The sequence below is a fragment of the Malaclemys terrapin genome, chromosome 4 (assembly GCF_027887155.1).
Source record: "Malaclemys terrapin pileata isolate rMalTer1 chromosome 4, rMalTer1.hap1, whole genome shotgun sequence".
Classification (NCBI taxonomy): domain Eukaryota; kingdom Metazoa; phylum Chordata; order Testudines; family Emydidae; genus Malaclemys; species Malaclemys terrapin.
In genome coordinates, this window is record NC_071508.1 from 84,527,180 (window position 1) to 85,651,446 (window position 1,124,267).

The 1,124,267-nt window shown below is 43.8% G+C and overlaps 6 protein-coding genes and 2 long non-coding RNA genes across 21 annotated transcripts; 4 read left to right on the forward strand and 4 right to left on the reverse strand.

Annotated features, from left to right (window-relative positions):
* Positions 1 to 2,814: 2,814 nt before the first annotated feature.
* Positions 2,815 to 5,914, reverse strand: LOC128837224 (uncharacterized). The gene is made up of 2 exons (XM_054028214.1): positions 5,599 to 5,914; positions 2,815 to 4,667 (listed from the first exon to the last, which is right to left on the reverse strand). Exons 1-2 carry the CDS (start codon positions 5,846 to 5,848, stop codon positions 4,165 to 4,167), a joined length of 753 nt encoding a protein of 250 aa, XP_053884189.1. The 5' UTR covers positions 5,849 to 5,914; the 3' UTR covers positions 2,815 to 4,164.
* Positions 5,915 to 44,877: 38,963 nt separating this feature from the next.
* TMEM229B (transmembrane protein 229B) lies at positions 44,878 to 101,379 on the forward strand. 8 transcript variants are annotated; one of them, XM_054024744.1, is made up of 3 exons: positions 44,878 to 45,054; positions 86,699 to 86,827; positions 97,448 to 101,379. In XM_054024744.1, exons 2-3 carry the CDS (start codon positions 86,792 to 86,794, stop codon positions 97,976 to 97,978), a joined length of 567 nt encoding a protein of 188 aa, XP_053880719.1. In that variant the 5' UTR covers positions 44,878 to 45,054; positions 86,699 to 86,791; the 3' UTR covers positions 97,979 to 101,379. The 8 variants fall into 8 exon arrangements, 7 of the variants coding, with proteins under 7 accessions (XP_053880719.1, XP_053880723.1, XP_053880718.1 ...); XM_054024743.1 differs by lacking the exon at positions 44,878 to 45,054 and adding an exon at positions 45,436 to 45,765; XM_054024745.1 differs by lacking the exon at positions 44,878 to 45,054 and adding an exon at positions 68,873 to 68,945.
* A 33,951-nt stretch (positions 101,380 to 135,330) lies between these two features.
* RAD51B (RAD51 paralog B) lies at positions 135,331 to 741,449 on the forward strand. 4 transcript variants are annotated; one of them, XM_054028316.1, is made up of 11 exons: positions 135,331 to 135,371; positions 138,363 to 138,456; positions 139,279 to 139,392; positions 146,344 to 146,460; positions 160,404 to 160,540; positions 170,231 to 170,350; positions 171,548 to 171,731; positions 430,121 to 430,217; positions 518,299 to 518,423; positions 562,753 to 562,831; positions 735,723 to 741,449. In XM_054028316.1, exons 2-11 carry the CDS (start codon positions 138,373 to 138,375, stop codon positions 735,857 to 735,859), a joined length of 1,194 nt encoding a protein of 397 aa, XP_053884291.1. In that variant the 5' UTR covers positions 135,331 to 135,371; positions 138,363 to 138,372; the 3' UTR covers positions 735,860 to 741,449. The 4 variants fall into 4 exon arrangements, with proteins under 4 accessions (XP_053884291.1, XP_053884293.1, XP_053884294.1 ...); XM_054028317.1 differs by lacking the exon at positions 135,331 to 135,371 and adding an exon at positions 136,631 to 136,727; XM_054028318.1 differs by lacking the exon at positions 146,344 to 146,460.
* An 83,914-nt stretch (positions 741,450 to 825,363) lies between these two features.
* Positions 825,364 to 830,521, reverse strand: ZFP36L1 (ZFP36 ring finger protein like 1). Its single transcript, XM_054025905.1, has 2 exons — positions 830,293 to 830,521; positions 825,364 to 827,902 (listed from the first exon to the last, which is right to left on the reverse strand). The coding sequence occupies exons 1-2, from the start codon at positions 830,347 to 830,349 to the stop codon at positions 826,952 to 826,954; spliced, it is 1,008 nt and encodes a 335-aa protein (XP_053881880.1). The 5' UTR covers positions 830,350 to 830,521; the 3' UTR covers positions 825,364 to 826,951.
* A 249-nt stretch (positions 830,522 to 830,770) lies between these two features.
* Positions 830,771 to 835,114, forward strand: LOC128835956 (uncharacterized). The gene is made up of 3 exons (XR_008444716.1): positions 830,771 to 830,996; positions 831,742 to 831,884; positions 834,806 to 835,114. It is a non-coding gene; the product is annotated as an uncharacterized LOC128835956 (long non-coding RNA).
* A 48,612-nt stretch (positions 835,115 to 883,726) lies between these two features.
* On the reverse strand, positions 883,727 to 902,717 carry LOC128835575 (serine/arginine-rich splicing factor 5-like). Of its 2 annotated transcripts, none has more exons than XM_054025122.1 (8): positions 902,629 to 902,717; positions 898,626 to 898,769; positions 895,768 to 895,838; positions 894,942 to 895,037; positions 891,553 to 891,625; positions 887,073 to 887,146; positions 886,157 to 886,267; positions 883,727 to 885,214 (listed from the first exon to the last, which is right to left on the reverse strand). In XM_054025122.1, exons 2-8 carry the CDS (start codon positions 898,749 to 898,751, stop codon positions 884,998 to 885,000), a joined length of 768 nt encoding a protein of 255 aa, XP_053881097.1. In that variant the 5' UTR covers positions 898,752 to 898,769; positions 902,629 to 902,717; the 3' UTR covers positions 883,727 to 884,997. The 2 variants fall into 2 exon arrangements, with proteins under 2 accessions (XP_053881097.1, XP_053881096.1); XM_054025121.1 differs by having other exon boundaries at positions 883,727 to 885,217.
* A 19,445-nt stretch (positions 902,718 to 922,162) lies between these two features.
* Positions 922,163 to 1,056,021, reverse strand: ACTN1 (actinin alpha 1). 3 transcript variants are annotated; one of them, XM_054025119.1, is made up of 22 exons: positions 1,055,739 to 1,056,021; positions 991,572 to 991,686; positions 985,843 to 985,962; positions 970,012 to 970,098; positions 969,147 to 969,234; positions 966,715 to 966,793; positions 957,799 to 957,880; positions 955,585 to 955,670; positions 948,342 to 948,434; positions 946,580 to 946,810; positions 945,587 to 945,734; positions 943,811 to 943,961; positions 940,945 to 941,053; positions 939,563 to 939,703; positions 936,966 to 937,148; positions 935,843 to 935,977; positions 933,270 to 933,449; positions 930,812 to 930,958; positions 928,421 to 928,501; positions 927,810 to 927,875; positions 925,498 to 925,656; positions 922,163 to 922,728 (listed from the first exon to the last, which is right to left on the reverse strand). In XM_054025119.1, exons 1-22 carry the CDS (start codon positions 1,055,841 to 1,055,843, stop codon positions 922,570 to 922,572), a joined length of 2,745 nt encoding a protein of 914 aa, XP_053881094.1. In that variant the 5' UTR covers positions 1,055,844 to 1,056,021; the 3' UTR covers positions 922,163 to 922,569. The 3 variants fall into 3 exon arrangements, with proteins under 3 accessions (XP_053881094.1, XP_053881093.1, XP_053881092.1); XM_054025118.1 differs by lacking the exon at positions 928,421 to 928,501 and having other exon boundaries at positions 1,055,739 to 1,056,020; XM_054025117.1 differs by lacking the exon at positions 927,810 to 927,875 and having other exon boundaries at positions 1,055,739 to 1,056,020.
* A 16,447-nt stretch (positions 1,056,022 to 1,072,468) lies between these two features.
* LOC128836324 (uncharacterized) lies at positions 1,072,469 to 1,090,613 on the forward strand. The gene is made up of 3 exons (XR_008444761.1): positions 1,072,469 to 1,072,594; positions 1,073,993 to 1,074,109; positions 1,089,145 to 1,090,613. It is a non-coding gene; the product is annotated as an uncharacterized LOC128836324 (long non-coding RNA).
* Positions 1,090,614 to 1,124,267: the final 33,654 nt, after the last annotated feature.

Sequence of the window (1,124,267 nt, forward strand, 5' to 3'; positions counted from 1 at the left end):
TAGGGTATGTCTACACTACGAAATGAGGTCGAATTTATAGAAGCCGGTTTTATAGAAATTGGTTGTATACAGCCGATTGTGTGTGTCCCCACATAAAATGCTCTAAGTGCATTAAGTCGGCGGACCACGTCCACAGTACCGAGGCTAGCGTCGACTTCCGGAGCGTTGCACTATGGGTAGCTATCCCACAGTTCCCGCAGTCTCCGCCGCCCATTGGAATTCTGGGTTGAGATCCCAATGCCTGAATGATGCAAAACAGTGTCACGGGGGGTTCTGGGTACATGTCGTCAGGCCCCTCCCCCTCCATCAGAGCAATGGCAGACAATCGATTCACGCCTTTTTACCTGGGTTACCTGTGCAGACAACATACCACGCCAAGCATGGAGCGCTCAGCTCAGCTCACCGTCATCATATGTCATCTGGGTGCCGGCAGACGTGGTACTGCATTGCTACACAGCAGCAGCTAATTGCTTTTTGGCAGTAGACGGTGCAGTATGACTGGTAGCCTTCATCGGCGATCTGGGTGCTGGCAGACGTGGGGCTGGCAGACGTGGGGCTTCATTGCTACACAGCAGCAGCCCCTTGCTTTTTGGTAGAAGATGGTATATTACGACTGGTATCCGTCGTCGTCATACTGCCTTCCCAATGACGATGATGGCTATCAGTCGTAGTATGCTATTTTCTGCCAAGCGCCCAGTATTTTCTGCCAAGCACCCAGAAGATGACGAGGGCTATCAGTTATGCTGCACCGTCGTCTGCCAGCTTAAGATGTAAAAAATAGATTTGTTCTGTATTCATTTGCTTCCCCGCCCTCCGTGAAATCAACGGCCTGCTAAACCCAGGGTTTTGAGTTCAATCTTTGGGGGGCCATTCTGTGTGACAGTTGTTTGTGTTTCTCCCTGATGCACAGCCACCTTTGTTGATTTTAATTCACTGTACCTGTACGCCATGTCATCACTCACCCCTCCCTCCCTCCCTCCGTCCGTCAGATACTAGTTTCCCGCCTTTTTTCAGACCAGACGCCATAGCACTGGGATCATAGAGCCCGCTCAGATCACCGCGGCAATTATGAGCACTATGAACACCACGCGCATTGTCCTGGAGTATATGCAGAGCCAGGACATGCCAAAGCAAAACCAGGACCAGCTGAGGAGGCGATTGCAGCGCGGCGACGAGAGTGATGAGGAAATTGACAAGGACATAGACTTCTCATAAGGCACAGGCCCCAGCAATGTGCAAATCATGGTGTTACTGGGGCAGGTTCATGCCGTGGAACGCCGATTCTGGGCCCGGGAAACAAGCACAGACTGGTGGGACCGCATCGTGTTGCAGGTGTGGGACGATTCCCAGTGGCTGCGAAACTTTTGCATGTGTAAGGGCACTTTCATGGAACTTTGTGACTTGCTTTCCCCTGCCCTGAAGCACCAGAATACCAGGATGAGAGCAGCCCTCACAGTTGAGAAGCGAGTGGCGATAGCCCTGTGGAAGCTTGCAACGCCAGACAGCTACCAGTCAGTTGGGAATCAATTTGGAGTGGGCAAATCTACTGAGGGGGCTGCTGTGATCCAAGTTGCCAGGGCAATCAAAGACCTGGTGATATCAAGGGTAGTGACTCTGGGAAACGTGCAGGCAATAGTGGATGGCTTTGCTGCAATGGGATTCCCAAACTGTGGTGGGGCAATAGACGGAACCCATATCCCTATCTTGTCACCAGCGCACCAAGCCACCGAGTACATAAACCACAAGGGGTACTTTTCAATGTTGCTGCAAGCCCTGGTGGATCACAAGGGATGTTTCACCAACATCAACGTGGGATGTCTGGGAAAAGTACATGATGCTCGCGTCTTCAGGCACTCTGGTCTGTTTCGAAAGCTGGAGGAAGGGACTTTCTTCCCGGACCAGAAAATAACCATTGGGGATGTTGAAATGCCTATCGTGATCCTATGGGGACCCAGCCTACCCCTTAATGCCATGGCTCATGAAGCCGTACACAGGCAGCCTGGACAGTAGTCAGGACCTGTTCAACTACAGGCTGAGCAAGTGCCGAATGGTGGTGGAATGTGCATTTGGACGTTTAAAAGCGCGCTGGCGCAGCTTACTGACTCGCCCAGACCTCAGCAAAAAGAATATCCCCATTGTTATTGCTGCTTGCTGTGCGCTCCACAATATCTGTGAGAGTAAGGGGGAGACATTTATGGCAGAGTGGGAGGTTGAGGCAAATCGCCTGGCCGCTGATTACACGCAGCCAGACACCAGGGCGGTTAGAAGAGCACAGCAGGGCGCAGTGCGCATCAGAGAAGCTTTGAAAACGAGTTTTGTGACTGGCCAGGCTACGGTGTGAAACTTCTGTTTGTTTCTCCTTGATGAACCCTCCAACCCCCGCCCCCCCGGGTTCACTCTACTTCCCTGTAAACCAACCACCCCACTCTCCCCTCCCCCCTTCGAGCACCGCTTGCAGAGGCAATAAAGTCATTGTTACTTCACATTCATAGACTCATAGACTTTGTCAGAAGGGACCAGTATGATCATCTAGTCTGAACTCCCGCATGATGCAGGCCACAAAAGCTGACCCACCCCCTTTCCCTTCACTCAGCTGTTGAAGTCCCCAAATCCTGTGATTTAAAGACTTCAAGTCGCAGAGAATCCTCCAGCTAATGACCCCCGCCCCATGCTGCAGAGGAAGGCGAAAAACCTCCAGGGCCTACGCCAATCTACCCTAGAGGAAAATTCCTTCCTGACCCCAAATATGGTGATCAGTAGAACCCCGAGCATGCAGGCAAGATTCTCCAGCCAGACCCTGGCATTCTTTATTAATTCATCACACAACTAGGGGGATAATTGCCAAGGTAGCCCGGGATGGGTGGGGGAGGAGGGAAGGAAAAGGACACACTGCAGTTTAAAACTTTAACTCTTATTGAAGGCCAGCCTTCTGTGTGACATTGTGCAGTCTATATGGTTTTATAAAAACTTGATAATAAGTCAATATAATGTAACTGAGCTGGTTTTAGAGAAAATACGGTAATAAGTGAATGTAACGTAACTGGGATATGCTTCATGCAAAAGGTCTCTTGTAAGGTATCATTACAAAGCTTATAATCTACTGAGTATGATCATCTGATTTGTATAAATGTACCACTCTTATATCTAAAACTAGAAATATAAAATGTAACTCTGAGGGCCTATTGTAATTGTGTAAAGTGTGGACCATTAATGATGGTTTGGAATCTTGATGACTCCCATTGTCTGCAGATGGCTGTATTTACCTGTGAGTCTTCCTGTATATGTGTGTGCTGGCAAGTGAGTAATGAAGTCTTGCAGTGACATGTGATCATGTCACCTGAACTGGAATCCATCTTTAACCTGGTGCTTTTCCAGTGAGGGGGGGTGGAAACCCAGAGAGACAAAGAGTTCCCGCCTTATGCAAAAGATATATAAAGGGGGGAAGAGAAGAGAGATGGAGAGGAGCCATCATGAAGAATCCCCTAGCTACCACCTGAGCTGCAACAAGAGCTGTACCAGGGGAAAGGATTGTGCCCAGGCCTGGAAGATGTCCAGTCTGAGAAAAACTTACTGAAGCATCTCTGAGGGTGAGATTATCTGTATTTAGTTTGATTAGGCATAGATTTGCGCATTTTATTTTATTTTGCTTGGTGACTTACTTTGTTCTGTCTGTTACTACTTTGAACCACTTAAATCCTACTGTCTGTATTTAATAAAATCACTTTTTATTTAGTAATTTACTCAGAGTATGTATTAATACCTGGGGGAGCAAATAACTGTGCATATCTCTCTATCAGTGTTATAGAGGGCGAACAATTTATGAGTTTGCCCTGCATAAGCTTTATGAAGGGTAAAACGGATTTATCTGGGTTTAGACCCCATTGGGAGTTGGGCATCTGAGTGCTAACGACAAGCACGCTACTGCGAGCTGTTTTCAGGTAAACTTGCAGCTTTGGGACAAGTGATTCAGACCCTGGGTCTGTGTCTGGAGCCAGACGGGAGTGTCTGGCTCAGCAAGACAGGGTGCTGGAGTCCTGAGCTGGCAGGGAAAACAGAAGCAGGGGTAGTCTTTGCACATCGGGTGGCAGTTCCCAAGGGGGTTTCTGTGATCCAACCCGTCACAGGGGAGGAGGGAAGGAAAAGGACACACTGCAGTTTAAAACTTTAACTCTTATTGAAGGCCAGCCTTCTGATGCTCGGGCAATCATCTGGGGTGGAGTGACTGGGTGGCCGGAGGCCCCCACACCGTGTTCTTGGGCGTGTGGGTGAGGAGGCTATGGAACTTGGGGAGGAGGGCTGTTGGTTACACAGGAGCTGTAGTGGCGGTCTCTGCTCCTGCTGCCTTTCCTGCAGCTCAACCATACACTGGAGCATATCAGTTTGATGCTCCAGCAGCCGGAGCATTGACTCTTGCCTTCTGTCTGCAAGCTGACGCCACCTATCATCTTCAGCCCGCCTCTTGCTCTGTTCATCCTGCGATTCAGCCCGCCACCTCTCCTCTCGTTCATATTGTGCTTTTCTGTAGTCTGACATTGACTGCCTCCACGCATTCTGCTGTGCTCTGTCAGCGTGGGAGGACATCTGGAGCTCCGAGAACATATCATCCCAAGTCCGCCGTTTTCTCCTTCTAATCTTCACTAGCCTCTGCGAAGGAGAAACATTTGCAGCTGGTGGAGGAGAAGGGAGAGGTGGTTAAAAAAGACACATTTTAGAGAACAATGGGTACACTCTTTCACGTTAAATTTTGTTGTTCACATTACACAGCACATGTGCTTTCGTTACAAGGTCGCATTTTTCCTCTTATATTGAGGGCCTGCCGGTTTGGTGTGAGAGATCACTCACGCAGTGCCAGGCAACAGATTTCAGCTTGCAGGCAGCCATGGTAAGCCACAGTCTTTTGGCTTTTTTAACCTTCTTAACATGTGGGAATGGTTTCAAACAGTAGCGCCCTCATTTCCCATACCAAGCACCCGTTGGGTTGGCCATTTAAAATGGGTTTGCAATGTAAAAGGAGGGGCTGCGGTTTCTGGGTTAACATGCAGCACAAACCCAACTAACCCCCCTCTCCCCCCACACCCAATTCTCGGGGATGATCACTTCACCCCTCCCCCCACCGCGTGGCTAACAGTGGGGAACATTTCTGTTCAGCAGAGCAGGAATGGGCACCTCTGAATGTCCCCTTAATAAAATCGCCCCATTTCAACCAGGTGACCGTGAATGATATCACTCTCCTGAGGATACCAAAGAGCGATAAGGAATGGATGTTGTTTGCATGCCAGCAAACACCGGGACCATACACTGCCATGCTTTGTTATGCAATGATTCCAGATTACGTGCTACTGGCCTGGCGTGGTAAAGTGTCCTACCATGGTGGATGGGATAAGGCAGCCCTCCCCAGAAACCTTTTGCAAAGGCTTTGGGAGTACATGAAGAAGAGCTTTCTGGAGTTGTCCCTGGAGGATTTCCACTCCATCCCCATACACGTTAACAGACTTTTCCAGTAGCTGTACTGGCCGCGATTGCCAGGGCAAATTAATCATTAATCAGTAAACACGCTTGCTTTTAAACCATGTGTAATATTTACAAAGGTACACTCACCAGAGGTCCCATGTGTGCCCTCAGGGTCTGGGAGCACGCCTTGGGTGAGTTCGGGGGTTACTAGGTCCAGGGTGATAAACATATCCTGGCTGTTGGGGAAACCGGTTTGTCCGCTTCCTTGCTGCTGTGAGCCATCTACATTATCTTCATCCTCATCTTCCTCATACCCCGAACCCTCTTCCCTGTGTGTTTCTCCATTGAAGGAGTCAAAGCACACAGTTGGGGTAGTGGTGGCTGCACCCCCTAGCATGGCATGCAGCTCCGCATAGAAGCGGTATGTTTGCGGCTCTGCCCCGGACCTTCCGTTTGCCTCTCTGGCTTTGTGGTAGGCTTGCCTTAGCTCCTTAATTTTCACGCGGCACTGCTGTGCGTCCCTGTTATGGCCTCTGTCCTTCATGGCCTTTGAGACCTTTTCTAATATTTTGCCATTTCGTTTACTGCTACGGAGTTCAGCTAGCACTGATTCATCTCCCCATATGGCGAGCAGATCCCGTACCTGCCGTTCTGTCCATGCTGGAGCTCTTTTGCGATCCTGGGACACCATCATGGTTACCTGTGCTCATGAGCTCTGTGTGGTCACCTGTGCTCTCCACGCTGGGCAAACAGGAAATGAAATTCAAACATTCGCGGGGCTTTTCCTGTCTACCTGGTCAGTGCATCTGAGTTAAGAGTGCTGTCCAGAGCGGTCACAATGAAGCACTGTGGGATAGCTCCCGGAGGCCAATAACGTCGAATTCCGTTCACACTACCCCAATTCCGACCCTCTAAGGCTGATTTTATCACTAATCCTCCCGTCGGAGGTGGAGTAAAGAAACCGATTTAAAGGGCCCTTTAAGTTGAAAAAAGGGACTTAGCCGTGTGAACATGTCCCTGCTTAATTCGATTTAATGCTGCTAAATTCGATCTAAACTCGTAATGTAGACCAGGCCTTAGGTTGCCCATTTCTAGTTTGCAACAAAAAGATTGTGAATTCTGGTTCAGGTGTTGCACTTCTGTAGCAGTTACATTAGCAGGATCTGGATGACTTCCACCAATTAGGTAGTTTATAATAACAGCAGAAGTTCCCATCGGCATAGCCAGCTGCAAAATAATGTTCCCACATTAAATCACACCAGTTGACATACTTGTACTTTTGAGGTGCCTTGCTTTTGAAGCCAGGGAGTGCAACTTTGTCTTTTGTCTCCAAGGGGGTGAGGTTTGGCTTGCTGGGGAGTATGTACAAGCACTAAGTAAATTGTGTAATGTGACTGTAAGGACAATTCCTAAGTTTAGATTGCTGTTGAGATCATCCATCTACCACAGAGGCAGAGCTTTGAGACAGTATGAAATAAACAGGGGTTAGACAATAGAACTAATTTAGGGAAGAACAGGGATGAAGAAAGGAGCTAAATCAAATCTTATTACTCTAAGCAACACTGTACATTAAACATACTCAGGTAACATCCTGGTTACAGTTACAGTTATCCAACCCAGGGATGTCCCTTAATCTACCCAAGTTCAATTGTAGTCTCCCATCTCATGTTCGTAACACAGTTCCGCCTTCTGATGGAATCCAAGCAGAGAAGCAATGGGCAGCAAGTCAGGCACTCAGCACTAGTAAAAAGGCTGATCATGTGATGAAATCAGTAACATATTAAAAACAATATTAGGCCAAGATTTTCAAACTTGGGTGCCTAAAGTTAGGCTCCTAAATCCATACTTAGGCACCTAAATCAGTTTGATTTTAAAAGGGGCTGAGAACCTAGCAGCTTCCGTTGACTTCAGGGGGAGCAGACTCAGACTTACAAAATTTTCTGGATTTCAAGGGGCATTCTGCATGTTGGTTGAATCAGGCAGCCTGTCCTGCTGCACCAGAAAGGCAGACAATGATCCACAGATGCATGAGAAAGATGGGAAGGAAGCTGGGCTGAGATAGGCAGAGAGCTGGGTGGAGGTTGGCAAGGAACTGGCAAGAGACAGAAGGTGAGGGCAGGGACAGGCAGGAACCTGAGCAGAGATGGACCTGGTAATGGCAACATTACCACTTTCCACCCAAAGAGATTCCCCCAGGGATTCCCACTTCTGCTGCCAACAGTACCCGGAAGAAAGGGACTCTGGTTGCTAACAGTGTGTTTATGTTAATCATTATTCCTGTTGGTTAAAGTATTGTAATAAATAACCAGTGTCAAGGTACCTAAGATTTGTCCAAAGGGTTTCCTTTAGGGGAGAAAGGAACTTATTGTGACTGAGGTATTTATTTTTGTCCCCCTGGTCCAGGTTAATAGAGTTTAAGACCAGAAGGAGACCTTTAAGATCATCTGAACAACACAGGCCGTAGAACCTCACCCAGTAATTTCTGCATCAAGCCCATAACTTCTGGTTGAGCTATAGCAATTTGTTTAGCATGGGATTTGAGAGGAGTTAAGAACAGGTAATGGGCCACAAATGAGTGGCTTGGCTCTACAATTTGCTTTGATAAATTAATCCAAGAACACCTGAGGAGAGGCTGACCACAAATTAAGGGATGTCTAAGAGGAGGAATAGGAGCTATTTCCTTATGGCTCCCCTGCTATCCTCTTCTTCATGCTTCTCAACCAGGAAATGTCTCCACCAGACTGCACAGCCACCAGTTTGTGTCAGTCTCTTAGCCTGGATTTTATGAGAGATTTTTGTTCTCACGTCACTGGGACAAATTCTCCTCTCATTTACACCAGTGAAGCCAGTAGGGTTGCATCAGTGTAACTGAAATGAGAATTTGGCCCACTGTTTTTCCCAGGCAGTGAAGCATGACTCCTGAGTCCCAGGACATTCTTCAGCCACCGAACTTTATACAAAGCAACTCCCCAGCGAACTGCCTACACACACCTAGCCTTGGTGCTTTAACCCCTTGAGTGCTGAAACCCTACCATAACTCACCCCACAGACTCCTGAGCTGCCATTTCTCTAACACAAGAATCCTGTAAGGCTGCAGCCCATTGAGCCTTAAGATGTTACCTCTGTTAAACAGTATTCATAATAATTAATAGCAATAATAATAAATTGCAATTTATTAAGAATGGGATTTGGGAGGAGTTAAGAACATGTAATGACCACAACTGAGTGGCTTGGTTCAGAAATTCTCTTTGATATGTCAATCCAGGAACATTATAGCAATCCCTTTCAATCCATAGACAGATCAGTTGGCAGAAAATAAAATTCAGTATAAACAGCAAAGAACTTGATAAAAATAAAGACCCCCTGACAGCTCTAAGGGATCCATGTTTAGCATTGTTACAATACCAAAACACACCTCACAGTGCTTTGCTAGGAGCACCATTTTAGAAATACATGGGCAGAAGGACAAAATATTTTGGTGCCAACATCTAACAAGTTCTTGAGCCAAAGACTATTAACCCTGAAGTAGTCAAAAAAAGAGCTATATGCTAGGAAACTAGAACAGAGGAAATACTACAACCCATATGCCCCATTGCAAATGGGAGAGAATGTTAAATTCCTAACAAAATGTGACTAGCAACCTGTCAAACTAACAGCTATACCATCCTCACTGAGGGCACATATTAGAACCACCCCTACATGGGGAACAGAAAACATCTGCACAAAACCCAGAAGAACACGGTCTCTTTCTTTTTTGAGAATATCCAGTGTGCTCCTGACAGTGCTTTTATGCTAACAGAAGTAACATGGACCCACATCATTATTGACTGTGAAAAGCACAAGAAGCAGCAACCACAGATTCCTAGTAGGAGATCCACTTCATTGGATAAGCAGATTGCTGCAGGAGGAACTGATGTGAGAATAAGAAGTGGCCACAGTATCACACACCCAGTAGTTAGTATTAGTTTGTGATTATTAATTTTTGTTGCTCTTATATTTTATGTCCATTTGATTTTTTTAAGGGAAGATTTAACGGTAACAATTTGGAGTCGCTGGCTACTGACCCTGTCATGTGACCGAGGTATTTATTTTTGTCACCCTGGCCCAGGTTCATAGAGTTTAAGACCAGAAGGAGACCTTTCAGATCATCTAGTAGTCTGACTTTCTGAACAACACAGGGCACAGAACCTCACCCAGTAATTTCTGCATCAAGTCCATAACTTCTGGCTGAGCTATAGCTTATTTTCCAGAAAGATGTCCAATTTTGACTTAAACACTTCATGTAATGGAGAATCTACCACATCCCTAGGTAAGTTATTCCACTGATTAATTATCCTCACTGTTAAAACAGTGCACCTTAGTTCCAACCTGAATTTGTTTGGTTTCAACTTCCAAGCATTGGATTGTATTTTGTTTGCCTTTTTCTGATAGATTAAAAAGAAATCTACTGTCAGAAATCACATAAATACTCATAGGCTGTATTTAAGTAGATGTTTGACTTGGTCATAGAACTGGGACCAGGAAATAAAGTCCAGTTTCTTATCAGTACTCCTGTATGTATCAGACCTTTATTACCTTGTCTTCACTGTTAAATAAGATGTATTTTTTAACCTTGTGGGTAATTAACACATGTGAGCTATCCCAAGGTAAAAACACAGTGAAGACCAGGCACTTTAGTTTTCACAAGGTAAACTCCCTGAGATCAACCCCTGGTGGGAGTATAGGTCTGTTTACCTCTTGGTTTACCTCAGGATAACACTAAAATTTTCTAAAGTGTCTAGTCTTTACTGTGTTTTTATCTCAGAATAGGTCACACTCCTTAGTTACCCAAAGGAAAAAATGCACCTTTTTTAGCAGCGAAGACAGGGCTGCAGATGGTAAAGAGGAGTAGGCAATGTGGGAGTAGACAGGCAGAGGAGGAGGAGACTGGTACTTGGTAGCATATTTGTTTTGTATGATCATTGTGTGTCTGGTATTGGGTGGTATGCAGCACATTGTTTTCACATACCAGAGTGCTCCCTGCACCTTTCTCTGAGTCCACAGGCTACAGAGGTAAATGCTGTGTGAGTGATGTCATGCATTATATATCACATGGAAAAACTGTATCAAACTCTGTTGCTGTGGGTGTCGAGGTTGCATGTAACCACCCAAGGGGATGAGAAACTCAATCAGGGGATGAGACCAAACTCAGCTGCAGAGGAGTAACAAAAGGCTCTGGTTCTGGGGACTGGGAATAGGATATAGTACTTTTAATTTCTAGATTGTTGGTTCATTTTCAGACCATTCTGTAGAAAGCAAAAACTGTTGTGATCTGTTGGCTGTTAGGGGGCTGATGTGAAAAGCTGTGGTGGTCTCAGTCCAATTCTTCGTAGCCAGATGTCCACACCACAAAACCCACAAATACAATTTACACTTCTGACCTTCCCAGTACAGATGCCAAGGCCTGAGTGGATCCTAGAGACTGACAGGTGTTTCTTGGAGGTCAGGGGTTGGGCAAGGTGCAGGAGGCACTGTTGCAGTCCATGTACCTGTTTAGAGGATGCATAGAGGATTTCAATTTCCAGAGCTGTCAAGCCAATACTATAAACAAGTAAAGAGGAAAGTAGGTCTTGGGGTGCCCTTCTGATCTGTTTCAGAGTAGCAGCCGTGTTAGTCTGTATCCGCAAAAAGAAGAACAGGAGTACTTGTGGCACCTTAGAGACTAACAAATTAATTAGAGCATAAGCTTTCGTGGACTACAGCCCACTATGCATCCGAAGAAGTGGGCTGTAGTCCACGAAAGCTTATGCTCTAATTAATTTGTTAGTCTCTAAGGTGCCACAAGTACTCCTGTTCTTCTTTCTTCTGATCTGTGATTACCTCAGTTCTCAGTGCAAACAGCTTGCAGCAGCACAGTGCTCAGAGCAGAATAGGATTTGGAGATGAGCAGAATTCCCTGTTATAGAATCCCTATTTACTGAAGTCTATTTCACTGGAACCAGTAGGTTGGAGTGTTTTGGGTGGGTGGGTGGGGTGGGGGAGAGAAGAGAAAAGTTTCTAGTAACAGATATGGCTGGCTTTGTTGGAAGGGCTTTTGGCTCCCTTCCTGGTCTGACACAGGAATTAGACATGCAGCTGCCAGATGTTTGCATTCTCTGCTCTGGTATCTTTCAGGCCTGTCAAGGAAATGTGTGATGGGAAGGAATTATCTCATTGGGGGGGTGGAGAGTGTGTGTGCAGAGAGCCCCTGCTGTGCTCTCCTCTGCCTGAATCACCCAGGAGAGGTCATTCTCAGGTTTCTTGTAAATAACTATGGAGACTGTGCCAGCTAGAACATTGTCCCAGACAACTGTGCCAAAACAAAGTGGTGATAGAGCAGTTCTTCTTGGGGCTCCCCTGGCATGAGACTCCTCTCTCATTAGTTTCCATGGTGACTCACAAAGGGAGCAGGAAGACAAACACTGCTCTCCTAGCAAAGAAGAAAAACAAATAGGTTCGTGTCTGGCAGTGCTCTTGCTGTCATGTCCAGCAGAATACCTTAGTTTCAGTGCCAGTCCTAGTGCCTTGCTCCCTGACCTGGCATGGAGAGTTCTACAGTCCCATGCCTTGGTGGGGATATTGCTGAAAGCAGCAGTTGATGCTGGCAGGTAGCATTAGGTGGCACAACTACAATTATGCCAAGTGGTGTTACTAGGTAGCACTGGCAAAAGTAAGCAAGTGGCACAGGCAGGTGGCATTACATGGCAGAGGCAAGTGGTATCCCTGAAAGATGGCATTAGTTAGCATTGTCAGGGGATACAGTCAGTTGCCATTAGCATGTGGCATTGGCAGGTGGCACTATAGAGTGTGTATACATGCACATATACTGTATAGATTTAGCATGCACTTTCTAGGCTTTCTGATATCTCCAAAAAGGTTTTAATGTAAAAATATCTGAGGTTTAATCTTTGTAGTATATGAAAAATATGTGTGCAAAGAATGGTCCACTAGAACATCCAGTTCATCAGGTCCCAGCAGCCTTCACCCACAGACGCTGCCCTGAAGGTCTCACCATGACCTGCTCTCCATTACAAAAGCAGCAGACATTACTCTGCACTGTACCTTTCCGTCCAATTTGGCAGCTGCTGTCTGCCTCTTACTCTCCAGCCCCTCCATGGAGCAACTTGTGATGCAGCCATGATTAGACACAGAGCAGACCTCAAGGGTGAAATGAGACAGAGGTGGGTGGGTGGTGAATTTCTGATCTGCATCTGTTTTGTTTTGTAATGTAAGATTTCCAGGAGAATTCCAGGGAAAGGAGAGGAATAGAGGGGGCTAAAAGGTAAGATGGCTTTTAAACATGGCCAACATTTTAAAAGCAGCCACTAATCTGTGGTGCCTCCATTTCTGGCTGACCAATTTGAAACATGATGGGCCTTATTTTAGAGCTGCTGAGCATTCCCATAGGCTTGCTAGGTGTCTGGTTTTTGACTGGAACACGAGGTTGAAAAGGAACCCTGGCAGCTCCAGTCAGCATTGCTGACTGGGCCATTAACAGTCTGGTTGGCAGCACAGTGGGGCTGGCAGGCTCCCTGCCCAACTCTGCGTGGCTCCTGGGAAACGGTTGGCATGTTCCTCCAGCTCCTAAGGTGTGGGATGGCCACAGGGGCTCTGCACGCTGCCTCCGCTCCAAGCGCCAGCTCCACAGCTCCCATTGGCCAGGAACCGTGGCCAGTGGGAGCTGTGGGGGTGGTGCCTATATGGACAGGGGCAGCGCACAGAGCCCCCTGGCCGCCCCTCAGCCTATGAGCTGGAGGGACGTGTCGCCGCTTCCTGGGAGCCACCTGAGGTCAGCGCCCCAAAACCCTCCCACACCCCAACCCCTTGCCCGAGCCCCCTCCCACACCCAAGCTCCCTCTTGGATCCCGCACCCCCTCCTGCACGCCAACCCCTTGCCCCAGCCCGGAGCACCCTTCCGCACCCTGAATCCCTCATTTCTGGCCCCACCCCAGAGCCTGCACTCCCAGCCCAGAGCCTGTACCCCCCTCCCACACCCCAACCCTCTGCCTCAGCCTAGAGCCCCCTCCCTCACTCTGAACTCCTCGGCCCCAGCCCGGAGCCCCCTCCTGCACCCCAACCCCCTCATCCAGAGCCCCACCCCAAAGCCCTCAACCCCCTGCCCCAGCCCGGTGAAAATGAGCAAGTGAGCAAGGGTGGGGGAGAGCAAGCGACGGAGAGAGTGGGGATGGAGGTGAGCGGGGGCAGGGACCTCAGAGGAAGGGCAGGGCAGGGGCAGGGGCAGGGCAAGGGTGTTCAGTTTTCTGCAATTAGAAAGTTGGCAACCCTGCACTCACAGTTTCAGTGAAGTCAAGGGGAGCTGTGGGGACTGAGCACTTTTGGAAATGGGACTCAAAGTGTTTCCAACAGGTCATGCCAAAATAATGGCACCCCAAATAAATGGCCACTTATGAAGATGTTGACCTAAATATTTAATCATGCAACATTGTGAGCAGGGCAAGCCTCCTCCCCGCAGTGGTTAGAGTCTGTGACAATAGCACCACCTCCTAATAAGTGTCTGTGACAACAGCTCCACCTAATGGTAGAGGGATAGGCAAACCAAGGCCCTCCCATTCTACTGTGTTGCGAACCAAGAGCCCTCTTGACTTTAAGGCAAATGTCTGCTACCTACGACCCAGTTAACACTCTCCCCTGGGTCTCTTTCCAGCGCTTGGCCCCTACTTGGGGTGCTTTCTGGTTCGTGGCTATTCCTGGCAATCTGGTCCACAGGCCTCAGCAAACTAGGGAGTCCACTGTCGTGGTGCAGCAGCCCTCCCCTGGGGATGCCCTCCTGGCAAAGTTCCTCCCTAACAGTGAGCGCAGATCTGCCTCTCTCCTCCCACCACACTGCTGTGCTGAAGACACTCACTTTTAAATCCCTCCTCCAACTGGATCATGCCCACAGCCACAGGCTTAAAAGGTTGGGGCTTCCAGGGCCCAAAGTTATTTCTGCACCTGGCCTTATCTCTCCAGTGTGGGGGTTTATCCACCCCATTGTAAACCTCCTTTTGGCAAGTGCCCTACAGGAGGCATAGGTATGAATTCCAAACCTGTTCACTCACTCTGCTGGGAACCTGGGGTAAAATCGTTAACTCACTGAAATCAATGGGAGTGTTGTAATCGACACTCCTGATGATTAGTACCCTACAGGAGACTCACTCACAAGTTTCAGTCTTCTTTTCTCATTCCTCTGGCCAGGGCTGATTTGAGCACCACTGGAAACCTCTGAAAGCTAACTTGTTTGAAGCCCTCTTTCTGTGTCAGTAGTTGTGTCCTGTTCCCCATGCCCTACATATTATTATTAACTGTACAATAGTAATAATAAATAATAATTAACAATTAATTAATATACAACAACTGTTCACACTCTGAGCACCCACATATCTAGAGAGAATAATTCTAGACAGATGACCAACAGAAAAGACCCAGGCAGCTCCAAGCATAAAAACAAACTGGGATTCTTTACAAGGCTGTCATATCATAATGCCACACAGCAAGAAGGCAAAATGACAGATTCCAAACATAAAATGCATAGTTTTAGTCAGGTGGGAGATATGAGTTCCAGACCCAGTCCAGATCTCTCACACTTCTGGGAATCTAGTTCCAATGCCAAGTGAGAGACAAGCCTTTACTCACAGGTATGACTCCTTCAGTAATTGTAAGGAAATAAATCCCTTGGAATTCTCTGGAATAGAGAGAATGGGGCCAGAAGAAAAAGAGAGAGCTCAACGCAAGGAAAATCTCCGAAGGGTGTCCTTCTGAGTGATCCTTCCAGGTTTCAGGGCTCTGAACCACAGAGTTTTTCAATGGAGTTTTTCATGCAATGGCTGTAAAAATCACCTGCTGTATGTAGCTGCAAGTAGGGCTAGAAGAACATTTTCTGCTGAAACTTTTTTGACAGAACATTACGTTTGCAACTAAATGAAGATTTTTTCAGAAAGTGTCTGCTTTCCACACAGAAATTCAATTTTTAGTTGGAAAACCAAAATTTTTAATGTTTTATGATCAAAAAAATCGGTTTTGATTGCTAAAAAAAACAGTTCTTCAGTTTGCAGGGTTTTTTGACAAAAGTCAATTTTTCGGTGGGGGGGGGAGAAATATTTCCCAAGTAGCTCTAGTTACAAGCACTTTGTTATATCAATCTGAGTAAATCCCTATCTTTCTTTGTCTCATCAAACACAGATTCTTGTTTTTTATTTTTTTTAATATATTCTGGAGTACTTGGAGCTGTGTTTAAAGCTCTCTGCTGAGAGTTCAGAAGCAAGACCTCCCCCAAGAAATTTATTCATTCACCCTCCTGTGCATGATTACTGTGACGCTGTCTCTTAGCGCCATCTAGCTGCTGCAACTATTCATGGTTTCTCCATGGTGCTCCACTTTTCCACTGTAAGGAAGAATGAGCATCAGTGCATAACTTGATGCTGGGAAACTTTCTGCCTTATAATAACGGGGATAAGGAAATAAGGAAAAATCTAGGCAAGATTCTATATCAGGGGTGGCCAAACCTGCATGCAGATCTTTAACAGTTAAGGTGCAGCTCGCGCCTTGCGGAATCCCCCACACTCCCTCCCATTCTCTGCCTACAGACTGGGGGAGGGAGCTTGGGGCTTCTGCCCTGCGTCAGGGTGGTGGGGTAGGGGCTTCTGCCCTGCAGGGAGGGGAGTCTCGGGGCTTTCATCCCATGGGGGGGGAGGGCACTGGGGCTCAGGGTTTCAGCCAGGTGCATGCCCTGGCAGGCACCACCCCTTGGGGATGAAGCCCCGAGCCCCATCAGGCACCGCCCCTTGGGCCAGGTTGTGAGTGTCTTATAGCTCTCAAACTTTTGAAGATTATTGTATGCGTCTTGGAAAGTCAGTAAGTTTGGCCACCCCTGTTCTATATTTTGCTATTATAAAGATAGATAGCTAGATTCTATCATTGGAAGCAATATATCTAGGAATTAAAACAGAGGATTATCAATCAGGAGACCTGGGTCCTATCTGGTTCTCCCTCTGACTTCCTGCATGACCTTTGTCTTTAGTTAAGTCACAGCCAAATTTTGGCAAGTAGTCTTCACTTTTAGATGCTTCAGTTTTGGGGTGCCATATTTGAGATATCTTATATGTCTGCAGTTAGGCACCAAAAATTGAGGTTCCCAAAGTTAATGGCCACTCTTGTGGCCTTAACCTCTCTGTACGTAAATTTCTCCATTAGTAAAATGGGTACCTATTTATCAATATGTTATCTGGTGTAATTTCAGTGGAATTGCATGCCTTTACAGCATGGAATGCAGTGTTGTAGCCACGTTGCTCCCAGGATTTTAGAGAGACAAGGTGGGTGAGGTAATATCTTTTATTGAACCAACTTTTGTGGGTGAGAGAGACAAGCTTTTGTGCTAAGCCCTGTGTAGCTTGTCTCTCTCACCCACAGAAGTTGGTCCAATTAAAGATATTACCTCACCCACCTTGTCTCTCTACCGCTGGAAAGCCCTCTGAGATCCTTGAATGAAAGGCACTGCAGAAGTACAAAGTATGAAAGACTCATTAATTTGCACTTTGCTAAATGGGACATCAAACACTGCAAACCAAACAGAGCTCTCTCTTCACATCTCAGGGCTTGTCTACACCACGCAGCTTTTAGCAACAAGGCCTTGTCACTAAAAGTCATCATGTGTAAAAGCTCTTTGTCCAAAAATACTTCCAGCCCCACAAGCCGCGTTAGCTTTGTCAGCAGGAGAACGCTCCTGCGGACAAAGCCCATTCACACTGCCACTTGCTTCAGCAAAACTTTTGTCTTTCGGGGGTGTGCGGGGGGGGGGGGGGGCTTTTTTAAGTACCCATGAAAGACCAAAGTTTTGTCAACAACTTTGCAGTGTAGACATACCCATAGTGTGAAATATAAGTTCTGCAGAGGAGTGGTGCCCCTGGGGCAGGGAGTCAGTGTTTTGTTTACAAACAGAGACAGGGTGATTAAGATAAGAAAGGGCTGATGATAATATTAAGGATATGGAAGTTTAGGCTGTAAAAAAGCAAAAGGAGGAGTCCTTGTGGCACCTTAGGCTGTGGCTACACTCGAAACTTCAAAGTGCTACCGCGGGAGCGCTTTGAAGTGTGAGTGTGGTCGCGCTGCAAGTACTCCACCTCCACGAAGGGATTAGCTTACAGCACTGGGAGCACGGATCCCAGCGCTGGGGCACTGTTTACACTGGCATTTACAGCACTGTAACTTGCTGCGCTCAGGGGGGTGTTTTTTCACACTCCTGAGCAAGAAAGTTGCAGCGCTGTAAAGCGCAAGTGTAGCCATAGCCTTAGAGACTAACAAATGTATTTGGGCATAAGCTTTCATGGACTATAACCCACTTCATCAGATGCATGGAGTGCAAAATACAGTTGGCAGGTATAAATACACAGCACATGAAAAGATGGGAGTTGCCTTACTGAGTGGCGGGTCAGTGCTAATGAGGCCAATTCAGTTAGGGTGGATGTGGTGCATTCCCAAAAGTTGACAAGAAGGGGTGAATATCAACAGAGGGAAACAACGAGGAGTCCTTGTTGCACCTTAGAAACTAACAAATTTATTTGGGCATAGTTTCTAGTCTATTATTTGTAGTGAGGTAACACCTCTAGAGCCCCAGGCAGGTACAGTATAAACTCATGGGGTCTTGCCCTAGTAAGATTTTCAAAGTTAAATGATCTATTCCAACCTTGATGAACCTCAAAAAAGTGATAGAAAATAATCTAGATATTTTGACAATTGTTTCAATTGTTGTATTCAAGAGTTAGTAACAAAGAATATACATTAAATTTTTAAACCTAACCAGTGTCTCTTAAGTGACTTGACACAAGATGTGAGAACATGTTAGCATGTCAGTATTAGAGCTGAGTGAGTCTAATATTTATTAAACCCTTTTTTTTTATATAGGAATTACATACAGTGCTCCTATGAGCTAATTTCTAAATTATCTGCAAAAAAACTCCTAAAGTTTTCAGGTGCCTACGTAGCCCTTGGAATCACGGTTAAAGGTGCTCCTCCCTCCCAAAAAAATCTGAAATGGCGCCCCTGTGCACTGGACAGCCTCATGTATAAGACAGGACATTTCAGAGGGTATTGCAGCAGCTGTGCTCCTCTTGCTCTCCACAGTCATTCCCCTCTGTGGCACAACCTCCAGAATTGCCACTCTACATCACGACTACCACGGGCTGTTATTTACAACCATAATTTAGCCCTATGTGTCATCAAGTCACATCTGTTAACTCCACTGTCATAAAGGTGTTTCCTTCTATTAGCCCTGCAGAAGCCAGTGTCTATTCTATCTCCTACCGAAACAATAAGATTACCAGCCAAGTGGCAAATGCTGAATCTTCCATGAGTTTTTTTGCTGCGAACATTATCACCAGAATTGATCACATATGGGCTTTGTGGCACTCACAGTTAAAAAAATAATCTATGAACTCCTAAACTGAGCACATTTGATCTGGACTCACTGAAAGGAAATGTGGGAGCCTGTTGTGTCATTAATTATGCAGACATTTTCCTGAGTGTAACTGTAAGTTTGGGCCAGCATGAACATCCTTCTTTAAACAGCAAACATCAGAGTTAAATAGTTACTCTTTGCCTTTGCTGTTTGGCACTCTTGCATACCAAAGCCTTAGCTCTTAGCAACATGAAAACCCATCCTAATTAGCCTTTGTTTAACAATAACTCTCTGTACCATTCTCAGGATGCCAAGATCCTTTTATTCTGGGGCTACAAAAGTGGGAAACAGTTTATTTAAAGCTCTGCTGCAGAGTTTTATGACTCTTTATGTGAAGTGAATTGCACTATTGCCGTACTTTGGACCTAGCAGACTCAGCTTGAAAACTAAAAGCAGCACTTGAGATTTAAAAGACTCTGAACCAAATGCAGCCTGGTGCAAGCAGGCAAAGCTGCCATAGGAAATTTTGGGCCAATTTCAGCAGTGTTGTAAAAGCTGGTAAAGATGATGCAGTGAGTGTGTAGTAGTCACAAAACTGATGTAATATAGTATAAGTGGTAAGGCTGTGTAATTTTCTCTAATTTGACTCCAATTTGAATGCAAAATGATTGTAACATACATACTAATGGGACAGAAAAGGGGTGTAAAATAAAACAACCCCTCCGCACATACGTACAACCACCACCTCTATTTTAATTTACACCTGTACCATTCCCAACACTTCCCAGACCAAATTTAGCCCTTGTGCAAGTTGGTACTACTTCTATTCACTTCAGTAAGAGTTGAGCCTGCATATGCCAGAGCCCCATGTTATATACGGTCCCCAGGGGATACTGAATCAATGAAAGTTACACTGCTTTGCATCTTACACTGACTTTCACCTATTTTCTGACCATGATACACCTAATATGTAACTTCCACCAGCAGTTAGGTTTGCTACTGACTTTGACACAATGGTAAGAAATACACACACACACTCACACTCTGTGGATGAGTAGAAACTCAGAGACTTTTTACTGAATGGCCTATCTTGCTGTCCTGAAAGCACTGGCACAACTGCACCTGCATGTCTATACCCTGATTTTTCAAAAACGTAGGCCTTGTCTACACTACCACTTCACAGCGCTGCAACTTTCTCGCTCAGGATGTGAAAAATACCTCCCAGCGCTGCAAGTTTCAGCGCTGTAAAGTGTCAGTGTAGACAGTGCACCAGCGCTGGAAGCTGGGAGCTACTCCCCTCGTGGGAGTGGTATTTTTACAGTGCTGGAAGAGCTCTCTCCCAGCGCTGGTGCCGCGACTACACAGCCACATTAAAGCGCTGCCACAGCAGCGCTCTAACATTGCTAGTGAAGACATACGCTAAGGCACATAACTTCATATGCAAAGTTTCAGAGTAACAGCCGTGTTAGTCTGTATCCGCAAAAAGAAGAACAGGAGTACTTGTGGCACCTTAGAGACTAACAAATTTATTAGAGCATAAGCTTTCGTGGACTACAGCCCACTTCTTCGGATGCATATAGAATTCTATATGCATCCGAAGAAGTGGGCTGTAGTCCACGAAAGCTTATGCTCTAATAAATTTGTTAGTCTCTAAGGTGCCACAAGTACTCCTGTTCTTCTTCATATGCAAAATGCATGCACAATAATGCACCTAATTGGGATAGAAAATTACCATGATTACAAATGCAAATTGGCCACTGAAGATGCCAATGGCTACAGGTCATTTGCATGTGCAGTTGCCCAGCTGGTTCCTCGTTAAGCTATTGTAAACTGTTCCCCTCCCAGGAAGGTCTTTGATCTGCACTCATCTGTAAACATGCAGAGAGTTTCACAGCCAGAGGTACTTTCCATCCTGCTCCACCAGGGAAACCACTTGCAGTCTGTTTCACTCACTTTTCTCCGAAACTTCGACCTACTTTCCCTCCCACAAATCTCCTTCTCTAGTTCAGTTTGAATGTGCTGGTGAATAATGCATGGTGTCCTTCAAATCACGTCTATCAGCATTTGCATCAAGACTCTTCGTGGTTCACTCAGCCTCACCTCCCTCTGATATCTCTCCTCCATCAAGAAGCTATGCGAGCAGCATGTTCACTAAAGGAAGGTTCATGGCTGCCAAATTAAGCAGGAGAGTCCCTTCATGGAATGAGTGTGATACCTGTTCTTAAAGGAAAACAGTAGTGTCATAGCACAGTTCTTTTGATCATTGCCACTAATTATAAAGAAGTAGGGCTATCAAGCGATTAAAAAAATTAATCACAATTAATTGCACTGTTAATAAGAGAATACCATTTATTTAAATATTTTTGGATGTTTTCTACATTTTCAAATATATTGATTTCGATTATAATACAGAATACAAAGTGTACAGTACTCAACTTTATATTTATTTTTGATTACAAATATCTCCACTGTAAAAAACAAAAGAAATAGTATTTTTCAATTAACCTCATACAAGTACTGTAGTGCAGTCTCTTTATGATGAAAGTTGAACTTACAAATGTAGAAATATGTACAAAAAATAACTTCATTCAAAGATAAAACAATGGAAAAATTTACAACCTACGAGTCCATTCAGTCCTACTTCTTGTTCAGCCAATCGCTCAGACAAACAAGTTTGTTTACATTTTCAGTAGATAATGCTGTCTGCATTTTGTTTCCAATGTCACCTGAGAGTGAGAACAGGCGTTCGTATAGCACTGTTGTAGCAAGGGTCACAAGATATTTACATGCCAGATGTGCTAAAGATTCATATGTCCCTTCATGCTTCAACCACCATTCCAGAGGACATGCGTCCATGCTGATGACAGGTTCTGCTCAATAATGATCCAAAGCAGGGCAGACCGACGCATGTTCATTTTCATCATCTGAGTCAGATGCCACCAGCAGAAGGTTGATTTTCTTTTTTGGTGGTTTGGGTTCTGTAGTTTCCACATCGGAGTGTTTCTCTTTTAAGACTTCTGAAAGCATGTTCCACGCCTCGTCCCTCTCAAATTTTGGAAGGCACTTGAGATTCTTAAACCTTGGGTCAAGTGCTGTAGCTATTTTTAGAAATCTCACATTAGTACCTTCTTTGCGTTTTGTCAGATCTGCAGTGAAGGTATTCTTAAAACAAAAAATGTGCTGGGACATCATCCGAGACTGCTATAACATGAAATATATAGCCGAATGCACAGAGCAGGAGACATACAATTCTCTCCCAAGCAGTTCAGTCACAAATTTAATTAACGCATTATATTTTTAACCAGTGTCATCAGCATGGAAGCATGTCTTCTGGAATGGTGGCTGAAGCATGAAGGGGCATATGAATGTTTAGCATATCTGGCATGTAAATACCTTGCAATGCCAGCTACAAAATTGCCATGCAAATACCTGTTCTCACTTTTAGGTGACATTGTAAATAAGAAGCGGGCAGAATTATCTCCTGTAAATGTAAACAAACTTGTTTATCTTAGTGATTGGCCGAATAAGAAGTAGGACTGAGTGGACTTGTAGGCTCTAAAGTTTTACATTGTTTTGTTTTTGAGTGCAGTTATGTAGCAAAAAAATCTACATTTGTAAGTTGCACTTTCATGATAAAGAGATTACACTACAGTACTTGCATGAGGTGAACTGAAAAATACTATTTCTTTTGTCTATCATTTTTACAGTGCAAATATTTGTAATCAAAAATAATAATATAAAGTGAGCAGTGTACACTTTGTATTCTATGTTATAACTGAAATCAATATATTTGAAAATGTAGAAAAACATCCCAAAATATTTAATACATTTAAATTGGTATTCTATTGTTTAACAGTGCGATTAATCACAATTAATGTTTTAATCATGATTAATTTTTTTTAGTTAATCGCGTGCGTTAACTGCGATTAATCGACAGCCCTATAAAGAAATGTAAATTCCCTGCATGAAACACTTTGCTAAGGGGAAGTCATGGTTGCACACATGTAGAGTTGTTTGAGAGTATAATGGAGCAGCCATAAACCACGCTACATTTAGTGTTGCAGCCCAGTTCCTATTATAACCCCTGTTTTTTAATTTCCTCTAAAATTCGCAAATAAAGACCTTGGGGGCTGACAGTTAGTAAGTTGCCTCAATGGTCAAGAATTTTGCTAACACATTTCACACAAATTGAACAGGAATTCTGGAGCTACAGAGCCACCAGAATCTGGCTTAGGGTGACCAGACGTCCCGATTTTATCGGGACTGTCCCGATATTTGCTTCTTTGTCCGCGTCCCGACCAATGTTTGGTCGGGACACTGAACAAAGAAGAAATTTTCCCTTCCGCTCTGGCGCTCGCCCCCCCCCCCCGCTCCGGCTCCGCCCCCTCCTTCCCCCATTGGCTCCCTCCTCAAATCCCCGCCCTGGCCCCGCCTCTTCCCCAGCATTCCTCCTCCCTCCCAGGCTTGCAGAATGGCGGCGCAAGCCTGGAGGGAGGGGGTGGCAGCGGCGGTGCCTGGATCCTGGAGGTGGTGAGTCAGCTCCAGCACCCGGGCACTGGGCGGGCGAGCAGGCAAAGGGGGCCTGGCAAGGGAGGAAGACAGGGAGGCTCAGCTGTGAGCCCCCCCCCCCGCCACGCCAGAGGGCTTCTGCCCGGGCTGCCTCACCCGGGGCCGTAGTGCAGCCTGGAGGCTGCTCCAGCCCTGCAGCCCGTGGGGCAGCGCGGTGGGTCCGGGCGGGGGCAGCGCGGAGCGGGCGGGGGCTGGGTGGATGGCAGGGGCCGAATCCCCGCTGCTGCTGGGGAGCCCCGCGCCTCTCCGTCCCGCTCGCGGCTGCGGCTCCTTCCCAGCCGGACGCGCCCTGTGGCTTGCCCCGCGCACATGCGGCGCACGTACAGCTGCTCCTTCCCGGCGGGAGGGAGACTAGGCGCGGGGGACGCTCGCCGCATGTGCCCGGGGCAGCGGGGGGGGCGCGTCGCATTGGGAGGGAGAGGCACGGGGCTCCCTGGCAGCAGCGGGGATTCGGCCCCTGCCACCCACCCGGCTCCTGCCCGCTCCGCGCTGCCCCCGCCCGGACCCACCGCGCTGCCCCGCATATGCCCGTGGCGGGCCAGGGGGTGGGAGGCTCCGCGGGGAGGGCAGCACGCGGGGCCTGCTAATGCCCCAGGCCCCTTAAAATTTTTTTTGCTCCGCCCCCCCTTTTTTGGCTCCGCCCCGTCCCGATATTTTACACTTGTAATCTGGTCACCCTAATCTGGCTGGCACTTGCAGTTTAGAAATTCCTATAACTTTTTGGCACAATCATTATTCAAAAAGCATATGGAGTGCAGACATGAAACATACATGTGAGTGACACCCAGCTCTGTATATCTGTTGGATTAGTGTCAGATAGTATAGTTGAAGAACCATGTGCCTAGCCAGGATTTACAGAAGTAAACCTTGACCCACTGGGGAAGCAATCAGATGACATGGTGGAGATTGTATTAGATCCCCTGATTGAGGGAGCTTACATTTGTTACTCAGGTTTCTATGGGTCTTATTGGATCTTTTGTTGATTCTGAATTTCTACACACCAGCAGTGGCTAAGACCATATTTTTCATCTTTGTTTGGGGAGAGGTTGCAGACTTTCCTTTGGGATGCAGACCTTGTCACTGTGACCCATGCTTTTGTCACTTCAAGACTGCCTTTGGGCTCAGAGCTACACATGTGGCTGGTGAAAAAAGTGGCCACAATCCCACTTAGTGGTAGTTCTCACAGAGAGCACATTGCCCATGCGCTCCAGAGTATGCACTGTCTTCCAGGTGATTTCTGGGTGAAGCCTAAGGTGTTGATTTTGAGTTATGTAGCCCTCGAGTGGTTCTTTCTGCCTGAAAGACTGCTTCTCTCTTCATTTGATGCCACAACACTTGTGTTCGGTATGGTGCTGAAGCTCACAGTTCTGTGATTTAAATTGGAAGAGTATCCTTGCAGGGTGTTCTCAGAAAAATAATCTGGATTTTGAAGTTTACTCATCCCCACAGTCTCACACAACCTGGGTTTGATTATCATGACAGTCTGCTACAAAGCTTCGTCTATTTTGCAAGCCTTTCTCAGAGGGAATGTGCTGAGCGGGGCATGAGTGGGCAGAGAGCTGATAATTTTATCCTGGTTGGCTGACAGTAATATACTGATCTAGTAGTATATTTTTGTCTGTATGTGTTTTTATAGATGACCTATAAAAGCCCAGTATTTAGGTATATGTTTCTCTGCTCCTGATTATGATGGGCTGTCCCACGTCCTGCCAGCAGGGATCTCAGCACGAAAGCATCATTTTTACTTTCTTTGATTGCAGGGATCTCTCTGAATTGAGAAGTCATAGCACAGCATGGATTATGGCAAGAGAGATCCCACTTTTTGCACAAGAGCTGAAACTCTGGTCAGCAGTAAACCCCACTGGGAACTTTCTTGTGCTGTGACTCTTTGCATAATGGCAAGTTTCAGAGTAACAGCCGTGTTAGTCTGTATCCGCAAAAAGAAGAACAGGAGTACTTGTGGCACCTTAGAGACTAACAAATTTATTAGAGCATAAGCTTTCGTGGACTACAACCCACTTCCTGTAGTCCACGAAAGCTTATGCTCTAATAAATTTGTTAGTCTCTAAGGTGCCACAAGTACTCCTGTTCTTCTTTTTGCATAATGGGTGTCTGCGCTGCTATTGTCTCACTCAGAGGCTGAGAATGCCTTCTTGGGGGATCCAGGAGTTTTGTCAGGAGGGAGGTGACAACTCCACCCCTAGCAGCTTTTCTTCATCCATTTGGGGGTTGAAACAGTTCTTCACCCAAATTATTTTTCCTATCAGTTTTTGGCATCTCTAGAATTGTTTCTACAAACAGAAGCAGGCCCCCTTCCAAGAAAGATTATTCTGGCACTGTGAAAATGACTTAGAAGCAGATTTAATTAACACAAGCTGATGGAAGAGCTCTGCTGGAGGGTGTCAGCTCCACTGCTAGGCTGTCCATCTGGCAGCACAGCCTTGCTCATTTCTCCTTCCTCAAATCATGGGACAAAGACATTGGGAACAGAGGGGATTTTAAACATTGGGGAAAAGAAGATGACTAGCTGTCCTAGTGCAGAATATAAAGAGAAGAAAACACTAAAGTGTTAGACAGCTTTTTATTAACTTCAGCTAGAAGAGTGATCTAACAGTCTGAGCACAGGCCTAGGAGTCAGGCACCTCTGGGTTAATTTTGTAAATGTTTGTTTGTTTTATACTGATATTTGCAGGTAAGGACATGGCCAAGTATTCATTAAATACATAAGTGGATATGCAGGTTTGAGGTGTGTGCAGTGACTCAAAAGTTAAGCTAGCATGGCCTGATCTGTACTACAAAAACAGTCTAGCTAGAGCACTTGGTTAGAATAGTTGTCCCCGACCGTGTTACAGGCTTTGGTCCAATTTCAGAACGTGGTTAAGGCTGTATCTGCAAAGTAGACTCTCTCCAGTTTGTTCACCTCTTTTTTTAAAGGGTGGTGCTTGTAGTGGGGCAGCTGCCCCATTCCTGGAAAACAAGGGTTAAAAGCAGCCCCGGAGAGGGCTGCAGCTGTGAAAGGCTAAGCTGATTGGAATAGCATAGGGTTATCATATTTTGTGCCTCCCAAAGGAGGACACTCCACGGGGCCCCGGCCCTGCCCCCAGCCCCGCCCCCACCCCAACTCCGCCCCCTCCCCTGCTTCCCGCGAATATTTGAGTCGCGGGAAGCCTGAAGCAGGTAAGGGGGAGTGTGGGGGGAGGAGGCGCGGCCCAGGCTGGCCCTGGCCCTGGGGTGCCGGCCCCGGGCCCGGCCCCCGGCCGACCACCCCCGGCCCGCCCAGCACTGCGGTCCCCGGCCCGGCCCCCGGGCCCCCGGCCGAGCACCCCCGGCCCCGCGGGTCTCCAGCCCGGCCCCCGGCACCGCAGGCCCATCCCCCGAGCCCCCGGCCCGGCCTGGCACCGCCGGCCCGGCCCCCGAGCCGCCGGTGCCAGCCCGGCCCCCGAGTCCCTGGCCCGGCCCCCGAGTCCCCGGCCCGGCCCCGCCGGCGCCCCCGAGCCCCCGGCCCCGGCGGAGCCCCTGAGCCCCCGGCCGAGCCCCCGAACCCCCAGCCCGGCCCCGCCGGAGCCCCCGAGCCCCCGGCCCGGCCCCGCCGGCCCGGCCCTGGAGCCCCCGGCCAGGCACCGCACCGCAGGCCCGGCCCCGGAGCCCCCAGCCCGGCCCCCAAGCCCCCGGCCCGTCCCGGCCCCCAAGCCCCCGGCCCGACCCCGAGCCCCCGGCCCGGCCCCCGAGCACCCGCACGGCCGGCCCGGCATGTCCCGATTTTCCCGGACATGTCCGGCTTTTTGGGCTTTCCCCCCGGACGGGGATTTGGAGCCCAAAAAGCCGGACATGTCCGGGAAAATCCGGACGTATGGTAACCCTAGAATAGCAGCCACAGCTGTGGCCAGCTCAATTAGGGCCCAGATGGCCCTGATAAGAGGGCTGTGGGGCAGAAGCTGGAAGAGTCTCACTCTAGCCCTGGAGTGGGAAGGGCTAGTTGCCTGAGAGAAAGGTACCTGGGAGTAGGGCTGGGGAAAGGCAAGAGGAGCTGCCGAGCTCCAGCATGGCAAATGTCCAGGCTGCAGGCCTTGCTAAGGGCCAAAACAGGTACTTGGGTTGCAGAGGCAGCAGCCCCGAGATAGGCAGAGGCAGCTGGTCCATCCTCCTTGCTAATGATGAGTGGCCATGACAGCCTGCAGTCTGTCCCAGTGAGTGGGGGCTAGATGATGACTGGCAGTAGCCACTGAGGCAAAGTACGTTTAGAGGGTTGGGGGTTCCCCTGGAAGGGGGGGAGACAGAATGTGGGGGTACTGCTGGGACAGAACCCTGAGGAAAAGGGCACTGGGGTCTGGGAGGGACACAGGGCTTAAGGCAGGCAAGACACCGGCCTGCAGAGAACACTCCAAGCTGGACAAGAGCTAATTCCGAGGATGACCAGCAGGAGGTGCTGCGCCCGTGAGTCGTCGCTTTGCTATAGTGCTGAAAACTGGACACAGTACTCCAGTTGTGACCTCACAGTGCCGTGTTTAGTCACTTTTCAGAGTAGACACTCGTTAAGACTTATTTTTGAAATTCAATGTGCTGTACATGAGCAAGCAGGCATTTGCTAATGTTATATTTAAACTGTATTAGAAAGTGTCATGTATAGTTTCTTATTGAAAATGTTATGAACTGACATTCCCCAGTGCTGTAGTCAAGTGACTAATTGTTACAGCTATTTGCATTTGGATGGATTTCTTCACAAAAGTACTGTGGAAAACATCTTCCCTCCCCCACCCAAAAAAAACAAAAAACAGAAAAAACCCAACCATCTTTGCAATCCATGTTGGGGTTATGCCCACTGTACTTTCATTACACCCAGGGCCGGCTCTGGGCACCAGCTTACCAAGAGGTGCTTGGGGCAGCCACTCCAGAAAGGGGTGGCACGTCCAGCTATTCGGCGGCAATTCGGCGGACGGTCCCTCACTTCGGCTCGGAGCAAAGGACCTCCTGCCAAATTGCCACCGCAGATCGCAATTGCGATCGCGGCTTTTTTTTTTTTTTTTTTGCTGCTTGGGGCAGCCAAAACCCTGGAGCCGGTCCTGATTACACCGAGGATATATCAGAATTTGGTGGGAGGTTTATTTATTCAGCATATCAATAAGAAACTGATATCTTTCTGGACTGACTGATCCTCAAAGATGGGCTTCCTCAGTCAAGCAAAATTTTCTGAGAACAATCTGGAAAATCACCCCAAATTGTCACCTTGCCATCTCTTGAGATCAAGTATTTGGCACACAGACATTGTATGAAGATAATCAAAACACAAAAGGAAAATGCAAACTTATTTATATTATGTGGTTTAAAAGGGCCATGACCCTCCTGATTTAGCACTCTTTGACCCCTGTACATTTATTTGGGAGACTAGTGGTTAGGTTAGAGGACTATGAGTCCTGAGTTTCATTCCCAGTTCTGCCTCTGATTGGCTGTTTGACCTTGGACAAACTTCTCTATGCCTTGGTTTATCTGTCTGAATAATGGTTATATTAATATATACCTACTTCACAGGGGTGTTTTGAGAATCAGTTCTGATAAAACTTGGGGATGATAACAAAGATTGGTGGAATGGTAAGTAATGATGAGGACAGGGCAGTCAAGTGGAGTGATCTGGATTGCTTGCAAAGCTGGCCCCATTCAAACCAAATGCATTTTAATAGAGCCAAATGCAAGGTCATTCATCTAGGAACAAGGAGTACAGGCCATAGCTACAGAATGGGAAACAATATCCTGGAAAGCAGTGACTCTGAAAAGGATTTAGGGGTCATAGTGGACAAGCACCTGAACATGAACTCCCAGTGCGATTCTGTGGTATAAAGGACTAATGTAGAACTGGCTGAAACTCCAAATTTCCATTCTGTGGGAAATTCTGATATTTCAAAAAAGTTTTCGTTGTGAATCAGAACAAAACCTAGAAATTTTGAAATTTCCTGCAGAAAGGAAATTCTGGGAAAAAAAATTGTTGAGGAAAAATCCAACTGCTTCAATTTTCATTTTGTTTTTGATCCCCAACTTGAGCTGGAGTTTTCAGGGCGTCCAGGCTCCCAGATGTAAGTCCAGAGGTCTCATGCTCTGAGATAGTCAGCATGGCATGGCAGGGCTTCCCTGGAGCCTTGGACCCGTGAGCCCTTGGATTCCTGTCCCCAGGGCTGTCCACATGCCAGGGGCTGCCTTGGGGTCACAGACCCTAGAAGTTCATCAAAGTTCACCACTCCCCAGCAGCCAGTTCCTCAAAACCAAAATCCTTCCACAAAACATTTTGGATTAGATGAATCAGCGTTTTCTAATGAAAAAAACATTTATTAAAAAAATTTCTGACCAGCTCCATGTGCAAGCAATCCTTGGGTGTATAAACAAACAGGGCCGGCTCCAGGCACCAGCTTGACAAGCAGGTGCTTCAGGCGGCCGCTCGGGAGAGGGGCGACACGTCCAGCTATTTGGCGGCAATTCGGCGGATGGTCCCTCACTCCGCCTCGGAGCGAAGGACCTCCCGCCGAATTGCCGCCGCAGATCGCGATCGCAGCTTTTTTTTGTTTGTTTTTTGTTGTTTTTTTTTGGCTGCTTGGGGTGGCCAAAACCCTGGAGCCGGCCCTGTAAACAAAGGAGTACTGAGTAGGAGTAGGGAGCTGATTTTTACCTCTGTCCACTGCATTGGTGAGACCAATACTGGAATACTGAGCACAGCTCTGATGTCCACCTTTTAAAAAGGATTTTTTTAAAATTGGAGAGGGTGCAGAAAGGAGCCACAAAAATGATTCAAGAGCTGAAGAAAATACAGTGGGAGACTTAAAAGAGCTCAATCTGTTTAGCTTAGCAAAAAGATGATTGAAAGGTGACTTAACTAGGGTGACCAGACATCCTAATATTATCGGGATCATCCTGATATTAGGGGCTTTGTCTTATATAGGCAACTATACTCCCTACTCCCTGGGGGAAAAAAGGGTCCCAACTTTTCACACTTGCTATCTGGTCACTAGTATATAAGTAACTTCATGCGGGGAAAAGCCCAGGTACTAAAGGGCTCTTTAGTCTAGTGGAGAAAAGCCTAACAAGAACCAATGGCAGAAAGCTGAATCCAAACAAATTCAAATTAGAAATAAGGTACAACATTTTAACAGGGGGGTGACTTGGAACAAACCACCAAGGGAAATGGTGGATTCTTCATCTCTTACTGACTTCAAATAAGACTGGGTGCCCTTTGGGAAGATATGCTTTAGAGAAAAACAAGTTTTTGGGCTTAATCAGAGGTAAGTGGGTGAAATTTAATGGCCTGTGACTTAAAGGAGGTCACACTAGATGATCTAATGATCCCTTTTGGATTTAAACTCTATGAATCTCTGAGATTCTTGGATGTATGGTGATGCAGAAGAGAAAGGTATTGTTATTAGTATTTAATGAGCTGCAGCTAAACATACAACATTCCTTCTGTTCTGTGCTTGAAAGCCATTTAATGATAATGGAATGAATTAAACCTGCCAAGATAACTAATAGAAGGGACCAGAGGATTGAAAATCTCCACAGAGCGATTTTCTGTGTTTATTTAGACATCTCAGCAGATGGTCACCTTGCCTGGTAGATCATTATAATAGACTTTGCAATATCAGGGTCATCACACAAGCTGAGACCTGTTCTTCACTGAGTAACTATGCCTCTTCTCTCCCTTGTTCCTCCGTGCAGAGTTTTCTTTCCTTGGTTGTTGCACACACATGCACTGACTTGATCTTGTGTGGAGAAATGTAGATGTGCACATAATACCAAGAGAAAACTTTGCAGAGGTTAGTGTTAGAAAACATGAATGGAAGTTGGTATTCTCACTAGGAATGAAGAATATCTTATAGTCATCACGGGCCAGATTTTTAAAGGTAGTTGAGTACCTAAAGATGCAGATAGGTGCCTAATTGGATACTAGGCTCCTGACTCACATTGATTTCAATGGACATTAGGCACCGTGGGGCTTTTGAAAATCCCACAAGGCACCTATCTGCATCTTTAGGCATCTAAGTAACTTTAAAAATCTGGCCCATTATGACTTTCATCCTGAAGGATCGTTTCTGTGTACAGGAATCTCTTCATGCACCTGTAGAGTAGAATTGGCAGCTGCTAACAGCATGCAGCAACTGTACATAATGGTTTAAGTAAGAAAGTGAAGAATCTCATCAACAAGAGAAACTGCAGGAGAAATTTAGGGAGGCAAGATGGAGAAGAGAGAAATAAATTATTTGTTTCAAATTATTCACTTGATAAATTTAATTGCTTCAGGATTGTTTGTAAGCAGCTTCCATTTGTCTCAGATGTATTCACTATTCAACTCATTCTTGGTCTGTGGCTTATTCATGAGCAGTTCATTGTGAGTATTCGATATCCGAAATTCAAGAATCAAGCTGCAGTACTTAGCTTTGAACTGCCTTCCTATATCTCTTTGCATCATCAGCTCCCCTCTTCATTTCAAATTTCAGATGAAAATTTTTCGCCTATACTACTTAATTTCTCTCCTCTTCCTCCATTTTTTTCTTTTCCTGTTGTAATCCTTGTCCTCATTCCTCCATCCCTTACCACCATGCATTCAATCATGATATGTTGTCATCTCTTGTGTACTTTGTCTGAATTACATTGCAAACACCTTGGGGCAAGGACTTGTCATTTTACTTGTTGTGTAAAGCAGGTTGTAAACATTTGGTGTTGTATAAATAAAAAATACAGCTACAGAGATATTAACTCTCTAAACCATTTTGCAATATAGCATGTATAAAAGATACTATGCAGAATAATATTGTACAGTATTTACTTATTATTGTTATCTTAGCTCTGCCACCGACACCCTGGGAGACCTTGGGGAAACTCACTTTACCTGTCTGTGTCTCAGTTTCCTGACCTAGCTCAGAGTAGTAAACGAATCAGTAGAAGAGCCAGGTATCCTGATGCCCAGCTCTAACCACTAGACAGTACTGTAGTGATGGGTGCTATAGAAAACCCAGGAGCACCAACAGCTTTTCTGCCGCCTTAGGCGGCAGAAGGTCCCGCCGGCGAAATACCGCTGCGGTCGCTGCCCCCCAAATTGTAGCGGCTTGGGCGACCGCCTAGGTTGCCTAATGGGTTGCGCCGGCCCTGAGAAAACCCTCAAATAGATAATACCTTGGTCTTATATGGTGGCTTACATCCATAGATCTCAAAGCCCTTTACAAAGGAGAGAAGTATCATTATTTTCATTTTACGGATAGGGAAACAGAGGCACAAAAACCTGAAGCCAAGGTCACCAGGAGATAGAACCTAGGTCTGCTGAATTCTAGTCTGGTGCCCGATCCACTGGGCCACACCACCGCTCAGAATAGATAATTGCATTGAATTGAATTTTGGCTTTGCAGAATGACCCTTTCAGCACCCATATCAACTCACCTCAAAAGCAACGTTTGGATTTTGCTAAACTGGTGAAAAATAACAGCAAAGAGAGCTACCAATCCTTGCCATATCTGTCATTTCCACGTATGATATTTGCTTTTCTGCTGTTCAGCAATGAATCAGAACAGAAACCATGAGGGAGTCTTTTGTTTTCATTAAAAGTTCAAACAAATGCAGAGACTCTTTTATCCTTGAATAACAGGGAGGAATTGGTTGCAAATCTGAAGGTTAAAGGCAGTTTGGATTAAAGTGATCATGAAATGACAGATTTCATGAATCTAAGGAAAGGAAGGAGTGAGAGCAGCAGAATGAGGACGTCGGACTTCAAAAAAGCCGACTTTAACAAATTCAGAGAACTGGTAGGTAAAGTCCCATGGGAAGAAAAGCTAAGGGTATGTCTACACTATGAAAATAGGTTGATTTTATAGAAGTTGATCTTTAGGAAGCGATTTTATACAGTGGATTGTGTATGTCCCCACTAAGCGCATTAAGTCGGCGGAGTGCGTCCTCAATACCATGGGGTTAGCATCGACTCCCGGAGCGGTGCATTGCGGGTAGCTATCCCACAGTCCCCGCAGTCTCTGCTGCCCATTGGAATTGTGGATTAAGCTCCCAATGCCTGATGGGACAAAAACATTGGCGCAGGTGGATTTGGGTACATGTCATCAGTCTCCCCTCCCTCCATGAAAGCAATGGCAGACAATCATTTTGTGCCTTTTTTCCTGGGTTACCCATGCAGACGCCATAGCATGCCAAGCATGGAGCCCGCTCAGCTCACTGCTGCAGTTGTGAGCATTGTAAACACCTCACGCATTATCCTGCAGTATGTGCAGAACCTGGCTAGGAGCCGCCAGCATGAGGACGATTGTGAGGAGGACACGGACACAGACGTTCCTGAAAGCATGGGATGTGGCAATGGGGACATCATGGTAGCAGTAGGGCAAATTGATACAGTGGAACGCTGATTCTGGGCCCGTCAAACAAGCACTGGTGGGACTGCATAGTGTTGCAGGTATGGGATGATTCCCACTGGCTGCGAAACTTTCACATGCGTAAGGCCACTTCCCTGGAACTTTGTGATTTGCTTTTCCCCGCCCTGAAGCACAGGAATACCAAGATGAGAGCTGCCCTGACAGTTTAGAAGTGAGTGGCGATAGCCCTGTGGAAGCTTGCAACGCCTGACTGCTACTGGTCAGTCAGGAATCAATTTGAAGTGGGCAAATCTACTGTGGGGGCTGCTGTGATCCAAGTAGCCAAGGCAATCACTAACCTTCTACTAGCAAGAGTAGTAACTCTGGGAAATGTGCAGGTCATAGTGGATGGCTTTGCTGCGATAGGGTTCTCTAATTGTGGTGGGGTGATAGACGGAATGCATATCCCTATCTTGGCACCGGACCACTTTGCCAACCAGTACGTAAACCGCAAGGGGTACTTCTCAATGGTGCTGCAAGCACTGGTGGATCACAAGGGACGTTTCACTGACATCAATGTGGGATGGCCGGGAAAGGTGCATGACGCTCGCATCCTTAGGAACTCCGGGCTGTTTGAACAGCTGCGAGAAGGGAATTACTTCCCAGACCAGAAAATTACTGTTGTGGATGTTGAAGTGCCAATAGTTGTCCTTGGAGACCCAGCCTACCCCTTGCTCCCATGGCTCATGAAGCCATACACAGGCAGCCTGGACACTAGTAAGGAGAAGTTCAACTATAGGCTGAACAACTGCAGAATGGTGGTACAATGTGCCTTTGGACGTTTAAAAGCGCGCTGGTGCTGTTTGCTAAGTCAGACCTTAGCGCAACCAACATTCCCATTGTTATTGCTGCTTGCTGTGTGCTCCATAATATCTGTGAGAGTAAGGGGGAGATTGAGGCAAATCGCCTGGCGGCCGATTTTGAGCAGCCAGACACCAGGCCACTTAGAAGAGCACAGCTAGGCACACTGCGCATCAGAGAGGCTTTGAAAACCAATTTCATGACTGGCCAGGCTACGGTGTGACAGTTGTGTGTGTTTGTCCTTGATGCAAACCCGCCCCCTTTGTTAATTTTAATTCCCTTTAAGCCAACCACCCTCCCCTCTTCGATCACAGCTGGTAAAGGAAATAAAATCATTATTGTTTTGAAACCATGCATTCTTTCTTTATTAATAAAAAAAAGTGAGATAACAGACACAGTAGCCTGGGTGGGGTTGGGGAGGAGGGAAGGGCAAGGCCACATTGCTTATTGTAGCCACACTACAAATCAACACTGTTTGAATGACAGCCTTCTGTTGCTTGGGCTGTCCTCTGGAGTGGAGTGGCTGGGTGCCCGGAGCCTTCCCCCAACGTTCTTGGGCATCTGGGTGAGGAGGATATGGAATTTGGGGAGGAGGGCAAGTGGTTATATAGTGGATGCAGTGGCAGTCTGTGCTCTTGTTGCCTTTCCTGCAGCTCCACCAGACACCTGAGCATATCCGTTTGCCCCCCCACCATTAGCCTCAGCATTGCCTCCTGCCTCTTCTCATCGTGCTCACTGTATGCCTCCATGCATTCAGCTGTGCCCTATCAGTGCAGGAGGACTGCATGAGCTTGGAAAACATGTCATCACCAGTGTGGGTTTTTTTCACCTTCTAATCTGTGATAACCTCTGGGACGGAGATGATAGTGGAAGCGTAGAAACATTTTCAACATAAAAAGGGAGAGTAGAATTTAAGAAGATACATTTCTGAGAACAAAAGGGAGACTCTTTCACAGTGAATCAAGCAATTCACAGCAGACAGCACATGTGCTTTAGGTACAAGGTCGCATTTTGCCTTTTATATTGAGCGCCTGCCAGTATGGTGACACATCACACACAGCTGGGCAACAGAATTTGGTTTCCAGGCAGCCATGGTAAGCTAAAGTTAGGGTTACCATACGTCCTCTTTTTCCGGGACATGTCCGGCTTTTCGGCAGTCAAACCCCCGTCCGGGGGGAATTGCCAAAAAGCCGAACATGTCCGGGAAAATGGCGGCTCTGCTCCTCCCCGACTCTTCGGCTCTGTTTAAGAGCTGGGCTGCCCGAGTGCTACTGGCTTCGGGCAGCCCCCGTGCCTCCAGACCCTGCGCCCCCAGCCGGGCACTTCCCCTCCCGGGCTCCGGCGGCGCAGGGTCCGGAGGCACGGGGGCTGCCCGAAGCCGGTAGCGCTCGGGCAGCCCGGCTCTTAAACAGAGCCGAAGAGTCGGGGAGGAGCAGAGCCGCCGCGGCTGGAGGCTCTGCTTCTGTTTGGCTCTGTTTAAGAGCCGGGCTGCCCGAGCGCTACCGGCTTTGGGCAGCCCCCGTGCCTCCAGACCCTGCGCCGCCGGAGCCCGGGAGGGAAAGTGCCCGGCTGGGGGCGCAGGGTCCGGAGGCATAGGGGCTGCCCAAAGCCCGAGCGCTACCGGCTTCACGGTTTGCCGGGCAGCCTCCAGACCCTGCGCCCCCGGCTGGGCGCTTCCCCTCCCGGGCTCCAGCTGTGCTGGGGAAGCGCCGGCCGGGGGTGCAGGGCCTGGGGGCTGCCCGGCAAACCCTGAAGCCGGTAGCGCTGGGGCAGCCCTTTCCCAGTGGCTGGGAGTGGGAGGGAGGAGGGGGTGGAGTTAGGGCAGGGAAGGGGTGGAGTCGGGACGGGGCTAGGGGTGGGGAAAGGGACGGGGCCAGGGCCCATGGAGGGTCCTCTTTTTTTATTAGATATGGTAACCCTAGCCAAAGTGTACGTGGAGTTGGCTCCTTCCGCCTTCATAACATGTGGGAATGGTTTCAAACTGCAGCGCCCTCCTTTCCCATAGCAAGCAATGCCGGTTCGGTTTGCCATTTAAAAGGAGGGGCTGTGGTTTTCGGGTGGATGTGCAGCACACCCCTCCCCCCACACCACCATGTGGCTATTCTCTGGGATGAGCCCTTCACCCCTCCCCCCACTGCCTGGCTATTCTGAGGGATGATCCCTTTTAGCCAAGCGCAAACAGCCCAGCATGAATGGGATCCTTTTACTGTTCCCTTACAAAAATTCCCCTATTTCAACTATTTCAATGATATCACTCTCCTGAGGCTAACACAGAAAGATATACACCGAATGTTGCTTGAATGCGACCAAAACCTAGGACCATTCGCTGCCATGCTTTGTGCTGCAATGATTCCAGACTACTTGTTATTGGCTTGATGTGGTAAAGTGTCCTACCGTGGAGGACGAAATAAGGTAGCCCTCCCCAGAAACCTTCTGCAAAGGCTTTCAGAGTACCTCCAGGAGAGCTTCATGGACATGTCCCTGGAAGATTCCCGCTCCATCCCCAGACATGTTAACAGACTTTTCCAGTAGCTGTACTGGCCGCGAATGGATCCCAAGTCTTCAGGGCAAATCAAACATTAAATACAATTGCTTTAAAACCCTGTAGTGTAGTTACAAGTGTGCACTCACCTGAGCAGAGGTGCCTTCTCTGCCTTCAGGGTCCGGGAACCCGCCTTGGGAGGGTATTGGCTCCAGAGTGATGAAAAGGTCCTGGCTGCCAGGGAGAACGGATTCTCCGCTTGCCTGCTGCGCATTCTCCTCCTCCTTCTCTTCCTCATCCACAAAATCCTCCTTCCTGTTGCGTGAGACTCCCCCCTTGCAGGTGTCCACGGAAAGTGGTGAGGTAGTGGTAGGGTCTCCCGCTAGAATGCCATGCAGCTGATCATAGAAGCGGCATGTGTGGGGCTCTGACCCGGAGTGACCGTTTGCCTCCTTTGTCTTTTGGTAGGTTTGCCTGAGCTCCTTAACTTTCACGTGGCACTGCTGTGTGTCCCTGTTGTAGCCTCTCTCCACCATGCCCTGTGCGGTTTTGGCATATATATTAGCATTTCTTCTTTTTGATTGGAATTCAACCTGCACAGATTCTTCTCCCTATACAGCAATCAGATCCAGTGTCTCCTGTTTGATCCATGCTGGAGCTCGTTTGCGATTCTGGGACTGCATGATCACCTGTGCTGCTGAGCTCGCCACGCTGACCAAACAGGAAATGAAATTCAAAATTTCCTGGAGCTTTTCCTGTGTACCTGGCTGGTGCATCAGAGTTGAAAGTGCTGTCCAGAGGGGTCACATTGGAGCACTCTGGGATAGCTCCTGGAGGCCAATACCATCGAATTGCGTCTGCACTACCCCAAATTTGACCCAGCAAGGTCGATTTTAACGCTACTCCCCTTGTCAGGGAGGAGTACAGAAGTCAATTTTAAGAGCCCTTTAGGTCAACGGAACGGGGTTGGTTGTGTAGACGCGTTGCTTATAAAATTGACCTAACGCAGCTAAATTCGACCTAACCTTGTAGTGTAGACCAGGGCTAAGAGAAAAAGGAGTTCAGGAGAGACAATATTAAAGGCACAACAGCAAACTATCCCAATGTAAAGGAAAGATAGGAAGAATAGTAACAGGCCAATATGGCTGCATTAGGAGCTCTTTAATTACTTGAAAATCTAAAAGGAATCCTACAAAAGTGGAAACATGGACGAATTGCTAAGGAGGCGTACAGAAGAATAACACAAACACGTAAGGACAAATTCAGAAAGACTAAGTATTGTTACAGAAGGAACTGATTTTTTTTTTCTCAGAAATTCAGGACTTAGTTCCCTTAGAAGATTCTTCAGACAATTCAAGAACTAGTAGGATTGTGCAGGTAACTATGGCTTGATCCCTCCTGCAGCTGCCTAGATGCAGCCATGGAGAGGACCCAGAAGTAGTTAATTCAGCTGCAAACTGTCTTAACTCCCAACCACATTTTGGCATGGAAATCTGACAGCTCTGTTGGAGATAGTGCTGCTGTAAGGCACAGCCAGTCCCATGCTGCTCCACCACCCCAAGCTCTCAGACCTTCCAGAGCTCTGATCCCATGAAGCATGCACAATGGACCAATGAAAGGGTACAAGTGTGGGGGCAGTACCGGAAGTGTCATCCCTCCATTCCTTATGGTTCATCCTCCTGCTGTTTCCCCCTCATTATAGCCCTCACCCCATTTATCTTCTCCTCTCCCACTATTGCCTCTCACTCTCCTCAATCTAACCCTGACCCCTCCTACCTGGCTCTCCTCCCCTCACTGTGACATTCTCATCTCCACTAACCTTCCCCACCCTCACTCTGCCTCTGCCTTCCATTCTCCTCAGTGTAATAGCTCCTTCCTCTGCCTGATCACTGTGACTAGAGGGAAAAATATAGATTTGCATGTTCATCTCTCTTACTTTTTTTCTTTTTCTTTTACACTCTTCCATTTCTGTGCATTGATTTCCGCTTCCTGCCTGTGGGTGAGTCTTTCTTTCTAACTAGGGAGCTTTTTTTTTCTTACTTCCTCACTGATCTTTCCCTCATCTCTCACTTCCCGTACAGCATTCTCCTTTTCTTCTCATGCTGCGAAATGGTCTTGGATACTTTGCGAAAGATTTCAGAGTAGCAGCCATGTTAGTCTGTATCCGCAAAAAGAACAGGATTACTTGTGGCACCTTAGAGACTAACAAATTTATTGGAGCATAAGCTTTCGTGGGCATCCGAAGAAGTGGCTGTATCCCATGAAAGCTTATGCTCAAATAAATTTGTTAGTCTCTAAGGTGCCATAAGTAATCCTGTTCTTTTTCCGAAAGATGCGACCTAACAATAAAATGTATCGTACTGTATCAGGTTGTGGTCCTCTTTCTGACTAATTTATCATCTATTGTATTTGTAAGGGGCATCTCACTGTAATATCTAAGCAACCTCCTTTTCAGCTCCATTGAAATCTATTCAAAATAATTATGTTTTTTATCAACCACCATATCCTAAATGTAGCAATAATAGCCCAGCTTGCAAAGGTCAGCCGCTGAGTTATAATTCAGCCATATGCTACATTTTGTTTCCCCATCAAAATACTCCATGTTTCTGATACTCTTGTTCTTGCAGAGAAATTGGTGTCGTCAGGTGACTCTGTGACAGGCTGGTTTGCTGCATTGTGGCATATTAGGAGGAATCACATTCATTTGTGCATAGAACTACCTGAGTGAATATTCACTGAGGGTATGTCTACACTACCCACCGCGGGTAGCGATCGATCTATCGGGGATCGATTTATCATGTGTAGTGTAGATGTGATAAATTGATCCCCAATCGCTCTCCCGTCGACTGCTGAACTCCAGCTTGGTGAGAGGCGGAAGCAAAGTCGACGGGGGAGCCGCGGCGCGCTGCGAGGACGCGAAGTAAGTAATTTTAATTCGATCTAAGATACGTCAACTTCAGCTATGCTATTCTCGTAGCTGAAGTTGCGTATCTGAGGCCTTGGCTACACTTACCAGGTAGTTCGACGGCTGGAAATCGAAGTTCTGGGTTCGACTTATTGCGTCTAGTCTGGACGCGATAAGTCGAACCCGGAAGTGCTCGCCGTTGACTGCGGTACTCCAGCTCGGTGAGAGGAGTACCGCGGAGTCGACGGGGGAGCCTGCCTGCCGCGTGTGGACCAAGGTAAGTTCGAACTAAGGTACTTCGACTTCAGCTACGTTATTCACGTAGCTGAAGTTGCGTACCTTAGTTCGAATTGGGGGGGGTAGTGTAGACCAAGCCTTAGATCGATTCCCCCCCCAGTGTAGACTAGGCCTGAGAATGAGATACTAATAACACAGTATTCTTCTCCAATGCAATATTCTGGGCTCTGATATCTGCATGGTGCTGAGCACTTGCTGGCCCTGCAACTTCTCTTTGATTCCTGACACTTCTATGCTGAAGAAGTTGTCTTTGATAAATAGTCCACTGTGGCAGGATCTCTTGATGGTCCCTCATTATAAGGCATCCCTTAATTGCCTCTGTCCGGCACAAACCTAATGTTGCCTCGCTCCTGTAGCTATATATTATTGACATCAGAATGCAGAGACATAATATTAAAGTTATAAAAATGTTCTTCTTCTCTCAGCTACATTAACTTTGTGCTTCATAGGTCAGAGGGGACCCCAGTCATCTAGTCTGACCTCCTATGTGTAACAGGCTATAGGAGTTCCCCAAAATAAGTCCAGTTTGAATTAGACCATATCTTTTAGAAAAACATCCACTCTTAATTTATAATATCCTGTGATGGATAATCCACCATAGCCCATGGTAAACTGTTCCAATGATTAATGACTCACTGTAAAAAACATACGCCTTATTTCCAGTTTGAATTTGTCTAGTTTCCACTTTCAACCATTGGATCATGGCCTTGTCGGATTGAAGAACCCTTTATCCCATGAAAAACGACAAAGAGTCTTGTGGCAACTTATAGACTAACAGATGTATTGGAGCCTAAGTTTTCGTGGGTGAATATCCACTTCGTCAGACATGCGTCTGACAAAGTGGGTACTCACCCACTAAAGCTTATGCTCCAATACATCTGTTAGTCTATAAGGCGCCGCAGGACTCTGTCGCTTTTTACAGATCCAGACTAACATGGCTACCCTTCTGATACTTTATCCCATGAAGTTACTTAAAGACATGGTTAACCATAGAAGCCAGGAGAGACACCTGAGGACTATGAAAAAGCAAACATGGAATCTGTTGTTCAGCTAGTTCTTGAAGGAAAAAGGAAGAGCCACAAAGGAAGTGGCTGATTGGAGAACAAGTGGGTTCTTGCATCTGAAGAAGTGGGTTTTTACCCACAAAGGCTTATGCCCAAATAAATCTGTTAGTCTTTAAGGTGCCACTGGACTCCTCGTTGTTTTTGATTGGAGAAGAGAGATCATGGTTAAAACATGAGACTCAGAAGCAAGTGTTTTAGATTCTTTTCCCAGTTCTAGTACACACAACCTCAGGTGATGACACAGGAAAAGTCATTTTATCCATCTGTACCTCAGTCTCTCTCTCTGTAAAATAACCAAACCTTGTACGTCTCAGCCTTCTATCAGAGGACCTTAAAACACGTTACCACTGTTAACTAGCTAATCCTCCTCCTCAGAGACCTTCTTTAAGCTAGACAGATATTACTTCCATTTTACAGATGAGGAAATTGAGGTACAGAGAAGTTACATGTCACACAGGAATTCTGTGGCAGGAGCCAAATCTCCTGACTTCTAATACAGTGGTTTAACCGCAAGAGCATTCTTCCACCATACAAAGAGCAGGCAATTTTGCAGAAGAGTTAACCCAGAGGAAGAAGGGAATCTGATTCTGTAACTTTAATTTATTTTCATTCTTCTCCATCGGCAAGCTTAGTCAGGGAATAATCTAAAGAGGACTTTCTGGGTGGAAATGGAAAAACAGTAAAGAGATTGTTTCTGGATGTAGCAATGAAGCCTTCGAAAATATATTTCTTGCTATGTGTGTCTGATCTCATACACTACCGGGGTGTCCCGTCAGTGAAAACAAATGACATTGGGATCTAAGTTCCCTCCAAGCTGCATGGCTGCCTATTAAGCCTTATGCAGCGGCTCAGGGCTGCGGCACGGAGAGATGCTGCTCTCCGCCGGGCAAAGTACGGATCTGCAGCAGCGGGGAGAGGCGTCCCTCCCCGACGGCCCCAGTGTGGACCTGCCCTGGATTTGCCACGGCCGGGGGAGAGGAGCCCCTCCCTCAGCCTGGCCTGGCCCAGGCCCACCAGAGCTGCCGGGGGAGAGGAGCCCCTCCCTTGGCCTAGCCCAGCCCCACCAGAGCTGCCGCGGCCGGCTGGGAAAGGCACCTCTCCCCTGGCCCTGAGCTGCTGCGGCAAGAAAGGGCTGGGGAGAGTCATCTCTCCCCACCGCAGCCTCAGGGCAGCCTGCACCCCAAACTCCTCATCCCTGGCCCCACCCGAGAGCCTGCACCCCCAGCCAGAGCCCTCATCCTTGCACACCCCAACCCTCTGCCCCAGCCCTGAGCCCCCTCCTGCATCCTGAACCCTTCGGCCCCACCCCCACCACATGAATTTTATGTGCACCAATATGAAGGTGATGTGTGACACATCACCTCCATATTGGTGCACATAAAATTCATTCTGCACATGGACGTAAAAAATTAGAGAGAACACTGATTGGGATTATATTCTTTGACCTTTTTTTCCCCTTATGTTTCTTAGGTGTTTTATACATAAATTATTATTAATCAGAAATCATATATGGAATCTGTCTTGCATCTACATTAAACAAAAGTATTGAAACGACTGTGCAATGCCTAGTGTCCACTCACAACAGCTGACCCAGGCCTTTTACACCGGGCTGGCTCTAGGATTTTTGCCGCCCCAAGCAAAAAATTTACCATCCCAAGCTCAGGTGAGGCTGGGGCTCGCAGGCGGTGCTGGAAGCGGAGGGAGTGATGTCACCTTCTCCCAGTGCCTGCAGTGGCTTTACCCCCACCCCCGCCCGGCTGCGCAGAGAAGTCCCGATATAAGGGGTGACACAAGGCAGCGCAGCAGCCAGTCCGCAGATGAGGCGACACAGCCCCGGCTCCCCAGCAGGACTCACCCTCTCCTCCCCAGGTAGCGGCTGGGCCCTGGCAGTTCAGCATCCCAGGGCTGGGGCTTCCCCTTTCCACTGCGGCCGGAGGCACGGCGCCCTCACCCCATCTAAGTGGCGCAGCTCCAAGAGCGCAACTGCCCCGAAAAAAAAGGATGTCCGGAATGCCGCCCCTGGAAATGTGCCACCCCAAGCACGTGCTTGCTTTGCTGGTGCCTAGAGCCGGTCCTGCTTTTACAACCTGAGAGCAGGTTTTTAGTTAGAAAACTGAACAGAAAATATTTACCACTTTACAGAGGTGTGAATGAGTGTTTGCAAAGGACCTTGAGATTGTAACAGGTTGGTTTGCCCCTGGGCTGGAGAGCCCAGGGCTAAACTAGCTGTGATTCCAAGATGAGCCAAAGGAATCAGAGAGGAATCAGACAATTCAGTATAAATGGCAGCAGGAAGGTGAGGAGGGTAGAGTAGTTGGTTGAGAGAAGTAGCGGAGACTGAAGAAGCAGGAGGCCCTGAAGTAAGCTAGGGAAGCCCAGGAAACAGGATGCTGTGAGGAGCTGGAACTGATTAAACACTTTGTGTTTGTTTTGGGACTTTTGAGTTCTGTTTTTGACAAACTGGGTTGGCTGCCTCGTGAAGAGCGAATTAAAGGATTTTGGACTGAGAAGGTGACTGGAAACTGAGACTAGGGTGACCAGATGTCCCGATTTTATAGGGACAGTCCCGATTTTTGGATCTTTTTCTTATCTAGGCTCCTATTACCCCCCACACCCTGTCCCGATTTTTCACATTTGCTGTCTGGTCACCCTAACTGAGACTGGAGTTCTTAAAGGGGCTCTCATGAGGGGGAAATTGAGGTAGGTGGCAGACACTGCACTAGAGATCATCCAATAGAAGGTCAATAGTGTAGGATTTATTCCAGGTAAAGTACCTGACTAGGTAATAAATCAGACTGAGGAAGGAGTGATTGAGGCCTGCAAAGATTGGGTGACCCAAGTGCTCTCTTCTAGCTCCTATTTTTGCATCCTTTGTTTTGGACCTTTGTCCCACATTTTGGCCATGGCAAGCAAGGAGGTATATCATAGCTGGAATATTGATGGGAGGGGGGTGTCTATTTTTCCTGGAATATTGATGGGAGTGGGGTGTCTATTTTTCCTGCAACCCCTCATGGCAACTACAGCATGTAACACAAGGACTCTGAAGCATCACCAGGAAGCCAGTTACCTGCCTAGTGGACCAGGAGTCTGATGGGGCCTAGCAAATCCTAAATTCTCAGGAGCTGGTACCTGTGTTGCTTCTCTGTTTAGCAGCTACAGATGATGCAAAGCCGTTGCATGTAAATTTACCAGGTAAATTATTAAAAATTGGAAGAACTGCAGCAGGGAACGTGACCTGAATTAATCCTTAGCAAGCCAGAAGGAGTACGCTGAAAGCCGATCCTGCTCTATAGGAGGTGCTGTAGGTGCAATTGTAGGTGCTGTAGGCCAGGGGGTGGGAGCAGCTCTGAGGCCTGCAGCCAGATGATTTTGCCTGCTAAAGTCAGTGCGGGTATCTCCCCTCCATCATCACCTCCCTGTATCGCTGCTGGCTCAGGACAGCAGCGAAGGAGTTAAGGGCTGGTGCTGGAGAAGGCCGGCTGTCAGGAGGGAGCATGTGCAGTTTGCAACCGCATCCATGCTACGGGTTAGAATCACTGGAACATTTAATCTCCAGCAGCCGCCGCCGCCTCGAGCCATCCATGGAGGCGAGGAAGACAATGCGCGGCTGAGCTGAGGAGGAGGGAGAGGCAGGAGCGAGGCAGAGCGTGGCCGCAGCAGCTGCTCTGGAGCGCGCTCTCCCCATCTTCGCCAGGGTAGGTGCAGGGGGAGCCCGTCCAGTCCTCCCGCAACGGAGCTGGCGGATGCTGAGCTGGGCTGGGGGATGCCGGGGCCGGCGTGGGAGCCGGAGGGAGGGCTCTGGAGCCCGACCGCTGTTGCTTTCGTTTCTCGCTGCGCTGGCTCCGGCTCCGGCTCCGCTTCCTCCCGCAGGAGAGGAGTTGGAAGGGGGGGGGGGTGAGGGAGTAACTCACACCCGGAACAAAGCGGGCTCCAGGGGTGGGGGGGTTGCCCAGGGCAGCGGAAGGCAAACACAGCGGGAGCGGGCTGGCCCCGTGTTGTGCGCCGGAGCAGGGCGTGCTGGAGCCTGCTGTCGGAGCAGATGTTGGCAGCGCCGGGGGCTGGGCGCCAGCGCCGCTGGAGCGGAGTTGCGGGGGGTGGCTACAAGGAGCCGGGGCCGGCCATATGCTGGGCGCTGGAGCCACACGGACGATTCCGGGTCAGGATCTGTCGCCCTCTCCCGGGAATAGACAAGGCATCCGCGTGGGGCATCTGGCAGGAGCTGAGACCCGGCTCCCCAGCAAAGGGAAGGAACCTCGCCTCCTCCGGCAGGCTCTGGCGCTTGCCCGCCCTGGCTGATCGGACAGCGGGACACAGGCAGGAGAGATCCCGGGCACCTGCAGCGTCCGCCATAGGTGCTGGAACTAGGGGGGCTGGAGGGACTGCCGCACCGCACCCCCTGGCTTGAAGTGGGTATCATCATATACAGGGTTTACATTTGGTTCAATGGCTCTCCGCACAGCACCCCCAGTATACAAATTGTTCCAGTCCCCCTGGTTCTGCTCTTCCCCTGCGCCTTCCACGCTGTGCCCTTCTCCCCCCCCCTCCGCCCCAGCAGGGGCCCTTCCCCTCCTTCCTTTGTCCCCTGTGGCTGTGAAGAGTCGGGGCTGGCACGCACTGGGTCAGGTCGAGGGCAGGAAAGTTTCTTTGTGTGTGTTTCGCGTTCAGCCAGAGCTGATTGAGATGAGGGGCAGGGACCCCTGCGATGTACTGGGGGATCCCTGGTAGAGCTCGCTGCACAATGTACATTCACATGGTCTCTTCGGCAAGAAAACGGGCCAGCTTTGACACTCAGCATTTTCTGTAGATTTTGAGAAGTTTTTGTTTTGGGAAACAAATTAAATGGTGTCCATGTGCCCTGCTTTTTCTGAACAGCACGGCTCAATTTTTCTCTGCCCAATGCCATTCATTGTTTTGATGTGAAACTAATTTTTCAAAAGTTTTTCATAAGGCTGAATTGGGAATGAAATTTTTTGATTTTATTGAAATGAAACACTTCAGTTGACCCAAAATGGAAGAAATTTTCAGAATTTTGTTTTTGCAGAAAACTTCTTCACTTTTTAGTTTTTGTTCCTTTTTCAGAATGGGAAAAAAATGTTGAAATTCTTGAGGTTCCCACTAAACAAAAATCTGGCTTCTACCCATCCCTAGTCCTTGGTAGTGGTACTGGGATTTCCTTAGATACCTTTAGACATTTGTGATGGCTGGGATATTAGGAGATGGGTTCCCAGCCCCTGTCCGAGCTAGCTTGTCACACCCAGGCTTCCTTGTCTGGTTTTGGCATCCTCTTGCACTGGACCTGCACACTTGTGTCACATAGGAGCTAGGTTCAGAAGCTGGACCTGCTCTCCCTCCCACCAGAGGCAAGGAAGCTTTCCCAGCTTCAGTATTTCCTTTCAGTTTGTTGCATTGCTTAATAACAGGAGAATCCTCTTATTTCCCTCTTGCCTGCTGGAAAAGATGGTCCCTCCAGGAGCTGAAATTATTCATAGGCAGCATGGTGAATTTGATACCTGAACTGTATTTATCAAGTGTCTGTAAAAGAAATAAAGCACTCAGAGTGCAACATCCTTTCATTTTCATGTATACAAATACCTTAATACTTATACTGCATTGGTCAGGGACTTGATAGCGATAGATGATTCTAAGATAATAAATCCCAAAGGAGAATTTTTAAAAAAATTATGAGTGAGCGGAAAAACAGCACTTGTTACAATGAGACCTCTACTGGCGGCAGCCACTGCAGGCTACAAGTCAGGCAAGCCATTCACTATGTATCTAATGTTAAGTACATGCTTATGTCCTATTTACATCAATGGGATTTAAACCTGAGCTTAAGTACTTCCCTGAAGTGGGGTCATAATAAGCTGGTCCAAGATACTCCACACATAGATGACAGTAGTGAACATGTTCCTAACTACGATGACACAGTTCATTGCTGCTGGGAAAATGTATTACACTTCAAAGTGGAGGGGTACGGTGGGGAATCTCCTCCCTGAGCTGTGTTGTACATAAAGATGGCCTATTCTGCACTGCTTATGCAGAGGACCCTTCCATCTGAGAGACACTATTACCGTTTTGTAAAAGGGGAAACAGAGGCACTGTCCGTAGTAGATCTGGGACTACAACCCAGGAATTGACTCCCATCCCTTGGTTTAACCATTAGTTAACACTGCCTCTCAACAAAGGATAACAGGGGCAGTGAGACTCACTTATTATTTTTTGTTATTATTGTAGGGCCTACCTAGGAGCTCTAGTCATGTGCCAGGACCCTATTGTGCTACATGCTGTACAGACACAGAATGCTTTGAGATCCTCCTGATAAAATGCACAAAGTACAAAGTATTAGCTTATCTCCCCCCACCCAGGATAAGGCACTGGAAAGAATATTTACTTTCTCCTTATTGGTGTTGTCACAGCATGATCATAAGGGAAGTCAGTATTATTGTATCTATTCTACAGATGGGTGAAAACTCAGGCAGACAGAAAGTAAGTGACTTGCTCAAGGTCACACGGTGAATCAATGGCAGAGCAAAGAATAGACTAGGAATCCTGACTCTTATATCTATGCTGCAATCAGGCATTGTGATGGTAGCACCTGTATATGTGTCTGAGCTAGCTCAAGTGACAATGGCAATGAAGCCACCGAAACATGGGCAATTTCGTGGGCTAGCCCTGTCTGCCCAGGATCCTCCATTTCTACTTGAGTGGCTGCTGATTATGCTGCTGCCCTAGTTCCTTGTGCTAGCTTTGATCTAGCTTAGGTCTAGCTCAGGTATGTCTACACATGCTGCAGTCACATCTCCCAATTGCAGTGCAGACACCCCTCCAGTGGTTTGCCCTGGTCATAGTGCTATATATAATATAAACACCAGAACTGACACAACTAAGGCCCAGTTATGACAAACAAGCAAAACACCCTAATCAAACAAAAAAACAAATACATATAGAATAAATGGTTGACCTATTTGATTAATAATGACTTATCATAGCAGCAGTTCTGCCAGTAAGGGTCAAATATTGGCATTCTCACAGTACTGCAGATTATTGTAAAAAAAACTCATGGAGGGTCACACAAATGATCCAGGGGCTGAAAAACAAGCCTACAATGTGAGGCTTAAGGAGCTCAGCGTATTGAAGGGAAGGATGAGAGGTGACTTGATCACTGTGTATAGATGCTTACATGCAGAATGAGAGAGCTGATCATCAGGGATCCTAGTTTTCTGTGATAAAAAAAACCAAAATTATCTGCTTTAAAAAAATAAAAACTTGCATTTTTCCATGATTAAAATGAGACGCTGAGTTTTAGTTTCCCTAGCCACAATATATACAGGTATCAATAAAACATTGTGTTCAACTGGTATACAAAGAAACCCCATTTATCTGATGTAATTGGGATTGGGGCCAGACTAGATAATCAAAAATTCAGATAATCCAGAGAGCTTCAGCCCTGGGTGGCGAGGCTCGGGCTGTCAGCCCTGGTTCAGTTAGTAGGGAGAGCTAGATAATGGAGGTGCAGATAAACTGGGTTCTTATTCTTTTTATTTTTTCACAACATGTAAAAACTAAAGATTCTGTGTAAAAATGCAAATTCTGCGTTTTTCTGTGGCAAATAGATTTCTATGATCCCTGCCAATCACAGGGGGCTTTTCAACCTTGCTCACAAAAGGCATAACAAGATCCAATGGCTGGAAATTGAAGTTAGACAAATTGAACCTCGAAATAAGACACAATTTCCTACCAATGAGGGAAATTAACTATTAGAACAGCTTACCAGGGGAGGTGGTGGGCTCATCATTAAGAAGACATAGGATATCTTTTTTAAAAAGATATTCTTTAATCCAGTTTCTGGGAGAAATTCTACAGCCTGTGTATGCAAGGGGGCAGGCTGGATGGTTGTGGTGGTTCATTCTGGCCTTGGAATCTGTGACTCTATGAACCATTGTGTCCATTCCCTTCTTTTATGGGCCAAGGAGACAATGGGAAGTTCTCCATTGCCCTCAACATTCTCATAATATTTGCAACTCTGCAGTAAGACAATGACAATCTCATGCTTCAGGGGCTTCAACCATTTGCCTGCAGGGGTCAGGAAGAAATGTTTCTTTTCCCTAATGCACAATTGTTTAGATGTATTCTGAGGTTTTTTTCCCATCTTCTTCTGAAGCATCAGCAATTGGCCACAGCTGGATACAGGGTGGACCGATGCTCTGAAGTGGTACAGAGAATCCTCTGTCTTGATGCCTGGCTGGTGTTTTGCTCATGTGCTCAGGGTCAAACTGTTCACGAGATTTGAGGACAGGAAGGAATTCCCTCCCCCCACACACACACACCCTGGCCCAGATTGGCAGAGATTTTGGTAAGATGCGGGTTTGCCTTCTGCAGCATGAAGCATGGATTGCCTGCTGGATCACCTGGTCATATCTCACCTCATCAATTCCCTGCCATTGCAGGAGCTTCGGGCATCCATGGCATCTTGGTCTCCTCTTCCTGCCTGTGGTGCACATTATTAGTATTATTATATGTATTATCATGGTACCTAGGATCCCCAGTCAGAGACAGGACCCTGTTAGGCTAGGTGCTGTATAAACATAGAGCAGAAAGATAGCCCTTGCTCCAAAGACCTTACAATCTAAGTATAAGACAAGAGGCAACAGCGGGATATAGACAGATGGGGTAGTACAAAGAAACAGTGAGACAATATTGGTCAGCATGATCACCAGCAGCCGAACTGTTGTCAAATTATTTGTAGAAAAGGAGTGTTTTGAAGGAGGATCATAAGTTAGTTTTGCAGATGTTTACAGGTAGCTTCTCCCGAGCAGCAGCATGGGGGAAAGCAAAAAGGTGCTTGTTTGAAAATTTAACAAATGGGTGACGGAGGCCGGCTTCCTGGGCTAATCAGAGGCAAGAGTTGACCTTTCAGTATTGAATGAGAGATGATAGGTAGGGTAGGGATAGGTCGTGAAGGGCCTGAAAAATGAAGACAAGCAGCTTATGTTTGATGTGATAGAGAAGGGGAAGCCAGCAGAGGGATATAATGAGCGGGTGACATGGTCAAAGCAATGGGCTAGGACAGGAGTTCTCAAACTTCATTGCATTGCGACCCCCTCCTGACAAGAAAAATTACTACACGACCCCAGGAGCGGAGACTGAAGCCTGAGTCTGCCTGAGCCCCACCGCCCAAGGTGAAGGGCCAAAGCAGAAGCCCAAGGGCTTTAGCCCCAGGCGGGGTCCTGTAACCTGAGCCCCACCACCCCGGGCCGAAACCCTCAGTATTCGGTCCTGGGGCTTGGGCTTCAGCTAGGGTTGCCAACTTTCTAATTGCACAAAACCAAACACCCCAAGGCCCTGCCCTACCCCTCCACTTCCCTGAGGCCCCGACCCTGCTCGCGCCATTCCCCCTCCCTCCGTCGCTTGCTCTCCCCCATCCTCACTCACTTTCACCAGGCTGGGGCGGGGGGTAGAGGTGCGGGGGGGGAGGGGGGAGGGCTCCAGCTGGGGGTGTGGGCTCTAGGGTGGGGCTGGGAATGAGGGGTTTGGGGTGCAGGATGGGGCTCCAGGCTGGGCCAGGGGGTTGGAGGGTGCAGGGTGCGGGCTCCAGGAGGGAGTTTGGGTTCAGGAGGGGACTGTGGGCTGGGGCAGAGGGTTTGGGTATGGGAGAGGGTTTGGGGTGTGGGGTCCCGGCGGCGCTTACCGCAGCTCCTAGGAAGCAGCCACCAGGTCCCTGTGGCCCCTCTGGCATGGGCAGCCAGGGAGGCTCTGAGTGCCGCCCCCACGCCTGCAGCCGCCACTCCCGCAGCTCCCATTGGTCACAATTCCCGGCCAATGGGAGCTGCTTAGCCGGCACTCGGGGCATGGGCAGTGCGCGGAGCCTTCCTGCCCGCTCATGTGTCTGGGGGCAGCAAGGACTTGGCAGTCGCTTCCGGGAGTTTTTGTGGCACCTTAGAGACTAACAAATTTATTAGAGCATAAGCTTTCGTGGACTACAGCCCACTTCTTCGGATGCATATAGAATGGAACATATAATGAGGAGATATATATACACACATACAGAGAGCATAAACAGGTGGGAGTTGTCTTACTAACTCTGAGAGGCCAATTAATTAAGAGGAAAAAAAAAAAAAAAACTTTTGAAGTGATAATCAAGCTAGCCGAGTACAGACAGTGTGATAAGAAGTGTGAGAGTACTTACAAGGGGAGATAGTCAACGTTTGTAATGGCTCAGCCATTCCCAGTCCTTATTCAAACCGGAGTTGATTGTGTCTAGTTTGCATATCAATTCTAGCTCTGCAGTCTCTCTTTGGAGTCTGTTTTTGAAGTTTTTCTGTTGTAATATAGCCACCCGCAGGTCTGTCACTGAATGACCAGACAGGTTAAAGTGTTCTCCCACTGGTTTTTGAGTATTTTGATTCCTGATGTCAGATTTGTGTCCATTAATTCTTTTGCGTAGAGACTGTCCGGTTTGGCCAATGTACATGCTGAGCCATTACAAACGTTGACTATCTCCCCTTGTAAGTACTCTCACACTTCTTATCACACTGTCTGTACTCGGCTAGCTTGATTATCACTTCAAAAGTTTTTTTTTTTTTTTTTTTTTTCCTCTTAATTAATTGGCCTCTCAGAGTTAGTAAGACAACTCCCACCTGTTTATGCTCTCTGTATGTGTGTATATATATCTCCTCATTATATGTTCCATTCTATATGCATCCGAAGAAGTGGGCTGTAGTCCACGAAAGCTTATGCTCTAATAAATTTGTTAGTCTCTAAGGTGCCACAAGTACTCCTGTTCTTCTTTTTGCGGATACAGACTAACACGGCTGTTACTCTGAAACTTCCGGGAGTTTGTGGAGCTAGGGCAGGCAGGGAGCCTGTCTTAGCCCTGGGCCCCTGCTGCACCGCCGACCGAATTTTTAACGGCCCGGTTGGCGGTGCTGACCAGAGCCACCAGGGTCCCTTTTTGACCAGGCGTTCCAGTCAAAAAACGGATGCCTGGCAACCCTAGCTTCAGCCCCACGCCCCAGCAAGTCTAATGCCAGCCCTGTCACAACCCACTTTGGGGTCCCAACCCACAGTTTGAGAACGCTGGGCTAGGAAAATGATCTTTGCAGCAGCATGCTGAATGGATATAAGTGGAGCAAGATTGCATCTCAGGGCCAGAGAGAAGAATGTTGCAGTACTTCCAAGATAAGATAATGGGAGCCTGGAAGAACATTTTAGCTGTGTGGATGAATAGGAAAGGCCCTCTCTTAGATACGTTATGCAGAAGGAATCTGCAAGACTTAAACATAGCCTGGATGTGAGGACTTAGAGAGGGGTTCAGCTCAAAGATGATAACCAGGTTATGGGCCTAAGTGACAGGCAGGATGGTGGAGTTGTCTGCAGAGAACAAGGAAGTTTAGTCTCCTGATGACTGGAATGGTTTAGTCTAACCCAAATTATTGGGCTCAAAACAGGGTGAAATTTAATGGCCTGTGATATGCAGGAGGTCAGACTAGATAATCAAATGGTCCCTTCTGGCCTTAAACTCTCTGAAACTGTGAAGGCAGACAAGCAAATTTTTCGGAAAATGAAAGAAAAGTGTCCTGAAAAGACAGCTACAAAACAGTAAAGATTTGGTAAAGCCTAATGTTTGTGAGGAGGTGAAGGTTACAGTGGCATATAAAAAGAATCTGTTTGTCCTGGCACTAAAGTCATACAAGTAGTAGGGTAGTCGTTATTTCTATTGATGCTATGTCACCCTCAGGATTTTGTGAGTTTCTGGATTTCATTTAATAAAAGTCATATTTAAATAAATAAAGTGAAGGGACTTCCAGTCATGGCTTTTCAATGCCAAACTGCCTGCCACCCTCATCAAGATAGACTAGAAAATGGTAATGTTAATTAAAGGGCACCAATATTCCTTCCCCCTTGGGTTAATTATTCTGGGGAAACAGAGTCAACTGAGCTGAGTAAACTTGTTGTTTACCAGTAGGAGTCAGATTGAGATAATTTTTCCTTTCTCCACCTTCCCCTAGTGGAGAGTTTTGTATATTTAGATATGTTCTGGGAGTCTTGCATCTTTCTTTGCATAACGCATTGGCCACAGATGGAGACAGGATCCTGACTAGAAGAGTGATTGGTTTGTTCTGGTTTGTCAGCTCCTATGTGGACTGAGAGTGAAGCAAGACTCTACAAAGGTACTTTTGGTTTTGGTCTACACTGAAGAACACTGGGGATGAATTTTAAGAGTCCAGCAGTGGGAGTTCCGCCTTCCAGAGAAAAACCTATCTGTAACAAGAAGGTGAAAGTGGCTATTTTCTTGTTTATTTTCAAAGGAAGATTTAGCACCCAGGGAGCTAAATATACTGGCAATACCTGTGCTCGTCATAGCCAACAAGTAAATATATAAAAATGGCCTCATTTTGCTTCTCAGATCTGCTTCCCATAAATATATTTGAGTAAGGTCTGCTACTTGTATCATCACAACAAATGTTTCCTCCTGTTAGCCCTGCAAGCCCAATACAGATGTAGTGGAGTGAACTGGAGCCTGTTCTGCTTTCTAAGCCAGCAACAGAGTTGTCTGGTCAGTTTCTAGTCTCTCCATTATCCATGTTGATGTATGAAGCAAAAAGACCCAGATAGTTTCTCACTTCCTAGATGAAGATTGCTGTGCTGGCAGCCAGAAAAAGCACGTTCGTTTGAAAACGGAGCCAACTGGATTTGGAAGTCACACAAGAATGGGCATACTGTGTCAGACTAGTGGTCCATCTAGCCCAGTCTACTGTCTTCTGACAGTGGCTGGTGCCAGGTGCTTCAGAGGGAATGAACAGAACAGGGCAATTTATCAAGTGAGCCATCCCCTGTTGTCATGGAGAGGGGATAAATACAATGTCTTTTACAGCACCACTTTTCTGCCTATATCTGCACTTTAAGGTACAAATACCATCTGTGCTGGATGCTTGTGATATGAAGTTTAGGCGGTGATTCTATCTGATAGTGAATAGGAAAGAAAGCAAACTGAGTTGAAGCCCTGGCTCTGCAGCAACAGATACTAGCATCTGTGCCAGTTTGGACCAACGTGCCTGTTTCTGATTGGTTAGCATGCCACATTCCTGTTAGCTTCTTTGTAAGTGATACACCCATTGTTGTCTGTTACAAGTCAGAGGTTGTTCATAAACTCAAAGGCATCTAACATCTTCCAACCACCCCATCCCACAAAATGCAAAAGATATAGGTAATTTCCAGGGTTGCATATGGGCATGTTCGTAACTGTTTTTAATATAATATTAGCCTGAAGGGAAGCTGGGCAGCTTTAGAAGTTTCTCTTGTACACTGTAAATTCCACACTGAGTGGGGAATTGGAACTGGTTCCCGTTAGTGGGGGGCAGGGAAGGATTTATTTCATCCTCTGCTTGCGTATTGCCATTGAACCTGGCTAATCAAATCTAGTACAGTAGTTCAGAGCAACCCCACTCCCAAACTTTCCCCTCCTCCATAAACTTCTTTTCAAGCTCTTCATAAACGTTGGATTAGCATATAAAGAGGATCTTGTCCATTAAGTCTTCACTATCATGTGTTATCTTTCCTTCAGTTGCTAGAGAATTAGTGCTCATTAGATCAGCATTGATGGGGTAAGCTGGCAAGTCTTGAACAATCAGTGAACTCCTTTCTTGCTGGATCGTCCCTCTCAGGCTGATATGTTTGTCTAGAATTAAGGCAGCGTCAACCAGAAGTACATATTATAAAGAAGCTCTGAAAATCAAACTTCTGTCCTTGAGTTTTGCTGCTCCATCGCTGCTAGTGGAAGAAAAGGGATTCTAAATTGCTTTGTACTGTCGAATGGCTGCAGTGCTCCACCTCAGAGGTGACTGCACTTCAGTGGTGCTTGTAATAATCTCTGTATATGTGTCCTGGGTGTAAAATTCAAGGGGGCAAACTGTAAAACAGCATAAATGGGTATAGCTCCATAAATCTTGTCCAAGGTATTGATTTAGATCTATAAAAGCCTATATTAGCCTGGGAGCATAACGTAGTAAAATCTCATTCCATGGGCAAGTTAGTGATAGAACGGTAAGGGAGATGTCATTTGACTCATAAAATTCTACAGAATCATAATTTAAATGGTGTCATCCTCTGTGGTGTGGCAGGGGAGATTCTGACCCCCCCCCCCCCTGCACTTCCAGTTTCAAGTCCTCCAGTTGGTGGAATTGAAACTGGAACAATGTTGTCGGAAATGGGTCAAGTTAGGTATCATTCGAAAACCCTTTCTGCATGAACACAATGGTACCAAACCTGACAAACCTACTACAATTAAGTAGTTATGTATTTGAGAAAATGTTTAAAAATCAACTTTTTAAAATTATACTTTAACACCAGGGATGCATTGCTTATATAAAAGACGTTGATCTTTGGTAATCCAAGGGTAGTTAGCGTTGACATGTAGGAGTGAAACCATTTATTTATCAAAGTCATCATCGATGTCCTCTCTGTCTAGGGCACCACTGCTAGACATGTCACACTGATCCTCATCTGCGCCACACTTGCATATCTCCATACAAGGCAGGCTTCTGGCCAAACATTTGCAGGATAGTGAACATCTGGTCTTTGCTTTTGATTACCTGAAGGATTGATTCGGGAGCATGTGATATTTCACACATAACTGGTTTTGATCAGTTCATCTCCCAAGATTCATCCATGCCTGATAGTGAGAGTAGTTCTGGATGCGCTCAATCATCCCGAAGCCATTCCATTGCTTGATAATTTGGCCTCTTGATAGCAGGTATGAATGCGTCCCTTGTCAGTGGCAGTTTTTCTCCATTTGTCTATTTCTTGGAAAACATCCACCAACCTAGCTCTGCAAGTGTCATAATGTTGGTCTTCAAATGGTAAACTCAGCATATGAACGCCTCCAGTGCAGTTATGACCTCATCAGAGAGTCTCTCAGCTGTTCCGAGGACTCTCAGAGAGAGGAGAGAGTCTTTGGAAGCTGAATCAAATGCCTTCCAGTAAGATAATTTGTTCTTCCCAGCCAGCCTTCCAGTAGTGTCACATCCTGAAAGAAACCTGGCAGTGTGGTGGCTTTTAATGGTGTGAATGATAGGAACACACCTCCTGAGAGAGAGACAGCGCTTCTGTTTCCCAGCAGCAGGCACAAAACCAGAATCTTGCAGAAATCTTGGGTAGTGTCTCACAGAGAGCACTAGAATATCTGTGTCTTGTGCAAAGATCTGGAGTTTAGTAGCACCTTTTTCTGTGGCACTGATGACATGCAAGATAATTTTAGTGTCAGCTTCCTCATGGGAACTGTGAAGAAACTCCACTGAACAGAGCAAGGAAGCAGCTTCATTATGCCATCCAATGACAAAATTATTCGAGCAATTCTTCGCGTGCTGGAGTATTTTTCCTGTAAAGTATGTGGTTAACTCATCCTTTGTGTGAGTATGAGACAGTAACTTCTTCTCTGTGACGTTGGAGATGTTCATGAAGTCAGAGATTTTTGTATTGGACAGATGCAATATCATGGAGTCTCTTCTTTCTGGTAATATTTTAAATTCATACCTCTGCATATGTATCAAACACCAGGTGGACTTTGCCATAGGTCCAATATTTTCTCTGTAGCCTCATAATGAAGTGTTCAGCCAAATCTCAGCGGGTGTTAACAGTTTTTGGGTTGTCAAGAGCTTGTACCTCAGCCATACCATCTATGATTGTATGCCGAAAGGCCTCTAGTACATAAGATACTGGTCATTTTGTCAGTAGATGCTGGCTTAGGAAGCCATGCAGGATACATATTAGTTTGCTTTTTGCCCGGCACATATTAATTGTTCTGTCGCATTCGAACATCCATTGTGGTACCATGGAGAACTCATACTTCAAGTCTCACATAGATCAAGATCATGCTGAGATCTGGACACAACCAGGAAATGAGCAAACAATGACCTGTCTGTGGTAAGCCATGTAATAGTCCTGCCACACCTTCACTTTGATTTTCTTTTTTGCATTTGAGCACAGCTTTAGTCTGTTTTTGATCAGAGCCCATAGATTGATGGAGCCTTGGATAATTCTTTGAATTTTGAAGGTTTCTTACAAGTGATGACCTAAAATATCCATTTGACTGACATCTTTAGCTATCTTATCCCTGAAGACTGCTTTCATCATGACATTAATGAGCTCCTGTCTGTCATACTCAAATAGGTTGCCAGTATGAGTAAACTCATCCTGTAGCTTTAAAATTCCCCCTTCTTGGCATTTAACAATGCCTAATGAGTCTAGATGGTGCTTGCTTACTTCTGGGGACATCATCCCAGCTATACTCAATGTTTTGTTCTAAATTGGATGGACTTCTGGGGTTGTCAGGAAACACCAGGAAAGAGTATTTGGATGCTGTGTTATGCCTACCAACCCCATAATGACTTTCACTGCTCTGTTTTCATGTTCTAGATTTTCATCTGAATCAAGTACACAGAAGGGAACTGGCGATCTTTTCTAACAACTCAATTTCCTTTTTGAAATTCCTCCCATGTGTCAGGGTCAGACTTTTCTCCACCTGTTATTTCAGCGAGGTATAGGGGCAATCATTGCAGAATAGTTGGCTAAATCTAAAGCAAAAAACTATTTCACAAACCGTAATGTTCCCTCTAATTTTTTCCATCCATGTGCGGAATGAATTTTGTTATGTGCAGCACCAATACTGAGATAATGTGCAGATGTGCACCACCAGTAGAAACAAAAAACCTAGATATAATATATATTTTTTAAAAGCCCTCTCTCCCCGCTGCAGCCCCAGGACTGGGGGAGAGGCCTCTCTCCCTGCACAGCCATGCATGCCCCAAGCTCACTCATCACCGCCTCCCATCTCACCCCACTGCCCACCCCCACCCCTATTCCCCACCTCACCCTACACATCCTCCAGGCCCACCTGTGCCTACACCCCGTGTGCTGTGTGGGTGCCTGCACTAATCAGGTGTGTGCCCCTTGAAACCTCTTGTGCGTCTGCACAGGCGTGCACCTTAGAGGGAACCCAGTCACAAAGTCTTCCAGAGCTGTGAGGTGCAAATTCCAATTAGCCATCCTGACAGATCAAATAAAGAGCAGCAAACACCCATCAACAGCTGGCATTTGTCCCGGCATCTTCATGTTTCTCCTGATCCTTGATGAACTTCCTCAACCTGCCTTGCCAAAGCCAGTTTATGGGCATACTTCTTATAGCATGTAAGATGCCACTGAGTGCCGTGTTTAAGCAAGTCCCCCACTGTGGTATTCTCCAAAGATTCTGCTACTAGTTGGTACTCTTCATCTCCCCATTGATGCCTAAAATGATCAAGACAAAAGTAAAAACAAGGATTTTGTAATAAGTTACTTTGAGATTGTAATTAGTTACTTAACGTACATTACATAATTTTGTGCATGCCATTGGATTCCTGTAATTTTTGGCTGGATGCTGATGTCTTAACCAGTGTATCATTACAACTCGTTTGGCATAATAAACAAAGCTGATAATCAATACCGCTGGTCCTCTTCTTTTTTGCTGATGATGGCAAATGAATTTGAAGCCCTCCTTCCATTTATAGTAATCTGTCACATTAAAACAATTACTTGGATATCATGTTCTGAGCATTAATTGATAGTGCAATATTGTTAGTCAAGGACCAGAATTTAACTTTTTGTGAGGGCTGCATGTTTGACATATCTGTGCTAAGATATAATGAAACGTTCTTTCAAATATATATATATATCTACATAATTGTTCTAGGTTTGTCATGGTTGGTATCGCTGTGTTCCTGAGAGAAGGGACATTGTGCCAATGACATTGTGGTATCAACATTTCCACCTACCAGAAGACCTGGTGCTGGGAGCTGGGGAGAAAGGGAGGGAGTATCCCTGCCATGCCGCAGAGGGTGACACCATTGAAATTATGTAGATGTTTGCGAATCAAATGACCCCTCCCTTTACTTTTCTATCATTAACTAGCCCTCGGAATTAGACATGCTCCCAGCTTTTATGGTGTGTGGTTACTGGCTACCTCAGAAACTCCCATTCCCCTATTACTGTATATTTGCTCACAGTCCCTAGGTCTGAATGTCTGGTTGCTGGGCAGTCTCAGTGGAGGGTTTGCTATTCTGGAATTCACTTTCCTTGCTAATCTAACAAAGCCCAAGCCAGCTGACTTTCAGGGCACCCTCTTGGGACCATGTATCTTCTCAGGCTTGTGCATGAGCAGGCGATTGTGGGAAAGACATTCCAGGTAAATTCTTGAGAAGGGGGAAGTCTCTTTCTTTATTTTGTGATTTTCGTGTTATAATGTTGTGTACATTTTCTCGGAGTGGCTTGATGGGTGCAGTGTAAGCAGATCAAAATAAATATAGGGTCTGATCCTGCAGTCCTCTCAAAGGCACATTACCCAGTGAAGCCTTTAATTGGCAGTCCACTACAGGATCTGATGAATAGTTTGTGAAATACTTTGAACTCCACCAGGACCGAGATCAGCTAATATGAGATAGCAAGATAAGCAAGACAGTTCCATAGTGATGTAGGACTTCACTGTTGCCACTCTGATGCTCTCCATGGCCATTTAAAACTTCACAAAGACAATAGGGAGAGAATTCAGATCCCCCTCCCCCCATTCCAAAAGCACAAGCCCTTGCTGCTTGGGATAAAGGAGAATATCTGTTATTTGTGAACAGCATGGGAACTATCCTATGTAGCTGAGCAGTTCAGATGCCAACCAGTAAAGGGTAGTGGTAGATGTATAAAATAGCCAGTTTATTAAAATATTACAATAATATACAGTTTGGAGATTGACCTTTCATTTATCTATGTACTCAGTCCTCTTGTGAACTAATTACATGTTTTGGAAACAAGGTCTGAGTTTTGACTTTGACATTGTGAGGTATTAGTGATCACCATAAAGGTAATAAAAGGCATGATTCTTTTGTAGGTTTGTTAGAATTTGATCAGTTTTCAAAGATGAAGTCAATAAGTAGAAGACATCCATTTCTAAAAATGTTGCACAGCTACTGAATTATACCTGGTTCCTCAGAGGGGGAGCTCCATTAATTTTTGTGATTGCTGTTACTCCAAGTTTAAGTCTATGTGTGTTACTCCATTTTTTGGCTATATCCCAGGGATGGGAATGAGGGAGGGTATCACATTCTGACCAGAGAGACATACTTTTCATATTTTGCTACTTGAGATACGAGTGTAGAAAATTATATGAAAAACAAGTTCTGACAAGTGGAATGACAACAGTCAGAATTTGCTACTTGATGGACCAAGGATGAGAAAAGTGGAGAGTACAGAACTGTAGTAAGTACCAATACATGCACTTACACAATACCATTCATCAAAGAATCATAGAGTTCATTATCAGTCTTAACAAAGCTTCACACTTCTGTGAGGTGAAGTAGGTATTATCAGTCCCATTTTACAGATAAGTAAATAAAGCAGATAAATGATTTGCCCAAGAACTCACAACCAGTGGAAGAGGCAGGAATAGAATCCAGGAATCTCCTAAAGCCCAGATCTAATGCTGTAACCACTAAACTCTACTTTATTATCAGTAAAGAGATTAAATGGGTTACTTGTGGCAGCAATTTTTTTTGATTGGGTAAGGAAACATAAGAATGACAAATGAATATGTGACAATGATATCTAGAAGTGTATGTGACACCTGGGAAAAGGTTACTCAGACAAGTTTCTAGGCAACAGTGTCCTGCCTTTGATTACCAATCAGTCAACGAGAGTTTGTTCTGATGATGTAACGTTTGTATTTTAATCCTTGATAAAGCATGTGTGGGTCGAGTTTTGTGAAAACTGGTCACTTTTGATTAGGGAACACTCCAGCTCTCATTCTGCTAAATTAATTTTATTTTGAAGACACACTATTAAGTCAAATTTGACCCCAAATTTAAATTTGGTAACTTAAAAGTTTTTATAAAACCGAAGACCAATGGAAATGTTCCAGTTAAGTTATTTTAAAATAATTCAAAAGTCATTTTTTATAAATAAATAACCATTCCTTTGTGCAGTGTTTGCAATCCAAACATGGCAGCATTATGCTGGTGCATGAGAGCATAAATGTGAAACAAATATGAAACTGACCAGTCTATTTTTATTTTCATTGTTGAGCAGAAAAAAATTTAAAAAGTGAACAATATAAACAGCAAAAAAGTAATAAGAATTTAATAATCGAAGGCACTTAGTAATACAGGAAAATATGTGTTTGTTTTTAAATGTTGATTTTAACTGGGCTATGTCCTGTGTATGAAAACAGTTGTAGTCAAATTTTTTTTTTTTACACTTAACTATTACTTGAAACACAGGAAAAGTCAGATCTTGCTCAAGGTAAGCAAACTTCCAAGGAAATATTTGAAGACATTATAATTCTACTGTGATACAGGCATCTCCCCAACATTTGTGAGACGCGGGGTGGCAATGAGGCAATTAAAAAGAAATGTTATACTCTGAAACTCTACTATTGTGATTCCCAAACGCTTTGCCCGAAGTTTTCACTTGGGCTACGACTGTACCTAGTAGCATTTAGGAAAAAGGATATCTCGTGCATAGCACTGTGGATTGTTTGCTTTCATCATTTGCATCTAGAAGTTGTTGTCACTATACAGACTTGGCTTGAAATATACAGTAGAGCAATTGTTCCTTTTGGTAGGTGGGGAATGCGTGGTAGCAGTATACTGCAGATAACTTGCAGATACAAATTCAGGGCTTTCATAGGGAAAACTCAGCTGTGAATATGAGCTCATGTTTTGCCTACTAGTCTAGGTTCACAAAAGTTCAGATCCCCGCTGATTGGTGTACAAGTTTGAAAAGGCATATGAAGAACTGTGGGTGTCTAATACACTGTGACACAGTGCTCTCAACCGTATTTTCATAAGAGAGTGGGTTGAGTTTCTGAAAACAGGACTGGGAGCCAGGAATTCCTGGTTTCTGTTTCCAGCTTTGTCACTAACTCACAGAGAAACCTTGGGCAAGTCACATAACCTCTCTGTGCCCACATTTCCTATTTGTAAAATGGCACTTAATACTTTATCATGGAATTGTTGTATGGACTGATTAGTTCCTTGGTTTTGCAAAGCACTTTGAAGAAAAGTTCAAAGTAGTAAACTAACCAAAATACAGAAAAATACATGGAAGAAATACAGAAACTCCCACTTTCCAGTCAAGAATTGACTCCCCTTTTTTGTTTGGTTACTGCAGATACTCTTATTTGGTGAACAGTACAAGTGGTTAATTCTATGAACGTGCAATCTCCAGCCTTGTCTACATTGGGAACGTTAGTGCCCATATTACAACAACTGCCAGCAATGGTGCATCAGTGTGAGTGGTACAACAGTGTAAGTGCTAGTGGTTGACTGAGTTCCTAATAGGCATTCATGACACTTTGTTTAAAAGATGCCTGAGCCTGGCCTACACTAGTGGATTTTATTTATTTTCATCTAGGTATATTAATGGCCCCATCACCATTATCAAAAGATGCCTTCACAAGCATTTCACCTTTTAAGCATTGATATTGCAAACATGTCAGCTTCATTACATATTGAATGCAAAAACAAAATAATAATTTTGAAACTTTACAGTTGCATTACATGCTCCAAGTATGAGGCCGAGCATGCATCCTTATCTGTTCTGCTTTGCTCATATGCTTTACAGTATACTATTTCTCAAATAATATTTTTCATTGAAATGTAGATACACTCATGTGCTTAAGGTAATACAGACTGTATTGTAATGCAGCTGCATTATTTTAGTGAAAGGAGGTATCTCCAGCATCATTGTGCCCCCTCATCCCCTGGTAGGCCATTGGTTAGAATTGAGTCGTAAGTAAAAGTGCCCCCTACTGAATCAGGAACACCGCTTCCTAGAGCATTGAGTTTTTCCATGGCAGTGGAGGCTCTCATCTCAGCACATCAGTTCCAAGATGTCAAATTCCTCAAAGTTAATAAGGTCAAGATCACTGGTCTAGTAGAACTGAAGGATTTTTTATTCCAGCTCTCTCATCCTGAAATATCTAGACCTATCTTTTTTTTTTTTCTTAGTTCTTAAATGGGTATGGGTGGGATTACAGACACCAAAATATCTCTGTGGAGATCCAAATATATAGAAGACGGCTGCCTTCTGCTCCTCCTCCCTCCCACTAACCTAGTTTTCAGAAGATAGACTTCTGACCATGATTTTTGTCCTTGATTCTAGGTCAGCTCTTGATCCCATTTAAGTAAATGAGAAAACTCTTATTGGCTTGAATGGAAATAGTGACCACAGCAATGTGATGCAAAAATATAAAGAAGAAATCCATGGGAAATCCATGCTATGGCCAAAACTTTCAAAAGTAGCCGCTGAATTTGGGTGTCCAAATTGAAACACCTTGGACCTGATTTTCAGAAGTGTTGAACAATGCACAACTGCTGCTTATGTCAGCTGAAAATCAGGCCCAAGGCACCCAAAATAAGTGTCCACTTTTGAAAATGTTGGTCTAAATTTTTCGTAAGTTTTGCCCTTGTTTTGTGTATCAAAACTGGCAGTCAGGAGCTCTAGGCTATTTGTGTGTACAGGAACTGTTTCAACAAATAAAACCTACTTCCCCTTTAAACAAGAGGGCAAAACTAAGTGAATGAATTGTAGTCATAGCCATTAGTTTAAGTATAGTAATGCATTTTCCATATGAGAGTGAAAAGTACATTCCCAAACATAGAGGATGGATTTGCACATTGAAGGAGTTCTGAATAACTGCAAAGCTTTCTGTTCATATGTTCTTTCTCCTCATTTTTTACAAAATTAATTATGGACTGATAGATTTGGCTATCTAAAAATGTTCACAATATTCTCATTGTTTTGGGGAGTACAGTTTTATATGCTTTCTCTGCATCTCAACCTTACAAATTTAAATACAAACCCCTACAGCCAACTGAGACAAGATACGTAAAATGAAATTAACATACAAATTAAATTTTTTAAAAGCATTATAAAATATATAACAATATAAACCATAGCTAACCCAGTTACAATAGAAAGGCCTTTTCCATATCTGATCCACTAACACAATCTTATTATAATAGCAATGTTATTCTCAGAAAGAGAAGCCTAATTAGATTTAAATCTATCTACGTAAATATGAAATGGGTGCCAACTGTCTCTCTAATTCCCATGGCACATGGATTTAATTAAATGTTTATACTCTTATTAATTATTGCGTAAATCTTGGTGGGAGGTTTTTTTTGTGGGGGGGCTTAGTCATTTAATCTGCATTCATTTTATTGGAATACTTTTTTAGATCACTACTGTATAAATTAAAGCTGAACTTTTTGAAGGAACCTAAGGGGGTTAGGTACACAAATCCCATTGAATTTCAATCCTAACTCAATTAGGCTCTTTTGAAAATCCCAGCCTATATGTATTCGGATACTTAGGGCTTGTCTGTACATGTAATTGTTCCTGATTTAACTCCATGTGTGGACAATTTTTTCCACACTAAAGAGTGCCTTGTTCCTGTTTAGCTTAATGCACAAACAAGGCAGTCTTCTTTCAGAATAAGTGGGTCCATACATGGAGTTAATCAGGAATATCTCCATAGGTAAACAGGCCCTTAGATGGTCAGGGACCATCCTGTAATGATATGTTTATACTGTGTCTAGCACAATGGGGCTTGGACTACATCCATACAACTACTATTACTAGGTAACTTAGGACAATCCTTCACATACTGGCTGTTGTCTCTGTTAGTCACCTTTTGGTTGGGTTTATATTCTTCTAGACAATAAAATAGGGGGCAGCAGACAACTGTAGGGAAAACTTTGAGTTATTATGGGAGAGTTTTGTGCTGATTTTTAGCAAGGATTTATTGTTTATTACTTGGTGTAAGGAAGCAGAGTGGCCTCATCTAACCTCACTCTGTCCTCTCTGGAGGAAGTGCAGGGGCAGGGCAGGAAGTATAAGAACAGGGCCCTGCAGTAGGGTTGCCAGACATCTGGTTTTTGACTAGAACACCTGGTCAAAAAGGAACCCTGGCAGCTCTGGTCAGCACCGCTGACTGGGCTGTTAAAAGTCCGGTTGGCGGCACAGCAGGGCTGGCTCCATGCAGCTCCTGGACCAGGAGCTGCCTGAGGTAAGTGCCACCTGGCTGGAGCCTGCACCCCAAACTCCCTCCCAGACTCCGCACCCTGACCTGCACCCCAACCCCCTGCCCCAATCCTGAGTCCCCTCGGGCACCCTCTCAGAGCTCGCACCCTGAATCCCCTCCCGAATCCCCTGCCCCAGCCCTGAGCCTCCAGATCCCTTGGCCCCAGCCTGGAGCCCCCTCCTGCATCCCAAGCTCCTCATCCCCAGCCCCACCCCAGAGCCCCGCATGCCCAGCCGGAGCCCACACCCCAACCCCTTGCCCCAGTCCGGAGCCCACTCCCGCATCCTGAACGCCTCATTTCTTGCCCCACCCCGGAGCTTGCACCCTCAGCAGGAGCCCTCACTGCCTCCCACACTCCAACCCTGTCCTAGCCCAGTGAAAGTGAGTGAGGGTGTGGGAGAGCAAGCAACTGACGGAGGGGGGCTGGAGTGAGTGGGGGCTGCACCTCAGAGAAGGGGCAGGGCAGGAGTTGGGGCAAAGGTGTTTGCATTTGTGCAATTAGAAAGTTGGCAACCCTACCCTGCAGTACAGCTCAGTTAGGGCTGGACAAGGGAAGGAGGCGGATGTCCTTCTCAGGGAGCTGAGCCCTCAGCCGAGCCTGTGACCGGGAGCAGAAAAGAAAGGCAAACCACTGCCCCAGGAGACGGAAGGCCCCAGGGAGAGACTGGAGGACGGGCCGCCTGATCGCGACACTGAGAGCCAGGTCCCAGTAGCGACGGAGCAGTGCCAGCAGGAACCAGTAGGAATTAGCCCAGGGTAAAGAGACTTTTGGTGTGCTGCCAGGACGTGAGGCAGCTATCACATATTTCCCTGCTGACTCCGGCCGGGATCGCCTGCCACATCTAGGGCCCTGGGCTGGGACCTGGTGGAGTAGGGTGGGCTTGGATCCCTCTCCCCCCAGCATTGTACAGGGGCTGGTTGCCCTCTAATCTTTAGGCCAGAAGGCCAGCAATATAGATCGTTTAATTGCTCAGCCCGCAGTCAGAGGGCCTGAACCATAGACTATTGTTGTTCACCCCACACCAGGAGGCCTGAACTACCAGCCAGCTGGTGGTTTGCTTAATCCTCCTTCAGAGGTTTGAACTGATATTTGGGCGATTGTGCAGCTGCAGACCAGGCTGCCTGATAAAACCTCTGGTGGTCGTACTGACATCCCGCCACTGCCGGAGGGGGCACCCTGGCCCTGAAAGATAGGAAGGCTACACTTGGGCTACAAGAGTATCTAGAGGCTCCAACCAAGATTGGGACCCCATTGTGCTAGGTGCTGTACAAACAGTTAGTAAGCGTCCCTGGTCCAAGGAGCTTACTGTGAAGGACAGGGGGCTGCTCTGCAATAATAGATGAATTATTGACTTCCTTGGCTCCAGCCAAGTTACACAGATTGCTTACCAAGGCTGGGACCCAAAAGATCAAAGGACAATAAAAATTTAAGACTCTCTGCCCAGAGATGAGGTGAGAGAACAAGGCCTAAGACCTGTGGGGGGCCCTCAGAGAGATCAGAGAAGGGGTATGAGGTGCAGGTGGCCTGGCAACTATGGCACTTAGAATCTAAATAGATGATATGACAAAGGATGGGAGGGGAAACAGAGGCACAGAGTTGAAGTGACTTGCTTAAGGTCACAGTGCAGGTCAGTGGCAGAGCACGGAATAGGATTCAGGACTCCTGAGTTCCAGTCCCATGCCTTGCCCACTGGACCATGCTGCCTCTGATTTTCTTTCTTTACTTTTGCATCACATTGTTCTGGTCACTCATAATTAGTTGCTTAAACATATTGTGGTGTTACTGTCTCTTTAATACAGCATAAGCAGGTGCACTCAGGGCCAATAAAAATAAGCACAACAAACAGCAGCTAGGGACTAAAGGAAAACAGCAGGTAAAGAGTGGAAGCTTTAGTGGCTAAAGCACAGGGGTGTGTCAGAAGATCTGGATTCTATTTCTGGCTCAGCAAAAGAGTTGATGCTTGATTTCAGGGCCTGATTCACCATTGTGTTACTCCAGTTTGACACTAGTATAAATCCATTGGGCTCAATTCACCATTACTCTGCCTTATGTAGTCATTTACACTAGTTGCAGAGTGGGTGTAAAATGCTATTGAATCAGAATGGTTGACGGACACCATCGACTTTACATACTTGATCCAGGCACCTGTGCTTGGCATGCAAGGTAAGTGTAACATCCAGAGACCCTGCAGTGCTCGCAGGGAGTGCTTGATGGGGTTGCAGTGTGTTTTGTGCATCTAAAACAGGAGGCCTAGTATGGATGCTCTGATCGTTACAGCCTGCAGCAGTTCAAGCACACTATTATTAGCTGCCCCAGTGCAATTCTATAGTGTGGACCAATTTTCATTAATAGCTCCCAGTACTTGCAGTACTTCCTGGTCTTCTTTATCTTATCTTATAACTCTGTTTATAACAAGGCAATCCCCCTAATATCTCAGTGTGGGATATATGCAACTCACATGGACCCAACTCGCCATTCCTCCTTTGATTTATCCTCTGTCCCAATGGGGCTCATTCTTAGTAGCTCTCTCCAGGAGATCCTTGGCTGTGGCATTCTTCACTTCTACTACTGGGGGAAATCCTGCCCAAAGAGAGATTGTGACATCCTCTAACCACCCAACCAACCTCTCCCCTACCCCACAGATACTTCTCCTTTAGTTAACAATTGCTGTTTTACATAGCACATCTGGACTCCATTGTCCAGCTGAATTTGAAGTTGGGGACCAGGTGATTCTCATGGATCCCCGTCAGCTGGGGAGGGAAAGAGATGAGGTTGGTTGCAGAAATGCTGACGGGTAAGCAATATTAGCTGCTGCCTAGGGCACCAAATGTGATCTCGCTACCATTTACTCAGCTGAAAACAGTGCTTTAGTTGGTAGAAAACTGTCATCCACTGAACTGTAAAGTTCAGGCCAACACTGTAGCAAGGTTATGATAAACCAGGTGTCAGCAGGGTTCCTCAGAAAGCTGCTGGCGGACTGAGCTGTTGGAATGAATCCAAGTGTTGTGTTGATGATGAAGCTGTGAGCATGGTTATTAAAAAAGCTGGTATGAGTAGTGCAAGTGCTGCTTATTGCTTGCCCTCAAGAACCATCAAAGGAAGCACAGACATCTTCCATTGCTGTTAAAACAAAAATCAAGCACCCGTGTGGGCATCAAAAAAAACCCAGAGATATTGGCAGCTGAACAAGGCTATGAATAATTCATCCCTCAAATGCCTCCTGTGTGTTTCATCCATTTAGGCTGCTCAGAGTTCTAGCCACTGAATATGCAGACAGATCTACTTCCAAAACCACAGGGACGAAACCCTACAGACTGTGATTGCCACTTCTGTCAGCTTGTCCTCCAGGAAGCTGTGGCTGTTGCAGTGTTGTGTGACATTTCCCAGGCCAAGAAAGTGATTGTGCAACCTTTGCTCATCTTGCAAGCAGTGCTGGTAGGAAGCAGTGTCACTCAGCAAAATTGGGACTAGCTGTTATCTGGGTGAGTAAATGAGCTGGGGCTAAGCTGGGAAGTAGTGGTCTGATGTTTTCTACAAGAAGGGATATGATGGGCTAGTTGGGCAGTGGCTCTTTGGTTTGGGAGGGGAATTGGCACCTTGAACACTAGTTTATGTGCCAATCAGTCTCTTGTGAGTCCATGTTCAAAAACAGTCTAGGTGTTCCCTGTCGAAAGTTCCTGAGACACGAGTAAGGATTTTTCCCAGCCCAAACCGTCTCAGTGGAAGAGAAGATGTTAAATGGCCATGCCACAGCCTATGTGAAGTGAGATAGTTGTTTCAGCTCATTTGCTAGTGGGCAGTTGTCAGCATCATGGTTGGTGACCTTGTTGGCAGCCTAAGCAGGGAGGCTAAAGATTCACCGGACTAGAGTCTGATTTCCCCTCCCACCCCAACAGAAGATCCTCTTGGGTCAGGAGTGAGTGTTTTTGACAGAGCAGAATGAGGGAAGGCTGCACTGAGGAGAAAAAAGGGCTTTGCTTTCCAGGGCTGTCAACCTGGTACCTGTTCCTCAGCCAAGAATTCACATATTAGGCTGCAGAGACTTTCTTATAATATACTCCTTCCCTGCTGTTGCTTTATATTAAAAACCCCTCCAACCTCTCTATTCATCATCATCATCATGTTCCCATTACGGCTCTGGCATTTTGGGCAGCGACGAAAGCATTCTATTAGCTCTGGTCAAAGGATGCTGCCAGTTAGATTCATCAGCATTCCCCCATCTCTCCTCCACATCCCCCAGAATTCCTGTGGCCCAGAAGGCTTTTTCCCAGCTTGCAGACAGTCAGACTCTCAGCTGGCTCTCCCTCACTGTAATCACAGCAGCTATAGAGATGACTGACTGCTTAGGGTAAGAATTTAACTCCTTGCATGGTTAAAATACAAAAACCATGAGGAGTCCTGGTGGCACCTTAGAGACGAACAAATTTATTTGGGGATAAGCTTTCGTGAGCTATAACCCACTTCATCAGATGCATGGAGTGAAAAATACAGTAGGCAGGTATAAATATACAGCACATGAAAAGATGGGAGTTGCCTTACCAAGTGGGACTCAGTGCTAACGAGGCCAATTCAGTTAGGGTGGATGTGGCCCATTTCCAACAATTGACAAAAACGCCACTAGCCATCACCTATAGCCCCCAACTAAAACCTCTCCAGTGGATCATCAAGGATCTACAACCTATCCTGAAGGATGATCCCTCACTCTCACAGCCCTTGGGAGACAGGCCAGTCCTCTCTTACAGACAGCCCCCCAACCTGAAGCAAATACACTCCACACAACAGAAGCACTAACTTAGGAACCAATCACTGCAACAAACTCCGCTGCCAACTCCGTCCACATATCTATTCAAGGGACACCATCATAGGACCTAACCACATCAGCCACACCATCAGGGTCTCGTTCACCTGCACATCTACCAATGTGATATATGCCATCATGTGCCAGCAATGCCCCTCTGCCATGTACATTGGCCAAACTGGACAGTCTCTACTCAAAAGAATAAATGGACACAAATCAGATACACTCTATCCCGATATAACGCTGTCCTCGGGAGCCAAAAAATCTTACCGCGTTATAGGTGAAACTGCGATATATCGAGCTTGCTTTGATCCGCCAGAGTGCACAACCCCCTCCCCCCACCCCCGGAGCGCTGCTTTACCGCGTTATGTCCAAATTCGTGTTATATCGGGTCACATTATATCAGGTAGAGGTGTATCAAGAATTGTAACATTCAAAAACCAGTAGGAGAGCACTTCAATCTCCCTGGACACTCAATAACATACTTAAAAGTGGCCATTCTTCAACAAAAAAACTTCAAAACCAGACTTCAATGAGAAACTGCAGAATTGGAATTAATTTGCAAACTTGACACCATCAAATTAGGCCTAAATAAAGACTGGGAGTGGCTGGGTCACTACAAAAAATAATTTTCCCTCTGTTGATACTCACACCTTCTTGTCAACTGTTGGGAATGGGCCACATCCACCCTAATTGAATTGGTTTCGTTAGCACTGATCTCCCACTTGGTAAGGCAACTCCCATCTTTTCATGTGCTGTATATTTATACCTGCCTACTGTATTTTTGACTCCATCGATCTGATGAAGTGGTTATAGCCCACAAAAGCTTATGCCCAAATAAATTTGTTAGTCTCTAAGGTGCCACAAGGATTCCTCGTTGTTTTTGCTGATACAGACTAACACGGCTACCCCTCTGAAACATGGAAGAATACATTACTTATTAGGAGAAGAAATATACAGACAAAGCAAGCCGGGCTTTTGATTTGTGTCTGGGTGGTTTCCATAGCAATGTAACTGTGGAGCCCTTTGTGCTGCTGGTCTTGAGCCTCATGGCAGTTCCACTTAATGGTTTATAAGTGCTCAACTCTCATACTAAGGGAAATGTATCCAACTCAAAAGTGAGATGGAAATCCCAAGACAGGCAACTGTGAGTACTTATGTTTATTGTGTTTGCTGTGTCCCCTGAACAAACTATGAACACCAGCGTCTTGGAAACCATGGCTCCTTTGCAGCCAATTGAGGCAATGAAACTTCACATGGATTTTGGCATAATACAGTAGCTTCTGCAGCAGACATTGATATTATAAGCACAAGGTTATGACGACCCATATCCCTTGCTCTCACACATGCTACAAACCATTAGTACTCACACCTAACACATTCAGAACACATACACCAATCTCAAACATACACTAATCACAGGCACATTCAATACACATTAACTGATCACAGGCACAAACTTTGGACACACATGCTTCTGTCACACACAGACACCTATCACCTCACTTGCATACGTGAGTCATAAGAGCAAGATTATGATTATGGCTGCATGTAGGTCATGAAATGGTGGATTCTAGTATTTTCATGAGGTGGGTTGTTTTTTAATAGCCGTGTCTTCTGACATTTGGGGATTTTTGTACATGGAGGGGTGAATCTAACTGTTAATAATTGAAAGTGAGAGCATTTTAAACTTGGCTTTCAGGAAAGGCTGAGAGACCAGGATCTTTGTTACAGCTAGTGGTTTGTCAATTGATCACAGGGATGGAAAGGTACAGAATGTGTGGTGTCTCTGTTTTTCTTTGGGTGTGGGGAAAGTCCTTGAGCTAACATAGCTGGTTTAAGAGGTGACTATACAATGCTGCTTTTTTCAAAGGCTGAGATCAGGAAGGCGGTGTTAAAGAAGAGTGACATTCCTCTGCCTCTCTCACCAGTGCACACCCCACCACCAGTCACAAACATGCATACACCAGTGGCACCCAGTCATGCACTTCCCTATGACTGTCACGTGCACTGAAACATACAGCACACCCACTTATCACACTGACTTGCACACTATCAGAAGTATCAATCTCATGCACACAAATCACACACAGAGACACCAATCAGACATGTCCCGACTATACTCCTATGACTAATGCAGCCATGCCACATAGAGCCTTACGTATGCGCTATGTACCTGCCATCTATGTTTACAACACTTACACATACCCACACACCAACACCTGACATACATCATCAACCAATCACACACCCAGATGTTTACATCAACCAATCACACATGTACCACTCCTCCATTTCCACCTGCATGCACTGATCTCTCTGAGCCCCAACATCACTGCACAGGTTGAATTCTGTTTGGGTGGCAGCCTCCTGTCCTGAGGCCTCTCCATTGTTTTCTTAGGCATGAAACATCCGCATTGTTGTTGGAAGCTTGTTTTTCCATCTCCCTGAATGGAAGACCCTCTTCTAGGGCCTTTGTTTTGCTTGTTTAAAGCTGATGTAATGAATGTAATGGGTCCTCTGTTCTCTTTGTAGAAAGGAATGTTAATTATTTTCAGCAGACTAATTACACTGCTAATGAGAGGCTGTACTGCAGTGATATTCCCTTTAATTACTTGTTCTTAAGTGCTGTACCGAGCCGTTTTTGAACATGCTATTAAATGCAAATGCCTGCGTCTGGCTTGGAGATGTGCCTTTGGGCTCCCCGGAAGCAGGGGCGGCTCCAGGCACCAGCGCACCAAGCGCATACCTGGGGCGGCAAGCCACGGGGGGGCGGCCTGCCGGTCGCCGTGAGGTCGGCAGTCAGGCTGCCTTTAGTGGCATGCCTGCGGGAGGTCCGCTGGTCCCGTGGTTTCGGCAGCAATTCGGCGGTGGGTACGCTGAATGCGCGGGACCGGCGGACCTCCTGCAGGCATGCCACCGAAGGCCCCCTGACTGCTGTGCTTGGGGCAGCAAAATACATAGAGCCGCCCCTGCCCGGAAGAAATGCTTTGCTAAATGTAGGAGTCCATGTGATACAGCCAATTGAACAAATGAGCGTAGTGCGCAGATCCACCTAGTCAGGGACCCACCAGAACAACAGTTTGCTTTATCTTCTGTATGAATTCTGTGCTGGTGGAAGTGAAGGATTGTTGTTATTTCTATTCCAGTAGTGCCTGGAGGTCTCAACCAAGGTCAGGGCTCCGCTGTGCTAAGGGCTGTAGTACTAACATGGTCCCTGCACTAAAGATCTCACAGTCTAATGAAGCAAGACAGGCAAAGGGTGGGTTGGGAAGTTGAGGCACAGAGAGAGATATGAAATGACTTGCCCAAGGTGTCACAGCAGGTCAGTGACAGAGCTGGGAATAGAACCTAGTTCTCACAAGTCTTAGGGTGATGCTCTACCCACTGAACCACATTGCCTGTAACTTTATGCTTAGAGCCAGTATGACTAATGGTATGACTAGAGCCAGCAGACATATTGCACGCTCATAATGCAAGATACCTCCAGCCAACTCCACAAGTACACCTCAGCCCTGATCCCTACGTGTTCCTGTGCTTCTCTCCCTGAATTCTGTAGGTCTTCTCCTTATGTCCTCCAAAGTCTTTTCTACCTAAACTGCTGACAAAATGGTGTATTTTATGTCTGTCCTGAGAGAGCCACTGTACTGTAGCTGGTATTCAAGTCCTGCTACCCTCCCTCCAGTGCTGCTCAGTCTGGATCTGCAGCACCTCCTTTTATTCAAATGCTGCACCATCTCTGCAAAAGTACCTCATGTTTTTCTGCAGCACCTTCACCTATTCCAGTCCTGGCCCCTCTTGCCATTTTCCCAATGCACTTCAACCCTGACGTATCTGACGCCCATAACTTGAGTCCTGAGACTCCGAACACACAGTAAGCTCTGCCAATGCACCTTAGTGTGGTTATTCCAGTAACAGGGGAGATGTGAAGGGCATGATACTGTATTGCTGTCACTTGCCAGGGAGGAGGAAATGCTTGTACAATGACCATGCTAGGAGCCAGTGAAAGATGGAGTGTTGATAGGGTTCCAAAAGTCCAGAGCATCTCAGAGTTACAACAGGCAACTTCATGTGTAGTTAAAGCAACTAAAAGTCAGGTGATCTTGGGACCTTCATAAGGAGTGAATTGGACCCCAGGAGACAGAAAACCCTACCCAGGAGGGCAGTTTCAGCATGATGTGCTGAGAGTTGTCCCCAGAGCTCTAAATGGCCCAGTGTGTCTTCTGGAATAAATGCTGATATCTGGTATAAAGAACACCCTCAGAATGATTGCTCTCCTGAGTGGGGCATCCTAGCAAAGTGGGCTGATCTCCTTCATTGGGCAGTTCCCACTTTCGTTTGGCTTTTCTGAGAGGCGTGTGTTGAAAGCTCAGTTCTGTTCTGTCAGTTTGGTGGGAGAATGCCTTCTCTCTCCTTGCAGGTCATGTGCCTGCCCCTCTGGTTCTCTTTGGAGCAAAGAGTTGCTGAGCTCTGGGAGGCTGAGTAATGAGTTTGAGCCTGCATCGCTGCTATCATCAGACTTCTGAGGGGACAATAATCCCTGGGGGGGAAATTCTTGAGAATACAAGTAGGTCATTTGTTTCTGCTTCTCACACTTCCTTTTCCTTGTCTTCCCCTCCCCCACTGGCTGTTGCTTGGCTGCTCACAATGCTCTGAAGCAGCTTCACAGTGTTACTTTAAAGCTTGCTGTTGAGATAAAAAAATATGGTCCAGGCCCTCCAATGCAGCGCAGCCACTTTGTACCACACTGCTGGCATAAACTGCCCTGACAGCTGGTGGAACAGGCCCAGGCAGGATCACCCCAGCGCAAAGGTGATCCTCCAGTGGTGCAGAAATGACACAGGGGTTTATGCATCACTTCCTGCTGCTGGGGTAGGAGGGGAAAGAGGTGCGGCCAGAGGAAATAGGTATGGCCAGGACACTCCTGTTGCTAATCCAGTCCTTTATGTTTTTGCTCTCTTGAAGCTATTTACAAACAGCTGATTAAAGCTGATTGAAAATGGCTCCAATTTGTTGAAAACGGGGAGCTAGGTTGGTCAGAGGTAGTGCCAGGATGAGGAGAGTGCACAGATGGTCATTTACGCCACCTTTGGATACAAACCTCTGACCTGCACTCCACAGATCATCTGCTTCCCATATTGAGGTCCATATATATACCATATAAAGTTCCCTTACCTGCCTGACTAATAACACAATAATATTTTTGATCATTACAGTGGAAAGAATTTTGAAAATCTTTGCCCCACTGAAGCCGTTTGTCTGTTCTTTGGACTTTACTCATCTCAGACAGTGAAACTAGATTGCCCAGTTTCATCTTATAGGTTGCAAGGCAGTGCCAGGCTAAGTTTAAAGGGAGTATAAAATGGTAGCCTTTTACATTGACTCCGCACAGGTGTAAATGACTGCACAAGCTGCAATGCAGTGGAGAATCAGGCACTGTGAGGTGTCTGTATGATATGAGGAGTGATTGCATATATTTCAAAACTAGTGATTTTGGGGATCCATAGATAGCCTGGTACTTGTGGATTTTATCAGCATCACTTCCTTTTAGTGTGGATGGAGCCGAACAGTTGAATTCTTGCTTGCCATTGATAATGCACCTCTTAGACTAGATGACATAACACAATATGCCGACCTGAAGAGAAGAATGGGCAAAATGCCCAATGCCTGCTACTCCAGGGCTGTCAATGTGCAGTTTGAGAACCAGGATGCCCAGGACTCAAGGATACAGGCATTGAAGCTGCAGATCTTTTGTCCTTTGTAAAGACTGGGACAACATAGGCTCAGTGTCTGGTTCCATTTGTTCTAGGTCAACAGATGTCATGTTTGTTTAACAGGTTTTAAACATGGGTTAAAACTAATTGAGGCTAATTTAGTTTAAACACAGTTTGGTTGGCCAGGCTGGACAGGACCAAACTATGTTTCACTGAAGTTTAGAAACTGTATTCTGGTCTAGATAGCTATCAGGAGCCCATCATCATAGCAGTTAGGTGCCAGTGTTCCCATATTCATTCAGTCCCCTACCCAGAAAGACATTGTTCAAGTTGGTGTCCAGCAGGAAAAGAAGAAAAAGGAATAGTCTCATTGTACAATAAGTGAGTGTTGAAATAAAAGGTTTGCTTAGACTTCATAAGTCAGTTATGACCTGTCAGGTGAATAAGTGATAAATCAGAATGGTACCAAGGCATAATATTTATATGTTAGAGACTGAACCTCAGTAAATCTGTCCCTTGGAGGTGCAGTTATCAGCAGTCCTAAGAGCTATGTGCCTGCATTAAGGAAAGAGCAGGTCCATAGTGTTTAGCTACCAATTAAATGTATCTTTTTTTAAATAATGAATGAAGTGGTTATTTAGATGTTTTCTCTTTTTAGGAGGCATTAACTATGTCCATTGCTAAGTAAAACTCGGGCTGAAGTTTGAAACCAGCAGTTAAGGTGACCATAACTGCTGTAGGCATATGAATGGCAAGATCAAGGGCAGGAAATACACCGGTCTATTGAGACTCCTACTACAGAACAGTGCAGAGTGATTAACAATACAGGATACCTGTGCTATGACTGGCTGAGACCATTCTCTCTCCATCTAACAGCTGTTAGTTATATGCCACCTGGGTAAGATTTATGTTACAATTCAACAGGTCAGCTGATCTGGTGGTTCAGTTAAAAGGGCCAGGTGTCCTTATATAATTCAAGAGCTTCTCTGAGTGCTGCAGGCTCACTGCTGTGGTGTGTCTCTGCTGTCCAATACAGAGTGTGGCACAGCCACAGCTGCTGCTGCCGCCTTTGCAGGCAGTTAGGAATTGAGTGCCTTCTGCAAAGTGAGGAGACCTACAGTCTCTTTCAGAGGGAGTCCACTGAAACTAATAGAGTTATGGGTGCTCAATGCTTTTTTTTCTTCTCTTAACAAAAATAATTTTATTTTTTTTTTGGTGGGAGGGTAAATTTCCTGAGTGGCATTAACTAAAAATGACTTCAGCTGCCAGAGAACTCTGCAGACAGGAAGTGGCCTTCATACCACTTCCTCTTGGAAGTTACTGTGCAGAGTGAGCTGCTATGTAGTATGAGCACTGGCAAAACAGGATTCTCTCTACCTTCCAGCCAACTGGGAGCAGCCTTTGCATTGGGATTTAGCCTCCAAGATGTGGTGGGGTGCCTGGAAACTTAGCCTCTCAAGAGAAGTGAGCAAGGTACATTATGTCTCAATGTTCTGGTGGGGTTTTTTGAATGAGAAGACATTCAGTTTGTTATTGTCCCTGAGACATGACCACAGCCTGACACCAAGGTGGTCAGATTAAAGTAATTGAGCAAACAGTGTAGTTCTCTGGTAGACCTCTGACTTCTTCTCCTTTGCCCCCCTTATGTCCATATGTCCTAAGGGTCCCTGAGTGACTATCGTTAATGTTTTTGTAAAGTTAGTTCCGTGTTTGTGAATGGTGTTGGTTTGACAGCCTGGAAGATTCATATGCTCTGTTTATATAAAAGAAAGCAAAGCACCAGCAATGACCGTATCTGCTTTCCCTACAGCAGTCTGCCTCAATGCTGCTCTGGAGAGACCTGCCTTTAGGGGCAGGAGGGGGAATTCAGAACTCCAGTCAGCTATGGAGACTGGCTTCTCTGCTGAGGATAACAAGAGTGAGAGCCAAATAGTGTTAACTGAGGCGAAGGTTTGATTATAGAAATATGGAGGTGTCAGTCATTGGGACTGAAATGTATACAAGAAAACCAGAGAGAGGGAGCCAAATGTGCTTTGGGATAGGGAGAGGGCTGACGAGACAGGACACTCTCTCAACAGCATCACTCAGAAAGCAAACACAATTCTAATTTTCAAATTCCCCTTTTCTAAAAGGAATCCAACCCTGACTAAGAAACACTGTTGGTACAGAAAGCTCTCTGGGATAGGGACTCACTTTATGCCTGCACAGTGGGGCTCCCAAGCTGGTTGAGATGTCTAGATTTACTGCAGTATAAATGCTATCGTAATAAGAAGGAGGTTTATGCTTTGCTCTGAAGTATCTGGTACTAGATACAAGCGGAAAGGATAGAAGATACAAGGGAGTATTGTTCATTCCTGTGTACTTTAGATTTTAGCGCACTTTTATTTTGAAAAGGTTTTCTTTTTGGTTGATCTATGTTTGTTTCCTAAAATGGATGGATAGATAGAATACAATGACAATAGCTGTGTTTTTGTGAGAGTGAATATGGCCTCTGCTGGTTGATGGGGCTAAGACTTAAGATTCCAGTTACACTACAAAATACTGAGCTAGAAAATCACTTTTTAAAACTGGCTAGTCTTGAGAATGGTTTCCAAAAGCTGTTTGAATCAAATTATGCCCCATCTATTCAGGTAGCAATGCCAGATTACTGGAACCCATTTTAAAATTGACTTTTAAAAACAATTTGCTAGCATAGTCAATTTTGTAGGGTAGAAAGGACAGTGTGAATGATACAGTCTTACCTCACCCATTTTATCTCTTATCTGCACACAGCAGCTGTTGCACTGAGGACAGAAGGAAGGGTTGCAATAGTCCAGCACAGAAACACTTGCCTGAGAAGCTGCAACAAACTTCCTTTCAATAAAACTGAAACAGTGGCTTGTACCAAGCGAAATTACTGTCGCCTTAGCCTCCCTGAGCAGGTCTATTGTCTGTACTGTACTCTTCTCAACCTTGACTTGCCTGAACACCTTTTAAATTGGGTTTTTCTGGCTGTCCAGTAGTTTATCCAATCACGGTGAAATGTTCTCCAGTCATCTTCCCACCAGCCCCTGCCTCACTTCCTGTGTTTTCTTCCTGCATCCTACATAGCAGAATGGTGGTGGTCTGACAGGGGGGAGCCACAATGAGTAGCTGCCCAGTGGTCCAGTTTGTAATTGCACCTCCCATGTCAACACTGCAATTGAACAAAATACTCCGATTAAGGTAGTTCTAAACAGACTTCTAAACACAGCTGTATTCTAATTTAAGGGACTAAATTGCTGAAACGTATCACTTTAAAAGGCTTTCTTTACTCCCTGTGTTCACCTGTTTGGACATGCAGCAGCTTTGTATCTCTCCTGCTCTCTTCCTTTCAATAGATGCCTTGTTGATACTTGAGTATAGCTTGCTCTCAGTGATCCATCAGCAGCCCAGCAATGAGAGGAAAATGGCCTTTGCTTTCCAAACCAGTTAAGATTCTCAGGCAGGTTTGTTTGAAGGAGCCTGATACAGGGCCGGCTCTACTGTTTTTGCCGCCCCAAGCAGCGCGCCGAATTGCCGCCGTGGACGGTGGGGGCAGTCTGTGTGCCATTTGGGCGGCATGTGTGTTTCCGTGGCGGCAGCAGCTTCTGTCTTCCGGCTGAAGACAGAAGCCACCGAATTGCCCCCACAGGCAGCTGAACATAGAAGCTGCCGTTGAATTGCCACCGCCGCGGAAACGACTGTGCTGCCCTAACGGCACACGCACTGCCCCTGCCGTCCACGGTGGCAATTCGGCGTGCTGCTTGGAGCGGCAAAAACACACTGACTGCCGCCCCTTGCAGATTGCTGCCCTAAGCACCTGCTTGGAATGCTGGTGCCTGGAGCCAGCCCTGGCCTGATAAGAAGAGAGTGGAGGCATGAAGTGAGTTGAAGTATTCTGGTATTCTCATATTTACCTGGGCCCTGTAATAGCTACAGAGGAGCAGTGCATCTTCACTAGCTCCTTCTCACAGAAGGGATCCATCTCCAAAGGTGACTGACTACCTAGGTATAGCAAAGGTGGGGGAGGATTCACTAGCTTGTCTCCCGGATAGCCCACCCCAGCAAGGCCTCTACAATAGTAGAGGTTACATTTTTAACAGTGAGGGTAGTTGCCCGCTGGAACAGTTTACTACGGGTTGTAGTGGCACTGACAATTTTTAAATCAAGGCTAGTTGTTTTTCTAAAAGGCAAGCTGTAGTTCAAACAGGAACTAATTCCCTGGAAGTTCTATGGCCTGTGTTATGCAGGAGGTCAGACTAGATAATCACAATGGTCCTTTCTACTTTATAATCTATGAAACACACTTTCTGTCTCACTTCAGTGCGTTCCTTCTTGCTCCTCCATTACACAATCACTGCACTTCTCCAGCCCACCTTCATTAATCCCCTGCCTCAGATCACTCATCTGTTTTGTCCTGCAGCCTTCCCCAAATGGAGGGGGACTCCAGCTCCACACTCCCAGCCTCTCATTTCCTTCTGTGCCTTGATCTCTGTGGTCATTGAGAAGCTAATAGAATTCTGGGCCTGTAGTTAGCAGGTTGGAGGAATCTAAAGTAGTAGTCAGGAAAGTCTCCCCTCCTAGCAAGGATCAGTCCAATGTGACAGGGTTCAAACCCAGTCTTCCTTTCCCACTGCATCCCTGCCTTCATGAGGACCGTGCTAGCCTCCTCTATCAGAGCTTGGGTATTGACTCCTAACTGGAGTGCTAGCTAGTGGGAAGGGAGTGAGAGTTCAGTGTAACAGCATTCCCTGCCCCTCCGGAAAAGAAGACTTCCGTTCAGTGACACCCCTGCTAGCCCACCCTGTGGAAGACTGAGAGTGGGATTAGAAACTAGCAGCCTTGGAAATTTTTGGCCTCTGAGGCAGTTATCAGTCCTTCAAGGAGGATGTATTGCAGATATTTTGTCATGATGTGGTGAAGTTGCATCAGCCCTGAAGTTATTTCAGGACTTTCAATGCCCTAGGAAACTGCAGGATAGCATCACACAAGGCTGGACGGTCCCATCAAAGCTGAATTGCCAGCTAAGTTTCAATTTTAGAATAGTTATTTCTGGAAAGAATACAAAAGGCAGAAAGACATGCCTGGATTCTGCAATACTAGGAGGAGTTCATGGCACCAGCAGCTAGAAAAATGAACTTTAGATCCATAGGCAGAGCATGCTGGCTCTAGAAATCACAAAGAGAATCAACATGGGATTCAGTCTAGGGCTAGACTGTTGGCCCAAGCCAAAGTGCAAGTGTGGGTGCAAGTAGGGCTGGCAACGTGTTTATGCAAAGGTGGCTTAAATCTCACCTTTGTGCTCTTCTTCGTGCAGGGGCTGGTCCCTTTGCACTTGGAGTAGCATGAAAGGTGCTCTAATTTACACCAGGCTGCGATGGCCCCAGGGGATAAAAATGCGGCTAAAGATCAATAGAGTTCAAATGCAGGGGCATCTCGGGCGGGGCATCTTTCTCCTGCTACACTGGCAGCAGGGAGGAAGGGTGGTGCGAGAGCCCCTGCATTAGCTCTATGCCACTAGAGTATCCCCCTTGCACTGGGAGGATCTTATCTTGGCTAGTTAAGCCAGCTTTAGAGACACATTTCACTGACAATGTAGAGCCAAGCAGCTGTCCTTTACTGGGGAATCTGTCCCCTCATTTATACACTGCCTCTTCTGATTCTAGCTGCCCCTCCTGGCCCTGTTCTCCACCGTCCTGGTCCTTGTGTACTTGCTTGCATCACTGCACAGTGAATGTGATGTTGGGTAAAATGCAGCTATTCTGATCTGGTAGCATTTTATGCCATCTTTGCAAATGACAGCACAAGGCAGAGGGGAATCCAACTCACTGTGTGGGAACTACTCTCCTGGATCTCAAGTTCCCTGCAAGATAGGTCTAAAGTTCCTTGCCCTCCTTATCCTTTGGACAAATCCGCATTGATTATGTGGTGGGGCCAGCTGTACTAAGCCATAATAACTGGGGACTCATGGGTTGCTCATTGTTCTCTATTTTCAAGTGTCTGTGTTGAAGAGCACTTGGGTAATAGAGAATAAAACTCATCACTAATTCCTCTGACTGTACAATATGTTTCCACTGCTAATGATACGCTTTGAAAACCATGGAGGCAGTGAACTAATCCTTGTGGTAAGCTAATTACTGGAAGCCAGGAGGAGAGTGGTTTATTCCCACAGAAACTGCTTAGGGGACCTACCTTTCCCAGCTGTAAACACAGTGGCTCTTTTCAGAAATGGGTCTTAAGAGTCATGCCCACCAATGGCAAAACTTCAGAGTCAGTTTTTATGTTGCACATTTGTTTGTTTTAAAGTAGAGGTCCTGTGCTCAGTGGTTGTGATGTTTTGTTTTTTGTTTTTATTAGGCAGAAGGAACCTTTTCTAGAATTGGCCAAGTTGAGCCCAATCAGACAAGGAAGAAGGAATTTTAAGGTCTTTGGGCACAAATTGCAGTAGCAAGGGAAGGATGTATTTTAATGAATAGTCAATAGGTTTTTGAAGTGTATCCTCTCCTTCTGCTCCATCCCCATCCAGGAACTATATGATATTTGTATCACCTAGAACCTGTGAACTAAGACCTAAGAACATGGCAGAACCACACTACAGGAGACTCCCAAGGGACATGTTTGGTCAGAAAGAATCACACAATATTTTGAGGATTATTATGAGGAATTTCAGGAATGCCAGATTGGTAAATGGCAGCTAATACAAAGGTTCCTGTGCTGGTTTTCGGAGGAACTGATTCCATGGAATCTCAACTTTAGTGTGATAGAAAGAAGATGTGTTTTTGGGGTGGGAGGGTGGAGGAGCTACAGAATTGCTATCAAGAGAACAACAAAAGGGAGAGAGAGAGATTGTGGCTGGACCATTTTCAGGACCGGCTGGAACATAAGAGATGGTAAAAAGTTCAATAAAGTTGAAAGGCCCTTGAAGGGTAATTATACTGTATGAGAGAGCTCTGGGGTAAGATAAATATATTTCACAGTGGGAAGGTTTTTAAAAAAATGTTATACATTGTCTTTGCCTGGGGTGTTCAGAAAGGTTTAGAAGAGAGAAAGTGCTGTAGAGAAGGAAATTTGTTTCCCTGAGTTGTACCTTTACTTGGAAAGGGTTTTGGAAGCTGCCATTTTGTTCTCCACTAAATAACAGGTAGAATTTTAGAAGCCTAATTTGCCTGTTTGCCTGAGACAAGCTAATAGATACCGTCAAGTTCAACATTTCTAAAAGCAATCTTTTACTCTCTGCTTCTAGCTCCCCAGAAGCTTAACATCATACCTGTTTTACCCTTCTCTATAGCACTTTGTCTGAGGATCTCCGGGCATTGTACAAATGTCAATGAAGTAAGCCTCATAGGACTCCTGAGAGGGAGGGAAGTCTTGTTATCCCCATTTGTGAGGAAACAGGCGGAGACAATTTAAGTGACTTGCACGAGGTCACATTAGCAGAGGTAGAAATTTAGATGCTCCTAATTTTGTGCCTTAGCCATAAGACCCTCTTTCCTCCAGAGCACCCTTCCTAAAGCTGATATGTGATTTCACTGCCAAATGTGGCTTTCCTCCATTGCACACTGATGCTGGTTTTGATGATCACAGTTTGCTCAGAAGAGCTGGGCTGAACATTTTGGTTTATTATTGTAGGGTTGCTCCTGAGCACTGGCTTTCTCACATTGGTTAGTTATTGTAGGGTTGCTCATGAAGGATGAGCTGGTGGAACTGATTTTCTTTTTTGGAAAGAAGATTGGGAAATACGTTCAGAAAAGATACACACATTTAAAAAGAACTCTGTGGATTTCCATATGGCTTTAGGAAATCACATAAGATAGGTGATAGTGCCCTGATCTTGATGGTGTCCTCCCTTGAGGTCTGCTGGCTGCAGCGACAGTGCAGAAGGTGATGGGGACTGCAGTGCTTCCTTAGGTGGCTGGATGTTGTCAGCTCCAGGAGTCACTCATCACTTTGCAAAAACAAACCAAGGAGCCGTGATGCACATAGTGCTCTGCTGATTGCTACACTTGCTGCCATCCGCTAATACAATATTTAGGCACAAACTTTCAAAAGTGGCTACTGATTCTGATTGCAACAATATTTGGGTGCCCTTCTTAACAGACTAGGGGCCTGATTTTCAGAAGTACTGAGCACCCACTTCTCCAACTAGGAGGTCTGAGTGCTCAGCTCCAGTGACAAACAATAGCCCTAAAGCTGGCTTGGACGGCTGCTGGAGGATTCCCCTAGTGTCGGGGGACCCGTGGGTGCTGTTAAGCCACTATAGCAGCTCCTGGTCCCAACCACCCGCTCCTGACCCCTTGAGCAGGAAGAATAGCATCTGGTATTAATTAGAACAGCCCTGTCCCCAAGGGACCTTTCTGGCAGTCAGAGACTGGAGGAGTACGAGGAAAGCCTAGCAATGCTCCCTTCCGCTGCCAGTCATGCTGGTTTATTATACGATAGGGGTCAGTCCAGAGACCACTGAGCCCCAGCATCGGAGGGGGGCAAATGCCTTTGTACACCCCCCTTTCAGCTCTGCTGCGTGCTGCTCAGCTGCAGCTGAGGCTTTGGCCCAGGGAGAGCAGAAGTAGGTCCTTAGCTAACATTAGCCTTCTTAAGCTTCTTCTACATTTACAGCCGTGTGTAGCGTATCTATGCTGTATGCCCCCTGGCATGGCTATAAGTAGCAGTGTAGGTGGGGAGGCACTGCTTAGGCGAACACACCAGAACCTTAGAGTATGTGCCCTACACGGCTCTCTACGTGCCCAAGCAGTGCCTCCCCTGCTATTTTTAACAGGGCAGTGTCTCACTGCCAGAGCCTTTCACTGCCGCGTGTAGCAACACACCGCAGTGTGGACACAGCCTGCTTTTCACTGTGGCATGTAGCTACAGATATCCTCCAGGCTTCCACCCGGGTAGGCCCGGCCTTAGACTCTTTGTTCATTGCTGTGCTGTAATTCCCAGGAGAGAAAATTAACATTGGGCCTGCCCCCCGTGAGCACCTGGAGGTAGCCAAGTGGGCAAGCTTTGAATGGCCAACCAGTGATAACAGAATCTACTGGTTGAGAAACAGGCAAGTGCCACAGCATAAACTATTAAACACAATGAAAACAGTGACATACATGCCTTTTGAAATCCAGTTCACAGCAGAGACTACCACAGGCTTTGGGATGAATGCTTCTTGGTAAAGTCACATCTGTAGTTAGGGAGAGCCTGGGATTATATTTTATGGGTCTGTAATTCTGATCTTGTGTACATTAGGATCCCAAGGTGGATGGGATTTATCAGTTTTTTACGGGTCTTTCATGTGAGTCTGGCACTTGCAGGACTATAAGAAGGTCCTGAAATTAGGCATCCTCCTTGAGTAGAGATACAAGCTATGTTCTTTAGTGTCCCCGCTCTTCTTACAGAGACCATGCAATAGTAGGGTAGTACGCAGGAGTGCTGATAAGAGAGTGACTTTATTTCCTCCCCCCAGTCACCTGACCCGGGTGAGAGATACAAAGGTTAATACACTTGTCACATAACATGGATCAGTATCCACTGACTCCTGTGGCTGTTGTTACACTGGCTGTTCCCCACCCTACTGTCAGAAATATTCCCACTTGACCAGGCCATTCATTAGTGATTAAGAAGCCTTTGGGGACCAGAGTGGAGTGCTGGCAGGAGCCAACCCCTCACTCAGCAGCACTTTGCTTTGAGTAGCACAGGGTTGCTCCTGATAACCCCCCACATGTGGCCAAAGGACTTAAAACCTTGCTGCTAATACTATGCCTGCAATTCATCTCCAGAGTAGCCTGGCTGGCTGTGAATGAAATGCCAGTCTCAGCCATGGAGTCAGTCTGTCCCAACAATTCTTCATAAGCTGCTGGATTGCGTGGACAGGCACACATGCATTATTTAATATGATAGTAGCAATCAGAAGATTAGAATCAAACCCCCATTCTATTAAGCTATGTACAGATACGTTCTTAGACCAAGTTTTTGTATGTGGGCTGTGCATGTGTATGATGGATTACATGTGTGTGCACATAGACCCAGGGATATGCATTTGCATGTGTAGATGCACATGGGTGGGAGTACTCATAGGTGCAGACATAAATAATTACATATGTTTGTGGTTTTATTCATGCCTGTCAACACATGTTGGTGCACGTGTCAAATGTGGGTGCATGCCTGCTGGTGCATATATAAATGTAGGACGCAGGTATGAGAATGCATCTATGTACTTGGGTGCCTGCAGCCATGTGCATGGGATGTGAGTGTGTGCATGCATACAGTACATATGCCATACAGTACAGTTATCGGTACAGTAGCAAGCATCTCTCATCCTATTGTAAACATAGAGTCTCTGTCTTCATGGTTAGTGTTGCCCTCTGCCAGGCTTAGTTGCAGTTTTCATTCTCTGCCTTACATTTTGTGGCCCCTAGATGAGGGTAATGGGAAAGTGCAAGCTTTATACTCTTTTACTGCCATTCTCCATGGTTAAAGTCAGTAAAATGACTACATTAATGATGATGTCTTAATGTTCTCCCTTTACTCCGTGAGCAGTCACCTAGGGAGCTGGACTGGGGCTGCCTTACTGCTCCCTTGCAATGAACGGTGCCTTCTGGGCAGCATGAATGGAGGAGTATTACTGTTAAAACCCACAAGGACTCAACTCCTTTGGCTTAGCTGGTAATTGGATTCATGTAATCTTCTTTGGTCATCATTCTTTTTTATTGTATTCATATTCTCTCCGGGACAGATTTGAGAGATTGACAGGGATCAGCTGCTGCCACCAGCTACAGGATGTACTGGACAAGACACCAGAAGTGATTGGGAAGGTGTGGGCCCTGGAATGGGAAAGAGACAGACATTGAGGCAATTACACAATGTAGGTTTGGGGTCTTGCTTGTATCTTAAAGTGTATTCTTAAAAACATGAATATATATATTTATATTAAAATTTATTCTCACTTATTTTGGTGAATGTCCTTAAAAATTTAAACTTAGTGATGATTGATTTAAAAATAAATCTTTGAATAAGGAACTGGGAACTGTGAATAAGGAACCAACTTCAGCCTTGTTAAAATTCACCTGAGCTTACATACATACACCCCAGCTGGGGGAACTCTCAGCCTCCAGTCCCCCACTAATTTGAAGAAATGTCCCATGAAAAACTTTTTTTTTTTTTTTCAATACTAGCAATTCAGAATTAGGTAAGTTACCTTGGATCCTTTTCAAGGTAAGCTTGCCAGCCTCTATGGGGGTGCAGGGAGGATGTGTAAGATCTGGTAGAGCCTTTGGAAGACAGGGCACAGATCAGTTGATTTGGCCTTGATCCACCACAGCATGAGAGCTTCTAAGTAGGAGAGTTTTGACAAGCAAGCAGATTGTGTTCTACATTTTTGATCACATATGCACATGACACACATTAGCATGTTCCGCAAAGCGCTTATGTGGCAAATCTGCCCTGCTCTGTGGGTCCCACATCACCACTTCACTACTGCTAGCCTGGATTCAGCTTGGGCAATGGATAGTGTCTAGCATCAGAATAGAATGTCAGCATCATAGTTGTGCTCACTCTCAGATGCGCAGAGTGGGCTTCAAAAGGGAAAGTGACTAGGACTGCATGATCTCTGCATATAGCTTGCTCTATGTAAAGGACCACATCCCAGGGTTGTTAGACTGCATCAGGGTATTGGCATGTGTGGTGAAAATATTGGTTAGGAGCGGGCAAGATACACTGGGTAGAAGAAAAGGTTATTACTTACAATGGGAGGGGAAGGGAAGAATTAGCTTGCTCCCACTTCTAACTTCCGGAAGCATCTCTCTAGTCAGATGTGAGGCAGAAAGATGCTATCTTCCCCCTGGAATTTGGGCATATTCCTCTAGCAAAGTCAAACAAGCTTGAGTAGAGAGGTGGTTCCTGAGAAGAGGATTTGGAGAGTGGTTTGTTGATTCAGTGTGATTATTCTTCTCCCCCCCACCCCCCCCCCCCACCCCCCTCATTTTATCTGCCTGGCCCACAGCATCAGACTCTCTCTCCATATCTCCTCCCCAGATTACAGGAATGGCTAACAGCCAAATCCCAATTGGCAAACTGGCATTTGAAGCCTTCATCTCAGTGCCATAACAGTATCCCTCTTCTTGCAGTCCTGGGCCAGAAAATCTAGCTCTGATCCTAAAACCAGGCTTCTGTATGGTAACACAGCCCTTTAAACGTAGACTGCCAGGCATTTGCTTTGAAAGTGCCCTTGTCAACTGCAGATAGAAGTTCTTGGCTTCTGTCCTGTCAGCAAATTCTATGATTAACCACAGAGGCCTTGCCAGGCAAGGAAGGAGTTCGGTACGGTCTGTTCCCAGGTACACAGTGGGGGAGGATGATGTGTAATTTCAATACTTAGTCCTTTTCTCTCTCTAATTCCATCAGCAGATTGGGAAGGAAGCTCCTAATAGGAGAATGGTAGCACATGCTGCCCTAGTTTAGCCCTGTTCAGACAAAACATAGAATCATAGAAATGTAGGCCTGGAAGGGTCCTCGATGGGTCATCTAGTCCAGTCCCCGGCAACGAGGCAAGACTAAGTATTATCGAGACCATGAATGACCGGTGTTTGTCCAACCTGTTCTTATAAACCTCCAATAATGGAGATTGCACAATCTCCCTCGGTAATTTGTCCTATTGCTTAGCTACCCTGACAGTTAAGAAGATTTTCCTAATGTCTAATCTAAATCTCCCTTGCAGCAATGTAAGCCCATTGCTTCTTGTCCTATCCTCAGTGGTTAAGGAGAACAATTTATCACCCTCTTTATAACAACCTTTTTCATACTTGAAGACTATTATGTCCCCCCTCAGTCTTCTCTTCTCCAGACTACCCAATTTTCCAATCTTTTCTCATAGGTCATGTTTTCTAGACCTTTAATCATTTTTGTTGCTCTTCTCTGGACTTTCTCCAATTTGTCCACATCTTTGCCAAAGTGTGGTGCTCAGAACTGGACACAATACTCCTGCTGTGGCCTTATCAGTGCTGAGTAGAGTGGAAGAATTACTTCTCCTGTCTTGCTTACAACACTCCGACAACATCAATCCCAGAATGATAGTAACTGTTTTTGCAACAGTTTTAGTCTTATATTTAGTTTGTGATCCACTGTAATGCCCCAATCCTTTTCTGCAGTGCTCCTTCCTAGGCAGTCATTTCCCATTTTGTATTTGTGCAATTGATCGTTCCTTCCTAAGGCCAGGTCTACACTATAAACGTCCATCGGTATAACTATGTCACTTAAGGGGTGTGACACCCCCACCCCCTCCGAGTGACACAGTTATACCAACCTAACCCCTGGTGTAGACAGTGCTATGAGATTCTCCTGTCCACATAATCCACCTCCATGACAGGCAGTAGCTAACTGCGCTGACACAAGAAGCTCTCCCGTTGGCGTAGTAGTATCTTCACTGAAGCACTAATGTAGCGTTTTAAGTGTAGACCTGCCCTAAGTGTAGTACTTGGCATTTGGCCGTATTGAATTTCATCCTATTTATTTTAGACCATTTCTCCAGTTGATAAAGATAATTTTGAATTCTAATCCTGTCTTCCAAAGCCCTTGCAAATCCTCACAACTTGGTGTCATCTGCAGAATTTATAGGTGTACCTACTATGCCATAATGCAAATCATTTATGAAGATATTGAATAGAACCAGACCCAGGACAGATCCCTGTGAATCATTGCTAACTACTCCCTGAGTATGGTTTTTCAACCAGTTGTGCACCCACCTTATTGTAGGTTTGTCTAGGCTATATTTCCCTGGTTTGCTTCTGATGTCAAGTGAGACGGTATCAAAAACCTTACTAAAGTTTATCTATATCACAGCTACTGTTTCCACCCCACTCCTGGACTACAAGGCTTGTAAGGCTTATTATCCTGTCAAAGGCGGTTAGGTTGATTTTACAAGAACAAATCCATGTTGACTATTACTTATTACTTTATTATCTTCTAGCTGCTTACAAATTGATTGTTAGATTATTTGTCCCATTATCTTTCTGGGTACCAAAATTAAGCTGTCTGGTCTATAATTCCCTGGGTTGTCCTTATTCCCCTTTTTATAAATAGGTACTCTATCTGCACTTTTCCAGTCCTCTGGGATCTCTCCCATCCTCCATGAGTTCTCAAAGATAATCACTAATGGCTCGGAGAGCTCTTCAGCCAGTTCCTTAAGTATTCTAGGATGTGTTTTGTGAGGCCCTGCCAACTTGACATTCAACTTGTCCAGCCTGGTCTACCCTGAAGCGCTACAGCGGCCTAGTTGCAGGGGTGCAGCTGAGCTGCTGTAGCATTTTAAGGGTAGACATATCCTAAGTAATTGTTAACTTGTTCTTTCTCTATTTTAGCCTGAGATCCTACACCATTTACACTGATGTTTCCTGTGTTAGTTGTCCGATGACTGCTAACCTTTTTGGTGAAAACTGAAGCAAAAGAACTTAAGAGCTCTGTGTAGCTTGAAAGCCTGTCTCTTTCACCAACAGAAGTTTGTTCAATAAAAGATATTACTTCACCCACCTTGTCTCTCTCATATCCTGGGACCAACAGGGCTATAACACTGCATGAAACAAAAGAAGGCACTTAACACTTTGGCCATTGCTACATTTTCATGCTAAGTTTGAAGGCACCTCTTTCACTTTAAACATTTGAATTGTAAAGTGAATCTAGTGCTGGAGAAAGGTGCCAGTTTCACAGCCTTGAATAATTGAAGTCCTCTGTTTTTTCCAACTCAACTTTCTAGAAAACCATCTCATACTGAGAGCTAAATTTAATAGCAGTGATGGCCAATTAGGAAACAAAAAAATTCTTTGTTATAACAATCTATGGTCCGCTAACAACCCCCATCCCAAGCTGCCTTTTTTCCTTCTTCTCTCCTCCTACCCCACGAATGGGCCACTTTACCTTGAACAGTCCCTTAAAATATGTGTTAACTTCTTATACTAAACAGTCTGTTCTACCTTATTTAGCTGTGACAACCTGTGTATCTCTACACTGCAATTAAAAACCCAGGACTGGCCTGTGCTAGCTGACTGGATCACACTAAGGGGCTATTTCATTGCTATGTATATGCTCGGGCTGGAGCCCAGGCTCTAGGACCTTGTGAAATGGCTCAGGATACAGCCCAAGCCCAAACGTCTACACTGCAATTAAACAGCCCCTTAGCCCAAGCACTGTGAGCCTGAGTCTGCTGGCATGGGCCAGACACAGGTTTTTAATTGCACTGTAGACGTACATTCTGAGTACATTTCCCAGACCTGAGGAAGAGCTCTGTGTAGCTGGAAAGCTTGTCTCTCTCACCAACAGAAGTTGGTCCAATAAAATATATTACCTCCCGCACCTTGTCTCTAGAACTAATTTATATCAATCTTTGCAGGCAGCTTTCCTAACAAAAACGTGCCCATATGTGAACAGGATGTGGCTAGACAAATTACTGCAGAGGAATGGGGTTTTATCTGGAAAAGAGGACCAGCAATATCAGTAGGTAGCACAATAAAAGAAAATGTCTTTAAGATACTATTCCAATGGCACCTCACACTAGTCAGGTTAAAATAGAGAGAGAGAGATGAAATGGCGATAAATGGTGAAGAAATTGTGGTGAAAAAGATGATTTTAATGCATATATGGTGGATAAGACCAGTCATTAGAAAGTATTTGGATGCAGTCTGTAACAATACCACAAATTGTTAGATGTTTATTACCAAATGATCTGTTGGTAATCCACTTGGGCTTCTGATTGGAAATGGTCAGGCACAAAGAGAAAAAGAATTAATCTCTCATCTTCTAGCAAATGCTCAGCTATTGGTAACCTTTCATTGGAAAAAAAGAAATAGCCCAACTATGGAGGAATGGTTTAAATAAAAAAGTGGGGGAGGTTGTGGTTTTGGAAAAATTAACACACCAATTATATACCCAGCAAAATAGACAGAGGACAGATATTTGGTTATCTTTTATTCAATATTCAGACAAAGTGCATTCACTTGCAAAAACAAAACTACACCTGTCCAGTTTTTTTAAATATTAACATTTGATATTCAACAGACATAGTATGTCTATGTGTAATCAGAGATTTCACTCCATTTAATAAAATCACTAGGAACAATTTTGGGGTTTTAATGATGTTGACTCTGTAATTTGGCAACACCCTGTTAAATAGGAAGATCTGATGATGACTGTAATCCTGTAGAATATCTCTTTAAACAAAAGCTCACTGTTGTAATGATTATTTGTTTCTGAAATTTATATGGCAAAGATTTATAAACATGTAAAAACTTCCTAAATAAAGTTTTATTTTTTTATTTTTAAAGTGCAGCATGAGCAGTAGCAGAACAAGCTTTGCCTATGCTGCCCTCTGCCAGGGGGACCTGAAGGGACAACCGCCAGGGGTTGGAGAGGAGTGCATTCTCTATGCCCCATTCACTTTCTGCTGTGAACAATCAGCCATGTGCCATCTACAGCGCTGTCTTGCTGGGAATTGCACTGATATACTCCACCTCATTTCCCACCGGTGACAGAACAGCTATCAATTCTTAAGAGCTTTTTGATCACTATCACAGTCATTCCATTAGAAATCCTGCCTGCTCATTCGTTTTTGTTTCACATCTAGCCTCCATTTCATAGATTTTAGGGCCAGAAAGAATCACTGTGATCAGTTAGTCTGCTTCTTCAACAAATGGCTCCGTGCTTTCTTTCAGGATGCCCCTTGAACATAAAATGCTGTCGTTGAATGAATCTGTAAAGCCATTAATCTCGCCTCCTTCCTATCCCTTCTCTACAGCCACTTCTGCTGTGATATTTACAAGAAATCAGCTAAGCAATGAAGGCTAGGTGGTGTGGTGCTTGGGGATTAGATGGATTTTATAAACACTTAGATGATTTAGAACCACTGTGTTGTGCAATTGCTAATCTGTGTAACTATGTAATCTTCCATTCTATATGCATCCGAAGAAGTGGGCTGTAGTCCACGAAAGCTTATGCTCTAATAAATTTGTTAGTCTCTAAGGTGCCACAAGTACTCCTGTTCTTCTTTTTGCGGATACAGACTAACACGGCTGTTACTCTGAAATATGTAATCTTATTGTTTCTTGCATCTGCCCCTTACACTTCCTTTCTGTTTGTTACTCACATGTTGCATCTTGTATACAACAGAATGTAAGCACTTCAGGGTAAGCGGCTGCAGCTTCCTATACAGTTGCAGAGTGCCTAGCAGGATAGGGTCTGATTTCATTTGGGGCCATTGAGCATTACCAAAATCCAGCAAAAGAGAAATGCAGGCCTTGTTTTGGAATCTTTTAGTCAGTGAGGAAACTCAGGGGTTAGGGGTAGAGCTAATTGGAAATTTTTCAATGGGTCATTTTCCCATGGGAAAATGCTGATTCACTGCTGTTGAACTGTTCCCTGGGAACATGTGAATTGCCTCAGATCTTCCTCAGAACATAGGCAGGTTTCAAAACTAGCATGGATTCTTGCCATCCTTAGTAGCCTCCGTGGCAGACGTCCCTGGAGTTGGGACGCTTGGGCATCCAGGCCCTATGGCTGCACTGCAAGGCGTCTGGGAGCCAGGGCCGAGCTGAGAGCTTCTTGGAAGCCAAAGCTCTGAAGATATTTTGATTAGAAATTTTCTAAATGAAACATTCTGGTTATTTCAAAATGTTTTTTTCAGAATTGCCCTTCTGCAGGAAATTTTGAAGTTGCTACTTTTCATTTTGAAAGTGACTTTTTTTCTCCAAAAATGTTGGAATTTCTCACAGAAAGGGGCATTCTGACTTTCAAACAACTCTGGTTAGGAATTGATGGGGTTGTCACTTGAGGCATATGTATAGGGATAATGTCTCCACAGAATTTTCTGGGAGTTATGTACATTGGTGTGGCTGACACTGCTGTCAGTTGATAAGTGCACAGTTACCTGGTTCATTCCCAGCACAGCTGATAATTGTGGGCAGTTGAGTTTTCATTAGTGATTGTCACAAGGCTCAAAAAAACCCAGTTATGGTCTGTCTGGTGAACTAGTTGCTAGTGCAAAGTATGGCCTGCAGGAGGCCTGTGTTCAGTTTCTGGCCCCAGTCTCCCATTGTGTGGACTAGATGCCTATTTAGAAAAATACGAGAGAAGAGAGAACGTTGACTTGGTCTCAGGTTAGTCCCTGGGATGAATAATTATCTAATAAATATGGAGTGTATCTTATCAGTAAAGAATGGCTTTCCTCTGAGAGCACCACAACACAGCTCTGGGAATGCTGGCTGTGCACGGGAAGGGGTGCAGTTCTAATCTGGACTGAACACCAGATGCACCTGCACAGCAAAGCTGGCCACCAGAAGGGGGCGCTGCTAGATGGACACATCTACCTGAGTGTTTGGTCACTAGTGGGCAGGCATGCGGCAACAGGACTTGAACAGAAGCAGTTGTGACTTTGAGAGAGGATGCTTACTGCATCTTTCAATGCTTCTCTTGCTGAGTTTTATTTTGTAAGGCCTCAGAACATTTTGAAAAGACATTTCTGAATTTACTGGAAAGAAAGACCTGAGTATGCAGACATTGGGGCTGCGGGAGTTCTCAACCAACAGAATGCAAACACATCTCCTACAGGGGGATTGGGGGGGGGGGGGTTAGAAAGCCTTATAGAAATGACCTAGAAGAACCTCAGCCCTGGACTGTGTCCTCCTGGACTCCCCGACCCCTCTCCTCTCCAGACAGTGATAGCTCCCTGTGCCTTGTCTTCCCTGGATAGGAATAGTTCCTCTGATCCTTCTCATAACTCCTGTCCTCCCTCAGACACTGTTCTGGCCTCCCCCCACCCCATCTCCTACCTCTAACTAGCGGGTATATATATCAGTTTTCTCTTGAAATCATGTGAAAATGGAGGAATGATATGAAAACTCATTGGCCCAGGTCTCTCAGCTGTGCTGAGAAGAAACCAAGTAACAGCACATAGAATAACTGCTGGCAGTTCCCCTGATCACCCTCAGGAACATTAGTGACATGCACTGCACTGAAGCTCTCAGTGGCGATGTTACACCTACACACGTCTCAGGCAACAACCCTATTGCCCTCAAATCCTCAGAGTTTCTTGGTTGATTAAATCATTCTTAAGTTGGGGTCTGAATGGCTCAGAGAATTTTCTAATGACTTTATAGTCTTTCACTTGTAGGTCAACCAGTTTGATATTGACCCAAAGTCTGCAGCACCTGAAGGCTGGTCAGTGGCCTATGTAAAATGGTATGGCTTTGCAGGTATCCTGCCCTCAGCTGCCTCTGGCTTCTTGCAATAATTCGCTCCCATGCCAGAATACTTAAAGTAAGATCCTCCTAGTTGGTATCATTTATTAATTCTTATTGGCACTTTGTCCACCCAGTTCCAAACCTTGTTCCATGTAAATCAGGAGCCCTACAGCCATGCTTCTTTGGCTTGTGCTGTGATTAAAGCAGGGGTTTTTCTCCATGACTGAGGAGTCGCACGGCCCCCTGCTGGGGGGGCTATACTGTGATTAGAGCCAGTTTCCAGCTCTACTTCACAAAGCACCTCTTCTCTCCTTTGGTTCAGGGGGGCCCACAGCCCTCCTGGGGCTCTGCTTGGCAGACAGGCAGTCTCCTTTCTGAGCTGTCTGCCTTTCCTCCTCCTTTTAGCTTTCTGGGGGCTTCTCTCTAGGTCTGGACTGACTTTTAAGCACATGACCTACCTGTTATATGGCTACACTAATTTTTCCCACCTGAGGAGGAGGGTTGAATGAGTCATAGGTGAGGCTGGACTCATTACCTCATAAAGGGGCCAGTCGCCCTGTGACAGTGGGTCTCAGTTCATTGACTAGTGGGATAGGTGCGCACTTCATAAAAAACATCATGACAGTGGGCGCTGGTTGGTCATCTTAATGGCTCTCATATAAGAGTGAGTGGGCCATGGGCACTCATCTGTCTTCCTTATGTTCAGTACTACCTTGATCCTTCTCCTTTTTCAGAAACAAATAGCAGATTAACCTCCTCTCCCCACAATAATTTTCCTTCCCTTTATGCCATTTTTAGGTACATTTCCTCCCTCTGCCCATTATTTGGATGCCTTTTCTCCTTTGGAAGTCTTCCTTCTCTCCCAAACAAATCCTTCTCTCACTCACCTCCCACCAGTACCTCACCTCCAGTGCAATTTCATACTGTATAGAGAGAGGCATCATGTTACAGAGCAGGGAGGTTTTACGCTCGCTCTCTATGGCATTGTTAAGACCACACCTGACATTCTGCAGTCAGTTCCGGGTATCTTGTACCATAAAGCTGTCCAGGTCAGAGGGCGCCTGAGGGAGGAAGGAAGTTAGTTAGAAAGCAGCATCTGAACAAAGGACTGGAGAAACTGATTTGTAAGGATAGATTTTTAAAACAATAAATTGGTCGGATTCATTTCTGGTGTAACTCTACTCAAGTCAATGGAGTTACACCAGGATGAACGTGGGACAATGTGTATAGCTTGGCTAAGCAGTGATTAAGACATGATAAATCTCTACAGATATCTGAAGGATGTAATAGTAATTGTTTGGGAGGGGGAGGGTTGAACTTGATTAGGGTGATGAAGAAGTTATTCCCTTTTAAAATCTTTTTCTCCACCCTCATGTCTTTTTCTGTAACTTACACTCCAGTATACAGACAGGGTCCTTATTCCAAACCCCCTCTCAGCATGACTAACTAGATCTCTACCCTCAGCTTTCCTTTTTTATTCTCACGCTTTATGCTTCCAGAAGCCAAATTCAAATGTATTTCAATAGATCTTTTGTGCCTTTTGACTGTAAATCAGGCAATTCTGTATTATATCAAATGCTTCCCTGAATCCCAGATATCTCATGTCTGCCAGTTCCTTAATATACAGCAACGGTTCAGTTGAACAGGGGCAGGTGTAACAGCTGAGAACACTCCTCTTTTGTTTCTCTCACTAGCCAGTTAAAAGGGCACCCTCAAATCCCTGTTTGCTAAACTGAGATTTCTGGGGGCATGAACCATGGAGGGCACCAAAAGGGTCTAAGATTATTTCAATACCTTACTTGCCTCATCTGTCCTATATTGCCTGAGATTCAGCAAAATGGGGGTCAGTGCTACTTCTTTCAGAACTAAAGGACTTCTTCCTCCTGTATTTTTCATAGTATTACTTGTTTCCAGTAAGCTGATTTGTAGTCACACTACCCTTCATCTCCCTCATTACCACTGAGTACCAGCTCGATCCAAGTCCTCCTGGTAGTGCAGTGTGCAGGAAACCTGCACTGCTGCTGTCTGATTGCCAGCCTCTTAATCACCAATCTGTCAGCTTTCACCAGCACTAAGATTAATGCTACGAAGAATGAAACCACCTAAAGTTTTTTGCATCTCTGGTTAATCCCGTCATCAAAAGGGATACATCTCATTTCTCGACTTCTCTCTTGTCGATGTTGTTAATTTACTCGTATTCCTCCCAATGAGATGAGACCTGGTGATGTCCTTATTGATTTTCTGCCTGTCTTTGTTCCTTTCAGAGTTCCGGCTGGGGACTGTGTGGAAGGATGGCTGCTGCAGAACCCCTGACTGCTTTCTCACGGTGGTACCTCTATGCCATTCATGGCTATTTCTGTGAGGTGATGTTTACGGCTGCCTGGGAGTTTGTGGTCAACTTTAACTGGAAGTTCCCAGGTGTCACCAGTGTCTGGGCACTCTTCATCTATGGGACCTCCATCCTCATCGTGGAGAAGATGTACCTGTATCTGAAAGACAAGTGTAACATTTTAGTGCGATGCCTCATTTACACCCTCTGGACATACCTTTGGGAGTTTACCACTGGCTTCATCCTGCGCCAGTTTAACGCCTGCCCTTGGGACTATTCACAGTTTGATTTTGACTTCATGGGCCTCATCACCCTAGAGTATGCCATCCCATGGTTCTGTGCTGCGTTCATCATGGAGCAGCTGGTTATCAGGAACACCTTGCGCTTGCGATTTGATGAAAATGCTGAGCCAGGGGACCCTACCGCCACAATCGCCTTGGCCAACGGCCATGTCAAAACCAATTGAACAATAACCCAATGCCACACTTAGTGAGAGAGCCCAGCCACATCCCAGACTGGTCTCAAAGACTGATACATCCTGTACGATACACAATCCCCTTTATGATGGGGGCATGCATGGGATATAGCAGAATAAAAATGGAACCAATAGATTTTCTATGGATTTTATGTTTTTGGCCACAAGAAGCAGTGTCAGCTACTTGTTGGTTAGGTTGTTTATGACTTCTAAATTATTATGGGGAAAAAAAAGTCCTGTTAGCTGCATTTTACTGGATGTGGAGAAATGAGAGAAAATGCTACAGTTGAAATGTATACAAAAAACAAACTAGTGGATGGGCATAGACGCCCTGGCTAAATTAGTGATTTGGCTTATTCCATTAGGCAATATTCAGGTGCTTGCTTGCAACCAATACCTCCCATGGGACCTGAGATGCTGCAGGATCAAGGAAAATCCATCTGCTGTTGAGAACGACCCAACAGTGGTGCTCTACTGAGAAGGTAGACTGCGCCCCCTCTTGTGGTCTCCCTGACCTTCCCCTAAGGTTCTTTATTGCACCATAGTATGTTATGGTGCTGGACATCTTGCTGGATTTATATGAAACTTGTACTTTTTGAATTCTCAGTCCTGATGCTCACTCGAGAGTTTTCCCCCCACTCCTTTTTATAAATAAAAGGCCTTTTCTGCCGGGTGAATTCCACCATACTCTGTGCAATCTGAATCACGGCAAAGTGGCCAAAGAGAGAAATAGCTGAAGTCTTCCCCTCACAGTGGAACTCATCACAAGGGCTGCTCCAAGCTCCAGCTCCATTTCCAACCAGGCAAACCCATGGAGATGTAGACGCCACCTGGGGTTTTCTGCCTTCCTTCCCAGGGATTTCTCTGTCACTAAGGATGCTGATGACTTAATTCTGACTGCAGCCCCTTGCACTGCCTGATGTCAAAGTCCTCATTTGATTAAGGCAGCAACCAGGAATCAGTCGGAGTCCTCTGGGACAGACTATATCGCCTGTGTCTATTTCCTCCTGCACCAGTTGATCTTGTCTCAGCTTGGCCCAGTGTTCTTCTCCGAGTACTGACTTTATTTTCCCTTCCTAAATGCTGTTTTAAACTAAGTACAGCAAACCCTCTCCATAAAGCTGATTTGGGGTAGCACAGGATGTGCCTCACTGCCTGATATCAGGGAGTATGTTAAAAAAGAAAGTTTCTAAGGAGCACAATGGGGCTATTCCTCAATTTCTTCCAGATGAGAATGAGGTTGGGTTGTGAGAGGGGCAGCAGGGAGGTGGAAGGGCTGCAAGGTACTGTTGCTCTATTTTAGAGCTATCTCAGCTAGAGATAGTTTCAAGTTTAGCCACTTGGGAACAATCCTGAGGCTGTGGGGGAGGTGGTGGCATGCAAGATGCATTGCTCTGGCAGCCACACATTAATTGTTTGTCCTGAGGACTCTTCTTGGCTGCTGGCATAAGCAACAAGGATGCATTGTACCACGTGGCAGTCTTCTCTCACTCAGAGCTTTATGAGGAGGGTGTGCTGTAAATAGGTATATGGGGCCAGATTAATTCCAGGTGTCATTCCACCCAAGTCAGTGGCATTGCACCAGCAATGAATTTGGTTCAAGATGTGAATGCGTGTGTGATTGTGGAGTCTTGCTTTTCTGTTGTGTTGGGAATGGCTGGATTATTACCATGTTGGTCCATGACTGTTCTCTCTAGCCAGCCCTCAGCCCATAAATCTGCCCATTGGTCTGTGGAATTCCATTCCAGAGGGAAAAGAAACTCTGTTGCTATCAATGGAATTGTTTGTTGGTAACGCTGCTGCTTCTGAATAAGAATCAACACACAGTGTTAATTTTTTTCTGTACTGCACAAAATGCAATTGTTTTATTCCTCCCTGTGCCCCATTTCACATGACAACCTTTGCCGGCAACGGACATGTGAAAGCAGTGGCAGCAAGGAGTTAATGAGTTCTGTCCTGTGGTATGCCATGCCTCCTGAAATACCCAGAACATAGAGAGAGGTATTAATATTCCCTTTTTGTAGTTCATTAAATTAAACCAACAAACAAAAAACAGAGAACAGAAACGTGTTTTCCATGCTATGATGCCAGTACCATGAAATCAAAGAAATAATAGGTTCAGTTTATCAGCCAGGTAAATGATGGTTTCAAATATTTAGATCTTAGCAAAATAATCACTTTGGGTGTACAAATGCTATGGATGGGTAATTTGCACATGGGGGCAATTCATAGGCAGTAGAGTCAGATATTAGGGGGTGAGTGAGGGAGAGGAGGTGCAGACAGGAACTGGGACATGCCTATCCATTGTGGCAGTTGCATTCATGAAAAGAATGTGTGAGGGTGACTAACCTCAGTGTCTAAATCCTAGGACCTTCTAGCTGCCCAGTTTAACTCGGCTGTAGCACTGCCTTCTGTGCAGCATGCAACGTTTGCGTCAGGTCATGCCCTCACTTTGGAGCAGGTTGCACTGGAACCCTGCCATTACAGAAACATTAAGAAGGTTTAAGTGGCTTAGTGAATTGGCAGCACAACCAATGACCCCACAGTTATGACTCCGGGGTGGGGGCAGCTATCCACGGTGGTGACCAGCACCTCAATCATGTGTTCTTTGGCTTTAGAAACTCCCCAAGTGCGACTGTTCTTGCACAGCTGCATAACAATCAATGGCTCACTTAAGGAATGGTCCCTGAGTGGCCTTTGACATGTGGCTATATCATGCAAATCAGACTCAGTTGCCCCCGAGTTACCATTGTGGCACCTATTCAAGCTTCTTGTTCACCAATGACTGACAAATACCGCTCAGCTCTTGCACCCTCCCGGGGCTCTAATTTACCCACAAAAGTGCACTTTACTTGCAGTTTGCACACCAGGAACTGAATTGGACCCAGTACATTATTAAATCACTGTGTAGCATCCACTGGATCACTCTCCTACTATTACTGGGTACCCTGGCACCTTCCAACAAAGACACCATTGGCCAGATTTCCAAAAGTGCTGAGTGCTCTCCAGTTCCTGTTTTCAATGGCACCTGCTAGGTGCTGAGTACTTCTGAAAAACTGGCTCTGTATCTGCTGCTACACCATGCAGGACTCATTTCTCTTTCTGAAGAGCAAGGGTGGCTGCAGTCAGAGATTTAATCTCCCCTTCAATACAAGTGAATACTACTGATAACATTTTACAACAAGGGTGCCCAAACTACATGACAGCAAGGCCCACATTAGCAGCTCCTCAGGAGCCTGGGAGCTATACCTAATGTGCAGAGATATTTACATACAAAATTTATCACACACCCCCAACCCCACACAAAAAGGCCTAATATTTGCTTGTACATGTATCTTCAATAGATTAAAATTGCCTGTTTGAGTTCACCAGCAATAAAAACTTGTGATTTATCAGTTTTGTCCTCACTCTGCAGCTTTTGGGAGAGGGTGGCCCAGAGCTGCATATTTGGATATGATGGGCCACATTTAGCCCTTGGGCTTCACTCTGGATACCTCTATCTTATATTTCAAGAGAATCTTTCATCCCAAAGGTTCCCCAAGCATGTCACAAAATATATACACTGGTGCCTTGTGCATGAGAGCTGGCTCTAGCATCAGCGTGGTCATCATTCCTGCTTCGAAGAACTTGCCAGTGCAGAACGGTTGATATTAAAGCAAAGTTAGCTAAATTGTTTAATTTCAGCATTATGAACTAGATGCAGGGATACTAATGTACCAGGTTCTGGAAAGTCTTCCCACTGCTTCTGATCTAAGTCTGTTTTGCAATTGAAATCCTCCTTGCGTAGAGATAATCCTGTCAAGGCTTTGCTTGAACTACAAATAGTTGTTTAAAAATAAAAGTAAGTGAAGAAAGACAAAGCTTGAACAGGTTTGGAATTAGCAAGCAGGTAACCCGAGACCTCCTGGGTGCAGCAGCATTGATTGTCAGTAACCAATTTACCAAAACCTGCACGAAGGGAAAAGGGATCTCATATTTAATTTGAACTTCTACCCTTTCTGCATTATGAATATAGTACACAAGTCACTTGTAAGATGAGACTTTCAGATGAGTTTAAACAAAATGTCCTTTTGTTTTAGCCTGGCCTGACTTTTCTGAATTGATGCAACATACCATGCAAGAGGTAAGTTTACAGACCAGTGCTCTCTCTGCTTCCAGTTCCTCCTGGCTTCTAACCAGGATCCTCTACTAACGAACAAAATGCTTCTTTTCCCCTTTCCTGTACAATAGAAGGATCCCATTACAATCCCTGCTTTTGCTTCATATCTGATATATTAAAACAGAAAGTGTCACTGCTTTTATGGAGTTCCTTCCAAGTCAACTGCTGGTCCTACAATGCAACACCTCCATCCAATTGCTTCAGCATCCACCCATCACGGAGCTGTGGAGAACTAAGAGCCTAGTTCAAGTTTTAGCAAACAGTAATTACATTTCTGTCTCTTACTACCCCAAAATGTGCTTTTCATGATCTGGAGCCATTGAGAAGGGGCTTTCCACAATCTTTGTGTAACCCACACTTGCAGTGTGTGCCATTCTAACACTGTCTAGAGCAGGGGTGGGCAAACTACAGCCCAGAGGCCACATCCAGCCTGTCAGACATTTTAATCTGGCCCTCGAGTTCCCGCCGGGGAGCAGGGTCCGGGGCTTGCCCCGCTCTGGCACTCCAGTTGGGGAGCGGGGTTGGGGGCTTGCCCCACTTCGTGCATTCCGTGGCTCTGCATGGCTCCCGGAAGAAGCAGCATGTCCCCCCTTTGGCTCCTACACATAGGGGTAGCCAAGGGGCTCTGCATGCTGCCCCCGCCCCAAGCGCCACCCCCCGCAGCTCCCATTGGCCAGGAACCATGACCAACGGGAGCTGCAGGGGCAGCGCCTGCGGATGGGGTAGTGTGCAGAGCTGCCTGGCTGCGCCTCCGTATAGGAGCTGGAGGGGTGACATGCCACTGCTTCTGGGAGCTGATTGAGGTAAGCACCGCCCAGAGCCTGCACCCCTGACCCCCTTCCATGCCCCAACCCCAGCCACAGCCCTGACCTCCCTCCTGCCCTCCAAACCCCTGGATCCCACCCTGGAGCACCATCTTGCACCCCAAACCCTCATTCCCAGACCCACCCCAGAGCCCACACCCCCAGCCAGAGCCCTCCCCCCCCTGCACCCCAACCCCCTGCCCCAGCCCAGAACCCCCTCCTGCACACTGAACTCCTCATTTCTGGACCCAACACAGAGCCCACACACCCTAGCCGGAGCCCTTACCCTCTCCCACACCCCAATCCCCAATTTCATGAGCATTCATGGCCCACCATACAATTTCTATACCCAGATGTGGTCCTTGGGCCAAAATGTTTGCCCACCCCTGGTCTAGAGGGTGGGCCAGGCACAGAGGTTGATAGTTCCCTCTTAGCTCAGCCAGTAGAGATTCATGCTTTCTGATCCAGTACTCTCTGCTTCAACCCACACTGTCAATAACCCATGCAGGGGTATCATGTTATGTGCACATCAATGGGATTACCTTCCCTCATCTCTAAGATGCCTAGGGCTCAATTCACCCAGAGTCTGCCCTGCTGGCACTGAGTCCCTTAAGGCTATCCAGCTGGAGAGGGATTACAGTGGCACAAGATGCCCTCAGTCCCTGTTCTGCCAGGGGCCCACAGTCAGCTAGCACAGCCCCCAAAGTAGGCAATGCTGCCTTGGAAGGGCCAAAGCTAGGGCAGTTGGGGATGCATGGATTAGTTACTGACCTGTGGAGCTCCTCCCGCAAATGGAAAGCGGTCCTTCTCTGGTGGAATGCCCAATGAATATGGCAATGCAAATGCTACCTGTCCTTCCCCAGGGGCAAAGCCCTCCTAAAATGTCTCAAGGGAGGAGGGGATCCTCACATCTGTTAAGTCTCCCATTTCCCTGGGAGACTCCTAGTTCTATGAGTTCCCCAATGAGTGTCTGAATCACCCAGGGAAACAAGGAGGCTTAAACAGGAAGTGGGGGTGAAATGCTCCATTCTCAAACCTTCATCTTTATGGTTTCAGCTAGCTTGCTCTGGTTTATGGACGGAGCAACTTAGCTGAGACCTTAAGGACCAGAGGTGGGAGGTCAGAGTGACTCACCCTGACCTCGTGTCAGACCTCGGAGCTGTTCATTTCCTGTGTGAAGCAGGGAAGGGGCCTTCACAGGGTGAGCTGGGGCTGTAGTGAGATGAACAGCAGGAATAGAGCCAGCAGTGATTGCAGAGCAGGGGCTGGAGATGGTATCTATGATCCCAGCTGTCAGAGGAGCTGGACAAGTGAGTCTGAAACAGTCCCATAGTGAGGGAGTCTCCCATTGAAGGAACTTGGCTCCTCCTGCTTGGGGTTTGTTTGGAGTCTAACATTATTAAAAGCATTCATGTGGCATTTTTCTTGGTTTGACTGAAGGAGGACAGTTCTCATCCCCTCACCATGGTGACTGGGCTCCTCGCTGTCCCTCCATTAGTGGCTGTTGGCATTTCTGATAATGAGACACTCCATCAGACTGTCAGCCAATACTATTTTTAAACAATAAATCCAAATGTTTGACTTCAGTTTTTATTTATGCTTCAGTTTTGTTAGGACTTAAAGGCACCTAAATATCTAGTAAAGTTATTTATTTTTACAGATTCATAGATTCTAGGACTGGAAGGGACCTCGAGAGGTCATCGAGTCCAGTTCCCTGCCCACATGGCAGGACCAAATACTGTCTAGACCATCCCTGATAGACATTTATCTAACCTACTCTTAAATATCTCCAGAGACGGAGATTCCACAACCTCCCTAGGCAATTTATTCCAGTGTTTAACCACCCTGACAGTTAGGAACGTTTTCCTAATGCTTAAAGGCTTATAGCATGCCTATCATAGTTGGGGGGTGAGCAACTGTTACTGCATGAGGGAGCAGGAGTGGAAAATAAAAACTTGTTAATTAAAAATACTTATGCAAATGAGTCCCATGCATATTAAATATGCAAACTGCAACATTGCATTATTTGCATAAAACCTGCAGATTTCAGGGTCATCGGATTTACCAAACACAGGGGTATACTTTACACCCACTTCCCCAATGAGGGAAGTGGAACTAATCCCTGGAACAGAATGTTCCCCTCTTACCATTACCAACTGGGATGGACTCTCTTTTCCATAATGACTACCCCATTCCCAACATAGCCACCATAATTTGGAATAGACTTTCCCTGGTGTTTTGTTTAGAGTAATAATAATACTTAGCCTTTTTGTAGCATCTTCCATTCAAGGGATCTCAGAGTGCTTCACACACTTTAAACCTCATGTCAGCCCTGTGATATAGGTCAGTATTATCCCCATTTAACGGGGAATGAAACTCAGGCATAGAGAGAACGGCTCATGTGTGGGAGCAGGGACCCTCCAAGCCTCCTACAGATCTTTTCAGCATTGGAAAAGTGGGCTTATCTCTCTGCCCATCTCCAAGAGATTCTAGATTTGGAGAGCAGACAAATTCCATCCCATGAAAATCATGGGATGAGGGAGAAAGGCCACTGGCTTTGGACACCTGGAGTTGAGCTGGAAGCAATTTGCCTCTTATCACTCAGCTTTTACCCCTGAAGACTAAGGTAAGGCTGGGTGAGGGCTATTCAAGATATTGCCAATTTTTTTCATTTATCCAGTACTGCTTATTGGGTAAAATTCTGAAGTCCTCACTCAGGGTCAGATCCTCCATTGACTTCTGTAAAATTATGCTGATTTACACCAGCTGGTTATCTGGCCCTCAGAATTCAATGGGGGCTTTGCTTGAATAAGGGCAGGGTGAGAATTTCATGTGGTCATTATAATTAAATGTTTCTAAAGAGCCCACCACTATAATCATAGAATATTAGGGTTGGAAGAGACCTCAGGAGGTCATCTAGTCCAATCCCCTGCTCAAAGATGGATCAACCCCAACTAAATTACCCCAGCCAGGCCATAAAAACCTTTAAGGATGGAGATTCCACCACCTCCCTAGGTAACCCATCCAGTGCTTCTCCACCCTCCTAGTGAAATAGTATCCAACCTAGTCCTCCCCACTCTGCAACTTGAGACCATTGCTTCTTGTTCTGTCATCCGCCACCACTGAGAACAGCCTAGCTCCATCCTCTTTGGAAACCCCCCTTCAGGTAGTTGAAGGCTGCTATCAAATCCCCCCTCACTCTTCTCTTCTGCAGACTAAATAACCCCAGTTCCCTCAGCCTCTCCCCATAAGTCATGTGCCCCACCACCCTAATCATTCTTGTTGCCCTCGGCTGGATTCTCTCCAATTTGTCCACATCCCTTCTGTAGTGGGGGGACCAAAACTGGACACAATACTCCAGGTGTGGCCTCACCTGGACCTTCCCTGCATTTAAATGCCTTGGGCCCCTGCTGAACATTGATTAAACTCTTAACCAGTGTACATTTAAACTTCTTAATCCAGTCCAATCTTGCCCAAAGAAAGACATTTGTCTCTTGATACCAACAATGGTACAATTAGTAGCTGTTCTTGACAGTTCACTTTTACTGGCATTTCCCTGGTATTCCTATCCGCTGTGTGGTATAGTTTGTTTTCTGAACCACAATACTGCATTGTAGCTTACAAATTCTGAATTAGCTTTTGTTATATTTTCCTAATAATGTTTGATTGCAGTCCTATTAACTATTTCCATTTATCTTTATATTATGACCCCAGTCGTGATCAGGGACACGTTGTGCTAGGCGAATGAGCACTGAAAGCTCCCTAGAAGTGAGGGGGCCACCGGTGCCCGAAGCCCCACCCCACCTGTTCCCCAAAACCCTGCCCTTGCCGCACCTCTTCCCATGAGGCCCTGCCTCCCGCTTTCTCCTCTCTGACTCCTCCACCCCATCGCTTGCCTTTAAGGCAGGTAAAAAGTGGGAGGGTATAGCCTTCCCACTTTCAAAAGTTATGGGGCCATGGCCCTCTGCCTCCCAAGCCCCCATCCCATTCTGGCACCCTTGGCTAGGCACAGTACTGACACATAGAAAGACACAGTTGTTGCCCCAAAGATCGTACAGTCTAGTGTTTATGCCATTTCATTACCAGGTAGAGTTGTACATACTATGTGGCTAGCTTCAATCCAGGGTATGCCAATGTAATCCCAGGAAAAAAGTCTGCTGCAGGGAGATTGTGGCAGTGTGAAGACAGCTAGGGTACAAGAAGCACAAAACAGCTGGGATTTAGTGTACTATGTAGGGCAGATAGCACTTATAAAACCTGGGGCTCAGAACATTTTGATGTCTACATGTTGAGTTACTGCTTGACAAGCCAGGGTGTGAATCTACAACACACCAGCTTGCCACACACCAACTCACCATGTGAACATTGCTATTGTGCAATGAAAGTCCCAGAGTGCAGCTAGTTGCTGTGCTGTAAATTTGCCATGTAGAAAAGAGACAAGTTCTTGCTGCACGAGTGGAAGGAAGAGCTTTGTCTCCTATATTAAGCGTCTCTATGAGTTTTTTGTTGTTTTATGAAGGAGCTCTGGATGTCCACCTTCATAGTGACCTTCCCTGCATTTAAATGGGTGCTTTCCACTTTTGTCCATCGTAACGTTGCATATACCTTTCTTGTTTCTCTGCAAAGCCTCCTTACTCTAATTCCTGGGCCTGCTTTGGAGCTTGTACAGTACATTTCTGGTTCTGATACTGTGTTAGACATGCTAGGCTCCTGGAACAGCATCAGCCTGTGTAGTTATCAAAGTTTACAACTGAAAACAGACAAACTCTGCATCAGAAAAGGGCTACACTGGCAGCAAGCTGAACATAATTTGTTGGTAGGCAAAACTGGCAAGCAAAGGGGACAGCCAGTTTATAACAGAGCAGGGTCTGATTCAAAACAAGATAGCTGTGCCCATTGTGTCTGCCAGCCCACCCCATCTTCCTCAAAGGAGTACTCTCAGGTGAAGATTTTGAGTCAGGAGCAATCAGCCAGGTTGGCGGATATACTGTGGTGACCATCTGCTATATCAATTGGTGTTGTTGCTGTTACTGAGCCCACTATATGTCACTGCTTCTGTTGCAGGTTTCAAAGTAGCAGCCGTGTTAGTCTGTATTCACAAAAAGAACAGGAGTACTTGTGGCACCTTAGAGACTAACAAATTTATTTCAGCATAAGCTTTCGTGGGCTACAGCTCACTTCTTCCGATCACTCGCCATCTGCAAGCAGCAGCTGTTGGTCCTGTTTCTCTACCAGCCATGTTGGCAGCCTGTCCATTTCCATACCCTCATTTATTAAGGACCTGGTTTTCAATCATGGGTACTCTGATGGGACATGCCCCCATCCCAAGCAAACTTAACAGGTGTCCCTCCACTCAGGCACTGCCAATTAGGTGCACCTGCCGAGCATGCGCTGCCCAGAGAAGGGAGCTTACAAAGGTGAAGCTGGCCACAGAGCAAGAGGGGAGTTTACACAAGAGGAGGGGCTGCTAGAGCTCAGCTCAAGGCAGCAACTGGCCTTCCCTCCACCCCCCATTTAGGGGAGACAGACACTGTAGCCCTGAGAGGAACTCTCCATAAGTGCCCTACAGCTGGACTCGAGGAGCAGCACCAGGGACTGGAGGTAACTGGAGTCAGAAAGGACCCTAGGAGTGAGGTTCTGGAGAGGATGCAGGGGCAAGAGATGATAGCTGAGCCTTGGCTGACTACAGGCATCTAAAGCTGGATATCTAAATCCTCATTTAGGCAGCTAAATAAAAGGGGGCTACTTGCTGATCAGCTGCAGCTTCCATAGACTTCAGTGGGATTTGGAAGTGCTCATACTTCTGAAAATCAAAGCACCTGTATTTAAGGGCCTAATTTTAGGCACCTGAGTTTGAAATTGTCATCCTATGTTTGTGTTAGTGTCTGAAAAATGGAATGCAAGCAGTTTCCTCTATCCTCTGTGAATCTGTTTGTCCTCCATAATTAGTTTCAGCTGAGCCTGCCTACAGGGTTAGGGCATTCTGCAGTCTCTGCAATGAGGGAAGACACCTGCTGTATGGTAGTTCTTCCCTCCAAAAAGGAGTTTAACATTGGGCAGGGCTCATACATGCAGGCCCATTCTTGCATGTGTGAACTGGAGAAGACCTGAATCAAAGCCCAGCAGGTAGACCTAGATTAAGATGACACTTCATAGTTTGACTGTCTACAACTAGCTGAATCTGAACACATCAGCATTGGGGAAAGCTGCTATTCCTATCGGTGTTGGAAATCTCCACATTTGGGGTGTTTGGTTCTTAGCATGTGGTTAGGCCCTGGGAAAAGAGATGTGGTTTGGACACACAGATGGAGTCTGCATCAGGGGCTTTGGTTCAGGCTCCTCTCTAGGGTAAATGTATAATTCTTTTCTGCATCATCTCTAAAGGAGGAGGAATCTATGCCGCTGGCTTAGGGGCATCTTCCAGTGTCTTTGCTATCGGCTTCAGTCCCCTCTTCATGCGCTTAGCGGACGCACGCTATCGTTAATGAGAACTGTGTACACTCGCCTAAGGGAGAACAGACCAATCCGAATCCCCCTAGATTCACTCCTCATGTTGGATTGTTCCTGGGAGCTTGAATATCAATAGAGTATTTACACGGTTGTATCCTTAACAGGGTATTCAGTATATTTTCCACAAGTCCTATTTCTAATCAACTTCAGCTGGCATCTTAAATGTGATATATGGGGAGATCCTCCAAGGAATTACTATGAGCACAGGGAACTCAGTTTAACGGGTTAGATAAGACTATCAGGAATATGCTAGGGAGACTGCTGCAAAATGTAGGGGGTTATCAGATTGGATGATCCAAGTGGTCTTTTCTGACCCAATCTGTCTGTGACTTTAGGAATCACCATTAAAGAAACAGACATGCTAATAAATAAACCAGGGGTATTTCATACATGCTAGTAAAATGCAAAACAAGCTTCCTTGAGCTATAGGGAAACAGCCTTACTACAGAACATGGACCAATGACCTAGCTGCAAAACCAGTTTTTCCTCGGCCTCATTGGCTAGAATAAAGTTTGCCCAGTTATCCTGTCTGTCCTTAAATTCTATGACTAAAAGTCTCCCAGAGCCCTTGGTGACAGAACTAAAAATCCAAACTCTGTTCCATTAACAAAAGAATTTGCCCAGCATTTTCCTGCACGGTAATGAGGCATCTCTATCACTTTCCATCTAGCCTCTACTGCCAATGTCACAGAGTAAGGAGAATCCTCTGCTATCGTGAAAGTAAAATTGCCCCAGCACTGTGTTCTTGGCAAAGGCTGCATGTGAGCTTCTGGCTTCCCACCTCGACCATAAAGCAGTTTTAAACCTTAACTTTGGCTTATGCTGTGTACAACCAATTATCTCTCCCCACACCCCATTTCCCTGCTTCCTTTAACCTTCAGACTCACTGAACAAGCAGTTTACTTTCATAGCTTCAATTCCATTCTTTATCTTCTCTTCGCTCAACCAAAATTCCTCTCTGCAAGGCCTCTGACGAATTTGTGGCTTGCCTCTGCAACATCCTCATCCTCCTTGATCCAACTACTGCTTTTGACATGGTAGATCATTCTCCACTACTTGACAACTTACTCTCCCTTGGCTTTCATGTCACACTCCTACTATTCTGGTTCTCCTCCTGTCTCTCTAGCTGTTCCTTTAGTGAGATTTCCTCTCTTTCCTCCCCATGGGAGTCCTCAAGCTCTGTCCCAGGTGCTCCCCACCTCCCTCTCTGCACCTTCTATCTGGAGGAGATCCCATCTACTCACATCACTTCAACTGCCATATCTATGCTGATGCCTCAAAAATCTACCACTCTGCTCCTAACCTGTCTCCATCCATCCAACTTTGCACTTTTCTGTCTCTCTGGTATCTCCTCCTAGATGCTTTAACCTCAACGTAAAATTAACGCGGCCAAAATTAAGATCCTGATCTTCACCTACTTGCTCCATTCTCAGACATACTTTTTGTCAGTCAGCCACATAATGGGGATAATATCCAACTCATCTTTCTCCTTCATCCCATATTATCTAGGGATGAGTCTTTACTGCAACAACAAAAGTTCTTAATTCAAGCTAGCTAACGTGACTTAACTAACTTAAGGTAAAATCCTAGTGAGGATGAAGTAGTTTGTAGTGGTCACATGAGTTAGCAGGTTGAGTTAAAGACTATAGGGGAGCCTCATCTTCAACTAGACCTAGCAACTCATGTGAAAACCTGTGCCTTGTCTTCACTACGATTTTACCTGGAGCTAGTTAACTCAAGTTAAGAACACATTTTTGTTGCAGTGCAGACAAGGCCTAGGCTGTATCCAATTCTTGCTCTTTCTTCCTTCACAGCATTTCAGTGGGTTATGTCTTCGGTGCAGAGCTAACTCAAGTTACATACCCCCAAACTTTGTTTGTTGGCTAAGCTCAAGGGGGAATGCTCCCATTGTGACACTTGAGCTGCTGTGTTTACACTGGCACTACATTCATTCATAGAAGTGCTTCATAGAATATTAGAGTTAAGAGACCTCAGGAGGTCATCTAGTCCAATCCCCTGCTCAAAGCAGGGCTAATCCCCAGACAGATTTTTACCCCAGTTCCCTAAATGGCCTCCTCAAGGATCGAACTCAGAACCCTAGGTTTAGCAGGCCACTGCTCAAACCACTGAGCTATCCCTCCCTCCTCATGTATAGTACTAAGACTTCTGGAAGCATATCCCACATTTCTTAAGTGTTGCAATAAGTAGAGGCACTGAGTTCTTTCCCAGTGAACTGTGGTAGGACTTATCTGTCCTGTCTGGGCACATGGGGGAATTGTGGGAAGGCATTAGAGGACTAGTGCTACTTGAAAAGTGCTAGCCTGAGTCCACACTGTAGCATGGTTGTGTCAGCAGTTGACAAGTTGAGTTTTAGTCAATATCCCCTGGTGGGCGAGCCAGCTACAGTTAAAAGCATCCCCACACTTCAGTTTAGGATTTGTGTGTGGATGAGATTGGAGTCAGAGGCACCATTTGAGTCAATTATGCAGTGAAGACAAGCCCTAAGACCTGATCCTTGTTCTCTGTCTATACAGTGTGACAAAGTTCCTCCTCTATCTTGGTGGATCCTGCGCTTATTGGCAGATTTTCTTGCCTCAGAGATTCACCATTTGAGTTGAGGAACAGCCCAGAGACCTTCCCCTCTGGGAGAACCCACAGTCCAGGTCAATTAGGAGGCTTGGGGGGAACCCAGGCCCACCCTCTACTCCAGGTTCCAGCCCAGGGCCCTGTGGACTGCAGCTGTCTATAGTGCCACCTATAACAGCTGCATGACCGCTACAACCACACCTTCTCACCACAGGACCTTCCTCCTAGGGTCTGATAACACTTGTGCTCCTCAGTCCTCCAGCAGCACACCCTCTCATTCTCAGCTCCTTGCCCCTCTTGCTCCTAGCTCCTCACACTCCCACCACAAACTGAAGTGAGCTCCTTTTTAAAACCCAGGTGCCCTGATTAGCCTGTCTTAATTGATTCTAGTAGCGTCTTCTTAATTGGCTCCAGATATCCTAATTAGCCTGCCTGCCTTAACTGGTACTAGCAGGTTCCTGATTACTCTAGTGCAGCCCCTGCTCTGGTCACTCAGGGAATAGAAAACTACTCATCGAGTATATTTGCCCTCTACCAGACTCCTGTATCCCACTGATCTGGGTCTGTCACAACAGTTAAACCACGCGTAGGGACCTTCATAATTTCCTGTCTTGTTTACTTCAGTCTTGTCTTCTGTTTTCCCTGACACCCATATTGCCCCACTCCGGCCATACAAAACAGCCACCAAGTTTAATTTCCTTACCCATTTTTCTTACCATGTTTCTCACACCACCTTTGAAGTGCTCCACTAGCTCTCCGTCTCCCCCACGTCAAGTTCAAGTTTCATGTGATCACCTTCAAGGCCCTACACAACTCTGCCTTTTCCTATTTATTCACCCTTGTCTCTTATCACCTTGCCCCCATCCATTCAGCTTTCTCAAGAATTCCAGGCTCTGTTTGCTTGTTTTACTAATAGCTGCCCTTTACAAATAGAATGTCGTTCCTGAGGTGACCCACCAGGAGCTACCCACTCCATATTCAGGTCCCTCAACAAACCAGCTGATTAACTGATCTATTTCACTTATTTATCCTATGAGTGATCTGTTTATTGTGAAGGGGTCAATTGTTACAGGGGAGGGAAATAAGAATACTGGAACTGAAGTGGGGTATGGGTGTGAAGGTACATAAGAACAGTGTGTGTGTGTGTGAGAATTTCCTGTGTTTAAATTAAATGCAGATAACCAAAACAACACAGACAAACAAAGATGTAGCAGAAAAGTCATGTTCCTATCCTGCCCCTGCTCACTCTGCTTGTATGTTGTACTCTTTTCCTCCTTGGTACATTGTGTTCTTTTCCTCCTCAGTATGTCTATCCCCATCTTCAGGGCAGGGACTGTGTCTTCCTCTGTGTTTGGAAAGTGCATACCACATTTTTGGCATTGCTGCAATAGAAGTACATACATAACAGACACCCCCTTCTTCGGTGACCCCAAAGTTAACAGACCTTTTTTGTCAGACTGATTAATTTGCTATGCTCCATCTGACCTCTTTGTAGCTTTGTGACTAGTAAAGTGCTTTCCAACTTCCCCAGCATAGCACAGAAACTGTGCAGCTCCCAGAAAGCAGAAGGATTTGTGTGTAAGGTTGTTAAAGTGATCTCCCTAAACTCAGCTCTATTTTCCATCTGTTGTGTGCTATTACTTTCACAGGACACACAAGGAAGTGAGATGTCGGCCGGGCACTACAGAAATCTCTTGGGTCACCACGCTGAGCACTAGATAAAAGAACCCTACTTAGTCCAACAGAAAGATACCGTTTTGTGTGTGAGAACTCTTTTCAAATTGGGTTATTTTTGCCTTAAAGCCCCAATGATTCATTATAGGATTCTGCAGTGAGTGATTGGACTTTGATGGCTGAGCTCCATTCAGATTTAACACAGCACATGCAGCAGACAATGCCAAAAGATTATAGTTCTTCATGTACAGTAGGTCTCCTAGGAGATGATATGTACAGGGCCAGCATGGCAGAGGGGTAGCATTGGGCTGGCTCTATGGCTCAGTGAGGATGGTGATACACTGTTACAATGCAAACATCTGTACAGCATAGGGCATTCCTGAGGGGGGGTCAGCAGTAGACTCTGTGAAACTGAGAGGGAGGTGAACCCCTCTGATCCCTCAGTGGAATTGTATCTCAAGTGCTAGGTGACTTTTATAGTCGAATCATAAGCATTACTTAAATAGCTTGCATTTCTGTAGTGCAGGGGTAGGCAACCTTTCAGAAGTGGTGTGCCGAGTCTTCATTTATTCACTTTAATTTAAGGTTTCGTGTGCCAGTAATACAGTTTAATGTTTTTTAGAAGGTCTCTCTCTATAAGTCTATATTATATAACTAAACTATTGTTGTATGTAAAGTAAACAAGGTTTTCAAGATGTTTAAGAAGCTTCATTTAAAATTATATTAAAATGCTGATCTTACAACGCCAGCCTGCTCAGCCCGCTTCCAGCCTGGGGTTCTGTTCACCTAGGCCGGCAGTGGGCTGAGCAGGGCCTGCGGCCGGGACACCGGCTGGCAAGGGGCCGGCAGCCGGGACCCCAGACTTGGGGGCGCAGAGGGCTGGGGGTGTGTGGGGGGTGCAGGGCAGAAGACTATGTGTGGGGGTGTTCAGGGGTGAGGGCAGTGGGGATGTGGGGGTGTTCAGGGCAGAAGTCTGGGGGTGAGGGGGGGTCAGGGCAGAGGGCTGGGGTGTGTGTGGAGGTGCAGGGCAGAAGGCTGGATGTGGGGGGGGGGGTTCAGGGCAGAGGGCTGGGGTGCTCGGCTCGTGGGGGTGCTCCCAGCCCCCTGCCCTGAGCGGCTCATGGCAGGGGGCTGGAAGGTATATGCCCTGTTCCACCCCCTTCCCCAAGGCCCCATTCCTACCTCTTCTCTGCCTCCTCTACGGAGCAGGGAGCACGCTGCCACTCCTCTCCCTCCCACCTCGCAAGGGCCATCAGCTGATCGGCGCAGGGAAGGCAAGGAGGAGGGGCAGGAAAACACCACACTGGGGGAAGAAGCGGGGGAGGGGGAAGCTTGGCTGCTGCAGGACCAAGCTTCTGCCTCCTGCCCCCATAGGGGAGAGCGGTGGGCGGGGGGGCTGAGTGGGGCTGGGGGACAGGACCCCCCACAACCGCTCTCCCCTGCGGGGGCAGGAGGCAGAAGCTTGGTCCTGCGGCAGCCAAGCTTCTCCCCTCCCCCGCTTCTTCCCCCAGTGTGGTGCTTTCCTGTCCCTCCACCCCCCTCACCGGGCAGGCAGCAGCATGCCACTCAAAATTGGCTTGCGTGCCGTGTTTGGCATGAGTGCCGTAGGTTGCCGACCCCTGCTGTAGTGTCTTTCTTTTCCATCTCTGGCCACAGCCTCACTCAGATGAGCAGCTCTTACTCACACACACAGACCCCCTCACCACCGGATTCGAATGGGACTATACACATGAGTAAAGAGTACTTGCCCCAGCAGAGGTTTGCAGGAGCAGGTGCTTTTTGTACCATACAGTAGTTTGATGCTACTACTGAAATGCAGACATATCTGGTAAAGAGGTTATCACCACCTGGCCAGCACATAATACCCTCCGCAATACAGGCAGGAAAGGAAATCATGTCCAAGGATACTGCAGCAAACCTCTACTATTGCATGAAAAGCCATGGGATCATTAATGAACACACAGACAGGCCAGAAAGGAGCTCAGTTTTTAAGATGTTCTCAAAAAAACTCCAGCTCTGCCTGACATTCAATTTATCTGTTTCAGAATAAAGGATTAAAAACTGAATAAACCCCACTGGGATATGCACTTCTGGTTCCACAAAGTCTCAGTATTCCAATCCTGAATTCAGTCCCTTAAAACACTCTCAGGCTATCACACCTGTTAACCAACTAGCCATCAAGTCAAGGCTATGCTAGACCATGAACTTGCTTCTAATGCCTTGGTATTGAAAGACACTGGCAGGATAAATTTTGAAATCCGCCTTCAGAACCAGATTCTCCATTGCCCTCCACCTTATATCGTCCTCTACACCAATGGCAGTGGGCATAAAAGGCTACCAAATTGGAAAGATAATAATGATCCACATCTACTTTGCACTGATGTACATGACGACACCTGGGTCAGGGAAACAGAAAATCTAGCCCTCAGTGGTTATTCAGTCCCAACTCAGGCAAAGCTCTTTTTGACTTCAGCGAGAGTTATGCCTGAGTAAGCACAAAACAAAAACTAAGGAAGGATTTCAGAATTTAATTCAGAGTGCTGAAAACTGATCCAGAGAAAGAGCTGGTTTCAGCAGGTGCATCTCAAAGCCTGCAAAGCCTTATCCAGAGATCAGTTTTCAAGCATTTTAGAGCTATGTGCTGCAGCTGACTCTCACATACAAAATGCCCCGTCATCTTTTCCATGTGCACAACTTACTAATACCAATCAAAGGTAAATGGCAGGAAGCGTTAATGTGTAGGGATGTAATAAATATGGTTAGGTAACCTAGTGAGCATTATGGGGGGCTGTAAGGGCTTATATATAAAAAGCACTTAAAAAGACCACATAAATACCTAAAATAACCCCATTCCCCCTTCATTCTGCAACAGCAGCCATGTGCTATAGACATGCTATCCCCCATGTACTGTAAGAGGGTAAAGTTAGTAATGAATATAGGGTTGGACAGGATGTCTGTGGGTCAGAATGTGCTATCCTGCCACCTGCCCCCTTATTGGCTAGTAGCAGCATTGCAGTATTCCACATAGGTGTGGCAGAAGTCATGGGTGGGATGACATGAACCAAACATTTATTTATAAATTACTGGTGGGTAAGAAAGCAAAAGGTCCCAATGCTGTAGAAGTCAAGATGGGTCCAAACTGCAGAATTCGGATCCAGACCTTCAAACTTTGGGTAGCTGGGGCCAGGGGTTTAGTTTGAGCCCACCTCTGGGGAGATGTTTGTTCAGAATCAGTCTGATAATATCCTGGTCACTGGTGCCATTGGTTATCAGACACAAAGTATCACCACTGTTGCCCTTGTACCTTGGCTAAAATATTGGGGCTAGGAGTGGTGGCAACAACATATTTTTTTTCTCTCTTTTAAATAGGAAAAAGAAGAAAAGTGTTAGTTTGGGTGGAGTCTGGGGCTTGTGGTGGTAGGTTAGTAGTAGGAACCTCCTATATGGGAGGATGAAGAAACTGACCTCCACCACAAGTAGGTTTCCCATTTTCACTAAAACATGTTACATTTATGTTATTTATAGATTTAGATTTATGACAAAATATACTTAAAAGGTGCCTGTCCTAGTTACTCTAGGCACTTTTGGCAGATATTTAGGAGAACAATCCAACTAAGATCCACAGCTAACCCACATCACAACTAGGGTGACCAGACAGCAAGTGTGAAAAATCAGGACAGGGGTTGGGGGGGTAATAGGAGCCTATATAAGAAAAAGACCCCAAAATCAGGGTCCCTATAAAATCGGGACATCTGGTCACCCTAAACACAACTCAAACCCCAACCAAAAGCTTCATCCAAGCGAACCAAACATCAGCCCTCCTCCGGCACTCTGGGCTGGTGACCGAGCTCTCAGCCTCTTTAGTGGCTCTGGAATCGCTCTTCAGAGACAGCACGCCTGCTTGCTTACTGATTTTGAAGCAGCTCTGACATGCTTTGGAGAGGATTTCAAAGCTCTTCTTGATGAGAATGGCTCATGGGAGGATGGGGGAACTATGGAGCAAAAATGGAAGTGGGGGGGGGAATATGTTTGGGTTATGAAAGGGACATAGATAACAGCTTGGGGAAGGTTGCTATGTCATTTTGGATTTGAAAGGAATGAGTCTGTTTTTCCTAGCGATTCAGGAAAAGGAGGATGGAAAAAATTGTTTAGGTTTATAAAATGTTAATTGGATTGGTGGTATTTATACTGTACTGTTTAGCTAATGGCCACATAAAATACTGCAGAGTTTGAGGTTTTCATTCTTTGTAGGAAATCAATATTCTGGTTAATGGAGAGATTGGGGCACTTGCTATCTGGGATGTGCCAAGTATCTATAAATAAGGAAATAGAAACCAAAAATGATCAGTAGAACTGAGTACAAGAGGGAAAATCCATTCCTTGCCTTGTCCTGAAAACCGCCGCTCCCCACTATTTCAGTCTCTGTTCCTTCCACATCTCAGATGATACACATCAATCCTGAACTGCAAAGTACCACCCATTTTTCAGTCCTCGGAACATGACCACAGCTCTTTCAATGCAGCTCTGTCCTACAGCATATTCTACTAGCCAGTCCTTGTTTACGAACGGAAATTGAGAAGACCTACGATTTTCTTTTCAGTTGACATTCATTTACCCTCACAGTTTTTCTCTCTGACCATTTGGGAAAAAATGGCTGAAGTAAAAGATTGTGTTTATCGCCTATATTACTAATCCCCCAAATGCTTGAGTTTGTTCACACCGGATTTACATCTGTGTAACTCCATTTATTTCACTGGACTTTGTCCTGATCTACAGCAATGTAAGTAGAAAATCAGGCTGTTATATTTAAACATATCTCTTTAAAAAAAAAACAAAAAAAACCCAAAAAAACGTTTCAGGAGTTAAAAATAAACTAGTCTCACCCTCATCCTTCCATCTTCCATCCCTGGTGATTTGTATTATAACTTCAGGCCCAAATAATCAAAAATGGCCACTGATTTTGGGTGCCTCAATTTTTGGATCCCCAGGTGGGGACATTTTAAACCTGATTTTCTAAAGTTCTGAAGTCAGTGGCAGTTGGACATGCTCAGCACATCTGAAGAATTAAGCTTAAAATGCCTCAAATGGAGGCGCCTCAAATGAGTGGTCCCTTTTGATAACTGGGGCCCTAGTGTCTGGTACCAAGTTCCAGCTGAGAGGCGGTGAATATCCTCAACTACCAATGAAAGCAGCTGAGACCTTCTGCAGCTGCTTTTGTGTGGCTATGGGGACAAATGTAGCCAAGGGCAGGACTGCCCCTGAAGAAGCCATGCTTGCAGTGGGAAGGAGAAGCCAGAACAGCCACATACAGGAAACCATTTGTGCAGGATGACTAAATCCTCTGTTGACCTGAAAGTGCCTTTCCTTGTAGAAACCTTTAATCTGTTCCATTTCCCACTCTCTGGCTCCATGTCCCAGTCCCCCACCCCAGACCCTCCTCAGGCTCTTTTTCCCAATGCCCCACTCCTTTTCCTACTGGCTCCTCGTCCCCTCGCCACCGCCCAGGCCCAGCATCTCGCTCCTCTGCATGCCATCCAGCCTCCTTCCTCTTCCTGGCTGTCTGGGCCCGAGCTGGGGTAGCACTGAATCATAGAATCATAGACTATCAGGGTTGGAAGGGACCTCAGGAGGTCATCTAGTCCAACCCCCTGCTCAAAGCAGGACCAATTCCTAACTAAATCATCTCAGCCAGGGATTTGTCAAGCCTGACCTTAAAAACCTCTGAGGAAGAAGATTCCACCACCTCCCTAGGTAACCCATTCCAGTGCTTCTCCATCCTCCTAGAGAAAAAGATTTTCCTAATATCCAACCTAAACCTCCTCCACTGCAACTTGAGACCATTAGTCCTTGTTCTGTCATCTGGTACCACTGAGAACGGTCTAGATCCATCCTCTTTGGAACCCCCTTTCAGGTAGTTGAAAGCAGCTATCAAATCCCCCCCTCATTCTTCTCTTCTGCAGACTAAACAATCCCAGTTCCCTCAGCCTCACCTCATAAGTCATGTGCTCCAGCCCCCTAATCATTTTTGTTGCCCTCTGCTGGACTCTTTCCAATTTTTCCACATCCTTCTTGTAGTGTGGGGCCCAAAACTGGACACAGGCCTCCAGATGAGGCCTCACCGATGTCGAATAGAGGGGAATGATCATGTCCCTCGATCTACTGGCAATGCCCCTACTTATACAGCCCAAAATGCCGTTAGCCTTCTTGGCAACAAGGGCACACGGTCAACTCATATCCAGCTTCTTGTCCACTGTAACCCCTAGGTCCTTTTCTGCAGAACTGCTGCCTAGCCATTTGGTCCCTAGTTTGTAGCAGTGCATGGGATTCTTCCGTCCTAAGTGCAGGACTCTGCACTTGTCCTTGTTGAATCACATCAGGTTTCTTTTGGCCCAATCCTCTAATTTGTCTAAGTCCCTCTGTATCCTATCCCTACCCTCCAGCGTATCTACCACTCCTCCCAGTTTAGTGTTATCTGCAAACTTGCTGAGAGTGCAGTCCACGCCATCCTCCAGATCATTAATGAAGATATTGAACAAAACTGGCCCCAGGACCTTTGGGGCACTCCGCTTGATACCAGCTGCCAACTAGACATGGAGCCATTGATCACTACCCGTTGAGCCTGACTATCTAGCCAGCTTTCTATACACCTTATAGTCCATTCATCCAGCCCATACTTCTTTAACTTGACAGCAAGAATACTGTGGGAGACAGTATCAAAAGCTTTGCTAAAGTCAAGGAATAACACATCCACTGCTTTCCCCTCATCCACAGACCCAGTTATCTCCTCATAGAAGGCAATTAGGTTAGTCAGGCATGACTTGCCCTTGGTGAATCCATGCTGACTGTTCCTGATCACTGAGAGCATAAGTGAGACAGTCTCCCTACTATCAGTTCCTGTGGCCTGTGCCAAAGTGGCCCAGAGCAGCCAGGAAGTACCAGTATAAAAAAAAAATCCTGCTCAGCCCCTGCGACCCTGGGATGGAGCATGCTCAGTGCAGAAGGAAACATTGGAGAAAGTTAGCTGCTGCACCAGCAAGTTTCTACTGAGCATATATGAATTGAGATTTTTTGGAAGCTCATAACTTGGCTAAATTTGGGCAGATTTTCACAGAAAAAGCAAACGGCACAAATAGGACTACATTAATGCAAACTAGGTATCTTTTAGTTCACACTAGTAGTATCTACATGGGGCAGATAAAGCACAACATTTTAGTGCACGCTGCAACTCAAACCCCCATGGTCTGCATTATGGGGCTGTGTAGACAAACCCTTAGCTCTCTTTGGAAGAGAATTCTGGAGTTCACAATAAATGCGGAGTCAGTGCACTACAATGAATTGCGTTGTGTGTACGCCAATATTCTTAAAGCAGATTAATTCAATAGTCTGCGTATTAAATTCCACTGTAGATAAGACTGAAGCCATCTTTGTCTGTGCATAGCTTTCCTTCCAAGTTTTGTCATGGACTAGTTAGGCGAGGAGGAGAGAAGCACACAGAATATGTATTTAAGTTGCAATCCACCCGTATTTAAGGGCTGGACACTTTTCTCCCTCCCACCCCCCCCCACCCCCGACACACAAAAAAAATCAGGAGTACTGGATTCTATGTCCAGCACTGCTCCTGACTGACTGTGTGACGTTGGGCAAGGCACTTCACTTCTCTGTGTGTCTCACTCTTCCCATCTGATAAATGGGGGGCCATGATATCTGCCTAATTCACAGGGGATTTACTAGGCTTAATTAACTAATATTTGCAAAGCACTTTGAGCTCTTTGACAGAAGAAGCTATAGAAGGGCAAGAAATATCATTTGAAGTCCAAGTTCTGGTGGCCAGACTTTCCCCACTGTGCTATTCATCTCCAGGAGAAAAAAGGCCCCATGACATGGTGCACGGGCACTGCCTGCTTCCCAGTATACAAGAGGTTATCTCCAGCTTCCTCTGCCCCATTCCTTGTACAGGTATCAGGAGACGGGCTATAAGAAGAGATGCTGGGGAGGCAGAAGAGGGAAAATATCTGTGAGAGAATAGAGTTAGGCTGGTTCTGTTTCTGTTATATTTGTTTTTACATAAAGTAGGTTGTTCTTAATGCATGATGATAAAGATTTTCTCCCTCTCACAAGAAATCCTTGGTGATTATTGTGCTGTCACCCCACCAGTTTACAGCCTCCTCATCTAAGAGGACTTTAATACAGAGCTATAAAAAGCCCCCAGACATAAATAAGGACTGCTGCTGTCCCTTTAATCAAAAAAACCTAAAGGAAGTAGGAAGAAGCTCTTAGAGGGCAATCTGCTTAGAAGAGTAAAGGCTAAATGTGGAATAATCCTTGAGGCCTCTTATTTAGCCTGTTGTGCTTTGGCCAAAGAGTAAACACAACTCTCCCTCTAATCAGTAGTCCTTGTTCAAAGCTGTAATATGTGAGTTGGTCGGTCACCCTGTGGGTACAACATGCATTTTCTTGTCTAGCAGCAGCAGCTGTTCTGGTTTGCTTTAGCAAAGGGGCGGGAGATACAAAGGTTCTTTTTTAAGAAAGTAGATCACTAATGAGAAATGCAAAACTTATTTTTGGTGGGAGATGCAAGATGCAACTTAATAGTGATGCACTAAACAGTGGACAACCCATACTTCCAGTCCTCTGCATGTTGGGGTGGAAAGCAGGGAACTGCTCCATCTGGAAAAATCATCTGTTTCTGCAGGTCCCACTTTGAGAGGCGCCCCTATTACTTATTATTTGTACTACCACAGGGCCGAAGAGCCCTAGTCATGGACAAAGACCCCATTGTGCTAGGTACAGTACAAACTCAGAACCAAAAAGATGGTCTCCCAGGGACAACTGCAGTCAGGGGAAGCCCTGGTGACATGGCTCTGCTCGACCTCGCTCCCTGGCTGGAGTGTGGCAAACCCCCGACCCCGCTCCCTGGCAGGAGCTGAGGAGGCGGGATCCAGGGTCTTGTAGCTGGTGTGCCCGTATAGAGCCTCCTGCACATTACTGGCCTCCTGTGGAGATGTGCAGGACTGGGAATACATCTGCATCTCATTCGGGGAGGATGGCTGTCAGGAGAATACGGCTCTTCCCTCGTGGAACAAAGTGGATTCCTTTGTGGAATTTTTCATTCTCGTAGGTAACTTCTGGTGGGTTTTATCCCAGGAAAGCTTGATCTGGCCTGTAATGATTTCCCAGTCCAGGAGAATGTATTTTCTTCTCCATAAGAATATGCTAGGTATTGGTCAAATAGTCTCGTTCTTTGGAGATGTCTATGGCCTGGTCTACACTACGACTTTAATTCGGATTTATCAGCTTTAATTCGAATTAACCCTGTAACCGTCCACACAACGACGCCATTTAATTCGATGTAAAGGGCCCTTTAAATCGATTTCTGTACTCCACCCCAACGAGCGGAGTAGCGCCAAAATCGATTTTAGCAATTCGAATTAGGGTTAGTGTGGCCGCAATTCGATGGTATTGGCCTCCGGGAGCTATCCCACAGTGCATCATTGTGACCGCTCTGGACAGCAATCCGAACTCGGATGCACTGGCCAGGTAGACAGGAAAAGCCCCGCGAACATTTGAACTTCATTTCCTGTTTGCCCAGCGTGGAGAGCACAGGTGACCACAGATACCTCATCAGCACAGGTAACCATGCAGGCTGATAATCGAAAAAGAGCACCAGCATGGACCGTGAGGGAGGTACTGGATCTGATCGCTGTATGGGGAGAGGATTCAGTGCTTGCAGAACTTCGTTCTAAAAGACGAAATGCAAAAACTTTTGAAAAAATTTCCAAGGGCATGATGGAGAGAGGCCACAATAGGGACTCTGAGCAGGGCCGCGTGAAGGTCAAGGAGCTCAGACAAGCCTATCAAAAAACAAAGGAGGCAAACGGTCGCTCCGGGTCAGAGCCGCGGACATGCCGCTACTACGCCGAGCTGCATGCAATTCTAGGGGGGGCTGCCACCACTACCCCACCTTTGTTCGTGGATTCTGGGTCGGGGATAGTCTCGACGCCTGAGGATTCTGCCGATGGGGTAGAGGAGGAGGAGGAGGAGGAGGATGAGCTTGCAGAGAGCACACAGCACTCCATTCTCCCCAACAGCCAGGATCTTTTTATCACCCTGACTGAAGTACCCTCCCAAGCCTCCCAAGCCAGTACCCAAGACTCTGACCCCATGGAAGGGACCTCAGGTGAGTTTACCTTTTAAAATATAAAACTTGTTTTAAAAGCAAACGGTTTTTAATGATTACTTTGCCTGACTTTGCATTCGCGGTCAGTTCAGCTACTGGAAAAGTCTGTAGCTACTGGAAAAGTCCGTTAACGTGTATGGGGATGGAGCGGAAATCCTCCAGGGACATCTCCATGAAGCTCTCCTGGAGGTACTCCGAAAGCCTTGCCAGAAGGTTTCTGGGCAGTGCATCCTTATTCCCTCCTCCATGGTAGGACACTTGACCACGCCATGCTTGCAGCAAGTAATCTGGTATCATTGCCTGACAAAGCCTGGCAGCGTATGGTCCCGGTGTTTGCTGGCATTCAAGCAACATCCATTCTTTATCTTGTTGTGTAATCCTCAGGAGAGTGATATCACTCCTGGTAACCTGGTTGAAATACGGGAACTTAATTAAGGGGACAGAGGTGGCCGTTCCTACTGGGCTGTTTGCCTGTGGCGGAAAATAAAACCTTCCCTGCAGTTAGCCAAGCGCAGATGGGAAATTGGCCCTGAGTTTTTCGCGTTTGGCTAGCAGGGATCTTCCCTGTTACCAGCCACGTGGTGGGGGGAGAGTACCGTGATCATCCCAGAGAATTCATGGCGAGGGGGGGGGGTCGGCGGCGGAGGGGGGTGTAGTTTGGTGCCTGCAGGGATCTTCCCTGATACCAGCCACGCGGTGGGGGGAGGGGTACCGTGATCATCCCAGAGAATTCATGGCGGGGGGGGGGGGGGGTTAGTTTGTTTTCTGGTGCTGCTGAATGTTAACAGAAAAACCGCAGCACTCTACTTGCCTGAAGGGGCCCAGACAAGCCCCACCACACTGCCCCCCCCCCCCAACTGGCTGAGATTGGCCAGGCTTCTGCAGCACTCTACAAGCTATGCTTGGTATGTGGGAAAGCACGGCGCAGAAGCTTACCATGGCCGCATGCAAGCCGAATTCTGTTGCCCAGACCTGTGATCTCTAGCAGCAAAGCCACAGGCACTCAGCATTAAGAGGCAAAATGCGACCTTGCACAGAAATCACATGTGCTATGTAATGTGAACAGTGTTGGTCACCGTGAAAGAGTATAAGCATTGTTCTGCAAAATGTAGCTTTTAAAACAATTCTCTCTTTTTTCCCCTCCCTACAGCAGCTGCAAATTCCTCAAGCCTCCCTCCTCCATCCCGAAGGTTATCACAGATAAGGCGTCGTAAGAAGACGACGCGGGAGGACATGTTTTCTGAAATTATGCAATCCAGCAGGAGTGACAGAGCTCATCTGAATGAGTGGAAGGAAACAGTTTCAAAGTATAGGAAAGAAGTCAGTGAACGTGAGGAGAGGAGGGACCAACGTGAGGAGAGGAGGGACGATCGAGATGAGAGATGGCGGCAGGAAGACCAGAGGATGAAGGATGCAACGCTGGGGCTGCTCCGGCGTCTGGTGGAGGTTCAGGAACGGCTGCTGGAAAACAGACTGCCGCTTCAGCCCCTGTTCCACCCTCCCCCCTCCCCATGTTCCGTATCCTCCTCACCCAGACGTGTAAGAACGCGGGGGGGGAGGCTCCGTACACCTTCCCATTCCACCCCAGTAGACAGCCCAAGCAAAAGGCTGTCATTTTTTTAACCTTTTCTTTGTGGCTTTTTCCTTCCCAGCAATCCTCCTCCCAAATACCACCCGGGTTCCCTCCCTCTTTTTCTAATCTATTAATAAAGAATAAATGATTTTTAAATGATAGTGACTTTATTTGGTTTGAAAGAAAGATGGGGGAAGGGGCAGGGTGGGTTCCTTACAGAAAATCAGTCAGTAAAGGGGGAGGGTTTTCATGAAGGAGAAACAAACAGATATTTCACACGGTAGCCTGGCCAGCCATGAAACTGGTTTTCAAAGCTTCTCTGATGCACAGCGCTTCATGGTGTGATCTTCTAATCACCCTGGTGTCTGGCTGCGCGTAATCAGCAGCCAGGCGATTTGCCTCAGCCTCCCACCCCGCCATAAAGGTCTCCCCCTTACTTTCACAGAGATTGTGGAGCACACAGCAAGCAGAAATAACAATGGGGAGATTTCTTTGGCTGAGGTCAGAGCGAGTCAATAATGAACGCCAGCGACCTTTTAAACGGCCAAATGCACATTCTACCACCATTCTGCACTTGCTTAGCCTGTAGTTAAACAGCTCCTGACTCCTGTCCAGGCTGCCTGTGTATGGCTTCATAAGCCATGGCATTAAGGGGTAGGCTGGGTCCCCAAGAATAACTATGGGCATTTCAACATCCCCAACGGTTATTTTCTGGTCCGGAAAGTAAGTCCCTTGCTGCAGCCCTTTAAACAGAGTAGTGTTCCTGAAGTCGCGAGCGTCATGAACCCTTCCCGCCCAGCCCGCGTTGATGTTGGTGAAACGTCCCTTGTGATCCACAAGTGCTTGCAGCACCATTGAAAAGTACCCCTTGCGGTTTATGTACTCGGTGGCTTGGTGCTCCGGTGCCAAGATAGGGATATGGGTTCCGTCTATTGCCCCACCACAGTTAGGGAATCCCATTGCAGCAAAACCATCCACTATAGCCTGCACATTTCCCAGAGTCACTAACTTTCGTAGCAGCACCTGAGTGATTGCTTTGGCTACTTGCATCACAGCAGCCCCCACAGTAGATTTGCCCACTCCAAATTGATTCCCGACTGACCGGTAGCTGTCTGGCGTTGCAAGCTTCCACAGGGCTATCGCCACGCGCTTCTCAACTGTGAGGGCTGCTCTCATCTTGGTATTCTGGCGTTTCAGGGCAGGAGACAGCAAGTCACAAAGTTCCATGAAAGTGCCCTTACGCATGCGAAAGTTCCGCAGCCACTGGGAATCGTCCCAGACCTGCAACACTATGCGGTCCCACCAGTCTGTGCTTGTTTCCCTTGCCCAGAATCGGCGTTCCATGGATAGAATCTGCCCCATTAACAACATGATCTCCAAAGCACCGGGGCCTGTGGTTTCACTGAATTCTGTGTCCGTGTCCATGTCCTCATCATGCTTGTCGCTGCGCTGCCGCCGCCGCTGCCTCCTCGCCTCGTTTTTCTGGTCCTGGCTGAGCATAAACTCCACGAGAACGCGCGAGGTGTTTGCAATATTCATGAGTGCTGTCTTGACCTCAGCGGGCTCCATGCTTGCCGTGGTATGGAGTCTGCAGTGTTCACCCACCCAGGAAAAAAGGCACGAAAATGGTTGTCTGCCGTCCGTTGCTTTCATGCAGGGAGGGAGGGAGGGAGGAAGTGAGGCTGTACCCAGAACCACCTGCGACGATGTTTTTTGTCCCATCAGGCACTGGGATCTTAACCCACAATCCCAATGGGCGCGGGAGACTGTGGGAACTATGGGATAGCTATGGAATTGCTACCCACAGTGCAACGGTGCAGAAATCGACGCTAGCCCCGGTACTTGGACGCACACCACCGAATTACTGTGCTAGTGTGGCCGCACTCATTTCGACTTTATACAACCTGTTTCTCAAATCCGAATGATCTAAATTCGGATTAATCCCGTAGTGTATAGACGGCAAGAACAAACTGGAGAATGATCCACCCTGTGAATTTTGTAACTGAACTGGTTTTGGTCTGCCTACACCAGGTCTGTTTCTGCATTGACATGAATACATTGAATAGCACTGGCTCGTGCAAGGTCCATGGGAGTACTCTCATGAACAAGTGGTACTCAGCAGGAGTCAGAGCTGCAAAACTGGGTACTTAGATAATAAGCTCTGTGGTAGGGTCCATGCGTCTTCTGAGCATGTGCTGAAATGTTCTCCTCCCATACTGTATAACTCTAAAATAATAATGAATTAGAAGATAATCTTGAGAGACATAATGAATAGGGAGTCTGAGATTTACCCTTAAAAAAGCAACAGAGGGTCCTGTGGCATCTTTAAGACTAGCAGAAGTATTGGGAGCATAAGCTTTCGTGGGTAAGAACCTCACTTCTTCAGATGCAAGTGAATTTGACTTATGCTCCCAATACTTCTGTTAGTCTTAAAGGTGCCACAGGACCCTCTGTTCCTTTTTACAGATTCAGACTAACACGGCTACCCCTCTGATACTTGAGATTTACCCTTGTTTTTTAATTGGCTGAATAATCTGAAACTTTTTGCTACTGCATAAAATTGTTTGCTGAAGATACATGTGGCAGGCTGCCTTGGGTTACCGAGAGAAACTGATGTGCTGATTCCTTTTCAAGAATTTGCTGAATGGGTACTGTCCTTCACATAGCAGGAGCCCAGCAAAGTCCTCTAAAAGATGAGGGATTTACACTGACAAAAGCTTTTAAGTATTTATTCCACCCTCCACCATTCAAATCAGGCTAATTCCCCATTGGTTTGCCCTTGGGCATGCTACTTACTATTAAATTCTTGATGGTAATTGATCTGCTTGATATTAGAACACTTTGCTCCTGCAAAATCTCATTTGTTGTTGCTGTTATACTTTGTTTCTTTGTGACAATCTTCCTCTGGAGCCTTAGTTTAGTAGAAGCTCCTTGAATTAGTGCAGTGAGACTCAATGTTCATGCAAGTAACTCTCGGCTTTATTATCACCATTTTATTATTTGTATTCCAATAATAGCATCAGGAGGCTCCAGCCAAGATCAGGGCCCCCTTGTGCCGACCACTGTATATATACATAGTGAGAGAGAGTACCTGCCTTGAAGAGTTCAGTCTCTAATAGGACAAGACAGGAAAAAAGGTGGGAAGGGAAACATAGGCACAGAGAGATTAAGCTACTTGGTCAAGGTCATACAGAAGAGGCACTGCTGATATTAGAACAGGAATAGGCAAACTTTTTGGCCTGATGGCCCCATCGAGGTATGGAAATTGTATGGTGGGCCATGAATGCTCACGAAATTGGGGGTAGGGTTGCAGGAGGGGGTGAGGGCTCCAGACACGCCTCCGCGTACTACATAAAAGCTGGAGGGGGGCCATGCTGGCTGCTTCCTGGGAGCTGCTCGGTGCAGGGCAAGCCCCCGACCTCGTTCCCTGGCTGAAGTGTGGCAAACCCCCAACCCCGCTCCCCGGCAGGAGCTGAGGACCAGATTAAATGGTCTGACGGGCCGGATGTGGTCCACAGGGCGTAGTTTGCTCACTCCTGTATTAGAACCTAGGTCTCCTGACTCCGGCTGGGCCCCTATTCAAATGTGTGAAACCCCTGGAAAAGGTTAGTGAGTCACTTCTAGGCTTGGTTGAAAGGGCATTTGAAAGCTTTGTTGATCATTGCAAATATGCGGATGTTTAACACTTCTTATTCCCTTTTTTTGTTTAATAAATATCTTTTGGAGAGGTAAGATCAACTATGCAGTAGTGTGTAGGAAAGAAGGAAGACGCGCAGTTACATGCCAGTGTTTGAAAGCTGTAAATAGGCATATCTGGGAAGTAAATAGGGGCATGCCTTTTGATCCACTTGCTTGGATCTCCTTAACAAAATGGTTCATTCTTCTTTAATACAGAAAGAAAAGTGCAAAGAGCCACCCAGCTGTCAAAACAGCTAAGCTCACTCTAGTAACATTGCTTCAATAACACATCCTTACATTCTCCAAATAACATCCACATAGACTGGGGTGGCCAAACCATGGCCGAGCCGCATGTGGCTCTTTGACAGTTAAAGCGTGGCTCACGAAGCCCCCACGCCTCTCCCCTTTCTTCGCTTATCAGACTGGGGGAAGGGGGGAGATTGGGGCTTCTGCCCTGTAGCGCGGTGGTGGGGATACGGGCTTCTGCCAGAGACCACTGGTGCCTGCTGAGAGTGGGGAGGCACAATTTAAAGGTTTGGACACCCCTCCCCCCAACAGCTTAAGCCACGCCTCTCCCCTCCCCTTAGCAGCTGCTCCCAGGTGTTAGCTCCCAGTGAAAAGGCAGCAGCAAACAGCTGGGAGCTGCAGGGAGAAGCCACTGCTTTAGCTCCATGGAGAGAGGGAGCAGCAAAAGCAGTGGCTCTCCCTGCAGCTCCCAGCTTGCTGGCTCCAGCAGCTGCCCTGCAGGGAGGGGCCCCGGCAGCTGCACCATGTGACCTAGCGGGGCCAGCAAACCCTGGCAAAACTCTGGGGGACATGGCCGCTGGCTCTTCTGCCCAGTGGGAAGGCGGGGATCGGAGCTTCAGCCCTGTGGAAAGTGCCTGCCACAGCTTGGAGCTTCAGATCTATGGGAGATGCCTGCCGGGGCTTGGGACTTCAGCAGGAATGAGGCTGAAGCCCTGAGCCCCAACAGGCGCCTCCCATAGGGCTGAAGCTCCAATACCCCCCTTCCCACTGGGCAGAAGCCCTGAGCCGTGGCAAGAGCCTCCTGCAGGGCTGAAGCCTCAAGACCCCTGGCAGGCAGGTGCTTGCCCTGGGGCTGAAGCCTCAAGATCCCCCTCCCCTGGGGCTGAAGCCATGACCCTGGCAGGTGCCTCCCCTGGGGCTGAAGCCCGGAGCCCCACCAGTACCCTCAGGGCAGAAGCCTCTAGCCCCACCACCCTGTTGCGGAACTGAAGCCCTGAGCCTCCGACCAGCAGGTGCACCTCCTGTGGGGCTGAAGTCCTGAGCCCTCCCACCCCCAGCAGGGCTGAAGCCTTGAGCCCCAGCATGCGCATCCTGGCTCTTGAGCCTCTGAAGATTATATGTGGCTCAGAGGGTCAGTAAATTTGGCCACTCCTGAGGTAGACGAACACATGATCTGGTACACAAGGGGACACTGCTGGCCAAAACCAGGCTAGATTTGGCAAATGTAGAATGAATATAAAATAAAAATGGCAAACCTTTCACCTTTTGACAGCCAGGCACCTCTAGCCTATTGGAATATAGCAGCTCTCATTAACTCATGGGCATATCAGAATTTATTATTCCTTTTGGCTACTGGATTAAATTATTGTGCATGCCATATTATATGTGGAGTTGGCACTGCCTATTACAGTTGCCCAACACTTCCCATTATATATATGTTTTCAGTTGCTTATAATTTTGCTGAAATTTGGCCTAAAATATTCCATACCAGCTAAATTATAAGCCGATCTAGTGAGTGTGATCATGTCTCCCTTTAGTCACTGGTCCTAGCAACTACACAGCCTTCCTATTGCTACCTCTCTTTGAATAGTGGGGGTGCTGAAAGCCAGCTCCCTTACTCCTGTCTGCCCCCCACTCCCCGGAGCTGGCAGCCACGACCTGGGGGTGGGGACCCAGGGCACCAGGGGCCAGGAGTGGAGCCCCAGCTAAAAGCTGAGGGTTCTGCAGCACGCCCTGCACCCTAGTTCCCGTGCCTATGCTCGTAAAGTAAAGGAGTTCTTTTAGCTTGAGCATTAGGGATCTGTGCTTTTGTTGTTGAAGGCCTGAGGTCCCATGCCTACTGATGACCATGGTGTCTGTATGTGTATGTGAACTTAGTTTGTTTTGCACACCCATATTTTGAGGGCCAGAATAAGGGCCCTAACTGGTGGAGGCATATGATTGTCAGAATCTTAAGAAAAACTTGAAAATCTGACCCAAATGTAACCAACACAGTGATATCTGTCTGACGTTGCAGATGGCCTGGAATAATAGCTCTGAGAGGGATGAACTGCCCTATGCATCTTAATGGGGTGTTAATGGCAAACTCCACTGCTCTGGGAGAGCCCTGCTAACACCACCTTACACTGGTGACTATGTGACAGGAGAAGAATGCTGCAAATCTGGCCTATGCCCCATGCAGATACCCCCAGATACTGGGGTAAGTACTGGGGGATTCACTACTGCTGTGGCTGTCCTGCCTTTCTGGAGGAAGAGAGAGAACCCTGCTTCTCCTGAGGTGAGGGGGAAACCTGCATCTGGAGAAGATAGAGACCTGTGCTACTGCCACTGTGGGAGAAGTGGGGGGGGGGGGGGAGAGCTTGTTACTGCCACGCCTAGTGGGCAATGGGGCTGTGATATGGTGTCCCTGGGTATCTCTATACCCTGCCCACTCCAATATGCACACAGCTTTCCCTCCCTTGTCCAACCCTTTTCATTTCAAGTCGGTCTTAAAGTCCATTTTTGATTGCAGACTTTTTTACTACCCTAGGTGGCACTCTTTCTCCATTTCATCTCTGTATATTTGACATATTGCTTGCTCTTTTACCATTTCCTTAAATCTTCTGTGGTATTTCTCATTGAAGACAACTCCTTTATTTCTTAGTGTGAACGCCCTGTTTCATTAACTCTTTTTAATTGTATACTTGTTAGATTTCTCATGACTAAGGGTTACATTTTAGTCATGGGTATTTTTAGTCATGGACTTACTAAAAGGCAGTAAACAAAAATTCATGGCCTGTGACCTATCCATGACTTGTACTATACCCCTGACTAAATCTTGGGAGTGGGGCCGCAGATGCTGGGCGGAGACCTGGGGTGTGTGCCATGGGTGCTGGGGGAATGCGGGTGTTTGGGGGGGGCGGTCCAGAGGGCGCCGCAGGTGCTTGGGTGGGAGCAACCCGGAACCTCCGCTGGTGCTGGGAGGGGGGGAGTTGGAGCTCGCAGGCCCCCTACTTGGCTTCTCGGAAGCGGCGAAACGGTGACATGTCCCGCCCGAAGTTCCTAGCTACGCGCGCTGGCAGCTCCACAGCTCCCATTGGCTGGTATCCATGGCCAATGGGAGCTGTGGGGGCATGCCGGCAGATGGAGGCAGTGCACAGAGCTAGGGAGGGACACGTTGCCGCTTTCGGGGCGCCCCCCAAGGTAAGCGCTGCCCAGAGCCCTCACGCCCTCTTGTGCCCCAACCCCAGCCCTAAGCCCCCTCCCACACCGAAACTCCTCCTGCTAGTTTTGGGTGGGGGCGGTGCCTGAGACTGCCCCAGCAGTGGCCAGTGCAACTGGCCCAGGGGCTGCCTAAGCTGCTCGGGCAGCCCTGGAGCCTGCCGCACCGGCTGCTGCAGAAGTCACGGAGGTCAAACTCTCAGCCTTACTCATGGCCTCTTGCTATGTCATATCTTTCACCAAGTTTTTATGACTTGCTGCAGATGTGGATTAGGGGTTTGTGGGGGTCTGGGCCAGAGCAAGTGGGGGCCCTTCCCCACCCCTTCTGCCTGCAGTCCCCCACCCCATCCTCCCTCTCTCCCGGTGCTCCTGCCGGGAAAATGGGTTGAGGAGTGGGGGCTTGCCCCACGCCCCCGCCTGGCACTCCTGCCGGGGAGCGGAGTCAGTGTATGGGGGCTTCCCTCGTCTGCCTGGTGCTCCTGCTGGGAAGAAGGGTAGGGTCGCCGGGGCTTTCCCCGCTCCCCGGTAGGAGGGCTGGGTGAGTGGACAGGGGCCAAGCCCCTGTGCCCCAACCCCGCTCTCCGGCAGGAGCGCTGGGAGGGTGGGCGGAGCGGGTGCACTCATTTTCTGGGGGCCCCCAATTGGCTGGGGCCCCTGGGCACAAGCCCCATTGGCCAATCCACCACTGACTTGCTGGTTTTATAAAGTATTGAACTTGCTCTTGTATTTTTTTTTTTCAATTCCACTATATATATATTTTTATTGCACTACACACACATAAACATACAGTTCAGGGCGTATGTCTCCCTCAATATATATTCCAAATGAGTCAATGTATTTTTTCAATCAGCTAGGTTAATCTTTGGGACTAAATATTATGACAATGATTAATACTGTAGATAACACAAATAATACTTTCACTTTTTAGGTGCCTTCCATCTGAGGATTCCAAATCACATTGCAAACATTACTGAATTAAGTCTCACAAGCTTTCTGTAAGGTAGTTGTTATTCCTATTTTACAGGTGTCACCGAGCAGTTAATGGATTTTCCTTAGGCTGGAGAGGGAGTCTGTGATAGGGCTGGCAGGCCATAGAAATGAAATCTCTTGACCAAGTCCTGAGTTTGAGTCAAAAGATAATCCTTCTCTTATTATTCATTATTACTGAAACCTTATATTTTATACTGGTTTTCATCCTGAATGCTACCAAGTGATTTGTAGACTGCTACCTACTAATAGAATGCAGGAACTCTAGGGTAGGGCACGGCAGCCATTCTGCCTCAGCAACGATATGCATGTTTTTAAGGGGGGACGCAGTAAAGACTAACTTTGGCAACTGAACTGCAAGGAGAACTTAAGTCAATACAATGTGATTATCCAAATGGATTTGAACAGGATATTTTCTAGCACACTACTAGATCTTTTTTCATATTGCTTTTTCTGAACAGAAGATGCCAGTAATATGAAATTCTGCAGTGGCTTTGTGAAATGGACAAACGAGGACTAATTAGAGACCAACCAAATTATTTTTATTTGTGACCCATGTCTGGGCTCTGAATCCTGTTCCCAATCATTTAGGATTTTGACCAAATAATCTTGAACTTGATGGAGATTTCCATCAATTATGTTACCATACTGTTTTTTTATGAGAGTCAAATGATGACAAATCACTTAGCCGATTGTGGAGTGAATCTCATTTCTTTTTAAACTCCAGAGAGCTGGATCCTAGTACAGTTAGTGGTTAGCGTAATCTGAAGCATAATTCCTCTTTCTGTTTGCAGTTCTACTTTAATATTGTGTAATCAGTTAGAATCCAACCCTGCCTTGGTCCTTGAAGGCAACCTTTGGCTTTGCTTCCATTATTTGAATAATTTCTTTGTGGGTGTTTCCAGAATTCCCTGAAGGTTGATCTGACAATTTCCTCATAAGCAGATTAATGTAAAGCTTTCTCCCCGCATGTTGTAATGAATTTGAATACTTGTGAATGGGTTACTCTGCCATTAGGTTCCCTCCTTCTCAAGAAGGGAACACTCTTTAGAATTACAATGCAAGAATTTGCTACAGGTGGAGACAGCTACCTGCTAACTGGTTTGTACCATGATGATTATTTTATATGCATTTATAATTTGAAATTGCACCAGTGGCTTCACCTTCAGCAAACAATCTTTCAAACTCTGTACATCTCAGTCTCCCCCATCAGAAGATGGAAATAATGCTTACCCACCTTTATAAAGCAATTTGAGATTAAAGAAGTATATTAATGCTAAGTAATAGTAATCACCATTTTAAAAGTACCTCCATTTTTCCTGTATATGTAGTTTGAGCTCTGCCTTTGGACCAGTCTCTACAAGGAAAGTGACTTTAGCTGGTCCCTGGACTTCTAACATTCTGAGCCTCTGGGCAGCTTCAAACCATCACGTGCTTGTACATACACAACCACAGCCAAGAAATTATGGGGATGAGGAATTCTCTTCTCTTCCATCCCTTGAAAACAAGCCAAGGGGGACAGCTGCCAGCACTCTAGATGCACTGCAGGGAGCAAAACCCCTGCACACCTCATACACCCAGAGGAGAACGGGCTGGGGGGCGGGCCGCCGCTCACTGTGCGAGCCTCCCCAGAGAACTACAACTCCCAGCACGCCTCGCGCTTGGCTGAGCCATAGCGCTGCAGCTTATTGGTCGGTGGCTTAGGATAACGGGCCAATCGCTGCCCTCGATGTTGCTCTGTGGCTCCACCTCTTGCTCGGGGAAGTGGGAGACTTTGAAAAAGTTGCCAGGTCAGGGCGCGGGGCCGTTGTGGCGGTTGGATGGCGGAGCCCGGGGGAGGGGCTCGGCGGCCCCAGGGCAGGAGGAGGGGGCTGCAGCCAGCAGTCGCCGGGCGGGACATGGGCAACCTGGGATGGCGCGGGAAGGCAGCGGGGCGCCCTGCAGTGTGTGGGAGGGACATTCCCGCACTATCCCACGGGGGAAGTGGGGTCAGGGCAGAATGAGGGGCGCCCCCCCCCCACAGCCCATTCTCCTGGGGGCGCTGGTGTGTGTATGTGGAGCGACCAGGGCTGCCCAGGTGGCGGACGGGGGGGGGGGGGGAGGGACAAGTGGGACAATTTGCCCCAAGTCCCTCAGGAGCCCCCACCAGAATATAGTATTCTATAGTATTGCAACTTTTTTTTTTAATGGAAGGGGCGCCTGAAATTGCTTTGCCCCAGGCCCCCTGAATCCTTTGGGTGGTCCTGGGAGCGACTTGCTCATTACCGCCTTCTGGGCCATGCAAGAAGTGGGGGGTAGGTAGGGAGGCCTCTCCCCCCTGGGGTCATTCACAAAGGAGAGGTAACAGCTGGATGATGATCCCCATAGATGCACTTGCAGAATCCGCGCCATAAACCCTGTCTGCACTGGCAGCATTAGGACCTGTAATTCACTATCGGTGCAGCCCCGCTGGTGGAAACTGGGATTAAACTGAGGCCATGTACACATTACATCTTACCTCGGTATGAGTTACCCTCCCCCCTGAGTGATGTAAATTACATGACCTAAGTGCTGGTGTGGATAGCGCTATGTCTGCAGGAGCGCTTCTCCCATGGACATAGCTCCAGCTCCTCTCAGTGGCTGGAGTAAACAAGTCAGTGGGAGAACTCTCCTGTTGGCTTTATAGTATCTGCTGTAACAGTACTACAGTGGCACAGCTGTGTCGCTTTAAGCGCTGTAGTGTAGCCATAGCCTCAAGTGTTATTTTTGTACCATAGCATCATCTGAGTAGGGTTAAATAACAGGGTGGAAGTAACACTTGAGTCCTGTCTACAGGTTCTACTGTAGGAACTGCATCAGTGATGAATTATGGGTCCTGTAGATGAAGCCCTAATGTCACAAGGCAAACATGGCAATGAATTTTCAGGATCTCTTGGCTTTCTGGACCTCCCTATCAGTATTTTCCTTCCTCCTTGTTTCCCTGCTAATCTGTTTCATTCTTTTTTTCTTCCAGGCTGCTTTGGAAGTAGCTCTTGTCCCTTTGCCTGGTGCCATATCGTGTGCCAAGGGTTATGGGTAGCATTTCTGTGTCTAATTGTTTTCTTCTCTTCCTGAAACAAAGCAGAGTAACAGAAGATCTGATCAGACACATGGGTTTTGCAATAGCAGTATGTGAGATACATGAGAGCCAGTTGCTACTCTAGAGCTATGAGCTGAGTGTGTGGATGTTATATTAAAACGAAAAATTATTTACTAATTTGATCCTTTTCATGACTGTCCTTTTAACATCCTGCAAATCCTATTCTACAATCAACCTTCACTTCTCAATCTCTAGGACACTTACTGCTTTCTTGGCAGGACACTGAACATGTAAAGATGTATATATCTCCTCTGTGGCTGCAGGAGAAATTTAGCACTTCAACAATAACATTTTGATGCAGCCAAATGACAAAGATATATGTTGTGAGCTCTGAGACTCTATTGTAATATACATAACAATGAACTCCACTGATGATTTCTGCACTGCATGAGTATTCACACAACACTAACATAAACCTGTGGCTTGACCCACCAGGCACCAAGATCAGTGATACCTGAGAGACATTCAGAAGAGCCAGTCTCTTTGAAATCCTGGTTACGAACCCACAGGGAATATCCTCAGGATATTATGTGTGAAAGAACAAAATGATTGAATATGTGTAGATAGGAAGACAAATGTGTATAGATGCTTTATACGATCTGTTACATCTGCTTTTCAGTTGCCAAGCATACTGGTATCTTTTATGCCCTGGTTGAGAGATTAGAAGAACATGAAAAATGGTACAGTTGTAATATCCCAGCTAATTACTAGATTTAAAGGCTGGGCCATTGTTATCTTCAAGTCTGAGGTGCATAACACAGGCCATAGGACTTCCTTGAATTCCTTCTTCGAGTTCAATAGCTATGGCTGAACTAGACCATATCTTTTAGAAAAACAACTGATATGGATTTAAAAATTGCAAGCAATAAAGAATCCACCACAACCCCTGGAAAGATGTTCTAATGGTTAATTACCCTCACTGTTAAAAACATGCACCTTATTTCTAGCCTGAATTTGTCTAGTTTCAACTTTCAGCTATTGGATTGTGCTATACCTTTGCCTGCAAGATTGAAGAGCCTCTATTATCAAATTTCTGTTCCCCATTTAGGTACTTACAGACTTTGATCAAGTCACTCCTTAACTTTCTCTTAGATAAGCTAAATAGATCAAGTGCCTTAAATCTCTCACTGAGGTATGTTTTCTCATCCTTTAATCATTCTCGTGCCTCTTTTCTGACCTCTCTAATTTCTCAGCAACCTTGAATTGTGGACACACTATTCCAGTAGCGGTTGCACCATTGCCAGATATTCTCTACTTCTACTTGATATTACCCTACTTATACATCCAAGGATTGCATTAGTCCTTTTAGTCACAGTGTTGCAGTGGGAACTCATGTTCAGATGATTATCTGCTATGACCCCCAAAATCTCAGTCACTGCTTCCCAGAATGGAGTCACTAATCATGTATGCATGACCTGCTTTCTTTGTTCCTAGGTGCATGGCCTTGCATTGGCTATTTATGGGTAATTGTTATTTAACAGGAGTTGCTCTGTGACCATTTACACACTCCAATAGTACAAAGATTTGTAATGTGTGATATGTTCCCATTCTTTAGAGTAGAGTGTGTGTTTGTGTTTTTGTGCTGGTATTGTTTGTGTTGGTATTGCAAACAGCTTTTCTAGATTTGTTTTGCTGTACTGTGATTGTTTTTTCTGTTCACCAGATGTGGGAACATGGCCACTAAGAAATTAAGAAGAGCAGGGTTATCTCAGGAACTTTGTGACAGGCTGAGTCGGCATCAGATCACTACCTGTCGGGTGAGACTTTCGCTTAATAGATATAGAGATTTATTTTATGTTGGGTTATGAGTCTCTGACACATGAATGGCCTGCTGCCTTGTAAAGGTGTAGTCTTGAATGTGTGCAGAAATAAACTTCCCAACAGGTTCATACTTTACATTTATATAGAGCCTTTCATCCCAAAGATCCTAAAGTAATGTAGAGATCACTTCTGTCACCAATGAAATTCAGCTGCCACTTGGGTGGAGCAAGACAACTGTTTAACCAAATACAGCAGCACAATACAACAGGAAGTGAAGATGGTCATATTAAACTGAAACTAGCAGTGGTGTTTTCTCATTCTCTTCTCAAACCAGAATTGTTAATTTGGTGACTTTGTCCAATACAGGGTGATTCAGGGCTAGATCCTGCAAATGTTTGTATGAATGGATCCTTAAGCAGAGCCAGGGTCTCTGTGCAGAGGCTGCAGTCCTCTGACATGAATCCAATTGTAGGATCTGGCCCTAAGTCTGATAATTAGAAAATGAGACATTGTTTGATGTGGTCTGTGATCATTTTTCAGTTAAGGACAGAGGCTTGTGAGAGAGGCAATATTGTTTCATCCCACCCCAATATGACAATTGAATATTTAATTTTTTCCGCTCTCCCCACTCCCACCCAGCCCTTTAAAATGTGAGGCAAAATTAATGCCTTGTATAATTCTATTGTCTTGAGTGGAATTGCACCATGGAGGAATTTGGAATATGAACTGATTGTTTATAAATATATTAAATGAATGTAATCTCTTTTCCCCCCCTTCAATCCCCAGATTGAACTCTGTTCCTTTTAATCATCTTTCAGGACTTTCTGTGTCTTTCACTCTTGGAGTTAATGAAAGTGACCGGGCAAAGTTATTGGAATGTACAGAAACTTCTTTGCAAAGTCAGCTTGGCTTGTGCTCCCAAAATGCAGACTGTAAGTATCCTTGTGGTGATCCTGTTCTGAAATCTGACTACAGTCACTTTTCTTTTTACCTATCAAGGTATAGTGTAGTATAGGTTTGTTGCAAATAAAATGAGATGGCGTGCCATCCAAGATGTAAACAGTGGAATTCCATTATAAGGATCAAGTCAGGCTATGCCTGTGTTCATTGCTAAATTCAGATCCAAAAGACAATGAATATCTCAGTTCAGATGTGTATAAAAAGAAAATCTCTTTCTTGTCAGAATACAGTGAGTTCAGCTATGCATTTTAGTGTTAAGCAGGTTGCTCAGGTTATTACAATAGGATATAAGTAGCACTCCTACAAGTGACACATGTATGCTGAGAGTCACTCAAGAAGATAAGAAATTCTTTCCTACCTCTGAGAATATCAAAGAAATTGCTTCCAATCTGAGCCTTACAACTGAAAGTGCCATTGATTAGTGTAGGTGAAGGGTATAGAATCATAGAATCATAGAATATCAGAGTTGGAAGGGACCTCAAGAGGTCATCTAGTCCAACCCCCTGCTCAAAGCAGGACCAATTCCCAGCTAAATCATCCCAGCCAGGGCTTTGTCAAGCCGGGCCTTAAAAACCTCCAAGGAAGGAGACTCCACCACTTCCCTAGGTAACGCATTCCAGTGTTTCACCACCCTCCTAGTGAAATAGTTTTTCCTGATATCCAACCTAAACCTCCCCCACTGCAACTTGAGACCATTGCTCCTTGTTCTGTCGCACTAACCCTGTGCTTACACTGCAGCCTACCTTTAATCCTTAAGCAGGTAAGTTTTAAGGAGGCTTTTTCCAAGTCCTACCTACTTGCTTCTTCCATTCCACCAGAACAATACGTGTAATAAAAGGTGTAACTGAGCTCAACAATATCTAAACAGAATTGCCAAAACCCAAGCTAAAACTAGACAACTCACATACTAAATCTCTGATGTATACATTATTCTCCGACTCCATGCAAACTTCAGCCTGACGCCATCAGTTCGAATAGCTCCAGTCACCAACAGCAGGACAGGACAGGAGTTGGAAATTCCAACTCCAAGCACAGGAGGGAGTAAAATGCAACTTCTGCCAGCTTGCTGAAAATCTGGCTTCTGTATGAACTGCTAAAAAGAGGCAGGGTGGATTGATTTAAACCAAAACTATTTAAATCACGAAATTAAGTCAGAATTTAAATCAGGAAGCAGGAAACCTTAGATAATCTATTTTAATCTTGTTTTGCATTTGTACTTTTTGGTTATTTTCCTAATGAAAGTCTGATTCTTATTGGTAACCATTCATGTTGATTTGCAACTAAATGTAGTCTTTACGTTACATTTGGTACATGTTTTTGCTAATCAGGAGGATACCCTATATCTATACACATTTATCTAAACAATTATAACGCTTAACATACATTTGTTCAGATTCTTAATTTTATATTTTGTTAGAAAATGGTGAATGATGCATTTATTTACTAGATTAATTTTACTTGTGATTTGTGTCAAGCTGCACTTAGGTGTAAATGAGAACCCAATTAAAAAGGCACAAACCAGCATTTTAAAATTTTGATAAAATTATATTTTCTTAAATATCCAGCATATTTAAGGTGGTTTTATTTAATTTTTTAAACAGTTATATTTTAAAATCCCAGCTCAAGCTTTTCTTCTGTGAAGCTAGAACTAATGTTGCGGTCTACAAACAAAAGCCCAACTCATCACCCCCAACATCTTGCCTTATGCTGAGAGTTACAGGTCAGTTACCACTTGGCTCCAAGTAACTAAGGAATGGAAGCAAGCCAGACACATGGCATTCACCTCAACCCTAGCATGGCTTGTTATGGAGTATCTTTGCAGATTATGGCACTGAGTCTTGTGCTCTGAGGGGACACAGGTCTTATTAAATAGGCATTAGGCTAGGCTATTGCTGGGAACCCTGTGAATAAAAGCTGACAGGTTTTCTAAATTTACCCTTAGGTGAAGTTCATTTGATACGGACAGTTACAGAAGCCAACTGTTTAATAGGTCAAGGGTGGTCAAAGAAATGGGACCACAAAGCAATTTCACATTTGGCCCTCTGAACAGCAGCTGATCCACAATGCAAATCAAGTGTGTGAAGATTGCGTTAACCAAGCAAAAATCACCGCAAGAAACCATTGCTTGCAACTCCTTGACCTTGCAACGCTTACCCCGTGTACGCGGGCTCAAAAACAGGCATTCCAGGCTGCAGCATCTGGAAGCAAATGTGGCTGAACCAGTGCAGTCTACATTTTCTCAGTGTACCCTCCCCTTTACGGTCTCTGAGAGATACAGACATTACATACATGGAAAAGTAATGTTAGAAAACCATTATGTATGCTGCGCTGTGTGTTTTAACTTTACTCCTTTAAAGATGATCCTCTTTACACTTCATTTTGTCTCCCATTCCTATCTGACCTTGCTCCTTTGCAGCCTGGTCCCCTTCTCCCCTGGCAGGTTTCCTTCTCTTCTCCAACACATGCTGCCCTGTTCCTTGATCCACTGTATGAGCTGCTCAGCCTCCTGGTCCTCACTGGTGGCTGGTAGTGCTACCTCCAGTTCCAGTGGTAGCTCGGACCTGTGAGAGCAGTTAGCCCCAATAGATGTAGCTAAGCTGCCGGTTGCCACCTCCCCACCCCCTTACTTCCTGCTGCTTGTATGTGCCTGAAGGCTCCGCTTTACAAAGAAGCTGTAGAAACTAAGTATGGCAGTATCATGTGGCGACTAGTCAGCTCTTTGCTGACTATCAGCAAGTGCTCCACAGAACACTTTTTGGGAACCAGGCCAGGCACTGTCTTCACTAAGAAAAAAGGCATGTTCTTAAATTGAGCCAAGCTACACTTTTTAAAAAACAAAACAAAGCAAAAAGCCTTTCACTGTATATATGGTCAGTGACCATAAAACAGTAACAAAATCAGTCTTTAGTGGGGATTCAATAGCTCCTGAGACTGGTAATGATACAAAATCTCATCCCTATGCTAGACTACAGCTCAGGTAACTATTGACGGAAAGTCATTACCACCTCGGGGGTTGTTCAGCAACCTGTATGAAACAAGCTGGCAGTTCAGTCCAGTGGACAAGTTTACATCTCAAATGCCACTACAAGTGGCCCCTTCGCAGTCTCAACAACTGCAACAAGGACTGATGAGTCAGAGAGACAACCACTTTGCTCGGCTCCCCATTACTCCCCTTAGGCTTGGTCTACACTACCCCCCCTAATTCGAACTAAGGTACGCAACTTCAGCTACGTGAATAACGTAGCTGAAGTCGAAGTACCTTAGTTCGAACTTACCTTGGTCCACACGCGGCAGGCAGGCTCCCCCGTCGACTCCGCGGTACTCCTCTCGCCGAGCTGGAGTACCGCAGTCGACGGCAAGCACTTCCGGGTTCGACTTATCGCGTCCAGACTAGACGCGATAAGTCGAACCCAGAACTTCGATTTCCAGCCGTCGAACTAGCTGGTAAGTGTAGCCAAGGCCTTAGGAACATCAGTGCCCACAGAAACTGTTTTTTGGAAAGTAATGTTAGTGCCAAAGAGCAGTGTGATCATTAAAGCTATATTCTGCTCATTTTGGAGAATTTCGTATTCTCTCATTCTAGGCAAATGGGAATGTGGAGTGGCATGAAAGTGATGCATCTAGTGTTAGAGTTGGTGGGAGTGGAGGGAGGGAGACAGGAGGTGTGGGCTGCACTGCTGTTGACTGGATTCTTGTGGCTACTGTAAGAGAATAAGTCTGAATTAGACTATTGTTGTCCTCCCAGCCATAAAGAAAAGATGCTAATGATAGTAGCCTGCTTGTGGCAGGAGGGGGAGATGGGGCAGAGAAAACTGGGTGTCAAGACAGTGCAGGTCTAGGTAACGTTCACTGCAGTTTAAGAGTTGGCCAAGGAGCTCTCCAGATAATCAATGTGAATTTTTAATAAATCTTGGGTAATAAATCTTGGGCAACTGGGGAAGTTCCAGAGGACTGGAAGAAATCCAATGTTGTGCCAAGCAACAGAGGGTCCTGTGGCACCTTTAAGACTAACAGAAGTATTGGGAGCATAAGCTTTCGTGGGTAAGAACCTCACTTCTTCAGATGCAAGTAAAGAAGTGAGGTTCTTACCCATGAAAGCTTATGCTTCCAATACTTCTGCTAGTCTTAAAGGTGCCACAGGACCCTCTGTTGCTTTTTACAGATTCAGACTAACACGGCTACCCCTCTGAATGTTGTGCCAGTATTCAAAAGTTAAATGGGCTGACCTGGCTGGCCTGACCTTGATCCTAGGAAAAAATAATGCAGTGGCTGATATGGGACTCTATCAGCAAAGAAAGGAAATATAATTAATGCCAATCTGCATGTATTCTTGAAAAACAGGTCTTGTGAAAATGAAATAGTTGTTTATCAACCACACTTGCAACCTTGTGAAAGGTAACTACTAATATAATGAACTTGGTGTCACATAAAATTCAGATTAAAAAAATAACATTATGCAAAATCAACATAGCACATATTAAATGGATTAAAACTGGCTGATAAATCTCAATGGATAACTGTTAACTAGGAATCATCAAGTGGTGAGGGTCTTTCTAGTGGGGTCCCATAGGGACTGGTTCTCAGACCATCCTTATTGAGTATTTTTATCAACAAGTCTGGGGTGTATTTTGTCAAACAGTGGTTCTGCAAAGGATTTGGTGTCATGGTGGATAAGCAACTGAACAGGAACTCACAGTGTGATACTGTGGCTAGCGTGATCCTTAAATGAAAAAACAAATATTGAGTGTGGGTAAGAAGGTGATAGTGGTCTCAACATTGTTCCATACCAGGGGTGGGCAAACTTTTTGGCCCAAGGGCCACATCTGGGTATGGAAACTGTATGGCGGGCCATGAATGCTCATGAACTTGGGGGTTGGGGTGCAGGAGGGGGGGGGGCTCTGGCTGGGGGTGCAGGCTCTGGGGTGGGACTGAGGGTTTCGGAGGGTTGGAGGGGGATCAGGACTGGGGCAGCGGGTTGGAGCATGGGAGGGGATCAGGGGTGCAGGCTCCAGGGGGTGCTTACCTCAAGCAGCTCCCAGAAGCAGCAGCATGTCCTCCCTCTGCCTCCTATGCGGAGGCACGGCCAGGCAGCTCTATGCACTGCCCTGTCCGCAGGCGCCGCCCCTGTAGTTCCCATTGGCTGTGGTTCCCGGCCAATGGAAGCTGCGGGGGCGGCGCTTGGGGCAAGAGCAGCAGGCAGAGCCCCCCTGATTGCCCCTATACGTAGGAGAAGGAGGGGGGACATGCTGCTGCTTCCAGGAGCCGCGCGGAGTGGGGCAAGCCCCTGACCCCACTCCCTGCCTGGAGTGCGAGAGCGGGGCAAGTCCCGGACCCCGCTCCCCAGTGGGAGCTTGAGGCTGGATTAAAACGTCTGGAGGGCCGGATGCGGCCCCTGGGCTGTAGTTTGCCCACCCCTGTTCTATACAGATGTACTACTAGAGTTCTGTGTCCAAAGATATTGAAAAATTGGAGAGGATTTAGAAAAGAGTAACAAAAATGGTTTGAGGTCTGGAAAATTCCACTCAGAATGGGAAACTTAAGGAGCTGAATCTATTGAGTTCATCAAAGGGAAAGTTAAGAGGTGATTTGATTGTGGCCAAGAAGCACCTATAAAGAGAGAAGATATCTGATATTAGAAAACTCTAATTGAGCTTGCAAAAGCATAACAAGATCCAGTGGCTGGAGTTTAAGTCAGAAAAATTCAAAGGGGAAATAAGATGGAAAATTTTTAACATTGAACAGACTAAGGGATGTGGTAAATTCTTTTCACTTGGAGTTTTTAAATCAAGACCGAATGTCTTTCTAAAAGATATGTTAGCAAAACCACAATTTCTTAGATTCAGTACAGGAATTATTGGATGAAATTCTATGGCCTATGTTATGCAGGAAGTCAGATTAGATTATCATAATGATCCCTTTTTACATTAAAATCTATATGAGGCAGATCCACAGCTAGTGTAAAATGTCATAGTTTAAAAAAAAGACTAATTTTGTACTTATGATAAAATGTGTGCAAATCTCTTATCACTCCGTGCATTCCTTTTTCCAGTTAATCTGAACCCAAATCTATCAGGATATTGCTGGAGCCAGTTTTGCTTTGTGGTGTTTTGTGCCCTGAAAAGATCAAAACAGATGTTTTTCATATACTTTGTACAGTTCCACTCTCTAGCACCTTTTGGCTGAGCATCTCCAAATTCTTTTCAAATATTAACTGGTTAAGCCTGCTGCCCAGTATTTGGGGAAATCGAGGCATAAAAAAGGGTGAGTGACTGGCCTCATATCTTAAGTCAGCTGGAAGGAGAACCCAAATTTCCTGACTGCCAGTCTGGTGCTGTACTCACTAGATCAGGCTCACAAAACCCAAAAGCTATGCTAGGCTTTGGTATTGACCCAGACTTGTTCAAACAGTTTACAAATCTTAATGAACCTTTCAATGAACTTGAATGGTTTTGAGATGCCAAGTTCAAAATCAGCCAAATTCTTGGTTTTGGGTTTCACTGTGAATGTTTTGCACAGTTCTGCTGACCACAGAGTTAGTATTTCCTTGTTCATAAGTAGTAGTTAGGCAGATCAAAAGCAGCACGTATTGGCCAGGGGAAAAAAAACCTTCACTTTTGAAAAGTTATTGTAAAGTGATTTTTATAATTTGACATTGTGATGTGGGAGAAAAGGTCAAAGCTAGACTGCAAAAACCTCAGTGTATACAATAAACTTCTTTAAATCTACTTAGTGGTGTCTGCATTTAAGTGTGGTGGAGGCTCAGGTGGAGAAAGAACACAGGGAAGGATGAGAATATAGTTTAGGATTTGTACAGTAAACTTGTAGGCCAGGTATTAAATAATGCTAGATTGTTGGAGAGCAAATGTCAGAAATTTCTCTTGCCCTCTGAAAAAGTGTTTTTTGGTTAATTTTTGCTGTTATAGGCTTATGAGATGAAAATGAAAAGGGCTATCAATCCATCCTCAGCCTTCTTCTCCACTACCCTAGATGGTTTGGATAAAGCCCTGCATGGTGGAGTGGCCTGTGGATCCCTCACAGAGGTAAAATTAATATTTACAGTTTTTACTGCAGTAGCGCCTAAAGGCCACAACCTTTAGTGGGGGGTCCATTTGGGCACTATCTAAATGTATAATAAATGACAGTTCTTGACCCAAAGAGTTTTCAGTCTAAAACGTGTACGTGGGATTCTTCTCCACTCGTACAGTATGTTAAATATATTTTGCTTCCACTTTTAAAGGTAGGTAGGACAAAAAGATTTAAGAGATATTTGCGATTATCTTTTCTGATTAAATGGCTGTTCGAAAATTTCCTAATGATCATAAATGATCATCACTTCACATTTTTTAATATGAATGCACCACTGACTGACACTTTCCAGTGAGGAAAGTTAAATTTTGTAAGCAGTTAGTCAAATGTAATTTTGTAACATGATAGAATAGGGCCATAGCACTGTCTATTGGTTAGAGCACAAGACTGGAAATCATGATTTTATTCCTAATCTGACATTGACTTGCCATGTGACCTTGGCAAGTCACTCGTTCTCTGCCTACCTTAGTTTACCTATCTAAGTTACTAAAGATATAATGGACCACTACAACAAACAGAAGTGTAAGAATGCAGGGATGAAAAATATTTTTACAAGAAGGATCATGTGTATCTAAGGCTGTAAAAAAATTGTATAACTTTATTATTTGAAAAATATATGTGATAGTGTAATTAAAGACTGCATTGTAATGTGTATACACAACAGGACAGAATGAAAGTTGCATGTAAATCCTTAACTTTGTCACTTTCTGACTTTTAAGTTTAACTTTAAAGTTTTCTTAACATAGTTTTTTGCATGGCATTTCCTGTCTGTGTTTTAAAATAGAACGTCATTATCCAGTACTTAGAAACTATGCTGTCTTGCAAAAAGTTGCCAATAATTGATATAAATTCTATAATTTGAAATTTGCAATGTTGTTGTAGTAATGTATAATGACAGAATTTGGCAATATAAGGTGCACTCAAATTCCTCCCTTAAACTTTTTGTACCTTTTGAATCATTCAGGGGCTGAGGTAAGCACTTCTAGTGACTTTGTTCTCTGAAAACATCCACTCAATGTACAGCGGCAGTCAAAAAAGCGAACAGAATGCTGGGAATAATTAAGAAAGGGATAGATAATAGGACTGAAAATATCATGTCGCCTTTATATAAATCCATGGTACACCCACATCTTGAATACTGCATGCAGATGTGGTCGCCCCACAAAAAAGATGTATTGGAATTGGAAAAGGTTCAGAAATGGGCAACAAAAACGGCTTCTGTATGAGGAGAGATTAATAAGATTGGGACTTTTCAGCTTGGAAAAGAGACAGCTAAGGGGAGATATGATTGAGGTAAAATCATGACTGGAGTAGAGAAAGTAGATAAGGAAGTGTTGTTTACTACTTCTCATAACACAAGAACTAGGGGTCACCAAATGAAATTAATAGGCAGCAGATTTAAAACAAATAAAAGGAAGTATTTCTTCACACAACACACAGTCAACCTGTGGAACTCCTTGCCAAAGGATGTTGTGAAGGCCAAGACCATAATAGGGTTCAGAAAAGAACTAGCTAAATTCATGGAGGATAGGTCCATCAATGGCTGTTAGCCAGGACAGGTGGGAATGGTGTCCCTAGCCTCTGTTTGCCAGAAGCTGGGAATGAGTGACAGGGGATGGATCACTTGATGATCACCTGTTCTGTTCATTCCCTCTGGGGCACCTGGCACTGGCCACTGTCGTACTGGGCTAGATGGACCTTTGGTCTGACCCAGTAGGGCCATTCTTATGTTCTTGCCTCAACCCATAAATATCTTCAATAGACAGATTACAAATTGCTCAAGATCCATCTACCTTCTTATGCTGTGCTCATCACTGAAGTATCCAAATGCCTGCTCTCTTCAACCCCTGCACACCTCACAAAATGTGTAGGAGCCCTCCTTCAACCCTTGCATTTTTTTAAGCTGCAGAGATGCTAAGGGAGGCCTCCTAAGCACTTTAAATTGCATAGGAACCCACAATATATTTGACTAGATTTGATGCACTTGAAATAAGTTAAAAACCCTACTACTCGGTATGTAATTTTCAAATGCTCAGAGCTCAGTCAAGTCCAAACCAATTTTCTCTGGATCACTGACAGTCACCTCCACTCAGTAAGGACCATTTCCATGTCAAATTTCAACTTTAAACTCAGACATTGTGGTTGTAGAGCTGTACAAATAAGAAGACTGCAAAAATTCTTTTATCACAGGGAAAAGTATATTTTTCCACTCATCATAATTCAATATGACTGAACTGTTTTTGCTCAAACTTAAGAAGAAATCACCTTTGAAGTATGAAAGTAATAAGTAAAAACAGGCTGGAATGAAAACAGTATTGCAACTTAAACTATAGTGGTTTCTGCTTCAGTAAATGCTTATATAACAGGGTTGGGGCTATGACCCGAGAGACATGAAAGAGACCTGTTTTCTTTCTGCTCCAGGTGTAGAAGGATGTACAGTTTATCTCCAAAGAGCTGCTTAAGAGGGTATCTTGTGAATTTATTTTGTCCCTCAATGAATTAATGAAGGTTTTTTCCGATGTGGGTTTAGATACCTGTGTTGATAGCTGGCCATAAGGGGGTCATGTTGCACAATCCAGGCTGAAAGTGATCAGCACTGTGGCTTAGCCTGCATTAGGGGAAAAGGGCAATGTTTCATGGCTGGCTAAAGATGAAACAGTTGCTCTTTGGGCAGATAGGACCAGCACAGAGTCAGGTAGGATCTTGAGACTATGCAGATGCCCTCAATAGAGGATGAGCACGTAATTCCTGAAAATACTTCTCTCTGTCTAGCAGTAAACGTAGTTGCTCACCTGGGTTAAATTAATGCTTTTCATACAGATTTTAGTTTCTTCCAGACACTGGGACAGTTGGTGAATACAACACTATAAATGTTTGAGAAGGAGATTGCAGAGCTACCTTTTATCAGATTATTGATGACACTGGAGCCACTGGTATCTCCCAATCTCCATTGTGAATGAGAGGTGACAGGAGTGAGCTATGAAGGACTGTATAAGTGAGCACTCAGGGATAAGGAAAAAATACCTGTCGTGGTTCTGGGATCTGTCTAAGAGGAATGAGCAAAAACAGTTTAATGTGACTCTGTACACCACGTTGAGTTCCTGTAGGTGAGTTAGCAGTACCTCATGATCAGTATAAAAGGCTGCTGATAGATTTAATAGCATTATCTTGGATGCTTGTCTTTTGCCCTCAGCCATAAAGTGACTGTCATTCCAATACATTCTCCTTGCCAGACCTTCACCTGAATGAGGGCTTTTAGATATTGGCAGAGGTTAGGTTTTGCTGGAATTGGCTAGCTACTATCTTTGACCTTGCTCAAGAAAGAGATTAAAGACAAGTGGTGGCTACTGAGTCAATGGGAGTGTTGCCTGAGTTAAGAGACTAAGTTATGAATTTTACGTCACAGAGTTATAGAATTTAGGACCAGAAGTCATTGATATTCATTTTTGGCCTTTATCTAAATGTACAAAGTGCTGCTGCTATAGGAAATGATGGGTCCATTTTGTGCCAAAGGCATAAGTTTTCTAAGGTGGGCTCGGAGAATGCTCTTCTGGACATGAATACAGATGTACAGTTTTGGAAAATTATTTAAATGTTTTGTAGATCTTTAGGGCCACTTTCCAGTTGTGTTAATTATCACAATGCCTAATGCCCTAATACAGGTACTTACAGTACATTAAATCTATGCATTATATTACTGACTAAATGACGTACTGAAGTACATGTCTGCAAAAGAGACACCTATTGGCTGAGTCTGGATTTGCGCTTGGAATCTGCTTTACAGCAGTAAGCTGGCCTTGGCTGCATTGTTGCTCCAGGGTAATTATATTACGTTGTCAGTACTGCCACTCCTAAACTTTACAAAAAATCACAAGTCAGGCCCCAGAAAATCATGAAATTTATGAAAGAAAATATGGGGTCCTTTTTATTTGCCTTCTGGGTTTTGAATCTTTAGGGAGAACTTGGGTCCCTTTTTCAGGCTTTCCTTCACAAGCATAGTAAAACCTTACTTAAAAAAAAACCACTCCCCAAAACAGCAAAAGTTGAAATTTTCACTGAATCACTTGACTGCAAGACCTGGGACTTTAAGAAAAACACCAGATATCACGAAACTTTCAACAAAATCTCAAGAGTTGGCAAGACTGCAACTCTTCATTTAGTGCCAATATAGGTGTTCATCTAAGTCTATCCGCATTCTATTGCTGCTGCTTCATTCTGGAGGTATATCTTACAAAGAGTTCAGGTTCCGGTCTACAGTACTCTGTCTTAAGTCAAGTGATCCTGCAACCTGTAATCTCTCTGATCTGAGCCTCCTCTATCCCTGTGAGCCACATACTTGAACTTCTTGGGCCACGGCACAGTTGACCTGAATGTTGTACTTGAGATACTTTTGGTTTTAGACAGTTCATTCAAGCTTGGGAGAAGTCCTCACAAAGCATGTTTCTTGGAGCATGTGCTTCCCAGTTGGTGTGGCTAAAGATTTTGCTGTTTTCTCTTCCCATTCCTCTTATGCTATGCAACAGCAATGGTGGTTTGAAATTTGGAATTTGAATACGTGAATCATGAGAGGATTTCAGTGGTATCTTCTACAGCAAAATCTTGTCCTTGCTTTTTGAGTGCCAGAGGCAAATGACTTACACTGTTCTTGCTCTGACTCTTTTCTCCAAATCACTGGTGGGGTTTAGGTTAGAAATTAAATCATAACTGACATTTAGTGGTCAAATATCAGAACTTTTGACCAAATTGTTTGAGGAAAAATTTGTTCATGGCTATTTGAATGTTTAATCCCCTGGGTAACGCTGAAGGAGAATTAACTACTTAAGACCTCACCTCCCCCTTCCCCCCCCCCCAAAAAAAACCCCCCAACAACCCCTCCCCCCCCCAAACCCCTGTTCAGATGTGCCTGGGAAAATAACATATAATGTACTGAAAAAGAAAAGTGTATTTTTTTAAAAGTACAGACACATTAAACACTGTTGTAGTTCTGAAATCTCTATTATCAGGGCAGACTCTTGATTTCAAAACCAAACTTAAAAAAAGACAAAGGCCATCATGAGCATCTAGTTTGACCTCCTGCACATCGCAGGCCACAAAACCTCACCCACCCACTCCTGTAATAGACCCACAACCTCTGGCTGAGTTACTGAAGTCCTCAAATCATGATTTAAAGATTTCAAGTTGCAGAGAATCCACCATTTAAACTAGTTTAAACATGCAAGTGATCTGTGCCCCATGCTGCAGAGGAAGGTGAAAAACCCCCAAGATCTCTGCCAATATGACCCTGGAGGAAAAATTCCTTCCTGATGGCAAATATGGCAGTCATTGGATCCTGATCATGTGGGCAAGATCCACCAGCCAGAGACTCAGGAAATAATTCTCTGTTGTAGCTCAGAGCCCTCCCCGTGTAGTTTCTCAACATTAAGGCTGCAATTTGGTCATGGAGGTTGTGGAAGTCACAGAATCCATTACTTCCACAGACCTCCGTGACTTCAACCCGCCGCGGCTGGAAGCTGCAGGCTACCCCTGGGTGGCGTGGGATCCCCCGCAGCTCCCCAGCCACCACAGATGGGGGTCCCTCCCAGCCACTGCAGGGCATGGTGCTGGACCCTCCTCCCTCCCCCTTTTTGTCATGGACATTTTTAGTAAAAATCAGGGACACGTCACAGCTTCTGTGAATTTTTGTTAATTGCCCGTGACCTGTCCGTGACTTTTACTAAAAATGTCCATGATAAAATCGTAGCCTTACTCATCACCAGTCATTGGAGATACTTGCTGCTAGCAGTCACAGATTGGCTACATGCCATTGTAGGCAGTCTAATCATCCCACCCCTCCATAAACTTACCAAGCTCAGTCTTGAAGTCAATTAGGTTTTTTGCCCCCTCTGCTCCACCTTGGAAGGCTGTTCCATAACTTTACTCCTCTGATGGTTAGAAACCTTTGTCTAATTTCAAGCCTAAACTTGTTGATGGCCAGTTTATATCTATTTGTTCTTGTGTCCACATTGGTGCTTAATTTAGCTCCTCTCCATCCCTGGTATTTATCCCTCTGATATATTTATAGAGAGAATCATATCTCCCCTCAGTCTTCTTTTGGTTAGGCTAAACAAGCCAAACTCATTGAGTCTTCTCTCATAAGGTAGGTTTTTCCAGTCCTTGGATAATCTTAAAAGCCCTTCTCTGTACCTTTTCCAGTTTCAATTCATCTTTCTTAAATGTGGGAGACCAGAATTGCACACAGTATTCCAGATGAAGTCTCACCAGTGCCTTGTATAATGGTACTAACACTTCCCTATTTCTCCTAGAAATACCTCGCCTGATGCATCCTAGGACTTCATTAGCCTTTTTCATTTCTACATCACATCGGTCATGCTGTGATCAACCAATACACTCTGGTCTTTCTCCTCTTCTCTCTCTTCCAACTGATAAGTCCCCAATTTATAGCAAAAATTCTTGTTAGTCCCTAAGTGCATGACCTTGCACTTTGCACTATTAAATTTAGTCCCATTTCTATTACTCTAGTTTTTTAGCAAACTGTCAGTGTGGAATGGTTTTGAATTATTTTACATCCCACTTAAATACCTATTAAGTGAATGTGGTACTGGCAAAAAGTGAAAGATTGCCATCCTTGGGGAGAGAAGGCGGTTGTTTATCCACAGAACAGATACATCATAAGAAATAGCACTACAAGCTTCTTCACATTGCTCTAACAGACTTCAGCCTTGACCTGGAAGGACCAGCTTTAGGGATGAGGGGAAATCAGTCTTCACAGCCCATTCAGTCATTAGCATCTTTACTTCAGCTGCCGTTGTGGTGATGCTGTTTGTGATTCGGAAAATGGCATACTAGGAACTGGACTGAGATCTGCCAATTCATTTTACAGAGGCCTCCAAACATCTATAAAATGGCAATAATTTGTACTCAGTACTTATCTGGGCTGGATTCAACCAGGGAAGATAGTGTACCCTCATATCAAATCCCTCAAGCTGTCCAGTTGCAATTTTGAACCCCGTATAAATCCTTTAGATCGTTATAATTTCCCTGTTTATTTTCCTTTAGAATGTTGTTTTAGATCATTGTTTTTCAGACCTGTCTGTAGATATCCAGACTTTCTCTCCTGGATTGGCTACCTGAGTAACTAAAGAAATAAATTATGTCAATTCTCATGCATCTTCCGGGAAAGGCTCAAACTGCAAACACTTTCATGAGCTCCTTTCCTTGTCTCCTGTCCACAGAGTTATCTAAACACAGTAACTTAACAGGGGAATGAGGTTCCTCTTCCCATCCCCATTCAGTCAGAAACTTCTGGCAGGGTTATTTGACTTTCTCTGTCTGGAAGAGGTGCATTGGCCCTGCCATAATGTAAACAGTTTTTCACTTAAAAAAAAAAAGTGGCAGCCCTGGCCAATATGATAATTGGCAGTTTAGACACATACTGGCAAGGGGCTACTAATCCCATCGATATATGGATGACTCTTATCCCTCATTCACTGAACATAGAGCCTGCTCCTAAACTAGTAATGGTCAATGTGTGTCCCTCAAGTCAAGGCTTGAAGTGGGTAAGTTACCCTGGCTTGCAGACTCAGTTAAATCAGCATTTAAATCATCAAGCAGAAAGCCTTGATTTAAATCAATTTTAGTTAATTTTTCCTTTTGTACTTCAGTTATTTTCTAAAGAAAGATGCATTCTCATTGGTTAATATAACCATTATAACCTGTTGATTTACAACTACATAGAACTGCTAGACTATATTTGTTAAATCTTTTTGCTATGTAGGAGCGTACACTATAACTATATACATTTATTTAAGCAATTATATAGTTTAATATTTTCAGATTCTTATTAATTGTATATTTTAGTATGTTAGAAAATGGTGAATGATGGATGGAGTCATAAAATACGTAATTTGAGAAATGAGCCAATCAGAGCTCAAGTAGGGAGAAGCTATGAAATAGGAGTACGAGACTACTCAGGTGGGGATGATCCTGATGAGATAGATGATGGCATCTCCTGGATGATTTTGCCAATCTCTTGCACCCAGTAGCACAATCCTCAGGATCAAGCCCTTAAAGCACACAACATATTGTGCCATATTTACAAAGCTTGACCTCAAAAGTTTGATGTTTTTCCCTTGATTCTTTCTCTTGTATAGAAAAGCAGCCTTTACCTAAAGTTTTTGATAGAAGCTCATGGATCGAGCATATTTATTTTTTATTTAAATGTGTTAAGAGATTATACTAAGTTTAGGCCTTCACATATTTTGTATTAAATGGGAATTTCATTAAATTTTTTAAAAACATTAATTTTTTAAAAAGAAAAATGTATTACGATTTAAATAACAATAAAAAAATCCAATTAAAATAAAATAAATCTGATTTTTTAAAAAAACATCAATTTTTACCCACCCTGATCCCAAGGTATTTTTCTGCAAGTTTCTTGTTTTTTCTAAGTCATGACGCTGCTTAAAATGGGGCTGGTAGTGTATTTAGGGATCCCGTGGTTTTTGCATTGATAATAGTTTGTGTGCATTTCTGGATGATTATAAAAATACTTTTGGTGTATCTGGTTGGGTTTTTTCTGAATATTGAAGTCTTGGTTTTGGTAGTTGTGGTATTTGCCAAATGGGAAGTCATGTTAGGCATTTTATTTCAAACCAATTACAATTATCCAACAGTAAGACCCAGCATTTCTTTATGATCTCTTTAAGGTCTGCTGCAGGCATAGGACAGCCTACTGCCAAGTTATCTTCAATATGAAGATCATGCTCCCTGAGACTAGAGGTCCCAGCATATAATGCTGCCTCTTCATCCTGGTGGTCTTTCACTCAGATCAAATTGTAGCATTGTATCCTGGAACCTGCATGCTGGAATCATTTTATGCAAACTATATGCATTCGTCAGGCTCCTGACTGATTCATGGTAAATAGACCATAATTTGAACTTAGTTTCTAATGTATAACAGGCTGGTGAGGCTGTTTGAATGGTGTATGCATTGAAATGCTACTGATCTGGGAGCTTAGCACTAGTGACATAACAAATGCAGCACAAACTGAACAAATTAATTTATTAATATTAATATTTTTTTATAAAAAAATACTCTGGCACTTTCTAAGGTTCTCAAAGTGATTTACAGAAGTGGGTAATTATTATCCCAATTTAAAAGGGTGAAACTGAAGCACAGAAAGGTTAAGTGACTTGCCTAAAATCACAGAGCGAGTCAGGGGCAGATGAGGGAAGGGGAACCCTATTGTTCTTCCTGACTCTGAGTACCGGGTTCAGACCACCAGACCATGCTGTGTGTACAATTTTAACCAGGGTGGATAGTCAGGAAGACTCGATTTAATCATGGATTTCTACATAAAAGTGCATTCTTGTTGATTGTTATAACCTTAATACATATTCTTCACAACTCAGAGATAGATGTAGGTTTCATTTTTAGAAGGTACACACTCTACATTTTTAAAGTGATTTATTTTGAAAACATTTTAGATTAGTTTTACAACTGTATCAGAAAATTAATGATTGTTCGGTTATTTCACTTACCAAAGGTAATTGAAGCAGATAGTTCACCTCCCAATGACTTCATAAATATCTCCAATTCAAAAGGTTAATCATGAATATTTGGAGGATTTTCTTGCCATGCTGTATTAGGAGAATAACATCACCAGACAGACATTTAAATTGTTTTATTTAACTAAAACAACGTTATATATTCTGGATTTTTTTCTTTAACAGCAAGCATATAATATTTTAACAAAACAAACATATGAATTTTTTGAATTTAGTTAAACATTCAAGTTTTTTAAAATCAGGTTTGTTTTTGTTAAAATTGTTTTTAAATAATTAAAAAAAAATTTCATTTAACTAAATTGACAGTCAGCCAGGTCAACAGGAGAAACTTAAATTATTGCCTTCTGCAGCTAATCACCTTCACCTTCATTTTCCTGTTTGTTCATAAGCTGGAAAAGGAAAACAAGCTTTCCTGCTTTTTCAGGTCCCCAACGATTTCTCAGTTTGGAATGAATTATTCCGAAGGAAGAAAATATTCTTTCTACACCGGCAGAAGAAGCTACTGTTGTTAAAAGTCAGATTATCACTTCAACAGTCTCTGAATCCAAGTGCCTAAGTGACTTCCACCAGTCCACTGATGTGACTTACTTTAAAACATCATCAGCAAACATGTATTTCTTGAATGGTTCACCCTTAGCTCTGAAGTTTATTATAGTTGGCATTATGGAGGGATGATTGCTGGATCTCCATGTCATAGCCAACTCTTCTTCTTCAGCAGTTAAGGTTTGACCCTGGTACCGAGTATTGAGAATATTTGCAAGAAAATGAGTTGGAGATAGTGCTTGTCCCATCTGTTTTTTTTTTTTAATGCTTGTAATTTAACTCTGTCATTGCATATTTCTCTTTTTAAGATCTGACTCAGTTCCTTCCAAATTTCAACAGGGTCAACAATAAAACAGTTATTTCCCTGCATTTTGTTCAAGGCTACAGAAATAGGCTTCAGGGTACTCAGCATTTGTTCAACATTTCTCTTAAGCCCAATGTTAAGAACTTTGGCTGTGACAGGGCCATCTATTTTTTTCACGATTTTGTTCACAAACTGTCATTGGATTAGGCCAGTTCTTGATATAGTGCTCAAAACAGTCCACTACTGAGTTCCATCGCACATCTTGTGGGAGAGTTAGCTTGGTTCCTCCCACTTTTTTCAGAGCAGCTGCTGCAAAGTGGTTGTCACGGAAGTATTTTGCAATTTCAACAATGTTAGCCTTTTTTTCTGGAACACTGACGTCTTTGGCTAGGAAGTGCATCAAATGAGCACTGCTACCATATGTTATTAGGTTGGGACTCTCTTCACACTCTTCTAAACTTCTTCTCATCTTGGATACATTTGCAGCATTGTCTGTGATTAAGCTGGGTACTAGACATTTGAATTTTTTTTTTACAGTTTGTTATAGCTTTTTCTGCTGCTACTTGTGATTATTCTTCTGTGTGCGCATTTCCTGATGTATCAATTGTTTCTGTAAGGAAGACATTCCCTTCTTCTGTTGTCACACAAGCACATACAACAGGATCATTGTAGACATTGCTCCACCCATCAAGACTCAGGTTAACAATTTTACCCTTTAGACCTTTTGCACACTGCTCAATTTCTCTTTCATACACTTTATCCAGCAATTTGCCTGCGACATCTGCTCTGTTGGGTGGACTGTATCCTGGTCTTAATGACTGAACCATGTTAATGAAGTGTGGGTTCTCAATCATACGGAAAGGAGAGTTTGTTGCATAAACAAACCGGGCAATTTTTTCATTAATTACCTCTTTTTGTATCTGCTGGTTCTTATCACAAATTTATCTATGTGTAGCTTCTTCTGGATGATGGAGATTTTTTTTCTTTTTGCTACAGGTGATATACTGTGGCTGTGTGACATACATGATGTGACTGAAACACTATCATTGGCAGATAACTCTGAAACTATAGAAAATGATGGTGATCTTGAAGGTGAATAGTCTTCAGACTCCTGTATGTTGAGGAAGGATTCTCCTAAACAAAATAAGTCAATGCAGTTATTTCATTATTGTTACCATACTGCTCATTTAGTATTACTCATTGCATTCACTGACACTCAGTACTAATTTAATGGTGAAATTGTAAAAGGAAGATCTGCCTATTTCAGCTATTCATTTTTTATCACAACTGCATCTAAAATGCTAGTACCATAGAGTAACAACTATATATTTTTGCTCAAACATGAGAATTCAAGAGTAGTCCAGAAGGAAGACAGGCAGTCCTTAAGAAAGAAGTATGAAATAAAGAAATAAAGAAGTTTACCAACCTGAAGATCCTGCATGTTCACTTCTCATGATGTTTTTTCATTTGGGCAACCAGGCCTTACATTTCTTTGTTGCACTATTTGCATTTTGCACGCATGCCTGTCTTACCCGCAGGTAGAGGAACTTCATTAAAATATTCCCAAACCGGGTCTCTTTTACGGCCTGCTGCCATTATAGGTTTTCCCTTCTAGTGAGAGAATGGTATGGTAGATCTCAAATCAATGAAGGCTACACTCAGAAAGACCTCAAGACTTCTGGAATATGCTGCTCAAACAGTTCCACTTTTGTTTCTACTGCCTGTCTCTCGCTTCTCACATTTATCTCCAGACTTCTCCTTGTCCAGATCTATTCCAGCCTCAACAATCTTCTATTCATTGAACTTTTTGAAACTTTGCACTTTTAGAGAGAGGTAAGGGATTGACTCAGTGTACACAAATTTGCAGAGGGACAATAGGGTTGAGGTCTGTTATTTCTCACCTCTATATATTATTTTAAAACATTTTTGCTGTTAACAAGCATGTTATCTCTGGAGAGACAAATCCACAGTTTGAGAACTGCAAAACTAAGCGTCTGTGATGGTATCTTCTAGACTGAGCACTGAGTCCCATTGGCTAGATAGAAAGATTAACCTAAATAATCTATACAGAAATCCCTGGAACTCCATAAGATTTAGTCCCTAATCCATGAACTATTGGAACTCATTTACAAAACTTTTCTTAAACATTACATGAATATATTGTCTCATACTATAGAATTAGAATTTATAATCCCTATTCCATGATGAGATATCTTTGAGCTGTAAAGTATCTTAATTAAAACTATCTATAGATAGGTTTTTTCCTCAAAAAGCATTTTATCAAAAAAATTCAATTTAAATAAAAAAAGTCCTTTTTTTGATATTTTTTTAAATTGATTTTTATCCAAAAAATCAAATTTATTGATTTTAACCTATTATTCATCCCTATTTCTTTAGACCAGGAGCAGGGCCGGCTCCAGGCACTAGCCGAGCAAGCTCGTGCTTGGGGCGGCAGATTCTAAGGGGCGGCTTCCCTCCAATCCTTTTTTTTTTTTTTTTTTTTGGTTCGGTGCTCCGGCCGCCCTGTAGGGGCTGGCGGCGCGGAGGAGGAGAGCACCCTGCTGGGAGCGGGCTGCGCACTCCGTCTGCCCCAGCCGGTGCCAGGTCTGCAGCAAGCCCGGCAGGGCAGCCCGTGTCCTTCCCTCCCTGTCGACCGGAGCGGCGTGGAGCCCTCCAGGCAGGCGGCGCGGCGAGCGCCCTGCTGAAGGAAGCCCTGGCCGCTCCCCTTCTCTCTCTTCTCCTCCCCCCCCACTCCTCCCCCTGTTGGTTTTTTTTGCTTGGGGCAGCAAAAAAGCCAGAGCTGGCCCTGACCAGGAGTGTCAAACATATAGCCCTTTGACCAGATACAGGCTGCTTGATGTACATATGTAGTGGCTTCCAAATGTGACCTGAGTGTAACTGATCTAGTGATGTCTATCTGAAACAGTGACTCTGGTTGTGAACACCTTGACTCCCTTTATAATCTCACTGGAATGTCAGTTCTAAAGCTCAGTAACTTCAGTAACAGCAGTAATTATTTTGTTGCTGATTATTTTAACAGCTGGAAAGGGGATAAGAATGAAACCCATTGAGGAGAGAACTGGGAGTTGCTGCAGGGAAGGCAATGCAGAGGGAAGAACATAAGAGACTCACAGTGACACAGCAAAGGGAGAGAAATAGAAAAAGGAAGATGGGAAGGAAGTGAAACAAAAGGCAGGAATACCACTGGTCCGAAAGCTTAGTGTATTTTCTTACCGAGTGATACTGAATATGACAATAATGAACAAATGAAAACTGACAAATTTAGTTACCACATAAAGGCTATACCTAATCTTTGTGCAAACTCCTCATTGATATCAGTGGGAACTGTGTTGTAAATTGAAGAGGGGTGCATGGAGTCCTAACTGCTTATTCTGGCCCATGGACCATAATTCAAAATGGAATTAGGCCCTTTCTCCCAATGAGTGTAATACCCCTAGTTTATATGAATACTTTTCTTTTTAGGTAACTGGCCCATCGGGTTGTGGCAAAACTCAGTTTTGTCTTATGATGAGTGTACTGGCTACTCTGCCTATCAGCATGGGAGGACTAGATGGGGCTGTCATATACATTGACACAGAGTCTGCATTTGGTGCTGAAAGGTAAGAAGTATATGTTCTAAAATAATACTTTCAGTTTCTCTAGCGCATTTCATCACACAGCCTTAAAATGTTTTCCAAGTGTAAATTAATTAAGCATCAGAACAGCTCTGTGAGATAGGGAGCTATTTTGCAAATGGGGAAACTAAAGTGCATAGTCTGTGACATTCTGATCTATCCACTGGACATTGCCTCATAATATGTAATAAAGTTTGCAACTAAAAAACTATATGTCCAATTTTTTTTCCTTTTGCATATTAGTTTCTGGAGTTAGCAGGGAAACTTTTGGGACGCAGAGGTTCACTAAATGAATCTTTTGAATACAGGAGAGAAATAAAAATGACCTGCTTAGATCTTCTAGATAAGAGGTTTCAGGAATTCGGCCTGTGTGCTGGATGTGCCACCGTTGATGTATTTCAGGTGGCCTGACTCTTCAGCATCTGAAGTATGTGTATTTGCAACTCAGATCTCCAGCATCTCAAGCTTTCGTTTAAAAGAAAAAAGGAAAAGGAAAAAGTGTGATCCAGGTACTTCTTGGTACCACAGGGGGTGCATATGGGTTTACAGGGATCTATGGGTCAGATATGTGCATAATTGTTCACCAAAGAGTGGCATGTGCAGTCTCCACTGAGAGCCAATAGCCCACTGGTTGACACAATCATTGTGAAATGTATGTACAGATAATATTTAAGGTGTCTGTATCGATATTAAAATCTGTGTTCTTAGGATCTTGGCATTAAGGCAGGTCACATACCTCAGAAATTTCCTTTCAGTCAGGAGGCAGCAGCGGGGGAGGGTTAGCTCAGGGTTGTGAGCTCAATCCTTGAGGGAGCCATTTAGGGATTGGGGGCAAAAAACAACAACTAAAAAACCGTCAGGGACAGTACTTGGTCCTGCTAGTGAAGGCAGGGGATTGGACTCAATGACCTTTCAAGGTCCCTTCCAGTTCTAGGAGATAGGTATTTTTCCATATATTAATTAATTAACCTATCTCCTTGTCTGGTCATTTCTATGTATTGTATGCATCACAATATAGGCCTATTTGCGTATTGGCAAGAGAGGAGATTGTGAAATCTATAGGAGAGGAAATTGACAAAGGATTGTTAGGGTCTATATCTGGGTACAAGGAAACGCACAGGATCCTTCACCTAGGAGGCAAGCTGACAGCTTGTCTGTCTCATGAAAGGAGGGTCACAACTAATCTGACTATGAAATGTTGCAAAGATTTGGGGAGAGCAATATTCTGCAAGACAGGAGGGTATCTTGTTAATTAAGTCTAGGTCTAGAATGCATGCTATGACTTTGTTTTATATGTAACTGTTTCCAATGCTTCTACTTGCTATTACTTGAATCTCTATGCTTTATTAATAAACTTATACTTGATTTCACTAAAAAACAAATCTAAGTGCTGCGTGTTAAGTGGAGCAGTGATCTGAGGCAGAACTAGTAAGATGGGATGTACTTTTTTTTTTTTTTTTTTTTTTTTTTTTTTTTTTTTTTGGAAGCAGCAAATCTCTGAACACTGCAAGTGTCCAGTAGACCAGGGACTGAACACTCCAGGGAGACGCTTGGAAGGCTTGAGGATAGGCGCACACTAATCACTAACCTGTAGAGAGAGAGCAAGGCCTGCAAGGCCTAGAAGGGAGTGCTCATATTGCCAGTGGCCGGTGGAGTTAGGGAGCTGACCCATGGCAGGGACAGGTGGTAGCAAAATGCCTCACAACTCTGGGTACTTCCAGGAAGTGTCACAGTAAGGTTTTAGCCCCCATGGTTGTCAGGTTAACCTTGCAGATGTTTGAAATTAGTGCAAACTGATGCAGTGTTCTCTTTGAGTCTACAGATGGTCTGAAATAATTGCACTGAGAAGTATGAATTCCACTGCCTCTATTAATATTAATATCTAACTTGGACGATGATCAGTTGCATATAAGCACTAACTTTCATTGCAGATCATACTGTCAGGGGGTGGGGAATGGGGTGTGAGTGAAGCTCAGTGGGGGCTGCAGTTGCTGCAGTGACGTAAATGCAGAATGAAGAAAGGAAAAATGCGACACACATACACACACTGATATGGAAGTGGGAAAGAAAGAGAGAGGAGAATGGGGAAGGGTGAGAAACACTGCAGAAATAGCATTGTTTCTAAAGGTGAGAATATTTTTCCACTGACCAATGCTAAACGTGATTTAACAGAGACTAATGTATTTAAGTGTTTTTTTTGTTTTGTTTTTTTTTTTAAACTAGACAGGCCATAGTCTACATTTGATCTTTGATCAAACCTCACATTGACATGCATGGGAAATCCACAGAGAGCTGAAGATCGTATGTAATACTGAGTTTAAATATGTTCCATCATAAAAGTGGAATTCAGTCCTTTCCAAAATTCACTTTAACATACCTGTTCTAGAAATGTCAGATGAAAGAGGGCAAGTATCAAGAATATTTAATAATAATTTTAAAAAAATAGATAAGCAGGGAAAACCTTACCTGTCAATGTCTTTATCTAGACAAAAATTCACTGTATCAGAAAGTCAGGGATAATGTTCACAGCCCTGCTGTATTTTAGGAATAGGGGAAATGGAAGTATATACTGTATCTGCTGTGCCACAGGCTTTGGTCCATGCTTCATGAAAAAGACACTCTCAGGCAGTTGGCTAACTCCCCCGCCCTCCCCCCTTTGAGACATTCTTTTTGTCTTTCTGGTTAGGAATTGATCAGATGGTGTGAAAGACTTTAGTTCAGGCAGGTTTGTTTTCTGAAAAACTTTCATGGTCTATTCTTATGCCGGTTCTCTAGAATGACAGCTTAGTTCACTCTATGGACTTGTGCACATTGGGTGTGCACATGCTGCAACTCCACCTCACCTCCCCAGCAGTGAGTCTTAGAGCCTGGGTTTACAGACTGGGGCTCATGCTATGGCACTAAAAATAACGGTGTAACTGTTCCTGCTCAGGTTCTGAAACCCCTGCTCTCCTCCCTGAGCTTCAGAGCCCAAGCTCCAGCCTGAGTGGAAACATCTATATGGCTATTTTTAGTGCTGTAACATGAGGCCGAGTCTGTAGACCTGGGCTCTGCTGCAGGAGGGTTTTTTTTCCCCAGCATGGACATATCTAGTGAGACATAGGCCTTGTCTACACTGCCACTTCACAGCGCTGCAACTTTCTGACTCAGGGGTGTGAAAAAAACACCCCCCTGAGCACTGTAAAGTGACAGTGTAGAAAGTGCACCAGCGCTGGGAGCCACTTCCCTCCTGGAGCTCTCTCCCAGTGTCACGACTACACAGCCATGTTAAAGCATTTCTGTGGCAGCGCTTTAACGTTACTAGTGAAGACATATCCTTAGTGCATGGGAGGCTGGGGTGTAAATCTACAGTGCACTGGCTTGTTGCCCACAACTGACCATGATGTAGACGATGTTACTATGCATTAAAAGTTAGTGCACTTTAACCTACTGCTTTCCATAGTGGATTTTGACATACTACTGTTTAAACAAAGTGCACTAGGGAGCTTTTAGTGCATGGTAGAAAGGTCCACTGGCAGGTTTGTGGGCTGTAGATTTACACCCCAGCTTGTGGAGTACTAACTCTCTGGGTGCCCAACCCTTAACTTACTCCTGGGGGAATTCTGTGGGATTGTGTGCCTGCAGAAAAAGCCCCTCCCTCTGCACAATTGCTGTGCTTCCCTGCAGAAAATAGCAGGGAAGCAAAGGGAAGCTGCGCAGAAGGGATGACCATGTTTTTTCTGGGGATTGCCTCTCCCAAACAGAGGTGAGGCATGGGGGCATACACGGGGTTACGTGCCACTGTCCCTCCCTCATTTCTGCAAGTGCAGACCTGCCCAGCTGAAGGAGGCTGAGTCTCAGGGATGCTGACTCTGGAGCTGAATGCTGCCTCTTGGGTCCTAGTGCCAGTCATGTTACCCTTCTGTGTGCTGAGAGCCTTCCTGTTTTCTGTGCAATAGTGAGTGCCTGTGGTGGGGCTGAGTAAGGGAGAGTGGGGTGAGGGGCTGCAGGGAAGAGGCAGTAGGGAAGAAAGGGGGTGTGGAATAGGGAAGGGGAATGTGGGAGTGAGGGGAGGCAGATGAGGCAGTGGGTGAGGGGGATGAGATGGGGAAGAAAAGGGGATAGGGGAATTGCGGGGGGAAGCGGGAGCCTGGCATGCAGCATCCCCTTGGCAGCAGTTGGGGCTCCCCCGTTAAGCAGGCCCATAGAACCTTCACCCTGATAAACCCTACCACTGGGTACCTAAGCAATGCACTGTTGCAAGTTTCTGCAGCAGTTTGCATCATTTTAAATTATAATGCAATCGTAAATAATAAATCATAATAAAAAGCCATATCAATGCAGTGGATATTCTGCATCTTCATCAACAAGCTGGCACTAGAACAGGTAGATGAAAACATCTGTTAATACAGTAAACTAAAGTTGTTTTCAGTTATGCTCTTATTTTTTGTAGCAGTTCAGTACAAAAGTAACCAGCTAGTGAGTGAGGAATCTGTACTATACTTGTCTAGTGAGTGTATGAAAAGCATTTTCTCAGTTTATTCTTTCTTTAACTATGTTTATGGTTTGTGAAAAACACTGGAAACCAAAGCCAAAGGCAGTGTGAGGTTTTCCACCCTGTCTGGGTAAAACATCTCAACCCTGATCTTCAGGGAATACAGTTAAGCTCCTTTCAGTCCTTGGCCTCTCATAATGAATAATAATCCTTAGCTCTTACAGAACTTTGCACCTACACTGTGCTGTGCAAACGTTAACTACATCTCCCTGAAATTCCCAGTAAGGCTGTCATTTTAGATTAAGTGTACTGGTGTTTTTTGTGATGTGGACACCTTTCCTGTAGGAGGTGGATTGAAGCCAGCAAATGTTTCATCCAGACCACTCACTGAATGGCTGTCATATGATAACGGCACTCCTTATGAAGAGTGCCCTGTCCAGAGTAAGAAAATAGTGGTGTTTTAGAACTAATGTATATGTCAGCAAATATATTTTAACGTTTGTAGGCATCACTTAACACCTTCTGTTGAAGAGTTGAACACCTTTAAAATGTATTAGGTAACGTGAAGAAAACAATGCCTTTACCCTGCTCTAGACAGGACCTTGGGTTAATAATGAGTTGAACAAGACCCCGAAGCTCTGTTCCACTTTGACAAACAGAAGAGAGCAGGGAGGGATGCCCTCTCTTGTGGGGGAGGCCAGTGTCTCAGGTTGTTGAGTGAAATTTCCCCTTTTGACCAGTATTCCTTTGGTCTTCCCTGAGTTGAATTTGAGCTGCTTCTCATCCAGGTGTTGATCTCCTGATGGTCTTGTGATATCCTTGTTATGGCATGGTTGCATATGTGAAAAATGAGAGATTCATCCAGGTGTCATTGACATGTTTTTGCAATGAAGCCTGTGTCTTCTCATCAGCTTTCAAACTGTAAATGAGAGTAACTCATGTGCCGAAGGAGGTGAGGCAGGATGGATAAAAATAAAAAGTATTTGATTTAAATTGGTTATCTTTTATTTACATTGAATTAGATACATTTTAAAAATCTATTTAAAATTAAATTTGAAATTTATGATACTGTTTTAAGGTCTAAATTTACTATAAGCTATTAAAACCATATAATTGAAATTAAAAAAAATAGTGAAGCAGTACATGTTTGCTGTCCAAGTTGTAAAGAAAGTCAGACCCCTGGCTGGTGAAAATCACTGACTAAAAACCTGGAACCAGAGTTTGTTGAATGCCAAACCAGCTTTTGACAGCGGTAGCTTTTTTTGTAGGTGCAAAGAGAATAATTTCTTCGTGCCAGTTTATTCAGCTAGATCAGTTGAATGACTAGTTCATTCAAAGTTCAGAAACCGCTGAAAAAGCAGGAACGCTTGTTCTCCTCATCCAGTCTATGAATTAAAATGAGGTGTGAGAGAATGAGATTTATTGGTTCTAAAATCTTGAAGGACATTGTGACTACAATCAATTCAATTCACTAATTACAGATAACATTATCTTTGTTTAATAAATTAGTTCATTTTAAAAGCAAAACATGTTTTTATAAACTTACTTTTTTCCTTATGTATCCAGGACATTTAAGATAGTTTTAACTAATAAAAATAATTTTACAATCTGGTTTTGTGTATTTTTAAATAAATTCCGATTTTCAGCCAAATGCAGCTAATCACAAATCATGAGTTAAAAAAAATCATTCTGTAAATAAGAAATGAATCAGTCGTTTTCTAATATAAAAATTAAGAATCTGAATACATGTATGTTAACCTATAAAAATTTAATTAAATGTGTACAGATATAGTGTATCCTCCTGGTAAGCAAAAAGAAGTTCTAAATTATACCAACCATTGAGAAACAAACTTTCTTTAAGAAAATAAATAAGTACAAATGCAAAATAAGTTAAAATTGTTTACTTAAACCAAGATATCCTGGTTGCTGATTTAAATCATGATCAAAATTGGTGATTTCATTCACTTTGATTTAACTCAATCCTACCTGAAATGAAGTAGGAAAAGCTAACAGAAGGACTTTCCTTACTTTATCTTACCACTTCCTGTTGTTTTTTCATGGTACTTCCTCCTTAGCACCCAACTTGCATCAATTTTAAGTTTAGTTGTTGTGCAGAGTGATTAAGTTATTATTGAATATTGTTACAGTGCCCAAAATGTGCTGTGCAATATACTGGGCTAATTGAAAGTCAAGGTCTCTGCCCTGAAAAGTTGGCTCTGAACTTCTAGATGCAGCAAGTAGTCTTAGTAATAAATAGAGGAAGGAGATTAATTTAGAAGGTTATCTTAGTAAGATTTTACGCTGTTAGTCAAGATGTGAAAATGCCTAACCTAATGGTTCAATTAAGAGTTTATTTTTAAATAAAGTAAGCACAAATTATAATGAAAAGTAACATAACATTTCCAAAATAGCTTCAGTTTTAATAATATTGTGATCTCTTGTAAAACAAAGGAAAACATTTTATATGATTTTTATCTCAACAGTGAAGTGTTTGGGGGAAAAAATATCATCCACCAGATGTCCCTCTCTTCACACATACAGTGTGTGGAGTGTAAATACTACCTAGCAAAATTAAACAGTTTCTCTTCCTTGTTCATTTTGAAAATTGCAAAACAATTACAGTAGTCATAGGGATCAAAACTTTTAAACACCAGTGCCTAAAGTTAGGCTCCTAAAACCATATTTAGGTACCTAGACAAATGTGGCCTGATTTTCAAAGGTGATTGCACTGAAGTCAGTGCAAGTTGGAAGGACTCAATTTGTGGGAGCTCAGCATTTCTAAAAATCATGCCACTTCCACCTAAGTGCCTGAGTAACTTTAAGCACCTGAATTTGAAAATGTTTGCCTCTGATAACTGAGAATTATTTAGTTTCAGAGTTGTGATTGTGGGCTTTTTTTTCTTCTTCAGAGCCTGGCTTTTGAATATACACCTCTACCTTGATATAACACTCTCCTCAGGAGCCAAAAAATCTTACCGCGTTATAGGTGAAACCATGTTATATTGAACTTGCTTTGATCCACCGGAGTGCGCAGCCCCCCGACCCCCCGGGTCACTGCTTTACCGCGTTATATCCCAATTCATGTTATATCGGGTCGCGTTATATCGAGGTAGCGGTGTAATAACGTTCGGGACCAGATGAAAAACATTCATGGTGCTCTGGATTTTTTGGTTTGAACAATTAATGAGATGCACTTACTAGCATGGTAATAAGCAGCTGCAATCTTAACAATGACAACTAATGGACTGAATGGGCCAGGGACTTGCTAATGGGGTATAGAATATTTCATCTCTTAGGGCTGGTCCACACTAACCCCTCACTTCTAACTAAGATACGCAACTTCAGCTACGTGAGTATCGTAGCTGAAGTCGAAGTATCTTAGTTCGAACTTACCGCGGGTCCACACGCGGCAGGCAGGCTCCCCCTGTCGACTCCGCGTACTTCTCTTGCGGAGCAGGAGTACTGGCGTCGATGGCGAGCACTTCCGGGATCGATCCGGGATTGATTTATTGCGTCTAGACAAGACGCGATAAATCGATCCCAGAAGATCGATTGCTTACTGCCGGACCCAAAGGTAAGTATAGACGTACCCTAAGCCACTCATTTAAATCAGTCAATAGTGTCTGAAAGTTACTGTCATTTGAAAACTGTTCAGTGACCTATATCAGTGTTTCTTAATGACCGGTCCATGGACTGGTGCTGCTCCCTGAGGTCTCCCTGATGCAGGTTAGGAAGGCAGGAAGCCAGTCTTGGTATCAGAAAGATTGAGATACGCTGACCTATGTGAAGCAATACGATGGTGTAGGACCTGTCTTAATGCCCCATCACAACCTCCTGCCAGTCATCTCCGGTAACCTCTTGGTTGGTTGAATATATTGTGTCTGTTTTGTGGATAAACTGAGGATTTTATTTGCTGGAGCTGTCCATCTAATGATCTTTCACTGTGGCCTGAAAAATAAATTACCCAATTTTTAAAAGGACATGTTAATGCCTAGAGCAGAAAAGGGAAAGTGGCAAAATCAGAGAATTGTCATTTGAGAGATTTTCATGCTGAAGCAAACTTTTAAAACAGCCCATACATGAAAAAGCATTTGACTTGGTCAAGAACTCTCTCCATATCTGTGCTGCTGTTACCAATTTGCATTTGAATCATGACCTCTTCCCCCCAATTCCACCTTTTTGTCTACTGGATGTTGCAGTGATGTCATAATCTTGTGTTTATGACATCAGCTTGTTGCCAAAGAAATTTCTGTGATGACACAAACTCAGCTTTATGACCTCACTACAGGGTTGAGGCAGAAGAGAAGATGATCTGGGATCATCAATACCCTTACTTAAATGCAAATCATTGATAAGCAGAACTACAGCAATAATCCTTTGCACTTTAGTAGCGACTTTTGTACAAGAATCTTAAAGTGCATTTAATTCGGGCCTGGTTTGCACTACAGTTTTAGGTCAATGCAAGGGAATTAACATTGACCTAACTATGTAAGTGTTTACACTAAAATTTTGCTCCTGCTGACATAATTGCCCCGCTACACCAACTTAATAACTCCACCTCCATGAGAGGCGTAGAGTCAAAGTCAATGTAGTTAGGTCGCTGCAGTGTCAGTGTAGACACTAAATTGCTTACATTGACTGTTACTTTCAGAAGCCATCCCACAATGCCCCTCACTGACAGTACAATCAATTCAAGCGTTCCCGGTAAAGACACACCCCGCTTACACAAGGAGCAAAATACAGACACGCACCAGTGATGTAATTACTGTAGCGGCTATGTGCTGACCTAAGTTAGGTTGCCTTATTTTTGTAGTGTAGACATGCCGTTAGTAACTAAACCTCACAATTCCCCTTGGGAAATGTTATTACTGTACTTTTATTTTATTCATAGAGGAGCTAACACAGAGAAGTGGTGTCTTGCCTAACTTCACTAGCGATTCAGTGGCATAGCTGGGAATAGAACCATCATCCCCTGACTTCTAGCACGCCACTCTGGCCGCTAGAATGTGCTTCCTCCTTGGAAAAGGAAGTCAAATATTATTAGCTTTAAATCTACATCTGCTCATCCTTCATCTATTTAGTTCATCAAATATCTCTTCCTTTGTGTCCTTTGAATTTATGGGGGTGGTGGAAATGGTACAGGAAGGTTGCTGTCTTGTTAGCCCAGAATTTGCAGTGATGTGCCTTTTGAATTTTAACAGGTTGGTTGAGATAGCAGAACACCGTTTCCCTAATTATTTTGGCACAGAAGAAAAGTTGTTTTCAATGACCCGTAGCATTCATCTCTATCGGGAGCTCACCTGTGACAGTGTGCTGAAAAGGTATTGTTTGCTTTGGAGTGCAATGAGAAGCCCATCATTGCTGAATGGTCTGTAATGAGTATGTTCTACACCTCAAGTTTTATGTACAGTAGTTCACTTCTTTGGGCCTTTACATTTCAATAGCTAGGCAAGTCTGACTAGATAAAATTAGTGCAAAACCACCAAAAACCCTGCATCTTGATGCATGTATTTGATCCCACATTGTCTTTATTCTGAAGATTTTGAAAAAGCTTTCTGAGATGTCTCGTTTAGTGTATGACCAATGGATATCAATGTTGCTATTTTTATAATGCAGTAACCTCTAATACACAGCCAGCAAAACGTGGTTTGCAGGAATCCCTTCATAATCCTAGATGTAGCTCTTATGGAGTTTGTGCGTCTGATGGGCACCCGGCTCAGTTTAGGGTAGAGTGAGCAAAATCATGGAAGTGCCTCCCAACTATTCCTCCTGAGTATCTTCCTCCCATCCCCACATTATGAGGGAGGAAGAAAAGGAGATGCTGCAAATAGAGAGAGGAGCCCCACTCATGACTGTCAGCCAGGAAGGCTTTTACATGATGATCCTGTGTTGCCATGTTACTTTGTCAACTTGTGATGACACATTGTTATGAAGACAAGTTATGATGTGGCAAGGACATCTTGCCATTCTTCTTGTGTGTATCTGCAGATGTTAGTATTTGTGCTGTATACTACCTACAGTCCCATCAGAGCGGATGAACTATTAGCATATTATTAACCAAATATATTTTGACATGTATATTACATTACAAGTATGTAGAAAGGGACCTGGCCCTGTGGCTGTAGAGGGGGCCCACGGTGGTAGAAATGGGATGTTTCTACTATGTGAGAGAGGAGGCAGGGTACAGCCTCTGTGCATGCATATCACTCTGGTTACTCCCATGACTGCATGGGACAGAGCAGATCCATATTATATGGGTCCTCCAACCCTCCACTCTGAAGGGCGCACTTTGGGGTACAGGAGCTATGGCAGCCTGAGAGCTATGGTAGTGGTTATGGAGCAGGATTCCTTTCCCCTTCCACATCTCCATAACCCAGTAAGGGTGACTGTTGACAGAGGGGGTTTATGCTTATAAAATATTTCTTTTTTTTGTGTTAACTGTATACAACTAACATCCTGCTGTCTGATGTTGTGGCTTCACCTAAGTCAATACTTTTTTTTTTTTTTTTTTTTTTAAGGATTGAGACTTTGGAAGAAGAAATCATTTCTAAGAAGGTTAAGCTTGTAATAATTGACTCTGTTGCGTCAGTTGTCAGAAAGGAGTTTGATATGAAACTTCAAGGAAACTTGATGGAGAGAAGTAACTTTCTGGCTAGAGAAGCATCATTATTGAAGTACTTGGCTGAGGAATTTTCAATACCAGTAAGTTTTTCCTTTTTTTTTTTTTTTTTTTTTTTTTAAGTCTCTGGCCCACAGTATCAAGTCATAAAATCAGAGAAGCATGAAAATGACAGGAAGATGAAAAACAGATGACGTTTTAACAGGGATGGACAAGCCAGTTACCATAAGCACATCTGTGAAAACAAAATCATTCTATTTGGACAGTTCAGTTGGTGACTTTATTGTGTTTTCCTTAATATTTATTTCAGACTTTAGAGATGGCTTTACAAGATTCTCTCTACCATTTCTTTTCAATGTTTCATTTTCTTTAGCTTTTTTGTAAGGCTGTTATCTGTGTTGCTTCAATTAGACTTGGCTCATTTAGTTCCATAATTTTCTTTTGACGCTGTCGTCTAAAGCGGTACTTCCAGTGCTTTTTGGTGAATCTTACCTGCTGATGGTGAATTTCCTGCCTCTCCTGTTCAGTTTTGTGGAGTCTAAAATGGAGATTGGCTCTTCCAGGCCCAAGTGCTGTGATTTTGAGTTTGGGTTCTGGAGCAGTGTCCTTCCTTTATGAGTTAAAGTACCCACAGATTTGTGGGAGGAAGGTAGTGAAAGTGCACCAGGCCCCAGGCTTATCAGTTAGCCTACAGTACCACTCACAAGAGCTTCAGTACCATACCAGGACTGGGTGAGGTTGATCAAAGTGGTATTACAAGATGTAATGTCTTTGAATGAAAGAAGGCAAAGTTCAGACATAAAGAAAAGCTTCTAATAGTAAGATCAATTTGAGAACAGAAAAATTTGCCAAGTGATGTCAGAGAGGCTCCACCAACAGAAATAGATTAAGTATAAGAGAGTAAACTGCTGTCGGGACTTCAGAAATGTGAGGTCTTGTCCATCTGTAATTTCTATGGTTTGTATAGCTGCCTTCTCAGTCAGAGTTATGCGTATGTCAGGGGGAGAATTTATCCCTAGCTTAAGAGGAATTGGATTCTGTTTACTCTGTAAAATATCAAGACATTTGGCTATCTTGAGAAAATTAAAAAACCCTGCATCTGTGCCTTTAAAAATTGTGTGCAAATGTAGTATCCCAAATTACCGCACCCAATGATATTTATAGAGCTAAAAAGAAGCCAGGAAAAATATGAAGTTTGCAAGAAAGTGTGTATTTAATGACACTTTTATTCATATTTAGGGAAAATGTGATGCAGTTCCCTGGCAAAGAAGAAGGTTATAAAGTTTATACTGGAAGATGTTCATTTCTGTCTTTTATTTTTTTTTAATTTGATTTTAGTTGTTAAAATGGTAAATTTGAGCTGGCTGTGAGCCATCCAGAGACCATGCTTATGGCCCTGCTTAGAAACAGGGAGACAGAATATTAATATTCGTGGAGCTTCTAATAATTTACAGAGACACTGGATGAATTGAAAAGTTAAGGGTTGTGTGCTTGTGTTATTTATTTCATCCTTTTGATTTGTTTAACTCCATATAAACCATTTACAGTTGGTTAAAAGAAAACAAAACTTCACCATTTAAAGTTCTTCAGTGTATCAGAACTAATCTAGTGTTTTGAGGTATGTATTGTACTTGCTGTCTGGTCCTTTCTTGATTTCAGAGTTCTGTCCATGTTTCCATTAGAAACCTTCCGTACAGAGGTTTAGAATTCTGGCCATAAATTTCTGCCTCTGACTGAAACTTGGTATTTGCAGCTTTGGACCAGGAGAGAATTTAATTTCACAATGTTAAACAAAAATGTAAATGGAGGGTGTCAGAAGTCTTAGAACTATTAATAAAAAAGTATTAAAAGTTTGCCAAAATGTCATTTGTGCACCAGTAGTCCTAAATACCAGTATTGACTGATCAGTGGCTAATTTACTATTCTAATTGCTTTTGGTATCTTGTAAAGAGAGTTGATTTACGATTGTTGAAATATTTGTCCTTAGAAATGGACTAAGTAAGAAAAGAGTCTTCTTCATTGTTTTTACTCCTTATCATATCAATCTACAATCTTATTGGCTAGTTTTTATATCAATTCACATGGTAAATGCAGGTGTCCTTTTATTGTCTGAATATGTATAGCTTGTGCATGGAGTTGCTGGGTTACATCAAAAATGTTTAAATTTATATTGCACAATAGACAGGAGGGTCCCTTGTAAATTAGCATATTAAAAAGATATGGTTTTGGATGAGAGGATGTCGGAGGGGTCAGCAGCACTGTCTATTAAGGTTGTCTGACACTTAGCATTACAAGACTCTTTTTTCAGTTGCTTTTAACTTGGCCAAACTTTAACTGTTTAGACTGAAATTTTCTATTTTGAATGGTTGCCTCAAGCAGAATTTTTTTGGAAATTTTAGCTAAAAAGAGAAAATAAGCTTTTTGTCCATGTTTAAAAAAAATCTGGTGCCTTTTTTTTTTTTAGACAGCTCCAGCTCACCTATGCTTTGGAGTAGGGTTCTGGAATGGCTCAGTACTGTGAATGCCAGTCTCAGGTCAGACTGTCAGAAAACAGGGTGGACCCCCCAAACTGGTGGTATATTCTATAGTTTTTACCAAGCCAGTAACAAATGTAATCTCCTGGATCATTATATTAGCTTTACCATGGAGACACGGACAACTGCTTTAGACTCTCCAGCGTATCTTACCAGCCAGAAAACTGGACTTTGTGATACTAGGTTACTCCCAACTCCAAAGGATCAGTCACTTACTCCAGGTCAATGAATACTTTCGATCTTACACCAAGACAATGCTGGCAACCAATTTCTCTAGTAAACTAACTAAAGGTTTATTAGCTAAGAAAAAGAAATGAGAGTTATTGAGGAATTAAAGCAGATAAAATACATTAACAGATAAGTCTAAGTTTGTAAGTCCACAATGATAGTAGAGATGTAGTAATTTGCTAGTTTTCCATAAGTCTCTCAGTCAAAGTCAAATAGTTCAGAGATACTAGATCCTTTTTTGAATTCATATTTATAGCTTTTCCACACAGAAAGCAATCTGATGTGTCTTTACTCCTCCATCTCCCCTTGCTTTGAAATTAGCATTTCCTGTTACAGCCATTAAATCCTTCATTAGCATTTCCAAGGTTCCATTCCCATTTGATGAATTAGTCACAGGGGGATATACACAATATAAAAGGTAATGTAATAGGAAACAAAAATCCTTCATTAGTTTTCATGAAATTTACACATCAGGTACATTCTTATCTTAACACACATTTGATCTAGAAGAAACAACGAGGAGTTCTTGTGGCACCTTAGAGACTAACAAATTTATTTGGGCATAAGCTTTCCTGAGCTAGAACCCACTTCATCAGATGCATGGAGTGGAAAATACAGGAGCAGGTATAAATATATGAAAGGATGGGGGTTGCTTTACCAAGTGTGAGATCAGTCTAACAAGATAAGTCAATTAACAGCAGGATAACAAGGGAGGAAAAATAACTTTTGAAGTGTAAGAGAGTGGCCCATTACAGATAATTGACAAGAAGGTGTGAGTAACAGTAGGGAGAAATTAGTATTGGGGGAAATTAGGTTTAGGTTTCGTAATGACCCAACCACTCGCAGTCTTTATTCAGGCCTAATCTGATGGTATCCAGTTTGCAAATTAATTCCAGTTATGCAGCTTCACGTTGGAGTCTGTTTTTGAAGTTTTTTTGTTGAAGAATTGCCACTTTTAGGTCTGTTATTGAGGGACCAGACAGATTGAAGTGTTCTCCTACTTGTTTTGGAATGTTATGATTCCTGATTTCAATTTGTGTCCATTTATTCTTTTGTGTAGAGACTGTCCAGTTTGGCCAATGTACATGGCAGAAGGGCATTGCTGGCACATGATGGCATATATCACATTGGTAGATGTGTAGGTGAACAAGACCCTGATGGTGTGGCTGATGTGGTTAAGTCCTATGATCGTGTCCCTTGAATAGATATGTGGACAGAGTTGGCACTGTGGTTTGTTGCAGTGTTTGGTTCCTGGGTTGGTGTTTTTGTTGTGTGGTGTGTAGTTGTTGGTGATATTTGAAGCAATTGAAGTAATTGAAACTTGAAGTAAATACTCACCAGCAACTGGGTGGGTGCGGGAAGGGACTGAAGCAGGAACTGGTTGGACAAGAAAACTGGGAACCATGGGGAGGAGAAGGAAAGAGACTGGGCCCAGCTGGATAAGGAGATCGTGAGAAGGAACCTCAGTCCCTGGAAAAATCATGGAGCAGGTCCTCAAGGAATCAATTCTGAAGCACTTAGAGGAGAGGAAAGTGATCAGGAACAGTCAGCATGGATTCACCAAGGGCAAGTCATGCCTGACTAACCTAATTGCCTTCTATGAGGAGATAACTGGGTCTCTGGATGAGGGGAAAGCAGTGGATGTGTTATTCCTTGACTTTAACAAAGCTTTTGATACGGTCTCTCACAGTATTCTTGCCGGCAAGTTAAAGAAGTATGGGCTGGATGAACGGACTATAAGGTGGATAGAAAGCTGGCTAGATCGTTGGGCTCAATGGGTAGTGATCAATGGCTCCGTGTCTAGTTGGCAGCTGGTTTCAAGCGGAGTGCCCCAAGGCTCGGTCCTGGGGCAGGTTTTGTTCAGTATCTTCATTAATGATCTGGAGGATGGCGTGGACTGTACTCTCAGCAAGTTTGCAGATGACGCTAAACTTGGAGGAGTGGCAGATACGCTGGAGGGTAGGGATAGGATACAGAGGGACCTAGACAAATTAGAGGACTGGGCCAACAGAAACCTGATGAGGTTCAACAAGGACAAGTGCAGAGTCCTGCACTTAGGACGGAAGAATCCCATTCACTGTTACAAACTAGGGACTGAATGGCTAGGAAGCAGTTCTTCAGAAAAGGACTTAGGGGTTACAGTGGACAAGAAGCTGGATATGAGTCAACAGTGTGCCCTTGTTGCCAAGAAGGCTAACGGCATTTTGGGCTGTATAAGTAAGGGCATTGCCAGCAGATCGAGGGATGTGATCATTCCCTTCTATTCAACATTGGTGAGGCTTCATCTGGAGTAGTGTGTCCAGTTTTGGGCCCCACACTACAAGAAGGATGTGTAAAAATTGGAAAGAGTCCAGTGGAGGGCAACGAAAATGATTAGGGGGCTGGAGCACATGACTTATGAGGAGAGGCTGAGGGAACTGGGATTGTTTAGTCTGCAGAAGAGAAGAATGAGGAGGGATTTGATAGCTGCTTTCAACTACCTGAAAGGGGGTTCCAAAGAGGATGGATCTAGACTGTTCTCAGTGGTACCAGATGACAGAACAAGGAGTAATGGTCTCAAGTTGTAGTGGGGGAGGTTTAGGTTGGATATTAGGAAAAACTTTTTTCACTAGGAGGATGGTGAAGTACTGGAATGGGTTACCTAGGGAGGTGGTGGAATCTCCTTCCCTAGAGTTTTAAGGTCAGGCTTGACAAAGTCCTGGCTGGGATGATTTAGTTGGGGATTGGTCCTGCTTTGAGCAGGGGGTTGAACTAGATGACCTCCTGAGGTCCCTTCCAACCCTGATATTCTATGACTCTATGAACCAGTGTGTGGTGGGGAGAGGAGAGACAAATCTAGTAAGGAGTTATGTGCAGGGGGAGAGCTGGGAATGACTGGGCAAAGAGACTGGGGCAAAGAGTCAGGGAGGGAGGAATCAAAGAGTCATGGAGAAGAGACAAAGATTATATGAGGAGCCCAATGAGGGAGACTGGCACTGTGAACCAATGGTGGGGAAGGAAGAGGTGAGACAGATTGGATGAGGAGCAGGGAGTGGAGAATGGAGACTGGCTGGTCAAGGAGACTTGGAGTGGGATGAGAAGCCTGAGAAGTGGAAACTGGGACTGGTTAGTGAAGGAGAATGGGAGAAGGACAAGGAGCCAGGGGTGGGGAATAGACAGAACTGGGACAGGTTGGAGGGATGGGGTGGTCAAGCTTGGAGGAAAATAAGGATACTAGTCTGTGTGCTCACTAGAGCATGCTCCTTTCCAGAGCTGGGAGTGGAACCTACGATTCCTGAGTCTCACTATTCCTTTGCTGTTAGCAAATATCTGTGAAACCCACTGGCAATGTGTGTCTCTTTCCCCTCCAGTGTCATTACCAGTTATTCTTTTAGCTCACGTGGCAGAGGTCTGTGCAGTGGATCTAAAGATTGCAACCCTGCTCATGAGCCATGTGGATGTCAATATGATAGTCTTTAATTACATGACCACATATGATTTTTTTCCAAAGGATCCCTGCCTCATTTAGTGCACTGGATGTACCTGCTCTGGGGATGAATTGTGGTTGTGTAGTGAAGGAATCTCTTATCTGTAGGACCCTTGCCTCATTTGTTGCAGAAGTTGGAAGGTGTGTAGTGAATGAGGCAGAGGATTGCAGGTAGAGGAAGGATGGTCTCATAATTAAGGCAGTTGAATGCTACCCTGGAGATCTGGATTCTATCCCTACCTCTGTCAGAGTGCTTATGTGATGCTAGGCAAGACAATTAAACTAAATTTTTCACAGGTGGTCATTGAAAGGAATCCTAAGATGGTTATCGATCCATTATTAAATGGAAATGATAGAATTGTCAATAATAATGCAGAAAAGACAGAAGTGTTCAATAAATATTTCTGTTCTGTATTTGGTAAAATGCAGCATGATCTATTCACATATGATGATGATGATGAAACACTTTCCATTCCAACAGTAACTCAGGAGGTTGTTAAACAGCAACTACTAAAGTTAGACATTTTAAAATCAACAGGTCCAGATAATTTGCATCCTAGAATTTAAAGAGCTGGCTGGGGAGCTTGCTGGACCGTTAATGATACCATTCAATAAGTCTTGGAACACTGAGGAAGTTTCAGAAGACTGAAAGAAAGCTGTGTGCCAATTTTCAAAAAGGGCAAACGGGATGATTTGGGTAATTAGGCCTGTCAGCCTGACATGGATCTTGGGTAAAACAGTGGAAAGGCTGATATGGGACTTGACTGATAAAGAATTAATGTCAATCAACTGGGGTATAGAGACAATAGAGTTTGTCAAACTAACTAGATTTTTTTTGGATCAAGATTAGGAGTTTGGTTAATAAAGATAATAGTGTTGATGCAATAGACTTTTGTAAGATGATTGACTCAGTACTGCATGATGCTTAGATTAAGAAACTAGAACAGTGTAAAATCAACATGGCACACATTAAACGGATTAAATGGCAGACTGATAGGTTTCAAAATGTAATTGTAAACAGGGAAGCATAATGGCGTGGCTGTGTTTCTAGAGGGGCCCTGCATAGTGTTGTTATTGGCCCTATGCCATTTAACATTTGTATCAATGACCTGGAAGAAAACATAAAATCATTACTGATAAAGCTTGCAGATGACACAAAGATTGGTGGAGTGGTAAGTAATGAAGAGGACAGGTCACTGATATAGAGTAATCAGCTGGACGCAAGCAAGCAAAGTATGTGTTTCAGGATGGCCTAATGTAAAGTCATACATCTAAGAACAGAGAATGCATGTCATACTTACAGGATGGGGGACTGTATCCTGGGAAGCAGTGACTTTAAAAGTGTTGGTGCCCACAATAAAAAAAAATGTTGAAAAATGGGAGAGGGTTCAGAGAAGAATAACTAACAGATTGGAAGACATACTTTATAATAAAAGACTCAAGGAGCTCAATCTATGTAGTTTATCAAAGAGAAGATTAAGGGGTGATTTGATCAGTCTGTAAATACCTATATGGGGAACTGAAACTGGATTTAATAAAAGGGCTCCTCAATCTAACAGACAAAGGTATAATGAGATCCAATGGCTGGAAGCTGAAGCTAGACAAATTCAGTTTAGAAATAAGACTGAATTTTTTTAAGTGAGGGTAACTAACCTTTGGAATAGTTTACAAAGGTTTGTGGATGATTTTCTGTGACAAAATTTTAAAATCAAGAATTGAATTTTTTTTTGTTTTATTAACATGATCTAGTTTAAACAAGAATTAATTCAAGGAAGTCCTACGGCCTGTATTATGTGGGAGGTCAAATTAAATTATGACATTCTAATCTGGCTTTATAATTTATAAATCTATGAATTATTGTGTTCATTTTCTGGGTGCCCAAATTGAGTCTCTGGGGTCTGATTTGCAGAAGTGCTGAGCACTCTCAGCTGCAACTGAAGTAAATGGGAGCTGTGTTTTGAATATATAAAGTGCTATATAATTCTTTGAAAAATCAGTTCCTAGGTGTCCCTAATTGGGCACCTAATTTTGACCTTAATCTCTCTGTGTCTCAGTTCTCCTTTTGTCCTCAAGGGTACGTATGAATTGTGTGCAGTAAGGAATGGGGGCCATACATTAAACAATGAAGTAAAAGTAAAATATTGAATAGCTCAGGGGTTTTCAGTCTGTGGTCTGCGGAGCCCTGGGGATCCTCAGACTAAGGAGTCCGCAAAAGGTTGTTGTTACCATAGAACAGTGGTTTTCAACCTGTGGTCCTCAGACCCCTGGGGGTCTGCAGACTGCGTCTAAGATTTCCAAAAGGACCTGTGCCTCTAAATTTTTTAGGGGTATACAAATGAAAAAAGGTTGAAAATCACTGGAATAGCTTCTTTAGGTGACCAGACGTCCCGATAAATTCGGGACTGTCCCGATTTTGAGGAGTTTGTCCCGCGTCCCGACCGAAGTATGGTTGGGACACCATTTGTCCCAATATTTTGTTACGGGTGTTTTTTTTTTTTTTTTTTCTTTACACTCACCCGTCTGGGTCTTCGGCGGCAATTCGCTTCAGTCGCTGACGGTCTTCGGCGGCGAGTGCTTCTGTCTTTGCCAGGCAAGGTTTATTACCCGTTGCCGAAGACTGTCAGCGACTGACGGACCCTCCGCCGAATTGCCGCTGAAGACCCGGATGGGTGAGTGTAACAATTAAAAGGTGCCCCCCCGCAGCAGTCCCGATATTCTCCACTTAGCATCTGATCACCCTAAGCTTCTTAAGTGGGCACTGTATAGTCTGTGCACTGGATGAGGCAGGGGTCCTGTAGAAAAAATAGTATGTGATCATGTAATTTAAAAACTGTATCAAAATGTATGTTCACAAGAGGGCTGAATTAATTCTTAACTTTTGAGTGCTTGACTTCATAAACTTAATGTTCTTTCAATGGCTTTTTTTGTTTTTGATATTAATATATATGCACACAAAATCGGTAAAAAATCTATTGTTTGTAGAATACATTGAAGATATAAAACAATATAGAAAGCTTTTATTGTGTTTATAAAAGCTGTTTAAAAAAGGGAAATTAATAGTACGGTGCATTAAAGGGCCTTTGGATCCAAATGAATGTACCCAATTTTGACTCTTTAAATATTTTAGCATGAAAAATATTAATAATCCAGTGATCAATTAGTCTAAATCATTGTTGTATATTATTAAACAGTGACCACAGTCTCCAGATACAGAATAAATTTTTCCCTCATAAAAAAAATGGAAGGACCTAAACAACTTGAGAGAATCTCTGGATGTATTATTTTGGACTTTACATGGTGTGAGTCCTTCTGAGTATAATATGGCACAGCAAAATGTGGTGTTGTATATATTCTTTGGTTTTTCCATGTTGTTCACACTGCTTCAATGTGATTTTGTGTTTTGAAGCCATTTTATTAGCCACATCTTATTTTTTGCCACCTGATAAAGGTGGAAGCCAAAACACACTCTGGATTTACAGTTGGATGAATTTTGTTTGTTTCTGTTGTGCGTGTGCATCCCATACTTCATACGGGTATATTGTGCCAAGGTTTGGAGACGTTACTAAATCACATCAGAGGAAATGTTCATTCTTGCATTACGTGTTTTCTGAGTAATTTTCCCAGAGAGAGTTTGTGGCTGATGAGGTTTACAGCTTAGGTTAATTTTTTTATATGAAATGCACGTGGTGCTCGTACCAATCTGGAAACCAGCAATATCACTATTCTAATGAGAGAGAGCGAACTAGACTTGAACATATAGTAAGAATAGTACTGATCATACTGCTTTTCTTGTGACAGGTTTTTAAGTAGTTTTCTGATTACCTTGCTCAACTTCTGTAAATGTTAATTTCTGTGGGCTAGCCTGCTGATTAGTAGTAACAGTTAACAAAATGCATGTGGGTGGCTAGCCATTCCCTCTAGATAGCATTTTTAAAAATGGTACCTGTAAAAGCAAACTATAGGAATAATTTTGTGTAATAAATAAAAGTGGAAAGAAGACTGAGGGAGGCTTAGGATGAAATTCAATTTATTGTAACACCATTGATTTACAGCAGAGATAAATTTAGCTCCTAGTGCTTTGTCCTAAACACTGTGGATGATCTCTTTGTAAATCTGGGCAAATGTGTCCTACTGCATATGTTGAGTACGTTGGTCAACACTACTACAAGAAAATGCCCATCAGTTTGTTTTAAAAAGAAAAGTGGGGGGGAATCTCCCTCCCCCCTCAGAGACAAATAGGCTTTGGAAGTGAAATAATTTAAGGAGATGGAGACATTTCCCTTTGTCATCTATGAATATAGTGCAAATGAAAGTGGGACATTTTGGAGTCAGACTTACACTGTTTTATCTACTATAATTGTGAGAGTTAAAGGAATGCTCTGGTTAAAAACATGTTTTTTTCACAAATACATTTAATTTCATTTGAGGTTGACACCATAAAATGGAAAGTTTTTAAAAAAGCAAATTACTTGTCACTATTTGTTCCTGGTTTATATTTTTATTTCTCTCAGCATGAGTAATTAAAAAATTCTGGACAGTTTCCCTCTCAGGCTCTCATACACTTAGCATAGTGCTATATCTTTGGTTTATGAATCCCGTGGGGGAAAGTTTAAATCCAATAGGCTGCTTTCATGATAATTTAAAAAAAAAAGTTAGTGGAAAATTTTCTTCATTCTCAAGTTTTGTAAACTCTAGTTTTCAAAAATAATTCAACTTTACATATCATTTGATGCCTGCAGTGACTCTCCTCTGTCCCCTTCTCTGTTTGCTTTAACCAAGTAAATTTATGGTTTCATATCAGCTTCATCAAACTAAATGTCTCCAGAACAGAAGTGCTTCTATTGGGCAAGAAGAAGATCTTCAAACGGAACTCTGTATCTTCTCTTTCTTTTTATGTTAAGTCTTCCCTTTTATCTCTGTTGTCAGTAACTTTGGTATCATCCTTAATGCTGCACGTTCCTTCTCTTCTTGAGTGTGCAGTTCTGTTTGTTAACACCTCTGCAAACTCTATCTCTGAACAAATCAGTGTGTTGGGGAGGCCCAAATAAAACTGGAACGAGTTTGAGAAGAAGATATGAAAAAAGCAATTTACACTGTCACTGGATATGAATATGCAAAAAACTTCGGGGAAAATTAGGTAGTCTGTCTTTATTGCGACATTGATAACCCATATGTTCTGATATTTCCAATGGCATAGAGATATGTTAACAAATTTGAATTTCAAATGGCCTTTAATTGAGCAATGTCTAGGTTGTAAGCTATTTGGGGTGGGACCTTGTTTTCAGACTTGTCTGTATAGCAACTACCAGAGTACCTTATTGATGTTATGCAAATAATCACATTTGCCTGTTGTTGTCTAGTTCAGGGGTTTTCAAACTTCATTGCACCGTGCCCTTTCTAACAACAAAGAATTACCGGGAGGGTGACCGAAGCCTGAGCCTGCCCGAACCCCGCCGCCCCAGGTGTGGGGGACCAAAGTCAAAGTCCAAGGGTTTCAGAAGCTAAAGTCTGAGCCCTGCTGCCCGGGGCTGAAGCTTCAGCCCTGGGTGGTGGGGCTCAGGCTTCCGCCTCAGCAAGTCTAAGCCAGCCCTGGTGAGCCCACGTTGGGGTCCTGACCCACAGTTTGAGAACCACTGGTAGTTGTTTCCTCCACCTTTTTCTTGAACAAACCTATGTCCTTCTTCTAAATGCCTGCCTCACCATGCCCCTTTTGAGTCTGTCTAAAAAGTGAGAACTGTTTTTGTATGTTATGTCGTACAAATGTTTGTTTGGTGAATGAGGTGCAGACTAAGAGGGCGAAGCAGTTAGAGAAACTTTACTATCAGTTTGAAAAAATGTACCAGCCATGTTCTAGGCAGAGGACCAGGCCTATTACCCAGAAATTATTGTTTACAACTTGGCTTCAAACCGATAGTTTCATAGGCAAGATCTCAATGAGAAGTCCAGTTCCTCTTCCACCAGCTGCTGGGAAGAGGGATGATACTGGGATTTTTAGCAGAGTGCTCTCCTTGGACCCTCTTGAGGGTCTGAACTTTTATGTCAGTCTCTGGTATGTGTTGTATGAATTTGAAGTTTTCCCCCCACAATTGCTAGAAGGGAGAAGGAGCTTTCTGTCTCTTCTCCCCCATGCCCAGCCTCGTGGCTGCTGCATCAGTAGAGTGTTCTAATCTAGTCCTCACCCAGCCATCTGGCTGCTGCAAAGGAGATGTGGTCTCCTTGATTCTCTATCCCTTCTTCAACCTCTGTTTTTTCAGTCCTCTCCAGTGAATAACTCCAGTGCCTGACTGCACTGCTGCAGCATGTAGTTTTCTTAATTAAATTGACATGATTTGTGATAATTCTTTGTAGGGGTTCTCAATAGCAGTTGTGAAGCTGATCAGTTTTGTTAATTTTAATCTGCTCCTTCTTGGAAACACTAAGGAGCAGCAGCAGAAGTATCTCTTCAGAGTCAGGAAGATGAGAAGATACTGTTGCTTTACAGTCATTGTATTTGGAATGTAACTGTAAGGGCTTGAAATTTAATGTTTATAAATGATTCCTCGGAAGCTGATGAGTCTGAATATTATTAGTGTTAATGAACTAAAGGTATATAGATTTCCAATTACCCCGGTTTTATATGTACATTTTAATTTCTGCTTTGCATATCTATTGTATAGGGAAGAAGGATGGCCTTGTAGTTAAGGTACAGGATTGGGAAATAGAACATTGGGTTCTATTCCCAGCTCTTCCATTGCTTCCAGTGTGACCTTTGCAGAGTTACTTAAATTTGCCAATTTCTCTGCCTATAAAATAGGATAAGAATACTTGCTTGCTTCATAATTGTGTTGTGAGGCTAAATAAATGTCAAGGGCACAAAGATCTTCTGTTAGAATGTGATATATAAATGCAACGTGTTAAGGCATTTATGATGATGTTTTGTGTTAATTCTGTGAAAAGACTAATACAAATTAAATCATTAAGAAAGATCACTCACAAAACAAGACTAATGAAAAACTAACACCAACCATACTTAGACCAATGAAAAACAATATTCACTCAAGCATATGCTTGGAACCAGTGGTGAGCTGGAGCCGGTTCGCACAAACCGGTTGTTAAATTTAGAAACTGGTTTAGAACCGGTTGTTAAAGGGGTGGGCAAACTCCGGCCTATGGGACTGTCCTGTTCGGCCCACCTGAGCTCCCGGCTGGAGAGGCTCCCCCATCACCTCCGTCACCTTCCTCCCTCTCGCAGAGTCTCAGCATGCCGCGCCGCTGGCGCCAGCACTCTGGACCACTCCTGGGCAGCTCTGCAGCTCCTGCCGCTTTGAGCAGCATGCTAAGCGGGTGGCGCTGCGAGCTCCAGTGGGCCACGCAGCATCCATACACGCTGCCGTGAGCAGCATGGTAAGGGGGCCGGGCCGGGGTTGGAGGAGGGGTTGGATAAGGGGCAGGGAGCAGTTGGAGGGGGCGGAGGTTCTGGGGGTGCGATCAGGGGACGGGGAACGGGGGGGTTGGGTGGGGGAGTTCTGGGGGGAAGTTAGGGTGGGGAGTCTCAGGAGGGGGTGGTCAGAGGACAAGGAGCAGGGGGAGATTTGATGGGTTGCAGGTTCTGAGGGGGGCAGTTGGGGGCAGGACATGGGTGGGGGTCAGATGGAGGAGGACACAGGCTGTTTTGGGAGGCAGGGGGGCTTGTACTCACCGGGCGGTTCCTTACCTGGTCTTTGGTGGCACTTCGGCTTCGGGTCCTTCACTCACTCCGGGTCTTCGGCAGCACTGAAGGGCCCGCCACCGACGTGCCGCCAAAGACCCGGAGCGAGTCAAGGACTCACCGCCGAAGTGCTGCTGAAGAACCAGTAGGGAACCGGTTCTTAAGACTTTGGCAGCTCATCACTGCTTGGAACATGTTTTGGCACTGTCCCCACCAACCAGGGAACCAAACTGTGTTAGAAAACAGGACAACAGGAGCTGTATTTGACCCGTGTTTTAATATGGCTTTCAAATACATTTTCCCTTTGATGTAGATAGACCTCTTAAATGCACTTCAACAGTTCCTGTAACAAATTCTTTAAGAAAGCATGTAAAGCATTTTATAGTCAACTGCATGATTTTTTTCTTCCACATTATAAACTTGTAGCAGTGTTTTCATTCAGGTAGCTCAATCCATACGTTTGTTTTTGGTTAGCCATTTCTAGTGTATTCAAAACAGCCATTGTTTTCTCTTTTGTTTTTGTTTTTTTTACAAACTGTTGAAGTATAATTGCAATGAAAATACCCCACTTATATATAGGGTTCACCTTGGGAAAGTATTTTTTGGAATCTGTTTCCAATTGCATTATTATGTACAGTAATAAAAACTAAGAACTTGAGGGGAAATCTGTCAACTGAAGAGCAATGTCCTTTTTCTACATAAATTTTCACTAAATTACTTCTTATTGTTGGCACATTGGCCATGTTTAAATTGTGTTCCTCTGCTCCATAATACTGTGCAAAAACTTTTTAATAAAGGAGAATTATTCTGGGTTACTACTGAATGTGTCACTGCAAAGGTGAATTGAGATGCTTTTGTATTCCAATGTTGGTTGTTAAAAAATTATTCTCAGAAGGCACAACTTTGTGTTAGTTGAAAATGACTAAAATGTAATTATTACCATTTCAGTACCATTGCAATATGCATTCTTTGTTATAGACCTCTGGAGAATATGCATTTCTGCAGTTTATGGTCTGACACAGTGTTCCTTTTGGAATATCCATGCTCATAAAATGTTTAATACTATTGAGAAAAAGGAATGAAAACCGCTAGAGCAGTATTTCCTGTTTTCATGCCATGGTGAAATATATAGAAGGAGGTGGTTTAAAGTTCTAAAATACTGGAAAGTCATTTTTTCTTTGCTTTTAACTTTTGCCTCATTATTTTTTCCATTTTACAGTGCAAATGACCCTGCCAAAAACTAACATCCTGCATAGATGCAGGTACAGCGTCATGTGGAAGGAAAGAGGCAAATGGCTTTGTGGATAAGGTGCGGGCATAGGAGTTGGGAGACTAGGGTTTTATTCCCAGATCTGCCATTGGCTCACTGTGTGATTTTTGGGCAAATCTCTTACCCTGGAAGTATCTTCAGGGCCGGTGGAAGGATGTTTCGTGCCCTAGGCGAAACTTCCATCTTGCGCCCCCCCTGTCCCCGAGCGCCCGCCCTGAGGTGCCCCCCCCGTGGTACTCCCCCCCCCACGGCAGCTCCCCACCCCCACCCTAAAGCACCCGCCCCAGCTCACCCCTGCCCCGCCTCCTCCCCGAGCACGCCGTCGCTGCTTCCCTTCTCCCGCCTCTCAGGCTTGCGGCGCCTAAACTGATTGGCGTCGCAAGCCTGGGAGGTGGGAGAAGTGAAGCAGCCACGGCATGCTCAAGGAGGAGGCGGGACAGGGGTGAGCTGAGGCGGGGAGTTCCCCTGCTTGCTGCCCTCCCCGCCCCCCTTGCTGCAGGCAGCCCTCCCTGTGCTCCACTGCCCCAGCTCCCTCCGCCTAAATGCCGGCAGGGACCGATCGCCGTGGTTGCTGCCGAAGAAAATGGCGCCCCCCAAATCCTAGTGCCCTAGGCGACCGCGTAGGTCGCCTAAATGGTTGTACCGGCCCTGAGTGTCTTGATTTCTGTCTGTAAAATTAGAATATCTATTTACTTCATGTGGGGTCTATGAGGCTAAATTCATAGGCATAGTTGGTAGTCCATTCTTAAGGTGGTTGGGCATCAATATAAAACCCTGTTTTCAATTGCTTATAACTTTGTCAGACTTTACCTGCTCAGGCTGAAATTTTCCATGCTAGGTATCTGGCTCAGGCTGAATTTAAAAAAAAAATTCAGTAAAAATCATTCAGCAATTTCTGAGGACAAGATTAGAGAAAAATATGTTTTGTTCAGGATAATACAATTCTTAAATTGTTTTGTTGGGAAGCTGTAACGCCTTCCTGCTTTTGAGCAGGGACTTGAAATTTGGTGGGGTGGGGGAAGAGGGAGGGTGGGCTGGCTTTGTATCAGCTATGTGCCTTTTGCTGTTTCTAGGAAAAATTGTCCCAATTTCACCAAGTTATAAGCCTTAAAAAATCTCAGTTTGCACGTGCTCAGTAGAGATTTGTTAGAGTTTGACGTGAAAGTTGCCAAAGAGTCCATCTACACTGAGCAAGCTCCACCCCAGTTGCTGCTGCCCATTGCTGTGACACCAGGCAGCAGAACTGAACAGTATAGGTGACAAGAGATGAAGGTATCAGTGGAAATGAAAGTGAGGCAGCACATGTGATTGCTGTGGAGCTGTCGTTGATAAGCAGATTTTTCAAATAGGATCAGATCCTCCCAAGGAGGGATGAAAAAAGTAACCACTTTCTTTCATTGCCTGGAAATTGACAGAAGAAAAGAAAGGAAACCAATGTTGCAATATCTCCTCCTTCTGAATCTATAGAAACCCCTTTGTGAGAAGACTACACTAGTAGGAGCTTTGCTGTTCCATACAGCATACTCTCCTGACAGCCCCATGGGAGAATCTCCTTCAGAAGTTAATGCTAACCTGTCAACATTGTTTCTCAGAATTTCTACCATGTGGGTTCCCTCCCGTGTTTGGGGAGTAGGGTGGGAGTGGTAGTATCTCCAGGGACAGGCAGGGAGACAGTGGCAGTATGGTGCTTGAGGGAGCCATGCTGCCTTGAGGACGGGAAGGCCTGAATAACAGCACAGATGTCGTTAGCTTCTGTGAATTTACCTTCTGATCTCAAACATCTTGTGGATCTGAAGATCCATGAGCCCTGCCCCATTAGTGGTGCTCCAAACTCAGCCTTGTGATAGGATGATGAGTCAGGAACTGAGAGTTGGAACTTGAGAAGTTTCCTGAGTAGTAAAAAAAAAAAAAAAAAAGTCGGGGTGAAATGAGACTGTTTGATCTGATCCATACTTTGAGTGTCATTTTTTACTTTAATGATAGAGAAGCCTATATTTTCATTTTAAACAAAAATATACCTCTAGCTTTTTCTTTGCAGAAATAGGCCTTATAGTGTAACTCAATTGCTCAGGAGGCTTGTCAATAAAAAGACAGAATTTTTCCCACCAAAAGACTCACAAGAAATTTTCAGTAGAAAATTGGGGTGAAAATATTACATATTTGGGTAGCTGCAACTAAGCATTTCAATACGTTTGGCAAAATTAATGTAATCAAGCACTACAAAGAAACTTTCTAAATGCACAGTCTCCATCCGAGAGTCCATTTGATTTTAACTCCCTTATAAAACATTGGTTGCATTGCTTCTCATTTAGATATGTATAGCATTATCCCATGTGAGACTTTTTGTTTTTTGTGGTAGTATTTTGGGTCATAGGCGCTGACTACATGGGTGCTTCGGGGCTGGAGCACCCACGGAAAACCCCCCCACCAGCCACAGCTGTTTGGCGGCAGCTCCAATCAGCTGTTTGGTGACTGTGGGTGGGGCTTGGGGAACGTCTGTGTTTTGAGGCTTACAAGGGAAATCTTTGCACCACCTAAGGCTCATTAGGTGACCTGTGATATTAGGTGTTCTCTCTCCAGTAAACCTGAGAAGGTCCAAAGGAAGGTGGGAAATGCCCTCTAATCTCCTTTACTCAATCCTCCACCTACATGGGTCTCCTAAAGTCTGCAGGAACAGTGTGCTTCATTCTTGTGAACCTCAGGAGATCTACAGTAATTGGGTGGAAGTGTCCTTGGGAGGATATCAGAGGTACATTGTCTCCTTACCCAATCCCAATGGACTTTCTAACGGCTGCAGGAAGAGATAACACCCATAGAATCTTAAAAGGCTTATCAGCCTGCGTCATGAGCCTTTTGGTGGGAAAAATTCTATATATTTTTTTTCATCGATGAGCCTCCTTAGTGAGTGGGTTACATTTTGAGGCCTGTCTCTTCAAGGAAAACAGCCAGAAGTATATTTTTGTTTAAAATGGAAAAATATAGGTCTCCAGAAATCCTTTGATGTCCTATCAATTAGTTTGGTAATCTAACTTTAACTACATTTTGGTCCTGGTCACTAGATTTCTGCTGTAGGAGCCTAGTAAAGTAGGAAAGTAAGCAGGGAAGGGACATGTATAGGAATTCTAGGAGCCTTGTGGACAAATCTGAATTGCAGCTGCTATTTGCTTGGGAAAAAAAAAAAAAAAAAAGGTGGTGAGAGAGAGGCACAGTGCAATTGGCTTTGTCCAGGGGAGAAGTCAGTCCCAGGAAGGATATAATCAGGGAGCAATTTTTCAGATTTTTTGTTTATGGTACATAAACAAGATGGAATTATAATGCTAATTCAGCAGTGCTCATTATTTTTCTGTGATCTACAAAGTATTGTCTTTCTAATATACTGATATCCAATTAATTCTTTTGCACTCCATCTGCAACATTCACATATGAATCCCTTTAATTTTAAGCAGAGGCATGTCTGGAAGGTAATTTTTTAGGGTGTATAACCAGTGCTTATTTAGAACAAGAATTGACAATGTTGTGGTTTTTAGGGCTTGGTTGTGTCAACAATTGTGTTCCAAGAGGAAATTCTTAATTCAAAAAATCTTTAAATGTGTGTAATCACAGAATTTCTTATGATGTAATGCATGCAGTTCAGGTTGATGGCTGGTGTATCTCACAATAATGAAATGTTGTTCTTTTATAGATAGTCTCTATGGGTATGTCTACATTGCAATTAGACACCTGCGGCTGGTCCGTGCCAGTGGCTCAGGCTCGCAGGGCTCAGACTGCGGGGTTGTTTAATTGTGGTGTAGACATTCCGGCTCAGGCTGCAACCCACACTCTGGGACCCTCCCACCTTGCACGGTCCTAGAGCCTGTGCTCCAGCCTGAGCCTGGAAGTCTACATTGTAATTAATCAGCCCCTTAGCCCAAGCCCTGCGAGTTCCAGTCACCTGGCACAGGCCAGACACAGGTTTTTAATTGCCGTGTAGACATACCCTAAGTGCTTTACAGACATTAAGCCTCACAGTCCCAATGATGAGGGATAGATAAGTAGTGTCCTCATTTTAGAGACAGGGAAACATAGAGAGGTTAAGTGAGTTGCCTGAGGTCAGAGAATGAGTCAGCATCAGGGCTTCAACTGGGACAGAAAATTCTTGAATAAAAGGCTTAGTATAATTGAAAGAGACATCCAGGGTATTTTTCAGTGTAAATGGGCAAAAGAAGCTATGCTAAGCATTAGTATGCCTTTTAGAACCATAATCATTTTATGGAGAATTCAATTACAGGCATTTTTATGATGGTTTCTGCCTTTGACAAGAGGCAGTCAAATCTCTGGCTGTACTGTCAGTCCCTGCATCTCAAAAAGGTTTTCTTACCCCATAAGGACAGTTTATTAATAATTGTAACTCCGATGTAGTATGTATGTACTGGTTTAGAAATGCATCACAATTTGTTGTGTTTGTAGGTTGTAAGGGATCCATGCATAAAGCATTATCATTGAGGTTAGGGCCGGCCTTAGGGAAAATGGCACCCTAGGCAAACTTGTATTTTGGCGCCCCATTCCCCATCACTCCTGGCCCCCATGGGCTCCCGGGGTTCCCCCCATCACCTCTGGGCCCCACTACCTCCCCAGTGTTTAATTTGTATTGAAAGAGATGCCAGAGGCTAGAGCTCAGCCCTGGCACTAATTAAGCACTGGCAGGGCAGCCTGATGCTGGCGTGTGCTGGCCAGGCACCCAGCTCTGAAGGCAACGCTACCACCAGCAGCAGCGCAGAAGTAAGGGGGGCATGGTATATGGTGTATTGCCCCCTTTCTGTACTGCTGCTCTGGCTTGTGGCACCTGATGCTCGGCATGTGGCTCAAGGCCGGCTTCATGCTGTCACATGGGGGTTGCATCCTGCCAGAGCCCATGGCCCTCCTGGGTCACCCAGGGTGCCATCTCAGATTTTGGGGTGGGGAGGGGAGGAAACTTTAACCATGATTCCAGGGGCTACTTAGCTACCTGAAAACTCAGTTTTTGCAGATAATAACTTAGGAATTAGCTAATAGGAGCACTGAATCTAATTGTTATATAAAGAAAGAAAAAAAAATACAAACTTCAATTAAAGCCACATTTAAAGTTTATATGTAAATTTAGAACAATCAGGAGATAATACAGCAAAATATTCCCAATCCCAAGCCTTGAGGTATCAATTCTAGAGGTTTAACACAGATATTAGAAACACAACGTTTGATACTTTGTACACTATCTTTATTAGAGATACATAAAAATAAAAAAACTGCTTAAAATCTGTGTTAGTGCCATTATCAACAAGCTAAAGTTACATTCTAGAAGGATATTATTATTTCATTGTACCGCTTTAAATAATGAATGACAAAGCACAATGTGATAATAAAAGTAATAATGATAATTACTCCAGCCAGGACAGGTTAGGCATTTTAGAACTCACTACTCAAAGAATTAAATTTAAGCATGAGAGAGAAATAAAATTATGAAATGCACAGACCAGTCAAAAAACTAAAATAACAGCACTTTGAAAGAATAAAATTATAGAGAACATATATGCATTACAGGAAGTACCAACAAGTAACAACAACAATATAAGTATGGGTTGGGGGGGGTGAGTGTGAAAGAGACCGCGTGTGTGAGATGGGGGAGTGAGAGAACGTGGCACTCACCAGCCTGAAGGAAAGCTCCTTCAGACACAGGAGCAGCTGCCAGCAGCTCCGACCCTCTTTTGGTGAGCCCTGTTATCACCCCCTCCCCCCGCTCTGCGGAGATGGGGTACATGGACGGGGGACACCCTGACATCAGCACCTCAAACGGCAAATGGGAGGCTCCCAGGAGCAGTTGGCCGGGGCGACTCCAAGGCAGGGGGTAGAACCGCGGGGCTGCAGACGCCAGCAGAATAGCTGGCGAGGTTGTAACTTGCTTGCCTTCCTTCATTATTAATAGTTTTATATCCATCTGTCAGCACTCTATGGCTACAACATTAGCCAAGTTCTTGCAGTAGCTGTTGTAGAAGCCCGCAGTGCATGGTTATCTTCTGCTCCTGAGTTTTGTCTACTGGTAAGAATGAAGAGATTTTTCAAGAAACAAGTTAAATTGTCCAAGACTGCAAGTTCAGCTATAAGTGGACATTCTGTTATCTTTATAATGCAGCTCAAGCTGCTTTGTGGCATTAACATCTCTGTTTAGTGCAACAGAATATGGGTTTTTGTCCTTTGATTTCTTTTGTGGGGTGAGGGATAGCTCAGTGGTTTGAGCATTGGCCTGCTACACCCATGGTTGTGAGTTCAATCCTTGAGGGGGCCATTTAGGGATCTGGGGCAAAAAATTGGTCCTGCTAGTGAAGGCAGGGGACTGGACTCAATGACCTTTCAAGGTCCCTTCCAGTTCTATGAGATAGGTATATCTCCATATATTGTTTGAACTATACAGATTGCATCAGTTACTCAAACTGTCAGTATATTGTTTTGTTTATCAAAGCATTTCTTTAGAGATTCTGCTCATAGTTTTCATAGTTCTTTAAACATTTTTTTAAGTTAGAATTATGCTTGTGAAAGTTGCAAATTTGACTTTCTAAGGATCCTGACTTGGAAGGCCCACCTCTAGGAGATAGAGAGAGAGAGGCATTTATTCTTTATGGACCATTCATTTTTTGACCCCTCTCCACTCACGCCATTGACAAGGTTATAAGTTGTTTGTAATGAAGATATTTGTTCATTAGAAACTGGACTGAGACTCCCAAGTCATCTTGTCCAGGTTGCTGAACAGCCGTTGAACAGCAGCAATTTTATTTACTGCTGATGTGTTCTAGATTCAAACCTGTGATCTGAAGGTGACCTATCACATTCACCTGTGTAGTCCAGTGTAATTTACATACTTCCAATGCCATCTAATACACAAGGCACTAGTTGGTATCACTTGGGGACGGATGGATGCTTCCAGACTCTCCCTACCCATTCCCAATAGCGGCGCTAGATGAAACCTGTCCAGACATGAATGGAAAGTTTTCAAATGAAGTGGTGTTGCTGTATGGTTAAAAGGTGCTGTGTCCTACCACCGTGTCATTCATGTACCGATACCTCAGTAGTCATGTGATGAAGTCCTTACTGGGTTATAAAATGCAGAGCCATGTGGTAAATTACATTTATCATTCACAATTGACTGTCCCATCTGCATTCAGTCCACTCCAGCCTCTATAGCTGGACTACTAGTAAAATTCCAAAGCTCTGAGCAGTTTCTTCAAACAGTTGTTGTTTAAAATAAACAGAAACAAGCTCTGTCAAAGAAATGTTTCCATTTTTACTTCCAAAAATTCCGAGGTCCAGAACTCGCCCACGATGAGTAGGTTTTTTGAAGTAGATTTTTTGTGTGTGCAGGAATGTTCTGTAATATAAATATAATGATAGCTTGAAGGAAGTTCCTATCTCCCATTCAGGTATTTTAATATCCACTGTCCCCTAATTTAATTTCTCTCTTGTAAATAGCCCTTAAATGCTACTGTTGTTTACTATAAGATGAAGTTGGTTTCATAGTTACTTATGAGGAAATTACTCTCTAGTACTAATTAGGAAACGGACATCTGTTCTCTCAAAGGAGACAAAGATAAATGTGTCAGCTGACACAAGGGCCAAAGGTTTGTAAAATCTGTGATATTCCCTCCCAAACTGTATCCCAGAAAGTGTGGACACCATTTTGGATGCAGTGAGCAAACAACCTCTGGATATGGGGTACTGTCAAGCAGTCATGGAAAAGTACTAATTCCTATGTCAATATGCTGTCTGTGTTACCCTTGACCTTTACTGGGTGGAAAGTCAGACCTGTTCAAATATGTGTGATCATGTCACTCCCTGTTGGCTGGAGTACACAGAAGCTATAAGCCTTAATGCTACCACACAAGTGTAACTGAATCATGGGCTATCACTATTGTTATGAATCTCGTTTATTACGGTAGCACTTAAGGGCCAACCAAGATGGGCCCCCATTGTGCTAGGCACTGTACAGACAGAGAGTAATAGATGGTCCCTGCCCTGAAGAACTTACAATCTTACTACAGATAGTCAAGACAGACACAGGATGGAGGAAGGGGCAGGACACAAAGACAGAGCGAATAATGTGATGGTAGCAAATGGCATGTTAGTGCCAGGATTTATTTAATTCAGGGGTTCTCAAACTTCATTGCACTGTGACCCCATTCTGACAACAAAAATTACTTCACAGACCACAGGAGTGGGGACTGAAGCCTGAGCCCACTATTTTGGATGCAATGAGCAAACAGCCTCTGGATATGAGGTACTGTCATGCAGTTATGGAAAAGTACCACTCCGGGCAGGGGGGCCAAAGTTGAAGCTCAAGGGCTTCAACCCCAGGCAGCTGGCCTGCAACCTGAGTCCTGCCGCCCAAGGCTGAAGTCCTCGGTCTTTGGTGTCGGCCCTGGGTACTGGGGCTCAGGATTCAGGCCTGGTGACCCCATTCAAAGGGAGCCTGACCCACTTTGGGGTTCGGACCCACATTTTGAGAACTCCCGATTTAATGTATTGGGGGGTGCATTAGGAGGAGAATCAGCGAAATAGAAAAGAGAAGGGCAGGGCAGAAGGTGAGGTGGACGGGACAGGGAAGGAATTGGTGAGAGGTGTGGAGTGAAGCTGAGATGACGAAACTGGGGCGGGAAGGGGAGAAGGAGAGGGTTGGAGCAAACAGCCAATCAGCAGAAAAAGTCCAGTCAACACTGTAGAAAGTTCTTTGAATGTCTGGAGTCCCTGCTTTGGCCTCTTCTGCCCCTGTCAACTGGAGTCAGGCTGGATCCCCTTTGCAGTGGCTGATGCGGGGAGGAGTAGTCACCACCAGGTTCCAATTCCTCCATGTGTTTATGAGGGGTCTTTTCTGCACAGTTCTTGATACTCGGGGGTGTTGGGGAGAGGTGGGCCCAGCTGGGCTCCATTTAATCCCCTTTTCCCTCCCTCTCGTGCAGCAGTCCCTGTTTTCACTGCTTTTTCTCCTACTGGCTGGAGTCTCTAGTCATTACTCTTGAATTATGGGACATAATGAAAACTGTTGAATATCAGTAAAATGATGCACCTTCAGTAAGGGCCAATAGCATATTCAGTACCAATTTTTTTATTTTTTATTATGTGACGCTGGGCTGAGCATGCTGAAGATTAGAATGTCGTCCTTAGTATTATCTAAAGTGGTTGCATAGCAAATCAGCCTCTATTTCTGTATTATAAGCTGTTTTACAATAAAATAGTAATGCTTCCTTTGGAGCCAGAGGCCCTTTTCATCCTTGTTTCAGACACTGGAGTAGCTAGGAGTGTCCAGAAATTTTTTAGTGGCCCAGATACAGTAAATAAAATTGGGTTGACACAAATCTCTGGAAGGAAGGTTGGAAAATCTTGAGTTAAGTCTCATTACTTACACACAGAAGCTTATGTCATTGCTGTGGGGGCACAGGGAAGTATAATGCTTCAGACATTAGGATCTGAGGTGCTTGCACAATGCTTATAAATGTCTAGATGTGGAATTTTGCTTTCTTCCTCCTAGATAATTTCCATGTAATAGAATCATTTTGTTGGACTGAATGATTTACAACTTGTCTTGTGCTTGCCCCTTGCATATGCCATCCTGCTCCCTCTCTTGGATGCATGCACTCTCAGAGGAATTCTGAAGATCTGTTGTTCCTGTACAAAGACGTTGGGTCTACAGCTATTTAAATATAAAGGCAAATAAGTCTTCCTCAATCCCACCCCCGAATGAAATAAGGGTTGAATACAGGTGAGCTGGGGAAAGGAGACAGCGCAACAGAGGACTCAGCAGCAGCTTGTGGAATGCTGATATCACCTCTCCTCCAGCATAGTGCTTGTGCACTGGGGAGGTCGGCTGGCTAGTATTCCTGGCAAGGAAGCATTACCAGCCAGGAATGGCTGTGGCCACGCTCCAGGCCCCTGCCGACAACTGATAGTAGGCACAAGGTGTGACGCACACTCCACACCAAGTGTTATATGAACAGCTAATGTCTCAGATAACCTCTGCTTGGCCACTACATCTGCATGCCCTCAGAGCTCCTCAAAGAAGCAAAGCCACGATTGGACCCACTCTCTATTTTTAGGTTTGAAAAGTGCATATAAAAAAAAAAGACAGTATATGAATAGTGAAGGTGAATGCTAATAGTCCCTATCCAGGCTCTCATCTTTCTGGCCTCACTACTTTGACAATTTGTCCAACTGTCAGTGGAGTGTGTTGGCTGCAGATTTCAGTGATGCCATCTGAGTTAATAATGCAATCTGAATGTTAAGAACTAGTGGAAAGCGTCACCCATAGGTGAACCTGGAACTATAAAATCCAGAGAGCACCTTGCATACATTGTGGAATCTTGTTTACTCTTGAGTTTGAAGCGTATGCCATCTATGCAAACAGTCTTGTGTACTCTGCTAAATTAACTTTACATAGTTGCACAAGTAAACTGTACGGCACCAAACACTGATAATTTGTATACTGCGTTTAATTGTAAAAAATGCAAATAATTATATGACATCCCTCAAATGGTTCATATATTTCAGTTGTTTGCAAGATATACTAGATAACATCCAGCAATCAGTTGGCATCCTGTTAATCTGCCAAGGGCTGACCGCTTTTAACTGGATCAACATACTCAAATGGGCTCATGGTTTTGATAATTGGATATATGGTCTGTAATTATGATACTGTTGCATAAAATACACTGTACAACAGCTCTAAGCATTTCAGACTCAATAGAATTCTAATTCAGCTTCAGCTCCCATCCCTTATCTCCCACCCCTACTTATACAGACATTTTGTTTCAAACCAGTTAGTTTAGCTGCACATAAAAGAGAGAAAAGATAAAGAGAAAATAATTTAAAAATATATAATTCATTACATAGCAAAGATGCCTGGTTCATAATATTGTACTATAGATGGCATTGTATACGCAAGAGTCACTGCAATGCTACAATTCAATCTTCGAGTTCTAAATATATAAACTAGGTGATTTTTTGTCATGCTTTATTGCATGATCAGAAGCTGTAGATGAAATTGTAACTTCCTAATTTATCACTGGCCCATGCATTTTCCTATATTGCCTATAGGAATATTGCCTATATATATTCCCTATATTTATACACTGAAGTTTTTGTGGCAGAATAAATGTCAGACTTTACTGTAAAGTCTGACCAGTGCACAAACGCTATAGTCTGAAGTCCTAGATTGTAATTATCACATCTTTTTGCTGTACCTCAGTGAAGTCTATTGCCTATTTAAAGTCAGGGGAATTGCTAACAGGCTTTGAAATCTGTACTTGAGGGTCAAGGGACAGAGTACTGACACTAAAGCCTTCTGTGTTTCCTAACCAGAACCCCTGCTTCTCTGAAGGTTTCTTTTGCTCTCTAATTAAGATTATATTGTATATTACAAAATTGTGAACTCTTGTTGTAATTTACATGTATATTGCAATCTCTTTGTGCTGGTGTAAATGATGTCACAAAGTACAAGCCCTTAGTGCCCCCCAAAATACCTCTTCAGTCACTGAAAAAATTTCTCTTCCCACCTGTTAGGGAAAGGTTGGAATCCAGTGAAATGATATCTTAAGAGAAGCACAATTACTTAAATGGAAATTACACACCCACTTATTCCAGGGCTGAATTTTCTATGGAAAAAGTTTCAAGAACAATGAATGTTGGCTTAATTTATTCTCATACATTTTAACTGGTTGTTTTGATCTACACATCCTGTAAATGATGTCTGAATATTCTAAAAATGTCAGTTGATTATATAGCTAATATGAGTGTGGATTTTGATTTTCTGATGTCATGGCAATTGAATTTTGAAAAAGCTATAAACATGTATTGCCACCTTCCATATTGTGAGGAGTAGGTGTACTGATTTCATGAAGGCATATCATGATGTTTAGTTTGCTAGTGTTGAGAGCCCCATTCCATTGTATCTCAATATTTCCTTTTTTGAGATGTGTTTTCAGTCACATAACGAGAGGGTGTGTTGTTTACTAGTTAGGATTTCTGTCTTCCAGTCTTTCTCTGGATCTTGTTCCCAGCTCTGCTGTATAACCCTTCTGTGTTGTTTTACCCTTCTATAAAATATGGATATTTACTAACTCATGGGAAAGTTGAGGCTTAATTAAGGAATGTAAGGAAAATGGTCAGAGATGAAAGCTGCTACAGAACTGCAAAGTATTGTGGATTTGTTACTGATTTCAATTCGTATAGATGTAATTGGCATATAACCTATGTAACTGGGATCTTAGCAGTTAGCCTCATCCTTCCTACCCATTTTCTTCATGTTGTTATACAAACACTTGGGAGTATCTTGTTCTAAATTAGATTGTAAATGTTTTGGGGCCAGGATTGTCTATTACTGTGTTTGCACAACATCTAGCATAATGGGGCTGTGATTCTGTTTGTGGCTATTGACAAATAATAGTAGTCCTCAACACTGAAGCAGTAATTGTGAATTAACTTGCAGCATTCGCAACAGTTAATGCTGTTACAGAAGTGAAAAACATATAGATGAGATACTGGAGAAGCCTGCTGTCATGTTGTAGGTTAAACTAATTCACATTTTGGGGTATTAGCATAATTGGGGTATTGTGAGGGCTGTTTTTTACTAGCCACTTCTAAATCAAATACATTTAAGCCTTAATTATTCACACTTGTTATGCAAAACTTCCTGTTATCTGAAACATGCCAGGCCCTCATAATGATAATTTTAATTACTGATAATTTTCTCATTATCCAAAGATATTTGATGTCCCCAATGACATTTGGATAATTGGGGTTGTGCTGTACTAGAACTGTTCCTGCCCGTTGCTGATGCCTCTTTCACAGGGAAAGCAGCCACTAGGTGGTGCCTTTTCAACATGCAACTCTTTAAATTCAAGAGGAAAGTGAGCTAAAAGATGTACTGTATAAAGGGTTGCTGGCTTTTTGCCTGCTGTTTGGCAGAAAGGAAGAATTTAGATAGCAAAGTAATAGTTTTGACCCCCTTTTCTCTAAACAAAAGTTAACACCATCATTCTGTACTGTTTCAAACATTGCTTTATTGCAGAGGTGTCAGCATGTGAATGGTTTGAGTTCTGGTACTCAGAGGGCCAGAACTGGAGAATAGGATAGTGGCTACTGTAAATCAGGATTGAGCTGTATTGGTAGAACTATAAAAGAACCAGCCCTGGAATAAGAGAAATTCTGCAGGTCAGGTTTGAGGTAAATTGCCAGAGCTGTTGGTAAGACCAGGAGTAGAACAGCCAAAGTTGCTGCATGTCAGGATTAAGGTAGTGTATTAGTACAGAGCTGTAAAACCCAAGAGTGGAAGATCAAAAGGTGCTGTAGTCCACTGCTGGGGCAGAGGATTGAGAGGGTAGTTGACATAGTATATGTAGGCACATTAAGTTTGATTTAGCCAACTTGATCAGTCTTTCACTCCAGTGCAGAATAATCAACACTTCACTCCAAAGATTGCCACTTCAGTTACATTTAAGTTTATCTTTATAAGTTTAATATAATTGAAGGCAATGCAGTTAATAAATTGCTTGAGATGTTCTCATCTCTTGTTTAGTGAGAATTGAAACTAGGTATGTAAGGGGAGAGTGTTTTTTCACTTGCCCTATATATATTTCCCATCTATGAGCCCTCTGACAATATGCATAAAAACCAAAACAAAACTGATAGGTGAAAGTGGCACTGCCTGAGCTGACAGACCAAACACTTAAATACTCATCTGTTCAGTGCTTTAAAAAAACTGCAGGGCAAAGCAATTATATTTTGAAATCTTTGCAGGATCTTCCTACTAGTTGTGCACAATTTCAGACATCAGGGCTGTCAATGGGAGAAAAAATCTGTTTCTCTCAGGTATGTGCTGCATTATATCAATTTTCATTGAAACTAGCAAACCTCAGACTCCTTTCTTACCTCCCTGCCAAATTTCCTGCTATAAATTGGTCATGTGTTTGCTTGTGTGTACCTCATGACCATTGCAGAATATTTGTGGTATTTTAAACCCTGCATTGTGTGCATGACGGTGTTTAGTTTGGAAATGAAATTTAGTTTAATCACATATGTTGAGCCTGGTGTTTATTTTGGAATCCAGAAGTGGGAAGGGTCACTTTTAGTATTTTATAAGCCTGGACACAGTTTGTTATTTGATAACCATGTATGAGATTGAACTCAGAAATCAATATTCAGAACAATGTTGAAATGCTGATGACATTTGGGCATAGCCTCCCATTCACTGCAGGGTTTCAGTGTTTTCAAATCTCTCTCACAAGGAACAAGCCACAAAACCCCAGGAGTTAGTGACAAAATGCCTATTTGTTTAGTAGGTTTCAGAGTAGCAGCCGTGTTAGTCTGTATTTGTTTAGTAGAAGATTGTGAAGTATTGAGCTCTACATGCCATTGGAGGGGGATACTTTGGAAACAGTGACATTCATATTAGAGGATAGGCCTTATCTGTTTGCTCATTGCATGCATTGTGGAGGGAGGGAACTGTGTTTCCAGAGGGAGGTTATAGTTCTTTGGCCCTGGCCTTGGATTTTTTTTGGTATCCACATATCTACGTCTTTCCTACAGCCATGGATGGCAGAATGAGGAGTAGAATAAGGGAGAATCGGAAGCTGATTTACAAAAGATCTATCCTGTGATTTAAACGTTAATAATAAATGTAGAATAATAACTGTGTTCTCAAGCTTCCTTGTCCTGCTCAGAAGGCCATCCTGTACTGCAGTCAGACTGCCAAGGAATGAGGGGGCCAAGAGAGGCAGTGAGTTTCCATCAACAGTGATATCTAATAAAAATAAATTGAAGGCTATGAATTCTGAATGGAAAGCTAGCCAATAGCACATTTATGCCCATCATTGTGGGGTTTCTGTCTCCTACACTGAATGGCTGCCCAAGATAGCTTCAGTATGCAATCCTCACACTGTCATGAGACATCTATCAGGTAACTGACGTCAGCAAAAAACATTATTGTCCTTGCAATATTATATTAGGGTTCCTATCCAGTGGGAAACTTCCTCTCAGAAGTAGTGTTGGGGTTGTCTCCTAGTATAGCAGGAGTCAACCCCAACACAATTAAAATACAGGATTTGCTAACAATTACTATGTTTCATGAAATACCACAGAGAAGTTTAACTAAAAACATAAATACTCTTGCTGGAAGATTGCAATGTAAGATTACTTTATTTCTTGGAATTGAGAATGAGAAAATACAAGAACTCAAAAACAGAGAGAGCAAAACTAGGCTGCTCCCCTAGCACGGACAAAAACACATCCCACCTGACTTTAGGCTGTCTGTCTGTCTGCAAATTGACTCTGCTCTGGCGCACTTCCCTACAGAGCCCTCTGCCTGCAACAGGACTAGGAAAACTTCTGAGAATTTAAAGTGACAGATCACAATTGTAACACAGTTTAATACACCATTATCACAATATCAATGTTTGAGATACTATACTCACTTCCTATTCTAAACTTCTGCATAGTGGTATCTCCAACACCATTAGATGGTAACTGTTGGCAATTGCTGCCATTTCAATGGTACCACTGTGGGACTTTTCCATCTCTAATTTCTATGAACTCCGATTGGAAGATGCAAGAGCACTGTGAAAATGGTATCCCCTGGAGGGGGAAAAAGCTGAATAGTATTCCTCTGAGTGGCTGCAGTAGCATGTGATCAACCATACTAGAAGTAGATTGAGGAGGGAGTGAAGCAGAGGAAAATGTTGGGTCAGAAGCAAAGAGAGTGTGAGAGAATCTAAAGATCTGGCTTGGACCAAGATAACGAGTTCACTGCCTCAAAAGGATGACAGCCTGGGGCTGGTTGGCATATATGCCTTGTGTTGGGATGGTGGGTGAGACTGGGCATACTGTATCAAATTTGTTTGATATGAAAAGGGCAAATTTCTTCCTGGGCATAGCTGACATTTGTCAGCAGAAATACTGGATTCCTAAACAGATGCAGTAGATGGCGCTTTAGTTCTGATTTTAAAGATACAGAGAAGATTAAGGCTAACTCAGCTCTTGAAGACTTTTTTTAAACGGGCAATATTTCATCAGAAGAGCAGTTTCAAAGCTTTTCATTTGATAAGATAAGCACTCCCTAGAAGATAACAAAAAATCTTTTTCAGTACAAACGTTTTCTCTGAGTCCTTGATTTGCTTTCCATTTGCCTATTTGAAAATAAGACATTTTCAGTTTGAACCATAAATACATAGGGGGTAGTTGTATGCTCATTTCCCTTTTAAATGTTGCCAGCCTTTTTTTAAAATAATCTATTTCTTCCATCAGTTTCTCCAGTACTCTTTTCTTTTTTTGTTTCCTGATCTCTTTCTTGCTCTACCTCCCCCATTCCCTGCCCATTTGCAGTAGTAACAGAGTTTCAGAAATTTGCTAACAAAGTGGGCTTTTAGGAATAAAACTTTTTCATAAAACAGTCAGATTGTTGCACAACAGATTCCCTTATTCTAGCAGTGCCTGAATGCCAATGTTTTGGCTTAAGGGTCTGTCAGTGTTTCTGTTAATCAGAATGTAAAATACAGGGATGAGGATACTCTAAGTCAGTAGTTCTCAACTTGCGGCCCAATCAGTACAGAGCTGCGGTCCATGTGACATCCTCAGGGCCATAGAGATAGTATTGGATGCAGCCCACAACACATTGTGGGCCACATATGCAGCCCACAGTGGTAAATAGGTTGAGAACCACTGATCTAAGTGCTTACCTAGTGCTATCTTCAGCGCTGCCCTTGTGGCTAGTACTATCTAGTCTTTTCTTTATTTTCAAATATCCAGTTTTCAGTAGTGGTGAAAGGTACTGGACTAACAGCCCTGAAAGTAGAAGTTTCTCCCATAGTGCTCTGCCACCAAAACTCCACTCTGATCTGCAGGGATCCTTCAGGGGATAAGAGGATAGCTCAATCTTTGTTGCCCATTCATTCCTATGGCCTTTCTTTCTCCAACTAGTGTTGGTGGTTTCTTGTGATGGACACACCCATATGCTATGAACTGGGCTGAAACCACCAAACTCATTTCACATAGATTTCATCATTCTGCCAATGCTAGTCTTTTCTAAGGTGATAGATATCAACTTGTCAAAACTGAAAGAGTGGCTATACAGCAGTCTGTCTGCTAGAGGGCAGATCTTTTCAGCTGTGTATCTTTCACTTTATTGACCTGATTTGGATAAAAGGCTCATTAGGTGGAGATGCTTGTATTTGGTTAACAGCATTTATGTAACAGTTTGTAATTGCATCCTTTGGGGGAATGCTACATATATTAATAGTGTTAAAATAGTAAAGGTCAGTGGCAATTAATATTATTGGGAACATCTTGGGTTGGTTTTTGGGACTTGACTACTCCCAGGACAGAGAGGGAGAGCTTCATATCTGTGGGTATTAAAGTGTTCTGGAGGAGAGGGCACCCAGCACTGAAGAAGTAGTGAGAAATTCAGGACGCTCTGTGGTGCAGAGACCTAATAAAAACTTATTTTAGCAGCTTGTTAGTTGTGTACATACAGTCCTACTTTTTTCCTCTTTGAATGAGGCTTCCAAATGCATCAACAGAAGGTACCTCTTTGCCCAGCCAGTTGGCTGAAATGCACATCCATATGCAAAGACTGCCTTGGAACACACACACATGTCATTTTAATTCCAGGATGCTTTCCCGCCATGACTGCCTTCAGAAGTGAAAGAAGTGAACTAATCTGGAATCTTGAAAGTAAAGTACTTAGTGAAGCCCTGGGGTTTACTGTAATTCCAGTTGGCATAATTAAGGAGAGGAACTGTACACCCTGTACCTGATATTTTTAATTAGTCTTCCTTTGATCTGGTCTCTCAATTAAACTCAGATCCAAATCAATACCCTGCTGCTATATGTTGCTTAACTTCACTCATTTCTAAAGCCTGATAAGGAGAGGGGAGTTCTTGCCTTCACTTTCTGTTTTAGCTGGAGAAAATTATCTTGGCTGCCCTTCCTCCCAACCTGTGATTTTATATTGGAACTTTGACCCTGAATAGCCGCCTCCTCCTTCTAGTGCTTGCTCATGTCCATTCCACATTAGGTGTGCGTGTGCTGCGTGCATTGTTGCCGGAGATTTTTCCCTCAGTGGTATCCATCAGGCCGGCTATAGCACCCTCTGGTGTCACACACTTATGCGCCACTATAAGGGACGCTGCTGACCCCTCACCCTCTCAGTTCCTTCTTACCACCCATGACAGTTGCTGGAACAACTCCTTTTGCTTTGGCAAGGCATTTTTCAGTTGTTTCTTCTCTGTATCCTAGTTTATTAGTCTTAGTATAGTTGTAGTGTAAATGTTGTAAATATTTGTGTAGATAGAACCCCTCCTTTATCATTGAGGCGCTCCTTTTGCCCCTGGGATCGGGCATGCCCCGATCCTGGGCTTCCTTGTGCCTTCTGTGGCAAACCTATGCCCATGAGCGAGAGTACTGGTAATGGTCACTTCGGGAGAATTCTGCATCGGAGTCCAAGGTAGAGCCATACACCCATCCCAAGAACTGCCACCAGTACCCGTCTTATGTTACACTGGATCCCAGTGCAAGACCCCTGCCGGTACCTGGCCAGATGGACTGTGGTCTATGCAATGTGCTCTCTAGAATCCATGGGGGTTTCCCCTGGTACTGGGACTGTCTTCTCACTGATCATACTCAGTTGCTCCTGAGAGGAGGGCCTTGCACCGCTCCGGTCGGCATCGGACCCTGACTTTGGTACCAAACCCTGTACTGATACACAGGATGTGGGCTGCATGGAGGTAGTTGAGGTTGAAGAGGAAGAAACCCTCCCACCTCCCCTCCCACCCCCCATCCCCCGGTACAGGCCTCTTCCTCTTCTTTCCCAGACAAGGCCGTCTCAGGACTGAGCAGCTCGCTGCCGCAAGATGACTTTAGAGCCCATCAGGAGCTTCTAAAGAGGATAGCGGTTAATCTGGGACTAGAGGTTGAGGCGCTCAACCATAGCCTCATTGACATTCTGGCTACAGCAGCACCATCTAACATAGCCCTACCCATTAATGAGGCTGTAATGGGTCCTCATCTTCTCTCCTTCCCACTTCGAAGAGGTGTAGAAATACTACGTGTCAGCCAAAGGGTATGAGTACCTATACTCTCACTTCCCTCCTGGGTCACTAGTTGTATCGGCGGCCAATGAGAGGGATAGACAGGGCCAAGCAAGTGCTACCCCCAAATGGAAGGATGCAAAGAAACTCTGTTTGTTTGGGAGAAAAATTTATTCTAGACTAGGCAGCACTGGATGCGGCAGCCAGGACGACGGCTTCTGCAGTGGCCATGAGGCGATGCTCTTGGCTTCAGTCCTCGGGGCTACCTCAGGAGGTCCTGCAGTTGATTCAGGACCTCCCTTTTGAAGGCTCCTTGTTTTCGGAGCAAACAGACACAAAACTGCATTGCCTGAAGGACTCAAGGGCTACCCTCAGGTCCCAGCGCCTCTGTGCTCCATTTACTTTGAGGAAGCACTGCAGGCCTCAACTGTTGGCTCACTTTTCAGCTCCACCACCAATTCAGGACCTGTTCAAAAGGAGGGGCAGTGGTTACAAGCACCATCAACTGCTTCCATCCACCTCAACCTCAGTGCTGGGGTCGCATAGATACTCTGGGGGGCCCAAGCAGGCCTTTTGAAGGTGCACCGAGGGCACTAATTTATTGGTCAGTGGAGTTGCTAGCAGGTAATGTGAATTGATCGTGAGCTATGGGCTGCATTCACTGGATGTTTTAGAGGTACTCATGAACCCCAAGCTGCTGCTATTTATTTTGTATAGTGTGCTATTAAGTTAAAATTGATTTTGTGTTGCAAAAACAGATTCCCTTTACTATGAGGTAGATATCCTCTTATGTTGTTAAAACAAGAAGAATGTTAGGAATCAAATTTAATTTTCACCACTGATGCTGTTAGTTTGCTTTGTAGTTCTCTCAACTTGGATAATGAAAATAGAGTAATCAGTTTCAATGCTGGAGTTTCATGTAGTATCACAATGCTGCAATATTTGGGTTGTGAACACTGCTGGGGAACGTTTTTCTCTTTTAAAAAACCATGGAAACACTTTTTTTGTGTGTGACTTTTATAAGAAATCATCCAACTGATGATGGCTAGCTTGAGGGACAGATGGGGAGAACTGACTGTCTATATATTTTTTTTACATTTAGGTGCATTAAAATTATATAGTTATATTCATCGTTTCACCCTTTTTGTATGTTACTTGTTGTCTTAGATTGTAAATTGTGCAGTGATTTTTTTTTTTTTTTCCCCTGTATGTATTAGGATAGTGCCGACCACAATGGGGCCTTGATCTTCTTTGAGGCTTTGGAAAGCTGCTCCAATATAAATACTATATGATAATATATCGGTCTCACATTTTAGAAAAACAAGCTTTTACAAAACCTACATTTTAGGCCACATTTTAGTTTCCATTTAATTTTGAAAAGCATGGAATCACATATAAAGAATTACATGGTCTTTGCATACAGATATCAGAGAAAGGAAAGTAGGCCAATTTTTGGGTGTTGCAACCTTAGCTATATTACAAATTAACAATAGAATACCTACTAGTGATAAGCAAGCTTAGAATGAACCATAAGAGGAACTTCTTTAAAAAGTCTTTTATTTTACTGGAAAATTTTTGTGTAAACCATTGTGTAATGTTCCTATGTGCTGTTAAACAGCTAGCATACTCTCTCAGAGGTGTCTGCATTTCCTTTCTGACAAGAATGATTCTTCTTCGAGTGATTGTTCACGTCCATTACACATTAGGTGTGCGCGCGCCGCGTGCACGGACGTCGGAAACTTTTTCCCTTAGTGGCTCCCGTCGGGCCGGCGGGGCCCCCACCTTCCCGCCAGAGCGGCGCCCCGCTCCAGGGTATATATATCCCTGCCGACCCGACCCCTCCAGTTCCTTCTTACCGTCCGTGGCGGCGTTGGAACAACTCTGTCTCTCGTCTGAGAGTGTCCCTTAGCACATTAGAGTTATCTAGCAGTTATCAGTTAGTTGTGTAGTGTTTAACCAGTAGTTAACGGCTCATTAGAGTACTTAAAGTTCCTGCTGGGCTTGTTTGTTCAGCCCCGGCACCGGCCCCGGGCGGTGGGATATGCCACACGCCCAGGGTTTTAAGGCCTGTGCCACGTGCCGCAGGCCTATGCCATTGAGCGACCCCCACGCTTCGTGTCTTCGTTGCCTGGGGGAGACTCACCAGAAGGAGCGCTGCAAAATCTGCAAGGCCTTTAAGCCCAGAACTAAAAAAGAGAGGGACTTTCGCCTTAAGCAGCTGCTCATGGAGACGGCGTTACAGCCCTCCACTTCGACGGCACCGTCTGCCTCCGTGCGGAGCGCCCCGGCTTCGGTGCGGGAACCGGCGCCAGCGGGTCACTCGAAGACCGCGGCACCGACCCAACGGGGAAGTGCACGACGCCGATAGTCTTCGCCGGCAAAAGTGAAGGGCCAACCTAAGGCCCGAGGTCGCTCCCCGCACAAGAAGGCGGCACCGGTAAAGACCTCGAGTGCCCCTAAGGCCGACACGGCCTCATCACGGACCCCGGTAGTGGCTCCGGCGCCGAAGGGCCCGTCGAGCCCCGGGATGAGCGCGTCGAGCGAGGATGCAGGGCTGGAGGAACTGGTGGAACAGCCCTCCACTCCGGACACGTTTGAGGCAGCTAAGGACCTCATTGCCTTGTCCGTCGAGGCCCCGGCACGCGCTGAAGGCGCCCCGCCTATGCTGCCGCGCAGAGGCAAGCCGGCGATGGTGCGCCCACCACGGTCGCCGTCTCGGCACCGTTCCAGGGACCGGTCCCGGTCGAGCTCCGCCTCGGTGGACTCCCGGTTGCCCTCGGCGCAAGAAGCCCCGCAGCAGTCGGGCTTCAACAAACGGCCGGCACTGACTCGGCAACCGAGCACGAGTCGGCACCGCGAAGCATCGGCGGCTCGTTACCCGAGGCCGACCAGCCGTAGCCGTTCCCGGTCCCGCGATCACCGGTACCGTTCCAGGTCCAGGTCGACGAGGCGCCATTCCAGGTCCTGGTCGCGGAGGCGCTACTCCCCAAGACCGGACCGGCACCGTCCCACGGCCCCACTGTGGCCTTCCAGGTCACCGTCCGTGGTCTCGGGGACTGACTCAGACCGATACGGCGGGTATGCCCGTAGGTCACAAGCCAGCAGGGACTACGGTCAGTCACAATGGGCCCAGCCGAGCCAATGGCCATTCTGGACACCCTGGGCCTACCACCAACAAGAGCCCCCATCGGGAGCCTCGAGATCCGGGCCATCTCGGTACCGATCCCGCTCCCCGCGGCACCGTCCGCCATCGTATAGGGAGGCAACGGTCTCTAGACCACCGGAGCGGGAAGGAGTGGACTCGGCACCGAGTACGGTACCGTCCCAATCCCACGCGGCGGGTCAGGCCGCAGAGGAGCAATTGGCTGATGCCGGATTGCAGGACAATGAGGATGGGCAGAAGGCCCCGACCTCTTCCTCCTCGCCAGATCAGGCGGTCGCGGGCACACTGGTGTCCGGCCCTCCCCCGATTGACCATCGGGCACACCAAGACCTGCTTCGCCGGGTAGCCCTCAATCTGGGCTTGCAAGCGGAGGAGACCATAGAGCAGGACGACCCCATGGTCGATATCCTGAGCCCAGAGGGCCCCTCCAGAGTCGCTCTCCCGATTATACGGACAGTACAGTCCAACTATAAGACGGTGTGGCAAACACCGGCCTCCAGTGCGCCAACTGCAAAGGGAGAGGAGAGGAAATACTTCGCCCCATCTAGAGGGTTTGACTTCCTCTTTCTACATCCGTCCCCCTGTTCGCTGGTGGTCTCGGCGGTCAACGAAAGGGAGCGACATGGCCAGCAAGCTCCTGCCCCCAAGGGCAAGGAAGCTAAGAGATTGGACCTATTCGGGAGGAAAGTCTATTCATCGGGGGGCCTGCAACTGAGGATCGCCAATCAGCAGGCGATTCTAAACAGGCACAATTTTAACTCTTGGGCATCAGTCGCCAAGTTCAAGGACTCCCTCCCACCTGACGCGCATCCGGAGTTCACGGCCCTGGTGGATGAGGGAATGGCAGTGGCCAAGACCTCTTTACAGGCCGCACTGGACTCAGCCGACGCTGCGGCTAGAACAATCGCGTCGGGAGTCGTGATGAGGCGTTCGGCGTGGTTGCAGGCTTCAGGTCTCCCGCCGGAGGTGCAGACCACGCTGCAGGACCTCCCGTTTGAAGGTTCGGGCTTGTTTTCTGACCAGACGGACGCCAGGCTACATAGCCTTAAGGACTCACGAGCGACCCTTAAGTCGTTGGGTATGCACACGCTGGTAACGCAGCATAAGCCCTTCAAACCCCAGCCGCCGCAAAGGCATTACCACCCTCGGTCCCGACACGAGCCTTACCGCCGTCGAGGCAGGGATAACAGGCGGAGACGTAACAATACGCCTAATCAGGGCCAGAATCACGGCCAGGGCAAACCGCAGCCGGGAAATAAACCAGGCTTTTGAAGCTACGCCGGAGGACAGCGTACCACTTCATATACCGGATCCTCCTTTGGGTTTCAAGGACCGTCTGTCCCAATTCTACCGGGCCTGGTCACGCATAACATCGGACCGCTGGGTCCTGCGCACAGTGAAGGCGGGCTATACCCTCCAGTTTTCCTCGCCCCCTCCCTGCCATCCCCCTTCCCCGTCCCTCTTCAGGGACCCTTCTCACGAGCAACTCCTCATACAGGAGGTACAGACCCTTCTCGCTGCAGGAGCAGTAGAAGAGGTCCCTCTGGACCTAAGGGGAAAAGGATTCTATTCCAGATACTTCCTGATCCCCAAGGCGAAAGGTGGCCTCCGTCCTATCTTGGACCTGCACGATCTAAACAGGTTTCTGATCAAAGCGCGCTTCCGTATGGTCTCCCTTGGAACTATTATCCCATCCCTGGATCCGGGGGATTGGTATGCTGCCCTCGATATGAAAGATGCCTATTTTCACATCGCAATCAATCCGGCCCACAGGCGTTTTCTGCGCTTCGTCGTCGGCCAGCGCCATTTCCAATTTACTGTCCTGCCCTTCGGCCTGGCGTCAGCTCCACGGGTGTTTACGAAGTGCATGTCCGTGGTAGCAGCCTTCCTTCGAAAAAGAAGGGTGCGTGTGTTCCCGTACCTGGACGATTGGCTACTCGCGGGCAGGTCGGAGGCCGAGGTCCGATCTCACGTGACGCTGGCCTTGCAGACGTTCGACAAGCTCGGCCTCCGGGTCAACGTGCCGAAATCCACATTAGTCCCCACACAGAGGCTGGACTTCATAGGTGCTACCCTGGACTCGGTAACCGCGCGAGCGAGTTTACCAGAGGCACGGTTCATGTCAATTCACGGGGCCGTAAGCTCGGTCCAAAAATTTCCCACGACAACGGCAAGGTGTTGCATGCAGCTTCTGGGGCATATGGCAGACATGCCCGGCTGAGACTCCGGCCTTTACAGTTGTGGTTCGCCCACACGCATCGCCCCAACAGAGACCCATTGGATCAAGTAGTCACGATCCCGAACCAGGTGCTCAGCTCGCTACGCTGGTGGCTCGATCGCCAGCAGGTATGCGAAGGGATCCCCTTTGCTGCCCCACAACCCACTCTGACGTTAGTGACAGATGCATCAGACATGGGCTGGGGGGCGCACCTGGGGGAACTGCGGACCCAAGGGCTGTGGTCCGGAGAGGACAAGCTGCTTCACATCAATCTGAAGGAGCTAAGAGCGGTTCGCCTCGCCTGCCAGACCTTCCACGCCTTCCTAAAAGGTCACAGCGTGGCAGTCCTGACGGACAACACTACCGCCATGTTCTATATAAACAAGCAGGGCGGGTCCCGGTCTTCTCCCCTCTGTCACGAGGCACTCCAATTATGGAACTTCTGTATAGACCATGCGATACACCTCATCGTGACGTATCTTCCGGGAATTCAGAACGGCTTAGCAGACCGCCTCAGCCGATCCTATCGAATGCACGAATGGACACTGAGAGGAGACGTCCTGCATTCGATCTTCCGGAAGTGGGGGTTTCCCCGGGTGGATCTATTCGCCACCAGGGGCAACAGCCAATGCCCTCAGTTCTGCTCGTTCCAGAACCTCAGCCCGGGATCATTAGCGGATGCTTTCATGATCCCATGGGGAGGGAGCCTAAAATATGCCTTCCCTCCATTTCCACTTATACACAAGGTTCTTCTCAAGACCCGCAGGGACAGGGCAACAATCATACTTATTGCCCCGGCCTGGCCTCGCCAGCATTGGTTCATGTCCCTGCTGGAACTGTCCGTAGCCGATCCAATCACCCTTCCCCTCCATCGCGACCTAGTCACGCAAGACAAAGGTCGCCTACTCCACCTTCGCTTCATCTCACGGCATGGTATCTCTCTGGCTGAACGATGCAGAACACAGGTGCTCTCACCAGGTTCAGCAAATCCTCCTTAATAGTAGGAAGCCCTCTACAAGGGCAACATACCTGGCGAAGTGGAAAAGGTTCTCCCACTGGTGTGAGCCTCAACGCATACAGCCTTTACAGGCCTCGGTTCCGTCCATCTTGGACTATTTACTGCACCTCAAGAATCAAGGGCTTGCGCCCGCCTCAATTAGAGTTCACTTAGCCGCTATTTCGGCTTTCCATCCGGGAGAGTTGGGAGTGTCAGTATTCTCCAACCCCACAGTGGCCCGATTCCTCAAGGGGCTGGAAAGGGTGTTTCCCTACTCACGCCCGCCGGTTCCGACGTGGTCTCTGAACCTAGTCCTAAATAGACTCATGAGTCCTCCCTTTGAGCCCCTGGCCACTTGCTCCCTCACACACCTCTCGTGGAAGGTGGCGTTTCTCGTGGCCATCACGTCGGCCAGAAGGGTATCAGAATTGAGGGCCCTCTCGTCGGAACCACCCTATACGGTGTTCCATAAAGATAAGGTGCAACTTAGGCCGCACCCCAAATTCCTCCCCAAGGTGGTGTCACAGTTTCACATGGGGCAAGACATTTGCCTACCGGTGTTTTTTCCAAAACCCCATACGGATCCTCACCACCGCAGCCTACACACCCTGGATGTCCGAAGGGCGTTGGCATTTTACCTGGAGCGGACCAGGTCGTTCAGCAGAACACCCCAGCTGTTCATTGCGATTGCGGAACGTATGAAAGGCTTGCCTATCTCGACATAGCGCTTGTCGGCATGGATTGTGCATTGTATACGCACTTGTTATGAGCTCGCCAATGTTCCGGCCCCGGAGATCCGGGCCCATTCGACTAGAGCCCAAGCGTCCTCAATGGCCTACTTGGCGCAGGTCCCGATCCAGGAGATCTGTAAGGCAGCCACCTGGTCGTCCATACACACGTTCACAGCCCATTACGCGATCCATCATCAGACCAGAGAGGACGCGATGGTCGGCCGGGCTGTGTTACAGTCAGTTGTACCTTGACTCCTACCCACCTCCAATGGTAAGCTTGGGAATCACCTAATGTGTAATGGACGTGAACAATCACTCGAAGAAGAAAGAACGGTTACTTACCTTCTGTAACTGTTGTTCTTCGAGATGTGTTGTTCACGTCCATTACACTTCCCACCCTCCTTCCCCTCTGTCGGAGTCTCCGGCAAGAAGGAACTGGAGGGGTCGGGTCGGCAGGGATATATATACCCTGGAGCGGGGCGCCGCTCTGGCGGGAAGGTGGGGGCCCCGCCGGCCCGACGGGAACCGCTAAGGGAAAAAGTTTCCGACGTCCGTGCACGCGGCGCGCGCACACCTAATGTGTAATGGACGTGAACAACACATCTCGAAGAACAACAGTTACAGAAGGTAAGTAACCGTTCTTTCCTGTATGCATATGTGTGGAAAGTGCTTTGGATTCCTTAGAGGGGAAGGGCACTGCACTCTATAAATGTGTGCTCTAAAAATCATTGTTTCGATCATTGTACTTCTAGTTTTAATTATTTACATCTAATTGAAAAAAATATATATATTTTAAAGTTACAATTAAATACAACAAATTGGTTGTTAGGATTCAGTCACTTACACTGTTGCTGTTTAAATAAGGTAAGTTAACCAATTGTGAACTCTGAGTAAACTCTGCTAAATGCAGGTACAGATCACATGAAATTGTTAGACAAGCACTGTGGTAAGCATACAAAATGCACCATCATTGCTTTGCATAAGCAATCAGCATTTAAATTACAAGTCCATTTCAGTTTGTTGCTTCCTTAAATGAGCATGAGGCATCTCATCATGATTACTTGACAAACGTAAAGTCAAGTTTTTTGGCTTTTCCCTGAGTATTGAAAAAATGGATGCTTTCAAACTTGGTGGCGTTTAGAGAATTGGTGGGGAGATGGTCAGATATTCTGCTCATGATACAAGTACATATAATTGGCAGATAGAATTCCTGACACCCAGTGTGCAGTCTGAGTGGTTTGGTTGGACTGAGGATCTCTTAAGTGGAGGGGAATCCTCCCAACTCCTTAAGATTGGGTCACTCCCACCCTTGGTGTGTAAGTGCCTATTGGATCTACATAGCAGCAGATTTGCTGGCCCCATTCCCTGCTTCTCACCTATCCTGTTTCCCCCTCCTCCCCCCAGAACTTGAGTGTTGAGACACAAGGGACCCACACAGAGCCCCTTTGCAGCAGAACTGCACTGCTTCTGCTGGGCAAGAGCCCTCTGAGGATAGCAATGCAAATAGGGGAGAAATTTGGCCTAGACTGCCGTGAATACAATTTAAAACTTGAAATCAAAACAATTAAAGATGCTAAAGGCCCAAAGGAGATCTAATCCATCCCCTACCAAGGGCCAGTGCAGGATGGTTCCTGATTATATATTCTCTAGAGCTTTGTCCTGCCATTTTAATTGTATGTAGCAAAATGCAATTTAAAAACCTGGGTTTAAATTCTGCCCTGACTTTCACCCTGTGATGCCCTAGTTAAAAATCAGTAGGGTTGCACAGGATGTGAATCAGGGCAAAATGGTCTTGGGTTTCACTGAATCAAAATTGGCCTGAAAGTAGTCAGGAAGAGAGAGATTCAGTGGCAGTGAAGGCTAAATGGACTCTATATCTACTGTAGGTCAATATATACTACCAGTGTTTAATTTGTGCCGGGGCTGAGCATTTCATAGCCCCAGCACCTCTGGGCTTGCTGCATCAGTTATGAATATTAAAACATTTCTTGAGCCCAGCACCCTTTTCACTACAAATTAAGCACTATATATTGCCCCATATCCAACTGTTTCAATGCCTTGTCAAAACCAGCTCTTGGATGAAGAGCAGCTGGCTAAACCTGTACCTGGGCAAGACTAAGGTTGTGTTTGTCAGTGAGAGCCACTGTCAATAACTTGATTCTTTTGAACTCCGCTGCCCATCCTAGTATAGATGCCATTTGTTCTCACATTGGTCAGTTAGTTGTTTGGGGTTCTCTTGGGCTTTTCAGTGCTACTGGTTGTCCAGGTAATTATAGTGGTTTCACAAAGTGGCTGTCCCCAGTAAAAGAAGTAGGTCCCGCTCCCTGTGCCAGAACAGGTGCTTCCATTTGGCCAATTAAGAGGGCAGGGCCACACCTGGGGGCCATAAAGGACTGGGGAGAATCTGAGGGAGGAGACCCACTTAGAGAGTGACCTGGTGAATCAGAACTGCCTGAGTTGGGGTCAAGGACAGGTGTTTTCCCTGCCAATTCTTAAAAATGTCCAATGATGGGGTTCCATAATCTCCGTTGATAACTAGTTCCAGTGCTTCCCTATCCCTATAGTTAGAAAGTTTTCCATAATATAGTAGAACCTCAGAGTTCCAAACGGAAGTTGTTCGTAACTCTGAAATGTTCGTAACTGAACAAAATGTTATGGTTATTCTTTCAGAAGTTTACAACTGAACATTGTCTTAATACTGCTTTGAAACTTTACTATGCAGAAGAAAAATGCTGCTTTTAACCATCTTAATTTACATTAAACAAGCATAGAAACAGTTTCCTTGCCTGGTCCAATCTTTTTATTTTTAAACTTTCCTTTTATTCGTTAGTAGTTTATGTTCAACACAGTACTGTGCCGTACAGTATTTGCTTTTTTTTGGGTCTCTGCTGCCAGATTGTGTTCTTCCAATTCCAAATGAGGTGTGTGGTTGACCATCATTTTATAACTCTGGGGTTCTACTGTATCTAACCTAAATCTCCCTTGCTGCACATTAAGCCTGATCACTTCTTGTCCTAGCTTCAGTTGCTGTGGAGGACAATTGATCACTGTCCTCTTTATAACAGCTCTTAACATACTTGAAGACCGTTATCAGATCCCTCCCTAAATGTTCTTTCCTCATAGGTCAGGTTTTCTAAATCTTTTATCAGTTTTGTTGCTGTCCTCTAGACTCTGTCCAATTTGTCCACATCTTTCCTAAAGTGTGGTGCTAAAAACTGCACATAATACTCCAACTGAGAACTCATCAATACTAAGTAAAGTGGGATAATTATTTCATGTGATTTACTTACGAGACACCTGTTAATACACCCCAGAATATTAGTCTTTTTTGCAACTGCATCACGTTGGCTCATATTCAAGTTGTGATCCTTTTCAGCTGTACTACTGCCTAGCCTGTTATTCCCCATTTTGTAGTTGTGCCTTTGATTGTTTGCTTTCTAAATATAGTACATTGCACTTCTCTGGTTTGAATTTAATCTTATTTCAGACCAATTCTCCAATTTGTGAAGGTCGTTTTGAATTCTAATCCTGTCTTCCAAAATGTTTGCAATCCCTCCCAGCTTGATGTTATCTGCACATTTTATATGCATACTGTCCACTCCATTATCAACACCATTAACAAAAATATTGAATAGTATCAGCTCCAGGACATACTCCTGCAAAACCCCGCTAGATATGTCCTCCCACTTTGACAGCTAACCATGGATGACAACTCTCTGAATACAGTTTTTCAACCAGTTGTGCACCCATCTTGTAGTAACTTCATCTTGACCACATTTCCCTAGTTTGCTTATGAGAATGTCATATGGGACTGTGTCAAAAGCCTTACTAAAATCAAGACCAATGTCTACAGCTTTCCCCTTCTCCACTAGGCCAGTAATCCTGTTAAAGAAGAACATTCAGTTGGTTTAGGGGTGATTTGTTCTTGACAAATACATTTTGGCAATTACTTATTACCCTATTGTCCTCTAGATATTTACAAATTATTTATTTAATAATTTCTTCCAGTATCTTTCCAGGCATTGAAGTTAGGCTGACTATAATTTACTAGGTCCTCTCCCCTCCCCCCCTTTTAAAGATAGGTACTCTATTTGCGTTTTGTCAGTCCTCTAGGACCTTATGCATCCTCTGAGATTTCGAAGATAATTTCTGATGGTCCCAAGATTGCTTCAGCTAGTTCCTTAAGAACCCTAGAGTGAATTTCGTCAGGCCCTGCCAACTTGAATATTTGTGTTACCTTCCCCCTTGTTACTATTAATTGTGGTAAACATCTGATCACAGTTAGCCTTTTTAGTGAAGACTGAAGCAAAATAGGCATTAAACTCCTCAGCTTTCTTGATGCCATCCATTATTAGCTTTCCTTCACCACTAAGTAGTGGACCTACACTTTCCTTCCTTATATACTCGGTGTCTTGTTTTGAAATGCAAATATGGAAGGCAAGTATAATTAAATCTTATTTATGCTGTCTCTCTTCTTACTGAAAAGAAAATCCTTAGTACTATCAGATTTTGAGCTCTGGAGGGCTGATTTTTTTTTTTTTTTTTTTGGAGGGGGTTTGATGGATAAATGGGGAACAGAGGGTGTATGTATTTACTTGCAAATAATTGAAATTCACAGCAATTACAGAGATTAAAATAGAATTGGCTAAGGATTAAAAACTGAAGCAACACAAGTTTGTATGCTTCTTTGGGAAGACACCGTTTTCCCATAGGCGCCTGGGTGTGGGTGTCGGAGTTTGTTTCTTTGTGTTGTCTGAAATGATTTATTTAGTTATGATTTCAACATGCCCACAGGGCCAAACCCTGAAAATGTTTCATAACAAAGTTAACCAGAACAAATGGTATACGGCTTCTTTATCCATTTGCAGACTGTGAACCTGAAAGGAAGCAGCACTGTTTTTCCTGAATGTTTAAGTGATACCTAGTGTGTTTAACTTTTGGGTGTTGCAAGTTCCAGTAATTAAAGCAGTGGGACAGGTTTCAGAGAGAATAATAGTAAGCGAAAACACTAGTCTGTCCAGTTAGATTTTGGAACACACTCTGTGGACCTGATCCAAAGCCATTAAAGTCAATAGCTGGGTGCTCATCGCATTTGAAAATCAGGCCATTTATTTGGGTGGCTAAATACGGACTTAGGAATTGAAATTTAATAGCCATTTTTTAAAATCTTAGCCTCAAAGTTTTAAAACAAACCCAAACTGAAGAGGTTTCCTACATAACTTATCATTGTTTTTAGTACTACAAGGGGAATGAGGGTGCAGAGAATAAGGAGAATGGAAATTTACGCAACCAAAACAAACGTGTTTTAAAATCTAAAACAAAGAAGATATTCAGAATTAAAACTGAAATATTACATGGGATATTGAACAGAGAACTCTCAGTAACACATAGTATACACTGCAATATTGAGGCACAATGGGACAAGGAGAGGCTGCATGTTACTTCTCAGCATTTCTGGGTATAATTCTGATCTTGAATTTGCTTTGTAATTATTCTTTTGCTTAAAGAATTTTGTTGTATTTCAGTACTCTGTATTATGCTTGTAAATGTGCACCAGCTTCTTTAGTTTACTTGTAATTTGATCACTGAAAAGGACACTGTTCCTCCTTAGTTAAAACAACATCACCTGGTTATATGACACTGAACCTCAGGCTGTAGTAATTGCATTTTACATTGAAATACTTGTTTGATCATAATCATTCGAGACTTTTTATTTACTGTAATAAGCACATTTTCAATTGACATTGATATATTTTACAAAAGCTACAGAAAGGGAGGCTATTTTTTAACCTCATAAATCTAACTTGGGTCATCTGGTTACAAGCTCCGCATCAATGTTGAGATGACAAAGATAACAAATGTCTTGTTGACCTTTTCAGCACCTTGGATGCTTAACACACACTGTCAAGACTTGAAAGGCCCTAAATTTTACTTTTTTTTTTTTTTTTAAATCCGTTGGTAAAGCCTATGTAATTATGTACCTGTATCTTTCAAAACAAATGGTTCTTTACACTTTTTAAAAAAAAATAAATGAAAGGCCTGTAAACCAGAGCAGCAATATCATACAGCACAATTTGTTATAATAGGGCTTTGGACATTGGTTGTCCCAATCTATGTTCAGTTTGGACAGTTGGAATACCATACCCATGTCTTAATATCATATCTTAGAATCAGAAAAATGTAGGTCTGAAAAGGGACTTTGAGAAGTTATCAAGTCCAACCCCCTGTGCTGAGGCAGGACCACATAAACCTAGTCCACCCTTAAAAGATGTTTGTCCAACCTGTTCTTAAAAACTTCCAGTGGTGGGGATTCTGTACCCTCCTTGGGAAACCTATCCCAGAGCTTAACTACCTTTATAGGTAGAAAACATTTCCTCATAACTAACATAAATCTCCCTTGCTGCACATTAAGCCTATTACTTCTTGTCCTACCTTCAGTGAACATGGAGAACAATTGATCACAGTCCTCTTTAGAACAGCCCTTAACATATTTGAATCCTACGATCGGGTTCCCCCTCAGTCTTCTTTTCTCATGACTAAAAGAACAGATGTTTTTAACCTTTCCTCATAGGTCAGGTTTTCTAAACCTATTTTCATTTTTATTGTTGCTCTCTGGACTTTCTTCAATTTGTCCACAACTTTCCTAAAGTGTAGTGCTCAGAATTGGACACAGTGCTCCAGACGAGACCTCACCAGTGTTCAGAAGAGTGGGACAGTTGCCTCTCATATCTTACATACGACTCTCCTGTTGATACACCAAAGAATATTAGTCTTTTTTGCATCACATTGTTGACTCGTTGTGATACATGGTCAAAAAGGGTTAAACATCCTGTAGAATAAATGACTCAAATTTAATCTTAAAGACATATGGGGAGATAATATAGGTAGTGGTCAGCAATGTAAACAACAGTCCCCGTCTATGCTGTATTCTGTTAATTCAAAGATCAAAAGAACATCCTAGCATTTAAATGAATTTTAAACATGGAATATCTCAGTATTTCTCTCTCTTTGACATGTATAGCAAATCACCTGTGAATGGTGCAAAAACAGGCCATTGCCTTATGTTAATCTGTGAATAATAAAGATGCTTAGGAAATGAGGGCCTATTGTTCCCCAAGGGACTCCAACTTGTCAAAGAAGGCCTGAAATGGTATAAAAGATCCTTGGGACCTGATCCTTTTAATCTCAGATCTGCTTAAGCTTCATCAGGGGAAGTTTGAGTTGCTTGATTGAGGTCCCAGTTATGCTGGTACTCCCTGAAGGTGATATTGGACATTGGACTATAACTCTTAACTAAATTCTAAAAGAATTCTTTGCAACTACAAAGCTCACCATCTCTATGTATCCAAATCTCAAGAATTGAACTCATGTCTGTATGTATATTGATCTTTTAACCATACTCTCTCTCTTTCCTTTTTTAATACATTTAGTTAATAAGTCTTGGCCCAGATTACACAATAAATCAGTGGCAAAGAAGGTAATGGAATTCACTAACTACCCATAAACCCAGTCTGTTGCGCTGTGCCCTACCTTTAACTATTTACATGCACTACAGTAGTTACCAGAGGCCCCAATTCTGACTCTACCACACACAAGACCTGAGTATGTAAAAGGGGTCAGTTAGACCCTGTGATAAAGTCTAATTGATGATGAAGCCCAGTGGGGCAGGGGCAGGCTGAGCTAGTATAAAATTAGGAAGTTGGTGGCAGAAGATGGGCTGCAGGGAGGAACACTGAAGTTGCTCCATAGATAGGAGGGGAGTTGGCAAGAGACAAGGAGGAGTTCTAGGTGGCAGTAAACTCTGGCATTCTGCCTGGGAATACAGACACTGGCAAGAACCTGAGAGGGGTGGAATAACTACAGGGAGTAGAGGAAACTCCACAGGTAGTGGCAGTGGCGGGGGGGGAGAGGGGCAGAGCTAGAGAAGAAAGATAGGAAGGAGCCCAGGGTAACAGCAACAGGTTCTGGGATTGCTTAGTCTGTGGTTGCTAGTCATAGGGTCCTTGGGCTGGAATGTGGAATAATGGGTGGAAAGGGTTCCCATACCAGCCACGGGAAAAGTGGCACAGTCTGGGCAGTAGATCAGAAGACTGCTTGAGACAATTTGTCCAGAGGGACTTTGATATCCCTGAAGGGGAAAACTAATGATCTGGCTGAAGGGCCCAGGTCCAAAGAGGGAGCACCCTAAATCACGAAGATGGAGTAACCTGATTCCAGGGCAGGAGAGAGACCATAGGGCAAGCCACTGAAGGAGGAGGCATCAGACTGGTTGGGAGCTAATTCTCAGACAATGTCAGAAGGAGGTGCCATAGCGGTGAGGAGTGTACCCCATGACGGTGCTGTACAAACATAAACTAAGAGGTTAATCCTGTCCAAACAGCTTACCATCTAAAAAATAGTTAAACTGAAGCAGTCTTAGTATAATGAAAAAATCAATAGAAAATCACCATCTTGACAGCAGATTGTGGAGATAGACTTCGTTGTGCAAGGAGCCGCAACATATTTAATAAAAGAGCAGAAGCCTGGTGAATAGATGTCTGGTAAATGGATAGAAGGGAACTGGGCAGAACCTGGCTAATTGAGCGAGGGGCCTATGGGTTCCAAAACTTTTGGCTGGTCTGTTTCATGTTTGCCTTTTTAGGATCAATTTTGGAAGGGGGGAAATTACCAAAGACTTATGCCTGTACTTAGGATTTTGTTCCAATTTGCACTGAAAGCTTTTTTAAATTGCTTGCTCTTTTTCTTTCCCCCTTGCTCAACATCATGAAGTAAAGATTTATAGCCTTCATCTGCTGCAAGAACCTAGCACGAGGTCACCCTGACTGGCTAGTTTTCTCAATCGCTATTGTTAAATTTTGTTTTTCCAGGTACATTTTTGTTCAAAACCTTGTCTTTTGTCACGAGGTTTTCAGCATCAACTGACTGTCGTTTTTGTTTTCACAAAGAAAAATAGAGGTGAAATCTGCCACCAGTATTTTGTTGGGGCTGGTAGTGCATGAAAACTGTGTTCTTCCACTCTCCACTGACTGAAGTCTTTCTTGCCTAGGATCTTTTTTTTTTTTTTTAAATCTGCAGTCTTAACCATTCCTGTGATGTGTCACTTTTCTCATAAATTAATTAGTCTTTCATCAGGTTGGGGTGCTTGCTGCACCTAGAGTTGGGCCCACACTAACACCCTGGACATAAACACCTGCGGCTTCCAATTGTTCAAAATCCAGATCTGAAGTTTACATATCACAGCTGTACTTTTTCTTTAAAAATAAATAAATAAAAGCCCACACCACCAAACATAACATTTGCTGGGAAGAAAAGTGAGGTTCCGTCCAAGCTGGCTCAGAGTGCTACAATTTGTAACTGTCTCAATTTAGGGCTCGTCTATAGGAGAATATTTTTCCAGCTATACTAGTATAATCATATTAGACTAGTAATAGCACCGGAACTCCCCCATGTGGAAAATCTTATTCTGAATTAAGTAGCTTTTTTTTTTGGCATGGCTTAAACCAGTCTCAAAGTGACAAACTAAACTGGAAAAAGGCATCCTTATTCTGAAATAAGTGTCTGCTTGGGGAGGTATACTGGTATAACTATGACAGCTTAAATTCACACCCTACCTTATGCTGGCATAACTGTCTTGTGTGAACAAGGCCCAAAATGGATGTTTCTAGAAATGAGTAAGTTTATCTCTTTAAATCCGAGAACTAAAGGCAAACAATAGAGATGTATGCTTTACTCTCATTGTCACACCATCCGACCTAGATGATATGATGTTGGGATTCTAAAGAACTAATGAGTGTCAAATTCTTAGACTGGCTGTTTCAAGTCATCTAACTTTGATTTTGAATTCTGAGGGTGCCTTACATGTGGAACACTGGCTATTACAATGCACTCTTGCACTTTTAATTAGCTAAAGGGTGGGAAGATGTGTTCCTTCTTAAAACTGGGTGTTATATATTTATAATGTAATTTTTAAAATGTATATGTTAAAGCACTTCATAACCATCTCTGAAATTAATGTATGCTAAAATTAGGGGGTGTCCTATTTTACACCCAGTGGCTCATAAACTGTTATCTATCAGACTCATGAAGCTGTATCTACTAAATTCAGTATAGTCAATGTTTGGAGTGAGAAACATACAGCACTATCTGAATAAATTTCACTTGCTCTGTATCTAAAATCCCCATTTATGTAAAGAGAGAGTTTCACTGCAAGTTTAGGGTTGTATATATCTCTAAAGCAGTAAGGAATATTCAGCCAGTTCTTAATTAGCTATACATTCCGCACCTCATTAATCTACAAATGGAGAGGCTGCTGTTATAGTCCCTCTCCTAATAGCAAAACCTCATGTTGCTTGTGATGGGGTTGGTAAACCCCACAGTGGGCCAAGGGCAGGAATGGGTTAATGGAGTGCCATGGAGAAAGGCGTTTAAATCAGGTGATGAAACACCTGTGAAGCATGAAGTACAAACCCATCAGCTATGGTTGATAATCAGGTAGTGCATCAAACTTAAGAATGTATATCAAGACCTATAGGCAGAATACAAAGGTGAACAAATAGGAGAGATGATTTGTTTACATTACTACAATAAAAAAGCAATCGTAACATGACACAAAGGGGTTCAGCACAAGTTGTGTGGTGTCCTGTTTTCAGTAAAAGCAACCATTTGACAAGAGTGTCACAAATTGCCAAAAAATGCAAAATACATTCATGAACATACCACTGGAGGACAAAGCTCTGGTGATAATATAAAGTTTTGTTGCGTCTAAAAAGATAAGTCATACAAGGTTCAGTTTGTGACACTGGAGATAAATGAACAAACAGTTAATTTCAGAATAGATGCTCGAGATGAGTGGTGTCCTCACAGTTGGCAGGTTGGGCCTTTGTTGCTGTGATACCTGCATAGTGATAATATTGAAAAGCTTATGAGACAAATGCATGCTTTATCCAGTTAAAAGTTATCAGAAGTGGATTTGGAGCGTGAGAAGGTTGTTAAAAGAAGTTATTTAACCAAGTAAAATCTTCTGTATTTCAGAATATGTTTCTGAATGTTGTCTGTGTAAAGGCATACATGAGTTTCTGCTGACGGTTACTATGAAGGAATAGCAGACTTCACATATGTTCTGTTACGCAGGGAGCTGCTCATCTTTGTTATCCTCTAACTAATGTCCAGAATATTCAGAAAGCATCTTATAATTAAGCAGTAAGGAGCAAGAGACAGCATCTTCCTGGGCAATTTATAGCATGGCTCTGGTGTTGTCATAAAGCATGGTGTCGAAGGCTTAGTATCTATAACCATTCTGTGTAAAAAATAGTTTAAGAATGCAACACCTGATGTATCCAATTGCAATTCATACAAAAAGGCAGACGTGTACTTAATGGGGCATAACTAACAAAAGTATGATGCTATTGATGGTCAATCGTAATAATAATCTGCTCCAGTTGTCTGCAGTCCTGAATTTGATTCTAAGTCCTTTATGAAACCCAATAATAAAACAGAAGGAGGATTGGGTCCTGATGTGCTGTTCACCCACAATTCCCATTGCAGTCATGGGAGTTGAGTGGTCAGTTTATTTCATATCTGAGCCCAAGATTATCACCCATCCAAATAAGCATGATTTGGTTGCCAGGTTTGATACTGATGGGTTGAGTGTTCTTTCCTGAATTTTAGATTATGAAACCATGAAGGTCCAAGACATCTCTTTGGTTTAGTCAACCTTGATTATGGTGTGAACGTGTCTGCTTTTTTCCCTCAGTAATCCACTCTTTGCCTATTTAGGGACTGGGTGCTTGCTGAAATTCTCACTCTCTGGACTGGCACAGAGGGATAGTTGTAACTTCTTAATTGTTAATTGTTATCTGCATGTCTCTGTCTTGTAGCCCAGAAATGTCACTCAACTTTAGTTGTTTGGTGAAGTATGGATCTTCTTTTCTGAAAAAATCTTAAGTATTTCTTTAGAAATAACAGAAATGTTATCACTTTGGAAGTCTAAGTGAGCAGATGCAGTCAGCTCCCTTCCTATGGGGAGTGATAGCAAATGAGTTTCCCTTTTGCTATCTCCATCTGCTGGTAAGAGAACTTAAACCTACTCTCTTGACATAGAGGATCTTGGAAAAATCAAATTTACAGGTAAGAAATTACCATCATCCTTCTTCTTGCCATAAAAACTTTATATAAGGTAGAGATGCATCTTTCCATGGTTACTTAAAAAGAAATACAGACAGTCAGACTTTAGTGATCTGGTAAAGGAATGGGGAATGTCACAAGCGGTAGACAAAGCTTTTAAAATCACCTTTGTTAAAAGCCCTCTGGCGAATGCTGTGTAAGTAATATTAAACGTTTACAGATGTGTACTTTCTCCATAATAACAAATAAGGATGAACTTGGTCTCCAGGGAAAACCTGGGAGCAGTGTTTTATTGACTTGATGGGGAGTAATGCCATACGAAATGATTTATCCCAGAAATGTTCCCTCCGGCAAGCTTGCAGCACTGGCTTTAAGCCTTAAACTATCAAAGCAGAAAGTGTCAGAATCTCAGAGCATTACAGGTATTAAATAATGAACAATTCATGTGGTCTGATCCTTACTGTGCCTCAAAGCTATGCTTATGGCCAAACATTTTGACAGAGGTATAAAGCTAAGGAATACATGTCTATATCTTTTGTGGGTGAGGAGTTTAGCAGAACTGAGATGTGTAATTTTGCAGTAATGGCTTACCATTTGTAAATGGAAAATACTGGTCATGAAATGTTAGTTAAGTACTGAAATGCATACAAGACAGGAAATTCAAAGTTAAGGTTCTTATAGCAATCTAAAATTGTCCTTGTGTGTGTATATAGCATTTTCTATTGATGTATTGTACATGATATTGAATAAATGTTGCCTTACTACAGAAATAAAATGTAGTCAGATAACAATTTTGCCGCATCTATAACTTTGAATTACTTGACGTCTGTGTAGTCTTCAGTCACTTTCTCTAACTGTTGTGTAGTGTTGAAGTGTGCTGTTAAGCAGTATCTGCATTCTACCACAAAGGTGGTTGTGTTTCATTTATATGGATCCCTAAACTCTTTACAAACTTTAATAACTGTTTGTACTAGCTACACACGTACCAGAGGGAGCCTTTCACCCACCAATGAAAGAAGCTGTGTAAATGCAAAACTGCTGTTTTATCTGACCAAATTCTGTGGTATTTTATGATGTGTAAACCTACATTTTCTTGGATAAGTCATCTACCCACACTCTTCTAAGAAAAATAAGGAAGAGGATCAAGCTTCTGTACTTTAGAGCAAGGGCTCAGAGAATGGAAAATTAGAAGGCGCCTCGTATATTTACTTGGATTATTTGGGGGATTTAAAATTTGAACTGTTGAACTGATACTTGTCTGGTTTTGTAGCCTGTGCTGTTAACTTACTTCAGGTTTTTCTTGCGAATATCTGTTTCTATCTGGTTTTGAAGTCAGATTTGTGTATGTATTCCTTGTCCTATTCGAATCTAATTCTGTGAGCTAGACACATTTGTTCTCTTTTATGTAAAAGGAGCACTGTTAAAGTAAAACTTATGGTATTGATCCTCTGGTCTGGTTGAGCAGTGCATGGCATAGGACACACAAAATTGGGAGGTAAAGTTGGCTGTATGGGAATTTATATTCCCCTGATCTCAAGGGCTGCTGGAAGCTGATTTGGCCCATAGCATGTTAGAGCAACATCAGGGATTCTCTAATCTATGACCACCTGCACTTAACCCCTTGGGAAAAGGGTGTTGTAGAATTGGCTTTGTCAGCTCTTCACCACTCCAGTGATTCCCCTAAACTATGGGAATCCTCAGATTGCCACAAAGATTACCTTACGGGAGCTTTTACACAGCTGGTGTGATGCAAAGCAGCCTTATCAGGGCTGAGAATCTGGCCCCGTATCTAAAAATAATTCCTTATTTTACCAACTGATCTTATTAAATCTGAAATAATTTTAAAATACAACTTGCCTTTCACCATTTATCCAGTTCATTTTAACACTTCACTCACCTTGGATAGTGATAATAGATGTGACTGATTCCCTTCCAATTCATAGTCAGATGTTTAACTTCCTTATTGCGGGGAGCTAATATAATGCTGTTTTATTTTGGGTTTCCACCGTGTTTAAAAACTAAACAAAAACAGTTTTTATTTACTTTAAAATATAATCACTAAAACCTTGTACCTGTAGGTTTTTAAAACAAATCCTAAATATTTGGTTGAGACTTCTTGAAAAATGTCCTTCCTATTGAATATCCTATTTCATTAAGCACATTACTCGTGAACATAAATTCTTTTCAAATTCATATTTTTTTCCATTTGAAATTACGAGAGTACACACATACAGTTAGCGATGAAGGATGACATTCTATATAGATGAGTTTTTAACTTTCTATAATTTCCATAGAGTTCACACAAGAACATAGTGACTAAATGATGAGTCATTGCAAATGTGTCATACTCTACAAATCTAAAGAGACTTATTAATCAATCAAAATACACAGCAATATATATGAAAGAAAATAATCATTCATCTTCCACAGGCTGGAACATTAGATTTTTGTCTCAAACAGGCATAATAATGGAGGTAAATCTGAAATATACACACCAAACAGACTGAAAGTTGGGAATAACATAATTCTTCTTCATCGAAATGTGATGAAAGGCCTATAGTTGATATATGTTCCGTTCAATTCAGTGGGAATATTGCCTAAGTAGGGAATACAGAACTGGTCTTTCATTAGATTTAGATGAATTGATGAGAAATTCTATCTAGGACAAGAAAATCTCAAATATCCAAAACCTGGGTGTGGCGGTGTGCTGGGCAACAGCAGCTGAGCAAGTGCTCTGGTCACTGCAACTCTAATTAATTACTCCACTGCAGACCTCATTAGGAAGATCTGTGCCTAATTGATGGGCTGAGGAGAGAACTAAAGGGCTAATAGGCTGATGATACAAAAAGTACAAGAAGGAAGTGGGAAAGGGAGGAAGTAAGATGCTCTTTCCTGCTTGCCTCAAGAGATGAGGGCTCTAGGGCTAAGGCTTTATAGTATATAAAGGTGGTGGAAATTAATATTATAAATAAATTGCATCAGGTGTTTTACCAGCAAAAAAGGTCTCTGAGCTGTTTGTGGACTTGCCCAGAGGCAGGAACAAGTGGGCCCTGTCACACTAGGTTATCCTACATTTGTCCCTTGAATCTGAATCTTTTTGTTTGACACTTAATTATTCAAAGGTTCTAGATGTCTCCTTAGACATTCAGATGATTAGGGTTGAGCTGTATTCCAGGGTTTGAGTTAATTGATTCAGTACTGACTTAGAGAACAGTTGGGTTGTGAATCATTTCCCCTGCCTCTTCTCTTCACAGAATCATAAGTGTTAGGACAAGATGGGACCATTGTGATCGTCTAGTAGTTTAACCTGCATAAGTGTGACAGGTTGGACCCCCTGGGATGTCACGTGGTGTACTGGGACACCACTGAGTCAGACTATTCTGCCAGCCTGGGCCCCCTTTTACCTGGTCTTGCTGGGCTAGGCTCCCCAGCCTTTTCCAGCCAAGCACACAGGCAGGGCCACACCCAGGTGCACAGCGAGACAGAGATCTGCTCTGAGAAGCTCAGTTTAAGGGGCTTGCCACAGCACCCACACGTCCACCCCCTCTTGGGGTACAAACCCAAAATTATATGAAATTCGCCTCTTCCCTCAATGTGGAGGAGCGTATGCACAACTTCTCGCCCCCCCCCCCCCGTTAGAAATCACATAAACTGGGTTATAGTAGTGTATTTTAAGTAGTTAAGGATTTAGCAGACAGAACAAGGCAGATTACTAAGAAAATAAAACAGAGCACGCAAACTAAGCTTAATACACTAAAGAAACTGGTTACATGTACGTTCTCACCCTAAATGTGGTTCTAATAATCTTCTTCACAGGCCAGATGCCCTTCCAGCCTGGGTCCAGTTTTTTTCCCCAGTTCAGTCTTAGGGCCGCAGCAGAACTTTAACATGGCTTGTGTGGTCGCGGCAGAGCCACCTCAATGAGGGTCAGCCAGCGCTGGGAGCGTACACTGGCACTTTACAGTGCTGAAACTTGCTGTGCTCGTGGGTGTTTTTTCCTGAGCAAGAAAGTTGTAGTGCTGTAAATTGCCAGTGTAGACAAGCCCATAATTGTTTCCAGCAGTCATCTTGGGTGGGGCACCAGGGGAGAACTGACGACCTGGATTATCTCCCTCCCCACCCTTAAATAGGATTTACATAAGTCGGAAGTCCTTTGTTTCCTAGTTTGACCTCTCCCCTTCCCCCTCTCCTCCCGCCCAGCTTCTCATGGAAAAGTACAGAATTCAAGATGGGTTTCAGTATCAGGTGACATGGTCACATGCCTCTGTAGGGCTCCTGTACCCATTCTTCACAGGCCGACTCACACATTCACAGGAAGACTAAGTTCTTTTACAGTCCATTGTCTTGCTGATGGGCCATCAGCACTGCCGGGCTTTTTCAGTGTTGTATCTGAAGTGTTAGCAGGGGACGTCACCCAAAGTAACATAGTTGAAATATAGATACATAGTAAATATTCCTAATTTCAGATACAGAAATGATACATGCATACAAATAGGATAATCATATTCAGTAACTTATAACCTTTCCAATGATACCTTACAAGAGTTATCTTGCATAAAGCATACCTTAGTTATGTCATATTCCGACCACAAATATAGTTTCATAAAGAATATGGAGTATAATGTCACACACAGGCCATAGGACTTGCTTGAATTATTTTCTGTTTCAAGTCCAATAGCTGTGATTGCACTAGGACATATTATTTAGAAAAACATCTAATCTTGATTTTAAAAATTTCCATTTATGGGGAATCCACCACTACCGTTGGTAAGCTGTTTCAATGTTTAACCTAACTGTTAAAATTTTGCTCCTTTATTGCTAGTTTGAATTTGTCTAACTTCAACTGCTAGACATTAGTTCTTGTTATACTCTTGTCTGCTAGATTGAAGAGCCCTGAGATTTCTGTTCCCCGTGTAGGTACTTAGAGACTCAGATCAAATCACCCCATAACCTTCTCTTTGATAAAATAAATAGATTAACAGTGCCCCCTTAATAACGTTGGGTCACTTTTGTGTGTTTGTCCAACATCTTACATTAAAGTCAATATTGAATTTTTTAGTTCTTCCATCTAACAGTGGACCATTTTAATGAATAAATACATTTGGTTTTTATCTTTTACTGGGTTGTACAATTGCTTTGAACCACTGTGTCACTCTGAAGTATTTACCTGAACAGAACATATATTTACAAGTATTTTTTTTGTTTGTTTTTTGGCACTAGAAATGTTAGTCTGTAATTTCAATCTGAGCCTGACAGCTTTATTCTGAAAAGTTAAAAGGAATATAGTGAGACTATCAAAGCTCTTTTTATGCCATTTAGGCCTATTAGAAAGCAATAAGAAAGATATAAAAGTGTTAGGAACCTAGAGGGGCAGGGAAATGGGAAGACTCCTTGGTAATTGGAGAGTGTGCAGTGGTTCTCAACCTATTTACCATTGTGGGCCACATATACAGCTCTCTGTGTTATGTGGGCTGCATCCACACAATATATATACTACCTGTATGGCCCTGAGGATCTCTCGTGGGCTGCAGCTGTGTGCTGATTGGGCCACAAGTGGTCCGCAGGTTGAGAATCACTGATTTAGTGTGTTGAATTTATTGTTGTTGGATGCTGAAGGCGGGTGATATGGATTTGTGAACTGTTAGGGGGCTTGGCTTGCTAGAATCTAGCAACTTCTGGAAAGTAGCAGGACATTTGATCATGTGGATTTTTAAGATGCTGGCTAGTTCATTTTAGATTTCAGACATAGTGTTAGGTAGTAGCTGCTGATCTCCACTACTTCAAGTGCGTGATTGTTTTTTAGTTGTTACCATTCATAAGTGTATGAATTTATCTGCCTAAAGCTGAAGGGAAGCAATAGGAAACAAGTGATTGAATGGAGTTATATAATGTAAAACATTGTCAAGAATTAAGTAGCAAGATAGAAGAAATTCATTAATTTAATAAAGTGCAGAAAAATGCTTTATTTGGATTCTTCAAGATCAAATATTGATTCCATTGAGTGAAACTGTCTATGGAAGTGGAAGAGCTGAAAATTCAGTGTGTGACGGTGCTGCAAGTGAGACATTTTCAGCTCTATTGCCATCAGAGTATAGCCAGAATGAAAATTCAAGTCTCTGTTCCAGGCCTCCCAGCAGCTCTTCAACATTCACCACTAAATATGGCAAAGTTCAAGCCGTGATTGTCATAAAAATGACCTGGAAAGGTAAATAATTGAATCTGATAATAAAATTGCACCTTACTTTATGTTAACACTACCTTTTGATGCATCAAAAATGAGCAGTTTAAAGAACTGATTGAAATTCATCCCTTTGGACAAACTTCTCCAAACAGGTTTAAGCTTGCAGGTCCATTTGCTCAGTACTGCAAGTGGAGAAAATAAAGGAAGAACTGTGAAATTCCACAGTGACATTAATGCAAAATAGTTGGTCAAACATGGGAAATAATCTAGTGATGGTCACAAACAAGCCATATAAGCAAACATTTGTACATAAGACTATTCATTCTGTGTCTGAAAAGAAACCCACAGAATATTGTGTTCGTTGTTGTAAGTGCCATTCAAAGAATGCAGGCAAGAAAAATAAAATAGTTCTCAGATGCAATCAATCATCCTAAACTATTAACACATGGGTATTCAGCATGCTTTTTTAAGCTGCACTGAGGAAGATGTAATACCCAGGGCCGGCTCTGGCTTTTTGGCCGCCCCAAGCAAAAAAAACAAAAAAAACCCTGTGGCGGGCTGGAGCGTGGGTGCAGGTGGAGTGGCTTGGGGGGGGGGAAGGGAGTGGGCGGGAGAGAGAGAGAGAAGGGGGAAGCCAGGGCTACAGTTGGGGCGCTGCCACGCAGCCCCTCCCGCTGCCTGCCGCGAGGGCTCCGCTCCGTTCGGGGGGGAGGGAAGGAAGAGGACTGCCCTGCAGGGCGCTCTGGTTCTCCGTGCCGCCGCCCCCTACAGGGTGGCCGGAGAGGAACAAGAACAACAACAACAAAAAAGTGGCCTTCCGCCCTAGGATTGGGCAGAATGCTGCCTCCAACAATCTGCCGCCCCAAGTACCAGCTTGCTTAGCTGGTGCCTGGAGCCGGCCCTGGTAATACCTAATGCAGTTATAAAGCACACTGCGGAGATTCACAAAATTTTCTGCAGCCTCGTATCAGCGTCATAGTTGAAAAAGCAATTGTGATACTTCAGCTTCCAGTGACATTCAGTGGAACCCGTGGGAAGATTTTCTGTTTGCGTCTACCTGCCATAACTATGTTGATATTTGCACTGAGCATAAGGAAGATTGATAAAAACCTATCACACATTTCACACAACATGCACAGCAATTAAAGAAGGTTTCAAAGAGGCATTACAGTTTAGTTTGTTGACATTACTGAAGCAATCTCAGTGGAAATCTAGCTTCATCTAATTAACAATAAAGAATTGGAACCACGCGAGCACAACTCTGAAAAATTACTTGGAAAATTGATGGAACTTTTTCCTTACTTAGCCAACATGACTAATACAAGAGGAAAAGATTTTTCAAAAGTGACCGGTGATTTTGGGTAGCTCTATTTTTGGATGCCTAGCATGAGGCACTTTAAGGAGGTCTGATTTTCAGGTGATTGGTACTCAGCACTTTCTGAAAATGAGGCCCAAAATGTGTCAAGTTATAAACTGAGTTCAGAGCAGGAGGAACAGATGTAAATATGGGTAATGGATCATACTCCCGAGTTTATCCTTCATGCATATAAAATCAGAGATCCATATCTCTACCCCAAATCTGTAGGTAGTTATTACAGTTCACTGGATTAAAATGGTGGGAAATTATGGAAGTAAAAACATGAGACAGGAAATTTGTAAAAGACCTACACTCCTGTCCAGCATCAATCGATGTGTGTTTTTAGCATGTGTAGTTGATTTTGTTGTAACTTGTAATAGACAAAGTATTTGAAAAATAAATAAATTGGTAAACATGCATCTAAGTGCAGACACGAGTGGTAGAACTAGACTGGGAACTTGATTATAGCGTTCTTAGGTTTTCTGAGGCCTTCCTCTGATGACACCTTGCTCCTGGATGTAGAAATCGAGGTGCAATACAATGTTAATGAAAGCATACATGACTCTAAGCAGTTCTGTCAGAAAAAGCCTTAGTAAATAGAGAAGACTTCCAGGGAACACTGTCCCATCAGACTTGGGAATCAAGGTGTGAGTCTCTGAATTGAAGTCCTCTTTCCAGAACACCTTGTCTCCAGATGTATACATCTAAATGCTCAGCAAGATCAGAACCAAGGTAGACACTGTTATCTCAAGAGTTAATCTGATCTCAGCTGCAAGTTAAGATGTGAATGCTAGCTATTTCTAAGTAATGCAGAACCCAAACCATTATTAAAATATCTAGACAATCTAGTCAATGGGTACAGAAAATTAAACTTCTGTTTTTCTATAGATGGGATAGGAGGTATTTGAAGATGTGCTTTGTTGAAGTATTACTAGAAAATGTCATATGAGATAATGATTCATTTCATTTAGAGGATATTGATTCCAAATGGGGAGAAACATTGAATTACCTAAGGGTACGTCTATACTTACCTCCGGGTTCGGCGGTAAGCAATCGATCTTCTGGGATCGATTTATCGCGTCTTGTCTAGACGTGATAAATCGATCCCGGAAGTGCTCGCTGTCGACGCCGGTACTCCTGCTCCGCGAGAGGAGTACATGGAGTCGACGGGAGAGTCTGCCTGCAGCGTGTGGACACGCGGTAAGTACCTTGTAGTTCGAACTAAGGTACTTTGACTTCAGCTATGTTATTCACATAGCTGAAGTTGCATATCTTAGTTTGAACTGGGGGGTTAGTGTGGACCAGCCCTAAATAATTAACAGATTTCAAAGTAGTCTTGGAATTGTTTGTCCTCTTGATAGAATAAATACCACCAGGGGAATACAGTATAAGGGTTTTTCAGTAGGTCCCTTAACTAGCTACTATCTGGAACAATTTATCTTGTATGATTATTTACCTCGACACACCAAGTTAGAATCCACATCATGGTTCCTTTATTTAAACCTAAAACAAAACTTTTGCTTACTCAGCACATATTTTAGGGAAGACTTTGTTAGGAGTAATGGCTGACATTCTCCACAGTGTGGTATTGTGCGTGTGTGTGTTTGAATAACTTGGCAATTATATTCTGTATGAAATAATGTTCAGGGGTAGTTCAGCCAAAGTTTATTCAATGGAATGATTGAAATTGGAGCATTTTTATAACACTGGGTAGGTAACATCCATGGTACACTCAGCTTTCCATTAAATAGCCAAATTATGATTAAACACCATGATAGTTTGGATAAAAGGCAATAAAAATCAAGAAATGCAAAGGTAAGTCCAACAAAGGCTGCTGTTCGCATATGTTATTGTATTAATCTTAAAATTCCAACCTTACGTCAAATGTGTTTTATATTCTTAAATTCACAAGAACCTAATTTAAACCAGTACTCTTCTGAAGAGTTTCTCTGTGCAGACCTTTGAGGAAAATTGCAGTGACTAGATATAATTAAAGCTGTTCAAATAAACCATAGTAAAACAATTTGTTAAATGTAGCCCCTTCTCTGCTTGCAAATTTGCCACATAGAGATTACATTTTCCATACATTTGTTCAGTGTTTGCATTTACTTGATGACTCCTTGGTAGGGTATATTTCTATTTATGGATTCTGTTGCACACTGCTGCAAGTACTGTAATTGCTGTTAGCCCAAATATTGAATGTGAATATCAAGTACTGTGGTTTGCTACCTAAGTCATGTGCTACCATTTCAGTTCCCTGATTGAATTACTTTTATAAAAAGGAGAGGGCCTGAATAAGTTTTGATACTCACAGGGAGAAGAATTAGCCTTTCATTTTTCCTTCAGTATGTGGTTTATTTGGAAAAAGTACTGCTAAGGCTCCCAATGGAGCCATAAGAGTAAAATCTTATATTGATGCAATATTTTTTACTACTTCACCTAATCAGTTGCATAGTGCATTGAAAGTGTTGTGTTCTTTGAGTGCTTTCTCATGTCCATTCCAATGTATTCTTTCCCCAAGTAGCGTGGCTGGAAAGTTTCCCTCAGTGGTGTCTGTCGGGTCAGCTTTGGTGCCCCCTGGAGTTGCACCCTCATAGCGCTAGTATATAGGGCCCCACAGTGCCTTCAATTCCTTCTTAAAACCCATGACGGTCGCTGGAACTTCTGCTCGTTCTTGCATTTTTCCTGCAAGTACCTTCTCTCAGTGGACTTGTTTTGTAGATTGTAAATAGTTACCTTTTTAGAGTTAAGTTTTAGTTAATTAATTAGCTAGTTAGTAATATGGCCAGTAGCATAACCCGCTTAGCAGGGCTAGTCCTTCTCCAGCACTGAGGTATGCCTCAGTCCCCGGGGTTCAAACCATGTGCATCGTGCCATAAACCGATGCTGGTTAGTGACCCACACGCTAACTGCCTTAAGTATCTGGGGGAGGCTAATGCGTAGGAGTGTTGCAGGATTTGCAGGGGCTTCAGACCCAGAACAAAAAAGGACAGGGACACCAGACTGAAGTTCCTCCTCATGAAGGCAGCGCTCCATCCCCTTCAGAGCCGAGTCATGTGGACTCGGCACCAAGCACTTCGATTTCTGTGAGAAGTGCCTCGTCGTTTCTGAGGGAGGTGCAGTGGCCTTCTGCCTCCCTGGCACTGATGCGGGACTCCATGCCTACAGCCTGGGACTCCTGGCACTGACACGCATCCCTGGTGCCGAGGAATTCAATTCCAGCATGGGACTCTGGGCACCGCTCTCCATCACCGATGGTGAGAGAGACTGACCAGGGGCATTCTCCAATCTCAAGGTCTATGGGCCATAGAGATGCCAGTAGAGTGTGACTTGTGCCGGGCCACTCGGAGACGCCAGCGGGGCATGTGGTACTGTTGACTCTGGCCCTGGGAAGGGCACCATTGAGTCCAGTACCATTGGACTCTCTGCCAAGTGAAGCCATTGGGGTATGACAGTCTTGGCACTACCATCTATACTGGAGGCATTTGAGGCAGCGAGTAAGTTACTATCCCTCCAAGTACCACTATACCTGTCCATTCGGGAAATGACAGTGGCAGCACCAGGAACGAGGACCACTGTGGCACCGAGGCAGGTGCTGTTAAAGGGAAAGATGATCATGTTGGCGCAGTGCCAATCTTCTCCCCACAGCACTGTTCTCCAGCACCAGTCGGTATCGCTCCGCCCTGGTCGCCAAGAATGGACTCCTTGGACTCCAATACTGAAGTAGTCCTACACCTCGTGCAGGATCAGACACCGTTTGGATCAGCGATATCCTATGGCTGACATGAGCTAGGGCAGGGGTCGGCAACCTTTCAGAAGTGGTGTGCTGAGTCTTCATTTATTCATTCTAATTTAAGGTTTCGTTTTTAGAAGGTCTCTTTCTATAAGTCTATAATATATAACTAAACTATTGTTGTATGTAAAGTAAATAAGGTTTTTAAAATGTTTAAGAAGCTTCATTTAAAATTAAATTAAAAAGCAGAGGCCCCCGGACTGGTGGCCAGGACCCAGGTAGTGAGAGTGCCACTGAAAATCAGCTTGCGTGCTGCCTTCGGCATGCGTGCCATAGGTTGCCTACCCCTGAGCTAGGGCATGCTGCCAATGGCCTGGCCATTGAACAGTGCCATCCTGTAGCCTATAAAAGCTCTATGGCAGACTCCTGCATTGCTCCAACATCCTGCAAAGAGGACGGAGAAGAAGTACTTTGTCCCTCCCAAGGGATATGAATTTTTGTATTACCCCCCCCCCCCCCACACACACACACACTAGGTTCACTGGTTGTTTCAGTGGCAAACAAAAGGAGAGAGAGACAGGGTCAGCAGGGGCCAAGTCCCAAAGCTAAAGATGCAAAAAAACTCTACCTTTTTGGTAGAAAGGTCTACTCAACAGGTGGCCTCCAGCTCAGAATTGCCAACCATCAGGTGCTCCTGGACTGGTATGATTTCAACTCCTGGAGCTCAATGGTGAAATTCAGGGAACTTTTTCCCTAGCTGAGGAGGAAAAATTAGTGACTAAAGCGTCCCTCCAGGTAGCTCTGGATGTGGCAGGCTCTGCAGCCCATTCCCTGGCTTCAGCGGTGGTCATGAGGCGAAGCTTGTGGCTTCAATCTTCGGGGTTGCCCTATGAGGTCTAGCAGACACTTCAGGACCTTCCGTTTGAAGGCAAGACACTCTTCTTGGAGCAGACAGCCTTGAACCTGCATATCTTAAAGGACTCTAGAGCCAGCCTTAAATCCCTGGGGCTGCATACACCAGCCCCCGCCAGGAAGAATTACAAGCCCCAACCCAATGGCCTGTTTCTATTCATCACAGCAGAGACTGGAGTACAGCAGGAGAAGGAACAGAGGCTACAGGAGGAGGTCTCTATCCCAATCTTCATCTGCCCCAGTGCCTGTCTTCCTCCTGCCCCCCTCGAGACACTCGGTGGGGTCTAAGCAGGCCTGTTGATGGGACACTCGCGGATGACGTACCAGGACACTGTATGGATCTGATTTCCCCTACATTTGTTTTCCCACTTCTATCAGCATGGGTCCACATTACCTCAGATCACTGGGTGCTACTCACGATAGAAGTGGGATACGTCCTTCAATTCAGTTGTTCTTCTCCCTCCCTGTCCCTCTGCAGAGACCTTTTCATGAGAAACTTGTAGCCTAGGAGGTGCAGTCGCTCCTAAGGGTGGGAGCAGTGGAAGAGGTTCCACCAGAATGAAGGGGCTGGGAGTTCTATTCCTGTTACTTCCTAATCCCAAAGGCCAATGGTGACCTCAGACCGATCTTGGATCTTTGAAACCTCAACAGACTCATGAAAAAACTGAAGTTCCACATGGTCTCCTTGGTCTCCATTATCCCTTCTCTGGTTCCAGGGAATTGGTACACCACACTCAACTTGAAGGATGCATATTTCCATATTGCTATCTTTTGGGGACACAGAAGGTTCCTACGATTCATTGTAAACCACAGGCACTACCAATTTGCAGTATTCCTATTTGCGTGTCAGCGGCTTCTTGTGTGTTCACGAAGTGCATGGTAGTCATTGCAGCCTTTCTAAGGAGACAAGGAATTCAGGTCAGCCAGTCGTCTAGGTAGGGGTAGATCAGAGGTCAATCCAAGGCTCGGGTGAAGGCAAACGTAAAGCTAGTACAGTCAACTTTCCAGGACTTGGGGTTGTTGATAAACATGCAGAAATCCACCCTTTGCCTGGTTCAAAGGATAAAATGAATCGGGGTGGTCCTCTACTCAACCCATGCCAGAGCCTTTCTCCTAGAAAACTGGTTCAGAGTTCTAGGGGTGCTCAGAGAGAGCCTGAGGAGTAACCCCAGCACCACAGCAAGAAACTGCTTAAATCTCCTGGGGCATATAGCATCATACACCTATGTGGTGCAACACACAAGACTGCGACTCAGACCTCTCCAATCTTGGCTAGCGTCAGTATACATACCAGGTCGACACCACCTGAACAAAGTGGTCTTACTTCCCCTGTCAGTGATTTCCACTCTCCTTTGGTGGCTGGACCTGGGGACAGTATGCACAGGAGTCCCATTCTCAAGATCCCAACTATCAATGTCTCTTGACACAGATGTGTCGGCGATTGGATTGGGGGCTCACTTGGGACCCTCAGAACTCAAGGCTTCGGGTCCCCAGAGGAGCTCTCGTTACACATCAATGTGAGGGAACTGAGATCCCACTGCGGGACACTTTGAAGACCTGGGGTGCATCTGTTGTCAATCTTCAAGGCAGAGACAAGGCAGGGGTAACCCAGAGGAGAGAGTTTGAGTGGCTAAGATGCTGGTGGTGTTAGGGAGCTAACACCCATCTAGTGCAGGCAAGACTCCCTTGTGCTGGAGGCTGATGGCAACAAAGTGAATCTGAATCACAGCCCTGGGAGCCCCAAGAAGTGTCCCTCCTGCTTGATCAGAAACACTGGTGGGTGAGCTCTGATCCATACGCCTCTGAGATACAGTGTAGTTCACCCTTACATCCCATCCTTGCATATCAGCCACTTTAAAAAAAACAACCCAGCCAATTAAAAATAAAGCATAAAAAGCCACCAAGCTGAGAGCTAGGCTACGGAAGATGGCCTGGTTCAGTCCATGTTGGGGATGAAGAGGAATTTGCACGGATCCTGGAGGAACTCCATGTAGATAGGCAGTGCTGATGGCAGAAATAAAGGAATCTAGCAACAAGAAGCTGTTGGTCAGCTAGCAAGGATATGGGGGTGACAGCTGGTGCTTAGCAGAAGGCTTGAGGTGGATTAGGAAGAGGTAGGGGTCTTACCGAAAAGGGAGGGAGTAGAGTAGAGTGTGGAAGGAGGTAACGAGGAGGCAGAGAAGGAAAGGATCTGGAGTTTGTTTACTTTGCTCCTATACTTCTTCTTAGATGCACTAGAATGGATTTACTCATTCTTAGGGGTCTATGAGCTAAAGAAAAATATCACTGAAAAGTGAATTCTTGACCATTTGCAGTAGCTAATTGGCCAGGTTTTATATCTGAGGTTTTATTTAATTTTAACTTGTATTTTTATTTCAATAACTCATATTTCACAGTGTGTAGGCAGGAAGATATATCACACTGTATAACTGATACATTGTAGAACAGCTACTTAGCAGACAATATCCAGAGACAAAAGGGTTTTAGCATCATACATAAGAGTGTTGTAGTGATTTATCTTTTGGTTTAGGTGTAAAATCATAGTCCTGACCATTTGTGGCCATTAAGCTTTCCCTGTCAACTTCTGCAAGAGTTTAGAGATGTTAGCCCTAGTATCTAAACTGCAACTTTGGTAACCACAGTCTGCCTTCCTAAATCCCATCACAGTGGTTTGTTAGATACAGAACAGGAAGTGAAGAATACTTATCTGTTAAATATTGCTGCTGTGCTATTAAACAACTGTCAGTCTATCCCAGGTGTGATTGCATTTCAGTGGTGGTGATCAAATTCTCTCTACTCACACATTTAAAAATTCAGCTATTTTATTTCCATTAAAAGAAGAAATGCTTTCAGGCTGCAGATGTGTAACCCTGTCTGGTCTCTCCTGTATGGGGTTAGCATAGTTATGGAGATTTGGTTTTAAATTGCAAATTATAGGTAGAAAAATAAATGTAAAAATGAGATTGTGGGGTTCCCAGTTTTCATTATCAATGATTTTGAAACCCTCTCTCCCCTCCCAGATCACCTGGGAGCAGGCTCACCGCTTGTCTAGGACCTGATGTTCTTGAGGATAATGGAGATTCTGTGAAGGTCCCTGTGGTAGTGTTGGATAGGTGGAAATCTTCTATCCACCCATCTGCAGCAGCTCTCTACTCATAGGAAGAATGACAGTTGGTGGTGCCTGCACCTGTATATGTATTGCATACCTTTGTTAGATTACCTTGATAGCTTCCAGGAACTACTCTGGTCTAGAAGATAAGAGCAAATAATACTTACTGCTCTAAGGCAGGGGTTCTCAAACTTCATTGCACTGCGACCCCCTTCTGACAACAAAAACTACTACATGACTCTAGGATAGGGAACTGAAGTCTGAACCCACCCAAGTGCCATCGCTCGTTGGAGGCCCAAGCCCAAGAGCTTCAGCCCCGGGCAAGGAGCCTATAATCTTAGCCCTGCCACCTAGGGCTAAAGTCCTCAGGCTTCAGCACTGGGCAGTGGGGCTTGGGCCCCAGATGGTGGGGCTGAGTTTGGCCCTGCACTCCAGCAAGTCTAAGCCAGCCCTGGCGACCTCATTAAAATGGGGATGCAACCCACTTTGGGGTCCCGACCCACAGTTTGAGAACCGCTGCTCTAAGGAAATCATTAAACACATAAGTTGGAGCCAGGATCAGCTTTACTTCGAAGTAATATAGCAACGTACAATGACAATGCAATAGAAAAAAGAGTACCTACTGTAATGACTGTGACAAGTCAACAAGTGGCATTGTAACGGTTCAGCTAATGGTGACTGCTTATAAACATTAAAATAAACTTATGTACTACTCACTACAACTGAGGCTTATGTTAAAAAACCAACTTAAACTTGCATAAGAACATTCACCATTACATTGTACAAACCCTGAGCATGCACTCCCCTGTAGTTTTAAAATCACAGACACTTTCTTGTGATGGCATGTTATTAAACAAGAGCTACCAACACTAAGCAGGCAATCACTTTTCTTACAAGCTCCTTGGTCTTCGCCTCGGCTAACCTGTGATGAGACACTGTCCCTAACACACAGACTCTCACTCCAAACCACCACAGGGACTGACAGGGTCTCCCCAAACAAGGATAGTCTCTGGGGTACTCATACTTTCCACAATTGCCTGCAGCTTTCAGTGGTCGGTTGCTGAGAAGGAGGAAATGCGCTGAAGCTTTTTGCTAGTAGGCCTGTGGGTGCAACGTGGCCTTAATACCGCTCGTGTGGTCTCAGCAGGGACAACTTGACAGCAGAGTCTCCTAAATCTCTAGTTCTAAACATAGGCAACTGCTAATAGTTCCTATTCTGCCAGATGCCTAAACCTGGTAAATTAGCACAGCTAGCTCCAGGTCTAGACTCCCTTTCTCATGAAACTTCTGACATTCTTTTTCAGGTGCTTGATTTCCCACTCTCTCTCAGCCTTATCTGTCTTCCAGCTTCCCTTTTCTAACTAATGGTACCACAGACTCTACCCAGACTCTGAAAAAACAGCTGGCTTTCTTTTGCCTCACATCATCACCAGTAGTACAGTAACTCCTCACTTAACGTTGTAGTTATGTTCCTGAAAAATGCAACTTTAAGTGAAATGATGTTAAACAAATCCAATTTTCCCATAAGATTTAATGTAAATGTGGGGGGTTAGGTTCCAAGGAAATTTTTTTGGGGCAGACAAAAGGCATTATATACTGTACTGTACTGTGGTGGGGACGTGCCCCTGGCTTACCCCTGGGGCTCAGGGGTGCAGGGTCTGGGAGGGAGTTAGGGTGGGGAGGGCACTCAGGGCTAGGGCAGGCAGGAGGTGCAGAGCACTTACCTGGGGCAGCTCCTGTTTGGTGCAGGGAGTGTACAGGTGGCTCTGCGCAGCACAGCACCGCCCCCATGGCTATGATTCTGGGAGCCGCAATTTCTGGGAGCTGTCCCCCCTCCTCCCCTGCAGGCAGGGCCACCCGGAACACAGGGGCTTTAGGGGCTACAGGGCTCTGGGGCGGGACCCTGGCCTGCAGCTCTAAAGCCACTTTCAGAATGCGACCCTGCGAGCACAGGCCGGAGGACTCAGGAGGAGCAGGGGCAGCCACGCAGTGAGCGGCCGGAGAGAAGCGGCGCTTTCCCCTTCTGTACAAATTTAGCAATCAGAATGTAGACTACAAAAATTCTCTTGCTGATGTGCAAAGTGGAGTAGAATTCATGTTATTTCACCAAAGCAGTACTGATTGCAGCTGTTAATTGTACCAAACTCTCCCATGGTGAGCAGGTTTTGGCCCATGTGGAGCAGACATATGAAGTAAAAAGCTGCCATTTTAATAGCCATTTTATTGATTAAAACTGCGCTTTAATTGTAACTGCTAACAGTGACACTTTAACACTTTTTATTGTTAAGGGCTTGGGATTGGCACTGTTCTGCTCTGGTGTGTGTGTGTTTGAGGTGGGATAGGTATTATAAACACTTTATACAAAATAATCTAACCAGTTTAAGCTCTTCCTTTATACTAAAGTAATTACAGTAGGGGGAGGGGAGGGATAGTTCAGTGGTTTGAGCATTGGCCTGCTAAACCCAGGGTTGTGTTTCAATCCTTGAGGGGGCCATTTAGGGATTTGGGGCAAAAATCTGTCTGGGGATTGGTCCTGCTTTAAGCAGGGGGTTGGACTAGATGACTTCCTGAGGTCCCTTCCAACCCTGATATTCTATGATTCTATGTATGACTACTCCTTAAAATATTTCTTTGCTGAAATGAGTATATAAGGAGTATCAGAGAGGTTCCTGTCACTTCTAATGGGTCTTCCATTTTGCAGACATAGGACTTTTATTTCTCTGAAACCCAGATTGGTGGGTAATTCTTAACAATGAGACTGTCAAAAGCTGTCTTCACAAGACGACCCCCTCTTCCCCCATGGAGTAAAGCAGTTATCTCAACTTCTAATTTCTTTGTTTCCAACTGTGTGCTAATGACACAATCACTAACACAGATGTTTGCCTCCTACATATATATGTAAAAGACACCACAGATCTATGAAGCCACTTCAGTCTCAACTGCAACTTCCACTGCTATTCCAGTGCTAAAGTTCACCTCAGTAGTGACGAAAACAACGATGAGTCCTTGTGGCACCTTAGAGACTAATAAATTTATTTGGGCATAAGCTTGGCAATTATGCAAAAGTATACAAAACGGTGTGGCTCTATGGCAGGGATCAGGAACTGGGTTAGACTAGCTAAAACTCATTTCATTTATATTCATATATATTTCACAGGTCTCTGGAGCAAAAATAAAATTTTAATTCAATAAAAGCCCGCCAGAGTGAAATGCATTGACAAGTTTGTAAATGCTCACCATTTTATTAAAAATGTATTTCCTCTACCCTCCCAGTAATTCACAGCATGAAATAAATTCTGTACTTTAACATCTCTCCATTTTAGTTGGAGCTCTGTAAGTGGCACTGTGCTTTTCCTCACCATTGCTATGGCAGACTTTCAGGATTGCTGACTTTATAGGTTTGACTAAACTCTGCACATCTGTGACAGGGTACCCACTTGTATTGCTTAAGCCCACACTGTTGCATCTACATGGCTATTTTTAGCCATGCTAGTGTGGGTAAAGCTAGTACAGATGCGTCTAACTGAGCTGCAATCACATCTTGACTTGCAGTATAGCTGTACCCTGAGTGTTTGCCTACAGTATGCCTGTGTGGCTGCTGTTCAAACAATCATATGTCCACGAGCCCCAAAATAACTAAATGCAAAGATGTTACCCACTCTTAAGAGCTTATTGGTTATCATTGTTGAGCTACTGAAATACAAGAAGAGTCTGTGGCCTTGTCTACACGCTAACTTGCCTAGGTTTAGCTAAAGATATTTTTCCAAGCACGCTTAATTAAACCAGTGCAAGTTTGTGTGTAGATATTTTTTATTTCAGTTCAGCTTAATCCATCTTGTTTACAGAATCAAGATATATTGAAGTTAGCCACTCTTAAACTGAAATCAGTGCATTTACAGCCTGTACAATGTTTTAGGTGTCCTTCCACTTTAGACATCCAAGTGAAAATTCTGGCCTTTATAGCTTTTACAATAGCATTGGGGAAAATTGTTGAGTGTTGGCGTGTGCATGTCAGTGAAATAGGATAGGGAATAATCATTTCTGGAATTATTAACCAATATAAATTAGCTACTATCTTATAGCTTTGGAGAAGAGTCACCTACTATATCTTTTACTTCATGAGATGGAGTGAGATGAAAAGCAACATAAGAGAAAAGGATTGTTCCAATGGAAATTATTTGAACCTATTTTCTGTACAAGTCTAGTTGTCAAAGCATTCTGCCTGCTGTTTCCAAGCAGTTCTCTGTGAAATAGTTAAAACATAAACAAAGGAAGCCACTATTGCCATGTAAGCAGTTTTCATCATTTGTTTTCAATGCCGCCAGGTGAGAGAAACAGTGTTTCTCCTCATAACTGTCTCTGACAACTATATGAAAATGACTCACCTGGTGATAAAAATAACCCACAAACATTAGCTGTGTTTGTTTAGAGACAAATGCTTGGATGTTTTTGGTCAGATGGCTCTGTAATCACCATTTCCTTTGTTGACATATGCTAATACAATGTGTCACTCTGACTGCACCCAAATGCTATTTATATAACTGTATAGACTTTACATATGTCTGTTAGGGGCTTCTGGCCTTGTCTAGGCTTAAAATTTTGTGGCTTTATCTATGCTGCCAGCATAATTTAAAGTGTCAAAAAACCCCACCCTTGTAGATGTAGTTGTACTAGTATAAAAATGCTTATCAGTTATAGCTATTCCTGCTTGGTGAAGCGAATTAAGCCATATGGGTATTAAATGTACTATACTGGTACAACTGTGTCTACAGTAAGGCTTTAACTGACAACTTTGCTGATAAAAATTATAACCCTTACTGTCATAGTTATGTGGCAGAACTTAAGTGTAGACCAGGCCTCTGTCTCTGCATCAGTGTAGTGGCACTAATTTTGTGGAGGTTCTCTGTAGAAGATTGCTTCATTGGATTTTGGTTGTGGATGAAGCTCATGCTGAGTAAATTCACTTGAGAGCTGTTTTTTGCTAAGTGATTACATCCCTGTAATTGCCTTATTGGGCTCGATTCAGTGGTTATGAAAAGGTTGGTTCAGTGATTTAAGCAAAGGCAAAATAGTCACCTAGGGTATGTGAGATAGAAGTGTTATTTGCACATTGGGCAAATTCAGTGATAATAAACTGTGGTCTAAATTCCTTTATTCAGAGTTGGGGTGGTGAATGTAGTGTGAGAAAGGAAAAGGAAGGTTCATACTCTTGGGGTACGTCTTCACTTACTGGAGGGTCTGGCGGCAGACAATCGATGTTCTGGGATCGATTTATTGCGTCTGGTACTCCAGCTCGGCGAGAGGAGTACGTGGCATCGACGGGGGAGCCTCCCTGCCGCATCTGGACCCGCGGTAAGTTCGGATCAAGGTACTTCGAATTCAGCTACGTTATTAACGTGGGGGGAAAGGCATAGGATGTTATGTAAGAGGTAGGCAGTAGTCTCAAGAAAGGGGGTGATCCTCTGTTATTGGCCTGAGGAGAACAGAGTAGGGCAGAGAGTGAAGAATGCATGCAGCTGCTCAGCCCAGGGCTGCAGCTAGGCTGGAATCTCCAAGACGGAGAGAGCAGAGTAAGGATAGTGGGAGAGGGTAATAACTGGGCATATGTGATTGGGGATAGAGTGGGGTTACAACCAAGTGTTGGGCTATGTGTGGGAGAGTGATTATGCTCTTCCAGTGAAGCCAACCAATGGCTGTCCTCTGCAAGAATGCACTGCAGGGTTCCCTGCACCACCACGTCCCTCAAGCACACCTGTTCAGGGACATCTGTAATTACATTCTTTAAACATTAAACACAAAGTTCTTGAGCTTGTTTAACAGAAATATGTATTAAATATGTATTGATAATTAAGAGGCAGTGTGGTGTAGAACAGTATCGAACTGAGAGTCAGATGACCTAGTTTGCATTCCCAGCTCTGCCCTGACATGCAGTGATATCAGGCATATGACTTGCCATCTCTTTGTGCCACTGTTTCCTGTGCCACTCCTTCTCTGTTTAGGTTGTAAACTTGTTGGGTTATGTGCTGTTTCTGACTATGGACATGTACAGTGCCTGGCACAATGTGGCACTCATCTTGGTTGGGGTTTCTAAGCATTACTGCAATGCAAATAATAATAAAAAGGAAAAATATTTAATCCAGAAATTCCCATTGAAATGGAACATAATTACTTCCATGGGTATCCTGGGATTTAAAGCAGACGGAAACCAGTTTACAGTCTTACTTTAGGTGCTTCCCAGAGAATAGTGGTGTCACGGATGAGGTTGGTTTTTCAACAAGATGTACAGTGCCAGCAGACAACTTGGTGATGCCAGTGTTAACCAGAGACTCTAAATTCAAATATATTTTAAACCCTATACTCAGCGGAATGCTCCTTGCCATGTGAAATTTCAGAACTCCGCATGGGGTAAAATTGGATGCATCTTTCCATGTAGATTCCTTAAGCTTCTATTTCCCCTTCTAATGTCTTTTCATTTTATTTAACACTTTTTTAAGATGCCTGTCATTCAGCATCTAAATGCTATGCAATAAAATGAAACATAAAGATCCAACTAGCCTGTATGGACTAGCAGCCAGAAGTTGATGTTTGCGTGGGCAAACGCAGTAGGCCTCAGGCAAAAGCACCTTGCCAAAAAGGGGGGACATAAAAAGGGAGCATTAAAAAAAAATGAAGAAAGCAATTGGCATATAGAAAAAGGAAAAATGTGAACAAGAGAAGATGGGTCCCAAATAAACAGTCCAAAGCAAGCTTGATGAAAAAGCATTGTTTATAAGGACATGTGCATTTTATTCCATTAATGGCTATGGTAGTTTTTCCTGTGCTTTGACATAGTGCCTTAAATATGTATCCGTTTTTCAAATTTAGTTGGCGTTAGAATGGGGTGGGAGCATATTTTTCCTGAGATCAAGAAACCTATGCTGTAACTGTTGTCTCCATTGTAAGTGTGTATACAGAGCCTAGTATGACTAGCTTATGGCATTCTTGTGAACACAGTCTTAGAGCCTGGAGGAAGGTAGTTTTCCTGCAGCTGGCACAAGATTGTAATTTTCTTTTGATGGTTAATTTCATTACAGTTATGCATTTTCTGTACAAAGTCCAGTTAAAACAACTGGATTCTGAACCCACTTCTGTACTGATTAAGAAGTTTATTTATATGGTGTGGGATATGGAGGCACAACCTGTTAACAGCTGCAAATTTTGTTGATTAAACTAGGTGCAGACAAATTTACAAGGGAAACTGTTCCCTGAAACATTCCAGTTCACTGACATATGAAGGTATCCTGGCCATTTCTTACCAGTTTCCACAATCTCTCGCCAAGAATAATAATGGGTTTCTTGCGAAGTGTTGACACCAGAGGTTTTAAATGCTAAATGTTTTATCGATCATCGTGGGTTGTCTTGAATCTCGATAAACAAACAGCCGTATCTATGTAGACACCTGGAGATGCTCTTAGCCTGTGAAGATCATATTCTTTTTAGGCAGACTTTCAGATCCCTATGTGGCCATAGTGCTAAGTAAGTTTGTGTCGACTGTTGAGAGGCACCAAATAGTAATGGAAATTACAGAACACTGGCCTAAATTTTGTTTATTACACAGTGAAACTCTTGAATAGTAATATTCACAATGAATTTGGCCTGCCGGTAGTACAAATCCTATAATTTATCAAGCAGTGTTATATATTCTGAAATCTTGATATGTGATTATTTGTGGAGTGTCTTTCACCTATGGGTCTCGGAGCCCATTGCAAACAATAAGTCTGTCAAAACCCCTGTGAGATAGGGAAGAATTACTATCCCCATTTTACGGATGAGTCACTGAGGCACAAAGAGGTTAAATGACTAGCCCAAGAATAGAGTGAGTCTATGGCAGAACCAAGACTAAGACCCAACTCTTCTGATTCCTTGTCCTTTTATCTAACACTAAACTGTTTCCTCTTTGAATCCAAAGTTAAAGGGACAGAGTCAAGTTTGTCATGCCCAAAATGTGATCTGCTTTTTTTCTTGTGTATGTAATTTAAAAGCTCATGCTCATCTTTCAGTGTATTTTTTCTTACTCAAAACAGATGCTTAGAAACTTTTTAAAACAAGCAGTCCAGTGCTCATGATCTCCTTTAACAGACCAGTGTGTGCAGCCCAGTTTGCAGTAACAAACCAGTGTGTGAATACAGTGGAAATATATCTTCATAAGGAAATAGATTGTAGTTTGTAGCTTTCAGGATGTTGTCACAAATAAGGAATAAAGAACAAAACAAAAAAGACACCCTCCTTCCGCCCAACCTGATGAAATACTTTGTTCCATTTAAATTAAAATCTGTGTGTGTTTGTGTGTGTGTGTGTGAGAGAGAGAGAGAGAGATGATTGTATAGAGCCAAGGTGATGGACAATTCTGAGTAGGATGTCAAAATAGAACTGTAGCTCTTCCACACAAATTCTTTATTGTGAATTACAGATGGGACTTTTATTGTTTGGGTGTTTTGAGAAGAAACATAGTCTGCTATTGCATGTGAAACACATCTGCTTTATCAGGAACACATTATTTCCTTGTTCACCTATATTCTTGACTGAAATATTGCTCTAGATATATAGATTCTTTTTCTTTTGTTCTGAGACAGTAACTTTAGACCGCTAAAGATCAAGGAAAATGAGCTCATTTAGCAGAATAATCCAACAAGTGCCAAGCATATTTGCTGATTGCCAGATTTTAATGCCTTGTGGGAGGGCAAGCTAAATGATAGAAAACACTGAAGACTATTTTGTCAAAAGATGCAAGTCTGTTTAGGTCACCTAGCAAAGAAACATAGTAAAAAACAAACAGTGTACTGTTTTAAAATCTTCTTACTCTGAGGATTGGCCATCTCTGCAGATTGGTAATATGATATCAAGATTTTTACCTGGAAGTCAACAATTCACATCCAGACCAGTTGATCAGGTACCACAATGATGGGGTGCTATATAAAAAACAAAGCATAATATTATACACACACAAAAAAAACTACTTTGAAAGAACATTATTAAGGCTGCAAAATCAAGCACTGAAAAATTAGGAAATGCCAGAATTAAGGTTGCCTATGCCCCTGTGTGAATTTACATTATGGTACAGTCTAATTACAGGATCTCAAAGAGTTTTTTCTACAGGGCTCCTGCCTCACTTAGTGCACAGGATGGATGATGCTCCCTTACTGAACATCCATTCAATATTTTGTTTTCTTCTTCAGTGTGTGTCCCAGTGCTTTATTTACTGTTCACTATTCAAACCTTGCTCTGAGGACAGAATTATTAATTTCCTTGTAGGCTTTTGTATTCACTTCTCATTATAGTGTCTGAGTGCTTCACAAATATTAAATAATTTACCTTCCCAACACCTCTGTGTGATGAGGAGGTATCATTATCCTCATTTTACAAACAGGGAACTGAGGCACAGAGCAATTCAAGTCAAAAGTCTTCGCTAATCTTGGGTGCCCAATTTGAGACATCTAGGACTTGATTTTTCAGAGTACATAGCGTTAGATTCACTTAATCCATTTAAAGTGCAGCTGCCGTTGACTTCAGTTTCAGTTGTAAGGGTCCAGCACTTCTGCATATCTGAACCTAGGATGAAGTCAGGCACCCAGAAAATGAAAAATACACAACTAGTGAACACCAGGTTTGGTTCAACCTGGCATCACATAGGAACACTGTGGCAGAGGCAGAGATAGGATCCATTTCTCCACAGCAGGATTCAACTGTCTTAACTAGAGTCTGTCCTTTTTCTTGCTGCAGTCCCCTGCCTCATTCACTACACCCCCTTCAGATTTTTGCAACAAAAGATGGAGGACTCCTACAGTCAAGCCTGCTTCATTACACAGCCCTGATTCATCCCAGAGTACCATCCATCCTGTGCAGTGAAGGAGGTGGGGTGCCGGAGGGGTGGGGGAGAGAAATAGTATGTGATCGTTAATTAAAGATTATATCATAATGCATATGCATGGGGGGGGGGGTCAATTAAGGTTGCACAGACAACCTTAATTCTGGCATTTTCTAATTCCTGAGTGCTTGACTTTGCAACCATAATGTTAGGCTTTTTGAGTAATTTGCTAGATTTTAAAAAAGCAAAGTGAAAAGATAGAAATTCCATCATGCAGCATCATAATGACAGGTATGTTGGGTCATCAGTAAAGTTGGGACCTTTTAGATCAATGGCTCTCAACCTTTCCAGATCACTGTACCCCTTTCAGGAGTCTGATTTGTCTTGTGTACCCCCAAGTTTCACCTAACTTAAAACTTGCCTGCAAAATCAGACATAAAAATACAAAAGTGTCACAGCATACTATGACTGAAAAATTGCTTACTTTCTCATTTTTATCATATAGTTATAAAATCAATTGGAATATAAATATTGTACTAACATTTCAGTATATAGTATATAGAGCAGTCTAAACAAGTAATTGTTCAGCTGAAATTTTAGTTTGTACCGACTTCGCAAGTGCTATTTATGTAACCTGTTGTAAAACTAGGCAAATATCTAGATGAGTTGATGAACCCCCTGGAAGATCTCTGTGTACCTGCAGGGGTATGCATACCCTTGGTTGAGAACCACTGTTTTAGATTAACCTCAAAGATCTCTGAGACTGCTAATCAAGTAAATGATAGTAATAGAGTGTTATAATCCTCTATGTGAACCAGCCCTAAAGTGGATGAGACTCTTTACCAGAGAGCTTCACAGATACTTGCTGACAGCAGAGTAATAGTGAGACAGGAATCCTGGATTCCATTCCAGGTTCTGGAAGGGAGTGTGCTCTAGATGGCACAGACTCTTCTGTCCATTGCTCCAAAGTGGAAGCCTTTCTGACCCTTCCCCTCCAAGCTGTCCATGTCCCAGTTCTATTTCTACTGCACGCCTGGCTCCTCATCCTATTCCATTCTCATTTAGCCAGTGTCACTCTCCACTTCTCAGGCTTCTCATCCCAGTTCTAATCTCCTTCCCCAGCAAGTTCTAGCCTCCCCACTCCTTGTCCAATGTATCTTTCTCCCACCCCTGACCTCCAGTCACACTCTCATCCATGTTCCCTGTCCCCACTGGCTCCCAGTTATGGTCTCTGTCCCTGGGGTCCTCATCCAAGTTCAGTATCTCATTTATCCCACCCACATCCTGGCTCATTGTCCTTGACTCTTTGCCCAGCCAGTCCAAGTTCTCCCCCCCACACCCCGATTCCTCATCAGATCTGTTTCCCCTCAATTTATTTTTCCTAGCCATCTTCTCGGAAATAGTTGGGAAGAAAAAAATTCAGCTTGAAGTAGACACCCAACATGGAAGATTTCACCTGGAAGGTAAAATTTGGCAATATAATGAACAACTGAAAACAGTATCTTATAATGGGAAGTGTCAGGCAACATTATTAGGCGGTGCTACCAACCACACCTATAATTACAGAGCATGATGGGTAATAATGATAAAAGATATGGCTGCTCATAATTTCAGTTAAATTAATCTTAGACCTTGTCTACACTGCCACTTTACAGCAGGGAAACTTTCTTGCTTAGGGGTGTGATAAAACACCCCCTCTGAGTGATGCAAGTTTCAGCGCTGTAAAGTGGCAGTGTAGACACTGGTAACTACTCCCCTTGTGGGGGTGGTTGTTCTTTTACAGCGCTGGAAGACCTCTCTCCCAGCGCTGGTGCCGTGACTACACAGCCATGGCAGTACTTTAAGGGTATGTCTTCACTACCAACATTGGAGTCTCAGTCCAGTTTATAACAAACAGATGTGCCCTTTACAATCACTACTACCATATTTAGCACTCTTGACACTCTTGCTAAAAGGCAGGACTAAGTGTTCCACACAGACTGAATTGTCTCCTAAAATACATAGACTACCTGTTGGTGTCATGTGCTATAAAGTTTTTGTGATGCTTGTTCGGGATTACCTGCAGGTTGTTCTCACAGGCAAAGACTTTCAAAACTGGGTGCCTAAATTAGGCTCCTAATACATATTTAGACACTTACATTTGTGGCCTGATTTTCTAAAGTGCTGAATATGCAGCAGCCCCCATTTACTCCAGTCGAAGCCATGGCATGCTAACTACTTTGATAAATCAGGCTTGTTGGGTGCCTAAATAAGAACTCAGGAGCCTAACTTTAATTATTCAGTTTTGAAAACATTGCCCAGGATTGGGAATGAGTTGTACCAGTATAAGAATGTGTAGAGTGATCTATTCATCTGACAACTTTCCACTTGTGCCTAGAGGTCAGAGTCTAAACTAGGCATAGAATTCCGACATTGGTGAGAAACTTGAATTTAAGCCTACAATGTAAATGCTGGTGAAGAGTAATGTATGGGATTGATTGACTGCCGCAGAAAGCAGAGATGTAGAGTGGTTTTGTGTTTAATGTTGGAAAGAGGTTACAGGAGGATTCCTGAAAAGAGTATGATGTACTCAACCTCTTCTCTGAGGAGTCTTAGTTTTTTCCAGATTTTTTCCCCCAGTTCAAAGGGTTTACACCATGGATGGGCAAACTACGGCCCGGGGGCCGCATCCGGCCCTTCAGACGTTTTAATCCAGCCCTCAAGCTCCCGACGGGGAGCGGGGTCCGGGGCTTGCCCTGCTCCGCCTGTGCCATGGCTCTGCGCAACTCCTGGAAGCAGTGGCATGTCCCTGCTCTGGCTCCTACGTGGCAGTGTAGCCAGGCGGCTCTGCATGGTGCCCCTGCCCCAAGTGCCACCCGTGCAGCTCCCATTGGCTGGGAACTGCGGCCAATGGGAGCTGCAGGGGCGGCGCATGCAGACGGGGCAGTGCGCTGAGCCGCCTGGCCGCGCCTCCGTGTAGGAGCTGGAGTGGGGACATGCTGCTGCTTCCAGGAACTGTTTGAGATAAGCGCCGCCTGGAGTTTGCGCCCCTGACACCCTCCCGCACTCCAACCCCCTGCCCCAGCCCTGATTCCCCTCCTGCCCTCCAAACCCCTCGGTCCCAGCCCGGAGCACCCTCCTGCACCCCCAAGCCCTCATCCCCAGCCCCACCCCAAGCCCTTACCCCTGCCTTGAACCCCCTCCTGTACCCTGAACTCCTCATTTCTGGCCCCATCCCAGAGCCCACACCCCCATCCAGAGCCCTCACCCCCTCCTGCACCCCAGACCCCAATTTCGTGAGCATTCATGGCCCGCCATACAATTTCCATACCCAGATGTGGCCCTCGGACCAAAAAGTTTGCCCACCCCTGGTTTACACTGATGAAGCCTTGTGTTGCAATTGCTTTGATTTTCTTGTGATTGGATCTTTAAAATAGTTTAGAAAGAATCATAATCTCTCCTCCTCCTAAAGACAGAGAGGGGGATCTTTGGGGAGGACTACACAATGAGAGCAGACATGGAGACTGGAAACTGTGCAACTTGCAGTTTTGCCTTGGGAGTACAGGAGAGATGGAACAGAACTGTGTTTGCCTCTGGAAACACTTAACTTTGGCACCTAGTAGGAATCATTTTGCAAGTATGTTCCTTCTATAGGTTATGTCCCAGGTAATTCATTACATCACAGTGCAAGTTTCTTCAGAGGAAATCCCAAAGTAACTTTGAATTTCTGATTGCCTGATATTAACCTATCACTGTCTGGAGGAAAGTGGGGAGAGGTTATTGTTTAAGGCTTATTTTTGCTTTCTTCCTCCCCTCCCCCCCAGGTTATTTAAATCTGTTTTGGAAGAAAATTTTAAACTTTAAATGTTAATTGTCCAATAGAAAAGACATTAAGTATGTAAATGTATCACTTCCATCATCATCATGGGGGCCTCAGTCTTAGCTCTGTAGCTTAAGTTGATTTCATATTGCACTTAAAGCAAGGACTCAGCCTCTTTTTTATATGAACAGTATAATGCATCCTCCCCAAGCGAACAGCACTTACTTTTTGAGTATAGAATGATTTTTTTGAGAATTTAATTGTAGATCTGTAAATTAGTTTGTAAAAATTTATAAAAACTTTACAAGAGTAACACAAACTCTTCATACTTTCCATATAGTCAAAATGATTTGAAATTATATGCATAGGCTATAGTTGAAGAAATTAAGTTGTAATTAAATTATTAATGTTTGTATCTAAATATAGACAACAGACAGGGTCAGCACAACTCTGCATTTCTTGATATGCTTTGTTGTGGAATAACAATAAAATTCCTTTAATATTTTTTATCTTTTTAAAGGTATGTCTTCACCACAGAGTTTCCTCAGATATGGAAACCAGGGTTAGCCAACCCCAGGTGTGAGCATTCACACAGCTTTTTCATACTTGGGTTATATCCATGAAGCTGCGTCTACACTGGCACTGCACTAACCCAGATTAGGTGCTAAGATGCTAAGATTTCCGGGGAGATACCCTGTAGTTCTTATTGCTGCACTACTTTATGAATTGTTTTGTGGCATATTGTGGGAGAACTTGTCTGTCTTTCCCAAATCCCTGTGTGGAAATGTTATTAGCCCACCAATGAAAGTGCTTTCAACTGGGCACGCTCTTTACTTCTGTCCACAGCCCACATTGCAGACAGTAGCAAGATGTTTATCTAGCTCAGGAAAATGACCTGTTCCATCTGTTGTCACTGTTAATACAATGCTTACTTGGCAACAGAAGACAGATATAGGGCACAAGAAACTGTGAAGGCCATTTCTGTACTAGCTTGTTGCCATGGAAAGCCAGCATCATGCCTTGGTGAGGAGATCACACAGGCTGCATGCAGATATGGTGTAGTGCAGAAGTTGATGCAGGTTTGAACAGCTGTGAAATCCTCCTGTGCTGATTGGTGGTTCTGGCACAGCACCACAGGCACAGAGTGGCCGGACTACCTCCTTATGCAGATCTGGGATGACCATCAGTGGCTCAAGAACTTCCATATGAAGGAGGACATCTTCATGCAGCTGTGTGAGGAGCTTGCCTTGAACCTTCAGTTCCAGGACATGCTTCTACACTGTATAGCCTCCCTTATCTGCAAGTTGCTACCTTAGGCTATGTCTACACTATGCAGTAAGTCGACCTAAGTTACGCTACTCCAGCTACGTGAATAATGTAGCTGGAGTCGACATAGCTTAGGTTGACTTACTGTGGTGTCTACACCGCGCTGGGTCGACAGGAGAGACTCTCCCATCAACTTACCTTACTCTTCTCATTCGAGATGGAGTACTGGGGTCGACCAGAGAGCGATCTGCAGTCTTCACTAGACTTTGTCTTTATTTAGTATTAATCTGTTCTTTTGTTAACTATGTTGATCTCAGCCATGCACTTTGTGCATCACTCTAGGAATTTCATTTGCATTTCTTTATGTTCTGCTGCTTGGCATGTGAATGATGCCTTTTCAAGTATCAGGTGTGTGTTGCTGAGGATATGTCTACCCTGCAATTACACACCTGTGGCTGCCCCATGCTAGCTGACTTGAGCTTGTTTAGCTCCAGCCAAGGGTTCTGGGCTGCAGGCCAAGCTCTGGGGCTCTCCCACCTCTTAGGGTCCTAGAGCCCATGCTCCAGCCCGAGCCCAAACATCTATACCACAATTAAACCTCCCCTATTTAACTCAAGCCCCTCGAGCCCAGACAGCTGGCATGGGTCAGCCGCAGGTTTTTAATTGCAGTGTAAACGTACCCTGTGTAGCTTTTCATTTACTGATATTTAATGAAGGAAGTCTTATAATATTCCAGTTTCATAATACTCTGGAAAATATATTTTTCACAGGTAACACAGGAACTAGAGCGGGCTGAAACCTTTTCAACGAGTAATAACTTTGCAGAGAAATGCATTATCAGGGCACCAAAACTATTACTGAATTTGGGTTGAATTTGGTAAATAGTTTTGGCTGGGGGGGAAAAAGACATTTAGTTTTTACACTTCATTTCAAAACAACATTTTTGAAGTGGTTTGTTCAGTCTGAATGAATTTTTGTTGTTTGTTTCAGCCATCAAACCAAAAAATCTATTATATGCTCAGGTCTACTAGGGACACAGTAACAGTCACAGATTTTCAGTGCTCTCTTCTCTTTCATTTCAGCGTTCTCTTCTCCTTCCTCATCGCTAACTGCAATGTGGACTGACTGCTTTGTAAATATGTAGATCTTGTGCATCAGCTACTATCAACAGCAGTGCAATTTTTAGCCCAACTTCCATTTTACTAGCATCTACAGCTTAAATTGCAGTTTGAGCCTTTTCCAAGTTTCAGAATTCTCCATGAGATTTATGCTCTGTGGATTTACATGTTGCAGTTGTACAGGCTCAACAGTAGCTATTTTTTGTTTGCTTTTCAACCTGTTAGTAGGCAACATGATTTTCCTCAACCATTTGCAATCTGGCTGTTTTTCTTCTGGATTTGCTAAGAATCTGCGGCTATCTATTCCATGGAGTAGTTCAATAGTGATCTAGGCAGCATTTGGGTAACTTATTTAAGTAACAGCAAGAAATACAGCAAACAGTTATGCTGCTGCTGTAATCTCTCCCGACTATGTTTCTTTTGTGTCTGTGTGAGTGAGTCAGCAAGAAATGAGGCACTGGATAGTGTCCTGCAGGCTGTGTGTCAACTCTGAACTTCCTTTGGAAGCTTAACCATTTATAGCACATGGCCCTTTAACTTTGCATTATATGGTCTCTGTCAGATTCATACTGCATGTGCTTGCATCAAAAAAAACCTCCATTACAGTTGGCACTAATTGGCTCCCATGTTGGCAACTTTGCCAAAGGCTGACTTGGTCATGAACTCTGAACTCTCTTCTTACCTCTATAGTTGGTCCTTTTAGGGTAGAGTTGAGAGATGTAGCAGGGCAGTGCCACGTAGCTTTCAGTAGAACTGCCTCTACTGTACCAAATCTGTGGAAAAACATAAGACTTTAGTCTCCAGGGGTGTCAATCTGGCAACTAAATTCTCTTTTTAAGGATCCAGCTGCGAATTTTATTTCTTGATCTTGTTTATGTAATGTAGCACTGGATGTGACAACCCCTAAGGCTGGTCACTGTAAACAAGTACAGAAATACTTGAAAAATGCTTGTTGTTAACTGCAATGGTGTAAGCAAATCTCCTCTGGCTCATAAATATGACCGTATTATCTGAAGTGATTTATTAGATGTTCCAGAACCAAGCAACATGATAAAATCAAACAAAGGGCAATATAGGAAGAAATATACTGTTGCAACTATTCAAATACACTGTCCTCAACAGGATATGAAGTAAGCTTCAGCTTTACTGGGTCCATGTTACATTGTGATTACATTTACAAGTCATAACTTTGTAAAGGACTCCAACATCTTGTCCCAGAACAGGCTTCCAGTGTAAACACATGGTGTTCTGTGCTATTGCAGTAAAGCAATGCGCACATCCCCAAAACACATCAGAGAGGAGCAGTACAGTAAAAGCTGTGCTATCCAGCACTTTACCAACCGAAAAGCTCTATAAACCGGTATTCCTGATCTTCATTGAAAATCTGGTTTATAGTCCAGTTGGTGCGGGGCCGGCAGGCTCCCTACTTGGCTCTGCATGATTCCCCAGAAGTGACAACATGTCCCTGCTGCTCCTAGGCAGAGGAACGGCCATGAGGGGTTCAGAGTGCAGGAAGCGGGCTCTGGGAGGGAGTTTGGGTGCGGAAGGGGACTTGGACCAAGGGTGTGGGAGAGGGTGTGGGGTGTCGGATCAGCATTCACCTCTGACGACTCCCCGCAAGCAGCAACCTTCACGCTGCCCCGGCCCCGTCCTGAGCGCTGCATCCGCAGCTCCCATTGGCCGGGAACCAGAGGTCTTATGGTATGTCTACACTGCAATTAAAAACTCATGGCTGGCCCATGCCAGCTGACTCAGGCTCATGGAGCTCGGTCTAAGGGGCTGTTTAATTACAGTATAGATGTTTGGGCTTGCGCTGGAGGACCCAGTGAGGTGAGAGGTGCCAGAGATCAGAGTGTAGCCCGAGCCCATCATCTACACTGCAGTTAAACTGCCCCTGAGCCCAAGTCTGAGCCAGCTGGCACGGGCCCACCGCAGGTGTCTAATTGCGGTGTAGACATACCCTAAAAGACTTGTTGATGTCTCCTGGGGGGAACATACAGGTTATACATTATTTAGATACTTTTTTATATATGTTGTTATCTCTATTCCTTTTCCTATCTTCTTGTTGTTGGAACATTTACCTGAAAATAGGCCATTTATTTCTTCAGGTTCATAAACTCTTGTAACTTATTCATTACCAGAAAACTATAATCCACTCTGATGGTATAATTTGTTGTCATGGAAATAATTATAGGTTGAGTTCTTACTGACGATATTTATATTGCTCCAGGCAGGGGCGCTGGAACAATTTGTATAGTGGGGGTTCTGAGACCCATTGAAGCAAAATGTAAACCCTGTATATGATGGAAACCACTTCAAACCAGGGGTTGCGGCAGCACCCCTAGTTTCAGCACATATGGCTCCAGGATCAAGAAGCATCTTCATTTTTAAAAAGAAAGAATCACCTCTGATATTTCATAGGAAAGACTAGAACACCCATAATGGATCTAATGAAGCAAGACTGTAGTATACCATATCATGTAGGGAGATGACTTCCTGGCTGCAGCCAAAGATAAACTTAGGCCTAGAAGCATGAGAATTTAGAACCCTTATAAATTCCATGTCTTCAAGCAGCTCTTTGGGATTCAATTGTGATTCCTTGTTTACAGGATATGTCTGGGATGACTTGTGTAACTTCCAAATCCTGTTTGGTATTGCTTGGGTGTGTCTGCACCCTGAAACTGCCTTTCAGAAATAAAAACACAAATTAGAAGAGGCAATATGGATGAAATTCATGTAAGAACAAAAGGAGGAGAGTATTTTGAGGTTTGATCCAACTGCTCTACTATAAAATAATCTGAGACCTTGAATATTCAATCAATAATATAGATGGAGGTCAAGGGAATACAACAAATATTAGAGATGGGAAGAGATCTAACACACAGCCCCTTGACTTATCCAAAAGTTTGTGGGTCTAGGAGTAGCAGTATATCATTGACAATATTAATACTTTGCACTTATATAATGCCTTTCATCGAAGAGTCTCAAAGCATTTTACAAAGTTAGGTATGCAGTGTTGTCTCCATTTTACAAATGGGGGTACTGAGGCACTGAGTTGATAAGTGACTGGCACCAAGGTCAAACAGTGTTTCAGTGGTGGACGTAAGAACAGAATCTTGTGACTCAATAATTTTCTGTTCTAACTACTTGACACACTGTCTTCCACAGGATTTGGAGCCATTTGTTATGGAGAGTTCAATTTATCCTTCTACATATTTGCTCAGTACGGGCAAAATTTTGCTGCCCACATGGACAAGCAAGGTTATGAACACAGCAGAATCAATGTGAGATGGCAGGAAGGAATCAATACAATCATCTCTCTTCCCAATCATGCTGGAAGGAATGTGCCAAAGGAGGAGCAGGGATGGGGCAGATGGGTCTGCCATTTTACCCCACAGTGGGTGTATGTTTGTGCTTCATTTGTGGGAGTTACTGTATCCATAAGGCTTCAACAACAACCTGGAAGTGATTAGCGGCGTGAGGATTCCATCCCTGCTAGTTCCCTTGAGGGGCTTCTTTGGGCACAGCCCATGTACTTAACCTGTGTGTAGGCTCCCTGATATGCTCCAGTTGAAGAATCTGGAATTAGAGAGTTGCATTATCACGTGGTTAGCAGATAGTTGTATCTTATCTGTTTTTGTATTCGGCATCTGGGCCACCACAAGTAAGAAAAATAGTTTTAAAAGGCATCACATCACTCACTCATTCTCAGCAGAAATCCTTCTCTGCACTCCTGCAGAACTGGGCCCTGAAGTTTAACTTTATATACATGCGCACACATACACACACATTATGTACAGTGGTGGTTTTTAACTGTGTATGTGTAACATGGCATTAACTGCAATATTGGACCCAGTGATGATGATGATATGCCATTTGTTGATGCTTTATAGAAATGTACATATTTCACAGGTTTAAATTTTGAAATAGTTCTGTTGTGATGCCTGCACAAAATCAGCCATACAACAAAGTTGAAGGATGCAGTTAATATTATTTTATAATTATTAAAGAAACAATCAAACACAGTGTCACACACTTTCAAATGATTTGGACCCATTAAGTGGCATATATAGCTCACCTATATAACCACGTGATCTTGTTGCCCCCCCACTTTCATTTTCCTTTCTCTTTCCCTCCTATTGCGTGTTTTATTCATTTGTTGCATATTGGTTTAAATCAGATTAAAAACATTTTCAGGGCAGGGACCATGTCTTCCCATGTCTTTGTACAACATGTAGCACAATGGGATTCCAATGTTGTTAATAAACCCCTGTGAACATTAAAACAGAAATAACATTACAAATCAATTTTTCACCATATATGTTGTTTAACTACTATAATAAAACTTGTCAGTCTAATTTTTTCCGTAATCCATATCTTGCATTGATAATGTGATGTTCACTTTCCCAATCTGAAAACTTTTATTTAGAAACAAACATTTCCATGAGGTACTGTAGAAAACTTTGGAAAGGCAATCACTCAGTTTTGTTCTCCATGCTGGAAGGGTATCTAAAGATAACTTGCATGTCAGTTATGAATAACTAACTGTAGAGTATCTCTTTTTAAAATAGTGCATTCCGAAGCTGGTAAGCAATGTTTGAAAGTGACGGGGTTGTGTACAGTGGAGTAGAGAAAAGGGTTGAACCTTGGAATAAATCAAGTTCTGTAACTCTTTGAGGTACATCTTTGTGTGAAGAGGCTGGTAAAAACAGCATTTGGTTCTGTTTTTCATTTCTGTTATCCTGTACAACTCTCTAAAGACAAGATTCAGATTGTAGAACTTCTGTCCATGTTACTGTGGATCAGAGAAATATTGAAAAGGTCATGTAATTTTTTCTTTACATGAGCAAATAAATCTGAAAGGAAACACAATCTTTACAGTTTGTTCCTCTCTCATTGTTAGTTTTATAAACTGAACCTACACTGCATGTTTCATAGGTTGGGGAAAGGGACAACTTGTCTGTAAGCCTTCCAATAAAGTGATCTCTCTGATTGTCCATGGACAACTTTCCCCCTATTGAAGCGATCTGGATGTGCGATACATCAGTCAAAATGACATAATCCGTATATGTCAAACACGTCTTTTGTTTTTTGAATAGTGTGCACAACCAACGGTTCATACATATCTTACCAATTAAGACAGTTTACTTTGCACAACTTTCAGAGCACAAGTTCCTTCAGCAAAACCATAGGTGGCAGCAAGTGGTGTGTAAGCAGTGGAGTTTTCAGTTGGGTTCCTTATGTTACATCTTTGTTCTTTCTGAAACAATATAATTTTTTTGCAGTTTAATATGACCTGCGTTTAACCATAAATCTGATGGAAAGGTACATTAAAACACAAGTACTGTCAGTCTGAAAGCTGAAATATATTGTAGAAATATGACTTGACATGCTGACTATGTTGAACTATCATATGACTTGTTCGTTATAATGTCATACCATGGGTCTTCTGCTAGTGAAATTGTGTAATTGAGTGAAAATGCGTACATTCAATAAAGTGCTCTATAGTCATTCAGATTCTAGTTTACATTGTTCATCTGCTACAGTTCTATACATGTATGCACACATTTTCTCACAAAATTGGCTATGTCAACATCGAAAGGAAAGAGTCCCACTCTGTGAATCAGGGCAAACATTTCTTTAAGAGGCATAACTTCTGTTGTTTGGGAAAGCTCAGTCTTATCAATGTGTGTCTAATGAGAAAGGTGAGTAAAGGTTCCCAGGGTATGCCAAGTCAGCAGTTTGTGCATGTTGAGGCCAAGGAGTGAATTAAATAGACTGCAAGAGTTTTTAACAAGTCAGAACATTTTCACTATTTCCATATTTATCAAACGTGTCATGGAATGTGGTCACAAGGCTTCCAGGGATTAACTGCTCTAGTACTTTGATTGTTTTTGTTACCGTGAAGGAAGCCAAGTTCTCAATGTGCTACAGTACTTTCATATCCTCAAGTCTGAAAATGAAGATGATTGGGTGATGTCGGAGATCCTTTCTAAACAGCAGGCAGATTTCTCTTAATGCTAATTAATTTACGCCTTGGAATTCATGTTGACCTATGATATCGGAGATAACTAATATTTTGGCACATCTCCCAGGACCAAAAGGTTGGAATGAATTGTCCGAAGTGTCCGCAAATGATCTTCCTTTGATCAACCAGTGGAGGATACTTTAAAACACACACCACCTCCCCAATGGATGAGCAAGTTATGATCTATAGCCTGGGTAGTGAATGTAATCTCCCCAAGCTTGCAGGAGTTGCAAAACAATTCTGAATATCTGATCATCAGTTCACACAAGATTTTGAAAATCAGGAAGAACAGTTTCACTTCCTCCAAAAAGACAGAGAAGACTCACCAGAAGAGAACAATAAATGAACAAAGCAAACACATGATTGAGTCTAGAAAATATTGATTCAATGAAAGCAAAACATTTTACAAAAACGTGTCAATTTTGATGAAATTTCTTTTCAAAAGAAAAATTCAGAAAAAGTGTTTCCATAATGTCAAAACATTATGTTTTAACACTTTTGGAATGGAACATTTCAATTTTCCATTTTGAAATGAGTTTCCATTTCATTTTTCTTTTATATTATAATATTAAAAAAGTTGAAATCAGAATGAAACATTGTGACTTTATCAGAATGAAATGCTTTGTCCAAAACAATTTTTTTGGTGGGCATGGAAGGAAAGAGATTTCATTTTGTGGGAAATCTAGAAATTTTCTGTTTTTGAAATGGAAATTTCAAAATCATGGATTTCCCTGCAAAAAGAAAAGCCTGGGTCTTATCCAGTTCCAATATGGACAAAAAGAGATGTGTGGCATACAGTTGGCTTGTGGGCACTGTGGACAATTATGTGCTTGATATAGGAATTGTGTGGTGAAATTCTATAGCCTGTATTATGCATGTCAGACTAGATGATTAGAATGTTGTCATCTGGCCTTAAAAGATCAAGAATGAACCTCTAGTTTTAGAGTTTTGTATCATTCCCCAGAGCAACACTGAGTGATAATTGGTGCCATTATTATTATTATTATTATTATTATTATTATTATTGTGGAAACATCTCTGTCAGCAGAAGCAAGAAGAATAGAATAAATCTCACTTATTTCTTTACAGAATCTAAAGAAATGAGAAATCTAAGGATTCTAATAGTAACCCAAATTTTGCCCAGGTGTAACTTCAGAGTAACACTGGAATTACTTCAGGTCTATGTAGATGTAATTGAGCATAATTTGGCTCCAGTATTTTCTGAAGTATACCGGGTACAGCACCTTTCTTTTTGTCAGGTTTCAGAGTAGCAGCCGTGTTAGTCTGTATCCGCAAAAAGAAGAACAGGAGTACTTGTGGCACCTTAGAGACTAACAAATTTATTAGAGCATAAGCTTTCGTGGACTACAGCCCACTTCTTCGGAATCATATCTTTTTGTGTGTGTTGTCTTCAGATGACAGTGCTTATGCCCTTAAAATTTGGTTTTGATCTCAATGAAACTTTGTCTAGAAAATTGTAAAATACTGTGTATTGATAGTTTAAAATCTCATTTATGTGTTTCTTGGAGCAAACATGGATTTTGTCTTTTCTACTTGTATGCTTTGGCAGTGTGAATGGAAATATATATTGGCAAGCTGGATGAGGTTGGTCTTATTTAGTGATAGCTTCAATAGAAATAAGGGTTTCTATAGGATCTCTTCAGGTTTTCTTGGTATAAGTCCTGTCTGTACAACAGTTATTACAGTGTTAGGCAGTTTCATATTTAATGCAAGAAAGGTGCTAAAATGTTTTTTCTGGCCAGTATGGGAAGACATAAGCATGTTATAGATTTCTGGGAACGGGTAAATCTGTCTGTAGCATTGTTTTTTTTTTTTTTTTTTTTTAAACTTCTTATAACATAGTTAGGGCTTGTCTGTTCTCGATATGAGAAGCATTTTAGTACCTTGCTAGCAAGAGCTGTATTTTAACACAGTTCTGGCTAACAACGTTAGAACTGTAGTGTATACTGGGCATGAGGTTTAAAGAAATATTTACTAATAAAAGTTTGCTAGAGGAAGTAAATAGTAGTAGTAATACTTTTCTCTCTATAGTACCTTTCACCTGAAGATTTCAAAGTACTTTAAGCCTTACACTGTGATAGGTATGTTCCTGTTTTACAGATAGGGAAAATAACTATCAAATGCAATTCAAAATGTCACAAGAATCTTAAATCCCAGTTCTCTGCTCTAGGCTCTGATCCTGCAAACAAACAACTGCTTAACTCTGGCATTACTCAATGCTCAAAGTTAAGCACTTGCAGGTTCCTGGCCTTACTTATTCAGCAGTATTATGTTTGTTTATGCTGAGAAGGATAAGAATGCCAAACTTTTTTCAGGCTGCTCCTGGGCTTCTCTTTCTGAGAACATAAATATTTTAATTGTGTTGAATAATGCCTGGAAAATTGTACTGTACAACATTGCATTTATTTCCTCCAAAAAACCCTTCCCTACACAATGAAATAAATATGGAAACAGACACCCTAAATATGTTGCACAGAACACAATTGTTCTCAGGAGTGGTAACTTTGAATTGGGGGATGTTGAGAAATTGTTCAGATTGTTAGTGAAAATGGTTCAAAAATTCCTCTCCATTTTATATTTTTCTTTTTTGTTACACTTTGTTTATTAAAAATATTCCATGCATACTTCCAACTGAGAAACTATTGATAGTATACTACTGTAAGGAGGTCTGAGTTCCTATATTGCATTAGTCTTATGTGCTTTCAAAATAAGACAAGTTCATAACCTATTTCAGTTGTGTGCACGGCTGCCTGGAGGGGGGGGAGAGGCGGGCAAGTGAGGCAATTTACCCCGGGTCCCGCAGAGGCCCCCACGAGAATATAGTATTCTATAGTATTGCAACTTTTTTTTATGGAAGCGGCCCCCGAAATTGCTTTGCCTCAAGCCCCCTGAATTCTCTGGGTGGCCCTGGTTGTGTGTTCACTTAACTTTTCATAAAATCAGTGGGACAGATCCTCAGTTGGTGGAAATTCTCATAGCTCCATTAGTGGCCAATGTACATAAGCTGAAGACAGGCCCGGCTTCAGGCACCATCCCACCAAGCTTGTGCTTGGGGCGGCACCTGGAGGGGGGCGGCGCGGTGCTCCGGCCCCCGGGGAGAGCGGGGCCACGGCCGGGCTCACCGCCCTCCTCCCGGTGCTCTGGCCGCCCTCCCCCCCGGTGCCCTCCCCCCGGCGGCCGGGGGGGGAGGGAGCAGCGAGCCCTGGCTGGGGCTCGCCGCCCTGCCCCCTGCGCTCTGGCCGCCTGGGGGAGAGCGGAGCCCCGGCCGGGGCTCGCCGCCCTCCTCCCAGGGCTCCGGTCCCCCTCCCCCCGGCAGCCAGGGGGAGAGCGGAGCTCCTGCAGGGGCTCGCCACCCTCCCCCCCGGCGCCCTCCCTCCAGCCGCCGGGGGGAGAGCGGAGCCCCCGCCGGGGCTCGCCGCCCTCCCCCCGGGGCTCCGGCTGCCCTCCCCCCCCCCCCCCCGCAGGGGAGGGGGTGCGGCTGGCGGCTTTTTTGCCTGGGGCGGCAAAAAAGCCAGAGCTGGCCCTGGCTGAAGATCTGCCCCAGTAGCTTTAATTAGGGTTAACATACGTCCTCTTTTTCCCGGACATGTCCGGCTTTTCGGCAATCAAACCCCCGTCCGGGGGGAATTGCCAAAAAGCCGAACATGTCCGGGAAAATGGTGGCTCTGCTCCTCCCCTGACTCTTCGGCTCTGTTTAAGAGCCGGGCTGCCCGAGCGCTAACGGCTTTGGGCAGCCCCCATGCCTCCGGACCCTGAGCCGCCGGAGCCCGGGAGGGGAAGTGCCCGGCCGGGGGCGCAGGGTCCGGAGGCAAGGGGGCTGCCCGAAGCCCAAGCGCGACCGGCTTCACGGTTTGCCGGGCAGCCTCCAGACCCTGCGCCCCCGGCTGGGCGCTTCCCCTCCCGGGCTCCAGCTGCGCTGGGGAAGCGCCGGCTGGGGGCGCAGGGTCTGGGGGCTGCCCGGCAAACCGTGAAGCCGGTAGCGCTCGGGCAGCCCTTTCCGCGTGGCTGGGAGTGGGAGGGAGGAGGGGGCGGAGTTGGGGGTGGGACTGGCGGTGGGGAAATGGGCGGGGCCAGGGCCCGTGGAGGGTCCTCTTTTTTTATTTAATAGATATGGTAACCCTACTTTAATAATTCTAAAATCTTGGATCCATATCATGAGCCACGGCTGAGGAACACTGAGCACATTTCATGAGTCTGTGCAAAGGTAGCCTTCAGCCATATTTGTGCTAATCCTGTGGCTGTTCTGAGCAGACTAAAGGTTGTTCTAATATATGCAAGCTGCCAAGCGCCTCATGGGGCTACTTCGGCAGCTAGGGATTAGCCAAGTAAAAGGGATCTTTGCCTCCCCACACTACATTGGTGGCCAGGAGGAGTGGTGGTGAAGGAGACCTGCAGGGGTTCTGTGCTAACCAAGGATCCTCCTGTGCTGAGGGAATCTTCCAATGCCTTCATTAACTGGTTTTTGGACAACTTTGCAACAGTGGAGAAGTGATAAGCTGTTCCCATTAAAAAAAAAAAAATTAAAATCCCAGTATTTTCCCAGTGAGTTGGTCAACTGATTTGAACGCACTACAATGTTTATATTGTAACTACAGCTAATGTTAGATAATTGACAATTATAGCTAGTTACTGCTTAAATATTAGTAAAGCACTTTGCATATGAAAAGCGCTAAATTTTTTTAACACTATTGATGTGAGGATAGGGGTTGAATGATCAGTTGCTGTATGTACATGCATTAGTGTTACTGCTGAAAAGACATGGATTTTCCCTTTCAAAATGAATAAATAAGCCATAAATATGAGAAAGGAAGAGAGAAGTGGTTGGAAAAAAATCGTGTTATTGTTGGATCAACAAAAAGCAAAAATTTCTTAACCACAAGACCAGATATTGGTAGTAATCATATGAATTTTATTCCAGTTCCAAAGTCAATAATTATAGATGCAGGAATATCATTTACTGTACTAAAATTATGAAAATTTTGTTTTTACGGTTGAGGTAACAAGCAAAATGACAGAGAGATCACTTTTTCTGGTTCTGCCACCATGAAGAATGACTTTACCCAGTGTCTCTACGCAAAAAGAGTGCTGCATGTAGCCAGGAATAATGCAATGTCTTTGACAAATCATTCGGCTCTTTAAACGTCATTGTTCTGCTTTTGTCCATGGACATGTAACATTGGATTCACAGACACTGCAGTGAGTATACAGGACAAGTGCCTAAGTAGCTTATATCTGTTTATGACACAACTTGCAAGCTAAAAGCAGAGAGAACTTTTAATTTGTATTCATTTGTGGAATATGAGAATGGGTGGAAACAGCCACAATAAGCAACTTATTTGGTTTAGATTTACAGTGTTAAAGAGACTGGTTAAAATTAAAAATAATTATTATAAAACAAATTCTCATACCTGTGTTACCGATAATATGTTAGATTATTAAAACTGAGAGCATTTTTAAAATCTGATTTATTTTTTACTATTTTAACTACTCTTTTTTGCATTTTTCTCAGCTTGGTCAGTGAAAATAGATTGATTAAAAAACGACCAGTTTCATTTTCAGGCTCTCATTCAAAAAAAAGCATAATGATTCAATGTTTGGGTTGCAAATATGTCTGGGGCAGACCTGCCAAATGTCATGCACTTAGCATGGCAATTGCCCTTGCAACACCAACCATTTTTATTCCTGTAGCTCGGCTAGAACCTCATGCATCCTACAGAGCTGCAAGTTTTCATTGAAAGTACTCCTTCTAGCTACCCTGGAGGTTGTGGCATCAGATATGAAGGCAGCTGGGCTCTCTGGAGCCACTGTTGACTTGCAGCCTTCAAGGAACTTTCAGTTCTCCCTAGATAGCAGGGAGGAGGAAGAGGAGAACATGGCAAAAGCCCGCTGCTTCAGTGCACTACCCTCAGGGGAAATAAGAGGGGTAGACTGGAGACAAAGGCTAAAGGGTTCATAGTGATTTTGGGAAACAGAATAGAGTGGAGGCTAATGGAGTGGCTTGGCCATATGTCTTGACCTGCCAAGGCCCCACAATGAGGACACAAAAATTATTCATGCAGGAAACTTAAAATGCAGTGGGATTTATGCCTGTAGTGTAAATAATCCTTTCCATAACCAGTTACCTGATTCCTTATTTCTGATTTAAATAATTTTTAATGATAAAAGTGAGGGGGACACCAAATTTGTGTGGAATGTAGGGGCAACTTTGGGGCTAAAATGAGTGACATCCCTCAAATTAAGGAACTTTACAGGGCCAATGTTGAACTGTGTGGGATAGGAGCTGAAAGCATTAGGAACAGAATATAGCTAGCTTAATAGGGTGCAGGAGTATAATGTGGGGAGCCTCCCACAATTCTCCCACTCAGCCCCAGCATTCCAGGCTCCTTCTCTCACTCTGAACAATCCTTAATGTGCTCCCTTCTCTCTCTCTCTCTCTCATGCCCCCTTTCCCTCCCCCCCAAGATTCCTGACACCTCTTCTGCAGGGTATAGAGAATAAACTCCTGTTTCTCCATTCACTGCCTGTTATGGAAATAAGTGATTTGTCATCAGTGAGAAATGTCACACATGGAGCTGCACAAAACTTGGCAGTTCTCCAGGCAAAGCTGTTGTTTCTAAAAACTTTTCATTTGATTTTTTTTTTTTTTTTTTTTTTTTTTAAAGCATGGAAACATTTCTGATGGCCTTGTGAAACCAAGCTCATAATAAGACCGCCATTTTGGATGGCAACAGTGGAAGTTGTACATTCTCTCAGTAAGTGACTCAGTGTGAGAAATCACTGATTCAGTAGAAATAAGGAAATGAGTCCTGTTGGGGGTGATGTAGATTTTCCACATGGGGTGGGTCCAGCAAGACTGAGCTCAGTTTCCTCTCTTCTCCCAGGAGGAGCATAAAGGAAAACACATAAGCACAGGCAAGTCTTCAGACAGGAGGTTGCTGAGGTGGCAAACTCTTTTCATTATATGTATTAGTAATTTCAATTAAACCAGCCACAGATTCTCCTTGTCCCTGCCTTCCCGAGCTGATTGAGCATCCTGTGCTGCTATGAGCCTTCTGTTTCCAGCAGTAACCAACCACCTCACTCAGAAGAAATTCCCTCTTCAGCAGCAGGACTTGCCCCTAGTTGCCATAGTGGATCATTTTATAGGAAATTACAAGCAGATCTGCCTGTGATGCCAGCAAGAACTGAAGGGGGGGGGGGCAGTTCTTTTGGCTGAATAACTAAGAAAAAGGTATTAAGTGGGAGTCTAACATGGAGGAACTTCTAAAATGGTAATAAATTAGAGCCTTGATGGTGCTATGCTTAAGATTAAGCTGAGTTTTCTTGTTTGAAATGGGGTACTATTTGACCTTTTACTGAATATTCAAATAACATGGTCACATAAATATTTGCTTTCACAGTAGTAGGATGTTGTTGTTTTATTACTTTCTTTGTATTATAGTGTCTAGAGGGACCACTGAGATCAGGGCCCCATTGTCCTGGGTGCTGTCCATATACATATAGGAAGAGATAATTTCCTTGCTCTGAAAATCTACAGTTTAAATGAACCAGAGTGCCCCACTGAATTTCACTGGGAATTGGGTGTCTAACTACCATGGATTCCTTTTGAAATCCCAGTGCATATGGATAGGGTGAACATCTGCAGTTACAGCAGTAAGAATTAAAAGAAGTCCTTAGAATTAAACACTTGTACTTCAGGACATAAACCATCCCACTAACTGCTGGGGGTTAGGAAGGAACTTTTTTCTAAGAATTGGTTATTCCATAACTAACTATTGCAGGGTTTCTTATACCTTCTTCTGAAGCATCTGGTACCAGCCACTGTCATAAACCTGTTACTGGACTATGTTGACCATTGGTCTGATTTGGTATGACACATCCTATGTTCTTATGTTTGTGTTGTAGTAAAACCAATCACTGGTCTCTTCTGTTTATTATTTAATAAGAATGGCACATATAATTCACCTTTTGTTTCATATTACGTACAGTGGCTGGGTAGATTGCAGTTTACCTCAATCTATCCTTCCCAGGGAATATTGGCCCCATTCCCTTCCCAAAGGCCAAGATTTCCCTCCACTCCTAGTAATTCAGTAAATGTTTGCTTTTGCACAAAGGGTAAACAAATGCTTTCCTTCTAGTTTAGTTTTAGGAGACTCACTTGGGCATTTGATTCCCACAATGCACTGCCTTTACTTTATCTAAGTACCATGCAACTAGACATATTTCTCCAATTAGCTACGCTCTCCGGTTGTGGTTCCAAAGATGATTTTGCAGGCCTGTTGTTTATGGATCTGACATTTTTCTTTCTAATAATGGTTAGTAGGTTAGAGTTGATCCCATTGTTTGGATTATTTTGATTGTGTGGTCCCTATCTGTACCCTGTTTGTGCCACTACTTGTTTCCCAATTCCTGTGTTCAGTTCCTCATTTGGCAGCCTGCTGCATCCAGTATTTTACTGTCACATAGATGATGGTGGTTGCAGCAACTTTTTGGATGCTCCCTGAGTACAATAGTGGTAATGCCATCCATCCCATGTCTTTTGAATTTTCCCCATCAATTCCTTTGCAGCAAATATTTGACCTGGGCTCATCTTCACCAGTGAAGCCACCTGACTGGCTAGCTCTCAATGTAATTGTTGTTGTCCTCACGTTTCTGAAACAGTTTCCTTCCTTGTTGACTTTCAGATCTTCCAAAGATTGTTTTGAATATTGGCTAATTTCAGCCCAGATACGATCACTGCATGTCCTTGTCATTGTTTGTTAGCATTGGCTCTGGACCTGTTCTAGATGATAGTTCTCACCTGCTTGGCTTCATCAGGTGCAGACAGAATGCATGGCAGCAGATCCATCAGGTAAACTAAGAATTCAGTAAATAGCCTTGTGCACCAAATCTGCTGCAGGAGGATGAGGAAGTTTCCCCCTCTAAATAACTACCCAGTTTATAGACCTTATTAGATCTTATGCAATGTTAGTCTCTCCATAATACTTTTGTATCCTGGTCTCAATTTAGTGCTCCAGGTTACTTACTGTAGCTGATCCAATCCCTTTGACAAGTTTTTCCAATTTGTTCAACAATTATGTTCTGCTTAGGGAACATTTGGTACCCCAATTGTTGTATTTGTGGTTTTAAAATTCAGCTTCTGATACCTTAGTACATGCTACTTCATTTTCATTTACAGTTACCTCAGATCTATGATGAACACCAACATTATTATTACAAATAACATTTTATTTTAAAGGCATTTATGGCAGTTGAAAACATAATCTTAGATTTATGAAACTTTGGAGGAATAATCTTCACCTCTCAAAGTAATCACAACTATTTTTATAGGAATACCTTATTTCTATTAATAGTTCTAGAGGGTTCAAAAAAGGCTTTTAATGGACCTGCTGCTTTCAAATTTAAATATGGAGTTGTGTATATGGTTATATAATTCTTATAACATTTTATAAATTATAAATGTTATAAGATTAATTATTAATATTACAAGTACATAGAATCATAATTTTTCAAAAAGAATTGCTGAGACTGCTTTTATTTATTATTGAATACCTCCTATACTTTGGTTTGAAAAAGTATCAGAAATGTTTCTGGCTCCCATCAGAGTTCACATCTCATTTTCTTCTCTTTCCCCTTCCCTCTTCATTGTGTTGGAAATGTTTGACAGGAGATTATGAAGAGAAAGAAATAGGACTGACATGTAGGCGCAGAGTGCTTGGCTTAGATGTATTAATGGTTTCTTTCCCCACCTGTGGAGGAAGAAAAAGAGGGTCAGTGGGTCATTTGCAAGAGGAGTGCATGTTTAACCCTTGTCAAGTTAATTAGCTGACTTGGACTGAAAATTGCTTGCATGTTTTACAAAAGGATTTATCCGGGTTTGTTATTTGGGGGAGGGAAAAATATTCCAAAACAAAGGTGCCTATATTTTTGTTCTACAACATGCACATGTCTTAAGAGAAAGCATGTGCAAGATATTTGTTGTTAACATTCTTTTCTGTGGAAAAAGGTTATAATGAATTCCTTTAAATTATGTGAAATCTGTAGAAGGAATTAACATCCTTAACTGTTGTTTTCACTGAGGTGGTATCCCACTACCAGCTTGAATTCAGAGGGAGATTGTAAAGAAGTATTGACTGCAAAAGGTTGGTCTGGTTTGTTGTTGTTGTTCTGTCCCTTGCTTTCACTTCATGTAGACAAGGGAGATATTGCTCTCTGTGATAGGACTCTCCGAAATGCAGTCAGTAGAATATGTGTTTATGGCATCTCTCTGTTATAAAATTCCCTGGTTCATTACTTTATTTATTATTTAATAGGCACAGGTGAATTAAATATCAGCCATATTCATGAAGACAAATGTTAAAAAAAGAAAAATATTTGCCTGAAAGGCATTTGAGAGAGTATTCATAAGGAAAAAATGGGAGGTAAATTTCCCAGTTTCGGTATAACATTCCAAGCAGTTTGATGCCAGATTTAGATTATAGTGCTAACATTTTCAAACTTCAGGCCTACTTAAAGCTGCTCAACAAATACTTACATTTTTCTTTACTGTCTTCATTCTCTTTTTTAAAAAAATAAATAAAATTCTTCTTCAAGCAGAGACACCACCTGGAAAATTTGCTAAAGTTATACATGACTGAAAAAAGGCCTGAGGAATGGAAATGGTTAGGTCAGTGTCACAACACAGTGTTACTGAAAAATTGCTTACTTTCTCATTTTTACCATATAATTATAAATCAGTTGAAATATAAATATTGTACTAACATTTCAGTGGTATATAGAGCAGTATAAACAAATCACTGCATGAAATTTTAGTTTGTACTGACTTCGCTAGTGCTTTTTATGTAGCCTGTTGTAAAACTAGGCAAATATCTAGATGAGTTGATGTAACCCCTGGAAGACTTCTGAGTACCCCCAGGGGTATGCGTACCCCTGGTTGAGAACCACTGACGTAGGTAACCTTATTGGTAGATGTTGCTACTCGTTCCATCTGTGGTCACTTCATCATGGTCATCATAATGATCTTGTTGTTCTGTTCAATACTCCTCAACCAATTCTGATGAAAAGGAGGGAGTACTCAAAAACAAAATAATCAAATTCTTGCGAAATATGTATTCATTTTATTGGTACAAGTGACAGCACTTGGTAAATACGCAGCATCAGTGGATCTCAATCATTTTCCAAACACTTTAATTAGGCAATTATTTCACTTAATTTAAAGATAAATAATGGAAGACTGGCTAAGTGACTGGTACAATATAATACAGTAAATTAGTAACAGTCTGAAATGGAATCCAGGAGTTTTGGCTCCTAGTTCCCTGGTGTAACCAGATAATGTCAGTGCAGCTCCTCAGTTTGCATCTGTATAACATAACATTGCATAAAACAGTGAATAATTGCAGAGCTTAAGTTTTCAGAACTTTATTGAAGCTGATGGTTTCTTTTACTTTCTCTACACTGGTGCCACAGAGTTTGTTCGAAGTTCTGGAAGCAGAGCACATCTGCTTCTCCATCCTCCACAGAATGAAGTAATGCCACTGTCATATAGGCTTTGGCAAAAACTGGGAGGGCCAGTGTATTATTGTAACAAAGTGAAAGCTGCAACTCTTTTAAATTGAGTCCTGCCCCGGAACAGTCTCTATTAAATAAACATTGACTCTGATGGGTTCCTGGAACTCAGTGGATTTCTCATTATTTGGGGTTATATCCATTTTTGTCTGATATATATTATTTTAAAAGATCTTTTGAAAATTACATTGGCCCTGAATTCTTGGTGTTTATCCCTTCCAATGGTTTGTCGTACAACATTATAACAACCATTTTTCCTCTTTTTTTCAATAGAGGAATGGACTAGATGTTGGTGGTAAAGTATCTGGCAAGAGGAACACCACTGAGCATGATTTGTTACCCCTCTTTTGTACCGTTCCCTTTGGGGCTGAGCAGGAACGATAGTATAGATCATCTGTTGTACCTGGTGTATTTCACCTTTACCTTTTTGCTCTCCTTAGTAAAAAATAATCTCTTATTTACTGGAAGCATGCATGTATCTGTTGGCTACCTAACAAAGGCTAGAATCTGTAAAGGCTTGTCCTTAGAGTGCCTGCAACACCTGTTTCCAAGGTTGTGGCATATAGATCCTGCTACCAAATAGCTAAAAGGCATTAATGTGCCACAGTACATACATAAACCCTGCAGAGGGAAAGCTACTGTAAGACTCTTTGTTCACCTTTGGACACACCCTTGGGACTAACCTTTTTGAAGGTTCTGAAATATTTATTTCTTCCATCTTACTCTTGTTTATTTTCTTATGACTTCTGCACTCCGTTTGGAAGTGTCAAGATATGATGAGAGAGGTTGTTGCTAGCCCCTCTTGTGAGAGAGCTGCTTCTTCAGAAGTTGTGGTCAAATAGTGCAGATTCAGGAGGTTTAGAGACTTCAGACAAACTTTGGATAAACATTTAAAGCTTCTGGGCTCTTATCTGAACAGAGAAAACTTTGATATTTGATTGTCATGAAACATTATTTCCTTTAAAGACTGCACTTAGTACATAATAAATCTGGAAGCATTGGAACTTTGGCATTTATGTGCAAGAATATATTTAGGCATGTCCACCATTTGTTATGAAGGACTAATGCATCAGAATGAGGGCCTGGTCATATGGAGACTTTGAGATCAAAGCACACTACAGAAGTGCTAGCAAGGTCTACATGGCAATTTAGTGCGTATCAGACTAGAGTGCTGTAGATTTACACTGGTTTGCCATGCATCAAATCTCTGTAGAGAAGCCCTCAGAAGACAATTTTTTTGTATTATTTTCCTCTTACATGCAGTGTTAGTTTCATTTTCCTGAAGGTGACTAATAACATGAAAAAAGCTTTCTTGCAAATTTCACTGCAACAATTTTAATTGTTTTTTTAATTAATGGGAGTTACCTGTTTTGCATAAGAAAGTTAACAGAGTTACTTTGCAGGAATTACTTCTTTTCTTATTGCATTGTTGTTCATGTACTAATAGAAAGCCAACTGAATTTCTCATGGGAAAAGCCACATTGATGGAAATATGTAGCAAATCAGGACATTAACTTGAACAATGTTGAAATGAACTTACCTGGAGGACAAGACAACATGAATCATGATAAACTGTGATGAGTTAGTAAGGAAAGTTAAAGAAGATTGTGGCATGATCAGAAAAGTGACCCTAAAAATATCTACAAATTATTGAACACCGCTGCATTATATGGATTATTATTATACATTTTGGTGCTTAAATAATAAGCATCTTACACATGATCTAGGAATGCATATTTGTTCATTGAAGACAGATTTGCTGCTTTTACGCTAAATAGTACCATACTTTGCAATAAATCACGTTAGTTTCAGTGGTGCTGCTCACAGCGAAAGGTACTACTTAACATGAGTAAAGATGGCGCAATATAGCTCTCTGTCATTTCAGAGTGAGAGATGCTCAATGTATTGAAAAAATAAATCTATACTTCTGTTGGGCCTGCAGAGCCAGTATAGCTGCTGAAGATTGAGCTGAATTGTACTGTCTCTCACACATCAACAAAATAGTTAGCTGAGTTCTGATTTTGGAATCATTGTGTGTGGTGGGCTTAATTTTCAGAGAGACTGCTGAGCTTGTAATGCTCTCACAGCAAGAAAAATCTGTTTTTAACTTGTAAAATGAGCGAATTTGCTCAGGAGTGAGAGGGAAGAATAAATGTGAAACCAGAAGATGTAATTTTTACAAAGTCACTTTTTGAACCCACTTTAATTTAAACACATTGTGTTAAATTTGTGTTTACTTGAGTTAAGATTGGTCTTTGTTCTGATGTTTGTTAAAATTGTTCTTGATTTGGCTTGATTTGCAAAGGTCTGTTCCCTTGTAAATTGGTAACCTAGCTGATGAAGTCCCGGGAGTGCTGTTTGGAAGGAAGGAAGGAAGGAGACCTGTTTAGTCCATTGAGTACAGAAAATGGACAGGCTTTTATCTCGTCTTTTTAATGCCTCCCTAGTTCATTTCTATCTAGTGCAGATCACTCTCTTCTCAGGAAGAAGCATGTATTTTAATGATCGAAACCTTGAAAGTACAGTACAAGCTATGTTATCCAGTACTTTATCAACCGGAAATCTCTATTAACCAGTATTTCTGATATCTCCCAATATAAATCTTTAGTCTAGTAACCGGGACTAGTATACTGCGCATGAGGTTATGCAGTTGCACATTCTGCACTCTACTTTTATGCAAAAGAGGCAGAAGACAAGTAAGCAAGCTGATATCAGGGATTTATTCAAAAAAACAGCTTACAGGGTGTGTCATAGGGTCATTACAGATTCAACCCAATCTCCTACACCTTCTACATCTAAAATGATAATTGATGTTGATAATGATGACCCTGATTCACTGCAAGATCCTGAAGTGCCTTCTGAATTATCAAAGAAAGATTAAATTATGTTAAATATAGTTTTAGTGCTAGTGTATTTTTAGCGATCTGGGTGTACGCCATGTGCTGCCCGTAGTGATATCTAGTGTCATAAGATAACCTACTGTATAGAAAACTTTACCTGTATATACCTAAGAGCTTCAAGAAACTAACCACTCTGCAGTGCAGTACTACTACTGGATTGGTGAGTACCTGTATACTATTTTATACTTTATTCATGTTATTGTATTCTAATTCTTTGAAAATTGGTATTCCATTGATAAGTATAATTCTTAGTTCACTGGAATTTTTGATTAACCGGCACCCGTATTCCCCCAACATGCCAGATGATAAAGCTTTTACTGTAATAAGCTGAATCCCGCAGATAACATTAAGTTGTTCAGCAAATTCCATTACTCATCATGGGTCATTTCTGCACTATAGGCAGGATGAAGCTGTTATAGAGTAGGGTTAGGTTTGGGTCAAATCGTGAACTCCATGTTGCTTTATGAACTCCATTTTGTGATTGTAGCCATCACTGCGACATTCACTCTGTATTGTAACCTCCATGTTAGGTTAAGTCATCCAGGTCGTGCTGAAAACCCGTCTAATCTTGACAAGATCAGACTATTCTACATGCTGCGTGCTCATGCTTGAGTGTGGGATGTCTTGAGAGGCTCAGAGTGAAAGGGCCACCAGTGCTGAATGACTTTTTCCTTTCTGGAAAGATGGATTTTCTACCAGTAGGGCCTTTGACTTTGATTCTCAACAACCAATCCAATCTCTTAGGACAATGGACTCTTTACACAGGAGCTGATGGTGGGGGAGGGAGGCTGGAGCTGTGAATTCCCTTCCCCTTTTGCCCACCAAAGCATATTGGCAGGAATGGGACAGACAGTTTTAAGAGAAGGCTGCTATTCTAAGCAAGGGGTCATTCCGTCACCATTTGTAAACTGAACTTGTTGGAGACAGTTAATGCAGGAGACACTTTGCCGCACCTAAAGACACCAGCCAGAACCTGGACTCTCAGATGGTGTGAGCTCAGACTGGGGAAGGCAGGGAGTTTGCTGTTTTTAATAGATCTGAATCTCTCTTATGCTTTTTAAAGTGTAATGTGTTTGCGGTTAAGAATTCCTTTGCTAAGCCTGTGTTCCTTGCTTTACTGTCACATTGTTCACAAAGGATGTAACTAGGAAACCAGAGCTCCTACAGCCAGGTAGACTCTGGGGGGATGTGTCCAAGCAACTGGTGGTTCAGGAGAGCTGTGGGACTTGTTCTGGGGTCTAAGGCAGCTGGACTGGGGAGTCCCACTACCCAAAAAGGGTGTCAGATATGGGGTCTACATCAGGGAGTATGCCTGTGAGACTTAGAACTAGGGATAGTAATCAGTCACTAGCCAGGCCCACTGGGCTTAGAATCACATGGGATTTGGTGGTTGGGCCACTCACCACAGTTTGGTGTTTGTCCAGAGTGATGGACTGGGCCAAGCTGTGACAGAAGCACTAACAAGACATTCCTATTGATTGGGGAGATGTGTAAGGAAGCTAATTGGACATCTGGGCCAGTATACACAATGAAAATTTATCTTGTCTTGATATTTCAATAATTGAACTTCATGCTGCTGTTCTTTCTTGTTCCTAATCAGGATGTAAATATTACCCTTCAAATCTTATATTTACCAGTTGGTGAATCAATTCGGTGGTCTTAGCCGAGAGCCCAGTAGACAGGTTTCAACATCACTAAAACTACTACCACAGTTGGTGCTAACTGGGCCCCTTCTGGCAGGCTTAACAGTTGAATAAGCTATGGAGGTAATCCCTCCAGGACTGGGATGCGAGACCTTGATGGGAGGAGCTTATATTGCTACTACCTATTCTGTACCTGCTCAGAAGATAAACAGGTGACTTGACTCTCCATAGATGACAATCCAGCATCTTTCATGATTCACAACCATAAAATTCTCAATATTTTTTAGAAGTTAAGTGTATGCATTAAAATTGTTTTAAAATATAATAATAAATATAATAATTGAATTATGTGCCACACTGTGATCTCACCTTAACTGTTATGCTGGAGTTAAAAAGTGCACATCTCACCAATAAATACATCTACACTAATAAACAAATAGGCAGGGCATGTAGTCTGTTGGCCTGACTGAATTTGTTTTTCAGGTTTAATATTAACACATAATATGGGTATGAACACAGTTATACAAATTCAGCTCAATGTTTGCTCCCTGTTGGAAGGATCCATTTAAGCAAGTGAAATCAAGACTCTCTGTCCAGAAAGTGTCAAGATTGAGCATTGTATCTGACATCTCTTCAGTAGAACAGCCCATCTGCCTGGGGTGGCTGTTCTGTTGATCTCCATTTAAGAATGATTCTTCCTTAGTTTTTGTTATGGAAATTGAAGGAACCAGTCAGTAATCTGGTCATAGAATCATAGAATATCAGGGTTGGAAGGGACCTCAAGAGGTCATCTAGTCCAACCCCCTGCTCAAAGCAGGACCAATTCCCAACTAAATCATCCCAGCCAGGGCTTTATCAAGCCGGGCCTTAAAAACCTCCAAGGAAGGAGACTCCACCACCTTCCTAGGTAACGCATTCCAGTGCTTCACCACCCTCCTAATGAAATAGTGTTTCCTAATATCCAACCTGGACCTCCCCCACTGCAACTTGAGACCATTGCTCCTTGTTCTGTCATCTGCCACCACTGAGAACAGCCAAGCTCCATCCTCTTTGGAACCCCCCTTCAGGTAGTTGAAGGCTGCTATCAAATCCCCCCTCATTCTTCTCTTCTGGAGACTAAACCATCCCAGTTCCCTCAGCATCTCCTCATAAGTCATGTGCTCCAGACCCCTAATCATTTTTGTTGCCCTCCGCTGGACTCTTTCCAATTTTTCCACATCCTTCTTGTAGTGTGGGGCCCAAAACTGGACACAGTATTCCAGTTGAGGCCTCACCAATGTCGAATAAAGGGGAACGATCATGTTCCTTGATCTGCTGGCAATGCCCCTACTTATACAGCCCAAAATGCCGTTAGCCTCTTGGCAACAAAGGCACACTGTTGACTCATATCCAGCTTCTCGTCCACTGTGACCCCTAGGTCCTTTTCTGCAGAATTGCTACCTAGCCATTCGGTCCCTAGTCTGTAGCAGTTCATGCATGAGCTCCTCAGTGAGACCAGTGTGGTGTCTCCTTCCAGATCCTCACTAGAGAACTCAGACAAAACGGCTGCTTTATGTGAAGTCTTGTTCTGCATCTCCCCAAATCTTGGCTTAGAGACTGTATGTAAAGTTCAAACGGTACATTTAGGTATCATTTAAAAAGAATGAACCCTTGCAAGGACTTCATTTGAAGTAGTAATAATTATAGTGAATAAGGGTGCTCTTGTTAAAACCTAGGACTAGAAATTGAAAGAATTGAGTTCAGTTCCTACTCCTGTCACAGACTTACTACATAAATGTAGGGAAGTCATTTAACTTCTCTGTGCTTCAGTTTCTCTATCCATAAAATGCTTACCTAACAGCAGGTTTGTGAGCCTCAATTCATTAATGTTTGTAAAGAAGGAAGGTGCTGTAGAAGTGCAAAGTATTATCATTTTAGCTCTGTTTGCATTTCCTCTTAGTTCTGGATTTCCAGTGTGAATGAAAGCAAATATTTTCCTTATCATTCAGACCTGTTTGGATCACAAGTGCCAAAGCTGGAAAGTAGTTTCTTTCTTACCCAAAACTCTTAATTTTTTCCCCTTCCTCTTTACGTATTTTGGAAACATTCTCATGTTGCTGCATCTGCCTCTGTCAGTTATGCCAGGAGAACTATTTGCAGGCCAACACTTTTGTTTATATTTAATGTAATATTTTTTTCCACTTCAGACAGTCCTGAAGTGTGTTCAGGGCTCAGCTTTGGCTGCCCTGCTTATGTAACAGTAGAAGAAGGGGGCAATTAAAAACCTGAACAAATTGACTAACAGAAACAGGTTCTTTACTGTTCCTAATTAAGTTGTGAAGATGGGGAAAATATCTGTTAGTGTCATTTTCCTCCCTGTATTCATGCTCTTCAGGGAGCCCTGACCCAACAGATCCTTCTTTCAATAAATCTAGCCAAAACTAAGAATGGCTTTTCATTGTGCAACATTTTTGTGTGTTTGAAAGATCTCCTAAACCAAAGCCTGCCCTCTTTACTTATTTTCACTGAAATGTTGTTGGTTTTTCTCTTGCAACCTCTCCACCTGCCTCTTGCCTTATTCAGTACCTCAGTTCTGTCTTCCTTTTGTACACTTTGCTTTGTGTTAACCACTGGAAAGCAAGATGACCAAATGGTCCCCAAATTACAGACACGCTAGCTGTCGTTTTTATTCCTGTTTGATTATTTAACATACTGTGTTTGTTCCCATATCAGCTTTTATGACTCTTATTTATGGAAAGGATTGCTCCTGTTAAGTTAAAAAAGTGAGGCAGGGGTGAATCCTTTTAATGTGTTTCATTTTAGCACTCAGTCTTCATTAATAGCACATTTTGGGGGCTGGTACCATGTTGGGGGTGACTGTTAGCCCTCTTATGCTGCATTGAAGACGTAAACACTTGATACTCTGCTATAAAGATAGAACAATAACTCGGCTTCAAACAACCTCTTGATGGAACAAATCCATGCAGCCACCTCAATACAGTGCTATTCAATTACTGGCCTTGCTAATGGTGTCTTTTTTTTTTTTTTTTTTTTTCTGATTGTGGCTCTTTTAATAGCTTGGAAGAACCATTTGATTACAGATTAACATGCTCTGCAGAAGTGAAAAATACTACAATTCTGTTTTCTACTTGGGTATTCAGATTACAGCTGTAGATTACTTGGTAGGGGTTTCAAACAGCAAACATCTATCAATAATGTTATGTTGTTTGGTTCCAATGACAGCTTTATAGAACATCTGCTATCTGTGAGAGTATTGTCAACACACGCTATTAGAAGACAAACAGCTGAGGTTAGATCTGACCTGTCCACTGTGGCTTCCTTATTTGTAATGAATTACTCTGTTGCTAATCACCTTTTAAACTAGTATTTGGCTGGTATTCTTCTGTCTTCTTGGCAGAGAGTTTGGTTGTTGAGAAGGGTTATATGAGGATATGCTGCTCCCTGTTTGGAGGAAAAGGTTATTTGCTGTTGATCTGAAAAAGTTCTACCAGATTTTGGGTCTGGGTGCCTTAGGAATGTGTATAATAATAAATTTGGGGTTGAATTAAATGTAAATTTGCACTGTGTTTCTCCAAACTTTCCCCGTTTGTTGTTCATTAGTGGTATATGCTGAGGATCTGGACACAGCTGTAAATCAGCATAGCTCCATTGAAGTCAATGAAGCAACATAGATTTACGCTCTCTAAGGATGCAGCCCTGTATTTTTTGTAATGTTACTGTATACAAGAAGGGATCTCACTGGGAAGAGGAGGAGGATGCGGCAGACGTCCAATTTAATGGCAAGCTACTTTCACAGGAAAAGTACTGAAGATGACACCGTGCTAGAGTGCTGTGTTTGAATAAATCAGTATAGTGATAGTCTTTCAGTTGAGAGTAGTTGATGCATGCCAAGTGTTTAAAAACTTGACATAGCAAATGCTGTGTTGTGTTTGTGAAGAGAGGACCACAATTAGGAAATTCCAGCTTAGGTAACTGCACTGGTTGAACTCTCAGGTGGTGAAGAATCTCTTGCTAATAAATATACTCTTTAGTGATGGAAAGAAAAACAAAAATGTTTCGAACTGGTGTTGTGAAGAACTTTGTGTTTCTTGCTCACCAGTGAACTAAAATAGGACAATATAATTTTTCAGATGCCTTTATCAAGTGTATTAAGGGACCACCAAGATATTTTGGACCTCACAATTTGACTGATGGAATCTCCTTGTTTCCCACCAAGACCCAGATCCTCCAGTCAGCATGGACTGCACTTAGAGCAAGATCAGGGGGTTGAGGAAAAAGTGGCTTTAAAACTGCCTTTGTTTTCCCATTCCTGTGGACTGCTTGGGACTGGGCCAGTCCTTAACATTATAGCAGTATCAGGGCTGCTCTGACTTATGCCCAGATGTGGATATACTTGATGTTAACTGGGTCCCTGGGATGTTTTTGTGTGTTTGTATTGAGACTAGCTCACCAAGACTGACAGATGCAATAGATATGGTACAGTTCTTTTCCTTCCCAAGGAGTTACTGTCAGAGCTTTGAGGATCCTTTCCTTCCTCCATTAAAAGGCTACATTTTTTTAGCAACTGTGTCTCCGGCAGAGCTCATCTGAGCACATGGATTGCTCCATGAAAAAGACAGGAGCTGCTCTGTCGTCCCCCCCGCCCCACCAGGCACTGATTTTTGCTGTATTTACAGCTCTACCAGATTCTGCTTCTGGGTGTGAGAGACATTAAGTATATTCAGTACAGATCTAAAAGAATATTGCCTTGAGACTACAATGTGTTATGACTCTCTAACTTGATACCATGTACATGAGGCTGCATTATCCAGGTATGTGTATTTTTCAGAGAAAAATTGCTTGCAATTTACTTGCTATCAATTAGAACCTATCTATTAACAGAAAATAGGATTATTTTTGGTCAGTCTAAGATAAAGGAAGATTAATTTTGGTTAGTCTATGTTTGTTATGCTAAAGAAGGGCCTGCCCCTCTGGTATTTATTTTCTCAAATTAAGAGCTGGTGCTATGTCTTCCTGTAAAATAAATTCCTTTATATTCCCTTTTTAGGATAGACTGAACTGGTATTCATTGGGGTAATTTACTGAAAATTTGTTCTAGCCAGCTTCCTTGCCCTCCCCTGCTTCATTCTGTATGTGAGGTGAGTGTAGTTGCCAAGCTCTCAGAAGCACTATCAGAGCCACAGAAGTTTTATCAGTTTCTATGCCCAGTGCCACATGCAGAAAGATGGTGAGGAGGGATCATGTTATAGTACAATAGTGCGCTAACATTGTTGTAGTGTAGTTTGGCCATACCTATGTAGATAGAATCAATTCTTGTTTTCAGTGTCCATATTATGTAATCATCCTTTAAAGTCCTGGAAAGACCAGGGAAGTAGCACAGTTTGGTAATCTTGTGTTGCCTTCTCTGCAACGATGCCAGTCTTTGCCTGTTCGTCAGCTTTTTGCACATATATCTCTACCCCGATATAACGCTGTCCTCGGGAGCCACAAAATCTTACCGTGTTATATCGAACTTGCTTTGATCTGCCGGAGCGCGCAGCCCCTCCCCCCCCGGAGCACTGCTTTACCGCGTTATATCCGAATTCATGTTATATTGGGTCACGTTATATTTTGGGGCTAGAGGTGTATGTTGTCTTGCCTTCTGCCCCTTATATGTGGACATTCTCCCTGACATAGTCCATAAAGCCATTCTCCATTCCTTTTTCAAAACCCTCCTCAAGAACCACGTATATTGTGACACCTATAAAAATCAGCCAGTTAATGGTGGCTAAGTAGAGGGCAATGGCATTAATTCACACTTTATTAATAATTATTGGGGAACAGGAGAAGAAGGAAGGGGAAGCACTTGTAATGTGATTTAAAGGAGGTGAACTGCATTCCTGACATAATGTATGGAAAAGAGAAGGCCAAATAGCTTTGATCATAATGACAGGTTTCAGAGTAGCAGCCGTGTTAGTCTGTATCCGCAAAAAGAACAGGAGTACTTGTGGCACCTTAGAGACTAACAGATTTATTAGAGCATAAGCTTTCGTGGGCTACAGCCCACTTCTTCGGATGCATATAGAATGGAACATGCATCTGAAGAAGTGGGCTGTAGTCCACGAAAGCTTATGCTCTAATAAATCTGTTAGTCTCTAAGGTGCCACAAGTACTCCTGTTCTTTTTGATCATAATGGCATCTGTCTGACTTTTTTCATTACCACTGATTATTTTTCATTCTGATCATCTTTTGTGGAAAAATGGGCTTTCTTTTTAACGAAAAGTATAGAACAAACTTAAAAAGCACCAATAAAGCAAAATTACTAATTCCTTATCAACTGTGGCTTCTTTTAGACAATTTTTCAAGGTTCCTTATGAAATTAAACTCATAACACAGTAGTCTTGTTTCATATATGGTGTCTGGTTTGCCAGATATGATCTTCCAATTGAGTCCATATCTATACTGCAGAACCTATGTTGGCATTGCTATGCTGGCATGGCTGTCTTCTATTGCAGTAGCTGCATGTACACTGGGGGTTTTGTTGACGTAAATGTCGCAAGGCACAGTGTGTTTTTTCACACCCCTGACTGACATAGCTATTCCAGTATAAATTTTAAGTGTAGACCAGGCTTAACTTTTAGTTCATGAGGACACTGAAGAATCTAACGTTGGTTAGTATTTTGTCTGCTTTTTCTGTTTAGCATCAGGAAAGTAAGATATCTACTCTTCAGCAGACCAGCCATTACCCAGCAAGTATCATTAAAAGACAAGGATTTATGGATGGTTGAGGAATCAGGATCAAGGAAAATAGTTTGGATTTCTTGTTTTCAGCTACTGAAAATAGGAAGATCCACCTCACCTTCTCTTCCTTCTCCAAGTCAAGATTCAGGGACTGGAATTTTTTAAAAATCCTTCTGTTACTTTGGGGTTGTATATAGCAAGATTATGTTCCAACATGGGGGAAGATCTTTAGACTAGCCCAGTAAGCAGGTGTGTGGATGAACTAGTTCAACAAGTACATAAAAGATTGCTACAAGGAAGAGGAGAAAAATTGTTCTCCTTCACTTCTGAGGATAGGACAATCAGCAATGGGCTTAAATTGCAGCAAGGGCGGTGTAAGTTGGACATTAGGAAAAACTTCCTAACTGTCAGGGTAGTTAAACACTGGAATAAATTGTCTTTGGAGGTTGTGAATCTCCTTGATTGGAGATTTTTAAGAGCAGGTTAGACAAACACCTGTCAGGGATGGTATAGATAATACTTAGTCCTGCCATGAGTTTAGGGGACTGGACTAGATGACTTCTCGAGGTATCTTCCAGTCCTATGATTCTATGAACAATGATAGATCAGTCCTTCATTCAACAAGTTTTTCTCCTGAAGGTTTTATTCCCAGGCTGTAGAGTGCAGGGATTACAACAGGAGAAGCACACTTTTTTTAAAAAAACGTATTAAACAGAAAAAGAAACCTGGTCTTGACTACAACCTGGCTCTGAAACAAGGTGTGTGTTAGAGCTCCACCTTCTGAAAGTCTTTTCCCTTCTAATGTTCAAATGGCTTTTTTAGCTTCTCTGTACAGACACCCAGTTTAGGCCTTCAGTCTGCTTCTATACTCTGCCCATATGGCTGTGTCAAAGCAGGGAGTTAACACTGCCTTCTAGTTTGCTGAAAAACAAGCAAGTCATCTGGACCCTGTCACAAGCACGCACACTCAGTGTTGTTAGATCAAATGTGACCTAGTTTGACAATGGCAAGTATGTCCCCACTGATTAAAGTGATTGAAAAGCTGTTCTAGCTGATGTTTACTTTAATGATGATGATTAATTTTCACTTGCACCAGTTCTTTCATTCAGGGATCAGTTTTGTTACTGATTTTATTTTCAGTTGCTATGTATTCAGTTGATAACTCATTGATAAATCAATACTTAAAATCTAACCTGTTTCCTAATTAACCATGTGCAAAAAGGTATCCTTATGTACAAAGACACAAAGAGTTTTCATTCTTATGTTACTCAAAACTGGTTCTAATGATTTGGTGGAAGGTTTCTTTTAAATCACCTGTGTGTTGAAACGAAGCATAAGACATTTCATTGTAAAGTTAAAATGTTAGGAAATTTTATGAAGGAACAAAAACAGAGGTTTAGAAGGGAAGCAATGTCTCTTCCTAAGGCTGAGTGGTTGTGAGGTCATATCCTTCCCACAAGAAGACTGCAGCTGAGATTCCTGCACATGTGATGGAGGGAATGATTCTCACATACGATTAAAATACAGTGCTGCTAATTTCATTTTGTAGAGGTACCTGTAGACTCTTTTCCTTTTGGGAGTCTTACCCATGTAGTTGCTAATTTTTGTAAGAAACCCTTTGTAGTTCACCTTTTAATGCATTGGTCTGTAATTTCTTGTTTAAGATTTTTAACCTTTTTAAAATTAATGGAGTTATGTTTTCAGCTTTCCCAAGCCTTGAGAATTTTGCCTGAATCTCAGGAATTTCTAAAAAGGTTTGTTAATTTCCCTGCACACTTGGGGCTAAATCGTGTCAATTGTCAGATAGTGTGGGGCTGCACTGCCTGAGTGTAGCTCAGGGAGGAATTGTGGCTGAGGTTATGTGCAGAGAGGGTACATAGACTCTACTATCTTTTAGAATGGTGTAGGGTGACAAGATGTCCTGATTTTATAGGGACAGTCCTGATATTTGGGGCTTTTTAAAATATGGATTCCTATTACACCCCATCCCCTGTCCCGATTTTTCACACTTGCTATCTGGTCACCCTAGAATGGTGTAGTCTGGTGCTGAGTGGCAAAGTACAGAAGTATAGTCCTATCTCCTTTTATCCTGCACTGGGGTGATGTGTGTCCCTGGGGACAAATGGAGGGAGCAGTCCCTGCCCTGCCTTGAGTGGTACAGAGGGGAAAGCCCCTTGTGCCCTCTATCCCCTCTATGCATCTGCATTGAGAGTCAGTTGCAATCTTGTCTTTGGTATATGCACATGATGCTGTCAGTCAGTATTTGAGGGACTTCTTCATTTACAGAATTACCATGACACCTCCTCTGGTGTATCTTAGGAACATCAATATAATTGTACAGTTATGGTCTACGATTTCAGCCAGCAGAGCAAACAAGGAAAGCCAAGCCAGGATATAAACTAGTGGAGTTTACCTCTGTTTCAGTCTGATTAACCCCACCTTACAGCAATGGACTTTATTCCCAGTGTGAACCAGGCCTTTGTATTTAGAGGAGGGGGTCAAAGAGTCAGGGTTCCTGAATTCAGTTCTCAGCTTTTCTGCTTAGTCACTGTATGACCTTGAGCAGGACACTTGTCCTCTTTGAGCCTTAATATCCTCATCTGTACAATGGCAGTAATAATACTGACTTGCCTCACACATTGTGTAGGCTGGGGAGCTGGGCTGCTAAATTCATTAGTGATCGTAAAGCTCCCTCACATGCTTGGATGCTGATTGCTTTAAAAGGCCAGTGTCTTCTTATTTCTCTTGGATTTTGTCTGGAAGAAAACATTCCTAGGAACTCTGGGTAAATTTGCTGATTTGCCTTTCTCTTTAGGCATTTGACAGGTGGACTGACAGCACCACGTAACACTGGTGCTGTTGTCAGAAGTGAACCTGATATTGTTATTGTTCCACTTAAATGAAGTTGTGTGAAGAAATGCCAGCTCTTCTATTGAGAGAACCCAATCAAGTGGAAAAGTTTTCAGTTTCTTGCATTAGGAGCTGCCAAACAAATGGGGAGAACTGATTAAATCTGAATATGGCAGCTAACTTGACAAGCCTCTTAAAGAGTGGAACGTAAATAAATTCTGCTCTTTGCAGGGGAGGTTCCTGGCATGTAAACCACAGGTGGGAAACATTCCTATTCAGTTGGTTGATTTTCTTTGTGTGTGTGTTACAAAACCCACATATCTTTTAAAAATGATTAAATCATTGCAGAGTGTTGAGAATTAGACAACACAAAATTTCACTATAACTCTCAGGAGAAGACCAATTAAGGATCATACAATGCAAATTAAATTATGTCTTTTCATATACAGTGTAATCTTCTCTTACTGCTCCTGCAACTAACCATGCACACTCTACCTGCAAAACTTCAGGATTCAGGCTTGCTGTTTTCTTGTAGGGCTTGGGAGCTCCCCCAATGACTTTATTTGTGAAGACCAAAATTTTCCAAAGTGGGTGCTTAAAGTTAAACTCCCAAATCCGTATCTAGGCTCCTAAATTAATGGCCTTATTTCCAGCAATGGTGCGCATTCAGCAGCTTTCATTGACATCAGCGTTCAGCAGTTCTGGAAGTCAGGCCACTTATTTAAATATAAATGTAGATTAAGTCAAGGCACCCACTCCTGGAAATTTTGGATGAAATTTCTAGGGAGCTGGAAGCCTCTTGAAGTTGCAGACCAAGTTATATAGTACATCATACCATAGTCAGAAGAAAATAATGCGAACTACAGAAAAAGGAGGACATGAAGAGGAAACAAGTACAAGTTACTGTTTACAGTCAGGAAGAAAGAGGGTGTTTTGGGAGGTTGAGGAAAATGCTGGTTTCATGGGCTTCTGCCCTATGAAAGAATTATTGGGCTAGTGCTATATAAAATGCTGCTACTAATACTGCTTTGTACTATTATAGGGCCTGCCAATGATAATCTTAATTGGCTTACAGACATTAATGAGTTAAGCTTCATAATACCCCACAAGGAAGGTAACAATATTAGACCAGTTTACAATTGGTTAAACTGATACACGGAGAAGTGAAGTGTCTTGCTTGAGATTATACAGGAAGTCTTTAGTAGTGTGGGGCATAGAACTAATCTCTCCTGGCCCTGTCCTGTTTTTGTAACCACAAGACCATCCTTCCTCTTCTTTTAAACGTTTGCAACAAAATTCAAAACCTTGTAATTGTTCAGAATTTTTTACACATATTTGAAACTAGATCAGATTAGTGAAAAGGTCCACGTTCCCAAACGATTTGAAAGAACCTGGCACTATTTTGAGTAAATCTGGGTTGATATGAATCAGTTACTTTCAAAGAATTTTGCTTTGAGTTTTACGATTCCAAGTGAAACTCAGCAGTGGTAACTGAAACAAACAAATAGTTCACACACATCTCTGCAGTCTAAACTGCAGAATTTCACATAACTATACCTGAAGGGAAGTGTATCTTCCATTTGATCTGGTTCTCCTCCTGATTTGGAAACTGCCTCTGTGAACATTAGAAGTGTTGTAAAATTTTAGTTTGAGGTTTAGATCCAAATATAAACTTTCCCAAAGTGGGTTGATGTTTTGACTTAGCCCATTTTAGAGAAAGATCTGAGTCACAAAGTTTGGTTCCAGGTCTCAGCTTTTTGAAGTTTTAAGTTTATGTAGGGTTACTATATTTAACAAATAAAAAAAGAGGACCGTCCACGGGCCCTGACCCCGCCCATTTCCCCACCCCCAACTCCGCCCCTTCCCGCCCCAACCCCGCCCTAACTCTGCCCCCTCCTCCCTCCCACTCCCAGCCACGCGAAAAGGGCTGCCCGAGCGCTACCAGCTTCATGGTTTGCCGAGCAGCCCCCAGACCCTGCACCCCCGGCCGGCGCTTCCCCAGCGCAGCTGGAGCCCGGGAGGGGAAGCACCCAGCCGGGGGCGCAGGGTCTGGAGGCTGCCCGGCAAACCGTGAAGCCGGTAGCGCTTGGGCTTCGGGCAGCCCCTATGCCTCCGGACCCTGCGCCCCCGGCCGGGCACTTCCCCTCCCGGGCTCCGGTGGCGCAGGGTCCGGAGGCATGGGGGCTGCCCAAAGCCCGTAGTGCTCGGCTCTTAAACAGAGCCGAAGAGTCAGGGGAGGAGCAGAGCCGCCGCGGCTGGAGGCTCTGCTCCTCCCCTGACTCTTCGGCTCTGTTTAAGAGCTGAGCTGCCTGAGCGCTACCGGCTTCGGGCAGCCCCCATGCCTCCGGACCCTGCGCCGCCGGAGCCCGGGAGGGGAAGTGCCCGGCCGGCGGCTGGGGTCCGGAGGCAAGGGGGCTGCCTGAAGCCCATAGCGCTCGGGCAGCTCGGCTCTTAAACAGAGCCGAAGAGTCAGGGGAGGAGCAGAGCAGCCGCGGGAGGGGAAGTGCCCGGCCAGCATTTTCCCGGACAGGTTCGGCTTTTTGGCAATTCCCCCCGGACGGGGGTTTGATTGCCGAAAAGCCGGACATGTCCGGGAAAAAACGGACGTATGGTAAGCCTAGTTTATGCCCATCTTTAAAAATTGATGTGAACAACCTTCCTCTGAAACCAGATTTTATGGGTTGAAATGATAATGGTCAAGTCATCTTTTCCTACTTATTTGTATTTGCACATGATCAAAAACTTTTGAAAGACAGACATGAGTAAAGTAATGAAAGTCCTTCATTCATTTAAAAAAAAATCTATGGCCAATATTTTTAAAATATGTTTGTCTTAAAGTTAGGCACCTAAACAAAAAATGGTTTGATTTTTAGAGGTGTTGAGCACCCACGGCTTCTAGTGGCTTCCATGGCACTTGTAGATTATAAAGGTAGAATACTAACCATGTGTGGTCAATAGAGAATACCTGGAGTTTTTGTTTTTTGTTGTTTGTAAGATCAGCAGTTTTCTCTCTGGTGTTCTGGCCAGACTCCAACTCGGATAACTTTTTATGCCTCCTTAAATTTCCTCTTCAGTTTCATTTGATTATATTTATCTTCACTTATTTTCTTCATATCCTAAATTGCTGTGTAGTGTTGCTTTATGCTATTCTGTAATGGGTGATGTGATTTCTATTTGCATAGCACTTTGGGATCCATTAGCATGAAAGGTGCTATAGAAATTGATGGTAACATTCCATTTAGTTTAGAATATTAAGAAACTTGTGATTGGTTATATACTAGCAGCTAATTGTTTGAAGTGCACAGTACAGCTAAAGTAAATATGCTGCTGATATTACATATATTTTGACTGTGCTGAGTAGAAAAGAGAAATGCAACAAAACAAATGATATTTTAGAGCTCTAAATTTGAATATTTATTTTAAATAACAGCAATCCCCATGGTGTAGAGAATTTCCTGTGGGTCAAGGACCAGCTGGGATTAATTGGTCTTCCCAGTTGCTCATTATTCTCCAGGAAGTACTATGCATTTTGGGCACCAGGATTAGTTTACAGTTCTCGGCTTGTTTTCTCTAACATGGGATTGATTTTAAGGTTTTAGTTTGGTTTCAGTGCTTATACCTTTCAGTCTCATAGGATTCCATGGTCTCATATTATATGCCAGGTATCACAGTCCTACTCAGGAAAGTTTCCTTAACAGTCCATGAGACCAACAATGTTGATTATCTCCTGGTATCTCATCTACAGTTAGTTCTCAGCAACTCATCAAGCAACCTGTAGGCCGTTACCTCTTTTCCAGAAAAAATATTTATTTTCTGTGATTTTTAAGTTGTGGTGTGAAATGATTGTTGATGGGTAAGTTGGAAGTACAAGACATGGAGGTTCTTCAGTGATGGACAGAACAGAAACCATGTGGATCTGTGTGATTAGTATTTGTGCATATTACATTATCTCTTCTGTTCTTAAACCCATAGTCTGAAAAAATATTCAACTGATATTCTTCTGGATGGTACAGAGACTGAAAATGACACTAGTCCAAGTTTTGCTATATTCAGTCCTATGAAAGTATGTGTGTGTGGTGGGGAAAGCACTGCATAGATAGAGGGAGGAGAGGGGGCACTTAAAGCTTAGCATAGTTCTAATTAAATTGCCTGATAAGTAGCAAGAGCCTGGCCTTAAACTCATATTTCTGCTGTTATCTGAAAAGTGTGAGATTCCCCACTAGGTGATTTGTAGGATCCTGCATGCTTCTTCAAGATTTTTTCAGGATTTCTCATCTGATTACTTAGCAGAGCCCCTCAGGTTACAAATTCCAACAGTGTGTGCAAGTTGGATATGCTTATCAGCCTTGTATCACTGTATTTTGAACTTTGACAACTTTTGGTTTGTTGAACTATATCTATTTTTATATTAGCAAACATGCAACTAGAGGGAAAAAGATGCCCACATTTTTCCTAAGACTGTATTACAAGATCGTGTGATGTATTGCAATGTATTACAATGTCATATCTTGATGCACATCACCAAGATGACCGCTGTTATTTTAAGGACATAACAACTGTTCTATTGGTACAGAGCAGTCGTTCATCTGGTCCAATAGCCTGTTTCCAACTATAGGCAATGCTGGATTCTTCAGAGAAAGGAGTAAAATCTCAGTAATGCCACTAATTAGTTAATATGTGGGTTTTGTATAATTTCCTCCTGACCTCAGCTGGTGGTAGTTGATACCCTGCAGCATGAGGGTTAAAAGCTCCTGTAATTTTAATCCCCATGTAGTCCTACTACAGATGTTCTTTCTTGTGCCAGTATTGTATTCATTTTTTAAAATATTCTAAGATGTTTCAATAAGAGCTTGAGACAGTGGGTTTCCTGGGTTACCAGCACATTGCATAAAAACAAATTTAGCTTTATTTGTTTGTTTTTTAATTAAATCATAGTTTAAAAATAGACTCAAAACAATTTACACACACTCTTATTATTTCCTTCATCCTCCCTCACTTATCTCTTCCTAATGTTTGTTGTGTCTTCTCTTGAATCAGATGGCAAGCTCTTCAAGTCAGGTACTGACCACCTCTCTTGATGTGGACATAGCAGCAAAATGAGGACAGAAACATACATGGAAATAAGGCAGGCCACAACTTTTATTAAGCTTTAACACAGGGGAGGGTGCTACCTGCCCATCACGCATACACTCTTATACTAGGCATTTAATTGGTTCCAGGGGGGTTACAGGGCTTCTTACCATATAAACCGTAACTGGCAACAGGGTTACAGGGCTCTTTACTATGTAACCAATAACATGAGGTAGGATCTCCTCAGCCTACCCCACAGGACTCAGCTCTCTCTCTGAGAGGGGAGAGAGGGTGCAGCTGAGTGGCAACCTCAGCCTGCGAGGGCCACAAGGGCTGACCCTATCACATGAGCCCAAAGCCCAGCACCAAAATCCCAGGTATTTTACCTCTGAGAACTGTTCATTTTATTCTCTTATCCCACTGGAAACTGGCTGCAGGTTGTGATGAATAAACTACTATGCCCCAGTACCTCACTTAGGGACTAAGCCTGTTCCTACTCAACCCACTGTGGCTTGCAGGTGCTGCGAGGAAGGTAAAAAAGAGACTCCGCATGGCCCTGTACTGGGCTAAATCCTGGGAGCTGGGGAATGCTGGCCAATCAGCACTTCTCTTCCTCAGCTGGCTAATGGGTGCCAGAGACTTCCAGGGGGAGGAGCTACTTATTGGCCCTTGGTGAGTGTCTCCCTTCCTTGCTACTTGGACTGGCCCCCTTTCACTGCTGGCCCCATCCATTTCCCCCACCCGTTGATGCAGGTAGATGGCATGTATTTATACAGTGCCCAGCACATGGGGGCCTGATGTTGCCTGTTGATTTCATTGAGTTCCCCCTTGTTCTGTACAGGGAATGGATTCCTCCTGACTCTGTATTAAAGTAGAATGAGTCAGCCATGGCTTCCAAAACCACTGACACGCCATGGATCATTTAGATACTCACACTATTAAAACTGTAGACAAATCCCAGAAACACCAGCTAACAACATCTGCTTAATAGGTTCATGAGACTTTTTTATTTGGCATTTTTTACAGCCAAAAAAGCACTGAGGTTCCAGTGTTACATGCCAGGTCAATTTTAAAGGGCTGCTTCCTTTTCTGTATGCATGGCTTCCAATGCCTCCATTGTCCGTGGGCCAAATTCATTCCTGCTGTAACTCAGATGAAAGGAGGGAATTACACCAGTGATAATTTTGGTCCTCTGGCTTCTTCATAACCCTAAGTGTAAGTGTGTTCATTAAGATTATTATTTATTGTGGGAGGATGCGAAATATTCAAGTTGTTTGAAGAGGATACAGTCCAAAAGAACAGGGACAGAAGAAGGGTAGGGGAAAAGAGGTACAATATATAAGTCGAGTGATCAGTGTAATAATAGTCACATGACTTGCTTGTTACAAGCTTCAAGGGGAAACTGTTTCACAGAGCAGCACTAGTTTCTGGAGCTGGGACTTCTGGGTGGAGCTCTTCCTTTCTGTTGCTCAGAACTCCCATGCTGCATTCTGGCCTGCCTCCCCACACAGTCTCATCTCCCTTTATTGCCAGGTTCTGCTGCTTGCTTGGGCAGCTGCAGCAAGGGGCAGAGAAATCCTTATCTGGAGCCCAGATAAATTCTGTGCTAAGGAGACAGTGGTCAGGTGGGCTAGGTTTAAGAGGTTCTCTGCCTACTCAGGGGGCACCTTTCAAATACCTTGCTTGGGCAAAGAAATGTGAGGGGTATCACTGAGAAGCTGGAAGAGGGAGAGGGGCTGGGGAAGGAGAGAGGAAATTGAGTTTACCTCTGCTCCCCTTCATCATTATAATCAGATGTGTTCCAAAGTTGCTGTATTTTCTGGAGCAGCAGGACTGTTGCCCAACTAAACAGGAATAGTGTAATCTCTCACTGTTGCCATCATGGCCTAACTTCATCACTGATGTAAGCCAATGCAACGCCATTGACTTTAGAGAAGCTGCAGATGTTATCGCCAGCAATTAATTTGTCTCCAAGTTTCCACTCACACGCTAGTTGGGTAAATAATGTTACACAAAGTTCTTATAAGTGGATTGCAGCAAAGTTACAATGGGTTTAATACAGTCTTGACAGACCCAAATGGATTTGTTTTGGAGGCTGATAATGAGATTTACAACTACACTGAGGATTCAGGTCTGAACCTGTTACAACATTATGAGGTGGTATCACTCCACTTGTACACCTAGCTTAATCTATAAGATAAATATTTACAGTCTGTTTATTTGTGCGGTATTTAACCAGTGTAGATTAGATTTAGGACCAAATAATTAGGGTAAGGACAGGAGCTTCTGGTGTCCTAAACGGGCCTAAATTAAGTGCTGTCAAACCAGCATCTTTCACCAGTGCATAATGTTTATGGGGAAAAATAAAAGAACACATTCTCATCTCTGAGTGTGTCCCCTCTGCCTTGGCGCTTACTTATTTTGTGGGTGTGTAAGGCTAGCCCTGCATGCAGTTCCCATAGTCTGTATGTGTGTTTATATGAGGCTGAGCTTTACCCCTAGCCTGTCTTTCCCAGGCTCTGTATACACTTCATTTGGGTTACTTTATTTGTATTACAAGGTCAAATATGACCTTGGTGCACAGGAGTCTGTCTTAAGCAGAAATTCCCTTGATTGTTATTGAGATTGCTCCTCTCCTCCCCGCACCCCCCAAGTCATTTTTTGACAACTGATCTGATTGGAAATGGGCAGAATCTGGTATGAAATGCTATTATGTCATTTTTGTTTTTATTTCCTACCCACTCATTCCTTTTTATTTAATGTTACATTAATTTTTCAACAGAGAGTGACATATTGTTATAATTACATCATTTGGAAATGTGTTTATCCCTGAGAGCCCAGATTTGATTTAGGAACTGTTTTTCCTGCTTTCAGTCTGTTATTCATGGCATGGCATGACCAGCAGGCTTCTGCAGCAGGACTTGACACTTACACCACTTTAAATGGTTGCATGCCAAAACACAAGAGTCTATTGATGCATATTGGGGGTGGGGGTGATTTAAGGTTTGATAAAACCCCTGCAGGTTGAATAAACTTTAATAACATCTTGGTGGTTCAGTGTAGACTATTAATTCATTCGTATCTCTTTGCTTTTTGAACAGGAATGTGTTTTTATGAGTGTTTTTATGTGTTTATATAGGGTGCTTGTAATGGGTTGAATGTCCGGCCCTCAATCTTGTGCAGCAGGAAGCAATGGCTCTTGAGGTTATTTGTTAAAGGAAAACTGCAGTGAATTTTAGAACTGCTTTAGGTGGCTACAAAAACAAAACAAAACAAAACAAAAAAACAACCATTTGAGTATGTATGTTAAGGATATTTCAAAACAGTATTTAAAATACAACAAAATATGCCAAAATCTATGATTTTATGATTTAAGCAGCTGTGTAAACCCTGGAAGCTGCCTTTTTAGTGATAATTACAACAGGAAGCACAGCTGGATGATATCTATCAGGGCAGGAAGATAAGAACTGCAGCCAGAGGCACAAGAGACAGCAGGAATTTTCAGAGATATAGAGTTCAGAGGCAGTCAGCGTTTTCTGGTATCTCTGGACCCCTTGCCCTGATAATAGGTATAAGTATCATATGGATACTGAATACACATGAAACAGAAAATTCCAGAAAAAGATACAGAATGTACCCAAAGAGAGAGAAACTCCTACTTCTCTTCGAGAGTCTGCTTGCAGCACTGTCCACTTGGCCTGATAAATTGTCAAAATGACAATATGGCAGCTTAAGTAGTAGTTACATTTTATAGAGAGAGTATTTGAAACAAATTATTAATAATTTAGGGCCCAATCCTGCAGTCTCTTAGTCTGTAAATAGTTCCTGGGATTATTCATCTGTAAGGAGGTTTTCAGGCTTGTGTCCTCAACCATGTTGTATATTAGATCAGATTATTAGAAATTATTTTTTATGCCAGTAGCCTTTTCCTAGAAGAAAGAAACAAGTTTTTATTATGGGTAAGGTCAGGGCCTGGAGGTCATATAACAGAGAATTAAGGCTCTGCTCCGTTTTGGCCTGTGCATAGTGTGTCTAAGAATGGAACTTCAAAAAGTGATTGTTAGTATGTTGGCGGGAAGGGTTATTGCCTTGCTGTAATGCACAATTGGTTTTCACTTGCATCCTTCTGTATCTTTTATATCCCTCTTTTCAGATGAATTTGTATGCTTTTGCCAGATGGAATGCAAAATCTCTTACTATTTACATTGGATGAATAAAATAAATAGAATCATAGCTTCAGCTTTATCACAATTTAAGATGTTAATTTTAATCAGTCGGTTTACATTTCCAATGACTCCCAGTCTCCTGGACACGTTCATTTTCCCATGCACTGATTGCTCAACTTACAAAATTAATTAAAGTAAAAGCAGCAATGGGACACACAGTAGGACCAATCTTTATTTCTCAGCCTTACTCACATAATATGTGTGATGGTTACAAAAGATTATACCCTTCTCACTTGGCTGGAGTCAGTATCCACTTACTACAGTGGGACTGTGACATCTTTCCTTTTAAAAAAATCAAATGCAAATAAAACAGAATGTAAACTAAAACTATAAACCACAAAGGAATACAGACATTTAATAAAACATGCAGCTAGGATGGTGAACAGAGCAAATGTCCTGAATACCTATGCACTGATGAGATGATTATGCTTTGTGTTATTGGACACCTGTTAATAATTAACTGTTAACCTCAGTGATTTTCTGATCGCACATCCAATAGTTGTTCTCAGAGAAGTTCCTTCTGGAGTGGTCTGTTTGGCTGCTGCAGTGTGTGTTGTTTTTCATTGTCAGTGAATGGTCGGGCACGTATTATTCTGACAAGGATTGTCAACAACATTTTGGATGTTCTCAAATATCAGAAAGCCAGTCTGTTACAGTAGCAGATTACTTTCCTCACTTCTCATAATGTTATTGTTCATCTTTACTCTAGATCACCATAGCAGCAATAATTACTTCCACCCCATTCTGATCCTCAACGATGTGGGTCATGATGCTTTGGTACACCTCACATGATCAGGCAGACTCTGAGGGAAGTTGCTTGAAAAGTAGAAGTTGCATGGTTTGGCATTTCCTGTTCCCGATTCTGTCCTGCACCAGAATACATTGAGCATTGGACTGGGAGGGAGAATATCAGGGAGCCAGTTATGCCCTCCTGATACTTAAGGGGCCCTAACCCTGATGTAAATAAGAACAACCTGTGGGCTCTGTTATTAACACACCTCTAGTCTTCTAGAAGTGCTCAGCGTGCTCTTGACTGGAATGAAGGCTACTGTCATGGCTTGCCTTAGACATATTTCCATATTAGAAATCTGGTGAGCTACTGCTTGGAGCTTGATTAATATTTTGACAAAACATTACTCTTAGATCAGATGCATAATTCGTAAGCAGTATTAAAGTAACTTTTATTTAAATATTCTTTGTCCCAGCACCCAGAGGGAGGAGTACTGCTTGCCAAAGTCCCAAAGGTGGGAATGTACAGAGGCCACTCAAAGAAGAAATGAAGTAACTGAAGTTCCTCAAGATAACCTCTGCACATTCACATTCCCTCCATCCTTTCCCTCTTCCTCAGAGTCCTAATTTCAGTTTTGGACTGGAGGAAGCATTGGAAAGAACTGAGGCATTTGGCATGCCACACTGCCTTTGATAGCCCCACTCTCTGAGCATCTGGAGCTACAATGGAAGGGGCAGGAGGCACGAAAGCGCTCCATTGGGCAAAGCTACTAGAAGGTTCCGTTAGTCCAAGGTACGCTGCTGGTGTATCCCAAGAGTGTGAATGTATAGAGGTCATCTTGAAGAACTCCAATTATCGGTGAGTAACCTTCATTTCCTGATGCATCCCAATTCATTAAGCTCTCCAGCAAGTTCTTTAAGACTACGTTATGCATCCTGTTTGGTGGATAGTTTATAATTCTATTTGATCATCTATGTTTGCAGACTGCTCTTCAACCCAGGCACACATTGGATTTCCTGTTCCACTATATCAAAATCCACTTAGTATCAACCATAGCAGCTTTGCAACATTGACTCATTTTGTCCCTATTATATGAAATAAATTTAATTCTGTATTTTCCCATTGTATGATCGCTAACCTTTTTATATATTTGCTGTGATTGTATTGTACTCACTTTCAGTGATCTATCTTGAAATAATTTTTTTGGTCAAGTTTTTCATGTAACAAACCAATTTTTTTGAGAACTTGGTTTTATAAATGCATTAAAAGACCCAACAAATAACTTTGTTTCTGTATCATCAGGAGATGTTTGTCCAGCTCTCTGGTTATGAATGTGTTTTGCTTTTTTACTTCTTTGCAGTATGTGCAAAATGTTACCAAAAGGGTTATCAAGTTAGTTGATTTTACTTCACCCGTTGTATTGGGCATTTTTGGCGTGGATTCTGATACCCTCCACTTTTATTGTAAACAAATCATGACTGGTGTTTACCCATGTATTCAGTTTTGAGGCCTTGGTTTGTTAAGATTTAATTTGGTTAACACAGTGTTTACTAGACACTTCAAAGAACTGGACATTTGCAGAGGAGATCAGTTTCTTGCTATAATCTTCTTTTGACCTGGTTTACACTTATACCACAAATTGGGTCTCTAATTTGTCTATCTGTGAATTCTTTACATTCACCTGACTTAGCTTTATTATGTAGGTCTGTAAAACAATGGTCAGTGATCTCACTTGGCAGCTGCTCTCAAATGAAGAAAATGTGCCTTTTCCAAATCACATTCTTCCATGGATCAAAGTGTTCATGGATTTTTTTAATGAATGTGTTTAGCAATTTGTAGCTCCCAAGGAATGTACCGCTGCTCTGCAATTGCTTTGGCCTGCTGTATGTAGTAGCATGGAGAATTTCACCCGCTCCGATTTCTCTTCAATATCACTTTCTTCCAAGAAAACCTGAAAGTACTGCAACTACCTCCCAGATTCCCTTCCAGAATGAAGGATTAAGGTGGCTTCATTTGGTCCATTTTTGCCGCAGTTTTCTTGTGACACCAGGTAACAACAATGTGATATGGGAGTGCTAGTAAGAGAGACTGATCTTAATTTTTTGGCCCCAAGTTACCTGACATGAGTGAATGAGAGTCACAAAAGGTTTATACTTTTTTAAAACATGCAGGAGTCAGCATTCACTGATTTCAGTGGCTGCCATTAGAATAATACTTGCCTAGTGCCTGATCCAGTGAAGTTCTGGACATCCTCAACCACTATTGACGTAAATGGGAATTGAGGGCACTCTGCACATCACAAAATGGATCATAATATTCCCTACCAATTCTGTCACAAGCAGAATTTATTAACTCATGTCTTTTCCCTATCCCCCCATTTGTTCTTTCTGTTCTCCACTATAATTTTGAAACAATACTATAAGTTATATGTGTTTCCTAAGGTAAAACTGATTATTTTCTCTTTTCGGGGTGGGTACGGTGGAGGGGGAGACAGATTTCAGACTGACGCTTGACATATTTTTTGAACTTTTACTGTCTCTCTGAGAATAGAGAAAATGAATTATTCACAGTTGCTTAAATAGGAACTTGAAAAGATTTTATAAATTACATACAATAAAATGCAACACAGCTAATTGAGAAAGAGTTGGTCGGAAGCTGATTTTACTAATGCAGATGTGCTGCATAAAAACACATATTGTGCTTGATTAACAAACTTTAACTGATATTCTGTCAAATAATACCAGAAGATAAGAATGTTAAAGGGCCACTGTCAAAATTAAAGGTATATATTTTAAAACAAATCCTTGATAGTAATATATCACTAATCACAGAGTTAGATAATAAAACTGAAAGACTTTAAAGATCTAATTTATTCTTCATCACTTATGCAGGTTGTTTATTTTTTGTAGCTCATTGATCTTGGAGGGGGAAATTAGGATGGTGAATTTTACTTTTCTTTAAAGAAAGCTCCATTTATTGGTCTCCACACACAAGCACAATGATACTATGTGTGGGTTTCCAGTGCTAGTGAGGAACATTTTTGAATGGCAAAATCCTGCTTTCATATAAAAAAATATATATAAAAAAACCCTAAAAATGTTTTTATCCCTCTTAAAATGTATAGCCCCACCCTTTTAAAAAGAATGTAAGTTTCATGCCTAACCTAAGCTGTCTCCCTTTAAAGATCATATTTGCTTCCTGAGGTTTGTACAGTATGTCTCAGCATATCCATCATTTTGCCATTAACTTCTAAATTAGAGTCAATCACATATCTAATTGTTTGTAGCCTAGAGTTTAGACCCGAGGACTGGGAGAACTTCTAAATTCAATTTACAGTTTTGCCAGAAACCCTGAGCAAATCACCACCTCTTTGTGCCTGAATTTTCCCGATCAGTAAAATGGGATAATACCTACCTCTTCCAAAAGAAGGTATGCTTAATACTATTAAAGAGAAAGCACTATTAATATGGTGAGGAAACATTTTTTGTAAGTCTGCTTCTAAAACAGGGGTAGGCAAACTTTTTGGTCTGAGGGCCACATCTGGGTGGGGAAATTGCATGCAGGGCCATGAATGTAGGGCTGGGGCAGGGGGTTGGGGTACGGGAGGGAGTGTAGGGTGTGGGAAGGGGTGCGGTGTGCAGGAAGGGGCTCAGGGCAAGGGGTTGGGGAACAGGAGGGGTGCGGGATGTATGAGGGGGCTCAGGGCACGGGATTGGGGTGCAGCAGAGGGTTAGGGGACTCAGGGCAGGGGGTTGGGATGCGGCAGGAGGCTCAAGGCAGGGGTTTGGGGTGCAGGAGGGGTTTGGGGTGCTGCAGGGAGTTGGGGTGCAGGCAGAGGGCTCAGGGCAGGGGGTTGGGATGCAGGAGGGGTGCGGCAGGGGGTTGGGTTGCGGGGTGCAGGATCCATTCCATCTTGAAGTATCACCTCTCTGAAAGTCAGTTTAATATGCAATGCGGTGTTTTATATTAATATGTGTACTGTTTGTCAGTGTTACCTCATTTCTGCTCTGCCTGTCTGTGACAGAATATTCTGGAAAGTCATTATCTGGGGACAGCTTAAATGAGAGGAATGGTCAGAATATGTCAGAGTGTTTTTTGTATCAGAGCTTTAGTGTATAGAGCATTTTATAGCTCAAAAAGAGTGAAGACTAGTCCTAAGTGGGGTATGATTAAAAGGAAAGCAAATCTATGCATCAGAATTCCTATTTGAATGTGAAGAAATGTTCAGATCACATGATGAGTTAGTGAACTGATGTCTGGATCTTGAGTTACTGAGGTAGGAGCAAATACGTTTTTGCTGTAATCTGACGAAAAGGCTACCAAATATTCATTACTTTTAGTGAACTTCTGTGATAACAAGAACTTGCATATGTTGACCAAATTCATCCTTTGTGAACTCTGTTGAAGTAAACAGGGTTGCTCTAGATCTGAATTTGGCCTGCTGTGCCTAGTTGATAACTGCCTATCTCCTCAGAGTGAAAGAGTGGTTAAAACATGCAAAACTTCTATGTTTTTCCTGAATAATCCTTCATACTGTCACGGCTGCCTGTTTGCAATAAACTTTCTTCATAGTGTTTTCTTAATGCAAAACACAAGTTTATTGGGTGACAGAAGTGAAAGATGCAAACTGCTTTTAGTTCACTTGTTACTTCAGAAACCTACAGCTTTGAATTAAGGATAACACTTCCAGCTGTGTTTATAGTTTGCTAGAAATTGAATTTCAGCATCTTTCAAAATCAGGCCACCCTGAGCCTCTGTTCCCACTTCTGTAAAATAGATATAATCATACCTACTTCATGGGGATATTTTGAGTTTTATCCATTGTTTGCAAAGTGTTTTGAGGACCTTGGCTGGGAGGCACTAAGGATGTGCAAAATATTATTATTACTAAAATCTGTATAGCTGGTGCAGGAGAAGTGTACTGCATTAGTAGATGTATATAAGCAGAACATGACCAAAATCCGAAGCTCTTCAAGCTTGTGTTTATTGTCATCCTCAAGCTCTTGGCTAATTTTTAATTGTGTGTAATGTCTCAAACGTAGAACTCTGTAATTCAGAGGAAATTATCATGTGATTGAACTGTAGTTGTTGTTTTAGTGCAGACTTGGGAAATAAAAACAGACAGCTGTGTTCCAGCTGCATTCCAGCTGTACTCCATTAACAGCAAGCATGGAGAGGCTTGGTTATTTTGCCATCATTGCTGAACAAAATGAAGTTGCCTTATTTGGTTGTCCTGTGAAATATTTGCCAGGTGATTTAAAGCCAAAATAATAAGAATGGGAAAAGAAAATGCAGTAAATAGATGGAAATATAGTAGTAACAAACAACATGCAAATACACGTACATGTCTGTGGCTATTCTGAATATATGAATGATCAGCTTTAAACTCCTAAAACAGGAGTTCTCAAACTGGGGGTCGGGATTCCTTAGGGGGTCGTGAGGTTATTTCATGGGGGTTGCGAGCTGTCAGCCTCCTCCCCAAGCCCCACTTTGCCTCCAGCATTTATAATGGTGTTAAATATATAAAAAAGCATTTTTAATTTATAAGTGGGGTCACACTCAGAGGCTTGCTAAGTGAAAGGGGTCACCAGTACAAAAGTTTGAGAACTACTGCTTGGGGAAGATTGTGCCATAGATCATCCCCCCCCCCGCCCCTCAATTTGTAATAAAAGCTCAAATTTAGCATTTAGTGACCTCCATGTCACTACTTATTAATTATTGCCAGACATCTGATATATCGAAAACAAATATTTGACTGTTGGTGCCTATACTAGAGTTTAATTTACAAGGATAAAGTTGATTAGTAAATCTCCTTTATTTCTAAAATTGAATATCCCTATTCCTTAGGCAGGGAGGAGCTCCACTAAGAAATACATATAAATATTGGTACTTTTAACTGTAAAGTGATGTTTCCATGTTTGTTCCTATTTATAATGTCTTGAGATGTATGTAAAAGTAAAGCAACTCTGTAAATCTGAATGTCAAGGCTGCCTGTTCAAGAAAAATCGAGGACTAGAAATGGGAGGTCATGCAGATCAGAGCTGAGGTACACGACGAATGATTTAAGCTACTTATTTAAAGATATTCAGTTTTACTTCTACTCTTAGAAATATTGAACATATTGGGTCAGATTTTCAAAAATGTTGAAGAGGCTTAGGAGTCGAAATCCCACTGGTGTTAAGTCAATGCAATTTAGACTCTAAGTCACTTTAGTTTTGAAAAGTTTACTTGTTTGTTTTGGTTTTATGATTTTTATGGTAAGGCAACATGAAGTCTGTAAACATCTATATACTTTGTAACCTCGTAAGAAAAAGACATAGCCATCCTTATCTCATAAAGGGCATATCAGAAATAGAAAAGGTTCAGAGAGGATACAAAATATTACTTTGTCCTTTTTGGGTGGGTCTCGATAGGTTAGGATTACAAATGCTAATCAGGTAAACCTCATGACAATATGTAAGATAAGTAATTGTTAACCACATTTTAGAGATCAGGTAAGTGAATAAAACCCAGAACTCATGACTCTCAGTGTCCTGTGCTATAGCTAATGGACTATTCCTGCCTCACAAAGACCGCCTATGCCAAAATTGAGTAGAGAGACAAGGAGGATAAGGTAATATCTTTTATTGGATCAACTTCTGTTGGTGAAAGAGACAAGTTTTCGAGCTTACACAGAGACCTGAAGAAGAAAGAGCACTGGGTAAGCTCGAAAGCCACGTTCTGACCATTTAAATAGTTCCATTAATTGTTTGCACTGCTGATATGCATTCTATCAGAAACATCACATTAGTGTATTTCAACACACATCTGAAGGTCCTGACTCTGGAAAGCACTTAAATGCATGCTTAAATTCCTCCCCATTCAACACAATACGTAAGGGTATGCTTAACTCCAATTTATTTCTGTGAGACTTAAACACATGCTTAAAGTAATCATGTTTAAGTGCTGTCCTGAATTAGGGCCATTTCTTGTGTCTTCCCTTGTGCTAGAAACATCAACTGTCGCCTAGTCAGCTAGCCAAACCCCCAGGTTTCCCCCTGAGAATCTTCCAGTGCAAGACATTCTGCTTTCCTATAAACAGAAGTGCAGAATTCCTCTGGGCTTCATCCATGCTGACAGAGCATTTCAGAAGTGGCATGGGCACCAGGAGAAATTCTGGAATACGGTGGGAGAATTGATGGATGTTGTCCCCCAGCTTCCCTATTTCCTCTGAAACCCAGGAAGATATTTCATACTACACTGTGAAAATTGCCCAGAATGTGGCAAAGCTGGAATCCATGTAAGGGATCCCAAAGTACCTACCTGCACTGTATTTAATTAGATGCAGTGCAGTGTTGTGTGGACGCAAGGTTTGGAATGTGCACACTATCAGTTTTGCTGGATCATGGCTTTTGAACAAAGTATGTGTGTGTGGTCAACACAAAAATAAAATAAAATTAATTTGATATCAAAATAATTAATCTAATAAACTAAAGGGCTGCAGATTTTGGGTCCAGCTTGTTGCAGGGTACATGTTCTTCCAGGACTGTTCAATGTGTACTGAACCATGGTTTGCAATCCAAGTTAATGTGGACATTCCCTTCCATATTTCCCAAATGTAAATTCTCTCCATTAACAGATCTCAAAGCCTTGAAAACTCTTTGCAGACTGGTTTTCTATACGGTCAGGAATTCCATCAGCTGTGATATGTGTTTTAGATATGACAGCTTGTTGCTGTGGAGTTCTGAACAAGCTTTCTGATCTGAAATAAGAAAAACTAGCAATTTGAGCTTCTGAGTTCTTAGACTAGATTTCTGAGTGACCTATCAGTCTGTCTCTCTTGCTGATTATTCACTGCATAAAAGAAAAATTAACCTACTACAGGCAACATTGTGCTGAACTGTGATTTACTTACTACAATGAAAACTTCGTTCTGATGTTGTGTGAGCAAATATTTTACCAGTTTGCATATTTTTTACATCGGGACAGTGGAGCATTGCTTGAAAATGGCATTGGTTTGCATCTGGGATCAGTGCAATGCCTGGCACCCTATAGAAACTGCCTTTTGAATGCCAACCAAAGGGCAATGATTAGAAATTCCATGGGGGCAAATTTCATGTGCTCTCCAGGGTTAAGATTTAAAGAGTGGATGTGGTTTTCTGGACAGAGTATACTAGCATCATCAGCTACACAATGAAAACAGATCATAAAAGCAAATAGAGATGGAAAAGGCGTATTAGGTAATTTAGTCCATCCTCCTCCCCACTCACCTCCGGCCAGTGCAGGATTGCTCCCAACAGTGTGCTGCAAGCCAAACCAGTGGTCACCCATTTATTTGGCTTGTAATAAAATTTCATCCCATTTTTTTGACTGTAATGGAAACTTTCCAGTTGAGGGATTATAAAAGAGAGCCAACAAAATGGTTATAGCTGGAAGGTTAGAGATAGCCAGAGAGGAAAAAGTCAGCCCAGTTGGGTGGAGACAGTAATGTGTATTTGAGAGCCCAGTGTTCTTTTGAGTTTGAGACTTTGGAGAATGGCCCCTGTATGGTATATAAATGTCAAATAACTCAAAGCCTGGTAACTTTTATGCTAAGTCTGCCAAAATTGGAATCCAAGCCCACCCTGTGATGCTCCATTCTAGAAAGCACTTTAGTGACTAACTAGTAACACCAGACTATAATCCAGTATCCTTAAATCTCAATCCAAGGCTCAAATTCATAGGACACTGTGCTTCTTGGAACTTTTTCTCCAAGAAAAAAAGTATTAGTTTATTTGAGTAGAGGGAGTACTTTGTGTCACTGCAACACAATCCTTATTGTTACAGAAACATGACGTGTGAGTTCTAAAGGAATCCCACATAGACCTCTTCGGTGAGGGGGAAGTTCAGGAGAGCACAAGGCTTCACTGTGGGTAGTGTGGAGTTGTAAATCAGAGGAAATTGGCAGGTTCTTCAGGGCTGCAGGAGAGAAGTAGACACTTCCTAACACCCCAAAATGCTGTTGATGTACTATACAGATAAGTAGCTCTGTGAAAGTCCTTGTAATGTAACTTGGAGCTGTATGAATTATGTGGTTTCATATGCCTCTTTAACTCCAAAGCCATCATGATCTGAAGGGAGTCACCCCATGTCTCCAGTGAAAGTGTGTAATGACCAGTCATCAATACTACTTGAGTGATGTCAAGATTTTATCCACTCATCAGTCACAGCAGAAAATCTATAGACAAAAACCATGAAGTTCTCCACATTCCAAATCTATGAACTTGTAATGTTAGCATAAATTCATCCTCCTTTTCCCCTCTACCCTCCAGTTGTTTGTTGTGCTCTGTAGCGAGGCGGTGGGATACCCCACAGCCCTGCTGAGGGCCGAACCTCCCCTAATACCAACATGGGCGGAGCCACCGGGTCCAGCGCCCGCCCCTCAGAGGTCACGGCCCCGACCCGGAAGTATAAAAGCCCATCTGCAGAGCTCAGTGGGGCCCACGCCAGTGGAGAGAGCAGACGTCTCTGGCTGAGCTCCCGTTTGGGAGACAGCCGCAGGCCGCAACCGGCCTGCCGACTTACCAGGCCTGCCGAGCCTACGTCTCGCCCGCTACCCTGAGGAGGACTGGCCAAGCCTGCCCTGTGCCAGCTACCCTGAGGAGGACTGGCCAAGCCTGCCCTGTGCCAGCTACCTCGAGGAGGAGCCGAGCCTGCCCTTCGCCCGGTACCCTGAGGAGCCGATGCTGGTGGAGAGCACCGAGGACACTAGGACAGCCCAGGTACCATACGAGGCGGAGTGTGGAAGTAGCCAGGGGGAGGCCGACCCCAGTCTGGCTGCTGCACTGCCAGAGCCGATGTCAGTGTGTTGCGGCCAGGATCCCCACTGACAGCAGCGGGTTTCTGCCGCTGCTAGGGCCCCGGGCTGGGACGCAGTGGAGTGGGAGGGCCTGCGTCCCCCCTGCCACCCATTCCTTGGGTGGCAGACTCCCCCTTTTCCCCTGGCCTAGAGAGGCTGGGCTGCTACAAACTGACCCAGCCTCTGCTTAAAGGCCTGGGTTGTTGATTAACTATTTGCTTGTTGCCCCACCCTGATCTAGGGCCTGGGCTGCTACAAACTGACCCTGCCCCTGCTTAAAGGCCTAGGTTGCTGATTAACTATTTGCTTGCTGCCCCGCCCTGACCTAGGGCCTGGGCTGCTATAGACATTGTCTCAGCCCCTGCTTAAGGGCCTAGGTTTTCCGAGCTACTGACTCAGCCCCTGCTTGAGGGCCGGAGCTCCAGACTGTGTGATTACTGCCCTGCCCTGATTGAGGGCTCGGGGCTCTTTTCTGACCCATTGGCTCAGCCCCTGCTTACGGGCCTGAGCCCCCTAACCATGTGTCCGTTGTCCCAGACTGCCACCGGGCCAGGACTGCCGGCGTACCAGAGCGAGGCGGGTGGGATACCCCACAGCCCCGCTGAGGGCCGAACCTCGGCCAAGACTAGTATATGCTCCCTTGTGCATCTTGTCTTTAATTAAATTGTGAACTCATAGAGGCAGAAACCATGTCTACTCTTGTTTGTGTACAACTTGCAACATAGTTGGACTCTGACCCTGACTGATACCGTTTGGCCTATATATAGTATTTATATTAAACAATAATAATAATAATACCCTTTCAAATTGTATGACTTCCAATACAATTTCCTTCATTTAAACACTGTACCAGTCCCCAAAAGCCCTCTTTGAAAACCAAAACAAGCTAACTAAACAAACTCAGGCTGATTTTCAAAGGCACAAAAGCATTCAACTCGCATGTATGTCTTAGAAATTATCCCTCTCAGTGTATCACAAGCAATATCACACAGTTATTACTGTTTGTTTTATGACTGTGCCTGAAGGCCTCAGTCAGGATCAGGACCTATTTGTGCTGGATGCTGTTTAGACACCAAGTAGAAGACAGACACGGTCCCAGGAGAGCTTAAACTCCAGCTGCCTCAGTGTATCTGCTACATTGGACATTGTTAGTCACATCCTCCTCCTTTCTATTTGATGGTCTTTCATGACTAGGTGCTTGAATAATTCTCCTCTTACTTTCTTACCCACTCCGTCATTGTCACCCTTCTTGGTTCCACCTTCTCCCATGATGGCCATCAGGGCTCTTCCTTGGCCACCTCCCCTCCACCCTTTATACTATGTTCCTGGGTGATCTCCTTATCTAACATGAATTTAACTTCCATTTCCAGACTGACAACTTCCAAATCAACTGCCTTTGACCTCTTTTTTTCTGTTTAGTCTTGGATCTGAAACTGTCCATCTGACATCTGATCCTGGACATCATGCCACAAACTCAGTGTCATTATGGCAGAAACAGAAATCCTCATCTTCACTCTGTTCTCCTGATTCCTGAGTAGAGCAAGGTGGGGACTTGGCAGCAAAGTGAGAGTAGCTCTCACTGATTGGGGTGGGGGGGGGACTTATATCAAATAAATCCCATCATATAGGAGTCCCATCAAGAAAGCCTCCCTGCTGCAGCATCTCCCAGTGGCCTCACCACATCCACCGTGGATCTGCACAGTTTCCTAATGGTAAATATTGTAAGCTGGTAGTTTGAATCTGGAAGTGCAAACCTATAATAACTAATATGTTTGGAGAACAGACAGCTGTTGGATGTGCAGTAGCTCTTTAATTCCTTTAGACCCACCTTCCCACATCAAATTCAACATATGTTCCAAGAGTAGAGGGAACAGCTCATGCTCAAACATAAATTGAGAATTCCCAAAATTTACTAAAGCAAAATACAATTCAAAGTTCCACTTAGGCTTTATATATGACTTCTAAAAGAGCCCAGCCTGCCTCCCAGTTTTGTTGCTCCGATACAATAACCTTACATTATATAAAAGGAAAATAGTCTGTGTGTAATCAGTTTATAGTGGTGCCACCTGAAAGTGCCTCTTCAGACCCTGGGGACAGGCCCTGTACAGCTTCCCTGTACTGCCCTTCCCAGAAGTCTTCACTTTGATACATTATTATAGTTATTTATTATTAAAAAGCCAAGGCCATGGAGCAGTGTCATAGTCCCTCAATGTTAGGTGATGAAATTATTGGTTGCTTATACATGTACATGGTACTTTACAGTCAAAAATGGCAGATCCCTGTTCTAAGAAGCCTGCAATCTAAACTCTCAGTAATCTGTGTGGTAGTAGAAAAGTGTATTTCTAGGGTTAAGCATTTCAGGTGGTAGAAACTTTGCATGGGGCATTTGGTAACTGTCCCACATGTGCCCCTCTTCTACTTCCATTTACCAGTTAAAGCTGCAGTTCCCAACAGAAAATATATGTACATGAATTGGCATATCATGCTTTTGCCAGTGGTATTTTGCTGGACATCTGTTGCCCTCTGCAATACACTTTCCTACCTTAAATTTAACTACACATTGACTTGTGGTACAGCACTGCTTCCCATCTCCACTTCATTTTGATATTATTCTGATGCACAATGAAGTTTGGGCTGCTCCAACCCAAAATTTATGCTGTCTGGAAGCCTATAGGACTTGGGGCTCCCCAAGGTCCATGATGCATATGGGAGTGTACAAATGAATGGGCAGAGTGGCCCAGAAGCTGAATCTTGAAATATCACTAATGGGATGTAGGGGAAAGAGACTGTTGACAGCAATATTCTTTCTCGCTTCCTATCTAAATTGTTGTGTGTTGTTACTGTGAACTGCTGAACAGCTGTCATGTTCCACCCTAGAGATGGTTGTATTTCAGTGGGTGAAGTGTTTTTGGACCCATTGGGATGAAAGATACTATTGAAATAAGAGTTGCTATTGTTACTTTCACCTTCTGCATAATTAATTCCTCTTTAGGGAGGTAGAACAAGTTAAGAAAATAATTTAACCTCATCAGAACTGAGGCACAGGACCATATGTCCTAGTAGTCTGTGTTATCCCAGACACAAATATTCCAACAGAGAGGGGAAAAGTAAAGTAATAGCAAATGGACTGTGTGCCATTCGTCCCTCCTCTGCCTGAGAGCAGGCAATGTATTTATTTAAGGAAATGGTTCTGTTGAACTAGTCCTGATGCTGATCCAAGTCAATTGGTGACTGCCTTTTCCATGGGGAAGTGAAGTGAATGTGTTATGTTCTAAAGTAAGCTCTTTAGCTGCTGCTGTTAACAGGTTCAGTCTATTAGTTGTTTATTCAGCTGGGCATGACAACTTCTGTCTTAACTGCACAGAGAGAACTTAGCTCAGCTTCTTCCCCCACTTTTATTTTCTCTTCGTCCTCAGGCTGGTGTGATTAATTTTCAGGATTTCTTTCTAAATTATGTATCCACGTCTGAGATCCGTTCCTCAACGCTATACTATACACTGTATTTATAAATCTTACTTTCTCAGTTAAAAATGAAAGGTCATTCAAATACTATTTATTCTCAATGGCTCTGAATGGAACAGTACAGTGATTAGTTAGATTAAGGGAAATGTTATTTGCTAAAGCCAAATAGTGGGAAGGGAAGGGAGAGAGAAACAACAGATGTAACTACCATTTTTTCTGTTGTAATTGACCTACAGATGGGCCTGAATTGTCTAGCTCAGATATGGAATCTGTCCCAAATCTGAATTTCTCCAAAGTGTGGGGGATGTTTGGATCTAGGAATCTATTCTGAGAGAAGACTGGACTCTGGAAATAGAGGCCAGTGTCTCAAGGTTCAGAATTGGAATCAGAATCAGATCTAGAGTTGCTAAAAGTATGAGGTGAAATATTAGGGCATTTGATCTCATTTTCTGGTTCGTGCATCTCTCTTGGTCTGCTAATATAGCAGGTTGTTAGTAATAAAAAACAATAGTCAGTTAGATGATAGATGTTGAGTTAGAGGAGTTAAATGTTGTCTTTTCATATCCCATTTTGTTAATTACTTGTTATTGTCATCCTTTCATATTATGAAAAACCCACTGCAGATAAAATAGCTACTTTTGATCCAACAGACATTCAGTACCAAATCCCTAATCACAATGAAAGATGGTTATTTCTGTTAAGACATTTTGGCAATTAAATCTGTTTAGAAAAAAATATAATTTTCTATATAAAATTAATAGTTTTGTTTCTAAAAAATAATAAAGTGGGCTCAATGCACTTGGGCAAGATTAAAGATTGTACTCCAGATCCTCCTCTGCTTAGAATTGGATCTGGATATTTAGAATGAGGAGGAGTCTTGATGGTGAGATCGATATTTACCTTCTATCTACCAAAATTTGTTGGTAATGGCAAAAATGTAGTTTAAAATACATGTTCTAAGAGTGAGGCAAGGGCCGGGGACTTGCAAACGGCACAGAATGGTGAAGGGATGGAAGGTTACTTGTGTAACCACCCCTCCTCCCGCTGCACACCCCTGCAAGAGCCATGGGGCAGGATCAGTCAGAACAGTTATAGGAAGCTATATATACATAAACATGTGGAAATGAGCTGTCTTCTCCCTAACTGCCCTGGAACAGTTTTCCAGATTGGTTGGATTGCACTGTATTGTGCTGAGCTGGCCTGCATGAATGGCACATGCCATTTGAAAAACTATGGCTTGCAAATTGTTCTGAAGTCAGGTGGATACAGATACTGTTTTTTCAAAGAGCTTTGTTATAAAACTTTGCCATGGGGTGGTTGTGTAGCGCAATTGGTCTGACACACCTCTTGGTGGAAAATGTCTACTCACGATGGCCAAGAAAACGTGGCAACAACTGTGTTTCAGCCATGGTGTTGGACAGGTGGCTAGTATTTTGACTGGTTATGGGTAAGAAAAGATTCATTGCTATATGTAGGGGGACAGAACTTAGTGAAAATGTTGGTCAGATTATAGAAAAGTAAAGCCCCCTTCTTCTCCCTCCTGTCACTTTGATCAGTCCAATTCACTCCTCCTGTCACAGTGGATGAAGGGAAGAGTAGAGCAACGTGATAGCCAAACGCCATGGACACTCTGGAAGGTGAAAAAATGAAACTCCAATTTTCTACTCCCCTGAGTGGGTGTAACATGCACAGGGATGTGCAGAGCCTTGAACTAGTTAAATGCTTTCAAGATGAGTATTTTTGCTACAGTTTTGATTGTACTGATCCATCAAATGAGATTGTAAAACAACACTAAGAAGGACCTCAGCTATTCAGTAGTCAACATGCGTTCTTCTGAGTTACCTCTCAATCAATGTCTGCCACACAATGATGGATGCTTAATCACTGGGTGGTGTGTAACCACAGCTACTTATTAATGGAAGGCTGAAGGAACAGGTCTCAAGTATAGTCGGGGCCCACAAAACTAGCAGCTTTAAAAAAAAAAGTGCCAGTTTAAAATCAACTCACAACTTTCTTGGCAGACAGTGTAAACCAAGCAGAGTCTAAAATTATCTTCATAAATTACATGAGTGAATAGTCATTCCACTTGAACATACTGCATGCAACAGGGCAGCCATACTAAGGGCCCTGTATAAAGGGAATTTTACAATTGAGTCTCATCGTCACTAGGGCATTTGTACTTGGTGTCAAGATAGCAGTACCTGAGATCAATACCCAGTATCATTAGATTCCCAGTGGAAGATCATGAGCATCCTTTATTTTGTGGGATTGAGTATCTGCTTTTGGAAAAAAAAAATATTGCTTAACAAACTGGATTGACTGCCAATTTTAGGAAGTGAAAAAATTAGGAATTCTTATATTTTACAGTTTAGTAGGCAGGGTTCTGTTGGAGTCCTGGCTGTCTCCGTGTGACCAGTGGAAGTGCATTTTGGAGGAGGCAGGCACCCTTCCACTTGCTAGGTTTGGATGCGACTGGACAGAAGCAAGGGCTCCTAACTTACTTATACACTTTATGCAGATCAGTGTGTTCTAGTGCTGTATGGCAAATGATTGCATACCTGTTCTTTTAAAAAAAAAAAAAAAAAAAAAAACTAGCAAGCAGAATCTTAGGAAAATAAATACAAAAACATTAAAAGAATATTAAGGTGCACTCAAAAGCCATATTCTGTTTGTAATTATAATGTTAAGGTTGCCTGTGCAACCTTAACTCTGCCCCTTGTGTGTATAGTTATGATATAATGCTTAATTACATAATCACCTATGCTACTCTTTCTCCCAGAACCCTGTCTTGTTTAGTGTGCACAATGGGAGATGTTCATTGAATTGAGGCCACTGTTCAGTGGTTTTGTGCTCATCATTTAATGTGTAGCCCCATGGCTCACAATTGTACACCATTCAAACAATGCACTGACTCTAACCTCATTAAGTGGTCGTTCTCCAATTTGTAGAGCAAATCCTGCAGGAGAGTTGCAGATTTCAGTCTCATTCCTTATGTGTGTATCACCTTAATCCCTGAAGAAGATAGAGGTGTTTTGGACCTCACCTCATTTACTTATATAAACTAGGTCAACAACCCTTCTTTACTGTCCAGCCTGTGCATTGAATGAACAGAAAAGAGCTGGCAGCTGGACATTTTTAGTGAAGAGTCCTCAACCCTGGAACACACGCCCATTGTCTTCCAGAACCTGAATTTGTTGCCCTGCCCATGTGTTGCAAAGCTTATATATTTTTCACATGATTTCTCTGGAGGGGCAGGTGGGTGAGTTGGAGGGGGTGCGTTTACGTTCTGGTAGATGGGAAGGCTTTAGTATTGATATTCAACCTGAACATTTTTATGTGTTTTTTTTAAAAAAACAATTACATTGTGCCTTGGAAGTGCACATTTTATAAACTGAAATGAATAATTAAATACCATTAATAGATAAAGAAAACTGTCTGCTTCCTTATTTAGTCGTGTGCTGGGCATTTAAACATCTGCTCTGAAGAGATGGGGCTGGTATAAGTATAAAAACATGTAGGCAGGGGGTGGATTCTCCTTTCTTGTTGTATTTCTAATAAGATGGTTAATGTGCAGAGAAGATGGCAGTAAAATTTGAATTGCACATGAAATCTATCTTAATTCTTCTGTGAAATTGTGTTAGTAACCCAATAGAATTATAAACATATTTTCACAACTTTTTATTTCTGTTACATGCTATTAAATAGAACAATAAAGAAAGCATTAAAGGTGTCTATGCTAAATATTGACTTTTAGTATGGCATCCAATATATGAATAATATAATAGCAATATGCAATTGTATAGCATCTCTTATAAGCAATTAACTAGTGCTACTCATGCTTAAAGTTAAGCTGTGCATATGTGTTTACAAGAGTGGGGCTTTCATCTCACAAGGCAACATTACATAACCATTGAAGAGACTAAATCTTAAATATTCCATATAGAATTGAAACCTCAGAGGGAATTTTAGGTAGGCCATATGTAAATATCTGATTTGGAACTTGATGTGGGATACTGAGTTAATACTGCTACTCTTGCAAAAAGTTCATGGGCTCTTTAATGAAAACAGGTGGTCAGGGCATCAGTTTTATCACATCTGAAAGACCCAACACCCTAGAAACTGCCCTGGTACATTGGGTCACAGAAGAGTGCCACATATATAGTCCTGCAGCAGCTGGTTGCTCCTTGGGGGCCTTTTTACTGACCCAGTCCAACTGAGCTTAGTTTGGGAGCTGCACAAGTGCGGCTGTAGTTCTGGTGAAGGGGTAATGGATCATTAACCAAACTCTTTAAACCCTCTGTTTTCAGCAGGGGAAACAACTCCCATCATTTGAAGGTAAAATGTCCATCACTCTGACTTTCAAATGTTTTACAACAGTATCTTTTTAAAATCTGCTTGTGTACAGTTTGCCTTCCATTAACATACAAGCTTTGTGGATTTGAAGGGCTTAATTTAAAATGAAAGTTACTAACTGTAATTGTTCCTCTGTTTGTGTGCTAGGTTGCAAATCAGAACCATTTGCACTTTCCTATTGTTTTGGTTGGAGTGAGCAGGTTTCCTGAAGGAAACAAGTGCTGTTTCACAAAGGTGCTGGACACCTGTTTCTGACACATCCTCCAATACTGTAATTTTTGTGTCATCTTAATCTTGTAAAGTGAAGATGATGGCTATTTTTGCTAGTAAAGGCTGGTCTTTCTTTAAATCAATTTGAGGCATAAAAATTTTTTTCTTGTTGTCACAGAATAAGCTCTGTTAAGACCAGACGACAAATCATTAAAGGAATTTCCTCCTGTATAGTCTATTCTGAATGAGGTTTTGAGGATTTATTTTAAAAAACAAAGAATGTAATATGGCATATAAAACTATACACCATAATCTGTGTACATGGCCCAGATAGGAGGTGGTGGCAATGATATATTAGTACTTTGGATTTATTTATTGCAGCACCTTTCATCTGAGGATCTTTGAGCAATTTATGCCACAAACTTCAAGGGCCAAAATCTAATTTGAGGACTCAGACCAAATAACTCAGTACAGAGATATACAGATGAGGGTGTTTCATCAGGAGAGAAAGAATCTCTTGATTGTTGTGCAAACACTATTGCATTATAGACCATACATTTCTTGCATCTCAGTTCTGCAAGGGGATGGCCAGTCGATGACCATATTGATCCACAGTGTCTACTTTCCAAATCCCCTTGCATGTAGTGCTGCAGTGAGGCCCCATGGAATGTAATTCTGTAGCACAAAGAAGAGATGGATCCTCTGCATGAGCTAAGTCATGGCATCCTGCTTCCTCTTATCTGCACAGCTGAACTGCACTCTCTGTAGCTCTATGTTTGTACATCAGTATTACTGTAAATTTATTAAACTTTGCCAAATCTCTGTAAGATGGTGTTGAACCCTGGCTGGACTCCTCTTGTGCACAGTCACCAAGCTGCTGTATGAGATCCAAACCTTGGCTACCACATGCTTTTAAGCCTAAAGGGTTGGACAATGTCCAGACACTGGCTCTGTCTGGCTATTTAGGCACATTCCTTGGGAAAACACTCCAAAACTGGTTAACTCTTCTTGGGATGTGAGGCCCAGCTGCCCTTAAGCCTCAAGACCAGTGTGGACCTCCCAAGACTCCCAGTAGCTCTCATATGCCCTCTCCAGAGCACCAACCTTTCAGGTTCTCTAGATTGTAGGTTCTCCAGATAGATGTCCTTTGGGGACGTTATGACAGCTAAAGAAAGGACCACAAGGAATTTGTAAAGGTCTCTAAATTACACACACTTGACTGATTGTCACAACACAGAAATATACATATCTACTGAAAAATAACTAATATCTTGGCACTAGGGTGACTAGATGTCCCAATTTTATAGGGATAGTCTCACTTTTTGGGTCTTTTTCTTATATAGGCTCCTATTACCCCCCACCCCCGTCCTGATTTTTCACACTTGCTGTCTGGTCACCGTACTGCACCCATTGTCTGCCATCCTGCAAAGGAGGAACGCTCAAAGACTAAGCTTGCTCTTTGTACCCATGGAGCAGACACATGTTAGTAATCAAATAGACATAAATACATATAATATTAATTAAAAATACAGCTCTCCCATGTTCTTCACAGAAGACCAAGAATTATTTCACCCATTTTACAGATAGGTAAACTGAGGCAGGGAGAAGTTACATTTTGTCCAAAGTAGTACCTTGAGTCAGAGACAAACTCATGTGGAGATCCCAATTCCTTGTAGAACACAGTGCCACTAGGAGTACTTCATTTCAGGAAGAAAGAATATAATATAATTTATAACACTTGTTGGCTCAAATCTCTTAATACTGCTTATGTATTATTTCTGTTTCACAATAGATAATTTTGAAATTTAATGTTTCCTGTATGGAGAGTACAATACTGAACTTGATGACAGTGGTCATTAGAAATAGATCTTTGCCAAAATAATATTTTATTTGCATTTTCCATTGTGCAAATATAGTACACTAAAGAGTATTTGTTCTCTACATTATTTGTATCTTTTACGTGTTACTGGTTCTATAAAGCTTATGTAAGCAAAGCAAATAACTTAATGAAACAAGCCCATTTTAAATTACTTGGATTGTAGTTATTTTTGCATATGAATCACTCGTGGTATTATGCATGTCCCTGCATGTTTACAGTTAACTTGTCTGACTCCAGATTATTTACATGTTTATTCAATATTGTAAGATATTTGTTGGATGAAAAAGTTTCCTCTGTTGTGGCATTTTCTACGAAGACCTTGAAGCAACTTTGTGGCCAGATAAGGTATTTTGCATCAGAAGCTGAGGTTGTGTGTGCTGTAGTGTAGTGGTTCCCACACTTTTTCACACAAGGCAAAGCTCCTTTCATAAACCACCTGTTTTCCTAATCCCCACCCCACCCCTGCTTTGCAGTAACTCTAGTGTGGTATTCTTGAAAAAGTGTTACTGGGACATTATCCAGGAAACAAGAAGATACATGAAAATAAACTAGTTGTAATACAATTGGTGCCCCTCCTGATTTGTATCTTTGCTGTTTATTTCCTCTCCCTCTGTGTATGTGGGAATCAATATCCCCTTTCTGCCTGCAGTCCCTACTTCATGTCACTGTGACCATCTCTATTTTTGGCTCTGATCCTTGGCTGTGGCTGAGGTCTACAAAAATAGCCTTAAGCCACCTTTGTGTATCTCTGACCCTAGGCCAGTTGTTGCCAAGCCTCTCTCCCAGCATCAGTTAGAGCAGACTGAAGACTTCTTTGAGTTAATCCAGCTGTCCGTGCCCCTAAATGGTTGATGTGACAACAGGATCATCAAGTTGCCACATCGCCTTTCTCCAGTCACCACCTCTGCAGGTCACAGGGCCAGAAGGGACCTATGAGCTGTAGTGCTCTCTCTATACCGCCCGAGGCTCCTTGTGTGCTGAGGTGATCTTCTTGTGGCTGGTTCAGGGGGATTCTGGGCCGCTTTGCATTGGTATTGTGAGGCAAAGCAGCCATTAAACATGGGAAAAGCTGGGCCTTAGTCATGTCCTTAAATTGGTTTGTGCTTGAATTTACAGCAGAGAAAGACCCAACCAAGAAATACATTGTAGTTCCATTGCTCTGGTCTGGGATTGGGCCCCAGACCCAAGAGCTGGGAGCCAGTCTTTCCTGTGCTCAGTATCCCTGCTGGGCCCAGACGGTGTGAAGGAGGAAACTGCCTGAGTCACATCCAGAGAGGTCAACCACCAGATCTGGGGAGTAGAGTGGGAAAAGGAGCCGGGGGATGGGGAGAAGACTGGGATTGGAGGCTGGCATGTGGGAGGGAAAGGGAAATTAGAATTGGGAGTTGTGGGGAGACTGGGAGGAAAGAAACTGAGACTGGGACTGGGAGCCAGGGAGGTGAAACAGGGGGAAGGAACTAATATCTGATGAGAAAATAGGGTGCAAGTCGTTCTGGCTGGGAAGGGAGACTGCATTCGGGAACCGGGGAAGGGGAGAATAAGGGGCAGGGAGACACCTTTGATGAGGAGCCTGGAATGGGGTGAGAACTGGGCTTGGCTGGGCAAAGAACATGGGACTAAGAACTTGTAGAAAATTGTTGGACTCTGAGACTGTAAGGGGACTCTGGGGAGGGTGTTTGGGACTGGAAGTCCATGGGAGTAGGGGTGACTGAACGCTAGTGATGGGAGAAGAGACAGTTTGCCTGAGGAGATAGGAAGTGGGTACTGGGACTGGCTGGGCAAGAAGACTGGGGACAGGAATGGGGGGACTCAGAATGGGTGGGTGTTACCGTTACAGAGTAATCAGCAAATCTGATTAGTTTTTGGTCATTCCTGAGTGTAAGCTTAAGTGACAGGTGCTGTGCATTCACTCATCTCTGAGTGGAATCCTGTGATTCTCCTGCTCACAGACCCAGGTTCTTGGGCTGCAGCACTCTTGTTTACCAACAGTGTTTCCTCAACAGGTCTGGCTGGGTTTGACACTTTCCAAAGGCTTCCTTTTGGGAGCTGTGACCAGTAGGTTAATGCAGCGACTCAGAACAGCGTCTTCAAAACAAAGTATTGATTTAACCATAGGAACATACCATTCAGAGGGAAAAGAGTTAAAACAACAAAAGACTCATGGGACCTAACACGTCTTGGCAGACCACACCATAACAATCACACGTATATACACAAAATATTCATAAAAATAATACACATCTCCCACGGTCCTCACACAGACTGGGATAAAAAGAATAGAGAATGGCCTGAAGAGGAGAATGGAACTGGGACAAGGAGCCGTTGGTGGGGATAGTCAGGACTGGGACAGGGAACGATTAGAGGGGATGGGGCAGAGGGGTCAAGTTTTGGGGAAACAGGTAGAAGAGTCTGTGCCCATTCTCTTTGGGGCAAGGATTGTCTGCTATTCTCTGTACAGTGCCTAGCACAATGGGCCCCCATGCGTGGTTGGTCTTTAGGCACTACTATAATAAACGTGATTAATAATGAGGAAGAACCAGGATTTGTAGGGAAGGAGACTCACTCTGATTGCTTCATTTGCATAAGTTGGAAGGTGTGTGGTGAATAAGGCGAGAGTTTGAAGGAAGAGAAAGGATGGTCTTGAGGTTGATGCAGTTGCCCTGGAGAATTGAATTCTATCCCTACCTCTATCACAGAATTCCTCTGTGATGCTGGGCAAGTCAAATAAACCAGGATTTTCACAGGCGGTGACTAACTGTGCATTCCTCATTTTCTGGGTGCTTGATTTGAGATGCTGGGGCCTGATTTGCAGACGTGCTGAGCATTCACAGTTGCAAGTGCAGTCAGTGGGAGCTGTGCTTTGAACATACAAAGTGCTATGTAATGTGCTAAATTCTTCGAAAAATCAGGTCCTAGGCACCTCAGATTGGGCAACCAAAATTAGTGGATATTTCTGACTTATCTCTCTGCCTCAGTTCCTCATCTGTAAAATGATGATAATAATACCACCTGACCTCACATGGTTTTTGTGAATGTTAATGAAGCATTCAGGTACTATAGTGATGAGCATCATAGAAAAGCCCATGAGGAAATTAATATTTCTGTTTTCAGAGCAGGGTTTTGATAGGGCACAATAAATTCATACTGGGGGCACACACTGAACAATAAGAAGAGAGCAAAATACTGAATAGCTTCTCATTCAGCGAGAACCATGTATCTTGTGCAGTGAATGAGTCAAGGATCCTGTGGAAAAATAGTATGATTTTGTAATGAAGGACTGTTTTATAATGCATATGCACAAGGAGGCACAGGCAACCTTAATTCTAGCATTTCCTAACTTCTGAGTGCTGGACTTTGCAACCTTAATAATGTTCTTTTAACACTTTGTGTGTATGTGTGTGTGTTTGTAATATTACATATATTAATACTTACATATACAAAATATAAGAGCATTAAAACATGTATTTAAGGAAAAAGGATAATAATACTATATAATGGAGACATAGCTACTGTTGCCCAAGACACCAGAGCAAAATTTATTCCTGGTGTAACGCCACTGAAATTAGATGCATTTGTCTCAATAATTGTAATAGCAGTCATTAAGGCATCCTGCAGGATATAATAGGTCTTTACACAGATCTGTATCATAGACTATCAGGGTTGGAAGGGACCTCAGGAGGTCATCTAGTCCAACCCCGTGCTCAAAGCAGAGCCAATCCCCAACTAAATCATCGCAGCCAGGGCTTCATCAAGCCTGACCCTAAAAACCTCTAAGGAAGGAGATTCCACCACCTCCCTAGGTAACCCATTCCAGTGCCTCACCACCCTCCTAGTGAAAAAGTTTTTCCTAATATCCAACCTAAACCTCCCCCACTACAACTTGAGACCATTACTCCTTGTTCTGTCATCTGGTACCACTGAGAACAGTCTAGATCCATCCTCTTTGGAACCCCCTTTCAGGTAGTTGAAAGCAGCTATCAAATCCCCCCTCATTCTTCTCTTCTGCAGACTAAACAATCCCAGTTCCCTCAGCCTCTCCTTATAAGTCATATGCTCCAGCTCCCTAATCATTTTTGTTGCCCTCCGCTGGACTCTTTCCAATTTTTCCACATCCTTCTTGTAGTGTAGTATCACTTAGAAGTCTTCAGGATTTGTGTTTTGACCACTGCAAATTGAAACAAAAGAGCCAAGGAACAAAACAAAAAAAAAAGTTTTGCTTTTCATTTGTATTATTCATTAGGAATCGTCAGAAATCCCATGTAATCCATCTGTCTCCTTGATTTTTCTTCTGCTCAGCTGGGCTGCAGGTATCGTGAATTTTGGCTGAGTTTTCAGTACTTGGAGGTTACAGTCATTACTAAAATTCACTGGCACACATTCCCCTTGGAATGCTGCTGATGTCATGGAAAAACGGGACCTGAGTGGTAACCCCTAACAACCAGAGCTGCAGTAAACAGAAAATGTTACCTCCACCAAGATACTGGTTTTTAAAGAGATTTAACAGGATGATGTTTGCATGCCAAAAATCATAAAAAATGTACTTATAATTTTACCATAGTCTTCCTAAAAGCACCAGCACATTGCTGGAGTTTAGCCAAGATATTTGTATGCCTAGTAAAAGCAGAAATAATTCTGTTTGTCTTCAATATAAGTATTTGATTCTTTCCACCACCTAAAACTTTTTTGGCTTTTCAAATTGTAAAACAGTGTTAGTATGTTAGTTACAAGGTAATTAGTAAGGTAGTTTTCATAATTTTAAAAACATAATTTCTTGCCAAAATATATTTTTCCTGTATTTCCAGATGAGTGCATTAGTTTGTTACTGTAGGGTTAAGAAAAAGCACTGAACTGAACATTTTTTTGTTTGCGCTTTTGTAGGTTCCATTCTCAGCCTTGAGCTTTGTTTTGTATGGTCACTCCTGAACATTGGACTGTGCAGCATTTGTGAACACTGCACCACTCTGACCCCCCCCCCCCCCATGTAATATTTACTTGGACTTTGTAAGTAAATAATAGTGTGGGGTAAAAGAATGATTAGTCCAAAATATACCTGGAGAGGGCCCTTTTGATAACATATTCGTATTTCTTATGGTGCTTTCTAATGAGAGGACTTAATTGACTATGGTTCTGTTTGATGCCATGTTCACATGCTGTGTTCTTTGGCCTAGATTATGTGCTGTAGTTTCAGTTACTTTGTGCTTCTAATGGGGGCATATCCATCTGTGGGAGGATCACAGTTTAGAGGGATGCTAGTATAGTATTTCCTACCCTCCTTGCCAGTAGAGACCAATTATTGCTCTTATGCAGACCCATAATTAAGCAGTGCTGTCTCCCTGGGCATATCTGGGAATCTGAGCCCTTGATTTCATGTGTGCAAAAGCAGGTCTGAATTTGTGTAAGCTCAAAAGCTTGTCTCTCCCACTGACAGAAGTTGGTCCAATAAAAGATATTACCTCACCCACCTTGTATCTCTAATATTCTGGGACCAAGACGGCTACAACAACAGTGCATATAAGATAAATGTATAGCATAAGAGAAGAAACTGCAGTGACAAGATTTTGTTCCTTAGGTGCATACAGGTTTCTGCATTTCCATGTGCCCTCCCACTGCCATTTGTATTTCATCCACATTTGGAAAAGCTCTGAAGAAGAGTAACAGCTGGGGTACAATTTTAGCGGCCTTCCTGCATGTATACATGGCTTGGAAAACTTGGCTACTACACTTACAATCATTTATCTAACAAGATTAGGTCCCAGGAAGAGCAAACCCCATGACTAGCACAAAACAGCATAATTGTCATGATTTAAGGTCTGATATCTGCCATTTTAGCAACTAGTAATATATGTCCAGTTGAACATCTAGAACTATCCCCTTTCCAATAGTCTAAAATTCTATTTCTAGTTATTACGGCAGACACAAGATTGGACCATAAAAGTGTGTCTGGCCCTGGACTGACTGTTTCACCTCTTGGACCATGGAATAGAATAAAGTGAGAGTTTAGGAAAAAAGTAGACACTTGTGGGCAGAGCAGGGATGGAAAAGGAACCAGTTCTGTGGTTGAGGGGTTTTTTAAATGGTGGCTGTTCAAATTGTTCAGAATGTTGAAATATTAGAAATGCTCCTGGTATAGATACAATGGGCAAATTGCAGGGGAGCCTGTCAAATTGCATAATAAATGCAATGTCACTTGACTTTCTAACTGCTACCATTAAAATAAAAATTGATCTGCCAATTTAAAAAATCCCCCCGACTCCGTGAAATGCAGCACACACAATGTTCAGTTGTGGAAAAATGGTTCATTTAAAGTCCAATGTCTCATGACCTTCCAGAGAGGCAGACAGAAACTTGATTCCTTTTTTATCACTTTTTAAAGCATTTTCTGTTAAAATCATTGGGGACCTAGGAAACAGCAACGAGAGCCTATTGCCCCTCTCCAGAGAGTTGGCTGGTGTGTTTGTCCTTCCCTGAAACTCCGGCAAATAGAGCCTGCAGATTTTGTCATTCTTTTTACAAGTTTGTATCTGCATTCTTTTGCTTTTTGTTTACAAATGTCCTGTAGGAGACTTAGTTTCTTTCAGATTGTTTGCCAGACAGCTTTTTCCACATAAAACCTTTTTATACATTTAGACACAGCAAGATAGATGAATTTAGCTCACTCAGAATCATAGAATTTCTTTTGCTATTACCTTTCGTCTTCCCATTTTGATATATTCTCACCAGTTTTTCCCTGCCTCAGTACTAGTGAAGGTCTCTGGTCAAGTTCACTAACACAGCACCTAAACTGGCTATCAGTGATAACTGATGGGAGAGGGACCCGGGCCTTGTTGGTTTAAGAAGCCAAAGGTTGTGTATAAAAATCAAGAACAGTTCTCTTATTGTGGAATCCTAGAATAGCACTGCCAAGTCACCAGTCAGTGTCTTCATTTTTAATGGTACTGCTAGTATGACAGTTTCAGATTTCCTGATCACTCTTTGGAAGTCGCGATGTAAATAAATCAGTTGTTTCATAGTGTACTACCCAACTGTCCACTGTTCCTTTTATTACAGAATTCCTCAGCCTTCATTTTAAAGGGTTACTGTTGTGAATATCTTTTCAAGTTGAATGATGGCATGTCAAATTACTTTCTTGACAATCCCAGCATATCCACTTTTGAATGTTGTTCTTTGTTTCTGAATAGTTTTAGGGGAAAATGTGGGCAAGATAATAAAATAAGAGCCTAAAGGTAGGTCCCTGAATTGATATTTATGCACCTGATTTATGCGAGGGTAGGGGGACTCACAAAAAGAACAATATTAGTTTTAACAGCTTTTCAAATAGAACCTGTAAAACTACATATGTGGATACGATCAGGAGAACATTTACAAAAGATGAAAATGTCCCTGTGCAGAAGGCTGGCACATGGCTCTATGTACCATTTCAGCATCTTTTTAAGGACGTAAGTGGGACTTTAATAGTGCAGAGGGTCTTCAACATTGGCTTTGTGTTAGGATGAATTTGTCCCAAATGGAATAGATAACTCTATATTTTAAAGAAATGTGGGATTTGGGAGTTCAAACTGCTTAACAGCATCAATTGGGTGAGAGCAGGATCAGAAGGTTAAAAAATATTTATTGTATTGTATTTGCCTTCAGTGTGGTGGTGGTGGTGCAAAGAAGCAAGCTGAGTTTAGAAAGTGTTTCTGCCCCTCTTTTCTTGGTATTTGCATCTGAGCCTGGCTGAATTCTTTGCTTGTTTTTCTTTGTATATCAACCAGGAAGTTTTCAAAATGTGAGCCCACCATAGAAAGCCGCCTAAAGTACCCCTTTGATTTGAGCTCTGGTTTTCAGCTTGTTTAGCAGAATGTTTATAAAGCCAAAGCTTCATTTCAGGGAATTCTAAACACTATGATAATTAAAAAAACAAAATTACTGTCATGTTCTTTTAAAAATCATATTTCCTTTATCATTAGTTTTGATTACCAGGGAATTTTTATGTAAATAAAATCTTTGTCATCCTGGAAATGATTGTGTTGTTCACTAATTGAATTATATTTTGCTATTACTACTGCAATTTTTAACTGAGCTTTTTAAAACCTTAATGAATTAAATCTGGACTCCTGCCTTATCCCATGAGGCAGTTAATTAGTATTTCCATTTTACAGATAGATATTGCAGGTAGATGTGAAAAGACATGCCCACCATGAACCATGTCAGTAGCAGCGACAGGAATAGAACCTAAGACTTTTTAATCCCTGTGCCTTGCAACATGCTTGCCTAGTTTTTCGGAGATATTCAGCACCAGTGGTAAATGACATCACTTAATTATCAGGGCAATTTAGAAACTAATGCTCCTGTTTAAAAATTAACAAACAAAAACCCTTGGTCACTTACCAAATGAGTGTGTGTGTGTGAGGGGGAGAGAGAGTTAAATGGGAAGTCCGATAAAATATTAAATCCAGTGCTATTTGCCAGAGTCCAACAAAAGCTCTTTAGGGGCCTGATCTGCAAGCACTTATGCATGAGTGACATTACTCAGGTGAGTAGTCCTATTGAATTTATTAAGGTTATTCACCTGAGTAAAGTTGCTCACATGCATAAGTGTTGCAGGTTTGGGCTGTAACATAGAAGACATCACTATACCAGCTGTATAGAAAATTGTGATACACTATCAGAATATATTAAGGGGTGCCAACACTTTGATAGTTTCATCTTCTTTGTCAATAGATGCTGGATAAGAAAGAAACAGAAAATAGTTAAAAAAAATTTTTTAAAGCATTGAAGTGTTTGTATACATGGAACAGGAGGGAATAAGGATTTGGTATCTGAAATGAGTGATTAATATGCAATCAGTGTTGTTAATCCACCATTTGAGCAAAGCGTGACATGCCATGAATTGAATTTAAAAAAAAAAAAAAAAGGAAAAAAAAAAGATGGAGAAAAATAATTCTCCCTTGCCACAGAGGCAATGGGTTCAAACTACAGCACAGCAGATTTAGGCCATGTCTACACTACCACTTATGTCAGCAAAATTTATGTCGCTCAGGGGTGTGAAAAAACACACCCCTGTGCAACATAAGTTTTGCTGGCATAACATAGTGTGGACAGCGCTATGTTGGCAGGAGAGCTTTTCCTGCTGACATAGCTATCTCAGCTCGTTGGGGGTGGTTTAATTATGTCAACGGGAGAGCTCTCTCCCATCAGCATAGACCGGCTACATGAGAGATCTTACAGCATTGCAGTTGCATCAGTACAGCTATGCTGCTGTAAGCTGCTTAGTGTAGACATTGCCTAAGGTTATGTCTACACTGGCAATTGAACGACAAAACTGTTTTTCTTTAGAGGTGTTAAACCCCCTCACCCCAAAAGACAAAAGTCTTGCCAGCGACAAGCGCCAGTATGAACAGTGTGTTGTCGGCAGGAGAGCTGACAAACAGCGGCTACACTGCGTGACTTTTAGCGGCACGGCTATAGTGACAAAGCCATGTCACTAAAAGCTGTGTAGTGTAGACATAGCCTTAGATTAAATCTCAGGAAAAACTTCCTAACTGGAAGAACAGTAATACAGTGGAACAAACTGCCTAGGGAACTGGAAGGTCCTTCACTGGAGGTTTTCATAAAGAGACTGGATAGCCATCTGTCTTGGATGGTTTAGACATAACCAATCCTGCATCTTGGCAGAGGGTTAGATTAGATCAGTGGTTCTCAACCATGGGTACGCATATCCCCGGGATATGCAGAGGTCTTCCAGGAGGTACATCAATTCATCTAGATATTTGCCTAGTTTTACAACAGTCTACATAAAAAGCACTAGCGAAGTCAGTACAAAGTAAAATTTCATACAGACAATGGCTTGTTTATACTGCTCTATATACTGTACACTGAAATGTAAGTACAATATTTATATTGCAGTTGATTTATTTTATAATTATATGGTTAAAATGAGAAAGTAAGCAATTTTTCAGTAATAGTGTGCTGAAACACTTTTGTATTTTTATGTCTGATTTTGTAAGCAAGTGAGGTGAAACTTGGGGTAAGCAAGACAAATCAGAGTCCTGAAAGGGGTACAGTAGTCTGGAAAGGCTAAGAGCCACTTGACTAGATGACCCTTGCGGTCCCTTCTAACCCTATGATTCGGAGTCTATGAATTTTAATGCAGCGCGACCCTGTCTATGAGTAGGGAGAGGGTTTTTTTCCCTCCAATTTCCTGCATCATCAAATTTTTCTGAGCCAAGTGTTTTGAGGTTTCATGTTGTTGGCCCAGGAGACATTAAGGACTGGTAATAAATGTGTTTCATTTGTTGTTTCTTGTATTTTTGTGTTTATCATCATGGAATAATTTCCAGTCACATGGCAGGATATGTGCTGCTGCCTTGCACTAGAGTGACTAGTTACTGATCCTGCTGACCTTATCTCCTGAACTAGGGGGAGAGTTCTCACATTTTGGCACTGAGACAGCACTTCCAAGTGCAATATCTCAAGGGGCTTAACACAGCACAGGTCTGCATACCTAAGATACTTTATTGAAATCTAATGCCTACTTGGCAGTTTTCAAAGGCCTCTGTCAAGTCATATTTATTTTTACTCCGTTTGTTATACATTCACAGATAATCATTACAAGCCAAATATCACTTAGCAATCTATTCTGTAGATGAACAACAATCAAACACTGGACCTTTAAGTGACTCCCACCTCAGAAATGCTAGAAGTGAACAAAAGGAAAATTTCAATGTAGAGTTTCATTTGTAACATTTTAATACAAAGCCATTTATGAACTGGGCTCCAGATCAGCCTCTCCCAGTCAGAGAGCACCGTGGAAGGGAACCTATGCTAGGATCCCATTGTGGAGGTTCTCACATCTCTCTGTCACAGGTGTGGGGTGGAATTTAAGTCTCTGACCCTGTCATGGTACAAGTATGGAACCTCTGTCAAAGATCTTTGGTTTTGAAGGTTCCACTGAAGGCCAGGCTTCTAGATTGAGATTTTCAAGAAGATGATTAGAGAAACCCCCTATGGTAGTTGTGTGGCTAAGTTTTAGTCCTTTGAAAATCTCAACTCTGGTCCCCACTGGTTTCTGTAGCACCCTGGCTGTATGTTTCCCCATTGGAAATGTGCTACCAAGAACTCCCACTAGCTACCGCTGCCTTTCTGGGGTCTGCATGAAAAAGATAAAACACCTTCAGTTTGTACTTTCTTTTCCAGGGAGTCCCCATGGAGTCAGAGTGACTGTCGTTACTCCCCACGGCAGTCTGCCCACACCTGCACCTAGCCTATGCAGTCTCTGAATACTCCCCCAGTGTAGATCCTAGACCCATTTAGTGCCCTCTGTGCAATATGGAAGGAGATAAGAGGGAATGGTGCCATGGAGGAAGCTGAGCACCTTTTCTGTGAGGGGATAAGTCTGTCCTTCTTTAAAAAGAACTAGAAAACGTGAGCATCATGTGAGATGTGTGACACTAGCCAGTTCTGTATTAGTTTTTTAAAAAGTAGAACATTCCTTACTTGAGTTTCTAATAACCCAACAGTTTATCAAAATTGAAAGAGCTGAAAATTCTAATTGATTTTTCATTATCTGAAAGTCGGTTTGTTTTGTACTTCGTTCAACTGGGACAGTAAGAGCCAGTTGCTTTGTGTCACTCTACTGGTGCAGAAGTGCCGTAGCGCTGGGTTTCCTGGTCAATTTATGATTCCCCTGTGTGGATCCTCTCTATCATTTGCTCTGGATGGAATTTGGGATTTCAGAGAGTAGCAAGAAAGATAGAGTGATGGGACAGATCTTGGTGGAACATCAACTTAAGTTTCCCCTCTATGTTCAGGACAGTTCCATGGATATCTTCTAAAAAATCACACCTAATACGGTGGCTGTTGTCTCTGGACCCTTCTAACTTAGGCCTGGTCTACACTACGGGTTTAGGTCGACTTTAGCAGCGTTAAACCGAATTAAGCCTGGACACGTCCACACAACGAGGCCCTTTCTTTCGAATTAAAGGGCCCTTTAAACCGGTTTCTTTACACCACCTCCGACGAGGGGATTAGCGATAAAACTGGCCTTTGCGGGTCGGAATTGGGGTAGTGTGGACGGAATTCGATGTTATTGGCCTCCGGGAGCTATCCCACAGTGCTTCATTGTGACCGCTCTGGACAGCGCTCTCAACTCAGATGCACTGACCAGGTAGACAGGAAAAGACCCGCGAAGGTTTGAATTTCATTTCCTGTTTGCCCAGCGTGGAGAGCACAGGTGACCACGCAGAGCTCATCAGCACAGGTAACCGTCATGGAGTCCTCCCAGGATCGCAAAAGAGCTCCAGCATGGACCGAACGGGAGGTACGAGATCTGCTCGCCATATGGGGAGATGAAGCAGTGATAGCTGAACTCCGTAGCAGTAAAAGAAATGGAAAAGTATTAGAAAAGATCTCCAAGGCCATGAAGGACTGAGGCCATAACAGGGACACACAGCAGTGCCGCGTGAAAATTAAGGAGCTAAGGCAAGCCTACCACAAAGCCAGAGAAGCAAACGGAAGGTCCGGGGCAGAGCCGCAAACTTGCCGCTACTACGCGGAGCTGCATGCGATCCTAGGGGGTGCAGCCACCACTACCCCAACCGTGTGCTATGACTCTCTCACTGGAGAAACACACAGGGAAGACGGTTCGGGGAACGAGGAAGATGACGATGGAGGTACTGTAGGTAGCTCACAGCAGCAAGGAAGTGGAGAAACCGGTTTCCCCAACAGCCAGGATATGTTTGTGACCCTGGACCTGGAACCAGTAACCCCCGAACTCACCCAAGACCCTCAGGGCACACAGGAGACCTCTGGTGAGTGTAACTTTGTAAATATTTGTAAACATTACAAAAAAAAAGCAAGCAAGTCTGTTAACGTGTATGGGGATGGAGCGGAAATCCTCCAGGGACATCTCCAGAAAGCTCTCCTGGTTGAAATGGGGTGATTTTATTAAGGGGGACATTCAGAGGCGCCCGTTCCTGCTCTTCTGACCAGAAATGTTCCCCGCTGTTAACCACGCGGTGGGGGGGAGGGGTGAAGTGATCATCCCGGAGAATCGTGTGTGTGTGTGTGTGGGGGGGTGGTTTACTTGTGTTTGTGCCGCATGTTAACCGGGAAACCGCAGCCCCCTCCTTTTACATTGAAACCCCATTTTAAATGGACAACCCAATTCATCCTTGATATGGGAAATGCGCTGCTGTTTGCAACCTTTCCCGCATGTTAAGAAGGTTAAAAAAGCCAAAACACTGTGGCCTACGATGGCTGCCTGCAAGCCGAAATATGCGACCTTGTAATGAAAGAGTGTACCCATTGTTCCCTAAAATGTGTCTTTTTTAACCACCTCTCCCTTCTCCTCCACCAGCTGCAAATGTTTCTCCTTCGCAGAGGCTCGTGAACATTAGAAAGAGAAAACGTAAGACGAGGGACGAGATGTTCACAGAGCTGCAGATGTCCGCCCAGGCTGATAGAGCACAGCAGAATGCGTGGAGGCAGTCAATGACGGAGATGAGAAAAGCCCAATATGAACGAGAGGAGAGGTGGCGGGCTGAATCGCGGGAAGAACAGAGCAAGTGGCGGGCTGAAGACGATAGGTGGCGTCAGCTTGCAGACAGACGGCAAGAGGCAATGCTCCGTCTGCTGGAGCATCAAAGTGATATGCTCGAGCGTATGGTTGAGTTGCAGGAAAGGCAGCAGGAGCAGAGACCGCCGCTACAGCCCCTGTGTAACCAACAGCCCTCCTCCCCAAGTTCCATAGCCTCCTCACCCAGACGCCCAAGAACACGGTGGGGGGGCCTCCGTCCACCCAGTCACTCCACCCCAGATGATCGCCAAAGCATCAGAAGGCTGGCCTTCAATAAGAGTTAAAGTTTTAAAATGCAGTGTGTCCTTTTCCATCCCTCCTCCCCCACCCATCCCAGGCTACCTTGGCAATTATCCCCCTACCTCTGTAAGGAACTAATAAAGAATGCATGAATGTGAAAAAACAATGACTTTATTGCCTCTGCAAGGGGGAGGGGAGGGTGGGGTGGGGTGGTTGGTTTACAGGGAAGTAGAGTGAACCGGGTCGGGGGGGGGGGTTGGAGGGTTCATCAAGGAGAAACAAACAGAAGTTTCACACAGTAGCCTGGCCAGTCACAAAACTCGTTTTCAAAGCTTCTCTGATGCGCACCGCGCCCTGCTGTGCTCCTCTAACCGCCCTGGTGTCTGGCTGCGCGTAATCAGCGGCCAGGCGAGTTGCCTCAACCTCCCACCCCGCCATAAAGGTCTCCCCCTTACTCTCACAGATATTGTGGAGCGCACAGCAAGCAGCAATAACAATAGGGATATTCTTTTCGCTGAGGTCTGAGCGAGTCAGTAAGCTGCGCCAGCGCGCTTTTAAACGTCCAAATGCACATTCCACCACCATTCGGCACTTGCTCAGCCTGTAGTTGAACAGGTCCTGACTCCTGTCCAGGCTGCCTGTGTACGGCTTCATGAGCCATGGCATTAAGGGGTAGGCTGGGTCCCCAAGGATCACGATAGGCATTTCAACATCCCCAATGGTCACTTTCTGGTCCAGGAAGAAAGTCCCTTCCTCCAGCTTTCGAAACAGAGCAGAGTTCCTGAAGACGCGAGCATCATGTACCTTTCCCGGCCATCCCACGTTGATGTTGGTGAAACGTCCCTTGTGATCCACCAGGGCTTGCAGCAGCATTGAAAAGTACCCCTTGCGGTTTACGTAGTCGGTGGCTTGGTGCTCCGGTGACAAGATAGGGATATGGGTTCCGTCTATGGCCCCGCCACAGTTTGGGAATCCCATTTCAGCAAAACCATCCACTATTGACTGCACGTTGCCCAGAGTCACTACCCTTGATATCACCAGGTCTTTGATTGCCCTGGCAACTTGGATCACAGCAGCCCCCTCAGTAGATTTGCCCACTCCAAATTGATTCCCGACTGACCGGTAGCTGTCTGGCGTTGCAAGCTTCCACAGGGCTATCGCCACTCGCTTCTCAACTGTGAGGGCTGCTCTCATCTTGGTATTCTGGCGCTTCAGGGCAGGGGAAAGCAAGTCACAAAGTTCCATGAAAGTGGCCTTACGCATGCGAAAGTTTCGCAGCCACTGGGAATCGTCCCATACCTGCAGCACGATGCGATCCCACCAGTCTGTGCTTGTTTCCCGGGCCCAGAATCGGCGTTCCACGGTATCAACCTGCCCCAGTGACACCATGATTTCCACATTGCTGGGGCCTGTGCCTTGTGAGAGGTCTATGGCCATGTCAATTTCCTCATCACTCTCGTCGCCGTGCTGCAATCGCCTCCTCGCCTGGTCCGGGTTTCGCCTTGGCATGTTCTGGCTCTGCATATACTCCAGGACAATGCGCGTGGTGTTCATAGTGCTCATAATTGCCGCGGTGATCTGAGCGGGCTCCATGATCCCAGTGCTAGCTATGGCGCCTGGTCAGAAAAAAGGCGCGAAAGTAGTATCTGATGGACCAGGAGAAGGAGGGCGGGAGGGAGGGAGGGCCGAGTGACGACATGGTGTACAGGAACAGGGAGAAACACAAACAACTGTCACACAGAATGGTCCCCCCAAAGATTAAACTGGAAACCCTGGGCTTAGCAGGCCGTTGATTTCACGGAGGAAGGGGAAGCAAATGAACACAGAACAAATCTATTTTTTACATCTTAAGGTGGCAGCCGACGCTGCAGCATGAGTGACAGCCATACCAGTACGATGATGATGGGTACCAATCATAATATACCATCATCTGCCAAAAGGCAAGGGGCTGCTGCTGTGTAGCAATGCAGCCCCACGTCTGCCAGCCCCACGTCAGCCAGCACCCAGCATCGCCCTCGGCCTCTTCTGGGTGCTTAGCAGACAATATTGGGCAATTGGCAGAAAATAGTATATTATGACTGGTAACCGTCATCATCGAGACAGTAGCATGTCTGCCCAGGTGGCCATGATTGACAGCCACTCCAGTACGACGACGACGGGTACCAGTCATAATATACCATCGCCTGGAAGGGGCTGGTGCAATGCAGCCCTACGGCTGCCAGCCCCACGGCTATCACTCATGCTACACCGTCTACCGCCAAAAGGCAGTTAGCAGCTGCTGCTGTGTAGCAATGCAGTCCCACGTCTGCCGGCACCCAGAGGACATATGGTGACGGTGAGCTCAGCTGTGCTGAGCGGGCTCCATGTTGTCTGCACAGGTAACCCAGGTAACCCAGGTAAAAAGGCGCGAATCTATTGTCTGCCGTTGCTGTGACGGGGGAGGGAGGGGCCTGACGACATGTACCCAGAACCGCCCGCGACACTGTTTTGCATCATCCGGGCATTGGGATCTCAACCCAGAATTCAAAGAAAAGGCGCGAACCGCTTCTCGGCTCGAGCTGTGGCGCAAACGTAGTATCTGACGGCCTAGGGGAAGGAGGGAGGGGGGCCGAGTGACGACATGGCGTACAGGCACAGGGAATTAAAATAAAGAACGGTGGCTGTGCATCAGGGAGAGACACAAACAACTGTCACAGACTGGTCCCCCCCAAAGATTAAACTGAAAACCCTGGGTTTAGCAGGCCGTTGATTTGACGGAGGGAGGGGGAAGCAAATGAATACAGAGAAAATCTATTTTTTACATCTTAAGACGACGGTGCAGCGTGACTGATAGCCCTCGGCATCTTTCTGGGTGCTTGGCAGCAAATACGGGGCGGTGTATGACGATGGTCTTCAGGCCTATTGCACGAGCTGCTGCTCAGGGAAGACTCTGCTAATGTGCGATGACCCGACTTGTAATAGGCCGGCTAACAGTCATAATACACCATTTACTGCCAAAAGGCAAGCCCCACGGCTGCCAGCACCAGATCGCCGATGAAGGCTACCAGTCTACTGCACCGTCTACCGCCAAAAGGCAGTTAGCAGCTGCTGCTGTGTAGCAATGCAGTCCCACGTCTGCCGGCACCAAGAGGACATATGGTGACGGTGAGCTCAGCTGTGCTGAGCGGGCTCCATGTTGTCTGCACAGGTAACCCAGGTAACCCAGGTAAAAAGGCGCGAATCTATTGTCTGCCGTTGCTGTGACGGGGGAGGGAGGGGCCTGACGACATGTACCCAGAACCGCCCGCGACACTGTTTTGCATCATCCGGGCATTGGGATCTCAACCCAGAATTCCAAGGGGCGGCGGAGACTGCGGGAACTGTGGGATAGCTGTGGGATAGCTACCCATAGTGCAATGCTCCGGAAGTCGACGCTAGCCTCGTACTGTGGACGCGGTCTGCCGACTAGAGCACCTAGAGCATTTTATTGTGTGGACATACACAATCGGCTGTATACAACCAATTTCAATAAAACCGGCTTCTATAAATTCGAACTAATTTCGTAGTGTAGACATACCCTTAGTGTTCCCCTGCTGTTTGAATTAAGAATCCATTTGTGTGCTCTGTGGAGCCAAGGTGTGGCAGAGGCCTTGTCTTACTTACAGGCCTCTCATTTTTCTCCTCATTTCTATTAGCTCCTTAAAAAGGACAAAAACAAATTGAGAGCCCACAGAACACGGCAGATGAAGAGAGAGTTTTCAGACATACAATATCAAGTGACAAAATAAACTGAAGTGAGTCAGAAGTTTGAGCAATTTATGCTCTCCTTCTCTATTTCAATCTCACCTAATAAAGTATTCTTCTTAAGGATATTAAATACTTGTGGGTTTTTAAAACCTGATCTTCATTCTGCATCTCAATATTGAAAATAACAATCACTAAAATTAAAATTACAGTTGGTTGCTTCCTGTGGATCTAGTGGTCTTTCTTGAAATGATGGGTGCTCCTCTAGTGATGTATATACTAAGTACAGTGCCTCTCCGATTTCTTTCAACATTTTATGAGAAATCTAACTTTGGAATATCTCACGAATAATAAAATAGCTAGAGTGGCCTTACTAAGTGCTCCTGTTCCCAGTGATTTATTTGTGAAATTTATAGAGGGTATGGAAGGGGAATCACAGACATAAGAGAGTGAAAAGGTTTATTAGATCAATTATTCTATTGTGGAGCACAATGCAAGATTGTTTCCTACCATATAGTTTCCAGTGCTTTCTTCAGGACAGTATTAAATAACCCAAACAATGAAGCTTCCACAAGTTTTCCTGGTAAAGTATTCAATAGTTTAATAGGTCTCACTGCTGTGAAGTTTTTTTCTGATTATACATCTACATTTTACTTGGTTTTAATTCATCCTTTTACTCCTGGTAATGCCTCATGGTATCACAGCATTGCCAGCCCCAGGCATTCAAAAGTCATGAGACTGGCTTAAAAATAAGATTTTTTTTTTTAAGTAATAAAGTTTGGGGTTCTTTTTATTTGCCTTCTGGTTTTTGAGTCTTTAGGAGTTCCCATTTTCCAACTTTTCTCTGCAACCACAAGGGCTGGAGCCTTACTCTCCCCTCCCCAGCCTTTTTCTTCCTTTAATGAAAACTGGGGCTTAAAACGAAATACTAAATATTGGTGACTCCTAAAATCACAAGAGTTGGCAATATCGGTACCAATCCAAACAATTCTTTCCCCTCATTGACGTTTACAACCTCAAAATACTTATAGACTGTTATTGTGTCCTCTCCTAGTCATTGTTTAGCCAAGTTACTCATATTTAGCTTTTTTGGTTCACTCTTCCAGTCCCCAGAGCATTCTTTGCTCCTTTCAGAACTCCAATTTGTCTCAATTTTTTTGGTTTTGAAGTATCCAGACCAGAGTTAAATGCAGCCCACTAACACTATATAGACAAGTGTTGCTTCCTGCTCTGTGATTCCTCTGGATATACAGCTCCAAGTTGTATTGGCCTTTCTGCTACCCTGGTGCTTTGCTGAGAAACAGAGCTCATCATAATATATAATGCAAGCACATGTATATAATGCAAAACTATGTAGTGAACTACATTGTCTTGTTAGGAAGTTATTGAACATCATACTCCAGGGAACTGTTTATTTTCAGACCGAGGCTGGGCCTGAAAATAGCCTGGCTTTTCCCCTTCCTCCTCAGAAGTAAATTTCTGACTGTTCCCTAAACATGTTAAGATGAGAGTTAAAATTCCATATATCTCTTTAGCAAATTAGGATCCTGATCCTGCAACTACTTTACACTTGAGTAACTTTACACACATGGGTAGTCTTATTGTACTCATTGGGGTTGTACTTGTATGTAAAGTGATTTATGTGTTTGCAGAATTGGGACCTAGGCTTGTAATAGTGGTACTATCTAATGATATAACACACTAATGTTTTCCTTCCCCATAGTCAATCCTGTGCCTCAGATCATTCTTAAATATCTGCCCTTCTCTTTAAGCATCTTCAAAATGGCATTTTGATCCTTTGGTTTTATGAGCTACAATACAAAGACAGATTCCATATTTGACTGCCTCTGTAACTCACATTTTAACATTAATAAGTCATGTATTTGGGGTTCCTGGTCAAACAGAAGAACTTTGCCTTCCCAGATAAATTACTATAGAAGGCAAATTTCAAGAAAATCTAACATCCTAAACAGATAGTTTTTGAAATACATCCAGTTGGGAATTTTATTAATTAGATTTGAGCCAATTGTCTAATATCTTGTTTTCACATCAAATGTATGTCATAATAATTTTATACCATATCTCACAATAGCTATATTTTAAACAAAAATTGATTTAATCAAATTTAGATGTGTTAACAACACACAATGGGTCCAATAGAGAGCTTATATCATTTTACTTTCGTGTGTGCACTACAAATATTGAACATATCAAAATAAAGAGAGAACTGTTCAGAGGAGATTAAAGAACAAATGAAATTTTCTGCTTCATGTTTTTCTACAACATTAACCAAACATATTTTTGTCCCTTTGGCCCAAGTCGGTAGCCAGTATCCAGGGCCATGCAGTTATGATGAGAAATTTGTGGTACAAGTAAAGTGTATTTCTAGTGTAATCTTGTTTATTCACAAAAATATGCACATGTAATTCTACTGAATTACAGTAGAAACAACAGCAGGCAGTTTCTATGCTCCGAATTCCCCACATCTGCCACTATAGCAATCTTGGTGCCCAATAAGTCATTCCCTCTGGTTCCATTTTGTGTCACATTTGCAACTCTGTGTTTTGGCTTTATGCCTCCAGCACATACAACCTATGTCTTAGCTCTGCCTTTATAACCAAGGAAATGCCCCAGTCCACACAGTTAGCTCTAACCTGTCATGTGACCTGTTGCCTGGAGTTGTTGCCACCATGATCTGCAGCTGTCTTTACTACATAAAGAGGCTTTATTGCTCCTTCTGTTGAGCCTGAGAGAGTACTTGGCTCATTGGCTTTAATGAGTTCTGTGATTATCTTTAGAGCTAAGGCTTGGTCTACATTAGAAACTTTTGTTTATATATAAGCTGCATCTACACTAGGAGATTGTTTGCATAAAAATCAGCAAACCTTTTCTAGTGTAGACTAGGCCCAAGACTCACCAGCTATCAGCCAGTAGCATCTTTCTGCACAAGAATATAACTCATTGGGTAATATGCGCCTTTCCAAAGCTCATGCTGGAACATATTTAAATGTGAATGACCTGTACAAATTAATACTTTATCTGATCATTATTGCAGGTTTGACTATTAGGAGATCCTTATGTATTTATAGCAAATGCCCTGTTTTTCTGCATTGGATGCATGTTGCTAATTTATTATGTAATAAGGATGAGAAAATGCTTTTATATTCCTAGGTCTCAAATTCCTTTACCCCATAAACAGGTTTGTGATATACCATGTTCTACACCATCACTCCAGAAGATGGTGACTTCTTTTTCATACCTGTACTTCAGAAAGAACTGCAAATTTTACATGTTCTTATGCTTTTATGTGAACGTTAGAGACAAAGTATCCAAACATTTTGTATAACTCCCTCCCCCCAAAAAAGCACAGAAAGATACCACTTCAAAACAAAGAGGTGTCAGTAACTCAAGTTTCCTAAATTCATGGGGAATTTAGGAAACTTGAGTTACTAACACCTCTTTGTTTTGAAGTGGTATCTTTCTTTGGATGCTTTCTTTTGAGTGGGGGAGGAGAGGATACAATATGTATAACCAATATTGCATTAGAAAGCAGTTAAAGCCAGAAAAAAGGAGATTGTGGAGTCTCCTATTCATTCTCTTTTGGTGGATCTCAGATTAAACGTAGAGAGACAAGGTGCGTGAGGTAATATCTTTTATTGGACCAACTTCTGTTGGTGAGACAGACAAGATTTTGAGTCACACGGAGCTCTTCTTCAAATCCGAGAAAGGTACTCCCAGTGTCACAGCAAAATGCCAGGTGGAACAGATTGTTTAGCATATGTAGTTAGCACATACTGTGAGGGACCATTCAAGGTAGGGTGGCCCGTTAATACCTCTGCAGTCATAGGACAAAAAGAGGGGGTTAGTGGGTTACAGATTGCTGTAATAAGTCCTATGATTTAGGGCATGGCTACACTTGCAGATGTAAAGCGCTTTGAGTTAAACCAGCCTTCGGAGGTCTCAGTAGGGAAAGCGCTGCAGTCTGTCCACACTGACAGCTGCTTGCGCACTGGCATGGCCACATTTGCGGCACTTGCAGCGGCATTGGGAGTGGTGCATTATGGACAGCTATCCCACAGAGCACCTCTTCTCATTTTGGAGCTGTGGTTTATGGGAAGGGGGCGGGGGATGCGGGGCATTCTGGGTCCTGTCCCACTGCCCCGTGATGCATCAGTTTGCATCCCAGCAATCCCTATACTACCATCCACATTTGGTGCCATCTTTCAATGTTTTTTGTGCTGCGCGCTCTGACTTCCCTTTCAGTCTGCGGGAATGGAGCCTGAACTGCTGAGGAATATGCTGACGAGTCTCGCCAGCACGACACATTTGGCAGTCAACTTATTCCTTAAGATCCAAACTGACAGTGAGGACTCAGACGATGATATCGACTCGAGTAACTCATATGACACGAGATTGCTTGTGGCATTCACGGATATGCTCATCACTGTGGAACGCCGCTTTTGGGCAACAAGCGCTGAGTGGTTGGATCACATCGTCATACAAGTCTGGGATGACGAGCAGTGGCTGCAGAACTTTTGGATGAGAAAAGCCACTTTCATGGACTGTGTGATGAGCTCGCTCCCACCCTACGGCGCAAGGACACGAGATTGAGAGCTGCCCTGACAGTGGAGAAGCGGGTGGCTATTGCAATCTGGAAGCTGGCAACTCCAGACAGCTACCGATCGGTCGCTAACCAGTTTGGAGTGGGGAAGTCGACCATTGGAATTGTTGATGCAAGTTTGCAGGGCTCAGAAGAACTGTGACTCTGGGTAACGTGCATGACATTGTGGCTGGCTTTGCACAAATGGGTTTCCCTAACTGCGGAGGGGCGATAGATGGGACGCATATTCCAATTCTGGCATCAGCCCACATAGCCTCTGAGTACATTAATCGGAAGGGGCATTTCGCTATGGTTTTCCAGGCGCTTGTGGATCACTGTAGGCGTTTCATTGACATTAACCCAGGCTGGCCCGGAAAGGTGCATGACGCACGCATCTTTCGGAACACTGGCCTGTTCAGGAAGCTGAAAGCCGGGACTTTTTCCCCAGATCAGAAAATCACCATAGGGGAAGTCGAAATGCCCATTGTGATCCTTGGAGACCCTGCTTACCCCTTAATGCTATGGCTCATGAAACCCTACATAGGGAGCCTTGACAGCAGCCAGGAGTGGTTCGACAACAGGCTGAGCCGATGCAGAATGACTCCTCGCCCCAAGAGCCCGCACCGAATAACTTCCTTCCCAAAATAAAAGCTGCTTACCAGGAACCTCCTCTGGTGTTTGTTCTTCCCCAAGCACCGGCCGCTATGACTGGCTACCTGCCTTCTGGCTTGAGAACAGCTCCTGGCTGCATGCATCTGGGAATTCCGGGATGTCTTCCTCTGCCTCAGCACCCTCGCTCCTGCTTTGCTCCTTGTTGGACTGGACTCTGAAGTGTCCATGGTTGTACTCGAAGTGGAGGTGGGGCCGCCCCCAAGTATCGCGTCTAGGTCTTTGTAGAAACGTCAGGTCGCGGGGGCAGCACTGGAGCGGCGGTTTGCCTGGAGGGCTTTGCCTTCACTTTAAGCCTGCTATGCAGTGCATCCCGGTCATGGCTCCTTTCCATCTTGTCCCTTGATATCTTCCCGAAGGTATCGTAATTCCTACGGCTGGAGTGCGGCTGGGACTGAACAGCTTCCTCCCCCCAAACACTGATGAGGTCCAGCATCTCGTCATTGCTCCATACCGGGGATTGCCTGGCACGTGGAGGCATGGTCACCTGGAAAGATTCGCTGAGAGCACTCTATGCCTGGCTTAGCAAACAGGAAGGGGATTTTCAAAATTCCCAGAGAATTTAAAGAGCGGGTCTGATGGTTGGCCACCTGAGGGCAGGGCAGTAGAGTTTAAACTGAGGACCAGAGTGGCTAGAACAGGCATTGTGGGACACTTCTGGAGGCCGATCAGAACCCATTAACAGACCAGGGCATCCACACTGGTGCTGTTGCGCTCCAGTGGGGGCCCATCAAACGTTATTCCACTCATCAAAGTGGATTACCAGGAGTGCTCTAGTCGCGGAGTCAGAGCGCTCTACATGCCTTGCCAGTGTGGACTTATCGTGCGTTAGAGCGCACTGGGCTGCTTTAATGCTCTCTAACTCGCAAGTGTAGCCATGGCCTTAGGTTATGTCCACACTGGCAATTGAATGACAAAACTTTTGTCTTTCAGAGCTGTTAAACCCTGCCCCCCCAAAGACAAAAGTTTTGCTGCAACAACTGCCAGTGTGAACAGCTCCTGCCGACAAAGCTAACCCCACTCGTTGGGGGTGGAAGTTTTTTGTTGGCAGGAGAGCCAACAAACAGCGGCTACACTGAGTCAGCTGTGTCGTTAAAAGCTGTGTAGCGTAGACAAAGCCTAAGTAACTTTCAGCACCAGAACTATCCCCAATGCAGCTATGCTATTTCTGCTTCCCTTACCAGGAAGAAAGCTTCTGCAATCAGAACTTGGCTGACAACTCTTACGCCGATACATGACGCAAATAGAGTTCACTCCCCCACAGCTATATTGGCTAGTTCTGCAAGGCTAACAGGGGGAAACATCATTGTGTCAGCAGGAGCAGCCCTAACCATGTTGGTGGCCAGGGCAAAAAATGTTTTTGAGCTGTCCCCCTACCTCCAAAACCAAGAAAACCCACAGTCAGCCAATCAGAATGGAGTAAAAATGTCTGGACAGTCAAAGTAGAGCAAAACCCCCAAAAAACCTTCTCTAGTAGCATAGTGGTACGGTGCCCCCATGGAAGTTGGCGCTCAGAGCAACTGCCCTGCTCTCTCTCACCTGCACATGCTTGCTCGCTTGTGCTTGCTCTCTCCCACCTTCCAGCCCTGTGTGTCAGTAAAGTGAGCAGGTCTGATTTGAAGATTTGTGGGGAGCAGATAGGTAGAGTAAGAACTCTGTAATTTTACATTATCAGTTTTTGCACAATAACTGCTGGGTAAGAGATAATTGCACTGGATAGGTACTTGCTGTGAATCTCCCAATGGTGATGCAAGAGCATGAATGTCGACCTCAGGGCAAACTGTTAAAAACCAGGGCACAAACCCCAAAATGGTTGTGAGTTCTAAATTTGGATTTCACCTACAAGACTGAGAAAAGTTGTTCTCTTTTGCCATAGAGGGCAGGACAAAAGGTAATGGGTTCAAACGACAACCTGGCAGATTTAGATTAAATCTCAGGAAAAACTTTAACTGTAAGAATAGCAGGACAATGGAACAGACTGTCTAGGGAAGTTGTGGAAGTTCCTTCACTGGAAGTTTTCAAAAAAGGAGGCTGGATAGCCATCTGTCTTTGGATGGTTTAGAGACAACAAATCCTGCATTTTAGTGGGGATGGCGAGGGGACGGGGGGTTAGACTAGATGACCCTTGTGATCCATGATTCTAAGTGCAATCTCTTTGTGCATTCTAGCAGCTTTAATATGAAGCCACAGACAGTCCCCTGGGGGTATTCTGGTCTGTCTTGCCTCCCAGATGTGTGTATCTTTGTGATAGATGGCCCCTTACAGCAAGAATCACAGCAATATTCAGGTATCAGGAGGTAACCGTGTTAGTCTGTATCCATAAAAACAACAAGGAGTCTGGTGGCACCTTAAAGACTAACGGATTTATTTGGGCATAAGCTTTCATGGTACATCTGAAGAAGTGAGGTTTTTTTACCCACGAAAGCTTATGCCCAAATAAATCCGTTAGTCTTTAAGGTGCCACCGGACTCTTGGTTGTTTTAGCAATATTCAGGTTACTCCTAATCCCAAAGGACCAGTCACTTACCCCAAGTCAATTGCGCTTTAGATCTCACACCAATTGTTTTAACAATTTCGGAAGAAGCAGCCCTTCACACTAATTAATACAGATTCATACAGCCACAGAGGCTTACAATACAACTGCTCAAATATTACATTACAGAATAGAATACAGATATTACAAGTAACATAAATAAATGCACACAGCAATTCAAAAGCATTCAATACACACTAAACACTTTCTTATAATTATAATAACTGTTTTATCAATAGTAACACACATAGCTAGAATCTGTCTGATTCACTTGTATCTGGGAATGTACAGTTGAGACATGGGGCCCCTGGCATGAGCTTGCACGGCTGGGGCTAATGTTCTTTGACTTTCATGAACATTATGTTTGCTTAGGGCTTATTAACACCCTTCCCTCCCCATTCCTCCCCACCCCACCCCAGTCCTGCAAGTGCATTTCGGTTGGTGACTGGAGTGTAGCTGAACTAAACTGTAAAATGGTAGTTCTTGCAAGGTTTGGTATTCCAGTTTTTATGGAATGTCCCGCAGGAGAAAAGGAATAACATCCAGAGGATGTTATGAATATGCGTGGGATAGGCTGTCAGATTTCTCCTACAAAATGGGGGCTTTGTGATACAGGAAGAGTGCCTGCTTTTCTCTCCCTGTGGAATGCGTTTCATATCCTACAGCTGCTGGTTATTTGATCTAACACCTCAGAGAAATCAAACTTTAAAAAAAAAAAAATTATACGGTTGATCTGACAGGGTTTGATCCCATTCGTTACTCCAAGTACATGTGGTTTCTGAATGCACTGCAGCTGTTCTCCATTCAGAAAGCTGTTGTGCTACTGTGTTCAATCAAAAAAAAAAAAATAAAGTGGTAAAAATATTACTTTGAAGTTGTGGAATGACAGCAGTTTCTTTCTATAAGCGTTATGAAATTTTGGTTACATAAAGTGATGGTTTTGTTCTATTTTTTAGCCATAAAGCTGAGTATAACACATTGATGACTGAGATTTATTACCGGACAAAGCAAGTATTTTTGTTTGGTTGGTTTTTTAAACTTTTTAGGCAAATTGAATGCCCACGAAGTGAGGGACTATTAATACTGTACTGGCTAGTGGCAGATATAGTACATGTGTTTCCAGTGGATCTCTTTCATGAACAGCTTTGCTATCAAGCTTTGGTCCAAACCTGTAACACCTGCTGTTCCAGTTCTGAGCCCACTCCAGGTCTTTCAATATAATTAGTTACTGATCTAAATTATCCTTTGCTGTTCTTATCCTGAACCTGTTCTGACTGAGACTGATAGTGTTGTGTCAGAGATCCATTAAGGACAAGACCTGTTCCAAGATTTGAACTCAGATCTCCAAGGGTGAAAGGTTAATGATCTCATTTCCTCTTGGTTAAAGAAAAGTTTACCAGTAGGATCACTATGCATTCTGTGAGATGAAGAGATAACATGCTGGAAAATAGGTAGTAATGTATATAATCTGGATTGTCAAACTGTTCTTGATTCTAATGTAACCATGTATACTTAATTTAGTAAATGCAATTCTGGTATAGGTTTCTGGTCAACCTGGTATGGTACTTTGTCTCTGATTGGCAGCTGCTTTACAAGAGTTTTAAATCCCACACTGCACCTAATAGTGTAATATAATTCTTCATTTAGAAGGACTCAGGGTTGGTTAAATATAGGGTTACCATATCTCATAAATAAAAAAAGAGGACCCTCCACGGGCCATGGCCCCGCCCATTTCCCCACCCCTAGCTCCGCCCCAACTCCGCCCCTTCCCCCACCCTAACTCCGCCCCCTCCTCCCTTCCACTCCCAGCCAGGGGGAAAGGGCTGCCCCAATGCTACCAGCATCACGGTTTCCCGGGCAGCCCCCAGACCCTGCGCCCCCAGCCGGCGCTTCCCCAGCGCAGCTGGTGCCCGGGAGGGGAAGCGCCCAGCCGGGGGCGCAGGGTCTGGAGGCTGCCCAGCAAACCGTGAAGCCGGTAGCGCTCGGGCTTTGGGCAGCCCCCATGCCTCCGGACCCTGCGCCCCCAGCCGGGCACTTCCCCTCCGGGGCTCCGGCGGCTCTGCGTAACTTACACTGTATAAGTTACACAGAGCCGAAGAGGAGCAGAGCCTCCGCAGCTGGAGGCTCTGCTCCTCTTAGGCTCTGTTTAAGAGCCGGGCTGCCCCAGCGCTACCGGCTTTGGGCAGCCCCCGTGCCTCCGGACCCTGCGCCGCCGGAGCCCGGGAGGGGAAGTGCCCAGCTGGGGGCGCAGGGTCCGGAGGCAAGGGGGCTGCCCGAAGCCGGTAGCTCTCGGGCAGCCCGGTTCTTAAACAGAGCCTCCAGCGGCTGGGGCTCTGTGTAACTGACCCTGTGTCAGTTACACAGAGCCCCGGGGGCTGGAGGCTTTTCTCCTCTTTGGCGCTGTGTAACTGACACTGGGTCAGTTACACAGAGCCCCGGGGGCTGGAGGCTCCAGCCGCCCCCGCTCTGTTTAAGAGCCGGGCTGCCCAAGCGCTACCGGCTTCGGGCAGCCCCGTGCCTCCAGACCCTGCGCCCCCAGCCGGGCACTTCCCCTCCCGGGCTCCGGCGGCACAGGGTCTGGAGGCACGGGGCTGCCCGAAGCCGGTAGCGCTCGGGCAGCCCGGCTCTTAAATAGAGCCGCGGGGGCTGGAGCCTCCAGCCGCCGGGGCTGTGTGTAACTGACCCAGTGTCAGTTACACAGAGCCGGGCTGCCCGAGAGCTACCTGCTTCGGGCAGCCCCGTGCCTGGAGACCCTGCGCCGCCGGAGCCCGGGAGGGGAAGTGCCCGGCTGGGGGCGCAGGGTCCGGAGGCAAGGGGGCTGCCCGAAGCCGGTAGCTCTCGGGCAGCCCGGTTCTTAAACAGAGCCTCCAGCAGCTGGGGCTCTGTGTAACTGACACTGTGTCAGTTACACACAGCCCCGGCGGCTGGAGGCTCCAGTCCCCGCGGCTCTATTTAAGAGCCGGGCTGCCCGAGAGCTACCGGCTTCGGGCAGCCCCGTGCCTCCAGACCCTGCGCCCCCAGCCGGGCACTTCCCCTCCCGGGCTCCGGCGGCGCAGGGTCTCCAGGCACGGGGCTGCCCGAAGCCGGGAGCGTTCAGGCAGCCCGGCTCTTAAACAGAGCCGCCATTTTCCCGGACATGTTCCGCTTTTTGGCAATTCCCCCCGGACGGGGGTTTGACTGCCGAAAAGCCGGACATGTCCGGGAAAAAGAGGACGTATGGTAACCCTAGTTAAATATGACATACCTAAGTGTAAATTAAACAGCAAGAAAATCCGTATTATGGGGCACCTTTACCCTAATACCCACAAAACCTTTCAATTGACTATGACGGACTCCATATCTTCACAAGAAACTCTATTCAGCCACCAACAAAACACAGTAATCTCTCTCACAGTAAAAATGGAAAACCTTAATTATGTCCTCAGCAACATTGACAGGTGTTCATGTTTAACATACATGAACAGGTTAAGTGTACAATGTGTTATGTGTTTATGGTAGAAGTGTGAGGTTTTAAATAAGGTTTTGATAGATGAAAGGTGAAGGAGAAAAGCAATGTTGGGTACAGTAGGGATACTGTAGTCTGGAAAGGGGTACAGTAGTCTGGAAAGGTTGAGACCCATTGAACTAGTTGATGTCAAGCATTAATACTTTCCATCATAACAACACTCCCCAACTCAGCTCTACCCATCTTTCTAATTTAAGATCTTGACACCCTGAATAACTTATGTCCCAGATAGAAAAGAAATAATAATGGTGGGCGAAAGGGAAGAATGGGGAGCACACACAGTCAATAGAGAGGGAGAGGGGAGGGGACACAGAGGGCCCTTGGCATGTGGAGAAGGGAGGAATGGGGGCACACAGATCCCTTGGCATGAGGGGAGAATATGAGAGAATGGTAGGGGGTGGAGGAAGACATGGGGGACACATACAGCCCCTGACATGTGGCAGAGGAGGGAATGGGGACACACATAGAACTTCTAGCATGGGGGAGAAGACAGATGTGACATATATTGCAATTTCATACAATATCTTTGGGAATCATGTTGTATTATGTTTATGTATCACTGTGAGCCAGGGATTGTATGCAACTCCATGGTGGAGGGCTACAACAGTTCTTCCAGGAACCAAAAACAGTGGGGGGAGATTTAGATGAATCACTTAGTTTGTAAACATCCCCAGAGAAGTACCACACCTTGTGATGTTTGCATATAATGGTTCAAACTGAGTTATCCAGAGATCCAGACAAAGAAAGAGCTTTTGGTATGCAAAGGCTGTCTTTGAACTGGCTCAGAGCCTTCTTTCTGATCCAGCAAACAGACAAGACCTTCTGTCCAGAAGAGGCCCTAACCCTTGCAGAAGGATTGGAAAGACTTTGGCTTACTAGGGACCCATAAGACTAGTGGGTGATTCCTGGTATGTTTAGTATGTGTTTTAAATCTGTTTTTTTTTTCATCTGTTTTCTCTGTAATGCTTTTACCTTAAGAATAAATGAACTTGCTAAGAAAGAGCTGAGCAGTAAGTTTTAACTGCTGGCAAATTCACTGGTCAGAGCCCCCTGAGAGAAAGCAAAGCTGGCTTTTGGGCAGACTGGCTTGCTGGGTATATCACAGTGTAAGGCAGGGATAAGTGCAGCCTTAAAAGCCCTGGTCACAAGACTCCCTGTCCAGAGACAGGTGATGGCTAAGACCTGACTGGGTACTATTGAAGTGGACCATAGAGGGGAATACAGATGCAATTACCCTGAAACTGTGACAGTGGGCATGGAGGGAGATGGGAATGGGCGGGGGGGCGGAGGTGCACAGAGCCCCTATCTTGAGGAAGGAGGTTGGGGTGTTGCAGGGAGTCCCTGAAATAGAGGGGGATGGGACGGTGGCACACAGAGCTTGTCGGGGACAGTGGAGGAATGCAAGAAGCCCCTGGTGTGCAGAGAGCTCAGCTTACAGAAGCAGAAACAAAGTGTGTGACCCCTTAGGATTTCCCATTACAGGTATAAGGATTACCTGCTGAAAATGCTAAAACCTTACCTAATGGTAAACAGCTAAAAGAAAACTGTTCAATGTGACCTAATGTGTTTTTAATTACAGGAACTGACATTCATTTTCTAAAAAATGCTCAATTCGCTGACCAAGAACAATTTCATTTATCACACATGCTTGGATGCTGCATAATTACAAAACATACATTGGCACTTAGGAATGTACTTCCATCTCCTAAACAATTTACATAAAAATGTAAATTAGAGTTGAGATCATGCTACAAAATTCTGATTAGGAGCCACATTTCAAATATCCCAAAATTCAGGATCCTAAGTTTTGATTAGAGTCCATCTCCGATTTAAATATTAGTACAAAATTAAACAGTTAGAAAAAATACATTGACGTGGCTTAATATACTTGCAGTATGTGAGTATGATTCAGAATCTGGATTGCATTCTGATGGCAATCTGAAGGTGATGCTAATGGACTGAGAGACAGCCCTCTTTAACACTTGCCATAGCATTTTTACTAACATGTACCAGATGTGGGTAGTTAATTGTTCTCAGATGTGATAAGTACCTGCCAGTGCTAATTTTGTTTTTGGTAAACAGTGGCCAAAGGCTCTTGCTGTTCATTTGATAGGCTTGTGACTGTTTGCACATTATCTATTAATAAAAGTGCAACACTCCTTTAGTTTTCCTTTCCCAGGGCCAGATAAAACATTTCAGACACTCAATGTACCTGTCTTAAGTAAATCAGACAAAGTAAACAAATGAGGCAGGTTAACTTTGTAACCTGGTTCAGTATTACCTTTGGAGTTCAGCTCAATGCCATAAGAACTGTATTAACTACATGCCATTTTAAATAACCTTTATAGCATGAACCCTTCTTTCTTTTATGGATTTATTACATTTCACAAGTTCTTTCAGCTTTTGGGCAGTAGTAGTACCTTTCACTGTGTTCCTGGTGCAAGACAAATAAAGTTTAGGACAACTGATTTGATTCAGGTTTTGTTTGTTTTTGTGAATTTTGAGGGATTTTTTTTTAAGTGCTGGTGAAAGTGCTAAATTGACAGTGGTGGAGACTGAAGTTCTCTATTCACAGAACAGGTATACCATTGGCACTGGCAGTGACCCCATGCTGTTGCTTGACATTTTTGCCCCAGCCAAAACTTGGAGGGATCATCTATTGGTATGACTTGAGAGCAGAATTGTCTCAATTGTTCATTTAGTCTCTGTCCTTTGCTGAGACTGCTAGCAATTTGTACTTGTCCTGTCCCCTATGAACTAGACTGAGACATACACAGTGTATATACAGAGTATATGAGGCATCATGGTCTTGTAGTTTCAGAAGAGGACTGGGTTTCAGGTCATGGAGTTCTGTTTCTAGTTACATAGTAAGAGTATGGTGAGGATTAGAACCAAGAATTCCAGAGTATAGGATGGCCCAGTGACTGTAGCATGGCATAGTATGGCACAGTATTATAGAGAGGGAGAGGAAGAGGAATCAGTTGTGTTTGGGATTGGCTGCAGCAAAGAACTATTTCATAAACCTGCCCCAAAATGCAAAGACCTGCTTTACAAACATGAGTCAGAACAGTAGAAAAAAGAGACAGTGCTTGTTATCATTGCCACCCACAAATCTCAGAACAATTGTATGTTTCTGTTAAACAGTCCACAGAAATATACTTCAATGGAAATGTTATTAAGTAGTACCATTAGGATTCTGAGTTAACAACACCACTTCAGCATGAGGGCTGCTTGCAACTCTCGGAGCTCTTGTTCAGCCTATCAGGGTTGTTGAGGCAGACTTTCACATGGTCATATTTAGATGGTGTTCTTTGCAGCCATAAGACTGCTAGAAATTTAACTTAATTAAAAAAAAAAAAAAAAGCTTCAGTTCTTCAGATGAATCTGTCTGTAAAACGCTTGGACAGCATAGTACCAAGTAACAGGACAATCTTATCCTGAGGGCAAAAGGACAGAATCCCAGAAAGGGTCTCTGTGGTGCCATTTCTGATGGTAGGCCATACAGGATATTGCAAGTGCAAAGGCTGTATAATGTTCCAGCCAGTTGTACATGTCAGTCTCAAAAATAAAATGAAAAGCTCAGGGAAGCAGTGCCACAGTGATTGCTCCCAGTCCCTCCAAAGTATAAACCTGTTTCCTCAAGTATAATACTCAAAATACCACACGTATGCTCATTGTTAGACACATCTATCCTCTTTCAGGAGAGAATGTATTCTGGGAAATATAGGTCAGCTATAATGATAAAGCAGGTGAGGTGTCAGTTTCCTAAATGTCAGGATTACAGTTTCTGTGTCTGTGGAGCGGGGGCCGATGTTGTGATGGAAGAGAGATAACAACAGGTGAACAGCTGCTCAGGGCTCACCTGAAAGAGGTAGGAAAAAACAACTGTTGCAATGTAAACTGCAGATAAAGATAACACTCCACCCACTCTGAGTCTCAGGCCCCTACTGAGTCATGCAGGTGCTTTCTACGTGCTAGGTCTTTGATGCTTAGGACATTTCCTTTAGATTTATCTTAGGTCACACAGGGGTCAAAGTGCTTTACCTAAAATCATGGTTTGCTCCCACCTCCTCTTGCTGTTTGACCTGGTGGCCTTCCATTGTCACTTGACAGATTTGTACTGTGTAATGTGACCAGCCTGGTGTGATTGATACACATAGCCATCATGTCACTGAAATTAATACATCTGCACAAAGGTTTTAAATAAGTACATTGCTCTGTTCAGTGACTCTGAGGCTATTTATATGTCCCATTCACTGGCAGTGGCAGTATGATTATCTTCTGTAGGGAGCATAACTAGTGATGGAGATACTGCCTCAATTTCTCTCTTAAAGCTGAATACAGAATTGGTTTAAAATTTCAAATTATTCTTAATCTCCAAAAGGTCTCCATGATGATGTACCTCTGATTTAGAATGGTTGAACACTCTTCCTCCATCTTCCTTAAAATTCATGTGTTCATGAAATTTACAAACCTGATACCAGGAGATATCAATGGTACATCTCGTAACGCGTTCCTATGGGCGGACATTTAGAAGTACAGCATGGTGTTTATGGAAATTCACATTTCAATTACCTCTTAATAAAGGACAGGAGAGACAAATGTAAAAACCGCTCCCCCTTTCTGACATTAAGAACCCCAGTATTGTAGAGACACCACTGTTGTTTTTTGAAACATGTTGGCCAAAATTGTGTAAGATCTTGCAACAAAGGAATAAAATATATGCAGACTGTAGCAGAACTATGTGACTACCCCCAACTGCATGATTTAGATGAGAATTTTAGCTGTGGGTACATCTACACTACAGGGGGGAGTCGATTTAAGATACGCAAATTCAGCTACGTGAATAGAGTAGCTGAATTCGAATGTATCGCAGCCGACTTACCCCGCTGTGAGGACGGCGACAAAATCTACTTCTGTGGCTTTCTGTCGGCGGCGCTTACTCCCACCTCGGCTGGTGGAGTAAGAGCGCCGATTCGGGGATCGATTGTCGCATCCCAACGGGACGCAATAAATCGATCCCCGAGAGGTCGATTTCTACCCACCGATTCAGGCGGGTAGTGTAGACCTAGCCTATGTCATGTGAATATTGGGGGTGGGGGGAAGTAGGGCCTATATACTTCTCATTTCTATGAGATCTATATGTCTTCACTAACTGCTCCAGATTCTAAAAAGGGATTAAGGTACCCTGATACATTTGTGACATCTCCTAATTAGCTGGCCAGTTGTGAAGTGCTAAATATGGGTTAAGGAAGGAATTTGTTCCCCATGTAGGGCTCTGCACAACAAGCCCTAGATTAAGTGTTTTATCCTTCCTCTGAATCTTCAGATATTTGTCACTGTTAGAGGCAAGACAGCAGATTTCTTACAAATCTAGACTCCACCTAACTAAGGTTCTCCCTAGCCAGCATTCTACCTCTTAGTCATTTGTACTGTATACCATGGAGCAATAAATAACCTGGATGTGGGTACTGCTGCATGGCAGCAGTTTCTAATTTTAGATACTTTGCTTCATTTTAAAACCCAGAAAAAAATTTATTTGATATGCATCAAATACAGATTCCCTTTTCTAGACTGTTTGCTGCAGACTAAATGGAACATTATTACATATCAGCTGAGGAATTCACATTAAACAGCATTCATTCTCAAAATCTTACCACATCATCCAAACATTGTTATAAATAGGCTGATTGATGGGAGCTGAATCGCTTATGGCCTAGTGCTGCATGCCTTTTGCTTATCCTGTCTTTAAACCAGACTTTTCAACAGACACACAGTAAAGGGGCACAGTAAAGAGTCTGAGTCAGTTTTTTAGAAGTGGTTCATTTGGATGGGTCATATCTACTTAAGTGATCAATCCATATACTTTTCCAAAATAGGTCAATTAGCTTAATAGAAATAATGGGATGCTATCATATTGGCATGCAGTTAGCACAAAAGAAGCTTTTTAGTAAGTGAATTTGATGCTTATGACATTGAAGGATTAATAACATTGATTTCAGTCAAGCCTAGTGCAGGAAGGCACTGTTCAAGCTTTTGCCAGCAACATGTTATTCCTGTTTAACTATTCCACTTCCAAAGTGGATTAAGCTAATTTGGAATAAAATACTTTTATTCCAGAATAAGAGCATCCACACATGGAGTTAATCTGCTTTAAATTCACACCTACCTGAATCTGGATTAATTTTTTTTAGGACTCTCATGCGATTAATTGTGTGATTAATCGCACTGTTAATAATAGAATACCGTTTATTTAAATATTTTTTGATGTTTTCCACATTATCCAATATATTGATTTCAATAACAACACAGAATACAAATTGTACAGTGCTCCCTTTATATTTGATTACAAATATTTGCACTGTAAAAAAAATGTATTTCTCAATTCACCTGATACAAGTACTGTAGTTCAACCTCTCTTTATCATGAAAATTGAATTTACAAATATAGAATTATGTAAAAAAAAACTGCATTCAAAAATAAAACAATGTAAAACTTTAGAGCCTACAAGTCCATTCAGTCCTATTTCTTGTTCAGCCAATCCCTCAGAAAAGCAAGTTTGTTTACCTTTGCAGGAGATAATGCTGCCTGCTTCTTGTTCACAATGCCACCTGAAAGTGAGAACAGGCATTCTCATGGCACTGTTGCAGCTGGCATCGCAATATATTTACATGCCAGATGCGCTAAAGATTCACATGTCCCTTCATGCTTCATCCACCATTCCAGAGAACACGAGTCCATGTTGATGATAGGTTCTGCTCAATAACAACCCAAAGCAGTGCGGACCGACACATGTTTATTTTAATAATCTGAGTCAGATGCCACCAGCAGAAGGTTAATTTCCTTTTTTGGTGGTTTGGGTTCTGTAGTTTCTGCATTGTAGTGTTGCTCTTTTAAGACGTCTGAAAGCATGTGCCACACCTCATCCCTCTCAGATTTTGGAAGGCACTTCAGATTCTTAAACCTTGGGTCGAGTGCTGTAGCTATCTTTAGAAATCTCACATTAGTACCTTCTTTGTGTTTTGTCAAATCTGCAGTGAAAGTGTTCTTAAAATGAACAACATCCGAGACTACTATAACATGAAATATATGGCAGAATGTGGGTAAAACAGAGCCAGACACATACAATTCTCCCCCAAGGAGTTCAGTCACAAATTTAATTAATGCATTATTTTTTTAACGAGCATCATCAGCATGGAAGGATGTCCTCTGGAATGGTGGCCCAAGTATGAAGGGGCATATGAATGTTTAGCATATCTGGCACATAAATACCTTGCAATGCCAGCTACAAAAGTTCTATGTAAATGCCTATTCTCTCTTTCTAAATAATAAGTGGGCTGCATTATCACCCATAATGTAAACAAACTTGTTTGTCATAGCGATTGGCTGAACAAGAAGTAGGACTGAAGGACTTGTAGGCTCTAAAGTTTTGCATTGTTTTGGTTTTGGGTGCAGTTATGTAACAAAAAAAATCCACATTTGTAGGTTGCATTTTCACGATAAAGAGATTGCACTATAATACTTGTATGAGGTGAATTGAAAAATACTATTTCATTTATCATTTTGACAGTGCAAATATTTGTAATCAAAAATAATAATCTAAAGTGATCAGTGTACACTTTGTATTCTGTGTTGTAATTGAAATCAATATATTTGAAAATGTATAAAAACATCCAAAAATATTTAATAAATTTCAGTTGGTTTCTATTGTTTAACAGTGCAATTAAAACTGCGATTAATCAGGATTAATTTTTTTTAGTTAATCACGTGAGTTAACTGCGATTAATCAACAGTCCTAATTTTTATGTGTGAACAATCTCTCAGTTTTGAACTGTAGAACCCCCAGCTATTTAAGCTTTGGCTTCTTTTACACAGCTCTCCCAATGTGCCTTTTCCTGCTTTGCTTAACTCCTTGCTGTTTTAGTATGGGGCCCACATAGCTCAGCCAATGCATCTCTATCCTGACCTTCAGTGCCGCTGACTGTTCTAGCAGCAAACCCTATGTAGCTTTGCTAGTTTTTACGACAAGCATTCCTGAGTATCAGAACCCCTGGCTACTTCAGTAATGAGTTCTTATGCCACTCGGTCAATGCACCACAGGTTTTACCTGCAGCACTCTTCTTATAGCCATCCTGAGCCTCTCATGAGCAGACATTATCGATTATGCTAAATGCTGCAGTGGGTTTGGGACCCGTAATTTAAGGTTTAGGAAGGCTGCAGTCTAACGTAAAGAACTTGAGAGGTTTGAATTCTTGGGAATACATCCCTATTCCTTTCTTCTTTCTGCAGTGGCTGGCACTTTTTGTGCTTGCTGGGTGTGTTCACAAGTAATGAGACCTGCATTGTGAAAGAGAAATTAGACACTTATCCTGTTAATTATTAATCTAAGGCCTCATTCACTTCCTCTGTCATGCCTTTATTGTAGCTTATTTGCTAAGTTCTAAGAAAAATCTCAGTGGCATTTTATCATAGTTTTCAGACATCAGAGTACGTGGGGAATGAAACTATCAGCTTGAGCAGATGTGGGAGCTGGGTTTCTTTTTCTGACAAGTCACCTGTATAAACCTCTATCAAGAATATGTGGAATCCATTAGTGAGAGTGGTGGTGTAGTGGAATCGTAAATAGTTTTCCTATACATTGTTTGCTAAAAGAGCCTGTATATCCTCTAGTCTAGAGGTTCTCAACCTTTTTCTTTCTGAGCCCCCCCCAACATGCTATAAAAACTTCACGGCCCACCTGTGCCACAACAACTGTTTTTCTGTATATAAAAGCCAGGGCCAGCATTAGGGGGTAGCAGGCAGGGCAATTGCCCGGGGCCCTACACCACAGGGGGCCCCACAAAGCTAAGTTGCTCAGGCTTTGGAGTCAGCCCCGGGTGATGGTGCTTGGGGCCCCTGGCTGCAGTCCTGCATGGTGGGGCTTTGGCTTTCTGCCCTGGGCCCTAGCAAGTCTAATGCCAGCCATGCTTGGAGGACCCCTGAAACCTGCTCACAGCCCCCAAGGGTCCCAGAGCCCTGGTTGAAAACCACTGCTCTGACCTTTAATTGTATATCCCTGATAGGTGCCCTTCTTTGCCCCAGCCGGGCGAGGAATGGATGAAATGCCTATCACTACAGTTGTTTAATCAGTTCTGGGCCTGGAGCAATAGAAATGGGATGTCAGATCTCCCATTTGGACAATTAAGGACCATAAGAACAACCATAGTGGTTCAGACCAAAGGTCCATCTAGCCAAGCATCCTGTCTTCCAATGGTGGCCAATGCCAGGTGCCCCAGAGGGAATGAACAGAACAGGTAATCTTCAAGTGATCCATCTCCATCCATTCCCAGCTTCTGGCAAACAGAGGCTAGGGACACCATCCCTGCCCATCCTTGCTAATAGCCATTGATGGAACCAACCTCCATAAACTTATCTAGTTCTTTTTTGAACCCTGTTATAGTCTTAGCTTTCACAACATCCTCTGGCAAGGAGTTCCACAGATTGACTGTGTGTTATGTGAAGAAGTACTTCCTTTTGTTTGTTTTAATCCTGCTGCCTATTGATTTCATTTGGTGCCGCCCAGTTCTTGTGTTATGAGAAGGAGTCAGTAACACTTCCTTATTTACTTTCTCCACACCAGTCATGATTTTATAGTCCTCTATCATATCCCCTCTTAGTCGTCCCTTTTCCAAGCTGAAAAGTCCCAGTCTTATTAATCTCTCTCCTCATATGGAAACTGTTCCATACCCCTAATCATTTTTGTTGCCTTTTTTTTAACCTTTTCCAATTCCAATATATCTTTTTTGAGACGGGGCGACCACATTTGCATGCAGTATTCAAGATATGGATGTACCATGGGTTTATATAGCGGCACTATGATAATTTCTGTCTTATTATCTATCCCTTTCTTAATGATTCCCAACATTCGGATCGCTTTTTTGACTGCCGCTGCACATTGAGTGGATGCTTTCAGAGAACTATCCACAATGACTCCAAGATTTCTTTCTTGAGTGGTATCAGCTAATTTAGACCCCATCATTGTATATGTATAGTTGGGATTATGTTTTCCAATGTGCATTACTTTGCATTTATCAAAATTGAATTTCATCTGCTATTTTGTTGCCCAGTCACCCAGTTTTGTGAGATCCTTTTGTAGCTCTTCGGCATCTGCCTGGGACTTAACTATCTTGAGTAGTTTTATATCATCTGCAAATTTTGCCACCTGTTTACCCCCTTTTCCAGATCATTTGAATAGAACTGGTCCCAGTACAGACCCCTGGAAGACACCATTATTTACCTCTCATACTCAATAGGCCAAAGAAATGGCAATTAACTATCTATATTTCACTTTTGAAAATGGTGAAATTCCAAATTTTGAATGGATGAGAAGATAATCCCCAGTTATGTAAATATAACCGTTACCGGAGAGAGTGCCTTTGAAAAGGAGGAGATATAGTAGTGGCTGGCTTTCAGCCCTCTTGGTTTGACTGCTTCTTCTGCAAGTGCAATGCTTTCCAAAGAGTTGGTGAGCACTTTACAAAGCATCGCTTGCACCAAAATAAGAAAAAAGATTTTGCAGTTAGAAGAGAAATGTTGCCTTAGCCTTTGTTTCTGAGTGGAAGGTTTTAGTATCTGACTGCTTTTGTATGCAGAGAAACCGTATTGTATACTATGTCTTGGAGTTGTACCAGGGTCCAGACTTTTTTTTTCTAGTAGTTGAAAGGTGCCAAATTGACAGATACCGAACTCCTCTTTATCAACAGAAAGTGGGGTGCAGCATGGGCAGCATTAGTGTGAGTTTCCCCAGAATGTCCTATCAATACGTCTCAAGGCAATTCAGAACAATTTAGTCTTTGTGGCCCAATCAATCCTTGGCTTCTCTGCTGATGCTGCCACCAAAGGTGCTGACTGATTTTTGTGGTCTTAACACCTCTCCTAGGAAGTGGATTGCAACCACCAGCTCATCTTGAATAGGTCACCACATCATCTGCAAAGAATAAAGATAAATGATTAATACCAACCTCATCTTACTGGAAGCAGAAACCTGATAATCTATTTGTGTGTTTTGAATAAACTTATCACCATGGTACCATATGTGGTGATGTAAGGCTCCATGTCTCACCAACATTTTGGTCCATCGAGTCCCCCTTCTTTGTGTTAGGTTTATTGTCATGGTCCTTAAGCATTGGTTTAGATTGTTTTTTGTAATGAAGTTGTAGCAAAGACAACTACTGGGTTAAATTTTTTAAAAAAGGCATTCTTAGTACTACATTGAGACTGTGCAGATGAATCCACCCGTAATGGGAACATGATGATGATGATTGCACATCAGAGATGACAAGTTGGTATTGTCCCTTACGTGTAATAAGAAAATAATCTATTTCAATAGCTAGTTTAAAAAAAGGAGGTCTTTGATTTAATGGAGTATTTTGGGACTGTTGTTCCAGTGCTGAATTACTAATTTCATGAGTAATGTGATTAGATTTTTAGTAAAGTAGTATGTGTCCTCAGATAGCATGTTATCATTTGGCCAAATTCTGCTCTCATTAAAGAATCCATAGCACTTTCCACGAGACAAGGGTGTTTCCTGTAATGTCTGGCCAAATTTAAATTGGGTAGCTACATTCTGCCTCTTTAAATTCTCTAGGTGTTTTAAATGGCTGTGATATGGTTTGATTTTCTGCTCTAAACTCTTGTGCTGTGTTTTGTTGCACTAAATGTACAATGGGGCAAACTTGGTTTTGTAACGCTGTAGTAAATTCAATGTGATTCTGATTACTATAACTGGAATTACATTGGATTTATACTGGTTTAAGTGAATTCAGAATCTGAATCAATATTAATCTGAAAACTATTGATATTTTTCATTTATATAAATACTTATATCCTGAAGAATCCAAGTGCTCTAGATTTCATTTCTCTATGACTTTCTCTTACATGTGTACTTTAACTGCTGGCATACAAAATACAGCTGCTTAATAGTGCACATTTTGGGTCCTGTCAGTGTTAGTTAAAAACAAAACAAATACAATTTTATTTCTGCTATCCTGTACTAAAATTTTTTAAAACTACATCATTTCCCTTTTTAAAATACAAAAAGGTATACTGTATCACCAAATCTGGAATTAAAGATTTGATGATGATAAACCTCATAAGACAGTATCAGATGAGGTTAATACTAGGTAATATAATTTTGTGACTGGTGGGGAAAAAAATTCTATATTGTTGCTCTTGAATTTACTTCCATCATAATTGTTAATGCATTTTTGTCCCTATTCCCGTAAGTCAGTGTGTTAATCATCTGTGTTACATTAGAAGTACTGAACCTCGCCTGAAACCTACTCTAATCACTCTTTTTATTATATTTATCAGTTTGCAATGCTCAGGTTATCCACTGCAACACAACAGCTTTATGAGGAAAGGAATTTTTTATGTAGATAAAGCTTGTGAGGGAACTTAATAGATCATGCAAACTTAACTACTTTCTTCCCCCCACCTTGCACCCTTTCCCACACTAGTGGGTTATTTAGCAGGGGAAGTTTTCACAACAGTTGCTTGTTTACCTCTTCTGTGAATAATTAGTAGAATCTGGGGTCATGTCTACACAAAATAATTTTATGAGCCCTAGTGTAGGCAAGGCTCCAAATACAGAGGCACATCTTTAATTGGGATGGTGATAAAAAAGCCAGAAGCTACCAGAGCTTGTTTTGTCTTCGTTAGAGCTGCCGTTGATGCTTGCACTGGTTTAGCTGAATTCAGCTATGGTGTGAATTTGTTTTGTAAAATCCTCTAGTGTAGAGGAGGTCTACCAGGACTAGAAATCCAGCGCTCTTCACGTTTAAAAGAGAGAGCTGTGTTGTTTTATACCTACCATGAGCACCATTTCAGAAAAGTAACACAGAGTTAAAATATTTCTCCCAAGTCATTATGTCTGGCCAAGGAGTGACCTCAACCCTCTCCTACTCTCTTTGAGTCATTGCTAAATTACCTGGGTGCTCTAAACAGACTGAGTTAAATTGCAGTGCCAGAAATTGTTTGTTTTTTTCGAGTGCTTTGGATGGCTATATACACACAACCTTGACATTGTTAGTAGGGTCACTGTTACACCCACGAACTGTAGATGTAGTAGCAGATTAACCACTCCGTCTCCAACTACTTTCATGTTTGTAATCTTTCTAATCTTGAGCTAGTAGCCATGTTGTTTGTTTCCTTCTGCACGTAGGCAGAGCCTGGCCATGGGATTGTTCCTCAGGCTGTTTTTATAGTGGCAGGTACAGATTGAAATACACATTTATTCTAAAGAGTTCAGACGCTGCATGAAATCTTATGCTAATACTTACATAGGAGCTGAATCTGAAAATCCCTGCTATACGGCATATTCAAGTAACCAAAATACGTTATTAAAATGGCCCTTTAGGAAACATAGAGGATAAGTGCTTTTCATATAATTGAAAGTAGAGCTTTAAACTTCTGTTCTCCACTGTCCTAAAATAATGTATGGACATTGGGTCATCAGGCTATTGATGTGTCAGACCCAACACACTGCCTCCAGCAGTGATCAAACTGGTGTTTCAGAAGAAGGAGAGAAAAAAACAAACCCAACAATTGTGTAGTGTTGGCTGCATTCGAGGCAAAATAAGATTATTTCCTGATCATTGCAGCATTCAGTTTATCCCCTGAAGCATAAGATTTGATTACACTTATTTTAGCTTGCCTAACTACAAATGTTACTAGTCATAAAACTAGACCTGAAGTAGAGTTCTGTGTAAGCTTGAAAGCTTGTCTCTCTCACCAACAGAAGTTGGTCTAATAAAAGATATTACCTCACCCACCTTGTCTTTCAATTAAAAACTACCCAGACCTTTTTAAAATCTAGCCTCAGTATTAGACTTTGAAGTGTGAACAAGAATTTTTTTTCTTTCAGGAGCCAAAAAGGGAGCTGTTTTTAGACCTTGTATCAGTGTGAATTACAGTATTTCTAGCTAGGTTTGGTTTGCCAAGGTTTCTGTTGCAGCATGGAGAGAGAAACACTTTTTTCCCTTGAAGCTTTTAAATGGTGATGGACAGTGACACACTTTTAGTGGCATTAGGCGTATGTTCCTTTACACAGTTTTAGCAATGGTTTCTTTGAATGACAACAGCAGAATTCCTTAAACTGCCTTGCTTTCCCTAGGTGGCAGCCCCGGAACTTTGGGGGATTTTTTTTGTGATGAGATTTTGCCCACTCTCGTTCTTCTCTGACATATTTTTCCCTACCTGGAGGGCACTGACTTGATAGAAAAATTGGTTTGATAAATGCAGACACATTCCATGACACCCAACCAAAATATAGTCATGCCCTCTGACGTTCAGGTCAGTTAACAAGGGTCTGCAGAAAGAATAACATTATGGTGCAATATGGTTACACAGCCTTGTACTGTGTTAACATCATGGTAGTATAAATAGTGTGGTGGTTGTACCTTACTTGTATTCCAAGACACACAAACTTGAGGTGGAGAGTACCTATCATTAGGGTTTAAATTAGGAAAAATACAGTGATGATTGTCACGGAAGCTCTGCCCACAGTCTATGTGCCACTTAAAATTCTTCCTGCCACATGGCATATCTACCCTGTTCTAGTCTATATAGGTTCTAACACTCCACTCATCACTATAATATCTGAGTACCTTCTAGTAGTGCATTGAGTGACATGACTAGCATCTGTCATGTCATTTACTCTCTCATCCTCTTCCCAGGAGGAAAACTGCATGTGCAGTAGTGTTTTGTTTTGTTTCGATGTGTGTGTTGGGTTTTGTATGTACATGCCGCTCTGTGTTTATATTCGAGAAGGCAAGTCATCAAATGTGCCCTGCACTTGAAGTGTAAGGGGGTGAAGTTTGTGATGGTCCTTAATTCCTGTGGGAGTTTATGCCACAGTCTGACTGTGGCCATGCTCTTTTGACCATATCCCTGTCTGCATTGCCCTGTTCTCCAGCTTATTTTCCAGTGGCCATCTCCATCATTTCTGTGATGAAGTGAAAGAGTGAAAAAGAGAAACTGTGAGCGTTTGGAGGATTGAGGAGGGAGAGGAAAATCATAAGGGAGGGATGCCCTTTCCTTTTGTTAGCCATGCAGATTTTAGAGCATTTCAAGTCCAGCTTTAAACACAAAGCTCATTTAACCATTAACTATAGTAGTCCTGCCAGTCCTCTATAATATAGCTGCTGGGGAACACCTAGTGCCAGTCAGAAGTACAGTATTAGAAAGAGAACATGCCCCAAGCTTCAGCCTGGTGTGTTTGTGCTGGTGCATGCAAGCCTGTGGCACCAGTTAGTCATACCAAGAGGAGATGCTCTTTGAGAGAGCGTTAATATGGAAGTGAATAAGGTGGATTCTGAAAAGATTTTGCCACCTGTTCCAAAACCAAATCAGACACTGCATTTTGTGCCAGGGGTAGTAAAGATTAAAGTTGTGTGTTTACAGAGATGATCCGGGTTTATCCAGGGACTCTTGAAGGTAATTGGTGTGATCAGCATTTTGGGAACACTGCACCATGTATCTAAACTGCTAAGTAACTGAGAGTTTTTGTAGGGAGACATTGGGAGAGGCTTGTAGGTAAAATTCTTTACTTCTTGCTTCTCAAATAGCAGCTCTCTTTAATGCATTCCAGGGGTTTAGTCTGCTTGGCTTAAAGTAGAACTTTCATACTCGGAAAAGTAATTATTCCCAAATAATAATACTTTGCACTTCAATACCAAGATTTGTGTATACAGTCAGCTGGTCAGAACTTTGCATAAACAGGGGCTATAATATTTCACAAACTTATTTTTATGTTAATGTTTGGTTTGTTTCCAATATTCTTATTCACTCAGTGACCCAAACACTTTCTTTGTGTATACAGTGCATGAATGGAAACCTGAACAGGACCAAAAGCAGGTGTTCATGGCACAGAGGGGAGCTTTAGAACAATATTTATAGGCTATTCAATTTATTTTCTTTATTTAATTTATATGAAGTTCTTGCATAAGGTTGAAATTGAAACAGAAAACATAGCAAAAGTTCAGCTATATCCAGAGAGCCAAATTTAACCCTGGTGTAACTCTGCTGAAGCCAGGGGACTTTCACAAGGAATTAATCTGAATTGGCCTTTTCCACTGGCTGACTGATACGTTTGCTTAGGGCCTGATTCTGCCACGTGTACTCACATTACATAGTATCTTACTCTAGGATTAGACATCATTGTCACTACTCTCCATGAGCAGTCCTGTTGAAGCTAGTGGGACTACTTATGAAATAAAGCATGTCTTTATGTGCGGAAGGGTGGCAGAATCAGGCCCTTTGAAAATAGAGTAGGAAGCATACAAATCCCAAGCTTCTATGTTTAAATCTCTTTCCATCCCCTATCTGATTCCATCTGTATGTCAGTCCTTTAATTGTGATTGTACATTAAAACTCAGGGCCATGAGAAAATGGAAGAGTTTGGCTGGTGTTGAACATCCTAAAGGAAAGCATGCCTTGTGGCTGGTGTTCAGTGCAGCTGTGTGCACAAATCCAGTTTTGAGGGCTTGTTCTGATCTCTCTTTCCCTTTGTGAACAGGAGCTGGAAGTACTGTGGATACTGCCCATTTGTCCCTTTGGAAGATAATATTTTAAGTTGCTCAACAGCAGTCCTTTGAGATGACTTTGGAGTAGTGAAAGTGCATGCCAAGGGGATAGAAAGATGGTGGCTGAGAGGAGGGACACTGCTGATTGGAGGTTTAATTGGTATATTTGGGGAAGGACAGGGTAAGAACTCTATTAGGCATACATAATTCTGTTTCAAGTAATAGTCAAATATCCTTATTTTTTTGTAGTTCGAGTTGTGAATTTAAATTGTTGGTTTGATCAGAAAAGTGACATATCTTGTAAGTCAGGGCTGGTCTACACTAGGGGGGGATCAATCCAAGATACACAACTTCAGCTATGCGAATAGCTATTCGCGTAGCTGAAGTCGAAGTATCTTGGATTGAATTACCTGGGGTCCAGACAGCGCGGGATCGATGGCTACAGCTCCCCCATCGACTGCGCTACTGCCGCTCGCTCTGGTGGAATTCCGGAGTCGACAGTGAGCGCGTTCAGGGATCGATATATCGCGTCTTAACGAGACGCAATATATCGATCCTGGATAAATCGATTGCTACCCGCCGATACGGCGGGTAGTGAAGACGTACTCTCAGATATGCTAGTTTTCCTCCCAATTAGCCCTGCAGATTCCATACAACTACAAAAGAGCAACCAAGCTGGAATCTATTCTGCCTCATTCATCATCTATTAAATTCCAAGTGGCGAATCTCTGTTACTGGAGATGATGTCAGAGACAGAGAGAGCCCAGGTAGAGTTTTCAGCAGCACTAGTATTTAGAAAAATCATATGTTAATTTGTAAACTGAGTATGTTCTGTCCAGAGTCATCGAGAGAAAGTGGAGTCTTTCCCTGTCATTTATCCAGAATCAGTTTTCAGATGGAAACCACAACTTTCAGATGCACTCAGGTTCATGAGAGGAAGTATTAGCAGTCTTCTCTTAAAGATGATATTGAAACCCATTTAGTTTAAATGAAAGATATGATGAAGGTATATATAATCCCATTTCATCCATTTAATATCCGGTCAGCATGGATTTCCTTTTAAAGAGCTGCCCTTCAAAAGCAACAAAAGTAACACTTTTTGTGACATGTAATTTATTGAAATCCATTCCTAAATGTTCTGGCTTCCATGATGCCATGCTTTAGGGGCAGCAGACCTCTTATGGGAGACTTAATTGCTTTCCCTTCCAAAGATTTGAGTCTCTGAAACTTCCATTGGCTGGTATCCAGAAAGAAAAAAAGATTTGTTGGTACAGCCTAGTGTCTGCAAATGTGTGGTGTTATAAATATCCACTCAGCTGTTTTCATTGTGGTGAGAGCTGATAAAACACTTGTGGCTAGAGGTGAATAGAGTCAAATTCTGCCCTTAGAAACATGTGCATTTATTCCACTGAATTTTGATGGTTAGGATTCTCTGTGGGAGGTCATTTCACTTGTACACTAACTCCCCTAGTGGGAAAAATGAATAGTTTTTTTAAGGAAGGAAGAAAACAACTTAAATTTTTTTTTTGAAGTCTTATTGTTATAGTTGATATGGAGTTGGGTGCAGAGCAAGTGAGGGTTTATGCTGAGGCAAGAAAAGGATTATTACTCTTGGAGCTCTTTAATGAAAATCCATTTCACTCTACAAGGTTGTACAAGGTCACACCCCCACCCCCTCCCCCATATCCAGAACAGTTTGTAGACAACTCTACCATCTCAGTCCTATATATTTTTAAACTTTTTATGACTGCAGAGAGGAGAGCAAACACATTTCACTTGCATGCAAAACCCAGCCAATCTGGGGCAAAAACCTGGTCAGTGAAGATTTACCTGCTGACTCTGAAAAGCATAAAACTGACAAATACCCGCTTAATTTATTTTGATATAGTCCAGTTTTTGCTTAAATAGATATTATTTCACCCTATCATCTCACCTGAAAGTATATTTCACCTCTTCACCACTCCATATATGGTCTAGTGTAGTGGCTCTCAACCTTTTCCATAGTGTGACCCCCATCTTAAAATGACAAAAAAAAAATTGGCTCCCGGCCCCATCTAGCAATAAAGAAAGGAAGTGTAAGGTTGTGCAGGTCTAGAACCCAGGGCTGCAGAGCGGTCAGGCAGCTGACATCTCCAGGCTGTCCATGACCCACTGTGAACACAGACTATGGGAAGACCTGCCTCACAGAGTTTGACAGACAGCAGTCTCATAGCTCTTGATTGGACTTAGTAAATTTTCCTTAGGAACTGTTAAAAGCCTTATAATTTAAGACTTTAAGAACTAGACTAGACAAAGTACTAGAAAAATGTACTACAGAGAACAGTTCTGCATTAGTAGGGAGATGGACTGGATGATCATATAGGTCTTTCCCATTTATTTTTAATGCAATTCTAAGTGTTCAAGATTTTAGTTCAGCTCCTTTGTGCAGTATTGTCATGTTGTACTGGACCTGGCCCACAAAAGCTAACTTTGCTAAGTTGGAGAGTGAAACTTCAAAAGTGTAGTTTAAGAAAATATTGATTCATTTTTTTGTCCAGATGACAACAAGCAGGCATTTGCCCAGTGGGGCTGGGTAGTAAAGTTATCTTGACTCTGTGGTAATAACTTTAGTGTTTGGCTCTGAAACCTTGAGAACACTTGGACAACTTTGGCGGCTGTTTGCCGTCGGCTAGATAAGAGTTGTTGATTCTAGACTTGTACCGTAGACTGACTTTTGCACAAACCAATAGCAGGGGGATTTTCTACATCGCTGATTTTCCAGACGTCTAACATACCTCATGTGCAATTTCAACCCAGGTGCCTCTTACTAACCCTGGTTACTCATCAGTTGGACAAAGCCATGTTCATTACTCAAGCCAGCAGAATATCTTTGTCAGTGCAAGTAAGCACTATACAGCTATCCCATTTGGAAATACTACACCACATATAAGTTACAGCTGTTACATTCTTTCAACTAAGTGTTCTTAACTATCTGGATTCTAGTTCAGTGTTTTAAACGTTTTCCTAGTGTGGATGTGGCAGAGTAATTACCTGGGAGCTAAAGGAACAGAGGCCCTGGTCTGAAGTCAATGGAAACACACCCATAGACTTGATCGGGCCCTGAGAGAGCTCCTGGGTACATACGTATATAAGGAATCTTGTTGGTATTGAATAGAGTGCAGCATTTGGAGGCCTAGTTCACCTGTGGCTCTTTTGGCTCTGCCTGCACTTCTAAAATCCTCAGTTTGGGAGCTTTCTGAGGGGCATACCCTGGAGATGTTTCCCCATGAGGGGTTTTCTTTCTAACAGAGGCTTTTCTACCAATGGTTTTGTCTCAGAGCTTGAAGCTAGAGGAGGGTTTTTCTTGGTAGTGGCCAGGAAAGGATTGTTGTCTTTGAGTTGAGGATTTGGGAATTGACTTAACCCAGTTAAATCTCCTAGGGAATTTGCTGTGTTTGGAAGTGTCCCTTTTACTTGAGGATATGGATTAAATGGCCTGGAAGTAAGGAAATTTTAGGACCTGACCACTTCCCATTGAAGTCAATTTCAGTGGGCATCATCCAAGGCCAGTTTTTCCAGTGCAATATCTGAGTTTTAAAGTCTTATCCTATTTTGGTATTATGGATTAAAAGCTTATTCTGGTGTGTAAAGGATCACTTCTTCATGGAATTTACGTTGGGGGCAGTCTAATTTACCTCCAGGCAATAGTGCATAATAAAGAAACTGTTCACATGTTATCAATGAGGAAGCTGAGGCATAGAATGATTTAAAACAAAATTTTCGTTGCCCAACAGTAGACTCCTTTAGCTTGATGTAACCTAGTAGGTTTCAGAGTTGCTGAGTACCCATTGCTTCCCCTGAAATTTGTCTATTTGGATTGCACCAGAGTTGAGCAGTAATTTAGCTTTTTTTTTTTTTAGTTTGAAGTAACACAAACTTATTGCATTCAACACAGATTTGGTTTGTAATGTGCACATCCTTGGATGATTACAAACTGTTAACCATTGAGTGAATGAGAGTGGTTTCTTTTGAGGGATATGGATGAGAGAACTGTGCGCTGTGAAGAGCCATTGAGCAATTTGTATTTTTAAGAGGTAGATATCTTCTCTTACCTTCTCTGTTGTAACTCCCTTCTTGCTGACCTCTTCAAGTGCCAGCTCTCCAGACTCCATTGTATGCAGAATGCAGCTGTGTGGGATAGCGATCATTTATGGCTAGGTTTTTCATGCCCTTCCCACCAAAGGATCAGAAAATTCTTTGGTAATTTTGTACCTATAGCTTTGGAAAATATCTCGGTGCCACAGAAGGGAGTAATCTCTGCTCTTTGATGTTTATACTAGCTCTTTTTCCTTTTTAATAATCAGAACAGGAGGAAATGTGGTGAATTAGCTGCATGACAGAAGCAGAGGAATTCATTAAAGAAACTAAAATGAATTCTACTCAAGTTTCAGGCTTTAGGGTTGGAGTCACAAAGCAGTAATCGTCTTTCAGTTGTTTTTAATGATTTCTTTTGTGGCACCTTCCTTGTCCATGAAACTGATATTTACCTTGGTGTGGGTGAGCCTGAGAAAATGAGCAGTATAGTGGAAGCTTTGAACAGGGATTTTTAACAGCATTAATATTAACCAGTTCCTTTCAACTGTGTTCTCTGATGTGGGTCAAGACTATTGACAGTGTAAAGGGAAAGAGAAATTGGATGGTTGAGGGGATTATATGGGATTAAGTAGCCCTTCTTTTGTAGCCCAGGTTGGTAGTTACTGGAACTTTTTACCATCTGATGGCAGTTTTGTGGCCTATGTGAAATGAGTTAGTGATTTTTATAATGCACATCATGGCTGGCACTAAGCAGGCCTCTTGTTGGGCTGTCTCAGCAGAATACTGTAGTTAAGGATTGAATGGGCTCTGGAGACTGAACTGCTCTCTCATCCCTAGAAGTTGTCCCTCTAGGTCAGGGTTGCATCACATTGGTGGGGGTGTGTGGAAAAGCTTGCAAGAGGGCTTTGCTCTTCAGGACTTAGAGACATTTCAACATCACTAAATATTTGTTTGGGTTAGAGCCAGCTAAGCAGCAAACTTCTGTGAACAAAACTTGAGCTCCAGACTTTAAGGCTTGCTTATCTTGAGCTATCAATGAGAGACGCAATGTTTTCTTATTACCTACTAGTTAATTAGAGGCTACCCTTTTTCAGCAGCAGAGTTGCCACATTCAAATTGCCTGCACAAGCTGGTCATCCATTTCTACAAAAGGTAAAGATATATGGGAAAAGAACATTATAGAAATATAAGGCCAAATTTCTAATGTTACATGCATGTTGTGGACACGTATTTTCACATGCTTAACTTGTGAGTCAGAGAATTACGTACATGCACAGTCAGCTAATTTACACACACACACACACACACACACACACACACACTAATCAAGCAGTCAGTTTCAGTACATAAATTGTGATAGCAGTACTGTCCAGTGGTAAGGACACTAGCTTAGGACTTGAGAGACCTGGGTTCAAGATCCTACTCTGCCACAGGCTCTCCTATGTGACATGGGTAAGTCATTTAGCCTCTCTATGCCTCAGCATCCCATCTATAAAATGGGAATTATAGTACTTCTCTATCTCAGGGGTGCTGTGAGGATGAAAATTTTAATTAAAGATTGTGAAATGCTACAGTAATAGGAGGGGCCCTGTAAGTATCCAAGATAAATAAATTGTGGATTGGATTTTATGAGACAGTTGTGTACCGTGATGTAAATACATTTGTGTGCACCAAAACTGGTATGTGCAAAACCCCAATATACATGTGTACATGGGCATTATATTTATTTTCCTGGAAATAATGACACATTGTATGTAGCTCCACCCCTGTTTTTATTGAACGAAGCAAGCATCATACTGCAATACAATGTGATGAATCAGCTGAGCTGCAGGGCTGACTCGTCCTGTTCCAGCTTTATTGGCTCTGTTTTCTTCACTCTGGCACCCATCGCTATATGAACTTCATTCAGAGAAGAGTCTTTAACGTAGATGTTCCCCAGTTCCCAACTGATTTTATTATGTGCAAGCTTTCTCCACGGCTTTTTCTATAGAGCTGAATATTTGGACAGGTGAAGTCTCGTTCAGGAGAAACTGATAGTCTGGTAGGAAAAGGGGAAGGAAAGACTTGTGCCACTGATTACTGTTGTTGCTCTTCTCTTAACTACCTGAGTATTATCAGGAAAGTCTTTAATACCAGATTTTCTGTCCATTACTGAGAATGAAAAAAGCCTCAGATTAATATATTTGGCAATAGAGGTGCTATTACTGCAATCCTACACACAAACACCCTGCTACATGTGCAGAGATCCACAGCAGAATCAATACAGTTCTGCTGCATGGAGAGAGGGGACCAATTCTGGGGAACTTGTGCAGAGCTTCTGCATCCATTGAGTGCCATGGATCTATAAGACTGCAGACTCCAGTTTGCTGGAAAATTTTGGAGTAGGTTCTCAAGGGGTGCGGATGGTTCATCACATGATCAGTAGATTCATTATTATACAGATCCACCTCTCACTCACCCACGAAGAGCAGGTGTGGCAGAAGTTTGGCTGAGTGTAACCATGAGGTAAGGGTGCAGATCAACTCCACTGCCACTCCATTGCCAAGGATATTCCTTCTTTCCATAGGTTCTGAGGGTTTCATCAACACACAGCTCAGCTTCTCAATTTGTACGTGGAGACCATGATTTGTCCCTTATAACTTACCACTTTTTCAGCTCTTTCGGTCTTCAAAGTGCTTCAAAGTAACTAATACTCACAACACCCCTGTAAGATGGGCAAATAAATATGGTACAAATAATTAAGTACATTAACTTCCAGGCTTTATTTGGAAGTTATCGTGGCTTTTCCCCAGAGATGGTATATATCTAGTTGTATGTTCTGAATTAAGTTCTGTTTTCCTACTGGCAGGGCCATCCTTAGGCATAGGCGGCTGCGTACGGTATCTGAAAATTTGGGACACCATTCCCCTTGCTGGCGGCGGCTGGTATCCTCTCTTCTCCGGCCCCTCCCCCGCGCCTGGCCAGCAGGCTTCTCCCCGCCCCCAACTCTGCCCCCTCCCTCACTCGCTCCTCAGCATACTTCTGTGTCCCCATTATAGTAGTATATTTGAGCACCCCCCAATCTTTTAATGTATTTATTGTCAGAGGGCGCAATTGCTGCAGGGAAGAACTCTAATCCCCATTGTACAGATGAGGACCTGGGGCCTAGATTCACAAAACTGCTGAACTGTGTAGGTACCTAAACTGACTCAGCACTTTTTGCAGTTACAAAGTTCCCTTGGTACTTGTTTCTCTGCATCTGGGCATATGCACTGCTGCCTCACTCTAGGCATAAGTGATGTATTCAAAGTCTATGGTGGAGCAGGCAAGAGAACCTAGATTTTTCAAGTCTCTGGGTAATGCCCTGACTATTAGACCATCCTACACACTGATAATATTGATTAAAATATTGTTGATACATTTGTGTATTGTGCAACCAGTTTAAAAAAATAAGCTTGAACCAAAAAACCTTTTATAGCAACACTGTAAATACAAGTCAAATTATTTTTAAATATATAAAAATTTGCAAAGTTTTCCTTGAGGTGCCAGCAGCTCGTTAATTAGAAATTTGGTAGTTTTGATGGAAGATGATTGTAATAGCCTGCCAAAGCTGTACCAAAAAAATGCTTTGTACTTGATACCAGTTAGTAAGTTAAAGAGGCTTCCTTTATGGATGGTACTGAACTACAGCAATATCTTGAGCACACAGGGTGTTAGAGGTTAAAGGAAACTCGCAAAGCACATTTTATAGAATTATATAAAAAGAATGTTAAAGAAAGTGTTCTTTATTCAAAATGGAAAGATACATGAACTACCATCAATATTTTTCCATCAGTACCTTCACAGAAGTTCTGGGACTAGAAGTAACAAGAAAAACATCTCAACAGCTAGTAAATATTTCTTTTCCACATTAGCTTCCAGAATTCAAATAAAGTTATTTTAACCTGATATAATTTACAGTTAGAAAGCATTATAGAACATCCACATGCCCAATATAGAATGGTAGTGGTAAGATGGCTTTATAGTCTGTGCATCAGGTTTGAAATACTCAGACTTCCTGGAACTACTGGCTGAAATCCTGGCATCGTCAACTCAATCGTACATCCTTCCATGATAGCTTGAGTTTTGTACAGTCAACTGGGTGTCAGTCATTTCAATGAGCCCTTAAAAACTGAGGTCAGGTATGCCCTGAGTGGATTTTAATGATCCCTTGACACTCTTATAAATGTATGGTGAGGAGAGTTTCCAGGAATCCTTGGCCAAATTGCCCCCCTTCCTATGTCCCCTGTTGTGCAACATTGTGTGATCCAGTTGTTTGTTACCCTCCACCCTGTTTCAGTGATCCAGACGGTATGTATAGCTATCTGGTATTCTTTGGAATGAAAGGCACTTAATATTCAATCCCGAAAAACCATTGCTTTTAATATTGTTAATATACAGTGATTTCAATTACAACACAGAATACAATATATATGAAAATGTAGGAAAATATCCAAAATATTTAATAAATTTCAATTGGTATTCTATTGTTTAACGGTGCGATTAAAACTGCAATTAATCATGATTCATTTTTGTAATCACGATTAATTTTTTGAGTTAATCGCGTGAGTTAACTGCGATTAATCGACAGCCCTAAAATAAACCCCTTCAGCCATCTAATTGGGTTTTTTTGGCTCTAGTTTGAACTCTTTCCCCCATCACTACCTTGTATTTGCCCAGAATCAAATGCAATATTCCATGTGTGTTCTCTTTTTAAAAACAAACATTTCCCGCCTCCACTCCCTCCCAGATAGTCAAAGCTGCCTGCAAGTACACAACCTCAGGCTTTGATCTTGCCAAATCTCACAAGCTGAAGAGGGTGGGTCAGGTTAGTACTTGGAAGGGACTAAAAGAGATCTCCAAAGAAACACTTGGGTGCTGAAGGAAATGGTATTAGTGAGTCAATAGACTGGGAATCAGTAGTATAGCTTGGTAATAGAGAACCCTGAATAGTTTACATGCTGTCATTGTGGAGTGTGTTATGAAATTAAGGACCAGAGCAGTTACTGTAATTAAAATACTCACTGAATTTCTCCCATAACTGGAGGTGTTAGCTAAATTGTTTTCTTGGCTAAATATCTGGTGGAAACTGTGCTGCATTTTGCCTATTTATATTCTCCTTGCAGTTTCAGTTGGATACAGTATTCTTTTTTTTTACTTTATCCCCTAAATTATTGTGTATTGTTGTGTGCTGTTGAAGACCTACTTTCTTCAAACCCAGAGTTGTTAGTATTTCAGTGGAGGCTGGAAACTGTGCATGCTGGATTCATATAGATTCTCAGAGTATTACAAAAATCCATTGTTAGCTCAAATGCGGGTCTCTTGCCCTGGGACAAAACTCAGTTCTCCATTCTCTACTCAGGCAAATTTCCATTGACGTTGTTGGGTATTTTCTCTGGGTGAGGACTGCGGATCTGGGCCCACAGTATGTAAAGCACTTTGTGATCCTTCAGGATGAAAGGCCTTGTACATTTCTATGAACACTGTCAACTTGTCATATTATAAAATCCAAAGTACTTTCCTTTTCAGCAATATATGTAACACCTGTGAGGATCAAAACTGAAAGAATTTTTAAAATCTAATTTACTTTTCACCATCTTATAAACCATATGGTCTCCAAAGGCTCAACCCAACTCCCACTGAAGTAGATAGAAAATTCCATGAACTTGAATGGGAGCTGGATGAGATCCTGACACCATGTTTTGTTTACATTAGTCTAGCGCTAGTCTTGCTTAATTTTAGCACATGTGCCTTAAAGGGAGAACATATCCCTTTGTAGGAAGTTAGATGATGTAGAGTAGTTTCAGTGACGAACTTTACCCTCCCTCTACTGAGCCCTACTGAATGGATTTGCCAGCAAGCTGTTTGACAGACTGGATGCAATGTTTTTTATCATTAGTAGAGCTGTCGATTAATCACAGTTAACTCACGCAATGAACTCAAAAAATTTTTTGCGATTAAAAAATTTATCACGATTAATCGCTGTTTTAATCGCACTGTTAAACAATACAATGGGTGAACTAGAGTATTAAATGAGGATATTGATATAATAGTCATTACAGAAACCTGGTGGAATGACAATAATCAATGGGACATAGTAATACCAGGGTACAAAATATATTGGAAGGACAAAACAGGTCGTGCTGGTGGAGGAGTGGCACTATATGTGAAAGAAAGCGTAGAATCAAATGAAGTAAAAATGAAGTAAAAATCTTAAATTAACTAAATTGTACTATAGAATCTCTATGGATAGTAATTCCATGCTTGAAAAATAAGAATATAACAGTAGTGCTATATTACAGACCACCTGACCAGGATGGTGTTAGTGACTCTGAAATGCTCAAGGAGTTTAGAGAGTCTATTAATATAAAAAACTCAATAATAATAATAATGGGCGATTTCAACTATCTTCATATTGACTGGGTACATATCACCTCAGGAAGGGATGCTGAGATAAAGTTTCTTGACACCTTAAATGACTGCTTCTTGGAGCAGCTAGTCCTGGAACCCACAAGAGGAGAGGTAATTCTTGATTTAGTCCTAAGTGGAGCACAGGATCTTGTCCAAGAGGTGAATATAGCTGGACTGCTTGGTAATAGTGACCATAGTATAATTAAATTTAACATTCCTGTGGTGGGGAAAACACCACAGCAGCCCAACACTGTAGCATTTAATTTCAGAAAGGGGACCTACACAAAAATGAGGAGGTTAGTGAAACAGAAATTAAAAGGTACAGTACCAAAAGTAAAATCCCTGCAAGCTGTGTGGAAACTTTTTAAAGACACCATAATAGAGGCTCAACTTAAATGTATACTCCAATTTAAAAAACATAGTAAGAGAAGCAAAAAAGAACCGCTATGGTTAAATAACAAAGTAAAAGAAGCAGTGAGAGGCAAAAAGGCATCCTTTAAAAAGTAGAAGATAAATCCTAATGAGGAAAATAGAAAAGAGAATAAACTCTGGCAAATGAAGTGTAAAAATTTAATTAGACCAAAAAAGAATTTGAAGAACAGCTAGCCAAAAACTCCAAAAGTGATAGCAATTTTTTTTTTAAAATACATCAGAAGCAGGAAGCGTGCTAAACAACCAGTGGGGCCACTGGACGATCGAGATGCTAAAGGAGCACTCAAAGACTATAAGGCCATTGTGGAGAAACTAAATGAATTCTTTGCATCGGTCTTCACTGTTGAGAATGTGAGGGAGATTTCCAAACCTGAGCCATTCTTTTTGGGTGACAGATCTGAGGAACTGTCCCAAATTGAGGTGACATTAGAGGAGATTTTGGAACAAATTGATAAACAAAACAGTAATAAGTCTCCAGGACCTGATAGTATTCGCCCAAGAGTTCTGAAGGAACTCAAATGTGAAATTGCAGGACTACTAACTATCATCTGTAACCTATTATTTAAATCAGCTTCTGTACCAAATGACTGGAGGATAGCTAATGTGACACCAATTTTTAAAAAGGTTACCAGAGGTGACCCTGGCAACTACAGGCCAGTAAGCCTCACTTCAGTACTGGGCAAATTGGTTGAAACGATCGTAAAAAACAAAATTGTCAGACACATAGATGAACATAATTGTTGGGAAATAGTCAACATGGTTTTTGTAAAGGGAAATTCTGCCTCACCAATCTACTAGAATTCTTTGAGGGGGTCAACAAGCATGCGGACAAAGGAGATCCAGTGGATATAGTGTATTTAGATTTTTAGAAAGCCTTTGACAAGATCCCTCACCAAAGGCTCTTAAGTAAAATAAGCTGTCATGGGATAAGAGGGAAGGTTCTCTCATGGATTGGTAACTGGTTAAAAGATAGGAAACAAAGAGTAGGAATAAATGGTCAGTTTTCAGAATGGAGAGAGGTAAATAATGGTGTCCCCCAGAAGTCTGTACTGGGCCCAGTCCTATTTAACATATTCATAAATGATCTAGAAAAAGGGGTAAACAGTGAGGTGGCAAAAGGTGGAGATGATACAAAACTACTCAAGATAATTAAGTTCCAGGCAGACTGCAAAGAGCTACAAAAGGATTTCACAAAACTGGGTGACTGGGCAATAAAATGGCAGATGAAATTTAATGTCGATAAATGCAAAGTAATGCACATTGGAAAACGTAATCCCAACTATACATATACAATGATGGGGTCTAAATTAGCTGTTACCACTCAAGAAAGAGATCTTGGAGTCATTGTGGATAGTTCTCTGAAATCATCCACTCAATGTGCAGCGGCAGTCAAAAAAGCAAACAGAATGTTGGGAATCATTAAGAAAGGGATAGATAATAAGACAGAAAATATATTGCCTCTAGATAAATCCATCGTAGGCCCACACCTTGAATACTGAGTGCAGATGTCATCTCCCCATCTCATAAAAGATATATTGGAATTAGAAAAGGTTCAGAAAAGGGCAACAAAAATGATTAGGGGTATAGAATGGCTTCCATATGAGGAGAGATTAATAAGAATGGGACTTTTCAGCTTGGAAAAGAGGTGACTAAGGGGGGAATATGATAGAGGTCTATAAAATCATGATTAGTATAGTGAAAGTAAATAAGGAAGTGTTATTTACTCCTCCTCATAATACAAGAACAAGGGGCCACCAAATGAAATTAATAGGTAGCAAGTTTAAAACAAACACAAGAAAGTATTTTTTCATGCAACGCACTGTCAACCTCTGGAAGTTCTTGCCAGAGGTTGTTGTGAAGGCCAATACTATAATGGGTCCAAAAGGGAGCTAGATAGATTCACGGAAGATAGGTCCATCAATGGCTATTAGCCAGGATGGGCAGGAACGGTGTCCCTAGCCTCTATTTGCCAGAAGCTGGGATTGGGTGACAGGGCATGGATTACCTGATGATATCCTGTCTGTTCATTCCCTTTGGAGCACCTGTCATTGGCCACTGTCAGAGGACAGAATTCTGGGCTTGATGGACCTTTGGTCTGACCCAGTATGACCGTTCTTATGTACAATACCAATTGAAATTTATTAAATATTTTAGATGTTTTTCTACATTTTCAAATATATTGATTTAAATTAAAACACAGAATACAAAGTGTATAGTGCTCACTTTATATTATTTTTATTACAAATATTTGCACTGTAAAAATGATAAGCAAAAGAAATAGTATTTTTCAATTCACCTCATACAAGTACTGTAATGCAATCTCTTTATCATGAAATCACAACTTACAAATTAGAATTTTTTTTGTTACATAACTGCACTCAAAAACAAAATAATGTAAAACTTTAAGGCATACTAGTCCACTCAGTCCTACTTCTTGTTCAGCCAATCGCTAAGACAAACAAGTTTGTTTACATTTATGGGAGCTAATGCTGCCAGCTTCTTATTTACAATGTCACCTGAAAGTGAGAACAGATGTTTGCATGGCACTTTTGTAGCTGGCACTGTAAGATATTTATGTGCCAGATATGCTAAATATTTGTATGCCCCTTCATGCTTTGGCACCATTCCAGAGGACATGCTTCCATGCTGATGACGCTCGTTAAAAAAAGAATGCATTAATTACATTTGTGACTGAACTCCTTGGGGGAGAATTGTATTTCTCCTGCTCTGTGTTTTACCTGCATTCTGCCATATATTTCATGTAATAAGAGTCTTGGATGATGACCCATCATGTTGTTCATTTTACGAACACTTTTTCTTTGCGTTTTTGAAGATACCAATGTGAGATTTCTAAACATAGCTAGAGCACTCGACCCAAGATTTAAGAATCTGAAGTGCCTTCCAAAATCTGAGTGGGATGGGGTGTACAGCATGCTTTCAAAAGTCTTAAAAGAGCAACACTCTGTTGTGAAAACTACAGAACCTGAACCACCAAAAAAGAAAATCAACCTTCTGCTGGTGACATCTTACTCAGATGATGAAAATGAATATGTGCTGGTCTGCACTGCTTTGGATCGTTATCGAGCAGAACCCATCATTAGCATGAATGCATGTCCCCTGGAATGGTGGTTGAAGCATGAAGGGACATATGAATCTTTAGCTCATTTGGCACATAAATATCTTGCAACGCCGGCTACAACAGCGCCATGTGAACGCCTGTTCTTACTTTCAGGTGAAATTGCAAACAAGAAGCGGGCAGTATTATCTCCTGCAAATGTAAACAAACTTGTTTGAGCGATTCACTGAACAAGACGTAGGGCTGAATGGACTTGTAGACTCTAAAGTTTTACATTGTTTTATTTTTGAATGCAGTTATTTTTTGTACATAACTCTACATTTGTAAGTTCAATTTTCATGATAAAGAGATTGCACTACAATCCTTATACACCTCCACCTCGATATAACGCTACCCGACATAACATAAATACGGATATAACGTGGTAAAGCAGCGCTCCGGGGCAGCGGGGCTGCGCACACTGGTGGATCAAAGCAAGTTTGATATAACGCGGTTTAACCTATAATGCAGTAAGATTTTTTGGCTCCCAAGGACAGCGTTATATCGAGGTAGAGGTGTAGTAAGTGAATTGAAAAATATTTTCTTTTTTATTTTTACAGTCCAAATATTAAAAAAATATAAAGTGAGCACTGTACACTTTGTATTCTGTGTTGTAATTGAAATCAATATAATATTTGATAATGTGGAAAACATCCAAAAATATTTATATATTATTGTTTAACAGCGCAATTAATTTTTTAATCGCTTGACAGCCCTAATCATTTGCTACCAAAATGTGATCAGATTTTGTAATAACTATGCTGTTTTGCTCTTCTCTACCTGCTGTGCCCACCTAGTTTAAAAATGCTACAGCATCTTTCATCTGAGGATTTCTTAAGTGCTTGACATGCCATAACAAATTAAGCACCCCTATAAGTATTTTTGTTATTCACTTGAGAAAAGTAACAGCTCATCACTGACCAAACACAGTCATGTGGCTAGTGAATAAGCTTCTATCTTTTACCTCCTAGGAGGTTTGGAAATAGTTTAATCAGAAAAAATATGCAAATTAGTGAATGCTGACTTCTATATTGAAATCAGATAAATCTGTCATCTCCCAGGAGGCAAGTTGTTGTGAGATGCTACCGGTGTGGTGCTCTGCTTTCTCCTATGTTGATATCACTCGGCTGCGTGCGTGTGTTCCCTCTGTGTGCTGCCCCAGCTCTGCGCAGATAGCTGACCCAGCAGACCTGAAGAGAACCCCCAATAACTACAGAGTCTAGTAAGATGCAAAATCACGTTGAGTAGGTTTATTGCGACCTCGGACACAATTGCAGTTCCCTGTAGGTTTCTGAGCCTAACTCGGGGCATACTACGAGAAAGTGCCTCTTGGCAAGGACCTGGCTCAGTTGCGAGACTTTCCACTGCCCCCGTGGCCGGACAAAGACACCACCCCAGGGATACATTCTTATACACAGGTACAAACAAGTTACACATCACTCTTGACGTATTGAGGTGCAACCCCTTTACGCAGCAAGGTACAACCCTTTTACATAGTAAGGTGCCGCCTCTCACCTTGTACATGTTGGTTCGATCAAAACAACTCTATCCATCATTTTACCCTTTTGCCCTGTCATTGGGATGGGTCGGCCTGTTCCATGTTATCTGTGGAATGTTCCCGTATGGTATGTCTTGGTATCATGTTTATACTTTAACTTTGCTAGGTGAATATATATTTATACAATATCAGCCTTTTCCTTGCCAGCTTCTGTGAGCAGGGCCTGCCTCTGGCTCACAGCTTAGCTTTGCTTTATGTTAGCTAAGTCTTGACCATTATTCTAGTTTGGTTCAGGCCTCATGCCTCATACCGGGCCTCTGATACCAAGGTTTATATCTCAGGGCCTCCTCTTACTACATTCCCCCACTTTTTGTCTTTTTACGGGGAGGATGTTTACCCATCGTCCCAGAAAAGCATAATGCATGGACTAAAGATAACTCAGTGGGCTAAACACTGTTATGTGGTTACCTCATTTTACTATCCATACACCCATGCCCCATCTGTCTTTTTATTCTGCACATTCCCACGTATGACTGATAGGCAGATTTTATTATCCAATTATTTTTTAGTCCCTTATGGTGGGCCTGGGAATGTTAGGCCTGGAACCATGACTGAGGAATGTAGTATTATGATTGAGCCTTCGAGGCACTCCCAAATAATTAATATATATCAATTATATGGATATGGCATATGTATTTGGAGTGTGTATGGGCATATATGTATAGTATGTATGTGTACATATGATACCACCTTATATCCAAGCATAACCATGTTTTTCCAGTCCGGTGTTGTACTCTGGCCCTTTTACTTTGGTGACACAGATAGAAACACACTCCTATTAGGGCAATTCCAGTTATCACCTGTCTCATCATTAGTAGTAGGCTGAGTATTTTGAAATATTGGGATAGGGATTGTGATAGTGTGTCCCACAGTGCTATGTATATGAGAAGTAAAACAGAAATTTGGAGTAGTGACACTACTACTGGGGCCTTTATATATAAATAAATGTTTTTTATCAAACCCTTTAATTTCATCTGTACTTCAGAATATTAGTTTAAACGAAGAAAACTATACTTTTTAAATACACAGCCACAACAGAGTAATTATCAGATATTTCTGATGAAGACATTTAAAATGTATTAAACAATACATGCTAATATTGATATCTGGTTTTGGTGAACAGAAGTTTTATTGTCCATCAAGAAAACACTCCCTCTACTTTTACATAAATCAATATTTTCCCCTTGCTCAGTATCTCTTGATAGTCATCTTTACGGGGGAAAAAAGGGCGTTATATACTTGTTCATGTTTATACATGTGAAATTAAAGCACAGAGAGACTCAAGGTATGTCTATGGTGGAGCTGGATGTGTTATTTCCAGCTCTGGTAGACATTCTTGTGCTAGCTTTGATTGAGCTAGCCCTCCAAAAACACCAGAGTAACCTCCACAGCATGGACAACAGGGAGAGCAAGCTGCCCAACTTACACTGCAAGTATTTTTAGCACACTAGCTCTATCAAAGCTAGCAGGCATACATCTGTCTGAGATGGAAATTACAACTTCAGCTGCAGTGAAGACATACTTGAAGGGTATGTCTACACTGCAATTAAAAACCTGTGGCTAGCCCATGCCAGCAGATTCGGGCTGGCAGGGCTCAGGCTAAAGGGCTGTTTAATTGCAGCGTAGATGTTCGGGCTCAGGCTGGAGTCTGTGCTCTAGGACCCTGTGAAGTGGGAAGGTCCAAGACCTCAGGCCACAGCCTGAACGTGAACATCTACACTGCAGTTAAACAGCACCTTAGCTCGAGCCCTGAGAGCCCAAATCAGCTGGCTCAGGCCAGCCACAGGTGTCTAACTGCAGCATAGACACACCCTAAGAGAATTGCAGTGAGTCAGTGATGGAGCCAAGAACTGAACGAAGATCTCCTCTCTACACTATAGACAAGACTAATCTGGGTCAAGTGTATGAATAGTTACAATAAGTAGCCTTTCTATTTTGTGCACTTGCATTATCACATGCCTTCTATAAAGCCTCATTTTTCTTTGAGTGCTTGTTCACGTCCATTCCACATTAGGTGTGTGCACGCCGCGTGCACGAGCGTCGGAATCTTTTCCCTTAGGGGCACCTGGTGGACCGGCGGGGCCCCGGCCTGAGTGGTGTCACTGCGCCGTGCATATATATCCCCACTGGTCTGACCCCCTCCACTTCCTTCTTACCGTCAGTGGCGGCGTTGGAACAACCTCTTGCTCTCGTACGAGAAGCAATCCCTTAGCTTTAGAGTACTTATTTATAATTAGAGTAAATTGTTTATAATTTATAATTTACTTAGCTGCTATCAGTTTGTTCGCATTCCGTGTTGTGGACACTTAGTAGATTAGGTGCTTGGAGACTTCCAGCACCCGCCCCGGGCCGCGGGGCATGCCGCAGGCCCACCTTTAAGGCTTGTGCCACGTGCCGCAAGCCTATGCCGGTTAGTGACCCCCCCCGACTCCTGCCTACTTTGCCAGGGAAAGCACACCAAATAGAGAGGTGTAAGAATTGCAAGGCGTTTAAGCTTAGAACAGGGGTAGGCAACCTATGGCACACGTGCCAAAGGCAGCACGCGAGCTGATTTTCAGTGGCACTCACACTACCCAGGTCCTGGCCATCAATCCAGGTGGCTCTCCATTTTAATTTAATTTTAAATGAAGCTTCTTAAACATTTTAAAAACCTTATTTACTTTACATACAAAAATAGTTTAGTTATATAATATAGACTTATAGAAAGAGACCTTCTAAAAACATTAAAATGTATTACTGGCACGCAAAACCTTAAATTAGAGTGAATAAATGAAGACTCGGCACACCACTTCTGAAAGGTTGCCGACCCCTGGCCTAGAACAAAGAAAGAGAGAGACTTTTGTTTGAAGCAGAAATGCGGTGGACCTAATATACCTGGATTTCAGTAAAGCGTTTGATACAGTACCCCATGAGGAACTATTGGTTAAAATGAAAAACATGGGGATCGATATGAAAATCCAGAGGTGGATAGGGAATTGGTTAATGGGGAGAATGCAGCGGGTCGTATTAAAGGGTGAATTGTCGGGTTGGAGGGAGGTTACTAGTGGAGTGCCTCAAGGTTCGGTTTTGGGACCCATCTTATTTAATCTATTTATAACTGACCTCGGGACCGATTGCAAGAGTGGGCTGATAAAGTTTGCGGATGATACGAAGGTGGGAGGAGTTGCAAACTCGGAGGAGGATAGGGATACTCTGCAGGGAAACTTGAATGAGCTTGTGAATTGGAGTATCAGAAATAGGATGAAATTTAATAGTAAAAAGTGTAAGGTGATGCATTTGGGGACGAATAATAACAATTTTAGTTACAAGATGGGGACGCATTGGTTAGAAGTAACGGAAGAGGAGAAGGACCTAGGGGTCCTTGTGGACCGCAGGATGACTATGAGTCGGCAATGTGACGTGGCGGTGAAAAAAGCCAATGCGGTCTTGGGATGTATTAGGCGAGGTATATCTAGTAGAGATAGGGAGGTCCTGCTTCCGTTGTATAAGGCGCTGGTGAAACCTCATTTGGAGTACTGTGTGCAGTTCTGGTCTCCAATGTTTAAAAAAGATGAACTCAAACTGGAACGGGTGCAGAGAAGGGCGACTAAGATGATCAGAGGAATGGAAAACCTGTCGTATGAAAAGAGATTAGAGGAGCTTGGGTTGTTTAGTCTGACAAAGCGAAGGCTGAGGGGGGATATGATTGCTATCTTTAAATATATCAGAGGGGTTAATACAAGGGAGGGAGAGGAATTATTCCAGTTTAGTACTAATGTGGACACGAGAACGAATGGATACAAACTGGCCGGGGGGAAGTTTAGGCTTGAAATTAGACGAAGGTTTCTGACCATCAGAGGGGTGAAATATTGGAACGGCCTTCCGAGGGAAACGGTGGGGGCGACGGACCTGTCTGGTTTTAAGATTAAGTTGGATAAGTTTATGGAGGGAATGGTTTAATGATAAAACATAGTAGCCAAGGAATACCAAGCAATGGTACATGAACAGCATAATGGCCAACAAGGGTCAGGCTAGAGACTCTTGCCTATATGCTCGGGGTATTACTGATCGCCATATTTGGGGTCGGGAAGGAATTTTCCTCCAGGGTAGATTGGCTGAGCCTCTGGAGGTTTTTCGCCTTCCTCCGCAGCATGGGGCAGGGATCACTAGCAGGAGGGTCTCAGCCGATTGAAGTCACTAAAACACAGGATTGGGGACTTCAACGGTAGAGTCCAGGGAAGGGTCTTGCGGCCTGCAGCATGCAGGGGGTCAGACCAGATGATCATAATGGTCCCTTCTGACCTTAATGTCTATGAGTCTATGAGTTGTTGATGGAGGCCGCGCTGCAGCCATTGGGGCCGGAGCGCCCAACGCCGGCTCCAGTCTCCTTGGTGAGGAATGCCCCGGAGTCGGCAAGACACCCGGTGCCGGATAAGCACCGCAAGCTGTCAGCCTCGGAGCGAAGTAGGCCCCGGCACCACTCATCCTCCCCGGTGTGGCCCAAAGCTAAACCAAAGGAAGGGTGTGGACGTTCCCCACAAAGGAAACTGGCGCCATCTAAGGGCCTGGGCACCGGGAAGAGTGTGATGAACGCTGTACCGGTGCCGGCACCGGTGCCACAAGTCCCACTGAGTCCAGCCCCAAGTGAACTCAGTGAGGACGACGGGCTTGAGGGAGTAATAGATCAGCCCTCCACGCCTGACACATTTGAGGCGGTGAAGGACCTCATTGGGTTGTCGGCGGTGAGCCCCCTCCCAACCAGGGAGAAGCCTCCGGCACCCGGGCCTGGGGTGCTGTCTAGGGGAAAGCCGGCAATGGTGCACCGTTCGAGGACACCGTTCCGGCATCGTTCCCGCCGTTGGTCCCGGTCGAGCTTTGAGTCTGTGGATACAGTTACCCGCACAGGGCACCGGACAACAGAGAACACCAGGCTGGGTGGCAACCCCAGTGGGGACCACCAGGACACTGACCCTTCTGGACCCCTTGGGCTTACCAAAAGCAGCAAGGGGCTCCCTCCAGGGCCAGCTACTTGGTGCACCGGTCCCCGCACCGACACTTCTCCATGCTGGAAGTTACGGTGTCCAGACCACCTTCACCGAGTGAGAGACTGGAGAAACCGGAACCGAGTCCAGTGCCTCCCCAAGGTCAGCTGTCCTGGCCTGAGCTGGAAGCCCCTCCCTCGGGGGAGGGGGACCAAGGGGACCTGCAGGAGGAAGCTGAGCAGCTGCTGACCTCCTCCTCATCCCTGGATGAAGCGGTGGCAAGCACAGCTGTATCAGGGCTTCCGCCAATAGACCACAGAGCCCACCAAGAGCTACTGCGTAAGGTTGCTCATAACTTGGGGTTGCAGGCCGAGGAAACAGTTGAGCAGGAGTACCCTTTGGTGGAAATTCTGAGCCCAGAAGGTCCATCCAGAATAGCGCTTCTGCTCATTAAGACCATACAGTCAAACTATAAGACTATATGGCAGACCCCAGCCTCCAGCACTCCAACAGGCAAGGGTGTGGAGCGCAAGTACTTCACCTGGCAGTAAACGAGAAAGAGCACCATGGGCAGCAGGCCCCGGCCCCCAAGGCCAAGGAAGGCGAAGTGCCTGGACCTGTTTGGCAGGAAGGTGTATTCCTCAGGGGGCCTCCAGTTGAGTATTCCTAACCAGCAGGCCATCTTCAACAGGCATAACTTCAACTCCTGGGCAGCAGTGGGGAAGTTTAAGGACAACCTCCCGCAGGGTTCCCAGCAGGAGTTCATGGCGCTGGTAGATGAAGGCAAGGCCGTAGCGAAGACCTTTTTCCAGGCATCATTGGATTCGGCAGATGCGACGGCCAGGACAATCACGTCTGGAGTGGTCATGCGACACTCGACGTGGCTTCAGGAGTCAGGTCTGCATCCTGAGTTCCAGAACTCACTCCAGGACCTCCACTTCGAAGGGTCCGGGCTCTTTTCGGACCAGATGAACACAAAGCTACATAGCCTCAAGGACTCGAGGGCTACACTCAAGTCGCTGGGTATGCACACCTTGGCGACTCAAAGGAAGCCCTTCAACCTGCAGCCTCCTCCTCAGCGTCACTACCAGCCCTACCGCAGGCGAAGCGGGGATAACAGGAGGCAACATAATAATAATAATAACAATAACAATGGCTCCAATAGGCCGGGCCAGAGCCAAGGCCAGCGTAAGTTACAGACGGGCCCTAAACCAGGCTTTTGAAGGTGCGCTCAAGGACAGCGTACCAGACCAACCTCTGGATCCGTCCCCTTGTTTCCTGAACTGCCTGTCCCGTTTCTCCCATGCGTAGTCCAGCATTACGTTGGACAGTTGAGTGTCGTGCAAGATGCGAAGCGGATACATGCTGCAGTTCTCCTCCCTGCCTACCCCCCACCCTCCTTCCCCATCCCTCTTCAGGGACCCCTCTCACGAGCACCTCCTGGAAAAGGAGGTTCACACGCTCCTAGAGGCGGAGGCGGTAGAGATGGTACTGAAAGACCTAAGGGGGAAAGAGTTCTACTCCCGATACTTCCTCATTCCCAAGGCCAAAGGAGGCCTTCGACCCATTCTAGACCTACGCGGGCTCAACAAGTTCCTGGCCAAGGCCTGGTTCCTCATGGTCGCTCCGGGCACCATCATCCCTTCCCTGGATCCGGGGGACTGGTACGCTGCCCTTGACATGAAGGATGCGTACTTTCATATCGCCATCCACCCAGTGCATCGCCGATTCCTGCATTTCTGATTCTCCCGTTTGGCCTAGCTGCGGCCTCATGGGTGTTCTCAAAATGCATGGCGGTAGTGGCGGCCTTTTTACGGAGGCAGAGAATTCAAGTTTACCCGTACCTCGAAGACTGGCTTCTGGCAGGCCAGTCCGAAGAGGAAGTTCGGTCCCACGTGCAGGTGGCCCAGAGACTATTCCGCACGCTGGGGCTCCTGGTCAACGTCCCCAAATTCACCCTCATTCCAACACAGAGTGGAATTCATAATGGCGGTCCTAGATGCGGTACAGGCAAAGGCGAGCCTTCCAATATCACGATTCCTGGCCATCCAGCAAGCAGTGAACTCCCTGTGCCAGTTTCCCACTACAACTGCCAGATGCTCCCTGAGGCTGCTGGGCCATATGGCAACATGCATGCATGTGGTCAAGCATGCCAGACTAAAACTCAGGATGCTGCAGGCTTGGCTCGCCCGTGTATACCGCCCAGGCAGGGACCCCCTGGACTCGGTAGTGACAGCCCCGGGGAACGTGCTAGACTCCTTGCAGTGGTGGCGGTCCCAGACCGTGGTTTGCGAAGGCATCCCCTTTGCCGCACAATAGCCAGACCTGACGCTTCTGACAGATGCGTCAGACCTCGGATGGGGTGCTCACCTAGGGGACCTCAGGACTCAGGGCTTGTGGTCGGGAGCAGAGCAGTCGCCCCATATCAATGTGAAGGAGCTCAGGGCTGTTCGTTTAGCCTGCCAGACCTTTCACGCCACTTTGAGTGGTCACAGCGTGACAGTTCTGACAGACAACACGACCGCCGTGTTTTATATAAACAAGCAGGATGGAGCCACGAGGCTCTCCTCCTCTGGAACTTTTGCATAGCCCATGCCATTCACCTCGAGGCATCATATCTCCTGGGGGTGCAGAACGAACTGGCGGACCACCTCAGCAGGTCGTACCGCATGCACGAGTGGACGCTCAGAGTGGACGTCGTGTTTTCGCTCTTCCACAAGCGGGGGTTTTCCCGGATAGACCTGTTTGCCACCAAGGGCAACGCCCAATGCCCACAGTTCTGCTCATTCCAGGGCCGCAGCCCGGGCTCAGTAGCAGATGCGTTCGTGATCCCGTGGGGAGGGGAATTGAAATGCACCTTTTCCCTGCTTCCTCTGGTGCACAAAGTCCTGCTCAAGGTGCCCAGGGACAGGGCGGTAGTCATCCTTATCGCCCTGGCCTGGCCCCGCCAGCACTGGTTCACCACGTTCCTGGAGCTGTTAGTGGAAGCCCTGGTAACCCTGCCCCTACACTGGGACCTCATCACGCAGGACAGAGGGCGGCTCTTCCACCCCAACCTGCAATCACTGCATCTGATGGCAAGGAAGCTCTGTGGCTGAATGCTTTGGAGAGCCAGTGCTCCCTTCCTGTGCAGCAGGTTCTACTTGGCAGTAGGAAGCCCTCTACAGGGCGACTTACCTGGCCAAGTGGAAGAGGTTCTCGTGCTGGTGTGGCCCCAGGTTCAGCCATGCCAGGCTCCGGTGCCAATCATGCTAGAGTATCTACTGCTCCTCAAGCAGCAGGGGCTGGCCCTGTCCTCAATCAGGGTGCATCTGGCGGCCATTTCCACTTTCCACCCAGGGTTTTCAGGGGGCTCGGTGTTCTCCCACCCAATGGTGGGGCGGTTCCTTAAAGGACGAGAGAGGATGTTCCCTTACTCACGCCCCCTAGTCCCTCCATGGAATCTCAACTTAGTCCTTTCTAAGCTCATGGGGCCCCCATTCGAGCCCCTCGCTACCTGCTCCCTCCTCCACCTTTCCTGGAAGGTGGCATTCCTGGTGGCCATCACCTCGGCCTGAAGGATATCTGAGCTGATGGCACTCACCTCAGAGCCACCATATACAATGTTTCATAAAGACAAGGTGCAGCTCCGTCCGCACCCCAAGTTCCTCCCAAAGGTGGTCTCACAATTCCATCTAGGCCAGGACATTTCTCTGACAGTATTTTTCCCCAAACACAATGCGGACCTGAGTCACTGCAGCCTGCACACTCTGGATGTCCGTCGAGTGTTAGCGTTCTACTTGGAGCACAACAAGCCCTTTCGTAAATCCACACAGCTGTTCGTGGCCGGGGCTGAGAGGATGAGAGGCCTCCCGGTGTCGGCTCAGCAAATCTCCTCCTGCATTACAGACTGCATTAGGGCATGTTATGACCTCGCAGGTGTTCCGGTCCCGGCAGTCGCGGCCCACTCGACCAGAGCGCAACAGCTTCAGCGGCTTTCCTGGCACAGGTCCCAATCCAGGAGATCTGCAGAGCAGCCACCTGGTCATCGGTGCATATTTTCACGACCCACTACACAGTCAACCAGCAGGCCTGAGAGGATGCAGTGGTTGGTGGGGGTGGTCCTCCGATCAATTGTTCCATGACTCCTACTCTCCTCCAAAGGTAAGCTTGTAATTCACCTAATGTGGAATGGACGTGAACAGGCACTCAAAGAAAAAAAAACGGTTACTTACCTTTTCGTAACTGTTGTTCTTCGAGATGTGTTGTTCACGTCCATTCCACCACCTGCCCTTCTACCACTCTGTCGGAGTCGCCAGCAAGAAGGAACTGGAGGGGATTGGGCCAGTGCAGCGCAATGCACAGCGCAGTGGTGCCACTCAGGTGGGGGCCCCGCCGGCCCAACGGGTACCGCTAAGGGAAAAGTTTCTGATGCTCATGCACGCGGCGCGCACACACCTAATGTGAAATGGACATGAACAACACATCTCGAAGAACAACAGTTACGAAAAGGTAAGTAACCATTTTTTCTTGATTTATAGCCATCACTGGTGCAAAATAATTCCTTGGATATAGCGCTGCATGTAGTGCAATGCCTAAGCACAGCAAGGCCGATTTAAGAATACTGTAGGAGTGATAGCTGAAGCTGTCCTTGTCTTTGTGAATTTTACTTTAAAAGGTCACTGTCAAGATAAATACCATTTTCTTTACAATTCTATTCGGATTTAACTGTTCTGCCATGCCATTAACTTTTCTTCCAGACAGTGCATAGAATTCTTCAATACATTTTTAGTAAGTTGATTTTAAAATTGACGGGTTATACTCTGAAAAGCGACTTCAAAAATCACATGATAAGGTCCCATATGCATTTACTTTGCAACCTTCTGCAACAAATGTGCTCAGTCAAGTCAGAAAATGTTTTTTTTCTGCCAGCACCACAAGCTCCCCTGGGACCCTGAGAATCCAGCTGCATCTTTCTGTCTCATAAAGAGATCTTCATAAACTTAAAAAAAAATCATATTTCCGTCTCAAAATGTTTTCCCAATTATAGTTACAAATTGTACCTAAGATTAGTGTAATAGAAGGAGATTAGAGGAAAATGTTTTTTTCATTTCACTTTGTGCATTTGATAGCACTTTGTGTATAGTTAGTTTCAGTGTTTCATCTGAATAGTCAGACATTCTCCCCAGTTATGTATAGTGTCTTTCACAGGGAATCAGGGGAGAGACATTTAAAAACCAGGAAAATCTGATTGAAACCCACAAAAGTTCTCTTTAAACCCGTTGGTAGAAAATGATGAGATTTCAGGTGAGTCTCTTTCAAAGTCAACAATTGGTACTTACCTGAGAATGCTTTCCCTAATATTGGAGACAGAACAGAATCCAACTTGCTTTTCTGTAGCTGTATGGGACACAGCTGAGTTAACAGGACCAAACACTTTCTTTCATTCATATACTGCTATTGAGCAATGACTTGAAGACACACTCTAAGCAGATACTGTATATTGAGTAAAAAGGTGTCATAGTTAAAGGGTGACATTTCAGACCATACCCACATTTAAGTGAATATGCTTTTTTAACATAAAAGGAAGATGTTTGCATAATCTACAAATCCAATTTTGAACCCTCTGTAAATTTAGATTCAGACTGAAAGCATTCCATGCTGTTAAGGAAAGGGTAAGACTCTGCCTTCACCATATGGTTTCCTTTAAAGGTATTTGTGTTTTAAAAGTCTGCATTGTATTAAGTTTGAAACCAAATTTTAAAATGTTGTAGTATTTGGCTTTCATTCAGAAGAATAACCTTTGAAACGCAATTCCATAATGTAGAAAACCTGTTTTTAAGCATTGTTTTCATCTATAAATAAAGTTTTATGAAAATATTTCATTCTCTAAAGCTTTTTATTAAAACAAATTTTAACCTAGCAATAATACCATAGTTTGTGTCGTATGCTGAAATGCTTATTCCCTCCTCTAGTGAATGTGTTGCACTAATAATCTAGTACAGAGGCTGAACTTTTTCCAAACCATGATCCACGTAACAGCAGAATAAGGTTTCAGGCTCTCTCTCCCATCTAACTATAAAGAAAGGGAGGATTGTTGTGACCCCTTGGACCTTTTCTTGTTCACCTAATGTCTATGGCCCCCAGGTTGAAAACTCATGTTGTATTGAATCTAGTTCAGATGACAGATATTGGATTGGTAGCCCAGAGATGGAAGTCCTCTATTTTTATCCACAGATCAGGTACAGCACAAACAGTGGCTTCCTCTCTTCACACATGATCTTGCCAGTACACTTCACCCTAAAATAGTGACCAGTTCTGTAGGGATGGCAGGGTGTTCGGTCTTCAAATGTATTCAGTCCTTCATCTCTTGGACACTACTAAGAAGGGCAGCAGTTAGTTGCCAATTGCAATGAGTTTTGGATTTTTTGTGATGCAGAAATATGTCTGCTAGGAACTAGACCATGACCACCCACTCATTTCACATAAGCCACGGATCACTTGTCAGTTGGCAAAGACTAAGGAAGTAAGATTTAACATACCAGATCAGACTCCTTATTTTATATCTTCCTTGTCTCAGAGTAAGGCAACATTCCCTCACCTGCCTTTCTTGCTATGTCCATATGCATCAGAACAATGCGCAATGCTATGCACGGATGAATGAATGGGTGGGTAGAAATGTACCCCTCATGGCTTTGATGATCATTTACGCTATGAGACATGAGATTTGATTACCCTTTTCTCAGTTTGCCTAACTACAATGTTGGTTTTGGTCATAAAGTTGTTCAGCCCTTTCTTAATTTGGCCTTAGCTTCAAGTTTTTTAAAAATATTCATTTGCAAAATCTGAAACCAATATAAATATTTCCATCTTGTTTAAAAAAATTAGCTGTTTGAAATGTTTTGCTCTAAACATATAGGCATTCTTCTTAAGTGTTTGCCACCCCGATGTTGTTATGTTGTGATAGTATGTGAAAGTGAATTGGCTAGAAATTGCTGGAAAATTAATCAGAGTAGAGCTGATCAGTTTGTCATTATCAAAACTAAGTGAAATGCAAAAAATAAAAAATAAATTGATCATTTTCTGGGTTTGAATATCCTAATATACTTAAATAAGCAGATCTGTGATTTTTTTTTTTATTTTAATACACAATGGTGCTAATACAGGAAAGCACTTATGCATGTGCTTTGCTTTAAACAAGTGAGTAGTTCCAGTGAAGTCAATGGGACATAAGCACATGCTCTAACCATATGTTATATTCCTTTAAATCTAGCTCTTTTGTGCTACTTCATTACTTATGATTCTGGTCTGTACAAGTTGGAAAAGCAGAGGCAGCACGTATAGTGAAAAATAAAGTTTAAAATAATGTACATCTTTTAAACCCCAAAAGTTTCAGTTCAAGTTTGTGTCAAAGATTCAATATATGGCTCTCTAATATGTCCATCACTGTGATGTCTTCATGCCAAATACAAAAATTAAAGGAAGCATTAAGTTTATTCAAAAAGGACCCTGTTCTGCAACACTCTTTCACTCAGAAACTGCTACTGAAAGCTTTTTTGTTGAAGAAAGATGCAGATTCATTCTTGAGCTCTCTTGATTAAGAGGAGGCTCTTGTGAAAAAGATGGACTTTGCCATGTATTCTGAAAGCGGTCAAACTTGCAGCAGAAGGTCTATGTCTGTGGCCCACTGCATAAAATTTTTGTATCTTATTATTTTATCTTGGGGTTTATCAACTGCAGCATACTCATTGAGAGTCTATATCTCAGTAGTAGAGAGGTGTTTTTTTAAAATAGCTGGGGTTTAGCTCATTAAGAGCCTTAGAGACCAGGACTACGGTTTTGAATTTTTGGAAATGAATAGGGAGCCAAGTGATGTGTATGGTGTACCTGGGTGATGTGTTCTTGCCAGTCTTTCCTGCTTTATAAGTAGGGTGATTGTAGAAACTAAACTTGCTATGTAGCTTTCACCTTTATGTCTATGTGGAGTGTGTTTCAGTGGTTTATCCTAGAGATGATGAATCACAGATGGATCACAGTTGGAACTTCTTTTTTTGATAGGAATGAGCATAATCCCTTGACTAAACAAAGTGGAAGAAGGCATTTATTGTTACTTTTGCAGTCTGTGTGTTCAGAAGCTGTACTGAGTCCAACATGACTCTGAAACAATTCATTACTTTTGATGAAATGAGGTCAGGTGCTGTCAGTAAAAGCCAAAAATCAGTCTTCTGGCTAGCTCCTTTGTGTTTTCCCTCTTTTACCAGCATTGCCTTTGTTTTACCTAGGTTGCCATGAGCCAGCTGATCTTCATCTATGTGGTTATTTCTCTGAGGTACTGAGAAATTTGTGTGATAGCACTGGCCCTATTTGTTGAATAAGAGAAACAGGGATCGGTGTTTTCAGCAAAGAAGAGTCCAGGGAATCTCACAACTTACTTTCTAACTCACAACTTCTCCCAGGGGTCTCTGATACATATATGTGTGTGTATATGTACATGTTTGGATATAAATACTGATAAAGAGAGGAGATAGGGTTGAGCTTTGCTGGATTCCATATGTGATCCTGGGGAAGAGGAGAAATTGCCCAGTGTGACTTTCTGGGATCTGTTTGAGAGGAATAAGTGAAACCATCTTATTGCTACATAGTTCACTGATTTTAGTTCCTCTATACTTGTCTGCAGTACTTTACAATTGGAGAAGATGAAAGTTGTAGAGAGGTTCACTATGGAAGTTTGTCCTTTGTCAAAGGCCTTAAGGAGACCATCTGTCATTGTCACCAAAGCTTTGTGTATCATGCCCTAGTCTGATTGCTGATTGTTAAGAGGGAAGGATGTAGGCCGAGGTCACTAAAGCTTTGTGTATCATCCCCTAATCTGATTGCTGATTGTTAAGAGAGAAGGATGTAGGCAGAGGTTCTGGTGTTCAGCTTTCAACAATTTTCCCCATAAAGAGATGGCTTGGTCATTGGTGAAGTCATTGGGATTGAGTGTTGGGTATTTTAGGGCTGACCAGAGCAGTATATGCTTCAGCGTCTCTCAATCCATATTAGGCACAATGAGCGCTTCGCTTGGCTATCACCAATCACAAGGGGCAGAGACCATGAAGTCTGTGTGATGTGACCTCTGAGGTCATCTGGGATGATGATCCCTAGCAATTTTGTAGATGGTAAACTAGAGGGACTTGTTTAACTTGTCACTTCTGCAACAGATTGCATTGCCAAGTGGGTCAAGGCTCTAGTCAAGAAACCTTTGCCTTCCAGTAGGGCAGGGAATTATCAGAGAAGTAGTACAGCCTAGTGGATAGGACACTACACTGGGGCCCAGGAGACCTGCGTTCAATTCTTGGCTTTACAACTGGCCAGTTGGTGAAATGGGGCAAGTCACTTCCCTCCCTGTATCTCAGTTGCTTATCTGCAAAATGGAGATAATGATACTGACCTCCTTTGTAAAGTTCTTTGTGATCTAAAGGTGAAAAGGGTTATATATAAATGATGTATTATTATTATGAGTATTACTATAGATTAATAAATTTAGTGCTGAAGAGGCCTTTGGCCTGCACCAGGGCTGGGTGTGGCTGACTATGCTGAACAGAGCTTGAATGAGTAAATACAATACCTTCTTGAGAACACTAGAGGAAGTTTAAAAAAGGAGTCAAGGAGGAGAAAACAAAATGGCGAGAGAGCTGTTGCATTTATGTGAGTTAGTTTAAATAATCCAGTTTAATTCAATGACTGTTTGCTTACCAAAGTCAAAATACAACAGATTGGGACTGGGCCATTGAACCTTACCCCTCTAAATCATTGGTTTATAGCCAGCCTATTCCAACAGGTCCCAGAAGCCAGTGCCACCTGGTGGCTATTTAGTGACTTAAGTGAAATGTTGGTGATCTCAGACCAATATCAACATTGCAAGAACTATCATTACCACAATTCATCCCTTCCGCAGAAGGCCGAATTACTATGGAAAATGAACTCCTCCCTCAACCCTAGAAGTGGCTTCTCCAGAATAGGGTTTGGCAAACAGTGCTAAAGTAATGTGGGGGAAGCTTGCACAGCCACTGCCCGTGCTATAATTATTCTCTATATTGCAGACTTTATTTTCTAAGGTTGTCACAGGGTGGCTTTGTGACATTCCCCTGATATTATCTGGATTGGTGATCTGCTAGGTCACTCCAATCCTTGACTCTGGGAGCCAGCCTTACCCTGCTCTGCTGTGAGAACCCCCACTCCTGAGCTGTTCATGCACAGCCTCTAGCATGGGAGCTGCTCCCAGCTACGTGAGTGAGCACTTTTGGCCAGCTGCTGCTTGGATTGTGCAACCGAATGACACTAGCTAATATCTCCGGTCCAAGACACAACCCTAAGGAACCTCCGTCTTGCAGTGTCCAGTTATGCCCGCTGGACACTGCAAGCTTATATTAGTTCGTCAGTTTAACAAAGAAATGGATATGTACCAGGCTTGTTATCCCAAAGGGAGTCTCTGGCACGCTTCAAACCAAATGCACTGCTTTAGGTAGAATAAACAAACAAATTTATTAACTACAAAAGATAGATGTTAAGTGATTATAAGTCAAAGCAGAACAAGTCAGATTTGGTCAAATGAAATAAAAGCAAAACACATTCTAAGCTGATCTTAACACTTTCAGTGCCCTTACAAACTTAGATGCTTCTCACCACAGACTGGCTGGTTGCCCTTCAGTCGCTTGGTGATGGCGTCTGGAGATGGAGGTGGGAGAGAGAGAGCATGGCAAATGTCTCTCCCTTTTATCATGTTCTTTCTTCCCTCTTGGCTTTGCCCCCAACCTCTTCAGAGTCAGGTGAGCATTACCTCATCGTAGTCCTAAACTGACCAAGGGAAGGGGGTGACTCCCTGGAGAGTCCAACAGATCCTTTGTTGCTGCCTAGGCCAGTGTCCTTTGTTCCTTTGAGGCTGGGCTGGGTTTGTCCATACATGGCCTGATGAGGTGTGAAGTGCCCCTCTGCTCCTGGAGAGTTTTGCCTGGGCTTGTTTTAAGCCATGAGGACACATTTTTAGCCTCATAACTATATACACAAAATTACAACTTATAACATTACTATAACAACAATGCTCAGTGCATCATGAGCCTTCTGAAGACACCCAACATGACAAACTTTGCATTGGATACCACACAATCATATTATAAGGATGAACATGGGGGTGTAGGGTGTTCCCCTGGGGTACAGAGCGTCACAGGCTTTCACAAACACTAACCTCACTTTAAAAAAAGATTAGGAAAAATGTGATACATAGAGATATATAGATAGGTCTCCCTGTACATATATATCCTTTCTATTGTCTATATAAACTTATACAACGAGAGAGATTGACAGCAAGTACTATCATCTCAGAGAATGCAGTAGCCCAATAAAAGGAAACGCTTTTTAATGACAGTGGAGCACATTTCTTCAGCTGCATTTACCTATTCCTAAATATTTTGCTTTTTGTTTCATCTGTGTTTTCCCTATGGAGTGAATAGCTAAATGGCCACTAGTGTGCTCTCTTTGATTTTCAGAGTTTGTGTCACATTAGATAGTCTATAGACAGACAAGGTATTTAACAAATGTACTGTTTAAAAAAACCTGCTTAAGCAAGACACTCCACTGCACACGCTTCTTCCTCTGGGGAGAGGATAAGAGAACAAACAACACGTAACAAATGTGTAAACAGTTTGCTTAGAGCAATACTAGATGGTGCTTAGATATTACGGGGATGAGCATGCTATAAAATTTTTTATACTGTAAAAGATATTTGCCTCTTACTCAAGCCTACCTACATCACCTCCCATGGACGGCAGGTGGAGCCCACCTCTGGGGAGGCTAGCCCCTGGCTCTGCCCCTTCCACCCTAACCCTCCCCACTGCTGGAGCCTCAAGACCCCTCCCCCTCCCCCCCACGCAGTCGAAGCCACAATTCCCCCCTGGCTGTAAAGGTGTGGTCCCTCCCCCCCCTCACCCCAGCCACAGGAGTCTTAGGCCGACTGAAGCCCCGAGCCTCCCCCTTTGCCCGGAGGAGCCCCAGGCTAGCGGAAGTCCCAAGCTTCCCCCCCTCCCCTGCCCGGAGGAGCCTGAGGCTGGCCACAGCCTTGCTGTGCTTCCCCTCCCCAGACCCAACCCGCCCAGAGGAAAAGCATCTCTAAGAAGATGCTTTTGATATGCTCCATGCCGGTTCTGGGGCGGCTGAGGAGGCAGTATGTTCCTCCTCAGCCGCCCCGGAACATGTGTGGGGCATAATAAAGCAAAAACTTCACCACCAAACCCCGCAACCAGGGGTCTGGCAGCCACGGGGAAGGCAGATCCTCCCCTGGCCTATTATACCCACTGCCCATAGCACCCTCTACTCTTCCAGCCCCAGGCTTCCCACACAGCTTTTTCAGTCATAACACGTAACAAGCTTCTCTGAGAAAACTGTAATGTGGTACAAAGGCTTTGAGACTGGGATTCTTGGTATAGTCAGTGGAGCTCATTTCAGTGAAACCTTGTTAAAGAAATAGTTCTGTAACATAGAATATGTTTTCATTCTGTCACTCTGCTATAATACGACATAGAGAAGCCTTAAGAAATGGATCCCTGACAAAGGGATAGAGATGTGACCAGACGAAAACTCTAGGGTCCCAAATGATAAAATGTAGAAGAACATAAGAATAGCCATACTGGGTCAGACCAAAGATCTATGTAGCCCAGTATCCTGTCTTCCGACAGTGGCCGATGCCCAGTGCCCCAGAGGGAATGAACAGAACAGGTAATCATCAAGTGATCCATCCCATCGCCCATTCCCAGCTTCTGGCAAACAGAGACTAGGAAAACCATTCCTGCCTATCCTGGCTAATAGCCATTGATGAACCTATCCTCCATGAACTTATCTAGTTCTTTTTTGAACCCTGTTATAGTCTTGGCCTTTACAACGTCCTCCTGCAAAGATTTCCATACGTTGACTGTGTGTTGTGAAGAAATACATCCTTTTGTTTGTTTAAAACCTGCTGCCTGTTCATTTCATTTGGTGACCCCTAGTTCTTGTGTTATGAGGAATAAATAACACTTACTTACTTACTTTACTTTCTCCACACCAGTCATCATATCCACCCCCACTTAGTTGTCTCTTTTCCAAGCTGAAAAGTCCCAATCTTATTAATCTCTCCTCATACTGAAGCTGTTCCGTACCCCTAATCAACTGTAATACCCCATACTATTCCAGCCCTGGGTCTCTCCTGAAATAACATGGTTAATAATACAATGGAACAACTTTTGAAAAAGAAAGTAGTTAAGGACATAGATATAAATGGTAATTGGGATAAAATACAACATGGTTTTACAAATGGTAGATTGTGCCAGACCAACCTGATCTCTTTCTTTGAGAATATAACTTTTTTTTTTAAGACCAAGGAAATGCAGTGGATCTAGTCTACCTGGATTTCAGGAAGGCATTTGATATAGTTCCACATGGGAAATTATTAATTAAATTGGAGAAGATGGGGATTAATATGAGAATTGAAAGGTGGATAAGGAACTCGTTAAAGGGGAGATGACAATGTGTCATATTGAAAGGTGAACTCTCATGCTTGGGACCAATCTTATTTAACATTTTTATTAATGAACTAACCTAAAAGTGGGGTGTGCTAATAAAATTTGCAAATGACACAAAGTTGGGAGATCTTGCCAATACAGAGGACTGGAATACCATACAAGAATATCTGGACAATCTTGAAAACTGGAGTAACAGAAATGGGACAAAATTTAATAGTGCAAAGAGCAAGGTCATGCACTTAAGAGCTAACGAGAATTTTTGCTATAAACTGGGGATTTATCAGTTGGAAGAAACAGAGGAGGAGAAAGACCTGGGTGTATTGGTTGATCTCTGGCAGTTCATAGTCATGCTATGTGATGCAGCCATGAAAAAGGCTAATGCAGACTTAGGATGCATCAGGCGAGGTATTTTCAGTATAGATAGGGAAGTGTTAGTGCCATTATGCAAGGCACTGGTGAAACTTCATCTGGAGTATTGTCTGCAGTTCTGGTCTCCCATATATAAGAAAGATGAATTCAAACTGGAACAGGTATAGAGAAAGGGGTACTAGGATGATCAGAAGAATGGAAAACCTACTTTGAAAGAAGACTCAGAGTTTGTCTTGTCTAGCCTAACCAAAAGAAGGGTGAGGGGAGATATGATTGCTCTCTATAAACATAGAGGGATAAATGCCAGGGAGGGAAAGGAGTTATATAAGTTAAGCACCAATGTTGGCACGAAAACAAATGCATATAAACTGGCCATCAATAAGTTTAGGCTTGAAATTAGATGAAAATTTCTAACCATTAGAGGAGTGAAGTTCTGGAACAGCCTTCCAAGGGGAGCGGTGGGGGAAAAAAGCCTAACTGGCTTCAAGACTGAGCTTGATAAGTTTATGGAGGGGATGGTATGATGGGACTGCCTACAATGTCATGGAGCTGATCTGCAGCTACTAGCCACAAATGATCTCCAATGGCTGACCATGGCACACTAGATGGGGAGGGCTCTGAGTTACCACAGAGCATTCTTTCCCAGGTGTCTGGCTGGTGGAACTGGTGAAATGCTCAGGGTCCATCTGATCTCCATATTGGGTTCGGGAAGGAATTCTTCCGCAGGCCATATTGGCAGAGACCCTGTTTTGGTTTGGTTTTTTTGCCTACCTCTGCAGCATGGGGCACAGGTGACTTGCAGGTTTAAACTAGTGTAAATGGTGGATTCTCTGTAACTTTAAGTCTTTAAATCATGGTTTGAAGACTTCAGTAACTCAGCCAGAGGTTATGGGTCTATTACAGGAATGGGTGGGTGAGATTCCGTCACCTGCAATGTGCAGGAAGTAAGACCAGATGATAATGATGGTCCCTTCTGGCCTTAAAGTCTATGAGTCTGTGTTTGGTGGTTTGCACAAATGAGCACTAGAATGAGATCACTATTCTTGTTTTCATTTGGAGTCTAAGTCTGTACATAATTTGGACCTCCAGAAATAATGGCAGAAAGGTGGCAGTACACTACTGCTCTTGCTCATGAGGAGTATCTCCAGAGCTCAGCAGGTGAGGCTGGTGCAGGGAGACAGCAAGAGTTAATCTGGCTCAGTAGCTTGATTACTGCTCTCTTTGGCTTCTCACTATAGCCTCTCAAAGCAAACGTGTTGTCAAAGTTAAATAATCAGTGTTGGTCTTTTCTGCTTTGTCACAGGTCAAGGGTTAAATAAGAAGGGGTCCAAGTGCTTTCAGCCAGTGGAAAACCCCTGACTTTCCAAATGTTGCAATCCTCATTTCACATGGGCCTTAGTCAGAGTTCAGCACTCTTGTAACTCTTAAAACTCTGGGTTGATTAATTGTTTGCATACCCTGACTCATTCAAGTCTTGAGGAAATAGTTTCAGATTCTGGCTGCATCGCACTATAGATCAGGCTGGTTAGATAATAAATAGGCTTATTGTTGGTGTATAGAAAAATGGAATGTATTGCCAAAAGTGTCTAGGCATGCTGTGCAGAGATGCTAGTGGGCTCTTGCCAGAGGCTGCTGCGGATCAGTCGTATTCAAAACAGGATGTTAATTGAAAAGCCTTTTCATATGTATTATGAAATGTTAGTTTATTTTGAAAGTACTCAGGTCCTTTAAGATGTATTCATTAAAGAGTTACTCCATTTACTTTATTTTTATTACTTTGTTACAAGTAAGGTGTATAATGTACTAAATATGCAACCATGCCACCTCAGGCTATGATTTTTCTCACAATTCTCACAGGCTAAACAAGGTTGGGCCTGGTCAATAAATGGATAGGAGACCATCAAGGAAACAGGAACTGGTGTTGGCAGGTAGGTAGGTGACTCAGGACTGACTCAGAGAGAGGGTTTCCAATATCCCTGCGTAAAGGGGCCCTGTAGTGCCGGAAGTGCCATCTGTCTGATGAGATGCAAAACAATGGTCGTCTTGTATGCTCATTGAAAAGTCTCTTGGATTTTGCACAAGATTTCAGTGTCTTGGGCAAATTCCAATTTAGTACCTGCATTCCACCTTCCTAAAATACCCCCTGCAGTTTAATTTTGCGAGGGTATTCTTCACTTCCTCTTCAAAACTGTAGTGACAGGTTGCTGTTTACTGTTAAATAGCTGTCATATTCAACTACAGAGGTGGCTGCAATTTACAGGTGGACAAAGTACTTCCTTTACTATGTATAGTTTGTAAAGCATACTGCAGTCTGTCTGTATGAAAGAAGCTATATAATAAATGTAAGATACTACTATTACTATATAATTTTAAAATCTGGGTCAAATTACCTCTTCTGCTTTTCCATTAAGCTCTTTTGCTTTATGTGCAAATGCTATTGCATTCCTACGGTGAATAAGGCATTGTATCAGAGTTCCTGTGAAAAGAAGCCTGTCCTGGACATATGAGCTAATAGCTATGTTCTATCACAGCCACACCACCAAAAATATAAAACCCTGGAAAGACAGTCTAGGCCTTTTCTCTGGTGTGGATGTGTTACAGAATATCTCACAGGGTTTTGAAATTGTAGAGCAGCAGTTGTCAAACTTTTGTACCGGTGACCCCTTTCACATAGCAAGCCTCAGAGTGCGACCCCCCTAATAAATTAAAAACACTTTTTTATATATTTAACACCATTATAAATGCTGGAGGCAAAGCAGGGTTTGGGGTGGAGGCTGTCAGCTCACGACCCCCCATTTAATAACCTCATGACCCCTGAGGGGCCCCGACCCCCAGTTTGAGAACCCCTGTTATAGAGGGTTCTTAATTAAGTGATCTCTTGAAGTATTGGATTTCTGTTTTTCCTTCAGTCTCACTTCTAGTAGCAGATTAAGCTGAAAGTGAGTGTTCTCCAGAGGTGCCTTTATGCCTGTCCCATAGAGATCTAGCATATGGGGCTCATGTCACTAGCACATTCAAGACAATGAATATTTGAAATCGCTAGGCTAATTCAGTCATGGCATAAATCTGCTAATTTCAGTGGATTGGCCTCTACTTACATGAGGTCTGAATTTGGTCTTGTCTTCTTTTCAAAGGTAAAGTGAACTTCCCCGTGTGGTTTAAAAACATCAGTTTGATTGGTCCAGGGTCAGAGAACAAATTAATCAAATCACAGGGTGAGACCTGCCCAGAGATTCATTGGTAATCCACTGTTAATTCTACCAATAAATAAAGCAGCATTTCAGAGTAATAGAGTCCAATTATCTCTCTTGTTGACAGCAGCAAGGATTATATAGCTGGGTAGTGGAAGAAAATAGCACTCCTTTGCCTTGTCACATGATATAACAAAATATGGGATATAGCTGTGCTGAAAAACGACACCATCAAGTTCGAATCCAAGGTAGATAAAAATGAATGACATTTGGTTTCCATTTATTGAATTTTCAGTCAAGAAACATTCATGTACTGTAAAAACTAAAACATCTGCAGGATTACTTTGAGTAATAACTACAAATATTTATGCAGTGAAGGAAAAGAAAATTCAGGAGTGAAAAAAGATACTGGGCTTGTACATGAGGACATTCCATTAAAACTTCTGAAGAGTAGACAGGCTTTCATTAAATTCAAGACTATTACAATGCATTCTTCTATGAAATTAAGCTTTTTATAAATGCATGAAAATAATGTTTTACTAGTTGTTAATAATAATGAAGGAAGGATTGTCTTGCTAAGGTATTGGACTGGAACTGAGGAGATCTGGGTTAGAGCCCATTCTGCTACAGGCATTCTTGGTGACCTTGGGCAAGATGCCGCAATTCCCTATCTGTAAAAACAAGAACAGTAATGCTTTCCCAACTCACTGAAGTGCAGAATTAATTATTTTGAGGCTCTTTGATACTGTGGTTATGGGGGCTCATATAAATACCTAGATACTTAGCTACAATATTATTGTCCATAATATAGAAACTGTTGGTATCATTTCAAAATCTGAAATTAAAAGCTCTAATCAAAAATACAAATTTGGGCATCAGACTCAGTAATGAGCCCAATCTGCTGGAAGAAAAGGAAACAAAAGACAATAAAAATTGAAAATCCAACCAGTAAATCCATCACTGCATTCCCACTGTACAAGAGATATTGCTGAAAACACTGCCAGTCACATTACATATTGAAGAGTTGGCTGGGTTCTCCTCTGGCATTCTCTTCCATAGATTTCCTAGAATACATCCTGGAGAAATTCTGTAGGTGGGATGCAAAGGTGCTGTCTTGATAATTAATCTATGCCTGACTAAAACTAAAACAAAAATACCCTCCTCCAAGCCCTCAATCGTAGGAATGTGAAGCTGCTGAAAATGTGTCACTTGGAGAAGGCAATGTTAGTTTGTCTAATGTATACTAGGCAGTTGGAAATCAAAGGCCTAAAGGACCCGAATGAGGGAGTGTATGTTTATTGTAGATGGCAATGGATAGTCGCCAAAACTAACAAGGTATAACACGTCTTCAGTGGAGCTGTAAATGAGGGATAGACAGAATATGTCAGTTTAATACAAAGAGCAGTTAACCATACTACCTTGTGCTGTGATCCCCATAAGTCTCACAAGCTAAGCAACATTAGTTCAGGGTAGAATTTGAACAGGAGGCCACCCATGACTGTAATGGCCCAATAATGTAGGGAAACCTCTGATAGGACATTATGGGGAGAGGAGTTCCTAGTTCACTGAAGGCATTCTTCTCTCTGAGGAAATACTCTCCCACTGCCTATATGTGGAGATAAGGCCTTTTTTCCTCCTAGAAGTACTGAGTTTTGGATGAGATGTAAAATGGGAATCCTGACCACTTGTGATAATTAAGAATCCCATGAAACTTTTCCGCATGAGTTTTGGATCTCTAATGCATCTAACTATGGCCTGGCTCTCTAATTTCCCTCTGCAGTTTCAGTTGGATGGCATATTCTTTTTCACTGCTTTCCCTACACAGTTGCGATGTCACTGTTAGCTGTCCTCTTCCATTCCAAAGACAGACATTCAGCAGTGGTGAAGTGATATTTGTGCATAGTTTACATTTGTAAAGCGCCATGAGGTCCTTTGGTGTGAATGGTGCCATAGAGCACAAATGAAAGATCTAATTTTGTTATTATTAGATCTCAAAATAGGCATAGTGAGAACATGATTTATTTAATTCATTTTTGGGGAGTAAGGAGAGGGATTCTTCTAATTTCCTCTTCATTTCTTCCTTTATTTGTCAGAGTGGTCTCTAAAGGCATTTCTCAGCCTCTCTTCTCTCCTACCCTGTGAATTCCAGCTCCTGCTGGACTCCTCACATATCTAAGTGCTGTACTGCTACCACTAGCCAGCTGGGCTGGCCCATGAACTAATTGAATTAATATATTGTGTATAGGACATAAATAAGAGAGAAGAGGATTTCTCCTTTAAAGGGACAAATCCTGTCCTAGCGAGTGCTATAAGGGAGAGTGGAGATGCTGTTAGATACGTGCTCTGCAGTAGGAATCCTTACACTTTCCAGGCCACCAGATTACATGATGGAGTCACCTTTATGTTGCTCTGCTGAAAATGAGCAGTGTGTTCTCTTGGCTAATGTGGACTGATGATGGCGATTTACACCAGAGGTTGCTGTGGACTGAATAATCTCCTGCCCAACTGGTAGACTGTACCCTTTTGTTATTTGCCAGTTATAAAGGGACTTGTCAGTCATGATAAATCCTTAATTATGTTGCTAGTAACACCTGAGATTCTTCTAATTGAAAGGATTTTAAAAATGTAGTTTAACTTTCCCTATTAATGCAGTTTCTCTACATTTACTTTTCATCAGCTGGGACAGTTTCACTTTTTAAAAAATCAGGCTACTGTCTTTCACAGCATCATCTGGCAGTGTTTGGATTCACAACCTCACAGGGGAATAATTTTCCCTAAAGAACTGTTTTCTGTGAGATAATTTGAGCATAATCCTGAAAATATTTGTCATTATTATTATGTTTGTATTTTTCTAAATGTTGATCTTTATTGTTGCTGACCTTGGCAGTGGCTCTCTTTAAAATTATAGGTGGAAAGGGAAGTAGGAAGGGAAAAGGAGTGTATCATAGATTACTGTGGTGTTTATGGCTTTGTCTCTGATAATAGTGAGTGATTGTTATTTTTTACAGACTATGTGAAATAGCTATTTTATATTGGCATCTATAGAAAAATTGAATTTGTTTTTTATTAGGATTATTGTTTTAAAGTTGCAAAGACTTGCATTAAAATTTCTAATGTATCCATAAGAATAAACAGTAGGTGGCAGAATAACTGCATCCAAAGATCAGTTCCTTAGCTTAGCCCACCTTTTCCTATGTGAATTTACACATTAGAGAAAAACAGATGTACCCATGTGAGATTTGACCAATTGGTACCCCCAGATAATTCTTTTAACAGAGAATGCACCGAGGGAATTCCAAAACAGATTCTGCAAGATTTTCTTTACTTATCTTTTTTAAGATTCTCTGTTCCTTGATTCTGTGCAACAGCTAGGTACTTTATTTTCTAGAATGTTTTCAAGGAGAGCTCATACCTGTGGTTTACTGCTGCAGAACACACATTTGTTAGCAACATGCTTAACTTAGAATAAATGCTATTTTAGAAGGTTTGTATGTCTATGTAAATACACACACAATCCTTTTCTTAAAAAAAAAAAAAAAAAAAGTATGTAATTGTTACCAACAAATGCATATTCTGCACCAGTAAGCCACAGACTAATACTGCTGTCAGTTTTATAAAGATATGAACGATCATTGAAAACATTCTAGTAAATAAAGACTACAATTTTTTGACAATCGAAGAGTAAAGAATCTAAATAAGCTATTTTGGGGGAGGGGTGGTGGAGTGTGACAGCCATGAGACAAATAAGATTTATCATGTACTTCATACCAACCCTTCTACACTGTGCCCACTAATCCATCTCCCCGGGACAACTTCTCACGTTCCAAAACTCTGAGCAGCATCAAAGAGTGCCATTTAAAATAAATAAAAGTCTACTAGCTGATTGTTTCCTTCCCCTCTCCAGCCAAAAATTACATTGCTTTAAGTTTAAGGTGTACAATAGGCCTTGTTCAATCCTGCAGCAGTGACTAGTCTCTGAAATCTTCAGATCCATCAGGGCTAGAAACAGAGGGCCTGATTCTCATCTATACTAAGGCCCCTTTACACCATGCTAGCATGAGGGTAACTTTAAGGCCATTTTACACTGCTAGAGACATGAGAGTTAGGCCTAAGACCATTGTACCATTGGGAAGGGGAGATTCTCAGCACTTGCTTCTAGCCCTGCTTGATTTCTTCATATCGGACCCTAATCTCTTGGATTTTGTGCTATTTAGAAAAACTAACTGAGGTAACTTTTAGAGCTTTCTAACATTTTTAGGCATATTTTTCTTCCTTGGATGCCTACACAGTTGGATTCATGAGAGCTTAGCTTTAGAAGTGGAGGGATATGAAAAATAGTACTAACGATGTTTTCAGATTATCTAAAATATTTCTAAACTAATTTTTCTGTAAAAAAAAAAAAAAAAAAAAAAAAACCTATATACAAACTACATGAGGGTGTGATGGGGTCGAAAGGTTTCATCAGCACTGGTTTGGGATGCTAGCATCACATGTGAGTAACTGCACCACTCATGAGTAATACAGCCATTCCAAACTCAAATTGATAAAACCTTTATAACATCAAGTACTCATATATTTATATGCACACATGGAATAAAACTTTACATAATGCAACAAATAGTATGAAAAGTAATGATATATTGGTATCGGGTTGTGACATATCTGGATCTGAAGAGGAAGTAGGTAGTAGTTTTGCCTTCATTGCTCTACTGAATTCCAACACGGTGGTTGTTGTGACATCCTCTGACTGACTCCTTTGTGTTTAATGCTATATGACAAGATGGCCATCTGCTGTTCTGTTCTAAACTAAGCCTAAGAGTAGTAGTACTGTAGATGACCCTGCTATGCACACAAATATGAGAAACCAAAAATATTGTATGCTGTAAAACCAGGCCACAGATGAATGCAGAGGAAGGGAAAAAAGCAGCGCTATAAACAGCAACACTATGTGAACAAAAACTACACTAATTGAATGAAACAATGGGGGGGAATTTGGGGTATCATCAGACACATGAAAATGATGTGGTGGGACAGGCAATTTAAAGTGGGTCTTTTAATGCTCCTCAAAATGAAATACACTAAAAAAAATCCAGAGGTGAAATATCCTAGAGAGAGCTCTTTTATTAGTATTATGCTGCTACTAGGAATTGCCATATAAGATTAGACTCTAGAGGGTTATCTAGTCCAGTTTGGATTTTTACCTGCTGCTCCACATTGAGCAGGGGTCTTCATTGAACTGTTCACGGTTAGGCCCAGGTCTTGAATTGACCTCTCACAGTTAATTTACAACCTAGCAGTTTGTATGAATAGTTCAAATTATTCTTTCCATCTGTCTACACTGAATTTCATCTGCCGCTGTTGCCCATTCATCTAGCTATGCTAGGACCCACTGACTTTCATCACAATTCACTCTGGCCTTGACTACGATAAATAATTTTGTGTCATCTGCAAATTTTGCCACCACGATGTTCAACCTGTTTCTCAGATTGTCAATAAATAGGCAATTTGGGTGAAAGTGATCATGATAGGGTAGCGTTCATGATTCTAAGGAAAGTAAGGAGTGAGAGCAGCAGAATAAGGACATTGGACTTCAAAAAAGGCTCAGTTTGCCTTTGCAGAAAAGGAACACTCATTGGTTAGTGTTTCAACCAATTCCATTCGTACTGAGTAAGACTGGCTAGTCTGCATTATCATTATGATCTCTACTGCTTTTTCTTTCTTTTTTTAGGTGCAGCATTGCTACCCTCCAGTTCTCCAGCACAGTAGTTGATTTTTATGAACAAGTGCATAATTTTTTTAGCTGTTTAACCATTTGACATAAGTTTTGTAAGTGTTCTTGGGTGTATGCCATCCAGTCCTGGTAGCTTGTTGCTCCTTCACATATCCATTTGATCTAGCATCTTTCCCTTCAATGCACTAGTTGTTGGTATTGTGTCATCTTTGTTACCCAAAAAGCGTAGGTCCAGGTCAGGTATTTCCCCAGCATTCTCCATGGTGAAGACTGATGCAAAGGAATCACTTAGTTTCTCCTTATGGTCCTTATCCTCCTTAATTGCTACTTTTTCTCCCTTGTGATCCAGCAGACTCACTGAGGATTCTCACTCAGGCTTCTTCCGTTTGATGCATTTTAATAATTTCTTGTTTGTTTTTATGCCTTTGGCTATTTGCTCTTCAAGTTCCATCATAGCCTTCCAAATTTCCTTCTTACATATTGACTGTTGAAGTTTATTCTCCTTTCCATTGACTACACTAGGTTTGGATTTCAATTTTCTGAAAATTATTTGTCTAGCTCAATAACCTCTTGAAGTTTGCCATTTAGCTCTATTGGCTTACCTCTTGCCTTGCTGTTTCTTTTTATGTTCAGGGGCATGCATGCCATCTGAGACTGTTACAGTATGCTTTTAGGTAGCCTCTATGTCAAAACTATAGGTTTGGGGTTTGTTAGTTTTTTTACTTTTGATTTTAGAGCCTTTCACTAGCTCGCTCGCTCTCTCTCTCTCGCGCTCTCTCTCTCTCTCTCTCTCTTTTGAAATTCCTCTTTCTAAAGTTTAATGCAACTAAGCTAGTTTTTGATGTTTTCCCTCCCCTGATGATGTGGAATTGTGGTCACTTATCTAGTGGCACAATTATAGTGACTCAACTTCTCTGAGTTTCTTAGGAAGAACCTCTTGACCTCTAGCTATTCCAGAAAGGCAATCAATTTTAAGATCTTGAGAAATTGCATCTCGAAACCTTGTCCTGTTTGACATTTAACCAGCTTATGTATGGGAAGATGAGAAGTCACTCATAATTACTATAGTGTTAGACTTACTTGCCTCTTTGATCTTCCTCAACATTGTGCACTCAACATCCTTTTCCTGAGCTGCAGACCAGTAGTATATTTGTATTCTAATTACTTGGATTTATGTTAATGAAGATTCCACTGTGATATCTTCCACTTACACTCTGTATATCAATAGATTATATGGAATCATTTAGATATAATGCTACTCTACTACCTCTGAGACCTTCACTGTCCTTCCTTTATAGTTTATAGTCAGGCATTGTCATATGATATTGACTTTTATTTTATTATTTCTCAGTAATGTCTATTATGTAAACATCTATTCTGTTGCCAAGTGTTCTAGTTTGATAATTTGTTGCTTTTGAGCTTTTCACATTGGTTTACAGACATGTATAATGTTTATTTTTGACAATATGCCTATTTTAATTTAACTGCTTATCTCATACCCTCTTAATTATCAGAAATAATTTCTGTGGTCTCCACATGTTCCCATTACATTTCAGCTGTTATTTTATTTTATACATTATTTGCTATCCAGGAGGGCTCTACGTATGTTAGGTGTAATCTACACATACAGGAAGATTCAATCTCTGCCCACAGTATTTTGTTTTCTAATAGTCCCTTCACTATTGCAGGCATTAAGTAAAACTGTGAATACTGCCCAAAATTTACTATTAACATCCATTTGAATTTCTAAGCAAACTCATGCTGGCCCTGATTCAGGAAAGCACTTAAGCCCATTGAAGTCAATTGATCTTAAGCAAATGCTTAAAATTAAGCATGTGCATACTGTTCAGAATAGAGGTACTTTCCTGAATCAGAGTCTTTGGCTATGTTTGCATCCCTTTTGATGTTTGCTTTTTAGAGATATTTATAAACCTTACAGGTCAAACGTGCTTGACAATGTCCATTGTACCAGGTCAAAGTCTTAGAACAGTCTGTTAGATACTTTCTTTGATCTATCCTGGTGCTTGTGGAAAAGAATGTGGCTTCCTTTTCATTTCTGAAGTCTGAGGTGAAAAATTTTATATGAGGTGATGTTTCTGGAGGAGGGAGGCCCTGGTTTGGTCTTTGCTTTGAATGTTATATAAATAATTTATTAACTTGTCAATCCAAATCGATTTTAAAGATTCGTTTCCCAGTCTTGGTTGCATGCCCTGAAAGTAGATGCAGTCAGACGAATTACTGAAAAGAAGAAAATATACACATTTATGGAGTAAAGTGATATATAGAAGAAAGAAATGCCTTGTTTCATTTACCCCATTGGTTACCTTGCAGTTGTATCATTCTTTAGGTCTGCACAAAATCTTGGGGGGTGTCTAGAGAGCGACAGATCTGAATTTCATGGCTCGGGCCTATCTCTACTCAGCAATATCTAGAGTTATCACAGTGGCCCAAATTCTCAAAGTACAATGGATTCCTGAGCCCCTCTGAGCATGTTATTTACCTGGATTTGGTTTCAGGAACATTCGTGCCAGGAATGAAAATGGCAGGTAGAAAAGTAACCTTAATAGAGCTAGTTAGTTTTACTGTAAACTTGCACAATAACATCTTCTGGAGACCCAGAGAAGCAAAGGAGGTTCTGTGTGTGAGTAAACAAGTCAAAGGCTTTTTTCGTCACACTCCCTCCCATTCTGCTTACACATCACAACTCTTTGAAGACATTAAAGACAGAGTTGAAAGACATTGATTGGGACTATCTCCTTCTTTTCCATGTGAGACATAACAAAGAATTGCTAAATCCAAGTATTCAAAAATCATGATGCAGGCCCCCAAAAGTCACAAGACTCGCTTAAAGATGAGATTTTATTTAAATAAATACATTTGGAGGTATTTTATTTGCCTTCCAGTTAGAGTCTCGAGAGTTCACATTTTCCAGCTCTTCTCTGCCACCAGGAGAACTAGAGACTTTTTTTTTTAAAGGAAAGCTGAGATTCTCACATAATCAAATGAGTTTAGGAGCTGGGCTTCAAGAAAACCACCAGATATCATGAGATTCACTATAAAATCATTCAACTTGACAGCACTGCACCATACCACTTAATGTAGATAAAGTTAGCCTGCTGCAATTAGGCCTGTTTGCACTACAAATTCAGCAGTATTGGGGGCTTAGTTCCAACACACTTCCATTTTGGAGCCCTTTCCCTTATGTAATTGATTCCTCAATTAGAATTAGACTGCAACCCTGTTATGTCAGATGAAAAAAGCACATACTCTCCTCCCCCCCAAAGCACCATGGATCCTAAATTGAAACAGCTGACACCACCTATTAGCTAAGATTTAGAGACAGCATACAAACAGCCATGGCTGAGCCTAAACCTTTTTCCTAGTTGTCTTACAAGAGTGACAAGAAATACAAAGAGTATAATAATATACGTCAACACTGTAACCACACAAAGACTGCATAGCCATTCAAAAATGATAAAAAGGTTTGTATCCTTGCGTAGTAGAGGAAGGACAGTTGCAATTAAAAATGCTCTGTCTGAAGGACTCCTTGTAAACATGGTTCTGGACATGTTTTGATATGATTATCAAAACACACACAAAATAAATGTGGTGAACCTGATGAAAACATGATGATAATACTAGCCCATCTTTCATCAGAAGTTCTCAAGGTAGGAATTATTATATCTGCCTTACAGACTGGGAAACTGAGGCACAGGGATGTTAGATTACCTCCCTCACATTACAAGACACCACTTTCTAGGGCACCCCCAGCAGTGGCAATGGAGAAGCAGTAAACCCAGGGAATAGAAGACTGTATCCCAGTTACACTGAAGAATAAGGTTGGGGATGAACTGCCTGCTTCACAGATTGTTTATGAGGAATTTGTGGGGAGTTGAAGGACCTATCAGCTGAACCCCCAAGATGCCAGATGTAGTGGGAGGAAAGAGATACTGGTTGTTCCCCAAAGACATCAAAGGTGGGGGAAGGTTGCAAGTTACCCCAAAAGACACAAAAAGGTACGGCATGTCAAAGATTGTTTGGAGGAAGAAGGGTTATGTCTGTTTTGTTCCAAAACTATTTGAGATATAGTCTCAACCCAAAACCAGGCAAAACCTTGCTTTTGGCTGAGTTTTCCAGCTTCATGTAATGAACTCTTAGAGAAATCCAGAGGGCGCAAAGCAACACAGACTAAAACTAAGGAAAAGTTCACCAGGTGTCCTCTGAACTGAAACATCTGAGCTTTGCACTATACCAGCCCCAATTCCCTGTCCCCAGCTCTCTCCTTACATGGGAAAGGGACAGTTAAACAACACCCCTTCCCCATGTGGGGAAGAAGTTGTCTCCTAGCTGACAGCTCTGGATTCAAATGAAGAGAGCTGATAGAGGAAAATGTTACAATTCAGGCTGACCTAAGTTGTTCTGGCTGCCTGAATAGCACAGTCAGACTTGAGACTTTATGTGGCTGTGCTGGAAGAAAAGGGCTACTAGAAAAGAATGCATTCCTTTCCCAAAATGATCTGGGGAACAGGAAATAGGACTAATACAGTATCAACGTATTTGAGCTTTTCAAAAATTGACCTGTCAAATAATGTTTTGCACAAAGAAATACAAATAAAAAGATGCCTTAGGTAGACGGTTGGCTTGTGTTCTGTTCCTACTCAGTTTATACGTCATTCAGAACTGATGGTATCTTATGGGGGATTTTTTAGTCCAGTAAATTTTCTGGAACAATCCTCTGTCACAAACCATGTGACAATGCTCCATGTTAAACTTATCATGTCAGCCGTCGCAAACTGGCAAGAACTAATGGAGCTGTATACATTTCTTTGGTACTCCTCATTAAAATGTTTTGGTTATGGATTAATTTTTCTTTGTCCATTGTTTATAATTACAGGCTAACGGGAATGTTGAGAGACAATTAACATAATCTGGCTAATGTACAAGGCATTAATGTTCTAGAAATACCTTGTACATACCAGCTGAAAATACAGCACCATTAATACAATCCATGTAATTTTCAGCTTATAACAGCAATAAAATCACATTTTAGGGATTGTGTACAGCATGCAATTCTTTGACTTAGGAGAGGTTTGTAACAGCAGTGTTTGTTTTATTCTGTCTGATAGGGAATTACAAGACAGTCCTCTCTAGTGTACTGTGACAATGGGGGTATAGGGACATGCTATTACTCAGCACTTGTTTACCACATAGGAGTGTTGTGAAGTAAGCATTAGTCCTATTTTACAGATACACAGACTGAGGCACTGAGAGACTAAGTACCAAGATCTCAGAGGGAGTCAATGGCATAATTTGAACTCCCGAGTTTTTGGCTTCCATTTCTGTGCTCAGACCTGTAAGAGTTTGATTAGTGGGGGAGCATGTACTGTAAATTATACAACAGTGTTTAAGCAGAGGCACTTGCAAAAGAGACAGTGAAACTGAACAGATTCGTTCAGGTAGTCAAAGTGCCCTCAGTTTCTTTTTCAGACAAAGGAAACAATTAAGACACATTCAATTACATGCATGATATTTCTTGGGAATATATGACTAGTTGGGAGGAGGAGGATGCCCTGAGGGGCAGCCAAGGGACCCACAGATTGTCATTAATTATCCAGAAATTATGTACACTTCAGATATCATCACTAATTGTTTCATCTGCCTCAGATTGGAAACTGCAGCTGTTATAAGATGATAGAAGTTATCTAGTTTCACTTAGCCTACCTAGCCTTCAATAAAACACAGTTTAACTTAAAAATTCCTCAGTCAAATATAATGGATTTATACATTTAGAAGACAATGCCAGCAGGACTGTTTTCATCTTTCTTATGCAGTGGAAGAACTCTACAGTTTCAAATCTTTACTAAATGAGAGCCAAACTTCCTGCAAGTTCAAGGACATTTAGATCATTGGTTTGGGCCCAGATCTATTCTTGGTGCTTTTTTTATCAGTAGCTTTCAGCTTACCATACTTTGAAATCCTTCATGATCCTGTTGGTGACTGTTACACAGTCATTCATAGACCTCTGTGGTGTCCTCATGCCATGCTATTTTACTGCCCATAACAGGCACACTTTCATCAAGTTTAACAGATTGGTACTTTTGGGAGAAATGGCTTCTTGCAGAGAACAAATCTTTTATTTATTGCCACGTTACTCACAGTGTAAGGAGGACAGTAAGTCTCTGGAACTCCATTCACTTTCTGTGGCTCCAGCAATAGGGCCTGATGACCCATCTTGTCCTAGAAGTGCTGTATTTATTGAACAGAGGTCTGCTCATTCTGCTGTTCCCATTTATGTTTGGCACCAGTCATCCTGAACAGCAGAACATATTTTCTGAAACAACCAGATTGTAGTAGGGATTTGTAAATGGGTACTAACATACTTCCCTGCATCTCCTATCTTTGGCTGCCATGGTCTCTCAGAATTGTAAGTTCAGTCTTTACAAGATAAAACAGCTGGTCTCTTTACAGGTATGACATGTTCATGTTTCCAGGTGATCAGGCTCCAGTGGCTTCCTGTCCATTTAACAGTCCAGTGCAAAATCTCCCTCCTAGCTTTCAGGATCCTCCTTAAACTAGGCCCCCCAGTTTCCTCAATTTCTACATCAATATTCCCTATGCTTCTCAAAATACTTATAAAGAGGCCCCAAGCCACAGAGTTTAGATCTCAATTCAAACTTCCAAACTTTGGGAAAGTTCTCTTTTGACATTTTGGTTCAACCTATTAAAGAGATCAGCCAAAGTTCACATCTGAATCTGAGCTTCCCTCAGCCTTCCAGGGTGTTTTGGTCTGGTGTTGTGATTTGGGCTCATCTCTCTGAAATACCAGATTTTTTCCCCTCTCTCTCTGCAATGGGATGTAATCTTCTCCCACACTGCCCCACCATCTGCAACTGATTCCTTAACTAGCCTGATAGCTATAAAACTGGTGTGAGGTCAAAATCAGGCCCATTTTAGTCTTCAGGACTCTGGAAGATAGGTAACTATTGTCTGCATTTTACAAGTAATAGATACGACTTTCACAGGGTCACACAATAAATCAGTGACAGAGCTGACACTAGAAACCAGGAATCGTGCCTCTCTGCCCTGCTCTTAGTTATAGGCCACACTCACTTCTTCTAGCTTTTATGCCTCACACTGGTTCTTGTTATTTCATAACTTTCACCACCCTGGAACTCCCAAAGTCCTCCTCGCCTTGCAAAACAGTTGATGCTTCTCTGAAACACCCTCCACAAGAGAACCACAAAAGGAATTCACCACGCCAGAATCACAAGCTAAAACTTACATTAAAAAAAACCCTAATATTATTTTAATAAGGAACTAACATTTCACAGCCATATGCACATCCTAGAGCAGAGAGGTACAAAGCCAAAGGCAAATTTTCTCCATTTTCCCTTCCCAACCCCAGTACATGCAGTAGTGGTACTGAGTCTGTTGCACATCTCAAGGAGTGGGGAAAGATGTTAAGAACTTCCATCTACAGTACTTAAAGGCATGCAGCTACACCCACAGAACATACAATACTGGGATACTTTTGCTTAAATTACAAAAAACACCTCCACATCAACCATGTTGAGGGGATTACAACAGTAATTTTTCCTTGTACAGGACTTTTCACCCAAAGATTTCAAAGTACTTTGAAAACATCAACTAAGTCAAGTCGCACAGTACTCTTATGGTAGGTATTATCCCTGCTTGGGAGACTGAGGCACAAAATTTAAGTGACTAGTTTATGGTGCTACAGCTGCTCAAGGTCAGAACTAGAATTAGAACTAGGAGTTCTGACTCCAAGACTGCTCCTATCACTACTAGATTATGGCTTCAGGTGAAGACTCAGGAGTAGGAGAAGATGAACTCTTAGGCAAAGATTATCTTTCCTTGCAAATGTCTTTAGGAATAAAGAATGAAAGCAGAGAGAGACAAGAATGGATCAAACATTTCCTTGGTTAACTCTCTTTAAATCCATGGAGTAAGAGCTAGGATTAACCTGGCTCATTATGAAATATAAAATTAGTAATTTTAAAAAAAAATATCAAAATGTTTTCCTCAGCACATCAGCTATTCTGTTTATCCTGGCCTAAATTCTGTAGTAAGATGCATATCAAATGTTCTGCTAGATAGGTGTGTTAAAGATAAAATAGCAAACTTCCCTCTCTGTTTCCTTGTGCTTATAAATTCACATACACAGTTACTATGCAGGTCAGGTTTGTTCAAAATGTGGCAATGTTTGCAGGCAAAAAGTAAAACAAACTACAGTCAGTTGGTTGTCCTTAATAATCCTGGGGAGTAGCCAATGGCTAAGGGGATTTTTCAGTGTTATTAATTCCAACAAACAGTTTTCTAGTTGATTCTTGTTTTGATGATCTCAGGAAAACAGACGGCATAGCTTGAAGCATATATTGCAATTGCCATTATGCCTGCAGAAATTGCAATGCTTATATCACACAAGGCATTTTGCAAAATTAGCACATAGCTAAACATTTGATATGAATGTAGTTTTCATGATAAACGTTAGCTAGACTCAGTGTAGGCAGGCAGCTGCTGTTCAAGCTGTTACACACACTGCTCTGCTAATGCACCCCACTAAACTCTCAGCACTCCCTTTATTCCAGTGTTGATGACTTGTATCTGTCTGCCCGTACATCTCAGTCCTGACCTGCATCTCCCCCTTACTGTTCCAGTGCTGGGTTCCTACACATCTCTGCCAATATGCCTCAATCCTGACCTGTGGCAGCCTATTCTGTCCCACTGCTGAGTTCCCACACATCTTTGTCAATACACTACATTCCTCCTGGCTGGTAGCACAACTTGCTGTTCCAGTCATGGGCGCTATATGAAGGTCCACCAGTGCACTTCAATACTCCTGGTTTACAACATAATTTACTTTTCTACTCCTGCACTCCCACAAAACTTAACCAATGGACCTCAGTGGTAACGTACAGCATCTCTTGCTAGTCCAGTGCTGGGCCTCTCCTGAGCGGAGACTGCAAATTGAATTTGTGAAGACTTTGGAGTAAGCAAATGAAGTGGAGGCCAATGAAAAAGCACTATCCTGTCAAATTTGCAGCAAACCAAAGAAATTGTATAATACACTGCTAGCAGCCTTGAGCATTCAATCCTGCAACTCTGCAAAAGCCTAGCTTATTAACAAGGAAATGCCAGACGTTTTTTACTGCTGCCATTATACATAGTTAGTAAGATATGCAGCCAGAGTGTCAATAGGTGATGTTCTGCTCCGATGTTTACCCTGTGCAACCCCATTAGAGTCAGAGCAGAACTTGGCCATATAAATTTAATTCCCAATGAGCATTCCCTTTGGAATTCTGAAATATCCTACATCTAGGACCATCACAAAATGTTACCCTAAAGGATAGCGTCCCTAACACTGCAGCAACATAGTTACTTTACCAGAGCTCATGACCCCAAACTTGCTGTAGTTTCAGTGACTTAAAAAAAAAAAAAAAAAGACAGAAAAATAAATGCAAGTATGTATTCAGAGAGGTATGTGTTGTACTGAATAAAGGTGATGAGGTTTATGTTCTTTTCAGTCATTATACATTAGTTCTTAATATGTCAGTTGAACAGACTAATCATTCCTGTAGACCCCTCTCCTGGAAGCCAGTGGAGTGACTCCCATTAACTTCAGAGGAATTTGAATCAAGTTCTTTGTACATATTTCACTGTTAGCAACCTTTCATTGAATTTAACATAGTCCAGTGAAATGTTGGCTCAAACAGCCCTGCAGCATGCAGTCCTCTGGGTATCCTCCAGATGCAGTACAGGCAGTGGCCATGCAAGCTTCACCCACACTGCCCTTCATTCATATATTACTGCAGTGACTGTAAGGGTCACCTCTAGGGGTGAGAAGGTAGCTAGTGCACATCTTTTTTTATGGTCCTGAACTGTTTCTCAGACAATCTCAAATGCTATTTTTATTTTATTATGAAAGAGGAAAACCAAAAGTGTCATGCTGCATTCTCAGCACAAAAATGACACACTGCATTTTTCTAAGTTCACTTTCCATCCTTAGCTCTAAGTTTCAGAGGTCTGGGGTAATTTACATTTCCAGAGTAAGGACTAGCTGTCTGCTAGGCGAGTTAATAAATAGAAGGTTGTCATTTTTAAAAGAAACATAAGCCCCAGTGTTATTGGGAAAGCAGTAACTGACTGTGATTCTTAATAATGCAGTTAGAAATAAGGCACAGAACCCCAAGAAAATGCCTCTGATAAAACCCCAGAATAGCTTAATCAGCAAGACCATTTTTTTGTTTCTGTCAGGAAAGGAAACTTGGCCACTTTTGTTTTCCCTCTGGGTAATATCATATAAGACATGCTTGTCAAGCAATCATGTATACTCAGGTCTGTCTTCTGCTTTTTTATGAGCTGTCCAGCTATATACCTCTGTGTGTGTTATATGCAGAATATAGTGCATTTGGTGGTGCAATTACAATAGGTTGGGGTTTTTTTTTAGGGGGGTTGGGATGGACACATGCATAAATGGTGGAGCTAATCATCTCACACAAGTGAAAATAAAATCTTCACACCACATCAGCACACATTCTGTATATGACACACATTTTGCAGGACAAGAGCTTTTAGGAATGCTTTACAGGGTTTTAAAAATTGCATTGAAACTTGACATTTTAATATCCTTCTGCTTACAAAGCCAACTGTCTTAGTTATCACCATCCAACTGTACAAGCTTTGGAAGCAGTGAAAAAAATACCTAAACAACTTTTCTTTGCTCAAAAATATTGCAACTTTATATTATAGGGACTTTGCTATCTAGGCTGGAAGTAATGCTAGTTATCCCAGTGGAGAGTTTAAGAAATTCTCTGGTCCAGTGGTATAAAGTTTCTATTCCCAGCCCTAATAGATCACACAGTATTGGGCATGTCAGTGGTGCTGGACTGAATATTGCCTGGCCTTTGCACCACTGATATTTGGAGTGGGGTGGGGAATTTCATATTTTGAGGAAGTGATGGAAACATCTTGTAAGTTGATTTTTGTTAAATGGTGAATGAAGCTCCTGAGAGGTCTGGAATATTGTAAGTAGTTCTAGCAGAGATGGAATAGTGGTCAGAGTGACAAAGGTGCATGATAAATGCAATGCAGTGCATTGATATCAGCACATTAAGATCATAGAAATATAGGGCTGGAAGGGAACCTCAAGGTCATCAAATCCAGCTCCCTGTGCTGAGGCAGGGCCAAGTAAACCTAGACCATCCCTGACAGGGATTTGTCCAACCTGTTCTTAAAAACCTTCAGTGATGGGGATTCCACAACCTCCACTGGAAACCCATTCCAGAGTTTAACTACCTTTATAGTTAGAACACTTTTCCTAATATCTAACTTAATCTCCCTTGCTGCAGATTATAAACCCATTACTTCTTGTCCATGCTTTAACTGAGCATGGACATGGAGAACAATTGATTCCCCCATCCTCTTTATAACAGTCCTTAACATATTTGAAGACTGTTATCAGGCCTTCCCTCAGTCTTCTTTCCTCAGGACTATGCATGCCCAGTTTTTTTAACCTTTCCTTCTATGGCAAGTTTTTAAAAACTTTTGTCATTTTTGTTGCTCTCCTCTGGACTCTCTCCAGTGTATCCGCATCTTTCCTCAAGTGTGGCATTCAGAAATTAACACAGTACAAGAGCTGAGGCCTCACCCGTGATGAACAGAGCAGGACAATTATCTCCCATGTCTTACCTAAGACATTCCTGTTAATACACCTGAGAATGATATTTGCCTTTTTTGCAACTGCATCACATTATGGATTCAATTTGTGATCCACTGTAACCCCCAGATCCTTTTCAACAGTATTGCCAGTATTCCCCATTTTGTAGTTGTCCATTTTATTTTTCCTTCTTAAATGTAGTGCTTTATAGTTGTCTTTATTGAATTTCAGCTTGTTGATTTCAAACCAATTGTCCAATTTGTCAAGGTTGTTTTGCATTCTAATCCTGTCCTCCAAAGTGCTTGCAGCCCCCTTTCCCGCTAGCTTGGTGTCATCCGGAAATTTTATAAACATACTCGCCACTACATTATCCAAATCATTAATAAAAATATTGATTAGAGTCTCACCCAGGACTGATTCTTGCAGGGCCCCACTAGGTGCTTATGAGAATGGCATGTGAAAGTATGTCAAAAGACTTACCATGTCTATTGCTTTCCCCCATTCACTAGGCTAGTTACCAGGATGGGGTGGTACACACATATGGCATATACACAATACAAATGATTGACAGCTATTTCTTCTCATTTCCTTCCATGTATATTTCTGAGCGTGAGAATAGAGAGAGGCAAAACTGACAGTGGTTTTGGATAGAATATGTTTATTCAACAACTAATTATTACTGGATGAGTTAAATCCTCCATCCTTTCCAGCTGATGGTGGCTGAAGTGTTTGCAACACTTTGGGGTTACTGGAGAGAGACACGGTTTCTCCAGATGGGCCTGATTGCACTGACTGATGCTGTATTCACTTGTGCAGCTCTTGCTTTGTTCATAAGTTTCTCTGAATTTTATGGAAATCATTGGTGTTTTGATGGGATAATCATACTTTTATACAGTGTCTTTCACCCCCCAATGGATCTCCAAAAGGCTATACAGATGTGGTAATCTTACCTTAAATAAATAGAGAGGAGGTTTGCAGAATTTCCTGTTCTTCCCTATATTTAATGTAGGAAATACTACAAATGCTGAAGTCATGTTACTTAGCTGATTAGGGCAACTGGCAAGTTTTTATGGGTAAGCACTGTATATACATACAGAACTAAATTCTCTCGCCCTGAAATGCATTCACTTTTCAATGGAGGGCAGCAGGTACTGTAGCATTGTGTGAGAGGAAGAAGAAACCTCCGTCAAGGACATTGTGGAAAGCCCCTATTATGAAAAGCACCCTGGAATGCGTAACATCATTTGTAGACTAAATAGGACTTAACTACTGTACTTTAGGGAGGCTGTGAGGACATATTAATAGTAAAACAATGTGAACATGTGAAGAACAATGAAGTATTTATTAATATTACAGTAGGTGTCCACTTAAGCTTGGAGGAGCACAGAGCAGTACTGGGTAGGGAAGAACAAACATCCCTACAGTTATCTGAGTTCTGCTGCCTATCACAGAAACTTGGAGAACCTCAACTCAGCAGACTCAGGACACAAAAAGAGGGGTTGAATGGTAGTAGAAGCTTTATTGGGCGTACGGCGTGGTGCATACTTTGTCGTTAGATTCATTTAATTGTCTAAGTCTGTGAATCCAAATGGGAAGGGTTGCTAGTCAGCTGTTCATCTATCACTTCCCTTAGATTGTACAACAGATTGTATGTAGTTTGTGAATTTTGGAAACTGCACATGCACAGTGTGACATCCTGCCACAAGATGAGACTGTGCTAGTCATGCCCACTCCTCTTCCAAGTTTCCTACCCCAAAGCTGACCTGATGAGTGTGCTCAAATGTACCATACAAGGTTATTCATCTCAAAACTAGTCCCTGGGCCAGATTTGGGTACCTTCTTTACACTGCTCCAGTAGCAAACACTGACTGTAAACGGGTGTGGGCTGTCCATGAAGAGGATGCCCACAGCACAGGGGCAGCTAAGTCCAGTGTATATAACTCTACACTGTTCCCCTTGCATTCCCTGGCATAGGAGAATGCTGAGGGACAATGGGGCATAAGGAGAAGTTGTCAATCGGCAGTTGAGTAAAGCTGCCATAAATTAGAGTAGCCCTGAAGGCTGCTCTGACTTATACCAGAGGCCTTATTGTTCCCCAGAGTAGCCCAGAATCAGGGAGTTACAGAGGTGAATTAAGCCATTCTAATTCAGGGCTGTACCATCTGTGCTCCACCTCTCTGGTCCTATGTGCGTATTATGATAGGAAGTGTCTTTCTCACACACTTCTCAGAGTCAAATAAGAATACAGTACATTGTGTATCAGCTTTGCCAGAGGCCCATGATGGAAGCTAATTAAGTATTTTAGGAAAAAGTATGAAAGCGGCCACCAACAAGAGTTGGTGGCTGCACTCTGAGGCCATGAAAAAATTTGTCCTGAGAACCTCTGAACTATAGGATGAAGTCTCTAATCAGCAAACCAACCCACTGGTGAAAATTAGCAGAGTGAATATTTAAGCAAAAGTGACTTTTCAAGTTCTTTTTTAATGTTTCAGTGTGAACATTTCTAGTCTTCTGAAATTGCACAAAAAAGTGAAATTTTGGGGGGTGCAGAATCAGATGAAATAAATTGGGAAAAAAAAAAAAGTCACACTATTTTTTGCCAAACATGAGCCATGGAAGCAGCCATGTCTAGATCTCCCCTCATCAAAGATAACATCGTCTAGTCACTACTAACCTGAGCTGTATTGGAACTGATGACCTAGAGTTGAGGGGTTACAACTTTGCTACCAATCTCCTCTTCAGTCTTCCAAAACAAAGCTACTTGTTTGGAATGAGGGATGGTTTAAGGTTGATTTGTAAGCATAGGCTTTTGCTAAGGAAATTGTACATTCACCACAAACTCCACAATCAACCTGCCATATGATTTTTACTTATTTGAAAATAAAGCAGATTTTGGTCAAACAATTGGCTTTAGAGTAGGACTGCCTACTGCTGGCCTCCTCCGCTCCAGCCTGGCCAATATCAGTTGCCTTATTGTAGTCACAAAACTGCAAAGAAAAGAGCTCCATACAGAAAGCTGTGTCCTTTTGCAAAGATTTCTGGCGGGGGGGCGGGAAGTTCTGGTCAAACTAACCTAGAGCTCTGGGAGACTGGCAGGGTATAAAAGCAGGTTGGCAACCTGAGCAACCTGGCCCTTGGGGGAATGTCTTGCGCATGTCTCTGCAAACAGGTCTGTACAGGCTGCAGAAGCACGGAGTGTTGGATGTGAAGCCTGTCCAGGCACATAAGTCTTTTTGCGAAGCACAGTGAAGGGGTGCCAGAGCCTAGATTTGGAAGGTTACATTTGTGTTGTCTGCGTTCCTTGCTCAGAGAAGAGGAAAGGCAAAAGACCTTGGGCTATCTCTGGGTGGTAGTTGTTTCAACTTCAAGACATGTAGCTGCCTGACAACCGCACATTTTTGTGTTTTGTTTTGTTTTTTCTTCCTGTGGAACTTTTATTAATTTTTTGTGATTATTTTTAAGCACTTGGCACAGACTTGCAGCTAGTCTCTGCCTCTCCAGCAGGCTTTTGGAATGGAATTGCTTAACTCTGTACTTTTCCTGTATAAAACAGAATAAATTGGAGCTAATATACAGTGGCCATTTGGGTGTTTTGTTTCTGAAAAGTTCCTTGGTTTCTTCCCTATCCTATTTATACCCAATGAAATCCAGTGGCTCTAAGTACAATTCCTTTAGAAGTTACTCATTATGCATTGTTTCTCAACTATTGGACTGTCTAATCAACATTTTTTATCTTGATGAGACACAGCTGAAAACACACAGAGATAAAACTCAGCTCAGACAAGATGGGTGGTGCTTGCATGGGGAGGGAAGGAAGCATTTGAGTTGGTTTTTGTTGGTTTGTGGGTGCCTAAAATTCAGGGAATTATACTCATTTCTGGGGAGACATGTTTGGAATTTGAGGGTAACTCTCTTGTCAGCTCTCAGCATGGAGGTCCCAGATTTTTCAGTGTTTTCAATTGTCACATCTAAAAACATCCACCCACTTCCCTCAAATGTGGGCCTCACCAGAGTTACTCATGGCTTTTTCACAAATTTGGTAAAACGGCTTTAATGCATTGTTTATCAGGCTTTCCTTTAAACTCATCTGGTGACTGCAACAGTTGCAGACCATGGCAGCTTGTCTGCTCCTTAGGATAGGAGCAAAGGACCCCTGTCACTTTCCTCGGTGATCTACACTGACTGTCAATACAGCACATAAAAGCATTGCTGTATAAAGCCCTTTCTAACTTGGGCCTTGATTAAGCAAAGCACTAAAGCACATGCTTAATTTTGAGTATGTGATTAGTCCCATTGACTTTAAGGGCTTGCCCTTCAGTCTAGTTCTGTAGTTTTGGCTGATGATCTGCCTGGGCTGGTTGTTCTTATTTTTTTATTTTTTGTGTAATGTTTAGATGGTGGCTCCTATAATTGCACCAGGACACTATGCCATCACAGTAATATAGTGTCAAGATGCAGAGATACAAAGTTATCTCGTGAAAATTCAGTACCATGTCATAAAAACTGGGATTGTCCTTTGAATTTCAAGATTGGTGGTGACACTGTTTGGGTATGGTAGCCAGCTCCCTCTCAATAAGCTAGTGGGGCTGTCCAGAGGTTAGATATAGGACTAGATGGACACCTGGGAGAAGGGAACTGAGTTGTTGTGGTGAAACAGTGTCTTTTTTTGCTTTGGGTTTGAGCAGGATGAAAATCTGCTTTTTCATTGTGTATTTGATTCATATGAGCCCAGAGAGATTTTAAATTTCCTGAGAATATGAAGGACATAAAACCCTATTTTTGTAAGTGCACATGCATTTGGACCTGATTCCCTAGAACAGTTCTGCCCCAAACACACTTCCTCTGAAATACCTAAACTCTATCATAAGGGTTGAGGCTGAAGAACAAGTGAAGACAAACGTGGTGCAAGCTCAAAACCGTGTCTCTTTCACCAACAAAAGTTGGTCCAATAAAATATATTACCTCACCCACCTAGTCTTTCTAATGGTAGAAGCTGTTGGTCACATAAACCTGGTTTCCCCTGTGGCATCATGACTTGCCATCATCACAACTCTGAGCCCTTGAGTTCTTTCAGTAAAACTCTGGTATTGCTTGGTTGTTCTGATACTTCAACTCCAGCTTCTCTCTTTCTATTTCCCTTATTCCTTCATTCCACGGAAGGTGCTGATTTTTTTTATTGTTTTATTTTTGAAAGGCTGCTAATATGGTGATTTACAGTAAGTCTCTCTGAGGTCATGGGCAACTTTTCAACAGTCTTTGTGGCAAGTGGCTACTAATCCTGACTACCCGAAGAGAGGCTGGAGCTGAAGGAAATGCTAATCCAGTGTCTAGTCTGAATTCTGTGTCGTCAGTAAGTATCCCCTTTCTCCAACTGCCTGTGCTAGCTGGGATACAACTGCTCCCCTTGTACAGTTGCTGATGCTAGTCATCATCACAATAAAAAAAAGCTGTAACAGGTTCCTACAAGAGGGCTGAAGTTCTCATCAGTCTATGAACTGTGCCCCACCTCAGTTTTGTCACCACTCCATCTTTCCATTTGTAACCCCAGTGCCGCTCCCATCTGGCTTTGTGCTGTTTCCTTTCTTGCTTTGTGCACATTCCTTCCACCAGAACCTAGACAATGGTCATCATTGTTTAAGTCCATTATAAACAGTACTGACTATACTTGAATGCGGCATATTAAAAGATCTCTGCTCTAGGGCAAGGGAGAGGTGCCTCTTTAGTGACAGGAATGTAGAATGTTAAACTCTGATCTCTTTGATAGGGACACCATTGAAATGTTGGGGATTAAAAAAGTTTGTGTCCCCCTTCCCCAGCATGCTGAGTCAGCATCCTACCCTTGCAGACTGACTGTCACTTATACCGCTTGATCTGACTGCACTGCTGGAGTGTAGTAAAAAAACACAAAGAACATGCGTTAGTGAAGGACAGAATCGTTCTGGATTTTTGTTTGTGTTTTTGTGCTTGCTCTTCCAGCTCGACAGGAAGCCTTTAATAAGAGTTTTCCTAAATGATGCTGCATGTCAAATGGGGAAATTTTACTCTGTTCTCTTAACAAACAGCCATTTCATGAGAGGGTTTTTCCGCCCCTCTCAGTACATTCCAAAAGGCTTTATACCTCCACTGGTTACTGATTGATGGCTCTGTGCTGAACTCCCTTTAATTTTGCAATAAACCAACAAGGAGGCTGAGACCACAAGTTTACAGAGAATGACTTATTTACTTAACTGCATTTACAAGGATGACAAAGTCAGATTTAGTAGTTTCAGTGTGGTCCTTGGGAGGGCAGGAGGAGTACTTGAGAAATTATACTGTATAAATAACCAAACAAAAAATAGCTTGCTTATTCTTCCATGTAAAAGCAGTCATATTTCAGTTCCTAGGCCAACTCACTCCCAGGCTCTGCAGGGGCTTTACGCTTACAAAGGCTGTTCACTAAGGCCAGCATTTTCAAACTTGGGTGCTTGAGCTTAGGCACCTAAAAATGTCTTCTGATTTTTCTGACATGCTCCCAGAACACCAGCCAAGACAGTTAAATTGTGGGAGATTCTGTTGGCATGATGAGCTGTACAAGTGTTGCCAAAGCATAAAGAAGAGTTGTGCACTTCAGGTATCTCTTACAGGTAGGTAAGATCCATCCAGGATATGGCTACACTTTTGGGGGCTTGATCCCCTATGTTCCTGTGTACAGTGGCAGCACCTCTGAAAAGCAGGCAAATGATTTAGAAGCCTAAATATTTCTTAAATACCTTACTTTAGGCACCCACATTTGAAAATTTTGCCCTTGCTGTCCCTCAGTTTCCCTATCTGTAATAGAGGATTGTTAATTATTTCTGTAACACCTGAGTTGTTCATAGTGCTTTACAGCTACAGCAGGAAGGAAGATGTGGAACATGCCCCAAGGAGCTTAGACTCTAATGCTAATATGCTGCTACTAATACTTAGCTTTCTTATGGGAGAAACTAATTGCAAAGTATTTTAAGATATTAAGAAGTTCAAACTTTTCCAATAAATGGTTCTGACATTTGAATAGATCTAAATAAACTTTTCAACAGTATTTGCAATCTTATCATGTTTTGCAGCCTCTGGACTGCAAATCTTCACTTGTTAAACTGTTAGCCATACTGGTCAAAATTGGCCATGCTCAAAGGTTAAGGGGTAGTGGTTCACTGAACTCAGCAGGAAAGTGAGACAAATTTCCAGCAGCATTGACCTATCCAACTGACCTTTTTAGTTTAGTTTTAGTTGCAGAGGGTGTTTTCTATTCATGTACAGTCATTGGCTGGGGAAGCCCCTCATATTGATTTTACCATGAACAGGGAACAGAAAACTATAACACAACCCATCACCTATTGCAGATGTTTGGGGTTAGCTGGGGGTGAAGGAGGGAAGGTGGTGTTTCCTGTTCCCTTGCTCTGTAATGATTACTCTAATAAGAATGAGAGAGAGCTTTGTTGGGTTAATTGATACCAGACAATAGGATCTCTCATGCGTTAAAATGTTGCATAACAGAATTCTCACTGTTGAAAGCTCTGTTGGAAGATAATGGACTAGTAATTTGAGTTGTGCCTCTTAAATTGAAGCCAGGGCTGCATGGTCTGAAGTCCATTATGTGTTAGGAGAGCCCACCACAGAAGGGACTGATTCTTTCTTTACCCGCTTGGGCTGTGATCCTGGCAAGTCTCATGAACTAAACAGAGTAAAATATGGTCAATATTTCTATAGGAGATCTCCAAGGAAAATTTCAGAACGTTGCATGGTGACTCGATTGAAAGCACCTCCCCCCACTAAATAAGTTCTGGATCAATGCTCCAGCATGTTGTTAGGAAGCACTGCATAATTAGAGATGACATCTTTCAGGCAAGAGATATAACAGATGAAAAATGGATATCCTGACCTTTCCAGTTTTCTGTGTGTATTTGTGAGATATTGGACCTTAAAGTCAGGCCAGCACTAGGTTTTGTGGGACCTGTCTGAAGAACTATGTGTGTCCCTCCCTACCTGTAAGTGCGACACCCCAGCGGGAAATCGCATGGCCATGTCTCACCACCCTTCCTTAGTCTATCTCAATCTCTTCTTGCTCTCAGGCTGTGGTGACTCCCTCACGCACCTGTTTGTGAGGCTCAGCAGCTGCTGGTGAGCCATTTATATGGATCAGGAGGTAAAGATGAAGTGCACTTTTAAAGCTGGTGACGAGGACATTGAAGGAATTTAATACTTGTGGCCTGCTGACACAGGGGAGATGTGGGGCCTCGTGTGCTGCTGCTGTTTACAAATGGTATGTTCTGTTGTACCAAAATCCTATTTTAGAAATGTAAAAAATTCTAACTATATCCAGTAAATAGTTATGTATGGGTACATTATTTAGAATTTTGTATTAAACTCGTGAGTCTATATTTGAAGCCCTGCATTTTCAGAAATGGCCTCATTTTTTTTGCTGCCCAGCCTGAGACACTTTGGGCCTGGTTGCCACCCTTTGCTGAGCACCCACAATTCCAATTTAAGCCAAGGAGAGCTGAGGGTACTCAACAGCCTTGAAAATCAGGCTCAACTGGGAAAGCTGGGGACCCAGAATTGTACTACTGGTTGATAACATTGGAGATACACAGCTATAACTGAGGGTAGACGTTTCAGGCAATGGGGTTGCACAAGTGTAACTGAAGCATAATTTGGCGCTACATTTGGTTCCTAATTACCAATTCTGTTAATTTATGCTTGAACTAGAGTAGAATCCAGCTGTCTCTCCCAGCTCTGTTGGGCCAAGAGGGGTAAAGAATAGTGTCATTTTATTTTTTTCACAGAAATAAGCTTTCTGAATACACACGGGGCTCCAGTTTCAAAAAGTATCCTTACTCAGGGCACTATTTAAGCACTTGCTCAATTACCACTGAAGTCAGTGGAACTTGAGCACATGCTTAATTGTCATCCTGAATCAGGGCCAGAGTAGCTGAGTAAAAATGTGCCATTTTTACAATCACTTTACATACGCTTAAATAGGGAATGATCCCTGATGATCTATTCAGAGAGAAAGTGCACTCTAGTCCCATAGAAGATAAGAATCAGAGGTATGACTGGTTTTTTAAAGCGAAGGGTGAAGAGGATTACAATCCTCCATCCAAACCAGTGCCACAAGATTCCCTGACATGGGGAGAGCTGACCAACCTGAAAGGTACAGAGTCCAGTTATGCAATTTCTAGTTTTCTCTCAGTTGAAGCCCGTAAAGTCCGTTGGAAGGGGGGGGGGGGGATATGAAATATGGTACCTCTAGGTTTTTAAAAAAAAAATCTTAAATACAGTAGCTTTTCTCTCAGTTCTATGACATAAACTTTATACTGTGCCATCATATTTTGTTTATCTTGGCCCAGGTTTGGGTTGACTGCATCACTCATGGGTGCCTTTGAAACTTATGAGTAATGTGGTCAGTGCAAACTTATGCCAATAAAAACATCGTACCACACCAGAATACATATATACATGTAGCAAATATTTATTTAATTTAAGGTATTACAACTAATCATTGCAGTTTCCCTTTCAAACTGTATAATGTTGATGTGAAATCTATTCTATCCCTCCCTCTACATCTGCCTCTGTTTACTCAGAGTTTTCTATAAGCTTCTATCAGGCTTGTGCCTTGGTTCTACCTTATCATTTGAATCAAAGTTTGTCCTATTATAACCACAAAACTGGTTTCTAGGCGCCTGACTCTTCCACCCCCTTGAATAGCTTATTTTCTCTTGGTATCTGAGGTACACGCTCTGTGCTGAGGTTCTTGTGATGATAGTGACATTAGTGCTGTGTACCAGATTGTTACTTGAATCTGGGGTTTCTCTTTTGTAATAAACTTTCACGATGAGCCTGTCACAGAGGTACCAGGCCGATGCTCTGGAGCTGCTCTGTATGAAGCCAGTCAGGACTCTGGTGTAGCATGCCTCACACTGTCACCAGGGCAAGAAGCTTACATAGTTTCGGCGTTCCTGGGTCTGACCTCAGAGCATTCAGTATCCCTTTTCACACCGTGCGCTTCCCGCAGCAAGTCCAGGTTACAAAGGGCACTATCCATAGCTTATGTGCAGGCAGCTGGAGCAGCCTCACCAGCCCCTGAGGGTCTCAGCAAAAGTCACACACTCTTATTCCCACCACCTAGGCATTGGTTCAATACACAGGGAAACTGAGGCATGCACAGTATTCATGCAAAACAATAAGACTCACATATGCTCACATACAACATAACAAGGGGAAAACCTCACTTTGTCACAGCCTTAACACCCAGTCCTGCAAACACACAGGCATAACTTTCATGATTATTCCTATTAGAGAAGATCCACAATCCCCTCTGTGCATTTTGCTGGATGCCATTCAGGTGATACAAAGCAGTCAGAATGCTGACGTAACTGGCTATCGGGGAATTCTCCTAGTGTAAGGAGCCATCTCTTTGCTAATCCACCTCTTAGTACTCGGCCCAGGGAGCACGTTGTTATTGTGGTGGTGTCATTGCCCTATGGTGATGCCCATCTACCAGAAGAGGCTCATGGGGGCCATTGCACCTAGGTGCAACTTAGAGCAGCCTTTAGGCCATCTTTGTGCCTTCCTTCACTGTGTCAGGTAGAGCTGAAGCTCTGGTCCAATAACTTCAATGGGAGTATGCATGGAGTCGGGTTACTTACGTGTGCAACTATTAGCAGATTAGACCCATGCCTATAGCTTTTCTTAGTCTCCAAGAGTGGGGATCAATTATTGGTAATTCTGGGGAAATGGTAATCACATACATTACCACCAAATGATTATACTGCAATAGATCCACGCTTACCCAGTCAGTCTCCCTGTATAGTTGGCATTATATGTTTGTACTAGTTTGTTTCTATCTCTCATTGGAAAAAAATAACTGAGCTTTGAATTTATACTGCTAATGGTTCATCCCCTCAGCCAGGAATTAATATTTGTATAGTACTAGATAAGTGCTAAGTTTTATTATTATTAATTATTATTATTGAAACCTCTTGAATCAGTAAAATATTCCAGGAAACCTTATGAAAACAGGCTACCTTGTGAGATCTGGAGTGCTGCCTACCTCTGGTCAATGTGGAAATATGACGACAATAGCTTTTCTCATGGTGCTGTATTTCAGCACTTATTCTCCTGGTCTCAGTCAGAAATAGAGAGTGCAGAGGCCACATGCAAATATATAGGGTGGCAGTGGGATGCCTACTAGGAGGAAAAGAGCCTCCATGGGGAGAGTCTTAGGTGGCAATGCTCAGCTGCAGGAGAAAAGAAGAACTCTGCAGGGTTCAGGAGTAAGGGTGAAGAGCAGGGAACTTCAGCATAGCCCAAGAGGGGGGGAGGATCATTTGTTTGGATTTTCAGTTGGACTTTTGTTACCCTGAAGGGTGACTGAACTTGAAAGATGACCTGGCTGGATCACAGAATGACAGGCAATAGAATCCCTGCAATGCCACTTCTATGCACAGGGGGCTCTCTCTGGGGGCAGGACCCCATTACAGTCACTCTTGAAAAAAGGCAGTATAGGTATACAGGGTGGGTAATATTTTGTCTTTGACTAACTTTAAAAGTCTCCTCAGTTTGTTGTGCTTTTTACAATATCCCTTTGAGTTATTGCAAGTAGCTTCAAATGCACTTGATAAAGGTCAAAGTGTGGAGTTGTCTGTCTGTCTTTGTATGTTCTAGTTCTCATGTGGGCTGCTACCTGTCCTGCAGTAGCTATAATTATTCATTTTTCCTCCTGTTTGCAGGTTATCTTGACAAATCAGATTACCACACGGCTGAGCAGTGGCCTTGATATCCAGGCAGACCTGGTGTCTCCAGCTGATGACCTGTCCCTGTCTGAAGGTAGGAGCTCCATTTTATCACAGCTGAAGCTTGATACTGACGCAAATCCCCACTATCACTTGCAGTCTCTTGTTGATATTCGGGAGCACATGGGACTGGGTTTATCAAGTTTAGCATAAAATATAGTCGGAGTTCAAAAACATTCTTAAATTTCTTTGTAACTTTCATCATTTAAGGGGGAATGTCACCATGTTAACCAAACGACTACCTTTACTAGGGGCCACAAAGAAATTTTCAGTGTCCAGTTCTATAGTATTTTCCTCTGTAGTATCGCTGATGCATAATTAGCCATGTGCACTAGTATTTCTGATGCCATTGTGAGAGGCAAGAAACTGAATAGACACTGGCTTGATCTGATATGGTAAATCCTATGCTCCTGTTCATTAATTGTAATTATCAGCAATTCAAAAGAGAAACATCTTGCCACAAATCAAAAAAGGATAAACTTTAATTTGTGTCCCCTGGACTATACACTAATCATACTTCAAGTACAGTGACTCAAACTGCAGATCTCCATATTACATTGATGCTATACAAGTGTGGTGTGCCTTGTAACACCTTTCTTATAATACTGCATTTTGTTTCTGTGCTAATTTCAGGGTATTGTATTTTCCAAAGAAATTGAAGCAATAATTACACATTTTCATGCAATAATAAGAGAGTTAACTTCTCAGTGTATCTATCAGTGAGAAGAAAAGGTAACTCCAAGTAAGAATTCAAACCCAGTCACCATCTTGTATGGTAACTGCAGCGTCTAGCTATTGCAAAAATAGTTGGGCCCATACCACATGCTGCAGAAAACTGTAGAGCAGTTCGCTATTTAGAGTTCAGTTGTGTCAGAGGCCCCCTCTGCTGTGGTAAGCAAGATTTTCCCTCTAGTGGGTTCCTCAAACAGTATTGCTGACCTTATATCAAATTTGCAACTTGGCAGGATATGGTAAAGTGGTTTTCACTCTTCTTCTTTGTTGCACCTTTCTGGTGAGTCTGGATCAGCTACTCTCTTACACCAGTTCTCACACAGGAAAATTCCCCATCCTGTATGACACATGCAAAGGGGTATTACTAAAGAGAAAACAGAACCAGGCTAGAGTTCATACTTATAGCCCAGCGGGGCCCATCAGCGCTGGTTCTCAACTCTCCTGATGTTGTCAGTGAAACCTCCAATTTCATATACACTAGATTGAGAGCTAATCTCCCAGGATCACGGTTGCCTACCCCAACTAAGCCTACAATCCCTTCAGTTAACTGCATGAATGCTCCATGGCTAGACAGTCAAGAGCAGGCTTGTTTAAAAGATCCTACTAAATATTAGAACGTCTTCTACAAGAACTTACCTTGCTAAATGGAGGCATTTTTCCACCTGGTCTTGGCAGTAAGGGGTATCACCAACCAGTTCTTCAGTTCAACATATTCTGGACTACTTACTATACCTGAAATACGAAGATTTGGTGGTTAGTTCCATCAAAATACATCTGGCTGCTATTTCAGCGTTCCATTCTAAAGTGGACAATCACTCTGTTTTCTCCAATGATATGTCCATACGATTTTTAAAGGGCTTAATCAAATTATACCCTCAAATGCAAGACCCTGTTCCTCTGTGGGATCTAAACTTACTATTGTCAAGACTTATGGGTCCCCTGTTTGAACCATTGGCTACCTACTTGCTGTTGCATCTATCAATGAAGATGGTATTTCTGGTGGACATTACCTTGGTCTGAAGAGTAGGGGAGCTGTGGGCATTAATGTCAGGGTCTCCATGTACAATTTTTTTTTAAGGACAAGTTTTACCTGCATCCTCATCAAAAGTTCATCCCAAAGGTGGTTTCCTCTTTCCATATCAATCAGCCAATTTATTTGCCTGAATTCTACTCAAACCACACATGACCAGGGAGGAAGAGCGTTTGCGTACATTCGATGTCAGAAGAGCATTGGCATTTGTGACACTCTGCACCTTGGGGGAGCACCTGCACCCCCAGGTTCATCCTTATAATATGATTGTGTGGTATCCATTGCAAAATTTGTTATGTCAGGTGTCTTTGGAAGGCTCATGATGCACTGAGCATTGTTATAGTGATGTTATAGGTTGTAATTTCATGTATATAGTTATGAGGCAGAAACTGTGTCCTCATGGCTTAAAACAAGCCCAGGCAAAAACTCTCCAGGAGCAGAGGGGCAGTTCACACCTCATCAGGGCATGTATGGGACAAGCCCAGCCCAGCCTCACAGAAACTAAGGCCACTGGCCTAGGCAGCAACAAAGGATCTGTTGGACTCTCGAGTGAGTCACCTCCCTTCCCATGGTCAGTTTGGGACTACGATGAGGTAATGCTCATCTAACTCTGAAGGGGTGGGGGCAAAGCCAAGAGGGAAGAAAGGACATGATAAAAAGGAGAAATGTTTGCTATGCTCTCTCTTTCTTCCACCTCCATCTACAGCAGGGGTGGGCAAACTTTTTGGCCTCAGGGCCGCATTGGGTTTCAGAAATTGCATGGAGGGCCAGTTAGGGGAGGCTGTTCCTCCCCAAAAAGCCAGGTGTGGTCTGGCCCCCACCCCCTATCCGTCACCCCCTGACGGTCCCCCCGGGACCCCTGCCACATCCACCCCCCCTCCTCTCTGTCCCCTGACTTTCCCTGGACCGCCTGCCCCTAACTGCTCCCCGCCACCCCATCCAAGCCCCCCCCTCCTTCCTGAAGGCCCCCCCGGGACCCATCCAACCACTTCTTCTCCCTGACCGCCCCCGGAACCCCCACCCTTGACTGCCCCCCGCCGCCCCATCCAACCCCTCCTCTCCTTCCTGACTGCCACCCCTGCCCCCATTCAACCTCCCTGTTCCCCGCCCTCTGACTGCCCTGACCCCTATCCACACCCTCGGCTCCTGACCACCCCCCGAATTCCCCTGCCCTCTATCCAATCCCCCTTCCCTGCCCCCTTACCACGCTGCATGGAGCACCGGTGGCTGGTGGTGCGACTGCACCAGGTTAGGCAGCTACGCCACCCAGCTGGAGCCAGCCACGTACCGCACATCTCAGAGCACCGGTTCAGGCCGGGCTCTGCAGCTGCGCTACACCAGGAGCTTGCAGCCCCGCCGCCCAGAGTGCTACCCATGTGGCAGCGTAGCAGCAGGGGAGGGGCCAGGGGCGAGCCTTCCGGGCCAGGAGCTCAGGGACCGGGCAGAACGGTCCCGCAGGCTGGATGTGGCCTGCGGGCCATAGTTTGCCCACCTCTGATCTACAGACCACCACCACCAAGTGACTGAAGCATGATCAAAGGGGAGAGCCTGGCTGAAGGGCAGCCAGCCAGCCTGTGGTAAGGAGCATCTAACTTTGTAAAGGTACTGAAAGTGTTAAGATCAGCTTAGAATACATTTTGCTTTTATTTCATTTGAGCATAACTGACTTGTTGTGCTTTGACTTATAATCATTTAAAATCTGTCTTTTGTAGTTAACAAATTTGTTTGTTTATTCTACCTGAAGCAGTGCATTTGGTTTGAAGCATGCCAGAGACTCCCCTTGGTATAACAAGCCTGGGACCGGAGATATTGGCTAGTGTCATTCGGTTGTACAGTCCAAGCTGTGGCTGGCCAAAAGTGCTCACTCATGTAGCTGGAAGCAGCTCACTTGCTAGAGGCTGTGCGTGAACAGCCCGGGAGTGGGGGTTCTCACAGCAGAGCAGGGTAAGGGTGGCTCCCAGAGTTGAGGATTAGAGTGACCTAGCAGATCACCGGTTCAGATAACACAAGGGGAACGTCACAGCATTTTACCTGGACAGAATCAGACACTTTCGTAAATCCTCCCAGCTGTTTGTATCAGTTGCAGACAGAGTAAGAGGTTAATCAGTCTCCACCTAGAGAATTTTTTCCTGGATCACATCTGGAATATGCATGACCTATGACTTGGCTAATGTCGCTCCATCCAACAGAGTCATCACTCATTCAATGAGGTCTCAATCTGCCTCAGTGCCCTTTCTGGCACAAGTTCCAATTGTGGGCACTTGTATAGCGGCAACCTGGTCCTCACTTTTGCCTCCCACTATGCTGTGGCTCAAGACTCCAGAGACAATGCTAGAGTGGGAAGAAGAAAAGAGTGGTCACTAATCTGTTCCGTAACAGTTGTTCTTCGAGATGTGTTGGACATATCCATTCCACGACCCATCCTCCTAACCCAGAGATGGGCAAACTATGCTTGCGGGCCACATCCGGCCCACTGGACCGTCGTGCCCGGCCCCCGAGCTCCTGCCCCAGGAGGCTAGCCCTGGCCCCTCCCCACTGTTCCCCCTCCACTGCAGCCTCAGCTCGCTCGCTCTGCTGCCAGTGCAATGTTCTGGGCGGCGGAGCTGTGAGCTCTTGGGGCAGCGCAGCTGCAGAGCCCAGCCTGACCCGGTCTCTGTGCTGCATGGTGGCGGCAGCATGGCTGGCTCCAGCCGGGCGGCATGGCTGTAGTGCCACCAGCCACTGGTACTCCTGGCAGCACGATAAAGGGGATGGAGCAGGGGGGGTTGGATAGAGGGCAGGGGAGTTCATGGAGTGGTCAGGGGGCGGGGGTGTGGATAGGGGTCGGGGCGGTTGGGGGGGGGAAGAGGGGGTTGAATGGGGGCAGGGTCCTGGGGGGGCAGTCAGGAATGAGAGGGGGGGTTGGATGGGGTGGCGGGGGCAGTCAGGGGCAGGGGTTCCCGGAGCAGTCAGGGGATAGGGAGAAGGGGTGGTTGGATGGGGCAGGGGTCCCAGGGGGGCCGTCAGGAATGAGAGGAGGGGTCAGATGGGGTGGTGGGGGTCTGGGGGTGGTCAGGGGACAGGAAGCGGGGGTGTGTGGATGGGGCAGGGGTCCTGGGGGGGCCGCCAGGGAACAGGGGAGGTTGGATGGGGCAGGAGTCCCCGGGGGGTGGGGAAGGGCCGGGCCACGACCCCCTCACCTAACCGGCCCTCCATACAATTTACAAAACCCGATGCAGCCCTCAAAAAGTTTGCCCACCCCTGTCCTAACCTCTTCATTGGATTTGCAACAAGAAGGAGCTGAGAGGGTTAGAGGTAGCTCTGCCCTTTATATCTGCACACAGTGGTGTGCAGCAGCAGGGGAAACTTGGGTACTGTTGAGGGGAAAAGTTTCCAACAGCCGCTGGAATGCATTGACACCGAGAGGAATGGACATGTGCAATGCATCTGAAGAGCAACAGTTACGGAACAGGTTCATAACTGTTCTCAGTTAAATATAATTTGTGGCTTTGGTTAAGTGTCAAAAAATCCTGAAAAAAATGCTGAAATATACATCTATTGTTAGATAGTATTGGATTCCCTGTACGTGAAAGATTGTGTTAGTGGCTCATGCAAGCAAAGATGATGTTATTCTAAAATCAGGACTTTGGAAGATGGCCTGGGTGTAATTTTTTGTGGTGATTATGCTAAATGTGTTCATGCAGCTATTGTGGGTAGTAATGGGAGTTAGTTGTGCATCTAATTTTCTGGTGTCATTGTTTTGAACTTTTGCCATGAATGAGGTGGGATTTGTTGACTTTTGTATGTGATTTTTTTTTTTCATTAAGTGAATTCATGCTGGTGAAAGGTGCTGGAGTGATAGTCATGGGATTTGAAGATCTCTATTTATCCCCAGAACAAGAACAAAACAGTCAGCAGAAGTGCATGTTTTTCCTACAAATTCTCCCATTAAATGCCTCAGTCCTCACTTATATTGACCACCTCTGGGAGTGAAAGTGGAATTCACACCCATTCTGTACTTTTCCCTGTCTGCCAGCAAGGGGCTCAGCTGTCATGACGGTTTTTGCACTGTGGACACTGGTTCACTAGGAATTGGATTGAGACACCCTCCAAACACATTTGATGTTACCATCAAACAACCTGCAAATAATAATAATAATAATACTTTGCAATTTTATTGCTCTTATCAGCTGAGGAGCTCAAATGACTTTATAAACATTCGTGAATTAGCCTACCAACTCCCCTGTGATGCAAGTAATTATCATTCCCATTTTACAGTGGTCAAAGCATAGCCCCTTAAACATGCAAAGGGGGCTTTTGGTAGGGGAGCCTGGTCCTTCCCACTCCACTGGGATCTGGCCCAGGGCCCTGTGAGGGTGACACAAGGTCTGACACTCAGGAGCACCTTAAAGCTGTCCTCCCATGGCCACTTTCTACCAGCCTGCTATTGTCCAAAGTTTGCAGTCTATCACAGGAGGCTGTTAAGGGCGGCTCACTGCTTGGTGTCTCTTTGCAGCTGGACATGATGTGGTAGCTGTCTTCCTCCTGGGGTGGTGGCTGCCTCCTGTCATGCCTTGGCCCTCCGTGCAGGTCAGTTTCAAGTCTTTCCCTTTCAGGGGTAGTCCATAAACAAAACATAGGGAATCAACACAAATGAACCGGGTTAGTAAATGGTGGGGGGGGGGGAATGCCTCCCTCTCTGGGTATAACAGAAACAGGTCTTCCTTTGTCTTAGGGAATGACCTTCAGGCAGTTGTTGAGGGAGAGATCTTGCCTTCCCTTAGCCCTTTTCTCAGGAGCTTCAAGGCAGAAGTTCTTTTCTCTTCCTTGGTCTGCCCACAAGTGAGCTGTTTTGCTCCCTTTTAACTCCTCTTCCAGTCTGTGCATCTCTTGCAGGTGTGGTGGGCCAGGGCTGATTGAGCCCAGAGCAGCTCCTTAACCCCTTGTTGTCCAGTGTGAGGTTTGTATACCCCGTCACATATGATCAGGAATATAATCTAGAACTCATGACTGTGTTCTTATCATAAGATCATCATTCCTTTCATTCATCACCGACTTGAGCTGGATTTGAGCTTGTAACTTAGTTGTAAAGGATCCATAATACAATATTAGTCCCAAAAGGAATTAATTCTGTTGGATTATATATATCTAAAACATTATGTTAGCCATGTCAAAGTCATGTTTCTGTAAACTGCTTGGTGTGTAGATAATTTTTTAGAAAATCATCCAGAAATGAACCTTTCGCTGTTCTAAATATCCTATTGGGAAGAAACAAAATGCTACAGTGTCTTTTATTCTTTGCTTCTGTGTCTGACTGTGCATTAGAAGGAAATTTGTTGGGCCATTATTATGTGTTGGATCAGGCCCAGTCCTCACCTCATTTCTACCCTGGAGCAGTTGCAGGGTTGGGTCCTAAAGGTTGCATAAGAAAAGGTAATATTTTCCTACAACAGTAGAGAGCTTTAGGGCTGAATTCATAGTGGTGTAACTGGTGTAAATCAGTGGCATTACAGAAGGGCTGGATTTGGCTCTAAGTGAGGAGGTGATACAGGCAGAAATAACGTGAGCAAGATCCTGGGCTCTGTTAAGTCTGCTTTGCACCACACCTCAGACTCAATGCAAATGTAGTTAGTTTAATTGGCCAGCTGAAGTTTCCTCTTGCATACGGGAATCCTCTAATGGTGTACAGCCAGCATAGCTGGCCCTACACCAAACCTCTTGCAACTCCCAACATAGGGGTTGTGTTGGGGCATGTCTAGAGTGTTGCTGCACTTCAGTGAATCTTGGTTTATAGAATAATCCCCTTGTGGGCTGTTGCAGCCAGATGTAATTTAGAGCAGCTTCATGGCTGCTTTGAGTTGCAGTGAGGGACAAACCAGCTCTCAGCTGTCACCAGGCTCAAAAGCATTACCTGAGGAGCTATCCCTCAGTATACAAATTTGTTACAAAGAGGACAAACTCAAAATATCCTTGTTAGTAGTGGAAAGACCCAGAAGAAATAGATTTAAGCTTTGTCACGTTAAACAAATATTAGAAGTAGAGCTTAACAACTATTGCAAAACATTTTCTGTGACTATTCATTCAGATTCTTAAACAAATTCGTTGTGGCCATGGTTGTGCCCTTTTCATTTTGCTTTTGCAATCATTCACATGATTGGGTTATGCCAGCATGTGCACTCATGGAAAAAGTGAATTGTAGGCTTGCATGTTTGAATCCTAGTGGAAAGCAAATTTTAAATTAATTTTCCTTAAGCGTTTGTCTCAGAAATCTGTTTTTTAAGGGAAATGCACATCCATTCAAGGAACACAAACAATATCAATATACTAATCACTTTCCATCTATCTAGGTACCCCACAACACATTATCTCATAGTTGCAGCAAAGCTTGAATAACAAAATGTAGAGTAAGCAACATTTTTAAAAAACGTACTTTTAATAGTTTTGCATAAAGAATAAATTAGAAAAAATGCTGTCTGTTTGCACAGATATTCTTTGAACAGAAGAGGAAGTAAAACACATCAGATATTTATTTGTTACTAATTATTTACTCTGTGAGGTGCAAAGGAAGGCTGTGTATTGCCATCAGTGGGGATGCTCAGGATTAAGAATAAACATCCCAGGTTTAGGAAAAATTAAGCCACTCATAATTTGGTGCTGGGGGATGTGATGGTGTAACCCACTCAAGGACCCTTCTAAACCAAAAGACTCTATGATATTATATGTTCCAGCCGCAGGACCAAAAGCTGCCTCTTACAGAGATCAAACAAATGCCCTATCTCACTTGGGCAAAGGTCGTGACCATGTTGCTGTGGCCAAGAGCAGGACCCTGCCCGCTCTGGCAGGCACAGAGGTATAAGAAAAGGGAGGGAGGGAGGGAACTCTCAAGTAGGGTGACCAGACAGCATGTGTGAAAAATCGGGACGGGGGTGGGGGGTAATAGGAGCCTATATAAGAAAAAGACCCAAAAATCGGGACTGTCCCTATAAAATCGGGACATCTGGTCACCCTACTCTCAGGTTTCTTTAATCTCAGCTGACTAGCTGCTGTCTTGAAATGTTTGTTTGGAAAAGTTAGAGTTATTCTTTGACTTGACTTGGTCTGTAGGTTTCTGCTAGGTCGGAGAGGCTGGTGTTCCCTTTCATTCTCTTTAAAACAAGCACAGCTTGCTGGACAGTACTTTTTAATTCATAAGTGTAACAGTGGGTTTAGCGTGTCCTTTCAATCTTGCTCATCGTTGCCATCTTAAATTGTATTAGACTATGGAGCAAGGGTGGCCTTCCAATTTGTGAGGATGAAAGGTTGGAAGCTGCCACACAGCCGTCCCTCCATAGGACCCTTCCTCCCTTGGTCTAAGAAGTTTAGTCTAGTGGACAAGGCAAGGGACTTAGTGTTGGGAGACCTGGATTCTATTCCTTACTTTACCTTTGATTCATTGAGACCTTCGGAGAGTCACTTCACTGCTCCGTGCCCTAGTTTCCCTATTTTTAAAATGGGGATAATGTCTCCTACTTTGTGACTGATTTGTTTTAAAGCACTTTGAGATCCTCCTGTGAAAAAAGCCTGAGTCCCACTACCGGAGAGGGTAGCTATTCAGGCAAGTACTATAATTTACTCCCCTCCAGGACTGCTGCTGAATGGAGAGGGGAAATCAGGCAAATGACCAAGGGCCCCCAAACTTCACAGTTCCTACTGGTCATTTATTTTACCTGTTTTTAAGGCTAGCCTTAGGGGTAATCTTATCTCAATCACAAAGATCGTTAATCCCTATGAAAACACAAACACCTCTGTTTCACAGAGGCTTAGAGCTGATGAGACAGCCATTAAACATGCTTTTGAATCAGTGCTGTTCCTCTTTGTAGTTTTATAAGCCACGTGAAACTGCTTGTTCCTGTGAAGTGCTCCAGCACTTCATATTGAAAAACATTAGAAAGAATCATAACATTTTGACATACATTAGATTACTCTCTTCAGTGTTATGGCCGCAAGCTCCTTAAAACCTTTACAGGCTGGTTTACACAAGTTCTGTCTGATAGAAGAGAGGTTTTGACTTGACATCTTGTGAATTACTGAGGATTTGTCAGATATTATCCAATTTAACTAGGGTACTTTTTTTTAAAGGACAATTCATAAACAAATAGTCTATCTTTTTGGAATATGGAATTAGCTTTCTGGGGTCTGTATGTATTTGGATGGTAATGAAAGAAAGACCTGTTTTTTGCTTATCATTGACAGGCTTTTCTAATGATTGAGATATTTCATTTCCGTCTTATACAGTGCTATGCAATCATCAAAGATGTCTTGATATTATTCCTCCTTGAACAGGCCCCTGTAATGTTAGTGGAATTTATGTACATGCATTTGTCGGGAAGAAGAAGAGAGTATGTCCCATTAATTTAATGGAACTTGCATACGCAACTCTTAGGCTTTGTCTACACTGCCTGTCAACAATACGAACCCCACTCGTAGGGGGTGGAAGTATTTTGTCGGCAAAAGTGCAGACAAATAGCATTTACACTGCCCGACTTTTAGTGACAAAGCCTCGGAGAGGTGGGGTTGGAAAGAGCCCAAAACAATTCAGATATGCACAAGGAGAAGGAAAGACCCCACCTAATATTGAGTTGCATATGAGCACCAGAGAGGGAATAGTCCCCAGTTATGTTAATGGATATTAGTGCCTTTATTGAGTAGTATAAGTAGGCTTGGAAGAATTAGATTTTTATCTGTAGATAACATAAACATTGATTTCACGGTACACACACAAACTGATGATAAGATATTTCCATTTATGATCACTGAAATTTACGGATGACAAAGAAAAGTGGTGCTTGAGAACTTAGAGTTTGAATTAAGGATATTTGCTTTGTATATTTTGACGTGATTTTGACAATTTGTTTTAACGGTTATAAAGCTTTAACTTTTTGAATTTCAATATTTACTATCATTAAATGATTGTCTGATTCCCATGGTCTGACTTCCCCCCCCATAATTTCCCACAACATGCAAATTTTTTTGATAAAAAATAGAAAAAAAGCTTATAAATAAACCTTATTATCCATTGAAATTATAAAAAAAAATCAAATTCTGCCACTCTTAAATACAGGCTTCCTTGATCTTCCTGTCAGATATGGAGCTTGCCAGGCCAATTTGCAGCAGTCTTATCAGTGAAGTTCAGAGCCCTCAGACCACCATCAAATCTGGTCAAAGGGCAGTTGTCAGTGATGTGTGACATTGTCTGTCTTTGACCACATCGGCATGTAGTATCCTCTTGTTGCCCCATGTGTGAAAGCTGGTTGCATTTTAATCCTGAACCATTCAAAATCAGTTCAGAAGGACTCATGAGTGGCATGGCAAATTGAAGCTGGATACATGCATGGTTGGGCCAGTTATAATAGACTGGTTGCTGATGTCAGCTGCAGATCATTCTTCACACCATGTTGATGTTGCAGAGAAATCTGAGCAGGGCAAGCAGATCCACAATGGTTGCTTCAATGACAAGCATGCTCTTGGATGGTCAAAGAGGTCTGTGTATAGTGGTAGGCATAGGTTTGCCCTGATCTTCCCAACCATTCTGGCTTTAGTGTCCTCATGATGGATGTGTGGAGGAGTGATGTTGCTTAACTCGAGGAGCCAGAGTATTGGTGTGGGTAGAAGCATCCCAATTACGATGTGCACAGTTGAGTACAGTTGTGTGTCAACCGATTTGACATGGGATGAATGGAGCCAGACTGGAGCATAGTATTCTGCTGCAGAGTAACAGAGGGCTAAACTGAATGATCAAAGAGTTTGAGTGTTTGCTCCCCACAAACTGCCAGCCCATTTGCTTAGAAGGTTATGTGACCTCACCTTAGTCACAGTTTTACTCAGGTGGTTAAGAAGATATGCGAGAGTTCTATCTAGGGTTACTCCAAAGTAGACAGGGTGGGAATCCTGTTTCAAGAAATGTCCATTGAGAAAGATAGTCAGTTCTTGGCCTGTTCTGGCATAGTAAAGACAGAACATACTTGAAACTGTTTTGGTCACACTTGGTTGTAAATACCACTGACTATGATATTTGACCATCTTAATCAAGTGAGCTTTTAGGGAGTCTTCAAGTTCTGCGAATGACCGTGCTTGGATGTCTAAACAAATGTCATTTGTGTACGTGAACTTGCGGAATTGGGTAAGTGAAAGGTCATTTGTGTACATGTTGAATAACATGGGTGCCAGCACAGAGCCTTGCGATAGACTGTTGGTTTGTCTTTTCCACACACTTAGCTCTGTCTCCCATGTGCATTTGGAAACACTTGTTGCAGAGGAGGTCAATGGTATTGACTACTCATGCTGGGAGTGCTCTTGACAATTTGACTAGAGCCCCATGGCCAGACCATGCCATGTCAGTGGGTGATAGTAATGGGCATCCAGAGGGAACTGACCCATTTTTTTATGTTAGTGGGGCTTATAATTATACACTGAGGGTATGTCTACACTACGAAATTAGGTTGAATTTATAGAAGTCAGTTTTTTAGAAATCATTTTTATACAGTCGATTGTGTGTGTCCACACACAAAATGCTCTATGTGCATTAAGTCGGCAGACTACGTCCACAATACCGAGGCTAGCGTCGACTTCTGGAGCATTGCACTGTGGGTAGCTATCCCACAGTTCCCGCAGTCTCTGCCGCCCATTGGAATTCTGGTTTGAGATCCCAATGCCTGATGGGGCAAAAACAGTGTTGCGGGTGATTCTGGGTACAAGTCGTCTGACCCCCACTCCCTCCCTCCCTTCATGAAAGCAACGGCAGACAATCGTTTCGCGCATTTTTTCAGCCCAGACACCATAGCACTGGGATCATGGAGCCCACTCAGATCACCGCGGCAATTATGAGCACTATAAGCACCACGCACATTATCCTGGAGTATATGCAGAACCAGAACCTGCCAAAGCAAAACCAGGCGAGGAGGCGATGGCAGCACGGTGACGAGAGTGATGAGGACATAGATATGGACATAGACTTCTCACAAAGTATGGGCCCGGCAATGTGCACATCATGGTGTTAATGGGGCAGGTTCATGCCGTGGAACGCTGATTCTGGGCCCGGGAAACAAGCACAGACTGGTGGGACTGCATAGTGTCGCAGGTCTGGGACGATTCCCAGTGGCTGCAAAACTTTCGCATGCGTAAGGGCACTTTCATGGAACTTTGCGACTTGCTTTCCCCTGCCCTGAAGCGCCAGAATACCAAGATGAGAGCAGCCCTCACAGTTGAGAAGCGAGTGGCGATAGCCCCATGGAAGCTTGCAACGCCAGACAGCTACCGGTCAGTCGGGAATCAATTTGGAGTGGGCAAATCTACTGTGGGGACTGCTGTGATCCAAGTAGCCAATGCAATCAAAGAGATGCTGATATCAAGGGTAGTGACTCTGGGAAATGTGCAGGTCATAGTGGATGGCTGTGTTGCAATGGGATTCCCTAACTGTGGTGGGGCGATAGACGGAACTCATATCCCTATTTTGGCACTGGAGCACCAAGCCAGCGAGTACATAAACTGAAAGGGGTACTTTTCAATGGGGCTGCAAGCACTGGTGGATCACAAGGGATGTTTCACCAACATCAACGTGGGATGGCCGGGAAAGGTACATGACGCTCACGTCTTCAGGAACTCTGGTCTGTTTCAAAAGCTGCAGGAAGGGACTTTCTTCCCAGACCAGAAAATAACCACTGGGGATGTTGAAATGCCTACAGTTATCCTTGGGGACCCAGCCTACCCCTTAATGCCATGGCTCATGAAGCCATACACAGGCAGCCTGGACAGTAGTCAGGAGCTGTTCAACTATAGCCTGAGCAAGTGCAGAATGGTGGTAGAATGTGACTCAGATAGACCTCAGCGAAACCAGTATTCCCATTGTTATTACTGCTTGCTGTGCGCTCCACAATATCTGTGAGAGTAAGGGGGAGACATTTATGGCAGGGTGGGAGGTTGAGGCAAATCGCCTGGCCACTGATTACGCGCAGCCAGACACCAGGGCGGTTAGAAGAGCACAGCAGGGTGCGGTGCACATCAGAGAACTTTGAAAACCAGTTTCATGACTGGCCAGGCTATGGTGTGAAAGTTCTGTTTGTTTCTCCTTGATGAACCCCCCCCCCCGCCCCTTGGTTCACTCTACTTCCCTGTAAGCTAGCCCCCCTCTCCTCCCCCCTTCGATCACCGCTTGCAGAGACAATAAAGTCATTCTTACTTCACATTCATGCATTCTTTATTAATTCATCACACAAATAGGGGGTTAACTGCCAAGGTAGCCCGGGAGGGGTGGGAGAGGAGGGAAGGACAAAGACACATTGCACTTTAAAACTTTAAAACTTATTGAAGGCCAGCCTTCTGTTGCTTGGGCAATCCTCTGGGGTGGAGTGGCTGGGTGGCTGGAGGCCCCCCCACTGCGTTCTTGGGCGTCTGGGTGAGGAGGCTATGGAACTTGGGGAGGAGGACTGTTGGTTACACAGGGGCTATAAGGGTGGTCTGCGCTCCTGCTGCCTTTCCTGCAGCTCAACCATACGCTGGAGCATATCAGTTTGATGCTCCAGCAGCCGGAGCATCGACTCTTGCCATCTGTCAGCAAGCTGACGCCACCTATCCTCTTCAGCCCGCCACTTACTCTCTTCAGTCCGCCACCTCTCCTCGCGTTCATATTGTGCTTTCCTGCACTCTGACATTGTCTGCCTCCACGAATTCTGCTGTGCTCTGTCAGTGTGGGAGGACAGCAGGAGCTCTGAGAACATGTCATCCCGAGTGCGTTTTTTTCGCCTTCTAATCTTTGCTAGCCTCTGCGAAGGAGAAACATTTGCATCTGGTGGGGAAAAAGGGAGATTGGTAGTTAAAGACACATTTTAGAGAAAATAGGATCACTCTTTCCCGTTAAACCTTGCTGTTCACATTACACAGCACATGTGCTTTCGTTACAAGGTCGCATTTTGCCTCTTATATTGAGGGCCTGCTGGTTTGATGTGAGAGATCACTCACGCAATGCCAGGCAACAGAATTCGGCTTGCAGGCAACCATGGTAAGCCACAGTCTTTTGGCTTCTTTAACCTTCATAACATGTGGGAATGGTTTCAAACAGCAGCGCCCTCATTTCCTATACCAAGCAGCCGTTGGGTTGGCCATTTAAAATGGGTTGGCAATTTAAAAGGAGGGGCTGCAGTTTGCGGGTTAGCGTGCAGCACAAACCCAAATAACCCCCCCCCCACACGCAATTCTCACTTCACCCCTCCCACCACCGCGTGGCTAACAGCGGGGAACATTTCTGTTCAGCCACAGCCAAACAGCTGAGCAGGAACGGGCACCTCTGAATGTCCCCTTAATAAAAGCACCCTATTTCAACCAGGTGACCATGAATGATATCACCCTCCTGAGGATAACACAGAGAGATAAGGAACGGATGTTGTTTGAATGCCAGCAAACACCAGGACCGTACGCTGCCATGCTTTGTTATGCAATGATTCCAGACTACATGCTACTGGCCTGGCGTGGTAAAGTGTCCTACCATGGCGGACGGAATGAGGCAGCCCTCCCCAGAAACCTTTTGCAAAGGCTTTGGGAGTACATCCAGGAGAGCTTTATGGAGATGTCTTTGGAGGATTTCCGCTTCATCCCCATACACGTGAACAGACTTTTCCAGTAGCTGTAATGGCCATGAATGCCAGGACAAATTAATCATTAAACACTCTTGCTTTTAATCCATGTGTAATATTTACAAAGGTACACTCACCAGAGGTCTCTTGTCCGCCCTCAGGGTCCGGGAGCGCACCTTGGGTGGGTTCGGGGGTTACTAGCTCCAGGTCCAGGGTGAAAAACATATCTTGGCTGTTAGGGAAACCAGTTTCTCTGCTTCCATGCTGTGAGCGATCTTCAAGCTCTTCATCATCATCTTCCTCGTCCCCAAAACCCGCTTCCATGTTGCGTGATTCTCCATTGACGGAGTCAAAGCACAGGGTTGGGGTAGTGGTGTCTGCACCCCCTAGCATGGCATGCAGCTCAGCGTAGAAGCGGCATATCTGCGGCTCTGCCCCGGACCTTCCATTTGCCTCTCTGGTTTTGTGGTAGGCTTGCCTTAGGTCCTTAATTTTCAGGCAGCACTGCTGTGCGTCCCTGTTATAGCCTCTGTCCTTCATGCCCTTTGAGACTTTTTCTAATGTTTTGGCATTTTGTTTACTGGAACAGAGTTCAGCTAGCACGGATTCGTCTCCCCATAGGGTGAGCAGATCCCGTACCTCCTGTTCGGTCCATGCTGGAGCTCTTTTGCGATCCTGGGGCTCCATCATGGTCACCTCTGCTGATGAGATTTGCACTCACCTGCACCTTGCCACACTGGCCAAACAGGAAATGAGGTTCAAAAGTTCGTGGGCCTTTTCCTGTCTGCCTGGCCAGTGCATCTGAGTTGAGAGCTCTGTCCAGAGCGGTCACATTGAGCACTCTGGGATAGCTCCCGGAGGCCAATACCATCGAATTCCATCCACACTACCCCAAATTTGACCCGGCAAGGCTGATTTCAGCGCTAATCCCCTCATCAGAGGTGGAGTAAAGAAATCGATTTAAAGAGCCCTTTAAGTCGGAAAAAAAGGGCTTCATTGAGTGGAGGGTCCAGGCTTAAATCGAGGTATCACTGCTAAATTCGACCTAAAATCGTAGTGTAGACCTGAGAGGGAAAGTGACAGGAGTTTACAGGGTTATGGCATGGATTTTGAACATAATTAAATTATGGTTCGCTCCTTTTATACAATGCTTTAACCATGTCAGGGCATTGCTAATCTCTCAACATAATTCATAAATGAAGATGGGACTGAAGGTGAGGATACATTTTCTAAACTCAGTTTGGCTCACACTGTGACCACCTCTGTATATACATTGGTTAAGGGAAACAGAAGTAAAATTGAGACTTTGTGTTTCACTAGCATCCAGCCCTGTGTTCTGTGGAGTTCTATAGCACTAACAACTGATCTCTTTTCATTAGGAAAGTAGAGTTTGGGGGATTTATATGTATGGGAAAACATCCCTGTGAAGGGACAGCTGTTGACCTGAGGAAATATGTACAGCATATGGCTCACTCTGCAAAATGAGACCATGCAAGAATGGCCCAGGGTTGACGGGTATGTGTGTGTGTGCCCGAGAGGGAACACACTTCAAAGTCTCATGCCTATATTCTAGTTCCACTTACATGTCTGCTTTCCAGCTGGATTTGCTCTGGATTTACTGCAGGATGTTTGAAAATTTGACTCCTTGTTAATTCTAGGCAGACCATATGATTAATGGCTCCCCTTATTTGTAATAAAAATGAGTGTATTGGTGTTTCTGCTTAAATTGTGTGTATTTCCTGCTTTAGTATTGTAATTGTGATTTATTGTCCTAAATCATGCAAGTTTAGAATCCATTAACTTTCTTCGGAGGTTGGAGCTGGGGGTGTGCTGGCATGTGAGTGAACTTCTTTCCATGATGGGCTGCTCCTAAAAGGATAAATTCAACCCCCCCCACCCCATAAATCAACAATAAAAATCAACAAAAATGGCTTCTCTCTTAATATAATCAAAATAGGCAGATTTTCTGTGCTCCCCTTTTGGTTGTGAAGCAGCAGATCTTACACACTGAAAAGGGCGTGTATCACATTTGGCCACTGCTTGTCTTTCTGTAATAGAAATATGTCAAACAATTGAAGAGCATTCAGAGAAGAGCAACCGAAGCGATCAGAGCCCTGGACAGATTGATATTTGAAGAAGATTAAAATTTTCATTGTGGCTATGATGCTGGAAGGCAAGATGCCAGCTCTTGCCCAGGCTGCAGGCATTAGCTAAGAACTGAGAAACTCATAGCTGGAGACCAGACCAGTTTACCTGTATGTTAAGATTTGCTCAAAATAGTCTTATAAGGATTATTTCGTGTTTAGATACTATGAAATGCTTGTAAGTCCCTGCGTGCGTTAATCTCACTTGTAATGTCGGTATTCCATCCTATGAGAAAATATGAAAGTTTTGCTTAATAATTTTGAGAATGTTTGCTCTGAATTTGTGAACCCAACCATGCAAATTATTCTCCCACCAGCAACGCTAAATACCAATGAGATATTTGGATGTAAAACAGAAACTTGCCCATTTAATAAACATCTTCTACCAGCCTGCCCTTATTGTTTACCAATTTCATAATCCAGTTTCCGTGACATCATCATTCACAGTCATGGTAGTGAAAACAAAGGATTGAAACAGCAAAATCAGGAAGGAGGAGGAGCCTGACTGGAAAGGAGAATTTATTCTGTTGTATATATACATACAAAGATCCCGGTAATTGCCAATGATGGGTGGGGGGGACATGCGGGGGAGGGAGGGAGAGCCAAGAGAATATGACAATTACTCATAGTTTAGATAAAATGCTGTAATTTATATAAAATTTGCCTGAGTTTGGCACTCTGTGCAAGTCTGGGTTTTCAAAGCTCTATACAGGGCTCTTTGTTTAGGGATGTTGCTGGACTGGTTTTCTGTCAGGCAGGTGTAGAGAGCATTCAGGCTGAAACACAAACACCAAAGTCAACTCCTTATGGTGGCAATCTCCAGAGTGACTCAAGGAAATAAAGTCAGCAATGTCTCTTGCTACGAGCTGGTACTGTACATGCTCCTCCTGAATTATTTTTTTTTAACTTTGTATTCGTAACTTGATCGTCTCTTAAAAACTAATTGTATGTCAGAAAATGGAGCACAAAGGCTCCTCCATATGTCCAGGTTGGATATGGTGCACAATGGAGCATATCCGATTTGCGGTACCTCTTAGGTAATCAGATTAATATCTCCCAAATTTAATTTACCCTTTTGATACAGAGCCTTTCATGTGCCTCCCTTCACGTCTCACATTTTGATGAAGCTCCATGAACTTTTAGTAATTTCCCTGAAATCTATATGCAGGACGTCTGCACTCGTTTGAGGAGTTCTTGGGACTTGTATAATTAAATATGTTTCTGGCACTCTCTTAATGGCATACTCTCCCCTGAGTGAAAAACTGCTCCAAAATCTGAGGTCATTTGTTTAATTTAAAAGCAAAGGTTATGGAACAACAATTTCAGGCTTCACCAGCCAAGCCCCTGTGGCTTTGAAGGGAAAAAAATCTAATAAATTTGATGTCCTACGCACAAAATAAATTAACTATTGTGTCACTTTTAAAATGATATCAGATTTCAGGCAGGTTCCCCCTCCCACTCTGTTCCCTGCTCTTCTTTTCATTTTAATTCTTTCTCCACTTATTATGTTTTCGACTTCTTGCCTGGCTTTGTTGCTCACTGTTGTTCTTGCATAGCAAACATCTGGATGAGATTTTGTCAGCTGGATTTGAGGAAGAACTGTAAATGATGCAGGTTTTTAAAAAAAAATTATTCATAGAAAGTTTGAAGTCAGAATCATGTTTTAAATGGTTTTAGCTTCTGGCTGTTGGTTCCCGAGGAATGCACAGCGTAAGACAGTTTGCTGCTGTTTTCTCAAGGATACTTAGGGTGGAATTATGTAATTCCCCATTCTTCTTCATGTGCTGTCCTTATGTGTATTCCACACACGCATGTGTGCCATGCACCTGAGGTCGGAAAATCCTGCAGTTAATGTCCATTGGCCTGTGCTCTGGAGCTCCTTTTGCTCAGTACCGAATGTATAAGGGGAGGTGCAGAATAACAACCTTTCCAGTTCCTTCTTACCACCACATGGCCTGAGTCAGCATCATCTATGTTTTAAGCTTCTTTGCACTTTCTTATTTGTAAATATAATTTTATATAGTTCTTAGTGTTTTAGTGTGTTTTGTTTTGTAGTCTATTATAGTTAGTGTAGATTAATTTTTCCCCATCTTGGGAACACTCTCCATTTCCCCCACCCCTGGGGTAAGGACTGTGCTGAGAGTTCCAAGATTTTAGAACTGTCTCTCCTGTCCTCGCTCTTTCTTAATCAGCGATGAACACCAGCACTGTCTCTACTGGCTTGGGGAGGCACGTATCTCCACTAACTCTAGTATCTGCCTCTCCTTCCCTCCCTGGATCCAAGAGGGACAAGCCTTGATTGAGGAAGTACCTCGTAGAGAAAGCCATGAGACCCCAGTCGGACCTATATCCTCTTGTACATCGGCCTCAGTCCTCGAGCAGCGCCCCTCTGAGCATGAGCTCCAGGGCAGAGGTCAGATCTGATAAACCCAAAGACCTATGGACTCAGTCTTCTCTTGAGAGTAAGGGACAGTCTCACAGGTACAAGAACAGATTGCACTCCAGATCTCCTCCCAAGAGAAGAGATCCCTCCCCAACACCCTCCAAATCAGGTGAGTTCTCGTACTTGGGTCTTAAAGATTTATGTCTGCTTAAGCCTCCTGACTATAAGGGTAAAGTAGCAGGAGCAAGCATGCAAGGGTACTGACTCTGGTACCAGCTAGTAAGCCAACGGATCAACCTCTGCCGGCACTGACCAAAAGCTTCAGGTGGGACTCTTCTCCTCTGATTGTTCTGTCGTGATTATGTAAGGACCTGCGGACCACTAAAACCATGGATGTGCCGGATTCAATGATACTAGCTAACTACTGGGACCAAGTGACCTCTAGAACTGAGATTTATGCCTCCCTGGCGGATATTTTTGCCCTCCCATACCCACATAATCCCAACTATACATATAAAATGATGAGGTCTAAATTAGCTGTTACCACTCAAGAAAGAGATCTTGGAGTCATTGTGGATTGTTCTCTGAAAACATCCACTCAGTGTGCAGCAGGCAGTCAAAAAGGTGAATAGAATGTTGGGAATCATTAAGAAAGGGATCGATAATAAGACAGAAAATATCATATTGCCTCTATATAAATCCATGGTACGCCCCCCATCTTGAATACTGTGTGCAGATGTGTTCGCCCCATCTCAAGAAAGATATATTGGAATTGGAAAAGGTTCAGAAAAGGGCAACAAAAATGATTAGGGGTATGGAACAGCTTCCGTATGAGGAGAGATTAATAAGACTGGGACTTTTCAGCTTGGAAAAGAGACGACTAAGGTGGTATATGATAGAGGTCTATAAAGTCATGACTGGTGTGGAGAAAGTAAATAAGGAAGTGTTACTACTTCTCATAAAACAAGAACTAGGGGCTCACCAAATGAAATTAGTAGTCAGCAGGTTTAAAACAAACAAAAGGAAGTATTTCTTCACACAACGCACAGTCAACATGTGGGACTCTTTGCTAGAGGATACTGTGAAGGCCAAGACTATAACAGGGTTCAAAAAAGAGCTAGATAAGTTTATGGAGGATAGGTCCATCAATGGCTATTATCCCAGATGGGCAGGGATGGTGTCCCTAGCCTCTGTTTGCCAGAAGTTGGGAATGGGTGTCAGGGGATGGATCACTTGATGATTACCTGTTCTGTTCATTCCCTCTGGGGCACCAGGCACTGGCCACCATAGGAAGATTGGATGCTTGGCTAGATGCACCTTTGGGCTGAACCACTATGGCTGTTCTTATGTTCTTAATCTCCTTTGCTTTCTGGTCCAGCATTCTGAGGGACATTTTGACTCCAGAAGAGGAAACCACCTTGAGGAGAGAAAGCTACTCCCCCCTCTCTGTCCATGAGCTGGAGACTCCATCCACCATTACTGACAGTACCACCAGTGGATCTGGTTCCAACCTTCTTGTCAGCTGAATGTGACATCCAGAATGAACCGTCAACTCAACAAAGAGAGATTAGCGTGGACAGGGCTTCTTGACTGTCTTGGACCTATCCTCCACCCAGACAAGATTACCTTCCAAGATAGCTCTGGTAGGCAATGCCCTTGGGGTCCTCCCCAACCAGCCTTTGAACGATCATACTGACCCTGTTGGCGTCCATGGGATCCCTGTACACAGCACCCTGGATCTGTGCAAGAGTCTCACTGGCCCTCTTCCCCTAGGCAACAGCAACCAGCTCTGCCAGAGTATGTGGAGGGGGAAGACATGAAGCCAGATCCAGTGATACGGATGGTACTGACAGACACATCATCCTCATCTGATGATGCAATTGCCCCAACTTTGTCATCTGTTAATCTCTAAGGTACCACAAGTATTCCTGTTCTTTTTGCATAATCACAGACATATTCCTCCTTGGCTAGGAAGCCCACATGGGCAACCAAACAACACAAGGTACATGGACACCTTTGGAGGCCAGGATGCATATCGATTTCCTGGAACCAAGAGAAGTCATATGGGCCTACAATGTATTCCTTCCACTTATACAGTCCCAACATGTCTGGATAATGTTGAGCAACATGATGCTTATCTTTTACATAAACAAACTAACAGGTGTGAAATCCCTTAATCTCTGCATATTGGTGTTCCACTTATAGAACTGGTGTATCTGAAACCACATCACACTCTTGGTGATGTACCTCTGAGGTGAACAAAATTTGCTGGTGGACAATTTCAGCAGACACTTCTCCACTGACCACAAGTGGGAGATTACACAATTCAATGCTAAACATAATCTTCACTCTGTGAGGAGTGTCATCTTGGGACCCGTTCACCTCTCAGATTAACAGGGAGTTCAACATATACAGCTCCAGATCAGTACTAGGTTGGGAATCCAAGGGTGATATACCTCTACTATCCTGGACAGATCACTGAGGTATGCCTTTCCTCTAAGACCTCTTCTACTCCATGTTCTGTGGAAGATTTGTCATGACAATGTGTGAGTCATTCTCATTGCACCCAACTGGCACGGGCAGTTCTGGTTTCCAGACGTTCTGCAAATATTAACCTATCCTCCCATTCCTATCTAACCTTTCCCAGATATGCTAACTCAGGAGAATGGTGGAATCAGACATCTGAACCTGGACTCTCTTCACTTCATAGCTTGGTGTTTGGATAGGCAGCAGACCTAGAGCATTCATATTCGGAGGCTATTCAAACTGTTCTCCATCACAGCAGAAAGGACTCCATCAGAAAAAGCTGTCTAGCTAAATAGAGGCGTCTCTTTCCACCTGGGTAACAACAGAAACAATTATCCTCAGCGACCACAAGTATTCCTGCTATTCTAGGTTACCCCCTTACTCTCAAGAAATCAGTCCTTACTGTTAGCTCACTGGGGTACACCTAGCAGCAATGAGTGCCTTCCACCTTTGGATAGAGGGCTATTTTATTTTATTCACCCAATTACAACCAGATTGCTGAAGGACCTCACCAGGACCTTTGCACCAGTAGTGAGGCTAACACCACAAAGGGACCTCAGTCTTGTACTCTCAATACTTACCAGGCCACCTTTTGAACCAGTGGCCATGTGCTTGATGTCCCACCTGTCTATGAAGGTCATCTTCCTTGTCATCATCATGTTGGCTAGTAGAGTGAGTGTGTGAGGGGGTACTCACGACCAACTCCTCATATGCTAAAGAGAAGGTATCCCTTTGAGTCCACCTGAAATGTATTCCAAAAACAATTTCAGAATTCCAAAAATCAATCAGTTCACCACTGATATTCTTCCTGAAGTCTCATAATTCCAGTGAGGAGCAGAGGCTTCGTTCTTTCAACATCAAATGAGCTTTGGCAGTCTACCTGCAAAGAGAAAAATCTATTAGAAAAACAGCTAGATTTTTTTTTTTTTTGCTATAGCAGAATGAACACTGGGTCAAGTGATATCTGCTCAGAGATTCTCTCAGTGGATTTCTGGCTGTAGCCTCCTTTGCTAACAGTTGCTGCATTTCCTTCCTGCAGGTGGGGTGAGGGCCCATTCCACTAGAGCACAGGCAACCTCAGTAATATCTCTTCAACAAGTGGTTATGCCGGACATTTGTAAGTTGGCAACCTGATGTCCATATACACCTTCACAAAGCATTACACTTTAGTCCAAGTCTCTTCTGAAGACACAGCTTTTGGGATGGCAGTGTTACAAGCATCTATACCACCTGCATCCTCACACCTTCCTCCTATTTGACTACTGCTTACCTGTCACCCACATGTGGAATACACACAGGGACCAGCACTCGGGGAAGGAATGGAAGTTACTTATACCTGTAAGTGGAGGTTCTTTGAGACGTGTGGTCCCTATCTGTATTCCACTATCTGCCCTCCTTTCACTCTGCTTCAAATCATGACTGGGTTTGCAGTAGAGAAGGAACTGGAGAGGCAGTTGGTCTGCACTACCCTCAGTGCTGAGCATGAGGAGATCCAGCGTGCAGGCATGGACCAACAGACACTACATGCAGGATTTTCTGGTCTCAGGTGCATGCTGCTCATGGGTAGCCAAGTGTGGAATACAGATAAGGGACCACACATCTTGAAAATCCTCAGTTACAGGTAAGTAACCTCCATTTTTCCACAGGACCCCTTAATTATGCACTCAAACATCTTTGTGCAATTGTGCTTCAGTCAATTTATAATGTCACTATGTTACACAGAAAAACATCAGAAAACATCTAAGACAAGTGTGACAGACCCAGACCAGTGGGGTACAGGAGTCTGGTAGAGGGCAAATATACTGGTCACTGGATGAGTAGTTTTCTGTTCCCTGACCAGAGCAGGGGCTGCACTAGAGTAATCAGGAACCTGCTAGAACCAGTTAAGGCAGGCAGGCTAATTAGGACACCTGGAGCCAATTAAGAAGAAGCTGCTAAAATCAATTAAGGCAGGCTAATCAGGGCACCTGGGCTTTAAAAAGGGACTCACTTCAGTTTGTGGTGTGAGTGTGAGGAGCTGGGAGCAAGAGGTGCAAGGAGCTGAGAGTGTGAGGGTGTGTTGCTGGAGGACTGAGGAGCACAAGCGTTATCAGACACCAAGAGGAAGGTCCTGTGGTGAGAATAAGGAAGGTGTTTGGAGGAGGCCATGGGGAAGTAGCCCAGGGAGTTGTAGCTGTCATGCAGCTGTTACAGGAGGCACTCTAGACAGCTGCAGTCCACAGGGCCCTGGGCTGGAACCCGGAGTAGAGGGCAGGCCTGGGTTCCCCCGAAACCTCCCAATTGACCTGGACTGTGGGTTCTTCCAGAGGGGAAGGTCTCTGGGCTGCTCCCCAACCCACATGGTGAATTTCTGAGGCAAGAAAATCCGCCAATAAGCACAGGACCCACCAAGATAGCGGAGGAACTTTGTCGCACAAGTTAGGCACTACATTTCTGGGTGATTAATAGTGTGGCAGTATGTCTAATGATTAATGGAAAGGACTGAGTGTCAGTCAGTATTCCTGGGTTCTGTTCATTCCCAGCTCATACCACCAAATTACAAAGTTGGGGATGCTAATATTTCCTTACCTCTCAGCCGGTGGGATGGGAGTTGCCATGTTGTGTATTGAGGCTTAATTAACATTTCTGAAGCTCTTTGATAAGCTCAGCTGAAACGTGCTATAGAAACCTAGTTTGCTACTTGAGGCAGGCACCAGGCTGGAAGAGGAGTGACTCTCTACAGAAATATTTCTTGGTGTCCAGCACTTACAGAGAACTATGCAGTGAGCATGTTCCTGCTAGACCTCAGTGTGAGTGGAGGCCATAAGTGAAGCTGGAATTTAGGATAAGCCTCAATGCATTCAAGCTATGTAGTATCAGGCAGTGAGGGGCAGGGCGAGAGCACAAGCCGCTGGAGAGAGAGTTCACAGTATGCCCAGGTTATGTGCAGAACACCCACCAACCATTGTTTGGGGTTTCCAGTTTATTTTACAGTGTCTGTTGCTTAACCAGAATAACACAAACCTGCAAAGTCTCTGGCCATATTCTCTCCACAGTTTAACATTCTGTAAACTTCTAACAAAACAAGATCAACGGGGTATGCTTTGGCTTCTGGTCAACAAATCCCCATCTCACCTCTTCCTGAGAACAGCTTGGCCACTTGTGGAACTGGAATAATGGACTCGATGAAACAACAGTCTAATCTGAACTAGCAAATCCTGTGGCTCATGTCCTGGCTCTGTCCCCTTTGTGCCACTGTGGCATTGCAAAGGAGATGGGAAATTCATTTAAAAAGTTAGCTGGGGATGCCTCTTATGCAGGAGCGCCACCAGCTTTTTTGCTGCCCTAGGCGGCGGGAGCTCCCGCCCCCGAAATACTGCCCCCGACAGAGGCGGCGGAAGGTCCCGCCCCCGAAATATCGCCGACGACCGGGGTGGTCGAAGATCCGGCCGCCGTGGTCGCCACCCCCCAAATGTTAGCATCCTAGGCAACTGCCTAGGTCGCCTAATGGGTTGTGCCGGCCCTGCTTTTATGTAACATGTAGGGGAACCCTTGGATGGTGTAAAGTCATAAGTGGCTCTACGTGCTCCACTCCTGCCCCTCCCTTCCATAAGGGGCATACTAGGGGCAGCAGAGGGAATCGCAGGACCTCTAACAATCCTGAACCAGCAGAATGGCCCTTAGCAGGCCAATCTCAGCCAAATTAGCTGCTGCTGCTGTAGTTTGTGGCTGGGGCTTAACTGTCCTCCCACCCCCATTCAGGATTTGAGGGGAAGACAGGTGGCAGAAATCCACCTACAGTATGTCACATTAATGTGAAAAGAGAAGGAAACAGTAAATAAGATTTGCTGCAGTTCTTATAAAGCGATGGAGCTTCAGCTGAATGCAACATTATAAAATCTTTCTTAGTTCCCTCTGAAATTGTGACACCTGATTTGCTTTTTATGCAGATATATCTGGTAGTGGTGAACAATATTGTAGTTTCTCTGTTTAATTAGGGCCTGCTCCCCCCACCTCACATGAGCACTTACTCTTGTGAGTAGTCCAATTGAAAACCTCTGAGAACTTGTTGTTTAATGTCAGTTTAATCTCTAGAGCAATGTTGTTGCTTTAAAATTTAGTAGCAGTGATAGGCGTGAAAACCTGCAACCTCTTTAAACTGAGTTCACTGTTTCCTCTCTGCAGTGTGGTTTCCTCCTTTGGCACCTTCAGAGTGGAGTGGTACTGGGTGTTAGTGAGATCACATGCCCTATTTACACTTAGATGGAAAAGACTGCGTCACAAGCGTTTGAAGCAATGTGGGGTTTTCTTACCTCTGCCACTGAAATCAGACTTCCTGTGAGCACCTGATTACCTATTTTGAACACTAAAATTATCTTTCTAGCTTTGATGCTGCCCTTTGTTTTAAACTTCCTATTCTGCACTTGCAGCATTTTAATACAGCCCCTGTTCATTGTCTATAATAGAGAATTTCTGGTAACACTGATGCACAAAGGATCAAAGAATAAATATTAGAAGTTCATAATGATGGTCCATTCATTCCTTCTTACCATAATTAGCTTCTGAAGAAAACAACTCCCTGACTGTGTTTGTTTCTTCTTTTTATCTCTGTCTTCTCTCCATATCTCCAGGATCATCACATTTCATGCAGCTTCTCCACATTCAGATCCTCACAGAGAGACCCACAGATGCTAACCCATGACAGTAAGAGCTATCACAACACCATAAAGGAAAATCCTCTAACCTGTCCTCTTTTTCTGGGTCTTCTAATGAAGTGTTTCTCAACGACTGGTCCATCTCCCTGACACAATTGAGGAAGGCAGCAAGCCAGTCCCTGATATCAAAAAGGTTGTCAAACACTGTTCTAGTGTATTCTTGTTTTGGCTGCAAGTGTAAATTGTAAGTTCCTCAAGGCAGGGACTATGCCTTCTTTTGTGGCTTTTGTAGCCCTGAGCCCACTGTTGGCATTTAATTAGTAAACTGAATATTAATGTAGTACATCACGGTTTTGTTTGTTAGTATGGCGCCTAGCATTCCCTTGGCATGCCCTTTTACATGTCACTCAGACATATATTGGAAACAGAGCTGTTGTGTAGTTTATCAGTAGCCACTTCTTTTTTCCCATCTTACTATATTGTTGTAATTTCTTTTGTGCTGGAAGTTTCTGAAGTCTCGATGGAGAACAGAGTTAGTTAGGGACCCGTATTCCTTTCATACCACAGGCTGTCTGTGACTGAGCAACTGCACCAGCAAGTAAAGCTTGAAAGATTTATCTGCAAGTCCAAGGACTAAGCCTACTAGCTGTGACAATCAGGGTCCAGACACGTAAATGGGAGAACAGGGGTTTGAACCCCAAAGAGTAAGCAGTTGTATCAACTGGTTGTATGCAATGTTATTGTGCTATAAAATATGTCAAGTAAGGTCTTCTATGAAAGTTTGTAATATTCTAAACTTAACAATCATCATGATTTGTATAGCAGGAGAGACTATGGTTATGAATGTGTGTATCTGATGTATGGATTGATGTGTGTATATATAGAATGGGGCTCATAAGCTTTGACCCCATCTCACAGCAAGACACTGAGTGATCAGAGAGGGAGGGGCACCTCCCAAGCCAGGTGTTTACATCTAACTGGCTCCCAGTAAATGATCCGTTGTCCACCCCAGGAATAGACAAGGATCGACCATTAGAGTTAGTGGAAAGATATTAAGATATCCTGCCCCTCAATTCAAGAGGGGTTTTCCACACTCTGAATAAACACGAGTCACCATGGATTGAGGGGATGGGGAGCAGTGGGGAAAAAAACTTTTAAAAGCAGCCTTGGGTCTGAGGTTTTTCAACCAGAAACTGAGGGACAGTCTCTAAGTTGGAAGCTGTCTGTGAAATGCTGGATCCTCCCTATAGCTAGGAGGGTACACTGGGAATAGGGTGACCAGACGTCCTGATTTTATCGGGACTGTCCCAATATTTGCTTATTTGTCCCGTGTCCCGACCAATATTAGGTCGTGACACTGGACAAACAAGCAAAGGCTTCGGAGCCTGGAAGGGCTCGCACCCCCTCTTTCCCCCATTGGCTCCCTCCCCAAATCCCCGCCTCTTCCCCAAGAACACCATTCCTCCTCCCTCCACAAGTGCTGGAGGGAGGCCCCGGAGACGCAGGGGGAGCGCGGGGTCGGGGTGAGTGAGAGTCCGGCCTGGCCCCGAGCGCAGGCAAGACTCAGTCGGCTGGTACCTGGAGGGAGAGTAGGGGGCAGCCTATGGGGCCAGGCGGTGGCTGTTCTCCCCGCCTGGGCAGCGGGTCTCGGGAGCAGCCACTGCTGCAGCTCGCACTGCTGTGGGGGGAGGAAGCAGCCATAGCGCTCTGCGGCTCTGGCGCCCAGGCCCGAACCTCCCAAGCCCGGGCCTGTTGCAGGAAGCCAACAGCGCGCACTCTGTGCCCAGCCCCTGGCCAGTCGCGTCTGGGCTGGCTGCCTCAATCCCGTGGCAACCCTGGGGCAGAGGCATCGCAACCCAGCCCAGTTTGTTCCCATGCGGGACCCGAGCGGGAAGGGGGAGCTGGGGCCTGCTGCCCCCACTCCGGGGCCGCCCTGCGGGACCTGAGTGCCATGACCGCTTCCTCCGGCCGCGGCAGTAGGAGCTGCAGCAGCGGCTGCTCCCAAGTCCCGCTGCCCAGGTGGGGAGAACAGCCGCCTCCTGGCCCCGTGGGCCGCCCCCTACTCTCCCTCCAGGTACCGCCCGACTGAGTCCTGCCTGCATTCGGGGCCAGGCTGGACTCTCACTCACCCCAGCCCCGCGCTCCCCCTGCGTCTCCGGGGCCTCCCTCCAGCGCTTGCGGAGGGAGGAGGAAGGGGGGGGGTTGTTTTTTTGCTCTGCCGCTGGGTTTTTTTTTTTTTTTTTGCTTCGCCCGCCGCCCCTCCCAAACCCACCCACCCCCTGTGTCCAGATATTTGACTTGGGTCATCAGGTCACTGTAACTGGGAAATTGCAAAAAGGCAATAGGTAGCTTGTATTGGAAAAGAGATTTTATCCAAAATAGAAGTGTAAAGCCTGAGTTGCATCTTTGTTTATTTACTGAGTAACTTGTATGTGTTTGCTCTCCTTACTATTTCATCTTTGAATCTTTTGGTTTTTCTATTAAATAAACCTTCTGATGTTTCCCCCACCATGCAGGTCTCTGGTGTGCAGACTGTGTAAAGTGTATTTGCCAAAGTAAACTGGAATTTGGGGGGCTGGTTTCACTCCTTTTGGGGGATGAACCAGAGGGGATAAGTCTGAGTGTCTGTTAGTTAAGGACTCGGGAAGAATGGATTTGGGGAAACTCAGGACTGGGAAGGTCGTTGTGGGTCACCCTCCAAGAAGTCACTAGGCTGGTGGAAGCCAGGGTGAGATTTTGTGCTTGTCGGCAGGCTACTGGTGCCTGGGATCTGAAGGCACTCCAAGGTTACAGGACAGGTGGTAACAGAACCCCTTGCTGGTTCATGTCATACTAGCCACTGGAAATACCTTTGCTAACAGTCCCCAGAGTCCCTGCAAGTTAAAGGAATAAAATAGTTGTATGTGTTCATTGTGTATCATGTTTAATTGTGGCCGTGTAGATCCACTTTCTATATAACATGTTTTAAAAATATAATTTATTACTACAGCTGGTTGAATAGCTGGGGAAAATGAGCTAAATATTATTCAGTGAATTTCACAGGGATTTATCAAGTATATATTAGTATACATTCATAGGCCAATATTTGATGAGAATAGAGCTAATTGAAACCTGCAAAAATAGTTTTATGGGTTGGGCCAAACACTGTTGTGGGTCAGACATGACTACTGCCTTCCATTCAGAATAAGTGTAAAGAAACCATTGTAATCAGTTGGTTGAAACAATGGCAGTAGCACCCATAAACACAGGTGCATGAAAAGTTGAGCAGAAGCTGAATCACATAACCCAAGAGTTTTAAAATGCAGAGGCTATGGCTTTGATTGATGGAACTGTGGGGTGTATGTGTGTGTGTGTGTGTGTGTGTGAGAGAGAGAGAGAGAGAGAGAGACAGGACAAGTGGGAGCAAGACAGACTGAGACAGACAGACAGAGGGACAGTCTGAATAAACATGGTGTATGATCCTGGGAGAAGATAGAAAAGAGAATTCTAGGCCTGGTGCTGCCTAAAGAGGCTTGGGGCTATAAAGAAGCTATTCCCTGGGTTTGGTTTGTTTTGTTCCTCCTGCATTTGGAAAAGCAGGACTTCCTACATTCCTTGTAAGTAAACAAGACTGCATCAAAGAAAATACCTGATTTCATCATCAATTTCTACTCCCCACTGGAACACCCTCGGGGCCCCTAACTTTGATTAGTTGCTCAGATCAAAAAGGCACAACAACAGTATCATTCAAATAAATGATTCAACAGTTACCAGAGAAATTCATTAATTTCTGACACACAAACTATTCAACTCAGAGCCTAAGTTTTCAAAACTGGCAAGTGATTATGGGTGCCTCAGTTTTTGGATAACTAACTTGAGAGGTCTTAAAGGGGGCTGGCTTTCAAAAAGTGCTGAGCCCTTTAGTAATCAAGCCCCTCACGTAGGGCAACGAAGATGACTAGTGAATTTTAAAAATATAATCTGACATGTTTAAAAAAAGATGTACTTTGTTTTTCTGCCTTCACGCCACTTTAAAATTTTATTTCCTGTAATGGATCACGGGACCGCTTTCTCAGAGTTGTTTTCAGTGTCTGCTTCCCCTTTTTCTTCCCTCCATTCACCTGTTTCTCTCTCTTCCATTTCCTTTCCCTACACTGTGAGCTCTACCTCCTCCTATATATTTTATTTCTCCTTTCTTCCACGTCACTTTCCATATGTAAAATACTTCTCTCTTCTATCAATCACGGTCTCTGTGTTGCCCACCCATCCATGCACCTACATATAGGGCTTGGAATTTTTATAAAATTCCTAATACCTTTAGAACTAACCCTACTAGTCACAGACCATTATGAAAGACAGAAGTCCCTCTGTCCTAGGGGAATACCAGGACACTGACCCTTATCCATCTCAGGCTGCTAAGGATGCTGCCTCCTGGATGGTGGGAGATTTTGCTACTTTACCCCTCCTTCTGACTCTGTGGGTCTCATCTTTGTTTTATTTTCTTCCTGGTGTTTTCCTCCGGTTGAAGTCACTGTACATAAATTAACACATCTCATTTTGGTAGCTCAAGTGGGCAGCCTTGGAAGAGCACTACTGACTTCCCAAACCCTGGACATAGCAGACAGGAAAATTCAGTCCCTCTTTAAATGAGCAGTTGCTTGTATAGTGGAAAAACTAGCTTTTTTTGGTATGAAATCTGGCAACAGCTAATGATTAAATGAAAATATACCGACCTAGGACATCCCAAAAGCTTGGCTTAGCAAGTATCCTGCAGTGCCTCTAAAGAGTGTATCCAGTTCTATTGCAGTACTGATTCCCTCTTAACTCTCAGTCCACTTTTCTCCTCTGATATTAATCCCAGGATAACATTAAAACTACCAATAAATCGTTGCCCTCAAATGTTGACATTCCTTATAAAGGTAACTGTAACTAGATAAAATATCAGTGCTGACTGTACTGTAACTAAATGGATCCAACCACAGTGTAAAACAAATTAAAAAACCACTGATAGTCAACATTATCATTCTTCTAACACCTAATATGTGATAGATAAATATTATTTTGGCTATGTTAGAATATTGGTGTGAATGTCTACTTACATCTGCAGTGAAGAAAATATTTATTATAAAAGGAATGTACTTTTAAAAACGGATTTATGGTACAGCACAGGCAGCAGCCATACAGACTCCCCTCCTCCCCCCCCCCTTGCCTCACTAGTGCGCTTCTGCTTTGATCTGGAGATCAAACTTTCAACAGTAAGAGGCCCGTTCTATCTTCTGCCTTTCTTCCAAGATTGTCATCAAGGAGGCTCGTTGTAATGTAGCAATATTAGCAACTGCAGTCAGGCCACAAATTAATTTTGCATTGGCCACTCAACAGCTGTCATATGGTAACAATGACATTTGGTTACTACTGATCTGTACTGGATTCAGACCAGTGACCTAAAGGTGAAATATACTGTCTCTCAGAACCATCTAGTCTCTTGACTTGAATCAGATTTGAACTAGTGACCTAGAGGTGAAAGGCTCTGTATCCCATTACCAATCCTTTGAGCCAAAAGACTGTATTACTTCAGAGACTGTGAGTAACTGAAGTCTGGTCTTAGGTTTGTCTTGTTCTTTACTACATTCATAGACCAGATGCTTGAAAAAACACAGCTAAACACTGGCAAATGTTTTCAAACCTAGGGTTTGATTTTCAAAAGTGCCAGTCACTTCAAATGAAGTAGTGGGTGCCCTGCAGTTCTGAAAATTAGGCCCCGAATATTTGCCTCTATTAAACTGTCCTGTAATTTTAATGTTTTCTTTTTCCTAATTGCTGGTTAACAAGGAATGTGTGTGTAAACAATGGCTTCCTTTTACCCACCCAGACTATTCTCGTGCCTGTCTATTTCAATGATACAGCAATTTAGTGTCTGAAATTACAGTCACTTCTGATGATGTCACAAGAACTGGACAGTGATGTGTCTGAATTAATAATGCAGGAAACAGGAAAATGACAATAAGGGAGAACAATGTTATGATCACATATGCACACTTTCTCTCCTTGGCAATCAACAGCTGTGAAAGGAAATAATGAAAAAGAAAGGTTAATGTAGTTTTAGGAAAAATATTGTTGTCCTTTGCTCTTTACACGACAAACGTAATATGAAGGCACGGTAGGGTCAAAATAATCATGTTTACTTATATACACAACATTCAAGACCTAGCTAGAGACATGCTGCTGCTCTGGTTCGGTTCTGGTGGCTGCTAAGGTATAACAAACATGGTGCCAGTGAAGGGATCACAAGTTACCTTGTTTCTCTACCCTACAAAATTTAAAGGTATTAGGGGGGTACGTGATTAGTGTTACAGCCCTGGCTGAGTTCCACTGAGTTCTGTTGTATTGGACCCAACCTTTGGATCTCACCTGCTGTCAAGCCTGCTGTGTTTGGGCAGAATCCAAACAGAGTCTTTAGTTCTGGCCTCTCAGGGTGCAGACTCCCTGATTGCCCCCTACCCCTTGGCACGTGCAAGTCTGCAATCCAGTTGCTCTGGGCCTGGAATTGGCTCCCACAATCCAGACTGAAAGTTACCATCCTAAATGCTATTAATAAAAGAAAAGGGAATTCAGAAATTGGCATAGACTTATTCCCCAAACTGTCACAATCAGTTCTTTAAAAGAAATAATCCTTGTTGGGGTCTGTCAGTGGAATAAGTATATTCTCGATAATTATAGTTTTCATTAATAATACTCTAGTAAGGGTGAGGTGGCCTTTCCATTTTAAACTACTACAGTGCTTAGTCACTTGTTCAAATCTATATTTTCTCTATATGAATTTAGTGCTGATGAGAGGTGCAAGCTTAATCCCCCAAGATAGTGAAGTCCTGTTTTTCCACAGGAGAATTCCAGAATGGGCAATGAGATTGCAAACTTCCCCTTCCATTGACCCAGCAATCTGCATCAACACTAGTCTCGTGGGCCACCCTTAGGGGTTAGTCACTATCTGTAACTACACAGTTTAGCTCCCTGTTGAGATGGCCAGTGCTTTCCATGTCCAAAGCACCGTACAGACACAAATCCAGATGACACTTCTGAGGGGCAGCTGAATAAGATACGATTTCAGTTTTACAGATCGGGAAATTGAGGCAGCTTGCCCAGTAAATACAAACCACTTGGTATAATTTATATGGGAAGGGACAAAGCTTGCTACAGCAGGAGCATGAGGTTGCTGAAACTCCTTGCCAGAGCCATGGCAAAGAGGCAGGTAAGTGAGGGAAACTTCGTACGGTCACACGTACACTCACTGTATGTGCAAAAAAGAACAGGAGTACTTCTGGCACCTTAGAGACTAAGGTTAGTCTCTTACTCCTGTTCTTTTTGCGGATACAGACTAACACCGCTGCTACTCTGAAACCTGTCACTGTATGTGAATGTGATAGAAAAATTAAATTCTGTATTGGGCCACTAAAACTGACACTAGACTAACTTTTCTAGGCAGTATGCCTCAGGAATGGCCTGTGAATATACATTCCCTAGTTTTGATGTAAACATACATTTCTGGTAAAGATATACAATAAAAAATTTTTTACATCTCACTAGAAATCTCTGTCTAGGAGCTGGTTCTAGTGGTTTGAAAGTGCAACTGTAGTTTGGCCTGAGATATTTCTAGTCTATTCTTTTACCACACTAATAGCTATGTATTGACCTATAGTACAGTGACCTAGCATAATAGAAGTACAGTACCATCTGAGAGCCATACAACAGCCATTGAAGCCAATGGAAATCAGTTTTAAACCCTTTGCCACTCTGAAAATGTACCCGTGATGTTGGGTGGCGTTCCATTGCTGATATAAAGATTCTTGGAATGATTATCCTCAGGAAATGGAAACTTTCAAATGAAGCCCTGAATATAGCAAGCATACAACAAAGAAGAAAAAATAAGAGACCCTCCGGATGTATCTTTTTGGAGTGACTGAATTTCATGTATTTTGGATTAGGGAGATGAGGCCCAAGGGAGAGAGAGAGAGAAGAAATTCTGACGCTGCTTCTCCTTGTTTGCTCTGTTATGTGATGTCACAACACAGTCTTTGATTCCTGCAGCAGAGCTATTTATACCTGATGACTTGCCTAAGGACAGCTTCCGCTGTTAGTGTTTTTCCACTTTGAGTCAAAATTAAAACAGTAGCTTTTCCACTAAGATACTGTTAATAAATTTCAAACATTATTTTAATGATGAAGTAGAAAACAGAACAAAAATCTCCCGTTCATCTGTTGTTCTGAGTTTTCTTCTGCTCAAAGCATGGCTCGTAGTGAAGGAAAAATCTGTCTTATGCGACAGGAGGAAGTAAGGCTCATGAATGAGGAGAGAGACAGAGGGATTATTCTATCTATAGAGTGAGGAACCTGGGTACTAGTGGTTTCCTTCCCAATGTGCCCAAACCTGCTATCTTTGAAAATAGGATTCAGATTAGCAGTGCCCTTCACTTATGACTCTGCTCCCTTCAGAAGGAAGATATATCTGTCCCACAAATGGCATGCTTCGTGATCTTGTTGCATCTGGAGGGAGGGTTGGAGAGTCAGTGAATAGTGGCTCTCGTGTGTATCTCATTGTAATTGGCATCTCATTTTTGGATTTGGTTTCCTGTCATCTGTCAAAACTCTCTTGGATACTTTCAGTTCCTGTAAAAATAACTGCCTCTCCAAAGAACCTCTCACAGTGAAGTGGTGATTTCAACTTCCTTTTGACTGAATTCCAATTCATGGGATAATGGATCTTTTTTTCTCTTGGGTTGCTGCTTTCCCTGCTCATCTTTATAATCTTTTCTTAATGAGGTTGGCAAAAGTGGATGCATGTCCCATTGCAGATAGTGGGGTTTCTGTGATTATTCATGTCAGGGAGAATGGTTTCAAGTATTTCAGCTACCAGTGTGACAATGATGCTATTTTAATTCAGTGTCTGTGGAAATCCAAGTCTCATGATTATCATCATTATTTGATTCTGCTAGTGTCCAAGATGTGCTAGGCATTTTCCAAATAGAAAGAAGTCACAATCCCTGCCTGCAAGGAGTTTACAATCCAAAATCAGACAAACAGATGTTAGGGTAGTGGCATGCCATCTGTGTATGCAAGGCATACATTGATTGCATGCCCCTGAAATAAAAAAATGTCTAACTGGTGGCCCACAGGTCAGATATGGCCTTCAGGATGACTCTGTCCAGCTCCCAAACATGTATTGTAGAACAAAATGGTGTGCTCGGCACAGCATAATATCACACATACAGTGCATATGAGGTCACGTTGTGTGGAGGACACCATTTCGGACCACCTAAGGCATTCAAGTGTATACCTGCATGCCTTACTAAAAATGTCACTGTACGCCACTAGGTTGGAGCAAAGAATATGGAGTATAAGTAGAGAGATCAAGATGGTGCTTGGTGGTCTCTTAGGTTAGATCATGGTTTCCCAAACCTCTGAAAGCTGAAGCCCCATTCAGGAAAATGAAAGCAGTCATATCCTTCCCTCCTTGGCTAGCCCTGGGAAGGCACATTACTGTCTTTGAGAGAGATTGAGCTACTCAATATAAGTCAGCTAAATTCCTCCTCACAACTGCAAAAGTGAGTCTTCAAGAAAGACTCAAATGCTGGGAGTTCAGGAAGGATGTACTTTACCTAGGGGATGGCATGAAAGAAGGCACAGGAGATATTTATTTGAGAAGTTACTAAATGGCAGGTGAAGCTGACATTTGTGCAGCAGAGGTGGATGGAGTCAGGTGAAATGATAAAAGATTAGCTGGGAGAGGTGGAATTATGTTGGGTTTAAAGATGCTGCTAAGAAGCTTGAATTTGATGCAGTAATGGAGCAGAAACTGGTGGAGGGTTTCAGCAGAGGAAGGGGTGATAGTTGATTTTAGCAGTGAAATTTTGTATGGCCTGGAAAAGTACAACATGGGAGTTTGGAAAATGTGATCTTTTTCGTGTTGATCTTTTTCATCTCCCTCTCTGTCCTCTCAAAATACTCTTTATATTTGCACTGTATGTTCAAAACTAGAGCCAGCCTTCAACCAAAATGTGGATCTAAACACCTACAGTGCAATAGAAATATTTAACTCTTTTAGCCTTTCTTAGGCCATTTCTGCCTAGCATGCAAACATCTTTGTTAACCCTCCTCGAATGGATGCTTTTCAGTTTGATGACTTTCTTCTATATACATGAAAGCAGGCAGGCATATATGATGTGCAGATAAAATATGCAGTAATCAGGGGACATACATGGGGAAGCTCATATCTGTATCCACACTTCCCCAAAGTTCAAGGGAGTTTAGATCATAGATTTAAGTTCAGCCTATTAAAGAGTTAAGAACTAGTCCCGAAGTTCTGATTTTCATTGATTCATACATTCCAAAACCAGAAGAGACCACTGTGCTCATCAAGTCTGACCTCCTAGAACAGGCTGTAGAATTTCACCCAATATTTCCTGCACAAAGCCCAATAACTTGTGGTTGAAGAGGAATAGCCAGTCTTCCTCCTCCCTGATTGTGACGAAGTGGGAATGTTCTTAACGTTTTCTCTGAATACTGTGTGGGTGCCTCAGTTTCCCCTATCCATTTCTTAAGTATCTAGGTGGTGGGATAAGGGGGGTTGATTGTTGCAGAGCCCTAGGCAGGTGTGATGCTGTCTGCACAGAGAATGGCTGACACCCTGTCTCCTGGCAACTGATGGCCTGGGCCCCTCCCCTGCAAGGTGCCAACTGAAGGTGTTGGAAAACAAAGAGATCAGGTGGCCTCCTGGCCTGGGAAAGAGACAAAGGCTAGAGGAGGGGCTGGAGGGCGTTTCAGTTTGGAGCTGGCTGGGGAGATGGGGGAAGGCCCAGAACCTGGGTCTGGGCTTCCCAGCCCCTAAGATGGACCTGACTGAGGGGTCATATTTTCTGTACCTACAAGTTCTGTTTTAGACCATGTTCCTGTCGTCTAATAAACCTTCTGTTTTACTGGCTGGCTGAGAGTCATGATAAATTGCAGGAAGTGGGGGGTGCAGGGCCCTGACTCCCCCACACTCTGTGACACTGATACAGTGCCTTATCAAACCCACAGGAAACTCAACTGTCCTCCTCACCTCTTGAGGTGCTCTCTCCACAACAAGTGTGAGGGGAAAGCTTTCACTGCTGCTACCCATGCTGTACCTGTTCTGTGGGTTAAAGGACTTTTGTCTCCAGTGTTGTTTATATAGGACCTTTCCCCTACTGTGAAATCACATGAAAACTTTTAAAAGGGAATCATTTTATAATATTCAAACGACCTCCCAGCTAGCATTTGCAAAAGTCTTTGCTTAGCTTCTTGTGTTGATCTAGAAACTTACTGCTCAGTTTTAACTTTGTTTCCATACTTGCCCTACTAAGTTAGTTTCTTCAAAAGACAAGAGTATCAAATTCTATGCCACAGTTTCCTCTCAAAAGAACTTTTCCCCCCTCAGAGATGAATGTCTGTAACAGCTGTGACTTTCATTCTCCATAAATGCATTCTGCATAGGCACCTCATATACAACAGATTATGTACCTATGTGGGTGGATTTAGTGTTAAAGCTTTTTAATTAAGGATGTTAATAAAAGACTACTTTTTTTTTTAATAGTAAAAGTCTGGATTCAACAGAGGTGTCATTTCAGGATAACTCAGGGAAGTGAGGGATCAAGCCCTAGTCTCTCTCTCTCTTTTTTTTAAGCCCTGTTTTGATATCTAAGTGCCCTTTCATCCACAAGGGAGAATATTTACCTTTTGGATACTGCAGATTAGAGTCAGGTCAAATGTTCATAATAAGTTTTGGGTCAAAAATTGCTACTTTTGAGGTCAGAAAACTTACAATTTCTGAAGAGGCTATAACAGGAATCCTACATATATGCAGAGTGGGATTTCTGGGATAACATGGGGATGGAGACATTCTAGCTGCAGATAAGGGAGAATGTGGGTTAAAGTGCCTGAAAATTAGGAGCATGGAAACTTGAGCATTAGTTGAATTGTCATTATGCATTGGTACAGTTTGCTGAGCCTTTAACTAGACTCCAACCATCTCATCTGCAGTTCATGGAACACTGGCATTAAAATATCAAGTTACCCAGCAGCATATTAATGTTAACATTTCAGAAATCTTGTTAACTTCACATCTCCCTTACCTCCCCTCATTCCTATCCCACTGATCTCATAATATCTTGCTCATACTGATACAGAACAAAAGCCAGTAGCAAACTGTAACGTATTGTCACTATAGAAATACTTCTGAGCATACCCATCTTTGCATTGAAGCCCAAATTTGTCCCATCAAAGCAATGTGAGCAATTATAATTGTCCCTTTACAGGAACAAACATTCATGCAATTTTAAAGGTAAAAATTGGTTCCCTTGGTTTGGTCCCGTTAAACTGGCTATCAGATTATCTGTATCATGGTTTATTATTTAGAAATCTAATACTAATCCCTTATTTCTTTTGAAGATTAGACATCTCCTAAAACTGAACGTCCACAAATTACAATATCCTTTCCCTTCCATGTACATAGTAAAGGAGTCACTGAATATCCCTGCAGTATATTCCCCCAGAATGTATTGTAGTGTCTCAAAAGACTGACATGAGTAAAGATCACATATCCTAAAAGTTTTCATCTTTTTTTGAGAGAGAGAGAGAGAGCTTTCATGAACTCCTGCATGGAGCTCATCCGATTTCCTGCACCTGTGGCATAATCTGTGAAAGATTGTGACAGGATCATAGAAGAGAGAGAGGTGGAAAAGATCATTTGGTGCATTCCTTTGCCCAATGTAAAATTGATCCCCTCATACCTATTGTCCAGTGCTTTGTCTAGTCAGGTATTAAATATCTCTAGTAATAGGTTTTCCACCACATCCATATTCTAATCCAGTGGTTCTCAGACTTTTGTATTGGTGACCCCTTTCACACAGCAAACCTATTAGTGCGACCCCTCTGCAAATTAAAACCACATTTTTTATATTTAACACTATTATAAATGTTGGTGGCGAAGCGGGTTTTGGGTTGGAGACTGACAGTTCGTGACCCCCACGTAATAACCTTGTGACCCGCTGAGGGGTCATGATCCCCAGTTTGAGAATCCCTGTTCTAATCCAACAGTTCTCGATTATAGATAATATTGATTACAATTAATCCTATATATTTATCCTTTTTTCCTTTTATCCTGTGATCCTGTACCCCACATTTTACAATGTTTCTCCCCAATATTTTATTGCAATTCTTAGAGCCCTGGCTTGTACCTAGTTTCATAAACTTTTTTTCCCATTCTGTCTATGGGAGCTGGTGGTGTCTAGCACTTTTGAAGATCCGCTTATTTCAGTTTAAACAGCCAGTTTTGAAAATGTACTCCTGAGGTAATGCAAAATGCTTTAGTTCAATATCAATTTGTTTCACAGATTCAACACTTCTTATCACAATAAGCCCCACATCATGTTCAAATGGCTAACTTTAAATCTACTTGTTTAGGCCCTGATTCAGCAAGTCACTTACGCACGTGCTTACAGGTAAATGGCTTGGGGTTGAAAGGTGAAACCCAGAAAAGTGACTGATGCATAGTGCTGTAAACATTAGGTTTGGAATAACCTAGCATTAATGCCATGTGCGGCAACACACTGGATTCTTCTTAAAAATATCCATCTAAGTACTAACCCTGGCCTGGTATTGCTTAAATTTGTGAAAGCTGATAAGATTACACCCTAAGATAGTAATGGCAGCAAGATAGTTTCATTATGGATGCACAAGACAATGTAGCACTCTAGGATAATAATGTTTGGGTTTATGAAATAAATATGCAGTAACTGTAAAGCTTGGCTCATGCTGGCAGCGGTTTGCTCTCAGCAGAATCGGTGTCTTGAACATGTCTGGTGGTACACATTAAATAAAATTAGTTGTGGGTTTGTTTATTTGTTCTGAATGTTAATCCTGAAAAACAAAATGCTAAAACTCCTTTCAGATTGTCGTGCTGGGGCATGTATATTTTTTTCTTCTTACCAGAATCAGAAATCGACAGATTTAGTATCTAAAATAACAAAGCAAAACCCACCATCTCTGCTGAAAACCTGGAGAATAACTTACTTTGTTGACAGTCAGATGTTACAAATGAGTGTGCTACGGCTTGTGATTAACATACAGTCTTTGTAGATTTTGTATCCCAGCTATGCTTGTGTAAAGGAAAATGAAAGAGAGACCATTAATGTCCTAGTTAATGTCCTAGTTAAAAAGTAACTATAAAAAGATGTATATATTCCTCAGAGTTCAAAGTGTAGTCAGCAAAAAAGAATATATGCTGTGAATTGGAAAGAAACCGGTGACTTTGAAATTGTATCTCCTCTCTGCCATTAGCATATCCATGCTCTCAACCTGACTGCAGCTTTTAGCTTCCACCACATGTTTACGTTGGAAATCTGTCTGTGCACATATAGAGTTTGTTCTCTTATGAAATCATGTCTCGGGGGAAGGATCATTTAAAGCCATTTCCGTTTGTTATGTCTGAGCTGAACTAGACTATTAGGGCTTGTTAACGCAGGATAAACTCAAGACCTATAACTGCCTTCATCTGTGGATTATAGAATCTGTCCAACAAATTGCATTCTGATATTACCAGAATAAGGAACAGGGGGGCATTTTGTGTCCAACACCATGGCCATCCAATAATCACAGGCATGGAGACCACCTCATTTTGGGGCAGTAGAGACTATCTGAGATTTTAAAGGTCAAGTCAGGCTATAGCTAATATACATTCAGATTTATAGCCTATGTCCAGCCTGCTGCATAATGCTATGACAAAACCTGCAGTGGTTAATACCAGAATTGGTTTAAGAGTCTCAGTCAAAGCTATTTTAGACTACAAGGGCTAGATTCAGACTTTAGGCACAGCCCTGAGCAAGCAGTGAGACGTAAGCTGCATAAGTAGCCCTAGGAGGTATTGTGACTTGGAGGTACATCTCTAAGGCTATATTTGTCCTCTGCTTCCTCCTTGCTTTGGCAGGATAGGAGGAGGATGGTATAGCATTTTAATATTGGCCTGTACCAGCAGTAAATGCCATCCCTTGCACTGGCACAGACACTGTTCAGCAAGTAGGGTAGATGGGACCAAGTCTCCACCCTTTTTCTTTTCACTTCCTTCCCACCTGCCCCAGGGTGGAAGTAAGATCTACTCCTGTGTGATGTAGCTCAAGGTCCAGATAGCCCATGTAGGGATTCAAGGCAGACCATGACTTCTTTGCAACTCAGAACTTAGCCTAAAATCTAGCCACGAATCCCAAGTTTAGATATTAGTTATTGGTTATTTATAGAGATGGGACAAACTTAAAAGTAGGGCTGTCGAGCGATTTAAAAAATTAATTGTGATTAATCATGCGATTAAAAAATTAAAAAATTAATCACAATTAATCACACAGTTAATAATATTTACGTGCCAGATGCACTAAAGATTCATATGTCCCTTCATGCTTCAACCACCATTCCAGGAGACATGCATCCATGTTGATGAAGGGTTCTGCTCGATAACGATCCAAAGCAGTGCATACCGACACATGTTCATTTTCATTATCTGAGTCAGATGCCACCAGGTTGATTTTCTTTTTTGGTGGTTCAGGTTCTGTAGTTTCCACATCAGAATGTTGCTCTTTTATGACTTCTGAAAGCATTCTCTACACCTCATCCCTCTCAGATTTTGGAAGTTACTTCTGATTCTTAAACCTTAGGTCGAGTGCTATAGCTATTTTTAGAAATCTCACATAGGTACCTTCTTTGCTTTTTGTGAAATCTGTAGTGATAGTGTTCTTAAAATGAACATGTGCTGGGTCATCATCCAAGACTGCTATAACATGAAATATATGGCAGAATGCAGGTAAAACAGAGGGTGGGACATACAATTCTCTCCCAAGGAGTTCAGTCACAAATTTAATTAATGCATTTTTTTTTTAACAAGCATCATTAGCAGGGAAGCATGTCCTCTAGAATGGTGGCCAAAGCATGAAGGGACATACGAAAGTTTAGCGTATCTGGCACGTAAATACCTTGCAATGCCGGCTACAAAAGTGCCATGCAAATGCCTGCTCTCACTTTCTGGTGACCTTGTAAATAAGAAGAGGGCAGCAGCATTTCCTGTAAATGTAAACAAATTTGTTTGTCTTAGCAATTGGCTGAACAAGTAGGACTGAGTGGACTTGTAGGCTCTGAAGTTTTCCATTGTTTTGTTTTTGAGTGCAGTTATGTAACAACAAAAATCTACATTTGTAAGTTGCACTTTCACGAGAAAGAGATTGCACTACAGTACTTGTATGAGGTGACCTGAAAAATACTATTTCTTTTGTTTATCATTTTTACAGAGAAATATTTGTAATAAAAATAACATACACTGTGATTTCAATTACAACACAGAATACAATATATATGAAAATGTAGAAAAATATCCAAAATATTTAATAAATTGCAATTGGTATTGTATTGTTTAACAGTGTGATTAAAACGGCAATGAATCGTGATTAATTTTTTAAAACACGATTAATTTTTTAATTGTGTGAGTTTACTGAAATTAATTGACAGCCCTATTTAAAAGGTTTAGAGGCTTGTTTCAGATATATAGTCCTAAGTGTGGATGCTTATCTGAACCTCTCGTCTACAAAATTGGGCTGTAAATCTCACAAAAATGTATTTTCTGGTGAGATTTTTAGTATTTCTTGCTTCTGTTTGAGCTGGAAAAACAAAGCACTCTTTCTCTGTGGTTGCTCCCAGATAGAACTAGGAAGTGTGGTGATGCACAGAAATGAAAAATAAAAACAACAAGTTAAAGCAAACCCCCAGTACATTATAACATGTATTCTAACCACAAATTTGCTAAAAAAAATTCACTGTGTTTTAACATTGCCTGAAGCCACTGTGTCCCTTCCACACTCTGGCCCTAATTTTTAGAATAGACTAGTGATTTTGGATACCTAATTTGAGAAACCTTAAACGGGCCTGAGTTTGGGTGTGGGTGTTTGGCATTTTCTGAAAACCAGCCTCCTTTTAAGGTATCAAGTTGAGCATCCAAAATCACTTGTCACTTTTTAATATCTTGGCCTGTGTGTTTTCATTAGTAAGCCATAAAAAAACAGATTGAGAATATTCCAGTACTAACTTGGAAGGATTCAACTAGTAAAACCTGTTTTATACTACTTCTCATTCTCCGCTGGCATAATCCTTGAGAGAGGGAGCTTCTAGAACCATTCAGTGGTCTTTTTGACAGACATTAGGGATAATTCAAACAGAAGCCATACCCTTGTATTCCTTGCCTTCATTTGGGAGTGTTGAGGAGGCAAGGTATGCAAGATTAAGCCTGAAGTGTCTCGTTTCAAAATGGACTCTTGTTGACTTTACTCCACTGCAGGATTCATATTGTTTACCTAATTCTCATGAGAACTTTATAATAAAAAGAGTCAAATTAATCTTTGGTGTAATTTTTACTTCAAATCGCCTTACACCGGGGCTGAATTTAGTCCAGGATTTGCTGAATAATGTGGCTCTTCTTTTTGTGATCTCACCTTTGTTCTCTCTTCTTTCCAAAGCTACTTACAATTCATATATAATGTGTCCTATACGTAACTTTATAATGAGAAATGTAAAATATTTTGTGGTGTTTTTAATGCAGAAAGCACAAATCAATGTAACTTAAACTTTAGATCGCAGAGTGCAGAGTCAGCTGAGTAATCAGTGAACAGGAACTTCACATCAGTGAAGAAAAGAAATGGAGTTACATATTACGATCTCCTCGTGTGCCTGGAGAGAGGCTAAATTAAAACCCAGGCACTACAGAATTCCTCAGAGTATATATTGGTTGCCAGCTAGACTAAAACTATCTGGTGTAAGATGTCACAGTTTTGGAGGCATAAAGGAATTACTTGTGGTGTTGGATATAGACTTTGGCCTCATCTTCACTTGAGAACTTTGAGCCTGATAACAGGAGCCGAATACTTTTTGTGAACAGTTGAGTGCCCTTGTCTCTCATTGACTGTATGGGAGTTGTGGATGTTCATTGCCTTGCAGGATCTAGCCAATTATTAATTAGTAGCATTAGAACAAAATAAAATACATCCGTTACCATTATTTATTGGCTAACAGTGCCCCACATTAAGGAGTTGTAATCCTTGGTGCATCCAAATGGACAGCCCATAACCCACCCAAGTAGTCCTATTGTAATCACTGTGGTTACCTGTGTGTGTAAAGTAGGCAGGATTTGGTCCTTCTCTTGTGCATGATTCCAGAAATATACTACATGTGGCATGCCTTAGAGAAGATGAAATGAGACATCATTCTTATGTGCAAAATATATTTTGCAGCATAGATGGGGAAAAATCCTTTGCCACTTACCTTGGATGACTGATTTTTTAATATTGGGCACAGCTATTTATTCTTTACTCAACTTGCATTGTGTATATATTTGTTGGGTGAGCCTCTCTTGTTTGCTTTCTGTCCTTCTTCTTTTGCTTAGGACTAGATTGTCTCGCCACTTATTTGACTGCACATGAGAGTAAGAGATAATGTGACCTCACTTGCTTCCCTTTCCTGTTCAGATTGCAACTCTGGCTGCGGTGGGGCTGAGTTGGAGCTGCTTGGCCAATACCCTCCGCTGTGCGCAAGAGTGGGGACAGGGAGAGTGTGACATCCCCTAGGGTACAATCTGGACTGTTGAACCGCTGTGTCCCTTTAACTCTCCAGCCCAGGGTGCCTTTTACACTGCTTTGCTAGTAACAAGTAGCCTCTCCAGGCTCTGCTCACACATGGCCATTAGCATGGAAAGTCACTCCTAGCAAAGTTACACGAATGCTCTCCCAGCTACTCATGAACTACATACAGGGCAACACCTGCAAATTCCCCAGCCCTAGCCTTGTATAAGATACACACTCCTGGGAGTGTGTATCTTATACAGCTCAGTAGACCCCTGTGCAATATAAGTTCATATTAGTCCGACATTGCAACAAAGGGTAATGTTTATATGCCCCAGCTTTATTGTCTCAAGTGGAGTCCCCAAGCACTTCAATCCAAACACACACTGGATTAGGTAAAACTGTGAAACAAGTTTCCTAACTAGAGAAAGATCGATTTTAAATGATTTACAAGTGGAAGGTATAAAGGTCAGAATTGGTTACAAAAGAAATAAAGATAAAGAGATAAAATCACAATCTAATTCCTAACCTTTATCAAGCTAAATGAGATTTGAAAGCAAAATGGTTTCTCTCACCCCACTCTGTATGCATCCGAAGAAGTGGGCTGTAGTCCACGAAAGCTTATGCTCTAATAAATTTGTTAGTCTCTAAGGTGCCACAAGTACTCCTGTTCTTCTCACCCCAAACTTTCAGCAGTCCATTCTAATTGGAAAGCCTTTGAGTTAGGGCCACTCCCCCAGTTCAATGATGCGCCTATTGTCTTTCCAGTGATCTTGGTGCAATGAGTAGAGATGAGGGAGGAGAGGTGGCCAGAGGCCTTTTTTTCTCCTTCTTGTATCCTGACTCTTTTCACTGGAAAAGTCCTTGCTGGGTCATGCAGTTCCATTGCGTACGTGCTCTGCCAGCTGTCCTTCAGGTGAATTACAAATATCCTGTTTACAACTCCCCTGCTGGTGGATCTCTGATTAAACAAGTAATGTAAGTGAAGGGGGGAGAAAGAGCTCAGTGATTTGAACGTTGGCCTGCTAAACCCAGGGTTGTGAGTTCAATCCTTGAGGGGGCCATTTAGGGATTTGGGGCAAAAATCTGTTTGGGGATTGGTCCTGCTTTGAGCAGCAGGTTGGACTAGATGACCTTCTGAGGTCCCTTCCAACCCTGATATTCTATGATTCTAATGGCCCACCCTTGTTGATGTGTCTTGGTAACTTTTCAACACAAGTACGTAACTAATTCAGAGTTACCAATTTGCTTGACATGTTAACTTTCTTTTAAGATCTATATTTCCATATACATTGCTAGCTTTTAATGTTGGAAGGTCTTTTGAATATCTTGTAAGAATGACTGAATTGTCTGTTGATCTCAATTATTCTGTGTTTGTGGTTACTTTTGATGTTTGTCTATACATGTAGCTTTATGTTACTAGCATTTGGAAAAATATTATTTAAACCATTTTTTAAGTTTCTTAAATATAATTTGAAAAGAATAACTTACAATTAAAAAAAACCACCCACCACTTTGAAAATGTAAGGACTGGAAGAATGTAATACAATCTAGGACTGGAAGTACCAGTGTCAACATTAAAAAACTGGAAATTTTCCCAGTTCTTGTAATATATGTTCTTTAATATTTATATTACATTTTTGGTTAACTTATTCAAATATTGTAACCAAAACATGATCCTAAGGTAAATTCAAACTGTCTGAATTCCTTCCAATGGCAAAGCCAGTTGATTCAATCCAACTTTGCATCAAACAGGGCCCCAGTCAAGTAGAAGAAATTGCGGTAGCATTCCTTGGTAAAACACACATCAGCAACATTCACTTTAAACTGAGACAGTGATTTGTAAAAACTGTTTTTAAAATGTTTTCTTCAGTCATTTGTTTCAATGGGTTTGTCTGGAGTGTATAAATCAGCACAGAATTTGGTCTATTTAACAGGACTTTCTGAAACTCTGGAAAGGTTGGGAATTTAAGCTTGGTGCAACTGTTGCCCAAGGCTCAGATGGAGAGGATTGATTGAATCAAATTGTTTTGCCCATCTATGGTCACTTATGGTTTTGAAACGAGAACAGAGAGTATGTTTTGTTTATGTTTGTTTGCCTTACTCCTGGAAGTGTGTTATTCCAGTGTTAAAACATGCAAGTCCCGTTCTCTCCAGAATCAGTTTTGTTTACTATTTTCATTCATCCATCCATCTCCAGAAGTGCTGTAGATCTCTGTAACCCCACACAATCATCAGCTGTCACTCCCTCTGTATTAAACCCATTACAAACCAGGAGAAGCCATCCAGGTCATGAAAGCTCAGACTTGCTTTTTCCTTTTATATCAAGCTGCAGAGTGAAATCTTCAACTTTTTATTTTCAAAGTGAAAAACATAGGAAATAATATATTGATGAGGAGACAGAAATCACCAATATGTGTATGTTCTTGTCATGGGTTGGCGCTCCTGACTCCCAAGACTTGAGAGGACTGGAAGAAGGATCCGCACCGTTGAGGAGTCTGAGGCTGAAATGCTCTCATCCTCCATAGAGGTAGAAGCTTATCTATAGCAGGGGTTCTCAAACTGTGGGTCAGGACCCCAAAGTGGGTCGCAACCCCATTTAATGCGGTCGCCAGGGCTGCCTTAAGACTTGCTGGGGCCCAGGGCTAAAGCTGAGGTGTGAGAACTTCAGCCATGGGTGGCGGAGTTCAGGTTACAGGTCCCCTGTCTGGGGCTGAAGCCCTTGGGCTTCAGTTTTGGCCCCCCTGCCAGGGGCGGTGGGGCTCAGGCTTTGGTTCCAGCCTCCTCCCCCCCACACCCCCGAGGACGGTGGGGCTTGGCAGGCTCAGGCTTCAGGCCCCCTTGCTAGGGTTTTGTCATAATTTTTGTTGTCAGAAGGGGGTCACAGTGCAATGAAGTTTGAGAACCCCTGATCTATAGCATCCTTCTGATTTAAACTCAAGACATTTTAGTTTTCTGTTTAGTTTGTGGCTGAGTGGTTCCTTTTTTCACTTGTGGATAGTTTGTTTATTCTGTGTTAAGGGTTATTTTTTTCCCCTTGCTGTCTTGGGAATTGCTTGAGCAATGCCATTTTATTAAAATTTATGTCCTACTGTAGAGGCCAGCAGGTACCATATAAAATAAAAACATGTTGTTATTCTCAGTTTGCCACAGACTCTGAATGACCAGTGATGGTCTGTGTAAACTAGGAGCCTTTCTTGGGATACCAGATCTGTGAAGGTCTTTAGTGTGTACAGGACCATCCTTCTCAGGAGAACTTTTAAAAGACTGAGGACTTGTCTACATGAACATTTAGTTTGTGGCAAGCTGGGGTGTGATTCTACTCTGCACTCGCCTGCCAGACATTTACTGTCCCTGTGGACCCTACTGCTGTGTATTAACAGTTTGTTCATGTGCTTTGATCTAATCCCATTTCAAAGCAGGCTAGATCAAAGTGCACTAACAAACTGCTAATGCATGGCAACAGGATCCACACGGACAGTTAGTATGTGGCATGGTAGTGGGGGTTGATTCACAACCCAACTGGCCATGAACTAAGTGTTTATGTAAAACAAGCCCTGAATACCATCGGTGTGGAGTCCCTCTATATGGAACCATTTGTGGTCACCACAGATTGGATGGGGGATGTTTGGAAGTCCATTCCTGGTTGCCTCTGAACTGCCATTAGGTGAGCAAGGCTTGGAAGTCATCCATTACCTAGAGGCAATGTGAGAGTGCCTGTGATACTCACTTCCACTGCAATCTTAAGGTCCAGTGAATTACAGTGGAGACATGTCATGGAGTACTATTAATACATCTATGGTGTTACCCAAGCTGTTACTTGCTGTCTTATACATGTCCTTTTTGCCAAACTAGTGAGGCCCTGGAATCTCTCCTAGGGCAGAACATCTTTTATTTGAGCTATGCATGTACTCCAGTGGGGACAAGCTGGGACTTTCAGCAATTTATCATGAACCTTAGTGGAAGGTTCCTTAGTGGTGACATTGATTTATTTTTTGACATGCTTCCAGTTCCCTAGTGGTGACATTGATTTATTTTTTGACATGCTTTAGAGTGTTTTTAGAGTGAATTCCTCAATCAGGCAGTCATCCAAATAGGGGAGTGCATATGCTTCCAGTGTGTTTTTTGCCTTCTATATCAAGACCTCCACCTGCTTTCCAAACAACGTCTCTATGGTGTAAGATAGGTCCTTGAGCTGGATTTTTGGTCACTGACCCCTGAGGAAAGGGCCTTGCCACCATCTCACTCACCGTAAAGGACACCCGTACCCAATGCTGGGCCACCTTTAAGTCTTTGTGGACTAGCTCTTTTAGCTTCTGGTATTTCTGTTGTAGAAGAGACTCAGTCCTGGTGGGGGCCTCCCTCCATAGCTTTACCTGACTTTTGGCCATGAAGGCCTTGTAGTTTTGGATGCCAAAGGTTGCAGCACAGTCTTGTAAACCCTTCATCCAAAAGAATCCCAGAGTAACAGCTCAGGGTTTTGAAGCACAGTACTGGAAATACAGCCAACCTCCCTCTAGCTATGGACATCACCAGCACTAAGCTCTTGTGGGGAGGGTGGGAGACATAACCAGCAGCATCCTCAGGGAGGATATGCTTTTTCTAGACAGCTTTTGAGACAGGACAGCCATGTGAAATTTATGCTACATTCTTCATCATTAGGTCCAAAATAGGATACACAGCCTTATTGAATGAGGGTTCCTGGCCTAGGTAACTCCCAGCTGTGTCTCTCGTAGATTCTTGGGCTGCTTTCAGCTCAAAATAAACTGTCTTATACTTCTCCTATAAGAACTAGGCAAAGGTGGGATCCTCTCCTGCAGAGTCACTGTCTTGGTGTTTGTCTTAAATATATCCACCACAGAACCAGCAGCTAAACTGGTCTATCATGAGAGGTGTGTGACAGCAGGCCTCATCTTAGCCACTAATGGACATTTGCCTATATAATAAAAGTCTTATGCGCCTTGTTGTAATTGTTAGTGCCCAGCTCTGAATATGGTAGCAGTGGGATAACACTAGAGCCTTTGCAAGGTTTAATCGAAGTGTACGGGAAGCATTTCATTGGAGAAGCTTTAGCAGCCTGTTTGGCCTGTAAGCAGTCTTGTCACACTGGAAAATATCCCTACATTCACAGATGAGATGCTCATGCTCTCCTGAATTGCTAGTCTATAAATTTTATAGTGGGAATGAATTGATGTTTTACTCTGTTCCTGCTCATGCCCTGCAGTAACAAAGATAGAGGAAAGAAAATTGACCCATACCTTTTTGAGGGTTGTAAGCTTGCTGCTGAGTGCGGTGTATTGGCATGTGATAGAGACAGGTACAGAGACTGTAAATCTGGCTTCTCAGAAAACACACCTCTCTAATCCCTTCTGTCCACCAGGAGCCCCTTAATCCTGCTGTAAAAAGTCTGTTTTTTAGAGTGATTTGATTCCCACAGCCATGGGCAAAGGCACCCAAGCAGCTCTTGTGCGATTAAAAAGCAGAAATTTTGCTAGAGGCTGTAAACACAAAGAGCTGCTTTCTGAAACCACACAAAGATGGGAGCCAGATTGGGGCTTCTGCTCTTGTGCGGAGTTATGGGATTTTTAAAGAAATCAGTAACTGACTGGAAAGTGTTTCCCTTTGGGGAGTCATTGGGCTAGATTCTAGGGTTCAGCTCAAATGCAAAGTGCAGGTCTTGTGTGTGTGTGAGTGAGTATGACAGTGGCTTAAAGATCACTTTCACCTTCCCCTGATCATTGGGTTGCTCTGTGCACTTCAGGGACTGTTCCAACTTATTTCAGAGAGACAAGGTAGGTGGTAATATCTTTTATTGGACCAGATTCTATTGGTGAGAGAGACAAGCTGTTGAGCTTCACAGAGCTCTTCAGGTCTAGGGAGGGTAAACAGCATGTCTAAGGTAAAGTTGGAACTGATTATTAAGCATAAGGGGTTCACACATGCTTTAGGAGACCTTTTAAAGTGAAGTGGGCAATTAAGGGTTAGCAGACAATGGAGTATGTTACTAATTGTTGTAATGAGTCATAAAGCCAGTGTCACTGTTAAGTCCACGGTTTTTAGTGTCTAGTAGAGTTATGAACGTAAGTTTCCAATCTTGTCTTTTGAAGGTGGTGTGCAGGTTTCCTTTGAGGATGAGGACTGAAAGGTCCTAACTTATTTCAGGCAGTAACTGCTAAAGAGATCTGAAAATGTGACCAAGAATAAGCATATCACTGGGGCTGCTCAGCCATGCCCACTTTCCACAACAACATCCCCTTTCACTGCTATGCCAGCAACAGAGAGGGAGATTGTATTGGAGCCTCTGCATTGGCTCTATGCCACCCAAGTATCATCCTTGTCCTGAGGTAATCCTTCCAGGGCCAGTTGTGCCAGTTTTCAGTTCAGATTAGCTTAGTTATAGGACCAGCAGTTCTCAAAGTGGCTGCACCACATCGGGGGATCTGAACCATTGTCTTTTGAAGACTGTTTAGTTAGTGGATTATTTAATATAAAATGCTATTTGTAGCTAGCTATTTTAAAGGTTCTGAGTTTCCTCTTCTGCACCAGGTATTCCTATTTTTCATCAACAAACATTGTTTTATAGATTGCACAATCATTTTGATTCTCTTTCGTTTCCAGTCATATTTTCTTATTTAAATGACCACTGGCAAGATAAAAATAAAACATTAGAACAATTTCTTTAACCTATTCCTGATGATATCTGAGGTTAATAAGACTGAAAGATTTTGAAACATCTTGTTTACTTCTGCCTTTGTGTTGTCTATTTTTTCATTTTACTCTGACTGGAGAGTGAAACTGAATTGTTTAATTATTGTTTGCAAACAGCAAAGATGATGAAGAGCACTGTATAAATGCCAAATATTATGATCGGTTTCACTTCCCCAGGCTCAGACGCTAACTCAGTGCTGTTTGCAGTGTTTGGGTTTCCAATACTGCATGTACACTGGATATACATAAATACACATACACACACACACACACACGTTCATGTTCATGCACACACACTTTCAGTAGCATTCTGAAATTACAGCACTGGGCATCTGAAGATCTGGCTTTGCCATAAACTTCCTGAGGGACCTTGTGTAAATTTGAACCTGTTTGGGAAACTGGCACAATACTGCATTGGGGACAGTGCAAGCTGCGCTGTCCCAGAAGAATACTGGAGCCCTTCTAGAGCTCTGTGGTGCACTGTAGGGACCACAAATTGCTACAGCCTTTCAAGGAATGCTGCATATTTTCTCCTGCTGGATTGTGGAGGATAAAGGGAGCTATGGCTCTGCCTACTCCCCAATTCTGCTTGCCCCTTTTGGGGTACTGTGCACCCCCTAGGGAGCATCTTGGTAGTAGCCCTACAATCCCTGAAATGCAGGGGCTTAAATTCTGTACAGCCCTTACATAGTCATACAGTGGGGGAGGCTTCTTACTCCACATTGCATGACCACATAAGTGCAGGGCAGGGTCTAGCCCAAACTTGTCTGTTCTCCATTTCCTAAGCCTATGCAATGGAGATGATCGTGCATATCTCAGAGAGAGACTGCAAGCTACCAACTCATCAAGTCAGGATTCTACAGGGAAGAAGGAAAAAAGATTACTTAGAAGTCTGGCGGAATTTTTTAGAGTTTGTTGGAAGAAGGCATCATTGCCTGCTATCAAATCTGATAGTTTGAGAACTTTTTTTTGAATACTAAGGAAGGGAGAAATTTCTTCAACAATAGTCAAAAATAAACGCAAAATTAAGATATTAAAATAAGGAAAATAGACGAGGGGAAATGAGAAAATCTTAATATTATGTAGAGTTTTGATAGGACAACTATTAAATAGGTGATGCCTCTAAATGTAAGAAAAACAGAACTCATGGACCTAAATATGAGATAGTGAAAGACTTTAACAGACGCTATCAACTGATGAGACAGAAGAGGAAGATAAAGAATAGAAAAGCATCAACCACAATATGTGATCAGTACCACAAAGTTTAAGAAAGTGACTGGTAGCAGTTCTTGTCAATATAACTGTATGTCAATAGGCCAATTGATAATTGTGTGTATATACACATTTATCTCTATTCAAGTTGCAAAACAAATTTTCTAAGATTTCTGTTCTAAAAGAATGGATCTGTTAATAAATAAAATAAAAATTGTACCTCTAATGGTAGGTGCTATAGAAATGGAATATTTTTAATTCATTGACATTTGAAAGGGAGGTGCTGTAATTTGCACTCCAAATGCAGGTTTTGCGTGTATTAAATAAAAAAAAGATAAAATAACCTACTCATCCAAGTAATGTTTTCATGAACTTAAAAATGAAATAATTGAAGACAATTTTTGTTTAGATTTTAAGCATTTCCCGAATGTGTTTGTAGATACTATAGTGCTGTGCCTGAAAGTGAAACTGATTCCAAATTAAGTCAAATGTAAAAAACAATCAAAGAGCATCCATCATTAAAAGTACATTAGATTTTGAAAATGCAGTTTGAATAATTTGATGTTATTTCTAACACAGCTAAATATTATTTTAAAATATATGATTTTTCACTTTACAGTTTTCTTTTAAAAAAATTCTCTCTGTCCTAAGATACATATGCCCCCAGCACCAGAGTATCCGAGTGCCTCCTAAATACTGAAAATTAGAAATAGCAATCTCTCTCTCCCTTTCCAGCCATAGGAGATGTAGCTTGAGTAGTTCATAGGTTTTTTGCTTGTCTCGGTTTGTGGGTATTGTGTTGGTGGTTGTGATGAAATGAGTTTTGCCTTTGGCTCTGAAAACAGCTAGTTTGTGCCATTCTTTATCTGTTCCTGGAGTGAGTTCCAGAGTTTGTGAACTGTCTGCCTCCTGCTGAACTCCGGAGCCTCTCCCATTAGTCAACAGTTTAATGGTTCTAATGGAATGCAGCAGCTGTTGGGGTGCAGAGGGCATGGAGGGAGAGGCTGTCACTTGGGTAGCGATGTCCAGTCCATAGAGGGCTTTGGATATCAGGGCAGAGACCTTGAATTGAACTCTGTATTCTGTGGGGAGCCAGTGCAGAGCACTGAGATGAACATTTATTAGGGTTTGTCTATACGGAGACTAGTGCACAGCAGGCTGGGGTGTGAATCTATAGCACACCAGCCTGCCACGCACTCAGTAGCCATATGGACCATGCTACCACCCACTAAAAGTTCCGTAGTGTGCTTGACACTACGGGAGGGTGTGAGAAGCGAGCAATCAAAGAAATGAGGAATGAGAAGACCGGAGAAGAGTGAGCAAGGAGTGTGTGTGCAGAGTGATCCAGCAAGATGCAAGGAGGGAACTCTGGGACCTCTTATTACTTCCCCTTCACTCACTCTTCCCAGATCCCAAGCCCTTTGACTCTGCTGGGCTCTGGATGAGTTTCACATAGTTTTCCTTTGTTCATTCACATCTAACACAGCTCATTTGCTTACGCACTCCTCCCTGCTCTTCTTTCGCTCCTTCCCCTCCTCTCCTCACTCTCCTTGCTAGTGAAACAGGAGATACATTTTCTTATCAATAACATGTTTAAATAAAAATTAAAAATGGCAGTGACTGGAGCACTTCTTCAGTTGGTTAAGTTTGAGCAGTCACTAAGTCTGGCCAGGTAGAAGAGCTATTAGTTAGAGAAAGAGTCTCGGGAAGAGCAGAGAAGTATGCTTTGCTTTCGCAGGAGCTGTGACTCTGATCCTACCTCTGACTATCCTGCAATTGAAGATTCTGGAGCATGTGAGACAAATGCCTGCTGTAATGGGGATGGCCCAGTAGGGATAGCATTGGGAGACAGGACAGCAAGGACTTAGCCCTCCTGCAGAACTGCCTCCCCTCCCCCTTTTTTTTCTTTTGCAGTTACACACAGTGCTGTGGCTCAGGGGTCATTTGTTTCCCACAGCTTCACAGAACACTGTAGCAGAAAGGGGGACAATGATCTCTCACAAGGGGCAATGTGAGTCCTCCTTTCATCTAAAATAAACCCCTTCACTAGTGCTGGGAGGCCTGTTGTGTGTGGGTTTTGTTCTGTTTTTTTTAATCCTTTTGCACATAGTTCCAGCGTGAAACACTCTGCGGCTTCAATTGATATAAAGCATCTAGGGTTTTTTTTTAATGGCCGACTTTTGGCGTGTTTCAGCCTGAGGTGGGTTTTCTATTCAGCCTGAGCACATCAGGAAACGTCCCTTCTCCTTTTCACACAGCTATTAGAATCCAGAGTCCATCTGGTCGACGTTGTCAGAAAGGCTGCATTGAGAAAGCAAGGAGGGGAGGGGGCAACTATCTTTAGCTCCCCTCTGCCAAGCACAGACTTCTCGCTGTACACTGCTTAGCAAAGTCTGCTAACTGAGCATGTCAGGAGGATGCCGATTCAGTGAATTCACTATCCTAACAGTTGCCTGAAAACCCAGGGGGCAGCTATTTATGGACTCAATAGTTAAAGAATAAGTAAAAAAGGTGGTGTCTCCCCAATCTGAGGATGTAGTGGAATTAAAATTCTATACCTGCCCTCTAGAGCCTGAGAGCCAAATTGTTGGGGCCCTTGACTGTGACAGAAGAGATTGTTCTAAAAGAAGTTGGGGTTCCACACTCAGTGCACATCTGTCTTTCTGTGCTTGCTGACTTGGGCACTAGAGGGACACTGATTCACTCTTAGGATCACTTGAAAACAAGGTATAACTCTCGCTTCCTTCAGACAGCTCTTTGCACTATATCTATATATTACTTCTACTCGCTTGCCCACTCACCCCTTCTTCACACAGCCATCCTCTACCCTGTCATCCCACTGGCCAGGTATCCGATTGTTGCCCTGTCCTGCCATAATCTGCCCTGCCACCTTCTGTCCAGCCACCCTGCTGCTCTGCCAGCCTCCACTCACTAACCTGCTACTCTCCCCAGATGGTTCTGGAGAAGTTGGATTTCAGAGCCCTGCAGAAACATCTTTCTGAAAACGAGAGTGCTGTAAATTAGCTGAAAGGGCAAACTTGTGACTTAAGGGCACCAGATGTGACATTAAACTCTCAAGGCAGACCTGTGTGCTCATTAGTTACTAACTTGGCAGAGCATCAGGCTTTCAGGTAACATAATTTGCCAGCAGAGGCACTTTTTGCTCTCTTTTTTTGCTCTTGTTGTGTTTTTAGCAAAATTCTTTACCCAGCCCTTTCTTATGATGAAAAATCATTGACCAGTGACCCTCTAGGAAGGGTTGCTTATTACAGATTAAATCGATGCTCCGAATATGAGAGGAATAAAAACAACGATCAGAAAACTCACCTAACTTGGTGAGGAAACTGAGCTGTCACCCTGACAATACCAAGCACTGCAACTCTTTAGTTTGGATTCATTTGTGGCAGTTATGTCCTGGCCTGCATTAGAGTCAATGAAAGGCTCGACTTCCTCCTGGAGTGATCCAGGTGGGATTGTATCTCCCTCCTGGAGCTTTTGGGGCGCGCAAGACAGGTCAAGGGGGTGTAAAATTATCTTCCTGGGAATGTTTAGCTCACTTAGCTTGCATGTGCATTGCACTTGCATCTGTCTGATAGGTGCACCAGGATTATACAGCATTTTGGTCCACAGAGGACAGGGAGTGCTGGAAGGAAGACAATTTTATACTTCAGTGAAAAGGAGAGAAAGAGAGACAGTTCTTGGGAAAGGCCATCTTCCTGCCACCTAGTACAAAATTATGTGAAGTAGTAGAGGCAGAGGCGGTGCCAATAGGTGGATGGATAGCAGGAGATGGGGCCACAGTGGGCAGAGACGTGTGGTGGGGGTGGCAGGGTAGTCAGCAATAGTGAATTGGGGCTGTATTGATGTTCTTCGGTAATTTTTAAAAATGAAATTGCTCTGTATGCCAATTCACTTTCTCTACTCAACACTACCTTGGATGGTGAACTCTGAATGCTTTGGTAACTGGATTGTGAGGTTGTTAGTTTCATTGTAATGTGTGTAAATTACTCTCTCAAATGTGCTCAAATGCTATTGTGTTACTGCATGCAGCAAACACTTTCCAGACATACCAGACATCCCTTTGCTTTCTAGACAGGGGTAATGTAGCCTCCTGATTCAACAGGTTCACTACACTTCACTCTTCTTGGATGTGATTTTGAGTTGCAGTCAAGAGGGGAACTGTCGACCTGCAGAAGCACCCTCTGCCCCAGCAACCCTAATCCTGCCCCAGTGCAAAGTGGGAGGGCCTGGAAAGCGGGCCCACCCTGCAGTCATGCCACAGCGGTGGCTCCTGTCTTGTGGGTCTGGGCACAGCTCCCTACTCTGGGCATTGTGACCTGCAACCTGGGGTAACAGAGCCACTCAGATTTGGCACTCATACTTTCATGATTTCTGTGGGTGCAACTGAACCAGGGATCTGTTTTTCTCCTTTTTGCCCAGTGCTAGGAAACCCCCCTCCCTCCCTGGCCCAGTGTTACTAAATGCTAATGTTAGTAACATTAGCTAGAGATAGGCCTCTAATTGTCTCCACAGTTAGAGTGCTGCTGCACTTCAAGCTCAGACCTGTGCACTGGCAAGGAGAAAAAGGACAATGATAAAATATAACAAATCCCTTTAGTCCATCAATAACTTGGCTTGTAGAGCTCAATATAAACGAGGTATAAAATTGTTACTGTTACACCATTAGCCTACTTCAAATGCAAAGACCCAAAGAATCTTCCATCAGGTAAACCTTGAACATCTCCCCTGAGGCCATGGGCATGTAAATAAATCCCACCCATGTCTTCGAGACACACAGTGGAGCACTTGACTAAATTCAACGTGGTGACCAAAAATGTGGAATAGCAAAAAATCTGGCAATGGTGGGCTGTGGAGCTGGTAAATAACGAGCTTGTTGTCTCACACCCCAGTTAGAGCTCTCAAGAGGTTCTTATGTTGCTTGCATTTAGCAAAAGCGTAAATGAAACCCCTGTTGGCCTTGGCAGATATTGGCCTCTTCCATGACCTTGTTTGAATGAAACAAAAAGTCATTGGTGGAACAAAATTTCATTGCTATGAACTTGTTCGAAAGAAAAGGGCAATTCTCTCAATTGGGTAATTGGATCACCATCCCAAGTGCCCTTGGGCTTATATCAAATATAGAAGAAGGGGATTAATAACTTCAGTGTGTAAACGGACTGCAGGCAGGTTCCAACTGTAACATTTCACTCTCAGGAGCTCTGGGGCATAAAAACAGGTCTCTTCTGAGTGCTTGAAGTGTTCTTTATGAAATGCAGGAAGGGCTGGAAACTAGAATCCTTGTCATTGTGCAGTGTCAGTTTGAATTCTGTAGTTAATGGAATATGTGAGCTCTTCCTTGATGGGGGGCGGAGTTTGTGAACTGTGCATTAGCAGGGCCAACTGGAATTGACTAAAATGAGATAAATTGTACTTTCCTTTCAAATCCTGGTTATTGCTTCCTTGTGCAGCAAATTGACAAGGTTTGTGGAAGGGTCTTCTCGGTGGAAGGCTAAGCTTTGCTTCATGCACAAAACGGGGAAGTGAATCTCTGAGTCAAAGGCTCTGCCCTGCCCCTGTACAGAGAAATCTGGGGACCCTTAGATAAGGCTCCCAGCTCATGTCAGCGCAGATTGAAGCACAAGGGAAACAACTATCTGTGTGATCAAAGCCCAAACTATAAAACCATAAAGGGCTTTGCTGATCAAATCCAACACTGAATTGCACCCACCCAGGAGTGAATTAAAAACTAGTGCAGTCTGAATGAATTGAAACCCAAACCCCCCTAATAGCCACACACAGTCTTCTGACTTGCTCCAGAGACCTCTCAGGACTCGGGTCTGTGGACTTGCCCAGGGTATGGGTCCAAGCCTGCATCCTATTGTGGCATGGGTCCAAGCTAACTCGTTTTCCAGTGTGGATGTTGTTGAAGACTGGATCACCAGGCTTGTGTCTGGAAAGTCCTCCATCACTACCCCACATCTCCAAAAACCAACCAGTCAGATTTGGGGTCAAAGCTTACATTTTGCATGAATCCATTATTAGCAGTTTTACTTAAAACTTGATCCAAGCACTAACCATAATCAGGTCTTGGCCTGGACTACTGAAGTATGTGCTGCAGTCTCTGAGGAGCCCTTGATGGAAAGCTGCTATCCATTAGTGGAGACCCCAGGGGAGAACAACAGTGGAGACCTCTCCATCCTTCTGTTGGGGCACTGCCATTTTTGCTGGATCAGGGAGGTGCAATTTTGCCCGTGCATTTACTGGTCAAGGTCTATCTGGCACAATGAGTTTGTCCTATGGAATATGTGGCTAAATGATTGTAAATCCCAGTGCTTAGACAGAACGCAAAAATAGAGAATTAAAGTCGAAGCCACCACACTTCTCCCACCTTCAGTATCTAACTATCGAGAGATGGGCTAACGCTGACATAGCAGAAACAGGACAGCAATTGTCATCTACACAAAAGAATAAGAGGGGCTAACAGTCAGTCTGACAAATATACAGTATTGATGACTTTCATCTTTTCTAGAGTTAGGCCTGAACATAAATCCCAGGTTCAAGCACCCCTGAACGATGAGCCAATTCAGAGCCACACACCACATGAACTGGCGGCTTTCCTTTGACTGTTTGGAAGTGAAGTCTTCATTACCCCATTTTCTCTTGTACTTATTAAAACTGTGATGCATAGAGAAGTTCCAGGCAGTTGAGAAATAATGGAGCCTGTCATTGGATCTGCCTGGTGTCTGCAACTTACCAGTGAGATAACCCAGCTCATCTGGTAGCCCAATACACAGAAGGCTCCTTGGAATTCTAAAAACATACTCACCACCTCTTTCCATGAAGCTAAGGATTTTTCTTTTAAAAGTGATTTACTAGTGTAGTTTATAAACATCTCCTTAGAATAAAGCTGGCAGTCTGAAAGTTCAAAATAATACCACTTTGCCCCTCTTAAGCCATAGTTCATCCAAGGATCTCAAGGCACTTTAAATACATTAATGAATGAAGCCTCACAACATCCCTGTGCGATACTTCAAGGAAGTAGTAGTATCCCCATTTTACAGAGGGACAAACTGAGACACACAATGGTTAATGCCTTGCAAAGGGCCACATGTAAATCAGTGGTAGAAATTACAATAGAACTCAGGAGTCCTTGGTCCTAGTTACTCTTCCTTAACCACTAAACTATCATCTTTTGATCCCAGGAATAAATTGTGAAAGCTATTTAAGATGGTCCATAAATTACATAGGCTCTTCTCTGAGATATCTGGTACTTTCTTGTACAGGTGGGTCAGAAATGAGAGATGCAATGAAGTATTGATTGATGTTCAGTCCATGCACACATTCTAGTATTTTGACAGTATTGATAATTGATCAGCTAAAAAAAATACACAAATTTCAAGTACTTAAAATGGCCTCTGCCCCAGGGTGGTAGACACATAAGCTGTACTGCAAAGGTTACCCTGTGTCTTTCCTTCACGGCCCAGAGTACTGCATGCTCATTACCTTTCGTTGTCCTGTCTGTTTCCTACCACCTTTTATTAGTTCCAGCCAGTCTTCTGCCACTATTCCACAGTCTAGCTTGACCTTCAAACTTCATCTGTAGTGCAGAGATGCCCTACGCCCTTTCACTTCCTCCCACTGACCTGCCTTACCCCTGCCACCCCTCCCTCAACTGCAATATTCTCCCTCTGTCCTACCCCATACACGCCCTTTTGCAGGCTTGGCTCCTTCCCTTAACCCAGGGGTGAGCAAACTTTTGGGCCTGATTGCCACATCTGGGTATGGAAATGGTATGGCGGGCCATGAATGCTCCCAAAATTGGGGGTTGGTGTGTGAGAGGGGGTGAGGGCTCTGGCTGGGGGTGTGGGTTCTGGGATGAGGCCAGAAATGAGGAGTTCCAGTGCATGGGAGGGGGCTCCAGGCTGGGATAGGGGGTTGGGGTGCGGATGGAGGGGGTGAGGGCTCTGGCTTACCTCAAGCAGCTCCTGTAAGCAGCGGCATGTCCCCGCTCTGGCTTCTACGCGGCGGCACGGCCAGGTGGCTCAGTGTGCTGCCCCCTCCGCAGGCGCCAGCCACCCCTGCAGCTCCCATCGGCTGCGGTTCCCAGCCAATGGGAGCTGCGGGGGCGGCGCTTGTGTTGGGGGAAGTGTGCGGAGCCCCTTGGCTGCCCCTACGCATAGGAAGAGTGGAGACGTGCTGCTGCTTCCGGGAGCTGCGCGGAGCCACAGCACACACAGAGTGGGGCAAGCCCTGAACCCCACTCCCCGGCAGAAGCTCAAGGGCCAGATTAAAACATCTGAAGGGCTGGATGCGGCCCCCGGGCCGTAGTTTGCCTACCCCTGCCTTAACCCTTCCAGAAGTCAAAACGCCTGATGTTTGTGCAAACTTTAGAGTATTGACTGGACTTTAAATGCAACAGAAAGGAATCAGATGTTTATGATGCTAAAATCCGTGGTAATCTACATGCTTCAAAAACTGAATTGCCGGGGAGAAGGGCTGGAAAGAGCTGAATTTATTGCTGGTGGGTGTGTCAGGTTGGGACATACGTAGGTCAGCAGCTTAATCTCAGTGCAGCCACTTAAAATCCCTTTTTTCCCCTCCCTATCCCGCCCCACACGCATTGGGTTGGCAACTACAGACAAACAATATTGTCTTGTTAGAGGATTTTCCATAGAGTCTGCCAGTCCCCCTCTTTCCCAACCTCCTTTTACCCAGGAGATGTTTGGTCTGAACAGGGTACATGATTCACCGCCCCTCGGGGATGAGGCATGGTTTGCTGCTGATCTCATGCAGTTTATCTTTCACTGGGCATATCTTGTTTTACTGAATTGTTTGAAGCAGTTCTGTACTCAGAAATTACATCACTGATAAAATCACTTAAGGAGAATGTCTGCTGTACTGCAGGACACAAAATAATATGGAACTTTTGCTGAGCTAAGTGAGTCGTTTAATCAGCTACAAAAGCCATTTAGTACAAAAGGGTGTCTGGCTCTATGGACGTTATGCAGTATCACCTTGGGTTGTGACTCCTTTGGTTCTAACAAAATTAGTAGGTTCGGGCTCAGCCATTGCTTTGAATGGGAAACCTCCAAGGAAAGGCAGGATATTGCAGAAAATGATGTATGTGAATGCAGATCCAGCCTTTGGGCCCTGTGAAGCCTGCAACTGCAGGCCCCATTTATTTGTGGGAACTAGAAATGTAAAGAAGAATCTCAGCTTTCGTTTTTTGAAAAAATATGTGGCCCTTTACCTTACTAAGAGAGCTTTGAAAACGTAGCTAATAAAAACTGATTGCTATGGTATAAAGATGCAAACAGCTGGTCTCCACTACTACAGAAGGCGGCTAGTGGACCTAAAGATACCTCACATGCATATTTTATGAAAAATAAATCAGTTAAATTTGGGGTGTATCTGAAAAAAAAATCATCTCATTAACTACTTCTAAAATCTATAAGCCAGCTCTGTGCCCAGCAGTGTGATAATTGTACACAGGAACTGGTTATGTTTGGGTTGGGGAACGGCAAAACACTGTTCCATGGGCCTGGCCAAATGTGCCAAGGCTGTCTTTATGTGCATCCATGAGTAGCACTCTTCTCTCTGAGTCAGTACTGAGCTAGCGTTTGTCCTCCAGTATGGAGTCAGGGGCAGCATTGCTGCTGGGGAGGCCATCTTTTGGAAGAGAAGCAAAGCTGAGCTCCTAAACCTTTCTGGTCATTAAAGAATCTGTGGTACTTGCTACAAGAATAGAGTAGAGAGGTATTAGCCCCAGAGCCCTGGCCCCTGGTTGGGTAATTGAGCTGTGTGAAATGTTTGCCAGAAAACCCAAAGGCACACAAAACTTGCCCCCGCATTTGGAGTTCATTACAAATACATCCCAAGTTCATCAAAGGGCTCATGTAAAGGTCACAGACATTTCAAGAATACTTGGGCCAGTTGGTGGTTTTTCAGTTTTATATGATTTTGATTCAGTCTAGGTGAAACTCATTTTTTTCCAGAGCATTCAAACCTGAAACTCAGGGGGTGTAAACCCTGCAGGATCAAAAGAACAACAGAAAATGTGCACAAACCCTGCAAAATAGGATTGCCGAGTTTTGCCTAGCAATGAGCCAGCAAAGGGACTTCTACCGCTAGGAATTACTCATAATCGTAGTGTTGGTATGGTGGAAATCTTGCTTTAACCAAAATTTTATTTGCTAACCGGGTGTTCACAGTTAGGGAGTGACCATTAGCATAGATTTCACTGTCCATTTTGCTGACATAAAGTCTTCCTGTTATTTCAACTGGATACAATATGATATGTCACTTCCCATCCCAAACTGCTAAGTGGTGTTGCTCTAAATTAAACTGCTGCATTCCAGCCTAGAATACAGTATCTACATTTCAAGGAAGGACAATTGATTGCAATACATAGTTTATAAAATGCTTAAGAATCTTTAACAATTAAAGATGTTACAGTATATGGCTGTTTGATTTTGTATTATTTTTATTCTCACTATTCCTGTTTGACAAGGAAACTTCAAGTCAGCCTATCACACAAACCCCAAAAATATCCTTCTGCTTGGGGGCAGGGCAAGGATGGAGTTAAGAGAGCTAGTGATCCAACGAAATAATTGCAATTCCATTAAATTAGTGATTTTAGTAAAAGCATTTGCTCAGTTCACAAGCAAAAAACGGACTTGATAGTTATTAAATATTAATTATTGGTATTCAAGAAAATTACTTGCATACCAGCGCTATGTCAGGGGGAAAATGAGATTAGTTCCATAACAATTATGATCCTTGCTCATATGCACAGAGTTGAATCATACACCAAATTTAGGATGGGAAGGAACTTGCCCCACAGCACATTGGTAATGTCCCCATTTTTTCCACAATCCTTCAGTGAATATCTCTGGGTTCTCTCATCCTGAAAGCATTAGGTATGTTAATATAAATATTAACATTATGCATTTGGTATGTTACTATATTTTAACCATCCTTGATATGCTGCTAGGTTTGGTTGGCCTGTTACGGGCTCGTTTTTTACAAGAGTCCCTTAAATTGTTCATTGTATCTGACTGCACAGTTACATGTTGTAAATTAGCTCATATTTTTCCTTTATTGTTCCTGAAGGTGATGAGCTCTAGCTGACCTGAATTAGAGACAATGAAACAGTCACTCCTTAGCTCACTGAGGTTCTGTTAAAATAACTATGACTTTCCAGAGATTTCTTCTTCTATTTGGAAAAAAATGACAAAGTGAAATGCAACTAGAATATTGAAGATCAGCAGCCAATATATAGCTTAATCTCACACGAGAAATTTCAGGATGACCACTAAACTATGGTTTTCTTATTGAGCCTTGGGCAAGATAAAGCATCACTGGTCTAATTAAAGTCCCTAGTCCCACTCTATCTGAAGTGAGAAAATACCATACAAGCATTTTACCCAAACCCAGTAGTACCCAGCATGTATATACCCTCTGAAGTTCTCATGTATGGTTATAGGTCACTTGTAAGTACTCTGGATCTCTTGGACAAGTTGCAGTACTTGGCAAAGCAGCTGAAGTTTTTTTTTTCTCTTGGGCTATGATTCATTGTGACTGAATCTGTTGCACTACAGCATATAAACAGAGAGCACCTAATGCCATAAATTTGTACAGAGCAGCAAATGGGAATTCTAGGAGACAGAGCTTGGCCAGTGATAGTTATGCCAGTTTAGGACTCCAGCTTCTGCACAGTGTGGTTGGCAGGTGTTGAGGTCTGGCAACTCTGATCTTGGGGCTGTGTACCTGTGTGCTGGAGTTGGTTCCCAAGAACTTCCTTTTGGACCCCAGTTTATATAGTGAAACTTGAGTCATGCTGAGCCATACCTTAACCAATCATTTTACTAAATTTTTACTAACCAATCCTAACATATTGTAACAAAAATCTATAACCAATCCTACCCCACCACTTTAATTGATTTACACCTAGCAAAAGTAATTATGTAACAGACAGAAACAATGAAAGAACCAGACAGAGACCATTCAGACAAACAATAGAGAAGTGGGGACCATAAAGACAAAACAATAAAGAAATGGGGATTTTTAACCATAACTATTGAGTGATTCCTGGGTTAGTGTTTCTGTGGCGTGGTGTGTAGTTGCTGGTGAGTATTTGCTTCAGGTTGGGGGACTGTCTGTAAGCGAGGACTGGCCTGCCTCCCACAGTCTGTGAAAGTAAGGGATTGTTTTCCAGGGTAGGTTGTAGATCGTTGATAATGTGCTGGAGAGATTTTATCTGGGGGCTGTATGTGATGGTCAGTGGTTTTCTGTTATTTTCCTTGTTGGGCCTGTCCTGTAATAGGTGATTTTGAGGTACCCATCTCACTCTGTCAATCTGTTTCCTCTCTTCCCCAGGTGGGTATAGTAGTTTTAAGAATGCTTGTTAAAGATCTTTTAGGTGTTTGTCTCTGTCTGAGGGATTGGAGCAAATTCAGTTGTATCTTAGGGTTTGGCTGTAGACAATGAATCATGTGATGTGTCCTGGATGAAAGCTGGAGGCATGTAGGTAAGTATAGCGGTCAGTAGGTTTCCGGTATAGGGTGGTGTTTATGTGACCATCACTTATTTGCACTGTAGTGTCCAGGAAGTGGATCTCTTGTGTGGACTGGTCCAGGCTGATGTTGATGGTGGGGTGGAAACCACACCACAGAAACAGTAGCGCAGGAACCAATTCCTGTAGCAAACCTCGTTGCCTACTCTGTCCCCATATCTACTCTGGCGACACCATCAGAGGACCCAACCACATCAGCCACACCATCAAGGGCTCATTCACCTGCACGTCTACTAATGTTATATATGCCATCATGTGCCAGCAATGTCCCTCTGCCATGTACATTGGCCAAACCGGACAGTCCCTACGTAAAAGAATAAATGGACACAAATTGGACATCAGGAATGGTAACATACAAAAGCCAGTAGGAGAACACTTCAATCTCCCTGGACATTGTATAACAGATTTAAAAGTAGCTATACTTGAACAAAAAAACTTCAGAAACAGACTTGAAAGAGAAACAGCAGAACTAAAATTCATTTGCAAATTTAACACCATTAATTTGGGTTTGAATAGGGACTGGGAGTGGCTGGCTCATTACAAAAGCAGCTTTGCCTCTCCTGGAATTGACACCTCCTCATCCATTATTGGGAGTGGACTACATCCACCCTGATTGAATTAGCCCTGTCAGCCTGGTTCTCCAGTTGTGAGGTAACTCCCTTTTTTTCATGTGTCATTATATAATGCCTGCATCTGTAATTTTCACTCCATGCCTCTGAAAAAGTGAGGTTTTTTACCCACGAAAGCTTATGCCTAAATAAATCTGTTAGTCTTTAAGGTGCCACTGGACTCCTTGTTGTTTTTGTGGATACAGACCAACACGGCTACCCCTTGATACTTGAACTATTGATAAGTGATGCTTGACAGACAGAATGCTATCAAACTAAGTTTTCTTTAACCACCTTAAGATCTGTTTCTCTATCTGGTGATAGTGGGTACTATTAGGACAGGATCACCTTCGTAACTGCCTGATATTACAATGTTTTAATGTAATTTAGATGGAATGTGAGGATGTGACTTTTTGCTTCTTAGCTCATGGCTGCTGCTCTCCCAATATGGCTGCAGACAAAGGCCTAAGGCCTTACAATATGGCTGCAGGAAAAGGCCTTATCCTTACAAGCCCTGGTGACTCCATCAAAATCGGGTCGCAACCCACTTTGGGGTCCCGACCCACAGTTTGAGAACCGCTGCACTAGTATATCCCTACAACTCCTATTGCACTCTGATAACTGTGCATGCATGTCTGTCTGAGGGCAGAAATGGGACCACTGTATTCTAAGGATACATTTAACATCCTAATTTGAAATCCAAAACATCCCACCTGTGCCGAGTAAGCAAGGTAAGAATTGTCTTTTCTGACTTTTGATTGTTTGAAATTGTAACTTTAGTTGTAAGTTGTGCTTGATTTCCTTTGGGGTTTTGTTGTTTTAAAAGACAAGTTAAAAGTGATTAGCATTTTAATCTCTTCAGTGATTCTGCTGTTTATTTCCATAGTTGCGTCATTTCTTGAATATGCAACTGTGAAAGTTAATAGTGAACTAGATATCTAGCTATAGCTTTATGCTAACTTCAGTATTATAGGCTAAATTTTACCATTGTTAGGGATGTGAGTGAGGGCAGAATTTAGCATTGTGTATTTGTTTTTCCAAGGTCCCAGAATGTGGCCTTGGGGATATTTCATACTGATCATGTGCAAAACCAATTTTTTAATCCCATATGTGACTCTATTAATATTTTTACAAATTGGTCCAGAGACTAGTCTTCAGTCAGAACTAGATTACCAGATTTTAAGGCCAGAATGGACCATTGTGATCATCTAGTCTGACCTGTCTAACACAGGCCATAGAACCTCACCCAGTAATTTCTGTATTGGGCTTGTAACTTCTGGCTGAGCTATAGCATCTTTTTAGAAAAAAAATCCAGTCTTGATTTAAAGACTTCAAGCAATAGAGAATCCACCACATCCCTAGGTAAGTTGTTCCAATAGAACCAGACACCTGGAAAGTCCCTGCTTCCAGCATAAGGGACTAATCCCGGAAATAATTACTACCACACATAATGCTTTCTCTCATGAATAGTCCCTCTGTAGTTAATGGGGTTATTCACAGCAGTAGGCACTATGCCAGGTAGCAATTTTCTCAGTCTGGCCTAAGATGTCAAGATGGCAGCTTCCAATTTAATGGCTAATTTTTACAATTGTATTTAAGGTACCTTAGGAATTAATGAATTTACTTTAATTTAGAGTTACAGTAGTTGCAGTGATTAGAGTATAATTTATATTACACTTCTGTATCACTATGTGGTGTGGAACTGACGACACTGTAGGAGAAATCTTCCCTGGGGAAGCTATAGTCAGAGGGTGTGCAGTGGAGAAGTATGTGATGGCTGCATTGCAATAAATAAATTGCAGAGATACTGCATTGCCATCTGTCTTTGTTTTGTTAACTTGTTTGATCAGACACCACATTTTGCTAATCCCTAATAATGAATGTGAGCCAAACCTAGGGAGAAAAGCATCTGCATCTCTAGGCTAACAGACCGTTCGGTCTGCATGCCAGTTAGACTGTAGCTTTTTCCAGAGCAGAAGCTGCCAGCTGTGCCATGTTGGACTGTTTGCCATTCTTGTGGAGCCAGGTTCTGTTCTGCCTGCTGAAGACAGAGGTGGCGCTGCTCAAATGATCTCTGTGAATGAGGAAATGCCAAAGAGAGTGAACAGTTTGGATGTTCAAAAATTCCCTTTGCAAGGCTCTCCTTGGTACGTTGCTGTGCTGTAGCTACAATTTTGCCACGAGGCCACTCTCACATTCTTCCCTTCTACAGGTAGTGTCATTTTATAGTTGACAGCTGTTTCTTTGGGTCTGGTTAGGAGCAGTTGGCTCCTGCATAGGACCCCAGTCATTTTAAAGATGGCGTTTCTCTGCCTTGCTCTGTTACCAAGAGAGGTGCTGTAGAGAGGCACATTCCCTTTCATGTCTGGGAGGGGCTTGAACACAAACTGGCCTACTCTGGACCATCAAAAATCTGAGCTCCAAAATACAATCAAATTTTCATGGTCAAAGTCTATAGGAAATGGTATGTTTTCTTCCATGTGCTGTCTAAAGCATCACCAAATCCAGTTTCTTTATTAATTTCCAGGTCTTCTAGGGCCAGATGGTAAATACCTGTCCCCTTTACTCAGCATCTTAAGAAAGCAGTTCCACCACAATACCACCGCTCATACTTTCCCAGCGGGGCCAACGGGCATCTCTCTCCCTTTCCCTTCCCTTGACACATCTCTTCTGGTAGTTGGTTGACAACCTCAGGGACATCCTAATCCTGCCACTGGGTGCTGTGGACTAGCTGATTCCTCTCTCCTTCCCTAGCAGACTCTTCTTCTGTGCTGCCATCAGACAGTGATGAATAGAGCTGGAGGCAGCAGGGAAAGAGAGCTTTTCTCCCTCTTCATCAGACCTGCTATCTGCCACCTGCCTGATACACTGTGATGATGCTGGTGAGAAACCCAAAGACACCTGCAGGAATCAGGAAGACAGGTTGAGGAGGGGAGGCAGGTGGGTCTAGTTAAATGCTTCAGATGAGCAGTGCAGAGACAAATGAGAGAAGCCCAGTTGAGGCTTGTTGGGGTCCCTGGACACCTCTTCCATGTGGTTCTGCAGTAACTCAATTTGACTCCAGTTTCATCAGGTTCCTTATGCCTAGGCCTATATGGCTGAGGAGAGGTGAGAGAGGAGGGGGTTGGTTGAGAAGGAGGCTAGGAGACACTTGGGGAGGGGGAGTTTGGGGCCAACATGTGGCCCTTGATAAAAGGGAGTGATAGGTTTATACCATCTTTTGATACTTTGACACATTACAATCAGGGAGGAGAAAGGACTTTTTAAAGCACTCTTTAGTGTATGTCTCTAAGCTATGTAGCCATAGAAAATGCAGAATAATTTATAGCTGCATGACTGAAACTCCCAATGATCAAATGAAGAACACTTCACCAGCGGTTGTGGGTTACAGCCATTGTTCCAGCGAGTGTAGTCGCATGCTACACGCTCTCCTCAATTCACAAGGCAAATGAATGACAGATCCGAAATACGTATGCCCTAGCAGACTGAAAAAATCAATCCTTCCAATGGGATGTCTGTCTTTCCTTCCAGGTTGCTGCCATCATTCTGGTGTTACTGGTATTCCCACAACTATCTTAATGCTCTGACCTAACTTTATATTATTCTTATTTGACAGTACTGTCTAACAGTTCCAACTGATACTAGGGCACCATTGTGCCAGGCACTGTGCAAACACATCATAAGAGACAATCCCTGCCCCCAAAGAATTTACAATCTAAATAGACAAGACGAACAAAAGATAGGAGGGCAAACAGAGGCAGAGAAGTGTAAGACTGGGAGAATTCAAACCTTGGCCTCTTTGTTGAGACTGCCAACATGAAGCTATGCGTGGTGGTAGTTTTTGCAATGTGGACATATGCCCCCAGGAAGCAGACTGAAACCCCAGACTCATCTCACCTAAGCCACCTCACAGCTGTTAAATGGTAACTGTCTATCAATATTAATATCTTTTTTGAGAGCTTTGATCAGAGCAAGATTTGAAATAGGGTCCCTCAAAGGGAAAACTAAGATATATCCCTCGTCCATAGTAATACTTTGCTCTTACATCTGAAGTTGGTATTATCTTCATCCCTCAGTTGGCTTTATGCCAATGGAGTAAATATTGGAGTTCTACTTTTTATCTGTGATTTTTCTCAAATACTTTCTCATGTCGTTGGCTCAGTACCATGCCATGAGTTCCACTTGGAAAGCATACTTGGGATTCCGCCACTCAGTCCCATACTGGGACTGTGCCACTCCCTTTTTGCTCAAGTTATTTCATTATACAGTTCTGGCCAGTGTGAAGAATTTTGAGTGTTTTAACAGAACGTACTGCATAAGGCAGGTCAGATAGCTGCAGAGGTAGTATAACAGTAACGGTGCACTGCAGTTACCCATTCTGACCATGTCAAATATGGGCCACATCTTGCCATTGTGTTACTCTTTAGGCACAGCATGCAACATGAACTTGGCCATAGTGCTCCTTTGTAGAAACAAGAAGTCAGATGGTGTTATTCATGCCAAGAAAGAACGATGAGGTCACTGTGCTTCTGCTAAGCATTTGGGGGTGGGTGAGATGCTGCTTTCTGCAATGAGTGTATTATGTAGAATGCCCCAGATTACACCAGCAATCCGTGATTACACTTCTGGCCATCATCTCATTCTGGAGATCTCCCCACTTTAGTTGCCTCAGGCCATCACATATACAGCTCAGTTTGTCAACTCTGTTTTTTGCTCTTGAAATTTTACCAGGAGTATGTAGAACATCAGTATTGTGAAGATAGAGGCATGCTATACTACTAGGAAATGGTCCTGGACAATAGCAACTTCAGCCACAGCCTTTTCAGGGTACTACTGAAATCAGGGGTGGCCAAGTAGCCGTTCTAATTCTTGGAGTAGTACAATAAAACAGTGTATTACATTGTCAAGGGCCTCACGCTGCAGTTGCTCTAGGTTAGAATGGCATAATGCAGTGTTTCCTGGCAGCCTTGGTTGTCACCCTTCATTTACCTAAACACAAACACTTTTCAACACACTCCACAGCTTCCAGATAGGTTAGTTTGATTTGATTTGATTCTATTTGATAGGCTTCCCATCCCATCCCATCCTCATTGCATAGTATCTGAATGCAATTAAGCAAAGTGACTAACATCTGTCATGTGTGGTTCATTCTCCCTCTCACCCTTTCCCCTGGAGGAGAATTGTGGGTGGAGCGTGGTGTTTTATTTTGTGTTTTAAATGTACACTTTTCTCTGTTCTTGTTAGAGAAATGCTTCTTCCACTTGGTGTAGAAGGTGATGAGGTTTGTGAAGGTCCTTAGTTCCTGTATGAGTTGTTCCACAGTCTTGGACTGGCCCCCCGGAAAGCTCTGTCTCCTGCACAGATGAGCTTTACCGTTATGGTAGAAAGTTCTGCTATGCCCGAGAAGCAGAGGAACATTCACATTCTTACAGCCTGTCTACAGAGGGCTATTTTTTTTTTTTTAATACAGGATTGGGGACTTTAAAATAATAGTACTAGCCTAGTACCTCTGGGACTCTCCTCCTCAGACCCTCTGTTAAAATGTAGTCCCTAATAAAATGAGAACGGGTCTTAGAATTTCAGACAGTCTCACCCTTCCCAAGCTTTAAGACTGAATCCTCACAAAAGCATCACATACAGCGTGTCACATTTGCCAGCTCCAGGAACTGAGCTAAGCCTAGAAACTGTATCACATCTCGCCTCCCAGAGAGACTGTCCCCCAGGTCAGGGGTGAAATCTTCGGCAGAGCAAGCAGAAGGAAACTCGCTTCAGAGCTGCATGCGCCACATCTGGCCTTGTGGATAAATAGGATGTGGCTTCTCAATAGTGCCAATTGTCTGACATACAGGAGCACAAATATTCACTCACCTGACCTTCTACCTACACCCCACTGTCCCGCTCATCGTTTTTTAAAATGTGTACTGATCACTGGAAGAGGAGTAAGTGAGCATATCCACTTGGTTACTATAGCAAATCCAGGAGAAAATAGACCAAAGGGACTGCCAAAATATTACAAATGTGTGATGTTCTCTGATAGCTGCACAGACAGTCCTTTTTATCCACTAACCTTTGTTTGCCCAGTCATCTAAAACAGACTGAGAGTATAATAAGCCCAGCTCTGAGCAAACTCTCTCTAACCAAATGTTGATTTTTCCTTAAAAAAAAAAAAGTGTCTGTTTTGGTTGCATGGTTGTGAGGGTTTTCTGTTTTTAAAGAAAAATCAACATTTGATCAGAGCTGGGACTATTTCAAAAGCACCAGTTTTGGGGGTACAGATGAGAATGACAAAATACAATATTTCAAAAGCATTTTTCAAGCCAGAACTTTTCATACAACCTGTGTGTTCTTTCCTCAGTATTGTGACAAACCCCACAAAAACACACCTTTCTTGTGAAATGGGTACTTATCTCACCTTTAACCAACAGCCCCCTCTCTCCTCCCCACCCCATGTCACCCTCTGCCTCTGAACAAAGTATAGCAGAACTCTGTGGATCTAAGCTGAGGTAATACACACTGACCCTCCTCTTCTGCTTGAATCCTCAGAAGTCCCTTTTGGACATTCTGTTATTGTTCCCACACCCAGCCCACAGGGCACCCAGTCTGAGTCACTGCAGCCCCACAGGCTGAATCTGCAGCTACTCATGTAGGTAACTGCTGCTCATCTGCTGTAAAGGTTGGAGAATTGAGCCTTTATCTAGGTTCTCCCTTTATACTGCGAATGCTCCCACCTGCAAGGGTAGTGAGTGGCAGTGAAGTATTTGGTAAGGTGGCTTCCTCTGAGCTGTGCTGCCTTGGGTGCTGGAAGAGCAGTGTGGAAGTTCAGGGCCTCCTGCCTCTGGCAGCAGCCCTGAGAGCCTCAGGATTAAGGGCTTAAACCCTCAGCTATTTCAGCAGTAGTGGAAACTTCAGGAGAAGGGTGTGTCAGAAATTCTGCAGGTTCCCAGCCCTTACAAGGGAATCGCCCATGGAAAGGCATGTCAGGTCCAGGGTTACCTTTTGCTACATCTGACATGGGTGCAATTTACAGAAATATGTCAACAGAAATTGATTTAGCATACTGTTGCTTGCAAGCACTCTCTGCCGTGATCCCTGCACTCCGCCAATCTAAAAAAATCTCTCTCTTCAGTACATAGACACGCCCAATATATAATACAGGGCTTTGGAGCTGTGCTCCGGCTCTGCTCCAGCTCCAGGCAAAAACTTGCAGCTCCACTGCTCCGGAGCTGCTCCGCGCTCCAGCTCTGGGCTCCGCTCCAAAGCCCTGATAGAAAATATTTATATTCTGGTAGCACCAAAAGGGCCCAAAATCAGGATTTGGGCCCTGTTGTGCTGGGTGCTGTACAAACGCAGATCTAAAGAAATAACAAGTATGTGTATAAAATGTTGCAGAATGGGCTGTAGTGAAAGTAGGTGGGTTTGAAGGCCTAGCATCCTCTCCAGTGTCTCTTTAAATGCTGCATTAGTTCATTAATATTGTATATACACAAATCATGCACATACAGATTCTGAAATACACTCCATGACTTTCCTCACATTTATTGTACATACAACAGAGGAGTCAGAAGGATGTTTTCACCCATGAAAAGATACTACGTTTTATCTAAGTGTATATTTAAAAAATTAAAATACAGTTCAAAGGTCTGGAAAATATACTCTCATGTCAAAGATTTTAGTAGCAGGAGCTTGACTGGACCCCTCAGTTTGAGTTCCTTTGAACGTACTGTATTTTCCCCCCCAAAATTATTTAAGGTTGGTAAACCACTGTGCAGAACAAAATGTGAACAAATAGCAGTTGAATATATTTGAAAGTAATTTTGAGTGTGACTTTTCAGTGGCCCTTGAGTCTTTAATAGCTTGGAAGCTCTGCACTAGCTTTCCGTGTAGCAGCATCCTGTGTGGACCCTGCTGCAGTGCAGTGAAATTCCCAGAGTGCAGCTTAACACTGCTTCAGCACAATGAAACTCCTGAGTGCAGCTTAACACTGCTATAGCTCGGTGAAAGTCCCAGGACTTTGTGTGCTGTAGCAGTGTCCACCTGGTGAGTTTCTGCACAGCAAGCTAGTGCACTGTAGAGTCGCACCCTAGTTTGCTGTGCAGTAACTTGCTGTGTAGACAAACTCTGCGAGTCAAGCTTGGGTCACTCACCCAGAACCCCAAGATAACGTTTCCGTGTAGCACATAGTTTCATGCTTCTGTGTTATAAAAATAGTTAGAATGTTAGTTTGAAATGTCTGTCTATATTGCATAGCCACAGACATAATCTTAGTGTTGCTAGTCCATCACACTAAGAACTGGATGTCAGATCTCACAAGCTAAGTAGGTTGTCAGACTGGTTGAGTACTTGTTTGGGAGCCCTTCATGGAAAATCCAGTATATTGCAGGAAAAGGTGTTGGTTATTCAGTAAATGGTGGCACTCTTCCCTCTGAATCTGTACTGAACCCATAACCCAGTGATATTAAGGGGCACTGTGATGCTGGAGAAGAAGTTTTCTCTAGTGAGCCATAAAACCAAGGTCATGATCACTTCTGACACTGTTTACAAGGGTAGAAGTGTTAGCCCTCACACTCAAGCCCAGTTCCAGCTTGGGCAGTTGTGTTCCATCTCCTATTAGGCTAGCAGTTCAAATAGACCTGGTACTCTTACTTTCTTGTCCTCAAATATTGAGTAGTGGCTCTATTTCATTGGGGGGGGGGGCGTGTTACCATTGACTTTAATGGGGAGAGAGTTAGACCAACACTGAGTATCTTTGAAAAATCCCACACAGAACATCTATATACTTACACATACAGTAGTTTGTTCAGTCAGCAAAGTTTGTAAAGCACTTTGTACGGCATATATAAATGTCTAAAAATTTCAATAGAGAAACAGACAACATAAAAAGTCATTTTATGACAGTGATCATGGATATATATGTGATCATTGTCATAAGGTGACTTATGCTGTCTGCTGCTCTGTAGGAATTTTCAGAAACTATACAGCATAATAAATGATGGGTGAGCTCTTTTATGATATCTATCTTCTTGTGGAAATGACAGAGAACTCATGTCTGGCATAAGAGGTCATTTAACATGTTATATATATCTTACATGTTTATCTCCCACGGTTCTTGCAGAGAACTTAAATTGTTTTAGACAACAGATGTGGAACATTTAAAAATACTTGGAATGTGTGGGAATATACCGGGGAGCCACCTGTCCTGAAATTTGAAAGACAGATCCAATTTGCGAATGTTGGTCCCCAAATCAGCATGAGTAAAACAAAGACACACACAGACACAACCAAAATAAAACAATGAGAGCTATTGAATACAACCATTACCCAGAGAAGCTTAGGGAAGGCTGGCAAATTGACTGATCAACTATTCATATTTAGCTAATCAGCATTTGAAATTATCATTTAATAATCGTGCTCTTGGGCTTTGCATTCTAAAGAAATTAATGATTAAAAAATGGATTGGATTTTGTTTGGTTTAATCTAAATAACATATATTTTTACTTTTAATCATCAGAAGGGTAGCCGTGTTAGTCTGAATCTGTAAAAAGCAACAGAGGGTCCTGTGGCACCTTTAAGACTAACAGAAGTATTGGAGTATAAGCTTTCGTGGGTGAGTGCCCACTTCATCAGACGCAAGACCTTGCATCTGATGAAGTGGGCACTCACCCACGAAAGCTTATGCTCCAATACTTCTGTTAGTCTTAAAGGTGCCACAGGACCCTCTGTTGCTTTTTACTTTTAATGTTTCACTGTTTTTACCAAATAACATCTATTCAGAGTCGCACATTAATAACTGATTAGTCTGTCACTTCTAGCAAAGTGAATGTAGCACTGTGCAGCTATCCTGTAGAAGAACATAATTTAAACAATAATTTGGATTTCTATGGTGCTGTACAACCCAGGATCTCAAAGTGCTTTATATACTTTATTGAAGTATCCCTTTCCACACCCCTTTAATGTATAGTAAATATAACTCCCATTTCACAGATGGAGAGACAGGATAAGTGATTTGTGCAGCAATTGCAATCCTTTGCTGTGACATTTGGTATGTGATCGCCCACAATTTCTCTATTATCTTTTCCCTTTATTTATTATTGCAAAGAAAGAAATTTAAATTGGGATGATGCTTGCTTACTTCCCTGCCTCAAGAGTGAATCATGAGGATTTATTGGTTAATATTTATACACTGCTCTGAAAAATATCAGGTGTTATATAAATTAGAGAGAAGTTCATATTAGAAATGCAGATTCACCCTACATCCCCCTCAAACTTCAGGTAAGTTCAAGTCTGCATATGGATTTAAACTTTATGGCTTAGGCCTGTCTCTGAATTTTTGGTGTGGATGGGAGCTGAATTTCCTAGCTCAGGTCACTCTCTAATATTAAATGCACAGTGTCATTAAATGAAAGCAACTGCTAGTGCAATATTGTAATTAAGAATTGCCACATACAAAGGACAGGACATTATTAGCTATGTTTCCCACAGTGAGTGTAACTCTCTCTGCTTTTATGTATGATGGTGCAATTGCTGAGTGCTATGAAAGCAAATTCCACTCGCTGGGCAAGAGATGCATTACATTTAGTGTGGGAGCCACCACTTGAAATTTCCCAGCATTTTTGCATGCAAGACTTAAGCATTAACATTATTGCTTTGCACTTAAATATTTATAAAGTTGCTGTGAATTAGCTGGAGGGAAGGGCCTTGTGATTAAAGGAAGCAGGTTTCATTGAGCAAGACAAGTTCTGATCTGTCCTTTTTTTCACCTCGAATCAGGGCAAAGACCAGCAGCTTGAGGCTGACCTCTCCAAAAAACCTTGCTCTGAAAAGGAAGATGAGAAAAGCTGGAAATGTTCCTTCTAATGCTCTGCACTGGAGCCAGGAAAAGGCAGCTGTTTCTAGCCCTTCTGGGGTTTTTTGTTTGTTTTTTGTTTCTTGGGTTTTTTTTTTTTCCTTGTGGCTGAAACCTGGGCTTGTTGCCATATCTGTTTGTCTGTCTCCCTCTCTCTCGTGTTGTTTTTCTCAGAGCACTTCAGAGGCCAGTTGCCCATAGCAAGTTGCTGGGAACAGAGGTCGTTCCTTGTATCGTCTTAACTCTCCATGCCAGAGTGTTCATGCTTGAATGGGAAACAGCAAGATCTGTCAGTATAGCCCTTTTCTTCAGAGCTTTGAGGCTGCATTCTCTATGGCCATCTGTTCCCTTTCACCCCTTTGGACAATGTTGCTATTTGAAACCAGCAATTCTTCACTCCCTGGCTCTCTCTTGCTCTCTCTGCCCCCTCCCCTCTTCTGTTTGGGGGAAAAAAGTGTTTCTGGCTCAGACTGAAGCCTCTTGGGGCTTCAGCCCTCCTATGATTCAAGTTTTAAAAGTGACATTTTGTAACTTTTTATTTCACTGACTTTTAAAAAATGTAATACACCTCAGGAGAGTGTTCAGTGCAGTCAAATGAGCAGTTTGGGTTCATATTGAGATGAACTGCTCTCTTCCGGGCAGCCATGGATCTTTCTTTAGTGTATGCTGCAGAGTGCAGTTAAATACTTGCCATGCCCTGGGATATTTTGCATTATAACAGGAATGGAAATTAAGGCCGTATCAATGCTTCCATTCTAGCTCTCCGTGCTCAGTCAGTGAAACACTCACCTTTTCAGGTTGAAAATTTCCAGGCTTAGGCTCTGTCCAAAGATGAATTGATTTGGTAGGTTTGAGATAAAAGTGATTCATCTCTTTTTGAGAATGACTGTTGTTATAATGCCTAGTGCCCCCTACCAAGAGCAAGACTCCATTGTGCTAGGCGCTGTACAAAGAGGTAGTCAGAGACCACCCCTGCACCGACCAGCTTACAGTCTATACAAACAAGACAGAATGGGAAAAGGCAGTACTATCATCCCCATTTTATAGATGGAGACCTAAGTCACAGAGAGATGAAGTGACTTGCTCAAGTTCTCCTGGCAAGTCTGTGATAGGAATTGAGTCCAGAACCCCTTAGTCCCAGTCTATCTTAACTACAAGGCCATCCTTCTTCATCTTTCTTTTGAAAAAATACACATTCTGCTTTGTAAATGAGTGAATTAAGACCCATGAGTCATTACAGTCTGTTCATATGTAATATATTTTGCAGTGTTTTCTTACTAATCTTGTAAAGTGTGCAGCTAAAGGAGGCCATATATGTGGGACTACATAACTGTGCAATAAAAAATTGAGTTAGGGTGCTCAGTGAATGAGACAAAGTTCTGCAGGGACCCATTGCATCCCTTTAATGTGTATCCCATAAGATACAAACTGCCCAGCTGACCAGATTTGCAGGTTCCTTCCTTCAGACCTCATACAATGCATGGGATAGAGCATTAATGTAATGCCTAAACAAATAGTTCTGCATTTTGAATTTTTTCTATCATTTTTTTAAACCTAGGACATTCTGTCAAAAATTGTGTTGAGAATATTTATGTTCAGGGTTAAATAGTCAAAAGATAGTAAATTCTACAGTTAAGGCTGATGTTACTTTTTTTTAGAAATAAAGACTATCATTCTGCATACACACAAGGGACATATTTAAGATTACACATGTAACCTTACCTTTAATGATTCCTAATTTTTAAGTTCTTAATTGTGCAACCATAACATTCTCTTAATATAGTTTTTGTGATGGATATTATTGAAAGATTCCAAATTCCAAGGTGAAGACCTCCTAATTTACAAGCATACTACTCTGGACCCAAAATGTCTGCCTTACTCCTGCCTTCGGGTTGCGGACTGGAGAGAAACTCCAGGTCCAATCAACCCTTATTTTGGGAAGAGTTTGGATCTTGTTCCAAACTTTACAGCTCATTCCCATCTGTGATTATTCTTATTATTTAAGCCCAGCAGTACTTTTTCTAATTCTGAATTCTGTGAGTAGTTCTGAAAACATTTAGAGCTGCACTTTCAGAGGTGTGTGAGAGGTCATAATGCAAAAAGAGGCACTTTGCCTGCTTTGCATAAAGAACTGCACATCTTTCCTGTGCAATTTATGGTTGTCTTTTAAAATAATTGAGCCTTTGTTGTCAAGAGTAGTGTTGTGTTTTATTAGAGAATGTTTCAACTTAGGCTATCAGAAATTGTTGCTCATTGAGATTTGAAAATAATTACAAAGGTAGAATGGTGCTGAAATATTCCCAAATTTGGGGTGAATGGCTGATTTAAATTGCAAGGTTCAACTCCAGCTCAGTTAACAATAATCAGAAATTGTACTAGCTGATGCCTTTTTGTTAGCCTATATTAAATGAGTTGAGGAAGTCTCAATCTGCTCCCAAGGAGACAGATGGCCTTGTCAGAAACACCCTTATCACAGTTGGCACTAATTGGTCCTCTTGTAGGGCATCTTGACAGAGAAGCCAAGGATTCAACGTACAATGGAGACTTGACTCCACTCACAGCCTTTCATATGAAACTTGAGTTTCAATGGCAGATTGGTGCATGGGAAGTTTGCACCGCCACTGCCTGCGCTGTATTAGTTCTGTGGATAAACGGAGGACTTTCGATTCTAGGGCTCCCAATCAACCGCCTTTTCACCAGAATATAATTCATGAAAAAATATAAATCTAGGAGTTATCGTAAGTCCTACACTGTGGCTTCATGAGATGCCCATGGAGTAGTGAGCAGCATCCTGTAGGACTCCTTAAGGTTATGCCATTTCAAAATTTCTCTCTCCCTCTTCTCTGCATTCCCCCCAGGCGAGTTTTTTGTTTTGACCATCCCTCCTCCTTTCCCACTTTACTGGGACAATAGACACATAGGCTTCCAAACTTCAAGCTGCTTTTTTTCCTTGTCAGGGAGGAGAGTTGCAGCAGGCTCTTTTGGTTTTAGCTTGGGAAGTTTAGAAGAGGGGCACCCAGATGACAGGTAAGCACTAGGAGAGGTTGACACAGTTGAGCAGCTGAGATTAACCAGCATGGAAAAATCAAATGCTGTACACTGTGGTTCTTCAGGACAGTGTGCCAGGGAGCTTGCAGTTGTCTTGACAGAGCAGTACTAAATCTCCCTTCTTTATTCTAGCTTTAAGGGACATGAACACATTAATTCTAGCTTTCTATGCCCTCACCCCTATATGCACTGTGATTATTATCATGATCTGTCCACTTCTGTCGGGGGAGGGGGAGGTTTAAAAAAAACAGCATTAATTTGTAGTATGATTGATTAGATGATAATTAAAAGCATTCTCCAGTTCACAGGGCCTTAGTATTGTCAAATGCCCTGCTTGGACAAGGATCATTTTGGACCTGTGTGCCCAAGGTATGTGTAGCCAAGACAAAATTCTGACTCTTTTTCTGAAGAGTGTGCACAATTGGGAAATGCTTTTGCTGTTGGAATGATTTGCTATTGGAAAAACAGGGTTAAATGATGGGACAGGAGAGGGGGTTTGTTTTTTAGGGGTCAGGATGATGTCAGGAAGATCTGGGCAGCAACAAAGGAAAGGAAGGAGAAAGTTACAGTGTAGGAGGGTCAGCAGTGGTCATTGAGGAGATAATGTTGTAAATCAGTGGAATATTAGAAAAAAAGAGCGAGAATTTCTCAAGCCTATTCATAGAAAGGCCAGGAGGGAGGGTGAGTTAGCGTGTAAACAGTTTATCCTTGGTTATAGGGAGGAACCCATCGATGACCACTCTACTGTGTCCTCTTGTATTCACCCTCACCACATCACCTACCCAAGTACTTCTGATTGCAAGTGATGGGAGTATTGGAGTGCTGGAAGCTGATCAGTTTGTGATTTATTGCCAAACTACAGAAGCAAAAGGTTTGAAGTGATTAAAAGAAACCATCGGCTCCCTAGTATCATGACTCTGCACTCCCCTGATCTGGGCCTGTTTCAGGTGCTGTAAACCACCAGCTGTCTTTCCTCCTCCACTGAGCTCCTCAGAGCTGACCGTTTTGTTCGGGGCTGGTGGATTGTCTGGCAAGAAGTCAGACCAGCTGGATTCTCTTGTTTCTTAACTTCAATTCCATTTTTAAGTCAGCAGACAGGAGCCTCAGTACTGGCTTGATCATTCGCTCTTTCACTGACTTTCAAAACAAAATGGAATCAACATGAACCCATTGATGCCAGGAGCTGAGATTCCCTAATTCAAAACATATTGATGATAATGGACATGCTGGCCAGCATTGAGAAGCATGAAATTAACAACAAAACGGCATTTATCTTATTCTCTGGAAGACCCATCCCATATCCTGATACTGAATGGAGGTCCCAACTTATTTCTAAAGATCCTCGGATGTCTTACAGAAAATATTGAAATATATGCTACTCATAAACAATTCTGCAGGCCTATCAATTATTTTTGTTTCTCTTCCCTTGTTCTTTACAGAGGATTATGACTTTAGGTGGGCAAGAGCAGACAGAGTCTTAAACCTCAGTTGAGGGCAATGTCTACACTATGAGCTAGGGGTGTGAAAAGAGTAGTTTTTTTTATAGCTGTGTCTGTGATTTATGCTTACAGGGCTGGCATGTGAGTTTGTCGGTCTTTGCCTCCCACCCACTGCCTATTAGTTCTGTGTGGACTGGCAGAGGAGAGTATGTCACATAAAGGGTACGGAATGCACCTTAGCAAGCCAACTCACAGAATGAGATCATCACTACTGGACGGCAAGGCAGTCAAGCTCCTGTCCTGACTAATGAACATACTGCAAAGGAAAGAGCTTAAAATGGCAGAGGACGGGGAGTGGGCGGTAGAAGGGCACTGTGGTTAGTGACTTCATATAGAAGCTTGTCCTGTGGCTTTTTATTGGGTAATGGGTTTTTCCACCGTTAGATATTTTTATACCTATACTTTTTGAATAGGGTCAAGCTGGGGGGAGGCGGGGGAAATAGCTTCTTCTGGTGTCATTAGAGACCTACACAAAAAAGCCAGGCTAAGTAAAGTACAGGTGAAGAGCAGTGGTCTTTTTATGCTCTGCCAGTGAACCACAGCTCTTGCCTGAGAAACCCACACTGTCTGAGCACAGGGGGAAAATACTTTCATTCTTATTTAAGAACGTGCCCTTTTTGTTGACCTCAGAATATTAATTCATTTATAAATATTTTCTCTGTGCTTTTCAAAGTTGTTATTGTTGGTGAACATGCTGTTGCTGAAAGATGACAGAGTTGACTTCTTTGGAGACCATTTTCCTCTGTTTACTTCAGTGTGATGTGTATAGACCCCTTGCCATGTGTGGTGGGGAAATATTTTAAACCCAGTTGCTGAGGGTTTGGCTTCATGCAGAGAATGCAGAGGACCCTGGCAATGGAGTTGGTCACAGCTGATGGGGATTCTCCCTTCAGGAAGCATAAGAACTTGCATAAAAATTGGGGAAGGGTAGAATACAGTTGCTCTGAGAAGTTGAACTGGCAAGGGACAGATTATCTTTAATTCAAGAGTACACTTAGACTCTGGCTGCAGGGAACCTTAAAGATTCATCATTTAAAGATTCTGGCTGCAAGAAGCCTTATTTCTTTGTTTAGAAAACATTAGCTCTAGTACTTCTAAAACATTTCCATAACATGGGCCAGTGCTTGAGACTGATGGCCTTTCATGGCTACCTTCCCCTCCAACCTTCCCTGCAACAATCATATTTCTTGGTCACATAAAAAAAAGTTCCAACATTATGGCTCCCTCCCCATTAAGGGTGAAGGGGGACCCTGTGAGTCTATCTATGCTAGCCTTTCACTGGGGCCAGGCATGAGGGAGCAACCTCTGATTAGGTGCATGGCTGTATTCCTACCACCAGCAGCACAGAAAAATGAGAGGGTGATTTCACAAACCACGCCAAGTTACACCAGTCTGCAGCATATATCTGTTGTATAGGGAAGTGAGAGATGCTTGTGGGTTTTTTTTGTTTTGTTTTGTTTAGTTGATAGAAAAAGCAAAACTCCTAAATACATCTTGGGCTTGGGTTATAACTAGCACCAGATGTCATTGCATGAAGACTGATACATGCACAACTGACACTTTGTAGGACAACAAAGCCTCATCTTATTTCAGCTGTGCATGCCTCGTCTTCTTGCTGGAAGCAGCATTTTGGATTGCACTTTGAATTTATTCCTTTGTTTAATTTTTCCTCTGGCTGTGGAAAGCCATTAACTTTGTGTTTGATTTTAGCCACAAAAGGCTTTGTTTTCACTTGTGGCCGCAGGTAAGTGTGACCCCAGACAGTTTTTTTATGGACAGAAATTGGCCTACCATGCACTTGCACTCCAGAACAGTTACAGTCCCTTGTCAATGTGCCTTACTCCTAACCCAGAGGGACCATTTTTTGTGGAGGAGAAAATAGAACATTCTTTATTCTCGTTCAGTCCTTGGCCTTCTTGTTGATGTTGCCAACAAGGTAGTCAGTTAGTACCAGTTGCCATTGGAATTTTGTGATGTGGACTGACACTTCCAACTCATTTCATATACGTTACTGAACAACCAATAGACAGGAACTCGATCTGGATTGGAATCAGTAACCTAGAGTCAAAACGGCAACCTATGTTCTATTACCTGACTCTCGTCTGTGAGCTTGATGGTGTCTTTGAGCCCAGCTGCAGGGTGATCTGGTACAAAAAATCTCCAGATATGAAACTACTGGAGATGGGAGGGAGAGGTAGAGAATGCAGGGAAGGGATGTTTCTATGAACATAGTAACATTTGTTCACCTCCTTTCATGAGCTCATTAATAATCAAATAGCTTTTGAGATAATAGAAAAGATAAGAATTTTTTAACAGTGCATTTCAATTTTAATCCATTTTTCTTCCATTTCCTCTTTCCTGCCTCTGAAACATCTGCTGTCTTCTGGTATTTGGTTCAGGGAGGAGGGAAAGAATATCTATTCTCACCATCCTTGAACTTTCCTGCAAAGCTGGCTCTGTTTCCTGCCTCAACTCAGCTCCTCACTTGCTAGTTTTTCTTCCTGTTTGTTGCCTAATATATAAGTCTGCGGCAGACCTACAGTATCTCTTTAAAATGGAAACCTTTTCTGCAAAGCATTCCTTTTCACCCTGTAAAAGTTCTGCACTGTAAATTTCCTCCAGCTTTAATAACCACTTTGCACCAGAGTCATAAATTTGAATAACTTCATGGAAGATGATTTGTCGGAAAGTGGGTCACACAAACAGTCTTCTTCCTGACAGGTGCTGACACAGCCTGGTACAACGGGCTTTTTCCTTTAAAAAATGAAGAGGCTACAGCAATTAACTTGCCTGCCTTCTTTTAAACTGCCGTGAACCTTGTCCTGCCCTCCTTGCACCTTCAGAACTCCTGTTGGCATCAGTGGGAGTTTTGAGTCTGCAAGGAATGCAGGATCCGGGAGAGTAATGGTGTGTTTTCTCCTCTACTCAGACACTAGACATTTAACTATTTCATTGCCCAGCCCAGCCTTCCTGTCTACATTGAAATGTCAAGATGTTCTATCACATAAGAGCTAATATCAGAGGCACAGAACTTTGGAGAGTTCATCTCTGAACTTCATGGGTAGCCCCTTTCACTCTAACAGGCCAATCCAAAACCCACGTGTGACTGCTGCCTTAACTTTGTGATCCTTGCCCATTTCAGCTGTGATTTTTAAAAAAAGAGGACAATACAGTTTGGATGCAGGCCTCCACCTTATGCCACATGGCTATGAGTGGTCTGGAAAATCTTAAGGCTCTCTCTTTGTTCTCTCATTCTCATCAGGTCTGTTCTAATAATAATGTAATACATTTTGGCCTAATATAGAGTGTTCTGTCCAATGATGTCGAGTCTAAGCACTTTGCAAACCTTAATGAATTGCAGTAAATAACTTGCTCAGTGTCACCAAAAGGGTCAATGAGTGGCATAGCTGGGTATCGAACTCAGACCTCCTTGGCCGTGGCTCCAAACATTAGACCATATTCCATCATGCAGCTGGTAGACTGTACTGGAGAGGTAGAAAGAGACGGTATTATTGTCAGCACATTCGCCTTTTCACTACAGATTGGTTAGACTAACCAAACAGCATTCCTGACACTGCAACTTCCCATTTGCTGTTACTGCTGCTGCTTCTGGAGGTATTTATCTATGTGAAAGCTTGACATGTATCAGGCTAAAGAAGAGTGATCCTCAGAGCAGGATAGTGCTACTGTGGACTGTCTGTTCTGGGAAAGTGCTTGGGAATGGGAATAAGATGTAGTGTTTGGATACAATGAGAGAAGTAATTCAGAGTAGCACAGAGTACAAGCTCATACTTAACCACTGCCTTTGATAAGAAATCTTATAAATGTCATGTGTGGTTTCAAATGTTTTAGAGCCTGATTCAAAACCCCTGATGTCTATAGAATATTAACTTATGCCATTGATTTACATGGGCCATGGATTAGCTAGGATGGACTCCATATCCTTTTGGCTCAAAATGTGGTTAGTGCACAACAAACTTTATATATTTACCATCATTTGCAAGTTACCAAACTTACAGGCAACCTTACAAGTTACTGGCAATTACTCTTAATTAATACTTTTCTAGTGGCCTCACCACTTTTTCCAAAGCACAAGTTCTAAGTTAAAAAAACAACAACCCAACAACAACATTTCTGTCCCATATAGTTGTGAAGAAAGCCTTTCACATGTGAAAGTGCTGATGGCTCTGGTCCTGAGTCTGCAGACAGCCTGAAACAGTAGTTCTAGTTGAGGTATAAACTTCCCTTTTCACCTCAGTGAGGTATTAATTCAAAACCCTACTGGTTACAAATTCAATGTCCACATTAACTATTTCACTGTTGATTGTTTTAACAGAAACATCCAGCTATTCCGGAGCACGGCATGGGAGGGCGCCGAGCCCGGCCGCGGGCCGCTCTCCCCAACCGGCCAGAGCGCTGGGGGGGAGGGCGGCGAGCCCGCCGCGGCTCCGCTGGCGGCTGGAGCCCCAGGAGGAGGGCGGTGAGCCTGGCCGGGGCTCCGCTCTCCCTGGCGGCCAGAGCGCAGGGGGAAGGGCAGCGAGCCCGGGGCTCCGCTCTTCCCAGTGGCCAGAGCACCGGGAGGAGGGCGGCGAGCCCGGCCGGGGCTCTGCTCTCCCCACGGCAGCCAGAGCGCCGGGGAGGGTGGCGAGCCCACTGTGGCTCCGCTCTCCCCGGAGCCGGAGCGCCGCACCGCGCCACCCCCATCCAGTTGCCTCTCCAAGCACAAGCTTGGTGGGCTGGTGCCTGGAGCCGGCCATGGTTATACTCTCTTGGACTATCTCAAAAATTCACCTCTCTACTCATACATCAGTCTCTTCCTACCCACTTTAATCATTTTTGTTGCATTTCTCTGAATTCTCTCCAGTTTGTCCCTTTTTGATTTGTTGAGGTACCACTTGGAGTAAAAACAGATCAACCATCTATCTCTCCATCTTGTATAGAGCATGTGGTATTCAAAAGAAAAAGAGCTGGGGCTTCTGCCAGCATTATAGATGGATCAGTCTCCTATTTCAGAATTAGAAAAATCAAGTGAAATAGTAGGTTAGCAAACCAGGTCACACTGCATTATTAGAAATGCCTTCCCCTGTGTCATCATAGCTGACCAGCACAGATTTTGCTGAACACATTTTCCCAAAGGCATGTACAGAGTTCACACAAATGAGAAGATTCCCCAAAATCTAACTTCCAGTAAAGGGTGGGGGGGGGCAGTTTCATCTCTGGTGTAACTCCATTGACTTCATTAGTATTACTGGTATCTCAGGCAGGAGTTGGCTCAGTTTTTGGAGACATCTGACATTAACTCGAGTTTTACAGAATCTGTGAGATTTCTAGTAGTGTGGGGTAGAGTTTAATTTTGAGATCAGAGGCATGACTGCTATCTTTTCTGGCTCCACAGTTATGCCCCATAAACCTCCTCCTTCATGATTCCTTTTAATAACTTCTTTTCCTGGCCCGCTCCCTTGTCTCCAGACCTGCAGAAGTCGGGACTGCATGGAAGCAATAGGCTTAAAGAGAAAAGTGGGTGGAGGGGATGACCAAGAGAATGAGCATGGTTCTGTTCTGACGAACACATAATAAACAGAATTTTGGGTCTCGATATTAGTCTAAAATTTCTTTCCCAATACCTGAAAGTTTGTCAGTGCTTCTCCTGAATGGTGCAACATCAGGTACTTAGAAAAGCATAGTAATATGCATTGGAAATTAGACTCTGCTTTGCAATGTAATGATAGCCCATATTAGTACTTTGCGAGAGGAGGACTTACACCAGGCCTATGCCTACAAGGCAGGGAATGCTTAAGAAATAGTGGAGAGTTCCTGCAATTGAAAATGTAAGCCAAATATTCATATGAATGCTTAGTTTGTGGAATGAGCTGAGACGCATGACAAAGATTCTTCAGTGAAACACATCCTTGGTGCAGGCATGACACGTTGGACTCAGACGTTGTATTGTTTTTAGTTTCAGGAGCCTCTGGGAGCAAGGACAGGGAACCTGGCTATGTGACAGCAGCACTGGGGAACACATGGAGTCACAGCGTCAACACCAGGCTCATACTACAGTATCATGACTTGCACACAAGACAGGTGAGGAACTTATCAGGAAAAAACAGTAAAAATTGAGAGCCCAGAGCCTCATAACCTGTGCTTTAGGGGATGGGCTCGCTGTGAGTTCTGGCCCCGTTGGCTCAGAGAGGACTCTGTGAGAACGCTGGCCCCTTGTGCTTGGGGTTATGGTTTATGGAGTGCATTGGTACCCTGTTCTTTTGGATGAGGGCCATTCCTTGAGTGCTCTGATACCCTGTGTTCTAGAGCAGTGATGGCGTTTTCTGAGTGACTTGGTACCTGATGTTCTGGAGATGGAGGTTGTCCTTTGTCAGTGATCTTTGGGGCAGTCCTCCATGTGCCCTGCACTCTGTATACTATCTGATTTTCTACAAGTCTTGAGCAAAATATCTGTTGTGAGTATTCATATAGAAACTCTTAAAATTTTTGCAGCTATTTGCAAGTGAAATTTTTCTGTCTCCACCTGCAGTAATAGCTTTTAACTGCAAACATGGTGAAAATTTTCCAGGAGCATTTTAGCAATAGCGAGAGAACTCACCATTTTCGCTGAGAAATGTTATGATGTGCAGTGAAGTGTGGTAGAATTTTACTTGCAGTGAAAAATTGGGATTCAAGACTTAATATGTTTGCTTTTTGAGAGGCCAGCACAACTCATGATGTAATTTATTCCCTTGGGGTGTCTATGTGGTTGGACTTTCTTGGTTTAGCATGTTTCATTATTTTGCCACTGTAACTCTTTCCAAAGATCCTGCCACTCTTTCTAATGTTACTGATTTCCTGTTCCTTAAAGTCAGGGTGTTGTCGGAAAAATGACTATGTAAAACTTGCACCTTCTTATTTCTCATATTTGCTCCCTATGTGTCTGCCATTCAGAGCTTCTGATTTTACTGCCACAAACCAATCGTTCCTTCTGCTAGCCTCCCAGGGTCCATACAGCTACAGGAGAGTGATTCTACCATGAACATAATCAGTGGAGTTCTCATTTCAGCATCTTTATTACTGGGGATGATGTACAGTGTGAGGCAGAAAGTTCAGCTGGATCCTCGTATCCCAGGTTGAATTTGTATCAAAGACAGGTAGAAAAAGAATCTTTTGACTCATAGAGTGGGCACATTTACTTTGGAGTCATTGAAAAATAAATATGGAACCCACAATGTCATTTGTACAGAAACACATTTATGAATACAGCTGCTCTTTAAGTTCTTCCTAGTTCTGCTTTACATTCTGTGCTACAGGGAGTTCTGGTCCCTCTAGACATGTTGTAAAAGGTAGAAAGAAGCCAATTGTGTCCTGAATCATTTTAAATGTGATTTGCTGGTGTGGTGGGGGGACTGGGTTTAGTGCTGCTTTATGATGTACTAAGCAGGCTAAACATTCTGCTGTTTTCACCTGAGAGAAATTCAGGATATCAAGTCAGGTCTTCCCTGACTTTTCTGGAAGACTCATGGAAATGTGTAGAAGGTGTTTCCTTAGCCCTTAATTGAATCTTTAACAAAGATCTTTTCTCCTGCATGCTTTAGTTGAATAGATGTTTAACAAAAACAAAACGTTTGAACCAGTTTGAATTGTTAAGTATAATTATTAATAATTATTATCATCAGCGTGCCAATCTTGTTTCTTGTGAACTGAGCAGATTTGTTATCAATATTAGTGAGACAAAACAGGGCCGGCTCCAGGGTTTTGGCCGCCCCAAGCATCCAAAAAAAAAAAAAAAAAAAAGCAAGCCGTGATCGCGATCTGCGGCGGCAATTCGGCGGGAGGTCCTTCGCTCCTAGGTGGAGTGAGGGACCGTCCACCGAATACCTGGACGTGCCGCCCCTCTCCGGGGCGGCCGCCCCAAGCACCTGCTTGACAAGCTGGTACCTGGAGCCGACCCTGAGACAAAAATGCAATTTGTAGAGACGCTTTTCAGATTAGGACAACACTTTAAGTATTGGTTTCCACTACCATCCTGGAACCATACAAATCTCGTGCTAAATGTGAGGCCACAGTATTCCTACAAGGGTTCCAGATTAAATCTTGGATTTCTGCTGCTGTAGCTGGAACAAGCTATTGGTTAGTGATATTGACAAGCATTGCTGTTTTGTTAAATCAGTTTACCTTAGCTTTAACCATGAAAGTAAGTAGTGTTATGGCGAAGGATTGAAAGTAACAGATATGATAGGGTTAGTTTGAAGAAATAACTGTTAATCCTCTTCATCACAAGTATCACTTTTTTCTTTTGCAGTTTGGAATTAGAAAGTTTTGTGAAAAAACAACAAGGAGTCCGGTGGCACTCCTTGTTTTTGTTGAGTTTTTTTGTTGTTTTTGTGGATACAGACTAACACAGCTACCCCCTGATACTTGAGAACATGTAAAGTTTTGTGAAATACCCTCAGTGCATACCGAAAGCTGTAGTCCAGTAAAAAGCAGCCCCACCACTGGGCAGACCTCCAGATAGATTACCATGGCATACCACATAATCTCCCTAAAAAGATGGAGGGCATGTGGGATTGCCAAAGTGGGACCTGGGCATCAAATAGAGGGTTTGCTACCCTGGGAAAGTGGCACGATGACCTGTGGCTGGACCCAGTTCAAAATCCCTCCTGCAAACAACAGGAGATCCTTTTTGGCATAGGAGAAAAACCCTCTTTTGGGGAAAAAGGCCTGGTTATTTATTTTAGAGCACCAACCCAGAGTAAAAATGGCTTCATAAAGGCGCTCAGATCCTCTGTTTACCTATTGAAAACAAGAGGTTTACAATACAAAGTAAGCAAACTAAAGTGCATACGGTTATAGCCCACAAAGTTGGGGGATGCTCAAGAAGTGAAAAGTAATTTTCTTTTGGCAGCCAATTTCCTAGGATACTGTCCTCTGTATAAGCGCTCTTTGAAAATTAGAGGCATCTGTCCTGCATTAGTCCCTTGAGTTCACTCAGACAAGGTTAAAACCAGCACCTGAAAGGCAGAGGACTGTATGGCCAGATTCTATCAAATCAGCAAAGGAGTGGTGTCCTTCCTAGTATGAAGCTAGCATAAGTGAGAGAGGATCCATAACTAGGACAAAGAGATTTCCTAAAGCATAATATGTGAGGGGATACCACAGAATATCAGATTGCTAGATGCTCATTCTCAGTTGGGGGATGCTCATTTCTTGGAGAAGACTCAGATATTATGTGAGTATTCATAATCCTGAATGTTCTGGGACAGGGTGACTCCAAGGCATCAGATTGGATAATGAATATTTGAGTGAAGTCAGGGAAATGAAGTACAGAATTCTGGCACAGGATCTCTTTTATTGTGGAAAAGACAGTGTCAGGTTGCATGGTTCACTGGGCAGTTTGGAGCCCCCTGTGACTGGTGAGTTCTACTCAAAGAGAAGCGAGGGTGGCAAAGTAATGAAACACACGTAACAGTTTTCCTGTCTTAAAATGGACCATTCTTGCTTTTTGTGTTGAATACAGCAGCTTTCTTTAGTGCCTCATTTATCCAGGAGGAGTTGGGGTTGTGTGAAGAAATACTTCCTTTTGTCCGTTTTAAACCTGCTGCCTATTAATTTCGTTTGGTGACCCCTAGTTCCTGTGTTATGAGAAGGAGTAAATAACATTTCCTTATTTACTTTCTCCACATGTCATGATTTTATAGACCTCTGTTCTATCCCCCCCTTAGTCATCTTTTTTCCAAGCTGAAAAATCCCAGTCTTATTAATCTCTCTTCATATGGAAGCTGTTCCATACCCCTGATCATTTTTGTTGCCCTTTTCTGTACCTTTTCCAATTCCAATATATCATTTTTGAGATGGGGCAACCACATCTGCATGCAGTATTAAAGATGTGGATGTACTATGGGTTTATATAGCGGCAATATGATAATTTCTGTTTTATTATCTATACCTTTCTTAATGATTCCCAACATTGTTAGCTTTTCTGACTGCCGCTGCAGACTGAGTGGATGTTTTCAGAGAACTATCCACAGTGACTGTAAGATCTCTTTCTTGAGTGGTAACAACTAATTTAGATCCCACCGTTTTGTATGTATAGTTGGGATTATGTTTTCCAATCTGCATTACTTTGCATTTATCAACATTGAATTTCATCTGCTATTTTGTTGCCCAGTCACCCAGTTTTGTGAGGTCCCTTTGTAACTCTTTCCAGTCTACTTTGGACTTAACTATCTTGAGTAGTTTTGTATCATCAGCAAATTTTGCCTCTTTACTGTTTACCCCTTTTTCCAGATCATTTATGAATATGTTGAACAGTACTGGTCCCAGTACAGACCTTTGAGTGACACCAGTATTTATGTCTCTCAATTCTGAAAACTGACCATTTATTCCTACCCTTTGGTTCCTATCTTAACCAGTTACTGATCCATGAGAGGACCTTCCCTCGTATCCCATGCCAGCTTATTTTGCTTAAGAGCCTTTTGTGAGGGATCTTGTCAAAGGCTTTCTGAAAATCTAAGCACACTATATCCACTGGATTTCCTTTGTCCGCATGCTTGTTGATCCTCAAAGAATTCTAGTAGATTGGTGAGGTGTGATTTCCCCAACAAATCGTGTTCATCTATGTGTCTGATAATTCTGTCTTCTACTATAGTTTCAACCAATTTGCCTGGTACTGAAGTTAGGCTAACTGGCCTGTAATTGCTGTGATCACCTCTGGAGCTTTTTTTTAAAAAATTGGCATCACATTAGCTATCCTTCAGTCATCTGGTAGAGAAGATGATTTAAATTATAAGTTACATACTACAGTTAGTAGTTCCGCAATTTCACATTTGGATTCCTTCAGGACAGAAGCAATATTCCTGAGGTGGAATCTCCACTCTGTACCAAAATTAATCATGCCATCCAAGAACACAGCCACGTACTGCTAATACTAATTGAGGACTTGGTCCCTAAACTTCTGTGAAGTGTGGTGATGAAATTAAAGAGCTCTGAGGAGGGTGGCAAAGGAAGTTCTCTTTGGACTCCTTTGTGAGGGGAATTTGCCAACATCCTTTTGCTAAGTATAAAATAGCAATTTATTTGTTTTTCTCTAACCAGTCAAATAGGTCATTGACCTGGGACTAGGGTAGGCATCAAACAGTGAAATTCTATTCATTCTCCTGAAGTCTACACAGAATCATATGGACCCATTGGGTTTGGGCCAAAAACAATGGGGTTCACTAGGGACTACCCACACACTCATAGCTTTTTTTATTGCCTTTACTTCCTGCATTGAGTCAATAGGCTCAGAGACTTATGGTCCCAAGTCCACTGGACTCTCTTCAGGAGCTAGCACCCCCATGGTTTTAAAAGGTTGACATGCTATTTTAATCACTATTAAATAAGGTCCTGGACTAGATGATGCACTGGTCTAATCTGTGTGGCAATTATTATGGTCTTGTGTTACTTTATACCACACAAGAGGGTTATGAGGCTCATCATATTTCATTAATGCCGTAAAACTCTTTGAGCTCCTCAGATGGAAGGTGCTTAGAGAAGTTCAAAGTGTTATTTTATGATGATAGTAAACCTTTTCCTGTGGTGCTCCTTGCAAAGAGGCTGTGTTTTGGATTGAGGTAGGGGTTAGGACTTTCACAGCCTAGACCAGGTGACATATTAGATGGCAGTTTTCCTGATTCAGGTAAAGTGTTCCAATTCCACAAATCCATTGTGACTCATAAAAACAAGCACAAGACTTCCCTTAATCAAAGTGATACCAGACATAACTTTCAGGGTGTCCTTGGTTACAGACCAGCTGTTCTTGTGCTGTTTGCTTAGTACTGTATGAATAGCATTCCAATCTTGTGACTATCAGAGAACCATGACCTTTGGAGATATATAATGAAAAAATGACTTTCAAAAAGTTTTGGGAGCAAGTCTTCCAAACTGTATATATGTTTTTCTACATGCAGTGTGGTTGTCGCCATGTCAGTCCCAGGATATTAGAGAGACAAGGTGAGTGAGAAGAACAGGAGTACTTGTTGCACCTTAGAGACTAACCAATTTATTTGAGCATAAGCTTTCATGGGCTACAGCCCACTTCTTCGGATGCATAGAATGGAACATATATTGAGGAGATATATATACACATACAGAGAGCATGAAAAGGTGGGAGTTGTCTTACCAACTCTGAGAGACCAATTAAGTAAGAGAAAAAAACTTTTGAAGTGATAATCAAGATAGCCCACGAAAGCTTATGCTCAAATAAATTTGTTAGTCTCTAAGGTGCCACAAGTACTCCTGTTCTTTTTGCGGATACAGACTAACACGGCTGCTACTCTGAAAGGTGGGTGAGGTAATATCTTTTATTGGACCAACTTCTGGTCAGATATTAATTGCTGCACGTTGTCTCTTTATAGGTTTGTCATTCCACCTATGACTAAGGAATGATGATTAAACATACTGCAGAACCTACAGTATTGTTATTTACAGCCACTGAAGCAAAAGTTAATTAACCCAATTCTAAGGAATTTGCTGATATGGTTCTGATAGCAAGTGAGGGGATTGAGATAAGTTAGTGTCAGGCTAGCTTTTTCTCAATAAGAAGAAGAGAAAGCAAATACATCACATTGCATTTGCACAGAGGAGAGGAAATAAGTGCTAATCACAGGGGTGCAATGTGTGATTAATACTTTTTAAAAATCTGCTTTAGTAAACTGGAGTATAATGAATATAGTGATCATATTTTCAAATGGTGTCAAATTTAGGCAGGTGTGCAAACAGTGGAGGATTATTGCCCCAAATTACAGAAGATTCTGGATATTTTAGAGAGATGGACATATTTATTGCAAGTTATGGAGTGTTGAGTTTTAATCTAAAGAAATTGGGTATATTTACTGTGAGTGGGGATCATGACCGGCACAAGTACAGTATAAACAATATAGTTGTGTATTCTAGTGTCTTCCCTATAAACTGGATCCCCACATGCTTTATGCCGTTGCTATAACTAACAGTTACGAAGTTAAATGAAAAAAGCAAATGAAAACATAGACAGGGAGAAAAGATATTCATGGATGAGTCTTGAAATTAGTTGTAGGGTATGTCTGTACAGCAAAGAAAAACCTGCGGCTGGCCTATGCCAGCAGCTACAGGTTCGCAGGGCGCGGGCTGCGGGGCTGGTTCGTTGCTGTGTAGACTTCTAGGGTTGGGCCGGAATTCGGGCTGTAGGACCCTGTGGGGTGGTAAGGTCCTAGAGCTCAGGCTCCAGCCCGAGCACGGAAGTCTGCACAGCAGTGAAACAGCCCCACGCAACCTGAGCCCTGGGAGCCCAAGTCAGCTGGCCTAGGTGGGCTTTTCTTTGCTGTGTAGACATACCTTTAGGACAAAGCAGAAACACATAAAGCTATTCTTGATGGCAGGATCTGCAGTGGTAAGGCAGAGAAGAAGCCAGTTGTGTTTGAGTGAGGGAAGTAGAGAGAGAGCCAAGATCTTTGAGGTGGGCATGGGCAAGCCCTTGGAGAGTTTCAAACACAACAGCAGATTTGAACTGGATTCTGGACTGGATCTTGAGCCAACAAAGGTATTTGAGTACGTGGGGAACGTGATTGTGTCTCTTTGCATGTGTGAGGCAGGAAGTATCATTCTGCTCATGCTGCAGTCTGGTGAACTGGGATTTGGGGAAGCCACAGAGAAGGAAATTTCAATAGTCAAGGCAAGAGTGGATGAAGCCCAGGATGAGGATTGCAGCAGAAATGTAATTTAAAGCATTGACATGCCCAAGTGTACATGTACAGACAAAGTGTCTCCTAGGGGCCTGGATCTATGTGGGAAACCCCAGCTGACATCCACCTGAGTACCATACGTTGAGCAAGGACAGCAGCATATGGCCCAGTACAGTGCTGCTTTTTGGGCAGTAATGCAGGAAAAAAATCAGAAGGTGGTATTGAATAATGTGTTGACCATTAGCTCAATGCAAAGTAGTGGCAAAAAAGGATATTACTATTCCAGATAATTGAATGGTAAATAATACCTCTCTAGGGCAGAGGGCTGGGTGTTGAAGTAGAAGTGGAATTCACTTAGAAAGTTGCCTGTTATAGACATCCATCTATATTGTGCCACACCACTATATGCCATACCTACAATATAGAAAATGAGCCTTCTGAAGATAACGCCAGGTAAAAAATAGATTTCCTGCCAAGACAAAGAGAAATGACTGTTTGAATGAGTCACTTGAAGGGATGAATGTATTGCCAGAGAGTACATTTTCCAGGTGGGGATTATACTTTAATGGTTCAGTGTTATGAAGAACATAGTTTCAAAGTACGTCAGTGCACTTTAACACAGGCTTGTTCCCAGACCACAATGCAGGTTTAGGTAACCAGATTTACAATTTCATTAACCCAGACTCTATATCACACAGTTTATGGGAGGAGGGGTTCTCCGAGAAGATTATTTTACCCAAGCTTGTAGAATTTGCACAATTACATAACTGGAAAAGAAATCTCCTTAATATAGCAAAGCAAGATAAATCATTCTTGTTTGCCAAACCCTCATAAAAGGCTGGAAATATTTTTTCTCATCATTTTTAGTCTATATCTATTTGAGAATCATACTATTTCCCTTGCTGTCCCCATTTTCCCTGTGTTTCCAATGGAGTTAAAATTGTAGCGTGACTGATTCTATTTAACCTTACTTCACTGTTTATTCTCAAATGCGCTTTCCTGGTGTGTAATGTCTTTCTGCACCAGCATCATCAACAGTATCTTTCTAGGAACTGCAGATGTGGGCACCACACACAATGTCTCTTGCAGGTTAGGTAGTAGCCTATCTCTCATTACTCATTGGATTTGTTTGCTCTCTTTTAATTTATCCTAAGTTTCCTTTTTCTCAGATACTCATCAAAATCATTGCTCCCAGGGAGAAAAGAACAGTGAAGTGACTTTCCAATGCCCCTGAAGAAGAGCTCTGTGTAAGCTCAAAAACGTGTCTGTCACCCACAGAAGTTGATCCAATAAAAGATATCACCTCACCTACCTTCTCTTTCTCTCATGTCTCCAGCTGGCATATTTTATTTTTCTCATTTTGCTTTATGTGTGGCAAGATCCTTCTGTTGGTCTTGGAGTTTGAAAGAATGGCAAGTGTGGAGACATTGAGAGAGCTTTGATCAGAATTCTATGAACCCTACTACCTTCTGTCTTTTGTGGATCCTTTCTCTAGGATAGCTGGGCTACTGCTGGGTCCTGTCTCCCCTTGACTTTTTCTATTTAGACTCAAGGCTAATGATAAAGTTTTGGTAATAAAATTGCACAGTATGTGACAGGTTCAAATTTTAGTGCATTTTAAACAATTAGCATGTCTTTTAAAAAAAAGGTCAGATGAGCATGGGTGGAAGGTTCTCGACTGATAGCCCTGTAGACTGAAGTCTTCCACTTATCCACAGGGCAGATACAGTCACGGGCAGTGGCAATGCAAGTTTAGTGAGCTGTATGAGAGCAGGATGAGGCTGCACATATTAACATACCATGTAACAATTACATAAATATGGTTAATATAATAATCTGGTGCAGTATTAAACTAGCTAATGTTCTAAATTCAAATGATGCAATAAAGTAGAGGGAAAGGCACAGTAACAAGTTTCTAGAGGTGACACATCATCAGGCCACTTGGCTGACTTATGTGTTTGTTCATGCTTCTGCTGTTTGCAGTGAACTATCCCTGCTAATGGACTTGTGTGGGGTGTATGCACAACATAAACACTGCCTGAGTACTGTCTACACTAAATGGGGCTGGATTTATGGACCACTCCCATTATCGAGGTGCTTTTACACAGGAAAAATGTTTACATTATATCAGTCTTAACCATGTACCATTTAGTCAGGGGCTCAGAGACTGCATTGATGGATACTGTATAAGAACCTAAAGAGCAAGGAAAGGACTCTTAATAGAATGGAGTAGAACAGAATGGAATCATATGTTTCACTCAATCTTTCATTTAATCAGCTTTTAAAAAATGTTAAGTGATTTTTATGCTGGTGAAGGGTGCCAGATTGAGAGCCCTGGAAACTGTTTATTCCCAGAAGAGGTAAAGCATAAGCAGCAGCTGTGCAAACTTCTCAACTCCCACTTCTACTGATGTGGGGCATTCCAGACAAGGATTGGGAACAGCTCTAGGGATTTGAGGCAAATTCAGTCCTGAGCCTTTCTGCTGAAACCTGCAACAAAGGGGGGCAGCTGTGTTTTGGACACTTGTCTACTAGTAACTGAACTGCAACATCCAAGTTATTTCTCACAGACCAATCAGGCAGCTTTCAGCTGGTAATTCCCTTTGGTCACTACCAACTTGGCTGGATGTGAACTAGTGACCTAATAATCATACTAGTACTTATACAGGGCATCACATTTTAAAATTACTGTACAGTCATGAATACTTAATCCCCACAACACCCCTGTGACACAGGTCAATATTATTCCTAGGAAACTGGGTCACAGAGAACTGAAACACAACTACTAAAACCATTTTCTAACCCCTCTCTTTAAATTTCTTCACTGCTTTCCTCTACTTCATTACTTGAAATTTTAGCTTCCTGTCTTGTCTTTCCAAAGTTCTGCATAAGTCTGCCCCTCCATTTTTATCCAACCGTATTTCTTATCACACTCTCAGAATGGAGAGGGTAGACGGCAGTGATGCTCTCTTCAATCCTCATTGTCCAGCTCCAGGCTTTTTTTCATGTTGTCTCTTTATATATGGAATCCTTTTTTAAAGATGGTCTGTAAGGTCCCTGTCGTCTCACTAATATCCCTTCAAAAGACTTACTTCTGCCACCAAGACTATAAAAATGAGCCAACAGTGGCATTCGTACATTGTTGTTGAAATTTTTATATCAACAAAAAAGAAAATCTTTACTTTTCCATGCTGTGTACTAGCCTTTGCTAAGTAACCATGATCTTATTGTCTTGCCCTTCCTCCCTTCCCTACTGTTTTGTTACCTTATCCCCTTCATTGCATGATCTGTGAAATTAATTTGTAAGCTCTTAGAAGCAGGGACTGTCTTCTGATCTGTATTATGAGGCATCTACCATGGTCCCAGCAGGACAGGATTGGAACACATTTCCAGGGTAGGGTGGGGAATACAGCAATTCTGATGATAAACAGAGGACTTTGGTCTCCAGGGCTGTCAATCCAGCACCTTTTACAAAAACTAAATTCACAATTCATTAAAATAACATTTTAGAAAAGGAGGGGAGAGGGGGAAAGGCAGAGGGGAACCCAATTTGATTTTAAAACATTGGGCTGAGTTTTCAGTTAGAGAAATCATTTCTTGGCTTGTACGCTGAGCTTGTTTGCACTGAGAGAATAAATATGGAGCACTCTCATGTTTTTTATAGAGAAGCACTTTTCTGACTTGAACTGTACTTCAGTGTCATGCTCCCCCTGAAAACAGACTGGAATTAGTCTAGGGAAAAATTTCCTGTCGATAACTGGAACAACATCACTCCTGACACCAGAAGTATAATATCAGGAATTGTTTATCCTTGGAATACCTTGACAGATTTCACTGCCTCCTGTCCCTTACCAGAACCTTTGTACCTCTCACTTGATTAAAAAAAAACTGAACCTGAATAAGAGTGAATTATTTTTGAAAAGTTCAGCAAAATCAATCTGTTCTCTGACATAGGCTGATGTTGAAGTACAGTTAAAATAAAAAAAGTGATTCTGTGTAAACAACATGATGGGACTTCACATCTATTCTTGCTCCTCATACGAGCTTAGTTTATAAGCCAGAAGACATTTTTTCGAACTGCAGACTCAACCCAGGTCTAAAAACTTAACTGTGTGGATTTTCTGCTTGATCACTAGATTATTTGACATTTCTTCTTAGGCCAGGTCTACGTTAGAAAATGTTTGCCATTTTGTTGGTATCTGTATAGAGTTCTTTTGCCGGTGTAGCTCATACTGATTCACCAAGCAAAATAAGCTGTACTGGCAAATGTGCTTTATGCTGATATAACTTTGATACATTAGGGCTTTGCTAGCATAGAAAAGTTGTAAAAAATATCATACTCCCTAACTGACATTACTATACCAGCAAAAGTTTCTGGGGTAGACCTGGCCTGGCAAGAATCTGAAATATGAAATAGATAAAAGTACATATGGGAAATGAAAGTTGCTAATTTCAGCAGGGAGTACAAAAGTAATAACCTGTAGACTCCCTGTGTAGGTGCATACACACAAACACATGCTATCATCCTGGCATCAGTTCGTTTGGATAGAGAAAAGAAAATATTAGTGTTCTTGTACTGACACCAGCCCTTTTGATCTTTTGAGAGGTTACTATCCGTGCTGGTTCTTGATGACAGTCTCCTGCTCTGTAAGGAGACCGAGGACATGTGAAGGATTCTAGAGGTGAACTGTAAGGTTATTGGTTGTGCTACTTCAGCTACATTACAGAAACTGCTCAGACTTTATGCAGATCCCCTGACCTCTGTCAAGCTTTCTATATTAACTGCACTGGCACCTAGGGTCTAGTTTCTTCCCCAGCTCTTACCACAAACATGTTTGACATCAAGAAGATCTGAGGCAATGTCTACATTAGCGAGCTTACAGCGGCACAGCTGTACCAAGGCAGCTGTGCAGCTGTAAGATCGATCGTGTAGCCGCTCTGTGCTGACGGAAGAGAGCTCTCCCGTCAACATAATAAAACCACCATCTCCTACCAACATAGCACTGTCCATACCGGTGCTTCTGTTGGTATAACTTGATGTTGCGGGGGGGAGGAGGGGTATTTATTCACACGCCTGAGTGACATAAGTTATACCGACAAAAGTGATTCTATTGGGATCCAGGAAGTGGGCTGGCGAAGGCGCCCACTTCTAAAGGATCCCCCCCCCCCCAGCCTAAGGGGGGGGGGGGGGGGGTCCACAGGACCTGGAGACCAAAAAATTACGGGGGACAACTAATAAAAGAAACAGGGACAGGAGTGCAGTGATAGTGAGGACATGGCCTTCCCATTGTCACATGGTTAATCTAGCTACCCCTCAAAAGCAAACATCTCATGTAGCATTTTCCCAATGGTTTGTGAGAAAAGGAGCTCAGTTGGCACTATCTACATCCTGTGGTATTTGCGAAAACCTTTCAGATGTGTCAAAGCTAAGAGAACATTTTAACACCAGACAAGTTTTGAAATACTGTCTTCAGTGGACAAAATATACTGTACCTTCCATAAAAGGGGCTGGAGTCAGGCATGCCAGATTCAGGCAATGCAAACTTTCACCATGCTCTGAGCACATTAGGAGCACATCTTCTAATCCACTCAGTCATCTAGAGATTTCACTTGAATTAATGTTTTTTAAAGTGACACTAATACGAGTGAAAGATGCTGGAGTGATAGCCCTAGTGACTGAGGGCCAATGTGTGTCCTTAGATTGGGTACAGAACAGGCAGTACCTAGTTCTCTTCATAAGAACCCTACCAATATACCCAACCCTTGACCTCATGGGGCCATCTCTAGGGGTGCGAGGAGTTCGTTCTTTGTATCCTGTTCCATCCTTGGCGTCTGTTAGAATTCCCATCAGTGATGTCAGTTTGTGCCTTTAGTGGTGATTTTAAAAAAATCTATTTCCTTGAAACTGAATTGAGACCACTAGCTCATTTCACACAGGCCTGCCACAGGGTGACTGGCCCTTTAAGGGGTAATGGGTCCAGCCTCACCTGACTTACTCAGATCTCCTCCCAAAGTGGGGGCAATTATCATAGCTACATGACAGGTAGGTCATGTGGTTAAATCAGTCCAAGCTTGCAGATAAAAAAGAAGCCTCCAGAGTGGTAAAGGAAGGAGAGAAGGAGGCTGGCCTGCCCCCCACCCCAAGCCTAGGGCGGGAACCTACTTGAGTTCTCAGAACTGGCCCAGAAGGAGGGCAGTGGGATCCTAGTAACAAGGGTTGGACTTGAGCAAAGAAATAGGTTGATATGCTGTAGGACAGTGATGCCCAACCTTAATACACAGGAGGGCCTCATAAACCTAAGCACAACCTTGTGTGTCTTATTAAAATATGTAGATTCATTACATTAGATACATAGATTCTACATATTTTAATAAGATTTAAAGTTATCTGTATTGATTTATATTTTAAGTTCAGCTTGTTTCATAAGTCTTTAGATAGGTTGTTTCTATGTATAGTACTGTCTATGTACACACTTGTGTAAACTAAAATGATATAAACGTGATGATAAAATGCTAATGAATTGGCCATTAGTATATTGTGTTGAAGCAGGCCGCAGGCCTTATGAAATGCTCTGGTGGGCTGTGTATGGCCTGCGGGCTGTAGATTGGGCACTCTTGCTGTAGGAGATTTAATAAATGAGACTCCACAAAGGGGAGATATTAGTTTAAGTATTCTGTCCTGGGAGGTAAGTTCTTACAAGAGCCAAGAGGGAGCTAAGGGTAACGAATCAGTAGGGCTATGTCATGCCACATAGAGACTCGCTGAGATGGCTCCCTGTTACAAGGCCACTAAACAGTCTTATACGATAGTAACAGCCTTTGATATCCAGTCCCTCCCAACCCGGGGGTGAGGGGGAAGCGAGAGAGAAAAAGCAGCAAGCTACTGGGGAAAGGGGGGAAGAGGAGTGAATGGGAGGCAGGGCCTTGGGGGAGGAAGAGGTGGGACAGAGGTGAGGACTTGGGGGGGAAGAGGCAGGGTGGGGAAGGTTCTGGCACTCCTGTTGGAGTGTCCGTTTTTTAAATATTACGAAGTTGGCAACTCTCTAATCACCACAGGCCTGGGTTAGACTTAAAACAGTGACCTAGAGCAGTGCTTTCCAAACCGTAATCTGCAGCAGGGGTTCTCAACCTTTTTCTTCTGAGGCCCCACCAACATGCCATAAAAATTCCACGGCTCACCTGTGCCACAACAACTGTTTTTCTGCATATCCAGTAGATTAAAAGCCAGGGCCAGCATTAGGGGGTAGCAAGCAGGGGAATGGCCTGGAATCTGACACAACAGGTAGCCCTGCAAAGCTAAGTTGCTCAGGCTTCGGTTTGAGCCCTGGGCAGCGGGGTTTGGACTTGGGTTTCAGCCCAGGGCAGCAGGGCTCAGGCTTCAGCTTTATGCCCTGTGCCCCAACAAGTCTAACGCTGGCCCTGCTCTCTGGTTTATTTTGGCAGACCCCTGAAACCTGTTCAGGGCTCCCCAGAGGCCCCCATACCGCTTGTTGAGAACCACTGGTCTACAGGCTCTTGCTGGTGGCCTGTGGAGAGCTTGGTTGGTTTATATGGTGCTGGGTCGTCGTCATAATTTCCACCAACTACACTGCATTAAAAAAAAAGCTAAAAATATATTATTTTCCTGGGATTACGTTTCCATGTACTAATTGCTGTAGTTGTCATTCTGGTGTTATGTGATTGTAAATGGGAAGACAATTGCCTGCGCACTCATGAACAGGCGGGAAATCCCGGGAGGTCCATGAGACAGTCTCTCTATCAAGATGTGGTCCACACTGTCAAAATATTTGAGATTACTTGACCTAAATTTAAAAGGCCCTGTCCTATAATCAGTCATCTGAGCCTTCCAGTCCACCAGCTTGCACCCATGTTATTTCTGCCTGCACTTTTGGCTCTAGTAGATTTGGCTCCTGCATACATATTCAGAATATCATATGCTTCAGTCAATGTGGACTTCATTGTTTCCAGATGGATATGCTTTTGATGTAACACACTGGATTACTGCAGCCATTCAGCCTCTCCTTGTTTGGGTGGCGGGAGAAAGGAGGGGGAAATGTGGCTTTCCTTGTATTTTGGCATATGATGATGATTACTAACCAGATTCTTCTCCAGTATGTCCTCAGGAGAAACATCCTATTCATTGTCCAAGAACAGGCTGCCATTGGACTTGATGCAGCTTGATCTGTATTTAACTCAGTCCAGAGTGAGACAAAACTTCAGGTGGACTTAGAAAATCAGCTAAATTCCCTTTCAGCTGCCATTTGTTTCTCATATTAGATGTGATCCAACTCCCATTAAAAGTCAATGGATGCTGGATTGTGCTTGTTTTTCCTTATATTATTCTTACCTTGCGCTGAGACAGTGGTGTTCTAAACAGTGTTTAGATCTATTTGAAGTCACTGGAAAGACTAAAGCTAGGGGACAGAGGTAAAAATTAAGAGGGAAGAAAAATGTAAGGAAGTGTTATTTTATGAAGAGAAGTGAATAGATAGGATGGGCTTCCAATTCAACTGCATTGCAAGCATTTGATAGCTATATGGAACTTAATACATAAATATTTTGTGTTGGAACTAATTATCTGCCTTTTGGGTACAGGGTGGGAGAGGGAAGGTTAGAAGAGAATTTTTCACTGGTTGTTTCCCACCCCAGGTTGCATAACTGTGGAGGGCTTTTTGGCATGGCAGTATTTTTTCCCTCTGAGCATAACAAGTTAAAATTTAAAAAATATACAGGATATCTAATATATCTGATATACCTATCTGAATTTCTAAAGCACAGTCACCATAGTACAGTATCTGGGAATTGTAGACATAAATACAGCTCCCAATAATTCTGTGACAGGAAGGATCCAAATGCTTCACCTCTCCCTTGATTTACACAATGACAAGAGAGGGTTCATTTTTTATTAATGTCCTCCAGGGCACATTTGTCATCAAAACATTCCAGACACAATGAATTTAAGGTGCTGCTTCTTGTCCTACAAGACTATATAACTGTCTATATCATGCATAAAAGAATTACACTGAAACAAAACATGTTTTCCTTTATCTCAAATAACTAAATTATAAAGTAATTCAACAAAAATGTATTCATCAGAAGCCTCCAAAATTTAGACCAACTCTCCCTAAGCTCTCCTTGTTTATTAAAGAAATGGTTTGCCAATGTTATTCAACCAGTGTAGAACATTCAGCAATACAGATGTTTTCCATTTTTGTAAGGCCACTAAACTTGCCCTTAACACAATATTTTCTTCTGCCTTGGTAACATCCCTGTTGTTAATATTTCTCATGACAGAAAAGCTGGGTACCATAAAAAGATTTAAATTTAATATTAAATTAAAGACTGCCTATCACCTTTTCCCAAAATGCATAAACATGAGGGCACTCCCAAAGTGTGTGTATTACATTTGCTTTTATCAGACCCACAAATCCAACATCTATTATCATTTTTATTCATGTCCTCATTATGCAATGTCCAGTGGGACCTGAAGTATATTCTACTGAAGCCTAAGATATGATAAAATTACTGTCTCATTCCTAATGTGAGTTCGAAAATGTTATTGTTAGATCTTCTCCAAGAACTTTACTTTTAGGAAAAGGATGGAGTGAGCTCAAAAACAGTTGGAAAACTTTTTTTATTTCATGCTTAAAGCTTTTTGCAGCCAATACTGTGGGTGAAAATATTTATGTTGTGGTCTAGGGTTTGGTTGAATCCCATTTCTTCCTGGCCAGTGTCTGGGAACTTTAGTTTGTGGCTTCACATCAAGAAACCATGAGGGACATTGTTGTTTTTAGTACTGTCTAGAGATGATGAGAGTGTGTGAGGGGGGGAGAGAGAGAGTCACTTACTTGCCAAAAGAAAGCAAAATGCTGACAATACACGAGAAAGGGCAATGTGTTGGCTGCATGAAGATTTGTGAGGGATTAAAAATCAGGGAATCAGAGATTGCATTCTATCTATCTATCTATCTATCTAAACATTTTCTTCCAGTAGAAACAGCATGGGAGATATGTTACAAAAGGACTTATTAATGAGGTTCACCAAGATGAGGAAAGAAAGAAGCCCAGACACAGCAGTGGTGCATGTTAACTTTACCAACTGATGCATACCTATGCCCATATATAAAATGTATGTGTTTATGTACTTGTTATGATACAGTCATTAATTACACAGTTTCATTAATATTTCCACAGTAGTCCTGCCTTATTCAGTGCACAAGTTCATTGTGATAAGGTAGTGTTTGTGAAATCAGAACATAAGCCGGATTGATCAGTTTGGTAAACATACAACTCTTTTCTTGTTTCTAGAACCAAACTCAAACCAAATATTTCTGAAGGTCTGAAAAACTACATTAACTTTGTGATTTTCATTTTTCTCCGTGGGGTACTTTCAAGCCCTTTCACCCCACCCCTCATGGAAGAGCTGAGTAGTTTCTAGGTATGATCTGATGATTTTTCATACCTGGCCCAAGCTTTTTACAGCATAGTTCCACCTGTTCCCTCTCTCCCCAAGAACAACACAGACAGACAAAGGGGAAATTTTTTCCCAATATTTAAAAGTTCTAGTCTTCCCATTGGCTCTTTTGGTCAGGTGTCCACTCCCTTCCTTTTACTTATGCATCCCTTTACAGGTAAAGCAAGTAGAGAACAACTACTAAGAGGGATCCCATAGCTAACTGGGTGGCTCGGTGTCCATAAAAGGGAGCTACCTCCCCCTTCATTTATTACACCATGTTTGTTATTCATTTGAGCTTTTGCTGGTTTCTTTCCAGTGAAGTTGGGTTTGCGGAATCCAGGGTTATCTAGAGGTCATTTTATAGTGACTGAAGCCAAAACCATGTCAAAATGGCAGGACATTTTCTCATGTTAAAGCTCCCTCACTAGATGTCTACAGTCAAATCAATGCATACACACCACAAGAGCTGGAACAACTTCGAGACATTTGCTCATCCAATGCCATCAGTTATGTGGACAAAATAGATTCAAGATGTGGTAGGTTTGGAAAATTAGATTCCTTTACATTGTTCCTTTACAGTGTCCAATGATAGCATCCTGATGATGGGAAATATCTGCATGGAGCCATTTGGAGATGGTGGAGAATCCAGGTGTCAAAACCTGTGCCCTCGTTTCTTCTATGAGGGAAAAAGGTGATTGACCCAACTGGATCTGGGGAAAAATGAAAACTAGTTGGGTTGTTGCCCTTTAACCTTTTCATTGCAGCCTCTATGTGGGAGAGAATGTGGTGTGCTGGGATATACAGCCCCGAGCATATTAGTTGGCTGATAAAGGATTAAACCCTGTCACTAAGCAATGAAGTTACTGCAGGTTTCTGTCCCCATTCCAGAGTTTTCTATGTACCCTAGACAGTGGCACAGCAGTTAAGTGATTTACCAAGTGTCACACAGTGAATTGGTGGCAGAGCTAGGAACAGAACTCAGTAATCCTGACTCCCAGCTCCCTGTGCTCAGCAAGATTTTTTTTGCATGTTCCTCTCTAGGAGCAGGAGACTAGGCAGCCATGTATGGCAAGACTTGAGATTTACGATGTATCTTCTCTCCAGGAGTTGGCCCCCTTGTTCATGAGGATTCTTGTTTTTCATTTCTATCTCCTTCTTTTGTTTGTTTTTTCTATCCTTTGTGAGTATTGACTGGCTCTCTGGGTGTAAGCTTAACCACATGTGTGTGCAGGAATCATTTATTTTAGTAGAGTCATTGCCTATGATGTTATTCATTATTATAGGAAGAGCTGGACTAGCAAAGTGCTTTTGATAACTTTTTTTTGTGCTTTTGCTTTTTCCTTTGTAATATTAAGTTTTGTTTCATAGATGACCAATTAGAGACTAACTGCGGTTGCGGTCTAATGGTTTGAGAACTGGACTTGATTTAATTCTTGTGGGGTGGGGTTTAGTTCAGTTCTTTATCCTCTGATGATTCCATCCCATGTTTTCCCTTTGCCCTCATGAGTTCACTCACTTATTCAAACCTTTGTCCACCCACTGTTGCTCGTTCTATAATATTTTCTTAAATCTGTCCTGACTTCTCCATCCGTAACACCTTTCCACATCTCTCATCTTGATTGTAATAAAGTCTTCTCTTGACTCCCATATTTTATGTGGACACCCTATCCCAGTCTATACAAAATGCTGCTGCTAAAATCATCTTTCTTTTCCACCTTTCTGACCAAATCGCTCCTCTCTTTGAATCCCTTCATTGGCTCTCTCTCACCTACCACCTCACGTCACCTTGTTGTGTGTGAATGTATTTGAATAATACTATCAGTGTCCATTTAAGATGGGAAGTTCATTGGGACACAGACTATGTCTTCTTCCATGTTTGGTGAGTTTTGAACATCTGATGTACGCTTGATACATAATAATAATAATAATAAAAATAATAATAAAGGAAGGAGTTCTAGTCTTGGCTTTCTCATTGGCTTACTGTGTGAACAGGGACATGTTGCTTAAAGACTTTGTGCTCCAGTTTTTCCACCTGCAAGAAGGCAATAATGTTATTTATTAATTGTAATGTAGTAGTGCCTGGGAACCAAAGATCCAGGGCCCCATTGCGTTAGGGACTGAGGGTAAAATTTTCTAAATCCTCTAAGTACTATTTTCAAAAGTGACTTCAGCATGTAGGAGGCTAGGCCCCATTGACTTTCAATAAGACTTGGACTCTTAGGTGTCTAAGTCACTCTGAAAAGTAGGCTTTAGGTGCTTTTGAAATGTTTATCCTCTACATAAAGCAACAATGAATACAATCTAGGTGTCAGACAGGGCACAACATCTGGACAAAACAGAGTGGGGATAAATAGAAGGATATTGGGACTGGCTGGGCAAAGAAACTAGGACTGGAAGGTGGGGAAGGAAATGAGGAGGGGCTGGAGAGCCAGTGAATGATTGTGGGGAGACTAATATCAGAGGAGGAGCTGGAGGGAAAAAACTGGCTGGATTAGGAGAGTAGGCCTGGGAATCAGTGGAACAGGGGGAAGGAAGTGGTGGAAGAGGGGAGACAGATCTGTTGAGGAGCCAGAATGCAAAGGAAGAACTGGAATTGTTGGTTAAAACTGACTGGGACAAGGTGCCAAATCAAGGGGAAACTGAAGTGAGGGAGACTGGGACTGGAAGCCATTGGGTATGGGGAATGTAGATACGGGGGTGGCTGGGGGACTTGGGGAGAGACAGCTCCGATGAGGAGACAGAGAAGGGAAACTGAAAATGGCTGGGCAAAGACACTGGGTCAAGAGTTGGGAGGAGGAGGGACATTATACAGGAAACCTTAATTCTGACATTTCCTAACTTCTCAGGTTTCAGAGTAACAGCCGTGTTAGTCTGTATCCGCAAAAAGAAGAACAGGAGTACTTGTGGCACCTTAGAGACTAACAAATTTATTAGAGCATAAGCTTTCGTGGACTACAGCCCACTTCTTCGGATGCATATAGAATGGAACATATATTGAGGAGATATATATACACACATACAGAGAGCATAAACAGGTGGGAGTTGTCTTACCAACTCTGAGAGGCCAATTAATTAAGAGAAAAAAAACTTTTGAAGTGATAATCAAGCTAGCCCAGTACAGACAGTTTGATAATAAGTGTGAGAATACTTACAAGGGGAGATAGAGTCAATGTTTGTAATGGCTCAGCCATTCCCAGTCCTTATTCAAACCGGAGTTGATTGTGTCTAGTTTGCATATCAATTCTAGCTCAGCAGTCTCTCTTTGGAGTCTGTTTTTGAAGTTTTTCTGTTGTAATATAGCCACCCGCAGGTCTGTCACTGAATGACCAGACAGGTTAAAGTGTTCTCCCACTGGTTTTTGAGTATTTTGATTCCTGATGTCAGATTTGTGTCCATTAATTCTTTTGCGTAGAGACTGTCCGGTTTGGCCAATGTACATGGCAGAGGGGCATTGCTGGCACATGATGGCATATATCACATTGGTAGATGTGCAGGTGAACGAGCCCCTGATGGCATCTGCACATCTGTGAGTTCACCTGCACATCTACCAATGTGATATATGCCATCATGTGCCAGCAATGCCCCTCTGCCATGTACATTGGCCAAACCGGACAGTCTCTACGCAAAAGAATTAATGGACACAAATCTGACATCAGGAATCAAAATACTCAAAAACCAGTGGGAGAACACTTTAACCTGTCTGGTCATTCAGTGACAGACCTGCGGGTGGCTATATTACAACAGAAAAACTTCAAAAACAGACTCCAAAGAGAGACTGCTGAGCTAGAATTGATATGCAAACTAGACACAATCAACTCCGGTTTGAATAAGGACTGGGAATGGCTGAGCCATTACAAACATTGACTCTATCTCCCCTTGTAAGTATTCTCACACTTATTATCAAACTGTCTGTACTGGGCTAGCTTGATTATCACTTCAAAAGTTTTTTTTTTTTTTTTTTTTTTCTCTTAATTAATTGGCCTCTCAGAGTTGGTAAGACAACTCCCACCTGTTTATGCTCTCTGTATGTGTGTATATATATCTCCTCAATATATGTTCCATTCTATATGCATCCGAAGAAGTGGGCTGTAGTCCACGAAAGCTTATGCTCTAATAAATTTGTTAGTCTCTAAGGTGCCACAAGTACTCCTGTTCTTCTTTTTGCCTAACTTCTCAGTGCATGACTTTGCTGCCTTAATAATATTCTTTCAACTTAAGCTGAGTGCATACTACAAGAACGATTGTGGCATAGCTATGCTGGTATAACCCTGTAGTGAAGATGCATCCTACAGAGATGGAAGGGGTTTTTCTGTCACTGTAGGAACTTCACCTCCTTGAGCAACAGTAGGTAGGTCAGTGAAAGCATTCTTCCATCAACCTAGTTCCGTCTACACCAGAGGTTAGGGCAGCATAGTCACAGCATTTAGGGATGGGAATTGTTCACACCGTTGAGCACTATAGCTATGTCAACCTAAGTTTTAAGTGTAGACCAGGCTATAGGGTTTTTTGTGTGTAATAGAGTATATACATTATTCTTCGAATAGTGACCCTGTGGGTGTTCCACTTCCAAATGCGCATGTGCCTCTCAATCCCTTGATTGGAGAATTTCCATTAGCAGTGTCTGTTCAGCCCATGCATGTTCCCTATCCCTCCTCATCCTGGACACCAAGGCTACATAGGATTGCATAGGTGAACCGCTTCAGTTCTTTCTCAACCGCCTGGACCTGAGATGAAGCCTTAGCATGCCTGCCTTGAGCACGTTGGCTTTCTTGTATACAGTTTTCCTATAGTTGTTTGTTTAGGATTAATTAGTTGTTAGTGATAGTTATAGTTGCTTGGTTGGTTAGGTAGTTAGGTAGCTAGCTAGGTATAAGTAGAGAGAGGATTGTTTTGCTCCTCTCCCTTCCCTTTGGGAGCTTTATTCTCCTGGCAAGGCATGCCTGGCTCACCAGTCTTAAATAGTGCCAATCCTGCTGAGAAGCTACACCTGTTAGCACTGTTCCCTCTAAGCTGTGCGCATGTGCATGCGCACACAGATCCTAAATCCCGCGCACACGGCGAAACACTGCGCTCACAAAAAATGAAATACTACATCGGAGCTAGGCCGAAATATCATTTACGGGCGACTTTTGACATTGTTTGCCCGCCATCTATCAAAACAGCCAGATTCTACTAGCTGGCAAGGGGGGGAAGGGAAAGGAGGACAATGAATTTTTTGTATCCCTCCCTGCCAGCATTTCAAACGTGGAACGTTGATCACGTCAGGATGGTTGGGACCCACGCATCTCCTTGTAGTCTGTTCATTTGGCTGTGTACAAACTCAAGTACTTGTGAATAAGTCAAAATGCCTGGCCGTAGTTGCTAAGGAACTGCAAAGATTTCCCAGAAATGAACAAAGGTAAGTGTTTTCATAATTGAAGTCTTTCAAAGGCATTGGACTTCATACATTTACTTGTGATGTTTTGCCATTTTCCCGTGGTTTTTTGCCGCATTTTTTTGCAATGCACAAACTTCCGGTATCCTGATCTGAATAATCTCCCATTTGCCCTTTTGTCGAGTCACGCTGTTAAGAGCATTGAAATAGTAGCCATATAATAAAAGTATTAATTTTAAATAAACCAATCTGGTAAAAAAATCAATCCCAAAATGTCACTGTCTAGAGGTCTAAAGCGTAAAAGAACAGCGACTTCATTTAAATCTGGATGGCTGGATGAGACTATAGAGACAGTTACACCGAAGTCACATAGTGTAATGCTTGTTAAACTTGGTGAAATATTCACATATGATGAGGACAACGGAGTGGTTTGTGAATATTGTCGAGATGCCAGAGCTTCAGGAGAATTTTTAACAGGAAGAATGTGGAACGATATATGGAAGTTGGATTTCTTAAAGCGTCATCTGTCAGATAAGTCTCATATAGATGGTGTAACAAGACTTAGAAACAAAAACCCTTCCTTATGGAGTGGATTGCTTAGCATGATTCTTGAAAGTCCAGTTGAAAAGCAGAGGAGGCAAATTAATCTTGAACGCAAGCGCTCAAACCCAGAAGAAATTAAGCTACTTATTGACAGTGTGTTGTTGGCTATTAAAATGAACAGCTCAGTGCTTTCTGTTCAGGATATTAATGACCATATGGAAAAGTATGCGCGCATACCAGCGAGCTGGAGAAGTAAAAATTATGCTTTTGAATTTCTTGAAATTATCAACTGCATTGTCCAAAATGACCTAATGCATGAAATAGCATTGGCAATGTTTCATACTCTAGCTGTTGATGAAAGCACTGATATATCCATTAACAGATACCTGATACTCTACTTTAAATATAGATCCATAAATTCTGCAGATTATAAAACTTCGTTTGGTGGATTATTACGATTGCAAGAATGTGATGCTGTTTCAATAGTGTCTGCAATCAAAGAATTTTATAAAAAATACCAACTTGATCTAATGAAAATGGTAATGTTCACATCTGATGATGCCTCTGTGATGTTGGGCAAACTCAATGGCATGGTGGCTTAGCTGAAACGTGATATTCCACACTTAGTCCAGCATCGTTGCGTTGCACACCGGGAAGACTTGGGGATTTCCAATACATGGAAATAGGTCAAACTGATAAGAGACATCGAAACCTTAGTGAGAACTGTCTACACGGAGTTCTGTCGGTCATCCAGGAGAAAATGCAAATTTCAGGACATAGTGGATGCTTCTGAATGCGAGTCAGTGGCTTTCAGGCCACTCAATTAAGTGTGCTGGTTATCTAGGCACTTTGCACTTTGAGCAATTATTCGCAACTATAATCCTCTTCTGGAATATTTTGAGCAAGACAAAGATACTGATCCAGTTTCTAAATGCTGCCACAAAAAGCTGAATACCATGGAATACCGAATAACATTAGAAGTTTTGAATGATGTTTTGTCGGAGCTGGCTTCACTATCCACGCTGCTCCAGAAACGAGGCCTTACACCTCTTGAAGCATTTCACCTTGCCCGAGGTAAACTGAACAATATCAGAAGACAGTACCTTGGAGATTCAGTCTTATGGAGTGACAAAGTTAAGGCTCTCTTGGATATGAGCTCTCAAGAAAATAATGAAATTGATACCAGTTCCATAATAACTTTCATAAACATCTTGTGTGCACATTTGGCAGACAGGTTTACAGAGGATGAAGTCCAGGAGTGGTCCGCTTTTGATTGTGCAGCAATAGTTAAGTGTGACTTCAATTTTGGAATTCATCAGGTCAAATCCCTATGTTCAAAATACAAAGACTTTCTTGCTGAAGAGATTGTTATAGTCAGTCAGTACAATGACTTCAAGTTTGTAGTAGCTGAAAGAATCAAAAGCCAATTGGTTTTAAGTTTCCCAGATATGGTGACATTTGCTCACCAGAACGAACAGTTTCAGGATCTTGCAAAGTTGATGGATATTGGAGGAACATTCCTAGCATCAAGTGCAGACTGTGAGCGTGGCTTTAGCTTAATGAACACTCTAAAAAACAAACTACGGAATCGTTTACAAGTAAATCATTTGGACATGCTGATGTGTATTAAGAGTTACCAGCTGGATGGGGGACTGATAGATCAGGACAGAATTTATATTGAATGGGCAAATGAAAAAGATCGCAGGGAAAAACAATAAGGTTAGTTTAGCAGTCTTTGACATTTCGACCAATACGGAAATTAAAATGCATTTGTAATTACATATCTTATTCTTGGCTGATAATCATTTATTGATTTTTTTTTTTTAGGAAAATTTTAAATTTAAATCACAAACTCTTGTTTTTCTTTTTTTACTTATGATGTCTCTATCTGAAAACCCATACAAATTGACATAAAGGCATACTTATTAAATTGTCTTTATCATATGTTTATCAAAATCTTTTCGGACATGTGTATAGAATGAAAGGTGAAAGTGGACACCAACGGGCAGAAGCCTCTGGACTGATAATGATCATGATTAATATGTGCTTGATATATACTTGTGATTGTCTATAAAAAAGATCATAAATCGTAATGCTTAAAACTAGCTTCTGCTTCATGAAGAATGGTTAAATTTCCTTTTTCTAAGTATTTAAAAATGACATTTATAAAATAACATGGTGTAAAACTATTATTATCACAAATTGCAAATTACAACTTTTTAAATGTATAAGCATTTTACTCGCTTGGGCGCATTTGCCTCATGGCGCACAAATTTGAACTCTGCTTCAAAAATTTGCACAGAAGAAATTTTTTGTGCACACGGCCTGTCAAAAATTAGAGGGAACATGGCCTGTTAGCAATGACTACTCTAAGAGTGTCCATTGCTTGGGGGAGTCCCATGTCTCCCAGAAGTGCAACTTCTGCCTGGCTCTCAAATCCAGGGCAAGGAAGAACAGGGAGATTAAACTCAGACTGTTAATGATGGAATGCTCCCTTTAACCATCTTCTGAGTCAGGTCAGGAGCCCTCCGCCCAAACATCTGTCTCCGGATAGATCCAACACCCCTTCAACCTCGGCGCAGGCTTCCCATAAGAAAGTACAGACTTTGGAGGCTTCTGGAAAGATTTCTAAAAAGAGGAGCATGGACTCTCTTTTTAAGGAGTCAGCTCCGAAAAAGCCCAGGTCCCCTGTGAGATCTATGGTCTCCAAAGCCTCAACCTCTCAGCTCAGTGCTGTTGAGTCAAAGGATCTCCTCTGGTACCAGTGAGACTGTAAAGTTCCAGAGCTCAGAGGAGAGATACAGCTGCAACAGGGCCTCAGTACCCTCTATGAGGGACAAAGAGGGAAAGCATAAGCATTTCAGACTGACACTGTTGGGCTCAGCTCCGCCATCTGTACCTACCCATTCAGGACCCTCGGTACAAAACAAGCAATGGTGCCAGACACCATTAGCGCCTGCATCAGTACGCCATCATCGATTACTGCTGGCTTTAGCTACCACATCTATACTGATCCCCTAGTCAGTACCACAAGAGTTCAGATACACGAAGGACCTGTGTGTAACAGATGAACTGGAGACCCCGCTTCTCACTGGTACTGAGCATTTCTTGGTACCAAGATCACAATCTCCAGACCACCACTGTCATCCAGTACCACAGGACTCTCCACCCTTTTCTTGGGTGCTCTTCCATTGGATGATACTGAGGAGGATGAAGGAGATTTCCAGGCAGTCTCTTCTAGTTCTGTATAGGGATCTCCAACATATCATTTCAGGAGCCCATTCATTGACAGTCACAGGGAAGATCACCACCCCCACTCCTTGATAGGCCTCTCCAATGGCCCTACTGGGAACTTTGGGCTGTTTGTTAGCAGCAATTTGCCAGATCACCAGTACCATCTCATAGAGAGACTAAAGTCATACAGTCCTCTCCTTAGCAACCAGCACTTCACCCTGCCCGCAGGAGGGACATTTGAGGAGCAGGAGGCCAGGGCAGATCAAGAGGCTACTCATCAAACACCTATTTCATCCTCATCTCCAGACAAGGCGGTTATGCATCTGCCACCTTCCATGACTGATGGTTTTTGGCAATTTCAAGGCCTCATAAAGAGGATAGCTGACGCTCTTCAGATTCCACTCGAAGAGGTCAAGGAGTCACAGCAGAAACTGTTGGATATCCTGCATTCAGCAACACTCTGTAGGGTAGATTAACGATGCTTTCCTGTGTCAAGCCAAGACTGTGTGGCAAACATCTGCTATTGGTCCACCAATGTGTAAATGGGTGGATAAGTACTACATTCCCCCTAAGTACTCTGATTTTTTTGTTCTCCCATCCTCCACCCAACACCCTGGTGGTGGACACAGTAAATGGGTGGGGTAAGCAACACCTCTCCAAGTCTACACCGCACAACAAAGTCCAAAAGAGACTGGACCTTTTTGGATGGATGTCCTACTCATCAGCAACCCTATAATTCAGGATCATAACTATCAGGTGATCATGGCCAAATATAATTTTACAGACTATAATAGATTTACGGCCTTTGTTGAACGTCTACCTCAGGAACTTTGGGAGCAATTCCAGTCCCTCATCTCAGATGGCCAAATATTGGCCAGAACAGTTCTTCAAGCATCCTTGAATACTGCAGACACTGCTGCCAGGTCCATCTCCGCAGGAATAATTATGTGCAGGGCATCCTGGCTCCAACTCTTGGAGTTTCTGAGAGAAGTCCAAAACACTGCTGAGGACCTACCTTTTGACAGTTATAAGCTTTTCTTCGAGACCATGGATGAGTCCTTGCACAGACCGAAGGACTCTAGGGCTACTTTATGATCCCTGGTCACATATATATACATACAAATAAAATAAGATATAGTAGGTCACAGACTGCCCAGAGACTTCATCCTGTTCAGTTCTCTGGATTCTACAGATCCACCGAACCCCCAGGAAAAGACATAAATTCTAGAGAAAGAGGGCTCACCTACCCTCCATGACCACCCAGTCATCTTCAAAACAACAGCTTTGACAGGTCACTCAAGGGTTCAAATCCTTCCACACCTTTGGTTTTGCAGCAGTGTCCATTTGCCCACCTCCCCGTCTTTGCAGACTGCCTTTCCTATTTCCAAAGTACTTGGAGGCACGGATCACTACAGACAAGTAGGTCATAAGATCAGGCTATGCCATTCATTTTATGTCCTTCCTTCCCTTCCACCCCACCTTTCCTGTCCCTCTTCTGGGACCCCTCTCATAAGCTTTTATTGAGACAAAATGGGAACATTCTCCTTCAGTTAGGCGCAATAGATCTGTTGCCATCTCCTCACAAGAGACAAAAGGTTTTACCCAAAATATTTCCTTGTGCCAAAGAAGGATAGAGACTGATCTTGGCACTATGACTTCTAGACAAGTTTGTAAAGTTTCAAAAGTTCAGGATGGTGACTCTGGCAACCATAATTCCTTCACTGGAGAACGGGGATTGGTTTTCAGACCTCGATCTACAAGATGCCTATTTCCATATAAGGATACATCCATCACAGAGGAAATACCTATGTTTTACTATAGGTCAGGATCATTTCCAATACTGAGTGTTCCCTTTTGGCCTTTCTTCAGCCCCTACAAGTTTATCAAAGGTCCTGGCAGTAGGGGCTGCTTACCTCTGATGAGAAGCAATCCTAGTCTTCCTGTACCTTGATGATTGGCTACTCAAGGGTCATTCCTATAAAGCAGTGCTATCTTCCATCCAGATGGCCCTTGCTTTTTTCCAATAGTTGAGTCTCCAACTGAATGAAAAAAGTCCATGTTAATCCCTGTACCAAAGATAAAGTTTCTAGGGAGTTCCTCTACAAGTGAGGAACTCCCTAGATTGGTGGAAAGATCAATTCTACATCTGTGTGGGTGTGGGGTTTTTTTTTTTCTGTCGGCCAGCTCTATCAGATGCATCATGTTGGGTTGGGGATCTCACCTCAATGCCCTCACAACTCAGCAAACTAACAAATAATGGAGTAAACCAGTCTCCGCATCAGTCTTGGAATTCAGGGCAGGCAGGAACGCCTGTCTTCATTTCCTACCCCTCATAAGGGGAAAATCAATCAAGGTCATGACAAACAACATGTCCTGCTTGTTCCCTTTATAGTATTCTTCAAGGACAAAATCTCTTTACACCTGCACCCTAAATTCTTACTTATGTAGAGCTTCAGTACCTTCATTTTCTAAACATTACACATTGATCCAGGCCACCAGATCTGATGCGGTGCTTGGTACTGCCATATGATCTTCTATTCTGGACTCCATTCCGAAGCTCCCTCCTCCCTCTTGGGGACACTGTTCAGAAATCACCTGAAGTGGAGCACCCAAAGGGATATTACTTGAAGAAGATGAGGTTACTCACCTTGTACAGTAACTCTGGTTCTTTGAGATACGTGTCCCTATGGGTGCTCCACTACCCACCCTCTGCTTCAGACTATTCTCCATGGGATGTTCATGTGGAGAAGGAACTGAAGGCAGGTTCACCTGCATATCCCTAAATAGCCTTGGTGTCCAGCATAAGGAAGCATAGGGAGCATGTGCAGGCCAAATGGACACACAAATCTCCAATCAAAGGCTAGAGAGGCACATGCTTAAGTGGAGCACCCATAGCGACACACATTGTGAAGAACCACAGTTACTGCACAAGATGAGCAACCTGTTCTTATATGCCCTAAACTGAAGGTAAATAAACAGACTTGGGTGGTAGATTTCTGGAGGTGAGACAACAGCAGGGCATTTTGCTAACTTATAAATTTGTTCATGTTGCGGTTGTTTGCCATGAGCCTTGCTTCCTGACTTGTGCTAATGGACTTATGTAGGATATATACACAGCACAAATACTGGCCATGTACTGTCTACCCTAATTAGATTGAATTTATGGCCCACTTCTCATAAAATGCTCCAAGCAGCCATTTCACTGTTCTATAAAAAAGGTAGAAAGGAAACCCATTTCTTAACAGTTTCCACTGGAAGGCTTTTCTTGTGTGGGAAGGGGCAATATGATGCGTTTAAACTGCCCTATAAAGAATTTTATTGAGTTGTGACCCGTTAACCTGGTCTTAATGAAACCCAATTTCTCCACTGAAGTGCAGGGACATATTAGACATGATATTTTTCTAGAAAATCATTTTAAGCTAGATTGTGCCTTGATGCTTCATGGGTGCACAAGGTGGGGGAAGATATTCCAGAAGCCCATGCCCCTTCAGAGCAGCAGGGCACAACTGAAGTCCTGTCATCCCCCCTTTGTGTGGTCCATGGTGCTCAAGACATCCAAGATGATGTGGGGTCATGTCCCGCTACCTTGCCCCAGGGGGTCATGTCAGATACGTTCACATCGTGACCCCTGTTAATCTCTCATGGCAACTAACCAAATCTGACAATAGACCCTGAGACTGCAATAGAAGACATAGCTGTCAATATAAACAGACCCTTTCAGAGTCTCCACCAAAATCGGCACATAAAATCATCAGTTTTTATGTGGAGAGATTCTCTGCAGAGAAGGCTGACATGAAAACAGACATTGTGTGCTTGCAAGAGACACATAGAGAGACAACTGAACCAAACATCCCTGGTATGCATATTGCTGTGAATTTTGAAAGCAACATCTATGGCAGCAAAATACTTTTATGTGACAAAAGACTAGTGAAAACCACTGCTCCAAAACACCATGGTACAATAGAACTTATCATGGTTGAACTTAATCAAATGGTAGTATTTGCTGTTTACAAACTGCCAGGTGAACGGTTTGGATGACCAACCAAATATCCACTGCCAGAAAAACTGTCAGTCACAACACCATCTGGGGAGACCCCAACATTGTGGAAGAAGTTGAGAAGTGGGCAAGAACAAGCAACTTGACCTTGATCTACAACTTCAAGGGCACATGCACCTTCCAAAGCACACAATGGAACAAGGTGTACAGTTCTGACCTAGCCTTTATCACCTCTGAAAATGTAGGCAATTTCAGAGGAGGTGGTTTGTGATAGAAATCCCAAGATTGCAGCATTGACCAGTGCAAATGACAATAGAAGCTGCACTACAACCCAGGGAAACAAAGTACCTGCTGAGATTCAACTTCAGAAAGGCTGACTGAGAAAAGTTTACCTTTCAGTTGGATGAATCCATTTATAGCATTACTCTGACACATAAGCACAATGGGGAATTTGTCTCCTGGGTGTGGAAAACTGCCCCAAAGCTCATCCCTAGGGGATGCTGGACACTCTGTGTAGCTGGGCTTTCAGAACAGACAAGCCAACAACATGAGAGATATTCAGAACTGTTTGACCTGGATCCCTTTGGTGAAGAAACCCCTGGGCTCAGGGAAATGCTTATTAAAGAGATTGGGAAGGAGTGATGCCATCACTGGAGGGAGCTGATTGAAACAACAAATCTGTGCCATAATAGCAAAAAAAAGTGTGGATCACCATTTGCAAACTGAACCCTGATCAACAAAAATCATAGCTCATCACTGCAGTCTCTCCCAACCATGCTGTGTACCAATTATCCTAAGTGGTAAACCAACCCATGAAACAAGTCAAGCAGCAACTTTTCTCACTCTAGAGAGAGCAGAATCTACAGTGAACAGCTCAACATTGAGGAGCTGACAAGAGCCATGAAAATGCTGAAATGTGGAAAGGCAGGTGGACTCCATGGTATCAACTATTACTACACTTTGGGATGAGAGTACAGAAATGGCCGCTTGACTTCTTTAACTCTTGCATGGAGACAATACAGATACCCAAGCTAAGGAGACAGGCCGAAGTGTTTCCACTACTCAAAAAGCTCCTACCTCTGCAAAGAGTTGCCACCCTGTATACTCAGTCTGCTTAACCTACAAGCTATATAAGTGGATGAGAATGGGTAGAATAGTGCCAGTAATGGAAGGGCAGCTGACTGATATCCAAGCCAGTTTCCACCCGGGACATTCATGCTGTGGCCAAGATATAAACCTAACTCCATACACTGAAGATGGCTTCGAAACCTGTAAAATTACAGAGCCTGTGTTTGTTGATCTGTTAGCTGCTTACAATACTGTGAACCATTGTGCACTTCTTCTGAAATTGGCAAGAATTTTGAGAAATTGCATGCTGGTCTCTTCCCTGCTGAAGTATTGAAGTTTCCTTGTAGATATGGATGGTCAGAAAAGTCGACGGCATACTCAGCAGAATGGATTGTCCCAAGGTTCAGTGCTATCTGACTGGCAGTTTAATGTCTACTAATCAAGTGACAGCTGGGATGGCAAAGACTGATGACAATAAGACCAAGTGGAAGCTGAGGAATGACCCCAAACGTGCCTAGGCAAACACTGGAACACTACCTGACATAGATGGTGCCCCTGTCAACATGCTATTCTCCCAAGGAAATGTTTGAGATAAATGACAGTAACAGGTCTTGGCTGAGGTTTTGGAGTGACAAGCTATGATGATGATGAGCTCCCTCCCAAACCAGCAGAGTTGTCAGACTATGGAAGATGGAAGGATCTTGCACTTCCTTCAGGGGCATATCAGCAATAACACTCCCCATGCACACTGAGGGACCCAGGGAGGCAGAATTACTGTCAGAGCTCCTTGTAGGGTGATTTGCCTCCATACCTCACAGTGCAGGGCTGTGTCTTAAAGTCACATTTGAGATCTTTGTAATTTATAAGGACTAAGGACTTATCCACCCTATAGTTCTATGATTAGTTCAGTATACCATGCTGTTTCATTCTTTATTCATAGGCCCAGATCATACTTTCAGGCAAAAAAAAAATGCAGGAAGAGATTCTGGGGCAAAAAAGCTCTGTGGGCATCCCCTCTTGTGATCCTCCCAGAAAAGGCTGGAGGGCCTTCTCCCCAAACGTTTACATTCTAGGTGATCTGCTGGAGACTAGGACCACCTAGGCAAGGGCCCTGTGCCTCTACACTTGGTTCTGGTCACCAGCTACCTGACAGAGTGGTATCAGTACAGTAATTTTACCAAGGACTCCCCTTAGCTGTGGAAGCTCCCAGGGCCCCCAGGGAGGCTATATGGAAAAGATAACACAGCAGAGATGTCACAGATCCTACCAAGTGCCCCCTCCTGTCCACCCAGTAGGTCTGCTGAGTGGGGAATCCAAGTATTTGTGCTCTAAGGCCCACAGGGACTTTGGTGCTGGGTAAAGATCTGGCAACACACAGTGCACTCTGCCTTCTCCTATCTTGGAAACAGTCCCACTCCCTCCTTAAACACGCTGTCTGTGCTGCCTCTATGCCATTCTAGGATTCCCCTCTCTCAGGGGGAATCCTTGATTGCTCCTGTAAGACACCTTTCCGATTGCGCTGGGGCAACCCAAAGCAGTTAGGGTTAAGAATTGAAGCTGTCATGATCCTGAGAAAAATATAGATCACCCCCAAAATAACAACTGCTGCTTTAATTGTTTCATTCCAGCCTCAGGATTTGCATTTCTAGAATGTATCAAGTCCTTACACATTGGCATTAAAGCAGCAGGTGAACCCCAACAAGGGACAGAAGATTCAAGCAGCAAGAAAGAAAGGGAAAAAAAGGTGTCTGTTGAGTTATTTGATGCAAAATCAAGTTGGATGTAGCAGCTGAAAAAACAACTCTTCTAAATCTACTCTAAGCAAAATTCTGGCATGAGGATTGTCTGTCCCAGACATTTGGCACAATCAGAGGAAAGATTTGATTTGCTTAGCACTGGTTTTATTAGTACATGCATCTAATTGAACCTTCAAAGATAATCACTTCCCTGTTGAATGACATTGCCAGTTCAATGGGCTTCCTTCTCAGTTCTCAGCTACGGTCTTCCAGGCAAATGTAGTTGTCAGTAATGCAGTTAGAGAGTTCTGTTGGGAATTCAACAGAACAGACTGATTTTTCTGAGGTCATTTCAGAAGAAATAACTGCAGTGGTGGGAGATACTCATTTTGGAAATCTATTACATTTGGTGGTTTAGCCATGCATTTTAGACACACAACCTCCAAACCACATGCTGGAGTGGTCATAGCCATAGTTTTGTTATTAAATAAAAATGCTTTGTTTATGTATCTGTGTGTGTCACTTGGGTATTCCCCTTTCCTTCCTGTCACCCCTCAGTCACTGGCTACAAAAGAGGAGATGGGGTAAATCCACCAGAAAAGAAAAAAAGAAAAAAGAGAATCTGTTCCTGATCAAAAGGACAAAGCATTTCTTTTCAAGGAAATAAAAACATCTAAGAAAACTTAGCATAAAGGGGGAGAAGGGTGGGTAGGTTAAAGCAACCCGTGGGGAAGCCTAACATGAAGCTTTCTGTCCTTCCGCTGGAATGTGCTACAATAATATTTACCCCAGCTCTTTAGAAAAAAAAGTAAGTGTTGTCAAAACCCTGTTATTCTATGACATCTACTGGGCCAGTGCATTAATACTGATGTGTTATTCAAGAAGACATGCAAAGGAATAAAATGCTATTGACAAAGTCAGTTTTTGGTTTCCAAGCTGTAATATTGTACAGCAAGTATTGATGGGTTTAGTTGTCTGGAGGCAAAAGGGACAAAGGACTAGGAGGCTCTGTTTTGTGAGGCATCAGCTGTTAATGTAACTGATTTGTCTGGCCAAAATAATGCAAAACAGGAACTTGCATTAAAAGTTCCTTTAGCTTTTGCAGTGTTTGAGGGTGTCTCACTTTCTGTAGCTATACAGGCCCAAATTTCTTAAGGAATTTAAGCATTGCTTGACTGAGTGTTGCAACACCCAACTGACACGAACTTAAATCTCATTTTCAGAAATGATTCAGGCACTTAGGAGTCTAAGCCCCATTGACTTTTAAGGAGATTTAGGGCTTGTCTAAGTTGAGTAACAAGGTGCCCTATGAGTGTGTGATTTCTAAAGCACACTAACATGTTGATCCACATATGCACCAGCAGGGTCTACACGGACCAATTAATGCTCAACGCATTAGTCTGCTTTAGAAATCACACCTCTATAATAGGGTTACCATATTTAGTGCCTCCGAAAGGAGGACACTTTAAAGGGGCCCCAGCCCCGCCCCCAGCCCCGCCCCCGCGCCCGCCCCAACCCCGCCCCTCCCCAAAGTCTCCGCCCCCTCCCCTGCTTCCCGCGAACATTTGAGTCGCGGGAAGCCTGAAGCAGGTAAGGGGGGTGGGTGGGGGGGGGGAGGAGGCACGGCCCACCCCCGGCACCGCAGGTCCCCAGCCCGTCCCCCGAGCCCCCGGCCCGGCCCGGCACCGCCGGCCGAGCCCCCGACCCGGCACCCGAGTCCCCGGCCGGGCCCGGCACCCGGCCACCCCGAGCACCGCCGGCACCCGACCCGGCACCCGAGCCGCCGGCCGAGCCCCCCGGCCCCGGGCCCCCCCGAGCACCGCCGGCCGAGCCCCCGGCCCGGCCCGGCACTGCCGGCCAGGCCCCCCGAGCCCCCGGCCCGGCCCCGGGCCCCCCCGAGCACCGCCGGCCGAGCCCCCGGCCTGGCCCGGCATCCGAGCCCCCGGCCCGGCACCCGGCCCCCCCGAGCACCGCCGGCCGAGCCCCCGGCCCGGCACCCGAGCCCCCGGCCCGGCACCCGGCCCCCCCCGAGCACCGCCGGCCGAGCCCCCGGCCCGGCCCGGCACCCGAGCCCCCGGCCCGGCACCCGGCCCCCCCGAGCACCCCCGGCCGAGCCCCCGGCCCGGCATCCGAGCCGCCGGCCGAGCCGCCCGGCCCGGCCCCGGGCCCCCCCGAGCACCGCCAGCCGAGCCCCCGGCCCGGCACTGCCGGCCAGGCCCCCCGAGCCCCCGGCCCGGCACCCGAGCCGCCGACCGCATGTCCGATTTTCCCGGACATGTCCGGCTTTTTGGGATTTCCCCCCGGACGGGGATTTGGAGCCCAAAAAGCCGGACATGTCCGGGAAAATCCGGACGTATGGTAACCCTACTCTATAATGCACATTGCCGCACCATTTAGACAAGCCCTTAGACTCCTAAATCAGTTAGGCATTGCAGCGGGGAGCAGAGCAAGGCCTAAATTCCTTTTAAAAAATTGGGCCTACAACTTTTTGGAACTCTTTTGGTGGAGTAGTTTCTATGGTCATTTGTGGCAGGAATTTGGAAAAGCACATGACCATTCTTAGGAATCTCTGTCATTCTTGTTAATTTTGAGGTCCTAGTATTTTCAGAGGAGTCTCTAGCATTATCTGGTTTGGGTTAATAAATTATTCAAATATTTTAGCTGCAGTGTTGCTATATGGCATTTGCTTTTATTACATTTTAAACTTTTTTTCGTGCCACTGTCAGAACTTTCTTTGGACAAATTTCACATTCTTCTCTGGTTTGGCCCCAAACCAGGATGTGAGTACCAGTGGGATCTCCATACTACCATCTTGCTGAATACTTTTCATACATACTGAGATGCTAAAAGGTGGCTCTTGAAAACAATATGTGCCATATGGTATGGTGCATGTGGTATACCTAGAACTATCATCATCCACAGGTGTTTCCCAAAATCCACCGGACACATCCAAAATACTGAAGGGTTTAGTTCCACTCAGTCTGCTACTTACTTCTTTCACATTTGGGAGCTGAAAATGCTCTCCCTTTGTAGCTTTGTTCAGTTCCTTGGGATCTAAGCATATTTTTGGGGACTTGTTTTGTTTTTCTAATAGTGCAATTGAATTTATTGAGTCAGTTGCTTCACTGTTCCTTTTTTTGTTAAGCTGCCCTGAGCCATCTTAGCCAGCCACTGGAGGATAGTCTCAGTGTAGAATGATCCTACAGTGGAATAGAGTAACAAGAGCATGTCCTATACCACCCCTCCCTTCCAGGCTATGGTTAGACAAAAGGGGGCAGGAGTAGATATCTCTGGACATCGTCAATCCCAATTGCTGTAATGGCTTCTTGGAGACTTTCGTAGCTGACATAAATTAGAGGAGCCTTCAGACTGCTCTAATTTATGCCATAGACTGGCCTGGTGCCCGGACAACTCCAGGATTGATGAATGCAAAAGTAGGCTTAAAATCACTTTTGCATCCATTCCATCTGCAGCTGCAGCTGCAGCCGCAACCAGTGTTCCTCAACCACTGCTGAGAATCTAGGCCCCAAGTGTTTTACCTTCTTTAGAATTCAATTTCTCAATGTGCCAGGGGGCGGGGGGAGGAGAATAGTTGGGTTTCATCATGATTTGAACAGAAATGAAGTATTATCCTTAAGGCAACTCATTTAATCAAATACTTCATCAAATTCTCCTAATTCATAATTTCATTAATATGTTTAGATTTCCATTGTGAAAACTTATTTCTTCACAAACTTTAGTCTCTTTTACAGGCTGAGATTCCACAGCTACAATCAAAATAATCTCACAGACTCCAGACTTGTTTTCCCAACTGCTGGTGATTTAAATCCACTGCTGATAATTTTATCTTTGTTAGTAGATTTATTCCTGATTTTCTTTGTTTTCTGGCAGCACTTGGGCTCTGGTATCAAGTTTGATTGTATTGAAGTGTCCATTCAGTTCACTGTCCATTCACCATTTTCCTTGATATCGTCATGGGTTTATATAGCTCTGCAGTTATACCACTGATTTTTGCGATTCACTTCTTCCGCAAAGCTCACAAACAGTAACGTGTGTTAAAAAGAATGCTTTCACGAATTAAACAAAACTCCGTTAAGACACCTTTTTTCTCTTGTTGTCATTAGGTCTCCCAGCATCTTGTATGTTGGGCTTGAGCTGTCTGTCTTCTCTTATTTTATCTAATCTAATTGTATCTATCTAGTTACTAGCTGTAGTCATCAATGCAATATCTGAGCTCCTACATGGTATCTCTGTATCTTTGTAACCTCCTCATGGCAGGAACCATGTTTTCTTCTGCGGCTTGTATAGCATCTATCACACCTTGTTAGGAAATAATAATCATTAGATTATTTAGAGTAAATCTGTGACACTCAAAAGAAACGGAAAAAAGATTTGACGGTTCTTGCCAAGTCAGGGCTTTGGCATGACTTTGTTTCCAACTTATTCTATCATCCAACTCTACCATTTGCTTTCAAGAGTGACTATTGTGTAATGAATAACCAGCTTATGCTTTTATGGACCACTCCAGAAAATTACGAATAACAAACTAGAAAGAGCCAATGCAGCTTCATTGATTTTATTTATTTAATTTGTTTATTAAAATACTCTAGCTACAAATTAGCTATCTTTGATCTCCATTTATCATTGTTTTGCCCACCTTGAAATGTATACTCTTGAGGTGAAACCTTGGCTTCCGTGAAGTCAATGGGAGTTTTGCCATTGACTTCTATGGGGACACATTTTCATCTGTGGTGCATTGATTAAATAGACTGAGAAGTTTATGTAGCTTAACTCATGTCATGGCCTTTGTATCATTTTCAGAAATACTGTTGTGTAACTTCCTACACCAAACTCTTCTCAGTGAATCACCTCAATTAATATTATAAGTCACCAACCAACAGGACACTACTGCAACTATTTCTTTCACCATGCCCAGCAGGACACCAGCTTAAACAGTGCTGCAGGATGTTAGGATTGTAGACATGTACACCTACAGAGGATTAGAGGATTTGTATAGTAGTTTTCCTCCACAAAACCAAACAAATGTCTGGGGAAAGTCCTCCTTTATATTAGAGAGGGGTGCAAATGTCAGAGATAGATTTTGAACGCTCAGAGTTTGGGGCTGTGCAGATTCTTGATTTTGTTTTAACCTGTTATAAAGTTAGGCATCATTTGCAGAATTTGGATTTCAGTTCAGGTTCAGATTACAAAACCCCTCAAATTTGGGGTAGTAATGACTAAAGCTGGAGCAACAGCTGTAGTTAACGTTACCTGGGCATTTCTAAGGCACATTTTCTTCATTAGATCTGTTTGCTCAAATGTTCCTGAACCTTTGTTGTACTGGAAACCTTATCTATTTGGCCACAGCCCTTCAGCTGGCCACCTGAACATTCTATCTCCAGTGAGAGAAACCGGTGCTAGCTAAAAGTATTCCTAAGCAAGTAGTAAGGAGAGCCATTTACCCATAAATTCTAACTTCTGGCGAATAGAAAGCTTCCCTCTTCCTCCTCATCCTGCAAATTCTTAATCACATGAGGGATATCAAGGAGGTTGCTGGTTTGGATGGTCCCAGTCCATTTGGGCCCTGTGTGTATGAGATGGGCTGGGAGGGTTGTACTCCCCACCTCCCTTCAGGGACATGGAATGCTGTGTACTGCCTCAAACTCAGGGATAGTCATGGGTGCTATTCTGTATTCCTGTCCTCTGTTCTCTTTATGTGGTGTTTGAATAGGTACATATATGCATATCAATCATGAACACTTTTCAAAATTATGTTCATGTAAAATTTAAGATTTAATTTAAAAAAAACGGAATATCTAGCCTTTCTGGTTGGGAAGATAACCTTTCAAATAAGACTGTGCAAGGCTGTCTTTCTGAATCTGCAGAGATGTAAAATGGAACAAAAGCTTTGCCTGGCATGAATTGCCCCCATTCTTCTGAATGGAATGTTAACTCTGAACCCAAATAATAACAATTTATGGCAAATTTTTCAAAGGAGACTTGTGATGTACCTGTGAAAGTGTGCACGCATATGCAGATTTACACTTATTTATGCACATACCAACACTGTGCATAAAACTCTGGTAACTGAACGCACAGATGGTCATTTGGATGTCTATCCATTTGTGCATGCGATTGTGGTTAATGTGCATGCAAATATAGATTAGCAATTGTGCCCCCTATTTTGCAGAGAGTATTGATAATTTGACCTTAAATGTCAAATTTCTAAACTATTTCTCGGTAGATCTGTTTAATAGAAACATCCTGCAGTTCTGGGGGAGACTGTAGTAGAGCATCACTACCATTTTTTGTCTCAGTTTGACCCCAGTTAAATAAGAATGAACACTGTTAAGCACATAAGAATGGCCATACTGGGTCAGACCAAAGGTCCATCCAGCTCAGTATCCTGTCTGCCGTCAGTGGCCAATGCCAGGTGCCCCAGAGGGAGTGAACCTAACAGGTAATGATCAAGTGATCTGTCTCCTGCCATCCATCTCCACCCTCTGACAAACAGAAGCTAGGGACACCATTCCTTACCCATCCTGGCTAATAGCCATTAATGGACTTAACCTCCATGAATTTATCTAGTTCTCTTTTAAACCCTGTTATAGTCCTAGCCTTCACAACATCCTCTGGCAAGGAGTTCCACAGGTTGACTGTGCGCTGTGTGAAGAACTTCCTTTTATTTGTTTTAAACCTGCTGCCCATTAATTTCATTTGTTAGCCCCTAGTTCTTATATTATGTGAACAAGTAAACAACTTTTCCTTATTCACTTTCTTCACACCACTCATGATTTTATATACCTCTATCGTATCCCCCCTTAGTCTCCTCTTTTCCAAGCTGAAAAGTTCTAGCCTCTTTAATCTCTCCTCATATGGGACCCGTTCCAAACTCCTAATCATTTTAGTTGCCCTTCTCTGAACCTTTTCTAATGCCAGTATATCTTTTTTGAGATGAGGAGACCACATCTGTAAGCAGTATTCAAGATGTGGGCATACCATGGATTTATATAAGGACAATAAGATATTCTCCGTTTTATTCTCTATCCCTTTTTGAATGATTCCTAACATCCTGTTTGCTTTCTTGACTGCCGCTGCACACTGCGTGGACATTTTCAGAGAACTATCCACGATGACTCAAAGATCTCTTTCCTGATTAGTTGTAGCTAAATTAGCCCCCATCATATTGTTTGTATAGTTGGGGTTATTTTTTCCAATGTGCAGTACTTTACATTTATCCACATTAAATTTCATTTGCCATTTTGTTGCCCAATCACTTAGTTTTGTGAGATCTTTTTGACAGTCTGCTTTGGTCTTAACTATCTTGAGCAGTTCTCAGACTATAGTAGTACACAAGAACAAAAAGCATGGTAAGGACAAATATGGTGGCAACTTTTTTTTTTTATTTCTATGGCTTCTCTCCCTCCCCACATTCAAATGTGGAAGTGCTGGAACATCCAAGTGAAGGATTGGGGGCGGACGGAGAAGTACAGGAAAGGGAATTCTGATATTGTCAGGATGAATCACAGGCATGATCTCTGACACACTTCTTTCTCCAGCAGCTTGTTACAGTAAGAACAATAATTAACGTGCAGGAGGGGAAAGTGCTTGCATTGCGGTTTTCCTGCATGGAGCAGGTCACAAAGGTTACATTGCATCCTGAGATGGCTTTGCTGGCTTCACACGGCTCAAGCAAAACACTGACGCTGGTGACTGACCCGACGTTCTTTGGCTGTACATGCTGTATTTGTGTGTCCACCTTTATTTCGTACCTTACTAGTGAGAGTAAATTGCAGGGCCAACAAACATTACATATCAGAGGGGTAGCCGTGTTAGTCTGGATCTGTAAAAAGCGACAAAGAGTCCTGTGGCACCTTATAGACTAACAGACGTATTGGAGCATAAGCTTTCGTGGGTGAATACATATAAATTCTGAAAACCATAAGATTGAATCTAGTTTTGGAGTGGAGAAAATGTGAATCATAATGGTTAGGTTTAAAGACCAGATATCAGGAGGATGTTTTTTTGTTGCCTTTATCAGAATAATATGAGACTGGGTCACAAGAAATCTGAATATGATCTGTGTCCTGACCTATAAGACAAACAGAGCATAGCTACTGTATAGATCTCCTTGGCTTCTACTGTGCCATGCAACACTGTGACCCTAAGAGCACTCCAGTGTCAGATGGCAAGGGACTCCCTGGTACAGAGCAGTGAGTTTCAGATGGTCTGACCAGCCCAGTGTACCCCAACTCACTTTGTCATAATCTGTATCTAAAATGGATCATGTAAGGTATCATACGCAAACTGGTGACACATGGGTGATTTAATTTCATTGTGAAATGTATGTATTAACACTATAAGAAGAATTATGGATACTCACTAATATTATACTTTAAAGTCTGTGACCAAACAAAGATGGAAACACGTTTCCCGCCAGAGAGGAGGGAAGGCAGCTATCTATCTATCTCAAGTAAAATTAAGGAAGGTGCGACCAGAAAAAATAGAAGCCCCATTTATGTATACAAATCAGCAGGGGGGTGGGAAGTCCACAGGAAGGTAAGAATAGTATGAGGTCATCCTGAGTCTGGGGACAATACAGTGAGTTTGGGAAAATTTAAGGAGAAAAGAAGAAACCATCTTGATATCCATCACAAAAGATCTTTCACCTAGGAAGACCAGGGAAACCAGCACCTTGTACTTATGAAGGTCCTGACTCAGAGAAAGTCAGCCACGACTGGAGGTAAAAAGATTAGTAAGAAATCTATCTTGAACCAAGGCTATAGTTTGTTGAGTTTTAGCCACTAGAAAACATATTTTATTTTTTATTTGTTGTAACCATTTTGTCTTCATTCTTTGCACTTGAGCAGAGAGAGATGTGGTGTTTTATAAGACACATGGCTTCAGGACTTCAATCCCTAAGAAGAATGACCCTAAAACATTCTGCTAGGAGGGCCTTACAGTTGTTGCTAAAAGGAATTTATACATTTAAAAAAAATCCAAAGTAGTCAGACCCGGTATAATAGACACATGGGTATGACATCGCTGCATTTAAAGCACATGCTTTGGATCAGCAGCCTAGTTAAATGGAGCCCTTTAAGTTGTGAGGTTGGGAACACTGATCTGAAAACCAAAGGCTGGTAACCTGATTTCCAGTTTCTTTCCTATCTTGGGATGAAAAAAAGCAGTGAGCATTCACATGTTTACCAACAACTGTCAATGTCAACTTCTTCTGCAGTGTTCATGCAGTAATCATTGGTTCAGGGTTTGGGCTGATTACCCTCCAGGCAGTGCTTGGCACATTTCAGAGAGGTGATAGAGATCTCTTTTGTCAGTGTATGTTGTAAGTCAGTGATCCTCAACCTGCAGTACAAAAAGCCAATGATACATCAGGCTACAACTCTCTACCTTAATGATAAGCCTGTCTCTTGGGTATCAGAACTGGGACAGCCCATCTCCTCTTCAGTGGTGTGTGGTCAAACCTGTAGTGGAGCTAAGGCAGCTCTAAGACTGGGCTTTGGAGCATCCTAGACTTGATTGCAGATTAGAGCGCACACAGTCGAATACTAGGCTAAATTCAAGAGCTCTGAGACTTCCAGTGGCACAAAGCATCTGCAGGTATCAGAGTAGCAGCCGTGTTAGTCTGTATCCGCAAAAAGAACAGGAGTACTTGTGGCACCTTAGAGACTAACAAATTTATTAGAGCATAAGCTTTCATGGACTACAGCCCACTTCTTCGGATGCATATAGAATGGAACATCTGCAGTCTCCCTGCTCTCAGGGGACATACAGCACAGCAGCACAGCCTTAAAGGTGAGTGGCATTGGGATGGAATAGAGAGTGGCCAGGATGTGCATCTGTGGAGCGGAGATTAAAGCAGTTCTTACTCAGAAAACCCTCTGGGAAGGCCAGGCACTGGTAGTGCCATCAACCTTCACTCAGCTGAATCCCTCTGGGTACAACTGGCTGCACCAGCAAGAGAGGTTGTGATATTTGACCAGGGTTAATAAACACTTGTGAGAAGTAGAGAAATGGGGGGAGAGTGTGCAGTTTCCATGAACTGCACACTTCCATGAAGTTCTTGCAAGACCCATGAATCCTTTTAAAATGCCAGCACGATCTGTACTTGTTTTTCATAAGAATCTTGGTTACCCTAGAACTGAAGAGAGGTAATCAATAGCCATTTTATAGTCCCTCTGCAGTATATTGTACCTTTTACTTTAACTCATGGTAGTAGCTTCAGAAAAGTAAATCCACAAAGATTAATTCACAAACTTGAGTTGTAATCAATACATTTTAGGGATTTCTTGTTGTTCTGCAGGTCCTGGTTGCTAAATCTCCCGTTGCTCCATTCTCAGCTTTTTTCTACACCATTGAAAATTCTGGTCTGGTTCTTCAAGGTAAGATCACAAAGGAGATTTTGTTTTACCAATGAGTGTTTTAAGTAGGCTGAAGGCAGAAAATACTGTGATTGTTTAAAATGGTGCCTTGATAACTAATTAAAAGAATGTATTGGAGCAAGCTGGCTGACAAACACAATCACGCTGCTCCTTTCATTATACTGTTTTGAATTATACTGTATTGTGTTGCTGCGTATTTCGATATATCTGAGAGCAAATGAGCCATGAAGTAATTAATCAAGTCTCCCAGTTTTCATTCAAGGTAAAACCAAATTATTCTGGTAGCATCTCTCCAGTAGGTAGGCTTCTCGTGGAGAAACATACATGTCTTGAAATATGATAAAAATATGCAATATTATATTGTCCCCCTCTTAGCCGTTAGACTGAGACCAATAAAACACAGGAAATCATTATCACTCCCCTTTCTTATACATGTCTTGTTGTGATCACCTTAAGGTGAAGGCCATCTGGCCATAAATACACCTATGATATGTATTGGTCTATTCATTTGTTGATATGTAAACCCCAGCTCACCATACTGAGTCCACCTTTTGCTGAACTGATCTTGGTTGGTTTCCATCCATTTTCCTAATTGATCCAATTTACCAGACTAAGTTCTTAAGGTAGACCTATCAGTGCCTGCCCCTCCCATTCAGATGTATGCGATCTGACCTGCTATGGAGTTAATATTGTTTAAAATCCTCAGTCTCACAATTCCTCGGTCTTCAGTGGCGCAGAAATCACTGGCTTATCCAGGATCGGTGCAAGGATATTTTGCGCCCTAGGTGAAACTTCCACCTTGCGCCCCCCCCCCCAATGTCAAGCCCCCACCTTCCTACGGCCAAGTTCCCCCCAGGGGCCCAGATGTGCACAAAGTGCAGGGGGCATGGGGGGGGGCTGCAAAGAGGGAGGTCATATGGAGGCTCTTCCAGGGGGTGAAGGTGGCAGAAAGGGGGGTGCATGGGATTGTTGCAGGAGGTGGAGGTGGCCAAGAGGTGGAGTGGATGGGGGTGTAGTGGCAGGGAAGAGATTGCACAAAAGGGGGGTTCATTGCAGGGGGTGCAGTGGCAGGGAGGGAGTGGCACAAGGGAGAAGTGGGCAGGAGGGGGTTGTTGCAAGGGGCTGGCAGGTGGGGGGGTGTCTGTACCTGGGGTTGTTGCAGGGGGTAAAGGTAGCAGAGAGGGGAGTGCACGGGATTGTTGCAGGCAGTGGTGAGCTGGAGCCAGTTTGCACCAGTTCGCAAGAACCAGTTGTTAAATTTAGAAGCCGGTGTAGAACCAGTTCCTAAAAGGGCAGGCGGGTGAGCAAACTCCAGTCTGCGGGCCACATCCGGCCTGCGGGATCGTCCTGCCCAGCCTGCCTGAGCTCCCAGCTGGTGAGGCTTCCCCGGCCCCTCCCCCAATCCCCTCCCCTTGCAGAGCCCCAGCGCTCTGGGCAGCTCTGCAGCTCCTGCTGCTTTGAGTGGCATGGTAAGGGGGTGAGGCTGCGAGCTTCAGCAGCCGCGCGGCATCCTTACACAGCAGAATGGTAAGGGGGCTGGGCTGGGGCTGGGAGGAAGGGTTGGATAAGGGGCAGGGAGCGATTGGAGGGGGCAGAGGCTCGGGGGGTAGTGGTCAGGGGACAGGGAATGGGGGTGGTGGTTGGGTAGGTGTGGGAGTTCCGGGGGGTCTGTCAGGGTGGTGGTTGATGAGGTCGGGGCAGTCAGGGGACCGGGAGCGGGGCGAGTTGAGAAGGGGGTGGGTTCTGGGGGGCAGTTAGGGTGGGGGGGTCTCGGGAGGGGGTGGTCAGGGGACAAGGAGCAGGGGGGGGTTGATGGGTTGCGGGTTCTGAGGGGGGGCAGTCGGGGGCAGGACGTGGGTTGGGGTCGGATGGAGGGGGAGACAGGCACGTGGGGCTTGTACTCACCGCGCGGTTCCCTACTGGGTCTTTGGCGGCACTTCGGTGGTGGGGGTTGGGGTCTTCACTCACTCCGGGTGAAGTACCTGGCACCGAAATGCCGCCGAAAACCCAGAGGTAGCACGGAGGGGTTTGCACAAGGGAGGAGTGGGCAGAAGGAAGATGGCAGGTGGAGGGAGGGTCCCGAGGTTGATGCAGGGGTGAAAGTGACCGTGGTGGCTGGGGGGGGGGGAGATTGCTGGGTGAAGGTTGTCCAGAGGCAAAAGTGGCAGGACAGGGTGGGTTCTTGGGGCAGGGGGTAAACGGGGGAGAAGGTAGCTGGTCGGTGGGTGTTGGAGGGAGTGGGTCTGGCTGGGGGAGGGGTGCCTGGGTTGCTCCCACATACACCATTCCCCAGGCCAGGGACTGGACCTGCCCACCCCCCCGGCACTCTGCGGGCCCGTGCGGCTCCCCGCGGCCTGGCTAGGTACCTTGCAGGCGGAGTAGGCACCTAGCTTCCCTGCCCAAAGAGCAGAGCGCAGCTGCGCCTTCTTCCCCGCACTGCGGGCCAAGCCGGGCTCCCCGCCGCCCCCGGGGTTCTCAGGCAGCTAGCCTCCCCGCACCCGAGCCTCCTGCCGCTGCTGCCACTGAGAGCCCCAGGGGCGGCGGGGAGCCCGACTCGGCGCGGGGAAGAAGGCGCAGCTGCTAGTGCTAGACCCTCCCCTTCCCCGTTCTGCCGCCAGCTGCTCCCCCTGGGGGAGGGACTAGCCGCGCCGCTGGCGGCCCCTCAGGAGGCAGGGAGCAGCAGCAGCCTTGTGCTCCGCTGTTTAAAATTTTGGGGGCCCCTAGGCGGCCGCTTAGTCTTCCTAGTGGTTGCAGCGGCCCTGGGCCTATCTGATCCTATGAAACACTGTAAGCCTTGAATTTAACTACATACCAAAAAGCCATACTGCCAGACTAAATGGCTGGATTCTGCTAGGATAGGCTTGGATCTGTGGCAACTTAGATTGTAAGCTCTTTGGAGCATGGGCTGTCTTTTTGTTCGTGTTTTTACAGATCCTAGCACTGTGTTGTCCTGGTCCATGACTGGGCCTTGTAGGTTCTGCTTACGGTAATACCACTAATAATAACATTATACAATGGTCAGAGAAAAAGGATACTCCGACGATTTTCAGTGCAACGGATCCATTTTTGTTTGTTTGACTCAGTTGTGTGCTTGTTCGCGGGAAGCAGGGGAGGGGGAGGAGCAGGGGGCGGAGCGTTCAGGGGAGGGGGCAGAGTTGGGGCGGGGAAGGGGCGGAGTTGGGGCGGTGGCGGGGTCCCGTGGAATGTCCTCCTTTTTTAAAACTAAAATATGGTAACCCTACTACAGAAGTCAGGGACAATTTTCTTTACTTTAAGTGGAGTAGACTGGTAGGAGTGGGTATGGATATTTTTAGACTCAGCTCAGAGCAAAAGAAAGGGCTGTTTTATGTCTGTCCCAAACATCTTCATAGTTCTGGAGGATAATTCTAACCATAATTAGCAAAGTGGACCCATCTCCTGATGTATCTATCCCCAGACACTAACACTGAAAATCCTTCTTTCCCAGAGGTCTCTTCTGTCAGAACATGGAAGTGTTTGTCTGGTGCATATTTTTGTTTGTTTGAGTCCACTTTCTTCAACCAGGAGTACAGATTCCCCATTGATTGGATCCTGCCTTTTCAGAGATACAGATTGGCCTGGTCATTTACCATGATCATAGAGTAGGAGCCTCTTATAGCTGGCTTTTAGACTGCACGATTGCAGGGATATGGTAGTTGCTTTTTGCACTTTATCCTCTGTCTTCAGGTGTAAAATGTTGTCACTTTTTTTTTTTTTTTTTTTTTGAAAGGAGGATAAAAGATATACCCAGATTAATCTAAATAAATCCTTTGTCATACATTCTTTACACATCTAGAAAGCAGTTTGAAACTCTTATTTGTTTTAGCCACGTATTAGATTTTGACCAGGCAGTTATAATTTCAAATCCTTTTTCGTTTGTTTGTTAGCTATTTTCCCTTTCTTATTGCTGTGGAAAGTTGACTTTAATTAAAGATAGGGAGGAAACCAAGGTCCTGTTTTCTCTAGTAATTTTCCACAGGCTATTCCATTTAGTAGTTAACCTCCTAACCAGAGACCAGACTCCAGTGTCTGAACCTTAAATGTCACAGGACTCAATCTGAGTCTGTGCTTTTACATAACCCACCTCTGTTCTTCTTGGTTCTGTTTAATGAGTTCAGTGTTTTTGAGAAATGGTGTCTAAGCACTAAGGCCCTGTTTATGGATTCCTTACTTACACTTGTGAGCACTTTCTCAGATGAGTAGAGTCTCATTTACTTGAATGGGGTTACTCCTGTGAGTGAGTGTTCTACATTCAGCCCCAAAATGACTGTTGTTATTGTTGTTTCATTTATTCTGTTCTGAGCACCAAAAATGGGCTTGGTACTGCTCAAAACACAGAGGAAGGAGTGTAACAAAACATTTGGAAATGACTGAGTGTCAGATAGGAGGATACCTAACCTGCCAGCCAAGAGGTAACTGGGTATCTAGTACAAGGGGAGACCAGGCTTCTGCCTGAAAAGTGCCTGGGAACTATGGGAGAGGTAGAACCTGTGCTTCTTTCTGAAGAGAGGCTAGATGCTGAGTAATGGGTGACAATTAGGCAGCTAGCTGAGGCATGTCTGGCGAGAGTTGGTACCTGTGATGCTGGCTGAAAGGCAACTTACTACTAACAAATGGAATCTATCCCATAGGCTGATAGCAGAGGCAGCTCTTCCATTCAGTCTTTGTTGTGCATAGCAGTCGGTGTCAGGAGGGGGAGCACATTCAGGGCGTCTGACAAGAGAACAAGGGGATGAGTGTGGGAACTGGTGAGAAACAGCAGCTGTCTGAAATGAAATGCCCAGGATTCTTTCCTCTAACTGTGGGGGTCCCATCATTAGTCTATTACCCATGAGGCCATAAACAAATTGACATTGAAAATGTACCTGGAAATTCCTTGATTATAAAGGAGGAGAGGGGAATAAAAGACAAAGTGAAAGTTTGATTTAACAGCTCCACAAGCAATTCCCATTGCCACCTCTGAGGGATTAGGATATGTGAAATGGGCTAAAATCAGGAGGAGCTCCCCCCCCCCTTTTGTTCCATGGACCAGAGTATAATAAATAGCAGGAGAGGCAGTGCGGCTAGTTAGGGATTTCACAGGCTGCTATTTGATGCAGTTTAAGGATCTCTTCTGCTATTGTTGCAATTAAAATGGAAAGCGGAACTGTTCTCCGTTTGCAAAAGTCTCCAGCGTCCTTAGGAAAAGAGGGCTGAGAGCAAATGGCTATTAACATGGTAATGCTGCCCATTCGGAGGAGTGCATCAAAATCCTCTTTGTTGATGTAAATTGCTGCTCTGTTTGCCTGGTGTCTTTGGATCTCATGGCCTCAGTATAAGCACAGAAAATTGTTCAGAGAGACTCTAATGAAGGAAAAACCACACCTCTTATATCATTTGAGAAGAGCTCCAAGCTGCCCAAGGTCACTGCAGAGAGAAACTTCTCTGCCTTTGTAAACTTGAAGCATTCAGGGTTGAAAAGAATCCAATTATTCACTCCTTTTATTCCTGTTTTCAATCTAAAGAAATGCAACTTGACAATTGGAAAACAAGGATGACTAGTCAGAGGTTTAACCAAGGAAGCCAGCCTTCAGCCATCCTCATCCCCAACTTAAATATGGTGTGTAGGTGTGGATGTGTGTGTGCATTGGGGATGGGTGGGGGGACTCAGAAAACCCCATTTGTTTTACGATATAATATAATGTAGATTCCTCATGAGTCTGAACTGTGACTTCAAAATCCAGTCCTGGCTGCAGATCAAACAGCCTCTACGTAAATAATCAGACAAACCAAAAGCCTGGATCTGAACATCCCAAAAAAGTTGAGGTTTTTGAAATCTGGATCCAAATTCTATTGCTTGAGTCTCTCCACCCCCCACCCAAATACAACATAAAATTGCAGTTAAAGTGAGGAAAGTGACTCTGTTAAAAAGAAAAATAATAATAATAACAACACATGGTTCCTTATTTATATGTATTCCCTTCCAGTGATTCCAGATCTACTTGACTAAATATGTAGGTCAAAAGATTATTTTTCTAACCGTTAGTGGCATAAACTCCTCCTAGCATCAGAAAACCTAGTTGAGTTTTTTCAGAGTCACATGCCAGTTCTGGTAACTATTGCAGTCAGTGATTACCTGACAATTCTGTTTCTGATGCATGAGTCAGAATAGATTCCAGCTTGCTCTCCCATAGTTGTGGAATTTCAATGGCACTAAATGGAACAAACATTTGTTTATGTATGTAAAGTTGGTAGATGCAGCTCAGCCACACGCCCACAAGCAGCAAGAAAATAAGCTGAATCAGAAGATGTCAGTTTTAGGCTGTATACGTCTCTGACTATAACTATTTGAGAAGCAACATTCTGAGCGAGATGTTGGACTCTCTATTGTGGTAGCTTTAGTACAGATTCTGCTGCCTGTGAAATTGTCTCTCTCTCCTCCCACCCCAACCAAGTATCCTCTCTGTTAGTGAGAGGACAGTACTTAAAAAAAATGACTGGGCAGAACAATGGCCATTTGCACACACATCTTCCTTTCCCATCACCAAAGGATAAACCTACTGTGATTTTTCACTGAGTCCTAGTACCAGGTGATTTACCCAGTGCTCAGTGAAATAATTCACTCTTTATAAGAGGTACCGAAACACAAAGCAATAATATTTATGAGTGAGATGGGAGTTGGGATGAGAAATTACTTCTTTGGGGTTTTATAGATTCAGAGAGTTTAAGGCCAGAAGGGACTATTAGATCATCTAGTCTGACTCCTGTATAAAACAAGTCATAGAATTTCACTCAGTAACCCCCGTATTGAGCCCACTAACTTATGCTTGAAGTTAAAGCATCTCTTCCAGAAAAGCATCTAGTCTTGATTTGAAGAAATTGAGAATCCACCAGTTCCCTTGGCTACGTATTCCAATGGTGAATCACACTCACTGTTAAACACTTGTGTTTTATTTCTCATTCAAATTTGTCTGGCTTCAGCTTCCAGCCATTGGCTATGCCTTTGTCCATTAGATTATAAAGCCATTTAGATTTACTGCAGAGTTGCTCAGGTGTACATGAGATCACTGAGTCTAGGTTTTATTCTTTAATCTAAAAAAGCTGTAATTTTTCTGCATTTGGGGGTCAACACTCTACCCCTCGTGCAGACTGATTCCCCTCACTCCCTGAAGAAGATACTGAATACACTGATAAGGTTCCCTGTACTGCCATGTGGCAGGTTTTGACTTCTGGGACCACAGGAGTGCGGAGCATTGCAGACGTGATGATTGATTCTTGAAGGGATTGTAACATCCTGACTTCCCCCTTCCTCCTCCCCCCATTCTTTTAGCAGGTGTTGTGGAAGGTTAAGTGGTGTCATGTGTCGCGAGCTCATTGAGACAGTTGACTTATGGCTTGTAGAGGTAAGGGATGTGTGATTCTCTTGGGAGGGAGAATTTAGGGTACAGGTTGAACAGATCTGAGAGAGTGCAAGGTGGCAGTTTTGCACAGGTGGAACAATGATACCAATAAATAAAATAAAGGGGATATGCAAAGTATGGAAATATTGGGCATCAGAAAGAAATGTGGAGGAGCCTACGAGCAAGGAATTAGATTCTGATTGCATTTCAGAGCTATTATTTTTTCCTGCAGCAGTGTCTCCAGCTTTTGCATCTGGGGAGTCAAGAGTTAGCACTGAAAACAGTCCTCATTTTCCTCCACTACTCTGTTCCCTAAAGAACTCATCAGAAGGCCTCCCACTCAGCCATGGCATTCTGTGGCACTTAAGGTACAACAGGATGCCTGTGCATCTCAGAATGCTGTGAGAGATTGATTGAAATAGCAAGGAAAGTTATAAGGGAGAAGGTGCATTAACAGAGCTGTTGTGGGGAGTTCAGAACTGGCCTAGCTGGGCTGTTGCAAGTGAGGACTGAGATGTTTGGCAGTACCAGAAGCTTGTACAGCCCCTGTCCACACACTAACCAGTGCTCACTTGCATTACTGCCAAATACTCATACTTTATTCTTAAGTATGTAGAGATACTTCATGGTGAAGAACAGGGCCGCACAGAGGTTTCAGGGGGCCTGGGGTCTTCGGTGGCGGGGGGCCCCTGCCGCTGAATTGCCGCCGAAGACCCAGCACTTCGGCGGCAGGTCCCGGGGTGGAAGAACCCCTGCAGCAGGTCTTCAGGGCACTTTGGCGGCGGGTCTCAGAACGGAAGGACCCCCCGCCGCCGAATTGCCGCTGAAGACCTGGAGCGGAAGAAGCTCTGGGGGCCCGGGCCCCGCGAGAGTTTTCCGAGGCCCCCGGAGTGAGTGAAGGACTCCGCTCCAGGGGCCCCAAAAAACTCTCATGGGGGACCCTGCGGGGCCCATGGCAAATTGCCCCACTTGCCCACCCCCCCACCCCCCGGGTGGCCCTGGTGATGAATCCCAGAAGGTTCTGGAGAAAAGGGAATAAGGAAACTGAAAATTATGGCTTGGATTTAAAATTTAATGCTTCACTGGCTGGGGAATTGTTAATGAACGTTTACCAAAAGCACATTTTAAACTGACATGGAAAGATGTCCTCAGTGACAGAGAATATGTCTGTGTCTATTTACCAATGATCTTAAATGTAGAGGCTTTTTAGTTCATACATGTAAAGCCATATCTAGGAAAGGTGCTTTTGTATTGGTCTAATAGAGTAGACTCTAGTAGAGTGTATGAGTTCCTCTCTTTGTCGTTCAGTGCATGGTGCAAAATAAGATGCCTTTTAAAAAGGAAACTTTTCATTAATGTTACCAGACTTTCATTGTGCTTCTCCTGTCCTTTCTCAGTGATGACCACCTTACTGTCTTCTCAGATATAAAGGCTTATGAGCACCTCTAGACTTCTTCCTTCGAATTCTAACGTTTCTCCTTGGAACCATGTTATAGGGGCCATCCATTATTTCCTATAACATTTTCTACATATAGATCTAATAACTTGCAAGACCCCTTTGAATCTGTCAGCAAAGACCATAAAAACTTGGATTAGGTATGAGTAGTTGAGCAGAATTCCTGGAGAATAGCTTTAAGAGGACAGTATGCATATAAAACGGAGGGATATATCAGGCCTGTGTCTCCATTCTGTTTTTTGTTCTGATTTGTATTTTTAATGTGTAGGTGGATGAAGTGCTCATAAAGTGAGGGACTGACTACTGTCAACTCCAAACCTGTCCTGGGGTACTCCCTCTTAATCCAATCATTCAGCCCCACATTGTTCTGACAATGTACTTCATTCCTGATCTTCAGCATCCCAGGTTTATCCCAGTCGTGACCCTCCCATTTATCTTTGCTAATATACCTACATCCTATGCTTCAGTGCACCGCTTGCTATGCCAGGCCTCCGAGGGCTCTGTGCAATCCTACCAGTGTATCTCAGTCCTGACCTTCAGCAGCCCATATTTATTCCAGTCCTGCCCTCTTGCTCCCACAGCTCTGCCACTACACATCAGTCCCAGCCTACGCCACCTTCTGCTTACTCGCGTCCTAGGTCCTCAGACAGTACCACTGAACTTCAGTCTGACTCTGCAGCAAACTAAAAAAAATGTCAAATGATTTGGAACTGTCAACTTTTGCAGCAACCTGTGTATCATGTGTTCTTCATCAGGTATGTGTCATGCTGTAGGTGCACATGTGCCTCATGTATGCAAGACGAGAATTTTTTTGAATATCAGTATCCATCCCACCCTCCTTCCCTGTCCCTCTTCCAGCACCCTTCGCACAAGAGCCTACTGCAAACAGAAGTGGCCTTGTAGCTTTGTCTAGGAGCTATAGGAGAGGTTCCACCAGAGTTCAGGGGAAGAGGTGTCTATTCCCAGCATTTCCTCATTCCAAATTAAAAAGAGGGTCTTTGTCCTATCCTACACCTGAGGAGACTCAACAAATGCATATACCATCTCTGGTTCAGAATGGTAACAGTTCCCTCCATCCTTCCATGTCTCCAAACTCAAGACTGGTTCACAGCTCTTGACTTATGCATACTTCCATATAGCCATCCATGTGACCTACAAGAAATCCCTATGATTTATAGTGGGGCCAAAATATTATCACTATAGGATTCTGCTCTTCGGATGCTCCACAGCACGGAGAGTATTCTGAAAATGCCAAGCAGTAGTGGCATTGCAGTTAAGGAGGCAGGGAATCTCATATCTAGTAGTACCTGGACGACTGACTGGTCAGGGGCAGGTCCCAAAAGGAGACTGCAACAGCCTTGGAATAGGTCCTTTCCCTGTTCCCTCAACATGAATTCCTTCTGAACTACATATAACCATCCCTTACACCCTCTCATATGATAGAGTTCATAGGAGCTATGATTGACTCCCAATCAGCCAGAGTCTGTCTGCCACAGGACAGATTCTGATCTCTCCCGTCAATGGCAAACAGACTAAAATTAAATGTAGTGAATACATGCATACATATCTGGGACTTTAGGCCACATGTCAGCATGTATGTATATGGCACTGCTTGCCAGACATCACCGTCAGGCCTCACAGTTATATATATGCTCTGTCCAGACACCACATGAACAGGAGGATCACTGTCCCACCTCAAATCCTACAAAAACGTGCTTGTCAGCTACATACAGTAAATGGAAAAGGGTTCTGAATCCTTGCCTTCTTCCTAACTATGACACTTATCACAGATGCTTCAGGGACAGGCTGGGGTGCCCATCTCAGCCATCTGCAGATGTAAGGGACATGTCGCAGACCTACTTAAGCTACATATGAACATCCTGGAGCTGAGATCCATCACAGTGTTTCTGCCTGTTCTGTGGAACTCCTTGCTGCAGATCTTGAGGGAGAACATGTCTGCAGTGTACTATATAAACAAGCAAGGAGATATTTGATCATCCCATCTGCCCCAAGAAGCCATCAGGCCCTGGATGTGAGCTGATATTCCCTCAGTGGATGACTATCATAATAGACTGATTTGCAATAGAGACACCAAATGCCTGGACTTCTGTCCCAGGGGAGGCATGAGCCCGGGCTCATTATCAGATGCCTTTCTCTGCCTGTGGTCTCGAGGACTCCTATATGCCTTCCCGCCAATTCCCCTGATCCCCAGGATAGTATCCAAGATCAGACAGTAAAAGGCTATGGTCATCTTGATAGCCTCTTACTAGGCAAGACAGTTTTGGTTGACAGACCTGCTGAAGGTGTCCCAGCAACCTCCCATACATCTCCCAACTTGTCCAGATGTAATGTCTCAGAACCAAGTTCAAGAGGGCAGTACTGCAATTATTGCTTGACTGATACAGCTGAAGCTCCTCATTCCTGCCATCCAGTGAGGATACTGCTTGCCTATCACCTACAGTGGGATCCACACTGACCACATAGTAAAAGAAGAGAGAGAGAGAGAGAGTGGTTACTTACCCTACAGTGACTATAGTTCAAGATGATGTTGTCAGTGTTGATCCCATGACCCACCCTCCATCTCTGCGTTGTATGTCCTTGCACGGGAGTATGAGGAGACACCAGGCACATTTGTGGCTCAACAGACACTGCTGTTCAAAGCAACCTTTGGTCTCATGCACATGAGGCATATTGTGCACCTACAGTGGGATCTACATTGACTAAAACATATTAAAGAACTAGTTACTGCAGAGCAAATAACCATTCTCTCTGGTTACCGTTGCTCTTGACTTTCTCTTCTGTTATTTGTTCCACTCACTACTGCATCTTGCTTCAACTTAGATTATAAAAGGGACATTGTCTTTCTGGTGGTATTATTTGTCTGATCCTATCAGCTTTAGTTTTTCATATACTGGCCTTAGAGTGGCAGACAAAATATTATTAAATTTTTAACAGCAAAAAGTGAATCAATTTTCTATAATCAATATATTCTAGTTTTAACATCTAGTATTGGGACCTCCCTTTTCCTCTCTTGGTCCTCTGGATCCTAGATTGGAAGATCTTCAGGACATGCTGTAAAGTCTGTCTGTATTCCCAGGCTTTGGGGCGGTGAGAGTGTTGAGTGTGGGCTTGAAATAGATGGTTGGAGTGAGCTTTCAGTTGGCATTATTGTCATTTGTAATTTTTTGTTTAGTTATTATTCTAAATTACTCTCTATGTGCTAAAAGATAATTGATTAGTGGGGGAGAAAGCGCATCCTGAAAGAAAGGGAAGCATTATCTACACAGTATTGTGTGAGTTTGAACAAGACACAATAGTTTACTGCATCAAAAGATTTTATTCAATTGAAGAACTGTTACTATATAGTGACCTTTGTCCAGAGCAGAGTGGACATGATCTACAAAATGAAGCAGAATTGTACTTGTTGACTGGAGGGGATGGAAGACAGATTAATGGGAATTAAGGTGTTTGTTGCTATTGAGATGGTAACAGATTTGTGCATGGTTCAATCAGTGATTTCAGATCCAAGTGGGTGGATAAATTTGGATCTAACACTATTAGGGTCTCTGAGGAGTGGAATGATTTTTGCTACATTCCCCATTGGACATTGAGAACTTGATGATGTTTGTGAAAGATTTGCAGTATCGGGAACAGAAAGCATTAACAGTTGATCATCTATAAAATCAAAGGCTCTTGAGGAGCAGAGGGACCTAACTGTTTTTATTACAGAGGTGTAACTGACTAAAATGGCAATGAGAGGATGAGGAGGAGCCACCTTTTTTAATTTTGAAGAAAGACTGGTGACATTTTGGACTTGATGGGTTTAGATCAAACAGAAATAAGAAAAATCATCAATACAAGGGTACATCTATACTTACCTGCTGGTTCGGCGGCAAGCAATCGATCCCGGAAGTGCTCGCCGTCGACGCCTGTAATCCTGCTCCGCAAGAGGAGTAGGCGGAGTCGACGGGGGAGCCTGCCTGCCACGTGTGTACCCGCGGTAAGTACCTTTAAGTTTGAACTATGATACTTCGACTTCACGTTATTCACGTAGCTGAAGTTGCGTATCTTAGTTCAAACTGGGGGCTTAGTGTGGACCAGCCCCAAGATAGTAAAATATTTCCCTTTAAAAAGAGAAAACCTTTATAGTGGATAGACTTGTTTAGACTCTGACTGCGCATTTGGCTAGTAATATAACTTTTGTCAACTTGAGGGAACATATCAAGTAGTTTTAGCCCCAATCCAGCAAAATACTTAAGTTCATGCTTAACTTTAAGCATGTAAGCAATCCCACTGAAGCCCCTGGAACAACCTGTGTACTGAAAGTTAAACATATCCTTAAGAGCTTTGCTCAGTCATGGCCAATGTCCTAACATTTAGATTTTTTAAAGTCTTATAAAATCTAATATGAAAGATCCTAATATGTTTTCATGGTTCTTATTACTTTCAGTGAAAAAACATTCATGTGTATGTTTGTTTATTTAATATAAACTTTCAGCTGCAGTTTTGGAAACCACTCAGGCTTGAATACTGAAAATGAACCAAAGTAGGAAGTCCTGCTGTTCACCATGGGTAGAGCCTCCTGCACCAACACTGTCCCTGGTGACTCTTCTTTAAGAGGGATGCTGCAATATAGAGACTGACCAGGCTCTGGGGCCAGGGGAAAAGAATGTATTCTCCCCCCTCCCCCCCCCACTTCTCCTTCTCTTCATGCACAGATCCTCCATTTCAAATCTATTGAGCTACCTCACAAGATCCAGGCTAGGAGGACAGCTAACCTGGATGTAGCTAACCTTTCCTAATGTATGACAAGGGCAGATCTTTGTAGAGGAAGCATGATCTACAGTTTCTATGTTATTTTGATTCTGTTTCTCTGCTGGCCCCACTCAGCTCTCTAGACTCTTCAGTACTTGCATGTCATAAAACTGAAGACCAAATCCGTTCTCATTTACAACATTGTAAAACTGAACTAAATGTGATTACTCCTGGTTTACAATGATGAAAATGACAGCAGAGTTTGGTCTTAATTTTGCAAATTCCTTCACTCCCCTGCCTCCCACCCAAATATAAGACATGATTCACATGCCCTGCAAACGTTCCAGAACTAAAGTATTCTCTCAACCTCAGATTAAAGAGAAACTTTCCCTTATTATTCTATTGGTAATGAATTCCTGATCCAAATAAGCTGTTCCCATGTGTTTTCAGTAAAAAGCTGAAGCAAATGCTGCCATAGTATACTTCCAAGAGGCTTTGGACATAACGGATGAAGTCTCTAATTGATGACAGCTAATATCTGTGATTTGTGTCAGTGCATCCTCCTGGGAACTGAAATATGAGATGCAGAATGATTTCAAGATCTAGTGGTCCCATATGGCTACATCAGCAGTTTTCTGGTTTTAACATAGAAAATGTTACATTATTACAGCTTTTGTGCTACAGATTTGTACAATATCATCAAACACACTTAATGGCTGTAATATTCTCAAGGTAGCACGGTCCTGAATATGAAGCCAGGAAACTGCAAGTCTGAAAACATCCTTTTCAGCTGGACTAGACTCGTGTTTTTGTATAATAAGATCATGAAAGTAAGAGGTAGAAAAGACCTACTGTCATCTAGTCCAGGGGTTCTCAACCTTTTTCTTTCTGAGGCCCCCGCAACATGTCATGGCCTAGCTGTGCGACAACAGCTATTTTTCTGCATATAAAAGCCAGGACAGGCATTAAGGGGTAACAAGCATGGCAATTCCCCGGGCCACACACCACAGGGGGCACTGCAAAGCTAAGTTGCTCAGGCTTCTGCTTCATCCCTGGGCTTGGGGCTCCGGCTACAATCCTGTGCAATGGGGCTTTGGCTTTCGGACCCACTGAAACTTGCTCACAACCCCCCAGGAGGCCCCGGACCGCTGGTTGAGAACCACTGATCTGGTCTTTTCCCTCATGGATACAGTAGAATTGCTACCAATATGTTCCAATGTTTGTTCAGTCCACCATTTTTGTACTGCTGCTTAAACACTAAGTTAGCCCATGTTGTCATTTCATCTTGACTGCTAACCATAAACTCTCCTGTCCTGAAGAATGATTTACATTTCAATTGCATGCACAACATCTCTTTAGCTTTAAGGATACTGCTGAAAGTTCATTGGATGACCCTGTTTTGAGTTGTGGTTTTTCCCTGATATTGTTCGGGACTGTAACACCCTGGAAAGAGTAAGACTGAAGAGTGCATTGTTCAGAGGACTAAAGGACCCCTAAATTGTGAGAGACAGCAGCAAACCAACAAGAACCCCATGGCCAGGTGAGTCATATCATGGTGGCCATGAGGGGGAATCACAGAGGCCATCCCGCTTACAAAAACACTTTGTTACTAAAATACCGACATCATACCAGAGCTTTGGTAATGTTAGTACTTAAAATTTCCCTGCCTTTAAAGTATGATTCTGTGGCCCCTCTCATGGTTCTGAGCTGCTCACAAACATTAATGAATGTATCCGCACAGGTAAGAAAATGTTATCCTCATTTACAGATGGGGAGCTAAGGCACAGAGAAATGAATATGGACCAAAGTCAGAGAAATGTCTCTGAAAAGTGACATTGTGGGATTCAGTATTTCTCTTTTTGGCTTCCAGATCAAATGGGCTCAATTGTAGAATCAAAAGGTGATTTCTAATTATCACTACTATAAACTCCACCTGGGATCACAGACTCCAGCTGGGCTCTTTCTAGCACTGACAACATCCCCAGTCTAAAAATACTGCAATTAGAACCTACCTAACAATTTGGTTAATGATGCATGATGCAAATAGACTTCAGCTCACAATCCTATAGCTGCAAAGGCTCAGTAGAATGAATAGGAACATAGAGGTGTTGTTAATTATTTACTACATTTTATACATTTATTTACTTGTGTCAGTGAAATCTGACTTTAAGGCACATAAGAAGAGAATATATTGAGTAAGAAGGTGCCATTTGACATAATCCTGTTTCTGACCATAACCACCCTTTAAGGGTTACAGTGGACTCCGTTTAAACTGGATTCAGGTTCTATAGGCAAGCCAGACTGACTCTCACTGTGGGCTCTGGTGTAGGGAACACAGAAACATAGCTTTTCTGGATATTTTCTAACTCCTAGCTTTAATAATATAATATAATATAATTAATATAATGGAGATATCCCATCTCCTAGAACTGGAAGGGACCTTGAAAGGTCATCGAGTCCAGCCCCCTGCCTTCCTTAGCAGGACCAAGTACTGATTTTGCCCCAGATCCCCAAGTGGCCCCCTCAAGGATTGAACTCACAACCCTGGGTTTAGCAGGCCAATGCTCAAACCACTGAGCTATCCCTCCCCCCTTTGTTCTGCTGTTTCGTTGCTTCATCTGCACCCTCTGTTCCTATCCAATTTAAGCCTCAGTATCTCTTCGCATTTAAGGCCTGATCCAAAGTCCAATGAAAGCAATGGGCTTTAGATCAAGCCCTTAGAGGAAGTCTTTCCTCCAATCTGCATTGCAGATCTTTAGTGCATATATTGCACTCATTCTTCTGGTGGAATGCCCATCAGTGATTGGTTCTCTCCACCATTGCCTCAACATGGTCATTACAGATCCCCTAGCACTTTTCATAATGATATGGGTTGTTAGTTCCTGTGTCCTAGCTAAATTCTTACTCACAGAACTATATTCTACCTTCCTAAATTCTCCCCAGTTTCACCTGGATATGTTTTTTTCATTTTCTGACTTAACTGTTGTTTAGTTTTGTGGTGCTCTGCTAAACAGCTGCCACATTCCACCTATGGACATGGCCACATTTTAGTGGTTGGGTGAAGTTATCTTTGTATATAGTTTTTATATCAATTAGTAAAACATTTGGGGAGTCAGAAGGATGAAGTTGTTACCAAAATGTAAGACAGTAAGAGGGCCAGGTCCTCAAATGGTATTAATTGGCATAACTCCATTGAAATCAATGACACTACATCAGTTTTCACCGCCTAAGGATCTTATGTCAGTGGGAGTTCTTTCCGTGAACTGACTGGAGAATATGCAGTTGAGATCCCCAGTCTGGATCAGAGAGGAGAATTTTGCCATTAGTGTGGACATTAGGTAAGATGGAAAAATCCATTTTAAAATGGTTCGGTTGACATTTTCAAAGCACAGTATTAGTCAAAAAGGTGCTTCCTCCCTTTTCGTATTGAACATCACTGTAGCTACCTTATCCAACACATAGGATGAAATCCTGGCACCACTGAAGTCAATGGGAATTTTGCCATTGATTTCCATGGGAACAGAATGTCACCACAATGTCTTGTTCCTTTTTTGTCTATTGGTTAAAGCAGATGAAGGGATCAGAGAATCCTCTCAATGAAGTAATGAAGCAAACTTCAAATTCTTAATCAGGTATTTGTCCTGGAAACCTGATTCTAAGAGTTATATTTATCCAGTCAAAAAAATGTACTAAGAGACCTATGTATCATATTAAAATAGTTTGAAATTTAAATAACAAATACTTGCAACTGCTCACCAATAAACTACAAAATTATACAAAAAAATTATTCAGCAGTTAACTCCTCTTCCTTGTGGGCCTGATTCTGATCTTGATTACATAGCTCCATTGACTTCTGTGGAGTTATTCAACATTTTCACTGATGTAACTCAGATCAGATACTGGACCTCTATGATACAACGCCATTGGGACCTTGAAAAATTCTTGAGATTAACTGCAGGTCTGGATAAGGATAGTGAATAATGATGTGAATGCCGGCGTTAATAGGCTAAGTCAAGATATCAGGGTTAGAGCACACTGAGCTGGCTAGCTCTTGGGGTTGCCATTTGTTTGAATCCCTTCCAGGGGGATCTGCTCCTAGGCTCTCTGCAGGTGGTAGGGAGGTGAAATTGCCCTTTGCTGCAAAGATGAAGAGGGAATTCAAATGGACGATGCTCACAGGGATCAAAAGAATCAAGTCTTTGCCAAGATATTTTATCTTTGGAAGTATTTTGTTCTTATATCCATTTTCCACTGAATCTACGTTTTCATTTAAACAAGGAAATAAGTTTCTATCCTTTCTATTGAAGAAATAACTCTCCCACATAATCCAATGCTCGGTAAATTTGGCCTCATAGAAAACTCTTCCCTAGCAAGCAGAAGGAAAGATGTGAAGAAGTGACCTTCAAAACCTAGTTGGATTATTTAAATTGTAACATTATTACGCAATCTACAATATAAGAAACAATGGCTTAGAGCTTTAGGTAGGACACACAAAATCTCAGCCAAGATTTTTACAGTGGGGTCACTCAAGTCAAAATATGTAGCCTGATTTTCCACCTGCTGAGCATCCAGCATTTCACTCCTAGAAATGTTCCCTGCGTGTTAGGGGTGAGACTCATTGGCTGGGCAATGCAGGGGAAGCTCACATTTCTTCTGCCCAGGCTCTACGTATTCTATGGATAAACAGAGGACTTCTGTCACCAGAGATGTCGGGCTGGAACTTTTACTAAATTAACTTTCAAAGGGAAAGATCTTAAAATAGCAAGTTGTCTTCCCTGTTGCTTTCTCCATTCAGTATTTGTGCTGTGAACAGAACAGTTTCAGCTAGCAGACAGTAAGACATGCATACATATTGTAGCCATTTATTTGTGACCCATATCCTGTCTGCCTTGGTCACTTGGTGAAATTCACATCCTGTTTGTTTAGTTTCCTTTTGTCTACCCTGTAGCAGTGCAGGGAGAATATTCCTACATATATCTTTTCTCTTCTACTCTGAAATTGGATCACAGTGCAAATGATTGTGCTCAATAGCTGGAAATGCTGAGGATGTCCGATTGCTGAGGTCTCTTATTTTAAACTCCACATGTCAGGAAGGGTGAATTGGATCCCACCAGCTTAGCACTGTAGGGTGCAGGATGCATCAACAGGAAAACCAAACAAAACATGAAGTGAAATTCATTTGAAAAGGGAAGGGACTGGTGTACCACCCATTAGCAGTGTTTAAACTGTTCATACTCTCACACAATAGGCTTTTTATTTTCCTTCAGCTCTTCCCAATATGCAAAGCTGTCTTGACCTGACTTTCAGAGATGCAGTCTCATTGAAGTCAGTAGGAGCTATAGCCACTCAACACCTTTGAAAATCACGCCAATATAATCGTAGACAGTAACAAAATCCAGAGACGCTAGATTAGGATGATTAAAGTGTGGATCATATACTTCTATAACATGGCCAATGGCCAGTATAAAGATGTGCCTGAGGAGATCACAGGCTCCAGCATACAGGGCATAATTTTAGCTGACGGCTGCAGCACATCTTTCCGGTCTCTGAGGTCCACTTCCCCACTTCTTTGTGGCCTTGTTTCAGGGCTACAATCCTTACAATTGAGTGACAAGATAGGACTCCTATGAAAGAGGCTTTTTAATCACCCAGAAGGATTGTTTCTTGAGAAACAAGTTTCTTGCTCTCCCTCTCCCTTGGGTAGCATTCAGAGACTGATGGCCTGGGCAGTGAGGAACCAGTAATTGAAACTGAGCTTCCTACACACCATAGCAGTATAGAGCACTAACTTTGGAGCCACCACACAGGCTGTTTCACTTTCATTATATCCTGGTGGGAAACAGTCACAAGCAGTGGCCAGGAGTAGGAACAACTCCTCACTCCTCCCTGAACTCTGTGTGCAGAATCAATTAATTAAATTCCACCACCAAGTCTGAACATGAGTGGGGGAGACAGCCTGCTGGCTGGTCACAGCTCTCTGGGTCCTGCACAGGCATCACCACTTGCTGTATCTCCCAAACACACCAGAAACTCCAGCACACAAACTAAATTTGCAAATCCTTCCATGGCAGAAGGCTTAAATGGCTTTATCTAGATCTGGATTGCACTAACGGATTTCAACTTCCTTTACATTCTTTTTTCAGTTTCTGCCGTGCGCCGGCAGATCTTGCAGAGGGGAGACCTGACTGAGTGATTTAGGAGAAAGCTGTTCGCCTCTCATTAGAACCCTGCCTCTCCCACATTTCAGTGTCCATTGCTTTCTAATCTGTCTGCTAAACAGAGGACTTCAGACTATAGTACTGTCAGTTTGGCACCCTCTCTTTAATATGTAGGGGGGCAAGGGGATGGTGGGGGATCCTATTTATCACCAGCTCTGCAGAATGTACATAGCCCTTGGTAGTTCTTTAAGTGCTGAGGAAGCTACCTTAACTGGTGAACTGATCCTCACAGTAACCCTGTGTCGTGTGAATTGGAGGTAGTAGTGGAGGTAACTTGATGATATCTTGTGGCACCTTAGAGACTAACAGATTTATTTGGGCATAAGCTTTCGTGGGCTAAAACCCACTTCATCAGATGCATGGAGTGGAAAATACAGTAGGCAGGTATAAATACACAGCACATGAAAAGATGGGAGTTGCCTTACCAAGTGGTGGGTCAGTGCTAACGAGTCAATTCAGTTAAGATGGAAGTGGGCTATTCTCAACAGTTGGGATGAATACCAAGAAAGGGTGAATACCAAGGGAGGAAAAATCACTTTTGTAGTTCTAATGAGGCCAATTTAATCAAGGTGGCCCATTGACAAGAAGGTGCAAGTATCAGCAGGGGGAAATTAGTTTTTGTAGTGACCCATCCACTCCCAGTCTTTATTCAGGCCTAATTTGATGGTGTCCAAAAACATTTTTTCACCCTTTCCTGTTAACTGTTGAGAATAGCCCACTTCCACTTTAATTGAACTGGCTCGTTAGCACTGACCCCCCACTTCGTAAGGCAACTCCCATCTTTTAGTGTGCTGTGTATTTATACCTGCCTACTGTATTTTCCACTCCATGCAACTGATGAAGTGGGTTTTAGCCCACGAAAGCTTATGCCCAAATAAATTTGTTAGTCTCTAAGGTGCTACAAGTACTCCTCTTTGTTTTTGCTGATACAGACTAACACAGCTACCCCTCTGAAACTTGATGATGCCTGTGAGCAATAAAGCTTCTACTTGCTGAGCAGGGCTGTCCAGAGGGGGGAGCAAGTGGGGCCCCCACAAGAATATAGTATTCTATAGTATTGCAACTTTTTTTTTATGGAAGGGGCCCCCGAAATTGCTTTGCCCCAGGCCCCCTGAATCCTCTGGGTGGCCCTGTTGCTGAGGAGAGATAGGCAGAGGTTGCCTCTGAAGATGATTTTTTCAAAAAAGGGAGCAGGGATAAAATGTAAGGAGAGTATAGATCCCTGTCTCCTGACTGCCTGAGGCCCTGTTTACACTGTTATAGCTGTACCAGCAAACCAGCTGAGTGGAGATGCAACTTAGACTGGCAAAAGGGTTCTTTTGCCAGTTTATCTATACCAATTCCTCAAATGAAATTCACTCTACCGCCAAAAGAATCCCCCCCCCTCCCCCAACTGCATCTATACTAGGGCTTTTGCTGACATAGTTGTGTCAGCTAGGTGGTTTTCTGTTTTGTCTTAACACTCCTACCTGGCATAGCTATGCTGGCAAATCTTTTAAACACGGCTTTGGAGCTGTGCTCCGGCTCCGCTCCAGCTCCAGGCAAAAACCTGCAGCTCCACTGCTCCGCGCTCCAGCTCTGCTCCAAAGCCCTGCTTTTAAATGTAGGCCCAGGTCTGAATTAGAGCAGAAAATGTCAGTTTAACGGTTAGTGTTCACTCCATTCTGGACAGTTTTATGTAGCAACTGCAACAGAAGGTGCTTGGGGTTGGGAGTCGTGCCTGAGGCAACTGTGGCCTAGTGGATTGAGCAGAAAACAAAGAATTAGGAGACCTGGTTTCTGTACCCACTTCTGGCAGCAATTTGCTATGTGACCATAGGCACTTAAGTAAATTGTTTAATCACTGTGTGTCTCAGTTTACCTGTCTGTTACATAAGAGTTATATTGTTTAATCACATTTCTAAAGTGCTTTGAGATGAAAAGTATCATATCCATTCTATGTATTATTATTTATCTTGATCCATAAAATCAAATGAAACACTTCGCAGTACCTCACTGAAGTACATTTTGCATCATGTCACTAGGCACTCTATTTAAAGTGATCTGCAATAAACCTCTGAAATAGTAAATTCTTGTGTGTAACAATTCAGCTGCAGCTTGGCAAGTGTCCGGTACAAGAATGGAATAGAATGTTGTTGCTGAATACATAGACTATGACAGATATTTAGGGTGAGAGAGGAGTATTCCAGATGTTCATAAGGAATGGCACGTATAGCATCAGATGGGAGGGTGCAGGGTTGGGAGTCAGCTGATGGACCATTGATTAGGAGCGGGCTAGCTCTGCTTGGATCAGACAGAACTAGTGGAGAGCCAGTCAGCGCACTCCAGGCTCTGCAGTTTTGAAGCCTCCTCTTGACCATGCATACATGGGTTGGTGGGAAGGGAGAAATTATAACTCACTAGCTCAGTCATGCAAAACTGTCATGGAAATTTACTGGCTCAGGCACAAGATATACTCACCTGTCCTTACTATGATGACCAGTGATAATGAAAAATTGAATACCTTACTCGGCAAAATAACTGATTGTCCAAGGCAAGTAGAATTTTTCAAGAGTGTACAAACAGGAAGGCAATGAGATAAAGGTTGCCATGGGCCATGCATAGACCAGAGGATGAAGATTTTGCTTCCAATCGTTATGGAGGGAGAAAGAGAATGACCTGAAGGTCCTTTCATCCACCAAGGAGTAGATGTGATGGGAAAGGACCTAGTGCTAGTACTGACTTGAGAGAGTGAAACCTGACAGCAAAATACCTATGTGTTATCTGTACCAAATCTGTACTTAATTGTTTGGTAGGAAACAGAAAGCTGTTTCTTTTAAATGCCTGGTGTCTAGATGCAGCAGCTGAGCCAGTTTAGAGAGAACTAGGATATAAACTGTCTTTTATTCTGATTTGCACCTTAAACTGGCAGTTTGCCTTTATGCCTGCTCCTGGAACCCTCAGGCACAAGACCTTGGCTGACTGGCCCTGTGTAACTCAACCTTTCCGTAGTAGCATGTACTTTTGGTAAAAGGATTATTTTTTTAAATAAAGGAAGTAGAGGTAATGTTGACCTTGAAACACCAACAACTCAAAGGGCCATTCACGGTTTCCTTCAAAACAAAACCAAGTGCAAGATAATACTAACCACGGCTCTGTTCCTAAGAGAGCATCATAATAAAGCACCCACTATTATTGTTTGAACAGTGTTTGTTCTTAATGTGAACAAAAGGAAGGAAGAGAACTCTGCTATCAGGCTGGAGAGGAAGGATGCTGTCTTTGTGGCCCTTGGCTACCCTAACTTTAAATGCAAGGAAGTACAGGGCACTGCAGCATAACCTTTCTGCAGTAATAGATGGCAAAAATTGATAGTTCAGGGCATAAACTGTGCACGCTATTAATCTGGAGAGCAGGCCTCACATCAAAGCTCTAATTCAGGTACCTGAGTGCTAGTGGTTTATCCAAGGCTGGATTGAGGCGATATGGGGGTTTAGGCCCGCACATTGCTCTGCCCTGTGGCCCCATCCCACCTCCATAGCCTGTCCACTACTTGCAATGGCAGAAGACGTATCTTCCTACCCAGAGTGCCAGGAGCTGTAGGAGTCTCCTAGTACTTATCCCAGCATCAGGAGTTTATCTGATGCTGGGATAAGTACTAGATAAGTGAGTGTCCCAGGATGAGTGATGAGTGACCCAGGCCCACTGCACTCTTCTCTTCCTGGCACACACATAGAGTCCTCTGCTGGAGTGCTGTGGCAGGCCCCCCAGAGCAGTGAGTCTTGGAGTTAACACACCATCAGGATGACTGAGGCAGTTCACTGGTCTCATAGCTGTTGTTTCAGGCTCTCTGCAGACTCAAAAAGTAGTTGCACCATCAATTACACTAAGTCATGTGTAACGGGGTGGTTACTCCACTCCTGCCCTGCAGGGCTTGAAAGCAGCTCTGAAGAGGGCTGCAGCTCTGAGACCTGGGCTGATTGGGGAAGTAGCCATAGCTGGGCCATGCCCCAATCAGGCCCCAGCTGGCCTGTATAAAAAGGCTGTGAGCCAGAGACCCAGGGCAGTCTCTCTCTGCCTTCAGAGAGAGAAGGGCCTGGCTGCTGGGAACCTTAGGGTGCCTAGAGTGAGGCAGGGCTGTGGAGCTCCAGGCTGGCAACTCCCCAGGCTGCAGGGCCTTGTCCAAGGCTCCAGAGAGGCACTGGGTTCCAGAGAGGGGCAGTAGGTCCAGAGCCAGCCTTGCCTATGATGAGTGGCTTATACTGCAGTCCACCCCAGGGAGAGGGGGCTAGATGGTGACTGGCAGTAGCCTTACACTTAGGCGTGGTGGAGTTAGTAGGTGGGTGTTCCCCTGGGTTGGGAGACCCAGAGTGTGGGAGTACTGAGGGGGCAGTACCCAGTTAAAGGGGCTCCGGGGGGGACACAAGGCCAGCGGCAAGGCAGATCACCAGCCTGCAGAAGGCACTCCAAGGCTGGCAGAGCTAATTCCTAACAGAGACCAGCAGGAGGCACTGCAGGGGTGAGTCTGCCCATCTACATCATGATTTCAAGGTTTTCTTTGCAGCCATGAAGGGAAGATAATTACTTTTTTATTAAATGAAAGAGATTCTGATGTTATCACATGACTCAAGGAACTGGGGCATTGCCCTATGGTGCATATGCCCTAATCTGGCCTTGGGTTTATCTAGTCTAGTTACTCTCTTTGATAGTGGCCAGAGGTTTAGAGAATGGTGTAGAAGCCTTGTTATTCCCCAAAGTATGCAATCCTATGTCACAGGGTGTTTGAACAGGCTGTATCCTCATGCTGCTTTCAGTACAACACACAGTAGCTTAATGCGTGAGCATAATATGCTTTGAGACCCTTGGATGTAAAATGCTGGCGACACTGGAAGTGTAATTCTTTATTTTATTTGTCTTGATAACCAGGTGCACTGGCCCATGGATTAACTTCCTTGCATTTTTCACCTGCCAGGTATATGGGCTATAAAATTGCATTGTTTTATGTCTGTGATACATCAGTACTGACAGTCAGAAGCTCATTGTGCTCACAGCTCAATCCCACTGGGTAGCTGGGCTCAGGGATGCACATGCTCGAGCCTCTGAATCACATACATGGGTTTGGGGAGTTTGCTTGCTAAATCTTATAAGTCAATGGTTTAGCGAGTTGCTTGTTACATCAGGATTCTGCTATTCACCTGACTACTGAAACATCTGCAAACACATGTCAAAAACGCGCAAACTGAATAGCATATCAGCATCCCTTACCTAAAGTGGGTGTTTAAGTGCAAACAAACAGAGCTAATCAATTAAAAAAAAAAAAAAAAAAAGGTAGTATGCTACCATCGAAGTGGAAAGCATTAGCAAGAGAGGATGGGGAGAATCCTATGAAACAACTAAGAGTCAATCTTATGATTTCCACTTGATGAATATTTTAAAAATGGGTCAGGATATCCTCATAGTATACAAAACTGATCAAACCATAAGGATTGCAGCAGAGCTCAAATTATATGTCTAAGTTATACTGCTAGTGTGTTTATAGCACCTTATGTACTATAATGTGTGTGTATATATGACTGATCTGCCTGAAGACCATGTTTAAGACTATTGGAAAACTTAAACAAATGTACCATGTTATAGTCTGGGCATTGTGGTTCTAAAATAAAGCCACAAAGTTCAACACAGAACATGGAAAGAAAACTCTTACTGCCCTGGAAAATAAAATTAAAGAATAAATTAAACTGAGACCACCCACCTAAGGAGTTAGCCTTCTGGAAACAAATGTTTCTTTGCTTCAAATGTTAGATTTGAAAGTGCAAGTAGGACATGGAAAACTCAGATCTTTTTCACATTACTGGAACTTAAAATGTGATTGTTTTCTGAAAAGTGACTGAAAAATGACAGTGCTCAATTTACAATTTTTTTTTTTTAAATTGGCAACCCTGCACACACTCTTGGTCTCTGAGAGTGAAGGTGGGTTCTTTCCTTCTTCTATACCATCACCAATAATGAAGTTTCTGTAGGCCAAATTATGTCAACGGTATCAGCTATACAATCCCATTGTCTTTAACTTATGCCCTCAGTTTGCCTTTGCTTTAAATGCACACTTTCCTGGTTTGTTTTATGACTGGGACTTAGTAAACAGTTCTGTTGAAGATGCACAATAGAGATCAAATCCAGTTTTGATCTCTCTTAGCTGTGTTGACTCTGTAGAGCAAATGAGTAATTAGTAGCACAAACTGATCATCACTGAAGTCAGCAGATAAAATTCAGACTACATTCAGGGAGCAGATTTGTTGAGGAAAGAGGTGCCATTTTGGCATTGTTACTTCTCAGAGTAGCACTGCTTTTCAGTGTTATATACTTACTACTATTTTTAGCCACCGTTGAAATGCTTTCCTCCCACTCCCTGTCCCTGTCAGCAGAGAGGGCAGGAGAAGCCTCCTTTGGGACAAGGCCTCAATGCATTTCTCTGAAGGAGATTCAGGAGGAAACAACAATGCAGTGACTTTCTTTCTAGAGACCAAGTTTATCACTTTTCTACTGAATTAGACTTATCACAGACAGACATTCCTGTGCAGCTATATAACATACCAGATGACCAGAGATTGGAAGGTCCAATTTTAAAGCAGTGTTAAGTAGGAGATTATTTGGTTCCTTTCATTTCTTTGGTGGAATACCATTGAAAGGCTTCTGGGGAGAGTCTTGCAGAGGGATTTAAATGAAGAGAGAGGGTAGTTGTATGGAACAGAAGAAGAGGAAGACTGATCCAAGCACCATTTTAAATACAAATTAATAGGCATTTCTGGTCAAAAGTGCTCACAGTGCTCTCAGATACAGACTTTACTCAGTCTGCAGAATGGTGCTGTGATCTACCCTTTACATGTAGATGCAGACACAATGGAGGAATTCTCAAGGGCCTCTCCTGTATGTGCTGAAACCAGCACAAATTTGGTTTTTATCCTCACATAAAACCTGAATACAGCACAAAGCTACTTTAATTGGGGTTCTTATAAAGGAACCAGGCCTGTTCACAGAATATCATGCTCTGGGGCACCCTGCTGAAACCTGCCTGAAGATACAGAGAAGCATTTTTTTTAAATGAATCCCAGAACAAAGAATAAACTGGTTGCCAGGAGGAAACCTTTCAAGGTGTACTGTAAAGTGATGATGACAGCAAACTGATCTAATGAAAAAGCCAATCTAAGAAATGACATTTTCCTTCAAACTATATAACGATTCCTGAAGGAACAGTGTTTTTCGTATCCACAGGCTAGTTATATGGACATTGCTACAGGAGAAATTTGGTTACAACACATTCACAGGTTTCTGCTATGGAATGTTGGGGATATACTAATGGAATCAGTAGAATATTCCATAAAGACAGGGCAGGAGAGATTCACTAAATTTAATTTACGTACTCCCTCCAACAAAAATCACATTCAGGAAGGCCACAGAAAATCCTTATCTCAGTTTATTATTGGATGTTGAGATATATATTTATTATAAGAAAGTAGAAACAGACCACTCTAGCAAACATAATTGAACTTAGATTTGCCCTCATGTTATCCAAAAAAGCACACAAAAATATAGCTTGGTTTTATAGCCAGGCACTTAGAATCCAACACAGCTGCAGAGGAGGCAGCAGAATAAACTCTCAGACAGGCTGACAACAGTTCCACTGCTGAGGTGCCCCTTGTTACAGACAAGACAACAGATGAAGAAATCTTGAGAATGACCCAGAACAACACTCATTAGTGAATGAAACACAGGCAGGAAATGGGACAAGATTCCTTTTGTCATAGACTTTCACCCAGCTGTCCACCCTTCCCACAGCCACCCACACACAAAAATATTCCCTAGCAGTCAAACTCAGGAAAAGCTACACAAATAAAATGTACAGTGATCTCCTACAATGTCTTTCTAGTTACATATACCTTGCTAGAACAGAGTGAAAATTTAATGCTACGTATCCATGCCGGTTAGCATTCTGACAGACATTCATTGAAAGTTTGTGTGTAACAGAGTTGAAGTAACTGATTGTAGTCCAGGCAAACTTGCCAGGATCACATAACTCCAACATGTAAATCTACTAATGTATTTATTATTCATTACCAGTACCTTAATTATATTATGCAGATATCTGTTGCAGCTCCATTGTTAAGGTAGAGATGAGGTTTGCACTTAAAGTAGATATCCAACGTCTTTGTTGTATGGGAATCTACAGCATATTCTCTCCAAAATTACAGCATTTACTCTAAGTACAGAATGATTTTCCTAGAATTCACTAGTGATTCTGTTAATTAGTTTGTGTTATAATTAATTTTTAAATGTACGCTTTAAAAAAAATTAGCACCCAATGTCAGATTTTTTAAATAATGTTAATAACAGACTCTTGGTAACTCCTATATATAATTAAAATTCACTGAAATCTTTATGCATAGGCTACATTTGACATTTTTAATGGATGAAAAGTCATTTTTGCCAGTTTTCTTGGTGAAAGTTTCTCCTACAGCAGAGACTGTTACAAAGAATTCCATAAAGAACTGTCCTTTTTCAGAATGGTTGCCATCCTTTTGTTCTCATTGGGACTGAGATCACAGGTTGCTCTTAGCAAACATGACCACCACCACTATTCACTTGCTCTTCACAATGTTATTCTCAAGTCTGGTTGTGGAGGTAGTGGCTATTTGGAAAGAGGGCAATTCTTCATAAGTTTCTCTGAAGGAGAACCTTTAATGCAACAGCCACTACTGACAGATAAACTTTACATTATGAAAAATAATGGCAAAAATTACCATCAATCCTAAATATTATTTTTAAATGCATTGCACTTACTCTATTCAACAAGGAGGGCAGGTGAATGAGGGAAACCAGCAGTTCATATGCACATAGAGGAATGAGGGGGGAAACGGGGATGTGTATGTTCAAGGGAATGGAGGTGGAATTTGGTGTGTGTGCGCGTGCAGGGGAATACAGGGGGTAAAGAAGGAATAAGGCATTTAGGGGTGGGTCTGAGCAAGGGAATGTGAAATACATGAGGGAAGGGTAAACTGACATTGACACTGGCTGTTTTGTGCTGCTCTATGATGCAATGCAGCAGTATACCTAGCTTAACCGCCCAGTATGCTATGGTTGCTTAGTGTTTCTTCAGAATGGCATAAAGCAGCAGAGCATACTGGTGAATATGATCTTAAAAATTATAAATTTTAAAAAGATAATTTAAGGTTTATACTACCAACCTTCAGATCATTAGTGGTTAGGTGTGATATTGTTAAATAAAAAAAATACAAGGACATTTCTAGACAAAAACTGTGTTAAGTTTCATAGTATGTACGAGTCATTTAGGGTAAAATACATTATAGGGATGTTGTAATTATCCTCGAAACAAGCAAGATTAAACCCAGACAATTCAGAGTTATGGCTAAACTTAAAAGAAATCCAGACATGTTAAGATATAGAAATGTAGTTAGAGCACCCAAGTAACCTTAACTCTGCCTTGTAGTGACACCATGAGAAAAAGAAAAAATTGAATGTCTTTAAAAAATCAATTGAATCTAATTTGGGGCCATAAATTCTGAAATACTTTGATCATAATTATATAATGAGTATGTGGTGGTGGTGTGTATCAGGATCTACATATAACATTAGCATATGGCTGTATTAATGAGGAACAATGGTAGAAGTGACTGTCATTCTTTTCCATTATCACCTGACAGTTGTCCCAAAGCCTCTGTGCACCTTATATCAGCTGGCACATTACCAAACAAAGAGAATCTCTTGTATACCTCTTTCAGTGTGCTAGTTTGCTTTCTCTATTCGATATTCATTAGAGCTGCTCCGTATTAGCTTCCTTGGACAGAAGGAGAGGAAAGGTTATATATAATGGCTAGCAGCGTTTCATTAGATGCATTATGGGGTTTTTGGTTTTGGTTGTGTTTTGCTTCTTCTGTACTATCTGGCACTGACCCTTGTGGTTTACAGTCTAACTCTCTCCAGGGTATGCAGTAGTTGTGAAGCAGTCAACACACACTCTCTCTCTCTCTCTCTCTCTCACACACACACACACACACACACACACACTCCCACTTTGTTTAGGGTTACCATACGTCCGGATTTTCCCGGACATGTCCGGCTTTTGGGGGCTCAAATCCCCGTCCGGGGGGAAATCCCCAAAAGCCGGGCATGTCCGGGAAAATCGGGAGGGAGGGAGGGAGGGCTCGGCGGGGCCTCTTTGGCCGGGGCCGGTGCGGGGCCGGGGGCATGGTGCCGGGCCGGGCTGGGTGCGGGGCCGGGCGGGGAGCCGGGGGCCGGGCCCGCGGGGCTGGGAGCCGGGCCGCCGGGGGGTGCGCTGGGAGCCGGGCCGCTGGGGGGTGCGCTGGGAGCCGGGCCGCCGGGGGGTGCGCTGGGCCGCGGGGCCAGGAGCCGGGCCGGGCCCGCGGGGCTGGGAGCTGGGCCGCCGGGGGGTGCGCTGGGCCGCGGGGCTGGGAGCCGGGCCGCGCCCGCGGGGCTGGGAGCCGGGCCGCCGGGGGGTGCGCTGGGAGCCGGGCCGCCGGGGGGTGCGCTGGGAGCCGGTCCAGGGTCGCGGGGCTGGGAGCCGGGCCGCCGGGGGGTGCGCTGGGAGCCGGGCCGCCGGGGGCCAGGAGCCGGTCCGGGGTCGCGGGGTGCGCTGGGCCGGGGGGTGCGCTGGGCCGCGGGGCCGGGATCCGGGGGGTGCGCGGGGCCGGGAGGCCGAGCCGGGCCGCCGGGGGGTGCGCCGGGCCGCCGGGGGCCGGCAGTGCTGGGCGGGCCGGGGGTGGTCGGCCGGGGCCGGCACCCCAGGGCCCGAGCCGACCCAGCCTGGGTCGCGCCTCCTCCCCCCACACCCCCCCTTACCTGCTTCAGGCTTCCCGCGAATTAAATGTTCGCGGGAAGCAGGGGAGGGGGCGGAGACTTTGGGGAGGGGGCGGAGTTGGGGCGGGGGCGGGGGCGTGGCTGTGGGCGGGGCCGGGGTCCTGTGGAGTGTCCTCCATTCGGAGGCACAAAATATGGTAACCCTAACTTTGTTCAATCTATTAACTTTATGCTTTTTACTTAACAGGTAAAGCACAGGAGAATACAGATCATATAAAACAATAAAGCATCATAAACACTACGTTCCTCACGAGGTCAGGCCTGGTCCTCTGCCCACTTGCCTACCCTTCCTCTTTTGCCTGCCTCATCTTAATCTGGTGCCGAATGGCTCTCTCCCCCATTCCCTCCAAGAATCCCTTTATAGACTCCTGTCCTGTTGGGTCACCTGTTTCTTCTATTCTGTCTCTTGGTAATTTTCCATTACTTCCAAACCCCCCTCCCTTCAGGCAAGAGGAGGAAATGTCTTCTTCCAAGTAGAACAACCCCATTGTTCCAACATGTTTTACTTTGAATACAGGATAGTTAAATGCTGATTATGCACCATTGTCTCAGACCTGCCAGATACATGACTCAACCCTACGGGATCCATATCTGTATTGGCTTTTCATGACACAGTAATTCCATGATAAAATTTCATAAAAACATCCAGGATTCAGAAGTGGTACAGACAGAACCCCCAATTTGTCAGAGAGTGGATTACATCTAGGTAGCTTAGTCTCCCTCTTCAAAGGGCCTGTTCAGCCCTGGGCCTGTCTCCTGACGTTGCCTACAAGGAAGACAGCTCCAGTAATAATGGCAGCTTTTTTTATATTGACAGCTATCCACTAGGAGGTAGTCTAATACCACAAACTCACTTCACGTTGGTCACAAAATAGACATCAGAGGATAAAAGCTTTCAGTCCCTACCAACCTAGTCTGAATTTAACCAGCAACCAGAAGATGAAAAACTCTCAGACCAGTCTTTGGGTCATCCAGTTCCCCATCTTTGGAATCTTTTTAACATCTTTCATTTTGGTTGTTATTGTCAGTCATTACTACAGCTCCCGTCACCAGAGCATTTGGGCAGAGTATCACTAGAGTATTTGGTTGTTTGTATGTTTTCTTCTCCCCACCCCCAACTCCCATTCCTCAGCTGCACTTGGATAATGGGCTTGTTCAGCAAGTTGGCTAATGAAGAGCAGATTTCTTACTCATTCGGGTATCTTTTTCATTTTCCTCTATTTATATAATACACAATTTTTAATCTTTTTAAACCAAAGGGGAGAGAGAAATCTTGAGTTCATCTAGATTAAAATCAGCTGCAGCCTATTAATGGACTGAGCCCAAGATTGAGACTTTAGGAAACAAAAACACTGGACTAAATTAGACTGAGCTGGCCTCTGTCTCCTGGTGGGGGTTGCGGGGGGAGGGGGAGAGAGAGAGGGAGAGGATCTCCATGTGGTTTTAATTAATTTTGATTCTCTTCCTGAAACTAATTTACCCAACATAAAGCATGTGTAGTGCTGTGCAAGCCAGCTTTTAGAGGCTTGGCTCTCACCGATAAACAACTGGATTCCTATTCTGGAGGTCTGAGTGAGTTTGGTGTGTATAATTAACAGGTTTAAAGTGATTGTTTTGGAATAGAGAATTTCAATTGCATGGTAATGTCTTTTCATCATCTGCCAGACAGCATCCCAAGGACTTTTGCATACATTTGTCAAACTCCTCTGCTCTCTCACTCTGGAAGGGTTCAGGCAGGAGAAAACCAGGGAGTGACCGGAGTTTGCAGTGTGATTGTTGATATTTACATATACTGAGAGTCAGGTAATGGCCCAGTGATAACATGCCAAACTGCATCATCTTCCCTAATATTTTGAGAAACATCTTGCAGGGTGAGAGGGAGGAATTGGGACTGTGTGGAGAAGGAGAATTCTGGTAAGCCTGAAAGGAATTGTGGTGGAGCCCAGGCCCTGGAAGGCAGGGTCAGTTTGAGGCAGTCCCTAGGCCTGAGCAGGCTTGAGAAGGATCAGGACAATATCTGGGAGGGCAGGTTGGGATGGCGCCAGATTCCAGTGGGTCCAATGGGAGGAGCTGGTTCTCAGTGCCATAGGCTAATAGTTTGTTAACTGCAAATGCTAAGACGTATACCTATCACTAGCTCTGGTTTAATTTTGTTTTTAAAAGCCTCCAAATTCAGCATTAACCATGAAAAACTCCTTCTTGAATGTGCCCCAGCTATGATCAGTAGTGGAGGAAGGATGGTCTTGTGGTTAAATCCTAAAAACATCTGGCTTCAGTTCCCATCTCTGCCACAGATTTTGTGTGTGACCCTAGACAAGTCACTTCACTTTTCTATGCCCCATTTTTCATATCTATGAAATGTGGATAATACCTCCCTGGCTCACAGAGGTGTTGTGAGGATATTCAGTTGTATATGTGAGTACATACATAGATAAGCCAGGTGTTGCCGAATCTTCAAGAGAACCTGGAGGGTGATCTGGCCATAGCATGCAGGATTGGATTTGCAACTGTTTTTTGTGGTTTAAGCCCCAATTCAGCAAAGCATTAAAACGTGCATAAATCCCATTTGCTTCAATGGACTTGAATGACTTCCCACACAGGCTAAAAGAGGAGAGGAAGTTACCAATCCTTTCAGAGGTTGGATGGAACAGGATTGGCTCCTTCAAGGAATCTTAAATTAGTCCCTTTTCTCCATGGCCCCAGGTCATATCTTTTTTCCAGCACACAACACACAAGCAGCATTCCACAAGCCCCTTGAAAGCTTACCATACCTGATGGTGCAGAACATTTGAGGATTAGGCAGTCTCTTATGAGTAAACATAATTTATTGTGACTGTACAATAGTGAAAGTGAAAGATAGGTGTGTTGGGAACAGGGGTGAAGGACCTGAAGTGCTTTCAGCAACTTCCACCTTTTCCACCTGGTTTTTGCCAAAATTTAAAGCAGTAATTTTGTTAATCTGCCTGATTTCAGGTATGACTGAAATAAAATATGCCCAGGAGTGTTGAAGTGAACATTCCACATGTTTCTCTAGGCTTTCCCCTGAAACAGATAGAAACAACTTCCCTCCCCTTCTCCTAGCCTTGTTTTGTTTTTGTTTTTTACTAATGCACAATAAAGCTATCACTTGTCCAAAACGCAGATGCATCCTATTATTTTCCTTTTAAGGTATATTAAATACAGGTGGGTCTGATGAAGGAAGTTGGGGCTTAGTTGATGACCAGTAGGAAGTCATTAGCCAGGGCCAAGATAAGCTGTGGGTAAAAGATGAAGCTGAAATCCTACTCACCTGCTTAATATGTTTCAGAGATTTATTTTAAGCCTCCAAATTGACTATCAGGATTTCAAGATAGTAAATCCATTTTGAATGGCTTCCTTTCAAGAATCACCAAGTAAGAAACAGGCTCTGAGAACCCTGTTCTTGGGATTCTTTTAACAAACCAGGACTGTAATTTTCTTTAGTGTCTTTTGTTGCCTCCAGTATCCCAGCATGATTTACGTGGCAGTCATTCTGTCTTTAGCAATGACTTATAGAAAGACTTGCCTATCTAAATTAGTTTTGAATGTTGGCTAGAATACTATTCATCCTCAACTCTTCGTAAATTGCCCTGGGATCTTTAAGTTCCACCGGACCACCAATTTGAGAAAAGCAGAAAGGAATGTCTGTATAGTATCAGCTGTGATGGATGGCACCCCTGGCAGTACAGCACTGCATAATACAATAGTGCTTTGCATTGTCAGCATTAAGCACCCATAAGCAAAGGGGATCTCTGTTTTCTCTTTGACAGAATAATACAGCAACAATGCTGCAATCTCCATAGTATTGCAATGCAAGATCAGAAATGAGTGAGGTCCTAACCTTGGTGTGGTCTGGAACCCAACTGACCCTTATTAGCACCAAAATAACCAAACTGAATGAGAACTGGAGATGTGGTGTGAACATTAGTATCATGAAGGCAGCTCCAGAAAACCTGCTCATCATTGCCCCACTGGTACGCATGACACAATCAGCAGCTTATTCGAAAGAATCATAGATGACTTCAGAGATTGGGACCAAGAATGAGATAAAAGCACAGGTGTGACCTTTGAGAAATTGCCAGATCCAATGGCAAAGAAATGAAGCAAGAAGCAGGATTATGGAAGAAGATATTTGGCTGAAGGTAGAGAGACTTGAGTTTTCAGAGCAGTTCTGTTGTATCTATGGAGAGAGGAGCTGTAGGTATTGGATGGCCTGCACTTTGAACAGCACAAGAACCAATCTACATAGTAGTAGGGGCTTGGTCCAAAGTCCATGAAAAGACTCCCATTGATTCAGTGGGCTTTAGAGCAAACCTTAGGAGAGCAGAACAACTTTAAAAAAGGTTTAAGTTTGGAAGAAAGGAAGAGTGGCATGGAAGGAAAATAAAAGCCAAACAAATAGGGAAAATATTATGGAAAGCTGCCACAAGGGGATCAAATTGGGATGTAGAAGCCAGTTTGGGGGGACTTGTTTCAGGCCATCTACAGACTCTGGCAGACATCACTGGATTGGTTGCACTTAGTTCACAGTGTCATTGCAACCATAGGGTTAGAAACTTAATTTTTTTTAAATGAAAGATGAAATTTGAGAGCACAAGATGCAACCACCATGACAAAGTACCATCTCACCATGCTGCCATGAGCCAGCCCACCTTGACCCCTGGCTGTAGTATAAAGGAGGGGATGCTGTCACATCTTGATGCCGGAGATTCCTGGGGCTGTGATGGAACAGATGGGATGTGATTATGTGTCAGTGCTGGTGTCTCCTGTGGGCTTCCATGGAGACTGAACTCCTGTTACCCCAGAGGTCAGTGCTGAGGCTGGACCTGATGTATCTATTCTGAGGGTAAATAATGGATTTCAATATCCAAAATTCACAATCTGCCATTTTTCACTAACACAAAATTATCTTTAAAAAGAAAAATTAGAGCAAAAGGGAGAGAGAAATTATACTCTCATGTACTCAATCTCTTAGACAGGCATACATGAGCATGTGCACATACCACCCCTCCAGTTAAATGCTCTCATGCAAGTGAGTGCCACTCTTCTGGTATGGTGACTGTTAACAGAACAGGAAGCGGGGACATTTTGGAGGATTTATTTTAAGAATCTGAAGCGTAATATTTTTTCTTAGGTAGAAATATCCATTGTGAACAGGTGGACATTCTCCTGGGGATGCACTGAATGAGCTGCACATCAGGTCACCAGTGGTTCTTGTTTGCCTTGTTGCAGCCTACACTTAAGTGTAATTCAGAACAAATTGGTGGGCTATCAATGTGAGCTCTTTGCACATTGCTTCACTGACTGTAACAGACAGTTCAGGCTGGCTGCTTCCAAATATATTCCTGTTTGTGCGTTTAAAATTATTTCTGATGGTTTCAGTAGTATATTAATATTGTAACCTTAGATACAAACTCTTCCAGGGGCTTCTGCCATGTAGTATACTTGTGTGCTCTGGGGAGAGGAATACCTTTAGTTTGTCATGGGGAGAAGCTGATGTGTGATGCATATGTAAATACCCACAGTATTATACTAACTTTATTAACGGCAAACAGGAAGAACAGTACACAAGAGCATTCCATAATTTGCTGTATCTACAGAATTCCATTGGGGAAAAAGCTCCATCGCCCACTCCAGTATCTTGTACATTACATTTTTGTAAGTCTCTCTTAAAAGAAACCTGCTCGAGATGGCTTTACAATTTCCAGGGCTCTAAGCAGTGAAGCTACTGCAAGGGCCCCAGAGTCTGAAGGCTTCCCCTTGGGTGCTGGTGCTGGATGTGGGGAACAGATGGTGAATTGTCCCGCTCCTTTAGTACCCTACTGTTTGATGGGCATGAGGATTACACGATGAGATTTTTCCCCCCCTCTCTGATCCTGCTGCTGGGCAAGGGGTTAGTTGGAGCCTGAGGAAGAAGAATTCAGCAACATGGTGGCTCATGTGAACAAATGATCCCTTTCTTCTGTTGTTCAATTGAATTTGCAAGGAAACTGAGTTGGCAGACCAGGCTTCATTTTCACCTGGTTGATTGTATCTGTCAGTCATTGCTTCCAAGATTTATGTGTAGGCCAGTGCTTATTTCGTGGGTTTTTTGTTCTCCTAGTTGCCAGACAATAGAGATTTCCTAGCCTGGGTTGAAGTCAATTAGTCCTTCTGTCTTGTATCTTATAACGCTTTCCAAGAGGAGACTGCTGTAAACACTCAGCTCTTTGGGGGGTTGGTTGATTGGTTTACTTAGCTACTGTGAGTTTTAATATCAGTCTTAGTGTGCTGTACAGACAAATATGGACTAATCCAGGGGTTCTCAAACTGGGGGTCAGGACCCCTCAGGGGGTCGTGAGGTTATTGCATGGGGGGTCGCAAGCTTTCAGCCTCCAGCCCAAACCCGTCTTTGCCTCCAGCATTTATAATGGTGTTAAATAGTAAAAATGTGTTTTTAATGTGTAAGGGGGGGTCACACTCAGAGGCTTGATATGTGAAAGGGGTCACCAATACAAAAGTCTGAGAACCCCTGGACTAGTCAGTAAAAGCAGAAGTTGCTGAACCATCTGCCCTTTCAATAGTAATCTGAGTCATCGCATGAGTTTAAGGCCAGAAGGGATTATCAGATCATCTAGTCTGACCTACAGAGGCCACCAACACCACCCAGCACCCACACACTAAACCCAACAACCAAAATTAGACCAAAGTTATACTGCCCTCAGAAGACTAAACTATTATGTGCTACAGTCAGTCATCAGTTTTCTGAACACATTTAGCACTACAGTCTGCTTCTGTGGGTCCCGTATAGAGATGGGTTAACATTGTACGGTCTGAAGGTTCGGTTTGGTTAATCACCCAAAAGCCTGGATGCCTGTCGCATCTTATCTGAACCTCTCAAATCTGCAAAGTTGTTATTACCATAGCAAATATGACCCTACCCCAAAGGGTTGAGATCACTCAAACGAGATTTCTGCTTCCAGTTGGGCTAGAATTACTCCGAGACCAACTTGTGTCATGTTATTTGCCAATGTTTCCCAATCCGCATCCCTGCAGGAAACAGACTTTCTGAAGTCCAGAGGCAGCACAAATATGAAAAATAGTAAGAAAAACAATAATTTGAAAATTTTCACACATGCACAAAGGTTCAGAGTTCAGGTTTTTGGACAAGTTTAAACAGAAGTTTGGGGTGACTGTTATCCAAACCCACTTATCTGTTCCTAATTACCTACCAGGGAGCTATTCACACAGCCATATTCCAGACATACAAAGTACCAGACACATACCGTACACAGCAGCCACACACATGGCTACATGTGCCAACCATCAGGTACACCAAAATATTCAGACATGTGCTTTCCCAGGCTTCCGAATAATGCACCACTAACGCTGCCCCCCTACCCCTCCCCCCCCCCCCCCCCCAGTTTAGAGAAAAGGTCAGGCCAAGCAGCAGGCTAGTTTCAGCCAGGACAGTAACATGCTTGACACGAGAGGCGACGTTGGGGGGAGTATGTGGGGTCACGTGCTCCACCAGATTTCTGCCAAGCTTTGCCAGTTCTGCTCAGTCACATGGTGTGGCCAGGCCCCCTCTCTGCGCAGCAGTTGCCAGAGCTCACAAGCTGCACCCCACCTGGAGAGGTAGGAGCAACAGCTGGGAGCTGTAGGGAGGGGCCACTGCTTTCTGGGAAGGGAGACTGAGGGTAAGGTGGGGAGCCCTGTCTGGGGGAAGGCCATGACTTGAGTTGTTCTGTGGGGCTGCCGAATTAAATTGTGCCCATCCCCCACTATCAGCAGGTACGGGTCATCTGCTTGACACAAAGCAAATCACTAGGAGTAATTTCCCCCCCCTCTTTCTTCCCCCTCTTTCCCCTAGTTCCTCTGTCTTTTCCCAAGTGTGAGTGTGTGAGAGAGAGAGAGCGCAACCCCTTTATTTCATTTCCTCTTTCTTAACTGTACAAGAAAACAAGACCCTTTGGGAAATAAGAATCAAATGTAGATTTTCACTCCCACTCCCTGCAACCTTTATAATCTGTTGCTTTTAGTGATTCCCAACCCCTGCTCCCCCCTTGCTGTTAACTAATGGACTTTGTTAGTAAGCTGGACTTTCAGTACATGCCACCATGCCAACAAGTGTGTGTGTGTAGCCATTCTGTCTGCTTTGGAAGGCCCCATATGCAGCCAGAGCTAGAACAATTCCTGTATTGATCCTGTGCTTGTCAGTTAATCTGTCATAAGGCATGGGAATCCTAGTCCCTTCCACATCTGCTTGCATAACTGCAGGGGCAAAAGCAACTCCCTGAAGCTTTTGCGGGGAAACAAGAAAGCGAAGAAATGGAAGTTTCCAAGGAAAAAGGGCCTTACACTGCTGGGCCAGTGGGTCATGTGATCATCTGACTGCTCCACCCCTCTTCCCCCCATTCTTTTCATCCTCCTTCAGGTCAGCAGGATCAGGTTTATGTTAGTGAACTATGAGGCTTATCAAATAAATGCTGCAGCAGCAGATGTTTGAATCTGGCTGTCTCCACAGACGAAGCCTAACAAGGTTGACATTGTGGCTGAGGCCAAGGTAATGCAGTAATTACTTTTTCTGAGTTTGGAGCCCCCAAGAGGTTTCTGGGAACCAGTTAGAAAAACAAATGTTGCTAAGAGCAGAGGATTTTAAAAAAAGAACAGTAGTCCCCTCTGTGCCAGACTGGGAGGACAAGCTTTTCAAGTGCAGCATCCAGCACAGTGCCCAGTTTCCCTTTAACACGCCTCACATTACTGGGGGTGGGGGGAGGCACTGTGTTTGTGTCTGGGTGTTCACATCTGGAGGGGCAGCTGATTTTGGCCCTAGCCAGCATGTGGAAAGGCAGCTGTTTTCTTTAAAGACATTAATATGCTACCAGGAGAAGAAAGAAGCAGGGTTGGGGGGCCCTCAAGTGTTTGCAATTCCACCTACATAATTAAATTTGGTTTACAAGTCAGGAGTTAGATTACATGGCATCCCCACCGCTGGGTGTTTCTCTTGAACTGCTCTCATGTAAAGTGCCCGTGGAGAAGCTGAATTTTTGAATTGTGATAAACACTAAGGGCCCAATTTAAGCAAAAGTGAATGTGATTGCAGAAATGGGCTCCCATCTACCATACATAGTCCTGTATCTTGGGTAATTTGCTCTGGAGGGAAAGGAAATGATACTTCACTGGGAATTTGTTAAAACTGGTCTGTGTAGTGTTGCTGGCTCTTTAATCAGGCTGCTGACACTATGCAGCAAGAAACTTGCACACTTAGGCATGCTTTAAAATGATGGTGAGCCATGAACACTGTCCCCCTTTTGGAAAAATTTAAGAGATTATAAATTTATTTTAGGCCAAAGAGGTTTTTTAAAAAGCTATTAATATAAATGTGTATGGTCTTTTTAAAATGACAATTAAAACAGATTTTAGGGATTTAAAACTGTTCCTGAAGTATTAGAAACTCAACCACAGTACCTTTGTGCTGTTTCACGAGACCAGAATGTGAAAGTGACAAGAAAAGCAAAAGCAAAACTGACTAGACTATCATAGGATTATACATCAGATTCAGTTTTGGGCTGCCAGCCTGTCTTTGTAAAAATAGCATGTCTCAAAAGGTATGTTTATTCAGAAAGAGCCAATAGAATTCTTATCAGCTATGGGTTCTTTAAAAATACATCTTTGCTTTTGGAGCAAGCCACACAGCAATGGCTGGCCCATCCTGTCCTTATGTGGTAAGGGAATCTATGAGGGGAGTAAATGTTGCTATTTCTTTAAATTAACCTAATAATGCTTTTTTTAATCCCTACTGTGTATTTGTCAGACTCTGGGAAATGAAACGTTGCCTCCCTGTGTCACATTGCAAAGATCTAGCGCTGGGGTGAGACTCAGTTCAGACATGCCCTTCCATTCTCTCTACTGCTGTCCTGGCAATTAGTGCAGCCATGGATTTTACCACCTGTGCATGTCGAAATTCCTGTAGTTTCTTTTGCAGTGCACGTTGCCCTACAAACAAGCCTGTGCTTTGTGTGACTGTACAGAATATATTGTCAATGACTTCACTTTCAGGAGTTGCTGTGAGTGCTATGGCGTGCCAACCCCCAGATGTTTAATAGCATGGTATGCCTTCACTGCCAGAATGATAAATTCAGGTGTTGCTCCTCTTCTGTCCACACAGAAGAACCTCTAACCTAGGCATAATTGATTTAAGGTGTAGTCTACACTAGAAAAGGTTTTCTGGTATAGCTATATTGGGAAACTCTCCTAGCGTAGACACAGCTTATACTGGCAAAAGTGATTTGCTGGTATAGCTTATTACTAAGGCTACGATTTAGTCACTAGTATTTTTAGTATAAGTCATGGACAGGTCACGGGCAATAAACAAAAATTCACGGCCCGTGACCAGTCCATGACTTATACTAAAAATACCTGTGACTAAATCTTGAGGGGGGGGAGGTGTATGAGGGGGTTGCTGCTGGGGGGAGCATCCAGGGGGGTCGCTGCAGGGGTGGCGCAAGGGGCCAGGGGCAACAGCTGCCAGGGGCTGTGGACCGCGGCTGCTCCAGCCGGCGGGAGACGTTGCCTGGGGCCACCTGAGCAGTGGCTGGTGTGGCTGTCCCTGGGGCCACCTGAGCAGCTGGCCCCAGAGTTAGCTGCTTCGGCAGCCCTGGGGTTATCCACACTGGCCACTGCAGAAGTCACGGAGGTCGTGGAAAGTCCGTGACTTCCGCAACCTCTGTGACAAACATGGAACCCTACTTATTACACCAGTTTTCCAAGCAAAATAAGCTATGATGGCAAAAGCACTTTTCTGCCAGTATCACTGCATTTACATTAAGCATAGAAATGTCATGAAATGTCACACCCCTAACTGACGTCACTATCTCCACAAAAGTTTCTAGTGAAGACCTGGCCATAGTTACAAACAAAAAAGGCAAACATAACACACAAGTCCTGACCCAGCCCATAAGGGGCAGTCCAGTACTGGAGTGTGAAGGTGGGGCTCCCCCAGCTAGTGCCAGGGATACTCACTCCTGGCAACCCCTCTCCTGGAGGGTATTACACACTGGCCTGCAGATCCCCCTCTTAGGGTATGTCTACACTGCAATTAAAAACCTGTGGCTGGCCCATGCCAGCTGACTCAGGGTCTGGCTAAGGGGCGATTTAATTGCAGTGTAGACATTGGGGCTCAGGCTGGAGCCTGCGCTCTCAGATCCTACAAGGTGGGAGGGTCCCAAAGTGTGGGCTGCAGCCTGAGCCCGAACATCTGCACCACAATTAAACAGCCCCTTAGCCTGAGCCCCACAAGCCCGAGTCAGCTGGCATGAGCCAGCAGCAAATTTTTAGTTGCAGTCTAGATACACTCCCAAAGTCCAATCCTTTTGTTCAGCAACTCATTTTGTGCAGCCTCATCTCCCTGCTCCCCCCTCTATTTGCTGGCCACTCCTGGCTATATACCCATCATAGCTACCACTGGCCCTTTTATCAAGAACAGACTGTTGATATCCTGGCTTTCAGTCCTCCAATCCCAGCTCCTAAGCTGCCTGACCTTCTCTTCACAGCCAGCTTCAGGCTTCTGCCTCCAGCCTACTATCCTGCTGACTCCTTCCCAAGCCAAGTCCCCTCTAACCTCAGGCACTACACTCCTTTCCTGTGCTGGAGGGAGTATGGAGCCCTTTACTGGATGGATATTGCACTGGGGATTAACACAGTGTTCATGAAGGAGCCAGCAGGTTCATTATAGTATTTTGCACCATGTTCTCTTTAGGGATCCAGTGTTGACCCTTGAGATTCTGCCTGACCCCTCGGAGTACCAAATGGATTTCAGTCTTGCTGTCACCCTTAGTGTTAATAGCGATATAAATGGGCTAATTTAGCTACAACAAGTCAGGTAAAAGATCTTGGAGTCATCGTGGATAGTTCTCTGAAAATGTCCACGCAGTGTGCAGCGGCAGTCAAAAAAGCAAACAGGATGTTAGGAATCATTAAAAAGGGGATAGAGAATAAGACTGAGAATATATTATTGCCCTTATATAAATCAATGGTACGCCCTCATCTCGAATACTGCATATAGGTGTGGTCTCCTCATCTCAAAGAAGATATACTGGCACTAGAAAAGGTTCAGAAAAGGGCAACTAAAATGATTAAGGGTTTGGAACGGGTCCCATATGAGGAGAGATTAAAGAGGCTAGGACTCTTCAGCTTGGAAAAGAGGAGACTAAGGGGGGTATATAAAATCATGAGTGATGTGGAGAAAGTGGATAAGGAAAAGTTACTTACTTATTCCCATAATACAAGAACTAGGGGTCATCAAATGAAATTAATAGGCAGCAGGTTTAAAACAAATAAAAGGAAGTTCTTCTTCACGCAGCGCACAGTCAACTTGTGGAACTCCTTGCCTGAGAAGGTTGTGAAGGCTAGGACTATGACAGAGTTTAAGAGAGAACTGGATAAATTCATGGTGGTTAAGTCCATTAGTGGCTATTAGCCAGGACGGGTAAGGAATGGTGTCCCTAGCCTCTGTCTGTCAGAGGATGGAGATGGATGGCAGGGGAGAGATCACTTGATCATTGCCTGTTAGGTTCACTTCCTCTGGGGCACCTGGCATTGGCCACTGTTGGTAGACAGGATCCTGGGCTAGATGGACCTTTGGTCTGACCTGGTACGGCCTTTTTTATGTTCTTATGTAAATTCTGATAGACTGTTGCCTGGTGCTGTGAGGTGTGCTCCCACTCCACTTGTGCCTTGATATGATGTTAGATTAATGTTGGTGAGTCCTGTCCTTGACACTAAGATATTTTATGAGGCTAGGTGTAAAACTGATGTTTGTGCTGCTGTCTGCTTCAATAAAGGGCAGTGTTTTGAATTAGTGGCATTCACATGTCAGTTGTGATGGGTCAGAGGTAAGTTTGCATTTCCTAGTATGGCCAGGGTTATGCTCGATGAAATGATTAATTGCAAATTTATGCAGCTTGTTGCTGCTGACAAGAAAAATATGAAAGCCCATACTAACACAGACATTTGTTATTCTATAGCCATGGATCTGTTTACCATGACCCTTTCATTTGATTTTTGCAATTTGTACTCGCGAACCATTGCTTAATGCAATTATTATCTTTCACTCCACTGTTTTACTATTCAGCACGCCACTGTTTGCTTTTTCACGCTTGGAATCCAAGTGTGATACCTGGAGCTTGGAAAAGCGAAGAGCTGTCTCTGCACTCTTTGTGAGGATATATAGAAAGTCCTCATCCCAACACTACCTGCCTTGACTAATCATCCAGCCCTACTATGTCCCTTTCTTTATTGTGGAGTTTTGGGGGCTCTCCTAGGACTCAGGTGAAATGGGGACAGCAGTTCAAGCAATTCTGGGAAGGAGTTGATGGTAGTGGATTAAAGACTCCGATATTCAAGGTCTACCTTGGGATGCATTTTGTGATGACAGAAACTGAGCACACATAGGAAAAGCTGAGTGTCACTTCAGGATACATACAAAGCCCTCATGATCATTTGAGAGAAAATATCCATAGGCCTCCTTAGCAACAGCAAAGCTTCCAAAGACTGAGTTTAGGGACTGGGGAAAGGAAAACTGTTCTGGACTGGTGCTAAGTGTAAAACAGAAAGAAGAGTGGACACGTTGATTTGCACAAGGGGAGTTTGCTCATTGTGCAGTTTGCAAACTTCAGCAGCTACAACTGAAATTATAATTTGGAGGCAGAAGGGAGGATTGAGCTGATTTGGGTTTGCAATCCTCATCACAAATGAAAATGAGTTTGGGAATCTTTTCCTAATTCCAATTTGTGTATAGCACAAAACTACTGCAAAATTGGGCACAATTGGTTGTCTCTGCTTAGGAAAGACCCTGAGCCTCTGCAGGTCAGAACTGAGGTGTCTGTTTAGATTGGAAGATCTTTTAGGCAAGGACCTGTTTTTATTTGTCTGTAAAAGGCATGCCCATCTGTGGCTGATTAGAATAATAGTAAGTCATATATATTGATAGAACTGGGAGGTGAGGGGTGCAGGACTGGAATAGTGGGATGTTGCAGGTCAGGATTGACTAGAACTTTATGGGAGTCCAGTATCAAAATATCAAAGGGAACCTGATGTACATCAGAACTGATGCGCTGATGCAGAGCTGGGTGCACGACCCTCATGGAGCACTTAGCACTATACCTGACTTGAGCCAGTGCTATTTATTTTCTATTATTAATGTAGTTACAATTTTAAGAAACTGTGTGATTGGAGGAAAGTGCTAGCTTTTCAGTACGACGAGTGACAGTGGTCTGGAACTGGGAAGCGGTAATTGTTTATGTTGTCATATGAAAGCAGGAGCATTTCTTTTTTAGGCACAAAACAATTACTGAAGCACCTCCTGAAGCTCAAGAAATAATGGTGGAGAGGAAAACAAATGGCAGCAGACTAGAGCAAGATATTTTATATACTGTAACATTTTGTGTAGTGGTCTGAAAAAAGAAACAAAAGGGAACTTTTGGGGGTCATTGTTTGGAAACAATCTTTGCTGCTGATCAAGTTCATCTTTGGCAAGAGAACTATTATTTAGCATTAACAAGTGTCTTCTGAAGTGGTTCAAAGAACTGCCCTGATACATCAGCTGTTAAAAGGCTCATTTGATTAGATAAGAGAGTTGGAATCTATTTGAAGTTAGCATAGAGTCCATTGACATCCTTTTCTACATACCATATTAAATCTCTCCATCTGTAGTCTAGCCAAACACGCCTCCAATATAGGATTTTTGATGTCATCTGTATGTTAGTTAAAATTTTTGTGTGTGTGTGATTTTTTTACTATTTCCTTTTTTCAATAGAGGGGGTCAGTTCTGGCTATAAAATAATGAAAATGTTTGAGGCTTTCAGGGATTGGCTGGTTTGGGGACTTGGTAATGGGTTACAGAGCCATCACCTAAAGTCTGAATCTAGGCCACGTCAGTATGGATCAAAAATCACTGTTCAGTGGCCAATGTTAAGTGAGTTGGTCTCATCCCAGTCTCTAGTAGAACAGTCTTCTTTCTGATCCCACAACACAAAAACCACCATCGCAAGAGCAATAGTTGGATCCCTACCTACCAGAAAAACCAAGGACCAAATAGACCACACAAATTGAGTTTCCCCTCTCACCTCAAAGAATAATCTTTCTTTTGTTCAAGTTTGAGGTATATAGGTAGAGACATATAGCATTGGGGGTAGGTTTAGCAGATAAAATAAAAAAAGAACAAGTTAAAAATCACTGAGAAAAATTAGATGCCTGCAAGTCACCAGGGCCTGATGAAATGCATCCTAGAATACTCAAGGAGCTAATAGAGGAGGTATCTGAGTCTCTAGCTATTATCTTTGGAAAATCATGGGAGATGGGAGAGATTCCAGAAGACTGGAAAAGGGCAAATATAGTGCCCATCTATAAAAAGGGAAATAAAAACAACCCAGGAAACTACAGACCAGTTAGTTTAACTTCTGTGCCAGGGAAGATAATGGAGCAAGTAATTAAGGAAATCATCTGCAAACACTTGGAAGGTGGTAAGGTGATAGGGAACAGCCAGCATGGATTTGTAAAGAACAAATCTTGTCAAACCAATCTGATAGCTTTCTTTGATAGGATAACGAGTCTTGTGGATAAGGGAGAAGCTGTGGATGTGGTATACCTAGACTTTAGTAAGGCATTTGATACGGTCTCGCATGATATTCTTATCGATAAACTAGGCAAATTTAGATGGGGCTACTATAAGGTGGGTGCATAACTGGCTGGATAACCGTACTCAGAGAGTTGTTATTAATGGTTCCCAATCCTGCTGGAAAGGCATAACGAGTGGGGTTCCGCAGGGGTCTGTTTTGGGACCGTCTCTGTTCAATATCTTCATTAGCGACTTAGATATTGGCATAGAAAGTATGCTTATTAAGTTTGCGGATGATACCAAACTGGGATGGATTGCAACTGCTTTGGAGGACAGGGTCATAATTCAAAATGATCTGGACAAATTGGAGAAATGGTCTGAGTTAAACAGGATGAAGTTTAACAAAGACAAATGCAAAGTGCTCCTCTTAGGAAGAAAAAATCAGTTTCACACATACAAAATGGGAAGAGACTGTCTAGGAAGGAGTACGGCAGAAAGGGATCTAGGGGTTATAGTGGACCACAAGCTAAATATGAGTCAACAGTGTGATGCTGTTGCAAAAAAAGCAAACATGATTCTGGGATGTATTAACAGGTGTGTTGTGAGCAAGACACGATAAGTCATTCTTCCGCTCTACTCTGCTCTGGTTAGGCCTCAACTGGAGTATTGTGTCCAGTTCTGGGCACCGCATTTCAAGAAAGATGTGGAGAAATTGGAAAGGGTCCAGAGAAGAGCAACAAGAATGATTAAAGGTCTTGAGAACATGACCTATGAAGGAAGGCTGAAGGAATTGGGTTTGTTTAGTTTGGAAAAGAAAAGACTGAGAGGGGACATGATAGCAGTTTTCAGGTATCTAAAAGGGTGTCATAAGGAGGAGGGAGAAAACTTGTTCACCTTAGCCTCTAAGGATAGAACAAGAAGCAATGGGCTTAAACTGCAGCAAGGGAGGTCTAGGTTGGACATTAGGAAAAAGTTCCTAACTGTCAGAGTGGTTAAACACTGGAATAAATTGCCTAGGGAGGTTGTGGAATCTCCATCTCTGGAGATATTTAAGAGTAGGTTAGATAAATGTCTATCAGGGATGGTCTAGACAGTATTTGGTCCTGCCATGCGGGCAGGGGACTGGACTCGATGACCTCTCGAGGTCCCTTCCAGTCCTAGAATCTATGAATCTATCCTGATATTTCCAGAACAATTTTGATGGTGTGATCCAGCTGTCTGGATGTTAAAGCTAGGCATGGATATTTCCCTGGGTCTATAAAATTAAATAATTCATTGCCCTAAACAAAGTGTACCTATTCTTCCTTTGTCTTTGGACCTGAATCCTGCACTTACTTCTCTACCAGCCCATTGCCACTATAACTGACCTATGACTGAGACAAATATCTCATAAAGGGGCAGTGCTGAAATTGCTTTCTTGATCCGTATGCTGTTTACATAGAATCACCTCTAAGGAGCTTCTCAGTCCTGAGCTCTACTCCATCTATGTGTAGAATAATTCAATAATATTGATACATAACAAGATCAGATTATTATTCGGAATTACACTTCAACAGAAAATAAATAGAATACAGTTTTACGTAATTTCTATCCTGGGTAGCCTGAGTATATACACAAAATTGTACAATGTGTTTACTATGTATAATACAACTCCTCATCAGACCTTGACTTCAGTATTCCTGTATCTTTACATTCAGACTAAATACCTGAAAGTTTCTTCCTAGATAGAGTCAATTGCCATTGATCTTCTTGTACAATCCACAACATTGAACTCATTTAATCCACCAGTTCACCTGGAATGATGAAGGGATTTTCCACAAGTCAAGTTTCAGAGCATCAGCAGTTTTACAAAAGAGCGACTAATGCCAGCAGTCTAGCTGGGAATACTAGGCAGAAGAAAGCTTTCTCTTCAGATGCACTATGGAGAGTTGAGTATGTAAGAAATGTTTAGATACAGGAAAAAGTCCAACGGGTCAGCCTATTTAAATTGCAGTTTAAACCTATCTTCCTTTTGTTTATTTTTCTTTTTTTGAGACACAATACTGCTCAAATTCCCTGTTTAGTCCTTGCTTCCACACTGTTAGATTATATCCTCTAGTTTTTGAGGCCATCACCAGTATTCAGAAAAAATATTATCAAAACTTTATTGTATTAATTATTTTGAACAATGCTATTAGCTCACTTTGGTAACTCCTGTTTTCCAATCATTGTAATACATTAAATTTATATAGGACCAGCTCTTCAGTTTATATAAATTGATTTAGCTTCATTGAAATTAATGAAGTTGTATCAGTTTACAGCAGCTGAGGATCTGGCCCATATGGATTTTCAGGAGGATCCCAAAGCAACTTAGTAACTAAATAAATGGGGTCACTCACCCACCCTTGAAATGCAGTAGCCCTTCCACCCATTGTTGGCAGCAACAATAGACAATGATTTTGTAGGTTGGGGATAATGTTTCCATTTGAAACTGCAGGGGGAATGTTAGGCATGCTGAATGTAATTACTCATGTTGGATAAATCAGAGGGAGGGCATTGGGGGCAAGAAGGGAGTGGAAAAGAAGAGCGGGGTATGAAGGAGAAGAGAGGGAGGTTGAAGGAACAGGGAAATTGAAAGTAGGAATGACCGAGTTAGGGGCCATTAATATGTTCCAGTGGGCTGGAATAGATGGAAAGCAAGGGCAAGAAAGGTCAGAGGGAAAAGAATGTGGAAAAGAAGGGAAATAAATATATAGGGAAACACACAATGAAAATAGCTCAAAAGAAAATACCCTGTGAAGAGACAGTGGAGAAGAGAGAAAATAATTGAGAAACTCAAGGAAGAAAAACAGGAATTATGGAGGAATCTTTACTAGGAAGAGATGTAAATGGAGGCAGTTTAAGACTTTATCCACACTGCTAAAACAACTAGCTAAACTTGCTTTTGACCAAAATGGTTATAACATTTTTTTCTGGACAGTGGCCAAATTTATTTGTTATAAGGATGTTTTTTTAAAAAAATTCTCAAAACTTGTTAGCCCAATCTACTAAACTGTACTAAAGTATAATTTTAATTTTTTAGAAGTTTGGCCCTGTCCATGCAGGCTGGCCAAATCATCTTATAATCGGATCAGCCACAATCAGATTTAACTGTTGTTAAATTTTGTCATTTGGCTATGTAGATAGGGCTTATTCAACAGCCAGTATTGAATATTGGCTTATTCAACAGCCAATGACTTCATTGGCATCACAGAGACTTGATGGGATAAATCTCATGACTGGAACATTGGTATAGAGGGGTATAGCTTGTTCAGGAAGGACATGCAGGGTAAAATGGAGGAGGTGGTGTGTTATACATCAGTAATGTATACGCTTGTTCTGAGGTCCAGAAGGAGGTGAGAGGCAGACCAGTTGAAGTCTCTGGGTAAAGATAAAAAGGGAAAAATAGGAATGACGTCATAGTAGGTATCTACTATAGACCACCAAATTAGGAAGAGGAGGTGGGTGAGGCATTTCTAGAACAAGTAACAGAAATATCCAGAACATAAGACCTGGTAGTACTGGGGGACTTTAATTACCCAAACATCTGTTGGAAAAGTAACATAGCAAAACAAATTTCAATAAGTTCTTGAAGTGCATTAGCGACAATTTTTTGTTTCAGAAAGCGGAGAAAGGGACAGCCATTTTAGACTTGATTCTGACCAACAGGGAGGAATTGGTTCCGAATCTGCAGGTGGAAGGCAATTTGAGTGAAAGTGATCATGAAATGATAGATTTCATTCTAAGGAAAAAAGGATTGAGAGCAGCAGAATAAGGACAATGGACTTTCAGACAGCTGACTCTAACAAACTCGGAGAACTTGTAAGTAAGATCCCATGGGAAGAAAATCTAAGGAAAAAGGAGTTCAGGAGAGCTGGCAGTTACTAAAGGAGCTAATATTAAATGCACAACTGCCACTTTTCTCCATGTGAAGGAAATCAAGAATAGTAAGATGCCAGTATGGCCCCATCAGAGCTCTTGAATGACCTGAAAACCAAAAAGGAACCCTACAAAAAGTGGAAACATGGACAGAATGCTAAGGAGGAGTACAAAAGAATAGCACAAGCATGTAGGGACAAAATCAAAAGGGCAAAGGCACAAAATGAGTTACACCTAGCAAGAGACATAAAAGGTGCACAACTAGTTGAAAGACCATACTCAGAGTAGTTATCAATGGTTCACTGTACAACTGGGATGATGTATCTCTGGTCCCACAAGGGTCAGTCCTGAGTCCAGCACTATTCAGTATTTTCATTAATTACTTGGATAATGGAATGGAGAGTATGATTATAAAATTTGAAGATGACACCGAGCTGGGAGGGGTTGCTAGCACTTTGGAGGACAGGATTAGATTTAAAATGACGTTGACAAATTAGAGAATTGAACTGAAACCAACAAGGTGAAATTCAGTCAAGATAAGTACAAAATACTATATTTAGGCAGGAAAAATCAAATGCACAACTACAAAATGGGGAATAACTGGCTAGGTAGTAGAACAGCTGAATAAGATCTGGGGGCTATAGTGGATCACAAACTTAATGAATCAACAATGTGATGCAGTTGCAAAAATTGCTAATATTCTGGGGTGTATTAACAGAAGTGTCATATGTAAGACACAGGAAGTAATTGTCCTGCAATACTCAGCACTGCCACTAGTGAAGCCTCAGCTGGAGTACTGTGTCCAATTCTGTGAGCCATGCTTTAGGAAAGATGTGAATACATTGGAGAGAGTCCAGAGGAGAGCAACAAAAATGATTAAAGGTTTTAGAAAACCTTATCTATGAGGAAAGTTTTACAAAACTGGGGAGGTTTAGTCTTGAGAAAAGAAATCTGGGAGGGACACTTGATAACAGTTTTCAACTATGTTAAAGGATGTTATAAAGGGAATGGTGATCAGTTGTTCTCCATGTCCACAGACGGTAGGACAAGGAGTATTGGGCTTAATTTGCAGAAGGGAGAGGTAGGTTAGATATTAGGAAAATCTTTCTAACTATAAAAGTAGTGAAGTTCTGGAACAGGCTTCCAGGAAGGTTGTGGAATCCCCATCGTTGGAAGTTTGTAGGAACAGGTTGGACAAACACCTATCACAGATGGTCTCCATTTACTAGGTCCTGCTTTAGTGCAGGGGGCTGGACTGGATGACCTCTGGAGGTCTCTTCAAGCCCTACATTTCTGTGTTTCTATGATCTCTTCCCTGCTTAGTGTAGGGGGTAGGGAGAGCTGCAGCTCAGGTTTCAGCGTCCTGTGATAGCACTCTGTCTTCCAAGCATTGGTCAAGGCCTCTAGCAATGAGAGAGAACACTCAGGGCCACATAATCATAGAAGTGTAGGACTGGAAGGGACCTCGAGAGGTCTTCTAGTCCAGTTCCCTATACTCAAGGCAGGACTAAGTATTATCTAGTCCAGTAGTCTTCAACCTTTTTAGGCCCAAGATCACTTTCTGAATCTAAGGGCAACCCAGGATCTACCCCGCCCCTTCCCCAAGGCCCTACCCCTTCCCCAAAGCCCCACCCCACTCATTCCATCCCCCCCTCTCCGTTGCTCGCTTGGGGTTGGCATTCAGGAGGGGGTGTGGGCTCTGGGATGGGGCCAAGGGGTTGGCAGTGTGGGACAAGACTCTGGGATGATCCTGGGGCAAGGGGTTGGGGTGCAGGGTGCTGGCTCTAGGAGGGGGCTCAGGGATGAGGCTTGGTGTGCAGCCTCCTGCTGGGCAGCACTTACCTCAGCGGCTCCCGGTCAGCGGTGGGCACAGCAAGGCTAAGGCAGGCTCCATGCCTACCCCAGCCCCACACTGCTCCCGGAAGGGGCCAACGTGCCCCTGCGGCCCCTGGGGGGGGTACGTGGCTCCACACACTGCCTCTCTCTGCAAGCACTGCCCCCGCAGCTCTCCCAGCCAATGGGGGCTGCAGGGGTGGTAGCAGGCGGGCAGGAGTAGCGCGTGGAGACCCCTGCCCTCCCCCGGCCGCAGGGCTGCACTGGCCGCTTCCGGGAGCAGCATGGAGCCGGGGTAAGCAGGGAGTGTGCCTTAGCTGCAGCCACACTACGCCACTGGAGATTGCAATCAACTGGGAGATCCTCTAGGATCAACGGGTTGGTGACCACTGATCTAGACCATCCTTGACAGGTGTTTGTTCTAATCTGCTCTTAAAAATCTCCAATGATGGAGATTCCATGACCTCCCTAGGCAATTTATTCCAGTGCTTAACTACTCTGACAGTTAGGAAGTTTTCATTAATGTCCAACCTAAACTGCCCTTGCTGCAATTTAATCCCATTGCTTCTTGACCTATCCTCGGAGGTTAAAAAAAAAACAAATTTTCTCCCTGCTCCTGGTAACAACCTTTTATGTACTTGAAAACTGTTTTCATGTCCCCTCTCAGTCTTCTTTTCTCCAGACTAAACAAACACAATTTTTTTCAATCTTCCCTCAGAGGTCATGTTTTCTAGACCTTTAATCATTTTTGTTGCTCTTCTGTGGACTTTCTCCAATTTGTCCACATCTTTCCTGAAATGTGGTGCCCAGAACTGGACACAATACTCCAGTTGAGGCCTAATCAGCGCAGAGTGGAGCAGAAGAATTACTTCTCGTGTCTTTATTACAACACTCCTGCTAATACATCCCAGAAGGATGTTTGCTTTTTTTGCAACGGTGTTACACTGTTGACTCAAATTTAGCTTGTGATCCACTATGACCCCCAGATCCCTTTCCGCTGTACTCCTTCGTAGGCAGTCATTTCCCATTTTGTGTATGTGCAACTGATTTTGACAGTCAGTGTAAAAGTCAAGGAGACAAAAATGCCTGGAGTCATCTATACATCACCAGGTGTCAGGAATGAGGTCATGCAACAGAGCCAGTCTGGAAACAGGGCCCTGCAGCAGAGCCAGTCTTCAGGGAACCTAACAAGCACTGCTGTCTGTAGTAGACTACCTGATTGGTAGGAAGAGTCAGCAGACCCGCTCTTAAGCCCAAGAACAGCAGTAGTTCAGTGGCTGCTCAAAGCATTTGCCCATCGCTCCACTGGCTGCTGTGCTTGCTTGTTCCCAGTTGTGCTTCTGTCTTGTTCCAGCCCTGCTCCTGCTTTACCTCACTCCAGGTAACCTGATCATAACCTTTGAGTTCAATTCATGACTTTTGACTTTGGCTCTGACCTTTGGCTCCGGTGCCCTGGCATATGATTTCAGCTCTGACCCTGAACACCTGTTTCTAGCTACTGACTGCTGCTCTAACCACTAGGAATGACTCCTGCTCTAACCTCTGGATATGATGGCCCACATCCCTGTCTCTGACACCAGGGAACAGGAAAGAGCATGAACACTCTTTGTGTGTGTGATTACTTTACAGCTATGTAATGTGCATTTGGCTCCATTTTAGAAAAATTGGGGAGGAAACGTCAATGGTCTGGGTCCTCAGCTGCATCAGAGCTAAGGAGAGGGGCGGGGCAAAAGCTGCTTTACACCACCTTTGTCTTCTCCTGATCCCCACGGGCTAAACTGGCCTTGGGACTGCTCTACATTGTGCTGCCTTGTAACAGCCCTCAAGGGGGATCAGCAGAGTGCTGTAAGCTCTGGTGGCCATGCCCCCAGCAGATCCCCTACACCATGAGGAGTAGCACAGAGCTGGCAACGCCAAAGGAAAATCCCCCTTAGCCACCTGTATAGGGCAGTTTTATGGCCCCTTTGGACTGTCAGGGTGATGGAAAGAAGCAATAGCACACAGAAAATGGCCCAGTGTTTATCCCCTTTACGAAGAGGGGGACAAGATAATTTTTAGAAGCTTTTACCAATAGGAGACTTTAAAAAAATCCCATAAACAATATTAAACAAAAGATGACAGGAGAATATTGTGTGAATTCTAGCGCTTGCAAACATGCTTTTAAAATTAGGTCCCCCAAATGATGTCTAAAGCTCCCACTGCTTCCACTTGACAGAATGTTGCCGCTTGAACCTGTTTGTTTTAGTTAAGCTGACAAAGAACCAGACTCATAAATGCTGATCTAACTCCTTTGAAGTCAGTTCCAGTATATGCAGAGAGGCTAATAATAAGAGACCTGGTTTAGGGACTTAAGCCACATTTCTAATGTCCAGTGTCTCCTTTCACAAGACTGCCTTTGAGGCCTGTCAGTGCCACATGGGGTGGGGGATGGGGGAAGTTAAGAGAGAAATTTTCAAGAGTGGCCTCTGTTTTCGAATGCATTGATTTTTGGTTAGACCTTATCACTGTATTACTCCAGTTTTATGCTGCTATGACTCCACTGATTTCAGTGGAGTTACATGAGTACAAAACTGGAGTAACCGTGTTGAGTCAGACCCTCTGAGACTGATTTTCAGAGGGGCTGAGCACTTGCCCATTTTGTTATTTATTATTTGTGGTCGCATGTAGGAGCCACTGATGGACCAGGACCCCATTGTGGTAGGCATTGTACAACCACAAAATGAAAAGATGGTCCCTACCCTGTTGACTTCAAATAGAATTTACAGGTATTCCACACTTCCAGTAGTCTCAAGTTAGGCATGTGAAAATTAGGGCAAATAAAATCAGTGGCCACTTTGCATAGGCTAAAAATTTTTAGACCATGTTAATCAGCATCTAGCCATGTGCCATCACACACTGGAAGCAGTTTTCTGCCCTCTGATTGGCATGTCAACCATTCTCACAAGCAACATCATGTGGTGAAGGGCTATCACAGCATCCATGTCTCCTAAGGTCCAGGAGTGGGATTACGCTTCTTTGAAGGAACTAAGAAAGGCAAGGCATATTTTTAAATGACTGCCTTGGCAAAAGGCCAGGGCAGCTGGGAAAAAAGAGAGACAACATGTTCTGATGTGGCAAGTGCTCATGACCAGGCCATCAATACCAAGGCCTCATGAAAGAGCCCTGTCACCTGTTTGACTAATTTTGTTTAAAGATCTTCTAGATAGAAAAGACCCTCATCAGGGCAGTAGTGACCAATGACCTCTGTAAAGCAAAGGCAAGGCCATTAGGCCTTCATTGCTGTGTTCTATTCTGTGTTTGCAGTAGTTTTGCACTGCAGTGTTTGTAGGCATTCATTCCATTTTCAGCAGTGGCCCTAGTCTAACCGCCTGCCAGCAACAGGACCTTTAAACACCAGTGAGGAAAGAAAAACCTGCTTGTTTTGTTGCAGCTAGCAAGCAAAGGACATGCTGAGCCAAAATAGCAATAGCAGCAGGGTCAGGGCAGGGCAAGGCCCTCCATTTCATTAGCCGGGCTTGGCTATGGGTGATTAAATACGTACAAGAGACTTTGAATAGGGCCACGGAGGGAGAAAGACATTGTGGAATACAGAAAAGTCATTCTTTGCCACCCTCAGCTGGTTGAATATGGGATGGGACTTAATTACAAAGATAAAAGGAATTTACTTGAATTTTGGAGAGGAGTGAGCTCTTTTCCATTTAGCATTTTTTATCTATGGGCCGGGGGAAGCCTCCAACTAAAGGAGCTAAAACGAATCCAGAGAGCTTCGCGGTGCATGTTGGCCTCGCCTGTAATTTTTGTTAGAGTAATTAGATCAAGGCACAATAAAAAGGACAAAATTATACAGAGCCCTGTTAAACTTTGGGGGGCAGTTCAGATTTGAAATTGACCTTCTGGGCCTGTTTCACACCAGGCATTTGAGAGGGAAGGGCATGTAAAGAATGGGGCTTTGACACAGAACAGAGTATTGTTTGTACTGGGGCTCTGGCCACCTAGCATGACTTTGCTATGGGGCTTTGCTGGCTCATCTGGCTTTTAAAATGCTGCATGGTGATTTTTATATTATGTTTATTGTAGTGTAGGCAGTCAGGGCTATTGAATGGGCACTTTTTGTAATATCTGTAGCCCCTGATCCTGGCCTGGGGTATTTTTGCCCAGCCAGTTAGAAACTGGAATAAATTTAAATTTGGCCAGAACACCAAAGTTAACTTAACCTTTGCAAACCTTTCATGAGGTCTTTTGTGATCCCAAGTGTCTAGCTCTCAGTGTTATGTCTCCGCTAAAAGGTGGCACCTCCAGCAGTGCAGCACTCCATAGTGTCATGGTGGGGCATAGATCGGAATCATCTCAGGGCCGTTCTGTCTATGCTTAACTTTTGCACTGATTTAACTAAATTGGTAGAATAAACAATCCTACCCCTCTGATACTTGGTACCATGCAAAGAATAAACAATGTAGTTAAACTAGCGTAATCCCCCTTTGTGGACACCAATATTCTAGTATAAAGGTGTTTCTGTCAATATCGCCTAACTGGTGTGTGTTCTTCTCTACTCAACACATCTTGAATACACAATAATTCTCTCCTTGGACAGTTTCGCACACCATGTCTGCTCTGATACAATAAATATAGTCTGTTCACACAGAGAAATCTTTTGCTCTTTTGAAACTCATTTAGCAGTGGAGATAACATTAAAGTCTAATTCATTGGCTGAGGATCATGGTTTGATTTGTATGTTTTTCTGCTGGTGAAAAGTGTGGGATAGACAGTCACGGAGACTGAAATCACCTGAACAGCAGCATATCTCAAGCTTCTCCCACATTTCTCTATGCTTCTACTCTGATCCCTAGGGAGGTGAGCATATTAAGCTTCCACAGGCCACCCGGTCCTTAGCCTGTGTGTTGAAATTGCAAGCAAGGGGCCACAATCAGTGCTACCTGTGTGATGTGATCATCAATTTATTGAGATGGTCAGTAACCATCAATATTTCATATTAGTTATTGCACAGTCAATCCAGTGGAATGAGGAGACTAGCCAATTCTGTGTGCCTCAGATCCAATCAGGAGTCCTGGGGCTGGCTTAGTCTCTGCTGGAGAGCAAGGGCACCTAACAGCCCCCAAGGACCTGTCTCCAACCAGGGTTCCTAAGGCTGCCAGGCTTTCTGCTGGCGGGCTGCCTGTGTTTCAGCAAAAGATTGGTCAAATCTGCAGTAGATTTGACCAAACATTTTGGCCCAACAAACTGACATTTTCTGATGAAATTTAGTTTTGTTAGAAAATTTCCAGCCAGCTCTACTACCAATAGTTCAGTCCAGTCCTCTTCCCCGCCATTAGTCCACCACCAAGTATTGCCTAACAATGGGCTTGGAGGTTGTGTGTGGTTTTTAAAGACTTTCTAACTACTAGCATTAACATAAATTTTAAGCCTTTACGTTTTGGTTGACCCCAGTGTTTCTCGGTATATGGTTGCTGAATCAACAACACTGCTGTCTCAGTTTACCAGTCACTACAGATTTTAACTGCAAATTGATTGTGATACTCTATCCTAATTCTTTCATTCACCTTCTTCCTCCCTACATCTCTTCTTTTCTTTTTCCCACTGTTTTTCCTTTCTCATCTCCCTCACCCATCCACTTCCACCTTTTCCCAATTCACCTTGCATTTCCCCCTTGCCTTCTCTCCATCTCTTCCCTTCTCCCACTTTATTTTCTCCCCTACTTCTGTTGATCCCCTGTGTCATCAACCTTTTCTTCTCTCTCCCTCATCACCTTTTCCCTTCTTCCAGCCAAGCAGCTGCTCTCTCCATTTTGATTCCCATCCTCCTCTTCCCAGCCTAACCTATCACCTCCTCCGATTATTTCTTGAGGAGAGGAGAGTGCATCAGAACTGTGGAGCATTAGCAGCGTCATATAAACATACCCAAAAGACTCCATCCCTGTTTCCTTCCCTCCCTTCCAACTTCTTCAATAAATAAATACTAGCAACTGCAGGTCCCGATCGTGAGTTGATTGATTTCACAGATTTTATTCCTTTACTTCCTTTTCACTGTGAAAATTTTTCTTTAGAAATCTAGGATTGAGAGAAAGAGGGAGATGCACTATTCTATTTTTTTGTCCCCACATGGATCCAAGAGGATTTCACTGTGGCCTTTTCCTTTATACATGGTACCCTAACAGGGGGCCCTGCCTTGGAGAACTTTGTTTTTTCTTCCCTTGAGGTTTTCTTATAGACCTTTTCTTAAGTGAATGGAGAGGAGTGAGTTTCTTGTATCACAGCATTCTTTTCTTTCCCTCCTCCCTTCAGTGCAGTCACATCCCTAATTAATTGAATTCCCTACTAGCCCTTTTGTGAGTCATTTCAATTGCCCATTAGCAGAGCAGCCTGGGATTTGTGCTATGTTTTCAGTCATCTTACTGGAATTTTTCCTCTCCTTCCTCTCCTCCCCCCTCTCTTTTTTTTTGTTATTGCTCTGGTCTGTGAAAGGCATTAGATGAGCTTTAGTACAGAGTGCCTATATTGTTCACAGACCCAGCTGCATACTTTTACACACTGCCTTGTGCGTCACAGCTATTCATCTTGTTTTGTACTTGGCTTGGCTGTAGACGCTGTAAATATGGTAATTTTAGATTCCCTGATTGGAAAAAGTTGCAGGGTGGGTCCGGTGGTAAGAACAATGTTTGATTTACTCTAGTTTGTACTAGTTTCACAGAGTTCTGGGGGTTTAAGGTTACAGCTGAAGTTAGACATGTTTTTTAATGCAATCTCTTTTTTTAGGGCTGTGAGACTGATGCAAGTGATGTCAGCTCTCTGTATGTGCACAATTGCTGTCCTCTAAATACTCACAGTAGACTGTAGAGAAACTAAACTCAAGCAGGAGATACTGCCTTAATCCCAGGTACTGGAAGGATGAAATGGCAGTATTGTAGAATTTAAATGCACTTGCATAGGATGCTTTTATAAATGCAGTTAGCAGCAAACCACATGGATGGAAAAACTCTTGGGCATGGAGTGGCCACTGACAAACTGAATTTCTTAGATAACCCTCAGGTACAGAGACAGTTTAAACTCAGGACAATCCCTGAATAAAGCACAATGATTAATGCATTTCTAGTGGTTTTTTGGACTCTTTGGGTAGGATTGTAAAGACTGATGTACAGGGTTTCTGAAGGATGTTAGCACATCTTGGGCAGAGATAAAAGACATATCTTTTGATGGTGCAGTAATGGCCTTGAAACCTGCTGCCTGGAGAGCCTTATTTGTATTCTGAAGTCATATTTTTACAGCATGTAAAATAAGGGAAGCATTTATATCCAGGATATTCCTCCCAGGGAATGTAGACAGGGCTATGGCATCACTGGACACCAATCAGAAATGTTTCCCTTGTATCCCAAGTTCCGAAACAGATTCACAACACTCACATTACTCTGCCACCTTCAGTATTGCTTGGTCCTGTGAGGTTGGAGTAAGCTACAGTTTATGACAGGAGTGATCTGGCATGTGGTGATATTTGCTGTGAGACCTAAAGAGATGATTTTTTCTTATAGCTTTTCAAAGTGATCTTGTCAATCTCTGAACTGACAAGGGAGACATTTATTGAGGGTCCCTTTGCATTTGTGCTTACATATGCAGGAATTTTTCCTTCTTGGTCTCTACTCCTTTAAGGAAAGGAGGAAAGTAATGGTAGGAAAACAGCGCTGGAAAAAAATAAAGGCTTGCATGGACTGTAGACATGGGCATGTCAAGAGCATTCTATGAGACCTATTTGGGAATTATTTTGTTATGCCCTGACATTTTGAATCCCTTCCAGTAACTTTATTAAATTTCAGGTCAGACCGTGATAAGACCAGCTTTTCCATACAGATCAGAGACATGGGCAACCAAAGAGAGGCATCTGAGAAGATTTCAAGACATTGAATTGAGATGTTTGAGGACAGTGATGGGATTACATTGCTGGACTATATGTGGAATGATGTCATCAGGAGCGTGTGATCAATGCCTGTAGTGTCAGAGAGAAGCTGCAAGAGAGGAGCCTAGAGGTGGTATGGGCATGTACGAAGGATGGATGAAGGAAATTCCATTAGGGAAGCACTTGAGCCAACAGTATGTGGGCCAAGAACAAGAGGACAGCTTAGAAAATGGCAGACAAACTGTGTCTGGGAAGATGGAGTAGGTATGCAGCTAGCATTGGACCAGTAAGCCTGGAAAAGAGTGATCTGTGACCCAACCCCAGCTGGCTGGGAAAAGGACAAATTTCAGGGGGCTCATTAGGCTACTCTAGTGCTTTGTGTATCCTGGGGCTGCATTGCTCAAGCCTAAATACATTAATTTTAAGAGAAAAACTGGCTGATGAAAGGTGTCATATATGAGCCCCAGCAAGTAGCCATCCCCTATATAGTCACAGGACATGCAGCAGCAGTGCAAACTGGGCCCGTATAATCTCATTGCAGCATCTCAGAGACATCGGCTCTTGGCAGCACATTATCTAGTTAGTTCTTGTCTTCTGGGTTTTCTTGCAGGCATGCCTGGTAGCATGTTACAAGCTGCTTTTTTTTTTTTTTTTTTAATCTCAGCCAGGCTTTGTGCTTTTTTTGGATCATGCATACAATCAAAGGGTATGTCTTCTCTGAAGAGTTAACCTGGGCTCTTACCCAGGTGTTACCCCATAACCCTCTCCCATCCACACACAAAACTCTCCAATAGCCAGGTTTGCTGGTGTTTTCAAACTGGGCTAGCTAACAAAGCCTTGGGGTATGGGTTGGAGCCTGGGTTCTGGTAACTCACCCTCTTTGTTTTGAGGACACAAGATAAATTACTCGAGTGCTGCTAGTGCTCCAATGCCTTCCCACAGTTCCCCCTGCGTGTCCAGAAATAAGTTCTCCCACAGTTCTCTTAGAAAGAATCATAGAGCGGCTAAGCTTACTGCAGCACAAAGAACCCTGGCATATGCCCTGAAGTTCTAGGGTGTGTCTACACTAGTGCTGGAAGGTGCCAGCTCCAACTGTACTAGAGCACTAAAAATAGAAGTATAGCCCTGGTGGTGGGACAGGCTGCTGTCCCAAGTACACGCCTAGGGTCTCGGATGGGATCATACTTGGGTGGCTAGCCTGCCCCACTGCAGCTATGCTTCTATTTTGCTAGCTCAATCAGGGCTAGCATGGGTATGTCTACTTGCACTGAAAATTACACCTTCTGGCTCCAGTGTAGACACAACCCAAGCGGCAAACACAGGGATGGATGGTACTAGACGTGGCTACAGCACCAGTGAAGACAGAGTAACTCAAGTATGATTTGCAGTATGGCTGTTCGCACACAGGCCAGGTTAACCCAGGTGCCGATCACCCAGGCTAACTGCAATACAGACATACCTACAGATATTATAGATAGAAAAACCTGTTAGATCGGCTAAGTCATACCCTCCAGCCAACTCAGAATGGTTCCCTGAAGTATGTTTTCCAGTGCTTTGTCCATTCTATTGATTGATACCAATAAGAAGTTTTTATTGATATTAACCTACAGTTTTCCCTTAGCCATTTTATCCTGTTATCCTGATTACATTCATCCCATGGAGTTAACTTAATCTACTTTTTGGGGTTTAAATGTTTCAGATACGGATACTTAAAAATGGATATACTCCAGCCCCTTCCCCCCTGTCTTCCTTCTTAGTAATTGTGTAGCTAAGCTACCTGTATTTTGCTCTTTTAATTTTCATAAAATTCCATTTGGTGCCTAGAGTCTGTTGCCCCATGTCCCTACAAGTCCTAAATCCACCTGGTAATTTTAATTGGATCCTGTGTTTTCTTTCTTATAAAAGCTGCTATGTTTCACTCCAGAGGTGGCTGCATTTTACTAGTGGATAAATAACTTCCTACCTAAGTGATCTACTTTGTTCAATCTGTTAGTAAAATTTAGACAGCATTTTGAGAACTATATGGATATGAAAGGTGCTATAGAAATGTAAGATGCTTGTATTCCAAACTCTGCGTGGAGATTTTGCATACCACATTTTTTTAAAACATGGGCTTTGATCTGTAGAGCCGTTTTAAGACTTTGTGGGTTCTACACTATAAAACTTTTTAGAGCTTCATTGATCCCAAACATGGAACATTTTGATTTCCGCATTCTATTCTGGGGTAGGAATGAGAGAGGAGTCATTTTTGATTAGGGACAATTGTGTCTTTCAAAAGTTAAGAACTAGTAAAGATTTTTTGAAAAACCAAACCATGCAGGATTTTTCCATCTCTAGTATAGTACTACTGTTAGATACCAAAACTTCTAGGTCTAGATAGTTGGTATGAGCCAAGCTCCACTCAGTGCAAGACTCAGAGAGGAGATGGCAAAGTTGTCTTTAATCTCTCCAATCCTATGACTAGCTGGGTAATCAGTTTGGCTGCTGGCACAAGTTAGAGCACCCTCAAGACCTGAGCTATCATGCACCTGGTTACAACAGTTTCCAGACAGTGATCTAGCCACCACCTGTTTACCCAGGTATTCACTTACACACTTTCTATGCTTTATACTAAGGGTGGTGGCCACTAGTGAGGGAGAACGGAGTGGCAAAGAGCCAGCTACACCAGCCCTGTGCCACCTGGGGATTCTAATGCACCAGGTGAATCCTTGGGTAACCAACTGAGCTGGCTTTACAGCCTGCACACAGCAGAGGCCAGAATCTATCCCTTAGTATCTAGAAGTGCTAGCTTTGTTTTCTTCTAAGCAAATGTGATAGGAGGGAAAATTACTACATTTAATGTTCATAGTATGGAATAACTCAAGAGGCGTCGCTCAGGAAGGGACTCCATTGTTTTTACAATTTAAGAAGACAAGCAGCATATGAAAGGCTGGGAAGAGGGAAACAATCAGATTTATATGTTTCTTACAAATGTATTTATATTTACTGTTTTCTATCATCTGAATGTGTAAATATCAGTTTTCCCCAACTGCTCCTCAGCTCTGCTGTCACGTTAGCCAATTTCTTGTAGGAGTCATAGTACAAGTGTTTTATTTGAAAGAGAGGGTAGCAGCTTTACAGATCAGTTCAAGGAGAGTACCCCAACCATACAGAGCAACCTGCAAGACAACATGGAGCTTATGGGAGGAATGGTCAGATGGATGGTTGAGGCTGGCTCTCTTGGTGGAAGAGTGGGACAGGAAAGTGATGTTTTACGAGACAAGAGTGAATAAATAGAGAGAGGCAGAATTGTGAAGGGCCCTGAAGGTCAAGAATAGAAGCTTGAATGAGAGGAGGGATTCAAAAGTGGGGTGATGTGATGGGAAGGGGCAGGGCAGCCAGACGGCAGCCTGGGGCTTGGGCCAGCTGGGGCAGGGCAGCTCTGGGCATCCGGGGCGGCCTGTGGGCTGGGGCACCCGGGGCGGGTTGGCTGGCAGCTCGGGGCTCCGTCAGGGAATGGGGGCAAAAGGGCCGAGGCCTCAGGCAAAAGGGGCGGGGCCAGGGGCTAGCCTCCCTGAACGGGGGGGTTCACGTGCCGCCCATGCAGTTCATAATAATAGTTAGCATGTATGTAGCACTTTTTCATGTTCAAAAGCACTTTACAAATGTTGGACCTAATCTTGTACTGATTGCTCTCAACTCTCCTTGCAGTTAGCAGGAGCTTAGGGCACTTAAGTGTCTGTCAGGAACTACGCCATACCTTTATAGAATCGGGCCCATTATCTGGTTAGTCCTGAAGTAAAGTATTGTTATCCCCATTTTACAGAGGGGGATTAAGGCTGAGAGGTGAAGTGTCTTGCCCCAGTCACAAAGTGAGTCCGTATCCGAGCCAGGATTAGATCCAGAACTTCCTGATTCCCAATCCTGCACCTAATCCTCCTATAGATCACATGTCTAATCTAACCTTTCTTTCTGTAGGACTACACTTACTATAGATGGAGAGATGAGATTGTCTTTATGATATATAGATAATCATGATGTAGTGTCTATTGTATTAGAAGATGGGGAAAGATTCCTTTTGTATTTATTCTCCCCTGTGACGAACTTGTAAATCAGGATTTTATATATATATATATATATATATATATATATATATATATATATATATAATCCACCTTTAGTTTTGTTTGTCAGAGGCATCTGTAGGCTCTTTGCCATGGATTGGGGCTGAGCAATGTGTAATCAATTCAGAACTCTCTCTCTCTGTATGTCCTTCTTCAGCTAGCTTGATGGCAAAGCCACAGCTCAAACCCATCTATTTTCTCTCTGATCAAGGGAGGATTTGCATTTGATTTTACAAAGAGAGGGTGCTTTCTGTACCAAGGAGGATTTCCTCCCTGCTCAGTACTTGGAGTGGGTTGGTGTGCTCTTCTACATCCTTGATCTCTTGCACTGGAAAAGGGTTGAGTGCTCTGGATTCTCAGAGTGGGCTGTCATGCTTGCCCTCCATGAACCCCCTAGATCTGGCAAAGGATTACCCTGTCCACAAGCCCTCCAGCAGCTGGAGAGGTTAAGCTAAAAGCAACATCCATAATAGCTAAACTCCCAATTTGAAATGTGTCCATTGTATCTGATGTGTGTGTGCTCAATTCAAAAACAACATATCCAGGCGAGTGCAGCCCTTACAAGTAGTACCCCTGGGCTTCTTTTATGCCAAAGCGGAGATATTTACCCAAGGAAAACAGGGAAGTGACGGGGTAACAGAGTACACATGTTGTGAAAATATGCAGGCAGGGACTGAAGAAAAAATAACATTCTGCCATAAGTAGCTGCCTTGTTCCCTCACTTTTTTTTTTTTCCTCGAGATTAGAACCAGCCATTTCTTGTGCTCTTTCGAGCCCTTCTGTGGTTTCCTGACAGCTGGCTGGAAAGGATTGAAATTTGGCTTTAAAAATGGGCCAGGGGTCATGTAATTTTCAGGAGAGGAGAAACTGAAATTCTCAGATTGGTCAAAATTCAGTTTCTCTTTCTTATTGGGAGCCACAACACTAAGGCATAACCTTATTTCTAGTCTCAAATGATGGATTAATAAAAAATAGCTACAGAATCAACTCTCCACCCCCATCCTCTCCCAACCAGAAATCAATTTATAATGGCAGACAAATGTCTGCTGTTCAGTGTTGAGTACCAGCCCATTCTGTTACTCTCAGGAGTCAGATTTTCAGAAGAAAAATGTTCAATCTACTACAAGAATGTGTTGGGGGTTTTTAATGATGTGCCAACACTTATTTTCCAAAACCTGTTTCATTAACAAATGGATGACTCCGAGCCACAGTCTCCAGTTTTTTGTATGTTAGCTACTGATTGTGCAATGTCAGAATTAGCAACATTAGTATACCCAGATTTATGGTCAGGCAAACATTTTCTGTCTGGGGGTTTGAATTTTCTTTTAAGCTTCTCCATCCTTTCATGTTATGGAGAACATGTTGTTTCCAAACTTTTTAAAGTGAATATGTAGCTCATGAATGAAAGTGCTGGCCTAACTGGCCTCCATTTTAGGGAGGGAAGCTCCTCTCTCAGAAACAGCATTGCTCCTGCCCCCCAGTCTGAGAGGAGGTGCCACAAAGATACTGCTGTCAATCGAGTTTAACAAAAGGAAACAGGTGTAGAGTCAGAGGTGCAAGGGGAGGATGTCAGTAGGAGACAACAAGCAGACAGCAGCCATTGCTCCATGAAGAAATGAAGGGATCCCAATGGAATTCCAGCTGTATGTGGGAATGGTCATGGGTAAGGAAAAATGAAAGTACTGGTTTAACAGCCCTGGAAGTCCTCTCTTAACCCCAGAACAGTTACAGCATAGGCAGTGGTAGAGAAACTTTTTCAACCCTGCCTGTGGAAGGACCAGCTGGAAGGAATAGCGAGTCGTTTATGGATGAACCTGTTAAAAGGTGAATGCATCATACAACACAGCTGGTTTTAAATGAGTACAGCATGGTATATTGGCTAGAATAGATGACATGACTAAAGACCTGGAGCTCCTGAATTTTTATCTTAACTCTGCTACCAATTCATTGAGTGGTCTTGGACAAATCATTTAACCTCTCTGACTCATTTTGGAAATAATAATATCTACTTCAGAGGGATTGGGGAGGTAAATTAGTTTATAAAATTGGTAATTTTTATTCATAGGCAAAAAGCAACCTACAAAATGTGGGGAAACGGGCCAAATGAATGAATCTGTTCAGCCTATTTATGTCTATGCTCCAAATGATAAAATCTGACTCAAATACTTGATAAAAGATTAAATTCACTGGACCACATTTACCTCTTGCATAAGTGAGTTACATGGACTTCTTTGGAGCTGTGCCCACTAGCACCAATGGTGAATTTAGTTTGCTGTCTTCCATGTGTAACTAAACAGAATTCTCTAAAACAGAAGACAAGTTTCAGAGTAACAGCCGTGTTAGTCTGTATCCGCAAAAAGAAGAACAGGAGTACTTGTGGCACCGTAGAGACTAACAAATTTATTAGAGCATAAGCTTTCGTGGACTACAGCCCACTTCTTCGGATGCATATAGAAGAAGTGGGCTGTAGTCCACGAAAGCTTATGCTCTAATAAATTTGTTAGTCTCTACGGTGCCACAAGTACTCCTGTTCTTCTTAAAACAGAAGAGTCAACCTCATTCTGAGGTGATGCCTGAATTACACTTTTAGTTGTGGCCTGTGGGTCAGAGAAACAAAAATAATTGGTAAGAGGAATATTTCACAATCTTCAACTGCAGAATGTGCCTTTTTAGTGGTAGTAACTCTTTCTCCCCCACACCCTTAGCAGAAAATCAGCAGGAAAGTAGATTGGCTGGTGGCGGCCAGAGCACGTCATTCACATAAGCCTTTGTTACCAGGCTCCATCTACTTTTTGGATATAGTGCAGGCATTCAAGTTTAATTAAGGAATATTTAATAATGGAAGGCAACACAATTTAATGGTTAGAGAAGGGCAATGGGAGGCAGGATTTCTGAGTTCTAATCTCAGCTATGCCTTGGAGATGTTGGCTGGCCGCTTCAACCCTTTGTGATTCACTTTCTCCTTCAGCAAAATGGGTATAATAATATTTATGAACTTCACAGGCTTAGTTAATTAATGTTTGTAAAGCTGTTAGAGTTTCTGACAACATTTGCTTTTAGAACTGCAAAGTATTCTTCTTATATCATAACTTTCAAGAAAACTGCTATCTACTTTTTGGTGGTGCTTATATGAGCTGGTCATTGTAGCAGTGGCAGTTCCATTCTTCAAACTCTTATTTTCCATACAGTATATTTCATTCTCTATTGTTCGAAATCCCCTTTAGAACACTTAACAATAAGGGTTTCTCTCCTAACTAGTTTGGTCCTTTTTCATTTGGCAAACAGTGATTTGATTTTTTTTTTTCTTTCCTGTTTATCTAAAGTAACTGAAGGAAAGGGACACATTGCGTCAAGGCAGATAGGGCAAGAATTAGACCTACTGTATGTACCAGTTATATTCTAGATCACAGGCACTTCCTTTCTCCTTCCCCACACCCGCAGCCAGCTCCGCTCCATTCTTTCCAGCAGGCAGGATATTGAAATGTACAAGACTCCTGCTCTTTGAAGTGCTGGGAGACCAAGGTTCTTGTAAATTTCCTTAAACGGCCAGTTCACAAGCATGAAGAGAACAGGTACAGTGGAGAGGGAGGAGGGAATGCTTCCTGTGCACTGCTGCCAATGGATTTGCCTTTGGAATGGTTGCCTAGTACTACAAGAGTTTTTATAGATGTTTGGTACTTTAAGGTCTGCTACGCCAATTTAGACTCACCCTATGCTCCCTTGTATAGGGGCTTGTATCTATTTTACCTATGTGTAAGGGATTATAAATTAGTGTTGGGGGTCCAACTTAAGCCACTTTACACATTTCCTCTGCATTTTGCCCTTTGTATTTTACACTTGATGCACAGATGTAACTCCTCACTAGGAGTCACATTGTACATCAGAGACACTTTTTAAAGGGATCTTAAATATGTAGGCTGCTTAACAGGGAAGAGATTTTAGTGGAATAGCAGATGAGAAGAGAGATTGTGCACCCACTTTAGCTCTCTACTCTCCAGACTGTTTCATGCCCAAGCCTGCTCTAAAACTTGTAGATATTAGCAACCTCTCTCATCGTGTTAAAATTAAGGTGCTAAAAAAGGACTGATCCTTTAAAGGAGCTAGGTCCTGTAACTCTGTCCCTTTTAGGAGGAAGGAAGACCCAGCTAGAGAAAAAAACAGACGTCCAACTGGGGCGCACTCTTTCCCATCTTAGTAAGTGGATCAAGGTGAACAATCGGTACTCCAAAGTGGGGTTGCTTATCTAGCTCACTTCATTGTACAGAAACTAACCCAGCACTGCCATATATGACTAGACAGCTGTGAAATGGCTACTAAAGACTGTCAAGAATAGAACCTAGAACTCTGTTTCTGTCTCTCATTAGAACTGAAAGTAAAAGACTGGAGGATTCCTAATTAATGACTCCACACTTATATGAAGAATGAGTACAATAAAATACAGTTACAATTCTGCACAAGACTCACAACTGTCTGGTGGCTGTCCAGTAGCTAAGGTGAAATTAATTAGGGGATCTCACTCCAGCTCTTAGTGGGCAAGAGGCCACGGCACAAATATACACCACCACAGTTAGTAGCGATGTCCTTTTTGTCAGTCTCAGTAGTGAGGTCAGGGACTGAATGAGTCATGGAGATTGCCTTCCCCTCTCACCTGTAGTCCTGGTCCCTCTGGGGTGACACACATTGGCAGACCAACGTTTTGGGGAAGCCAGTGCTGCTGGTCTATCCATGTTGTTCCTGTTCTGTGGATAAAGAGAGGAACTCTGTCTCCAGGGCTGTCAGAGCTGCACCTTTCACCATCTCTAAATTAACTTTAAAACCGATTTAAAACATTTATTAAAGTTAGTGTTTAAAATCAAATTTACACAAGTTAAGAAGGAAGGTACTGTACATCTGGGGTCAGGCTTTAGTAAAACAAAGATTTGCCCAAGTAATCCTGCTTTTGTTGTGCTTTGTTTTCCCTATGCTAAGTGATCCTTTGCAAAAGGAGGGACCTCAGAGGATGGGTGTGTGGGGAGGGAGACAGGAATCCTTATCTTTACACCTGCAAAGGCTATTGTTAGTCTGTAAAAGCCCAGGCAATGACCTGCAAAGGAAGCCTGAAGATTGAGCCAAGCAGAGAAATATGTGCAGAACTGCCCTCACTATCCAGGCTGCAGGGGACATTTAGCACATAAATAAGTCTGAAGTCATTTTTTAAGAAGTTCTCTACAGCTCCCACAGACTCTTCTGGGCAGTTCTGTGTTTGCTGCTGCTGTCACTGATACAAGAAATGGAACGGTAGTTTATTATAGGCAAAGCTGGTAGCTATAGTCACTTATAGTCAAGTTTTCCTCTCTCTTTCCATTATATGACCCAGTTTTCAGCTGCTTATAATTTGCCAAGCTTCAACTATTTGAGCTGCAGATTTCCATGACATGTGTCTGTTCCAGATTGTGTGTGTGTGTGTGTGTGTTGGGGTGGAGGGTTGTTTTGTTTTGTTTTTTAGTTTCTGCAAAAACAATTCAGCAGTTTCTGAGAATGAGTTTAGGGAAAATATGTTGTTTTGCCAGTGATAAATTCTTAGTGACATTTTCTTTACAATTTCTAGTCCCTCCAGGCTTGAAGCAGGGATTTGGAATTTGGCTTGGGGAGAGGATCTCCTTCCTCCCAGAGAGGAGTTTTTTCTTGTCCTCATGAAAACCCACCCAACTTTGGCCAAATTATAAGACTCAGAAGATTTTCCTGCAATTGTTCCTCCCAGCTGCTAGGGACAGCTGTGGCACTGGGTGCCAGAACTGATAACAGAAAGTGTCTCTCTCCTGTATTCTCAGTATTCTCCCTGCTGGCACCCTGCCAGCTGGAGAAGGAGGGAGCTGCCTGAATTGAATGCAAGGGGACAGGCTTTCCAACCTATGTGGGTTTTGTTTTTGTTTTTTTTTCTGATTGGGCTATTTTTGAAAGGCCTTGATGACAAAAAGTCTTGAATCAGTAACAGGCGACTTTTGGGGCTACAGATCACCCAAATCTTGTCACAAGAAAGTGACATTACTGTCCCTCCACCCCTGTTGCTCCCCAGTCCTTGTCTCTTTGCTGCTACCTGGTAGCCTTTTGAATGAGCTGCTGTCATTGAGGTGCATGCGCAGCTGGACCAAATCTTCCTCCCTTGGCCATCAGAAGCCACATGGTAGGGAACAGAGCCCCACTGGTCCCTACATAGCTGGGCTTCCTATTGGCAGCAGGATGTATCCAGGCGGTCAGAGAGGCAGCCAGTGGGGAGACAGGGTTGGGATATCAAACCAGAAGTAGCCCATTTGTGAGTGAGATGTGGCTATTACAATGTGGCCAACCTCGGTGACTTTCTTTTGAAATGGTAAAAATTAGGGGGGGGCTTGAAGCAAATTGTCGCTTGGTGATTTTTAGGTTACACTTTTCATGCAATCAGCAAAAACTCAAGCTTTGAGGTTGGCAACACTGCATGAGGAGTAGACCTGGTACAGGCTGGGAGCAGTGGGAGTAGAGGGGGACAGCCAGTAGCTGAGGGAGACGAGAACAGGCTGGGGGGACAGGGCAGACGGCTCTGTATAACCAGTAGAGTGCACACTGGCCTCCAGAAACTCAAACTGATGCCAGGATTTTTGGTGCTCAGCATTCCTCTGCCATCTGGCAATAGTATGTTTCATTCCCCTCTAGTGACTGGTCCAGAGAGAGGATAACGTCCTTCTACTTCTATCATTTACTCCATTAGTGCAGGCAGTAGTGGTCTGTGCTGTGACTCTCTAAAGGTCTCAACCCTTCTGATGATCCAGGTGAGTGTCAGTATAGTTCCACAGGATGGAATTTCTGAGGGTTTGGTTTCTTTGTTTGGGGGATTTATTTTCAATTTGTTTTTTTTAAACTTGGGCAGTTCTGTACAAAACCCTGTGCTGTATGTACATATAATAAAATAATTTAATAAAGGGGAATTTTGAAAACCATGCAATATACAGGAACTAAACAATCCAAACTCCTGTGACTAATCTGATCCCCTATGGACCTTTTCCATGCAATCACTGAGGCCTTGTCTACACTGCCACTTCATAGCGCTGTAACTTTCTCGCTCAGGGGTGTGAAAAAACACACCCCTGAGCGCAGCAAGTTTCAGTGCTGTAAAGTGGCAGTGTAGACAGTGTACCAGCACTGGGAACTACTCCTCGTGGGGGTGGTTTTTTACAGCGCTGTCGACTACACAGCCACGTTGCTAGTGAAGACATACAAGAAAACTCAGGGCATCTTTGACCTCCCAGAACAGTGCATTTTGAGACATCAGGCACATAAAAAGTAGGAAGACTTTGTGTGAGCCAGAATAATTTTAAAGGTTAATTTAGCCTTATTTCTGTGCCAAATCAACTTTTAGTTTTTGTGTTTCCTCTGTAAGATCATATCTGTCTCTCTGAGTATGTCTACACTGCAGCTGGGCCCAAACCTCCCAGTGGTGGTAGACAAAGTCATTCTGATGAGGCTTGAGCTAGTGCACTAAAAATAGCAGTGTGGACTTAGTGGTTTGGGTGGAAGCTTGGGCTCTGAAGCCCACCTGAGCCCCCTTGGCTTGAGCTTGGTTGGCTAACCCGAGTCTCCGCTGGAGCCACAATACCCACACTGCTATTTTTAGCGCACTAGCTCCAACCCCATTAGTGTGAGTCTGTCTGTCTGGGCTGGGAGGCTTGCTCCTAGCTGCAGTTTAGATATACCCACAAAGGATAGCTCATCTGTTTAAGAAACGTGATAGCAGTAGTAAACATACAGTTTTGGGCTGGGGGCAAGTTTTTCTAAAGTTTGGGGATGCTCAGATATAGGGTTTGGTTTGGGCCCATTTCTAGTGATAACAGTAGTCAAGCTTGCTCCAAACTCCTGTTATTTTAAGGTTTTGTGTTATAATGGCAGCTTTTAAACTCTTCTCATCTTCCTACTTTTTCACCAAAAACTGAAACTGTCTTGATTGGTGGGAGTGGGAACAGTTTTAAATGACAACTGTGAAATCTTAGGAGACTGTAAAACCTATCCCAAAGCTCAGACCCATTAGCATGTTAGATTTACCTTGGCACGATTGTCTAAAAGTTTACCAGAATGTACACAAATAGTTACTGGTTCTAAGAACTGTGCAGACCTCAGTTTTGCATATGGCAGTGTCTCTAAACCACAACTCACAAAAGAATGTCGGTGTGATGTTTGGCTAGTTAAAGGAGGGCAGCACTGCTGAAGCAAGCTTGTGGTTTGACATGCATGCAGTAAGAGTCCCAAATATTAGATTATTTTTCTCAAACATCTGATCATTTATTTTTTCTTCAGTTTGAAGCAGCAGCACCTGTGTAACCTTGTTTAACTGGCTTCAAGCGCCTTCCTGCTCTCAGCTAATATTCTGCCAACTTAACAAACATTTTCCTCTCTAACTACAAAATACTCTGAAAGCTGTATTATCAGTGGTTTAATAGAAGAAAAATTGCAATGGTTAGTTGCAAGTGTGTGTGTGCGGGGGGATTTTTTCAAAACTGTTTTAGAAACACTTTGTCTCATAATGGAATGTCACCTAGATTTCTCTTAATGAGAGCTGCCATTTTACTGATACGGTGGATGCACTTAAAATGTTTCTCTTAGTCTGAGAGAAATTACCAATTCAACTGATATTCCCCATTTTCAGGATAGGGCATATCTCTCAGGCTAGCAGAACCTTTCAAAACAGAAGCAACTTTTAAAGGGCAATCACGGTACTTCACTCCAAAAAAAAAAAAAAAAAAGGGAGGTAGGGGGAACAGTGGCATGTCCACATTGGTTTCTGAATGGCATTGTACTTCCCACTTGTCCTCTTTTGGCATCTAGACCTGCCTTGCTGCACAGAGTTGCTTTGGCTTTCATGCTACTTCTTACTCACCGCAAGCTGAACTGATTTTACATTCCTCAGTTCATAATCGTGGGGAGGGAACAAGAACTGATAGCAGAGGAAGTCACCCAGGGAGAAGCACAAGTTCCTGGCAAGAGGAGGTGAGACAAGGCTGTATTTGCTCCTCCCAAGAGTCCCAAATGTTCTGCCCCTCCAGTGACCACAAAACCTTGCTTCAGTTGTGAAAAGTCAGTTAGCTTTTTAATCATCTACGGGGTCACTAGTAACACGAGTGAAGGAAATTGTTTGAATGTTCATCTCAACACTGTCCCTTTAAACGTGAGTCATCGATGTGCAGTATAGAACGCCATGTCAACAAGTGAACCACTGAGGATCAAGAAATACTTAAAAAAAAAAAAAAAAAAAAATTAAACAACCAAGGCAGAGTTTGTATTTCCTTTCCTGTAGAACATATTTGGAGCTTCCCTGTCTCCAATTGGTTGTGGGAGTAGAGCCAGGCCATAATGGTTGCAGAGCACAGTATGTGCACAGGGGAAAGGGCTTTCACCTGATTGATGACTCTGGAAAAGTTTGCAGCATGAGGAGTGCTGAAGCTGGTAGCGCTGAAGTTTGTTTGGAGGGAGGAGGTGGATGTGTTTTTCAAAACCTGGCAGTTTTTCCTTGTGAGGCGCAATAAATGGTGCATGAAGGGTCTTGTTTCATTTCCTTGTGAGCGCTCCGCTCCATGAAACCTTTTGAAGTGGTTGCCAGAGGATATAGCTGAGATTGGTTGAGCTTCCTCAGGGTTCCCTCCCCTGGTTGTGCAGCCATCCTTTTGATTTGGCTCTAGAATGTTCTATTGTCAGGGCTGCCTGTCAGGACTTTGCTGTCATGGAGAGCCTGCAATAGGTGATAACTATAAGCCCCCTACCTTGATATACATGGTGACCTGAGGGGTCTCTTCCTTGCAGGGTTTGAAGAATCTACTGTAGTGTAAAGTGTGCAATCTTATTTGAAATCCATGAAGCATCTTCCATAATTTCAGAATCCTCCCCCCCACTCCCCACATACCTGTTTGGTCCTTCATTGGCACTACAGTGCCCCAATTTTAGCCCAGATTCCTCAGAGTCCAGGTCTCTCTTTGTTTCTACCTGACCTGATATAAACTGATCCTGCCCTCATTTTCATCTGATATTGCAAATATCTTATTGTTCCAAGTGACTTAAGCCCTGCATAAGGATTTTGAAGTCCCTTATAGCATCTTTCTCAAGAAATGCTGCCAGCCTTGAGCTTGGGGAAATTTCAGATAGCTCCAAGGGGAAGAGGAGACAACTGAAATTGCTGAATCGTTCCAAACATGGCGATTATTATTCAGGAAGATTCCGCATGCAGCTGGGCAAGTGGCAGGATATCAGGGAATATGGAGTAATCTCAGAATAGCACTTTTAAGCTTCATTGTTTTGGGAGAGAGGGGCATTTAAAAATATCCAGGAGGTGGTAGGAGAGAGGAGATGAGGGGAAGGTGTCATGGACCCTTGTGTATCTGACTCTTTCATCTGCAAAGGCAAGGCCAGAAATCTCACGAGACCTGGGTTTCCTGTAAGATTTCAGGTCCTTCTTGCCTCTGACCAGCTCAGAAATACTGTGAATGTGGCCTGTTTTGTGGTATATTTGTGCTTCCCTTTGGAATCTGAAAGTGCAGAGATGCTTGAAAATGAGGCAGGGGGGATTTATCTTAAATGTCAAATGCAAAAAAAAAAAAAAAATTGGAAATTTTGGAGCTGGGTTTGATTTCTGGGCAGATACTCAGGACAACTCTTATTTTGTTTGACCACTTCCCCCTCCTAAGGGGTGACATTTTCAGCAGTGATATGATGGGCAAAGCCCAGGGAGATTCCATAGCATTGCCTTGTTTTGCAGCTGGCTGTGAATAGAACGCATCAGCTACAGTGCAAGGCTCACTCCAGTTCAAAAGGGGATACGGTGCTCCTTTGTGCGCACATACACACATGCCAGATGAAACCAGTTCTCTCCTGCTTGCTGGGGAGTCTCAGTTACAGTATCTGAAGCCAGAGTTTGGTTTAAGCTATTCTAACTCCTGATTGCTGTCTCTCTGCCTCCCTCTCTCAGCACAGAGCCTGCAAAATACTCCCCCCTTCCAACGTGCATGGCACAAAAAGTAAAGTGGACTCAAGCTTCCCTTTGCAGATGGTACTTATCAGTCAGAACACACACACACACACACACACACACACACACACACACACACAGAGGTCGTATGTGGGAACTCAGCAAAGCATTAGATCAGTGAGAGTTGGTCAGGGGAGGGTAGCAGGAGGAATAGGGCTGGATTCTTTTTTTATCATCATTATTATTGTTGTTGTTGTTGTCTGCTGTTTAAGAAGAGAAAAGGAAGAAAGATTACAGCAGCTTTGCTATTAAATGAAAAGATTAGCGTGCCTTGGATGCTTTGCTGGGGCGTGATGAGATTTGCAGCAGATGAGTTGGTTGCTTGGCGATACTAATGAAAAGCAGGCCTTGAAAACTGCTGTGCTGTGAGGGCCCAAAAGTTATCTTGCCTCCTCCCCCATCCCCCACGCAACCTTCCAAATATTTATAAAATCCTCACCAGAAACAAAAAAGCCAGACACTGGGCTGGGCTTTTGACAGCTCTTTTCCTGAGCCGCTTGTGTGACACACACACTCAGCTTTTTTCTTACAAAGTTTTTTTTTTTTTTTTAAAGCACCGGCTCCTCAACCCAGCCCAGTCTTGGATTTCGAAGTTCACTCGGAGTTTAAGGGCTGTGTGTGTGTGTGTGTCTGTGTCTGTGTCTGTTGGAGGGGGATGATGTGTGTTTGTTTTCTGTTTAATTCCATCCTTCAAGCTGAGATCTAACTTCTCTCTCCCCCGCTTCCTCCTCACAAGCCTCCTTTCCCTTTCAAGGCCCTCAGACACAATGGGCTTATTTTCCCATGCTCCATAGGAAAGCTTGGGATAGGCAAGTGGAAGCTGCTGCCTCTGAGGACCCTTTTAAACTGAAAAATTGAGTATTGCTCAAGCTACAGACATAATTCTGGCTATTTTTACAAATGACCCAAGTCTCACTTCCCTTCTCAGGAGTATCAGCATTCTAAGATTTCCTACCATCTGCCCCTTTTAATTTTTTTAAGTAACTTTAGTGCTGGTATGACTGCCTTGGAAGCTGATGTATTCTTCTGTTTATCAACAGAACAGCAGAGCAGGCTTCTCCTCATTGCCCTGTTAACTTGTCTCAATCCTAAAGTGTGAAGGGACCACATCTAGGAGTGAGAGGTGATGTCTCCGTGGCCCAGTCAGTCCAGAAACTGCTATTAAGGGGGAGAATTAGTGCCAGTTGTGGTGGTGATCTGATGTACACATCTGTCCAAGTTAAAAAACACCCAGATCATTTCATATAGGCTGCCTAACAGTCATCAGGTAGTAACACCTTTTGGTTACTATGTTGGCCTGGTCTAGTTTTTAAACCAATGACCCACTGTAGTGATTAAAGACTCCATATCTGACTACCAGTCTCATCCAATGTTCCATATGTTATCATGTCTTATTCTAAGGGGTCCATTCTCTCCTCAGTGTATATGTGTATTTCCCATTAATGCTACTAGGGAGTTGTGAGCATGAATCAGTGAGAGAAGAGAACTAAAAATTACTACAAAGACTTAGCTGAGGGTCTCAGTCAAAACAATACAAGCCTCTGTTTGCCAGAAGCTGGGGATGGGTGACGGGGGATGGATCACTTGATTACCTGCTCTGTTCATTCTCTCTGGGGCACCTGGCAACAGCCACTGCTAGAAGACAAGATACTGGGCTAGATGGACTTTTGGTCTGACCCCGTATGGCCGTTCTTATGTAGATCACCAACAATACATGAAGAGTCTAGAGAAGCCACTGGCACTTTGGGAAATAGAATCAAGGGTCTGTGGGTTTTTACTGCTTTTATTATTTTTGTTTTTTAACTACCCTGGTTTTCCATATGCCTTTCTCCGTGATTCCAATATAAATTGCTCAGGTGGTCAGAGTTTGTGGGTGCCAGCCACAACCTTGCCAAGACCATACTTTGGATGGCACAAGTCCATCTATTCTCTCCCTCCTTTGTCTTCTCTCTTCTAAGTGTCTCTACATTGTGTTGGGGCCACTGGGTGGATGGAGGTGTCATGTTTCAGAAAAGCTGTTAAGCAGGGTCTTGACCACACGTGGTGATTAAAGATCCCATAGCACTTTCCCTCAACTGTTAACCGTTCAGATGTAAGTTTGGAGAATTACGTTCTACATCATAAATCCCCCATGCAATTTTCAGTTGGATACACTATTCTTTTCACTTCCTATCCTAAACTGTTGTGTAGTGTTGCTGTGCACTATTAAACAGCCGTTGCATTCCACCACAGAAATGGTTGCATTTCAGTGAAGGATGTAGTGATTCCTTTAGGTAGTTTGTAAACTGCTTTGGAATGCTCCAGGACAAAGTGTTATACAGTATAAATATAAAATAGTATCATCTCTCTAGATAATCACTTGATGTTCTATGTTGTTCCCACATTAGCAACCATCACCCCGCTTTGTCCTGTATATAGGAGGGCTTTGATTACCAACAGAGCAGGGTTGCCCAAAAAATCCATCTGTGTGACCGTATGTTGAAACACCAAGTATACTTAAGCTGTGACATTGTTTGCAGAAAAGACCTTTCCTCCACAGCTCCCATCAGTCAGTGTGTTCAGGAAGCATTGCTTTGGGGTGCTACTTTGGGAACTACATGAAAAACATGTGCAGATACTGCACAACATTTTCTATTAATATTTAATTAGCTTAATAAAAACAGCTGAGCAATCAAGTTTTATTGGCATGACGTCCCATAGAAAACAAATTTCACAATCACATGCATGATCATATGTGAAAACTGTATTTTATAGTCCCATGTGTGAGAATTCACATTGGAATTCTTATATGGTCATCCAGTCAGGAAAGAGAAGCAATACTATGTGATTTACCTGACCAGTCACAACAATACACCCAGCTCAAAAACCAACTGTCATTAAATAATCATATGTGTGATCAGTCCATGCTTATTAAGTCACACACAAATTAATTGAATAAGTTTGAATAATTAATATTTTGAGGGCATTTTAATTTTTGGCTGACCTTCATTTAATACCTCCTTTGGCAAAGATAAAAGAATGAAATACCCCCTACCTTCAAGGAGGTCCTGCCAGTTGTACCACAATGTTTGGACTTATTTAGGGTTAACACATGCAGCTGTTTGTTCTTTAGGATAAATCCATTATGTTGTCTGATCTCACCGTGGTGTCATTGCAAAATTGTTGTCATACAGTTGTGCAATATCACAGTGACATTATATCACAATACAGAGTGACCGCATCAAGACATAAAGTTATCATGTCACTATATGATGTCACAATGTGCCAATATTATGCTGGCATGAAATAGTTTTGGGAATTGTTGCAACTTGCAGGATATGAAATTAGGACAAATCTGTTGCAATCAGGATGATCCTATAAAGTTCAGAATGGTTGGCATCTGTAAGTAGCTAAAGTATTTCAAACCCGTTAAGGTAAATTGCTCGTCTCATTAGCAAGTCTTTGGACCAATTGCTTCAAAGTGAAAAGTTCCAGACAGTAATCCTCCCCTTCTCTCATCTAGGGCTTGATCCTGTGCCCATTGAAGGGAATGGTTAAGCTCCTATTAACTTCAGTGGGGAAGGATCAGGCACATAATGATCTTTTGGGGTGAATGCTATTGGATCTGTGCAAGCAAAACAGCATTTGGTAGGCCTAGTTTATCGAGTTGTTTCACTTGTACCTTGAAGTAACATTTCCTGTTCCACAACTGCCATTGCTAGTACCACACATTGTTTAGAGAAGGTCCTCCCTAGATTCACACACACTCAATTGATCATGAATGAACCTCAGAGCAGTTATTAATCTTATTGCCCTGCTGCACTCTAAACCCCCTTCTAATCCAGCTTCTGTTCTCATGGACAATGAATGCAGTGAGATGAAGGCAGGATCAGCGCCAACATGGAGCTGCCCTTTTTACTAGTCATTACAGCAGGGGTTTGTACATCAACTGCAGTGCTTCTTCCTTTAGAGTATTAAAGGAGAGGGGAGTGAAGGGGAATTAAAAGGGTCAGAAGTTATGCGCTAGGAGGATGACAGAGTCTCACCCTGGCATTTGGTGCCTGGTGAATTTCTGGACTGGGCTCCTTGTATTTAATGACTGACCTAACAAGACGTTGCAGACCTCCTGCCATTTGGAGAGCAATGAAGAGCTCAACAAGAATTAAGAAAGAGTGCATTGTGCCTTTGATCCAATGGGCAGTATTAAATCTGCCAGGCTGTGAAATAAAATCTCAGTAGAGCCTCAGTTCACTTTCTAAGAGGATTAACACTGAGTTATAAGTTCCCTTTCCTCTGCCATTGGTTGTAGACTATTCTTCCTTATGTACTGCCAGTGGTGCTGTGGAGAAATAGGGCCTTCATGAGCTCAAACTGGTTATAAGCAGCTGGTTGAGACCAGTTCGAGGCCTGCAGTGAGAATAGCGGGAAGCTAGATGCTGCTTGAGTCTTTTTGTTCTTTCTTGTGCTTTGAAGTGACCCTCACCTCTCACACAATGCTAAAGCCATGCTGCACACTCACAGAGGAAAGCCAAACCTGGTGGTGATGCTTTTTTGTCATTGTTTTGAGCAGTATTTGCATGACAGGGCTGGGTCCAGTGCCATTACCTTATGCCTGGCTTCTGGAACCATAGGTGTTGGAACAATTTTTATAGTGGAGGTGCTGATAATGGAAACCATGGAGACCATGTATTTGTTGTTTATTATTACTACTTGAAGCCAGGAGGTGTGATAGCACCTCCGATGCTCCATAGTTCCAGAACCACTGTCTGAAACCTTATCCAAATCCCAGTCAGCACTGCATGCAAGTAGTCTACTCCAAAGCTGGTAGAGTGAAGAAGTCCACTGCCAAGCAATCATCCCTTGAGATAGTTTTACTTGGATCAGGATATGGTCAGAGAGCAAAGTTAAGTCAGGTGAAGGTTTTACAGCAACTAATTAAGGGAGCTTCAAGCAGTGACCATTCCTTCTTCTTCAAAGCAGCCTCTCTAACAGAAAAGTGAAGCGTTGGAAGGAGTGTATAGCTGGACAAGCTGTCAAATAGCCACCTTGGGAGTGACCACTTCCTTGAATACTCAATACTTAGGCAACTTAGCACTCAGGTCTGAAAATGAAGTACTAAGCTCCAATTGGGATTTTGGGATGCAAAATCTAAAGAAGTCCAAATATGAAAATCCATGGATTTGTGACTGGAGAATTGTTTGTTTGAACGTCTGATCACTTTAGCCACACTCCTCCAGCTTTGTCTGCTCCCTCTCTGCTGCTGTTATGGAGGAGCTGGTTGTGTCTCCATGGTTAATGTTTCAGTGAGAATTCCAATCTAAGCCATATGTTGACACACACACCCTCTAACTTTCTGTAGAAAGGCAATATGAAAGGTATGAAAATGGCTGTGCTTAGTTTAAGGGAGGGGAAGGATTTTACTGAGATTTTTTCAAACTTGCAAGATAAATACTTCTGAAATGCTAAGGACTCAAACCTTAGCCCTTTTTGAAATGTAAAATAAAGATCTTCTGATTTATTTCAGCCACCACTCACTGAAACAGAATACTCTGCAAGCTCAAACACTCATTCCTAGATTGTTGCCCACTCCCATACAGAGTATGGGCTGTTGGAATGTTGGTTTTGAAACAAAAATCGTGTTTTATGGATTAGATCTCTACCTACCACTTAGTGGTTAAAATTTTAATTACCATTGATTAAAGTTTTAATTGCTTGGTGAATAAAGTTTTCTTTACTAAGCATGTAGCAACTGAAGTTTTAGCATATCACAGTAAGTGACTAGCTGTCAGCTATTGGGGTTCAGGGAGCACTGTGTGGGTTTGGAGGGATCAAGATAGGCTCCAACTCTGATGTGCAGGGACTTTAGCACCCAGCACTCCTGCTGAGGTGCAGTGGTTAGAACCTCCATTCCAGTGGATCTTATATGACCCAGCAGAGCTCGGGTCCCCTCCTTCAGTCTGCAGTAGAGGGACACAGATACTGTAATTTACACAGTACTTCTAATATAGGAGTGGGAGGAGAAGAGCTGCATTCTGGAAGGCCAAACTATTGTTTGGAACTGAGGGGTACAGGGGTAGTGGTGAGTATCAAAAGGGAATAAAGCAAACAAAGTGAAATATCATGACGGGAGAAGGGAAGCAGTCATGCAGAAGGCAATGGAGATCTGTGAGATTTTTGGAATAGTCTGCCAAGGGGGACCAGAGAAAGCACTATTATTTGAGATTTAAAATTAGACCAGACAAAACAATGGAAAATCCACTGCACTAACTCCTTCAGGAGAGACTAGATAAACCACCAGGTCTTCTTTTGCCCTCTGCAAGTTTACTTACTCTTTTGCCACTATCCCTGAACATTTCCATTCCAAATAATCATTTGCCCTCCCTGAATATGAGAACTCACCCCCTCCTCGGCTCCTTCCCTTTTAAGAAAGGAGCTGTATTTGATGCATTGTGTAAGTTGTCTCTGAAGCTCTATATTGATCCCAGGGGTGAGAGCTCACAGTACTGATGAGGGTAGGAGCGATCAGCTACAGGCGTTCCTGTTGCTGGGTTTGCTGAGGGCCTGACCATTTTTAAGACTTCAACAGATGTTTCTGTTTAGAAACTATTGGCATCTTTATGGACTGTTTTTTCCATTCTTCCCTCTCCCCCTGTGTCCCAGCAGCAATGAATTATGTAAGACTACATTCCAACCTTTTCCTTATTAATATGTCGGGAGACACATCCCTAAGAAGTGGATCCATGTTTTCCTCTCATACTTCTGAGGGCATGGACATTTTCTTGCGTGTGTGTGCATGCCCATGCACCCAGAGACCATTAAAACACATACACATGTGCTCTCTCACATCCTCACAAGTATATTCGCATCTTTAATTCATTCACAATTCCAAAAAGCAGACACTGAACATGGCCCATGGGTAGTCTCAAGTTTTCCCTTGGTCTTCATATTGCAGTCCTACTTGCTATGCTCTGTGTATAGTCCCTACAACACCAAGGAGCTAAGTTCTATCTGCATTTGTATCTTCGCACAACTGACTACACTGCAGGTGCTTAACAAATAGCAATAAATAATAATAAGCAATGGAAATAGATGTAGCAGTTGCTGTTTCTGTTTGCAGCCAGTCGTGCAACTGCTCTAACAAACGTGATCCCAGGTTTAGTGATTTAGCTGACCGTTATTAAAAAATAAATCATTCAGACAATTGTGGGTGGGCTACATGCACTAAACCAGTTTATTTGTATTCTTGAGAAGGTAATCCCAAAAAGTACACTGTGTAATGTATACAGACCAAACTGGTGCTGTCTGGTTATACTTAACCAGTTTACATTTTGCTGAAAAACTTAAAATCTGGCAACTGGTTGGATTAAATTTTGAAAAAGATTATGTAAGTAATGTGTGCAGGGCCATATGCAAAACTTTTTACCTGCTGATTCATAAATTGGACTTTTTTTTGCATTTTCTTCTTCAGGAAACTTGGTGCAGCACAACCATTTTTCATACTCACTATTTGTCTATCATTTGCTCCTTTCCCTTTTTTATAAATCTGATTTAAGCCTTCAATTGTTGAAATTTACTTAAGGTAACTAACTAAGATTGCTGGAGGTGTGCCTTCTCTGCTATGTTTAGATTTCCCTCTGGATTTGAACATACCAGGATTTTTGGATCTGGGATTTTGGACTGGCCCAGTTTAAAGATGTTGCAGATACAGAGAGAAGATCTAGATCCAAGCGTTACGATAGTCTAAGGGAGTTTTTGAACTGAGATCATCTGTGAGGATTGAATCTGTGACCTTTGGTACAAAAAGTGGCCTCTGCTAATTAAGCTAAAGGAGTGACTTCATTACTTGGTAGCTACAATACGCTCTTACTTTCTTTGTGGACTAGCTAGTAGAAAAGGACATTATGCTCTTAGCCAGTTTGTTAACTGGGGGTGGCAGGTTGGTTCAGGCCCTTCTGTAGTTATTGCAGCAAACCTGCTCTGTAAATCCTGCCTGTATCCTTCTGCTACAGAAATACATTTTAAGAAAAGTAATTTGTTCTTTGCTAGTATAATTTTCTTATTGTCCTTCACTGTGAATATGAATATCTTGTCCTAATTGAATAGGGTTCAATTATTTCCAGCTATGTTTGAAATGAGCTTTTTGGCTTTTTAATTTTTGTGTGAATCTACTGTAATTGAAAGGTGCTGAATGGACAGCCCTGGATGCTAACATCTTCCATTTATCTATATTGTAGGTACAGCTCAGACAACAATTGAGCAAACCCCCAGACTCCCTCACATTACCTTACCAATGTGCCTCAGCCCTGACCTGAAGGGATCACTGCTAGAGTACAAAACGGAGTCCACAGTCCATTTATTTCTTGGCCTCTCAACTGAGACTGCCCAACAAAGGAACCAGTAGCAATGATGGTTTTAGTGATGTGGCCTTGTACAGCTGATAAAAAGATTCTAGCAGTTGGAGTCTTCTGCCTGTGAACAGTTAGAGCATGGCATTGGCAGTGCAAGCATTCCTTATGCTATCCTGCTTTTAGACCTTTTTAAAGTCCATTCCTACCCATAAAGAAGATAGAGATACGGTGGGGAATATCTTTTATTAGACCAGCTTCTGTTGGTGAGAGAGACAAGCTTTCGAGCTACACAGAAAGCTTGTCTCTCTCACCAACAGAAGTTGGTCCAATAAAATATACTACCTCACACACTTTGTCTCTCTAATATCCTGTGACCAACACGGCTACAACACTGAAAACATAAAGAAGATAGTCTATGATATATTCTACTTTTAGCTGGACCAAATTCATATGCTAGCATGAGATGGGTACAACCGCCATTGAAGTCAGTGAAGTAACCCACTTACACCTACCTTCTCCTAGGAGCGGGTCTTTTTCTGGACAGAACTGAGACATTTCTCAGTAGGCTAGGATGGGTGAAGCTTTCTTTGTCACTGCCTGTGCTGTACCTGTTCTGTGGATACAGGACTCTAGTTTCATAGTTCTCAGTCAAGCACCTTTCACCAGTAATGTATTCACTTAAAAACTTTGTACAGTAGACGGTTTGGTTTGGCTTTGTATTTTTTAACTCTTATCCAGTAGATAAGATATTACTGTTTGAGCGGTTATTCTCTATACTTTTAATGGGGAATACCACTGGAACTGGTAATATTTTTCTTGCAACATTTTTTTCCTTTGTATCAGTAACTATGCCCCCATGTTACACAAAGCTTGATGTTTTATAAACACCTTAGAAATATTAGTGGTACGAATCCTAACCATGGCCTGTTTTTGTTATTACCATTATTTTTAGGAAATAGTATTTTACAGATAGTCACATGGCAAGCTAGTGGAGAGCCAGGATTAGCACTCAGGAATTCCTGGCTCCCAGTCCTGGTTTTACTCCACTACACCACACTGCTTTGTGCTTTTCCTGTGGAGAGTTAACTTCACTTCAGGTTCCAGCAGGAGATGCCAAGCTATGAGCCCTTATCCAAGAACAAAGATTTGCAAAAACACCAAATGAAGCACATAAACAGACTAGCCAAGGAACTTGATGCTCTCTTTTCACAGAGGTCTCGGTGCTGAAGGTCTGCTCAGACCTCTCCCCATTAAATATCAACTCTCCCAGCTACCTGGACTTGTGGCTCACTGGCTGAAGGCTTTTGGCAAGCCCTGTTTTGTATGGTTGTATGGCTGATGCTGCATTTTTACAGGTTTGTTATATTTTCCCATATTCTGAGAAGTGATCATTCCACTGTCAACAAATAAATCTCTTTGCCCAGTGAACAATTTTCCATTAGCAACTTTGTGCTCCCATACTATAGGGTGCTGTAAACAACAGTGTTTACACTTTCTGTGATTATAAGAACATTAAATCTCCCCTCTGTTTATATGTTAAACAGGCTAAAACAACCCCAGCCTGGCCTGTTGGGAAGGGGTGACAAGCTGCTTTTTCAGTGTGCTCGCCAAGGATGTCAACTTTTCTGTAGGTTTATTGCATGAATGAAAGGCTTAAGGGGATGGAAAGCTTTTGTCTGACAAAAGGAAGATCCATCAGGCTTAGAAATGGACTGAATGATGTCTTGCCTATTGCAATTTCCCTATGAGCACATTTTGGGGGGGCAAAGGCAGGGAGTACTCCATTAGAAATCATAGGTGAGACCTTGGAAAGAATTCTCATACAATACTGGTTCTGCCCAAGTGCTAAGAATGTGATTATTGCACATGGAACAAGCATATGGCCTTAGGAAAAGAAATACAAAATAACCTTGGTTTTGTGTAGCATCATTAATACACACTGCATCTTGAATGCTTTACAGTTAAATAATAAAGAAAAACATTTACCTCTCCTATCTTATCTATATATGCTATCCATCCACCCATCATATTTCAAAGGTGCCCATCACTAGTGAGCAATAAGTACTAATATTGGGGTTACTATCAAATAACTCATCTTTCTTCTTATCATTAATACAGTTTCAACACTGAATGTGTTTTATTATAAATAAAATATTGAAAATAGAATAAACAATAGCAGAAAAGAGAGAAATTAAGAGAACGAGGCAAGGGAGGAAAAGGGGGTTCTCACCACCAGGGATGAGACTGTGTGAAGTAACAGGCCGGAGATCAGTACCAGATGAAAAGCGGGAGAGGAGTAATGAGAGATGAGTCTAGGCTGGTGCAAATCTCTGTAGCATTTTAAAAACAAAGAGGGTAGTTCTGAAGTGGGTTATTGTGAAGAGAACAAGAGAAACTAATAGATGCAAAGTACTGTATATTATACACTTTTTTTTTTTTTTTTTTTTTTTTTTTTACTACCTTCCCTTATTTTGCTGAAGGATGAAATCCATCTTGTCCTGGTGCAATGCCGTCATGTCATAGATCAATAGATAGCACAGCCTGAGCATGCCACTTGGTATTCCAATCTGACCCTGATATTTCACTGGACACCTCCCAATTTTAACTGGTTTAAATATCTGCAAGTGCAGATGCCTTAAACCTCCCTTGGAGTTCCAAAGCAATTTCTCACCCACTGCACAAATGCAGGGCTCTCATAAATGTCCTACCAATGGGACAAAGAATTAGGACTCCTCAAATTTCAAGACTTCATTTAAAAATGATACTACATTGAACAGGATGGCTCAGTACTAGCCAATGGAACACGGAGACTTTCATTTCTAGGTATCAGTTTGAATCTGATCTAAGTTGACAGTCCCTCTTAAATTATCGTCTGATGTTTGTTCCAGTGACCATATGAAATGAGGTTTTTTTGTAAGGGATGCGGGGAGGGTCTTATGAAGTCCCAAGGGACAGGTGTCAGCATTACCAAACCCCCCACCGTAGCTGACACAAATCACTACCTTAGTTGGCAGGCTGATCAGAGTGAGCCATGGACTGAATAGGCCATGGAGAGTTAACTCCCCACTCACTCTTAGAGGTGTGAGGCACAGAAATAGAGAATGTGAGGAGAAACATGGCCTGCTGCTGTTTTTGCTGTACCCGTTCTGTGGATAGAAGGTTTCAGGCTCCAGGGCTGTTGATCCATCATCTTGCATGAGCAAAAGCAGCCCATTTATTACAAGTAGGTTGGTAAATTATGGTGGAAGCCAGTACAGGGATAGGACGGAGGCAAGCTAAAGTGCTGAACTGGCCTTGGGACTGGATTTGGGTCCACCCGCTGTGCCTTCCCTCCATTGGGGGTTGATAAATATCCTCCTTCCCCCAGCCCCATTTTCCACCGCAAAGAGCAGAGACAAGGGGACCCTTTCATCTTGGCATAGCCCTCTGCTGATTAATGTGATGCAATGTTCCCATGTAGGCAGAGGCAGCAGTATGTCCGCCGTGTAATTAGGAGCGAGATAATGAATGCTTTAGAGGCTATTCAAGTACTGCTGCCCGCCTCCCTGCAGAACGAGGCTCTTTCTCAGCAGTTAAGCCAAGTGGAAGGAGGGCCGGCAGAAATCTCATTGGCTCTCTGCTTAATTGTACTGGAAACTGGGGCCTCACAGGGCAGAAAAGAAGAGTAAGGGTTGGTAGGGGAGAGATGGGCAAGTGGGTCTCCTCTAACATTACAGGACCAAAGTTTTGTTGTTGTTTTTAATGTGTTTGACCTTGTGGCAGTAGAAGCTTTAAACATGCACATCTTGGCTTTGTATGTGCACGCCTTTTTTGTTTCAAATCATATGGGAAAGTCATCATTTAATAAGCATAAGACTCTGCCTTCTCAGTAACCCAGGGGCAAAGATGCTGCTGCTGCTGCTGCTGCTTCATGGCCTTTGAAATGTGGGAAACAAGCCAGAGACACAATAGGTTTATTCTTTATTGTGGGGCTTTACAGTTACAGCACCATTGTCTAGTTAATAGTTGCAAAAAGGACACTCCCCTTCTCCTGACCCCTATGCGCACACAGGGAAAACAACCCATTGGTTCTAAACACTGCTACCCAAACTTCCCCAGATTCATATGAGACTCAAACGAGAAAGAAGCTAAAAGTTTGCCTGATCAGCTTGAAGCCAGTGAATCCATGCTTTTTATTACAAATTAAGCTTATTCCCCATATGGTTTCCTAGATTATTTCTGATGTTTGCTAATGGAAAAATTATTTTAAACTTCATAACTGAACACACAGTAGGCTAAATTCAGCTAAATGCAGTCAGATGTTAGCAGGTGTAACTCCCAGAAGAACCAAATCCACCAGTGATATAAATGTGGTGTAAGTTGCATAGTGGGTGTAAATTAGTCAGAATACAGCTTTTAACTAGATGGTAAAGTGAAGAAATTTGCAGTGATTTGGTATTGTCGGTTTGCAAACTGAGTGCAACTTTCGCAGCAAGTGGCCAATGGAGGATCGGGTGTAAAATAAAGCAATGCTCGCACATGTTCAGATTTATGCCTGATCCATCCCAACAACCCCTAGAGTAAAATTCACACTAGTATAAATAGGTACATCCCATTAGCTTCAGTGATAAAATTGATCCCCACAGAATACCAAAATGGAGTAAGTCCCACTTTATTTTGCACCCACACTGAGTGCCAAATGGATGCAAGTTACATTACTACATCACTTGCTCCCATTTTTAATCAACCCAAAATGTAACTAAAACCACCATTTACTGCTGGTTTTCACCCAATTATCAGATAGTGGAAGCTCCCTGTGTAATTTTCAGGACTTTCTTGCATATATAGAGCCAAAGGAAGAGATGGAATTGGATGTTTAACATGCTGATGCAGTTATGACAAGATCAGATTTTTTTCCCCCACCAGAAATGTATATTCATCACCACATACCACGTGCAACTGGAGTTAGTGGCAGAGAAGGCAGTTCTACAAAACAATCAAAGCCACCATTCCATTGCTATCTCCCAGAAATCCCACAGAGCTATCCAATCGTACACAGACACACATTAACTGATATTCTTGCACATGCTCTCTCACACACACACACACACACACACTCATTACACCTCATTTTGGTCATGCTGTACCAATGAACAAAATACCACTCTCACATGCTTGCTATGGCACCGCATTTCCTGGGTCTCTTACGTGCGCTTTATTTTTATTCTTTCTCTCTCTCTCTCTCTCTCATGCCTGAGACCCGGACAGTAAAAGTTGAGGAGTGGATAGTGGAAATAAAGTCAAGATAGCCCTGTCCAAGCTGAGGGAAGCACAGAAAGTAAACAACATAAAGGAGAAACCAGAACCCCATTCCTAAAGCAGATTAAAATGTTTTTCCAGAGTCTCCTACTGATGAAGCTGGCTGGCAGGAAGTGATGCAACATGATGTAAGTGTTTCTTCCACTAGCAGAAATACAGAACATCCTCCAGAGGGGGCAAAGTCACTGATGGTGTTGACCGTAGGTCTATAAACCATAGTATCTCTAAATATATCATAGGCAAACCTGCTGATAAAAAAACATTTGGTGATCTAACTGATGACTTCAAGTTTCATTCCTGTGCCAGTGAGCAGAGTCTATCTGTGACTGGTACTAAAAGAAATATGCACAAGAACCCATGACTAATTTGGTGTGTTGTAGAAGGATGCAATGTATCCCTACCCTACAACTTACCTGATGATGAAAACAAACCTCACCAGATTCTTATTTGAAGAGTTATTTGTTCAGCATCTACCATGCATCATCTGGAGGATTTCCAAGTGAGTAAGGCATTCATTTACCACAAAGTTCCACTGATGTGACCTCTCACAGGGAAACCCACGAAGACACTGACACTTCTATAGTCACATGACATTAATGGCATTTGCAATTTAGTTGTGTCTGCAAGAACACAGATGTTCTGCCCCGTTAGTCACTGGCTCCCCCCACACACCCATGTTTATTGTTCAAAATGCTGAGTACAGTTGGTTATAGTTAGGAAACGAAAATATATTCCCATGGAAACTGTTTTGCAGAAGCTGCCATGTGAATCTCAGACATCTCTGTAGCCTTCCATGTCGTGACAGGATGATATACTAGGTGCAAACTCTGTGAGGGAGTTTGGGTGCAGGAGGTGGCTCCGGTCTGGGGCAGAGTGTTGGGCTGCAGGAGGGGGTACAGGGTGCTGGCTCCGGGAGGGGGCTCAGGGCTGGGACAGGGGGTTGGGGTGCAGGAGGGGATTCAGGGTGCAGGAGTGGTTATGGGGTGCTGGCTCTGGGAGGGGGCTCAGTGCTAGGGCTGGGGCAAGGAGTTGGAGTGTGGGAGCGGTGCGGGCTCCCACTGGGCAGCGCTGACCTGAGGTGGCTCCCAGTCAGTGGCGCAGTGGGGCTAAGGCAGGCTCCCTGCCTACCCCAGCCCCGTGCCACTCCAAGAAGTGGCCAGCATGTCCCTGCAACTCCAGGGGGGGCACATGGCTCCACGCACTGCCCCTCCCTTCAGGCACTGCCCCTGCAGCTCCCATTGGTCCATTAGCCACAGTTCCCCATTCCCAGCCAATGGGAGCTGCGGGGGCAGTGCCTGCAGGGAGAGGCAGCACATGGAGCCACGCCCCTCCCCCCCGCCGCCCCCCAGGTGTCACAGGGACATGCTGGCCGCTTCCAGAAGCGACGTGGGGCCGGGACAGGCAGGGAGCCGCAGGACTTTTAGCATCTGGAGATCGACTGTCAGAGGCTCCACGATCGACCAGTCGATCGTGATCTACTGGTTGGTGACCACTGCTCTAGATGAGCAACCTCCCAACACTTGGGGGTCAGTTACAAGATAATGGCCTATTTCCAGGCTCCATCTCAAAGTTACACAGTAGTTTTGCCAAGTTGAGAGCGTAGAGATCAAAGGGACACTAAACATTTCAAAAGACCCTCTGGAAAGAGTGAGGGAATCATGAATTTGCTATTCCTGGGCATGGAACACAGACACTTCCCTGCAGGATGTCTGAAAGCAGCTGGGGCCTTCCCCAACTTTCAGGGACCAGTAAACCTTAGGGAAAGCAGGCATGCGTAGAGACTGGTTATTATTTTAAGGTTTGTTTTCTCTGGCATGTTTGAGTTTTAAATAAACAAATCTTTGCTTTAAGAAGGCTGTCTGGTGACTGGACACCACTTGTCATAGCTCCTGGAAGGGAAAGGACTGCAGGTACTGAACCTAGCTAGGACCTGCTGAGGTAATCACAGCTAGCTGCTGGGGACTGCAGCCAAGACCTGGTCTAAAAGTGAGAGAATCACATAATTCCATCCCAAGAGAGGAAATAGTTCAAGGCCTGAGACCTCAGAGGGGGTGCGTTCGAATAGACCAGGAGGGGTCAGAGGTTCAGTAAGCCCAGTAACTGACACACAGATCCACTGTTCCCTAATAGCATACGTTTCCTTTCCTAAGTTTCATCCCTTACCTGAAGAGATACCACTTGTGTATTTATTTTGATAACGAGATGCCAGGACTCTTGGGATATCAGCTTGTTGGAATTACGAGGGTATATCAAAAAAAGAACAGCAAAAAGCATGTTCTTTATTATTGCAGTATAATGCCAGGCCCAGTGATGCTTCCAGAAGGCGAGAGAGAGAGAGCAGAGCATAATGTGTCCCCGACCTGTCCAGAGGGACATAACAGAAGAAGTTTTATTTTATTTGTTTATACAGTGACTCAGTCTGTAGTAACTGGGTTAAAGTCCACTTAGAAATAAAGAGAACAAAAGGCCCCCTGTTAGTACTGGACATTTTCCTCTTAAGATATCACAGAAAAGATTTAAGAAAAAAAGAAGGGAAAGAAAAACTCCAGCAGGATGCAGGAAGCCACAGGCTTATAGGAATGTGGCAGTGCTTTGGAAAGGAAAACACAGCCTCAGACTTTCATCTGCAGATTTTTTTCTTCATTTTTCCTTAGCTTCTCTACAGCCCATTGCAGCTGAAAGCATTATCAAGGCCAGATCTCCAAAGACCACAGGGCTCCTGTACAGAGGGCAAGCACGTGGGTGGGGGCAGATCAGTGGATCCAGTGTTCCCCAGACAGAGGAAATATGCTGGATTGTGCCGATCTCTGGAGTTTTGCCTGCCAGAGGCTTCTGCAGAGAGAGAAATTGCACTGGTGTGGCTGTATCCCACAGCCACTTGATCCCATAGTCCCTTGCCAGATTGACAATCCTTCAATGGCCAGATTCCTTGATCCTATAGAACCTGCTGGAGACAATATGTAGGGCATTGATTATTATTGTTTGTTTTTCACATCAAATCACCTCCTTTATCCAAGTATCTGAAAGCACTATCTAAACATTAATTAAGTGACACTGTCCCCTATGTGGTATCAAGAAGTGTCTGAAATGTTTGCAGTGAAAGTATTTTAACTGGGAGGGAGCATAGGGCTGCATTTTATTACAGATGCAAACACTGTCTTAATATCGGTAAACTAAAATTTCATGAATTTTTTCTTCAGATTTTTTTGAATGGAAATTGAGTCATTTTCAAGTGAAGGTGACTAGTCAGGGAAAGCATGCCCAAGTGAAGTTCTGAATATAAAAATAACCATTTCACTGAATTTTGCAAAAATACAAAATTGAAGAAGTTAGCAGGTGCCTCAGATGAAATGATGGCAAATTTCATGACTAATAATAGAGTGGAGAATATGCTCATAAAATTTGCAGATGACCTCAAATTGGGAGTCACTGCAAGGACCTTGGAGGACATTCAAAATGACCTTGATAAATTATAGAATTGGTCTGAAATCAACAAGATTTCAATAAGAAAAGTGCAAAGTACTACATTTAGAAAGGAAAAGTCAGAGGCACAACTACAAAATGGGGATAACTGGGTAGGCAGCAGTACTCCTGAAAAGTATCTGGGGGGTTTAATGGATCACAAATTGAATATGAGTCAACAATGTGATGCAGCTGGAAAAAAGGCTAACATCATTCTTGGGTGTATTAATAGGAATGTCATATGTAAGACACAGGAGGTAATGGGCAGGTTGAGCTGGGGTAGGGTGCCACACTTCAAGGAAAAGATGTGCATAGACTTGGAAGAGTCCAGAGGAAGGCAACAAAAATGATAAAAAGGTTTAGAAACCCTGACTGATGAGAAAAGGTTAAGAAAGGCTCATTTAGTCTTGAGAGAAGAAGACGAGGGGAGACCTGATGAGTATTCAAATATATTAAGGGCTGTTATAAAGAGGACAGTAATCATTTGTTTTCCATGTCTGCTGAAGGTAGGACAAGAAGAAATGGGTTTAATCTGCAGCGAGGGAGATTTAGATTAGATATTAGAAAAAACTTTCTAGCTATAAGTTAAGTTCTGGAATAGGTTAGCAAGGGAGGTTATGGAAATCGCTGTCATTGGATGTTTTAAAGAACAGGTCAGAAAAACACCTGTCAGAGATTGTCTAGGTATACTTGGTCCTGCCTCAGCATGGGGGTCTGAACTTGATGACCTCTCAAGGTTCATTCCAGCCCTACATTTCTCTGATTCTACAATTGTCTTTTTTATTGGCATTTCCAGCAAAAAGTCCCAGGACTAAAATCCCTACTCTTCTGTGACCTCATATGAGGCATTGTCTATACTGGGAGAAATCATGTTAGAAAATGTATTAACTAAGGGTATGTCTACGCTGCAGCTGCCTGCCAGACTGGGTAAATAGACTTGTGGTAGCAGAGCACATGCTAGCTTGCTAAAAATAGCTGTGTGGACATTGTGACACTGATGGAGGCTTACGCTAGGCACCCAAGTTCATCTCAGAAAAGTTCTCCCAAAATTTCCTACCTTATTGCAGTGCAAATAACCCTGGGATATGCTCCCAAAAGTCTCTGTGCCATAAACAGATGAATGCAGCTCAAGTGAAGACACAGCAACTCTAGTGTTATTTTGCAGTGTGGCCTCTTGCACTTGAGCTAGGCTAACTTTGAGAGAAGTAACGTGAGTGTAGATATCTTGCATGAGCTCTGCAGTGAAGACATATGCAATACCTATGAACTAACACAGTGTTAAATACTACTTTGTCTTTACTGTGGCCAGTGATAATCGTGTTTAAAAACATATTAGCCTGGTCATGATTATCTCTAGAGAGGATAGTGTTAACCAGTCAGTACATGTTTAAACTTGTCTGGAGTTATCCAACCTGACATACTACATTATGTTAGAACATGTGTTAACTAACAGTATGCTAAGCACTCAGTGTAGAGAAGTATAGTCTCACTTAAAATGGTGTCAGCTAGTCTCCTTAACATTTGGGATAACCACAGCGATCTGACATGGTTTTAAACATGACAGTCCTTGTAGTTAACCATGACCAGGTGCTGTGGTTTTAAACACAGTACTGTAGTCCCTGTCTATACTGTGTGCTGAGTTATATTTAAGATCACTGTGAAGGAGTAAGGGATCATATTCCTCCGCAGTCAGAGGCCTGGAGCTGGCCTGGCTGCCTGATTAGCCCACCTCCCCCTGCACCTGAGGAGAGAGGTGGACCTTAATTAGCTGACCCATAGAAAAGAGGCCAGCAGGAATGACGGGGAGGGGACTACACCAGGTGGAGGGGATTCCGGGAAGTGCAAGTGCTTCAAATGGATTGTCACTGGAGTTACAGCTGAGAAGAACTGCTCCAGAAAACCAAATGGACAAGAGGAAAATTGTTTGGGGGAGCCCTGAGGTTATGAGGTAAGGGCTAGAAAATCTTGCTATGGGAATTACTGGTGCAAAAGACTGATTTGGGGAAGGGACTGTTATGCTTGCATAGACTTTGAAGTAAGAATCTGTAAAAGGCGGGTTTGTGTTTAGGAAGGCTCAGTTATAGAAATTACTCAGCTGATGATTGCTTCTTAAGGAATTGAAGGGAGTGAGTAGCTGGCCCAGCAGAATAAAGCTTGGTCTGACAAGAGGAGGGTGCTCTAAGTTAGTCCCAATCTATTAGTCACATTAGTTAATGTGTATTCTAACATAATAAAATCTTCTAGCTCAGACAAGTCCACTGAGGGCAAAATCATGTTTAACACCATGTTAATTACTGTGTGTTGGAGAAGGAGAATGTTCCCTGAACTTTGCTTCAGACTCCACCTTTCTAGGCCTCTAGAGATGTATTCTCCTGTAACCCATCTGGTAAGGCACTCTGGAAAACCTCAGCTTGGCCCACACCCACCTCAGACCCTGAACTGTAGTTCATATGTTGCTAGAATCACTAACTGCCCAGTTTCACACATCTCCATATATCTGCAGTGGAACTACAGAGCATATGTATGGAGGACATTTTGTGGCTTTTAATTGTACCCAGAAATTTACCTTTTACTCTTCTTCTCTCTCTTCCCCTCTACCCCTCCCCCCCTGCTTCTGGCAGGACTGTGTGAGGCGGGAGAGAGAGAGGGGAAGAAGAGGAGAAATAGAATTTGGGGGGATGCATGGAGACTTCTCAAAAAGGGCCGGAAATTCTGTCTGCCGTGAGGGTAGGGTTGAGTTTGCTTTTGAAATCCCCTTCTTTTTGGAAGGGATCCTACACAAATTTTTGGTTTTAGGATGTGATATTTGATAAGTGCAAATGCACCAAAAATATTTTGAGTTTTTTCAATTCTGCACGTCTGCTGCCTGCTCTAGGGGGCCGAGCCTGACTTGTAACAGCAATTGCCAATGTCTGTACAGCCAAATGGGGCCAGCAGTTTTCCCTGACCCCAGCTTACAGCTTCCCAAATGAACATGCTGTGCCTGAGCTGCTGATGCCAAGGAAAGCAAATGGACAGGCAGCTTCTGCAGCACTTCGGCAATGGGAATGGAGTCTGCAAATGGTGAACACAGAAAAAGAGTTCAAGGGCAGGAGGGCTGGTGTTTCCAAAACCCACCTATGCCAAACTATCGTATCTGTTTGCAAAGTCCAAGTAATACTTTGTATTTGCAAATGAAATACAATGGTCTTTGGGAGAGGAATCAGGATCAGCACTATAATAAATTAGGATATGCAGCCCATCTAGTCAGGGACAAATCTACAATAAAATAGTGGCCACAGACCTGCCAATGAGACACACACCAATGCAGGGAGGGGGAGAGAGGCAGAAATGGAAAGAGATGCACACTAACAGAGCAGAAGTGAGGGACTATAGAAGGAAACCTATGAAAACAAAATAAACCAGGAGTAGCAGACTGTTGTGCACCCTGGCAGTCCAAAGCAAACCTTTTCTTGTACTTCCTGTGACACCCAGAATTACATGCCCAAGAAATTAATTTAAAAAACTGGTTCCAGGCCATTCATCTGCTAACTGATGAGGCAGGAGCAGAAGCTAGTGTCAGCTTTAAACAAGGTTAAAACTGCAGGAATGCAAAGAGACTACTTCACACAGCATACAAGCTCTGGCTACATTACCTTTTTTTCTGAAAAACAGTTCTTTGATACTAATATAGTGGCAATGCCACTGGTGACACAAATGGTGGCAGCTCTAATGCAGGCAAGGCTCTAGGCAGCTGCTGGTTTTAGCTGCTGTGTCATCTAGACATGTGCAAAGCAAGTCTGAATTGCATGCTGATTTTTAAAAAAACAAAAAACTGATGGCTGCTGGCACTTCACTTCACTACCAGCAGTGGAGTTGCTTCAGTGCCAGCAACAGAGAGTTCTTTCTGCCACCTCTGCGGGACCCTGCAGTGCACAGTTTGACCCCTGTAGGATGAACTTGCTCTGAGTGCATTTAGTATTTAAAGCCATTACCCCTCTACCTCGTTATAACGTGACCCGATATGAGCTGCGCGCTCCAGTGGATCAAAGCAAGTTCTATATAACGCGGTAAGATTTTTTTTTTTTTTTTTTGGCTCACGAGGACAGCGTTATATCGAGGTAGAGGTGTACTAATTAGCTCAGTGGTTTGAGCATTGGCCTGTTAAACCCAGGATTGTGAGTTCAATCCTTGAGGGGGCCATTTAGGGATCTGGGGTAAAAATCTGTCTGGGGATTGGTCCTGCTTTGAGCAGGGGATTGGACTAGACGACCTCCTGAGGTCCCTTCCAACCCGGATATTCTATGATTCTAATTTAGGATGATCTGCAGCAACTTCATTCAGTGGGCCTGGAACTGCTGACCCCTCTGCATTATATAATCCCAAGAGGGAGGGGTTATGGGACTGTACACAGAACACCCGGGACTGTGGAATTCTTTGTATTTCAACAGGCAGAGAGTATAGCCTAGTGGATAGGGCACTGGACAGGGTTTCAGGAGATCTGGGTTCTGTTCCCGGTTCTGTTATTACCCAATGTCACCCAGAAGGGCAAGTCACTTTGCCCTGTTGTGCCTCAGTTTACACATCTGTAAAACAGGGATAATGATACAGCCCTCCTTTGTAAAGCACTTATATCTAAAGATGAAGAGCTGGGTGTTAGTATTATTAATATACACCAATGTACTTCCATGGCTCATTATCGGTTGCAGGGAGGTTTGGAAGGAGTTATTTTTACCCCGGTTCTTAAATCTTGTTTGGTTATCAGGCTGTATTCCCATATAGAAATTTCTGGAGCCATAAGGTTTTTGGGTTTGAACCAATTAAATGTGGTGTTATTGAAATAAAATGTGATGGCAGTCCTAGTTGGCCCCTATCTCTTCCCCTGGACTGTGAAGAGCTTTGATCAGCTGTTGAGTTTCCAGTTGTAACCTGAGCCCTTCACTCAGTTCTGTTAGGAGCATATTGTAACCAGTCCGAGGGTAAGAGGGCAGGAGTCCAGACACAGAATGTTCTAAGGGGGGTGACGAGACTGGAGTTTATACCCAAGGTCAGGGACAAGAGAGCAGCCCCTCTTCAGCTCGGGCAATTAAATGGCTGATGAGTTCAAACTCTGTAGAAAGGGACAGCATAGTGGAAACGGAAATTACTCCTTTGTTTTTCTTTTTCTTTCAGCGTTGGTTTAAGAGGCTGAGTAACTTCAATCTAAGTGCACACCGAACCATGTCCAGTCAGGGTAATAAATAGGGGCTGGACAGAAAGGCTGCTCATGTGGAAATGGGTGGGGACCTTGTATTGACATGTTAAAAAAAATCTTTTCTCTGAGATCAGAGTCAGGCTGTGTACCGGAACAGAACTACTTCTCAGGAATCCCAACGGGCTGAGGACTCCAGAGCTTAGCAAATTCTTTATGGCCTTCCTGTGTGTCAGTATCTTTCTCTTTGTCTTGCTAAATTCTTCCTTTTTTAGTTATAGCAAAAGAGCAGAGGTATTTGTGAGGGAGCTGGTGGGGAAAAGTGAAGGGGAGGGGAAGCCATTACATTTGCTGTTGCGAATCCAGAACTATTCCAAAGGCAGGAAAGCTGTAAGGATTCTGTGCATGGTAGCAAGGGACAGGGCAGATTTGCGTCCCTGTGGCTGCTCAAGAGAGAGGAGCTCAGTGTCCTTGCTGTGTCGAATGGGGCAGCTCTGATTTCTGAAAGGGATGTCCCTGTGGTGGTGAGGGACAGAGCAGCTCTGTTATCCTGTCAGTTGTGAGGACTGGAGCAGCTCTGTGGCAGCTCAGCATCCCTACCACCACACAAAATGCTTCAGCTCTTCAAGTGAAGAAACTGCCAAAAGAGATTTGAGCCAAAGCTAGTAACATTTTACAACTCTAGTCCCTGTGTGTGTGTGTGTATGTGTGCGCGCAATACAAACCAACACAGCAAATAATCCCAGCAAGGAGGAAAAGGTAACGTTGTGACCCAGTTTCAACAAAAAGCCCATGAATTATGCAGAGAAGTAATTAAAAAACACACTGGCTTCAAATCCAAGCCATTCATGCATGAAAATGGAGCTGTGCCTGTGCAGTAGAATTTAGCACCAGGTGTTTTCCTCTTCTAACTTTGGTCCAGAGATGACAATCAGCTCTCTTCCCTTTCAAAAGGGTTAGTCTCAGGTCTGATGATTTGTGGGGAGGAGGAAGAGGAAAGTCTCTGTTCGGAAGCCAAATATGATAAGGAGAGACTCAGTACATGATCTGTAACAGGAATAAAGTCTTTCTTTCTCTCTCTCCCCATCCCCCTGCCTTTCATACGTGGGATTAGTTCCTTCATAACCAGACTCTATGTAGTCACAAGTAGGGGAAGTATTTTGAAACTGGAGATGGGACCATCTCTTGAGAGTTAGAGCTTTGTTGCAGGGTGTCTCTTCCTTTTCTTCCCTGTTTTGTGTGTGTGATTCCCACCTCCCCACACACTCTACCAGAGATGAACCTGAACCAAAGATCTAAATCTTTGAATTCTGGGAAGTGTAGATCTGGATCCAGACTTTGCATCTGACTACTTATCTCACTAATGAGTTAAACCAAAACGCCTGATTCAAACAATCCTAAACTTTTTTAAGAAAGTTTGGTTCCAGAGCCAAACATCAGTTTTTGCCTACTGCTAGATTCAACTTTGTTTCCCAGTTACTGGCCAGAAACCATGGCAAGATAAGTGAGATCAGATGGGAGAAAAGGAGGCCTACATTTGTGGGAGAAAGGTTCCGGGTATAAGAGTTGGCTGTGTTGGTGTCAAAGGCGGAAGGAATCTCTCCTTCTATCCCCATTGTGCTGCCTTTTTTGTTTTGTTTTTTAAACAAAATCTCTTTCTGAACTGCTAGAGACAGAATATTAGACCTGATCTGGTATGGCAAATCCTCTGTTCTGTTCTCTCCTCTGGCAGGCTCAGAAGTGTGTGCTTTTAAGATAAGACACCTGGAGTTTTCTCTGTGTGTGTGTGTGTGTGTGTGTGTGTGTGTGTGCATACCTCTTAATTGTTTTGTTTTGTGGGAATGTAGGTGTAGAAGGACTGAAGCCCTATAATGGGTTGGGCAAGCTCACTTTGCTCAACTTCAAACCAGTTGAATGTTGTAACCTTGAAAATTCAACTCCTGTGATACACCTCTACCCTGATATAACGCTGTCCTCCAGAGCCAAAAAATCTTACCGCGTTATAGGTGAAACCGCGTTATATCGAACTTGCTTTGATCCGCTGGAGTGCGCAGCCCCGCTCTCCCGGGAGCACTGCTTTACCGCGTTGTATCCAAATTCGTGTTGTATCGGGTCACGTTTATATCGGGGTAGAGGTGAAGGTCAGGAGAGAGAGAATTTAATGACAGGTAAGGAAGTGTAATGTCTTTCGTGGTGGAGAAGAAACTGGACTGTTGTAAAGATTTAAAAGGGATTATTTTTTGAAGTTTCTAGATGCAGGCAGGACTCTGTAGTTCTTTCTGGCCCTCTTGTTCCCAGACTAATCTAAACCAAACTCCTCTCCACACAGGTTCACCAACTCCTGCCTTGACTCAGCAGTCATGGGGAGGTACTTTCAACTCTATTACTGGAAGTATTATCTCCATTTTACAGATGGGGAAATTGGGCCTAATTCTCCTCTTTTTGTGGCAGTTTTACAGTGGTGTGACTCAGTTGACTTCAGTAGAGTTAATCATGAATGACATTTGTGTAAGAACAAAGAATCAAGCTGAGTAAATCTGTGGCAGAGCTGGGAATAGAACTGAAGAGACCTGACTGACTGCCAGTCCCTTTCTCTAATTGCTGTGCATTGTTCTTTCTCCTGGATTGGAAAAACATGTTTGTGGGTTAAATTCTAGAAATGAGATTTCCCTTTAGTTTGCCCATTTTCCCTTCATTGTGTCATTCATTCCGGGTCTCCCCTCTGCTTATCTAAACACAATTCTTACATATACAGCCCTCGCTACAGAAGAAGCCAGCACGTTTCCATTTCTTCCCAATGCATTTGGACTTGTCCATCACACACAGAACAAAACACAAGCAAACCAGTCAACATAATGCATTTTGTCCTCCTATTCTCCCCCGCTCCCCCCACTCCTACACTTGGGAACCATGGGACAGAAGCGTCTCCTGCCTGCTACTCCAGGTTACTGTGATCCAACTTGCTCCCAAAGTGCATCTTAAGTTTCTAACGGGGGTTTGTTGGAGACTGAAACAGACCTTTCACCCGCACCCACCTGCTCAGAGTGCCTAGTGTTGACCTGTCCTGCCTGCTGACCCCTGACCCTTCCTCTGACCTTGCTGGATTATTCCTGCTGTGCTTTCTGAAAGAGAAGGCCCTCAGCTCTGCAGACGAAAGAAAAAAATACCCTCCTCCTCCTCCCACTCCCCAATAATGACTTGCTATTGTTGAAGGGAGTAATCTATATTCTGGGCGCCAAGCTGAAGTGGCAGAGGGAAGGCTCTTTAACCCTCTCTGTGCTGAACTCTCCCTGGGCTCTTTGCCCTCCCCACAGACCAACTCAGCTGCTGCACAATGCTGATTAAGAAAACTGTATCTGACATAACTGTAGTCTGCGTTGGGGGGCGGGGGGATTGGACAGAGCAGAAAGGGTGCCTTTCAGAAACAGATGAGCAGGAATTTATCTTGGACACTTGTCTCATCTCATTACTCCCCGAGGGGCCCTCTCTCAATCCTTGGGGGTATCCCCTCATCTCTTCCCTGATTTTAATAACCTCTAATCTGTCACATTTACCATCCTTCCCAAAAGGAGGACTGGAAGCAGGATTCCCATTAGAGTTTAGTATCGGGGGTAGCCGTGTTAGTCTGTATCCACAAAACCAAGGAGTCCGGTGGCACCTTAAAGACTAACAGATTTATTTGGGCATAAGCTTTCGTGGGTAAAAAACCTCACTTCTTCAGATGCATGGAATGCATGCATGCATGTATCTGAAAAAATGAGTCCTCCCCCCCCCCCCCCCCCCCCAAGAAAGCTTATGCCCAAATAAATCTGTTAGTCTTTAAGGTGCCACCGGACTCCTTGTTGTTTCCATTAGAGTTTGTCACCACCTCTTCCTCATCAGCCAGAAGAGTTTGCTGTAAATAACATAAGGTGTTGCTTCCTTGGTTACTGCACAGTAGGCTGGGAGCATTATGGTGGGGCTTCTGTTTTTTTGTTTTGTTTGCCTTCCTCTAAAGCACAAAGCATTGGCTTCTGCTTAAGACAGACTTGATGGGCCTGTTTTGGTTTTGCAAATTCTTTTCCCCTGAGCATGTGACCACTGCAGCACTAGGACCCTGCCAGCTGGGGAGTGAGAAACTAGGCCCAGGAATTGAATCTGGAAGTGCAGAGCACTCCCCACTGGCCAGCCCTATTTCAGCCAGGTATAGTTAACAAATACTCTAAACTCGAGAAACTCTCTTTCCCCTGTCATTTCTGCTGGGCCAGACCAGCCAAGCTAGCATTTAGATATTGAACGAGAATCTGCTAGGATTCTCCAGGAGTCCCCAGTCCTGCTTTCACTACTACCTTTGACATTTGGTGGGAGCTTGGCCAATTTAACTTACTGTGTCTCTCACCAGGTGTAAAATGAGGACTGTTTTATACTTTGAAGTGGTGGTGTGAGGCTCAATTAATTAATGGAAATAAAGAGATCCTCTGAGGAGAAACACTACAGATATGCAAAACTGCAGGATTCTCTCACTGGACTTTGTGGGCTCCACGTCACATCAGAGTGGAATCTGTTACATCAAATGCTTGCTTGCTCTGTTGAATTTCTGTTCTTCATCCTTTGCAACAGGATCAGGGTATGGCATGTGTTCTGTACAGTAGGTTGGATACAGACCTGAGCAGGATTTCAGATCCAAGGCGTGCCTTGTTTCATCACTGGGATTAGTAGTGAGGTGTGACTGGAGATAGCAGCCAACCACGCAAGTCTCACCTCTTTATCATCGCACTTTGGAGCGAGGATAAAGGAGGCTTAGATCACTTGTTCGCAGCCCTGGCATTTCTTAGATGTCTGAAAAGCAATATCAAGCTCTGCTTTATGTGAAAGCGGAAGGAGTCTTTGCTGGAGGGACTGTCGCTTTTTGGCAGGCTTAAAACAAGTATACAGCAGCACAACTGGCAAATCTTTAATTGTGTTCGGACTGCTGGACTCTATTAACATTTTGCAAACTGCTTGCAGCCAGGTTCCTGTGTAAAGGATCCTGAGCAAAGTTCCAGTTACAGGCAGAGTGAGCAGAACACCTATCTCAGGAGCTTTTTCTGCTTTGTCTGTTTGATCACAGGAAAGTTAGCCCAAAACAAGAAAAAAAGAGAGACTTGTCCTTCTTCCCATCTACAAAAACAAGGGGGTGTGGCTCCCCCTAGCCCTTTTCTTCTCCCATACAGAAAGACACTTAACAGGAGGAACCACGTCCCCTCCCAGCAGCCAGAAGGGAAGGGGCAAACACCAACCGCCCCACATGTTTTTGTAAGACCTTAAAAGTATCTTGAGAATTGAGAAAAGCATTTTTGACTGGTTTAACCATAAAACTGGAAGTCAGGATGCCTGGGTTCTGTTCTGGGCCTGTCGTTGACTCATTTCCTGACCCTGGGCAAATCACTTTGTTCATTAATGTTTGTAAAGCACTTCAAGATCCTTCGATAGAAGGGCAACGTATCATTATTATACTAGTGGGTGATGGGTAATAGTGTGCCTCTAATGTACGATGTGCCCAAAATCTGTGGCAAAGTAAATAGCATCATCTGTTGCCTATGTTGTGTTGAAGATATTTTAGAATAAGAATAAGTTAATTGCCCATCCTCTCCTCCCTCCTGCATGATCTTGCAGTCAGATGAAATTCTTCTGTGTTTGTGACCTGCAATATGTTGCCATGGAAGTCACAATGTGGATTAGAGATGCAGCATTCCAATTTCATAGTGAGATCAAGCAGGGGTAGGAAACTCTTGTTTGAAAACAAGGAAAATGTCAGAAAATGCTTGATTGGATGAATGGATTTTTAATTTTTTTTAAACTTGTCTTTAGATCATAAACCTGGGTCCTTTACTTCAGTGGTTCTCAACCAGGGGTCCAGGGTCCCCTGGAAGGCTGTGAGCAAGTTTCAGGGGGGCCACCAAGCATGGTTGGTGTTAGACTCGTTGGGGCCCAGGGCAAAAAGCCCACCATGCGGGACTGCAGCCTGGGGCCTGAGCAGAAGCCTGAGGAACTTAGCTTCACAAGGCCCCCTGTAGTGGGAAGCCCCAGTCAATTGCCCTGTTGCTACCCCTTAACCAGCCCTTACTTTTACATGTAGAAAAACAGTTGTGGTGCAGGTGGGCCATAGAGGTTTTTATAGCATGTCAGGGAGGCCCCAGAAAGAAAAAGGTTGAGAACCCCTCCTTTACTTCATGTAAAGGAGCATGATCTGCATTCTGTTTTGTGGCCCTGAGCAAGTCAATAACTCCTCTGAGCTTTGGTTTCTCTAGCTGCAAAATGAGACTATCCTACAGGGTGTGTGTGAAGTGTAGTTAATTAATATCTATAAAACATGTTACAATTCTCATCTGAAAAGTGCAATATACATTCAGTGATAGCATGGGAGTGACAATCAGATGGAGGAACCCTGTGGGAATCCCAGCATCTTCAAACTGGGCAGAAATCTTTTGGATTGTCTCAGGGTTGACTTTTCATTTTACTTTTCTCTCAGCCTATTTTCCAGCTTTACTGTGACTTGGGATCATTGCTTTATCTCTCATAGGATGTGTGAGGTGGTTTTTCCTTTTTTTACCTGGGAAATTGATACCAACACATTTACAAAGGTGCTTTTGTCAAGATGAAATTGACAAGATAACATAAGATTTCACCCTCCTTATGCAAACTCTTAACAAAAATACTCATTAGTAGAAGAATGAGGAAGAGAAAAAGGAATCTTGTGCACCTGTGCCATCCAGTTAATCTTAAATTAATCCTCTGAATGTTCCAACATGCCTTTTCATTTTCACCAAGGCTTCATATTAACAACACTTTCCCTTCTAAAGTGCCTTCCACTTAAAGTTCTTGGAGCACTTTAGAAACATCAATTAAAACCTCACAATTTCCCCATAAGGTAGGTAAATATCATTAAACACATTTTACAGATGAGGAAAACTGAAGCACTGTAAGTTTGTGGCAGAACCAGATGCTGTATGAATCAGTAAATTCAGTGAGCTTAAAACCTTTAAAAGACTTTTTTTAATCTTTGTATGGTAACGTTTATTTGATACTTCAAAATCAGAGAGATTTCCTCCAAGATTCCTTTGAAATCAGAGGCTAAATCTGTGTGATTGGGGTCAAAGGGATAATATAAATTGGCTGTGTCCAATGTCTAAGTCAGTGAGAGTAGCACATGGGCATCTTTCTGCATTAAGCCCAGTATTGGCTAGGAAAGTAGCCTGAAAGTCTTGTTTACTATTTCACTGTTCCTCATGCTTTTTAATGACTGATTTGGAAAGTTCCTCAAATTTTGTCTAAAAGCATACTGTCACGTTTTAAAGTCGAGACTACCTACTTTAAAGTTATCTGATGGAAAAATTCCTCTCTCACTGGGTACTTATATGGCCCCCATCACCATGGTATCTGAGCATCTCCAAAGTATTTAAAAATAGAAATAACAATAACAATCTCTCTCTTTCTTCTCAACCTGGAGGAGCAATAGCTTGATTAGTTCAAAAGGTTTTTCCCCCCACCTATGGGTTCTAAATAAGTGTTTTGTACAGAATTTACCTGCTGTTCCATTACTCCATTGGCAAGGGGTGGAGGAGCTGTTAGCCATCACTTGTATAAAGCCCTCAAAGCTGTAATGTTTTATGCTCCCTCTGCTGAGTCTGCTCCAGCCATTAACTAACAAACCCTATTTCAGGGTTTGTTAATGCTCAAACCCGAGATGTCTTGGCAGGATCCAGTGTTACATAAGTTGTTGATGTTTAGGGAAAACTGCTATGTATGTTAATTTCAGCTCCAGTTGAAACGTGGGGGTGGAGGAATCAATGCTTGCCAAATGGAAAGTGATTGAGAAAATATTCTGTTGCCACGTGAAGGCAGTTCAATGTGTCAAAATTCAACAAGTGTCATTTTTCCTCTTTTTTTTTCTTTTGTCTGTCTATTCTACCCTCATTATGGTGGTATAGAGCACATTATAGTAATCAACATTGATGATCTCTCCTCTGACCTCTCCCCTTTTCTACTGGGCAATAGACTGAGCAGTCGTGTTTTTATGTTAATTATTGTGGAGAACCATTGCAAAAGGGTGGGTGGAAGTGTTCTGAAGACAGTAAATTTGTCTAGGGGAGTGCTGAAGCTCTGTCCCCTGGCCCAGTCCATGAGATACTTCAGATCCATCCCACTGAAAGCTTTGAAAATCAGAATTAGGTTTTTATGTGATTGGGTGTTTTATGGGGAGTTAGTAGTGCCGGGGTAAAGTGGTCACAATGACTCGTTATTTAATAGGTGAGCTGCTGCATGTAGGACCAACTGGAGACTCTTCAGGTCTTCCCATGTACAGTGCATTACAGTAATCCAGTCTGGAGGTCATGAAAGCTCAGGACTCGGATCACTATGGCCAGATCCTCATCTGTCAGGAAGGGACCAAAGCCTCCTGGAAAGCCCAAGTTGGAAACTGAGCCCTTTGGAGCTCTACAAATGAGAGTTTCCATGGCAGAGAGCAACTTCCCACCATCGTCCTCTGGGATTGGCTCAAGAGATGGGATATGATGCAACTCAGGGGCCTTTCCGTTTACCCTGACAGATCTTTAAGCCAAAACAGCGCTGTTTCATTATTATTGCTACTGAGTAGTATGAGTGCTAGATCATGCCTCTCTTAAAAAGTATAGGTATTGAACAGACTTACAAAAAATGGATAATACTTCAGTTTGGGAATTTATAAAGTTATGTACAGGAGATAATCCAGTTACACAGCAGCAGAAAGAGGAAAATTAAGAGGAATAAGCAATGGTGGGGGCTTGTCTGTACAATACATTTTTATGCAGCATGACTTTTCCATATGGATTCTTATGTTTCATCCAAAGAAAAGACCCCTTGTATCATTTTTTAAAAAGCATTCCCTTGTGATGTCTCTGTAAGGATCTCACAGCTAATAAACTTTTAGAGCACTATCAGTGGTTTGTGGGAAAACTCAGAAAACCACTCTTTTTAGAGACAATTTTGTAAATGTATCACACTTTCTGCTGTACTCACTCTTTATTGCTGGCAGCATTAGCTTGGAAACAAGATCTGTCTATCTCTCTGAGTGTTCATGCAAAGTTCTTGCTTGCTCTTCACCTGACATCATCATTGTCTGCTTCTGATATTTGGTATCTGGCTTTGGAGATGAGTGTGATGGCACAAGCTCAGGATGATGAATAAGCAGCAGGTCTAACTTCAGAACTCCTCACAAGGCAGAGAGTTGGTGTTCAACAAGCTAGCTTTAGAGGGGACTTCGTAAATGAAGAGGGCCTGATACCATGGTGCCTTGCAGTCTGTGTAGTGATTTACACCTCTAAAGTTGAGGGCAAAGACCATATTGGTTAAAAGCCAACCTTGTTTACAGGGGAAGTGAAAGTAGCTGTAAAACAAAATACATAAAAAATTTTGAAAAAGGGAAGTTGCTAGTGATGGATATAAATTAGAAACTAGGAATTATAGAAAATTGATAAGGGAAGTCAAGGGGCCACAAGGAGAAATCTGTGGCCAGCAAAGTTAAAGACAATAAGGAGTTTAAGTATGTATATTAGGACCAAAAGAATCCTCACAATGGTATTGATCCATTACCCTACGGAACTAGTAGAATTATCCATAATAATGCAAAAAAAAGGCAGATGTGTTCAGTAAATATTTTCTGGTCTGTATTTGTGGAAAAAACAGATCTAATCCATCATATGATTATAACACTCTTTCCATTCTACTAGTATTTCAGGAGGATATTAAACGGTAGCTACAAAAGTCAGACATTTTTAAATCAGCAGGTCCAGATAACTTCTATCCAAGAGTTGTAAAAGAGCTGGTTGAGGAGCTTGCTGGATCATTGATGTCCCTTTTCAATAAGTCTTGGAACACTGAAGTTCCAGAAGACTGGAAAAAAGCTATGTGCCAATATTTTAAAAGGGTAAATAGGATGACCCAGATCTGTCAATCTGACATCAATCCTGGGCAAGATAGTGGAACAACTGATATGGGACTCCATATTAATAAATAAAGGTGGGTAATATAATGAATGCCAATCAAGATGGGTTCAAGGAAAACAGAACCTGTCTAACTGATCTATTATTTTTTAAATAGATTACAAGTTTGGTTGATAAAGGTAATATACTTGGCCTTCTGTAAGTCCTTTGACTTGGTACCATATTTTGATTTAAAAATAAACAACTATAATTAGCTATAAAATTAATATGGCACATATTAAATGGATTTTAAAAAATGGCTAACTGATAAGTCTCAAAATGCAAAGGGAATCATTGAGTGGGTGTGTTTCTAGGGGAATCCAGCAAGGATCTGTTCTTGGCCCTATACTCAGCGCCGTATTATTGCCTAGGCCGACAAATTTGCAGGGGCGGAAGCTCCCCTCCGTGCCCCGCCCCCCTGCTCCAGCTCACCTCCACCTCCTCTGCAAGCGCACCACTGAATCCTGTTTCTCCCCCCTCCCCGCGCTTGTGCTGCGAAACAGCTGTTTCGCGGGGCGGGGGGAGGAGGGGGAATGCCGCGTGCTGGGGGAAGAGGCGGGGCCAGGGACGGGGATTTGGGGAAGGGAGCCAATAGGGGAAGGGAGGGGGCGGAGTTGGGGAGGGGGTTGGAATGGGGGCGGGGAAGGGGCGGAGTTGGGGCGGGGCCAGGGCAGCAATTATTTCCCAGCCTAGGGGCGGCAAAATTATTAATCTGCCACTGCCTATACTACTAACACTTTTTTTTTTTTTTAAATCAGTGACCTGAAAGCAAACATAAAATCATCACTGATTATACAAAAATTAGGGGAGTGGTAAATAATGAGGACCAGTCACTAATACAGAGCTCTCTGGATCACCTGGTAAACTGGGTGCAATCAAACAATGCATTTTAAATCTGCTAAATGTAAACATGTACATCTAGGAACAAAGAATGTAGGCCATACTTACACCATGGGGGACTCTATCCTGGAAAGATGCAACTCTGGGGGGGAAAAATTGGAGTGGATAATCCGCTGAATAGAAGCTCCCAGTGCATCACTAGCTAAAAGGGCTAATGCAGTCCATGCACGCATAACTCTTCTACTCCTACTCAAGATTTATTTTACCTCTGTATTGGTCACTGGTATGACCACTGCTGGAATCCTGTGCCCAATTCTGATGTCAACAATTCAAGAAGGATGTTAAAAAAAAATTGTGTAGGGCTCAGAAGAGCCACGATAATGATTAAAGGATTAGAAAACATGCCTTATAGTAGACTCAAGGAGCTCAATCTATTTAGGTTAACAAAGCAAAGGGTGACTTGGTTATAGTCTATAAGTAACTACAGGGGAACAAATATTTGATAATGGGCTCCTCAGTCTAGCAGAGAAAAGTGTAACATGATCCAAGGGCTGGAAGTTGAAACTAGACAAATTCAGACTGGAAATAAGGCGTACATTTTTAACAGTGAGAGTGTTCCAATTGTTAGCCCATCAACCAAGATTCTCCACCACTGACAACTTTTAAATTGATTGGAAAAATTTTTCTTCAAGCTGTAGGAATTATTTTGAGGAAGTTCTGTCTTCTACAGGAGGTCAGACTAGATGATCACAATTGTCCCTTCTGGCCCTGGAATCTATGAAAGTGGGTATAAATCATATAGCCTTATCTGGTAGCTTTTACATCCAATTTTACTAGGCTAAATGATTGCACAAGATGCAGGGAAATGATGAATTGGACCCAAAACCCCTGCAAGAAAAGATTGGCTAATAAACATTTGGCCCTTTTTAGAGAGAAAAGCCTGCACTATTTAGTATTAGTACTAGTTAGCATTACCAGCAAAATTATTCATAAAGGGGTAAATCCTGAGTCTACTGAGCTCTGAGGCCAGAAACCTGTGGTCAAAAAGCTTGTTTGCCACTGGTTCCAGCTCCATTTTCCTCTGGAATCTTCAGACAACCAGACTCTCACTCCATACAGTGTCTAACGTGTGGAATATTCCAGCAAGTGCCTGACAGTTCATGTGTACAAAGAAGCTGGACTACTTCCATGCCTATTCTCAAGCACCTCCACCTGCTCCCCATTCATTTCAGGATCCAGTTCAAAATTGCCCTCCAATGGCTTGCAAAAGCCTACCACAATGGCTCTTTACTACCACCACAGTACACTCTGTCTAACACCAGCCTTCTCTCTCCCTCTACAAGCACTCACCAACAGCCTTCCAGTTTCTCTCTCCATCTGACTTCAAATATTGGCCCTAGTCATATATTTTCTGTCAAGGAGATAAGCTTTGTTTAGGTTGTTTCAGCATGGGAATAGGAATCAAGAATTCCTGATTTCTAATCCTGTCTCTGACACAGAGGCCTTCACCTCTCTGCCTATGATACATTTCTCCATATGTTAAATATGGAAATACTTCCTACTTATCTACCTCACAGCGCTCTTAGGAGGCTAATTAGATATTGTTCCATCCAGTGCTTGGAACATAGAAACGCTACATACAGGTGCTAAGAATTTCTGCTTTGTAAAATGTTTATGAAAGACACTATAATGAACTGTAGTAATTAAAATTTTACTATTTTTATCAACATAATGGGTTAGAAATTTACCATTGTTTATGGGTTAATGCATCAGGAAGAACAATAATACTTTACTTAAACTGCCATTCAATGATCCAAAGTATTTTACAGCATTAGGGCTCAGTCCTGCAAAGAAACTGCATGTACTTCACTTCAGATACCTGAGAAATCCCATTGATTTCAATATATAATAATATCACCTACCTCTTATTACTCACTCTTCATCCATAGATCTCAAAGTACCTTACAAAGGATGGTGGTATTATCCCCATTTTACAGATAAGGAAACCGAGGCACAGAGAAATGTAGTGACTTGCCCAAAGTCCTATAACTAACCCACTGGTGGGCACAGAACCCAGGTCTCCTGGACTCCACTCCTGTGCTTTAACAGGGGATCAAATGCTGGATATACTTGTAAACCTCCCCCTCCCCCAAGGAACTTACCTAGATTCCTGGGGCTCTGTGCATTGGTAGCTCAGGGAGAGGCACACTGTCTCTGGTATGGCGGGGAAGCCAAGGGTTGACTCAGTGCCTGCTTGGCAACCAATAGAGAGAGATGCCCTTCCCTAGGAGCTCAGGAGGGGGGAGAAGCCATTTTGGAGCAGTCTGGAGCCAGCCAGGGAAAGGGCAGGACTGGCTGTGTTGGGGACTGGTGACTCCTAGGCTTGCATGCAGGGTTCCTCCCCTGAGAACTGGCCTCTGGGGACCTAGAACATAAAAACGGCCATACTGGATCAGACCAAAGTCCATCTAGCCCAGTAGCCTGTCTTCTGACAGTGACCAATGCCAGGTGCCCCAGAGGGAATGAACAGAACAGGCAATCAAGTGATTCATCCCCTGTTGCCCATTCCCAGCTTTTGGCAAACAGAGGCTAGGGACACCATTCCCGCCCACCATGGCTAATAGCCATTGATGGACTTATTCTCCATGAACTTACCTAGTTCTTTTTTTTTTTTTTTTTTTTTTTTTTTTTTAACCTAAAAGCAAGATCCCTCAGCTTGGCCCTCTCCCTCTCCAGGGTAACTCCCAGTTTGTAAAGTTTTGTTGGGAAAACTTCCCCAAGCCAGGCTGAGTTTAGCCCTACAGCTCTCTAAGTGAGATCGGGCACCACTGTTCTGGCTGCTAGTCCAGGGCTGGCTGCCTGCCTGCTCTGAGCACTGGGGTGAGAGACTAAAGTTTGGATTTTAGTATAGTGTTTTGTAATCTTCACTCTGAGCCCTGCACCCCTTTGTGGTGAGGGGAAATCCTGGTACAGCCTGATGCCTGCATGAAGAGGATGTCTGACACCAGCCCCTCTGTGGTGTCTGAAGCATCCAGAGCCATCTCTGAACTTGAGGATCGGTCACAGAGTTGTGAGTGCACCATCTTTTAGCTAGCTACTCATCAAAAAAATTATTAATGGAGATATCCTATCTCCTAGAACTGGAAGGGACCTTGAAAGGTCATCTGGTCCAGCCCCCTGCCTTCACTAGCAGGACCAAGTACTGATTTTTGCCCCAGATCCCTAAGTGGCCCCCTCAAGGATTGAACGCACAACCCTGGGTTTAGCAGGCCAATGCTCAAACCACTGAGCTATCCCTCCCCCAATAGTGTGGGAGACCCCTTACTCCCTGAACTGTGTCCTCAAGCCAAGGAGTAAGTGTTTGGGCATTTTGTTATCTGCTGCCTATTAAATCTGCCTAGGGATTTAGCACCTTATCCTGCTTGTGAGTCTTTTGGGCTGTACTGAACAGCCCCATTGCTAACTGCTTCACAGAAGATGTTGTAGTCACAGGTCATCAAGGGCCCCTACAAGATATGTGTACCAACAGTACACTAATTTTACATTTGCTATAGCAGGTCACGTGAGTGGGGAAATTCATGGGTATTATCCTCTTGGTGACCCTGAGAATAGTATTTTACCCTGTTATGTTATGTTTATCTCCTGTTCAATGTAATGACTGTGTTTATTATTTCTTGGAAGTCTCCAACTATCTGGCAAGTAAGGGGGGCTATCCTGTGTTTAGAATTTTCCTCCCAAGCTGCCCTGGTGACCCTGCCAGGAAGGAGCAAGGGGTGGAGGCACCGCCAAATAAATTGATATGGGAAGAAAAGTTACACTTACTGAGTGGGTGGCATTCAGAAGAACCCAGGCCTGTACATCAAAATCTGTAAGGAGATTGGTGCTAAAGGAGGTAACTGGGGGGGGGGGGGGCGCTACATACTGAATTTGTAGGTTCTGCATTTTAGGTTATGGAGGAGGAAATTAAATGATCCTTTCTCCCCCCCCTGCCCTCCCCAAAAACAAAACACAGCTCATCTAGTGTCGCTGCCTAAGACCAGTAAAATGCAGCAAATAAACATCAGTTGTGAAAAGTACATTAGATTTTAAAAATCTATTAATGTTTAATTATCTCAGTTGTTAGCATCATAGACCACTTTTTCTTAAATGTGGCCAAATTCTGGTGTCCACTAAACATGCACGGTCCCTTTGATTGCAACTGAGTAGTGTGGGTGTAATAGAGGGCAGAAATGAGCCCCCACTTCTTGTGTCTCTGATGTTCCTTCAGGACTTATCCTACAGCAGTGAAGGGGTTAATAAAAATTCCCCGTGTACCTGGTATATAAAACTGTCATGTAATTGAATGAGAGGAATGTACTCTAGCGAACACTCCATGCAAGGGGGCTGGCTGGGGCACACGGTTTTCAGTGTTGCCTTGCACTACAAAGCTCTTCTTTGTTCTCTTGGCTCTGTTTTAAATATCTGCTGACTATTCCACACCATGTCAGTGCCAAATCCTCCAGCTTTGCTGCAAAGTCTGTGCAACAGCACGTTGTGGGCAGATTGGGTGGGGACGGACTGGTGGCATGTTGGTATCTCCCATTTCTTTGCCTCTCAGGCAGGTCCTCTCATTGACTCTTCCATCTCCCTGTTTCTATAACCCCTGGCATCCACCTTGATACACTTCAAAGCCAAAGAAAATAACGTTGGAGCGAGGAGCCAAGTTTGGTTCCTAACATGGCAGCTCCATTCTTGAGTATGCGCCAAGATGGGTGTAGTCATTGTTGAGCCAAGGCAAGGCAAATAATTTAAAGTGCATTCTTCTTGCAAGGAATACCTTTGTTGAAACTTGTTGCACTCGTACCATCTCTGACTGTGATCTTGTCCAATATTGATAGCTATGCAACCCTGAGCCTTGAAAATAAATAGTTTTCCTGGGAACAGCTACGTGCTACAGGAAGAGGAGTTGGTGGTGATCTTCCCTTTGGTTCAGGATTGAGCCAATACCCAGGAAGGCGTTGGAACCTCCAGCAGCACAGCACTCCTGTCTTTCAGATGAGATGTTTAAACCAGGGTCTTGACCATGTGCATTCATTAAAAATGCCAGTGCACTATTTGCTTTTTAGAGTGTATACTGACCACATTCTGATTTGGGTGACTGTCCTGTCCAGATTTCTCCTGTAGTTTGAAATATTTCACTTGCTTTTGGGTGTAGCATTACTGTACCCATTCAATTGCTGCTGCGTTCCACTCAAACGATGGCTGCACTTCAGTATGGGCGAGTGATCCTATATGGCTTTGGGATCATTCACTATGAAAATTGCTAATGTCATTAAGATCATGAAATAGTCTCCTTGTTGGACCTAAATCTGGTACCTCTGATCAGGAGGTGCACTTCTAATTACTACAGCTGAGACTTTCTGGATAAACCTGAAGTTAATGGTGTTTCCTGAAAAGTTCTAAAAAGCCTATGAAAAGAGGCTCTGCCTCTTCTGGGTGAATGAAATAAGCAATACTGTGAGCAAAGAGGAAAGAAGAAAATCTGAGATGCTTAGCCCATGGGTGACAACTCACTTTTTGTGACTAACTCATATAGAACATAGACTGCTTAGTTTTAGAGCTGGAAGAAAAAATGCAGATTTGGGTTGATCAAAATACTTAGTGAATTTGTTGATTTTGGGCAAATTGTTTGTTTTTGTCGGGAAGAAAAGTTTTTGGAAATGTCAGAACAAACTGTTTCCACACTTATGAAACAAAACTTTTTTACTTTTTTTTCAGGCTAGATTCACAAGGGAATTTAGGTGTCATTCAGAAAAAGGAGAAGTTGAGCTATTAGGTTTAAGGGGATGTAAGTGCACTTATGTGGGAGAGGGGAAGACCTGGGCTCAAGTCCCTGTTCCAGAGGAGGGAGGGATTTGAACTTCATTTGCCCACAGCCCAGTTGCATGCTCTAACCACAGGGTGGCAAAGGGACAGCACCATGACCATTTATGTCAGGTCAAACTAAAAAATATTTCACTTGATCCCAAAAAATTTTTTTTTCTCTAGAGTTTTCAATTTAGCTTTTGGGTGACCTGGAACACTTATCTCTTGCCCTCCCCCGAACTGCCACTGAACACAAAAATCAGTTATTCATGCAGCTCTACTCTGTTTCCTTTTCTGTTTCTAGTCTGCTTCACTTTCTGCTTCTTCCTGAGCCTCGCCCAGGGTTTTTATGTCGGAAACTCAACACTGCAGCAGAAGGTTTAAATGAATTGTAAAACAAGCCTGTTTTCATGCAACTTTTTTCATTTTACATGCAAACATTTCTAGTCCTGTTAGACTTCGAACTCCCTCTTTTAAGCAAAAGCTAAATATTGGGCCAAAATGATTTAATATGGACCACTTCAAGGTGAACCACTATGCTTTTGTTTAATGATTAAAATAAAAATCCATGATTTCCAAACCACTGAATGAAGTTTACAGTAGCATAGAGATGAGGCCCTATTCACTGCTAAAGCTCATTGGCCCAAATAATCCTATCTAGCACACAACTTAAATATATGATTGTGGGGCGGGGGGAGCCTGAGAAGGAAGAATCTACTTTCCCAGGACAAAGAGTGGCTGGGGAGACACTGATACTGCGGCTTCCCCTATCTTCTGTGGCTCCCCTCACCGTAGTATCTGAGCACCTTCCAACATTAATGAACGTATCTTCACGATACCCCTGTGTGGTAGGGAAGTGCTGTTATCCCCATTTTACAGATGGGGAATGGAGGCAGAGAGAGGCTTGCCCTAGGTCACACAGGATGTCTGTAGCAGAGTCAGGAATTGAACCTGCATGTCTTGAGTCTCAGTCCTGTGCCTTAACCACAAAACCATTGTTTTTTCCTCAGGACCTTGCCTTTCTATTGTACATTTCATCTCGGTGAATCCCAGAAAGTGTCCCAAACAAGATCCAGTGAGTTGGAGGGCAGCAACCAGCAGGCAAACATCTCACTGCATAGCATTGGGACAAGGTCATGTGTCCACTAAAGGAAATTGAACAGATCTCTACTCCAAAAAAAAAAAAATGTCCACACCCAGCAGACATGATCTTGGTTTTTAAGGTCTCCATAAAACTTTGTTTATCGTTCTGAGGAAGAGTAGAGACTGAGGTTACCACCTGGGATTTGTATTTGTGATTCCAGGCAGTCTAGGTATTTGCCACTAAGCCATCCTGTGATGGAGTGCATGTACTCTTACATACAGTCTGGCAGGGAAAAAGTTTAAAATAGGCCTGAAGGGAAATGTTCCACCTGGCCCCATTTACAGCTGTAGGTACACATAGATTTGGCTCTCATAAGGGAAGGTCTCATCTCAGGGCAGGACTCAACCTGGCACAAACCAAAGGAGCCCACAGAGGTTTTAACCAAAAGAGGCTATTAAACCAAGCAGAACATGGGTATATGTTGAAGACCAACTGTATATAGGGATGAGGGGCTAGACTAAGGCATTTTCATGGTATTCATTGGGCTGGACAGGGCTGGTGGTATTCAGATGGGATGTTTGGGAGAAATTAAACAAATGTGTTTAGTTTCCCAAAATATAGTTGGAGCAGAACTCGAGACCAGAGAGTTAGCCACTGATTTCAGAGTGATAGGTAGAGCCTGTTTGGATTCTTAACTGGAAGCAGCTCCAACCAAGTGAGGGGGGTGATCAACAGCTTTGAAGGGGAAAGCGCCGCTTCTCTCCGGCCGCTGGCTGCGCAGCTCCTCCTGAGTCCTCCAGCCCGTGCTCGCAGGGCCGCATTCCGAAAGGAGCTTTAGAGCTGCAGGCCGGGGCCCCCTTAGCCCAGGGCCCTGCAGCCCCTAAAGCCCCTGCATTCCAGGTGGCCCTGCCTGTCTGGGGGGGGGCAGCTTCCCCGCTTGCTCCCTCCTCCCAGAAAGTCCTGCCAAACAGCTGTTTGGCGGCAGGGGAAGCACTGGGAGGAAGGGAGGAGGTGGAAAAGAGGAACTTGTACAATGTTCCATTGTAAAGTCAGCCAAATGACGTTCTAAGGGAGCATTGCACAACTTTAAACGAGTATGTTCCCTAATGGAGCAGTGATGTAACTTCGAAACAACATTAAGCAGGAGAATGGTAAGTGAGGAGTTACTGTACATGGAATTGCAGTTGTTGCTGTGCCCTAGCTGGCACTGCTAGGTGGAGAAGGTGGCTTACGTGCCAACACAAGAGGCAGCCACAACCTGGCTCTTTTTGTTGTTGTTTAGACATAAAATAAAGTGTTTCACATTTTAAAAAAAACAACAACCTGCAACGGATACCCTTATAGCCAAAGTATAGGAAACCCCTTATTAAGCTTCTCACATTAACGTTAAAGAAGCAAAATATGCAGTGAATTAAGTCTGATTAGCATGGGATTTGTCAGGCATGGAGCGAGCCTGGCATGAACAAAGAGATCCACTTCGTTTGAATATACAGGGCCAAATTAATCTTTAAGGTAACTCCACTGAAGTCAGTGGAGTTGCCCCAAGGATGAACTTGGCCCTTTGCCTTTGAGTCAATTATTTATAGCCACACTATCTTTCTGTTACATTAATGGAAAAGATCTAGTCTGCCAGTAATCCCTTCAGAGCTGGATAGGGGCATTCTGGGAGCGGGGGTGTATATGCTGCCTGTGCTGTACCTGCTCTTGGAATAAACAGAGGACTTTGGTCTGCAGAGCTGTCAAGCCAAGCGCCTCCCACCAACATGACACTAATTTTAAAACATTAAAAAAAACCATAAATGGAATCACACCATTACAGATCCCAGCTCTGTAGAAGGGAAAGGATAACAGTATCCTTACAATATAACAACCCCCTGGCATTTACAATACAGCATATAAAAGGATACAGTAGATGGCCCCAAAATGAATAGAAGGCTGTAATTCACTTGAGGAGCTCTGCTGACATCCCAAACCGTGAGAGCGCAGCTGGAGCAGTTTATGAACAGCAGTCAAGTTCCAAGAGGGAAGTCAGGCCTTTATTATTCACACTACAGTCACCTATTGTTTTGCTTCTTGTTTTTCTCAACATGTTTAGATGTCTGGCATGCAGGAAAGCAAAAGATTGAGAGTGTTGGCTGTAGCCAGCCACAACCTTTGCAGATACTGTGCAAACTTCCTCCTCTCACAGCTCTGCTACTGCTGCTTTAATACCAAGCTGCAGCTCCCTCCTGTTCTTTCAGTTCTGGGTCCCCACACCATTTAGCCAGTGCACCTCAGTCCTGACCTGCATCCCCTCTGCTATTTCTGTCTGGAATCCCACATACCCAACTCTGAGGTGCAGTGGTTGAGCTAGTAGCAGCCCCTGCTACCCAATCCTGGGTCTCTCTTGAGGGGAAACTGCAAATGGTGCTAAATTATGTCACGTTCTGTAGTGATTTTGTGATTAGAGCTAAGGACCAGCGTGAACCCTGTTAATCTCATTTCAGTTGTGACCTCCGACAGGTATGAATCCTGCTTTCCAGTGGCAAAAGGCCTTAATCATTGTTTGTGGGTCAATTCAAGTATAATATGATAAAATATTTCAATTTCTTGACATAAAAATCTAACATTTGTTAGCTGAATAAAAACATTGGGATGGGATTCTCCAGTCCACTAAGGCCATTATAAAAGCATAAAATGGTCTTAAAGCAGCCAGAGATAGCTAGTGAGGAATTCCTCCTGCATAGGTGAACATGAACCACCAGCTGCCCACTCCTCCCCCAGCAGAAGGGAGGGAGCAGAGCTCAGTGTGCTCTAACCTCCACTGACATAAGGTCCCTGCTTCTCTGTTATCCTAATTTGGACCAGTGCTGGGCCACTAAGGGTCCAAGAGCTACAACTAGCTCCCTGCCATCCTCCAACTCCATCATAGTGGAGCTCAGGCAGAGTGGAGAATTTGAGCCCACTTAAATTACTATAAATAATCTTAGCTATTTCATTATCACCGTATTCTTGACAGTCCCATCACTGTCCAGAAGTTGATGATGTGCTACTAACAAAAAAAATGGGGCCAATCTTCTTCACTGGTGTAACTCCCAGGGATGAACGTGGCCCATAGTTTGGTCCTCTGTGTTTTAGGGAATCTGACTGCAGTTTTAGGATGATGCAACAAGGCTAGGGGAGTTTCCCCTGTAAAATACACAGAAGGACGCCCTGTTCAGTGTCCCAGCCTGCCTAGGACAGATTGTTTGCAGGCATTCAGACTCGTGTACTCAGAGCATGGCATGCCAAATAGCTGGAAAAAACAAACCCTTCTGAGGACAGGGGTGAGGGATACATGCTATTTACGTGGGACACACAATAAAGGAAGAACATTTTTTTTAAACATGCTAGATTAATGTCTCCGACACTCTAAATATAACCCAGCTGCAGCAAGCTGCTTTTTAGCCTTACTAATACCAGGGCCCCACATTCACCTCACTCTTTTAGTCTCTAAAAAAATCACTCGCAAAAGTTTAGAATTTGGTCCTTCAGAAGAGGCATGAGTTGTTCAGACACACTGTCTGGTGTCAGTGGGGTGGGTGCATGTAGATGGGTTTCTGTTTTTCTTCCCATTTATCCCTACTAGAATAGAAATGCCTGGGGCTGTCAGTAAGGACAAATGAGCCATATTTAGGATGTAAAGTTGTCCTGTCTCTGAGGTAAAGTAATTCTCTTTAAATTCACCAAAGTCTTCTCTACATTAGGAAAATTACCTATTACAGACGATGGATATCAGCAACTGGCACAGATATAAGGCAGTGGTGAGGGGTGGTTAGGATCAGGGTTGGGGTTTAACAGAACAAACTCTGTTCAGCACCATTTGAGAAACCATGGTTAACATGACAGTTAAATCATGGCCAGCACCTGTGTGTGTTGTTGACACCCTTGGTTGGCAAGAGGTAAGTGTGCTACTATACAGAAGGTTCTAGCTGTTCCAAAGCAGGGGTTCTCCAGCTCTGCTTTTCTGGCCAGCACTAACTAAACATAGTTGCTTTCTGAGGGTTGTTGTGTTTTTTTTTTTTGTTTGTTTGTTTTTTAGGGAACATGTGGCATATGAAAGAGGCAGTTTAATTGATCTGAAGACTAATGTCCACTAGCTATAGAACAGGAAGAGACTTAGCAGTGCAGGCTTCCCCACAAGGCCCCAACCACCAGCCTGATTTTCCATTCTCTTCCATCTTGTATTTGTTTATACCTGTGTAAAGGGCTCCCAGACCAGCATGGTGGGACTTTGCAAAGGTGTCAATGATGACCTGAAGGTGCCAAGTAGCCAGAGGATAATCCATAAAGTGCCTCATCCCTGGCCCAAAGAAAACACATACAGACATGTGAGCTGCTCGGTTCTTGGCCCATGTGTACAGTTAGTGCCAGTTGCAATGGTAACAAGGAGTCTGGTGGCACCTTAAAGACTAACAGATTTATTAGGGCATAAGCTTTCGTGAGTAAAAACCTCACTTCTTCGGATGCATAGAGTTGCAATGGTGGTTTTCTTATTTGAAAGTCCAGCAGCATGCCAACCATAGTACTACTGTCACCACTCATTTGCGGAGCGTGTGTGGAATTCATAGTGCTGTTGCCATTGAACTTTGATGGTAATAGATGCAGTTTTACTATTGTCTATTTCTTGTAATTACACCTCTACCCTGATATAACATGACCCAATATACAGTGTGTTAAGTGTGTCGGGCCAGGGCCAAGGGGTCAGGTGCTTCCCCCCCCTCCCCCCAGAATCTAGGAGGCAGGAGCTGTAGGGTGGGGCAATTTTGGGGGCCCTGCAGTCCCAGAGTGGCCCGGGGGATTAGTGGGGGGCTGGGAGCAGCCTGCTCCACTTCCCTCACCCCGGCCCCAGCCATGTCGCTCGGGGGAGGGGGCTTGGGGGAAGGGAACACACACACACCCGCACTCATGAGCTGCCCAGCCCCAACCCGCTCCACTCCGCCAGCTCCCAGCCACGGCTCTCCACTTCCCGCTGCAGGTGAGTGTGGGACCTTTCCCCAACACGCGCCCCTCCCACCCCCAGCGACACGGCTGGGGCCGGGGCAAGGAAAGTAGAGCAGGCTGGGGCTGCGTCGCTCCGCTTCCCGCCGCAGGTGAGTGCGGGAGGCATCCTTTCCCCAACCTCCCCGCACTCACCGGCGGTGGGAAGCGGAGCGCTGTGGCTGGGAGCTGGTGGAGTGGGGCAAATTACTCCACTTCCCGCAGCTGCCGGTGAGTGCCTGACAGAGCTGAGGCTGGGAAGGAGGGGGGGTCTCTCCCTGGCAGCTGCAGCCCTGGAGCTGGGGAAAGTCGCCTCTTTCTCTGGCCACCACAGCCCTGCACGTCCCAAATTCCCCCTTCCCCCTCTTGTCACCCTACTGCCCCCTCCCACTTAATCCCTATTCCACCCAAGGCCACAGCCTCACCTTACATGTGTGTCTTCTCCAGGATCCACGCACCAAATTAATGGAGCCACGCCTGTGCAGCTCCACTAATTAGGTGGGTGGCTCTTCATTCTTAGAAGGAGCTATCCACAGACCACCTGAATGGAGCTCGCGGACCACTGTTTGAGAACTTCTGATCTAAACATTTGAGTGTGGGGACAACCAAAGGTTATTTATCCAGAAAAGTTATGTTAAAATGAGATGGTTCACTTTACAAAGGTGACTTAGACTCCTCTTCTCTTATTTCTGTCCTTCATGTTGTTCGTACTTTACTGAGATGCTATGCTAATTGGGGATTGTGCTTCTTCCACATACCTTCCTTCCATTCCATCAGGCCATTGACGTGATGGCTGAACAAATTATTTTGCTACAAGTTTGGATTTTAAGTGAAGTAGAGAAGTGGAGGTCAGACCCATAATAAAGAGGCTGCCTAATTCATAAGAGTTAGAGTTGGAGCAACCCTGCTAGAGCCTACTGCAAGATGCTTCCTGGTGCTCAATATAGGATTATTCCATACAGTGCATTCTCTAGTGTTTTTTTGGCCAGCACTGTCTTGAGTATCCCAAGCAATGGGGCTTTTACCTCCTCCCCAGCAAAGGGGGTTTTGTCCTTGTCACCATGCTCTGGCTGCTGTCTGCGGGTACTATTTGCTCACTCACACCTGGATGAAGTATACAAAGCAAAATGCTCTTAATTGCTTCTGGAACAGTACAGAGAATTGTTTAGACTAAATTTGCTGCTCTGATTTGTGGCTTTCAACTAAGTGTGCTAAGAGACAGAGCTGACCTCTGCCAGAACTACAAAGAGCACCCAGCTGAGGCTGGATACATCTCTTAGGAAACAGTTTGGGAGCGAGCCTGACTCACTGACGAATGTTGCGGCACTGATTACAGTAAATCCTCATCTTCTGCTGACTTCAGCAGACTATTTTCAGACAGGAGTCCTGGTTCTAACAGTACCTCAGAGGTTAAAACAAGAAGGATGTGATGCCAGAAATCAACTCAGTCGTAATTGTTCCTCTCTTTAGCAGCTTTAATTTACAATACTTGAAGTTTGGGTCTGATTTACTTTGGAGTTTTGGATTAGAGCCCCCTCATCTCCCCACCCCAGTCAGCTTGTCTCTGCCAGCCCACTGAGAGAAGCAGTGGGGAGGGGAGTGGGCTATGTTGTCTTTAAAGAGCTTCAAGACAGAGACACTAATATGGAAAGAAAACAGAAGCTTTTGGGACTTCAGTCTCTGGAGCGGTAAAGAGTTTCCCTAGTAGAGCAAGACATTAACCCATTCACTCTTTAGCTTCTGTGGGCTGGGCACCATGCCAGTCACTTCCATGACTCCAGTTCCTCACTCTTCCCACAGGGGTTACAGACTTACACACTGCCCCAATTCGTCTACCTTCCTACTGGGCCTTAGTCCCTGACCTAATCCCCGTATCTACTGTGCAGCGTGGTGACTGTTCCTAACATCCCCCTCGCCTGCTTCAGTATAGGCATTGTCCCAAGCTCTCCATCTGCTTGTAAGGCCCAGCAACTGTCCTAGTCCCGTCCTTTTCTTATCGGGCATGGTTCTCCCCTTGGCTGGGGAGTCCCATGTGCTGCCCTGGTCCCTTACAAACACTGAGGTAGAGGCACTACCCTAATTCCTGCACCCCATCCCCATTGCTTCAGGATATTTATAGCTCTAAAGATAGACCTCTTGTTATCTTTTGCCTATTTTTCTCCATCTGTTCACCATCCCTGTGTGTGTTAGATGTGTGTGTTGGGGGCATTTCAGATCATTGGCAGCATAACACAAGACATGTACCTTAGCTACTGTTTTGTGGCTTCTGTGAAGTGGGTTGGTTTGGTCTCACTTCACTTCCTAGCAAATATACATGCACATCACATATGCTGGTAGTCTGGTTGGCAGACTCAGCAGAGAAGCCAAGAATTAAATGGGCCATGGAAATAGACCTCCCCTTTCAGTCCTAGAGGCAGGCCTCCAGGTCAGGGCTGAGGGCATTGGCAGGGCAGCATGTGTAATGCTGCTGCCTAAGCAGTATTTGTTCTATGCATAAACAGAAGGCGTCCATGTTCAGAGGTGTCAGTCGGGCACCTTTCCCCAGCTTGAAATTCATATAAAAACATTTAAAGAAAATAGAATGCAAATATCAAATTCGGGTAAATAGGTGAATATTCAAGTTCCTCCAAATTTTAAACTGGTATGGAAGCCAGATGGACAGTGCCAGTCTCTGCTCCATTTCCACACTTACCATCTCATAAGAATACACAACAGAAAAAGCTGACAAACCGAATGGACATTTGGGAAAAAATATTTTGATAATTTTATTAAAGCTAATGTTTAAGAAGGAAGGTACTGTACATCTGAGGTCAGGGTTGAGTTATGGGAGATTACAAGTATTGGTTTATAGGTTCCCAAGATACATACATATTACATAACCAGCATGGACCCAAATTGGGGTGTGGGAGTTTTAAAGCATCACTGAATAAATGATCTTGGGTATGCCACCCATAGAATTACTACAGGCTAAAGCTGCTACGTTCTTCTTGCCCTACTACTAACTGGCCGCTGTACTCACCTGCACTTCAGAGGCAACACTTTTCATTTTCACTGGTGTTCAAGAAGGTATCACACTACTCTACATTTACCACGCCTGATTCTCTGCTGCCTTGTACCTTGAGCAGTCACTTATACCTGTGCAATGCAGTTATAGGGTGGAAGCATTTATACTGGTGTAAATTACATAAATGACAGGGTCACTTAGCTTAATTTGAACCCTAGATTGGTCATTAGATTTTGTGGGTCTGATTCTTATTTATACTGTTGTGGCTATAATGTAATTTAATGTAATGTAATTTACTTCCAATTTACTATTCTTTTACACTGCCTTAGTGTAAATGAGAATTGTTGTTGTAGACAATGAGTTTCACAGAAAACCCAAAGGAATAAGTATTATTTAATGACTTTTTTCTGTCCAGTGAAAAAAGTTTTCATTTTTTATTTAAACTTTTCCATTCAGTGTTGGAGACAGGGACCAGAGAACTGGAAAGTGAAACTGACTAGAAATGGGATGATGAAACTGACTTATGTAGGTATCCTGTCCAAGTTCAGTGAAGCATGAAAAGTAAACAAACTGCATAAGTGGTGGAAATGAGAACTTGATTTTAAAATTCTCTGTTTTAATTATTTAGGATTTTACAAGTACCATTGGTAAGGACTTTAGAAAATATTTATGCCATTTTCATCTTGAATATGTCTCTATAAAAGGCAGTCTGTAACTTCATTAGTAATCTATTTATAAGTATGCCCAGGAGAGTGCACGGTAATATATACATAACAAAGTATTTCCAAAGCATTCTCAGCTCTGTATAATATTCCCATGCAGAATCCCTGCAGATGCGGATACTTTATGGAAAAAGTTTCTCATGTCTGAGTGAAGGAACATATTTAGGCAATTTCTGCCAGATAAAGGAGAAATACATGTGCATCACAGATCAATGCGCTAACTGTTCTGTGCTTGGAATGCTTTGTACATTCTTTTTAGGGTGGTATTTATACTGAACTATGCATTATCTGTAGAGTGTTTATAAATATGTCTGCTAAGTCTATACCGTGACTCTCTCTCCAGCAGCCCTTATAACAACATGTCACCCTTGGTTTTATTTATTCCTTTGCCAGGCTGGTAGTTCTTTTTTTTTCCATTATAATTTCTTTACATGCCTAACACTGCCAGCTTCAAATTTGCTTTTTTGCACAAATTATTGCAAGTCACTGTGCACTAAATATAGTCCTCATGTCTGTTTTCCAGATGCTGAGACCTTGGCATACATCCTTGAAACATTCCAAGCTAATTCTCTCGCGCACGCGCGTGCACGCACATGCACTTACACACATGCACAAAATTATTCAAAAGAAAGTTAGTGGGCTGGATTCAGTGCAATGAGAAAAGAACAGTAGTTCTCTTTGCGGAATGGAGGCTACTTAAGTATGTATTCTTCTCATTCATGTAGCATCTTGTAGGGGTATTTTGCTCCTTGGTTACCGACACAAGTTCGTTGTCATAATGGTACAGTATATCTTTACTGATGTAGATATTTTAGCTAAGTTTTTGTCTCCTTACAGTGTGTGGTTTAATAATTTAAGTCCAAATCTTGCAATCTGATCCATGTAGGCAGATCTTACTCCTACTGCCTCTCGTACAGACTGGAGGATCTGGGCCTAAGTCTCAAATATTTCAGCACACAATATGAAAGTTTCAGACTGAAAATGGGAATTAGAATAGAAACACTTATACAGGCTTGAACTATAGCAGTAGGTTCATTTTGGATCAGTCTCCCACAGTTTGAAGGCTTATTTGAAGCTTATCCCAACAACCAGATCAGCAGTATTGGGCTGGAAATCTCATGAACAGAAATATCCTTCTTCACTTCCTGCCCCATAGCTGTTGTGTGATGGGGTCCGTACCATTAGAATGTCTCCCACCAGTCAAGTGACTACTTTGATACTGAGTGAAGTGAACCTTGTACAGAGTATTTAATACTTCTACCCTGTAAAGTAGCTTGAGCTTGCCAAAGGCACAGTATAAATCTATTATTTTTGTTATCATTCATTAATGAATTCCATGCATCTATAGTATTTTTTCATCACAAAGGATCCCAAAGTGATTTACAGATTTACACTAATACTCAGAACAAAAAATATATTGGGATTATTTTATCCATCACTGAAGAGCAGTCACCTCTGCACTGCAGTGTGGTAGCTGTTTAGGACAGGAAGTAAAGAATCTTGTATCTAATCAAAATTGCAGGGGGGAATTTAGGTTGGCAGAATGTACTAGGGACTGACTTTTCATTGTGTGTGTGGGCGCACGCACAGTGCTTAACTCATTGGGGCCCCAAGGATGGGGGCCCTCTGTATGCTACCACAATACAAATAATAAATACTAATAATACTGGTACTTGGTCAGGACCACAGGGTTAAATTCTGTCATAATATTTTGTAAATTGCATATGGGTTTATATTGACTATAAGTGGTGAGGGCCTCAATCTCACCCAGAGGACAGTATCTCCTGCCTCCTAAAACCAATGATTCATTATTGTCTCAGAAGCATGACTCCTGTTGAACCACTAACCCCAGTTCTTGCAGCATCTGGTCCCAAGAATTGGCCCAGCCCTGCTTGGCTTGTGAGGCCTGATGGGAATAACAGAGGGGTGTGGCTGGATGCATTCAGTTATTTCAATAATAATTATTTAGTGACACAATGCAGAATATCTAAAAACAACAGCAGAATTCTGCGGCCAGATAGCGTCTGATTTCCAGGAGTTGTGCACCTTCTCGATGTGCTGAGTACTCTGCTGAGCTGATGGAAACCAGCTTCCCGGGAGGCTTCCAAGTCCTTGGGACTCCAGAAGTAACAGTGGTTCCAGGTGCTGCTGCCAGGCCTCTCCTATAGCAGCTTGTAAATATCAGCATCAATGACTGGTTTGCTGTTCTTCTACCTCCAAAGAAGTTATAACAACCCCTACACCATGTATTTCACAACACAGCGTGTCGTTCAAAACAGAAGATAGCTGCAGTTCAGAGCAGGGTTGGAGGGAAAGGATCACTCAGGGCATATTATGTAATCCCTCCCCAGCATTGTGCAAGCTGGTTTGATGGGGAAAGAAGGGGGGCTGAGAATGATGATCGCTGAGGCTGTAACAAGGCAAACATTGTTTGCCTGCCTATCAGTTGGTTTCTGATTCATCGACAGCCAGTGTTTCATGATCAGATCACAGCTGGCCCAAGGATATGCTTTCCAGTGCATTTAGTATTTGGAACAGCCCCAGATTTCAAGAACACATGGTGGGGAGGAGGGGACAGCTGTGATATTGGGAAGGGAGCTGATTTTTTGTCTTTTGAGACGAGTGCTCTTTTTATAATTTGGTAGCATTAGCAGCATTTGAGGATGTTGTTTGAATTCCAAACCTCTCCAGGTGAGGGAGAAGGGCAGACAGAGAAGGGAGGAGGATCATATGGGCAGCTGGATATATGTACTGCCACATGTCCTGCTCCCATTACATTGAAGCTCTGCCTGTCAGTGATCTGTTATGCCAGTTCTGGTGACAGCTCTCAAATAGATCCCAGGTGTTTAATCTCTTTCTCCGTTCAACTAGGAGATTTTGTAACACACTAGTTTGGCTCTAATTTGGGGGATACGTGCCTGATTAGTCCAGCAGAATATCATCTATGGCAAAAGCTGAGCTTTGTTGTATTTGAAAGTTGTCCATTCTGAGGTCAATTGGACAGTGGAGAGGAATGTAATGGCTGTGGGAGGGGAGTGAAGTCTAGATTTGAACTTGAGTTCTGCTTTGGCCTTTTAATTTATTTTTTTAAAATCTAGTGTTTAGGGACGCTGAGCTTTCTTGCTCAGGTTTCCTGTAAATCATTAAACCTGCTATTCTTCCTCACTCCCTAGCCTAAACTACCATGTAGCATTTCTGTGTGCTGTAAACAGCTACCACATTCCACCTGAGAGGTGGCTGCAATTCAGTGATGAATGAAGGAGTCCCTATCCACGGGGCCAGTTCCAGGCTATGGAAGTAAGCTTGGAATCTGGGACCATCCACAGAATCCCCCATCAACAGCAGTGGATCCAGAAATGGTTCCATCTCTTCTTCCCTCTTTCTGCAGCTGATCGCAGAAAGTTAGAGCAACTGATGGTGTCTGGGTTACTGAGTGCTGCAGATTCCACTGAACCCTAGCACAGAAATTAATGACTGCTTGCCAGGGAAAACTACAGATCCTGCTTATGCATTATGACCTATAGATCTGTAAAGTACTTTAATGCTTGAGGCAATATATAAACCAGTAATCATAATAAACCAGCTCTTCTCTCTCTAAGGAACCCCAATCCTGTGTAGCATCATAGAAGCTAAACATAGAAAAGACCTACCTTATCATCAAATCCATCTCCTGCTAGTGCAGGGTTGTCCTGTTGTACCATTTTTTTTTAGTGTTGTCCCCAGTGTAGTTTTAAATGTCCCAAGTGATGGGGCTTTTGCCATTTCCCATGGAAGATTATGCCCAGCCTAACACAGCTCGCTGTCCAGAGGATGTTTCTGATAGTCATCTAAATTGCCCTTTATGTTAATTAATTCCGTTACTCCTAGCCACACCCCTGCAGTCCCTGCAAGATAGTGCACTCCACTCGGAAAACAATCCCATTTTCCCATAATGAGGCAGGTGAGGCAACAGTCTATTTGGCCTGGCCTCTCTGCATTCAGATCTAATTTCCCTTACCCTTCAGTGGGGTGGGAGGAGCCCTCTTCGTATTTTCCCTTGAAGCCGAGCAATGAAAAATAGTTGTTTGCCAAAATCTTTCACCTTGAGCAGATACACTAACAGATGTTTTCTACAATATAAACAAAGAAGCAAAGAATGTTCATGACTGGGGGAGGGGAGGAAGGGAGGGATCATGCGGGAGAAATACAGCTTGAAATACTTGACTGCGGTTTGATCCCTTTCTGAAATTTAAAAGAGCTGCTTCCACTACTATGAGGAGCAGTGCCAGCTGCAAAATCATGAACAGCTTAATATAACGTATACATTCAAGCCATCTGTCTTTGTCTAGGCATTTTTATGCACCCATCGTCACAGTATCTAGATGCCATATGTACAAATTAAGAATAGTAACAAAACTGGCTGATAAGACCAAGTCCTCAACCCTCCATCATTGACATATTTTTCTAAATAGAACTGCTCTTGTTTGTCTCCAGGAGAGGCTGTGCCATCCATTGTTACTGAGAGAGGTCCTTCAGGAAGAGATGTGTCTAAGGATAGCAAGACTTGGGTGTATCCTGATCTCTAGAGATAGGGCACTCCATAGCTGAGAGCCTGCCACTGAGAATGTCCAGCACCTGAGAATTTCACCATGGACTCTGGCAGCCACATCATCTCTATTGAATGCAGTTGTCTCAATGGATCAGAGTGGTCATCTCTGAGACAGCCTGGTTTATCTCATTGCAGCCTTTAAAAATTAGCTGTAGGACCTTGGAGAACATATGGAATTGCTTGGGGACCAATGTGGGGTCCTGAGCACTGGTGTGGTGTGATGTCACATGGTTCAGGCTGCCACAATTTGGATCAACTGAAGCTTCGACATGGCTTTCACAGTCAATTCCATCTAGAGTATATTGCAGTGGTATAATTTGGAGGTGAAGAAAGCATGAATCACTGTGTCTATATGTCTATCTGCAAGGAAACAGCAGTCTTCCAACCAGCTAACAGTTGGAAAAGGTATTTTTGGCTATTGCTGCTGTTTGAGTGTCAAGTAATGCCATGAGTCCAGAAGGAACCTGATGAGACTTTGACAACTGGAGGCGCTTATGATCTGGAGGGTGTTTACACAAGCTCCTTTGGTCCAATGAAAGAGAAGTTCAACTTTCATATTAAACAAGAGTGAGTTTCTAGCCCATTTCCTTGTGAAAAGAGCCTTGAAAACAACAGATTAAAAAAAAAAAACTGGTACAAACCAATTGCTGTGGATGATGAAAGAGTCAAGCATGTGGGCTCCACTTCAGCAACAGGAGGCTTGGGTGGGAACCTAAAGATGTCTCATGCACTCACACATACATTATATAGAATGAGTCCGTTAGATTTGGGATGTAGCAACTCATTAACCCTTCCTCAAATCCTGGGGGGCCGAGAGGTAGTGAGCCAGAGGTGGTGAGAGTGGAAGGATTAAGAATTTGAAATATCATGTATTATGGATAGAACTGATGGTTTGTGAGGGAGTAAGAATACAGAATGGAGGGAGTTTTGATGCATAGGCATTTGTATGTAATTGATGCTTTTTACGGGAACAGGGATAAGAGAGTGTGGGGCTGCAGTTGAGGTTATTCCCTTTCAAGAGAGGTGTAAAGGGGGAAGGTTTCTTGCACACTCATTTGAGGACTGGCCACAATTTGACCTCAAATCCTTGCTAGGAAGTGGGGAAAGAGTTTTAATTTTGTGTTTGTATGGAGTGGGGGTGGGGGTAACAAAATTTTACTCTTAAGTCTAGCATGCAAAAATATGAAGAAATATATTTTGAGCTCTTGTTTTGTGAGGTTGTTGACTTAAGGACAATCATAGTTACAGGGTATCTTTCTTAACCCTAAACACACTGTTCCATTGAAAATATCTGGGCTTCCCACCTATGCAGTGATTTCCCACTTTTAAAAGGAAAATGCATTACTAAGACACCTTTGTTGCTACCAAAAACATAACATATATCATGAATAAAAACTCAGGTTGATTGTAGTAGTGCCCGGTCTTCTATAGTTAAGATTGAGTGTTGCTTTCTGTTTAAAGGTGAACTATTCTAAGTGCTCTAAAATCTACATGCTAACTTGGATTTTCTTGAAATTTGCTGTGCCTTCTGGGCGTGGAGTGTCAGTGGTCCAAATTTGGGCTCATCTGAGCTAGGGGTTCATGAAATACAGCTCCCTCCCATAAAGCATTTTACAAATCTCATTCATCTGACATTTTGTGCATACCTGGGGCTCAAACTATAGCACTGATCCTCCCCAAACTGATCGCAGCCAGTCAGGGTTTATCTCAGCTATTGCACAGCACTCACTCTCACTTGGGAGAATAAATATTGAAAAAAATAAGGGTAAAGTTTGTGACTCAAGGTCAGCACATGCCAGACTGATGTGCCTAAAGGACAGAAATGTACATGGCAGCAAAACTAGGACTCTGTTGAAGCAAGAGGGTTTCCAGGCAGTAGGGTGGCTCAAGGCGACATACTGTGGCCATTCAGAGAATGCGTGTTGTGCATGTTCCTTGCTCTCTGCCTGCACTCTGCAGAGGCTCCTTTTGGAAGTTTTGTCATGAGGCCAAAATTTCTGTTTTAAGAATGACATTTTAAAGTGCTCTAAAATCCACATGCAGATTCTGATTTAACTTTAATCGATACTAATTTCCTTGAAAACACATCTAAATAGAGGGAAGATGAGTCTAGTAGGCAGTGAGGATAATGTAATGAGGCTTCCTGAACAATGGAAATGAATGTGATCAAAGGAAAGCAAGTTGCTGGGTCATTTGCTCGAACTGATACACATCCCCACCCCCCAACATGACCCGCTCATATCCTTTCAGATTATTTTAATTTTTTGGTGGAGGGTGGGGGCAGAACAGAGAGGGGGGAATGTGTGGGGACTTTGGAGGCGGAGCTGTGCTGGGTGTATGTTGGGGCGGTTGGGAGAGTGCAGGAAGGTGAGAGGGCATTGGTGCAGAAGAGTGGGGGGAAGAGGATTTGGGGCTGTGGCAGGAAAAGTGGAGAATTAGGACAAGGGGAATAAATAGGGATGAGTGGTAGCAGAGGGGATTAAGGAAGGTGGGTCTTGGACCAGAGAGAAGAAGTGAGGAGGGGTGGGAAGCTGGGAGACTGGAGGCTAGGGGGGGAAGGATCAGGGTTGCCCATTCCCTCATTTGCTGTGTCCTGTCTGGGCCAAGTCGGGAGCCAGATAGGGGAGATACCTCCCATCACAGCCCCATCTCTCAGGGCAATGGTCAGGAGCCAGAGGGAGATGTACCTCACACAAAGGTGCGAGTGGAGTGGAAAGGGGCAGCAGCAATCCCCTTTTACCTTCCTCTGACGATTTCCACAAAAGTCCGACTGAAATCATTGGAGTCCTGTAAAGCTGAGACACCCACACACATTCAAGCAGTGCTCCCTGCAAGAAGCTCTGTTGAAATCAAAAGAGCCTCAAAGGATGCAAACTTTTCCTTTGCAGTTTTATGCTTCTTCTAGTTAGTTTGTCTTGAGGACTGATAATGGCATATGGAATTTTTCACCACTTGATCACCTGTCCAGCTCCAGTTGATAGTGAATGAAAGTTGTTACCAGCTGATGGTTGTTTTGTGGACACTGTGAAATGAGTTGGTGGTCTCTCTAATTCTTAAGTCAGGTGTTCTGACCATCATCTACCCCACCCAATTTGTCCCCGTTAGTATTTTCAGCAGAGATCCAGAGTTAGAAATGTACTATCCTTTGTCTACTAGAGAATGTTTCTCAAATCTCTTCTGGCGAAACAAGCTCAAGATAGTCCCCGGCTGAGTCATCAGTACCACTTCCTGCTGCACCTTCATTTTCTGTGGAATTCTCCCAGCCAAGTACCTGGCCTGACCCTGTTTAGTTGTGAGAACTGGAAAGTTCACAGCCCAAGATAGTCTGGCTTCAGGCCAAAGTGGTAGGCCAGGTAGGTAGGGTTCTCCCTGCCTGGTACTGTAATTGTTGTGAAATCATGTTCGAAGCACGGGCAGGCTTTTTTTTTTTTTTTTTTTTTTTTTAAACAAATCTCTTGGAAATGTGCTGCCTTTGAAGACTAGAGCTCAGAGACCTGACTCTCTCCATATGACAGATTTATGGATTCATGTCATTCTGTAAGGGCGAGGGGAGGGACCCCAGCCTCTTCAAGTTGCTCTTTGCATGGCTGAGAGCCAAAGGGGGTCAAGAGCATCATCTGTTTCCAAGAACATATTTTTAAAAATCACTTCTTGACCTGTTTTTCCAAGAGCCCTCATTATTTTCTGAGATCTATATATGGCTCTTTTCTATGCAGCACAACAGAGCCTTTGTTAGGCCCTCGGCAGAGTAGCTAAGGGGGTAAGGACTGCTTCCTGGGTTGGGCGTTATTCCACCCAAATGAGGAGCCAGTCCTGCAATCCTGACTTCCCACGACTAGTCCTTATTTGAATAGTCTCATTGACTTCCATGGAACTACTCTTTTCAGCAAGGATTGCAGGATTGAGCCCTGCTCTTCATGCAGCCAAGAGAAGCCATGCTGTCATGGAGTAATCTTCCTATCTTCATGGGAGGTATGGAGTGGACAACAAGCAGCCTTTCCCCCACACCCACTCCACTCTTACTCCCATGTACCACAATCCTGCTTTCTACAAAGGGCAGAACAGCAGAGCTTGGTGGCATATGCCACTTCATTTTTATCTTGTTTATATATAAACTGTATTTTTTACTCCATCTTCCCTTCCCTCTTTAACAGCCCTGTAACTGTCCCAAGGAATGCATTATTCAATGGTAAAGGTGTCCATTTGTCTGCAAGGATAGCGGATGCACCCTAATCTTCTCTCCCTGCATCACCGGTTTGAATATTTTTCCAAATTTGGGGTGGGAAGGAGAATTCATTGCTCACACAGTGAGTGACTAATGCACCAGCCAGAGCCAGGCAGACTGTGGCTAGGCTTTGTACAAGCTTCTCCTGTGTAGCTCTACCAGTTCAACCTGCAATCCTCTTCTAAGCCTGGGCTCCCACACACACAGCTCTACTAATGCATCTTAATCCTGACCTGCAGAATCCCTGCTATTCCAGCCCTGGCTCCTGTCAAGCAAGTGCCCAGTCCACAAACACACCTGCTTAAATCTCCTGCACCCTGGTATGCAATCTTCCCTTCCAACTTCAAAATCTGCCGGAATCACTGTCTCCCAGCTGTCAAACCTTCCATTGAACAATCCCTTACCTGGGAAACCAGAGATGTCCCATGAATTTTACAATGGCTTATTTTAATTTTGCCTGGAAGCTGTGCTTTGAAAAATGTACTGCTCCTGAAAGTGTTTGTACTGGCTTACAAACTATACGCACATTTTTCCACATGATTTTTAGCAAGTGATCTCCTGCAAAAGCCTGTAGTTAGAGATTAAGAGCCAGATCCTCAGGTAATTTCATTGACTTCTGTAGAACTACAGTAATTTAAAGAAGCTGAGGATCTGGCCTACAGCCCTGATTCTTCTCTTGTTTACTCTCGCTTTATTCTACAGACTTCAGCTAAATTACTCCAGATTTACAATTTAGTCCTAAAGATTCAATGATCTTTAGCAAAGTGCCTACTATCCTCAAACTAACAAGCCGTGTTGGTTAAACTCCATATCACAGCTGTGTAATCAACATGAGAGTATGGGAATTATTGTAGAGTTATAGTCTGGATAATCCCTGCAAACGAGGAAGGGCTTGAGCAGTTCAGGGAGTGATAATGGGAGGCAGAAACTATCACGTGTAGCTCACCAATTTGCATCTTACCCAGGGAGGTAGTGACTTAAAGTTGTTGGCAGAGCTGATGGCGATTTAGACCCCACTGTAAAATGAATTGATTCAGTCAAGTTCCTAAAGAATAGGCATCCACATCATGAAAACCAGACTCGCATTTTACATGCAGTGGACACCCGTGCTGGCCCTCAACAGAAAGACCTAGGACTGAACTATAATGGAAACTGAATTTACCCACTCACCTTTAGAGTTGATTCCTTGTTGGTGTGAGTTGAGGGGGGAAGGTTTGCACTGTTACTACCCTTCCCATACCACTTCTCTATGAACAGAGGATGTCCGTCTCTAGGACTTACCATCTGGCACTTTTCATCAGCACTAAATTCACTTGAAATTTAAACGAAAAGATAATCTCTTTGAAAACTCTTCAGTTCTAAAAATGGAGACCCAGCTGTTTCTTATCTCTTTGTAACTTAACATTTGTTCAACATGAAAAGTTCGCAAGGCAAATTCAGCCTTCCAAAATCCATAAACGTGATCAGTATTTTTATACCCCAGGAAACAGTGGCCTTGTTTATCTCAAAATGTCCAAGATTAAGCTGATTTTGTTGTTGTTAATCTATCCGGAAATAAGCAGAGAGGCTTAATTGCAAACAGACTGAACTTTATGTAGGAAATATGTATGCCCTTTGGGGGCACCTAGAAAGTGAAGGTCTGAAATTAAAACCCTATCCCCTTCTCCCTTGCTCCCTGAAGCATGTAGGCCTGAAATGAGAGAGCCTGCTGTGTGCTAGCATAATATCTCAGTAGTTCCTATCCAGTGTAATACTCCAGCCCATCTCAGTACTGGATAAACAGATGTTTCCTGCCATGTAAGAACTTCAGGTAACTAGTGATGCGTGTGTTTGTAGTGAAAGTATTTAGAGAGTCTGGAGATAAATTAGAAAAATAACAGCTGCTATATTAGCAACCTAATTCAACTACATGAGCACAAAGAACAGGAGTACTTGTGGCACCGTAGAGACTAACAAATTTATTTGAGCATAAGCTTCCGTGGGCTACAGCCCACTTCTTCGGATGCATTGAATGGAACCTATATTGAGGATATATATATATATATATATATATATATATATACACATACAGAGAGCATGAAAAGGTGGGAGTTGTCTTACCAAATCTGAGAGGCCAATTAAGTAAGAGAAAAAAACCTTTTCCTTACTTAATTGGCCTCTCAGATTTGGTAAGACAACTCCCACCTTTTCATGCTCTCTGTATGTGTGTATATATATATATATATATATATATATCCTCAATATAGGTTCCATTCAATGCATCCGAAGAAGTGGGCTGTAGCCCACGGAAGCTTATGCTCAAATAAATTTGTTAGCCTCTAAGGTGCCACAAGTACTCCTGTTCTTTTTGGGGATACAGACTAACACGGCTGCTACTCCGATACATGAGCACAGTGAAGCAGGAATGTTCTGCCTGATTCAAGAGCTTCACCCACACGTTTCCCAGCAAAATGCCAGCACACCCAACCAATGAAACAGAAGATAAAAAGCCTTACATTGTCAGAACAACTCCTGATCAATGATCCTGAGGACAGGTCATGCCTGTCTATAAACCTTCGAGAGCTGCACTGTGTAGTGGATAACACATACACTGTAGGACAGAGCAAATGGATTCAGCTTAAATAAAAAGCCCCACACAAACTTGCAGGAAAAATTTGAACTGAACCCAAAAAAAAGGGGGTGGTGAAGTGTTCCAGTGTCAGTCAGCCTCTAGTCTCAACTCTAACACTGACTCCTTATGGGACCTTGAGCAAATCACATCTTAAGCTCTGTGTCTCAGTTACAGAGAGGGAAAATGGGGCTAATGTGCTGCTTCCCTTCTTTGGAAAAGCATTTCCTACTCCACACATGTAAAGCCTAACGTGAATGCTACGTGTTATCACGATGAATTTGGTCTGAAAAAATAATTTACTTTTAGTTCATGTTAGCAACTGCTTCTGAACTCCAGGTTCAACCAGGGCCCAGGCGCACCAAAATGCTGCATGAAAAATTGCTCTCATGAGATTTCCTGCCCCCCATGTTTGCAGAACCAAGAAGTTTGTGTGAGTTTCAGCACAAGCCAACCTTTTGTTTTCTTCCCTACAAAGCCTCTCAGGCTTTCAAAACCCCCTTTTTATTTAGTTTGATTTATTGACACACAAGTAGCAAAGCATCCTATTTTTATCTTGAAATATCTGTAAAAGAAAAGTTTTGGGGGTTGCAGGGAACGGGGCCCATCCCTCCTCCTACCTCACGCTGTTCATCCTACTGAAGGATTCTTCAAAGAAGCATAAAGAATCCATATCAGTGTCCAGTTCAGCAAGAGTGCTGCACACCACGCACCTTCCCTTTGTTCAGTCCTCTTTTCTTAGCACACCTAAAACAGAAGCTAAAATAGGAGTTGAGTGAAGCAAGCCCTAGTAAGTCACCACTCACAAACTGACTGGAGATGGGATAGGACTGCCATACCTAAAGCACGGGGCTATCCAAAGATACATGCTAAATCCCAGCAGATGCCTGGAGAATCTGATCCATATCCTACAGTAAATGTTTATATCCAGCTGCTCCCTGCAAACCTCCTAGCATTTTGGTTCTCACTTCTGAGCTAAAATGCTATCCAGGCTGGACATACGAGAAATGAAGAGCCTATGCCCCAGGACATGTATCGGGAGTAAGGGAGTTGGAGGAAAGTGTTAGTCTCCTTTAGACTGTGTTGTGTTCTGAAGGTTGCAGCCACTCCTGTAGACTGAAAATCAATGCCATATTCCTGCAAGGCTACACCATGCGCTGTCAGACTATCACATTCCTGCAGCCTGTGCTATGCACCTCCAGGCAATGCTGTGCTCCTGGAGTTCTTGAAACACTTTTGCACTTAGTGCCAAGTTCCTGCAGCCTGTGCCATAGTCCTGAAAACTGCAATTACTGTCATGCTCCTTGCAGTCAGCAAACCAACCACCTTGGTGCCACGCTGTTCCTTCAGTCTGAATCCCAAGCCCAGTGGTCTGTATCCTAATTCCTGTCTGGTAGGCTCTAATTTCTGAATAGCCTGCTGGCAAGAGCATGCACAGGAGACCAGAGATCCTTAGATTTATTGCTTGTCAACCAAAAAGTATATTAAAAACAAGGAGAGATAAAAATAGATGGGGAGCCTAGGGACCGGAAAGGCAGCCAGTGGAGATTAGAAGCACTGCTGGTTGACTCACCCAACTTGTTTTATTGTAGCATAGTTCTAATAACGGCTGTATTCCAGTTTACATACAGTGAGGAGACATTTGTTAGCACTTTTGCACATGAACATTGTACATACTTCATTTCTGCCAGCTTCTCAACATTTGGGCTTGTGATTGCAAACAGGAGAGGGGGTGGCTCCAGAAGACAACCAGCCAAATCCTTAGCTGGTGCAAATCTGCAAAGCTCCATTGGCTTCAGTGGAGCTATGCTGACTTGCACCAGCTGAGGATCTGTCCCAATGTCTATCGTAAGATAGTTTCCACACTAAGACAAGGTTTAAGAAAGCCTCAAAAACGATTTTCTTCAGTAGCGAATTTAGTGCTGGTGAAAGTACTGAATTGGCTGTCAGCTCTGGGAAACAGTCTTTTGCTTCGCCACAGAACAGGTACAAGATACACTGTAATTGTCTAAGCTTCCCACCATGTTTGGCTCAGCCTGTTCAATCCATGGCTTTTTTGCAGAAACTGCCAAGGGGAGCAGTTAGTGCCAGTTGTGGTATGGACACCTGTCTGTTGGGAACTGGACTGAGACCACCCACTCATTTCACAGAGGCTGCCAACTAGCTACTGCATGCTGATTTTTAGTCATTATCAACTCGGGCTGCATTCAGACTTGGCCTAGAAGCAGGAGTTCATATCTCATTACGAATCCTTGAACCATCCTGTTTCTATCGTGTTAGCAAGTTAATACTATATGGCTATTTGATTTTGCTATGATTTTAATTGAAAAGTTTATTTATATTTTGGCTTCATCTGTTGTTCCTTAGCAATTATGAAAGGAATAAATGCTCTGAATTGTGGAGCTGTTTTAACTCTGAGAAGTGCTATAATCTTCCCTCTTTTGCTTTGGATAAGGGAAAAAAAAAAAAAAAAAAAAAAACCACCCCAAGACAGTGACTTTATTTGACTCTGCCCCCGTATTGTGGGAGTTGGTTTGCTTTAACATAGGGCCAGACTGTGGATGGCATATATAACTCTCAATCCTTCCGCACCACAAATGTCCCACAGACCCTTTCTTGAAATGTGACAAAAACACCCAGTCCGGGCTGCAACCAAACAAATAACACAAGAGAGGGCTCAAAATGACAGATACTTTTATAGAAATGAACTATAAGGTGAAATTCATCCCTGGGGGTAACTCTCCTAATGGCAGTGAGTTTCCACCAGAGATGAATTTGGCCCTTACTTTTTTCCATAACCTTGTTTTCAGGCTTTTGCATTTCTGATGGTAGTAATTTACAGGAATAAACAGTGAGGTAACAGCAATTTTGTGTGGGAGAGGTACATTTTGGTTTGAAATGAGTGATGCACTCCATAAAGAGGAAGAGTCAAGAGGTAAGCATGTGGGAAAATGGAACATTTCTGCAGCTGAGTGAGAATGCAGTAGGGAAAAGGAAGCCACAGTACAAATTAAAGATTGCAAATAACAGGGCCAGATGCCAAGAGCCTTAGAAAAAAAACACTTGATTAGACCAACTGTTTGCTTTACTATATAAAAACTGACCTCTTTGAGGAACTCGTAGCCTTGGCCTCTTGGGCGTTTGAGTACGTGCGGGTGAACCTCACAGTTCTTAGCCTTAAAATGGCAAGACCACGTCCATCGTGATAGAACAAAAATATAGAAGAAGAATCTTCTGCCCAGTAGATTTCCAGTTGGGCCAGGTGCAAATGCCTTTCCTGGAAAGAACTCTTGCCACATCAAGATGATAGCACCTTGTGCTTTATCCAACTTGGCAACACATGCTGATGTTTTTGTTGCTGAATTACTGTAATAATCTAACTTTGATTGTGTGGGTGGACGGGGTCGCTACTGCCAACTCTGACCATCCATAACTAGCAGACCTGGTTTGCCTCATGGGAAGTAGTTCCTGGATTGATGAATCCTAGAGGCAATGTGCCAAACTTATCCCTGCACTTAAAATGAGCTTGGCACAAGAACTGAGGAAAGGACAGAAGTGGCTTTACACCTCTCCTGTGCTGAAGCTTCTAGAAGTCAGTTCAACCCTCAGCACCTATTACAGCAACTATGGGGTTGCCCAGCCTTACTCAGCTGCCAACTGCCCTTATGGCCCATCTTGGTATCTGGGATTACATGGGGGTGTAAGAATATCCAAGTAGTGCCTCCTTTCTTCCCAGGAATGCCCCCAGTCTTCTGCCCCAGGAACGTCTATGGAGGGTGACATAGAGTCAGCTATGCCAACTGTATATCTGCCGGGGACTTGGTACACCAGGGAAATTCCCCAGCACAAAGCCACCATTAGGACTACTGTGAATGAGGCCCAATATACTTTGTCCTAGTGAAAATGATCATTCACTGCAATATTTTCCAGCATCTGCCACTCTTCACAACCTGGTTCTTCATCTGATCATTTCATGAGGCCTTTACTGGGTGGTGGCTTTCTGTCACCACGTTTCACTGAAAGGGAGAGGGAAATTCAAGAGCTACAGTGCATGCGTGGCCACCATGTCTTGCATGTGCTTTAAGGTCTTCTCCATTTGTGAAGCTGAGGAGTTGTACCGTGGACACTACATTGTGAATGAGGAGCACTGTCACAGAGACGCAAAGCTGCTCTGAGTAAGCAGGCAGACAGCGCTTGTATAGAACACGTATATTCCAAAGCTTCCAACTGCAGTTTCCTCACTTTTATTTGCATAGCTGTTACCTGCTTTCCAACCCCCCCATCCTCCATTCTATAACTGTAAGGTAGCAGCCGGGGAGGTCTGTGCATGAATTCTGCTTATGCAATATAATTAACTAGCACAAAGGTTACCAGAAAGGAGTATTAGCTCTTGCTAACTGCACAGAATAGCACATCAGGAACTCCAGAGCACCCTATCTCTTCCCATTTGCAATGAAATAGCAAAACGCATAACAATTAATACTTAGCTCGGGCAAAACCTTTTAGAAACATTGAGGAACTAATTATAACAAAACCTCTGTGAAACAGGAGAGTATCGGTATTTCCATTTTACAGATAAGGAAAATGAGAGGGCTTGTTTTCCCAAGGCCACTGAGGTATCTGGGTTTAGAACTCAGGAATTTTCTGCTCCCAGAGAATTCTCTTGTGCTCCGAGCTCTGGACCATGCCTTTTTGTAATGAACTCAAAAATTCTCTTTTGTACCCCTCCACTGTAAACCTACAATAGCACAATCCAAGTGCAATTATTTCCATAGTCTAGGACACCTAATCTGCAAAATTATTCTATATGCTGAAATATGTTTAGCGATCAATATAGCTAGAAGGCTTTTTATAGATATATATTAAAAAATTCCAAAACATCCATGTATAAAACACTTCTAACCTTCCTCCCTATATGTACTAGAGGTCTGGGGAGGAGGGTCAGGTGAAGGTAATTGCAACTGCCTCGGGCCCCAGCTATCTGAATATTTGAGATTTGCTATATTTAAAGGTGCATTCCAGCATCTTTTCTAAGGAAGCAAACAATGATTTTAAACTAAAGTGGAATAAAATCCCTCGAGCAAGCTTAATTCAGGAATGTGAGGGTACAGTACCAGCGGCAAGGGGGAGTCACTAAAAAAGGAAGGAATAGCCTAGACTACTTTGCACTAATATTGCACCTTTCATCCAAGGATCTCAAAGGTCTTCAAAAACATTAATGAACACTGACAACTCCCCGTGAAGTGGCTATTACTATTCCCATGCTACAGATGGGGAAACTGAGGTACAGAAGACCACTCATCCCCTATGTAACTGAGTGGAGTCACAGCAAGGATGCATTTGTCTCAGAGAAGGTAAATAACTCTCACAAGTTCAAACAGCACGTCAGTGACATGGCAAGGTATGATACCTAATTTAGGCCTGGTGCAACTGTTGATTTCAATGCAGTTGCAGTCAAACTAAAATCAGAGCATTGGTGGCTCAGTGGTAAAATTCTTGCTTCCCACTGTGACGGGTTGGATCACAGAAACCCCCTTGGGAGTTGCCACCCGATGTGCAAAGACTACCCCTGCTTCTGTTTTCCCTGCCAGCTCAGGACTCCAGCACCCTGTCTTGCTGAGCCAGACACTCCCATCTGGCTCCAGACACAGACCCAGGGTCTGAATCACTTGCCCCAAAGCTGCAAGTTTACCTGAAAACAGCTCACAGAAGTGTGCTTGTCTTTAGCACTCAGATGCCCAACTCCCAATGGAGTCTAAACCCAAATAAATCCATTTTACCCTGTATAAAGCTTATGCAGGGCAAACTCATAAATTGTCCACCCTCTATAACACTGATAGAGAGATATGCACAGCTGTTTGCTCCCCCAAGTATTAATACATACTCTAATTACAAAGTAGAAAGTGATTTTATTAAATACAGAAAGTGGGGTTTAAGTGGTTCCAAGTAGTAACAGACAGAACAAAGTAAGTCACCAAGTAAAATAAAATACACAAATCTATGTCTAATCAAACTGTATACAGATAATCTCACCCTCAGAGATACTTCAGTAAGTTTTTTCTCAGACTGGACATCTTCTAGGACTGGGCACAATTCTTTCCCCTGGTACAGCTCTTGTTGCAGCTCAGGTGATAGCTAGGGGATTCTTCATGATGGCTCCTCTCCCCCTCTGTTCTCTTCCACCCTTTTATATATCTTTTGCATAAGGTGGGAACCCTTTGTCCCTCTGGGTTTTCACTCCCCCCTCACTTGAAAAGCACCCAGGTTAAAGATGGATTCCAGGTCAGGTGACATGATCACATGTCACTGCAAGACTTCATTACCCACTTGCCAGCACACACATATACAGGAAGACTAACAGGTAAACACAGCCATCTGCAGACAATGGTCCTGGTTAATGGGAGTCATCAAGATTCCATCCTATTTGTATAAATAGGATGATCACACTCAGTAGATTATAAACTTTGTAATGATACCTTACAAGAGACCTTTTGCATGAAGCATATTCCAGTTACATTATATTCATTTATCATATTTTTATAAAACTATTCCAGTTACATTATATTCACTTCTTATTATGTTTTTATAAAACCATATAGACTGCGCAACGTCACACCCACACAGGAGACATGGGTTCAATTCCTGGCCAAAGCAACATATGCACGAGAGCTAAAATTGTCTCCAACAGTCCTGATTCCCCACTTTAACCACAGGGCAACACAGAGAGTCATTTTACTTCTGCATAATTGAGTAATTGGGGTTTTAAAGAGGGCAAATCAACAAATAGTCTCGAAGTCCTTCTCAGATATCATAGGGGAGAAATTTGGAGGTGTTAACATGCAGGTTACTTCTGCTTGCACTTCTTTAGTTAAAGTTAAAGATGTGGAGAGACGTTTTAGGGAAGAGCATGTGTGGTAGTAGAAAATGAAAGCCGAGTGCGTCTGAAGTCCTAGAAACACTCTCTCTACTGTCCAATAGACAGCAGCACATGGAAACTGCTACTTAACTAACATGCACTAGAAACTCATGCACCCAAGTTCAAAACCATGTTAATGTAGCCAAAATGCTGGCAGCCACATATTAACCAGTCAGAGAGAAGTGGAACATGAGTACTTTGTGAAAATGGGCATACTTAGTGTGCATTGTAATGGTTTTCATCCTAGGTTTTTTATTCTGCTGGCCTTTCTGAAAACAGTCTGCCATGTTCCAACACAATCTGAAAGGAGACACCTAAGGTTGCCAACTTTCCATTTACAGAAAACCAAACACCCTTGCCCCGCCCCTGAGGCCACACCCCCACTTGCTCTCCCCCACACTGGCTCACTCATTTATTTTCATCGGGCTGGGGTAGGGAGTTGGGGTGTGAGAGGGGGTGAGGGCTCCAGTTGGGGGTGTGGGCTCCGGGCTGGGGCCGGAGATGAGGGGTTTGGAGTGTAGGAGGGGCAGAGGTGAAAGTAAGCCGGAACCGTATGGTACGGCGTACCGGCAAGAGCTAGTATTCCCTGCCGGACCGCACTGACTTCCGCGGCCGGGATTTAAAGGGCTCTGGGCTCCTGCCCGCAGCTCCGGCGGCTGGGCTGGGGCCGGGATTTAAAGGGCTCAGAGCTGCTGCGGGGAGCCCAGAGCCTTTTAAATCCTGCCTGCAGCTCGGTGCCCGGGCTCAGGCCGGGATTTAAAGGGCTTGGAGCTCCCGCCGCTGTGGGGAGCCCAGAGCCCTTTAAATCCCGCCCACAGCTCTGGCAGCCAGGCTGGGGCCCATGCGCCCAGGAGAGGGTGAGAACATGGCAGGGGCTTGGGACAGCGCTCTGTGGGGAGCCGAGGCTTGGGCAGGCGGGACTGGGCTGGGCAGCATGTCTGGGGAAGGGCTGCTTGGTCCCGGTCTGTCAGCGCCCCAGGGAGCAGCGGCTAGCAGGGGGCGCAGGGAGCTCAGGGCAGACGCAGTCAGAGAGCGGCTTTGCCCCCGGGCCGGCTCCCCCAGCCAGAGGCTTGTACCCCGAGGGGCTCGCCGAGCGCTAGCAGCCCTTGTGAGCTGGACATGGGGCTCCCAGGGGCTCTGCCCTGGACTAGGTGGGGGTCCGGCTCAGTGACTGAACGGTCCCTTTGGGGTGTAACCGGCTCTTGGAACACCCTACCCCCACTCTGTCCAGGGGCAGCCAGAGCCCCCCAATCAGGGCTGAGCAGCCCCTCTTTTAGGGTTACCATATTTTGTGCCTCCCAAAGGAGGACACTCCACGGGCCCGCCCCCGCCCCCAGCCCCGCTCCCGCCCCAACTCCCCCAACTCCGCCCCCTCCCCAAAGTCTCCGCCCCCTCCCCTGCTTCCCGCGAACATTTGAGTCGCGGGAAGCCTGAAGCAGGTAAGGGGGAGTGTGGGGGGAGGAGGCGCGGCCCAGGCTGGCCCCGGCCCTGGGGTGCCGGCCCCGGGCCCAACCCCCGGCCGACCACTCCCGGCCCGCCCGCACTGCCGGTCCCCAGCCCGGCCCCCGGCCCCGCCAGCCTGGCCCCCAAGCCCCCGGCCCGGCCTGGTACTGCCGGAGCCCCGGAGCCCCCGGCCCGGCCCCGCCGGAGCCCCCGAGCCCCCGCCGGAGCCCCCGAGCCCCCGGCCCGGCCCCGCCGGAGCCCCCGAGCCCCCGCCGGAGCCCCCGAGCCCCGGGCCCGGCCCCGCCGGAGCCCCCGCCGGAGTTCCCGAGCCCCCGGCCCGGCCCCGCCGGAGCCCCCGAGCCAGGCACCGCACCGCCGGCCGGCCCCGGAGCCCCCGGCCTGGTCCGGCCCCGCTCCGCCAGCCCGTCCCGGCCCCCAAGCCCTCGGCCCGGCCCCCGGCCCGGCCCCCCCGATTTTCCCGGACATGTCCAGCTTTTTGGGCTTTCCCCCCGGACGGGGATTTGGAGCCCAAAAAGCCGGACATGTCCGGGAAAATCCGGACGTATGGTAACCCTACCTCTTTGCCCCAGCACGTTTCCTTCCCAGGCCGCTCCGAGCCCCTCCAGTGTGGGGGAGTCCGATTCACCCAAGGGAGGCAGCTGCCGTGGGGCAGCCTGGCTGGTGGCAGGGCCAGAGGCTGGCCCAGGACTTGAGCAGTCACTGCTTGGGGAGCGCCGGGGCAGGACCCCAGAGCCCACACAGGAGCAGGGAGCAGAGTCCAAAGCCCAGGAGCTTGTCCATTCCTGAGGGGGAACCAGGGGAGCTCTGGGCTGGGCTTTTCTGCTTCCAGCGCGAGGGCTTGGCCCTGCTTGTGCCGGCATGAGCGGGGCCTGGCATGGGGGTCAGGCTGCCTTGCCCAAGGACTGAGCTGCCCAAGCTGTGCCCACCAAGTGCAGCCTGCAGAGTCCCCACTTCCCTGCAGGCAGCGTGAGCTGCTGGCCTTGGCCAGAGGCTGCATCGCTGCGGGGTGCCACCATGCTCACCCTTTCCAGGGAGGGGTCCCAGGCCGGCCAAGGCCCCGAATCGGTGCTGAGCAGGGCCTGTGCACAGAGCAGCTCCAAGCAGGAATATTTATTGCCCAAGCAGCTCGGCGCCTGGGCTGGGGCCGCGATTTCAAGGGTTCGGAGCTCCTGCAGCTGTGGGAGCCCAGAGCCCTTTAAATCCTGCCCACAGCTCCGGCGGCTGGGCTGGGGCCAGGATTTAAAGGGCCCTTTAATTTGCCCCTGAGCCCTGGGGGCTCCCACCCACCTCTGCAGCTGGGAGCCCCGGGTTGATTTAAAGGCCCTGGGGCTCCCAGCCATAGCCGGTGCCCCAGGGCCTTTAAATCTTGAGAGGCCCTGCCTCTTCCTGTTGAGGCCATGCTCCCCTCAGGACTCCGGCAGTACCCATAAGTCCTGTAAGTTACTTTCACCCCTGAGGAGGGGGCTCCGGGCTGAAGGTTTTGGAGTGTGGGAGGGGGCTCCAGGCTGGGACAGGGGGTTGGGGTGAGTTTGGGCCCCGGTGAAAAAAAATTTTCAGGCTCCCTAGCAAGGGTGGACCAGCTAAACAGGGCTGATGGGGGGGGAGGGGGGGAGAAGCCAGGCCCCCTTCTGGACTGCTGGGCCCCGGTAATTTGTACCGGCTTCCTCGCCCCCCCGCCCCCCCCCCCCCCCCCGTCAGCCCGGGTGAGGAGAGCTTGGCTGGCGGGGGGTGCTGAGCAGTCACTTACTTTTCCCTATGGTCGGCGCCTATGGCGAACCCTGTCTCCTGAGAGCACAAGGGCAGAAACAATATGAATGTTCTGGCTTCCTTGGAATGACTGCTCTCTCAAGAGCAGGTCCTCTTGTGCTTTCGTTTGTTTTCCCCTGCAGTGAGCAGAAGGCTCTGCAGGCCCTCCCTGGTAAGAGGGCGGAGTTGCCAGGAAGCCAGTAGAGGGACAGGCAGGCTTGTTCATCTTCCTGAGCCAGAGAAGGCAGAAGAGGGAGATGCCTGCTGGCTCTTTGAGCTGGAGGGCCAGAGAGAACTGAAGGCTGGGGTGAGGGACGCTGGAATAGTACATGGGAGGTGAGTGTGGTGAGGGATGTTGGAGCTGTACGTTGATGGCATAGGCAGTCGGTGATCCGGCCGCTGGGGGAGGCAAGCCCCCAGCCCCTCCCCTTCTGCCTGAGGCCCTGCCCCTCCTCCTCCCTGTTAGCCCCCCCCCCCCCAGGATCTGAGGGCACCCCCACAGTGGGCCCTAGCGCTGCAGTGCGACAGCAGCGCCCCCAGCACCAGGTAGCAGGGCAGCGCGGTCCCAGGGCCAGCCGCCTCAAGTCCCCGCGACAAGCCGTCCGGCCCCTGGGAATAACAAGAGGGGGACTGAGGGCAGAGCATGGGCATGGCCACTCCAGGCTGTTTGGGTTGGCACAGCCTCTCCCAGCCTATGATACCCGCCGCCCATAGTTGATGGACTCTCTGGGGGGTTGATTTGTTATGGTTTATATGCACAGCACTTTCTGCTGTAATAAATGAACCCTGCAAGATCTATTTATACTCAGAAAGACCATTTGGACTATTTTTAGGGAGCCACTGAAGGGGAAACTGAGGCAGGCACATTGTTAGTGCTGCAGCTTGATGCAGGAGGGTGCCCTGGTCAAGGGCTGCCATAGGACACCCAGTAAAGTCAATGGGAGCAATTCTCATGAGAAAGGCAAGCAGAAAGAGCCCTTGGGTAAAATCCTGGCCCCACTGAAGTCAGTGGCAAAACTCCCATTGATTTCAGTGGGGTTAGGATTACACCAGTTCTTCTCTTATCTGCATGTAAAGTGCCATGCACAACAGTGCTGCCTTTCAGCAATGTCCCATACAAGTGAGGAAAGTGTCCAGAAATAGTTCACTGGAGTTCGAAAGGGGCATGTCAAGCAGGCAGACTGAGTTACTTCACACACGCTCTCCATTACATGGCTCCACCCTTTACAGGGCCTAATGCTGCAGTCCTTTAACACGTGCAGCTCTCCTTTCTGTCTCTGTGAAACAGCAAGATCCCACTTGTTTACCCTTGAGCATCAAAGCATGCTCATAATTTACTGTTAGAGAGTGGCCGGGATGTTAGTTCAGCATGTTACAAAGATAAGGGCCTGTTGGGAAGTTGTGATCTATATCTAACCTCCCCCTAAGGTTCAAGAGGGTTCTGATCTACAGTTCAGTTTCTGACCCATCTCTAGTTACCTAGGAAGCCCAATAATGCAGATTTCCAACCCAGACCAAATTTAAACAACATTTAAAGCTACATGTTCCCTTTTTCATGGGTGCAGAGTCTCATGTCTCACAAGAGCTTGTGCTTACAGCAAAGTCATCATGGATTATGAGTGCACAATGGCCATTTTTTTTAGAAAAAGCAAGAATCTGAGGAGGCCCCTGGATTCTTTACTGGAATTAGCCCTTCCTTTATGAATTCCAGAGTTAAATGTTGTAAATGTGCTTCGCATACTCCTTTCCCGCACCCAAGAAGAGAGATCTGCTGGACACGTGCTGAGCAGAGCAAGGGAAGATGTGGTGTGAGTCAGGAGCCTGGAAGGTTGAAAAGAATAGATGGGAGAGAGCTATGCAGCCTTCAATCTTTGTAAGATTTACTGCCTTTGCCTCTTGCAAAGACCTTGTGTGCGTGTGCATGTGTCCGTGTCCAGGGCAGGCAGTAAACAAGAACTTGGAAGGGGGAAGGAAGCCAAGAGAAAGTCAGGCATATTAGTCACACAGCTGCATTTCCTGTCAAAGGACCCCAGTTGAGTAATCACTCAAGATATGCTGGTTGGTTTTTCCCCTATTTTAGTTGATTTGAGCCTGCCAATATCTTTTGTAATTTTTTTAAGTCAGCCTCAAAGGGGAAAATGAAGACGAAACAGACACAACTTTTCAGATTTTCTTTCTCTTTTAATTAACTGAATGCTCTTTAGTCACTTTTCAAGAATGTGAGCAGTGCAAAGCAGATCTGGGCCAAAGCATGTTCCACATGAGACAGGTCTGATGTTTCCAGGATATATATTTACAGCAGGGACTGGGCATCAGGACTCCTGCATTCTGTTTCCAGCTGCTGCCACTGACTCACTCTGTTTGAGCCATATATCGGGTTCTCCATAACTCAGTTTAGCCATATGAAAAATGCACCTTTAATACCTAACTTATAATGGTGGTGTGAGTCTTAATTAATTAATGCTTCTAAAGAACATTGGGGTCTTTTCATGAAAGGTAGAAGTGCAAGTATTTTTCTAAGGGAAAATTGAAAGAAGAGTCCAGCTGGTGGTTAGTAGAGATTGCAATGAGACCACAGTTTCACTTCATGGATTTTAATTAAACAGTAGAGCATTCCTGTGAACATATTTTAAGAGAAGCGGTTAAGTGGCATAAGAGTAATGGCATCAGATTAAGGAAAGGAAAACTTGCTGACATTTAGTGCCATTAAAGTGTGGAATAATGTTCCAAAGGAAGTGATGGAAGCATGATCTCTTGAGACATTCAAAATTAGACAAAACACTAGCAGACTTACAATAGGGAACACTCGTGTAATATTGAGAAAGAGACTAGATCTAATACTGTAAGGCTTTTTCATTGCTAGATTCTGTGATTTAAAAGGTACTGGCTCTAGCTATGTGATACCCGTGTCAGGAAGATGTATTCACAAAGCCCATGAAGAAACGAATGCCTAAAATGTTGCATTCTTCCCGGTGTTTGCAAAGAGAGTTCCTCATTTCTCAACAAATATAACGTCAGAATGATAAAGCCCACATTATACAGGCCACCTACGAAAAATACCATGAGCCTACTTAAAGACCTATGCCAGCCAGTGGCTTATATCCCTGGCTGTAGGTCTGACTAGGTGATCCTTTGAAAATGACTGTGAAGGGGGAAAAAATCTGTTTCGGTGGCTGTATAAACATGGAGTTGATCATTGTAACTTAAAATGTGTAATAACACAACTTCATACACTGCATGAGGAATGAAATTTACATTAGTGTGTAAATTAGTGGTAATGTTATATAATCCTCCAATTTGGTATCTCAGATGTGTAATGTTTCCAAACCACAGTTTACAAGTAAATGTGATGTAAACAGCTTTCTCAGCCAGTAAAATTGTATAAACTCAACTGAATGTCAGATTTATACAGATTTACTTTTAAAGGAACATTGAAAGGTTGTTTACATACCTTTTGTAAAGTGATTTAAAATTTTCATTTGTACATATTTATAGTGCACTGAAAATGAGCCACTTACGAATCATGGCCCAAATATAGAAAATTCCCCATTTAAATTGTCCCTGCAAAATCTGCACTCTCAACTTTTCTGTGAGCAAACTCTAAAAGAGGCCGTATGCTCATTCTAACAGGTATTTACATCTGTAATGACTTGTTTTGTGAGGGCAAATGGCCTTTTCACCCTCACAGTGGATATGTATGTGTATTTTGTTGGCACAGTTTAGGTGCACATTTTTTAATATTTGGCTCCATGTGTGAATTAACATAAATCACCAGTTTGCTAGTGCAGTGTAAACTTTGTAAATTTTCCGTTTTTTATGCAGTGTGATGTGTGAATCTCTTTTTTCCTTATGTTTTTTATATGTACTTATAAGGTTCAAATAACTCTAATAACCTAATATACCAGAATCAAGTATAGTAAGAGTATGAAATTAATACTTAGCATTTTCAAATCAGCAGATAAACAATAACTAATTCTGCCTATCTTCTGACCTACCTATTTATCTTAGGTACTTATGTGGCTCCCCTCACTATAGTATCTGAGTATCTCACCTTAATGTATTTATCTTCACAATACCCCTATGAGGTAGGGAAGCGCTATTATCCCCCATTTTACAAATGGGGAACTGAGGCACTGAGCAGCTAAGTGACTTGCCCAAAGTCACACAGGAAATATGTGGTCTCCTAACTCAACCGTGAGGCTGGCAAGAATTACCTTCCCAATTTTACAAATGGGGAAACTGACACATGGAGAAATTAAGTGATGTCCTCAAGGTCAAATAGTGGCAGAAGCAGAATTAGGACTCAAGACTCCTAACCCCTCACTCAAAGTACCAGACCGCTCTCTCGCTCTCTCTCTCCATCAGTGAAATAATCACCGCTGGTATAGTGAGCAGCAGTCAATGCTGTGTTAATGTAGTGGTTATGTGATGTACATAGAGGTGAATTAGACAAATAAGTGCTTTATTGAGAAGCTAAATCAACTGAGGAAGCAGCATGGTGGGCAGTGGATTTGGACTCTTGGGACCTTCCCAGCCCTGCAATTGGTCTACTATGTGAAATTTGACAAGTTACTTCACATCTATATGCCTCAGTTTTCCCATCTGTAAAATAAGGATGATCCTAATACTGACATGCTTTGAGATCTGTGGATAAAACTTGCTATATTGTTCTGTTCCAACTCCCATTAAAGACAATGGAATGATTCTCAACAAATTTACTGAATCAGGCCCTACAAAATTAAGTATTATGATTATTATTATTATTATTATTAGCTCCATGAGCAAGAGCGCTAGTGTTGTCATTAAAATGGTTTCCGAAACTCTAGACATGCAATTCTCCAGCCACCATATCAAGTGAAAACACACAATCAGTGAAACACAAGTTTGAAACAGTGCTTCATCAGACCAATCTATGAGTGGCTAATCAGCGACCCTAAAGGAAGGAAACTATTGCCTAGAAATGTCTAATAGCTGGACATTTCTTTCATGGATATCAAACACATCACAATCCACACCTGCCAATGCACAACCAAACATAGTGGCATTTCAAAGATATGAAGACATAATTTTTATAGTGGGTGGGGAGGAAAAGGGCACAACCAAATTACTTAAGGACACTAGAGTCTGATAGCTCTTATACAACTCAGAATAGAACTAGATGAAATAAAAACTTCAAGAGGGTCTTAAATCTTAAGTTTTCAATCATCACATCCTTTAAACTGCGAGACAGGAAATGGGGAGAGCCATTAGAGTTTTCCCATTTTATTGTTTCACTTTCTGTGATAACATTGGGAACTCTCCCTCTTGAACTAGGAGTGGTTGGAAAGAAAATTCCATACTGCTGAGAGCCATATGCTGGCAGAGGACTTTTTGATAGAACCACTACCATAGGCACTAGAAGTAGGAGTGTGGGGGGTGCTGCAGCACTCCCTGGTTTTATGCAGGGTGCCGGCTATGCACGCAGGGTCCCAGCTGCCGGCCCCACGCCCGGGATTCAGTTCCTGGCTGTGCACACGGGGTCCCAGACCCCTTACCCCTCCTGGAGACACCACCCTGCTCCCGGCCTCAGCTCGGGAAAAGGGGGGGTGGAGGTAAAAAGTTTGGGGATAGTTTTGCTGGCTTTCAGCACCCCCACTATAAAAAGCGTTCCAGCACCACTGACGCACAGGAGCACTGTAGTGAAGAGGGCACTAAGGTTGCAGCTAGGCACTGGATGTTCTGCACCCCTTCCACCTTAAAGACAGGCCCCACACCATTCGATATGCCCATATGGAGAGGAGGATAGGAAACTGAATGGGGGATTTGGGGGGTGATCCTACAAGCTACTTGATGTAGATTGGCAGCTGCAGAGAGGCCTCAGAACTGGAGTTCCTTTCCTCCAGAATCAGTGTAGGATTGCCACATAAAGTCAGATTATGTGCAGGCTTCAAGAATTTCACTTCCAGAGCAAATATGACTGGCAAAGGGTTAACTTGACTAACGGCAACACATCTGTGAAAATGGAGAGGGTTAAATGCAGCTCCTGAGCCTTAATAAAATGCAGGTGTTTTTATAGTTACTTTAAAAAAACCCAGCCTCGTACTGCTGCAAGCATGTAAAAACAAGCACCTAATGCTGTGGAAAAAATGTACTATTGGATAATGAGAGAGCAGTTTGGAAAGGCAGCAGTGGATTGTGCGAGGGGGTTGTGAGGAATGCAGCAGTCACTGGTTGTTGTCTACCTTAAAGTTCAGAGAAAAAAAACACATAAATCTTCTAAGAACAGCTCCTCTGACCACATGAATTTGGCCTCCAGTGTATTATACCAGGGATTAACTTTTGACATTTTCCTCACAGTCACTGTGGCCCCTGTCTCTCAATCTCTCCCTCCAGATTATTTGAGACCTAGTTTATTTTATTTTTTCCTTCCTCTGTTTTCTACTCTATGTAAATGGAGCTCATAAGGAACATACATAGCATGTACACGCATCCTATATGCACAAATACTGTATACACACATTCTCTTGTCTCTTTGGTGTAAACGCTTCCTCCCGCAAGGCAGCCTATTAAAATTATAGGACAAACTAGGTAAAAGAACTTTTTAAATACATAATTTTTTTCTCTTTGTGCACACCTCAACTCTTCCACTCCCTGGAAAACACTGTGGAGACCATTTCTGAAACACATTGGTTTGAGTGCCTACAATTTTATTGGAGGAGACAGGTCTGGTCTCAGGGACTGAACCTTGTGTTTCACCTGATGATCAGTCAAATCAAAAAGAGGAAATTATTATTATTATTTATTTGTCTTACCGTAGCATCTAGGAGCCCTAGTTATGGAGCAGCACCCTTGTGCGAGATGCTGTACAAACACAGAACAAAAAGAGTTTACAATCTAAGTATAAGATAAGATGAATACAGACAGGGTAGTAGAAATAAACAATGAGACAGTATTAGTCAGCATGATAGGCAATAGTCTCTGCACACCAGCAGCCTCATCATTGTCAGTTTTTTTGCAATCAGTCATCATGGCAAAGGAGAGTTTTGAGAAGGGATTTGAAGGCAGATAATAAGGTGACTTTCCGGGAAATAGAACACACAGACTTGGGGAAGCAAGGAACCATTCATAGTGCCTGCCCCCATGATATTGAGGGTTGGTGGGAGTAGGGCTTTTACAATGCTGTCATCCTCACGGAGTAGTTCCATGAGTAGTACCATTGAGACGGCTAATGATTTTTTGGTACCCGTACAATGAAAGTCACTGCACAATGTAACAGCCTCCATGAAAACTCAGCCTCCTGGAGAGAAAAAGTACAATGATCAGATTGCGCACAACTTTTATGATACTGGTGTACTTCCACTTGTGGAACAGAAGGAAATAACTATTCTCCCTCTTCTGTTACTACAGCAGGAAGAGGAATACGTTTTGGGATTTGCTGTGGGGTATTTAGTTTAAGAAGTTACACAACAGCATTTTAGCAGAGGATACAAAAGCACCAGCGAAACTAGACAACCTGCCAATCCATTCATCAGAGGGCCTGCAGCTACCATTTCAAGGAAGATGAAGCAGTAATAAATACTGAACAAAGCAAGTTAATCTGTGCCCAGAAACATTTAAAAAGTGAAGTAAAACAAAATCAGAGCGGCTGCATTAGCTCATGCCAGCTCTTGTTAAAATGGGAGCAGAATTCTCCCTTATGACAGTATGAGCAAAAAAAACAAAAACAAAAAATCACACCCAAACTAGCCCATTCTTGACATGTTATCACTGCGTAGTGTGCATCTTTGCATCCATAACCTCATTCCAACAGGTCAAGGGTAGTCCCAACCTGAGTTATTAGCAATGATGGATAGGAATATAAAGCTATGGATAAAGAAGGGAGATGCATTCTTTCCTCGCTTTAACCTATCTATCATCTTCTCCACACTCATTGAAACATCTCCCTCTCTGACTTCCCACCACCATCAAAAACTAAATGAACTTTAAGAAGCCTTTTCTCCCGCTGCAGATTTAAAAATAAAGGTCTATACTGCAATAGGGGGCCCAGTGGTAGAGCCCTTCATTAAGAGTACCTTAAAGATTCCCATCAAGACCCTGATCCAAAGCCCAATAATGTCACTGCGAGTCTTTCCACTGACTTCAGTGAGCGTTGGATCAGACCCCCTTTGAAGGGCCTAACACAGAGACGGCTCAGTAAGCATCAGCCCCTGCCCTTCTCCTCTTCTCCGGCACTCCCTACGATCCTGCCTTTTCTCTGGATTCTACTCTCAGGTATGACTAATTTGTGCAGCTCTGTTCCCATTTTGTCTAAGTAAGGACATTGGGATTTGGCTTACGGTCATAAAGGAAATATTCTCCAAGACTGCAAGTGGGACAAAATGCTTGAATGTTTAACAGGTATCCAAGTGCACAATAGTATCAATATGCTATGAGTGTGGAACAGTTATCACGCTCCTCCCAGTCCTACTGTGTTCACCTTGCAATGGTTTGAGAATAGCTGAGATGGGTGAACAGAAGCACTGCTGCAGAGGCCTTCACCCCACAGCAGGGCTGAGAAAGGATGGCGGGAAAGGAACGAACATGATTCTGTTTGCTTTCCCTATCCCATACATTACTGTGGGCTATTTCCAAACATTTAATTAAAGCTTTTGTCTGAATGCTCAACACAGAGAGAGCTGTGTTTTCTTGAAATCACAACACAGGAGCACCAAAGAAAATACAAGTGTGTCACAGAAGGAGCCAGGAAAAGACAAATGAATAAAAAAGCATATCAATTGAAGAATACATTTCCCAGAATACAGCACTCAAAGGTCATGAGGTCACAGATGCTCAGCTGCTCATGCATATCCTCTATTCTCTCCGCTTGCATGCTTGCCCCAGCAAGGACAAAGATTTAATGAGAATAGGGTTAGCTTTTGCAGTTCTCACCCTTCCTTAGCCCCTACATCCGAAAACCCCTTTGAAGATGGAATAGACACACATTGAACTAACCCAGTGCACAAGCACAATCTGGGGTTGTCTGAGCAGGTACAAAAGTACAAGGTGGCTGTTGTCCTCAAACTGCCCTTGATATAAACAAAACCATGGAATCAAAGACTCATCACATTTAGGAATGAAAAGGACTTTACTGCATGGGTTGTCTGCCACTTCCCCCATCCACTGCCTCCTGGCCAATGCACTTGCTGGCAAACTTAAGTTCTCAAATTTTGATACAGGTTTTGATAGAAAGTACATCTTCAGTAAAGTCTGCATTAATGCCATAATTTTAATGGATCTATGCATCCTGAATGGGAGAAAGAAGGAATAACATTAACCAGTCTCACTCTAAAGTTAATTAAAGGTGTCTGTGCACAGAAGATGTTTCAGGTTTTTTTGGATCATTGGGGACAATTTTTAGGTCTTAATTTGGAAATAGAAATATCAACTGCCTTTAAGGTCAAAAAAATTCCATGGGGAGGGAAGGGCCTTCATGCCAAGCCTAGTTTTACCTAATGTTCAAAGGCACCCTGGTAGTTGGAGCCAACCATAAAACTTTGTTATACCGTCTTATGTAGAGTGAGAAGTATTACACTTCCCACTCCCAGGAGTCATTCCATCACATCTGCATCTGTCCCCACACTATCCAGAATCTGATCAGTAGCTACCCACGTGAGAGTTTATAACAACTTCTGTTAGCTAGTACATTGTTCCTAAGATATCACAAAGAAATCCCAATCAGTCACAACAGCAGACTATTTAGAGATGTGTTAGAATCAAAAAGTGACTGTAAAACCAGTCCCATGGTAGTGCACATACAGTATCTGTTCTGTGTGGGTGTGGTTTAGGATTCAACAGCCTGTGATTGCCATCTGCTTGTGTCTTCACAGTCAGATTTGTTTAGTTTAGAGACAAAAAACAAACTCTGTCAGCCCTTCAGAGCCAATATAGTTTCTTCAAGACCGACCCAATCTACCTTGAATTCCCCCCCCCCCAGCTACTTAGTCACTTCCTGTCTTTGAATTTCACCATAAAGCCTCCTTTCTATGTTAGCCCCTGATTGACATTAAATTCTAGTCAAAGTTTCCTTACCCCAACTTTCATTACTGACACCTCCCACTCTTCCCTCACCATAAGGTTCACCCCTGCTCACCTTTGCCTCACCCTAGCCCTCATGGGTGCATAAACTGTTGGCTGTAAATCCATGTTAATCTTTCTTTTATTCTAGTGCAGGGATCGGCAACCTTTGGCACGTGGCCCGCCAAGGTAAGCACCCTGGCGGGGCAGGCCGGTTTGTTTATCTGCTGCGTCCGCAGGTTCGGCCGATTGCAGCTCCCACAGCTCGCAGTTCGCCGCTCTAGGCCAATGGGGGCTGCGGGAAGCCGTGGCCAGCACGTCCCTCGGCCTGCGCTGTTTCCCGCAGGTAAACAAACCGGCCCGGCCCGCCAGGGTGTTTACCCTGGCGGGCCGCGTGCCAAAGGTTGCCAATCCCTGTTCTAGTGTATCTCCATACCTTATTGTGTCCTGCCTATGAGAGTCACTCTCCCCAAGATACCACCTTATGCTCTCTGTTCCCCCTCTCATTGAGAGAAGCATGGCATAATACAGAGGCACAAAAGTTACCATATAGAAACTTACTGTACAGATGAGATGAATATCAGATTTGAATTCAGTCTGTACATATATACCATGTACAACCCTCCAAAATAGAACTGACACAAACACCAAGTACTTGCAATGGCCACCGCTGCATGGTGGCAGCCATTTTAAATGAGTTGTCTCCTGATACCAGATCTGATGACATAAAACTCTCTCCTTGTTTCTTCCCACTACCTTTCCCAGCACAACACAACCCTTATAGTCAATCTCTCCTAGTGCAGCATATGTACTTTGTAGTACAAGTAGGCTACAGAGATGCTATGGTGATGGGCACCAATATGAAAAGTAGATAAATCTTCTCACTCATGCCCTTACTGCACAATGACATGGCTTGGAAATAGTCATACCCACTTCCCTCTTGTGACCCATGAGGATTCCGACTCAAAGGCCTTGACTCTGGGCCACTTGGTGATTCCCACCTATTTCAGTGTGAGTTCCAGAAGACCAGATCCACAGCTTTATAGTCCATTTGCACCACCATACCAAACCCAAGAAGCAGACCCTACATTCGTTGAATACCATTCAGAAGAGTATTTTATATTTAGCAAATCTGAAATGAGTGGATTTGTCCCATCCTTGCTGAACTGTATAGTCTCTACCAGCAACTTTTTCTTTATGTAGCCAGTTGCCACCATCTCTTTCTCCTTCTACCTGGCTTCCCACTTTCCTGCTTTGTGCCCACCTGCCTCTCTGTCACTCTGTTTAGACATTTGGATTTCTGCATTCTCTTGTTGTTTTCAGTTATAGAAACAGGTTATAATGCAAATAAAACACGAAGACTTCCTATCAAGCACAGGGGGCTGGGAACCAACTGTATTGGGAGGTTGGAGGTACAAGACATTCTCATTAAGAATCTCCTTTAACTTATCTCAGCCCAAATTATAGTTCTGCAATGCAATCACTACCACTCTATACCAGTCCCACCTCTGCATGTAAGATGAAAACAGCCACTTGAGCTCCTTCTAGCATGCTTTTGAGTGGGCCTGATGCTAGGCACAGAGTAGAGATAAGCAATGCATTGAAGTTATATCACTGAGACGGAGGGGTCAAGAAATGGATAGAAACAAACCATCCCTCTGACACTGCCTTTTTCCTGAATAGGGGGGTAGATCAAGGAGCTCAGATTCAAGTGTGTGGCTGGAGTCAGTAGCCTCTCAGCTGATGACAGATTAGACTCAGGGCCTAGTGAAAATATAGTGATTAGCTCTGAGCGGCATCATGTGTTTGTCTCCAGTGCTAGAGGAATTACTGCTGCAGGCTGTGATTTTCCCCAGCAAACTGTAATTATGTCAGGGACCCTCATTCCTGTAATTTTTCTTGACAACCAAAGTGTAAAAGAATAAGAGAGAAAGGAGGTAGGTAAGGGTGGTGGGAAGCAAGAAATGGACAGGAAGCAGCGGAGACACATTTTGTCTTATTTCAGTTCAATTAGCAAAAACTCAATTAACCTCTCTTTGTTCCCCAGAATCAGACTGTTCCTATACAATTTTTTACAATGGTCATTGTCAAGTTTTGAGTCCCCAAAAGTGCCATACAGTCAAGCTAAATCTGATGGGCTGAGTCTGGGTCTTCCCATGTTCTAGCATTGGTTAAATGAATGTAGTGCCTATGAAAGGTGCCAGTCAGACCCCCCTGAAGGAGGGGCTGCATTGAAAGGCGCCAGATTGACATTGCTGGAGACCAAACTTCTCTGTTTATCCACAACGCAGGAACGGGTACAGCATGGGTATAAGTGCCGAGTGGTGCTTTGTGCTATGGACTGCTGCCCACTGGAGACTGAGCAGGCTGAGCTAGATTTGAACCTGGTCCCAGAAGCCTTTTCTAGACTATGATTTAAGGGGTTGATGTTAGAAGGGATTAGGTTGCACATACTAACTAACATGTTTGAAAAGACTAGTGTAGACAAAGCATTGTCACCTTTAACACACAGTAAGGACTGATCTACACTTAAAAGTTTTCCCAGTGTAACAATTAGAGCAGTGGTTCTCAACCAGGGGTATGTGTACCCCTAGGGGTACTGAGAGGTCTTCCAAGGGGTACACCAGCTCATCTAGATATGTAGCCTATTGTAAAACTAGGCAAATAAAAAGCACTAGTGAAGTCAGTACAAACTAAAATTCCATAGACAATTATTTGTTTATACTGCTCTGTATACTATACGCTGAAATGTAAGTACAATATTTATATTCTAATTGATTTATTTTATAATTATATGGTAAAAATTAGAAAGTAAGCTATTTTTCAGTAATGGTGCGCTGTGACACTAGTTACACTGTTACACTAGTCTACATCTCTGCTGCAGGGTTACAGTGGCATAGTTACAGCACCACAGCTATACCACTATAGCACCCTTAGTGTAGACATGGCTTTACAGACACACAGCTCCTTTCACCTGACAACGGATGCCAGCAACTTGGCTGGAATTAGCACAAAAGACGCTGTGAGTAAGAGGAGGGAATGGAAGGGGTTGAAAGAATTCTTATATACTTCTTCACTTCCTTTCCCAACTGTTGTGTGATGTTGCTGTGAGTTATTGAACAGCTGCTGTGTTCTACCCCAGAGGAAACTGCATTTCAGTAGTGAGTGAGCCTGACTGCTAAAGTAAGTGCTGTGGAATGAAAGGGGCTACAGAAATGGTTCTCTCTAATTCATTGTTATGTTAAATACATTTGGGACCACAGCACCTGAGGCCCTATCCAGAGATGCCATTCTAGCTCCTCACATCTGCAGTCTCTGACACTCACTGGGCGTTTCTGACTTATCACTTGTGCAGTAGGTGGATCTCTCTTTTCTTTCCCCTTCCAGGTAGCTCCTTGCAATACTCCCAGTGGCTGGTTCTGAAATTCTGAGGAGGCCAGATTACTCAGGCAAAAGGTGTTTGCAGCCTTCAAAACTTTATGACTTCGGGGCTCCTGGAGATAAGGGTCCTGGATGGAAGAGGAGTGGGTGGATTGCAACTGCCCCAGGGCTGAGAGGGAGAGCATTCTTTTGCATCCATTCAGACACTCAGCCATTTCCTGCTTTGCTCTTGCAGTCAGCATGCTCCACCTGCTCTTACTTAACCATTTCCTGTTTACTGTTTTCAGAAACCCTGTGGTGCAGTTGCTAGGCTAATGTGTCACTGGATCAGTCTATATATACAACCCTTTTCAGACAGGCCTTCACTCAGAATTTTTTCACTCTAGTATTATCTGTATGTGAGTCTTCCAGGGAGATCCAGCAAGTGTGTGTGTATACTCACACACATCTGCATGTAATTGCTACTCAGGGTGAAATTCATCCTTAATGTAATTCCACTGAAGTTGATAGAGTTACATTAGGGAAGAATTTGCCCCTTAGCTTCTGTCACTTTCTGTCTCTGTCTTTCTTGTGGTGCTTTCTGTTTGTTTCTATGGACTTGACCCAAGAGATGAGCAGTACACTGGAGGCAAATTCCCCTTTCTTTAGAAAAGAAGCTATTGAGATGTTTTGAACAGAGTCACCCTGTTGCTGTCTAAATAGCTTTAAAACTGTCCTGTCCCAAGAATGAGGGATTTGTCTGCATGATTTTCCCCAATTCCAAAATATTTTCTAACTTTGAAAGCAGTGAGGAGGATTTCTTCCAATTTCCCACCCCCTCCTGCTTCTCTTGCATGTAAGGTAAGAGGCAAGGAGCATGGAAGAAAATTATCCATGCAATAGGTCTGTTTACAGTGTTGAAGTGTAGATGGTTCCTAAGACAATATTTCTCATGAAAATTAATTTTAAAGGAATACAGGCTCAAAATCAGTTTTTCTTGTCCATGTTACCAGTAACTCCGTTATGATTACACTGTACTGAGCTTTTCAAAATCCCTTTTTCTCTTCACCCTTTGTGCTGTTTCTCTCCCCCCCCCCCCCCACATTTTTGCATTTCGGTCTGCTTGGTCAGTGAAACTGCGAAACCACCTGATCAGCATCCTATACAGCAAACAGGGAAAGATTAAGAATGAGCTCTCAGAACTGGATACTCTCATAAGAAACCAACCTTCCACACAAACTTCCTCATGGATAGACTTTACAAAAACTAGACAAGCCATTTACAAGACAAACTTTGCCTCTCTACAAAGGAAAAAGGACACTAAACTATCTAAACTGCTACATGCCACAAGCAGCCACAACAGTAGCTCCCTTAACCCACCCAGCAATATTGTTAATCTTTCCAGCTATACTCTTAGCCCAGCAGAAGAGTCTGTCCTATCTCGGGGCCTCTCCTTTTGTCCCTCCAGACCCATGAATATGATACAGTTCTGCGGTGACCTAGAATCCTACTTTCGACGTCTCCGACTCAAAGAATATTTCCAACATACCTCTGAACAGCATACTAACCCACAGAATCCTCCCTACCAGCACTACAAAAAAAAGGATTCTGCATGGACTCCTCCGGACGGTCGAAACAACAGACTGGATTTCTACATAGATTGCTTCCGTCGACGTGCAAAGGCTGAAATTGTGGAAAAGCAACATCACTTGCCACATAACCTCAGCCATGCTGAACACAACGCCATCTACAGCCTCAGAAACAACCCTGACATCATAATCAAAAAGGCTGACAAAGGAGGTGCTGTCGTCATCATGAATAAATTGGAATATGACCAGGAGGCTGCTAGACAGCTCTCTAACACCACATTCTACAGGCCATTATCCTCTGATCCCACTGAAGATTACCTAAAGAAACTACACCATCTGCTAAAAAAACTCCCTGACAAAGCACAGGAACAAATCCGTACAGACACATGCCTAGAACCCCGACCAGGGGTATTCTATTTGCTACCCAAGATCCATAAACCTGGATATCCTGGACGCCCCATCATCTCAGGCATTGGCACCCTAACATCAGGCTTGTCTGGTTATGTAGACTCTGTCCTAAGACCCTACGCTACCAGCACTCCCAGCTATCTTCGAGACACCACTGACTTCCTGAGGAAACTACAATCCATCGGTGATCTTCCAGAAAACACCATCCTGGCCACTATGGACGTAGAAGCCCTCTACACCAATATTCCACACAAAGATGGACTACAAGCTATCAGGAACAGTATCCCTGATAATGTCACAGCTAACCTGGTGGCTGAACTTTGTGATTTTGTCCTCACCCACAACTATTTCACATTTGGGGACAATATATACCTTCAAGTCAGCGGCACTGCTATGGGTACCCGCATGGCCCCACAATATGCCAACATTTTTATGGCTGACTTAGAACAACGCTTCCTTAGCTCTCGTCCCCTAACGCCCCTACTCTACTTGCGCTACATTGATGACATCTTCATCATCTGGACCCATGGAAAAGAAGCCCTTGAGGAATTTCACCATGATTTCAATAATTTCCATCCCACCATCAACCTCAGCCTAGATCAATCCACACAAGCGGTCCATTTCCTGGACACTACTGTGCTAATAAGCGATGGTCACATCAATACCACCCTATACCGGAAACCTACTGACCGCTACACTTACCTACATGCCTCCAGCTTCCATCCAGGACACACCACACGATCCATTGTCTACAGCCAAGCTCTAAGATATAACCGCATTTGCTCCAATCCCTCGGATAGAGACAAGCACCTACAAGATCTCTATCAAGCATTCTTAAAACTACAATACCCACCTGCTGAAGTGAAAAAACAGATTGACAGAGCCAGACGAGTACCCAGAAGTCACCTCCTACAAGACAGGCCCAACAAAGAAAATAACAGAACACCACTAGCTGTCACCTTCAGCCCCCAACTAAAACCTCTCCAGCGCATCATCAGAGATCTACAACCTATCCTGAAAGATGATCCTTTACTCTCACAGATCTTGGGAGACAGACCTGTCCTCGCTTACAGACAACCCCCCAACCTAAAGCAAATACTCACCAGCAACCACACATCACTGAACAAAACCACTAACCCAGGAACCTATCCTTGTAACAAACCCCGATGCCAACTCTGTCCACATATCTATTCAAGTGACATCATCATAGGACCTAATCACATCAGCCATACCATCAGGGGCTCGTTCACCTGCACATCTACCAATGTGATCTATGCCATCATGTGCCAGCAATGCCCCTCTGCCATGTACATTGGCCAAACCGGACAGTCTCTACGCAAAAGAATTAATGGACACAAATCTGACATCAGGAATCAAAATACTCAAAAACCAGTGGGAGAACACTTTAACCTGTCTGGTCATTCAGTGACAGACCTGCGGGTGGCTATATTACAACAGAAAAACTTCAAAAACAGACTCCAAAGAGAGACTGCAGAGCTAGAATTGATATGCAAACTAGACACAATTAACTCCGGTTTGAATAAGGACTGGGAATGGCTGAGCCATTACAAACGTTGACTATCTCCCCTTGTAAGTACTCTCACACTTCTTATCACACTGTCTGTACTCGGCTAGCTTGATTATCACTTCAAAAGTTTTTTTTTTTTTTTTTTCTCTTAATTAATTGGCCTCTCAGAGTTAGTAAGACAACTCCCACCTGTTTATGCTCTCTGTATGTGTGTATATATATCTCCTCATTATATGTTCCATTCTATATGCATCCGAAGAAGTGGGCTGTAGTCCACGAAAGCTTATGCTCTAATAAATTTGTTAGTCTCTAAGGTGCCACAAGTACTCCTGTTCTTCTTTTTGCGGATACAGACTAACACGGCTGTTACTCTGAAACTTGAAAATAGATTATTCATTTTTACTCTCTGACTCTCAAGCTCTAGCACAGAGCAGGAAGGTTTGGGTTGTGGTGAACCCTTTAGGGGAATGTTTATTTGTGAAAAAGCAAACAAAACCAACCTGTTCCCACTGCCAGTCTGTTTTAAAAAAAAAAAAGTAATGGAAACATTTCAGTTGGAATTAGGGTTGTTTTAAAAAGAATCTGGGACCAGCTTTGACCTGACAGTATTCCAAAGGTATGTGCTGTATGCCAGTGTTATACTGATGTGTATATATAGAGAGAATTGCAATCACCTTCTAAGAATGCTGCATCTACAAATCCCTAATGTAGACACACTGTGCCAGTGTAAAGCATGGCACTTACCATTGTGGTTTGCTCTGCTAACTTAGCCGAGCAAGTCATACCTGCCTAAACCTGGTTTTGTATGAGGGCAGCACATCTACATTAGGGATTCACACTCATGTAAGGTTTCAGAGTAGCAGCCGTGTTAGTCTGCCGCAAAAAGAACAGGAGTACTTGTGGCACCTTAGAGACTAACAAATTTATTAGAGCATTTATTTAACTGCATCAATGTAGTTATACCAGTGTGTATTTTTAAAAATTTTCCTAGTATAGATGGAGCCTTGTTGTGATTGTAACATGGATTTTCACTATTAGATGTTATAGATGCAAACAGGACATCCCAAACAGCTATTAGCTGCAGGAATAACATAACTACAGTTACGTCAGGGTTTTCTGAAGTGCCCATCAACTCATCTCTGAAGAGCTTCTGATGCATCTCTTTAATCAGGAAGGCAAACGGTTGATTTCTACACATCAGTGCTTTTGGACTGGATCACATATATGAAATACTTTGGTTACTCTTACTGTTAGGGTACCTGTCATCAACAGCACTAGCCCAGAATGAGTCACACCCACTCATGCCATGATTTGCTTAAGCCAGCAAATCTCTACTTTCCCCCATTTTTTACAGGGTACAGTCCTGTTAAATTCATAATCTTATTGCACCATACAGTTCTTCCTACAGCAGGCCCTTGCCCTCTAAGCAGTCTGTGAATCCAAGAGCTCAGCTGCTTCAAGACATTTTGGTTCATTGCCTGTCTTCATTTACCAGGTGTGTTCTTTTGCCACTTTAGTTTCCTGTTGCATATCAAATTTGGGTCCCTAGAAATTTCTTCTTACTAGAAATAATTAGGTCTAATTAAGAGAAAATGTAGGCAGAATAATGAGAAAATGTAATGGATGATGAGGTCAATTGTACTGTAGAATTCTCTTTTCTTTAAATCTAAGATGAGCAAAGCCTGGGAAAATATACTGTAAGGAATGATACTGCACGGGCCCCTGGTGCGGGGAAAGAGACTAGTTGCGATCTTATAGGTATTTTCTGTCGTAACTTACATGATTCTTGGTAACATGTTCATTTCTCTATTGGCGATTCATTCGTAAGGGCATTTCTGTGTAGGGTGGAGGGGAGGTTCAGTGTCCAGAGAACATTAATCCTTATTTTAGCAGGTACAGGGTAAAGTGTGTTCCCTTGTACTCCACTGTAACTGTAAGCCTTGCCAAGCCCTTACATTCTTTTCTGAGTATGTAAAAGATAAGATAAAACATGAACACTAAGAGCTCATCCTGCCCCAAGGGTCTCTATCTCTCTCTCTTCCCTTTACCCTCCCCACCCCACAACTTGGAATTGGTGGCACAGACCCAATACTTGACATGTTTGGGCCTTTTCTTCCTTATTGCTGCTAACCATGCAAATTAAAGTAATGAGGGCTGGGAGCCTTTCAAAGGTGGTTTGAAGTCCTGTATAGATGCAGAAAGAGAAGCGAATAAGGGTATGTCTACACAGCTGATGTTAAAGCACTGCCCCTGCAGCACTTTAACGTGGCTGTGTGGTCACGGCTCCAGCACTGAGAGAGAGCTCTTCCAGCACTGTAATAAAACCACCCCCACGAGGGGAATCGCTGCCAGCACTGGGAGCGCAGCTCCTAGCACTGGAGCACTACATATCTACACTGCCACTTTACAGCACTGAAACTTGCATCACTTGGGGGGGGGGGGTTTCACACCTCTGAGCGAAGAAAGTTTCAGCACTATAAGTGGTAATGTAGACAAGGCCTAAGACAGAGCTGTAGCACACAAGCACCATCCTAATCAGCTCATAATCATTTTTAGACATCAACAAACACTAGAGGCAAAGAAGAGATGAAGAAAAAAGGTCTAATCCTAAAGTGCTTTTTTACGTTGCTATTCCCTTCCTTCTGCCCCCACACAGTGACCCAAAACACTGGCAATAAATAATGGCAAGACCCAAAGTTTGGATTTCAGTGCAGGTTTAAAGGATAAGGTGGGCTCAGGAGCATTGTCTACACTAGGACTCCCACCACTGCTATCATCAGTGGAGCTGAACTAGTGTTAGCAACAGTGCAAAATGTTTGCAGATTAGTCTAGTATAGACAAGGCCTAAGATTCCCCCAAACTACTCCCAGTTCCCATCTTGGCAAATCTGACCTAAAGCATATAAAGTTTCATTATCCGCTCTCTGTCTTATGACGCTGTTTACATCATGATCTTTCATTAGGGTCCCAATAAAATCATGGTATGTTTCTAGGCAAACCACGAGTTTTAGATTATAGAAATTAGGGATGGAAAAGACTTAGAAATCATTCAGAGCTTGTCTTCACGTACCCCGAGAGGTGGTAGCTAGGTTGACAGGAGAAGTTCTCCCATCAGCTTAGTTCCATCTACATGGGCGGGCGGGGGGAGGGAAGAGGGGAGTAGGTATGACTATGTCACTCAGGGGTGTGGATTTTTCACACCCCTGAGTGACATAGTTATACCAATATAGGTCTATAGTGTAGACCTGGCCTAGGTCCATCCACCTGCAAGATCACAATATCGCCTACCTGGTAGAGGCATTACAGGTATCCAGTTGATTAGAACAGAGAGTAGAGCTACTCTTAGCCAAAAGACCAAGAGCTCTCTTAGAATCATAGAAATTAAAGATGAATAAAATCTACTAGGCCATCCAGTGCCCTCCTCCTTCCCAGGCTAGCTCAAGATTGTTCCTTACACTGTAATTGCTAGTGCTTTGAACAGTTTAGTTTTAAATGTTTCAAACAACAGGCGTCTCAACTGGGAGACTATTCAACAGTCTAACAACTCATTTCACCATCAGGAGGTTTTCCTGAGAGCCAGCCTTTTCTTAATTTAACCCCCCTGCTACTCCTACTTGAAGGTGACCCACCAAGGATTTAATTTTATTTTTGTAATTATCTGTGTGCCCTTTCTTTTGAACAATTTTTTTTTAACAATTGAAGAAGGCCTGGGAGGTTGCTTTTGGTCTTTCTTTGTTTTTTACCTTAGAAATACTAGGAATAATAATGCATAGTGCTTCTCATCAGTAGAGCTCAAAGCACTTATCAAAGGAGGGCAGTATCATTATCCCCATTTTATAGATGGGGAAACTGAGGCACAGAGCGGTGACATGACTGGCCTAATGTCACCCAGCAGGCCAGTAGGACAGCCAGAAATTGAACACAGAGCTTCTCAGTCCCAGGCCAATGCCCTATCCACTGGGCTATACTGCCTTCCTTGTCAGGGTTAATTTCCCTTGGCTTTTTTTGGAGAACCTGTAGGGAGCCCTCACTGAAGTTTATACAGACCTTTCATATCTTCACTGAAAGTGCAGTGTGTTGGCTATTTAATAAAGATATCCTGTCTGCCACGTGCTTGTTATGCATTGGCATTAAACAGGCATGAATAAAGGCAAAAAAAAGAAGAGTTTTAAACAGACTGAGTCAGTTCTTCCAGCCTCCTGATCATTTTCTGAATTTCCTCCAGTTTGCCTGCATCTTCTTGGTAGTGAGTTGTCCAGAACTGAACACAGTATGTCAGCTGTAGTCTTACCCATGCAGTGCAGAGACTTCCCTCCCAATCAGTGGCATGATGCTTCCCTTGCTTGCTTCATTTACATTTAAATGCAATTTTCAGTAATGGTGCCTTGTTTCTAACAATCTGTGTGGCTGTTGGAATTACTTATGTTCCATTGGGGACTTTAACACTAAAGTTTAATGTTGTCCAGTCTACCAGTTTAATAGACACTGATTGCAGGATTTCATCTAGTTTGGATTACAAATGAAAGTGGCTTTGTTTTCATCCAAGCCTGGATTTGTGAATGTCCATTGTCACTTCAGCTCATGAGACAGCTCATGGTGTCCGACACCATCAGGTGGCCCAGAGACATTTATACGGAACACATCACAGGACACCGTCAATACCACATTGAGTAACCGAGACCACCGACCAGGGAAATAACCCACTTCCTTCCCTGACGGACCAAAGGACGCACCCCACCCATATACTTATCTGCTACACCGATACTGACTTGGACTCCTTATTCATTCCATGGGTGGCGTACCTGAGCCCACCTATCCACTGAAACTTTAAAAACCCTTGCACCCCAATCTGGATCTATGCAGGTTATGCGATATGTATGTATCTTCTCATCCTTGCAAACGATACCTTTAACCCCCCATAACCCAAGCCTGACCCCAGATGTATAGTACCTTGCCTCTTAACTCGTGTATATTTCATTTTAAACATTAACTTTAATACAAATTTTAAATTTGTTCAGAAGAAGTCCAGGGCTGGAACCAGAAAGACACTGCAGGTCATGCTTGAGGTGTAGTGACAGAACTGTGTGGGGATCTGGAATGCTAAGAACAGGTGGTGTGCAGGTCAGGGTTGAAATGCTTTGGCAAAGTTGTATTTGGGGGCTGGCATGTACATATTTTCCTGGCTGCCAAGCTCTTCTGCAGTATCCCAGCACATCCCATCCTCGGTCCCACTCCCTCCAGCTGCCAAACCCTCCTCATTTCCAGGTGTTATCCAACTGGAATGGGATGATGTTCTGAAAGCTGCAAGATTGTTGTAGGTCGCTGAGCAATCATCATCATTGCTTTCTGAGAATTTGAGAAATACCAGCAGGGCTGTGCTTGCTCTTTTGCCTCCTAGCCATGCTAATAGAGGAAGCTGAGAAGCAGCAATAGATTACATAAAGTAGGGAAATTCCCGAAGACCTCACCCAGACAATCTTAAACTAAAGTTGCTTTGCATACACAACAGATAACCCTGCAATTGCCTGTAGCTCCAAGGGGGGGTTATGTAGTCATACCCTTGTCCTGTAATCATTCAGTCCGGTTAAACCAGCTGAACCATGGAGACAAAGTAAAAATCCCTGAAACAGATTCTACCTTTTCCAGGTCACAGCTATATGGAACTCCGAATGATTACACATAGCATCAGTCTCTCCCACACCAGGATATACACTTTGATAATTATATTCCCATAGAAATAACAGCTCCCTATCTCTACTATCGATTGCTGTGAAAGCCAGCGTTGCTTCTAAAAGTATGCCACACTTTGAAAACGTGTGATTATGGAATAGTAGTACTCACTCCACAGTTAAAGTTGCAACTGAGTTTCCATTAGAAAACCAGTTTGGCAGAGAGTGGATGCTTATGGAAGTCACAAAGAAGTCATAGCAGTTTCAAAATGGTAGGTTAAGTCTGGGGCTGAGGCAGAATTTTTCTGCAACATTTGAAATGAATTATACATGACATTCCGAAGTATGTCACTCTAAAAGTTCTGAGTGTTGTTAAACCTAGTTCCAAAACTCTTCTAATTTTTTTGGCCCTTCGGAGCAAATCACCAGAAAGATGGAGACAGAAAAACCATCCTTTACTGGACTATCCTAGTTGAGATATAATACCCAGGACCAAGAGGAAGTTGATTTGTGTAAAATTACAAGTTATTAATGTTTTCTTTAATGGCATTGCTGAGATGTTGATACAAGTTCATTAAGAAAAATAGTACTTCTCCAGCCCCTTTCTTGCAGAGACAGACATCAGTGTGTTACCAGTTACTAGGGAAGTTTATCAATGGAAAAATTAACTTTTTCCTGCAAAATTCTTGTTATTTTATTGGGTTTCAATGCTGTAACTTGTAAATGGGCCAAGAACATGAAGTAGAATGGCTTAGAGTAGCAGTTGTTAAGGAGTTGTTAGCAGCTGTCTTTGGGGAAAGGGAGAGGGAGGCCACAATCCTGTAAGACTTCTGTTCCCTTCCACAGCCTGCTGTTGCAGTAAATTTCAGTGTTGTTGGAGCCATGTTGGTCCCAGGGTTTTAGAGAGAAAAGGTGGGTGAGGTAATATCTTTCATTGGACCAACGTCTGTTTGTGAGAGAGACAAGCTTTTGCACTTGCACAGAGCTCTTCTTCAGGTCTGGAAAATGTACTCAGTACGTCACAGCTAAATTTCTGGCCTTCAAACAACCCAACTTTGCCAAGCTCATCAGCAGAAGCAAGCTCCCCACAGACCAGGACACGCCAACTCAAAGCGGCACTGGACCCTGCCAGAACAACAGATGCAAAACACATTTCAAGATCCATGGGTCGTACACATGCCTATCACATGTGGTGAGCCTCATCCAGTGCATCAGATGCCCTCAATAACAACTAGGTGGGTGAAACCAGGAAATCACTACACTCTCATATGAACTCACACAGAAAAATGATAAAAGTCAGTAACATCATATTATCCATGGGCAAATACTTTTCAAAAAGTGGTCACTCCATGTCTGATCTCTAGGTCCTCATCCTCAAAGGAACCCTGCACAACACCTTCAAAAGACTGAGCCTGGGAGCTTAAATTCATAACTTTACTGGACTCTAAAAATCATGGATTTAATACAGATACTGGATTTATGACTTATTACAACTATCTTTAACCCACTATCCCCCCTCCCCTTTTGGTACTATGTCTGCATATGGGTGAACTGGCCACTTTACCTTGTATGGTCTCTTACAATATGTGTTAACCACTTATGCTAAATAATCCGTTCCATATTGTATTTAGCTGTGACACTGAGGGTCTGTCTACACTACAAAATTATGTCGGCCTAAATTATGACAATGTACAGCCGCCACAGTAATTAAATCGCTTTTACATGTCCACATTACGCTCCTTGTGTCCTCATTAGGAGCACGTGCACCGATTTAATTGTCAGCATGGGGCATTGTGGGATGGCTTCTGAAAGCCAGTAACAGTCAATGTAAGCAATGCAGTGTCTACACTGACACTGCATCGACTTAACTACATTGACCTACCTAAGTGCTACACCTCTCGCAGAGGTGGAGTTAAGTCAGTTACATCAGGCGAGTTACATCAGCAGGAGCAACATTTGAGTGTAGATGCTTACAGAATTAGATTGATGTAAGCTGCCTTGCCTCAACATAACTCTGTAGTGTAGACCAGGGCTGAGTACTTTTACCAGACCTGAAGAAGAGCTCGGTGCAAGCTCAAAAGCTTGTCTCTTTCACCAGCAGAAGTTGATCCAATACAATATATTACATCACCCATCTTCTCTCTCTAAATTTGCTGAGTCATTTGCAACCAGTCCTTTCTAAAGCTAGAAATGGTCCATAAACCACTGCACTGATTCCTGAGGCACATCCCATGAAGCCGTGCAAAGGACTCTGTGCATTTGCAGAGGACTCATTACAAGTGTCTTAGGCTGGGTTGCCACTAAAATATTTTGCCGGTATAGTGACGTTGGTCAGAAGTGTAATTTTTTAATGACATTTCTATACTGGCAACAGCTCTAGTGTAGACTACTCAGTTATACTGACAAAAAAGTGCTTTTGTGGTAGAGCTTATACGGATCTACTGGCAAAACCACTTATTTGCTGGTGTAAACTGCATCTACACTAGAAGGGTTTGCTGTGGATAGTTATACCAGCAAACCTTTTCTAGTGTAGACTGAGTCTTAATATGGGTATCACACAACATCAGGCAGACTGAGAGAGGAGAAAGACAGCATTAGACGGGAGAGAGAGGTGGAGAGTCTCTTCACTTCAAAACTCCATATAAACCATAAGAAAGGACTTCTTTCCTACCTGGCACATTGTCCCTTCTGAACACCTCTGCTAATGCTGGTATTATCATGGCCCCTTTCAGTCCATCAACTTGCCTTTTACCTACCTCCTTTCACTCAGCTTTATTGACTTTCTTCAAAGCTTTGATAGCGAACAATAGTGATTGGCCCATGCAGGTGTTGACTGTTCTGCAGGGTCCTTGAGGGAGCTGTACTTTTCTATCCTACAATGGAGTTTGTCTAAATGATCAGAAGTACATATTTGCCTAGGACTATGGCAACTTGCAGTGCAATTACTGGCAGCAAACAGGTCTTTTCAGTCTAATTCCTCTGTCAAACAGGAGGACGTGCTCTGACTGGTGATTCATTATTACCTGGGATATTTTGGTTCTGATAATTGCTGGGTGCTCTTTCAGTTCATTATCTCACCTCTACATCTGCCTACAGCATAGATCAAGATGATCTTAAAGAGTACTCTCATTATGGTTATCTCTTCCCAACAGACAACAGTGCATCTGCTACATGCTGTAGTTAATTATAATAATATAACATCTCTACATTTATATAGCATGTTTACTCTTCAAGCACTTCACACACTATATACGTCTAGCACCGCTGAAATGGAATTGAGTCCGAGGTGTGGGGCAGCAGCCAGGCAGAACACTGAGGGGAGTGGAAGTTTTAGCCAAGTACATGAGGCAAAGTCCTAATTGGCCACAAAGATTCCTGTGTGGAAATCTAGTTTTCCAAGACCCCAATTAAGAGCAGAAGCAGCAAACTGTAGCTCCCTAGGGGAGAAAGGAGGTGAACTCTGCAGAGATTCAACCACCCTGTGAATAAGGGCAGAGTGTTCTCCAGAGAGGAAAGAGTACCCCATACTGTTTGACAGAGACCGTTCAGATAGGCTATGAATCAGCACTGTCTTGCTGGGAAGGCAGTCGCAGATAGCTCTCAGCCCCATGGATTTTGAAGGGGGCATAGGATGGAAAGCAGACAGCCTTCATTGCCTATATAAATTCATCTCCACTGTTTAAAATCTAATCATTAGTCTTCAAAGTAAAGTCTAATGTAAAACTTTGGATCTGGATACCAGTGCAGAGGGATATCCTAGGATGACAAAAGCAGAGTCCATTTTGCTTACTGATGTATTTAGTGCCTAGATGCTATGGTGACCAGCACGTATATAGATTGATCTGATAGACAAGCCATGAGATGTTCTGGCTATTGGCATGATCTGGACAAAGGATTCTGGGACACTGATGTACTTTATCACTGGAGAGAGAGAGGGAGTGGGAGGAATCCCCCTAGCTGACTCCAGGTGGGTGAGGAGGCATTAGGGATAATGATTCTGTGGGGAGTATGTTCTGCGAGAAGTTAGATATTTCATTGCATTTCAGTAGACGATATAGAGATACTTATGGAAATTACATTTAGACAAGTCCATCAATCCATTTATTAACGTGCCCATTGTTCCTGTTTCAAGGGGGATGAAACACTGAAAGTACTGGTGAGCAACAATACTTGGTCTGTATTCACAGCAGTTTGATTAAAAGTTGGAAAATAATTTGCAAGCCCTGGAGGTCCCATCTAACCCTTGTACATTTTTTTAAAAGCACTTTTACCTTTAGACTATAACCTGTAATATGGAAATTGGGTAGATGAGTGGATTGGGTTACATCCTTATCAGCAGAAGGTCTCTGCAAGGACAGCCTAAATGTGGATCTTGACTGATACACATAGGGCCAGTTCCTCAGCACGTGCAAATTGGCATAGCTTCATTGACTTCAATGAAGATATGCCAGTTTACACCAGCTTAGGAGCTGGTCTTTAGTGTGAGCTAATGAAGAATGATTGAAGGGATTGGATCAGGCTAAGATTTGGTTTATAGGGGCAGTTTGACCCCGTCACCTTGATGCCCAGTGTGGGAGTTTGCCTCTGTGAGGAGCATCATAAACTCTGAAAAAGCCAATCAGACAAACTAGAAAAAGCAGCTAGACCTACAGTACTTTTGCATATGCTGTTCCAAGCCAAACAATCTGGTGACTGCAAGGCCCCAGGACAGCCAATCAGGCTGCTGGAGACATTATCATTATTCACTGATTAAAAGTTAAAAATCAATTAAGTAAATTAAGCTTCAGCCAGTCAGAAACTGGCTTATACTGAAAAGTCTAATGTGCTTTGCTTTCATGGGTAAACCAGATTTCTGATTGGCTGAAGCACACAATATGTCTTGTCTCAGCACTAGGTGAAATGCTACCATTCGGTCATGATCCAAGTGCATACAGTGATTCATTGGCCTTCTTCATTGTGTGTTTCAGATGGAAAGGACTATCCAGATGCCAGCTGGGAAGACTCCAGTCCTGTACTGCAGGCCATAAGAGTGAGGACCAATATCTTGAAAGATGGCTTCCCCAGTTCCACTGCTGAGACCCTCAAGCTAGCACAACCCATATGAAGAAGAACGTGTCTCAGCTGGAGAGAAGCATGACACAGATATTTTGCCAAATGTGATTTCTTTAAATTTCTATGAAACAGTTTGTGGAATTGCTTCTTCTTTTACCTCTGAACAGGGTGACTTTGAGTGTGGTTCTTGTTCTTTGTACATGAGTAGCCATATTATATTTAGTGATATAAAAATTCTGTGTTAGTTCTGGTTAATTTAGGTGACATGCTGAAGAAAGATGCCAGATTGGTGCTCTAAAATAGGTACAGCTCAGGCTGTGGCAGCACTTACATCCCCATCTTACTACGGCCTTGCCAATGGGCTTCCTGACCTGGAAGACCCACTTCCAAGAGTGAGAGGAGAATTCAGTTAGTCCTAAAATGTCAGTTCAAAATCTCCAGGGAAATGTTGAACCCACCAGTTGGCTTGACTAAAGTACAGCAGTTCAGTGGTTCTTGTGTCTATGATGTACTTTAGAATAATCTTAGCCTGTTGTGTATCACAGTGAAATCTAATCGTAAGCTTATAGCAATTCAAGGTTGAGGGAGAAAATGTAGCAATGATTGCAGTCTCATCCTTCTCGTGGCTGAATTCTAGAAGATTAGTGTGTATGTCCACTGTTCAGCTTTTTCCATCTTCAAAACATTCACTAATCCTCACAACACCACTGCAAGGAAGGAAAGTAATTGTTACCCATTTTACAAGTGGAAAAACAGAATCAGAAAACTTGACCTGTTCAAGATCACACCTGGTCTACACCTAAAATTTAGGTTGACCTAGCTACAGCACTCAGGGAAGTAAAAGCTTTTGGAGTCTGTGCGACATGGTTAGAGCAATCTAACCCGCACTGTAGATAGAGCAGTTGGTTGATGGAAGAATTCTTCCATTGACCTAGCTACCTCCTCTTGGAGAGATGGATTTATTACAGCAATGGTGAAAGCCCTTCTGTCAATGTAGGAAGTGTTTTCACTACAGCGGCACAGCTGCGGCATTGTAGCTGTGGTGCTGCACCGTAGACATGGTCTGAGCTGGGATTACAAGTTCCTGGCTCCTAATTCTCTGCAAGCACAAACCAGACCTATCTCTCCACAACTAGGGAGGTCACTCATCTGATTTTCACCCAGACAGCCCACTTTTGGGGTGGTTTGTCCCCTACTGGGACAAAAAACAGACGTGATATTGTCTGGTATTGGATGGGGGCCACTATTTTTCAGAGTGCTCTGCTTTGCTCCCTCTGGCATGACATTGAACACACCATGCATTGATCAAAAAGAGGAAACCATATGATGAAATGCAAAATGAGGAATCCAGAAAAATGCTACATGGATGAAGAGAGGTTTTCCCTTTATGGCCATTCCACTTCAGCCAACGTTGATAGTGAGTGAAAGTCATTACCATTTGATGGCTGTTGGGTGCTCTTTGTGAAATGAGCCAATAGCAGAGGCGGATTAAGGTCTCCTGGGGCCCTGGGCCAGAGCAAGTGACGGGGGGTGGGGTCTGATGCCGGAACTGTGGCCTTCCCCTACCCCTTCCACCTGCTGCTCCATCCCTTCTGCCTGCACCCCCGCCCATGGCCCTACCCCATTCTTCCCCTTCCCCGTGGCCCTGCCCCATTCTACTCACAGCCCTGCCCCACTCCACCCCATGAACCCTACTCCCATTCCACCTCTTCCTCCGCAGCCCTGTCCCCCACTTGCTTCTTTCCGCCACCCCCTGCTGCAGCCACAAGGCCAGAGAAGCTCTGGCTGCGGCGGACAGCGAGAGCTCCTCCATCCCCAGGGCCGCAGCGGGGACCCCTAGGCCCGGCCCCATAAGCCTGTGCGGTAATCCTCCACTGCCAATAGCCTCAACCCAGTTCCTAGTGGACAATTGCTTGCATCTCAAAAACGCCATGACATGTGTCACTTATTGACACTCATGTTGGCAGTCTCAGCAGAGGCTAAGCATGGGATGGGGCACAGAAAATAATCTTCCTTCTTACTGAGTAAGTTGGGAGAGCAACCTGGAAATGAGTGCTCTGCATACACACACACTCCTCTCTCTGGAAGTAGCCGTTGCTACAGTTGCCAAGCGTGTTATTCCATTTCAATAGGCCACTTCATAAAATTTCCAAAATGCTTCTTGGGGAAGAGAAACTCCCTGGCTGTTGTGTTACTGTTTGGTACTTTGAGGAGGCTTTTTTATTTTTAAACCAAAGGAGAGATTTTCAGCTTGACGATGTTATCTGCCACGGCCGCTTTTTAATAAGGTCCCGCTGGGCTAGTATGTACCCATTTCACCTGAGTAGCTTATAAATGTTTGGTAGCGCATTCAGACGCAGAAGTGTTTTCTGCTCTTACCGGAGGCGGTGTTAGCCCATGGGGGGCCCTAAGCAGGAATATTCCCCCCCCCCCCACACACACACACACAAAACACATAATAAAAAGTGAATAGGGGGCCCCCCCTTGAGCTGCTCAGGGTCCTAAGCAATTGCTTAGTCTGCTTATGTCTAGCGCTGGCTCTGGCTCTTACAGTCACATGCCTGAGTCCAGGACCTTTCAGAACTACAAAAGGCTGAAGGGCAGGGAAAATTCCATCAAGAAGCATTCAGGTCGCCAAGAAACAGCCAGGGTCTGTTTAGGCTTAAAATGCTTTGTTGTTTTGGGGGGGAGGTAGAAGAGGGGAGTACATATTTTTTAAATGTTGAAATGCAAGAATTGTTTAGCTGATTTGTCCTGTATTATAGGAACATTATGATTTGGGGGGGGGGGAGGCACTAAGCTTTTTAATATATCTAAGGAGCTAGAGTGTTTTATGAACATTATTGTATGCAGTGATGTTGTAGTTGTGTTGTTCACAGGCTCTTAGCGAGACAAGGGGTGTGAATAAAAGATATTACTTCACCCCCCCTTGTCTCTCTAACATCGCTTCCCCTTCTGTGATGTGATGGCCTCAGCACACCCTGAATAACAGCCCCTGCACTCCTTGTTCATCCCCTGGGAAGCACAGAGACCTGCTGACTACTGCTCCCCCTTGGGATTAAGATGACAAAAATGAATGGTGGGGAGCCATGGTCAGAGCTCTATCCCTATCTGCACTGGCTCCTAGGGTGCACCAGTGAGAGCAATCTGAGGCACAATCTCACCAGTGTTTCTGCTGGGCCTGGTCAGTTCTGCACCACCACCGCACAGACAGAGCTGTGGCATAAATGTCACAACCAAGCCCATATTGCCAGAGAAGCCTGCTTTTGCAAGGAAATTAACCAGATGAACCAATAAGTCTCTTCTGTTCCTACTCCTGTGATTCCATGGCCCTGCAAACACATGCACTCAATTCCTGCTGCATCCCATGCTATGAATCTTGCAACTAGACTGGTGCAGCCATTCTCTTTCTCCTCTCTAAGGACAATAGTAAAATCCACCAGCCACTTCCTTCACTAATTGGGTCAGGTTCTCTCTAAGAAATTAATTGACAGTTGAACAGATTTATTTCCACTATAGGTGAGCAAAAAAAGAGCATCAACATGATTAATTGCGTGAAAGGGACGACAGGTTTGTAGTTCAAAAGGCCTGAACTGATTTCTTTTCTCTTTTCCTCCCCTATCCAAACTGCTCTGTAATCAGATATGCAAAAGGGCACATACTGAGTTAAAGTGACTTTTTGAAGGCTTCTCACACTGTACAAACAACTTCTGAGGCCAGTCCGGAGCCAAACCAGCACGTATCAGTTCATTCCAGTACTTGTCGAGGAAAGAGAGTGAGAGAAAATTAGATCACTCAAGGACAGCTTCCTCCTGTTTCTTCTATGTCCCACTACGCCCCCCAGGCCTCTGACCTGCTAATGTCCTTTTCCTCTTTGTGACGTCATGCCCCAGTTAAGATAATGGCCTGTTTGTACATTTCCATAGCACCTTCCACTGTAAAGGATCCAAAGTGCTTTGAAAATTCTTTTCACAGCGATCACTTCGTCCATCACTGAAATGTAGCCAGGTCTGAGGTGGAACATGGCAGCCACTTAACAGTGCCTAGCAACGCTACACAGCTGTTGAAGACAAGAAGGGAAGATGTCTATATACAAATGCAGCTACAGGGACAATTTTACATAGGAAGGATATAAATAGCAGAGCTGAAATTTGGCCAGGATGCTGGGATTAACAAACCAACTCTTGCTGGTAATGCACTGGGCTCTGTAATAACCACAACTAGTGAGTGCCTCTGATTTTCATCTCATCTGAATGACATCAGAATAGTGCCCCCTATTAATGTGCTTGGGCATTGCTTCAACACAGATTCAAAAGGAAGCATGCCTGACTCTGCTGTACCACCTAGCTACTGCCCAACGCCAACAGCAGCAGACAGGCTCATAGCCCAAAAGGGATATGGCATGGATTGCATCGCACCTTTTACAGTAAAATAATCCACCTCACACATGCATTCCAGGAACCTGGCTGCTCAGCTGGCCCGTAACTAGGGGGCTGCACACTTTGTGACTTTGATAGGCCAAGCGCATTGCACACAACGAGGACTCCTTACACCGCTCCATTACCTCCCACAAGCTCGCTGTGTGCCACCCTCCCCCTATATTTCAGGAATTCCCTCCCTGCAACCCCCACCCCCCCTCCTCACCAGTGGCAGATTTACCGTGAAACAAACCATGCTGTGGCACAGGGCCCCCAACAACAGGGCGCCCCAAAGTGCAGGACAAATCTGACAAATGACTGAATTTAATAAGCACTGCAAGTCGTGAAGCAGTCCAGGCTTTCTGCATTCTGCGAACTGTGCTCCAAACTTGTTTTTTTTAAATAGTCTAGCAAAGAATTTTGCTTTGCCATTTTTTCGCTGTCTCGGCAATAACATAGCAGCAACTAAGGGAAATGGTCATTTGCCAATCAAAGTCTGTCTGCTTGACCAGTTAGCCAATTGAACAAAAGCACCCTCCCCCGCACATTGCAACAATGCCTGTGATTTGTCACTAGTATGGAATTGGTAAAAATCCCGTTTTTAGAGAGCCTGATAAAAATGCAGGATTAACTGCATTAAACCTAATTGGGTGATCCATGGCTCACCCAGGCCCACTCGTGGCTACACCCCTGCTCTTTCAGACATTTTTTAATCTGCCTAAACTCAAGGTCAGTTTTTTAGCAATAATGAAGCAACACTATGAGCCTGGCAGTCAAAAACGCAAAAAAATGAAGGCGAGGCAAGAAGCCGAAGCTAAGCAAAAGACAGTTTGTCATCTTATATTAAAAAGCTTGAAGTATTGAATAGTGGACATGCATCAAAAAGTATGGGCAAGGAAACATTTGAATTAGCTGATCACTTGCTGAGTTGTGGGGATACCACAATGACTGCAAAAGTTGAACAAGCCAACGCTGAGGTGACAATGGAACTAACAAATATTGGTAATGTTGTTGAAGTAAGGGAAGAAACCTATCCTGAAGACATTGCATTATGGCCAAAATCTGTTTCATTGGCTATGGTAGAATATTTCTTAGTAAATAAACCGAAAAATGTAGGTAATATGGAAAATTTGAGAAAAGAGTATGAGGTTGCAGGATGAAAGCAATGTATAGGTCTTCATGAGTTCCATTTTCTGAGGATAAATAAAAATGGGACGACAGACATGAGAATTTGGTTGATTTTTTTCGGAAACAACTAAGGCAGTCTACTGTTATGTTTGCAAATTATTCCCTGATCATAGTAAAGGAAAACAAACATTCGTCGACGGGTACTCTAATTGGAGAAATGTTGCAAGCCATATTGCTGATCACGAAACTTCCAAAGCTCGTATTAATGCTATGTGTAAGTTCATTCAAAGGTGTAAATTATCTGGAATAATTAATTCTGTGTTATCAGCTTAGTTTGAAAAGGAGTGTTCTTATTGGAAGAAAGTGCTGAGATGTGTTGTTGCAATGGTCATGATCATTGAGTCATCATTGTCAAATCAGCTCAGTTTGAAAAGGAGTGTTCTTAATGGAGGAAAGTGCTGAGACGTGTTGTTGCCACGGTCAAACTGCTGTCTTCTTTGGGACTACCTCTAAGAGGACATGATGAGTCATCATTGTCAAATCAAAAAGGTAATTTTTTAACTTGCCTTGAATATCTTAGTGAATTTGACGATTTTCTCAAAGAACATTTGAAAAATTATCAGTATTGTGACTCAGGAAAGACCAACTTTTTAATGCACCAAACCGACGATGAATTCATCACTATAATGGCAGAGTGGCTCAGAAACCAATTCACTGATGAAGTAAAGGATGCCAAGTACTATTCCATAATAGTCGATTTAACACCAGATGTGAGTCATGTAGACCAATTAACATTAATTTTAAGATAGGTGACCGGCAATGGTGACGTTATAGAGCTATTTATTTGTTTTGTCCCGCTAAAATCCCATACTTCTGAATGTCTAGAGACAACTGTTTTGGAAATCATTGCAAATTTAGATTTGGACATCAAAAATGGTCGTGCGCAGAGCTTTGATAATGCAGCAAATATGGCAGGAAAATATTCAGGTCTACAGGCAAGATTGAACAATGCAAGCCCCTCTGTTTTATTCATACCATGTTCAAGCCATTCCTTAAATTTAATCTGCAATGCTGCAGCCGAATCTTGTGAGGGAGCTACACATTTTTTTGACTTCATTCAAAATGTGTATGCCTTTTTTTCAGATTCCATGCAGTGGTGGAATATGCTACAATCACATCTGGAGCAGGCAATTAAAAAACATTTGACAGTCAAAAGAATTGTGACATCAGATGGTCTACTTGTGTAGGTGCTGTTTTGGTTTTGAAAATGAGCTATGATGATATAAAGGAAACCTTATTAGACATAGTCACATCAAATTATGAAAAACCGTGTGCGAAAACTGAAGCAAAATCCTTAGCAGAAAAATTTGAAAAGTACGGTATTGCTGTTTTTACTCTTTTGTGGAACCATTTACGTCAAAGAATTAATGCCATCAGCAAATCGCTACAAAAGATTGATACAAATTTATTGACTGCTGCACAATTGTTAGCCTCAGTTAAAAGTTTTGTCATGGAAGTTTGAAATGACTATAGCTCAGGAAAAGCAGAGGCACTAACATTAACAGAAATATAGGTTCCTCTGATATATCTGATGAGAAGTGTAAAAAAAGCAGGAAGTTATTTTTCGATGAAACTAGATACAATGAAATCAATTTAAAAGGGAAAAAAATCATCGTTGAGACCGTCAATGTTATTTGTGACACAATAATAGTGCAATTGCAGAGTTGAGGTGAATCTCTAAAGAAAAATGTTTTATTTTTAGTGTTTTTTGACAGAAGTATGGACAAAAATGCTAAAAGCTACTACAGTAAGAAATTAAGTGAAGTCTATCGAGAGGACATAGACACAAATCTTTTTGAAGATGAAGTGAAACATTTCATTCATTTTATCGAAAATGATGAGTTCTGTACTTTGAGATCACCAGTTGATTTGTATAGACTTGTACGTGATGGTTTGCGGGCAACCTTTCCAAATGTAGAAACCATTCTGAAAATATTTTTAACAATACCTGTCACAAATCCTTCTGGTGAAAGTTCTTTTTTTTTTTTATTGAAACGAGTTAAAAATTAGTTGCAAAATACGATGAGTCAGGAACATTTGACAAGTTTGGCAATATTGACAATTGAAAGTGCCTCTTTACAAAATATTACTTACGATGACTTAATTGACGATTTTGTAAAGAAAAAGTGTAGAAAAAAAGCTATCTGAATAAACTTTTTTTTTTTTTCAAATTGAATAAGTTTCTTCAGAGGAAGTTAATTTTTATTATTCCATTCATGTGTCATCTATACTTTTTATTTTTACACATTTTTCACGTTAGCGTAATGCAAATACAAGCTTTTATCTAGACCAGAAGTTCTCAAACTGTGGTCCGAGAACTCCATTCAGGTGGACCGAGGAAAGCTTTTTTTTCTTTTTTATAAAGTGCTCTTATCAAAAGCACTTTACAATAGTTAGCTAACGGTACAAACAACATTTGGAAAGATCATTAAGTGGTCTGCCGAGACCCTCAGCAATTTTCAAGTGGCCTGTGAAAAAAAAGTTAGACTACAAAAACAATCAACGTACCTCACTTTATTTTCATTTACTTCCTATTACTTATAATGTAGGAGGAGGAGGAAGAAAAATGGGATGGGGGGAGATAAGAGAAAATGTCCTGAAAATGAAGCTGCGCACAGGGCTCCACTAACACTAAATCCACCACTGCTCCTCACTCATACCTGGGCTCTGTGTGCCCCCCCACCTCCTCTGCTAGGGATTCTGTGTGCCCCTCAGTCCCCCTCCCCCCATACTGGGTCCCTCGTCCTCTCTTACTATGCCAGTGGCTCTGTGTGTCCCTCCATTCCCACCATCCTCCTCATATCAGGGGCTCTGTGTGCCCTCATACCAGGACCCCCCTATAATCCCCCCATGGGTTCTGTGTGCCCCCTATTCTCCCTCCCCACCACCCCACCCATTCCACGGTCTCCCATTCTCTGCCTCATGACAGGGGAGCTCTGTGACCCACCTCCCCCATTGCCCCTTCATGCCAGGGGCTGTATGTATGCCCCCCATTCCCCTGTCCTGCCCACTCTCTAGGAGATAAGGCAATAAAGGTGTCAACATGTTAAACTGTGTTGGGAGGATAGGCAGAGATTAAATGGTGTATTATGGAGCTGGAAGGCATTAATGGGTGTCATCAACTAGTTTGATGCATTGGCAGAGGTGCTTGAAGCTGTGACAGTGCTAAAGAGCTGGGCATCATGAGTCCCCTATTACCACCCTCCCTCTTTTGGTTTTCTAGTTGCCCCTCCTCCTCCGCCCCCAAAAAACAGTATAGTTTTGACCACATATGCTTAGAACATTCCCTGAAATTTTGGCATTGAGCGGCTGTGGCATTCAAAAATTATTGCACTACACAAAGACAGCGCAATGCCAGCAAATTGGGTGAAAGGCCTGTGCAAGCTTAGCCACTAACATTCATTAGTTAGCACCCAGGCCCCAAAACTTTAACCGACTCTAAAGAAAGCTATGGAAAAATAGGGTAGCCCACACTAATCTATTATTACTCCAGTGGAAGCAGAACCAGCAGCCCCACACCAGGCCTCATTCTCTGCTACCTGGCACCATGGCTGTGTAAAATTCTACCAAATCAGAATGGCAGTGCTTGACTGCATTTGTGCTGGCATAAATGACCATGTAAGCTGCAGGATCATGGCCAATTAGGCCCTTCATCTCTGCCCAAACACACACAAGAATGTTTCCCAAACTGGTCTGTGAGCTGCTTACTGGCAGTGTGCAGTGATCTGGCTAATTGCATAGTGCTGGCTCCTCCGCCTTTCTTCCAGCTACTAAATCACATTCAAAGAAGCTAAGCGACATAAATGTTTGCCCAATATTACTTTCCATATAAGCAATTGCTGCATTTACCACAGGGATGTTATATGACCACAAACAGGCAAGGAAGTGGTTGAGACAATCACAAATGGGAAGGGAGGTCCAAAAGGCAATTGCTCTACCAATACATGCCCCACACTACGACGAAAAGTAAGAATCCCTGGTTTACCGGAAAGCAGTGGTTCACAAACAGTGGGCTACAGAGCACATCTATATAGTGCACAGAGCCTCCCAATGGTGAAGAATGTGCAATGGAAACAAGAGGGTTTCCTGCCATCCTAGAAAGTGTAATTTGTGTATAAGCAATTCCTTATGCAGAGCTTCCTTCTATGCCAACTGGGGCTCTCTGTATGCTTCTGACTGGCTGAGCTGCAGCACAAGCATTGAAATCCATCAATGAGTCTCTTTTTTGTTAGGTGTTCCTAGTGTAACCTCACCAGTGACCAAATTTGCTAACAGCACCTAAGTAAGAGGGATAACAAATGTACAGGACAGACTCAACGTGATTTGGAGAATAAACCAGGGGCTGCTGCAGGCACCAGGAAATCCAGTCCTAATAAATAAAAAGTCTGACAGCCAAGGAGAAGAAATAAATGGCACCAATGCAAAATGAGGCTAGGAATCCTGCGTAGTTGTCAGCCAGTCATTGCCTTACACTGAGCTGATTTCATTTACTAGTGTGCTAATGTCTTATGTGAATATGCACTCTCACTGTTGCAAGGAAAGTGTGGGAGCAGGAGGCTAGCTGGTCAAAGCGCTGGTGTCTATCCGACATTGTCAACAACCACTTCAGTTAAGGAAGCCAGCAGAACACACACATCCAGACCTGCCCCTAACGCCTTAGCCCTGGAGGATGATAAAAGATGATTCTATAGGGTAGTGTGAAGAATTGTAGAGTCATGCTTCTCAATGGCAAATGCCCTGCTCCCATCACTGATAATGGTTACAGATGACACAAAAATCAGGGGGCTTAAGAGGACATAGCACTGATTTAGAGCAATCTGGATCGCTTGGTAAACTGGGTGTAAGCAAACAATACCTGTTTTAATATGGTTAAATGTAAAGGTATACATCAAAAACAAAGAATGTTTGGGGTGCAGGAGGGTGCTCTGGTCTCAGATTGAGGGGTTTGGAGGGCGGGAGGGGGATAACAACAAATAGAGATATCCTATCTCCTAGAACTGGAAGGGACCCCAAAAGGTCATTGAGTCCAGCCTCCTGCCTTCACTAATTGGACCAAGTACTGATTTTGCCCCAGATCCCTAAGTGGCCCCCTCAAGGATTGAACTCACAACCCTGGGTTTAGCAGGCCAATGCTCAAACCACTGAGCTATCCCTCTCCCCTGTGATCAGGGCTGTGGCAGGAGTTTGGGGTGTGGGGTGAGGCTCAGGGGTGCAGGCTCCCAGTGACGCTTACCTCAAGCAGCTCCCGGAAGCAGCAGCATGTCCCATCTCCAGCTCCTATGCGGAGGTGCGGAGCGGGGCCATGCCATGGCTTCTGGGAGCCACGTGGTGCGCCTCCACCCCGACCCTGCGCCCTGGCTGGAGTGCTGGAGTGGGGAAAGCCCCAGACCGCGCTCCCCAGCGGGAGCTCGCAGGCCAGCTTAAAATAGCTCTGGCCCGCGGGGTGTAGTTTGCCCACCCATGCTCCAGGCATTATTTTGCGGGAAATTCTGAGGCCTGTTTTATGAAGGCCAAACTAGATGACCACCATGGTCCCGTCTGGCCTTGGAATCTATGAATCAATGAATGAATCCCCCCAAGATTTGACATTTGGAATGGTCAACATTTACTTCCACTACATGCCCTCAAGACCTATATTATTTCAGTATGTGACTTTTGCCTTCTGACACTGCACCAACCTCTAGATAATTGTGTGATGGGTTGGATTTCAGAACCCCCCTTGGGAACTGCCACCTGATGTGCCAAGACTACTTCTGCCCCTGCTTTCCTGCCCTGTCAGCTTAGGACTTCAGTGCCCTGCCTGGTTTGAGCCAGACTCGCTAGCCTATCCCCTAACAGCTGTAGGCTTACCTGAAAGCAGCTTACAGAAGTGTTCTTGTCTTTAACACTCAGATGCCCAACTCCCAATGTGGTCTAAACCCAAATAAATCCGTTTTACCCTGTATAAAGCTTATACAGGGCAAACTCATGAATTGTTCGCCCTCTATAACACTGATAGAGAGAGGCACAGCTATTTGTCTCCCCCCCCGCCCAAGTATTAATACATACTCTTGGTTAATTAATAAGTAGTAAGTGATTTTTATTAAATACAGAAAATAGGATTTAAGTGGTTCCAAGTAGTAACAGACAGAACAAAGTAAGTCACCAAGCAAAATAAAACAAAACATGCAAATCTATGTCTAATCAAACTAAATACGGATAATCTCACCCTTAGAGATGCTTTGGTAAGTTTTTTCCTCAGACTGGACACCTTCCAGGCCTGGGCACAATTCATTCTCCGGTACAGTTCTTGTTCCAGCTCAGGTGGTAGCTAGGGGATTCTTCATGATGGCGCCTCTCTCCTCTTTGTTCTGTTCCTCCCCTTTATATATCATTTGCATAAGGTGGGAATCCTTTGTCCCGCTGGTTTTCCCCTCCCCCCACTTTTCTCAATGGAAAAGCACTAGGTTAAAGATGGATTTCAGTTCAGGTGACATGATCACATGTCACTGTATGACCCCAAGCCTTCATTCCTCCCAGCCTGACTCACAGGAAGGCCTGCCTGCAAACAGAGCCATCCACAATCAAGTGTCCTGGTTGATGGCAGCCATCAAGAGTCCAACCCACCATTAATGACCCACACTTTGCATAATTACAATAGGCCCTCAGAGTTATATTTCATATTTCTAGTTTTAGATACAAGAGTGATACATGTATACACATAGGATGACCATACTCAGTAGATTATAAGCTTTGTAATGATACCTTACAAGAGACCTTTTGCATGAAGCATATTCCAGTTACATTATATTCACTCATTAGCATATATTTATAAAATCATATAGAGTGCAACATCACAAATTGATCCTAGGTTCCTTAATTGATGACCATTAGTTTTCCCCATCACATATGCAGGTAGGCCAAGAGTGAAATGTCTCATTTAAAAAGCTGTCCCCACACTACTGTATTCAAGACCTAATCATGTTGGATCCTTTTATTACACAAGACATAGAATTATAGAATCATAGAAGATTAGGGTTGGAAGATACCTCAGGTGGTCATCTAGTCCAACCTCCCTGCTCAAAGCAGGACCAACCCCAACTAAATCATCCCAGCCAAGGCTTTGTCAAGCTGGGCCTTAAAAATCTCTAAGGATAGAGATTTCACCACCTCACCCATTCCAGTGCTTCACCACCCTCCTAGTGAAATAGCTTTTCCTAATATCCAACCTAGACCTCCCCCACTGCAACTTGAGACCATTGTTCCTTGTTCTGTCATCTGACATCTCTGAACAGCCTAGCTCCAGCTTCTTTGGAACCCGCCTTCAGGTAGTTGAAGGCTGCTATCAAATCCCCCCTCACTCTTCTCTTCTGCAGACTACATAAGCCCAGTTTCCTCAGCCTCTCCTCATAAATCATGTGCCTCAGCCCCCTAATCATTTTCATTGCCCTCCGCTGTACTTGCTCCAATTTGTCCACATCCTTTCTGTAGTGGGGGGCCCAAAACTGGACGCAATACTATAGATGTGGCCTCACCAGTGCTGAATAGAGGGGAATAATCACTTTCCCTGATCTGCTGGCAACGCTCCTACTAATGCAGCCCAATATGCCATTAGCCTTCTTGGCAACAAGGGCACACTGTTGACTCATATCTAGCTTCTCGTCCACTTCAATCCCCAGGTCCTTTTCTGCAGAACTGCCACTTAGCCAGTTGGTCCCCAGCTTGTAGCAGTGCATGAGATTCTTCCGTCCTAAGTGCAGGACTCTGCACTTGTATTTGTTGAACCTCATCAGATTTCTTTTGGCCCAATCCTCCAATTTGTCTAGGTCACTCTGGACCCTATCCCTACAGCATATCTACCTCTTCCCCCCCCCCCCCCCCATCTTAGTGTCATCTGTGAACTTTCTGAGTGTGCAATCCATCCCATTATCCGGATCATTAATTAAGATGCTGAACAAAATCGGCTCCAGGACCAACCCCTGGGGCACTCCGCTTGATACCGGCTGTCAACTAGATATTGAGCCATTGATCACTACCCACTGATCCCGATAATCTAGCCAGTTTTCTATCCACCTTATAGGCCATTCATCCAATCCATACTTCTTTAACTTGCTGCAAGAATACTGTGGGAGACTGTATCAAAAGCTTTGCTAAAGTCAAGGTATATCACGTCCACCGCTTTCCCCATATTCCAAAGCCAGTTATCTCATCATAGAAGGCAATCAGGTTGGTCAGGCATAACTTGCCCTTGGTGAATCCATGTTGACTGTTCCTGATCACCTTCCTCTCCTCCAAGTGCTTCAAAATGGATTCAAAATGGAACATAAGTTTCCCAACAAGTACAATAACTTGTCACACCAAAGGTGGTGGCGTACTGCCAAACAGAACATTGCCTTATTCTGCTTATTACAATCAGACTGCTGTTTTATGTTCTTGTTGTGGTAGTTTTTAAGAGGCTTGATGTCACATTACCAGTCCTGAGGATGTTGAAGCGCTACTGTCTTTTCATTGTTATGAAACACCTAATGCCCTATCCTTTCTTCTGTATTGCAGAACCATCTGCAGAAACCAAGCAATGTGCAGTGAGTTACTCCAGGGTGGCAAATGTCACCATGGACAATTGGCAAGCAGAGTTGGAAGCTGAATGGCATCAGCCTTCTTAATCATAGGATACTGTTGTAGAGCGTGAGTTGGCAGGTTAAGCAAAGGGGAAAAGTCATTCACAAATTGCATGCATACGTCTTACTTCATTCATCATGTCGTTTTTTCCCTTTCATCCGCATCCCTAAGCCCCATGCACATTGCTGGCATTCTCGCTCCATTCCATAGAAGTCCAAGGTCGCCAGAGCCGCTGCTTCCCAAAGACATCTGCAGTCATTGAACAGCCAGCTCAGTCACGGGCCATGTTATGTGCTAGAGTTTAAGCTTTTTCTATTGACCTTTTTTTCTTTCTTCATCTCTTGAATCCACTGCAATGTTTTCCTGATCCAGTCCCAGGAAAACTTTGGAGGGAGCAAGGTGTTACGAAAGTAATCACTCAGCCCCTCAATGCCAACTCACTTGAGCTACGTTCCAAGGTCTAAATGCCAGCCATAGAGCAGGCTTTGAAAGCAGCGCATCTCTAACAATTCTGTATAAGGTCCTGAAAGACCAAATTGGTGTTTCCAAAACTGCATTGTTTCCCTTCAACTCTTCACCTGCACAATAAGGCCAATTCTAATTCATAGCCACATAAAGGTCTTTAAATAACTAATTAACACCTTATCTGAAAAGGAAAACTCCCCATAGCCACTAAAATTAATCTTCATTATAATTCACCACCGTAAGTTACATAATCAACAAAGAAGATACAGTCCTTGCCCCAGACGTTTTAAGTAACAAATTACACCTCAGAGTTCAGATGTAATACACATTGTGACCAGAAGATAATCTAATATCTCTCCCCCGACACACACTTCAATATTTTGGAGGATTAACAGGGCGAGGCTACACAGAAGAGGTGTGGGTTTGGAAAGGCTTGGATGAGGGGCTGGCAATGACTGGATTCCTTAAAGGGAATGGTTACTAAATAATGTACATGGAAAACAGAAGTTTCCCAGCAGAAACACCATTCCAGTAAGACTCTGTGGCACAGGAAGTGCAGAACTGCAGCAGAATCAGGGGTGAAAGTAGGCTGTTATGGTGTACCGGTAAGAAGTGGCCACCGGTATCAGTCCGTATGCAGCAGACATTAAAGCGCTGCTGCAGCCAGAGCCCTGGACCCTTTTAAATTGCCGCTGGAGCCCCGGGCAGCGCAGGTCAGGCAGCATGGATGGGATGGCTGGGGGATGCTGACCCCCAACCCCACCCCTTCTGCCTGAGGCACCGCTCCTTTTGGAGGCCCGGAGCCGGGTCCAGTACCAGTATGTCTTCTATGCTACTTTCACTCCTAAGCAGAATGAATGGGACTGGCGGTGATGTTCATGACCAGATGTTCAGCTGGCCTCTGTATATGGCACATGAACCCAGTGCTAGGTGCAAAACCCACATTTGCACCTGCAGTTTGACTAATTGGATGTTCGAACTGTGAACCCAGTTTTATGAGTACACAAGTGTACATTCATGTTTGTGGTTACAAGTTTAAAGGCCATGCCAGACAATTGACTCTCAAAGTTGCAAGGTAAATTATGTTTTCTTTTGTGTTTAGTCTGTTCAGTCACTCTCCCCAACCTCACTAAAATAAAAATTTCAAGTAAATAACAGAACTTACATTACTTTTGGAGGGCTCTGCTTTTCAAATGTGTTTTCTTTGTCACAGACTGTCAAGATGGTGACTTCTTGTTTGAGTATGAATTCCTTTTTCTCTATTTAAATACAATTTTTATAAAAAAAATCTCACAATTCTACCCTTCATCCATGCCTAAAAATAGCTCTAACAAAGACTGCTTAAAGCCAAATGTAGACAGTTAAAACCAACTTGTCCAACTTTAATTATGGTAGCTGTACTTGTGATTTTTTTTTAATATTTGAAATGTGAGTGACTCTAGCTTGCTTCAACTGAAATTTTCAAACTCAGCACATGTCTGAGACTTGGAAAATCCTGTCCCTCCCAGCAAAACCCTCATGTAAATAACACAGGAGTGACTTCTCCCAGTGAGCAAAGGGAATATTAAAAGAATCGATGTTTATGCACTGAGTTGTAATCACCCAACACTGCTAGTCTGTCTGAGGGGGAAACAGCCACCAATTAGTCAGAGTGAATTCTAATGACCAATCACTAGGAATGACCCAACATAGCAATGGCAGACTGTCTGTGACAGTTGGCAGTAGACAAATGGCTGCCTGGCTGTTCAAAGGGAACAAATCATTCATAAATGCAATGCACACTTTGTACTTAATCCATTGGCATCAGAAAGAGTCACACACACACACACACGAATCACTGAGAACATCAGAGTGGAGGCACTTTCCCTCGATAAGGGGTGCAGGGAAATGGATGGTTCCCATCATCCTGACCAGAAAAATCAAGAGGTTAAAAAAATAGTTTCAAGAAAAAATTGTCTTAAGGAAATTGCTTGACATTTAGTCAGGCATTTATTTTAACAAAGTGAATAAACAAGCAGACAAAGTCCATGTTTTTCAACTCCAGTGGGGGCTCTTGGCCAAGAAGAATAAGTAAACTATATGTGCTCTATCGTTTTAAACTTTTTTACTGAGAACACATGCAATATTTCTCTGTCAGTTCAAGAGCTGTCATTTCCGGTATGGTAAGACACCCCCCCTCCCCAACCCAACCCAACACACACACACACACACTCTGGTGTGTCTGGGGGAAAACAGTCATTGTAAGATACCGTACTGCTATCTGCTCACAGAGTGGCAGCCACTTTTGATTTTGTGTACAGTTATGAATAACAATCTATTTGTAAGCAATGTCAAATAATACTGAGCACATGCATTTGCACATATATACACTGGCAATGATCCAACTATTCTGCCTTGCTCCCTGCAGACTTACCACTATCCTGTCCCAAGCAGGATTGGATTAGGCCACTACGTGGCATGTTGGAGAGAGGTAAGTATCTCTTTGGGTATGTCTTCATTGCAGAGCTAACTAGGGTGACTGGCATCTGGGTCTGAGTACCCAAGTTGGCCTCTCTTGGCAGTCAGTGGCCACACTGAAAAGCCATATTTGAGTGTGTCCACCCGACTGCACCCACATTAGTGCTGCATTCACTCGTGTGAGGCACTGGCACTTCTGGGTGTCAGATCCCAGGGTTTCTAGTGCTGCAGTAAGCTGAGCCATTCTATGGCTTTCCTATTGAATTGTGGGAGAACTTGTCTGTCCTTCTAGGCACATGGGGTGGGGGGAATTGTGGGAAGGCAACGGAGGGCTAGCTGCACTTTAGTGGTGTAGCATTTGTATCCTCACTGCAAAGTGGGCTGGATATCAGGTCGAGTGCAAGCAGTACTCTGGGTTTAGCCTATAACCCAGCACCGGCCAGCTTGCTCAGGTGTAAAGCATCACCACTTCAGAGCAGGGCCACCCAGAGGGTGTGGCTAAAGAGGCAGTTTGCACTAGGCCAGCAGTTCTCAAACTGTGGGTTGGGACCACAAAGTGGGTCTCAACCCCATTTTAATGGGGTGACCAGAGCTGGCTTAGACTTGCTGGGGCCCAGAGCCAAAGTTGAAGCCGAGAGCTTCATCCCTGGGTGGTGGGGCTCAGGTTACAGGCCCCCTGCCTAGGGCTGAAGTGCTTCGGCTTTGGCCTCCCCACCCAGGGTAGTGGGGCTCAGACTTTGTCTTCTCCCCTCACCTCCCTCCCACCCGGGGCAGTGGGACTCTTATGGGCTCAGGCTCTGGTCCCCCCTCCTGGGGCTGTGTAGTAATTTTTGTTGTTAAAAGGGGGTAGCGGTGCAATGAAGTTTGAGAACCCCTGCCCTAGGCCATTTGAGAGGGATTCCCAAACTGAGTGAAGCTGTGCCTCCACACACTGGGTCGCAGTGCCATTCACTGAAATTTTGCCAGGAGCCCTCCATCATGATGGGCCAAACCTGAGTGGCATTGTGCCCCTACACGCCACTTCGCAATGCCTGGAGCAGGAGCTGGGCCCAGACCTACAGGACAGGAGCAGCCGCTGCAGGGTGATTGCAGTCTGGGCTCACACACCAACACACACACACACAGAGCCATCTCCCCTCAGCGATAATTTTATTTGGAAGAGTGCGGGTAGGGAGTGGGGTCCTCAGTTTCAGATTTTGCACTGGGCCCCCCAAAACCTCAGTGAGGCCTTGCACTCATGTAAGGGGGGGGGAGGGTGAGAGAGAAAGCCAGGTTAGGGGCAATGCCAAGTTAACTCTGCAGTGAAGAGAGAAGGTAGTGTTGATGATTTAGTAGTTGGCATGCTTACCTTGCAAGTAATTACTCCACCAGTGCCCCCAGCATATTGGGGGAGGCGGGGCGCTGTGTTGATGGGGGTATCACTTTCCAATGAAATCAAAACTAAGGTGCTGATCATTTGTGGTCATTAAAAATTTCATTTGCCCACTGGTAAACTGGACAAATTCAAGTTCAGTTAATTGCATTTTATCTACCTAAAACTGACTTGCAGTTTCAATCATATATAGTATTCTTGTTCTAAATTGTTAGGCACTGTTGCTGTGCACCATTAAAGAGGTACTGTGTTTTGCTCCAGAGCTGGCTGCATTTCAGCAGTGGCTCTTGTTGCAGACCAATAGTTTGTATGTTTAACGTCTAAAGTTCACTGGGATCCTTCAGGCTGAAAAGCACTGAAGAACTGTACTATTGTTATTTGATGGAAGACTGAAGTAAGTGTTTCACTAGTTTTGTGATCTACATTTGCCTCTGCAAAAACACATATCAGATACCTGCATCATTTGTGTAAATGCCTAGCAGTTCTGATCACACTAAAAATGATTGATGACTATGGTTAAATGTCTAATGTAAAATTTGCAGCTGAAAATCTGCTCACGCCATTCTAATTACTCCAGATAAGTTCAGGACTGTTAAGATTTTTGCAGCTTTGCATGAAAGTCCAGGCCAGAAATCATCCCCTTGAGGTTAGAAAAGGTTTCATCTGTCAGTGGTTAGAAAAGGCTCAAGCACGTAGATATCCAGAAATGCATAACGGATGATGTGTGTACTGCTATAGCCAGAAACACATTTTGGGAGCCACAACAGGCTGTGAGGCAGTCACCGAAATCAATCCCCTTTAGAACTGGTTCAGACAGCTTAATGATATTTTGATCTTTCAGTTGCTGAGGTTCAGTGTAATGGAAGTAGATTCAGATTTCAGGCCTGAATGTGACCTCAAGCAGTCATTGAAGACATAGCATGGACTCTCCACTTTTTGTTGACAGCATATTTTCTGTCCATTTCAGATTGTGTCTACCTAGGGACTCCCAGTTCATCTAGGCAAAAAAGGGGGAGACTCAACTGCCAGTGGATTGTGATACACACCAGGGTAGCCATCTTCATCTCTAGGTGTGTCTTGGACAACCCAAACAAAAGACTCGCTTTGTTCTTGTGAGCCTGTATGCTGCCATGTAGAACTGGTGAGGCAATTCTGCAGAAGATATTATCATATCATTGGCAGCATATTTAATCATAGCAAGGTTGTTAAAATAAAGTTCTGCTATTGAATAGACTCAGGGCAGGAGAAGAGAAGAAATGTTTAACCATGTAATTGCTGACTAATGTACCTGTTATATCTCCAGTATATGCACAGTCTGCATGCTTCCAAATGGAACTGATATTGTGTCTCCAATATACACACACTTTCCATGCCACCAACTGGATCTGGTATATGCCTATATCCTGCCCTAGTAAATGGATAGTGCACATCCTATGCTGTGAACGAAGTGTGTCAATGTAGCCACACTGCTTCACTACAAACCTGGTACAGCCATGCCTCGCTCTCAAGGGATTTCACTGAGCTTGGATTGTGAGCTCCTTGATCCATGACCTGTCTTCCTACTTGTTCAAACAGCACCTAGCACAATGGATTGGATGCAGTGTGAGTGGAACCTCTGGGCATTGCCATAATATAAATAAAATAATTCATATAAATTGACAACACTTGAGTGGTGGGCAAATCCCCATCAGCAAAGGCATTATAATATTTGTTGGTAAGCAGAATTTTATGGTATGGTTGCTCTGACAATTGACTAACAATGGCATTGTGGTTATCCATGTTTCTAAACTTTACTTGGGTTGCAATGTAGTATGCCTTTATAATTGGGAAGGTTTGTTCGCCATTTTTCATCAGGCACTTCAATTATTTCTTTTACCTTTGGTTTACTCTTTCTCTATGAATCCTGAGACGTATTTAGCAATGACTTCTACCAGGAAATAGGTAGACTAGTGGTAGAAGGTACTGGTACAAAACCACTATATGTGGGAAAATGTTAAACAAAATCGCTATTGGAAAGACTCAATGCTGTATTAAAAGGCAGAGTAATTGGACTGAAAATGTGGTGAGAACTGAAACAAAGAAGCTCATAAAAATTTTATAAATTAATTTGAAAAACATCACTAGGCAGCAGGAGATAAAGGAATATCTGAATCTCTTTTTAATATTGAGATCACTGTCTCCTATACCGGAGACCACTATGCTAAACATTAAAATTGAACACATCAGATATGCTAAACAAATGTAGTCTGCATATGTCACCAAAGCAAGCCAATCAATGAAGGGCCACATCCAACTCCCATTGAAGTCAACAGGAAACTTTCCATTAAGGTTAATAGGAGTTGGATTGGGTTGTGAGGAATAAACAGGCACCCAGAGTGGTAAGACATTCTAAAATGTTCCAAAGGGAATTATTGCTGCAGCACCGACCAAAGATAAATGCAGGCGGCTGGGTTGGCTCGGATCAGAGTCACAGCATTTCAAAATTCGGAATAAGCTTCAACTGAGCATAGGCACATTTGGAGTCATAATCATGGTCTATAGTGATGTGATCTGAGTGGAAAGGCCAGTTTTTAAAAAGGAAAAAAAATTGATAATCTCCTAATAGTAGATGCTGAAAGAGCCTCTCCCACCATCTGCTGGGGAATGTTCCTGTCCCATCATCACAGGGCCTCCCCAGTCCTAATTTTAGAAAACACTTGTTGGGCAAAACAGGTTATTTTAAGATGTCTCCTTTTTGTAATTGGAATCTTTCTATTGATCCCAGAAGATCTAGTTGTGCACATCTTATTGAGAGGGTGGCTATCAACCACAGCCCCTCTCAGGTACCCCATAGGCCACCCCTCCACACTACCATCCCACTATAAATAACTCACTGCACATTTTAGCATGGGATTACTCATCACACTGAAATGTGAAATAATCCCCATTTCAAAGAGGGCGGCTCTCCCTCCTCCAGTCTCCTGCTCGGGGAGGTCTGATGCCTAGATGGGGATCTACATAGATCAGTTCATCCCAGTTGTTCAAATACTTGTAGCATTCCTTACTAGGAAGGGGCAGAAGAAACCTGTGCATCAGAGTAACCATGGGAAACCAGCCTGCAGGTTTCAAGGTTCAGCTGTTTAAGGAAATACATTATAGACTGGTGCAGCAAAATGGCTTTATGTTTGCATATGTCTGAGCATGTGTGAACATGTTGGGTATATAGAAGCTTATGCATTGGTGTAGATAGGTGTGAGCATGTGTATTAGGTGGGTCTGCATCGGAGCATACATATCTAATTATATGGATTCTAGCTATGGATGGAGAGGAGTACATGTCTGCATGTGTGTACTAGGTATGTATGGGAGTAGAAATACTGTATGTGTATATCCGGTGTTTAAGCAAGGGAGTAGATGTCTGCAGGTGTGTACTCTAGTAGTATGTGTGCATTAAGTAGGCATGCATGGGAGCATATGTGGCTGAGTGTATGTAGCTGTACAAATTACACATCTATCTCGATATAACTTTGGGAGCCAAAGTTATATCGAGCCTCGGGAGCCAAAAAATCTTACCACATTATAGGTGAAACTGCGTTATATCGAACTTGTTTTGATCCACCAGAGTGTGCAGGCCCCCCACCCCCACCCCGGAGCATTGCTTTACCACGTTATATCCGAATTTGTGTTATATCGGGTCGCGTTATATTGGGGTAGAAATGTATATGTATATATGGGTGAGGTGAATGCATCTATACAGGGAAGGATAAAGATACATCCTCCTCCATGAGATTACCTCTGCAGAGCCATTCTGTAGGATGTTGCATTGGCTCAGAATTGTAGTTACTTTTACCTAACCTCCTGTCTTCGGGATGTAGCAATGGGGGGACATCTCTGGATAAGTCATCCTCCTTTCCCACCCTGAATTAGTGAGAAACAGGCAGTACAATTGCAATGTTGTTGGCTTGTCACCTGCTGTGGGTATAGGCTGAAGGGAGGAGGAGAAGCACTCTAGTCCATAATCCTCCTCTCAGTCCTTCAAGTCATGCTATGAGGTTACCTGAGGAGAGGGGGGCCTGCACATCTGGGAGTTCTATAACTCCCATTTGGCCAGCATGCAGCACACATTGGGTGTGCATGTTGATATGGACCAGAGACCAAAGTTTTAGATATCCCAAGCCTGCACGCATTGTTGTGTGTGTGTTTCTGAGCCTGTCCCCTGCCCTCTATCAATTGGAGAGGATGTGAAAGTAGCCCCACTCTGGCTGCACCTTCACCTCCAGCACACAGAAAAACAAACACAGCCATTCTTCTATTTGTTGTTTTAGTGCAGGGCGCTCCTTCCATAACAAATCCATTTCCCTGCAGGCAGCAGGCTAAGACCTGTTTGCTTATTATTCTGCAAAGGAAAATCAGGGTTTCGGGAGGGGCACAGTCTTTAAGTATCTATATCCTGTTGATAAACAGATAGAATGGAAGGAGGGAGCCCTTCCAGCTGCCCTCCTGCAAATATCCTTCTGAGTCTGTGGTATGTTTCCTCCTCATTCATTATTTCATGTGTTCTGTCTCACAGGCTAGGCCCATTCAGTGTGTGAACATTTCCCCTTGTCCCCTGCATCAGATGTGAACCTGGAAAGGGAAAACCTTGGTGCAAAGAAAGTTAATCCTCCACTGTACCAGATTTCAGAGTAACAGCCGTGTTAGTCTGTATCCGCAAAAAGAAGAACAGGAGTACTTGTGGCACCTTAGAGACTAACAAATTTATTAGAGCATAAGCTTTCGTGGACTACAGCCCACTTCTCTATATGCATCCGAAGAAGTGGGCTGTAGTCCACGAAAGCTTATGCTCTAATAAATTTGTTAGTCTCTAAGGTGCCACAAGTACTCCTGTTCTTCTTTTCACTGTACCAGAGACATTTATAACAGAGATGGATGTGAACTCGGGAATGTGAGGTCCAGAACTGCATTTCACAGCTGACCCTTGCCTCTACAATGTTCAGAACCAACCCGCCTCTCCTTTCCCCCCCCCCCCCCCAATCCAAACACCTTTGAATATTGGGAAAGTTTAGTTCTGGATCTCAACTTGGTGGCTCAATCTCATCACTAATTTGCAATCATATAAACATCCTCCTAGCTTTTAACTGGTCGGGGCATATTTGGACTCCAGAAGTGCAAGAGAACCAAATGAACACAGACTCCGGACAATCTTTGCTAGTCTATTTTTAATGTACAAAATGCACATGCCAACCGTTCCTGTCATTGATTTGATCAAGGTTAGATAAAAATAGTAAGAACAGCAGCAAAGTTTACTCAGAAGTAGCACTACTTTTTCAGTACTGCAGTGAAATAGCTCTATCCTTGCATCCCCCAGCAGACTGCAGTTTCTCTTTGTGAGACAAGGTTGGTGAGGTAATATCTTTTAGTGGAACAACTTCTGTTGGTAAGAGAGCCACGCTTTTGAGCCACACAGAGCTCAAAAGCTTGTCTCTCTCACCAACAAAGTTGGTCCACTAAAAGATATTACCTCACCCACCTTGTCTCTCTAAGATCCTGAGACACAGCAACTACACTGTTTGTGTTATAATTCCTCCCCAAATAATTAAAATCCTTTTGTTCCTTCATTGTCTGACAAAATCACAACTCCTTTGGCTAGTAGGATGTGTCACTTAGGTACCCTGGGCCTTATTCTCCTCTCACAGTAATGTAAACCAGGAGTAACTGCATTAAAGTCAATGGAGTTACATCAGAGTAAAACCAGCGTATGTAAAATCAGGCCCCATATACCTGCAGCTGTTGAGAAAGTGGGTTATTGTCCAACTGCTCTGCAACACAAAAGAAGCCCAACAGAATTAAATTAACCTCCTTAAATACAGGGTTGGAGTGGGACACTAACTTCCCATCAGCTGTTGTTCTCACTGAGGTAATGAACTAATAACTAACTAACTGTATCTGTGGTGGCTGTCAGTCCTTTCCACAGGGGTCCAACATCAGAAGTTGATTTCAGTAGCTATAATGCCTTCATGGCTTTATAATTTTGTTACAGTCCATGGCATAATTAACCTAGTGCTTTTTCTCACTGAGCTGTTTGCAGATAAGAATCACTTCACTGACCACTGAAGTGCAGCCACCTCTGGGATGGAATGTGGCACAGGAACACAGGAATTGCCTTACCAGGTCTGTCTAGTTCAGTCTCCTGTCTCTGACAGTGGTCAGCACTAGATGCTTCAGAGGAAGGTGTAAGAACTCTGCAGTAGACAGATGTGGGATAATCTGCCCTACATATTAGATCTCATCCTGGTCTCTAATAGTTAGAGACTGGCTTAATCCCAGAAGAATGAGGTTTAATATCCTTTCCAAAATTCTATCAGTACTTATGATAAGTCTGGATATTCTTAATATCCAATATATGTCCAGTCCTTTTCTGAATCCTACTAAATTTTTGGCTTCAACAACTTCATGTGGCAATGAGTTCTGCAGTCTAAATATTCATCATGTGAAAAAGTATTTCCTTTTATCCATTTTGAATTTGAATATATATTTTAAAGCTAACAATTGAAATCAATGCTATGTAACAGTTTAGGAGAGGTGCTTAGCTGCTACAGCTATAGACCCCTTAGAAATACCTGATGTAGAGAGGAAAGATAAAAGAGAAGAAGACTATTACATACAATCAACATTTCAAGGAAAATTTAAGTTGTCAAACTGTAATTACACACGTTTGAATTTGACCAAGACATTCGTGATAATGGGACTAATGCACCTAGTCTTGTAAAAAGTGCCAAGTGATCTTTAAAGATCATTAGTATTCAGGACCAGAGATGCACAGAACATGGCACCTGCAGCAGCCCCTAGAATCATGCTGGGCTACTGGTTTAGTACTAACCCAGAGGGAAGAATGGCAGCAGCTGAATCACTTACTGCCACGACAACAAGCTGGATTTTCTTTTGTAGTTTCCCACCTGAGTGTTGCGTAGGCCTAACTTGGTTTAATATATAAGAGCTAAGACGAGAGCACAGCTCAATAGTATGGCCACAATTTCTTGGTTTGGTTTGGTAGACATGTGAGTTGATCCTAACAGCTTACTAGTTCTTACCTTATCAGGTAGAATCATAGACGCACAGGATTAGAAGGGACCACAAGGGTCTAGTCTAACCTCCTGTCAAGATGCAAATTTGTATTAAATGTGTATTAAGTATTGCTCAGTGCATGCCCATCTCTCTATATTCCATTGGCCAAATCCTGGCCCCATAAAACAGCCCAAGTAAACCACCTATGTAGGAGAGTTCTATGGGACCTGGGTTGTGGATGACAGACCAAATCCTCCGCACACAGGGCATTTACTTTTTTAACATGTCTTCACTGATGAAAATGTCCATTTCTCAGAGCGGTTGTTTTATTGCCTCACTTTCCTGTTGCATTTCATCTGGCAGTGCTCTGGAGGTTGGGAATGGGTTAATTCCTTTGACAAATTCATTTCTAAGGACTGCCATAAGGATTCAGTATGATACAGTCAGTGGCTGCCTACAAAACTGTTTAGACTGTCACTGCTCGTAATAGAAAATGAAGTGCTGATTCTAGGCAGCAAGACCAAGAATGTCAGGGATTGTTTAACTTTCATTGCATATACTCCTAAAAAGTCAATGCACGTCTCCACAGTTTCACAGCATGTCCGTGCATCACTGCACATTTTGTTAAGCCCTGGCTTTAGTGCATGAAGTCTGTTGTCCTGTAAACAGGTCTGTTTCTTTTTAGGCCTTGACAGGGGGCTGAACCACTGACGTTCAATTTGAAATTATCCACTGTTGTGTCTTTAATTCAGAATAGGGATAGGTAGACCTAACACACACACAAACTTTCTCTATGAACAGTCTTGTTGTCTGGGAAGTACTGAAATACCCTAAGAAGAGATGATGAAGGTGAGATCTAGACCAGGTTTACAAATTCTATTGGTTTGGCACAAATTATGAACTTCTGGGTACCAATCACAAACAATCTTCTGCCAATTGCTCATTTATAGATACTGTAATATTTGTTAGACTCTGGTGCCCTGAGGTCCCAAGATGGGCTGTGGGGTTTTGCCACCTCATTACATGACTAGGGGCTTTCTACACTTACAGCACTGCAGCGGCGCAGCTGCACTGGTGCAACTGTGCTGCTGTAGCTACACCGGCAGGAGAGCTTCTCCTTTTGACACAGGTATTCCACCTCTCCAAGAGACGGTAGTTATGTTGATGGAAGAAGCCCTCGCATCAACATAGTGCTGTTCACACCGGGGGTTAGGTCAGTATAACTAAACCAGTATAATTTATACTGACCAAAGTTTGTAGTTTAGACCAAGCCTAAGAGAAGCTGAATAAGCAGACACAACTCTCTGGTAATCATGCATTACAAGCAAGATCCATCACTCATCAGGGTTACATGCAGATAGGGAAGATTTATTTAACTGTACCCAATGCACTTTGAAATACTATCATCGTATTAATATGTGTCTTATTCCAAGTGCTGCACAAACATTAACTTTCTACTCCATACTGTATCCTTGTAAGGGCTATACTATTATTATACATACCTAATAGATCAGGACACTAAGGAAGAGAACTACAGGCCCTATCAACACCAAACTATCACCGAGTCACTGGCCCCTGTTACAATATAGTTGTTCCCTGACCATGTTAAAAGCAGTATTGTAAACATGTGTAATGGTGTCCCTGTCACCTGGTTAAAGCCTTGGTCTAGCCGGGATTTTAAACTGAATAGGTACCAGCTACATTATAACTTTAACTCTGGTATTCCCAGGTTGGGGGCAGCTCTCTTGCACATGGGTCCTCCTAAATAGTTATAGCTGTAGGGTGGGGATCTTAAAAGCACCTAACTGACTTTCAGTGGGACTTGTGCTCCTAAATCACTTAGGTATTTTTGAAAATCCCACCCATAGTGCATATACAGTGACTTGCCCAAGGCCACACAACAAGTCAGGGGCAGACCCAAGATTTGAAGAGGTTAGGCCTTATGGGCTCCTAATCCCATCTCATTCCCGTATACTACACTGTCTTCTAGTGCTAGTTCCTCATTCTCCACAGTAATCGATACCTTAGCCATGGAAATCTGGTGTATCTCTGTATGCACCAGTTTCCTCTAAGAAGCATAGAATACTGACTGGTACACAAATGCAAAGTGGCCTCCTGTCTTCTGTATCTGAGAGGAAGGGACACTGTTGGGCTAACCTTGAACTGCAACCATGCGATCACTGAAAGGCAAATCCTTCTGACTCTAAAAACAGCCCTTCTATGGGGCGAAAGGGGGGATGGGAATTCTAAAGCATTCGGCAGTAAAATACCTTGAGACCACCACTGCGTGTGCTTCCCAGAGGCTTGGCTCCCAAGTCTGCAGTCTCTGGATAACTTCCATCCCAAATGTATGTCACATTTCCTTCCAATAAAAGCAAAATATTTACACTAATCCGGGGTCACCCAGAGGCCATCCTGCTATCGCAAGTTGGAAGCAGCTGCGATTCTGTAAATCAAGGGGAGAGAGGGTGGATAGGATTAACAGAGGCCTCCAAAATAAATGATGGGATTCGCTCTCAGCTTCTGCTGGGAGGTGTCAGAAATGCGGAGAGTCACTGCCTGGCCCTGAGGGGTAATCTTGAGCTGGGACAATGAGGTGCTGGCAGCAGAACCAGGCTTGAGCCTTCAACATGGCATGATGAGCACAAAGAAACTGAGTTGGGAGGATTGTGGGACAGCCATATACTGTAGCTGGTAGAATGCACAGGGAAAGGGAACCCATAGTGAAGCCATGCCCTGTCCACTGGTGATCAATACATAATGGCATTGACAGCCAGGTAGGAAGTCCTAGAGGATGTAGGGAGAACGAACAATGACAAAATGAAGGGGAGGAAGGGGTAAAGGAAATCACCCTTTTGCATTTTTAGAGAAGGGCTGAGCAATTCATTAGCTAATCTGCCTGGAGAGAATTTTCTGAGCCAACCCTGAAGAAAAGATACATGAAAGTTCATATCATCTGGATGATCCCAAACCAGATGTTAATGACTTTTAGGGGGTGGGGATTTTCCATCATCTGGTTCTCCTGGTCCCATTGACCAACCTCTCTAGCAGAACTCTATAATGCTATTCACTTCTGTAGTTTGGTAGAACACCAAGGGCTCTCTCCTGCCACATTTCTATTCAAAGAAATGGTTTTGGCCAGCATGTATGGCTATGGCCATCACATAACTTCTCTGCCCACCTTCCAGAACCTGTTTGGAAAGATGTCTTTAGTCCTGGACAGATGCTGTGAATACAAGGCACGTCCATGATGGAGGGGAACTTTCTGTTTGGGCAGGAACAGTGTGACCGAGTTCTTCAGTCACCTTTGGAGACAAATCTCCTCCACTACAGATAATGCCCTGGATATACAGCCAATCATTTCTGCGTCTTTCCTGTGTATGGATTATAAGGCAAATTCTGCATATATCCAGTGCAACCCCATTGAAGTCAATGACTCAGATTCTCTTCTGCATTTGGACTGTTTTGTGCCATACCTTCAATGCAATGTGACCCTAAAGGCAGCATAGCCAGCCACAGGAAGATCACCCCAGTGTAGGGGATCCTCCGGTGGCACAGAGCTGGCATAGAGATGGCCAATATCACCTTCCTCCCTGTGATTGAGGTTCGTGATGTGGGGGAGGGGGTAGGTGCCTGATCCGCAGCTACTGTAATAGCTCTTTGAGGCCATTGGCAGTGGACTATCTTACAGTGTCATGAAGGCAGTTCTAATTTATACCTAGAAACCTGCCCAGTTCACAGCTGACCCAGGATCAGGAGCATACAAAAATTCCTTAAAGTCACTTTTACACCATTCCCTCCTGAGCTGCATTGGGCTTTTCTCAAAAGCAAACAAGGTTCAGGCCCAACACAGTTGCATGAGCAGAATTTAGCCCTACTGTTGGATGATTTTTGTAATAACTTACCCTTCTGGAAAGTTTTGTGTGCATTGAACGGTCTGATCCTCATTCCCTGCGAATCTCTGGATAGGAAGCAGGGCTGGTATTGGAGTTGCAATGCTTGATGCCAATGATGTAGTCGAAGTAGATTTCAAGACGCAAAAAATCTTCGTGAATGTGAAGGTTTGCCTGAGAATAGAGTAGATATTTACAGGTAAAAATAATTACTAGAACATTGCAGTTAGCAAAAAACAATCAGAACTCCACGCCACGCTACTGCTGCCCCCAAGGAGTCAAGAGTTCAATGAAATTTAAACCCAATCATTTAGAATTATGATTATTCACAGTTTAGGTACTCACTCTGCCTTAACTCTGCCCTTCACTGTGATCCCCTGACAAACTTGCTTGTACTTCATTATCCCTCCACAACAGTTCCCTCTTATCAGTGACCACAAAAACAAGAATGCTTTAATCTTGCTCATGCAATGATTATGCCAACTACATACTTCGTTAAGGTCATATTAAGTCCACAGGGAAAAAAAATGTATTTAACAAATTCCTGACTAGACAAATGGCACCGGACGGCAATCATTCCCCGTTCCTCCTTCTTAACGGCCTGCTCAGCAGCTCACGGGAGCGGGTGCTATGATTTTATATTATCAAAGTGTCATTAAACAAAAAGCTAGTATGAGTCCACAACCTCCCAGGTCATGAAACTAACACTTACATGAAATAGGTCACACTTAGTACTGGCAACATGTGCACATGAATCCAGTGATAAAGCCCGTGTTTTCAGAAACACATTTTCAGTACTCCACCACAAAAAACGGCAAATGGGAGGCTGCTTGCTTCTTAACGTTCAAAGGCATTTCTCAGATCACGGATACGTACTTTCAGTCTTAATTAACTCCAGATTGATAACGTTTTTTGTCTGGGGGCATTTTGAACTTTAGTTGGACACACCAATAACTTTTGTAGTGTTGCGAGGGCTGAAGGTATCTATTCTAACAGAATGTGTTGCAATGACAGCAATGGGAGCAAGAGGCAACAGGGTAGCAAAAAACCCAAACCACTAAAGCCATCTTTCTCATCGCTAATGTCAACCGTGCACTTCGCCTCACACATAGTCCTGGAGGCATCTCCTGACTGACAGTTACTGCCTGCCTCCAACTGCCACAGAATCTTGACCCTATTCAAATAAGCATGAGTGCTCTGCTGAGCATGCTCATGCTAATGCGAACTGACCAAGTGTTTGCCGGGTCTCTTCCCATACAGTTCAGCAGAGGGAAGTGATACACATATAATTTTAAAAGCTCTATCTAGCAGTGTGTTAGCAAAAGGGCTGGATGCCTGCTAGATGCCATGAAAACTGTAGCTCCCCCCTCCAAAGGAAATTAAAAATTATGTAGTACAGCTTAGATATGATAAGCCCAATATTGATGTCAATTGAGTTTTGCCACTGATTTTAAATGGTAAGAGGAGCAGGCCTGACATATTTCCACGTCTGCCTGTGTTCTGGCAGCTCAGCATGGACCCTTTCAGTAAATGCAGAAGTTGAATACACCAGTGTAAAGGCTTCTTTAAAGCCCAAATCAGAGTTCTTTTTCACAAACTGCAGCACTTCTTCTTTCCAATCTGTAGGCAGAATGTGTTCTTCCTGTAGCAATGGCTCATACTTTCTTGCCTTCCTCTTTCAGTGGAAACTCACATAAGGCGAGACAGTGTATGTGTGTTTTAAAATGCGTGCTTCTGAGTGGGCCCGTGTGCAAGGAATGTATGGTGTGTGTGTGTGTGTGAATAGGAAGTTGTGGGGGGGGAGGTGTTGTGGGAGGCACTACAGCAAAGTCGCATACAGCTTTTCCAGTGATTCAATATTTGTGCACAGTAAGAAAATATAAGGTGAAGAGCCCTTTTAAGAAGCAGTTGGAATGTTGGAGGCTGAAATTTCTATGGCAAGCAGCTGGAAGGTGATACTTAGAGACCAAAGAAGGGACAGCCTGTGGCGCTGAAAGGAGAGATAAACCCCAGGCTACCCTACATTATGTCCCATGTTAGGAAATAATTTTTAAACAGTGGATTTTTAAAAGGTTTTCTGTAAACATGGATATGCCACCTAGTATGGACAAGACCATAGGAACAAGCCATTTTTAGTTAGTTCTCCAAACAAGGTAGTGCCTATTTTGAAAGTGTGGTAGAAGTGTCAGCATTTTGCAAGAGCGGAATTTTAGCTCTTAGCTTGAATCCATCTTGCCTGATCAAAAATCCCTGCTGCAGTGTCAAGTGACATGAAGGCAGCTTCAGCCCTGGTGTAAGGAGCTGCAACACCATTAAAGTCAGTAGAATTGCAGTTCCGTACACCAGGGCCAAGGTTGGCCAGTGGTTGGAAAATGTTTTTTAATAATAGCTTTGGCAAAGTTCTGCTCTGTTAACATGGGCTGGTATAACCATGTTTGCAGAAACCACTTTCAAGGCCCCTGTCTTAAAAATGGTTTCCCAATGCAGGGGAAAGTGTAAAGCCAAGCTAGATGAGAAGCATGTGAAAAGCAAACAAAAAACATACAGAGCAAAAAGGGAATGTGATTTGTAAAGTGATTTCCGCTTTAATACTCTGAGGTGTAGTTAGTTGCAGAGGTAAAGAAACAGGGTAAATGATATAAGTGAAATCCTGTCCTCGTTGAAGTCAATGGGAGTTTTGCCATTGACTTCAATGGAGCCAGAATTTCACCCTCTATATTTTATAAACAGATGTCCCTATGATGACATGAAATTACTGTAATTCATCTGAACTCTGCAGAATCACATAATATTTTGCTTCATAAACAGTGCTTGCTCATGTTTCTATATATTTCCCATACGTGTGCAATAGATTTATGACAGATATGTAAGCAAGTTTCCGTTTTTTCCTCTTTCCTTTCCTAATGGCCCCCGTAGACATCTGCCATTTCTAGATATCCATCAAGGTCAAAGATGACTAAAGTGGAACAGATCAAGTAAAGAAAACAAACTTCCCCCTTCTCCTCCGCCTCCCCTAGAGCTGTAAGCGTTTCACTCACAAACAGTTCTTAACTCCTTGGTCTCCTCTGCCTTCCAAGATTACTGGTGTGGTGAAAGTAGAAAGCATTTTAAAGGAAAGGTCTTCTCTGATGCTGTCACTTGTCAAATAACCAGGCCTCTGTGTGACATAAAAATGCAAATTTGGGTTCTCACAACACTTCATAGCAGTAGGGTGACCAGATGTCCCGATTTTATAGGGACAGTCCCGATTTTTGGGTCTTTTTCTTATATAGGCTCCTATTACCCCCAACCCCCGTCCCAATTTTTCACATTTGCTGTCTGGTCACTCTACATAGCAGTGATTAATGAAACCTCATCAAACCCAGTGAAGTACCATTCACATTTTACAGAGCACTAAACTGAGGCTGAGTGGCTAAGCAACTCAACCAAGATCACATGAGTCAGTGACAGAGCTGAACAAAACACAGGAGCCCTGATGCCCAGTCTCTTGCTCTGGCCACTCGAACACGCTGCCTCCAAAAAGGCATTTGGCTATTTTTCCTGTCCATTCCGTACAAGGATTTTTTTTTATTTTTTTTTTGGTCACTGCTGAATAGTTTTTGGATCTTCCCAGTGATTTCATTCCCCTCTGCTCCTATGAGGTATTGGTTGTAGCCAGAGAAGGGAAAAACAGTTCAGACAAAATAAGACCTGCCCTGAACTTTCCATCAGAACGCTAACTGAATCCAAGCCCTGAAATGTTCCCTTCATTTTTTCATTCTTTGTGCAGCAGCCTTTGCCTTCTGGTTGTGACAGGGGAGTGGAAGTTCTGAATTCTGTGGTAGGCTGTTCTCGTGGCACTTCCGTCCTGAGCGGAATCAGGAAGTATGGTGAATCTACCAAGAGAGCTGATCCTCGCAAACTGTCAGCCCAGTTTTCCAGAACTGGGTGGTTCATATGTGCAGCCAAACTTTGGCTGTTTAGCCAAATGCCCGGCTTTCTGAGGTTCACTCATCACTACCCTGTTTCCCCGAAAATAAGACATCCTCCGAAAATAAGGCCTACTTACAGTTTTGCCTCTCGTTGTAATATAAGGCATCCCCCCGATAATAAGACCTCCCCGATAATAAGGCATCCACCGATAATAAGGCATTTTTCATTTCTGAAAAATAAGACATCCCCTGAAAATAAGACCTAGCGCATCTTTGGGAGCAAAAATTAATATAAGACACTGTCTTATTTTCGGGGAAACAGGGTAGCTGTAGCTGACATTTACTTTTTATCTCCCCTCTTTGCCTCCTGAGTGAAGAAAAACAAATGTAAACTGAAGCTATGGCACCTCTCCCCTTGTGATTGACACCTTCCCTCTGCTGCTGGGTTAAGACCTTTGCAAGTGGGAATTCCTTCTACTGAATTAATTAACTATGGTATTGTTATTACCCTTGATCTACTGCCATAGGAACGGGAGTGGGTGCTATAAAAACTCCACTTGTGTACATTTGTTACACACACAGCTCTGAACAGAATATTGAAGGACTCATTTATAAAACAGTGGGCCAGAAATATCCCCCTCCTCCTCCTATGCACTTGGGACTCACGCTTCACTGCAGACACTGCGCAGAATTGATTACAGACCTCTAGTGGCCTTATTTATATGACTTGTTTAGCCTCATAATTGCTCACCAGTACAGTATCTTGGAAAACTGTCTGCAGTTTTCCCAATGGGATTACAACATGGTGTCATTTCATCTCCTCTACATTTCCCATCGTGTTGTCTGTTTGTTTTATTTTCCTTGCCATAACATCTGTCCCACATTGCTGAGAGGTTTCACAATTTGGAACCTGCAATAAATTATGACGCAGAATCAACAGGCTTCAGCGTTTCACTGTTTGCGTTCTGCTTCTTTTTCAAGGGAGGCTCGGTCAGCCACCGCTTTTAAATGGGCTTCATTTTTTTCTATTTTTATTCTGTTGTTTGTAAAAACTGTCTTTAGAAGCTGAAAAATAACATTTCTGTCCCTCTTGCTTGTGCCCTTTTCCATGTGGGGCACTGGTTTTCCCTCAGATTGTGCGTGGAACTCAAATTAAACTGCTTTAAAAGACTTGCAAAAAGAGCAATAACAAGATCTGCACCAAACGACCTGGCAGAAAATTCAGATATAGAACAGCACAGCTACTCATTTTTCTATTTGCCAGTGGCTAGGAAAGAGCCTGCGGTAGTCTTAGCACCGTCAGCAACTGCCTGTCTCCATACCCCACAGCCACAAATTGATCTGGGGTCCCTACCAAAATAGAAGGAAGCACCTCCCTGGATTACATGGGCCACAGAGACCAGCCCTAGATGGCTGTGTGGGAGACTGTAGGTAACATCTGAATTTTGGAACTAATCACAGTGGCAAACTTTCAACACTAGGGACTGGTTCACATTGATTTACTTTTTCAAGATTACAATAGCGTATCTCCACAACAGAAAGGGCCAGACACTTTTTAAAAAAAATGAAATCTAAGATTAGCCTTACTTTCCTTTGGCAGTATAGTTCTACACCACCAAAAAGCAGGGATGTGCTTACAACTGACCCCTTGGTACCTTCCCCTGCCATTCAAACCTCTCTTCCCCAGAACAAACAGCAGCTTGCAATTCCTTATGGAAGGAGTAGCCTTCATTCATTTGTCTTCATTCAAACAGGGAAACTGCAAATGCTCCACAACCACCAGCCTTGGTTCCTTCAGTAGCCATTCCATGATAGAAGCTGTTGCTTCTTTCTTCAGTATTGCTGTTGTTTTGTTGGAACCTATGGTATTAGATTTGAACCTTCTGCTTCTCCCAAAAGAAAGGGGACCTGATCCTGAGTTTGCACCATTTTTACACCAGTATAACTCCTCTGAGTTCAGTGTTAATTGGGGGTAATTCCACCAGCATAAGGAAGATCAGAATCAGACCCTTTGTTTCTACCCTCTCACTCACTGTTTGGCTACATATGTGACTAGTCTATTAACATCCACCTCTGCTGGTCAGTATCTGTTTAACACATAGTCCTTCACAGCATTCTAACCCAGATACGGATTTCAGACATCCTGAAGTTCAGGAGTGTTCAGATAATTTTTCTTCTGGCTTTTTCCTTGGATTCACTGTTGCTGACTCCCTTCTCAGCTGGCCAACAGTGCAAAATGGATGTTGGTGGAATTGGGAGCATTGTTTGGTTTTATGTGTTTGGGGAGCTCAGCTTAAATCATTTATGGCTCCACTTTTCATGAGTGGCATAGTCATCCTAAACTCACGCCAATAGAAATCCTAGCACTTCTTACTCTATCACATTTTCTCTAGCTGCACAGAGCTACCAGTAGCCTACTGCTTACTAATGAAGATGCTGTTGTCAGGGGCGGCTCTAGGCACCAGCAAAGCAAGCACGTGCTTGGGGCAGCCCATTTGCAGGGGCGGCAGGGATCCAGCATGGGAGCTGAGAATCAACAGGGGGCCCTGGGAGCTGTAGTTCCTTGGTTAGCTCCCTGCCTATAGAGCCAGCCCTGGAGCAGGGAAAGAACTACATTTCCCAGCATTCCCTTGGCCACTACCAACAGGAAAGAGGGGGAGGGAGTGAGGAAGCTGAGACCTCATGCTGCAGCCTGCTATGAATGGAGAGCTGCACTGTGAGTAGGGATTCCATATTTTAAGATTCAAACAATAGGACACTCCATGGGGAGGGAGGGTAGCCCCACTCCTGCTCCCCACAGAAACCCCAAGCCATCCAACCCCCCTGCTCCCTGTCCCCTGATCACCCCCTCCTGGGCCCCCTATCCCAACTGCCCCCCAGGACCCCACCCCCTATCTAAGTCCCACTGGTCCTTGTCCCCAACTGCCCCCTCCGGAGACCCCCCTAACTTTCCCCCTAGGACCCCACCCCCTACCTGTCCCCTGACAAACCCCTGGGACTCCCATGCCTACCCAACTGCTTCCTGTCCCCTGACTGCCCCCCCGAAACCCCTGACCAATCTAACCCCCCCTTCTCCCTGCCCCTGACTGCCCCCCCGAACCTCCGCCCCATCCAACCCCCCCGCTCCATGTCCCTTGATTGCCCCCCCGGAACCTTCTACCCCTTCTCCAACCCCCCAGACCCCTTACCGTGCCACTCAGACCAGCGTGTCTGGCTTCGCGCAGCGCCAGACACGCTGCATACATGCTGCCGTGCTCCCCTGCGGAGCCACAGTCCCCCCCCCGCCCCGCCCCGCCCCGCCCCGCCCCAGCACCAGCACCAGCACCTGCCTTCCAGATTTGAACACCTCAAAATTCAGGAGTGCTCAAGCTCAGTTTGGGCGGCTGTTACTTCATTTCTCCCAAATCAAATATACTGATCCACTGTAAATTGCTGTAGAAAAGGTAGGTTAAAATTGAGCAAGAAATGCTTCCCAGTGGTTATTAGGACTGGAATTGCTATTTTCAACAGCCATTGCCTTTTTTTTGTTTGTTTGTTTAAAAGGAAGACAGTGATATTGCATTGGCAAATTCCCCATAGAAAGAAATAGTGGAACAAAAGAATAATAAAGGGACCTCAACTTTTCCTCATTTATGTAGGACAGTCTTATAATATGCATCCAGATATCCTCCAATCACACAAGCTGAAAATTGTTCCACTTTACTGCAGTTCTGTAACCATATGGGAACCAATCCTGTCTGTGTTCTGTGCATATCTAAAATTCTTGCTGAATGACCTGCCCTGGGAGCGAGTTACCAGTGACCCAGGGCTGCGGCGGAAGGAGGGTGCAGATGGGGGGGTGGGTGAGCCCAGGGCTGGGGCAGCAGGAGGTGTGTGTGTGGGGTAATGGTGGGGGGGTAGGGGGAACCCAGAGCTGGGGCGGCAGGGTGTGTGTGTGTGGGGGGGGAGCCCAGGGCTGGGGAGGCAGGGGGGTGCGGTTGGGGGGGTGAGAGCCCAGGGCTGGGGCGGCAGGGGGGGGCGGCAAGGAGCCCAGGGCTGGGGCGGGGGGCAGCCAAAATTTGTTTGCTTGGGGCAGCAAAAAACCTAGAGCCGGGCCTGGCTGTTGTAATTCACAGCTACAACAGCAAATCTGTATTTCATTGCTGTGATGATATCACAATGGTGTTCTTTTTAAAGAATCTGATGAGCCTGTGAGATATGTAGACATTAAGTTTCTGTTGCCAAGGAGGAAGTGAATTTGAGAGGGTACTGCAGTTCCTTACAATCAGGCATGATTCACTTCGGGTTAACTGCTGTAACATCAGCATGCCGCCAGGAGTGGATTCTCAGAGGAAAAGCAGAAGTACCTAGCTCTTTGCCTAGCTATGAGTCTTCTTCCTTCCCATTCAATTTCTTTTCTTCTTAGAATTCCTGTGTCTTTTGCAGTGTCAGTCATTTCAATTACAGATGCTATGATGACAGAGACACAGGAATGTTCTTAAATTTTCATTCATCTGGGTCAAAGAGTGACCATGCCCAGTGAACCCAAAGATTGCAACATGTGGCCGCAGTTATTGACACCTCTTGAAAACAAGCTAGTGAGCTAAATAGTATGGTATTTGGGGAGAGGCAGTGGGATAGCAAGGGAGGTACTGACACTTGGCCGGGGAGGAGCTGTCTCTGGGTTTGGAAGGAGGGTCTTGGGGGTTCCTACCTGCTCCCAGGCCTGTTCCAGCACCTCTGAGTCTCCCTGGCCCACTCCTGGGCCTGTTCCAGCACCTCTGGATCCTGGTCCCTGCTCCCTGGCACAATCCCAGGCCCCACGGCAGCTGCTCCAGCTAGTCTTACCTCCTGCTGAACACAGACCATAGAATTTCACACAGCAATTACTGCATCAAAGTCAGAACTTCTGGTTGAGCCATAGCTTATCTTTTAGAAAGATATTCAGTCTTGATTCAAAGACTTCAAGTGATGGAGAATCCACCGCACCCATAAGTACATTGTTCCAATGGCTAATTACTTTAAAAAAATGTGTGCCTTATTTTTAGACTGCTTTTGTCTAGCTTCAGCTTCCAACACTAGGTTTTATTATGCTTTTCCTAGATTAAAGAGCCATCTACTACAAAAAATCTCTTCCTCAGATAGGTACTGACAGACCAGGATCAAGTCACCTCCGAACCCTCTCTTGGATAAACTAACTAGGCTGAGCTTCTTTAGTGTCTCACTATAACACAGGTTTTCCAGACCTCAAGTTATTCTCATAGCTTTTTTCTGAGCCCGTGTCAATTGTTCAACATTCTTTTTAAAGTGCAGATACCAGAAATGGGCAGAGTATTTCAGTAATAGTCTCACTAATGTCATCTACAGAAGCAATACCTCTGTACTCCTACTCCTACTTGATATTCCCCAGCTTACACAGCCCAGGATTCACTAAAGATCCAATTGTGTATCATTGACATTTGTGGGAATGTTGCTATTGACTGCCATGAGAGCAAGATTGGGCCATTAACTTCCAAAATCCTGTTCCAGTACATACTGGGTTCAGAATAAAACTGGGAGGGATTCCCTGGGGACAGCTTCTTCTCTGGTTGTTCTAAAGTGCTGAGCACACAACAACTCTCATGGACATCAACTAAGATACTGAAGTCAGTAGGAGCTATTGGGTACTCAGTACTTTTGAATATCAGAACATTTATTTAGGTGCCTGCCTGCTACTCCGCTAGGTATCACAAATCCTGAAATCCTCATTCTGGCTATATTTTTCTTGACCTTAATGAGAAGGCTACCAGATTAAGGATGGAGTACAGAACACAGCTGCAGATCAGCTGGAGAGAGCACTCCTTCAGGAAGCCAGAGGCTCAGGGTTCTGAGTGGCCTGATATCATGCTTCAGCATAATGAGGTTGCAGTATGATTATTGTGTCCTTCATGACATTCAAATAAGTGGGTATCCTATGGATAATGAGAGCGAGCTTTTTCATCCAAAAGGTCAGCAGTGTGTGGGACACATGGCCATGTATCATGGTAGGAGCTGGAAGTGAAAATGAATATAGAACCAGACCATCGCCTCTGCTTGTGTGTGAACAAAGCACAAAAGCCTCAAGGCTGCAGAGTAGGATGTAAGAAAGGGAAGATTAGTGCCGCCCCTTCCCTGAAACTCCATGGAAGCGCTTCTACTGGGATCGATGCTCCATGGTACAATAAGTACTCTGAGGCCTGCTGACTCCCCAGATTGCCACTTGGAAATCCAAGGAGAAGTATCATAGAATCATAGAATATCAGGGTTGGAAGGGACCTCAGGAGGTCATCTAGTCCAACCCCCTGCTCAAAGCAGGACCAATTCCCAACTAAATCATCCCAGCCAGGGCTTTGTCAAGCCTGATCTTAAAAACCTCTAAGGAAGGAGATTCCACCACCTCCCTAGATAACCCATTCCAGTGCTTCACCACCCTCCTAGTGAAAAAGTTTTTCCTAAGATCCAACCTAAACCTCCCCAACTGCAACTTGAGATCATTACTCCTTGTTCTGTCATCAGGTACCACTGAGAACAGTCTAGATCCATCCTCTTTGGAACCCCCTTTCAGGTAGTTGAAAGCAGCTATCAAATCCCCCCTCATTCTTCTCTTCTGCTAACTAAACAATCCCAGTTCCCTCAGCCTCTCCTCATAAGTCATGTGCTCCAGCCCCCTAATCATTTTGTTGCCCTCCGCTGGACTCGCTCCAATTTTTCCACATCCTTCTTGTAGTGTGGGGCCCAAAACTGGACACAGTACTCCAGATGAGGCCTCACCAATGTCGAATAGAGGGGAACGATCATGTCCCTTGATCTGCTGGCAATGCCTCTACTTATACAGCCCAAAATGCCGTTAGCCTTCTTGGCAACAAGGGCACACTGTCGACTCATATCCAGCTTCTCGTCCACTGTAACCCCTAGGTCCTTTTCTGCAGAACTGCTGTCTAGCCATTCGGTCCCTAGTCTGTAACAGTGGATGGGATTCTTCCATCCTAAGTGCAGGACTCTGCACTTATCCTTGTTGAACCTCATCAGGTTTCTTTTGGCCCAATCCTCTAATTTGTCTAAGTCTCTCTGTATCCTGTCCCTACCCTCCAGCGTATCTACCACTCCTCCCAGTTTAGTGTCATCTGCAAACTTGCTGAGAATGCAGTCCACGCCATCCTCCAGATCATTAATGAAAATATTGAACAAAACCGGCCCCAGGACCGATCCCTGGGGCACTCCACTTGAAACCAGCTGCCAACTAGACGTGGAGCCGTTGATCACTACCCATTGAGCCCAACGATCTAGCCAGCTTTCTATCCACCTTATAGTCCATTCATCCAGCCCATACTTCTTTAACTTGCTGGCAAGAATACTGTGGGAGACTGTATCAAAAGCTTTGCTAAAGTCAAGGAATAACATATCCACTGCTTTCCCCTCATCCACAGACCCAGTTATCTCTTCATAGAAGGCAATTAGGTTAGTCAGGCATGACTTGCCCTTGGTGAATCCATGCTGACTGTTCCTGATCACTTTCCTCTCCTCTAAGTGCTTCAGAATTGATTCCTTGAGGACCTGCTCCATGATTTTTCCAATGAATGAGGTGAGGCTGACTGGCCTGTAGTTCCTCAGATCCTTCTTCTTCCCTTTTTTAAAGATGGGCACTACATTAGCCTTTTTCCAGTCATCCGGGACCTCCCCCGATCGCCATGAGTTTTCAAAGATAATGGCCAATGGCTCTGCAGTCACATCCGCCAACTCCTTTAGCACCCTCGGATGCAGCGCATCCGGCCCCATGGACTTGTGCTCGTCCAGTTTTTCTAAATAGTCCCGAACCACTTCTTTCTCCACAGAGGGCTGGTCACCTTCTCCCCATACTGTGCTGCCCAGTGCAGCAGTCTGAGAGCTGACCTTGTTCGTGAAGACAGAGGCAAAAAAATCATTCAGTACATTAGCTTTTTCCACATCCTCGGTCACTAGGTTGCCTCCCTCATTCAGTAAGGGGCCCACACTTTCCTTGACTTTCTTCTTGTTGCTAACATACCTGAAGAAACCCTTCTTGTTACTCTTAACATCTCTCGCTAGCTGTAACTCCAAGTGTGATTTGGCCTTCCTGATTTCACTCCTGCATGCCTGAGCAATATTTTTATACTCCTCCCTGGTCATTTGTCCAATCTTCCACTTCTTGTAAGCTTCTTTTTTGCGTTTAAGGTCAGCAAGGATTTCACTGTTAAGCCAAACTGGTGGCAATGTTGCTTGAAGTGGCATTAGCTGTTTCTGATTCCAGATGCCCCTACATGGGCTGCCTGCTGGACACTAGCTGCCAACAAAGACAAAAAGCTGGTACTTTTGTTTGCTCTACAATAAAAATATATTTTAGGCAAAGAGCTCTCACCTCCACTTATGTTTGCTAGTGAACACTGGGTGTGCATGTGCCTTCTGTCATAACGCAATACAACCCCCCACCCCCAATAAAACTCCTGCTAAAGCTATTGGAAAATACAATCAAACACTATTCTACTAAAGTGAAGCCTGAGGCCCAACTTTAACAGATGATTACTCTGATTGGAATAAAACCCCAGCAGAACTCTACTATGGCTTGGCCTACAGTTAAAAGTTTTGCTGTCACAGCTGTGTCAGTTAGGAGTGCGAAAAAAATCAACCCCTAATCAACAAAGCTGTGCTGAAAAAAGCCCTAGTGTAGCCACAATTATACCAGCAAAAAGTCCCAGAGTTTATTTCATTTGGGGAACTGATATCAGCTAGATCAGCAAAAGCACTCTTTTGCTGGTATAAGCTGTGTCTCTGCTGGGAGGATTTGCCAGCAAACTCTTTCTAGTGTAGACAAGGCTGTTCTGCCCAGGAATTCTAGCAACAACAATGGCTGCAGAGCAGGTACCCCCCTGGTGCCATTCCAACCAAAGCCACAAATGTTCCCTCTGCCACTAAGCACTAGTAGAGCAAAAACTAAATCTGAACAAAAACGTGTTCCACTTCTAGGCATCATTGTTCCTCTTCAGGCCCAACAACTGTAAACTGCCAATAAGTGAGGCAAACAGCCCTGCCTACAGCTGAAAAGTGCTTGAAATGCTAGACCAGCACCAAAAATACCAAGTCACTGAGAAAAAGAAATAAAAAACAGCAACAAACTAGATTGCTACTAATCCCTACAGAATTATCACACTAGTAGCCTCCATACCACAATGAAATGCGTCATCCTATGGCAGACTCTCCCCAAATACAGAAGCAGTGATTACAAACTATAAGTGGAAACTGGGAGGCACAATGCACATATGAAACCTAGAGAGGAGTGATTGTGCAACCAATTTACCAAGAGAGATTGTGGTATAAAGTGCCTCTCAGCCTCGTCTGAAATGCGAGGGAGTGCATGAAAGATATTTTCTCAGGATCGCAGGAATCACAAAAGACTTGTCATCAAAAAGTGATGAAGAAAGACTATGCTTGGAAGAAAGCAGAGATGGCTTTGCACTGTATAGCAACCTGCCACTGCATCAGGAATAGACACTGCTTACAAATGGACACAAGGGATCAAACCTCACATACAGTGGGTCTGCTTCTATGTTAGTCACAAATCACACCCCTGACTGACATAGCTATGCTGACAAAAGTTTGTAGTGTAGACTTGGCCCAAGTCAGAAAGAATTAAGAGCCGATGGCTTGCTTTTTAGAACACCTGATCCGTCTTCAGAGGAAAAGCCCTCAGCGAGAAAGGATTGTCTTACACCAGCCTGCAGAAGGATCTTCTGATACCTGAAAGAGCTCAAACAGTAAGGCTCTGTTCTCAGGCTGGGCTGCCATGTGGAAAATGCTCTCCTCTTAATGCAACTAGGGACCCTGCTTGTTCCTATGGTGGAGGAGGAACTACACAAAGTGGGAGGGGCAAGGATTTAACCAAAAAGGATTTGTACATTAAAAAACTAAAAAAAAACCCAGGTTTCAGAGTAGCAGCCGTGTTAGTCTGTATCCGCAAAAAGAAGAACAGGAGTACCTGTGGCACCTTAGAGACTAACAATTTGTTAGTCTCTAAGGTGCCACAAGTACTCCTGTTCTTCTTTTTTTTTAAAAAACATCTGTGTGAGATAAATAACTGTATATACATCCTAGGAGAAGCCAGATGTCTGTAAAAAGAACAGGAGTACTTGTGGCACCAGATGTCTGTGTGTCTCACCTGCCCAAATGGTTGGGTGGCTGCACAGTTTGACTTGAGAATGGAATTCTTGGCAGGGGTGGAAGTATTAAGGGAGGAGGGCACTGCGCAGGGAATGTTAATGTAACTACTTACATTAATGGATTTCTTTTTAATAAGGGCGATATGGTGGCTTTTAAACCACCACAGGCTCCATTGGGGGCAGGAAGGGAGAGGATGCTGCACAGCGGCAGGAGTCCTTGGAGACATTCTAGCAAAGGTTTCAGAGTAGCAGCCGTGTTAGTCTGTATCCGCAAAAAGAACAGGAGTACTTGTGGCACCTTGGAGACTAACAAATTTATTAGAGCATAAGCTTTCGTGGACTACAGCCACTCTTTTTTCTCTTACTTAATTGGCCTCTCAGAGTTGGTAAGACAACTCCCACCTGTTCATGCTCTCTGCATGTGTGTATATATATCTCCTCAATATATGTTCCATTCTATATGCATCCGAAGAAGTGGGCTGTAGTCCACGAAAGCTTATGCTCTAATAAATTTGTTAGTCTCTAAGGTGCCACAAGTACTCCTATTCTAGCAAAGGGCAACAGAATTCTTCTGGTTTCAGAATTCTTCTGGGGAGTACATGCCAGAGTGGGAGGTGCTCTCTGACTGTCTTCTTGCCTTAGGGCCCTCTTTTAATGGCCCCTTGCCCTAGGCAGCACCCTCTTTTAATGCACAGATCGTTTCACCGCCTTAAACCTGAGTGAAATTATAGATGGATGAACTAGGTCAAAATAATAAGAAACACTCGCCCCAAAACCTGAAACTTTTGCTTTTGAATTCAGACTTGACCCTAAACTTCACTGCAGTTCAAATAGTTTAGTTAATTTTTTTATATTGCTGTTATTTTTCCTGGGAAACTGGCTGGCTCGGTTGGCAAGTACTGGTGAAGGGTTATGGTAACTCTGACTGTTAATTCCTTTCCGGGAGGTAAACCCAAGGCCTGCAGTCTCCAGTGCTGTCAATCTGGTATCTTTCACCAGGATTTCGACTCACTTTTTCAAAAATGTTTAAACGGACGATTTACAGAAAACCCTCAGGAAAATAATTACTTTTTTGTACAAAGCGTTTAATCAAGGAGTGATCCTGCTCCCCCACTTTGATAAAAGAGCCTTCCGTGCTGGGGGGGAGGATAAGATAAGTCAGCTCAGCTTGCCTCAATTTAACAAGCTCCTTTAGGCCTTATCATTCACCAGGGGCTTTTCCCCATTGTGAACTTTACAGCCTCACCAAAAAGGGCTGGCTTTTTTTTTTTTTAATCAGACTCTGTTTGATCAGCGCTTTCTTTCCACAATCCCCCACATCACGCTGGACCTAGTACCACTGGTGCATGTCGGCGTGCCCTAGCAACAGAGAGATTAAGGGAGCTACCAACTCCGGACAGCGTGCTGGCTGGGACCTACTAATTAGCTGCAGAGAAAGAAATGGGTGAGAACAACACTTTAGCTGGGGCAGAGAAAGCACCAGGGATAGGTAATGTAGTTTTGCTGAAAGAAAATTCCCCTCCCCCAAAACCTGGGTTTACAACTCAGGCCAAGCCAGTTTTTTAAAGTCTTTGTGTACAAGTGAAGTTACTGCTGGTGAGAAAGGCTGGAGACTGATATACAGGAAGAATGTAGACTGGGGCAGTGAAAGCTTCCGCCTCCCCCATTCTGCCATGTGCCTCAACTCTACCCTACAGGCAGCAGCTCTAGGATGGAAAGAGGAGTTCAGGCTCCATGGCCCATTCAATCTTAGGCCTCTCTGCAGAGACGGGCAGTCTCCACCTTGAAATCTCTCTGGGATCAATTACTGCCCAGTGTAGTGATCACTAGTGGAATGAAATCTCCGTTCACACCAGATAGGTGTCAGAGCCTGCCCACTTTAAGTCAACCTTGACCTCAACATCTACATCTTTTGTGACATTTTGAAGACATTCTGCTATGTCCCGCCCCCCCGACCCTTGGTTCATTTTCTTGCTGCCGCTGCACTTATTGGTTCTGTCTGTAAGTGGAAGTGAGAGTGCTTAAAGAGAAGTTTTTCTTGTGATATTTCTGGCCTGACCAGGAAGTACCAGAAATGTTGAGAAACAGCATGTTCCTGAGATTTCCAGCCCAGTTTTGCAAACTCAAGAGGGTTAGATAATGTGGGTACGTTTTTAGAAGCATCACAATTTCTAGTGCTTATCCAAACTGAACAGCAACCCTAGGGATGAGCCCCAGCGGAAGTTAGTGTCCAAACTTCCCTAAGCGCTAGAGCATGGTGTTACCACAAGCCCTGAGAAAGGGCCACACATGGGTGTGCTGCCCCAGGAGCGAATCTGGGACAGTATTATATGAGAGTCCCAGTTTGGTCCCTGATGCCCTCTTTCTTCAGAAGTAATCTGCACGAGCCCTTTACTGTGCAGGCTGGAATACTGGGAGGAGGGGGACAGAGTCAACTCGAGGCATAGGAGAGGAATAGTGTCCTATGGAGACTGCTCTCTCTCACACATACATATTCTCTCTCTCTCTCTCACACACACACACACACACACACACACACACACACACACACACACACACACACACACACACACTGTGACCAGGGCTGGCACTTCCATTTAGGTGACCTAGGCAGTCGCCTAGGGTGCCAGGATTTGGGGGGGTGGCATTTTGCCGCCCTTGGCGACAATTTGGCGGCGGGGGGTTCTTCCGCGCTCCGGGACCTGCCGCCGAAGTGCCCCAAATATCGGGAGCGCAAAAGGACCCCCCTGCCGCCGAATTGCCGACGACAATCGGGAGCATGGAAGGACCCCCGCCTAGGGCGCAAAAACCCTGGCACCGCTCCTGACTGTGACACTGCAGGAGAATAAGGGAGTGCCTTATAAACCCATACTCCCCTGTGTGGGTGCATCCTGCAAGTCACAATTTGGCCCTAAATGTTGAGTGTGTCCAGACTGGGTGCAGAGGGATGGTTATAGAGGGACCAATTTGCAGGTGGAGTGGGGAGTTCAGATTGGAGATTTGATCTATGTCCATTTCTAATCCAGTCCTTTTGCACTTCACTATAAAGCACCAGGGGCAGATCAAGGCTGGAACCAATGGATTGAAGGGGTACAACACAGCAGTGAAACCAAGTTTCTACATACTAACACAACTGGATGTGGTGGGAGAAGGGGAGAAAAAAGTCTGGTGGAACAGTAGTTTGAAAGGAAGAAATTTTTGGGACCCAGGTGCAGAAAAATCAAAGGCTGGGAAGAAACATCTCTTTGTGCTGGAGGGAAATAATTTTTGGGTGGTGTCACATTTATGCCCCCAGAAAGCACATGGGTTTCAAGTGCATACCTAAACTTAACTATTTCCCTACCAGCTCGAGTTCTGGTGTTACCCCACAAGTCAGGTGTGTAAAACTGTGATTTCCAGCCTGGTCCAGCTAAACCTTTTTCATGCTTGTTTCTTGGGCCTCCTCTATTTGGTATCACTGCATTCCACAGTCATGGCTGTCAGTGACCGAAGAGAGATGATGGTGTTCCCAAATTGGTGGAGGAGTGGGCAGAGGGCAGGTTTTGTGCCCATCTGGGTACCTCATGTAGTTACCAGGAGTGGATGCACTACTGAGGCCAGTCTTGCCTCATAACATCAGTGTTGTCAGCTAGCAAAAGAATGGCAATAGAAAGGACACTTCTCTCTTTCTTTTTTGGAGCCCACTTGGCCCGGGAGCCCAGCACAGTAGGTCTGGCTCTCCACGTGTTTCACCTTATATAGTCATTTACGTCTGTGCAAAGAGATTGCAAAATGCTGCCCAATCAGAACAGTAGCATTTTACATGCATTTCAGGGGAATTTGGAACCAGGGATTTGGCTCAGGCCCATAGTTGTTTAGGGCATTAAATGTTGAAAGCATTAAATAAAAAAGTGAGTTGAATGCAACTAGCATATCTGGGACAGGTTTCTCATTGAGCTAAATTGCTCCTGAATTGGCAATAGCTTTCTGTACGTGCATGTGATCACAATCTAATGCTGGCCCAGGAGCAAAACACAAGAGCAGACATTTAAAAGTCAGCTAGATTAAGGTGAAGGCTAAGCACTTCAATGTACTTTACAAATACTATCTAAGGGCTTGTCTACATGAACATTTAGTTTGCAGCAAGAGGGTGGGGGTGCAAATGTACCCCAGACTAATCTACCACACAACTACATGTTTGTGTGGACTCTGCTGCCGCACGCTAAAAGTTCCCTAGTGCACTTTGATCTACTCCCACTTTAAAGCAGGTAGCTCAAAGTGAACTATGGAACTTTTAGATGTTATACATGTTAAACTTGCAAATATTTGTAGACAATCCCCAATTATTCCTCTCAACAAGCCTGGGTAGGTAGGTAAGTTTTATGATCTCCCTTACACAGATGGAATACTGGAGCAGACAGATCAAGTGTCTTGCTTAAAGACCAGAGGACATCAGTGTCAGAGAACAGGGCCAGAACCCAGTACAGCCTGATTTCTAGTCTCTGTCTAAATGGGACTGCACCTCTTCTAGGAACTACAATGTAGGGAACAATATGTCACCGACGTGGGAGGAAGCGTTAGATTCATAGAATTTAAGGCCAGAAGAGACCATCAAGATCATCTAGTCCGACCTGCATGTTGCAGACCACAGAACCTCACTCACGTAATAGGCCCAGAACCACTGGCTGGGTTACTCAAGTCCTCGTGTTACAGAGAATCCACCATTTACTCTAGTTCAGAAGAGCAAGTGACCCATGTCCCACATTGCTGAGAAACACACACCCACCCACCCACCCACCACCAGGGTCTCTGACAATCTGTCTTGGGGGGAAATTCCTTCCTGATCCCAAATATGGTGATTAGTTAGATTATGAACATGTGGGCAAAACCCACCATCCAGACACCTGGGAAAGAATTTTCTGTAGTAACGCAGAGTCATCCCCACCTAGTGTCCCATCTCAGGCCACTGGAGATATTTACTAGTAGCTGTTGTGGATGGGCCATATGCAACTGTAGACAATCTCATCATACCATTCCCTCCATAAACTCATCAAGCTCAGTCTTGAAACAAGTTAGTTTTTTTGCCCCCACTGCTCCCCCTGGAAGGCTGTTCCAGAACTTCACTTCTCCGACGGTTAGAAACCTTTGTCTAATTTCAAGCCTAAACTTATTGATGGCCAGTTTATATCCATTTGTTCTTGTATCAACACTGGCCATTAAATAATTCCTCTCCCTCCCTGGTGTTTATCGCTCTGATGTATTTAAACAGAGCAAATGTAACTCCTCTCAGCCTTTGTTCGGTTAGGTTAAACAGTCCAGGCTCCTTAAGCCGCTTCTCCTAAGATAGGGTCTCCATTCCTCTGATCACCTTAGTAGCCGTTCTCTGCACCTGTTCCCATTTGAATTCATCTGTCTTAAACATGGGAGATTAGAATTGCACATAATAATCCAGATGAGGTCTCACCAGTTCCTTGTATAATGGTAATAACACTTCCCTATCTCTTCTGGAAATACCTCGCCTGATGCATCCTAGGATTGCATTAGCCTTTTTCATGGCCACATCACATTGATGGCTCATACTCATCCTGTGATTGATCAATACCCCAGGTCTGTCTCTTCCTCTCTCGCTTCCAACTGATACATCCCCAATTTACAGCAAAAATTTTTGCTGTTAATCCCTAGGGCAACGTGCAAGGTCATGGACTTATTAAATTTCATCCAATTTCTATTACTCCAGTTTTCAAGGTTGTCCAAATTTTCTTTTATGATATTTGGGTCCTCCTCCGTATTGGCAATACCGCCCATCTTTGTGTCATCTGCAAATTTTAGAGTACCCTTTTTGTACCAAGGTCATTAATGAAAATCTTAAATAACTAGGCCCAAGACTGATCCTTGAGGAACTCCACTAGTAACCTCTCTCCAGCCTGACAGTTCACCTTTCAGGGTTAGATGACGAATTAGTTCTTTTCCATCAGTAATGTCTATGACACTATGATAACCATCCATTCCCCCAAACATGCTGTAATTATCAACATTTAAAATTACTTCTCAAACAAAATGCCACTAAAAAGGAAACAAGAATGTCTTGACCCTCACCCTGAAAGTGCGGTTTTACTTTTAATATATAGTATTGAAAAATGGCACCATCTCACTCAAAACATCTGCTCCTGGTGCATATTTACACTCAGACCTGTTGACATTAGTGACAAAAGGCAGTTTTTACTGTTTTTTACTCCCATTAGCCTTGCAGAGCCAAATCAGCAGAGAGAGTGAGCTGCAGTCTATTCTTTCTTGAACATCATCATTGAAGTCATTTACTAAATTCCTATCAGCTACACTTGTGCAACCTCACTGTAGACAGTATACAGAATTTTGTGGGAGATTTCATAAAACCTCTAGAATTGGTATGATTCTCTATTCCAGGGGTTCTCAAACTGGGGGTCGGGACCCCTCAGGGGGTCACGAGGTTATTACATGGAGGATTGCGAGCTGTCAGCCTCCACCACAAACCCTGCTTTGCCTCCAACATTTATAGTGGTGTTAAATATATAAAAAAGTGTTTTTAATTTATAAAGTGGGTCGCACTCAGAGTCTTTCTATGTGAAAGGGGCCACCAGTAAAAAAGTTTGAGAATCACTGAGAATCTATTCAATCCTATCACTTTCAAGAGTAATTTCTATAGAATCCTATTAAGTGTCTGTAGCATTCCATTGATTTCATATCTCCGACTTTTTATGGGACTTTGCCATAAGTGTTTTAACAGAACCACTTTTCCAAGCAGAACTGCACTTGCTAATATGCCCTGTCTGTGGAGGGAGAGAACATTCCAGAGTTACAGGCTCCCAATGGAAAAGGCTTTGCTTTCGGTCCCCAAATGCTGGGCAGGGACAGGAAGCAATAGTCCCCTAGAAAATTAGTCAAGGCTAAAATATTTAAATAACTTTAAAATATTTTGTGGTAACTGTTACAGCATGGCCTTTCTTACTGTAGCTTGGAGAAATAGCAATTCTGGCAGCTTCCTAGCCCTGGGGATCATTACACCACAAATATGCCATTATGTTTATATGTGAATTGGGCAACCTAAGACAATGCTATGGGTTAAAAATCGTTTCCATTGATCCCAGACCAAGATAAACCTGCACCCCTGTCAGAGGTGATTGTGATGTTTACACAAGAGCTTATGTAAATAAGGCAGCCAGTCCCTCCAGCACTTCAGAAAATGGGAGAGCTTCTCTGTTGGCTGTCTCCTGTATTCAGCTTTTATATGGAAATGCATCTGCAGCAGTGTTCATTAGTCAATGCTTTCTCTTTTCCCATCCTTCCCTTTTCTGCTATTTACTCCCCGCCCTGCATGTAAATATCTTCTCATCTTGCAGCCTCCAGCCTTGAAGTTGGAGATGACATCAAACCCAGAAGCTCCCTGGACTAGGTGAGGCTGAGCACAGCTGTGAGTGAAGCACCCATCCCACCCTGGAGGCTCCTGAAATTCTTCTTGAGGGAGCCCTCTAGTTTGGTTCCCCCCAAGCTAGGAAGGCTCCCATGATCCCAGGCAAATCTACAGCATATTTAACTTGGTTAAACACCATTTAGCTCCTACGTGGCATTAGCCAAATTCATCCCCAGTCACTGGATATATGTGAATGTATGTGAATTAAGCAGGAGTCACTACCATCCATTCATATGGAACATATGTATATATTTTACTCTCAAACATGGCTGATAAGAAAGTTAACTGAATAAGGGGCATTATGTTGGACATTGCACTCCAGTTATAGTGGTTGCTACTGCTACAATATACAGACAGGTTTCAGAGTAGCAGCCGTGTTAGTCTGTATCCGCAAAAAGAAGAACAGGAGTACTTGTGGCACCTTAGAGACTAACAAATTTATTAGAGCATAAGCTTTCGTGGACTACAGCCCACTTCTTCGGATGCACATATGCAACTGCAAAACAGCAACACTATCAAACAGGTGAGGACAGGAAGTGAATAATTTTCTATCAGACTGAAATTTTAGAGGGAATTTAGAGGGGTATAATATAATTACATGTGTTGGAATTTGGACAAAACAACAGGGGGAACTCCACTACTCTTGTGAAAATTTTAAATGATCACAAGGGCTCAGGGTCTAGGTTTTATATTCCATTCAGAAGATGTAATATGTAATATTACTGTTACAAAATTTAAGCCACTTCCTCCATGAAGAACAAGCTGACTCCTGCTTCCATCTTCTCCTATTTCCTCACAGCCCACAGGCAAAATGGAATTATTTGATTTCAAAAAGTAAAACGTTCCTTTGCGGCACTGAACAGACAGATACAGTTTGTGGTTACTGCCATGTATATACACAGAGGTCCATTTCTAGCTAGAGGCCTTGGAACTGACTGGGTGTATACTTGCCCCTGCCTGCTCTGCTCATCAGCACACAGAGGCAGAGGTGTGCGCTGCCTTTAAATTAACATTACATCATCTGGAATACTGGAAGTCTGCTGCCTGGTTCTTCACATGGGGGATGTGAGTCTTCAGCCAAGCTCCATGGGTATTACTTTTCTTTCTTCCTCATCTCATGTTACTTTTCTCTTTCATTATTTGCTTCCAAGATGTGACTAACTGAGATGGATGAGGCATGGATCACGCTGGAGCTGCTCTGTGAAGGCCACGTGTCCACAGGGAAATGTGGATTATTTATAAGCAGTTCTCATAATTTCAGAGATCCAAAAGCAATGAGTTAGAAACCAGAAGTGCAGTGACTATACAGAACTATTGTGCACTCAACAACGGAATACACCCAGCTTTCTATATCTGTGGAGTAGCCACTGGTTTGACATCACACAGTGTTAAGTACACTCACGGTACTACACTGCTGTGTCAGCACTGGGTGTGAGATCAAGTCCCTGCATGAAACTTAGACCCATTAACTTCCAGCCCAAAGTGCTACTGACTTCCTTCTGGTTGAACCACCACAGTGCACCATGGGAGATGGAGTCCACTCAGGAGGCTGGCCCACAGAATAGAATGGGGATAATAATGCATCTGAACTTCAACTCCCATGAGGCAGCAGCTCAAGCAGACACAGATTAATGTTGAATCGACCTAACATGAAACATTTAGATTCTGTTCAGCAAACTGAAATATTTCAGTCTGAGTCTGTGCAACCAGAAATAAAATATTCCATGTTGATTTTCCCCACAAAAATAATAAAAAAAAAATCAGCAAGATCAAAATTGTCCTGTGGAACATTCCTAGTCTGCAAAAACTGGGAATCTTTCTTTGAAACTTTTTTTGATGGAAAATGCAATCAGCTCTAGTCTCTCGCTATGTACTGGGAAAAACGGGTCCAGCTCACAGCCCAGGGCTGTGTTGGCTCAGCAGGGCTTATAGGAGTAAACAGTTGTAAGACCTTGTTTTTGTCAGTAAGCTCAGCAGCTGTGCCTGAATACACACCTGCTTCGCCTTTCACTGACACTAGTTTTATGCCAGTGTAACTCCACTGACTTCATTGGGGCTACTCCTGATTTACACCATTGTGAGAGGCAAATCAGGCCTAAGGAGCAGATACGCTGAGCAGAATGATTGCTTTTTTTTCACATTTTAGAGTAAAACTGCACATTGAAGACTGAGCTGCTTTTGATGGGCTAGCTTGATTATCACTTCAAAAGTTTTTTTCTCTTAATTAATTGGCCTCTCAGAGTTGGTAAGACAACTCCCACCTGTTTATGCTCTCTGTATGTGTGTATATATATCTCCTCAATATATGTTCCATTCTATATGCATCCGAAGAAGTGGGCTGTAGTCCACGAAAGCTTATGCTCTAATAAATTTGTTAGTCTCTAAGGTGCCACAAGTACTCCTGTTCTTCCTTTTTGATGAAATGTTTGCTCCTTTTCTATCACAAAGTATTTGTTTTTTGGAAGTTCTTAATATCTCTGTGTGCCAAGCCAAAATATTGCGTCATGCTGTTTGTTGGTGTTGCTTGCCTAGCATATTAAGATATCACACCACTAAATAATTGAGCTGTAATGACTGATGCAGTTAGGTGGCAAGAATGACAGTTTTCTGACCTGGAAGCAGAGGGGCTGGGTCCTGTGTGCTCTGAGCAGAGGGGGATGGAACCTTCTGTTTTAACTAATACTGCAGCCAGGCCAAGAGATTTTAACACCTCCTGTAGTGTGGTGCCCAAAGAGACTGTCTAGTCAGACTGTGCCTAAAGCAGTGACGGCTTTAGGCACAGACTGACTAGACATACATACAGCTACATTAAAAGAACATGAAAGTTAAAAAGTCAAGCTCTTGTATTCAGAATATACTATAACTCATGTTGCTGGTGAAATTCAGCCCCCTTGCATGCACGTGTTATGATACAGTCTTGCCCAGCAACAGCAGGAAGTTTGCAGTTTGCAGAGCCCAGAATGGAACCCTGCTCTCCTGGGTCTCAGTCCAGTACATTAAAGACAAGAGAATATCCTTTCTGATCTTGCAACCCTCTGCTTCATTTACTGTGCATCCTGTGCACTGAATGAGGGAAGTGTCTTGTGGAACAAATAGTATGTGACCAGTCAGAATGCATACTCACAAAGGAGCTGGATTAAGATTGCACAGGCAGTTAAAAGCAATACCATCATTAGACAAATATCTCCTTGGCTGATCATAACAGGCCAAAGCCTGCTCCGAGTGAAGTCAAAGACCAGAGTCCCATTGACTTCAGTGGGAGCAGCACTGGGCCTGTGCTGAGACCAGTAAATTGTTGCTAGCTACTAGTGGAAGCGGTACTAGGGTGACCAGACAGCAAATGTGAAAAATCGGGACAGCAGGTGGGGGGTAATAGGAGCTTATATAAGAAAAAGACCCAAAATCAGGACATCTGGTCACTCTAAGTGGTACGCTTAAATGACTTAGCCTTTTCATGCATAACATATACACCACAATTTACATTTATCGTTCAAATAGAGATATTAGCCCCCAAGTCCCAGGGGCAGTTTTGTAAAAGGAAACTTGCTTTGCCTTTACAGTACCTGTTCTTATTGTTATTTGTTAATCACGGTCAGTATACTCAGCACTGAACAAAATACACAGAAAGAATTGGTCTCTACCCCACAGATCCTGCCAGCCAAACAGTACAGACAATAAATACAACCAGGGGAAGGTTAATAGATAATAGGCACTTCTATGCAAGGTGGGTCTATGGGTAAAAATGGGGCCATCAGTTACCAGGCTCTAAAATAAACGAACAAACGAGGCTCGGATTTTACAAACACATCTTAGAGAAACTTTAGCCAGAGCCCTGCCGCTGGGGTGAGGAGTGATTAAATGAAGTAAGTCCTTTCCAGAACACATGTTTCCAGGAGGCTCTTATTCCTTCACTATTTCCAAGCAGTGGGATGTGCTGCTGCTTCTCCCCACTTTGGTGTTTGGCATAATTGAGCCCTTCGGCCTGTGCTGAACTTACTTTATTATTATTAATGTAGACTTATTCCTACTTGTATTACAATAGCACCTAGAGGCCCCAACCAAGATCAGAGACCATTACGTTCGGCATTGCTCATCCCTGTCCCAAAGAGCTTACAATCTCAATTTAAGACAAGATGGGAGAGAGGAAGTATCCTCGTTTTACTGTTGGGGGACTGAGGCACAGAAAGATTAAGGTGAGACTCTGTGCTGTGCCTCTTTGGGCTCTACCCAAAGAGGCTCTTGGTTTAACTTAGACAGCCTGAAGGCCCATGACAGCTGTCTTCTACAGTGCCTGGGAAATCCTCCCCCAGTCAGATATGGAGCAGTTAGGGCCTCTATGTTGCTCCAGCCCTTTTGTATATAGGGGACAGAGCAAGGTGAGAATCTTACCCTAGGAGTTGCCCAAGGTCTCACAGAATTTTGTGGTAGAGACAGGAACTGAATCCAGATCTCCTGAGTCCTAGTCCAGTGCCTTAACCACAAGGTCATTTTCTTCAGGGTAAACTTCTGCTCTATTAGACTGTGGACTATTCTTCCAAGGGCAGACCTCCTGTCCAGCAACCTTGTCTAACTTTGCCCACAGGACACTTGAGTAAATCTATGTGCACTTCCTCCACTGCTGTGTTTTTCATATTAAACTCAAATGATATTTTTAAAGCATTTTTTAAAAAGTATCATTCATATAGAATCTGGAGGAAAGCTCCCATCTGGTAATGAACTAAACCAAACTAGGCCTGCTTTTAAACCAAAACTCTACTTGACCTCATTGGTTTGTTTGTTTCTGTTCTGCGTGTATTTCATGGAATCTTCCTTCATACCAACCTTACAAGCAACTTTTTTTCCATGTTCAGCAAACTTCTGACCCATCTTTGAGATCATCTTCTTCTCTATCTCTGTGGGTTACCTCCTACTGAGTAAACAATCATGCAAATTATAATGACAAAGACCTACTTGAATCACCTAGTCTCTTGTCTGGGGAGACAGTGCAGGATTGTCACTATAATACATTAAAGAGCAAAACACCTGTCTAGTTTTAAAATACCATGTGACAGAGTTCAACCACTTCCCTTGAGAAACTAATTATTCCCCAGCCTAACAAAACTCAGCAACGATGTTTTCTGCTATTCAATCTAATATTTTCTTTGTTTAATTTACTCTCATCTCACCTAATTCTATTCTCTTGTACAATGCAAAACAATTCCATCAACTTCTTTGTGTTTGTAAATTAAGGATTGGTGAGTTTGTTTTGAACCCCCTCTTCTACTGTGGATTTGAAAGTTGGACTTGAATGCAAATGTTACTGGGTTTGCATTCCAGGTAGGGGAAATGATGATGAAATGGGCAGAGAGAACTAATTCATCAGGAAAAGAAGGGTAAGAAAAAGGAGCTGTGAATGTGGTGAGTACAAAACATCACTAGGCTTGGAAAGAGGGAGAGAGAGACAAGGCGAGAGATTCTAATAAACAAACAAATGGAGCATATATACCATATGTACAACACCAGCATGGTTTTGAGGAGGGTGTTTTATCTCTAACACATAGTGCAGACTTCCCTTTAGCTAGAAAAACATTATGTTTTAACAGTGAGTCAGCCTTGAGAAAAACGTGGGTTTACTTTGCAAGAGGAAAAGGGTTTTGTGAACTCTAATTTTGCAAAACCCCAAATAGGAAGGTTCACAAAATCTTACACTTCACAAACCATGTGCCCATCCTAAGCTCCCAAACATGGGAATGACAATCAAGCCACACTGAATGCTTGATATGTACCATATGGGCATAGTCCTGTGCTAGAGCTGCACCGCCCTGGGGGACCTCCTGGAGATGCACTTCAGGAAGGGAAAATGTGTCTGGGAGCTCCCCCGTTCACAGGGGGAACACACCCACTGCAACACCCTTAGCAGGGTACTGCATGTGCTCCCCAATGGTTCGGAGTAAAGGAGTGGGGAATATGGCCCTGCTGTCTGCCCCTGCTGGTGCCTAGTGGGTGTTAGCAGGGACCAGGGCCTCTTCCTGGCCCTGGTACGAAGTGCAAAGGAAGGAAGGCCCCCTTTCACCTTCCTTCACTTTCACAGCCATAATCAAGAGCCTGTTTTGCCTCTCTCATACACTGGTTTTACATTGGTGTAATTGCATTTACTTCTGGGGAGATACTTCTATTTTATACAAGCATAAGTGAGAGGAGATTCAGGCTCTTAGGCCCAAATTCTGCTTTTAGTCACACCGATTTAAATCTAGATTTAAATCTCAGATTTACACCAGGTCACATCCAGTCCTTACTTTTCAGTCTTCCAGCCCCTTAATCAATTCAAACACCAAGTACGTTCCCTGGACATCACCTATTGTCCTAGCATTGCTGTAGCCAGACACCAGTGAGGCTGGGAGCAGTAAATATTTATTTTGTTAGGTTGTGAAATGTCCAGTGATTCCACAAGGGAGTGAACACCATGGGAGGAAGGATGGTCATGCGGTTATAGCTTCAGACTGGCAGTTAGAAGATCAAGATCCCTTTCTTGGCTCTGCTGCAGTCTTCCTGCATGAAGTTAACCTCTCTGTGTCTCAGGTTTCCCATCAATAAAACAGATAATAATATAGAACAATATTCCCCCACTTCCCAGGATGCTTGTGAGGTCGTATTAATTAATGTTTGCTAAGCCCTTTGAGACCCACAGATCTACTGAAGAACAAAATATTATTATTATATGTTACTTAGGGTGAACCAAGGGGCATGGCTAGGAATAACAAGATAAAACCAAACAAAGGAAAATTTAGGATGAATTTCAGGAAAGAAACCCTAATTATGAAATCTATTATTAGGCAGCAGAATAGACTTCTGAGGAAGAGATGAAAACTCGGTCACTTAGAACATTTAAAAATAAACTGAGCAAAAGAATATTCTGTAGCTAACAGACCTGTACTACTCCTTTTGAATGGACACTAGCTGATCTCTAATGCCTTACAGGCCAAATTCTGCTCTGTTTATACTGGTGTGTATTTGGAACAATACTACTGAAGTAAGTGGAATTACTCCAGATTTACACTAGTGTAAGTGAGAGAGGATTTGTGTCAAGGTCTTTTCCATCTGTTAAGTTCCATGGTTTATGATTCACATGCAAAAAAAACAAGGGTGGTTTAAAAAAAGTTGTTTTCAGTTGTGTGGTGATGAAATACAGTAACTGAAAATGCTGTGGGTTTTGAGGTTGGATTTTGTGATTAAAATATTGTTAGGGTAGGGACAGGATTGGTTGGCATGCTCTGTATTACGCTTTCACCTCTGGAGAGCTGAGTTCAAACCTGGTTTAAGATCACAAAACCAGTAAATAGAATGATTATCAGTTTCTAGAGGATGCTGAAGATCATGATCATGACTGATGTCCATGCATTAGCAGTACAGGATGGGGACCCAGGACTGGAATAAGAGGGGGTAGAGAGAGTGAAAACAGAGCTGCATTGGCAGAAATATGGAGGAGACCAAAGATCAGAATAACAGGAGATGCTGTAGATCAGTATTAAAGTGTTCTGGCAGAGCTGTGTGGGTTCAGGACTGGAGTAGCAGGTTGTACTGTAGGCATGGACTGAGGTGCCTGTGCAGGGTCAGTGCATCTTTGCAGCTCCTGAAATTCTAAAAATGGTAAGTTTACAGTCAGTTATGTGCCAAACACTCCTTGTTATTTCAGGCTTTTTTTTTTTATTAAGGCATTCAGCACCGTCTTTAAAATTCTCTCTCATTTCTCAAAAACATTTTGCAGTTATATTGAAATTCGGAGTCACATGTTCCTGTTACAGACAATAGCCCAGCTGCAGGAGAAATGCTGGTAGCCATCTTGGACTAACATATTGAAAATGATCCCCTTCCCTCCTCCCCCCCCCACCCCCCGCACTCTCATTTTCAAATGTAGCTTTTCTTAAATGGACGTACTCTCCTCAAACTGCCAACGTGCACAGACCCAGCCAAGACAGTTGTAATCTGCTTCAATGCACTGGTAGGTAACTGCTGCTAAATGCAAACCAGTGCACTAGACATGAGATTCACACCTGTGTAGAGGGCCAGCCCAAGGTCTATGCAATAGTTAGGTCCCATTTAAGCACCAAAGATAAGGCTTAAGTAAGACATGAGTGATGCATAGTCCTTTTGCTGCTCCTTTGCCCTGGGATGAATGTCACCCAAAATGTAGTTACTGTGGTTACTGTTAACAAAAAGCAGTAGATTTGCTCATGAGTTAATAGCTATTTTAATAGTCTCTTGATCTAGTCAGCTGGCAACCAAATTTAGCTTTTCCTCTCTGTATTCTTGGGTATCTCCAGCTGCTTCTGGAAGGTTTTAAAAATAATTTTATATCCTTATTTTTTCTAGAATTTCCTATAATTTAACTGATGCCTAAAATGCAGCAGAAGTGTGATGTAACTTTACCTTAGATACTGTAGAAGGCCTTTTTGCATCAAAGATATTCTCTCCTGAAGGTTAGCTAATGTGATGAGTTAGCTAATCAATAGTAATAGTTAATAAATACCATGTTTTGAGGTTCTATTACACCTCTACCCCGATATAACGCTGTCCTTAGGAACCAAAAAATCTTACCACGTTATAGGTGAAACCATGTTATATCGAACTTGCTTTGATCTGCCGGAGTGTGCAGCCCTGCCCCCCCCAGAGCGCTGCTTTACTGCATTATATCCAAATTTGTGTTATATCGGGTCGCGTTATATCGGGGTAGAGGTGTACTCCTTTCAAGTAAGGATCTCCATGTGCTTTGCAGAGGGGGAGCATCACTTCCCCCATTGTACAGAGTGGGAATAGAGGTCAGTTGCACAATGTGGAATAGAGCTCATGGCTACGCCTTTATGCTAACCACTACACCACACCACTATTCATGTGCTCTTGTCTCAGCTTATGATGAGCCAGTCAGTAGTTCTAACAGACTAGATATATATGTATGTATTAATTTATTTATTTCTATTTTAACTAACTAACTAAAAAAAAAAAAAAGGCTACCCAAGGCTCTAGGTACCTTTAACAATACAATTAAATCTCAGCAGCATTTCAATTCAACAGGACCCCAGCTAGCCAGACACCTCCAGAAACTCCTTTCCACCCCTTCACTGTTCTGGGAAGCACGCCCACAGCCCTCCTCAAAAACCCTCTCAGATATTTATCTTCTGCAGCTTGCCCAGAAGGTGACCAACTGTGGGCCATTTTGGCCCAAAGGGGGTGTGGGAAATGAGTTCCAGAGTCCTGCAACCTCTCCAGATGGTTTTAAAGTGTAACCCGATTGCAGCAGTCTGATCTGGAGATTACAGAAGCATGGCTAATACCCTATGGGAGGGCAATTCTGAAAAACTTTTACATCCCATGACCATCTCAGCCAATTAAATGGCAGGCTGTAATTCACTATACTGTATAAACAATAATTTAATCTGGAAAAAAACTTGATGCAAAGTTTGTTTTCTCAGCCCTCCATATGGGATAATATTATACAACTCTGTGGAGGTTTACAATCCTCCTGGGAAGAACCCAGCATTGGCCACTTTTGGAGGCAGGAGACCCTAAACGATGTGGATAGTTTGTCTTTTCTGGTATATCAGTACCAATGTATGGTAAAGAAGCGTCAAATTCCTCTTGAATAGCTCCAGCTTAGCCTTGGTCTACACTAGCAGTTTATGTTGGTATAATCCACACCCCTGAGTGACACAGTTATACTGACCTAACTCCAGGTGTAGACAGGGCTATGTTGACAGACGGGCTTCTCCTGTTGACCTAGCTACTGCCTCTCAGGGAGATGGAGTACCTACACTGACAGGAGAAGCCCTCCTGTTGGCGTAGGCAGCGTCTTCACTGAAGCGTGACAGCAGTGCAGTTGCATCAGTACAGCTGCGCCCCTGCAGCCTTTTAAGTGTAGACAAGCCCTTAGACTAGACATAAAGAAACAGCATGTTGAATGCTGAGCCAGCAAAGCTGCCTCACCTGCCCAAAGCTGTAGTGTGTTAGTCAGCGCCACAACCCCCTCCCCCACCTCCAGCACCGCCAGCCTCCGTTCCAGCACAGAAACAAAGTAAACCAACAGGGGAAGTGTGGTTAATAACACCCAGGACATGCAGTTCTCGACAGCCTCCGTGGCTTTGTGATGCAGAGCTGTAAGGGAAGGAGGGTGAGATTAACTTGTGGGAACAGAGCGTGCTGCAGCAGGCAAGTGTTTGTACTTTGCTGCCAGGCCCCACCTGGCACTGACGTACCAAGTGTCTTCTCTGGCAAACAGAACACACTTTGGATGAGCCTCTCTCCTGCCAACTGGCTGAAGGGCACCAAGAGACAGCACTGAGCTCCACCCACCACCTTTATTCCTCTCACCTCCTCTCCTGTTATCCCCAGGGCCTTCTAGCTGTGGTGTAGCACAGTGAGGTTGCTGCTTGCAAAACAGCGTTGGAGAGTTTGGGTTTGAGGGAATGCTCCTGGGGTGGGAGAGAGCTTTGACTTTATCATGCAAAAGAATTTCTCTGGCCCCTCCTGTGGCGCTGTACTAGCAGCATACACAGCACTGGGATTCAGGGGGGAAATGGACAGTTACTATGATATCAACAGTCTCTCACATTACAGATGGGCTTAGTTACATAACCACATTGACTTCTCCTCATGTGCCCAGCGCTAAACTGATCACCAATAGGCATATTCCATTAGTGAAAACTGTCAGTGGCTTCTCCCTTGTTTTAAGAGCACTGAGCAGTGACCATCCATTAAGATCAGGTGGGAGTATCCACAGTCTACTGCCCATCATTTGTCTGCTTCCTGTGCTTACCTGGAGGGAGTCATTAGGCATGTGGGAGACCTCAGTCCTTCCTATTGTATCTTCTATTGTTTGTTTAATTTAACTGCATCAATGCAGCCAAACCTACCAGGTACATGAGGCAAAAACTCCCCTCTGGTGCTGCATCATATGCAGTAAGTTCCAGTGATAAATTGGTACTTCAGAGGATACCACCATATTCTTCCACAGAGACTATGACAGAATGCAGTATATATCAAACTGTCTGTACTGGGCTAGCTTGATTATCACTTCAAAGGTTTTTTTTCTCTTAATTAATTGGCCTCTCAGAGTTGGTAAGACAACTCCCACCTGTTTATGCTCTCTGTATGTGTGTATATATATCTCCTCAATATATGTTCCATTCTATATGCATCCGAAGAAGTGGGCTGTAGTCCACGAAAGCTTATGCTCTAATAAATTTGTTAGTCTCTAAGGTGCCACAAGTACTCCTGTTCTTCTTTATGACAGAATGCAGCACTGAAGCATTTAACAATCAGTCAAGAGATCTAGAGGTCTGCAATAAATAGATCCATATCAATCTAAGACACAGCAACTCACATTTTACCAAAACTCTCACTAGCAAATGTCCTAACAGGAACCTGAAGGGAAAGCAGCACCCAAAGGCAAAATTTCTGGGGAGATATATATTGTGGTGCCCTCACCAGTGAGACTGGCAATGATACTCACAGGGAGAGCGGAGGTAGGGAGGCAAGCCACTTGCTTGGTCAGTATCCTGCCAACATGTAAAGCTGATTCTGTCCAGAGGGCCTTATCTAGGGCTTGTCTACACTAGCACTTTATAGCGGTGCAACTTTCTCGCTCAGGGTGTGTGAAAAAACACCCCCCTGAGCGCTGCAAGTTTCAGCGCTGTAAAGTGCCAGTGTAGACAGTGAGCTATTCCCCTCATGGAGGAGGGTTTTTTAGAGTTCTGTCACAGTGCTATGCCACGACTACACAAGCCACATTAAAGCGCTGCCATGGCAACGCTTTAACATTGCCAGTGAAGACATACCCTAAGAATGTGTTTACTTTCTCATCCATATGATGCTAACAAAAGGGAATGAGATGGGCTGTTCTTCTGTGGTGAAGGGATGAGGTTGGGGCAAGAATTCTGTTTTACGCGACCTTCTACCAGTTCAGCAGTGTAGGTGCCAGAGAAATACCTTTTTACAAAAATTTAATTTAATTCAGGGTTTTTTTTTTTTTAATTGCAGGAATAGCCTCAGGGGAATCTGAAACTAAGGCCTTCCTTTTTAGGTAGGTTACTAGTTATGTCTAGCAGCCTGGACTTTTGCAAAGAGATCGCTCAGTTCAACAAAAAACATTTAACACGCTGGACTGCAGGCTGGAAACTTGCTGCTTTGTTCAGCTGCATCACAACAGAGCGTTGCAGAAAAATATCCCCTGATTAAATATGAAGTAAGGGAAGGATAGAGCATGTCTCCATCCCATAATGCTCTGGGTAATCTAGTTAACCCTATCATGACCACTTTACTATATTAACAATGTTCTTTCACTGTATCACCATTTCATACATTTAGTGCTGGGGAAAGATACTGGGTTGACATCCCTGAGGACCGATGTCCTTTGTCTACAGAATATGTACAGCATGTGAAGCAGCAGTGCAAGCTTCCCTCCTCCACCCTTACCATCTGGACCTGAAGAGCCACCTCCGTGGTGAAAGAGGAATTGAATCTTCATGACCCATTCATTCCTTGGCTTCTCTGCTGAGACAGTCAGCAAGAGGTCAATTACCAGTGATTGTCAAGGGGAGTATTGTGATGTGGACACTAAGAGTATGTCTACACGTAAAACACTGCAGCGGCACCGCTGTAGCACTTCAGTGTAGACACTACCTATACCAATGGGACACTTCTCCCATCGGCGTAGGTAATCCATCTCCCAGAGAGGCAGTAGCTAGGTCCACAGAAGAATTTTTCCATCAACCTGGCACTGGCTACACTGGAGATTAGGCTGGCTTAATTACACAGCTCAGGGGTGTGGATTTTTCACACCTGAGTGATGTAGTTAAGCTGACTTAATTTTCATGTAGACCAGGCCCTAGACATCACCACCACTTTACAAGGGTCACTGAACAGCCTCAATATACTTGGGCAGGATTGGAGCCTGGCTCTAGAGGTGAAAAGCTCTCTAATATCTTACCAATCGCTTGAGTCATCCAGGCTTGGGGAACAGCAACAGTAAGCGCCAAACCAACTAATGTATCGTCGCTTAGATACAAACATGGGAAGTGTTGCCCGAAATTGGGCCAGCTAGTAAGCTTAGGGAGGACTAATGACCCACCAGAGTTTGGCAGAAAGCACCATGTTTATTATACTGATAGCTAAACTCAAAAGAAGAGGGGGGGAGGGTCACACTCACACTCGCATATTCACACTCCCAGGACAGGCATGGCACTGGAGATGTCAGGATCCTTCAAGGTAAGTGTCCCACAGCGCAGCAATGGATGGTGTGATGAAGGTAAGTCTTCCCGAGGCACGATGGAATGCAACGCAGCGAACCACTGGCCAGGCAGTCTGGGCGAAGGGCTTTCACGGGAGGTACAAGCTTGTGAGTGCAATCCCAAGCACATGGCCCCTTCCCCTTTTAAGGACCTGCTCCTCATGGCCTGTGACTAGAGATGACTTGGCAGCATTTGGTTGGTCACACTCCAACTCAGCCAGTGTCCCTGCAGTGTCCATGTGTTGGGTGTGTGATTGCTGCCTAATTAGAGTCCCAGACACCTTATTTACCTGGGAGCTCCTCTGATCTTCCAGCTGTTTAAGCAGCCCATTCATCTCACAAGCATTCCAGGAGGGGGGGTGGAGGAAAGCCACTTCACAGGTATTCAAAGGGCGGGGGGAAGTGTAATAGACTTTTTGAGCATACAGGTTATACATAGCATACAGATCACTGCTGCTCCTACACGGGGCCAGTGCTTCCATTTAGGCAACCTAGGCGGTCGCCTAGGGCACCAGGATTTGGGGAGGCGGCAATTCGGTGGCGGGGGGTCCTTCCGCGCTCTGGGTCTTCAGCAGCAATTCTGCGGCAGGTCCTTCACTCGCTCCAGGACCCGCCGCCGAAGTGCCCCGAAGACTGGAAGCGCGGAAGGACTCCCCCTCCCCCCGCCACAGAATTGCCGACGACGACCGGGAGCGCAGAAGGACCCCCGCCTAGGGCGCCAAAAACCCTGGCGCCACTCCTGCTCCTACAACAGGAAGCACTCTAGAACTAGCGCAAGTAGGCAGAGGGATACCACGGTCTCTTAGTGGAGTATTTTGGAGAGCATTCTTAGGTGAGGACTTTTGAAATTAGTCACATTGTTTACTAAAGCTTCCGTTAAGCCTCCCCTCCCCACAGCACACTGGCTTCTTACTGCTGGTTACACCTAGGTCAGGTTCCACACAGAATAAGAAACACATCCGTCTCGGTGCAAGGCAGCAGTGAATTTGCAGTACACCCCAACGGAACTTTGAACTCTCTGGGTCAGAATCATCTGCATGGTTCTGAGGGCACAAAACAGATGTGCACAAACCCAGCTTAACTAGGAGTGCCTATCCAGGTTTTCCCAGGATTGTCCCTTTTTAGAACTAGCTGTCCTGGTAAATCTCTGGGGGGTTCAGTACACACTGACAGCTGTCCAGTTTTATGGGGTCAGGATCATCCTGGATGTCTGGCTTTTTTTGTACCTCAGAGGTGGCAACCAGAAGCTGAACTAGCTACCTGGGATTCCCCCAGTGTAGGGCAATCTCCAGTCTGCATAGGGCCAGGGAAGCAGCTGTTATACTACCTGTCCCTCCCATAGGGGATATGTCCAGGGAAAAATGCATCTGGTTGGGGACCTACCACTAAGTGCACTTGATCTCCAGCTACTGTAAGGCCACTTTGGGCCATAGATAGCTGCTGTAAAATAGAATTGCCCTGAGGCTGCTTTAAAATGTGTGAAGGACCATTATGTGTGCTGGCTGCCAGCTTAGGGAGCCAGAAATAAGGCTCAAAGTCACCTTGCTGAACTCCCTCTGGATTTGCACCAAGCACAGCTCAGCCAGTCCATTGAGTCTGGGCCCTTTTTGCCATAAACTGACAAAGGGCTAGGCAATGAAGACACTGCTTTTTGTTCCTGTCAGCCTCACAGAAGCTCTGCACCGAACTTTTTTGGGGCCTACCTGCACATCGCCTAAAAGCTCTAGCTACTTATGGCCTGATACTCCACTGCCTAGCACCTTATGCAGGCAGTTACACATGAGGAAGGTGCAAGCCAAGTAGATGAGAAATGCTACCACTGGTTAATGGTTAATTCTGCTTGGTTGTGTTTTATATCCACTTTGCATTGACTTTGTGCAGGTACAAATGACTACACAAGGTGCTAGGCAGAGCAGAGTAAGATCCTTAGTCTCTGGCTCATCAGTTGCCCCTGTAGGTTCTAGCTTTGCTTAGTCCTCTTGGAGGCTGGTGATGTTTGCAAGTTGGTAGAGAAATCTCACACACATTGGAATGGGTTACATCAAAACCATGGATGTGACAGTCAAAAACAGTGCTGAACTTTAGTTCATTCATTCTCTGAAAAAGTGGACATGGGTCAAGCAATTTTCATCTGCAGAGGCTGCAAAATCATTCTAGGCACATACTGTAAAAACAAACAAACAAACAAACAAACAAAAACCAACGAAACCATTACATATATGCTGGGCTGGTTTTAAATAGCCTCCTCTCTTATTCTGCCTGTCCAATCAAACTGTCTACACTTCTGTTGGAGACAGGCAGAGTTGGGGGAGTGGCTGAGAAGCTATGTGTATAGTCAGGGTTCACCAGTCATTACTGCAGTATGTTTTCACTGAAGTGGGGGAGTGGATGCCTCCCTCGAGGAGTTCAGAGTTAGTAGATTACTCCTCTGGCCTTTCAGATGATGGCCTGAATTCCAAGGTGAAGTGCAATGATTAAAATTGATTTAAATGCAGATTTTTGTGCTGAATGTCCCAAGGGACCAGATTAGGTTGGGGATGGGGAGTGAAGGGCATTCAACATAGCAATCAGTTTTAATCCACCTTTCAAAAATTATTTTTCCATCTGGGGGAATCCTCTTTGTTCTTGCTGGCTCCCTGAAGCGATCCCAGACTGCAATATCACAATTCCCAAAAGTCTCATTGCAGCCTATGATATTTGTGATCTGGCACAGAATGATGCATTCTGGGTATCTCTTTGGTGAACAGAAAGAATCAAGAAGATTTCACAGAGGGGGAAAATATTTGTAAAAGGTCAATTAAAATGCATTTCTGTGCTTAATTATCCTCTCTCTATAGCCTGATTAATGAGTATGTTCAGCGCAAAAGTTGGACTGTATCTCCATATTAATGTTTGCCTTGAACTTTCAAATTCTACTTAAGTATTTTTTAATCAATTATTTTTTTAACAGTATTATTAGTTTTATGGAAGCCTTCAGAAGCTTAAGCAGGTAGAGCACAAGTAAAAATGAATTGGATCTAATATGGTGTCCTTTTGTCTCAGTCACAAAACTGCAACACAACATAACATGACTGGCAGTCTCTTTCCAGAGAATATCCAGGACTAGAATAGTTGGGGTGTTGCATGTCTAGACTGAAATGCATCATAGCAAAGCTATTTTGGGGAGCCTATGATAAGAAGAGCAAGTCACAGAACTATCTGGAGAACCTCGTACACCAAAGGCCTGCACTCTTTATTGCTGTATCCAGTTTCTCATTTCCCTGAGCCCTAAAATTCACCCCAGATTAAATTAGACAAAACCAGCCAGAGCCAGCTGCTAGGTTTGTCCACAGGAACCAATACTGCAGTTAAACACACTGATTGACAAGGACTTCTGTGCCTTGCAGTTAGAAATGACCCTGAACTAACTAACTCCCCTACCGTCCCAACCATCCATACCTAACCTTGGGAAGTTGGGATTTGGATCCAGAGCTGTATTTGGCAACTAGCTTCTGTCTTTGAACCTAAACCCCAGAACCCAGACCCTGTGAACTTGGGGGAATTTTGGATCTGAGCATTTTGTCAAATCTCAAGCAGTACTTTTTCTCCCCTCCTTCAGCCAAGTAAAACAAGAGTTTTTCTCTATGCAGCTATAAAGAAATCAGACCTTTTTTAATTGGAAAGGACTCAAGCCACCTCCACCTGCTCTGTGGTCATTTGCCAAATGGCAGAAAACATAGGAAACAAAAAAAGCCACCTTGGCTAATTCTTATTATTTCTCCTCCTCTAGCAAATTGCCTGAAAGTTCAGTACAGCCCGTTCAACCCAGTCAGGCATGGCTGCTGGCATAGGAAGATACTTCAGGCTCTACCCTAAACTAGGGAATTTATGGATGATGTCAGTTTGGTCTCTTGATGGCTGCTGTTCTCATCAGCTAGGGCTGATAAGATGTGTGTTATGGCCAGGCATAGGGGTTTAACCATATTATCATGTATGAACAGGGCCGGCTCCAGGCACCAGCCGACCAAGCACATGCTTGGGGCGACACCTTGTAAGGGGCGACCAATCTTCGGGTGGCAGAGCGGCAGTCGGGTTTTTTTGTTTTGGTTCGGCAGGGCGGCGCTCGAGGTTTTTTTTGTTTGTTTGTTTCAGCAGGGCAGGGCGGCGCTCAGGGGGGTTGTTTCGGCGGCGCAGTGTTGGGGGGAGTGTTTCGGCAGGGCAGGGCGGCACTCGGGGGGGTTGTTTCGGCGGGGCAGGGCAGCGCTCGGGGGGGGGGGTTGTTGCGCCGGGGCAGGGCAGCGCTGGGGGGGAGGGGTTGTTTCAGCAGGGCAGGGCGGCGCTCGGGGGAAGTTGTTTCGGCGAGGCAGGGCAGCGCTCCGGGGTGGGGTTGTTTTGGCGGCGTGGCGCTGGGGGGGGTTGTTTTGGCGGGGCAGGGTGGCGCTCAGGGGGGTTGTTTCGGTGGGGCAGGGTGGCGCTCAGGGGGGTTGTTTCGGTGGGGCAGGGCGGTACTTTGGAGGGGGTTGTTTTGGCGGAGCGGCGCTGCCCTTTTTTTTTTTTTTTTTTTTTTTTTTGCTTGGGGCGGCAAAAAAATTAGAGCCGGCCCTGTGTATGAAGTGGCCAAGGAAATATTGAGTTTCTGATACAGTACCTTTGCTGAGGCTAGCTATATTTCACAGGTATTGCAGTGACATTCTCTGACGCATTTAGCACACATGAAAGATTACTGACTAGTTTAAAGGCCAGACATGATCACAAGTGTTTCAAAATCCAGCCCTTTCACCAAAATATGTTTGGAGGTCTTTTTCTGTCTCTTTTCCTACTCTCACTTGCTGTCTCTCTTTCCTCTTCTTCTCTAGTATTCTACCCAGTGGATGAAACCGGGGACTGGTACAACTGTCTAGTGCTAGCTATAGTGTCGCAAGGTTCCCCCGACAACTCTGCTGGTGTACCACAATAAAAGTCCGCAGCACCTTCTGCTATTTAAATTCTGTGGCACCCATGATATTTGGCTTGCACATGTCTGTACAGCCCAGCCCAAAGGCACTCAGAGCTGATATGGAGCACCCCCTGGTTTTCAAGCACTAAGACACCCCCTGCCACGTTACATCACTCCTGAAGTACCATTTTTTAGTCAAAACTGGGCATACATACAACGCCACCACAGCTTCTCAGGCCCAGCCTGCAGCACCAATTGCTATTCAAGTCCCCAGGCTTTCACATAGCTCTGCTCCTCAGTCTTGACTTGCAACTCATTACAGTACTCCTGTTTTGGACTTAATAGTGAATATTATGTTTTATTTCTTCAGCAGAGATGAATGATAACAGTAACTCAAGGCCCAATTCTGCACAGCTGAATTAAATAGGAATTGTAACATTGATTTTACTGGGAGCTGGATTGGGTTCTAGTGGCCCAATTCTCACCTCCCTGTAAGCACCTGAAGAAGCTGAGGGAAGAATCATTTGTGGGTCCCTAATCATAAGGCTGGTTCTACACCATCCCCATCCCCCGAGTACTTTAGAGCAATCTTGGGGCTGCTGTACGCTTTGGCAGCTGGCTGTGGCCCCATTGGGCCAGTGCCCTACTTGGGAAATCACTGGAGTACAGTGGCACTCTAGCCAATCCCTTCTGCCTCACCATATCCCCTACACTAGGGACTGGGGGAAGGTAGCATAGGAGAGGGCTATGGTAGCTACATGCCACTCAGGGATTCTCCCCTGCCAGGGATTACACTGTGCTTTCTGGCCTCTTCATGCCACTGGAGTGGAGAATCTGGCCCTCCGTGTTCAAGATGTAGTGATCCATCTGACAGTGAAAAAGTAAAGAACTGCTAATAAAAGTACAATTTTAAAGGGACACTTCAGCTCAAAATCTTTCTTCTAAAATGCTCTTACCTCCTTTACTAATAAACAACACCTTTGATAGGTAAGACATAATGTTTCTACTTAAATCAGTGGTCTCCCCTTTCCCTTGGCCTCATCCTCCTACCCCCGGGAGCCATGATCAGGAGCCAGGACTGGAGTGGGGCCATGGCTCCGGGGTTGGGGGTGGATAGGGGGCTGAGGCTGGGACCAGAGCCATGGCTGGGTCAGAAACCAGGGGCCAAGGCTGGGGGCAGTTCTGGGGCCGGGACTGGGAGTGGAGCCATGGTCAGGCCACAGCTGGGGCCAGCAGCCATGGCCGTGGCTGGGTTTGGAGCCACAACCGAGCTGGGAGCCAGGGACCAAGTCTGGGGCCACAGCTGGGGGTGGGGCTGGGGCCAGGAGTGGAGCCGCAGCCGAGGCTGAGGCTGGGGCCAGAGCAGAGCTGGGGCCAGAGTGGGGCAGGGTGGCACTCCCTCCTCCCTGCCTCCCTGAACGTTCCTCCGGGCCCCCTTAGTGGGGCATGCCCCACAGTTTGGGGACCACTGACTTAGATTGTAAGTGTTTTGAAGCAGGGAAGGTAATTTTGTTTTCTGTATTTGTACAGCACCTAGCACAATGGGGTCCCAATCCATGACTAGGGCTCCTAGGCACTACAATAATACAAATAAATAAATAATAATAAATATAATAATTTTAGACCCCAATTTACTTTTTGCCCTTCATAGTGTTTGTTTACATTTTGCATTTTGATGCCTCTCCCCCCCCCCCCCCCCCGCTTCACTGTGCCGAATGGAGTTCAGACACAGGAGAGAATCGGGCCCACAAACCCTGAGACCCTTATCCTTTCATAACAAAGTCTGATCTAATGAGTGACCACAAATACCAGAATTCCTAACTCCTACATATTCAGTGATTGTGCCAACTCTGGCCTTTTTATTTGCTGGGTATAGGAAAAAAAAAAAAAGAATTTGTACTATTGCCCATTCTTCATTAAGGCTCCATGTGACAACAGTTAAACAACTATCAGTAAATATAGTGCTAATGTGTTTATATGTACGAACCTGCTAGGCCCAGCTAGGGAATTATTCCACTTACATGAAAAGAGCAAAGGTTAATGTGGTGACAAAACTTCACGCTTACAATTAGTGTCTCATATGCCTGTCAGTACAAGCTGTACAAGTGCAATGTCCTCTCCAAATGTAGATTTCGCCTAAGACTACATGCTTCTTAGAGACCTTGTGAGAAAATTGAAGAAGGGAAGTGGGATAGGCAATACAGTGACTTTTCCAAACACGATGACCTCAACCTTAGTCTTTGAAATTAGAACAGGTAATTGATTAAAAAATAACACATCGTACAATGCCTGATCCTGCAAACTCACATGCGTAAGATCAGCCCCTAGGTATAGAAGGAACATAGAAGGCAAGGGCAGAGGCTGCCATCAGTCAGGTGCAGAATTAAGGGGTACCGGGACCTAAACTATGTATTTCCATGCATCCATGTTTGACATTCTTTTAAATTCAATCCTGACTCTGAGTTTCCTGGATTTCTAATGTTTGGAGTTTATTAAAGCTGTTTGTTTGTTTCTTTGCGGATGAGTGATGACTACAACATTCTTGTAATTTTTTTTTTTAGCCTTAAGTTATTGATACGTGATCACTACCTTAGCTCCAACTTAATGCGATTTATCTGTAACTGACTATTACAGCATCACTGGTGTGTCTGATGCTGTCTATAGACATGTCAAAAGACATTTTATTGTCCTACAGCATTTCCAGCTTACAGCTGAGAATTGCAGCATTTGGCCCTAAGAAATTAAAAGTTCCATGTACAGTTTTCTTGGAAAATTTTGTTAATCTGTGTGCTTTTATGGGGGAGAGTTGGCTCGGGTGGCCATGATCTGGGGTTGATGGGCAGAGTGAATTGGGCCAGTTAAGAAGAAGAAGGAATGATAGGGTGGGTTAACTGAAATAGCCATGTTTAGTATTGAGGCCCAGATGAAAATGAAGGACAGGATCCAAACTCCACTACTGCATGTGCATCTGAGCTAGGTGATCAGCAGGCATGTTATGAGATAAAAGAGCTTGATGTGCATCCTCTACTACCCAAAGGCTGGGTATTCCTGCCACAAGAAATGCACACATACCTCGAATGCTAGCAGCGGTGGTACCTACAGGCACACCAGGCAAGGGCCTTGGGCTTAGTCTCTAGGCAAGATTTGGTTCCAAAAGTATAAATCCACGTAGTGTCTGAGGAGGAACCAGAGGGATACAGGAGAAATCTTTTGGTATAGCACACCACTCAGTCTCTTCCCCCAGGAAGCTGTTATTTTGAGGAGTGAGGGCAGGAAAAGGAGGCCACTCAGACGCTGGACACCACTTTAGAGTCATACAGTTTGTGGCAGCAATTCTGACAAAGGACCCATGTGTGATGCCAATAGGAACATTTGTCCCTAGCAGCCTTAACCATGGTGATGGTGAGCAAAGACACAGTTATCTAAATGTTGCACCCAGCCCAACTAGCATTGTCCAAGCTGCTGAAATTCCAGAAAAACCCTTCAACTGGATGGGCAGGAAGAGCAACACCCCCAAACCGGCTTTTGCTCTGCAGTGGGGCTGAGAATGGTGGAGATGGATGAATGGGCAGAAGCAATGATGGAGAGACCTGTCCCAGCAGCAGGGCTACAAATAGCTGCTATAGATGGATGAACAAGAGAACAGTGTTGAAGGGCCTGCAGTGAGCTGAGACTGGACAACGTGGGTGGATGGACAGGAAAGGTCTTTGCCCTACAGTAAGAATGAGAACAGCTAATGGAGATGGATTAACAGGAGCAGAGATGATAATAGATTTTGTCCTTTCTTGGGCTGAGAATACCTGCTAGGTACATTGGAGGATAGGAGAGAAGCAGGGGAAATAAAAACACTATTAGGAAAAGAGAGTGAGTGTCTGATTATTTTCAGAGTAGCAGCCGTGTTAGTCTGTATCCGCAAAAAGAACAGGAGTACTTGTGGCACCTTAGAGACTAACAAATTTATTAGAGCATAAGCTTTCGTGGACTACAGCCCACTTCCGAAGAAGTGGGCTGTAGTCCACGAAAGCTTATGCTCTAATAAATTTGTTAGTCTCTAAGGTGCCACAAGAACTCCTGTTCTTTTTGTCTGATTATTGTTTGCCAGTAGTTTGCTGTGGAAGTTTAGGGCAGTAGCCCAGGAAGTTTAGGGCAGTAGCCCAGGAATACATTACCTCAGCATATTCTCCCAGCTTTAACGCAGGGTCTGTTCTCTGTTTGTGAAATCCTAAGCAGATGTGGCCAGACTTTGGCGCACCCAGAGATGGATCCATCGTGGCTTGCTCTGCGATTGACAATGGTGATTTAAATTAGCTTCAGAAAATGGACACTATTTGTTCCTCCCACTCCTCCTAAGCAGTCTCTATAATAAGATAACTAAACTGAATCGTCTCTATTCTGCCTCCTGCAGAACTTGCTGATCAGGGGTGGGGGGTGGGGGCTTTCTCTCTTCAGCAGATGTCTGCAACTTCCTGTCAGCTGAGCTACCACAGAGCAAGCACGACACACACTTTGTGCTTGGGCCCACATGCTGCCTGCACTCATTTCTGTCCCTCACTTTCCATGTTCTCACCTTAACCCCTTCTGGGGTGCTGGGTTAAAGTTCTATCACACCAAGTGGTTTCAATTGCTAATCATTTTGCATGTGAGAATACAGCCATAGTCTGCATTAGAAAGGCCACTGAAAGAGCAGATAAGGGTGACCCAATAAACAGACTGTGGTCCCATGAATTTTCAAACACGTTTTGAAAAAGGTCTCTTATAAACTACTATAACAGAAAATAAATAATCACAGGTCAAGGGGCAAAGTTTTTCATGCATTAAAGGCCAGTTAACTAATAGTAAACAGAGTTAACAGCTACTCCTCAGAGTCAAAAGCTGTCAGTGGATGTCCCAGGGACTGGTATAAAGATCAATATTATTTTACATATGGAGGAAGAGGCAGACAGTGGGTGCAAGTTGCTGGTAATATTAAAGTGTGGTTCCACTCTGTCAGGAATCAGGGCCTGCAGCAGAGCTAATCTCCAGGCAGCTTCATTAGTACAGCTGGCCAACAGCAGGCTGCCTGATTAGCCATGCCACCTAATTGGCTGGAGGGGCCAGCACGCCAGCGCTTAAGTCAGCAGCAGCAGGATCTTGCTGGCTGCTCAATGCTCATGTTCACCCCGAGCTACCTTGTTCCTGCTACTCCTGGCCTGCCCCGAGCCTTGCCTCTGTCCTGCCCCTGCCTTGAACTCTCCCTGCCTGATACACTGCTCACTCCAGTTCCTGCCCTCCAACTTGACCAATGACTCCAGCTTCTGACTACTGACTCTAGCTCTAGTCCTTGGTTCTGATGCCTGCTCTGGCCCACTATGCTAGACCACCTTCATCCTAGTTGGCTGACACCTTTTATTCAACACATCTGCTCCTTATGGGTAGTCAGAGTCATAGCTGCTATTTTTAGTAACAACAAAATAAGATTTTACTTTTTTTACTCTGGCTAGCTCAAGAGTCTCATTTTGCCTCTGTCAACAGAATTTTTAGCTGGGTCCTGACTGCGGAATTTTTATTATTAGTGAGGCAGGATTCATAAAAAAATCCAGCTCAACTTTCAGATTCCAGGTTGAGTTTGCTGGACTGATGGTTAGAAAAAGCCATTTTACTTGTAAACTACACAGAGCTGATCTGTAGCGATTGAGAGACAAACCTAGACTCTCAAGATGCCCTGTTTACAGAGTCACTTTTCAGAGCACATTTTAAGTTAGGGTGGTAGATGATGGAGGCTTGTGAGGCATTCTGCAAAGATTTAAACACTTTGGAAAATTGGGCAGCACAACAGCCGAATGCATTTAACTTGAAGAAATGTAAGATAATGAACATTGGTAAGAATGCCAGTGGCCTCTGAAATGGAGGTTATTTACCAGTAACTGAAGGTTCTTCGAGATGTGTGGTCTCTATGTGTATTCCACACATGGGCAAGCATGCATGGTATGTGCCTGAGTCCAGAAATTCTAACAAGCAGTGTCCATTGGCCCGCAAAGTGCAGTAGATCACCTCGCGCTCCCGACCTAAGGAATAAGAGGCAGTGTGCACTGACACCTTTCCATATTGTGACTCCAATATGATCGAAGCAGAGGGGACAGAGAGCAGGTAGTGGAATACAGATAGGGACCACACATCTCAAAGTAACTTCCATTTCTTCTTCAAGTGCTGGTCCTTATGTGTATTCCACACGTAGGTGACTGACAAGCAGTGCTCAGACTGGAGCAGGGTGCGAGGAAGCCAGCAGCAAAGATTCTTGCAGTACTGCAGTTCCCACTGCTGCATCCACAGCAGAGGCCTGAACTAGCAAGTTCACTAGTGAATCTAGTGAACATGAGGCTGGAGCTCCAGGTGGTTGCTCTGCATGTGTCTAGTATTGGAATGTCCTGTAGGGATGCTTTATAGGCAGCTTGTGGCCTCATGGAGTGTGCCCTGACTCCATCAGGAGAAGGTCAGTGTGCTAATCTCAGTGATGCACCCAGAAAACCACTAAGAGATTCTCTAAGAGGATATTGCTTGATCTTGTGATCTTTCTGTTATGGCGAGAAAAAGTCTTGGTGATTTTCTGATAGGTTTGGCCCTTTGCAGGTAAAACACCAGGGCACATCTGACATCGAGGAAATGAAGTATTTTTTCTTTGGCAGAAGCATGGGGTTTCGGGAAAAGGACAGGTAAATGGATATTTTGGTTGAAATGGAATTCAGAAATAACTTTGGGGAGGAACTCAGAATGGAGGCAAAATGACACCTTTTCCCTGTGAAAAAACATATAAGGAGCATCTGCTATGGGGGCTCGCAACTCTCTCACTTTCCTGGCTGAAGTGATTGCAACTTTCATGGACAGGTGGGACATGCAGCCTGTCACCAATTGTTCCAATGGTGGTCTGGTGAGTGTTGACAGGATGAGATTGAGGTCCCATTGAGGTGTAGGTTTGTCCACTGGTGTAAAGGTCTTGACTAGGCCCCTTATGAATCTTACTGTAGTTGGATGGGTGAAAACAGAACATATGTCTACCAGAGGGACGGAGGTACTAATCACTGCAAGATGGACCCACAGTGAGCTATTGGAAAGATGTGAGTTTTTTAGAGACAGGAGATAATCTAAAACAACTGAAATAGCTGCAGTCCCTGAAGAAGGTTGATTATGCTGCACCTAGGTAGAGAAACATCTACATTTAGCTAGGTAGCAAGTCTCAGTTGAATACTTTGGGTAAGGATAGCCTGAATAGGTGCCAAACAGGAGTGCTCTACTTCCAATGCTCATCCAAACACCAGGCCATGAGATGGAGTGAGTCTGGATTGGGTTATCTGATTCTGCCCCCCTCCTGAGTTAGGAGGTCTGAGAAGGAGTGGATTCTAATTGGGTAGGCTGAAATTTTCAGGAGCTTTGGTATCCAAAAGTGTGTGGACCAACTGAGTGCTAGGAGAATGACTCTGGCCCTGGCATGACAGATCTTTCTGTCATGGTAGCAGAGGAGTGGAAGGAAAGACATATCTGAGATCATTTATCCATGACAACAGGAGAACATTGCCCTGGGAGCCATAGCCCATAGCTCCTCTGGAGCAGTACAGGTGAAGTTTTCTGTTCATTTGGGATGCAAAGAGTTCTCATTGAGGTGTACACCGAGTGAATATTTCTCTCAGAACAGAGTTGTGAACCGAACCTCCTATTTGTGGTCCACAAAGAAGTGCCTGCTCAGGTTGTCTGCTAACGAGTACTGAGCACCTGGGAGGTTGGATAGTGATGTGGTTCTGGATGCACCAGTTCCAAAGCATGACTGCTTCGAGACAAAGGGGAAGAGATCTTGCTCTCCCCTGTTTGTTTATGTAAAAGACTGTGGTAATGTTGTCTGACATCACTCTGATATGGTGTAAATGTATAAGTAGGAGAATGGCTCTGCAAGCCAGGTGGAACTGCTCTCAGTTCTACTATATTGATGTGCAACCTGCCTCTCGTGGTGTCCATGTGCCTCGTGCAGTGTGGTTGTTCAGGTGAGCACCCCAACCCAGAAGGGAAGTGATGATGGCAGTGGGGATAGGAGTGTTGAAGGGAACACCCACTCTCACGCTCTCCAGGTTGAACCACCAGGCAAGAGAGGCGATGACTCTGGTGGGAACAGACACGCTGAACTTGATGTGGTCTTTGGAGTGTAGACAGACCAGAGGAAGGCCTGCAGACATCATAAATAAGCTTGGCAAACAGCATCTCACAAGTGCACACAGCCATTGGTCTAAAAGACACATTCTGACTGTAGTTCTTGGTCTGCAAGTAGTCCGGGCTATTAGGCTGCTCATTAACTGAAATCTTTCTGTGGGAAGGAAAGCTTTCACGGAAACAGAGTCCAGTGTCACGCCGATTAAGTTTATTTTCTGTGTGGGTGATAAAATAAACTTTTCTTTGTTTAGGCAGATGTCCAGAGTTGCTAGAAGATGGAGCAGAAAATCCATCACCACTCTTGGCATGAGTGACCTACTGAAAGCCAATTGTCCAGATATGGGAAATCTGTGTAACTCTGATATCTCATTTGGGCTGGCACCACAGAGAAAAGTTTTGTAAACACTCTGGGTGCTGTTGCTAGCCCAAAGGGAAGGACTCTGAACTAAAATATTCTTGGCCCACCATAAGTGCAGAAACCTTCTGTGGGAAAGAGGTATGTTTACATGAAAGTATGCATCCTTCATGAGCCACAAACCACATCTCCTCCCATAGGGAGGGAATTATCGATGCTAATGTAAGCAGCCTGAATTTCGACTTTCAAATAAAGATGGTTAGTTGTTGAAGGTCCAGAATGGGTAGCCATCCTCCATCTTTTTGGAGGACTAGGAAATACTGGGACTAGAACCCCCACCTTTGATACTGAGGTGAGATGTGCTCTACTGCCACTTGTTGTAGGAAGGAGTCCACCTCTTGATGAAGACTCACCTTGTGAGAGTGGTCCCTGAAGGGGGAAGGGAGAAGAACTGCATGGAGTATTCTTGATGGATAATATCCAAGACCCAACTGTCTGTCATGATCAAGTCCCAATTGTGGGTGAAGACTGCGGGATGGTCTCTGAATATAATGGGGGAAGAGGTGGTGGCATCTGTGGTAGAAGGCGGATCTAAAATGAGAGGCAAAAACAGCCCTTTGCAGGTGGCTGGGAATGAGTAGAGGTCATGGTGGTAGAAGGGGCCAAGAATCAAGGCCTCTGGCCCTCTGACATTTCTGGGGAGGCGTGGCTGGATGCTGGGGGTAGAACACTCGAGGACAGGGTGGCCTTGGTCTATTGGCTTGTCTCTGGTGTTCTCTCTTCAGACCCATAGTATAAATCTCCAGAGAGTGTAGAGTCGATCTAAAGTCCTTTAATGAGTGTAGGGACCCATCCATTTTCTCATTGAAGAGATTTGACTATATGGTATTCTGGACCTCTCTGGGGAAATGTGAAGACCATAACCAAGAATCCCTCCTCATGACTATACCAGTGGCCAGGCCTCTGGATGCCATATTTGCTGCAGACACTGCAGCCTGGAGGGCCATTCTTGCCACTAACTTGCCCTCTCCTATGAAGGACTGATATTGGGCTCTGTCCTCAGAGGGAAATTTGTCCTTAAAGTCTGCCAACCTGGAATAGTTGTTAAAATCATATTTCGCTAACAGGGCCTGATAGTGACACGGAATTGCAGGCCTGTAGAAGAAAAGACCTTTCTCCCCAGGAGGTCCAACCTCTTTGAGCCCTTGACAGTGGGATGGTCCCTTGATGTTGTGACCTAGCCCTCTCCGTAGCTGCCTGTACCACCAGAGAGTTGGGGATGGGGTTGGAGATAAAGAAATTCAGCTCCCTCTTGGTAGGGACAAAATAGCATCTCTCTGCTCTTTTAGGTGTGGGGCACAGGATGCTGAAATATGTCAATCTATCCAGCATGATGGGTTTATTAACTGGAAGCACCACCTTCCTTGGGGCTGCAGGTTGCAAAATATCCATGAGCTGGGGGCGGGGGTGCATGCCTATCCACTTTTTAACATGGGCATAGTTTGGGGGGCAGGGAGGTCACGTTGCTCCCCCCAACTGCATGTCTTGGGCAGGCGTGAAGCGGCACCAGCAGCCCCGGCTGGCTGCACCAGCCTCTTCTTGGTGGTGGCTGAGCAGGGCCGGCTCCAGTGTTTTGGCCGCCCCTAGCAGCCAAAAAAAAAAAAAAAAGCCGTGATCACAATCTGAAGTGGCAATTCGGCAGAAGGTCCTTCGCTCCGAGCGGGAGTGAGGGACCGTCCACCGAATTGACGCCGAATAGTTGGACCTGCCGCCCCTCTCTGGAGTGGCCGCCCCAAGCACCTGCTTGCCAAGCTGGTGCCTGGAGCCGGCCCTTGGGCTGAGGTGGGCTTTAGTTCCCCCTTGCCACGAGGCCCAGCCCCTCTCAATGGCCCCACCCCTGCTCCTCCTGTTCCCCCCGAGGCCCTGCCCCCAGCCAGGCCAGAAGCCAGAGCCAGGCAGTGGTAAGAGCCACCCAGCGAGCCCAGGCCACTGTGGGGAGCCCCGGACTCTCCACCTGCATCCAGATGGTAGCGTCCCGATCTCCTCGACTGCCTGTCAGGGCTCAGCTCTCTCTGAAGAGATGGAGGAGTGGCCAGAACATCTGACTAGTCCGAGTCCGAAAACTGTTCCCCTTCCAATGGTGGGGCCTTTGGTACTGGATCACTCCTGCTCGACAGTTAGAGATGAGATGGTTCCTGAGACACTGAAGTAGTATTGACCTCCAGTGTAATTGCCTGCAGGAGGGCCGGGCCATACAAGGTAGGAGACTGTGGGTAAGGGAGGAAAATACCCTGTGCTGTTGTATATGTCTCCATATATCCTGATGTTCAGAGGGTTTTGATGGTCGTAACCAATGTTTCTTGGGGGCTAGTGCAGTCCTTGGATGAGTGAGCTGGTGATTCCAGACCCACACTCCTAGACAGAACCAGTGGATAACAGTCCTTGTGTTTCGGAACTGGAGTCACCAATGGAACCAGTGGATCTTTCTTCTTGCACACTTTATCCTACAGCCTGAGGGTTTCCAGCGGTGCTGGCCTGTTAGAATTCCTGTGCGAGAACTTACCCAACCTTGATGGGCTGTAGGGATGAGCGGTAGGGATTGCCTCTCTTGTAGACAGTCCTGAACAGGGATCTGGCCTTGTGACCATGAGAGTGGACTCTACTCTCATAGGAAGCCCTGGAGGAAGAGTCCTTAGGTTTAGGAGCTGCAGTCTCTGTTCCTAAGCACATGCTCGGAGACGCGCCACTCATCTGTTGAGGCCCAATGTACAAGAGGGTCTGCCTGGCCCAAATTGGAGTAGGGCCTCATAGCTTTCAGCATAAGGTGTTTCCTTAGACAAAGCTCATGAGCGTTGTCAGTTTTTGATAGAAATGAGCAACAAATACTTCACTTTGCAGAGATATGCATCTCACCCCAGCAGTAGATGCAGTGTTGGTGATCATCACTCACGGAGAAGGAGCAAAGGCAGGACCTATGATTCTTGAACCTTGGGACTCTGGGCACAATCCCAGACTACAGGTAGGGAGTCCCCAGGATGGGGAAAAACAAGCTATACTAACTAAACTATACTAATATAAAAGCTATGAAGTATAAACATTATTTACAAATCTATGTACAGTTGCTATCTGGCCACGGTCAGAGACAGGATTCTGAACTAGATGGACTGTGGGTCTGACCTAGTATAGCAATTCCTGTGAACCTAAATTTGAATTTAGGAGTCTAATTTTAATAACTCAGGTTTGAAAATCTTGAGCTTCATGAATAGTTGAATGAAGCAGCCTGTCCAGTGCAGAGAAGCTGCTAAAAAATTAGATGGTACTCCTGGCTGCATTGAAAGTGATTTAAAATGTTCTGACAGTTATGTTGAACTCTTTTGGAACTATGTGTGTTTAATTTTGGTTGCTTCACTTTGAGGAGGGTGTAGAAGAGGTTAAAAAATATCCATAGAAGAGCAATAAAGTTGTTAGAGTTCTAGGTGGGATTGCCATTTGACGAGAGATTATATAAACTAGGATTATTTGGGATGAAAAGGTGAAATGGCAAAGGAGACTTGATTGGCGTATTCAAAATTATGAAGGACACAGCGAAAAGTGAAACATCCCTGTGTCTTACTCTAGCCAATAATATGAGACCAAAAGGGTCGGTCGATAAATCTAAAGGGCAGTACACTCAGAGCAAACAAAAGGTACTATGTCTTTACATAGTGTATAGTCACCCTTTGGAACTGAGCTGATAGGGAAGGTCACAAGTCCAATACTATGGGTGAATTTTTTAAAAGGCGGGATAATTTTATGACCATTATGAACAGTTATAACTATGCAATTCATGGTAAGAGGGACTAAACTGGCTCTTATGTTCAGGGTTTAAGCTTCCCAGAGACAAGAAGTATTTTTTTTCCTTCAGGAGGAGGATTGTACAAGTGACCAGGTGCTATGGGGCTCAGGGGTGCAACTTACACTGAAGCATCAAGTATTATCCACTGCCACAGTACATTATCCAAACCTTCAGCCAGTGGGCTGCTTGAAGGCTTCCAAATACTTTGAAGGACAGTAGTACAATCAGAGCCGGCTCTTAATAGAGTGGAAAGAGAAATGAAATTCAGTAAAGGAATAATCCTCACACAAACACGATATGGCTAGGCAGGAGTGCTACAGAGAAGTGTCACGGGCCTCAGGAGATGACAAACTGAAGAAAAGTCAGCAATGTGATGCTGTGAAAAAGGTTAAATGCTGTATCTGGTTGTATTGTAGAAAGATAGTGTCTATCTCCATCTTGGCAGTTATTCTGCTCTTCTCAACCCGGGTTAGGGATGTAAAGAGATGTTATCAAGAGGGGGTGTTCTATTTTGATTAGCCAAAAAGGACAGGGCAAGAAATAAATGGACTTGAATTTATCCTGCTGTAGTTTAAGGTAAATATTAGGATAAATATGTAAACATTAGGACAGTTTGAGCAATGGAACACGCCGCTGAGGGAATTCTGTGAGCTTGTCAGCAGTGGAAGCATTCAAGATTAACTCTAGACAGCTATCTGAATCCGAGGTGGTTTAGGGATAATGAAATCAATCCTGCTGTAGTCAGAGGGATGGTCTAGATGACTCACTAGAAGTCCTTGCCAACCCTAATGATATGATAACCCAGCAGGCCTCCTGCCTCCCATTTCCATCACTAGGTTCACTCCTCCAACTGCCTGTTTTAAAGTGATCACAAATTGTTTCTTTGATTTTTAAAAAGACAATTTTTCCAGCTGTTCACACCCACCTTAAAGTGCTGTTATTGTCAGAAAAGTGACTGTAACAATGGCAGATATCTCGTTCGACAGATCTGTTCCCTGTGTGTGCTCAGCTGACTATTGGCCGAACTTAGTGAAAAAAAGTTTTTACTGTTTTTCTACTGCTGTTAGACATGCTGGGCTAGCATAGGTAAGAGGGAGCAAGTTGGAGTCAGTCTTTACTTTTAGATCCAGGATGAATTTTTAGGGCTGGCAGAAAAAAAAGCTTGATTTGCAACCTGAATATCACCACATCTGGAGGTGATGAGAGAAAATGAGAATGGAAACTTCTTGTACTGTTTTTTACAGTAATTTTTCAGAGAACTACTGCACTTCTTAAATGACATGACTACTCCATTGTTGCATATGAACATGACATTCCATGGTCACATGACTGCAGTCATGCCGAAACCAGGATTCGTATAGCCTCCTTAACTGAAAGCTGGGACTGCAGTGGAGTCTCACTCTCCCCAGTCAATAGGAGGGTAAATGCTGATGTCTTCCAAGCATATCTTCCAAGAAATTCCTTAAAAGCACATATATCAAAAGCATTTAAAAATAACTTTGCTTGCTTTTATTCCATGTACTCTAGTCTCTCTTTCAGGGCCTGTGACTACAGACCTAAGCAGTACTGGCATTTCTATTTCTTGCATTCCACATCCTTGACCTGTGAATCAACATTGGCATCTGTTCATGAAATATTAGCTGTGATCTAAAGATTAAAACAGAAAGGTAGAAGTCAGAAGTCCTAAATTCTTTTCCTAGCTCTTCTGCTGACAGACTGTGGAACTTTCATCAAGTCACTTGATTTAACTGCTTTGTAGTTGAGTTTCCCCATCTATGAAATAGGTACAGTGATATTTGCCTACCTTAAGAAATGCTCAGTATCTTAGTGAAATGCTTCCAGATCCACATGTGAAAGAAACCTAGAGAAGTGCTAAGTATTAGTTCTACCTGGGCAGTATAATGTATCCATCTGTGTTACTACAACTCCTGCCCACTTGTATCGACCTCCTTTTCCATGCAGGAGATAATACTCCAGAGAGATGGCAAGACACATGGCTAAACTTCCACATGACTCTCACATCTAGGACGGTGGGCTGTTGAAAGCCCAGTGTTAAGACGGTGGGCATTCCAGTCTCAAAGCATTTTTGCCCCTGATGCCATCAAAGAGGGGCAATAGGATTTGAAAATATAGAGAAATATAAATTTGTTTCCACTGGTTCCCATTCTTCTTTTTACAACATACCAACATCCATTTAGAAACTGGGAGGGAAACACCACCTTACAGGCTCTGACAGTTGTGTAGCTGGCAGCCATGTGCTACCCAGACAGTTATAAAGCCTGGAGAACGTTAAATGGAGAAGTTTCACTTCCATGTGTTGAGCAAGTGGTAGTGGTGGGTGGGTGGAGGAGGACATAAAAATAAAACGGTAAAAAGATTAATTTGCAGAAGGAATGAGGGCTCCAAGCTCATCCTTTGCATCCCCATAAAGCAGCACAGTTTTGATTAAACCATGTCACCGAGAAGAGGCTGAGAGAATGGTAATAACAAAACAAAATTAAAAATCTTTGGAAAATTAAGACATAGAATTCCAAACATTTGCAGTATAATAAACCCTACCCAGCGCAGAAAGCTGTGCTAACCAAACAGGAGTTCTGGTCTACCCCTGAGGAAACATAAGAAACTGTCACACCTGGCAGCCACCCACCCACATTCCCATTTCCTCCCTGGTTTACTGCAGAATTGTGTTCCTCAGTGCCCTTGCCTAGGCTTAATGTGTCTGTTTCCAGTAGAACCCCCCTTCATTCAGAAGGGGAGGTTATAAATTAGCTACAGTGCTGCCTGAGGGGCTTAGTCATAGCACAGCAGGTATTGATTTAGGGTGTTTTAAAGAACTTTTTTTAATTGGACATTTTCTAGAAAAAAAGTACAGGCTTTGCAAAAAGCAGACATGGAGCCACAGAGTCTCAGAACAAAGGACAATGTACACCACTGGACAGGATCATCTTCTAATGAGCTGGATTAAACTGGAACTTTTCAAAGTTCTAAGTGTAGTTCCATGAGTTCATGAAACACTATTCCCAAATCTCTGCTGACAGGATTCTCGTGTTACTAGGGTGCCTACCTGAACTCCCATTTCTTGATGAAAGACAGGAGCTGTCTCAATTCCTCCTTCCCTTACCTCAGTGCAGCCTTTGGCATCATGGAGCACTCCTTCCCCCTACACTTAGACCCCCAATCAATGCAATGATTCCTGCACTTCCCCTCCCATTCTGGCTCTGTTCTTACCAAACTTGCTCCAGTATAGGTTCCTCCTCTGGCCCCAGATCTCTGTGCTGTGGTGTCCTAACAAGACTCTATTCTTGGCCCTCAGTTGTTTTTCATCTACTTTTCATTTCACTCATCTTTTCACTGCTTATAACTTTAGCTGCTGCTGTTACTCAGACCATTTTTCAACCTCTGTGACCTGTCCCTGACCCACATTGTCTTGAACAAGTCTGGCTTTCCATTTCCTGCAGCTCTCAAAAACAGACATGGTTCTTTGGGCACGAGGAGCCTTCCCAAGCACAACTTCATCTCTACTCAGCCCTTCCATTGGCTTCCATGGTTTGTAACCTCATCATCGTCTTGTGCTCTGGACTCCCTCTCCTCACACATCTGTCTGTCCACCCACCCACACTTCGGCAACACCACTCCTTCACATCAATGTTGGAAATCCCATCTTCTTACACTGTTGTAGCTCCTCTCTTTATAGCTTCCCCAACCCCCAGCATTCCAGACTCAGACTCAAATGCTCTGGATACTCTTCCCACCTCGGACCCTCCTCACACCACTCCCCCAGTTCTTGAGGCATTTCTGGAGAGCCAGTTCATTGTTGCTTGTAGCACCCACCGTTAGTTAGTACTCTGTGAACATAAGAAGGCACGATCCCTGCTCCAACCTGTGTTTATCAAGTGTTGCATGGATTTGCTCTACCCAGCCCCATCATCTAGCAGCAACCTCCTACATGCAGGGCCGGCTCCAGGGTTTTGGCCGCCCCAAGCAGCCACAAAAAAAAAAAAAAAAAAAGCCGCGATTGCGATCTGCGGCGGCCAGGGCTGGCTTTAGGCAGATTCAGCCGATTCAGCTGAATTGGGCCCCGTGCTAAGAGGGGCCCGTGCCACAGCTCCCCACCCCACCCCCAGCTCACTTCCCCCTCCTCCCCTCCCCTGCATGCTCCGCCCCCTGCTCCTCCCCCATCCCTGCTTCCTGCGAATCAGAGGTTCACGGGAAGTCTGAAAAGCAGCAGGGGTGGGCAGGCAGCACCTGGTAAGCCGAGTCAGAGGTGTGGGAGGGGGACATAAGAAGCGCTCCGGGGAGGTGCGGCCCAGTCCGTCCCCGGCCGAGCACCTCCGGCCCCGGCCCAGCCTGCTTGGCTTGGCTCGGCTCCGTCCCGGCCCCTGCGGCTCGGCTTGGGCCCGGCTCCCTTGGCCTGGCCCAGCCCCCCAGCTTGGCCCCCTGGCCCGGCCCGTGTCCGGCCCCCTGGCTCGGCTCGGGTCCGGCTTGGGTTCAGCTCAGGCCCGGCCCCCCAGCTCAGCGGCTCCGGGCCAGACCCAAGCCCCACGATCCTGGCTGGAGCTCTGGCCAGAGCGCAGCTCGATTCCTGGGGGCGGGGCTTGCGGTAAGCCATGCCCCCAGGAATCGGGCCCCGCTTTTGCTAAAGCCGGCCCTGGCGGCAGCAATTCAGCAGGAGGTCCTTTGCTCCTAGTGGGAGTGAGGGACTGTCCGCCGAATTGCCGCCGAATAGCTGGACCTGCCGCCCCTGTCCAGAGTGGCCTTGCCAAGCTGGTGCCTGGAGCCAGCCCTGCCTACATGTCCTTTTGCACATGCTCACTCTGCTTTTTAAGACAGCTTTGCCTGGGCAGCTCATTGCATTCTCTGTGTATATTGTGGTAGCAGCTAGGGGCCCTGTTCATAGACCAGAGTTCCACTGTGGTAGGCACTGTACAGACAGTCCAGGTGCTTGAGGAGCTTGTAACAACGTTCCTGTTTCACTTCCACAGTTCTTAAATCACAGCTGGAGACAGTTTTCTTCTTTTTATCCATCTCTTAACTACACTGACAGAGCAAAATCATAGCAGGAAGAGAAACAAGAGTTTGTAGGATATTGTTTTTAAATGTATTTTGCTTTATCACTCCCCTTTCATACTCCAGGCACTTCACATCTATTTAAAACAGACTAAACCCAGCACATCAAAAAATTAGACAGCAGAGAGACCTGTTTCCCACCCCCATAAAGAACCCACCTCACGCTGCATGCCTCACATCCAGAGAAGTTTGGGCAAATAGGTGAGTCACTTTGCAGGTTTTGCCAGAGAGGTTGGATTCGGTGACTGTCAGGCCAACATGCCAGGGAATGGGGAGAGGAAAGCATTTCAGAGCTCCATCTTGGTTATTCCAAGTAACTACAAGCTAGAGTGCCTCAGCTATTACAACTGCCATCCCATCACAGAGTGGGAGAGGCAGTCACTCAAATAGGTTGGGCCTAAACCATGTAGAACTTTGCAGATCAAAAACGGCCCCTAACATGCCAGACATCAGGTAGCCCATGCAGATCATGGAAAGAAGTTTCACTGCTCAGCAAGCAGGCTGCTTTATTCTGAACTAGCTGCAATTTCTAGATGGTTTGAAGGTCAAGAGCATTATAGACATTAACCTCAACGCAACAAAGGTAGGGAACAAGTGAGGCCTGGGGCAGAAAGAAATGGATGCAATCTTCTTGTCAAGCAGAGACGACAAGCAGCAATCTTTGGAACAGCAACTACTTAAACTTCAAGTAGCGACTGCAGAACCATGAAGAGGCCTGAGTGGAGAATCTTAGAAGTGAACAGCAGGCAAGCCCCATCAGTCTGGGTTGCTGAGGTAAGCTCTGCCATCTAGTTTGTTTCCCCTCAACCTGTAAGCATTCTTCATCTTATCTGTACGGAGTCTTGGGCAGCTGGCTCTAATCCATGCATCAGTTTGCACGTTAGAACACTGAACAAGTCAGAAGAGATTGAAGGGGCTATTAGCATACTGAAGACACTGTTGCCCATACTTCCTCACTACCCACCTTAACAACCCCATATACTAATTGAAGAGAGGCAACAGAAGGAAATACTGGACAAGGTCCCTTAGATCAGATGAGCAATTGCCCAAGACTATCCTCCAGCACTTCTCACAAAAGGAGCAATGAAGCCACTTGATGACTCAATTTAATGTTCCTAATATCTGATGACATCACCAACATCTCATGATTAAGTTTTAGAGTTGTCAGCTGCCATCTAGAAGAATCAATATGGATAATTGAGCTTCATCCACTGACAGGAGAATAGCAGCACCCTTAAGATAGCTGCTATGCTATAGCCAGGCCTAAATCAAAGTAACTGGGGTTAGAGACCAGGAGACTCCCAATATTAAAGAGGTCATACTAAATAAATGTGTATTGTGGCCTGTTCTGAGAGGTTAGAGTGTTTCCTCCTTCATCCACCCAGGGCTCAAGTTTAGTCTATTTAACTATTGCAAAACACTGCCATAAAAACCTACTGGCAAAGGTGTGTGTCATCAAGAAAGAAAGAATGAACCATCCAAAGACAAATGGTGGCCTGTCTCCAAAGGCTGGCACACTAGGCCACTGCACCACCAGGGGAACCACACAAGTACTATGCGCAAAGGTCTGCTTTTAGCACAGCATCCTAATTATTCCTCAGAGAGCAACATGCAAGTAGCACAGCTATTTCCTTCATCAATTATTAACAGGGCAAAGCACATTCATTCAAAGAACTCTAGAATGGGGAGCAGTTTCCAGCTCCATGCTCACACTCTGGAATATGCCAAAGAATCCTTTGGCACTCAGAGCATTTATTTTTTTTAAACAAAAACCTTATGGTAGATACCATAGTCTTTCAGGCTTGAACAGTTTTGAGTAAGCGAGAATGTGCAAATATAAGCAGATTGCTGCAGCCTGTGCAATACATTTGAAGGACATTTGTCAAACATTAGTAACAGCATGGTGGTTGTGCCTGGAGCTCTTCCCTCATGGGCAGCATGTACTGCTTACCAGTTGTGAAGTTCTGCTGGATAAAATTCCATATGGCTTTTATATGATCCAATGTAACCCATTTCTCTAGCAGCCACCTCCCACTCCACTTTTACCTCTTAAATTGGCCCTATGTTTCTGCCAAACTGCACTGTAGAAATGCTAGGTCCAAAGGGCCTCCAATATCACAGGTGGAAGTTTAGCATAGAACCTGCAGGATACCCCAGGGCCTGTTAGGAAGATGTTGTTCTACAGAAAGTCTGGAAAGATTTTCTCCTGAACTTCCTTGAGATGGGGCAAGAGACATAGCATAGATGGTTGTTGGTTTCGTATGTTTTCCCACCCCCAACTACTTGGAAAGATGCTGAAACATGTTCAGATGGGTAGGGGAGCCTCAAGCAAGTCTGAGTACAAGAGTTACACTGTAAGCATCACCAGGGAGAAAGTGCCAAGACAATACACTTTCAGCAGTCCCTGGAAGCGCCAGTGAAATTTTGCATTGAAGGAGCAGGTGAGGGTTTGGCTATGATGTGGGATGAGATTTATGCATTTTGACTCAACTGCTTTTGGTTGAGTGTTCTTTCACCTTGTAAAATATGTAGTCCCTCTAAAAGCCTAACTAGAACAGTTACTAATGTACAAACCCTGAAATCTGAAAGAAATTAGAATAATTTAATCAGAAACTTCAGTTTACCAGAGTCTAGTTCAAAACATAGCTCATACTCTCCTTACAGCAGGAGTGGAAGCCAGTCCAGGAGATCCAGATACAAATATCAGGAGAGGAAGTTTGTGGGAAAAGCCTGAGTGACTTTGAAAATTAAGACAAGAGGAAGATCCCAGTGTAAACATGAAGATCAACAAAGCCTGATCGAATAAGCCACTGCATGCATCTTCTTACAAGGAACTACACACCCATTTGCTTGTTTAAGCTGATCAGCATATTCTCATCTCCGAGAAGGAGAGATGGTGTATCAAAACCCCCTGTGCAGACTGTGGGTTGGGAGGAGGAAGTATTCTACATTTGAGTGGCTATCTTAAAAAAAAACCAGCATCTCGTTTTTGCAAGAAAAACCAATTTCACTGTCAGTTTCTTGAAAAAACTTGGGGTTTATTGATTTAAACTGCAAACAGTCGTTACAAAAGAGATTCTTTTAAATAAACTCACAAAGAGGAAAAAAAGCAATGTAGTGAACAGTAACAGGGGGGAAAAAATTACATTCATTGTTTTCTTTGTGCCAGTCCCGTTCATCTCAACAAGGAAAACTCCAAACTTGGAATACAGAAAGGCAAAGACAAACTGCATTTGGAATGTCTTCAAATAGGCACTTTAAGCCAAAGGCTTTTGTCTCCTTTAAGAAGCTATCAAAAAAAAAAAAGGAAGTAAAATGTCTTCCTTCCATACTGTCTCACAACAGAGCTTATACACATACATTCTAAAGCCCAGGTGTGTATGACCTAGGAGGGGAGAGAGAGGAGGAGGAGGAAGAAGAAGAGAAAAGGCAAAGGAGCACATTAACTCAATTTGCAGTCCAACAAAAAAAGGGGGGAAATTCTAAAATAAATAATCCAAACACAGTTTTTGCATTTTTTTAAATTAATTTTTCATTTTTTAAAATAAAATAACCAAAAAAGTGTAAAGTTACAAAAATGTCATTGTAGTATAATATATTAAACTGTGGGGGAAAAAAGGAAAAAAAGACACTTCACAATCTTAAGATTAATATGGAAGATCATAATTTAAACATAAAAGAATATATTCTATGGATTCATCATCCCGATAAATATGAACAAAATTAACAAAAAGCATAGGTTTCGGCAATAAATACGTTTTGATAAGTTAAATAAGCTTTTTTTATATTGTTGTGCAGTGACAAGCAAAATTTGCTCTCCAATTTCTGAAAAGTTATACAAAATTAAAAACCCAGAAAAAAAATAATAAAAAGCTTGGCGTGAGTGCTCTAAGATAGATCTAATGTACTCTAGAGCAAAACCATTAAAGCTATGTCTACTGGAACTTGGAATACACGGAACTTGCGTGTGTGGAATGAATTCCATTTGCCCACCCCCTCTAGTTTTATTTATTGTTTGTAAAGATGTCACATGTATACATGGGGAACTTTTAGCACCAAAATCAAGTCTTTCATAGTCCATCTGGCTTTTTCCCCCAATCACAAGTCCCACTCATGTTACAATCTTTGTCCATCCTCAGCTTTTCTTCCTGCAGACCTGAGCAGACCCCAGGCAAGATTAGTCTTTAAAGGGGAAAAGGGTTGGATGTTAACCGCTGTCCACATGCCCTAAGTCTAGCAGAAACTGGCCAATAGGAAAGGAGGGGAGAAGGAACAATGCATTATTGTGGCCAGTGGAGGGAGCAGTTGGTTCTGGATATTCCCTGCACATCTGGAAGTGCACAGAGCTTTAAAGGAGGCTGCTGGTGCCCTCTGCAGCCAGAGAGGTAATACAGTCACAGTGAAAATGTTCAAAGGCACTAATTTTGTAAACGGTTATTGCTTTTTATTGTAATTTGGCACTTAAGGTCTAAGCCAGTGAGTTGGCTACAGGCAAGTGGACAGCCTTTATGTTAACATCTAACCCTTAGATTGGGGGGCAATAAGGAGGGGGATTCAGCTTAACATTGTAATAAAGGTGGGAGGAGGGCAAGAGGAAACCCCAGTTTAGTCATCAGAGATGGAGAGTCTGCTGAAGATGGGAAGACGTCTCGAGTTATCCAGGATGGGTGAATCTGAGCCACTGTGGCTGCTGCTGGAGCTGCTCAGATAGCCTTCCTGATCAGAGAGGGAGTCCTGAGGACTGGGGGGTGAGTCAAACATGTTGGGGGACTCAGACATGGGCCTGAAGAGGAAAGCAGTGGGTGAACCCCCACTGGTCACCTGCACCCCTATGCTGGGGGCAAAGAGAGTGGCCAGCTCCTGGCTGGAGAAGGTGAAGGGATTGCTGGCACAATCTGGCAATGTGGGCGAGCCCAGGTGGTCATCAGCGCTCAGCATGGGTGGTGGGGTGACTGAGGTGGGGCTGTCCAGCAGCCCATTGGCAGTGACACTGGGGAAGCCAGCAAAGCTGAAGCTGTGTTGGAGGCGGGGTCTGTCGGCGATGGTGGGGTCCCGGCCCCCAGCCACAGCACGGCGCTCCTCAGCATTGTGGATGAAGTGACAACGAGGCCCATAAGGGCAGAAACCGATGGTGTGGAAAGTGCGACACAGCTCCGTCTTGTACTTGGGGTGGCGGGTTAGGCTCCGCAGCTCATGGATGCCGTGGGCAAACTGGCACTTGTCACCGTATTTGCAGGCACCGTTCTCCTCGAAGGGGCGGCACAGCTCTGTCTTGTAGCGGCTCGAGTTGATTTGTCCCCCGGGCTGCTTCTGCTGCAGCAGGCGCTCGCCACCTTCGGAGAAGGAGCGGTCCCGAAAACGGCTTTCCCTGGGACCCAGCACAGGGGTCGGCTCCCCCTTGAGGCTGCTTAGGAGCTGGTTCTGGTGAAACTTGGAGTTGGGCAAGGTGACAGAGTGCCTCCTGGGGAAACCCCCGCCAGCTGGGGTGCCCACTGCCTTCCTATCCAACAGACACCCTCCAACACCTGAAGGGCTGTAGTTCAACATCTTGTTACTCTGTGGAGAGAAAAACAAGAGACAGTTAGTCACCCAGCCTGCTCCAGCTCCCTCCTGCAGCCTATTCCCAATGCAACTCATCAGTCAACAAGGTGACCACATCCAGCCCCACCATATCAAACCTAGCCTTTATCTTCACTAGCCCCATCTCTCTGCAAAATAACCCTGCTTCTAATATCCCACCTCGTAGGACAGCAAATCATCCTGTTACAGGGCACCCATTTCCCCAGGCAATGACCAGGTGCCCAGCCTACCCACACAGTGACCCTGCAATACATATAACCTCCCCCGCCAGAGGCAATAACTTGGGTGCCCCACCTACCCACACCTAGTGCTGCCTGCAAGAGGCAAACCCACTATTCTTCCTTCCAGAGTTACACAGTCCTCCCCTCCCGCAAGCAACTGCTCACCCCGCTCCACCTGCGGTCCCACAGCCACATCTCCCCCAGGTTCAGGACTCCTTCCAGACCCAAGAGCCAGTACTTCCTGTCATCTCTCTCCTCTTTTGAATTATTCCACCCTGTTCACAGACCCCTCTAGTGTCAGGGACTATTGTCAAAGCCTTTTGAGGATTGTAGATTTTCTGCACTACAGAAAAGTACAGAAGCATTATGTGGGACAGTCCTGCTTGAGGGACAGGGCGTATGTGTGAGACAAATGGGTGGGGGCATGAGACTTTTTAGAAATGCACTAATTACTGATCTAAATTAATCCCATTTCTCTTGCTCCTCCAGCACAGCAATAGCATTTCATCTGATCCAGACCAGTCTTCACCCCTAACCACAAGAGGATTCCTTTGCAATTAGCCTTTGGGCTGCAAGGAAAGTCTGGAAGGGATCAGGAACCAGTTACTTCATCTGCAAACTCAGTTTTAAATATTAAAAATGCTCTTGTGGGGAGAAAAGTTACACAGGTTTGCTACAGTTACTTGGAAAAGTGGAGCTTTTTTAAAGCTCTTCACTTGCTCAGATTTAAAAAAAATTTTTTTTTAAAGGGGAGGCACAGCTCTTGTTCACATTCGTTGAAAATGACACTCCTAGCCCTGTTTTAGTAGAGCAGCTTCATTGTCAACTCTTAAGTAAAGAGGCAAAACTGAGTCAGTATAGAATTTCTATTTGTAATCATTCTACACTGATCATTTCAAAACATGGAAAAATCTAAGGAGTAGGAGGAAAAGTACTTTCTTGACTATCAGTTTATTGAGGGTAGACAACTCTGCTTTTGTTTCCCTTTTTAAACCAGCTCTGTTATAAATTAAGAAAAAGTGTCTTTAGACAGAATTTTGCTAAACAAAGGATAAATCCACGGGGGGTGGGAGGGAACAAAGCTGATCTGAAGGGGAGGAGGGAAAATAAGAAAAGTAAAACTGCATTGAGTGAATGGAAGCAGCTGTGAGTGCAGCACACTGGCCTGCAAAGGTTATTAAAGGAACCTCATCACCAGATCGTTTTGCCCCCAAAGTAAATTTGCAGCTGTAGGAGCAGAAGCAGAACTAACTTGGAAAAATCATAGCAACAAGACCAGGCGTGTTACAGCAGCCTAAAACTTAAGCAATTAAAAGTGGCCGAGCAGCAACTCGGAAGAAAAAGCTTTCTAACACGTTAAGATTCCTTCTACCAACTCCCCATGTCAAACAGCTCTATGAAGCCAGAGGTAGCTTTGACACACGCATATGCACACACACAAAAGGAAGTTTTACATTTCCAATACTTTTAGAATCATCTCAGTTCAAAAGCACAGAACTCAGAGAGAAGGGAAACGTCCTTAACAAGTTTAACAAAACTACTTGGATTCTTGGGATTTCATACCCGAAATCGTTAAACACACACATCTTCGCAAAATGCAGCGATTAACACATTAGAAAAAATTCCCCCCCTGGAGGTCTGCTTGGGAGGAGAAAGAGGAGACAGTGAAAAAGGGAACAACTCACAAACAGTTTGGCCACATTAACGAGTTCTCTTTACAATTTCATTGAGCTCCAGAAGACTATTTGCAGAAAAGAAAAGAAAAAACAAAAACAAAACAAACCACAGCCCCGGAAAGGCACTCAAAACATTTAGCAAGTTTGCTTAGTCCTTCCTAGGGGCAATGAAAGGCAGGAAAGCCAGCCCGACGGGCAGGAAAGAGGTGAAACAAACCAGCCACAATCATCTAATGAGGGAGAAGACCAGAATAATTTTACGGCAAGCAGCAACTGACTTACGATCGAGGCAACACAACCTCCCCTCGCAGCACGAGGCGAGCGCCAGGGAGGGCTGGCGACAAAGTTTAGTCCAAACAGGCACCGAACTTTAGTTAAAGAACAAAAAAAAAAAGCTCCATTCCCTAAAGCTACACGGGCAGAGGGGACCGATCAGCCCCGAGCGCGCCGCCCAGGCGAGCCCCTTTACCTTGCACAGAACTTCGCTCAGGTCGAAGATGGTCGGGGACACCAGAGCCGTGGACATGTTGGGCGATCGCAGGGGGGCAGGAGGGCGGCAGAGCAGCACTAGCCCGGCGCAAGGGATCGCAGTGTGGGAAGTAAGGCACAGCCTCCAGCGCCCTGCTCCGAGTCCTTCCCCCCTGCTCTGCCGCCACGCCTCGCTCTGCCTCCGGCCGGCCGCTCGCTTTCCCCCGCCGCTTTGCCTAAACTCAATTTATAAAGTTTGCAAGCTCCCAGCCCGGCCCGGGGAGGAGCTCGCGGCCCATTGCCAGCCGGGGAAGGAGGAGGAGGAGGCAGATGATTGACAGCGCGATTGACTCACCCCGCCGGTCGGGCCCGAGAAAACTTTCAAGAGGAAGGAGGGGGGCAAAGCCCGTTCGGAGCCTGCGCTGGGCTCCTGGTACGAGGAGGAAAGTTTTTCAAAGCTCCCCTCCCCCTCCCCGACGTGCATGTACAACTTGGTTGTGATTAGAAGGCGGGGGAAGGGCCCGCGCTCCTTTGTGAGTGCTGGAATTATGCAATGGGTGGTGACATCATTTGCTGCACCCACTTTGGGCTACTGCCCCCCCCCCTCCCCCAGCTCAGCTTGCACTGAACTTTTGCAAAACGGCCCGGGCGGGAGCTGTGTCTTTGCAGCAGGCTCCAAGAGTGCCCAGATCCCCCGCCCCCCAGGTAGTTTCCCCGCTTTCTTTCTCGTGTGCAGGAAAGAAACGGCAACTTTAGCCTTTTGTAAAGGCAGGCAGGGTGTGCGCGCAAGAGTAGATGCGTAGTTGTGGTCGGGTTCGGGGTAGCAGACGAACAAAACAAAGCTGATCTTTGCAAGACTCATCTTCCTTTCTCCCAGCTGTAATTACCGTGAAACTAAAGAGGAAGGGCTGTTTGTGTTTGTTTGCAGGATATTGATTCTGTGAGCTAGGTAGTAACGTTTACTTTTTTCGAGTGAAACTCTTTCCTTTCTGCTGGACACCAGTTGCATGCTTATGTGTTGGAGGTTTCCCCCTCTCCCAAGGAGATCTATTTCCCCAGTAAAGTAGGGACCCAGTTTTCAGCTGCTTAGCAACACATTGGCAGATTTTTATTTAAAATGGTCTCTGCCATCAGATAGCAAGTGACACTGACAAAAAACGAGGCCCTCTTGATTTCCCCTCTTTGCTTGATCGAAAGCTGGAGTACTATTTCGTGTGTTTGCACGGGGTGCGCTTTCTGCATGAGTACCCGTTGCATTCTGTGCTCCCCTCCCTTCCCCTCTTTGAATGTAACAGATGGTTTTTCAGTCCATCTAGGTTTCATTTCACTCTTGTTATTAATTTTTTTCTTTTGGCGGGATGACAAAGGAGCGGGGCACATGGATTGAAACATGACAGACTGACTTTTAAAAAAACAACCCGTAAACTTGTTTATCTGCTCTTTGCATCAGGAAAGCAACACGTTTGCAAAAGCTGATCAGTTTCCCCTCTGAAGTTCTGAAATGGAAGACTAGACTGAATGGAAATATTAAACTCTTAATTTCTTTCCTACATATTTCCATTTGTCCTTCATCACCTCCTCGTCCTTTTTACAGTAAGTGTCACCCACTCCAGCCCTCAGATGTTTATTCCACAACACTTTTAACTCCTCGATCTGTTATGAAACAATGTGTGTGTTAAGTGCATTTTCCATTGCAATATAATTAGGTCACCTAATTATAAGCACGTTTCTTTAGAAAGGCAAAATTAGAGTATGAATCCCTCTGACTCTCCTCTTCCTGACAAATTTTAACAGGGACTTATTTAATCTATGTAAAATAAAACATCAGAGTGCACACAAACTTTAGACTTTACTTGTTTAAGCTTTAAGGGCTGCTGCTGAGCTGTGCATTGCATTTCACAACTATAAAAAGTTATTTCCAGTTTGGGCTGGCTTGGATTTGTCTACTCTGATTTAAATTGATTGAATCCATTTTTAACATTGCTGCTGTCTTTGCATTTTTGCAGGCTGACTGTCTTCAAGTTGATTCACATCTCCCACCCCCTTAGTCTTACGGCTTTTTTTCCAATTTTTATTGAAACCTGGCAGGCTCTGCTAAAGGAAATAACTCACATACATATTAATTTAAATCATTAAAATATGTGTTTAGTCCTTAAAGTGGTGTTTGCTAATTTCTGCCTTTGCCCTCCACTCTTCCCCTAGTCCCCAAAGGGCACTTTTTAGCAATTTGAAATAATAAAGCTGAAGGGCGCGGGGAGGAGTAAAGTTTCTTACCAAATAATCAGTTCCAGATTTTAGTACACAAAGAATTATGTATACTGATAGTGATGGAAGGAGCGGGGAGAGGTTTCTTTGTAACAAGCTTATGTTTCAAGGCGTCTAACCTGGGGCTCCTTAAATGTGAAACTTGTTGGGTCAAAACCCGCAGTCCTTACTCAGGCAACACTCTCACTGAAGTAAGTGGGAGTGAGAGTGTTGCCAGAGGAAAGACTGTGGGATTTGGCCCCCTGTTATTAATCCATCCAGACTGAGACTTGAACTATAAACTCCTCCTTAAAATGCATCTCACTATTGTACTGATGATTCTGCTTCCTCATGTAGCCCAGACTTCCAAGGAGAACTGAAACCCTCACTGCAGAGTCCAGAATGCAAGCCCAGCTAAAAGCACATTTAAAACTTAAAACAAATGATCCCTGTTCCCACTTCCTCTTCTGTTCGCTTCAGTCTCAGGAACTGGGCTTTAAACTTGTCTTCCTGGCTTTCCCCTCCTTCGATATCCAAGAACAGCCAAAATAACAAATCGAGAGCAAACACCCACAGAGTCGGTCCCTTCCAGATTCCTTTTTTTATTCTTTATTTAAGGCTAGAACACTAGTTCCGCTAATTTTCTTTCTCTTTCTAGATTCATTTTTGTTTTGTTTTTTGCCAGAATTGAGAAACAACCAGCAGAGAGAGCAGCTTGAACATGTTATTTTCTGCAGTTGTTTACTGGCTCTGTGGATGGTGCTTGTTCCCAGAGCTCTGAGCCTCTGTATAATTAAACCCTTTTTAATTGTTAGGTTGGAAACGTCATTCCAGGGACTTTCCAAGGGTTACCAAGTCCAAATGAGGAAGCCAGTACAGATAACTATTTCATGACTGACTTACTTGGAGCCTGGCTTTTTCATTGAATCTGGTCTCCTGTACTTTATACAGAGCAACTCCGATTACTCAAATATCTCAGGACGAGAGTGGAGGGTGTGCCACTGTGGGCACAATCCTGCATTCTTTGCACACCCAACCCACACGGATTTGAATGTGAGTTTTGGGTGCACAAGGAATGCAGGATTGGACTCTCTGTTACATGCCGCATATCAATCAACTCACCACATTGTATATATGTTATATTTAGTATTATTGCACATATTTTGTGCCTTATATCAAATGTATGCAATAGGATATACATATACTTACTATGGTAACTGTAGCTTTCTGTTTCAAAACTTCTGTGCATTTAGGGTCAAATGCTGGTTGCACTGATGTCCAGTGAGAATTTTGATGGAATCTGGATTTAGGCTGTAAGAGCCTGACTTTCAGCCACGAGGCATGTCTGGATTTGTGCGCAAGCAAATCCCTCCTTTGAGCACGTGCCTGGATAAATATAAGCCAGACTCGCCACATGCACACACACAATGGGAATTTGTTGTGCACCTATGCACGCCTCTCTGGGGGCTGAAAAATCAGATATGTCCATTCTCAAATATAACATTACAATCACATTTTTGCAGTGAGTTTAATTGTGACTTTTGGTTTCTAAAAAGAAAGAAAAAGACCACACACTTGAGTAAACACATGGGTGTCTTTATCTGAATGTCTCTCTCTCTGGGGTTCGCACTGTAGATCTTCAGTGCAGTGCACCTACTCTGCAGCTTAGATCATGCAAATGGACTTGGGGTCAGCAATCAGGCTGCCAAATTTGTTGAGCCTCTTCTGCAGCCATCTGTAGGCCTCTTTTGTAGGTTCTGCTTCTGGAGTGCCATCACATAAGCCTTAATCAGCAGATTCAGGCACCAGCCAACCGGTTGACTGGGCCTCCCTTCACTCTTTATTGGCCAAGCTCCTCCAGTGACATGGTTTTAAAAAGCGGGGGAGATGAGTCTTATCCAGTCCACATGCACATAGAGGAACATGGAAATTGCCAGAGTGGATCAGACCTATGGTCCCTATAGTCTAGTATCCTGTGTCTGCTAGTGGTCAGTACAAGATGCTTCGGAGGAAAGGATGAGAAACCCCGCATTAGGCAGATGTGGGATAATTACTCCCCCACCTCCTCCACTACGTCTCCTCCTAATAATCCCTAATAGTTAAAGTTGGAATCTCAAAGGCTCCACCAGGTCTGGTGGCCTCGCTCCTGTATTACCGTTATCTTTTCATGGGACGTGATGACATCAATGGGAGTTTTATCATTGTCTTCAAGGGGCGCAGCATATATTGCAAATGGCTGTTAATTTCCAATTTTGTGCACTTTTTTTCAGATTTCAATGCAGAAAACCACAGTTTGCAAAATTGGAATTGGACATGTACTGTCATATTGTTTGGGCCGGGGACAAAGACTCCAGCACAGGGAACTTTAAACTGATCTCTAACTGGTCTCATAACCAGTGAACACTTTATTTCAACGTGCTTGCCTCAGATGGACCTGCAAGAATTGCATGCCTCAGTACATTGTTAAAAGATAGAGAAAAATCCTTAGTCCTTACTCTGATTAACTCCCAGTGACTATAATGAGTGGTTAGCCTAAGGGCCAAGTTTAAACCAAATAAAGATTCAGGATTTGGAGCATGCAGAGTCTGTGATTTTCTAATTCTTACAACCATGGAGAGATTTGGTTTTCTGCAGAAATACCAAAATTACCAGAGGCACCTGTTCTCAGCTGAGACGGTTATAAACCCTTGAAAATAGGGGTTTCCTGTGTAATGAACGTGGCTTCTTAGTCGTAATGCTTTAGTGTACACTGAGTTTAAACAGGCAGAGTAATCTTCCTATATCTGTTTCAGCTGGTTCACTGGAGTATTAATATCTTCTGGGGCACAGCGCTATTTTTGTGTGTTTTGGGGAATGGGTAAAGGTAGATTTCTTTTAGTCTCATGTACCCCCAATGTCTTTTTACACATTTTCCCCATTCCATGAACCAGTTCTTCAGCAGCCTTTACAAATATTGTGCATGAATAGGTGAGTCCAGGCATGCCTCTTTCTGTTTTTTCCCCTTATGCGCCCTTGAGGTTTGTTTGTTTTTTTTAAATCTGTTATTTTGGTCTTGTGTTCCCTATATGTAACACTTCTGTGTATCCATTGGGAGGTATGAATGGCCTAAGTTGGAAACCATTGCTTTTAGGAACACCCTCTGCCGGGCACTGCTGGCTCCTTGGGAAATGCCTAGCCTTCTGGTCAAAAGCAAAAAGGTATATTTGCAGCTGCTTGGTAAGAAAACAAACTCCCAAAGATACAGGAAAGTGCGTGGACGTGGTAGGAAGCGATGGGATTGCGATTCCTGGCAGCTTGGGTGTGTAAACATTTATAAAAGAGAGAGAGAGAGTGTGTGTGTGTGTACTTTGCGGTAGCAGGAAACCCAAGTCGCCAACAGCATTATTTTTGCAGGAGTTGGAAGCTCCAGTACCAGGCAAATATTAAAAGCTCTTAATCCTCCTGACTTTACACCTGTAAATAACATAAAGAACATCCAGCATGAGATAAATTACATGACATCTTTGCTAATCATTTCTGGGTTTTAGGATCTCAGTTTGCTAGTCACAAGAGGGTTTCACAGTTTCTTAGTAGCTCAGATACTTGAATCCATTTGGCGGGGGGGCCGGGAGGAGGAGAGGCAGGAGGTGAGGATAGAATTTGCTCTCTGCAGAAAAGATCAAAATTATTTGAATAACCTGTGACAAACTTAGCACTGGTGGCATTGACAAGATAGTGCAGTAGAAAATGCAGAAGTGTCATTTTGGCAGGCTATCGAGTAAGGAAACTTAATGGACATAAGTTATAATTTCCAGGAAATATTAATGCCATTAACGTATTTCCACATAACAGGACACTGAGCCTATACTTACGTTTGCTTTCTATGATTAATTTTCTTGTGGCCAATACATTGCCATGTTAAGTAGCTGTGAGGAGGGATCCAAACATGCTGGAGAGAGGGAAAAGCAGGCACTAACTGCACAGCAATGGAAAAACAGTGGGTGATACAAGAAAAGAGTTAAAATCTGTGTCTGGAGCCCCTGCTGCCCATCTGTGTAAAATAAATGTGCTCCAGATGTCATCTTGGCCTTACAGCTCTGCTCTTACTTTTCCACTGTTTTCAGCATACTTGCCTTCATTTTTTTCTGGCTTTGTGCCTTCTACTATACTGCCCCCTATAGGCCAGGTTCACCATTGTCTTGCATCCTGTTGTAGCTGTTTACATGAGTACAAAGTGGGTGTAGAAATCTTTACCATTCTGATTTGGTAGCAGTTTACATGCACTTTGCACTGGTGTACATAACTGCAGTGAATGAGGCTGTTTGTCTGTAATAGGCCATGTAGCCTCATCTCGTAGCCACCCTCTCAGCTCTTCAAAACCTACATTTTCAAAACAATTCCTTCTTTCTTCTTTTTATTAATACCACCCACCCCATTGCTTGTACTTTTGTCCTGTGTCTTATTTTGTGTTTGTTCTGTCTAGCTTAGAGTGTAAACTCTTCAAGGGAGGGAGCAGGTCTTATCACTGTTTGCAAAATGCTAGCAAGTTAATTAGGCCATATAAATGTTTTTAATATTCATAACAACATAGAAAGTAGGCCAGTTTAGTAAAAGAAACAGTGCAACCATATGAAGGTGTGGGAACAATTTCTCCGATGCAGATTGATGTTGCACCATTGGTGAATTATGGCCTTAGAGCCAGCCTAGCTAGCCAGGGTTAGAGCACCCACACATAGGGGGAATCTAATGGCATAAAGCTGGCATAGTGACTCCTACACCACTATCCCCCACCACAGCCATCACAGCTTCCCTATGCCCCAGGAACTCCCAGCCACACTATCTACCCTTGCCGTTGGCAGCCAGTATCAACTTTCAAGCTGCTGTAGGTTGTGTCTGAGAATTGGCCTGGCACACAAAAGAAGTCCCCCCCCCCGACTTTGTTAGCTTTGCTCTGTGCTCACTGGCTGAAGCCGAGGATCTGGGCTGTGTTGCAGAGCGTAACAGCCACATTAGAAAAGGAAAAGCCATTTTAATAGTTTAGCTTCAACCTAGCCTGATTGGAGCTACCTTTGTTTTGTTCACTGCACAAAGGGCAGTCAAAGACTCTCAGATACATGACTTTTATTTTAGATCAATGGAAAAATACAACAACCCAAGAAAGAATGACAGTAAAGTCATTTATGAGAGAGCAAGTGGCACCTGCTGCAAATCTGAACAGAAACTGCTCCCCAAAATGGAGGGCCTCCCAGAAACTTAAAGGTGCGGTACACAGAAGACAGCACAAATTCCAGACTTCTTTCCAAAATCTCACTCCAGATTTATAAACCCATGGATGTTGTTCTATACAAATCTAAATTATTTAGATTTGTATAGAACCTCCCAGCCAGGAGGAATATAAAGCAATTCAGTCACTATTTGCCAATATCTGCTCAGTTACATTGGTGCAATTCCAATTGTGTCTGACAAATTTTGACCCATTCAATTTTCCATGCTTGGTCTTTGCCGGAGGTTGAATGTGCTAATGAATTTTTGCCAATGTTAAATATTTGTCTAGGTTTTTTGTTGTTATTTGTTTGAAACAACTCGAGTGCCTCCAGGGTTTGGGGTGAGATCTTGCTTCTTGGCAGGGATGTAGCACTGAGGTCAGGGTGCTGCCTTTTTCTACCTGCTTGCAAATCCATCCAGATTTTGCCAATTTATAATCCTTTTGGGGGGGGGGGGGGGGAAATTGCATATCCATGATGGAACTTATTCTGAACTTGTTCCATAGTTTTCTGAACAGTCCCATTGCACTGCATATGCTTCTAAGCCTCAGTGAGGTGTTTGCACCAGCCAGTCAGCTTGCTTTCCTGCCCATCCCATCAAAATGCCTTTTAGCTTGGGGCAGGGTGCAGTGGGCAGGGAGCCAAGTTCAAGTCTGGTCTCTTCTGATGAACCTCATGCCTGTGCATTTTGATGCAGTATTAAAATACATGATCACATACTTTCCCCACAGGATGGCAAGTGTTAATTTATGCCATTTGGGGATTACTGGAGTGCACCATGCTCCAGCCATGTTTCTGACACACCTCCTACATCAGGAGCTGTAAGAGGACTTGCTACACTGGCTCCTCTGACCATTGGGTAGATACAGGGATTTTCCCTTCCCTTTGTATCACAGAAGTGGTTCAAAGAGATTAGAACTGGGGCAGATAACCAGGGGCGGCTCTAGGTTTTTTGCCGCCCCAAGCACGGCAGGCAGGCTGCCTTCGGTGGCATGCCTGTGGGAGGTCCGCAGGTCCCACGGCTTTGGCGTACCCGCCACCAAATTGCCGCTGAATCAACGGGACCGGTGGACCTCCCGCAGGCATGCCGCCGAAGGCTGCCTGACTGCTGCCCTCGTAGGGACCGGCAGGGCACCGCCCCCATGGCTTGCTGCCCAGGCACCCGCTTGGAGTGCTGGTGCCTGGAGCCGCCGCTGCAGATAACAAAAGAGCCAATGGTAATCCCTCATCTGGAATACTGGGCCAGGTTAAGATTGACCACAAAGGATGTCAATTATTGCTAATTGTGGTGGTGGTTTTGTGATGTGACCCTCATCCATTGGGAGCCTGTTTGTTTTCATTACCAAAGAATGGTGACGAATGCAGATTAAATTGAACACATAAAACTTCATGAAACTCTGTGAACTGCTCTGTCCACATGGCTAGGTTGCTTCCAGCCTAACTTCCTGCATTCCCTGTTCCACTGGTATCCCATCAATAAAGGCCCCCCACACCCAGAACATAGGCCTTCTAACTCCAGTTCCACTGATCATGATACAGTGCTTGAGATCCTCAACCCATTTCACTTAAGCCAATAAATAACCACCAGATGGTAATAAATTTCAGTCACTGGGGCTGGATTTGAACTGTCAGCCTGGAAAGGCTCCAAATCACATTACTAGACTAAACTAAATATTTATTAAACTCCTGGGGGGCAGGGTCCATGTCTTACTATGTGTTTGCACATCACCTAGCCCAATGAGGTCCCAATCCTGCCCAGGGCCTTTGGGCATTGCTGCAGTACAAACCAAAAATTCTATTAGTAATGTATTAATCTGCAAGCCTTGATGAAATGCAGCTGGGAATTTTAAAAGAACTCGAGGGACATTGAGAAATAAGCACCGGTGAATCATGAGAGTCAGGAGAAGCTACTAATGTGTGGGAAAAGGCAAATGTGCTAACTATTCTCAAGCATATAATAAGGCACTATGTAATAATAATTATTGTTATGCTAATGAAGGCTGTGTGACTATTTGGGAGAAAGATGTCTAATAACTGACAAACAACGTGGCTTGATTTGTTTTGATCTGAGATTTAAACAAGGGTTACGTATGCAAGACAATATTACACAGGGCACAGAACCCTGGCATAACACCAACTATGTGCATGACAATTTGGTTTTATATAGGTCATGCCAAAGAAATAATAGTTTTCTTCAACATAATTACTGATTCATTAGGTATAGGGAATATAATGGAAAGAACCTGGGTTTCAGGGAGGCGTTTGATATAGTAAACTTATATATTTAGGCTTTGTCTACACTGCCACTTCACAGTGCTGCAACTTCCTCGCTCAGGAGGGTGAAAAAACACCCCCCTCCCCGAGCACTGCAAATTTCAGCGCTGTAAAGTGGCAGTGTAGACAGTGCACCAGCGCTGGGAGCTACTACCGTCATGGGGGTGGGTTCTCTCCCAGCATTGGTGCCACGACTACACAGCCATGTTAAAGTGCTGCCACGGCTGCCACGGCAGCACTTTAATGTTGCTAGTGAAGACATACCCTGATGGAGCTTCCAGACCATCCACCATTGACCTAACTCTGCTCCCACAGCAGTCAATGGTAAAATTGCCATTGACACCAACGGGGGAAGAGCTAAGACAACATTGAACACTTTTGAAAAACCTGCTGTTAAAGTTTAATAATCAGTGGTACTTCTTTAATGCTTTGACCAATCATCTCTTAAATCCCTATATAACAATTTATAGGTAGATTGGGAAACTGAGCCACAAAGAGATTAAGTAACATGCTCATGACCACACAGCAAATCCAGGGCAGAGCCAGAGATAGAGTCCACACTTCCGGTGTCTCAATCCCCTGCTGTAATTAGCACTCTACATGCCTTCTCTGAACAAGGAAAAGAACCCAGGTGTCCTGAACCCCATTCCTCTCCAATGACTAGAGAGCACTATTTCTATTATAAAGAAGTTAGTAAATCTACATTTAAAAAAAAACATGGATTAAAAATTACTTTTCCCTCAAACTCAAGAGCAATTGGGCAGTAGACTAGACTCCTGAGGTAAATGGTTGAGGCACCATCATAACAGATGTTCAAGAGGAAATGCTATACAAACTTGCTTCCACTCACCCTGAAATCAAAGTCAAAACTCCCATTGACTCCAATGGTGCAGGCTGAAACCCGTGGTGAGTAGCCTTACAAAATGTCTAGCTCTGATATTGTATATGATATGAAAAGTGGAAGGTGCCAATCTTCAAAAAGGAGCTAATGCAGATAGCAGAATGTATAGACCTCCTAACCCTGACCTTTGTTTTGAGAAAAACAACTGAGCAAAATCATAAAACAGCTGAACAAAATGAGTAAGATTTTGTAGCTTTTTGTAAGGCTGAATCATGTCTCTCTAATCAGTTGACTTCTCCAAGTTACTAAAATAGCTGATCAAGAAAAAGCAGGGACTGCAATAAATGCAGTTTCAAAAGACTTCTTGATAAAGATCTTCCCAAGAGTCTAATAAGGAAACTTGGTAATGAGAGGATGACAGGGGAAGCTTTGTCATGGATTAAAAACTGTGTCTGAAAGAGGAAGAAAAGAACTGGAAAACTGGCCATTTATTTCTACATCGAAAGAGGCTAATGCAGGGGAAGAGGATGAAAATAGTATTAACATAATGGAAACGGGCAAGGCAGCAACATTTGCTGACAATGCTAAATTATTTATTGCAGCTGCAAGTTAGTCAAGGCTCATGAGGATTGTGGGACACTAGAAAATCCTAACAAAACTAGGAGATTGGACTCCGGGATGCTAGATAAAGTTCAACAGGCAAATGCAAGATAATACATTTTGGAAGAAATCATCTAAAGCACTCATCTAAACACCCGGTATGCTCCAAATTAGTGGTTAACATTTCAAGAGAAAGATCTAGGTCTCATTGTGTCGACAGGGCAATGAAACCATTTACTCAAAACACAAGAGTGGTTAGTAAAAGGGATAAGATAGTAAGCCTGAATTAAGAAGGAGCTAAAGATCAATATGGAAAATATTATAACACGGTATAAGTACATAGTCACTTCTTGTATGTCACATCATCTCAGAAAGGACAGAGTAGAAACAGAGAAGGCCCAGAGAAAGACAACACAACAAAACAGAGATGCATAGGCTTAAGTCAAAGATGACTAGGATGGTGAGGGGAGGTATAGAAGTCAAGTACTACTTAGTATAAGGGAGAAGCACAATGACAGAAGCATCTAAAACAATAAATATAACTAATAGTGCTGTCTGGATGTTCCATTTTACTACCCAACTTTAAACTGTCCAAGGGGAAGATAAAGATTCAGAGGCACTTTTTGAGAAAGAAAAAAAAAAAAAAGGTTGAAGGTAAAGCAGGTGTTCTGATTAACATTCTGTCTCTCAGTATTGTTCCAGGTGGTGTGAGATTAATTGATTGGATTACAGTAATTGCCACATTCACCTAACACAATTACTGTGCTAGCAATGTCTAACTCAGTGCTCTCAGATCTCTACCATCGGCATTTAGACTGTGCCCATTAATATCATATCTGAACTCCATAGAGTCTGAACAGTACTATAGAGAAACAATAGGCACTGCAGCATATTGTAAGATAAAACCCATGTAATAAGAAAGAGAGATAAATATATAAGTAAGTTAGTCTGCTATAATCTAAATGCTGCCAGACTTCACTATATTTTTGTGTGTTCGGTAGGCACAGGTACAAAATAGAAATGCTGAATTTGTGGAGACTAGATTGAGCTGGAGAATGGGCTTTACAGGGAAAGCAAACTGAACTCTGCCATGAAGACTGGCATCTGTGATAAATGAATACACCGCAGCACACATCAGATCTTGTGGTTGGTATACCTCTAGCCCCGGAAATCAGCAGATACTAAAACCTCAAATGGAGCAAATTAGTCTACCTGAATCCTTTATTCCAAAAGGGAGCCTGGCTGGGAAATGGAGGAGGTGGTTGCAGAGCTTCTACATTTTCCTGGAAGTGAGTGACATTGCAGAAAAATTGGAGAGGGTGAAGTCCTTCACACTGCAACACACGGAAGGCCCAGAGACATTGGACAGCTACTATACATTCCAGTGGGAGCATGAAAGAGGCTGCAAATTGCTAGATAATAGCATTCAAAAGTTTCAAGCATACTTTGATCCACACAAGAAAGTCACTAGGGAAAAACACATTTTTCTACAAACTGGCTGCCAGGTGAGACTATTGATCAGCATGTTACAGCCCTATATAATAAAGCCAAGTCATGTGAATTTGATGAGCTAACAGATGAATTAATTAGAGACTTAAATATCTGTGGTATATAACTGATAAGCAGGTCAAAGCAAAGTCAGGATAAGTGGGAGGAGGGAAAAAACTTCCTTCTTAGTAGTTGATTATTAGGTGATACAATCTTTGAAGTTGACTCAGAAGAGTAGTTCACAAACCTTACAAGATAAGCCAGGCTGAATTTTTCAGTACTAAGATTGGAGAGCTCACCCCCTTACAAAGAAAATCCAGAGTGTTGCAGTGGTGCTGGTGAGTCAGTAGATGACGTTCCTCCCTCTTAATCGATACTGAGACAGGCTTAGCAGCGTGCCAGGGGTGCAGTGCTGCTGGAGGGACAGTATTTTGGATGGGAAATAAAACTGAGGTTCTGACCACTTGCTATTTAAAAAATCTATTCATACTTTTCACAAGAGTAGAAATATTAGCCCTAGAGTCCTAGCTAAATTCCAACTTAGGGCATTACTATCTGCTACCTAAATAGTCACAGCACTTTCAACTGGACACAGCATTCTCCGCTTGCTGTCCTAATCGGTTGTGTAGTTTTATGGGATGCCACTAAGCAGCTGCTGTGCTGCATCGCTCTGTGAGCTGCATTTCATTGGTAGGGTATTTCCTCTGTACTATGTCTCTGCTTTGTAAAGTTGAAAGATGTTGTATAAATAGAAAGATGTATAAATATAATTTATTTTTTTAGGCTGCCTGGTGAAAGCAGTTAGTGCTGTTGCTGCATGGGAAGGAAAGCCAGATCTCACATTTTTAATGTGAATCTCACAATATTTGCTGTTTTTCTTAAAGACCCAGCCCTGGGAGTCATGTGATTATGTGAGACTCTCGGTTTTCATTTAAAAAAAATTTTTTTAGCTGCTCTGGTTGCAGAGGAAAGCTTGAAAATGTATCCCCTGGAGATGCACAACCCAAAAGGCCAATATAGAAAGAATCCAAATTTATTATATTTTAAAATTGCTTGATTTTTAAGCCACTCATGCTATTTTGGATAGAGCAGTTCTATCTCCTGGCCTGTAGATCCAGCCCTTAAATTCACACAGTCACATAAAGTTCCGTTTACTAAGACAGCGTGCCTGCTGATTGTCACCAAACTTCCAATCGGTAGATAGTGTTGGAACCTCAGCAGCAGTTAGATGATCATACAGCAGCAGTGATCAGGATGGAGGAAGTGTGCTGCTCTTTACAAGTTCAGAGATAGCATGAACTGTGGGTCAAAGATGAACATCTCATTCACCTTTCGTGCCCTTGATGGCTTAAGCAAACACAAACTCCAGGTATGGTGGTGATGAATAGTGGTGTGCTGGGTGACTAATTGATTTTTCGGTTTGCTGGCAGTTCTGGGGTATGTGTGTGTGAGGGAAACTCTATTTGGGTGAACCCTAAATCGAAAAGTTGGGGGGAAAAAATCCTTTAGTGTTAAACAAAATGTTTTGTTTCAATTTTGGGCATTTTTAGCCATTTTTTAAAATAAAAGGAAATTATGGGTGAGATTCACAGAACCAAGGAGAATGAAAAGGTGGGGCTGCCTCCTTTATGGCAATAGCCCACTGGTTAGGGTAGTCACCTGGGATGTGGGGCCAGTGCAAGGAAGGGCCAGTGCAAGGAAGTTTCGCGTCCTAGGCGAAACTTCCACCTTGCACTCCCCTCCAGCCCTGCGGCAGCCCCCCGCCCTGAGGCACCCGCCCCCCGTGGCAGCTCCCTCTCTCTCTGCCCTGAGGCACCTCTCCCCCCGGGGAGTCGTGCGGCAGCTCCCCACCCCAGCTCACCTCTGCTCCGCCTCCTCCCCGAGCACGCCGCCCCCACTCTAATTCTCCTCCCCTCCCAGGCTTGTGGTGCCAAACAGCTGATTGGCACCGCAAGCCTGGGAGACGGGAGAAGTGGAGCAGTGACGGCATGCTTGGGGAGGGGGGCGTAGCAGAGGTGAGCTGGGGTGGGGAGACCTGTGGCAACTCCCCCCCCACACCCTGAGGCACCCCCGCGGCAGCTCCCCACCACCCCGGCCCGGGGAGCCGTGCGGCACCTCCCCACCACAGCCTGGGAGGCGGGAGAAGTGGGGCGACGACCGCGCACTCGGGAAGGAACGCTGTAAAAAAAAAATTGGTGGCACCGCTTTTTAGCGCCCCCAATTCTTGGCGCCCTAGGCAACCACCTAGTTCGCCTTAATGGTAGCACCGGCCCTGGATCCAGGTTCATCCACCTGGCTACTGGCTTTTCTGGGATCTCTCAGTCTCTCCTGTTGAAGCTGCTCCATTTTGTATAAATAATTCAATATTCATTGGAACAGGCATTCCAACAGGCATTGGAACAGCCTGGGTCTACAGGGTCGCAGACATCCCAGGTGAGTGTCCTAACCAATGGGGTAAGGGGTATTAGGAAGGGGGGAGGGATAGCTCAGTGGTTTGAGCATTGGCCTGCTAAACCCAGCATTGTGAGTTCAATCCTTAAGGGGGCCATTTAAGGATCTGTGGCAAAAATCTGCCTGGAGATTGGTCTTGCTTTGAACAGCAGGTTGGACTAGATGACCTCCTAAGGTCCCTTCCAACCCTGATATTCCATGAGGGGCATCTCTACCACCTTTTCCTCTTCTGCCTCAGTTTTGTGAATGGTACCTAAATCCCCTTGTGAATCTAGCCCAACAAATCTAAACATTTAGTTTTGGAAATGTCAAAACAGTTCATTTTGACATTTCCCAAAAAAATCTTTTTTAAACCAAAACAATTTGCTAACATCAGCACAAATTCACAAAATGTTTCAGTTGACCTGAATCTGCATATTTTGACAAAAAAAGTTTGTCAAAAAACTTCACCCAGCAGCAGTGATAAATGTGTCTTGTTGCAGCTATTTCCAAAATAACACTGCCTAGTTATCAGTGCAAATCAAATGGTTAAAGAATAGAAATTCATTATGAAGGATGGATGGATAGCTGAGCCTTCCTGTGTGAAAACTATTAAGATGAGTAAACCTGTTACTAACAGAAAAAAATGCTATGGTCACCTAGGGTGTCATACTCATAATAATAATAATAAAAAACCAGCAAGGCATCAGAAGTTGAAAAGCAAAAAGAAATTAAGCCAATAAAAATAGCTGTTGTGGTCAATGAAAATCCTTTCAATACACCAAATCAAGCTGAAGCCAAGCTCTCCGACCCCCAGGCCGGTCACAGGGAGAAACTCTGCTGAGATAATAACACTATGGAACAATAATGAGGTTATACCCAACTCGCGTGCTTCAACTGTATAAAATTATGGTCAATTTCCATTTGTGGAACTCTTACTTTCTCTCTGGTTGGCTTATAACAAGGTGTTTGCGTTTTGTGGATGGGTGTCTGTGTGTATGTATGAGAGTGTGAGTGAGTGCTAGATTATGCAAGGAGTGGTGTATGTGTATGTGTGCGAGAGAGCCTATGCAAGAGGGGTGTGTGTGTGGGAAAGAGACCATTACTTAAAATATTGTGGTCCTGGAAGAGTGGGGCAGGATGGATTTTTTTTCTTGGTGTTTATGTAGCACAGTTAGTAGCATGTGGCTTAGTAAAGAGTTAAATTGGTAAAGAAGATTCTAGAGAGACTGTCAGCTATAAACAGAATGATCAGCATACACAGGATGTGGCAAGCAGCTAAAGCCATCCAATTATTAACTTCACTTTTATTTCAAGGGGATTCACTTCTCTGTTCTGTTTCCCATTGAGGATGTGAAACCCAAGCTCTCAGTGCCATGTTTAAATTGTTTGGTCACAGCTCATTTATTCTTCTTCTCTTAAAAAGAAAAAAGAGAACTTGCTTTCCCTTTAATGGGGAGTGCATCAATTTATCAGGTAATATAGTCTTAAGTCTTCTCTGTTTCTCTCCTGAGGAATTTTCTCAAGTACTTTCATTTACAACTACTAACTTTGAAGTAAGTATTTTCAGGAACATATCTAGCTGAGGAATTTGGTGGAGTCCGCACAGTGAAATGACATTAAAGACTCTGGGTGAAATCCTGGCCCCACTGAAGTTGATGAGACTACCTTATGGATTCTTTTTAGTAGAGCAGAATTCTGTACTGAAGTCCTCCCATTCAGCCCTCTCAAAGTGCTTTGTAAACATTAATTAAGCCTCACAAACCCCTCTGTAAGTAAGGGTAATATTATTATCCCCATTTTATAGATGGAAAACCTGAGATACAGATAGGTTAAGTGACTGCCCAAGGTTACACAACATGTAAGTGGCAGAGCCAGGAACAGAATCTAGGCTCTTGGCTCCCAATCTCCTGCTCTGACCATTAGTCCACATTTCCTCCCAGAACGTTCTATGAAAGTGATGCCAGCCCCATATGATGGCTACCTGCTTGTCCTGTGGAGCAATAATCATGTAATGATACATCAGTGTTAACAGCTTGACATCACAATGTTGTGCTAATACAAGGTGACAGTGTCATCATGTCATGAGACATTGTTATGGTTTCATGATGTCACTATGCCTAAATAAATGCAGGACTCTCTCAGTACCTTGCAGGATGCAGGACAGAACCCTGGAAATCAGTAATGCTGCACCCATAAGCCATGCCAACTTGGACCAAGACACAATTTGGTTCAACTGAGCTGTAGCTGGCCACCTAAAAAACCTGCCCCCTCATGTTTTTCCCCTCTACCTTTCTATTGCCCCCATTTTAGACCTAAATTGACTTTTCTCCTATATAATCCTGATGCAAAAGACTGAGATCAGAAATGTAGATTCATGAGGTTATGGAAGATGTTTCTATGTCCTATGGAATTTGCTCCAAAGAACACTGTCAAACTGAAAAATTGTGGCCTACATTTTCAAAAGGGCCTAGTGATTTTGGGTACTTATCACTTTCTAAAAATCAGGACTTGTTAAGGAGACTCAAGTTAAACACCCAAGAATTGATTGTTAAAATTACTAGTCACTGGCACTGCTGAACATTTAGGTCATATGTTTTTTAGCCTTTTACTTGTATTATCGTCATCCCACCCGAGTATAGAGCTAAAACATTAAAAACACTTGTATCCACCTAATTTGATTTTCATGCTGTTTACATTGTTCATGATTTCTGTCATCTTGAACTCATTGTAGGCTAGTCAGATTAGTCAGAGTCAGTCTGTGAATCCAGCCAGTCTCATTGTGTGGTTCTCATGCACTAACAAGATGCCACTGTAATGAGGTTCATAACACGTCCCAATAAGTAACTTTCTATACAACTTTTTTATAAAGTTCCCATTAAGGTCTGTTATGCTCTTAAATTTTAACCTTTGCAGATCTGGGTCCATTCATTGGGTTGATTTGTAGGGTGGCTACATCTCATAGACTTTAAGGTCAGAAGGCACCATTATGATCTTCTAGTCTGACCTCCTGCACAATGCAGGCCACAGAATCTCACCCACCCACTCCTGTAACAAATCCCTGACCTATGTCTGAGCTATTGAAGTCCTCAACTTGTGGTTTAAAGACTTCAAGGTGCAGAGAATCCTTCAGCAAGTGACCTGTGCCCCATGCTGCAGAGAAAGGCGAAACCCCCCAGGGCCTCTGCCAATCTGTCCTGGAGAAAAATTCTTTCCTGATCCCAAATATGGCAATCAGTTAAACCCTGAGCATGTGGGTAAGACTCACCAACCAGACACCCAGGAAAGAATTCTCTGTGGTAACTCAGATCCCACCCTATCTAGTGGGCATATTTACCGCTAATAGTCAAAGATGTAGGGCCTGAACCAAAACCTACAATGAAATCAGTGGAAAGAATCCCATAGATTTCAGTCAGCTTTGCATCAGGCCCATAGGGCCTGATTCTGCAGCCATTGAAAGCAATGGCAAAACTCCCACTGATTTAAAGGAGTGCAGGATCGATCAGGCCCTCAGAAAGCATTTGGAGGCCTGAGGAAGGCATGATACTTGCCATGCAAGTCCCTCAGTACACAGCCACAGCATACAGACAATTCAAGAGCTGTATTGACTGTTTCACAGAGTGCCCATCCACACCTTCTCAGCTGCAGAGTGTGCTTTGGAGTGGTGATGTGGGGGAGGGAGAGGGGAAGGTCTGCAATTGGAGAAAAATGGGGAGTAGGGAAATCTTATAGCTCCATTAGTAATGTGGAAGAGACTGACTTGGAGAACAAGTGTAATCTAAATTATATTCATCCACAGATGGCCTTAACTCTGGCCAGATTGCATCTGAAACCTTAAGAGGCTCAGCAGAGGCACAGTGGCAGACTGCTGGGGCTTCTCCTGTGGAGTATAAACATCCAATCAAAGCTGAGCATTAAACTGGATCCTCACAAGGTAGCCACCAACTAGGGCGGGGGAGTAGGCTAGTACTGCCTGACTGCCGCAAAGCTGGAGGGACTGCAGCTGGTACTAGGGGGAGTGTGGGACGGCGTATGGCAGATACTCTAGTCAGCACCTTTCATCCAAAAGAACAGCAGAGTCTCTGTTGTTGAACTGGAGTAGAGTTAATCTCATAGTTAAAATGTTACTGGACTTTACCTGCCCTTATCCTTCCATAGTGCAAGGGGCAAGGGGTTTAACAGGTCATCTGGCTAGTGTCTGACAACAATTAAAGGGACATGGTCAAGGCACATAATGTGACCTACACCTTTTCTCTTAGATCCATTTCTAAAGTTCATCTCATTCTTTTAAAGTGTTTTTCATGCCTCGGTGCTATATTCACTCAACAAAACAAACAACTAAAGATGCTCACATCCAAGCTAGTGTGTGTAGCACAACACTTGTGAACTACCTTACAACAACATAGTAGTCCACACAGTGCTCATGAACAACCCTACCAAAACAAATCACTAAACGAAAGTCCATGTCCATAACCAGTGCTGCAATTACAAAGCACAGTGCCCAAGATGGAGGAAATAAAGTGTGTGAGAACACATATTCCAGGTTCAGGATTCCAGGAGACAAACAACAGGGAGTAAAAAACAAAAAAGGGATTTTTTAAAAAAATAGGTAATTCCTTGCCACTATCGCATACTCCCACAGGATCCCTATAGACAAAACCACATTGCAATTGTAGTCAGGGCCCTGTGTATTCTGGGATTCTGTGACTACAGGATGCCATCAAAGAATCCCCTGTGCCAAAGAGTTTTGCTCTAGAATCTAAGCTTTCATTTCTAAAAATTACATTGTTGCTATTATGGTTATGATGGAAACTGTTCAAATGTGAACAGAGTGTAAACAGTGTTGTCTTCCCGGTACATGGCCGAGATGTTCTGCTGCACACATTCATCTAAATGAGCAGTGAACTCTGAAACCTAATGATGAGGATGTAAACATCATTATGCAGCTAATTTACTTACCCACAATCCCAAAGATGCTAAAAAAAACGCAACCCAGCTGCCAAAATCTCCATCTTCCTGGCTGACAACTTCTATAATGCAGTTCAGCTTTGTCAATACTGAAACTCTGGGCACGTTGCAAACATAGGGAGACAGGAAAATAAATTGAATTTCATATCAAAATTAATGACACAGGATAGGGGACTGACTGCACTGCTCATTGTCATATTGAATTCAATAAGCACCTTTAAAAAAAAAAAGTTCCTGAAGCTGGTGCAGAATTTCCAGTTTGCGGCGGAGAGCCACAGATTCCATGTGTGAGCGGAACATAGGTCCAGCTTGTTGCAGAGTACACAAGGCATTATCCTTCCTCCACGGCTCTCAAAGCACTTTACAAAGATGAATTAATCCATTGAAGTAGACCGGAATCATGTCTATTTTATAGGCAAGGAAAATGAAGCACAGCGAGGTGAAATGACCTGCCCAAAGGAAAATAGCTTACTTGAGGGCAGAGGAATGATTGAAGTGAAGAGAGGACACAGTGCAGTGGTTTATAGACAGCAGCAATGCCAAAGACAAAGAGCTTGATTTCCATCCCCTTCTTTCTCACCACTGGAAATTCTCTAAAAAGATACTGAGCCTGATTCATCTTTTCACCAAAGTAAATCAGTACCTTTCTATCTATGGTACTTATCTGGTCCCCATTACAGTATTATCTGAGCACATCACAATCCTTAGTGTATGTAGCCTTGTAACAGCTATGTGAGGTAGAGAAGTACTATTATACCCATTTTACAGATGGGAAACTGAGGTCCAGAAGGAGTAAGAGACTGCCCAAGATCACACAGGAAGCCTGTGACAGAGTAGGGAAATGAACCCAGGTTTCACAAATTCCATGCTAATGCTTTAAGCACTGGACTGTCCTTCTACTCCTTGATGTCAATGGAATTATGTTGGTGTAAAATGGATGTGACTCATAAATTGCAATGCATTCACACAACTCATATTATAATATTGTCCATCTGGATATATTCATGTTTTGCAAATTTCTTTAACAACAGAAAAGCCAGATGAGCCAATCAATCCAAGTCTAGGCCATCAGTGATTTTTCTTTTCTCATTGTCTTTGGAGTAACTCTCTGCCTTCCAGAACTAGCAGAACTTTAGGAGAAACTTCCTGATGGTGAGATGTATCAAGGTGGATGGAAAGCCTGTAGCTTGAGACATTTAAAACTAGATTGCACAATACCCTAGAAAATGTAAAAGAGGGAATAATTGCATGGACTAGAAGATGGACAGGATGAGCAAATGTTTTTCTCCAACTCTAACATCTCTGATTCTAGGGACTTCTATGTATTGTAGTCAACGCATGAGAAGCCTGCCGACTGCAGCTATGGATCTGCTGTTTCAGCTCCACTGACACGTCATTCCCTCGGGACACCCAGTGACCTGGTTAATCTAGTTCCTCGCTTCTTACTTGTCCCTGTAAATGATTTATCAACTGGCGAGGATCCCTGTTTGCTTAAGGAGGCACGAGGCGACCTCTGGCAGGCCTTCTGCACAAAGATACAAGCCACATTTGGCACCTGTCTCTTAGTCTGAGCTCGTGACTGTTGGTGTAGGGAGCAGGAGGCCAGTGCTCTGGTGGAGGCTTGTGACGAGAGTCAATAGGGGGAATTGTGGGTAATGTTTACATGGCTCTGTGGACTGAAGCTAGTAATTGTGCTTTGTTAGCTCTACAGCAAAAGCACTTTCCTACAGCCTACCTGGGCCTCTTCTGATCTCAGTCACAACACCTCCACTGTAAGCGACCATACTGACTGGTACATAGAGAAGCGGATACAGAGCAAGGCTGTTATCCAATGTGAAAAGAATTCATGGCCAGACTTAGGTGTTCCGGGTACCCTAGGTAAAAATAACATTGGTATCCACCACCTCACCCCTCTCAACCAACAGGAAAATAGTGTCAGCAGTAGTTATATTTGTATTGCGTAGGTGCTGGTTGTAGTGCCGTAGTTACAGTGAAGTTGAGCTTTGCATTTAAAGAAGGGATTTGCCTCTTTGTTATGTATATCCATAATTATAAGAATAGTGTATATACTATTACATACCAAAAATGACATGAAAAGGTTGTTTCGGTTGTAAAGTCAAGCACTCAGAAGTTAGGCAGTGCCAGAATTAAGGTTGCCCATGCAACTTTAAATGGTCCCCTTTGTGCATATGCATACATGATCACGCACTATTTTTTCCAGAGGACCCTGCCTCATTCAGTGCACAAGACAGAAGGTGCTCACTTAATGAGCAGCTAATCAATATACAAGAATCAGGGGTCACCCAATGAAATTAATAGGCAGCAATTTTAAAATAAACATGGGTGAAGCAGTACTTCACATAACACAGTGTTAACCTGTGGAATTCATTGCCAAGGGATGTTGTGAAGGCCAAAAGTATAACTGTGTTAAAAAAAGAATTAGATAAGTTCATGGAGGATAGGTCTATCAATGGCTATTAACCAAGATGGTCAGGGATGCAACCCCAACTCTGGGTGTCCCTAAACCCCTGACTGCCAGAAGCTGGCACTGGACAACAGAGAATGGATCACTCAATTGCCCTGCTCTGTTCATTCCATCAGAAGCATCTGGCACTGATCACTGTCGGAAGACAGGATACTGGGCTAGGACGGACCATGGGTCTGACCCAGTATGGCCATTCTTATGTTCTTCTGTAATATTTTGTTTTATCCTCCTCATTCAATGTGTGGATCCAACTCTTATTTACTGCTCACTACACACTATTCAAACCCTGCTCTGAATACAGAAGTATTAATTTCATCACAGGCTTTTCTATGGCATTCATCATCACTAAGATATCTGTGTGCTTCACAGCCATTAATGATATTTTTCTTCACAACCTCCTCATGAGATGAGGGCTGTTATTATCCTGATTTTGCACATGGGAAACTGAGGCACAGAGACATTACTGTCAAAGATGTTCACTAATTTGTGGTGCCCAATTTGAGACACCTAGGATCTGATTTTTCAGATAATTTAGCATTATGTAGCTCTTTATATGTTCACAGCACAGCTCCCATTGAGTTCAGTTGCAAATCAGTCCCCTTGTGTCTCAAGTTGAGTACACAGAGAATGAGGAAAACACTAGTAGTGGCCACCTGGGAAAAGTTTGATTTAAGTGACTTGCCCACCATCACACAGAAACTCTGTGGCAGAGGTAGAGAGAGAATCCAATTCTCTAGGGCAACATTTGACTGCCTAAACTATAAGACCATCTCTTCTCTTCCTCCCATCTCCTGCCTCATTCACCACACCGTCCAACTTCTGCAACAAATGAAGCAGGAGTCCTATAGACAACAGTCTCATTACTACTCAGCACTAATTCATTCCCTGAGCACCATCCATACTGTGCACAGAATGAGGCCAGGCTCCTGTGGAAAATATAGTATATGATCATGTAATTAAAGACAGTATCATAATGCATAAGCACAGAGGGTCTGAATTAAGGTTGTACAGGCAAACTGTAATTCACACTTTTCCTAACTGTCAAGTGTTTAGCTTTGCAACCTGAATAATGTTAATTTAATACAGGTTCTCATGTACAATTTGCTAGCTTTTAAAAACAGCAAACTGGAAAAGCAGAAATTCCATCATATTGCATCATACGGACAGCCACGTGGTTCATCATCATCAGTTTTGGAACCTTTAGACCCACAGCACACACCTCTGCCCCTGGAGCTGACAGAGTAGCTGATTGATAGAAGTAGTAGGCTGTCATCCACTATTTGCACCAGCCATTAGAAGAGGAGGAGGCATACATTTTCACAGCTATTTGCTAACAGCAGAGGAAAGGTGAAGCTCAGGAATCTCTGAGTTCTATTCCAAGTTCTGAGGGGAGTTTACTCTAATGGACACAGTCTCTTCTTCTGCTGTCTCTCCCAAGCCTGACCCCATCTACCACTGGCCTTTCCATCCTGTTCATGCCCCCTTTTGAGTCTCCTCTCCCACCCCCTTTGGCTCCTCATCCCAATCCCAGTTCTTCCCAACCCCTTGGCTGCTTGTCTCAGTCCTCCATCCCCACTTCCCAGCTCCCTGTCCCAGTCCCCTTCAACTCCTCCTCACAGTTCCCCACCCGCCCCTCAGTGCATTGTCCTGATCTTCCCGCTTGCCATCACCTCAGGCGTGGCTCCTTGCTAATGTAGCCAGATACATCTGCATAGGAAGTTTAGGGAGGCAAAATGTAATTACACACAATGCAAAATGGCCCAGGTCACCATGGAGCTGCCATAGTCACAAAACGAACTAAAAAATGTGTCCTTAAAAATTAATATAATCTGGGACCACAAACGCTATTATGCATTAATTATAATTATATGACTATGGTATAGCATCACTATAAGGCAGAGTTAAGGGTGTTTGGGTGTCCTAAGTGTGTATTTCCATGCCCTAATATGTTTGGACTTCTTTTAAGTTTTACCTTAACTTTGAATTTCCTGGATTTGTAATGCTTGGTTTGGAGACAATTACTTCCTCCTTGTGATGTGTTTTACCCTTACTAATGCATATGTTCTGCCTTAGGTACTTATGTGGCTTCCGTTACTATCGTATCTGAGCACCTCACAATCTTTAATGAATGTATTTTCCTCACAACCTCCCCGACAGGTAGGTAGGTGTTGTTATCCCCATTTCGCAGATGGGGAAATTTAGGCACAGACTTAAGTCCAGATTTTCAAAATAACTCACCAGTTATGAAGGCACTTAAAAAAAAGACCTCATTGTGCTGGGTGCAGAGATCTTCTGAAAACCTGTCATATGGGACTGGCCCACGCTCACACAGGAAGTCTGTAGCAGAATGGGGAAGTGAACCCGATTTTCCCAAATCCCAGGTTAACACCCTAGCTACTGAATGCTCTTTCCTAACTCTCAGCCTTAATTTAGTTTTCATCATGGCATTAGAATATTCTCAGTGGTATTTTCTGTCCTGTTCTTTATATAACCTAAGGCTTTTGGGTTACTTTTTTGACCACCACTGTATATTGAGCAGTTGGTTGCACTGAATTGAAACCATTTTGTTGCTCCCCTCTACCTTGGGGAGGCTGAAGTCCCCCAGCTGACATGGGAGAGCAGTTTAGGACAGGTCAGACAGAGGTCACATGCTGCCTATTGGTTCTTACAGAAGGGAATCCCAATTGAGTGGCTTTCCAAAGGGACCTAGATTTGATTGAACGAGCCCTGTGGTCAAGACTACAGTCTCATTCAGAGGATGGCAAACCCCTCCGGTAGCAGCCTGTTCCTCACACTGATTTTGGGACACTGGCTCAGATGGAAGAGTCATCAGTACCACTTGCTACAAGCATCTGTTTTTTAACTTTTTCCTCCCAGCCAAATACTGATCAGGCTCAAACCTGAATCATGTGCAGTGTGGGGTGTGGCTGCAGATAGTAAGTGAAGGAGATAATAACCTGTTCTTCTTGGGCCTGATCCAATACCCATTGAAATGAACACAAAGGTTCCCATTGACTTAAATGGACTTTCAATCAGGCCTTAAATTACTCATACTCTTTTTTGTGTTTTCCTAAAATGAAAAAACTGTTTTCTGTATTCCATCCATATTCATCCACTTCACCCCCCAAACTTGTCCAGCAGTAGGAAGTGCACCCATTCTATCTAAGCACATATACTGTGCTCATCCCCTTGGGATCGGCGTATCAAACGACAGGCGATCCACAGCCTTGTTCACTATGGAAATCAAACTGATTTTAAAAGTTATAAGCTGTTTTTGTCCAAATGTACAGGCTTTCCATGAAATGTTCCAGTTTAGTGCTTGTAGTTTTAAAGGTGCACTGTCAAGATAAAATCACAGGCTAAACAAAAATCCCTTCTGTTATCAACTTCCGAGGTTATCAATTTAAAAATCATGTTTACTTTTTCCCATTGACGCTGTTTGCTTGCTTTGTGCACTTTGCTCACTTTGGACTGTGACAGTTGGTAGGTCAGTTCAAGAGAGGAAGGATGGTCCAGTGGTTAGGGCAGACAACTGGGACTAGACAGACAAAGATTCAATTTTCTCCTCTGTCACAGACTCCCTGTGTGACCTTGGACCAGTCACATAGTGCCAGATTTTTAAAGGCATCTAAAGATGCAGATATGTGCCCAGTGGGATTTTCAAAAGAGCCTAAGTACCTAACTCCCATTGTTGCATCCAACTCAAGGGAATTATATATTAGACTTCATCTTGACAGATAAAGAGGAACTGATCACAGAACTAAAAATTAATGGTAACGTAGATACAACTGGTCAAGACTGGATCACACTTATAATGTGCAAACAGAATAAAGTCCAAACCAGTGATATATATACTTGGTGCTTTAAAAGGGCAAGTTCACAAAGCTGAAAACACAATTATGATCCAAATGCACTGAGAGGAAAAATTTAATCAGAGGAAATGTGAATGATAATTGGGGATTGTTTAAGAATGTTTTACTAGATGCATAAAAAGCCACAACCAAAAAAAGGTGGCCATATTGATTAAAAACCAACTTGATTTAGAGGGGAAGTGAAGGCAGTCATAAAAAATTTAAAAAACATATAAACAAATGGAAGATAAGGGAAGTTGATAGTAATGAATATAAATCAGAAGCTAGGAATTGTAGAAAATTGATAAGGGAAGCAAAGAGGCACAAGGCAAAATCTATGGCCAGCAGAGTTATAATAGGGACAAAAAGAGTCCTAACAATGGTATTGGTCCATTACTAGATGGAAATGGTATAATTAACAATAATAATGCAGAAAAGGCAGACATGTTCAATAAATGTTCTGTATTGGGAGGCGGGGGGCAGAAAACGGTGTAGTCACATCATATGATAACTTTCTTTCCATTCCACTAGTATCTCAGGAGGATGTTAAACAGCAGCTACTAAAGTTAGACAGTTTTAAATCAACAGGTCCAGATAACTTGCATCCAAGAGTTTTAGAAGAGTTGCCTCTCACTGAACTGTTAGTGTTGCTTTTCAAGATGTCTTTACCGTGGGGAAGTTCCAGAAGACTGGATGAAAGCTAATATTGGGCCAATATTTAAAAAGGATAAACAGGTTAATCTGGAAAATTACAGGTCTGTCAGTCTGACATCAATCCCCAGCAAAATAATGGAGCAGCTGATACTTACACGATGAGGGACGCTATCCTGGGAAGCAATGACTATGAGAGATTTGGTGGTCGAGGTGGATAATCAGCTGAACATGAGCTACCAATGCACTGCTATGGCCAAAGGGGCTAATGTAATCCTTGGATGCATAAATAGGGGACTCTTGAGTAGGCATAGAAAGGTTATTCTACCTCTATATTTGGCACTGGTATGACCAGTGCTGGAATACTGTGTCCAGTTCTGGTGTCCACAATTCAAGAAGGATGTTGATAAATTGGAGAGGGTTTAAAGAAGAGCCCTGAGAACGATTACATTGAATCTATCTGTTTAGCTTAAAAAAAGAGAAGGTTAAGGGGTGACTTGATTACAGTCTATCTGTATCTACACAGGGAACAAATATTTAATAATGGGCTCTTCAATCTATCCAATGGCTGGAATTTGAAGCTAGACAAGCTGGAAATAAGGTGTAAAATGTTAACAGTGAGGGTAATTAATCATTGTAACAATTTACCAAGAGTCATGGTTGATTCTCCATCACTGGCAATTTATAAATCAAGATTGGATGTATTTCTGCTCTAGGAATTATGTTGGGGAAGTTTTATGGTCTGTTATAGAGGAGCTCAGTCTAGGTGATCACAATGGTCTCTTCTGGCTTTGGAATCTATGAATCAATGAGTCAGAATCATACATCCCACAAAGCACCTATCTGCATTTTTAGGCATCTAAATACCTTTAAAAATGTGGTCCTTAATCTCTCTGTGTCTCAGTGCCCCATCTCTAAAACAGGGTTCCTTACCTCACAGAGGTGTTGTGAGGATGAATATATTAAGGACTGTGAGGCACTCAGATACTACAGTAATGTGGCCCACATAAGTACCTTAGGAGTAAATTAGATCAATAGCCTCATTTCCTGCCCATAGTCAACTTCACTGTGGTTCTCATGATCATTTCTGTTAGCATTTACAACACTGCAGGCGAATGTTTACATCACTCCCCCCAGAGCCTGCTCTCTTTCATTTTAAATATAGAAAGAGATCATAAAAACATTTCTAAACATTCTGAGATTTAGCGGAATTCCCCTTTCCCCCATACACACACTTTAAAAAAGGTTTGCAAATCTACATTTGGATCCTAAATTACAGCATCCATAAACCACAGACAGGGAACCTTTGGTCTATTAGGTATAATTAAAAAAAAAAATAAGAAGAATTGCAGGGAAATTTACATTACAAGCACCTTGAGCAAAGTGTGCATTTACTTCTGTTGAAGTCTTATTCGCTTAAAGCTAAATGATTTTATCTACCTAATTGTGGAACACTGTTAGCAGGAAAGATTCCATGAAGATTTAGGCATGTACTTAACTTTACCCAATAGGGCTGTGTGAGAGAGCAAAGGGAGTGAGGGAACTGCCTGCAGGAGACTAGAAGCCTGGAGCAGGCTTGTTAAATGAGTCAACCAGAAACATCTGGTGTGGGGAGGGAACCTCAAGCAACTGGTTCCTTATAAGAGAGGTGTAGTATCTCTTGAAGAGGGGAGCTGATTCTGGGAAGTCTGTAAGGGAATCACCTCTGAGCAGGATAGTTGAAAGCCAAACCCCATAAGGGAGCACCTCCTAAGAACAGATAAAAGGCCCTGGTGAAGGAACCTCCTCGCTCACCCAGGCTCTGAGGTAAGGGCCAGGCCCTGGGACAGCCTTTTGGGACTTTGAGTTTTGCTTTTTCAGTTCATTTGTCTGAATGAACCGAGACCCAATAAAGGTGGTGACTGGATGAGCAAGCATGTGGAGTCTGTTTAAAAGGACATGCAAGAGGGAGGATACAGAGCAGGGCAGCACAGAGACATCCTGGCCCTGAAGGGGCACCTGGGGGCAGCCAACTTGTTTACATATGGCACCTACCCACATACTTAGGGTATCTGGTGGGAAACTGGTAAGTACATTACCCTTGGTTGGCAAAGTGGAAGCCCCAGCTAACTTACCCATCTGAAAACAAAAAATCAAGTTTAGGCATTGCTTGGGCTGGCAGGGTATTGTAGGGAATTTGTACCCAAGTTTGCCTCTCTTGTAGCTCCCCTTAGTGATCTCATTTTAAAAACAAAAACAAAAAAACAGCTCTTTGGCAGGTCAGTAGGTCTCCCCAGTATGATCAATTTTCAGAGTAGCAGCCGTGTTAGTCTGTATCCGCAAAAAGAACAGGAGTACTTGTGGCACCTTAGAGACTAACAAATTTATTAGAGCATAAGCTTTTGTGGACTACAGCCCACTTCCTCTGATGCATCTAATAAATTAATAAATTTGTTAGTCTCTAAGTACAAGTACTCCTGTTCTTTTTCCAGTATGATCAGGCATTCTGAGAAATTAAATGGATTCTTTGTAACAAACCAGTACTGTGTAGCCCTGATTTTTGCCATGAATTTGTTTTACACACAGATGTCTCACACCAGCCCCTGGGAGCGGCACTCACAGAAGTTCCATGGTCAGGAACATCCTATCTTGTATATGAGTAGGAAACTCCTGGACCGTGAAACCTGGTATTTGATCCTCAAGGAGGAGTCTGGCCAGTGAAAGTCTTGCAATATTATTTGTTTGGGACTCTCTTTCTTCTCATTCCTGACCACTCGGCACTCTGATGGCTTCAGACAATGAAAGATTCACATGCCCGGTTACCCGTTAGTACCTCACCTTGCAGTTCTTTCATTTTCATATAGAGCATCGTTCTGGCAAGAACCATCAGAATGCGGCCTTTCTGGCCAGGATGGATGAAGATAGCGAGCCACACAGTGAGTGTCCTCACTGGCCCAGTCAAAGGGGAAGTGGGGTATGTGAGAGAGCAAAGGAGTCTGTTTAAAAGGACGTGGAAGAGGGTATCTAAAGAATAAGGCAGTACAGAGGCACCCCCAGACACAAGAGGCACCTGGGGACAGCCAACTCATTTACGGACTACTCCCTAAATCTGTGCCACAGGAACTATCAGGCTGACCATTGCAAACACTGCTTTTTATCATTGGAAACTCATATATTCATATCATCATTCATTCTCATTTATGGGTAAATATGGAGCCAAAAGATAGGGAAATCCTTATTTCTATGTGCTTATTAGTGGTTTTTTTTTTGGGGGGGGGGGGGAAGCAAACCCAGTTTGTTTTTCATGAAATATTGATGGCATGTAGCTGTAGGGATGAACTAGCAAACTCTTAAAGATAGAATGGAAGGCTGGATTTAAAGTTTTCTATGCAATTCTCGGTATTTTGATTATATTCATGGAATAGTATGGGTGCCCTCTAGAGGCCAAAATAATATACCTGAAAATGCCTATGGACATAAATAGAATATACTTCATCTGTTTCCTAATTGGCATTCATAGATAATATCCACTGCGGTGGTATCACAGTGCTTTACAAATATATTAAAAAGTGACCACAAGACAATCTCTCTCCTTCCCCTGTTGTGCAGAGATTTTTTTTTTTTTTTTAATGTGTGATTTTGGTGAGACGAAGTGTGGGGCAGAGGCTTTGTGTTGCTCTACCAGTCAAATCTGGCCCTACAGCCAGCCTAATCTCTGATGGAGGACCATCCCAGCCAATGGGGATCCTCGTGCCACTCCCCCACACTGCCGTCAATAGTGGAAAGGGGCTATGATTGGAATGCCCCAGCACCATATTGATCTTTTGCTGCAATATTGGTTCCTTGTGCCCAAATGGCATAAACAAGAGCAGCCCTCAGTCTTCTCTACATAGAACAGGGGACTAGCCCAGCCCAGAGGTGCAGCAGGATCAGAGAAGTACAAAGGTACCATGCAAATCAGCCACCTCTTCCGTCCCCTGCCCCCCCGCCCCGGATCTGGTCCCATCTCTCAGTATGGAGAGTGGAATCTGGGCTTTGCTTTTGTTAGTACAGCCCTGTGTACTGGGAGATCACATTTAATCTGTCATTCACTTTCCACTCCTAGATCCTCTTCTGCATTGCTATTGTCTAACCATGTTCTCCCAGTGTGCGTTTTTATTTAGTACTTGTCTTCCCCCAGTATTTCTGTGTGTGGTGCAGGAGCTACTTCAGGCTGACTGAGAACTCTGCAGGGATAACAGCTTGAGCATCATAGGGAAGCAGATATGGGTTACTCACTGCTACCAAAAAGCCCTCCATAGTCCTACATACTGCTTGTGGATGCATTATCTAATCTCCCCATCCCCACACCCACCCCAGCTAGCAAGGCAGAGCAGTTTGAAGTGGAGCATGGAGGGGGAGGGGGGGGGTTGTATATGGAATTTTGGGTCCTGCAGCCTGAGAGGCCCAATCAAATGGCTTTGCAGAGGGCCTGAGGTTGGTTTAAGCACACCCTGACCTCTGCCCTACACAGGCTGTATTATAAAGCACCCCATCATGTCCCCTATCCTCTAGGCCTCCAATCTCAGCACCAGTTGCACTTTTGCAGTTCCTCAGCCATGAAGGTGAAAGTGGAGGCCTCGACACGGTCCATTCTCCCTAACTAGGAGTCTCTTGCCCCTGGTATTGCCCTGCCCAAGGGGCTCATGGGAGTGCTCTCCCTTTTACTCAAGACAAAAGAATTAGAAGTTAAATTGAAAGCAGGCCTGAACTAAAGCAGGCACGCTTACATCGGAAACAGCTATTTCATGACAACAGAGCAGAGTTCTGCAGATGTGTCTAAAAATAGGGCTGCCCCCTCCGCCCCCGCAACCCTTCCGTCCTGGCCCTGAGACACAACGCACAGCTTTTGCCTCCTGCAGGCCCTGTCCTTTCCTTGTTGCTCACTTGCCTTATGCCCCAGCTTTGCAGTGCAGCAGCTTCCTTTTTATAAATAACGTCAGGAGCTTTGAAATGCAATCTACTCCACTACACTGCCATTTCCCCCCAGCCCTCCTGGTGTATTACGCACAGCACTCGTGTCTTAAAGCAACAGTGATGTGTGGTTTAGGCCCAAAATACAGCTTCCGCTAATAAGAAACTAAAAACACTAGAGGGTAACAACAACAACAGCTTTTACAAAACCTAACCAACAGAAATCTTTTCAAGAATGTTGTTTAAGTAAATTAGGGTTACCATTCGTCCGGATTTACCCGGACATGTCCTCCTTTTTGTTCTAAAAATAGCGTCCGGGGGGAATTTGTAAAACACTCAAAATGTCCGGGATTCCCCCGCTCCCCCGGCAGAGCAGAGCGAGCAGCTGGGAGGGCTGCAGGAAAGTCCCGGGCCGGACTCTGGAGCAGCTGTAGAGGAGCCGGATCCGCCCTGCATTCTGAGCCGGCAGCTCTCCCCTGCAGCCCGGTCCAGCAGCACTGTGCAGGGCCAGGGACCGGGTTTTGTTGTGCTGGGGAGCGCAGCCATGTGTCCGGCTCAGCTCGCACAGAACCCAACACCCTGTTCTGAGCAGCAGGGTAAGGGGGCCAGGGAGGTTCTGGAGGGGGCAGTCAAGAAACGGGGGGGGGGGGGGGCTTTTGGGGGGAAGTGGAGAAAGTTTTGGGCAGTCAGGGTACAGGTAGGGGGTAGGGTCCTGGGGGGCAGTTGGGGGGGGTCTTAGGAGGGGGCAGTTAGGGGACAAGGAACAGGGAGTCTTAGGTAGGGGGTGGGGTTCTGGAGGGCAGTTAGGAGCAGGGGTCCCAGGAGGGGGCAGTCAGGGGACAAGGAGCGGGGGGGTGGGGAGCTGGGAGTTCTGGGGGGGGCTGTCAGGGGGCAGGAGTGGGGAGAGGGATCGGAGCAGTCAGGGGACAGGGAGCAGAGGGGTTTAGATGGGTTGGGAGTTCTCGGGGGGGCTGTCAGGGGGCAGGAGTGCGGAGAGGGATCGGAGCAGTCAGGGGACAGGGAGCAGAGGGGTTTAGATGGGTTGGGAGTTCTGGGGGGGGGCTGTCAGGGGGTGGGGAGTGGTTGGATGGGGCGTGGGAGTCCCAGGGGTCTGTCTGGGGGTGGGGGTGTGGATAAGGGTTGGGGCAGTCAGGGGACAAGAGGCAGGGAGGCTTAGATAGGGAGTGGAGTCCTGGGGGGCAGTTAGGGGCAGGGGTCCCAGGAGGGGGCAGTCAGGGGACAAGGAACGGGGGGAGGGTTGGGGGTTCTGGGGGGGCAGGAAGTGGGAGGGGCAGGGGCGGGGCTAGGGCGGGGCTCCTCCCGTCCTCTTTTTTGCTTGCTGAAATATGGTAACCCTAAGTAAATGAAAAGGAGGTTTGCTTTTTAAATAATTGTGATTTAGGATAGCAGCTTCAAAAGCACTTAAGTCTCTTTTGAAAGTGGGACAGAAGTATTTAGCAGCCTAAATCTCACTGAAAGTCAGTGGGATTTAGGCTCGTAAGTCAGTTAGGTGCTTTTGAAAATGTTACCCCGGCCTTGAAACGTTGGGTGCTTTAACTCAAATCTAACAGCTTGGCACCTCATACAGGAGATCTAGGAAGTGCAAGTGAGACCCATTTCGCTGTCCAAGCTGAGTGAAAGAAGAAAAGAAAACAGCATCAGTGATGGAAAGTAAACACTATTTGGAAAGTTTCTTCAGCTTTAATAGAGGAGGAGATCCATAGGGCAAGACTGAAACGCAGTGAGCTGGCAGAGTGGCTGGAGAGAGAGGGCCAGAACCAGAGTGGCATGGATCTTACATGTCAGGATTGAGGTATATTAGCAAAGCTGCAGGCAATGTAGGATTGGAATAGCAAGAGGAGGGAAAAGCCAGCACTGGAATGCATTGGCAGAGCTGCATGATAGCTCAGGACTGGAACGCTAGGGGTTTCCAGTTCAGGGTTGAGGAGCATCAAGTCTTTTGTGAGGAACACTCTTGAGGAGATGAGTTTACATGCATCATCCAAGGGCATCTCAAAGGACGACTAAAACAACAAGGAGTCTGGTGGCACCTTAAAGACTAACAGATTTATTTGGGCATAAGCTTTTGTGGATAAAAACCTCACTTCTTCAGATGCATAGAGTGAAAGTTACAGATGCAGGCATTATATACTGACACATGGAGAGCAGGGAGTTACTTTGCAAGTGGAGAACCAGTGTGGACAGGGCCAATTCAATCAGGGTGGATGTAGTCCAATCCCAATAATAGATGAGGAGGTGTCAATTCCAGGAGAGGAAAAGCTGCTTCTGTAATGAGCCAGCCACTCCCAGTCCCTATTCAAGCCCAGATTAATGGTGTTAAATTTGCAAATGAATTTTAGTTCTGTTGTTTCTCTTTGAAGTCTGTTTCTGAAGTTTTTTTGTTCAAAGATAGTGACTTTTAAATCTGTAATAGAATGACCAGGGAGATTGAAGTGTTCACTTACTGGCTTATGTATGTTACCATTCCTGATGTCCGATTTGTGTCCATTTATTCTTTTGCGGAGGGACTGTCCGGTTTGGCCAATGTACATGGCAGAGGGGCATTGCTGGCACATGATTGCATATATAACATTAGTGGATGTGCAGGTGAATGAGCCCTTGATGGTGTGGCTGATGTGGTTGGGTCCTCTGATGGTGTCGCCAGAGTAGATATGGGGACAGAGTAGGCAACGAGGTTTGCTACAGGGATTGGTTCCTGGGTTGGTGTTTCTGTGGTGTGGTGTGTAGTTGCTGGTGAGTATTTGCTTCAGGTTGGGGGGTTGTCTGTAAGCGAGGACTGGCCTGCCTCCCAAGGTCTGTGAGAGTGAGGGATCATTATCCAGGATAGGTTGTAGATCGTGGATAATGCAGTGGAGAGGTTTTAGCTGGGGGCTGTATGTGATGGCCAGTGGTGTTCTGTTATTGTTCTTGTTGGGCCTGTCCTGTAGTAGGTGATTTCTGGGTACCCGTCTTGCTCTGTCAATCCGTTTCCTCACTTCCCCAGGTGCGTATTGTAGCTTAACGAATGCTTGATAAAGATCTTGTAGGTGTTTGCCTCTGTCTGAGGGGTTGGAGCAAATTCGGTTGTATCTTAGGGCTTGGCTGTAGACAATGGATTGTGTGATGTGTCTTGGATGGAAGCTGGAGGAATGTAGGTACGTATAGTGGTCAAAGGACTACTGGAAACATACTGCATGTTGCCACTTGCCCACTGTGCTGATCTCACTGGAGAGCAATGTGTGTGGTAATTTTATTGGTAGCAAGTCAGGATTTCTGGCACTAAAGCACCAGGATTTTCATGTTTTCTGTCACATGGGAGGTGACACTTTCAGGAACGGGGAAGGGAACTTCTGAGAGGTGTTAGTGCTAATGAGCTCCCCAAAGCTAAATGGTGAAGACACAGTTGGGGGAGACCAATTAAACTAACCATTTTTTTCACATTTCAAATCCATGCACACATACAGAACCACAGGGAACTACCCCTGTCCGTTCCATGGGCCAGCAAGTACTGGGAACGTTGTAAATCAAGGGAGCATGTGCTGAGCTCCTGGTGGGAAGAATAGGGCCAGACTTAAGCACAAGCAGAGCAAGAGAACAGCTGGGATACTGTGGCCTGGTCTACACTATGAGTTTAGTTCAAATTTAGCAGCGTTAAATCAAATTAACCCTGCACCTGTCCACACAATGAAGCCATTTACTTCGAAATAAAGGGTTCTTAAAATTGATTTCTGTACTCCTTCCCGACGAGGGGAGTAGCACTGAAATCAACATTGCCATTTTGAATTAGGGTTAGTGTGGCTGAAATTCGACAGTATTGGCCTCCGTGAGCTATCCCACAGTGCACCATTGTGACCGCTTTGGACAGCAATCTGAACTCGGATGCACTGGCCAGGTAGACAGGAAAAGCCCCGCAAACTTTTGAATTTCATTTCCTGTTTCTCCAGCGTGGAGAGCACAGGTGACCACACAGAGCTCATCAGCACAGGTAACCATGCAGTCCAAGAATCGAAAAAGAGCACCAGCATGGACCGTATGGGAGGTACTGGATCTTATTGCTATATGGGGAGAGGATTCTATGCTAGCAGAACTACGTTCCAAAAGACAAAATGCCAAAACATTTGAAAAAATCTCCAAGGGCATGATGGAGAGAGGCCACAATAGGGACTCACTACAGTGCCGCGTGAAAGTTAAGGAGCTCAGACAAGTGTACCAGAAAACCAAGGAAGCAAACAGAAGGTCCGGGGCAGAGCCACAGACATGCCGCTTCTACGCTGAACTGCATGCAATTCGAGGGGGGGCCGCCACCACTACCCCACCTCTGACCGTGAATTCCGAGGAGGGGGTAATCTCAACCATGCCTGAGGATTCTGTGGACGGGGAAGATGAGGAGGAGGAGGACGAGCTTGCGGACAGCACACAGCACTCCGTTCTCCCCAACAGCCAGGATCTTTTTCTCAGCCTGACTGAAGTACCCTCCCAACCCCCAGACAATGAAGCCATGGAAGGGACCCTCCGATGAGTGTATCTTTGTAAATATAAAACATGGTTTAAAAGCAAGCATTTTTTAATGATTAATTTGCCCTGAGGACTTGGGATGCATTCGCAGCCAGTACAGCTACTGGAAAAGTCTGTTAACGTGTCTGGGGATGGAGCGGAAATCCTCCAGGGACATCTCCATGAAGCTCTCCTGGAGGTACTCCAAAAGCCTTTGCAGAAGGTTTCTGGACAGTGCTGCCTTATTCCGTCCTCCATGGTAGGACACTTGACCACGCCATGCTAGTAGCAAGTAATCTGGTATCATTGCATGATAAAGCCTGGCAGCGTATGGTCCCGGTGTTTGCTGGCATTCAAGCAACATCCGTTCTTTATCTCGCTGTGTTATCCTCAGAGTGATATCGCTCATGGTAACCTGGTTGAAATACGGGAATTTAATTAAGGGGACAGAGGTGGCCGTTCCTACTGGGCTGTTTGCCTGTGGCTGAAAAGAAATCCTTCCCTGCAGTTAGCCAAGCGCGGGGGGGTGATGGGGGATTGGCGCTGAACTTTTCACGTTTGGCTAGCTGGGATCTTCCCTGATACCAGCCATGCGGTGGGGGGGAGGGATAAAGCGATCATCCCAGAGAATTGGATGGGGGAAGGGGTTAGTTTGGTTTCTGCTGCTGCACGTTAACAAGAAAACCGCAGCACTCAACGGACTTTGCTTGGTATGTGGGAAAGGAGGGCGCTGCTTTTCTGAAGGCTACAGAAGCCGAAAGACAATGGCTTACCATGGCCGCATGCAAGCTGAATTCTGTTGTCCGGACCTGCGTCTGTGCTCTCTAACACCAAAGCCACAGGCACTCAATATTAAGATGCAAAATGCGACCTTGTACCAAAATCACATGTGCTATGTAATGTGAATAGTGTTGTTTACCGTGAAAGAGTATAAGCATTGTTCTGTAAAATGTATCTTTTTAAATACATCTCTACCTTTTTTCCCTCCCTCCCGCAGCTGCAAATTTCACGCCTCCCTCCTCCGTCCCGAAGGTTATCTCACATAAGGCGGCGAAAAAAAAGGACGCGAGACGAAATGTTCTCTGAAATCATGGAATCCACCCGCAATGAAAGAGCTCATCTGAATGAGTGGAAGTTCACGGTATCAAAGTACAGGAAAGATGCCAGTGAACGTGAGGCCATGAGGGACACTTGAGATGACAGGTGGCAGGCTGCAACGCTGGGGCTGCTGCGTGATCAAACGGACATGCTCCGGCGTCTGGTGGAGCTTCAGGAACGGCAGCAGCATCACAGAGCGCCGCTGCAGCTGCTGTATAACCTCCCTCACCATGTTCCATAGACTCCTCACCCAGACGTGTAAGAACGTGGGGGGGGGGAGGCTCCATGCACTCTCCCACTCCACCCCAGTGGACTGCCCAAGCAAAAGGCTGTCATTACTTTGAACTTTTTGGGGGCCTTTTCTTTCCCTCCTATTCTTCTCCCAACCCCCACCCAGGCTACCTTGTCAGTTCTTTCCCTATGTTTATAATCAATTAATAAAGAATACATTATTTTTAAATGATTGTGACTTTATTTCCTTTGAAAGCAAGCTGTAATCGAAAGGGGGAGGGTGGTTTGCTTACAATCAATCAAGGGTGCGGGTTTTCAACAAACAGAACTTTCACACCGTAGCCTGGCCAGTCATGAAACTGGTTTTCAAAGCTTCTCTGATGCGCAGCGCTTCCTGGTGTGCTCTTCTAATCGTCCTGGTGTCTGGCTGCATGTAATCAGTGGCCAGGCAATTTGCCTCAGCCTCCCACCCCGCCATAAAGGTCTCCCCCTTACTCTCACAGAGATTGTGGAGCACACAGCAAGCAGCAATAACAATGGGAATATTGGTTTGGCTGAGATCTGAGCGAGTCAGTAATGTGCGCCAGCGATCCTTTAAACGTCCAAATGCACATTCTATTACCATTCTGAACTTGCTCAGCCTGTAGTTGAACAGCTCCTGACTACTGTCCAGGCTGCCTGTGTATGGCTACATGAGCCATGACATTAAGGGGTAGGCTGGGTCCCCAAGGATATCTATAGGCATTTCAACATCTCCAATGGTTATTTTCTGGTCTGGGAAGTAAATCCCTTGCTGCAGCCATTTAAACAGAGTAGTATTCCTGAAGACGTGAGCGTCATGAACCTTTCCTGGCCATCCCACGTTGATATTGGTGAAACGTCCCTTGTGATCCACCAGTGCTTGCAGCAGCATTGAAAAGTACCCTTTGCAGTTTATGTACTGGGTACCCTGGTGCTCTGGTGCCAAGATAGGGATATGAGTTCTCATCTATCGCCCCACCACAGTTAGGGAATCCCATTGCAGCAAAGCCATCCACTATGACTTGCACATTTCCCAGAGTCACTACCTTTGGTAGCAGCAGCTCAGTGACTGCTTTGTCTACTTGCATCATAGCAGCCCCCACAGTAGATTTGCCAACTCCAAATTGATTCCCGACTGACCGGTAGCTGTCTGGCATTGCAAGCTTCCACAGGGCTATCGCCACTCGCTTCTCAACTGTGAGGGCTGCGCTCATCTTGGTATTCAGGGCAGGGGAAAGCAAGTCACAAAGTTCCATGAAAGTGCCCTTATGCATGCGAAAGTTTCGCAGCCACTGGGAATCGTCCCACACCTGCAACACTATGCAGTCCCACCAGTCTGTACTTGTTTCCAGGGCCCAGAATCAGCGTTCCACGGCTATAACCTGCCCCATTAACAGCATGATCTCCAAAGCGCCGGGGCCCGCGGTTTGATAGAAGTCCATGTCCATGTCCTCATCACTCTTGCCGCCACGCTGCCATAGTCTACTCCTCCTCACCTGGTTTTGCAGAGTCTGGTTCAGCATAAACTGCACGAGAACGTGCGAGGTGTTTACAATGTTCATGACTGCTGTCTTGAGCTGACCGGGCTCCATGCTTGCCGTGGTATGGCGTCTGCACTGTTCACCCAGGAAAAAAGGCGCAAAATGGTTGTCTGTCGTTGCTTTCCCGGAGGAAGAGGGAGAATGTACTCAGAACCACCTGCGACAATGTTTTTGGCCCCATCAGGCATTGGGATCTCAACCCAGAATTCCAATGGGCGGAGGAGACTGCGGGAACTATGGGATAGCTACCCACAGTGCAACACTCCAGAAGTCAACGCTAGCCTCGGTACATGGACGCACACCGCCGAATTAATGTGCTTAGTAGCCGCATATACTCGACTTTATAAAATCAGTTACCAAAAATCGAATTCTGTAAATTTGGAGTAATCCCATAGTGTAGACATACCCTGTGTCATGTGCAACTCACAGGCCCTGGCCTTATTTCCTTCTACAACAAAAGGACCAGAAGAGGAGGAAGCAACTCACCACCTCAACCTCAGGAGCAGAGATACTGGCAGCTCTTGGCCTGATCCTCTTCTCCAGCAACTTGGGAGTCCAGCTGCTCATGCCTAGAGCCCTAGAAACTGAGAGTCCAGCCCTAGAGAAGGAACACCTCACATTATACTTGGAGCAGCAGCTCCAGGGGCCTGATGCTGCTCCCACTTACACCAGGATAAATCAGGAGAAATTATTAAAGTCAGTGAGGTTACACTGCTGTAAAACTGGTGTAAGCAAGAGAGAATCAGGCACTTGATCAAAGATAGGCCAAGTAGTCCCAAGATGCCCAATCAGCAGGCCCAACATCTAGGCAGCAAAAGCATTTCCCCAACCAAGCCAAAAGATATTTCCTGAAGCCTCTTAGCCATCAGACCCACCTGGCAAATATTACAGAGAGGTCTGCTGCAGGAACAATGCTGTAGTGCAGCAATGACTGGCAGGTTCTACTCCACTACTACAGGTACCCACAAAAGACCCAGAGCAACTGTCTCAAGGAAAAATCTTCCAGGAGAGAACATCATGCTGGAAACTCCCTGAGATGAACTTCCTCTGCAGGTGAGGGATTCCTGTCCCCATGAATGGGGTTTTGAGGCACAGCCTGAAAACCATACAGAGCCAGGTTCTGTCTCTGGAGAGCTCAAAGCAGACATAATTGGAGCTGGCTTTTCTACATTACCTCTTGGACCCTGTTCCCCGGCTTCTCTGAGGGAATCTTGCAGCGTTAGGATCTCCTCACCAGGCCTGTGCCTTAACACCTCTCAAGAACAGGGGAAAGGGAGTGACTGCCACTCAAACAATGAAATCTGCTCGAATTCAACCGGACACTAGTGGATCTCAATGGCTGCCCCTTCCTAGGGCCTGGTACACTAGGAAATTCCTTACCCATTTTTCATCAAGGGTGCTGCTACCAATAGGAGGCAGATGTTGTCAGCACCATGTAGGGAAACCTGCGCAGAACAGGGTTAGGTGACATGGTGGTAAAAACACCAGCTCGCAATCTACACTGCAATGCTGCTGAAAAACAGGTAAGGAAAGTCATAGTACAGATGAGGCTCTAGGTTTCATTAAATCTACCTGGATGCTCTGCTGAGCCCACATTCATTCTTCTTCAGACTGGCTATTTAAACAGCTGTTCCCTTCTATTGTATGGCTATTTATCTAGCTCCCTCATATTACTGTGACTTTTTCTACCTTGAGTTTATTTGGCACATGAAACGAGGGGGCTCAGATCATTTTGAAAATTGCTTTAGAAGAGTGGCAACAATAAATCTGTAATCACACCATTGGGATGAGCCGGACCAGATATACAGCCCAGACAGGACAGGGATGCCACACTTGCTCCCTTTTCCTGGCTAGTTGTGTGGTTAGTTTGGGGCTGGCTCCCCTTCAGATATGTTGATTGCTTACTCTAATTCAGAGGTGAAGCCTGTGTAGCTTTTTCTACTTACAAGTCCTGCTAATTGCTCTCTCCCTCAATGAAAGCCAATAAAAGGCTTCCTGGGTGATTGCTTTGTGGTTTAAATGTGTAATTTAAGTATCTAGATCCCAAATCATCTCCTCAATCTCTTTGTGCAAATGAAAGCACTAGAGATCCCCTGCCTGTGGCCACAGAGGAGAGAAGTAGAGGCCTTTATGAAATTGTAACCCTCTTCCTCTGCAGGGCTGAGAGTCTGCACTTGGGTAGAGACTGGGCTGGGGGACAGATGCACATCAACCCTGCTGGGATTCCCCACAACATTGACCTGCACAGCTGAGCGGAAGACATCACAGGGGGGACTCCAGAGACAGATGCCAATGAGAGACTGACTCCAAAGGAGCCATTTTGCCAGGGAGCCAGAGGGAGGGTATGGGAACTGGGAATCTGCATGTGAGTACAGGACCTCTGCACACACAGCCTGTGCTCCTAGCAGAGTCTTCAAGAACTGCATACATCTCTGCTGATTTTGGGAGGCAACCCTCCTGCTTCCTTCAGAGGAGTATGTGCAGGACCCTGTGCAAGAGTTTCCAGACCCCTATGCAGACTTTTCCTACAGAGAAGAGGGTTTGAGTCATGATCACTGTTCTAAAAGTCATCTGTCATAAAACGCTCACTTGTGCAATGCAGTGTGGCAGCACCATCTGCTGGCTATGATAGGTAGCAGGTATGTTTTCTTTAGGGATGACCCTTTCACAGAACTCACGGATGACAGGTTAGCGATTGGGGTAGTGCCCTACGAGCTCCTTAAAATGAGGATTAATTGTGCTCTATTAAATGTCCCAGGTATCACAGACTAGCCCTTACCATGCATGAGCAGGGCTCCCCCAAGCAAAATCAGACTGCGATGCCAGGTAAAAGGGGAACAGCTTCATTCCCTTTCCATGTACAAAGAGAGAATTTTAGAATGATGGGTTGGAGAACTAGTAACAATAATACATGGCTCTAATGTGCCCATCAGCAGAGTCTCTCAAAGCACTTTCCAGGCATTAATAATTGCCCCTCACACCACTCCTTTCTGTATTATTAACACCATTGTGCAGAGGGGGAAGCTGAACTGTAGAGGTTAAGCGACTTGCCCAAGATCTCAGGAGTGGCAGAACTACAGACTGATCAGAGCAGGTCTGACTTGCAGTCCCATGCTGGGTCATACACCCCGATAGAGCTCTCCACCCACAACTGCCTTTCCTCAATCCTTAAGACATTGGTAGTCCAAAAGTATTAAACACATCAGGGTTATCTGGGAGTTACCAGGGGATGCTGTGTAAAGAAAAGGAAGGGTTTCTGGGAGACAGCACCAGGCCATGACACTAGGCTGAAGTGAGTCCAGATTAGCCCCATCCTCCAACCTGTCAGAAATCCCCCTTCCTTGTTAGTGTTTTTGACACCATGTAATATTTTTGTCCACTTTATGTGGGTATATGCGATAGTCAGAGAAACTCGGGGAGAGAACAAACTTTTACTAGTTTCTGCGCAAAGTTTCCCTACAGAGCTGCACTACGACTAACAACATGCATTTCTCCAAGATCCAACTGCCTGTATACTAGGGCTCCCCCTCCCACCATTGCTATCACAGGTGGTGTTGGCAAAATGTTCTAGTGTTGAGAAGGGCAGCATAGGGGGCAGCACAGCCCAGGGCTTAGAGATTTCAGTGGGCTTATCCAGCTACGTCAGGTCAACTGACCCATCGTTTGTGAAGTTTGTTGAGAAATTTGGAGTCTTTGTATGAAAGTTGCTTTCTAAATATCAGCTACTGTTAGAGGATATGGTATGCAATGTGAGGACCTTGGGGTGGGGGTGGGGAAAGGAGCTGTCAGCCATTTGAATAACTGAGACATGTTTTTTGCACTATGACTAGATATGGCTTTTAAAATGTCCCAATATAGATCTTACGAGAGGGAAAAGCAAATGAATGCAGAAGAAGGTGGGATGTGGGTAGGGAGTCTGCAGAAAGAAAGGCAGAATCATTCTAGCAAGCCCGGAAGACCAATAAATGTGGTCAGAAGTGATTCCTGGATTTTGTTAGAAATGGCCTTGGCAGTTAGAGGAAAGGAGTTCAGGAAACATTTTAACAGATAAGAGGCTAGAATTTTGATCACACAGCTTTTTAATTACACATTCATTGGAAATAACAGCTATGTGGAAAACAAGGAGAGGGACATGTCTTTGAGATATGGCATCTGAAGTTTTTCTGGACTAAACCTTAGGAAAGAAAGAAGCCAAATATGACAAAAACAAACACTTTGAACTAGAGAGTACGTGGGTGTAGGGTTTAACCCTGGCTCCTCTGAAGCACAGCATGCATCCATGGCCACAAATGTATAGGGCCGGGTGTGAAAAGAGCTCAAAAGCAGATTTTCAAGCTCTCAGCACTCACAATTAGGGCAGATTTTCAAATGTGCTCAACTCCCACTTTGTCCCCTCAAGGAGAGCCAGATTTTTAAAAGTGCTCAGCATTCCACAGCTCCCACCGTGGCCAGATTTTCAAAAGCGCTCAATACCCGAGGTGCACCCAGCATGTTGAGCCCTTTGGAAACTGTGGCCACAAAGGCTGGGTTGTTCTAAGGTGCCCACATGCCACTGAGTTTCAGTGGGAGTTGGGCATCTTACCTTCCGAGGCTCCTTTGAAAATCAGAGAAATCACGGCTTTCAGTGGGAACTGGGCCCAAGGCCTTTGGCACCAAAGCACCAGTCCTTGCCACTATAGTTCAAGGAATAACTCTTAACCATAGCTGTGAAATGCAAAGCCTTCAGCAAATTCAGCCTCTTCCCCTTAGTATTTCTTCTGCCTCTCACTTTCCTTCCCCATTTCATTCTGTATCAGTGAAGTGCCAATGCCTGCTGCAATCCTCACCATTGCATGGATGTCTTCAAACAACTTCCTTTCCCCCAGCTCTTGTTGATTTCAGTAGGTGGAAGTGGAACTCCTGTATTTCCAACATTACCTGCACAGCACCAGCAGCAATGCCCCCTACTCCCTTCTCTCCTGATCTCCCATGGGCTCAATCTAAAACCCTGAGTCTGGCCAAAACTGTCAAAACCGATTTGAGGTGCCTGCATTTTGGGGTGCCCCACATTATAAGTCTCCTTTTCAGAGGCGCTGAGCACCCACAGAACTTACTGACTTCAGTTAGAGCTGTGGGTGCTCAGCACTTTTAAAAATGGGGCGCAAGATGGCTCAAATTGGGTACTTAAAAACTGAGGCACCCAAAATTGAGTGGGTCCTATACCTGGAAAGAGCAAAATCGTCGCCCTCCCACCAGGGAGCACTGGCTGTATATTGAAGGGCATGCAAAGGAGCCAGCATAAATGTGACTGTTGGGCTTGGTCTGAACTCAGTCTCCCACCTCGGAGTCTCTAACTATGCACTTCCTCCACCTTTTGTCTGTGTGCACACAAAGGCACAGAGAGCAGGGCTTGTTCTTCAAACCTGGGACCTCTGGAGCTAAGTGCATGAGCCTGTACTGCATGAGCTAAAAGCCATATGGCCCTTAGCTAAGGCTGTAGAGCAGACTAATTAATCTCTCTCTCTAAGTGGTCTTGGTGCCACTAGATGGGACAGAACACCACACCCAGAAGGTGTGTGGGTTACACGTCTAACACTGCCCACCCCAGCAGGCACTGGAGAAGAGGCTCAAAGCTACCATCGGTTGTCTTTCGCTCCCCCACACGCACCCTTTTCCTAATTTGCTCTTTTATCTTGAACTGCTCTCAAAACACTCTCCTACATTGGGACAACACTTGGATCCGAATCCAGATCTCAGGTTGCAGTTCAGGCCCAACCCGGCTAAAATCCAATATGGGACAACTTATTTTGACTAACAAAGGAGAGAACAAGGAAAAAGATTTGATAGTGTTTGTGGTAAGCAGCCATTACATGATACAAAATCGTTATTCAATTCCTATGAAACGCTTATCCTTTTATTTAAAACTCTTCATTACTCCTGAAGAGTGGGTTTCACCTTACTCTCTCTCTTTCCTTATCACTAGCTCATTCTCCTAAGCCCTGCAAATCAATAGTAGTGATTGTCCTTTAGACAGCTTGAGCATATCCAGATATACCCAGCTGCTATTACCTAGCATTTCACTACAGCATATAATTTGCCCTAGTTTATATTTCGGGCCACAGGCTAACTAACCCTTTCACTTCACTCTCAATGCTGCCTCTTTGTGGTGACTGAATAGTTCTGTTGTCTGGAGTCGGTATATCCGCTCTGTCCCATCCATTACATTGACATGTGTATGGTGCACTGATTGTGCCACCATCTCTAACTGCAGCCTTCCCTTTGGTGTAACTGCTCCAATCAGTGTTACGTTCCTGGTAAATCGCCCCTGGGTGAAAGAGGACCAGCTCTCCTGTAGATCTGTAATCACAGCGGGAGGAGGAGAAACTGACTGCAGGGTTGACAGGAAGGGAATTGTGCCCTCAGGTACCTTACACAGAGCCTTCAGTCTCAAAACAAAGAATGACAAAAAGGGTGAGGGAGGAGGAAACATGCCTGAAATGAAATGACGCTTAAGTCATTGCAACATACCTGAAGCCACAGAGAAACTACGTAACGCTCTGTGGTCTCTCAGAACATTATGGCAGCAGCGAGAGCCAACAGAACAGAGAGCTTCTTGCTCCAAAAAGCACAGTCCTTTATCACTTCAGCTAGCTGAAAAATTCTGCCAGTGTATTACCATTGTAATTACTGGGGCAGGAAAGGGAAAGATTGCAGTTACCCTAGCTGCAGTTCAAAGTGAGCAACAGCAATTCTTGTTTGAATCCCTGGAGCACCACATCTGAGAGTTAGGGCTCTGTGGACTCTGTCCTTTCCAGTCCAGTCTCTATTCAAGCAACCCTCGTGGGTTTCCAGGCAAGGCTCAGCTAGTGTCTCTCTTTGGGGCCCTGTTGCACTGGTTCCCTGCCCACCTGCTGTTACCACCCCAAAAGTCCTACATAGACCTGCACCCAAGCTGTAATGTCTGGCAGTCACAGCCTATTCCCCATGCAGCTTTGCCCACAGTTCCTGGGGCTTCTCTCCAGCTCCCTACTGCTGCTGTGCAGCTCTTCAGCTCCCCTTCAGCTCCTCCTTGCCATGCAGCCACTGCTCCCAAAACAGAGCCCACTCACTTCCTGGTTCACGACCCTTCCCCTTACCTGGCCTGGGCAAAGTGCTGTGGGGAGGGGGCAGATGGGAGTTGTAGTCCCTTGCTTTGCAGGTGCATCACAGCATTATAGTCTATGACACACAGTTGAGTGGTAGAAGGCCATGCTACTAACCAACAGTTCATTACAGTGTTATTGCCATAGTGTTGAGCAGAATGATTGTCAGACAAAATGAAATAGGTGACTTTACTACGCATCAAGGTCAACAGTGATCAGAATTTAATTTCAGTTCAGGTCAAAGTGAGGTTTAGAGTTTACTGGCTCGTGAACTATAAGGTCCCATTGCCTGCTGCAGAAGCCAGTCTAAGGGTATGTCTACACAGCAATCACGGGGTATAATTGCAGTTCAGGTAGACATACCTGAGCTAGTTTTTATTTAGCTAGCACAGGTCTCGGAGTGGTGAAGCCACAGCAGCACAGCTTCAGTGTGAGCCAGCCACCCAAGTAATTACCCAGGGTCACGGGTGGGCTTCTACAGGCCACACTGAAACCTGTGTTGCTACAGCATTGTTGCTTCAGTACCCAAGCTAGCTAGATTAAAGTTAATGTGGGTGTTATGGATTCCCAAGGGTGCAACCTGGAACTGGGGTATTGCTGAGCCCTCTGTTTCACCAGCCTGGGCTCCCTTTCACACTGTGATGCTGTGACAAGCTGCAAACCCCTCCAGGTCCTGCGCTTGCACAGACATCTACAAGCAGGGACACACCCAGCTGAATTACATGAATGCTTCTCCTAGCCACTCATGAACCAATAATAGAGAGACTCCAGCCAATTCTCCCAGCTCCCCAGCCTAGGACCCCAGAGCTGTATCGTCTTGCCCTGGTCAGAAGCCGGACCAGTGTAAATCTATTACCCGGTCCGCCACTTCTACAAAGGAAAGTGGACATGCACCAGCTTTTGTACACTGAGCAGATTCCCCAAGCACTTCAAGCAACACATTGTTTTAGGTAAAATATAAAACAGATTAACTAACTACAGAAAGAAAGATTTCAAGTGATTGTAAGTAGTAAGCGTACAAAGTTGTTACCTAAGAAATAAAAGTAAAATCGCAATCTGAGTTCTATAAACTAGACAGGATTTGAATCAATCAGTGTCTCACCTTGATGGTATAATTCCTTCCTACACAGGCTGGGATCTTCCTTTCCAGCCTGGGATCACCTACCCAGCTCAGTCTTTGTCCTCCAGACACGTTCCCAGATCTTGAGTTGCTGGGGGGGGGAAGGGGAGAGAAAGAGGCCAAATGATGATGTCACCTCCTCCTTTACAGGTTCCTCCAGCTTGCTGGAAAAATCTTTTGCTATGTGTCAAGCAGTGTCCATTGTTTTCATGCTACCTCTGAGAAGTCTTCATTGTACACAGATCCTGTGATAGTCCTTGGTAGTGTGGATTCCCCTTAATGGGCCATCAACACAGTCTGGCTTCTTCACTGTTGTACCTAGTTGAGGGTGTTTCCAGCTTCACAACATATTTCAGTAACATACACATAGCAAAACTTCGTAACTCCACATACAATGATAGCACATACAATCCAACAGGATATTAATGTTCAACAGATCACGACTTTTAGAGTGATACCTCACAAGGCATACTTTGTGTAAAACATATCATAATCGTATCACCATGGTAAATATGGGGATGCCAGGGTGTTGTTTTGGGGTATAGTGTGTCACAGTGGGTATGTCTACATAAGCTGCAATCACACTCTGTGATTACAGTGTGGACATACCCTAAGTGTTGGCCTCTGGGGACTGGGGAGGCAGAGGGCTCAGAGCAGGAATATGAGCACATTTTGGAGCCCGTAAAGGGCAGTGATGTTCTTTGTAGGAATGAGAAAAATAGGACAAATTCTTGTCTGTTTCTAATTGGACACATACATTTTATAAACCTTGAAATTAAAGTGACATTTTTCAGAGGAAGGGCTGAAATAGATTTCAATGAATCTTAGAAGAACTTGTTAATAGATAGTCTTAGGGATATAAAATAATTTTTGGTTTAGTGAAGGTAAATCCAAAGCTCCTATTTACCCTCCTTTTCTTGTTTACTGTGGACACAAATTTGGAAAGAAGTCCTGAAGGAACAAAAAGATACTCCATCCCTGTAGAAATGCATTGTCTTTGTCTAATGGATACAAATATCTTCAGACATTGTGTGACCCAGAGTCCCATTGATGGTTCAGTAAGGGCAGCTGCAGGAGGCAATATTTAAAATGGCTTGGCCACCTACCATCCTCTCTCTCTGTATACTTCTAAATGCACTGCCAGCAACACAACTATGTCCAATTCAGAAAAGGTACTCAGGACCATAAATGGCTGTCACAGATTGCCACCTCACATGGAGTTGCTGCCACTAGCACCCAGATTAAAACGTCAGTGTTACGTCTCAGAGGTAATAAAGATGTCTTCCTTTCTGTACATCAGTGGTCTCCAAAGTAGGGTGCACGCACCCCTGGGGGTGTGCAAGAGGATCCTCAGGCGTGTGTGGCAGGAGGAGTGCTTTTTTTCTTTTTTGCTTTGGCAATTCGGGCGGGAGTCCAAGGAGCTTTTGTTTTTGTTTTTTTTAGCTTTGGCGTGGCAGGGAGTGCATGCTCAAAATTTTTTTACTGTTAGGGGTGCGCGATCAAAAAAGTTTGGAGACCACTGCTGTACATCACTAGAACATATGGGTGGGGAAAGAGTGAATGTCCATTCCCTGAAAACACTGATTCAAGATGCAGTGATAACTTTTGGCCCCTATTTTTGACACTCTAATATGCTGATTGATGCTGTTGTTTCATCTTTGTTCTTGAAAGTGAGTTTTCCACATTAGTCTATGAAAATTAAATTCCTTCCATGTCATCACTCCAAAGGAAGTGATTGCAAGTACAGTCATACTCCACTAGATGGCTCTAGACAGACACTAATCCAGGGGTGGGCAAAATCCGGTCCACCAGTTGTTTTAAGCTGTTCCTCGAGTTCCTGCTGGGGAGTGGGGTCTGGAGCTTGCCCCACTCAGGCGTTCTTAATTCAGGCAATCGCTGCAGTTCCAATCTGCATCTCTCTCTGTTTTAGCTGCTGTCCTCTCCAAATAGACCTTAGTGATTCTGAATCTTAATTCACTGAGTAGGGAACAAAGGGAAGGTGGGACTGGAGAAGATTATATTGACCAGCCTGTATATTGACTGCCTGAGACCAAAATGGGGATATCAGACCAAGAATAGGAGGAAGGCATGGGTGTGTGAGATATGTTGATCAGTATGGTGCTATACCCCTTGAACATGGTTGTTTCCCCCTTCCTCCTGGATTTTCCAGGTACAGGAGACCTGAGCTGGACAAGCTGCAACAGGGGGAGACGGGAAACCCAGACCCATGGGTTGATGTGCTGGTCAAGATTGAGCCCTTCAGCTGTTCCTGAGGACTAGCCAGCCCCGCCTGCAAGCCAATTAATAAGCTCAGAGGGTTTGCAGAACACTGTGATGGTCAGGGGCTTCTGAACTTGCTTTAGTCATAGAAGGAACAGTAAGTTGCAGCACCACGTGGAAGTTTCTGACCAAACCGCTCAACCTTGCCAATGCCCCCAGACCCTGCCAGATTACCCAATGACCTCAGATATTAAGGAGGCTGGAGAAAGACTCTCTGTGAGTTTATGCTGAGGCTGGATTCCTGCTGTTGGCATCAAGATGCATGCTGCAGCTTCCTGCCTTACTGTGGCAGATGTCAGTAATTGCTACTGGGGAGAGCAGTTCTGTCTGGGACTGTAATAGGGGGGGGGATGCCCTTGCCCCTGGAGAAAGAGGAATCAAGTGGGAAGGAAGTCTAATCTGAGGTTTGTGGAAATTAGTCCCATGACTGAACTGCAGATCATGGAGATGGTAACCTATAGCCTTCAAAATGCTGCCCTTATGAAAGAGTGCTCTATAACTTAATAGGGCTGATGCTACTAGGGCTCTGTCAAATAGGGCCCTACACAGATGATTTAGGGCCTATAGCATTTATTAGAGAATCATAGCACTGCTACAGAATTCTATAGATTGGCTTCAAAAATCACACTGCTAAATTCCATAGGAAACTTCCATAAAGCATGGAGCAGATAGGAGATGGAAACTCAGTGGGGAATGGAATGGGGCCACTCTACCTCAAATTCTGTATTACAATGCAGGTAACATGCCATTGGATAGTTTGAGGCATCTGTATTATTTGTTTTTATTCTGAAACTCACACCTTCCTAAATCCTTTCCCAGACCCCCCCCGCCTCCTCCCCCAGTCACATTCTGCCTTTTGGCTCCATCTACCCACCTACAGTAGTTATATGGCCCATCTTACTGTAATATTTGAGTGACTCACCATTTTTATTGTATTTATTATTTTATTGTAGGAAACTGCCATTAGCCTAATTTTACAGTAGAAGAATTGAGGCAGAGAGAGTAAGTGAATTGCCAATATCACATAAGGATTCTGCAGTGAAGCTAGGAAATGAACCCGATCGCCCAAATCACAAGCTAGCACCCTAACCACCAGAACATCCTTCCTCTCTGGATGACTCTCTCTCTCCTTCTCCATCCTTGGGGGAAGATGTGGAAACAAACCATTGAGAGAGAACTGGTGCAGATACCACCTTTGTTCCTGGATCCTGCCCATAGCTTTGGGAAGGCTTTTGACACTGCAGGCTCAATTGAGACTGAATAATGGGATTGCCTATCTTGGATGTTGATGGAGACTAGAGACTGTTGGAATTAGGACTACGTAACAGTGAAATCTGAGCAATTCAGAGCTGGAAGAGCCTTTTAGTCAGATGACTGAATTCTTTTGTTTTTCAAACATTTAACACAAACTTGAGAAAGGAAGTTTGTTAAAGATTCCACACTTCCCCTTCAATTCCAAATCCACAGTTAGGGCCCATTAATCTTCCAGAAGAAACAGAAAATGAGATGTGATATTCCTAGTATTTCTAAAGATAACCCTTCCACTCCCCCAAAATACCTTCCAGTCCTTTATGCATCGTAAAGGGGCAAAATACCCATTTTTAACAACTCATTCCAGATCACCTTTAACCCTACTCCCCACAACAAAGTATAAAACAGTCTGAATTTAAAACCCCCACATTCCGTCTCATGTAATTAGTTTACACTTTAATGGTACCCACAGCTGAGGTTTGCAATCCTATTAGTTCTCCAGTCAGCCATCAGTATAAAGTGGTATAAACCCTCCAGTGTCGATGCAATTACATTGATATGAATATAACTGTACATAATTATATTGTTATAGCTGTGTCCACACTAAGAATTGCATTGGTGTAACTTTTTTTTTTTTTTTTTTTTTTTTAAGTTATGCTACCTCTAACCAAAATAGTTATATAGGTACAAAATCTGTGGGTAGACCAAGCCTTGGACTCAAAATTATAGAAACATGGTCTTTATGTATTCGGGGCTGCAAACACTACACGGGGACCCTGAAGCCTATTTATAGGTTTGTCCATATAGGATTCTCCCCCACCCAATATTTCTTACTGTTGCTACCACTGGTAGCAATCAATAGTGGGAAATTTTGAGAGAAGAAACCTAGTGTGGGTCAAGGATCAAAAAAATTATTGATAACAAGAATTAAGGGTGAACTTTAGTTTTAACTCAATATTTAATTCAGGTGCAAGCCTAACGTGGCATGGTCAGAGGCTTGGAAAGACATATTTCATATTATATTTACCTACCATATAGGAACTAGGCCAGGAAAAGGGTTAAGTGTGCGCAAATAGAGCTTGTGCTTGTCTTGCATGAACTGAAGTAATATTAACACTAACATTTTATTTTTAAAGATGGGGATGAAGTTAGTGTTTACAAAAGAATGAGACTGATAGAAAACAACAGAGTCAAACATGGCCAGGGCAAGCACTTTTTAAGGTTTCCCACATAGCTCTGACACATTTGACCATTTTACTTTTCGAAGTCCTGGGTCTCTTCTGTTGCATGCTGGTGTCACAATATGAACTGCTTAGGGGCTCAGCTCAGACTATGAAACTCTGTTTTGCTTGTTAAGTGATCTACATTTGTTCCCTACACCTGAGTGAAGTGCTAATGTATTAAAAGCACACTGAGCCCTTACAAGCCCAGAGTCCACAAACAAGATTAGAAGCAATAGTTATGCTTATGAAAGGTGCCAACCTTGAAGACAGAGGACATGTATCCACAGAGCAGAAATACATAAGAACATAAGAACGGCCGTACTGGGTCAGACCAAAGGTCCATCTAGCCCAGTATCCTGTCTACCAACAGTGGCCAATGCCAGGTGCCCCAGAGGGAGTGAACCTAACAGGTAATGATCAAGTGATTTCTCTCCTGCCATCCATCTGCACCCTCTGACAAACAGAGTCTAGGGACACCATTCCTTACCCATCGTGGCTAATAGCCATTAATGGACTTAACCTCTAAGAATTTATCCAGTTCTCTTTTAAACGCTGTTATAGTCCTAGCCTTCACAACCTCCTCAGGTAAGGAGTTCCACAAGTTGACTGTGCGCTGTCAAATAGCATAGGCAAGGCAAGTTTCCCCCACTCTTTCCAGAAAACGTACTTCAGTCCTTACGGTGGGACCCCCTGCTGGGGTGATGGGGTAATTCAGTTATTGGTCTTTCTGCTGAGACTGGTAGTCATTGGACATGGCTAAGAATCATACTTAGACTGCCATTTGCCTTTAACTCATTTCACATAGGCTATTGAACAAGCCATCAGATGGCCATGACAGTAAAACCCTAAGGCCTACTTTTCTCACATCACAAAGGGTCTAATGACAAAAATGTAGCAGTTTCTGTTTCTAGTTTGTGTGTTGTTAGCTTTCATGAGAACGTATGTTTTTATAAAAGCAAATAATTTGTGACAGAACAAAAGCCTCACAAAGGCTTTACAAAATGATCAGTACCAGCACTAAGGTGACAAACTCCTCCACTCAGTGAGCTAAGCAGGTAAAGACACTTGTTTATTGTTCTAAGATTGGTACATTTAACATAAGTATGCCTTGGGGTTTGATTTACAAACTTTTTCCAACAAGATTCCCCTTCTTCTAACTATTCAAAAGCCAGAAAAATACTAATCACAATAAACTAAAAGAACGTACAATACTATTTGCAGTAGAAATACCTATTAATCAAAACTATTGCACATTCAGTAAATTTAAAGAAGATACCCTCTCTTTACTCTTAGACATTACCAAATTTTCCTGTCATAACCTTAACTAAACTTTTACTGGGAATTTTTGCTGCTGTCATGTTCTAAAATAAACTTCCCCTTCATCAGCCATTTTGATTTTCGCTAGTCACACGTGTTCATGGTATTTAGCATCATATTCTTGTTGTGAATATGAAAGCTATGCTACCTTTATAAACATATTAAAACCTGGGAAATACATAGAGAGACTTGTGTATCTGATGCAATTTCTAATGGATTCATCTGTCAAATGAGGGCCTCCTCACTCTTTCCTACACCATCCTACTGAAAGTCTCACTAACTGGAAGAAAATCCTGATAATCCTGTGTCATTTGGTCATGGTATGTCCCACTGTAACAGGAAATTCTGACTCCTTCACCAAGGGGTTAACATATTGATTCACTCACTACCTAACAGGCAGTAATATGCTGACAAGTACTAAAGGACACCTATATACTGCAAATGTTATCTGAGACCTCTTAAAGCTGGAATTCAATAGCTCGTTTAGCCCAGCAATGGGGGTGAACCAAATATTAAGCCACTAAAAGAATTCAGTTATCTACTTACAAAAAAGAAATACAGCCATAGGAGTCTGACTAATGAATAAAATCTACACTTCAGGTTCTATAGATTCAATATCAACAAAAGCTAATACAAATATGCTGTTCTGAAAAAAATGCAATGTATGGCCTCAACCTGAAACCTAACATTATGTGTACATGGTGCAACTAGGCGAGAAATATTATTTACTGACAAAACAAAATATTGTATTATTAATTGGCAACCCCCCCCACCACCACCTCCCCCCTCCCCCTCACACAACTTCACTCCTCAGAGAGACAGAGAAGGCCTGTTATATGTGCTGCAGCCTATTTGATGACATGCATTTTGGTAATGAAAAAGGTGGTTAGCCCCTCATCATGTTAACTCTTCCCCCCTCCCCCCCTTGTTTGTAATTTGTCTCAAGCTTTTAGGGAAATATGACTCGGAAATTAAACACACTGGCACATCTTTTGGAATACACTAACTACGGCTCTCAGCAGAGCTCGACCGAGAACGAGATTTTTTCTTGGAGGAACGGGGAGATGGAGACGAAGGCTGCACGCTAGAGTGGTGGCTCTTCTGAGAGTATTTTTTGTCAGGTGTACGACTGCGAGAGCGAGACCTACTGGTTGACCTGGAAGATCTTGCAGACTTGGACTTGCTGCGAGATCTTGAGTAGCTTCTTGAACGAGACCTGCTTCTGGGAAAAAACATTAAAGGTCTTACTCTGGAGTATTTTTAAATTAAGAATTTTAATGGATGTTAACTATTTTGGAAAAAGCTACTTTGCACCCATAACATTTCCATCTACAGAACTCAAAGCACTGCGCAAAACATTCAGTCACTTCAGGTATTGAGTTTCTTTTTTACTCCCCATCATTTGTAAGATCCTCATCAACTAAAACTTGGGGTATGTAAGCAATTTATACTCATCTATCAAGAAAAATGCAAGCACAAGATCACACTAGTCATTTTCCCCCCCTATAAAAGCATATGTAAATTAGGTACAATCCTTGGGCCCCCAGTAAGATGTTAACATGTCGCTGAGTATCACAAGAGCTCTGCAAGCTCAAAGATTTGAAAATTACATCCCTTGTTCTGCTGTCAATCTTTTTCCATTTAACAAGACAGATCTTTGTATAGATTATGATGGAGCTGAAGTTAACATACGTTTTTATTACTTTTAAAAATGTAAATGTCAGAACAGCTTTAAAAACATACATTAAATTAGTTGCTTTTTACTGGGTCTCACCAGAAAGGCAGTTTAGCAAAATTCCTGAAGACTGAATAATGGAAAGAATCTGAAAAGATTTGGAGGAAATTTTCAAATTATAACCATTTTAACGTGGGCCAAATTTTGGATGGAACGTCTTTCATTTTGCCCATTTAGAGAAACATCAGGTTTTATTCTTTATAAAATCGTCTCTCCACCAAAAAGATGGCAAATAAAACTCAAATTAGCACTAAAAATCCATCTTTTCTGAATTAACATTTTGTTTGAAACCCTTTATAGTACATCTACTGCTGGGAACTGGTTTTGTACTGTGGTACAGCAAAGGAGTTAAATACTACAACAACTTGGCACAGTTCTCGGCAGTGCTGATACCAACCTACAGAACTGCCAGGTCAGGCGACATACCTGTGTGATTTGCGATCTTCAATTAATTTAATTTTGCGCCCATTGAGCTCAGTGCCATCCAACTTGTCCAATGCACTCTTCATATCATCATATGATGCAAACTCCACAACACTATGGATCATCGGGAAGTCACAAAAATTAAGTTATGGGGGACAATGGAGGAAAGCAGAGAAAAAAAAAGATTTTGTATTCATTAGAGTGGGTGGTTTGTTTTTTTAAATCTATATGCTCAGGTTTTAATTCCTTAAAATTGATTTTCTAGCTTGATTAGTAACTGGACTGACATTGACAAAACAATCCTAACCACCACTAATGCCCACATCCATCTTAAATGATAAAGGGCAAACTCCTGAAGTCATCACTTGGGGGCAGATCTCGGCTGCTGTACATCAGTTGGGAGTCAATGGCGCTATGACAATGTATGGCACACCTGACCATCTGCCTGCCCTTCATTCCTTATTTGGGCAAAATTCTGAAGGATTTCAAGATATGGCTTAAACTTTTCAGGAAAGAAGGAATACAAATGAGCTAAGTCTGCCCCCTCCTTAGAACTTTAGCAGTAAATATTCTTTAGCTGGCCTCATTTACACTTCTCTTCCCCCAAACATGTTATCAGGGCTGCTTTAAGCTGCACCTGTCTGCAATGGGCCTCAAGGAGTTATTCTGGGAGTGGAGATTCACCAGAGAACAGTAATGTTCTAGCCATGCTTCCTTTTCCCTGAGCTACCCCCAACAAGTCCCTTAGCAAATGTTTATGGACAGTCAAAATTTGTACAAAAGTTCCCTAAAAGGAAATTCGTGAACAAGAACAGTACCTTAGCTCTAAGTATGGTGATTTTTACACTTTGAAATAGCAGGAAGATTGGATCATCATTATCCTGGTATTGCCCAGATTTATACACAAATATGGATTTACCCTTCATTCCTGTTGTTTCTGTGCGCATCCACATAGGTCACCTCTCCTGCCTTTCTCATGACATCTTTCAAGTCCTGCAGTAAAAATTACAGTTCAGCTTAAACATGAAATACACTAACAAGCTATCTGCAAGTCAAAAAAGTAAAGTTCTCTGTTAGACAGGTTACAATTTTTGCATTTAGACTTCTTTTGAAACTCAGCCTACTTAGTAAGAATTACAATAATAGAAACAAATTATTGCTTTTAAATTAAGCCCATATCCCAAAAGCAGCTCTTATGAAAACATGGTGCAGCAATTAAAGCATTAATTAACATTGTAACTATACCAGATAAGGAGTTATATGATATTAAATGCAAACTTTTACAACTGACCATAAAGGCTATTTTGGAAAACCTCATTTAAATGAGAATCTTGCATATTTAAAATTGCCTACATGCATATTCTCCTCCACCCCCACTTAAAGCTACACACACACAAAAATTAAATGCAAAATGTCTATGTTTAATTAATGCTAAGATTGTAACAAACTGACAAACGGCAGAATATTCAGAGTTACAAGAGTAGAAACTGTCTTAACTCTGATTTTTCTGGCTTTCACCAGTCTGTGTCACAACCTCAGTGTTATTTCAAAAGAGATACTTGTATTTAATTTCAACAGAGACTGAACATACACTATAGCATGTTTACTTGCCCCACAATGTGATAAAACGAAGTGAACAAATAACGTTACAGGTGATTAAAAAGATAAGTACAATTATATTTAGACGTTATTTGCAAAACTTAAAAACAATATATTCTCCAAATAATATTGCGCATTTTATAGCCCAAGGCTACTTACCGCAACATACCACAAGTGGTCAGATGATATAAGCAGGTACCTTAAGTAAACAGTCGCTTGTCCAATACCTAGCTGGCCAAGAGGAACTCCCTTACATGAGAAGGGCAGAGGAATGGCTCATAGCAATACGCTTCAGGGGGATGTATCAGAGACCCTGAAAATACTTGACAACATCCGGAAGTGGATACAGAACCTGCGGCTGACCTGTGCTAGCCAAATCGAGCTCAAACCTGGACAAACCAAGATCTAGATCGCCAAAACAGGAGTGTCATAGGAACCAAAAGGAAAATTCAGAACAGGCCAAGCCCTAGAATTTCAGCCACTAGAAACCCCAAACTCTTGGGCTCTCTCTCCTCCACACAAGAGAAACGAGGGTTAACCCAAAGCAAGGCTGTTAAAAGAGGTTCAAAATGCACTTGGTTAGAAATATGTTTGAGAAAAAAATACAAACAAAAAGCTAAGAAATAAACTTTAGAACATTTGCTACAGCATACGGAAGACTCAATTTAATGCTTAATAAAGCTCAACAATTTAGTTCTAAAAGTGAGCATCTGAATTACACATTAGGCTGCAAAATAGTGAATACTTTTTCTTGTTTAAAATGCTTAAAAACCCAAATAATCTCATTCAGTTATCACATTTAATATATGATCCATAGCCACATTTAAAAACCATTACTGCAAACTAAACACAAGTACAGTAATTCAGAGATAAAGGGTGAAATCCTGAACTTACTGAAGTCAATGGGAGTTTTGCCATGGACTTCAGTGGGGCGAGGATTTCACCCAACAAATTTAAAACTATACATTTGTTATTAATAAATCAAAGTTTTTCTTGATCTAGAACAAAATGCTCTAATTTAGAAGTGCTGCTAAGAAAAAGAAATTAAGTAAGGCAATCACACAGACTTGCATTCTAATTTATTAAGTTGTTTTAGGTTCTAAAATTTTGAGCCATCCAAATAAATGCCTAATATTTAAACTCTGATTTGCTAAGGATCACATCCATAAAAAGTTGTGTAACAGAACAAGAAGACACGATTAAGACACTAACAATATTATTTGAAGAGAGAAGAAATAAGTTTGTATAAATATACGAAGTTTAGGACGCTGCTCTCTTTCAACCAACAGAAGGTCTTAAAACTACCTACACTAATCTCAATAAATAAATAAGTAAATAAATAAATAAATAAAAATCTGACAATTCATGAGGGTTAATGTTTGGTTTCACCTCACTCACAAAAATGTATCATTGTGATCCTCAGCAATTAAAAATTTAATAGACAATGTATTTAAAAAAAAAAAACAGAAAATTGTGAAAAAGAATAAACTTACATTAATATTGTCCTAAGAAGACATGGCTTTTACTTTTCTTTTAGCAATCACAGATCTATTATCAGATCAACTATCAACTTCAACTATCCTTTATTTTTTGGGAGAACTAGTAGTGTTGACGGGAAGCCAGTTGTAACAAATTTGCACTGTTATAGGCACAGGTAATTAAAATTACTGGTTGTTTGGCTTTAAACACACATGGAGCCATAGAACGGGGGGTGGGGGGTATGTGATGTGGACACACATTTTAACTATTTCTCACATCTGAAGGTGCTGGCTTTAAAAGCAGACAAATATAGTCCTGTCTCAAATTTTGGGGAGCTACACATCCAGATGCCTACAAGTTTTGAAAACAAGGTATTGTATCTATTTCATTCAAGATAGCTAATTTCTCAAAGGGAGATGAAGACCAGAATTTGTCCTAGGATAAGCTAGAATCCAGTATTTTAGTGACTATCATATTTCTAGTCTCATCAATCATATTAATAGTATACTACTTTTTAATGTTTAATAGTTAGCAAATTCTGATGTATTATGGCTGCAAAATTAAACTACATTTGTACAGGGAATTTTACTTTAAATTGTAACATTTTAGAGAGAAGCAATTGTCTTTTAAAACAGTTTTGCTATAATTTGTCACACTACTTTAATTGTATACTTCCACAAATTTAAAGAAATGGCACATTGTCCTCCTTAAATCATCTCTAATGGACCAGTGCCAAGATTCACAGTAATTTCACACTAAGTCTACAAAGTGCAAAGCTGGTCAGGAGTGCTTACATTAGCACTAATGTACTTAGCACTTCCAAAATGTGCCAGAATATTCTCAACTTTCATATTAAGCATTCAAGAAATTTTACTACAAACTTTTAGGTATGGATATGTTCACATGCTCAGGTAACCACAAAAGATTTATTATGGTGAATCTGAATTAAGAAGATGTAAATCTAATATGTAGTTAGTAGAAATAAAGCCATTACAAATATTCAAAAGTAAAAATTATTGCAAGATCCAATTTCCAAGCTGTGAATTAATTTTAACATAAATAGCTCCATTAAATTATTGCTTTCCTCAAGACTCCATTATAGCTTTTACCCCTCCCTCAATGTTACCCCTACAAGATCAGTGATTTTTAGAGCTTCATATACAGAGTAGTGGTGTAGTATATACTAGAGGGATTTAGATGAAGTCCACTTGTCTGCTCAATCAAGTTTAAAACTGATCAGAGTTTTATTATTTAATAATAGAATCATATAATCAAATATTGTGCTTTCCATATGAAAGGATGGCACATAGCTTTGCAAACTTAAGTCCTAATTCTGCCACTGGATCCACATGGGTGGACCCTTGTGAAGCACCATTAACATCAGTGAAACTGCAGACAGGCACAGAATGTTTGCCCTTGCAGATCTTGTTGCAGGAACCAGAGCCTTAAACTAACACAATCTATCCATGTCCGTCTCTTCAATATACAAAAAAAATCCATCTATGTTCATTAATGTAGTGTCTTTTAAAAAAATAAAATAAACCTCACTTGTTGATTCTATTTTTTGTAAGTAGCATGGGCTTAGCAATAGATATTGCTGTTGCGAAGCCCACAAAGAAAAGTTAATTCCTTATAATGGGTATATTAGAAAAACACACACATTAATATAAAAACAGTGATCATGTGGTCATTCTTTATAAGCTAGCTAAGGATTAGAAAAAGTTGTAGACATCACAAATGCAGTGATATAGCTTTAAAAAGAATTTTAAAAAGAGTTTATCTGAACCCCTGCAGTAAGTACACTATGTCTAAGTGGCTTTCTTGGAATTTGCTTTAGTCATGCAGTATTAATGGATTCTTCTCAATCACGCTCCACCTCAAAAAAATGTTTAGCACAATTAAAAAAAAAAAGACTACAAGTTTCAATCAGAACAAAAATGTAAATTCAAAGGTGTTGAAATCTCAAATATTCCATCCTAGTAAACTGATTAATGATTTAGATGTTACAATGTAACCCCAAATTAAAAGATAATCCAAAGTATCACCAGCTGAAAATCATAACTAAGCAAAAACCACTAGCTTCCCAACTACAAAATGTCAACTATGATACCTATTTGTAGTTTTGAAAATTAGTTACTCCTAAGTGTTGGAGTATATAATTCAAGCACTTTTTTTACTTTTAATAAAAATTAAATATTTATTATGGCTTTAATACAAGATTAGATTGCAAACTGCCTCCTTAAAGGGCAGGAAAATAAAATGCTCTGAATAAAATCATGTATTAAAGATAAAAAAAAAAAAAAGATTGAAATCTAACTCACCTGCCAGCTGATCCGTGAAGAAAGGTTTTCAACTATAATTCTGTGTTCAGTACGAACAGGAGGTCCATACCAGCTATAAGAATTCAGAGATAATAAAATACATTTCCCCAAAGCAGAGTATTTAAAACTCTTATACACAAACTCATGTGTTCTGACAGTTTGCTGATGGAGTTAAATACTAATTATTTTCCTTACAGAGGGAGTGCCGATTAGATTCTCCCTGGTTAGCTCTTTGCTATATTTAAAAGCATATACCCATTATAAGAGTGGAAGTGCCGACGTTAGCAATAAATTGGTATTTCGATGGAAGAACTTTACACCTAGGCAGTCAATATAGATGACATTTTCAGATCTACTGAAGACTAATTTATTTTCATTAAATTAGTTCAGACAAAAAAGTATAATCTAAGTACTCTAATGGCTTTGGTTATATTGCTTCTGGAGGCTACTCCCACTGAAGGTGTAATTACTTCCTTGCTGACAAGGGGCTAAATTCTGCCTTTTGAAGTCAAAGAGACACATGCACACATCTGAAGACAATTTAGGCCAATGGTTCTCAATTCCCAAGCACTTGATAGTATCTGGATATGCCAATGTGCCCCTATGGCAGTTTCTTATGGTCAGAATATTCTGACTTCAAGAAACACAACATGAAGCCAACTGGTTGCATACAAGTGGCAGTGGCACTTTGATTGTGAATAAAAGAAATGTTCATGCCATGAAACGTTACTGAAAGGAATTATTATATAGTAGTTTTAAATGAATACTGATTAAACGTTTGTTTGTTTTAAAGAAGCTAAGTATAAAGCTTGGTTTAAAATATGTATCTATTTGTATAAAAAAAAGAACAAGAAAAGGTCTGATCGAGAGTTATGGGGGATGGAGAGGGGGGGGAGAGTGGGAGAGGAAGTCCCTAACAGACAATTAGTGCTCCCAATCCCAACAACTCTATTAGAAGGTTTGAGAACCCTTGGGGAGTTTGGAAAAAGCACATTGGCTTTTGAAGAGACAATGTACAGTTTTGTTAATGGTGTTATGTTGGACTTCTATCAGAATAGTGGGAGAACAAGAACAGTACAGTGAGAAGATAAATGTTTTCCACCTGACTGTTCTTCCACTCAACTGTTTCTGGTAAAGGCTATCAAGAGTTACAAAGCATTGATAGCAATTTAAGCCAATCAGACGACTTAGAACATTTTTTTCATCCCTTCCAATTTATGTCTCACAGAATCACAATTCAAAGAGGTTGTACTGCTACTGTGGGCACCCTTGTATTTAGTTATATTTTTCAAATGAAACAGACTTGGGTGCTTATTGTAGTTCTAAGTACACCCAATGACACCGTTCATGCATTCTCAGTTTTGGATAGATAAACCAATTGTCATTGCTTCCTAGTCTGTCCTTTTACTCTCACACGAGGTGCATATGAAATGACATTAATACAGAGAACTGTCTAGTGTTTGTGTGCATGCATGTGTGTAAAATTTTACTTGCCCTGGCACAAAAACCCTTCTTACTGTTATGAAAAAATTGTACGATAGAAAATTAACACACATCATTGGGGCCACACCTTAAGTTAAGTTGTTCATCTAGATGCTGGAATCACTCAGTGTTATGGTTCTTTCTACTCCACGCCTCATCCCATAAAATGTAACCCTAATAGTGTGTACTGATTTGTACACTGAAGCATAGGTAATTTGATTTCAGCGCATACCTCAAAGTGTCCCAATTTTTTTCAGAACATCCAGATCTTCAGAGCATTTAAACAGAAGTCCCAGAGTCCCAAAACTGGCAGGCTGAGTCCCATTTTTTCATTATTTCAAACGGTAGTCTCTTCCTGTCTGGCACCGGGTGTCTGACGTCATGAACATGGCCACAACGTCAGATGCCCACGACCTTCAATCACACTTCCTACTTTAAAAGTTCACTTTTAGCCTGGACCTCGGATCAATCCTACCGCATCAAGGTCACTGTCGCTAAAGAAAAAAGAATCTAATTAGCATACTTGCATATGCAAATTAGATGCCCCAGATTTTACTGGTTTGTGGTTGGGAGGAACTCTGCCTCTGAAACAACTTCAGAGAGGTTAAGAATTATATTTCAGTGAAACGTTTATCCTTCTTTCAAAAACTACACTGCATAGTCCACAGTTACTAATTCTACTACAGAATACATCAGTTCAAATGGTTTACTTTAGAAATAACAATTTAAAGTAAAAAACAAAGTGGTGCTGTGTCATTTAACTATGCAAAATGTATCATTTACGAAAATCCATTATCAAAATACATAAGGAGAACACTATCTTATTAAATAATTCAAAGTAATACTTTTTCACACATACTGTATATCCAGCATATGTAGTAGATACACGTTCTGTACTGTAACGGTTTTTAAATTCCATCCATGGACGGAGATTGTCCTTTAGGGGGTCACTTTCTTTTCAGTCAGCAACTTTTGCCTTTTTGTATTTTTATACTGATGGCTGTGTATGCTACCACTCTGTTCCTACAACAGTGGTGCTTACCATGATTTATGAGACCCCATCCCAGTGTTTCCTGAATTAAACTTTTTAGAACCAGACAATGGGAAATTTGGAAGCTTGGTAGGTTAGATGATCCACGAGAGGAACTTTCAAGTAAAATAGTTCACAGAATTTATGTTGGAGAACCAATGCTGTACAGTAATATTAAACCCATGACACATCGCTTAGCTAGAGAGATGCCCCAGTTGAGAAACACATGATCTTAATATTAAAAAATTAATAAACTTGCCAGGGTTTTATTAAATATTTTTAAAAATAAAGAGTTGGTTTTCCAATATGAATCACAAAAGGTTTTGGGATAGATACATACTGGGAAGTATTTATGACTTCCTTCCTTGCTGACTCATGCAACTTTGTACTGGCAGTTTCAGACAACGTCAATTAACACTTAAGATTTTCTATTAGTTTCAAACGAAGTCATTATACTGACTTGACATCTGTAATTAGCTACCTAGTTATGTTAGGAAAAAGCCTAAAAAAGAACGGACCAACCCAGTGGCACAGTGTTAGTACTCAGCATCACACAGGCCAGTACAGAGTGCAAGCACAGTAGTGTTTGTTCAGTAGCAGTGGGGTACAGAGGGACCACTCAAGTTGCTAACAGCAAATTCCTCGAGTCAATTAAGGAGCAGCACTGAATGGCTCAAAGGTGTCCCATCTTGTCCTCCTCAGCCAGAAAAATAATGGCTACAAGATACAGGGGTGTCAGTACTGGGTTCTCCAATGGTATGTAAGGATGTGGAGCTCCCCCTATCTCTACCAACAGGAAGAAGAAAAAACAATGTTTTAAAAGCACAGTGAATCCCCAGTTATTTTATATGCAGTAAATTGAGACCAAATCACTCACCTAGGTCCACTGCTACGTGACTGGTAATAATTGAACCGTTGTGGAAATCTGCCTCTGCCTCCCCCTCTTCGTGCCCTGGCATGTTCAATTGTAACCCTTAAACGTAAGGGAAAAAATCCGTAACTACTTAAGTCACTTCAATCCTTTGCAATAGGAAGTACACATGCAGAATCAAGAGAGGTCCTGCCCTTAGTTTTTATTTGATGCAGCATAGCAAAATCAATGGCAGATATTTCATAAGCATCCAAAACTCAATGTTTCCATGAAATTTACTACAGGTCTGCTGTTTAGATTTAATGGTCAGAAAGGAAGAACAAGAGTCTATAAACAGCATCAGGTTGTGAAAAGAAAAGGACCACACTGATGGTTTAAGATAAATATGGAAGTTGGTTTTTAGCTCATTAAGTAACTTATTGGTTTCTTATGTACAATGACTGTTTGGCACTTTTATAAGTCATACATATGCTAAGAGGTTCTGATCAATTTCCGGAAGTGACAGATGGACTAATGAGGAGAAGAGTGAAATGAATGGATTTGACATTTCTGGTAAGATTGCAACTGTTTATTTGGGGAAGAGACATATAACATATATTGGAGGGAAAACACAAATTCTTAACATCTCTGTCCAAAAAACCCAGTTGAATTCTATGCCACAATATAAACTAAGGCCCCCAGTCCTGCATCAGGATATGCTAACAGACCCCTCCACATACATGGAGATCCGTCAGGGATCCACCCGAACCAGATGTTGGAGCAGAGCCTAGTGCATCATATTTGGGGTATAAAACCTATTTAGTGCTTTAGAAAAAACATATTTGAAGTTTACCTTTCATTGCACAGTTCTTTACCATTCAGTTCATAAACTGCATCATCAGCATCTCTATGGTCTTCAAACTCCTAGAAAAGAAACAGGAATAAGCATCAGAGATTTATAATGATACAATCACATTTCCCACTAGAGTATTCTTTTCCATATCCTCTTAAAAATTTGTTTATATTTAAGAGCTACACAGTGCAGCAAGCATCAACTAGCAGGTTTATATCCTTAAAGCAGAACACAGTGAAAACTGATGAACATTTATGGACTTTTACTCTGAGAATTATTCTCCTTCTCATTTACACTAATGTATCTCCATTGATTACAGTGAGTTAGTCCCAAGAAGAGCATCAGATCCTTTATATGGATATGTTATGAGCCAACAAGTCCCTTATTCTATGTATTCTTATCAGAGGAGGAAGGATAATATTGGGATTAGGGTATAGGATTGGGTTCCTATTCATAAACTTGTCACAGGGTACGTCTGTCTACACTTACCGGAGGGTCCGGCGGCAGGCAATCGATGTTCTGGGATCGATCCCGGAAGTGCTCGCCATCGACGGGGGAGCCTCCCTGCCGCGTCTGGACCCGCGGTAAATTCGGACTAAGGTACTTAGAATTCAGCTACGTTATTAATGTAGCTGAATTTGCGTACCTTAGTCCGAAGTGGGGGGTTAGTGGGGACCAGGCCACAGATTACCTTGGGGAATTCACTTAGGCCAATATTTTAAAGTTTCCCTGGAGTTGGGTATCTAAATAAGAATGTTCCTGAGTTTCAGCAGTGCTTAGCACCCACATCTCCTATTGACTTCAGTTAGAGTTGTAGGTGCGCAGAGTTTCAGAAACAAATACCAGGCCACTTATTTAGGTACCTAACTTTAGGTCACTATGGTTTGAAAAACTGTGTCTTTATCCTCTTTCTTTACAGTATTCTATAAAATGTAATCTTAAAAAAAAAAATGATCTCTAAAATGATAAATCAGCCCTTTTGTCTTGTACTTAAGCAATAAATACACAAAGAAACATGTTTTAACAGAATTAAGAGTGCTTTAGCTCTTTAGTACCTCCTGTTGCATTGCTCATTGACACCACAGCAGAAAGCAAGATCAGCAGCACTTGCATTTTGAATGCTTAACACCACAAAATCGGCTTTCATAACAATAGCTAAAATGACTGAACATCTCATGGAAGAAAATAATTTAGAAACAATATGAACTCCTTACTCACACTACTTAGCACCTTACATCATGAATAGTCCCACTGAAATCACTCACACATTAAGATGCTATACAATGAGTAAGGATATCGGAATCTGGCCCTTAATGGTTAAAGCAGAAAACCAAGAGTCGGGTGTTATGGATTCTATTCATAGCTCTACTACAGACTTGCTGTGTGACTTCATCCAAGTCACTTAATCTCAGTTACTCAGTTCACCAGTATGTAAAATGGGAATATTATTTAACAGAGAATATTGAGGCTTTTGTTAGTACATGAAAGTGCTTTAAGATCCCTGATGAAAAGTGCTATTAGAGCTAAATTTTATAATTTGCTAGTGGCTTGATGGCTATTGAAGAGGGAGTGCAACAACTACTGAATTCCATTCATTTGTGGAGTTTTAAAAGTATTTTTCTTTTGAAACCGTTTTTGGCAACAACTGGCACCAAGCCATTCTTTAGAGCAGTGATACTCAGACTGAGGCTCGCGAGCCACAAGCGGCTCTTTAATGTGTCTCCTGCAGCTCTTTGCAGCACGTGATATTAAAAAATTGTGTGATTTATTTATTAACCAATATAAGCTATTAACCAATCAGGATGCTTTTATTATATTATTTTATCAACTACAATTGCTTAACACTTGGTCAGTCATTTCACTGTGAGAATAATATATATAAAACCTAAATATATACCATCATACTGTTTAAATATGAATATATAGTACTATAGTAAACGAAACAATGAATTCACAGTACTGTGGCTCTATTGCAGTGGTCCCCAACCTTTCAGTGTGGCGGGCACTGGACGACTAGCTACCGAAATGCCGCTGAGGACTGCGGACGCCGAAAAAGCAACCACTGGAAAGCGCCACTGCCGAAATGCCACCGAAAAGCGGCAACGCCAAGAAGCGCCACCGCTGAAAAGCAGCGTCATCAAGAGGCGTCGCTGCCGAAATGCCGCTGCTTCTCAGCGGCATTTCGGCGGCGACGCTTCTTGACATTGCCGCTTCTCGGTGGCATTTCAGCGTCTGCTTGCTCCCTTGTCTGTAGGTGGGCGCACATAGATGCCCCGGTGGGCGCCATGGCACCCGCGGGCACTGCATTGGGGACCACTGTTCTATTGGGTAACGTTGATTGCTAATTTGGCTACTGAAACACTGAGATCTAAGTATCACTGCTTTAGAGAACTGGCCAAAGATACCGGGAAGCACTAAAATAATGTAAAAACTGCAGTATAAGCTTTTTTTCTTTCAATTTCTTTTAAAACCCAATCTTTTCCCCCAGGACAAAAGTCAACTGAGTTTTACACTTGAGTGAATTGTTACAGGGTAGTTAAGTGTCCTCAAAAATAAGAGGTGACATCGTGATTCCCATTGAAGGTAATGGCAAAACTCCCACTGAATTCAGAGCCAAGATTTCATCAAGTTTTAAAAGGAAACATGGACAAAATTGCCGTTAGTTTTTGTTCAACCTTGAGTGGGAAAAATCTGAATTAAGCTCATATGAAAAGCAAGTTAAAGCACAAGCACTTTCCATTTCACCATTGGAACTGTTACAGTTTCAAACATTTCTTCCCTAAGTGATGTCCCCTCCCTGCTAGTAAGCTAACTGAGCCTGTAATCGCATAAAAGAGGAAGCATGAGGATACACTTACCACAAACCCAAAACCATTTTTCAGATTGATTTCACGTATATGTCCATATCCTTTGAAGAACTTCTCCACATCCCGCTCCCGGGCATGTGGGCTCAAACGTCCAACGAAGACACGACAGCCACTCATTTTAGTTTAAAGGTGAAACTGTAAAACAGTAGTTTAATTAGCATTATTCATCATTAACTAAAAATAGCTTAATCAGAGTCATTTCTAAATGAAGCCCCAGAAATCCTGGTCACTGGCCAAATTAGATACTCAAGACAACAAAATCCAAAGCATGTTAGAAATATGATTCCTCTTTATAGTGAGAGAAGTCCTTTATTACAGTCTTAAGTAGAATGTACATGGAAGAACTCTTAGGTTGTTTTTTAAAGTATAAAAAATATTTCTTGATATCTGCCCTTTGATAAAGGAATCATTTCAGCATCAGACAATGCACGTGGGCATCACAGAAATGTGAAAACTAACTACAGAGTAAGATTATTCACTGTTGGAGAAGTGCTCTTCTGATACTGAGAAACAAGGGACTAGTTTTCTGTTCAGGGGCATCAGATCCAACTAGTACAGACTGTGAAATGCAACACACTAATAAACTACAAAGTTTTCACATATTTTGTATATAAAATATTGCAAGGGCACTGGACATACAGCATCAATTATGTATTTAAATGGCTGCATAGTTCACTGATCAGACAATGTTATACCAATTTTATCTCCTCTTTGAACAGTGGATATGATCTGAAGTGACCAAAAAGGAACCCTGTTACTCAGTAGATCTCCACCTTCTGTGTATGCAGAATCATGTTTGGTTACTTTTCTGAAAAGAAGGGCTTTTTTGTTTACTGTTTTTGTTCCTTTGGAGCCAACCCAGCTATTGGGTAGTGATCTAAAGTATAAACGGGCTCATACATCATTAACAGAATTGTTAACCAAGTTCCAACTGCAGAGTCTTTATTATGGAGGATAATATGGATCTCGGAAAAAAGCCCAAGTGAATTTCAAACTCAGGATTAGTAATGAGAAGAAACAGCTTTCTATTTGTAAACTAAACAAAATGGATATAGAAGTCATTGATGCAAACATGGAACCCAAAGGTGCATTTTACAGCATGGCCACATTACAGTTATATGACGTATCATGTGAAAGACATATTTTATAACTCTTAACCCAGTTAGTATTACTTCCTTCTGAAGATCACAGTACTTAAGGTTACACTTTGCTCAAATGAGTCCAAATATCAATAAAGCATTTTCATCTTTAAAAAAGGATGCAAGCATTTTGCTGTGAGCAGCATTCTACCAGACCACACAGAGTGAGATGTGATTTCTCATCATGAGATAACTATTTGAATAGTGGCAGAATGGAGGTCTAACATTAGGGACCAAGATTTTCAAAACTGACTAGTGATTTTGGGTATCTAATTTGAGACACCTTCCAGAAAAAGCTTTATGAAGTGCATTTTCATCACTACTACCACTAGACCTTTCACTTGTGGAGTTCCGTAAGAATGAATTCTCTCTCCAGGCCATTCTCCTCCTGCTTTAACAATCCAAACAACTTTGTTCAGAACATCATCATTTCTATTTTTAATAATAAAGTATAGATGCATCTGTTTAAATTTCAGAGGGGTAGCCGTGTTAGTCTGAATCTGTAAAAAGCAACAGAGGGTCCTGCGGCACCTTTAAGACTAAAGGTGCCGCAGGACCCTCTGTTGCTGTTTAAATTTAGGTGACTGTGTAAGCTTTAACCCGAGATTATTTTGCACCAATATTCTCAACATCATAAAAACAGACAGTCTCTGCCCTGAGGACCTTGAAATACCAGGGTTTCTATGCTGTAACCTTTTTGTATATGAAAATGTTACAGAACTAGGCCCTAAAGTAGACAGATAATACCATTTGGACAATATACCAAATGAGCATTGAGGGGTGAAATCTAAGGACAATTCAGATGTAATTTTTTTTATGTTAATGTAATTTACCACTTACATCTCACATAGAGTAGCACTGACAGGCTTCAACAAGCAGCACGTTTATAAGGAAAGATTTAAAGGAAGAGAAGGATTCAATTTTTTGAATTTTAAATTAAATGGCATTTACTTTTTTCAAATGTCCAAAATACACTTCTTGACTCAGAACTAGGAATATTAAGAAATCTGATCAACCAAAATTAAAAAAAATAAATAAAACAGATTAACAGTGAAATGTGCCTAGATAGACCAAACAATGTCTAAACGGAGTGACAGAGGTTTGCCTGCGCTAGGGTTATTGCAGTATCAAGGCCCATTCTCGCTTGGAACGGTCTTTGCCCATCCTTCTCTGGAATGGGCAGAAAACCTTCATAATAGTCACAATTGTTTATTAACTATTTATTTCTGTACCTGGAAGTTTTTAAACTAAAACATTTACACAAGACAACAAACCTCAAACAGGTAAACAAAACATCCCTCCCATACACATCTATGCTAAAGAAAAGGCTTGAGTCTTGCCTCCAAGGATTCCATATATGTTCAGCCATATACACAAAGGGAGATAGCAGTCAGGAATTATAAACCAGGAGTGGAAGGGGCCCTCTCTCACCCTCTTGAGAATGGAAAACAGGACAATGAGCACTTCCAATCTCACCAACCTTTCAACAGGTGAAAGGGAAGACAGACCCACAGATTGCTATTACCAGGCATCTTTGCCCTGCTTTCAGTCCCTTGCTGGTACATTTCCTTGCATACTCCTCCTCTCCCTTAGATGGCTCTGGCTTACAGTAGAAAGTTTTCAACTTTGCCAGTCATCTTAAACAACAACTTCCACAGAAAACTACTAACTCCCAGACATCAACCTGGCTTTGTCTCTACTAACATTAGGTAGTAACTTTCTGATAACAAGGTATGTCTTTTTTTTTAAAACTCGGCAACAGAAAATCATAAGATCTTATATGAACAAGTGAATATGGTGAGTTTTAATTGTTTAGATATTTCTTATTTGTGTATTTGCATTCCTCTTAGTACAGAGTTTTGGTATATACTTGCAGAGGCCTTTCTAGCTATAGGCAAGCTAGGCAGCTGCTTGGAGTGGCAGATTTCTGGGCAGCAGTTTAGGCTGGCATATTAGCCCATGCCTTGCCCTAGTCACGATAAAATGGTGGTTGGGCCAAAATTGAGCTGCGCTGTGACCCCTGCATACCCAAGGCCATTTGCTCAAATGTGGCCCAGCCAACCACCCCTCTGTCATGATGGGAGGAGAGGCCAGGCCAAGTCCGAATTGGAGTGACATCCGGGGAGGGAGAGTGATGCCTAGGACTGGAGATTGCCTTGTGCCACCTTTACATACTTGCTATGTAACATGGTGAAAGAGGTTAATAAGCTGAAATAGGGCAGGTACTGCTATTTCTTGAAGAGTGAATAGATGAAGTACTGAAACATCAAAGATCAGTGTTTCCCAGCTACAGATAAAAACCAAACAGACCAAACTTACTTATTAACACACAAAGAGGCAAAAAAACCCCAAACAGATCGCCACGGGCCTGACTTAGAGAGCACCTGAGAGCAGGCCCCGCACAGCAGGCTCAGGGAAATGGGGCGTTGCGATGTGCTTAGCAAGTAAGAACCAGAGAGAGAAGGAACAACCATCTAGCCCCGCCGGGGAGCAGAACCCGCGGGAAGGGCTGTGGGAGCACAACAGCAACGGCGAGGGGCGGCTCCTGGGCGGGTCCGAGCGAGGCAGGTAGGGCCGGTGGCGCTGGGCGGGAAGCACGAGGCGGGGGAGGGGCAGGTCTCTCGTGCCCAAGGTGGCATAGGCCGCACGGGCTTCTCGGTGCGTCACGCCGGGGCTCGCGAGTCGCTCCGTTTGCGCAACTTCGCAACACACGGATCAGGTACCGCCCCTCCCCCCCAACTAGCCCCGTCCGTGACCTCCGGTTCCCTCCCAAATCCCTTCTCCCCCCCCCAATCCATCCCCTCCCCACCGCCCCTTTCCCGGCTTCCTCAGGTTCGCGGGGAGAAGATATTCACCCGTGGGGGCCGCTGGGTCCAGCCAGACCCTAGGAGCGCAGCGCACGGTGCCTCTCTCCTCCGCCGCAATATGGCGGCGCCAGTCCCGAGAGGAAGGAGGCAACCACAGAACCCTGCTATTGGCGCGCCGCCGCCGGACTACACTTCCCACTACGCAACGCGCCGTCTTGCCCCGCCCCAACAGCCGCCTGGCCGTGCCGCTGCGGAACGGCCGGCGCACTGCACGCTGGGAGTTGTAGGACCGATGCGAATCGGAGCTGCGCGCTGGAGCCTCGGAGTTGCCTCTGCTGGTCGTGTTCCTTCTGTGGCGGCTGATGTGGAAGTGACGCATAAACAAGGCGGAGCAAGCGAGCCGTGTTTGTTCCTAGCCCAGGTTAAGCACGCTTGGCTGTGCTAGCCCAGACGTACCCTCTGAGACAAGGGTGCAAGCTGCTCCCTCGGCTTTGGGTGTCCTGGGAGTGGGCAGCATCTGGAGCAAAGCGTTCCTGACATAAGGGGGGTGGAGAGATAAGGTGGGTGAGGTAATATCTTTTATAGGCCCAACTTGCATGGGTGAGAGAAGCTTTTGAACTATGAGCTCTTCAGGTCTGGGAAAGGTACTTGAGGCAGGTCTATACTTACAGTTTTGCAGCGCTGGTGCTTCAGTGAGGATGCTACTATGCTGACAGGAGACCTCCTCCCATAGGTGTAGTTAACCCACCTCCATGAGCGGCAGTAGCTATGTCCATAGGAGAAGCTCTCCCATGGACATAGAGCTGTCTACACCAAGTTAGTATAACTGCGTTGCTCAGGGGTGTGGATTTTTCACACCCGAGGGACATATTTATACTGATTTAAGTTTATAGGGTAGACCTGGCTTCATAGTGTCACAGCTGAATGCAAGATGGACAGATTGTTTACCATAAATGATTAACATGTATTTCAAGGGACCACTCAAACTGAAGTGGCCTGTTACCACCCATCCTGTCATGCGGGGAGGAAGGGGCAGCCGGAGGAGTTGTTAGTGGGTTATAGTTTGTTGTAATAAACTATAAATCATTCAGTCTCTATTCAGTCCATGATTTTTAGTGTCTTCAGTGATTTTTAGCAAAGTTATGAATTTAAGCTCCCAAGCTTGCCTTTTGAAAGTGGTGTGCAGGTTTCCTTTGAGGATGAGGACTGATAGGTCAGCTATATGATTATTGCTCTGTGAAAAGTGTTCACCCACGGTGAGGTGGTGTTTTTGTCTTTTATCATTTTCCTGTGTTAGTTCATTTGAGAGCATAGTATATGCATCCGAAGAAGTGGGCTGTAGTCCACGAAAGCTTATGCTCTAATAAATTTGTTAGTCTCTAAGGTGCCACAAGTACTCCTGTTCTTCTTTTTGCGGATACAGACTAACACGGCTGTTACTCTGAAACCTGAGAGCATAGTGATTGTCTAGTTTCACCCATGTAGTTGTTATTGGGTTATTTAGTGCACTGGGTGAGGTACACCACCTGTTGTGATAGGCATATATAGGACTTTGAAAGGTGTGTTATGGGGGGTATTGCTCATTGAAGCAGTGGAGATATGTCTATTTGCATCTGTTGTTCTGGCAGGGTCTGGTGCTGCTTTGAATTGATGTGTCCTGGTTTGTAGGCAGCTTGCTTCTGACAATGAGCTTGGCAAAGTTGGGGGGTTGTTTGAAGGATAGAAGAGGGTGGTCAGGAAAGATTTCTTTCAGGATGGGGTCCCCATTGAGTATGGGTTGTAGTTGTTTGATGATATGGGTTCCAGAGTGGGATGGTAGATGACAACTAGGGGTGTGCATTTGGAGGGTGTTTTATTTCTGTATTGAAGAAGGTACTCTTGGGGTATTTGGGTTGTTACCAGATTTGCCTGTTACTTTGGGGTATGCTCATATATTCAGGTTACTCTTCTGGGGGTGGGAGTGGGTGTTTCTGTAATTCTATCAATGTACTGCTTGTGTCATGTGTGTTTTCATATGGAGCTCTACTTCTCCCTTATGCAAGTCCCCTCCCAATGAAGCCATCCTGCAGGACCTAGGTTCCCTAGGGCTGGGTTCCTCCAGCCCCAGAACTGGATGCACACACACACACACACACACACACATTAACAGAGCAAGTCTGAGTGGACCGGGTCAATCAGCACTTCCAAGCTGACTCCTTATATGTCCCTGGACTCAATGTGCCGGGTCAAGCAGCACTTTCAAGCTGACCCCCCTTATGTATCCCAGATTCAGCACATCCCTATCCCCACTCTCACATCACAATTGTACTGGTAGTAACCTACTTGATGAGTAAATCCCACAGTATTTTCAGTGCTGCAGGGATCTTTAGCTTAGGTAAAAGAAGCATTGCTGCAGAGTAAATGGGGGAAGCTAAAAACACAAAAAAGTTGAGCAAGAGAGAGAAGCAACCAGCATAACCATAAAAGTTATTTATTGAATAATAGTGATAACTACACAAGGAGGGCTAAACCAACATAACATACATTATTAAAGGTTAATACCTAAGGTTGAAAGGAAACAGAGAGAGAAAGAAAGGGAATCTCACCCACTCCATGAAGCTTGAACTGGTCGGGTTTCCCAGGTGATGATGGTAGCTCAGGGTCCTGAGGGCTGGAGACAGGCAGAGCCCCCAGCACAATCAGTCAGGAGAAGATGGAGTCCCAGTGGAACTGACGCATAGTTTGGATCTAAGCATCAGAACCCTTACTTGAACATAGGTAGGGGGGTTTGTAGAGAAACAACAGTGGTTCAAGGGAGAACACTAGATTTGTTTATGGGTAAACTGATGACTCAAGGGTTTTCTTTAGGCTAGACAATAGGAGCTGATCACTCTTGGCTACGGGTGGTGTTTTCTTCCAGGGAGCTCACAGTGCAGCTAGGCTGCTTCAGTATTTTGGATATCAATCAAGGATTCATTACTAGAATTGGTCTGATAATTGCTGAGCTGGGTGTGGGCAGGTGTAGGTTCATGAACATCTGGAGCAGAGATTCCCATGATGCAATGCTTCCCTGCTTTTCTGGTCCCAGAGTTCAGTCTGGTTCTCTGTTCTTCATTCTGTATGCTAATCCCCATCCCATCTTTCATGTAGATGAGGCTAGGGGAGTTGTTTCTGCTCTCCATTCTGTATGCAAATGGAGATGTCTGAATCTGGTCAGCCTTGTCAGGAGGGGTCTCTAGGTGTGTGTCCCAATGCCCTTCATTGCTCCCTACAAGCCTTTTCTCTGATTGGTCTTGGTTCAAGCAGAGACCGGGGTGTGTGTGTCCCCCCTCATGAGTCAGACAGGCCAGACACTGCGCCCTGGTTCTCCAAAACCACAGAGCTGACTGGTATCAGGGTGGCCTGCTCCATGATGCCATCTACTTCTCCGACGGAGTGTCCTTTTTTGAAGAAGGCAGTTCTGAGTGTATTAAGGTGTATATCCTGGACTTTCTCCTTGGAGCATATTCTGTTGTATCTAGTTACTGACTGTAGGGAATAGATATCCTCGGTGTGTTTGGGGTGGTGACTGGATCTATGAATGCAGGTGTAGTGATCTGTGGGTTTATTTTATATAGATGTCTATAGGGGTTCTGTTGGTGAAGCTGATCATGATGTCCAGGAAGTTGATTGTTGATCTGGGAGTGTGTCAGAGAGAGTTTAATGGACAGGTGGTAGTTGTTGAAGTAGTGGTGGAAATCTATAAGGACGTTTAAGTCATCTGTCCAGAAGATAAAAATATCAATGATGTATCTCAGGTATATCTTGGGTTTTGTGATACATTTGTCCACTAGTGTAGTCAAGTGCTTAAAATACTAGACAGGGAGTCAGGACTCCTGGGTTCTATTTCCAGCTCTAGTACCATAATCGCCACATACCTATGGCAGAAGGAGGTCCTGTTCCCAGTGTTGGTGTATGCAGAGTACAGACATGGCCTCGGAGTATGCATAGAACTGTGATAATGTGAGTTTTTCAATGGTAGAGCTCACATGGAAGGTGTAATTCCAAACTGGACCTTTGGGGAGCTATTCATTGTGTCTCCTTCCTGGCAGATCAGCACTACTCTGCTACAAAAGGAAAGGGGATGGGGCAGGAAAGAAGACACAGGGAGAGCCGGAGAGGCAGAATCTGGTGAGGGTATAGGGAGATGACTGGGTATCTCACTGTGACTAGAGGACTTTTCTCCTTGATTGCCTAAACTATGAGACAGCTGGAGAAACTCATTTCAAAGAGGATTCAGGACAAATCAAGGCTGAGAAGAGTTCTGTACAGAAAAGAGAGCCCTGCCCAGGGAGCTTAAGAAGGCATCAGAAGTCACTGTAAGGGGATAGTTATGATTTACTGAAATTATGTTCTTTTCAGAATAGAGTGCTGCTGTACCTATATAGTCCTACCAATCTTCCCTCTGTTCATAGTATACCCCTAATCTAATAATAATAAGACTTTGAAATCTGCAGGAGTTAAGTATTATTTTATAAAGGACAGCAAGTATTTTTCTCTTTATCCCCATTTTACAGATGGGGAAACTAAGGTGGAGTGATTTGCTCAAGATCATTCAGCAGGTCATCACTGGTGGGAGTCTTAGTGTAAACAAAGTGCTCATAATATGTGCTTAGCAGGATTAAACAATACAGCGGCTAGGCCTCGTCTACACACTCTAGAGTTAGGTTGATGCAAAGCTGCTTTTTTTCCATCAACCTGTGTAAGCACTACTATGTTGCTTCCACTGATGTAACTCGCCCACTACTGCAACGTAATAACTCCATCTCCACGAGAGGCATAGTGCTTAGTTCGATGTAGTTAAGTCGATGCAATGTCTGTGGACACTGCATTATTCATGTCTACTTTAGTGGCCTCCAGGAGATGTCCCACAGTGCCCCATCATAACTGCTCTGGTCACCGTTTTGAACTCTGCTGCCTGGCAACCATGTACATAAGAACACGACCCTCCCTTTTAAAGCTCCACAAATTTTAAATTCCATTTTCTGTTTGCTCGTCTCAGAATGTTCACATACCAACTACCCAGCTGACCCTGCGGGCTCCACGCTGCAAACGCTCTCCTGCCTGGAGTACACAGAGGAGGTGGTGGATCTCCTGGGTCTGTGGCGACAAGAGGCTGTGCAGGCACAGCTCCAATCTAGCCATAGAAATGTCAGATCTGATGAGCAGATCACTCAGGGGAGCGGGAGAAGGGCTACCAGAGGGACATGCAGCAGAGCCACATGAAAATCAAGGAGCTGCAGTAGGCGTACCAGAAGGCAAGGAAGGCAAACAGTCACGCTGATGCAGAGCCGCAGACATGCAGCTTCTCTAAGGAGCTCTATGTCATCCTCAGCAGCGACACCCCCCCCATCACCACAAGGGCCCTGTGGATACTTCAGGGGAGCTGGAGGCACAGGCCACCAAAGTGAACCCTGAGGATGAGGTGTTGGAAGAGGAGGAGGCAAGCTTGATGCAGGGGTAGGAACCTCTGGTAAGTATGCAGTTAGCTTTGATATTGCCAGGACACATCTGTTCATTTACTCATTTTTAATCATGCTATAAGAGATAGTGAAATAACCAATAGAGGTAGATTTGCTATCTGCTTGCCAACAGTTAGGCAGAGGGGCCCTTGCAAAACAAATTGTTTATGTGCACTGGGATGGCCCTTGAATCCTCCATAGAGATCTCAAGGAAGCTTTCCTGGAGGTAGTCTGCAATCCTCTGACAAAAGGCTGCCTTATTTCTTCCGCCACAGTAGGACACTTTCCCACACCAGGCATCATTGCAGCACACAGGCTAGCAGCATACGGATCCAGTCTGCAGCCAGATGCGTGCAGGAGTTGTTCCCTTTCAGTTTCTGTTATCTTCAGGAGTGAGATATCAGCTAAAGACACCATTGTCTGTGGAAAATGCTGCCAATATTCAGTTCACTGGCTCTATCCGCATATACTTATGCCTGTGAGGTCCACCGCAGTGTCCAGCTGTCCCCTCCACCCCCCCGGCTATCCACACCATGGCTGGGAATTCCACTATGATCTATGAATCCCAAGCAGAAGTGAGAAAGTAGTGCTTGTTACTTGTGTGGATAAAGTGGGGAGTGAATGCACTCAATAGTTTATCTATTGTTTCTTTTGCAGTTGCAAATGCGGTCTTGAGGGTCTCTCCATCCACACCCGTGGAGTGGCTTAGCCAGGTAAGGAGGAGTCTGAAGAGGACAAGGGAAGACATGTTCCAGGAGATCCTGCAAGCCTCTGGTGCTTTGGATACCAAACAGAGGGCTTGGAGGATTACACTTGAGGACAGAATGGACAGGGATAGTGAGGACAGGAAAAACGGACAGCAAGAGATGATAGTACTTCTCAGGGAGCAAACAGACATGCTCTGGTCTCTGACTGACCTTCAAGCTCAATAGGTCCATGCTCGCCTCCCCCTGCAGCCAATAGGGAACTGCATTTTGGCACCTCTCTACACGCCCTCCCACCCAATCCACATGGCATCTGGGGCCTGTGCAATACCCCTACCACTCCACTTGGGGGAGAGTGTTTGTGAAATTGAAGTGACTGTTCTTTCCCCTTCAAAGGTTCTTGTCCCTGTATTTATAAAGTTTTGTTCTGCTTTAACTATGTCTATTTGCATGGGTTCAGAATAAAAGTCTATTTATGGAAACTTAATTCATCTTTATTAGTTCACAAGATATGGTGGCTGGGGTTGGCATCATTTCACAGATAATAGCAATAGGTACATTTGCAGTATTATATTACCACATACAGAGCTCTCATTACAAGGTGCATACTGGGGTACAAAGAAAAAAATGCCAGGTGCAGCACACTAGAGCAACACACATTACTGTGGCTCATTGTTATCATGGTCCTTCAAAGTCTCCCACCCAGGGGTAGGCTGGATCTCCCAAGATCACTACTGGCATTTCAACATCCCTTTTGGTAATCCTCTGGTCTGGAAAAGTCCCTGCGTTTGTCATGTGCCTTCCCTGACCTGTTCATGTTGATGTAGGTGAAATGACCCTGGTAATCCACCAGCACTTGCAATGCCATAGAAAAGTAGCCCTTCTCTTGATGTACTCCGTGGCAAGGTGGTGTGGTGCCAAAATAGGGATATGCGTGCCATCTGTCACTCCACCACAGGTAGGGAACCCTATTGCTGCAAAACCATCCACTATTTCTCAGACATTGCCCAGAGTCACAGTCCTTTTTAGCAGGACACAAGTAATGGCCCTGCACACTTGCATCACCGCAATCCCCACAATGGATTTACTAATTCCTTCCTAAAGAAGCTGACCAAATGCCTTAGAGGTTACTTAGAAATCAAGCAAGTATACAGCCAATATTCTTAACCTCAAGTACAAAATGCTATATGTGTACAAATAGGATGAATAGATATAGTAGACCATAACCTTTACAAAAATATGTTACATGGCACAGGCAGCACAAAACATATTCCAGTTATGTCATATTCCCATAAAGCATTATGGGATACAGCATCACACTGTGCAGAAACTGGAGTCCCTCAGATGGACCTGATCCTGACTGGCCATCAAGAAAAGTTCATCTGTCTTATTGGGAGTGGTGAGCACTGTATGTGTAGCGTGTGCAGTCTGTTTTTGGTGATTGTTAATAAATAAAGGTTATGTAGTATATTACTGTGTAAGGCTCTTTCACTAGTAAAAGACCCTGTAAACCCACAAAAGATTAAGTCCTGAGTCCACAGGGAAAGGGTGTTTGCCCAGAGCCCACGGAGGGGTAAATTTAGGTGCTTTTCGCCTTGAGCCCTAAGAACTGGGTGAAGGTGGGTGCCCTTGAGTGTGCGAGTAACAGAAAATTTTGTGCGGGTAACGAAGAACTTGGGGTAAATTTTCTTTTAGTAAATAGAAGAATGCCTTGTTAGTTAAGTTTATGCTCTAGAATCATCATGTTCCTATTATGCCTCTGGTGTTTAGGGCAGTGACGAAGCTCCTCCACTCCTGTCTGGTTCTGGCAAGTCTTTCAATGGTTCCCCAGCTGTGCCCCAGGTTTTTTAGCTCGGCTTCCACAGCTCTTCGCCATGTTGTTTTTGGACAGTCTCGTTTTTGTTTGCCTTCAAGTGTCCATCTTATTGCTACTTTGGTGATGGAATCAGTTTCCATCCGAAGCACATGACTGATCCATCTCCAACACCTCCTGGCAATGATGGTGCTTAGATCCTCTTAGCTGCGCTGTATCAATAGATCTTGGTTTGAGATTGTTCTGGGCCAAAAGATGTGGAGGATTTTTCTGAGGCAGGTTGTATGGAATGAAGACAGTTTGGACATGTCATATTTTCTCATTCTCAGAATTCTGCACTAGCTCCTGAAGGTGTTCCTGGATTTATTGATTTTGTTCTGGATGTCCTGGCTGATGGTGCTGCCCAAGTATGTGAATGTTTCTACATTGGTGAGAACATAATCCTCTATCCATACTGGTGATGGTGAGGCAATATTAAAGGTCATATCTGTCTTATTGCAGTTGATTTTCAGTCCAATTTTCTGGCTGAATGCGTTGAGTGGAGTTGTTTTTTCTTGTATATGGTGTTGGGTACGTGATAAAGTGATATCATCTGCAAAGTCCAGGTCTTCAAGGAATGAGAAGAGTGTCCATTTAATGCTTCTTGGCATGTCTTCTGTTGTATGCTGCATTATACAGTTGATGGCAGTGTTGAAGAGGATTGCAGACGTGACACACCCCTGACGTACTCCTGTTTTGACTTCAAAACCGAGCTCACTGTGATCAACACTGCATGTAAAGTTGAAATAGAAGCTTTTGAAGACGTTGATTATACGGAAAGGAATTCCATATGCGCACAGAATGTGCCATAGGCTGGTCCTGTGAATGCTATCAAAAGCCTTCTCAAAGTCTATGAAATTTATGCAGAGTTGCTGTTGCCATTCTAAGCACTGTTCTAGTGTGTTTCGTAGAGTGAAGATCTGGTCTGTACATCCACGCCCTTTCCAAAAACCAGCTTGCTCTTTTCTGAGAACGCTATCAACTGCCTCTGATGTACGTTGGACTATTATCTTACACAATACTTTGCTTGGCACAGATAAAAGTGTGATGCCACGCCAGTTATTACAATCACAGAGTTCCTTTCTTTGGTATCTTCACTATAACCCCCAGTGGTCCACTCATCTGGCACTTTTCCCCTTTCCTAGACTGATGTAAATAGAGGGGGCCAGGATAGATGCTGCTAATTTAGGATTTACCTTGCACAATTCTGCATTCAAGTTATCCTTGCCAGGAGCTTTCCCATTTTTTAAGGATTTAATAGCTTGAATGATCTTTTCCTTAGTTGGGGTGTCTGTGTTGATATCAAGATCTTCTTCTGCCTCCTGGATGTTTGCTTCCTCTTTAGGTGGCTCCCTGTTCACCAATTCTTTGAAATGCTCTGTCCAGCTCATTTCTTGTTCTATTTTGGTTGTTAGTAGGTAGCCCTGTTTGTTCCTGAAGAGAGTGTTTGTTGGTGTCTGCTGTTTACCCCGTCATTTTGTAGACTGTCCCTTGTTCACCACGAGCAGCTGCATCCTCTGCTTGTGTTGCCAGATTATCAATATAATGCCGTTTGTCTGCTCTCACAAGGCGTTTGACCTCCTGTGTGCCTTGCTGTACTGCTCATGGTATTTGTCCTTTAGCTTCTGGGATTTTGTGTCTGAAACTTTTTTCTTCAGGGCTCGTCTGGTTTCTAAGGCATTCCATGTGCTGGGTGTAATCCACTCCTTCCTTCTCTTCTGCCTGTAGCCTAGACAGGCTTTACTGGTCTGTTTATACATTGCTGTTACTTTGTCCCACTTCTTGTTGAGCTCCTCATCTGCATTTCCCTCCTCTTCTTCAAGGTCTGCAAGTGCTTGAAACCTGTTCTTTAACTGCAGACTGAAGGTTTTCTGTGCTCTAGAAAGCATGTTATAATTGTCTTTTGTATGTAACTGTTTGTTCCCAATATTCTTACTCATCTCTTGAATCTCTGTTCTTTGATTAAAAATGATCTGGACAAATTGGAGAAATGGTCTGAGTTAAACAGGATGAAGTTTAACAAAGACAAATGCAAAGTGTTCCACTTAGGAAGAAAAAATCAGTTTCACACATACAGAATGGGAAGAGACTGTCTAGGAAGGAGTACAGCAGAAAGGGATCTAGGGGTTATAGTGGACCACAAGCTAAATATGAGTCAACAGTGTGATGCTGTTGCAAAAAAAGCAAACATGATTCTGGGATGTATTAACAGGTGTGTGGTGAGCAAGACACGAGAAGTCATTCTTCCACTCTACTCTGCTCTGGTTAGGCCTCAGCTGGAGTATTGTGTCCAGTTCTGGGTACCCCATTTCAAGAAAGATGTGGAGAAATTGGAAAGGGTCCAGAGAAGAGCAACAAGAATGATTAAAGGTCTTTAGAACATGACCTATGAAGGAAAGCTGAAAGAATTGGGTTTGTTTAGTTTGGAAAAGAGAAGACAGAGGGGACATGATAGCAGTTTTCAGGTATCTAAAAGGGTGTCATAAGGAGGAGGGAGAAAACTTGTTCACCTTAGCCTCTAAGGATAGAACAAGAAGCAATGGGCTTAAACTGCAGGTCTAGGTCTAGGTTGGACATTAAGAAAAAGTTCCTGTCAGGGTAGTTAAACACTGGAATAAATTGCCTAGGGAGGTTGTGGAATCTCCATCTCTGGAGATATTTAAGAGTAGGTTAGATAAATGTCTATCAGGGATGGTCTAGACCGTATTTGGTCCTGCCATGCGGGCAGGGGACTGGACTAGATGCCCTCTCGAGGTCCCTTCCAGTCCTAGAATCTATGAATCTATAATAAACATTCTTGTTTTCACTATATCTAAGTGCTGCATGTTCAGTGAAGCTATGTTCTAAGGTAAGTAAGCTGCCGTGTTTGTTTGGGAACACAGGCCTGGTGTCTGAGTGTTCAGTGGATAAGGGGCTAGACACTAAACTGAACACGGGGGACTCTGCTGTTGTGCGTATCTATTGTTAACTTGTATGGAGAGAGAGAGAGGCTGTGGAGGCCTGGAAGGTCTTGTATTGACAGAGGCTAGTGTTTTCAGGGAGCTGATCCACAGCAGCCAGACACACACTAAGAGCAGATGGTGGTGAGGTGCCTCACAACCCTTGGTACCTTTGGGGAATGTCACAGAGCCCCAGACAGAAGATTATTCCCTGCATGAAGTCAAGCAGTAGGAGAGGATGACAAACAATACTAGTGTCATTTGAATGTGCTTAGTAATAAAGGGATAAAATGTTTTGTCCAAGTTTCTCCCTGTGCCTCAGCAGCTTTTTCAGGTAGTTCTTGGGTTTAGACAAACCTGTACAACAAAGCCAAGGTCATTCATCAAAAAGCAATAACAGAAATTAAGGAGCTGGAGGAAATGGTTTATGGAGAATGATAGAACAATGGTCATGTGGTTAAAGCACTGGACTGGAATTTTGGAGAACTGGTACTTCCCTACCCCACAGACTATAGAACTTCCTACCTCTCGGCCTCACAGGGGTATTTGTAAGGATAAATTCATTAATATTTTAGAGACCCCAGGTACTACAGGGGCGGGGAGGCTAATAGATCTAATTATAGTTTGGCCAAACTGACCAGCGTAGTGGTCAATAATATGTGAGCTGTTGCCAAGTATTGGGAGGGTGCGAATGGCAAGGATGGAATCATTTAGGGTGGTGCAAGAGGTTCAAGCTAAGAAAAATAAGTAAGGAAATATTTCTTGATCATGGTTTTAGTTTTCAAAGTGGGCAAAGCCATTATAACAGACTGGAGAGAACACTGAAGATTATTCTGTGGGAAACCATTCTGCAATGGCTCACAGGGCATGGTCTAGATCAGTGGCTCTCAACCTTTTCAGACTACTGTATCCCTTTCAGGAGTCTGATTTGTCTTGGGTACGCCCAAGTTTCACTTTACTTAAAAACTACTTGCTTACAAAATCAGACAAAGATATAAAAGAATCACAGCACATTACTGAAAAAATTGCTTATTTTCTCATTTTTACCATACAAATATAAAACAAATCAATTGGAATATAAATATAGTTACATTACAGTATATAGAGCAGCATAAACAGGTCATTGTATGAAATTTTAGTTTGTACTGACTTCACTAGTGCTTTTTATGTAGCCTGTTGTAAAATAAGGCAACTATCTAGATAAGTTGATGTACCCCATGGAAGATCTCTGCGTACCCCTGGTTGAGAACCACTGGACTAGATCATTTAACAGGTCTTCCTTTAGTTTTGGTTTTAGCTGGAGGAGATTCAAGCCTATCTGGACATTATTAAAGCTCAAAGCATCAGTCAAAAAAGTAAATATGGATGTCTTTGAAAGATGTAGATCAGAGCTAGCTGCCTTTGTGCATGATGGGGAAAATCCAGGGAAGTTAACTGGCCATGCAACATAGGTCTGTTAATTTAGGTTTATTATGGCAACTTCTTCTAATAGTTTAGAGCTAATGGAATGGATTTTAAGGCTTATATCACAGTAGCTCTTTTGAAAGCCAAGAGTCCCTTAGGCAGTTCAATTAATTCAACAGGATTGAGCTTTAATATTTGGCTACCACAAGAGAAAGCTGTCCCACTCCATTGTCTACAACATGAGTGATTTTTTTGCTACTGTCTGAAACAATCACACCTGCATTCTGACTTCTAAAAAAGTCATTTTAGTTCAAATTGGTTCTTTCCCAGCAATTACAAGTAGTTAGCCTCCTTTCTTCAGGACTTTCAGTGTGGTAATTTGACTGAAATAAGCAATCAGTCAGTAAGATTAAATTGGACGGGTACAATACAGAGGAATAAACACTTTTCTAAACTAAGCTCATTAGAGATAGCACTCTAAGGTGTCTTCTTTCTAGCCTCTTTCTCCATGCTCCCTCTAATGTGCAAGCATTCATTGCATCTACTGTCTCCTGCTCTATTCATTTAGGGTAGGGAGTCTCAAACTTTTGTACTGGTGACCCCTTTCACCTAGCAAGCCTCTGAGTGCGACCCCCCCTTATAAATTAAAAACAATTTTTAATATATTTAATACCATTATAGATGCTGGAGGCAAAGCAGGGTTTGGGGTGGAGGCTGACAGCTTGCGACCCCCCCCCCCCCATTTAATAACCTCACAACCCCCTGAGGGGTCCTGACCCTCAGTTTGAGAACCCCTGATTTAGGGCTTGTCTACACTGGCAAGTTTTGTCACCCAAAACTACCTTTTGGCGACAAAACAGCGATAGCATACACACTGCAATGTGACTTTTTTCAGGAAAAAAAAAAAAGCCTAGTGCAGCCAAACGCTCTGCCTCAGTGCTCCACACCTGAGCAAACATTTCACCTTTAGAGTCACACGGATTATGCAAAGTGCAGCACGTGGCTATGACCACGGGAATATTATCCTTGGTAAGGTCTAGCCTGCCACTGAGACACCTCCAGCGAGCTTTCAAACAGCCAAAGGCACATTTGAATACCATTTGGCACCTGCTCAGTCTGTTGTTAAAATGCTCCTTACTGCTGTCCAGGTGCCCTGTGTAAGTTTTCACGAGCCAGGGCTGTAAGGGGTAAGCCGGGTCTCCCAGAATTACTATGGGCATTTCCACAAACCCCACTGTGACCTTGTGGTCTGGAAAGAAAGTCCCCGCCTGCAGCTTTCTGTACAGGCCACTGTTCCTGAAGATGCGTGCATCATACACCTTTCCAGACCAGCCTGTATTGATGTCCGTGAAACGCCCCTGGTGATCCACAAGCGCCTGCAACACCATGGAGAAATATCCCTTCCTACTGATGTATTCAGAGGCAAGGTGGTCTGGCGCTAAAATTAGAATGTGTGTGCCATCAATCGCCCTGCCACAGTTAGGGAAACCCATCTCTGCAAAGGCATCCATTATTTCATGTACATTTCCCGGAGTCATGGTCCTCCGCAGCAGGATGCGATTTATTGCCCTGCATGCTTGGAGTAATACAGCCCCAACAGTGGACTTTCCTACTTCAAATTGATTTGCAACTGACCGGTATCAGTCCGGATTTGCCAGCTTCCACACACTGATTGCAAAACGCTTCTCTACCAAAAGGGCAGCTCTCAATCTGGTGTCCTTGTGCTGCAGGTCGGGGGACAGCTCAGCACATAGCTCCTGAAGGTTGCTTTACACATCCTCAAGTTCTGTACCCACTGGTCATCATCCCACACCTGCATGACGATGCGATCCCACCAATCGGTGCTTGTTTCCCTAGCCCAAAAGCGACGGTCTACCGTATGCAGCTGCTCTGTGAATGCACAAAGCACTGATACATTGCTGCTGTCCATATCACACTCAGGTGCCTGCAATTCAGCCTGTTAACTTTGCGAGTAACTCTGAGTAGCTGTGCTGCCATGCGCAGTGTCCTCACAACAACTAGCAGAGCATAGGAGAGAAGTGCGGGATCCATCCTCTCTCATGGCAGATGCTGGTGTGCACTACAAAAGAATGACAGTTGGAAAAATGGTGCGAAAGGAAGCTAGAAACCATTGGAGGGGCGGGACACAAAGCGGGGCATGATGGTACATTTTGCACATCCCAGGATGTGCCGTGCTCCGTTTCCGCATTCCCACAACACCTAGCGACAGATGGTGTCGCCAGGCACTGTGGGATACATACCCACAGTCCATTGCTCTCACTGTTGACAAAGGTACCCCAAATGTGGACATGATCAGTCGACAGAGGGAGCAAATGTAGGCATGCTTTGGCGACTTTGCTTTTGTCGATTTTTCCTTGTCGACATTAGTTGCATCGACAAAACTTGCCAGTGTGGATAAGCCCTTAATATTAAATACAACCTTCTCTCCATTTCCCAACATGCCATAACCCACATGAACCAAAGCCTTTGACTGAAATTAAGAAAAAGCAAGTAACCAAACAAAAACAAAAAAAACCCTCCACATTTTAAATGACCTCAGTACTATGACTCAGCATTTCTGATGTAAATCTGCTCCACTAGCGATGGCCAACAATAGGCACATGTGCCACCTTTGGTTTAATGACTTGAATGTTGCCAACTTCACTGAACATTTTGGCAAACTAAAATTTTGAGGATGAGAGATGACAGTGGACACCACGTTTGAAAGCAAAGCTTATGAAAGAAATTGGAACTATTTAAGTAAGACGCAAAAACCTGCAACTAACAGAGTTCCTATCATTGCACAATACCTGGAAAATTCATTCACTTACAAGGACACTGCTGGCACCATTAAAGTAGTGTGCCAATTATAAAAAAAGATCGATTTGGGAAGCTGTTGGAAATCTTCATTTTAAGTTCTGACAGCTAAAAAATAGTTACAATCTACATATGTTTGCAGAGTTGTTGTAGCTGGGTTGGCCCCAGGATGAGAGACAAGGTAGGGGAGGTGGTATCTTTTATTGGATCAACTTCTCTTGATGAGAGAGAGAAGCTTGTTTCTCTCTCACCAACAGAAGTTGGTCCAATAAAAGATACTTCCTCACTCATCTTGTCTCTTGTATTAATATATCTCTTGTCACTCTATCATCAGAGAGCCCCACATCGTGTCAGGTATGAAGATCTCAAATGGCTAGATGTCAACAATATTAAAATTTTTGAATTCTAGGAGACTTATCTGGAAAGTCATTTAAAAAAAAAAATCCCAGTTCACATCTGGAAATTACTGAGCATGGCAGGACTGAAGAAAATCCCCTTGAAAAGGAGATTTTGTGAGCAGAGACCACATCCAATTGTTTTTTTCCCCTAGAGTGAAAAAAAAAAAACTAGCCATAGCCTTGAAAACCTGTGGATCAAAATTCTCATACAAATAACCATTTCTATCAGTTAATTTAATCAATTCTGACATTAGGGTTAGGCTACTGACTGTTGCTAATTTGTTGTTGGAAACTAAAAATATTAGCTTAAAATAAAAAGCTGCTGCCTCACTCCACCAGAAAACAGCTGCAGGTGGTAGTGCTCCCCACCTTATAACTTGCCGGGGATATGGGAGACTTATGCCTGGTCTACACTGGGGGGGGCGGATTGATCTAAGTTACGCAACTTCAGCTATGTGAATAATGTAGTTGAAGTCGATGTACTTAGATCTACTCACCGTGGTGTCTTCACTGAGGTGAGTCGACAGCTGATGCTCCCCTCGTCGACTCCGCTTCCGCTTCTCACTCTGGTGGAGTACCGGAGTCAACGGGAGAGCGCTCGGTGGTCAATTTATCGTGTCTAGACTAGACACGATAAATCGATCCCTGCTGGATCGATCGCTGCCCACCGATCCGGCAAGCAGTATAGACAAGCCCTTAGAGAGTCATTGGGTCAGAGAGAGAGAGAAAAAAAAAACGACTCAGTGATTAGAGCACGCACCTGGGAAATGGGAGACCCAGACCCAGGATCCAGTGCCCCTGCTCCAGTGACTAAGTATTTATACACAGTGGAACATCTTCAGTAGGAGATTGATAAGCCCCACATAAGGATGTGTCATAGGTCTGTGGTTAGAGTACTGGCTTAAGAGGCAGTAGACCCCTGTTCAAATCCTGTCTCCTCTTCAGGTAGAGGGGGCAGGGAAATTAAGCCTGGGTCTCCCACATTCCTGGCAAGTACTCTAACAAGTGAGCTAAAAGTTGTAAGGTAGCTAGTACTCCCTCAGACCGTGAATGGGACCTGATCTGGTAGGCAGCCTGTGCACACCTAGCAGATTGGGCCACCCCATTTGAGTTAGGCAGACAAATGCCTCTTTCCTAGATAATGGATCACTCTAGGGCTTAGGTGTGAGATAAGCATCCAGACATGTCTAGAGGCAGAAATTTCCCTACAGAGGGAACTTTGACCCTGAAAACTTGGGCACCAAGTGAGTTTAGACACCTACAGGAGGTCTGTGGATCGCTGTGGTGCCTAAAACTGGGACTTTGGCATCAAAGTATCTTTATGGATCAGGGCCAAACTGCTTTGCCTTTAGCACACAATCTGAAACAGGGACATATCACCAGATGCAGTTTAGAAGAACAGGGAACCAGACATGTAAGCTCTGGCCAGACTACCCAAGACCACCCACCTAAGCTGAAAGGGGAACCCAAGATACAGTAGATGCAGCTAAGATTTTAAATTCAAACCACCTACCATTGTTGCCAATATGAGCCTGTTTTTAACTACACAGAACCAGGGCATGCATGAGAATGATGTTAACATCTTAACCCAGAGGATGCAGTGTTGTATGGTGATTAGTGCACACAATCGAGTCAGGACTGATGTATAACAGCTACTGGTCCAACACTGCCACTGGTTTGCTGAGTGATCTTGGGAAAAATCACCTAACCTCTCTCTACGTAAAACATGGATATTACTACTTTCCTGCTTCACAGGGTGTTGTGAAGCAGTGTAGAGTGTCTAGCACAATGGAGTCATGGTCTGTGGGCACTACTGCAAGACAGATAACAAAAAATTAACATTTGTGAAGTACATTGAGATCAGAGTAAGAGTGGACATTGCAAAGTACTATTAGCAATTTCCCCCAAAAGGGTCATTCTAAATCCAAAGAGTTTTCTGGCTCCATTTTAGGTACAGTAAACTAGTCTGGTTTGGGACATGTAGCCAACTCAATCATACAATGTACATAAGACTGAATAGCCATGAAAAGTTAAAATCTCTCTTCCCAAAATTCACAGTGGAATAAGGAGGAAGGGCTCCTTTTTTCCTACCTCCAGGAGTCAAGAGTCCCCAGAGCATGTATGCTTTCTTTGTCTAGAATTTCTTTAATTTGAAGCAAAAATCCAGTTAGTAAGAACTGCACTGCATGTCCTTTAAAAGAACATTTCCTTTTCCTGCAAAGCATAGTAGTTACATGCTGTGAATTGCAAGTCACGTAGATGAGCTTGCCAGGGAAGAAGATGATGATCCAACTACAAGTTTTAAAAAATTACTAGTGTATTATATAGGGTCCTCCAAAGTTTTAAGTAGGGAGAAGTATGGTCTAATTGTTTAAAGCGCAGGCCTGGCAGTTAGGAAACCTTGGTTCTAATCCAGCTCTGACATTGAGTTGCTGTGCAACCTGGGGTAAGTCACATAACCTCTCTGTTCCCCTCAGCTGCTCAAGATGAACTGTGCTGAGTACAATGTGGTCTTGTAACTAAATTGTGTTCAACTGTACCCTTTAGTGACACGTTACCACCACTGGAAGGCGAGAGGAAGGTCAACAGGTAGTTTAAGAATTTTTTAAGCATGTCAGCAGAATTTGTTCTCCCCTCTCCCAGATACTGTAGGCAGGTTTTGTGGGGTTGGGATTACATGACAGCCCAGTGATTTTTTCTACAGGTTACAAACTAGATTAAGAATAAGAAAATAAAGTTGTATTCAGTTGAAGGATTTAAAAAAGTCTATTCTTGCTCAGAAACCAGCCTAACCCCAGGAAATCAGAACTGACTCTGCTGGGCAACAGCACTGAAAGTAGCAGGTGTTCCTTGTCACTGTGTGAATTAATGTTGCACTCTTGCAATCTATTAGTCCAAGAACCAACTGGCTGTAAGTGCTAGAGTCCCTGACATCTGATCATGCTGAAAAAGACATGTGAAAAAAATCTTTACTGGAGAAAACTCCTTAGTTTCTGAAAAGGTTGCAGAAGGGATGAAGACTAGGGAAGGTTAAAGGTTACCTGCAAAGTGAGGAGGGATAGGAAGGGGTTAAATGCCCTTTTTAGCTTTCTTATGATATATAAAGAAGGCCTGTACAGAGTTTTGTCAGAGGGCAGTTTGTTTATTTGTTTAAACATGTTAGAAACATGAAAGACACTATGGTGACTGAAGTGATAACATTAAGTATCTTAGTATTTGTGATGTTAAGCTTTGACAGGGGGAGGAATGTTAATCAGACCATTTAAAACTTTGGGTTTATTTAACTCCAGACACTCATTCTGAGCTGATCTTGTAGTAATAAAATAAAATAAAATAAAACTCACTATTCCCAGAAATATGCTGACATCAGGAATGGTTCAAGATGCTATTTTGCAGTGATAAGACTTCTCATTTGAAGCTGTTTATAAGTATCTACCAGCTATGTAAATTTCAACATCATTCAACACAAAAGGAAACGCTTCTAAGGAAATGGAGGTAAACATTTAACCTCAGATATTATGAAGATTTAAAAAAAAAAAGCTATCAAATTGATTTTGAAAGAATCTACTTGTGTTCAGGGTGTTGATTAAATGGAATTAAACAAATCCACTAGACAAATGAAGGAAGTCTAGATTTGTTATCACAAGAAATTTTTAATATGGTTTGTGACAAGCAATATATCAAAGTTACCAACTCTCAAGCTTCATATTCTGAAACCAGACAACTCTCAGCAACAACAAAAAAAAGTTGTGCACTGATAAACATAGGAGGCATATTGAAAATTTTTAATTAAATATGAAAACATGAGCTGTGTACATTATTTTTTCCCTAGAAAACACAGCAATTTCAAAAGTTTATCATAAAATATTTTCATGAAATGAGTGAACCAGCAAACACATGCACTTGCGTGTCTGACCCCCCCTCCCAAGATAAACATGATAAAAGAGACACACGCAAATGGAAAAGTTAACAGTACTGGTGGCTTGCCTTTTTTTTTTTTTTTTTTCTCGTTCTTTTTAATTTTTGTAAAGAAGAATGGAATGTAACACTGTGCTCGATTTCCTATGTCACAACACAAAACATTTGGTGCAATATTTTTAAATTTTCTCTTTGTTTTAATTTGATGGAGAAAAATACCTGTTTTTCTATAATAAAATATGTCTATTTTTAAATGTAACTTTTTTTTGCAGAAAATAATTTTGTAAACTGTCATTTCAAGGGCAAGGTAGACGGTCATTTCAATGTCCCCCCTTATAAACATGATCTGTTATCTGAAGCAAAAATGGAGACACAAAATAAAAGGAGGCGGAGCAGAGGCAGCTTTGCATACAGAAAGAAGAGTGCGCCTGGACGGGAGAGGGGGTGGGGAGTATGTTGTGGGGAGAAAGGAAGAGGTTAAAGGTCACTTTCGCCATAGAGTGCTGTGGAGAAGGACATATAGTCCAGGGCACCAGGTACAGCATCAGGCCCACTGTATGGTGCCATCCTAGCAATGCAATATTCAGCTTGATCAGGAGGCAGTTCCCGTCGTAATTCATCCACAGTGATGTAGTTCTGCAAAAACAACAAGAGACAAAGCAAATTATTCTTTCCAGCAAATGGTGCTACTTAGAAAGTACTCTACAAATCACTTCCTGCTGCTCAGGGAGGCAGTGGGGCAACTGTGCTATAGTTAAATTAAGAATACTGTATCCCATTGAAGGCACATTGGGTATACAGGAAGGCAGAATGCAATACCCTGCCTAGTTGGAATTTGGCCAGGGACCAGCAATGGAAAGATAGATTATAGTGGGAGAAAAGCCCTAGAAGACCCGGAGTGGTTGTGTGGGAGAGCAGGTAGGTTGTCAGTGTCAGGCTGCCTGCTGTCTTGCTGATGGTATGGTTCTTGTTTAAGGTGAATGGGAAGAAGCAGAAATTGTTCATTACCTCCAGTCCCTCGTTAACAACCACTAAAAAGATGGGTGCCCTATTACGCCCTATAAGTTGATTTTAAGGCTTCAAAATGTGGCCTCAATGACTCATTCTCCAGAAAAGGGATGGCATCCACAAGACAGCGAATTAGTTCATACTGGTGCTGGTAAATTATATCAGCACAGGCAGCAGACAACATTGTCTACCAAAGAATTTTTGTTTTTTCCATAGTTTTCTCCCTCCACTCTCCTTGCTTTTTCTACGTCCCACCTTTCCTAGGGACATTTTTCAAAAGGAAGTAAACCTCCTAGGTTTGGCTATTGGAAATGTAAACACACTGAAGCTAGTCTGGCCCATCACCAATTCACGTTCTGGATATAAGGTAGCAGTTTGTTGAACATGAGCTAAGCAACAAGTTCTTTGTAGCTAACTGACTCATGGACAATTGTATTTAGAAGCATCTAAAAGATATTTAGGTGTCAGATTTTCTGTCCTTTGACTTCCCAATTCGTTCATTAAGTGTTCTGCTTTTACGTTCATGAATGGAGTTTGAGGGAGGATTACCTTCTTAGTGCAATGTGAATCAAAAAGTATTTTAGTATAACATTTAAAACCAATTAATAATTGATAATTATCCTTTTTTGGAAGTACACAGTAATCAAGTTTAAATGTAATACTCGATCACAAAACTACAGAAAACGTTATTTAAATCGTAATTTTCATCCTGTTGAAATAATTAGGAATTTACTACACAACTGTTGAGAGAGGAGATATACTCTGATCAGAGAGAATGTGTAATAAAAAAATGGATGAAACATGAGGTTTATACGTAGAGATTATAGTAAAATCATTAGCAAAACATGAAAAAAGTACTCAAATTAGGATAATTCATTAAAATCTGAGATTTCAGTTAACATGGTATTCCAATATTTTCACTACATATTGTCATATTTCAAAACAGATCACCAAAATTATTAGAAAATATTGGCATATATTAAGATTAAATTTATTTCATTAGCTAATTTAAGGAATTGCCAGTAATTTTATGCAAGAAAAATAAAAAAATATGATTTGTTGGTACATTCATTCCACTGATTAACCAAATCTAGAGAAGTTATAATCTATCCTGGTCCTGGGAGTTTTCCAGTCTATCCGATAGTATTTGTAATAATACGGTTAAAAGGTGGATATTTGAAAATCATTTGTTAACTGATAGAGGTTATCCTCAATCAGTATCAGATTTTCATTGATTTATGTAAGACATACACTTACATGTCATTGTAAATTGTCACATGTGGAAAAACTAATTGAACTTGTAGATGTCCAGTAATTCATCTTTTTCAAGATTAATCAAAACACAGTTGATCAGTACTATGTTGGTTGAATTTAATCATGCACTTTAAAATAACCAACCAAACCCATAACTATTGATTAATTACTTTAGTATCATGGCTCCAAACCTTTTAAGTTAAGATAAGGTAATTGCTCTGCTAATTTGTAGTTATTGTGTGTATAAGAAACATCAGCTGACATCAGTGATTGATATTGGTTCCTTTCCTGTCCATGACTTCAAACTTTTGTAGAAATGTGTTTTTACTTCAAGGTAGTAAACATTTTTGGCTCCAAGAAACACTTTTGTGTTGAAATATTAGCTACATTGGTTTCTTGTTTAATATTAACTTTTTGGGTTAGACATTTTCTATATCAGGGGTCAGCAACCTTTGAGAAGTGGTGTGTCAAGTCTTCATTTATTTACTGTAATTTAAGGTTTCAGTGCCAGTAATACATTTTACATTTACAAGGGCCAGCGGACTGATCCCCAGACTGGCAGCGGGTTGAGCGGGGCCAGCAGCAGGGACACCAGCTGGCAGGGGCCGGTGGATGGAACCCCAGATCGGCAGTGGGGGTGGCAGACGGAACCCCAGACTGGCAGTGGGCTGAGCGGTTCAGCCCGCTGCCGGCCTGGGGTTCCGTTCATCCAGGCAGGCTGCGAGCTGAGCGGGGCCGGCGGCCAGGACCCCGGTTGGCAGCAGAATGCCATTAAAAACCAGCTTGCGTGCCGCCTTTGGCATGCGTGCCACAGGTTGCCAACCCATTCTATATTATTGCAGTTATATACTTAAAGCATATTCTTAGTTCCACTGACTTCAGTAGAGGTCGGTGGGACTTAAGCATGTGTTAATGTGCTTTGCTAAATCAGGATCTCTGCAGGGTACATGAAGGTAAGAGCTATCGTTTGGCCTCTGAGCTGGTCAGGAAGCAGAGATTTACACATGACTGCAGAGTGTTTCATTGTTCACCTCTGAGGAATTATACTTCCTGTCTCTTCACATCCGTTCGGCCACTCCTGAGCCAGAGTTTTCTTTTTTATGTAAAAGTAGCATTAGTTTCCCTTTGAAAGTCTAAACTTACCTTGTCTCCAGCCAGGATCTTGAAGGAAGCCATGACCTGGTCAGCAGTATCAGTATCTGCTGTTTCCCGGGACATGAAGTCGATGAAGGCCTGGAATGTCACTACTCCCAAGCGGTTGGGATCTACAATGCTCATGATGCGAGCAAACTCTGCTTCTCCCTAGATAACAAGACAGTCAGCAACAGGTCAGACTATTGGTAAGAATGAACAGAATGTAAATCCAGTTCGCACAAATGATGGCATCTGGAAGGTGAAATAATGAGACTGGAATGTTTCTAAATGATCCCAGTCTCATGGCTAAGAAAATAAAGCTATGGAAGACACTTCAAATCAATCTCACAAACACATTCACCAACAAGCTTTCCTAGCGGATTTTTTTTTTTTTAAATGTTCATTTTCCCTTTGGAGTTAGGTATTTTCAACAGTGCTCTGGAACAATGCCATCCTAGTCTCACAAAACTGCTACCCTACATTAGCTGTCAAAGCAGAACAGAGCAGTAGTCTGTCTAGTTTAGTATCATGTCGCCATCAGAGGCTAATAGTATGGATGCTTCAAGATATAAAGGTCCCTATAATGCACAGAATGATGCAATTCTATATCACAGGGCCCTCTGAAAATCAGATAATTTATTTAGGAGCCTAAACATGGATTCAGAACCTAATTTTGGGCAGCCAGATTTGAAATTGGCCTTGGTCTTTAATTTCTTCTCTGGAATCTCTTACTTCCCTTTTACTTCTCATCATACCTGTTGCCCTTCTTTAGGACCTTAATGGTTTTAAGCTCATCCTTACCAAAAAGGCACGAGAAATCAGAGACCTACATGCTTTGGAGAGGCCTGGCAGAGCAGCATCTCCAGGGTAGTGTCTTTAGACCCAGGGATTCTTTCACTGTACATTATTTTGACATGGAAGCGAAGACCTTATGCTTCTTAATTTTCTCTGTATCTAAGAGCATCTATTCTGATCTCTTGTACCGTTTTTTCCCCCTGTATGAAGATGAAGAGGTAGATCCCAATCTCTGCCTGGGAGCAAGAGTGAAACCTTCAGGCAACTCAGTGCAAATCAACATGAAACAGTAACACACATACACAATCTTTAAAGCATTTGGTCAAATGCTAACTGATGTGGCCTTGTACACCAGACTAAAGGTGTTTGTATTTATACTGCGCTGAGAAGTAGGTTACACTGGAAGATTGCTTTGCCTAACATTTGTGGCAGCAAGTTATTAAGGGCATTATTTAAACTTCTTGTGTGATTCTCTTCTACTCTTAGAGAAGATTAGTACCAATATGTTTTGCCTGCAGAAGTTCTCCCCATTATGATTCTTCTGTCGACAAAGTCAGCCTAATGCTGTGTTGTCCTGAACGCTAATCTATTTACTGAGGAAAAAGCTATGAGAAAGCTACAAACAGGACTCTAGCCTGCATGAACAGGCAGGAGCGGAGTGGAATAAAGGAGTATTTCACTGATCATAGTGGGAAGGGATAGGGCAGGAGAGGAAAGGGAGACAGCTATCAGAAAATAATTCTAATTGCACTGTTTCTAGTCTAAGTATCTTTGGTTGGTTGGAAAAAGCTGATCTCACCAACACCTGCTGAAAGACCTGCTGCCACATTACCACTGAAAGCTTTACAAAGGGATATCAGGATCCTAGAGTCATAACTGGCCTTAGGAAGAAGCTTGAAGCAAGTACCCTTGTAGCACACCAGGTGTGTGGGGGGGACACAGTATATGAGACTAGAATGGACAGTCCGCTTTTGGGCACTAGAAGCTTAAAGGCTGAATTTTAGTTGGATTTATTTATAAATGGTAGTGTGTGTGTGTGTGTGTGTGTGTGTACACGTTGAGAATTTAGGAAAAACACTTCCTGTATAAACAGTTTTATTTCAATATTTATTTGTAGCAACAGCATTCATTCATTCCTCAGGCTGTAATGAAAACTTTCATGGAATTCTACTGTTACTTATTGCTGGAGAGGTTACATGTTGCTGTATGCAAACAATGAACACAGCAACACGAGCGGTGTTATCGCTTCTTCCAGTTTATAAGCTATGCAGTTTTCCAAATCAATTCTCACTCTACACAGATCAGAATTGGACATAACCCTCCCATTCTTCCCTCCAGCTAGAGTTGTAAGACAAAGATTTAAACGCACACATACACACAACCATTTCAACATTTAGTTTCCATTTCTGAGAGTCCTAGGAATTAAGGTAGCTTTTACCTTGATTCATTACAAATGTGTCCCCTTCCCCTTTGCAGAAGGTCATATGAATCATTGTGAACATGAGTGACAGAGGGCTCTACGTTACCATATTGTAACCCATGGAGATAAGGCAGGCTCTGAAATCTTCAGAATCCATCATGCCAGTCTTCTTCTACATGGAGTGATGCAAGGATGGAAGAAACCAAGAGAGAGAAAATGGAAACCAGTCGAGGAAGAGATGAACCCACAGGAGAGATTACAAAGAATGAATTTGGGAAAAGGGGACAGGAATTATTGGACAATGAAAAACAACACAATAAAGGTGGTTTGAAAAACCATGAAGAAGCAATGATTCAGTTGGAAATGAAATAGTTTTTACATAGGACACATATTGAATATTAAAAAAAAGAATGACGCATGATGATATCAAGTGAAACAAATACACAAAGAGAAGAAGACAGGGAAAGTTAAGTGAAACAAGTAAATGGAATAGGTAGATATAAAAAGAATTCTCCCAAGACAATAAACAAAGGTAATTAAAAAGGGTAGATATGAAAATTCATTAAGTAAAGAGAAAAGGTGGGATGGAACAGAGATACATGTACAGTTAAAACATGAGAACGACAGAAGGATTAAAACAAAAAAGAAAAGAAAGGAGAAAACTGTTATTTCCTCATAGTTCAACATCTCGCTGCATTCACCACTAGCATTCAGTACCTGTGCATCGTTTCCAATATCGTAACCCAAGCTGATGAGGCAGGCTTTGAATTCCTCAGGGCCAAGTGTGCCGGAGTGATCCTGGTTATGCAGTGTGCCAGGCAACAGGACATGCAGTGCCAGGGGGTGGTAGTGTGGGGCAGGTAAAAGAGAGGTAAAGAGGAGATCAAGAGCAGGTGAAAAGACAACAAACAGGTGCACCATGCAGTGGATGAGGAGAGGAGAGAGATAGAGAAAGAATGACATGCAGATAAAAAGACAGGGGAAAAAAAAATAAAAAGTGCACAAAGTTAGATACCACAATGACATTTCAGGATGTGCTAAAAATGCTCTCAAAACAGTAGCTTCTCAGAGAACTTGATCACATCTTGACAGTGTTTGAACAAGAATTGTTAACACTAGCAAGCTTTAAAATCTACTTTTTCCAAATCAGTCCCTGAATTGCTATTCTTTTACCCAGTAATGCCAGCAGTCCTGCATTTCAACAGTAACCCAGAGTGCAGGGACGCAGACAGACACAGTGGGTAGCAAACATTATCACCTTACTGTTCTTGCTATCAAAAGTCAGATGCCCCAATAAAGGGATAGGCTAGGGTAGGTATGCCGGGCAATGCTTCCGTGAAGCTTAGCTGGCGGAGTATCTTGTGTGCTCCTGAACAGTCCTGGCATCCCAAGAACACATCAGGAAAAAACAGCTGAAGCTCAGGGAAGTGCTGCCACCCTTGTATTTCTGAGCTCTGTATATGAAAGCAGAGCTGTGACTGGCTGAGCTCTCTGAAGTGCTCCACCCTTAAAATAACACCCCTAGCTTTATATAGCAACTATCTTTGCTATTACACAGAGGGATGCACCAACGATGGAGACAATATTCATTTATCACACCCCCTTTCCTCTGTGTTTTGAGAGGACCCCATGGTAAACATGAACTTCCTCACAAGAGAGCCTACTGGAGGCCAGCCACAAAGCCCAGCAGAACATTTCACAACAGCTGCACTTCTTTTGGCTCAGAATCCCCAAACACTGTGGGGTGGGAAGTGTTCATCACCAAGAGTTACACACAAAATTGAGAATCCCACTTTGAAAAGCAGAACTTAGCTGCAAGGCAGCACTGCCTGCAGTCATCATAATTTTGACATGCCACAATGGCAGGAGAAGGAAACTCAGGGTAGGTGAGTGGGGCCAGCTTCAGCTGACTCCCTCTTTCAAAAAAAAAAGCGTCAACTTTTTCAGTTTGAAGAAGAACAGGAGTACTTGTGGCACCTTAGAGACTAACAAATTTATTAGAGCATAAGCTTTCGTGGACTACAGCCCACTTCTTCAGTTTGGTGTTTAAATCAGTATTAAAGCTTCCCAACAGAAGAAATAATTGAGGATGAGGCAACCATATTTTCCATGTTACCAATGTAACCTCCCCTCTCTTGCATCTCGTATGTAAATGGAAGGCCTGTTTATGTGAATGTACATCCTAGATTTCCAGGGTACACTGGGGAACACTAGAAAGAAGAGAGGGGGTCATTACCTGAATGCACCTTCAACAATGCGAGAGGAGTTAGGATGGCCATTATTTGGCCATCTGGAGATGGCTTCTTCTTGAAATTAGACTGCAGTAATGAGATATATCTTGAGACCACTCAGAAACTGAAGCTAGCATAGAATGCTGTGACAGGCTTAGCAAGTGTCAGGCACATATGTTTGCACCAGTGCTGTGGGATCTGTATTGATTGCCAGTAGGTCTACGGGTGGCATTCAAGGTGTTAGCATGGAACCTACAGAACCCTAAATGGTTTTGGACTTGGGAGTGCCTCTCTCTGGGTGGCAGTGTGGCTGTTCAGATTCATGGAAGCACGCCAGCTGATCTCCCCTAGATGCAAGTGAGAGAGCTGCTAGCAGGATGATGGTTGAGTTTATTACGGGCTTATTTTATTATTGTGTTTGCTGGTGGCTCTGTATTTATTTATGTTTTGTTATACTGTATGTAGCACTTATGTGAGGGACCTCCAGAGGAGAGGGGATGGGTGCCTACAGAGTTTTATAAATCCAATACTCAGTCACTATGTGGAAACCCTCTTGAGGGATGGGGAGTAAGAGGTGGGGAGAATAATCCATTTTCTAAATATGCTGGCAGACTTTCCCGTGTCTTAGCTCAGTCAGGAAACTTGCATTCCAGACAAACTTCCTGTCTTAGCATGACAAATAGACTAGCCTAATGTGGACAGGATTACCTGACAATCTCCACAGGGCTGTCGGCTCACGAGACCTGGTCCTCTAGGCACAAGAATGAAAAGTCTACTATGTGGATAGTTCTACTACAGCGGCTGTTTGGTTTCTAATGCTATGCCAAGCCTATGAAGAAGCAGGTGGCCCACTGAGCTCCAGGGGGCACAGACTTACCCTGTCAAAATGGTTAAAGGAGGCCCGGAATTCATTCATCTGCTCCTGGCTGATTCCTTTGGCATCACGGGTCAGAATCTGATTTTCCACTTCATTGATGGTTCTAGCAATTGTTGTAAGCAACTGCTCCCAGCCCACTCGGATATGCTGAAGAAGAAAGGACAAGACTTTTCTTTTAAAAAGTGGAACCGTCTGCATCTGGAGCCCTTGGTTCGACTGTGTTAATCATTACAAGTTAAGTGATCCTGATCGTCAGGGCCTGGGAAATCCACTTGCTCAGAAAACATCTCTCTCACCCTGGGCAAGTGCCATCAACTTCTTCAAAATCTGAACCTTCATTTAAAAAAAAAAATTAAAGGTCAGATTCTCATCTACACTAAGGCATTACATCAGCTTTAAGGTCACTTTACTCTGCCAGAGTGGTGTAAAGCAACCTTAGAGTAAACAAGGATCAAGCCCAAAGTTTTTAGCTCTCAATGATGCAGAAAACGTTTCAAATGTGAACTGAGTGTAAAGTGATGCACAGATATCTTCCTAGGTCTGACACCCACTTCTCCAGTGCCTCTATTATATAGCACAGCCAGATACAGTAATGAGAAGTGACCAGAGTCTGTTGCCAAAGTGAAACTGACGAATCTGGTTAGTTTTAGTGTACTGTTGCTTGGGAGAGTTTCCAGCAGCAGCACTGACGCTATTAACTAGGGAGAAGGAGCAAAAGAATGGAGTCTGTGAAAGGCATGGATTAGCAGAGACATCTCACCATCCCCATATTCTTGCAGCACCCAGCAGGATGTAGAGGGGGAAGCAGAGAGAGAAAACTTCTGTTTTCAGATGATGGGGGAACTTGGCTAATTACAGGGATCTCAGTCACTGTTCCTGGTTGGGGACTCTAGGCGCTGGTGCACCTTGGTCCCTCCTATTCTGTGCCTGTGGCAGATAGTAGTCTAGCCTCCTAGGAGCCGTAATACTTTGGTCTAATTTTAGTTGTGGGTTCAGTGTGTGGACGCTGGGTGGTGCAAATGGCCTGTGATACACAGGCCACCAGACTAGATGAGGTGGTGGTTCCTTCTGGCCTTAAACCCCATGACTCTAAATTTATGAGACATCTACTAGCCAGAGATTGATACAGAAGATTAAGGCCCTCACTGCCCCCAAATAGAGTTCAGGGATCATACCCTGGTATGGATCCCAGCAGTCTGGCAAATGATGGGGCACTCATCTGTGCATTGGCCCTGGACAATGGACCCCATATGTTTCATATCAGGCTGTGGCTATTTGTATGTGTAGTCCTCTGGCTATTAAGTATCTGGCACAATTTCCCGGTCTATATATGAGTGGGTGGATGTGGAAGGAGAAGATTGATAGAATAAGTACAGAATAGCTATAAAGAGAGGAAACGGAGAGAGAGACAATATAGGGGAGGAGGCAGAGAACTCAACAGAGAGAGAAAAGGAAATCAGGAAACACTGAAGACAGCTCAAGCAAAGATGCACCATAAATAATTATAGGAAAGTGAAAAGAAGCCAAGAAAGGAAAGTCAATGCTAAAGAGAGAAATTTAGTGAGTAGAGCTGGTTGAATAGTATTTGGGGAATTTCTCCAGTATGTGTCAAACAATTTATTCAAAAATACTTTGTGGAACTCAACTAGCTCTATAGCTAGTCAAATACTAGTCAGCTAATACCAGTAAAGTTAATTGCATAATATATTCAGGTGTTATCTTTCTTCTGTTATTTGACCAGCCCTAGTAGTAAGTAACATTTAAAAAAAAAAAAAAATCATTAGCTAGGGAGTTGATTTGCAACATTACAATGAAATATGAAGCACAACAACAACACATAGCTGTCTTATTCCTTGAAACTCCGGGAGTCAGAGTGGGGACTGCCTGTATGTTGCATTCTTTCCCCTCACACATTGTATGTCTTGTCTATTTAGATGTTAAATTGTTTAAGGCAAGAGTCTCTTGCTATATTTGTATAGACCCTAACATAGCAAGGTCCTGTTCCTGGTTGCGTTCTCTAGGTATTATCATAGTATAAATAACGCATAACGTATCCACACCACCACCATCACTGGTATTTTCACCCTGGCTATTAGATTGGCATTCAGCTATCAAGTAGCAGGTTAATAAGTGTCAGGTAAACACTGAAGATGCATTGGTGTTCTTAACTGGTCCCCATCTACCACCTGCTGAAGTTGCAAATACTCAGGGAGGACTCAGAACTGGATTAGCATACAGAGCTGCAGGTCTGAACTAAGGTGCACTGGCAGGGCGCCATGGGCAAAGCAATGCTGTAAATTCCTCACTTTCATGAGTGCGAAGTTTAGCCAAGGGTTTTGTAAAAGAATCTGGGTGATATGGGGATGCTCGTCTTAACTATGTCTGGCCAACACAGCTTAGGTTGTTTTGTATGCCTGGGCTAAAACACAGCAGGCTGAAGGCTTCTCCAGGTATTTACCTCCATGGTATAGTTGGTGTGCTTGTTGTCAAAGATGAGTGCCTCCTGAATCTGCTGGTGGTCTCCCTCCAGTTGGTCAATCTTTGGTTTGTAATTAATAATGCTCTTCTCGTACTGCCGCAGGTGGTTGAGCTGGTCCTCCAGGGTCCCATGCATCTCTATGGAAATGCGGCCGATCTCCTGCATAAACAAACCCACGGGAGTTGGGCCCATTAGAGGGACAAGCCTCAACACACATAGTATCTACCTATTCCCTGTATGGGATGAAATGCTTCAACAACAAGTCATATAGATCTGAGAGAATAGAATCTAGTTTTATGGCTTTAAAGAGAGGAGATAAACATATGAGGTCAGACCCCCATATGTTACAAACCACTGTAGCTCTATTGAAGTCAGTGGATTTACACCAGTTTACATCAGCTGAAGTTCTGGCTCACTGTCTTATGAGTAAGGCTACGATTTAGTCTCGGGTATTTTTAGTAAAAGTCATGGACAGGTCATGGGCAATAAATAAATATTCATGGCCATGACCCATCCATGACTTATACTAAAAATACCTGTGATTAAATTGGGGGGGGAAGGGGGGAAGGCTGCTGCTGGGAGTGGGGGGGCACCTAGGGCCAGCTGGGGACCGCTGCTCGAGGCCCCCGTAGCAGCAGCTGGTATGGCTGTCCCTGGGGCCACCTGAGCAGCTGGCTCTGGGTGGCTGGGGAGGGGGGGGTGGGGTCAGCCATCCTGGCCCCTGCAGGAGTCACGGAGGTCTTGGAAAGTAACGCAATCAGTGATTTCCACAACATCTATGACAGATATGGAGCCCTAGTTATGCAATTTCCTTTCCTCCCTAACCAGTTTGTGTGCTCACCACATCAGACACATGCTATACTCTCGCACTTTGTCACATATGCCAAGTCCCAATCACCAGACTATTTGGCGCTCTGTGGAAAACCTCATCAACACCATCCTTTAAGTAAACTGATCATGGGTAACTACTGAGTGAGGAGGTTTACCCTCCTTTACCTTTTACCTTCTGCCTCTTCCCACTAGGAAGAGGTAAAGCCACATGCTGCAGGACTGATCCCCACTAGCCTTGAAAAATAAGAAGTTTGAGAACAAGGTAGGCTTTGCTGAGTGTGACCTCTAAAATGAACATATCAGACCTTTGATTGTGCGTCCAACTAGGATGAGGCATATCTTCTCACTTTGCAGGTATAATTTGCACCTGAATTTTACACCTGGAAAATGAACTGTGGGTGCACGTCTGAGTAGGTCACTTCAAAGGCCATCATTCCACAAATCTACCCCTTGATGTCTATCAAGATCATCTAGGTCTAGGGATTAGCATGTGTGCAGGGTAATGGTGCCTGCCAAGTTGGAAACAAACTGTTACCCCATATCATACAACTCCTCCTTCTCCATCACCAGTTAAACAATGGGAAATGTTTTAATAAAGCCAGGACCTCATGCTTTCAGAAGACATGGGGACATGACATGAGGAGACTTATATAAAGCCATTTCTGTGCAAATCAGAAACTTGCCAGCAAAGGGGTAGAAGAGGCTACATAAGAGATACATCTCTGTACTTGGACAAGGGTGGGGATTTGAAGATGACAGAAGATGGAAAAGCAGTGATGCTGGGAACAGTTGGAGCTCAGAGGAGCATTATATGTTACCACCTCCAACTGTGCCACTTGGGTCACTGACCCAAAAATCAGTAACAGCATTGGCGTTTCCTCAAGGCAGACAAGCAACCTACACTGAGGAGATCCAATGAAGTGGAATCACTAGTTGGGCAACATCTGATGATAGAAGACAAAGGCATGGCTGATTGCTCTGCGAACCCTCTCAGTATGTCTATGGTAACAGTAATTTAAAGGACAGGGAATAAGCTGGCCAGCACTTTTCTTTTCCTCAGCTAGGAGAGAGATCAAGATGCTTTCCTCACAGGTATCTGCTGTCCTGCTTACTTCATGCTCTTTATCTCTGTGTGCCTTCTCTTGTGGCTTTTTTCTCCTCACATCTCTGCTTATCTAGCACTGACTCCCTTCTTAAATGTCTTCCTTGAAGAGCCTCCCTCACCCCTTTCACCTCCTGCGATCAACACTAGCCTTCTTGTACTCTTCTATCTTTAACTCTACTTACCTTAATTCAAATCTTAGCTAAAAAAGTTCTCCCTTAAAAATTCTCTTTCCTGCTGCTGTTTTACCACATAATTGTGTTTATTTTGTAGTGCATTTTGAAACAGATGGTATGAAAGTGGTTATACAAAATAAACTTCTGCTGTATTTGTGTAAAGCAAGCGAGAAACTCTTTGAATATATTCAAGTGCCAGCATCCCTTTCTCGAGGCCACATTTTTGTATTTGCTGCAAAGAGCGGGGAGAAAAAAGTACCATGCATCTGATTAGCCAGAGACAATCTCAGCACACGCTATCCATTGACTTTCCATGAAAGCCTCCCTTATTGAAGCATGAAGAGAGGATTGCCCAAAGGCTGAAGGAAGAGGCAATCCAGAATGCCCGCTGCGATTGTGGAGGAGAGGAAAAAAAGATTGTTTCAAAATTATTAAGATGCTACCTCCATCTTGGTTTGGATCCAGGGTCCAATGACATTAGCCTGTGCACCAAACTGTTTGCGGAGTCGTTCATTTTGTTGCTGGCGTGTGTGCTCTTCCATCAGGGCTTGATCCCTTCGGGGAACTAACTGCCGCACCTGTAGCAAAACATACCAAGGCACAGCATGCGTTTCATGCGCGGTAAGCCAGACACAATGCATTCAGAAATGGGGTGTGGACAAATAAGAAGTCATAAGCGTCTGGCCTGGGCTGGATGGCTTGGGGGACGAGCAATGGGACATGAAACCTGTCTTCTCTACAGACGATGTTAAATATAACCCAGGTTATACCTAACCCAAATAAGTGAACATCCCATGACTCTATGATGGCCTGTGTTAAATGAGTTGAAGGGCTCTATTCAATTGCCATTTGCCCACAAAGACCATCACCACAACTGGTATTAGGGATAGCGTCTTTCATCAGCACAAGAAGGGAATAAAAGATCCAAGTTCTCTTCTTTAACCTGCACATCCTGCACTTTGAAGCACACTAAGCCCCAACACGTGCGCTGGAAACAAATCATGCGAGACGAGCAGGGCCTGTGCTCTGAGGGGATACTGAGAATTCGGTCTCTCTGGTGTTTGGCTGGTGGGTCTTGTCACCTTTTGAGAATCTAACTGATCACCATATGTGGGGTCGGGAAGGAATTTTCCCACAAGGTCAGACTGGCAGTGATCTTGGAGCATTTCACCTTCCCTTGCAGCACGGAGTGCGGGTCACTTGCTGGAATTATATGGGTATATCTCACTTAATCATTTCACTGCCATTGCAGGGGCCCTGGGCACTGGGGCATGTCAGTCCCTCATATTCTCAGCCTGTGACCTGTAATAGTTTAGTCTGTGAGCTGTAATACTTCAGTTGTTGGGGTTAGTGTGTGGGCGCTAGGTGATGTTGGTGGCCTGTGATATACAGTAAGGCAAACTAGATGATCCGGTGGTCCCTTCTGGCCTTAAACTCTATGTCTCTAGTTGAGCACTGTGCATTGGACAGGAGAATTTAGAAAGGGAATAATTCACTTCCTGGGGTGATAAAATAGGCTGAACATCTTCTCCCTTACAGAGAAAGTGCAAGGCTACAAGCACTCACGTGGTCCCATTTGCCATTGATTTCCTGTGGGGTTATGGTAGTGTAGGGATTGGTTCCTGCCATGTTGACATGGTAGGTCTGGACAATCTTTGAGACTTCATTGTGGATCCCCAGGATAGCCTGTCGCTCCTTGTCGGCATCTGGCAAAGTGGCCTTGAACTGTTCATGGGCGGTGGTCAATCCCTGGAAAACAGAGGCGCAAGCAGAGGAGAGATAAGAGCATTAGTCAAAAACACCACGTTAAGGTGTTACTGAAAACAGTGCAGTTTGGAAACTCCTCTGCCGCTACAGCAGAGCAATCAATCTCTGAGGGTGCAGAAAAGGCCATTCCACAGCAGGTAAAAGCCACTTTTATGGCACTCAAACATTTTTCAGACCTTCATAGTTGGATTAAAGCAGGCAGTTATGAGGCAAGTTATTTTTGCCGTGTTTAGTTGTATCCCATATTGACTAGCTACAGAGATAACATCACAAAACCTGTCAAATACATCATGCTGTAGACTCTGGTGGGCTGATTTTCCCAGAGTGCTTGATCCCTGCAATGAGGGTTGTGAGCACTAAATGACTTTGGAAAAAAGAGATCAGACTACTAGTGTTACTTTATAGCAGCTGGGTGACTAACAGAGTGCTAGCACAAATAGCCATTAGTTTTTTCCAGGTAGGACTGTACCAGATCCACATCTAATACGGTTACAGTGGAATCAATAGAAGTAGGCCTACTCTGTTCAGGGATCACAACTAGGTGAACATCTTCCAGCACACAGAAATTGGTAAATTCCCATTGGCAAAGTGCTCCGTAGCTGGAAATGGCACTTTCTCCATGACCACAACTGGTCCTTTCTATTCCTCTTAATGCTGCGATTCCCAAACTGTAATCTAAGGTGGTCTGGGGAACACTTGCTGATAGTTTGTGGACAGCTGGCAAGTCACTTGGGACTGGCTCATTTCCAGCCATTTCTAGGTTTGTAATTCCAGAGAGCATGGAAGCCTGTAAAAGAGGAGAAAGACCAGGGAAACAAGTGCAGGGGGAGAGGTGGCAAAGGGGACCAGGAAGCAGAGGTGCAGGGATAGAGGGGGAAGAGGAAATGAAGAATGAAAGCAGAGCGTGTGACTGATAACCTACTTCTGTTATACACAGTTAAACACAGTAAATACTTTCCTATGTAAGCAACTGTTGTTGTGTTCACAGGAATGTAGTTCAAGTATGAATGGAAGGGGAGTTTAGTCCATGAAGTTACAAATGGGAGAAGGCGGTGTTCATAAAATGCACTCTCTATTCAGATTTGATCTACAGTATGGAAGAGTTAAAATAACTCATTGGTCTAGGACGGGGTTCTCAAACTTCATTGCACCGCAACCGCCTTCTAACAACAAAAATTACTATACAGTCCCAGGAGGGGGGACTGAAGCCTGAGCCGAAGGGCTTCAGCCCCAGACAGTGGGCTTTGGCCCAGGCAATGGGGCTTGGGATTCAGCTTGGCCCTGGGCTTCAGCTTCAGCCTTGGGCCCCAGAAAGGCTATGCCAGATCTGGCAAACCCATTAAAATGGGGTTGTGACCCACTTTGGGGTCCCAACCCATAGTTTGAGAACCGCTGGTCTAAAGGAAGCACTTTAGCAAACGGCAGGTCTCTAGTTCAGTAATAGGGCTCATGCTGTGTCAGTACCATTTATGACATCTCCACCCAGTAGCTCATGGTCACTGCTAGTGCTACAGAGCCCACACCCAAAAAGTCCACCAGCACTCTATGCATTCTCTCTCATGTGCAGTGTTGCTGTCAGACAGCCCCACAATGACCTAACCTGGAAGTGACAGTCTCCTAGCCTGATGGCAAACAAATCAGTTGCTACCATGAAGCAACAGCTGAACAGCAAGAAGAGCCTGTTTCTTCAGCTCAGCCAGCCTAATCCAAGCAAATACATGTACTATCTGCTGTCTTCACAAGTGCTAGTCAAGCAGGAGAAATAGCAATGCCTTTCAGAACCCAGAAAGGCAACTGGTACACTGAGGTCTGAGGACTATGGGGAGCTACTATAAGCTTTTTCCACAACAGCCTTACAGGAGGAGAGGGGAAGATGAGATGAGTTGTTGCCTCCAATGACGTCATGGAGATTTGAAAGCTTTGACCCTCAACAGTAACTCAGCAGCAAAGGGGCGAGCACAATATTCAGCAGTGTAGCTGTCCAGCGCAGGACTAGAGAAACCATCAAAGAAACAAGAGGAGCAGAGGAACTGGGGGTGGGGAATTATGGGACTGTTGGTTTAGCACACAGGGCCTGAGAGTAGCTTTAAGCCCTCTCATTAGGATAAGAATTCATGATCCTCTCGACTCTCAGTAATTTTTAAGCAAGACCCTCACTTCTCCTTTAAAAATCCACATTCAAGTCTTGGTATCCAGTTAGATGGGAGTAAACTTGGCTTATATCCACTTGGATCAGATCTTCTGAAGAATTTGAGAAAAACTCAATTTTCCCCCCCAAAGATCACCAGATAGAGCAGAAGTGCCAGAACACCATAAGCACATCACTTGCCATAATCAAGTGAAAAGTATTGTCTGATTGCACACAAACACATCTCAGGGGAAAGACTTGCATATACCTGGATCTCCTCTATGGTATGAACAATGAAAGTGTCCTGCAGATCCTCCATGGCCCCCTCCATCCAGTTATTGAAAGGGGCGGCTCGTTTTGCATATTCCAGGTATAGCTGGTCAATTGTCTCCAGCAGCTTCTCTGTCCTCTGGAATTCCCAAAAAGAAGAAAGGATTAGAGAACAGTTACCGGACAGCATGCTTTGTAATTAGCTAAGCAGGGCCTTCCTCCTGTGTTTATCTGCTCCCCCACTCCTTGCCATGGCCCTGCTCCTGAGTGTTCTCAGAAGGAAGTGACTTTAAAAGTGTTCCTGAAATTAGGGTCTGGAACTGGAAAGACCGACTTCTTAAATATTTTTGATTTGCATATACTTAAATCAGCTACATGAACCATAACATTCTGTTATATAATCATGCCATTACACAAGATTGATTTTCCCCTCTTCTTTTTACGTATTTATTTTTTTAAGAATAATCTTTTCAAAAGAGAGCTAACTTATAAAATACAGGAATGCCAAGAAAATGTAACAGCTCGCGTAATGCAGAGGTGCCAAATCTGGTGGCACAGCTAGGCTAGAAGTAAAAATATGACACTCGTTTTCTAGTCTGGATACCCAAACGTTGGGAAATAGTTTGAAGATCTGAAGCTTAATGCTAGCGTGCACTGCAGCTGGTATGGGAATCCATGCTAGGAAAGGAGGCTGCTGGCTGTCCTGTATTTATGGCATCCCATTGATGAATTGATGAAACCATGGAGTGGTCCTAGAAGTTATCTCTAGGTCATCAGCAAATGACGCAAGAGAGAAAGAGGGGACCATGTGGCTGTGTGAATCACACTCTTCAACTTCAAGTTTCTGATAAGCAAGGAACAACAGAGGGCCTGAAAGGTTCTCTCTGCTGGATGGCCTTGTAATCCCAAGGGCAAGTACCTGCAAGGTTTCAACCTTCTTCTGGAACAATGGGCAAGCATGGGGCTGGCGAGCTTCTGTTACAGTGGGTGCACAAGTTACACATGATCAATTTTCTGCAGTGGGGGAAGGAAGCATTGGTAGACTTCCACAAAACCATTTATCTAGGAGAGATCATAGGTATCACCCCTGTTTTGAACTTGCATCGTCCTCGGTGCATTGTGTTATCTGAATTGCATTGCCTTTGTTTAAATTGGATCATAAGCTCCTTGGGCCATGGGAATGTCTTATAGAATAGGAAGTGAGATAACAGACTAGATTCCTGAGTGAGTGTAACACTTGATGGTGCTGGCAGTCAGCCCTGGAGAGTAAAACTCTCCAATATCCCCTGAGCAAGCCCAACACAGTCAGCAGCAGTGCAAGATTCCTCCAGACCGCCAGGCCAATGTGACTCAAGATTGATCTTAGTGAGCATATCTTACCTCCAAGGCCTCTCTACGTTTCTGGGTTAAAGCACCCAGATTGTCCCATTGGTCACATATCTTCTGGCACCTGGCGTTAACACTTGGTGAGTCATAATAATCCAGCTCACTAACAAGCAACAACAAAAATGGAAAAATTAAACAAAGACACTCAGGGAAGGAACAATCAACAATTCCCCATCAATCTCAGAGAACGGAAGTAATCAACATACCCTCACCCCCTGTAATGAGGAGACTTAGGGTACATCTACACTACAGGGGGGAGTCGATTTAAGATACGCTATTCACGTAGCTGAATTTGCGTAGCTGAATTCGACGTATCGCAGCCGACTTACCCCGCTGTGAGGACGGCGGCAAAATCGACTTCTGCGGCTTTCTGTCGGCGGCGCTTACTCCCACCTCCGCTGGTGGAGTAAGAGCGCCGATTCGGGGATCGATTGTCGCGTCCCAACGGGACGCGATAAATCGATCCCCGAGAGGTCGATTTCTACCCGCCGATTCAGGCGGGTAGTGTAGACCTAGCCTTAGAAACCAACAGTACCCAGCTTTGGAGTCATTGCGCATGATGTTACAGAGTGGTATCGTGTATCACACTCAGAATGCCGCTTCATGGAGATTATAAAATAGAAAAGAACCCCACCATTGATTTCCCATGACTATTTTCCAATTAATGGTGCAGGTTGGGAAGATTTGGGCAAATGGGCTGGGAGAGAAAAGCTGAGACTTCAGTCCAAGTTGGGAGTTGGTGGTTTTCAAGTACACAGCCAAGCCAAATGCATTCCACTTCAGAACACCATGCTGCCTAAATACCTACTTCTTGTATATAGGGGAGGGGGCTGAGAAGGTCCTCACTGTGAATTCAAAGAGCGAGAAACCATGCTAATGGATGTAGAGTGCTGCAGGCACCCTTTGGGCAATGAGGAACATACAGGAGCAGCTGAGGTGCACAGAACATTAACTTATTTAAAATAACCTCAGGATTAAAACATGGATTGGTTTGTCTTATCCCCTGCTCTAGAGCGCAATGCCAGCAATGTCCATACTCATTCTGTTAAAGTGAGGAGACCGAGAAGAGCACACACATCTCTCTCTTGGTCCTGCACTTAGCAGGAAAGGAAGAGAGTAGTTTGATGACACCCAGCCTGGGTAGTGTGTGGGGCAGGAGGCAGGCCATGCAGCAGAGAATCCTGAATGCCAGGTAGGATAATTGACTTGACTACTGAGTGAATACAACACTTGAAAGTGCTGGATAATGAAACTCTCCTATATCCTCTGAACAAGCCCAGCGGAGACAGCAGCAGGGCAGGCTTCCTCCAGACCACACAACCAACAGGTCTCAACCTTGACTTGTTAGAATAACTCCAGAAGGGAAGGGAGCTCAGCATCCATGCTCTGTTACTTAGCCCCTTTTCGCTGAGGCTGCTAACAAAGAGCAATTGATGCCAATCCTGAGGTTGGTTTTTGGGATGTGCCCTGAGCCCTCTGTTCCCTCCTGCATGTCACATAGCTTGAAAGGGGAGGATCTCTTCCATCCCAGGACCAGGGCTCTCCAATCTCTCTCTCTGCTGCAATCAGAGATTTAACTACTTTGGGTGCTTGGCTAATATGCAGCATGCACTCTGGAAGTGGAGGATCACTTTAATTCCTATTGACTAGCTTGCCTTAGTTCTAATCTTCGCTCAAAGGGATTGAGAAGTAACTTGGCCCTCCTCCCCTTCTGAGGTACCTCCTGAATTAGACAAGGGGGCAATTCCTAAAATCTCTGCTGGTGAAGGACTGATCCAATAAGCCTGATCCTGTAAAGAAAACAGCCCCCCAGCCCCAAAAATGCTGATGTTACCCCAGTCAGGCTGTTCAGGTCAAGATGGGGTGGATACTTATTCTTCAATATTAAAGAACTGAGTCAACACCAAGTTGTGCTGGTCCTTATGCAGCCCCAGCTAATTCTCTTCCTCACATGCTATTGACCAGCTCTTGCCTGCCTACAAACTGCCCTCAAACTGTGGCCACCACACACCGCAGCTTCCCCAACTGATGAGGCTCCACTTCCCTTGTGACCCCTGCATCACCCCCTCCAGGAAGTAGAGCTGAAGTGCAGCATTCCAAGCAGGAGCCAGGGAAGGCAGTCAGAGAATTCAGTCTGTGCTGGGACCCACTGGCCCTGGAGTCAGTCAGGAGTGTAGACCAGGCTCTAGCTGCCAGGCCAGGCATATGGTGCAGGACTCCTGGAAGTGTGGAGCCTTATTCACCTGCATAGGCCCCAGGGACCTAACAACAGCACCTGCTTGAAATCATACAAGTCATCTCATACAAATCTGTGATTGATGGGTCCATCTCTACTCCCTGGCAGACGAAGCAGGGCTTGATATAGGAGAGGGAGGGAAAAGGATTATAGGATAGCTTCCTGGTTGCCCTTTCTAAGCTAGCAAGAAGAGAATAGAAACAACAACGACCACCACCAAAAAAGCTATTCCTCATCCTGAAAAACTGCAATAGCGCAACAGCAACTGTTCTGAAATCCAGCAGGAGCAGGAAGAGGACCAGGCTCTTTAGGGAAGAGTTAATGGCAGCACACTGAGGTGGAAGAGGGTGGGAACCCCCTTTCAGAATCAAGCATATGCTCCTATCTTACCACTACTAATCTTCCCCACAGAGAGCGTTTCCTAACCTATACCTCTCTCGTGTTTCAACCCCTCCTGCCCCCTGATCAGAGGACAGTGTCATTGGGATTTTCCTACATTCCTGCACTCTAAATCTTAACAGGGATTGTTTTATGATTGTGCTGGGCAGGACAGCAAAGCCGATTAGCCTTCAAGGTCCCCATTCTAGCTCCTAGAAAGGCAAATGCAGCAGGCAGTAGCCGTACTTGAGTTCTTGTGCAATAGCAGCAATCTGCTCCACACGGTCCTGGTGAGCAGCTAGGTCGCTTTCAAAGGCCTCATGTTTCTTCAGCAGGGCCTTGATCTCTGACAGGGTAGCAGTTTCATAATCCTTCTGCTGCAGCATTACCTCCTTACCTACAGAGGGAGCCAAAGGACAGGAGAATGAAACCAATAAATCGGCATGGATTCTTCATGCCCATGCTCAGGCCAACTAGCTTACACTCCAATGGTGGACCCACCACTACTCCAAATGTAACCCTTCGAACACTCCTGCAATCAAGACAGGCCAATTTGGAGATTCACACTTTTCAGTCTCAGACGAGTCTCTTGGATTGTAAGTATCAAGTGTGAACTGCCAACACCGCTTCTCAACCAAGTGCTGTCAGTCACACTAGGACCCAGATTCAAGTCTCTAGCTTGGAAGAGGCCCTGGGGGTTTTTCGGCCTTCCTCTGCAGCGTGGGGCACAGGTCACTTGCTGAAGGAGTCTCTGCACCTTGAAGTCTTTAAACCACAAGTTGAGGACTTCAATAGCTCAGATATAGGTCAGGGATTTGTTACAGGAGTGGGTGGGTGAGATTCTGTGGCCTGTGTTGTGCAGGAGGTCAGACTAGATTGAAGATCATAATGGTCCCTTCTGACCTTAAAGTGTATGAGTCTATGTGGCCACAAGGGGGAGATGGCTACATAATCAGAATGTGGCCACACTAATATATTTTAGTTAGAGAATATATTTTATGGAACATAGTCGTAACCACACTGCCAGAGAGGTTCTGGAAGGGTAATGAAGCAGGTTTTATATATATTTCAGGCATAACACCAAAAGCATATATTTGCCACAGGCCAACCAGTAGTTTTCCAGCTCAGAAGATAGAGATGTACTGACACTCATGCTCTATATGGTGGCCATTCTGACTATATTATTTGTTTGTAGAAGACTTAATTCAATGGGGCCCTGAATATAGTCCTTAGGTGCTCCTTCATTATGTTATTATTTTCCTAGACCTGAATCTCTTCTCAATACTAACATTCAAATTATTTTTTCTCCTTAAAAATGTGAGTGGAGTTGGTGCTCATGAAAGTCTCACACACACACAACTGGTGTGAGCCAAGCAACAGCTTTGCCAGCTGCAATAAGCACCTCCCTCCAGCTCTGCCAATTGATCTACATTTCCACATGCAGCACTCTCCTACAATCTTGGACCTATCCACTTTAGTATAGATTAGAGCCATATGATTTATTTATTAATTAATTATTATTATTATTGGCAAATAGTAAATTAGCTGAAAATGCATTTTTCAGGCCACCAAAACCATTCACAAATTCAGGCTGAATTCAACAAATACCTTCAGCTGAAAAAAAAAAATATTTTAGAAACATTTCAACATTTTGTTTCAACTTTTCTTTTCAAAGTGACACTTTCAAAATGAAATGTCAATCCAAATCAACATTTTGTTTAGAAACTACCCCTTTGGATCGACATTCAAAGTATTTTGTTTGATTTAAATTAACATTTCTCTGTTTTTTTCTCTCCCCTTCTCCACCCCCCAGAAAAAAAAATAATACATTCAGTTTCAATTCAAAACTAACCAAAAAATTATCAGTTTGACTATTGAACCAATTATTTGCTCAGCTCTAATCTAGATGTGAAAGACCAGTACAATCACTCCCGTGACACCCAGGACTCTATCTTCAGATAGGCAATGGCATGTTTTCAGAAGCAAAATGCTTTCAGAAGGAAGCATTAGGATTGGCATTACCATCTGTCCAGGACTCGTGAATGGAAGCTTTCTGCCGGAACTTCTCAGCCAGGTGGTCCAGCCTCTCTAGCCTTCGGATCTCATTCAACAGCCATTCCTCATAGCCCTTCTCAGCCTGCTCTAGGCCTCCCCATGCATTGTTTATGTCCTGCAGTGATGTAAAAGGTACAGCAGCGTGAGAGGAAGGAATTAATTCAGAAGATTGGGAATGTTCTTCAGCATCATGCTTTGAGCATTCATCCAAGCGGGCCATAGGCTTCTAATCACTCTGTAGCAACAGGAGGCTGTATTTTGGCTCCATGGTCATGAGATGTAGATTTGCAGCAGGCTGATGATCTGGCCAGTTGGAGTGCATTTAGCAGGTGAGAACCACAGAACCCAAAAGACACTCTGTGAAGCACTTCCACTCACAGTACGTTATCTATGAATGTCATGAGAGGCAGTCACATGCCTCCTAGTACGAAAAAACCTCTTTGATCACTTCCTTCAAGAGGTCAATAAAAAATTAGTTTGTGGCCTCAAAAACAGATGGACCCAGCGTTCACCCAATCACAGATTTCACTGTCAGCTAGCCAGGAGCCTGAGGGCCGGACCTAATTTGTACACAGAGAAGCAGAGACTGGACCGCCACTCCCACCTTAATGTGCAGGAATAGTCTGTGTGAGGACAATAGGTCCCAGGGAGCCAATATCCCATCCTGATCAAAGCAGTTAGATCAGGATGGAGTCCTGCATTCAGAGACCAGTGGTTCCTATTGAAAATGAGGGTGGCATGGCCACACTTCTCTCATGCCTGTCTGTCTCATCTTCTACTCAAGAACTGTAAACTCTCTGGGGCAGGGACCATCTTTTTCTTCTGTATTTGCACAATGGGGTCCTCATCCATGACTAGGGCTCCTAGGCGCTATGGTAATACAAATAATATGGCCTAAAGTAGTAAGCTTGATTTGGAAGGGTAGACAGATGCTTTGTGCTTTTAGCACATCACACTCACCGAGACCATTTTCCCCTCTGAAGGCATGAATGCCGGCCTGTTGCTGAGCCGCAGCTTGGTCTGCAAGGTATTGAAATTGATTTCAAGTTGGCACTTCTCCTGGACCTTGGGGGGCTTGTGCAGGCGACGGTAGTCCCGGAAGTCCTCCAGTTTCTGCTGCATGGCTTGCATGGTGTTCTCGGGCGCCCGATTCTCCAGCCAGGGAATGGTGCGGCGGATCCATTCCAGCAACTGAAAACAGCAAGGACGAGAGGGAGGAGTCAGAATAGCTGCAAAATCATTACAAATTAAGCCCCAAGTTTAGGTTTTGTTAAAACTACTTGTGTCCTCAGAACTTAGTAGGGATTGTCCACTTTATGTTTGGGTGTTGCCAGCAGGGTTCTGCCAAAGGCAAGGAATTGGTTTAAGAAAAGGCTGTTAACCACTTTGTAAAAGTATGGTCTTATGGTATCTACCCGGTACAGACTACCATGCAGAGGCACACGATTAGGGTGACCAAATGTCCCAATTTTATAGGGACAGTCCCGATATTCGGGGCTCTCTCTTATATAGGTGCCTATTACCCCCCACACACTGTCCTGATTTTTCGTACTTGCGCCTCTGGGCATCCTACACACGATTACAGCACAGAATGCCTTGATGTGGTTAATTCATAGTTCAGTTCTGCAGAATCAAGACCAAATTCTGTTCTCAGATCATGCTAGACCTTAACAGGGCAGTTGCTTGGTTCAAAAATACTGCAAGCCTGTCAGTGTTTTAGCTCCGTTGGGGCTACACTGTTGTAACTGATTTGCCCTCTCTGACACAGAAGGGTCTATGCTGTAGAAACGAAGTTACTGCCTCCATTTTCATTTTTCCACTCTAGCTTCTTTGAAGTCAGCACAGCCCTGAGAACAGTCTTCCAAAGCAAACAGCTGCTAGGCAGCCAGCAGGGAAATAAAACAATGGGCAGCTCCGGGTGGAGCAGAAAGCTGCCACATGCTTTCCTACAATGCAGTGGGATCTCATCACATCCATCCCAAAACAACTGTGGTGGCTCCCAGTTCATTTCAGGATCAATTTTACAACTGTCCTCTTTGTACTCAGTTATTTATTGTCTTCCTCCAACCCTGCTTATGGACCTTATCCCTTTGCTCTCCCATTTGCTTCTTCTACTTGTCTACCACAGGCCTCCTATGGTCATTTCTGCAGTCTCATAACTGTCTTTGTGTGAGCCTTGTCCCCTGCAGCTCCTGCTATCTGGAACAGTCTTCAGTTTCTAGCCTATATAGACGCTTTCCAAATGTTAGTGAATGCTCTTTTTCTTCCTTGCCTACACCATTAACTTCTCTTCCCCATTATGATTTACTTAACTCAACGCATGAAGGACACTACACAATAAAGTTGTACAATATTGCATATCTTTTCTTAAAATGACTTTTTTTCTCTTTAGTTTTAGTAATACAATGATTTCTTTCAATAAAATTGAGAATCCGAAGGCTGTTCCACTCCGGATGGCCACCATTTTAAAGTATGTTACATTTGACACCTGACATAGTTCAGAGTCTTTCATATTTACCTATTGGAAGAAAACACTTTCTAAGGAAACATGGGATGGTATATATTCTACAGTACTAGAGATCTGGCTGTAGGTTTAAAAACACAGTGCTGTGTTTGTACAGAGCCTAGCACAACGGTGTCCTGGTCCAGGACCGAGGCTCTACAGTAATACATGTAATACACACAACGCTGCCCAGGAATTGACAGCAACATGGATACTTACGTCACTGGCCAGCTTTTCATAGTCTTCCATGAGCTGTTCATTCTCCTGATTGACTGCCAACACCTTGCAGATACGATTGGCTGCTGTCTCCGCCTGTCAAACAGGAGACAAAACAGGAAGGGGAAAAAGTGTCAAAACACCATAATCCAAAACTTGTGGTTTAGCCTCCTGCTACGTACCTGTGGGAAGGGTAAAGTCTCCCATCACTGGCTCTAGCAGCCCATCTCTGGTCTGAAAGCATGTCCAGGAAACTTAGTTTTTTATTTGACTTTCTACCATAACTGATTTTTTCCCCCCCAGTAAACCATCTCTCTGCAATGCATTCAGCCTCCATGCTCAACTGATGCAGCAGTCTAGGCCTATCTGCTCTGGGACAATCAGAGTTCTGGGTCTTTTCTGAAATTATTCATATAAGCGGCCTAAGACATCCTCTCCACCCCACAAGCAGACGCTCAAAGTCACAACTCCAATATTTGATCTATGATGCCTGGGCACTACTATGGCAAGTGTCAAACTGGGGGAATCTTCCTTAAATGCTTTTAACCTTAAGAAAGTGCTGTTTATTTGTATTTGATCCTGACGCTGGACTCTGGGTGAGTCTTTACCTAATTTCTAAGAAAATACTTAAGTTTGTACTTTCCTTACCCTCAAAATCTATCTAACAATTGAGCTATCTTCTAGCCTGTCCTACAATATACAGTCTTTGATATCCTTTACGTGCAATTCCATCTCAAGGCATAGAAATATCTGATGGATGGAGAAACCTTTCCTTCCTTCCCCACCAGCTATTCAGACCTACATTTATCTGGATTTCCAGCTGAGAGTGAGCTCTCCTTCCATCTAACTGGGATTTGTTTCGTAATCTCTCTCCCTCCTTCCCCAAATCAAGTCTCTTGAGCAATGGGGTATCATCATTACAGTGGCTTTCTGCAGGGAGACTGGACATATTGAAACTTGGATCAAGGAATGGAAATCCCAACTGCAAACTAAGGTCTGAACAGTCTGCCCTGGAGTGCCACATTATTAGCAAGAGCACGTGCTTAACACTTGAAATATATACGAGGCTTGTTCTTGGGGCATTACTAGCCCATGTATCTGCACAGCTCCTGTGACCACGAAGGAGAGTTAGATCCGTCTCCAGAAGTGGACAGAGTCCTTGGAACAACATCTGCTGTGCAGACAACTTGAAGGGCCATTTTCTTTCTGGCCCAGATAGCAGTGCACTAGAGGCCATCATCATCATACTTATCGCCTCTTCTCACCGAAACCCTAAAGATACTATCACCATCCTACCTCCACAATGTGGGTATCTCCAGGTGGCTGAGGAAGCTGGGATAGGATTTCCTATAGAGGAAGTCAATCCCAACTCGTTACATCACTCACCGGTGGCCAACAGGAAACTGTTGTTGAGCAATGCAAGGAGTGAGTGCATATGGTGTCTCTACAGCTTTCACATTCTGTAAGTTACAGGGTGTTCTAGATCTGTAAGTGGAACTGACACCAAAAGTGGTTGTGTGCATGTGATTCTGGAGCAGTAAACAGCCCATCATTTAATGAGCTCATAACTGACACATTTAAACATACATCTATTTTTAAAAGGAATTTAATATTTGTTTATTCAGCCTCTGATGTCATTGGAGAAAAATCCTCTCATTATTGCGGCTGATGCGAGGTAGCAAGAATAGCAATAAAAATCATAAGCTCCAAAATGACGTACAAGTCGCACAGTCCCAAAGGAACTGGTGATCTTAGTCGTTGGGAAGAGGCTCAGTGTTCAGTCATCTCTCCCATAGCTAAACTAGGCCAGCTAGCGGGTATACAAATATTAGCTACATTAATAAGAACATGTAGAAATGGTCTTTAAAGGGGAAAGAGCCATTTAGGTAAAAAATATAAATGAAAAGTGCTCAGGACAGTTTAAAATGTCAGAAAGCATTCTCTTGTTTTGATTTTAACTTCCTCTTGGCAGGTACCAAAGGCTCATTTTTGCCATCCAGGTGGACTTTACAGAGAGGATATCAAGTGATATCTCAAAAAGACATACCCCGTGCCCCTACATCCAATGTGACTTGAGGGAGAGAGACGTCACCTCAAACTTTATAGGACCCAGGGCCAGGGTGGTGGGGATTTTTTTTTTTTTTGGGTTAATTTTCCAACCCTGTTATTCACATGTGGCTGTGGCAGCAGCCAACTAAGCAGTAGGGATTCCATTTTAAAGAGGTATATTTACATGTGTTTGATGGCAGATTTCCTCCAGTCCCCCCACATTTTGGGTGTCCAAACACAAAAATCCCCAATTGCCGATGTTTAGCTTGTTTGGAAGTCAGTCTCTCTCTCCCCTACACCAACCCCTGTTTCTCTGTGGCCCTGCCTACACTGGATTTCTCACTAAATCATCCTGTTACTACAAGTAACAGTAGGAGCATTACAGTAGACAAGGTGCTACAACTACTAGAGTTGCAGGCAATATGTTGTGCTGACCTGCTGTGATTAGGGTTAGACAACAGAATGTTCCATGTGATCTCCATTTGTAATCCCAACAATGCTCCCAGGAAAGGGGCAGCAGCAGAATGTTTAAGGAAAGGAGTGGAATGTAGATATAATTTACGTAATGTCTAGACGGCTCACCACATGTTCCTTTATTAAAGGAATGTTTATGGACAATTTGCTGCTCCTGAAAGGTTCTGGACTGACAGTCCCAAAGATTCTAGCCACAGAAGAGATACAACACAGGCAGTGGCACCATAAGCTTTGCCCACTTTATCTTGTCCATGTGTCTCAATCCTGGCCTTGAGGAGCTACCTCTCTAGGGATGAAAGGGGAGTGGTCTCCATGGCCCATTCGACCCTGGGTCTCCCTGCTGAGAATGTCAATAAAGCGATCTAAGACCCTAATGGTTTCTGTGATGTGGCCACCTGTCTATGACTAACACATGATCCCAAGAGCACCCCAGAACACTGCATACCAAACAAACACTTTATAAAATAGCAAGAAGTTATTCAGAAAATTTCACTGCAGAAGTCAAGTTTTACAATATATTAAAACATATTAAACCCAACCAGTAGTTAAACACCCATGCAGTTTAGTGTTGTGAAAGTTAGAAGCAGTTAGAAAATAAGCAAACCAACCAAAGCAAGTATACACACACATTTTTATATATAAATCATTTAAAGGAAAAGCAGCCATCCACATAAATGTCATGTCAGGCTGGGGCCCCTGTACCTTTAAAGACTCAGTATAAGGGAATGAAAGAAGCGGAAAGCTGATCATGTGACCTCCCCTTCAGGGCTGGTAGCAGTAATGAGAAATCTGAATGAAAAATGGAGCGACATCACAGTAAGTCACCTAATCAAGTAAGAGACAGCAGTGCTTAAAAACACTCCGTGCTCCTTGACCTAGTGAGAGTCATGCTCAGTAATCACTCTGTGTTAGCCCGGGATTTTAAATTCGTCACTCAACAACTGGAAAATGTAGGACTTGCCCTGGGAGAGCTTCAAAAAGGAGCAACACCCTATCCTCCAGTCATAGTTAAGTTCCTAGCAAATTGACAATTTAATCAATTTTCTTAATCCTCCCTATACGCCACTTAGACTACATGGGATTCAAACCTTAATAGCGAAGAAACAAATTCTCTGATTCTTACTCCAGTTACTTGGTTCAGACATTGTGGCAGTAGACAAGGTTTCTGTTTACAGTATCGATAGAAGCCCTGGCACCAGTACTAATTGCTAAAATGGGCACAGGAGCTGCTGCAAATATTTTCAAAGGATGGAGTGGGATGGGAGAAGAGAAGAACATAGGATTGAGGGGCAGCACCTTTAACTCCACCAGAAACTATCCAGTTCTTTCACCTTCTACCCACATTTGAGGTTTGCCATCAACCTAAACTGAAGAACTGTGTGTGGGGCAACTGGAAAATACTGGGGCTGGTGGTTAGTCTGGCATGGGCTCTGGGAGAATGGTCTTTATGGGAAAGCATCAGCTGGCTTGTATTCCACTTAGCCTGCTGTGAAGAGTTTCAAATAATTTACTAGCCAGGATCCTCATGGCAAAGCCGCCACCAAACCCATATATGTCAAGTAGGTGAACCTACTTCAGCACTGTCCAAATGGAGTATCACATTTGCAATTTACTAGGAACCAGAGCTGCACCTATTTTGCATAAAACAGAGCAGGTCCCAGCATGCAATGTTCCAGCTTGATTAAAAAAAAAATCTTATGGTTCAAACTAGCTCTTTACATGTGGAACCTGCAACCCGTGGGTAGCATCTTGGTATAAAAACTGATGCTGGCTACCATCAGCACTGATTTATATAAATTACATGTAGCCCTGAGGTGCTTAGTATGCTGCCAGCATGGCTCTCCCTTGGGAAAAATGTGGACTGTGCATCCTTTATAGAAAGCAGTTGTGAGAAAGAAGGGAAATTTGTGTCCTGTTTGTAACATGTTAATTAAGAGATGGGTCTAAGTCTCAAACTTTGGACCATATTTCCAAAGCCCCTGGTCTGAATCCCCTTGAGCTTGGAGGGGGAGGGGAGGAGGAGACTGCACACCTACACTTAACAGTACACTGAGCTTTCCTCCTATAAAAAGCGCTACTAGAAAATTGGCATTTTAGAAAACTGTTGCTTGGTAGGAGGCAGGGATCTCGGAGCTCGCTAATCAGTTCCTTTGGGGGAAGGCCCAGTGCCAGGCAAAGGGGCTTGGAATAAAAGCAGAGAAAGAACTAAAGAAAATATTGCAGAAGATAAAGAAGCTGACAGAAGGAGGAAGAAACAGCTGGTTTGGTGAAGGGAGGTGAATGAGTGGGAAGGAAAGAACAAAAGGGAGACGAGCCAGGAGAGGAGACATGGGTAAGAGAGGGGAAGTTCAGGTGGTTCAACAGAGACTGATTAGGGATGAAACTCGCAGCGGGAGCACTGTCTAGGGGTAGGAAATTATGGGCTACTTCCTCTTAGGTAGTTCACATATCGTTGGAAATTTGCCCAGGAAGAGGCCACTGACCCAGTGCGAGCTCAGTAGGGAGGGAATCTGGCAGCTGCAAAATGAGACCCTCAACAGTCCCATCTTAATCAGCTTTCAGACCAAGACTATGCTTGACAAGGTGGAAATTAAGCTTGTTGCTTTGAGATACACATCATCCAGTCAGGATTGATGGAGTCCAAAGGTCAATTTCTTCCTGTTAGCTTGGTCAGTGGGGTTGTGCCCACCCTGGACAGGAATCTTGTGTCCACCACATGGGAGTGGATGCAGAGAAGGCATAAAGGAAAGAGCTGAAGTATGTTTAAAGAACACTTTCTGAATCCATAGTTTCCTCATATTACTTCTTCAGCCAGGTTAAAGATCATACGTCCCAGAACAGCTATGTATGTAGTTAGACTGCTCAGTGCATGGAATTCCCTGCCTCTATGTTCATGGACCAAAGGTTTGGGATGTTTCTCAGACTTAACTGTTGGGGGGGCAGGGAAGAGAAAAGGGAGGGTTTTGTTAGGAGTAATGTCTCACCTTCTGCGCACCTGAGAAGGCGTGGTAGTAACATGAAACATAGGTCATAATGGCCTTCTCATCCGGCCTTAGCGGGCCTATAATATCTGTGCAAAGAAGGAAAAGAGGTTGAAAGGATAAAGTAAGAAGCAGAACATAGAATAAAATAAACAGTCATGGGTGGTGTGAGAGAGGGGGAGAAAACTTCCCATCATGCATTGCAGGACAGGCCAAATAGATTTCCATGCGGAGAGCTGGGAATTCGGATCAGAAAGTGACCAGCAGGGTTGGCTCTGTGGATCAAAGTGGTACCACCCCTTTCTCCTCCCAGCATCCAGTTCTTGTTCCTAGTCAACCTCCAAATTACATATTTTCACAGCCCCACAGTCAGTGGGCCTGACCCAGCCATGAGAATGAATAAAATTTATGTATTGCTTTAGCATTTTAAGAGTCTGCTCTTGAAAGGCTTGTGAGTCTTAAGTGGCCGGGCCATTGCAGAGATCAGACTGCCTTCTTACAGAGTATTTCCCACTCTGCTTCAGTGTGCACTGCATAATCCTATGGCACTGAAGCAGTTACAGTGTGTTTGATTTTTGAGGGAGATTTATCAGGTCTCACTTAGCAATATTTTCTTTAAGTAACTACACACCAGCAGGCAATTGCTTGGCAAAATACAGCGAGGACACACCTGTCCAACCTCCATACACAAGGGGGGGGAGGGGGACACAAGGGAGGAAAGAAAGGGAAAAGCAGGTGTCTCAGATGCAATATGTGATCCCCTCTATTTCAAGAGCCACAGCACCAGAGGGTTTGTCAAATAAACTCTTTAAAACCGAGCTGAATCTGGGCTGAGTTCACTGTGTAAAAGGAATAGGTGTTATGCTGAACTCTGCCAGGAGTGGTAGGTTCGTATTTGGGGTGATCCCTTCAGTGGCTCAGTTAGTCAAAGAAATACTTCCATAGATGCCTAAGGAGTAAGTGAAGAGAATCAGGAAGAATTAAGGCTTGCAACAGTGGTTGATTTACCAGGTCTAGTGAAGACCCGCTAAATTGACTGCAGATCACTCTCCTGTTGATTCCTGTACTCCACTGGATTGAGAAGAGTTGGAGGAGTCGACGGGAGAGCATCTCCCATCAACATCGTGTAGTGTGGACCCGGCGGTAAGTAGATCTAAGCTTAGATCGAATTTCCCCTGTAGTGTACACAAGGCCTTACAGATCCTGTAGCTCAGGTGTAGTGAATGTGTATAAGGGCGAGTGAATGTGTGCTCTTTCTGAAGCCTCCTGCCCAACCAAAATTCCCCACCCTCGCAAAAAAGTGGATCATCAGAAATAAACTCAGATAATGGTATGCTGTAGTGTCTGAGCAAGCTTGGTGGCCTACCTTGGTGGCCTACACATCCCAACAGTGTGTTAAAGATTTAGGTTTGATTTCCAATTCTAGTCCTACTGGTATGACAGGAGCTGGTGCTCAGCTAGTTGAGAGGGAATCTTGATGGCAGAGCTCCCAGTACCACAGGATTAATGCGCACTCGGCAGCCCTGTAGCTTTACTGTACACTGACTGTAGGGATATGCTCTCCCAATCCCTGCCCCCCAAAATATTATGTTTGGGACACCACTTTGAACCAACAGCCAACTCTACCAAAAATAATATAAAGATGCCCGTAGCTAGAGAGGAGAGAGAGAAAGAAAAAAGGTTTGGACATTAGCAACAGGACCAGGTGCGCTGTGTGGAGGGAGCTTGGAATCCTGCGATACCTTCTGGGCTCCTGAGAAGGCGTGGTAGAAGCTAGAAACATAGGTCATGATGGCTTTCTCGTCAGGGCGGGCAGTTCCAACAATGTCTGTCAAAAAAAACCTGAAGTTAAGAGCATATCGACTGATGGGAGAAGAGCAAGGGAGGAGAGCCAGAATGGTCCAGGACACCTGGTGTGGGGCACGTACATATCACAGGAAAGTCCTACTCTGCACACTCTTTGCGCAGGACTCCCTGACCCTCCCCAGCAACCCTTTCCTCACCAACAAAACTCCCAAGAGGAGGTGTAATCTAGCCTCTGGCAAACCTAATGGGATTGCAGTACATTTCGTGTTGGAACATTTCATCCCTCTCTAGAAGGATCCAGCCAAGGCAGAGCTGTCAATTGAATCAGTGGGATGAACCCAACAAAGCACCAATAGGCTGTTGTTGTGTTTATAGTTTTAGCATAATTCAACTCCTACATCCCCTAAAAGTTCTTGAGGTGAGTTTTTTCCTGCCCCTCAAACCACACCAACATATGGATGGCCTGATTTTCCAAAGGTGCCAAGTGCTCCAAGTCCCATTGCTGTCGGTGGGACCTCACACCTCTGAAGATCAGGCCATCGGTATTTACACTGCAGAAGTACACACTTGTTCTATTCCTTTAGGAAGGAGAGCCGCTCTGACAAAACAGGAGAAATCCTGCATGGCCTTAACCATCTGTTTCTATCATTCCCAAAACTAGATTCAGTTATTTCTGGGGCAGATTTCTCTGGGAGCACCTGGACAAGACAGTCTTATAAAATCCAGCCCAGAAACATGGCGATTCCTTGGGATCACAACAATGAGTAGCGGGCAAGGGCGGGAGGAATCATGACTGGTTACTGGGGCTGGAAACCCTGCATCAAAAAAGTGTGCAAAGTAAATTGCTAGTTGTCCAAATGCTAGTTAACCAAGTTTTAATTGTGTGTATCCCCACCACCGAGATGTATTATTTCACAGGTCTTCACTTCCCAAACCAAGCCTGGAACATAGCCTCCCTCTTCAGAGTCAGCTGTCCTGGGGCAAACAGCCACTATACAAATGAAGACCTGGCCAGCAGTCTGAAGTGCAAACGAGAGAGTTGGAGCCTTCCAAACTGGACCCTACATGTTTCTAAAAGGTAATCCCTGCTGCCCCAAATGCCTTCAGATCACCAGTTACTTTCTATAAGAGGCACTTCTGAAAAAGTGGATCCCTCCCTTTGCTTCCAGAACTGGTCAGTGCTGTATTCTCATGCCTAATATTACTGAGCAGTTCAGAGGGAAGCAGTTTACAGTACCAGACATGGTAAGAGTGGGTTGGAGAAATCTAGAGAAAACTGGCAGAGTTGTTCTTGCCAAGTTTGTTCTCCACACCCTCCTCTAATCCTCAGCAAATGGCTTCATTTAAATGGCAGCGACCAACTACACCAAAAAAGGGTCAAGGATACGAATCCTGGATCGAGGGAAGAGTATGTTCTGCACTGGACTCTCTCTTGAACCACTAAATCTAGATCTTGAAAGGATATGGGGAAACCAAGATCTTAGGTAAATTTTAGATTCATGGCAAGAGAATTGAAACCTTTACACAAGGTTGTAATGACAGTGCAGGCTTCTGACTATAGAGGTGACAAATTGGAATTAGGTACAAGCAAACTCTTGTAGTCAGGAGTCTGGTCTGTGGGAACTGAAGACTAGATCCAACCCAAATTGGAGCCTTTACTGTAATTAATAGGGAGCTATAGGCCAGAGATGGGATGCCAACATGTGTCAAGAACAGTACGATGGGGACAATGATACCATGACAATATTTAGGAAATAACTGAAGTTGGTCTGTTTTGATGTTTTCTCCCCTTCATTATATGTAGGGCCACCACATAATGTGCTGTTGGTTCACAATTCAGTTTGGTGTCCAATATGGAGCTCCACCCCAGTCAGATAGATGTATCCAAGTATTAAGTGTCTGACCACTGTATCAGCCCCAGGTTAAAAACTACAGAGCAGACATGGGAGAATGAGGGTACCGGAGGAAGAGAGAAACAGAACAAGAGATTCATTTTTCTTTTGTAACCTTTATTCTATTTGTTTGGGGTGTGGTGATGGAGGGGGCATTCAAGATTAGGAAAATCTGAAACAATACATGTCCATCTAGAAGAGGTAAGGAATCTCTTGGAAAAAAACAAAATTAAAAACAAAAATTGGATTCTACTTTACCTTCTGCATCCAACATCTTGGGGATGTCCAGATACTTCTCAGCCACGTCGAAGGCTGTGTTTAGGTTAGTAAGAGGATCATCCTAGGAAAGGAAGAGCCAGAGTGTTAGCATCAAACTGCAACAAGAGGAACAATATTTCTCTGAAACCAGAGACCATCATTGTTTGATTTGCTTCAGATAACTCAGTTGGATTGACAGAAATACATACATGAAACCACTGACGCAGCAGGCACCACAACAGATTAAATAAATGGGTTCATTTTAAAAGCAGTGCCTGGGGACTCAGTCATGTGACCAGGGCCGGCTCTAACTTTTTTGCCGCCCCAAGCAAAAAAACAACAACAAAAGAGTGCTGCCTTCCATAGCGTTGCCATAACACACCCCCTCAGCACCGTGCTACCATACAGCCCCCCTCCACTGCGCCGCCGAACCCCCCCCACCAAACTCCCCCAGCGCTGCGCCGCCGAACCCCCCCAGCCCCCTGCGGAGCGACGCCGAAATGCCAGCCCCCCGCGGAGCGCCGAACCCCCTCGCTGAACCCCCCAGACCCCGCAAAGTGCCGCCAAAGCCCCCCAGCGGAGCACTGCTGAACCCCCCCCACCGGAGCGCCGCCGAACCCCCCCCCGAATCCCCCAGCCCCCCACTGAACACTCCCCCCACCCCCACCCCGCCGCCAACCCCCCCCGCCTCCACACACACCTCCCGCCAAGCGCTGCTAAACACCATCACCGCCGAGCCGCACCGCCACACCGCCCCCCCCAAAGCGCCACTGCCGAATCCCCCCCCCAGCTGCCAAAACAAAAACAACCCCCCGCAGCGCTGCCCGACCAACCCCCCCCACCAAACAAAAAACCTTGAGCGCCCCCCGCCACTCCAAGATTGGCCACCCCTTACCAGGTGCCGCCCCAAGCACGTGCTTGGTCGGCTAGTGCCTGGAGCCGGCCCTGCATGCGACTGATGGCATTAACAGGAATCACAAGCGTATGCATTTGATTGGTTAGGAGTCAACTTTGCAAACAGATTTAACAAAAGCATCTAAAGAGTGTGGGGATTCCTAGCTTTTAAGGCCAGAAGAGACCATTATGATCATCTAGTCTCACCTCCTGCCGGTCATAAAATTCCACCCAATAACTCCTGCATCAAGCCCATAGCTTCTGCTTGATTTAGAGCAGGGGTTCTCATACTGGGGATCGTGAGGTTATTACGTGGGGATCGTGAGCTGTCAGCCTCCAAACCCTGCTTTGCCTCCAGCATTTACAATAGTGTTAAATATTTTAAAAAGTGTTTTTAATTTATAAGGGAGACTGCACTCAGAGGCATGCTTTGTGAAAGGGGTCACCAATACAATGTTTGAGAACCACTGAGTTAGAACATATATTTTAGAAAGACACTCAATCTTGATATAAAGATGCAACAATAGGAAAAGTTATGCATACCTCACAGCCTAATTAAAAGGCTCTAATTTGCCCTACTATAGATGTAATGTCATATTGATAGTAACCGTGGTATTTTACATTTATACAGCACTTTTTACCCCCAAAAAAATTCAAAATGCTTCACCAACTATTTACATCTAGCAACACTATGATGGCAGCTACCTCTGGGCTTGAGTACGGTTACCAACTGGTGTACAGTTCATTGCACACAGTTGAGTGGGAAGAAAAAGCAGTTTCCCAGGACACCTGGAACAAATCCCTACTCTACAAGATCTTTTTTTGTTTTTTAGTAAAGATCCTGTCTTTTGTATGCATATTAAACCTCCATCCAAGAGATCCCTACTTACCAGACACTACGTAGCCCTTGAAAACATAGAGCATATTTTTATTAATTTCTATTATACCTATTGCCAGGGCAAAAATGCACTTCAGTTACAGAGCTTAAAAGGTAGTCAGTCAAATCCTAAAGAAAGTAAGTGTGCCTTGACCATACCATGACGATAACTAGACTTTAAAGGACCAAACAAGGGGCTAGAATTCCAAAGGCAGGAATCATCAAAAAAGAAAGCCCTGTGAGAAATCATTAAGTGTTCAAATATTAGTACCAATAATCTAGTGCCTCCCAACCAGTCTGAGAACTCTCGGACTCCACACTATTCAGCTTTGCATCGAACACCTATGGAAATGAGATTTAGTTTTATTCTATGAAAATATCGCAATAGCCGAAACCTGTCACAATCATGGTGGTTATGCTCCCAAAAATCATTCCATTTGTATGAAATAAGCTGCCAAAGAGATCAACTTTTATGTTGTTGGCACTGGAACCAGTGGCTTCTATTGGTGGAGAGTCTATATGGCAGTTGGTAGTGTTTAACTAGCACATACTCTAACAGGTTTTCAGGATAGTGTGAAGACTCTCTCTCAGCATATTCTCATCAATACAAGAGTGGTGTAGCCCTGACTCTCCCCAGTGCTAGGAGATAAACTGCATGGAATTTCTTCATCCTTCACATTTGGCTTTTCTGTGCCCCTTAACTCCCACTCTTAAGGATCGAGTCCTCCATCGTGTAACCATGGCCTACATTGTTCGTTTCTAGATGTATATGTTTTCATTTAGTTGTATTAAAACATGTATTGTTTGCTTGTGCCCCAGCTTACTAAGCAATCTAGATCACTCTGTATAACTGACTTAGCCTCTTCTTTATTTACCACTCCCCCAGTTTGGGTGTCATCTGCAAACTTTATCAGTGAAACGGACACACACAGAGACGCTGGCAAAAATACTCTATTGGCAATACATTCAACATCTAAAAAGGAGTGCATCACAATTAACAATAAGCATTTCAATCTCTAACTCCTATACATTCAGATACGCAGAGCCAAGAAGGCCATCTGTAATAGCACATCTGGAGAATCCCAGTACTGAACACAGTCTAAGTATCAGTGTAGACCAAACCAAAATGCATTCAGTGCCATTTCAAAAAGTGTGAAGATCTGGTGGAACATGCTACTACTGGTCACTTTTTCTATGCTGGTTTTAAAGTGCCTTGTCTACATTTGCAGATAATGATTTTCAGCACCAGATGAGGAGGAGCAAGGGAGGCCAGTTGCAGTGCTGTTTTTTGTTGTAGACAACCACTGCCAGCAATAGGTCATTTTCTAGTGTTGCTAGACTACAGAGATGCAGTCTGCGCATTTCCCTGGTATTTCCTGCCTGCTACAAGTTAGAGAGATTTCTTCCTCCTGCTTCCATAACACTTGGGTCCCTGCCTAAAATAAAAAAGTGACATTTGGCTGACAAAATGTGACAACCCTAAGCTCCCCTCCTCCTCCCCGCCACTGCCAAAAAAAACAAATCTCCCCCCAAGCAAGGCTGAAAACAGTTTGTCCATTAATCTAAATGGGATGTGTCTACATTAAGTGAGGAAACCATTGTATGGACACAGCTGGCATGAAACTGATGGCTGTCACATTTGTCATTATGAGAGCCGTAGCCACAAATAATCAATGCTGCTCAATGGCACCTTTTTGCTTTGTCCAGACACCGTACACTCATAACTGTGATTGTATCAGTGCTTTTAGATTGCAGGCAGCCACAAAGCACTGCATTGTGGGATGGAGTTAAGAGGACTGGACACAACAATTCGCATGCAACATTCTTGTTTCCAGTCTGCACTGGGGAGAAACCATGATAAGCCATGCCTGTTCAGCCAGTGCTTCACTAAAGACCTCACCTCAGGGATTGGGACCAGCTAGTAAGTCAGTGCTTGTAAAACACTTACATCAGCTACTGTCTGTTGATACACAGTGTTTCATGAATTTGGCAAACTCCAAACAACATTTATAGCAGCATTCCTTTACCGTATGAAGGCAGAGCCTTAGACCCATTGCTTGAGAGAGAAAAAAGTAAAGGCCTTTCATGCATTAAACTACATTAAATTCTCAGCCAGACTGTTGCATGAAAAAGCATGAGAATTCAGAAATCCAAAGTGCTGGCTCCATCACGAACTTGTCCCCTAGCCCACATGGCATTTCCATTACTATTCAGAAACACCACATACATTAAGCAGCACCATGTACGCTAACAGTCTAATTTCTCAGTCATAAGTGATCATTAAACAGTTTGGCATTTAAATGGCCTTGTAATACAAAAACCAGCACTGATACACTTCACTGTAGACCCGTTTGAGCATGTGTTTTGTAGAGTGGTCAGACTCAGCAACACCTCCTTCAGGAAAAGGAGGAGCGAAATATTAAGTCAAACTCATTTGCATATCAGACAGCATCTACACCCTTCCAACACCAAAGAGGGAGAGGAATCTAGGCCTGGCACAGGAGGTGTACAGCTTAGCGTAATGGAACCTAGTTAACAAGAAATTTTTGGCTGAAAATCAGGAAGTGTTTCCTGAAGGGAAGATCTACTATGTAGAAGTTCTCCCAGAGGAAGCACTGGAAGCCCTGTTTGGTGCGAAACTGAACACAAAGCGAGACAAGTCCGTACATATATAAATTTTGTAGGTAACAAAAATGCAAGATTCAGTGGCCTATTAGGGAACGAAGCTGATGACCACGCCACTGCAAGCAAACAACCTAGTGTTTGACAAAGACTAGCTCATGGATGAACAGGGGAGCTAAACCTGAGCAAAACTCAGACTGTGTGAGCTGGCAAAGAGAAATGCTTTGAGAAATGTATAGCAATGGTGCAGTCTTCTGTTGGAAGATGCATAATTAGTCAAGTCAGTCCAGTTTAGGAGTGCCCCTGTATTCCATGCTTACATTAGTTCTCATACAGCACCGGAGATGAGCAGTGCACTACCCAATCTCTGGCTAGCTAGGAGACTGTCCCCTCCTAGACAAGTGGTGATGACCTGGCTTCAGTAATACAAACCTGTGATACCTCTTGACTGGGCTACAGCAATGCAGTCTACCTGCACGTTCCTCAGGAGCTACAAGACACAGCAGCACATCTCCACATCAACAGCGGTCATCGTGAGCACATCATACCTGTCCTTCACTCGCTACACTGGCTCCCTGTACTCTCACATCAAAATGCTCAACAATCCAGTCCTCTTGTACCTGAATGATTGCCTAAAGATCCAGGAAGAGGACTATGGTCAACAAGTCCACCTCTCAGGAACAACAGAGCCATCTACTGCAAAGGGGAAGCTCATTCATGCAGGAGACAGAGCTGTCTTATATGCCAGTCCAAGACTGTGGAATGAACTCCCACAGATTCTAAGAACCACCTCTAAACCTCACCATTCTCCATTCCAAACACAACATGCACCTCTTCAACCTCACCTTCACTAATATAACCACACACATAGCACCGCAGACATATTGTTATTTTAAATCCAAATGCAACAGATTTCCCGTAGATAGAGAAAAACAAGGAAAGAACTAATATGTGACAGATATTAGTCATGTGGTTTAACACAGCACTCATATGCCACAGCGACAGGTGTGATGGGAGAACCTGGATAGACTGGCACAGAATGAAAGCCGAGACTTCTCTTTCTCTAACATCTCCAATTCCTTCTAGGGCTGTGCACCCCAAAGAACACACAAGACTGATGTTTAAAGGGGTAAGGCCCAGCAGAAGCACCTTGACACCAAATTGCCTCAGATGAGCTTTAAGGTAGATGAGGGAAGAAGAGAGGAACAGCTTGCTAGAGTCTGTCTGAGCCAACATTAAAGAAAGCTGTATTTTACTTGTAAGATTCCACTATTTAAACTGTGATCGTTGGTAAACCTGGCCAGAATAAAAACTATCTTGTGCACTCTGCTTTTGCTGACTGGAGACATTCATGTTAGATTCTCCCACAGTTCCGCCTCCCTCCCTACAACCCTGACTCACACACTCAGAGATGTCTCTCCTCCTCCAGTAAGCTTGAAGTCCCCATATCACAAGATGTTACCATGGTAATTATTGCAGTGTCACCAATACAAAAATTCCTCTATCAACCAGCAATCAGGAAGGAGGTGGGAGTGGAGAGACAGAGCACTTACTGTATCTGTCAGAGCTGCAGAAGCCGAAAGAAATCCAATTAGTATGACTTATGTTTTCAGGAGTTGTCTTAAACAAATTAGGAAGCATCCAACGTGGCAATATGAAGCTTATACTGGCCAAGTTTATGTACTGCTTACAGTACTAGAGGAGTGATTATGCCATCATTCAATCTTCATGCTGAATGAAGAGATCAGAAATGTGGTTTGCAATTAGGCTAAAGATAGGGGAGAGATGGGGGAAGGGAAAACCCAACTCCCGTTCTGACAAACTGCCCCATGCCAGTGTGCCAAGAGAATTCACCCCAACCTCTTCCCTATCATTAACTAGAGCCCTGAAGAGCAATCACTTGTCCAAAACAGGTAGCTGCAATATCAAGTAGTTGCTGCCATCCAAGCCTATTAAGGCTCAGGTGTGTTCCAGAACTGCTGAGCCCTTTTGCAGCTTTTAGTGAAGCAGCTCAATAGGACATCAGGTGTCAACATTTCATTACAAAGATGGCAGTTTTTCCTGCTGCCTCTTAAGCCCATTATAATACTAGTCTGAGCTTCACTGAAAGTGCGCAATCCCCAGTTTATCTCAAAGATTCCTTTATGTGGACAATTGTCTCCCCCTTCAGCCATATCTGTACAGAACATGCCCAATTCCCTTCATTTCATCTACAATGATAAACTGTGTCTTTTATTCTGCTACCCTCCTCCTCACTGATCCAAAAGCTCTAGCAGGAATGAAGCAGTACCAGGGGAAAGACTCCAAACTCTGGGAGGAAACAGCAGTCTCCAGGGGGCAGGTGGAGAAAACTAAGTGAGATGAACTGAAGAGACAAAAGGCAAGGATCTGAGGAGGGAGAAATGGCTTTGCCGAGACTAGGATTTAAAAAGAGCCATGTTAGCAACATCCTAGATGATATGGTGTAAAAGTGTAGCGTGGAGAAGGCCCCCTGCTGCCTTCAACATGAGCTAAACTGGTAGAGTTGGAGCGAGGCTGCCTGCTACACTCTCCCTAGGCTTTAGCTCAACCAGTTCAGCGTGTGTTAAAGACAGTGTCCCTCAGCCAACCCCTTTGCTGTAGACAACATGCTAACGGGACACCTTTAAATCCTAGTCTAGGCAAAGCCAAAAAGAGCAAGGGGAAGAGGCAAAGGAACAATGGTGGTGAGAAAAATGCACAGGAAAGGAAAAACAACCATGGGAAAGAGGACAGGAAGCAGTAGAAAAGGTCTGATGAGTTTCTCTCATTAGAAGGTTTCTCTTTAACCTTCTTCAAGAAGGGCAGAAGACGAGGGAGGAGCAGGGGTTGTCAAACCCTCCCCAGACCAAGTTCTTGCCCACCACGTGGACAGGACAACCACTCATTTTTATTCTGAAAAGCTGTCAGGCTGCGTGAGCAGACAAATTTCCTTTCCCTTTCCTCACAGCAGGGTGATTTGGCTTTTGTTTCTAGTAGGGGAACTCTGTGGTTTCCCTGCTGGATTTTTCATTTTCAAAGGCCCATTGTTTAGCTGCCTTATTTTTCCAATAGGAAAAAAAAAAATGAAAACGTGGTTGACTTTAACCTGTTTTCTTTTGTTGCTGCTGTTTGTGTAAACAGATGGGGTCCAGCTCCACTGTTTATTCATCAAGTGCTGATCCCAAGACGCTAAAACTGATAGAAAACACAATTGACTGCTCTGCAAGACAGTGAACACCTCGGAAGTTATTGATTCTATGGAGTATTAGGCATTGTGCAGTTAGCGTCTCACACAGACAGCTGATTTAATTAACTCTTTTGCACTCTACTTATTTGCACACTGGTCCCATCCACTTGCCCCCACCATTGCAAGAACCGAGATCCATTAGCAATGGGGTTCTATGCTTATATCATCAATGATTTCTAGATCTAACACGCTCGGTTTCCAAGTATCACAAATTCTTGCCCTCAGCGACACCTGTGCAGTGTCTTTTCCTTCAATGAGTTAGCACAGGTGTAAGTAACTGGAACTACACCTCTACCCCGATATAACACTGTCCTCGAGAGCCAAAAAATCTTACCACATTATAGGTGAAACAGTGTTATATTGAACTTGCTTTGATCCGCCGGAGCGCGCAGCCCCGCCCCCCCGGAGCACTACTTTACCGCGTTATATCCGAATTCGTGTTATAACGGGTCGCGTTATATTGGGTAGAGGTGTAGTAGACTGGTCTGATGACAATGCGGAAGCAGGAATAGAATCCAGCTCACGCTTTCATACTGCACTGGCTCAGGAGAGCTAACAGGTATATAAAACAATAAACACTCTTTAGGCACCAAGTCATCCGATCTGCCTCCAATATACCAGGGAGCTGATCTTTTGAGCAGGAAGATCCCATTTTCATCGAATAGGTTTTCAAAGTAGAATCAAACTTTCCTATAAACACTTTTCAGTTGCTGAATGCGCCAATCCAAGTGCTAGGAAGAGCCCAACACTACAGCAAAGATGACTTACCACTAAGGAGGCAGCTCATTACAAGGCTTCAAGGGATGGCAAAGAATGCATATATGCCTGTCTCACTCTAGTTCTGTGAAAAGGTACCTCATAGCCAGGTAACCTGCCCCATCCTTTTTGCTCCAGACCTAACATTGACTTGACTGGCTAGTTCATGTAATTGGCACACAAGGCTAGCATAAAAGAATTGGCATAACTGAGTTAACAAATTTTGCTACATTGGGCCTGGGCAAACGTGATCCATACTTCCTACAGACCACAGCCACCTCTTATCTGCCAATAAATCATTGTGAAAACAGGGAATGGCAGGTAGGCAATTCATAAAGCTTTTTTCAGTGACGCTGAATTTATTGATCTTTTCCCCTCTTTCCTCCTTTAGGCAAGATATGTTCAGCTTCAGTTGCAAATGTAAGTTTTCCTCCTGGTTTGTCAAGCTAACTCAAGTCCCTCTTAATTTCAACAAACCCAGGGTATCTGCTCCTTAACTTAAATCAAATTAAGCTAGTACCTTTCGCAGCTTCCCATAGTCGATGAGCTCTGGGCGATGTCTGTGAATCAAGGCACAGAAGCCAAGGCCATCCTTCCAGCTGCGAAAGAGATGGAAGACAGCACAATTAGCAGTGTTCAATCAGGAAGACACATGGAGGGGCATGACAGGTGGGGGCAAAACTCTGGGAGCCTAGATCTTTACTTTTGGGCTCATTAGCTTATAGCAACTTCTGTAAGTACTCAACTGGGGAGAAGGCTCTCCTCTGCTTTAGACCCCCATCCTGCTCTCACTGAAGTCAGTGGCCAAAACTCCCACTGACTTGGTGTAGGACCAGGTTCTTAGTGCTGCCGCCTCCCTAATGCCAATTCTCACTCACCACAGAACTTTCATTGTTAAATAGTGCCCAGGCACTCAAGGGCAGACGCAGAGCTTAGGGATGAAAAACGTCTTCATATGCAAACCAAAGATCTTCTAGGAGAGGATAGTTCAAGAATGAGGGGGAGCAATCGCTATTGGCTATGATCAGCACTATGTTTGCCCTCCCTCATCTCTGCACCTCCCCCCCCGGATCCTCGGCACAGAATCCAAAGATGGTGGGAGAAGGGAGGACAAAAACTAGACCAATAGCAGGGTGGATAAAAATGGGATTTTTATTGTATTACTTAAATTATTAAAAAAAAATCTTAAAAATAAACCCGTTTAAAATGAAATCTCAATTTAATACAAAATATGTTAAGGTCTAAATTTATTATAATCTCTTGAAACATTTAAATAAAAAATAAATATGCTGAATCCATGAGCCTCTATCAAAAACTTTGGGTAAAGGCTGCTTTTCTATACAAGGAAAGAATTCCGGGGGGGGGGGGGGGGGGAACATCCAACTTTTGAGGTCAAGCGTTGTAAATATGGCACAATAGCTCATGTACTATATTAATCCTTGATCCTGTGGGGGTCCTGGGGCTGTGCTACTGGGTGTCAGAGACTGACAAAGTCATCATAGGCATTGGGACCCAGCCTCTGACTCCAGGAGACACCATCATCTACCTCATCAGGATCACTCACTGAGCCCCCCTGGGTGGTCTCATACTCCTATTTTATAGCTTCTCCCTTCCTGAGCTCTGATTGGCTCAGTTCTCAAAATTATGTATATTTTTATAACTCCTCCCATCATTCACCATTTTCTAACATGCTAACAATGTACAATTAATATGAATCTGAAAATATCTAAGTTGTATAATTGCTTAAATAAATGTATACCAACAGTGTACCCTACTACGTAGCAAAAAGATGTACTCAATCTAGTGTGAAGGTTCAGTTTAGCTGTAAATCAAAACATTTTAATAGTTATATCAACCAATGATAATTCATCTTTCTTTAAAAACAAAACAAAACTGAAGTACAAATGGAAAAGTTAATTAACACTGATTTTTAAATTAAGGTTTCCCACTTGAGGATTTAAATCAATTCACCCTGATCGGTGTAATGTCAGATTAACACAAAAGATTATCTATATTTTGCCTTTGGAGAGGGATGGGCTTTTATTTAGTAGAACTCAAAAGGTGAAGGAAAAGGGAAAAAAACAAAACAAACAACACTGGCAATCCTAGTCAATTTCTCCTCCTCCCCAGTTCAACTATGACAGGATCATTCCACACAGTTATCCTTTTTGTAAGGATTTGTTTAACCTAACTTTATACCCCTCCTCCCCCCACTAGCAGGGTTTCTCCCTCCTCCTTCCATGGTAATACTTGCATAGCTTAAAAGATCCCAAACTTAGACCACGTCTACACTAGAAAAGGTTTGCTGGGGTAGCTCTGCCAGGAAACCCTCCTAATACAGACTCAGCTTATACTAGCAAAAAAGTGCTTTTGCTGGTATAGCTTAAACAGGCTCCCCAAGCAAAGTGAGCAGTAACGGCAAAATCTCTCTTATACCAGTATAACTTCGCCTACGCGAGTGCTTTTGCCAGTACAGAAATGTTATTTAAGAAACAAACAAAATAAAAAAAAAAAACAAAAAAATCACCTCCCTAACCAACATTACTATATAGATACAAGTTTCTAATATAGACACAAGCTTAGGAAATTTATCCTAAAACTTTTTGTAGCTTCACTCAGGGGAAGTACCATTTCTTAATCAGCCTACAAACACCGACAATGTCTTCAGTGGGCCTAACACTCCAAAGTATTTGACAAAGGCAGCATTTTTGGTTGGAGAAAGGGACTGGGAAGCAGAGAAACTGGGTCCTGTTGTGGGTTTTGCCACTGATTTGCTGTGGGACACCGGGCAAGTCAGTAGATGCTACTTTTCACCTACATAATATCAGAACTAGTCTCAGAACTTCCTAGATATTTATGCCAGATGCTGAATAGTGTTAAGAGCCCTATGAACATACGAGGATCAGAAAGCCAAATACTATAAACAATTTTTTTTTTAAATAAATAAGTTACCTGATATGGAAATTCTGGATGTTCACATTTTTGTAGGGAGCTGTCTTCCTCTGACACCATAACAAAAGCCCTTCCTTAGCAGATGTCTCTAGAGAGAAAGCAAAGACACACACGGATTAACCTATTTTTTCCTGGAATTTTCTGATCCCTTGCATAGGCTGTAGAACAGTATTTCCAATTCATTCTGACCCAGTGTCTTTGTTAGAAACAGCAGTGAGGCGCTCTGGGAGGTGGTGGAATCTCCTTCCTTAGAGGTTTTTAAGGTCAGGCTTGACAAAGCCCTGACTGGGATGATTCAGTTGGGAATTGGTCCTGCTTTGAGCAGGGGGTTGGACTAGATGACCTCCCGAGGTCCCTTCCAACCCTGATATTCTATGATTCTCATTTAACTTCCTTCTTCTAGGGATGAATCTCTTATGTAGGTTTCTGATTTGTTACCATTATTTCTCTCAGGGTAGGTCTACATGGCATTTTGGAGTTAGCTGCCTAGTCCGGGTCGACATTTCCATGCAACACCATAGATCAGCCAGCAGGAAATGTCCTAGAGTTCAAGACCCACTGCACATTGCCAGGTTTCACCTTTGCCCCTTTCCTTCCCCACTCCTTTCAAATACACTCCAAGGATCAAGATATGAAGACTTCTCCCAGAATATCCATATCGAGCCATGAACTGGCCATCAAGGGTGGTCAGAGTTCAGGGCAGCTTGGATCTCAGGCCCCATTGGGTCATCCAGGATATGTCCTCTGCTGATTCAGTTCCCGTTTCAGGGGTATCTCCTTTGTGGCAAGGAACACAGCTACCTGCCCCCCAACCAAAGCCACCTTCACTTGTTCTTGAACAGCAGATGGAGGCTCTGAGATTTACCTTCTACAGAGATATCCTGAATGGCAAAGCGAAGGATGATGGTCCAGATCATTCCAAGGGTCATTTTAACATTTCCATCCACAATTTCTGCAGGAAAAAACAAAATCATTATGTCGTGTGCGCAAACACCAGTGGAAGCCTGACCAAGGAAACATGGGGAGCTTTATCTTTGAAGGATCTGAGAGCTGGACTTCCATCTGATGAACGTTTCCAGCAGGGTAAGGTTCTCAAGTTAAATTTATACTGCCCGGCAGGCTCTCCCCAACCTCTACAGCTGTGCCAATGCACCACAGTCTTGACCTGCAGCACCCACTGGTATGTTATGTGTGAGCTCTGCACAGCTCCATTGATATATCTCAATCCTTCTACTGAGTCTTTAAGTAGAGGCTGACAGTATAACGGCCTATCTACATGGGAAAGTTATATCGGTATCTGGTAAGGAGTGGATTCAAATGGCTATAGCTATACTGGTGTAACTTCCCAAGTGGACACTCTTATTTCAGTATAAGAATACCTTTTTCTGGTTTCGCTTATGTCATTTAGAGCTTGGTCTACACTACAAAGTTTAGCCACCACAGCTATGCTGACTTGGAGCCTGGTCCAAAAATCCCCCTTGCTGACATAGCTATGTCAGCAAAAGCCACAGTGTAAATACAACTATGTTGACAGGAAAGCGCCTTTGTCAGCACAGCTAATGTCATTTGAGGAGCTGAAAGCTAGCAGAACTCTTTTGGCCAACATATACATTGCATCTCCACTAAGGGGCTTTGCTAGCATAGCTATACTGACCAGGGCTCTAGAGTAGACAAGCCTTTAGAATCTGTTTAAGCTCAACTGAAGAAGTTTGTCTTAAAAGTTACTCATATCCCAGAACAAGAGTGGCCACGCAGGGGAGTTACACACCTGATAGAACTACTGCAGTTTAAAATATCAGTATAATTATACCAATGTAACTGGTGAATCTTTCCTGTGTAACTAAACCCTAAGAGCTAGTGTTGTGGTGTGGACAAATACCCACCAAGATTACAAATGAAACATGGCTGGTTCCTGGGTAAGTGCAGGTCTTCAGACTGCATCCATGTAGGGCTACTTTCAGATATATAATTGCCAAAATGCATCAACAGCATGTCACCATCAAAGCGCATACATCTCAGCTGAAGATGCAGCAAAAGGCACATATCCTCCACTCAAGCAGAATATTAACTTAAGATGTGAAACAGATTGTACTTTATTGCTCACTGGACCCTTTTGCAATGCAAATCAGCAACTGATAGACAACTCATGGGCTTTAGAAACAGACCCCATGCATGCGTGAGACATAATAAGTTTAGAATTTGGGATATAAGTTCTGGAGAGTAACAGCCGGTTCAGAAAGGGTTTGCAATTGCTTGTGGATTAGTGCCAAATAATACAAATGACGTACCAAATAGCTGTTTCTAATGCTCTGACCCTTGACAGGTAAAAAGATTCCATACAGTTTAAGAGGAAAACATTGTCAACGTTTTAAAAAAGCCACTTTAGGATACGTAGCCTCTGTCACTAGTACTAGAGATTACAAAACTGAAAGAATCACATATAATGTATGCCACCAACTATTTTTGGACAATGAAACTAAACTAGTCTGTTTCTCTTTTTTTGTTCTACTGCTATTTCCTGCATTGCATGGGAAATGTTTGAGAGACAATCAACTTTAAAATGACTAGAAAGGTCTTTCTAATTTAAGACTTCTAAAGAAAAGGGTTAGATAAACCTGTTGTTTTGGGCCTAAGCTACTAGAGTGCTAATAAAAGAGCTGGCAGAGTTAGTTTTTGCCCCTGTGCAAACCCCTTGTGTAGCTGCCTCACACTGGTGCAAGCAAGGCTTGCATTGGTTGCAGCTGCTAACTCTCCTGATTTTATAGTGAGACCCACAATACTTGGCTTTTTTCTCATAGCCAGCTACTGGAGTCATGGGATTGAATGGGAATCTTGGCTTTCATTTTAAAGAAAGAGAAAAAAAAAAAAAAAAAAAAAAAAAAAAAGTAAGCCCTTGTGGTTTCAGCTAAAAGTTGGAAAGTATGATCTCTAAAGGTTCCAAAACCAGAAGGCAAATAAAGAGAACTCCAAATCTACTATTTTGGAAAGCTCATGATTTCAAGCCAATCTTGTGACTTTTGAACACATGAGGTTGGCAACATTGCTGTTATGACAATCCCTTGTAAAGTACAAGGATAAACCTCCTTGATGCAGTCCCGGTTTTGCAACATGAAGCATGTCTCCATAAGGGTTTGTACTGGTAGAGATTTCCCAATTTTCGACAAATCCTAAAACAGATATGCTGTTACATTCTCCTCCACCCTTCTTTCCCACACATCTCCCCACTCACAATACACTAATGGACTATGGTACTTTTACTATCCCAATCTGGAATGGAATCTTTGTAGTAGCAGACTCTCACTGCTCAAGAAAAATATGCATAGAACTTTTTGTTATAGCACAAAAGAGCATGACCATGTGTTGTATTCACATTCCTGACCAGTTTCCACAAGCAAGTTTGCCTGTCGCTAGATTTTCTTGCTAATTACATTCCTGTGGGGTTGTTTTAATTAGTTGGTTGTTTTTTCTGGGGGAAAGGAGGAACACAAGAATAGCCATACTGTGTCAGATCAATGGTCCAACTAGCCCAGTATCCTGTCTTCCGACAGTGGCCAATGGCAAATGCTTCAAAGGGCATGAATAGAAAAGGGCAGTCATCAAGTAATCCATCCTGTCATCCAGTCCCAGCATCTGGCAGTCAAAGGCCTAGGGACACCCAGAACATGGGGATAGCATCCCTGACCATCTTGGCTAATAGCCATTGATGGAACTATCCTCCATGAACTTATCGAATTCTTTTTTGAACCCAGTTATACTTTTGGCCTTCACAACATCCCCTGGCAATTGAATTCCACAAGCTGACTGTCCGTTCTGTGAAGAAGTACTTCCTTTTGTTTGTATTAATTTCATTGGGTGACCCCTGGTTCTTGTGTTATATGAAGGAGTAAATAACACTTCCTTATTCACTTTCTCCACACCAGTCATGATTTTATAGACCTCTATCATCCTCCCTCCCCCCCGTCATCTCTTTTCCAGGATTAAAAAGACTAGGCCTATTCATCTCTCCTCATATGGAAGTTGTTCTATACCCTTTTTCATTTTTGTTGCCCTTCTGTGTCTCCATTTCTAATATATCTTTTTTAAGATGTGGTGACCAGAACTACATGCAGTATTCCAAGTGTGGGCGTACTAAGGATTTATATAGAGGCATTATGATATTTTCTGTCTTATTATCTATCCCTTTCCTAATGATTCCTAATATTCTATTAGCTTTTCTGACTGCCGCTGCACATTGAGACGATGTTTTCAGAGAACTATCCACAATGACGCCACAATCTTTTTCTTGAGTGGTAACAGCCAAATTAGACTCCATCATTTTCTATGTATAGTTGGGATTATGTTTTCCAATGTGCATTACTTTGCAATTATCAGCACTGAATTTCATCTGATATTTGGGTACCCAGTCACCCAGTTTTGTGAGATCCCTTTGTAACTCTTTGCAGTCAGCTTGGGACTTAACTATCTATCTAATATATTAATTTTGTATCATCTGCAAACTTTGCCAGCTCACTATTTACTCCCTTTTTCCAGATAATTTATGAATATGTTGAACAGCACTGGTCCTACTATAGACCCCTGGAGGACACCACTATTTACCTCTCTCGGTTCTGAAAATAGACCATTGAGTCCTACCCTTTGTTTCCTGTCTTTTATCCAGTTACTGATCCATGAGAGGACCTTCCCTCTTATTAAATTTTTTAAATTAAATAAATAAATATATGGAGATATACTTATCTCATAGAACTGGAAGGGACCCTGAAAGGTTATTGAGTCCAGCCCCCTGCCTTCACTAGCAGGACCAAATACCGATTTTGCCCCAGATCCCCTGTAAGTGGCCCCCTCAAGGATTGAACTCACAACCCTTATATCATGACTGCTTAATTTGCTTAAGAGCCTTTGGTGAGGGACCTTCTCAAAGGCTTTCTGAAAGTCCAAGTACACAATATCTCCTTCTCATGTTTGTTGACCCCCTAAAAAGAATTTTAATAGATTGGTGGGGCATAGTTTGTTTGTTTGTGTATCTGATAATTCTGTTCTTTACTATAGTTTCAACCAATTTACCTGATACTGAAGTTAGGCTTATTGGCTTGTAATTGCCCGGATCACCTCTGGCATCACATTAGCTATCCTCCAGTCATCTAGTAAAGAAGCTTATTTAAGTGATAGATTACATACCACAGTTTGAGGAAAGAATCAAAAATAGGATACGAAATAGTTTACAGCAAATTTTTCCAGTCCTATGGTATTAGTATTTTGAAGAGCTCCAGAACACAGTCAATTTAAAGAAAAAAAAACCACACTTCCCTTTGAGTATTTTTGTACTTTTGTTACAAACGATGTCTGCAACCTGAGATGCCTGCAGTTCAGAAAGAATAAAGGAAAATAGCACTATTGTGTTCAGTTTGTTTATCTGGTACATCTGACAGCATTTTCTGTGGGTTTTTCCAAAGCAAGAGGAGAGAAACATTTGGAAAAAAACTAACTAAGATTGTAAAGATCACAGGAGTTGGCAGGAGGACACAAGGGAAGGTTTAAGCCCTGAAACTACTGCTAGCTTTTTATTTTAGTTGACTCCAGTTCAGTTTATGGCATTTTTTAATCCTAAAAGTGCTTTACAAACACTAACAAAATCAACCAATAACCTGAGGTAGGTAATTAATATCGCCATTTTAAAGACTTTCTGATACAATTTACATAATTGCTGCTCTGAGTAAAGAGCGGGCAGGCAGGCACCCTTCCCTTCTAGAGCCCAAGTACATCCTCCAGCACCTTGGGTACATGTTTTGCCAGCTTGCTGAAAGAAGTCAGTGGTCACACCTACTCCAATGAAGCTGTCTGACCCTAGCTCATTCACTCTCCTACAGCTGTGTTCCTATTGCCCAAGGTACACTGCAAGTTCATTCCACTATAGGATTCATGTGGGGCTCTCGGACTATCGCTGCTTCTAATATAGGGGAGCAAAGCTCACAGTGCAGCAGGGAGTTGCTGGTTCCACACTACAAAGAGAAAAAACAACGAGGAGTCCTTGTGGCACCATAGAGACTAACACATTTATTTGGGCATAAGCTTGCGTGGGCTAAAACCCACTTCATCAGATGAGAAACTTTGACACCACAGAAGTTACAAAGGAGTTAAATGTAACCAATTAGGGCAACCTCACACTGTTTAATTAAAGACTCTGGATGTTTGCTCCCCATCAGCCCAGCTAACATTGAACAGTTTGAGAGCAGTTTCTATGTGACATTATAGGGCTCATGATCAGATCAGAGAGTGCCTCCTGCTGTGGAACCAACTGCCCGATTATGCTTTGTAACGTTCTTCTGAGGTGTGAGCTCTACAAAAATTCTTTGCGCGCTTCCGCTAGTAACACCAAGCGGCTGTTCTAAACCGCAACCGCATGTTATTAATGTGACTTAAACTGATCTATCCCCATATTGAATGTGAGATTAAAACAGATGAGGTTTTGCTGCTAATGGCAGGAAATGTTTTGCACTAGTAAATGCGCTTCCATCTGACTCCCATTATTACAACATGCACTCTTAACAAGATATGCAAAAATTACAGCACCTCCATCCATTTGTTTGGCAGCCAATTAAGGGGCTGACAAATATTCGCTCTTCAGGAATAAGACTGGCTTGCTCTGGAGATCTGGAGTTTGAAATGCCATCACCCTTTTCATATGCATAATCCAAGAATCCTGACCCTCTAGATAATGTTCTAGGTACCATGCTCTCTTCTCCTCTCCTAACCTCAGTGGTAAGAAGCAGGGTCAAAAGAATTAATTTTCTCTCCTGGCCATTTGTGTGTGTCACTAGCTAGAGCACAGCCACTGGAAAAGCAGTTTGCCACTGTCTGGATAATTGGCAGGATAGGAGATGATATAATTAGGAAGTTAAATAGACACCACTCTGCTGACGAGTGTCCATCAACATGCCAGCATTGATCAAAATGAGGCACATTAAAGGCAATGAGCCCTGAGGTCACGCCCACGTTTTATTTATCTTAACTGGCCACAAATAAAATATAGAACAGCCTCCAAGCAGAGGTCTATAGGAGGCACACTACTACTGATGGACTGGGACAGATCAATACTTAGGACAGGTCACTGGGCATCAGCGATTTGGGAATACATGCCACACAGTCCTTTCACCTGCTCTCCCAGTTCCCCAGTTGCGGAGGGCAGGAGGTGGACATAAAGATAACCTTGTTTTGTAAATGCAGACATCTCCTCGCTTTCTCTTTCCCTTGCTCATGAACTGACACAAACCCTTACTCTGCTGTCTGTCATCCGCATGTCTGCGCTGTCCAGGATTTAAGCGGACATCTTGCTCAGATGGCACCTTTTATATTGTTGCACTCCTTGCGCTTGATTTGCATCTCTCTTACATGGAGGTAAATCAGGAGCAACTCCACTGAAGCCAGAGTTACACTGGGTTAAGCAAAAGAAGAATCAAGCCTCACATGTTTAAGAAATGGATTGTTTTCGGTCTACACTGGAGATGCAAGTACATTAATGCAAGTAGTGAGGAGTTAATGTTGGCCCTGTTGAGCTTGACTGAATCCTGATATCATCCCCAATGTGGACTCTATTACATCAAAGAAAGACCTCTGCAGAATGAGATTTTTAGTGTCAGATAGAGAATCATTTGGAAGCCACCCCTGGCTACAACACCCTTGACCCAGATTTTTACAGCTGTCCTGTATTGCAAGTGACCCGATCAGACTGCCTCCAATTAAATCATTTTTAAAGGTTAATAGTGATGCTTGAGATTAATAGTTGAAGATAGTTGTAAAAGCTGTGGTTAGGTTTCACTGGTTATTCTGTTTGCTTACAATGCATTTAATTCAGCTTGGATAAGGAAACACAGCCAGCTCTGTTATTGTTTATAAAGAAGTCAATTCCACTTTCTGGTTCACGTGCACCAGCACAATGCTACGTTTGGCTTGTAAATACCAGAGAATATTTGTTAGAATGTAAGAAAAAGAGCATGGAAAATATTACCATTGGCCTTGTGTCTGATAAAACCAAGACTGACACACCCCTTTCCCCCCCCGCCCCCCCGCGCTGATTCCCACCCTCAGGACTTCACCTCTGCACAGGGCTGGAAATAAGTACGGGGTGGGCTCAATCTCTAAACCTGTGCCTCCTCCTCCCCACCATGTGGGGCAGGAATCAGTGTAGGGTGGGCTCACTCTCAATGCTTGCTCCCTCCCACACCTAGCGCACCAGGCTAGGAATCAGTGTGGGGCTCAGCGCTCGCCAAAGAATATTTTCACCAGTCGCCCATACCTGACAGTTCCCTATGGATATTTTCCTAGGCTTGCTTTTTTGGAAGGGGGTGGGAAACAATTTTGTCTGTCTAATTTAATAAATAGGTCTAGACACATATGGGCAATAAACTACTGTTTAATTATTTTATATATATATATATATATATACACACACACACACACACATACACACACACACATACACACACACAGAGCGCACGCCCGCCCCTGGGTATCAGGTCCTTTGGATGCCACACTGCAGCCTTACTCTGAGATATGGGGGGAGGGGGGACGGGACTGTTTTAGGGTGAGAAATGCACTTACCTGGCCAAAGTTTTTCTCCCTTTTATAGTAAGTTACTCAGATAATTTCCTAGCTCAGTCCCACCTGTCTGAGGGGTTTATGGCTTATTTTCCCTGAACTGTGTTAGTAGTATTTTGACTGCCTCATTGGTTTTTATTTTCTAGTTTGCTGATGTGATGACTTTTTGAAGTCTTAATTTAGGCTATTAAAATACATGCACCAGAAAAGCTCATAATCCCTTCAGTGGGCAGAGTTACTGTCACACCAAGGACATTAACCGCAGAGGCCCTTTTTTAATGCTGATGTATATGCATTTCACTTAGCACCTAGACCACCTACATCTTCTTACTCCATGAATTGCAGCATAGGCGCTGACTCTGTGGCTGGAGCACCCACGGGGAAAATTTAGTGGGTGCTCTGCACCCACTGGCAGCCAAGCTCCCCTCTCCTCACCTCCTTCTTCCCCCCACTTCCCCCAGCGCGCCATGTTCCTGCTCCTCCCCTCCCTCCCGCCACCTAACAGCTGTTTGGCAGCGCTTAGGAGAGGGAGGGGGGACACGGCATACTTAGGGGAGGCAGCGGAGAAGAGGTGTGGCAGGGACTTGGGGGAAGAGGATGGAATGGGGGCGGGGCGAGGACTGTGCATGGGTGGGACGAGGCAGGGCAGGGGTGGGGAGGGGTCAAGCACCCACAGGGCAAAGGGGAAGTTGGCGCCTATGAACTGCAGTGGTTTGGGCTAAGCCTCACCACATATTCAATAGCAAAAACCTACTTTACTGTACTTTTCAGGTTGCTTGGTCTCCCCGTGCAGAATGCTGAGTTCAGCAAAACTCAAATTTCTGAAAACCAGGATAGGCACAGTTAAGGCAGCCCATTCAACCTTAACTCTATCCTCTTTCAGCAATGCCTTAACATACTCTGTTAACCAACACACACACACACACAACTCTACAGCTGCTGAAATGTACAAGCTCTTCACCTCCTTTTACAGCCCATTCACTCTGACCCACAGGATTCCAGCTAACATAAAAAGAAAAGGTTGCCCACACCACTGTCCCTGTGTTACCCTGGAGCTGGCAGTAGCCAATGGGAATTATTTGGATACACTACGGGTGCAGTCAGCATGCCTTAACTCTGCTCTTCTTGATTTTCAGAAGTTTGAGTGTTACTCAACTCAGCGTTCTGCAAGGGGACGACCTACCACCAAGCAACCTTAACTTGGCATTAACACAGGGCTTGTCTACACTTAAAATGCTACAGCGGCACTTCAGTGAAGGAACTACCTATGCCGTAATTCTCCCATTGACCTTGTGCCGTCTTCAGAACACCTCCCAAATCATGCTGCTGACCCATTCTATCAAATGCTCTCCCCCTATTCCCCCACCCTTCAGTCCCCAATATCCCGTTCCTCCCAGGAATCTTGCATGTGTCTATTTTTTCCCCAACACTTTGATTACATTCCCCCAATACAAAACTGCCACCATGACTCACAAAACTGTAACTGATGTCAGGTTGCTTCTACAATTCCTTTTATCTTAGGTGGGGGTCTGATTAACTTATCCTTAGATATATTAAATGAAGGGTGAGTTCACAGCCATCAAGAGGTCTGTGATTCATCCAGTAATTAGTGCCTTTCAGTTTAAGAGTACAAGGTAGCACAAGGAAACCTTTCTGGGGGAGCAGGGAGGTGGGGGCACCCAGCCTGTAACTTAGGAACCCATTGGTCAAATTACCCCAAATTTGGATCACTAACAATAAGCCCATGCCCCCATGAGGCACATCAAATTTCAAAGCAGTAAGAGTTACTTTTCAGATTTTACAGCACTTACAGGAGTAGAATTTAAAGCATATATATTGGCAGGAATTGAAACCCTCTAGCCATTTTTTGGTATTGGCACATGCACGCTGTAAAAATGGGCATTATCTGAAATAACACTCTCAATTCGGGTCACCCAAAGATTTTGAGAGAGCTATGTACTACCTTCGGTAAAACACCAACAGTTTGAGACCATTTTGACCCATAGCTTGTCGATAGTTTGATCACTAGCCCTGTGCAAAAACACATACCAATAAACTTTTTTAAAAATAGCTACTGGGGGGAGGGGCTTGTATCTCCAGAATCCCTGGCTCAAACGATTCCAAATTTGGGTCACTAATCCTATTCTGCATCCTCCTAAGGCACACAAACATTCAAAGAAATCTAACTAAGCATGTCAATTTTAGAGGTCTTAGGTCCACTTTTAAACAGATCTCAGGATGCAACCCTAAGTATAGCGGTGCTCCCTCACCACTATAAATAGTTATATTAGTGAGGCCTAGCTGAAATACACCTTCATGCTCATGCCGTGATCATTTAGGCTTGGTTATAGCTTGTGCTATTGTTAAAGAACATGGACCAGCTTTCTGAATAGAGATCAGCCAATCCTCAGTCCTAACTTTCAGCACCCCCTGCTACCTTAGTCCCAGCCTCCCCACAGATTCAGACACGGGCACATATAGACCAAGGAAAAATTTAAAGTTAGTACGCCAGCTAGTCCCACACTAGTTTTGAATTCATCTTTGTTTTCTGCACCTGCTTAACCTGAGGAGAGGCTCTGACAATCAGGGTTTCCACAGTCTTGTACCAGACAGTTTTAATCTGCACCACATTTCTTCAGAGTATCAGCAGGAACAGCTCTTTTGATTATCATAACCAAGGCCATTCCCTTGATGGCGTCAGTAGCCAGATATTGGTTGGGGCAGTAATTCGGCCAGCTGTAATCCTCACCCTATTGGTAAAGCAAACAAAATGGAACAAAGGCTACCTAGCTGCCAACCAGAAAGGGAGGAGGATGCAGATATCTTTCAAAGAAATAAGAGATTACGGAAGTGGCCCGACTAAAGAGGAAGGATGAATTGTGGCCAAGCCAATGGAGGAGGCAATGGAGGAGATCTGGGTGGGGCAGTTTTGGGAAACTGCCTATATGAACTTATGAATTCCTGTATGATTTTATGAACTCTATTTTCTTATACGTCTTCCACTAAAGATGGACACATTAGATTACATCATCCCTGTTGTGTTAAGGGGGCAGGGGGGGGGGGGGGGGAGGTGACACATCTAAGCATCTGTCCCTGAATTCAAGTGTCATTAAATACCATCAGTAATTGATTAACCTTGCCTTAACAGAACAATGGAGACTACTGGCCAAAGACTCTTCATTTGCTGATGACTCAACTTGCTGGCAGCTGCAGCTCAAAGGTCTGATCAGAGAATGGAAAAACCCCAGGGAAGAGACAAGGTGTTAGAATCTGCTATTAAAAGGAATCACTCTCACTAACAAGGAGAGACCAGAAGAGAAGACCTGGCAGGAGGAGTGGCGGGGGTGCAGAAGGATCCTGGATTCCCTTTGAGAAACACTAACACCCAAAGGACTCTCAGGAGGAAACTGAGGGCGGGACTTGAGTGCGTGTGTTTCTTATTCTTCCATAGATCTGTATATCTGTGTCATGTCTATGAGCAAAGTGTGTGGGCTTAGAGGTGCCTTTGCAAAGTCTCTGTGTTACTTGCTTTAACTGTCACAAAGTCCCCAAAGAGTGAAACTGTAAAGTAGAGTACACCTCTGCAGATGGAGTTCTGGAGCGGGTATGAGAGCTCTACTAGTCTTCCAGAATCCTTGGAAGACGGGTGCCATAAGAACAAAAACTCCCTTGAAGTGCAGGAGATTGACATTATACCCATTTTTACAGATTGCTAAAAACTAAGACAGATTAAGGCCACAGTTCTCAAAAATATATTCTTGTTTTGATTGCCTCCATTTTTGGCCACTCAGTTTTTAACCTCTAAGACCCAATTTTTGGAGCTAAGAACATAGGAACGGCCAGACTGGGTCAGACCAATGGTCCATCTAGCCCAGTATCCTGTCTTCTGACAGTGGCCAATGCCAGGTGGTTCAGAGGGAACGAACAGAACAGGGCCAGTGACCAATCCCTTGCAATCCAGTCCCAGCATCTGTCAGAGGTCTAGGGATACCTAGCCTAGAGCATGGGGTAGCATCCCTGATCATCTTGGCTAATAGCTACTGATGGACCTATCCTCAATGAACTTCTCTTTTTTTGACTCCAGTTACAGTTTTGGCCTTCACAACATCTCCTGGAAAGGAGTTCCACAGGTTGAATGTGTGTTGTGTAGAGAAATATTTTTTTCTTGTTTGTTTTAAACCTGCTGCCTATTCATTTCATTGGGTGACCCCAGGTCTTTGTCTTATGTGAAGGAATAAATAACACTTCCTTATTCTCTTTCTCCACACCAGTCATGATTTTATAGACCTCTATCATACTCCCCTACCTTAGTCATCTCTTTTCCAAGATGAATGGTCCCAATCTTTTTAATCTCTCCTCATACGGAAGCTGTTCTATGCCTTTCATCATTTTTGTTGCCCTTTCCTGAACCTTTCCCATTTCTAATGTCCTGGTTCAGCTTTTTGAGGGAGCTGCTGGTGCTCAGCACTTCTGGGGGTGGAGAACAAACACGCTTTTGACAACTCAAACTGAGCATCCACGTGACTGGACATTTGGGCTAAATAACTTTCCCAGTTCTGCAACAGGTTTGTTGCAGGGTCTTGGGCAATGTACCCAGGAGTCTGGCTTCTCGCCTTAGGAATTAAACCAGAGGGCATTACTTCATATAGCAAAATAGACAATAGAGCAACAAAAATGAAAAAATGGGGAAAACTAGAGAGAAAAATTGTTTCCCCCCCCCCATCAAGTAAAGAAGAAATGGATCATTCATTTTCTAACATAATAAAAAAGTAAACATTAAGAATCTGAATAAATAAGTAAAACTATATACTTGCTTAAATAAATGTGTATCTTCCTGACTAGCAAAAAGAAGCACCAAATTTAGTGTAAAGGCTGTATTAAGTGGCAAACCAATGCCTTTTAATTGTTACCAACCAATGAGAATCAGCCTCTCTTTAGGAAAATAACAAAAGTACAAATGCAAAACACAATTACAACTGATTATTTAAATCAAAAACAACAAGGAGTCTGGTGGCACCTTAAAGACTAACAGATTTATTTGGGCATAAGCTTTCGTGGGTAAAAACCTCACTTCTTTGGATGCATAGAGTGAAAGTTACAGATGCAGGCATTATATACTGACACATGGAGAGCAGGGAGTTACTTCACAAGTGGAGAACCAGTGTTCACAGGGCCAATTCAATCAGGGTGGATGTAGTCCACTCCCAATAATAGATGAGGAGGTGTTAATTCCAGGAGAGGAAAAGCTGCTTCTGTAATGAGCCAGCCACTCCCAGTCCCTATTCAAGCCCAGATTAAATTTGCAAATGAACTTTAGTTCTGCTGTTTCTCTTTGAAGTCTGTTTCTGAAGTTTTTTTGTTCAATGACAGTGACTTTTAAATCTGTAACAGAATGACCAGGGAGATTGAAGTGTTCACTTACTGGCTCACGTATGTTACCATTCCTGATGTCCGATTTGTGTGGAATCACTGAGGAATACCAAAAGAAACTACACCATCTGCTCAAGAAATTCCCAGCTACAGTACGGGAACAAATCTACATGGACACCCCCCCTAGAATCCCAACCAGGGGTATTCTATCTGTTACCCAAGATCCATAAACCTGGAAACCCTGGACGCCCCATCATCTCAGGCATTGGCACTCTTACAGCAGGATTATCTGGCTATTTGGACTCTCTCCTCAGACCCTACACTACCAGCACTCCCAGCTATCTTCGAGACACCATTGACTTCCTGAGGAAATTACAATGCATTGGTGTTCTTCCTGAAAACACCATCCTGGCCACCATGGATGTAGAAGCACTTTACACCAATATTCCACATGAGGATGGACTACAAGCTGTCAGGAACAGTATCCCTGATGAGGCCACAGCACGCCTGGTGGCTGAGCTTTGTAACTTTGTCCTCACCCACAACCACGTCAGATTTGGGGACAACTTATACCTTCAAGTCAGTGGCACTGCTATGGGTACCCGCATGGCCCCACAGCATGCCAACATTTTTATGGCTGACTTAGAACAACGCTTCCTCAGCTCTTGTCCCCTAGTGCCCCTCCTCTACTTGCGCTACATTGATGACATCATCATCATCATCTGGACCCACGGAAAGGAGGCCCTTGAAGAATTTCACCTGGACTTCAACAATTTTCACCCCACCATCAACCTCAGCCTGGACCAGTCCACACAAGAGATCCACTTCCTGGACACTACAGTGCAAATAAGCGACGGTCACATAAACACCACCCTATACCGGAAACCTACTGACCGCTATACGTACTTACATGCCTCCAGCTTCCATCCAAGACACATCACACGATCTATTGTCTACAGCCAAGCCCTAAGATACAACCGAATTTGCTCCAACCCCTCAGACAGAGACAAACACCTACAAGATCTTTATCAAGCATTCGTAAAACTACAATACGCACCTGGGGAAGTGAGGAAACGGATTGACAGAGCAAGACGGGTACCCAGAAATCACCTACTACAGGACAGGCCCAACAAGGACAATAACAGAACACCACTGGCCATCACATACAGCCCCCAGCTAAAACCTCTCCACTGCATTATCCACGATCTACAACCTATCCTGGATAATGATCCCTCACTCTCACAGACCTTGGGAGGCAGGCCAGTCCTCGCTTACAGACAACCCCCCAACCTGAAGCAAATACTCACCAGCAACTACACACCACACCACAGAAACACCAACCCAGGAACCTATCCCTGTAGCAAACCTCGTTGCCTACTCTGTCCCCATATCTACTCTGGCGACACCATCAGAGGACCCAACCACATCAGCCACACCATCAAGGGCTCATTCACCTGCACGTCCACTAATGTTATATATGCAATCATGTGCCAGCAATGCCCCTCTGCCATGTACATTGGCCAAACCGGACAGTCCCTCCGCAAAAGAATAAATGGACACAAATCGGACATCAGGAATGGTAACATACATAAGCCAGTAAGTGAACACTTCAATCTCCCTGGTCATTCTATTACAGATTTAAAAGTCACTATCATCGAACAAAAAACTTCAGAAACAGACTTCAAAGAGAAACAACAGAACTAAAATTCATTTGCAAATTTAACACCATTAATCTGGGCTTGAATAGGGACTGGGAGTGGCTGGCTCATTACAGAAGCAGCTTTTCCTCTCCTGGAATTGACACCTCCTCATCTATTATTGGGAGTGGACTACATCCACCCTGATTGAATTGGCCCTGTCAGCACTGGTTCTCCACTTGCAAAGTAACTCCATGTGTCAGTATATAATGCCTGCATCTGTAACTTTCACTCTATGCATCCGAAGAAGTGAGGTTTTTACCCACGAAAGCTTATGCCCAAATAAATCTGTTAGTCTTTAAGGTGCCACCAGACTCCTTGTTGTTTTTGTAGATACAGACTAACACGGCTACCCCCTGATATTTAAATTAAGGTTTCCTGCTCGCTGATTTAAATCATGATTAAAATTGGTGATTAAAAAAAAATTCACTCCACTCTGGCCTCTGCATAACCTCACCACCATTAGACCAAGCCCCTTCTCCACAGACCGTACCGTCTAAAACAGCTTCCTTGTCTCTTCACTTCTTCAAATCTCAGCTGAAGGACTCTTTTCTCCCACTTCTTAATCTTGCTCCCCTTGTTAACTCCATATACCAAATATGCATGGAACAGTTTTATTTTATACAACATCTTTCATACATGAAATATTTATAGCCTCTGTAAACATTGCCACTGAGTCAGAGCAGGAGAGTCAGAATAAGTGTATGAAGAAACTGGCAAGAAAAGCACAGACCCCTCAACGCTGGAGCCACATTGGCAAGTGGGATTTCAATCTTCATCAAGGGGCCCAAAATGTTTCTTCCCCCCCCCGTCCCCCACCCTTGCCTTACACAGAGAGGCATGAGCTAGGTTATAAACAAGGCTATAGAGTAATTGGGGGGAGGAAGGGGTGCGCAGGGGAGAGAATGTGGTGTGGAGTGGGGGAAATAGCATATTTAAGACTGGGTCTAAAACTGAGAGAACTGCCAGTTCACCCACCATCACCACCTGCCCCCCTCTAGATTTTGAGCATTAGAGGCATGTATTGGCTCCCTTACCTTCTGCTCCAATAGACACCAGCTTCACTCCTTTGCTAGCGATGAAATCCAGGGCCTTGTTCACATTGGAGATTTTGTGCACTCGCATTTTGCCTCTTTCAGGCTTAGCCAAACGTTCACCTAGCCAGAAAGGGGGGGAAGAAAATATAAAACAAATTTGGAACTGCTCCATTCCACTTTCCCCACCAAAAGCCCAAGTAGGCAGATCTAATAAGATAATCCCAACACTTGATCCAAGTCACACATTTTCTTGCCCTCAGCAGTGAAGATACAGCACACGATCTATTTGGTCACTTCCTGGGGATTCTAATAATTGATGCACTTTGCTGACCCCTCCCCACAACAAAATCACAGCAAATACAAAGAGCACCCTTGAAGAGACTGAGGGGAGGGGAGTATTACCATTACCACACCTCAGGCAGTCATTGGACTAGGCCACTCCCCAAAACCTTTGATGCATGTTCTGGAGAACCTATCAACCATACATTACAGTTACTGGTCTGTGCCCCAGAACTTGCTTCCCTATGTACCAGGTCAGGATCTGAACTCCGGGAAGGACAAGGCAATCTCTCATGAAACCTCTCTGCCATGGAACTCACTGCTGCCAAAGATCAGATGAGCCCAAGCCTCGCCTTTTTTAGGACACGGTGTGAGACTCATCTTTTTGCAGGCTCTGTGCAGCTAGGTGCTAAATGACCACGTCTGCATACGCCAGGAAGGAAAAATCTCCTGGATTTCTCCTCTTCTGTGAGGAGCCTGTGTGTGGCAGAGGTGGGCTTGGCAAAATTTGATTATTTTTTTCTAATTTTGACAAAAATCATCAATTTTTATTTAAGAGGTTTTTTTCTTCTATTTGTAACTATTTTTATAGTTCTGTGGAGTAGCACTGGGATTGGGATTAGGGCAGTGCTGACAGCAGGGCTGCAGGTGGCTCCCTATGTGGCTGAGAAGCCCAAGACCCCAGGGCTCAAGGTGTGGGGAGACTGTGGTCATCCTGCCCCAGCAAAGCAGAGACCTGTGGCCAGGTCTGTAAGTAGGACGATGAGCCCCCAGCTACCTCGCTGTTGAACAGTTCCTGCCTGGGGACAGCTGGTGAGTGAGCGAGCAGGGCCGTGACAGTAGAGCTGCAGAGGGCCCCCTGCATGGCTGTGACGCTGAATGCCTGCAGGGAAAAAGGTGCAGGGAAGGCTGGGTCCTGGCGGGGCATAGCAGAGAGCTGTGGCTGCAAAGAGGAGGACTAGGCCACAACTGTGGGGAAGGCCACCAGTCTGCTGAATGGCTCCTGCCTGGGTACATTCACCAGCCAGCCAGGGACAGAGAGAGAGATATCCTTCCCAGAACCTTGTGGCTGCAGGGATCTGGTGTCAATAATCACTAGGTTTAATGGGGGAGGGAGAGAAATTATTTTTTCATGAACTCTTCTGCCCCATTGAAGAAAGATGTGTTGTTTCTTTAAAAAAAGGTTTGGAAAGGTGAAGGGGGAAAAGCAGCAGATTACTTCAATGGGCATTCCCTCCCTCTGCCAGAGAGAAAAAATATTTTATTCCCAATTATAATAATTGTTTCTATTATTTATTGCAGGCCTGATTCTTTTTACCTGACAATCAAGAAGAGAGACACTCATCTTAACCCTACGGCGTAAACAAATTTCTTTACCTAAATTACTACCGCCAGTTTAGATTTAAAAAATTATCTCACTTTTAATAGTCTACTGCAGTGGTTCTCAACCAGGGGTACAGGTACCCCTGGGAGTACGCCAACTCACCTAGATATTTGGCTAGTTTTACAACGGGCTACGTAAAAAAAGGGGGGAGGGATAGCTCAGTGGTTTGAGCATTGGCCTGCTAAACCCAGGGTTGTGAGTTCAATCCTTGAGGGGGCCACTTAGGGATCTGGGGCAAAATCAGTACTTGGTCCTGCTAGTGAAGGCAGGGGGCTGGACTCGATGACCTTTCAAGGTCCCTTCCAGTTCCAGGAGATGGGATATCTCCATTAATTTATTTATTTAAAAGCACTAGCAAAGTCAGTAGAAACTAAAATTTCATACAGACAATGACTTGTTTATCCTGGTCTATATACTATGCACTGAAATGCAAGTACAATATTTATATTTCAATTGATTTATAATTATATGGTAAAATGAGAAAGTAAGCATTTTTTGGTACTATTGTGCTGTGACACTTTTGTATTTTTATGTCTGATTTTTTAAGTAGTTTTTAAGTGAGGTGAAACTTGAGGTACACAAGACAAATCAAGAAAAGGGTACTGTAATCTATAAAAGTTGAGAGCCACTGGTCTAAAGTACATGACACACTGTGCTGCTTTCTTTTTACATTTCTCCAAGCTTGCATAATGAAAGTCATTGCAAAACAAAAATGAAGCTGGCTTCAATCAGTTTCCGTATGAGGTTCTCAGTGTTTCAGACATTACAGCGGGATATTTATTTGTTTAAAAATAACTTTGCAGTGGAAAAAATTGAAGAACTGAGGACCTTTCCATTAGACTAGGATATACATTTGTAACAAATTAGATTTCAGAGCAAAGTGTCAAATGATAGTGTCCCTGTAAAAATTTTCCCCTCATAGGTTAGAGCTAAACCATGTGAGAAGTGTTTTGGGTTTCCCCCCCGCACACACCTTGGCTTTCTACTGATTGCATTGCTGCTCTACTTTTCTGTACTACGCTCAGCCAATTAAAATAATCTAGTCACTTCCACTTTCTGATTCTCATGTACAAGCCAAGCCTGTAGTTTGGGGCCAAAAAATGCAAGCAACTGTTGGCTTAAAAGCTGCTTACAATGAAATTTGTTTAATAAAAAAATGCCATTGGTCAGCTTCTTTGTAAAGGGAAGGGGGGGGAGAAGAGAGAGAGAGCTCTTTTACAGGAACTAAGTTTGTTTGGCCTGACAGCATCCTATTTAAAAGGTGCATGGCAAGCAAGGGGCTTGCTAGTGAAGGGAATGCATGAAGTAGGAAATATATGCATGGTGGGAAAGCTGTTTTTCAGGGCAACCCTTGTGATAGGGCCAGATCATCACCTCCTAACGTAAAAGCAAAAGAAAGGGACTTTCCTTTTGGAAATCTTCCCATATCACCTTGTTTGGAGAGGGAACCATATCTGCCTGCCCCCTCTGCACCCCAATCTGGTGGGTCTATATGAGGCTAGGGCAATCTGCACAGAAATCCTATCTCACCACAGCACCTCCAGCAGCACCCCCCTCTTGCTCTCTGGCAGCTGTGCTGCCAGGGATTCTACCCCACCCCACGGCCAGTTCCGATAAGGGTGACCAGACGTCCCGATTTTATAAGGACAGTCCTGATTTAGGTGTGTATTACCCCCTCCCACTTGCTATCTGGTCACCCTAGTTCTCACTACCACATGGAGAGGCGCAGATCTGCTCATGGATCTCAGCAGAGCTGCCATGGCCCATTATTATTGTACTGAGCCTGCTGTCTCATTACTGGGGCACCTTCTTCCCAGTCCTGCTGGGCTCAAAGGAAAGGATCTAGTCAGTGGAGGGCACTGTTACCCAGTTCAAAATCTAGCCAGTAGAGAGCTCCACCATCCTGAGGACAGGAAGAGGAAGGACACGCTGGAGGTTAGAGGTGGCTCTGGAGAGAGCCAGGGCTGTAAAAGAAGAGGGACAGCAGGCAGAGGCAGTAGCCTGCAGGCTGAGACTGGAAGGCTGTGAGCCAGGCAGACACACCCAGTTGGCAGGGGACGAGGAGTAACTGCAGCAAGAATATGCAGGGCATCAGCCTACATGCAAAATCGTGGCTGGGATCCACCTCAACACTGAGACCCTACCCTTTATATCCCCGTACTGGATTGCCCCTAGGAGCTGGGTTAGTGTCTTGTTGTAACTGTGCCTTAGTAATCATGCCTTTTGGTGTCTGGCAGTCCTAGTAAAGGAACCCTCCCCTTACTCAAAAAGTATGAGTGTTTATGGGAACTATCAAGGGCCTGAACCTCTAGAGCAGAGTGCTTGGAGCACATGCAGCGCGTGCCACACCCAGCTGCATTCAAGGTAAGTCTACAGTGCAGCTGGGAGCATGCTTCCCAGCATGGGTAGACATAGACAGGCTAGCTCTGCTAGCTGCGGGGAGCACAGGTGGTGGCTTGCACTAGCTGCCTGACCCAATGGGTACGTACCTGGGCAGCTAGCCTAAGCTTCCACCCGTGCTACTCCGAGCTACACTGCTATTCTTAGCACACTAGCACCCTGCTGCAGTGTAGACATGCCGTTAGAGGCAGACTGCTGCCTCGCATCACTCAAACACACTGCTATAGACCGGATCACTTACAATATTTAGAATGCCACAGTGCTCAGAATAGGTTCCAGCATATATGGGAACCCACAGTCCTTGCCCTAAACCAGGGATAGTCAATTCTTTTTTGTCAAGGTCCACATTTCCTGGTTAAGGTACAGTCAAGGTCCAGACTCCAGAGAAAATAATAATAATAAAAAAAAACTAGTAACAATAATGATAACAATAAGATTTTGGGGTCTGTTCACAAATGTCTGACCATCTGGATTTAGTCCGCAGTCCACCTATTGACTATCCCTGCCCTAAATGGACAAAGCCAAATGATTGACGGGAGACAAGGATGTAAAATAGGGGTGGTGATAGCTACAAGTCATATTGGTTACTTTTAAGTTAAACTAACACATTCTCCCTCCATCTTTCAATCCCCTCACCTTCCCTTTAGCCTCAGCAATCTACAACTTGAATACTTGCATTGGTTCACATTTCCTCCCCACCTTCAACTCCTCCCCTGCATGTGAACAAGGATTCACTAAAAAGGTAAATAATTGAAATAAGCAGATAACTCCATCAGCTACTTTCTTACAAAAGAGTATGTGCTGTGGAACTCCTATCCCTAACTTCCAAGTCAGTAGCATTTTGAACTCCGAACCCTCTTAAACTAGCAGCCTGAGGAAAAGATAGGAACACGAGGTTTGTTGTGTCCTCAGTTTCTGCAGAGCACAAAAATTGACACTCTAGATGGGGAGTTAGGGTTTGAGTGTCCCTGCTGAGGCATCTCTATTTGTAAATATAAGAAGTGGGGAAGGGAGCAAATCAAACAGAGGGCCCTTATTGCTGGCATTGAAAGCCTGCTGAAGGACCCATCAAAAGAAAGCCTAAGCATAAAACCCCCAGTTTTATATAAAATTGTATATACCACTCCACCACCACCACCACCCACCCACCTGTGCAAACAGATTTTTTTGGTTCAGTGGCCGAACTTGGTGATGGAAGGGAGAAAAGATAGTTTCAGGCCAAATAAAATGTTTTGTTTTGAAAAGTATCAAAACATTTTGATTTTTGTTGCAACTTATTTCTGGGAGGGCTGGGGGTAGGGTGACCAGACAGCAAATGTGAAAAATCAGGACAGGGGGTTGGGGGGTACCAGGAGCCTATATAAGAAAAAGACCCAAAAAATCGGGACATCTGGTCACCCTAGCTCGGGGGTTGCTCTTGTTTTTACAAAAACAATTCAGCGAATTCAACCCAATTCCTTGCTGACAGGAAGGGGTGGAGAGAGACGAGCAAAAGCACTGGGTAATGGGCAGGGGCCATAAAACCTGAGCTTCGCTCTCAGTACACTGCAGATCAGGAACAGGCACAGACAAAGCTTCCACCATCACTGCCCATGCTGTCCTGCATGTATTTAGTATTGGGTGAGCAACATTAATGACACTTAAACCCACACAAAACCCCTCTCACCTGAAATGACTTCCAGAAGTAACATGAGTTTAAGACCATCCCTGAAATCTTCCTCTATGTTGTCAATCTGCGTGCCGGCCTTGCGGAGGTGAGAGTTACACCATGCTGTGAATGTCTAGAAACAGGAGGGAAGAGAAGAAAAGAAAAGAAAAGAAAAGAAAAAAAAAAAAAAAGAGTGGTTAGCAATCTTCCCAATGGCTATATTACAGTTCAAAAAGGAAATACTGAGAACCAAAGAATTGATGCTAGGATACAGGGGGTTAGCTTCAAGCCACAATTAGACTGAACAACACTTGATGCATTGACCCTGCACTAGAGCCATTACCTGAAGACACAGAGGGCCTGCAAAGCCCTTCCACGTACGAGTACAATACTAATAAGAGTTTAGTAGAAACAACTACTCAATCCAAGGCTCCAGGATGTCACGTTCTCCTGAACGCCCCCTAATTTTGGGTGCTCGGCTTGAGACACCTGAAACTGATTTTCAGAAGTGTTAGGCATTCACAGCTCCCATTTACTTCTCTTGGCTCAGTCGCACAATATGTCAGAAAGGAAAATAATCCAGGTCTACCTATTCCAAGATGGGTGTTTGAACCAGAGGACCATTCTTTTACCCACCTTTTTCCTTCGTCAGTAAAGCATTAGGAAGTACGACAGCCTGCACACTTATGGAAACTACATAGAGCAGAGCCTCTCAAAGTGTGAGAGCAATATCTTAAAAAGGATGGCCTTGTGGCCTATCTCCTCTCTGCTTCATAGGCCTGGTCTACACTATGACTTTTAATTCGGATTTAGCAGCGTTAAATCGAATTAACCCTGCACCCGTCCACACATTTATTTTCGAAATAAAGGTCTCTTTAAATTGATTTCTGTACTCCACCCCAACGAGCGGAGTAACGCCAAAATCAATATTGTCATTTCGAATTAGGGCTAGTGTGGCTGCAATTTGATGGTATTGGCCTCCGGGAGCTGTCCCACAGTGCACCATTGTGACCGCTCTGGACAGCTATCTGAACTCGGATGCACTGGCCAGGTAGACAGGAAAAGCCACGCGAACATTTGAATTTCATTTCCTGTTTGCCCAGCGTGGAGAGCACAGGTGACCACAGATAGCTCAGCTCATCAGCACAGATAACCATGCAGGCCGATAATCAAAAAAGAGCACCAGCATGGACCATACGGGAGGTACTCGATCTGACCGCTATATGGGGAGAGGATTCAGTGCTAGCAGAACTTCGTTCGAAAAGACGAAATGCCAAAACTTTTGAAAAAATCTCCAAGGGCATGATGGAGAGAGGCCACAATAGGGACTCAGATCAGTGCCGGGTGAAAGTCAAGGAGCTCAGACAAACCTATCAAAAAACAAAGGAAGCAAAAGGTTGCTCCGGGTCAGAGCCGCAGACATGCCTCTTCTACACCGAGCTGCATGCAATTCTAGGGGGGGCTGCCACCACTACCCCACCTCTGACCGTGGATTCCGAGGCAAGGACAATCTCAGCTACACCTGAGGATTCTGTGGACGGGGAAGAGGAGGACGAGCTTGCGGGGAGCACCCAGCACTCCATTCTCCCCAACAGCCAGGATCTTTGTCTCAGCTTGACCGAAGTACCCTCCCAACCCAATATCCAAGACCATGACCCCATGGAAGGGACCAAGCGTTTTTTAATAATTACTTTGCCCTGAGGACTTGGGATGCATTCGCAGCCAGCACAGCTACTGGAAAAGTCTGTTAACGTGTCTGGGGATGGAGCGGAAATCCTCCAGGGACATCTCCATGAAGCTCTCCTGGAGGTACTCCAAAAGCCTTGCCACAAGGTTTCTGGGCAGTGCAGCCTTATTCCGTCCTCCATGGTAGGACACTTGACCACGCCATGCTTGCAGCAAGTAATCTGGTATCATTGCATTACAAAGCCTGGCAGCGTATGGTCCTGGTGTTTGCTGGCATTCAAGCAACATCCGTTCTTTATCTCGCCGTGTAATCCTCAAGAGAGTGATATCGCTCATGGTAACCTGGTTGAAATATGGGAATTTAATTAAGGGGACAGAGGTGGCCGTTCCTACTGGGCTGTTTGCCTGTGGCTGAAAAGAAATCCTTCCCTGCAGTTAGCCAAGCGCGTGGGGCGGGGGTGGAATTGGCCCTGAGCTTTTCACGTTTGGCTAACAGGGATCTTCCCTGTTACCAGACACGCGGTGGGGGGAGGGGTACAGCGATCATCCCAGAGAATTGGATGGGGGGGGGGGTTAGTTTGTTTTCTGCTGCTGAAGGTTAACAGGAAAACCGCAGCAGTCAACGGGCTTTGCTTGGTATGTGGGAAAGAAGGGCGCAGAAGCCGAAAGACAATGGCTTACCATGGCCACATGCAAGCTGAATTCTGTTGCCCGGACCTGCGTCCGTGATCTCTAACACCAAAGCCACAGGCACTCAATATTAAGATGGAAAATGCGACCTTGTACTGAAATCACATGTGCTATGTAATGTGAATAGTGTTGTTCACCATGAAAGAGTATAAGCATTGTTCTGTAAAATGTATCATTTTAAAAACTTCTCTCCTTTTTTTCAACCCTCCCTCCAGCAGCTGCAAATATTTCAAGCCTCCCTCCTCCGTCCCGCAGGCTCTCTCAGATAAGGCGGCGGAGAAAGAGGATGCGAGACAAGATGTTCACGGAAATAATGGAATGCACCTGCAATGAAAGAGCTCATTTGAATGAGTGGAAGGACACGGTATCTAAATTTAGGAAAGATGCCAGTGAACGTGAGGTCATGAGGGACGCTCGAGATGAGAGGTGGCAGGCTGCAACGCTGGGGCTGCTGCGTGAGCAAACGGACATGCTCCGGCGTCTAGTGGAGCTTCAGGAACGGCAGCAGGATAACAGAGTGCCGCTGCAGCCACTGTATAACCTCCCTCCCCCCTCACCATGTTCCATATCCTCCTCACCCAGACGTGTAAGAACACGGGGGGGGGGGGGGGGAGGGAAAGCTCTGTGCACCCTCCCACTCCAGCCCAGTGGCCAGCCCAACCAAAAGGCTGTCATTATATTGAATTTTTTCAGTGGCCTTTTACTTCCCTCCTATCCTCCTCCCAAACCTCACCCAGATTACCTTGTCGGTTCTCTCCCTATGTTTATAATCAATTAATAAAGAACACATGATTTTTAAACGATAGTGACTTTATTTCCTTTGAAAGCAAGCTAGGGGAAGGGGAAGGGTGGGTTCCTTACAGAGAATGAGTCAATAAAGGGAGCGGGTTTTCATGAAGGAGAAACAAACAGAAATTTCACACTGTAGCCTGGCCAGTCATGAAACTGGTTTTCAAAGCTTCTCTGATGCACAGCGCTTCCTGGTGTGCTCTTCTAATCGCCCTGGTGTCTGGCTGCACGTAATCAGCAGCCAGGCGATTTGCCTCAGCCTCCCACCCCGCCATAAAGGTCTCCCCCTTACTTTCACAGAGATTGTGGAGCACACAGCAAGCAGAAATAACAATGGGGATATTGGTTTGGCTGAGGTCTGAGCGAGTCAGTAACGATCGCCAGCAACCTTTTAAACGGCCAAATGCACATTCTACCACCATTATGCACTTGCTCAGCCTGTAGTTAAACAGCTCCTGACTACTGTCCAGGCTGCCTGTGTATGGCTTCATGAGCCATGGCATTAAGGGGTAGGCTGGGTCCCCAAGAATAACTATTGGCATTTCAACATCCCCAATGGTTATTTTCTGGTCCGGGAAGTAAGTCCCTTGCTGCAGCCGTTTAAACAGATTAGTGTTCCTGAAGACACGAGCGTCATGAACCCTTTCCGGCCAGCCCACATTGATGTTGGTGAAACGTCCCTTGTGATCCACAAGTGCTTGCAGCACCATTGAAAAGTACCCCTTGAGGTTTATGTACTGGATACCCTGGTGCTCCGGTGCCAAGATAGGGAGCACCAGGGTATCCAGTACATAAACCGCAAGGTTTATGTACTGGATACCCTGCAGACTTCTGCTCATCAATTTCCATCTGTTTTAATTCTGTCTGTCTCTTGGGTATTTTTTCCCTTTTCCTCTACCTGCAACCTGTAGAGCTCCAACTTCCTCATAGCTTCACTTTCACTCATTTTCATACTTTTCTGTCCCTACTTCTCTTGCCCAAAATAAGCAAACAGAAAATAACAAACCAGTAACTACTTTGTCTGTTCTCTAGCCACCACACTTAAAACTACCACCAGTGTTTCAGGGCAATAAGCCGTGCACACTATCCTGCTCAACTATGCCACTGTGATGGGTTGGACCCCTTGGGAAGCCACCTGATGTGCTGAGATACCACTGAGTCTATCTGTTCTGCCAGCATGGGCCCCCTTTAACCGGTCTTGCTGAGCCAGGCTCTTAAAAACCTCCTCTAACACACACAGAGGCAGGGCCACATCCAGCTGCAGATCAGCTCTGGGAAGACTCAGTTTAAGGGACTTGCTCCAGCACTCAGGTGTCCACCTCTCTTGGAGTACAGATCCACAGATATAATATGAAATTCGCCCCCTCCCTCATTGCGGAGAGAGGCATGCACACTTCTTCCCCCCCCTCCCTCTCCCGCAGTTAGAAATCACAAACTGGGTTATATTGTAAACCAGAAATAAATTTATTAACTATAACAGGTGTATTTTAAGTAGTTAAGGAGGTAGCAGACAGAACAAGGCGGATTACTAGGAAAATAAAACAGAGCACGCAAACTAAGCTTAATACACTAAAGAAACTGATTACATGCAAGTTCTCACCCTAAATGTGGTTCTAATAATCTTCTTCAGAGGCTAGACGCGCTTCCAGCCTGGGTCCAGTTCTTTCCCCCAGTTCAGTCTTAGTTGTTTCCAGCAGTCATCTTGGGTGAGGTAGCAGGAGAGAACTGATGACCTGGATTAAGTCACTCCCCACACTTAAATAGGATTTGCATAAGGCGGGAGTCCTTTGTTTCCTAGTTGCGCCCCCAGCTTCTCGTGGAAAAGTACAGAATTCAAGATGGGTTCTAGTATCTGGTGACATGGCCACATGCCTCTGTAGGGCTCCTGTACCCATTCTTCACAAGCTGACCCACAGGTTCACAGGAAGACTAAGCTCTTTTACAGTCCATTGGCTCTTGCTGATGGGCCATCAGCACTGCCGGGCTTTTTCATTGTTGTATCTGAAGTATTAGCAGGGGGCATGTAGTGGGGTGATCACCCCGCTCCTACCCGGAGGGGTTAAAAACAGCCCTGTAGAGGGCTGTAGCTGGGGAAAGGCTGATTGGGGAAGCAGCCTCAGCTGGGGTCACGCCCAAATTAGGGCCCAGCTGGCCCTTATAAGAGGGCAGAGAGTCTCTCTCTGTCTCTAGAGGGAGAAGGGCCTGGCTGCTGGGAAGCTGAACCAAGTATCTAAAGTAGAGCAAGGCTGAGGAAAGGCCAGACAAGCTGGGGAGCTCCGGTCTGGAAAACCCCCAGGCTGCAGGCCTTGTTAAGGGCCAAAAAGGTACTGGGGTTGCAACAGGGCAGCCCAAGGGTAGGCAGAGGCAGCAGGTCCAAACCCCCCTTGCCAATGATGACTGGCAATTATACTGCAGTCTGCCCCAGTGAGTGGGGGCTAGATGGTGACTGGCAGTAGCCAAAGACTGAGGTGAGGTGGGGATAGGGGGTTGGTGGTTCCGTGGGGAGGGGAGACCCAGAGAGACCACAGGGTACTGCAGGGGGCAGAACACTGGCAGAAGGGGCATGGGGGTCCGGGAGGGACACGGGGGCCAGCAGCAAGGAGAGATACCAGCCTGCAGAGGGCGCTCCTGGGTCAAAGGGCTAATTCCCAGGACGACTGACAGGAGGCGCCGCAGGGGTGAGTCATCGCATCATTACAGGGCATCACCCAAAGTAACATAGTTGAAATATAGATACATAATCAACATTCCTAATTTCAGATACAGAAGTGATACATGCATACAAATAGAACAATCATATTCAGTAAATCATAACCTTTCCAAGGATATCTCATGAGCCATCTTGCATAAAGTATATCTCAGTTAGGTCATATTCGTATCATAAGCATATTTTTGTAAAGAATATTGAATGACATCACATGGACAATAACTGCATCTCTGAGGTTGGAAGGCACCTGAGCCCACTTCAATGCTATTGCAAGCCTTTCTTGAGAATGGACCATACCCAAGAACACCAGTTCTGACACGAATTTACTCTGCAAAGCCTGGAAATTCAGTCAGAAAACAGCTGACAGCTCAGTTCCTCCTGGTTGAGCTCCATGTTCATTTAATACAGAAAGTAGTGACAATTCCCAAGGGTACTGGGATGTCCATAGCAGTTTCCCAGCACACCCTTCAGGTCCTACAAAAGTTCACAAGTTGCCATGCAGCCTCACAGGGCACTGATGTAGCAACAGTAGGGAGCCCTGTAGGTGGATGCACTGTTTGCCATGTGGTTGTAGCTGGGTTGGTCCCAGGATATGAGAAAGACAAGGTGAATGAGGTAATATCTTTTATTGGACCAACTTCTGTTGATGAGAGAGAGATGCTTTCAAGCTACACAGACTTGAGGTCTAAAGAAGAATTTGGTGTAGCTCAAAAGCTTGTCTCTCTCACCAAATGAAGTTTGTTCAATAAACAATATTACCCCACCCACCTTGTCTGAGGATGCGCTGGACCATTTTACAAAGGGCAGGCTGATGAATAATAAATGCAGTGTCACTGAACTCTCTTACAAACAGCAGCCATCTTGATGTGACTCACAGGAAGCATTCTCGCAAACTGTGGGGTGCACTTTATTGAAAACATTCAGTACATAGAAAGCAACTTTACAATTACATTAGCTACATATGCTGTGCAGGGTAAAGTACCCTGTACTCTTGAAGTAGAGGGTTAGAAAGATGTGTGATGGGCAGATGAGAGGCCCAGGGTGAGAGAATGTGGTAAGATGGTGGGGTCCTGGAAATTTTACTGTCCTGTAGGGCTAGATATCTTAGCAACCTTGGCTCAAGCCATTTTTACTGACTTCGCTTCATAGAGAATCTCTCATGCACCCCCTCCAATTTTTTTGGTTAAGAAAACAGCTCCTCCTCCCCCCCCCCCACCCCCAAAGCTAACTGTAGCCATCAGCAGCTGGCAGCCGTTACAGCAGCTGTACTTCCTGTCAGGAGGAAAAAAAGCTTTTGAAAGAGGAAAAGGCTGTTGAAAGCAGCCAACCTCATTTCCCATGCAAGCCCAGCCCTGGGACCAGCCAGACCAAAACAAAAAAAACAAACAAAAAAAAACTACCTGTGTTTTCTGAGGTGGCGTGAGGCAGCTGGCAATTCTGCACTACATTAATAATTCTTGGAGTATGGAACCTGAGATGTCTTGGAATCCCCATTTAGTTATTCACTGGCTAAAATTACTCCTCTAAAGTGACAGATGTGTATTTCCTAGACGTCTACAAAGGCAAGAGCCAGGACATTGTTTCACTCCACTTTGGGACAAGGAGTCGGAGGTAAAGGGAAACAAGAAATACATTGTTAATCTCAAAGGATTAAAAGAAAAATCTTGCTAAACTGGATATAGTAGTGGCACAAAAAGGTACTGCCAGTACCTTCCTCCACACAAATCCATGACGGTGCCCCTCTATTATTTAGACAGCATTATACATATGTATGGATGGCACTTGACCAAAAATATCCTAAACACAGCCATGCTCCTCGACCCAGAGACCTTAACCTATGTTATAAGCTTAATTTCAGCCTTGAAGACCACAACTCTTCAATTCCCTCCTCAAGGCCCACTTCTGTGATACCTACAAGTTATGAACCAACTAAGGGTGGCTAGGTTGAAGGGTAGTCGGCAATAGCCGATGTGTGTTCATTAGAATCCCTAAGTGATTAAGAACCATTATGTTGTGCACTTAGCTAGTCCATATAAATGTGTGATTTTATCATCATTACGCTCAGCCTCCCTCCACCCCTTTTCATTTCTATGGTTTGTTACCCCCTCTTTTTGCAGCTTAATTATAAGGCCTTTGGGACAGGGATGGTCTCCTCCCACATGTGCTATGTGCTGTTTAAACACTAGGGTCCCCATCTCGACTGAGGCCTTTGAATCCTATTGCAATGTAACTAGTCCGATAAGAAGATAAATTACAAAACAATAAAAAAGTAAAGACTATTAACACTCCTACTGTTCTGGATTTGCTGTTCTTCTTTGGAGAGCAAATATTGTCCTCACTACAAAACTGGAGCAGAGTAAGTGTCCACCAGCTAAGCCATTTCACTTGTGAAGTAAACAGAATATGAATTCAGGTCTTCCTCTTGGTAGCAGACAGTCATTTACTCTATTCATTTTCTTAGTAAGTTTCTTTGGAACCCAACTAACCATATCCCACCTAATTAGATATATATTGCTTTGGTATAGACTTAATTGTTACTCACATGCTGCAGAAGTAGAAGCATGTTCTCCTGAGAGGCATGGGATAAACCAGCCTACAGTAGCTATATGCTGGAAGTAGAATAGACGTGGGCAGACTCCTGTCAGGATTTCCAAAGAGGCTAAAATGAAACTGAGTCATGTCATGAGGATAATGCAACAGCCTGTGTTTGACTGTCAAGGTACAGTCTATGGCTCCAGGTGACTAGATTGAGAAGTTTATGGAGATGGGTGTGTTGCTTCCACACATTCTTCCTAACAAAAGATATGGCAACAGAGCACTTGGAAGGAGTAGACCCATTACCAACCATTGATAAGGGAAGAGCATCTGTCCCTCACTAAACCCAGGAAGACTCAATTTTGTGACCTACTAATGGAGCCCTCACCTGCTTTTACAGAGCAAGTCAATGGTAATAGTGACTGCTGCTGCAGGCAGTAGTGACCAGAGCCCCGGCCCCAACAACTCCAAGGCCTTCAGACATTGCACATCCAATTATCTAGGGTACTTCTTCCTCAACTCTCCTCCCAGGTGTGTTGTCTCTCAACTAGTTTTGTAGCAAGGATTACAGGGGAAAGACTGCTTAAATAGGTAAGCACAGTCCATATGGACTAGTCCCTTTGCTGAGAGAGGAAGAGGCGTTTCAAGAAACAGAGAGAGATTACTTCAGAAAAATATTACATATAAAAATCTGAAACAAAATGCAATGCAAGCCTCTGCTCAGTCACTTTACATTGTGTCCCTTCCTTCTACCCTTTGACTTTGGGTTGTCTGGTTACACTGTAAATTCCTTGGGGAAAGGACCTGACTTCATACATGTATAAAGCAAACACACCCTTTTGGGAGCTATATAGTCCCCCTGCTTCTCCAGCTAGGAAGACCCAAGCTAACCAGATTCCACTGTACCAACTCTTGTTAGCGCCAGCCAGAAGCACAAGAAAAGCATGTGGCTACTTGAGGCCCCCAATTTACTATGAGCACCGTTAACAAGTCATAGTTCCTGGCCTGATCCTCCTCATGGCAACTGGCTGTCCTGCCATTACTGTAGCACCAATTTGGCGCATGCGCGCGCACGCACACATGCACGCACACACCAGACTTCCACCCCAATCCTCCAAAGTCAGTCAGTCCGGCCTTTGCTCATCTCATCGTCCTTTCCCAATCTCACACTTCTTGTATCAACAGCTCTAATGAGACATCCTGCAATTCAGGGGGAAGCCATCGTAAGTCAATATATCCACTGTCAGATTCTTAAAGAGTGTGGCAAAGTCTCAGAGCCAGTGCTGAAAGAGAGAATGCACCATTGGGACAGAGACTTCCATTGTTACTTGTTCAGGTGCTGTGACAGCTACAATATGTTGCACAAGGCAAAACACAGAAGTGACATTGCTGCAAAAAGCTTAAGAGCTCTTCGCAACAGGAAAACACACAAGGCATGATGCACTTCACCCCCTCAAGCAATTTTTGCAATCTAAAATGTCAATGCCACCACAATCATAGAAGTGACAGATATTAATAAAATCAAATAGGCAGTTTTATCTTCTTGCTGAGACATACCAGCTTTATCTGACCTTTTCAGCTGCTCTTTATTCTTTCTAGTCCTACTAAATCCTTCTTCCACCCCAGCCCCTCCTTTTACTGATGAGTATAAACTTCCCACCATGGCACAGAGGCTGCACCATAGTTGTACAATAGCTGCAGAGACATTGTAACTAAGCCAAGAAAGTCCTGTTTGCTACTCTCCCATTTAGGAGATTTAAGTCTAGCAGCAAGCAGCTCAAAGGAGCATAAGCTTTGCTAGAACAAGACCGTGTTAATCACCATCAAAAGCTACTCAATTCCCTCTTTGTGTCATAAATTACATTTAACGTAATGTTATTAACACACACACACACTTTTGAGGCCGAGTAAGTTTCCACAAAGATTTAGTCTGTGTTTAGAAGAGGGGAGACCTTCAGATAGTCAATCCTCTGTGCACTACACAGTACACTATCTACTTTACAAACCAGGTCAGATGTACTTTGCAGTGTGAAATCTTGGGCAAACTATAGCTACCCGGTACTATCCCACAATTTTCAACTGCCACATCTTGAATTAGGGGCAAAGTCCCTCCCTCACCACAAAGTAAAGGCTGTAGGGGCAACACTGAGAAGTAAATGTCATACATGTCTGGAAAACAAAATCAATTCACACAGCCACTGGCGCTTATGTTTGGAGAGCCACGTGTTTGAATAGCTGCACCTGTGTGTTTGAGTGCACAACACAGCCTGCTTTTACTACCTGGTTTGGAAGTAGGCACTTTGCATTGGTTCTTGACGTGATGCTGTGCATTATGGGATTTCCTAGAAAGACCCACTAGCTTCTTCAGCAAACTATAATGCCCTGTCCATGCTACTATTAGGCTTTGTTTAAATTAAAATCATCCAGACCCTCATTCATGGTTCTATAATAGTTTACTAAGAATGGACAGAAAATTGGTTCACACAGGGCTTTGAAGCAACACAATTACCCATTAGAGCAGCTCTGGCTTCCCACAGACTAGACCTACACTATAGAAAGTTTGGATTGTGCACATGGCTTGTGTTGCAGATTTTACATCTATATCTTCAATGATTGCTCTATATCTATTGTGCTTCTAAATACACAGCCAGGGCCGGGTCGAGCTTTTTTGCCGCCCCAAGCGGCGAGGGGGTGGGGAGAGGGGCGATTGGCGGCACTTCGGCGGCTGCTCTCCGCTTCATTTTTCAGCAGCCGGTCCTTCTCTCCGAGAGGGACTGAGGGCCCGCCGCCAAAGACCTGGACATGCCACCCCTGTCCATTGACCGCCCCAAGCACCAGCTTCTTATGCTGGTGCCTGAGCCGGCCCTGTACACAGCAATAAGGGCAAGTTGATCTGAGCAACAAAACTACTTTAAATTTTTATAGCATCTTTTGAAAGCAAAATTGCAGTGACTACATAAGTCACCAAGTTAAAAAAATCAATCAAGAAATATATTAAGTGGATTTTGAGACAGAACCATTTTATCACTGTTTTGCTAGCTCTGTAATAGACCACTGTGGAGGTGCATAGTTTTTGCTGTAGTAGCATGTGTGACCCATAATGTCCAGTCACTGCACTGGCTTTGCTATTAAGTTGCCGGCAAGATTTGTGATTTGTTTGTAACCTGTCTAAATATCTGTCCAGCTGTTAACCTGCCACAGCACAGAAACTGGGCTTCGCATCAATTCTGACTACAGATCCCCATGACTAAGGCTAAGATTTTGTCACGGAATCCAAGACTTCCAGAGACCTCTGAGACATTTTCAGCTTCAGCCCGGGTGCTCCCAGCCACCGTGGGCAGCGGGGGAAAACCTTGGAGCCTAAACAGTGGTAGGTGCTGGACTGTCCTCCCTCCTCATTGTGTCACAGTTATTTTTAGTAAAAGTCAGGGGTGGGTCATGGGCAATAAACAAAAATTTACTGAAGCCTGTGACCCATTCCTGACTTTTACTAAAAATATCCATGACAAAATCTTAGCCTTATCTCTGACAGATACAGCTGAATCAGTGCTGAACCCTGCTTGGCTGCGAGCGTAGACAAAGGCAAACCATATTCAGCACTGTTTCCGTAGCCATAGCTATTGAAACCTGCCTCTTCAGATACTATGGACATCCTCCCACTCAGACATTTGGTAGCAGTGTAAGGAATGACAGAGGGTGAGAGTGTAAAACACATGTACACTTGCATCTCTCAGGTCCAGGCAATACCCCCAGAAACTCACCAGAGACCAACTCCCTCAATTACACCTCTGTTGCTGCTGAATATACTTTTGTCTCAGGCCTGGTCTACACTACAACGATTTGCTGGCATAGCTATTTTAGCTAGGAGTGTGAAACTATGACAGCAACCCCCCTGGTGTAGGTGCAACTATCCCAAGACAAGAGTGCTTCTGTCAGCCTAGACAACTTTTGGGGAGGTGGTGTAGCTAAGTCAGCAGAACTCCTGCCAGCTTAGGCTGCATCTATACTAGGCAGCTCTGTCAGCATAGCTATACTGACCAAGGCTCTGTGGTGTACACACGCCCTTAGCGACCTGCCAGAACTTAGCTGTGCAGCTCATGAGGAAGTCAGGGAGTAAGCAGAAGCCCATTTAGACCAGAGCTATGTCTACACTAGGAGCGCTTTATTGGTATAGGCATCGGTACACTATACCATCGGTACACTTTCCTAGTGTGCATGCAGCAATGCCAGCAAAGCTGCACTTTGTACCAGTCCCCACAGGTGAACAAATTATACCAGTGCTGGATGCAGTTATACTGGCAAAACTGCACTATAAGACTACGGCTTCTGCCACCACAGCTCTGTCAAACAGGGATCACCGGTCTTCATCCCCTTACCAGACAGACATAGCTAGTGTAGTGGTCTAGGTGAGCAAGAATGAGTCTAGTTTTTTCCTGGGATTTCACAGGTATGAGATGTTTCTACCAGTAAATCAACACTACTGGCAAAGAGGCGGGGGCAGGGGAGAAGACCCCATCCCTTGCAATCCAGTCATACTCTGGGACTGTGAAAACTGAATTAGCAACCACCTGTCACATAAACCAGTCTCACGTGAGTCTGGCATAGGAGTTTCTCATGTATGCTCAGTAAAATCTAATTTTATATGCATTAGATGGGAAGGGGAAAGAAAAGCTGGGATCCTTGCCGAACTGGTTTTCCCCACAGGATATTGCAAAATGCTGTGAAGTGAGTGTACCTTTTATTAGCCAATGACAGACTAAAGTAGTGAGAGAAAAACAACCCACTATGTGCCTCCATAAATACATGGTAAATATTTGCTCTTCTTCCAAGCATATGTGCCTCATGAATCCTGTGTTTCCATTACCATTACAGCGTTGTGCAGCCAGAGGAAGAATCTGCTGCTGCCATTTTAATTCTATTGGCCATTAAATCACTGAGTCAGATGGCATTTCAGATTGGTAAAGTACCGGCCAGGCTTACTTCTGCATGACCAGAACAGTAATAACGTTAGTAAGTCACCAAAAAGGTTTGCCACCTCACTCTTTTCCTCTGAGAAGCAGAAGGAAGTCCTGGCAAAATTAAATAATAAAACTGGCTGTGTTGGGAACATTAAAAGTATGCCCTTAATATTATTTTAAAGTGAAATTCTGATTAGCAAAACTCTTCATTTGGGCTTGAATAGCGATTGTTTCTGTCCTTAGACACCAGCTCACAAGAAAATATAAAAATGTGTGGCAGGCTGTCTGAAGGCAGAGTGATGTTACAAGGCAATATCACACAGCGTTGCGGCTTGCATTACATGTTTTGCAAGTTCCAAAAAACATTTTACAGTACTTAAAGCTATATTGAAAGGGATCAACTTGCTAAGCACTAAGATGCAGCCTCTTCTTGGGTGGAAAATAGCAACAAGCTATCAAAAGACAGGAATTAAAAGTCAAATTAATTTATGGAGGCAGAACTCAACTACCCAGATTAGGGTTTGGCCAAGATACCAGGACTAAAACTACTACAAAGAGCCATGCAGCTTGGATGACCACAATTTCCCCAAATTTCCATTTTAAATCTCTCCACTGCTGCAGGAGATGCCTGTATCATGCTGGATCTCTGTAATGAGTCCAAGGGAAGAATGTCATCTATTGAGTCATCAACAGCTCTTCCTGCACCCTTCTGGATTTTCCTTGGAGGTCTCCTGTCGACATACTGACTGGATTTAATTCTGGTTTGCTTGAGATCACAGCAAAAGTTTTCAGTAAGGTGAAAACTTTAAGCAGGGTTGAGAAGTGTCCTTGCAGCTGCCTAAACGTGGCTCCAGTGAAGGTCTACTCAGAGGATACACCGGTCAAGATGTGTGATGTGTTCCCCACACATAGCTGTATTGCCGCAGCTCTGTATAGTAGAGCCTCAGAGTTACAAACACCTCAGGAATGGAGGTTGTCCGTAACTCTGAAATGTTCGTAACTCTGAACAACTTTATGGTGGTTCTTTCAAAAGTTTACAGCTGATCATTGACTCAATACAGCTTTGAAACTTTAATATGCAAAAGAAAAATGCTGCTTTCCCCTTAACCTTTTAGTAGTTTACGTTTAATATGTACTGTATTTGCCTTTTTTTTTTTTCTGGTTGTCTCTGCTGCTGCCTGATTGCGTACTTCCAATTCCAAATGGGGTGTGTGGTTGATTGCTCAGTTCATAACTCTGGTGTTCTATTAGACTTTGGTTTTGCTTTTAGCACACTCGTGGACTTTGCATACAGTTCCGAGTATTTCTGCTCTCTGTCAAAGCCCTTATTGTTATCAAGAATGTTGCCAACTAGAGCAGCTCTGTCTCCTCACATTTCATGAGAGGACTTGCAGGTGTTGCCTTTTCTATGGTGTTTCCTGTGCTGCTTATTTTGCTGGGGGAGGATAGGTAGTGTTGTCGCTCTGGGCTTTCTAAACACAAAGCTAATATAGAGAGAGTGAATAAATTAAAAGAGCGTAACCCATCTCCCTGCTGCTTTGCACAAAAGGCTGTGCCAATCGAGTCATTCACCTGCTCTAGACAGTTGGCCTGCTTTCAATCACCAGGGCTGGAGCAATTTATCAGTTCCTTGTTCTGTTAAGCAGATGGACCTTGAAATACTCTTGATTTCTAAAGGAGAGAACTGCTTACCAGGAAGACATTCTTCCCACTGGTGAAGCTTATTCTCTCACCATCCCCTCACCCCCACCTTCCTCAAAAATACAGCCCCTCAATAGGGACCCTGAGCAGTCAGCAGTCTAATTTCCTCACCTGAAGCATACTAGCCCTTCCTGAATGCAGGGACTGCACTCTGTTATTGAGAGCCAGAGCACCTCACCATGAGCAGGGATGGGGAGGGAAACCTTCTTTAAACCAAAGCTGGAGGACCTCACTTCAGCCATCTGGTAGCAGGAAGGTAGCAGTCTCTCCCTGGCAGCTTTCACAGCCACACCACAAGATCCCATAGTTATGTTTCCAGTGAGAAAGGACCACAAGATCCCATAGTTAGTTTCTAGTGAGAAAGAGAATCAGAGCTAGTCATTGGCACTGAGCCTGACAGCTTGGTAACAAAGAGCAAGGAGCTGGAAGGAATACCTGCAACCAAGAGATTTCCTGATGGCTTAGCATAATGGATTTACTATGTATTCATCCTTCATCCTCATCCCCTGTGACTCAAACCAACAGCTAAATTTGCAGGAGGAAAACTAAACTAAACTATTGAGGACACTGTAACCTTCAAGTCTTTCCCTCCAGATCTCCCATGTTTGTAGATTTGTTCATCACCACCTCTGCAAGAGCCCTGCTTATCCCACTACCTTTGCTCTACTATGCTGAATTCTTCTCCCTTACCTTCACTTCTTCTTGTCTTTACTGATTGCCGTTCCCTTTGCTATGACCTTCCTAAATCCCAGATCTTCAGGCTTTAGCATGTGCAGAATGCGGTGGCTTTCTTTAGGTGTACAAAGAGCATCAACCACATCATCTGTAAGGTGGCAAAAGATGGCTACAGATGCCCATATTGTAATACCAACTATAACAAAATGCAGAATGTTAACACTGATTCACAGCTGTAGGAAAAAACTTTCTTCAGACATCCCAATAGCCTCCTCCTTTGTGCAAATGCATAGTCATTTTAATGACTAACTTGGTTTTGAATTGTTATAATTGACAAAGTGATTCCTGGGTTAGCATGACCCACAGATCTATTATTATTATGAATTATAATTATTTGTATTGCTGTTGTGCCTAGAAGCATTGTGCTCGGTGCTGTACAAACACAAAACAAAAATGATGGTCCCTGCCCCAAGGAGCTCAGAGTCTAAAAGTAAGAGGCAACAGGAAACTAACCAGAATGATAGGAAGGAAAAGCAATGAGATAATGGTCAGCACCACAGACTGCAGTTTCAACACTCCAGCTGGTAAAAACTGTTAAGGTTTTTATATGCAATGTAGCGACTGGACGAAAAGCTCGGTGTGGCTTGAAAGCTTGTCTCTCCCATCAACAGAAGTTTTTCCAATAAAAGATATTACCTCACCCACCTTGTCTCTCTAAGGTTTTTGTAAGCATCATGGCAAAGGAGAGTATTCAGGAGGATACGGTAGCTTTGTGGATGTTTATAGGGAGCTCCTCCCAAGCATGAGGAGCAGCATGGGAGAAAGTGCTTGGTTGAACATTTAGCAAGTGGGCAATGGAAGCAGGCATCTCTGGCATATTGGACGTGGGAGTCTACCTTAATAGTGAATGACTGATGATAGGTAGGGTGGGGATAGCCCCTGAAGGGTCTTGAAAGTGAAGATAAGTAGCTTACATTCGAGGTAACCCAGAAAGGAGAGCCAATGAAGAAATGCAAAGAAAGAGGAAGAGGGGTGACACGCTCAAAGTAACAAGCTAAGAAAACGATCTTGGCAGCATTATTCTGTATGGATACGAGCGGGATAAGACTGCAGTTTTCAAAACCTGAAGAGAGGATAGTGCAGTAATCGAGACATGAGATAATGAGAGTCTGAAAGAGAGTTTTATGATCCTTCGTCAGTTGTGGAAGGAAATAAAAATTAACTCCCTGATCCGACATATAATCACATCTATTGCCAAATGACAAGATTTCATTGATCTGGATGGAATTAAGGTTTTGCATACATATAAAATGAGTATTGGAGGGGGGGAATCCACCACATTTATGTATGGAGATATCCTATCTCCTAGAACTGGAAGGGACCTTGAAAGATCATCAAGTCCAGCCCCCTGCCTTCACTAGCAGGACCAAGTACTGATTTCGCCCCAGATCCCTAAGTGGCCCCCTCAAGGATTGAACTCACAACCCTGGGTTTAGCAGGCCAATGCTCAAACCACTGAGCTATCCCTCCCCCTCAACAGAACAATGTAGCCTCAAAAGTAAAATACATATCTGAACCCCAAGGAATTCAGAGGTAGCTTTACTCAGCCCCCCCCCCCCCCCCCACTGGCATGTCAGAAATTATCGAAAGGCAGAATGAAAAATGTAGTTTTAATCAAGAAGCGACTGTGAAAAAGGAATCTTCTTACTCAGTAGAACTGCTCCATATGCGTACACCTGATTTAAAACAAAACAGGTAGCTACCTTTTACTTGTTATCTCTGCTATGGCAGCCCAGCTAAGAGAACAGAATCCAGCTCACTCTACTTTTTGTGCATGAATAGAATTGATCACTAAATTCAAGTCAGACATACACCATAGTCTAAGCCAGCCGGGTTTCACAGTCGTCCCGGGCGGGGGGGGTCTAGTTTGACCTGCAAATCTTTATTATTGAAGATGTAGGTTAGGACTCCGATCCTGCATGTTATAACATGCAGAGCCCCACTGACTTCAGTGGGGCCCTACAGAGGTGCAGAGGTCTTCCTAGATGTTGTAACTTGAAGGGCTTAGGCCCAAGTTTGTACAACTATAATTTAGGTTACAAGTAAAAATGTTCTAAGTACCTTGGATATGGAGCCATTGTGATAAACACACAATGCCACCAGTGAGTTGGGAGAAGGAGGTTTAATAAAAAAAAGGAAGAAGAAGAAAGGAATGTTCAGATTCTAGACTTTGATACTTTAACTGTACCCCAGAACCTCAATGCTGCCTTGGGTGGCAGGTTTACAAGACACCCTCGGTATAAGGTAGATGCAAATCTGTGGCAATTCTCAATTACCCAGGATACCTTACGGGTTTAATCCAGGAATGCCAGTAGCTGGAAGCATCTGAACCCCCATCCACCATGGTTTATTTAGCAGATTGCGTATAGCCTACTTGCAAGGATATCCAGGATTTAAGCTGTCCACAGCTGCAAGAACTCTCGCCATTGGATAGTAAGCTATTTCCTATTGCCCACTGCAGGGACAGGTGATATCTGCCAATGCTTGGCCTTATTACCTTGCACCTTGGGAGCCCAAAGCCTGCAACTCTTCCTACTGTCCAAGAGCAGGTTATAACAAAGCCTTAGCACCACCTATCCTGTAAATGATGCCATACTACATTCTGAGCCAACCTGTCCCTGACAGACACTGAGCTGTGCGTTAGGTGACTCGTGTCAAATCCTTTAGACTAAGTTGCCCTGGTTGAATGGGTTTCCTCCCTCTGCAGATTACAGAGCAAACGACACAAGAAAAAGCTAGTTAGTTAGCATCTGAGGAGAGAAAAACACTGGCCAGGTCAGTCCAGTCCATTCCAGTTCCTGTAAAAACCTGCCCAGAACGTTTGCTCACATGCAGTGCCGATAGTCCTAAGTGAGATTTAAAAAAAGGAAAGAAGAGGCAAGTTAAAAGTTGTGTGTGATCAGTTACAGCAGTTCTTTCCAGCCTGTTGTGGTTCAATGTTTCAGACATCCTGTTTTGTGAGAAACAGCAGTGCCCGGTTTGAGAGAGATGAAAGCAATTTTGACTCATTCCATGTAATACAGTTGAGGACAGTATGGCTGATTCTCCTTTTCCTCCCTCAGCTCACACTCTCTGTTCTGGTACACTGTCCCCTCTCAGCAGCCAAGGCCCCAGACTGGGGACCTAAACAGAAAAGGATTCACGTTAAATGGACTGTTAAAGGGAGCTGTTTAAAAATTCTTTTACTTTTGAGACTAAACACCTCCAAATTTTATGTATTTTGACTGTAATTATCTAGTTTATTTGTCACTCGTTATGCAGTTTGTAAGGGCAGGAAACAGTCTCACTAACAGCCATGTCAGACATTGAACCAGGGGTGAGCAAACTTTTTGGCCCAAGGGCCACATCTGGATATGGAAATTGTATGGCGGGCCATAATGCTCTCAAAATTGGGGGTTGGGGTCTGGGAGGGTGAGAGGGCTCCGGCTGGGGTTGCAGGCTCTGGGGATGAGGGGTTGGGGGGGTGCAGGAGGATGCTCTGGGCTGGGACCAAGGGGTGTGGAGGGTGGAAGGGGGATCAGGACTGGGGCAGGGGTGCGGGAAGGAGTCAGGGGGCAGGCTCCAGGTGGCACTTACCTCAAGCAGCTCCCAGCAGCAGCATGTCCCCTCTCCGGCTCCTACATGGAGGCACAGTCAGGCGGCTCTGCACACTGCCCTGTCCGCAGGCGCTGCCCCCGCAGCTCCCATTGGCTGCAGTTCCCAGCCAATGGGAGCTGTGGGGGCAGCGTTAGGAGCCCCCTGGCTATCCCTACACGTAGGACCCACAGGGAGGACATGCCGCTGATTCTGGGAGCTGCACAGAGTGGGACAAGCCCCTGACCCCGCTCCCCAGCTGGAGCACCGGAGTGGGCAAGCCCCAGACCCCGCTCCCTGGCGTGAGCTCAAGGACCAGATTAAAACGTCTGGAGGGCCGGATGTGGTCCCCGGGCCATAGTTTGCCCACCCCTGCATTGAACTAATACTAGGGGATTTTCTTTCATGCCTTTGCTGCCACTGAACTGACCAGTTTCACTTCTTGGTAACACAGTCACACTGCATCAGCACAAGGGACCCAAACTTAACAAAGGAACATCTACAGGTTAAAAAGCTTCATATTGACAATTTTTAAAATCTTCTTATTCAGTTCTGAAACCTTTTATAAAAAAAAGCCCTCACCCCTTTCCACTTAGTTTTAGGGCCTTTAAAATACATTGAATTCTATGGGAGAAAGGGGTCAGCTGAGAGGTTTGCTGATTTATATTAAATTGATATAAGAGACATCTACATTAGGGGTTTGCACTGGTGTAACTAGTTGGATTTAAAAATCAAGTTAGTTAGAAAAGTTGCCTGAATGTAATATTCTCCATCCCTTAGTGTGGCTGTTATTTACAAAAGCTGGGAAGTGCTGTCAGCATGCCCTGTGGACCTGCTCCAAGGCCACTGAAGTCAATGGGAGTGTTCCCCTGGATTTCAATGGGATATGGATCAGGTCCTATCTGCTGGGGGTGGGTGGGAAGGAAATGACTGAAAGAATCTGGTGACTCAGTTCCAGACAAGCTATGAGACGCTGCTGCATTATTTGAAAGTAAATATAGATAATGCTTTGCCAGAGATCATTGGGAAGAATTTGCACTACTCCATTTAATCCAGCAATAAAGTCTTGATCACAGGAAAGCCTCTGTGAACAGAGGGGAAAAACACTGCAGAAACAGCTGAAAGGAAAACGCCTTTATTGATCAGTTCAGCCCTTTAGGAAATGTTTGAAGTTTCTACTTTTCTAACTCAAAGAGCTGGAGGCTTCAAAACAACATTCTCTGTGCATCTGGAGGACTGGGAGACAAAGTGGTTTTCCAGGAGAAGTTTTCTCACTAATATAAAATACTCTGTGCAGCATCATTGCCCCATGAAAGCGGGAGTTCCCATTAGCTAGGGTTACCATATCTCATAAATAAAAAAAGAGGACCCTCCACGGGCCATGGCCCCGCCCATTTCCCCACCCCTAGCCCCGCCCCAACTCCGCCCCTTCCCCCACCCTAACTCCGCCCCCTCCTCCCTCCCACTCCCAGCCAGGGGGAAAGGGCTGCCCCGGTGCTACCAGCATCACGGTTTCCCGGGCAGCCCCCAGACCGTGCGCCCCCAGCCGGCGCTTCCCCAGCGCAGCTGGTGCTCGGGAGGGGAAGCGCCCAGCCGGGGGCGCAGGGTCTGGAGGCTGCCCAGCAAACCGTGAAGCCGGTAGCGCTCGGGCTTTGGGCAGCCCCTATGCCTCCGGACCCTGTGCCCCCAGCCGTGCACTTCCCCTCCTGGGCTCCGGCGGCTCTGCGTAACTTACACTGTATAAGTTACACAGAGCCGAAGAGGAGCAGAGCCTCCGCAGCTGGAGGCTCTGCTCCTCTTAGGCTCTGTTTAAGAGCCGGGCTGCCCCAGCGCTACCAGCTTTGGGCAGCCCCCGTGCCTCCAGACCCTGCGCCGCCGGAGCCCGGGAGGGGAAGTGCCCAGCTGGGGGCGCAGGGTCCGGAGGCAAGGGGGCTGCTCGAAGCCGGTAGCTCTCGGGCAGCCCGGCTCTTAAACAGAGCCTCCAGCGGCTGGGGCTCTGTGTAACTGACACTGTGTCAGTTACACACAGCCCCGGCGGCGCGGCTCTATTTAAGAGCCGGGCTGCCCCAGCGCTACCAGCTTCGGGCAGCCCAGTGCCTGGAGACCCTGCGCCGCCGGAGCCCGGGAGGGGAAGTGCCCGGCTGGGGGCGCAGGGTCTGGAGGCACGGGGCTGCCCGAAGCCGGTAGCGCTGGGGCAGCCCGGCTCTTAAATAGAGCCGCGGGGGCTGGAGCCTCCAGCCGCCGGGGCTGTGTGTAACTGACACAGTGTCAGTTACACAGAGCCCCAGCCACTGGAGGCTCTGTTTAAGAGCCGGGCTGCCCGAGAGCTACCGGCTTCGGGCAGCACCGTGCCTCCAGACCCTGGGCCCCCAGCCGGGCACTTCCCCTCCCGGGCTCCGGCGGCGCAGGGTCTCCAGGCACGGGGCTGCCCGAAGCCGGTAGCGTTCAGGCAGCCGGGCTCTTAAACAGAGCCGCCATTTTCCCGGACATGTTCCGCTTTTTGGCAATTCCCCCCGGACGGGGGTTTGACTGCCGAAAAGCCAGACATGTCAGGGAAAAAGAGGACGTATGGTAACCCTACATTAGCTCACACAGGCTTAGGAGTTCCCCAGCCCAAGCTTTGGTTCTATAAAACCACACTGCTTTCAATCACTCCTTCCTCTTGCAAAGATATGACAAGCTTAACCCTAGCTAGATTATCAACACTATGTTACTGTATCAGGATGGGGAAGTTCATTTCAACATATGGGGACAGCAGAGGAAGCTGATGAATGTTTGGAAGGGAAGAGTTTGAGCTACAGTGGCTAAAGTATTGGAGACAGCATAAGATTTAAGCCCTAGGCACACTTGGGATAAATCTGTATATTCCTTAATTTGCCTGTTTTAGGCGGCAGCGTTCAGGAATTTGCAAAAAATAAAGGAGACTGGAAATAGAGTAGGCAATGTAAACTGAGAAAGGTTAGATGTTGAATCCTAGTTCTCAAAAGATTTTTCCAGCTTTCGACCAAAAGGGGTCAAAATCTTGGGTTATTTTCAATAAATCAAAAATCCTGAAGCGTGTATTTGGTCGAAAGCTGGAAAAATTTTGAGATCCTAGATCTTTATTAAAAGCAACTAATCCACTATTCAATCTTTAGATTCATTCATTTTTCTTGATGAATCTTTCTTTTGTGTTTGGTTTCCTTAGGACCAGTAGCTCTCAACCAGGTACCCCCATACTGGGGGTACACAGAGGTCTTCCAGGGAGTACATCAACTCATCTAGATATTTGCCTAGTTTTACAACAGGCTATATAAAAAGCACTAGCGAAGTCAGTACAAACTAAAATGTCATACTATGACTTTTTTTATATTGTTCTATATGCTTACACTGAAATGTAAATAAAATATTTATATTCCAGTTGATTTATTTTATGACTATATGGTAAAAATGAGACAGTAAGCAATATTTCAGTAATACTGTGCTGTGACACTTGTATTTTTATGTCTGATTTTGAAAGCAAGTAGTTTTTAAGTGAGGTAAAAGTTGGGCATAGGGAATTGATTTTGAGTTCTCTTTTGATTTCTCCGGACTGGCGGGTAGTGATCGATCTATCGGGGATCGATTTATCGCGTCTAGTGTAGACGCGATAAAATCGATCCCCGATCGCTCTGCTGTCGACTCCAGAACTCCACCGCAGTGAGAGGCGGAAGGGGAGTTGACAGGGGAGCGGCAGCGGTCAACTCGCCGCTGTCCTCACAGCCAGGTAAGTCGACCTAAAATACGCAACTTCAGCTACACTATTCGCGTAGCTGAAGTTGCATATCTTAGGTCGACCCCCCTCTTCTCTCCTCCTCCCCCCGGTAGTGTAGACCTAGCTTTGGGGTGAGGGACACTGCAAAGATTGTGGGCAGGAATTTATTTGGGTTATGAGTCTTGGTCCCAGGCTGGAGGTGGCAACAGCAGTTTTGGTCCAGCAGCAGCAGCTGGGGAGGCCGTCCATATTATGAAGAATTTCAGGAAATCCCTGCTATGCTCCAATACAAATTTGGAATTGTCCACTTTTCCCCAGAGGATGTATAGCATTTGTTCCTAGTGGTCAGATATATCTGACACCAAAATGATCACTAACCCCTCGGACCAGATATTAGTTTGTCACGGATACAGGACTTAAAATGCATCTTTATTTTATCCCTGCATATGATGAAGCTTTGAAGAATGTTCGTCTTGGATCTAAACAAGACATTTAAACTCTCGAGAATTTTTAAAGTCCTTACTCAAAGGGAAAGTGCTGGAGCTCAGCAATAGGCCTGCCACAGCTATAGTTTAATAGAATACACGGCTTACAGTACAATCAGTTCCTGATGAGACATGTTGGAGGATCACACAAGATTTTAGTGGAGGGCAATATTTATGCTAGTTACAATTGCAAGACATTACCTGTAATTTGTTTAAGAGTCCTGATGCAACTAATATCAACGTTCAGGTTTCTTTTCAAAACCTGGCTCTATTGAAATTGCTTTAAGAACACAAATCACACTTTTTTTTAAAAAAATAAACCCACTCACCACAACAATAAATTTATTCATTCACTCCTCCTTCCCATTGCTGCTTTGAAGCACAGACTTAGAGCAATGCAGAAGTGACCATCAAAGGATTAGAAGAAGCTAGGACTAGATTGCACCATGAAGCAGTTTTATAGCCACCATTGGGAAGCTCAGGTCACTTGTGACATGTTCGGATAAAGCCATATGCAAGGGACTCTTTGCCTCCCATTTCTAGGCTGAGCAGAATGAGAAGCAGCCAGCACAATTTTCCTAAACAGACCTAGGAGACTGACAACTATGTCTAGTTTGTTAAGAAACAACCGTGACCAAGAAGCCACACCACATGGCAAAGCCTTGTTGGATAGCAGATAACAGGAACTATTTAAGGAGTACAATGGAAGGACACTGGAGCAGTTGCAAGGCTGACCACAAGCCACAGAAGCTCTCAGAAGCTAACAGCATTAGAGCTCCCCTTGCTAGGCACCAGAGCTCTTCAGTGTAAACACACCCTTTTCTGAAGCAGAGAGCTGTAATACAAACCAGATGCTAGAGGGAATTTTCTTCCCCCTGCCTGCACTAAATTTAAATACTGAGCACCTCCTCTGTTGCCAAGATTACCTAGATCTTAAAGGGTCTCTGCACCACTCATCTCTCCCCCCCCCCACAACTTACCCAAGCTTAACTGAGTACTGAGAGTCTATTAAGACCCCACAACAACCTTCATTTATCTTTGTGGTGCAAGTGTGCTTCATGAGGTCTTGAAGAGTAGCACCTAGTACTCTGTAAATTAATTGGTGCTGAGAGCAGAGCTTGCTTCACACCTTCAAAACTTACTTTCATTGGCATGTCACTTGAATGCCAAGAAAACACCCGCAGGTAGAGATTGAGAAATGCACAGTAGAATAATCTAGCAGGGGAGGGAAGGTGAAAGATTCTTCTTCCCCACTCCCCTGAATGGTGGAATATGGTGCTTCTCCTGAGACACTGACTGCTCCAACTAGATAGATTAGATAGTTAAAGTGCTTATTAACTTATTGGGCAATTTACATGTGGTCTTATGCCCTAATGCAGAAGAAATATACAGGTCGCTGGTATAGCTGCACACCTGGTCATATTATCTGACAAGAAGCTTCCCTACCGTTAACTAGAAAGGTTACCTTTAAGTTTCTAATGTTTTCTACTTCAAGGTACATCCCCTCTACCCCATTACACATCCATTTTTGGAGGGAAAAAGACTGGAACCAAGTTCAGTTTGAGCCCGATACATTCTCACCCAGGGATAACAAAGAATTGAGCCTTGTTGGAAGAGTTTTGCTGTTAAAATAGACCAGGACGGATCCTCAAAGGGAAACTCTAGGTGTTTTTGACCAACAAGTCAACCTGGATACACTGTCAGAAACAGTTCAAGAGCCTTCCCAGGTTAATTGACCCAGAGGTTACTCCAGCTGGTATCACACCATAGGATATGCTTTACAAGCAAATTACTGAGGATCCAAAAGTTGGCAGAATTCTAAAAGGAAACATCTTTAAGGTCAGGAAAGAAAGACACCCTGTGATGGGGTGGACTCCCCACACTAGCCCTGCAAGAGCTGAATTAAGCCAGGTGAGCCCAATCAGCTAATTGGGCTGCATGCAGGGAAGATTTAGGCTGGAGGAAGCTAATTAAGGACAGGCTCAGCTGTGCAGAAACAGGCAGGGCCTGTGTAAAGCCAGGTAGTTGGCTGCAGGGCCCGGGGGGGGGGGGGGGGGGGGCTGCTGGGAAAGGCTGAAAGCAAGTAGGCTGCAATCACTCCATGAGTGGAAGGAGTTGGAGGCTGGCGAAGCCAGATATGTAGGAAGAAGCCCAGGGCAACAGCAGCAGGAGGTAGGACTGTGGCTGCTTGTTGTAGGGTCCCTGGGCTGGAACCCAGTGTAGAGGGTGAGCCTGGGTTCCCCTAATAGCCACTGGGGCTTGGCAAAGGTGTTTGAGGCACCAGACAGACAAGAGGTCTGAAAAGACTGAATTCCCCAGAAGAGGAGGACCTTAGTGATCTGGCCTGAGGGCCAAGCCATGAAAAGGAGACTGCAGTTCTTGGAGTGACCAGGGCAGCAGAGGGAGACATGACAGATGAAGACAACACCCAAGGGAGAACACAAGCTGGCAGAGCTAATCCCCAGGATGGCCAGCAGGAGGCACCGCTAGCAGCGAATGGAGCTAGTGACATACCCACAAGAGTACTAGCTCTTAAGTGTAAGGGCTTGTTTACAAGATACGGTAACGCACCCTATGGGGTTATGATTTCCAATTGCATTAACGTGCATTAAATTGGTCTGTGTAGACCCTGCTAGCGTGCTCTAACATATCATTGTTTGAAAAAGCACTACAGCAGTGTTTACGTGGACCTGTTAATGAGCACCACATTCATGCACTTTAGCAATCACACCCCTGTAGTGTGTATTGCTGCTCTGTATAGACAAGCCCTAAGATTATCATTGCCCGCCTGTGGTTGCAGAAGCGTAGTGCTATAACAGAACCGAACAAATCCAAAGTTTACGTTAAGTCAGCAGCTCTCCCCACAGCAAAATTTTTTAACCGTAATTAATTTGAGTTAATCGCGTGAGTTAACTGCAATTAATTGACAGCCCTAGAATTAAGACATAGCCTGTTACCACTAGGGTTGCCAAGTGTCTGGTTTTCGATCAGATCGCCCAGTCGAAAAGGGAACCCAGCAGCTCCAGTCAGCACCGCCGAGTGGGCCATTAAAAGTCCAGTCGGTGGTGCAGCAGGGGCCCGGGGCTAAGGCAGGCTCCCCCTACCTGTCCTAGCTCTGCACAGCTCCCGGAAGTGGCCACCAGGTCCCTGAGGCCCCTAGGCGCATGAGCCACCAGGGAGGCTCTGCGTGCGGCCCCTGCACAAGTGCCTGCTCAACAGCTCCCATTGGCTGGGAACCGTGACCAATGAGAGCTGTGGGGGCGGCACCTGCGGGCACAGAGCTTGCCTGGCTGCCCATGTGCCTAGGGACCAGAGGGGCCTGGCAGTCACTTCCTGGGAGCCATGGTATGCGCTGCTGGGACCCCGCACTCCAAAGACCCCCCACACCCCAACCCCTTCATCTCCAGCCCCACCCCAGAACATGCACCCCCAGCTGGAGCCCTGAGCCCCCTCCCGCATCCCAACCATCTGCCCCAGCCCATAGTCCTCTCCTGCACCCAAACTCCTTCCCGGAGCCCGCAACTGCACCCCCCCACACACTTCCAACCTCAGCCCTGAGTCCCCTCCTGCATCCCAAACCACTCCTCAGCCGGAGCCTTCACCCCCCTCCTGGACCCCAACCTCCTGGGCAGTGAAAGAGTGAGGGTGGGGGAGAGTGAGTGATGGAGGAAGGGGGATGGAGCGAGTGGGGGGGGTGCCTCAGAGAAGTGGTGGGGCCTTGGGGAAGGGGGTGGGGAAGGGGTGTTCAGTTTCATGGGATTAGAAAGTTGGCAACCCCAGTTACCACCAAAGTCTGGCAGAGACTTCACCACTGTAGTTATTGCTTAGAGTTTTAATAAAGCAAGACATGATCTGCCTGAATTACATCCATCTTCACCACAGAGGATGTTGGGGAGATATCTATCCCAATCATCATCTTTTAGGTAATGGAGTACTGCCAGGGATGGAGGTATCAAAAAAAAGTGGTGCTAGACTAAAAGGTAAGTTACTTCAGATCAGTTGGGTGTAAACTAAGGCCAGGTCTACACTACGGGCACTACAGTGGCACAGCTAGAGTACTGTGGCTATGCTGCTGTAGCACCATAGTTCAGGCACTTCTTAAAACAACAGTTCTTCCATCACTGTAGGAACTCCATCTCCCTGAGCAATGGTAGCAAGGTCAATGGCAGTGTTCTTCTGTTTCTACACCAGGGGATAGGTTGGCATTGCTATGGTGCTGAGGGGTGTGAATTTTTCCCACACACCCCGAGCACTGTAGCTATGTCAACCTAACTTTTAAGTATAGACCAGGCCTCAAATAGCTGAGCTTCTAATAAAAGTATACAATCACCTATCATACCAGAGGCTGGGAGTGTAACAAGTGGTGTACTTTTTTTTTAAATGCAGCATGCCGTAGGGATCACCCCAGGGAAATAAAAGCCAGTAAGCCTTACTTCCATAGCAAGTCAAACACCTCAACAAACATGATGTGATGGTAATATATTCTGTAAAGGAGAATTGTGCCTCACTACTATTAGCTATTTATATTGCAGTAGCATTTGTAATAGTATTATTCATACTACAGAACTCCATTGCATTAGGCTCTAATCAAACATGGGGCGGGGGGGGGGAGGGAAGAGAAGAGAGAGAAGAGAAGAGTCATTGCCCCAAAGAGCTCTGGGTACCTCAACCGGTTAGTGGATAAGTGAGAGCCAGATGTCAGTTGACTTGGAGTGTTGAAGAGCCTTTGACTAAGTGACTCACTAGAGATTATCAAAGAACTCAAGTACTCAGGGAAACAAGCAATGTCTTCTTTTGGACTGGAAACTGGATAAGACAGAAAACAAGAGGAGGAATAAATGGTCAATTTCCATTATGGCAAAAGATTAAACAGTAGGGAACTTTGGGCACACATTGCATGACACTGGTCCTTGTGTATTTATTCATGACCTGGAACAGGAACAGCACGTGGCAACACTATTTACATTAGTAAAGCCCAGAAAATTCCTACTGAACTTCCTCAGTTAACAAAACTTGGTAATTAGGCAACACCATGACAAATGAAATTCACTGCTGATCAATGCATAGTGATGCACATCTGCAAGAAAATTTTGCACTAGTCATACATCTTGTTGGATTCTAAATTAACTGTGACCATTCAGGAAGAGAGATCTGGGTATCGGTATGGACAGCTTACCAATTCCTCTGCTTAACATGCAACAACCATCAGAAAGGCAGACAAGATGTCAGGACTCAAGAAATGGGTTGAAAACTATCACCAGCAATATTATGATGTAATTGTATAAAATCAAGGATCCACCCTCAGCTGGAGGAACTGTATTCAGTACTGAACCTCAAAGAAAAGAGCAGAAATCAAGCACTACCACTAGCATATTCTTTGGGCCCATTGAGATACCAGGATTATAAACACCTAGTAGTGTCATGGGGAAAAAAAGAGTATAATCATGTGGCATTTGTTCAATATTTCAAGAGGGACAGTTTTATTAATTATTATTATTATTAAGTTCAGGCTCTTGTATTAACCCTGAGCAAACTGCAGCAATGGTTGACATTACAGTTTACAGTATTACCACTGCAGTGTTTCTAGACCATTATCCCATTTGCAGTATTTGCTAGGGAAGGTTTATACAGAATTTGATTTAGAAGAAGGTCAGCTTTACATTAAGGGACTTGCAGTTGGGTTTATATTTGCTGTTTAAGGCAACACAAAACAACTCCTCCCCTCCCCCCCTTTTCCAAAAAGAAGTTGTCAGGGTTCAAGCAACAGCTACTGAAATCCATGTTTTCTGTGGACATTCTGGTTGTATATTAACTACAGGTGGACTTGCTGCCAACAACAGAAGCCTCAAAGCCATCTAAGGGAGGTGCCCCCTTTCTCCCATACATCAAATAGAAATGTTTACTGAATAATTCCTTCACCTTGTGCACCACAACTTTACACGTTTTAAAAAGTTCTTGCACAAGTGCAGTTACCTCTGGGGTATTACATTGCATTAAAAAAAAAGCCTTTGAACGATCAAGACCCACATTATTTGCCAGAACTGAGTAACAACATCTATGACCCATGTGCTTCCCTACTCTCTGATTTTTGTTTTATTCAGTGTTAGCTGTCATGTTCGTTATTGAGATTGTGAGCTCTTCAAGGACTGAGTGTTTTCTTTGAAGCAGCAAGCACACTTATGGGTACTATAAAAACATTTCATAGCACACAGCAACAACGATATTATATCTAACTGAAATGACATCTAAAATTCCTTCTTAATAAGCCTGTTCTATGTAAAGAAAACTACAGACCTGTTCAAGATGGCTATAACCTAGCTTTCCATCCTAGATGAAGGATGAATAAGGCAACCCCCACCCACAAAGTGACTGTGAGGAGCAAAAAAGACCCAAAGGAAATGGTGACTATTACAGCCTGAGAATCCAGAGAGAGAGCCCAGCCTGTTCAAGTTGTTCAGCTGCCAGGGCCAGATTAATGCATCTCTGGGCCCTAGGCAAACATACCATTTCTGGGCCCCTATCTTTTCATGAACAAGCTGCCATACAATATACTCATCGCAGTTGGACTAGCCATACTTTGGATCTGCCAGAGCGGGCTGCTCATCCTGCCACTGCTCTCCAAATCTGAGTGAGTGGCATTGTGATCTGGTGCCTGGGATCACAATGCCACTCAAATTTAGCCTGGCCACCCCTGTTTCACGGTGAGCAGTGCCCTGCGCAGGAAGAACACTCGTTTCCGGCTGCAGTGAGTGCACTGTATGGCTGGTGAGGGGCCTCTCCCACGAATTTGGGCCCTTGGCACATGCCTCATTCCTATGCATTAATCCAGCCCGGTTAGCTGCTACAAGTCATTGAGTACAAGATGATGATAAAAAGGTACTGTCCTGTTTCTCCTCATGCTGTCTCTTATGAGACCTAAGAATCAACGATTAAGAGTGATTAGGAACCTAGTCATCACAGAGAAGTCTCCCACCCTAAAAGGCCAAGGGGAAGATAGTATGCAATCACAGCTGTTCATTTAGCATCCACCTCTCAGGTTAAGGAACCACACAGGGCATCTGCTCAGGCACCTCCCAGGCGATAATTCATTGCACTGTGGGGAAGGGAGAGGGTTCCAAAGCTGCACCAAGATGTCAAAGAGGCACCTGCACTTCAGTGAACAGCTCAGCAGCCAAGAATATGAGCTGAGGGTACTTTCAAAAGACGTTACAGCTAAACAGGGCTACAGAGCCTTTGGAGCTGCAGCCACCATTGTGGACAATACTACCGACAAGGACAAGGCACCTGGCAGGACTAAAATGGAAAGGTAGGACTAACTGCTATTAAGAGAAAATATTTCGATTTCACCATCCAAACAGCATCTTCCCTATACAGCCTTGTGCAGGCAGGCAAAGTACACATCATCCAACTAATCAACAGATGTGTTCGCAAACTGCTCCCATCTGTCTGCATCCAAACTGCATGAATCATTCAGAGAAATAAGGTGGGTACGGTGATATCTTTTACTGGACCAACTACTACTGGCGAGAGAGAGCTTTTGAGCCATACAGAGCTCTTCTTCGGGTCTGGGAAAGGTACGCCTAGCATCACAACAAAATGCAAGGTGGAACAGATTGTTTAGCATATGTAGCTAGCATGTACTGTAAGGCACCCTTCAAGGTGAAGTGGCCTGTTGGAAGCCTCCTCAGCTGAGCAGCTGAAAACACTTTTCTTAGCTAGCAAACTGGAGGACCAGATTTACCATCGTTCCCACCTAATGCAGGGGAGGACTGTGGTGGCCCAATTGGATGGCAAGTCAAGCAGTGCAGTCTCAGTTGCAACCCTTCCCTTCTCCTCTCCCCCTGAGTCCGTCTAGTCCCAGGGAAGAAACCGGTCACCCGGTGGTTGCTCAGTCCTACAACACATTGCCATGTGAGCTTCCTAAAGATGCATGCATTATCTCAACATCTATAATGTTACATCAAGTGGCTATATTTAAAAAAGTCTACATGAGTCAACTCTCGATAAGGGGCTCCCTTTATGAATGTGAATGTGTACTATGGAAGTGGCCCCAAAACATGGTCAAATCACTGTGGCACACTGGTGCTTTGAACTGTTTCAGGGGAATGGAGTATTTCTTTCCCATTGAGGCAGAGAAAAGTCTGTTTGCAGAATAGTTCTCCTCTGAAGCCTGGGGTAAGTGCCACTTATGGTGGATGTTTTAGTCCCATGAATTGCTCAAAGCAAGATCAGTTTCTGTGCAGTGCAGAGAAAGGCTGCTAGACTTTATTCAACCTAACTGTGTGCTGCATTAGGAGGTTCTGAACACTTCCCAACTGCAGTTGGAAAAAAGCCTCTTGGCTCATAAGAATGGCCATACTGGGTCAGACCAAAAGTCCATCCAGCCCAGTATCCGGTCTACTGACAGTGACCAATGCCAGGTGTCCTAGAGGGAGTGAATGAACCTAACAGGTAATGAAGTGATCTCTCTCCTGCCATCCATCTCCACCCTCTGACAAACAGAGGCTAGGGACACCATTCCTTATGCATCCTCGCTAATAGCCATGAATATAATTAACCTCCATGAATTTATCTAGTTCTCTTTTAAACTCTGTTATAGTCCTAACCTTCACAACCTCCTCAGGCAAGGAATTCCACAGGTTGACTGTGCACTGTGTGAAGAAGAAACTCCTTTTATTTGTTTTAAACCTGCTGCCCATTAATTTCATTTGGTGGCCCCTAGTTCTTATATTATGAGAACAAGTAAATAACTTTTCCTTATTCACTTTCTCCACACCACTCATGCTTTTATATAGTCTATCATATCCCCCCTTAGTCTCCTCTTTTCCAAGATGAAAAGTCCTAGCCTCTTTAATCTCTCCTCATATGGGACCTGTTCCAAACCCCTAATCATTTTAGTTGCCCTTCTCTGAACCTTTTCTAATGCCAGTATATCTTTTTTGAGATGAGGAGACCACATCGGTACGCAGTATTCAAGATGTGGGCATACCGTGGATTTCTATAAGGATAATAAAATATTCTTTGTCTTATTCTCTATCCCTTTTCGAATGATTCCTAACATCCTGTTTGCTTTTTTGACTGCCGCTGCACACTGCGTGGACGTCTTCAGAGAACTATCCACGACGATTCCAAGATCTCTTTCCTGATTAGTTGTAGTTAAATTAGCCCCCCATCATATTGTATGTATAGCTGGGGTTATTTTTTCCCCATGTGCAGTACTTTACATTTATCCACATTAAATTTCATTTGCCATTTTGTTGCCCAATCACTTAGTTTTGTGAGATCTTTTTGAAGTTCTTCACAGTCTGCTTTGGTCTTAACTATCTTGAGCAATTTAGTATCATCTGCAAACTTTGCCACCTCACTGTTTACCCCTTTCTCCAGATCATTTATGATTAAGTTGAATAGGATTGGTCCGAGGACTGACCCTTGGGGAACACCACTAGTTACCCCCTCCATTCTGAAAATTTACCATTTATTTCTACCCTTTGTTCCCTGTCTTTTAACCAGTTCTCACTCCATGAAAGGATCTTCCCTCTCATTCCATAACAACTTAATTTACGTAAGAGCCTTTGGTGAGGGACCTTGTCAAAGGCTTTCTGGAAATCTAAGTACACTCAGTCCACTGGATCCCCCTTGTCCACATGTTTGTTGACCCCTTCAAAGAACTCTAATAGATTAGTAAGACATGATTTCCCTTTACAGAAACCATGTTGACTTTTGCCCAACAATTTATGTTCTTCTACGTGTCTGACAATTTTATTCTTTACTATTGTTTTAACTAGTTTGCCCGGTACTGACGTTAGACTTACCGGTCTGTAATTGCCGGGATCACCTCTAGAGCCCTTTTTCAATACTGGCATTACATTAGCTATCTTCCAGTCATTGGATACAGAAGCAGATTTAAAGGACAGGTTACAAACTATAGTTAATAGTTCTGCAATTTCATATTTGAATTCTTTCAGAACTCTTGGGTGAATGCCATCTGGTCCCAGTGACTTGTTACTGTTAAGATTATTAATTAATTCCAAAACCACCTCTAGTGACACTTCAATCTGTGACAATTCCTCAGATTTTTAATCTACAAAGGATGGCTCAGGTTTGGGAATCTCCCTAACATCCTCAGCTGTGAAGACTGAAGCAAAGAATTCATTTAGTTTCTCTGCAATGATTTTTATCGTCTTTAAGTGCTCCTTTTGTATCTTGATTGTCCAGGGGTCCTACTGGTTGTTTAGCAGGCTTCCTGCTTCTGATGTACCTAAAAAAAAAAATGTATTACCTTTTGAGTTTTTGGCTAGCTGTTCTTCAAAACTCCTTTTTGGCTTTTCTTATTACATTTTTACACTTAGTTTGGCTCCAAGAGTCCCATTGGCAAGAGAATGAAGTGAACATTTAACTTCAGTTTCAGGGTCTGAAGAAGTGCCATTCCATTGTGATATTTCACATGATCTGTTGATGTGATACAATGTACCACATGCCATCCTGCCAAGTACAGATGACTGAGTCTGTTCCATCTGCCAAACTCCAGTAAGTGGCAACTTTGCTAAAAGGGAATAAAGGCTCTAAACTCTCACATACCAAAGGCATGGCAACCTTCCCCTTAAGATCGGAAGAAATTGCCCTCCAATACAAGCCTATAACTGCAAAGGAAGTCAGATGGTTAATGCCATCACACACAAACAGAATGATGTCAAGTTCCACTTCTGAGGGAACATCGAGAGATGGAAATCAGCAAGCAGTGCATATATTCATCAAGAGATTGGCAGAGGTGAATCACTGCTACTGATTGGGGTGGGAGGCAGCAAAGTTGCGAGCACACTGGATATCTCTTCAGCAGTTGCACACCTTTAACAGACCATTAAACCCGTGTGAAAGAGATGGGGGCACGGCACTAGTTCTTACAGACTACTTTGCCATACAGAGAGCCCAGTGCTGGAATAAAGAGAGGACAGCAGTGCCAAGGAGGCACAAGCCAAAGTGAGAACTGACTGCAACACAGCTGGTGTCCAGGAGACCGAGAGCACCTTGAATTTACACTTTGTCTGCATCTTGGCAACCACGTGCCATGATGGCCTGCACTATTTGACAGGCCAATCAACAAAGGTCTCCGTTCCCTCATCATTAAACAGGCCCCACTTCCCACTATTCAGGTTCCATAAAAGTATGTGCATTGAGAGCGAGATTAACTTTTTTTTGGAACAGCAAATCCAACACAGCATGCAGGATAGAGCTAGCTAGTAACCATGGCACAAGTTTCCTCTGTAATTATGCTGGCAGTACTGCTGCCCTCCCTCCTCCAGCAGAATCCTGGAACATTCCAAAGGCTTTGTTTCATTACCACACTAGTCAGTACAGCGATGAGGGTGGAGAAGGAAAGCAAAAACAGTGATTACAGTAGTAGCCACTACACTACATGCTTGTACCAGTCCCGGTATAGACAGTTCACCAGCATTGGAGAGTTCCCATGTGTTGTGCTGGGCTGTTACTAGTCCATCCAGGGGATGGGAAGGAGGAGAAATTCAGAATGGGATTTACCTAGATTTTCTTTGAACAAAGAGGGATCCTAGATTTGTTTGGGAGCAATGGTGACTTGCAACAAGCAAGATTATTTCTGAGGGAAAGAATTATCTACACAAACAAAACTACAAACATACATTTAAATCCAGGAGGGCCAAAGCCCATGTTGCAATCATCCCAACACACCAAACTTAAAATCTTCTTTACCATTTTCAACCCACCTCTTCAGGGATCGGGCCCTAACAAGCATCAGACCCAGGCTCTGTCAGACTAAGGTGGGAAAGCAAGTTCCAGAGAAGAGGTCCCCTCACTCAAAATACCCTCCCTACTAGCTGCTTCTTGTTCACTCCAAGAGCGCCTTCACAGGAGCTCTGTCTCAGTAACGAAGTGCTGATCTGGATTTTCCAGGTTGAGAGCTGGGTGCAGAGGAAAGGTTTGCAGTTCTCTGGTTCAGGCTGATCCCTAGATTAGAGACTTAACTCATTTAGGACTCCATTATAGGGCCTACTCAAACATCAGATAGCCACACAGAGAATATAAAAATCGCACTCTAGGACTATGAAACCAGTGGGTTGTTTTCCTTTATGTAACTTACATTTTAAACTTTTCAGAGTGGTAGCCGTGTTAGTCTATATCAGCAAAAAGAACAAGAGTACTTGTGGCACCTTAGAGACTAACAAATTTATTTGAGCATAAGCTTTCGTAGGCTAAAACCCACTTCATCGGTGCCACAAGTACTCCTTGTTATTTTAAACTTTGTTTCCACTGAATTTAATAATAAATTAAACAAGTTCCCATCATCTTCATAACACTAGTTTTGTGGCATCAAGTGTCACTCAGTAGATCCTCCACAGGTTCACACTACACTTGCAAGACTGCTAGAGAAGCTCCTTCAACTAGAATGATGTTTGCTCGTCCCGAGTGGTTGTTTAATGCAGGTTCCCTTAATACCTTATATCCTGTCTTCCATGGATGAATGAGCCATAGCCCTGTTTCCCTCTCTTAAAGGCTGAAACATGCTCTTAATTGCTAAATTGGCTCAATGTGTACAGTCGTACACATTCTACTATGTGATAAAAATGGTTCCATGTTCAGGCTACAATATAAATGGTGGAGTAGGTATGTGGAAGAAGAAAGATTTAGTGAAATTAGTGTTTCAATTTATTGCTTGGCTTAGCTCACGGTTTTATATTTCAGTTCTTTCGCTCCAGTGATCCATGCAATTTTTACTATGCTGCTCTCCATCAGGTATCCATTTTCTGCCTTGCAACTTAAAGCCTTGCCTACTCTAGTCTTATTTTCCCCTCAAGTTTCCCTACCTGTAGCACTAACAGGGACAGACAAGGTGCTAGCATTTTAGTCACTGCATTCTCTAACTCTGCCCAGACCCAGACTAGATGACATGGTGGTAGAAACACCGGTGCCTTGTCTACAGTAGAGAAGGCACTGGTGGGAAATTTGGGGAAAGTGGTGTCTAGTTTAGACCAACCTCAAAGGATTTCTCTATGGAGGTTCACTAAACCAACCACCGCCTCTTTGGCCAACAAGGGCTGGATGGGACTTCTTTCAAAGTTCATCAATGCTGCTCCTTGAGTAGCCACAAGAATCACTGCAGAGTAAAGCACTCCTGCCCTACAGGACCACAACGAGATGCTATGTAGTACAAATAATGACATCTAAACACAAGAGGCACCATACATGCAAGGCTGCTCAGAATCTTCACCCAACCATGCTGTTTTCAACACTCCTTAGTCCATAAGCATTCATATAAGCATATTCTAAAACATTCAGTAATGAACAGCAAGTCACAATACAGCTCATCTGTTTGAAAAGGAGCACCTCACTTAGAGACAACATCAACTTAATACACTATGGATTCTGAACTTTGCTTTAACCTGCAGATTCTCCTTGGCAACAGTCAATAAGCAAAACATTGAGATACAGTTTACAGCCACAATTGGTAGCAGATAACAATTTGGAATATGTGCCAAGCAAAATGTATTGCTGTTGGGTCTTGCTCACTTTGCATATCTCCCCAAACTCTCTAGATCTTCTGCTTGCTGTATTTCCTCATCAGTGTCATTCATTTTTTTGTTCTTTACCCAAGTGGACTCCTAATTGCATTTCTATTGCAGAAATATCCATGTGTGGGTGTAACTAGAACAAAAAGAAAAACCAGCAAACCCTGGATTCCACCTTGTATTTAAAAAAAAAAAAAAAGAAGGAGAGAGACAAGAAATAGATAATCCAAATGATAGTGTGTTCAATTGATCAGTTATCTGATCCAGCTCCTATGTTTTGTCAGCTGCTTTCCTGACATGGGAAACTAGCTGAATGAGGAAAAAACCTATCAAGGAAGGGAAAATTAAGATAGTCGATAACTAAGTTTTAGTTACTATTTGGAAGTCAAAGATGCGATGGTGTGTGGCGCTAAGAAGCTTTTTTGCCACTTTTTTAGGAAGACCTACAAATTCACCCCAAAGATAGAGGTCATCCTAAGCTTCTCACAATAAGAAATTAAGATTGCTTTATAGTGCTCCACAACATTCTTCATGGATTTGTTAAATACAGGAATTTGTGATGGTTTCCATAAGCCCATGTGGTTATGTGCTTCTCTTGGAATAACTTTATCTGGTATAGGTCTACTTCATTACACTGGATTTACACAGCTTTTCAAGTCGCTATATTTTAAAAATGTGTATAGTATGATAAACTGTGTCATGGGTTAGTAGTCAGAGCAGAGGAATGGAAGCCAGGAACTCCCATGTTGTCATCCTGGCGCCAATCCTGGAGCCAATTCCTTAAGTTGATATAGGAAAAATGATGGTGTGCCAACCATTTTAAATGTCTTACAAGATGTTGTAACGCTTTGGTTAGTTTACTTTAAAAACAAACAGAACAAAACAAAACAGGCAGTTTTAATAGAACCGATAGTCACACAGACAGAGGAGGATTTCAAATATGTGCTAACGGCAGAAGCCGTCTCCAGTTCCCCACTCCCTCAGTTCTGAAAGCTTGCTAACCTCTACTAACTAATAAGGCAGGGAAAAGCTGTCCCCATTGGCTCATACCTTTCAAAATGGGGGTCCAATGAAAGCAAAGGTACAATGAAGATAAAACACAAGAGGAGGATGTAGGCCTCACTGTAAAGTCAAACCTCTCTTTCAGCCCTTCTTGGTCCCCAAAACTGGGCCTCCACACCCAATGCCAGTTTTTAAAGTCAGTTGTTTCCTACCTCTGCTGGCTGTCTTTGTGCGTGTGTGTGTGTGTGTGTGTGTGTGTAATTGTTGCCAACCAACTCCCTAGGCAAAGCAGTTTAGATACAATAAAGCACAATGGTTTGACTTTACAGTGAAGCCTACACCCTCCTCTTGTAGTTATGTGGAGTTTTTAGGGCCTGTAATACCCTTCTCCACACCTTGCCCACAGATACCACTGGATTTCCTCCACTGCTCTCCTGCCCCAGTGATACAGCTACTTCACAAGAGATCAGACTGACTCTGATTATCCTTTATATTTTAAAATTAGTCAGTTATGGGGTACTTTATCTTCATTGTAGCTTTGCCTTCATTAGACCTCCATTTCTCTGAGAGACAGACCATCCCTGTCAAATTGGTATTTCATTCTGCAGTTGTCTTAGAATAGAGTCTCAGCCAGCAATTCTTAAAACTACCTTTGAAACAGAGCTAGATAATGTGGATCAAGTTCATTCCCATTGTAACTCACTGGCTTCAGTTCTTTCTTGGCATAAGTAGACTTCAGATTTACCGCTGGGACGAATTTGGTCCACAGCATTTTATTGCTCCTAGTAGCCTCCAGAAACATCCATTTTCTACTGTGCTGGTTACTTCCTCTAAGACAGGGGTGGCCAACCTGAGCCTGAGAAGGAGCCAGAATTTACCAAAGTACATTGCCAAAGAGCCACAGTAATACGTCAGCAGCCTCCCATCCCCTCCCCAGCCTGCCGCCTGCCGGCAGCCCCCAACAATCAGCGCCTACTCCCCTCTCCCCCCGCAATCAGCTGCTTCACATGCACAGGATGCTATGGGGTGGATGGGGGACAAGCGAGGGCATGGCTGGCTATGGGGAAGGGGCAGGGGCTTGGGGGAAGAGGTGGAGTGGGGGCAGGGCTTGGTGCAGAGCAGGGGCTTGAGCAGTGAGCACCCCCCAACTCATTGGAAAATTAACATCTATAGCCCCAGTCCCAGAATCAGCGTCTAGGTAAGGAGCTGCATATTAACCTCTGAAGAGATGCATGCGGCTCCGGAGCCACAGGTTGGCCACCCCTGCTCTAAAAGGACAGGGAAAGGAGCTGGTCTCTGCAATAGAGCTGGTAGTATAGGGTATGGACTAATGGGAGCACCAGCATGGAATTCACACATTGTTTCAGGGGCTCTAAGTGCTAATCTGTTTCCGGCTTTGGATGCCAACCCTGATTACGGGAGAAGTATGCAGTAAACAGAAACTTGTTGCATAATACGTGCACTTACTGCACAGGGAGTAGCAAAACAGCATTTGTACATGCCAACCAGTCTATTATCCTCTGTTTGCCATCTCCTCTGGAAGAAAACTGCCATGTGAAAGAAGGGCAAATAAAGCCATCACTCACAATTGCTCCCCACAGAGACTGTTTATTCTGTGGCATATTCCACCCTGGCTCAGGCCTAGGGACCTGCATTAGCCACCATCACATTAGAGGACAACACAAATAATGTGCAGATGCAAAGGTGCAAGAGTGAGAAAATAAGATAAGGGTAATTAAATCTCATACCTGGCAGGTTACTGGCTAGGTGCTTTGGGAGCAGGAGCCACAAGGGTCGTGGCTTTTCTCTAAAGCAACAGGCACGGATTTCATGCAACAAGGATAGATAAGTAGCACCCCACGCAAACAGCATGCAGGTCACAACCTCTCTGTGTATAGCGCAGCCTGCCAGCAACACTCCAGTCACACTCGCTTCCACCTGCCTTGGTTACCATTTGCAGGGTGACCCCAACACACTCCCACTCCCGGATTTTCCCCAAAAGCACATGTTCTGCACTGTCCAGCCCGCTCCTGGACAGTTCAGATATTATAGGTCCATTGTCCCTGTAAGGGGTCAATACACAACAGTTTGCTACCTTAATTGGAGCTACCAAACAATTCAGTTTAAATACAACACAGGATTAGTTTTGATTAAAGAATAAAACAAGTTTATTTAACTACATAGAGATATACCTGTACTCACTTAAAATCTAAGGCATTCAAGTCAGAAATGGTTACAAGAGAAATAAAGATACAACGCTTCCTAGTAGCTAAGACTTAAACTAGATGTGGTTCAGGGTGAAATCCTTACATGTTCCCACCAACATAGCTGACCAAATTCACAAGTCAGGATCTGCCCCCAAAGTCTCAAGGGCTGGTTTCCTTTGTCTTCTCTGGTGTGAGTGTGAGTGAGATCTGCTTAACCAGGCCTATATGGGTTTGAATGTGCGCTACCAACATAATTCAAGGGGAATTTATAACTTTACATTTAATATTGCTACATACGTTTCACCATGATATTATTGACCAGTGAGTTTCTAGTGTAAGTTATAACTCACAAGGCATATTTTGTACAAAGATTATCATAGTAGCATGTACGGTGTGAATACAGGGGTGTATTCGGTCTCAACTGGCCACTGGCAGGGAGGGTGAGGGGAATGCATGCCAAAAATGGTTTCTTGGGTGGAAAATAGCTAAGGCTGTACCTGCCACCACCTGAGACATGGCATCTGCCAGCCATACCAGAAGTCTGATCCAGTGCATCAAATCCTATGTTAATTCCTACAGTTACAGAAAGGGGTCATAAGTATTTTGTATGCCAGCACCCACCACAAGGTAGGCAAACAAACAAATTGCCTCAAACCAGCAGGATAGGACCCAGGTAATGTGTCCTCCCCCTTCCATTGTACTGTACAGCCTGCCACCCTGCTATCTGTAGTATCCAACACCAGTTCAGAGGGGTTTTTTCTTCCTATGCACTTAGCCAGCGATACAGCATTGTGTACGGAGGGTAAAATTTTCCTTCCTAAATAAAGCAGTCAGTTTGTGCCAGGAAGCCTAAGGCTTCACAGCACTAAGTACTGCGCAGTACCTAGCCTGCCTAATTACAATTGTTAATGCTCTGAGTTAGTCACACTCTTAAAATCCTATCTCAGTATCAGACCTCCTGCTGCAGGCCATTCCACATTTATGTATTGGCAGCAGTTGAACAAGGTCACCATTTCCACACGAGAGCGTTTACTGGGCCATGAACTAGCCAGTCTATTTCTATAAGAAGGCAAGGTATTGTTAAACTCTTTAGAGCAGTGGTTCCCAAACTGGGGATCGTGAACCCCTGGGGGTTCACGAAATGTTACAGGGGGTTCTCGGGAAAAAATTCCCTAATGGCGGACAGAGCTGTCCATAGGGACCCCATAGGGCCAGCAGCCCAGAGCCCCTGGACTTCCAAGAGCTAAGCAGATCAAAGCAAGCATATCTATCACACTGAGATTTAAACTTCAAGACTCCTTATAAGAAATGGAAAGGGAAGTGGATATTTTTTGCTGTTTTTAAAATTAAATAGGCAGCTAGTGTTCTTCATAATAATTTTAAAAACAATAAAGTTTAAGCTTTGTTGTAACATGCGTTGTTTGCCTGGACTGCTCAAGACCTGAATGCTTGTGTAGGAGGAACTCTTCAAGTTGTCTTCTTAAATACCTTCATGCTGTTTCACATCTGATACTCCTTGATGAAACATAGGAGCCTTGTCTTATAACAGGCTTATTCAAAATGATACAAGCTACGAAAGGAAAGTGAGATCTTGGAAGAGTGTTGCCGTTTTCATAATGTAATAAAATACTGTAATGATGAATAATAATTAATAATAAATAGTGTGTAATAAGCATGTCAAAAACAAATTTTATATTTCCAAGATCACTACTTTTATAATTTATACTCAGGTAAAGGAGAAAATCCCTGGATAAATTCATTTTTAGGAAGGGGTTCGTGAGACTTGACATTTTAGTGAAAGGGGTTCACAGGTTGTTAAAGTTTGGGAACCACTGCTTTAGAGTTTATTCCTTCTCTCCCCCAGTAGGGTTACCAGAGCTGTTAAGTCTCTGGATTTGGCCTGCAAGCTCCTGTCTTCAGCAGTTTTATGAACTGCCCCTGCCTAGGAGATCTTAGTTGGAGAACAAGAGACACTCCAGGTTGCTTCTCTATTGTAAAGGTGGCTTTTGCTAGGATCAACCCAAGAAGACTGAGCCTTGAACATGCTGCCCCAATGCACTTTTGGCTACAGACTTGGAGCTGTGTTCAGATATCTCCCCAGTCAAACAGGCCTGCGAGCAGTAACTAGGGAGCCATGGCCAGGCTGGGCCAAAGCTCCACCTGCCAAGGAACAAGGGGCTGCCATAGCAGTGCACCCAGCCAGGGGCTAGCCCACTTAGAGCATCCCCAAAATGATGGCAGGAAACCAGCATAGCCCCCTCAAAGCCCAGAGCAAGCATCAGCCAGCATCAGGGGCTACCAACCCAGCCAGTCAAGGAGCAACTGAGGAAGAGCCGTAAGGAATCAACCACCAGTTACCTGGACACCATCCCAGGCAGAAGCACGAGCCAGCCCAGAGCACAGTAATTCTGATATATGCACAGTTTATTCCATGCCACAATCTTATTATTCTTAAAATTATGGTATTCAGGACATTTGCTGCCATTTGTGCAAAGAAGGCAGTGCATATTCAAATTTAGGATATCAGATCATTTGCATAAAGCCTCCAGATTTTTGAACCTTCAGTCTTAACAAGTATGGAGGTTGCATGGATGCAATTGTTATGCTATGAGCCAATGTCCAACTTGGTACCCAAGTGTAGGTCTAAGCTCAGAAGATCACCAGTGGGACCAGAAGGAGTTAGCAGAAGCTTCTTCATAGGCAACAGAAGCAATGCCTTTGCCCAGTCCTCCAGGGTTCGCAGCAGATGCAGTTATTGTGACACTCAGCTTTAGTACTCTTTTCTAAAATGCAGGAGGCTGTGTTAGGACCACAAAAGAAGGCAGGATGCCAAATTCAAACTATAGGCCAGGTCTGTAGAGTACCCAGGGGAATGACATGGTCAGAGTTAAGCTCACAATACGGCGTCCTGTGACAGTTACTTGAATAGAGACAGTTTGCTGTAAGTTACAGACCTGACAGCATTGGCATCCTGCTGAACCTTAATGGAATGGCCAGTCTGCAGTTCCTGGTTGAACAGTATTCAAGCCAGCAAAGGCTTCCCATTGCTGGCCTCCCATGCTTGAATTCAGATGTATTACTTAGTGAAAGGTTGTTTAAACTTTGTTATATTCCTACCAATGGAACATTAAAGCAGAGTTTATTCTTCTCACATACAGAGTAACACAATTACTGGGCCCATCTGCAAAAATTCAGGATGGCTGGGCAAGGCTTGAACAGAGGAAGAGAGATTTTTTTCCCCCAGGCAGTAGATGGTACAGCAGTAAAAACCAATTGCCATTAGAGTCCTGGGATGGGGTGCAGCCCTCCATCTCTCTTGGCTATATCAGGGCTAGATCCCATCTGCAATTTGTCTGTGGTTCCACATACCACTCTGCAGAATGAGCCCTTCCCCAGCTAAACTAAAGAAGGGAGAGGACTTCATTTTGGATATACAAAAATTAAATCAAAAATAAGATACAAGAGTTTCTGATAGATCTTAGGTTTGGCCAGTGGGGGGGGGGGGGGGGGGGGACACCAAGAGATTGCCAATTTGAGGGGATCTTTATGGAGGTCTCCTGGCAAATTATCCAGAGTTGGGATCACACAGTACAAACCTAATCCCTCTTTATAAGGCTTTTTTCTAGTTACAGAACTACCAATTTGCACCAGTTCCACAGTCGATTTAATGCTATATAACAAACCTATGAACAGTCCCAGAGGGGGGAGCTGTACCAGACACATACATCTGTAAGACTCTCTCAGAATTTCAGAAGTGCTTTACAAATGGCAATTAATTAAGCTTTAATCCACTTTTGAAGTGAGTAGGTACATATTTATGGCCAATACTCACCTGATATCTACCCTACTGGGTAGGGCTGCCAAGCATCCAGTTTTTGTCTAGAATGTCTGGTCGAAAAGGAATCCTGGCAGTTCTGTCAGCCCCGCTGACCAGGCTGTTAAAAGTCCAGTCTGTGGCGCAGCAGGGCTAAGGTAGGCTTCCTGCCTGCCCTGGCTCCGCACGGCTCCTGGAAGCAGCAGGCATGTCCTTCTGGCTCCTAGGTGCAGGGGCAGCCAGGGAGGCTCCGTGCACTGCCCCCCACCCCGAGCACCAGCTCCGCAGCTCCCATTGGCTAGGAACTGCAGCCAATGAGAGCTGCAAGGGCGGTGCCTGCAGGCGCAGGCAGCAGGCAGAGCCCTCTGGCCCCTCCACCCAGAAGCCGGACATGCCGGCCACTTCCAGGAGCTGCCTGAGACAAGCACCACACAGAGCCTGCACCCCTCACCTCCTCCCATATCCTAGCCCTGAGCCCCCTCCCACACTACAAATCCCTCATTTCTGGCCCCACCCCAGAGCCCGCACCCGCAGCCAGAGCCCTCACCCCAGCCCCTTGCCCCAGCCTGGAGCCCCCTCCCTGCACCGCAAATCCCTCATCCCCACCCCCACCCCAGAGCCCGCATTCCCAGCTGGAACCCTCACCCCCTCCCGCACCTCAACCCCTGCCCCAGCCCAGTGAAAATGAGTGAGCGAGCAACGAAGGGAGGGGGGATAGAATGAATGGTGGTGGCACCTTGGAGAAGGGGTAGGGCAGGGGTGTTTGGTTTTCTGCAATCAAAGTTGGCAACCCTACTACTGGGGTTGGGAGGCTTACTTGATATTGTGAGGCACTCAGATATTATGGTAATATCTGAAAAAGCCTAGAAATAAGAATGGTCCTCATTTTACAGATAAAGAAACCAAGGCACAGCAAGATTGTGATTTGCCCACGGTCACACAGGAAATTCATGGCAGAGCCAGGAATAAAATCAAGACCTCTTAACTCTTTGCTTTAGACTCAAGACCATCCTTCCACATCCACTTAAGAATGTTTATACAGAGGACATCCTTGGTTATGTACTGTACACAGAGTTCTAGGTGAAGGACTTTGTTGTGCACAAGAGCCATTTCCTTGCATGCACTGTGTAAATTACATTCCCATCTCAGATTCCCATAATCTGATTGTAAACAAACTTCCTTATTTCAATCTTGTCTGTTACTGCCATACACAGAAGCAGGGTGAGGTTTAGATAGCTAGTGGCTGCCAGAATTCATTGCCAACAGGAGATTTCAGAATAAATACTTTTAAAAATGGCACAAGTGAAATAGCCTACAAAAGGAAGAAGCTGAAGATAACTGTTGATAATTTGTTAGCAGAAGTGCTGTTTTTGAGTACTTCCTTTCCACGATTGTCTCAGTTTATTAACGTAATCAGACCATGAGAACCAGCAGCCAATCTAAGCGGAACAGCAAACTTCAACCCAAAGCATGGGGAAGCAGCGAAAACAACAGCAGCTTACAGTGAGAGCAGGAATTTAGCTTCACAGCTCCCACTGATAATGGTGAGGAAAGGGAAGAGAAGAGAAGAGAGCAGGAAGGAGAATTTGACATCAGAAAAAAACCTCACGGGTTAAATCAATTCAATAGCCCTAGATGAAAGATATTAAAGGGATGCTGTCCAAGAGTTTATGCTCAAACTAGAGATGTAAAAATAAATAAGATGGAGATTTGTAAAACCCAGTATGACTGGAAATGTTTGTGAGCTTTTTAGCTCCAGTGACAGTTTTGATTTAATTTATTCCCTGCAGCAATGGACTAGGATGGTCAGTGGTGGGACACTAGTCCAAGACTCTGGAGGTGCCTGTTAAATTCTCTGCTCCACCACAGACTTCCTGCATGTCCATGGGCAAATCACTTAATCTCTCTGTGCCTCAGTTCCCCACCTGTAACACAGGGATAATAACGCTTATTCACCTCACATTAAAGATTGTGAGGTGGTCCAATACTGTACAGGGCCACATCAGTACCTAAGACAGATGGAAACTCAAACACCTTGTGCTAGAGAAGAAGAATAAGGAACTGAAACTGATGGGGCTACTTTCATGATTCAAGCCAAGTAAGATGCAAACAGGCACCAAAAATGGGGAAGCAAATTCCATTTGTAATCAATATAAAAGGCTGTAAGGAAAAAAGTTAAAGGTAAATTTTGACAATGTCCTTTAAGGCCAGGTTGTTTCATGAACTAGTTTTGTCTCATGGATACTCTTTGGACTCGGCAGACCTACTCCCGTGTTGGGGCCAACTGTATTCCAGAAACCCCCCTCGCTACCTGATGACAAGACTCGGTGCCAAAGGCAGTGCCTGTACAGTAAATTTGTTTTACAGTCTGAGTCATACTCCATTCCACATAGTGTATCGGTGACATCAGGGTCTCTGAAGTGAAAACTCAATCAACTCTGTGGGACTGTGATGTCAAAGGTGATTGTCTGTTACCTGGTTTCAAACAAAGTCTGACCATTTCCAGAGGCAAAAGCCAGTGCATGGGTCAGGCCAACTCCCACCAGCAGCTTTTAAAATTCCTTCTTTCCTCCTCACTTTAAATGGCAGAGCCATGATTCAAATTGCATACATCTCTATTGCCCCGCACACATCAAGAGTGGAGTCTGTGAAAGCAGTAAAATAAGTTTCTCCATAACCAAATTGAAGATTCTGTGGTGGGATATGTTTTTCCTTTCCCTGTCCTGAAGCCAGACTGAATACCTTTTTCACTCCCTGATCCTGTATCACAGGCCAACACACACTAAAACAGACCAATTCAACCATTCGGCACATCCAGCCTGTGAACAGAGAAAGAGTTGGCAGCTAGATACACCAGTATTTTAATGTCAGATCCTTTAGGTTCTGTAGCTTTCCCTCCACACCCATCCACTTTCTTCCTCCCTCAGCCGGCATCGCCCTTCTGCTTTTTGAGCTTCCCAAATGCCACTCCTCAGTCCCTCTCCTACACAAGACAAGAGTTAGCTTGTCTGTAGCACAACATGCTTGATACAGGATGGTATGAGAATCACACAGATACCACCGTGATGGAAGCCACGTAAGCTCCTAGATAAATATGTGGGGGAAGTGAGAGAAGAGCAGGAAAAGCCTTTGGGTTAGTCACCTCACTGATCCTAAAAAGAAAGAGTCTTAAGACAAAGGCAAGGAGGGTTTGTCTGCTTGGAAACTCTGAGCCCTAGGCAGAAGGGTGAATCAGCAGAGAAAGGAGATCACCTCACCTCAGGCCCACTGGGGAAAAAAGAAAAAAAAAAAAGAGTAGGAAAAGCATACATTATATGGGGGAGGGGGCCGCAAGAGGTTCATATGACAACAAGAGAATTACTCCCACTGGGGGAGGAGGGGGGATTGTTTTTACCATGCAAAAACTAGGCATTATACCACCTTATACCCTGAAAATCAATCTCTAGCTGCCACTTGGCTTCATCTTACACTGTCTCCTTTGACTTTGATTCCTTGTGGCCTCATGCAAGTAAGAGTGTCATTTCTGACAGAGGAGTGCAGGAAACTGGCACATGGCATTTGTGAAGACGTGGAGTGTTGGGACAGGATGGGATTGTCCCCACACCAATGAGAGTCAAAATTAGTGACAAGAACTGCCTTGCCCATTGGTGCAACATACCGCTCCGTTTATTCTTTTACCCTTCAAGCAAAGCAGGGAGCAGAGAGCCCAGTACTAAACAGGTATCCCCTTCCCTTTGGGGTGGGAAGGGAGAAATGAAGAATGGCCCACTGAGTCCCCCATCCACAGGCAGATGGATGTATGTGGGGGTAAGGGTAGGGGAACAGTAGCTTTTAATGCCTCCTTTGAGGTGAGAGAAGGGAGAACCTTCTTCTCTAGCAGACAGAATGGGAGTTGGGCATGAACCACTCCAGAATTTGCCAGACACAAGCTGGCAAAGCATGGTGCCAAAAGGTGTGGATCCTCGTGGTGGGTTCCTGAGGTGGCAAAGGCACCTTCCCACAACATGCCTGGAAGGGAGGTGTTCTGGGCTTCGCACTAGATGCTAACCAGCAGCCTCCCCCTTCTTAGCAGCAGCCTTGGATAGTAGTTGTCAGGTAGAAGTTTTTCCAAGCCCTGCATATATTGATGGTATTAGCCTTCAAGTATTATTACTACTGTAATTAATAGAATGCTTACAGTAACTAGGGAGCGACTGGATTGGATTACAGCCAGTTAACAGCCTTAAAGAAACAAACCACTACAGAACGAATAGGAGAAAATCGCTAAGGTTCTAAAATGGAAACCTCTCTTTTCAGATTTCAGAGCCTGCCAGTAGTTGGCAGGCTCAGAGCATTTGCAGAGACTGGCACAGCAAGAAGTGCAATGTAATGTGTCACAAAATGATACATTGTTGCATGAAAATTACACTTTTGGTGGAGGCATGGTTGCATGAACAGGGGGGCTCCTATTCATACACTAGCTTTGTAATTTGGGAGGCCTGTACACCATTTGACCTATAAGGTCTGCTGTAGACAGGCGTGTGCATGTCAAGTTATCTACATGCCATCATGTTCATAACAGTTTGTTACAAGCATGTAACAGCATGTAATGATTTGTAAATGACAAACATTTTGGAAACTCTTAACACAAGCCTGCTAGTTCTGACTGATTAGCCAGACATGAACACTGACAGCATCCTGAGCCAAAGGCCATGTCATCCGAAACAGTGGAAATGCAGTCTTTTCCCTTGAGTAGCAACCTTTAATGATAATGCAAGGGCCTCAAGCATCAGTCATTAACCCAGAAGTTTCCAACCTGGTGTGGCTTAGTCTCAGTGGGTGCCTCCTGCAGCCTCTGGCCCTGTTAATTCCATCTCTCCTTTCTCCCCTAAGGAGCGTTCCTTGGAGGCAGAGTGCCACGAGAAGGTTGGGCCAATGGGCTGCTGCCTGAACTCAAAGCCCTCTGGGTCCAAGAAGCAATGCTACCAGAGCCGGGAGGGTAAGACAGGCAGTTTCATGGAGCCACTTCATGCTGTACCTGTGGCCAAGCATTTTCTGTGGGGTGAGGCAGATCATGGTCACACAGCTTTTCCTGCTCCAGCAACATACCTCCTCTGTCCTGTACCACTCAGGATGAGAGAGGATGGAGCTTTCCTATTTAATAGAAGGGGAAAGGAACACCCAATGTGCCAGAGCCACAGTAAAGGGGAAAAAATTCCAATTCCCAGAAGGCTCCCCAGTGCTGCCCAATATGTTTGGGAGGTACTCCATGTAAACATCTCCAGAGCCACCTCATTATTCATCACTTTCAAACCCCTTCTCAAAAAAACCTCTCCTTTGCCATGATGCCTACCCAAAAAAAAAAAAAAAACACCACCACACACACCTTGATAACGGTTGGGCTGCTGGTGTGCAGAGACCACTGCCTATCATGCTGATCAGTACTGTCTCTTTGTTTACTTGGACCGCCCTGTCTGTGTTCATCTGTTGTCTCGTCTTATACTTAGATTGTAAGCCCCCGGGGGCAGGGACTATCTTTTTGTTCTGTGTTTGTACAGTGCCTAGTACAATGGAGTGGTGATCTACGACCCAGGCCCACAGGTGCTATAACACCACAAATAAATAACATTGCTCCTCTGTGGGGCCTATTTACACCTGCATTCCCTCCATCCCCAATTGTCTCATATATGCTGTCAGCCTACCTCACAACTAAGATTTGAAGCATGTAAGCCCCCCTTACCACACAGTGATGCCTTGTTCTGTGTGGCCTACCCCTCCAAGTCACTTCCACTACCTGTTCTCAGCTCAAATGCAGGCAGGGAAAAGTTTGATCACGTTAGGAGTGCAGGCTGGTGATGAGGATTTCTGACCGGGAAAGCCAAGGAGTTGGGACTACAGCCCAGAGTGAATTCAGAGTTGGCTCCCCACAGCTGGAACCAGTTTTAGTCCTGGCTTGAGCTCCCCAGTGGCCTAACAAAGCCCTTGGGAAACAGCTAGTGTCCATGGGTTAGCCACCTTGAAACAGACTGGTTCTTATTAATGAAGCAATATATAAAGAAGAAGACCCTCTTCCTTCCCTTTCTCACCCCAACCTCCAGGCAATTCAACTGACTGAACTTGTTGCTGGTGAAAGGTGCCAGACAAACGGTGCTAGAGAGATTGATGTTCTTGCTGTATCCACAGTGCAGGTACAGTACAGACAGCAGCCACTCACAAAACCACCACCATGATCTGGAGCAGGAGTGAAGCCAGTAGCTTGAAACGTGTGCGTGCGCACACACACACACACACACACAGGCCTAGCTATTGTTCTCTGCTCCACAGAATATCAAAATCTCCCAAGCCAGGTAGGACATTGCTACTTCTTATATACATCTATCTCCCTGGCAAAAAAGGTACAGTTGGAGATACCTACTAGGGTATTAAGAAGCCAGATGAAAAAATAGATGTTATTGGCTGCAATGCATATTACCCTAAGGAAATTAAGTATTTACCCATGCTTGGTATAAGTATTTTAAGAGAATATTTCTCGCTATACCATCATCAATTGAAAGGGGACAGGGGCTTTTTAGGGGGTGGCGGTGGAACTCAATTTTGTTTTATATCTTTCTTAGGGGATAACAAATTAAGTAGCAGAAGTTACTCACCAACTGCCTCTGTGCATTTGCTGGGACGTACAGTCACACCAATAAAGGTGCCACAGGTAACAGCACTGAGAATTTCAGGAAACCCTGTGTGACATATACATCACTTTCTATAGTGAAGAAGAGAGTGAACAGTTCGGACATATAGACCATACCTGGATCCCTCTGCATGTCCCAGAAATCTTGAGAGACTAGTTCACAGGTCTGTATTCAAGGGTTTAGCAACAACTTATATTACAGCAGTAATTACAATAAACACACTTTACACCTCACTGAAGAGTAGCAAGAACCCTTGGTGCCTGATCCAAATCTCATGGAGGCATTGGGTGTCTTTCTGTGGCTTTCAACAAGTCTTGGATCAACCCCCTCTGAGAGCTAAGCCTGATACTAAAAGAATCTGATAGCAATGTGTGTGTTCTCTGTGGAACCCACTTCACACAATAGTGAACCTGTTTATATGGCAAGTAGAATGAAAGTTCCTGAGCTGTTTTACCACACAGGTTCCCTGCTTTGCCTGGATACAGATTACTCCAAAAGGGTTCCACCGTTAATTGGAATTAAGTAAGTGCAAAAGAGCAGCATGTGCTTATGCTATAGTGAAGGATGGGCCCACTGATCATCCCCAGCAATCAGTTCTGCCTATCTACCCTGATCATTTAGTACAGTTAGTTAATTAAAGCAGAGATTATGCTTTCTAGCCCAGGGGTTCTCAAACCGGGGGTCGGGACCCCTCAGGGAGTCACGAGGTTATTACATCAGGGGTCGCGAGCTGTCAGCCTCCATCCCAAATCCCACTTTGCCTGCAGCATTTGTAATGGGGTTAAATATATAAAAAAGTGTTTTTAATTTATAAGGGGGGGGGGTCGCACTCAAGAGGCTTGCTGTGTGAAAGGGGTCACAGTACAGTAGTTTGAGAAACACTGGCCAGTTTCAGACTCTGCTGACTTGAGCTGCTTTTGAACCCATAATCACCAAGTTAGGCAAGTCAGCAAGGAGCTCGCAACACAGCGCTTGCAGAGTAAGATCAATGCATGGGCCACCCCATTTTACATTATAAAACTTTTTATTTCAGGGTGGTAGGTGACCATCATCATAGTAATCTGGAGTCATTACAAAGTTAAACAGACTTAGAATTATTGCTGATTCTGTTAGGAGTCAGCCCCCCTTCCACTGACCAATGAAGCCTTCCAAACTAGTTTGAATGATTTCCTTAAAGAAATCTCTTCTCCGCCCCCCACATCTTTTCATTAATCACATTGGTTTGTTTTTGTAGGGTTGTTCATAAAAAATGAGGCTGCTGGCTTTTAGAGCCCAGACACTTACATGAACCTCCCAGATCTGAGAAGACACAAGTTAACTAGAGTCTCACACCTCAACAGTAAAAGCAGCAAAGAATCCTGTGGCACCTTATAGACTAACAGACATATAGAAGCATGAGCTATTTTGGGTGAATATCCACTTCTTCGGATGCACGTGACCTCACACCTCAATAGTGTGCACTTAAAATGATACAAATGACCAGAACATGGTTTTGTAACCTGCCAGCGTCTCCCATTCAGAACAGTGTCCCTTGGCTCCAATACAGTGAAAGAGCAGGTTTTGGTGTCAGTTCCCACTCTTTGGAGTGGAATGCATTTCCAGGAGGCATTCTCTCTGTGTAGATGGATTCATAGCTGTAAGACTCAGCTGGGTAAATGACCATATGCCACACTGTGTTTATCCATACACCTTAAACTCACACCAATGGGAGTTGTACTTATGCATTGAGGAAGCCCTTTGAATGAGATTTCTGGGCCTGGTTTTCCAGCTCCCATTGACTTCAGCGGGAGTTGTGGATGATCAGTACCTCTAAAAGTCAGGCCCTAGAGGGATAGAAGACACCAACGTGCAATCAGAGAAGGCATCTCAGCCAGAATTCCGCTTGCCCAACCCCAGCTATGCAGCAAGTTGTAGTCACTGGTTGGCTGCCGCCTCCCACCACGAAGGCAGCTGCATTTCAGTGTTTTTCAGCATGCTTGGCAATATTTCCAGGTAAGGGGGTGCAACACAATTGTAGGACCTGGGTTTGCAATCATAAAATCTTCTTGAATTCAGGTCTCAGTACTTCCAGGCATCTGTGTGTGTTTGAGACAGAGAGGGAAAGAACAGGAGACGGCAAGCAGGAGAAGAAGAAAAAACGAGGAAAGACACAAGGCCGACAGAAGACAAATTTGAGTCCATGCACCACTGAGGTGTGAGGCAGCAGTAACAGCCCTGGCAAGGCTTGCTTACAGTAGTCATAGCCCATCAGTCACATGTCCATTACCAGCATGGCAGGAAAGATACAAGGATGGGAAATTAACATGGGGAAAAAAAAAAGAGAAGTGCTGTTTTATTGCCTAATAGGGAGCTAAGAGGCTTGTCTGGCTCCAGGCCACACCACAAACATCCTATGGCTGGGTTCTGTTATAATGAAGGGGAAGAAAAAAAATAAGGCAGCAGCAGAGAAACAGGAAGCTAGCTAGCTCTTTGCTAATCTTATTAACGCTTGCGGTTTCACTCAGTTAATACAGTTTGTAGCTTAAAGTCCCAAGGATTCCCTTCCATTTCTCCCCACTCTGAACCCCCCATTCAAGAGATTCCCCACCATCACCAACAGGCTCCTTTCAGAATGAGTCAGTCAATCTTGCTTCAAAATGCAGTTGGAAGTAGCCTTGAGAAGGTTAACTGGACTTGACATTTAAGTGATGGCTACTCTCAGATCGGAGGCCCCAGGGTCAACAGTCAAGGCTCACAAATCATCCTCTCCCCATCTACATCTTCATAATTGATCAAGGCTCTGGATATCTGTCTCCAGCACTGAAATCCTAGAGGTGGGCATTCTTCATAAAAATGTCACTCTCTCTTGCAAAGCTCACATTTGGCAATTTTTAGGAAAAAAAAAAAACAAACTCTTGCATTTTATATATTTATTTTACATGCATACACAAACTCAGGTCTTTTATTAATTGCCCTGTATTTTAGTGGGGGCAGATAGGTACTTATTTCCTGATCTTGAGGTGGAAGAGGCCATGGTGGATTTTTTCCTAACATACCCATATGACAATGGATGCATTAGAAGTTCTTAAAGAACTACAGTGGAGTTCCCTCCCCCTCTCAAAAAAAAAAACAAAAAAACCAGTGCTTGGTCCTTATGAGATAACTTATTTAAAATCGGCAACACAACCAGTGGGCCTATGGGCCAGAGACAACTCAGCCTTTTCGTGGCTCTGATAGGTGCCTTGGGCAACACCTTCATGAAGTCTTCCCAAGGTACAGCCTCCATCCCTTTCTCCAGTCTAATTTCAGACAAAGCAAGCTGCCTCATACCAATGCAACCAAACCCCAGAGAATGTCCTAAGTGTTAGACACAACAATGATAAATCACAGGCACAGGACTTCACAGATAATGCTACAAAATAAAGTTAGCCGCGACGTAGTGACAAGCTCGCAAGCTGTGTTAGCTTTTGCCATCTCTGTCACCAAAGCTTGTGCCACCAACTGGGAGGACTCCAGGCCATTTTAATAGGTGAATTCCAAAGATATTGCAATGAGCAGTACACAGTCCCACATCCTCATTGGTGAAGATGGCTTACAACCACCAGTATACAAAATGTATTACATGTGAGGCTTTGGAATTGTATATCACATGCAGTGAGGCACTAGTTCAATAGCAAAGTGCCTAGGACAAAAATAGCTGCACCCCCACCCTCCAGGATACAGTATATTACTGCATTTGTATTATGCTGATCTAATGGTCAAAACATTAAAAAAAAAAATCTTGTGTGCTCTAATTAAGACACAATAGATGTAATTTTAATCTGAGCCTACTGCTCTTCCAATCCTAGCTATTTTAATAATACTGTTAGACCCATACTCCCAAACCTGTAATCTAGCTACATTTAATTTCTGTATCAGGAAAAGGCCATCTCAAAACATGCAATTTTTTTAAAGAGACCAATTCTCACTAGACAGCCTAAAAGAAAGTGTTTATACAACTTTCTGGACAGTTTCTATTCAAATTTCACCACTTATTGGGCTAGCAGTAAGCACAAAATACACACCAAGGCCTAGTCTTCACTTACCGGCTGGTCCGGCGGCACGCCATCGATGTTCTGGGATCGATTTATCGCGTCTGGTTAAGACGCGATAAATCGATCCCGGAAGTGCTCACAGTCGGCGCCGGTACTCCAGCTCGCCGAGAGGAGTACGCGGCGTCGACGGGGGGAGACTTCCGGCCGCGTCTGGACCGCGGTAAGTTCGGACTAAGGTACTTCGAATTCAGCTACGTTATTAACGTAGCTGAATTTGCGTACCTTAGTCCGAAGTCCGGACTAAGTGGGGACCAGGCCCAAGTTACACTCTGAAAATCAGTAATGAGGTTAGGGAGGCTGGTTAATGGTATCACTTTTGCCTTGTGTAGTTACGTACAGTAAAATAGTGATAACCAAATCATAGACCCAAGAATTTAAACTGGTTGCCTGCAACAGTCAAGGAATTCCCCAGAACCATACATTTACACTACTGGGCTAATAGCTTGCTTCCTTTTGGGTGTTTTCCCCCCTCCTGTAGACGATTAGGAGGATGGATCTCAGAGTAGGTGGACAGATGGTTTGATGCAGTACATTAAATCTTGTGATTTTAAATTGCAGTCCACACTTCTGTAACATCCCTCACAAATCTGCACAGACCATTTTCCTGTCCATCCCCACCTCCTCCTTAGTTCTTCCACTAACATGCTTCTGTGTGGATGAACAAGTCTCTACAAAGCCCAGATGCCTCACTCATCTCACAATATAAAGAGGTTACAATGAATAATAATGTTCTTGGTAAAAATACAAAACAAAACAAGCCCTGATCAGAGGGGGAGAGAGAGAGAGAGTGAGCAAGCCACCTCCCACTGCTCTACAATCAATTGCCTTACAAAGCCAGTGATTTATCCATCCTCTGCAGCAACACTTCAGGGACGCTTTTGAGTTAATGTCTTTAAAGAACTTATACATTATAAGGTGGGTTATATAATACAGGAGAGTCATCTTACGCTGGGATTACATTCCGCTGTCAGCGCGTAAAGCTAAAATCGTGTATAGTCAAAATGACATGGAGTGTAATGGCGAGCGGAATCGCCCGCACTACAGGTACAGTATTTAAATTGTTATTTGGTTTTTGCTGACCGCACAAAGCTGAATTTGCACATGTTAAATGCACGTAAGATATGACTCGCCTGTTGATTTAATTGAACCAACTTCTGCGGGTAGATCCATTGGACTGAATGGAATGGAGAGTCAGGCAGACAGCACCCATTCCACAGCTTTCTGGCCATACAAACTACCATTTATGATCATAACTATCTTTACATACGGTACATGACACACTGCTTGCTAGACTCAGAGGATTACCAGTTACTGGGATGCTGCCATTTCTAACAGATAATTTCAGTGATTTATAGATACTGTATTTTGTCAATATTTACCTATAAACAGGACGTGTTCAGCACAGCTTAGCTATTGCTGTCACTGTTCCACTAATTCCAAAAATCTGAATGGTTTAGATTTCTCAGCAAGAAGTGCATTTTATTGCAGTTTCCTAGTAAGCAGTCCTGTGTGATAACAGGCCTGGAGAAAACAAGCAACGTTATTTTTTTAAATAAAAATTAAGTGTTTGAATCATTTACATTGAATCAATATTTTAAAATAATGTTACTGTAATCCCTTAAGAACAGACTAAAAACCAACAGAAATTGTTTTTTAATTTCTGTTCACTCATTACAAATAGATTCTTCACCCTACTCTGCATCAGATTGTCAAGATGGCAGCCGTCTGGTCAGAAAGGGAGCATAGTATCGTCATTAGCATACCAGGCTGGGAATCAGGAGATTTTTCTTCTCTCGGTTCTGCAACCTTGGACCAGTCGCTTACAGACAGCGACCAGTGTCTGAAATTAGAGTGAACCATTTGAAAAAACATGAGCCGGATTTTCAGAGGTGACCAATGCTCAGCATCTCTAAGACTCAGATCTATGGTATTTCAGATGGAGGCACCGCAAAAGTCACTGGCCTCACAAATGTTTTAGCTTGAACTGCCACTGCATCCTCAGGGGCTGGTGTTCTCACTGGGGGTTGGTTGTCTTTAGCTGTGGACTTTGCTTTCATCACCAGTCAGACGAAGCCCAAGCTTGCTGATCTGCAGGGAGCTCAGCTATTCACTCAGGGCCTGATCCAGCCCTCACTGAAGTCAGTGGGTGTCTCTTCATTGATCTATGGGAGCTGGATCAAGGCCTCGGATTTTTCTGATCAGGAGGTGGAAATTTCTTGTGGACTGTGAAGTTCTATTTCACGGCAGCTTTTACAACTGGAATAACAAATTGGCTAGTATTTCAAAACTAGTAAATGCCCACAGGAAGGCAATAATTGGCACATTTTACAAGACTACATAGATTTCCCAACAACCTGCAGTGATGAGAACATTTTGAGAGTGATCTTCTGACAGTGGCTTTCAAAAAGTTTCACTGGATAACAACGAGAAGTAGTAGTATCAGTCTGTTAGGACTTAGCAAGTGTTTTTTGGAAGCCCATTTACTGTATTTTCTTGAGAATAATGGGGAAGAGTATAATAGATGGTAGTTTCTTCTAACTGAAAGATTTCACCAAGAGTTGTCCGATATTGCAAGCGAAAGAGATTTAATCCCCACAAGAGACCCCTGCTGTTGTACAAATGGGCCCTGCAGAAGCTTATTAAAAGTCAGATTGAACAGAATTAGTTCTGTTCATTATTTTCCACCCCTTAAGTGAATATCGCTACTGAGATGAGCTCTTGAAAGCCTCTTAAAAACCTTTCTGAAAACATGACAGCCCAAAAAGCCTCTTACAGAAAAGCTATGCAGCTGGAAAAGCTGGTTTTTCCAAGCAGTAGCAGTGCCCCCTGCACTCTAAATTGACAACTTCCTACTCCTCACCTAGCAAGCTCCTGCAGGGAGTTAGTTACTCAATGGAGTCTGAAATGAGAGGATACGAAGATGTGAGGGAGCGGAGGCATCTTCCAGCTATCAGGTTAAAAACGCCTATCATCATTCATAAGAACTTCTAGAGGCTTTTCCTGCACAGATCTCAAAGTGATTTATAGGAGACACTAATCCCAATTTTACTACTCACCTGTGAAGAACACTGCATCAATCTCATTGTACAGAAGGAGAAATACATGCACACGGAACGTGTGAGAACTACCTGAAAACTAACTTTGTATAAATATCTCCTTGCACGTTGGGTGCAGGTCTGCTGAGCATTCAGAGTCAGTTACTAAAAATCAGCAGATCTAAATTCTTACTCTGCATTAGTTCTGCTGAGCCAGCACAGCAAAAAGAGATTCTAGTCCTTGTGTGTCAACAGAACTGTTTACAAGATTTCAATTAGTTACAACTGTGCAAATCCACTGAAGACAATGGGATTGCACAGTTACCACCAAGGGCCTAGTTTGTCCTATACACCAGTGGTTCTCAACCAGGGGTACGTGTACCCCTGGGGTACGTAAAGGTCTTCCAGGGGGTACATCGACTCATCTAGATATTTGCCTAGTTTTACAACAGGCTACATAAAAAGCAGTCAGTACAAAATAAAATGTCATAAAATGGACTTGTTTATATTGCTCTGTATACTATACACTGAAAAGTAAGTATAATATTTATAGTCCAATTGCTTTATTTTATAATTATATGGTAAAAAATGATAAAGTAAGCAATTTTTCAGTATTTTTTGGTCTCATTTTGTAAGTAAGTAGTTTTTAAGTGAGGTGAAACTTGGGGGGTACACAGACAAATCTGACTCCTGAAAGGGGTACAGTGGTCTGAAAAGATTGAGACCCACTGCTATAGAGCAGTGCTGAGAATGGCTACCTGGGGGTAGGTATGTCTATTCTCAAATGTTGAAGCAGATTCCCTCAGTCTTACACAGCTTCAGAGTAGCCCTTCTGCTTGGAAGTGTTAAGATGGAAGCATCTCTTCCTTCATACCACCAAAAAGGGCGCTATCAGCACTATTCACATAATGGAAAGGAAACACTGAAACAGTGACAGTAAGTTCTAAAAGCTGATTATACAAACAGAATTATTTATAAAATACACACACACACACCATTATATATACATACACACACACACATACACAAAAAAATCAGAAACAGTTGGTGTGCACTCATGCACTATACAAGCTCTTCTCTGAATCTACTAACTTTTCTCTCCAGTCTTGGCTTGCTATAAAAGCAACAGCAGCTATTGTGGTTGAGAAAAAAAAATTCTGAAATGTGAACCAAGCATATCTGGTCCAGACATGAGTCTGCAAAGCAGGTGTGAACTGCCCCCTCCACCTCACTGGGGTGAGAACTTAGATGCCCAGTGATTATTATTTAACGTCAACACTGTGAACTATTTCATTCCTTGTGTAAGGCCTTGTCTACACTGCCACTTACAGAGCTGAAAGTTTCTTCACTCAAGGGTGTGAAAAAACACCACCCTGAGCAATGCAAGTTTCAGCGCTGTAAAGTGGCAGTGTACATAGTGCTCCCAGCGCTGGTAGCTATTCCCCTCTCGGAGGTGGTTTTATTATAGCAGCTCTCCAGAGCTAGAGCCACGACTACACAGCCACATTGAAGTGCTGCCGTGCTGTGTAGAAAGGAAATCACATCTGCATAGGTTACTGTGAGTCTCATTTTGGGTACATCTACACAGCAGCTGAAAGGTGTAATTCCCAGCTTGGCTCAACATACCCGTGCTAGCTTTGCTCAAGCTAGCGCACTAAAAATAGCAGTGTGGCTGCAGCAGCATGGGGAGTGGCTCAGGCTAGCTGCCTGAAATACATAGTCAGGGAGTCAGATGGGATTTATGCAAGTGCCTAGCCTGTGCCACCATGGCCACAGTGCTATTTTTAGCACTCTAGCTCTGCTCCCAGCTGTTACTCTTCGGTGCAACAATTGAGCGATACTTGGAAAATACCACCACTTCCCCCTTAATAAAGAAGGAGCCAAGCCCAAAGAGTGCAAGGGCATATTCAGGCCCCACTGAGGGGGCACCAGGCAGCACACAAGATCACATTTTGAACATTTGCACATTCTACACAACCTGGTGATTCACATAGACAGTTTATTTTGTGGGCAGAGCATGGGAGAATACCACTTCTCCCCCACCATCTGACCCCACATATACACATGCACAACCAGAATGGTGTCTCACTATGAGATTAGGATCCTACATCCCTCTGCAGAAGAGAATCTTTTTGGTCATGTAGCATTTGGAGGAAAGGATCCATGCCACAACCCCATCCCCCAAAAAGAGAAACACGCAGACATCCATATCCCTTCTATCACAACAGGAGGAGGAATGACATGCAATATTCCAAATTCATTGGTCTAGGCGCAGTTTCAATAGAATATAGCAGGGGTCGGCAACCTTTCAGAAGTGGTGTGCTGAGTCTTCATTTATTCACTCTAATTTAAGGTTTCGCGTGCCAGTAATACATTTTAACGTTTTTAGAAGGTCTCTTTCTACAAGTCTATAATATATAACTAAACTATTGTTGTAGGTAAAGTAAATAAGGTTTTTAAAATGTTTAAGAAGCTTCATTTAAAAATTAAATTAAAATGCAGAGCCCCCCAGACCGGTGGCCAGGACCCGGGCAGTGCGAGTGCCACTGAAAATCAGCTCGCGTGCCGCCTTCGGCACGCGTGCCATAGCTTGGAATATAGTTTAGAGAGACTATTATAGATACACTAATTCCTTAGACCATTTCCCCTTGTGCCACTCATTTCTCTTGTGCGTAACCCCCGTTTATAGTGTAGCTCTTTCTCCCCTTTTAGTGGTTGGCCCACAGAGAGGTTTGAATGTGTTACATTCTTGATCTAAAAGATTTTTGCTCAGGAAGCAGAGTCACATGCTTTTAGATCTAGAGGCCTGGGCTCAATCCCTGCTGCTGACAACCAGTCAGGATGTTACACGATTTATGAAATCACTTAATATTTACCCCAATGAAGCACAAGTAACAAATATAATATACCTCTCCCATCAGAGAAGTATCTATTAGCACAACTGATCACCTTGCTCTGCAAAGGAAATTGCTAGGCTCCATTAGGCCACATTAGATCTTACCAACTTTAGTATCCTAATTAATACCTGGGTGAGAATTAAACTTTATGGCATAGTCAGACAATTCTTTTAAATTAGTCAGGAATAAAATAAAGAAACTACTGCTAGTTGGTCCTTCAGTAAGCAATCTAATATTCTCACACTATGGACTATGGGAATTAAAATTTCACTCTTTCCTCCCTGTTGACATATAAGCTCACCTACCATGAACTCTGTTCTCAAATAAGCACTCTTGTTTGTATGCTTTAGGTCTCATGCCTTTTATCCTCTCCATGCATCCTTTTCAAGCTATGAAACCAATGGCAGGTGCTCCATAGCTATCATTTCTAATTAACTCATCAGTCTCCAATGGAAATCTTCCTGAACCCACCATTTCAGTTAACTATGAATTAAAGTATTGGGGGTGGGGGCCGCAGGGAAACAAAGAGTCCTCTTATTGGTACACACAGTCACAGTTACTCCCAAATTCATGAAGGGAGCCAAACACAATTTTTAAAACTCCAGATATACTCCCACCAGCCTCCAACACCTATGTCTAGGGCCCTACCAAATTCACAGCCATGAAAAATGCATCACAGACCGTGAAATCTGGTCTCCCACCATGAAATCTGGTCTTTTGTGTGCTGTAACCCTATACTATAGATATTTCAAGGGAGAGACCAGTGTTTCTGAAATTGGGGGTCCTGACCCCAAAAGGGATGGGGGGGGGGTCACAAGGTTATTTTAGAGGGGTTGTGGTATTGCCACCCTTACTTCTGCACTGCTGCCTTCAGAGCGGCGGCTGTTGGCCGGGCACCCAGCTCTGAAAGCAGTGCCCCACCAGCAACAGCACAGAAGTAAGGTTGGCAATACCATACCATGCCACTCTGACTTCTGTGCTGCTGCCTTCAGAGCTGGGTGGCTGGAGAGTGGCAGCTTCTGACTGAGGGCCCTGCTCTGCAGGTAGCAGCACAGAAGTAAGGGTGGCAATACCAGACCATGCCACTCTTACTTCTGCACTGCTGCTGGCAGCAGCGCTGCCTTCAAAGCTGGGCTCCCAGCCAGCAGCCGCTGCTCTCCAGCTGCCCAGCTCTGAAGGCAGTGCCACCACCAGCAACAGCGCAGAAGTAAGGGTAGCAGTACCATAAACCCCCCTACAATAACCTTGTGACCCCCACCTCCCACAACTCCCAGGACCCCTACAATTACAACAACATGAAATTTCAGATTTAAAAATAGCTGAAATCACAAAATTTACAATTTTTAAAATTTTTGACCGTGAAATTGACCAAAATAGACAGCGCATTTGGTAGGGCCCTACCTATGTCCACTATATGTGACAAGAAAGTAGTTCCATTTTCTATTCAGAATTGGCAAGATGTGATACTAATTGCAAGCGTAAAATTAACGAGTGATTCACTCTAGTGACTTGACAGTTGTAGGAGGTGCCCTGCCATGCTGCTTTAAAAAAAAAAAAAAAAAAAAAAAAAAAGGAAAAAGAAAAGAAAGAGTTCTATTTTATTGTCTGATGAAGTGACTAAAAGGGAAATGTTTCAGGGATTAGGATTCCAGAGTGATCTAATACAGGATGCCTTTGGCTTAAAAAGAGAAAAAGAAGCAGCTAGGACTCCTCCTAAACTCCCCCCCACCCCCAGTTTAAAAAAGGGATGAATGTTACCATTTTTGGACATAAATTCTGCACAAGCCCAACCCTAAACCACACCATTCAAATGAGAAGTGAGCTATCATCCCGCTTGTGATCACATGGAATTGGGGATCATTCAAAAAGGGAGAATAAGGTGGTGGGAATGCAAGAGGTAATTTACTAACAACAGATTGCTGGTCAGTCAGTCAGTCAATCTGATCTCCTAAATAGTTGTAGTGCTCCTGTTTCCTTGTATAGTGGGGAGGCAGGTCTAGCGTACAGAGGTCATCTCCAGCCGAAGGAGCGTGCACCCTGGGGAACAAGCTAAATTTTACATTCACATTCTGATTTCCTCCTTAATCAGCGTCTGCTGCCCCCAAAGAGAGCGTTCCTTTGTGTGCCATTGTTCTCTGGGGGCAACGTAGACGCGTGGAGAGCTTTGCAATGGGAGTGACACTTCGTAGCAGACACACATGTACCTGCATGGCCCTCCCTTCCCCCAGGGCACCAGCAGCCGCCCAAATAATCTCCAACAGCTTCCTGAGGAGCAGTTCGGCGGCCCCTAATAGCACGCACAGCAGGACAAGCCAAATGCAGTCCCATCACTATTTAAGAAAACCAGAAAGTGAGGAGTGTTGCCTGGTAAATTGCATTGCGAAATGTGAGGGGACTGAGCTAGGGCTCCCGTCTGCATGGCTCCTGGCGCTGACAGGGAAAACATCTGTTGCTTTAGGGGGGAAAAGGAACTTCTGCGCTGCTACATTGGGCAATAAAACGGCTCCATTTCTTTGCCTATCCACCGCCCCTCACAGGTCGCACTACTTCAGCGCCCACCCACCTCCCACACACACAGGTAGGAAAGACAACAGCCTAATGTGTGTCTGTTACACGTTGTTTCTTTAAGTCACACAAGCCCTCCAGCCGCGTTTAATACACAATCTCCAAACGCTGTTTCCACGGGGATCTCCGAGCCACCAGATAACACCTTGGTTTAAACTCGGTTAAAATCACTGGTGTAGATCGAATTAAAAGCCAGGCGTGGGGCGTGCTATTTGCTACATGATTCGAGCTCTGCATCTCAACAGGTCCTGTGCAGAGCTGGGCAGGCGAGTACAGCTCCGGGGTCCATTGCAACCTCGGACCATATGGGACAAATCGGAGGGAGGAGGAAATAGGCGGCTATGCATATACAAATCCATAATTAGGTTGATGTTGCAGCTCGTCCCACCCCCAACCCCCTTCTTCAGACGAGGCTCCATTATTTAATTAAATAAAACGAGCGGGTGATGCACGGATCCGGCTCCCAACAGGAAACCTGCCCAGCTATCAATCAAACCAGCTCTCTGCCCTGGACCCTCAGCAAACGTGGAAAATACCCCCAGCGTTAAACAGGGAGGGGACTGAACGTGCGAAGGTAGCCACACAGACCCCCAATACACAACCAGTCTCCAGCAAATCCAAGGAAACCTTTCCCCCACCCCCATCCTGCTAAATGCCTGTAACACAACACTCCTCTCTAATGGAGCTACTGCAGCCTCTACTAATGTCACCCCACCCCCTGCTCCAGGATCTTTACTAGGATGCTTGAGGGGGGGGAGAGAAAGGGGTGAGGTGAGGGTGAAAGGGGGGGGGGGATTTACCTTTCTCTGCTGTTTTTCCCAGGCTGGATCCAAAAGCATGTCCCTGTCCCAGTCCTCCTCCGGCTGCATGTAGTCATTGGTTTGCGGAGAGTCATAATGATCCATGGTTGTGCGTGTGTCCTTTGGTCTGCTTTTGGTCTTCCTCCCCTGCTGCTGCCACAGCTCGCACGCCCAGGCGGTCTCGAGAGCTCCCTACTGAAGCACAGCTACAGCGGAGCACAGGCAGAGAGAGAGAGGAGGTGGCGGCGCGCGGCAGCTCCCCTTACACCAGAGCGCAACCTAGTCTTTGCACACACAGAAGGGAAGGGGGCGGCGGGGGGGAAGAGCCCTGCCTCCTAGATAATCTCATTGGCTAGGTGGAGTTGCCAAAAGTTCATTTTCCAAGGCTACCATCGCTCTCATTGAAGCCCCCTTGTGTCAGTCAGGGCTTTCAGCCCTTGATATAGGTTGATTTAAGGCTGCCCTCCCACCTCCTCCCCTTTACTCATGTGACATCTGAGTTTAATCTGCTCAGTTTGGTGACGTCTCCCCTTACCTTGGGGGTTTATAGTAATATCAGAAGCTACTGAACAGACAGAATATACATTCTTAAAGCCACTGAGATACCTGCTGTGCAATGCAAAAAATGCAACAACAAAGTATGTCTGCTTATTGTGTTTGACAGAGGGACAAGGTGGGTAAGATAATATCTTTTACTGAACCAACTTTTGTTATATTACCTCACCCGCCTTGTCTCTCTAATATCCTGGGGCCAACACTGCATACTATTATATTTGATGTATTATCCCCTCATTCCTGTTTTACTAAACAAGCTTCTACATTATTCAGGTCGGTGTTAAAGAAACATTGTCAGATTAACCATGTACAATATTCAAACAAATAGTCCTTACCTGGATTACTAGAAAAACACCTTTTTAAAAACTGAAAAAATGTTAAACATCTCATTGACTTGTCAGTAGGAATGCACTTTATTTAAGCCAGAATCCTGCAAATCCTTATATACGTATACTTAACATGTCTGTAGTCTCGTTGTGTTTAATGGGACAAATGGAAAGTTAAACATGTGTATGAATTCGCAGAATAGGAGCCTTACTCTGTGCATATCTGTCAAATTGGACAGTCAGTTACAATGTTTCCAGTTATTTCATTTCCTGATTCCACTAGCACTGTGCTACAATGTTTGGGTTGCAAACTTTATAGGGAAAAATTTATTGGTTAAAAATCAAATTATATTGAAAGTTTGAAGAGGAGAGTAAAACGCATATTAAGCCAGAGGGAGACAAAGAAACATTTGACATAAAAAGTTAAAAGCTACAATAATTTTTTGGCTCGGATGCTCCAAATCCTTATGCACATGCTTAACTTTATGCATGCCAATCCCCTCATTGAGTTCAGTGGGACTAATCGCATACTTAAAGTTAAGCCCATCTGTGTTCCAGAACTGGGGCCTTAAACTATAGAGTATAGTACACATTTTCTTCAGTGTTTGCAAAAACATTCCCTGAGTAATTCTGAGTAAATTCCTTCAGAGTAAGTCTGGCAACTTTCCAAACCAAAATTAAAGCACTCACGGACATGCTTAAAGGTTAGTGCATACATAAGTGTTTTGTTGAACGGGAGCTATGGCTCTGATCCTATCATAGGGTCTGCCTAGATAACCCCTGCATCTTCACAGAACCCTAGGGAAGTCAACAGAGCTCTATATGGGCACAAGGATCAACCAAAAGGTGGAATAGGGTGAGATCATTGCCCCCTTAGCTGGCTGGAGCCCAGAAAGAACATAATGGTATTTCTATATATGATCGTTAACAGAGATTTTCATTTAACCACAAGTGTTTGAAGGCCTATGTTTTTGGAGCGGAAGGACCAGGATTCCACTTGGCTCTACAGTTATATGTTGTTTTATTATGGAGCGGCAATAGCTTCTCCATAGCTGATGTTGCAACCACACTCCCATTATATTATTGTAAATAAAATAAACCAAAATTCTCAAGCTTTCAAATTTGTAGGGTTACATTTCATTAACAACTGGAGCATTTTCTGATAATTTTGCTTAAAGTAATTAATGAAAAGCCTGAAATTTGTTTTTTTTTAAACATTTTTTTACAAAGTGTTCAATGTTTCTTGATGTCCTTCTCTCTATCCAACAAAATCACACTACACTAGAATTCTTTACACCTGAATAGATTTGGAACTTGGATCATCCAGCAAGAGGCAGTTTTTCAAAGACAGGCATAGTCAAATATTTAAGAAGCTGCTGCTGTTTGAGAACTTGACATGATTCTCTGTCAATGAAGCTGATGAAGAAAAACATGGCAACAGCAAATATTTTCCACAAGAGTCTCTGAGCCAGCCATGGCTACTTTGCAAAACTGAAAGGAAATTCCCAGTTCTTGTTAAAATAGCTCCCCCGCAGGCATTACACACCAAAATACAATCCCTTGGCCTATGGAGAGTGTACACAAGTCCAGTTTTCAGATTGCTTAAGGAATAGAGAGTATGTGACATATGAACAGATATGATATGATAGAGCTCAGAGCAGACAGCTAATTAGAAATGGAGGAGAGCCAGCTCTGATCTACTAGAGACCATGGTGATTCTCAGACAAATTCATTCAGATCTCTGTATAAAGGCCAAGTGTAAAATGGGTGATAATAATACTCACCTATTTTTGTAAAGTGCTTTGAAATCTAAAATGAAAAAGCACTAGGTAATTGTAAAGTATGTTATGAGCCATATTTTTCAAACGAGATCAGTATAGCACAGGGTATTGAAATTATCTGCCAGATATGAGGTGTTGCCATTTCTGGATGGAACGCAGCAATTCTTTAAAAGCAACATTAGAACTCCACCTAGGAAAGGGAGTGAAAATGAATATTATATCTAACAGAAGCTGCAGGCAGAATTTTTAGGGAGACAGAATGTGATTACCTAAATTGGAATCTGTCCAGGATTCTGGCACTAACACTGCTACTCATGAATTAAAAACACTGTGGGATCTTTAGTGCCTACAAGCGGGCAGGACATCAATGTGACATCTCTTCTGAAGTGATCTGGATCACTGTTTCAGTACTGACTCAGAGAGAAGAGTGCCACCTATTGAATCACCAGCACTGCTAAAGCAGAGGAAGCAGGGTCTAATGCTCAGAGCATATGGTCATGTATACACTATGGGGACTCTAGAAACAGCTGTGGCCCTGTAGCTACGATGGCATAATCCCACAGTGTAGATGCAGTTTACAGTGACAAAAGGGGTTGTTTCTGTTGCTATAGGAATACCACCTCCTGAGCAATGGTATCTAGGTCAATGGACGCATTCTTCCATTAACTACACTGGGGATTAAGTCAGAATAGCCACAGCACACAGTGGTGTGGATTTTTCACACCCCATAACGCTATATCTGCCAACCTTAATTTTAAGTGTAGACCAGGCCTATGACTAGGGGTTTGGGATTTTTTTTCCCTGGCCCAACCACTGACTCAGTGTGTGATTGTGGGTGAGTCGCTTAACCTCTCCATGCTTTTTGTTTTCTCCGCTGTCAAATGAGGATAATAATTCTTATTGGTCTCCCACAGATACTGTGAGGCTTGACTTATTGTTTGTCAAACAATTTGAGATCCTCAACAATGAAAAGTTACTACGGAAGTGCAAAGTATTATCCTTAAGTCTTATTATTAAAAATACTTTGCATTTGTTCAAGAGTAGTCCGGCTGGTCAGCTGGCATGATGCATGCACTACATGCAATGCTATGGGAGCTTTGAGGTGTAGAAGAGAGTAAGATGGCTTGGGGTTTGCACAGCCACTTGGTGGTGGGCTTAAATTGGAAGCTGTTGAATAAAGAAAGCTAATTAACCACACACTTGTGTCCACATACCAAATTTTGGGTTTTCAATTTTAAGCTGCAAGTGATAAATATTGATTCAAGTCAACTGACATATTGAAGTCAATGGTACTACTCACTGCCTTAAAGTTAGCCACATACTTAAGAGTTTTGCTGTATTGGAGCCAGAGTGCTCAGAACCTTGCAGGATTGAACCTTAATCCCACGGTCATGATCATCTTCCAAATTAGGTAATGACTCTTTGCCTTTTTAAAATTCTCTCTGAAGTTTGAATTGGCTATAGTCTTCTTCACCGCTTGTCTTAAACTGCTGTGCAGGGTATATTAGATATAAGGTCTTTGGGCCTTGTCTTTTTATCAGCACTGCAAGGCACCTTGCACACTTTTGGACATTATAAACCCATAAATAATAATTATAGAGTTGTTCTGTACTATTTAACAGTTGTCATGTTCCACCCCCAGAATCAGCTGCATTTCAGTGGAGGATAAAATCACCTTTGTATTTGTGGTGCATAAAATCCAAGATTTTCAGACGTGACTCATGATTTGTGGTGCCTCAGTTTTTGGGTGCACAACTAGAGGCACATTAAAGGGGCCTGATGTTTACAGGCTGCGTACTTAGCACTTTCCAAATCAGGCCCCCCTTAAGGTGCCTCAAGCTGGACAACCCAGAACCAAGGCACCCAAAATTATTAGGCATTTTTAAAAATCTTGAACAAAGTGCTTCAGAAATGAAAGGTGTTATAAAGTGTCAGGTGATATTATAGCGCGACTGATGAACTCAGTAGGAAGGAAGATGATGGTGATGACTGTTCTTTGAGGCTCTACAGTGCAAAATGGGGGGTTAAATTGGGAAAAATGGGGGAATCATAAGAACTTCAACAGAGAAGGCCCCAAAAATAAATTCAATTTATAAATAGATTTACATTTATTTTCCATAAACATTTGATGAACGTTTGGTAACATACTGTTCTGCTCTCTCAGCTGCAGGTCATTTTGGATCACTTATCTTTGAGACTCTGTATGTCTTTGGGATATCACAGGATGGATTAAAGACAATAAAATGCCATGCAATATTCACCTTTTAATTGTTCCTCTCATCAGCTTAGGATTTCCAACCTTAGGATGTTTGACTCATCGAGACCTGGGGAAACAAAAAACAGGTTCTCAAGGAATTTTTTAGACGAGATGAATACAGTGTTTTCAGACAAGCAGCCTTGCTTTGAATTTGAATATCCTCTTTTTATTTCCTTCCCACATTTAATGGCCCAGTACCTCCCAGATGGTATAGTTGTACCACATACCTCCCAGATGTTGCCGAGAGCCTTCATCTCCTACTGAAATTAATGAGTTGAGAGCACTCCACATCTTCCAAGAGGTGCTCACCACCTCGTAGGTTTGATCCCCAAAACTTGCAGTTAATATCCCAGACATTTAATCTTCTGGATGCTGTCTGCTTTCTGTGAACACAGAGTTAGTTGCTGCAGAGGGTCACAGAGTATATGTTCCCCATTCTCATTATGTTGCTTGGTTCTTTTTAACTGGTGCACAATGTACCTAGATGTCACTGTGATGTGGTGCCTTACACTGATTTTTATAGTAGTACAAGTATCAGAGGGGTAGCCATGTTAGTCTGGATCTGTAAAAAGCAACAGAGAGTCCTGTGGCACCTTTAAGACTAACAGATGTATTGGAGCATAAGCTTTCATGGGTGAATACCCACTTCGTCAGATGCATGTAATGGAAATTTCCAGAGGCAGGTATAAATATGCAAGCAAGAATCAGTCTGGAGATAACGAGGTTAGTTCAATCAGGGAGGGTGAGGTCCTCTGCTAGCAGTTGAGGTGTGAACACCAAGGGAGGAGAAACTGCTTCTGTAGTTGGCTAGCCATTCACAATCTTTGTTTAATCCTGATCTGATGGTGTCAAATTTGCAAATGAACTGGAGCTCAGCAGTTTCTCTTTGGAGTCTGGTCCTGAAGTTTTTTTGCTGTAAGATGGCTACCTTTACATCTGCTATTGTGTGACCAGGGAGGTTGAAGTGTTCTACTACAGGTTTTTGTATATTGCCATTCCTGATATCTGACTTGTGTCCATTTATCCTTTTACGTAGTGACTGTCCAGTTTGTACATGATGGCATATATAACATTGGTAGACGTGCAGGTGAATGAACCGGTGATGTTGTAGCTGATCTGGTTAGGTCCTGTGATGGTGTTGCCGGTGTAGATATGTGGGCAGAGTTGGCATCGAGGTTTGTTGCATGGATTGGTTCCTGAGTTAGAGTTGGTATGGTGCGGTGTGTCGTTGCTGGTGAGAATATGCTTAAGGTCGGCGGGTTGTCTGTGGGCGAGGACTGGCCTGCCTCCCAAGGTCTGTGAAAGCAAGGAATCATTGTCCAGGATGGGTTGTAGATCACTGATGATGCGTTGGAAGTATTACAAGTATTTGTATTATTAATAAAATAATATATCAGAGATCCCATCCATTTAATCCATTGCTGCAATAGCTGGAGATGGATTACCTGACCTAATATAAGAGTGAATTATGACTAAAGTAGCCCAGATCCAGCAAAATAGTTGAGGCCTAAAATACCAGTATCTTCTCTGCAGATTCTTGCTTTCAGGCCCCCCACCCACAATTCCTTGACATTCATGCCTCAAACAGACTCTCCCCCCAGAACCCTGATAGACCCCTTGATTTTGTACTCCTAGCCCCTCGGACAGATACTTGATTTCTCAATGACTCAGTGCTGTCATGCTTCCTTAGACTGCCAGGTCCTTATGTGACAAATCCTGTCTGATCTAACCTCTCCCACCTCTGTTTCTATCTTCTACCTTGGTACAATACTGTAACAGCAGAATCTGCCCTTCTAATGTCCTGGGACCAGTCATTTCTGTTTGGAGGCAGAACCTCTTTTAGGACAGGTGTTTGGGCCTGGTAGAGGGGATTATCAGTTTGGGCTAGGAAAGGTCAGCTGATTCCTATAAAGGGCTGAAAGATCTTAACTGAAGGAGAGCTATGGGAAGTAAGTAGTCATTTGTGGTTGGGTCCTGGAGTTGTAGGAGGGGGAATGATGCAAGGGGAAAGACCTGGAGGCCCCTGCAGCCTGCCTTGGTCAGGAGAATAGCTTTGTTTGTATCACTTTGTAACCATGCACTGAAGGAAGGGCCTGAACAGAGTTGGGGGGTGGTGTTTGATCCTTATTGGCAGAGGCATGGGAACTATAGGTGTGGAGAGTGCTGCAGCACCCCCAGGTATTGTGTGGAATCCTGGCCACTGGCCCCGCATGCAGGATCCTGCATGTGTGGTCCCCAGCTGCTGCTGGACCCCCACCTGGGACTCTGGGACTCTGCCCCCTGGTCCCGCACACAGGATCCTGGCTGCCACAGGACCCACCCCCAGGGGCTCTGCTCCCACCCACAGCTGTGGTCCCAGCCTCAACCCCTCTGTCACATCCTGCCCTCCCACTTCTCAGAGCCATGTCCCAGTCTTGGCCCCAGCTTTGGGGAGAGGGGGTGTGGATGGGGAAAGGGGGGGGTGCCAGGTAAAAAGTTTGGGGACCACTGGCTTTTGAGACCCCCCACTGTAAAAATGGGTTCCAGCAGCCCTACAAACACTTTCAATGAGCATGCAGAGAAGAGGACATGTAGGCTGTGGTTTTTGACTGCAGACATCTTCCTATTGTGGCAAATGTTAAATGGCAGTTGAGAGCTCAGTCCCAACCACCCCAAGTAGTAATCCAAGGTGATCCAATCAGAGGCTGACATGAGAGAGAGCTTTATTCTGTTTTCATTTGTGCCCCGGGCCCTAATGTCTCAGCACACAAGACACACATAACCGCCATCAACGTCCATGGGAGTTACTCCCATCCTGCACGCTGTGAAAGCTTCTCAGGCCAGTGAAGTGAGTGTTTTTTTTCTTTTTTTTTTTTTTTTTTTCCGTGCTGTGGGCAGAGCCCTCTCATGAGAAGGACTGGGACACACCCTGTTCTTTGGGCTGCAACAGACAAAAGAAGGAAGCTAAGCCAAGGGCATATGGGTATTTTTGGGAATTGCTTGCTGCAAATTCTGCTTGTGCTCAGAATACTAGCAATGAGTAGCTCACTCCCCTGGGGAGCCACCCATAAGGGGCCCGCCCAGGGGCATTCAGATTTTTTTGTAAGGATGCCTGTCTGCTTGGCAGGTGAGCTTTGTTGACCCAGAAGGACATTCAAAGGCCTATTCAAATAGCACTTGCCTTTTGTCCTAAGGCTTTAGAGCAAATCTCACAAGCTTGTATGCCTCAGGGGCATATAGGAAGAAGAGCTCTGTGTAACTTGAAAGGCTGTCTCACCAACAGAAGTTGGTCCAATAAAAGATATTACCTCACCCACCTTGTCTCTCCGGTGCATAAAAGCAGTTTGGGAGATCATACTTTATATTTATTCAGATATATACAATATTGAAAACAACACAGGATCATTCATCTCAAAGGAGCCCAAAGCACTTTACAAAGTAGGTATACACAGCACCACTGACCTACAGCTATTTTCAGGGTAGAGGTAGCAGCACCCTCCATAAGAGTGGAGGGAGGGGGAAATTTTGGCCACAGACACAGGTCAAAAGCCTCTGCTCACAAAAAAAAGTAGTTAATGCCAGCAACCAGATGGAAGTCTAGTTTCTAAGGGCTCATCCAAATACCTTTACTGCAATAAACTGCAGTAAATAAAGAGCTCCCTGTTGGAAGAATAAAGGGTATAACTGACCCTCCCTAGATTTACTGGGTATTTAAGGGTCCTTTGTTCTGTCCACAGTAAATTAGGAACAGGGCCTTGTCTGCACAGGGAATTACAGCCACTGGTGTAACTGCAACAGTGAAGACCCTATTGTAGGCAGGCAGCTGCTATAGGCATGATTTACACCTGTAAAAATGTACCTCTACTTGAACCTGGCAAGCTGCACTAGTGATGCAGTCATTCACCCTGTCTACACTAGGAGTTTCTACTGGTGCAGCTACAACGGTGACTGGTCACTGAAATCCCCAATGTAGACAAGGCCTAAGACAATTGAAATCAGTGAAGTCACAGTGGTGTAAAACTAGTTTAAGTTAGCACTGGACCGGGCCCTGAAGGCCAGACTGATCATTGCCCTGCACTGTACGTAGGCATTTACGCCACTGCCAAGTGGATGTAAACATAGGACTCACTTGGCATTGCTGTAAATGACTCCATAAAGGGCAGGGCAACAGTAAATCACCTCTAAGGCCGTGACTACACTAGAAACTCCAAAGCACTGCCGCGGGAGCGGTCCCACAGCAGCGCTTTGAAGTGCGAGTGTGGTCATGCGTACTCCACCTCCACGAGGGGATTAGTTTATGTGCTCCCAGCGCTGGGGCACTGTTTACACTGGCATTTACAGCGCTGTCACTTGCTGCGCTCAGGGGGGTGTTTTTTCACACCCCTGAGCGAGAAAGTTGCAGCGCTGTAAAGCGCCAGTGTAGCCATAGCCTGAGGGTATAAAAACCAGAGGGCGAGACCTCTAAGCCATTGCCTGCAGCTTGTACATTTATAAACCCTTGACCCATTGCTGATAGACTCCCATGGGAATATTCCTTGTCAGCGGAAGACTGCTTTTGGGGGCAGAGGTAGCTCAAGGATGAGGGCAGGAGGGAATGTGAAGTGGGAGGAGAAATGGAGAGAGCTGCAGGAGGCCACCCAGTAAGTCCCAGGGGAAATAAAAATGAAGAAAATAATCACTCAAGTCAAAACGATTTACAATCATCTTTACTAAATATAGTTGAAACATCTGATAACAATGTTTTACTTGTGCTACCGAATGAATAATTCTGGGAGCAGGAATATTCTGGTCCTCCTGTAAATACAGCACTGCCGTTTATTTTCCAAGTAGAATTTATCACAGATAGCTTCTTTTGCCTTTAGAGTATTGTTTGTTTGTTAATACTGAATTTATAATTAACTGTTACAATTAGTAATTATCCATTCTGTTTCTATAATTACTTTAATCTGGAATGATCACAGAGCACTTTACAAACGTTGTTTACAAAATTCACTTTACCTTCCCACTGAAATGCAGTCACCTTTCAGGTGGAAGGTGGCAGCTGTTTAACTATGCACAGGAACACCATACAGCAGTGCAAGACAGGAAGTGCAGAACACTGTATCCAACTGAAACTACAGGGTTAAAGTTAGAGAGAGAGGCAGAATGTAATTATCCACATAGGAATTTGACCAGATTACTGGGGCCAGCACCCCACTGAAAAATAAGAGATCTTTAATGACTAGTGATCAGGACCTTGTTTTTATGTCTGACCTGACAGATATTGCCTCCAATAGTGCAGCCTCCTATAACAGCACTCTGGGACAGGTTTTTTCCCAGTTTCTCTCTGAACCAGCAGAGGTTACCAAGACTGACTCTGCCCCTTAGATGGGTGAGGGACTCTGCTGCCTCACACAGCAGCAACCCTCCTAGCTGCTTATGGAGCAATTATGACAGACTTAAGAGGCAAGTTTTGCCAAGTCTATTTGGAAGGATGGCAATGGCAACATGGTGTGGGGAAGGCAAAGTAGGGGGGTTATTCAGTCTTTAACAGAGATGTTCTTCCCAAAGACACCCCCCCTCCACACTCACACACTGCCGATCTTCGCTTGTGAAAGAAATATCAAACTTTCAGATCTGACACTGCTCACCCCTTCTTAAAAATCCTTCCCTTGTCTCTGATGTTCTCTCTAATTTACAGGCATTATGTTTCTCAGTATGACGCTTGCAAAACTAGCCCTCTCCCATCACCTCCCGCACAACCCTATCCTCTACTCTTTGCAATTGGGGTTTCACCCTGGCCATAGCATGGGAGTAGGTCTTTCCATGCATGTAGTTAAACTCTTTATTTCCACTGAGGAAGTCTCCTTCTTCATCGTACTCCTAGACCTCAGTGGACCACTGCTTCAGATGCCAGTGTCCTGTCACAGTTCCTCCTCCTCTTTATGAAACTCACATTGGTTGGTCCCATCTACACTAGAGACATAACCATGCTGACGTGCTCATCTGTTATGATTACAGCTTTAGTTCATCCACAAAGTTACAATTTCCCCTGCACAACAGTGTGTTAACATCACTTGTTTGTCCAAACTTAGCAGGCTGTACAATTGTGTTTGCATTAGGGCACTCTGGAAAATCTGGGCAGCTGTCCCATACTGCCTCAATTGTTGGTACCAGTGGCAGAGGATTATGGGTGTTTTTCACACACTGCAATGGATTTCAGCATGTTCTCCTTCACAGCAAGTTAGGCCCTGTCCATCTACACAGCAGAATCATGCTAGAACCTACATCCAGCCTGACTGTTTGCCTATGAACAGAGTCTAAACACAACACAAGCAAAAAGCAACAGAGGGTCCTGTGGCACCTTTGAGACTAACAGAAGTACTGGGAGCATAAGCTTTCGTGGGTAAGAACCTCACTTCTTCAGATGCAACACAAGCAAATTATTAGAATCTCTCACTTCAACTCTCTGTCCCTTTTCAACTCTTGTATGAAATACAATCTTATACTATAAACCTTGTAGATTTCGCCCCCCCCCCCCTTCTATGTATTATTAAATTCTGTAAAGTGGTTGGGGACATAGGGCCAGATTCTGTCCTGTGCCAAAATCTGTTTTTGCACAAGGGTGATGTCAGGGAGCCAGTTAAAGATCCCTGATTATCTGGACTGATCTGCATCAACTTCAACCTCAGCACATGGGGCTGCACCAACATACCCCAGATGGTTATGTTCTCCAAGGGACTTTACTCTGGTCAATGATTGACAGAATTCGCCCGCGCTGGCCCATGAGAATTGCAAGGAGCTGATTTTGCTGGCACCACAGCACTGAAATACAGGCAGCTCTGGGATGGAGGGCAGCAGCTGGTTAACAACATGCAGAAACGCTACATAACAGGTTAGTGACAGGGTCAGAAAAGCATATGCAGCGACCAGGGGAATTTAGGGAGGGAATGTGGCCAGGGCAATGAGGTTGGCAATGTGAAAAAGGTCATGACTTTGTCATGTCACAATAAGCATAATAGGTCAGGGCCCTGATTTTATGCATCAGAAGTTAGACATAATTCAGGGTACATCCACACACCAGCTGGGAGCATGCATCCCAGTGCAGGGCAACAGATATGCTATGCTAAAAATAGCAGTATGGCCACAGCAGTACAGGGTCTCAGGCTAGTCACCTGACTCAGGGGGTCAGGTAAGATTGTACTCTGGGGCTAGCCCAAGTCATCACCTGTGTTGCCTCAGCCACACTGCTATTTTTAGTTCGCTAGCTCGAGCAGAGTTAGTGTGTCTGTCTATCCATGCCGGGAAGCGCACTCCTAGATGCTGTCTAGACATAAAGTAATAGCGGAGATGGAGGAATTACAGAACTCACAGGCATATTTCTGCAGTATGTTTATCTGGACATAAGTTGCATAAAATCCTTTTGCTAATGTAAAGGAGGATGCTATTTTCTGTTGCTATGCAGCCAATGTGAGAATAGGGGTCAATATTCAAAATGCCGTGAGATACTTTCCTCCTAGTTCTATCAGATGTGCCTCACAGTCACCCCCATCTCCACACTTCCTTAGCATAAACTGTTTATTTCAGTGGTGACATTTGTGTCAGTGACATCTGACCAGCAGCTGTGAGATGTACAGACAATCAGTGAAGGCCAGGCCAGCAGACAGACAGGTCACAGAAAGCTGAGAACAAACAGACCCACCTGACTCAAACTAAACCCCAGCAGCCCACCCCCAAACTCATTGGACAAACAGGACATTATCTCCTTTGAAAATATTTGATTTTTACCTGTTACCCACAACCTTCAGGGGATTAATCATGTTTCTGCCCCTTGTGATGTCAGGCCATCCTACCCAGCAATAGATCAGCTGTGAGGGCACATAGAACAGGTGAACATGGGCTAGCTTTTGAATTTTGGCTCTCTCCCCCCATGAGGTTGGTCTTGCACACTCTACAGCCTGACCCACCTCTGTCTCCACATACTGAAGCTGGGTTGCTGTGCAGGAGGGGGTGGTGTCATCAGCTCACAATACAATGGGGATTGGTCCTGCTTTGAGCAGGGGGTTGGACTAGATGACCTCCTGAGGTCCCTTCCAACCCTGATAGTCTATGAAAAGGGGGGAGGGCTAGCTCAGTGGTTTGAGCATTGGCCTGCTAAACCCAGGGTTGTGAGGTCAATCCTTGAGGGGGCCACTTAGGGATCTAGGACAAAATCAGTACTTAGTCCTGCTAATGAAGGCAGGGGGCTGGACTCAATGACCTTTCAAGGTCCCTTCCAGTTCTAGGAGATAGGTATATCTCCATATATATATATATATATATATATATATATATATATATATATAATGTTTTAATGTAGGGTCACAACTGCAATGGAGGGTGCCAAGTTACATAAATCGGGTCTGTCTCCAAACTCAGACTCACCCGCTGAAGCAGAATGAAACCCATGGGGCAGCTTCAGATCATCCATGCTCCATTCAGTCTGCCTCATAGAGTTAACGGAGCCCGGGCCCATCAAACCTTCTCAGGGCTTGTCTATACTCCACCTCCACCATGCCATAGTGCTGTCTACACCGGGAGTTCCGTTGGCCGAACTGCCTCACTCAGGGGTGTGGATTTTGTACTGAGGACCAGGGCTCAATCTATTAGAACTGGTGGTTTTGGGGCTGTGCAATCTGCCCCTCAATCACCCTCAGTTCTCACACTAATTCATGGGAGGGGATCAAATGTCACTTGGCAGCTGCTCACTGCCTAGGCCACACACACAGTCCCAACTCCTTCACATACACCTGGCCCAGGGAAAGGTATTCTCCCTCCCTCTCTCTCTTCTCCCCGGAGGCAGGGAGCTCTCTCTTTTGGCTCCTGTATTGGGAGTTCACCTTTGGTAGGGATCTCTCTCTTTATCTGGGTGGCAGATAACTTGACTGCACAGAGGGGGTCAACTCTGAATTCCCTGTGCAAACAATACTGTATTAAAAAAGCCATTGGCTGATAATTTTGTGTGTGTTCCCCTGCTATTATTTTGTGTTCAGATACACATTCCCTGCCCAGCTCATTCTTCTTCTTGTTTGTCCTGTGGTAATGCTTAGGAGTTCAGTTATGGAGCAGTGACTGTGCTAGGTACTGTACATTCACAGAACAAAGCGTCTCTGCCTCAACAACCTTACAGCCCACTCTTCTGTCCGAGCCTGCAGTGGGCAATCAGAATGCTGTGCCTGTGGCAGCACCATCCGCAGCCAGACAATGTTTGTGGTGTGACACATGCAGCATGGTGACATCATTTACATCAGAAGATGAGCTACAAGTGAATAAACCCTGGCTGAAAACACAAATAGCTTCTGTAAGCAGAGGGGGAAATGTGGCAAAAAAACCAACAAAAATACCCCAGAGTCAGATTTATCACTAGAACTGTGGGAGGGTTTTTCCTTGCCCTGGTCATGTGCTATGTACCTGCAGTTTTGCAGGCAATGTGGGAGGTTGGCAGGTTTCAAACCACGAGCGTCATCTCTTTGCTCCATTGTGTGCCTTACCTCTGTCAAGTTTTCTGAACCATGTTTAGCCGCTTTTTTGTGCGTCCTCTGATGCTACAATAAAAGCTGCTTTGAAAGTACTAAAGTAGAGGGGTATGTGTAAGGAAACACATGGTTTTTACTCACGAAAGCTTATGCCCAAATAAATCTGTTAGTCTTTAAGGTGCCACCAGACTCCTTGTTGTTTTTGTAGATACAGACTAACACGGCTACCCCCTGATAACAGACTATGGTCTGTGCAAGTTGGAGAGGTGATGCAACAGGAAAGATGAGCACTCACTACCTCACAGTCATGAAATCTCTGGAATAGTCAAAGCTGAAGCAGTGACAGAATTTTGAAGATTTTTGTTGCCTCTCTGAGCACTCCGGCTGCCTTGGGTCAGTCACTGCAGCTGCATGTGCCGCCTTCAGGATTTACAGCAAGCACCTGTCAGTAGAAGCAGTGGTATCCAGCCTGCTTGTTGCCTAAGGGCAGAGTTCCCTACATTACTCTGGGCCCCAGCAGAAAGCCATGCTGGACATTTGCAGTGAAACTGGCTTAAGTTAAAGAGAGAAAGGGGGAACTGAAGACCATCCAGAAACCACGCCACACATGAATAAACTTGTAATAGTTTGCCTCTTTGGTGGCTGTTGGGAGTTTGTTGCTCTCAGAGTCCTGCCACACATGAAGAAAACAACGTAGGGGAAAGCCCTGAGTGTTCTGCAATTCTGCAGCTGTGGCATTTGCTGAGGCTTCAGGCCTTGCTTCAGAACTGTGATCCTGAGTCTATGACCACATACATGGGCTGTTAGCTAAGGCTGTAGAGCAGACTCATTAATCTCTCTCTCTCTAAGTGGTCTCGGTGCCACTACCCGGGACAGAACACCCCACCACGAAGGTGTGTGGGTTACATAAAATAAGGGTTGTGAAGCCTTACAAACAAGAACCAAGCATAACTGACGCACACCATCTTCCAGGCTCTGCAGAGAGCCTGACACATTGGCTCTTAGTGGTGCTACCTGCCTCGTTCATCTCGCTGAAAATTGTTACCTTTTCAATATAGTGCTAATGATGGCAGTTCAATTATTAACAATTGTTTTAGCAGTAACATCGAGCTGATGAGACCAATTTGCAGTTCCACCAAGGAGCAGCATAAAGGGGCTTTAAAAGGTCTGGAAATGGGCCCCAGGAAATTCTTAAGGGGGCTTCCCTGCTGTGGTACAGCTGCTGGAGCTCTCCCAGCCGCCTGGACCAGGGGGGCTTGGCAGGAGAAGAGGAGTATGGCCAGAGTCCTTAATTCAGAGCTGCCCCCTACCCAGCTGTTAAAACCTTTCGTTTCCCCGACGCCATCTATGACTCACTTATGTGTTGCTGATACAGGAATCTGACATATACTGGAAAATGTGGGAGCAGCATAAAATAAATTGAATTTAATATAAAAAGTAACATGGAGCTACTGCACTGACTATTTTTTACATTGAATTCCGCGGCGCATCCATTGTAAATCTAAATGGAATCGCCACAGAGTCCTCAGCCTGCCGAGCAAGAGTGTGGGAGAAGTTAGGTCCAGTTTGCCATGGAGTACATGGGCCTGGCTGTAGGAATGGATAAAATGACAGATGGTCCAGAGAAGTTAAAAAGTGTGGCCCCCCCAAAGCAAGGTTTGAGAAAGTCCGTGAGCGGAGGAAGGAAGCGTGCTAACTTGCAGCCTACTGTACTGTTTCCTGCAGACCTTTGCAGGGATGCAGAATAGCAGGGCACAGATCTCCAATCACTCCCTGCCCCTGCCTTATCTAGTCTGCCCACACCACACCTCTGCCTGGCCCAGCCTGCTTTGGGGCTCCTGCTGGCAGAGCTAGCTCAGCACCTGCACATAGGAGTTTCCTGTGGTGGGAACACTGCCTGTGAGGAGGCCTACCTGCTCTGTACCCTCTCACAGCTGCCTAGCTGAGGTAAAAGGGCCACAGTAAAATGATTAACTGGGCCATTGGGGTCAAATTCAGAGCTGATGTAAGTTGGGTACTACTGCAAATCCTCCAGTGGTATCACACCCACTGACTCCAGATTTGGATTTGATCCTCCAGGTCTCACTTTACCCTATCTATAAAAATGGGCATTATTATTTATTATCTGTATTACTGGACCAGAACCCCTTTGTGCTAGGTGCTGTACAAACACAGAGATGGGAGGACAGTTCCCACACTACCTAAGGCTATCATTGCCGACAGATGGGATTTGAAAAGCCAAAGCAAAGAAAGGGTGTCTGTTCCCCTTTAAGCCAAAGCAGGCAGGGCTGCAAGGAGATGCATTCCAGGAACGGCTGCTCCCTGCCAGGCTCTGGGTTTTCCTTCCCGTTACACACTAAGGAGGAATGTGCAGAGCTGCTTGCCGGCCCACCGCTGCCTGGGGGGCTGCAGCTAACTTCGAAATGCCGTGCAAAGAGGCCAGAGGTTTTCATAGCCATCTAAGGTAAGGCTGGCTCCCGCTAGGCCGGCCCACTCCCCTGCAGTACCAAGATGGGACAGGGAAAGGTGAAAGCCTGACTGCCTTATATGGAGAAACGTGCATACTTGAGGCGATGTGGGAAAGTGACATCATGCAGCTAGATGAGGAGGGAAAAGGGGGTCCCGCTGGAGTCCCCTTAAAGAGGCATCAGCCTATTGGTACAAGTTTCACAAGGCTCCTTCTCTCTCCCTCGGAACTGTAATTGTTGGCACTGTGCCAGTCAGTCACACACATTCAGGGACTCAACTCTCTCCTAATTTACATGGGTGCAGCTCCTGTTGACTGCAATCACAGTGGCACCTGAGTAACTGAGGGCAGAACTGGGCCCCGGCTTGTACCTTTGGTTTTTCTCCCCCCCTCACTCTTCCCCAGCCAGCTTCTAACTTTAGAGTGGGTTTGTGCTTGCTGTTCTAGACAATGAGTTGAATGCATGGTGAAAGGTATCAGGGGAAAGGTATGAATGGTATCGAAAGATGTAGGGCCAATTCAACTGGCTGCTCCAGGCACCTGTGCTATTTAAACAGATAAGAGATACTTACTCCCCAGGAACTATGCAAACAGAACCCACACAACCCTACCCCACCCACACCCACCCCTCCTTTTCCCCTTCTGGAAAATGAAACCAATCCTTCAATCACCCCTGCACCCTTCTCTCCTGAAAAATGTGATTCATCTTTCCAACAGTCCCTGGAATAATGAACCTCCCATCCCCTTTACAGAACACAAGTAGTTTGGGGTTAAGGGCTCACACTTTTAGTTGCTCAAAACCCTATTCATAGATTCCAAGGCCAGAAAGGACAATTGTGATCATCTAGTCTGACCTCCTGTATAACACAGGCCCACAGAACTTCCCCACAATAATGCCCAGAGCAGAGCTTTTTTAGAAAAATGTCCAATCTTGATTAAAAATTGCCAGTGATGGAGAATCCACCAGGACCCAAGGGAAATTGTTCCAATGGTTAATTACTTTCACTGTTAACAAAATTTACACCTTATTTCCAGTCTGAAGTTGCCTAGTTTCAACTTCCAGCTGTTGGCTTATGTTAGACCTTTCTCTGCTAGATTGAAGAGCTCATTATTAAAAAATTGGTTCCTCATGTAGACACTTCCAGACTGTAATCAAGTCACCTGTTAACCTTTTCTTTGTTAAGCTAAATAGATGGAGCTCTTTGAGCCTTTCACCATAAGGAGTATTTTCTAATACTTTAGTCATTCTCATGGCTCTTCTCTGAACTCTCTCCAGTTAATCAACATCCTTCTTGAATTGTGGCATCAGAACTGGACACAGTATGCCAGTCGCAGTCATACCAGTGCCAAATATAGCGATAAAATAACCTCTCTGTTCCTGTTTATGCATCCCAGGACTACGAGTTCATTAGCCTCAGCATCACATTGGGAGCTCATGTTCAGCTGATTATCCACCACGACTCCCGCATCTCATTCAGAGTCCCTGCTTCCCAAGATAGAGTCCCCCATCATGTAAGTATGGCCTATGTTCTTTGTTCCTAGATGTACACATTTACATTCAGCCATATTAAAACACATATTGTTTGCTTGCACCCAGTTTACCGAGTGGTTGAGATCACTCTGGATCAATGACTTGTCCTCTTCGATATTTGCCACTCCTCCAATTTTTGTGTCATCTACAAACTTGATCAGTGATGACTTTACGTTTTCTTCCAGATCACTGATTAAAATGCTAAATAGCGTAGGGCCAAGAACTGATCACTGAGGGTACGTCTACACAGGGATAAAAGACCCACAGCCTGGCCATAGCTGGCCCAGGTCAGCTGACTCGGGCTCACAGGGCTATAAATTCCTGTGTAGACAGTCGGTCACAGGCTGGAGCCAGAGCCCTGGGACCTCCACCCTCTCAGGGTCCCTCCCAGAGTTCAGGCTGTAGCCTGAGCCCGAACAGCAACACAGCGATTTTTCAGCCCTGTAGCCAGAGCCCTGCAAGTCCAAGTCGGCTGACCCGGGCCAGCCGTGGGTTTTTTATTCCTGTGTAGACATAGCCTGAGGGACCTCACTGGAAACACACCTGCTTGATGATGATTACCCAATTATATTTGCATATTGAGATCTATCCGTTAACCAGTTTTTAATCTATTTAATGTGTGCCATGTTAATTTTATGTTCTATTTTTTTTTAGCTAAAGTATTGTGTAGTAAGTACATTACTGTGAGAGAGCGAGGGAGCTGCCCAGCAGGAGACTTGAAGACTGGCGCAGGCTTGCTATATGGGCCAACCAGAGTTACCTAGCGCAGCAAAAAAACCTTAAGCAGCTGATTCCTTATAAGAGAACTGAAGCCGTTCCGGGGAGCAGGGAAAGGGGGCGGATTCTGAGAAGCCGCAAGAGAGTCAGTTTGGGCAGGGCAGCCGCAAGCAGATAAGAGAGACTCTGTGAAGGAACCTTTTTCACTTGCCCAGGCTCTGAGGTAAGAGCCATGCCCTGGGACAGATTTCTGGGACTCCGTGAGTGATTGGGGCAATTCTTTTTTTTAAAGTGTGTTTTGGGAGCCATCCCAGAAAGAAGCCCAAATAGGCTGTTTGTTGGTGAGACAAGCTTTCATTAAAGTTTCTTGGACTCTTATTAAAGAAAACTGCCTCCCCAGATCCTTCCAGCAGGGGAGGTAGGGAGGTCAGGTGGGGGAAGAGACAGGTCACCCTTCCCTGACCCTCCTCCAGTTATGTCAACTTTATTACCTTCTGCAACCAAACTTGTGATCTCACCCAAAAAAGTTATCAAGTTACTTTGACAGGATGTTTGATGTTTAACCAGAGTACATCCCTGATGACTTCCCACTGCGGCTGCACAGACAGTGGAGTGATATTAATAAGTAGTTCAATTACTTTCAGAAGTTGATTTAGAAAAGTTTGCATCCGGGTTTAGCTGGTTCTATTTCTTCTCTGTCCTTCAGGCCTCACTTCAATCCTGTTACAGAGAAGACTGGGCCTTATGACCAAGGCAGAAATGTTCTATACTGAGGTGAAGGTGGAGGGGAGGCGAGGCGAGGCAAGGCAAGGCAAGGTTTGCTTCTCAAACCTGGCCTCTCATTCATGGGCTGGCAGAGGCTGGGAAAGTGGTGCATTCCAATTTGGGGAATGAGAGTCTTGCACCCCTCAGTGGCTCCTACTCCTGCAGCTGATTAAAGAGATTGAGGTCTCAGTGTTGTTAATGGATATAGAAAGGCATTACCTCCCAATGGGTCTTTGAGGGTCTATGGGAAGTGAATTGGAGGTCTCGGTCCAGTGCCCAGAGAACAACAGGTCCACATGAGAAAAAAACATCATTACATTTGGCAGTATTTGGTATAGGAGCCACAGGCTAGAACTGACTGCCCATTGAGAGTGAGCTTCCTTATCCTCCATAGAGGTGGTCCTTCCAGGCCAAGGTTGGGCCACATTTGCAGGGCCGCATAAGGAAGCTTGGATGGCTGCTGCCCACATTGTATAATGGGGTCTTTGTGCATGTTCATGAATATGGATACGTTGAATGCACTGTTAGAGCTGGGGGGAGGTGCAGGCCTGGAATAGGTACCAAACAGCTCTCGAACGGCAACAATGTTCAGTTGCTACAAACCTCACCTGCATGTGAGCCAGCGCCCGAGAGGAAAAGGCTCTGCATCTTGTTACCAATCACTGAAACCACCCAATCCCTCTTCTGGGGATTTCATTTCTTTCCCCCAAGCATCCTTCCAGAACTCACCACAGGTGCACGGATCTCTCCTTCCACTTCACCCGTAATATGTCCTCAGCGAATAGGTACCAACCAGCTTCCTCGCCATCTTCTTCCAATTGAGGTTTAGGTGGAGTCCTAATGTGAGCCGCGTCTCTGAGTTCTTCTAATAAAACACAAAGATTTACCACCTTGATGGCTGTAAAAGCCTCTGTTGCATCATCCAATCACAGTCCATTTGCCATCTCCCATTTCCTAAAGAAAGCTCTGCTGCATTCTAGGCTCTGTAATCTAGAGCTAGCAGGTGGCAGATCTATAACCTGCCCCTCCCTCTTTTTACAGATAATGAAATCTCCTCCCACTCCCAGAGCATGTCTTGTAGGATTCTGCCCTCCATTTGCTCTGCTGTCTCTGTGTTCATACTACAGCAGCAAGCAGGAGAAGGGGGAAGAGATCTATTCATGAGCAAGTATACCTGCTCCTGTGGATGGGGTAGCTTTAAGTGATCCACACACCCAAACCCAGGGCAAGGAGAGCTCCGTAGGCACCAGGGGGCTGTTATACACAGAGGGGCAGAGTAAGGAGCCTGGCTCGCGGCGGGGGGCTTAGGAAAGCACAGATCACCCAGCCACTAGAAAGAGAAAATAACCTTTCATGGTCCATGCATGAACAAACTTGCTTTATTGGCATTAACACACTAAAACTACTAAAGTGCGCTGAGATTTATGCACATAGGAACTGCCATATCACATCAGACTATTGCTCCATGTAGGCCACTATCCTGCTCCTGACTTGTGAGAACAGCTAATGCTGGCTGCTTCTGAGAAAGGCAGAGCAGCCCCCCTCCATTGTGCTGTGCCAGATGTCAGGTTCTTCTGACCCCTGGCTTCCTTCCTGATTACCACGGCGATCATTTTATCCCCTGAAGTGTGAGCTTTGATTACCGTCATCACAACAGAGCTGGCTCTAAGTCTGGTGAAATTCACAGATAGTATCCCAGGTAGATTTTCATCACCTGCATATCTGAGGTGGGGAAAGGAAGGGTATACAGTCTAGGGTGACCAGATAGCAAGGGTGAAAAATCAGGACGGGGGTAGGGAGTAATTGGCACCTGTATAATCCAATCTGACCCATACATGTTATGGGGTTGATGGTATGAGAAGTTTTAGCAGCTGTGATGGGGGTGGCTGGGGTCCTTGTCCCAGGCAGGGAGGTTTTGGCTACTGAGTTGGTGCACTGGGACCCTCTTTTCTGCCCAGACTGCAGAGAGAGTCCTGGAAAGGGAGAGGTGTGTGTGAAAGTGGCAAGGTTTTTGATCCTTGTTTTTCCTCACTCTTGCAATTGTTACTCCCTGTGCATTGTGGGAATGAGAGAATGGTGGCATGTCCAGTGCAACGCCACTATTTCTTCCAGGGATGGGTTAAGGAGGTACTCTTACCATCTGCATCTACATATGTCCACACTCAGCTGAGGTAATTTCTGAAGCTAGGGAGCTGGGGCTCCTCTCTCTCTCCTTCCAGTTCAGCCATTTGGTGCTGTGGAATTCCAGTGCCTCTTGTGATCAGCTCATCCTCCAGGAAACCGTGGTTCTGAGCATGCACCCACATTCCAGAATCATTCTACAAGTCAGTACAATGTATCTTTCCAAAGAAAACAGAGAGAGGATGGAGAGGGGCTGCCACAAGGATGATGAACTTCCCACTAGGATGTGCCATTGGGTCCGTGCACTGTCCTTTTTTCTTCTCATTTGTTTCTGCCTTTAACATCTAATCTCTCTAGGCATTTTTACTGCACTTGTTCCTGTGGTATCTGAGCTCCCTGGCTGGGAATTTTTCACTTAAACTTTTTTCCAGCAGCAAATGCTGATCTGTCAAAAACAAAACTTTAAAAAAAAAAAATGCTAATCTGAATACTGTCAAATACCTGCTATGTGATCACATTGTTGTGACATCACTACTTGCAAGTCTGCAATCTGGTACAGAAGAAAGAGAAATGAGAGGGTTTGGACTTTCTTTTCTTTTTAAAGTCTCCTATGAGATGGTGTCTCAGGAGGCTCAGCCAACACAGGAACTCAGCTGATTCTCAGGCTTTTCAATGGGTGCAGGGCCGGCTCCAGGGTTTTTGCCACCCCAAGCGGCGCAAAAAAAAAAAAAAAAAAAAAAAAGCCGCGATCGTGATTTGCGGGGGCAATTTGGCGGGAGGTCCTTCGCTCCGAGCGGGATGAGGGACAGTCTGCTGAATTGCCGCCGAATAACTGGACGTGCTGCCCCTCTCCGGAGTGGCTGCCCCAAGCACCTGCTTGGCAAGCTGGTGCTTGGAGCCAGCCCTGGATGTGTGGCAACATTATTTCATAGTAACTTCTCTTTTCCAAGGGCAGCTCCCATATAGAAGAGGAAACCTTGTGGTGTGGGGTTTTATTTTTTTTTTCTTTATCTTAAATTGACCATCTCATCTGTAAGTTAAGTAACTTCTAGAGGGAGAAAATTTAAGAGTGCTGCTGTTTGTGAAAGCCTAAGTGGAAGTATTTTTTATATGTGAAGTCCTTTTCTATCTTGAATTGAAACAAATGAAAACATTGCAATTGCCTAACACACTCTGACCTGCATTCTAGAATGTGTGTGACCAACTCAGGGATGGAGCTAGAAATCATAGAATCAGAGAATATCAGGGTCGGAAGAGACCTCAGGAGGTCATCTAGTCCAACCCCCTGCTCAAAGCTCAAATCAACAACTTGCTTTCAGGGAAGCAGTGCTAGTCTTCTAATTGATACACTTCCATCTACAGCCCACAAAGCATATTTTAATCTTCCCATATGTTTCCTGAAGTTCTGCGTATACTTAGTGCTCTATATCAAAAAAACAATAACGGTGAGCATTTATTGCTGATTAAAACCCTAGGTGAATTTATATGCTAATTGCCAGTGCATAAGTTGCCTCCTAGCGAGATTCTAATTCAGCCCTCTTAACTACAGAGATTGTGCACTGCTGGCTAGTGGGCTCCAGTTGGGAATGGTTAAATCATGACCTTATGACACCCTTCTAAGACTGCTTTTTATTCTTTCACTCTCAGCAGATGCTATAGTTAAAGTTGTGAAACATTTTCCATTATTATCCCCCATTTTCACATGCTCATAACTGTTTGAAACATTCATTATTGGGACTAAAATTTTCTATCCTTGGGGTACGTCCAGACTACCCATCGTATTAGCGGGTAGCGATCGATTTATCGGGGATCTATATATCGCGTCTCATTAAGATGCGATATATCGATCCCTGAACGCGCTCCCCGTCGACTCCGGAACTCCACCGGAGTGAGTGGCGGTAGCGGAGTCGACTGGGGAGCCGCGGCCGTCGATCCCGCGCCGTGAGGACCCAAGGTAAATCGATCTAAGATACTTCGACTTCAGCTACGCTATTCACGTAGCTGAAGTTGTGTATCTTAGATTGATCCCCCCCCAGTGTAGACCAGCCCTTGCTCTCTACTCCAAGTTGTTTGTTTGTTTTTAAAGCTTGAGCTAAATTCCCATTGTCTCAATTCTTGAGTTATGGGGTAGTATGAAAAAATACACAGTTTATACTATAGAAGATCACACATTTTTGCTGTTGTTGCTTTAAACAGGATTCCTGTTTGAACTGTGAAACTTGCACAGGCATACTGCTTACTGAGGACTAGCGCCTTGCTTAGTTCAATGTGGAAAATTAAAATAAAAAATAAAAAAGGTCTAGGCAATTGACATATTTGGTAGCATGCTCAGAAGGCATCTGCTAATAAATGTGGATAACCTAGTGAATATCCCCCTTTGTGACACCATAATGCACACACTCTCTGAGCAGGGGCTTGGTCAGGGATCCAAGAAGCCCCTGGGATACTCTGTGTGGGTCTCATGGAACTACACAGACAAAACCCCTAACATTTTTTTTTTAAAGAGCAACAAAAGCAGCCTTAAAGGGACACCATTAACTCAAAGAAATCACACTGGACTGGGACACAAATTGTATGTCTGTCCATACATCTTGTACCTGCTGTTGTTACTTGTCATACCTGAGATCACTATAGCTGAAGATTACAGAACAAGTCCCCTCCACACAAACACATTTCCTCCATTTGTTTACCTTGTACATAAGGCAGCACTGTGTGTCTGGTCAGTTTTACAGTTTTCCCATTGCTTGTGTGGGTCTTTCAAACAGCACATGGGAAGCAAAAAAGGCAAATTCATCTCTACACCAGAAAAAGGAAGGTAAAATTACATCTCACATAGGCAAGGGCTTCTGAGGGCTAATTTGGACCCCAGTGCAGGCTTGACCAGCTCCGAGGGTTGCCATAATCTACAGACCTGTTGCAGTAGCCTCTATGGGCCACTGTGAGGGAGCAGGTCTACCCTAGTCATGCCCCTGCTTGCCTTTCATCACCCCCTGCAGAGGTGCTGCAGAGCCAGCTCTGTGCCTGCTGAAGGTCTCTGTTTCCCCAAGGGGAATTCACCAGGATGACCACACAGCTCTTTGGCTTAGCTGGTGCAAAGTGGCTGCAGTGGAGGGGTGAATTCTTCCTTCAGTGTTTTGCTGTGAGATCTGCTTTTGCAGTGCAGTCACATCCTATCCCTCGGGCACTGCATGGGAGTGACATCTATGTGCATCACAGCCTTTGCGTTCAAATTAATTAAAAAAGGGCAATTAAAAGAAGAGTCTGGGCCCAATCCAATGCCTGCTGAAGTTAATGGCAAAACTACCACAGACTTTAATAGGAACAAGAGCTGGCCTGCCTTTTATTTGTCCCCATAATAAAGGAACAGCACAGGCACCTTCAACTCCCACTAGAATTATACCAGCACCCTCTCTCACTACCTGTTTATCTGAACAGTTCACTTACCTTTTTCATACCTTAGCATTTATATTTATAAAATGAACCCTATTCAACATGTTTCAGGGAGTGCATTCAGAATCTATTGCACACTACGTAGAAATCAGCCCTACTTCCCAAATCTTCCTCCCCAGTCCCAGGTAAAAGAGATGAGCTTTCCGGAGCTGCACAAGGCCTAACAGACTCTGGTTCTGCCAGATCAATGATGGGAGTGAATTAGAGACAAGAGACATCTGCTGAGAGAGCCCTGCCTCCATCCTTTTAAACTAAGGGAGTGTTAGCTGGCCTCAGTTCTGCCATTGCTTTGCTTCCAAGTGGTCTTTGAGAACAGCCCCTAGCAGAGCCTGTAAATAATACTCTTATAGTTATACAGCGCCTTTCCTTCCAAAGGATCCTGCGGGGGAGGGAAGGGGGTGTTGGAATTCAAGTTTGTTCTGGGGAGCTGACCTCCCAGGGGGCATTTTTAGCTTCAGATAAGCCTTTGATGGAATCCCTGATTTAAGGGGAAGCCCGCCCATCTGTCAGGTGGGTGGGTGTCTGTTCCTTCCATTTCTGCCTCAGTGGGTAAGGTAAATGTTTGCCCTACACTTTCCACACACATGAATGAGGCTTACCATATAGCACCACTCACTCTCTTCCTCTCTGAGGAGCAAGGGCAGGAAAGGCTTGACAAAAGGTATTAGCCCCCATGGGGGAGTGCTGAAGACAAAGAGGAGGTATTACTGCATGGGCTGGTGGGAGGCAGGACCCAGTTGATTAGCACACATGGGGTGATCTGCTAGTTAAGAGCTCTGAAGGTAAAACCTTGATTCTTTTATTAACTTTGCTTTGGTTTTCTTGAAAAGCTCAAATCCTGGATTTAAAAAGGACTTTGAATATGTCCCTAGTTTTGTTTATGTTTAGTATCCATTACGTATCATGGCATATTTTTTCTGCAAGCAAAGAGGAAAGCTTGTTAGCCCTTTAAAGTGCATTTATGGTCAGAAAAGTGCCTGTGTTCAAATGGCACCTTTGCTCCCTGTGTGAATATGACTGCCATCTGCTGACTGTAATGGCTGGGGTAAGTTTTAACTATATTTTAATCACACTAGTGCTGCCAAGCCACTCCAGCTGGGTTCTGTTTTGTTTCCTGCATCAACAACATAATTGCTAAATAAATTCCAGTTACAGGCCTAAATTCTGCCCTCAGTTCAGTTAACTCAGACTTGGTAAGTATTTGCTCTAGAGCACTTCTGGAAATGTTGTTAGTGGTATAGTTCAGTAGTGGGGAGCTCTTCCCTCTATGTAGGGTTGCCAGGTGTCCGGTTTTTGACCGGAACACCCCGGGCCATTAAAAGTCTGGTTGGTGCAGGGCTGGCAGGCTCCCTGCAGCTCCCTGGAAGTGGGTGGCATGTCCCGTGACCCCTAAGCGGAGGGATGGCCAGGGGGGCTCCGCACATTGGCCCGGGGCCCTGAGTGCTGGCTCCACAACTCCAGGAGCTCCCCTCCCACACTCCAAACTCCTCATCCCTGGCCCTACCCCAGAGCCTGTACCCCCAGCCAGAGCCCTCATGCCCCTGCACCCCAATCCCCAGCCCCAGCCGGGAGCCCCCTCCTGCACTGTGAACCCCTCGGCCCTATTCCCCAGCCCCCTCCTGCATCCCAAATCCCTCAACCCTGGCCCCACCCCAGAGCCCTCACCCCCTCCTGCACCCCAACCCCCTGCCCCAGCCTGGTGAAAATGAGCAAGTGAGGGTGGAGGAGAGTGAGTGACAGAGGGAAGGGGGATGGAGTGGGTGGGGTGGGGCGTGACCTCGGGAAAGGGGCAGGAGAAGGGTATTTGATTTTGTGCGATTAGAAAGTTGACGACCCTACCTCTAGGTCAGTACTGAATCATATCACAGCCTGGTGTTCAGGGACTCTTTGCCATCTTGTAGGTGAAATGTGTACAACAAAAGTCCTGGCCCCTTGTTGCCATTGAGGATCCCATGAAAATTTTTAACAGTGTAGGGAGCTTAGCCTTAGTGCCATAGTCTAATTCAAACTTGCAGAATTGTCTTTCTAACTTCCCTCTGTAGTGTCTATTGGAAGCTGAATGCTTCTCTTGCTTCCCCAAACATATGCAGTGTTGTTCTGCACAGAGCTACTTGAGGTGGCTGAACTTCACTGATAACAGAAGTAATTGCTGCACATACGGTTAGTACAGGACTTCGGCCTTTGGAGTTTGTTGTGGGTCACCCACCTGGGAGATATGCATGGGAAAGATTCTTTCAGATTTCTTGCTTCCTTTAAGCAGGGGAAGGGAGGAGGTTGTAATCCTGCAGCAATGTTCCTCATCACATTTATTCTTTCCTCCAAAAATTTCATCCCCAGCTGTCACTGAAACAAGTTGAAAATCAAATCAAAACAAAACAGTGAATGGCCTTGGGGTCAAAGTAATTTGCAAACAGTCATCAGGTTTTGTTCTTAGAGGGCCTGATCTTTAGAAAGAATGACTGGTGCTATGGTTAAAAGTATTAGACTAGGAGTCAGGAGACCCAGGTTCAGTTCCTAACTCTGCCAGACTCCTTGTGCAAATCACTTAACGCTCTTTGCTGCAGTTCTCAGGGTTGCTACCTTAGAGGTACAAAAAAAATCAAGATCTCCACAATGATCCTGAGCCCATAAAACTGGACAGCTGGTAGCATGTACTGAGCACCCAGAATAGCTACCAAAAAAAAAAAAAGATGATCCTGGGAAAACCTGGACAAATGGCAACCCTAAGTTGTACCATTGCTCTGGAATTCACTAAAAGAACAGGAGTACTTGTGGCACCTTAGAGACTAACAAATTTATTAGAGCATAAGCTTTCGTGGACTACAGCCCACTTCTTCGGATGCACATAAAGTGGAATAAATATTGAGGAGATATATATACCCACATACAGAGAGCATAAACAGGTGGGAGTTGTCTTACCAACTCTGAGAGGCCAATTAAGTAAGAGGAAAAAAAACTTTTGAAGTGATAATCAAGGTAGCCCAGTACAGACAGTTTGATAGTAAGTGTGAGAATACTTACAAGGGGAGATAGATTCAGTGTTTGTAATGGCTCAGCCATTTCCAGTCCTTATTCAATCCTGAGTTGATTGTATCTAGTTTGCATATCAATTCCAGCTCAGCAGTCTCTCGTTGGAGTCTGTTTTTGAAGTTTTTCTGTTGTAATATAGCCACCCGCAGGTCTGTCATTGAATGACCAGACAGGTTAAAGTATTCTCCCACTGGTTTTTGAGTATTATGATTCCTGATGTCAGAGTTGTGTCCATTAATTCTTTTGCTTAGAGACTGTCCGGTTTGGCCAATGTACATGGCAGAGGGGCATTGCTGGCACATGATGGCATATATCACATTGGTAGATGTGCAGGTGAACGAGCCCCTGATGGTATGGCTGATGTGATTAGGTCCTATGATGATGTCACTTGAATAGATATGTGGACAGAGTTGGCATCAGGGTTTGTTACAAGGATAGGTTCCTGGGTCAGTGTTTTTGTTCAGTGATGTGTGGTTGCTGGTGAGTATTTACAGCACTGCTGACCAGGCCATTAAAAGTTTGGTTGGCCTCCCCCAGTGGGGCAGGCAGGGTGCCTGCATGGCTCCTAGGAAGCTGCGAGCATCTTCCTCTGGCTTCTAGGTGCATGGGTGGCCACGAGGGCTCCACGCACTGCCCCTGCCCTGAGTGCCAGCTCCACAGCTCCCATTGGCTGGGAACTGCGGCCAATGGGAGCTGCGGGGGCAATGCCTGCAGGCAGGGGCAGCGCACGGAGGTGCCTGGTTGCCCCTCCATCTAGGAGCCAGAGGAACATGTTGCTGCTTCCCAGGAGCCGCCTGAGGTGAGCGCCGCCTGGAGCCCACACCCTAAACTCCCTCCTGCGCCCCAGCCCTCTGCCCCAGCCCTAAGTTCTCTCCTGCACTCTAAACCTCTTGGCCCCAGCCCGGAGCCCCCTTCTGCATCCCAAATCCCTCATCCCTGGCCCCACCCCAGAACCGCACCCAAAGCCAGAGCCCTCATCCCCTCTTGCACATCAAACCCCTGCCCCAACCCAGTGAAAATGAGCGAGTGAGTGGGGGGTGAGGGGAGAGCGAGTGACGGAGGGAGGAGGGATGGAGTGAGTGGGGGCGGCGCCTCAGAAAAAGGGCAGGGCATGGGTGTTAGGTTTTCTGCGAATAGAAAGTTGGCAACCACAGGTCTGACCCTGCTTTGCTTAAGAGAGCTGTCACGATTACAGTCCCTACCTGCCAACTGCCTTGTTTTGGTCAAAGACTGGACTGGATTTTTAACCCCGTCTTTGGTATCTGCAACCCCAGCCATAGAAAGAAAGAATAATTTGGCCTCCTGCCATTAAGGCTGTGAAGAGGGAGCAGGAGTTTCTGTGAAACTCAGACACCAATGGAAAGGCTGTGACGGATGGCAGGGTGAAGGTGGGGCTGAAACTGAAGAAAGAGAAAGAGGAGGGACGTATTCACTGTGACCAACTCTTGTGAATTTATTGCGAGTTTTGTGGTATTTTGTAGGGTTTTTTAAGAAAGCCCCAGCTCCTGGAACCCTAGGATTATGTGAGAATCTCAACTTTCATTTAAAAAAAGGTTGCTAGCCCTCATGGCTGTGGCAAAAAAAACTTGAAAACGTGGTCTGACTGCTCCCTAACAGCTCATATGGACAAATATAAAGAAACCAGAATGTATTATTTTATTTTATTTTTAAATCTTCATGATGTCTCAGGGCTGGACCCAACTTTTGCGAATGCCTGGGGTTGGCAATGCTGCTTACACTGGTGTGAGACCAAAGGCTAAAGAGCCTGGGGGCTGCTCCTGGGTGTGACACAGCAAAGCCTCAGCGCCTCACACTGGCCTCATAGATTAATAGACCAGTGTGTCTCACCTCCCCTGCCTGCTGACTGCATCTCAGTGCTAATTAGATGGGGAGGGTGGCAGGCAGCCAGCCAGCCGGTAGCCTCCTGCTCCCTCCGCCCAGCAGCAAGATGCTGGCTGGGAGCTGCACAGCAGGAGAATAAACTGCCTTGGCTTCCCCCTGCATGCTATTGAGGGAAAGCACAGACAGCTGGGGGGGTAGGAGGGAGGGGACAGACAGAAAGGGGGCACCAGTGGGGGTGAATTAAAGGAGTTGGAGAGACGGAGAGGCAAAAATGAAATGAGGGAGAGGGATAAGGAGGATTTCAGTAACCAGAGGCACTGGGGGCCAAGCTGGGGGAGAGAGCTGGGACCTGTAGGTGAGAATCCCCTCCAACATCCACCTCAGCAGAAAAAAGGTGACATTCCTATGTCCTCCCAGGGAGTGAGAAAGGGAAGGAGCCCCACCCATCCTCCCCCTTGGTAGGGAGACAGGAAGGTAACTCTTGACAATTACCTGGGTTTTTACATTCTCAGATTGTTCTGAAAAATTCACCCTGGGAGCTGAAATTGCCCGGGGTCTGGGGGGGCGGAGGGATAGGAGGGGGAGCAAAGGGAGCTACTGAGACTTAGGGTCAGGGAGCCAGCTCCTGATGCCCAGCCCTGGGCACCGATGCCCCCTACCCTGCTAGGTGCTGGTGCCCTGTTTCATATCCCATCCCACCCTGGGGGCTGGCGCATGTGCTTCTGCCCCTCCCCCTGGGGACCTGTGGTGGCTGGAAGACAGGGCCAGGCTAGGCCAGAGAGTCCTACCTGCTCCCCAGAGGCCAGTCCAATATTGTGCACCACAGTAGCTGCTCAAGTCCCTCGAGGTTGCACTCTGGTCTCTGCCTCTTCCCCTCCCTTCCCCCATATGCAGAACGTAGTGGGTCCCACACTCTCCTCCAGAAGATACTGTGGGGGTGGAGACATAAATCCACCCCCCAATATTTCCATTGCAGGGCTGCTATCAGCCCCCTGCTCTCCCCATATCTGTCACAGTCAGTCTCTGGCGGAAGGTGATGTTTTGGGAATGTTTGAGGAAAATCATTCCAGGTGCTTGTGTTAGGTGATGGGATAAAATACACTTTTCCCAACTGTACAGAATAGGTCTAGCCATACTTTGAAAAAGGAGGCTACAAGAGCAACAGCTGGTGTTTAGAACTCAGCAAGGACAGAGTTAACGCTGAGGACTGGCATCGTTCCTTGGTTTGCAGGGGAAAACATGTTCTTTTAAAATAAAGGTATTAGTGACTGAACAAACTGTGTGGGTGTCTGCTCAGACACATGAAGCCCTTTTGATTTCACTGCATATTCTCTCTCCCTGTTTAATAGGCACAGGAACTGCTGCTCTCAGGAAAACTTGCATGAGGGAAATTGTAAATAACTCATTGAAACACACGCAGCAAAATCCTACCCCTTCAAAACTCAATTGAATGTCAAAGACAGGTCAAAATTGTGTGTGGGATCAAGACCAGAAATGCCGTAAGGGTAGGGTCTCTAAAGAATTTTTGCTGCATTCTTCTATAGTCTATAAATGCCAAGCATTCATATAGTTTTTAAATGTACATTGTATTGATATCAGTACAATTATATAGAACCATACACGTGAATAACACAAGGTATGGCCAACCAATGGCCACATTACAAAGCAATCTCCTGGACTTCTACACCCCTGGCTCCCCATGTCTAGCCATCTAATGCATCGTAACTCTTACTTGCACATCTCTGGCTTCCTTTAGACAAGAGAAAAATTCTTTCCATAGCACATGAAATTCTTCACTTTTATCATGAATCTGACAGATAAGCGGCTCGTATGAAGCAATCCCTGCCGTGTCAACATTCCAATCTTCAGAAGTGGGATATGAGCTTTTCCGCCTTATAAGGATCAGTCTCTTTGCACGTACAAAGGGAATTGCAAAGTACAAAACTTATTAGTTCCATGTATTGCTGAAAATGTATCCAGCAAATATCATCTCAGTCAGATGGTGGCTTATATGATAACTGTTCCTATAATATTGTTTTTACACTGGGCCAAAATTACTTTACTTCAGTTCAAAAGAAATGTCTCTCTTTTTCTTTTGTCAAGTTACTGTCATTACAACATACACTGAGGGCACCACTGAACAGTTAACCCAGCCTTGTAGAAAAGGTCTCCAACCTAACAGCAGCAGTTGTGAAGGAAGGAACTCGTTCACCTCAGTGAAGTCTGAACTCCAGGGCTTAAGTGGGTCCATTTAAATGGTACAAGGTTAAGATTTATGCTAATAATCAGTGCTTAAAGTGTGTCAGCAGGGGGGAAGGATGTGTGGTGGCACACAAGGGGTGACAGACGCAGAGGGGAACAAATAAAAATTGAGCTGGGTCTTTCAGGAGTACACTTTAAGCACTACCTTACCAATGCTGCTTCTCCAAGATTATAATAGACACCCCACTTTTTGTGGACCACTTTAAGCACTGCTGTTAATAACTGGATGAAGAGGCATTCCTGGAGTTGTCTGTTTGTATGATTTTATTCTTGCAGCCTGTCAAGGAGTGCCTAGAGCAAAGAGTACATGCTATAGGAGAGTAAAAACTGAAATAAATGCATTAAATAAATAAGCACGGGCATGTAAAATGAACCAAGGAAATTAAATGCACCCTCCTTAATGCAAAGGGGAAGATTGTGCAATTAAATCACCCAAAGTCAAGAAATATGTTTAACAGCAACACTGAGTGAACCATGTCCACATATATGCTATACTTTGTCCACATCCTGTTTTTTCTGCTTAAATGTGTTGCTTATGTATTGCTGTTTATGTAATAAAACATAAACTGAGCACTATACAGAATGTGCAAAGTGGCTCAGGAATCTCATGATTTTTAACTGTGCACCCTTAGCATTTTTTCATCTAGAGATCAGAAAATAAATCCTTGTTCCATCCTTAGAAAAATACCTGCCCTGAAAACAACAGGGGGAAAGGCTCATCTGTTTGGCCTATTAGCCTGGTTACAAGAACAAGCCATCTTCGATAGATTAGCTTTTGCTTTTTCTGCCATATATTTATAATACTCTCTCCTTATTTTATTTTTCCTAGGTTTACTATTTCTCCCAAGCAACAGTTTTCTCTACCCAGCATCTACAAAGGTAAAGCCATTGCAGCTACAGATGTCCCCATGATCAAAGCTTGAAACAAGAGTTCTCAGCTCCAGGGTATACTCTGGCCTCCTACGAAGAGAGGCCAGCAAAACCCAGCCACCTCCCTCAAAGCTCTTACTCGTCTGTTTTCCTTTTAAACCACCGGCTACCATTTTCTAGAGAGACCTGCAGCTCATGCATTGGTCCCAGCCCATAGTGCTGGATTAACACTGGGGCTTTAGGGGCTGCAGTCCAGGGCCTCGGGCTAAGGGAGCCCCCACAAACATAAATCCATAATTATATACAATTACAGTGGTCACAAACCCGTCAATTGTGATCGCCTGGTTGATCCTGGAGCTTCTGCCGGTCAATCGCAATCTCTGGGACGCTAAAAGTCCAGTGGAACAGCAGGGCTCAGACAGGCTGCCTGCATGCCGTGTTCCCACTCCGCATCCGGAAGCGGCCAGCTGCTGGCACGTCTCTGCGGCCCCTGGGGAGGGTGAAGGTGGCTCTGTGCACTGCTCCTGCCCCCAGCACCGTCCCCGCAGCTCCCATTAGCCGGGAACCAGTCAGAGCCTGCACCTCACACTCCCTTCTGCACCCCAACCCCCTGCCCCAGGTCAGAATCCCCTCCTGCACCAAACTCCCTCCCAGAGCCCGCACCCCTCACCCTCACCTGCACCCCAACACTCTGCCCCAGCCTGGAGCCCCCTCCTGCACCTTAACTCCCTCCCCGAAAGAAACTAATATAACAGCTGTTCTGAGGTAAGAAGTAGGCTATTTTGAATTAACTTAACTATAGTCTACATGTTTTAAGACTGAAATGTAACCACAGAAATGCTTTATGTTAATTAAAAGACAAGTTTAGTATAGCATTAATAGCTTCGATGCCATAATAGTGATAATTTTGTTTTAAATTAGGAAAAAGACTTGTATACAGGGGCCCCACAAAATCTAACAGTCCTGGGCCCACAGGAGAGTTAATCCGGCTCTGCCAGCCCACATATACATGGTATCAGTACATTTAAGATAGTGCAGTGAAAATAGGATCTGAGTTCCCCCGCTTTCTCTGGATCATCTCACTGGCCAGAGTTGGGCCATTCTAACTCTTCAAGCAGTGGTACAGTAAAGAAGGCTGAGCTGACGAATATTTATTGCTTAAACTATATGGATCAATCCGGTTGTAGAAGCAGGATGGACTAAATGACCTATTAGATCTTTTCCATCTCTAACGTATGCGGTAGCTCACCAGTCAGGCCTGGGAATAGGCCCTTTGATATCCAGACAAGCTACCCAGGAGGAGGAGGAAGGGGAAGGCAGAGATGGAGTGCTGTGAAAAAGTCTTCAGTACGCTTTGCCCTTTGATCAGCACTGTGCATTACCAAAGAGGCCTTGTCTCTACATTAGGGTTACCATATTTCAGCAAGCAAAAAAGAGGACGGGAGGAGCCCCGCCCTAGCCCCGCCCACTTCCCGCCCCCCCAGAACCCCCAACCCTCCCCCCGTTCCTTGTCCCCTGACTGCCCCCTCCTGGGACCCCTGCCCCTAACTGCCCCCCAGGACTCCACTCCCTATCTAAGCCTCCCTGCCTCTTGTCCCCTGACTGCCCCAACCCTTATCCACACCCCCACCCCCAGATAGACCCCTGGGACTCCCACGCCCCATCCAACCACTCCCCCCCCCAGAACTCCCAATCCATCTAAACCCCTCTGCTCCCTGTCCCCTGACTGCTCCGATCCCTCTCCGCACTCCTGCCCCCTGACAGCCCCCCCCAGAACTCCCAACCCATCTAAACCTCTCTGCTCCCTGTCCCCTGACTGCTCCGATCCCTCTACCCACTCCTGCCCCCTGACAGCCCCCCCCAGAACTCCCATCCCATCTAAACCTCTCTGCTCCCTGTCCCCTGACTGCTCCGATCCCTCTCCCCACTCCTGCCCCCTGACAGCCCCCCCCCAGAACTCCCAGCTCCCCACCCCCCTGCTCCTTGTCCCCTGACTGCCCCTTCCTGGGACCCCTGCTCCTAACTGCCCTCCAGAACCCCACCCCCTACCTAAGACTCCCTGTTCCTTGTCCCCTAACTGCCCCCTCCTAAGACCCCCCCCAACTGCCCCCCAGGACCCTACCCCCTACCTGTACCCTGACTGCCCAAAACTTTCTCCACCCCCCCCAAAAGCCCCCCCCCGTTTCTTGACTGCCCCCTCCAGAACCTTCCTGCCCCCGGTCCCCCTTACCCTGCTGCTCAGAACAGGGTGTTGGGCTCTGTGCGAGCCGAGCCGGACACGTGGCTGCGCTCCCCAGCACAACAAAACCCGGTCCCTGGCCCTGCACAACAAAACCCGGTCCCTGGTCCTGCACAGTGCTGCCGGACCGGGTTGCAGGAGAGGCCAACTCAGAATGCAGGGCGGCTCCGGCTCCTCTACAGCTGCTCCAGAGTCCAGCCCGGGATTTTTCTGCAGCCCTCCCAGCCGCTCGCTCTGCCGGGGGAGGGGGAAATCCCGGACATTGTGAGTGCTTTACAAATTCCCCCCGGACGCTATTTTTAGCGCGAAAAGGAGGACATGTCCGGGTAAATCCAGACGAATGGTAACCCTACTCTACATCCCACTAGCAACTATTCTTCAAAGGGTGCTAAAGAATCAGTGTCAACACTGGTAAACAGGAGCCTGTTATGTGAACGCAATGGAATCTCTAGCACTACTCTTTTCCCTTATGCATGGTCACTGGGGATTGACAAGACACACACATGGTCCCTTTACACCATGTTGGAACCTTTGACCCTCCACCCCACTAAAAAGAAAGCTAATCAAGCTCTAGTTCAGCTTGAGGGATCACTTACCGCCTCATAGTTCCTGCTCGTCTTCCTTGCACCACCCAAAAAAGCACTAAACTCTGACAGCTATTGCAGCATAATAAACCAGAGCCGAGAGGCTGCATCTCACATGTCTCTGTTTATAGTGCCTTTCATCCCAAAGCAACTTACAAACTATACAAATGTTTATATTTCTAAAAGCCCGCGACTCTGGAGTTTGTAGTTGTTATGGCAGGTAGACAAAAACTCTCAATGGCATAAAATACAATAATTTTCTTTGATGCGATCAATTGGACATAGAGTGAGTGTTTCCTCACTGATGCTCCAGCTCATATAGCCGCTTCTATCTCTAGTCCTCTGGAAATCGTGGTAACTTGCAAATATGATGAACTGGGAGGTGTGTGTATGTGCTACTGAGTCAGTAGACATGCTTATGAAGTTCTAGTAGACCTCACCAGATTGCCCCAGTGACTCAGCAGTAAAATACCCCCAAAACATTTTGGAACCACCCTGGATCCAGTAGTCCCAGAGTATGGCAATAGACAGGAGGACACAAAGATCCTGATTTCAGCATAGAGATGATACTCTGATCACTGTATTTTAACAACCCCTATTTCCAGTCCCATCCAAAACTCAGATCCAGAGTATAGCCAAGGGCATAAGATGAGTAAGGAACTACTTGAGATAGTCCCATAGGTGCCCCCCATGCTATGAGATCTCACGTTAACACAAAAGAAACAGTTTAACTGACAAAAGAAACAGTGTCAGTGTAAACACTGGTTATACAGAAATTACTTCATCTATCACTGGAGTGCAGCCTTCTCTGGGGTGGAAGATGGCAGCTGTTTGACAGTGACACTCTATCATAGCAATGCTAAGTAGTCATAAACCTGGTTTAACTGGTTTTATTTTGCAAATGAAATTGCCTGTGTGTAAGCCCCTTCGTTTTCAGTTTAAACCGATTTTTACTGAAAAATTCCTAGGTTTTACAAAAAGTATTATTCGGGTTTTTTTTATTTTCACCCTACTTTTGTATAATTTAATATATAAAAAATAACTTGTTTTATTAGGAAAAAATAATACATTGTATGAGATATGTATTACAATAATACATTAGTCTGTGTGTAGATGCAAAGCTGCCTGTTGAAGTAAGGCTATGTATTAGTTTAAAAGATACACACAATAAACAAGCAGGCATGCAAGCTCTGAAGTGCGTGCACATCTGAACGTACTGATGAATCTCATGCCCACCACGTACACATTTCAAGCTGTTAGCAGATAACCGTTTAAAGATTTGACCACTAAAATGGGAAGAAAATGAAAATCTGTATCAGTGTACATTTCAGAACACTGGGAAGTATTCAAAAGTTAAAAAAACAAACAAACAAACAAAAAATACAGAAACAGGAGAAAAGGATGAAGTTGAGTGTATGTGCTGCAAATGGTGTGGCCCAATTATAAAATGTAAATATTTGAAGGCTAATAGTTCAAAGTCTACAACAGTAAACTGTTTATTCAAATGAAAAAGTTTTATTTGGGGATTAGAGATGTCTTGTTTTCTTAAACTCAGAGGTGGCATTGTGCTTTTAGTTCTGTTTTAATTCTGCAGCAAACCATACTGATGAACAGAATTCAAAGCATTAATCTACTGAATATTTTTTTCCTCTGGCTTTCTGGCCACCAAAATAAACCCCGATATTTACCCAGAAAAATCATTAATATTTTTTGCACTGATTTTCATCTATTTTTGTTATGGTGGTAATAAACACTGAAATTCCCAGGAAAAATTAAATCAAATAAAAACTGAAAACGAAGGGCCATACCTGTGTGCATTTTTGGCCATCTCCATTCCTGATAAACTGGTAATATGTGTAAATGTTATAAACAATTTAATTACACTAGACAATACACAGCATCTGTTACCAATTGTACTTCCAAGATGAAACCAACCCACTGCAAAGCTCAAAATCTGCTCGCACTTAGCAAAGGGTGGATATTTTAAAAAACACTTAAAACCCAGAAGCTGGGGAAGGGGAGAGGTATTTTTTTTCAAATATATATTTTCCTTCTGTTGCCCCTGCTGTCCAGTGGCTTGGAATACCTTCATGCGCAGGCGTGCATATTCTGCATGGGGGGAATGAACCCAGCAAGGGACTCTCCTACTTCCATATTGTACAATATGGAAGCCGAGCCCCATAGGCTCTTGCTACCATTACAACAATTCTTCACCTTCTACATTTATCCTTCATGAAAGGCTCGAGGATAACCAAAACCTTCTGGTAACCAAATCTTATTCACAAATGGAAAGGCACAGTATTGGTATTGGCCCCAAGCACTGCAGCATTCTAGACCATTTCTACAAAGTGCAGTGTCCAGCTGAGGACAGCTCAGCATGGTCCATTTTAGCTCACCTGACTGAGATTCTACAATATTTACCAATGATGAAGGTCTAGGGTCAAAAATCTCTGCTGCGATAATGTAGAGACTGTGGCGGGGACAAGTCCATTAACTGGGTAGAGGAATGGGCTAATTAGAGAGTTTGACTGGAATGTCCCACTCAACAGATACAGCAGAGATTGATGCCAGGGACTTGAGGAAGGTTATTTTTAACTAAACCACAACAGAGAAGGAACCACAATATTGTGCTTGACTCAGATCTATTTAAAGGAATAACCATCACTATGGCAACAGGGAACATTGCCAGAGAGAGATAAGAAATGAAGTTCATGAGAGGTACCTGAGGAGTTTTCAATTTGATAAAATTGTCAGCACCTCAATATCGCTGTAGCACCTTTCATCCAGGAGGATCCCAAACCACTTTATAACCTCATTTATCTGAGGATCATTTGACCCAGCACTGAAGTGCTGCCACCTCTGGTAGGATGTAGCAGGCGTTTAACACTGCACAGTACACTGCAACGTTTGGGATGGAAAGTGAGGCAGAATACAGCATGCAATTGAAACTACAAGGAGAATTTAGGTAAGTGAAATAATGAAGTCTCCTGAACTGGTATTAGAATCATAGAACTGGAAGGGACTTCGACAGCTCATCTAGTCCAGTCCCCTGCACTCAAGGCAGGACTAAGTATTATCTAGATCATCCCTGACAGGTGTTTGTCCAACCTGCTCTTAAAAATCCCCAATGATGGAGATTCAACAACCTCCCTAGGCAATTTATTCCAGTGCTTAACCACCCTGACAGTTAGGAAGTTTTTCCTAATGTCTAACCTAAACCGCCCGTGCTGCAAATTAAGCCCATTGCTTCTTGTCCTATCCTCAAAGATTAAGAACAAAAATTTTTCTCCCTCCTCCTTTTAACAACCTTTTATGTACTTGAAAACTGTTATGTCCCCTCTCAGTCTTCTCGTCTCCAGACTAAATAAATCCAATTTTTTCAATCTTCCCTCCCATATAGATCATGTTTTCTAGACCTTTAATCATTTTTATTGCTCTTCTCTGGACTTCTTCCAATTTGTCCTCATCTTTCCTGAAATGTGGCGCCCAGAACTGGATACACTATTCCAGTTGAGGCTTAATCAGCACAGAGTAGAGCAAAAGAATTACTTCTCATGTCTTGCTTACAATAGTCCTGGTAATACATCCCAGAATGATGTTTGCTTTTTTTGCAACAGTGTTCTACTCTGTGTTGACTCATATTTAGCTTGTGATCCATGATCCACTATGACCCCCAGATCCCTTTCCGCAGTACTCCTTCCTAGGCAGTCATTTCCCATTTTGTATGTGTGCAACTGATCGTTCCTCCCTAAGTGGAGTACTTTGCATTTGTCCTTATTGAATTTCTTCCTATTTGCTTCAGACCATTTCTCCAGTTTGTCCAGATCAATTTGAATTTTACTCCTACCCTCCAAAGCACTTGCAACCCCTCCCAGCTTGGTATTGTCCGCAAACTTTATAAGTGTACTCTCTATGCCATTATCTAAATCATTGATGAAGACATTGAACAGAACCAGACTGAGAATCTATCCCTCTGGGACCCCACTTGTTATGCCCTTCCAGCAGGAGTGTAAACCACTGATAACTACTCTCTAGGAACAATTTTCCAACCACCTTATAGTAGCTCCATCTAGGTTGTATTTCCCTAGTTTGTTTATGAGAAGGTCATGTGAGATTTACTAAAGTCAAGATATACCACATCTACTACGTCCCCCCTATCCACAAGGCTGGTTACCCTGTCAAAGAAAGCTATCAGGTTGGTTTTACACATTATGTTCTTGACAAATCCATGCTGACTGTTACTTATCACCTCATTATCTTCTAGGTGTTTGCAAATTGATTGCTTAATTATTTGCTCCATTATCTTTCCAGGTACAGAAATTAAGCTGACTGGTCTGTAATTCCCCGGATTGTCCTTATTTCCCTTTTTATAGATGGGCACTATATTTGCCCTTTTCCAGTCTTCTGGAATGTTTCCTATCTTCCATGACTTTTCAAAGATAATTGCTAATGGCTCAGATATCTCCTCAGTCAGCATCTTGAGTATTCTAGGATGCATTTCATCAGGCCCTGGTGATTTGAAGATATCTAACTTGTCTAAGTAATTTGACTTGTTCTTTCCCTATTTTAGACTCTGATCCTATCTCATTTTCACGGGCATTCACTATGTTAGACGTCCAATTGCCACCAACCTTCTTGGTGAAAACCGAAACAAAAGTCATTAAGCACCTCTGCCATTTCCACATTTTCTGTTATTGTCTTTCCCCTCTCATTGAGTAACAGGCCTACTCTATCCTTGGTCTTCCTCTTGCTTCTAATGTATTTGTAGAATGTTTTCTTGTTATCCTTTATGTCCCTAGCTAGTTTGATCTTGAAATCCATTGTCTTTATTGTGCTGTTCTCCCTCCTACCATTCCTTAGAATCATGAACTCTTCCATTTCATGATCACTTTCACCCAAGTTGCCTTCCACTTTCAAAGGACCTAGCTTTCTCAAAGACAATCACTCTCTACACTCAACCATAATAAACATCAGCCCTTTCCACACAAGCACACCCCACCCTACCAAGAAAGTGAGAACACATCTCTGCCTAGTTCTTCCAATTGTTTTATTGAAAAATAATTCACCCTTTTGCGTATACAGATTTATATGGCCATCAGCATTTCCTCATGATTTCAGGGCATCACCATCAACAGCAGACTTCTCCCACCTTATTGCTAGGGAGGAAGAAGTCCATGCTCTTGGACAGGTCCATTCAGATTTTTCTTGGACAGATTTTTGTGACCAGTTTCCATGTTCAGTATTACATGACTGACTCCAGCACTGGCTAGGTCACATCTTCTTCACAGCACTTTAACAAACAGCCCAAATGCAGCTGCTTCCTATCTGTCCTTGTTGAGTGCTTCTTTGGTGTAATTCCAACCATGATCGAATGTGCAGCCAAAAGCAAAATTGGAGGGGTAAAAAATATATAGGAGGTGAATCCAACTGTAAAGTGACCTGGAGAAGTTAGAGCAGAGGGGCTGCAGGCAATGAGATGGGATCTGACACCGGTAAAGGAAATAGAAAGGAGCATTACAGATACAAAATTAACGGAGGTACCCGGCAGCTGTAGCCTTCACATTAAAGTGAGTTTATTTTTATCTTGTCTTTATAACGCTATCTTAATATTTATTTTAATGCAAACAAAGCTCTATAGCTACTGCAGGGAAGGCAAGGACTTGGCAGGTTAAGAAGGGCACTAGAGCCCATGAGAAGATCTCTGTCTTAAGGAGTAGTCGAAAATATGAAAGTTTTAGTGTGGAAGTGTGATATAATTCATTAACGTTTGTGAAACACTTGGGCTGAGCGATAATATTTCCTCAGGGTGGTGGAAAACACACCTAGAGGTCAACATTTTCAAGCTTGAGGCCTTGATGTTAAGCGCTTAAATCTATATCAAGGTAGCTGGGTCAGTCTCCTGATCTGCAGAAGTGATGGAGACCTGTGTCTCTGCCTGAAGACAGTGGAATCTGTGGGAGCTCGGCGCTTCTGAACAGCAGGCCAGTTATTTAGGTTCTTAACATTAGGCAGTCAAATTTGAAACTTTGGGCCTCCCTGTGGATATGGAGAACTGCCATACAAGGCCCCTGGAGTGCATTCCATATCACAAAGCCTGAAGCAACTGATCTGAAATGACCAAACTCGGCTCACTAAAGGCACCGAACCAGACAGAGACTTGCATTACCCTTCCCAGAGGTTCAGTAGGTCACTGCTTCATCCTGTGAGTTACTCTACATTTTAGGGCAGTGAGGGAATTGTTTACATTGGCCACTTGTAAGAGTCCCTGGGGAAAAAAAGGCTTATGGCACTTCTGTTCTTTAACACTGAAAAAAAACAAACCCCAAACATGTCTAGACTGCTCCATGCATGTGGCTTTCTTCCAGGCTTCTCCCACCTGGAGCAATAAACAGATTGGAAACTCTCCAGTCAGGGGTTTTCAACACCCATTTAAAACCACTTTTGCCCCATGCACACTGGTTGGTATCAACCAGCAAAGTCCTATTACGAGGTAACGTCAGGTGTGGAAAATTATTTTAGGACAGGGCAAAGTTCACCAAGAGCCTCAGTATTTTCCTCACTTCCTTCCGAGGGTTATAGACAATCTCATGGGTAGTTGTCCATAGACTAAGCTCCTCCAGCACAGCAGGCACTGCAGTGGAGTTCCACTTGTTGAACAGTGTGTCCTATAGTGAGATGGCCACTAAGATTCCAGTGAGGTTCTAGCAGGGGTAGTATAGGGGCCAAAGGCCTGCAGTCCTCTAGTCTCACGGCAGCTGCACCCCGAGGAACCTGTGTTGAGGATCAATGTGAGGCTGGGGGTGTGGCAACTGAAAAGTTTTTTTGGGTTTCTGTAGTGAATTTAAAAGTAGTGCCAAAATGGCAGATTGGTGAACGATTGGAGATTGAAGTCCTTTGTTTAGGCACAAAAGAAATGCAGCACTGGCAGTAGCAGTGCAGCCTTCCTCCTATGCTCTCACCAGCATACCGTAGGCTGATCACTTGTAGGGATAGACGGGGAGTTCAATCTCTGTGGCTTATTCAGTCTTTGCTGACATTGCCAACAAAAGGGTTAAATAATGCCTGTGGTGGTCATTTCTGCTAAGAACTCAGGAATCGCCTCACTCAATCACATCTGAGGTCCATCTAGGCCAGCACCAGGTGCTTCAGAGGAAGGCATAAGAACTCTACAGTAGGCAAATGTGAGATAATCTGACCTGCACATTAGATCTCACCGTGATGTCTAATAGTTAGAGTCTGGTTTAAGCCATGAACAGAAGGTTTAATAGCCCTTCTGAAATGTGTGTTATAGTTAATTATGATAAATCTGGATATTTGTGCTAGCCACGTAAATGTTCCATCCCTTTTTGAATCTTGCTCAATACTTATCCTCAGTGACTTTCTGTGGCAATGAGTTCTGCAGTCTAATTACACATTGTGTGGAAAAAGTATTTCCTTTGTTCTGTTTTGAATTTGCCACCTTTTAATTTCATTGACTGTTAGGACACAGGGAGAACATACACTCCTGCTCTACCATTCATTAATTTTATATACTGCAGTCATGTCTCTTCTTACTCATCTCCTTTTGAAGGCAAATTTTCTTCACTGTGAATTCAGATGAGAGTTTTTCTAGTCCCTTGCCATTTTCCTCACCCTTTCCTGAATGCTCCTTCAGTCCGCGATATGGACACCAGAAACTGAACTGAGACACCAAACTCATTCCACGTGTTACCAGTCAATCAGCAAATGGTAACCACTTCTGGTAGCTACTGTCATTACCAAACAGCGGAAGGTTTTATTCACTCCCTCTTCCTAGACAATCTAAAGTAAAACTTTTAACCCTTTTCCTTGCCAAGCCTCGACTCCCCGGAGACGTTGCAATGGTCATCCATTCTTTACTCCAGTTTAGTTTTTAAATGCACCCTCCAGCCATCTAGGTGCATATGGGCACTTCACCCAAGACACATAATTCACATCAATGAAACATGAGGATATCCAGCCAGTGCGGTATACGGGGTGTCTGACAGTAGGCAAGCAGTTAACTGTCAGAATTTTACAAGCATACTGAAGAAATCCATATAAATACCTAGTAGCAGCCTGGAGTTCATTACCCTCCGCTTCAATACCACTTTATAAGGACACCTGTTTTCCTTTAACTGTGTTTTTTTTTATTTACTTGATTGGCACACTTCCTTAGCCACAAACTAGGGTGGTAATAAACCACTGGAGAGGGGTGGGTTGTGTTGGGTTGTGCCCTCAGTGGGTTTCACCAGCTAGTCAGTGTTGTAGACTCATGTGGACCGTGATGAGAGCAGACAGGGCTGCCTACCAGCGGCTGCCTTCTTTTGTCTCAGAGAGGTCTCAACGCAGAGTTAGGGGCAATTGTTCCTCTTCCTGAAGAGCTCTCAAGCAAGGCAGTCCTGCCAGGTGCCAATATGTACATAGGGCCAGGAGGAGGGTCAGAAAGGAGGTGGCATGGGTCTGGTGTCTTCAGTGTGCTGGGTACACCCAGCTGTATGTCTGCTTGGTTGGACTCGACTTTAGAGTCTCCAGATCAGATGGCTGCAATGCTCTCTACGTGGGGTTACATGTTAAAGCCATTTGAAGATTGAAGCTGGTGCAGAACACAGTGGCTTGCTTATTTTAGCAGGGCATCTCATGAAACCAGTGCTCTGGGATCTGACCTATTGGTCTCGGGGTGGAGCTGAAGGTGTTGGTAAAGCTTAAGTGGCCTATCTGAGGGACCGCATGTCTCTGCACGCCATCCTGCCACAGCTGAGGTCAGCACAGGTGCCTCAGCTGGATCCCCTCATTATAAAAGGGTGGGAGTGGCTGGCCAGGTGTTCTCTGTGAGGGCTACAGGAATCTGGAACTTGCTCCCTGCCCTCTTGATCTGAAATGGCTCAAATTTGGTGACCTTCTCGGCATCTGCAAAGACTAATATCTGAGAGGGTTTTTGGAGAGGGTTGAGGGTGTGTTTCCCAGAGTAGTGAAGGGGCAGAGAGGAATTTCTAGTGCTGCTGGGACTTTATTGTATTATGAATTGTGGGTTACGGTGCCTAGACTATTGGACAGACATCCTTTTATTACTTAAATCTAATAAAGAAAGACCCAACCAAGGTTAGATCTGGTCAGTTCTTTGGAAGGAGATCCCCAAGAAAAGCTCTGGGGCTTCAGGAAGTTGTGCTGACTGACTCAGCAGGTGGAATTCTCTGCCTTTGAGCTAACATGGAACAAGGGAGTCAGCATACTAGAGGTGCCATAGTTTGGATGACATAAAGCCAAAGTCATGAAGGTTAATGGTCATTAGAAATTCTATGACACTTTTCACAAGAGGTAGGGGTAGGAATATTTTTGTTTTGCTTTTTCTCTGGGAAAAATGACAGGAGATAACCAGAAATAGTAGGAAAATACTTCTAATTCTATACCTGTTGAAGGGACCTTCTTTCCATGAAGGGTATTCCTTGAATCTTGTTTACAATAAATATCTGATTTTTAAGGGAATAGAAGGATTTAGATGTTGTGTCCTGGCAAAATTGCACCTTGACTTTCTACTTACCTGAAAGGTCCATTGCACTTTGAATTGGATGCAGGATGTTTCACTTCATGTCTTAAACTGTTCGGAGGCATTACAGCTCATTGTTAAAATACCTGCTGCTTTCCAGCCCAGAGGCAGCTACATTCTAATAGCGGCTGAAGTTACTGTTGCATATAGCCTCCAAAGGGCTTTGGGAACCTTTGGGGTAAAAGATGCCATGTGAACGTGAGGCAGAACCAGCCTGAATGCTAACAACTGTCCTTAGAGCAGGAGGCAGCCAGGGATCACTTCCGGCAACTGCTCTGTTGCCCAGAGGAAAGGGCAGAGTATTTGCCGTGTTGTCATACGTTATTAAATAGAGGCTTCAGCTCGTGTGCGCTCTGCCTCACTACTGAGTGGGGCCCTTCAGAGCCTGATCTTTGGAACTGCTCAGTAAAATGAAACTCCAAGTGACTTCACTGGGAGCTCAGGTGGCTCAGTTTGTCTCAGAAGCAGGTCATCTGGTTGGTTCAGTGAAGGGATTAAGTTCTCAAAGAGTATTTCCCTGAGCCCTCTGTGGGAGGCGCCAGGGCTCAGGGTGTCAGCCCCATGGGTTTCAAAATATTGACTGGAGCTCCACGCTATACAGCTCCGGCTGAATTTAAGCCCTGGTTCAGTGACCGTAATCAAGTCAAGCTGGCAACGGGCCAGAGGAATCAGAAACAGCTCAAAGAGGGACAAGTTTGCCATCACAACCTGTTTGTGATAATCCACATATAGCTCTTGCAGTGGGACCAATTAATCCCAGCTTCCTCATCAAAGGCAATAGCTTATTTCATTGTCAGAGCATACAACCTTCCCTACCAGTGGAGAGGTGGTGGTCCCCCCAGTGCATGCGGGGATTGAGCTAGAACAATTTAAGAAGAGAGGGAGAATGTTACTCTGCTCCACCTCCATCCTCTTAGGTCCTCTCCCAGCTCTCCGACACATCACAGTGTGAAGTCAGGAAGGAACCAAGCCTCCCACATGTTGTCCTGAAAATCATTTTTATAAAACACGGCTAGGTGCTGTTTAATTCCTAGCGCCTGGTCTCCTGGGTTTGAGTTGGAGACAAATGACAGAAGAGGGAAGAGTGACAAACATGACATGGGAGACTTTTCTCTCCAGCCAACACGCTGTTTCCGCTCCTGGCAGCCAGCGAGGGGAGAATGCTCATTCCCTCCTCCCAGCAAGCACTTGGATGGGCTCCTTTAATGAAAAGCAAATGTTTTTTCTGAACTTCCAAGGTATTCATCCTTTTAAAGCTTCTGCTGCAGGCTCCCAGCCGACAGTGCCAAGGCTCTGTGTGCAATTAACTCTCCACTCTCCTGTACGGCAGGGAAACAGGACAGTGGCCAGGAGTGAGATATTCCTAGAGGCCGAGGTGGTGTCTCATTTTTGAGCCATGTGTATATTATACATCCATTTTTAGAGATAGAGAAAAGAATGTATAGACTAGGCTGTCAGATAATCCATGATCAATAATGCATCTCAACTGTGCAAGAGTGAGTGAGGGGGTTTGGCACCAACTCCTAGGTGTGATACAACTCCAACGGCATGACCGGCTCAGCTGGTCGACCCTATGTTTCACTTCCAGTTATAACACTCAGTTTAGTCATTGGTTTAAAAAACCCACACTAACCAATTGCAGTATTTACACCCAAACATGTGGCAATTTCTGGAAAAGATGCTAAAAGGTGTCATGAGCAGGGATCATCATAATCTGATGGGCGAGTGGATGGCTCAGGAGATTAGGAACAGGAGGGAGCCTTTTACCTTCTTTAGGTCTCATAGCTGCCAACATCCTCAAAGCAAAAAACAAGTAAGCTGGCACAAGAACGAGAAAAAGCAGAGGGAGGACCAGGAAGATGGAGTGAGACCCCAGCATTTCAATCCTTTCCCTCTGCCCTCCCATAGCCATTTCGGGCCCCAGTCCTGCAAACATTTAAGCATGAGTTTAACGTTAAGCACAGAAGGAGCCCCATTGATTTCAATGTTTAAAAGACGTGCACAAGTTTTTGCAGAACCAGGGCCTAATTCTCTTCCTCTTGTCCCATAAATCATGACATTTTGTCTCCCTCTCTTCACCTTTAGAAGCCAAGGGGATTCCTACTCCCTTCCAGACCCGGGGAGGGGCAGAGCACGGACAGGCAGGATGGGGTTGCTGCAGAACTGGCAAGAAGTGGCAGGACATCAGCAGGCGCTCAGTTACAGGGCTGCCTTCAGAACTCCAGCAGCATGCCACCCTTCCTTAACTCAGGGAGGGAGGCACTAACCTGTCCCTCAGCACCTGCAGCACCTCTGATTGGCTGCCCCACTCCCAAGAAGTAAGGAAAGTACAGCCATCAGAAGGGGATTTCCCTATAGGGAAAACCCATAGGAGTTTACCTCAGAGATCCCTCTGATCGAAGGCCAAGCCAGCTCCTTTACCAGCACTAAATTCACTTGAAGAAACTGTATGGCATTACTAACCTTTTGTAGACCATCTTGGAAGCGGCCCGATATCTGCGCACAGTAGATCACAACATAGGAGAAGCAGAATAATGGAAAGTTAGGACATGGATGGTTATCACATTCTGGGGTGCAATCCAGACCAGTCTTCAGGGTGTGAATACAGGAGTGCATTTGGTCACAATGGTACACTCAGCAGCACAGGTGTGTTTAGTGTGGTATCACTGAGCTCTGTTCAAGAGATTCAAGAGAACTATATACATTATAGTTATAAGGATACAACACATCTAAGCAATATTTACATACAGTCCAGGTGTTGGTGACAATCTGTAGAGTCCTGTGTAACAGAGTCCCAGAGGTATATGAGGTTACCAAGAACATACCTTTATCATGGGTATCCCAAGTCCCTGTATATACAACATCCTTGTGCTCCAGCCCCAGTCTAGCTCTCTGTTTTCTCACAATATTACACCTTCTTCACCATCATGATCCTCCATGGCTGCCCCCACTGGCTAAGAAGGGCTGTGATGAAACAAGCTTTGGAGCCAGTCAGTGTTACCTCTTAAGAGTGTTTTCTTTGGAAAAAAACTGAGTAACACTGGCAGACACTTCTCTCTTCTTCTACCTAATCCCAAGGGCCCAGCGGATTGCTTCCTTCGGTGGCCGAACATTGTCTTGTTAACATGACATGAATTATAAAGAGATGAATGGTTGATGCTGATAATTTCATCCACTCAGTTTCCGATGTTGAAAATATAATTAGATTTATTTAAAGAAGATGAACATTGGAGGCATTCACCACAGAGGGCTCTGGTGGGGACAGTTTTACAAGTGAGGAGAAAAAGCCAAAGCCTCCAACTCATGATCTGGCTAATGTAATAGAATGTCTCCGGGAACATTCACAGATCTCCTGCTAATTGAAGTTTGGTCTGTGTTCTCCATTTATGCAATGATGAATTTTCTGGATGATTACACAAGCTCCCCATCACAGTCAGGCTCTTTGTGAGAAGGAAATTAAGTCTAACTCAATTCATCTAAAGCTAGTAAATCAGATGTACCTGAAATAAAAGCTGACTTGGGGATGGGGGGCGGAGGGGAGGGAAAGAATGCTCAAGTGGCTAGTTATTTAAAATGAGCAAATAATTCATATAAATAATGTATTCAATTAATTTTACCTTGTCTATGTCGTGACTTGGTTTACTTGGGCTCAAGAAATTGGGAGTGAGAAGGTGTGCAGGCTGTTGTAGAAACGCAACAATACATAGGAGACACATTCAGTAGTCAAAATAATCAATGTATCTCATCCCATTGCGTGTCTTGATTATTGCAACAGCCTTCTCTCTGACCTTGACAAATGCAATCTTGCCCTGCTCATAATCCATTCAGAATGCCAGTGCAAAAATAATTTTTCTAGCCTGTGGCTTTGATCACATTCCCCCTTTTTGGATCCCTCTACTGGCTCCCTCTTCATGGCATCAAACGTAAATGGCTTGTCCTGACTTTCAAGGCCCTTCACAGTCAATCCTAACCCTACCTATCATTGCTCATTCATTATTGAGCTGTCAGTGCTCACCTCCAAACAGCCCATGATGCCAGTCTCCATTGCCCGTGTGTTAAGTTTTCAAACAAGCATTCTTGTGATTCTTCCCATGGAAAATTTGCACTCATGCTTGGGTAGAGGCTGGCTCCCCATAAATATCCAGAAAGCTACATCATTATCCACCTTCAAATCCCTCCTCTGCCATGATGGTTGCAAAAAACTTGGCAATAGTTAAGCTTTGGGTATATGGAGACCATTGCCGATCATCAGTGGTCTGTGGATCTGTTTCCTTGTATTCTGCCATCGGTCTGTCTGTATCCATCGCTTGAATCTTGTCTTATACTAAGATTGTAAGATCCTTGGGGCAGAGACCGTCTTTGTGTTTTGTGTTTGTACAGCACGTAGCACAATGAGTCTTGTCCATGACTAAAACTCCTAGGTACTACAGTAATACAAATAATAATCCCTTCCAACCAGCGGCCATATATAACCCTAAGCTCAAATGGATACATATGGAGAGAGATCTCTGAAGATCTGACTCTGAACGCTCTGATTAAAGATGAGTAACAAACAATACAATCATTGAGAGATAAAATTATTAGGTGCAGTGCGCTAAGAAGCCCCTTCAAGAGAGAGTTTAATGATACTGCAATCAACTCTTCACTGGTATGTAATTACAGTCGCAATCCAGACCTCCACCACCTTGAAATAAACCTTCACTAATTACATTAATTGAAAATATGAAGTCTCACTCAGTGGAATATTTAGAAATCCCCAAAATCTTGAGCAGGCTGCTCACTTCCTCCATTGTCGGTGGCTCTTCCTGCCCAGTCAGTCTCTCTGTTACTTCTCGGTGTGTTCATTAGTTAGCATTGGCAATGCACAACAATAGCCAAACCACCAGGCCAGCTCCATTCCCTGCATCCCTTGTAGTCCTAATATGCCAGGCAGCTGGAATGTGTGCCAGAGTTCATTTTGTTTACTTGGTGACCAGGTGGTTGTGGACATGCTAAAGTTGGGGAAGATGACTTCACAGCTAACTGTTCCTCTCAAAGCATTTTATCATGCGGAACCAGCTACTCCGCTCCTGGTGCTTTCTGAACTCAGATGATCTGGTATCGTGTTGAAAAGATACCTTAACATTTAAATCAGTCTTAAAAGGTTGCTGGGCCTGGCATGCCCCATCTCCTGCTCTCCATAAAACACAGCCCTCTGTAGCTTTTTCTGAGATACACTTGTTACAGCACAAAACTCTTTGGGGAAGAGGGTGTTCTTCAAAAGTAATTATTTCCAATTGTGTTCCCCGCACCCATCCCTGCCTTGGATGTTGTAATTAGACTTTTAAATGATTGCAGATGTATGTTGACCATTTCTAATACTAACCAGCTCTCTGTCCCCATGCTTTATATGTCTGTGTTGTTCTGGTGACTTAGTGTATTCCTCATTTTCAAAATAATCTGTGGAGGGGCGTGGATACAGCACTGCAAGTGAAAGAGGGCTAGTGGCAGGGAACTGTAAAGGGGAATAATCATGAGCTGCCTTAATGCAACAAGTGGGATGCGGCACACTGTTTGTATTTTGTGCCAACTGAGTCAGCTTTCAAATTAATCTTGCTGGGGAAATTGCAGTGATTAGTTCTAGTATCTGATAGCTATATGCATAGCAATGGTAGATATGTTATATTAGATACACACATCAGCTATTAAATGTTTTTAGAAATCTCCAGTCCTGTTTCACACTCCAGGACTGGTGCTGGTGCCTCTCACTGGGAGCTGCCATTTCACTGTTAATTCCTAACAGGATGTCAGGTCTGTTAACAGAGAAGTGGGCTGTAGTCCACGAAAGCTTATGCTCAAATAAATTCGTTAGTCTCTAAGGTGCCACAAGTACTCCTGTTCTTTTTTTAGAGAAGCCAAAGATGCCCTTCAGTGGGCAGAGGTTTGCAATAACCGTGTAGTCTTTTCTGTCTATGACCAACAGGCATGTTCCTTTGTGCCACAGCAGGCCAGTTAATCCAAGTATTGCAATGAACACAGGAATGATTTAAAATAGTCTGGAATCTGGGTTCATTTTCAAGTTTCTAAAAGGTGTTAACAAAATTAAAAAATAAACACCAACTTAGTTTCCTGGACTGGAAATTGGGCTGGAATACAAAGTCTGGGCTCTATTAGCCAGAGCCACTAAACATACTTATGCAGCCTTGTAATACTGGTCTACAATTTTTGAGAAGTCGTCTGCTTCAGAGATAAAATGTGCTATTTATTATGTATTTTGATGTGCTGAATTCAAATATGACAATTAAAACAACTGATTGGCTACTGTTTCTAAGATATTTAAGTTTTTACATTTTATGTCTATGTATATTGTGTAGCTAGTAGAGTTTGAATCATAAATTGTAAACCTAGGTCTTTTCATGTGTTTATGGTTGCTTTACATGATAATATTTCACCTGTCCTGTTTATGTAACACTTTAAAAATCAGCAAAAGGGTTATATAAATAAAATTTATTATGAAACAAAAGGCAAAAAACTATTATGTACATAGTTTAGTCCTATTCAGTGCTTCTTGGCTTGTCTCTTGTATTCATTAAATGCAGCATCTCTTGTCACTGTCCAGCAATAGTCTGCAAGCATTGATGGGCTCCATTTGACCTGATAGCGTTTCTCCATTGTTGCAATGTCCTGGTGAAATCGCTCGCCGTGCTTGTCGCTCACTGCTCCGCAGTTCGATGGAAAAAAATCTAGATGAGAGTGCAAAAAATGTATCTTTAGTGACATGTTGCAACCAAGGCTTTTTTATGCCTTGAGGAGGTTTTCCACCAACAACCTGTAATTGTCTGCCTTGTTGTTTCTGAGAAAATTTGTTGCCACTAACTGGAAGGCTTTCCATGCCGTCTTTTGCTTGCCACGCAGTGCATGGTCAAATGCATCATCTCAAAGAAGTTCACGAATCTGAGGACCAACAAAGACACCCTCCTTTATCTTAGCTTCACTTAACCTTGGAAATTTTCCACGGAGGTACTTGAAAGCTGCTTGTGTTTTGTCAATGGCCTTGACAAAGTTCTTCATCAGACCTAGCTTGATGTGTAAGGGTGGTAACAAAATCTTCCTTGATTCAACAAGTGGTGGATGCTGAACACTTTTCCTCCCAGGCTCCAATGACTGTCGGAGTGGCCAATCTTTCTTAATGTAGTGGGAATCTCTTACACAACTATCCCATTCGTAGAGAAAACAGCAGTACTTTGTGTATCCAGTCTGCAGACCAAGCAAGAGAGCAACAACCTTCAAATTGCCACAAAGCTGCCATTGATATTGGTCATAGTTTATGCACCTCAAAAGTTGTTTCATGTTGTCATATGTTTCCTTCATATGGACTGCATGACCAACTGGAATTGATGGCAAAACATTGCCATTATGCAGTAAAACAGCTTTAAGTCTCATCTTCGATGAATCAATGAACAGTCTCCACTCATCTGGATCGTGAACGATGTTGAGGGCTGCCATCAAACCATCGATGTTGTTGCAGGCTACAAGATCACCTTCCATGAAGAAGAATGGGACAAGATCCTTTTGACAGTCACGGAACATGGAAACCCTAACATCACCTGCCAGGAGATTCCACTGCTGTAGTCTGGAGCCCAACAGCTCTGCCTTACTCTTGGGTAGTTCCAAATCCCTGACAAGGTCATTCAGTTCACCTTGTGTTATGAGGTGTGGTTCAGAGGAGGAGGATGGGAGAAAATGTGGGTCCTGTGACATTGATGGTTCAGGACCAGAAGTTTCATCCTCTTCCTCTTCCTTATCTGACTCAAGTGAGAATGATTCTGGTGCATCAGGAACCTGCAGTCCTTCTCCGTGTGGTACTGGGAGTATAGCTGATGGAATGTTTGGATAATACACAGTCCACTTTTTCTTCTTTGACACACCTTTCCAAACTCGAGGCACCATGCAGAAGTAACAATTGCTGGTATGATCTGTTGGCTCTCTCCAAATCATTGGCACTGCAAAAGGCATAGATTTCCTTTTCCTGTTCAACCACTGGCGAAGATTTGTTGCACAAGTGTTGCAGCGTATGTGTGGGGCCCACCTCTTGTCCTGATCTCCAATTTTGCAGCCAAAATAAAGGTGATAGGCTTTCTTAACTATAGTGGTTATACTGCGCTTTTGTGATGCAAAAGTCACTTCACCACAAACATAGCAGAAGTTATCTGCACTGTTCACACAAGTACGAGGCATCTCTGCTCACTTTGGCTAAACAGAAATGTGTCCCTTTGCAAAATCAAACACTGACAAATAAGAGAGCGCGACACTGTATGATTTCTAGAGCTGATATAGGGCAATTTGTTCAGCAGAGTGATGTAAGCTTCGTTATGATTGCATCATCCATGACTTCTAGGAATAACATGATGCAATTCATATCATGTATGACGCAATACCAGCTTCAGATTGCATCATTCATTGTTTTGCCTAAAAAGCAAGTACTGTCCAAACCCAGTCATAGATTTATTCATAGATCCAGTCAAAGATGTATTTTAGTCATTTCTGGTTTAAACTGAGATCCCTTCCCTTTATAACTCACTTGATCTCCGCCATTCCCAAGTCAAGGGTCGTATATACTGACCCAATAGCATATCTTGAAAACTAGAGCCAATCAACAATTTTAAGCATCATTTTCGTTCTCAGTGACCCAGAATTAGTAAAGTTTGACTACATTTATTTCAGAAGCATTTTGGCTGTAGAGCAGTGTAATCTTTGTGGCCACAGACCGCTATTCAATACTCAGGTGCGTTATCTCAGCAGAAATGTAAGCACCAGTCTTAGAGGCTCTTGACCCAAAAAGTGGAAACTATATTCATCCTTTGTAATTTGAACTAAATGAATAACACAAGTATGTAGGGACAAAGTTAGAAAGGCAAAGGCATAAAACAAGATTAAACTAGCTAGAGACATAAAGGGTAACCAGGAAACATTCTACAAATACATTAGAAGCAAGAGGAAGCCCAAGAACAGAGTAGGGCAGTTACTCAATGAGGATGGGAGGGAGAAACAATAACAGAAAATCTGGAAATGGCAGAAGTGCTAAATGACTTTTTTGTTTCAGTTTTCACCAAAAGATCAGTAGCAATTGGACGTCTAACATAGTGAATGCCAGCAAAAATGAGGTAGGATCAGAGGCTAAAATAGGGAAAGAACAAGTCAAAAATTATTTAGACAAGTTAGATGTCTTCAAGTCACCAGGAGCTGATGAAATACATCCTAGAATACTCAAGGAGCTGACTGAGCCATTAGCGATTATCTTTTAAAAGTCATGGAAGATGGGAGAGATTCCAGAGGATTGGAAAAGGGCAAATATAGTGCCCATCTATAAAATGGGGAATAAGGACAACACAGGGAATTACAGACCAGTCATCTTAACTTCAGTACCCAGAAAGATAATGGAGCAAATAATTAAGCAATCAATTTGCAAACCCCTAGAAAATAATAAGGTGATACGTAACATTCAGCATGGATTTGTGAAGAATAAATCATGTAAAACAACCTAATACCTTACGAGCCAGGGTAAGGAGCCTTGTGGATAGCGGGGAGCGGTAGATGAGGTGGTGTATCTTGCCTTTAGAAAGGCATTGATACTGTCTCACATGACCGCCTCACAAACAAACTAGGGAAATACAATCAGGGCCGGCCCACAACATTTTGGTACCTGAGGCGGGGAGCTCAAATGACGCCCCCATCCCCTCGCTTGGGCCAAAACTTTGAAAGGTCTCAATTCTGCCTTCTTCCTGTTCTACTCCTCTCATGGTACTGCTCTGCTACCTACCCCAATAAAGGAGAACTAACAACTTAAAATGCCTTGTTCAAAAATGTTAAGTAACACTTAACTTTCAAACGCCTGAACAGCAAATGTAACTTTTCTTGTCTGCATAGTAAACACTGGCATTTTTATCTGTTTGAATAATCAAAGTGGTGCTTTCCGTGCCTTCTTGGTTGCAAAGATTTGAACTGCTTCCTGAAGGTCCACAGTCTGGGCCAGCTCATGTTCTATTGAGAAGGTTGCAAGGCCGACCAACCTCTCCTGCGTCATTGTGGAGTGAAAATGTGTTTTTATTAACTTCAGCTTGGAGAAGCTGCGTTCTCCACTGGCAACTGTTAAAGGAAGTGTTAGAAGTATGCGCAGAGCAACACAAGCATTTGGAAAGAGGGTGGTCATCTTATTTGTGCACATATATTCCAGAACAGCCTTTGAAGTTGATCCTGCTGAAATGTATCTTGAAAGGGCTTTCAGTTCATCACCTAAATCACTCGCATCAATATCGCACATGTCATCATGTGTCAACACTGTCTCTAGTGCCCTGCATTGCTGGTATAGGTCTTCTTCAGGTATAGTGAGGAGTTATGGAATATCATACAACATCCCAAATATATTGCTGTGTTCCTTGAGCTGCATGAAACGTTCTTCAACTGACTGTATTGCACAATCTAGCATCTGGTTAAAGAATTCAACTTTGAATTGTTGTTAGGGGTCTCTTATGGGATTATCCCGTGCCTCGTAATCAAAATGTCTTCTTCTTTGGTGACTCTTGTATTCTTGAATGGGTGGGAAAATAGCTTCAGTGTGAAGTTTCTCTGCCAATTTCTGTGCACTCTTCAGAACGTTTTGAAATCCCTCATCTGACCAGTAAGACTGTAGGTATGACTTTGCTTTGTCCAGTTGTTCCATTGCTCCAGATATATTAAGGTCAACACCTTGGAGTCTCTTACTTAAAACATTTATTTCAAACAGTATTGTCATGCCACAACACTAAGCCACACAGAAATTTGAAGTTACGTATGTTTCTGGTGATTCCATTTCCCTCTGCCACTGTTCTCCCACGAACAGTTCCTGTCATAGCATTATCCTCCATAATGGCAACTATGGCATCATAATGTAGATTTTATTTTGTTACATAACTGTACTAAAAACCAAAACAATTTAAAACTTTAGGGCCTACAAGTCCACTCAGTCCTACTTCTCGTGCAGCCAATCGCTAAGACAAACAAGTTTGTTTACATTCACAGGAGATAATGCTGCCCTCTTCTTATTTACAATGTCACCAGAAAGTGAGAACAGGCATTTTCATGGCATTTTTGAAGCCGGCATTGCAAGGTATTTACGTGCCAGATACGCTAAACATTCATATGCCCCTTCATGCTTCGGCCACCATTCCAAAGGACCTGCTTCCATGCTGATGACGCTCATTAAAAAAATAATGCATTAATTAAATTTGTGACTGAACTCCTTGGGGGAGAATTGTATGTCCCCTGTTGCTGTTTTACCTGCATTCTGCCATATATTTCATGTTATAGCAGTCTTGGATGATGACCCAGCACAGGTTGTTCATTTTAAGAACACTTTCGCTGCAGATTTGACAAAATGCAAAGAAGGTACCAATGTGAGATTTCTAAAGATAGCTACAGCACTCGACTCAAGGGTTAAGAATCTGAAATGCCTTCCAAAATCTGAGTGGGATGAGGTGTGGAGCATGCTTTCAGAAGTCTTAAAAGAGCAACACACCGATGCGGAAACTACAGAACCCAAACCACCATAAAAGAAAATCAACCTTCTGCTGGTGGCATCTGACTCAAATGATGAAAATGAAGATGCGTTGGTCTGCACTGCTTTGGATTGTTATCAAGCAGAACCTGTCATCAGCATGGATGCATGTCCTCTGGAATGGTGGTTGAAGCATGAAGGGACATATGAATCTTTAGCGCATCTGGCATGTAAATATCTTGCAATGCTGGCTACAACTAGGCCATGTGAACACCTGTTCTCATTTTCAGGTGACTTTGTAAAGTGGGCAGCATTATCTCCTGCAAATGTAAACAAACTTGTTTCTCTGAGTGATTGGCTGAGCAAGAAGTAGGACTGAGTGGACTTGCAGGCTCTAAAATTTACATTGTTTTATTTTTGTATGCAGTTTTGGTTTTTTTACATAATTCTACATTTGTAAGTTCAACTTTCATGACAAAGAGATTGCACTACAGTACTCATATTAGGTGAATTGAAAAATACTATTTCTTTTGTTTTTTTTACCGTGCAAATATTTGTAATAAAAATAAATATAAAGTGAACACTGTACACTTTGTATTCTGTGTTGTAATTGAGATCAATCTATTTGAAAATGTAGAAAACACCCAAAAATATTTAAATAAATGGTATTCTATTATTGTTTAACAGTGCGATTAATCGCACTATTAATTTTTTTAATCACTTGACAGCCCTAGTCCTAACACAGCCCAGCCTCTCAGCAACCAGAAACCATCTTATCTCCCCTGTAGGTCACCTCTCCATGGCAACCCGAAATCCTAGGAAGTTAACCAGTGCTCACATAACATATGCCTTGGGATGAATGAATACATATATGACATCACTGCTCTATCTATTGGATAGAAGGCCTGGCCTGATTATGTGGGTGTGGTTGTCTCCCTCCAGTGTCCAGCCCACAAAGAGTTTATAAGACAGAATATTATTACAGGTCACCTATTCTTCATTAGCTCAAGCAATAGGGGTCTGGAGAATGGGGCTTCCTGCATTCAAGCCTCACAGTGTGTGATACAGCTGAAAAATACTGTTTTGAAGAGGCTGGGTTGGATTGAACAGAATAATTTTCTACAGAATAATTTCCCTTGCTTCTTTTGTTATTTTAAAAATTCTACAGTTCAAGCAGATCTTCAGAATTTCCTTCCCTCTTCCCCCACCCCATACCATTGCTGAGGCATTGAGCTGGGATCTTCCATTAGGATCAGGTAGGTGCATCACACTCACTATATGTCCTAGTACTGCAGTCGCGCTGGCGTTGGTCCTTCCTGGGTTTGGTTTTTAAAAACGACCCACGCTCTTAAACTTCAGCAACCGGCAAGGCTAGATTTTCTTTCATAAAATTCTCACGTGCCCTAGCTGCAACATAAATGGAAACATACCAAAAGGGAAATTTCAGAGTTGATTTGGTGGGGTATGGACCCCACTAACAATTCTTGGTACTTGGCTAGCAATCTTTCAAACCCTAATTAGCCTTCACAACTCCATGGGAACTGAGGAAGTGTTAGCCCTGTTTAACCAGCAAAAAAAGTGAGGCAGAGGGAGATTAAGTGAAATGCTTAAACTGCACAAAGTCAATGGTAGAACTCAGCGGTCCCCAACTGCCAGCCTCATGGACAATCTACTAACCCACACTGTCTCTCAGAGCCTGATAAATTATCTTGGGCCTTTGAACGCTCATTAGTTGTATTTACTCCCATAGTAAAATGAGTAACACCTGCAGAGGTAGTTCCTGCGATGAGAGCCCAGATGGCTAGCCTACAGCCTCAACTGTCAACAAGCCAACCCAAAATGATATTTTTAAAGTGCTCTTATATTTTAGTTATTTATACTACAGCTCATTCTTCTCATCAGGAACCAATGCCCAGACTTGGCTCAGCTCCTGTACTTGGTTGGTTCACACTAATAGGGGACATCAGATTCAAGAGATCAAAGATGCTGATGTCAGCTTATTCACTGTAGACCTATTGCCATTCTCCATGTTTTTCCCTTTGTTAAATCAGCCTGAGACACCCAGAGAGGCAGTTATTGTTTGAGACGCCTTGAGAGTTATTGCAACCTCTGACAGCCCAGCTGTGTAATATTAACAGACAAGTTTTGCAAACATAAAGCCCCTTTTATCGGGTCTGTGATGTAAAAGATATGGGGCTCCTGAACTCTGCAAGGTAGCCTGTAAATTCAGCAGGAAAGCTCTCCCACATGCTTTAATTTAGTGCACAAGTACAGTTAGTGCTTGCATTCTTTGAACAGCCAGAGTTATAGGATATCGTCTGCTACAGCAATGACAAGCCAGGGAAAGTACAATTGACTATATACAAATAATAGTCAATTTGAATAGTCAGTCCCAGGTTTGCCTACACTTTGAACAAAACCCAAGAAGTTTAATTTGGTGGCACTTGTGTAATGTACTGTATTTTCTGGCGTATAAGACTACTTTTTAACCCAGGAAAATCTTCTCAAAAGTCGGGGGTCGTCTTATACGCCGGGTGTCGTCTTATAGGGCGGGTGCTGAAACTTCCGAGCCGGACTGGAGAATCTGCGGTCGCTGCATATGGTGGAGGGAGCTCAAAAACAGCCGCGGCCGCATCCCCGCCCGATGACGAGGTGAGGGGGCGCCTCACCGGGAAGGTGTAAGTGAAGGGCGGAGCAAGCTGCAGGCATCCGGGACGCCCGGGGTATGGAAAAAAGATAGAGCGGCGCTGTGCCCAGAAAAACACACCTCTTTCACCCGTCTGGCCCGCCCTTGTATCCTATTACCGTACCTCCTTCTCTGCCTCTCAGATCTCGCTCCTGAGGACTGCAGTGAAGCGGCGCAGGCGCACATGTGCGAGATCTGAGAGGCAGCGAAGGAGGTAATAGGATACAAGGGCGGGCCAGACGGGTGAAAGAGGCGTGTTTGCGCTACCGCTCTGATAGTCTTGGAGACAGGGAGGGCTGGGCAGGCAGGGAGAGCTGACCAATCCAAGCAGGCTTTGTATACAACAACCAGCCAATCGCCGGTAAGGTACATCGCTTGCCGTGATTGGCTGGTTGTTGTATACTGGGTACCACATACAGTACAGCACCAGTATCTGTACCTGTTCATACAGTATAGCACCAGTACATACAGTACAGTATACAAATGTCCAACAGTCAAAACCCCATCATGGCTCCACCAGCAAGAAGAAAGAAATATGAAGCCAGTTTCAAACTTAAAGTTGTAAACTTTGCCATGGAACATAATAACTGCGCTACTGCAAGACAATATGGAGTAACAGAAAAGATGGTTCGGGACTGGAAAGCAAATGAAAAAGCATTAAAGAGTATGCCAAGGGGTAAGTGTGCATTAAGAAGAGGCACTCCACATTGGCCAGAACTCGAAAAACATGTAGCAGACATGGTGAATGAGCATCGCCAAAACGGCTATGTAGTGACATGAAATAAAATACATTTGTTTGCACTTCAGTGGGCCAAATCTAACCCAGATCACAGCAACAGATTTAAGGCCACTGTATCCTGGTGTACTAGATTCATGGGAAGGCATAATATGGTACTGAGGCAAAAGATGAAAATTGCCCCAAAATTACCTGCAGATCTTGATAGCAAAGTAAATAGTTTCCATCAATACGTAATACAACAGCGCACTAAACATGGCTATGCGTTAAGTAGTATTGGAAATATGGATGAAACTCCAATGAATTTTGATATGGTTGGAAATAAAACTGTCCACCAAAAAGGTGAAAAAACCATTTTAATTAAAACAACAGGACATGAGAAGTCCAGTTTTACAGTGGTACTAGGATGCACAGCTGATGGCGCCAAACTGAGACCAATGATTATTTTTAAAAGAAAAACAATGCCGAAATTCAAGTTCCCTGTTGGTTGTTTTGTACATGTGAATGAAAAAGGCTGGCTGGATGAAGAAGGGGTAAAGCTATGGCTTGATAATGTATGGAGCAGGCGACCAGGTGGACTTATTCAAAAATGTAGTCTACTGGTGTGGGATATGTTCAGGGCTCATTTAACTCCCAGCCCCAAGCAAATGCTTGCAAGACTAAACACAGATGCGGCAGTTATTCCTGCAGGATTGACATCGTTGGTACAGCCACTGGATGTGTGCCTAAACAAGCCATTTAAAGATCGCATTCAAGAACAGTGGAATGAATGGATGGTTAGCGGCGAAGTCATTCACAAAAGGAGGAAACATGCGTGCTCCACAGTTGGATGTTTTGTGCAAGTTTGTCATAAAAGCCTGGAATGATATTGATGCAGAAACAGTAATCAAGTCTTTCAAGAAGTGTGGCATATCAAATTCATTAGATGGTATGGAGGACGACTACTTGTGGCAAGATGAAGAGGAAGCCGAAGCTGAGACCACACCATCTGATACGGAATTTGATCCATACGATGACTGCCTTACAAATGTATCACAAGATGTCATTGATGTACTTATGATATCAGATGACGAACAGGAGGATTTTGAAGGCTTTTAAAGGGAAACTGTCACGCCAGCAAAACCTGTAAAAATACCGTAGCTTGCAGTTATGATGGGCTTTGCTAACTCGCCAGGGACTTGCCCGGCACTTGCTCTCTCTCTCTTGTTTGTTATCTTCCTCCTATCATCATCAGTTCCAGTTTGGTTGACAGCTTAGAAAACAAACAGCATGGCAGCCCCCATGGGTTTATTGTCTTATCCTTCCTTTCAGCTTTAGAGTGAATTAGGAAAAGTTTAATCCACTTGCACTGTTTTATGTTTACATGTTTGATGACAAACAGCCTTATGTTTATAAGTGACAGTTTTCCTGCTAAGTACCTGCATGTCATAAGCATTTGAATTAAAATTACCATATTGAAATCAAATCTGATATTTTTTTAATTTTTTTTTTGGTGTGCGTTGGAAGAGGGGTAGTCTTATACGGCGAGTATATCCCAAACTCTATATTTTATCTGGAAAAGTTGGGGGTCGTCTTATACGCCCAGTCGTCTTATACGCCGGAAAATACGGTATTTCATTGCTATGGCCCAATAGAATGCATGGCGGTATAAAGACTCAGCCTGCTATGGTCAAAACAGAGCAACAAAATAAGAGTACCACTTGCCACCACAAAATAGTGTCTTCAGGAAGACAAGTTCATATAAGCCTTTTGTGATAGTATGGGATTCATATAGGACATTCACTTCACCTTTTGACATCATGTTGGCAAATAATTGGACACTATTTTGCTGCATATGCAGAAGAGGCACTAGTTCTGTTGAGCACGATCCTTTGCAGTGCTGCATTTGACTACCAATCAAAGCAACAGTTCCCTATGAGAGGACAGATGGTCTGGGGTCTAGGCACTGGCCAGCGACTCAGCAGAATTGGGTTCAGTTGTCAGTGGTGCCCCAGACTTCATGATCTCAGGCAAGTCATTTAATCTCTTTGCCTCCATTATCCATGTGCAAAATTGGGATACTACTACTTCCTGTCTCCTCGCCCTTTGTCCATTTAGTTTATAAGCTCCAGGGTTCCCCTTTTTTACATTTATTATTTTCTTATTGCATTAACTTCCCCTCTAAACCAGCCTGGCTTTTTAACCAGAAAAACTGGGGCTTTTTAGATGTCTAGTAAATACTTCCTCAAATAATTCCCAATTATCATTCACATTTTTCCATTTAAATTCTACCAGCTGCTTTGTTTCATAATTGTTTTAAGCTTTGTGAAACTGGCCCTTTTAAAGCAGCAAGCATACATTGCTGGTTTGGACTTTATTCTATTTGCACAGAACAAATGTGATCAAGTCATGAGCACTTCTACCAAACAACCACTAACTTTTTGTTCTGGGATTAATTCCTCTTTACCTGCCAAGATGAGGCTGAATACAGAATTTTCCCCATGTGGGATGCAACACTTTTTGCAGTAGGAAGTTGTCCTGTATAATTGTCAGAAATCCCAAGGATGGTTTAAGATTGGCAACATGAGACTTGCAGCATATGTCACTGTCATAATGTACATTTTTTGCTACACATTATAGATAGATGCTTAAGGAGCATCCTGTTCTCTCATGTGATTGGATGGTCTGTAGCAGATACCAACTAATCCCCCCAATTGTGTTTTAATCTGTTAGAAAAATAATCCAAGAGCGTTCAAGATCATTTGCTTCCAAAGGGATAGTGGCTCGGAAATAGGTAATGCCATTTTTGACAAAGTGCCACTGCCTGTCCCCTATTGCCCATTTGACCCATCCGAAAGCCTTCTTTAAACCCCAGACATTTCCCCCCATCCTACAAAGAGAACCTCTGGACACCCACCATGTCTACTATAATTATTTTCCCCATCTACAGGAGCTTCCATCTGCAGATAAAGCCAATTACAAATATGAACTAAGTGCCACAACACTGCAAGATGTAGGTATTATCCTCATTTTGCAATGGGGAAACTGAGGCAAAAAGCAGAGAAGTGACTTACCCAGGGTCATACAGCCAAGTAACAATAGATCCAGGAACAGAATCCAGAATTTGTGCTCTAACCACTGAAGAATACTTCCTCCACCTCTTTGAACTCTAGCATTTTGCAGACTGTAAGCCACATGAAAACTGAGGAGCCTTGTGTGGCTGGTAACATGGTAAAAATGTGTGTGTAAATAAATCATAACATCAACAGAGGCTTTAATTACTCCTATTGTTTCAGACATAGAATCATAGGACTGGAAGGGACCTTGAGAGGTCATCTAGTCCAGTCCCCTGCACTCCATGGCAGGACTAAGTATTATCTAGACCAGGAGTTCTCAAACTGGGGGTTGGGACCCCGCAGGGGGTCATGAGGTTATTACATGGGGGGGGGTCACAAGCTGTCAGCCCTCACCCCAAACCCCCCTTTGCCTCCAGCATTTATAATGGTGTTAAATATATTAAAATGTTTTTAATTTGTAAGGGGGCTTGTACTCAGACTTGCTATGTGAAAGGGGTCACCAGTACAAAAGTTTGAGAACCACTGATCTAGACCATCCTTGACAGGTGTTTGTCTAACCTGCTTTTAAAAATCTCTAATGATGGAGATATGGATTATCCCCCACTCAGTAAGTGATCTGGGAATTCAAAACATTACTGGGGACATTCCTGGCTTCTTATTAAGGCTTTTATGGTATCAGACTTGAGAAATATACCTTCGTCCTGGAGAGCTGCGCTGTAGGACATGCTGAATCCAGTCTCAGTTTGTCAGCTAGTTTTATGATAAAAGTGAAAACAAGCCAGACTTAAGAATGTGCAGAAGCTCCCAGAAGAATGATCCATCATGGGCTGGAAATGAAAGGCTGCTGCTGTGCTGTATTACTGCTGTGTATGGTAACATTAACATTCATAACAGAGAGAAGTGTCAGCTGCTAAGAAACAAACACTGATTAATCAATGGCTTAAGTAGACCTGTGAAGAACTCGGGTACAATAGGTACCTAACTTTATTCACAGAGTGGGTCAGATGCTAGGTCACCTTCCCACTGGTCTCCAAAAGGCCAAACGACTGATGAGTCTTTTCTCACCCGACGGTGAGCTCCAGGTTAAGAACTTGGCCATCCAAAGCAGCAACTCATGAAATTAGATATAGTCAGCAGGAGATACCAGAAAGGCAGATGTGATGATAGCATAGCACCAACGAGAAGCAGTTACTTGCTCAGTAGCAAAGGAGTGGTTAACACCAACACCTGTTTCCATTCCATCCATCCAAATACAGTAAGTCTTTGTAGACGCCAGCCAGAGGTGGAGAAAGAGATATGGGTTCCACAACTAGGGTGACTAGATGTCCCGATTTTATAGGGACAGTCCCGATTTTTGGGTCTTTTTCTTATATAGGCTCCTATTACCCCCCATCCCCTGTCCCGATTTTTCACACTTGCTGTCTGGATGTCGTAAGGAAGAGGCAGAGTTTGCACCATAGCTCTCTTAGAAGAGGAAGAAGATTGAGTTAAAGGATCAGGCTTTTCACCTCACCTCCTCTCCTATGATCCCCTGGCAGGGGAAGGAGGTTCTTGGGAATGCATCCACCTCACTATGGGTTAAATGGTGGCTGAGGAAAAAGTCTGCAGAAAAGTTACTCTGGTGGCAAAGGGCTCAGACACCCTGAGAAGAACCTTCTACCGGGCCTAAAGGACCAACATGAATTCCTTTATACCAGAGAGTGCAAGTAAGTTGCTCAGCAAATCCCATGTGGTGCTGAGGCCAAACCAGACACTTCTGGGACCAAGAATCTAAATTATCTGGTAAATCCTTTAGATCCAAAAGGACGTGCGCCACCAAGTGCCTCCAACCAGTACATACAATTAATTTAGAACTCAGTGTGCAGAATAGATAGATATTGCATATTTGATAGTTGACATCTGGGCAGATGTATCATTTTGCCCTCAGATACTCCCCGTCCCTCCCAAGTGTAAAGCTTGACTGTACAGAATCTGAGAAAGGGGAAGCCAAAAAACAAACTTAGTCCTCTTAAAGAAGGCCTTCAAAGTTCCTAGTCCTCTTCGAGTGTGGCTACACATCACAGCCTGGGGCTGTGTGACTTGCACCTACAAACGTAGGTGTTTCCAAGTCCACACTTGAGCATCCACACTGCATTGGAAACTTGGGCTTCTCAACCGTGCGGTTGCGTCCATACTGCACCATGTAGCACTGAGTCAGAACTTCAGCTTCTGTGGGCACATATCATATTCCAGGGTTCCTAGCACCCTCACCAGCTTAGCTTGCTCCAGAGTGTGGTTCATAGTGGGTTGTGGGAGAACTGTTTGTCTGTCTGTGCCAGGGCAATTGCCTAGAAGTGTTTTGGATGGTTTTGGCCTACCATCACATGCAGCTGAGCCGTTTTGTGTCTCCATGCACCCTGCAGCCAGAACCATCAATATGGAGCCCAACCCAGTAGACAAACTTTTTCATCTCATGTTCTGAGTCCTATTTCAGGAAACAGGTGGAGCATCTGCAACACGCCGGTGAACATTTTGGCGGCAGTGCTGGCCATCCTAATTCAAGTGAGGGTTAAATGTGTTCTCAATTGAGCAGGCTGCGTGGAAATGAAGGGTTAAACACCAAGCAGCTGCATTTGAACCAGGAGGTTGCTTCTGTTACCTGGGAAGCAAGTGGGAAGTTTTGGCAAGTTTTCAGAAGCTGGGAATGGGTGACAGGGGATGGATCACATGATGGTTACCTGTTCTGTTCATCCTCTCTGGGGCACCTGGCATTGGCCACTGTCGGAAGACAGGATACTGGCCTAGATGGACCTTTGGTCTGACCCAGTATAGCTGTTCTTAAGGGCTGGGAAAGAGTCTCAGGGGATTGTGGGATAGCGTTGGCAGACTATCCAGACTCAGGCTCTGACCCACTCTCCCTAGCAGAGTGATTTCAGTGTGGAGGAAAGGCGAACTTGGTCTTAAACCTAAATCAGAGCCCAGGCTTATGGTGCTTTGTAGACATACTCTTATTGTTCCAGGAGGCAGGTTGGTTGACTTTCTCCCTCTCTCTCAGGCGTCCAGTCCAGGAAGGAGCAGCTTAATCCAGTTCATAATGTTCTTACCTCAGAGCCTTGAATCACAGCAACCAAACTTAAAATCAGAAAAATTTTTAAAGGCCCAGGTCACGCTAGTCACCTGCAACCCACAGCATGTGTAGCTTCTGGTTCCTTCGCTCTGTAAGACCCTGTGGGTCTAGAACCCAGGCCTGAAGAGCTGCCAGGCACAGCTGGCATCTCCATGGTGCCACCCAACAGCAGTGATAACACAGTTGCACTCCAGTGCCGACAACACGCTATGGACACAAACCTTAGGAAGTCCCACCTCAAGGGGTCTGTCAGGCAGCAGCTGCATGGCTCCTGATTGGCTTCCTCCCCATGTATAACCCAAGGGGCATTCCAGGAAGTGTCCAAGCAACAGCATGGAGCTCCTGTAACTGTCATGGTCATTCCTGCTCCTGAACATTTGACTTCGGCCTTGGCTTATTTGGAATTCCCTTCCCTGCTGACCCAGACCCTGAAACCTGCCTGGGCTCTGCTCCTTGGTATTGACTCTGGCCTGGAAGTGAACTATGAACTCCTCCACTATGCCCAGCTTCAGGTTTGACCCTGATCTGACCACTGGTCCCAACTGCCTTTGTTAGGATTCTGACACTCGCTCTTGCTCAGCTTCCTTTTCCTGTTTCTATTTCCTGTTTCCTGTGTGGGTCAAGGTCTCCTTGATCGTACATGGGCTGTTTTGGCCATAAGGTCCAGACTGTCCCTCAAGAGCTAGTACACCCCACCACGGAGACATTGCTAAATGCAGGGACATTACTGAAAGCATGTGAAAAAGGTCTTCAGAGGCCATGGCTAGCACATATCTAGCGATAGTGTCAAGACAGAAATGCCAGTTCTCGTACCATATTCACATATGGTCAAAATTAGAGGTTTAAATTTGGATTCAGAGCTTGTAGATGAGCTTTTAAGTGTTTAAAACCAGAATGTACTTGAAATATTTCCCAAAGATTAAATTGCTTCCTTCACTCCTTGCCCCGCTTAGAGTTACTACTCCATTTAGATCACTGCAGTTCAAATTGTTTCAGTGTTTCCATTGTACATCTACATTTCAGAATTCAGCCATAAAAATGCTCCTTGGGTTGAAACTCAGCATTTAAGGCCAAATACTGTTTCCTTGAAGTCACTTTTCTTGTTTCCATGGCAGAATTTGGCCCAGCAAGTCTTAGCTTTGGGAGTTGAAGGAAATTTAACACAAAATTTGCCCACAAAACACATGGTTTGGTCATCTTCAAGTTCCTGGAATGCAAAGCGTATATGTACATAGGAGTCAGTGATTTCAGATGTTAATGCTGCTATAAGCCTGTAAACAGCTTTGACTGCAGGCCTATAGACCATAGCAACATGATTTCAGAAGTAAGTTTGCTTAGGGATGAAAGACTGAGGCCTGCACAATGGGAGAACCACATACACAGCGGAAGGCAGAATCTAGCATTTGAGAGCCTGTAGGGTTACCATACGTCTGGATTTTCCCGGACATGTCCGGCTTTTTGGTCCTCAAATCCCTGACCGGGAGGAATTTCCAAAAAGCCGAACATGTCCGGGAAAGTAGGGAGGCATGGTAAGGGGACTGCCTCCTCCCTGGGGTTCAACTTTCCCAGCTCCTGCTGCTCTCCCCAGCGCAGCAGCCGCCGGAGCCTGGGAGGAGGCA

Coding starts and splice junctions, on each gene's coding strand:
- LOC128837224 (XM_054028214.1), bottom strand. CDS start 5,848: ATGCTAGGGGGTGCAGCCACCACTACCCCAACTGTGTGCTTTGACTCC. Junction 4,668..5,598: donor GGGCACACATGGGACCTCTG/GTGAGTGTACCT, acceptor CTCCTCCACCAG/CTGCAAATGTTTCTCCTTCG.
- TMEM229B (XM_054024741.1), top strand. CDS start 77,401: ATGTGGTGGGGTGCCTGGAAACTTAGCCTCTCAAGAGAAGTGAGCAAG. Junction 77,449..97,447: donor TCTCAAGAGAAGTGAGCAAG/GTACATTATGTC, acceptor TGTTCCTTTCAG/AGTTCCGGCTGGGGACTGTG.
- RAD51B (XM_054028316.1), top strand. CDS start 138,373: ATGGCCACTAAGAAATTAAGAAGAGCAGGGTTATCTCAGGAACTTTGT. Junction 138,457..139,278: donor ATCAGATCACTACCTGTCGG/GTGAGACTTTCG, acceptor ATCATCTTTCAG/GACTTTCTGTGTCTTTCACT. Junction 171,732..430,120: donor CTGAGGAATTTTCAATACCA/GTAAGTTTTTCC, acceptor TCCTGTTTGCAG/GTTATCTTGACAAATCAGAT.
- ZFP36L1 (XM_054025905.1), bottom strand. CDS start 830,349: ATGTCCACGGCTCTGGTGTCCCCGACCATCTTCGACCTGAGCGAAGTT. Junction 827,903..830,292: donor TGAGCGAAGTTCTGTGCAAG/GTAAAGGGGCTC, acceptor TTCTCTCCACAG/AGTAACAAGATGTTGAACTA.
- LOC128835575 (XM_054025121.1), bottom strand. CDS start 898,751: ATGAGTGGCTGTCGTGTCTTCGTTGGACGTTTGAGCCCACATGCCCGG. Junction 895,839..898,625: donor AAAATGGTTTTGGGTTTGTG/GTAAGTGTATCC, acceptor TTTCTTTTCTAG/GAGTTTGAAGACCATAGAGA. Junction 886,268..887,072: donor AGAAACAACAGGAATGAAGG/GTAAATCCATAT, acceptor GATGATCCATAG/TGTTGTGGAGTTTGCATCAT.
- ACTN1 (XM_054025119.1), bottom strand. CDS start 1,055,843: ATGGATCATTATGACTCTCCGCAAACCAATGACTACATGCAGCCGGAG. Junction 991,687..1,055,738: donor GGGAAAAACAGCAGAGAAAG/GTAAATCCCCCC, acceptor TCCTGTTTCTAG/ACATTCACAGCATGGTGTAA. Junction 948,435..955,584: donor CCTTCTCAGGAGCCCAGAAG/GTATCGCAGGAT, acceptor CCTGTTTGACAG/GCGGAGACAGCAGCCAATCG.